We start from the raw sequence: 1,105,215 nt of genomic DNA, 5'->3' as shown, positions 1-1,105,215 counted from the left end.
GTCAGCACTGAATTAAGGATACAGGTCACACGGGGAACAAAGGGACCGCCAAATCGAAATGAGATGGTTTTTGGGAACTGCCCGCTGACGAATCGCCGGCAATTTGTTAGCATTAAACAACAACTAAATGGGTGCCATTGATGAGAACGTGCAGCAAGAACCTTTCAATATACTATATGCACAATCGTATGTGTGTGAGGTGCAGTTTAAAAACGAAATTAATAAAAATTTCACTTGAATTGACAAAGTGCCCGAACGCCGTGACGTTCAACTGACGACAAGTGCCACTTGACAAGCTGCCGAACTTGAAATTTTATTATTATTGTATTTCCCTCGCTCGGCAGCTCAATATTTCATTGTTATATAGAAGTCTGACTCCTTGTCTGGCTCGATTCGCTGGCTAACCGATCTTACCTGTCCTCCACAGCTGGCGATTAATCTTGACATTGAGTCGCAGTACCCAGATGCAGAGACAATAACCCATTGGCATATATAAATTCGATGACAATAAATAATTTAGCCATACCATAATGGGGCTCTGATGATGAGTGTTTAGCCGGTGAAGAGGAGACTATATCCCACACTTTGGCCACTGGCCATGTTGCATGTGAGATCATTATCATATGAGCTCACGTGCAGAGCACGCGGCCGATGTACTATTCTATTAAAAGACAAGTGCCAGGACATGCAAAGGGATGTACAAATAGATTCCCAGGCCAGCAGAACTGGTGCTTCACGACAAGTGCAGGTCATCATAATCATCGGCATCATCATCGACATCATTACAATGAACCGCAACTACTTTAATTACACTGCTAGCCGCAGGCCAAACTACACTGACATACACAATTTTAGGGCAATGATTCCCAAGTAAATAAGATGGAAAACCTAGTGGATGACATACAGATATTTAATATTTATCTTTCTAATAAAAACAATTTTGATAAACAATAACAAAAAGGAATCAAAAGCCATTTATTTATATAAAAATTATATTTCTGTTTTAGATAACAAAAAATTATTTGGATTTGGTAGAAATACAATTTTATTCAGCCCTCTCTTTTTTAGAGAGTTACAAACTTAACTTAATTGGTATTTGAGAAAAAATCATTAAATACAAAAAAAAAATTGTAATAAAATAATATTGTTAAATGTTATCAAACAGATAAATGTCTTCTAATCTATAACCTTAAAAAGAATGATATTTTACTAAGTTTTTATGAAATGCTTCCCCAGCCCCCAAAAAATCCCTGAAAAAGACACACAACCTAAAATTTAAACAAATTTCCTATGTAGCTAAGTGTAAGCTGAGGTTAATAACTGTAGCATGCCGTGGGCGTAGGTCGAGGGGGTGGGCGTGCCCGCTCGTCAATTGTAATGCAAAGCGCGCGCGCGTGTGTGCGTGAGTGGTGTGCCAGAATGTGTGTAAGTGTGTGTAAGTGGAGTGGACTTCCAAGCAGGATCACCTCGGGCGTATTGCAAAATTCACTGCCATTCAATGGCAAAGTTGAGCGTCTCGCCGCTCAAGTGCCAGCCCGCCGGGCTATTGACAGAAATCAAAACGGTCCAAGTTGGACGGGCTCAGTGGGATCTGGCCAAATGGCAAGCGTTGCCCGGATTTTCATCTTCCCTTCCAGATGATGACGTCGTCGGTTGGCGGCTTATCACGGCATCAAAACAAATTCGTTTGAAATTAATGCGGAGATTTGCTTTCATTAGGCGGCTTGCCGGGTGCAAAATGTAACTGTTACAGGGCAAACACAATGGAGAAACCACCAGCCCAACACGCTGACGATTCTGAGCTGCGGCTAATCCCTAGGCCAAACTTTTGGCTGGTGGAAGAAGTAAGGTCGTTCCAATTTTCAAAACTACCCATTCCCATTCCCATTTTCACCCCCACCGACACGAGGCCCTCAATTGTTAACATGCCACCCATTCAACCCTCCACTGATAAAAAATGGAATAGTAAAAATAAAAATATCTGGCTATTGATTCCAATTATTTTTCATATTTAAATGTAATGCATATTAAACTGTATTAAATTAGTTAAATTAATGTTTAAAATAAATTACATTTAAGTTTAGAATGGTTTAAGAACTTTAAAGTTGTGTTTTTTGCCTTCATCCTTACGGAATACATAGCACTATAATAATTACTAAGATAGTAATTTTCATTACAGCAATTTTAAACAATAAAAATTGTATTTTTAAGACAGGGCTAAGGGTTTATATTTATATAACATTTTCAGATATTAAAATGTGTTCTGAAAAGAGTCAAATGATATATTAAAAAATGTTATTGAATTTAAGAGTGTTAGGTACCCAAATATGATATTTAGAGCAAAAAACATTTAATTTATCATAAAATACTTTGGATTTACTGCATTTTTTATCAGTGTGTGCGGAATCGCTTTATGGGCTGCGTCATCGCTTTGCATTTCGGTGGAAGAAGAGTTGCTCCTAATGTGACAGTTTAATTGCAGGTGAGGTTCGTAGGTCGCGTGGCCAGGGAAGCGACGCTGATGCAATTAGACAGCCAACGACTTTCCCATTGTCCTGCCGTGACTTCTTCACTGGGCGGGATGTGTGCGGGTATCCTGGGCTTCCTCGTATCGCATTCCGTGTCCGGTAGATTCTGTTCTATGGAGTCCCATTGTGCGGGTGCAGTGCGGCGTACCTGGATAAAGCTCTTTTCTGGCTCAATTGAGATGACTTTGTAACAGATTTTGGCAAGGCCTGTTGGAGGTGTTGCAATTAGTAATTGGTTCGGTTCCAACATTTCATTGGACAAGCTAATCTGTTTATAGACGACAATCCCTAAACAAAAAAGTATATTGTACTCTTTCAAAAAGCGTCTACATGTACAGCTCGAAATAACAAAAACCTATTAAAGATTTTTAGGGTCACTAAAGATTTGTTCCTTCTTTTTTTGGATTACCCCTTTAAACGTTCCATTCTAGACGATAATGATAGAAGAAGCAAATATATACACACATTGGAACCCAGTGAAGATTAAGCCAAACTAGTGGGCGATTATAAATTTCTCAACCCTGAAAATACAATTTTTGTAACAAAATTTTGTTAAAGAATCATGACTTAATTAAATATTGTCTAATATAGTCGCATGAAAAACCAGCCAGTTATAAATCAGTCAGTGACACTTTTCCCTGGGGAAAGCTAAGGTCAATTAACCCGTCGTTATTTTTATAAACTTATTCTCAGGGACTCGCCCTCACGGCCAAATAGATCAAAGGCGTTCCCCTGCGTCGAAAACCCCAGTGCAGAACTCTTCTACCCCTGCATCCTCTGTACCCCAGAAACTCGACCAACGACCGAAAAAAAAGTTTCTCACATTACATCACGGACCAGCGAGGACGGCTAAAACAACAAGGACAACTGGAGCGCTCTAAATGGACACCGAACAACATCGTTTAATATTGATGGACATTGTTTGAGGTCTTTATGATGGGAAAGTGAGGCCATCGCTCAGCCACTGCCTACGCTTGTTGTTGTGGCTGGTGTTGTTGCTGGTGCTGCCGGTTCAAGTGAATATTTAATTAAATTGTTTTCTAATAACCACGCGCAACTTTGTTGGACGCGAAACACGCGTTCGCAAGCGGCGGGCGGCGGCAGGACACGCGGCAATCGGTCCGCTACTGGGCCAGGACACACCTTGTTGTGCCAACAACATTAGCAGGGGCCAAAATAAAAAAAATAAAAAAAAATGAATGGAAGCAAACTTCAGCTAGCCGCAGTTGATATACCCTTGCAGCTATTACAAAAATTATGTATATTTTATAGAGACAATAAACAATAAACAAATATATAATATTAAAAACATTTAAACTGCCGGTTTTCGTAGTTCTAAAATAGTACACTATTACTACATCTCGAAGTTTATTTGTGTTTATTAAAAAACGGCGAAGTTTTTAATTATTTATATATGATAAATCGTCTGATTTTGATAAAGTGTTGTCTAGACAACTTTAAAACTGAGAGAATAGTTTGTGTAGAAACAAACGGTTCGATAAACGGACAAACGAACAGACGGACAAATGGGAAAACGGACATAAAGATGATGATCAAGAATACATAATAATATTATAGTGTCGGAAATGTCTTTAATACTGCGTTCTAAACTATTGAGTAAAATTATAAAACCCTCTGCAAGAGTATACAAAAAACGAGAGCGAGAACGAAAACGAAAACGAGAGCCACCCTTTTTTTGCTGCGTATCCTGGTTCTAATTTTCCAAATTACGCACCATCAATCATCGAAAGCTTTGAAGAACGTCGAAGTGGATGATGTTGATGATGACGTTAGAAACTACCTCCACCCATAGGGGTAGGGCCATCCACCCAATCCCAATCCGATCCCCTGGCGCAATCACTTGAAGCCAGCGACGTTGTGGCAGCCGCAAGAAGAAATTAAATTAAACTTCAAGTGGCCGCAAGGACCTGCTGCAACCTGAATCCACCATCCTGTATCCTCCATCATCCATCGTGAAACCCGTAGCCCGTAACCCGTAAGCCGTAACCATGGGAAGCTGTGCCGCTCCTGCTGTTTTCCAACGTAATTAACGCTAATTGCGTTTGGGTCATAAGCCGGACTTTTTGACTTTTCCACGTGTTTTTCGGATTGTCCAAAGGATTTTCCCACCTTAATCCTCAACCCGAGACTGTGTTTTTGTTATGGCTTGACTTTGGCTGACAAAAATATTTGCATTGCATAAATAAGCAATAGATAATGCCGACGATCGGAAGTGATTATTATTATTATTTATGAGTTTTCTTGGGAAACAGAATCTGCTGTCCTGAGTCCTAATCTTGGAAATACTTTAAACTGCGGTGGTTAGATAACTCAACTGACTCCTACTACATCTGGTAATTGAGATTGTACTCCGGCTAATGAAAAGCGGTCATTGTGATGTGGAAGTGGCCAAATTGACTGGACAGTGGAAGGCTTTGGGGGAGGCAACGGCTCAAGGATTAATATCACAGTGCAATTAAGAGCTCAATCACAGTGACTCGACGACTCGGGTCTTGTTTGCCTCTCTCTGATTACATTTATGAAATTATTATTGATGTTTGGCAGTGACCACCACCGCCCCAGTGTCCACTCTTTCCCACCATTCCACCACCCCACCGTCTAGCCCCATCATCCACCCCATTTCTAATTTTGTTGAGTAGCTCTAACTCCGATGGCTCGGACATTGCTTTGGACAGCCCACAGACAGGCCATTTTGATTGAAATGCAGACACAAAATGCTGGCAGGCGGCCATTATGTTTAAGCCAGTCCCGATCTATACATAAGTATGTCCAAGTGCGTAAGCACAGAAGGGGACACGTTATTAGATTAGACTGATTAACTATTTCAAATAATATTGAAAACCCGTTTTAAAAAAATTCTAATTAAGTACAAAATGTATTTCAAATTTATGAACCAAAATAAGCCAAGCCCACGAAGTACTTTTAATTTGATTGACTTTATCAACACAAATTAAAGATTATTGTTTAGAACTCAAAAATATGGGTTTTTGAAATGTAAATAGATTCTTATAAATTGTTAGTGAGAAAGATGAATAAATTTATTTGTCATTGCAATTTTCGACTAGGTAAACTTAAACAAACGAATTTTAAAGTAAAATGTTTTTAAGGTGTATTTACAATATTAATATAAATATATATATCGAAATAAATCTAATCTGTGCAGCAAACATTCCGTTGCATATAAAACCATTAAATTTTAATAAGATTTATCAAAAACTTATCAATTAGTACAACGTGATATCTTCTTTTAAGAATCACATAAAACGTATTCGAGTTCTCAAATTGATAAATCCAATTTAAATTGGCATAAAGCCTTTTAATAATTACAAGGTGGTTGTACAAAGCATTCCAATGTTTCTACAATATAGCACCCCATTGGTTTGCATCGTTATCGCTATTGTTTTGACCGCAGCTGTATGTGCATCCCATATCCCCTCACACTAATCTGAACTATGTACACAGTTGATTTGCCTGCCACTCACCCACTCGCGCTACCATTTCGTCCACATCCTCCCCATGGATTCCCCTGCATAAGGCCACATATGATTTCATTCATATGCAGAAGAACTATGCTCCACCCTGCTCCTCCCAACAAGCCGCTCATTGATTTGCAATGCCTAAAATGTTTCAGCCTGATGATGGGTCTGCCCCATACCACTTCTAATGCTCCCCCTGAAATCACCCATTGCTGTTGCTGTTCCGCTCTGCCTGACTGCCTAACTGCCAAACATTCCCAAATGCCGAAGTGCGTGTGTGTGTGTGTGTGTGTGTGCTGTGTTTGCCATCGTTTTTGGAAATATTATATGCTCATACCTCCGTTTTCGAGTAAATTGTGTAAATATTTGCGCTCGTAAGTGGATTGGAGATGGATGAGTCTATCAACAGAGAAGTCGGCGTCGGCAGCACCGTTGGCATCGCCATCATCATATGCGTATGGGTTGGCACTCGTATTCCGCACCCTTAGTTACCCAGTTATCCTCCCTCTAGGAGATGTTTCTCCAAATTCTCCGTTGGACCAAAGCCCACTTGCAGCTTGTTGCATTTTACAGAATTGGTACTCTTCGGCAGCTCTTCAATCTGACAAAGAATTTATTTCACTATTACATTGAGAGCAACTTACTTAGTGGGTCTAACAAAAGGGCAAGACGTAAACAAAATCAGCCTCATTTAGTGGCCTTCTTGCCAGTTTCCTTCTCTGGCTCACTTTCCGTGGTCTCATCCTCGTCTTCATCATCATCATCATCGTCTTCATCGCTCTCATCCTCGTAATCCCCATCGGATTCATCGTCATCATCATCATCACCGCCGTAGGAGTAGCCTCCGCTGGCTGCACCGCCATAATAGCCACCACCACCGCTTCCACTGGCTCCAAAGTAGCCACCATATCCCTCCTCATCATCGCTATTGCCACCCTGTTGCTGGCGTCCAAACTTATGCGAACGCGTTGACATGCTCAGGTCCTTGGTCACCGAGGTGTCGTAATTGCATTTGGGGCACGGAATGGCCTTGTTCTTGTCGTACTTGAAGCCCTTGCGGCGCACATGATCCTCGCAGTAGCAGGTCTTGCAGCGCAGGCAGGAGTACTGACCCAGTTTGTTGCACGACTGGCACTTGTAGTTCTCGGACTCCAGCACCTGGAAGGGATGGAAGACGAGTTTTAAAAACGATTCAAGAAAGAGTAACTAAAGCTGGTTGTAAACGGTGCAGCTGGGAACTTTTAGTCTTGATTTAACGACTACTAATTCTCGTTAGGCAACTAGAACCACTCTTAAGCTTTGGGGAAAGATGTAGATTAAGATTTGTTCCTTAATCTCCCGCTCGCACTTTACTCCGAAACACATCAAAAGCTTTTAACATTTTGGGATACTTAAAATCTATTGTTTACAAATGCATACACAATATGAAAAACATTGAATCATTTTCAAATCTAGAATACTATAAATTTAAGATCACATCTTTAGAAGGAATTCGACATCTTTGAAAATTTCTTTTTAACAACATGCCTAAGCACACATTTAGAAGTTTGACGCCTCTTAAGATTTCTTGTTTAAAAGTAAAACCCGGACTGCCCCAAATAGTTACTTAGGTTCCTAGCCAAGAAGCCCCACAACCGCTGCATCGTCTACAACCTGGATGGGGTTACCCACCTGACAGCTGGCCTGGTGCTCGAACTGGTCGTCCTCGCACAGGAATCCGTTGCAGAAGGAGCACTTGAAGATGCGTCCGCCGTGCTCCCAAACGCCCCGCTCGCACTCCAAACAGGTTGCATTCTGCAACGGACACGTGCAGGCGTGATTCTGCAGGCACTTGCGTCCGTGGCACACCCACGCCTCGCAGAAGTCGCAGATGGCGCCCACCATCCCAAGGCCGGTGGTGTACACCCCAGGATGCTTGACCACACAGTCGCCGGTCTTCAGCATGCACTTGATCTTGCCGCACTGGGCGCAAATGGGCAGTCGCTGGAGGCTCTGGCAGAAATAGCAGAAGGCCCGCGACTTTTGCTTCTTCTCGCACTTGTCACACTCCATCGGCGCGTTGCAGGGCACATCCGCCAACGGGGTCTCCCTGCTGCGGATCTCCTTGAGCCGCAGCTTTTGCTTCTCGGCCTTTTTGCGCTGCCCCGTTTTCTTTTTCGGCATTTTTGCTAAAATTTGAGAAATTTATTTTCCTTACGTGTGCGGCAGTGTGGCTGCAGCAGGTGCGGCAAAAAATACCATATAAAGCTTTCTAACGGATAGTCAGTATTTTTCATTGCAAACTGATATTTAACCAATGGTCACAACAACGCTAAATAACATTTTCTAGAGTTGCCATAACTTTCCCAGAAGTGGCATAAATAGACGGTTCGAGATACAGTTTTAACTTAAGCTTGTTTTGTTAATTAAGAATAATTTATTTAAATAAATAATCACTACAGCTATCGAATAAATAGCTGAAAAAGTTATACAATTAAAGCTAAACTATACAGTTATAACCATAACCATGTTATAAATATTAACTTCTTGCAATAATAGGGAATAATGTAATTGGAGAGTATATATGCGATGTGAGGTATATCTGTACCGTCCTGAAAGAAATACAGTTAATAATTGAAAAATGGAACTCTTTACTGTTTGAACTATCGTGAACAAATTATTCCTCCAAAGTATTTTTCCAAAGTAGACAAAGAAAAAATTAAGAGACCAAAATATTTTTGTTAAATTAAAAACAAATGTTGGTGGAATGTAGCTATTAGAGGTTGATTTTTAGCAATCGATTTCCAGCAGGTATTTCAGAAACTATGAGCATGGGTCCCTCTTAAAATTATATACAACGTTTAATTGTCACTTTTCCTTACATTGTAACTTTCAAAAGAAAAGACAGCTTGAGACAGGGGATTTACTCCACTTTTACAAAGAAAAAACTGTGCAAGTGCAAATAAATAAAACGCATAAGAATAGTGAAATGGGCGGCCACGACAACTGGAACCATAAACGCAATTCCAACAGCCATAGCGACGATGTGAGTACGAACAAATTCTTTGCATTTTAAAGGCAGATTCCTTTAATTTTTAAAACATGTTGTGCAAAAATGGTTTACATTTCTTCATTTTGGCAATCTGAAAGAACAGCTTAAAAATAAATTTATTTATTTACGAAAATTTGTTGGGCCGGTTAAGCTTGAAACAAATATAGCTTTTTGCTCATGCGGATGGTGTAGGCCCTAGATAAGAACCGCGATTCTGGTGTTGATATTTGCAGTTTTTATTTCTTTATTAATTGGTACCGAACAAACGTTGCTTCCTTGTCATATTTTATACTTATATTAAGCTCTTTAATAATATAAAATAAACTCGGTTATATCTATCAGTGCAAGCGTTTGATTAAAGGGACCATGACATGTTTATGCAAATATATGAAACAAAATCAATTTTTTTCCAGAAAATATTATTTATTTATAGGTTATATATAATGCAGCTATTGGCTTAGTTTTGTATTGGTTTAGCAGTGCAATAGAAATAGAGCAACTTTTTTGGGTGACCGTTTATTAAAGTTCAACACTTGTTAGGGATGAGAAACTATCGATGAAGCCAACGTCCCGATTGTTCAAAAACATCGAAGTTGGCATCGACCCTTCGCCATCTCTAATTTTCAATTTTTTTCAACGAGAGTGGTTGTGTCAGGGGACTTTCTCCGTTTTGAAAAGGGAAAAAGAGTCAAAGTACAGCTAGCAAACTCTTAAAAACAGTAAAATGGTGAACAATTCGAACCAGAACGGCAATTCCAACGGCCACGATGATGTAAGTACCCGCATATATAGGAATAGAAAAGGCAATGCGTGCTGGTGTCTCACCTCTCCGGCCGCCATTTTGAAAATTACGCATGTGTCCCATGGGGGCAGAAGAAGTGAGGTTAGGCTTGAAGGTGAAAAAATCAATAACTTACGACTTCGCTTAGGATTCCATCACCGAGCCGGAGCATATGCGGAAATTGTTCATCGGTGGGCTGGATTACCGCACCACCGATGAGAACCTGAAGGGTCACTTCGAGAAATGGGGCAACATCGTGGACGTGGTGGTCATGAAGGATCCGCGCACGAAGCGATCCCGTGGATTCGGTTTCATTACCTATTCCCATTCGAGCATGATCGACGAGGCCCAGAAGTCGCGTCCCCACAAAATCGATGGCCGCGTGGTGGAACCCAAGAGGGCTGTGCCCCGCCAGGACATCGATTCCCCGAACGCCGGCGCCACCGTCAAGAAACTGTTTGTCGGCGCCCTCAAGGACGATCACGATGAGCAGAGCATCCGGGATTACTTCCAGCACTTTGGCAACATCGTGGATATCAACATCGTCATGGACAAGGAGACGGGCAAGAAGCGCGGTTTCGCCTTCGTGGAGTTCGACGACTACGATCCCGTCGACAAAGTTGTTTGTAAGTAGAAGAAACTATTGTAAAACCTTATGAAACCTGGTACATTAGGTCTACTTTAAGATATAGTTATAATCATAGGAAGATATCCATCATATGATAATAGCAACGTTTAGAAGATACCCTCTTTTGAAGATATACAAATCAAATAGACAAAAATCCTTTTATAAACAACATTTTAAAATTAATATTCAAGTGATTATATTATAGTTCCCCTTTGTTTAAAATAGATCGTGTGTTGCTTATGCTTTATGATAAAAAAGTGCCACGTTTTAAGATACATTATTAACCAGAACATCCATTTCTTAAGATGGAGATCATACAGATGATACAATATTCCCACAGTCCCAGCTCCGCATAGCAATGTTTGATATGTTCATGCGGCGTTTGCGACTGTTAGATAAAATTAGGCTCATATTATATCTTTGTTGCCTGCTCACCCTGCATGTGCAGTCGATGAAAACGTATGCGCCACAATTGCCTTCTGGTTAAAACAACCCCTAATTATATGCTCAGACAGCACTGACAAATTGACGGGCTTCATATAAACGCCCGGGCAGTTTTCCTTTAAACGCTGTTAGACAAATCATAGCGTCGGCTAAGCTATGTTATGCGAATGTAAATTATAACCCAATTCAGTTTAACACGCAGCCTCGTTACAATTGCATTAATTAGATCAGATACACAGTCCCAGCTCCGCATAGCAATGTTTGATGAGCTCATGCGGCGTTTGCGACTGTTAGATTAAAACCCAGCCAGTATTATATCATTGTTGTTGGTGTTTTGCTGTGCACCAACGATGAAAGAGTATATGGCACAAGACCACCTGGAAAAAGAATTTAAATTACAAATCAGATCACAGTACTGACAAATTGTCGGGCTTGAATCCGATGCCTGGATAGTTTTCCTTTAAATGCTGTGAGATGAATAAAAGCGTCGGCTAAGCTATGTTATGCGAATGTAAATCTTGACCCTATTCAGTATAACACGCAGCCTCGTTACAATTCCATCTTTTAGACCCCTTTTCACAGTCCCAGCTCCGCATAGCTATGTTTGATGAGCTCATGCGGCGTTTGCGACTGTAAGATTAAAACCCAGCCAGTATTATATTATTGTTGCTGGTGCTGTTTCGTGCACCAATGATGAAAGAGTATATTGCACACTACCATCTATATTAACACATCATCAGGAACTATTGCTTATCTTGTTTAGAGTTCGAAAGAAACTTCATAACTTTAACTACACAGTACTGACAAATTGACAGGTTTGAAACAAACGCCTGGATGGTTTCCCTTTAAATGCTGTGAGATTAATAATAGCGTCGGCTCAGCTATGTTATGCGAATGTATATATAAATCCTATTCTGTCTAACACGCAGCCTCGTTACAACTTAGAAAAGTTCTCTCTCCCATAGTTGGACTCTATGTGACTAGAAATAACTCTATGGATACTGATAAATATCTAGGCACTAGCAATATTTTAAATAAAACTGCAATTCCACAGTCCCAGCTCCGCATAGCAATGTTTGATGTGCTCATGCGGCGTTTGCGACTGTAAGATGAAAACCCAGCCAGTATTATATTATTGTTGCTGGTGCTGATTCGTGCACCAATGATGAAAGAGTATATGGCACACTTACCTCTGGATGCAGCAATTGTTATTTATTTTTGGACCAATTATTAATAGCTTGTTTCTTCTACCCTTTGCAGTGCAAAAGCAGCATCAGCTCAATGGCAAAATGGTGGACGTGAAGAAGGCCCTGCCCAAGCAAAATGACCAGCAGGGAGGCGGCGGTGGAGGTGGACGTGGGGGTCAGGGAGGTCGTGCCGGTGGAAACCGCGGCAACATGGGCGGCGGTGGCGGCAACTACGGCAACCAGAATGGAGGCGGCAACTGGGTAAGTATAATTAAATGGGTTTCCACTCGAATTGTGATTTCTATAGCTGGTTAATTCGACCTTGCAGAATGGCGGTGGTAACAACTGGGGCAACAACCGCGGAGGCAACGATAACTGGGGCAGCAACAACTTTGGCGGCGGCGGCGGTTACGGCGGTGGCAACAACAGCTGGGGCAACAACAACCCGTGGGATAATGGCAACGGCGGCGGCAACTTTGGCGGTGGTGGTGGCTCTAACTGGAACGGTGGTGGCAATGACTTTGGTGGCTACCAGCAGAACTATGGCGGCGGTCCTCAGCGAGGTGGCGGCAACTTCAACAACAACCGCATGCAACCCTACCAAGGAGGTGGCAACTTCAAAGCAGGTGAGCCCGAGAACACTCTGTATTAACACCAGATAACGAGACACAGTACCCTGACACCTAACTGTTAGAACGTCGATAGAGTTTGGCAGTTAGCTTATTGAAATGCTGTGAGATTAACTGACGATGGCCATCGCTATGTTATGCGTATGTAAGATAAACCCAATGCAGCGTAACACGCAGCCACGTTACAGTTTTGAAATAGCCATAGCCACTAGTATGGATTAGTTGTTAGAGGAGTAAGACAAAGATTGGATGTTTTCCTAACGATCCTCCTGGGTTTTCTTTTAGGCGGTGGCAATCAAGGCAACTATGGCGGCAACAATCAGGGCTTCAATAACGGTGGCAACAACCGCAGATATTGAGAGACATACCAGACGAGGTGAGACACTTCTATTACCACCATTAACACATAGTTATAGTCCAAGGCGAAGTTAGACCATTAACCAACCAACAACTAACCCGTATGACCATTAACCTTTGGCTTGATTTGACAAGAGTTTGTCGTTTTTTTTGTTTTTTGTTTTTGTTTCAAACTAGCGCCCTTATCGGCATTTTTGGTAGTCTGTAACAGCATCTCTGGGACTGAAAAGCAAAACCGGCTCAGACAGTCCGACCCACGTCAACTCAACAACCTAAATTAAGCCTTACGTATTTACTCTTTAAACGTATTTAGCGAACAAAACCAACCCATCATCCAATTAAGAAACCCTCTTTTGCATACCAATTGTTTTAAATAACGTTTCTCATTTATCGACATTTTATAGGTGATAATGTAAAAGTCGCTCAGTATAAGCCCAAAATTCAAAGTCAAGTAAACGATACGCAATTCAATGATCAATAACGAGTATGAACGCACGTTCGTTCATAGACCTAAGAAGTTTTCCGAGCACCACAAACCAAACCAAACCATACATGACAGAGAAGAGAAGAGAAGAGATTGATCAGGATCAGTGCAGTGCAGTGCAGTGCAGTGCAGTGTAAGGAGTTTGGTTCAGACTTGGATTAGAACAGAAAAAGAGAAATATCAGTACCAGAACCAGACCAGTGCAGTACAGTGCAGTACAGTGCAGTACAGATCAGAGCAGTGTGTGAGCTAAGCAAAAGAGACTTACAAATCCAAATCATTCAGAGAGATATCGCACACAGCAAGTGGCAGTACACGTACACAGCAGCTGGCCAGGATTCCGTTCGATTTGTGTTTGCACACGGTGATTGGTGATTGATTGACTTTTAAGGCGCATCGAAAACTATCCAATTACCCATAGAATTGTAATCTTATCTCACATTGTAGCAAACCCACTCTTAAGTAACATTGTAATTAGCAACAAGCCGACAGGCCAAACATTTGTATCTCCACACAACAACCGACCTATATAAACGCAGCCATATAAACGAATCAGCTATATATGTAAAATTCAAGGCGGCAGCCGAGAGAGATATGTGTTTGTTTGTATCTAGACAGCTCCTCCAGCCCATCGGCCGCCGACAACTTTTGATAATCAGTGCAGAAAACACAAAATATAAAAAAAATGTATTACCATTTATGACTTCACTAGACTAAGTTCTCATAGATTTAAATCGAGTAGAGCGTGCGGCGATCTTCAGCAGTCGCACGCTGCCCTAGACTTAATTATTTACTATTCAAGTTCTAAGCGAACTTGACGGTGTGTGGAGGAACCTAGATACTTAGATTTCTTTGTAAGTGTCTCGACATGGAATTAACCTATCCCCGCTGTTTAGATGTAACCAATGATCAACAAACAACACTTAATGTAATCTATACCTTTTAGCAAGCAGTCTGTCTGAGGTCAGCGCAATTATAATTAACAAAATTTACATTTTAATGTAGCGAAAAAATATAAGATTTCAAATATACACAAGTGTCCAGCAATTGATGTAAACTTCGAGCGAACAACCGAACCAAATTTTAGCTATTCAGCTAAGCCTAAGCCTCGTAGTTTTGTATTTATTTTTGTAGCAGCAGCAGCAGAAGGATCTCGATCAGAAAAAGAGGAGTATTGGAGAGGTAAAAAAAAGGAGCAAGCAAGCAAGTAGGACCAAGTCCAAAAGCCAGCCAAAATCAAAGCAATTGTTACCGTAGCGTTTGTTGTGGGCGGGCCATTAACATCATTCGATTCGAGAGTTTTCTTGTTACGCGCTTAACAGGTTTCATTCTCCCCGTTTATTTGAATTGCAATCGCCCACACCGCCTGTACACCATGTCATTTACAACCATGTATATTATTGTAATTTCTGTTGCAAGTTGGCTGTGAAAAGTATGCGGAGCGCTGAAAGACGGCCGCCGCGCTACTAAGCAGCCACGGATCTTCGCCTCCGCTCTTGCTTGTAACCTCCTCCGGCCATGGGACTCGATTCCTCCCGTCCTGTGTCCCTGATACAAAGGGTAAGTAATCGTCCGCAGACCCCAAAACTGGCAAAAGTTGTAACTTTCAGGTGGTGATGGTTGTCGTTGTCTGGTCGCAATCGAAGATGAAGGAAGTCCCAATCCAAAGCGGCGTAAATATACAACTAATTTTTATTTTTGATTTTACCACGTATTTAATTTCACGTATTACATTTTTTTAATAAACAAATTGCTGAACTTATCTGAATGATTTTTATTTCAACGGTTCGGGGTTTTTTGAATTTTAAATAGCGCAAGTGTGTGAACACTGGGGCATTATAACAGTGCTGCGCTACCGTTAGCAGTGACAATATAACAGTTTTCTTTGCTGCTAACAGCACTAAATTTTGTTCATAAAAATATTAAAAAGGAAAAACTGGCACTTAAATAACAGCACGAAAAATTCAACTCGAATTTCTGTATTAAAATCAAGTGGGATTTGATTGCAAGAAGCTCAAGTGCACAAAACAGCCTTTCATTTGGATGTCCGTCACACTTTGACTTTGTTACATCAAAAAATGGCCGTAAAAAAATTGAATTTATTGGAATCTTTAATTTTTTTTTCAAAAAGCTAAGAATGACGAACTGTTTTAAAGTTAAGTTAAGCTGGCATTAAAATGTTCAAAAATAGGTTTGGAACTGAATGTAAAATTGTCTAACAGAGGGCAGTGTATTGCTGTTGAATTGGTTCGAGTCTGTGCTAAACGAAATTAATTATTTCGCGGTATATTTAAGCGGTCGCAGTGCGGTCTCACTAATTGCATTTTTTGGGGAGGGGGCGTTAACTTGCGAATTAATGACTCTAACTAACTAAGAAACCAACAAGAGACCCCCAAAATGGACTCTACTGCCACTCGGACGCTGCCGTTTGTGTATAGATACAAAAACCATGAAGGCCAAGACTGCGAATCACGGCTGGACATCACATTTCCCTTCGACCAGGAGAATTTGGAGGAGTGTATCACCCAGTTGATGGCTCCCAACCAGATGGATCCCATGATGCGGTATCTGGACGAGAATGTCAGTAAGTATTGGTGGGATACTGGCTTAAAGCGACCTTCCTAAGAGATATAAACCTAAACAACAGATCTGGAGAAGCAACTGCAGGAGTTCGTGGACACGGAGCAGCAAAAGTTCCTGGATGACCAGGCCGAAAGGCTGCTTGAACAGGCGGTCAACGATGAACTGGACGTGGAGGCCATTGTGCGGGACACGGAGCGACTGTACAAGGAGGAGCTGCTGCAGTTTGCCGATCGCGTGGGTCCCAGCGATGCGGACATCTTTGCCCAGAGTTTCCACCGCCTGGTGCACTCCTCCTCCCTGGAGGAAATCCTCAAGCGGGAGCGCACCTACGCCAAGGTGGTGGCCGACATGACCGAGCACATGGACAGCGAGGTGGAGACGCTGAACAACTCGCAGCAGCAGGAGATGGACAGCCAGATCAACCAGCTGGACATCACCACCACCTCGGAGGATATCAATAATCTGCTGGCGCAGCAGTACACCACACAGAATTTCGTGCGCAAACGCTATGAGTCGGAGCTGGAGGCCATGATGGGGCATCAGAAGAACGAGTATCGCGACTGGATTACCAGCCAAGTAAGCCAGATGTTTCAGGTGTCGCCGGTGGCCACGCCACTGGGCAATCGCTCCTCCATGTTCGTCTCACAGCAGCCGTCGATGGAGGAGAGCTTCACCATTCACCTGGGCTCCCAGCTGAAGCACATGCACAACATACGCATCCTCAGCGCCAATGTCACCGAGCTCTGTAGCCCGCTGCACGCCGAGGAGAGTCTGAATGGCCTGAACATGGCTCTGGGCCTGTACTCCAGCTCCTTGTGCGGCGTCGTCGTGCTGACCCCATCGATTCAGGCCCAGGCCAACAAGAATATCATTAAGAATGCCAACAAATCCACCGAGTTCCATTTCGAGCAGATCGATGTTCAGCTGGAGAAGATCGAGAAGCAGATTAAGAACCTGAGCACGGCGGGGGATTCCATCGGCAGTAGCAATAGTAACAGCAGTGCCGAGGGCAGTGCCACACCATCGCCCACCAAGAAAAGCGTGCCCAGACTGAAAACGGGCGATTTCTTCATCACCAAGCACTCGAATCTCTCGCAAACCCATGTCATATTCCACCTGATTTCGGATGAGCCCATCAACAGTCCCAGTGAGATCAACTCCAGGCATCCTGTGATCTTGGGCCTGCGAAATATACTGAAGACAGCCAGCAGGCATGACATAACCACGCTGACCATTCCGGCTCTTTTACGGCATGAGATGAGCGAGGACATGACCGTGCAGTGGTGCATCCGCAGGGCGGAGCTGGTTTTCAAGTGCGCCAAGGGATTTATGATAGAATCTGCATCTTGGGGAGGCGCCGAACTGAGGTGGGTTATTGGCAGAGTTTGAAAAATTGCGAGCAAGCAAGCAAAAGCATAGGATTTATGCTGTGCTGTGAAAGCATAGCAAAAGCAGAAAAATCTGTTCTATTTTGCTGGCTAAGCTAAGTTAACAGCATTTTGAACTCCTAAAAGCAATAAACAATGTTATAGTTTCTTTACCCTTTTTTCATTAGTTTCAAGCTCTGAAATGTATTTGCTGTTGCTTTCAAAGCTTTCACAAAAAATCAGAAACATTGCTTTTGCTTTTGTTCATATTGCTTTTGCTTTGCATTCGGCTTTTAAAAGGTTGTCAGAAAAGCAAAAAATGTAAAGCATTGACTGCTTTTTCAAACCCTGTTTTTTTTTTTTGCTGTTAAAGCTTAAAGATTGTAATTAAATTAATAATTCCAGCACCTTACAATTGCTACTGCCTGATGACATATCGGAGAGCCTATTCACCACGTTGGCGGGAATGGTTCCTAGTGTTTTCCATGTGGCCAATCCCAAGATACTTGTGGACACCAACAAGTAGACGACTGCATCAACATTCCTCAAAGAATATTTAAAAAAGACTTTAAATTATTTGTATGAATATACAGTTTATTCAGATTCAGAGTTATATATGTATGTATATGCTTCGTTAATCGTCGCTTCGCTCAAAAAGTGTTTTTTTTTTGTTTTTTAACTTCCAAAAACACACTCAGAATTTTCTGTAAATGTTCCTGTATCAATTTTTGTCAATAATTCATCGCAACCGTTTTCAAAACTACAACACTACAATGTATAAGTACATATTCTCATATATATAGTTATATGTTAGGTATAGGTATCATGTGTATATTACTTCCAAATGTAAATGTTTATCTTTGGTTTCGACCCCTCATGCATTTTGTGTGTAATGTGTGTATCTCTGCGGATTGTATTTTAGTCTGTTCGGTTATCTGTTATCTGGTTATAATTATGATACTTTGAATAACTCTGATTGGTAACTTGTAAATATGCTTTTGAAATATATATATTTATGTATCTCTAAACAATTGTATTCTGCGGTATTTTATAGGTTTTGTTTAACAATTATTTAGGTTCTGTTCTGTTCATTAACATATTTCGCTGTTCGACTTTTCTTCGTTTATTTTTGTTTTGTTTTCCTTGGTTTTAGCCCAGTGCGTTGTTTGCTGCGTGATTGTGATTTGCTGCTTTGCAGTGGGGAGTAGAGTTTCAGAAAATATTTTATTGGTTTTTTAGTCCGGCTTAAGGGTTACATAAAATTAGTGACAAGTGTTAAGGTACAGGAACGGACCGTTTTGAGTTTTAGGTGCGAGCAATATAATACACATATATCAATCATTTCTCTTGGATCTCTTGCGTGCCATTAAAAGCACTTTATGGGAAAGGATAATGGATAATGGGTTTTTGGTACTTTGGGGTACTGCATTTGAAAAAATTGACAAACAGCGTAATTAAGTATTAAAGTAGCAAGTATAAATAAATTACATTTCTATAGCCGTCCGCCTATAAATGCGCATTGGAGTAGTATGGCTTTCAGAACTTTATCCCCTTTATTTTTTGGGAAGCTCGGTTTCAGCTCAAATTATATTATCGTTAAATTATAAGCCATTGCGCTCTGTCTTATGCAAGGTGATTTAATAAATACTTTTAAATTAATTCTGAGAACAGTGTTGTGATCTGAGCCCTCTTAAGTATACATTCGTGTTGTGATCTATTTAAATTTCGTTAGTTTTTTCGCTACTTTGAAGAAGAATTCTGCCTACAATTCGCATGCCAAAATGGTAATGAAGTACTCTATATATGGGGTTTTAGCTTAATACTTGGCTCGTGCCTTAAACTACTTTGTATGGGTAGTAATATGCCTAAATATATTTAGTTAAATCAGAATACATATTAAAAAAGTTTACTAAAATTGAAACTATCACAAAAAACAAATACTTTATCAAAAAGTACAATGGTATACAAAACTCAAATAAATTATGGGTGTAAGGGTTGAGTATGCAAGTGGGTGTTGGTTGGTGTGTAAAAGGAGTGAGTTTAATTTGTAATCCGGCTATTTTTCCCGTGCTTGCGTTTACATTTGACTCTCCTTGCGCCACTGGAACGTGCCGGACTTGACGCCAATGCTGGAGGAGCCCTGGTTGCTGCTGGAGGAGAGTATGTTATTGGTGCGTCGGATCAACTGGGAGGCGGCATCGAAGCGACTGCGGATGAGCCGCATCGCCGGGTTACTGGATACCCCACTGCGCTTGCTTTTGCTGTGGGCGAAGAAACATAAGAACGAATAAGTTATTGGGTTCGGTAAATCGACTTTAAAATAGTTCTACTCACCTCGAGGAGCTGGGCTGGTTTTCCTTGAGGTTGCCCAGAATAATACGCATGTGCGTGTCGCGGGCGAAGTGATTATCCGGCAGCTTGGCCCCTCCGCCACTGCTTGTTCCGGCTCTCTCATCGTCCACGAAGGCATTCAGACCTGGTAGTTGGCCGGGTGAGCTCAACTCGCTGCTGGGAGAATGTGGGGGCGTGGCATACAGTGGCGACATGCACTCCATGTCGTACATGTCCGCCTCGTTGGTCATATTGGTTGCTAATTGGTGATAAGTCAAGTTAATTTGGCATTTGGGTGGTTCGATTAAGTGCACCTACCAAGCTGATGCTCGCTGAGATCGGGCAGAACCTGCGAGTGCCGCTGGGCACCTCCGCCGCCTCCGCCACTGGACTTGTGCCCAGCTGCTCCTGAACTGGAGGCGTGCTTCGAGTTTACCATCAGATTGTTGCGTGAGCTGAGTTTGCTTTGTCGCTGCAATTGCTGGGTGAAGGTAAGCGGCGCTTGCTGTGGGGAGATTATATGGTTATAGATGGGCTTACAGAGTTAAAATAACAAGACAACAAGCTATAGTCGAGTGTTCACTTCTGTTAGATAGCAGTTACTTAGGGGCTTTATGTGGCGCCATCTGCCGAACTGCAGGGCCACGTTTTTTAAATATGACGTCATATTTAAAACTTTCCTAGTAACTTCTAAAATAATGGTTAGATCTGAATAATTTATGGTGTGTCGATAGATATTGGAAAACTGGACTCTACTGTGACAGAATTGTGTGACTTGGGGGTGTTAGAGTGTGCACTGTCAAATTTTGAAATAAACTTGCGTTTCGTAGGTATTCAAAGAATCTTTTTGTTAAATCCCAAGTCTCTGGACTGGCATGGCCATTGAGTCTGAAAGTCTTATACGCTACCTTATTCTTGGTACATACTTTTCAAGGAGTACAACATACGCTTTAAATCTAAATCAGTTACTCACATCATTGCTGCTGCCTGTGGACTGACTAGAGATGACGCTCTTGCGCTTATGCAAACTGCTCGTATCCGACTGCATGGTGTTCTGATAGAAGTTGTTCGAGCTGTGCGTGGAGCTGGAGGCATTGAGCACGTGCAGGTGGCTGCCATTGTGCACCGTGGCCGTGGTGGCCGCCGAGCAGACCGACGTGGCGGAGGCGTGCGCCGGATAGGGAGCCAGATTCTGGTGGAGCGGCAGTGCCGGCGGCTGGTCCGGAGATCTCAGCATGCTGGCATGGGCATGGAACTTGGGTTCGTTGGGATTGCTAGCTTCATCTAGATAAGGGGGATAGGTTATAGGGAAAAGCGTTAGTAACAGAGCAAGAGGCTTCTCCTGCGGTGGACTGGTGGACTACTCTTACTTTTGGTGTAGCTCTCAAAGATCTTGAGGATGCTGGTGCGACTCGACTTGGCCGCCAGCTTGATGGGCGTTCGTCCGCAGTGGTCCGACTTGTAGGGATTGGCTCCGAACTGCAGTAGGGCGATCACACACTTCTCGTGCCCTTCCTGGGCCGAGATGCCCAGCGCAGTGGCTCCCTGTTTGCAGGCATGATCCGCCAGAGCTCCGTAGTAGAGCAGGATGTTCATCACATCGTGGTTGCCCTGCCAGGCACAAGAGTGCAGTGGCGTTCGCGCCTCCAGGTCCATGGAGTTCACATCCGCCCCCGCCTCGATCAGGGTCTTGACCATGTCCGCATGTCCCTGCCAGGCGGCCACATGCAGAGCCGTCCGGCCCTCGCTGTCCGGAATGTTCACATCCACATTGGTCATGTCCAGCAGGTACTTGACAATCTCCAGCTTGTTCTCCAGCGCCAAAATGTACAGGGTGGTGCGCGAGTCCGCATCCTTAGAGTTCACATCGCAGCAGAACTTCAGCAGGAACTCCACGGTGTCCATGTGGCCCTCCAGGCAAGAAAGCCGAAAGGCAGTCTTGCCATCGTGGGCCTTTTGGTCCACGAAACTGGAGTGGATATCCAGCAGGGCCTGGACGCACTGCAGCCGTCCCTCCTGAGCGGCCAGATGCAAGGCCGTCTTGCCCTCGTTGTCGCACTCATCGATCTTGGCCCCCGATTCCAGCAGTTGCAGGCACACCTCGTGGAATCCCTCGAAGGCGGCATAGTGCAGTGGCGTCCATCCGGCATTATCCCGATGCGTTTCATCCAATCCGCGATCGAGCAGCTGCCTCACCGTCTCCACATTTCCCTGGGCGGCGCCAATACTCAGCACTGTGCGTCCCTCGGAGTCCATGCAATCGATGCCGCAGCCCCAGAAGAGCAGTAGTTTGACTACCGTAGCATGTCCGGCCGTACAGGCTGCCCACAATGGAGTGCGACCCATGAAATCGGCCAGATCCGGATCGGCGGCGTTCTCCAGCAGCAGTTCGCACACCTCGGCGTTGCCCTCGAAGGAGCTGACCAGCAGAGGCGACATGCCATCGTTGTCCAACTGATCCGTATTAGCTCCATGGTCCAAGAGAGTGGATATGACCTTACTGTAACCAGATGATCCACACAGGGCGGCCACGCACAGGGCACTGCGTCCATCCAGATCCAGATGGTTGACATTGGCACCATTCTCCAGGAGAATCTCTACGATGTCATAGTGGCCCATGTAGGAGGCGGCTATCAGGGAAGTGCGTCCCTGGCGATCCACCGAGTTGACATCCGCGCCCGACTCAATCAGCAGCTTCAGGATGTCCTCGTGTCCGCTCCAGGCGGCGGCCCTCAGAGCAGTGCGCCCCTCCTTGTCGGCCAGATCGATCTTGCAGGCCGGCTGGGCGATCAGCAGGCGCACCACCTCGCTGTGTCCGCCCCAGGAGGCGGATCTCAGGGGTGTCCAGCCATCGCGATCGGCATGGTTGACATCCACCCGCTTCATCCGACCAGTGCCATCGTTGCAGGGCTGGGAGAAGCTCAGGAGCAGCTTGACCACCTCTAGATGTCCATTCCGCGCAGCTATATTCAAGGCAGTCTGGCCGTTGTAGTCCTCGATCTCCAGATCAATGGGACTCTTGCAGGCATTGAGCGCCCTCTCCAGCAGCTGATGGTTGCCATCGTTGGCCAGGATGTGGATCAGAGCCTTTCCCTTGTGCAGTTCAATGTGGTGCGAATCGGACAGCTGGTGCAGCGTGCTCGAGGCATTCTCATCCTGGCTCTCCGCCGGTGGCTCACTGTGCTCCGAGGGACTTCCAGCCCGCTGGGTCTCCATCAGGCAGCTCTTCTCACTCGACAAAAGCAGGTCAGCCAGCTCAAAGTCTATGTTTTGCGATTTCTCAGAGAGCTCCGGCGACATGAGCGAGGATTCACAGGAGTTCTGCGACTCGGCGTTATTAATGCCCGTTTCAATGAGCAGCTTCAGCATCTTGGCATCCGTGGGCAGGCTGGGCTTGAAGAAATCGCACAGGAACTGGGCGAAAGGTTCGCTCAGCTCGCTGGACAAGAAACGCTCCAACATTGCCCGCGTCTTGGGCAGAAAGTTGACATCGTACTTGAAATCATGCTCACACTGGGCACAGCAGTTCATTTGGTTTGTGTAGAAACAGTCGCTCAGATTGAGTCGCGATTCCAAGAGCATCAGGATGAGATCCAGGTCCACATGCCGACTGGTCAGATACTCTCCCGATCTTATGAGATGGTAGGCAAACCTGCGAACCGTATTCGCACAGAGAGTGTCCGCTACGAGCAGGTAATACATGGATATCATGACATGACCCTCGTTCACATCGCAGATGAACTTCTTGGTGGCGAACTTGACGTCCACCAGCCAATCGGCAAAGGAGTTGTGGAAGATCTTCAGACGCTGGGCATTGGAGTCGTAGGCCAGGATGTTGCGCATCAGCTGCAAACGCTTCTCAAACTCCTGACAGTCGATTGTGTAGTTGTGTGTGCGCAGGCAATTGAAAAGGAAGAGCTTGTCCACATAGCCCGAGGAGGCCAGCAGAACGTTCAACAGAGGTCTGATCTTCATGTACTGTTTCTTATTAAAGGACTTCTGGCAGATGTACAAGTAAAGGCCATTTAGAGTGCAGGGAATCAGCTTGATCTCCCGGAAACTGAAAAAGTTGTCCTTAATGCCATGCAGCACCTTCTCCAAATACAGAATGCAGCCATTCGACTTGATGTACAGCTGATGCAGCGATTCGATTATCTCCTTGGTTAGCATTATACTGTCCTTGAAATCCGAGTTCAGCCGATTGATGATGTACTCCTGCACATCCTTCACAACATGCGACTTGCGCAGATCGTCCAGGGTGATCTTCTTGAAGCCGGTAAACATCTTGGTGATCTGCTTCGTCTGCTTCTTGGTGGTGCACACCAGAAACAGCCACTTGGGAAACAGGTGGATGTGATTGGAGAGGAGCTCGGCCACATTACGACTTTCGTGGTTGGTGGCCGTGCCCCTGCCGCCCTTCAAAGTGGAGATCAGGTTGCCCTCGTTTATGTAATTCTCATCGATGGAGTCGATCAGCAGGAGTAGAGCCGTCTTTGGAGGAGTGAGTTCCAGGAGGGGAAACAGAAAGGCCTTTTTGAAGCACTCATCGGGATTCTTTTCGATGCTGTCCACGCTGAGGCACTCGAGGATCTCCGGATTGGAGAGCAGTAGCTCATAGTATCCATCGGCTATGATGGTGCGACAACTTTTGGTCTTGGGCAGCGGTGGTGGCAAAGTGTTGGTGCTCATTCTGGGCTTGTCACCTGGCAGTGGCGGCGGTGCCTGCTGCACTTCCTCCAGTTTGCCATTGGCTTTGTTCTCTGCGAAGTCAATCAAGGGTTCAGCGCTGCTATTGGTTGCACTCTCCACTTTGGACTCCACCTCCTTGCCTTCCTCGTTTATCGATTTATCCAATTCCTCTTTGAGGATCTCATTTAGATCCTTGTCCACCTCGGGCTTATCCTCCTCTTTGTCTTCGTTGTTGCTCGGTGGCTCTTCAACCCTATCATCCTTGATGGCCGCTTCGATTTCGTGCTTTTCCTGGTCTGTATTTAGATCGGCTATGTCCTCGCCACCACCTTGTTGGATGGACTGACCACCATTGCTGACGGTGGCTAGTTTCGAGGGCGAGAGCACACCGCTGCCAGAACGTCCCCGCTTGACGGGTATCTTTGACTTGGTTTTGGCGGGACTTGCCTTGACAGGCTCCCTTGGTTCCTGCGCTAGCTTCTGCTCCTTCTCGCTGCCCATGTCCTTGTCCTGCTCGGGATCAACTGCTCGTTCTCGGGAGGCTCTCTTCGGTGGATGTGTGCCATAGTTACAGGTGGTCTTCTCATCCGCATCCACTGCCAGGACACTTTGCAAAGGAGCCGGCTCCGATTGCTGACGTGTGAGACTCGTCCTGGCCGACGCCGCCTTGTTAACCGTGGAAGTACGCTGCGACTGGAAGTTGTCCAGCTCCTTAGTGTCGCATTCACTGGCCCCCCTCTTCAGCTCCTCAATCAGCAGCTCCTCGGCATTCTCACTCAGACTTATGTTGTTCATGGCCTCGTCCAGCTTGAACTCCTGCTGCTGGGCCTCTTCGCGCAGAAAGGAGAAACCCTCGTCGATGATGCGCTGGCTCTCGTCCCGGCTGATCAACGAGGCATGGCTGAGCAGCTGCAGCACAATCTTACGCATGAACAGCGATAGACTATGGCACTCGGGATTCTGGGACTCGATGAGGTAGCAGGCCAGCAGCTTTCGGTTGAGTATGCCCTTGGTGCCGGAGTTGCCCTTCATGATGGCCTGGCAAATGGAGGTCTTGCCGGAGCCATTTGACCCTAAGACCAGGCAGCCATTGTAGCTGGAGCTGGACACGGCTGCCGCCTTTGCTCTGGCGGATACATAGCTGGAGGAGGCTGCTCCCAAGGCTACTGGCACTGGCTTCTTGCCCGCCGTTCGCTGCTCCAGACACAGGGCAATCTTCTTCAGCACCCACTCGCGATGAATGTAAACGGTGCTCACAATGCGATTATTTGGTTCCACTCCGCCACTGTGCACCAAACCATTGACCTCCTTGTCCGGCGACACCTTGCGTTGCATCAGAGCCTCCAGGTTGCCATCTGTGTCCTCGGCATTCTGCGGCTTGGCTCCACCTCCGGCCGCCTCCTGACCATCCTCCTCTGGCGCTGATCCGCCATTGGCCTCACCATTCAATGGATGAGAGCCCATTTCCTGGGGGAAATTCTGCTGCACCAGATTGGCAAAGTGCTCCTCGCGCGCCAAGTTGGAGAAACTGGCATTTGGACAATCGCGCCCGCTGATCTCCAGCTTCTTCTGCAGCTGTGTGGTGTCCTTGAGGAAGTTGAGGATGCGCCGATCCTCCAGGTGCTGGTTGGGTGTGCCACCAACACCACCACCACCACCACCACCCGTGGGCTGATTGCTGTACTTGGAGGCGCTGGTCGAGGCACAGATGTCCACACCGACACCCTCGCCCTTGGCCTCCTCCTCGTCCGCATCTAGATCGGTGACCTGAACGGGGTTGCCATTGCGAGCACTGGCGAGGCGATTGGAGTCCCTGAAGTTTGACAGCTTCGTTTCGGGATTTCCTGTGGTAACCACATGACGACTCCTTTCGCCGCTCTTATAGCGATCCGATTTGCGCAGAGGTGTGGCATACAACATCTCCTTGGGCATATTGCTTTGGGCTGGCTTGGTTATCGCCGGCGTGGAGTTGCAGTTGCCAATGGAGTTGGCATTTTGGTTGTTACTCACTGCATTCTGCTGCTGCTGCTGCTGCTGCATCTTGCGCACCGAATCGTTGTACATCGCCTGACAGGGCAGATTTTCGTAGATGTCATTGCGCAGATTATCGTTGTCCGTGTGCTTAGACATTGTGGTTGGAGCAAGAGTGCTCTCCAGGATGTGCGTAATCCGTTTGCCGACTGTCTGCTCCCCAGTGGCAAGTTCGTTAACTTTTGCCGCCTGCCTTTCACTTATAGTAAGCCGCTCGCTCGGTTCGGTTGACTGCAAGGAGAGAAGACAGGGGAAATGGGCTTAGTTTTATCACTTTAATATGCAAGCAAGCAACTCGAAAAAACTAATCGCTGCAAGCGAATGGCAAATGGCAAATGGTTTTAATTGCATTTTTATGAGGAGATCAGTTGATGTTGGGTAACTCGTTGGGTAGTTCGCTAACTTGCACATTGATTTGATTGCCAAATGGTAATTCAATTTATTGAGTTATCCATTTTGTAAACTCTTCTAATCAGTAAATTCTTAAACTTGCACATTCATTTGATTGCCAAATGGGAATTCAATTTATTGTAAACTCTTAATGAGTAAACTGAAGGAGTAAAATTGAGCATGCATATTTAATATAGATCGTACTGATTTCCAATTTAAATTTATTATGAAGCATCAACGTTAACTTAAATTGGCATTGCAACTTTTATTTTAAAATGGTAGTTTGAAGCTCAGTGGTAAAATGGAAAGCCTCAATACATATTTTCAATGAAGCATTAAATTGTTTAAAACTTCTTTTTTCCCCGTTAGTTGTTTTATGTAAAAAAAAACAATTTTATTGAAAGGTAATTCAATTTTATTTCTGGTAATGGTATTGCTAATTAAATTTTAGTTGATTTTTATGAGTTCTAAGGAGCATTAGCCTTCCCATAAAACTTAAACTTGCAGGTACCATAAACTTAATTTGAGAACCACCAAGAATGCTGCTAAGGGAAAAATCAAAAAAAAAACCCTTACACACAATCTCAATGAAGCATTAAAATGATTAAAATTGTTTATTTCTTGTAATCTTCTTCCTCGTTAGTTCCATTATATCCTTAAGATAACTGAAATTACGTAGCATCCCCCCATCTTTTGACTTTTATGTGCCATTACTTGAACTTAACTAGCACTTTCTTCTACCATGTTTTCCAGTGGCTTCACTTTTTTAGCATCCTGCAAACAATTGACCTGATTTCTATACATTTTTAACCCTTTGGCAGCTCCACCCAGCCCAGCCATTCACCTCATCTACGCCCACTCACTGCCACCCACTCGCTGTGCACACAAAATACACACACATGTACTTGTCATCATTTCTCCTGCGCTTGTCTTTGCGCGCAGTGTCTTTTGTTCTCGGGGCTTTAGCCATATCTAAGCTTATATGCCATTTATGTGCGTCGTTGAGAGGATGAGTAGGAGCTCGGAGCTCGGAGCTCGGAGCTCGGAGCTAGGAACACTGTGTAAATAATGTTCTTCATGCCACAAAGTTTTTATTTTAAACTTCAATTTACTCGTTTGTGGCGGGGGCTTGGTTGGTGCAATGTAACTAATGATACGTCCCAGCACGCTTGTTGTGCAACTTTCAGCCAGAAAATGGAGCAAATTCAGCACGTCCGCTGATGGCGAGGCTACGAAACTCTTGCCCGTAAAAAAAGAATCCGGGCCAAGTGAAATGAATGATTTACGCCGGCCTGTAAGGGAGAAAACCATTTCCAAAATGACAGCGTGGAAAGGACCAGCGTCGACGGATTACCATAATGTTCAGCAAGTCAGCTGTAAAAACCAGTGATTGAGTGGGATGCTTCAGGTAGACAGGATGGTAGGATAGCAGGATAGCAGGATAACACGGGAGCGGGACCGGGAGCAGGAAAGTCAAATGGAAATGGTCCGGACAGCAACACATCACCATCACCATCAGCATCAGCTTCCTGACCGCAACGGCACGTGAGTGCTTTTGCTTCTGCTTTTGGCACTGCGGCCGTTTAAGCGTAATTATTGGATTGATGCCGGTATTGTTCAACCCGGTTTGCCGCCAACGCGGTTTTCCATCCACTCAGCCACACAACCACACAACCACCCAACCACCCAAACCACCCACAACAAGGCGGCACGTACAAAGTTGCATTTGACTTTGCCACATTCGAGTATCGCACGTTCTCCGTGATTCTCCTCTTTTATGTGGGAGCAAATTGATTTGCCATAGTAAACGAAATAGAAATGTGATTTCTCCTAAGGATTTTAAAGATTTTTAGCAGTGCTAATTATGCAAGTTTAAAGGCTCTTGCCGAGACGAGTGCGTGAGGCAGGCAATGCAGAGGGAATAGAAACTGGGGGAGCCCAGCTAATTGCAATTTCCACAGCTCGGCATAAGTTTTCCCTTTTCCCAAAGGGTAAACTTGACAAACTGGCAGACCGTGTAACTCTCGATAAAGTTTCTTGGCTATTACGGCTGGCTTCCCCTTTTTTCGTAGTTTCACAAGTTTAATTGATGTTCCCCAGGCAATTATGCTAATTAAACGTCAAGCACCGATCACGCATTGTAATTGAGCCAATTTTTGCATATGATTCAGCTGCTAGGAATTTCCGATATCGCTCTCGCGCATTGTAAATGCCAAAATAAACAGAGGAGGGAAAATTTTCAACAAATAGCGGAAAAGAGATTTAATTAAATGGGCAAAATATTTGTTGCTCTCGGGAAAACATATACGTTTGGTAGTAATCACACAAGTACGAAGACAGACAGATAGACAGACAAGCCACATGGGGCATGGTTCCACAGACATCTGGAGCTTGAAATGTATCTGCGGCTGGCAGCTGGTTGAACTTGAGCCATGGCGGCGTGGGAATATATTTTTCGCCTGCTGCCGTGGGCCCACCAAAAACAAAAAAAATGCAAATGGTTTTTCACATTTTCGCCTGGAAAATAATCTCTCCGATGCTTGGGCACGCCCCAAAACTAAACCCCAAAACCAAAAGGAAGCCAGTGGTCGGTTGGTTGGTCGTAATTGAAATGTTGCACCCACAGACAGGGCGTTTAATGCACTTCACATTTACATTTGCATTCGCCGCCTGCCTGGCATTCAAAAGGATGCAGACAGGAAGTACTCCATTAATTCGCATTTACATATTTACATATTTCGGTTTCGCATTTCACTCTTTTTTGGCCTTTTTTCTGTGTTGATTATGATGGGCGCTCTGCTCATGTTAAAATAATCACTCTCTGCCTTGCCGACTTGCTCAATTATTCAGGCAATAACTTTTTCGTAAACAAAATATATTCCATGCATGGCAAGCAGTGTTTTGCAGGCGCAAATATAGTAAATGTATGCAAGCCGAGTTAGATACAGCATATATTTATTGCATGTCTAGGTGGCTGTTCCACCGATTCGATTCATCAGTGCGACAATTGAGTGCACAAATACAAAATCAAATATTGCATCAAATGGATGGTTTTGTTTGCGAGACAGGCGGCGAATGGAAAACAGGTAAAAATCAGGCAAATTTCGCTGTACGTGCAGAATCATGTGAAAAACAGCAGCACAAGCAGCTTAGAGGCATCCAGAGTTTGCGGAACTCAGGAGCACTTCCGTATCGATTTTCAGGCTCCCTCGACTCCCTCGACTGCAAACCATAACAAACGAGACTAAAAAGGGGGCAAACTGAGCTCAAAGTCTGCATACTCTGCAATAAAATGCAACCAGAAAAAAGAGACACTTTAAATGATGATCAATGGTCTAAAGTTATGTGAAGAGAAACTTTATCCCCGGCTTTTTCAATCGATAATTTGTATTCCTTGCTGAGAGAAGTCATATTTTTATACAAAAAATAAATATAACAAATGAAATCTTGTTTATATACAAATTGTTTGGTTAAAAACAAATTTTTTCAGCTATCAGTAAGGTATCTTTTATTTCAAACTAAGCTCAAAGTCTTTTTCAATTAATAATTTATATTAAATTCTGATTTTTAGACACCAAATACCAAATTCGCATACTAAACTTAATCCAGTTTAAAATTCATATGGTTTTGTGACTCCAAAGTCGTTTCCAACTACCTTTTTTCATAATACCTTTTAGAGGTAATTATCCTTAACCGATTTTCCAAGGGCCACCTTCTAAGGCAGAGAATAAAATCGTTAGAAGCTGAAATCAAAACTAATGCTCTGGTCTCCGTTTTCAGATGCGCTTAATTTTGTAATACAATGCTGCTGGAGGCTGAGCAATTCCCATCCACCTAGACGTTAAGGACTCCCAGTTGGATAAGGGATTTGCCGCTTGGAACGTGCCCAAAACCGATGGCATTGTGTTTGGCTGGCTTTTGGTGTTGCCCCAGGTCCCCGCTCCACCAATATTTGCGGCTGCACCGGAAGTGGATTCAATGCGGGCATCGGAAAGGACAATGGTGTGTGTTCATGGCACGAATGGGAACAGGATGTCACAGAGCTGCCGCCAGGATGCGATGTCCGTGGGCCCTCGGGGTGAACGCTTAATTAAACTTAAATTTTTCATGCCTCCGTAAATGCATTTTGTGCATTCACAGGACATTATGGCTTTATGGAAAATGGGAAAGAACAGCGCATAAGGGCAAACATTAACTCTGACACTGCCATCATCATCATCATCATCATCACCATCATCATTCTTGGCAGGGATTTCTGTGTAATATTCCCAGGAATGCCTGACGGCCTGCACATCCTTGCTCCTTGGCGTGCCAATCCAACTTCCTGCCATGCATTTTTCAACACTCGCCGAGAACGAACAAAAATTTCGGCGAAAAAGACGAGAGTTCTTAAGTGCACATGCCAACCATTACGCTCCTTTTATTTTATGCGTCTGCCAAACTTATAACACATTTATTAAGTTGGAAAAGCAACTAAGTTGAGCGATGTATGATTGTCTGGAAAACGCCCACTTTATCTCTTATTCCAGCCACTTTCTTCTACGAATGACTGCTTTTTTAAGGGCCAAAAATGGCAACGGGCCAAGGCAAAGTCTGTTTATTGTTTTGAAGACAAATTGGCCACCAATTAAATTCACAAGCCATATCAATTATTCGAGTCATGCATTCTAACGGCTGAAATCGCATTTGTTTTTGCACCAGTTTCTGTTATCAGGCAGCTGCATTGTATCTACATATTGAAATGCTGGCCTGGCCCCTGAAACTCTCCTCTGGTTTATCTGTGTCAACTGCCTTGTTCGTTGTCTGTTTTGCTCCGAGCACACATATGGACATGGTTTTTTGACAAACACTATGTGCCCCCGATATCACCTTTTCATCTGAACTACACCCATCCTCACACTTCGCCCTTTTCCCCCGGAAAACGCAGGCACACGCACTTGCTTTTGGCATTTCCGCCCACTGCTCCCTGTTTTCCGATTTCCCATTTTCCCGTTTCCGCTCCATGTTTCTGTGTATGCCTTTCAATAACTGCGTGCCTGGTTGTCTTGTGTAAATGTCATCAGACACACTGGGAAAATTCACAAGTTTAACAACCTGACATCATAGTTCATTACTTTGAGGTCTTATTTTTAAAAAGTTTATTGATTTTATTGTAAAGGACAAAATTGTAAGTGTCATGCTGTTTTAAAACAATTTAAAAATTTGTCAATAATTGTATCATTAATAAAAATCTAAAGGTAGCTTAAATCTTTTCTTTCTTAATAATAAAGAAAAATTAAAAAATTAATTATATAGCCTAGTGACTTGCTTTGAATATGTTAATATTTATGAAATCAAATCCTTAAGAAAATACAAAAACAAATAGATTTTAATCAGGTATGTTCAAGCCTCATATCAACTTAACAATTTTATTAAATTTTATTAGCTTTGCAGGTAAATAACATAGGTAAGCAAATAAATAACAAATATATCAAGGTTTTCCTCCAGAAGTTCTTAAATAAAATGAAAAAGACAAGGCCCAATATGTAACATAAATATTATACCATTTTAAACCAAACTATTAATATATTTTTCTACGTGCCAGGGCAAAAACCTGCCAAAGAAGACGAAAAAATTTGTTGCATTTGGGTTATGTTCCATGTATGTGCCGAGCAACATTTAATCAAATTAATACACACACAGGCGGACTGAAAGACGGGCAGACGGGCAGAAGGAGCCGCATGTCCTGACAGCTGCCTGACATTTTACAACCTTGTCCTTTCCGCCGTTTATTGATGAACGAGCAGGAGTGGCTGTTGGATGTGGGCTGAAAAGAAGGAAGTGGTGGTGCTGGAAGCATGAATACTAAATTTAATTCATGGCCTCTTTTTTGTGTAAACTTTAAGGGAAAATTGTGTTCCCCTTTGGGACGAGCAATTCTCTCTGCAGTTGCCTTTCATTACTTTGACTTGCAATCTAATTGAACTGAATACGTTGGCAAGTCTCCGTAAGGATGAAAGGGCATTGGCAAGTAGCTTTTCGGGGGTTGGCCAAGGAAAATGGAATTAATTCAATCGCAGGAGCAGTCGAGCTTGTCCATTGGCCAGACACCCAACTTCAGTTCAATTAAAGTAAAATGCAGGAACACGTTGCCGTTGTCTGGCATCCTAAGCTCAGTTTTAATTAATGCTGCTGCTGCTGCTGCTGATTACAAAGAAGTAGGGACGACCAGAAGGGCCAAGTCGCTGCAAAGTAAGCAGTAACAAACGACCCTCGTTTTGGCATTGATTTAACCCATGTTGTCGCCGTTGTCGCTGCAAAAATGGTTGAGGAAAATCCCGTAGAAAATAGGGAAAATGTGGGCGGTGCGTGTGCACTTTGGGTCAGCTTATTGCCGCTTAATTGCGGAATTCCGCTGCCACTGGGTGCAGAAGTGGTCAAGTGCAAAACCGCACATCAGCGGAATTAAACTTGACATTAAGTGAGCTGTCTGGCTGGATTAAGTCCGACTAACCTCAACCTCAACCTAGAACAAGGACAAAGGCAAAGTCAAGTGAGAGCTGTAGTGTACTCATAAACATGATGAGTGCCACCAATTTGATAACAGTTGTGAACTGCCACTGGTTGTTTAAATTTATTATAAAGGATAAATTGACAAATCCCTATTTAAACGTAAACTTTAAAAGATAATTGAGCTAAATGACAGGAAGAATTAGATTAAAATGTGTAATTTGAGTTCGCAAGCTAATTAGTTTATTAAATTTCTGCACAAAATTAACTTTATAAAAATAGTTGAATCAGTTTGCCGTGCCTGAAACTCAATTAAAAATTTTATTTCGTTTTATTGTAAACAATTCAACTTGAAAAAGTGATACAAATATCCGCCCTAATTGGGCAAAAATCAATAAACCGAATTTCGTGCCCACATAAGCGGGTGCTTGTAAATGATCAACCAAAGGTTTTTGCCCTAATGAAGCATGTAATCATGGCGTGGCATCAATTTGGGCCAGCGATGTGTTAACCAGCTGCCTCCAACTTATGGGCTAAGTGAACTTTCGTGATGGATGACGCTAATTCCGGAGGCAGGTGGCAGCATCATCAGGTGAACGGGATGCTAATCAAAATCAACAACACCCAAATGAGCAACGCACGCCGAAGAACACCAGTGAAGTCCAACGCACGGGCCTTAAACTCTTCTGTAGAAGTTTTCAATTTGCCAGACAAGTTTAGACCATATTTTGTTGGCTTTCCTGTCAAGCGTAAATTGAATCAGAGCAGAAGCTTTGCCAGAATGCAGGATGTGTAGGAAAGGACTTAGATAGATTGAGGTCTCTGACATGGGCTACATTTTAGGTAGTAATACTGTGCAAAATTTAAGACAGAAAAGCTGTTAATATTTAATTAAAACTAAATTGATGTTTAGGTCATGTGTTACGATGCTTTAGTCATGTTAAACTTTAGTTAAGTTTGACTTATTAATAGAGCCTTAGAGATTTTATTTGCATTTAAGACAGAAAAGCTGTTATTATTTAATCGGAAATTAAATTCCATTCAAATGATTTTAAGGTAATATGTTTTAATGCTTTAGTTATGTTTTAAATTTAATTTAATTTAGGCTTGTTGATAGAATCTTTGAAATCGAATTTAAGACAGAAATGCTGATACTAATTATTTTGAAATCAATTGCCAATGGAATGATAAAGGATTTTTAGTATTAGTGATTTTTAAGTTATGATTTAATTTCATTTAAGTTAAAGTTATTAATTGATTAAGAACATTGGTATCTTAGAGATTCGATTGCCAGTTACTCTTACAAAATAAACTGTGTTTGTTTTTTCATAGAATAATTTCTGTAACATTTTTACCGCTTTATATTTTGCCATCCCGAATATCTCTTGTCCGGAAGTTGACACAATTTCGACCTTGAGCACGGCTCAGTTTTCAGCGCCGTACCAGCGCGATAACAACAATAGCGGATCGCATAAATTACAGCACTGCTCCATTAGCATGCAAATGCACCCGCGCCACCAGCCACGCCCCCAACCACTCGGTTTTTGCCCCACGCAAAAAGTGGATGCGACAGTGACAACGCTCATATTTAACTCTGCACACATTGCATATTTTATTTAATTTATTGCCTCACATATTTTGATGGCAATGCATGTGGACGGGGCACGTGTTTCGGTTGGGTTGGATTGGTTTGGGACTGGAACCGCAAGCTTAGATTGTGCTGTATAGGAACTGGAAGTGTGTCAGTTGGACGCCGTTGGGCTTGGGCATGGTCATGGCATCCACATACCCATCCCATGTTCGGCGCGTGTTGTTGTCTGACTTGATATACTTTTCAAACGCTCGATAAACAGTGTTTAAATATAGGGGAAAAATAAAATACACAGTAAAAGAGCATGTAATTATTTTTATTCTATATTCAACAAAAAATAAAAAAACGCCTTTTTTACCGTAAAAACATTTAGGATTGTCAATGTAGTGGATCACACTTAAGCGGATTAATCCATCAACTGAAACTAAGTTATATTGCTCACCTGCAGTCGTTTATAGTTTTACAACAACAGATAAATAATTTTGTAATTTTACCCAAAATAAACTGGAATTTGTATAGTCCCACAAACATATGTGATAGAAGCTTAATTTTTGCAACTTTTCCTACAGGTGGCAAATCATATAATTTTGTGTTTAAGTCTTAAAAAAGTTTAGGCGGAATTTTTAGTCTTAGCATTTTGCCAATGTTCTTTAAAAAGCATTTTAGGAACGTCAGGTTTATAAAGTGCCCCTTTTTATATGTTTTAGAAACTTTTCACTTACAAATAAGTTATTTATGTAATTCAGTTTCACTTTAAATTCTTAAATTACTTAATTTCTTTGTGTGTACCTTGCGCTGTTAACGCTCAACAGCCGACGATACAATTTAAATGACATCTGAACAATGTTTCGCCACTGTTTGGCCACAGTGTTTTGCGTTTTATTTTTGTTGCTGTAGGGTTTCGTTCGCTGGCCATATATTTCAAAGAAACGACAGCCGTGGGAGCCATGCAAATGACCCATTCCAACAAAGCTTGCCAATTGGTCACTTGATACACATTTTGACTCGTTCGTTCGCCACCACAACTGCATTTTCTTCCTGGATTGTCTGCCTTTTTTTTGTGCCGGCAATGTTTGTCCATTGCTTTAACTAATTAATGCTAGCGAAGTGAAAATTAAAATGCTGTTTGGCCAGTGCCACTTGCAGCTGTCTCCTCGTCGTCATAGTCATCGTCGTCATCAGAGTCATCCACGCGACTTTGGCCAAGCCTACGCTGGCTTCTTGGCCGCCTTCTTCAAAGCCAAAGTCAGTTGGAAAACTCAGAGTTTGCTGGTCGGCCAGCACTTTGCATAATGCAAAATAAAGTCCCAACGGTGGCTGGCAGTTGGTTTCGTGCCGCCGCCGAATGTGGGTTAAATGCTTTTTGCGGCTTTTTGTAACCACAGCAGCACTGAGCGACTGAGTTAAATTTCTTGCCCGGCTTTTGTTTGTCCAATGGAAATTTTCAAGTTGCCGCAAAAGTTTTTCATTTAATTTAATTGAAACATTCAACAAATTGCGAATGCAAATGCAAATGAAAACGATAAAAAAAACACTACGGAAAATTAAGAAAATAATGTTTCCGAGAGTGATAAACTAAAAATAAAGTCAATTATTTTGCAATTAAGAGCAGTTGACTCTTTGTGGTGGTGGCACTACTAAATGCAATTGAGAGTGAAGAGTGGCGCCTGTGTGGGCGGTGGTTGGGGTCAATTGGCGTGGCCAACTAATAAGCTTTTGAGTCGTAAAAAGACTGGGATACTCGAGTGCTGTCATTAATCTCGGCTATTTGCGTTGAATAGCCGCCGACGAACCTTATCTGTACGCAGTACAAAAAGAAACCATATCACTGTATATAATAATTGATGTAAACGCTTGCGGCCTGTTGGTTTTCCATATAGCGTTAAATAAACAAAGGAAGTGCATTACAAATACGCCCTGCAGTGCGTCATATTTTTGGAAGCGTTGCCCGTATATCGTTGATTTAAAACGGTTTATTTGTCATTTCAATTCGACCATAAAAACAGACTCTTTTTTTTTTTGCTGCCGGTCAGTGGGCGATATCGGGCTAACTGCAATTTGAATTGTAAAAGCCGCAAACGAGTTTGTTGCTCTCCGTTTGGCTGGTGAATAATAAAATAGCCTGCGGGTAGACAGGCTGGTAAATAAACTTGTTTGCTGCTAAAAACTGCTAATAATGACAATCGAATTTCCGCCTAGCATCGAGCAGTTTAGTTGACTTAACTATGTCAACCTGATAAGATTTGCATTTGCATCACAAAGAGGAGGCTGTCTCGTCTGTCAGTCAATTATTTGTGCTGACACTTTGTGCGGTTGAGAACTGCATGGGTAATTGGCAGGCCCGAACATGGTTTGCTGCACACGTGGCGTATGCGTAATGCTTGTTACCCACTGCATGCTAATGCGTTGGCAAACAGCATTAACGCCAAATCCGCGTAGAGAATAGAGCGAAACAGACTTTGACCATAGACACCGCAAATACCCTCTGCTCAATTGAATGGCTACGATTGGCGCTGCAGCAATTTGGTGATTTGGAGGTCCCAATGCCAGAAGCGCCGCATTTAATTGCAGCACTCTGTGGCAAGGCTAGTGGTAGTGGTAAGCGCCAAAATGCAGTGCTAATATTCTCATAATTAAATTTCTCGCTGTTAAGTGTGTTCTTTGCAACGGAAGCACAGGGCCTGAATGATGACGAAATCAGTTGGAAAAGATAAGCGCAAATAGAATGGAGTAAGCGTTAAAGAATACTTCACGTTTGAGTCAACAGAAAAGAGGAATGGAAATAAGATTATGACGGGAACAATGAAAAGTTTGCGTTCAAAGAATCCTTACTGATTGGCCATTGTTCTTGCCAGTTGCTAAGTAAGTTCTCAACAAACTTATTCAAAGCTTTTTCGGCTTATCGGTTTCGGTTTTGGCCAAGAAAAACAGAGAAGCCACTTGCCACCAACAATTAGCCCAAGTCATTGGCATTTTCCGACATTGTGGGTTCCGTTTTTAAGCCCCTCAGACGACATATGTGCATATAATGCCCGTAAAACCTTGGTAAACAACAAACTGGCGCCAGAAAACAGTTGCCCCGAGAAATACGCACAGAGCAATTCATTCATGGAACTTTTGGCCAGAATGTTGTTCACGCTTCATTTGGCTATTATTTTCTACCACGCTTCATTTGCTGGCATTTCTGTGTCTGCCGCTTTTGGCGTTTTGGGGCAGGCAGCAGCTAATTAACAGTTGGTCCCAAATCGCATACATTAACGTTGATATATTTATTGCCATAATTGTGCGCTGCCTGGCCATAGTTATATATAGATTAAAGGCATTTAACTATAAGCTTCGATTGCCACACTTCTGTTGGAGGGGCAAACCAAAACCAAAACAAAAATAAATAAATAAAAAATGGCCAGAGCGAAAAATAATGAGTAAACAATTTGAGTATTGTGTTTGCTTTGGAATTAGCGTAGTACAAAATGTGAGGGGCTGCTTTGGCACAGATTGCACAATTTAAAGTCGCACCTTAGCACTTAAATAATATACCATATGCAGAGTTAGATTTTACTACACTAGTGATTGGTGGTATCCTGCGGTGAGGACATGGTTTTGTAGCTAATGAACAAGGATTTCCCAAGCATGGAGAGCCGAACAACTTCATTGGGGCAATAAAACAAAGCAATTAAAATGGCTGCCCGGAACCGGCAGACGTATATGGGTCAGGCTGGCAAAAGTTTTGGCCACTTGTCGGCCAGCTGGAGTGGTAGTGAAAGGCCATTACAATGCCAATCGGCGAACTAAAGTGGCAGCTCGGCTAATGCAACCGGGGATGGGTATGGGTATGGGTATGTGGATGGGAAGTACTCTAAACTTATAGTTGTGGATACAATGGAGGTTGCACAAAAAACTGCATAGGGTTGAAAGACAGAGACCCGTTTTCCTTTTCCCTTCGAACAATCCTCCCCGAATAGCTCTCTCACTTCAAATTACATTTATAATATGCAATAACGAGGCGTAGCATTTTAGCAGAATGAGTCAGCGACGCTGTTTACGTAAGGATTTCTCCGTTTTGTTGTCAACATTTTCCCTTGGTTGTTTTGTTGTATTCATCCAGCGACTGGAGCCGTAAATTAAACAACATTTCTGTCACTTGACTTGGGTATTCATTCATTAATCAGGCCTCCCCCGTCCATTGAAATTGAAATTGTCGCTACACAATAAAGCTAAATGGCAACCCAAGAGATAGCAACTTGGACACATCAGAGACGTAGTCGAGAGGCGCGATGGAGGGAAATGTAGGAAAAAATCCTCCAGCCACGACACAGACCACCCACTCACAAATGGCAACACTTTCCATTGCGTAAATTGCCTGGGCGCCCATCCAGACGTGCCATTTGAGCTCGGCCATCGATGATAAATGTTTGCTGCATGTTGCACAAGTCTTTCCAATCGACTATCAATGATGGACTCCTAGATAACAAGGGGCGAAGCATGGTAAAATGTAACCCATTAAAAGCCGACACCCTTTAAAACCAAAAGCTGTTCCATTCTATAGTTTGCCCTGGGGGAAAAGAACCATAAAAGTGACTTACAATGCCTGCAACATTTCAGATCTATAAAAGTTATTCTTTTTTTGAAAATGGGAAAAATACATAAAATATTTATTTCAATTACAAACTAACAAGCTTATACATTTTCAACAAACCAAATATAAATTAGGAAATCTAAAAGAAAGTTACTCAATTGATTAAAAACTTTTGATGTAACTTTTGTTAACCATTGATTTGGCCGAAAACTTTTAGAAAGCATTTGAATTTTTTTCTAGGTGAAAGGCTAAATTGGTCATAATAATAAATGATGTTTGTAAATGTTGTGTACTACAATATAAACAAACACACAAAAAATATTAATCACCATTCATTGGGCGGCTAAAGTGCCCTAATGGCTTTTCTCTATTTTCCTAGTCCTGCCGCAAAACGAATTAAGCAAATTGCTGAATTTATGAATATTTAGCTAAAACTCTAAATAGACCCGCATTACGAGCATTTTCGCTTTCACCTCTCGCCTTTTGAGGTAGACACGAAATCCCTGACCTTTGCGGTTGCCTCCGCTCTTCCCCGCCATGTTAATTACACAGCCCGCGATCTCTGGATTTTCACGGAGCTGCCTACCACCACCTCCCATTTCCACTCTTTCCACACAAAGGGCCCCATGGAATTTCCTTTCTGGCAGCGACAGCTTCGTTAGCAGGTGGCTGTCAAATTTAGGTCAGGCACTAAGTGCAAGTGAGTGTTATGTAAATTATGGTGCGCTGCTTAAAAGGACCTGCAACGTCTGCCCATGCCACATTTCCGTCCCGGTTTAATTTTTGAGGAGTATTCCGCTGCTGTATAGTGTGTATTTGTTTGCATTTATCTTTTGAGCAAACGGAAAACTAACTGAAACTAACAGCACCACCGCCACGCCCATTTGACAGGCCGTTAGTTAAACTAAGCGGCACTTTTTTTTTTTCTTCATCTTTTTATTTTTCACCCTTTTCCCCCCAACCCGTGTTTTAATTTAACCATTGGTACTGCCTGTTGGCAGCTGACAAAGCTGCAATGTGTGGATATGGTGAGTAGTTCGGTGCTCTGGGGATCCCAGAACAAATGATGGAGCTGACACCACATCAGCAGCATGGAAGTCTTAGAAAAAGAAATGTTATTCTACTTGCTGGGCAGCCGCAGATTATATCATAACACAGCTGAAGCGCTCGTCATCGCCGCCGCCCTTGCCACATGCCGCCTATCCCCCGACCCCCATCCCCCAGCCACAAAGCCCCACTTTATGCAGCGGATCGGCCATTGACCATGGCGAAGAGCTCCGCCAAAGCGGAATGTAAATACGGCACAATAACAAGACGAGCTGCGTAAAAGTGCCTGATACCCAAGTACACACAGTTGCCTTCAGAAAAAGAGAAATAAATTGTAAATCCCTTTAAAATTCTACGGTTAAAAGGAACTTTTCTGTAGTATTTATGTATTAGAAATGACAAAGCAAATTGAATTTAGAAACATTTTTTAAGGTTCAGCACAAATTTAAAAGTTGGTATTATTTTGATCGTTAAAAGAAATTGTGTTTGCAATACTGTTTAAATGTAGTTTTAAATGTTTGTAAGAACTCTTTCAATATTTATCATAAATTTATTGATAAAATATGTAGTATTTATTTAAATATTTTCTAGGGCTGAGCATAATTTTAAAAGTATATATTAACAAGATCGTAATAAAAAGAAATTATTATTTTTTCAGCAACCATTGAATGAAGTTTTAAATGTCGGATAGAGTTCTTAAAATGTTTATCTAATGTGTAATTATCATTAATGAATTTTTAATAAAAGTACTAGAGAAAGTAGAGAAATATCAAATGGGAATTTAAAAGATCAGGAGTTGGGTATATATATGCCTTGAAGACTTAACTTATAGTCAAATAAGAAAAACATATCATTTTCACAGCGCTCTGATTGTGACTTCCATTGTATTTATTTATAGCACAAGCCCCAGCATTTTTGCCCCTATTCCCCAAAACATCACGCACAGGAAAAGAAGGCGCACACACGAGTCAACAATCTCATAATCAGTTGAATTTCAAAAGGCAAAGCCAGCACATGGGCAAATACAGTGAACACAGAGGGGGGGCGGCGACTCGTCTCGATGGCAATTTCACTTAATGAGTGGGGCCTGTGGGGCAGACAATCGATAGACACATAGGCTGCACAACTTGCAACAATTTAACACGCCAATAAAACGCAATAACCAAATTTATCTGATTCTGGAGCAAGGGCCAAAAGGGCGAATTACTTTATGGGCGTGGCATGGTGAGTGTGACGCAACATGGGCTTATAATCATGATCGTCAAACAAAAGGCAGGAAACTGCCTGCCCGGCTTACAATTGCTGACCCATTTCAGAGGTTAGGTAAGTTGATGTGAACCGAGCCGACCGAAATTTGTTTGGCCAATGCAATGAATTAATTATTTCCCCTCGTCATGTGCAGTACCTTTGCCTCTTGGGTGCGTCCAGCATTTGTGCTAAAAATAACAAGCTACACACACTTGACGCCGGAAAAAAACGTAAAATCTCTCAACGAGTTGGGCCTTTGAACTATTTGTCATGGGTTTTTTTACCCCATTTTTTCTGTGCCTGGTTGCAATGGCCACAAAAATAGCCGTGTGCACAAAACTCATTTTTGGAAGTTGCGCCGTGTGCTCCATTTGGTACATAGAAAAGAACGGTAAAGGTGTTGGCTTACAGAGACCACGACTAGATACTCTTTAATTTATATATAAATCAGGAAACAAATGGATACTTGACTGGTCATATTCTTAATAAAGCTTTTTAGTTTTCTGTTATTAGCTAAAGGTATCATTTGATTGATTTTGTTTAATCATCCTATAAGCCTGTCTTTTTTAAGCGACTTTACTAAAATATAATGAAACCAAAAATATTGGGATTAGTAAAAGCAATAATTTAATTTAACTGTCAAATCTTTTTAGCTGCACCTCAGATTCGGCCAAAGCGATAATTAAGCACACTTTTGTAATGCCTAATTTTAGCATCTTCTACAAGCGGTTTAATTCTCAGACGCTTTTTGATCGTTTGATTTCCTCAATAAATTCTCATTTCGTGTGATTAATCAGTGACCAATCTGCTGCCCTGGGAAAACAAACTGCACGCGACGAGCATAGCCTGAATCATACTTCTTCTCCCCGCCGAAAAAATAAAATGTGTAAAAGATGCTGGATGAGAACGTAAATCTCTGGGGTCCCAGCTGGCTGGCTGGCCGATCAAGTTGAAACGGCTGGGTTGGCTGGTTATGCGGCTTTTCATTTCGCTGGGCCTCTCTGGAAGTGTTCCAAAAAAAAAAAAACGTTTGTTGGAGAGGAAAATTTAATGCGGTCACTGGCTTTTTGACATGCCGCACAAACTATTTTCGAATGTGTACGAGACGGAGTCGCCGCCGCGTTCGTTTCTTTTATGCGAGTATTATTCATTTCGCTTTGGTCAGCGCATTGGGAGTTTTATTTTTGTTATTTTTAGCGCCGGCTAGAGTGAAGTGTGCCCGGCCCGTGGAGCATCCTTCAGCGTTTCTTATGTAAATTTTCTGTCGATTTTCTGTCTATTTTTTTTCTCGTTTGCCATAAGAGATGGCGACAGTAATGATGATGATAGTGGTGATGATGATGTTGTCAGTTTGTTAGAGAGCGGCTGCTTGGGGGCGGCTACAGTTGGAAACTAATAAAACGTCAAAGCAATTTTGACAACATGCAACTTGGAGATCTCGAGAAGGCACTGAAAACACACACAAAAACCCACACAACACAGCCTGCTCCTCTCCGAAAACTCCGCAAAGTTAGTCTGTAGGTTTTTCATCTTCTGCTTCTGCGAGGTTTTGCGTTTTTCTTTGGCAATGCTTTCATTTTGCCATATTTCTTTGGCCCTTGTTTGTGTCTGGAGGGAGATTGGAGAGTTGAGCCGGGCTTAAAGCTATCTAACTGGCATATCAGCCATAAAACTGAGCATTAAAGCCGTGTGAAAATTGAGGTTCAAGTGGTGAACTGTGTGGAACTGAAAATGTAGAGGCTTCAGAGGGTCGAGGAGGTGTTGTTCTCGGGGCGATAAGCGTTCTGTGTTTATAGAGTTGTCAAGTGCCCATAAAATCGCTGCCTGCTTTGACCCGACGACAATGTAGACTACCTGTCGGGCGGCATTGGGCACGCCTATTTTTGGGTAACATGGGTAAAGTGCGGCGTCATTAGCACACACCCGCAGTGGGCCAAAATATTGAGGATGGACAGCGCAGCGCAGCGTGTTGCCAACATATAAACAATACTCTCTGCTACAAGGTTGCACGACAGTCAAACATGCGCTGTTTTATGACCGGTCCTAAGCGGCGCTTCACACTCCTCAGCTCAGCTCATTTCACTCGACTCGACTGCGAATGACTCAGACCGGATTGCCCCTACACTTGGAAAAACTAGTCCTTTATTTATTTAATTTCTTCAAAAGATAGTGAAAGGATATACGAAGTTGTTAACTCCAAAAAATTTGAAACTATTTTTTAACAGGAATATGAGTCAAAATATACTATGCTTAAAATAAGCAGTCAACTACTTAAATAGGAACTTTTTTAGTACGCAACAAAGTATAATTCGAAATGGAATTACAAAAAACATAATGAAAGCTGGTGCTTTTTAAAAATTATAGCATGAAAACATGTAAATAAAATGTGACAAATCTGTGAAGGTGTTAGTAGCCCTTAGAAAGGCCATTAACAATAGTTTGTGAAAATTAAATTAGAGCCAATTATTTTGTCATTCTTTTTTTTTCATTTAGGAAATCTAAGTTCATAAATCTTTAAAAAATTAGTTTAAATACAGAGCGACACATTTTTTTCAGGGTATTTTTTGCCTCTGTCATGGTGAGCGTGAATACCGAACATTAACTGCCAAGGACCTTTCATTTGCCTGTCATTTCGGTGAATGGAAAAAACTCTCCTAATAAAATTATAAATGTATTTGATGTGCCAGTCAGCCAGCCAGCCGCCCGCCCACAAATTTATTCCCAAAATAATTTCTCTTCTTTGCGGCCACTCGCAAATGTGTCTCAATTCAATTAATTTGTGCTCGGGGCGGCGGAGTTGTTTTGGGGCAAGTGTTGGGCTCTAAAGTGGCCCCAGCCCCAGCCCCAGACAGTAGGCAATTTGGCCGCAGGACCTGCTGCGTTGTTAAATTTTAATACTGCGGTTTATGTGCCCTGGTATATCTCGAGGTTTGGGCGAATTAAATTTTAATTGCTTGTGGTCCGCCCAAATTGGCAGTCAGCGGTGCTGCTCCGGTGCTGATTGGTCTGCTGGCTTTACTAGGCTTCCAGAATTTATCAGACCATTCATTACTTTTGTGCGATTCCGACAATAACACAAAAATTTAGCCAAAAACTTTTAGCCAAAAGCTTGACGAAAGTGCAACGAACCGTGCCACAGGCAAAACGAAAAAATGTGCTGGAAAAATCGGAGCGCGCAGCAAATTATGAAAAATACCCGCTGAAAATAGGAGAATTTTCCCGGCGACCACAAATGCAAATTCATGAAAAGACCAAGGCAGAGCCAGCCGGCTGCTCTTGAGCTTGAAAACGGCAGACGGGAGCGCGAGTTGCAAATGGAAATTGAAATGGAAGCGGCCATGGAGTCGGGATTTCTGGAGTGGCGGTGTCAGACTGACGGTTCAGTTCAGTTCAGTTCAGTTCAGTTGAGTAGTGTGTCTGGGCCGGGTCTGACAATTACGTCAATGGCGCAAATGTCGAAAAATGTAGCCAACAAACAAAAAACCCGTTAAGCGCAGAATGCCATCGCAATTTATAGCAGACTCATCGTCGGGATCTTTGTCATAGCATTTGATACACTCCGAAACCAATGTGGTATTAAGCTAGAACATTGTTGAGTTCATTTAATAGTTAGTCAGCGCTACACAAGTTTTTTATGGTATGTAAGAAAAAATATAACGGCTATATAGATTTTTTTTTTAGTTAACTTATACTCAGGCGCATTTCTGTTATAATTATTTAGTTATATTAGAAAAACTGTATATAGAAGACAAGTAATGTATTTGTGGTATATGAATCTATCCTTAATTTGCTTATAATATTGCAGATCTCACAGTCACCATCTTTAGTCATCTTGGCAGAAGTTTTTAATGATATTTATTAGAAATATAACAACGGTATAAATTGTGTATTTTAAGTCAAGATTATTTGCCACTGCTTATCACGCATTAAAAGAGCAAGTAATTTATACTGTGAAACCTTTGTGAATTTTTGTAAAAGCTATTTTGGACAAACTTCATAGAGAAGAAAAAATACAAAGGCTTGTATGACTTTTGTTATGTTAAGATACTTTTTGTATAAGCTAAAATTTCTTCATATAAAAGGGTATAAAGCTACCAGCTATCACTTTTCGTGTTGCTCCTTTTTTCTGGTTTTTCCTTCTGATTCATTGCAGATTCTAGTGAAACTTTAGTGCAATTGTTTTTGCCGTTTTGTTTGTTGTTTGTTGATAATAGCAACCAGAGAGCTGGGCAGACGATGCGGCTGCCGACTGTTGCCTTTTGGCGCTTTGCCTTCGCTCTCTGATTAACTCATTCATACATTCAGGCTTTTCCAGAGAAATAAAAAGCAAATAGTAAGGGAAAAGTGCTGGGGAATTCGAGTGGGTGTGGCATTGTTGAAGAGTCGCCTCCCCTTTAGCTCTCAACCCCTTGATTATTTTCATTTCAAAAGTTGGCGGCGCAGAAAAAACCGCAATCCGAGCAGAGTTCTGTGTGTAGTTAGGTGAAATATTTAAAGTGCGCGACTTGGGTGTACTATTGCGAAAACACATACACCCACAAAGTTGCTCCAACACTGACGAAACTTTTGCAGCCTCTATACAGTTTTTCTTCTGTCACTTGAATTATATAAAGATGAAATCATATGCATATTAACTTTGCCTGGACGACTTCTTAACTATATTAATAATACAAAGATGATAACTTTAAAAGAATTTTAAATTTTGTATAAATTAAAAATTTACATCTATTTGCTTACAATGTTATAGAATTACTTTCTTCCTATATTATACAAACATATGTTAAAGCTTTTCACATTTGCTTACAATTTTCATGGTAAGCTAAAAATATGTTATAAGCTAAAAAAACTAATGAACAATTTAAGCCCAGTTTAAGCTTACCGTGAGGATCAGAAAACGGTAAGGCTTTGGAACTTATGCACAAAGAGTAGAGCAAACATGGCAAATGGTCTTTCCCATGAGAAGTTCCACTGTAGTTGATGCGTGGTTTTTGTTGTTTCTGCAGTTACTTGGCTCGTTTAACTTTGAGCAGCTCTGAATTGCAGCAGCCGGCATGCCGGTTTTTCATTTCTTTCTTTTTTTCCCCCGCTGCAACTTTAATTGGACATGGGTTGTTTTTGCTGCTGTTGGCGTTGGCAAACGTGTTTTTTTTTTTGGTTTTTTATTTTGGGTAAATTTGGCATTCGTTTCGTTTCCTACGCGACTTGCAAGCGAGGTCAAAACTCATCACCGTTTTGTTGAGTGCATTTTTGTAGTATGATTCTGATGATTTACTTACCTCCTGGCTTGTGACCTATGACCTTAGGGGGCGGGGGGTTGCTGGCGGAGAGGACATCCCCTTGGTTTGGAAAATCAGTCGCTCTCTTTGATTTTTGTTATTGCTAAATCGAAGGAAATTAAACGATTATTTGTTGGACACACACACACACACACACACGAGAACGCACTGTTCGAAACACAGATACGCCAAACACTCCCTCTCCCTTCTCTCTTTCTCTCTCACTCACTTTGTGTATTTTGTTTGTTCTGACTTTGGTTTTGCTCCTGCGTTTGCTTTGCTTTGTTTTGCTTTTGCTTTGCTTTTACTTGGCAATGCAAGTAGCGCGACGTTGCAACATCGTTCACATTTCACATTTCCCTCCGCTGAATGCACTTTTTGTCTCGGTTTTGTTGGATATTTCCTCTTGTGTTTTGACTGCGGCAGATGCGGCTCCGCCTTCTGCTTCTTCTTCTTGTCCTGCTGCCACTTCTCCCCCTCCTTCTAATCCTCGCTTCGTTTGCTTCTCACAGCTATCCTGCGTGGGCCAGGATATTTGGCGTTTTCTTTTAATCTGCTTTCTGAACGACACGTTGCGTATTCGCACAGTTAACTCGGTATTTTCACTACAATCGAGTCCGCACTCATCGCGATTAGTTTTTTCTAATTTTTCCGACGGTCCATTTTTCCCGTTTTTCCAATCGAATCGCTCGAAATGCTTGTTCAGTGTGACCGTGGAAAAATTTTTAAGGCAGCTCTAATTTGAGTGTAACGAAAATTTGAGTAGTCATCGATAGGTTTTCAAAATTATCGGTAGAGTATCTCTATAAATGTTAAAAATTTACATCGTTCTAACAGGAAGGTTGAATATGTATTGACAACTTTTTTACATTTACCCGAGTTTCTAACCAAATCGTCATATGAAGTGGATAGCTCCGCTAACCGAAACATTTAAGAAATTGCTAAAAATCTACCTGAAATCCATTTAAATATAAACAATTATAACAAGTAAAATAGTAAGTTATAGAATAATATATATATATTCAACTAATTAATAAATTACTTGAAAACAACATCCGTTTTAACACGCTTGCATAATTATTGAATTTCACTGAAACCATTGAACCATATATATTTATAATTACTTTTTGAGAATTGAATTAAAATGTCATAATCGTCAATTTACTAATGCATTATTTTATGAGAATTTTGTAATTAGTATATCATGAACACCTGAGACATGAAGTTCGCATTTGTCGTTGGGCTGATGTGGGCATTCAGTGTCCTAGTAACTGGCGGTATAGTTACTCGACACACCAACATCAAGTGTGAAATTCACGATCAATCCTTTGCCGAAGTAAAAGTGTGTCGGTTGAAAGTCCTGGGTCGTGGCATTATCGGAGCTAATGTGCACTTCAAAATTCTAAGCCTGCCAATAAAGACGATACTAATCAATTTTAGCGTATTTAAAAAAATGTCCGGCTATCATCCATTCCTGTTTAACATCACCGCTGACCTTTGTCACTACATGAAGCACCCGAATCCCTCAAATGTGTTCTTTTACTTTTACAGGGCTCTAACGCCCTTCATAAACGTGAATCACACTTGCCCAATTAACGTAAGATTGGTTTGGAATTCATTTAATGGTTATCTAATAATAATATTTCTCGAAACAGCATGATGTCATTTTAAAGGACTTTGTTCTGGATGACAAAATGTTCTCCATTGTTCCCGCGCCCGTGGGCAGCTACATGTTTCTGATTAAATTAATAGCTAATGGTGCCTTGAGGGCAACTATTTATTCCTACTTGGACATTAACGTTGATAAACCATAACAACTTAGTATGTTACTATATATGTTACTTGCACATACCTGAAAAATAAATTAAATATTGGAAATCTATGATTTAATTCTAGCAATGATTTGAAACACTTGATAGTAATTTTGGATACAATTAAACTTTTCAATTTAAAACATATTTTCTTTGCAAGATTAAAATGCATTCAGAGACTGTGTATTTAGTTTGCGGTTGTATGATTTGTGTTAGAGCATCTAAAATTTTGTTAAGGTCTGTTAAAAAAAAATAACTGATGATTTGAATTTAATTATATTAACAGTTCTATCAACATTAGGTATGACTTCCTTTGCGAAACATTTTTAAATTTCTTAGAAAGCTTGTTGGTTGCAATTTGGTTGTTAAGTTCTTCCAAATGAGCTGATAACGCATGATGGTTGGTATCAGTAAATGTTAAAAGTCAGTGGGAAGTCTACTCAGTCTGAGAACGAGCTTCAAAGGCTAAACAGCCATGATCAACTTATTCTACCCGATTCTTAAATGGCTTTGCTTTTGCTTTATAGCCGTAATTGTGACTCTCAATCTGATAAATCAAACGTCGAATACTCGCTACCGGAAACTAAGGGTTTCGAAACTTACAGTGGATGAATCTGAAATTCCTGTGACTAATACTTATACCGCTAAGGAAAATACGGAAGCAGCTCTGCCCCTTTTCTTTGTGGAGACCGCCAAGTGTAAGATTCCATATGTGAATCCTTTCGAGGCTGATGACATGGCTAGTTTCCATCCCGAGCATTTCGAGACCTGCTCCAACGAATCCGCTTTGGTGACCCCCATTTATGACGTCAGCCGTAGGCGGTATGTGCTGTTCATCAACAAGACATTAGCCTCGATTTTACTGAACTCCAGCGAGGGGGAGTATAACTGCTATTATCAGGAGATAACACGCGATCGGCAGCACGACAGCTACGATAAGTAAGTGTCTTTTGTCGTTCCGATATCGCTCATACTAAGTGGCGTTCTTGGAAGTTTCTGATTAGACATATCAATTATGATTTCGCAGGGTGGAGCGGAAGTATTTTACGCAGAACTATGAGTTGCCGCTTCATGTTCAGGGAATGATTTTGGCCTGCCATCGCCTGGGCAACGAGTCGGATGTCCTGCAGAGCGATGCATATACCCTCATCCAATACAAGCCACCGCCCAAGGGACTCTCCCTGGAACCGGCCAAACGGAAGCCAAGTGTCCTTATGTTCGGCATAGACAGTCTGTCGCGGATCAACCTACGACGAACCATGCCAAAGGTTTATAACTTTCTACAGAGCAGTGGTTGGTACGAGCTGCAAGGCTACAATAAGGTAAGTGAACCCGAAATAGACAATCCATATACACTTTGCACTTTTCCATGATATATGGGTACACCGGAGTAGAAATCCCATAGAATCTTATACTCCAACATTTACCTAAAAATACAAAAATCCTGTGTTTGGCTGCATTTTTAATTGTGTAGCAAAAATAATTGGATCTATTTTATTTTTGCTGAAACAGATCCCTGGCCTTGCTGTTAATAGCTAAACCTCTAATTTTTCACAATTTTTCTGAGTTTTAAGGATGTTTAAGTTTTGATTAGTGAAAAAAATTCATAAAATGTTCTTCATAAATTGATAAAAAAAAATAGAAGTAGATAATAACAAAAATAGTTAGCATGAATTTTGATAAAATATCCGTTAAATATTTTTAAGATCGAAATATAAGCATTTAGATCACAGAAGATCTTAACAAAAACATGAAATTATATTCGAGTTATACTCAGAAGCACGTAATTATCATGGAAAAGTAAAAGTGGTTCGAATGACATAACATAATCCAAAAAGAATTGAATTGAATCTAATTGTTAGGTAGGCGACAACACCTTTCCCAATCTGATGGCCATCTTGACGGGGTACAGTGAGGATTCGGCCTTGAACAAGGTGTGCGACTGGAAGACGAGAGGCTGCCTGGACGAGACCCCGTTTATATGGAAGTTCCTACGCAATGCCAGCTATCTGACAGCCTATGCCGAGGATGAATCTAGCATTAACACATTTAACTACTTAAAACCCGGTTTTGTAGAACAACCCACCGACTTTTACTTGAGGCCCTTTCAGAAGGCCTTCGAATCGGGTCTGAACACCTGGAAATGCCAAGATTGCACGATGAAGTACTGCATTGGCCGGCGGATCACGAGTAGTTATGCCTACGACATGGCCAGAGATTTTGCCAAGCGCTTCGTGGACGAGCGTCCCATTTGGGGTTTGTTCTGGTCGAATAGCTTCAGCCACGACAGCTGGGAAATGCCCTCGAAAATGGACGATTATGTGCTGCAGTATCTGCTGGACTTCGAGGCAGATGGCGTGTTCGAACAGAGTATAATGGTATTCCTCTCGGATCATGGATCTCGGTATGGCCATCTCATGTCACTGCCCAGTGGGTTTCTGGAGGAGCGTCTGCCCTCGATGTTTATCTACTTGCCGCCCTGGTTTCGAGCTCAATATCCTGAATATGCCAGTGCCTTGCAGGGTAATCAAAACCGACTGACCTCCAACTACGATCTGCACAACACCCTGAAGCACATCATCGAACTGGGTGGCAGTACGGTGCTGCCAAAATCAGTCGACTGTCCCCAGTGCCAGTCCTTATTCCTTCCCGTTGCAGAGGCGAGATCTTGTGAGGAAGCCGGTATACCGGATCACTACTGTACCTGCGAGCCCTACAAGAGAATACAGGCGAATTGGGCCAAGAGAATTGCCCCTGGGATAATAGGTCGGATCAACGAGTATCTGGCCGGCCGGAATCTCAGTGGCATTTGCTGGGAACTAACTCTGAGCTATATTCACAAGACGGAAATGAAAATTGGCCTGGATCATAATTTCCACGGTGATTTGCCCATCGCCGAAGTGGCCACCTATCGCACCATGTTCAAGGTTAAACAGAACACCGCCGATTTTCGAGCCACCGTACTCTTCAACAATGTTACGGGTTCTGTGGAAGTCTCAGTGCCCAGCATAAGTAGGCTGGATCGTTATAAAGATGTTTCAACTTGTGTCGACGACAAAACCGACAAAAAGTATTGCATTTGCAAAAGTGATTTCAAAGTCTAGTCTCTATCAAAGTACAATCTTATTGATTTTATCTACACATAGTACGAAGAAGAAACCGTGTTGGCTCGGTTATTTTTGGCAATTTTGCAATGTACTTGTTCGTTGGGTCATGCATTATAGTTGATTAACTTGGAGGGCATTTCTGTTAAAAACAAAAGGCTTCTTTTATTAACTATTTTTACATAAAACCAAACGCATATGTCAAACAATTTAGTGTCGGCTATTTATTAAGGAATATAATATATAGTAAGGAATAATAATTTTTCTAGTTACATTTCTTAATTATAGTTTTGTATTGATTACAAAAATATTTGCTTCACGCCAAATAACTCTACAATCTGTCAAATTTTACTTACATTTTACATTTATTTTTCACGATACTACATTGTACATTTTAATTATACAATAATAAATTTACAAATGTAAAGTTCAAAGTTCAAATACCCTTGATTTTTAGTGAAACTTAATAATGATCCTGAATCTTTAACCCTGCTAAGACCAGATTTTAATATTTACTAATAGAATAGGCAGAACTCATGTAATGATAATTTTGGTAGTAGTTCTATTTTTTACGATCTTTGAAATATTTTTCATTTTTCTACATATAAGATTGATAATTTCGTGTAAGCCGAATCAAATTGAAACATACTCTGGTAAAAAAACGAAAATGACCCAAATATTTTGTACACAATTTAAATATATTCGCTTCGATTTTAATCTATTGCGATTTTGAGTTTTTTGCCTCTTAAAACTGCTATCAACTCCCAATGCGACTAATGGATGATAACAACTTCGGGCAAACTGATGAAATTTTTTCATACTAAATTGATTACCAAAAAAAAAGGCCAGTGCACTAGGCGGATTCTTATATATTTGAAATAAATTATTGAGAAAATGTATGTAGCATAATGATAGGCGTTCAATTCCCCGTATTTTTAAATGTCAATATTTATTGTCTTCCGTTTTTATACCCTTGCAGAGGGTATTATAATTTCAGTCAGAAGTTTGCAACGCAGTGAAGGAGACGTTTCCGACCCTATAAAGTATATATATTCTTGATCAGCATCACTAGTAGAGTCGATCTAGCCATGTCCGTCTGTCCGTCTGTCCGTCTGTCCGTCCGTTTATATGCAAACTAGTCTCTCAGTTTTAAAGCTATCTGCATGAAACTTTCCCAAAAGTTGTCTTTCTATTGCAGGTAGTATATAAGTCGGAACGAGCCGGATCGGACGACTATAGCATATAGCTCCCATAGGAACAATCGGAAAAATAAATGAAAAAAAATTATAACTTTTCTGTTTTTTATTTTTTTGTTTAGTTCTTCGACATTTAGTAATGGTTAAATATTTCCGATTTACGGATTAAATTTCATCAAAGTCGGACGACTATATCATATAGCTCTCATAGGAACAATCGGAAAAATAAATGAAAAAAATTATAACTTTTCTGTTTTTTAATTTTTTGTTTAGTTCTTCGACATATAGCAATGGTTAAATATTTCAGAATTATGGTTTAAATTTTATCAAAATCGGACGTCTATATCATATAGCTCCCTTAGAAATAATAAAAATATATAAAATAACTATCAAATAATTGAGCTGCAAATCATCATAGCTTCAATGTTTTTAAACATATACGAAAGTAAATCATAATTTTAATGTTTTCAAAAATGTTTAATTCTTGCAATAGCTGCAAGGGTATATGAACTTCGGCTTGCCGAAGTTTGCTTTCTTTCTTGTTTTTTTTATTTTTATAAATCGCAACGTTTTTTTTGTTTTAAAAACAGACAACGGCATTTTAAAGTGAAAAATGTGATAAAAATAATGTTATACTACTCTCCCCTACTTTCAAAAAAAACCAAACCCTGGCTGACCTTGATCGCCTTTCATCTTAGCAAATACCCGAAAGATGATTAATATTTCTCAAAACAAAATCGTATGGATTGCAGCAGACAGTGTATCCCACTCCATTCAGATTAAGATTTGGATGACAATTGGTTGTTGTGCAGACCTGATTTAGGTCTTGACGACTAGGGGGATTCACATCGTTGTAGGTTAATATCACCCATTTATCTCCAGAAAGATGACCAACTATTTTGTACGTCCACTTGGGAAGGGGAATTTTGTGTCCCAACAGGTAAATGAGTACCCTATTGTTATTACTGTGTCTCAACTCATGCACTCCCAGTGCGCCTGTGCAAACTTTCAGGACATCGTAGGTTCGACGATGAGTATCATAACGTCCCATAACCAGATTGTTTACCCAGGCCTCTATGTTTTTCCAGTTGCCAATATTGACTAGTTTGTTTTGGGGAACAACATTTAAGTACTTGTCGGTCGACTTCCTAAACTCTTTGAAAATAAAAGCAGAACTTGGTGTTAAGTGACCTCGATCGAGCTCACAATTGGGTTGACCTGCACCCAAGTAGGTGGATAGACAGGCTTGATATTTGTTGGCCTTGTAAGCGCTAGCTTGTGCAACTGTCATTATCCCATCCGTTGTAAAGTAAGCTGCAGGACGCGGGGCGGCTAAAAAGTGAGGGTTACAGATAACAAGTTGGTTAAACAATATTTCAAGCTTACAATGTATGTAGCGGTAAGCCATGTAGATGGAGTGCTTCAATGCCAAGTGTTCACCATCGAAGCAGTTTCGATAGAGCTCAAAAAAGTGTGTGCCTACGCGTATACCCACGGCGTATGTGAGATGGGGAGATGGGCAAGACGAGTCTCTTATCGGTTTAACAGACGCTTTGACTCCCCTTGCGCAGTTAGACGTCAATAAAGGCGGATTGAAAACATTGTTTTGGCACGCGAATGCGGTTTGGTAGATTCCTTCTTCACAGAGCAAATGCACTGATTTTCCTGCGGCCACAATATCGCTGCGCTGAATATCGAAGTTACCATTGCTGCCACTTAGGTAAACGTTTTTGGAATTCAGGTTATCTTCAGGGATAATACATGCAGTGCTGGCAGCTTCTACAACTGAGAGTCGAATTTTCGTATACAATGCTGCGCGATCTACTAAAATAACTTACAGAAAAACAGACTCAGACTGAGCAAGAGATTGTGCAAATCGTGCATCTTGACAGCTTAAGCTTCCAGCTAGAACTAAAGCTAATATTATCTCAACGAGTTTTATAAAAAAACAACGCAACGAAAGTTGTATACATAATATTATATATATTATATTAGTAATAAGATTAGATTTTTTAGTTTATTACAACATGGGCTACAGGCCGAAGTTTAAATACTCTTTCAGCTAGTTTATATATTCTTGATCAGTATCAATAGCCGAGTCGATCTAGAAATACCCGACTGTCTTTCCGTTTGTCCGTCTGTCCGTATGAACGTCGAGCTATCGGAAACTTTAAAAACTAAAGATTTGGATTTGACATGCAGATTCTAGTTATGACAGAAACTGCATACAATAGATGTGAATGCGATCGTAGATGCTAAAGAATACGTATTGCGACGACAATGTCCGGGCATTTCCCAAACTAAAAATCAGGTGGCTGGGTCATAAGTTTTGCTGATAGCCAAGCAATCTTCGATGTTTACTTTTAAAAAAATCAGACCCAGGCTGACCCACAGATATTTCAGATCATTTAATTGAGGATTACGATGAGTTCACTTGTCAATGATAACAAAGCTTTTGTGTTTTATACTTGTAAACTTTCGAGTGATCAACGTAAAAGAGGAGACATGTTTTTTCATCAGCATCATTTTCGGCATCATCACCAACTTGTCGGTCGACTTTTTAAATTCTAAGAAAATAAAAGCAGAACTTGGTGTCATGTGCTTCGATTGAGCTCACAATAGGGTTGACCTGCACCCAAGTTGGTGGATAGGCAGGCTTTATATTTTATGGACGTGTAAGCGCTAACTTATTTCTGTGTCATTCCGCGCATACGATCCGTTGTGAAGTAAGGAAAAGGACGAACGGAGGCTAAAATAAAGGTGCTTTAATTGAATGTGTGGGTTACACAATATTAAGAACTTACAATTTATGTAGCGGTAAGTCTTGTAGATGGAATGCTACAATGCCAAGTTTTCACCATCGAAACAGTTTCGATACAACTCCATAATCCGGTCATCGAAGACTTCACCTACGGCATATGTAAGACAGGAAGCTTGACACTCGAGTCCAGTAGGCTGGATTCCTGTTTTGCAAAGCAAATACACTGTTTGACCTGTAGCAAAAATATCGCTGCGTTGAATATCGAAGATCCCATTGTTGTCATTCAAATACGAATTTTTGAATTCAGAAAATTCAGAACACAAGTGCGACGGTAAGAAATATATATAGCCTTAGTCAGCATATCAATCGAATTATGTATTTTATTATAAACAAGAAAGGAAGCAAACTTCAGCAAGAAGTTCACTTTGTGTAGCAAATGCTTTCTTATCAATATTACAGTCAGTCGTGGCATTCCCAAAACTAAAAATATATTTATGAATATGATAAAGCAAACAGTGTCAGCTAGCTCACAGAGAAATAGACTCAGACAGACCCACAGATACAGTTTGGGCCACTACCTAGAAAAGAGGATCTAAAAAAAAGCTATGTAATCAAGGGCTAGAGCTTGTTTCTTATCTCCCTAGGTTTAAAAATCGCGACGTTCATCAAGTCTCTTCGCAGGTCATCAGTGATAAGCGATTGGGTACCTTGCTCTGGGCCTTTAAGTTGGTTGGATGAGTGGGTGGAAACACACCCAGTTCACCTCTGTTCTGTGCCTTTCACCCTGTCTTATCTGCACTTATTATCGCCCATCGCCGGGTGGTTTGAGCTCTGCCTTGTTTACCTTGCCAGCGCACGTTCGATAAAAAAGGAGTGGCCCTACCGCTCTTTTCAACCTGCATCCAATGAACTTTATGTGGCTTGCATTTTGTCAGCAGCACCAGCACTCATAAAAACCTATCTAAAATTGAATCTAAGGTGCAGAAGGGGAAAATAAAATAGGATTCCGCACTTGAAACCGTTCGTCGGGGCAATCATTAAGCAGCAGCTACTCGAATTTCTTAATGGGATGGGCTGGGCTTACGTGATTCAGTCAACAGGGCGGTAGAGGTTCAGGAAAATTATGGAACTCTCAATCCCAATGGTTATTTTTTTGGATAAACGTATCTCTATATAAATAACAAAATATGTATATGTAAAGATAAAAATAATATGAATATGACTTTAATTACCGATAATAAAAATATCAGATAAAAAATGCTCTGACTAAAAAAAACTTTACCATATGCATACTAATTAAAATAGGTAAAAATGGCAAAATGACGTAAATTATTTTGACCTTAAATACTGCTTTAAATTAGATTAAGTTTAAACTGCTTCAATTACTTTGGTTGTATAAAAAAATTAAAAAAAAATTCCCTTTAATATAAATTACTTTCTTTGATGCCAAGTAGTTGCTGCCTTTAACTTTTTCGGAAAAAATATAATCCCACGTAATAAATTCAGAAAAAACTAAAAATAAAAATTAAATTATTTCTTAAAAGCCAAGTATTTGCTGCTTTCAAATTTTTCGGAACCCATCTCCAAGTGTCTGTAACAAGTCTCAAACCATATTTTTTTTGGAATGTTGGCTTTATTAATAATTTTTCCAATCAATTTTGTCTTCAAAAATATTTTTTCAATTATGCTGCTCAGTGGGGCATTTAAAGGGTAAAGGTGGTGGCATTGCAGCAGTAGGTGTGTCCGGCGGCTGCCACATTCTCCAGGGTCATGGGGCAGGGAATACTGGTGCAGAATGCGGGGGCAGCGGGTCGGGCAGTTGCATAAATGTTGTTGAGGGTGACGAACACGCTGTGCGGTCCATTGGCGGATGTGCGCACCACCTTGTAGAGCCACATGGGCATGGTGTTCTTGGTGCCGGCACCCAGAATAATGCGACGCTGGCGATTTCGGTTGTCGGGCAGTGTAAGATCGCCATTGGTTCCGGTCTTGATCCTCAGCAATCCACCGGCACTAATGCGGGTTCGCACCCACCTTTCGATCGTCTGCCAGTTGCGATCGTTGATGCTCTTCCACATGGGCGCCACGTTAATGTACTTGAAGGTGGCGCACATCTGGTCCCCATAGAGATAGTCTGCCGACGGGGTCAGATGTCCACGATTGATGACCGTGTCCCGTTCGTTGGGAATGTACCGCTGGTTGTTGCCAAAAATGGTGCGGAATGCCCGGAAAATGGTGCGGGGTAGGAAACTTTGGGTATCCGTATCGCTGATGACGCCATCTCTGGTGAAATCGGAGCAAGGACGTTGCGGGACTGTAAAGAATTATTACTCAGTGATTAAAGTACAAACAAGACTTTTAAGTCGAGTGCCTCGACTTTTGTCTACTCTTTTCTCAGCTAACCAATCTAAAAAAAAAAATGACCTTCAGAAAATTATCAAGTGGCGCCAAAACTCAAACTTTCTTAATAATTTTTGTTATGTCGTTAGATATTGACCCAATAAAATATGATGCCCAATTAGTGGCCTTCTACCATGTCTTAAAGTTAGATGACAGGGTTTCGCGAATTGTACGCCAAATTTTAAAATAAGTGTGCGTTAAGCAGGCCTATTCTGCATAATTAGCCCCAAATCGTTGGCTTTTATACGGACAGACACACGGACAGATAGACGGACATAGCTAGATCGACTCGGTTAATATTCCTGATCAAGAATAAATATAAATTTTTGGGTTGGTAGTGATGTGTATAATAACTGAGTGGACTCACAGAAGGTCTTGTGGTACACCGAATGGGTAGTGAACCGGGCCCGAACAGCAGATCCTTGGTAGCAGGCGCGGTACAGCTCCAGGTGGCGATTGTTGATGGTGTAGCCCACGGAGTACATGGTGGCCGGACAGGAGGCATCGGTGACCACTGTGGCCGAGGCAGCAATCGGTCTTTGGCAGCGCAGCGGCAGCGGTCGACTGAAGTTGGTATTCTGCTGGCAGGTCGTCTGGACAATGTCCGTCGCAGTGCAGAACATGTGGAGCACCTCGCTGGTGCGGACTCTCTGGAGTCGCTTCAGCTCGTATTGGCCGGCAGCATTGCGGTTGGTGAATATCCGATTGGTGCCCTCGATCATGGCCCTGGAAAGCGGGCAGTCCGCCTGCGACAGGAGCACTGAAACGAAGAGGATAATTAGTCAGCAATATTTAACAGCAATGGATGTGCTTTTAAATTTCAAATCCTAATAAGTAATTTGCAATTTAAACTTTTCTTACATAGATTTTGAAATCCAATCATTTTATTAGCTACAGTTAAAACGGTTTTCTTAAAACTATTCCTTGGTGTTTCAGAAATCTCATTTAACCCAATTCGTATAATAATAGCACATAAAATCAATTTAAAATAAGTAGCAAGTAAATTACGCAACTAAGACTTTTACTATTAAAATCTTTAAAACATTTTAGAGCATTTTTTATATAAACATTTTAGGGACTTAATTTAAAATGTTATGTGTTAAAATCCAAATTATTTCCAGCAGATATTTGAATTGTATACCTCTTATTCGCTCCATTATAGAATGATTTCTCATTACTAAATTAAGAAGGACGTGTATTAAAGTGAACGTTTCTATTTATGTATTTTAATTGCCAGGAGTCGAGTTTTTTGGAGCTCTTGTTTGTTTTTTCTTACCCAGTCCCAGTCCAATGGCAACGATAAGCAGCAGTTGTTGAGCTTCCATGGTGTCTGTTGATCAATGAGCTGAGCCTCTGGTGCTTATATACCCTTTAGGGCGGCTTGATTGGGCCGCCTTCATTGTTCTGGCCAAGCACGTGCATTTCAGACAACAGACTATTTTTGGCTGTAAACATATTTCCCCATTTTCTTCGTGCTTAAATGGTTGAAAAACGCTTTTATTATTTTACATTGTGCTTGCACTTGATAGGCGGCTGCATACTTTGCCCACATATGAAATTTATTTTCCAAAACCATTCATTTGATTTTGCAGTAACAAGCAAAAATATATACAGTTTTTGCATGGATGAGCATTAGTGCGGCATATAAAACTGTTATTTAGATGGGAGTCCTGTAGGTGTTGTCTAACACTGCTAAACGTTTGTTCTCTATAGATCATTGTGGCTTGCGAATAAGGCACAAATCTGAACCAGACAGGAACCAGATAAAAGCCCTGTTTAATTCGTCTGCCAGTCGTTGTCTGGTCATTGAATTGCTCCTTGTTCGACTGCTGGGGAAATTTGTCTAAGTGAACATGTATTTGAATGTACATGCTGCGAAATGGTTAATGCTAGGCTTTTATCTGCCTTCCCTTTGACTGGATTTGGAGAGGGCGTAACGCAATTTCCGCAGCTTACGAGCAATTTGGCGCTATTTGGGCACTTTTAATGCATGCTCACAGGGGCGAACCAAATTATGCCATATAAAATTTGTGACTCAAATCGTGGCTGTCTGCTTTGCTTGTGTTGAATTGTAATGGTCAATAAAAATAAAAGGGGCAAGGCAGCAAAATCAACAAGCCGGCCACAAAACAGGGCATAAATTAAATTGTGCCGCAGTGCAGGATGGATATGGATGCATAGGCATGGGTGGGATGTGGGTGGTGGGTGGTGGGTGGTTGGTTGGCTGGGTGGTTGGGTGGCTGCAGCCCATTCACATTGCCATTGAGTTGCGTGTTTACAGCACAATTACAACTGTTAGGTTTTATGAGAGCCCAGTTCAACGCATGTCCGGGTTGCTAAATTTATTCTGCACTTTTATGAGCTCCCACTGTCCCTATTTTTCCGTCCCCTTGGCTCCATGGATATCCATCAGCTTCCACAACGCACAGCACACGCACACGCACACGCACACGCACACGCACAAAACAATTTCGCAGGCGTGCGTATTTAAAAGCAACGCAAACGCTGCCATGCCCTGCTGAATATTTTATTTAATGTCTACTTTTAGGCGCAACCCCCGACGAAGCAATTGCCATGGCCTTTATTGCACTGGCACTGGCACTCTCAATCGCACTCGCAATCGCAATCGGAATCGCACGCATTGAAAAGCTCTCGCCTTCGCTCCACAATCGCAGCTTGAATTTAAATGGGCCACAACCACAAGCAAGTTGCCGGGGGAATTTATGAGAAGCCGCTGAATGACCATTAAAACAAGCGGCTGGAGTCCATTCCGAATGAGGCATGAATTCGAAGAGTTTGCAATGCGTTTTAAACTGCCACGCGAACTTTTACGATTTATGAAAATTGATTTGCGACATGAAGACATAACAATATATTTAATTTGACTTTAATTGGTCTTAAGTGCTGTTTTATGCGGTTTTGCAAGGGAAATGCAGCATAATTGGTATTTCTTAACATAATATTAATGAATGAAGATAATCCACTGGATAAAGTTTACAAAAAAAATATTTTGAGTAATATTTACACCAATGAAAATTAAAAATATTTATATGTATGTTTTTTTATTCGCAGAAACTTTACAGATTAGGGTCTGAAAGTAGCGGGATTGCAGCAGAAGGAATATCCGGCCTGTGCTGTGTTGACCAAGTTAAGTGGACAGTTAACGGGTTGGCAGAAATTGGGAGCCGCTGGACGTTGACGGGCGAATATGTTGTTGAGGGTGAGGAAGGCCACGGTGGGCTGGTTGTTCGCGTTCCTCACTATCTTGTACATCCACAGGGGCACTGGGTTCTTGTTGCCGCTGAGGAAGACGTTCTTGGGCCCGGGGCCCGCGGGATTGGGTCCAGATGGGGTCAGTGAGAGGACATCCCTGGCCCCTGTCCGCACATTCACGAATGCGTTTCCGGTCACCGAATTGCGCACCCACCGCTCGATTGCCTCCCAATTGCCATCGTTGATCGACTTGAATTGCGGCACTGCGTTCGCATACTTGAAGGTGGCGCACATCTGATCGCCAAAGAAAAAATCTGCCGAGGCGGCCAAATGTCCACGATTGATGACCACGTCCCGGTTGTTGGCTATGTAGTTCTGGTTATTGCCAAAGAGTCTGCGGAAGGTAGAGTAAATGTTGCGAGTTGTATAACTGGCTTCGTCAACCGGACTGATCACTCCATCGGCACTGAATTGCACGCAGGGCCGAGCGGCATCTAAGGAGAAAATAAATATTTTATTAAATAAGAGGTGCTATGTATAATGTATATATTATGGTATTTTGTAGTTTTTTTTATAATATCTACTAATATATAAGTATAAATGTTCCTGTTTTACTCCTAAAAAACGTTTTTGTATACGATTTTTTATATTTATTTACATACTTTTAATTTTTATAAAAAATTGTTATCGGGTTAATATACTACAGTTTTATATGAGCAAAAGACCATTGCCAAATAGTTTTCCGTGGAATCTATCCATTTTAAACCCTTTAATGAGTTATTTTGTTTTCCCCTACATAACAATTATAAATAACATTTAGTTTAGCATTTGAGTTCTATAATAGTTTAATGAGAATCGTTACGTATAAAAAAATAGCTCTAAGTCGTTAGATTTTTTTTTTTTGATTTTAAAGCTACAGGTTAAGAAGTTTAAGAATAAATAAACTTTAAAAATATTAAAAAAAGTAAAAGAAATATTAAAAAAAAAAAGTTTTGAAATAAATTAAAAAGCAATTTCATTTGTGTTGAACAAGTTTTAAAAAAATTAACTCAAAGGTTGGTATTAGTTTTTAAAGCCTCTATTTAATTATTCTTAGAATCTCTTCTCAAAGTTAGGAAAATACTTGTGGTTGAATGGCTTTATTTTGTTGGAAAGATATTTATGTATATTGTATTTTGCGGAAAGTTACTTACAGAAGGGCTTGGCGTACACCCGATGCTCCACGAAGACCGCCCGCGCGGCTCTCGTGTTGAAGCAGGCGCGATAGAGCTCCAGGAACTGGTTGTTGCCCGCGTTGTAGCCTACTCGGTACATTTGGGCAGGACAGCTGCGATCCTGAACGGGCGTGGTCAAGGCGGCAGGAGGAGCTCGACAGGTCATGGGCAACGCTGGCTGGAAGGCGGCCGGACGTCTCTGTACCGACTGGCAGGTTGAGGCCACAATGTCCTGGGGAGTGCAAAACATCTGCAGGACCTCGCCAACTGCCGAACTGGCTGTTCGCTTCAGTGAGAGCTGGCGATTCTGGCCACGCAGCATGAAAATGCGGGTGGTTTGCTCCACCTGTTGTCTGGTGAATCGGCATTGGCCATTGGCTAAATTAATAAATATTATATGCTCATTTCATGGCAAAAATAATATTTATATTACCCAAGACACAAAGTGCCAGTAGCGGCAGCAGAATTCTCAACATTTCCGTAAGATTCGCCAGCTGATGACATTCAGGTCTTTTTATATTGTTTGTTAATCGGCTACCTGCTTTTTAATAAAATGTATGCACAACTGTTTCACGTTAATTGCCATTCACTGTCGAACATCTATTTATTTAGTTGCACTTGTGACCCAAAATTAAAAGTAGGTTTTGATACTTATCAAAACGGTGCGTAAGAGTATGCAACAATATATTTCCAAATATATAAGTTTTCTGGTTAAAATAATTAAATTAATTACTGCATACTTTTGGGCAGCCTTTAAAGTGATTTTAAAACCCTAGTGACTTTAAAGCCAGAATATTCAACAAAAGGCAACAATTTAAAGTTGATTTAAAAGCTGCCCGGTAATATCAGCTAGCTTCGGGTTAATTACTTCTAGAAGATCCACAGCCAGGTAACGTGCACCGACCTCGTGTGGATAATGTCAGCTTTTGTGTGCATATGATGCCATCAAATTGCAAATGTGCCTGGCAGAGTAAATGAAATTAGTTATTGGCCCGATGCCAAAACCTGACCAGAGCCAAGCCGAATCACTTTCCATTTGCAGAGCACCCCATGATTTCATTATCGTTGTTTGTTCCACAAATAACATTAGTTCGGTTTGGTTTAGCATTGATTTTGTCCATGTCCATGTCCAGTGACCAACAACAAGTCGTGCTGTGGCTGCAGATTGTATTTGTTGCCGTGTAGCTATACAGCTATATAACATGGCCAAAACGTTCTGGCTTTCTGGTTTTCTGTTTGCGGAAAGGTGCAATGGCAATCTCCCGAACAACTCGTTGTTCTCCTGTCGAACATACGAATATTTCATAAATTTATATTTGCCTGCTAAATCCCTTAACGACTGTAAGCTTTTCCGTTTGTACGGCATTGCACGGCCAAAACTAATACATGCGCATATATTACGCCGACTTAGAGAGCTATGTGTATGCCAAAACGTGCTAACTTCGCATGTGTGTGTGTGTGTGTGTATTGAAATCTGCGTGTGTGCCAAGTGGCATATAGAAAGTGGCAAGTGCCCAGGAAAAGCTTTTTGGGCAAAAGGCGGGGACATTTGACTTTTACGCGCAATTGAGCCTGAGGAGCTGGAGATGCCGAGATAGTTTGGATTTGGAGTAGCTCTTAGCAGCAGATCTAGGGCTGCCATCGACGGCCCACTCAAGTCACGCCCATCGCACCGCTTATAAATATTTATAACAGCCCACTCGACACCCACTAAATTATTAAGTTAATGTGTCGCGCTATTCAAAAAAGGTATGCCTCATGTGCCCGCCAAGGGGGACCAATAAAATTCCTAAGCTCCGCATGAATGTGGTTGTGCGAAAATGTGTGTGTGGCTGGCCAAACATTTTGACAATTTTACGCCAGCTACACTGATACAAAAAATGGAATGGTAATAATGAATACCTTGCTATTGAAGATATAATGTCGTGTTATATAAATATAATATAAAATAGTGTGGAAAATATTGGATTTAGATCAGATAATAAAATCTTTTTCTAAAATAGTGTACTTAAATATTGAAACAAAAAAAATATAATAAAAATAATTAAAAACCTTTATTCATTCATTGCGAAAAATGTAAAAAATTAAAATTTGTTTGCGCTTTGAACTGAGTAAGAAGTTCTTAAATTTACTAGATTTTTTATCAGTGTACACTTCGGGATCATAGTCAAAATCAAGAGACGTGCTTGATGTTTCTGGCTGCGTGCGGGCAACGATTAATAAGCCTGTTAATGTTGCGCGAAATTATCGGGGAAATGGGAAAAGTTTAGCAAGTCTTAGATTTATAAATGGTCGATGTTTAGAAGCGCAATTATAAGGCGACAAGGACATATGAGCGATGGCGCATTAAGCAAGTTAAGGACCATAAATCAGAGATGGGTCTTAGACCGGGCAATCCTGGGGGAGACTTATGAAGTTTCCTGATATCAGGGATCAACTGATGCCAGTCCGGCATTTGCTTGTCCCCAAAATGTGTCATGGGTCGTATACGTTATATTACATATCTTTGCACCGCCTCGTGTGCACAATACGTATACGCCGTGGTTATACAAGTATGCATTTCGGAGTGCCACCTTTTCACTAACATTCCCGAATGCGGTCAACGGCAGGTGCAATGTTTGGTCCGTCGTTCTTTTGCCTCTCAGCTTGACGTTTATTAAATTTTTCGCCCCGGCCACAGGAAGCGAACATCCAAGGATGCTGAATCCTCGCAGGGAGATGGATGGGGGGCCTGCACTTTATGCTCCAGTGCGCGGCAGCTTAAACTCTTTTATGGCCAGCAGAGTCTTTAAGCTTTCCTCCATTGACTGCCATCGCTTGAGCAAACACTTGCGAAGTATTTCACTTCATTTTACTGTTTTCCACGCCGCCAGGCCAGGCGCTTTATTTGATTCAGTTCTTTTCAGTTTTTTTTTTTGGGGAAATATCATCATTAGGACTACACATGCGACGACGTTCAAAGCGAAACGGCTCCATTACATTACAGTTTGCATGGCCCCAATTTCTGGGGCAATTATTTGCTTTGTAGCCTGCCAAAAAGGCTGCCTCTGCCTGCCAGTAGCAGAATGTAGCAGAAAGTAGCAGAAAGACAGTCAGACAGACAAGGCTTGCCGCTTTTACACAATTTCCTTCCGCTTTGCTTTCGCCGGCAAAGTATTACGATGATTTGCATAATTTTAGCGCACCTACAGCAGCCGCACGAAAAAAAAAGAGGGAAGAAAAAAGAAAGCGCAAAACGAGGCCTATGCCACGAATCCTCCAGCGCATCCTTGTGTGTGATTCACAGCCCTTCATTCTTGTTCGTTTTTTCGGCTCGTCTTTATCTGCTCCGCTTTCAGAGGTCCTTTGTTGAGGTAAGGGGGTCGGTTTTCCAGGGTTTTCCTGGTCCTGGGTTTTCCAAAGGGGAAGAGGTAGCCTACATTTTTGTAACTGATGTGCTGCGTTGGCCCTCTCTGCTCGAATCCGCTCCTTATCTTTGCGCCTGATCGAAATTGCTTTTGTGTGGTTGCCGTGCTGTCCTCCTTGCTGAGCCCACCACTCTCCCCCCCCACCACCAAATTATCCACATCTTCTCGAAACTCGGCAGTTGCTGTTGCTATTTTAATTTCAGTCATGTGTGCAGCTCCGCCGCCCTTTTCTCTGAATTCTTTTCTAAGCACTTTTGCAATTTTCTGCCTGTTTTGGGCTAGATATTCATATCAGCTCTATACATATTATAGCTATTTTCCGCTATAACTGTTACTGATTGCCGCTTTGTGGCAGCATTTTTTCACCCATCTCCCATCAGCACCGACCATCCCACCCGTCGCCCCTCGATTTTTGAGCACCAATTGAGATGCAAATTGCTTTTGCCTAGAATGATTTGAAAATAATTCAGTTGGTTAGCATTTTTGCCTTTACAAATTTTGCTCCTTTTTATCTGAATTTTCCGCACTCGAATTAATTTGATTCACTGGCGATAATCTTTGGCTTTAAAATGGGGTATTAAATTTTCAATCATGATTTTGGTTCTTTAATAAATGGTTTTCAGTCCCAGAGGAAGAAACCTTTTTTTGGTATATATTTGAGAAAAGCTGATGAAGAATTAAAGAACTTCTGTTTTACTATTTAAGAGAAATCAATCTGAAAGTACTTTAAAAATTTTAAAAATGTACTTTGCAATGATAATTTATATGTTGCAATATTACTTTTTCCCAGCCTTAGAAAAAGCAAGTTAAATAATTTTATATTGGATTTAAAACGCATAGAAACCTGGTATTTCGGGAAAACATTAGTTCGAACTTTTTGCAAAAAAAGGAATGGCTTTCTTGCCCCACTATTCAGCATTAGAACAATGCACAAATTTTCCAAGAATTTTCTTTGAGGTATTTCGGGATCAGGGTTGCTGCAAATTGTTGTGTGGCCAAACAGCCGCATTTATTATCGTTTCGGACACATGCTAGTATATAAAACGTTTTAGCGCTTGTCGCTGCCACATGGCGCTTCCATTTCCATTTCCTTGTTCATTTTCATTTGCAAATATTTATTTATACATTTCCTCCCTGCACTATTTACCCACTTCCGCTGCACACCGCCATGCACACACCATGCACACCATATACACACCATACGCAGATATACACACAGACACTAAGGATAAGGGCTTTCGTTTTCACTTGCCAGAAACTTGGGCAGGCCAACACATTGCACACTCGCACATTGCTGACCCAGACTCGAATGCAGCTCAGCTCTGCAGTTGTGAGTGCAAAATGCGACGTTTTAGTTTTAGTTTTCATTTCGGTTTCGTTTTTGGTTGGGGAAAATGCCTCCCTGCAATTTGCTAAAACCTAGCCAAAATGCCAAGCCTTTCAGGCGATGTAAGGAAGGCCAAAGCAGAAAAACCGAGCTCTAAAAACCCAAGAGTTGGTTTTTATTACATTTTTAGAGCAGGGACTTTTAATTAACATTTTATTGGTTGTCAAGTGCAGATGTCTTCTAAGTCAATCTGTCAAAAATCACTTGATTGCCTTGAGAGATGCCCAATTAAATGAAACTTATTTGGGTAATTTATTATTTGTCTTCCAATGATTTTGAAGACGGAATTTTAAATTAAAACGTTTAAAGAAGGCCATGCCAAAAACCGAGATCCAAAAACCAAAAGTTGACTTTTATTAAATTCTTAATAATAAAGACTTTTGATTAACACTTTGTTCGTCGTAATATACAGATGGCTTCTAAGTTGACTTGATCAATTTGGTTGTCAAAATCTCGTGATTATCGAGAGCTGCTCAATAAAATGCAACTTATAAAAACCGAGCCCCAAATTGCTTACAACAAGAGTCATTTGATTAACACTTTATAGGTTCTTAAAAGCAGATGTCTTTTTAATGAGTATGTTCAAAACAACTGTCAAAAATCACTTGATTTTGTTAAATTCTGCCAAATTCAATTCCAATTATCAGGGCAATTGATTATGAAGAAGAAGTTTCTTTTCATCATCAAAGCCATTAATAAAGACCCAAAAACCCATAGTTTGTGTTTATGAAATTCTTAAAAACTTTTGGACAAAAATAGAAAATAGAGACTTTTAATTATCACATTGTTGGCCGTCAAGAGCTGATGTCTTTAAAATTAATCTGCTCAATATGGCTGTCAAAAATCACTTGATGTCGTCGAGAGCTGTCCAATTAAATGGAACTTATCAGGGCAATTGATTAATTTTCTTATGATTCTTAAGCCAGGCTGTTGAATTAAAGCAGCGCAGCCGGAAAGTCCTGTGCAGGGCAGGTCGCCAGGGAAATCAGTGCAACGGTGGGTCCTGCAAATCCTGCGAGTTCTGCGAATCCTGCCTGGAGCTGCCTGGAACTCCAACGCTGACATGAGCATCATAAATGCTTAATGGGCACACACGCACAGCAACGGCAACTGCTTTCACATTCACATTTACTTTCACATCTGCAACTGCATCTGCATCCTTGGCTGACATTCGACTGCAGCGATGCAAAAATTCGAATTGCTCGATATCGGAGCGGATGTCAGGAATCGCATCGAGATAACTCCATGTGCATTGCGTGTCTGTTAAATTAATAAATAATTGCTCGTTCAATTTCCCTCTGGCAGTCCTCCATTCAGCCAGTTTGGATTGCCTGCTCTTTTCTTCCTCGATGTCCGAGTCCGGCGAAACACCAGTTTCCTATGCAGGTCATTCTCGCGGACCCACCTGTCGACAGCTGAGCCAGATTAATTGCCTATTTACCCCTCGCCACCGCCACCGCCACCGCCACCACTGCCACCCCAAATCCAAACCAATCCCAAACCAATGCCATCCATCTGCTGCGTGGCTTTTCCTTTGTTTAATGATAAGCCGTGGCCGAAAATCTCTGACACTGACATGCTAATTAATAAATTATTTTGCAACAAATTAATTAGATCTCTGCGGCTGGTGAAAGTGATTGGTCATGTTGCGGGGAATCAAAGGGAGTTGGAATACGGACCTTAACGAAGCGGTGCGGCATTGGTCGATTGATTGATGGTTTACTGCGGTAAAGACAGTTTTCAATGGGTTTTTAAAATTATAGAGATATTTATTAATAGAAATATTGAATATATTTTTTTTAATAAGGGATATTTAATATCGAAGAAATTTGCTGAGCTGAGTTCTTTAACAAAAATTAAGATAATTTAAGTTTTACGGGCTACATGATAAATGTCATTTTGGTAGCATCAGAATTCTTAGTTATAATGCTGGTGATGGAACTCTTACTCAATAGCACCCAATTATCATGGAAAAGTACAAATGGTTGGTGAAATTTTGTTGGCTGTGTACCTGTGTTATTAGTATTTACTTTATGCACCGATATCTTCACATGTGGCCAATATTAGTGGCTACCTGTGGCCCATCCTTGGCCCGAATTTTCTTGGCTTTTGTCCTGGCACGCACAGGTTCCTGAGTCCTCGTTTGTCATCATTAAAATAATTTATCTTCCCTGAATCTAGTGCTTCTTACACCTTGCTCCACAGCCATTGCTTCTTTTTCTTCTCCCCCATATATCTAATTTAATAATAAATATTTTAATTAAAGGAACGTAATTATTGGCCAATGCTTTTATCGCATGCTCAAGCTTTTGAGTTAATTAAAATGGGTGCTCTTTTTATTTGTTTTGGCAAAAATAGTTGTTAAAGTTTTATGACAGCCGCATAAAATATGAACTCTGTCTGTTTTCAATTACAAAAGCAGAGCAGAGAAAAAAACAAAGCAATTTCTGTTTAAATATCGTTTATTACATTGCGCTCAACCATTAATTAAGGGCAAATGCCGGGCGATTATTGCGTGCCGGGGCTGGCAACCTGCCGCACCCGTGACCAAGCGACTGCCCACCTTGCCCCCTTGACCCCTGACCCCAGATACCCCTCCCCCAACTGTGCCTCCCCTTATAAAAAACCATCTGGCATCTTGGCGAAGGGCAAATGAATGCGGAGACAATTAATTGTTGCGCTGTGTGTTCAGTTCGCGCTTTCAACATTTCATCTGCAGTTGTCAGTTACTTTTGTCGTAAGCCTCAGTCCGCTCCCCCTCCCCTCCCTCAATGGCCACCCCTCTCATACCACTGCAGCGCGCTTATGATAAATGAGTTGTTTTCACAATGCGGTGGCAGTCCTCAGCCTTTGTGTGTGCAGCGAGCATTTAATCCTTTGGGCTTCAAGGCATTTCAAGCGGCCATTCATTTAGTTTCCATTCCCAATGCAGGAGCCACTTAGCGCGGATACGGATACCCACCCGTACCCTCGGCAATGGGTACATAATGAGCACCCGGTCACCAAGGGCCAGCCTTATGCACTCAGAAAAAATATTACTGTTCTAATGGGCCTTATTTTGATGATTTCATGATTTTATATATTTTACATGTCAATAGCTAGTAAACTTTTACATAGATATTTTTGATTTATTCTTTTATTTTTAAAAGTGTCTTCAAATAAACTTTAACATAGTGACTTAAGTGAATTAAAGTTGAATATTTTAGGGTAAATATTTGTATACAAAAATAATACATGTTTATAATAGCTTAATGCCTAACGATCATTTATTATTTATTATTTCGCATATCAATTAAAGCTTAATAGTATATTTTTTTGTAGGTATGTTGTTCTTTTTTAAAAGGGGAAATGGCTTTAAGCTAATATTAATGTTGTTTAGCAGACTGTTTCTTTAACAAATCAAAAATTTAAAAAAACATTGCCATTTTGTTCAGAGTCTTGCAGTCAACTCCTTTTTAGTCGAATAAAACTACTCATAACTTTGACGGCATAGTTTCTTCTTCATTTAAACTTAAAACTATTTTTTTTCGAAGTGTGAGCGGTTAGTCTGGCAGTGGCATAAATAGCGTTGCTTTAAAGCGATCCACAACCGAACAGGAAAAGTTTGCTGGGCCAAGTTCGCGCCCAGTTGGGCAAGTGGTGGGTGGAAATGTGGCAACTTGCATGTGCTGCCACATTCAGAGGAAAGTTTACCACTTCGGCTTTGGCCAGTGCTCAACACACCTGGTGGCTGCATCAAGCACATAGCCATATAGTATTTATTTGAAACTGGAAAAAGGAGCCCCATCCCCTCTCAACTTTGGCGTGCACTTGGCCAATTAATGTGTCAAGGGCCTGCATACGATGATGATGATGATGATGGGTCGGTTTGGGAAAAGTGATTGGAGGGGGGCATATCCCCTTTGTGTGCATATTCGATTAACCAAATCCCGGCGGAAGCGCGTGCCACAACTTTTGTAATTTATTATTTTGCTTATTTTGTCAACAGAACTTATAAATCCCTGCCCCCGAAACAAGGGAGCCACAGAGCCCTGACAAGCCGCCGCAATGCGACCAAATCACATATAAATTATTTGCGTCAAATTGAAGCTGCTGGCCGACCCGAAAGCCGATTTAAAACTTGACACTCTGTGACAGATATACACATGTGTATTTATCGCACGCGGTACAGGTCGAATCGAAATCCAGCACATAAGCCGAGGGCATTAAATATTTTATTTTATTTTACTTTTAACCTCAACGCATTCTCGGCAAGCTGAAAGTGTGCCCTTGGTTTCTATATCATCCTTTTTTGCGAATACGCATAATAAACTTTGCCAAAAGAGCTTAACATTTCAGACATAAAACCCATTTAGTTGGGGGTGCTATACAATAATTTTGAAAACTTTTTTGTGGGAATTCAGAGGAAAGTATTGCATTTTTAGGTGGCAAGTATTAACAGCTTTTCTTTCATCTAGAGCTAGAAAATTAATCCTATTTAGACTTATCGGCTTAGAACTGGACAATTTTATAGTCTAAAACAAATTGCAAACATATTTTGACATTTTGGACAGCTTAATTGACGTTTTTCCTTTGTGCATAAAAAAATGTAAATACATTACTTATATAGAAACTATAATATTTAATTTCCTATTTTGTATGGTTGCAGGTGATTTTTAAAAATCACTTGTAAAGTTGTTAAAAAAAAGCAATGCAAACTATAAGGTCTTATTTTATTTTTAATACTTCCGGTTTCCGATAATATTGTTGCACACTTAAAGACGTTTTTATAAGCTATTTTAAAATGTAGTGGTTTTTGTAGCATCTAACTGAAGGTATTTTATAAAAACTATAAGAAAGTCATAATTTACAATTAATCCATTAGACTTTGGGACATCACTGGTTATTTTTTTAGCTTCTCTTTATAGAAAAAGGTATTTTAAATCTCGTGATCGAAAATTAACTATCAAGTAATTTTATTAATGACTGTTACACATCTTTGCGAGCAACCGAAAAGTCTGCAAGTTTGGCACGTCACACAGCACTACCAAGGAGGCAACAATTTAATGGGTGAATGGGTTCCGGTTTGTCCTTCGGTGCGAGTCCAATGCACGACCAGTTTCGCATCACTTTGGCGCTCCAGGAACTGCAATGGGTTCTTCAGTTCAACAGGTTGATCCAATTTTGACTTGCCTGCGGGCGGTATTTACTGCGTGCATTCTTTGGCTTAGTAAAACAGTTTTTGGGGGGACTTACACAGGCATGACTGCTTGGGAGGGTCAATTCCATAGCGTTGAGGTACTTGACGAGGCATTTTGTTTAACCGAAATCAAGGCACACAAACTTTACAAATGTATAAAGACTTTTACACTACGAATATATACAGATGTGTTGAGAGTGACACGTAAGTCGTAACAAATCGTGTGTATTGATACAAACAAGCACGTGAATATTCCCCCTCAATTGTTGTGGGGATCATAAGAGGCCTTTGGGGGATGGCGAATAACACCCATACGCAGTGTTGTCATCGTTCTGCTGATAAATCTAAAGAGATTTGTTGCGCATCCATCAAAGTGAGCATTCTTATTATTCAAAGTACTTACACTTGCGTTGGATGGAAATAAAACGTTGATTCGGGCAAGTGCGTGTCCTGTGTTTGAGCTGTTTGCTGGTGTTGCCTGCTGATACTCTGATATGTTAAGGAGCAACAGTGGCAAATCCAAGGCGCACAGATAAAAAGTAAGCGCCACAAATAGCACACTCACACACACAAAATCCATTAACTAAAGTGTCAATTTAGTGACAGAGATAAAACGTCACACGCACAAAGACTTGGACTTGGACACCCACAAATACACACACATATGTCCTTGCTGGGGGGCGGTAAAGGAAAACAAAAAGCAGTGGAATGTAGAAAGTGGAAAGTTGCCGGGGGAGAAAGTGGAAGACAGGACAGGAGAATGTCAGTGGGACTGCCTTGTCTCGCCCTGCTTTGCCTTCTCTTCCCTTGGCAAATAGCACAGCACAACACACAATGAATGACAGCACTTTGTATTTTTCCACGTTTTTTTCCTCTGCATTTCCATCGCATTTGCTCCTTTGGCTGTTGCGTGTGCTTTCTTCTTTATTTGTTTGCTCATGTCAAAAGATCTTGGGATAACTTATCGTTATCGGTTTTTTTTTTCCATTGTCTGCGTTTGCTTGGCTAGGTCAAATCACCTGTTACGTGTCACATTCTGGTGTCCTGACATCCCATGTCTAAATTACGCATACGCCGCTTGGTCTTTGGGTTCCTTAATAAGCAGGCCAACGTTGCGTTTTGAAAAGCAGAAGTAGGCAGTAAAAGTAAGAACAGAGAATTTGAAACACATTAAATTAGCTGTCAAATGTTATCGGTGGTTTTAGTTAATGAGGGGTAAACTATGTATATTTATAAATATGTTTAGTGGCGCAATCTTTTCTTATTATTAATCAAATAACATTAGGCTCATAATGCGGTTTGTTTATAATCTGTAGACTGAACTGTAATGATTTCTTTTCATTTTGCAATTAAAATATTTAGAAAGTTTCATTAAATTTGTATCAACTTAAACTCGGGTATTCTAAAAGTAAATAGTTTTGACAGCTCAACATAAATACAATAATCAAAAAAACAATAAGATAGTTAGAAAAAATCGCTATAACTAGAATGTCAATAAACGAATGATACGGCTTATATTGCTTAATTTTTTATACTTATAAATTAATTATTTTTTGCTTGAGCGATGACATGAAAGAGAAGATTTAAAAAAAGTCGCTAATTCTGTGGAGCAGTGTATATTGTCAAAGTTTAAACTCTTGGTTTACAAGCACACCAAAATGGGGTGTAAAAACAGAACAAAATCTGAAAATAAAATCCGCTCAAAGACGAAACCGCGAGTGAAACTGGTTTTTTGCACCCTTTTTTTCCGGCCACTGACGCTGACGCTTTCTTTGGCGAATTGTCTTGCAGGCATTTCGTATGCGCCACGCAATGCCGCAAAGCGCCTCAAAGTGCAAGTCAATATAAGAGGAGCTGCAGTTGCCATTGCCATTGCCATTGCCGATGCAACTGGAGCGTCTTCTTTCAATCCATTTCCTGCCAATCGAGAATGCGCTGCGTGCGTGCCGCTCACGCCGTTGCTGAATTTCCACGGCTATGCAAACATCGGCATGAACACACATAAGCACGGCGCTGAAAATGTTTCGATTTTCTTTTATGCAAAGTACGGCAAATTTCATAAGCTGCATTGAAATTCAAGAGCAGAGCCACTGATAAACGACAAGCTCGTGCAAATGCAGCTTCAGCTTCAGCTTCATCTTCAGTTCGGCCACTTGAGCAATTCAAATGGCGATGGGGGACGACAGGAGTGGCATAACGATGTGCCTCCTTGTGTGGCAGCAAAAAAAATGAATTGAAGAGGCGTGTAAATTGAGAGGAATTGCCCGACACGTTTTAATTATTGGCCCCCGTGGGCGGTGGACCAGCCCTTCGGGTTGTGAACACTTCATTAGGCCTCTGGCGCGGCTCTAAGTAAGACACGCATATTTTTCATACTTTACAAAATCCACAAACAGAGCGGAGCTCGATTATTCAAAACAGCTGCAGAGCACCAAACCAAAAAAAAAAGAATACAGAGAAAAGCGATATAGTTATAGGGAAACGAAGAAAAAACACCCATTAAGCAAATAATAATAATTTTAATGCAAGGAAATTCTTCATTAACATAAATTCATATTTTACTAATTAACTAGTTATTTTTAGCAATATACATTCAGATATACATTCGCTGAAACTAAATAATTATTATTTTTTATATAAAAATATTTTTGAATAACAGTTCATATCAAGTTTAACCACTAATGTTTTTCATGTATTTCTAAAGTATATTAAAAACCATAGTTATTTCTATTGCAGAACATTCATAAAAAATAAAATGTATTTTTTTTTATTATTAAAAAAAGTCTATACTGCTCTTCAACTGAAACCAACTTAATTCAGTAATATACATTTTAACCTTTTAGACAAACACTGAAAACTCAAGTGATTTGATAAACAAATTTTGTAAAATATAAAACTCTAAATATATTTAGGCATTGATTCATGATATTCATGATAAAAACTCTTTTCGCTATTATTTAAAAACGCTTTGGAATCACAGGGGTCTGCTAAACGTATCTAGATGTAATAAAATCTTAAACTTATTAGGGTTCCCTCCTAAACCTAAACAGGCACAAATGCAATATACCCTTTACTTCACCGATTACCGGGTATACGGGAAGGGAGATATGAGGGCCTAGACACGGGTACTCCCTTACACGACATTGACTAATGTTGATATGTCGTCGTTTTTTGTTGTCGGTTTTTGCCAGCCTTGGCCTGATGGTTTATTTTTGATGTGTGTGCAGTTGAGCTTTGGCGACGTGCGTCTCCGGTGCCGAAGGATGTTCGGAACCCGGGATATAGGGATTCGAGGGATACAGGGGGTTACGAGGGATACTGGGGATACTGGATACACGGATACACTCGTATACGGGTGTACTTGGGTGGTGGTCGCCCTTTGTAGCAATTGCTGTCGTTGCTGCCAATTTGCTGCTGTGCGTTTTGTCCTGTGACAGGAAGCGTAGGCTTCTATTGCGCTACTCCTTCACCCTGCAAGGATGTGAATGCGAGTGTGTGTATATGTCCTTCGAAATAGCGAGTGGGTGGCAGCGTTTTGACGTGACACATGGTCGTAAAGGATTTTCTTTGATGATGTTATCGTTAATGGTGCATGGTCGCAGCTTAGCTCAACTCGGTTCAGTTCGGCTCGATTTCGCATCAGTTTCAGATTCAGTTTCAGCTTCAGCTTCAGTTTCAGCTTCATCTCGACATTGGCAGATCGTTAGCGCTGCCAGAGAACTTTTTCCCAACATCCTACTCCTTGAATAATGATGCTGTGGATGCCACCCCACGACGGCTGAAGTCTTTAAAAGCATGCCAGCTTAATTTATCCCACCGGACTGTGACTGTATTCAAAACAAAACAACAAAGCAATACATTTTAATTAGCCACCCGGGCCCAAGGACTAAAACTTGGTGCTAATTCAACTGCTGCTGCTGACCATTGCCAAGCTAATAAGCTTGGCGGCTCCGCTCGGCTCGACTTGTTGTTCTGTCATGTTTTCGGTTGGCGGCTTTGTCACAAGAGTGTCGTAGTTGTTATTGTTAATTACCTGGCGTTGGACGCTAGTGAGTGGTACGAGTGATGGTGGTAGTGGGACAAGAAGGCCTTTACATTTGCCTTCGTCTTCTTGGCCAACTGGAATGCTAATTAAAATTGAAGGGCCTGGACTGGCAGTTGCTTATTTGCGTTGGCAAGTTATTTGGCTTAGCCGGGCTGGTCTTAAGTCTTGGCCAAACTGATTGCCAGCCCAACCAGATGGAACAGAATGCACTCAGCTCGGTAATAATGCAGCACTTAATGTCTTATTTAATTTAACCACACAACATAAATTCATCATGTAATGGGGCCTGGAATTTAATTTCCTGCTGGAATGCTGTGCACTCCGTGCCGAGCGTCTGCATTAAAATTCCTATTAAATGATATGCACTGGCCACAGACACTTCCTTTTGCTCCTTAGCAACCACTTTCGGCCACAATAATGCAAAACACATGGCAACATAACATAAATATCATCAGGCTGTGTGGGCCTTTGGCTCCTCCAGCAGCTGGAAGCCACAAAAACCAATGTTGACCGCACATTAATTAACTTATGGGGGCGGTTGAAGACGTTCTGTGTGTCCAAAATATAACACGTATACGCAAGGGGTGCACAGTGCGTGTGCATAAATCATTTTAAAATTGGCAGCAGAACACCTCAAATTTGCAATGCAATCCATTACGAACGCTCGATAGGTGTAATTTTATTTGGGTTGATTGGGTCTTAATTTATATGCCCCACCGCGGCACGCCCCTTTGCTGTTTTTCCAGCTAATTAGCTGAGGTAAGGGTAGGGGAGGAGGGTAATACACCCCTTTCAAAAAGAAAACAGGTACAACTGCAGTTTGAATGTCTAGTCAATTAGCTGAAGCGTTTGGTTAATTCGAAACTTGGCTGGTTAAATGGAAATTGCGAGGCCTGCTCAACAATTCGCAGTCGTGTTTAGCATTGCTGTCATTGCTGTTGTTGCAATTGCTGTTGCAATTGCTGTTGCAATTGCTGTTGCATGTACCCTAAACAAGCGGACTGCACAAATAACAATTTCGGTTTTACATTTTACATGCATAAGGAAGCACTTTAGAGGGAGACTACCCCATTATCCTTAGTTCCGAATATCGTAGAAACAAACTCTTTGGGGTTGGTATTTTCTCTTAGCTGGTTTAGAACAGGCAAAAGCTCTCTCTCTCTCTCTCTTCGTGTTGGTTCGGTGGTTGGTGGCATGTCTTGTCGTTTTTCAATTCCTAGGACAACGACAGTTCAGTTGCCTTTTGCCACTCCGTGGTTTGCTCTCGAGCGTTTTACTGGGAAATTATGCCAAGACTTAATGCGTAAACTATGTAGTTTATTAGTTCACCAGAGCCCGTGGGCCAAGCGCAGATGCTCCCCTTGTAGTTTCAGCTGTTGCTAAACATCCATCTTGCCCGATGCAACTACAGCTGAACAGATTTCATTCCGGACACGTGACAAAATGCTTAGTAGTAACACCGAATAGCAGCGCCACCCGCTGGCTGTTCTACATCCGCTTGTTAAGTTTTATGATATTTTGCTTATAAATAATGAATGCATATCGCTGCAAGGGCTCCCGGGACTTCTTCGCCCGGTGTCTGCTGAGCAGTGGGGGTCACGTTCATTGCAGACGTTTCACACCAATTACTCGCAATTTGCATACAACGGAGAACCGCATGCAAATGACACAATGCAAAGTTCTACTGGTTGCTTGTCCCTATGCCTGTCCCTATTCCTGTTCCTGTTCCTGTTTCAGTCCCCCATTTGCATTGGCCATGCATCTGAAATGTAATCAACGAAAGCCGAAACCAAAGCAAACTTTGCTCCCTAACCGCCAACCAGGCAGCCCAAGCAGCCCCAGCAGCCCAGCCATCCAGTCAGTCTGACGTTGACTCTATTAAGTAATGAATTAAGATGCGAATCGAGATCAATTGTTCGAAAAACGCCGCAGCGTCGAGTTTCGGCTGAGGGTGTTGGATGCTGGTTGCTGGATGGCTGGATCGCTGCAAAAATGCATTCGGCAAATTGCAAAAGTTTCCACTTTTCATTGGTTTTGCATTGGAGTTAGAGAGTTTCCGGTCGCACTTATAAATTAATGATTTTGCCCGAAAACTTTCTGCCAGTGAATTTAGTCGATTGCCATGGCTGATAAGTAATCAATGCCAGAGTTCCTTGACTGCTGCTGCTGCTGTTGCTGCTGCTGACTGTCCAATGCTTAATGAGCTTTAATTGTGTCCTCCGATAGCCGCATTTAATTAAGAGTCGCATCGTATGCACGGGGCATATAAGTAACTTGTCTTTGGGCCCCCCTGTCGTATGCGTGACGTGTCATTAGCCAACCTATAAATACGCATACGGCCAACATGGCCCGAAATCAATTTGTCGAGCTCTACTCAACTGGTGTAAGTGGCGTTTCAATTTCACTTGAATAATTTATAAAGACGATTCGTTAATTGGCCAAGCCGGAGCACAACCATATGCGTGCGATGTCATAAGCCAGAGTTCAACAAGTGCCAAATGAAATTTGCCGCTGATTTTGCCTGTGCGTCTCGTCTTGTTTGCAAAATAAACAGGCGAAAAAAAAAATTGTTTTGCTGTAAACAAGCAGATAAGCCCTTGGTATAAAGCCCCTCCATACATCGCCTGTACATATAATCTAGAATGCAAATGAAAATTGGCATCGACGGGGGAATACTTTGCGAGGTCAAGTAGGTTATGTAGTTGGATCAGAATGGAGCAAAAAATAATATATAACTTGATACAGCTTAAGTTTTTATTAAGAATTGAAGATTATAAAAATGATTGTAAATTGAGTCCTGGCAAATTGGCACCGATGGAGGTTTAGTTAGTAAGAATAGAGCATTTAAATGCATTCGAAAATAGGGCCTGGTCAAATAACATTTTTGTTCTGTTAATCTTTTAAAAAGTTTATATTGAAGCAATGTAAATTAGAAATCCAATCCTGTCTTTCAGTGTATAATACATATTTAACCTATTTTATTCTCTACTTAATTAAGGTGTAACCAATCAGATACCCACTCCATATTACCCGCAATGAAAAGGGTATCTTATGGGATCATTTGCATACACGATATGGCGGAAAGGCTCGCAAGAAGGAAGAGAGCTGGTAGCTAGCTGGTAGCTGTTTGCCGACGCAAAGTCGATTGTCGATATACCAAATTGACGTTTAGTATAATAAATTGTATGCCATGCCTCGCATTGTTGTGTTGTGTCCCCATATTGTTTGTTGGAGATCCTGGGATCTGGATGAGCACAAGCAGTTGCCATTTCGCATTGTAAATTATATTAAATATGCAAGACAATGCTTTCATATAAATCCTCTAAATGAATTTCAAGCACGCAAACACACGCGCCACTGCACACAGATTCTATATAAATATATGTATATATATATATATATATAGAGTACAACACCCACACTGGTACATGTGTATATGTGGATACTCTTGTTGTGCAACAAATACGGAGACATTTGTATTAGGGGCGAATCGTGAGCAATTTGCTACGCAGTCTTGCACGCGCGTCGCTAAAAAACTTTCGAGCTGTTTATTGGAAATTAGTTAAAGCAACCCCAAGGACACACAGAAGTCCTTCGGCTAGTTAAGCTGCTCAGCCGCGAGCTGCTCAGTGGCTTAATTTCTAGCCGGGGCTCGTAAATCTCTGCAAAATGCTGCAGACTGTTTAAAAATTACCAAACCCGATCACGTTCTGCAGCGCAGAAAGTTTCGACTTCCTATAAACACTTGAGTTGCTTTGTATTGTGTCGTAAACAGAAATGGGAAACAATTGCATAAGCGTTTTGGTTGGTTTTGGGGGTTTTCCCCCTTTCGATTGATGCGCTTAGCAGTTTGTGCGAAATGCACACGTCGCCAAGGTAAACCGCACTACGAGGCGTATACTTAACCCCATTGGCACTGGGCTTAACCCAACATGGCATGGCCCATTTGTTGCCGCTGCTCTTTGGCACTCTGTCGCTTTGAATGCTTTACGCTCGATTGAGTATTTATTTGATTTCTCATTTGTGTCTGCCATTTGACTACTATTTTTTCTTCTCTACCCTTCTCGTTTTCTCGACTTTTCTCTCCATTGGCTTGACTTCTTCGTGTCGCATTGCCGGGGGGCAATCTTCCTTCTTTTACTGCTGTTGTAATTCAAGTCCTGTGGCCAAAAGTTAGCCACAGTTGATTGGTTAGACAAGGCTTTTTGTTCCTGCGAACTTCGATGTCTGTTTCTGGTTTATTTTGCAAGAATTGGTCGGAACCAAGTTAATGAAACTTCTGCCATGTAACAGTAAACTGCATTAAAGGTGCCAAGAAATTGCAGAATCAGGGCGAAAATTGGCGGAGGCATGGCATCCATTTTCCATTTTCCATTTTGCACCCGCCGCACTCGGTTCATTGTATTTTTTTGCTGAGAGAGTGCAATATATATGGCCTGCCATTTGTCGCTGTTGCCTGTTCTTGAATGCACTAAATATTTGTTCAGTTGATATAGTGAGCAATATTGCGCACACGCCACGTTGCCATAAAATACTCAACGAAAAAGCCGCCAAAACATCAGCATCGATGCTGGGCAACAACTTTAGCATACTTTATGCTTCGCGGCAATATCGTTTAAGCGGAACACGTGTCCGAATTGCCAATGGCCAACGGCCAATGACCATGGGGTAATTGCTATCGTCTCCGTTCTGCCACATCAGATTATCTTGGCCATGGCCAATCGGTCTTTATTCCGCGCTTCGCTTTTTAGTGGCTACAGTTTAATGTGCCGGCAGCTGAATTCAATTCACTTTGATTGGCAAAGCGATTCCTTCAGTTGACATTTTTAAGTGGCCCTAAAATCAGAAGATAGCGATAATTATGTCATGAAAGTTTGTCCTGTTTCATGGCAGCTTATCTCTGTGCAGTTGGGAAACTTCTGCCCCGATCTGTCAACGGCTTGATGTTTGTTCTTTAAAGCAAGGACTTGGCGTTTATTAAAAAATACCTTCTGCCAGGGCAATATGTCGCTGGGCAAAATGTGTATGATAGACAGACAGCCAGCATGCCATGACCTGTCATCTCCTGAGCGATTCCCACAGACGTGTCTACTGCGGCCAACCATTGACGCTGATTTGCAACTGCCACTCACCGAGCGTTCGAGTTAAAAGCCCATGCTCAAATTATAGATTCCGTTTTTAAATTTTAATAAAAATAAAACAGATTTTTTTGTAAGCAATTAAAATGCCAGCATTTCAATTTGATAGAATTATAAAAGGCTTTCGGTTTGCTGTTGCATTTTATTTCGCCCACAGAATAAACCATTTTTCCGTTTTAAAAGTGCATTCACCAGATTTACTGGTTGATTTCATCGAAGCGTAAGTTTTTTGCAAATATACAGCTATGTTCAGAACAATAGAGGTGTTTTAAAAACGCATTTTTAAATAAAATAACAAAATTGTGTCAAAAATTTCAATACGTAACAGAAATTCTTGCTAAATAAAAAACATGTTAGGGATTGGTACCCTTCATTTGAAAAATTTATCTTTGCCATTAAAAGTGTTAAATAAATTTGTATTGACATAAATATATTTTTTATATATTTTTTTCACACTATTTTTTATTATTTTTTTTTTTTCCAAATTTAAAGGTATGTTTAACTGGAGAGAATTCTTTGTATATATTTACCACCAAATCAAATATGTAAGAGAAATTCATGGAAAATAAAAACGTGTCAAGTAAGTATTACGCTTTACTCAAACACTTTTTATTTTATAAATTTAAAAGATAACTGCATTTATAATTTTTCCAAACAACATTTATTAGAGTATGTGGAGTAGTTATTGACTTAAGTATATTTCCTAAATATTTTTCCACATTTGCTCATATTATTTGTAAAACATCTGTAGGGAGTTTATGCATCTGGCCAGAGTTCATTGCAGTTGAGTGTGCAGCTGTATGTGCTCACTCGTTTCTCATTAAACTAACATGGATTTTTGGCAAAGTAAGCGAATCCAACATAATCATTCTGCCAGGCAGCACCACAAATGTCAAATAAATCTGACAAATTACTCGGGGCGCAGCTGGATGGCACGCACAAATTTCTATATACTACTATACTTGTACTTTACGTTTGACAGAAGTTGTGCGAGTGCAGCTCAGGATCGGGATCAGAAACGTTGTCATTTATTTGCGAGAGCAGCAGCTTTTTTGCGGCAAACAATGCGAATGCAAATGAATGCAGGATGCAAATGAAATGCAATCAGTTTGTGTATTTTTCATATGCATATCTCGGCACTAAGCAAGCTAAATTACAAAAACTCCAGCCATTCCATTTGAGATTCCCAGTGAGTCCAACGTCCGATAGCATTTGAATATTTAAATTCGATTAGAATGGCAGGCAGGCCTTCTCTTCATTGTCGATGCCCAATGCCCAATGCCCAATGTCGAAGGTCCATTGTCCAATGTCTGACTTTACTTGTCCGGTGTTTCTGGGAGATTGTTCCTGTGGCAGCTACACGTGTGTGCATTACCTTTTAGCATCGGCGCCTCTGGGGCATTGCTACGATTTGGTAGTAATCTGCTTTCGAGCTCGGCTCCTCTTTCCCGGATGCCAATCGACTTTCTGGGCTTGCTTTCTTTGAGTGCTCAGCCTGAATACAATAAAAGGCTCCTTTACTGCGTACAATCAACAAATACTTTTCAATATTTAACTTGCACATTTGCGGATTTCCGCCCCAAAGGCGTGGCACACATCCCTAGTCCTTAGTTGCTTAACTTGTGGGCCCGAAAACCCTTTGAAACTCGCTTGAGTGGCTCTCATAAATTTCAGTTCGGCCCCCCTGAACACGCCCCCCTATTTACACTCACCATATAATTTGGCTACCAATTTATGTGCCATGTGCCACGAGTCGTTTTTCCTGGGCTCTGCTCTGCTCCACTCTAACTACCAATTTGTTGTCATAACTCATTGACGAAATTATTATACGGCAACGGCAACCGTTTTCAAATTTAATTGGCACTCTCCGCAAAAGTGGTAAAACACTTGGTCAATCGCCCGATTCCAGTTAACTTTTTGCTTACACTAACTGCCGGCCCCGGGGGTTTTATTCTGTGTATGCTTCATAAGTGGCCTTTATCTGGCATGCAAGCTTTTGGAAATAAGGAATATGGCTGGCTTAATCTGACAAACAGTTGCCAAAACTTTAGCATAGAATAGAAGTCGTCGCCCCGGAGCAGTTTGCAAAAATATTCCCCCATCTGTGGGTCTTTTGCCCACCCCACCCTCCATTTATCCGTACTTTTAAATGGTTTAGCAGTTTCGAGTCTCGTTCGTTCCGAATGGATCACAAAGACACAATGGAATACTTCTTGCCTCAAGTTTTTCGCGATAAGCATTTGCATCTAGTCCCACTTGAAGATGAAATTAGCTGCAGTTTGGCAGGGGGAAAACTTTCAATTTTTCATCCTGGCACAAAGCTTTGAGCTCTTGCAGCTGAATATTTTTGAGCTATTAGCGATCTGAGTGAGACAATGCCGGTCGGCTAAACAATGTGCATCTATTTTTCTCTAGTTTTTCATAAATTATTCACGACAAAAGGACTTGCCAGCTACTGCAGCAATAAATGCAAAATAGTTGACAATGTTTTATTGCAGTCAGCTAAAAAGATGGCGTATAAAGCAAAGTGGGACATGCAGACATTAGGCGGAAAGACTTTTCACTAGAACAGAGTTTTTCTTATATACACAAAAATTCATCTTAAACTGGGTGAGTGGCATATTTCTTTAAAGATTGCACTATTGTAAAACCAAACCTAAAATAAAAGAAAATAAATATATATATATATATATTAAGTTTCATATTTTATATATATTTATTTAATATGAATCTTAAGCTTATAAGTCTCAAACAAAAAGTTTTTCGGTTGTTTTCGCTGGTTTTTTCTTTTACTCTTTCTTAAAATAAAGGAAACGATACGAAGATGTTGGTTAAGCTTACATACCCTTTAAAATATTTATAATTTTTTATAAAATTAATTTCAAGCTTTTAAGTCTTCAATAAATATTTTTAAAGTCGTCTTTATTCATGAAAACATTTTTATTTTGAAATTTTCCCCTTTGCTTTGCTTTAGCATCCATTCTAATTTAGCTTCGAGAGGTTTTCATCCTCTAGAGTTTTCCGACTGTGGTAATGCATTAACGGCAAATAGAAGCGCACTTATCCAGCCAAATGAGTGCATTCAGGAACTCACACACAGGCGTGGCACAGCACACATGCTGCTAGTCTCACCTTTTGAAGGTGCATAATGACCGCAATAATGGATGTTGCGTCTATGTGCCACCAGTTCGGTCTGGCCCACTTTCCTACTATTTTCTTTTTTGTTGATTCTCGCTATGGTGTTCGGTGTTCTCCTTCTTTTTGTGCCACAAGTGGGTTAAGTGATTTTCCAGCTCAATTAAACTGGCTGGAAAAGTCGAGCGGCCAATGGGGCGTGTGAGCGCTCTCACCGCTGACCGGCAAACAAGGCTGCAAGGCTCTAAGGCTCTGTCATATTAACTCGACACTCCACAGCCTGGACATAGAGCCCGACAAGCTGACAGCCTGTCAACCGTAAAACACTAAAGGCCACTTGCGGGTCGGTTCGTTGCTGCTGGTGAGTATAGTCGACTCCAGCTCGACTCGACTCGACTCGACTCGACTCGAGTCTTCCTTTGCAAACTTGAGCGTGAATTGCTACTAAATTGCAACATCACAGTTAACTGCTCTAAACTTACGTGACATAATTATGCGTTTGACTACAGAGTACCAACAACAGTCAGGGGAAAGGGGGGGTGATGGAGGCTTTCTGGGGGCAGGCATATGGCCGCCCGGGAGTGTCTGTTGTACTGTTGTTGTATGAGCGTGTGTGAGGTTGTTTACACAATTACTACGAAATGCATGCACCACGCAGAACGTGCAGACAGCAGGACAGCAGACAAGCACACAAACAAACACTCGGAGAAAATATTTCGTTTTTTCTCCATTCAATTTATATATTTATTAGTTTTGTATACGCAAATTTGTATATTTGTACTAACTTTAAGTCAAGGAATTCTTGCTTAAACTATTAATAAGTTTAAAATTATGCAATATATTGTACAATCTATTTTTAATACGAAAATTCGATGAATTTCTGTTTCTTTTTTCATTGTATACATATGGTTGTTGTAAATTAGAATGTTGTGGGCATAAATATTGCATATGACACGAAATAAAAGACAAGGATTTCCTTTTTTTATCTATTTATGTCTAAAGGAATGCAAAATACAATATAAACCATTTACTACCAAAGACGACGTTATTTATTTTTCATTGCCTACTTTAATGTATTTTAAATATCTTAAAAATTACAAGTTTGTGAAAAATAAATTAACCTTATATTGAAAGTTTATATTTTCTAGCTTATTTTAACTAACCGTGCATACTCAGTGTAGGAAAGGTAAGAATGCAGGATGCAATAATCATTTCTCAGTTTAAGAAAAAGTAAGCATACTTTTCGGCAATCGAGTGTGGCAAATATAAATTAAGGCATGCAGTTTGGTATGTGAATGAATACAAGAAAGTCAAATGTGTAATATTTAGACTTAAAATTATACAAATTTTAGGGAAAGAGAATAACAATAATTAAAAGAATTTATTCCAAATACCTGCTCTTCAGATTGTTCAGGCCATGGAATTTCGCTTAAACTATATGTTTGTACACCAATCTTTTACGTTCTTTACTTTGGCAAACAGCATGTTAACTTTTTGTCAGTGCAAAGGAAATAAACGGCAGTAGCAACCCCTCAGTTCGTGCCTGGCTACATTTACATAAGAGTGCGCTTATGGCCCCCAAAAGCTCTTTCTCTATGGCCAACTCACACATTCGCAGCTGTTTGCCAGCGGAAGATGCTTAATGAGCAGACACACACTCGGCGCCATAAAACAGATTTTTATTGTGCCAGAATTAACTTTGCAGCACGCACACACAGCCAGAAACCCCTAAACCCAAACATAAAGACAGACGGATGGGCGGCGATTTCAATGAAGTGGCCCAAACATTTGGCTGGCCAAAAATCACTTCAAGGTCGCAAAATGGAATTCCCCGACATGTCATATTGCCATGGCCCCCTGTCTGTGTAAGCCATCTCATTGAATTAGTGTAGGTGTAGGTGTAGGTGCGTTTGTAAGTGGGAGGGCATGTGGGTTTTTGGGTGTGGGAATGTGGAGATGTGGAGATGGGGTGCCTCGATGTCGGCATAGGTCGCATAGCTCCCATTCGCCAGGATTCACATAACCATTGACATTCGACACATGCCAGGCATTAGGCTGCCAGTTGTTGGATTCGGGATTTGAGGTCTGGTACTCTCACTGCTGAACGCTGGGATACTTGGACTCCAAAGCTTTTTGATTAACGACATTGTGCACTAATGTCAAAAGTCATTCAATCAGCTTGTGAGCCGAGAGTAAAGCAAAGTCGACTCGAATCGAATCCAGTTAGACGATGCTTCATTCATGGCTCCGCAACGTTGGCATTGTACTCTACGTTGACAGTATCGATTGATCATTGGCACGTGATTGAATTCAATTTGATGAAATACTTTAGCCAATATGTCGTGGCGTTTGCGTAAATTTTTTTAACGATGTGGACTTTTATTTGTCGCGCCGAGCGAACAGAAATAATAAAATCGCTCTAAATAGATGATGATGTTTGGTTTTAATGGTTGGCACTTTCCCCAGCCATGATGACATTATAATAATGCCCTGACATTGGATGACAAATGTGTTTTCGTATCGAGTTGGCTGATCCAAAGTTATGCGGCACATTAGCATTCCTTCTGGCCGATCCATTCCAATTAGAGTTTGTTCATCGTTATGCATCGATGGGTGGGTAGTTCGATTTAAACATTGCCTCTCATTTCAGGGACTCGTCACATCTAGCAAATCAGCGAAAATGTGCAGGCATTGCAAACTAAAAACCACCAAAAACAATCTGCCCCGAAACGTACCAAATGCAAATCAATTAAAATGAACGAAGCGGTCGATCCTGACCAAAAGTTGACAGCCAGCAGAGCGAAATCCGCTTAAAATGTTGTTGCTACTTCGGATGCTGCTGCTGATGCTGCTACTGCTGATGCTGCTGCTGCAAACAAGCAACAAACAGACAAATGGATATTATCTTTTTATCTCCTGGGTTTGCCATTATTGTAACTGTTGTTCTTCTTGCTTTTCAGTTGTTGTTGCAAATGGGGCAAAGCTTTTAGAGCAGCAACAGCCGATGGCCAAAAGTACGGATGCGGATGGCTGGGTGCTAAAAAAAAAAAACAGGGAGCTGGAAACTCAACTTAACTGAGCTGAGAGCTGTTAAAAATGCTTTAACTTGCACAGAGGGATGGCGTAAAAGGGAAGTTTTATGTGCAACGCTACGTATACGTAATGTGCTTAAGCCTCGAAGTTTAATTTGATTTTCCAATTAAACCAGGAGCACCAGCACCAGCAAGCAGCACCGGGATTCACGGAGTCAAAATGTAAAATGTGTAAAACCTGTGCAAACTCGCGTCGCACAAACTATATATAAATGTGTACAAAAATATGCAATTCTTAATTGAAAATTGATTTCGGCTGGAAGGCAGGCGAAAGCAGGCGAAGGCAGCCTCAAGTGCAAATTGCTTCATTTGTATGCAATTTGTGGGTTTGCCTGTGCGTTTCGGCTTTTGGGTTGCTTCAGTTCGGTTTGGTTTGGTTTTACGGTTGCAACTGCATTTACGTTCTGTTTGCTGGCATTTTCTCCCTTATACCCACAAAAGTGGCTTTTACCTGACAGCTGTTTACTTTGGCCTCCCGACCATCAACCATTTAATTTAATGCATTATTTAAGGCAAACAATTTGGATCTGGCTGCCAACTAACTAATGCCCAACGACATGGCCTAATTCGAGTCATGCTGCCATGACCCCCGCATCGGCCATAATATCAATCATTGCATACATTAAGGCGCATCCGCTGATTGCACGCCAGGTTGTGGGTATTTCGGAATTTCGCATTATTATTATTATTGTTATCATGGCCAGTGACAGGAGACCAGCAACCGCATGACAGCACTCCACAGTCCCCTTTCCAATTCCCCAATCCATACTTGATAAGCAGTTAAATAAGCGATGGCTGTGCACACAGTGGCTCACAGCTTATTTAAGCCAAACTCCATTCGAAACTTAACTTATTGATGGAGCATATGGCATTTAAAACAATGTATATATATAGTATCACAACCCTTCTATTCATTGAAAATTTAATGTTTTTAAAGGATATTTCGTATTTAAAGCCTAAAATGTAAGATATCGGTTATGTTTGGAGAAATCCTTAAATGAGAACGGATCTATATAAACCAGGAAAGCATTATAACACTATTTAATGGACCGGAAGAGTAATTTTTTTTTTTGTTTTTGACACCCTAGCACTACAAGTATAACTTACTATTTTTAACTGTTCTGTGCATTGTATCATTACTTTAGTTAAAGCACAAATAAAGTATTGTAAGATTCTCAACAATTTTAAACCATTTATTTTTTAGGATAAGAAGGTAAACTAGTTTTTAGATCGCAGGCTCCATTCAAAATATCTTTTGCAGGACCAGCACTTGACATTTAGCCACTGTGTATGGTATGGAATCATCAGAGGCTGGCTGTGTTGACGTGGGGATTAACATGTTGCGGCTTGTCGCATGTAATTTATTCAAGCAACATGTCGGGAGTTTACCAATGGACCCATGGACCACAAAAGATGTTAATTAAGAAGCCAAAGTTAATCGATTTGCGGGCCGGCATGTTGATAGCGCTGCGGCTGCTTTTAATGTTGATTTTGAGGGGGGTCAGAGCCAAGCAGCCAAGCAACCAACCAATCGTGGCTGATACCATTGACCTAACTTGGCCAGCTGGCCGGTACAGATTCCATTTTTGCTGGATGGGAAACGCGGCTTAGCGCAGTCAAAGCAAAGTCCTGCAAGCTTTCCTACTCGAAAAAAAAAATCTGTCAAACAGAAATAGAAACAGAAAGCAGAAAAAAATATAAGACTGAAAGCACACAAATGACCAGTAGATAGATGGATCAGTTTCCCCTTTGGCCCTTACAATTGTTGCAATGCAACCGAGGTTGCAGACAACAAAAAAAAATAAATAAACAGAATTAAAAACATTTTTACCAGTTACAGAATTGTTGCCACCGGAAATTCACTAATTCAAAGATGGAGTCCGTTGCTGCAAACTTTAACTTGCACTGTTTCCGTTTCCCCTGTTAGTCCCGCCTTTCCTGCTACAGTTTTCCGCCTTCTCAGCCATTTTTCTTTGGAGGGGTCAGAATTTTCTCCTTTTTCATTTCTTTCGAGCGATTGCTGTGCTGTTTCTTTCATGCTACTTGGGGAGCTTTTAATGTTTTATGCCTGATTGAGTTCTGCTTTCGGTTTTTTGCAGACTTTTGTTCTGTTTGCCTTCGCTGGACATTTCTATGAGAATTCCCCCTTTGTGGCTTATGTTTTGAGCATTGCTGTTATTAAACTTACAGCCACTTCAACTGGCTTTGTGCTCCCGGCCGTTGCTAAGTAATGAGATCGATTCTCTTTGTTAATCCCCTCGCCCCTCGCCATCCAATTGTTTTGTTTTTCTTGCCAGCACTCGCGCTATATTGTGGCTCAACGGTCACTTTTTAATTGTTGTTCTGGGCCTGATGAATTGGAATTCATAGATGGTTGGCGTTGGCTTTGCTTTTGGTTTGTTTGCGCCGCAACGCTTATTGATTTCGCCCGTTTTTTTTCCGGCCACATGAAAATAACAATTTGAAAAGGATACCCAGTGTAGAATTGTAATACAAAACTTGTTTAAAAACTGTGTATCAAAAATTGGATTGTGGCAAATCTAGATTACTTCTTCCCTAAATATAGAGTCCTGCAGAGTCAACGTACATTTATCAAATTTAATTGATAATTATTTCGTTTATGATACATTTTGTATTTCTTATAATAAAGCCTACTATTATGACCACATAAAAAACGTGGATCAAAATTTTAATGGTTAATTATTAAGCTAGAGATTTGCTTACTAAAATAAAAAGTCTTCTTACTTTTGTAAAAATTTAAACTTTTCATTTGTCCTATTTTATATAATTTACCACGTCCACATGAAAATAACAATTTAAAATAGGTTATCCAGTGTGGAATGAAAAGATATTGATACAAAATTGCAATGTCATGCATCTAGAGTTTTTTTTTATTAAAAATATAGTGCTGTTGAGAAATATAAATTATTGCAAAGTATTTCATTTTTGATATATATTGTTTTATTGGGAAAGGTAACAATTGTTAAAACACGTTGATCGAAAAATGCATTGTAAGGAATCTAAAGAAAATCGCAATAAAATAAAAAATGATTTAAAGCAACTCACTACTTTTGTGAAAAATAAATAATTGCATATTATTGCTTTTACGCGTACATAATTTGTAATCCTACCCATTTAGACCACATAATTACATTCACGATGTTATGTCAAGGATTAAACTATTGTTTTAGTCGGACAGCCCTTGCAGGCTGAAAATTTCTGTAAAGGCTCGCGTTGCATGTGAACATATCGTGTACTCAATTAGTCATTACATTAGTCGGCTCTCCTATGTATCTAATTGATGTATTTGCCCGCCAACGTTTTGTTTTACTTTCAGTCCTGGCTCGACTTCGCCCCCTTTTGGTTTATTCATTGTGCTGTGCTAAATAAATAAAGCAATTTGTAACTGAGTCACGTAAATTGTAATCTGGCAAATAAATTGATTTGTTTGTTAAAATCGCTGCAAGCCAGCACGAAGGACCAACTGTACCGGCTGTCAGGCAGAGCAGCTTTGATGGAACTGGACCCGTAGCATCCCCAATCCCACCTTTCTACCAACTATCTGAAAAATATCGATATCCATTACGGACAGCCTGACAGTGTGTATTGTTTTGCCGTTTTGCTTAAACAGGTCATGGTACAAAGAAGCCGGTGGAAAGGCAAAAAGAAACACAAGAAGAAAGAACCATACAAAGCTATGTTTGTTCCAGGATGAGGTCCTGAGTTTTGCCAGAGGCATGTTTTTCCTGGTTTCAGATATAATTGTATGCCTTTCGACCCCTGAGACACATTGGCATTTGTGCAAAGCCCAAAATTGTGTCTAAATTATTAACCGGATTGCAATGCAATTAATATAATTTATTACTATTAATTTGTTGCATACCGTTTACAAGCGGTTATCTTATTATTACTCATGTTCAACTTCAACTTGTGGCTGCTGCATTACAGACATTACAGTAAATAATTAAATACAAAATGCCTGGCTTGAGCAAATATTTGTCTATCTGTCTGACGTGCGACGTTTTGGGCCTGCCAAAATGAAATTTATCTCGAGGAATTTGATTTTATTATTAAACAGGTAAGCCCACCACACACTCTCCACTTTCAATCCAAATGCAGGAGTCACATGCAGAGTGTTCTGCCAGGCTTAACCTGACACTCAACTATTTTCCAATGCGAACTTTTTGGTTTTTGTCCGGTTTTAGCTTGAACTGAACTGAACCGTCTGGCTGTCTGCCTGTGGCTTGGACTTGGACTCTGATTTACAAGCGTAAAATAGCAGTGGCATAAAATATTTAACTATTTTGTATCGACCGAGTCTGAGAGTCTCTGGCGTTTCTGTCTGTGGGTTTTGGAGTTCGCCGGTCCGAACTGGGCTGCCAGTTTGTTTCTGCGGCTGCTGTGAAGCATGCTTCATTTTTGCGGGGTCGGCGGATTTTCTGGTCTAATCCATTCGCACTCGAGTCTGTCTGTGTTTTTAGAAAGGCTTATGTTTATTTTTAATGACGCTGTAATGAAATATTCGCCATTTAAAGCCGCAACACCATCATATAATTGCTTAAATTTCCATGTTAACAATGGCTGGCCAAAAAGTCTCTCGCTTTCTCTCTCTCTCTTTTAGTCCGACGCATTTATTAAATTTTCATTAAAATTTATAGTTGCCTCGCTGTGGCCTGGGCGGTCATAAATCAGCAAATTAATATTAGGTTGTGGCAATGCCGACGGAAGGTCGGCTAGCCATTGTGCATAACACGTGGATAAGCATAATTCATGTTCGCCAGTGGGCTGGGTGTTCTGGGGCTCTCATTTTCCTTCTCGTCTGTGAGCAAAATTTGTGACACATTCGAAAATATTTCGTCCAAATATGCGGCACGGCACTCTGGCATGTGACAAATTGAATGTACAGCCTCTGCCCCCCATTTCCATTCCCATTCTCATTCTCATTCTCATTCTCATACCCATTCCCATTTTATTTTAAAGGGCCAGAGTGCACTTTAAGGATGTGCCAGTTTCTCATCCATTAGACCCTTTTCAGCCATCGGTATTGGTAACGGTATCGGTTTGGTCATGGCTGCCGGCTGCCTGGCTTTTGGTCCTGTATCCATCGTCCATCGTCCTGCGCCCAGAGATTGTGCACTCTGAACTCTGGCTGCCATGTAACGTGCAAATAACAAATAAATGGCCAACTAAAACCAACATCAATCAGGTCATGTTTATGCGGGCGTGATGCGACGAGCTTGCCCGTTTCTCTGGCTCTGAGCACTGATGCAGTTCAAAACTGGCCCACAGTTTGCTTGGCTGTTTTGGGCCGACAGAAACAGCCAACTCAATCTCAGCCAATGACATTAAGAGCCAAGTTATTGCAACTGGCGTCCCAAAAGTATGCAGTTAGTAATGAAGACCTGTAATGAAAAATTATCTACCATTTTAACATAAATTTGAGATTATCAGACTTTTAAATTCAAGTGAATAAAAATTATGATTAAATATACGAATTTAAAAATATTTGAGCTTATATGAAAAGTGTTATACTTAAAATGGTCCGATTTGTTTTAAAAGCATTATATTTAGGCTAAATATGAATTTAAACATTGTATGAAATATTTAGATTTACCAGGTTATTTTGGCAAGTGGACGTATCTTAATATAAAGGCAGAACGAAAGGTTGGATCTAGTAACTTAAAGAATCAAAATTCTTGGAATTTCCAGATCGCAATAAACATTAAATTAATTTCAGGACTTGAAAGATAAGATATAAGCAGAGACAATACTCTTTTGCTTATAGAATTATAACAAGAAGTAAACGTCGTTTGTTCAGGGAGTACCTGAGTACCCGAAGGGTGTGATTCAGGTTTTTATCTTATCGGTAAGAAGTTTCTTTATTGTCAATTTGTCTGCGATCCTCAGTCAAACTCTTTTGCTCATACTGTTAAGATGTACGAGCTGCGATACCTTGTTATAAGTTTAAGTCTGTTCCTAAGTAAGGAAAAAGATTACCACTGTATAGGATACTTAAAATGACAACTTTATTTGCAGTTATAGGAGATGTCCAGGGGTTTTGTCAGCTAACACAGGCAAACACATGGACCGATCGTATTTTTGCCCACAGCGTTAACAATCACTACGAACTCTTGCTCACAGATCGATTGGAAATCAATCAGCAAATAAGTCTGCTATGCGGTGGCAACCAGGCTGTGTTTAACACCACTTGCCAGAAAAGTGGTAAATTCAACCCACAGCTGCCTAAGGCGAACTGTACCAAGGCTATTCCACCGTCTGTGGTTCCATCTTCAAGTTCGATTTGTGCTCATACCATGTACCACGTGGGATTTTGGTTTGGGAACACTTTTATGGAGCTATATCGAAATTGCTACGCTGCGAATACAATGACAGCATTCTTCTCCATCAGCACTGTCTACCCAACCTATTTAAGTAAGTTAATGTATTCTCATTATTGATGTAGCTTCTAAATCCGCTTAAAATTCAGACTCTCTTCGACCGCCGACGGCTTTCGACCAAGATGGATTAATTTCAGCCGCAGATGCGGCTTCTTTTCAGCTGAGTAGTATCTATAATCGATTTGTGTACCTTTTCGGCAGCGGACAGCCGTATATAGCTTCTCCACAAAGCCTCTCCTTCGACCGAGGACATCTAACTCCGGTCGCGGACTATACCTTTCCCAACGTTTTGCGACAAACGAACAAATACTTAAACGTCGTGCCCCAATTCTATAGTATCAATCGCAGCAATTGGAAGATCGTAGAGAATTGGGTTCGTGACCAGAAACAAGTACTGAATGTCTGCACGGGGGCGTTGGGTGTACTTGAGTTGGGCAACACGCAGATTTACTTGGCGCCCGGCAAAAATCCCGTTCCCAGGTGGACATATAAAATTGTTCACAGAGCAAACACCAACCAGAAGTACGTGATTTTGACCTCCAACAACGGATGGGAGACCCAGATGCCAAACCCAGCATCGGTCTGCAGAGTTATAGCATGCCCCAGCAGCTTGAAACCAACAGGAACTGGATTCACATTCTGCTGCGATCCAATTGATTTTATTAACAGAAATGTGCCTAATCTTAGAGGTTCTTGCTAGTATATATATATATACCCTCTATCAAACTACTATTTATCGATTTTCCTAACAATAAAATTATACATTTTCTTATTTATTTTTCCGATTTTTCCTTTAAGAGTTTTGTCATATTCTGTTTCTGCGACTTCTGTTTTTTGATTGGAAGTTATAATATAGTTTATTTTTTTTATTATCGACTTATTGCGACTTATGTAATTTATGCATTTTTTTTCTTTCTGTGCACACGTGAATTTTTTGAAAACATAGAAACAATTTCTGCTTTTAAATATGCTATAAACATTGGTACACTTTATGGTTTCAGCATTTTCCGCACAGATGTCGCACATAAGCAATAACCAACAGGTGGCGCCAGGCATCAGCTGCTGGCACCATCTATTGGATTTTGTTGAATGGTGTGCGAGGGAGTACACTATATGTGCAATTTGAAAGAAAGAGAAAGAAGTAAGAGCGAATGAATACACAGTCTAAGCAAAAAGGGACAACTATATGCGCAAGTCCGCGCTTTTCAAAGAGGTGAAATTTTTTTGTTTTCAATTGAAACAAAAAAACATTGAGAAAACAGGAATTTAACAGAATGAAGTTAAATTGGGAGAAAATGTCAAATTTTTAACAACATTATTATTTATAAAACTTTATTTTTTTAAATTATATTTTTGAAATTAGAAAAAGACCCAAATTTGCAAGTCTTATTCGCTGCGGTATACAATCTTTCCAACATCTGAATACCAAAATTTTTGTTTTAATTTCTAAAGACCAAGCTAATTATGTAAGGTGATAAATTACTGGATGCTAATCAAATCATAATTTTATTGCACCTCATTTACACCATAGTCCATTTGCAATTGCTGACAAATATATAACATTAAATTGACTTTTAAGTGGCTGTAAACTATATAGCCGTTTAGATGAAACTACACTTCCGATTAATGACCAACTACCACAATAAAAGCAAACGGCTATTTATGTTGCCTTTGGCCAATTTACTTATTGGCTTACTCTACATACATCGCCGCTGAACGTTGACCATGTTTGATATCTACACGCATTTTTCCCGTCTGTTGCAAATTTATTCAACTAATTTCATGCTCGTGTAAAAGCGATTTTCCCGTGGAACTATCTTTTCCCGACTTCCGTCAAGGCGGCTCTGGCAAGCCGGTCGCCCAGACGTTATGTAACGTTTGCAAATTGCAGTTTTACTTCTTTGGCGGTTTGGTATTTGTTCGCCAGCCACTGTCGACTCGTTGCTCATACGCCGTGTGTACAGTGTACAGTAGTGGTGTCGGTCGACTTCGGCTCTTTGGGCATTGTGCAACTTGTGACACAAATTCTTTGGCGCAGACGGTGGTGGTTTTGTAATTTTGGTTATTTACCCGGCATCGACGAGAAAGGCAAGTGGTCGCCGCCGCCTTTATTGAATCACCTAGCTTACTCTCGTAATTATCAAAATGCAGTTTTGCCCATTTGCAGCGTTACAGCCACGGCGGCAAGCAAACGAACACACAAAAACCAAAATTCGAATCCAAAACCGCCAACGAAACGATATCAAAAGGCAGGGGTAAAAAAGTGTGCTTTAAACTTTCTTTTCATGCGCCACTTTTAGCATTCATTTCTTTGGGCAAACATTCGTAGTTCGTAGTTGTCTCGCGATTCGTTTTTTCGTTTGTTAGCCGCTTCATTGATTTTCATTTACGCCGACAACTCGCCGCCGTAATTGTTGCAATTTAACGACGCTCGCCGATGAGGTAACCCATCCTCCGGGTTTTTGGCGGCGAGTGAAAGAGCATTTTTTTTTTGTGGCTAAGAGAGCAGCCGACTCCCATTTGCATTTTGGGAAATGCTACGACAGTTTGCCCACCATTTGCATACCAAGTCGGCCTATTCAAAACGATATCAATATTTAGATAAGCTTTTATTTAACTCTGCGGTTGCTTAGTTTGTGCTGCAATTTGCGCAAGACTCACCACCGCTTTCACTGACCTCCCGAAACTTGGAATCTGACCTGGGAGATCTGGGAAATCGCTTGTTTTGACTTTGTTTTAATGCATTTGATTGGTTTTAATGCCTGACCAATGCAGCGTGAAATTCCATTGTTTTTTTTAAATGGAGATCTCAACAAAATATGCGATTTTCTAATTTAATCTCTGTCACGTTGGCGCAAATGTGTGAATTATACAAGTCGTTTGAGGAGAAGTTTTCACCGACTCAAGTTTAGTTTCGCTTTTTATTAGCGCTACTAATTAAACTTGGTTAATGTGGTACATAAATTTATAATTTACTGGCATAAAGATACCTTTCCGTTGATGGGTAAATGGTAAATGGTTAATGGCCACGGCTTGATAATCGCCTTTAAAGTTCATCACACTGCCGGGTAGTTCACAATTTGTTGTGGCGCGTAACGCGACAGTAAGAGGTGGTTATTTAGGACCCATAAGACGCTTAGGGGGACTGTTAACGGTATCGTGTAAGGTCTTAATTAAGCCGCAAAAAATGACGTGAAAAATGGTTAAATGAAGCCCAGTGGGCGTAGCTAAAACAACCTACAAATATGCTCATGGTATTGCTATAATTATGGCTTTTAATGTAGAGATTTTCTACGATTTGTTGATTGATGTGTTGGAAAAAATGGCAAGGGGGAAGCTTGGTGATAATAGTATTTCGCTTGATACTCTAAGAAATAGGGAGAAAATGTAGCAGAATATATAAATTTAATTATTATTTTTCTAACTCTCTTTATCTTTTATTTTTGGTAAAACAAGCCCTACCATATAAACAAATAACATAAACCGGTTATGTTTTTAATTTCTCCCCCAGGTCATTTATCTCATCGATGTTTTTCTCAGATTTTATGATTGATGTGTTGAGGAAAACTCGAGGAGGAATTTTGGTGGTAATATCATTGCTTGGTACTCATAGTGCTGACTCTGTTATTTTTGGTAAGACAATATATATATATATACATGGTTATATATATTTCATTGCTCCCCCAGTTTGTTTTTCTCGTCGTAGTTTTTTTTTATTTGATAATTTAGGTGTTGTGGAAAATACCATTCCGCTTGATACTCTTAGAAATAAGAAGAAAAGGTAGTCGAATATATATACAGATTTATAATATTTCTTAGCTGTCTCTCTTAATCTGTTATTTTTGGTAAGACAAACGAAATAATATATATATATATATATATACAATACACCGGTTATATATCTGATTACTCCCGCAGCTCATTTATCTCATTAACTGTCGGATGAGTTACCAGATTTACATTCCCTCAACAAGTTCGTTGGCTTGGAGTGTTCGATTTTTCGATTTTTCGATTTTTGCTGCCCCATGTGCATGACTATAACCATGCATGTTTATCTATATGGAAAAAACTATATCAGCGCCGAATAAAATACAATCTCCCTCGCTCACGATCGAACCCTCTCAGTGGCTTTTTGTTTTCAACTCTCGATAGCTCTCTCGTTTTGCAGCTTTTGTCGCATTTCGGCAGCTCTTGCGCCTGATGCGCGCGTCTTGGGGTTTCAGTTTCGTTCACGACTTCGACGCGTTAGGCAGCAGCAAAAATAGCAGCAGCTACAAGTAAAGCTACAGCTATAGCCACAACAAAAAAAACGATATCACTTTGTGCTCTTTTATTACGTGTACCTTATAAAAAGAAGAGTTTAGTTATAAATCAAATTACGTGTTTGTGGCCTGTTGTTGTCATCGCGTCGTCGCATTTGTTGCTCGCGTCCATGTTTTAGCCCAAAAACTCGAAAACAGCTGTTTAAAAGACAAAGCTAGAAAGCAAAGCCTAATATGAAGTCTTAGTTCGTTGCCTAAGTCTTTTGTTTTGTGCGAAGGCGCACGCGAATTTTTAGTGTGAGAAAACCCGAACGGTGTGTGTGTGCAGAAACAAATTGAAATAAGCAAGACTATTTACTGGCAGCTGCGCCAGGGAAACCAGTTGTGCAACTGCTATTCGCATAATCCATTGAACCATTGACCAGAGGTGCATCCCTCTGAAGAAAAACTGAGAAACTGAGAAACTGAGAAAATGGCCCCGAAGAAAGAGGCAACCTTGAGCCAACAGCAACCGCAGCAACCCATAATGGACCTCGAAAGGATAAAGCGTCACTTCAGCTGGTCGGACCCCAGTGCCATGTGAGTCACAGCCATTACATCTGCCTTAACAGTCCGCATTAATAGTCCATAAAGTAGTCGTTAAGACGAGAGAAGCCGAAACGGAACTTGATACGAACTTGCCAGCTACTAAACACCTGAAGTTCGTAGCCGAAGTTTTTTGATTGTGTTCTCATACTTCAGTTTTTCCCTAGGCAATCACAAGGCCGCTGCTCAAGAACATTGTGTCTTCGCTTCGATTGAACAGAGCCTGCGTTTTAAAAGTCAAAAGCTTTGATTAACTTATTGCATAACACTCGCACGTGTTGTCTGTTGTTTATTTTTGGGAGAAACCTATTTATCAATAAGATTCGCCGATCAATGAATATTTAAATAATCGCATTCATTATTGTTTAAGCTGTGATGTATTTATTTGAAATTCAAACGTAAATGACACTTTGATAGGGAGTCTTGAACATACTATAGTACAATATATAAAGTTCAGTGCATTGCCCAAGGCTTACAAGATGATGGTGGCTGGGTGAAATGCTAATTTAGACAACTCATTGTGGGCTCTGATCATTATCGTTAAGCCGGGAATTCGTAAGCTTGTCGCCGTGCAAATTCAAATTCAAATTCCCAATTTTGCAGCTCGTAATAGTCTGCGCAAATTCCACGTCATGCTTATTAAGCGCTGTGCTTTAATTGCATTTATTCACATGCTAAGCAACTTCAGAGAGTGGCGAGTGAAATTTGCAATTATATAAATACGTAGTAAGGTAACAAATTCATAACAAGTTATGGCACATGCGCAGCCATTGGGCCACTGAACGCTAGTCGAAGGCTTAAAAATAGAACCCAGGGTCGACGCTGTGTGTAGGGCGATTTAAAAGAAGAGTCTACGACTGTTTAGCCTCAGTCGGCAACGGCTGGCTGGCTTTCAGCACTTTGCATTTAATTTCACTAATTGCAAATTTCAATAATTTCCCTAACCAATCCGCACAATAATAATAAATGGCAAGCAAATGAGTTTTCGTACAAATTAACGTCCATCAACCGCCGCAATCGGCGTCGATTTTTAGCGATTTTTGCAGCTGAGTGGATTGTGGCACATCCGGCAATCGGTCGATTTCGGACGATGTGTGAAAATTATTTTGCCATAATTCAATACAATTGTTGGCACAAGGGAGGCGTGTATGCTTTGCTTGTATCGGCTTTATGTAAATTCAAATTGGTCATTCATTTATGCTAAGTTTCTTCTTTCGTTTGGTTTTTAAATGACATAATAAATTGGCAACACATGCGATGCTAAACAGGGGCGTAGCTTTAAAACCTCATCGTTATCAGAATTTTATTAACTTAGGGCAGACCATTTAGATTTTGGGTTTATTTATATTTAAAAACAAACAACATGCAGCTCACACGAGTTTTAAAAAAATATTCTTACTTATATTTAAGTCTTTAAGAAATAAAAATTACTTAAATACACAACTTTAGGAGACCAACATCGTTTTCAGAATTTTATTAACTTAGGAGAGACTCTTTAATTAAAAAACTTAGTAACTGATACTGAGATAAAACTTTGCCTTACATTTACTAATATTTAGCTTAAGGACCCCTTTTTTGGCGACGTCTCTGTATCATTTTATATGTCAAATATAATCATATTATTAGCATCCAAATGCGGCTTTAGGTCGGGTCTATAACCGACGTATCGATGGGCCAAATGAGTTTGTTTGTTGCTTTTAACGGTGTTTCTCTTTTGATGGCCTTCATTATACAATATCCACCACTCAATCAGCTACGTCACTTCCGCATGAACTAGTTCAGTTGTGAGTGGCATCGAAATATTGGGAAATCACGACGGTTTCGTTTTTTTGTCAACATGTTTTAGTCATACCTGTCGCTCCTGGCGTGCCGTTAATTGTTGTTATTGATGATTAAGGTGATGATTTGCAACCCAAGCACGCCCCCATACCGACCATACCGTTTAAAACAGTTTAAGCACGCTCAAAACTTAAAATTCTAATTGCTGAATATAATGGGAATTCGGAAAGCCATAATCCATAATTGGGACCTGTCAGTCAAGCTGCGCAAATGTTTAAGAGAATCATTAAAATGATTTTATTTTTATAGACCTTTGAAAAAGGCTTAGAGAATATTGATTTTACTTTCCCCAAACTTAATTTTACGTTAAACATTTTTTTAAATTATAATGATTTTTATTTTAACAAATATTTAATTTATCATATAACCTTATTTAGAAATTTTAAGTAAAATTTAATTTAAAATGTAAATATTTAAAAAATAAGCCCTAAACTTTGTTGCTTAGTGTTAAAAGCTTGCTTTTAAGCTTTTATGTATTTCATAGCCATCAGGTTGGCATTGCCTTACTATTAACTTGGCTTAGCAGTTAAAAGCCCGCTCGCTTTCAGCTTTTATTAAATTTATCATATAGCTAGATGATTTGAAACTTAAGCTCAAGACACACAAGCTTTTATATATGTAGTTTTTAAAATTATTAACGCTCTTTATAAAATGACATTAGGCGAAGCTCGGCTCAATAGCCATTTGATTACCCAGACAGATGATTATAACTACTGAGTCTGAGAATTTATAAGCTCGTTGATCTACAGTAATAGGCTGCAAAGGTCGTAAACACAATTTGTAATTATGGTTTGGCCCCAAACTATCTTTGATAGAACATTTGTAGATATTGTTGCTATGTTCTATAGGAATATTTTTTCACACTCTAAGTTGAACTTTAAGTTTAGCCATTAAGGTAGATTACGCTTAATTTCTTTTCCACTCTGTGTGGAGACAGTCGTTTGCCCTAAAAGGCCACAGTTCTTAAAGGAAATCGCCAAGTCACCTTAATAAAAATAAAAAAGAAAAAAGCACACGCCTGTCATAAGAACTGGCAATTGAAGATTTATTTCCGCAATGTGCAAGTGTCACTGGCTTTTGCTTTCCTGAGTAACCTACCACCTTCTAAGAACTCACTGTTGAATTAAAATATGTGAGCTAAATTTTAATGAATATCTGCCGTATCACGTAGGCCTAAAGTAATTGTCCTGATTAAAGTCTGTCACATAAATATTCCACGATTCTTAGAGTTTTTGTGTTTTCTTCGAAACAATGACGTTGCCTTTGCCGTATTTTGTTGTTTGAACTTTTGTTTTGCCTTTAACTTTTTCTGGGTACTTTCACCCCTTTTTTTGCCGCACTGCAAGAAGCCATATGCATTGTCTTAGAGCAACTATTTCAGCGTATTTGCCCATAGCATTAACAGCAATTTAGACAGCCTGCTAATTGGCTTAAAATGTGGTCGAACCGACAAAAATATTGCACAATGCGGCCAATCAACTTGGCAAAAATCTCACTCAAATGCCGTGCATTGTGTGCCAAAAAGTTTTCCTCCGATAATTATAGACATATAGTATATATCTAAAACGTTGAGCCCAAAATCCCACAACGCTCGACCAGCTTTCGGTTTCCATTTGATTTGATATTTTGTGGCTTGTTTCTTTTGCTCATTGGCCAGTTTACAAGAGACCTTGACACATTTGGGGCGTGTGTTTTTTAATGGCTTTGGCCAAAATCTTCACAAATTATTCAACTCAAAAACGATTCCGAGCTTGATATTAACCTGACTGGCCAGCTTCATTTGCGATTGGTAGTGGACCAAACAATTACAGCAAAGGCAAAGAAAAACTAATTGAGCGTTTGCGTTTGCATTTCGCAGATCTTTGTTTATGGGGCGGCCACAGCCTCTAATTGTAATTAATTAAACTGTTGCATTAGCAGCTCTTTTGCATGTGGCGGCCGCTCGAAAATAAAGCAAAGTAGTCAAAATGCTTAACTCCGAGTTGCAGAAATTGCATAATGATTGGCAAGTCGCGAAAGAAACCACTTTTGAGTACCAAAAAGCTTTGCAGTAGCTGGAGCTTTCCACTTCATTGCTTCGAACTGCAGTGAGGAAAACTAGGGGACAGTTTAACAAATTGTAAGCCATAATTACCAAAAAAAAATGAAGTGAAGAAGGTTTCTAGAGTTAATTCGAATTTTTCAAGTGTGGAATGTGGTTTGTGCTTCAAATGTTGTTTGTGGATAAGATCCGGAAAAAAAAGGTTTAAATATTTTAATATTTTTAATTCAATTTTAAATTAGATAATTGCTTGGCTGACTTATAATACTCACCTTCAGAATAGCATGACAACTATTTTAAAGTCATTGACTTGCACAAAATTAATATAAAAGTGTCTACAGCGTGCAACCCAAGCTTAAAAAAAGCCTTTTTAAATACTATACTAGTAAGGAATGTTATTTAAGTAAATATTTTTTTGTGAAAATCCAAGTTTTCTTTGATGACTTCTTGTTTTATTTTTCCTGTGAATCACGCTTCACAGATTAAGGGGATTAGGACACAGCGCGAATGAGGTAGCAAAAAACGAGTTTTGAACGAAAGGGAAATTGTATCTTTATCGTAAAGTGCAATCCATTTTATGAGCTTGCCGCCCGTTTCGTCTCGTGGCTGGATGCAATTAATTTAAAGCCAGACCTGAGCTTCTGCTGCCCGCCTGAAATTCCAGACTCTTTGCACCGGCAAAGCCTCTTTCCCAGCAAACTTCCTACTCGTCGCAACAGCGACCTTGTGCCCATTTTCACAGCAGCATAAAAACACAGAGAGATACACTGAGAGACACACACAGAGGGAAAGAAGTCGAAACTAAGCCGAAATGAAATGGTCTGTCTGAATGGGGAACTAAGTCTGGGGATGGAGGGCTATAAATGCGATGGAGTAAACAATACGAAAATGTAGATTTGAAGTGTGCACATCGCCAGACAAAAGGCCGAAATTGTAAGTGAAGCTGTCGCGAGTAAAATTGATGCCATGGCAAAACCCCGAAAAAGTTTGTCAACCAATTTCTTTAATATTTCTCTGACCATTTTCGCAGATACCTATTGTTGTTGTTCTCGTTTTTCCATGCCCGAAGTCAACAAACTTGTCCAAGGTGTTGTTGTTGCTGTTGCTGTTGCTGAACACAGCATGACTGTGCAGAAAAAATCATAAAACAAAGACAAAGTTAGAAAATTGCAAGCTTAGTTTTTGGTTTTGCGTATTCGAAAGCAAACTGTGTTGGCTTGGACTTATATTTGTGTGGGCGTTAACCATTAGTTGAAACTAAAACAACAGTTACGAAATTTGCAGCTTGTAAAAGCAAAGAGATTGAAGGCTGTTTACATGGCTTCAACTGCACAAATTACTACACCATGACCTGACTTATTGTAAATTAGCTGGAAACCAGACGATGCTGATGCGCTGAGGCTGAGTGAATCATAAACGTTATAAGACCGATTGCCACATATCCCAGTTAATGATTAACGAGGAGTTTTCAGGGCTCATTAGCACGTTGCCTGTCGTCTTCCAAAAAACCATGTCAAGTGCGACAGCAACGCACTTCGTTTATTTATTTCTTGATATTCCACATATATATACTGTATGTGTACCTGCCTGAAATTGCTTGTTTTTTAACTACAATTATGCCCATTGCACCGACGACGAGGATGTTTACAGGCCCATCAGTCAGCCGCTAAATCGGTTTTATGCGATTCATTAAATCCCACTGACATGCCTCGCCGGTCAACTCGGCGGATGAGTAATCTGTAATCTGTTAAGGAAAAAAAATCCACACCGCTTATTAAATACCGATTTGGGAGCTAGATAAATCCAATGTTTTAGGTCTCGGGAATGGGAATGCATGACAAGCAGATATATTATAATGTATAGCAGTCGACCTTGCCAGTTAATTGCCGTTTAATAGCAAAAGAAATAATGTATCCAACGCTGTCCATTGACCATTGACCACCTGCTTAAGATGTTCGAGCGCGATTTGTTACAACACCCGGTTTTGATGGCACTTTTGGCCAGAAACACCCACAACGCGCTAAGTTGGCTGGGCATTTTCAATGTCAGCATTGCGCAAAAACTGGACTGTTTGGTCTGTTTTCGATTTTTTTCTGTCTTGTTTCGTTTTTCCCTAACTCGGCAAACGCCCTTAGTCACGCCCTTAACGCCGGCTTGTTAATTTTTTTCGATTTTTTTTCTTAGATGACATTGAAATTGTGCAATAGACAAGCAACACCAAATTATTAATATAGACATGTTTATTGATTTTGCTAGCTGGCCTGTCCATCACTTCATCGCACCCAAAAGCATTCTTTGGCATAGTAATTATAGTAATTAAGGCATCTAATTTTGCCTTGGGCAGCTGCAAAAAAAAATTAGTATGCAAAAAAAAATTTGACACTATCAATATGATATGCACAGAAAAAAAAACATTGAAAATGATTATGTTATTAATAAATACATTATAATTGTTATATAAACTTTAAAATTTTTCACAAAAAAAAAAAATAAACAAAAATATGTCAACATTCAACAAAAATTTGTATCTGTAATCGAACATATTAAACTGATATTCCAAATTCATAAAAACGTTTATTAATTTTTATCTATTTTACTTTTTCTGTGTGTTTCTCCTTTGCCCATTTAATCTATTAGCAGCGAACTTTGCACTGCCTTAGATTGGTATTTACTTATGTAAAGAAAGGCAATCTTAATTAAAAGTGTCTGGGAATTTTAATGGCATTGTAATGGCAATTGCGGCCAAATGAAGCCATTAACCGATCTAAAAGAGAGCGGTCCGTTGGACTTTTGCAATTCTCGGGCGAGAAAGAAGTTAAAGCCAAGGTCGCTGGTGGATTGCAATTGCATAAGCGTATGGCAACGTCACAACGGCTACGTAAAAAACCCAAAAAACCGGGGCCCTTTTTTTTGAAGAGACTTTTCCCCGTTTGCCGCGAAGGTGAACCGCCGCCAGGAGCGAAGCCAACAAACCTTGCCACTCGTTTACTTGTTTATTTATTTGCCAGACGCATCGCGTTCATTCGCTGTTGTACAGTGGTTGGTTCACTCAAAAGTGAGTGGCTTTTTGAGTGGCTGTTTTTGAGGCACAGGTGCTTCGGCGCTTTGCTGTGGCTTCGCCGCCGTTTAGCTTTTCAGTTGAGTTTCGCAGGTCCAACGTCTAGACGCGTTTAAAGTCGCGCTTCAAACGCACGTGCAAAAGTGCAGTATCAGACCGCTCGTTTACCGCCTACCGCTCACTGTACCGCTCTGTACCGCTCTATACCGCTCTCTCATTCTCTCTCTCTCTGTCTCTGTCTCTGTCTCTTCCATTGACAAAGTGTAAAGTGCAAAGACAGCAGCAGCAGCAGCAGCGCCAACGCAGCGCCAGCGTCTCAGCATCAAGTCAGTTCAGTTTAGAGCTCAGGCCGCCTTTTGGCCAACGACTCGAAGTCAGTCTGTTTCGAACCTTTCAGCGCAACGCAAGTGCTCCGGTTTATACGCTCGGTCCGATCGTCGCTTTTTCGTGTGAACCGCCGATCGCGAACGCGTTCGTGCCCTAAGTCTTTCGTTTGGCGAGAAGTGGATTATTACAAAAGCACCAGCACCAGCGAAAACGAAACGACTGAAAATTGTGTGCAAATACAAATAGATTTTGGCCCAACTAGAACGCGCATTGTAAGTGTAAATTTGCTCATCAAACACAGAAATGGGAGTTTTTGGAATTTGCCGAGCTTGAATGGCTTTGTGCCGCCGACACACACACACACACGTTTCAGGAAATCGCCCAAAAGGCAGGCATACACCATGATATTTAAGCAAACAACAGCTTATTCTTGGCAAAAACAAATGGCTGCCAGCCGCTTTGTCGTCAATTACTTTGTTCGCGAACTTCCATCATCATCATCATCAACGAGATCCACATCATCAATAACAAAGTGTATGGGCAGACACCTCGCGTTTCCTTCCCCTTCAAAAAAAAAAAAATGTTCCAACGCGTGTGCTCCGCGCTTGGCATACAAATAATAATGGGCGTCATCGTGTACCCAAAACGTTGTTAGAATATGCTGATATATCTGATAATACCTGAGCAACTCTATCATTTTTTCCTCTGTAATATAATGTGAATTGCATTAAAAAATGTGGTGCAAATGTGGCCATAATTTCAGTCATTAACTGCATTTTACATTATGGATATTATCGCCATAGCACTTTGCTTAATTTTCGCTTTATTGATCTGTAGCCCTCGGAATAATACCTGTTTTATGGAATTTTTTTGTATTCTAGGCACTGACTTCCAGCACTTTCCTTGCGTACTTAAAAAAAAAGCTCTTTGCGACCTAAGACCCCCATGAATATTTTGTTTTTGCTGAAATCCCAGTGTTTGTCTGAGATCAGCAAATAAAGTACCGACTTTTTAACAAACGCCCACCACCCAAAATGGGAAGAGGTCAACAACAATTGGAGAGCAGTTAGCCAGCCAGCCAGTTTTTGTGTGCACACATCAATTTGCACTGGGCATTGCATTGCAATTCGAGCAAAGTTCAGCGCAATTAGGTGCTGTGACTTTTTGCATTTTGCAGTTTCATTGCACAAGTTGAAAAGCGTTATAATAATAACAATTATATCTTACAAAAAACTGCATTCATCGTCGTATTTTGTAGAGACCTTCGGCGAGGGCCCTGAAATTAGTTGTCAAGGTTTTGAGACCCTGCATTTCCGAACTGTGCAGCATTTAAAGTTTAAGTTTAAACTTGAACTGGTATTTTCGACATGGGGTTTTTTTCTTTGGGGCCTCTTATTCTCTGTTTATCACGTCGCGGCTATGCTTCGAGCAGAGTTCAAGGTGCCCGCCATACAAATCCACTCGGCAACAGAGACTGAGATTATATCTAGAGCTATCGGCATTATTAAGCCATAAAACGGTGCGACATTTAATTAATACCAAGGTAGCAGCCGCTATTATAGTAAGTAAAAGCCTTATATAAATAGCCGGCAGAAGTCGAGAATATACGCTTCGATCCGATCCAAGTCGATCCGACCCGATATGATTATGGGGATTGTTACACTAATTGCAAACAATTTGCATTGCTCTAATCGATTTCAAATGAACGGATGATGATTGCCCTGAGCTAGGCTGCATAACCAATGAAATTAGACTTAAACTGGACTTAATGCTATGCTCTGTCGCTGGTCACTTAATAACCGATCAACAGGCCCTAATTGCTCAATAAAGTCAGGCTAACAATCTGGCTGAGATTTAATCAGACAGTTCGTCATATTGATTTCTTAATTGGCCTTTTTTTTTTTAGGGTGTAGACCTTTAAGGAGTACATTTGTGATTCAAACTCGTGTGGACATTATAAATTCAGAATTGCTAAGGCATTCCAGTTGTTGCGGCTCTCATGACCCCAACTGAACTCGCCATCGATTGTGCAACTGTGAGACAACTCACAACAATTGAGAAAATTAAATATTAATTGAGGCAATCGGACATTCTCTTTCGAGTTTTCGCAGGAATCGGACTCCAGACAGGTTTTGTAGAGCAATAACATTAACAACAACTGCCGATCGATACACGCCACTTGTGAGTTGATTAGTTTTGGTTGGCTTTTAGCTTTTGCAGACTATCTGGATTATCTAACGCTGGCTAGTGGGTGACTAGTGCTCGAGACTATTTTTTTTTGGGCAGGGGCACACAGAAAAGTCTAAAGACCTGTTGCAGAACCAGTTGCGAACAACCAGCGAACGACCAGCGAACGACCAACCGACTGGTTTGCCATTTGCAGAAATGGCCGAAGAAGTTGCAGTCACGAAACTGTGTCGCACACCGCTGCACTGAAAGTTAACTCAAAGACATACGTGCCAGAAATTATGTCATCGGAAAAGCCAGTCGAAGAAAATGAAAACTGAAATGGCCACTAGAGATGGAAAGTGGTGCTCAGTGCTCGGTGGTTTTTCCTCTTTTCCCAAGGCAGTTCTAATTAGTTTTGGAGGCCGTCTTTAACCCATTTGCCTAATGCCACACACGTAGCCATTAAAACGCAAATGGTTTTTCCTGTCTGCAGCTTGAGATTGCCCAATTGATATTTAAATTGTATATGCATAAATTCATCCAAGCATTGTCTGCAGCTGGTTAAATGGTTGTTAAATGCTTTCATGCTCAAGTGGCCAGCTGATTGGGCAATGACTTAAATGCCTTGCCAATACACTACACTACACTACAATGACTCATGTGTGGCCAGTTTTTTTTAGCACATTCGATGACGCAGTTGCTAGCGCTTAGATAAAACTTTCCGCTGCACCGGAAATTCACCGAAAGCCATCGCATGATAGCAACTATATTATTAACCTTGTGGCATCGCAACGCACTCAGCATGCAAACTAGGCATCATCTGTTGTTAAGAACTCGCCTGTTTGTTGTTTTTCACAAAGCTCATAACTTTAGCGCCCAAGTGGCTCCGAAAACAACTGAATTCCAATGCCAAATGCGTACATTGCTTTCAGAGCTCAATTGTTATTATTATTATTACTACTACTTCAATTGTTAAGCGGCTTTTGGACCGTTCGCATATCGAATTGCCGCTGCGTCCAAGAAATATTCACAGTTGATCGTATATGAGGCATGATTCAGCACTAAGTGATTATACTGCGATCACAACAACAGAAGCAAACACCGCATGGTGTTGATTGATTGTGTAATACTTCAAACGGGGAATTCGATTCACCTATTAGTGGGTACTTTCCTAGTGATCTTGAGGCTTTTCTCGCCTCAAAAATTCTAAGCTCTTTATGGAGTACAAAATCATTGATAAATATCCCGCAGTGACTAGCCAAAATTCCTGCCAGTACGATGTACAACGTGACGTATGCGCAATACAGCGCGCCAGGTGAAAGAGATACAAAGCAAATACAAGCTCGGCAAACTCCAGTGCATAAATCAAACAACAATTTACGCTCAAACATGATTATTATTTATACATTTCAGCAATGTGTGCCTGAAACACACATCAAACGCAGCCTCAGCATTGCAAAAGATTGGTCCGGCAGCGAAGTAAAAGTAAACGCTTAACAAAGTAACTAGCATTTAGACAAAGGCAAATAAAAAACAAGAAATAGGCAAAGCAAAGCAAAGCAAACAAAACGACACCCACCAGCGGCGCAAATCCAGTAAATCCAAATCCAAATCCAACAAATAAAATGCTGATATCAACGTAAGTAAATTCGTGGGTAAACGTGCAGAGATTACGGCCATAAATTGCAATCAAGGTGCAAAACAAACGCAATAGTTTCGGTTTTTTTTTTTTTTTTGACTCACTGATGTTGACCCACTTGGTGGCAAGTCAATCATTGGCTGGGATTCGGTTTTTGTCTTCCAGTTTCCTGCTGTCAACGCCCGATCTCGACTTCAACACTTGTCGACCCACTATTGTTGCATAACCTTTGTGATGCCTTTGATTTGACTTTTCCAGCGCTTCACCCTTTGGTGTATGTTTTTTCCCGCTTTTGGCCATAGTTTGTGTTTCTTTTGCTGTTTTTTTTTTTGGCGTTTGGTTGCTTTTGCATATTTGCAGGCCTGGCCGGGGCGAAAAATGCGACCGCATTTCTCAGCGGGGCGAACAAGTTTGGTAATTATGTCAAATACCAAAAGGCTTATTATGCAATGATCGCCAGCGAATTCGTCTTCTTTTGGCCATAAATCCACTTGATCCGCACTCGATTTGCACTGAAGATGAAACATGGTCTGTGTTTAGCCCACTCACTGCCCTGTAATTCATGGAAGTTCGCTGATTTATTTGGCAAATGACAAGTCTGTCATTTCAATGGCTTCCTCGTTGGCTTCAAGAATAGAAGCACTTAATTATATGCGCGAGCGAAAAGAAAAACGAAGCGGACTGAGTACAACAAAAGGCAATTACACGACATTTGCATCTTCCGCGTGTGTGGCAGTATGACTTGACTTGTATGGAAATGGCTAAGAGGTGTTTTGCCTGTCAATAATACGCGGTCTGGAATGGAATTCCCCCCAAAGTCTGGAGGCAAGAACCGATTGGGGATCGGTGTGCTTAGCATTCAGCTCGCTGCCTTCATCGATGCGTGACAGACTCCAGCAGAACGGAGCCAGGAACAATTTGAGTTGAGTCTCCCTTTGCTGATTACTGGCGGTTAGGCGACTCGATCATCAATGAAATTGCAGCACGATAGGCAGCTGTTATATAAAGACAATCAGTTACAAAAATAGACTGCATATCAATTAAAACCTTTTTATTATGTAAATAATGTCAAGGAATTTGCTAACAAAAGAAAGGCTTTTAGTCTTTCTCTAGCAATAAGTTTTTTGATATTTATTTTCATGTGGCACAAACAAATATTTATGTTTGATTTCAGAAAAAGCTATTAATCTCAAATAAAATACCTAAAGAATGTGAAAAGAAAAGATCGAAATTATATTTCCTAATTTTTTATCATCAATAAAATTGCTGCACGAAATGCCACTTTATCTCTGATATATAAATACACAGCTAAAAAAAAAGGCTCAATATCAAATTATACCCTTATTTAAATACTATTCTTAATAAAATCATTTATACAATTTTCTTAATAATTTTGGGTAAAGTCCATTTTGCGCAGTGTATTTTTTTATATCTTTTTATAAAAATTACATCATATAAAAAGAAACTTTTTAAGTCCCATTTTGTGCAATATATTTTATTATATATATTTTTTTGTGACATTTAATATTTAAACTGTTATCGATCAAAATTACATGAATTATAGGCTTTTTAATATTGATTATAAAATAATTTTCAAATTATCAAAATGATATCAAATTGGTCATCAGCTTGTATCTCTTGTAATAAGCAAATGTTCATCTTTCGATGACCTCACTGTAGTTTCGGTGGGCGTCTCTCAGCACTTTGCCTCTCCGAACTCGCATTTATTTTAAACTATTCGCCACGATAATTACACATTCTAAAGTTCGCATTTAACACGATGAGCAAAGGGCGGAAAGAAAATGTGTCAGTTATGGCAGAGAGTAGTGCAGTTAAGCTTATTGATGGTTTCTGGTTAAAGGGAAATGACGAGTGTTGTGAAGTGTTTTTTCCGCCCATAACTCAGTGTGTGTGTGGGTGTGTGTGTTGACAAACCCTGTCCCATTCTCACGCTATGTCATCCAACGAGGTGCGTCTCTGGAGAAACGAACCGAAAAAATGCCCCAAAACAAAAATGTGAACCCGTGCTGGGCAAGTCGCGCTGCATGCATAAATAGCGCTCTAATAGTTAATTAAATTATCAATAAGCATGCACACAAACACAAACACAAACACAAGCACAAGCATCATCGACGGGCCCAAATTTCCAAGCCATAAATGTCAAGCACAAAAGAGTGGCGGAGAGGAGGGAAAAATGTCGGTTTGTTGTCATTATAAAAAACTACCTGGCCTGACCTTGTCCATTGTTGACTGGCTCACACAGAGACGCACCGATTTACGCAACTAGATGGCGTTGGTTTGGGCTTTTGGCTGTGACTAACTCCCTCCACTGTACGCAAATACGCAAATCGAAAGACTCAGGCAACGAACTTGAAACTTGAAGCACATTTCGTCAACCAAGTTGGTCAGCTGAAAATTGTAAAATTGCAGCATGGCATATATATTTCTGAGTTTCGTATTCAGAATTCGTGCGGCCCAGCCCAAAATTGTGTCAGCGCGCATTATGCTAATATTCGATAGGCCGTCGCATAATAAAGCCACTTAATTTTCCCTGCAAATACAAATACCCTGTTTGCTCGCCACTCGACCATTGGGCAAGCATCTTATAATAAATGCAAATATTTGCGGCCGGTCGCATATTTATCTTAACGAGAAGTAACGCAATCGATTAGCAAAAACACTGAGACGGTCAAAAACCGTAGCCAAATCGTTTTCGAAAGCGCGAGTTTGGTAAAGAAAACAACAACGATTTAGCGATCGAATGCGTTCAATCAGTGACCTTGAACTAGTTTCCCCCCGCCAGCATGTTATTTATATATTTTTTTTTTTGGTCTGTTTGTCTCGCTTCTCTCGTTTTCTGGCTATATGACTTGCTCGTTTTAGGCCAGCGCTAATGATATGAAAACCCCGAAAACAAAATAGCTGGCAGTCAAAATATACATATATGTGTTAAAAAGGTGCGAATGTGATTAATTGCAGACAATTATGAACTTTCTTTCGACTAACAGTGCAGCTAACCTTGACCCAAAATTGAAGAAGCTTTCGGTGGCTATTTACACGTTTGCAATGCGTGCCAAAACCGCATGGGAAATTGCATAATGGGCGCTGCCAATGCAAATGCAAATGCAAACTGCACACTGCAAATTGCTTGCTTATTTGCTCAACGGCTGACCAACTTGGTGGTGGATGGATGGATGGCTGGATAACTGTTGAGCAATCAGTTAAAAGCTGGTCCAAAACCAGACGTGGCCAACGACTTTACTTCGCCATTCAACTCCAGCTGGACTCCAACTTCGACCAAAAAAGCGCGTTGCTCAAGCGACGAGTGCTCCGAGTGCCTAACTATAAATATTGAAATGAAAAGTGTTGCCAAGCTTGTCCATTGTGTGCCCGCTGTTTCGCTCTGTTTTATGATTTTTGTTGTTTTTCTTATTTTTTGCAATGTGTGCCGCTGACATAGTTTTTGAAGCATACCCCACAAACACACATCAAATGCAAATCCGCTAGTCGTTCGTTATGCAAATTGCTGTATGCTATATGCGACAGCAGGAAGCTGCCAATAGCGGGCCAATTAAAATACGCTAAAGTATTCTATTAAACGCGCTTAACCGAGCAAGTTTTTCCCTGTAATCATAGCAGATATTCATTATTTGGATATCGTTAACGATTTTTACAATGAATGCCTGTTAATATCCGGATTTTGAGGAATTACAACAGAAACCTGGCTTACAAAAGAATCAAAACAATTGTCAAGGCATTTAAAAAATGTAAATATAAATAGTAGCAGCCGGCATTCAAATTGGAAACTCATCAGGTTTTTTAATTGAAATGCGAGCTCATTGCTTACTTTTAGACGATTTACAATTCTTTGATAAACAAATATTTTTTATGAATTGACACAGAAATACATAAATAAATTGGTATGATTTGATTTTCGAAGGCGGCAGCAATATCAACTATAATATTCAACCCTCAAATGTGCGGGGTGTTAATTTGAAGCAAAACCCTAAACTAACTTATATTTTTTGATCTCCTTGCAGCATTTCCACAGACTCCGCGATGGCGGCCACAAACAATGATGGTGGCACACAGACACAGCCGAATGCCGTGGCGGCTTGGGGAGCTCCGGCGAATGGACCCCGGAACACACAGGCCGCCGTATCCGTGCGGCATGCCTTCAAGGCGTACGGCAAGAAGAAGAACGCCAACCAGGTGCTGAACAACCTGAACATGACTGTGCCCAAGGGAACAATGTGAGTAGTGAATGTGGGGATCGTATCAGTCAATAAAAGTGAAATGTTGACAGCTCAATTTAGCGAGTTCATAAAATAGAAACGGCGAAAGTAATTAGCACTTAATGCTGGCTGAACTCGAAGTTGAAAACGAAATTAGCACCGAATGGGCAATGCTAAGCGATTTCCTTGTGACGGCGATTTGATTGCACCAATCTACGATCTCCGATCTCGTCTATATCAGAGGTCACTTGGTTACGCTTGCGTCTAATTGCGGCTATTATATATGGCACGGCAAACCTGTTTAGTCGTTCGACTATCTTGCAATTGAAACGGCATTTTTGCATGATAATTCGAAGCGGCTAACGAGGGTCGCTATTAAAGTTCCTCGAATCTTGCGGAGATGGCCCCCCAGAAGTGATCCCAATTAAGACGCTACCCCAACTGACGTCAAAGTCCACACGTCGTGACAATTAATCCATAATCCAAAAAGAAACCATTCGTATGCCAGGCACTCACGTTGTTTGTTATATTCTCGAACGACAGACAGCCAATATGCCTAGCGATATTGATCGATTGTTGTCTCGAAAAATTGCAAATGGCTAGAGAACGATATTTATGTTTGTTTCCGAAGACCCCAACTCACGGCACATGTGCTTAATTGCGATTGCGAACCACACAATAGACCCCTTATGGGGTTCACGAATTTTGGCAAACATTTAGGGGCCATAAAAATAAATATTTTTTTCTTCACCGTCTTTGGCATTGATATGGCACGAGCAGCGGGTTATTATTAAATTTTGTTTGTTTCTACTTTTTTTGCGGCATTCTGAGTGATTTATTAAGCTGCCGAATTAATGCTGTGTCGTAACGGAATTTTATTTTAATCTTTGCCGAGTGTGCAGCAGTCTTGACCCAGTTCAGCTTTTTGACCTAGGTCAGGTCGCTGAGTTAGTCATTTGGCGGCGGCAAGTCAACGAACTGCTTTTTCGGCGCATTTACGATTATGTCAATTAAAGTTGGAGCCAACTTCCAGATAGACACTCCTCCCCAGGGGCCTTATTATCCGATTTTGTATCGCTTACTTCGTTAAATGGCACAGCGTGCTAATTATAATAATAGATTCAATAACAGGCCAAAACGTGCGACCTACGTGCTGCAATATTTTTTGTCAAAGGCCGAAGACCAAACGCAAAACAGACAACAAACTAACAAAGCGATAATCACAATAATCACAACGGCTACCAAGTTCATCATGATGATGGTGATAATGATAGGAGACGACGACTAGCCCCTAAAAAAAAAAAATAAATAATGAGGCGGAGTCGTTTTTGATAGCTCCGGGCATTTCTTACATTTCAAGGTAAGCATTTCGAAATAATTCAACTTGAACTGCTGGAATTAACATTGACATCGCCGCCGACATGCCACACTCGAATTTATTTGCCCAGCCACATATACTACTATATATGGAGTCGAGTTTATCGTGGCGACAGTTTTCGTGCTGAATTAACACAAAGTTTTCCCCCTCTTTCAGCTTACTTTTTATGAAACTTCTTTGTCTCACTGTCATGGCTGACTTCATAACCTTTGACAACACGTCAATAAGCTACATTTGTGTTTATACAAAAGGAATGCGAAATTGTAAAGCCTTTTTGCCTTACTTAATATACTACCATTTTTATGCTTTTCCTACTTGCCATTACCGTAATTTAAACAAGTTTTAATGACAATACAAATATTAATGCTAGGTTCTAGAACTTAAACTTTGTGATTGATGATCGAAATTTCACTGTGCCATTATTTATTAAACTTAATTAGGGTTCCTAATTCGACATTTTCAAATCAACACTTAACTTTATTGTATTTGGAAAAAGTAAATTAAGGTAAAGCTTGATTCCGGAAATGCCAAGATTACACTGGCTTACAAAATTAAATCAAAAGAAATTATGCCCTAAGTTTTAGCTGTTTTCATTTCTATTTTATTATTTATCTCTAGTTCTGCTTCTTTTTACCAGAAATTTCTATACACATTACAGGAACTATTTTATTAATTTATATGCTAAAAATTTTGGCATTAAAAATCCGTATTAAATGAGTATATGTTTATATACCATGCCTAACATAATTGTTTAAATTTTACATTTAATTTTATTCTATTATTTTTTTTACAGCTATGGTCTTCTGGGAGCTTCCGGATGTGGCAAGACCACTCTGCTGTCCTGCATTGTGGGTCGCCGCTACATGGACGCCGGTGAGATCTTCGTGCTGGGCGGCAAACCCGGCACTCGGGGATCGGGTGTTCCGGGAAAACGTGTGGGCTACATGCCCCAGGAGATCGCCCTGTACGGCGAGTTCTCCATCCAGGAGACGATGATGTATTTCGGCTGGATCTTCGGCATGGAGACCAAAGAGATCTTGGAGCGTCTACAGTTCCTGCTCAACTTCCTCGATCTGCCGTCGGAGAAGCGTCTGGTCAAGAATTTGAGTGGTGGTCAGCAGCGTCGTGTGAGTTTCGCCGTGGCCCTGATGCACGATCCCGAGCTCTTGATTCTGGATGAGCCCACCGTGGGCGTGGACCCACTGCTGCGACAGAGCATCTGGAATCACCTGGTGCACATCACGAAGGCGGGCCAGAAGACGGTCATCATCACAACACATTATATTGAGGAGGCGCGTCAGGCGCATACGGTAAGGAAGTGGGGAGAAATACTTTACTATTTACATTACTGGTTAAAAAAATGTAGTATTTGTTATTTTATTTAAATATGTGTCGGTTTGATTTTAATTCATTGCGGCTTTTAGTTGTTTTAAATATTTAAATATTTTTAGTTGTATTTTTTGATTGTGTAGTTTAAATAACTGGAAATTTAATTGAAATTAAACCATATTAGGTTTAAATTTAAAACCAGCAAGCAGAACTTTTGTGCAGGCCTATATGCTTTTCTAAGCATAATAACCCACAACAGCTTATAGCTTTTTTTTTTCGTTTATCTTCTCTATTAACTCAAATATTTTAATATTAAATTAGGCAATTTAATATACATTGACTTTAATATTATATTTTTATATTTAATTTAACTATTTATTTTGAATATTCCATTGTTTATCAGTGCATTAATATCTAATTACTTTTATAGATCGGTCTAATGCGATCGGGTCACCTGCTGGCCGAGGAGTCGCCCAGCGTCCTGCTCTCCCTTTACAAGTGCATCAGTCTGGAGGAGGTGTTCCTCAAGCTTTCCCGCATCCAGAGCCAAAAGGGCGATGTGACCCATGTGAACTTCAGGTAAGGATTCGCAGGGATCTGGCATGCACTCAACGTGGCTAACCCGTCCACACCACTCTAATGTAATCTAATCACCACTCTGAACTCTAAACGCTCCACTCTGAACTCTTTTCCATCCGACACTCGCATGCTCGCAATCTGTGTTCCACACCCCCCATCTGTTTGTGATTGGTTTGATTTTGGGGGAAGTAGTAACAACATCTCGTTGCACGCCATGGCCTTCGGCAGCAAGATGGACAAGCCGAGCTCCAGTCAGGAGGGCGGCGTGGTGGGCCTCAACTTCCACCAGAGCAAGGAGGTGCTGATCAACGACAGCAATGGATCAATTTACACGGTTTGTTTGGGGAATTCCCTTTGTGCGCGATTTCCCGGCTCATTTAGTATGGTTTTCCAACAGCTCAACCAGGAACCATATAGTCCACCGCCGTCGAGGCGCAACAACAATCCCAATGACGAGGAGAGCTGCCAGGACTGTTATGCCAACCTGTGCAAGATCACCTCCAAGGGCAAGATCCGCGCCCTGCTCACCAAGAACATGCTGCGCATGTGGCGCAACGTGGGCGTGATGCTGTTCATCTTCGCCCTGCCCGTCATGCAGGTGATCCTCTTCTGCCTGGCCATCGGACGCGATCCCCAGGGCCTCAACCTGGCCATAGTCAACGGGGAGATGAACGACACGGTAAGGGTAAGACACACATTTATACACTACTCTGTTCAGGCACCCCTTCAAAATTATTTGGCACAAACTTCTTTAGCATTTGATTCAAAAGCATTTTTAAACAGAACTGATATAATTTACTTATTCGCATTAGATATTATTATTTCAAAATTTAAAGATACTTAATATGAGCATGCAAAGAGCAATTTCGAACTTAAGTAAAACATAACAAAAGCAGACTACACCCTTAAATATCACAAATCTTAAACTACATTTAAGCAAGTTAAATCCAATAATTTGTAACTAACTTATTTGCGATTGTTCTTAGGACAACTGTTACTGGGAGGACGGCTGCCACTTTAAGAACCTGGGATGTCGCTATCTGAGTCACCTGAACACGAGTGTGGTCAAAACGTATTATGAGGACCTAGAAGATGCCAAAGAAGCCGTGCGAAAGGGCACAGCTTGGGGAGCCGTCTACATAAGCGAAAACTTCACGGACGCCTTCATTGCCCGAGCAAATCTGGGACGTGACTCCGATGACGAGACAATCGACTCCTCCGAGGTGAAGGTCTGGCTGGACATGTCCAACCAGCAGATCGGCGTCATGCTCAACCGAGACATCCAGCTGGCCTTCAGGGACTTTGCCATGGGACTGTTGGGCCAGTGCGGCAGCAACCCGAAATTGGGCGACGTGCCCATTCAGTTCAGGGACCCCATCTACGGCACCATGAATCCATCGTTCACCGATTTCGTGGCACCTGGCGTGATCTTGACGTAGGTTTCATACAGCCATTTGTTTTATGGGTGTGTCATTAATGTTTTATTGTTATATTTAATAGCATTGTATTCTTCTTGGCTGTCGCTTTAACGTCATCGGCTCTGATCATTGAGCGCACTGAGGTAAGTCAAGGAATTATTACTTCATTGCCACATATCAGCAGTAATGAAAAAATAATAAACTTTTTTTGGTATTTTATATTTAAATATGCAAACAAATTTCAAAACAAAGTCAGAGATTTAAGACCATTGCTAGATCAAAAAGCAATGCAAAATAGTAACAGTAGCTTTAAGAAAACAAAATAGCTTGGAAACACAGTCAGTTTCGTACGGGAAATTTCGACAGACATTTAACACCATAGACAGAACAAAAAGTAATGCAAAATAGTAACACAAGTAAACAAAATAGCTTGGAAACACAGTCCGATTCGAGCGGGAAATTTCGAGCCGGAACATTTCACTGTTCCGCCGTCAAAGTCCAGAAAGTAAATGAAGTAAAGAGTGCTTAGCAGGATGGCTCACGACTCACAGGATATCCTCACATTCAAGTGCGTGCTGGTCGGCGATGGCGGCACCGGCAAGACAAGCTTCGTCAAGCGCCACCAGACCGGCGAGTTCGAGAAGAAGTATGTGGCCACACTGGGCGTGGAGGTGCATCCGCTGATCTTCCACACCAACCGCGGCGCCATCCGATTCAATGTGTGGGACACCGCCGGCCAGGAGAAGTTCGGCGGCATGCGAGACGGCTATTACATCCAGGGCCAGTGCGCCGTCATCATGTTCGATGTTAGCTCGCGAATCACCTACAAGAACGTGCCCAACTGGCATCGCGATCTGGTCCACAACTGCGAGGGCATCCCGATCGTCCTCTGCGGCAACAAAGTCGACATCATGGATCGGAAGGTGAAAGCACAGAGCATCGGCTTCCACCGGAAGAACAACTTGCAGTATTACGACATTTCTGCCAAGTCGAACTTAAACTTCGGGAAACCATTCCTTTGGCTGGCGCGCAAGCTGGTTGGTGACCCCAACCTGGAGTTCGTCGACATGCCAGCCCTGCTGCCGCCCGAGGTCGAGATGGACAAGGATTATCAGGCCCAAATCGAGCGGGAATTGCAGGAGGCCCAGACGATCCCGCTGCCCGACGACGACGAGGAACTATAAGCCTACTTATAGCAAACTGAGAAAGATGGCCGGCTTAGCACACACACCAGAATCACACACACAGTCACAGTCACTACTGCATAGGAGCATCAGCAAAAGCCTACCATCCGCTATCCACTATGTACTATCCATCGGACTCCCAGCAAAGGATAACGATCGAACTTAAAGCCTTGCAAGCCCTTCTACCCTCAATCATTGATAAGTCGGTTATACACGATACAGATACTGAAATCTCCTTATTGGTAGGGAAAGGAAAAACATACTCAAAAACCAAGTAAAATTAAAAATGGAAAAAAAAACGATGTCAGATCTATTTTGCTATTGCTAGATAAAATTTATGTATATAAAATATTTGTGAAACTAAGCCAAAAAAATGTTTTACATTAAAATTAACTTCATATGTACTTCATTCCTTTGCAGGGCCTTTTGGATCGCTCCTGGGTGGCTGGCGTCTCTCCGTTCGAGATCCTGTTCTCCCACGTGATCACCCAGTTTGTGGTGATGTGCGGACAGACTACTCTGGTGTTGATCTTCATGCTGGTGGTGTTCGGAGTTACCAATAATGGCGACCTCTTCTGGGTGATTGTGCTGACCCTGCTGCAGGGCATGTGTGGCATGTGCTTCGGTTTCCTCATCTCCTCGGTCTGCGAGCTGGAGAGGAATGCCATCCAGCTGGCGCTGGGCTCTTTCTATCCCACTTTGCTGCTGTCCGGCGTGATCTGGCCCATTGAGGGCATGCCCGTGGTGCTGAGGTGAGTTCGCGAGGCGATTTCCTGTGTTAAAGTTAAAATTTAATGTTTAAATCTTCCCCAGATACATATCCTTGTGCCTGCCATTAACACTGGCCACCTCTTCGCTGCGCTCCATCCTCACACGTGGCTGGGCGATACTGGAGTCGGATGTGTACATCGGCTATGTGAGCACACTGTCCTGGATCGTGGGCTTTCTGGTGCTGACGCTCCTCGTGCTGCGGGCCAAACGCGGCTAGGAACTCCAGATGTCACCCTATTTTTAGATGCCTACTTTAGAACGCGATTAGTCGTCCTCGTCGTCCTAGTTAGTTTACCCCCTACACTTCGGCTCTACTTCTTATCTGCTTACAAGTTCCACTTCCCACGTATCTGCCCAAAATGTCATAAATTATTTAAGCACATTTCTACTCGGCACCACTCGTTTCCCTAGGCTAAGTTTTGCACATTTCGTAGTTTAAAGCGTAAGGTTTAGGTACCTAAATGAATTGTTGTAAATATTTAGTGTCACGAATTCAGTAATCCGTTGCTAGATGTCCATTATTTGCAACCCTCTGTACTAGACCTTTTCTCGATTCCGAAACGACGGGCAATTTACTAATTTTATATATTTTTCAATGGACTGTGATTGTTTTTTCTACATAATTCACGCGAATACACGTAGGGCAAGCATAAAAATAACAAAAGAAAAAGAAAAAGAAAACAATGAAAAGCGAACAAAAACAATGGTGGGTTTTGTCAATAACATTAAGTAGCTTAAAGCATTTTTGTATGGGTTTAAGTTTTTTAAGGTAAAACATAATTAAATACAATAATGTACACTACCCTAAAGAGTATGTAAAGAAATCTATTTCAGGAAATATTATGCGCTGAGCATAAGTATTTCACAACGAACAAAACAAGAGACAATGAACAACGAACAAGTGAAAAAACGTTCTTATTTAAGTAAATCATTAACTATGTGAACGCAGTTATGTATAAATAATAATAAAAATAAAACGTAAATAAACAAAAACTATTGGTTTTCATATTTTTAATTTAATATGCTCTTGAAAAATGCCTTTTATCGATAACTTTGGCGCCACCAAATAATTTCACTGTTATTTAACATGCTCACAACAGAGCGATAAGACTTAAGCATTAGTCATGGCTCATCTCTACTGCATCGTTATCGATAGTCTTATCGCTGTTTGCCCGATAGTCCGAACTGCATCGCCTCATATCGACTGTCGGTATTTTATGGTATTTTTTAAAGCCCACATCAGCTGGGTGAAATCATAACAAAAGAGCAATGTTTTTGTGTGGTGTTATTATTTGTAAATAGCGTTTATTAATGTTATTTGGGCAGTGAAATGGACAAATCCAGGTCCAGCGTGTACGATAAGTTCGCTGGCTTCGTGGAGCAGCTGCGGAACACAGAATGCAGGTGCGTTTTCACCATTTTTTGTTTGTTTCTAATTGCAGCGTATTGAATGTTTTGGGAATGAGACCGGCAACAGTTTGTTGCTCTTTATAGAACAATATGGATCAGATTGCAAAAGCAACTCGATTTCCTAGAGGTTTAATGCCCACCAAATGGTCCAGTTTATTAATTACTCAGCCAAAAAATTCTTTGGAAACAAGTGCATCCGCAATGACGTCATGCCACATACCTGTATACAAAACTAATTACCTGAAATTCTCACAGTCAAAAGCAGAAGATAGCCTGCTTCCAGCAGATTGCGGAGTGCATCATGTCACCATCGCTGGCGGGGCACATCAATTATGCGGCTCACTGCGGCACGGCCATGAATGTCCTGCTGCTCTTCTGCGAGGATGTGGACTCCGTGGTGCGGATGAGTGCCGAGGAGAACCTGAACAAGATCCTGCGGGCACTGGAGAAAACCCGGGTCAGTCGCATCCTCATGGATCTGTATGGCGAGATCAAGAGGAATGGTAATCAGAGGTAAGTTATGGCAACCGTCATGAAATCACAAACACTAATGACTTGTTTTTTCAGATCTTTAAGGATTTGTCTCAACCTGTTCTCCTACTATGCCCCCCAAATAAAGGAGAAGCACATCAAGTGGTATGCCGTGCGATTGCTCCAATGCATGACCACCATTTCGCAGCGCAAGGAGACACTGCTCCAGGAGACACTCTGCGATTTCATCAAGCACTTTGGCCGCTATATACAGCAGGGTCTCAGCGATAGCGAAATTTGCAAGCTTTTGGAGGTGATACTACTGTTCAGCGGTTTTTGTATCTATTTACTTAACTCTTTGATGGAATTTGCAGACTTTTCTGGACAATATTGGCTCCGATTGTGCCGTGAAGCGTCGCTGCTCTGCCCAAAATTGCATCAGTCTGATTGAGCATGCACGCAATAGAAGCCTTATGGCCAGGCATGCAGTCAACAAAGTAATGGGTAAGTGCTGACACGAAACGGAAATTAAGATCCTGATGGGAATGCACTAAATAGTTCTGTTATTGCTATTTTTTCTGGCATTTTTAATTGCCTAAGCTTCTGAGAGATATCAAGAAATAGACAGAAGCCGTACGTGATCAGTAACCTTAACAAATATTATCATTGCTTGATGACTACATATATATTGTTTCATCAGCTAAGTGGTTTTATTATTGGCATTGTTAATCCTCTGAATTCTTTATTTGAGTTTTTCATAGTTAGTTCAATCAAAACAAAAATGTATACTAAAAATAAAACAGGAGAAATGGAGAGTGTTTATGAAAACAATGTAAATTGTTTAACACAATGCATATTTTGAATAAACTACTACTTTATATCCCTTAGAAGCTTTATTGTTGTATTAGTTTACTCAAAATATACCTAGTCCAGTACCCTAAACAAATTTTATTATTAGTTAGTTTTTATTTATTATTAACATTTACATTTTACATGCAATATTTTAACGTTTTATTGTTTTGTGGATTTATTGTTCTTGTTTTTAAAAGACAGAACTTTTCCTTTTAGTTCTAAAGATCAATCGAAACAAAATTACAAATGACTGTAAATAAAATCCTAAAATTTGGAATGCCCAAAGACACAGTTATTAAAAAAGCAATGGTATTTTTGAAGAGCCCAGCCTAAGACCGTCTAATTTGAAAACAAAACAGCTCTCACAAAAGCCTCTATTGTTCGTCCAGATTTGGATAAACTAATCCACAATTCGGTGTTATTGCTGTTAGTTATTTAACGCATTTACGCTTTGAACACGTTCAACAAAACGCTCTTTATATTCTCATCAATAATGAAAGTGGTGTTTAAAAAGCGTGTAACGGCCAAATGCTAAGCCCCACATAGATCTGCATATATATTGTTGGGCATGCTCGCGCTATTGGTAAAAAACAGTTTTAATATTCTAAAAAGCCGCAAAATCCATGAAAAATACCTCACCAAAAATATAAAGCCATCGAACGTTGAAATACGTGGGCGGGGGAAAAAAAAGGGTATTGGATTTTATTCAAACTCGCATTGCGAATGCAATCACAGCCATGGGTTTGTTTGTCTGTGGTCTGTGTGCAGCACAATAAAAGTAACTAGACAGTTGATATAAATTATATTTCTACATTGCAGTTGGTTACCGCTCGCAATCGATGGACGAGCCATCGAATATATACATTTTTTTGTAGATTTGTTTTGATTTTAGACAACGATAGCGGGAAGTTTTTATTTAAGCATTTGCTGACTGGCAGACTGCAGCAATAACTACTGCAGCGGCAAAAACAAAAGTCATGGCAACGAGAGCCACGTGAAAATGCTTAAAAATTGCAAACACAAATCATTTTTTATTGAATTTTCATGAAAATATTATTGGCAAACGAATCGAGGAATAGGTAAATGCACCTTAGTTACAGTTTCCAATGCTTTTTTTATGAGCCAAACTGCAAATGCATAAAATTGACATCCAAAAAAGTTATAAATAATCTTTAGAGCAAATCTCTGTGTATTGCGTTTCCAATAATTAAAGTGAGAGGTCTGGCTGGATTAAACTTATTAATTTACTTGGTATACTTTTCATTTTAAATTCTAATCTTACCTTATTTCATACTTGGCTTCACCTTTGCTCTTTTAGCTTATTGCCTTATAAATTAGCCTTTTAGCTTAGTTTAATTTTTTAAATGAAAATGAATAAAATTGATGTCCAAAAAACGATAAGCACACAAATATTGACGTACAAAAAAGGTATAAATAAACTTTAGTGCAGATCTCTTTGTATTGCATTTGCAGACAAATAAAGTGAGAGGTCTGGCTGGCAAAACTAATTCATTTACTGGGATTACTTTTCATATATGGCAGTCTCAATGCTAACCTCACCTAAATTCATATAAATTAAGCTTCGACTTGGCTTTACCTTTGCTCTTTTCTTGTCCAAATGTTTACCTTCAAATCAACTCCTTCAGCTCCTGTTCCTGGCCAGGCTGCTCCTTCCCCAGCTCCTGAATGGTCTTCCAGTCTTCTAGTCCTGTGTCAACGTTATGCCACTTCTCGGCAAAGGCACAATGCCAGGCCACTCTTCAGCGCATCCTTATACAGTCTGGCGCCTCTTTTTATGGGCACCCATCATAGTGGCAGTACTTGGACTGCCTGGCATCCTGGCATCCCCTGGCATCCTGGCATGCCCCAACAAACAGACACAAAGTACAGAGAACCGGGTTCCTAGACCTCCTAGTCCTAGTACGCCCACGCCGTCTCCGTTTGTTTGTCTCCGCCCGTAGACGAAATGAAATTTATGCACTTGGACACTTCCATGCAATAATTCATGCGAAATTGAATCAGATATTCAATCCTGTGCAGCTTTAAAGCGGATAATCAACGTTGTAAACAAAATGCCAGCCGAACGAACGAGGGCAGCAAAGCCAACAGCTGCAAAATGGGGAGTATGCTAAATTTATGTTGCCTGCCCACCGACTGATGCCGAGCTAAGCAAAAAGTGCAAATTATTTTTCATGTCAACTGTGGCAGCAGCATAAATAGCCAAATGACCAATTCATTCTCTGAAATCGCTGCACAGCAGCCCTTTATAAAAATGTACTTTATGTTTGCTGATTGTCCAACTGGTTGAGGATGTCAAAGTAATCAGAGTTACATCACATTCTTATTTACCATAAATAAATCATTTGCATTTTGAAAATTTTTGATTGCGGTTTTAAAACACTGAAAATTTAGATATCAAAAAGGACAAGCTTCAGGGGAATAACTAAGAAGGAGCTTTTTTTATGAAAACTTAAAGCTAGTCTACGGCTACGAAAATATATTTATATTTTAAACTATAATTAATCTCCAATTTACCGCTTTCCTATTTTAATCATCTTCATTTTCGAAAGCTAGTAATAATAACACTCAGTTCTTTTACAGCCAGTCCAAGTTTTTTCAGACATAAACTCAAAATTTGTGCTTTCCTCAAAATATCTAATAACCTTTTTGTAAACAGTAAAAATACAATTAATCTAAAATGTGGAATTCGTGGTTTCCTAATGAAAACTTAAAGCCAGTCCAAGGCTACAAAACTATATTTTGATCTCTTAAAAGTTTAGATCTGGGTTTTTTTTTTGGGAGACCATCTCCAATAAGTAGACCCCACATTAAACACCTTTCGGAAGGCCTATTAATTGCAGTCTTTAAACGTGCTCAGCATGTCGCCCTTACGCCCATTTCGGGCTCGCCAATTTTGCAGAAAGTTTGTGCGGCTTCTGCCGCAATTAATTGATACACATGGAAACAGGCCGCAAGTTGTGCTCGGCAAAGTCACTTGGCTGCCATGAGGGCCATGTAAAAAGTTTCTCCGGCGAGAAGTGTTTTCAATTTTGCGCCCCAAAGGAAGAAAATGAAAACTAATTGAGTAACAAACTTCCAACATGGCGTTTTGTGATTGGTGGCGTATACGTAATGAAACGACAAATAAGCGGAGACAACAAGAGCAAGAACTGCGGGAGGTCTCAGTGGGTGGTGGGTGGTGGGCGGATATGACTGTGCAGGAGTCTATAAATATCAGATGGAAAGTTTTCAACGAGATAAATTTAATTGGAGGCAATTTGTTGCAAAACATATGAGGGAAAAGTTGCCAAGAACACGAAAAGAAGTAAGAACTGCAATTGGCCGGCCAAACGCAGAAGTAGTTAAAGGTATTTTGCTATACTGTATAAGTATCGGTATCTGTATCTGTAGCCTTGCTTATTGAGAAAATTGGAATTGCCAGCGCACGCTGCGCAAAAAGTTTTGAAGAGCGTTTTTAATTTGTATCAACAGGAGCAGCAGCAGCCATAAGTTTCTCTCCATTAACTAACTTATCCCCTTATCCACTTTCCTTTGCAGAACTCCTGCTGGCGGATCAGCAAACCAGCAGCGTGCTGGGTGCCCTGGGGCTACTGCGTCTCCTGTTGCCGCAACTCATACGCGGCTGCTACTCCGGAGATGGCCACGAGGATTCCGATTCCCTGGCCGGGCAGCAGCAGCACCACAAGAAGCAGCAGCAGCAGAAGCAGACAATGACCTCCGACTGTCGGCAAATTATTGAAATTTATGATTATTGTTTGCACCTGCTGAGCACGCAGCACACCACGAATCACGCCATCATAAATGCCACCCTGGAGGTCATCAACGGCATACTCCAGTCGCTGGATGCCCATGCCCATGCCCATGGCCATGGCCATGCTGATGGCCCAACCGCAACCGATGGCCAATGTCTGAGTCTGGGCCAAAGTTTGCGCCAACTGTTGTGCAATCAACAACTGCAGCACAATGAGTATTTGCGGCGAAGGAAATCATTAAAGAATCAAATATTCCAATTGAAAAATTACGAAGTGGCGACAAGTCAACAGCAACTGGATGCGGATGAGGATGAGTATGAGGATGAGGATGAGCTGCCGGATGGGGCCGCTGCAATGCAAATGAAAAAGAATTCAAATGCAAAACTGCAGCAGGCGAAGTGTCAACAGCAACTGGGAATTAATGCCGGGGAAGATGCCACTGCGACCGAGGCAGCAAGTTCCGTCGCTGATGAAGGTATGGCAAATAAGGCAGAAATGCAAGTCGACGAGATGACTTGTGTGTTTGTGAGTGTGTGTGTGTGTGTGTGTGTGTGTGTGTGTGTGGGCGGGCAGTCATGTGGAAATGTGACATGCTGACAGAGGATCGGGGGATCTGAGGAGGAGCAACAACCAGCAGACAGACCAGACCAGACCAGACCAACCAACCAACCAGCCGAAATCAAGAAAATTGAGCAATTGCACAGGCTGATGGAGATGGAGATGAAGATGAAGACACCCATGCCCACGCCCACGCCCATGCCCACACACAATGCACATATGAAAATTATTAGTGCATGCTTTTAGGCGGCACATGCAGCAACGAGGTCAGGCCAAATTTGCATTTGCATTTGCCGCCAGCGGAATCCTGCACAAATATTTACACAAATTGTAAGGCTAACCCACACACCACTCACCATACAGCCTTTTTGTATTTTCCAGGGGGAGAGGCGGTGAAGCACATTAGGAATGCCGCACGCAGCATCAGCGAATGCGTTGCCTCGGATGAGGACAGGGGGCAAGGACAACACGATGGCATCGAGATGGAGGTGGAGGTGGAGGTGGATGAGGACGAGGATGACGACATGGAGCTGCTCAGTGCCGAGTGTGATGACTTCACAACCCTGTCACAACTAAATGAACAACAACAGGCGCTGTCAGCGGCATTGCAATTGCCCGCAACAACAGTGGCAGCAACAACAAAAGCAGCAGCAACCACATCATCGCAGGACGATAAACTGATTGATGTTGATGCCAATGCTGATGCTGATGTCGGGGGGCTGGAGCTGCCTAAACCGCAGCATCAGTCATCTCTGCAGAATCTGCTCGCCGGCAGCGATGACAAATCCCAGCATTTGAGTGACATCGACAATGAATCTTTCAACAGCATCGATTTCGAAGCCGAAATCACAATTGCCGGCAGCAAAGAGCAACAGCAACATCAGCAGCAACAACAGCAACAACATCCTCCGGCAAATGATTCGGCGGAATCCGGTGATGCAACAGCAATTGGCACATTCTTTAACAATCTGCTGTCGCATTCCAATGCAGGTGAGCCAGTCATAACTATACATATAAGCCAAACAAATATTTCATTAGCAGAGTTCAAAGTCAGCGAAGCAAGTTCAAAACTATTTCAATTCGCTGTTATTGCATTTCACGGTCTACCGCAGTCGCCACCAAATTCTATTTACCCTCCCTTTTAATTTTTGTTATTTGATGCTTTTTTGTTTTTGCTTGTGCGCCAAACAATTTCGCATTTATTTGCAATATTCGGGTAGTACTCGATGGCATTATTTGCATAATTGCGGCAGAACTGCAGACGTGACTTGATGGCAAGTGCAATTCTCTATTGCCAATTGCACTTGCGATTTAATGAAGCGTAATTGTTGCCGCTGCAACTCTCCACGGTTGTCAACTGAAATTAGGCAATTCGTGCACAAGGTTCGCCATCTCAGGAGAAGGGATATTATTAGCCTTAGAATTTGGGACTGCACGAGAGAAACATTTAGTGTAAGATGTTCATCAACTCGCATTTGTTTCTTCTAAAAAGATCTTATGATGTGCCTTTGTATATAATTATATAACAAATATAGACAGTTCCAGTCAAAATAAGAATGGTTGGTAAAATTAAAATGATCAAAAACATAACTTTAAGGCATTGGAAAAGTTTTATTTGAATTAATTATAATGGCTTTCTTACCAAAATGAGATATTATAGAGCTTTAAAACTCACTCACTTAAATGTACCTTAATACATTTGTTTATATCAATTTAAGAAATTAACTTAAAATTCGTTCATCTGCACTTTTTCATTGGAATAAAATGGTTTTTATTATCTGATCCATTTTAAGAACTAGAAATTAAACAAATATATATACTTATTTAGAGTAGGATTTTTATATTTGTTTTATACTTTTTTAGTGCTAAGAAACAACTTATTTTTTTTAACTTCAGCTGTATATATTGGATAACATGTGAGATTTGTTGGCTTCTCTTCGATCTTTTTCTCCGTGTACCTTTGATTTATCTCGTTGTTAGCTTTTGGTTTGTGAGTCGAAATGGTAGCGAAAGCTTGAGCAAACAATGCACTCCCTTCGATTTTAATGCAGTTTACTGATTCCATTGTCCTTGATATAATTTATTTTAATATTTAAATCGCTTGGTGCTCGACTTGATGAAGTTACGAGTAAAAGCCAAGTGCATATATGGTTGTATAGTAGTGTGCCACACACTTTTCCTTTTCCCCTGACCTATAAACGCCAAGAAGAAAGAGTGGCAGACTTGATGCCACAGACAGACCCATGTCCTGTCGTTAGTTAGTGCGCGGGGGTGGGGGCTAGTAATAAACAAAGGAAATGTACTGCACTGAGCCGGAAGTACTAATTAAGCGAATGAGTTGTGGGCGGGGCTCGGGTACAGAGAGTAGAGTATGGCACAAAGACAAGTGCTGGAGAAGTTTGTGAGGGGAGGGGGCTATATTAAAAAAACCCACATCTACTTGACGTAAATGTTGGGCTTAAATCCGGCATTTCTTGTGTGCGAGGGATGCGGATTAAGCTTGAAACATGGCAATGCATTTGCTGTGCGATGGCAATGGCGATGGCGATGGGTGGGGAACCCAAAAGTCCGCCCACCACCGCGGCAACCTCATTGCTGGTTTTCTTGTGCCGCCACTGCCACTTGGCCAAAGCATCACACTGCAAGTTGGCAACAAAGTGGTTAAGACAAATGGGTTACGTGATAAAATGCGGTTACTCAAATTGCATGTATGCAAGCTTACATGTTGTGTCACAGTATACATACGTGTGTGTGTGTGTGTGTGTGTGTGTGTGTTGTTGGCGGGGGTGTGTATGTGTATGTGTGTGTGTGTGTTGTGTGTTCTGTGTGTACGGGTTTATTTAGCATTGCCAGGAACAGTCAGCCAAAACGAGAGGAGCCAGCCATCAGTTGCTGCACTTTGCTTGGCCCGCGTTTAGCTCTTTTATTTTCGTCTTTTTTCCTGCTGCTGCTGTTGTTGTTATCCTTTCTGGGCCGTATTAGTTGTTTTTGCCATTGTGCACTTATGCGCTATCAGCCTTTTTGCGCTGCTTTGCTCGTCCGTCCGCGGCAGTTATTGCCGCTTGTTTGTTTCTTTATTTTTTTGAAATATATGTACATATATGTTGGGCTATATATGTGCCTCAACCACTGCCGCAGCCGCCCGACTTTATCTGCATTAAAGCCCCGACGATTAGTGTACTCTAGCAAGGACTCTCAGGACATAGCCTTGAGACCTGATCATTCCGAAGAAATTACTCTATTTCAGGTTAAAATATTAAATAAATCTGATTTGAGTTCCATTGGGTATCGCAAAATATAACAAATAAAGTAATTTTAACAGAATATATATTTATATTAAATATGTAAAACTTCTTAATTTATCCCTTCTTTGGTTTTTGATTATGAATATAAAAAGCTTTATTTAAATGAAATAGTTTTTCTTTGAAATAACTATTTTTACTAAATCATTTATTTTTATTGCCCATTTATATATCAATTTTGGAAATATAGAAACAAAATTTTAAGGAATCAAAATAATCTATTATAATAATCAATATACTTAAGATCTGATCACTTTCAAGAAATCCCTCACTTTCAGTTTAAAACATCAATTGCTTCTGTTCAGAATTCCTATGGGTATCGCAAAATATACAAAACAAAGTATTTTGGGCTTTCAATATATTTATAAAATTTTACTTAACATGTCAAGTTTAACAGTATAAGACAGTAAATTTATAGAATATATATTTTTAAATTCATTATTAACAATTTAATCATGTATTGTTATTGCACATTGTATACCAAAATAATTTTTAAGAAATCAAGTTATTCTCAATAGTTTGGATAGTGAATCCATACTTTCATTTTGTTTATGTCAAGCATCTTACCATATTTTCATAAACAAATTTTTTTCGACATTTCTTTATTTTTTTTTCCCCCTTTTCGAAACAAACACATATGCAAGTTGAGCCGTAAAAAACATTTGCATGGGTGCTAGTAAGCGGAGAGGTTTTCCCGTCTGTGTGTCAGGCATAAAGTAGCAGCCATGAGACTTTTCCCCTTCCCGTATCGGTTTTCCCGACCAGTCCGCGTATCCTACGCGGTTTTCATTGTCGTCTAGTTTAGGGTTTTGTTCCTTTCTTTGCTTATGCGCTTCAAAGTTTTATTTGCCCATTTTTGTGTGCTGCATTTTTTGCAGTTTTTACTTGCAACGTGATTTTACAATAAAAAAGAAAACACTCGACAGAAGTTGCGGAGCTGCTGCTGCCGTTTTCACTTTTATGGAGGCGAAACTATTAAAGCATAAAATGGCAGCCAAACCCCCGGCAAAAAACCCCAAACATAATTACTGGCGAGTGTATGAGCATGAAAGTTCCATAAAACTGCATATGCAGCGCTCTCTGATTTCAGGGTACTTTTATGAGCGTTGAGTTTTCGCTAATTTGAGGGAATGCTGATGTAATTCAAATTGTAAATTTGGTAAATCTGTATATGAAATATGGGATTACCACATGTTTATTACAAGATGAGCTGATGAAAATCGACTCCCCCAAAAAGTTTTTGATTGTAAACTTCATTTTTCCAAAAACTGAGAGCAGAGTTAATTAGTAAATTGAATCTTATTTAAAGGGTAAATTTACTATTTTTCTGGCACTAGATGTACTACTGATATATTTTTGGTAGTTTGGTAATTTTTGGTAAAATGCCTTAATTTCAACATGGCCTAAATTGTGAACCTATCATAAAAATGTTTAGAAAAGAATTATTTTAGAAATTTCATAAGGATACAAGAGGCGCACTGGCCAAAAACGTAGTGAGTCCAAGTATTTCATGCCTTTTTAAATTATTTTTTAGTTATTCATTTGAAATTGATTTCAATATATTCTCAATATATATTTAAAAATCTAATGGAAAACCATATTAATTTAAATGTTTTATTATTAAATCGTGCATTTTAATATGCATGAAATTTCATGTTATAACTATATATTTAATTTGAAAATTGAATATAAAATTTAGAATTTAATTACAAGATTTTTATTTTTACTCTACCCCTTTTTATCAGTTACTTAAGTAATTTTTAAGTAATTTCTTCCTATAAATAAATATATGGTGCAACCATATTTTTTCTCGATGTAGTTGAAGGATGGGCTACTAAAAACACTGATCAGGCTTCCTCCATGGTTTATCTCCCTCGAACAATACATGCGAGCACTTTGAGCATAAAGTGCTCTGCTCCTTCCGTTGGCCGCAGTCGCAATCGTGGTTGTTCTAATTTTTACAGCGCTTGCATGCGGCCGGAACATCCATTAGAACAATAACAAAAAAACAACAAAAAGCAAAATAAAGCAACAACAGGAAAGCCACAACAAGTGCATCTAAAAGATGCAGCCATTTTTAACCCACTTAAGTGGTCAGTGGGGCTACTCGAACACTGTACTCGTACTTTCCATGAAATTGAAGTTTTCAATTAATTTTCAATACAAGATGGAGAGCCGGAAAGTTTTCCCCGCGGCGGCAAGCTAATAGAACAGCTAAGGAAAATAGTTTCAGCGGTTTTACTAGCACACATCCCGCCCATTTGCCATTTGCCATTTCCCCATTCCCACATCCTTTGCTTACAAAGTTTGCCAAAGATAGACGAATGCGCCCGGTAATTGGCCGTCTGGAGTGGCCGCAAATTAGCCAACGCCATCGCTGGCATTAGTGTCAAAGCAAGTTATCTCTGCTAGACCTAACTCCTGGCTTTTCTTTCACTCGTTCTTGTACTTCTACTTCCAGCCTCGGAGTCGGTCAGTAAGCTCTTTCGTCAATCAAGCGGCTCTAAGTCGGCTATGGCTCCTCCCTCTGCGGACAAATCGGATGCCATTTCGACGGCCTCGCTCACACTTTCGCTGAGCTCCTTGGCCAGCAGCAGCAACTTGGAGCGCCAGCCCTCGATTGCGGAGACGCCCACGCCCGTGGAGGATTCCTTATCGATGAGCGCCTCACACACCGCCTCCACTGCTCTCATGGTGGATACTCCCGCAGTGGCAGCTTCTAAGCTGCCGGAAACACCGCAACTGCGAAGCACGCCCAACGGTAAGTCTCCTGGCCATCGCACCTAAGACTAGCACTAATTAGAAGCTTTGTCTCCGCAGCTAATCCCTTTCTAGTGGAGAACTCGCCGCTTCGGCAGACAGTCGTCGGTCGTGCCCTGATCACCGTGAAAATTGGCAGCATCCTGGAGCAATCGCTGGTGTACTACACGGCCCGAGTGGTGGCAGCTCGTTTCCTGCTCAGTGGCCAGGCGGCTGGATTACAACCGGATAGCTTCAGCAGAGTCTCCATCAAGAGCCTTTCGTTGGCCGTGATTGCTCAGTGTGTGCGTTTGGCACCCAGGGTTCTTCAACTCAGCCTGGAGATCAGCGATCAGGAGCTGCGGCTGCTGGAGGAGGCCAGCTCACAGGCTGTGAGTAATGACAGCACTCAGGTGTCGAGTCCGCAGAGCAGTGATAACTCACAAGTGGGTGGGGAGAAGCCCTCGCTCGCGGATAGTGCCCTGATTCAGACTGAACTGGAGGACAACCTGCTGCTGCTGGACATCAAGGACGATCACTTTGGCCCAAGTACTTGCCCAGCTTACCTGCAGCAGGCCACGCCCACGTTGAGTCGCAGTGCAGATGCTTCGGTTTTGCTAATGGGAGAAGGCGCCTCATCGCAGTCCATCAAGAAATCAGCAAATGATGAAAAGCTCTCTAAGTCCGAGATTATTGGCAGCTCATTTAGACCAACAGTGGCAGCTGAGGATGTGCCGCCGTTGAGTTTGCCGCCACGTCCACCCAAGCGAACGAAGTCAACACGTAGTCGGGCGGGCTTCACTGGATCATCTTCCTTCTCGGGTAATCCTCCTTCGAGCCAAGGATTCCAGGCCCTTTCCGATGTCCTGCTCTTCCATGATCATTGCGATCCTATCCTAAGAGGTGGAGTCCAGCTGATTGTGGGTTACTATCTGCAATCTAGCGGAGCTGGACTGTTTCTGGAACTGCAACGTTATCTTGGCCTGCAACACTTGCTGGCCATTTTGCTGAAGGTAAGCTAGGTCGATAAGCTCGAACACGATATTTGCACAAAGCGTTGTGATAGCCAAAGGCACTCCGTAGTAGAATGTTTCTTTAATGGGTACCACCCATCTGCCGTAGTTCGGTTAATGGTAAGCCACATTACATGTATGCTAACCCGCTTTGTATATCTGGCGCTATATCTTTGTCATAGAACGCCCACTTGCTCTGTCCCCCACTTTAGCCCTGTTACTCCATTTTCTTCCCTGCGTTTGCATAACGCATACGCCACGTAGTACGACGGAATATTTGCATTACCCTTTAAGAGGTATGGACACTTGCCTAGGGGGTTGGTTCCGGTTTGAAATTTGAGTAAGAAAGTCCTTGCTAAGAGAGCAGTAAATTAGGTTTAAAAGTATTTAACCATATATTTATATCAAATAGTCTATTTGGTGTTAAAACTACTGGACTGTGATGGTTTTATCAACGTATTTTCTAGAAGTGAATATATACAACTATTTTAGTCATTTTTTTTTATTAAAAAATATGGAATAATTATGTTGAAACAGATCTATGTAATTGTCCTTTTCCTGATTTGATTTTGCAGTGGCCAATTTTTAAACTTGATCATTTAGTTTACTAGTCCTTGATCGAAGAACTTATAAAATGATTTATTTTTGTCAAAATGGCTGAGAACAAGATCCTTTATAGGTTTTCCCCAAAGAAAAGTGTCGAAAAAAAATCCATTTTATGATCGACAAATTAGTAATAATACTTCAAAAGTAGTTATAAACAAATTTTTGTTATTTCAAATTTACAAGTGGGAGTCAAGAACTAAAAAAATTCTAAGAGCATTCAAACTTCGCTTTCTAGATTATCATATGCCAGTAGCGTAGTTTATCCTCGTTTTTCCCCTCAGCGCAAACATTCTATATCTATAAATATGTGCCCCCACCTTTTCGCTGTACTTTTTTCTATGTTAAACCATCAAGCTAACATATTTTAACACATGCGGGCAAACACACACACGGACATGGACACGTGTCCATATCAATGGTGCTGCTGCCTTTTGAATATTTTCCCAGCTCCACTCGCAGTTGCAGTTGCAGTCGAAGCTTAGCCGGCGGCATTTTCTGTGTGGTTGGTTGGCTGTTTGGTTGTTTTTCATTTGAAAATAAGAAAGCAGGACGGAGGGCGAAATTCTTATCGCCTTCGCAATGTGCAAGTGCAAATGCCCCTAAAGGGAGCATCTTACTTTCTTCTTTCTCCATCCGCCATGTCCTGCGATGCCTTCCTGTATGCAGAATGTGCGCATAAGTTGCACATTGATTTCTGTCTGGGGATTGGCCGTGGCAGTAAGTTGGGCCACCGAAACCAGTGGGCTGGCTTCTTATTGAATTCAATAATTTAGTGGCCAGCACCGAATATTTAAATTGCTCCTGGCTCTGGCTATGGCTCTGGCTCCGGCTGCCCTCCCCAAAAGTGCAATTTGATTATGCAATGTTGTTGCAGCGAGATGCAAAAGTAGGGGGTCAAAGGGATGCGAAATGGGACGCGGGACGTGCTAGCTGAAAATCACATTAGATGCCTGCTACATAATGGCTGCAAATCCGTCTCAATGGCACTTGCCAGCATACCAAAATTGGAGCCAAAACGAGATAGGGAATGGGAATGGGAACGGGAACGGGAAGATCTTCCCGCTGGAGCCAAAGGCAAAGCAACTTTGATAACAATAGCCCTTTGGCCGGGTCTTCAGCTGTAGGAAAAGCTTGTTAGAGATTCGTTAAAAATGCACACACTCTCAGATGGATGCCAGGATGGACAGATATATGGAGTGGAGTGGAGTAGGGGGACAAGAGCTGGCCACTGTGTGTGATTGTGGAAAAGTTTTTGCTTGTGCAAACAATAAAACACAAATTCGCTTAGCCAACGTCTCGTTTTGGCCATCTTATGCCTGTTCTTGAAACTCAGATCCCCAGATCTCCAGACCCTCCCTCTGTTCTGTATAAAGTATAAAGTATAAAGAAATTTAGCTGAAAAACTTTTTCTACTCTTCTCCACTTATTGCAGGGCTTTGAGGATGAGATCCACACAGTGGTTATACAAGCGTTGAATGCATTCGATAAGATATTTCCGCATGTGGTGTCCAAATATTTGACAGAGCCGCCATGTCATTATCATGCTCATCAGCATCAGGAGCGGGAGCAGGAAAAGCAGGAAAAGCTGGAAAAGGAGCAACAGCAGGACGAAGACCAAAACCAGGACCTGCAACGACATTCAAGTGGACAACAAAAGCGTCCGGGCCAGGCGCAAACATTTGGCCAACAAACTTTTGCAAAGGACCAGGATAATGCCTTAAGCAGTCGACGGCAGCAACAAAGAGCTCCTAACGATGATGCCGGGACATGTGCCAACTCCTCACTGGCCACCACTGATAATGATGAGCTACTGGCTGCTCTTTTGAATGATTTCCAATGGCAATCGACTGGGTTGCAGCAGCAGCAGCAGCAACAGCAACAGAAGCTGCAGCGGCAAAAGAATAATGGCCAGTTGGGCAGTAATGAGACGGATCCTGAACCCTTCTGCGTATTTGCCATCTCACCCAAATTGCTCTTGAGCAAACTCCGGCTCTGCCATCACAATAAATATTGGCTGGTCCAGAATAAATACGCCGAAGTTATTTCGAATTTAAATTACGTGCTGCTGCGGTCGTACTACGCAAATTTTCGTTGCGGCTTGGACAACAAAAACAGTGGCGAAAGGGCGCAGGATGCTTGCGGTTCTGGACGGGATGCGGATGCGGATGGGGAGAACGAGGACATTGTCTGCACTTATGAGGTAAGCAGCTAAATCGTCTTATTACAACCGGGCCCGCTGGCAGTCCAGCTTGTTTATTGTGCAGATTATTTTACGAGTGTGTTTTCGCCCAAGTTGCCGAGCGCAGCCATTCGCAATTCGAGCTCCTCTGACAACTCTTATTGAACATTTGTGCACTCAAGTGTGTGGCTGGCTGCTGGCTGCTGGCTGATGGCTGCTGGGCTGAGCTCTTTGTGCATTCTGCAGGAGACTGTGGAGCGCATCCTGCCGAATGTTGGATTCCCCATGCTCCATGCCACTGATAACAAGACGAACTGAATGACAGGCATCTCGCTCGCTGGGGGATGCTTTCCCGTGGCGCTCGCACATCCATTTGTTTATTTATTATTTTGACAAAGCTAAGCAATTTACTAAATGGCACAGCGAGAGGCAGGCAAAACGTACATCAACTCTATGGTCTGCAAACAATTGAGGAAAAATACGATTGACGGATCAAAACGAACACCAAGAAAATGTAATAGCATAAAAAGAGCTGAGCTCCTGCGCCTTCTACCAGGTCTATCGAAAATTAAGTATTCCAATCGCAGTTGCAATTATGGTTGACTGTGTTTTCACAAAGTTCAAAACTTAAGTTTCTGCATTTTTGATGGTTTGTTCACTTAGAAAAATGTGGATTGAAATTGTTGGTTTGATATAATTATTCAAAAAAAAGTTAAGTTTTTTTTAAATTTATATTAAAGTAGGTTCTTTAAACACAACAAAAATAAAACTTGTCTTTCTTTCATAAGTATACATTTCTCTTTATATATGCTAGACATCATTTGGAATTTTAGGTAAAAGATATAAAGCAAAGATAGGTAAAAATAGGTACTGTTTGTTTATCTAATGACTTATAAATGTCTAAAATTATTAAGACTAAAACTTATATTTTTATAAAATTCGTACATATAAAATTACACAAAATATATGTATGTTGGACTTCAAAACAGGATTTCGGACTTATCCAAATTATAAAGTTTGAAATCAATTTAAATTATTTTTAGTTCTTAACAAAATTAGAACAATATATACTTATCTGCCTTATATACTACTTAAAAATGTCCACTTTGATATGCTAAACTAGGTTAACTTTTAAGTTAATCATAAAAATTAATTTGGCAAATTAAGGTTATTGATTGCATTTCGTCGCTAGTTACATTTTCTTCAGTGTTCCACCTTGCCGGCCAAATCGGCTGGGCAAACCGCATCTGCACGCCCATTCGCATTCGAATTCTAAACTGCCAAACTGCATAATGAAAACTTGGCTCACTTTTTGATTTACAACGTGCCGTCTTGCCATCGTCAACTGACTCAAAAACACTTTGCTCCCCCATCTTGCAGGCGCAGTTTCTGGCCGAACTTGTACATCTGCTGGGCGACGATGATGCGCGGGTGCGGGAACATGCCGCCTGCTGTCTTTGCCGCTTTATAATGCAAACGGCGCGACAGGATGGGAATGCGGATGAGGGCCAAGGAGAAGGGAGCCAGATCGAAGGCAACCTCAATGTGGAAACTCAACAAACTAATTTCAATTTGCTGTGGGATTTTTTCGACTATCGCATATTTGGCAGCATGTCCGTGACGTTGCGTAATTTATTCCGGGCCAGTTCGACGATTGTGCCGCCGCTGGCTGAGTTGGATGCAATGGCCACCTTCTCATCCTCCTACTCGTCCACCTCCACCTCCACGGATGCTGGCAGCACGTCCATGCTGGGCAGCTCCTCGGGATCGGCATCTGCCTCATCGGCATCCGTAGCGGCAGTCTCCGCGGCGTCGGCCTACTTTGAGGCAAGTTACGGCATCGCCATCGCCGAGGGGCATGTTTTTGCCTTGGCTTCCCGACGTCAAATCGCGCTGGAGGAAAAAGTTTTGGCCAAAGTTTTGTATCGCTTGACAAATAAATTGATGACGCTGTATGATAAAAATGTGCAGGTAAATATTTGTGTGCCCAGCCCGGCCAATCGAACTGAATTGAACCGAATCGAATGGTATAGAGATACTATACTCATTGTGACCCCTCCCCCTTTACAGCTTGGCATAATTTACGCGCTGCGCCTCCTGCTGCGGCACTTCAATTTCGTGGACTATCAACAGGCCTGGCTGGAATTCAATTTCGTTGAAATTTGCATTAGCTATGCCTACTACAACAATGCAACAGCTGCGGACCTCAGCTGCCAGAACGATTTGATTGATGTGATGGGCAAATTAATGGCAGGTAAGTGTAGTAAAGGGGTTTCTGGGGGAGTAACTCTGTTACTTCCTTGCCATCCAAATGTACATACACAATTCAGCACACAATTCACATTCGAAGCCGAATTAATTCATAGCTGGCTGGCATTGGCGTGCTTGATGATTTCGATTTCGATTTCTCTTGCGCGCCTGAATGCCCTGCTGATATTTGCGTTATGTATTGGATTTATTCGAGGGTCGGCGCTTTGTGGCTCGTTTGGCTAATTTAATTTAAATGGAATTACAAAAACTGTAATTTTTAGTCTCAGACTGCATATTTGATTGCATTATGCTGTAATGAATGCTGTGGCAACGTTTGCATAAATCATTTTAATTAATTGTTTGTCATTAAATAGATTTGCATAAATATTTTCATGCTGCGGTGTAAGTGACTGGGCGCAGTCTATTTTTTCTAGCTGTTATTATTTTTAAATTTAATCAAGAAAGCGGGAAATTAGCATAAATGGTTTTAAATTTCCGCTGCACTAAATGTTTATACCCATAGCTACAAAAAAATCGGAAATAGTGTTTCACATTGTAAATTGGTCGAACACAAAATACACTTTAACGAAATTAATTATTCAATTGATGCGGTAAGCATTTTGCCACAGATTGCATGTGAAATTTAATTTGGTTATTACTTATATTTTGAAAGAGAGTTTTGCTAGCATAACTAATAGTCATAGTTTAGCATTTATTTTTTTTTGCACAGCATCATTTTTTGTGAATCTAAAAAATATCCACTATGTGTAACAAGATTGCCAACAACGGCAGCAGTAATGTATATAGTGCGCTAATAAACATTTCAATTCAATTTACGAAATGTTTATAGCACGCAGCAAAAAAAAAGCAAGCATAAAACCAAACTTCAACTCAATTTCATTAGTGCATTTCACAATTGCCAACCATCGAACTCAACCTCCACCCTTCACAAAATCGCTCGACGTGCATTAGGATGCTATAAATTTTAGGGGGAAAACAACGAATGGCTCTTTATTACTTATCATGCCAGCCGCGTACTTGCTACGCGCTAATGTAATCCACCATAATCAAAAAGTAATTAAATTATTAATAAACCATTAAATGTTAAACAATTTTTGTGTCAGTGGCGCCGGCCGGCTGCTTTCACACACACACACACCTAACTTAACCCACTATTGCTTTGCTATTGCAATTTGCATTTGCATTTGTGCCGCCTGCATGCATTACACATTCAACAATTTAATATTTAAGCCGTGCGTGGACTTATGTGGCTGTGTTCGTATCTGGACATCGATGTGAAAACAGCACCACCAAATGTTTTCCGACACTCTGGCAGCGTCCGCTTCATGATAAGTTTTGACAGTTGCCAAAATGTATGCAAATAGTTTCCAATTCATGCCCGCGACCAAAACAAACAGCCAACGAAAATCCCTTAATTGTAGCCTATGTAAATTCACAGTTCACCGATGGCTTAAAGCCACTGAATCACCTGCATTACCATGGTTCTTAGGTAGTAATGGAAATTAGATGTGTTTCTGTACCTTCATTTATGACTATGACCTTTTTTCCGACCTTAATATTGAAGTTTAAGGTTTTCTTTTATTTTAAAAGGGTTTTGGGGCGCCTTAAATACTAAATTCTTTTATATTTCTTAATTACTATTATAAATTTATTTTTTTTTTAACTGAACTGCAATTATTTAAGTACCTTTGCCAATTAAAAAACCGGAAATACTTTTGCACATTGTAAATTGTTGGAACATAAAATAGACTTAAACGAGTTTTATTGTACAATTAATTACTTAATTTATGTAACAGGTATGTGACATGCAGACAAAGGCTTTAGTACAAATTAACTCTGGTTATTATAAAATTTATAAAACAGAGTTTACATTTATTTATCCTGACTATGATAAAAAATACAAAACAAACATACTTTTCTACAAAGCAGCTTAGTTTTTTTTTATTTAATATATCATTAAAAAATAAAAATAACAAACAAAGGTTTCTGGAGCCCTTTTTATTTTAAAAGATTACAGATTTTTGAATGTGAAGGCAATTACTAGTAAACTAAGTATTTCTTATTTCTAAACCTAGTACCATTGTCATCTCTGACTATGCGCCATTTGACATCAAGAATCAAGTCCAACTTAATTCCTTAATTTTAAATGAGCTTTCAAAATGACTGAGTTAGATGAAAGAATGGCATACTGCAATAATCTGAGTTGTGTAGCAGCTTTGAAGTATTCACTAATAATAAATGAATTTTAAATGCCTTGGGGAGTAATTTATCACAATTTTCCGTGTACGACTGGCTCTGTGTTGTATCCTGCGGTTTAATTCATCTACTTACATATCGTGAGCAGTGCAAATTCACTCCATCTTTCCGTGTCATAATAATCGAACGTTGCCCTGGCGTCAAAAAGGGAAAAAAATAACAGAAATGTGCGATAAATAAATATAAATTGGTAACGGAAGAATGGCGGCGTCTCATTGCGATTGTGTGCAGTTTTCAATTAATTAGTAAATGTAATGCAAACGGCGATCCAGAGCCGCAGGCATATCCTCATTTTGCCCATTGTTGGCCCCCAAAGGGGTTCTTTAAATGGCTCCCTTAACACTTAATTTTTATAAATATTTATGTGCATACAATTTAATTTATTTGTAAATAATAATGTTTTTTTTTTGCATCGGCATTTCCTTTGCAATTACAAAATGCAACTTTATATTGCTTATTCGCTGCATTGTTGACACATAAATTGAAATGTTGCGTGGATACACACCACGTACACATTAATTAATGAATGCAGATAAATCATAGCGTACTTTGAAGCGTTTTCCGCTTGTTACCTACGCAATTTTTGTTTTAATTCCACATTATATATAGTTCAAACGTGGGATATTGCCATGGCAATCCCATTCCCATTGAATCGTGCGTTTTTCAATTGCAAATCCATTAATGCGTTTTTCATATTCTGAGCTGCAATTACGCCGCATTTGTATAATTTTAAGAGCTCGTTTGCATTTTAACACAATTAGCCCAGGCGGGATCACTTAATTTGCCATTATAAAGCGAGGATAACCCATTATTCCACATAACAGGTGCCATGTTGAGCCTTGGAGAGCCATGTGCCGCACATCTGGACTTTCTGCTGCGTCACAGCGTGAAGATGCTGAACATCTACCACCATTTGGTCACCAATCAGCGTCCCTCGCAGCCTGGCAGCTCCAAACTGAGGGAACAGGGTGCAGCGGCTTCCCTTCTGGCTGTGGGTTACTTTGCCGGCGATTACGTTTACATGAAACTTTACAACATTTTAAGAGGTGCTAATGACAGCTACAAGGTAAGTCACGCCACACGGACTCGCAGATTCGCGGATTCAGAGCGAGCAACCGCCATTAAGTCGCTGGCGGCGCTGGTGGCGCCCAAAATGGCAAAAGTTGCACAGCACGTGCACTGAGATTTCCCCCAGCATCCATCCAGCATTTGGAGATGGCGATGGAGTTGGAGTTCGAGTTGAAGAAGCCCATCCGTGAGTTGCACGTACAGAGCAATGCGCCGTTTTATATGCAACACTTTTTACCAATGAGTTGTAAAAATTCAACCCGCAACGACGGAATGCAGCCAACGTAGCATCCTCACTTGACTTTTGTGCCACTCGCAGACGCAGCTCAAACAGAAAACTTTCAACTTAATGTGCGGATTGCATTAGGCCACATCTTCTACTTCCACTTTTCTACTCCCCAGATAACCATAAATCACGAGGCCGGCAGCTTATTAATTTGTCTTCTGAAAACTTGCCTCAACGCATTGAGCCTCTGTTTGGAGGCCATGGCCACCAGTTCGCCCCCGGAGCTCAAATTAATCGAAGAAATTCTCCACTATTTGACCAAGCTCATAAATTATGCGCCCGCCGAGTGCGTTGCATGTCTGCGGCAACTGTTGAAATATTTATTCGCCCAAAATTATGCCAGCCAACTGCGCCTGCAGCTAGCGGTGGCCAACGATGGTGGCCAACACCACTACCATGCCGCCTTCATACGTCCCTACTTTGCGGCCAAGGGCAGGGGTCATGGCGCCGGCTCCATATTGTTGCCCACAATAAATTCAAAACCAGTGGCCGGTGGTGGAGGAGCAGCAATTGATGCCACTGCCCCACTCCAACAGATGGGCATGCTCTTTGTGCAGGGCCTGCAGCAGAACACTCCGCCGGCGGGCGACTGCGTCCGGCTTATAAAGCTATTCGAGCCGATGGTCATATACTGTCTGACGGTGAGTACACTCTAAGAAAGCAGCTAACCTTAAAAGACTAAACTAAAAAATATCAATGGTTGAATAAATAAAAGCGGTTAAAATTGAGTTCTAATAAGCAAAATTTCGCAGGACAAAGTTTAAATAAATTAAATACTCTATAAAAGTTTTATAAAACCTTTATGGGTGTATGCTTAAAAACAATAAACTTTCATAGGCAGCCATGTAGTATAGTTGTCCGGTTTGTATAAAATCAAAACCGTAATGCCAAAATATTAACTTATAACTATATATTTTACTATGTTTGTACAAATATAAAACAACAAAGGTATAATTTGTTTTCATTTATATTTCCAATTGCTTTCAAAGTTGATACAATTCAATCCGTTCCGACTGATATATTACCTGCAATAAAATAATTACGGTATAATAACGCTAAAGGATTGTACCCATAAGGTGTAAATGTAGTTAACAAGTGACTTTTTAAACCAATTGTAAATAAATAATCTAAAAAGCCAAGTAATCTTGAGGGATATCAAAAAAATAGCTAAATTTTCTCTATAAATAAAAAAATCAGCGTTTAATACCTTTATTTTGCATTTCTCCGAGTGTAACAACGAAACGGTGGCCAGAGAATTGCTAATTAATTTTAGTTGTAGCCAATTTGTTTGATTAAAAATGCACAGACACGAATACCAACCATCCTCGAGAGCAGTCCTTAATATATTACGTGTGTGTATGTGTGCTAGTGAGTGTGGGTGGGTGGGTTCAGAGTGCAACCATTGATCTTTTATTAATGGCAAAAATTGCCGACTACTAGTGTTCCTGCATGTAACATACACCTCCTTCTTTTCTCTTACCCTCATTCAGCTCTTTATGAAATCCAATGCGCTGATTCAGGCGCCCATACTGCGATTGCTCTCACAATTGCTGGATCTAAATGTAACCTACAGTATACTGGACTCCAAGAATGTGATATTCGAGCAAATTCTAAGCAACATGGACCTCATCGAAAGTGGCATAGATAGGTGAGTAATTTCTTATACATTAATATATCTAGCTGTAGGATGTCAAACAAATATTTTTATAAAAAAAAGTAGATAAGACCTTATTTTTAAAATTAAAAACAGTGGTTCTTCAAAATTTAATAAATTTACAGCCAATCTAGCTGTATGTTTAAAATTTCAAATAGTAATCATGTACAGAACTGTGTATTATAACTACTAAAATGTAGTAAAATTTTATATTTGTGCATGCAATGAAAAATAATATACAAAATAAATTAACATAGTATAAATATATATTAAATATTATTGTAAATAATAAAATTTCCAATTTCGTTTAAGGCATGTTAAGCACATTATAATATTTATTAGAATACATTGTATTTTTACAGTGTGTATAACAATTTCAGTTTTAGCCCTAATGTTTTACTGCCTTACTTTGCTTTATTATAATTTTTTCCCATTTTATAAATTATCCTTCTAGGAACGCCTTCATCATCGTGCCCCCCATGCTGAGATTCCTGGTGCAGTTGACGCACAAGAGCGACCGGCAGCTGATCACCATACCCAAGATCATCAGCGTCACCAACAATCTGCTGGCCAACGGCTCGATTCGCGAGGTGGCCCTGCTGGCTCTGAAAACCCTCAGCTACGAGCTGTTCTTCATGCACAGCCAGCTGGAGGAGGCGCTGGACACCAGCGAGGGTGTCCATGGCTCAGGCTCAGGCTCAGGCTCCGGTCGCACGGCTTGCCAGAGTCCCTTGAGTGCGGCCCCTACTCCGGAAACCAGAGAGGCATTGCTGGCCCAGCGACGCGAACTCGACACCCAGCGGGAAGTGGTGCTGGGCATGCTGGAGAAGTTCATTGAGGCACGGCCGTGTCAACAGGTTTTGGCCCTGCTCCTGCTCTTCGAGCGCAGTGTCCAGCAGCTGGAGACGCCTCCATTTCGCAGTGCCCAGGACGTGGACGTGGTCTACGAAACGATGTGTCGCAGTCTTTGTGCCCGCCAATGGCGACTCCATTCGACAGGAGATCTGCGGCAGCTGGAAAGTTGCTTCCGCAACAATGGCAACCATGTGCTGGCCGACAGTAAGGGATTTTTGCAGCTGCTGCAACTCTTCATCGAGCAGGTTAGTTAAATATGCAGTGGCCTATAACTTGACAGGGCACTCAGCCAATTCACAGCAGCTGCCCATCAGTTGCTCAATTACGGCGACTGCCGCCTGCCTCGATTGAACACATAAATATGCGAAGTGCCTGCTTAAAAATACATATGTTCACACACACACACACACACACACACACACACACACACACACGCACACACTTCGAGGCGTCAAGCAATTTGTAATATTTATGAATGCAGACAGAAACTTAAAATCCCAAACGACCGACATGCAAATGAACACATACAGTTTGGCAAACTGCCAATGGCAAGTGGCAAATGATATATGAATGTCCTGAGTAGGTGTCATCGGGCGTGCCTGGCATCCACTTAATAATATAATTGAAGTAATGCCACAAATTACAACACTCTCAGTTTGACAACGAACGATGGTCGAACTATGTGTGCGACTTAACTGGTACTTAGGGCCAACACCAACGCCTGCAATTGCATAAATTGAAGTCGACTCGATTCGATGGCGCATTTAACTGGCAGCTGTTTGGGCTCAAAGATGACAAGCGATTGCTGCGATGGCTCATCATTTCTGACTGCCATCAAAGAGTCAATGCCTAAAGAGTTTTGTGGAAAGTTTCAACACAAAAGGTTCTCCAAAACACCTTTAGGCCGTCGTCAACGATTTGTCATTGCCGTGGTCCTTCCCATTTACATACACACGAATGCACTTAGTTGCAGTTACGGGGCAATTTTTATTTCGTCCTGCTGCTGCTGCTGTTGCCCCTGCTGTTGCCACTGCTGTTGCTGATCCATGTGGCGCTGTAGTTAATGTGGCACATGTCGTATACGTGACATTTTTAATACCTACGCTTCAACGCCGCACATTTTCAACTATTAATGCGCATTTAAGCTACACATGCATTAACTGTCGGGACTGCTGCCTTGCCTGTCTGCCCGTTTGTCCCTCTGTCTGCCCTGCAACTCGTGTTGCGAGACCGTGCCTTTAGGGCCAGCCACGCCCCCTTTGGCAACCCATTCACCGAACACCCCCCCACATAGACCAGTCAACCGTTATGCTACAGTTAAAACCAACTTAATTACACAGTCTCACTAGCACAACTGGGCGTATGTGTGTTGCTACTCGGGGTTTTCGTGGTACTTGTCGTAGGCAGTCGATGGCATATGAAGATGCATCCACCTGTCTAACGCCCTTGGCCGCTGGTCGCACAAACTCTCGCCCACACGCAGAAAAAAAAATATAAAATCAACCTAGAAAAAATTGGTGCAATGAAGTTAGTAGCTTACCCAATGATAATAATTGACAACAAAAATAGTTTTCAATCAAGGTTTCTTTATTCGTACAATTTATTTGTTCGATTCATTTACAAATTAAAATAATTTAGAAAATAACTTTTTTCTCTGTTATTTTAATTGTTGAATTACTTTTTAAAGGGCCAAAATAAAAAATAACAAAATAATTTTAAAAAATATACTTTTTCTATTTTTTTAATTGGTTTCATACTATTCAATTGCCCAACAAGTAAATCAATAAATCCCAAGAAAGTTCTATAAATAAAGTAACCATTTTTCTGTGTTGACATAACATTTTTTTTTTTCTGTGTGCAACATGCCCTCTCAATTGCCCGTATTAATGGCGACCTGACACTTTACTGCCCAAGGCAGTTCAACTTCATTTAACTTGTAAGCTATGCGCATAGCTTAAAAACTTTAACCAATTATCGTTTATTTAATTAAGACATATAAAAAAGATGAGATGGTTAGAGAAATTAACAGAGCTTATGCATTCTTTGCCGCTCAGGTGGCATGAGTAATTAAGTTGCCCCTCTTTGTGTGGAGACTAGTTTATGGCAGCAACATTTTAATTGAAATTGAAATTGCACCGCAACTTAAATAACATTCTGCGTGTAAACATTGACTCGAGGAGGTACAAACGGAGCGTTCAGAAAAAAGCTTATTTAAAATGTATACCACAGGCGCAAATGGAATTGCATTCGCCACATGTGCAGGATGGGGCTGGGCGCTGGGCTCTGGGCTCTGACTCCTTTCTAATTACTGCCGGAAAATATGTTGATGTTGGCACTGGCAACTTTGTCACACAAAATTATGCAAAGTTTCACACTTTACTGCACTGGCGGTCAACAACGAAAGGAGTAATCAGCCGGCGAACTTACATCCAGAAATAAATGTCCTAAAAACGGAAAAAAATACCTACAATTTTTGAAAACATTACCAAAAAAATGGCTAGGAACATTTATGACCTAAAGATTAGGAATAAGATAAATGGTACCGTAAGAAGTGGAAAATATATCTAAAAGTTCTTGAATTGGAGTGTACAGCCTTGCCTCACTTTTTTAATTTATTTCTTATAAATATAGTAAAAGCATTAAAGATTTTATGTATATCTCTAAAAAAAAAAGCTTACAGTTTTATTTGTCCCCTGCTGAAATTTATTCGATTTTGCATTGCACAGTTCGCTTATTATATTATTAAAATTCTACAATGGTCTTAAATTAAAAAAATCAGAATATAATGGAATGAATATAAGCAGCCCATTGGCCAAAATAAAGTTATTCACATAAATTTAAAAGTAGAAAATATTTTCCAAAACTCAAATCTTAATCCACTAATTTTTCTGGGTGTACATCTTGTTCTCTTTCGCTTTTTTGTTTCCAGGGCGTCGGCAACTTTGGTGATTTAGCTCTGGCCATGGTGGTGCTGGAGAACGTAATCCTGAAAACCGAGGAAATTTATCTGGTGAATCACATAAAACTTTATTTGAAAAATAATCCAACAGCCGAGCGGCGTGTGCAGGAGCTGATGCCACCGACATCATCGGCGGCCGCTTCTCGCTGGCAGGAGGACGAGGCGCCGTCGACGTCTTCGGCGGCGGCAGCTGCTAGAGCGGCTGCCTCATCCGCTTCCTCCGCCAGCCGCTCGGTCATCAGCGAAATAAACTATTTCGCCAAAGTTTTAAGCGAGAAGCTTCTGGCCTGTTTGGATGCCCTGCTGGGCTGGGACTCCGGCTCCAACTCCAACTCGAACTCCTCCTCTCCTGCAGCGGGCCACGCCTACTGCCAGCTGGCCGGGCGCTTCGTTGACTCCGTGAACAACGTCTGCTGCCGCTCGCGGCACAAGGACGCACTTCAATCGGTTTTCCGTTTGGTTTTGGCCGAGTCTGAATTTCTCTGCAAATACTATAGCCTGCTGCTGCTGATGTGTGCCGCCGGCCAGGGAGGATCCGGACTCGGCTCACTGGATGCCGTACTACTGGCCTGCCTGAGGCTCGTTTTGGCCATGCGGCTGGAGGAGCCGGTGGCCCTCATGGAGCACGCCGCCCAATTACCGCTTAAACGGAACCTGCAGCGGGAGGTGCTCCGCGAAGTTTGTCGAGCAAATGTGGTAAGTAAACTGAGAGAAAATGTATTTGAAATTCTACAGCACTCACTAATTAGGTAATTATTAATTGAAAAGACATTTTGGGGGAGCTAAGTAGTTTACACATACAACAAAAGCCAAAAGATAAATGTACACGTTTTTTTCCATTGGGCATTGAGCAAAACTAAATTAATATCCAAAATATTTTAAGAGTTCTTAAAAGTTCATTTGAACATTTACAACATTTAAACTGTAAATCTAAAATTATGAAATTTAAGAACTTTAATTAAAAAAATTAAAATAAAGTATTTCAAGTTCTCCTCAAACTCCTCAAATGTTCATGTGACAAAACATTAACTCCAAATTTGGTTGATGGTACAGACTGTACAAATTGTTCCCAGTGTAGCTGAATAAAGAGCGAGCTGCGGAGTATTGGCGAATCAGACACATTAGTTTAATTTGAATTTGGCAGACGGCAGACAGCGTTGCTGGGCCGCCAATCCCCCTGGTTTGTCCAGACCATATACTATACGACAATGCGAATTTTTCCAGCTGACAGTTGTCGCACTCGCAATTTTGCGGTTCACCGCATCGGGTTTTTGGTTTCGGCTTTCGGTTTCCAGTGTTTAGTTTTCGGTTCACTGTACCGCCGGCAACCAAGCGAGCCCTTAAACGGCTGGCTTACTTTAAGCACAGTTCATTGGCGGGCATAATTTTAAATGATTGCCACTCGAACATGCGCCACTTGTTGGCTAATGCCCCAACCCCTCACCCCCCTCGACCGATAAATCACCGTGAATGCGAACAAATCACAATTGTCCACTAATTGCAGGGCTGCAATTGGAGTGCGCAACAAGTGCGCCGCTTGTTCGACGGCCGATATCTGAATTTCCTAATTGCTGACCACTTGGAATTCCTCAGCGAGCTATGCCAAGAACGTCCCGAGTGCGGCTCATTACTGCAGGTGGCCTTGCTCCGGAACGCGCACCAATTGAGTAGGGTAAGTATGCGCAGGACTTTTGCATAACAAAGCCCTTTCATCCGCCCTGTTGTCCCACTCTCGTTTTGTTCCCCCTTATCCTTTCCCCCACAGCAATCCATTCGCATCGTTCTGCGGCTATTGGGACGTCTTTGTGAGTCCGGCGGACAGGAGTCCGCCTCTGGAGACGCCGGCAGGGATGCGGATGCCACGCTGCAGGCCCTCCAGCTCCTGAGTCGCCTGCACCAGCTGCACGAGGGACAGCGCTCGGTGCAGCTGCCCGTGGAGCGGCTGGCCCGGCGACTGAGCGCCCAGAGCGGACCGGCCGCCAGGAACGTCATCTACGAGAGGCTGGTGGAGGGGGACCTGGCCGGCGGGGAGGACCAGGACGCACTGCGAACCCTGCTGTAAGTAATACCCCTGCCATTACTCACTCCAAGCCAGAGCAATTTATATTCAGTTGATTGCATGGGCGACTGCAAGGGTGGGTCGGTTTACAGGTTTCATGTTATCATTGTATTATTTATTAACTTAAAAAATTTAAGAAAGTTTACAAAGTTAGGATAGGAGGACTTCAACTCAAGTTAAAAGTTAAAAATATAATGACAAGTTAACTAGGTTTTTGATGGGTCGGCTTATTGGTTTAATGGTATAAATGTCAGGGACAGAAACTAATCATTAATAATAAATAATTCGGGTATAAAAGCCCAAAAATTAATTAAACTTGGTTGTCTATCAGAAAGTAATAATTATGTTTAAGGGCAAAAAAGACTCAGCAATAATGATTTTTTAATGAGTTCTTTTGTTTTGTGTAAAAATACCACTCAAAACCCGATAGTTTTTATATGGATTTATAAGAAGAGTAGAATGTGTTCTAGTTGGTTAAACAACGGAGCACATATTCAGGTAATTATAAATGTTTAATTTTTGGCTAGATAGGAGACTTTTTTTTTATTACGGTACGGTAACTATAGAAAGCATTTTAGTTGTTTATTTATTTTATACTCTTATTATAAATAGTTTGACCTTAAAAATAGTTAAAAACTAGACTGGCAGGAATTGGAAGATATTATTTATTAAATGATCTTTTGTGTTTTAAAATTATTAGTTTATATAATTTTATGTATAGTTTGGTCGTTCAATTAAAGAATCATCTTTCTTTAATTTGTTAATTTGTTAAAATAAATCTTAAATGTAACACTATATACAATTTTAAAATATAACTGAATCTTTAAAATTCTCCTTTTAAAGGAAATTTTTGTTCAATAGACAAGTATACAAGAAGATTAGCATGATAGGCTCTAAACTCTTGGGCTGCTGTGATTATAATCAAAAGTATTTAAAGAATCCATCAGACCACCACTCCTGTGAATATTTTATAAAATCCAAATCGACCCACCCTTCTGTGAGGGCTTTCCCCTCCTTGACAACCGAATGTACCCCCCACTAAAAGAAAACCGAAGAGTACGTACTACAGGATTGGATCAGCAGACTCTCATTATGCTTGATGCTTTTATTTATGTTTCATTGCGCGGCTTGGCCTCGCAGACTGAAGGACTTGGAGTGCCGCCGCCAGGACAATGAGACTGCAGCGCCGTCGCGCATAATTGATGAGGGCTGGCTCTTTGGCCAGGTAAATGGGATAAAAAAAAAGCACTCGGCCATTATGGCACTGCCACAGCTAATTTGTTGTTCTTTCTTTGACGACGTTTTGTACCGCCCACCACAGCTAATCAAATTCGCCACCCAGCACGCGGATGCTCCGCAGCAGCAGCGGCAACTGATGCTGCTGCTCCTGGAGATCCAATCGGAGCCAAAGTTGCAGCGACTGCTCCGAAGTTTGGGTGCCGAACAGGAGGCCAGGTTGTTGCGCCACTCCATCGCGGGATCACTGGCCGCCATGCTGTCCGCCTTCCGCCAGAAGTGCATCCAGCATGCACCGCACATAAACTACATGCAACTGCCGCCGCTGGCTCGTGTGTCCTGCTCCCTGCTCCTGGCCAAAGTGGAGGCCACACCACAGCTGCAACAGCAGCAGCAACAGCAGCAGCAGAACGCACCTCCCACCGATGAGCAACTGGACATTGCCCGGGCGGTGGCCACCCTGATGGAATGCATTCGGAATGCGGAGCAAACAGCACTCATCTACATCGATGCCCGCCTGATGGAGAAGTTCGTGGGCGAGCACCTGCTGCGCCCCGAGCATCTGGCGCCATTGCTGGCCTACCTCGGTTGGCTGGCCGGTGCGGCCAAACAGATTTTGGCCAGGCCAACGCGACAGGAGTCGGAGCAGGGCGCCCTGGGCGTGCTGCTGGCCACCATCGATGCACTTCTGCAGCAGCCACGCGTCTGGCGGGAGCTTAATGTCAGTGAGGATGCGGCTCTGCGTTGCCAACTGCTGGACATGCTGAACTCGATAGCCCGATGCACTCTGCAGCACACCATTTTCTATCGAAGGCACAGGGGCAGGGATGGCAGGGATGGCAGGGAGAACAGGGAAAAGGGCGCCGCACCGCAGGCCATTTTCCTGGCCAAATTGATTGAAACTCAAATTGAAATCGAGTCCCTGGACAGCGGCAGGATCTTGGCAGGCGACGAGCAGGATGCTCGGCTGCAGTTCGCAGGCCAGGAGCTGGCGCAGCTCCAAGTGCCACTGGTAAGTGACATTCCTTAGCTGGTCATTTGTCAGTCTGGGCCAGCAGCACTTTCCATTTTCCTTCCTCGCTTTATCCCCATCCAGTCACTGGTGGCCTCCATTGGCATCTCGCTGCTGCGTACACACCAGTTCTATGCCTACGCCGTGACCCCGCACGAACTTATTCAGCGGCCGGAGGAGCAGCTGCAGCAGCAGAAGCAACAGGTCGATGGCAAGCTGCCCTCCATTCCTGTGGACAGTCTGAGCGATGTGGATGTCCTGCGTCAATTTGTCAAGAGGTGAGTGAGGGGAGTGGGTAAGGGATGGAAAACAACGTCGAAATTAAAGGTAGCTCGCCAAATCAATTGATTTTGTTCGAGAGTAAAGCATTAAAACTGTAAAGTACTTACTTAGGCACATTTTAGCAGTATTTGATGACCTCTGTGAAAATATTTTAAAAATAATATGTGTTTTTAACGATACAATTTAACTATTGTTTAAATTAATACTGTTGCAAGTGGAACACAGTGTTAGAATGCAGGGTAACTCACAGATGAAAAATATAAATAACAAAGAAAATTAATTAATATGGTTTTTATACTTTTTGAATACATTTTTTGTACGTACTTTTAAACCACTCTTCCAAAAACGTCCATCTACAAATTATTGCCAAATATTAACTAAACTCATTTACATATTTTTAAGTTTGTTGTGCTGTAGGTACTTTTACTAAAGATTTATTTTGAAATATATACTTAAATACATAGCTATTAAAAGTAATTTGTAATTGCGTTTTTTGTGTTTTTATAGTCATGATTACCACACATTTATTTTCGTAATAATTTTGCATTTCATGGAATAGAAACATTTTTTAAAATTTTGTTTGTAATAATCGAGGTTTATTAAACTATAATCAAATGTAAATAAGACTCAACAAATACTTTTTGAATATTGAATTGTAATTAAGGTAAAGATTTATTCATATACGTTTTCCGATTTTGTGTAATTTCACTTTCTCAGAAGTAATTTATTTTTAAGTACATTTCAAAAGTTTTTATTGTTTTGATTAATACCTACTTCCTAAGTGAACCAAATATTTTGGGGAACCATGGTGCTTCACACTTCACATGCTGCTAATTTAATCTGCTTATCTCTGGGGACTCGCATTATACCAGTCAATTTGGGAGGCGCTATTGTCCGCCTGGTCAACTGTCGCTTCCCTTATCAACTGGCCGGGCTCTGTTGCATTGTCCTTGCTGTTGCTGTTGCTGTTGGTGTCGCTGGTGTCCTGTCTTTGTCACTGTGTCCTGCTACACAGCAACTACAACAACCAGCAGTCGAGCTGAGTCGAACAGAGCGGTAGCGTCAGCATAGTTGCTGACAATGCTGTGACAGCGATGACGAGCGCATGCCAGCTACATGGAGCGATGATGAGCATGGTAACGACGACGGCTAAACCGCAACTGGAAACATCAACATCCTGTTGTTCCATTACAAACACAAGCACCAATCCAAACAACTAAACATTCAAACAACCACATTCACACATATGGCCGTAAGACTTTATTGTCATCGTCATTGTCCTTGGCTTGTTTGCCTCGTCCTTGTCACTTGACAGGCACCCCAAGCCCATGCCCAAGCCCAAGCCATTGCGATTGCTATTGCTAAAGCTCCATTGTTTCGATGGCAGTCGTCATCATTACGCTGAAAGCTGAATCGTCATCAGCCAGGAATTGGGCGGAATAATTGTACACGGCTAGATGTCTGTGGCACTGGTTGGTTAGCATGTCCGGAGCCTAAAACTTGACTTCACCGCCATCTACTGCATACTTGCACTGGCACTCGCACTTGTTGGCCGCACAAACATCAAAACCACATCAGCAGGGGATCTATAGTGGCGGAGGAGCAACAGCAAGTCGGCGAGGCAACGCGGAAAGCTGCGAGGATGCGAGGATGCGAGGATGATAACGACAAAATCCCCAAAGGGCTGACGGAGCGTAACATCAACAACTCTATTAGACGAAACTGTGCGCAGGATCAGCATCAGCAGCAGCAGCAGCAGCATCAGCATCAGCATTGGACATGCTTTTTGGGGGCAGGGAAATGGGAAATGGGAAATGGGAAACGGGCTAAAAGCTAAAAGACAGCGCAGCGGAGCAGGAAGAGCCGCCGACGTGGCAGCCAGCGATATAAACAAATTATGAGCAGCAAAGTGAGATAAATGCATGTGTGCGTGCTGCAGATGGTTGGCAGCAAAAGGCATGTCATGCCAGGATACCAGGAATCCAGGATGCCAGAATGCGGATGCTGCTCCAGAAACATTGTTGCTAATTGCACAGAAACCATCGTGGTGGTGGCACAACAGAAACAGCAACAGCAGCAGCAGCAGCATCAGCACCTCGGGCTCCATTCGATGGATGGTAATAGCAATTGCAATGGCAATAGCAAAGGCAATGTGGCCCTGGCAGCCTAAAGTAATCGAAGACTAATTGACATTTTAGGATACAAACTACCATACACACTTTATACGCATGCATATTGCATATTTTAAATATTTGAAGAGGCCGGGTACTAATTGAATTAAAATTTCAAGCATTTGGCTGAAAACATTTTATGCAGAAATTTCAATTTCCAATTAATTACTTACACATATCTATGTACAGTATATACGTAAATACGTATACACGTATATACGCACAGCAGCCGGCTGGCTGTCCGTAATTAAATTGACACTCATAGCCACTCTGAATTCTCGTTTTTAGGCTCTCCATCTTCGGCTTCACCACACGGCAGCAGTTCGAGGAGTACTTCATGACCTGCCTGCTGCTGATCAATAAGCTGTACGACGAGCACATGGTCGATCAGCAGGAGCAGTTCCAGATCAAGCAGGTCTGCCTGCAGGCCATCCTCGAACTTTTAATGACGTACAAAACTTTCCCCATTGTGGGCCAGACCAATGGACAGTTCCATCACACGACTCGCTGGCAGTGCATCACTTGTGACAGCATTAGGTGAGTTTTCCTCCAGTTCGGTATCATATGTAGTATGTCAGGGAAAGTCCTCTCCGATGGGCAGGAATTTATGAAAATTAAAATTCACACAGAGAGCAGCAGTAGTGGGAAAAGTTTTTAATGTGTAAATGGCAAAAAGTAAAAATTAAATGCGAACGCCAAAAGTTGGTGAGTGAGTCTGTGAATGAGCGTGTATATCCTGTGCCCCATATATACATATATTATATCGTCCCTTCGGTTACGAAAAAATCCTTCAACTTTAAATGCGCAACTAATTTGTTAACATGGGAGAGCGAGCAAAAACAATTTGGTAAACAAGTTTTCGGGTGCTTTTACAATGTCTGCGCTTTTAATTAAAAGCGACAAAAAGTCTTTGTCGATGGGACCACGGATATTGCATATACCATAGTATACTTGTATGGATATGGCGTGACGTGAGTGGAGCACACATGAATTATGAAAATAATTTTAAAAGTTAACGAGTGCCAAAAACTCCCTTTTTTCATGTCCCCGTGGTTGCCGGGATTCAATTGCCTGGAACGGAACGGCAGGAGCATCTGAAAAAAGCGATGCAAAGTCACCAGCTAAAGCTGAAATATCAAAAACTCTGTTTGGCAAACCCCTAGGAAATTTTGCGTAACAAACATATTTCTCTTATTAGCCAATGGCTTTTATATATAATGTACTGTGCTCTGGCTTCTGGGTAACACGAAACTCTGACAAATCCTTGTCGTCCGTTGTTGACTTTATAAATTAGTTTTTAATTACAAGCAAATAGTTTTTGCTTGCCATTTCTGCTGCTCTGTCAACAGTGCGTATGTGTTCTTTAATCGATAGCAGCTGGGCGGCAATTAAGAAAGGGTGAAACCTCCTTTACACTGACGACAAATAGACAATTTTTTATGATTTTTTTTTATTATTAACTGATAAGTGCACATCAATGTTTACCCAACAAAAGAAGCACTTTATAAAGTGTTTTATTGTGTATACTGTAACGTCCTTAATTGTAATCTTAAAACAAACAAACCTATTTTTATTAATTTTATGATAGTAAAGACTTAATAACTTTACAAAAAGACTTAAATACAAAAAAAAAAAACATGAACATTTTATAAAAATTGAATTGGTTATCAAATGAGCTGTCACAAAAATGTAACTTGGTAAATACTGCAGATATCGACTTTAAATATTTTTGCGCAGCTAAAATATTGATTTTAAAATGCAATACAGAAAAGAAAATATTTTTCAAAGTACAGTTGTTGTTAAATGGAAGAGAATTTAAATATTTATCAAATGAGCTTCTTACAAAAGTCACATAAATATTCTTAAACAGTTAAAAAATTTGTTTATAAAATACAAACCAAAAATTAAATCATTTTTCAAAAAACCATTGTTGTTAAATGAAAGAGAATATATGTATCTATCAAATGAGGCGTCAGAAAAATCGCATAGCTTCATAAATACTGCAGTTTGCCATTGAACAACAATATTTCCAAATGGTTTCGACCCGTTTAAACTTTGATTAAATACTTTTAAATGCCATTGCAGCCTGAAGAAACTGCACAAGGTGCAGCTGCTGGTCGATGCGTGCAATGTCTTCTATCAGCCCAATCTGGAGCGGCAGCTGGCCCACGACAATGTGATTGGCACACGCACCTTTGCGGCCAATCAATACGATCTCAATTTCAGCTGGGCACAAATGGAGGGCGTGGGCTTGGGCATGGCCATGGGCATGGGCCTATCCGGCGGAGGGCAGCAGGAGACCACGGCCAACATGACGGACATTAAGCAGTCCGGCGATGCGGATGTGCCCGACATGGCAATGCGCAACTATCGCCATTTTACGCAGCTGTCGGGAATTGACTTTCGCAGCAGCACGCAGCTGGTCTTTGACGTACTGCAGCAGATGATCGAGGTGGGTTCTGGATCTGGTTCTGGTTCTGGTCTGCCCTGTCCTGTCCTGTCCTGTCAAACTTTCGCGGCAGTCACGTCCTGTGCATTCGTTCATGCCGCACATTCGATGGGTTTTAATTTGATTATGCAAGCTGCTCGACGGACATTACAGTTTTGGCTTGAACAATCCTTGGGGCATTTCTGCCGCGACTAATGATTTGGCAGTGATTTAATTAGCAGCTGCACAACTTGCCATAACTCTTTCGACATTTCTCTCAATCTCCATCCCGTCTGACAGCTGAATCACATCCTGGTGCTGCCCAATTTGGTAAAGTTTTGCGAGATCTGCGAGAGCCGCGACCACATCAAATGGATTAAGGAGCGCTGCCTCAAACTGCAGGAGCAAGTGGCCATGGACGATACTATTTCGCATCAGGTGAGTGAAGCTTCACAGTGAGAAGTCCATTTTTATTGGGTATATTTTTAAGGCCATACGAAACGTATGTTTTTATTTATCAGACAATTAATTATGTTTACAAGCTCTGATAAATGTGGTAAAAATAAGAGTTTATTTAGAATCCTTATTATTATTTATAATATAATATTATAATGTGTATAAAAATAATTTAATCTTGCAACTTAATTAGTTTTGATATGTAAAGTTACACAGTTAATAAACAGAATCTAGTTAGTTTTGATATACATAGGTGCCCCACTTTTAAGTCATCTCTATATATGTCCTGTGCAACATACTGCCTTTCCATTGTTTTCGCTGCTAATGTTCTCCGCCTTCGCACTCTGCAGCACATAATCTACTTACTGTGCCGCAGCCAGGCCCTCCTCGTCCCCAGTCTGAGCGAGCTGCAGGTCCTGTGCTCCTTGATTGGCAACATCTACTTGAAGAGCACGCACAGCTTCATACGCATCGCCACGCTGCAGGGGCTGCTCAGTCTGCTGGAGTGCTGCAGCAAGACCAACACGACAATGGGCCGGCTCAGCGAGGAGCTGGCATTGTTGCGAGCCCTAATTGTGGGCTACATCAATCGTCATGGCATCATTGATGAGAGGTGAGTCGGGATACTGGGTACGGGATACGGGATACGGGATGGGTGGGTATGGAAATTGGGAAGCTGGACTCGGAATCGGAATCGGAATCTGCCGTCCATAATTTGGCTCTGCGCAATTAACAACCCCTCATCCAGTCGGCATTATCGGCCTGCTTGCAGTGCCCTCGGATTAAATCGAAAACGGAACTTACTTAGAAAGCCAAAAACCGTACCTGCTACCTGCTACCTGCTGCCTGCTACCGTCTTGAATTGAAACTCATCAACCCCTGCGGCTCCCCTGGCATGTCTACTATATATCTGTTCCACAGATCCACTCACTAATGGCAAAAGTTCTCATTTCGCATTAGTTACCTCGGCTCATCGGCATCTGGGCTCTGTGGTTTTGAAGCTGATGATGCTGCTGCTGCTGCTTCTCCTGCAGCTGATTTCACCTGATTCCATCACCCCTTCTTGTTTAGGGTGTTATCCAAAACTTTTCAAGGACTGCGCCGGAAGCAGGCAAACCCAAACCCCAGTCTCGGTAAAGGATATGTTGGCAGAGGAAGTTGCCATAACTCGACAACAACGTGCAGAACATCGATGAACCATGGTCATTGAAACTTTGCCACCGCTTTCTATAGATTTTCCAAAGTCAATGGATCCATGGTGTTGTTCGTGCTTGTGTTGCATTTGCTTGTTTATGCTCGCCAGTAAATTCTAATTATTGGCTGAGCAGCAGCTGCTTTCTCGTTCGCGGCTTTTGAATGCCATTTTGCATATACTGCTCCTCAAGTTTGTTGCCCTGTTCTTTGTCAAACTAAAGCAGCCTTGAAATAAACTACTTAAATTACTTTCCCGTTTGGCTGGCTCTTCAAAGCACACAACTTTTATTGCGCATACGCAGCGTAGGCGAAACCAATATGCCAGCACCAAAACCTCAGCAGCAGCACACTGCCCATAAAATCAATAGATGGCCCTGCATTTTTGGGAACTAATCAGCGAGCGGCGAACTAATTATTTTGCAGTTTTAAGCGCGAAAAGCAATAAGAGGGGGGTTTTTTGGGCCAGGGCCAGCGGTGGATGCAATTCTGCGGTCGTCAGACTTCTAATTAATTTAGCAGCAAATCTCCAATATCGATTTCTAATCATTTCTAGTTTATCTTTGCAGTCCGCTGCCCTTTAGCGTGGAGCACACGAAGCTGGTGTGGACGCTCAATTACAGCCTGATCGAGTGGACTTCGAAATTCGTGCCGCAATGTCATCTGCTGTCGAACACAATCATTGTGGCCAGCAACTTGCTGAAGAAGACCGCCGACGAGGAGCTGTATCTGTGCGTTCTGCATGTGAGTACTGCAACTAGAGGCAAACGACTTAGCATGCCACTTAAATGCTTGTCAGGCCTGTCCAGCCACTTACTAACTGTCAGCCAAACTGACTGAACTGACTGCCATTGACCGGGGTAAACGTTAACGTTCCTCTATCCCTTGACTGATGTGGCTTAGCTACGTTGCGCTTAATTGGTTTTTTGATTGACAATTTTTCGAAACGAACGGCGGACCCCAATTCCCCGAAAAAAGCAGCGCGAAAAGACCGCAACGGGTGCTGTCATAACTGACGCATAGAGCAGCAGCCAGCAAAGCGAATGGCCAGAAGCAACAGAGCCAAATGTTTATTGGCCTGACTGCCAAATTGAGTTTAATACAACAAAGAGTAGGTAGTGTATTTGGTTTTAAACGCTGCATCGTCCCCATACTCATGGTATAGTATAAAGAAATTCCTCGGTTGGCGAACGTAATTTGCCAGCATTTAATATAGAGTTGAGATTTTAATTGCAGTTTACGAGAGTATGGTGAGCAGCGGCAAGTAATTAAAAACTGTTTTTGCCCTGCATACTTCCGTTCGTTGGGACGAAAATTAAATTCGACTTTTTAAGCAATTTATGAAATTTGCACGCAATTCAATTGTCCCATTTTGTTGCTTTCGCTGTGGCTCTTTCTGATGATGACAAGGACATCCTTGTTGCTGTTGGCTTTGCCTTTTGCTTTGATGATGGTACTCGACACTCGGTATCCGAATCAGCATCATCATTGGCAGCAACAGCAGCAGCAGAAGCAGCAGCAGCAGCAGCGGAGAAAGCGCAATGGCGCGCAGCGACAACAGCGGCCATAACAATAACAATTTGCCACTCAATTAGCGTGGCCATTACTGAAAAACCCACTTAAGTATGCAATGATAAAAATTCAAAAGCCCAGTCGCATTGCTATTTCTATGAGCGGTTGTCCGTCCCGTATATATTTTGCTTATTGTATGTATTTATAGTATATCTCTTTGTATTTTCCCAGGGTCTGGAGCGCTTGGTGGTCAATAGCGGAAGCCAGCCTATGGGAAAGGGCTCTGGAGCAGCTGAATCCGAGGCTGGTGGCGTTGGAGTCGGAGTCGGAGTGGGAGTTGGAGTTGGAGTCGTGGTCACACCGCAGATGCGACATAAAATTGAAAAACTTGCACTCGAATTGCTGAAAATGGAAAATGAGAAATTTTCGATTCCGGCATTGAAATTGCTTTTGTCCTGCATGTATGTGGGTGAGTATACATATATATTCGAGAATTCGAGGGCTTGCGCCAAAGAAAATAACAAAAATAATACCAAGATCAAATAGGGAACAAGAAGGGGGAAATCGATTGGGCAAGGGCGAGGGGATCAGAAATATTTTGTAATTTCATTTAATGCCGCATGGGCCGCGAACGGGTTCTGTTCTGTCTGTTGTTATAAGAAAATTGCACAAAGCGAAAACGGGGGGCGAAACAGAGACAATTGAGTGCGTTGAGGGGTTGCAAATGGCGGACCGAAATTCCCAATTTCAAATAAGAAAGGAGCACACAATTTAAAAAGGGACACCCTCCTGATAGAAGGACCCTGTGGCCAAGTGAACTTTATTCTCTTTACAGTTCCAATATTCCAATATATTGTTAAGAAACCACTAGGGTTTTAAAATTGCCTCAAAAGGTGTCTACAAGTATGCAATAATAAATTTTGATGTTCATTTTCAAAGACGATGTTTGTTTTTCAAAACATTGACATCATAGATTATATTTCTTATATTTGCATTTTATATTTCATTATATATTTTAAGTAAAAAGATTGTTATGGATGCTTTGAAAGTCGTGTTCACCTCGAATTCTAAGGCATGTGATGTGGTTGGTGAAAATTTAAAATACGAGAGGAGTACACAATTTGAAAAGGGACAACATTAATCGGCAGGACACTCGGACCAAGTGAACTTTATTCTCTTTGCGCTCGCAATATCCTTTATTTGGCTGCTGCCACGTCCGATTTCAGGTCCTGCGTCCAGTGTCCCATTTTAAACGCGCTCGCTGGCTGGACATGGCGCACTTTGTGTGTTTGCGGGTCAACAGTTTGGCGCTGATCATTATGGCCATGAATGCATTGGGTGTGCGAGTGTACTAGTCCCAGTGTGTGTGTGCGAGTGTGTGCCCTTGCCAGAGAAAGGCTAATTGCTGTCGCCGGCCAACACACCACCACACCGACTGTTGCTGCTGTTGCTGCTGCGTATCTCTGCTGGCGCTGGCCAACAATTATCCCTGTTGCTGTTATTAGCGCAATTCCAGGACAATTATTATCGTTCCCACTGTCACACACACACACACGCTCGATGCTCTTATGCTTAAATGTTAGTTGACTGCTTTTCGGGGGCAAAAATTCAGTCCAGTGCGCTTAAATAGGTTTAAGCCCAAAATGCACGGATAATTTGCATAACATAGTCGTAAACTCAATGTTTATCACCAAATTATATTCGTGGGTATGCTGGAAATCTCTAGACAACATTTATGCCATTTAAAAGTGGTTACATTTCTGTCACCATGATGTTTCTGATATTTCACATATGGTTTTAAATTTGAAAAAATTATAATTGTACGAGCACTTTTTTTTTCTCCAGAAAACCCCAGTTCAGAGTGCAGCAATTCGCCAGCTTATTCAACCTGAGTTTTCATTCTTGTTTGGTTCATTAGCTGGTACTCTTACTTAAAGCTACATGGGTGCCTATGGAAATCGCCTAGATACGGGTCAATCGTAATCCGCTCAGTCTCGTTTCATTTAACATCCTAAGCCAATCGATTCCCTAACTCCACAACCTGCTCTTTTCTCATTCTCTACCGAGAAAAAATAACAGCCGTCAACCATTTATAAGAAGAGCAAAACGCAAAAGAAAAAAAATAGAAATGAAATTTTGTCTTTAGGTTTTTGCCTTTTGCCCAGTGGAGAGTGGGATGTGCTGCTAACTGATTTAGCCCCATTCAACCTGCTGTGCGTGGAAACTTAGCACAGCTTTCGACTGGGCCACTCCCGGCCAGAAATTATGCAAGTCGCTCCACAAATATGTCGAAGAATGCGAATGTGTGGCCAAAATTGGGAGTGGAGCGCCGAGCGTTGCGTATTTGCCTTGCACTTTGTCGGTGCGCAGAATTGCCGACTGCTGAGTCCCTTTTGCCATGGCCACAGTTCGCAAATCCTTTGAGAAACGTCAATGTTTGTGTAGCAGGCCATTCGCGATGCTTACTTCAGCCACTAAATGGCGGCGACTGCCTCGATTTTCGGGCCCTGCCAACACACAAATCTCGAATATGGCGACCAGGCAGGATCCCGAACCACCGAGCTCAATCCTAGCGGAAGTTGGCCATTTCTGGGCACGCTTTTTTCCCCTTTTTATCCGCGTGCTCGCTTTTTTCTTTTTCAAAGCTGCGCTGTGGGCTCCACGCGAAAATAAACAAAAGACCGCGTCGCCGAAGACAATGCAGGTTGCCCTGAACTGCTCGAAAAAAATATGGTGGAGAGCGAAAGCTTAAAACAAAAAAAGGAGCGCTGAACAGCAGAACAGGGAAAGTCGCAAAAAGCGTATATACATGTGCCCTCAAAGTTGCAAAACGCAATAATAAATATTTGCGGCAATATTGGTCAACCCGTTGTTGGAAAATGCTCGCAAGGCAAGGGATAGACAACCCTTTACAAGGCACACACCCTTTATTAGGTAGGTTTAGCATTCTTTTTTGTTGGTTGTAAGAAATATTTGAAATGGAGAAAACAAACAAAAAGTAAAGAAAAGTTGGACAACTTGATATTGGTTTGTAAAATATTCAAAAAATATGAAATATTTTTATTTGTTTACCAAATTTATAAGTTTTTGTTTAAAAACAAAACTATATATAAAAACAAAACAATTATTTGATATTGAAATTAGCAAGTAAATAAATAAATATCTCAAAATAAAACATATACCAGATTAATAAATAAATTATTAAAATAGGTACAAATTAATATAATATGTTACAATGTTTGTTCCAATTTAATTTATGATAGTCTAAATAATATTTAAGTGGGTATAAAATATTTATCTAATTGGCGGAATCCATTATGGATTAACCCACTGTTTTACTTTTGTTTTTATAGTAAATACAAACTTAATACACAATACAAAAGATAAGCTCTTATATAATGGGTTATTACGGTTTTGTTGGTTACAAAAAATATTTCAAATTTAAAAAACAAACGAATTGAAAATACATGATTATCTTCAATTGAAAAGCAATGTAATTACCAGAATTATCAACATAATATTCAGCTGGGTATAAATTATTTATATCATTGAAAGAGTCCATTATGTTATGGCCTATGATGGCAACAGTATTTTTAGTAAATACATATTTTTTCGAAGCCTGGTCTTGCTTAAACGAATTTTAGAGTTTTTTTTTTTTGGTTGGGTTTCGCTTATTTTTTTCTGCTCTTGCATTGCCAGCGGCTTTCGTGGCGCGCATAATTGTGGCCAGGCGTCAAGCCCTCCCCCACTTAGTCACTTGGCCATGCCTCATCCGCCGTCCAAAGCAAAGCCAGCAGCAGCAACAACAATGCCAAAATTGGCAACAGCCAGCCAAACAAGCTGCCCGCAGGCCAACAGCCACGACCAACAATGTTAAGCTGCAAAACAAAGGCCATAGCCAAAGTTGGCGCGGCCGAGTTGGAGTTGGGTTTGGTTAGCCAGGTGGATCCAGATCCTCCCCCATTGTAAATAATTCGATGCCCGCTAAACCACACTAAGCAGCACACACACACCCACACTCACACACAGGTTGTATGGCTTTCAGCGGTCGCTGCTACACCGCCATCATTTTTCACCTGGCTGAAGGGAACGCACATTTATTTGGTGACCTTTCCCGGTTGCGGGCTTAATCGAACAACTCTAATCTATGGCCAGCCTCTGGGTTCTGCTTCTGCTTCTGCTTCTGGTTTCGTTTTTTGTTTAGTTTTCAATTTGATGGTCATGGGAGAAAGTTTGGCCCAGAAGCGGCGTCGTCAGGCTTCAAAAAATCCATAAAATTTAAATGCAAATTTATGTACGTGTGTGTTTCCTGGGGAGAAGGACGAAAAAAGGGAAGACTGCCTGTGAGCCGTGTGAAGGACCCGTAGCATGTGAATAATGGCCATTGGCATGTGCCTTGAGTGTGCCAAAATCTGCCTTGGTTAATTAGAAAGTTTCACTTTCTTGCCTTCTGCTTTCAGGCTCTGCTGCTCAGCTGGAGAACACGGAGCTATCGAATGGCATTGTCCAGGACGATCCGGAGATTATCGCGCAGCAAAACGATAAAGTCGACATACTTTTGCATTGTATTAAATCATCGACTCGAGATGCCGCCTGGATTTATGGACAAGTGCTGTGCCAAATTATTCGTGATTTAGTGCCACCGAATGAAATATTGACGAAGGTCATAAAGGAGTTTCTGGCCATAAATCAACCGCACGGCGATGTTATTGCCATGATTGTATATCAGGTGAGTAGTGGTGGGCCAAAGATCTAGCAAAGGTAAAGACGTTGGCCATTCGTGCGTGGCTTGGCTCCTTCAAACACACAAACACACACACACACACACGTGTGTAGGGTTCATTTTACGAACCTCGTCCTCATTCTCATCCTCTGTCTGTGTCCTGGAGACCGAAACGGAATGGGGCCAATGCAGCGCTAATGTTCGTCCTAGCCACAAGTCGAAAGGGTAAAATACTCGCTGCCAGCTTCCAGCTGCCTTCTGACCAATGCCCACTCTATGCCCATTAGGGTGGTCCAAATTTGTATAGCACACCAGAAGGATTTTATTGAAAAGCAGGCGACTTAGGGTCTGCCCATTGGACCTAAAGAGTATCACTTATACGTACTGTTGCCTATGCTCAACTTTAAAGTTTATCACTTATATATACTGTTGGTATGAGACCTTTGAGACTATTGCAGAACCTTTTAAAATAAAATGTTTTGCTTTTAAACATTTTAGTTATTTTTTAAAACAAAATATTAAAAACTTATGTATAGAAATTGTATAAATTAATGTTAGTTAAGTTAAATTTTGACTTTCATTGCTTATATCTTTGTCAAATTATTTCTAATCTACTTGAAACGTATAGCTAAAAATATTAAAAGAACAAATTGTTTATGTAAAATCTGAAATCAAGTAAGTGTTACCCCTTTTTTTTGTGCCACCCTAATGCCCATATGTGAGTGCGTGTGCGTTTGCGTCTGTGGAATTTTTGGCAGCTTGAAAATTAATGGAATTCATGGCTTCAACTTGGCCCCTGTCCAGCAGGTGCGACTCCGTGTATGCGAGTGGGTATTGGGCATGTGGCATGTGGGTCAATGCGAAGAGCCGCCGACGGCGACCACTGTGGTGCCATAAAATTTTTTCATTAGGTTCAAGGTTAGCCGGAGTGGGTGCTGCGTGCATGGAAATTAATAAAAGCAAGGGATCTCGAGATCCCGGGGCGGCGGCACAATTTGCACTGTCATTTGCAGGGCCGGATTCCCAGGCTGCGGAATTTCATTAGCCCAACTTTCTGCCACAAAGTGCGCGTACACGAGTACGACCTTTGGCTGGCCCCCCGAGTAGAAAAGGCACCTCTTTGGAGCAGCACAATAAAATTTAATTTCCGTATTGTCGGCTAGGCTTGGATTGGCTCGGCTTGGCTTGGCTTGGCTTGGCTTGGCTTGGCTTGGCTTGGATTTTATTTAAGCATTTTGTAGCCAGCTCTTAACTCAATCCTTTTCCTCTTTCTCCCTCAGGTTTTTCGGTCCGCCATCGACTCGTCCTACCTGCAGATGCTGCAGGACTGGCTGATCTGCACCCTGCCAACGTTTCTCGAGCAGCCGGAGCAGCAGGGTGTCTGGGGTCTCAGCGTCATCTTTTTATCCGCCTCCATAAATCTGCATTTGATTAAACTATTTCCGCTGGTGCTCGGCATCGGTGCAGCCAACTCAGCCACTGCGATAGCGAATGCGACAGCGGCGGCGGCAACAACTGAGGCAGCAACACCAGCAGCAGCAGCAACAGCGGCAGCAACACCAGCGGCAGCAGCTCCGGCGACAGCCCAGAAATTGGGTCAACACGAAATTGCATTGTTCGTGACAGCTGCACAGGATTTCCATGCGAAATTGAGTGGCGAGCAGCGGCAGCGTTTCCGCGAGGCCTTCAGCAGCTTCGAGCGGAGTCAGGTCTACGGCCGGATGTTGCAGCGCCTCTGAAGCGAGTGTAATCATGGGTTTGGCTATTTAGCTTGCGTTTAATTCCAATCGCAGTGGCTAAGCAAAATGCAACGCATTCGGCATGGGCTAAACTTTTGGGGCTCCAAAGACAAGCGCAAGCGTGAATAACTAATTGCCCCAAGCTGCAGATAAAGTTTAAGCGGATGTCCCTTTGCTTGGCGCTCCTTAGCCTCCTCGTACTTCTTTCATTTCCTTTCCTTTCCATTCCTTTCCTTTCCTAGCCTATCCTTACCCCAACTTGCGAACGAAAAAGTTTTTTAATAGTTGCCGAATACAAAATTAATTTATGCTTTACATTATGTGTAACTAATATTTTAATTATTGCAAACGAATGTTCGCCGCACCGCACCGCCCTGCATTTTCTAATGCCTGGCCAAAAGTTTAACGAGGCCACAAGCGTGCGACCCGCAATTAATTCCTGCGGCTTTCGACACGGAAATTATGTTCTTGTCAGCTTTTGGGCTAAAGTTTATCATTTATTTACATTATGACGATGACGCGGCTTGCTGGGCAAGAAACAAGAAACATCGTGGTCGGAGGACGCTAGTTTGCATTAGTATGCGCCTAATTCCTAATCAAAATTACTTAAAAATTCCATTATCCCCTTTGTGAACTTCAATAGTAATCAAACTAATAACCATATTGCTTAATGAAATAAAAACACAAACTAAAACGAGTTGGAAAGTGTGTCGTCAATTTGGGGTGGGGGCAATGCAAAATGGAATGTTTGATTTTATAAATGCATAAAAGCTGAGCCAAGCACTTTGCCAACTAACCGAGAAATTCGTTTTTTTTTTTTTTTGGATTACTGAACTATATGCAAATCGGTTCGAACTTTTGCGCTTTCACCTGCTGCGCTGGCACATGTAACGTGGCTCCTGAATGTTTTCTTCGTTTTACCGTCTTAACAACAAAGCGCATTAAAGTTGACAAAATGTTTCTTCTTCAAACTATCGTCGAAGTGCCGGACTGAAAAAAAAGTTTAACCAACCGGCATTTACTTGAATATCAGATGCCCTGGAAAGTAGGCTATTCGGATATTGGTTAGCTATTTAAATTTTATCAATTTTAAGTATTTTGTTTATTTTTGTACCTATATGCTAGAGCAAATACTAAATTTAAGTTACCAGACAACATAAGGGTAGTAGCATTTTAGTTTCTTATAATTTACTTGTAATTTAACAAATTATAATAAGAAATAATAAGAAGATTTATTACTGTTTTATTTTTTAAGAAAACTGAAGAATGTTAAAAACTCTTTAAAAGTTCACTTATCTATACAATTTAAAATACAAAAATTAAAGATAACTACCATAAACCCTAAATTATCTGGACATTAAAAAGTATTTAATAGGTTTAATGTTTTCAAAGTGAAATAGTTAATTTAAATTTGCTGCTTTTAGTAAATGTAAAGCTTAAATAGTAATTGATTTTATACTGCCAATTACGTAAGTGAAATAATAATACCTGCTATTACAAATTGTTTTTTTTTGCAAAAGCTAATGAGTTCCTTGTGGATTTATCTTATCAATCAGGTACAATGATCAACGATGTTTTTATTTTCCAGGTTATGTAGATCTTAAGGAGCATTATACCCTATAAAGGGTATTGAAATCGGTTCAGTGCGTTACCGTTAGCCGCCTGCGTGAGTTTGTGCACCGAAATTGACAGATAAACTTTCGTTTCGAGTGTGGGTGTGTGTGTGAGTGTGAGTGGCTGTGAGTGTGCGTGCAACAAGGAAGGAAGATGGCTTTTGTGTGCATGCAAAGCTTGCCGGAAATTTGCCAGTTCAACGCGAAACGACAAAAAGCCGGTAAAAAAAAAAAAAAACACAAAAAGGGAAGTTGCAGTACACACCGAAATGAACTGCAAAGCTGTTCAAAGTTGTTTTTCTGTTTTGGCGCGACCGCATTATGCAATCGAGCTCCCTCCCCTTTTATATATACTCCCATCCCTTTCTAGCCCACTCATTCAGTGTGAAGACAATACGCGCCCATTGTCGCCATTATGGCACACGCCAAGTGGCAATTTGGCCAATGCCTTGGCCATAAACTGCAACATTTGGGCTATCAGCATTTGGTTACGCTTCATTTGGCCAGGAAACTTAGCCCAAACCATGGCCCCTTTTGGATTAGCAGCGTGTGACTGACCGAAAAGGCAGGTGGGCGCAGATTGCGTAGCCGACACGTTGCCATGACCTACGCTCAAAATTCGAGAGACTCGAATGAATGAAACAAAAAACAAAGAGCAGACTCAACGTGGGTGGTGTTCTAATTCCAGTTCGTTCCTCCCGTTTGTGCTCTCTGCCACTGTTAGCTTGCAAACTCACCACAATTCGGAGTCGTTCTCTTTCAGTCTGCACTCTCTTAAATCCTTAGAGCCGCTCTCTCACTCTCTCGCTCTCATTCTTTCTCATTTTGAAGACTAGGTCAGTAGTGTAACAGTTCCAGTTCCATTACGTTCCACACGTAACGGTAACTGTTTTAGTAGGAAGTGCCGCAATTTCTTATTTCTAAATACTTCGATGGCTTTGAGCGGGAAAAGGACGGAGCATGCAGGACGACAACTGTTACACTCACAGTTATGATTATTGTTATTATGATAATGTCAGCAGCATAAGCACTCGTTGTTGTTGTTGTTCTACTCGGCTTTGGCGTTATTGTTTGGCTATTTGCTCGATGGATAAATGACATATCCTTTGGGCCAACCGAAAGAACTTGGATAACACTAACAAAAAATTTAGAAAAGAAGAACAAAACTAACAAGAGGAGAACAAAAAAAGTAGAGGGGGTGGTATTTACTACTATCGGTATTTGCGTTTATTAAAAGTGGTACTCTCGAGAAGAGAGAAAAAATGATTGATCGACGAAAATAAATTTAGAAAAAAAAAAAATAATATATAAAATGATATAAGGCATGTTTGCAATTAAGAGTAATTATTTTTTTCAACACCCAGAGACAAGTAAAATTAATTACGTTCATACTTTAATGTAATCTTATTACTTAAAGTAATCATAAAACAAATAAGTTGGGTTAAAAACATATTTAATTTGTAGATTTTAGTAAAAAACTATTTTAGTTATAAACATGTTTAATTTGTTATCTGATTTACAATTTGTCTGTCTACATATTTGTATTTGCACATTTCTTTTTTTTTTTTTTTGAAAAAAAATAAATTTTTTAAATTTATGTCTCATTAAATTAATTTTCGATTGGGAGTGTGTTTTTTTTACTGACAAATGAACATTAGTATATAAAATGCAAAGAGCATTCATCAGAGCTAATGCAGTGCTGAAAATATTTAATATATTAAATTATTATCAATCTTATTTTCTCTAAATGTAGTCGACAAATATTAAAAAAATATTAATAATATTTTTCATTTATTGATTTGTTCTCCTCGAAAATGTTTCATAGCTTAAGAAAAGTATAAGCTTATTAAGGTTTTTTAGATACAAAACAACAGTCGTGGGCTAAGCTTTATTTTCCGAGTGCAAGAAAGGAAAGGAAAACAATAGTATGACCACCGAAGTGTGCCCTTTTATGGCGCCAATACATAGTTGCCCGACTTTATTTCGCTGACTTCCTGGGCTCGAATCGATCCATTGATTTTCCCGCCTCATTTGCAAGGACACTTGGATGCCGGTCGCCATCTGGGCACTCTCCACCGAGCACTCCTCGTAGCTCATTTGAAATTTTGATTACATCGGTAACGTAAGGCGAAGGGGAGCCTGTCAGCGACTGATACGCATTAATTACGTTACCTGGTGTAAAAAGCAACGCCTCAACGCTAGACGGGGCCGCTTATTAAAATTGAATAAATTATGCAAAAGTGCCGGTGGCCTCCTGACAGCCCAGAAACCCGAGTCAATACTCGTACTCTTACTCGTACGCCCCTGCACACTATACACACACACACACACACACACACACACACACACACACACACTATATATACGCCTGGATCTGCAAGATGGACACAGCATAATTAATTCCGGTCAGTTGCCAGCGCAGAGCGAAATGCAATCAGCATCTTGGGCCTGCTGCCAAAGTCAAGAGCTCGGTGACAGAACTTCCACGGGGAGTGCCACCCATGGAAAACGCAGAGTGTAAGCGTTTTTTGTGGCTCGAATTATCGTATTTACTCAGCACTCAGAAAAAGTAATCTTAGTGTCTTGTGGAAGTATTACACCTCAGGATGTTACTGTGTAAATATTATCTTAACAAACTGTTTCATGTTGATTTCGTCAATGGTGTCCATCAACCTGTTCTCAAAAAATGTATCAAAAATCATCCATTTCTACCATAATTTCAATGCTTTTTGAAAAAAATAGAATAGATTTTTTTAAATGCTGCGCAATAAAATCAAAACTTTTTAACCTTTTTTTTGTCTTAAATGAGCTGAAATATTGTTGACTTTTTATAAGAAGCACCTTCATCATTTTGTTCAAAAAACTTACCCATATTAAACATTTGTCATTGTAAATGCCATTACTTTACATTGTTTTAATCAAAAACCCAAATTTTTGGAACAAAAAACCTTTGACAACAAAAATAACATTATTTAACCATCTTATGTCCTTACCTAGCCAAAAAAAAAAGACGCAGAGTGAAAAGAATGGCAGTTTTGTGCACTTGAAGACCTAAGTAATCAACATAGGATTAATTTTTAAAAATTTATTTCTTTAAGAATTTTGTCATTTTTTATAAGGGGTACATTATTTTCCACAAATTTACGAAAAACTAAAATTTTTAACTGGGAATGCAAGTGGAAATAAAAAATATTATTACGAATTTAACGAGGTTTGACATTTAAACTTGTGGCGATTATTGCTAGGTAATTATATTATAATCGAACATAAGGATGAAAAGCGCGAAAAGCGGTGAAGAAGCGGTGTGTTTCATGGCATTACTGGTTGGCGAAGCATTAATTTTACTTCATAAGTCGAAAGTCAGTACATCAAGTGGTTGACTTGGCACACCCCCAAGTTTCTGGGTGCTTTTTGTGGGACGATGGGCCTTAGAATAAATGAATGCCTGAGTGGCTGCGCAAATGAATGCCACTACGAGTGATTGCACAAATGCAACGGGCAAATATATAGGCGATATCGATGGCAGCGCAAATATTCGACAAGTATTTCATTTTCATGTTTCACGCACCACTAAATGCCAATTTAAATGCCGGCAGCCGAATTTACATACCTATATCCAGATCCTACTGGCAATAGTTTGGGTAATTTCCTCATGAGCCGCAGGCTGACAACTGAATGTGTTGTTAACTCATTTCAGTACAAATCAAATACGCATTACACCGTTTTGTTGTGTTCGTTAGCTCTTTAATGGTTTACACAAGTAACAAACTGCGGTAACATGTTCAACAATATGGCTTTCAGCAAGGGAGTTTGTAGCACACTACATTTCGATAAGCATTATCTTTAAAACAATTGTTATGGTACCCATTAACATTGAAAAAATGTGGCCTACAGCAAGGGAGTTTTGTAGTGATTTATACTTTGATACCATTCCCTTTGAAATCAGCGTACATTTATTAACACACTTTCTAAGTGGCAAGGAAGCTTGCTACACTAGTATTATAAATAACTATTTAGACACTCACTTATTGCTAGTCAATAATTTTAAAAAGAGAAAATTTGCATTTGCAAAGTATAGTACTTATATTTAAATCGATCCATTCGAAGAGCATCACTTTGCAGTCCTTTGGTCATTTGGTCCTCTTGTATTTGGTTCCCTGTAAAGGACATATCTATCCATCCACGTCTGCCCGTCGGAGATTCACTTGTTAGGCCTCCTCCTCTAGGAAATTACACTTAGAGTCCTGTGGTGGAGGTCCTGGCACAGGATGTCTTGCGCGGCGGCGGCAAATCAGATGTGTAGTTCTGATATCGAGACGAGCAGTTAATGGCCTGCAGGAACAAAAGCAGAGGGACTGAGTAAACAGAGGAAGTGATGGAAAATTGGCAGAATTAAACGCTAAAAATACATAAAGTGCTGATGGCCCAGTGTATTCACAGTTTGGCCACAATATTTGATTAATGATGTGCCTTGATGCAGAGTCACTTCTGGGTGAAATGCGGCATGGGAAGTGGGCCGAAAGCTATTCCCTTGTCAAGGCCTCTGGCTGCGATTGTTGCCGTCGCTTTGCATTTGAATGATTAGATTTGATTCAATATTCAATTATTAAAGTGGTTTGAGGTGTTGAAATGCCGGCAGACAAGCAGCGAATAGTCGACCCAGCTGGCAACTGGGAACTGGGAAATTGGGACCACTGCTTTCTGAATCCCGGCTCGCTGCTCGATTGAGGAGTGAGAGCTTGCATATAAATGATTTATGAATTTGCGCTTTGATTGAACTGCCTGAAATTGTTGATTAGTGCCTCGTCACATCAGAGGCGGCAACAACAACAGAGCCACTGGCTCTGGGGAAATGAATTACGGCTTTTCAACCGCCGGCAGCAACGGTCTTTGGCTTCCTAGGTGAGCTGTGCATTCACATTGTCCGTGCTTCAGCTCATTATTCGATTATGGCGAAATGGGCAGTGGGGGAGGGAGTTTTAAAGGCAGTCATTTAACCACAGATTTGTACCACATTTGTTTAAGCAAAGTTAAGCATTTCTAAATTATTAGGTATGGCAAAAACAAAAACAAATCTATATTAATGTGCTTTAAGGTCTTGGCAAAAAACATGCATTCATAAATTTGTGTTCATCATAACAAAAGGGCTTTCTACAGCATTACACATTTTCAAGTCATATTAAGTTTTATTTAAATGGCATTAACCGAAAAAATCGCTACAGAGTAAAAAATAGGAAAGTCAATTGTAAATAAGAATTTTGATTGACAAAAAATAAAGTTTAAAATAGAATCTGACTTCCAATTTAGTTTACTAAATAAGATTTAAAACTTCATCTTTCATCATGGCCAAATTATTCTTATAAAAAAAGCATACACAAAATATTATAAATAAGAATTTTGATTGAAAAAATAAAGTTGAAAATGTACTCCGCCTTACAATTGGTTTTAATAGGTAGTTTTCTCTGAACTCACATCCTGATGCGTTGTTGTCCTCATGCCAAGCCTCTTGGATCGCAAACTCTTTAGGCATTTTTATTGGGTTAAGCCGTAAAAAGGGGAAAGAGCAATGGAGAAGTGGTAACATTCGCCACATGAATATAAATGCTTGACTAATCGAAGGGCCAGTCAAATGGCCAATTAATCAGATTGACATATTCCCGACCACGTGGTATCCGGAAAATATAAACAGAAAAGCCATTCCAAGCACGCTGATGGCGTGGACAAGGAAACAATAGCGAAAAAACAATACAATACAAACAACATCGGCACGGCAATTTAATTAACGTAATTAATCTAATTTAATGACTTGACAAACACATCAATTAGCGAAAGGCAAACCAAGACAGCAGCAGGAACACAATTTATATGCAAAGTGCCAAAAGCTTTGCGCAAAAAACAAGGACGACTCACGCACCGCAGCGGCAAAACAAATTAAAATATTAAAATTAAGCCACAAAATGATTGAAAGGAAATGTTGTACGCGAAGGAGCAAAAGCAAAAGCTCTCCGATCGATGAGTACAATGTCGCTTTCTTCGCCCGCTGGTTTTCCTGAGCCGTTTGTGTCTGTTTTTCCCTAAAGTAATTAAAAGTAAGTAAAGCGAAATCCCCCCCGCGGAGTGGGGGGGGCTTGGGCAGTGGGCGTGGCAAGTCCAGTGATTTGCCTCCCGCAACGTTTTGTTGTTTTTTTTTTTGTTGTTGTCTGTGCTTATGCAAATGACCGCTGACCAAAAGAATTAATGCGTCCCGAAAGTGAGTTGAATTGGAATGAGCCTGTGTCAGCCGTCTGTTTTCACTTCGTGGGCGGAAAATCGTCGTATTCCAATGACCGTCGACCGTCAATGAATTTATACAAGGGAATGCTATTAAAAGACCGAGCGAAAAAATTTTAACTAAAGCCTGTAATTTCCCATTGTCTCAATGCGTTGCTAATTTGGGCATATCTTAAAATAGCCAACCCTCAGTGGGAATCATTTGGAATTTAAAGCCCAATCAAATTGTGCTATTTTATGGAACATTTTGGAATGCCATGGATTGGTATTTGTATTTGTATTTGTATTTGTACTTGTATTTGTACTTGCTCCAGCAGCAACAATGCGTTGCTTAATTCCTGTAATGCCCCGCAAAACTACTTCGATGCACTTCATTAAATGGACAATACAAAAGATTTTTACACACATCCAATAATGGAAAATATCTCTTTCATAACAAGGGCATTGCGAAGTGAAAGCAGAGGAAGGGGGGGGGGACTCTTTGTTTAAATGCCAGACAGCTGCGAATCGTCGGCTATATAAATAGAGAAGTCGAGATGGACGATGATGATCCAGTTTGATGGGCCAGCCTAGGCTGAAATTGTTCTGTAAACTCTACCTATTTATATCGTAAATATAAATTTTTGATGATGATGCTGATGCCAATGCCGACGCCGATGCCGATGCTGCAGCCCACGCGGCGTATGCTCGTTTTTCGCACTTAACTCATTAAAACGGTCGTCGAAATTTAATGGGAAAACACGCGCAACTTTTTTTTTTCCTTTTAGCCCACTCCAATTGATTTTTGTTTCTTCTGTCTATTATGATCATTAATTATACAATTGCATTTAAGATTTTTAATTTGATGTGGAAACATTTACCCGTTTAAAATCTAATTAGGAATGAGAATGGAAATGTTGCTGAGCGGATGCGAGTGTTTATACAATAGATCGTATACAATATGAAAAGGGTTTGTTATTTTTTCTCAGTCTGCAAATCAAAATGATGACCCACTTAAAATGTATGACAAATGTGAGTAAAATCAAATGAAATGCAAGCGAAAACAATGCTGTGAAAATATTTCAACCGACATCGCCGCCAGTCGAATTGTCGATATATTGACCGAGCACTCAGATGCCGGCCCTTCAAGGACCCTTCCACTCAACCCACCCACTCGCTGGCACCCACTCCACTCACCTTGTAGAAGGCCTTCCGGAAATTCTCGGAGAGGAAGGCGTAGAGCAGCGGATTGATGCAGGAACTGCTGTAGGCCAGTGTCTGCGCGGTGACCTGGATGACGAGTTTAGGGAGGCTGTTCATCTCGACGACACCCAGTGCCTTGAACAGTAGGATAAGCTGCCCAATTAAATGGAAAACAATTAATGTACGCTCAAGATGGATTTATAAATTAACCTAATATTTAGAAAGCATAGAAACTAGTTTTTAAACGGATTAAAATATCAACAAAAGAAAAAATCGATTTGAATACTTCAAAATTGGGTAACACTTTAGTGATGTCAAAGAATATATATACTTTTAAATATCAACTCAATAAATATTTGTGTCCGAATCGTCAGTTCAAATTAAAATTTTATTTCGTTTAGAACAATTCTATACAAATATATTTAAAATTTTCTTGTAAGAACTATTTTAAGCCTTTTAATCCCTACATCACTAGGGCTTTGAACTCACTTTAAAATCTGTTCAAATGTATGTACTTAATAAATAAACGTCTTTGTAAATAAATTCAATGGCCTTCTAGATTACAAATACATATTTTAAACATCTAGTTAAGTATGTGTATGTAAATACTTATTTGATTAGGACAAAACCAAACAAATATAAATTATTTACTTGTGCCACAGAAAAAAATAAATTTTTAAAATCTGTTTTTAAGGTGCTCAAAAGCATGCATTACAAATTTAACAAATCTTTTGAAATGAATCCCACGAATTTGTAATATTCTAGCATTTTTTCAGACACCTTTTTAGCGAGGTTTCTATGGTTTCAAGAGTTACCTGAACGGGCAGCCAAAGTGAGGCGAAGGCGATGACCACGACGATGACCAGTCGGGTGACCCGCTTGCGACCCCGCTGCGACTCCTTGGACATCCGGACTCCGGTGCCCTGGCGCCACAGCCGCATGATCATGCGCATGTACAGCCCGCTGATGATCATCAGGGGCAGCATGTAGGAGCTGATGAAGAAGGTCACATGGTAGGTCCTCGAGTCCATAATATCGTTCGTTATGAACATGCACATGCCGTATGTGATGTTATTCTTGGCATCGGACACCACCTGCGGAAATCGATGATTGGAAAGGGGTGAGTGAATCGAATATTGCGCATACGTCATGTTGCCGGTGACAGTTGCATGGCAGCCAGCAGACATCGTAAATAAAACTAAACTGTCATGCGAATAGTTCGGACGTCGACAACTAACTCGCAATCTCACTTTTGTTTCTCTGTCGCTGACATTTGGCTGACAAATTGTTCTGCTGGAGTTTTTGGATTTGGAGCAGGGTGGTCGATATAGGAGGAATTTGGCGATTTTCGGTTCATAGAATTGCTTTATTGGCTGGACGGGCTAGACGAGACTGGTGCGCTGACGCTTAGGAGGGTCATAAACTGCCTGGCCTATCGTAAAAAAAATATTTGCAGCCTTTTGTTTACAATTTTGCTTAAAATCCCCGCCACCCGCTTTCGACCGATGAAAAATTGTATTTAAGAAATCTTGCCGTTAATGCCCCGAAAATGCTTACAAAAATGTTTGTTTATTAGCCGCCCTTGTTGTTGCTGTTGTTGATATTGTTATTACACTGAACGCGAGATGTTGGCCCACAAATTGAGTTCAAATCTGGGCAGCGTCAAGTGGCCAAGGCCACTGCTGAAGTAGACAAATCACGGCCAGACCCTCCGCTGATTTATGGGTTAATTTTGTTCCGCACCAAAAGCAAAACCAAACCAAACCCAGAGACTTAATAGAATTGACAAGCCATTAAGGGCTTTGCCTCGTTCGAGAGAAAAGCCAGCCAGCAGCTGTCAATCAATGCCATGACCTGGAGATCGCATATCTAGTTACGCACTCAGACATATGTGCCTTTATGATTATTACTTATCGATTTCTAATAAAAAGATAATGGCGCAATCGCGCCCTCATTGCTTGCATATACAATATACTCGTATGCGTGTGTGCTCTGTGCGCCTGGCAATGTAATATGGAAATAATTAATGACAAACTGTTAATTAACATGTTGATCAAACATGACTTAATTATGCCTTTTTATCGCCTGTTCTTTTGTATTTGCACACGCATGGAACAAGATAGCGAAAGCAAAGCACACATATGAGCATTCAATTTGGCCGCCTATATTTTTCCAGCTTAATCCTTAGACAAAGCAAAGCAAACACATAAGCAAACAATAATGCGACCCACTGGAGCTCTCCTCCGCCCTCAGCGTAAACAAACTGAACGGGAAAAAATAACGAAGCGTGAAATGCCATTTAATAAAATATTAGGTTACAATAACAAAACACCAAGAGCAGACATCTCATAGATAAAATAGCTCATCGTTCGGGTGACGATGGCATGGTTCGTTTAATTAACCGCGACTCTTTCGCTTTTGGCCAGGAAAAAAACGGAGAAAACTCGACCGCACAAATAAAAAGTTGGGCGTGTGTGATGCGGGATTCGCTTTATTGGCACTGGGAAATCAATGGGGAAAAAGCCTCTCGGCTATTTAATGACGTCAACAGGAAAATAGCCCTATGCACTGAATGCTCGTGATTGTGAAATCCAACAGTCAGCCAGCGGTACAACAAACAGCAAACAAATATTCACAAGGTGCAATTAAGTACAATAAGTACACTGAACTAAATATCGTTAATACAATATATATGAAATTAAAATTTAATATCATTTTTTATTTTATATGCCTGAGAAATTTTATTACTCAGAACTCCGAGCTATTGGCCATAAGAAATATTAGCACAGGTTAGATTAATTCGATTACCCAAAGTCTTTATTATAAGAAACTCAAGAATTTTGTCTGTTTCATTACTTTTGTCTTCTTGTTGTTGATAATCTTGGTCAATTTATAAGCAGAAAGAAAATGGCGTAAAATTTCAAAATAAATTGTTTAACAAAATTACAATAACACTGGCACAAAAAACAAAGCAAACACAAATATATTGTACTCCATTTAAATATTATTTGGTTTGATTTTCATCCTTTTTGATTTTGTTTTAAATGTAACCATTTTAACCAAATAGAAACTGTTTTATCAAATTTTTTCTATTATATTTACATTTATTATAATATTTCAACATGAAATCATGCAATTTAATATGCATTGTAATTAATATTGTTTTTTAATATTTTATATTCCAATTGAATACAAAGTTTGGAATTTAGTACAATTAAAGTAAAATTTAATAATTAAAAATCCTAGAACTCAAACGCACACTATCATTCCTGTACATTTTTGGTACCGCCCGCTGATCCTATGATTTTGGGCGATTATTCCGCAATTATATTGTTTCTCGCATTTTGCGCATCGATCATAAAAGCTGAAAGGCCATAAGGCCAAAAAGAGCGCTTCAAGATCGCCACCCCGCCAAGACATTTATCATACGCAGTGTGCGCCCGAAGTTCGCACAAAGTGCAAAGTTTCCATTCCATAATGACCACTTGTTACGACTTACGACTGGCCATGATTTACGTGCTTTCAGATCAACAGTTGAAACTGAAATTGTGCAAGGCACAAAGAGACTGGCCAGTTGGAAAGTGTTTCTCGCTGGCTATCTGGCTCTATAATTAAAAATTTATGAATTCAAAATAGCAAATTAGTAACAAAAACAAATTGGGCGACTAGCTGAATTTTCAATATAAACACGAAACAGAAAACAAGATAAAAAGGGGAAAATCTTTAATAGGCGTATATAGTATAGCAGAGGCAAATGAATTATATCAGAAGGTTTCACCTTCTGGATTACGATCTCTGCGAAGGCGGACTATGCTATTGACGTGCAGCGAGAGGAATCTCGAATCTAACGAGGTGACGATGATGGAAAGCAATAAATTTGCCTGCTCCGTGTTCTTCGCAGCAGATTTAGGCACAGCAGCAGGCCCACTTACCATCACGTCGTGGGTGAAGGCAACTGGCACGGAAACGACCAGCACCACGATCCACAGCGTTACGATGGCAATCAGGGTGATGTTCTCCGTGCGCATCATCCGCGACCGAATGGGGTGAACGACGGCCAGGAAGCGATCGATGGACATCAGCACCAGGGTGTAGATGGAGGCGAAGGCCGTCACCACAATCAAATACTGCACACTGCGGCACCAGAATCGGCCGAATGGCCAATAGTAGACCATGTAGTCGGTGGCCGTGAACGGAATGCACAGGATCACGAACATCAGATCAGCAGCAGCCAGGTTGACAATCATCAGGTTGGTTGTAGACCTCATGTTCTTATTGAAAACCACCACAAGGATGACCAGCAGGTTGCCGAAGAATCCCGTGATGGCAATGGCTCCAAAGAAGAAGACCACTATCCAGGGCAGAGTACCGCTGATGGCCAGCCACTCCTCGTCCGTAAAGAAGGAGGTCAAGTTCTCATCGTTTCGGCTGGCATTCAGGCTTATGTTGCCCAGCATTTCAGCCGCTGACACTGTAATGTTATCCATGTTTTTTGGTGGCTTTAATTCACAACTATTTGGGTAATTTCACTTGATTGTCGGGGGACATTTTCAATTTTATCGTTCAGTTCATCGAACTTCGTATAACAAATTTCCAATTAGGATATTCCCGCAAAGCAGCCGCCACAAAAATTCAATTATCAACGCGCAATACTTCGAGCCAATCTGAACCGGACCGGAATTGTTCACTCGTAGCGGTTGGCAAAAGCAATTTCGATAAGGGTAATTGTTCCGAAAAGGTAAGACAACAATAAAAGGACACACAAGGCGAGGAACAAGGACGAGAGTTCAAAGGTGAGGCACCCAAAACTGGGCCGTGTCACACCCTTGACGACGGGTGTATATCTGGGTATGGCCCCAAAAAATATCCTCGAGAAACACGTCGCTGCACCTACACCATAAATTCAATATGATGTCTTTCCTTTCTCGCTTCCTACGCATTCACGCACTTTTTTTTATTGACAAGGCAATGGCATAAAATGTGGGTGGGAGGGGGGAGGGGGGTTCTAACCAAAAACAGACGTTTCTAACGATTCAATATTTGTTATTTTTTTCTAGTCTTTTCTCCAACGTTTTTTGTGTTTTCGAATTTTGGCTCGGTTTTTGGCCAATTTGAGAGTCCACACTGCACGCGTTCGTTTCCAGCGCCCAACTGATTGCTGGCTGTAGAGCTTGTTGCGGAATACTATACTCTTTGAGGCATCGACGGCAGCAGTGCCAGTGGCAGCGGCAAAGCGCCGACAGCGACGCCAGCCATCCCAGCAATAACCCAGAGTAATGGCAACAATAGCAACAACCAGCAGTGCCGCCGCCGGTTGTTGTGCGTGTGAGTATGGTGTATGGAGGTTTGGGTGGCCGCCGGTGCCAGATACCCCCCCTCAATCCCCTTCAGCTGGCTGGAATGTTTGCTCTTGTTGCTCCAACTGCTGTTGGCCCAGCAATTGTCGAGGCAATCACTACTACTACTACTGGGTCCTGCCATTGTCCTGCCCAGCGGGATGTCGTCCTGGCTGATGTCGTCAGCTTTGGGCCGCACAGCTGGCGTCGCCACTCTTTCTCTGCCCCCTTCAAAAGCATTGCTTAATTTCTCTGATTCTCTGATTAACTGCTGGCAGAGAGAAAATAACAAGCAAGCCCCTTTCCCACAGTGCACAACAAAAAAGTTACAGTATCAATTGGATAATTCAACAAATAAATTTTATATTACCATTATATTGGCTATCTCTCTTGCGTTTAAAGAAAAAAAAAACAAAATTGTAATTATAAATTGACTAGCTCATATTTTAACCAACCCATTGTTGTAAATACATATGTAACATTATTTTAAAAAAATTTTAAAATTTACACACTTCAAATCCCCCAACTACAGAGCTAAATAACTATCACCTTGAATCGCACTACCATTTCTTGCACATATTTTTGCTCTGTGTGCTCTGAGATCAGATCCACGCTGGGTTAGCACCTTGTCACAACATTATGTAACCGCAGCTGGGAGATTTCGCTATGTAAGCCCAGTGTTCTGGGCCTCATTTACATGCTTTTTATTGCCGCTGCCAGCGCAATACTCACCTGTGAGCTGTCACCTGCAGACGTCGACGTCGACTGAGCAGTCAGCCACGCCTTCTTTGCTATAAACCAACCACCGCCCCCCACCCATCACCCACCCATCAAAATCTGCGGCGGCCTGTCGCTCGGCATTTGCCGCTGATGTGGGTGTAATGGTTCACTGCACCCCTGACGAGGACGTCGCCAACCTGATGAGATTAAATGCGAATTAAGCACTACGAACAACAACAACAACATCAACAGCAACAGCAGCAGAAAGCGGCTAAAAAAATAAACCAAGAAATTGCCAACGACAATGGACCAAGGCAAACAGCAAAAGGCAAAAGGCAAGAGGCACACTGGCCAGGTGGAAAATTATGTTTATTTAATGGGCAGCAGTACTGCGGATTTAATGAAGTCTTTAATTCTTAATGCAGCTTCATTGCCTATTTAAATGGCCAACAAAGGCGGTGGTAAGCTGTGAGAATTTTGGCTGAAAAGCGGGGCATCATTATGCCCATTTTCATTTGATTGCATACTTTGCGGGTGGCAAACAAAATTTACCGGAAGCGCCAAGGAAAATGAATGGAAAAGTGTTTGCAGGCTAAAATTATTTTACAGTTTTAAAGATTATTACCATTTCTATAGTTAGGCCAATATGTTAATTTAATTTACAAAATTTCATAGCTTTGCTTTGCAAACGGAAATGGCAAAAAAAAGCAAGAGAAAAGCATGTTATTTTAACTTTGAAACAAATAAACTATATATTATTATTTAAAATGAGGATTTCCGTTTCCTATAATTCAACAAATTTGCTTACTCTCGTTGCAAACGAAAATAACAAACGCAACTACCAGAAAAAAGCTTAAATATGGTATTTAAACTTTGTAAAAGTTGTTGATCTCTAATGGTATTACTAAAAAATAGAATATTATTTTAAAGTGTGGAGTGTTGTTTGATTTTCCATTTCTATATTTCAACAATTTATTTTAATTTTAAAATTCATTCAAAACTTGGCATAGCATACGCCGCAACCAAAAATGGCAAACGCAACTACCACAAAAAAGCTTGATATTTGAACTTTGAAATAGTTTTATTTTTGTTATTACTATTTCATATATTGATATCTTGAAAATTTTAATTGGTGGCGTATACCATTTTATATTTTACAAATTTCATGCTGTAATATGCTAAACTACCTAGCTAAAACTTAAAGTTAACATAATTTAAATCCTCCAACCACCCACATGAGCGTATCTGCAGCGTTTTAACAAAAATTGAAAGCATTATTCCAGGCGCACACTTAAATTAGCATCTAAATAAATGACTGCCAGACATGAGAGTTGGGTGCCATGCCTCGCAACCTTCACAACCACACGTCCTTCAAAAGTACCACTCCGTAGCACTCGCCCCTGCTTTTTCACTTTTGCCCCAACACAAGCAACAATTTTTGTGATGTCAGAAAACTTTCGACGTGATTGAAATGCTTTTTAATTTTTCATCAAAATCATTTTATTGCGTCAAAATTGTTTGGATGCCGCTCCACCTGAACGACATGATAGTCCCACTCACCCACTTGTGGGGGATTGAAACGCCCCATCTTGCAGGGACACTGAGCTTAACCTTTTTCGGCTGCTGCGATGGATTGGTTCACTTTTGGCATAATCATGCGATGGGGATTACAAGTCTCTGCCAGGGACAGAGGGTCGTTAAAGACACTACAATGGGTGGTAGAACTCGAAATATTTTATTTTAATTCATAAAATATATATAAAAATAATCAAAAATTCAATCCATATTAAACTGCAAAATATAATATTATGATACTTGAGCTAATAATTCAAAATGGTTTTTATTTTTTGTTAATGCAGTTTTTGTATTAACATAACATATTAGCATAACTTAATATTAAGATAATTGAGCTAATGTGCGAAATATAAGGTTTAAATGGCTTATGTTTGTTTTAAATGCAGTTCATTAAATGGTTTGTATTCGTTATAAATCCAATTTATTTAAATTAAAACGATTCAAATTTACATAGCAATTTCAGATTTTAAATTTATTGCGCAGATATATTTCATATTTAAAATAGCTAAAAACTGCAACGACTGTAAGCTAAAGCAAACCATATTTAAATTAAGTACGGAATACTTTGAACTTTGGGTAATTCCTCGCTAATCAATCATATTATTTAAATACTCTGGCTCATTTAAGAAAAGATATCATGTTAAGTACATCAATTTTCTTAGGCGGGCTAAAAGATCGAGCCACTGTTCGTGTGCCGCATTCAACCTGTGACGAAAATGATGGATTATCGCCTTTTGCGCAAACGTTCACATGTTTTTATTTACTTGTTTATATCCCGGAGTGAAGTCTGCGACCCTTTTTTCGGCAGCTGCCAGGGGAATTAATAAATGTAAATCCGCATGAGAGTGCTCTACAAAGGAGGCAATGCCACACAAAAGACCACACTAATCGCATTTTTCTCTGTTTTCGGGTTCTGGATTGGAAATGGTGGGGCTTTGGATTTTTTGCGGGGTCGATCACGGTCCGGCGACACAACTTTTACACAGCTTTCGCTATTTAATCATTCAAATTGACTTTTTTCCCGCCCGATGGACGTTAATTTTGAAATCCCTTTTTAAACGCTGCTGCCGCAACTTCGCTCTACCCTCGCGGCTTATAAGTTTTTTAGCCTTCGCCCATTTGATTTTTTTTTCGCGATTTTCGTATCCTTTTTGTTTTTTCCGCCGGCGCACTTAGAATGCGCTGAGTTTGCATTTGGCTTTCATTTCACCATTTCACCCAGAGCCCAGTCCCTTTTTTAGTTTTTTAATCAAGATGTTTTAAATGCGGCCACGCCAGTGAATGATGGATTCCATTTAGTATTTTTTTTTCGTTTCTATTCGGCCTGGCCCCCCACCAAAACCCAAACAAAGTAAACAGAAAGTTGGTTGCTTTCGTTCGGCAAAGATTTATGCAGATAATAAAATGAGTCTTCAAATGAATAATCAAGTTTTGCATGGCTGGCTGATGGTTGCGCTCATAATTAAGGTTCGTCCTTGGGCTCAGTTTCCAGTTCGCTGGGGGCCTCGATGATTAAGCAGCTTTTTAGAAAACCATCCTATACAAATTGGTGCAAATCCATGTCAAGGAGTGACCCCTTTAAGTGGTCCAGCTTTTTTACCTGGACAGGACAAACTTTATAGAAAATTAAATTTTCTAGTGCTTCGCCGTTTTATTACCGAGGCACGGTTTATTGTTACCTGCATTCCAGGTGCAGGACAATAAGTTTGCGGAAACCAGAAGAGGCAAACCCAACCATTGCAACTTGTTAGACTTCCCCAAACGGCCACCTAAGGCTTTTTGTTTTTATTAAGTTCCGTGAAAAATGCGATTTTTACGCGCAGCTGGCGCAGCTGCTGCTACTGTGAGCAAAATATTGCACTGGCTGAGTTGTCAGTGCCCTGTGGACACACTTGTTGCCATTGTTGAGATACGAAATTAACTTTTACGCTTTATTACCGCAAGAATGGTGAAACAAAACAAATCTTAAGTTGCCACTGCACTTTGCAACTTGGTTGTGAGGGGGGGGGGGGTGATCCACATCCACATCCACATCCACATCCAGATTCAGATCCAGATCCAGACACACCATGAACTTCTGTTTTGTGTTGGCATTGTTGGTACTGCCACTGCTACTGTTTCTGTTTTATTTGCTCTTGTTTCCGGAGTCGCCGCTTTTTGTCGACCGGCATCCGGAGGCCATCAAAATTGCCGGAAGCGCGAGCCGGGCAGTCAGTGGCATTGTCATCAACTCAATTACATTTGCGACTCCTTGCGACTCCTTGCTCGCAGCTCGCAGCTTTTGTTCGCTGACTGATGACAGGGCCTCCTAAACAAGGCGGCGTCGTTGGCTTTTATACTTGCCACGCCTCAGATCCGCACCCCGCCACCGCCCCCTATTGTGTCCTGTCCCGTGTGACGGATGCGACAGGAAGCGCTGCGAGTCTTGATAGTCATCCAACTCCGCAACAAAGGCTGCAAAACAGCAAAAACCGGGAGACATTGGAGTTGGGCGCGGCGCACCTTTCCGTATATATCTATGGCGCCATAATTTACTGCTTCCCCTGTAATCTACGGCCAGGCTGCTCCGGCAGCGGAAATGTTTCACAGAGATTAGCACAACATGTCAGCATTTTGATTTACCTGCATGCCCAGAGATTTACCTTTTCCCCACAGCCACAGCCACAGCCAAAACCAAAGTTAAAGCCAAAACCAAAACCAAAACCAAAACCAGAACCCCAGAAACTAAGAGGCTCAGTTTCGATATCAATGGGGGTATGTGGTATCAGATATCCAGTATCAAGTATGGGATATCATTAGCCAAGTTTATGTGTGTGTCTCCATTTCCAATGCAAATTGAAACGACTGCGAGGGGGCATGCGGACGGCAAACGCTCAGCTCCAGTCGGTCCCTGAGCGGATTATCCAGGCACTGGAGTGTTCCGGCATGGAGAAGATGGGTGCCGAGGCGCAACCACCGCTGGGTCATCCTCGTGGTCTCATTCCTGCCACACGGCTCCAGGGTTATCCGCTTTGTGGATGCCACGCCCAGGCAGAGTTCCCGCTGGGTGCTCAGTTGTCCACTGCTGCGCAACATGCTCCACTGGGTCACATCGCCGTGGTGGCAGCTGGCCAGCATCAACTGGGCGTCCTTTTGTCTGGCATGCAGGCAGCGATCCCCATTCCGCAGCGATCCCGTGGCAGCCAGCTCCTCAAACTGCATCCTGTGGAGCATTTCAGGGTTAGTTATTTTTTTTTTAATTAATCAGGACTCAGATAGCTTTTAACACAAAAAGAAAAATGTAGCCATATTTCCCTTAAAACATTTATAATCAAATGAGTTCCATATTCAATTTTTCTGAATATAATAGCATAACATTAAATCATTATTACATATAGTTATTTTTCCCCTGCTGCATAATAATTTTGTAGAAAAATAACTATTTGTTAAGAGTATTATTTTAATGCTTAAGTCTTATTGTTTACCTACAATTAGTTTTAACTTTATGAAATGAATATTTGACTTTTTGGATTTCATTGTTAAAGGGTATAGGTATAATCTTGTCCTATATTTAAAAAGTCCTTTGTAAAAACCATCCTGGCAAAAGTATCACTATTGCATTTTAGTTTTGAAGAAAAAAAATATATATATCTTAATTCAAGAGCGAAGTGTTAATAATATAATTAATTATTTTAAAATAATATTAGTAAACAACCGAAATGTTGAATATAATATAATTGCTATTTTGCATCTAACAAAGAGTATATTCTTTTACATCGTCTTTGCATTTAATGACAGAAACCTATATTGACAACCAGCGTGAACCTTTTTTTCGAGTGCACTGACCTTAGTTCGGGACTGACATGCCTCAGATACCATTCGAACGGTTGGCACTGGCGCTGCCTGCTCAACTGCTGCATCTCGTCGGAGGTGTAATCCAATGGAATTCGCCTGGCCGCCGGCCTCAGTGCGTAGAACATATTTTTATACTCGTCCAGCCAGGACTCGGCTATGATTTTGGAGTTGCTATATTGGGTGGGGGAGAAGTGGGGAATGGCGAATCCAATCAGCATGCGACTGGAATGTTTATATTAAACGGACGCTGTGCTGAAATAAATTAAAAAATACCAGAGGCGGTGCGGCCTTTTCGCACCTAATCCCCGACCTATGGACCTTGTACTTTGGACTTACTGCAGATAGGTTTCCTGGGCGTCGGATTGCGGGGGAAAGTCGAAGGCATGCCGTCGGCGAAAGATGTGTCCGATTCGACTGCAGGGCACGATCTCAATTTGTCCGCCGCAAAGCCACAATTTAATGGCCAGCTCGATGGACTCGCCGCCCCAGATCTGCAAAGGGATAAGGAAGTGTCCGATTGACACTAGCAATTAGTGGCCACTTGACACCGGCTAATTGGGTTTGCTCACCTTCAGATAGGAGTTGAAGCCGCCGAGCTTAAGGAACCATTCGCGTGACATCATCAGGATGCCGCCGGCAAAGGCAGGACTCTTGTACGGCATCTCGGGCAGCTCCTTTTCGGCCAGCTGTCGCCTCAGCCAGTGGAAGTGCAAGGACCAATCGAAGCCCCCTTTTAGCAGCTCATTGCCCTTCCGGTAACCCAAAGTTAGGGGGTCAATGGGGTCCAGAACTGGACTTACAGCCAGTTGGGGACTCAGCGTTAGTCTTTCCAGCAGGGGCTCCAGCCAGCCCTCGTTCACCTCGCAGTGGCTGTCCAGGAAGAGCACATAGTGTCCGCCGGCCAACGAAGCGCCCCTGTTGCGCGACCAAATCAGGCCCTTCCGCTCCCGGTTTACGAGGAACTGCACCCCCAGGCGACGACTCGCCCCGAAAACGCCGCCCATCCAACGCTTAAGGTCAGCCAGCAGGGTCACTGATAATTGAGCCATAAATGGGTAGCATTAATGGGTGGAAACGGTGTGGGTGCGATGGCCTACCATCCTGACTGCCGTCGTCCACCAGGATTAGCTCGTGCAGATAGTCCTCGGGGGTGCGAGCCAGCAGGGACACAATCGTCCTCAGCAGCATGGAACGCGCCTCGTTGTGAAAACTGATCACCACACTCACATTGGCCTTCGAAGGGGGCGGAAGGTTACGGGGGCGGTAGCCACAGCTAAGGAGAAATTCGAAAAGAATTATTATTAAATTAAATCGAAAAAATATCTTAAACATTTGCATTTACCATTGCAGGTCAAAATAACTTACTATTTACTTTTGAAACATTTTTAAAATTAAAAAAAAATGCTGTATTTTCTATGATAAATATCGATAAATAATACTATAACATTCTGATTACATAAGATTCATGATTAAAAACAAAAATTGTTTTGAAATTGAAAGAAAATGACCTAATTTCTTAGATAAATATCAAAAACTGCAGAGTTACTTATCTGACATAAAATTAGACAAAAATCTTAGCAAGGGGTAAAAAAAACTAGACAAAGAATGTGTTCCTCAAAAAGTAACATTCTAAATTTAATAATTCAAAAAAATGTATTTTTTTAATTTAACAAAAACAATAGTGTCAATTCCCAAGATGAACATTAAGAAATGCACGGTTAAGAATATGCACTTAAATGAAACACAAAAATTTAAACACCCAATGGAAAATAAACAGGCGAAAAATATATTCCTCAAAAAAATGTATAACTCCTGAGATGATAATATTATTCTAATCCAAAGAAAGTAATAAGTAGTTCTAAGAAAACCCACCCGTTTTCTTACCTGTAATGCCTTGTTGAGGGCAATTTACGTATTACTCCCAAAGTATCACTCAGGTTAAGATTGTATAGGTAAAACTTCGCAGACCTCTCTGATGTATAAGAGATAAACTCACGCCAGTCCAGATAGTGTTCCCAACTGTCGTTATCATGTTTTGTTTGCTGAGAAATCGACTCGATTGAGATGACTGGTATTAATATTAAATATTCTTTATATAACAAACTCACTTGGCTGAGTGGCACATTATCGAAGCTTTCACTGCGAAGAAGTATGATAACGAATAGAAATTGCGAGAACAGAAAGGCTAAGATATAGAAAATGCAACGGCGTGGTCGACCATTATTTCTACCGGTGAACATGGCAAATTTAGCGAGCAACTGAAGTGATTCCTCATGGTGTTTCTTTCCAAGTATTCACAAGTCGGGGCAGAAAGCGAAACTAAGTCGCTGAGATTGAGACTTCACGCCTTCAGCGTTTTAGCTTCTGTTCGGCCGCCTATCATATTATCACTTTCAGCCAAAAAGTTGGGTTTCTACTTTTTTACTTACCCCGCTTTGATTGTGTCGTCACATGCTAAATGAATGAGCGATATTGTGTCGAATGCCCTTTTCGTGACTCGCCCGCCAACACCATATCATCGCTTTCTGTCACACTTGTCATTGATAAATGTTCGATAAGTTCAGCAAATATTTGTGAGCAGCTAGCAAGGTGTTAATTGCACCGAACAAAACTATCTATTACCCATGAGCTGTCAGTTTCTGCGGGGGCTTTAAGGGGTTAAGGGAGGGGTGTGTTCACGTTTACCCCACAAGCATGTTATCGATGTTGTTTCATTCATGGCCCTTGTCGCAATTCCCTATCAAACATTCCCAGGTTCTATGTCCATCCGATTGTGATTGAATGTTATTGAATACCAGCAACTATTTCGTAAAGAGCTCAACAACAGCGAAACCAAACCAAACCAAACCAAACAAAAAATCGTTTTCAAGTAATTAATAAATCGACTTTTGCCACGGGAAGTGCAGTGCAGTTCATTCGTTTACATTATTTTTGCATTATAATTGCATTATTTATCTTCTCTATGCAGGCGTGGAAATATTTCGCAATTCATATTTTGCCTGAGCAATTAATTGAGTGAAATGATTTGCACAATTTTTCACCCACTCATTATAAACTGATTTGTTTTATTTTCCCAAACCCCTCAAAACAGCAAACATAAATTGGTTGGGTGGGAAACATAATAATGTGATGTGATGGACTTGCAAATTTAGACTATATTCCCTATGGCAAATAAATCGACGCTGGCGAAGTGAATTAAATTGGCTACCAAATGGCCAGCGCTCTCATCGAGTCGAGATTCAGTGGCTCACTCGCATATTGGCATTGCCTTTTTATGGCCTTCTGTTGCTGCCATAAATATTTCAAAGACCATGCACATTCACGCTCACACTCACATCTGGAATATTGGCAAAAAAAAGGATAAAGCAACTGCTATACACAGACACCATTGTCCATATTGGTTAGAGTCCGAGTTTGCTGCCTCTGCCCTCCTCTCGGATGATGTGATTTTATTTAAAATTGTTAGGCAAAGCGGAAGTAACTCATTCAGTTAGCAACAAAATCAGGCGCCATGCCCGGGCCAAATTGGAGTGTGACTTCCGCATTGCATTAGGGTTGTACTTAGTTGTTAGGTTGCTGTTGGTCCTTGGTCCTTGGAGCTGTGGCTGCTGCTGCCCAGTTGCTGATTGACTTACGTGCCTCTCGTTTTGCTCTTCGCTCTCAGTTTGCCGTGCTTTTTTTTTTTTTTTTTTGGTGGCTCCTCGCAGTTTTTACGTGCAGCGGAAATGCATTTTTCCAGTCACGTCGCCAACGACCAGACAAGTGTGCAGACAGAGCTCTAATTCCAGCTGGTGCCAGGTAAGACATACGCCCCCACTGAGTGGCAGCGACTGGCCAAGGATTCTATTGTTTTTCGGTTGCCATTGCCGTTGCTGTTGGCAATGGCGTGGGAATTTATTAAGCCGGGCGTGATCTATGCGTTCCAACTCGAACGAATTAAAGTGCTTTGTAATGAATGCACAGGGCAGGACACCTAATTGTATGCCGGGCCGCGTGTGCAGCTTAGCAATTAAGTGGACGGAACAATTCAAGGGCGGCCAGGATGTACGATATACGACATACGATATTCAATATGTTTTCAATTTGCCGCTTTTCTCCCTCACATCTTTGCTTTGGCGTTCGCCTATCAACGGCAATCGCAAAATGCTGTAAAACAAATAAAAATAAAACGAAATTATGCCAATAAATGAATTATAAGGCGCACGCACAACGCGGCGTATACGCAACGCTAGTCAAAGGAATGGGCGACAATGCCTAAGTGGCATGTAAATGTGTGTGTGATAGCGTCGCGTTCTCGTCTATATGGCATGCCAATGTGTGAGTGTCGGCCATGATTATTATATGGCCACTCACACACTTACAGACACACACACAGATGGGTGTTTGGTGCTGTTGTGTGTGCGTTATGATAATGTTAACAGCCCGGCACAAGGCTTCTAAAATTTTATTAGCAAGCTTCTTATGGAACTTTGAAAATAATAACAAAAAACCAGCAAGGAGTGCCACTGTCTCTCTCTCTCTCTCTCTCTCTCTCACAATCTCTCACTGACTCCCTCTCTCGTTTGCTTTCTCTCGCTTTCGCCGTGTCCTGTTTGCCATAAAGAATATTGAGGAAATTGCTTTCTTTGCACTCGAAATACTCAGCAGACCCAGCCGCTTAGCAGGGTGCACTCATTTCGAAATTGTTGCGTATTATCGTTAAATTTTACACACACCCACAGACACACACACACACACATATGCACAGTCGACGGCCAAGGACGTGCGCACACATACAAATGCGTTTTAACGCAGAGAGAAAAAAATCCTACGGAATTCGTTTATGATGAATGGCTATTAACCAATTAAAATATTTTGCGGTATAAAATATCAATTTAATAATTAATTTTAATTTTTAATTAAAAGAAAGCAATTTAAACAAATTTTTGGAGATATAATAAACCTTTTTATTATTTTATTTTATAACTAAAATTTATAGTCAAAAGGAAAGCAAGTAATTTTTAATCTCTGGGTTGTTGCTGCTTACTCCCAGCGATTTGTATCTATCTTATTTTCTTTTAAGTGCATGGTAACATTTTTTCGCTAAGCATTGTTTGAGTTCTCCCTCGAGCAGACGACCGCGCTTTTCTTGTCAAACATTTACATATCCAGCTGCAGCCACATACATACTTGTATTCGCGAGTATATCTGAGTGCGTGCGTCAGTTTGAAAATGTTTGCAAAAACAAAACAAAAGATTGCGAGGCGCAAATTTTGTTTGTTTATTTAAGCCTCATTTTAGTAACTGCGGTCGCGCCCTTGAATTATTTAGTTTAATTTCACAAAGTGCTTTTAGCATAAAGTGATATGCGGCTAATTTGCAAGGACCTCGTTCCTAGAGAGGTGAATGAAGAAGATCAAAAAGAAAATCAAAAAAGTAAACAGAACACATGGGCGGAAATATAATTTCAATGATTTTCCATTTCGATTTGTGGAGGAGGTCATGGAGGAAAAACCATTTTAATGATGTTTACACAGTTTGAATGCGCCTGTCAACATCTCCAATGTAGTTCCATATTCCCAGACCCCCAGACCCCCAATCCCTCAGTCACATTATGTCCTCTATGGCGATTGACTAGAACTTTTCACCACGCCCGACGGAGTACTTTACTTGATGACATTATCGCTGCAATACAAAAGGTTTTTTGCCACTGCCACTTCATCTCAGTGTTTGTTTGTACTTCTATAGTACAGTTTGCTCTCATTCATTCGGCTGAGTTTTTTTTTTTTTTGTCAATGAAACTGCTAAGCGTCTGCGCGTTTAATGGCTCTTGTTGGGGAACTTTGATTTCGATGGCGGCAGAGGCAGCAATTTTTCATTAATTTGATTGAGCCTCAGCCAGCCGAAAGGAAATGAGGCAGAACAATTTAATGTCATATTTGAAACACACAAAAAATTGTTTTTATTTGATCTTCGCCAGTCTAAACTTGGCTTGGGCACCGTTTCATTTAAAAGAAATGAGCTCAATAAATAAGGCGATAATGATATTAGCATTACTAAAATAGTAATGTAATAGGAAAGAAATAACCTTTGGTAAGTATATTATTGACATGAAAGCTGTAACGATTATGTTTTGTGCGACATTTGTAAAAATAGTTCTATTTGCTTGTTGAATAAGATTCAAAGTTAGCAGATTTGCAACGCAATTTAAAAATAGATTATAATTTTCACACACCTTAAAAACTAAAATTTGACTATAAATGATTATTATTTTAAAGGTGTGTGAAAATTGTATTTTATTTTTAAGTTCAAAGCACATATATATAATACAAATATACAAAAAATAATTTTTTTATTTTACAAAACTAAACTATTTTATTTTGTAACGTTATGTCATTAGTGCCCTAACTATAAGATAATCTTGTAGCACTAAAATACAAATAAATACAAATTATATGCTTTGCAAATAGTCTTTCATTTTAATATTTATAAATATTTATTTGTTGAAATAAGAACTGTTTGTTTTAAGCACAGTCATTTAATGCTGAGACTAAACAGCTTGGTCAAATCAATCAACGTTAAGCAGGCGAACAAAGATATCCGTTTTTTCCGTGAATTTGACAATTATGTCCGAGGATATTAACGCCGCAGAACGTGTTGCGCCACACGAAAGGTATACCAAAATTTTTCAAACATCGCTCGGATAAATCACTGTTTTTCAGGCAAACGGTGTCATTGCCGATGACCACACCGTCGGGATCGTGGATAAGACGCCTGCAGTCCAAGTTTGAGGTTTGGGGAGTGATCCTCTTACGCAGTATCGTTCCTTTTTTATTCAAACTCCAATACTCCACATCCTCATGTGGTGGAGGTCGATCCCGACAAATGGGTGGCTTTTGGGAGAACCTTTCGTCCAGTTCGGTGCCCAAATGCAGCAGAATCAGCAGATCACTGGCACCTTTGGCTGTGTAATTCTTGGACACAGTGCTGTGTGTTATAGTGTTTGTAGTGTTGTCGAAGAGTAATATTTTGACTCTGGATTCTTGGTTGTGAGCCGGCTTGCAAACACCGGCTGTAAGCACTTGATGCCGATTCACAATGATGCCGCTGCAGATGACCTTGTCATGAAGCATCAGACGCACCAGGTAATCCTCTAGAGGCGGTCTAATGCTTATTCTACCCATCAGAAGTTTGACGTGGCTTAAAAAACACAGCAAAACTAGGTAATTTATGCGCCTTCTCAACATGGCCACTTTTAAAACTGAATTCAGGGGACTGAAATATTTTCAATTGCATTCATGCCTCCGATTTGACTCGCTTTTTTTATGAAATGGAACGAATTTGGGGATAATCGGTTTATTTTGCAATAATTATATACGTCTCAGCAGCATTGTAAGTTCGATGGCGAATATTAAAGCCATTAGAAGAAATAGTCCTGTTTTAAAATGAAACTTTTTGTGTTTGGAACTATTTTATCATGATAAACTTCTTATACTTTACTATTGATAATGCATTTTTGTAACAATCAATTATTTTTAGAATTTACCTGCAATTTATGGAATATACAATTTTATTTGTTTTGCAGTGTTTAGATTAAGTTCATTAAAACTTTTCACAATTTACAATTACAAATACAAATTCAATTTATTCAAATAGGGTTTTTTTAAGATATGCGTGGTCGGTATTAACATTTTGTCATTTTTGTAGTACAATGCGTCTATCGCCGTAAAAACTTTGTTAAATATTTAATATTTTAATTGAAATCAGTAGTCACCAGATCCTGAAGACATCGATCAAGTCAACCATGACTTCTTGCGTAGTGACTGGGCCTATAGCCAAAGTGTGGACGCCAGTCCCCCAATATATACCTCAACCGGTGATGTTTCATTGAACCAGTAGCTATCATATCACTCTGAGTATTATGTGTTAGGTACAGAAAAGTCAATAGAAATAGTATTCCTGTTTTCAACATGACCACGTTTGAAACTGATTTTTCAAGACTAAAATACTCTACTTTACTTGCCTTAGTAAAGAAATTGGAACCAATTTGTAAATTGTTAATGCGTTTTCTAGTAATCAATTATTTATGGATTTATTAACTACAGATTAAAGTGTATTCTTAAGCTTGAAATTCATTATTCAAGAGAAGCTTGCCAATATATTATTATTTATTTTGCAGCGAAACAAGATGTTTACAATCCACTAAAGTATTGTATCTTCTATTCGGGAGTTTTTAATGATTTCCATGCCTCGTATGGAGAAATCGAGGGCATCGTAGATTCTAATATAGAGATCGACTCCAGTGAATGTAGGGCAGTTGTGGCCGGCAACGTTGATGCCACAGATCTTTTCGGCGTGAATCAGGGGATTCCCGATGGCCAGCTGGCAATGGGACGTATACTTCATGTTCTTGGCGCAGATCATGGTGCTGATGGCCACATGGGCGTTGGGGTCCTTCATGCGGTGCCGGCATTCCTGGATCGGCAGGACATAGGATATTTGCGAGTGAATGCTGTGGCGACTTCTTATCCAAAGTGGCAGCTCAACGGACTCGTAATTTTCCAGCTCGGCGCTGCATAGCTTTACAGTGTCACCAAATACTTTGTAAATTTTCGGGGGACTGGTAAGTTCGATAGTGGTTAGCAAGGGATCCGCACCCTTTAGATAGGTCCTGTTGATTGGGATTCTGTGCCCATCAAGCACTGAATTGTCGAACATCTTCATGGTCACCACATCGTTGGCCGCAGATTCAAAGCAGGTGTCTGCCGTGACCACCAGCTTCTCGGAAATCACCGTTCCCATGCAGGCATACTGGTTTTGTTGATAGATGCGAACCATCAACTCATGCAGCGGCACTTTCAACCCAGACTTGGTTAGCATTACCACGGGTTCCTTGGAGGTGCCATAGCGCGCCTTACGTTTTGGCATGTCTTCAGCCGGCTCATCCATCTGCTCTTCCTGGACTTCCGATGTCCGACGTCGTTTGTAGTCCATCTGGGTCTTTGGACTGTGCTGCGCTTTATAGCTGCCCAGCATATAGCGATGGTAGTGCGTTTTGGACGATTCTAACTCATTTAATAGGGCAACAAGTAAAAAGACTTGAAAAATCCAGAGCACACGCAGCATTGTGACTCAAAGAATTTTCTGGTACTGCCCCCCTAACAGCAGTCATCGTGTCAATCATTCATTAAATCAATTCAAAACGCTTAAATCTGTTTTTAAATGCCACAAACGAATGACAACGAATATGTATATATATAGCAAACCACGAGACTTTTTTTATTTGGTTCGGTTAAAGCTGAGCCTTAAGGTTTCATGTCCCTTTTTGAGGTCCCTTGGATTGCATCCGGAGTTTGGGTCTGCGCATCGCCCTTTTTACGGCCCGTACATATTTAGGATTGGCCAATTCCGAATTAATGTTGACCAAGACACCGAGTAACATCAGTTGTAAAATCCAGAAAGATCGCAGCATCATCACTCAAAGAAGTTATAGGTACTGGCCCGATAATAGTTTTCGATGAACTAATCGCTCAGTAAAATTAATTCGATACGCCTTAACCTGATTTTTGAGGACCAAATATATGACAATCAAGCGGTTTGCATCTTCATTATTAGGTTTAAGTTGTAGATTTTGAAAACAAGCTAACCTTTCCCATTCCACAAACTTGTTATTGGTCTTTTCTTAAAAACCAAAAAATTATTTGGCAAACCATTAAAGAAATAAACCAATAACATTCTTATCTAAACTTGCATTTCAAATAAACAATTCGTTGTGAAAGACAAAATAATAATGGATATATCAATTTTAAACGGATAAAAAAATAGAATAGTATTAATAAATATCTGACTATAAATTCATAATTTCATATTTAAGATTTAAATATTAAAGTATAATATTAAATTCAATGCATACTATTAAAAGTATTTTAATAAATGTGGAAAATATTATAACTAAAAAAGTGTCTATTTGATTTTAACTTATTTTATTTGGTTTAAATTTCAATTTAATTTTCGGATAAACTGTATCATAAACTGTATGAAAATTCTAATATTTTCCTATTTAAAATAATTAGAAAGCGCAATTTTATTTTTAAAACTTAGTACTTATTTTACCCAATATCTCAACACCATAATACAGTTTAAGGCCTTTATTCTTCAATACCAAAGCTAAGGCACATCATTTCAGTATTTTCACTCGAGTTTATCCCTTATGAAGCTTGAATTCTGATCCATCTTTTCGTTGGGACTTACTCACTAATAATTATCATCATACACGACTTCAAATATCTGTTCGCCGCCATTTCGGGGATCGTCGAAGGGAATTTTGGGCACTTTGTTGCCCACGTAAATGTTGGGACTCTTGTTGGCCAGCGACTTGAGCAGCGGTGAGAGGTGGCCCAGATTCGATTCATTGAACGGACCGGTGCCTGTGAAGGCCCTCAGGGCATCCGTAGCCGTCTGGATGAAGGGTATGACGCCCCTAATGGGTAGATATATGTCCATGTTGACGGAGTCAACGTCCTCGTCGCAGTGCTCTCCGTATATGTTAATCCCCGCCAGCTTGTTATCCACAATTAAGGGATCGCCGGGTCGGGTGAAACAGGTGCTCTTCAGCGAGTGCCGCTTGTTGCGCACACAAAATAATCCCGTCTCGAAGGTGGACACGTGGAATAACTCCTTCAGGCCGTAGTACACCCGGCAGCGATCGTAGTTGAGAACTCGCGTAATGTAGTGGCTAATGTGGTATTCCGGTGAGTCAACGAAGGCCATTATGACCTGATCCCCCTCCCTGGGAATCTTCCTGTTTAGCGGTATGTAGCGGTATGTATACCGATCGAGTTTTTGGGCCAGGGCCAGCAGGGCCACATAGTTGACGATCCCGTCGCGCCGGTTCACGGGCATGAAGAAGGCCAGCACCTGGTGCGGAGTCGGATGTGGGGGGGCGTCAGCGGCAGTCAAAATGGTCATACGTTTGGCCGCGAACTCGTACGTGGCATCGCTGCCCGGCGTTAGGAAGCAGTGTGTCGACGTGATGACCATCCTGTGCGAGATCAGGGCCCCCGAGCAGATCACCGAGCCCTCGTTCAGCACACTCACGTAGTAGCTTTGGTCCGTGTCGACATTGAAGGGCTGTCGGGTGCCTGTGTGTTTAGGTACGGGTTTGCTCCGGGAATCGAGCGCCTCGCGATCGTAGTTCACGTGATTTCTGACCGGGTGGTGACGGTTGTAGTAAGTGGGTCGATGGTAGTTCTCCTCGTACTTTTTCATCCACATGGAGGCTGTGTAGTGAAGTCCTAGGACAAGCCAAATGCATGTGATTAAGTGTCGCATGACGATACAAAACTGGCACTAAGCTGAACTACTCATCTGGTTTCGCCATGGCAAAGGGGATTTTGTTAGCTAAGTTAATTAGTTTCACTGCAAGCGAGAAAAGAGAAATGCATCTAAAAAAAACCTAATTTCTTAGAGAAAAAATGCTTCACCCGAAAAAAATGTGAGAAATACTTTCAGTTTCTTATGGTTACTTTATTGCAGCTTTTTACAGCTGTTTATCAGTTATATAATTATTTAAACAATATTTTTTTGCAATTTCTGTTCGCTTACTTTCTAATTCCACTTTCATAATAGAATGTTCCTTAGGAAGAGTGTTTTTGCTTTGAAAGAAATATTCATTAAAACCTAAGATAAATGCCAATAGACTGACTTCGCGCATCCTTCTAATTCTTCGAATGTCCTTTATTTGTTGGTCTACCGATTTTTGAGCTCACATTTTGGCAATATCCTAAAGCAAAGATTTATATAGGTTGCAAACAGCTAGTTTTTAAGTATTAACAAATTTTGTAATATATTTATTGGCTAATTAAATTTTTTCTTCAATAGTTGCATGATATTTATTGGCTAATTTTTTTATAGTTGCATGCAAAAAATGTAAATAATAAATAACTTTAAAGGGGAAACCATAAATATTTTTTTAATGTGCCGTTGATTTACAATTTTTTTCAACTTTTTTAACAAAATTAAGTTTTGTTCTCTGGTGTTTAGTGTTTTTCCCAGTGCGTCTGCAGCAATATTAATTAAAAATTTTTGATGAAAGCCAATCGACGGACTCATCTCTAATTCTCGGAATGTCCTTTATTTGCCGTGTCTATCATTGTTTTGGCATTTGCATTTTTTGCAGACTAAGGAATTCATCGCATTGTGATGTGTGCTGTAGTGCTGGATTGCTGGATGGCCAGAATGCGGCTGCACATTGAATTATAAACCAGGCATCAAGGGCCGTCATTTAACTCTTGCCTTTTGCGAGCCAGACAGCTTAGAGGAAGTGGAGGTGGTAGTGGACCTCGGCTGACAACGCCAGACGACATTGTGCCGGACATGAAAGGCGCACTGCGAAAGGCTTGAAAGGTACGAGTCTGCTATATAAGCTAGATGGCTGCAAAAAATACGCCGCACATCGAAGGACATAGATAATTAATTTGCTTTGATTACAGTTGTCTGGTGGCGCAACGAAGGAGGTCGTTTGGTCGGAGAAAAAGCTGATTCCGAATCCTTCTCTGAAGTGGACTCTGACTGGCAGACGGAAATTGAAGTGTTTGTAATGTATGCACCGTCTGTGGCAAAGAAAACGACTGGGGATGAGCCAGAGCCACGGCCAGTGCCAGAGCCAGAGCCAGAGCCAAAGGCATCCTTCCCTGCCGACGACAGCAAAAAGTGACAGCCATGTCGACAGGCTTGACGACGACGAGTGCGTCTAATTGATGGGCGGACAAAGGCTTTTCCATGCAAATATGGCGCTGGAACAGCTGCCGGGTCGGGTTTGCTCATCAATTATTTAAAATATGTTACACTTGGCACATAACTTCTCCGGCAAACATGTGTAAGCCGAGCCAACCGGCCATAATAGCTGGTCATTATGTTTATGGGTCGACTCAAGGGGACAGGACGCACTACGCACGACGCACACCTGACTGGGGAACAACAACAAAAAAAAGGATATTCAACGGCCTTGTCGAAATTTATGCGTACGTGCCCGGCTGAAAAACGTGGCCCAAAGTCAAGCAACCTCGGGTCATTTATTATTAGCTGTAAAATGCGTCCTGGATCCGGTTTACTTCCGGATTTCAGTGCTTCTACGGGCTGTCAGCTATCTAACATTAATTGGATGAGCGGCAATCTGAAACAAAAGACGAGTCGCGTTTTGTTAAAGGAAGGTGTGAAACATAAGAAATCCCTGTGGACACTTTTGGCATCAAGGATGTGATAATAAATTTAAATTCTTTCATATTCATAACAAAATTTTCCTTAAATTTAGTCACTATTATATTCTAAATCATAACTTATTCAAGTGTAATGTTTCTTTGATTGGTTTGGGAATTTTGCTGATATAGTAAAAGCTATACAAATAAATAACCGCTGTTGAATAAACCGTTTGACACTTTTGGCATAAAGAATATAACTAATAAATTTGTATTTATTCATAATCATTAAAAATTATAATCTTATATATGTCTTAGATCCCATCCCATCACAGTGAAAGTTTCCTTAATTGCTTTAAATATTTTGCTGTGGAAATAGTGCTATATAAATAAATTTTAATACAAAGCATTGTTTTAATTATTGTTATTGTCCTAGCACTACAAGTCATAATATAGGAATATTTTACAGTGAACTACAATAAAGAAAACATTGGATTTTATTAGCTTACATTTTTGTATTGCTTACATTTTATTTTGAATTCAAATTTTTTTGGATTATTAAATGTTGTCCAATTAAGATCAACAATATTATTTCATAAATGCATCGCTTGAACAAAAGCCCACATATTTACCTAGTTTAAGGGTAAATTTCCGCAAGGGCGCCGCTTAAAATTTTATACGAACGCCGTTGACGGCAAATTAAATGTCACTCACACGCCATGTACGCCGAGCAAGGATTTTGCAGCTCATTATGCAGCATGACGCAATGAAAAACACAGAAGGGGGTGCTTCTGGCTTTAGCTTATTTGAATTTACAAGTGGCCCACGAACGACTAATGGCAAATTGAATTTTGAACCGAACAGAGTAAAACGCTTTAAAGGCAATCAAAGGCTGTTGCCGACTCGATGGTTTGGATCTCCAGATGGATTTCTGGCTGGGATGTGGCTGCAGGGTCAGCTGTGCAAGTACATTTGTCTTGGCCCATTTTGCAGATGGACACGGCACAAGGGTGGATGTGGATGTGGATGTGCATGTGGATTTGGATGCAATGGACACGAAATGCCGAAGGCCACGAAAAATGTGGAGCATCAAAAGGAGCTGGGAAAAGGAGCTGGGAAAAGGAGCTAGCTAAAGCAGCGATCTCGGCGATGGCGGCTTCGTCTTTGATTGCTCTCGCCTGTCTTCGACTCAAGCACAGTTCGTTGCACATTTGAACATACCCTTAGAAAATAAATGCAAATTTAGCCATGGCAAACACACATACACACACACACAAACACACACTCTGGAGCACATTGGCCATAGACAAGAGGACTGCTCCTTTTGCTCCTTTTGTTGCTCCTTTTGCCGCTGCACATTTCCCGAACGCCAAAGCGCCGCTTCTGCTATATTTTCCGATTCCACTCGTTTCCCTGGCTCTTTCAACATATTTGTATAAATTTTCGATTTTCTGCTTCACTAGTCTGCCGGAGTTCTATAGCTCCCCTTCACTTTGTTTATGTCTCGAGAATTCAATATTTTTTCAAACTATTTCTGCTGTTTTTCTCGCACTTGCTTTGTTGTTGGACTCTGTTCTCCGTTCTGTTCTGGTTCAATATATAAGCATTACCAACTGGCAAAGGATTAAGCCCTGTGGCATCTTTAAGCTGTGTATATCTGCTCGAATTTACTTTTCACTCTCTCATTTTATATATGCTCATTAAATTTTATTGTTCCTACATAGTTCTATAAGTCTTCACAGCACGCAGAACTCGTTTTGTTTTGGCATGTACGTGCTTAAACGCTGCCTGCTGCCGTTTGCTACTTAATGGCTAATTAGTGGTATAATTTACACCTTAATGACTCTACAACAATGCCGTAGAAGGAGCAGGAGCAGGAGCTGCTCCAGCCAAGAAGCCACAGCCCTGAGCCCAGGGAGCTGTTGCTGAGCAGAGCTATCTAGTTTAATCCCAGCACCTTAGCCAGCCAGCCATTCCTCTCCAGACCAATTTTATCGCTCGGCTCATATGTATGTGCTTTGCTTATGTGCAAATCAGCGTCCATTAATAAAGACAGCTAGCGAAACGTTACGCATACGCCGCGTTGCATTAATCACAGCCAACGATACGTAGACCTAGACCGCAGCGTGTTAATTTCATCGCAAATGCCTTTTCTAGTATGAAAATTTATGTAAGCCATTTTAGACAGTTTGATTTATGACCTCAGCACGGAAGTGATTTGGGTTTTGGCTTTAATCGTAAAGCGGAAATTCCTGAAAATAATACGCCTAGTAAATCAATTTATTAGATGATTGCTGGGAAAACATCGAATGTATATTTGCAAAGTTTTGTGCCGTTTTAACATTGAATATTTCGGTTACCGTCAAGCAAAATTACTTTTCAATATGTCTCGCCACCAGATTGATTGACTTGCATGCGAGGCGAGGTGAAAAAAGTTGTCACGCACTCGGGAATTATTCAAAATGACACAGCACACACAATGGGTGTTTGTGTGTGCACCTGACAAAGTCAACCCGCCAAAGCTTCGAACTCCGCAGGTGGCAATGCAATTTGCAAATTGCCATAAAGCTGCAATTGTGTCAAATATTTTAATGCAATAAGGGTCGCAGCACGATAGCTGCATGTATAGAGCATTCACCGCCCGACTCGTTCAAAGACCGTACTAATGGCGGCGACACGCTGCGTATACGCAATGCGTCAGCCATGACATCAGCAGTCGCTGGATCAGATAAATGCGCACTAAAGTCGTCTTGCTATCGAATAGCTTATCGCCCTGGCAATTTCGACCAAAAGATCTATTACGAACAGACATAAATCCGTTTAGAACCACAAAATCTAAGCATCACCCCCTAATAAAAACTAAGGCATCCAGTCGAGCTATTCAATTTTTATTCTCTATTTTTATTTATTGCTCAGTCGGCGGTCCTTAAACCAAAACTAAAAATTTATTTTTCGGCCAGTGAGTTGCGGCATTGCCAAGCGACAAGGACAATTGGCAGCGCTTTAAAAAACAAGCGAAAATATTACAACATTTTAATAGCGAAAATGAAGATTTATTGCCCACGACGACGACAGCGACGGATGACGACGCCAAAAATGCCTCGAAAAAAATGGAGCTCAACTAAAAAGCGCATTTAAAACAAAAGCAAAACAAAGAGCCACTGACCAGCGAAATCAGAAGCAGTAAATGCTGGAAATCATTTAAGGAATCGACTACGAAATGCTATATAGACTTGTGCTAGATTTAATAATAAAATATAACAATTTGTTTAATTGTGCTTGTTTTCCCGAACGACATTATGGCATATTTTGGCGTGCATATTCTGTGTTGGAACATTGGACATATGTATAAATTATTGTCCATTATTCTTACGTAGGCAATATAACTGCTTCCGCTGATAAGGATTTTAAGGTTCTAAGAAAAGTACTAGAGTCTTTTATCGACGTGATTACTATTCTATTGTCAGGAAAACTTCAATGATTTTTGTTTGCTATTATTTTTGATGTAAAATATGTTTTAAATATGTAAAAGTTAATTGAATTTTGCCTAAAGTGGCTTCTAAATATGGTTTTTTTTATCTCAATAAATAAAATAAAAAGAGGATGAATAGAAAACGATTTCAATGGATGTCAAACTTGATTGGAATTTGTCTTCCTTATTAAAAAATGTGATTGTTAAAATTTCTTATTAATGGCAGCTCTCCAAGCTGAAACAACCTTGCAAATTTTTAAAATGCCCTGGGTATCGGGTTGTGGAAAAAAGTGCAAAGTGTAAAAATCGCTGCCGCGTCACGTCACGTCAGCCGCATGATAGACCAGTCAGGGAGTTGACCGCTCCGCCCCGGTCAGTAGGCGTGTCCAGCTCCCGATTCCCGACTCCTGATTCCCGACTCCTGATTCCCTACTCCTGATTCCGTTATCGCAGTCATAGTTGCCGCCATTGTGTTGCTGCTGCCACTGATGTTGGTGTTGCTGTTGCTACTGCCACTGATGTTGCCGTTGGGCCTCCTGTGCTGTTGCCGCCAGGGTTGTCTGAGCCTACACCTAGAGAAAAGTTGTTCCTAATATATAAGGAATTTACTTTTTCTTACCAAAAATTAGTAGTTTAGGTACAGTAGGCTTAGGCAAATTATTTAAAAATGTCTCGTATTAATGAACCATATATAAACATCATATTTTTTTTAGGTTTTATTCCTAAATTTATAAATAATTTCAATTTAGATTTCGACACAAAAAAAATGAAAGTATTATTAGAAACGAAATAAAATATTAAATTGTTCATATTTACTTACAAGCACTAAATCATGTAGCCGAAAGCAGAATTTCATAAATGTTTATAAATAAAATATATAATATGTGTATATATAAATAAAATAAAATTCAGGGAAAAAAAAATGTTCTACAATAGGCAATTTTTAGGCTTCTAGGCATATTGCCCAGATTTTTCTGATTGTAGCGCACGTCGCAGTTTGTTAGCTGCATGCCAAACCGTCCCAAAAGCGTTGTCCTTCGTCCTCATCCCTCGTCCTCATCCCTCGTCCTCATCCCTCGTCCTCAACCTCAAACTCCCCCCATTGTTTGCTCGCCCACTGTGCACACACAACTGGGCGTGTCCAATCAAAATATGCAAATGTTTTATCCGTAAAACGTCGCTTTGATGGAATTTCGGCACATTTCGCTTCTCGCACACTCAGTTGCTTCAGCTGCTGCTGCTGTTGTTATTGTTGTTTGCTTTGGTTTGGCTTGGCCGCGTTTGCCATGTTTTGGCTGTTTTGGCTGTTTCGTTTTTTTTTCTTTTTAGATTTTGCAAGGGGGATTTTGGGGGTTCGTAGACCCCCGTCCGACAAATTAGCAGTAGTTTGCCGGGCCTGGCTTGACGGGCACACGTCAATCAACAAGCGCGGCGGCGGCGGCGTCCACGTTGCCTGATTTATATGCATAAATTTTCGCGTGCGGTTTGCGAGCCAGTTTACTGGCGCTTTAATTTAATGTGTTGCCAACAACATTTGCGCGTCATTTTCGGTCAACCGTTTTTCAATAGTCATTGCCGGTAATGGGGGCGTGGCATCTGGCAGGCTGATGATGAGCTGACTGCCGCGGTTCCCCGTTGAAAGCTCATTACTGCGGTGGCTTCTGGGCGTGTGGTTATCGGGGGGCGTGGCCGATTGCCTCGTGGGTAATGAATTTATGATATTACTCACCAGGCCAATAGTTCGGCAATAATACAGGGCACAATTTTGAGGGCCACGGCAAGAATATCGAGCCTTTGGCCTGCAAATTGGTAGTTACATTTGCGGTTTTCGTGTTGACTGCCCTGCATTCGAGCTCAGCATACCATTGATTTCGCATTGCAGTAGTGTTGACAACTATTTAATAAAGGATTAAAAAGATTATTACACGGTTTTTTAAGAAAAGTGATTTTTAAATTAATAATAATATTAACTTTATAAAACTTCTTTTTAAGTTTTAAAATATCCAAACAAAAGATTTAGGTAAAGTGTAAAAAATGTGATAAAACAAATTTTTGAATTTTTGAAAAATAATTAAATGGTTTTAGGTTTTGTCTTCTTTCAGAAAGATAGATAATCTTTTGTCTTTTCGTCTTGTTGAAAATATACTATTTATTAGTATTTATTAGCATAATTTTAGGAAAAATTATATTTTCCGAATATATATTAAAAATAGTATGTTTTTAATTTTAATTTTTGAAATATAAAATGGTAAGATTTATAGCCTTTACTTACCTATACGTTTGTATCAACTTTACTATAAAATTAGTTTGTTTTTAGAATAAACAAATAAACAAGGAATTAGGCATGCGTGCAATGCAAATAATTTGTTCAATTAAAATCCAAAAAAGCTGGCTGCACTGTCCTGCAGTCTCAGATTCCAAATCCCGACCACAACCAGAGCCAGAACCAAAAACTATAACAATGTCGGTGTGCTCTGGCATCGGCCATTGTAATTATGAAGTAACTCAATAAACATGTGAATTACTGTTCGGAGCAACTGCATGCAAATTGCAATTAGTTTCTGTTTTGCGTTTGCCATTATTATTAAATTTGGACTAATGTGCAAATAGCATTGGCGCAGTCACAGTCCTCGTCGTCCAGCAACCTGTAACTCAATCAATGGTCAGTGTGGTTAAATTGCGGCTCACAAAGGGAACTTTAAATACTTGATACTCGATATTTATACTCATTATTGATTCACAATGCACACTTTTTGTTTTGCCAATTAGAGTGGTTTCGCCAACCACTGCAACCTGCGATATCGCCTCATTAAAATTAGTAAACCCTCTTCCGTTCTGGCTAAACGAAATTTATAATGACAGCTACAGTAAACAAACAAACAAATCATGCCGCTCCCAATTATGTGACAAAGTTGAACGATACAACTAAAATGTAATCAGCCAGGACCTTCTATGTATATCTACATATATATAGTATGTTTGTAACCACCGATCCGTGTGTATGTCCGTTTGTTTGTTTTAATTAAAATTACAGAACCATGTCTGTGGCCCTGTTTGAGTCTTTGTTCCCGCCTTGTTAGGCACTCTCTCACTTGTCCTGCTTTTAATGCTTTTTTTGGTAAATAATTTATATTCAATTTTCAAATAAATTACAAACAAATAGTTGGCAAACAAAGTTAGCTGCTACCATGGGATGCATCAACTTCATTGTTATCAGGGATAACAAATTTAACTGGAGTTGATATGCATTATTTAATTCCATTAATCCCGGATAGTTGGTTATGAAAAACTCAACAAGGCAGATTTTCCGATAAATTTAAATTGTTTAATTTGACAATTGATTTTTGCTCGTTCCATTGTGCAGTGTGTTCAGTGTGTTTTCCATGGACATTGTCTGCGTTTAGTGGCAGTGGGGATTATTATAATTGTGTAAGCTATTTAAGCATGATAAACACACGGTGTCACACTCACACTCATTTGCATGTGTGAGTGGGTTGGTGCTGGTGTGGGTTAGAAAAACACTCACTCACACCTGCGAAAACCATATGAGTGTGATTGTGACGTGTGTGGTCGAGCTTTGATATGGAATTTTCGTGTATTCGACTTTTGGCCAAACTGAATCTCCAACTATTACAAAACTTTCAAATTCGAGTGTCAAATTAGCAGTGCTGGCAGAAGCTAGAAACCCTTTAAATATTAACTCTTACTTAAAAATGTACACAGCTCCACGCCTGGTTACCAATTAATCTAAAGTGTTGCGTTTTAGCCAACCATCCAATCTGCAATCTGCAGCCACCCATCTTGAATCCCCGCTCGGCCGCAGCTTGCACACAAACTCCAAACTGCAGCTAGATAAACAGTCCGCCCTCACAGGCGCAAATATTGATAGTCTAACACAAAAGTTTTATGCACTAAAAGAACGCCTAGGAGCCCTGCAAAGTCAATTTTCACCCAAGTCGACGTTAGTTGAAAAGTTAGCAACACAAAGTAACGAAAAAAAAACCGAAAACTCAAAAACTCAAAAAAAGGAACACACAAAAAGAAAATGAAAGCCGAAACGTAAATTTTTATCTGTGCGCGGTGCAGTGCAAAAAGGTTTCGAGTGCAAAATAAAGTTACTTTGGCAATGCGATGCATCAAACCGCAAAACAAGATAATTTCAACGGTAAATAAATCACAGCCACGAGTGTTGGTGCAGTGGGTGGTGCCTGAGTGGGTGGCAGATTGTGGGTGGGTGGTGCTGAGGGCACCCACCTACACGGTTCACTGCCTTGCCGCTTTCAAGTGAAATTCGGCTCCCCAAAGTGAAACAACTGAAAAGTTTCAGGTACACACAAAAAATAATAAGGACTAAAACAATCAAAAGTTGTCTAAATTTATTCTATGAACTGAAAGCCTACACTCATTAAAAAGTTCGAACTCCTAAAGTCATCGAAACCAGCATTTTTGGGGACTACGGTAAAGAATCAGAACTTATTTCAAATTTAATTTAATATCTAAATTTAAAAAAAAATTGTAATTTGCATTTTGTGAAGTTAGGAAATTCAGTTCTCTATGCAGCATGCAAATTAGCTTTTATAAGTGTTGTCCCAACTGTTTTATTTTAAAAACCCGTTCTCTTTGATGGCATACTTTTTGCTTTTAATCTGTTTTTTTTTTTTTTGTAGTGCAGTCTGGCAGGCAAATCCGGAGCCAAATCATTCTATTACCACCTCGTGCAACACTCGCGCGTGTTGCACAAAAAGCTGATTAGTTGCCATTGTGGCTCACAGTGCCACAGTTGCAATTTGTGTCAGTTGGGAGGAGAAGTGCTAGGTGTTGCAAATACTTTCCCACTGAAACCCCGAGGATTATCCCCATTCAAGCCGTTCCCAGCTCACTCACGTTTCCCCCCCTTTTTTTATATTGCGAAATTATAGAATTGCTTCATCATTTGCATTCGAAGGCACTCGATGAACTTCCAATTTGATTAGTTAAACTAAGCTGAAATTTATTATTAACCGAAGCTAGTAAAAAGGATTAATATCTAAGTACTTTTAGTGGCTTCGTGGGAGCAATGGAGGCCATAAAAAGGGCTGATTCAGGACTAAGCACTAGAGTGGAAGCCAAGCCCAAAAGAAACTGGGCGGAGGTAATAAATAAAATGGCCTTGTTACCGGGCAAAAAGGTGTCACACCACGCCACCTGGAACTGCAGCCTGCAGGAGTGCTTAAGCCAAAGTTGAACTTTAAGTAGTTGCCACCTTAAGTCGGTGCCAGCTGCAGGCAAAAAAAAAAAAAGAATAAAAAGACGTGGAAGCATATTGCTCTATATGGACTGCCAGTCCCAACCATCCACATCCACCACATCTCACAAAAAGTGAGCAAAACTTTTCCATTATTTTTATCTGCTTCACATTTTCAAGTAGCAAAAACTTTGATGCTGTATGCAAAAATAAAAACACAATCCGCACAAGCTGGCAAAACAAAACCAAAAATTAAATACGATTTTTTTTGTTTGGTTTTCTTTCTCCTCACACTTAGAAGGCAAAGCAGATTTTCATATATAGCCTGGCTAAGACCTTCCCCAAAAACAGTTATTGTGCTGCTGGTCCGGCCAATTCAAGGCCCCCTCGGGCTGGTGTCTCTGACATTTTATTTAGTTTGTTATTTGTTCATACTTAAGTGTGTCGCCCAGCGTCTTGTATTGGTTTTATTCGAAAAACTTGTCGTGTGTCGTATGTCGTCCTCGAATCGAAGAAGCCAGTCAGCGCAGCGATGCCCAAGACAATAACCCAGAACCCAGAACACAGAGCCCAGAGCCACACCCTCAGCCACAAACACTGATTTCAGATCCCCACCCCCATTCTTATATAAGCAAAGTATAGTAAGTTGTTGAGTAGATTACGTTTTTGTTACGTCCGCCTGCCATTGTCTTTAAGTTTTTGCCATTGCCTTTGCCTGCCTTTATGGGCAACGAGGTCCTCAGGTCCCCGGTGACCCTGTAAACTTCAAATTGCTACAAGTGACACAGTCCCATCCCTTCGATCTGCTTCGAACATCCACATCCACATCTACATCTTGGCCAAGACAATGGTCAGGTGAGTGAGTATGTGATTGTGATTGTGCTTGTTCCTGTCTCGGTGCCAAAGCGCCTTCAATGACACAAAGCTGGCGAAAAAATCCAAGGATAAACAAATTCGAACCATGTCGTATGTAATTTAAACACTTGTCTCTAGATGTTGCTGCTTGTTTTTGGCAAGGTTACAGCCATCTTAGCTGTATCCATTTAAAATGGTCATAATTTTCACGTTATATGTAGATAGAGGTTTTTGTTATAATAGGTGTGAGTCATTTAAGACAAAAAGTCATTTAGACAAAAAGATTTTATTCAAATGTACTTTTTTATGGTAAAAATTCTCAGATAAATAAATAATATAATTGCTATTCTTTAATATTATTTTAGTTTTAATTATATTTATATTATATTATATGAAGGTAAATAATATTTATATAAATACATATATTAAATTCCTAACTGTTCGTTTATAAAAGAACAGGTAAGCATGTGCATAGCCAGTAAAAAATTTCATTCAAAATGTCAAATTATTTTATTGAGTTTAAAAGCGTTTAAATTCAGCTGTAAATGAAGTCCCAAGCATTTAACTATGACCACTAATTCCCCTATTCTTTCGGCTTAGCCTACTTTTATAGGGGTTTTCTGGTCTGCTGCACTCATCCCAAATAAATATAATTCATACTCGGAGGCAATTCAATACGGGCGAAATGGCAAAGGGTGGGGCAACAGGAAAAGATGTAAATCCCTTGGGCCATACACATGACATGCTATGCCGTGCCTAAACCATATTTTGTGCCACAGTCATGTAAGTACATAATTCAACAAAATGTTAATTTAATTAAATTATGAATATGAAATTTTCGGTGGCTGCCTGCCGTGTCAGGTGCAGAGGAAGAGCAAAAAAGGAGGGAGCCCATTTTGAATGGCACCAAAAACTCGTCGACGCGCTTCGACTGAACAAATTCATTTATATTTCGCACACGGGAAGGACTCTCTTTGCTCCAGCTTTTTGTGTGGCAGCACGGAATACGCAAACATATACTGTGGGGTAACTGCAAAACTGAAAACTGAAAACCGAAAACGTAAAACTGGGAACCAACTCAATAACGATACGGCCAGCCGTACAGAATGTGGCCCAAAGCCACATATATAGTATAGCGTATGAGCCAAAAGACAGCATGACCAACAGCAGCCATTGCCACATGTTGATTTTGCAAACTGAAATTATATAATGCAATGCCTGGTAACTGGTAAACAAGCCGCGGCACACATGACTGCATAAATAAACTGAAATTCGAAGAAAACAACATCATTAAAGTAGTCTCTGGGCACAAACATGGAGCCAATGTGTTCCGCTCTCGCCATACACCGTACATACATCACCAAAACCCCAAAAACATATATATTATTCGGGTTAAAATACACAAATACAAGTGCGGATCGCCACAGCCCGGCTAATATCAGCCAAATTCAGAATTACTAAAAACCAAATGTGCAGCCGCATTATAAACATACAGAGAGCCAGTTACTAAAAATAATGAGCCCGCTGACTGAGTGTTTGGTCAGCAGCACTGAAGGAGTGGAATTGAGTGAGTGCACATTCAAAAAAAATTTAAAAAAAAAAAAAATTTTAGTGCTCTATAAATCATGTCCTTCAAAAATAAAAAAAAATCGTAGAAAATCAATCCAGTAATTATATTATTTTTGTTACAAAATTTTTATATCTTTTATAGTTGCAAACATGTAATAAGCCACAAAAGAAACAAAAATTTGAAGTGTAGAACGTCTCTCGAACTAATACAATTTTTTGATGGAAAAGTGCGAAATTCACTTGAAATTCGTAGTTCACCAGCTCGGTCAGTTTGAATTCCAGGAGGGAGCTGGAACTGAAATAAAATCCGTTGGCAGATGAACAGATGAGGAGCAGCGGCGAGCAGCATTACGAATTACGAATTGAGTTGCTGAGCCAGGCCAAAAGCTATCGGTGTAAAATCTGCGCGGCCAGCACAATGCGAAAACACCCAAAGTCGCATCGCAAGTCGCATCATAAATTCAATTTTTTTTTGTGTGGCTGCTAAGACAAAACGCCAAGAGTTGACATTAAGCAGCCGGGTGACGGGGACTCCAAGGACTCCGGCTGCAGTGACAGCGATGACGACAAGTGGGAGCGGACTTCAAGTGAAATGCAACCGAGGCTTCGGCTTCAGCTCCCAGCTTCCAGCTTCAGCTTCAGAGATTCAATGCGCGTGACAGAAACCACAGGGCTGTCAGCAGAGCAACCGCCTTGGATGGCCATTACCCAAGCATCCAGCATCTAGCATCCTTCGTTTGACATGGAGCTCTGGCCAGGATGGGCCCCACACCCAATAGGGTTGTCAACTGTAACTGCAACTGTAACTATATACGGCAGTCGCTCTTATTGTGGACTCACTGCTCCTCGCTCTGCATTTGTAACAGAGCTTTTCGTAAATTGATCCAATTTATGCTTATTTTATGGCAAATTACGAGCGAGGAGCCGGTCGTCCAAAGACCTCCGCCACTGACACCACCACGAGGGAGTGCTGTAGGTCCAAGGACCTGATTAAAGGGTTCTTAAATATCATATCGTCAGCTAAATGATGTATATCAGCAACCGGAATCGAATCTCCTTGCCAGAATATTAAATAAAATGACTTTTGAACTCTAAAGTATTAACAACTTATAGAAAACAAAATAACCTAAGTAAAAGCATACATCTGCCATTTAATTGCTTAGCCTTAACCAAATGTTTAAAATAATTTACATTTTCAATAACAGTAGTGAACACTATAAGAATTGATTATTTGTTTTTTTTTTTTTTTGTGAGCGTTTACTTTGGCAATCATTAATCATTTTTGACTTTTAAACTGTAGTTAATTCTGTTGGCAATCAAGAATCCTTAAACAAAAAATCTTGTACGTAATTTTAAAGCTGAAATATTACTTAATCTATCAATAAAAATAAATTACTTTTAAAATCTCTAAGGTATTAAAAACATCTAAGAAATAAAAAAGTGGCGTAGTAATAAGGTTTCCAGTGGCAATTTAAATTTGCCTTAAACGTAAAAATTTCTTTTCGATTTCAATTAAATAAACAATGACAAGTGAAAATCAAAACGCTATTTTAATTTATTATTTATTTTCTTTGCTTCGAGTTTAATTTTGCAATCGCGTTCATTGAAAATTAATAAAATTGTTTTTTGACTTTTCAGCTTGACCAGATATTATTTTTGATTAAAAAAATATAAGCTTATAAATAAATGCAATGTTTAATAACTGTCAAATCAAACAGTTTTTTTGAGATGAACTTATGAAAACCTGCCTGAGCTCCCCAGTTGAATTTAGCGATTTTCTGTTAGAGCCACATGTATGCAAATATATATATAAATTTGATTCTACATCCACTTGAGTCGTCGGGCGTCAAACTGCTGATTGTTCGCTATTCTCACCCACACAATTTGCCTGCTAACTTGCCTTTATTGGCTCCTAAATGCAGCTCTAAATCCTTTGTACAAATTGCCATATTGCTGCCAGCTGCCTCTTGTGCGGAATGTCCTTGCTTGTTGCATTGTTTTCGTATAATAAAATTAAACTTATGCACTCTCTGGGTTTCTGGAACATGAGGCACGGGGCATGGGGCATGGGGCATGGGGCAACTTTCCGCCCCGGGGCGCTTGGGTGAGCATTTGTTAAGTGGCAAAAGATTGAAATGAAGGCAAACACACAATTGCATGCAAACAGGGACTGACGTGCAGATTATTGGCATGTAAGCGTAAGTGTGCGTATATGCACTGAGCAAAAATTTTAAGAAATGGGCCTTTTTATTTCTTTGATTGACATTTATATGTGATGCTTTAACGTCATAATATTCAAATTTAGGATTATTAATATTTAATCCACTTTTGTAATTTTTGAAATTACAAAATTGGATCTCATATTTCTTGGATTGACTTTTATATGTGATACCTCAACGTCATTTATTAAAATTAAGGAACTTTAATATTTGAACTACTTTTTGTGTTCATGTGCATTGTTAAACGTTTATATTATTAAGATTAGTAATTTTAGAACACAGAATTATAATCGTTGATGTTATATATTTCTTCGACTTTTATATGTAATACATTACACATTTGAGGTATGAAAATTCCATTATTCTTATTTTATCTTATAATCTTCTTAATCAAAATAATACATGACTAAGATGCGTCTACCTTCAATTTTTGGAGTTCAATGACAGTAGTTCTTTTGAAATTCCTGCAAAAATCAAGAGACAATCACCCATTGAGTGCCTTAAAAAACACTTCTCCAGGCATTTAAGGTTGAATAACAAATCGCACCGCACTTATTTTACAGTGTGCGAATAAGGGTGTGTAAGTGAAATGAAATGGAACGAATTGGTTGCAACAAAAAGAGGGTTCTGGCTCTGCATGGGGCTTACCGAATGCCAGATAAAGTTAAAAGGGGCGCCAACGCAATTTGCTCGGGGTCAGTTCTGCAGCAATTTCGTTGATAACTTATGTCATTCAACAAATGAAGTTGACATGGACTTCTCCCCTTTTTGGGGTTGCATTTAATATTCGAACTTAACTCTGGCCCTGTCAAATGGCCCACTTCTAGTACACATGATGCACACCTGGACGAGTTGAAAACCTTAAACATGCTGCAGCCACCGCCTCTCAATTACCTAATTGGAAGCCAAGCTAAACGAGCTGGGCACAAAGTCACAAAGCTCGAATCTGATTCAGCTTTTGAGCAGGAGGAGGACTCTTAGCCTCTCAAGGCTGTGTGCTGCATATGATTATAAGTTCCAGACTTCCATGCCATTTCAATTTGCTCTTTGACATCGCCGCTCTGTGTCAAATGCAAATTGAAAAATCATCGAATGGCCCTGGAAAACACACCAGGAGCAGCAACAACGCTGACATTTGGCTGCCGGAAGCGTTTTGCTGCCGCCCCCAAAACTAATATTGGCTGGAAAGGCGCGCTGCAAACTGTTTCCGCTCCATGGCCGGCGGATAAACTGGGTAGAGAAATGGAAAGCTTCAGCTGAAGCTGTAGCCGTTGCCGTTGCTGTAGCTGAACCCCAAGCCGCTCTTTTTTGGCACGCAAGAGGGTACAAGGTTTTGGCACTACCACTCCTGTTGTTGCCAAAAGTCGCTTGTTAAACAGCGGAAACGGAAACGCCAACAGTCGCACAAAGGGAGCAGCAGCAGCAGAGGCTTTGGCAACAAGACTCCCGCCGGCATCCACATCCATACCCACACCCACACCCACACCCTCATCCATCCAAAGGGCATCGCTTTTTGAAAAGTGTAAATCAAACTAATTGAATGTTTTTCGCCGAGCGCACAGCCGGTGCCAAGGATATAAAGCTGCGACACGCCCCGTTTAACAGGCAGATACAACAACAACAAAAAAAAACATTACAAAAATGTGTACTTAAGCACTACTGTGATGATAAGAAATTCAATTTCGTTCGATGCACACACTTCTGGTTGAATGATGCACGCTCCTTTGACAAATTTGATTTGGCAAATATCGCGCATACGCAGTGTTGCAGGGGCCCAACTAATCAAAGCCCCATTGAATCAGGGGATCAAAGGACATGCCTAATAGTCGCCATTCATTAACCCCTTGCATGAGAAAACAGGACACATCCTAAGGGAATCAGTAGCCATATATTACGCATACGACATGTTGCAAGAAGTAACTAATCAAAAGCCCACTGAAAATAGCTGCTTTTAAATAAATTGAAATAGTTGCTCTGCTCTACACATTTGTACAAAAAACTTTACAGGCAAGGACAAAAACCAAATACACTTAGGACATTTTTTTAAAACCTAGTTAAGTAGAGTCTCAAAAAAACATGATTTTGTGCACACAAGTCATTTTATTTTTTACTTAAGTATTAAAAAATGTGGTTGATATTTTTTTAAAAACGGTATACCTTTTTAACTATTTAAAAAATATTTGTTATTATTCAAAAGATAAAAGCAGTATCAGAAGCAATGCAGTAATCAAAATAAAGAAAAATCCAATATCCCACAAATGCCATCTAACTATTGTGCTCCATCGCTTGACTATCAGAGTTATTTGAGCTAATAGTGGGTATTCATTTACTACCTAGCACTCGAATCAGTTTGCAATAAGCCTTTTAAGCAGCAGCAATTCTAGTGCAGCCAAACTCTAGCCAAGCTTGCTCCAAGGAAAACCCTCACCTGGATTTGTCTACGGCTGCCGCAAATTGCCGTTAACTTAATGAGCATTTTAGCCATAAAATCACTTGGCATGGCTCAATTGCCACGACGCTGGCAGCCGGCACAATTTATTTGACTGTTAATTAGAAATTTAAATTATGCGCTTAGCCTTTGGCCTCGCAAGGGCCACTTCCTCCGCCGATTCCTCTCCATTCGCCATTCAATTGGCGCTGCACAAAATTAATTGCAGGCAACCAAGGCAACGGCAACGGCAACGGCAGCGGCAGCGGCAGCGGCATCGCCTTGGAGCATCGTTTGCGCCCTGGCAAATTCGAAATAATTTATAATTTGGCACAATTACGCTCAGCCGCAGGCCGTCATCCTTCGTCCTTCGGCGGAGGAGTGCTCCTTGCCGCAGGCCGGGGCCATGAACTACCCTGATCTGCTCCCTGGGTTCCAGTTCGAGTTCGGATGGGGTTTTTCGGTGGCTCGGGGTTATATGGTTTATGTGGGTTATATGGGTCATTTGCCGTGCAATTGCACTTTATCGATTTTCCTGCTCGCTGGCTGGCTGGCTGGCTGGCTGATTGGCCGGCTGTCGGAGATGTAATAAACTTTCACTTGTTTTGTCGCCGTCGCCTCGAAGTGGGAAACCGGGAAATTGGGGAAAGCGGAAATCAGCGGGTGCCGCGGGGATGTTGCGGACACTGGTAAACACATTGCTCATAGCCAAAACATTTGGCACTCTGCCTTGGTTAGACAAGCAGGATGCACTGTTAGAGGAAATGAGGTCTTAAAACCATAACTAATAATCTGATTTTTAGTCAAGAATATAATAAATGAACATCTGGCTTAAGAAAATAATATTTCCAAAAATAGATATTCATTATTTGTTTTATTAATATATCCAAACTTTCTAATTAAAGCAACAGCATTCAATAATCTTAACGAATCATATCTCAATGAACATCAGGATTAGTAGTTTAAAAAAAAAAATGGATATCCTAGTAAAGATTGAATAGTTTCAGCGGTTCATATAAACATTATATGACTAACGCTTTATAATTTAATTTAATTAAATTAATTTAAAAAGAAAACTTTAGAGTTATACTGCCTCAAGCTAAGTTCACAAATCATGCAATATATTTCAGTCTCAGCAACTAAAATACAGGACTACAAAAATATTAGCACTAAGGTCAAAAAAATAGCCAAACAATCTTAATTAAATAGGTCCAGCTTTGTTATTAAATATATACTTAATTTAAAAGTTTTTAAGAACTCTTTCCCAGCAGCAATGAAAATACTTCAGTTAAAAACTAAAGTATTGTTACTTTGCTAAGCTGAAGCTTAAATGGCCATCAACTCTCGGATTTCCGGATTAGTGTGAGATAAATCTCCCTCTTTTTTTTCTATGTGCAGCTAGCAGCAGGAGCAGATCTAGCTGGAATTGTCAAGTGGTTTTTGGCTCGGTACCGAGATTTGGCTCCGCTTTTGTGATTTCTTTTCTGCTGGTCCATTGTTTGCCCAGAAATTGGGTCAATAGCCTTTTCGGGGGAGGTGTCCTCGTGCTTAGCCCGCAGCATCTGATGTTCCTGATTTTGCTGCTCCTGCTGATGATGATTATGATGATGATGATGATGATAATGATGGGGATGGGGATGGGGATGGGGATGATGGCGATGGCGATGGCGATTCCTAGCCATTGTTTCAACTTCTGTGCATGTAATTTCCTACTGCTGCACATGCGGCACAAGTGATGTGTTGTTGGTTTTTCACTTTTGTTGCTGCCACACTGATTACTGCTGCTTGTTAGTGCGTTTGACTGTGCGGTTTTTATGCTCGTTTACATGCATGTATTTGTATACCAAATACCCTGCCAAGCACTAAGCACTATGCACTAAGCACCCAAACACCCAAACACCCACCCTGTGCACTTTTGCCAAAATACACATTTTAGCTTAATTTGCAACTTGTTAGCTGGCAGCAAAACAATCTCCCGTCGGTCTCGCCAAAAACTCATGTGTAAACAAATCAAACTTGAAACTAAAGCTTACCCCCCGAAACATTTCGCAATAATGAGCAATGCTTGGGGGCCAAAAGAAGAAAACTTGGTCTTGGTCCGCCAGCAGGATGGCAACAAGTGGGGCAACTTTGTTAAATCAGCTTTAAGCTGCAGCTATTTGTGGCCCTCCTTGGAAGCTCAAGATATGCCCATGTTTGCCAAGTTCCTTTTCATTTCGAAGAAACAAAGGTCCCATCCCCTCCACTCGCCTTTCCGGATTTAACCGGCGAGCGTTGTTTAAAATGCGTAACCATATCCCGGCCATGAATTTATGCAGTCAACTGTGTAAAAGGCGTAAAATGTCCAAAGACCATCAGTGGCATTGTGGGTGGTGACTTGGCTTGGCGTGGCGTGGCATTTGTTTTGGTTGTAGCAAACCGCCGCAAGGACTTCTTCTCCAGCCTCTTCATTTATTTCATGCTCCATTGCATTGCGATATGTGTCGGGAAGCGGACAATCACGCACTCGGAAAAATAAATGATAAGATATATGAGTTAATGTTATGTTACTTTAAAGATCGAGGTCTTCTCTAACAAAACTTTTTTATTTATGGTCTAGTTTTTCGAAATTCGATTTCCTTAGTGCGAAACTAGTAAGTCATAAAAATATATAAATACAATAAATGTAAATCAATGAACTGAAGATCGATTCTGAATTCTGACTAAGAACTTGAGGACATTTGGAGTATTAGTTAAAGCTATTTCACAAATAATGTATTTGGATTCCCCCAATGTGAATTTAATTATTTTCCAGTTTAGCTCCTATTAGGTGTATCAAATTGCCTTTTACCCATAAATTTCAGTTATAATCCTATTTTTTCTCTGCACCTTAAACATCCAGGACCTGGGAACCACATAAGACAACAGCTCCGACTACTTGAAGGACTTGTTTGGCCAGTCCGTAGTTCCCTGACTCGTTGTTTATATTCAATTACCAATTCGAATTCGAATGCTGTCATTGCCCCACTCCACTCCAGTTCACTACACTCCACTCCACTTCAGTATCAGTCCATCGCGAGCAGCTGCAGCCGTTTGTCTTGCCAATTGGCCAAAGCCATCATCAAACCGAACCCAACTCGTGGGCATTATTGTAATTCAGTCAGCCACCCAGCTACTCGCTCTCGATTTTAAATTGTTTGGAAGCAATAAAAAGTTTATCAAGTGTAAAAGGGAAAAACAGCGAAAAAATACGAAGCCCTTGACTTTCGGCACTCAGTGTTAATTGTTTTGAGCTTTAAGTTGGTAGAAAAATGGTGCCACATTTCAAGGACCTGGCAAAACAAATCTCTGAGGGGTTTTATTCAAGGCAAAAGTAATACAAAACAATGGCCCCAACACCCAACACACAATGCAAAGAGCGAGAGAAAGAAGGAAAAACGCACAACAAATAAATCAATTGGCTTTGCCTAAAACGTTTGAAATTGATTTCAAGTTCTTCGGCCCATTGTTTTTATATGCAACAAAGGGACAATTTTTCATTTCCAACGACAACAATAAAAGCAACACAAGGTCCAAGCTTTCATGGTGCTACACACACTGGAATAGACACACACATGCGGTCGATCCCTGGGCATGTAAATTGGCCGCATTGTTTATGAGCCCTGCTCCGTGCTCCTTTCTCCTTTCTCCCTTCTCGTCGTACAGCCAGTCCTTCCTCGTCCTTCCACAGACTATCACTATTGATTGTCAATTCAGTTTAAGCGCCGGCCATAAATTCAGTAAATGAGCAGAGGTCCAGCCGAAGCTGCCGCCATCCTTCTTAATTTGCTGAGATGCACAAAAACAATTTTCAAATCGTACGAAAGACGCCCACAATGCGCACAAATATAGATTCGATTTTTATTGGGTAAGACTTTGGTTGATTTTCGACATCATGGATGTTTTTATACAAATGCGTGTATACATTTAGGAAGGATAAATGGGTATGTCGTCAATAAATTTGCATCACTACATTTCCTCAACAGTTCTTAACATTTTTTTTTTAGAAATACTAAAAAGTTTCCTTAAGATTTCAAATTTATACGGGACTAGTTTATAAATATGTCTTTAAGATATTGTATATATATATCATTTTATATATTTGCCTAAATGTTCTTTATAAAACTATATGTCAACCATTTAAAAATATCCTTCAATAGTAAATTTTTTGCTATATATTGAAAATTAAATTCTTAAAATTAAATTAAATTCTTAGCCTTATCCCTGTTAATTTTTTATAAGTTCTTTTGGAAATTCTCCAACCTTTTAACTTTTTATTAAATAAATATTCAATTTAAGAACTGCACTCCTTCTTATTAATTTAACCCTTAATTTAATTTAAAAGATTTATTTGAAGATTATGTTATGGAACTAAATGTTTTACCCCTGTGATTAAACCCTCGATTTTTTCAAACTCCCAATTGGATAGTCAGTGGCTATTGGGTTGCACTTCAAATGTTTGTTTTCCTGACGTATGTTTGGTCATTAGACCTGACACATTGTCAACAGGCAACAACTGCCAACTGAGAGCCGTCAACTGTTTATGTTTGCCATTTAGCAGGCAAAACATTTTGATTACGCATACGCCATGTGGATCGAAGCGACGTTTGTTGCTTTGACAGGCGCCTCGAATTCCATTGCGTCCATTGCGCCCATAAATAAAAGTCAGCTGCTGGTCATCAGTCGATTGGAGATGCATTCGCTGTTTGTTTGTGTTTCAGCGCTTTGCTTTTCTCGTCAGTTTTCCGATGCGGGACCTTCCCTTTGCCAGGATTGTCGCGTGAATGTGATATATCCTGGAGCGAAAAAAACCCACCAGCAGTTGCCCGAAAATCAGCGGATAGTGCGTATCATCAATGCATACAGGCTAGTCAGGAATACGGAAATAAGACAGCCTAACCAGGATTTAAGCTTTATAGCCAAGGTAAAGGTGGGAGCTACCATACGATGCAGTGCAGCCTTGGTGGCTTCAAGATTGCTTATCAGCTCTAGTATTTGCCTGGGAAATGGAACTCCTCAGAGTCTTCAAATACTCTTTGCAGGCGGTAAAACTTTCGCTGTGGATTCGGTATTAAATCCCGAGTTTTGTCCGGAACTTAGTCTGATCCATTTGATGAACCCTTCTGCAATTAATCCAATTAAATTGTGCCTTCAAAACCTTTCGTTGGGCACTAATGCCTCCATGATGATGGCCAGTCCTGATCTCAGCTTTTACGGTCGTCGGCACACTCAAATCATCTCGAATCGTGCCTGCAAAACCACGTTTTTGGACGAGGATTCCGTTTTTATAACACCCAATATGCTGTGTGCCAAGAACTCTATGAAACCAGAGAAATGTGCCACCTCTCCTGGAGATTCCCTGCTGATAGACCACCAATTGTGTGGTGTAAATATCTATGGTTTTCGCTGTCTTGCAAATGCCGTCAATGGGGATCTCTATATAAACCTAAGTGAGCTACAGCCCGTGCTAAGCGATTTGATACGGAAACTTAACGGTTGAGACAGAGAAAAATTTCAAATCAATTAGATACCCATAAAGTTACTTAATACTTATAACTATAAATAGCTCAGATGGCAGTTATTATGCAGCTAAAGTGCTTGGTTATTGTTTTAGCAATTTCCCAAGGAATCTGTACAGACTTAGACCTTTCGCAGTCGGTGCCACAGGTTAACCTGGGCGATGTACCCCCAAATGGGCAATCCTATCAGATAGTTCGCGTCATCGAGTATATAGTGCCGTATCCCTACCAGAGACCAACAAAAATATCAGCTAGAAGTGCGGATGGAGAAACCAAGGAACCAAACAGCCTGGAAATTGTACCCGCTGAAATCGAAAGGTTACTTACCAGTGGACACACTACAGAAAAGCCAAAAGCAGTCAAGCATTTCCTGATGAGAGTACTTCACGAAAACAAGGTCATGTGCAGTGGGGCTCTAATCTCCAGCCGTTTGGTTTTGACCTCAGCCCATTGTTTTCCCAAAAACCGTAAACCTGCAGCACAGATTTACAAATTGCAGGCCAGCCGAAGTCGAATATATCCAGTGGCTAGTATAATACTTGGAACCATTGAGGACATGGCCCTCCTTAAGCTCAAGTTTCCGCTGCAGGATGATTTCCTCCAGCCAATTGAACTCTGTGACACTCCACTTCGGCGAAGCGACAATGTCACCATGTACATGTCGCAGCAGCACTTGCGTTTCCTGCGCACCAAACTCATCGCCAATAGGAATTGTAAGAGGAGCTATGCCCAGGACGAGAACGCCTTCATCACCAGGAACATGTTGTGTGCCCAAAATTCGAACAGACTGGTCGACTGCCAGACGGCCAAGGGGGACCTGCTCCTCCATCAGGATCGGGTGTGCGGCGTCGACATCTACGGACAGCACTGCTCCGATGGAGCCGTCAACGGAGAGCTCTATGCGGACGTGTATAAGGCTAGGGCCCAACTTCAGCGATTGATTGAGCGGTATTCAAAGTGATATACAAAAATAGTTTATTTATATTATACATATTTTAATATTTAAATTTTAATAAAAAGAAAGTGTCAATTAATCTCAATCTAATATCATGTGTATTTAAACCAAATAAATAAGTTTGTAGAAAAATGTTTTACGGAAATAATGCGATTATAATAATGACTAACTTAATTAATAATATCTAACGCATCCAATTTGAAGCTTTTATTTTTTGCCTTTAAATTAATGATAATCAATTTAAATTAAAATATTTAAGAGGATAAAATAAAAAGGAACATTTTTGATATAGGAGTAACATCCCAGTTAACGAGCAATTTTAAAGTTTTATATTTTGTTGTAAGATCGCAGTTCAATGATTTTTAGCTGAGTAAAAATGTGCATAGAAAAGTAAAAATACAGCGATGGCAAATACATTTATTGCCGCTGTGCAATGTTCGTGCTCTGCCCAAATCAAATCAATCTCGCTAAACAAACATTGCAAATAAAAGGGCCAAAGTGGGCGGAACAAAAAATGGTAAATGGCAAATGAAGGGACGCTGCTTTCTGTTGGTCGCTGGTAAAATTGAAAGTCGCCGCAGCAGCCAAACAAAATCAGAGGAACAGAACACAAACTGGCGATGTTTTTTTAACATTTTTATTTTCTTTCAATTTGCGGCTTAAAAAAGTTAACTGTTCCCATCAAAATGCCCTGAACTGCAATGACTATGATGTATGTAAATTTGAGCGAAAAAATAAAAGGCAAAAAAGAAAAAGAAATTTGTGCAAAATAAACGAAAAACAAAAACAGACACAAACACAAACGCTACCAAACCCCCTTAAAGCATCATGACAGCAAAAAGGTGTTACACTTGGCTTGAAATTTACACCATCGGTGGGCGTGGCAACAAAGGGGGCGGACGGGGGGGTGGTAGCAGAAAAAACCCCCGAAGCTGTACCGACGGCCATGGCTTTTGGCTTTGGCTTTGCTCTAAAATATGCAATTTTGTCATGAAATATGCACATGTCCACCGCGCGGCATGGACGATCCACCAGCAACAAGAACACCACTATCAGCGACAGCAACAAAATAAATTTAAAAAACTACATACATAAATAAATTAAACATTTAAAAATCCCAACGGGAATAATGAAACAAATAAAAGGCTTAGACTCAACGAATACCGAAGTGCTCTTCAGTGATGCCTCACATAAATAGGTAAAAAAAATCTAACTCAAACCTTTTTAGAAAAAATCATAACAAAGGGAAATAAGAAAAAAATGTTATTCCAATTAAAAAACTAAATTAGCTGAAAGCGCATTAAGGTTTCAGCCTGGTCAAAATCGTAGTCTGGCTTGACTTTTTCCCAGCCACGCACAACATTTGACACTTAAATGCGGCGAAGCCTGTCGAAAATGTTGCCAGCAACATCAACGCGAACAACTAAATTTATGTACATAGAAATTAATATTAAAGAAAAAACGAACGTGTAAAATAAAGAATTCAAGTGCCGATGATGGTATTAGTGCAACACGGGATAATATTGAAATACAAAAATGAAAAAAATGCCATGAACAACTTCAACACTCGTGTGATGATAAAAACAGTAAAACAAATGCATTCCATTTGACTAAAAAATTGTTTCCCCAGGGGTTTAACCACTTCGCCCTCTTAACCACCCACTTTATGCCAGCCCCTTATTCAAGCGACCCGCTGACCTACCGCAAATATTTATTGTTTGACAATTTTTATTGCCTACTTTCAGGCGATTGTCGCTAGCGCAGAAAAAGGAAAAACTTTTTATAAAAAAATTCAAAAGGCGTTAAAATGTTTTTGAGAAACTTTTGCCTTATACGTGACTTTGGTCCCAGCATCAGCCTACATATTGTTCAATTTCCGACTGCCGAACGGACCGGACCGGGACCGACTGAATCAAATAGGTGGCATAAACAGCAGCCGCGCGTTCGGGGACCAAGCAGCCTGTGATGGGTATAAAATAAAAGTTTTCCACTTAAGGTTTATGAAAAGTTTAAGTCCGGCCAACCGAAGGAGAGAGATCCTTTTCCTCCACCGCGGCACACATTCACACCTTATTCCTACGGAAACGGAAACTACGGTCGAAAAATGATGAATACTGCGAAGTGAGGGGCCCCTTCTTCGATCCCTGGCCGGTACACAAAAACACACTCCAGAGAGGAAAGCCGGCAATGGCCATAATATCCTTGGACCCGCTTGAAGATTTTTCGCAATAAGGAAACCGTGCCCCCCAACTTCCTGGCCATAACCACTTAGGAGCCAGCTCCTCCTTCAAGTTTTCCCCGACCAACAACCGACAACCGACGACGAAGAAAAGTCCCCGAATGCAAATAATAATGTAATTGCCAGCAATTTTCCTCAAGTCTGTTTACCTTTCGCTTCAGCGTTGTTAAACTTTCATGAGATTTAGACTGAATTTTAAAGCATTTACACCTGGCCCGCCGCAATGACAAATGAGCAAATGAATTGAACCCGATTGCGGAGCGCAGGCTGAGAGCCCATTTAAGATCCCCCCGGCTAATTGCATGTCGGACCCACTAATTGAGTGCAAGTCAAGCAAATCGACTAATTAGCAGCGGCATTTCTAAGCGGATCTCGGAGGCCCAAAGCCGCTGAAAAGGATATGCAATTTGCACGGCCAGGACACTTGATCTGAGCCAAAGCGGTGAATTGACTGGCTGACCACAGCGTTCCGGTTTAATCTTTTATTAATTGGCTGGTTAGCAGGCAGCAGAAAAAAGGCATTTCCATGGCTAGCTGGAGACAAGAATTTTAGGGCTAACCTAAAAAAATTTACAGGAGAAAAGTGCTTGCAATAAATTATAGAACACTTTATTGTATATAGTAATCGGTAGTTAGCCATTCATATTTTTACATTATGCAATACTCCAAATTTCCCTTATGTTATGACCTACATTTAGTTTTAGCCTCAGGTTGGTTTTTATGAATAAATAGGTATTAAAGTTAAATTTCGAGCATTAGAACTATTGATTAAATAATATCATTAATAATATTACAATTTTTGAAAAATAAAAAAGTAAAAATCAACACGTAAATAAAATATACCCAAATAAATATATCCAACATTTTATATTTCCAATTTGAAATAAAAATGTTATCATAATATAAATTACTCAGCATTCTAAATTTAATGATTTAATATTAAAATATTTACATTAAATCGAAAAATATTATATTTAAAATGGGTCATTTTAAATTTAATAATATTTATACAAAAAACAGTAAAATGAAATATTTACAAAAAAAAAAACATTTACATATTTAAAATATGTAAACACCAAAATGAATAAAAATCAAAGGGAGAAATATTTAAATTGAGTATGAAATAATTGGATTTACTTCCTTATTTTAGCACTGTCAAATATGTAGTGGATAATCAATAGTTATATTCAAAAATTTACTAAAAATGGTATCTCTTTATTACAAATTGTATATTTTATGTTAGTTTAAAGACAGAAACATTTTGAAAAAAAATATATAAAAAAAATTCTAAGAACTTTTTCGACTTGTCATGTAGGTAAATGATCGTGCATATTTTTCCGACTTCACTTACGGTCTAAGTGCTAGGCTGGAGTACATTTCGGGAATGTTTTCGGATGTCGCCGGCAATACCACGTGCCAGGGGTTCAACCACGTGCCAGCGGGTCCAACCACGTCGCCCGTTGACTTTTCATAGATTTAGGAGTACATTTTTCTTGGGGCCACACAGTGCCAGTGCCACTTTACCGCTGAGCCGAACGCACCGCACCGCACACAGTTTTCCGGTGGGTGGATATGGATGTGGCTTTGGCTGTGGATGTGGATGTACGTGGCACGTCCACGTAGCACCACCACTGTCACATGTGTCGCAGGCATACATACATATTTACTTGAGCTGCGCATAATGAGGGTTATTTATATTTAAGCAGCTGCGGAGCAGACACAAATCGTAAATAAAACGTTTTAATTTATTAGGCAAATGATAATTCCCAAACGCATAGGCGTAGAAAGTGTCATAAAGCCGCTACGCTATGGTGATTGCAAAACTGGGTGACGACATACCATACGCTTAGCCCCCAGGACAATCAATCAAATTAACCCAATGCCCAAGGCCAAGTAGCAAAATGTACAAATTGATTTGCTGGCCTTTGGGCAAGGTCAGCCTTTGACGTATCCAGACGTCTAAATTGAATCAGTTAGCGAGGGTGAAGAATTATAATTGAGCAAAGTGAGCAACTAATTGAGCTTAGGCAACCTAAGGGCATTGACTTTGTGCGGCGAAAATTAAAGGCAATAATAAACACAATAAGCGATAAAATAAATATCAATATTATTGCAGACGCAAATCTGAAACTGCAACCCTTAATTCTACCCCAAAAAATCAGAAGAATAAACGATATTAAGCTAATTAGTTTTTTTTTAGAAACAAAAATTATTATGATGATAAACTTACACATTAAGCGGTAAAATAAATAGCAATATTATGACAGACGCAAATCGGTATCTGCAGCCATTAAATGAACCACAACTTAATGATAGGTGAAATAATCACAAGAATAAAATGTTTTGAGATTAGTGAAATCTTATACTTTTAAAAACAAAATTAATAATATTGATAAATGGCTAATTGGTCTAACCTAATTAAAAGAAATAATAAATACATTACACGGTTAAATTAATATATATAGCCCCTAAATATAACGATAGCTAACTAGAAAGTTTAATAATTAGAAAAAGAAAACCATTGTAATGATAAATGGCTGGTTGATTTAATCACCTGCGACCCTCTTATTTCCCATTCTTATAAAATTGCATCTGAGGGTTCAATTAGGACTTAGCCAGCTCCTCCGTTTGCCCTCAAAGCTTATTATGATAATTGGAAATTATATGTAAAAATGATGACTTAGCGGCCAAGGGCCTCGAGACAATCATCTCGGACCAAACTAGCATTTGTGCCGCATTAATCAGATTATTAATGGCGCATAAAATAACGATGTAGCTATGGAGAGCGGCCAGAGAACAGAAAGTAATTGAATGCTAATGCAATCAATTAAAGTTAAACTCCGGGCACACGTGCAAAGGACGCGGAGGAGTCGGCAGGACTATCTATCTATCTATCCATCTATTCCATCTAGGAGCGTCTTCAGCAGGCGGTTAGAGAGATGGAAGAGTCCCTGGAAAATGCAGTGACGGATGGTCCGATGCTGATGAGTTCAATCAAGTTGTAAACATGATTCCTTCCACATTCCATTTAGTGCGAGAGGCAGTCACTGTAACTCAATACACAATCAGCGGCGTTTTAGAGTTCATTTGCGTGGTATAAAAAGGGAAATCAAATCATAAAAAATAATATGCCGCTTTGTGGAAGAAGTCGGTACTGGCACTGGCAACAAGATGTGTGTAAGTGTGAGTGGAAAAAGGAATCAACATCGACAAGTCCTTACCTTTGGCATGCTTACGGAGACGTCGGGCAAATCCCTTTCTGTTCAACTTCAAATTGATGCAATTTATGAAAACTTTTGTGCGCTCAATTGCAAATGCAAGTGTACAAGTGTACAATCTCTGTCATTTTTATGCACTTCCCCTAGTTATGCCAAAGCAATTTCTCTCTTTTGGCAAGTTTGCTTTCGTTTTCGCCCGAGTTCCTATCTTGATTTCGTAGCCTTTTTATTTTTGGCCATTTTTTGTATTTTTGTACGGCTACGGCATTTCGTTTCCCCCCATTTGCCATTCGTGCATTGTGCGGCAAATTAAGCGCATTGCAAGTGATTTGATTTGCTTTCATATAGAAAATACTTGAAATTTCCTTTGCCATAGCAGCAATCACTTTAAAGTTGCCAACGATCTGGGACTGCGAACGAAAAGTAATTCCCAGCTAATGACTGTCATTTGTATCTGGAAATGAAATGTGCGCCACTCCTGACGCCGCGGCGTTTGTTTATTTTTATGGCAAGGGCACAGCGCGTGTCTGTAATTACCGCCAAGCATTCAAAAGTTCCGCCAACGAGTTATGGCCTTTAATAATTATGAGTGAGTGCAGCAATGCCGAAGATCCAATGGCTCGGCTCAAAATATTCCTGGCGGAAGTATCCAGGCGGAACTGCACCAACAGTTGGCGTAATAAGTTTGAAATCCAATTCAATAAAGTGCTATTAAACATTTAAAATAATGCTGCAATAGAGCAAAGAAGTTTTCATTTCAAAAGTATTTATCTATTTGAAAAAAGTTGTAAATATTTTTTAAAAAAGAAATAATGTTTTTTTAAAATGTCTTTTAACATTAAAATTAAAAGAAACATAGTAAAAGTGTTCTTGAGTAAAGTATTGGGTTCTGTTTTCTTTGGACCAGCCTAATTAAAACTTTTTTGTCTATCTTACACTTTTAGTTTTCATGTTTGTTTCATGTTACATTAAATAAACATAAGGACAAATTTTCATAAAAAAGATTACTTGCATTGTAAGCCATATCAAATGTAATTGTAAGTTCAGTGACCTTTATTCATTTCTGACTGAATTATGCGCCACCCTTAATCCTCCCTAAACGTCCTTTTGCCTGAGTCATAAAACAAGCATAGCAGTTAATGGAAACAGCGCTACACAAAACATAACAGTAGAAATCCTTCATGCGTCTGAAAAGACTGCCAACAGCGACAGGATTACAGGACAAAGTCTAACATTCCTAGTTAAAACTGGTGAACAGCAGCCGCTTTTAACATACCAGAGGCAAAACATTTAAGTAACAGAGAAGCCACCCCTGATTTCCCCCTCCTTTTTCGAACATTGCCCCGTTTGCAGGGGTGTTTGGCATCTACAGAATGTTAACCAAACTTTGAAAACGCACTGCTAATGTAATGTAAGAAGGAAATCCTGTAGCGTGGAGAAAACTCCTGTAAACTGCTGTTTGAGGTTTCTTTTTACTAACTAGAATGTAGGTTTTGCAGTTTTTTATTACCCATTATCTATATTTGGGCACTGAAAATAAATAGACTTAAACAACAAAATTAAAGCTAAATTTAATTTATTTTTATTCCTGAAATGTTTCATGATTAATGTTACAAGAAATATTTAAAAACAATTTTTCATCGTTATACCTTTGTTTCTAAATAACTAAATATATTTATTTTTACAACACTTTTTAACCTTGAAGGAAAATTTAATAACGTATAGAAATACAATGTTATGATTGCATTATACAAGAAACAAGGTTTTTTTTTATTCAATCCTGTGAAAATCTCCAAGCAGCTGGATAGTCAATGAATTAATTATTTTTCGTACATTATAAAAGTATTTTGTCAACAATTAAATATATACAGTTCTAACACCACCTTTCGTGCAGTGTGCAATGGAAAGTTCATTTGGCAAATGGATGCTGCGAATTTAGCTGCCGGCTGATGAGGTGGAGATGTGGGTCTGAGCCAGGCCAGTGGCTTTTAACCCCCTTTAAAATAGTTTTAATTCAATTTATTGATATTTTAGAAGAGCGAAGAGACAGGCCTTTATACACACACCCTCTCCTCGCACAAGTCAAATGCAAACCCGAAAACAGAATGAACTGGGGACTAAAGCTGGGGGCTCTGGGATGTGGGATCTGGGATCAGGGAATTGGAATGTGAAACTCTGCTAAATGTGGCCCCAAAAAACCAAAGTTTAGTTAACTTTTCATCAAGCTAATAAAGCGTGCGTCTTTTTGGCAACGAAATGGAGACAACGACCCCAAATCAATGCGCAAAGTCTTGACTCTATAGTAACTATGTGTGCGACTAATGAATAGAAATGTCGTCCTTCAAAACTTTTCGGTTACGAGGCCAAGGAAAATTGACGCTCTATTTGTGTGGGTTAATGAAAATCTGATTTTCGTTCCATATCCTACACACGCACACGTCTTATACTTTCAAGTTGACTTAGAGTTTTTGGCTTTTTGAGAGCTCAAGAAAGCGTGGCAGAAGATTTTCGGTTCACTCGGAATGCAAAACTAAAATGCGTGCCATATGAATCGTTAATTGTGTGGGCGCGGCATCGGGCGGAAACGGATGCGGGCTGGATGAGGAAGAGAGCGGAAAGGAAAATTCAAAATATCCTAGGCAAGGGTGAATAAAATAAACTTGGCGTAAAGAATTAGGTAGCTTTTTAGACACTTGGTTGTTCCTAATGTCGATTTCATAGATTTAAAAACATACATATATGACACGAGGATTTGGCAGCTTATCAGCATTTTATTATTATATCTTTGATTAAAATTAAAAACTTTTTAGACACAAGTCTAGAACTATACTCAAATAACTTCTATAAAAATTTAAAAAATTAAAGCGTTAAGAAACAAGTTTTAAAATTAAGTAGGAGCAATTCTCTCTTATACTATTAAATTTAAAAGGAATTCAATGCAATTAATCATGGCAAATACTCAATTTGTTTCTGCTTTAAATATGTGAAATATGTGAGTTCAGAGCTTTCCATTTATGCTGCCTTAAATCTGGAAAACATAGCTGATAACAGTTCACATATGTAAATTATAGTAAATTACCCTGAGTGTCTCATATGGCAATATTTCTTAGTCGCTAATGGGCTTCTCTTCATACTTAAATATATTGTTGGGGAAGGTACAAGTTTTTTCATTCATAAATTTTGACATTAGCATATTGCATTTCCATTGCGTTAATGTGACAAAATGACAAATGAAGTTGGTTTCGCCCCCTTTCAGTCGCTTGCAGTGCCAGTCGAAACGAAAGCCGTCTGTCTGGTTTCATTTCCTTCGCCTGCTTTCCGGTTGCTCGAATGGTATTTTATGCGTTTCGCGGCAAACTGCACTTGAATTTGCATTTGCATTTTTCCGAGCGTGGCAAAAAGCAAAACACTCTGACAAGCGTTTACAAACTCGCCAGTGCGACAACGCCAGCAACAAGCCAAGTAGCGCGGCAACTTTGAAATTGATAAATTGATTTATGCAAACAAAACAGAAAGAAATAAGGAATCTCCGGAGATGAAACTTGCTTGACTGCGCCGTACTATATATACGTATATATATTTGGATCCGTTGAATATGAAAAATGAAGATGAGGGGGAGAAAACAAAAAATTGGTAGCCCAACCCGCAGGCTAACACACAAAAAGATAACAGACATTGGAATCTGAGGCTCAGACGTTCGGCACTGGTACATACAAAATCAATTAATAAACAATATGAAACGAAATTTGCAATTGTTCGTATGTCCGCCGCAGACTTGGCCTCTCGACGGCTTTTGTGGCTATTTTTGCTGGCACTAAGGCTTTTTTGTAAAAGACGCCTCGCTTGTTTTTCCCCAGCGCCGCTTTAAGTCACTCTTCATATCCATTGTGTTGGGATTTGGTGCCATTACTGTTGCTGTGGTTCCTGCTGTCTGCTGATTGACCCACGCCTCTTCACGTTTCAAATAGCAGCTCCACATCGGCAATGCCGATGCTCCACATTCCCGTATCAATTTCCATTTTTTTGCGAAAACACTTTCTGTTGTTGCTGGTGCTTACATATCTATCTATATATACACCTGCGGTCAAAATGGAAAATTGGAAAAAAACAAATAAAATAATTTTTATAGTAGTTAACTTTAGTTGCCAGGATATTTTCAGCTGATTGGGAAAATTATTGAGTATATAAAATAAACAGTATATATTAACAGTAGTATATTATTCAGCATAGTTTTAGCGCTAAATGTTATAAAAAAAAAAAACTTTTGTATACAAAATAAGCAGTTTATAATAAGAGTACTTTATTATTCACCTTACTTTTAGGCTGTAAATGTTTTTAATAAAAAAAATCGTTAAGATATTGCGATTTTAAGTACGTTTTTAAATTTTTTTAATGGTGTTTTATTGCTTTATTTAAAAAATAACAATTTCTTTACTTAACTGCTTTCTCTAAGGAAAGGGCAAACTTTTTGGTGCACTTAAAGATACATATTTGTTTAGATCTTAGCAAAGTTTATAATTTTATTACGGTTTCTTAGCAAAGGGTTTTGATTGCATAAAACATTAAATAATTGAAGTTTTGTGTGCCTCTTAACAAAACAACTGCTATAAGGCACTACTATTCTATTAGGCGCAACTGTGTTAGCCATGATAGCAGCATGATTTTGATCTGGATTTGTGTCTATATATGTACCTTTGCATGTGCACTGCGACATTTAAGCCGTAAGGACAAACAATTGTACCTATAGTATATGGTAAACAAGTCACGTGCCACGTGTGTTATTGCTTTCCGTTGCCTTTGATTTTGAGAAGGGCGATGGAGGTGGATGCAAGAAAGATGTCGACTTAATGGGCGGCGCCACGCCCACTGGTCTGATGCCTGGCTCACAAGTGATTGCCAAAGCAGCTGGCATTATAAACTTAATTAAAATATCGGCAGACAGTAATAAATGACAGCCCCCGAAAGCAGGCAATGTTGTCTTTTAGAAAGGCAAGCGGCAAATATTTAAACGCACACATATTGTAAAGGGAATTTGGCGCAGATATGTGGGCGTGTGTGTATTTATAGACACACATCCGCCAGCACCCACACTCCCACACACACCTTCACCCACACCCACACAAATGGCGCTACAATCACAGGTAACTGCTACATGTGTAAATATTTACAAAACGCGCCAAGCGTCGACAAACTGACGCCAGTCATCTTCACATTTGCCGCCAACGAGCGACGCTTCATTGTTGTTGCAGCGCGTAACTCTTTCACTTTATCCAGGTCCGCTGCTTGGGCGCCAGCGGGCAACGGGGCCAAAAAAAGGCAAAAATTTGTGAAACCTATCCTAAAGGATAATTTATATTATCTTATTAACATAAAATATACAAAAGCTTCAGTAGATTTTATTTTGATGAGTACATTTGCAGATCCTCAATGAGACCTACATTTTTCCTGCAAGTCTGAAGTTTAATTATTTTAAGCTCCATCTTCTAGTTTCATTACTTATTTGGGAGCATAAATTTTGATAAATTCGTGTAATTTGGTTTAGTTTTGTGAAAAACGTGCCTGTGAGGCAGCAAGGGACTGTGAGGTCGCCAAATTTGATTAAAAATTTAACTTATTCGGGATGAGTTTTTTGGAAACTCTTTTAAATTTACCTGAAGGTGCGCCAGTCTGCTACTGTCTTTCCACTCTCCCACGCAGGCAACCTCAGGTTTATTTATGCCTTTCGATATTTATCGCTGTTGCTCTATTTGCTTTTGTTGCTGCCAGTGCCCCTTCTCTACAATCCCCCTCTCCTGGATGTGGGTAAATGTGTGCCCGTGTGCCTGTGTGTTTTATTCCCTTTTATTATTATTATGCTGTCATTTCTGCTGTCGCGACATTGTCAGCGAACTTTGTGTGTGCTGTGCGGTTCCCTTTTACGGGTACGTACCATGTAGGATATATAACTCGGAAGCAGGCTCACCGCCTGCGTGTCCATGTTTATCCCTTTACGGCGACATCGAAAGGGTTTTAGTTCGAACAAACCGTTTTAAGGGCCATCATGCCATTGGTAAGCCCCCAAATCAAAACTGTTTACTACTCCAATTTCGTAATTTTCCCCCATTTCACTTGCTGTCGAATATGCCTCATAATGTGAACGAGGCAATATATCAAATGGCCTCTAAGGATGTCTTGAAGTTGTACTTTGTCTAAGGGTTTTGACATAAGGGTTCTATAAATTAATAAATATGGAACCAAAAAATTCGGAATAAGCAGCTATAAAGCAATACTTATGACTAAACTGCTCCCATTATATAAAAAAGTCGAAAGGGGTTCTAATAATTTATTAAACACCCAGGATGGGCAAAATTTCCACCCCACAAAAAAATGTCTAAGCTCACCCCCCTTTTGAATGCATGAGTAGACTGAGGCCTCAAAGGCAAACCGTTTAAACTCTCTGCTCGCCTGTTGACTTTGATATACAGCCATTTGAGTGTCGCTCAAAGTAATAGCAAAAAAAGTGGAGTACGTGCAACAACCCTTGAGGCAATGCAATATATGCATTTTCTGCGGCCTGACAGGTTTCCCTTTGCATTTCCAATAGGAGGACGGCAGAACCAAGTTAAAATAACTTAAATCAATAAAAAATGTTTTATTATTTAGTGAGGGTAGAGGAAATTAGATTCAAACGGTTAATAACATACGGGTAGCCACAAATTAAATGTTTTTTTTACAGGCTCATTGAAAAAAATAAAATTTTATTTTATTTAGTAGAGTTATACAAACAATAAGAAACGCGTGCAAACAAAATATATGGAAATATGATAATGTACGTAGGTAAAACAACTTTAGTTTACTGACAGTTTTGTGATAACGCCAACTACTGTGTGGTTATAATATATATTATTAATTTTTTTTTATAAACGTTAATTTTATATATAACAACTACACAAAATATAGTATTAAATAGGTTTAAACAGCAAACGACCGGGGTTAATTTGGCGAATAAAACGAACTCTGGATGTATGAAGATATACACGCGGTCTTTACTAATTGGAGTACTTTCCAAGAGCATGTATGATTAAAATTAGATATGTTAGATAATGTATTATATTTACTATATATTACACTACAAACAAGATTATGAATTATCATGAACCTAGAAAGCCACTGCACTTAGCGTGTTTTAGCTAAAGCAAGTTCATGCCCAACGTCCAACTTATTATTATATTACATTGAAATTTGCATATGTTAAGCTAAGGGGTATAATTTAAAATTTAAAAATTTAAATAAATTTTTTAAAATTTATTTCTTTTTTCTATTATTATTATTGCGAGTCAGGTAGAACATGTCAGAATGACTAACCGCGGTTAAACATTTCGATCCGATTAAATCTGTGTTGTAATATAATAAGGTGATTAATATTAATAGTACATTTAGTTACACAATTAAAAAATATAAGATCGAAAATGTGCACAAAAAAACTGGGGTTGGTAAACAATTATAATACTATAATTAACATCAGCATTGCAACTATATATTGGGCTTCAATTGACATGACCAATTCACTTTTGGCGGTTATAATGGAATTGGAAATATTACTACTTACGGTGGTATCCCTGTTAAGCCATGCAAATGGAGCAAAGTACGAACTTTCGGTGGCGGATGAGGATATATTCAGCAGTTGTAATAGTCCTGATCCCGGCACACTCGACATAAACGGCTTAATGGATTTATCGGAACTCTCCACATCCATGTCTGCTGAGGGTGTAACCATAAGCGGAAACGCAACTTTAATTTGGGACATAAATCTTGAGGATCGCGTACAAGTGATTAAGAACATCCAACATTTAATGTGAAAACAACTTGAAATATTTTGTATATATATTTTCCAGATGAACACGAACCTTTTGTATTTCGATAGGGGCACTTGGACGCCAACAGCGTTCTCAATGGTTTCAAAGGACTTCTGTAAGTCGATGTACGATAAAAATCAATACTATTACAAATACTGGACCGGTTATATTACAAACGATATTCAAGATAAATGTATAAATGTTCCTGGGGTAGGTATAAATACATTTTCTTCATTTAAAAACATATTTTCACGCCATTGCATGGCAGACTAAAATTATCCATAAAACCTTTACGTTGAGTTTGACCGCCAATGTCATGGGTCCACTTCGAGAAGGAACCTACAAAGCCCAATTAATGTTGCGAGCTTATGATGCCACGGGAATCGAACGGCCAACTCGCATTTGCTTGGAAATAAGGGGCGACTTATTCAAGGTATAACCGAAACTATGAAAATTATTAAAAACATCTCATCCGAATAAAATTGACTCTGAGATAAGAGTATAGGCAGAAAACCTAAGAAAGAAAAGTATTTACTTACAGAATCTTCAACAATAAACAAAATATTGGCCATTTACTAAAATATGTACGAAATTTATTATTGGTGTGAAGCGTACAAATCAAAGATTTATCATTATGTTTCTATATATAAACGTTTATATATATATACACTCAAATACACTTACGGGCTAGGAAGAAATCAGCTTAGGTCTATCACTTAAACAAATGTAGCGTCATACTCTTAATAAGCTACGGACACTCGTCCGAATTCATTAAACGATTGCCAGTGGTCAGCGACAACATGGTCGACACTGCTAACTTAACTAAGACACAGGAGATCGTTGAGGCGTTCATGTTGGCGGGCAGCAGACGCCGCCGCCCGATCATGTCATATGCGGCGAGGCCGTTGTCGCCGACTTCCCCGCAAAGAATCGACTGCCGCCGGTCTGGTTGGTAAAGAGTAGCGTGTCCACTGAGGGCAGCATCTGGTTGGATCTCACCAGCAGCGGCACATTCACCATGGACACAGACGGTGTCTGGGTGGCCAAACTCGTGGTCACAGACTGCGCCGCGTTGCTACCCGTACTGCTGAGCTTGCCATGCGCATTAAGCGTGAAGGCGGGCAGGTAGTAGTTCCCAGATCTCACCGGTAATGCTTGCGCCGAAGTGGCGGTATTGGATGAGGAGGATACGGCGGTCAGCTCCATGGAGGCGGGTGACGAGAACGGCGAGGACTCCAGTGAGGGGCAAGCTAGGCGATCGCTGGGCTTACAAGGCACTGTAAATAAAAAATACAAACATTAAAACTCTTTTATATTAACAAGAAATTTAGATAAAAATCTTGAATAAAACTCAAGATTTGAAACTATATGTTTTAGGATGTCAGGAAACTTACTGAAATCATCATCTGGCAACATATCGTCCGGTAATTCGTTTTTAATCTGGAAGTGCAGAGCAGCGGCCGAGTCTGAGATTGCGTTGTCGGATGTCCCCATATCGGTGTTCGCATTGGGGGCGTCGTATAGGCCGCACTCCTCCATTTCCAGGGCCTGCTCCATGATCAGCTCTTCGGCAGAAGTCAGACTGAGACCGTGCAGGTCGAGGAATGGACCCTGGTTTTGCACCGGCTCCTTCTTGATGTGCGGCACCACTGGAGCAGCAGCGGGCTCCAAGCTGGACTGCTGCAATTGAGGCTGCTGCAGAAGCTGCGGCTTTTGCTGCAGTTGCTTCGGCGCCAACTGCTTACGCTCGCGCTTGGCTTTGGTCTGCTTGGGTGCCGGCGGAGGCAGGGTCACCAACACGTTGCTCAGCTCTTGCTGATGCGGTTGTGCTGGTGGCGTCGGGTGCACCTGCTGCAGAGCTGTGCCCGCTGGCAACGTGATTCCCAATGCGGCAAGGGTGGCCTGCTGTGGCTGCTTCTTTTTGCGTGCCTGTTTTGCGGGCGCCGCTGCTGTCGTAGGTGCAAGATTGGGTTTGACTTTTGGTTCACCAGAAGCGGAAACGTCACCGGGATTCCCTGCTCCTGCGGTTGTAGCCGCCGCCGCTGCTGCAGCTGCTGCTGCCGCCGCAGCCTTTTGAGCCTTGTTGGTCGTTGACTTTTTCGAGCAGTACGAAGGAATGTTCTCGAGGTGTTCGCCCGTCTTGTGGTCCACCTTGTGGCGCCGTCTCGTGTGCTTCAGCCAATTGGGAAAGTTTGTGAAGTCGCGCGGACAGTAGTTGCACTTGAAGGGCCGCATGCCAGTGTGTATATTAGAGTGTTGCTTTAGTTTTGAATTGCTGATGAAGCTCTTGTCGCACACGGTGCATGCGAAGGGTCGCTGCTCCAGATGCACCAGGTTGTGCACCTTCAGGCAGCGCTCCGTCTTGTACATCTTGCCGCACTTCTCGCAGCGGTAGGAACGCGTCTGCGCATGGTACTTCTGGTGGCGCTGCAGATGGGAGCGCTCCTGGAATCGCTTCTGACATTCGGGGCACTCGTACGGCTTCTCCGATGAGTGAATCCGAGCGTGGTGCGTAAGGTTGATTTTCTGAACAAACTTCTGTCCGCAGATGTCACACTGGTATTTCTTATTATCGCTGTGGATTTTCCGGTGCATCCACATACTGCCCAATTTGAGGCTAGAGAGTGTGGAAATAGGTCAATAGGAGTGACTGGAATCAAATTTTCGATTCTACTTACCATTTGCCGCAGTCGGGACACTTCTTCCAGGTGTCCTTGCGTCCCTCGGTGCGGTGCGTTTTCAGGTGCTTCTTCAATCCAGCCAGCACCTCAAACTCCCGCTGGCACTCGCTACAGCGATAGGTAAGCCTCAATCGATGGTTGGCCGCCTCGTGCTTGGCCACCTCATCCGGCGTCTCCAGCAGCATCCCATTGCAGTCCAGGCACTTGTTCAGCGGTGCCGGATCCACCTCGAAGGGCTTGGCTTCCGAGGCGGCTGATGGTGGTGGCATACTGACCGCATCTGCGGCAACCGCCTCAGCCGACTTGGCCTGCTGGAAGATGGTGAACGACGGCGGCAGGAGCTCGGACTCGCACAGCTCCACCTTGGTGACCACCTGCTCTGGCGGGTGCTTCTCCTCGGGCGGCTCCTCCTTAAATACCTTTAAACGTACCGCCGTTGCCGCCGGCAGCTTGGGTTTGCTGCGCTGCAGCAACTGGGGCATCTGCATCTGCTGCTGCTGGATCTGCTCTGGCGATAGCTTCAGGGTCGCGGATGTACCACTGGAAGAGGTCTTCTTAAAAGGTGAGTTGGTAAAGGCGTTCGGTGGCTCGGGACGCAGGAAAGTCACATTAAACTCGGAGCCGGAGTGGTTATCACTGCCCAAACTGCTGGGCACGGCGGCGGAAGAGCTGCTGGCAGCCGCCAGGTCATCGCGGCAGATGTCCGAGGAGAGATTCAGCTCGGTGTTGTTCTGGGCACTCTCGTCCAGGACGCGCCAGAAGTCCGTGGAGGAGAGGCTATTGCCATTGACGAAGCTGGCTGAACTGATGGTCACGCAGGCCGACAGATCAATGTCCAGCGACTCGTCCTTGATGCTCGATATCGAGTCGAAGTTGTTGATCCGCAGCAGCGAGCTGAGGATCTCGTCGTGGGCCGCCTTTGTGGGGGTGCCCGCATCGCCGCTGTAGATTTTAGGCGGCAACTTCTTGCTTGGCGCCTCCTCCGCCTTCATTCTCTTGCCCTTGCCGCCCTCCATTCGCCTTGCCTTGCGTACACGTACAGGTTATGCGGTCGGCGTTTTCGCTCGCCGTATTTTTGCTTAGTTCGCAGCGCCGATGGCGCTTCACAATCACTGGTCGTCTTTATCCGGTCACTGGGTCCTTAATTCACTCATTGCAATCGCTTTTGCTGGGTTAAGCGCGCCGCAATTGATCGAAAAACATTTAATTATTGTGAAATGCGCCTCGGCTTTGTTGTTTTTGTCACGCTTACAATTCTCGAGTCGCCATTTTGAGAACAGTGTTGCAAGACGCGCCGCTGGGTGGCAGTCCCGCCAACAGTGTTGGCTGTTGGCGGTTTTATAGCTAGATATTTATGACTCAACCAATTGGACACTATATATGTGATTAAATAGCTAGTTATATCATTTTTAAACGGGTTTCTTTTACTAATAAAGTTATCTTTAAAATCTTTTAAATATATATAGCCATAACCTAGAGTTCTATGATTTAAAAATCTTTTCATTCTTGCGATTATTAAAAACTATTAACAAGTCCAAACAAGAAGATAGTTTTCTTTAATTCGTTAAATATATAGTTCTGTTTTCTCTTTCTTAAGGTGAGCTGAAAGTAAGTTTTAAACAGCCAAACGCCATATTATTTATATACATATTATTATATACATAGTTAATTAAACATTTTTGCAGGATGAATACAATTTTCTTTTGAGAACCCGAGTGTTCATAAATTTATTTCGTTAGTGGTAAATGTATATATCGATAATTCACAAAATCATCACTCAAGACTATTGCTTTAATAACTTAAAATTATTTAAATTATATAGTTCTTACTCTCAGTTGCAAGTACATTGTCGTTCTAAAAAGTTAAATCACGAATCGTATATTATGTTTCTAAATGCAGCTGCAAGCAATGTTAAAATTTGTTCGAGCCTCAAGAGGTTCGTTTGAGTAAATATTTTACTTTCCAATTTATTTTTTGACCAACCTTCTAATTTTATTCAGACGTAAATTTTTATTAACCCTATTTTTGGCTTATGTATATGGCTATTTACCCGCTAAAACCAGCTAGTTAGTATTTTTACGGTATGCAGTATTCTTTAGAGTAAATAAATGGTATCCAATGGTATTTTTTACACACTAAAATACTTTTAGCGCTTTGTAATAAACATGGCGTCAGAGGGCGAAAACGTTGTGATGGAAAGTCCAGGTAAAGTCCAATTTTTGAAAATATTGCGAGCTCCATTCGACCGTAACGAAGTGGCCGGCGACTAATTACTCAGTTCCGATAAGGCTAGTCCGAAACTTGACGTCGTCAGTCATTTTGAACAGGCCCAAAAAACCTTTTGAAAAAAACGAGAAAGTCACGAGGCACCGAATTCCGAATACCGCGCGTACAGTTTATGTAAACCGCATGGATTAACTAAAATAGTTAATTGCCATTTTTCAGGTCGACGCACACGTTCCGGACGCAAGGCCGCTTCGCCGGCTGCATCACTACCAACTCGGAGCACCCGACGCACATCCAAGCGGAACATACAGGTTTGTAAATCACTCCTAGTTACAATTTACTTTTGGACGACACACTCCAAATGATGTAAACGATTGCAATTTCAAGTGCGGATGTGGCGTTGTTCCATCCGCACATGATTTCCTCCCTGGAGGAGTAAGTGATTACCTGCAAGGGCCAACTGATGGCAAATAATCTACAGAAACAACTTGCACTACCTGTAACAACTATTAACCCGCCTATTCTTGCAGCTAAGCGACCACGAAGAAGAACCCGAGGAGCAGGTGATCATGATACTGGATGAGGAGGAGCCATTTGCAGGTGCGGCCACCGAAGAGGCTGCCCCGCTGGAGCCCCAGTTCGAGGAGATGCAGCACCAGCTGGACGACGATGTGGAGATGTTGACGCCCGCCGAAACTGGCGGCGTGGATGAGAAGAGCTCCTCCTTTCCGTTTGGCACGGTGGCGGAGCAGCATTCAGAGACCAGCGATGATATTAAGGAGAGTCGCGGCCAGGCCGGCGTTGATACTTTGCTGGCCTCAATGGCCGGCGATAATGCCAATAGTTTACCCTCCGTGGGTGGAAACGATGAGAGTGACAACGCAAACAAGAAGGCGGACTTTGAGTACAATGTGGAGGCCCTGCAGCCGCAGACAGAGAAACTGAATTCATCTGAGGACTCTAGCTCACACCATGCTATAGCTGAGGATCTGGCCGATGAGGCGGACACCAGCAATGCCACCATAGTCAACACAGAGATCATCTCAGAGGACGAACTACCTCCTCCCAGCAAGCCGGAGATCAACGATGCCGAGGAAGTGTCCGACGAAGAGCTTCCGGCACCGCAAAGGGCCGAACTACCAGCGGATGCTGAGGTGATCTCCGAGGACGAGCTGCCCACCCACAACAACAACAATACCGCCAGTGAGCCCAAGGCTCCTGTGAAGCGCAAGGCGGAAATAGAAACAGATAAGGACACTGAAGATAAGGAGACAATCAGTCGTGAAACGAGCGCAAAAGAAAAGTCTGAGGAACAATATAATCCGGGGAGTCCCACGTCGGAGAGCAATGATGCACAGCCCTTGGAGAAAAGGGTGAAAATAGAAGGTAATAACAAAAGTTATAATCGGAAACTAACTTGATGCAGAATACTTACACAATATTCAAATCAACAGAATCCGAGCCAAAGGACAAGAAGAAGGAAAAAGAGCGTGATAAGGAGAAAGATAAGGAAAAGGATAAGGATAAAGAGAAGGATAAGGACAAGGAAAGGGAGCGTAAAAAGCTTCCTGACCTAGAAAAATACTGGAGGGCTGTCAAAGAGGACTCCACCGACTTCACCGGCTGGACATACTTGCTGCAGTATGTGGACAGTGAGGTGGGACAATCGCAATCAAAATGATCTTCTAGACTTTAAAATAATTTAATTTAATTTTACTCTAGTCCGATGCAGAGGCTGCTCGCGAGGCTTACGACACATTCCTGTCCCACTATCCCTATTGCTATGGCTACTGGCGCAAGTACGCCGACTACGAGAAGCGCAAGGGTATCAAGGCCAACTGCTACAAGGTGAGTACCTACCATACATTCGGTCGTGCAATTAAATATCTTTCGCAATTTCTTGTATTACGCTTACAATTACGATTACAATTGATATTCATATATTTGTTGTTAAATGCAATTTATTATGACCTAATAAAAACTACATTCAATAAATGCAACATCTACAAAAAAACCAATTTAAGAATACACATACAAAACTTTAGTAGTAAAACCTCCAGTCATGGTCGTATTTTCTTAGACGTTAAATGTTTATTACAGGGAATGAAAGTGGTTTCAGTATCGGATCATTTTAGTATTTAGGTGGGGAAATCACATTATAAAGGTGGCTTGTTTTTAAGAGAGCTGTTTACATATTATCAAAGGAATTGTTTTTCATTTGAGCTGTCAATATTTCTGTTGTTAAAATTGTTTAAAAAAAATGTATACAAATAATTTGTTACCTTTTTATTGTGGCTTTCCCACTTAAATGACGTAGCATTTTTCGTTTCGGTTTCTTACACCCAACTCACGGATCTTTAAGTACCGATAACAATTGTTTAGACTATATGTACATTTTTGTTATCGTATTCACCACTTTTACCAAGTACCATTTTGTTTAGCCTATGCACATTTTTGGGAGATTTTTGTCTCTGGAATATAACCAAATTTCTTCACGATACAAATTTGATGTTCTTAGTACAATTCACCGTGTGTCGCACAACTCACGTTGTAGCCCAGCCCAATTTAGCTCAGCTTAGCTCAGTTGACCTCTGAACCCTTGAAACCCAGACCGACCCGAATCCGAATCTGAAAGCGACTGACTTGTCTAGTCGATGCTCGATTTTCGATCCGTCTACTTTTTGATCTTCGTACGTTTGTATTACCAGTTTACCTCTTCAGTTACGTTACCTCCATCCTTCTTCAACACGATATAAATAGTGAGCTCTCGCATCTCGTACATTCGTAAGTACAAATGGCGTTTAAATGAAATTTTTAAGTCTTTTTGTGAAGTTTCTTGTATATCGAACACTTAAAAGTGTGTGCCTAAAAAAGAAAACAACTACAACTACAAATTGTGTGTTATGTATTCCGTGTATCTGTAAAGTCGCTAAGTTAGTCTTTAAGCTCAAACACCATTCACATTTAACGTTAGACTTAAGTCTCTGAGCACTTAAAGCTTGAAAGATTACTATAAACCACAAACATTTCTATATTTCTCTTCTGCGTTCGATCCAACTATAATTCAAAATTCGAAAAACAAAAAAAAAAAACAAAAAAACGAAAACTTGTACCCCGAACATACGAAAATGACCAAATCCTAGGTGTTTGAGCGCGGCCTGGAGGCGATTCCATTGTCGGTGGATCTGTGGATCCACTACCTGATGCACGTCAAGGCGCACCATGGAGACAATGAGCAGTTTATCCGCAACCAGTACGAGCGGGCGGTGAAGGCGTGTGGCCTGGAGTTCCGATCGGACAAGCTCTGGGATGCCTACATCCGCTGGGAGAACGAGTCGAAGCGCTATAATCGTGTGGTGCAGATTTACGACAGGCTACTAGCCATACCCACTCAGGGCTACAATGGCCACTTTGACAAGTGAGTTGGACAAAACACACACCTCATATCAGGGCCTGATTATAACACTTGCCTTTTCAGTTTCCAGGATGTGATCAATCAGCATGCTATTACCAGCACAATTGGCAACGAGGAACTCGTCCGCCTGCGCAAAGAATTTCATGAACGTCAGCAGAGCAAGTCCTCCAAGTCCTCGTCCAAGCACCGTCGTGATAGCAGCAGCTCCAAGGATAAGGAGAAAGAGAAGGACAAAGACAAGGATAAGGACAAGGAAAAGGAGAAATCTAGCGGTGGTGCTGGTAAGTCGCCCAAAGATATTAGTGAAACTCATGTCGATGAATCAGATAGTACCACCGATCTGACCGAAAGCGAGTCATCGCCTGCAGCTTCAAAGGCCCCACTGCCTCAGATCGATTTCAGTGATCTTAACACGCTAAGTGAGGAGGAGGTGGCCAGCATAAAGGACAGGGCCATATCGGCGCGACGTAAGATTCACAAGGTGACCGTGGGCGCAGTGACTGCCCGCTGGTCCTTCGAGGAGGGCATCAAACGACCCTACTTCCATGTGAAGCCCCTCGAAAGGGCGCAGCTCAAGAACTGGAAGGACTACCTGGACTTTGAGATCGAAAAAGGAGATCGCGAGCGCGTCTTGGTTCTGTTTGAGAGATGCCTAATCGCCTGTGCTTTGTATGACGAGTTCTGGTTGAAGATGCTTCGCTATCTGGAGTCTTTGGAGGACCAGAGCGGAGTCACCAAACTGATTCGCGATGTCTTCAGTCGCGCCTGTCGCATCCACCATCCGGAGAAGCCTAGCCTGCACCTCATGTGGGCCGCCTTCGAGGAGTGCCAGCTCAACTTCGATGTCGCCGCCGAGATACTGCAGCGCATCGAGCAGCGTTGTCCCAATCTCCTGCAGCTGGCCTACCGACGCATCAACGTGGAGCGACGTCGCGGAGCGCTGGACAAGTGTCGCGAGCTGTACAAGCACTACATAGAGAGTACAAAGAACAAGGGCATTGCCGGCAGTCTGTCCATCAAGTATGCCCGTTTCCTCAACAAAATCTGCCACGATATCGATGCGGGTGTGGCTGCACTGCAGCAGGCACTGGAACGAGATCCGGCCAACACTCGGGTGGCCCTGCAAATGATCGATCTGTGCTTGCAGCGCCCCAAAGTGGACGAACAGGAGGTGGTCCAGATCATGGACAAGTTCATGGCCCGCGCGGACATCGAAGCCGATCAGAAGGTCCTGTTTGCCCAGCGCAAAGTTGAGTTCCTTGAGGACTTTGGCAGCACGGCGAGGGGTCTGCAAGACGCCCAACGTGATCTCCAGCAGGCACTAAGCAAGGCCAAGGAAGCTCAGAAAAAGAGGTGAGAATACAAGATTTTATCATTATTTTTATATCCTGACAGAGGGAGTTATAAAATTGAGCACAAGTATGTAACGCAGTAGGTTCTTGCGACCCCATAAAGTATTTATATTCCTGATTAGCTTCTCTGGAAGAGTAGATCTAGCGGTATCCGTTTGTCTGTCCGTCCGTCTATCCGTTTCTAGGCAAAGTAAAGCTATCTGGATGAAATTTTCCCACACAACCTATCCGTTTCAGAAGTTAAATAATATATATATATAATATATTGGTTTTAATTTTATCAAAATCCAAAAATTTGGCTTTCTTATTTTCTTGTTGAAATCAAATTTTTTGTTTCTCCTTACAGCGATAGCAGTCCTAGTCGCAAGAATTCGTCGGGTGGCAAAGAGGGTACCGCTCCTTCCGGACCCGGATCCTCAACCTCGGCGGCGGCCTACAACAATGGTGGAGCGGGCGCGGCAGCGGCAGGCTACAATTATGGAGCGGCCAATGCCGCCGCCTACTACGGCCAGCAGAATGCCGGCGGCGGAGGAGGACCCTATCCGCCACAGCCGCCGCAGCAGCAGGCCTCCTACGACTCGTACTACAATCAGTGGGGCTATGGACCCGGTGGTGCCAGCAGCGGCGGCAGCAGTAGTGGCGCCGGCTACAACTACGGCCAGTGGAGCGGCTATGGCAACTACTACTGAGAGTTAAGCTTAGATGTAATCCACCACCAGCCACTCCCACTCCCTGTAGCTCTAAGACTCCCGCCCCCAACTCGATTAGTTACGCCTTGCTCTGCTCTGTTAAGTTATAGACGTCTAATATTAATTTTATATCGCGATTCCTAATAATACATATGGATATGTAAGAGACGACAACAAAAACCACCACCACCACCACCAGCACCACCAGCCCACAATGCGTAAAATAAAAGATATCAGCTTAATCGGTTCACCATAAATCTTGCTGCTTGTATTTATCGCCAAGAGGTTCTTCTTGGGAGAGGGTCAAACTAGATGCCTAAATAGAAAATAAAAAATATACAATTTGTCAGCGAGCGGGCTGGCTCAACTGAAGTCTAGAGATTGGGACGATACCAGGTCACCTCGCCGCCATTGCAGCCGGTTACCAGGAGCGGCTCCCTGGGGCTGAACTTGGCGCACAGCACGACGTCCTGGTGCTCCGTGATCTTGGCCAGTTCAATTAGCTTCCGTGGCTGCCGCTTGACCTCCTCGAAGGCGTGACACCTGGGATAGTCGCAGCAATCGTCGCTGTAACCCAGCAATCGCACTCCGTTGCCGTACGGCGAGCACACGATCCTGCCGTCTGCCGAGAAACCCGGCTCCTTGATGAATCCCGGCTTGGTGTTCGTCTCGGCGGCATAGTAGAGCAGCTTCTTGGCGTTCACCAGTATGGAATGGCCGTTCTCCTTGGCCGTGGCCGCCGTCGCATGACTAGGGATGAAGGGTCGCAGGCGCAGCCGATGGCCGATCTCCAGGCGCACCGTGGTGTCGCTGTTGGTACTGATGCCGCTGCCGGAGCTACTGCTGCTGGAGCTGCTGCTGCTGCTGGAGCTACTGCTGCTGCTGCTGCTGCTGCTCTGGTTGTTCTCCGTTGGAGGCGGGGTGCCCAGCTGGCGATGACCACTGCTGCTGTTGACCATCAGGCGATTGGCCATCGAAGGTCGCAGCGGGAGGACTCCGCTGCTGATGGCATACACAAAGTTGTACCCGCTCACTTGGTTGTTGGAGTTGCGCGCCCGGTTCTGCCGAATGGCCCGCTCCTGGACGGTGACCTCCGCCGCCCAGATGTCCGGTATGAAGGTGTCGGAACGCGGCGAGGCTGGCGCCGTGGCCGAGGCCAGTCGTCCCGTTCCTGGGTTATCCAAATGAAAGACCTGAACAGTGCCCATGCGCAGCGGTCGCCGCGGCTGCCTGGGCGGCAGGCCATCCGTGTCCTGATCCTGGACGGCTAGACTGCTGCGACTGGCCGTCGTCGTTGTGGATACACGCTTCTTCTTGGGCTGCGGCTCCTCCTCCTCATCCCGCTCGTCCTCGCTGCTCCGCGCCGGCTCCTCGTTGATGTCATGGATGCAGGTCCACTCGCTCTGCTCGTCGCAGCTGACGTTCCGGGTCAGCATGCAGCGACAGTGCGGGTGGATCTGCAAGGCCATGATCATCTCGGCGTCGTTCTGCTCCGGGAAGTCCGTGACCAGCTCCACGCGGTTCTTCTTCTGGCGCCGGGAGAACACATGGTCGTACTTGGCCGCCTGTGGGATGTACTGTTCGCCCAACTGCATCAGTCGATAGATACCGGGCTGAAAATTGTGATGGTTTTGTCAGTTGCGATTGGTCTGGGGTCTATATAGGAGGGGACCCTAGATCTATCAGTTTTATGCTAATATTCCGATGCAACGAATTGGAAAAATACAATGCCAATTGTGTGTGCTGATTAATTTAGGTTAGTCTGGAGTCTATATACTGCGGGGTCCTAAAGTATTACGCACATTTTGGTTTTGGTTATCACATTCCCGGGTCATTTAGTAATTAAAACCTTCTTTTTAGAACTTCCTAGTTCTAGTTCTTTTAATTTTGGTAATACTAAGATATGCTACGACACTATTGAGTGTTAATACGCTTTAAGAAGAATTCAGCGGATGAAAATTGTGTGGTTCTATAGATTCAGATTATTCCTAAAGTTTTTTGTATTGGGAGCAATTTCGGTAGCCTGTCTTTCTTTAAACAACTAGCTCTAGTTATATCAATTTTTGTAACACTATTCAGTGTGAGTGACAAACAGGAGAACCTCCTTACCCTGAATCCGCATAGATCCTTGTGCAGCGTGGTGAGGTCGAGGTGATGGATGATCATGATGTAGCCACCGCTGGTGCAGAGCACCAGCTTGTCCCCGGTGGGCGAAATGCGGCACCGCATTAGGCCGCTGGCGTGGAAGACGCGCTGCGAGATTAGGCCCTGCTCCGTCTGCGAGTTGATGTCCCAGGTGAAGATGCTGCCGTCGAAGCCGGAGCTGACCAGTAGCTTGTCCTTGGAGGAGTACTCGATGTTCTTCACCCAGTTGGAGTGACCATGCAGGACGCGCAGTTTCTGTTTCATGTTCCGCAGATCCCAGAGGGCCACGGTGAAGTCGTCGGAGCCCGTGGCAAACAATCGTTCGTCGAAGAATCTGTACACACATAGATGGTATATGGATTGGTTTTCCCGGAATGACAGCTCCATCTCCTCCACTTACTTGATACAGTTCACACTATCCGTGTGCGCGTCGGGAACCTTGAAGATCTCCTTCTGTGTGATGGCGTCGAAGACCAGGACGCACTTCCTTTCGGTGGCTGCCACCACCACATTGCCGTCGGCATTGAACTCCAGATTGAAGATGGCCCCGGTGCGACCCGCCTCCATGGGTTTGCAATTGGCGTGGTAGCTGTTGAACATGTTCATGGAGCTGTATATCCGCCGCATCACGAAGTTCTCGTCGCCACCGTGGATGTGGAAGCCACTTTCGCGGCGGCTCAAATACCGATCCATCTTGTGGGGATCTTAAGGAACCTCGGGGGTCTTCCAAAGAAACGGATTCGGATCGGAAAACCTAAAGAAATGTGTGTGTGTGTGTGTGTGTGTAGGCCAAATTCGCGATGCAAGTTTCCCCCGTGGCCTTTCTTGTTTTTATTCTAAAACGAGGGCTGCAAAATGGTGCTGCAATTAACCGATTTCTTTTTTATAACTGAATATTTTGAGAATTTACAAAAAACTAAAAACAATGGTAATTGTAGCCATTTTTGTTGTATCCTTATCCCTTATTTATCCTTTTTTTCCTTATTTCACCGATATTATTTATTTGACACAAAGAGCTCTATGTATCAATCGATGTTTTTGGCGTATCTTTGCGATAAAACGAGAAAAGTTTTAAATTAAATTAATTATTTATTTTAAAAATAAAGTAAGATTATTAAACTTAAAATCCCTAATTTTGATAATAACTACTTTCCACTGTGTTTAGACGGAAACATTAACGCATGAATTCAGCACAAAAATAATAATTAATAATAGTGATCTAGAAATTTATAATATACACAGTTTAGATGCTTATTTTATATGTCATAAAACACCTTTAAGATCTGTATTATTTATATTATTTTAGGTTTTTTTTTATAAATAATAAATATCTTTTCAAGCCATGTCCGGTTCCATTAAGCGTTTTAAAGGTGTGTTCCATCGATTTTTCATAAGTTATTTAGAATATATGTGTCAAAAAGTAAGGAACAACATTTTTTGTTATATATATTATTAAACTATTTTAACATGCAATAAGATATGTATTTTAGGTAGTAGTTTTTTCGGTTGGCAATTAATGTTTTTTATTTTTCAATAACCGCTGTTGTAAATTGAAACTTACTACATATAATAAATAGCTTTGACTGCTAAACACGCAGAGTATTACGTTTAATTAGCTATACTAGTTAACGTTTTTGTTAAAATAAAATTATTTTTGCTTCGTATATTGATACTAACTCAAGTATTATAAAAATTTGCTTGTAACAAATATTTACAAATAAACTATAAAAGCAAAATTTAATTTTTAATAAAAAATATTTAATTTATTTTTTTATTTGGTTTATAATTTTTTATTAACATATATACAAAAAACAACTAAAATGAGTTAAAAAAGCATCGATGCTATCGATACCTGATCGATTTTTTCCAGCCCCACTTAACAGTACTTTCCAACACTAGCTTCAGTGGAATAAACAAAAATGCTAGTTCTACTTGAGATAAAACAATTAACCATGCTGATTTGTCGTTGATAATAGCCGAGATATCGCCTCAAGACCCGTCCAAGATGGATCGGTTCGCATTCAAGATCGACGCGGCCCTGAAGGCGAATCTCTGCAAGATCTGTCGGCTGTGCGGCATCGATAATCCGGGAAAAGTGCAAATACTGCTGCCAAATGGTGAAGACACCATCGACATGGACGAGCCCAGTATGTCCCAGAAGATCTACGAACTGTTGGGCTTTACGGTGAGTATTCTTTGAGTAATCGGTGGCCAGCTAAAACAACGCCCTTTTTGCAGGTGGCCATGGACGATAAAATGCCGCAGACAATGTGCAGCCAGTGCGTGGAGAAAATCAATGATTTTTATGAGTTTCGGGAAATGTGCTATGCCACAAACAAGCAAACGCGTAACCTGCTGGGACTAAAGCAAATAGAGCCCACAAAGGTGAGAGACCCTATATTAGAGCTTGTTACGTAGAAAATGTGTATATTGTTATTCTCCATTTTTCCGCTCAGCTTATTGATCTGAAACCAATTGTAAAGGAGGAACTGCAGCATTCTGGAGCAGCTGGCAAACGGGGTAGGAAACGCAAGGGCGAGGACACCAGCTGGCCAAGATGTAACCTTAATGTCAAGCCACAGGTCAAAAAGGAGCCATTTGTGTGGCACAAGAAGCAGCGAATGCAGCCTCCACAGGCACAGGCCACCATACAGCCCAAAACTGAGCCGGAAATGTAAATTACATATCCCCTAATTTACCCCCATCTCCTAATCACCTATTTTTTGTTTCCACAGCAAAGAGGAGCCGGCTGAACCGGAGACCAACCTTAGATTTCCCAAAAAGGGGGGCCGCAAGTCCATTTGCAGCGTCTGCGGCGAGAAATTTCTCAGCAAGGAACTGGCCGATGAGCACAAAACTCTTGTGCATGTACCCTCGATTCCGCGCTACATGTGCAATGCCTGCAACCAGACGTATTACATACAGAGCGACATTCGCGCCCATCAGCTGTGGCACAAGCTCTCAAAAACGCCCTACAAGTGTCCGCTGTGCGACATGAGCGTGGCCAATGCCTATGCCTTTGCGCGTCACCTGCGGGAGCACACACCCTCCACTCCCGTCCAGCTGCTCGTCCTGGATCGCGAGTGCCCGCTGTGCAAAAAGACATTCATCACGAACTTCTTCTACAACACTCACCGCTGTGCCATCCGCAAACGCAGGTGCGGCGGCTGCAGTCGCGCCTTAAACACTGAGGCCGCCTACATGCGCCACGCCCCCACCTGCCCCAAGATTTACCTCAGTCACTCGAAGCACATAATGCCCGAGGCGGTGACGCATGAGGCCCAGATGCCCATCAAGAACGAGGTGGAGCACGACTTGCTGGGCCTGCCTCCGGCCATTGCTGTGCCGCCGGATTTCGTGATAGACGAGGCCATGCAGCCAATGGTTGTCCTGGAGCGCCTCTCATCTCCTTTGCTGCGCGCTTCGACTGGGGTTAATCGACTGGGCGCCACCAAGGGCAAAAATAGCGATCGAGTGTCGTCCAAGAAGTACTTGAAACGAGTAGATCAGTTGCTCAAGAACACCATAAACACGCTGGTCAGCATCAAGCACGAGCCGGAGGTGCACATCAATGACACGGGACCAGCGTTAGAGGAGCCGGAGCGGCAGGAGGAGGAACCTTCCTGCTATGGCGATGATTTTCAGGCAGCTAACGATGATGACAGCGAGGAGGAACCGGAGCAACAAGAGGCAGCATCTGAAGCAGCTGCTGCCACTGCCAGTGACGATGTGCCCAGTGTATCGGTCAAACAGGAACTCCTGGATGACGCCTATGAAAAGCAAATGGGTGTGAAACAGGAGCCACTCAAACTTAAGCTGAAAATAACCAAGAATCATGGCAAGCTAAACTCTTCGCTCATAGACGATCTGGATGAGGCAGGTCAGGGATCTGGCAGAAGTAGCAAAAAGAAAAAGAAGCGAAAGCACAAGGAACGGGAGAAGGAGGTCTTGACGGAGACAGCAACAGAATCTCAGCCTGTTGTTAGAATCAAACAAGAACCCATTGATTTTGTGCCCGAGGCCATGGTCATGACCACCATACCCATGACCCAATTCGAAAGCAGCTTCAATGAAAACCAACAGGGCGAGGAAGAGGTTGAGGCCATGGCACAGTCGCAGGAAGATGTTAAACCTAATCGCATGGAGCTGGATCGTATGATGCAGATTTCGCATGTGGCCAGTGGCGTGGATATGGCAGAAGAGGCTCTGCCTTTGGAGAGAGCCGAAGAAGCCACTCCCGATGAACAGGAGCCACCGCCCAAGAGGACCCCGCCCAAGGTGCATCCGGTAAAATCCACAGCACGCAAAAGTACTGGAGGCGCTATACGCAAGCCGCATACTCCTCCCAAGCAGCCGCCTCTGCCGAAGATTGTGGCAGTGGAGAGTGGCGAGGCGGTGGCCTTTAACATGGCGCCCGATATTTCCATTAAGCCGGAGCCCCGCAACCGCGGCTATGGGGATGAACTCGAAGAAGAAGCGGAAGGATTAACCACAGAAGAGATTAACCACAACGACAAGATGGACGAGGAGGATGCCTACATAGACAGTTTAGATTTGAACAATGTGAGTGTTAAAAAGGAGAAAGACTTGGACATTTCTGAGCCAGAGGCCATGCACTGCAATGGATTGGATAAGGGCGATGGCGATGATAGCGATGGCGACGACACTGGATCATCGGCCGATGAAGCTGAGGAAGCCATGGAGGAGGAGGAAGAAGAGCGCATTTATCGTGAAATCGAGTTGCCGCCACTAGAACCTCAAAACGAGGAACAGGAAGCATCACATACCACCCAAGCGGTGCCCGAGAGAATGGAGCCTTCAGCTACATTGCCAGCCGGGGAGACAACTCCAGTGCCTGCTTTCAGTTTGGTCATAACTAATATCTGCAGTCAAGCCACTGATGAGATCCAATCCGCGGTAGATATTGCCTCTAATATGGAAAGATTCCCGCGTACTGCCATCGAGGGCCAATCTGGGTCAGATTTAGCAATGGCTCCCCCGCCTCCTGCAATGGACATCCAGCAATCAAAGGAAGAACCCACAAACCATGTCGTTCAATCCCAAACAGAGCATTGCTCTACTACTGAAAACCCTCCGCCCTCCACAAGTGATATCCAATCATCTATACAATCGCATTTTCCAGTTGAAGACCCCTTCCTAGATAATCTCCAAAACCCATCTTTAACTGCCATAGAAGTACAATCTTCGATTGATGCTGCTCCCTACCCTGTTGGCTCTCATCCTAAAAATCCTTCGCCTGCATTAAATGAGGGGAATCAATCCCAAACTGAAATTGCTTTAGGCCTTGCAGTTGAACTGCAATCTAACCGTGAAGGTGAACATCACTCCCTGAAAAAAATTGCTTCAGTTGGGAGTCAATCCCAGGAAATCGCATCACAACCTCCCTCATTCCCAGCTACAGACGAAATAGGATCCATACCAAGTGGAAGCTCTGCTGTGGATACCCTTGCAATTCCTATAGCTGAAAACCTTGCACCCATAAACTCACCCCCGGAATCTCTGGAGAAATCGGCCCACGACCATGACTTGGCAGACTCCCTACCAACGGTTTCCCTCAACGCTCCCGAAAACAGCAGTAGTTCTCCAGCTAAATTGGTTAACAGCTACACATGTGACAAGGAGCAGCAGCAGAATGCTCTAAACCAGGAGCTCTCCGAGCAGCAACAGACGCCATCAGAAGAAGTACAGCAGTTGGTTCACGAGGAGCAGCCGGCTTTACTTGAGCTGCTTCCAGCGGGATCCTCGTCGACGAGGCCAACTGAGGAGACTGAGAACCGCATCAATGAGCAGCAGCAGCAGCAGGAGGAGCAACGGCAACCGCGCTGCCAGGCCAACGATGACTCAAATATCAACGAAATAGCCGAGAACAATAACAATGCCAACATTGAGCGCGAACTGCAAGATGACGCTGCGCTCGGGGCTCAGGAAAACGTAAATCCGTAGACTACGATTAGATGATAGGCCATATCTAATATAAAATTGCATGTTCTTTTCGATTCTGTTCAAAAAATGTAAATATGTAAGGATGGTAAATCATGCTTTGGTAATTGGATAGCCACAGCGTATAAACCACAAATTGCGAAAAAACTTTTTACGGATAGCTTTAGTTTTAAGTTAGATATACACAACTTTATTACATAAATTAATGGCTTATATATTAGCATATGTAAGTATTATGTATTGAAATACATAAATCGCACAAAACTTTTCTTTCGACATGCGTACATATTAATCCAAAATCTGATCCACATAAATTTCTCGCTCTGACAAGCTTATTGGGTTTAGTTTTAGTAGTTTTAAAAAGTGACATAAAACAAACATATACGTAAATTGATTTACATACAGACATACAGAAGAAAAATGACTACCAGGTTGCATTAAATGCACTCGAACTAAAACGAAAATACTTATGAGTTACTAGGTCATTCATTAATCGATTGGGAGTAATTGGATGTCATATAGTAATAGACAGCTTTTAGCGGAAGCCTTGTCAAATTAAATTGAATACATCGCCTATTTGATTGGTTTAGCCACGCTTATTACATTAGTTAATTATTATTTCAACAAGTAGTGAATTATTACTGAGCAAATTTTGCAAATTTAGTATATGGTTAATTGCGGGCAAATCTATTACTTTAAACTTGTGTGTATTAATAATAATTCTCAGCTGTGGCCTTATTAAAAGTAGTCACAGTTTATTTTTTGCTTGATCCTTTCCTTTGTTATAGATTTATAAAATATATTCACTAAAATAAATTTATCGCTCAGTTTACAGTTTTTCAGTTCGCAGACAAGGTGAATCTCTAATTTTTTCACAAACTCGTTTTTCATTTTGGTGTTCTCAAGTTTTTGGCACAGTAGTCTGAACGGGGTTTTGCAAAATTCACCCACATATATTAATGAACTAACATACATGCGTTTCGTTCATATTAAATATTGAGCAGATGTATATGGATATGCGAATGTGATTCAATACGGAACAAATTAAAAGCGGGCAAATGCTGATACAATTTCTCAATTTGTGGTTATCCTTTTAGTACTTTTTGCGTTTGTTAAACTCGTACAATTAAATTAAAGAGGTATGAAAATTCACTAACAGTATTTACAGGGATTTATCTAACGATAAACCAAAATGCCAAAGCACGAACTAAATTATTGCTTATATTTGGAATAGTGTCTGCTGCCCCGCATCGTGTCATCCGTGTAGCTCGCAAGTAGCTTAGTCCCTTAGCCACTTAGTCCCACTCGCCCTCGTTGTCCGAGGAGTCGGTCTCGTCCTCGTCCGAGTGGATGGCGTTTCCGCGTGCCGCCAGCGCCCGACGCAGTGCATCGGCCAGGGCGTCGGTGCCGCCTCCATTATCGCTGTTTCGCTGGCTGCCCAGCTCCCGTTCCTTGGCCGGCTTCAACACAGTGCCCTGGCGAATGTCCTTCATTAAATCGCTGCGAGAGTCGCCGCTACCAGTGCTGAGTGCAGTCGTGTCCACTTTCTATTTGGATAAAATATGTTGAGTTAGTGTTTTATTATTGTTATTATTTTAGAACTCTGCGCAGAAAGAAAATCTATAAAGAGGTCTTAAAAACCAAATTTCTTGATTTAAGGAAAGTTTTCCTTTATTTTAGGAATAATGACCTAAACATGGGCTTAAGGATAAGAATGCCTTATTTATATTATTAAGATTTGGTTCCGATCTCTCTTTTCTAAACCAAAAACTCAAGCATATTCAAATTCGATGCGTAATTGATTTCGAATTTCAATTGATTACATAAAAAGTAATGATTTTTCCAGGAGAAAGGCAAAACAATGTTAAATCATTGTTATTACGTTGAAATTAAAGAAAAAGTGTAACTCCATCAAAAGTGATTTAACTCACCTTCAGCTGGGTTCCTTTGCGAATGGCGTCCATGAGTGCGTTGCGTGTATCTGGAGCTCCTGGAGCTGCTGGAGCCGCTGGCCTGGCTGCTTGAGTGGGAGCGTGCGTGGTGGTGATGACTGGGATCTCTCCCACTGGCATGGGCGGGGGCGGTGGTGGTGCCACCGCTGCTGGGGGTGGCGGTGGAGGAGGTGGTGGCTGCCAAGGGAAACGATTTGTTAGTCGGCTTTTTGAATCGAGTTAAAATCGAGGATCACTTACCGCTACAACGGGTGCGCTGACTGGCGGCGGTGGTGGTGCGGTACTGATGGGTGGTGGTCTGCTGGGTGGTGGCGGAGCTCGAGTGGCGCCGGGCACAGTGACGGGCACTGGAGGTGGTTGTCTCGCCGGCGGCAGCGGTGGTGCAGTTCTTTGGTTGCCATTCTGCAATGCAAACATATTTGATTAGATTTTTGAGAAAACCATTCTTGTCAAAATGTTTAATACAAATTATATTCCAAAAATATATAAGTATTCGTAAATGTAACGAATTCTATTCAACAATTCAATAAAATTCACTGCATTCAAGAGAAAAACATTTTTTGGGAGTATCCGTATTCACATAAATACTCAAGGAAACTATTAATTTCATTTCCAATTTGGATTCAAGCCAAAAATAAAAAAGTTAAAACCAAAAATAGTTAAACTAAAAGAAAAACTAATTAAAGAGCAATTTACTTTCACAAACTTTATCCAATAATAAAATTCAAAGCAGGCCTGCATAAATATCCTCGGGATATTTCCAATTCCCGTAAATACTCAACGGCAAATTGTTATTTTAATTTATTTCTTATTTAAATTCGAAAAAAATAAAAATTGAAATTGAGTTATAGTTAAATGAGTTCGCTCTTTTTACTTCCTCCAACTCTACATAATTAAAAATCTCTTATAAGGCTGCAAAAATTTCCATATTCACATAAATACGCAAAGGCAAAAGATATACATTTTGTTTCCAATTTGAATTGTAGAAAGTTATTAAAATGTTACACCTGGAAAACCGAGCAAACTCAATGATGCATTATATTCTTCCGCAAACTCTTTCCATCAACAAAAATATTGCAAAATTTAATAAACAGGCCTTTCCTCTCTCGTAAAAATGCCCCAAGTGCTGGACCATGACATAATTTACGGAAAAAGCGATCAGCTTAAATGATTTAGGTAAGAAAAAGGCCATTTAAGGTTTGAGGGGAAACTCACAGAAGGATGACGGGTTGGCACCGGTGGCGGCACGGGAGGCGTTTCTTCCGTTGGCGACTCCACGCTGTCCTGCTTCACCGACGCCAGAACATTGTTGCTCTGTATGAAGTCGTAGATGAAGGCACGGGTGTCCCGATCCTTGAGCTCCGTCTCGGAGACACCGGCCTTGACGAAGAACTCGTTCAGCACCTCGTCGTTCTCGTTGCCCGCCAGATTGAAGCCCTGGTCGGCATTCCAGCCCACGTGAATGATGTGGACGAAGTTCGTCGGCTGGCTAATGTCTGCCTTGGTCACCTTGCGCTTGTTCTTGTCCTTCGCCTGGCCGCCACCCAGCCCAAAGCTGCTGGGCAGGAAGTTCTTCGCTGGCGCCGGCGTCAGTGTCACCGAGTTGATCTTGTTGTTCCGCAGCTGAACGTTTCCGCCATCAATGGCGGACATGCCGCCCTGCGTGGGCGGTGGCCTGGCCGGCTCCCGCTGCACTTGAGGCAGTGGCGCATTGGGTGCCTGCTGGCTCTTCTGCCGATTGCGCTTATCCTGTCGCTTGCGATTGCGCGTCTCTATGGTGGCGTCCACAATACGGAAGAACGAGTCGCACTCCTCTTCGGAGACGAAGTTCAGTCCTACATGGCCATCCTGGAAAATGATTTTTAAATATGTTTAATATCTGGCCAACTTTGTGTTCCTGCTCGGCTACCACAATTAGCTTTGGTATGATTTGTTAAAATACTTGGTTAAAAGTCAACTAAAATCGATTTTATTTTGAATTTGTTCTCCACAAGTTTTTCAAGTTAATTATTTATCTTTATACGAAGAGATAACATTAAATAAATGGATACATTGACACTTAAAGTTCGAGTTATAGAATTAGTGAAGCCTTTACTTGTCATTTAAATATAATCTTTTTTGGGATTTTTATTTTCATTACTTGAGTCTTTTATTTATATAAATCTGAAATAATTGTTATATGAGACTCTTATTTATATAATTCTGAAATAATAGTGATTTAGAGTTTTTATTTTGAAAAATATCAGGTAATCTTTACATGTGATTTTTATTTTTTCGATCTCAAATAACCCGTATATGAAAAATTAGTTTTAAAACATGAGAACAAAAACCACAACTTTTGTAGCACAATTTAAATTCAAATATTTTTATGTCTTTAAAGCGATTATTGTGGGTCACAGCTTTAAATGTGAAATAAAAAGCATACTCACACTGCCCTCGAAGGTGAGGAGAAAGGGTCGCGACTTGACCACCTGCATGCCATCGTATATCTCGTGCTCCCAGATCAACTCGTTCTTGATCAGGCAGTAGGCGCGCATGAAGTAGGATCGAATGGCGCTGTCCTTCACGAAGCAGACGACTCCGGTGTGCCGCTTTTTCCAGTGGGCGTGGGCACTGCCCTCCGTCTTGTAGATCTGCACAACGGCGGTGTTCAGTGTCTGAAAAAAAGTGGAGCAGAGCAGAGATTGCGTTACACAAATTTTGTCATCGATAGAAAGGCCCGGGGCGATTATCTAACAAAACGGCCGAACAAAAGAGCCTTCCACAACACCTTCAGTTTGCGCCTCATTTGAATGCAACTCTATCAACTCTTTCACTACCGACGACCACGAACTCAATGAACTGTCGCGTTCGAGCTGAAAAACTCATCTGACTTTCGGTTTCGCTAGTTTCTGGCCATCGAGTCGATGGCCCCAAGTGAGTGTGGCTCTTTTGAATACCGATTAGCCACCAGGCCAGCTCTTGCAGCAATTGCAACCGGGGTTGGATGGCCAATCCCGCCGCTTGGCATGGTAATCACGTAGCTAAAGGTGATGGTAGGGCGTAAATCTAGTCGGTGGACATTAGTCTAGTGGAGACCTCTCCGCCGATCGGTGCGTATTCTGCCAAAGTGCAACGGAAACCCATAATGTGCACAAGAAAATATAAGATAAACCTCTTTTTGTAGAACATTTTAGTTCATAAAATATAAAATAAAATTAAACTTGAAAGTGGCCATAAGAAAATATGTTTTGGTGTAGCTATAAAGGATCTTCCTTTATAGGACCTATTTTGTGTTGGACAGGCTTAATAAAATCAAAGCAATAGTATTGATGTTAGGTCCTTGTCAGGCCAAATAACATCCTAAACTAAATACTACTTTAAGCTGGTCATAAAAAAAAATATAATAGTTGTGATATAGCTATTAAAGACCTCCTTTTATAGGACCTATGTATACCTAACAATTTTATCAATTTTTTAAAGAGATTCTACCCTTAAACTTATTTTTTTGACGTGTGCCCATGTGTGATTGAAGACAACTTTTATGACGCAGACACAGGAAATGCTGGCGACAAAAGAAGAAGTTCAGGATGCCGCATCAGTTTACTTGCCAAAACTATAGTATACAATAGTCCACAAGATTTGGCGCCAGAAAAGTCAAGGCAAAAGCTGTCCTCTAAATACGACAACCATCGTGAGAATTCTCCCCACAAGGCCAAAGAAATTACTCGTACTTTTTAGGCCGGATAAAAGTAAGTGTGTGATTTGTGGCCCTAACATTTGGCATTTGCCCGAGGCCAAAGCGTGACCCTCCGCCGGAATCGTTTCTAATTAAATACGCTTGATCCAAAAATGTTACGTGCCAGGCAATTGAAATTAAAATTGCAGGAAAGCTGTAATCCAACATTATCAATTAATGGACATTAGAGATGGATGGATGGATGGATGGATGGATGGATGGATGGATGGATGGATGGATGGATGGATGGATGGGTGGATAGATGGCCATGCTGAAACTTGTGCAGCTGACCTTTGGCGCAAAAATAAAAGAGAAAGAGACATTGACGAGCCAGTGGTTTAGTGATGTAGCTATGGATGTGAATGTGGAAGCTTTCCAACCCACACACAACTTTAAGTTGTATCTGGCAAGTGCGAAATTGTGAACACATTTGAATTTTTATTGATGCTTAGCTGCTGCTGCTTTTTACTCGGCGAGTTTTGTGTGTGGACATAAGTAGCATTGTAAAAATGATGTCTTGCCTTCTACGTACAAGCTGCCTGTTTCTTTTTAAAAGCATTAAAATCGATGGAAAAGCAGCGGACAACAAAAAGTGGTCATTGCCACCAAACGTTTGGCCAGCACAACACAAAGTGTTGGGTTGAAGGAAGGGGGCGGGGTCTTAGCGGTAAAAATCAGCCCATATGGGCCAAGCGGCAAACATGCTCATACGCCCTGTAGTCCGCTTATTATGTCACATTATAAATAAACATTGCCCAGCTATTTATTGATCCCATTTTATTCACAATATATTTAAAGAGCGTCAAAAGCTATTTATAGAGTTTTATAAGTATATGCAAATATTTGTTTTTGCCACTTCCGTTGTTTATAAAATTCTTTAGAAAGTGATCAAAATTAGCTACTTGTACAGCAAACAGCTTAAGCAACTGCAAAAGCAAGGGTTTTGAAGCTGACAAAAGCTAAACATCAATTAGAAAGTCCGGCTTTGCAGAAAAATGCGTTAAATAAGTGTAATCAAATAAATGCGAGCAAATGTTGCAACAAACGACTGCCAAACCACAATAACAACATCAGGTTTACTAAGCTGCAGCTTTGAGTGTTATCACACAATGAATGTGACACTATGTCACATTCATACATACAGAAAAAAAAGAAACAATATGATGATAATATGAAGATTGATTGAATATTTTTACCGTTTTATAAAAGCTTGATCTTGAAAAATATGAAGCATTATTTTTCTTATTACCAGGCTGCTGAGCTTGTGCATAATTTGGGATTTATGACATAATTGGTAGATTTCTGGGTAACTTTTTATGAAGTTTCCTTGTATCAATGAGATTGTGACTGTATTTGTAGCATTTTAAGTCCATAAGATGTAAAAAAAAAATATGAAAAATGGAAAAGAGAGCCTGTTATGATTGATCAGTTGTTTTTTTTTTTGCGTGGATATTATGGAGGGGCCAACTACCTTAACCAGCCCGCTGGTTGCATTACTTTGGCAGAGTTCAAATGCATTTGGAAATGTTTTGTTTTGTCAATGGAAAGTTGCGAATTAGCAAAGCGTGAATTGTGAATCAAAATGAGCGATTTCGATTTTCTCATGTTGTGCACACACCATAATTATCCGCATAACGGCCGCCGTTAAATGGGTATGTGGAATGTGAAATGTACCCATACCATTTCCACTCCAATTTCAGGGCATTCTTATCGCACTTGGCGTTGGCCGGTGATTCGCATTGGGCGGATGGATTGATAAGATAAGGTTCGCCTGTAGTTGGCCACAAATACCTAACGACTTATCGCGACCGTTCTGGTTTCTCTTTCATTTCGCAGCAAAATTGGCTTTGACACACCAAAAAATGGGGGAAAATAAAAAATAGCAAGGAAATAAAAACTAAAACTAATCAAGAAATGCAAACAACTGCGTTTGTGGCGTATCAATGCCGGCTCAAGCCGTTTGCTGATAAAGATAATAGGCAATGCTAGGTAAATATTAGTAACACTAACGAAGTCTAACAAATTGTTCTAGCAACACTGCCCAGCACAAAATAGATGATTCCACTTTGAGGAGAACGAGGGAGAAACCCTGGTACAAGAACGAGTTTTGTCGCCATAAAAAATTCTTTTAAGAATTTATCAGTTCTTCCTTTGCTTTCTAGTTTTACGTATTATAATTGAAGGTCAACTCTTTTTTATTTATCAGCAATATAAAAATGCTGTGTAATAATGAATCATGTCATTCAAAACACCAGCGTTGACTCAATTAGACTATATAGTTAAAAAAAAGGATTCACTCTAGAGTCAAAGGCATTTTTTTTTAATTTTCAAGTAAAATACAAAAATTTAAGAAAGCTTTAGTAGATATATTTTTGATTAATTACTATTGATAGTTCGTAAAGATTAGAATTAGAATAAACTAAGGTCTGCTTTCTCGTCCTACAGATATACACCTACATAAAAATACATATTCAACTTAACAGTTTAAGACCTACTTTTCACAAGACTACGAAAAAATGAAGGTTTTATTTGTTATTTTTTCATCACTGATTTCTATTGAATTTTTAAGTTAAAAAAAAACTAACTTGTCCTACTAACATTTAGTAACTTGATAAACCCATTTCCCAGAAGCTGTTCATGGGCAAAAGCAACCAAACCATTAGACTATGTGGGCATTGTGCAAGTAAAAATGGGTAAATAAGCCACAGCAACAGCTGCCTACCGATGATATAGGGTTACAGAGGTTCTGTTCTGCGAAGCGTCGAATATTCGCACATGGTGGGGCGACACTTGAGCCGCAGGAAGTGCTTCATCAAGCTCTGGGATTAAATCGGTGGCGTTGGAGGAGGAGCGAATCATGTCATTGCCTAATTATAAATCACCCAGAGTGCGGGCCATTATGCATCATCACTCACCTGACACTTCTTCCCCAGCAGCCTGAAGACGGCTTCATTTTCCTCCTGGGTGAGCAGCGAGCTGGCGGCATTGACCTTCGCCCGCGGACCGTCCTGCGACCTCATTCCGCTGCTCATCTGGTCGGAGTTGGAGTCGTTGGACCTGAATCTGGGTCTGGGTCTGGAGCTGGATCTGGGCTGCTTTCCCTGCACAATACGACACAACACGCATTTATTTATTGTACGGCGAAAACAATACGCAAATGAACAAAAGCTAAATGTATTAATTTAATAACACAATGCACAGCGGACGGGGACTCGATTCCAAAAAAATAAAGATGATAACAATAAAAGCACACGGAATTACAGTTGAACTTCCATAAATCGAACATCCAGCTGATTTGGCAACACAAGAGTTATGTTGTGGAATTGTCAATAGTAATATTACAACTTTTTGAGTTATGGAGGTTTATTTATTTTTCAAGAGCACGAGCGAGAAAAGTATTTAAAATGACTTTGAGTAAGATAAGTGCGACTTATGGAGGTTTAACTATATTTCCAATAAGTTTCCACATCGATTTGGTTTTATGGCTTCAAATGTTTTTAACAACAAACAGATTGTATTGATTTTAGGTTTTTAAATTGCTTTTTTATAAACTCTTAGTAAGAGAAGTTCAGCTTATGGAAGTTTGACTGTATTTTCATTAGGTTAAGCAACTGTATTTGGATTTGGGCTTTCGAATACGTTTAAAAATCGTTGGGTATTATCGGTTTTGGCTTATTTAATGACACTTTTTAACCGAATTACGGCCAAGAGCGCGTGCGAGAGAGACCTGCGTTGGCTATGACGATATAGCTGGTTATGACGGAACTGCGAGCGGATCGCTTTGGATCGGATAGGTTGTGTCTGAGTGCGAGTCTGAGTCACGGGTCCCCGAAGTTGGAAATCAGAAACAGAAACAGAAACACAAACAGAAACCGTCAGCCAGCTGCGATTGAATGTGGGTAAAAGCGAGGCAAACTCTTTGGAAAAGACCAGAGGGCGGCCTTATCTTTTGGCGAAACCACTGATTAGATGTGCGCATGTATGATACAGGCACACTGGTCTGGGCTATTTAATGTTAGGCACTCGGGGAACATCGAATCGAAGATGCACCTGTCCGTCTCGCCAGGTGGGGTAAAATGAAGAAACAGGGGTGAATAGACCCCGATGGGGTGTATCTAAGCTCAAGGTCTCTGGGGGCTTGCATTCTCATGCTCGCAGTTCTGCAAGGGGGGCCATTGATTTTTTTGCGTTTATTTTCGTGCACTTCTTCACTCTTCTGTTTCTTTTTTTCCCACACACACACACCACACAATCTCTGCGCGCTGCTTGAAGCTTTCTGGCCTCGCTGACTCCGGTTAGTTTTAGGGAGTCTCTACTGTTCGCGCGTCCGCGTCATCCGCTGCATGGTCGAGGGTTTTCTCCGGGGAAAATTGGCTTGTTCGCGTTCTGCAAGTTTGTTTATTTGGCACTCAATTCATTTGCACACCCACCCAGAGTTGGAGGTGGAAAAACCTCGATACAAACATCGATGTATTCAGAATATAGCTATTATCGATGTTTGGCGGGTGTTATCGATGTTTTTAAATCGATATACGAATGCCTTTTTGTGAACATTTGAAAAACGTAACGTATTACTTAACGAGTTTACGTATGTAATGAGTTTACCAGTTGAAAAAAAGTCTACTTTGTAGTTCTGTTGTTTTAGTTTTGTAATGTTAAACTCAAAGTACTTAAGTAAAGTAATCAAGCAGTTTAAAATTTGAATTTGTTATACTAGCTAAAAAACTGTTGCAGTTATATATTATTTATCTATGCCAAAAACACATAATTTCCAGATTTATAAAATCATTTTGTTTTCATATATAATGGCTAATTCTTAAGTAGCTGAACTTAATTTTAAAATTTAAACCATTGATACTAGATGTCTACTTTGTTTTTGCATAGTTCGAATAATAAGATAAGTTCGATAATAAGATTAACTTTACACATTTTAAAACAAAACACATCATAAAGCTCAGATTCATAAAAAGTTTTAGCAGTCTATACTAGCAGTCTACTTTGTAGTTCTATAGTTTAAATTTTTTGCCCAAATCGAATTAGACTTATTAAAAATGAAAAGATCAGCTGCAAGCACTTTAAAATAATGCAATATAATTTTAAGATTTATAAAAAAAAAAGTATATTTTTCATAGGAGATCTCCTCCTCAGTAGCTGATCTTGAGCCACGGTTGATCCCTGGGCTTGTACTCCTCCTCCGTCCACCGGAGCAGGTGAAACATGACCGCCAGCAGACCCGTGCCCAGGGCATCTCCCACGGCGGTCAGATACGGAATGGCGGCCGTGTCCGGGTCGATCTTGCGACGCCACAACAGATGGACCAGGGCGTGGGCCAACCACAGCAGGATGAGCAACTGCAGCAGGCTGGTGACCACAAAGGCCACCACGAAGACCCACTTTACTGAGACGTGCGCCATGCGGAGATAGTCGGCCAGGATGACGAGCACCACATTGCCCGGCACAGAGATGGCGATCAGGATGCGAGTCACGCGGGAGTAGACGGTGCCACGAAAGTAAACCCGATGTGGCCACTCCAGGATGCGGGAATCGCCGGGAAGGATGCCCAAACTAGAACGACGGTACAGGACACTGCCCAAGTGACTGGCCTGCACGGACACCAGGTTGCCCCCAATCCCGTTTATGATGGGTGAGAAGATGGCAAAGGCCCGGAAGTCCTCCACGGAGGAGCTGAGCACGAATCCTGCAATCTGGCTGATGCACAGTGCCCCTATCACCGGTATCCAGCTGACCATCAGAATGGGTCGCACATAGACATTCCGCAGCACCACCGCCAGCCAGACGGGCATCATGACCACCACATAGCCGATCACCACGCAAATGGCGATCCACAAGTGCGACTGGCACAGTTCGTACATCAAGGCGGCGCTGAAGGAGAGCAAACTTATGGTGACCACATCGCCAATCGAGGCCACTATCGGTATGGCCATGTAGTCCGGATTGAAGCTGTAGTGCTGCGAGAACAGGATGACGACCATCACAATGGAGTCGAGCAGGAAGCAGGAAGTGCTGGAGGTGATCAAGGCGGCGGCAGTCAGCAAGGGATAGTGCTCGACGCTGAAGTCCTGGTTGACCGCCGCATTGATGCCCACCGTAAGGGTGCTCAGCAAAACGGCACAAACAATGGCCTGCAGCTGAACCAGGGCCATGTTGCCCACCATGATCTGTAGCACGGCTTTTCGGATGGACAGGTGACCCAAATTCGAGTGGGTGCAAATCCTAGAGGCCACGCACATGTCCAGATTACCCTTCAATCCACACAGCACCGACACCAGGACGAACAGCTCGTTCACCTCACGGTACACCGACCAATCCTGCACATTGCCCAGCATCAATCCGGCCGTAATCGTGCCCAATCCGGCCAGGAAGAACGGAATCCCGATCTGAATGAGCGTGGAGTACCAGGGCTCGTGCTCGCTTTGGTTGCCATCCTCAGGCGTCGTCTTGGGCACCTGCTTCTCCGTTACATCCGTCATTCCTCCACGGGGATTTTATAAACATAGTAAGGCAGTGTTTGAATAACTAACTTTCCTACGAAGTTTCACCAACAAAAAACTGAATTAATTTTATTTTTCTTTTTACGAAAATTTTCTGACTTTAAAAACTCAAAAAATTTTTAGATTTAATGCCTTGCTTTGTTCTCGTTTTCTAAAACTAAGAATTTGGGAAATTGATCAAATTTAAAGTTTAACATTTCGACAACAATGATTCAATGAATTTAAATTTTCTTACAAAAATAACAACTGTAATTAAAAATAAAAGTCTTGTTTTCTTGCGAAAATTGTTAAAGTTCTGACTTTTAAAATTCGATAAATGTTTAGAATAGGGCTAGCTTTTTTTTTTTTTATTAAAAATAAGACCTTAAGAACTTGTTCCATTATAAATAAGGTCTTAAATAAACTACTAATTATTTTTCACATTGGTTTTTTTCTATTATTTGCTGATATATCTAACTTAAAATAAACTCAAAATGGTTTAAAGCACGAAAAATCTGTAAATATTATTCCGGAAACGTTCTTCGTTTTCCAAAGAGAAATAAGGACTCGAACAAACTGCTTATTAAATTTCACATTGGTTTTTTATTTGTATTTGCTGACAAAAAGCATATATTTCGATTTATTAATATTAAAAATTGTTAATCGCATTGGATCGTTAAGAACTAAGTCGCAAATGATTGGCTTAATACAAAAGCTGTTTTCTAAAACTGCTTACCCTTAAGAATGCTAAATTATATAAAAGAATACTTAAAAAGCTGTGACTACAAAAAGTGGTTTTCATTTCTCTCTTTGAAATATTTGGTTTTTGCATAAGGAAGCCAAGGGCAGGTTAAACATATAAAATATAAACCCAACTGAATTTCACTTTGGGATTATGCGATTGTAATTGATTTAAGAAGTTGCCCCTTTTTATTTTTGAGGCAACTCTTTCTAACTAATGTTAAAAGTTAAATGAAAATACAGTAACCCTTTCTAATAAATGTGTGTCAAATCGAATATATATCAATTATATATATATGCCAGTATACATTTTGTATATATAAGAGAGAGTTGTTGTACACATGTTGAAAGGCCTGATCTAGTGTATATAATATATATGCAATACATTTGGCTACACACGATCGGGAGCCGAATGGCTCCCTCTCCGACTGTGATTTGGATTAGTTGAAGTTACTAGAAGGAGTTTTGCATTTTGCATTTTGCATTTTGCTTTTGCACTTTGCATTTTGCACTTGCGCTAACTCTATGCTAGACTGGTTTGGTTGCTTACAAAGTTTAGGGACTACATGGTATATTGTGTATATAAAGTAAGAGGAGAGTAGTATATGGATTACATTGTATATATTGCCTCCTAGCCTAAAAACTCTTTGATTTCAACTCGGAACCTAGCCCTGCTTGTGGATGTGGACCTGTGTGCGTCTTCCGTTTCAAATAAAATGCTTGTCCCTGATCCAGTCTCCACTTCTAACTTGCCTAAATTGTGATAATGTGTGCCTTACTTCCGAGCTGCTCCCACCACTGGCAACTTGGACTTGACTCCTGATGTTCCTCCTGCTTGGGGATTTGGATTTGGGGTATTATCAAAGGTGGAGCTGCGCAGTAGCGTTGGCTTTGCTCCATTTCCGTTGAGCGTGTTGGAAGATTTGGTTTTCTGCGACTTAAGGTTGCTGGCTCCAGTCTGCTTGGTCTTGGCCTCGTCCACTCGCTTCCAGATGTTGGCAATTCGACTCTGGGCCTGGTTGATCTTGGCTGCTGCCGCTGCTGCGGCTGCACTGCCTCCATTCAGATTGGAATTGCTGCGGGATGGCGGCGTTGTGGACGACACTCGATTGGAAACGGCACGCGAGGCAGCCGTGGACTTGGCTCCGGCCAGGCGCAAACTGGTGTTGGCTCTTTGTGGCGTCACCCCGCGACGCACTGGAGCTGGAGGAATCCTCTTGGGCGAGCCCCCAGCTTTCGAGGGCGAATCCTTCTTTGTGGGCAGCTTGGAGGCGCGATGACCGGGACTGGTCGTTTGAGCCACTTTAGCTTCCACCACGGGCACCTGCACTTGGGAGTTTGTGGGCTCATCCTTGACAAACGTTCCCTGACGTTCCAGGCGGGCGGGTGCAGCCACTTCCGCTGGCGGAGTGGCCTTCTTTTTGGCTCCATTGGGCACCACACTGCGCTTGGCAATTGTGGGCGATAGGGTTTTCTTTTTGGCCAAGCCCGCGGCATTTGCTCCGCTCCTTTGACTTTGCATGCTGTTCGGGGAAACATAGGCTGGTTTCTTGCGACCCTTTACCAGTTTTACGGCCGTGGCGGGCTCTAGAGTTTTGGGCTTAGCCGCAGGGGATTTGAGTTCCACAATTGGCGGAGGAGGAGGCAACTGAGCTGGCTCCTGGCCTTCGCAAGACTCCGTCTCCGAGTTCTGATCGCATTCCGGAGACTCCTCTAGCTCGACAGCAGGATCGGTAGCCCCCTGAGCCTGCCCAATGTTTATGTCAGTGATGTAGGTAAACTGCTGCATCATGGCCCGAATGGAGGAAAGCTGCTCGCTGGGGCAATCATCCGCTTGGGGTTGAATCAAGGCCCGCGGACACTCAATCAACTGGGTCTTGTACCGCTCCGCACTGCCCCTCCTCCTTCCGTTGGCACGTGGCGAGGGCGTGGCCACTGCCGGAGCAGTGTCGACAATCTCAATCTGCAGGGTTTCATTGGGCTCCATGGCCTCCATTTCCATCTCGCAACTGGTGGCTATGGTGTAGGTCTTGTAGCGATCCTTGCTCAGGCGCCGCTTCTGTTTGGGCGTGAGGGAGCGACGATTTGGCGAGGGTGTGGATCCATGCTTGGGCGTGGATTCCGCCGAGCTGTAGTCATTCATGGTGGCATCTTCGTCCTCGTCAAAGCAACTCTGCAGAATGGTTAGGGTATGATCGTCGCAGGCAGCCGTCTCGTAGTTGGACACCGAAATGGTGGTGGCCATGCTGCAGTCCTGCTCCCCGTCGGCCACCTCCGACTGGATGCTGTCCACACTGATCATGGAGTCCAGCAGCTCGTCCATTAGCGAGGGCGGCTTGATGTTGTCCAGCAGATTGCAGCTGGAGTTGACGCTCTCCGCACTGCCAGCCAAATGGCCAAGTGCTCGTCTGGCCACCAAATTGGCTGGGAACATTTTTCGCGCAAATCTGGGACTCTTGCTGGGCAGGAGCTGCTGCTGCTGGCGCAAAGAACTCGGCTGGGAGTGCTCCTGGTAGCAGCTGTTCAACGATTCCATGCCCGACGGCGGACGCACATTGTCCAGATCCAAACTGTTGAGGCTAAAGGTCATCGCCTCCGTGTTGTCCTCATCGTTGGCAGCAGCAGGCTGGAGAAGATTTTCCGCCAAAGCCCTGGCCTCGAACGCTATCATGGTGGAGTTGGTCATCATGGAGGCACTGGTGCCATTGAACAGCAGCCTTTGTGGCTCCAATCGAACGCCAGCGTTCTGCACTTGCCCGCCCAACTGGAATTTCAGTCCTTCCGATCCCGAGTAGCTCCTCTCATCACGTCCGTTCACCAGGGTATCCGTTTCGCCTTCCAGCGATATCGGCTGCTGCTCATTCGTGGGCGTAATCTCCACCAGCTCATGCACACGCTCTGTGACACGCTCTTCATCCAAGCTCAGGGAAGCCAGAACCGGTGCCGTTTGACTTACACTGGGAAAGCTGACGTCATTGGGACAGGTGTGCTCGTTCCAGGTGTTGTTGTTGCTGCTCGAGGTGTTCTTTTGGCTGCTGCTGCTCCTTAGCTGCTCCGCCGAAGTGACAAACTCCATTGTGAGTCGCTCCACGGACTTGAGCATCAGGTCTGGATCCTTGTGCTTCTCGCTGGCCCCAGAAATGCAAGTTTCGTGGGGCGCCGAGTCCAATCTGACCATGGTGTCCATGATGAAGGACTGATTGGATTCATCACTGGAGCGATCCTCCGAATCCAGCTGATCCTTAGACCCAATAGCGGTCTCTAGACCGTTCTGACTCCCGCTCCCTAGATCTGGAGCTGCTGGACTTCTTGCTGTGTCGGTGACGGTGGCGATGGCGTCGATAGGACTCGGGCGGAGGATAAGGCTGCTCGGGTGCGGCAACAACTGCTGCCGACTGCTGGTATTGGCGTGCACTTTCGGCTCTACGTCTGGAGCTGCTGCTGTGCTGGGGGCACTTGCTGATGTAGTAGCTGCCATTGGGTGACACGGTTCCAATGCAGCCGCAGACGTAGCCAGGACGTTTTTTGGCACGGTGCTGGTGCTGCTGTTGTTGTTGATGCCAATCTTCTTGGAGATGCCCGTGTTGATGCACTCCTGCAGCAGCTTCTCGTCCTTGCGCTCTCGCTCCCGCTCCCTGTGGTGATGGTGATGCTGATGATGATGATGATGATGGCGCTGCCGCTTGGGCTGACCACCACCACCTCCAGATGGCAGCTGCACCGGCAACGAATCGAACTGCTTAAGATTGGGATTCGACTGGGTGGAAGAGGATGCCGATGCGGATGCTCCAACAATGGGTTGCTGCTGCAGCTGCTGGGCCCTCGCTCCGGGTTCCTTTGACTTGTACATGCCCTTCAAAATGCACAGCTCGAACAGCGACTTGGACTGGTTGTCATTGGAGTCGCTGGAATCCACGGAGCTGTACGACTCCTGCTGCTGCTGATGCTGCTGCTGCTGATTCTTGCGCACTGTCACCGCCGAATTGAGGGAACTGGCCGAGGTGGCCGCATTGATGGCTATCGGCTGCGAGGAGCTCAGCGAGCTGGAGCGCTTGCCGTTCGAGCTGAAGCCAAGATTCGATTTCGGTCTATTGCAGCCAGCGGCAATAGCCTGCAAAGTTTTTTAAAAATGGTTTAAAACTCGTTTAGTTTAGGGTTTAATTCACTGGTTACCTGACTCAGTAAATTAGTGTCATCCTCCGAGTCAATGGATAGAGAACTCAGCGAATCATCTTGCCAATGCGGCGGTCTTCGGACTTGCTCTTGTCTACCGGGCTTCGGTTCAATTCCAGGTTTGGGTTCTGCACTGGATCTGTTGGAAAATTGATTTATTTAATATGGATTATCTGATATTTTAAAGACTTTTTCTAACTTGAACCAGGACTTTACATTAAGGCAAAACATTCGATACAGAAAGATTCACTCTAAGAAACTAAGCCTACAAATGGCAATTAGAATAATATTAGAAATTCAATCACTGCCTACTATGCCTTTTTTTCACATATATAAATACTAATAGTCAGGAATGTAGAAATGGAAAGTTCCTAAGTTCTTATTTTGAGATCAGAAACAATTTCAGATTATATAATTTGGTGACCAACAAAAATTTTAAATAAAATCAGTAAATTGAAAGCCTTTTTTGGCATTTCTTTTAAATATTTAAATGAAATAATACCCCCTTGTCTTTATACAAATATAATTTGGGATCACTACTCACGACACGGTCTCCTTGAGCTGCACGGCTGGCCCGACCAGACTGGAACCCACGGTGAGATTCGAGAGGCCGGAGACGACGGAGAAGTTGCAGGGACTGTCCTCCACCAGGAACTTGTTCACCTCATCGGCGGAGGGCAGGTAGCCAGGCAAGGCGTTACCGCCACGTCGCAGCATGGAAATGGGATCGGAGGCTGCCTCGGAGATGGGCTTCTGCATGCCATCGCGGATGCACTGCTGCAGCAGCTGGTGACCACCAGCTGCTCCGCCGCAGTCCGAGGCATTTGAGGATACATCATCCGAGAGCTGATGCGAGTAAATCTGTGCCTGGCCAGACGCAGGAGCATCCTTCTGATCGATGGAGTTCATGGAGATGGCCGAAAGATTCGTGTTACTGGCCACCTTGGAGAGCAATGCCGGCGTATCCTCGGTGCAGTAGCTACGAATGGTCTCCTCAGCCACATCCACTTCGCTTGAGTTCATCACATCCACATCAGCCGGCTTGCGCTGCATGCCCATGTTGATGCAGTTGGCCAGGAGCAGCTCATCCTCGTTGTCCTCCTCGGCCACACTGGGTGCAGCACCTAGTTTCTCGTCATCCACTATGCTCAGGTTACTCAAACTGGTGGCCGTTGAGAACTGAGCGGGTGTGTGCTCCACATTGAAGCTGCTCAGGTCATCCTCAAAGACGCTGCGCAATGGTTGCTGGTTGCTGGCCGGGATTACAGCTGACGGAGAGTCCACCAGATTGGGGCCCGATCCAGCCGCACTATTTCGCCGGGGAGATTGTGGCATGCTTTGTGTGGGCGAATCGGGAATCTCGGAGGGGGAAATCACCCCACTGGCCAGGCGACTAAAGTCACTAACCACCGAGCTCTTGTCATCGCAGTTGACCACATCCACATCCGGATCGTGGACTAGGGAGTCCATGGAACTGCGACGCGAGAACATTAGTGGCGTTTCCAATGCCGAATTGGCCTGCGTGGGAGGTTTGACCAGGACCTGCTCTGTTGCTCGTTGGGTTTCCTGTTCCCGATCCAGCTTCTCTGATTTTGGTTTGATTGTGGCCTGGTTAGCCGGCTTACCGGACTCATCCAGGCTGCTCAGCGAATCGTAGCGACTGAAGTAACCAGGTGTGCCCTCCTCGCAGTAATTTATGGGTTTCTCTGGCGTATAAGAGCCAGATCCGCACTGCGATAGCTTGGGCAGCTTTTTGGCAGCTCCGCCCTCCTTGGAAGCCACATCTGCAGCTTCTACTTTCACATCCGTTTTAGCTGTGACCCGTAGATCCGTAACGGAAGCCGCATTGGATATAACATAGGGGGTGTCTTCGGTCTGATAGCATTTAACACTGTCGTCTAGAATGAGCAGGATCTCCTGGCCTTCGGATTTCACGGGCACAGCTTCAGCGGGAGGAGTTATAGTGCTCTTTGGAGCACCTGCTCCTGATCCTGATATGTCCAGGTCGGATTCCAATTGGTTCTCCGCATAGCGGAGACTGAAATCCGTGGGCTGATCGAGGTCTGTTTCCTGATATGTCGAGGTCTTGGTGGCACTCTCGCTGTACTTCACGGAGTAATCAATGGGCTGCTCCTCGGTGGCCTCTGCATCCTGTTCCATTTCCAGTTCAAAGTCACTCATTTTGGGCTTCACTTTGCGTTGGGCATCCGAAGCGGAGGCGGAGCGGATTAGATGGTCGTAAGCGCAGTCCGACTTGGCCGAGTAAACGGAATCCCTGCTCTCACTTTTCGTTAGCATGGCCGAGCGGGTTAGCCGGGGCACAACCGGATGGCGTCTGGATGAGCTGGAACTGGAACTGGAAACCCGTTCCTTGGCCAGCTTGCCACCCAGATTGTCCAGGTTGTCGCATGTCTCCGCCGTGTGCCGCTCACCCAGCTCCTGCTGCAACGCCTTGGCCTTGCGGGCCTCCAAAGTGGGCAAAGCCTTCAGGCCCATGGATCGGGCAATGGGATCTAACTGGTGATGATTTTGTACGGCCGGGCGAAAGTTCAGTAGGTTCTTCAGGGCCGAGGAGCTGCCCTCAGAGATCATGGCGTGCTTGGAGTGGATCAGCGAACGCAGCATGGGCACCGCCCCGTTGTCCCACAGAAACTTTTGATCCTCGGCGGAGCGAGCCGACAGATTCCACAGAGTGCCGCATGAATTGCTGACCACTGTGAGGCTCTCGGACTTCAGCTGCTGCAGCAGAATGGCCAGGCAGTTGTGCTGGCGCAGGATTTGCCGATACGGTTCACACACCGCAATATGACTGGACACGTTCCGCAGTATGCCACCTGCATTCTCGATGATCTTCAGGGTTTTGCTGGGACCCTCGTAGCTTAGCATGCCCACGAGAAAGGCCAAGGCTCCGTCCACCGCACAGAATTCCGCCTTGTTGGTGCTGCAGTGCGCCGACAGATTCCACAGGGCCGAGAGTATGGCCTTCAGCGTGTTCTCACTCCTGTTCCGCATGGCTGCCAGAGCCAGCGCCGTCACAGTGCCAATCTCATTGAGCACAGCCTTCATGTTGCTATCCGCCCGCCAGGAGAGATTGCGCAGCACACTGGCCGTCACCTGGAGCAGATCATCGGGAGCCGAGTCCAGTTGGGCCACCAGGGCCTCCATAAACTGCTTCTGTCCGCACAGCAGCGCCTTGTTGTTCTCATCTCCAAATGTTAGATTGGTAAGAGCCATCAAGGCATATCTCCGCAAGGAATTGCAGCACTGATCCTCCGGCTTCGGGCCATGGACAGCATGATCCAAGTGCACCAGATTGGGAATGGCATGCAGCGCCCCCAGCTCGCACATGGCATGGCGGTGCTCCTCGTCGAAGCTGACCTTCATCAGCGACGAGATCGCCGCCAGTGGATGGCGATCCGAGTCATCGGCAATGGCCTCGCCGCCACTCTGGAGCAGTGTCTTCAAAAAGGAGCAGTAGTCCACGATCTGGTCAAGCAGACGCAGCACTTTGGCCTCCCTCCTGCCGGCCTTCTCATCCGGATGACAGTGCACCACGTTGTGCAGCGCCTGGCCGGCACACTTCCGCACCTCCTGGTCGTTGTCCGGCGCATGCATCATCTGCACCAGGAGCGGCATGCAACCAGAGCGTCGCAGGGTGGCGCAGCTTTGGCCATTTCCCGACAGCTCCAGGAACTTTTTGGCCATTTCCAGAGGATCGTTAGAGCCCAGCATGGAGAGCAGTGAGTAGACACACTCCACTTTGGAGCCCAGGGTGGCCTCCACTGCCGACGAGCTGTACCGCTCATCAAAACTGGTTGTCCAGGCGGCTCCCTTGGGCAATCTCGGAGCAGGAGCAGGCGAATCGCCATCCAGAAAGCGGGAGAGCGTATAGGATGGCTCCTTGCTGCGTGAGGGACGACCTGCGCTGGCCGGAGATCCGCCTCCGTTGCGGGCAGGCAACTCCTCCAGCTGCTGCTGCTGGGCCGACTGCCGTTCAAAGTTTCTGTCCAGGCTGCGATGCTCCCTCATCTCACGGAGCTCCTGGGCCAGCATATAGTCCGGCGGAATGGGATTCTCGTCCAGGAAGTGCTTGGTGCTCGTCGGCTTCTTGCCCACTGCTCCAGATCCAGAGGCGGAACCAGATCCGGTTACCAGCCCTGCGCCACCACTCTGGGTGAAGTGCAGCGTGTTGTCGTCCTGGGTGAACTCCTTCTTCGTATAGCCACTGGCGGCCAGCTCATAGTCGCTAACCTCGCCATCCCGCTCGTACTTCTTGTCCATCTTCAGCTGCTCCCCCGAGCTGGCCCCAAAGTGGCCATCCTCGTCGTAGTCGGGCGGCGGCACTGCATCATAGTCGAGGAAGTGCGGCTTGCGCTCCGGCACCGAGTCCACGTCCACATCGTCCAGACTAAGCCCGGCAATGCCCTCCTCCAGATCGGGCGTCAGCGTGCTTGTTGGCTCCAACATGGCCTGGCGGGGATTGGGGTTCGGAGATGCTTAGAGACCCAAGTCAATGGTCCATGGCCTGCAAGAAAGGAAGATGGGGAAAAGTAAGTAAGAGGCGCAATTGAGACTCTATAAATTGCCATAAATTTAGTGCTGGACCAAGGCGTGTGGGCTAATTATAGACGCACACGCCTCTCTAGTCGCCAATGCCTGTAATAATCCGCTGAGCAAGACTGAAATAGAGACGAATCGCCTATCTGGTTGGATGGTACATATATCAAGTATCAGGTGTGGGCAGCGCTCAAAAATGCAACCGGATAGGGCGGAGATAAGTTTGAGGTGCTTCCAAAAGAATTGCAATAAATAAATACATTAAGCTGTGAAAGTAAAATGTTGAAAAATCCACTATCAATTTAATTTAATTAATTCATTAAATTTGTAATTGCTTTGAAAGATTAAGCGTAATTGAATGAAATATAGAGCTGTGCCCAAATATAAACAATGATATGATATAATAAACGATTATTATTTTGTTTGGAATAAGTTATATATTCGAAAACTAAAACTTAACTGTCGGAAACATTCGATTTTAATCACATGTCTAGGATATTTTGTATTTCGTTTTAAATTAGTTAAACCAAGATGAATTGTGACAGTTGTCTATTTTAGCGCCTAGACTTAACTCTTCACTAGCTTATGACCCGTTTTAAGATCGATGGTAACTTTGTCAGCCGAATGACACAATGATCCTACTATGATAAATGTTGATAGAGAAGGGTAAGTCAGGTAAAAATGGCAGCTAAGGTTTTAAGTTCATTTTAGTATACAACCTTCCTATAAAAAATAAAAACGAAAGTATCTTACAGTCACAAATCTATTGACTTCAATGATAATCACATTTAATTACTTTTAATTTTTTAATTAGTTAGTTGAACTCACTTTATTCATTAAGGTACTTGCTAGCCCCTACTTTCTAAGCAGATGCACAATGTTCTAGTCTCCCGAAATAATTCGTCTGTAGTGGGAGGTTCTCTTGATTGTCTGCTCTATCGCGGCTGTAACTTAATCATCTGGCCAACTTTCTGGTAGTGCCAACAAACAATAGCAAATAATCAGCTAAATCATTATCATGATTAGCTGAGCTGGCGCTGCATCTTTTAGAAAGTTAGCGGCACACGGCGTCGTCTTTGCGGAATTTCCAGTGCATGAAAAAGATACAGATGCGTTTTCAGCAGTTATAGTACTACTGCATTTGTTGATATTGCTGTTGTTGTTGCTACACACTCTATACGAATAGGAGTACAAGACATATTTCCAATTTCTCATTTGAGCTACCGTTGAATTATGTGCAAATGCAATTTGGTGCTGCACTTCTTTTAGTTGTTATCGTAGCGTAAAATTGAGCATGGACAAACGAGCATAAATATGTACATATGTACACTGGGAGAAATTGGCCATAAACTGTAGACTTTATGATATATAATTAGTTTTCTTAAAGGGCTTAGTGGTTATGTATCTTTATTATTATTATTTATCTTTACGAACGTGACAAATTTTACTACATTTGTACATTTTTGTATCAATTGAATTCCACTGATTACTTTTTTGGGAAACCAATTTATATATGTATAAGTATTTTTCTTGATTGCTGTAACATAATCATCGTGCCAACTTTCGGATTTCGTCATCTTTAAAAGGTTGCTAATGATAAGATAGTAAGTCTTTTAAAAGAATTTCGTACACATTATAGAAACTTAGCATATGGCTGCTATTGTTTGTTACTAAAAATAGGAAACCTATTGAAATGAAACCACTATACGAATCTCTTACTTTTTTTCCCTGTGTAGACAATGCAAGCCAGAGATTTGAAGTGGATTGGGATTGGGATCGGGAATGACCCGGGTCGTGTACCAGTTCTCGCTCCCCACAAGTCAACTTGTTCAAGCTCCAATTGGCAAATTAATCAAATTTTAATTGCGACCAACGTAAAGAGAGAAATACAAGGCGAGCGAACGAGAAGTGGTAACCGCAATTTGAGTGGCTGCGAAATGCAAATCGCTTGTGTAACAGCGGAAATACATCCATCCAATCCAAACCATTCGAAATTCGAATGGAATGCCGCACTGGCCAGCACAGTGGCCAATCATTCATCATCGTCGATTGATTGTTTGCCGAGGCCCAAAATATATATGACTGACTATCCCTATCAGTCCCTTGATAAGGTGCTACACTTACTAACATTTAGCAAGAGTTTTACATGTGCCCACTGTGTATGTTCTAGCCATTCGAAAGAATTCAAAAAATACGAGCAACTCGATGAATCAACGATCCGCGAATTAGACAAATCAGCCCGCATACATCTAGATCCTATATATATGTATATATAAGTACCACAAAGAATGCGAAAATATGCGTCACTTGTCTAGCCAAGTGCTTTAAAGTCCCCCCAGAGACGACTCCTCGTGTCATTAACCGGCCAAGCAAACACATAAGGGATTCATTCAGCGCACAATGGAAACAATTCAAAACTAAACGGGTTAAATCAACAGTATTTGGGAAATTAGATTGGATTGCTCTTTGGCAGACGAGTTTTTAAAGTATCCCACGCTTTGACAAAACATTTAAAGTCTTTAGGAATAATTGTTGTGAGTGGGCCATCAGTTCATGGAAAGTGAATCAGTTTATTAGCATTAAATATTTTACTGTTTACTATTGTTTTTAAATTTCTAGAGATTAAAGTATTTTAATATCAAGTGTGTATTGTTAAGACACTGACGAATAATTGTTATTTGTATTTACATGATGATTTCATAAATCAAAAATTTTCCTTTGCACTTGCAAATAATACAATACAGATAAAACAAAACTAATCTGGAGAAAAGTTTTAATAATTTAGCAATTCCCTTTATAGTAATCTGCATAAAAAAGTTAGCAAACACATATTGCTGTTGTGCTGCTTAAATGTATCTTATTTCCGTCGACATTTTGATATTGAAAAGTTAAGGTTTGGTTTAAGATCAATTAGCTTATGAGGCTAAACAATTTTAAGATGGTATTTAGTGACTTAATAAAGTCAATCATCTTTTTTAAGAACATTTAAATTAATTATTAAAATTTAAATATTTTCTACCTTTCCTCAGAAAGGCGTAATTTTTTTGCAAAAGTAAAAGTTGTAAAAGTTTAATTAAAGTGAATGCCACCTATGGTCCAAAATCAAAACTATCGAACTATTTACTATTGGTCTGTGAATTTAATAAAACCTAAACTTAGAAGTACTTGAAAGATAGAGAAATATAACAATTGTTTCGGGGTGGTTTTCCTTCTACCCACCCCTACAAGTAAAAATTGATATTGACAAAATTGTGTGGAACATCTAAAATAAATGATTTTAGAAGTCGATTAAGTAGTTAGTGATTTTGGCCCCCAATTCAGTAATTACACCCACTGTCTTTCTTTTTGGCTTGGCACACATTTTGCATACTGAATAACCGCGCGGCAGAATTATCAAATAAAGGAGAATTTAAGATTTTTGGGGAAAGGGCGATGCGGAAAAGCCGATGGTGATGATGATGGAACTGAAAGCCATTAAACAGGCACACAGGAAAATACGCGCAAAAATATAAATTACAAAACTATACACATAGTCCAACTACTGAAGTTCGTACATACGATTTTTGTATGTGCATTTGTGAGTTGGTTTAATGAACGCCACTTCGTTTTCAGTTGTTTTATATTGTTGTTTTGCTGTTTGGTTGCTTTTATGTCTTTGACGCCGCCAGATGATGATTATGTAAATTGTGGAAAAGTAAAAGGGAAACTAAATACGAGCGCATGCAGTGTGGAATTGTGTTGTGCGTTTTTCTGTAATGTTCATAGGCATGTAAAACAATCGAGCGTGCAGAGATATTATTGTATTTTCCTTAATGGCCGAGCAAACCGAAATGCGGTGATTAATTATGCTGCTGCGGTGAAATGGCAGTGGTCGAAAATAGTTATCAATTAGGCGTGCCACAATCACTTGCAGCAATTCGAAAATAACAAAAAGGAAACGAAAAAACATACATAATGCGTTTTCCAACTGATAAAGGAGCACTAACACACACGCACACACACCTACACAGGCACACGCACACTCTGGCGCAGTCGCATTCTGATTGGGGCTTTTATTGATTTTTCCTGTAAAAGGAATCAGCAGGAAAACAGGAATTCGCAGAGGAACTATAAACACTCAAATGTATAAGTTATAGCTTCAACGCAAACACACGTACACACCGCTTCCAAATAAGGTAAAACGTATATGTTAAGTAAACATTCTGCGTTTTATTGTCACCCCAAAAAAGAACAATTCCAATTGGAAGAGGCAGCGACTATACTCCCACACACACAGGCAGATTCCTATTCCCCGTTTTGGCTTTTTTGCCTACCTTGACTAAAACAGTTTCTCGGCAGCTTCTTGGCCCACCAGCTGACACATTTCGCGCTTTATCACTTTGTTTACCCACAGATATTGCGACTATTTGTGCTCCGAGTTCATTTCGCGACAAAACAGATACAAATACGCGCTTATCAACAAATTGCGACCAACCGCGGAGTAGAGGTGGAAAAACACCGATGCCAACATCGATAGCATCGATGTTTTCAAAAAATCGGTTTCATCGATGTTTGGCGGGGAAACATCTATGCTTTCCCATCTGTACTCAAGTTTTCTTAAGACATATTTTTCTGACAAGAACGTTAATTAAATATAAGCTGCATGTATGCAAACATCGATGTTTCTCATAACTTGTTAAAACTTATTGAAATAAGGGTTGTGAGAAATATATGAAAATATTATTATATCGATATTTTTTCTAAAAAGAATACATAAATGCTTATCGTGATACTTGAGGTATTCCATAATCCAAGAAAATCATGGTTTTAAATCCAAATATGTAAAAATCATTTAGTAAGGCTGTTCAGCTTTTTAAAAATTCTTCTTGTTATATATTGGGCTGTTCCCTTCATTGCTGACAGTTTTTGTTAAGTCTTGAATTTGTTGGCATAAATATTAATAAATTTGCTTTTAGTAAATTGTGATTTTAATTGAAGATTCCTCAAAGAGCATAGCCTTTTAGAAGCCCAAGATGAGCAAAAGCTGAGACTCACTTTTTGGACACGGATAGTTTTTTTTTTAAATCTCTCAAAATAAGAACTTTGTTACTCAAAGGACTACCAAAAATTATCTCTTAGTTTCTTACAAAATTAAATCTGAGTAAAATTCTAATGGGCTAAATTAAATTAAATTAAATTACATTATATAATAAAGTATTAAAAAATGCTTTCTGATTTTTTTGTAGATGCTTTTCTGAGTATAAGTACATGAGTACAGCAACAATAAAATACGTCGCTAAATTTAGTGTTACAATATTTTTTCCTAGTAACGTTTGATTATCATATCAAAATATTTTACCAATTTGATTTAATAATCGTGTAATGTTTAAACTATTATCCTTATATTGAGTGTGACCGTTTCAGTGATAGCGGAGTTACTAACCACATTTAGTGGAGTTAGCCCCCACATCAGCGTTGTCATTTTAAGCATCGATTGTATTTTTGTTTTTTGACAGATCTACTTGCCACAGCCACACTAATTTCCCCTTCTTTTCTTTTCGCCCGTTTCCGGTGAGTGGTGTGCTCCGCGTATAATTTTAGTTAAATTTTAACAAATATATCTTTTTCTGCTTACCGGCAGACCTGTGAGTGGTGTGCCTTGTGAATTTAAAGCTTTTCCAAACGGAGCTGTAGTTTGCAACACAGTAAAAAAGACGTTTGACTCCACAAAGTGCCTTCCGTCAGTCTGTTTCTTCGAATGTCAAAAAACTATGAATGTAACCCGCCGCATGGTCTTCTAGCTTATGGAGCACTTCTCTGCCCCTGTTCAGATATCCTCATTGTTTCTACAGATAATAAAATGCAAGATTGGACATCGCGGTTAAAATCCGCATTAAAAATCCCATGTAAAGAAAAACGTGTCAGTTTGGAATTAAGTTTGTTGTTATCCGCGATGCTTCAGAAGTTTCTACCAATTAATAAGATCTTTAATTTCTATGGAAATTATTGAAGCCGTTCCTAAATTGCGCCAAAAATCATTAAGAAAATCTTACGTTATAATGAATTTACTAACTTATCTTATTTTCTTTCCATTTTCATGTACCCATCAAACAAAAACAATGGATCTGCAGAGCAAACCGCCAAGATGAGGAAAATCATGAAGCAGGGCAAGATCGTAATCGTCCTTAGCGGACGTTACGCCGGTCGCAAGGCCATCATCGTCAAGACCTCCGACGATGGTACTCCGGAGAAGCCCTTCGGTCACGCCCTCGTTGCCGGCATCGATCGCTATCCTCGCAAGGTGACCAAGAAGATGGGCAAGAACAAGCTGAAGAAGAAGTCCAAGGTCAAGCCCTTCCTGAAGAGCCTGAACTACAACCACCTGATGCCCACCCGCTACACGGCGCACGACATCAGCTTCGAGAAGCTGTCGCCCAAGGACCTGAAGGACCCCGTCAAGCGCAAGACGCACCGCTTCCAGACCCGCGTCAAGTTCGAGTCCGTCTACAAGGAGGGCAAGAACAAGTGGTTCTTCCAGAAGCTGCGTTTCTAAGCTGCCCATTTGCTACTTGTGGTTACACTGGATTATCGCTCTTTTTAAGGTTTAATAAACAAAGAAGTAATTCTGATAAAACTGACCGAAGTGGAAACTACTGTGCCTTCTTTCTGAGTGTTTAAGTGGGGCGTATGCCCATGGAATTATGTTAGCGATGAGGAATAGATTCGTATTTCCAAAAAGATATTGAATAACATGCGGACTTAGTCGTCCCATTTAATTATCACAGGCAGCATTGTCCGAATAATATTATAATCTATATTTTCGAATGTCATTAGGTTTGAATTTTCTAGCTAACAATGGCTTGCTTAGAATCAATTTTAGTTCAAATTCATTTAGATATCCCAACGGCACCTATTGAAAAAAACCAAAGTTAAATTGTCTTTTACTTTTTTCTTTACTAATAAATATTCGAACAGAATAATACATTTTGTCTGAATTAACTTTTCTTTGTTACAATTTTTTTGGAAAATTTTAAATTACAATTTAATATCGCTCCGTTTGACTATTTTTGGAAACTATTTACTTGGTTTTTTAAGAGCTCACATTGTGTTATTCTTGTTGTACATGAATTGTGATTGCCTTAGGATATGAAAGTTAAATAATAGATAAGAATATGGCTCTCAGTAGGGGTTTAAAAAAGTAAGAGTGCAGAAACATTGTATGGGGCCGGCAAGCAAATCTGTGAAATATAAGATAAAAATAGATTAATATCCATACAAATGGTTTAAGAAATCTAGAGCTGAAAAGTACTTGGAGTTTGCGTTACCTGATTATCACACTTGGACATCGAATGAACACACACATGGACATTTAGCCGGGGTAACATATTTTGTTTGGGTTAAGCAGCGGAATAGTTCGACCTCGATTTAATTATACCGATTTTTATTCTGGGCATCACATTAACGCTGAATGCATTGGCTTTTGGGGTACAAGATGTCTCATATTGGCTTAGTTATGGGTTAATAAAATTTTGATTGGTTTGGTATTAGACTTGGTTCAATTTGGTTTGTCTTGCTGAGTTTGTTAGCAGTTGGTTGAGTTTCGGTAGTGCGATAGTGCCTATTGGCTAAAATAGTTTCCATGGGGCCTGCGGAGCGTTTAAGCGTTTTGGAATTTTCGGGGAAAGGAGAAAAAACAGAATAATTTTGTTGATTAGAGCTGCACAAGGACAATATTGGGTTATACGTTCAAAACGAAAACTACATACTTGTGTATTGAATGTGTGTGTGGTTGTGTGTTCTACGGGAGCACTACTTAGACAAATAAACAACAGAAAAGTTCAACGAAGCAATTGCTAAATAGTGGTGTGGGTCAAGTATTTAATACACAATTTTAAGTAACTTTTGAGCAGACATAAGTATCATGTAAAAGCGATTTTTAGGATTCCATTACATGACACTATTCTATTTCCTCTAAACAAATATTACTTAAAATTGTTAGCATTTAATTCCCCAATAAAATAATTTGTAAATAAACTAAGAAGTTAGTTGTTAGGTGTAGTCTGTGGGTGTGCTGGTTGGTTAGAACACAGTTAGGACATTTCGACTATAACACTTACAGTTCTGCTGAAGTAATCAGTAAGTAAGTAAAATAATACAATAACAGAGCATGAAGTTATGATACAAAAAGGTCTGCAAAGCAGAACCAATCGCAACAGTGAAGTAAGAGGGGAACAAGCGATAGATGTTTGGTTGTTTAAAAACTAAATAGAAAATACAGCACTTTGTTGTGACAGCGCGATAAAAGAACATGTAAACTACTCTAGATGCAGACGATTATTTTACCAATTCACGCGCTTAGCACTCAAGATCTTGAGTATGTTTTCAACGACATCGGTACTGGAGTGGTTGCCTCCAATATCTGTAAGAAACAGAGTTGATATAAATGATTTTGCTGGGTGAATAGCTATGCTAATCGGATTGACCTGGCGTGCGAATGGCATCGTTGACAATGGTCTGGTAGACAGCCTCCTGGATGACATTGGCATGCTCCTTGTGGCCCAGATGGTTCAGCATGTCGATACTGGCACTGATCATGGCCACCGGGTTGGCGATGTTCTTGCCGGCAATGGCGGTTCCTGTGTTGCGGGTGCCCGGCTCAAAGATGGCGTACTGAAAACAGGATATAAAACCATGTAAAGTAAAACATGCAGTTTAAAAACAGTTAGTTAGACTCACATGATCGCCGTAGTTCCTGCCGGAAATGAGGCCAGCTCCTCCCATTAGGCCGCAGAGGACGTTGGACACAATGGTTCCGTACAGATTAGTCATGTTCATGACATCGAACTGATGCGGATTGGACACGGACTGCATGCAGGTGTTGTCGATGATCATGTTGTTGTGCTCCAGCTCGGGATAATCCTTGTGCACGCGGTTTGCCACCTCCAGGAAGAGACCGTCGGACAACTTCATGATGTTGGCCTTGTGGATGGTGGTCACCTTCTTGCGGTTGTTCTGTCGGGCATACTCAAAGGCATAGCGTGCCACACGCTCCGCATTGTCCACGGTCACCACCTTCATGCTCTCCACGATTCCGGGCACGGACTCGTGCTCCAACATGGCGTACTCGCCATCGGTGTTCTGGCGGATGAGCACCACGTCGATGTCGTGATGGCGGGCCGGGATGCCCGGATAGGACTTGCAGTGCACCACATTGACGTACAGATCCAACTCATTGCGGATAGCCACATTTCGCGAGACCTCAGACAGGGTTTGCGACTTGGTCTCGATGTTGCCCTTGAGCGCCACTCCATTCCGCTTGATAGAGGTGATGGCATAGTCCAGATCATCGTTGCCCTCGGTGGAGGGATCGATGTCGATTACCTCGAAATCGATGGGGGCACCGCAGTAGCGGAAAATCTCCCGCACATAGCCCATCAGTTCCGGGCCGATGCCGCCACCGGGCAGCATGGTGACAGCATGACGACCACCATACTGCGCCGAGGGAATATCGGTGCCCTGTTCACGAAGATATATACGAATGCTATAACCTCAATTGGGGAGTGAGTTCCAACGGTGGTGGACTCACCGTGACTTTCTTCTGCAGCGCCGATTTGGTGTGGGCCACATCCTCGGACTTCTCCTTGGTCACCAGCAGAGGATATCCCTGAAATTTGAATAAATAAAGTCAATCAAGAGGATTCGACAGCCGCCCATTATGTAATTTCCATTTGTTGGCCAATTTTCCGGCCGTAAAAACGTACGCGGGTAAGGAACGGCGTCTGCGTCTGTAGCAATCTCTGGGACAAGCGAAGGGCCATGATTTTGTTCTTAACTTATTGTTATTCACGCGGCTGCAGGCGAGTTTTTATTATCGGTTAAATCTCGGCCAATTGCGCTTTATTCCACTTGGCCAAATCTGTGCTGCTGTGCTTCTTCTTTCCACCCAAGAACGACTGCGATCTAGGATTGTCAAGTACAAAATATAAGTGTTCAAATATTCATATTTAAGAAAAATAAATTATATACTTATATGGAACTCATAGTTTTTTAAATATTTATATTTAAGTGAATAAAACTACATATTTATATGAAATTATATAAATTATTAAATATAATTAACAAAAATTGGTATAGTTTTGACCACCTTGACAGCCCTACAGTGAACAGCTGTTATGCATAGCGTTGCCGGATAACCAAAAACCAGCTGATTGTTACGTTAACAACCAATTTGCATGTTTTTGTTTATTTAATCAATTTATTCAAAATATCCTGGTATAATGACATAAAGTGGAAGTGCAAACCACATTTCTAGGACATGGCAGCTGAATTAAGTCTGGATTCGGCCGCAGGGTCAATGGAAATAGGCGTGCAAGAGCCTGTAAACAAATTGAAATTTTTACATGCACTTGTTGTGAGTACCTAAAATAACTTACTTACTTACTTACTATAAATTACAAATTAATATTACAGGCTGGTGGCGTGGCTGGTATGGTGGTAGACATAGCACTCTTTCCCATTGACACCGTGAAGACCCGCCTGCAAAGCGAGCTGGGTTTTTGGCGGGCTGGAGGCTTCAGAGGCATCTACAAAGGATTGGCTCCTGCGGCCGCAGGAAGTGCTCCCACAGCGGCTCTTTTTTTCTGCACATACGAATGTGGCAAACAGTTCTTCAGCTCCGTAACCCATACCAAAGATTCGCCCTATGTGCACATGGCAGCAGCCTCGGCAGCTGAAGTGGTGGGAATTACCTAGAAACTCACTAAACAGCCTATAGATCTAACATTTTATCATACCCCTTCGCAGTTGGCTTGTTTAATCCGCGTTCCCGTGGAGATTGCCAAGCAGCGCTCCCAAACGTTACTGGGCAACAAACTATCCGGCCTGCAAATCCTACTGAGGGCCTATCGCACTGAGGGATTGCAACGTGGTCTTTATCGGGGATTCGGTTCCACCATCATGCGGGAAATTCCCTTCAGTCTGATCCAGTTCCCACTCTGGGAGTATTTTAAGCTTCAATGGACGCCCTTAACCGGATACGAATCGACTCCCATTTCGGTGGCTCTTTGTGGAGCCATCGCTGGAGGAATTTCAGCGGGGCTAACCACTCCACTGGATGTGGTCAAGACGCGAATTATGCTGGCCGGAAGGGAGAGTCTCAATCGACGAAGCAGTGCCCGGAGCATTTTGCATGGCATTTATCTGGAGCGAGGCTTTGGCGGGTAAATATTCAGTATTAAGGTTTGATTTAGGTTGAACTTGACCAAAATAAGTGAACAATTGGCAACTTAAATAATATTATTTATAACATTTCGTTTAAAAGGAAATACAATTTTTCATCAAAAAAGGCACTCAAAGATTATAATCTATATAATTTAAATTAAGAAGAAATATAAGATATAAGCATAAGGATTCCATTGTTTGCACAATTATAAACTTCTAACTAAAAGATGAAGCATTTAAAAGCTTTCCAGATATGATATGTTAGGAAAGATATTGTGAAATATGTGAAAGCCATTGGGGTTTACGATAATGTTTACATTTATTAATGGATAATTTTTATATTTCAGTCTGTTTGCTGGTTTTGTGCCGCGGGTGCTGTGGATCACACTGGGAGGTGCCTTCTTCTTTGGCTTCTACGACCTGACGACGCGAATTCTGGGCGCCGCCAATACGGATCACTAAAATAGGCTTATTTTCGTTGTACTTGTAGTAGGAGGCACGTAGTTTGCAGTAGTAACTTAACCGATGACAACCACCGTGGAGACAAATGTGGACAATAAAGTGTATGGAAGTCTTTTGAGATTATCTAGGCGTTGAAGGCGTTATCTGGTCTCTAAACATACAGATGGAATACAATACGAATTAGACATCGTACAACCCAACTCACATCCTGAATGTGCAGTCTACCGCTGAGGAGGCTAGCTTCAATCCGGTGATCACCCAGTTCATCGCCACAGGCCATGGGCACATCGGAATCCTCTTCGTCCACGTTAATGTACCCACCCCGTGGGGCTTTCCTTCGGTTCAGACATTCCCAGGAAAACCGGCAGCGACTACGTGACATGGCGTACACCTGTAGACACCCAGATGCATAAATTAAACAAATGTAAATGCACTTGAACAAATATCCAGAGATAAGGAATGTAACGCCGCACCAAAGCTGCTAGAACAAGTATGCCAACGAGCACCAAAATGGGCAGCCAAATGTACTGAGCATCATCCGGATGAAGAATGTCCTTGTCTGGACTTATTGTGGTCTTCTCAGGCTCCAGATACTTTTCCATTTTGAAGGGTTTTTAAGAGACTGCTTAAGAAAAAGTTCTTAAAAATTTAAGCGCTTCTCAGCGTTGCCAGTTGTTTAACTTTGAAAATGTGGCAACTCTACATTTAGCTATGTTTAGTTTTTCTTTGATTTTAGTGCTTTGAGCGGGGATTTTCAATTGTTAACAAGTAAATATAAGTTAGCTTAAGCTAAAGTTAAATTTTTATACAATTCCTTTCATAGATGAATCGATCTAAGCCAGAAGAATGCAAAACGCAGCGTATTCCACAAGTTGTGTCCCAAAAAGTCTCATGTGCAGGAGCTCCATATTTTCCGGGCTTAAGCAACTGCTGCCGTTTGTGTTTGGAGGAGCCGCATCCCAACCAAATGCTGGACATGACCGGCATCTATGACCAGCAGGCTAAACTGAGCTACTACGACTGCTATGAGATCTGCACCAAGGAGGACCTGCGCCAAAGTCCCAGCAACGAGCCCAGATCCTTGTGCAAACGTTGTGTGGTGGAGCTGCAATGGGCCTACGATTTCCACAAGAAAGTAGCTTTAGCTAACCAGCAGTTGAGGGAGATCTTTGAGATCACGGACACTAGTGAGGAGCCCGAGGAGGAGGAGCAGGAAGAGGAGGATGACTTCATCATAGAGGATATTGAGGACAAGGAGGAGGCCCAGGATGATCTGAACACTCCAACGGGCTCGATTACCATGGATGACATTGTGCCCCGTCAACGCCACACGGGCAAATTCAACTGCCAATTCTGCAACAAGGTGTTCAAGAACCATTCCCGTATGGCCAAGCACCGCTTGATTCACCTGGACAATCGTCCCCACTTTCAGTGCAGCCAATGCGACAGGGTCTATCTCACAAAACAGGCCCTTAAAGTGCATGTGGACTCGAAGCACAGGCAATCCGGAATGTCTTGCGATACCTGCGGCAAGGTATTTGGCATTGCCAAAGCTTTGGAGATCCATAAACGATTCCACACAAGGGATTTTCCCTATGCCTGTGATCTCTGCGAACGGCGTTTTGCACAGCGATCGCATTTGACAGTCCACCAGCAGGTCAAGCACACTGGATCCCGATTTATTTGCGAGTTTCCCGACTGCCAGAAGTCCTTCACCTCGTCTTCATCTTTGAGGAATCACGAGTGCACCCACACGGCCATGCCATTTGAGTGTGCCCACTGCCAGCAGAGTTTTCCAGCTCGTAACAAGTTTGTAGCCCCTCTTTAAATCATATAAAATAAGATTTAAATTATGTGTAATTCTGTTTTAGGCTGCGAGTGCACATTGAACGCAAGCACAACAAGCGAGTTGAGATGGAGGAGCTGGAAGAGATGCGCAAGTTTCACATTGTACGCTCCAAGTTGGTCATGGCAAAGGTTTATAAAGGGCAGGATCAAATAGACAACAGTCGCCAAAAGGGAGCTGCTAATTAATACCTAGATTGTTAAGAAAAAAGTTTAAAAAAAATCCTAGAAATCATAGGTAAATGCTAGTACACTAACAAAAGTCCACAAAAAATATGAGTACATACAAAAAACTGAAAGAGATAAATCAATCATATTAATTTGTTTCGGATCTTTTGCCTTGATATTGAGATTACGCTTAAGCAAGGTTAATTTTTTTTTTTAAATTATAAAGTTAATTTAAATTAACCTTAATGTGAAACTGAAACTGTTACAACATCTGTGAAATTGCCTTACAAATATCACATTCAATTTATTTCACACTTTCGTTTGGTTAACTTACACAGGTTAGATATTCACACACAAATATATAGATATTCGATATCATAGACAAAATAAATGCTGCTAAATCTGATGGTATACAATTTCGATGGCCGGCCCAGGAATGTGTTAGTTTGACAAAGTAAGGGCCAGTGGCATCGCTTTGGCCAGTGTCGTGGAGTCATCCGGATGCTGTGAGGATCCGGTGGCCGTGCCCGTCGTGGTGGTCGCCACATTACCATTGCCCGCCTCCGCTCGCTTTCTGGAGGTTATCTTCTTCCAGCCGCGCAAGAAGATCTGATTGCGATACTTTGGCGTGGTGAAAGTGTACAAAAGCGGATTCACCGCCGAGTTTAGGGGCAGCACAAAGACCACCAGCCAGGCGTATATGTCATCCGAGATATTGTAGTTGAAGAACACCCAGATCTTCATAACTATTATGGGCACCCAGCACAGGAAATCGGTCAGTACGATGAAGAAGAATCTCACCGCGAACTCGCAATCCAAGAGTGTCAGCGGTGTGGCACTTCGCGTCCGCCATATCGAGATGAGGAGTGCCGTGTAGAGCATGGCGATCATCACCAGAAGCAGCAAATTGACTCCCAGGAACACAAAGGCCGAGTAAAGCCAGCCCATGGGAAAGGCTTCGTGGATGTGCAGAGGAAAACAGGTGCCCGAATAGGATCCATAGTAGGGCAGAGTGCTGGTCCGCCAAAGAAGGACTGGAACCACCGCCAGTCCCACACCCGTAATCCAGATGCAGATCAGAGCCAGCCACATCACCCGACTTCCGATGCTGCGGTGGCCACGGAAGGGATCCGCGATTAGCAGGAAGCGTTCCAGCGACATGAAGGCAAGAATTAACATCGACACCTCGGAGGAGCTCACGGCCAGGGTTCCAATCAGCGTGCACTGCCACGAGCTGATCCAGTCCAGCACAACCCTTGAAAATGACAAGGTAAATACAGAAATAATTATTAATTCTATATGATTATTTATTTAAGGCTTTTTAAACCATTGGAGAGGGTACAATAACTTCAGTCATAAGTTTGTTACAACATTTCCTATAAAGTTTAAACATATCTTCTTGATCACTAGCGGAGTAGGTTTAGCTATCTGTCTGTCTTTCTGTCCGTCTGTACGTTTCTACGCCAACTAGTCTCTCAATTTTTAAACTATGTGGATGAAACTTCTCAAAAGTCTTATTTTCACGGCAGGTTAAACTCACTTGTAGTACTCGTTCCGGTAGCGATAGTCCTGCACTCCAATGGTGACCAGATAGAAGCCCATCAACATGTCGGCCAGGGCCAGATTCCGGATGACCATCGTCACAGCCACGTTCTCGTCCCGGTAGATAAAGCGGCCCCAGAGAACCAGGACATTGCCAGCTATTGTCAGAGTGGCCATAACCCAGGCGGAGTATCGGAGCACGGGTTTGCTCAAGAGATCCTGAAAGGAACTGATCCCATCGGTGGCGGGCTTGCACATCCTCACCTGCGGCGTCATCGAGCAGTAAAAGAACCGATCGTAGATAATATAGGTGAGGTTGCGCATCGCATTGATGGCCGCAAAGTCGATGTGATCGTAACGAATGCCCGAAAGATTCAGGAACGAGATGTTCAGCGGCTCCACCAGGCTGCCGGTGATGTGAATGGGCATGTGGGCCAGAGAACTGGTGAGCATATCAAATAATTATATGATATACTTTTTTAATTTAAATAAATATATAGTTTATAGCTAGCTGCTTTTTAAAAGGAAATAATGATATAGATTTCTTTTAAATATACCAGAGGTAAATACCAAGTTTAAGAATATTTATTATTTTAAAAATGAAATTATAGTTTGTACTTAATTTTAATGAAAATATTGATAAAGTGTTTTCATAGTTATTAAACAAGCTATACGCATTTTTGAGTACTCGATTTTTGTAGATTTACGACAGGCTAGGTATTTTGATCTTTAAAAATAGTTGCTCCATACTCAACTTAAATTTGGGAAAATTGATTTTTAAATGGCATTTTGCCATTTTTTTTCCTGTTTAACTCTTTGTATTTTTAAAGCCGTTTTATTATTTGATTCTTAAGTATACTCACAGTGCCTCCAGTCGAGTGTTGTGCAGAAATGTTTCGCCAGATAACTCCTTAATGGGATTACCGACAAGGCGGCTGTAAAAAGAAATGCATGTCTAAGAATTAATCGTAGATACTATATAAGGTTACGCATACGCCGCGTGAGCCGCGCATAATGGCCACGCGTTTGCTTGTTGCTGATAAAGCCGACACACGTTGTCGCCTTTAAAAGTAATCAAAAACAATTTTCTCCTTTTTTGGTTGCGACTTTAAGCCACAGTTACAACAAGTTGACTAAAGCCTTTGAAAGTCACATAATAAAGTCCTGCTGGGCAACATAATAACAAAAATTCTTATTTAATAGCTGGCTGAGTATAAATCAGTGCACAAACATTGTCTATCAATGTGTGGGATAGATGCAACTGGCCGGGGCTAAATGTGTTGGCAGGAAAGGGCGCATCATTCATGGCAGACAGGATGTGGCACAGTGGCTTAAAAACCTCTTGAAAAGGTCATTTAAATGTCTTTTAAAATTAAAAAAATATTAGTTTAAAAATATCTTTAAATTTATTATCAGCAATTATTGATTAAAATTTAACATTTTTTTATATTAATACTAATTCTAGTAGTATTGTAGTTATATTAAAATATTCCGAGTCTTGAAGTACTTTTGCCAACAGATTAAATACAATTATTATAATCGAGTTTAAATGAAACTACCTTAAATAATTTGAAAAATAACTTTACATTTTAAAAAGCATATAATAAATAGATAAAGCGAAAATCTTAAAATCCAATTTGCCAACCGTTTTAAATGCAATTATTAAACTTTACTGTGAAAAGGTTTTATCCTGAGAATCCTGAATATGACAAACAACCAAATTTAAGACTTATTTTGTCGACACTTTTCCTCCGTGTGGAGTGAATTTCTTTTGCTTTATTAGTATGTTTATAGCGTTGGGGGATAATAACTTCAATATTTCCTCTGGGTCGTGAATTGGAGTGCTGGTGCTTCGGTTCCACCGTGTCACGTCCATGGGAATCCAGCAGCTGATGTGAGATCCAGGGAACTGAATCTGATGGAGATGGTGTTGTGAAAGCTGACGTTGAGCTCTTGGTTGTGGGAACTCCATTGCTTGCACTTGTCTGGTCAATCAATGCCCGAGCGCCAACTGTTAACAGTTTGTTTTTATGGATTGTCGCCCAAAGACAATGGCCACGCCCCCCGCCCCCTGCCCACGAGGAGCAACCACAGATTGCTGGTAATTGCTCGCTGGCTATAAAACTGCAGCGCCATTTTGCGTTGCCTGGTAAAAGCTTAAACTAAATATTTAACTCGGCCACAAATTGAGCCGTCGAAAAATGGGTCCCAAAAATTTTGATTATGTAAATTTCTAATTAATTATTGAGGGCCAGGCCTGTCGGATCGGCTGCCATCATGATTTTGGCAAAGAGGCCCCAAAAGTCCGCACTTAATAACTTCATAAATATCCGGCCAAACCAGACGCCACACGAGCACAATTAACATATTTTTCTTGAAGGGCAACAAGTTGCTGCTGTCCCCCATCCATGGGCATCCAAATAAGCCTCGAGTAATGCCCGTTGTTCATGGGCGAGCACATCCTCCTGTCCACATACACGTGGCCCATTCCGAGCGGACACAAATGCGTCAGAATCAAAAGGACTGAGTAAACGATGAAGGGCTGGCGGTCGCTCGATGCGCATTTAAGAAAATGGTAAATAAATACCTCTAGTTGTGTTTGTGCGCTACGTGCAAGAAGCGAAAAATCATGAAAGTATTATCACAAATTATGAGAGGGTCAGACGGTTTGCTAAATGCTCTATAATATCCTGGGATAGGAAAGCAAATCCTGGGGTGCGCTACAGAAATCACATAATAATTCATTGTGCATAAAAGTATGCAATAAAAATTAGAAAATTCGCCTTTCCTAATAAATCTACCGAATGATATTATGTTGAAACGTCTCTAACAGAACGTAGTTAATTATTTAAAAAGATTTCTAATTATAGTGACTATATAAAGTAAAACATAGGCTAGTAATTTTGACTGCCAAAAAAATTACTGTATCCGTAAATTTCTGAATTAAAAGTTATTATTCTCTTTGAGAATATACAGCTACCGTAAGGCATAGAAAGAAGCTTTTTCTCTCAAATAACTCAATATACCCGATTGCGAATGTGAGTTCATATTAACCAAATTAAGCCATTTACGCTTCCCCTGCAAATGACACGTTTCAGTTGTGGATTCTTTTGGGGCAATGTGCTTTGCGGAGGCACTGCGGCATTTGTTGCATTGTCCATTTGTAAAACGAATGCGGGGGCGAAGGAGATTATATTGACCATAATTAACGTCACGGCCATGTCGAGCGGACAATGCTGGACTTGAAGGTCTTTAAAGCCGTGTACATATACGGTCGAAAAATCTCTGTAATGACCTGTCAGTGGCTCAGTAGCTCGGCAGCAGGAATCAAATTAGTGCAGCGATTTCTCAAATATTTTCGTTTTCGTTTGTTTTATGGCCACGTCTCCACCCTTGACCCCCAGGGGATACCAAAGACAAAACAAATCAGCAGAAATTGCTGGAGGAAGACAGGATACATGAGCAGCATTTAGATGCGTATCTGATAGATACAAATACACGGACGCAGATACACGCTCGCCAAAGGAATTTTTGTACACTTTCTTTACTGGGTGCACGAAAAAAAGAATTCTACTATTTTACATATAATAAGAAATGCAATCTGAGAACTAACTTTAATCCATACAAATCCACATGCATTGGTAGTTGATAAAGCAGTGTAGAATTCTAAGTTTCCTGCCTCCAAATTTAAATTTATTTCAGCAAAAACTCAACTAGAAAGGGAAGTGCCATATTAATATAACAATGTTTTTTACAATTGCGTTGAAATCAAACGAATAATAAATGCCATAATTTGAAAAAATCAAGAATTGAATTTGCATCGAGAAGCAAAACAACCATGTTAATTAAAAAAATTTTAAAGTTCCCCGAATTCAAAACAATTATATTTGTTTTAAAATTATATATTATAAATATTTATACAACAAATTTGAGATGCAAATCTGTTGTTTTTAAGTAATTAAATGAGATCCAACTAACTTGCTATTGTTGGGCTTTTGATAATTTCCATTGAAACATAGATCATGTTTTCTTTCTGTGTGTCTATAAAAGTCTTACACTTGGCATACAAGCTGCCCGGAATGCTGAGAAATTCCTCGCACGCCAACAAAGGGCAAATTATTTGCATAGAAGGGCGGGAGTGATAAGATGGGTGGTTAGTGATAAGATGGTAAGAGGTGTCATCAACAGGCGTAAAGGATTCACAGCTCGAACAAGGGGGAGAGGCACAGCATCTAATGAAGCAATGACGATTGGGGAATACCGCCCCAAGTCGATTTCAATAAACTCCTTCATTATTGGCCCACAACGTGGCCCCGGAGTTGGTTACTCAGTTACTTTTGGCCAAGGCTTTGGCGAAATTGTTTTCACATAAAATACAAATTTATTTGCATTTTTATTTGGCCATAATAATGTTTGTTTATTTGTTGCTCCGGCTGCGTTGGCCAAAAGTCAAAGTCCCAAAAGATACAAAATGTATAAGAACCAATCTGGTCAAAAACAGTGTGGTGTGTCCATGTTATCATCCTTGATATGCTGATGTATGTGTATATAGTACATATATGCTGAATGGGTTTGGTAAATTTATTAAGGCCACAGCTTGATGCTAGACGATGGATGCAGAGTTGGCGGAGACATTTATTGAATATGCCATTGATATATGGTTATGAAAGCCAGAAAGCAACATACAATTCTTATTTCAACCACACGTAGCAGGCACAGCTCTTGTGTGGAATTTATTTACAAGATATGCTTTAAGCTCTCTGTGGTTTTCAATATTAAATATTGGGCATACGCCATGTTGTCTGAGGCTCATCAAATTCCTTCCTCAAAGCGTTAAACAATTTGTTTTCCTTCTTTACGACTGCCGTTTATAGATTGGCCCACATGCTTTACAGTTGGCCATAACTTGCATTATAATAAACTATGACTATAAAGGTTAGATTAGTTTGCTCAAGGGGGTAAACTTTTTTATAGCGAGGGCGTGGTCAAAATCATAAAAATATTTATATCGTTTCAATTGAAGCGAATTTTTTCTTAGTCCTTAGAAGTATGTAGTCTGGTTAAACTTTCTTTCCCTTGTTATTATTTATCTGTCTGCGGGCAAAAAGTTTCCAACTTTAATTTTTCATGAACAGAGAGCAACATTCCGTATACGTAATTGCGCATTAATGAACTAAAATTAATATCATTGAATATGATTTTGAGTCACAAAGCCAGTGTGCAGTTGAGGGGGGTTGAGATTTTGGGTTTCGGCTGTTTGAATTGCTTTGCCAAATTACGATTAACTATGGGGACATTCCTTTTGTGTCCTGCGCTGAATCTTTGACCAGAGCTCGAGTTCATTTACTTGTGTCCCAACATTATTCGTATTATTATGCTAATTTGCTTTGTGTCGCCATAATTCATGCTTAGTGTCGGTGTTAAACATTCAGAAATACAGAATGAAATTCAAACCCCTTCCCCTTTGGTATACTCACATATCTCGCATATTGGTGAGATTCGCAAAGGCTTGTCCATGGATGTGAGTGATGAGGTTATGCTGAAGATCTCTGTGAAAAGTAAACAACATTTAAAATGTTAGTTTATACATTTACTAAGTAGGATTGTACATTTTTGCCATTGTAATATCTTAAATCAATCTAAGCTTGTTGTTGTTAAACCACTCTACTTTCTCGCTTTCCCTTAACTACCCATATGCTTCAAATTACCAGATAAATTCCCAGCACATATGATGAGCACGAAAATTGCGACACAATTTATCCCATCCAAATCTCATCGCTCCCATTCGTTTCCAATGTCTGTAAAGGTTAACACATTTATTTACGTTGGGCAATTTGGGTAACTGATTTATTTTCAGTTAGCAGCCAGGCGTCGGGCACCCAGACGACCCATTGACTTATATTGTCAGCTATTGATGCATAAATTAATGATTATGTATACTCCGCCAGTAGAGAGATTTTGAAGGGAAAGAGGGGCCTCTGATAAATGCTTTCAAATTGTTTTAGGTGTCTGCAGTACAAAGTTTTTGATGCTATCCTGTTTTGTTTGTTTCTGTACCCTTTCATAAAAAAACGTAAAAACACTTGTGTTAGTAGAAATGATACAAATTTCAAGAATAGCTTTCAAATTGTCTTTTTAAATTAAAAAGTTTTGATATCATTTGACAAGGGTATTCTCAGCTTCGGCTCTTAAATTTATTTTTTTTTTGCCGTTTTTCCCTGCCACTCATCTTTTAAATATTTGTTTAGCATATGTTATTTGCGTAAACAATAAACGTGCCAATTTATGGTTATTGGTGCATAAATTCCATTGTATTTGGATTGCCCGTAAAAAGGTGTCGAAGTATCGCATATCCACCTCAGTGTCATGTCAACAGTGCGTACACGCAATGCTCCATTTGTCTTTTTTCACTGTCTCAGCAACAAAGTAACCCACATAAATCTCTTAAAGTAAACAAGTAAAAAAAAGACAGCGAAAACGAAAGCAAAATGCAACGAAGAGTAAAAATTACGCATACGCCCCATAAAATCTAAGTACAACATATTTCAATAGACTTTTCGACACTTGCTGGCTTCTTATTCTTCTTCTCCTTCTCTTGATTTTTTTTTTTGGTTAAAAGTTGATTGTTTTACTTACAGCAAATGTAAATTATCCAATTGGGAAAAAGTTTCCTTGCCAATGTATTCGATTCGATTGAAATCCAAATAACTGTAAAAGTAAAGAGATATTTATGCAGGCATCTGGCTAACAACAATCTGGCTTAGCTGTGGGCCTAGTTTTGTTTATATGTACATTTTTGGGTTACTGGTTTAAGTCAGCCCTAAGCTTTTCGTGTGTGCTTGTGTGAACAAGTGAGGAATGTTTCTCTAACAAATGTAAGATAATCAAAGTTGATGCAGAGTCACTAAAAATGGCTACAAGCTTGAACTAAAATCTTTAAGGTATATAAAGTTAATGGCTTCGGAAATCTGGAAAATTTATTTGTATGTTCATTAGGCAAATTTATGATGAAGTTTTTTAATAACATACATTTTTTAATCATTAAAAATAGTTTTTAAGAGTCAAATTTACAAATTTTAAATTTCTTAAGAAGGAAATCATTCAGCATAATATGTTCATTTATCTTATATATAGAAAAATATTAATGACATTTATTTTCTTAAGCTTTAAACCATAAAAAAAAGATTTTTATAGGTCAAATTTTCATAGGAATGAAATTTAATTAGATATACAAGTTTCTCTTGTACAAATGTGAAAAGTGCATTTTTAATATGTCAAGCTATAAACTTTAAGATTCTAGCTTACGACTGTAAAGCGTAAACTTTAAAACTTGAGTAAACACCACTAGGGCACATCAAACGGATACTTTTGAGAACTAAGTGAGTGCAACCACGTTGACAACATTGTGCCAGTCCTTAGCGGAATCACCCAATGGGCTGCCAACGGAAGGGACGGGCCATCCAGCAGGACACCCAATATCCGAGTAACCCAATGAGCGGGTGCACCGCCCGCTTTTAACAGCATTTTACGCTTGAATACATTTGGCGGAGCTGGGTGTCCAGAGACACAGAGCCCCGATTTCTTTTCAGTTTTTAATCTAGCAAATAGAAGAGCAGCTGCCAACCTACAGACAACCCAATACGATTTACTCACACTTCGTAGAGCGACGGGATTTTCGGCATCTGCACATTCCGCAGGGTGAGTCGATTCCTACTCAGGACTAACCACTCCAACCGGCGGTTAAGTCGCAACTGCTCCATGGGCAGGTGGTGCAGATGGTTGTTCACCAGGAACAACCACTGCAGGCTCTGCAATCCGATGAAAATTCCATGGGGCAGGTGGCTGATGTTGTTGTGGCTCAATTCAAGGCGCTCCAGGTGAACCAGCCCAGTGAAGCTGCCCAGCGGGGCACGTGATATGTTGTTGTACTTGAGTGTCCTGCGGGAGGAGGGGAAATATGATGCATTTATATAAAAATAATTATTTTCATGCAAAAAATTATTTTCTATGCAAAAATATATATTTGGTTTAAATATGAAATTTAATTAGGTGCTTAAATATATGTTCGGTCCAACATATAAAACTTCTATTATCAAATTTTCTAACAAAAAATGACGAGTTTAATCAGTTTACGTCACTAATTTTGATATCAAAAGTTTTATATGTTGAATGTTACGATACTTTTCCCTCGTTAAGTGGTTTTATTGTTTGATATATTTTAATTAACGTTTAAGAGGGCGTTAATTTATTTAGTTATTCATAAATATGAATTGATAAATATATTGTGTTACTCACAGCTTTTGGAGATGCGTCAAATTTGCAAAGATATTGTCCCTCAAGGTTAGATTGTTGCGGATAATGATCAGATTGGTGACTTCCGAACTGGTCCGGGGAAATCGACGCAACTTTGCATAGCGACCGCAGAATAAAATAGTTTTCTGGCCACACTGACAGGTTTTCGGATATGTGACGATATCTAAGAAATTCAAAAAGGGCTATTTTTTAAAAATGCTGGTATTAAACAAATTAATTTGAAGACAAGATACAAGTTTAAAATGATTAAATTTAATCATATATATATTTATTGACATGCTTAGTCCTCCATCTTTTCACTTAAATTTCTTTTAAGAAATTAATCAAATGTAATTGATTCATCCACTTACCACAAGTCATGTTTAAAGTTAGGCTCTGATTCCGTGGCACCGCCGGCGGTGATAAATCCACGCCGCTTGCATTCGAGACGGCGGAGATTAGGCGCTGTTGCTTCTTTTCAATGGCGCTGCGCACAATCTTGTCGGCAATCTCCTTGCTGCCGTAGAGGAGTCCGCATTCCACGGGATGCTCGTCGCTGCTGTCGGCGCAATCGGGCCGACTGTCGCAGATTTGGCGCCTCGGAACGCACAGCGTGCCGTTGTCGCAGGCGAAACTGCCCGTGGGGCAGGGTCCTGCGAAAAGGACAGTACGGCACAACAAACAGATCCCAAATTAATTATCACCCAAGGACAGCGGTCAATATTGCACTACCAAGGTTCCCAGTTCAACTATTTACCACCGCTTTTTGCGTCGAACCTTATATTGATATTTAAAATAAGGATTAATGTTTAAGGGCAACTGCTTCAAAAGAATAATAAAGAACTAAAAAAAAATGAGTAGAACTTTTAGTTGGTAAATTATTTTTAGAGATTTATTTGACAGGCATATTTAAGTTCAATTTTATAAGTGTATCTTTTGTATTTTCCTGTTTTCCTTATCACTCATATAAAGCGAACATTCGCATGGGCAACGCTACGTATGAGTAATTATTCTAATCGCTTGCAGACAAACTTTAAACTCACGTTGACAACTTTATTTGTGGGTTGTTATTCTCATCGCCTCTGCTCATTCAGTTTATTGTTTGCCCTTTTGTCAAGACATGGCAATTAAACTTAATGTGCAAAAAAGTTTTGGCCTGACTTTTCATTCACTTTTGAGGGGTTTGCTTTTGCTTTGTTAACAATATGTTTTCTCAAGCATTGAAATCAAGTACATAAAATTATGGCTTGAAATTTATTAATATGCCATTGAAGCTAATTTAGTTTCAAAACTTTGAAGACTGAGTCCTAACAATCGATGTTAAAAATAACTTATTCCTAGATTTAATTTATCCTGAAACTTTTTCTGCCTGAATGCCTACATCTTTTTGGGTAATTGTCGTAAAACGAAATGACATTTTTGCTTTGCATTTTATCATTTTTATGATTTGTTTGGGTGCCACAACTGTAGACTCTCTCCAAAAGCTGAGCAATTCAAATTACGAGATAATGGAACATAGTTCATTAGACAAATAAGCAGATAAAAGCGAAAGTGGAGCACCTTGAAGAGCTTTTAATCCAATTGAAGGGATTGCGTCAGAAACAAATTTGTTTTTTTCGGATTGTTTTCTAATTTATCTCAGAAGAGGTTTCAGTTAATGCCAAAGAAATAAAATATCACAATGAAAGTAAAAATACTCTTTAAAATCATCTAAATGGTCATCAAAACGGTTGAAATGTTTAAACTGCATAAATATATTGTCCTGCTTGTTTTCTGAAATAATAAATATCTAAATTCATTAGGAAGGATTTGTACACAGACATTGTGCATTAGACGAAACTTTCAATTTCATTGTGTCCATGAAAAGGACACATGCTTACAGATTTCTTTTCTATTTTCTATGCTCCTTAAATCTCCTTTTCTACGGCTGATTTAATCCTTAGCCGGACAAACGCTCTTTGGCAGATGAATAATTTCTCGTGATGCATGTACTTGGATTCGGAGGCGACAAAATGGCATAAATCTGCTCGTATGGCAAATCAATACGCAAATTGGCATAAAAAATATATAATATTGAGGCAGCAAAAAGCGGCGCAAATTTCTCGATATTGATACTCGTAAAACAAGATAAAAGCTTTGAACGAGGAACCAAAACAGCCAGGACCAGAGCCTTCTATATATTTATACGTATACTTTGCCATGGATGTGCGAAAATTGTTTTGTGCTCAAGACAAAGTTTGCGCCGTACTCGTATTTATTTTTTTATGGTCAGGCATTTGTTGTTTTTCCGCCCCCGTTTTCTGTTGCCTTATTTTTATCGTATTATACAACAAATTACTTTCAAATACTTTTGATTATAAAATTTATGGCCATTTTGCAGTTTGGAATTTGATTTTGGTTTGTGTTTGGCCTAAAAAAAACCCCATCTTAAATACACTTTAAATAAACTAAATATTTAAAATCTTAATTTTCAAAGACGTATGTATTGAAAAAAGGAAATGTAAGTAGATCAAGCAATTTTTAGACGCCCAAACTTATTTTCAGGGATCAATAAATATTCGTTTACTAAAAGGTAGACAGATTTACCAAACCATAACATTATAATATTTTAATTATTCAGTCAACAACGTTTTAAATTAAATAAAATTCTCAGATATTAAAATCAATTCGGAAAACTGTTAAATGTTATATATTAAAAAATGTTATATTCCCATATTTAAATACTTTAAAGTGAAAACCTCAAGTAATATAAATCAAAGCAAAATATATTTAAATTAAATTTGAAGTACTTGAGAATATTATTGAATATATATTATTAGATATATTTTTTTTCACCAGACTGTTTGAATTATAATTGCATACCAAATTGATTAAGAGTTGCGCAAGTTATAGAAATTATACAGCGGATGTCTTACCCAGACTTAAGTAGAATATCCCGGCGGCCAGCAGCAGGACGACGGTCATCAGGACGACGCCCACGGCGATGCTCCTACCGTAGACCATTGCGATTTATCGGTTCGGTCCTGTTTGTGTTTCCCAATCCCAAGCTCGCTTATCTAATTACTTGGCCAGCGTGGCTGCACTGGCTCCTTGACCGAGTTCATCATTAGGAGCACTCAATTCCCACTCCGGTCACGCCCCCACAACACCACTGTTGTGCTGACTCATTGAGTTTTTATATTATTATTTCTTATATCGTTCTACTCTTTTTTTTTGTCGTTTTTCGTTAATTTCTTGTCACTTCATTTGGCTAATGTTCGCAGCTCGTCGAGAAGAGTTTTAAGTGCCAGGATTACACAGCAGATGGAGCGGAAGGAGGGGAGTTCAAAATTAATATTTTGAATGGCAAGTACTTTCCACTTGGTGGGGTTTCGATTTCAGCGTTGGATAAAATTGATTTGATGTCCATAAAAAATATGCATAAAGTGCAATTTTGACAGACGACTGGCTTAAGTTTCACAGACAGATTAAAGTTACTGACAGATTTTTGGCAGCTTTTTATTTGTTGTTAAACATGTTGATTTTATAAAATCAAACAAAAAATTTCTTTCATTCCCAACACAGTTTTTAAGAACACTAAAAAATAAATATTCGTTTTAATCTTGTAGTATACAATCAATTTTATTTGATTAAATAAACTATATTTTATGTGAAGCATTTATAATACCAAATATTCTGACTTTAGTGAACACAGCTTGGATCTTAATTTTAAAACATTTTAATTTATTTTTTTAATTTTTGTATTTAAGGAAGTTTACACATTTTATTAACTGTCTTTAAGCATTTTAAATACCGAATATTCTGACTTTATTAAACACAGCTTTGACCAAAATTGAAAACCATTTTTATTTATTTTTATATGTTGCAATTTAAAGATATTCAAACATTTTATTAACCGAGTTTAAAATTCCAGCTTTAAATAAAAACTACACTTTAAGCTATTTGTTTGGCTTAAATACCGAAAACTTAATGGAGAGAAAGTCATAAACTAAATTTATTTCCCCCCTTAAGACAAGCCAATCAAAATACAAAAATTTCACCAAAAATCATTGGGCTCCAGTCATATAATGCCTATATTTTTAAGTAGCCACTTTTATTTCCTAATTTATGCAAGACATTAGGACAAACTCAAGGTTATAAAGTTGCCCAATGTAGTTCGAAATGGAAGTGCAATATGTGACCGGCATTAGTGGGCCCCTTTTCTGCGACATTTCTTCTCTGGCTGATTAAATTCCACTTAATTGGGCGTGGGAGGTGGGAGGCGTTCCCGGGAGGGCTCAAGGTCAGCCGGAGACAAATCATAATTTCCGCAAAAGGTCACATTGTCTCTGCGATGCATGATCCCTAAACTGAAACAGGGACTCTCATTATCGCAATCATCGCAATTGAACAGCATTTGGTGTGGAAAAGGGCCATAAAAGCGGAGCGGTTTCGGTTCCTTTTTTCATTTTTTTTGTTTTTTTTTTTTTGTTTGCTGCCGGGCCACTTAATGCTCCCTCGACCACTTTGTAGATTGTGTCAATGCGATAGGACAGTAGAGGATGCCCCCGAAAACAGACCATTCAAATGTGTGTTCCGACGCCTCTTTATTTCTTTGCTGCCACTTTCACTGCCCCCTTAAGTGGGCAACACTTTTTTTCCTGTTTTGAAAACCGAAAGTCGCGCGCGCTTCTTCAGAGGATGTGTTTTACTTTGGGATGGACAAAAACCGGAAAGGATACAAGGACCAAACACGTCCACGCACGGCGGCCAACTGAAGCTGGTGACGGCGTGTGTGGCTGATTTTGTTTTCCTCCGCAGAAGAAAAGCGGCCGAGGAAAAGTGGCAGCGCAGTAGCAGAGCAGCTTCGGGTTTCTACAGGACTTCGGCTGACCATTGAGTTGAGCTGCTGCGGTTTTCTTTACTTTCCACTGCTCTCAAGAGTCGCGGGCTTACATCTCAAAACAGAAAAAGTTTAATTGTTTAAATTCTTAACCACTGATTTCTGAAAATCTTAATTAATGCTTTCAAGAGATGACTGAATTTTAATTTTCTTTTTCTTAATTAGAATCTAAGTTTATTTTTATGTTTTCATATATCAGTATTATGAATTTTAAAATTTCCCACTATATTTTAATATTTATACTTATTAAGCTGTTTTTCCAATACCCCAAAAGTAAGTACGAAATTTCATTTTCGAGTTTTAAAGAAAAAATCATAAAAATGTGTTTATTAGCTAATTAGATATAATGAAATTAGAATTTGTTCTAAAACCTTTTTAGTTTAAAGTTAATAGTACAGTATATTATTTAATAAATTGCATTTCGGTTGGTGTTTTTGTTGTTTAACTATCAGTTTGTGTAAATATTAAATAATGCTAATTAAAAACATAATACACAGAAACGACTTAAGAGTTGTCTTTTAGTTGTATGCCTTAAATCCTACAAAGTAAGCATCAAATACTAATGTGTGACACTTTTGCAATTATTAATGCTTCGGTCTTGTGTTTCGATATCCGGTGGCTAAGGCTAAGCACTTTAGAAGTGAAACTTTTCAACAAAGCATTGCTAATTTGTAATTTTTTGTTAAAGCTGCGCTAATTGCTAAGTACAATAAGTTTTGTGTAATTCGAACTGTGAATTCTATATAGAATCATTCTGTGGGAGACAAATCACTAAGTGCACTACTTAAATGGTAAAAAGGCGTTTCAATTTTCGTTACATTCGAATTATTGCAACAATTAAGTTTCATTGTTAAATTAACAACTAATGGCGAATTGTAGAGATTGGAAAGGGTTTTTGTTAACACGTAGACTAGCAACAAAAGTAAAACAGAAGTATAGCACACAATATTAAAATTAGGGACATGGACTCCGTTTGTACATTAAAATACGTGCAGAATGTTGAGACATATGTAAGTGGGCTGTGATTACCAATTTGTAACATTTATCATTGCGTTGAGAGATCCATAAAGTGTGTGTGTAGAATGCAAGCATACTTAAACAGTAACCAAACACATTGATCATTGTAAATTTGTGTAGAATATTGTGTAAAATTGTGATATTCATATTGGAATCCGTTGTGTGTCAACTCCATTATGCATTCAAGATATGTTCTTCAATTTTGTTCCCAAAATCATCATTTTTGTTGGAGGAGGCGGAATATGTTTAGAAAAATAGTTTCGATGCCGGTGTGTCTTAAACCCAGACGCCGTGAGGATTTTTACTGGTCGGGACAGCAGTTTCCAGTTGCCTGGGTGACCCGATTATCCGACGACTGCTGCCCTGCTTGTTGGGTCCCTCCAGCAAATGCTTGATCTCCTCTGTGGTGGTCACCGTCAGACTTTGCAAGTTCACCTCCTTCATCTCGTTGACCAGCTGCTCCACCTGACGCTTCTTATCGGCAATGGCGTGCTCAATCATCAGCAACTCCTTCTTCAAAGTATCTGCTGTCTTGTTCGAAGTGTCAGTATTGTGCAGGGCCTGATCAATTTCGCTCTGTATCCGCTCCATTTCCATTAAGAAGTCACGTTCCACGGTTTGCCTAAGCATTAAGCATTAAATAAACTATGTAAAATAAAGATATGCATATGTTGACCCACCTATTGGTCTGCTGCTGTTGCTCCAGCTCAATGTCGTCCATCAGCAGACGCATTTTGTTCTTGCACTGTAGCAGCTCAGTCTCGCAATTGGCCAACTTGGAGCGGAGGAGAGCAATCTCCGACTTCAGGGTTTTCTCCTGCTGCTTGACCAGTTCGTTCTCCTCCTCCACATACTGCAGAGTCTGCAGCTGCTCGCTGCCTTGTCGAAAGATTTGATCTGCTTTGGAGATCTCACGCGAAATGGCCTCTAATTCGTGGGCGTGATCGCGTTCCTTACTTTCTAAATATACTATTTCCGAGTCGAACTATTAAATATACAAAGTGTTTAAATCATAATATGGACTATTGAATATTATCTTACCTTTTGCAATTCCATTTGCTGGGCTGTGATCTTCTCCCGCTGAAACTTGATGAGCTGCAGCAGATCGTTGTATTGCGTGGCCTGGAACATGGTCTCGCCCTCCTCCATGGCCTGGCTATTATTATTAATGCTATTGTTATTGTGGTTGCTGTGCTGATCGTAGTCACTGAGGAATGGATTCGTCGAGGAGGAGGCATTGGACATGGTGTCCGCATTGCTGCTGGCCAAACGCTGACCCTGGCACATGGGACTGTTCCTTGGTGGCGGAGGATCACGATATGGTGGCGGCACTAAGGCTCCATTTGCGGAAATCGTCGGTGTTTGCTTATACAGCTCCGGTGAGTTATTGTTGTTATTGATATTATTACTATTGTTGTTGTAGTAAAGCTCGTTGGGGCTAGAGCGTCGCAGTTCATTGCTGGATTTGCTCAGCTGGCTGTAGATATGCTGATTACTGCTGCTGTTATTGTTGTAAAAGTCGTTGTAGCCATTTGCTGTGGTCGGTGGAGTGCCTGTGCCCGTGCTGCTCATGTCTAGAGGATTCGACAGCGATTTCTCATGTTTTGGCAGCAGTGGCGCCGCCACATTGTTGTTGCCCTGTGGTGGCAGCGGCTCCTGTGAAACCATTGGTGGCAGCACCATAGCCCCTGAAATCGGAGATTGCGACTGCAACTGTTGCTGTTGTTGCTGCTGCTGAGGAATCCCTTTAACAATTCCAATGTTATCAAACTGCTTGGCATCGTAGCCCCTGTAGAAAATTAAAAATAATTTATGTATGAATTAAAATTAGTTATGTGACTTAGTAGAGAAGCACACACCCAAAACTCTTTTTCAATTCCTTTGTGCGGTAGCTGAGTTCGACGTTCGATTTTTGCTTCAGCAATGTGGGCGCTGGCTTGTTGCTATTATTATTATTATTGTTTGGGCCCAGCGGCTTTTTCGTTGTCATCACAGCATAGTTATTGTTGTTGTTATTGTTGGTTTGTTGTTGCTGCTGCTGTTGTTGTTGTTGTTGTTGTTGCTGCTGCGTTTTGTTCTCGGATCGTTGTAATATAAACTGCACATCATTTGCATACTCGCCCCATTTTAGTAACAGTTTCATGGGATTCTCGTTGGGTGCCAAATGGCGTTCATTATTGCGCCACCTTTCGATCAAAGTGAATCTTCCCACTTTTCCGGTGGCATGGGCCAAAGCGAAGACCACATCCTGCGGTGTTCAAAAAAGGATAATTAGAGGAAAAATCAATAATATAGGGCATGGCAAAAAATAAAATACCTGACATGTGGTGTTCACTGTAACGCCGCAAACAATTCGCTGAATGCCCTCGACCCAAACTTTCAGCTCCATTCCGGCTAATTATCTTTGGTCTTTCTAAAAAATCGACCAATTATTTCCGTTTCTTAATGTTTTTTCTGCTACCAGAAAATTACTTTCTAGTGCCGCTCCAGCTGGAAATGGAAATGGGTGTTCTACGCTAATGGTTTTTGGCGCTTGACTGGCGTTCTGCTGTCGCTCAGCCAGCGAAGCGTGTTAGCTGCAGTCTCTGCTAGATTTTACTTAATTTTCCGATCGCTGCTTCTGCTTCTTCTTCACTTGCACTTATTTACAACAACAACAACTCTGTATTGTGTTTGTGTGTATGCTGGGCGTGTGTCTGTGTGTGTGCGCTGGAAAAATTCTGATTCACTTTTTGATTTCAGATTTTTTGTTTCTATGCTTCCGACGCTAGAACTTCGTTGTTATTCACTTCACTATACTCATGTAAAAATATATCTTATGTTGTTAAAAAACACAAGATTTTATTCGTTTTTACGGAATTTCCAACGAATAAAAGCAAAAAATAAACATTGTTGTTGGCATGCACTTGTACTCGATGCCAAAATCGATAGGAACACCAGCAGACCAGGGGTGGCCAAACAGGTGGCCTAATAAGTTATCGATAACATTGCTAATTGGGAAATTGTATGTATTTATAAAATACATCTTATTGATTTTATCTAATTAAAAATATCTTAAGCAGTTTCCAGAGCTGTAATTAAAGTGTTTTAAATTTATAAAAATAAAAACAATAAAGATAAATAATTTTGTAACTAAAAATATAGTTTTGGAGGAGTCATTCAAAATTATATTGGTATTTTACCATATATTATTGTTTTTTACTGGTTTTACTCAAGGGTTTAATATACATAATGGTTTTTTATATAAAAAAGACAATTGTGGAAAATATATATTCTGGCTTTTAATAATAATAATGTTAATGTCAATTACAACATTTTATGATTTTGTATTTTTATTATATTTTGTAATCATTTGTCTCTTAGTATATAATACCAATCGACATAAATAACTTAATAAAATAAAGTTTAGCTTTCGAAAAAAGGCTGAGTAGCAGTTATGCATGTCCTTATTCTTTTATGGTATTGGTACAAAAAATATAATATAATATGTTTAAGAAGTTTTATAATTATTTGACGAACTGACTTAATTTGAGTACAAGTCTTTTAAAAATCTCTCTTATTATAAAAAATTTAATTTAACGCCGAAAGCTTAATTTATTTGCCGACTTTCTAGTATTTTTATTTTCATATGGTCACACTTCAGCGCATAGCCATGGAATATTAGCCAACCTCGCGCACGGTCACTCTGATTCCGTCACAAAACAATGCAAGATTTCGTTTCGCGGAGGAGTGAAATAATTGTAAAATAATCGCCCGTGTCCAGTGCTTTTGGAGGCCAAATAACAGGGAGTTAGTCCCAGCGTTAAATTAAGTCCAATTCGAAGCCAAAACAAACTCGCGAAATCATAAAAATCGAACAGTGTGACGGAGCGAAGAATTCCTATTGATTTTGGGGGCCTGCAATTTTGTGTGCATTAAATATTAAGCGAAAACCGAGGGCTGGTCGCGTGGCAGCCAATTGGCAAATTGTTGCTCCTGCGGCACCTGGACACACAGGATGCGGGCTGAACAGGGAGCGAAAAGCACCCGGAGGATTGGTTAGGACTGGAGCGCGAGCAACAGCAACAGCAACCCACTGAATCTGCGCTTTTTTTTGGGGCGTGTGTGCCAAAGCGTAAAAAACACAAAAAAGCAACCACAACAATGGCCAACAACAGTCGAAGTCGGGCCATTTTGAGCGTTAATCTCGATGCGGTCATGGCCAACGATCCGTTGAGGGAGCTCTTCGAGGCTTGCAAAACGGGCGAGATCGCCAAGGTGAAGAAGCTAATAACGCCGCAGACCGTAAATGCCAGGGATACGGCGGGACGCAAGTCCACGCCACTGCATTTCGCAGCGGGTAAGTAGCGATGATGATATATCTCATGCCCAAGGACGGGCTAAATAGGGACCCACCCCCTTCTGAAAGGTTGAAGGACTCACCACCCACCACCGCCCAATCCCAAACCCCCGCTGCAGTGCGGATTTGGCCTTGAGCTAGTTGCGCCTGGGTGTGACGGGCGTCATTGTCGTAGCTCTCGGTCGGACACTCGCCTGCTCCAATGGCGTCGAGAGTTGACCTAGTTTCCATGTTGCCCCTTCCACCGCCCGCGTTCTGTACGTGTTCTATATGTTCGGCTTGTTTCCGGAACCCCCCTTTTCGTTGCTGCATGCATTTTCTATTTTCCAAAAATATTCATACACCTGCGGTTGAGCTAATAGCATTGAGAGCCAAGGTAATTAGCTATTATTCGCGTGCTTTCTCTGGCTAGGCACTGCAAAAAAAAATTATTTCAAAAACAAGCATACATTTTGTATGTGTTCTATATGCTTGGCTTGTTTCCGGAACCCCCCAATTCTCTTCTGCATGCATTTTTCATTTTCAAAAAATATTCATACACCTGCGGTTGAGATAATAGCACTGGCTCTCAGTTTAGCTGTTTTACTGAATTGCTTTCTCTGGTTAGGCACATTAAATAAAAATGTTTTCAAAAATACTTATCATGACTTTTTTCCGGAATCCCCCCTTTTTTTTTGCTGCGGGTGTGTGTGTGGGCTGCACTTTAACATTTTGTATTTCAAATAATTATTCATACGTTCTGTATGTTTTATTTGTTTAACTTGTGTCCGGAACCGCCCTTACCCTGCTGCATCCATTTTCTATTGTCAAAATATATTCATAAAACTGCGGTTGAGAAAATGAATTCGCTATCTGACTGCATTGCTTTCTCTGGTAAGGCACTGAAAATAAAAATGAATCCCCTAAAGTGTCTATAAAAAACCAGAACAAAACTTGGTTTATGCATTTATGGTTTTATATGTACATCCATTAATTCCTAAATATAAAAGGGGGAAACTTCTGAACTCAAATTTCTTAAAATGTAGTTTTTTAAATCTTAAACGAAAATGTTCAAACAAATAAATTTTATAGATTCTGTTATTAACTAATAGTTAAATATAGGCTTTAAACTAAATAATAATTTCAAAACATTTACGCCAAAACATTCCTTATATCGAAATTGATAACCTATCTAAATATCCTGTTGTAACACAAAACAAGTACATATTTTAGCCATTGTCTGACTCTTTATAATTGTTATTTGGACTGTGCGTATTTGGAAAAGACATAGTGTGATATGGGCGGAGGGCGGGGCAGTGGGTGGTTGGGAGCGACTTGTTGTGGCTGTGACTGTGACTGTGGCTGCTGCGTTGCATGCGCCATCCTGCTGACGTCTTTGGCTCAATATTTTCGCGTCTTTTGTTGTGACTTTGGCCTAGTTAGCATTTTATGCATTGCGACTATATTTCGTCAGATCAGTCGGCAGCACAGCCATCACAGCATCAAATCAAAAGTCAAATATAAAGGCGGCTTTCCCCCCTTCTAAAAGTCGACCCCCAAAAAAAGCTTTTTTAACCGTTTCACTCGACGCCCCTTGCATATAAATTTCGCCTTTTGGCCATTTGTGACTTCTTTTTAACTTGAGCACTTTTTTATTATCTACTGCTCTATGATTCATTTGGCGGGTCTTGGTCTTTCTTTCTATAAACTGGTTTTCCATTATTATTTGGTTGGTCTGTCTTATTGTCACGTTCTGTGAACAAAAAGTGAGATTTTCAGGGGGTCTGTCTTGTGTTTATTGTCTGGTGTCGTTTTAGTTTAAGTATTTTTTATTTGTGGCTTGTTTTCACCTTGTTGAATGCATGAAATTTTGAAGTATTCGAATTTTTGTCAATACCTGTTGCGGAGGAAACCAAATCGAAGCTCACGTTTACGTTTCTTCCTGCCCTTCCGCGCAATCGTGACACATAATAAAACTCAATCGTTTTATTTCGCTACTTTTGGACAATCAGTTTTTATTGACATTGGCCCGTTATCTTTTCGGGGTGTGTATATAGTCGACAAACTCGAAGAGACCTCCATATCTTGGCCACATTTGAGATACTTAAAACTTACTTTTAAAATTGCTGCCAAATAAAAGTTAAGCAAATTAACCTTGGGATAAGTACTTGCGAATCGAGTTGGTTATACATACACTATCCACTCAAGAATCACTTTTATGTTGCCCAGCAATTGACGCTGTGTGGCTCCAAAGTGCAACAGTTGGAATTAAGTTTTCCATTCTATTAATTTTTAATGCAAAACTTTCGTAATTGTTGTGCCCACAGAAAAGTGAACGGCGCAAATGTTTCGCAAACCACATTTTGGTGGGTGGCTCAAGCTTTTGTTTGCCCAGATTTGTAATTTGCTTCGGTTCTCCTTTGCAGTTTATTATAAGCTTGGCTATAAACACAACAATAAACATTTATGTTTGATAATCGTTTGTGTGACTAATTCCGGTGCCAAATGAAGATGAATCAGATTTTTGCTTTAGACAATTTCCGCATGAATGTTTTCCGCAAGAGTTGTCGAAATTTTGTTGTTAAATAGCGGGATCAGATGCCTCACGTAAATATTTATGGGTGTCATGTTTTTGTATGGACTAAAAGGCGATTACTTATTTATTTTTAAAATCGTTGCGGTGTCTGTCTTTCCGTGATATTTGCAGAATTTTTAATTTCGATTTCTCAACTTCAAAAGCATTCTTTTCTGTTTAATTGTAACTTGAAATTTTACGAATTCCAATTAGTTTTAATTATTTCTTTTGTTATGTTATTTTGTTTAACGGCAAATGAAACCAGATTAAATTTATAACTTATATTTGTCATAGGAAACTAAAATTGAGAAATATTTGTTAGTAATCACTTTTTTATTGCTTTTAATTATACAAAAAACTTTCAATTTTGGGCTTAAATAAATAAATATAAAAAAGCTAGTAAGGGATAACCTCTATAGTTTCTCTTTCAGAAATATATATTTTATATATATGTACATAGTTTCTCTTTCAAAAATGTGTATTCAATAATTAAACGTTAAAATCAACAAAACGCTGATCAAAGGCTGGTAAAACTTACTATATTCAAAACACCTTTTTAAAAACACTTAATATATTATACGGAAGTTCAATCTTTGCCTTGTCTTATTTGTCTGCATGATTTACACCTTCAAATGCCAGGGGCAAGGTTGGAAAAACGCCAAGAAAGAAAACCCTAAAGGCAAGACCTTCCCGTTCATTTCTAGGGCTTGCCATCGACTTAAACACACAGCAGATCCAAAAGAGACACTCATCTAATGATGGATTCAATTCTTTGTTTTTCTTTTGTTACCCAGGTTATGGACGCCGAGAAGTGGTGGAATTCCTGCTGAACAGCGGCGCCTCCATCCAGGCCTGCGACGAAGGCGGCCTGCATCCGCTGCACAACTGCTGCTCCTTTGGCCACGCAGAGGTGGTGCGATTGCTGCTGAAGGCTGGGGCCAGTCCGAACACCACCGACAACTGGAACTACACGCCGCTGCACGAGGCGGCCAGCAAGGGCAAGGTGGATGTGTGCCTGGCCCTGTTGCAGCATGGGGCAAACCATACGATTCGCAACTCGGAGCAGAAGACACCGCTGGAGCTGGCGGACGAGGCCACGCGGCCCGTCTTGACCGGTGAATATCGCAAGGACGAGCTACTGGAAGCTGCTCGCTCCGGAGCTGAGGATCGTCTGCTGGCCCTGCTCACGCCCCTCAATGTGAACTGTCATGCCAGCGATGGACGACGCTCCACACCGCTGCATCTGGCAGCTGGCTACAACCGCATCGGCATCGTCGAGATCCTGCTGGCCAACGGGGCGGATGTGCATGCCAAGGACAAGGGCGGCCTGGTGCCGCTCCACAACGCCTGCTCCTACGGCCACTTCGATGTGACCAAGCTGCTCATCCAGGCCGGCGCCAATGTGAACGCCAACGACCTGTGGGCCTTCACGCCGCTCCACGAGGCCGCCTCCAAGAGCCGCGTCGAGGTCTGCAGCCTGCTGCTCAGCCGCGGCGCAGATCCCACCCTCCTCAACTGCCACAGCAAGTCGGCCATCGATGCGGCGCCCACCAGGGAGCTCAGAGAACGGATTGCCTGTGAGTAGTCGTTGAGACTGACCACAATTGTGAGGCTGATCAGTGATCACAATATCATAATTATTTTGTAACTGAATGTATAAGTTAACTAGATAAAAGTATCTTTATCGGTATATATATATATATAACAATTCCATGCCATTATAATAATGTTTAATCTTTTATTTTCCAGTTGAGTACAAGGGGCACTGTCTGCTGGATGCCTGTCGAAAGTGCGACGTGTCGCGTGCCAAGAAGCTGGTCTGCGCCGAGATTGTGAACTTTGTGCATCCGTACACGGGGGACACACCGCTCCACCTGGCCGTTGTGTGTCCGGATGGCAAGCGCAAGCAGCTGATGGAGCTGCTGACCAGAAAGGGATCGTTGCTGAACGAGAAGAACAAGGCATTCCTGACGCCCCTCCATCTGGCCGCCGAGCTGCTCCACTACGATGCCATGGAGGTGCTGCTGAAGCAGGCCGCCAAGGTGAATGCGCTGGACAGTCTGGGCCAGACGCCACTGCATCGGTGTGCCCGTGACGAGCAGGCCGTTCGTCTGCTGCTCTCCTACGCCGCCGATACGAACATCGTTTCGCTGGAGGGCTTGACCGCCGCGCAATTGGCCTCGGACAATGTGCTGAAGCTGCTCAAGAATCCGCCGGACAGCGAGACCCATTTGCTGGAGGCCGCGAAGGCCGGAGATCTGGACACTGTGCGGCGCATAGTGCTCAACAATCCCATCGCGGTCAATTGCCGCGACCTGGATGGGCGACATTCCACACCCTTGCACTTTGCAGCCGGGTTCAATCGCGTGCCAGTGGTTCAGTTTCTGTTGGAGCACGGCGCCGAGGTTTATGCGGCCGATAAAGGCGGACTGGTGCCACTGCACAATGCCTGCTCGTACGGGCATTACGAAGTGACCGAACTGCTGGTCAAGCACGGAGCCAATGTGAACGTGTCCGATTTGTGGAAGTTTACACCGCTGCATGAAGCAGCCGCCAAGGGAAAGTACGATATTTGCAAACTGCTACTCAAGCACGGCGCTGATCCCATGAAAAAGAACCGGGACGGAGCCACACCGGCGGATTTGGTCAAGGAGTCGGATCACGATGTGGCTGAGCTGTTGCGGGGACCATCGGCCCTACTGGATGCAGCGAAGAAGGGGAACTTGGCACGGGTTCAGCGATTGGTGACCGCAGAGTCGATCAATTGCCGGGATGCGCAGGGCAGGAACTCCACACCGCTGCACCTGGCCGCGGGATACAATAATTTTGAGTGTGCCGAGTATCTGCTGGAGAATGGAGCGGATGTCAATGCGCAGGACAAGGGCGGACTTATACCCCTGCACAATGCCAGCAGCTATGGCCACTTGGATATTGCCGCACTGCTGATCAAGCACAAGACGGTGGTGAATGCCACCGACAAGTGGGGATTCACACCGCTGCACGAGGCGGCCCAAAAGGGACGCACTCAGCTGTGCTCGCTGCTGCTGGCCCACGGCGCGGATGCCTACATGAAGAACCAGGAGGGACAGACGCCCATCGAGCTGGCCACGGCGGATGATGTCAAGTGTCTGCTGCAGGATGCGATGGCCACCTCGTTGAGTCAGCAGGCGTTGAGTGCTTCCACGCAATCGCTGGCCAGCAGTTCCCCGGCCCCAGATGCCGCCGGACCAGGAGCAGCGGCAGCAAGTGCGGGTGCGGGTGCAGGCACATCATCCTCGTCCTCATCCGCCATCCTGTCGCCCACCACGGAAACGGTGCTGCTGCCCACCGGTGCCTCCATGATCCTGAGTGTTCCTGTGCCACTGCCCCTGTCCAGCAGCACGCGCATTAGTCCCGCCCAGGGGGCCGAAGCCAATGGGGCCGAGGGCGCCTCCTCGGACGACCTGCTGCCGGATGCGGAGACCATCACGAATGTGTCCGGCTTCCTGAGCAGCCAGCAGCTCCACCACCTAATCGAGCTGTTCGAACGCGAGCAAATCACCCTGGACATTCTGGCCGAGATGGGCCACGACGATCTCAAGCAGGTGGGCGTCTCCGCCTACGGTTTTCGCCACAAGATACTCAAGGGCATTGCGCAGCTAAGGTCCACCACAGGTGAATATTTAATAATAACTAACAACTTTAACTTTAACTTTACTTATTAAACCCCCTAGGCATTGGCAACAATGTGAATCTGTGCACTTTGCTAGTGGATCTGCTGCCGGACGACAAGGAGTTTGTGGCCGTCGAGGAGGAGATGCAGGCCACGATTCGTGAGCATCGGGACAATGGTCAGGCTGGCGGTTACTTCACTCGCTACAACATCATTCGGGTGAGTTACTACTTAACGTGATAAGGAAAACCCATCTTAATACTTTTATTTTTGTGTTTAAAGGTACAAAAAGTACAGAACCGAAAGTTGTGGGAGCGCTATGCGCATCGACGGCAGGAGATCGCCGAGGAGAACTTCCTTCAGTCCAACGAGCGAATGCTCTTCCACGGCAGCCCCTTCATCAACGCCATCGTGCAGCGCGGGTTCGATGAGCGCCACGCCTACATTGGCGGGATGTTCGGTGCTGGCATTTATTTCGCCGAGCACAGCTCGAAGAGCAATCAGTATGTCTATGGAATTGGCGGCGGCATTGGCTGTCCCTCGCACAAGGACAAGTCCTGCTACGTGTGTCCCAGGTGAGTGAAACTAGCACTATTAATTAGAATGCTAACAACCCTTTAAAGTTTGTTTTAGAGCGAAAATATAGTTAATTCTTAGATCACGTGTTTAGCAAAAACTACAAGATATAAAATACATAAATTGTTTAATAAATATATTGTATACATTTTAGTAATGTTTTTTTTTTACAAAATATCGAATAATTATATATAAATCTGGGTGTCATTTTTATGTCATTTCAAGCTATTTTCAAGAAAAACACTTAAGTTTAAGTCAAACTTAAAACTAAGGACTTATTTAATAGATTTAATTAAAAAAAATGTATTATTTAAAAGTTTCAAATAGGAAATACCAATCTATAATCATAATTAAACCATTTGCTGTCCCCATCAACAGACAACTGCTGCTGTGCCGAGTGGCCTTGGGCAAATCCTTCTTGCAGTACAGCGCCATGAAGATGGCTCACGCACCGCCAGGACACCACTCGGTGGTGGGAAGACCCTCGGCGGGTGGACTGCACTTTGCCGAATACGTTGTCTATCGGGGCGAACAGGTAGCTATTTAGGTTAAGCTGTTATCCTCCACATTCTGTTATATTTATTTATATTTGTAGTCTTATCCGGAGTACTTGATAACGTACCAAATCGTGAAGCCCGATGACAGCAGTAGCGGGACGGAGGATACGAGATGATGGATGCCCTCTGTTGGCTCCACGCCCACAACCACATCGCCAGCGCTGCACCAGCCACACCCACAACAGTATCACCCACATCAGCAGCAGTCGCAGCAGCAGCAACAGCAGCAGCACCAGCAACCACAACAACAACAGAAGCCACCGCCACAACAGCAGACCTCAGCTCCTCCAGTTGCCAAGAGGCGGAAGCATGCCAAACCGTCGCTGCAGTTGCAGTACCAGCACTATCAGCCCCAGCAGGTTGCATCCGCTGCCTCCACTGTGACCACCACCCAACCAGCGCCCGCTGGCGTCTTTACGCACACCAGCAACAATAACAACAGCACGAGCAGCAGCAGCGGAAATGTGAATAATAACAACAATGACATGTCGCCGGTGTCGAACAGCAATAGTTACTCCTCGGTGGACACCAATCAGACGCTGCTCAATTCACTGGCCAACCAGCAGCGCAATCACCATCGACAACAGCAGCAGCAGCAGCAGCAGCTGCAAAATCAGCAGCAGCAGCAGCAGCAACATCAAGCGAATCGCAGCCAGCAAAAGTATAGTCAATTTATGATCATCACACCCGCCGTATCCATAGATCGAGAATTTGAGTACGAGTCGCATTTGGACTTTGAGGATTTCGCCAATGCGGCCCACAACAACGGGAATCTCTTTCGGCTGGGATTGCGGCGGAGCGACAGCAGCAGCGGCAACGACGACGACAGTGGCCACAGCAGCGACAGCAGCAGTTTCCGCTCGAATTACAATCCCTACTTGCACCACAGTCGCCAGCATTTGCTGACGAAAGGAGGCGCTGGTGGTGGTGGCAAGGGCAATCACTTTTACGCCTTCACCTCGTCGTGGCGATGGTGCAGTCTGCTGTGCGCCGCCATGCGCTGCTTTGGAGCCGGTGGACACGGTGGTGGACATGGTAATGCTCCGTACAGCAGCTCCCTGCAACACCATCGACTGCGGCGCTGTTCGTCGTACAATGCCGAGAACGCCTACGAACACTTTGCGGCCCCCTTCAAGGCGCGAAAGACGCGCGATCACATGAACAACATCACCTACGAGTTGTGACTGTGACAATGGCACTACTACGACATGCTGCTAGTGGTTATTGATCTCTTCGTCTCCGTTGGCCTCCCGTCTATTTTATTACAATTACTAGCTATAGATGTCGTGTCCTGAGTGTCTCCTTCTCTCTCTATCTCTCGTTGTTTATTATATTACTCTATAATATATCACGTAAGGGATCGAATCGGAACGAATCGGATTAGGTTGGGTTAATCAAAAGTAACAGAGCACAGTTTTTGAGTGATTTTATTCGAAATACGATACGAAAATTGCGATTAGAAGAGGTTAAACAAAAGTTCTTTGACGATGAATGCATTACATTACATTACATTACGCTCGCGCGTTTATTTAAATGTTTAAGCTTAGTTAATTTAAACAATAATTAAAACTCCAATTAAATTTAAATATACAAATACATATACATGAAACAAGAATCATGATTGCTTTTAAATTTACTATACTATACAGGTTGGTAAGTAATGTTCCTATTTCAATTTAGAAAAAAACAAATAAAGACTTTAACTACAAGCAGTTTTATTTCTTTATATGCATATAAACTCAATAAACTGCCCAAGGTTAAATATTTTTAAATTGCTTTGACTTGAGTACTAATCTTTTTTTAAGAGACACTTAAATTCGAAACAATAAACAGAACCTTCCTCAAAGGAATTGTGCCGACTGACAATGACGTCACATGCCTGTACCAATTCATGAGGCTATCAGCAAAGATCATAACTATATGCTGTGTTCTATTTATAGTTATCTACATATGGACAAAATCTTCTGCTTATGTTATTAAAGTACTACGTGTATTTGTAAACATATTATTTCTTAAACTGGCAATGGCAATGCATTTTTTTTAATTATCAGTAAAAAAGTAATACAAGTTTATACATTTTTCATACTTCACGCCATAAAGAGTATAATGAGTACTTGTGTTTAACCCTCGGGTTTTCTGAAAATTAATAGCAGGCTAATCAAAAGATTACCGTGCAGAAAATAATATAAATTTATACATTTTTAATGCTTCACACCATAAAGAGTATGAGTATTTTTATTTTACGCTCGGGTTTTATAATCTTTAATGGCAACCTAAAACACTTAAAATTTGTTTCAAGATCCGCCGACATATTTAAAGATAAACAAGTTTACATCTATACCTTACTACTTTGAATTTAAACTCGTTAATCTATAAATTAACGTGTCAGCGTAAAAATATAAGAATCAAAGGATTTTTATTTAAATCTTAAATAAATAACGTTAGTTTTAAACCTAATAGATGGTAATGAAAGCTCCCCAGTTCTCTAACGATTATTGCGTTTGTAGCAGTTACCTTTTAACCGTCTGCTGATGAGCTTGCAATTTGCAACTGTCAAGTCGCCCTAAAAATTCAAAATGCAACCGCATCGGAAGAATAATGATGATGAATCTGCAGACAAAGACAACACACGCAGGCACATTTCACTGTCAAAAAGGCGGCTATAAAGCATTTTGGAGCCACAGCCGCCGCCAGAAGCTCTGATGTGGTGGGCATTTATTTTTATTTCTGTTGCCACTTATGTTGGCCTGCATTTGGCCATTTCTCAAGTCTTTCTTTTCGCTTCAGAGCGTCTCTTTTCGGGCCTTAGTTTTTTCGGCGTTTCCTCTTATTTTTCTTTTTTTTTTGGCAACATATGCAAGTAATTTGATTAAATTATATAATTACAGGGCCAGACAGACGAGTTGGCAAGATGAGAAGACGGTACGGGGCTGACTTTGACAGCAGCACGCAAAATACGCCACATTATGGCCATGCCTATGGTTTCTGGTTAACGTATGTATATGCTAGGCAGCACGGACAAAAAATATGTACCATTTTGGATTAGAATATTAACTGAATATATTTAAATCTGCATATAATTAAGGGAAGATTCCAATTTAGCTCGACAAAAAAACCTACCTTTTTAACTTAATTTGTATGCTTATGTTTTTAAATATCGAATATCTTATGTAGCATATGGTGCGATTACAAAAACTATATAAGACCTTATAAAATATTATATATAAGATATAAAAATATCTGTCATTCCACTAAAATATGAATATGTTAATATCAACAATTGTGTTGTTCATATTCATTGTACCATAAAACCGGTCTTTATAAATCTGGCACACAATATCAAAACTAGAAATGCATATAAAAATAGTTGACCGATATTTAATTCTTTTAAACCAACTTTAATCATGTTAGGCTATAAAACTAATCAAATAACCTTGTCCTTATATAAAAAATAACAATATTATTAAGTTAATTTAAACTTTAAGTGACGTCAAATAAACTAAAATAAAACTATAAGCAAAATAATCAAGATAACCTTACGAAATCGAGCAAAAAACTGATATCATATGTAGGATAAATTTTAAATACAAAATCTTTCGATTTTTTAATACTTTTTATTATAGAATTCTTTATAAACAGCTCTAGATCGCCTGTTGCCACACCTCCTAATATTCACTTTTAACTTGTTTATTTTTGGTTATTTTAATTACAAGTTATTATTTAATAATAATTTCCCTCCGTGTAGATCGTTGACTCCGACACTCACTGCAGGCCGGGACTAGTGCAATTTGTATTTCCAAACAGCAACAAATAAGCACTGGGCACGGCCTACATCAGGTGACGTTTTAATGTACCACTGCACTCTCATCTCGAACGCACTTTACTTCAGTTGACTCCATTCCACTCCACTCCACTTCACACTCTACTCACCTCTGCGATCTGTGGGCCTTGGCAATATCAATAAGCCAAGTAAGTCAGCCAGCTGGGAAAAGGAGCCAGGAATGTCCGAGTGCCACATAAACACTGTAATTACTCGCACACACTCACTCCCAAAAGCGAGGAGCTGTAATTTAATTAAGAAATATAGACGCATTATTAAAGAAAGGGGAAAACAAGGGGAATGGCACATAGAAATGGCCTGAAGCCCCACCCAGTTTGGTCAAATGAAGATGTGCCTAATCAGTCTTCACTTGGCAATGGGTTTTGCGAAAGTGCGTTTTGCGTTTTGCGTTTTCCATCCCACACAATCAATCAGCATCCTACACAGTAACACCTCCTATGATTCTGGGTGGACAGAGTCAAGCATAAATGGCCAAGATGGTTGAAAATTTATTAGGATGACAAAATATCTATTGAATTCTTTATCGCCCCTTGTACATCCGGCTTAAAGATGCTTCCTCAATGGAATTTTTCCTTTAGGATGACAATATTTAAAGTTTATCTCAAGTGGTTTTGAGCTTTCGAAAGCTTTTGAGGGCGGTTCTGGCATACACAAAGTAATAAAATTTAAGGACCTTTTTGAATGGTTTCCAGGCTGGCAGTTATATATACCCATGCTGGTTTCTCTGGTTTACCTATAATCAACTAAGTTCACAATCCAAATTAAGTCGGGCAAACATCTTTTTAGGTCTATAATACATAGATCGTCGGTAAAAAGGGAGATGGTTTACCAATACAGGTCCATTCCCGTTGATACCATCAATTAACTACAGAATTGCGCCTCATCCCAAAGTCCTTTTTTTGGATCCGTAGTACAGATGATGCATTAAAACCATTAAATGTATTGTTTAAAATATGTATGGTCCTTTATATAGGATTTATAGGATTCTATACCATTACAGATGTGCATCTTACAGATAGAGTATTATGCTTTTTTGCCGAATCTGAAAATTGATCAATTTTGATTAGTTTGAGTGCCCGCGCGCCGCTCCCCTGCCTTTAAAACAAAGCAAATAAGTGTATTTTTTCCATTATGTTAATAAATGAAATGCTTCGATCTTCCACCCGCCGTTACCGCGAGGCTAGAAGACTTAAAAGAGTATAATAATTAAAACATATATGGAGTAATCGCAATCGAATCTGTCATTAATGCGGCTATATGCTATAATCATAGATGTAGACACGCGTGCCAATATCCCTACCCGTAATTAAAAAGTGCAACTTAAAATCTACTCGTCCTCCTCCTGCGACTCGCTGCTCTGGTCGACCGGGTCGACCTGATCGTTCTGATCGGACTTCCGTTTGCCGCCGCTGCCCTCGCTGCGAATGGAGGTCTGGACCAGTTCGCGGGTGAATTTCTGCACCAGTCGCAAGGCAGTGGCCGCCGGCATGTCGCACAGGGAGTGGCACATGAACTCGCCGAATCCCCGGAACTTGGCATAGGCCGGCGGCAAGGGAGCTGGAGTCGGAGTGGGATAAAAAGCGGATATCGATAGACTGTCGTCGGCACGGCGTTTCGCTGCATGATGATCCTCCGTTGCCTGCTGTGCTCCTCCACGCTTATTGCTCTTGTTGGCATGGTTGATTATGGGACTACTGATGATGTATTCCGGCTGGTTTTGATGTCGCCGCTGATAGCTTTCCGCAAAGTGATTGTAGCCCTTGCCATTGGGCATTTCTCCATTCATCGAGCGTTGGCTCTTGTTGGCTTCATCGGAGGTGTTCAGGGGAATCCTAAAGAGAGATCAGGTCTTGTCATTAAGAAGCGGGTTACATCAATGGGATTGTGAACTCACCCCAGCACTGTGGTCACGGGCAGCGCCTGCTCGCAATCGAAAATCTCGCAGTCTTCCTCCAGTTCGTCCTTAACGCTAGTCATATGACCGTTGCTGTCGCTCTGATAATCGTCCACCTCGTACTGCTCATCACCTTCATCCTTTATTGACATGTTCTTGAAGCTGCGCCTGGGCCGAATGTGATCCCCCAGAAACTGGAGGCTTTCGAAGAGGGGCCATTGTGAAGCCTGCGTGGACAGGCCGTTTTCCACTCGGCGCTTCTCAATGTTATAGCGATTTCTCAGCGTTGTCATGCGTTCCCTCAAACTGGTGGCTATTTAGAATAAAAAAAAAATTTCCTGCATTAATCCCTGCCCGCAAAAAACTGGGCAAATACCCCATCCTCACCATCGTAGCCCAGCTTGTGGGCCAACTGATCCCATATTTGGGCCACATACAGCTTGTCCTTGAACCGTTTGTTGGTGCGATCATATAGCACTGGATGCGATCGGTATTCCCGGATCAGACCCAAATCGAATTCGCCCGTTTGGGCGTATGTGGCCCGGGGCCGGCCACGCCCCTTCGGCAGCTGCGGGGGATACAAGTGCGACAGGTGCTCCATTCCTCCTCCAGATACACCTCCAACCCTGTTCTTTTTTAAAGCAAAAATTAAGGAATTTGTTTCCATATTAATATATATATATTTTTTTTGATTTATTAAACTTGGTAGGGGATTGTTAAGTTCTCTTTTTAAAATGTTAAAAAAAGCTTGATACGATAATATCGATTAATACCTAGCTTACTTTAATAAAAAAAATTAGTACTTATAGAATACAAAAAATAACAAGAAGGAAAGCAAACTTCGGCAAGCCGAAGTTCATATACCCTTGCAGCTATTGCATTAATTAAATACTTTTGAAAACATTTAAATTATGATTTACTTGAGTATGTGCTAAAAAAAAACATTGAAACTATGATTATTTGCAGCTCAATTATTAGATAGTTATTTTATATATTTTTATTATTTCTATGGGAGCTATATGCTATAGACGTCCGATTTTGATAAAATTTATACCATAATTCTGAAATAATCAAACATTGCTATATGTCGAAGAACTAAACAAAAAATTAAAAAACAGAAAAGTTATAATTTTTTTCATTTATTTTTCCGATTGTTCCTATGGGAGCTATATGCTATAGTCGTCCGATTTTGATGAAATTAAAACCGTAATTCTGAAATATTAAACCATTACTATATCTCGAAGAACTAAACAAAAAATTAAAAAACAGCAAAGTTATAATTTTTTTTCATTTATTTTTCCGATTGTTCCTATGGGAGCTATATGCTATAGTCGTCCGATTTTGATGAAATTTAAACCGTAAATCGGAAATATTTTACCATTACTATATGTCGAAGAACTAAACAAAAAATTAAAAAACAGCAAAGTTATAATTTTTTTTCATTTATTTTTCCGATTGTTCCTATGGGAGCTATATGCTATAGTCGTCCGATCCGAGTCGTTCCGACTTATATACTACCTGCAATAGAAAGACAACTTTTGGGAAAGTTTCATGCAGATAGCTTTAAAACTGAGAGACTAGTTTGCATATAAACGGACGGACAGACGGACGGACAGACGGACATGGCTAGATCGACTCTCCTAGTGATGCTGATCAAGAATATATATACTTTATAGGGTCGGAAACGTCTCCTTCACTGCGTTGCAAACTTCTGACTGAAATTATAATACCCTCTGCAAGGGTATAATAATAGAATACAAATTTAAAGAAGAGAGAGCACAGAGCATAATAATTTTACTTAACCAAATTAATTCATATTCAATTGAAATTTAATGAACATTAAACCTTAGGCGGACTGCGACTGCTTAAACAAATTACTCTGATATGGACCGTCCTGTCTCTTAATAAAACAAAAGATAATTGATGTTGTTTTAATATCTTGAAAAAAAGAATGAAAAGAAAGATCCAACGAAGGGAAAGAAAAAAGAAATAATTTTAGGATACATACATACACAGTTACCGGTTTTTCAACAAAAGGGACCATAAGCAATAAAAATAACAGAGTTTGTGGTAGAAAAGAAGTTGTTTGTGCTGTGCGGATAACATCCTAGCGTAATTTGAAAAATGAAACCGCCGATAACAGTTGCCAACGGTTTGTCATCCCCATTCCAAAACTGCATCCGCTCAGGATATACATACATAGTTACCGGTTTTTCAAACAACTAAAAAAAAAATAAAAAAACACAAAAGAATGAAGAAGCATAGCTATAAGGCATACTGTGTGAACTTCGGTCAGGCGTTTGTTATTCATGCTGACATAAATAAGAGCAAAGCCAGGTGAGTATTGGTAAATCAATTAAACGATAACCGCTTCGATAAATCGATGCTGCTTGCCATCCCTAAATCTGCATCCGCTTTCACGACTTGTACATGCTTTTTACACAGTCGCAGGCCGTTTACATGTATATATACGCGTGCGTAGGTGTGCGTGCTCATGCTAACTGCATCTTCTCTGCTTCTGCTGCCTCTCCTCTTTCGCTCTTTTTTGGTGCTAAGCGAACGACGCGCACTGTCGGCGTCGGCGGCAGCAGCGCAATAAAAACAAAGCCAGCGAATACCGTAAAATATCAAACTATATAAAAACAAAAAGAAAAGTACAGAAACGCGCTCGCAACTGCTTGGTATTAATTTTAAGCGACGCCAGCTGCGCTGCTCTGCTCACACAGATAAACATAAAAAAGTCGCTGCTTTATAAACTTTAAACAAACAATTGCAGACTACTACTAATTTATGGTGAGCGAGCGGAATAAATAGTAAAGTAAAAAAAAGAAAGCCAAGTAAAAGAGAAATATTGTTTTAGAGGCATATAAAGCATTCACAAATTATAAAAATTTCTTAATTTATTTTTATAGATTTACTCACCTCGAAATATTTAGACTCGCCTCAGGAGGTTTTTTGTGTATATAATTTATTTTTATACCTATTAAGCGCGCGCTCTTCGTCCGCCTTGCTTTGCTTTTGGTTTCTAGCTGGCTATTATGGCTAACTGTAGCTGTTACTTTAAAAAATCAATATAGACGTAAATAAATTAATTAAGATTGCCTGCGCAACACGACGCTCTCTTTCGCTGCTCGCGCTGCTCTGTCTCTGTCTGTTTCGCCTGCACGCACAACTAGTCGCAGCGAGAATTTTTTTTAAACTGAAACAAAAAATTTTTTATTTTTATATTTTACGAAGCAAGCGGCAAGAGAGAAGCGAGCGAGAGAGAGCGCACATTTTTTTCCCTAAGACACCCACCCTCTCCCTCTCTCTCTCACACAGGCGCCGAACACCAGGTAGTAGAGATGCGAGCGTGAGGCCTTGCTTTTGCGCGTGACTGTCTACACAGAAAATTTCATCAAATAAATACCGTTTCACTCGTATTTCTTCTACATGTAAGGTCTATTTTGTAAAGTAACATTTTTTATTTATTTTATATTGCTTATAATTTTGGTACACCATTTGTGACACTTTTTATCATATATTATATATTATCACATATAAATCACACGCACATCGCTAATAGCCGGCCAACCAGGTGGCAGCTCTGACAATTCAAACTCTAGTGGCAGCCTCGTGGCGGGCATTTTCATAACTGAAAAGGGATGAAAAGTACCAAAATAGCGCGCGCGATTGGGAAATTTTTAAATGCATTATGAGTTGTGTACATAAAAATGTGAATTGTGGAAAAATTATGTGCATGGATGAGTTAAGTGTTTGAATAGATAAAAACCAGCTTTTTTTATATATTATATGCTATATCATTTATGTAACACCAAAGTAAACTCACCTGAATATATAATTTTATATATTTTAAGTAACTTAAAAGTCTTAGTATTGCAAAATTGAGATCTGAAATAATAGAAAACAGTTTATCAGTAAAAAGTCAAACAAATTGTTTTACTAATAATTTTTGTTATCTGTTATCCACGTTGTTTTTACAAACCGCCCATAGGCCGGGACAAGTGCAATGTTTATTCATAATGCAAAACGTTGACACCTTCCCGTCCTACGGGAAATTCACATATTCCCCAGAAAACTCCTCCATACAAGATCTTGAATATAAAGTTTCAGCAAGTACAAAAAAAAATCTTGATAAGAATTAAGAAAAAATTATATCAACAGGTACCGGCAGGCAGGTAGTCAAACAATGGGAGCACTCTGATCAAAGCCTAAAAATCTCATATTTCAAAAACAGAGACCAAAAAATGTGCAGCAGTTCATATTAAATTTCCGCCCCTACTTGAGTGTCCTTTGTGCGGGTTGTTTAAAATGCCCAACAATAGTCCTTACGGAGTGGGAGTTTCGGATCTCCTATGCGATCGAAAGCAGGTAAAATTAAACCCTGGGCAAAATCAAGCGTTAAATGCCTTTTACTTACGCCTCACATCATTTCGCAAGAGGAAGTTTGAATTTATGTATGTATGTAGAGAAATATGCTGCGGGGTCCATTAACAGTTGGCTAACATCAACAAAATTTGAAATCCAAAGCGTGACAAATTCGTAGAAACCAGAACCACTCGATGGCGGAGGAGATACAGCAAAAAGAATAAAGCTGCTAAGCGGAAGAATTGCCAGGGCAGCAGAAAGAAATCACCCGCGCTACCCCTTTTCTTCCCGACTTTTCCACAGATTCTTTATTACTGGGACTATTTTCAGAGAGCCTCAGCGTATTTCGCTTATCTGCCCCCAAATGAAAACCAGCAAATAATAATACTAATAATATCGTTGTATCGTTAGGGGGAGCAGAGAAGCGGAGCTTTGTTCGTATTTGTTTATTTGATCGCCGCTGGGGGCTTTTCGTGGCCCAAGACGGCATTAGGTTTTAATGTTCTTCCCTGCGACACAAAACCAAACCAGCAACGAACAAACGCTGCAATAAATTCATATTTATTTATTTTTGTTAGGCAAATACGCCCCCAACGGCACGAAGACTCTCTTCTGACTTCGGGGCCTTCTCCTTCTTCATTGAACAAAAGCAACTGAAAGGAAAGCCCCAGTCCGAAGGCTTGGGGATCGGAAAGCGGAAACGCAAATAGACGCACGATAAAAAAAAGAATGTAGAGTGAGGAAAAGAGAAACAGCACGGCACATAAATTTGAAATAACTAATAATTCATTGAAAAAGCTGCCATGGAATGGGGCCGCGATCGGGGGCAACTGGAGTGTGCTTCGGATCGGATCGAAATAGAGTGGAGTGGTGGTGCACAATATCATGTAATAACATTTGCTCAAGCCAACAGCTGACAAGTCAGCAATAACACACTTCTGCCGATATCGCGATCGACAAATCCCCACAGAAATCAAAGGCGCGCGAGATCGGAAAGAGGCGGCCCCTTCTTGGTTTTGGCCGACCGAAATATATATATCGAAGGTTGGATTTGCCAGTTGGCAATTTGCCTCGATCTACGGAAAGATAGATTAATTGCTGTAACAAATTTAATAAACTAATGCAATATTAAAAAAAATATTAATAAACATAAATGAAATACATTGACAAACGTTCACCGCTTTTAATAATTAGTTTGTATTCAATTTTATAATTTACTCAATCGTGCCATTAATCTTCCCTCATGTTTTCCTTTTTTGCTCTTCAGTCTTAAAAGAGATGAGCTCATTAAGGGCATTTGCCGTTCGGTTAGTTGGCCTTTCTCCTGAACATTTATGATGGCTACTTCTCCTCCTCTGCGGAAGAATAGCCAGCTTTTTGGTTGCCCGTTGGTCTGTTCTAGTTTGAGAAGAATCATTTTTAATGACTCGAATGGCAGCAAAGTCTGCAGCAGGAGCTGCTGAGATGCCAAAGAAAGCACCGAAGGCTTCGATGCAGGGATAAGTGAACGGCAATGGTCATGGATGGCCATGACTGCCAGCCAAAAACAGTTTGCATTTCCCATTGTTGATGTACTTGTTGCTTTGCTGAGGGAAAGAGTTACAGTGGAACTTGTATTCTCAAAAACCTCTGTGCCTTAAAAATCCATCTACTTAAAGCGATTATTATTAAAGTATTCTTTCAAGTCAATGTCAACTTTTTCTCTTTTAAAGAAATACAATAAAAACATCAGATTCATAGTAATCATTCTAATGGTCTGTTGCTAAATAAAAAACTAAAGCCAGGAACAGGAAATCTAAAGAACACGCTAATAAGAAATAATCAAACTGTAAGAGCTATTAAATTTTTTACTGAGTATACTAACATTCTATTAATAAAAGATCAAATACATCCAAATGTCATTAAATACAAAATTTCCCGTTTAAATTGTTTGGGGTTATTAAAATTATTCTGCTTTGAAAAACATTCTTTTAAAAATTGAATTTAGAAATCAGTTGCACTATAAATAACTTTAACTATATGGTATGAATTCTAAGGTAACATTTATAATTTGAATAAAAATATGTTTTAGAGTTACAGAGGATTGAGGTTAAGAAGTTTCCTCAATAGAATATCCACTGTAGAAAGAGTGAGGGCCGCGAATAAAAATAACTGTTTTAAATGGGCCCAGTTCAGGACCAGACGCTGTTCTTGGTGGCAAAGAAAAGGTCTGCCGCCTGAGAACCGAACCGAACCAAACCGAACCGAACCTCCGCTCTTGGCTGTTACAATTTCTAGGCTCGCAGGTCGCGCCAGACTTGGCCATCGTTTTGGCCCTGGTCGGGAGGAACAGGAACCCGTTTTGGGTTCGGGTCCCAGCAGCCAGCCAGCCAGCACACAGCGCTTAAAAGGCGTTCCAGAGATGCGGACTGGGCCGTGCCTGGCTGTCTCATCTGTTGTCTATTTGGCAGGCACCAAACTCCAACTTCCACCGTTTGCTGCGGGCCTGTTCGCAAGTGCAACATGTTTGCCGCCAAACACTCGCAGATTTGATTTGCTCTTTTGCTTCCATTTCTTCTAGTTTTGCCAAGTTATTTATTTTTTTGGTTGGTTTGTTTTTCCAGCAGCGTAATCGAAATGCAATTAAGATGCGGCTCTTAGAGTGCTGCAGAATTTTTGACTCGCACTCAGTGAGGAGCGAGAACGTGGCTGCAATTTATATTCCCGAACAGATTTTTAGAAAGTAGCAGAGGAGTTCTCATGAGGAGTCCAGACCAAGACCAAACCCCAAACCCGGAGTGCCATTCGAAAGGCGTTGACGTCGAGAGGTGAGTCCCGACGAGCTCGGCTTAGAACGAGCGATCTTGGGGGGATGGGGATTGTAGACTCTGTAGATTCTATTCAGTTCGTACTCGTATGTGGCATAATTAAAGGGTTACGCCACGGCCACGCCAATCTCCATTCGATATGTGGCGATCTCTTCGCGTCCCCAGCTTTCTTCTGTTCTGTACTGTTCTGTTCTGTGAATTGTGTGGCTGATATGCATAACGGTGGTTTAATATGAGTTGGCGAACCAAGAGCGACTGCACCACAAGTGGGCATGTCTCCAGTGATCCGCCAACCCCTTTTCGAGGCTATCCTGCACCGGCAAAAAATCTATATTTAATCGGGAATCATTATATCTTTAAGCTAAGTTAAAGTTGTTCAAAGGACAGCAAAAAAGAATATGTTCTGCTTTTAATATGCTTAAGAAATCAAGATTATCCTGATTAATGGTCAAAATTTAACGTACCTAAACAAAACAACAAAACCACATTTTCAGAAAATGAATGATTTTGCCGTTTGGCAACAAACAATTCTGAACAATTTAACTTTTAAATAGAAAATATAATAAGAGCTTTTAAGAACGAAACATAGCAATATAACAATAATTATTTTGGAATATAAAAATGCACCTAAAGCTCCTCCAATTCTATTGTAACTTTTCGCTCAATGTAAAAGGCTTCTTTGTTAGTCCGAGCTCAGTCATTTCGTTGATATCGTTATGGCATAATGTGGACCACTCTCCCTGGACGTGGTGCAGTCATCAGTTCAAATGGTCGGCCATCAGCGCATCGTTTATTGGGGTTCGCTCTGCGAGTTCTCCAATTGATTGCCCACATCTGTTCTGGCTTAGCTCCAAAGGAATCTCCTCCAGACGCACGATCAGAAATTATTGTTCATTTCGAGCAGGTTTTGAATGTTCGGAAAACTTGATCTTTGTTTAATGGTAGATACATTTTAAAACAAGAATTGTATCAAGCCCAATAACCACACTCAACTAAATTTAAGGCAATTTTTGCAAACTCAAAATTATATAACTTAATTTTACGCAGGTGCAGATTTGTAAACAAATTGTTTCTGTAATCCATTATTATCTTAATAACAACTCAGTGGAATATCTTGCATACTGAAAATAGGAATAGAAATGACAACAGCAACTTTTGTTTCGTTTTGTTCTAAGAATTCCGAAATAATCTATGTTTTCTTTCATTTATTTATTTTTTATCGTGAAATTCGTTGGAAATGGGTAAATTCTGATATATAGTTTTCCATGGGGAATTTTATTTAGGAAAAAATAAAATGGAATAACGGAAATATTTAAACTGCCTCCTTAGTTATTAAATTCTCTTATAGCTCTATTTTCCTATTCATTTAATTCAATGACTGAGAGCAATAAGATTTAAAATTAACAAATCAATGAAAAGTTTTTATGTTCTGAATGAAATGTAAGAATCCAGTCATAAAATCAGGATTATCGTTGCATGCCATCTTCCTACAAAGTTTCTCATTATTTCCCAAATGTGTAAGCAAATGTTATTATCCGCTAATTGCCAAATAGTTTGGCGTATCTCGTTAGCAATGGCAGGCAGATTGGAGGCCTTAGACTGAAGACTTGGAACAGCCTGAAAGAGGCTCCAAACAGCTCAATTATACCGCAGCTTCAGTGGCTCACAATCTACGCGGTGAAGAAATCGGGCCTGTTGCCAAGGAGTCTGTCTAATAGCTAATGATCGGCCGCAAATATGCGCCATCTTAATCCCCCCGTCGTACCCTGATCATCAGCAGCATCTTTTAAATGAACAATATTCCGCAGAAGCCCGAGTCAAGCAAAGTTCTCACACAAATTAAAATTGCTGTGTTCTTTTTGTTTTTCGGGGAGTTTCTTTCTACGCAAATGTGTAGGGTACATATGTGTAAGGGTATGGGGATGGATGCTCCAAATGGAATCTCTTTTAGTAGAATTTAAGCCTCGAATTTCGTAGAGGCGAAACCGAGAGGCTAAGCAAATTTGAAGCTTGTGCTTCATAGTTATATGGGGCATTGTCTATATATGCCAACAGGTATGTGTGTATGGCCCGTGTTAGGTATTCGATAGCGCCAATTTGATATGGCGGCCAAGGAGCACAAATTAAGTTTCCCAGAAACGAAGAATACTACCTGAACAGAGTAGAATATCCCCGTTCCCATTCCTATCCCCCATTCTTTTGGCACTGCTATCTTCCTTGGCTGCGAGTTTTATGTCTGCTCAGATCGTAAAGCAGTTAGCAACGCTATAAGGAAGAGAATCTCTCAAAAAGAAAGTTGGCAACAACGCAAATAAACTATGTAAAATGCCTTTAACGGAGAAAGAAGCCAAAACGAATAAGATTGTTGCGGCAGGAACTTAATTTTGCTCAGCGGTGCTTTTTAATGCCCTCCGATAGTTAAAGGAAATTAATGAGTAGTAAAAGCGAAACAGGCGAGAGAAGTCGCCAAAGTGAGGCCACAAAAGCAGAGAAATCAATATCCAATCATTAATCGTTAACTAATTCCATGAATTCTGCCAGACTCCGGATCCCGGTATCCAACTTTTTGGTCAGGTCCGTCTGTCTGCCTTTGCCCCATTTACCAAGTTCCAAAAACGCAACCAGACATGCCACACTAAAGACATATATTTATGCCCCGAAAGCAACTTTTGGCGTATTTAGAACAGCAACAACAACAAACAGCGGCGGAAAAAACAGAAATATCAAGATAAAAATATTTTTCGGGCGGCCCTTTGTGGCTTCTGGCATGGGACAGTGGCTGCACTGGAAGAAATTGAGCACGCGATTTAAAAGAAAAGATTGACATATGATAACTGTTTAAAAAAAATTCTACTTTTATTTTTTGTTTCTTGATATTGAGATTATGTTATATTTGTTATGTGAAAAACTTTGTTTTTAATTTATTTTGTTTAAATATTAACTTCTTTACTATATAAAAATTATTATTATTATGATAAGTTAACATGATATATGGTGTCAATTTATATATCTTTTCGCAATACTGTCAGTAAATGATCTTAAAGAGAAGCAATTTGGAATCAATATTCCGGAATTAGTTAAATTTATTTCCCGTGTATTAGTCCGCCTAAACCAAGTATTTACTGATTGCTGTTTTGTTGTTGTTATCGTCGTGGCGCGTCTGAAGTCCAGAGTCGTCTTTTCGGCCCTCTTCAGGGATCTTCTTCTGGGATCTGGGATTTCCTCCCTCCACACACGCGTTTTGAATTCGATTTGCCGATTGCCGTTTGCTTCTTTGCGGGTTTTCGATTTCGTCGGCAACAAAAGCAACAACCCATCGACCATGAAACAATTTTATATTTTTGTGCAGAAAAAAGCGAAGATCAATAAAATTTTACCGACATCTGTATTTGGTTCAGTTCGGGGCCCTAAAATTAGTGACCAAATTGTTCAGAGGGGGCTATCGGAGGGTATCGGGTCACATTTTTGGTTACAGTAATCAGTCTAGAATCAAAAAAAAAAAATTGGAAACAAAGCAGCTCAAAAATATTTAAACTTCATTTTATGTGAGTTTGGGTTTCGAAGAAGACGAAAGTGCTTCAAAAAAATGTGTTGGTGTTAATGTGGGAAAGGGGATAGTAGTGTGTTGAGGTTATTTGGACTCAATGGGCACTTAATGCCCATTTTTATATAACTCAGATTTTGACAGTTTGATATGGCTATACGATTAATGCTAGAATTACTCAAAATATACATAAATTGAAAATAATTAGATAAGTGGAGGAGTAAAACATTTAAAAGTTCATTTAAATAATCCTATCTTGAAATGTTGAAATGATTGGTTGAACTTGTCTATAATACACAATATTTTTTATTGAATTTATTATTTTTAGTTAGCTGCAGAAGTCTAGAACTACCTAAAAGGAAAAACATACAAAAAGAAAGTCGCCCAAGGCTTTGAGCATAATTCAGCAGAAAAGCAAGGAACAAGGAGGGCTTGAAGAGAGGAAGAAGTGGGAAGTGGGCTCCGTGTGAGTTCCTGCAGAATCCGATGCAAGAAAGGTGCCCCAACAACAACAACAACAACGGCGATTCCCAGAAACGAGAGTGCGTGGGAGGAGAAGGTGGAGAATTCTCCAAAAGGAGCAAAATGAGAGGAGACCGGGGGCCGTCACTAATGAATTTGTATGCAGAGACCGCAATGATTTGGCACAAAAACAAAAGCAACATTAACGGAAATGCGAAAACCGAGGAAAAAAAAAACGCGGGGTCCAACAAACAACAACTTTATGCGAAATTAGTGCAGATAGCCGAAAAACGCACCTTTTATGTTTTGTGTAGCCTCTGCTGCCTTTTCACATTTTACGATTGCCTGTTTTCGGTTCGTTTTGTGTGATTTTTGATTTATGCAAAAGCAATAAAAATTATTATAATGAAGGCGCTGACATGGCTGATGGCCAGAGCAAAAGCGTACACAAAAAAAATTATTATTACATAGTAATTATAATTAATTAATAATTAATTATTACAACTTTTAATCATGTTTTCCCATAAGTTATTTTAATATTCAAATAAATAAATATGTATGTATGTCCAGAGTTCGGAACCTAGCCATTTTTTTGTTACCATAGGCAAATAGTAACTTTACACTCTAAGCTATTAGAGAACAAAAAATATGTATTTAATTTTCATTTAAAGAGAAATAAAGAAAAAGTAATATAATATAGATTTGTTATAATGATAAGATGACACGATAAAGTTCTAATTAATCCTTTACGAACCTATTTTTTACTCTGTAAGCGAATAACAGAGTTGGCGGCACGTGATGATGGTGGAAAAAATGGGGAGGACCAGGAGAGCAAAGGAGGAGATCAGGGGGCGATGACGATGCTGTTGTCCCTTGTCCGTTACTTTAACTCCGGTCGCTCTTTCTCCCGCGATGGGGCACAAAAAAAGAGCGCGGTGAAGAGAATGAGTCAGAGTGTTTGTTTGACTTCTGCACAAAGAAATGCTTCTTATTTCTTTGTCCCTCTGCCCCATAGCAAAAAGCACATGTAAATAAATCAAAAGACGACGGGAAAATCGCCATTTTCCGCGCCTATAAACATAATTTGGCGCAAAAAGCCTTTTAAGAAGTCAACGTGTAATAGTAATTCTAAACTATTTTGATGGTCAACATAAATTCTGCACCTTTTGCTGTAATTATCTCAAGGAAGAAGTCACTCTGCTGTGGCTGCACCCAAAAACGGTTAAACATAAAAAAACTAACGGCAGTTTTATAACGCTAGTCTGGAGGAGATTACCTTTTGGGAGGCTGCGCCAAAAATGAGCGGAAAATGCCCGCAAAAAGAAGAGTGGGCGAAGAGAGTAGAGATCCCCGAAGATGATACACAAGCAATCAAAAGAAATGCAATGGCCTCCTCAGCCTCCTTCTCCTTTCTTCACCCATTTTTTCCTGCACTTGCTGATGCACCGTTACGCGGAGTTGAGACCGGGTTCAAGATCACCGCACCCAGCTAAATGTTTTTTTGTTTCCATTTTTTTTTTGGCGCATTCTCCGCCTGTCTCTTTGCACTTTTACACAGATTCTTTTGGGGATTTCTCGTTGGTTTTTGATGTTTATTTTCTCATGTTTTTTTTTTTGGAGGGCACTTGGGGACTAACTGTTCTGTTGCTTCAGTTAACAAATAAAAATAGCGCGCGCACTTAACTCACCGACAAACAACACGAGCACACAAGGAAATGTTTAACACACCATCGTCGTGCCGGGGGCTCAAGGCTTTAACTTCCTCGATCTGCAGTAACTTGGTCACTTTACTTCATTTACTTTGTTTTCTAAGTCTGGAGTTAAGAGTTGGAGAGTTTTTTTGAGCGACCGTCGCCGCCGATGGATTGCGCGCAATTGAATTTCCTCCACAGCGGCGACTCAGCTCGTTGCTTTAAAACTTCAGAATCCGGACTCGGCTCTCTGCTCTCACTCCTGTACTGCGCTGCCGACGCCGGGCGACGCCGGCAGAAGCAGCGGCTGCAAAAGGAACGTACCAGTTTGAAGGGATGGACTTTCAGATACCCACGAACAATCGGTAGCAAACGATTATTCAAAACGAGCAAGTACGGGGAGTTGTGAGGACCAGGACCATACTTAAGTTCTACAAATAAATATGCCTGAGTTTTTAAATGTTTTAAAATAAAAACAATCTTGAATTTCTTACATTCTTTAAGTTCAGAAACCCTCTGACCATTTCATTTTGAATATTTTGATATGTTGTTTGGGCGTTTCTACTAAAATTACTCATACTACGCCAACTGAAAGAATGTTATTTTCTTGACTTGATCAAAGGCATGAGCAAGAAAACAAAACAGCCTAAAACAGGCCAACACGTAAGTCCATTGATTATGTTTTAAATGGAGCGATTATTATTATATTCATAATTTATATTATGAAAGGAAATTATATTCATAATCTCAATCCTATCCAATCACAAGTTGACAATCTTTATATTTTAATTGCGACATTGACTTTGCTGAGCAAATCCTTAATCCTGTTAAATTCTGTTACATAAATACAATATACCCTTGTAATCAGAAGTAATGGGCAACACAAAGCGACAGCAGCTACAAGGCGACAGCGATAAGCTACAAAGAGCAGCTCGATCTTAGTTTTTCTCTCTCTCTTTGCGCCGAATCGCTTGATACTCTCTCAGGACAGGACTTAAAGGTTCCCAATCGACGCTCTGGAATGTTGTTGAATAGGGGGATGTTATGTCATTCAAAAAGGGGCTGTCTAAATAATGTTGCGCCGATTGATTATAAGGGATTTAAAACCTGCCTATCAAGTCTTGATAATTTTTTTTTTACAATTTTTACTTGTATATTTAAAATATAGTTTTTGGACATATACACAGGTATTTTAAACTGAAATATAACTTAATGTTTCAAAGGGAAAGTTTTAGGTTACCTAAAAAATATTGTTTCAGGCTTAAGCTTATTACCCTTTTATTTTAGATTAGTTAGGAAAGTTCTAGTGCGTAAATTTGGAATTTCAATGCATACATGCCTCGCATTTAAGTATCCAAGACTTAAGCTTTTGTATCCTTCCTAAATGACAAGGGAACCCACTAAATACTCGAAATAAAAACAAATTAAAATAAAACAAAAATGTGGTGGTTCGAATGTGGCCTCTGCCAAGTTAATGATCGCCCTGAGCAGGCTGGTAAAAGTTGCGAGCCTTGGGCCCGGGGACAACTCCATTAGGGCGGCCCACATTCGGTGGCCAGTTGGTTTTCGGTTTGGTAGGAGAGCAGGTGCATCGGCGGCAAGCCCTCGATCGAGAGTCGCGAGGAAAGTTGCGGCGCGTGGCTAGAGACCGATGAAAAAATAAACCAGAAGACCGGCTCTGCCCGCATATCGCATCAGGACAATCGGAGAGGCACGAGGCATGTCCGGACACATCTGGAATGGCACATAGTCACACCTTGAACAGAGCTGAGCGGTCGGCTACTTCCAGGTATGATCTAGCTAGCTTAGTAAAGCAAGTAGCAATTTTCCCACGATTTATTTCCAAAATTAATTAATAATTTTTTCAATATAATTTGCAGAAAGAATTCATCCTTTTAGAACTAGAGCCAATAGACTTAAAATGTCATAATTGGAGCTTTAGATGCAACAGATCTAAATCCTTAAATCTTGAAATTTAATTCCATCATAATGAAAATTTTAAAATCTTGAAAACTGATTTCACCATGACTAAAATCGAAAGAAGTTTAAGAAGTTTTAAAAGCAAATATACATTTTTAATTTAAAAGTTGTTTTTAATTTATGACAATCTTGAAGAACATGAAAAACTACCAGATAAAACTTCTATTTTATTTCAGATGTATCTAGTATAGGCTAGAAACTAAAAATGATTGCCTGAAATCTGGAAATTTCTTTTATTTTCTAACCAAGTAAGGATAATATTTAAATTCGGGGAGTGTAAACCAAATCATTGTTTTTATTATGACTATCCTGAAATGTTAATTTTTATTAGTTTTAAGGTTTTGTATTCTTTATATAATAAATGCGGCTAAATGTTCTGCTTTTGGCAGCACTACCTAAGCTTCGAGGCCGCAATTTAGCATAAATGAAAACCGAAAACTGAGATCGCCGATGGCCAAGGCATCATTAAACACATTAACAGTCGGCAGACGATGGCGATGGCGATGGCAGGTGATGCCAAACAGAGACAGGTTGGCAAACTGACTGAGTGACTAAATGACTGACTGACCAGCTGAAGGACTGACTGAACGAGTGACTGAACGATCCCAATGGCAACTGTACACACAGGCTCGAGTAGCTTTGGACTTTTAATGGGCTTAGCCCGTGCCTCGGGGTCCCGCCTCGGCCGACTCCATCTCCATCGCACTCCTTTGATAATTACAAAGGATGCGCCACAGGACAACATCTGCTGAATGCCAATTGATTCCCCCAACCCCAAACTTTTCAAACCTTTGTACTTTATACTAAGTCTAAGGACACACTGTCTTATATGTAGCAAATTAATATCATACAAAAATATTTATGTAGTAAAAAAAAGCAATTAAAAATTATTAAATTAAAGAATGAAAAATCATCTTTATATACAGTAGTTAAAATGGTTCAATATTTCCCCATTCAGTTTATAACAATGATAAATGAAATATTTGAGCCAGTTTTGTTTGCCTAATACAAAAATTTCAAAGAAAGCTATTCGTTTTTAGTTAAACGAATTAAGTTCAAAATGTTTTACGTTGAGCTACTCATCTGAGTCAAATATAAACGAATATTCTTATTAGTTATTATATAAAATTTAAACAATTTTATATAAAAAATCAAATTTAAGACTATCAATGTTGATATACTCATGTTAGTCATATCTTATCATAGTTTTTAATAAGTTTTTATATATAATTTTAATATAAGTCCAAAGTTTAGTGACAATGGAAACCCAGCAACCTTTGTTTAGTGTGTTAAGCTAAGACCTTTCTCGTCGCAGCTGTACCTTCGTGTTCCGATCTTTGTGATCCTTGAGCCTAACGCACTCCGCATTTTTTTCCTTTTCTTGTAGTCCTGCTCCTGTTTGCCTGTATTTCTAATTTCCATTGTCATGCCGGCAGAGAAATCGCAGTTTTCAGAGGCAGCGGCAGAAGGCCAACTATCCAGCGGCGAAACTAGTTTACCACCATTTGCGTCTTTGAGAACCGGTAACGGTACAAAGGTGCTGCCCCGCCCCCTTCCCTCTCCCCTCTCACGTCTTTCTCCCTTTCTCCCAAGCGTTGGAAATTATGTTTTGATTTTTTCCGTTTTGGCCAAGCAAGCGCAAACCTCCTAACGAACCATACCAAATTGTCTAATCTCGCCGAGCGTCGTCTTCACACCCATTTTGACGAGTGCCTGCCCAAAAGGGGAAAAACGGATGTGTGTAGCATTTTCCTTTCCATTACATGATCGTTTACAAGCCACCACCACCACCCAGATTCGGTGATATATATTTATCTTTCCCTGCGATCCTAGCGATCCCAGCGATCCCCTCTTCGGTTTGCCCTCTGGCCCATTAAGTCACCGTCGAACAGCTTTATTAATTTGCTGTAATTTGTTTATGTTTTCCTAGCAATTTATTTTCCGCATGCGACTGCCGCAGTAGCACCCAAGGGGGAACATGGGGTTAAGGTTAAGTGTGGGACACAAAAAAAAGGATCTTGGCAACTTATCATACGCCATTTTCAGAATGCCATTTTTTTGTAAGATATTTTTTAAGATATTTGAATATGAAGTTATTGTCCAATAAATTAATATCGATATATGTATACAAAAATGAAATATACGTTTGTATAACGTAGTTTATAAAAAATAAACAAAAATTCACAAAAATAGTAAAGATAGATAGACAGAATTAAGTTTGAATTAGATTGATTATATATACAAGTACAAAAGTAAAGGTAGATACAAATGCACAATTTATACATGAAGTCTAAGACAGAAAGATTAATTGATGGAATAAGGAACAATTGCAGAGCATTTTATTATTCCTTACTTAACGACAGATCCACCAACTATCCATTTTATAGGCATTTGTTAAACAGAAAAAAAACAATAAACATTTTTACTGCAGAATAAGAATGAGTATGATGGCTTTATGGTAATTTGCAGGCAAAGGCATTTTCTTGATTAAACTAACATACAATAGAGAAAAGTATTTATGATTTTATTTGAAGCTTTTAAATTAGATTGTATGTCAGTGATTTATAGGACATTCACTACTTGTAAAAAACTAAAAACAACCTCATTTTTTTTTGCCGTACTTCAGCGTGTCAAAGAACATGTATGTTTTAATAAAGTTATAAATCTGAAATCAAAACATAAATGTGACATTGATCTACAACTGCTGAAAAGGGCTGTGAACCTTTTCTTATTTCTCACCGAAACTCAAACGGAAAGAAAACAATACCAACAGAAGGAGACTTTACAATATATTTATTTTTTGGCAATCGTTTTCCTTTTGGTTTCGTCCAGGAGGGCAGATAAACTTTACGACCGCAAAGGAGCATCTAAAATAAAGGAAAGCAAATAAAATCGGACAAGAACAGCATGTGAACGATTGCAAATTACAAGCCCAAGCTCGCGATTCTGTTGGGAAGCGTCATCGTCTTCGTCTTTTGCAGACTGCAGATACAGATACATCGAAAGTATCTCGGGATCAGGACCATAACCACTACCATTTCGCTGCTGTTGTCTCTTTTGGCCATGTTTTTGGGACGGCAGCTGCTTCTTTCGGCTCTGTCGTCATTACCAAAAGGAAGCTAAAGACAAACGGATATGCGCTGCACATCAAGCAACTGCTTTTTGCTGGCCTGTTCCTTTTTTTTATTTTATATTTTTTTCGGTGGTTATTGCATTGCTTGTTTTGGGCTTTTTTGCTTCTTGGGCGAAAAATAAATTGTGCGACAGGTGCGACAACGACAGCAGTCGAAGAAGAAGAACAGAGATGCATTGATGTTGCAGGGCGAAGCACTGAACAAATATATTAAAAAACTCTCAAGTGTATGAGTTTCGAGTCTTTTCAAAATTTTCCACCTCTTCGATATAGATTATTTCTCCCAAGTCGATAAACCATAATTCATCTTGGCTTAAATTTTAAGAGTCATATTGAAATCATTTTCAGAAATCTCTTTCAAGGAATATAAAAAAATGAAATTAATTTAAAATCAGTAGTTTCTTACCCTGAAACAAAAGTTTGTTTTCGTTTAACATAGCTTCAGTTTAAAAAATGGCATGAAACGGCAAACAATAAACAAAAATTGAGCATAGAGCATAAACCAAATTTTATTTTATTTTAATTTAGTTTAACAATTAATATCCTAACGCTTGAAGTTCAGCATATATATGTAATGAGTTATTCAAAATTAATAATACAATAAATTTCAATGGAATACTTAAATATTTACAATATAAAATGTAAAAATTACAAATAAGAAAACAAGATAGTTTAGAAAGCCTAAGTTAATATAAGCTAGTGATATATATAATATCTGATTGTGTTCCTTGGGCAAATTGAAAAAGTGATTATTGATTAACTTACTTAACCTTTTTTTTGGCATTTTCTTCTGCCTAAAAGTAAGAAATTCTTTCAAGTGCAGGGATACGAGCGAAACCGCAGGAAGCTTTTTGTGTGGGAGCGAAGCTTTCGACGTGATTTCGGCTTTATGAGTCTGTTGTTTTTGGGGATTTTACAGCTGCAGCACCGATAATTGCCAACCCGTCTTACAAGGGCCAAAAGGACCGAAAAGATGCAGATCAAGAGCCGGAGAAGCGGCAGCTGTTACTTCCGCCCGAGTGGATTGTCGGATTGGGATTGGAATTGAAGAAGCGACCCTGTAAGGGCTTCCACTTCAACTGTCGATCGGCGAGATCCTTTGGCGATCCTCCATCGATCCTTTTTCTAACTCTAATCCGGCAGACGAGCCGCAGACAGAGGATTTTTACCTGTTTTGAGCCTGTTTTTGGACTGTTTTCGATATTTATTTTGATCCGCTGCGGTGATCTACATGCATGAGCGAACCCACGATCCTCCTTTTCGTGGCCTATTGAATTAATGTGCGGCATTAGGGGCACCAACAGGTTTGGCTGAAACCTTTTCGGCTTGCTATATGAACGTATGTGTATGTGTATATGATGTGGTCTTGAGAACTTCTGATCGAAGATCGCGAGGCGCACTCACGTAGCCTAAATAGTGTCCTAAATAACAGGTGTGGAGTGATTGGTTCCACTATGATCCTGGCTACGATTCCCGGTAGAGCACGTAGCAAATTGACCAGGAATGATCTCCAATGGTACAGTCGTGTTCAGTGAGTGTAGTATGGAGTGGTCGAAAAAAATCAAGTAAACAGGGCCAAAGGCAGATGTTTGCATATCGCCAAAAGATCGGTCAGCATTTCGTGCCCTCCTCTTCTTGTTCATATTTTGCATTTCGAAATGCAAACAGTAGGGAAACAAAATAAAAGCCGAAAGAAAAACAACATTTTGAGCACAAAGGCTGAACCGGAGACAAAAGGACTTTGGTCCTGCGCATCCTGCCGTGATTTACGGTCCCAAAAGTGATCGATCTTGAGCGGAAAACAAATTTGCTTGCGGCTTAGGCGAAAAAAAGACAATAGAAAGAGCACCAAAAGAACCATCTTAAACCTTCTCTACCGTATAATACCATTTTCGGGATTCTTGCGCAAGAACCACGAATTTTACGACTCATTTGAGCCAAGGTGAAAGTATTTTTGATCGATCTGCAGCAATTTGCGATCATGTCGAATGAAGTTGTTAGCGCGAACAACACTCCTCGGGCTGCTTTTCCATCGATGGTGTGCAAATTTGGCATCTAAGCACAAAATCTTCCAGTAGTTAGGCACTCAAGCATTAAATCTTGATGGATTTGCATTGTCAGCAGGGGGATAAGCAGGCAGATCAGCGGGAACTTGATCTTGAGTGTGCGGATTAAAAGCAGCAGAAGGTCAGTGAGCGATTTGAGGTGTAATAAAACATAACTACATAAAAATGCATATTTTAGAACTCGAATGTGGTAAATAATGTCTTAAACTTATGTTGCTGTTCTAGATAGATACTCTGCCTTTCAGAAAATTTTGTATTATCTACTTCAATTATGCTTAAGTTAAGTTAAATCTTTAAAGAGTCGTATTTTTGGTATAAGTAATAAAGTTATTTCATTGTATGATTATTTATGACCAACGTTCTTTCAAGCTTTTCTTTAGAAATAAAATCTTTAACTATATTCCATAGTTAGTTAAATCAATTTAGATTTAACTTGAACACAAAAAGATTTTAGATTTAGATAACACATTTATGAGTAAGTTTTAATAAAGTTGAGGAGTCAATGAACTTGACCCAGGCTAGGAGGTGAAGTTTTGCTCTTTAAAAAAAAAGTATATGCCAATAATCTTCCCCTGAAATTTACTGATCACCATTGTTTTATGTGTGCTGATTTTGCTGTTTGCAGTGCGTTCGCCTCTGTTTGTTCAACAAAAACAGAGTCCAACTTAAACTTGACAAAAATGTAACAGAAATTGTATTTGCCGAGACGTGATAACAAATCAAGCGATCGAAGTTCAAGATCGCCGCAGATGAGATCCTTTATTTCTGTTTTATTTTCACTCCACTCTTGCAGTGCATCTTTATTAAAAAAAATTGTAAAAATTTATGAAGATTTGCTCATGCAAATTAAAATAAACAGAAAATGCCGCCAATGATCTGGGGCTTTTGTCTTTTAGAGACAGAGATTTAAAAACTTCCGGTTTTTACAAAATTCGATCGTCGTAACTTGATATGTTTATGCGTTTCGGGCGAGATTCGCATAAACTTGGCAAAAATAAGAGACAACAGCTGCCGAGAGCTTTTTGGGATGATCATCGCGATCATCTCGTCCTTCCAGCTTCCTTTTCATTATTTTCCTCTTTTTATTTTCCATTTAGCCTGTTACAATCGCAGACAATTAAGCGGAAATGCGATATGAGAAATGAGAAATGAGAAAAGTTGCACTGCACCGGATTTGAATGAGAATGCATTCGGTATTCCAGATACGGTGGTTCCAGAACGGAGGCATAATTATGCCCACAAAGGCGCAACTGAGGCCTACCCAAATCAAAAACACAACAAGCTAGTAGGAAAAAAGGAGAGGAAAAAGGACCCGGGATCAGGGACATCAAGGACAAGGACAAGGATAAGGATATGAGTAAGGGCAGGGCCAAGGACAAGAACTGGGAAAATCCAGCGTGAGAATGCCTCAACGACGCAATTGAATCAGGGAGCAGGACTACGCAACAGATTTTTCTGGTATCCACCAGAAACAGCTTCAAACATACACTCAGAAAAATTAATAACTTAAGTTATAACTAATCAATGGATATATGATAATTTCGCTGTCACTTTAATTTGATTCATCTGTGTACTATTTTACTACTAACTATTCTTTCTGCTAGTAAATTAATAAAATGATTTATAGTCTTAAAACTAAAATTGTTATCCAATTTTGTTTTGTATAATTCTTAAATTAAACCTGTCTTTAAGTAAATAATTCATTATTATAGTTTAAATTATAATGATGTATTATTTTCTACATGTGAAAACTAATACATATATATTATTTTGTTGTGTGTACCATCCTGCCACCGAACAACCCCATAATTGGAGATGCTGGAAAAGGGGAGGGAGGCGCAATAAAGCCACCCTATTTCCGCCCTTTCAATGGCATTGTGCGTTGCATAAATTCTACAAAACAATGCTTAGCTCATATATATGATTCTGGTAAGGATAAAATTGAAATGCGTAGTTCCTTTGATTGCTTTTCAAACTAAGTTTTACGCTCTTTTAAGCGATTTTGGGTACAGTTTTTCCAAACCTAACAGTTGGTGGAGTGCTAAGGTCTTTATGTCTTCCAGTTGATGGTGCTTCGGTAAGACACATGAAAAAATATACTGTCTATCTCAATAAATTCAAATTATAAGATTTATGTTTTAAATTTAAGTTAAGTTAAATTAAAGTTTTTAATGTATTAAAATGTTACTTAACCTAAATTAAAAACTTTAATTATTTGTTGTACGGATAATATATAAAATTATAAACACAAACCAATAATTGCAACAAAATCTTAATTTCTGCAGTGTAAAGCACTGTTGATTTTCTAGTTCAAAATCCACCCCAAAATTTGTGAATCCAAGAACCAGGTTACGAGATGACTAAGTCGCAATAAATGTACCAAATTTCCACTTTTGCAGGGTTTTGGAAGGAGTAGCGGCAGTAGTGCGCAATTTAATATATTCTATCCAGAGACAACAGAAGGTCGTACCAAAGGATTATGCGCAGCCGAGGGAAGATGATTTTTATCTATAAAAAAAGACGCAATTATGATACCCTGATTCATATATGAGGAGTTATAAAATATACAGAGATTTGTAATTTAAGGATAAACCTAATTTACATTTCTTTAAACTGTGTGGTGTACCAAATCTAAGTTGAGGTAACCACTTTTACTTTTTAAGAATAACAAAAGCTCTTTTAAATTCAAAATTGTTTTTTTATTTATTTGCCTATTAAAACACTGCATTTGTTTTTGCTTTGCGGGATTCCTTGATCTTACCAGAAACTTTTTGACTTGTGAAATTCTTAAAAATTTCTTTCTCATAACAATTTAATTTGATTCGCTGGATTCCATCACAAATAAAGGTTGTGATCACAAAAGCACTCGTTAGGCAAACACTTTTCACTTAATTTCGAAGGGTATTATACGCCTAGGCCTTGGAATATCTTCAATATTTCGGGTGTTCCCTTGTTTGAATTTTTTGGGGTTGGCCAGGCACAATTTCGTGTATCGAGGAACAACAAAGGATAGGGATAAGGGATCGTTTTTGCGGCTCAAGGACAACGGGATCGAGTTCCAGTGCATGCCAGGACATGCCGGGGAAAGTATACCATAGAGATGTATACACAATGGGCGGCGGAATTATGAAATAATAATCAAGTAGGGCATAATCATAATGCCGTAACCTTGATGCGAAGGTAAACAATAATTAAGCCAGGCTGCGGGAATCTTCTATTCTATCAAAAAAAAAAGAATACAAAAAAAAAATAGGCCTGTCAAGGGGGAACAGGGTATAGGTATCCTGGATGGGATCTCGATCACACGTGTTGCTTCCACCCGGACGGAGCTAATCTGCTGACGCATTCGGGACGCCTCGTTCGCATCTGAATGGGACATTCGAAATTAAGAATTACCATCACCGGCAGCTGCCATCCTCGTCCTTATTCGATTTCCTTGCGACTTGACTTGCCAGCAGCTGCCGAAGCGATCGTCAAGCACACGTGCCAAGGTGAGTCAGCCAAGGAGCAGGATCGCCAGCAGGATCTTCAGCAGGATCCGAATCTGAACAGGACCAGAGGGACCAAAAACAGGAGCAGCTATTATCCTGCAAGCCGCAGCCACTTTTAAAGTTAACCCTCCAAAAGTTTTATGTAACATTGGCACCCTTGATGAACTTTATATTGAGTCATTAATCACCATCATTAATAAGCACTTACAGAACGATGAAATTGCCTTTAATTTTGGGATCATAAAATAACATTTTATTGGACTTACATTTTGTTTAATGAAACAAAATACTTTGAAATAATTGCACACTTGGTTTTTTTTTAATCAAAACCAAGTGTGTAATTACTTCAAAGTTTAATGTTTTTTTATTCTTTTAATTTAATTTAATTTTGTTTTATTTAACTTATTTTATTTTTTTTTTAACTCTCCGTTTTAGATGCAAAAAGAAGAACTAAAAATTGTGGTGCCACATAAGTAAAAATAAATTAGTATGAATTGCTTTTTTAAAAATGTTTCGTAATCGATAAGTAACCGATTTTCCGAACTTTATAACAGTCTAACATTTTAATTGCACTATTTTTGGTTTATTTTGATTAGTTTAATAACTGCTACAAAAATAACAAGAAACAAGTTTATTTCGATTAGATTTCATGACCCATCAGTCGATAAAAAAGTTTCCCAACATCAACTGATGAATAGATATTCCAAACAGATACGACAAACGTATAACCTATAAAAGTGTCTTAAGTAGAAATTGATCTTATTGTTGCTTGAAATCTTTGATATAAAATCTCCTTGGCCTGCTCAGTCCTCAATGGGTTAATTTGTAACCCGGCCGGGGAAGGATGGTTAATGTTAATGCCGAGGAGCAGCTGCTGTTGTTGCGTGAGTTGATCACGACATTTATCTGCTCGGCGGCTGTTTTGTTTTCTTGCCACATTGCCAGGACAATTGGCAACCAGTTTGCGCCCTAAGCTTGCGAGTCCTTTGTCCTTTTTCCTTTGCAAGAAAGCTGCCAAGCAAGCAGATCAGAGATCCCAAGCGAAAGAAACCCAACCAACAACAGATGTTTTATGTTCGCGTTAAGGAACGTGTTTCCAAACATGATTTATGGCTCGGGCAGCTCCGCGTTAGAGAGTTTGGATTGTGGATTGGAATGGAATCCTACCGAAAGAGACGGCTATCTTTGGGATGAAAGAGAGGGAGGGCCCCAGCCCCATGTCATTGTTTCCATTGACCAGCTGCCAGGGCGGCGTCTTGGTCTTGGGCTTCCAGAGGGCCTCCGCCTTAAAGAAATAGCACCGAACCGGTCCAAAGACGATCCCAAAAACCATCCCATCTCTCCAGCTTTGTGTCGTTTTTATGGCGTGTTATGATTTCGTATTACAATTAGCCGGCACAAAAGGCACACGGCTGCCTATTTCTGGGTTGTCAATTGTTTGCATTCTACTTGTATATTATAAAACGAAGGAAGGCCCCATAAATTCGCAAGACCATGGCAGCGCATTAAAACTGTCAAAATTGTGCAGTTAAGTAGGCATTAGATTGGTTGGACTGCCGACTGACTGACTACTTCATTAGATTGAAGTTTTTGATGGGCAATGGCAAAATGCTCAGCGTAATAAAAAGATTTGTAACTAATTGACTTTTGATTGATATAAGCTAAATCGAAATAAAGTCCAAAAAGGTCTCGCATTTAATTTATTGAATACAAATTTAGTTTGTCAGAAATGCATACAACTTTGTCTCAAAAATGAACATCGTAAATATTGCTTTATCCGTTATTTTGAAATATGATGAAACAAAAAGGAAACAAATTTAAGTATCTTAGAACTACATTAGAGAAATAAATATATAAAACTATTCATTGAATTAATCTCTCACATCTTTATCACATAATTTAAGAACTAGCGCTTTTCATAAAAATTTGATAGCATACATATATAAAATGGTATTTAAAATTTAACCATTATATTTTTCAGGGATGCATACAATTTTGTCTTAAAGAAGAAGTTCAAAATTTATGTGTATTTCTAAGACATTTTAGTTTAAAAATTTTTGTTTAAAGAATACAATTTGAGGAAATAAAAATTATTTCCACCTCAATGGATAAGAATGAAGAACAACAAACATTAAAAAACCGAAATGTCTTATAAGACATTTAAAAGCAATTCTTTTAATTAATTTTTTATATGCTCTGCTTTTTTTTTATTGTATTTTTTAGTTATAGTTTGATCAACAGCTTTCGCCCAGTGCAGCACACACCTCCCGGCAGCACTTAAGACAAATAACTTAAACACCTATCGACAGGAGCCGGCAGCAGCCACGTTTGCTTCCGAGCTAGACGCATTTTCAATTAGTTTTAAATCACAACTAATTGAATTCATTTTGGAGCACGAGTCTCTGGATCGCGATCGCGATCGCGATCGGCATCTCGGCATCTAGGCAATCTTATCTTAACAGTTATGATGTCCGCATGGCGGCCGCCTTGTTTTGGCATTCTTAGCCAAAATTTATTGACAAAATTTGCAACACAGATTGCCGGGCTCCTTGACGAAGGGAGGCCAAAACCAGGTGACTGGCAGGAGGCGGAAGCTGCATGACCAGTAGCCCAGTAGGCAGAACCTGCCACTGTCTAATTCTGTCCAACACTCGGCGAAAATAGTCCAAACTTAAGGAAAGTTTTATTTAATTTACATCGTAATTTAATTTAAAAATAGTGGATAGTTTCCTTGAATAACAAAAATTTAAATTATCTTTATTTTTAACCACTTTTAACAAATGATAAATTTGAAAATTAGATTTAATTTCATATTTTTTATTTAACTTAATCAACATTTATAGAGAAGTTATAGAGAATTTAGGCAAGTGTTTAGTATGGGTTGGGAGACCCACCTTTTGCTAGAACTGCTGCCGGCGTATGTGAAATCTATGGTCGTGATGCCTGGCTGGCTAGAAGGCTGACTGGCTGCAAAGTCATAATAAATGGAGCACACTACTTGCGCTCCACGTTGGCGGCGCATGCAAAAAGATCGGGCAGATCGGGCGAAAGGCACCGATTGTCCAGAGATTGCGACTGCCAAGACAAGTGGCGCTGCCTTAAAAATCGTTGTAAAGCAACGGCTAAAAATGGGAATCAGAAATCAGGAAGCTTACATGGACTTTCTTTTTTTGCTGCTCCCTTTTCTTTTTGAAAGTCAAACGGTTGCCGCTCTTTTCACTGACAAAAGGTAAACGCTGCAAAACTGTCTATCGATAGCTGTGATTAGAAAACGTGATTTCGACAGGTTTGAAAATAGCAATTCAAGGAAGGAAAATGGGAACACAAAAAAGTAATATTAATTTTAAAAATGAACAGGCTTAAATTAACACTTTGAAAATTAAACACAACTTTTTGTACTTGGAATTTTGTATCTTTGTAGGCCACATTTAAATAATAGATTCAATGTATTCAGTTTTGTACCAGTTATTATGTGTCTGATATATAATTTAAACCCCTTTTAAAACAAAACAACAAGTTTTATGTGAGATAATACCAGCTATTATGTGTCTGATATATAATTTAAACTCATTTTGAAACAAAACGTCGAGTTTTATTTTCAAAATTTTTTTCTTAGCAATCTTTAAACAAACAATATTTTCTCATAAAATAATAGTTATGTTTGAGCTTTTTTAATTATGATTTTTTTGACAAAAAAAACTATGAAAGATTTGTTGAAAAAATGGTTTTGCATTATATTTTGGCATCAACTGATTACATAATTTAAATCAATTATTTCTTTTGCGGCTTTACAACAGCTGTTTTTGATTAGTAAAAAACGAGTTGGCAGTGCCTGCAAGTTAATGTCTGCCTATCGTCTATCGCTCTGCTGGTTCGGAGCGTAACAAATTAAAATCAATTAAACTCAATCAAAAAGCACCCATAACTAAGCTAGAATATATATATATGAGTGCAGGGAATCATCCCGATAACGTCGCAGATAAGATAAGCCCATAAAACTCCCCTGATAGGTGAAAAAAGGTGAGAGCGGCAGTGTCAACAAATCGATTTGTAGCCAATTGTTAATTGCGGTTTTTATTGTTTATTCTTTTTAGCCGGCATAATGTGGCGACAGCTCAGTGGCATCGCACGAACAGGCAGCAACGTCAACTTCTCCAGGATGCGAGGACTTTCGGCTTTGGTCCAGGACAAGGCTTTGGTGGATGGTGCTTGGGTGGATTCCAGCAACTCAAAGGCCACCTTTGAGGTCCGGAATCCTGCGAATGGAGAACTCATCGGTAAAGTTCCCAACATGACGGTGGCGGATGCCCAAAAGGCCATAGATGCCGCCAAGCAGGCCTACGAGTCCAAGGAGTGGCGATCCCTGACCGCCAAAGATCGCTCCAACCTACTCAAGGTGAGTGCCGCGTTCAATCCTTATCAGTGGTTCTCATTTTCGACCATAGATCTCAAAATACAAATACAGCTTATATATATAGCCAAACATGGCTAAAAACCAGTATTATTAACTAAGGTATCCGTTTTGTAACCTGAATTTCTTGATCCATATCTTATAGTCCGCTGATATATACAAAAACAAGACACATTTAAGTTTGGTTTTATATCCCTATAAGTGAACAATCCAAAACAAAACTACTTAATGAAAAACATTTATAAGAAGTATATATGCTCCAAGAGCTCAAGGTTAAAATCGGAGTTTTCCACGAATAAATTTTAAGGCAAAAGGATAAAAATGAAGTCAACAAAGGGTAGAAGCTCCAATATTTACCATGGATATACATAGTAAAGTTCGACTGTAGGTCATTGCCATAATATCTCTCGTTAGTGGCTAACCCCTGCTAATCTAATCTTATCTAATCTCGCTTTGCAGAAGTGGCACAAACTGATCGAGCAGCACTCCCAGGAGATAGCCGAGATAATGACGGCGGAGTCGGGCAAGCCCATCAACGAGTCCAAGGGGGAGGTGGCCTACGGGAATGCCTTTGTCGAGTGGTTCGCCGAGGAGGCACGCCGCGTCTACGGCGAGATTGTGCCCAGTGCCCTGCCCAACCGGGAGATCATTGTGATGAAGCAGCCCATCGGAGTGGCGGCCCTCATCACGCCCTGGAACTTCCCGATGGCCATGATCACGCGGAAGGCGGGAGCCGCCCTGGCCGCCGGATGTACGGTGGTGGTGAAGCCCTCGGAGGACACTCCTCTGACCGCTCTGGCAGTGGCCAAACTGGCCGTGGATGCGGGCATCCCCAAGGGCGTGATAAATGTGGTCACCACCAACAAGGCAGCCCCCATTGGCGATCTCTTCTGCAAGAGTCCCGATGTGAGGGGCATATCCTTCACTGGCTCCACTGAAGTGGGTAAACTGCTGTTCCGAAATTCCGCTGATGGCATCAAGAGGATTTGCCTGGAACTCGGCGGCAATGCTCCGTTTATTGTTTTCGATTCGGCTAATGTTGAGAAGGCGGTCGATGGAGCCATGGCCTCCAAGTTTAGAAACTGCGGACAGACCTGCGTCTCGGCCAACAGATTCTTTGTCCAGAATGGCGTCTACGATAAGTTTGTGGAGCAGCTGAAAAAACGCGTGGAGGCCTTGAAGATCGGCGATGGCCAGGGATGCGATGTGCAAATCGGACCGTTGATCAACGAAATGCAGTTCAAGAAAGTCAGTGGCTTTGTGGAGGATGCGAGGTCCAAGAAGGCCAACATCATCTTGGGTGGCAAGCCGCTGAGTGACAAGGGTTCGCTGTTCTACGCACCCACAATAGTCACAGAGGTCCCGCCCTCTGCCCAACTTTACACGGAGGAGGTCTTCGGTCCGGTGGTGTCCATCATCCGTTTCGCGGATGAAGAGGAGGCCGTGAGCAAGGCCAACGATACGAGGAGAGGCCTGGCCGGCTACTTCTACAGCGAGAACCTGCAGCAGGTGTTCCGGGTGGCCAAGCGACTGGAGGTGGGCATGGTCGGCGTCAACGAGGGCATCATCTCCGCTGCAGAGGCGCCCTTCGGCGGCGTCAAGGAGTCCGGCGTTGGACGCGAGGGTTCCAAGCACGGCATCGACGACTACGTCGACATCAAGTACATCTGCATGGGCAACCTTAAGTACGATTGAAACCAGAAAACACTGCTTTCATTTGCTGTCTTCCACTAGAATGCGATTTGTTGACTGTTGTATAATAGTTGTATGAAAAAACACGCCGCTATTTTAATAAATATGCACAAAAGTCTATTTAAAGGAAGCCTCTTAATTTTGTCTGCTACTGTGGGCAAAAAATAAGGTAAATTTTTTTGTAAAATGAAAAATCTTTATTCTTCTAAATCAATTTTATCCCCTTTAAAATAATTCCATCGTGATAAAACAACGTTTGTTCCAATCGTCGTTATCATTGTGATTTCTTTACCAAACGCGATTTGACTTTTCGTAAGCCCAAGAGGTCGATCAAAATGGTTTTCACAGATCCTTCTTATATTCCGATCTTATCAGTAAGGTCGCCAACAGTCTGATTATTGTTTTGGACATTGTGAAATTTGAAAAATTCAATCTTGGTTGTTTGGTAAATATATTACTGATAATGAACAGTAACAGTCCTGCCCACTTAAGAAAAAAAGGACTATCCCGAAGTGTTAGGCCCGCTAAGTTTAAATTGAAAATTCACCTTACTTTTTGCCCACATAAGTATATTTAAACAGATTTCTAGCCAAATTTATAAACTATTTTGGAAAATGAATCTAACAGTTGCCAGTAGTTTAAATCTAAAGATTATTTATCAGAATATTGCTGTTTAAATAAATCTAAAAAGTCTACAAATCTTTTACAACTTTGAAAAAATTAAATATTAAATGTTTCAAAGCAATCCCTTAAATTTTCTATTTCAAATGACCCGCTCAACACTTATCGATAACTAAGTACTATAAGTTATCGCCAGGAACGACTCGATGAGTCATTTTCCGTTAATCAGAAACGGTCACACCTCGCTATCCCCTCAGCTGTGCGAGAGAGACAGCGACAAAATTACAATAGCCGCAATGTCCGACAAAATTGTAAGTAAATTGTTGATAACAAATTGAAAAGCGCGTTTCAAGTGCTTATCGCATATATCAGGCGTATGTGCAGTGACTGAAGGGCAATTGTCAAGTGTTCGCTTACACGTAGCCCTTAAAAAAGCCGGCAAGCAAAGTCACTCTCCCAATTCGATGGTGTTTGTTGTTGTTGCTGATATATTGCAAAATATAATTAAAGAACGTTTTCCCATTGGAAAGTGCAGTTGAAAATGTGTGTAACATCTATTTAGAGGAACTCCCCGGAAGTGTAAACCCGTCACAAGTTCCGTAATGCGGCAAAAAGTGCAGGCGGTGAAATTAAATGGTACCATGACTTGTAGATTTTCAGCCAAATGAGTGCAGTCTAGGCGAAAAATGTAGACTGAGGGGTTGTGCGGAGTTTCAGACCCGACCTGAAATCCAAATAAATAATTAAAAGTTATTGCAAACTTTATTTCGTCCAGGGAAATGTATTTGAGTGTTGCACAGTTAATCAAAAATTTTTAATTCAAAAGTGTGCACTCAAAATAAATATCACTATAGTTTTCTGTTTTCCAGCCATTGTTTATTCAAACAATAATACTTAAAAATATTAATCATTGGAAAAAGTATTGCAATGGAACTTAAATCCTTATAAGTTTTATAAAAAAGATTACTTAGTAACGATTGACTTCAAGATTGTTTACTATTATCTTCAATGAAAATCATTATTTTTAGATTAGTTATTAAAACTAAGTGTATAATTATTTTTTGTTATAAAAAAATAATTAAAATTAACGATTATTAAATTAAATTTTTTGTACGCCACAATAACTTGTTAAATTACATAAATAGTTTACTTCCAAAGATTTAAACCAATCTGCAGTGCACCTTATAATGTTTCTCGTGAAAAGGTATATGTATATTTAATTTTATCGGTGTTCGAATGCATCTCTTTTAACTATGCACTCAATTTGGCAATGAATTGCATTTGTTTTTATTGCGATGCCAACAAATTTTCACAGTCAAGTTCGCGCCTTCATGACGTACAGTCCGAAACACTAAAGAGAAAAGCCTTTCAGGCTTTGGTAGCTTCATAGCTACACTTGACAACCCCCCACCCACCAAGTCACCCACCACCCACTTTACCACGCGCCCACTGAACCACCCACCCAGTGACCTATCCAAGAGAATCCAGAAAATGGCCTGTGCACCTTTGCTGCTCGAGCAATTCATCTACAAGAAGCGCAATTTCGCATTCGCCTTTGTGCGCCATCGCCTGTTTGTGTTATGCAAACAATCGGTTGGACCAGAAATTCAATTATTCAGTATCCAAATGCTAACTAATATTAATTTGTATTATTTAATTGCAGCTAATTCGCGTTCAGTCCGCGGAGGGCATCAAACGCATCGAGATCTCGCCCAAGTCGAATCTGAAGCATCTGTACGACAGCGTTCAGAATGCCCTTAAGGTGGATGGATTCGGGCTCTTCAAGGAGCGCAATTTCCTCACAGAGCTGCAGGCCAGTGGCTCCCAGCTGGTGGGCACTTCCTTGAAGCATGGCGACATGGTCTACTTAAAACAGATGGCTGGCACATCTTCGCGCGTAAGAAGGGCTTTCGTCAAGAATCGATCAGGGATTAATCAGTATATCTCCCATTTTCAGCGCACTAGCACCACTGTCTTGGAAAGCCAGGCGTTCAAGACCAGCACCAGCAACCCAAACAGCGCACGTCCATCCATCAATGTGATCGAGGATGACGTGGACCAGGCTCTGAGCAAGGCAGATGGTACCATCAAGCGCGAACGCGATAGCAAACTGTAAGCTTTTGGGGCTTCTTTTAGTGCTTTAAAAAACTATGTCTTAAAAGGAAACAATTTTAATTTTCCTTGAATCATCAGTTTTCTGTATGTTTTAATACGGTTTAAAAATGATTACACGGATATTTAATTAGATTTCTAAATAATTCAGATAGATAATAGAAGACATACTATGTTTTACCTGTGATATTCGACCACCTTTTTATAACGTCCCCCGACTTTGTTCTTACAAACCTCTTTACCATATCAGTTGCCCAATCAGATAACTAATCAAACAATATTGACTTCCAGGTGCCATCACAATGCCAATGGCCGTTGCGTCCACTGCTCCGCACTGGAGCCATACGATGAGTCCTACCTGAAGGAGCAGAACATCAAGCACTTGTCCTTCCACTCGTACATACGCAAGCAGACTTCTGGCATGGATCAGGGCAAGTACTTCGTATTCGACGACATCAATTGCCGCATCAAGCCCGGATGCCGGGAGCATCCGCCATGGCCCAAGGGCATCTGCTCCAAGTGCCAGCCGTCGGCCATAACGCTAAACCGTCAGACATATCGCCATGTGGACAATGTGATGTTCGAGAACACCAAGATCGTGGAGCGATTCCTCAACTACTGGCGCACGACGGGCCACCAGCGCATGGGCTATCTGTACGGCACATACGAGCAGCACACCGATGTCCCACTGGGCATTCGGGCCAAGGTGGCGGCCATCTACGAGCCGCCACAGGAGTCGACCAGGGACTCGATCAACATCCAGCCGGATGAGGGAGCCGATGATGTGGAAGCCGTGGCCAATGCGCTGGGACTGAAGAAGGTTAGCTATTACTCTTTGTTCTAGTTTCATTTACCATCTATAACAATTTATGTAAACATTACAGATTGGTTGGATTTTTACTGATCTCATCACGGAGGATGCGAGCGTCGGCACTGTCAAACAGATCCGTGGCATCGAGTCGCACTTCATTACGGCCCAGGAGTGCATCACAGCCGGCGAGCTGCAGAATCGCCATCCAAATCCTTGTAAATATGCCTCCAATGGCGTCTTTGGCTCAAAGTTTGTGACCATTTGTGTGACGGGTAAGCAGCTCCTCAGGTTGATTCTCCTCTATTTATTTAATGTTATGCTGATTTCACATTTCAGGAGATAAAACCAAACAGGTGCACATGGAGGGCTATGCGGTGTCCGCTCAGTGCATGGCTCTGGTGCGTGATGACTGTCTGATACCAACTAAGGACGCGCCCGAGCTGGGCTACGTGCGCGAGTCCACGGACAAGCAGTATGTCCCAGATGTCTTCTATAAGGTAGGACTCTTCCCGTTCCCATAAAATTAACAAGTTTTGACAATGATGTCCCCTCCCCTTAAAACAAAAAACAATTGTTTTGAGCAACCTTTATTGAATTACGTTCACATTTACACAGACAACTTGCATATTTAGACATCAATTAAAATGGGTTTTTCTCGGTTGGTTACATGCAATGAAAATCTGGGCGTTAGTACCAATGTGAATTTAACTTTATACATGTAACATCAAAACGATTACATTAGTTTGTGTAATTTAATTTATTCAAGGTTCCTTTCTTCTCTGTGGTTTGTACTTCTCATCATTGCTCTGTGCTCCTCCAGAATTTCATTTTTATTTTATCGTATACCTAGGACACTCATACACACCGATACTCATATAATGCGATTGAAGTTATTGGATGTTTAAATGTTAAAGTAAAATATAGCCCTTCATTCTTTAACTTAATTTTCATCATTTCAATGTTTGTTCTATCTAACGCCTTTTCTCATACTGGTTATTAAATATTTCGATTAACTTTACGATTTCGTTTGATTTTTCTAAAACTTAAAAATACAATAACTTAATTTAATTTAAAATTTCAAGTAATTTATCGAATATAATTTAATTAAAATTTCGGATTTCGACTTATTAACTATTTGTATGTTGCTACTTATATTGTACTAACCCGACTTGATTCCCTTTATTTGGCTTTTCTTGGTATTCCTTTTCTACACAATCACAAACAGGGCTTTAATTATGGTCACACAAAATGCATATGTAGACATCGAAAAACTATTTCGCGCTTAAATACTTTTGGTTTTAATAATTGAACTGAATATACATCTGTTTATTAGCTTATTCTGATTTCACCTATTTCTTGGTTTGAATTTTGATGAGACTATGTTTAGTTTTCGTTTTATTTTATTGTAGCTAATTTACTATGTCCAGGTAACGTCGTAGCGCTTAAACACCAATTAAGTGTGTCTTTGAATCCTTAAGAAATATATCAAAAGCTTATCAAGGTTTTAATACGATTTCAACCTTGTCCGTGATACTAATTATTTAAATGTCACTGATAAAGTAGTTTCTTTCTTTTTTATATTTTTTTTTTAAATAGCCTCCAAAACGTTTGTTCGATTTGTAAATTGTTTATAAAAATTTCATTAGTCTGTGTGTTACAAAAACAATTGGCTTCCGTTACTGGCTCTCATTGTATGCTTTGTATAAATAATTCCGAGGGGTGTTCGTTTTTACAAAAATTCGTAGCAAGATTAGTGGATTTATAAGCCATGAATTAGAGAGAGACATGATCTTAGAGAGAGACTTGTTCATTTTAAGTGTGCGGGTGGCTAGTGTTTGTGGGCTTTCGAAGGGAATTTGATTTGGCTAGTGGATCAGTCAGTCTCCCTTTTTTTTTTTAATTGTTTAATTGGTATTCGCCACAATTCCGGATGATGCTCCTCAGGGAAGGTCGACCCAAAGCATTGCCACTGGCTGCGATCCTGTCCACCAACTCGATGCCCTGCACAATGTAACCAAAGATGGCTGTGAAGGAACGCATCTCGTTGAGCACCAAACGGAACTGGCTGCCCACCAATCCACTTCTGTCCTGTCGCCTCTGTCCCCTTCGCATGCCCACTGTGCCGCGCCGTGCCGGTAATCCTGTCTCATCCGGCATGAAGTATCTATTCTCAAAGGCCGAGTGACCGCCGCGTCCATTGTGCGTCTCGAAGTCCCCGGTGATGATGCTCTCGCGTCCCCAGGCCTGGAAAACGGCGCATCCCTGGTAGCCATAGCCCCGTTCGTGCCGCACCAGCGCCCTAAAGTTTTCCGCCATCCGCGGAGCGACATCCGATCGCACCTCGATCAGTACGCGTCCGGCCAGTTCGCCTGCTATCTCCATGTCCAGAAAGTAGATGGGGTAAAAGTGGGCGGAGGGCTGGCCCACAATGCCCACCGGCGGGGATTGGACATGATTGTGGTTCTGGTTCTGCTGCCCGTTCAACCAGGCGTTGTCCGCTTGAAACTGATGTTGTAACAGTGGTGGTGGTTGTTCCTGCACCTCATATGGCCCTTGCCACATTTGATCCTGAAATTGTGGCACCATTCCATGCTGACCCGGAACTAAAACATACGTGTATACTTGCGGTCCCGCGGACAAGCTGCTCTGACTGTCGCTATTGCTGCTGCTCTGCGAGTAGGAGGAGCCTGGTGAATCCTCCTCGGCGGCCAAATTAATTAGGCGATCCTGATCCTGTTCCACCTGCTGCATTTGCTGGCTAAGCTCTGCCTCCTGCAGGCTGTGATTGAAGTGCGGTGGCACCACGGCTCTGCCGGATTGCGGCAACAATTCAGGCTCCGATGGCGGAGTCCTCACGCGCGGAGGAATCATCTGGCGTTGCACCGCGTTCCAATAGGCAAACACACAGTAGTTGGTGAGGATCAAAGCCTGAGGTGGCTCCACATTGGCGGGAATGGGGCCGGGACGTGGCTGATTTCGCAGTCGCAGGATCCTGTCGTTTAGATGCTCGAAATCCAGGATCTGCATGCCGTTCTCCTGGACTGCGGCACGCATTCTGCATTGGAAGTGCACCTCCACCAGCTGCACCTCGAATTTGCGGCGTTGTTGGGCCAACTGAGCGAGTACCTGTAGCAAATTGGCTCCAGTGAGATTTCCGACGGATCTATTTAGCTCCTGTTCGGCGCGTCGCTGCCAACCGGTCATTGTGGCCGAAATAATGCTGGGCTCGTGCTCCAGCATCATGCGCTTCACATGCAATTGAACGTGAAAGCAGGCCTCGCACATTTGGCGCAGCAGGTCCATCTCGCGGTTGGCCAATTCGGTGGCCTGCAAAGCAGTTCCCTTGATCTTGGCCAGCTCCGAGTCGAGCAGTTGGCGCAGAAGCTCATGGTAGTCCAACTGGTGGGTCAGTCGATGCTCACGATGAGTGGGGGCATCTGAGCAGGCGCGGCACAGCAAACGCTGGCAATCGTGACACCAAGTGGAGTTGGGCATGGCATGGATGAAACAGTGCTCGGCACTGGTGGCCAAGAAGCTGTCCACACAGATCTCGTCCAGCCAGTTCTCTGACTGCGACTCCGGTTGCTCGCCAGCCACTTCGATGGACCGGCTATTGCCCTCCGAGAAATCCAACATGGCACGACCCAAAACCAAAGCGGGCAGCTCACGGAGTAGGTACATGATGGCTACCGATTCCGGCAGCTTCTGGCCATACAACTCTGTGCGAATTCCGCACAGTGGACAGATGCACTGCGTCGGGTCGCAGAGGGTGCTTCTGGCCAGGCACTCTTCGCAGTAGCTGTGTCGGCAGATCAGCTCCCTGGGCAGCACATTAGTGGCCAGATCATAGACACGATTGCACAGGCCGCAGCTCAGCAGCGACTCCAGCTCCTTGGGCACCTGGATGGACGTCTCCATATTTGCTCAGCACTAAAAAATATAAAAATCTACCTAAGTTATTTTGTATTTTAGAGTCAACTGTATCCTGAGTGTTCCTACTCCTATGAAGTACTGATAATTTTGGGCCTCGGGTTCAAATGACATTCGTGAAAACTGTTTGCCTGGAGTACTGTGATTATTAGGTTGTTCCAAAATTGTATAAAAACGTTATAGGATGCTCTTTGCTTAGTAAAAGGCACTTTAAAAGAATTTTTGTTGGGATAAAAGGAGTTCTAAGTTCTGTTCATTGGATTTAATGAGTATCACTCATACGTACTGTTGCCTTTTACTATAAAAATGTATTCTAACTGACATTACGTGTTGTATGAGTAATTTTTTTTCGAAAACTTTAAGACCAAAGCGCAACCATTAAAACTAAAATTAAATTAAAAATAAAATGTTTTGGTTTTCAAATGCATTTATTTCATTCTGATATATTCAATGAGTTCTTAATTTAATTTTAAAATTATCGAAGTTTTGCGACAACTTAAAAACTATTTAAATTAAAACCATATCAAAAGCAATTTAAAAATGTGTTGGTTTTCAAATGCAATTATTTAATTTTAACCTAAAGTTTGATATACTCAACAAGTTCTTACTTTAATTTTAAAGTATCCAAGTTCTGTCCGCCATAAACAATTCCAGTTTAATTTGCGGTTTCCCACAAACCATCAACAGATGCCATCAACTTTGTTTGCACTCAGCTTGAGCCTCTTATAAGCAATAAATAAATAACCAAACTAAACGAAATTGAAAAGTTCTTGGCTTAACCAAATTCATTTCCAAAACAAATAGCTTACCAACCTTATATTTAAAGCTTTAAATTTCTTGATTTGACTTGGATGTCCCATTACTAAGTAATTTTCTTGGGATCCCTTTGGTTGTTTTGTGATTTTTAATCCATATCAACTTTGTAAATTTTAAAATTGTTTATACTTTGTGTTGATTGTGATTTAACCTTTCACTCCCACATTTAAGAAAACTGTTCTCGGGCCTAATTCTTTGGGCGACCTGCGACCCCTTGGAAAAGTTTTTGCCGTGTGGCACTTATTACGACTTTGTTCTAAGCTGTGTTATCAAACTTTGGTTGGCGAGGGACACCCTAGAGTTGAAACCCCAATTTAATGTGTAGCAAGTGGTTCCGATTCCGGGGGTCAAGTAAAAGCAGCCATGGCAACGGACAAAAGTCTGGACAAAGCAAATGGCATTGCTTTCGCACTCGGACCTAATGTCGACACGAAGCCAAAAACTTTGTGGGCCAGCATCATGCGTGTTCTATTTATGTTGCTTACTTTGGCTTACATTTCACTCGCAACTAGCCTTGAACTGGGTTAAGCAAATTAATTAATAATCAATCGAAGTAATTGCGAGCCCTTTTTAGCGGGTTTTTGTACAAATTGGTAGCCTGATTGGATCAGGCTGGCAAATTTATCTCTGTCTATTTTTAAGTCTTTTGGCGAATTTTGTACATAAAGATTTGAGAAATAACTTGCACAGGCCATTTCTCTTAAAATAGCTATAAATTTAGCCCCATAACATTTATTAAAATATACATTTTCAAGCTGGAATAGTTATAAAATTCACCCCATAACAAATATTAAAGTGAACTCTAGTTTAAATTAAAAAAAAATAATTTAAAATACGTATGTATCTACATCATTTTAACAGACAAAAATCACTAGTCAAATTAAACTCCTTTTTTTCTGAGTAATTTGTTAGGCCCACAAAACAAATACAAATCCAGCTAAAAAATGAGCTCTCAAGTGACCTTCTATACTTTTTTTTCTTCTGCTTGTCATGGTGTTGCAATACACCTGAAGGCTTCAAAGGTTTCGGTTATTTTCCACCTTGGATTCTATTGTCTTCCATGCCATTGGGCAGCGAGAAACACGTTTCAGGCATTCCTTACGCTTATTTTGTTTTCTGTTTATTATTCACTTTTTTGTGTATGTTTGTCATTTACTTCCCTTACATTTGCTTCCCCTTTTCGTCTGCAATTATGCAAATGCCCTAAGCTGTCTGCAAATTCAGCTGTGCCCCGCCAGCAATTATAGAAGGGAGTTCCCCTTTTTTGCATATGGCATGCTAAAACATTGCCTACTTTCTACGGCCGTCTTTATTTTTCACACTTTTCGCCATCGAAGCAAATGTGTAAATTGAAAATAAAAATTCCTTTGCAGGCTGTCATTGTCGCCCTGGCATAAATTCATATTTATGGCAATTGTTTCTTGTATACCAGGGAAGTTGTGTTAAGAATAAAAAATGTACAGAATGTGCGCGAATTCGTTTCGGTAATTGTTTACAAGTCCTGGAAATTCAGTTGACTATTCGTTGAAATTCATGAGAATTGTTGATGAGCCAGTTGTGTGTCTTTTAAAAGAGAAAAGCAGACAATGACAGATTTCTGTTGTTTATTTGTTCACACCAATAAATTAACCGTCCGACGTCTGTCAGTATTATACAGGCTTAACTCTCGTTTAACCACATTTACAGCCATCAACCGTCGACACATACAACGCCCTAATTAGTCTTACAAATGTTATCGCTTAATTCTATTTGCTGAGGTAAATTCAGCAAACGCAGTAATTTTCCCTTTGTTATTTTTTAGTTTTTGTTAGCTTGCGGTAATTGGATAACTTTTGCAACTACTTATTTGCCATTGAGTGTCAAATGTGGGAATTGTGAGCAAAGTGATAATTATTATCACATTATTATCAGGGGGATGGTTTTTGACGTTTAAGTGTAAATGATATTTGAGAGCTATTTATAAACTAAACGTGGGCTTTTTATATAGAAACTTTTCTTGCACTTTGTAATTAAAAAATTGATTTTTAGAATTACTTTAGAATTTGACAAAGCGACTAAAATACTTTTTATTATTTTGCTGTTGACTAGTATATTCAATAGATTTATTGCAGAGTAAATTGGCCAATCCCTTCATGTTTTTAGTCGTTTTTTGTAATTTGATAAGCGCATCATCACGAGACATTAGCATCTTTCCCCAGATTTATTTATTTAAATTGCCATTTTGTGTACCCATACATTTTTAAACGGCCTGTTGCACATTTGAATGTGTGTCGGTGTTTGCCCTGGGGATCGTCTCGAAATCACCATTTTGTCGGAAATAAAATAAATATTCGTGCGTGCCTCTTTATTTATAACATACATGTCGAAGCCTTTCGCTTAACACATGCAATTCCCAAATGAAATTAAAAGTTTTCCTTGCCATGACAGGAACAGAAAAAGCAACTGGCTTATGTTTTATGCAATCGCCTGGACTAATGAATTCGTTTTCATTAAAAATGCAAATGATGGTGAAATCATTATTTAAAGAGTTTCACGAAATGTTTAATAAATAACAAAAATACCGGGAATGCTTATAAAAATTATATGCACTTCAAAATTATTTTTTAACGGAATTTTCCCAAAGTTTCAAGGGCCGCGTGCATTCCGGCATTGTCTGTTCAATCAATTTTCAGAACTGCGTCAGCGAATAGAGGCCAAGCATTTGGATGGAAATCATAAAAAGTGTCGAAGGCAAATCTGCAAATCGATAAGCAATTTGTGGCCTTGTTTGGCTCGCTTTGTGGCCCACTTCCTTCTGCTCCTTTGGCTCATTGTCAGTGTCCCTAGGACATTGTCCTGGCTTTCCGTTTTTATGCCGGGCAATAAACATTTATTGCGCGTTTGTGTGTCACCTTCGATGGGCAGAACGACTGGAGGTCTCTACTTCTGGCCGCACAGTTGCACACCGCAACTGCCCCTTTGCTAATTGCCATAAGCGGACTTCGTCCAGCACAATAATTGGTTCCCCCATTTTAATGGCAGTGCAAACGTGCTGAGAATTTCCCAGCCATATGGTCAAGTGAGCAAATTCATATTCGCAAGCAAAAGAGTCGAAGTATTTCTAGAATTTGTGGTGAGAGAGCTCTGCGGTTAATAGACTTTATTTGAATAACAGGAACAGCCTGGCCTTGTCAAAGTTTCTTTTGGCTTCGATTTTGGTTTCAACACATTTTTACCTTTTTATTTATTTGAACGACACACTATGGCCTTTTGTAATTACATCTACTTTAGCAATTACTGTTCAAAATTGCATTTCAATTTGCAAAATACCTAAATATGCTAGTTTAGAAAAGATGATCTATATGGCAGTTTTAATAAAATAAAAAAGAATTTAAAGAGACAAAAAAGTTTGAGAAAAAAGCTACTTTTCTTAGAAGTTTTCAAAATGGTCAGTAAAATAGACATTTAAAGAACCCATGCAATTTCCAATGAATCAATTATGTTGACAAGAAAAGTTTTACTAGAAGTACTTTATGTATGTAAAAAACATAACGGCAAAAAAATCGATTTGATGAAAGACGTTTAAAATAGATAAAAGAACATTAACAAAAACCGACCTTAAATAACCATGTATTTTTGTAGGGTAGGAGAATAAAAAAATGACTTTTCCATCAGAAATCATTATGAAAATTTAATAAACGTGTAGATTAGTAGTTGGAGTTGCCCAGTTTTTGCACACTTAACTTGTGAGTTGACAAATAATTAGAATACTTTTGTGGGAAACCAACCTTTTTTGATTGATGGGCATCGTCCTTGGCACCGGCGGCCAAAAGCTTTCCTGCCTAACTTCAATCATGCAAATTAACCTTCAGCATGTCAAATCATGTGCTAATTAAAGTACAACTTTGATGGATGCCAAATGAAATGTGGCGAATAGCAGACAAATAAGTTTGGCTGAAGGTCTGCATCCGTTCAGATATGATAATGAATCTACTGATTGAAAGTATGTAAGGAAATAAAACAAGAAATTGTGGGTACAAAATAAATATGTTAATAACTTTATAAAAACTTTGGGTGGTTTTCTTAAAAATAAAGTTTATTACAATTTACAAAATAAATAGTTAGACAAAACAGTCTTACTAAAATTAATTGATTGTTCATTTAAAAACAATGTTTTATTTTTACTTAAAAGCACTCAAAGCTTACCATAAAATAAGTGTATTATTCCTCAAAATTTGCAGACATTAAAAGTATTTAATGTGATTTTGTCACAGGAACTTAATTGTTTTTACTTTTTATTGATGTACCATTAGTTTTTCTTTGTTGTTTCATACTTTCTACCTTGAAAATGCATCAAAAAATATTTCGTTTCGTATTATTATTGTTTTGTCATTTGTCATTTGTACACTTGCACTCGATGATATTCCCCTACTTTTGGGTGCACTTGCAGGAGGTGAAAGCTTTGAATATTCTACTTTCACTCTTTGGACTGATTTTCTTTTTGATGTTCGCTGTCTGTAATTTAGTCTTTTGCCCATTATTTGTCTGCTTTGTGTGCACTTCCTGTTGGGCTAATACGTCGAATTGCTGTTGCTGTTGCTGCTGCTGCTCGTGTTGTTGCTGTATCTGTTGCTGGTGCTGCTGCAGTAGCTGTTGCTGTTGCAGGCGCGATTTGAATGCTGCATTGCTAAGCTGCCAGCTGCTGGCTGAGGCTCTCAGCGGCGATGGCTTCGTGTGCTGCTGCTGGTAGCTGGGCGCCGCACTGGCCAATCCCGCCGAGCTCTCGGCGCTGTTCGACGAGAGCGTGGAGGAGGCTACCGCCGTCCAGAACATGATGGCTAACTAGCTGATGGCTAACGATTCTACGCATCGGATAGTGCTCCTCCTGCAGGCCAGGCATGTTAGCCAATATGAAAACCGGATGGATGTATTCGGGACACACAACAAAAAACCGAAGCTAACACACGTGCCGTTTGACTTTCAGCGCGACTAAGTCCTGTCCCTCCTGCGATTCGTTGGCAAATGCAGCCTCGCCATCGCCAGGATGTGCCCTTTTATAGCCCAGCGATAGAGAGAGCTTGCAAAGCTCAGGACACTCGGGCGCTCTCTCTTTTTGCAAGGCTTCCAATGTCAATGTCAAGCTGTATTTTCCCTCGCTGAACTGCGTTTTCCTGCTGCACGGGGCAAGCAAACATATTTGCCTATTAGAAATTCACCAAAATTTTCTGATGCAGTTTTAAAAGCTACTTGTTTTTTGGGTGTTTTACTGAGACACAGTTTAATTAAAATATGGCAACTGAAAGCCAACCGAAAATACACATTGGTCTATAAGTAATGTGTAACTAATTTTTTATTATTTTACATAAATTGGATACATTTATTTTTTGTTACTCTTTCGTTACCCGATTTAAAAATTATAGCAGTTCCAATACAAACAATCATTATTTTTAGATTGCAAAGTCATCCATAAATTTTAGAGACTAAATGTTGTATACCTAAAAATTCAGGATTTCAAGATAAATTTGTACTTTAAAGTGTATTTCTTATATTACAAATAGTTGTCAGCTTATACCTTTTAATCTTTTAGTAAAAATAATGATTCTTTGTATGCAATTGCTATTATCTTTTTAAATCCTCAGTTTCCTTTTATATATATTTTGTGTTTGTTTTATGGGCAACCAGAACGCAGTTTTATACTATATCTATAAATGTCATGTGCACTTTGTGTCTACTTGTTGATATTTGCTTGCCAGGTTATTAAAAATGTAGTTTTAATTTTTTTCATGGCCCAAGGGAGAATAATTTAAGCTTTTGTCCATTTTAATCTGGACAACTTTAGGTTAAGCATTTAAACGCAAACGCCTTTGATGGTGGATTGATTATGTGCAGACAAAATCCTGATATAGAATGAAGCTCGAACCTTTAACAAGTGTCCAGCTGGTATTTCAATAATTGGCGAAGGTTAAATCCACCTGGGTAAGCAACCTCAGGAATAACCGCCCAAACTTCCTGGTGTACTAATGAATTTCCCTGCAATTCAATTTAAGTTGGCAACTCGATTTTACTAGGAAGCGGTAATATGCAATGGAACAAATTTGAAAGTGCTTTTAAATAACAACATGGTTACACAAGAGCTGAGAAGCAGCAGCAGAGCACCATAATGCTGCTGGCATCCTGTTCTGCCCATCGCTTATTATGTGCGCTCATTAATTTTGTTTGACCAGTTCCAGTTTCTGCTCGACCAGGTCGTTTGCCACCTGCCTTTGATGGCTAATTAACTTATAGATGTGCAGCTGATGCGTGCTATTTCACTAAAATTAGATGCATCGCCAACTCGCAACCGAGTTGGACTTGTTGACTCGCCGCTAAAGCCTCCGCGCGTTCCACGCCAACCTTATTGCCTTGGTCGCGAAAACTCCAATTAAAAAAGACAGCAGCGTGGGCGTGGTGTGACCTGTGCCTAAGGCGCAACACCCTGTCCTTTTTTCTATATTATTGACGAGATTGGAACCTGCTGCTGGAAAAAGCATACGTGGTTTCTGTGAAATTTTATCTGCGTCGACCTGTAAACAACGTGAATGCAGTGTGACAGTCGTCCATGCAGTTTAAGAAATTTATATTTCAATAGCTCACGATTTGCAGTTAAATGCCAAAATAATTTTTCTGGCTCAATTCATTTAATTTTGTATCTTCTGTCATAAATTTGTTCTACCTATATGCATTTTAATAACATGAATTTGTCAGCAATGCAACTTAGTGTTTCTCCTGTTTCTTTTTTATTTTTACACCCAATCAATATAAAATGCATTTAAAAAAAAATTCCTTTTAGTTAACAAATTGCCTTGAATGTATGCTTTTAATTCCTTACATCGTATAAGCAAATAAAATTAATGATAATGGTCAAAACTGTACATTATTTGGCAGTATATTTAAAAAAGTAATAGTATTTCGATAGTTATCAATTTACGATAAAATGTAGAGATTTTTTTATTATGAATTTATAAGTAAATTAACAAATTGGCATTAATTAACTTAAACTAACAGTCTATTTGAAAAAAATACATTAAGTAGGTAGATTTATTTGCTTTTTTTAACCTTTTTTATTAACCGCTTCGCCTTTAGTTTCTTAAAATAAATGTAGAATCATTAACAGTTGGTCCTTAATTTGTCATGCTTTTAATAATATTTTATCATGCTTTTAATATTAAAAAATATACAGTTTTATTTTACATTTAACTTATTATTTCATATTTTTTGTGACTTTTTACTCAACAATTGGCAATGCGGGGATTCTTGGCTCTGTGAAAACTATGCTGGCTTGGCCGTCTGTCTCGAGCAGCGTATCCGGTGACCCTGAGCGCCTTGCAGTGCCTTTTGGCTAGGTCCAAGACCAATACCAAACACGAGTGCCGCCGGCCTTGATAGATGTGGGCAAGGTCATTGCCGAGCTAACAGGTTGCTCGCCAGCAGGGAGCTTTTATAGACAGAGAGAGAGAGAAAGAGAGTGAGAGCTAAATGGGGGGAAAAGTACTGAAAAAATCAGACGTCAGCAAACGGTTTTTCTATTGCTTTTAATGTAGGTCACTGGGCCAAGTCTAGTCTGGCTAATCTTAGTGCAAAGTCATCCATAAATAACCTGGTTTCCATCGCTCTTCCTTTTTTGCTACCCCAGGAAAAGGACCAGTACGGCAACGAGGTGCAGCGACTGGCTCGTCCACTGCCCGTGGAGTATCTACTGGTGGACGTGCCCGCCTCGACTCCTCTGCAGCCGCAGTACACCTTCACCGAGTACGACAAGCGCCAGCCATTCCCCATCGAGAACCGATACATCGACGGCCACCTGCAGGACTTCAACGCACTCAGCTGCTATCTGGCCAACTGGGGCGACGAGGAGTTCCTCGAGGCCATCTCCGACTTCCACCTGCTGGTCTACCTGTACAAGATGGACATGCTCCCGCTGCGCCAGCACATGGGTCCGCTGCTGGAGGCGGTGCGCACCAAGAACCCCAACCAGGCAGCCCAGTTCAAGATCGAGGATGTGTGGAAGCTGCTCGAGTCGCTGATCCAGGCCAGTTCCGGCGGCAGTGGGTGAGTTTTGACATACCCATTAACCCCTTCTTCATTTACATAAATATTGTCCCATAAATTCAGGCAAAGATTTTTGGCTTTAATAGATATTTATTGTATATTTTTATTAAAATTTATATTAGTATAATATATAAACTAGAAATATATGTCTATCTTAAATAGTATGCACGACACATTGAAGTGAAATTGACAATTTAGTTCCTACCAGCGTTTGTTAGGAAGGCAAGAACATGTCTAAGTCCAATCGTAACTTTAAAGTACATATATTTATGAAGAGAGTTACAATCAATCAAGAGAATTACAATACAAATATCAAATATCGATAAAAATAACTGTTTCAAGTGTTAATTCAACTTTAAAGATATTAGGTTTTTAATTCGTATATAAAATTTTTAAAGTCGAGAAAAATTACTAGTCGAAATTATCTAATTATTTAACTTAATTTAAATAGAAAGAACTTTAAACTTATTTCTTATTCGCTCTTTTTGTTGCAGTGGCACCACCAGCTATCCCAGCGGAGGGGCATCGGCTAGTGCCGGAGCCTCGGGATCGGAGGCGATGGACCTGGACGCCAACACTTGGACGTGCAGCCACTGCACCTTCATCAACCGCGGCGAACTCAACTCCTGCGAGATCTGCTCGTTACCCAGATAAGGATCTATCCCCCCTCGACACGAAAATTCCACGATTTGCAGCCTAGATGAACCATTCGAAATTCCGGTGTAAAACAAACTAAAGATTCAATCATACTTACTTATAGCAGCGGCTGGAAGACATGGGTGTCTCCCACACACACGTACACATGCACACTTAGAGGCGCATTCGTGTGAATGTCGCGCATTATCTCTATGTAATCCTTGTGTAAGAATTTTATAAAATAAAACAAAAAGAAGGAAGGAAAATTTAATTTATTTTTAAATAAATTTCAATTGTTGTGCACATTATTATGTGGTTTTATTTTTAAAAATAATACCTTTTCTTTTCTATCCTTTCTATTTTGTTCAAAATTGATTTTGTTGGGGGGTTTGTAGGCCAAAAGAAGCGACTTCCTGTTATAGACAGTTGCGAATTTACATTTTTCAGCACTTTTTTTGTTCTGTTACTTGGTCAAAACAAGACACACAGCTAAAGGATAGACTGTTTTATTCAGCTGGCAACCAATAAGCTTACATAAAAAAAAGTTAATTTGTTTAGGAAAAAAATATGTGTTTAAAATTCAAAGACTTAGGTTAATATTATGCTAACTATATGATAATATAGTATTCATTACTTAGAATTCATAAGAATAGTTTATTAGCCTAACTTGTTATTAAATTCTAAAGGTAATTTTAAGAAATGTATTTATTTTACATTCCAATTCATGAGTATGAGTAAACTACTTATAGAACTCATCGTTGGTGATGTAGAACGCGAGTAGCCGACTGCTGGTAAATCCTGGAGAGACAAGAAGCCGCTTCAACTTTAACTTGGGGTGGGGATTTGAGAATTGGAGAAAATTGAATTTATTTTTGGTTAACTTTTTATAGTAAATTTACCACAAAGATCATGGATTTGTTAATACACATTGTGTGTATTATTATTATGGTAAGTATACTATAGACATTTTGTCCGCGAAATAAAAACAAAATAATCAATGTTCAAGACCAATAAAAATGGTATACAAAAACACAAGTTTTACTATTTCTAAGTAAATTAACCAAAGATTAAAAAAAAAAAATTAGATTCATATGCTGTCACTTTTATATATATATAGCCGAAAGTGTAAATAAAAAAAAAACTTTAGGCAACACGAAAGAAAACTACGTCAACAATATCCAAGTGAATAATATTAGTCTTCAACAAAATTTCATGTGTATTGGAACTCAGATCCCAATTCGGCAAAGCTGTTAAAAAATTTTTAAACTAAATTCCTAAGTTAATATATTAGGTTTACCGACTTTGTACAATGGCGCTTCGCCTTACTACTCTTGCCTTCCGCAAACGTGCTTCTTTACTACTCGTGCCAAAGGTAAGCCATATTTAAGAAAGGAGACCCTTATCAAGTTCATATCAATACATCCTAACCCAATTTGTAGTTGCGACCACCAGCGCCAAAGCGAACTTTACTGCTTAGGAGTAAGTAGCGAAACTAAGAGCATCCAATTAGGGTTGCGGCGATCTGAAAATCCGTTTCCTTTGCAGAAAATCTCGTACCGTTTATAGATGATGATCCTTGTGTGTTCTCGAAAAAAGCCATAATGCACCATTGGGGGGTAAGTGTTTAAAGTACCTGAAATGATACCTGAAAGCCACTAGCCAATACTTACCACATATAACCAATAACTGAAGAGTTTAATGTTTGTTATATATCTAAACTATTTAAAAGTTGTGGCAAGAGGTGTCAATATGCTATCTAGGTTTATAGAAGATTCCGTTATTAGTTAATAAGTGCCAAATTTAAAATGAATTAATATTTGTGTATTTGTTACAAATAAGAGAAAACGAACGAAAGGACAATTTTACCAGACTAACTACGCGCAAGATTCATTAATACAAAATCATAATGTCTGTGTGGTAGGGTGTGGTAAAATGCAGAGAAATTAAGAGCAAATTATTTTATGTGAAACATTTATTGTGGTATATATGTTTATATTATATATATAATTAATTATATTAATACGCTGCAACATTTAAGATGAGTTTGGTTTGAGTTTTGTGTGGGTCAAACAGCAAATTTTTACGCAAATTCAAGATTACACAATACCAACTGATGTCTGTCTTTCTGTGTGAATGAGTGTGCATGTATGTACTACGCTCTAATCAAATCTATAGTTATCTATAAATACTTTGTATAATATATAAGTTTCAATAATATCATATTTATACTGCATAAGAAGCTAAGAGCAACCAACTTTGGAAACAGCATTTCGAAAACTTCTCGAAATCTGACAATTTTTTGTCGCTGATTTTGGTATATAATTTGGTATTGCACAAACACTTGCAACGTAAAACATTTAATTTTGCTTGAGACTTTAACCGTATATTCCGTATATATGTTTTTTTTATCTTATAACGACCAACACAACAACACAGTGTGTTTCAGAGTATCAATAAATTGGTTCATATTTCAACTCAGCGCTTAGGGTCTAATGTTAGCTTCTTGGGTCGTCATTTTAATGCTCAAGATCGTGCATCCGGTAGCACATCTTTAAAATACAAATATATATTTATAAGTATCTATTACTTGAGTTTTCCTCAACATTAACACATCGGTATCAAAGTTATATATGTATGTATATATATTGCTTATAAGTTGTCCGTCTAAATTACCTATCATATCTGACTGTTAATTGTTGAATCATATTATTTACCTTTTGCTTAGAGGATAATCTCTGATAAACTTTAAGTTCACACAAAAAGGGTATTGTCGCATATGTATTTACTAAAATACAGCTTAGCTTTCTTTGCTTTTTGCTTGCTGATCATTGATCTCAGTTAAGATATTTTTTTGTATATCATAAACCATGCATTGCCTTCTGTGTGTTTAAGCTTAAGATAAAGCAATAAAAATATATGTTGCAAAGAAGAATTGGATACCACTCATTAATTTATGTACAAATCAGAATAATGGATAATGGATAATGCTGCAATTACTGCACTAAAAGCATGAGTATCATACACTAGAACCAAATAAAAGAATGTTGGAATCTTTGTATGTCAAATCGTTACAAAAACAAAATCAATAGTCGGCAAGACCGACAAATTACTGCCGGCACTCAAATGTTTCATTGGAAAATTTCAGTTAAGCAGTTTTTAAATGGAATAAAAATTTCTAATTTAAAAAATGTCTCAGGTAGAATCGAAAGTTATTTTGTAAAACTTTTTAACAAATTTAATAACATTTATATATATTTTTATCCAAAAATATACACTGAGCACCGGGTATAAAATAATCAATAAAAAATTATAGTTCAGAGGCTACTGATAATAAAGTGAGTTTTTTATAAAAACTAAATGAGTCAATTTACCATTACTTTTACGATTACGGTTACGTGGTACCAAGTTCAAAACGGCGAGTACGTTATACGAGTACATTTTACAAAGTCTAATATGACGGTGGTTTCTAATTCAACTATGAACTAAGTACGAGTATAAATATATTTTTGGTTACAGCTAATCTTACTCTAAACATTAATAATACAATATGTTATACAGACACTTCAGTTTTTTGTGCATTATACAGGAAAAAATTATTTCGTGCAAGCTACTTTCAAATTACAAACATACTTTTCCAGATGTTATTCTTTACTCGTATTCCATTTATTTGAAATCAAATACAAAGGTTCTATTTGTAAAATTTTCTTTCACATTTCGTTTATTCATTTCAATTCAATTAAATTCAAAAAGGGTTTATGCCACGAAGTTTTTCAATAGGAAAATTACATAAAGGGTTCACATTTTATTTTTGTCAGCAATTTCTTTAATTTTTCATGGTTTGGAATTTTGGGTTTTTGGGCTAAAAAGAGTAAATACCGTTTTACATGTCCTTTGTATATATCGAAAGAATTATATATTGTAGTTCAGTATATATATACTGAGTGTCTAAACATCGCTACAAGTATAGAGCGAGAAATAGAGCGACAGCAATTACAAGTTACAGTTACAAGATACAGGGTGTTGTATATAATATATCTGTTTCTCGTTTTACAAGCTAATAAAATAATAACCGTTTCGTAAATAAATGTATATAAGGTTGGCTATTATAGTAGAACTGGATACTTTTTGATCTATGGATACGATTCTCAGCCCAAGCCAAACTCAATTCAAAGGGGTTTTCTTACTGGTTTGCTTATGGCCTAAAAGTTATATCGTTTTTTATTGAAAACTTATGGCTAGCCTTCAAATTGTTTACCAAATCGTTCAATATAATGCACTTGCTTATCGAGTATATAGTTTGTTTTTATCTTTGCTTGACCCTCATTCCAATCTTTGGAGAAACAAATTTACAACAGTTAGTACGTCTGTGCTTACGTTTTTGTTAGTAACAGGTCAAAGCGATTTTTGTTATTTTACCACAATCATAATATTAGCGGGAGAACCTGAAATCCAAATCCAAAACCTGGCTCTGTACCGTTTACTCTTTAAAAAGGTTGTTTTCGTTTAAAATTCCTCGTTGCAAAAATTGTACTGATTGATTACGATTACGTGTAACAAGTATAGCCAAAAGCTGAGCTCGGTATGCCCCATGGAATTTGTTTGTTTCGAAATCATCGGGGGTTTTCGACAAAATATAACTGAATTTTATTTTCCCTAAATTTTATTACTCCCGTTGTCACTGTTGGTGTAAGAACTTTTTTCATGTCAATTAGTTGCTGGAAGACGAGTCTAAGTTTTGTTTTTCGTTTAGGAAAGTCTTAGCAAGGGCTTTCTGCTAAAATTTTACTCACCTCGGTATTTATTCATGATTTTTCTCTTATTTAGCTTTAATAAAAATCCTCTGTTGTATCAATTGAACTTGGTGTTGAATTCGTTCGATTTAATTTGCTTTCCCTTTCAAAACATAGCTCAGTATAATTGATATGTTACGAGCCAGTAAAAGTAATTATCCTTCCTTGCTATATAAGAAAACATGTTCCTTGTTTTAAATATATATATCTTATTTGTTTTGTTTTTATAAATTTTTTTGTAGTATATTTGAATTTTTCCTGCTTAACACTTAAATTATATTTGAATACGACTTGTTTTGTCTTTGATTTTAGCATTTTGTTAAGCATTTGAAATGAGCAAAAGTAGCCTTTCCCTTCATTCTTTCTTAGTAATACATTATGCATTTAAATATAATTTTAGCAATCGATAAATATATAGCTTGTTCGTCAAAGTATCTCTTGAATACTTTGTACGCATTGCTTCAAAATTATTTAACACTTGGTCTTAATTTTAAGCTTATAACCTAATTCTCAATACGATAAATTAAAGGTTTCTTGGAGCATTTTTAATGTGATTTATATGTTTTGTGTTTTGGTTTTTTATATTACCCAGGTTTAGTCGAGGGAAATAATTGCTTTTAAATTTTATTGTGTACGTTCGATTTTTTGGTTTTCATTTTATCTTATACATTTATTGTTACTTACCACTTTCTGCATTTGTTTTTCAAATAATTAGTTTGTGCCTATGCACATCAATTGACTAGCTTGTTAAGAGTGTGTTGGTTGCTGTGTGTTTCATAGCGCTTGGTTCGAAAGTAAATTATAACAACGCCAAAAAATAAGCAAGAAGCCAAAAAATGCCAGGTCATCAAATAAAAAAGGTTCTAATTAAACTAGTTTAGTTGGGGTTTCACTTTTATTTGCTTTAGGATCTAGTAACCTGATTTGTGAATTTTGCTAAAAATTTGGTCCTCATTAGTCACTGAAATCATCCTAAACCATATCCAAAATGAAAACTTGATGTCTGCGCTATTTTCACATTTTTTGGTGAATACTTATGAAGATTTCCAGAAGAGTATTCTTCAGCAAACCTCTTTTTACACAAGTTCAGTTTATCGTTTGATTTAGTTTTCTTGGGTAAATTTCGAAAACTATTGGCTTTGACACCATCAAAGTGATATGCGTGGTTTTTTAGCCTTCACAACAACAGTTGATGAAATGTTTTCCTTTCTTTTCTTCCCTGGTTTTTTACTGGGTATACCAAAAATTCTACTCTTAGTATGAAATTTGACACATTTTGAGAGACGCCTCAATATATAATTGATATATACATATAATATATAATTTTTTGTTTTGGTTTTACTAATTGAATATATCACGGTCTTGCTAAATATCATCGTATGTATGTATATATATATGTATCTGTATCTATCTGTATATATGCATGTAAATATCTATAAAGTTTTCGCCACTTGAGTTGCTCGGGAGAACATATATTTCAAGGCTCTATCTAAACCAACTATTCAAATTTCTAAAACCGCTTTCCAATACCAATCCCAACCCGAATTCCAAATCAGATTGATTTTCTTGTTGATCAGATTATATAGTTTAAGTACTTGCTCAGTTTGATAGGTAATTTGGTTTACGAATACTGACACTTGAATGCTGAAACACAGTTGATCTTATTGTCATATGATGTATGTGTGTATGATGTAGGTATATAGTAAATAGTTAATGCTAATGCCTTGCTAATTAATGGGGGACTTCTGGGATCTCGGCTGGGGAAAGAACTGTGAAAGATGATATGGGGTTCTTTCTGTACTATCTGGGAGATTGCCGTCGTACATATAAAGGATGTTACTCAATTGACTACTGTACATGTTTCGTCATGCGTTTGGTTTCATAAATGTGTGTATATATGTATCTATTATATAGGAATAAATAACTATGTTTATCTAAATATGTTGTATGTCAATAAGTTGGTAATCCTACGAGTAAAACGAAATAAAAACTCCAATTCGCAGTGTGTTTTGTTGGAATTATATTACAGCAAGTTCTTTATATAGTATTTTGCCCGGTAAATAATGATTTAACATGAACTATGTAGTTTTGCACAGAATAAAAAAACTCCTGACGACGACTCTATACGACACGAAAATAAGATGTTTTGGGGGCTGGCTGATAAGTAATAGATTTTTTCGTTGTCAATAATCTTTTATAACAAGTTGAGAAACTTTTTAAAGTTTACATCTTCCGATTTAAAAAAGGATACCTAATTACATATCAACCAGCCTATTGATCAATTCAACTATTAATATTGCCAATTAAAAAATATATATATGTATATGTATATATTTATAGAGAGGGCGCTATATAAATATGTTCGATCTGGTTACTATATATCAAAATTAGCAAGCTTCTACTTTGGGTATATATCTTTGGTACGAGAATGGAAAACAAAACATTTCATTAGATATAAAAGGTATATGGTTTTATAACGAATTAAGACTTTTGCAACTGTTACAAGAACAAATAACTAAGTAATTCGCCGACTTTTTTTTGGCTTTGAATAATTTTTAAGGCATACGGAAAATTAAACATAAATTATAATATGTTTTCGAAGTATTACATAAACATAGGCAATTATGAGAGCATTTTTTGACTTCTTGCGTTATCGGCTAATATATAATAATGAAAAATGCAGTATTTAAATATACATTTTTTTATTTGGTTTGCTTTATAAACTATGTCAATAGAACAAAATAAGTGTGTACGGAATCAAAAGGAATTTATCGTATTTTTTTTCTTGGACTGGCAGGGAAAAATCAATCTTAAGCTAAAAGCAATTGTTTTGAGATCGAGATCTGACAAAGGAGTTTAAAAAATTATAAATATTAATATTGATAAGTAAATGGCACCATAGCATGTGTGGAATGTGTTAGAGTCTTAAGCATAAACAATAAATAAATAAATTAATTAATTTCTGCATGTATATGGAGATGGTTTTCGAGACTCGAATTCAGCCCAGCAAATGTGAAAATAAATTTGGTTAATATGCAAGATCTTTGGTATACGAAATCGATAATACATCATACTCACCCCTCGAGGCGAAAATCTACAGGAATTAAAAACAATTCTCCATAATCGCACAATCGTTAACTTTTTGGTACTGGCAAATGCATCAAAATGTAATAAAGTCTACACATGGGTGAAAAATAGAGAGAAAGACAGCACAGCACAACAACAGATACAAGAGTGTGTTTTACGAGGTAAATCAAATCAAATCAAATAATACAGTATGTCATCAAATATTTACATTCAAATTAATCAAATCAAATCATAAGAAAACACAAATGTTTGCTCAACTCATAGCAAAAGTTGTTTGTTGTTTTGTTCGTTGGTTTTTATTAAACACAAAAATTACTTCAAATGTTTCATTGTTTTCCATATAATGTGTGTATGTGTGTAATGTATATAAACTAAATATTTACATACGCAAAAAATTACTTTCCAAATGATAACTAGTAATTAAAATTAAACTTCAAACATGCAAGCGAATCAAATGAGACAAATACATAACTATCCAGGAAGTATTTTTACCCGGTTTCTTCTTATTTCAAATTTGTTTCTTGGTTTCAATGGGTGAAGTATTTTTCGAATGCAAAATCAAATGCAAATGCTACAAAATAATATTAAAAACTAAGATTGTGCCATTTTAAACAATAAGCTACAGTAAAGTAATGTTACCTGGTTCATGAGTTTTTTTTATGGTTATGCAAATGAAATACGAATTGGAAAGAGGATGGATAATCTAAGGATTAGTAGTGCCCTAAGGAATTTTTTCATTTGAATTTCTTAAGAACTTAAAAAGAAACCGATAGTCTTGGCTGTCAAAATTATAGTAATAATAACAATGATAATATGCATATGCCAAAATGTTCAACAAATGTTATTAATTTACTTGCTACAAATGGTTGAGATTGAGTGGAGACTAATCTAGTGCTAAAACTAAATCAAATAAGAGTCGTACACACAGAACACAACAAAAATTTGGTTTGTTCGTTGTGGTTTTTGTATTATTATATAGTATTATTAAGTACAAAGAACAGAGTTAGAAAGATAGAAGAAAGGAGTATGGTAGGGAGATTTGTGTAAGAGAGTTGAGTTGGTGATGTCCGTTGGTGTTTGGTTAAATTAGGTTGTTGTAAACTATGCTGGGTGAATTAAATTCGAACTCAACTAAACTTCTAAAATAATAGTTTCGTTTAGGGATTCTTCGCTTTAGTTGCGTTAGCTTGGTTTAAACATTTATCAAATACTCTCTTTGTCTTGAGCAAATTGTTTTCTTTTGCAGTTTCATTCAGTTAATTAATACTGCCCTTGCAGGAGTTTCTCTTTTATTTCAGTTGAGATTTTAGGGCTCCAAAAAAAATTAAAAAATTCTTCGATTTCAATTAGTGAGCGCCTAAATTGGTTAACTTATAAGATTCATTTCTTGCTCTTGCTTTTTATAAATATGTTTCCATATTTACTTGTTGTTTTTTATTTATGTTTATGTTTATTTTAATTTAGTTTTAGGTTTAATGGTTTTATTTTATGCACTAAAAATTATATATTAACGGCTACATTTAAACGCAATCACAATCGGTGGTTTTTTAATGTGTTTTTCTTCTTTTGCTTCTATATCGCTCCGTAATTTTTGCTTTTTGGTTTTGAATTTAGTTTTTTCTTGATTTCGCTTTGCTTTGCTTCCTTTTTTTGTTTTGTTTGTTTGTTGCTTATATTGCTTATGATTTGTTATATATATATATATTTATATGTTAGTTAGTATTTATTGAACTCGCCCGAGGGCTCCTTAAATATAATACTTAATTTGCCTTCCGTGTATCGGACAACTAACTAAGCCAAACTCAAAGGAATACCAACTTCGAATGAGAGTGTTTTTTTTCTGTTTCTGTGTGGTTGTTCTATGAATAATTATGGATGTGGGGGCCATGTGGATTTTGTATGGTGCTACAACTAAGGGTGGTGTGTATGGTTGGTGAGTGTGTTTCATTCAAAAATTACCAAACATAACCCGCGCGTCTTAGACATACATGCCCATGCCGTACATGGTGCTCCAGTCGACGCCCTGGAAGCTGGACATGTCCACATTTGCCAGTGCATAGTTGGAGTAGGCTGCCGCCGGATTGGCAGCAGCGGCGGCGGCGGCAGCTGCGGCATTCAGCGGATTGCCGGCCATCAGTCCCGCCTGCTGGGCGGCAGCGGCCAAGCTGTGGGCTCCGGCTCCAGCTGCTCCATTCGCCGCATTGGCCGCCAAAGCGGCAGCCGCTGCCGCCGAGTGCGCCTGCGAAGCGGAATTCGAGACGGCGTTGTGGTGATTCTGCTGCTGCTGCTGGGCGGCGGCCACATGGGCGTTGTGGGTCTGTTGCTGCTGGTGGTGATGCTGCTGCTGTTGCTGCTGCTGGTGATGATGGGCAGCGGCGGCCACGCTCTGCGCCTGATGGGCCTGCATCAAGGCGGCATTGGCAGTGGCGGCGGTGGCAGGGATCGAGTAGGGTGCATACCTATATGAGGGGGATAACCAGGGATTAGTTGCACGAGTTGTTCTATTTGTCAGTGACCTTGGAATCACAGGTCGTGAAATCAGGAACAGCTCAGCTCGAGTAGCTCACAACAACAAAACAAACTCAAATTACTCCAACCAAAACAGTTTAAAATGCTCATGTCAAATATTTCAAATCAAACAAACCATACTAAAATACTTAAAAAATTCTCTAATTGCCAATAACAGCGAAAATTGATTTCATTGATCAAAATTTGTTAAGTCGAGTCTATGACTTCAAGAGCTTTTGATTTTAATGATCCTTTTAAAAAGCTAGGGAGCTGAACTTTTTTAATAGAAAATTCTTGTTTTATTGCTCGAGCTGTTGATGGTGAGGAGCGAGTTGATCAAGGCTCTTCGAGCTACAACTATATTATCTACTCACCTCACGCTATGCAGCGCTGTTTGCGGATATGTGGTCAGCAGCTTGCCGAAGCCCGCCTGATTGGCCATCGAGGCGGCCGCGGCGGCGTTTTGTACTTGAAACGGGTTCTGTGATATGAGGGCGGCCTGCTGAGCTGCGGCGGCGGCGGCTGCCGGGGATTGCAACAGCTGTGTGGGATTCTGCAGCATGGCCAGCGGGTTCATGGTGGCCACGCCGGCGCCACGGGCTCCAATCAGCTGGCCCGGAGCTGTGGGCAACTGTACGCCCAGGGTGCCCAGCATAATGCGCTTCTGGAGGAGCTGGGCAGCCGGAGTGACTGCCTCCTTGGGCTGGGCCTTCTTGCACTCCACCTTCTTGTTTTTGATGGTGTGGAAGTGGATCTCGCAGACGCGATCAACGACATCCTCGTTCTCGAAGGTGACGAACCCGAAGCCACGATGGCGCTTCGTCTGCTGGTCCATCAGCATCACCGTCTCCTCCACGGGCCCGAATTGGCTGAAGTAGGCCTTGACCTCCTCGGCGGAGGTGTCCTGCGAGACGCCGCCCACGAAGATCTTCTTGGTCTTGTTGGCCTGGCGAGGTCGGTTCTTTGGCGTGGCGTGCTTGGGATCGATCTTCTTGCCATCGAGTGTGTGGATGGGCACCTTGAGGACCTTCTCCACGGTGCAGGGTTCTTGGAATGTGATGAAACCAAAGCCGCGACTGCGCTGTAGGTTTTCAGTTATGGGAAAGAAAAACAAATAAGCACGAATACATTAGTTGGGAAAAGAGATCAACTTTAAATTACGGTTAGAGAGGCGGCTAAGTCTAAGTTGCAAATTTTGTAGTTATATAACTAGGATTAATAATAGTAAAATGTCCTACGGAACGTTAGCAAAAGTCCAACAAAGTAAGAATCAATCAAGTCGATCGGAACTTAATCTTCCACAAGTATAAAAAAAATTATATATATATATATTGATATATGTAAACACAGATACGGATACAGTTTATATGCATGTATGTAGATGGCATTTATCGACTGAATTGGGCGTGGCCTTCTTACGCTTTTTGCTCATCAAATATGCATTGTTTTCCTTTTTTTATATTGCGGAGTAAACACAAACAAGTTTTAATTTAAATCCAAAGAACACAAAATATGTTTCAACTAAAAACTAAAATTCTTCTAAGTATACTTTTGCTTTGTTAACAGAATACCAATATTTATACGCAAGTAGATCGATTGTTATATGGTCATTTGCTAAACTGAAACATACATATATCATAGAAACATTACGAAATATATGCATTCAACGTGTTTTCCTCCATACTGATGCGGCACCCCTCTAGACCCCAAATATATGCAGGAACTGGAGGCATAGATATATACACGAAAACTGGAGGGTACCAAAAACTTTCGATCAGTCTGCTCTGAATGCGAACTCAACACAAGGATACAAATGTATGCATGTGGCAATTACATATGGTGTACGTGATATTAAGGCTTTAATATATATAAAAAAGAACGGATAGTGCTTTTTAGAGCTATAAGACAATGATTCAAAATTTAAAAATTAAATCTACATGGTCAACTAATTGTCATTATAGTCGAATTACGTAATTTCGTGAATTTTAATATAAATTACTATCAATTTGTCGAATAGTTCTAAAACGCACAGTTTTGTAGACAGGTAAATAAGAAAATGTGGGTATGTTCTAGATATGTGTTCTAAAAATGATCTGAAGCACTTTGTTTTTTCTTTTCAAGTGAAGTTAACCCCGTTTTGCCATACAGTTGATTGTCTCCGGTTAGTTTTGCTTAATAATTACTTAATATTTTTACAAAGAATGAGTCTCGAATGTGTGATACTTTTTGCTTAGTCTAAGTATTATTTCTTGTACCATTTACGTACTTTACAATAATGGGGAATACACTTTTTCTTAAGCCTAGGGCAAATTAGAGTCAAAGGGCTCAATACAATTTATTATACATAATTCCAGAGAGAAATAGAGAGAAACTATGAAACTACCTACCTAAGGAGTAAAATATATAATTTCTAGTGTATTAATTAACCCTCAGGTAAAATAATTTTTTAAAGGACGAGCTTCATTTATTTTCGGGGACTGGTGGGAAACACATCTATCTACTTACAAACACAGGACCTAGGGTTTATCCTATGAGTTTAGATTCACGAAATTATGCCGAATTTGGGGTTCTATTTACTAAGCATAATGAATTTCTTCAAATTAATATGGGTCCCAAGATAAAAAAAATCAACAACGCAACACAACTTAAAAAATATTTGCTCGATAAATATTCGAACTACACAACTTAAAATACATATGAGGTATTTATTGGTTTGGTTAATTTAAATGATTCGATATGCCAAAGAAAATTAAAAAGCATTAACTAAACACACACAAACAGAATGTCGCATAATGGTTATTTATAAAATGGTCTAGCGTTTACGGGGTCTTGTAATATGGTTATAAATTTGTATGTATAGGGTAAATTATGCTAAACTAAGGTTCTTATTATGTTACACAATCAACAGTTCAACAGTTGTCAGGACGATTCTTAGTTCCATCTTACGCTAAAGTGGGAAAGTATTATTTGGGGTAAAGCACGCCTCTTAACTATAGTTTGAATTGAGAGCTAGGTTTCAAAGTGGTGTAAAATATGAAAGATATACTCGTTAGTTTGATTTGCTTTGAGGCTTACTTAAAATCAATGCGTGGAATTTTATTTTTGTTTAAAACTGTTTTTTTTTTGTTTGTTTTGTTGGGTGAGAAACGCTAAGATAAACCAAGTACACAATGCGGAGTACGAGTACGATTAGGAGTACAAGAACGAGTACATTCAATTAGAGATACGAGTACAATTATGCAGTTATTATTGCTCAGAGTTATACGAAATACGAGAGTTACGATGCGCCAGTTTTTTTTTTTTTTTCGAGTAATTCAAGTACGCTAAACGTTCTCTTTTTATACAGTAGTTAAAGTACTTGGCGATTGCTTTTTTTCAAATTGTTTTTTGTTCAAAAAGTACCTAAGCCTTCGCTGCTGGCTCGTCATCCTTTGTGGTTGCTGGCGTCGTGGTTACCTGGGCCAGGTATTCGCACTGGTTCCTTTATTGGCTTCCGGCCTTGTCCTTGACTCGAGATTCCTCACTTTTGGTTGTGGTTTTATGTTTATTAAAATTATGTTATGTTTAGTAGTTCGTACATTTAGTTTACTACATCATATGTCTAGCTATATAATTGACTGATCTTAGGTTCTTATGGACTACAGTGCTCCCCCAGCTTATCGCAAGGATCGTCTTTAAAAGCGATCCAAAGGTCTGAAGACAGTTGGTAAACCAGTTTTCTTTTCGCTTCTGTTGTTTTTCTTCATTCTTTTGTTTGTTTCTTGTTTTTTGTATACTCTTTTTTTGGGTTAAGGGGGGAAAAAGGAACAAAAGGTGTTTTGTGTGTGTATATGTTGAGGGGACAGGACAACCCCGTTAGTCGATCGCGGCAAATAATAAAACTGCCCTATCATGCAGTCGTGGCAGTTCAGTCCGACTCATTCCGTAATTGCGCAATTGGCTCGGAAACAACCCCAGGTGTGTACATATACTACTGCGTATAGAATTTGTCCTGTGCCGAATCCATCTACATCGAACCCTAGTTGCGGAGGACGCAGGAACAGCTGCGCCGCAGGAACAGGACTCGGAACAATGCGGCAGCTGCTGCTGATGTTTTATGGCCCGAAAGCAGCGCGCGCGCTCTTTTTCGTTGGGGAGCCTCACTTTGTATATACATAATCGAATCGAAATACATGTGTATGTTCCAACTAATGCATGTTGGATGTGTGGGAAATGTCCGCTTATCAAGCGGACAAATTGCCCAAAGCATTTAGCATTTCAAAAAGTCAATTTCCGTTGCAATAACTCTTGTTTTTCGGGGGAAATAACCTATGGCAAGATATAGGTACACATGATGTACACATCATTTGTCAGCATGCCTTTGATGTTTCTTAGAAACAAAGTATTCAAAATTAGGGAATGCATTTCTATGCATTTAATCAAATAAATAAAAATCTTTCTGCCCTAAACAAAATAAAATACGTTGTCAAAGTATTAAATATTTTAAAAAGCCAATTTCCTTTGCAATAAATTTTGTTTTTCGGGGGAAACCACCTACTGCAAGATATCGTTCATGCCCAAAGAATTTGTCAGCTGTTTTTTGATATTTCTAGGAAACGAGGTATTACTCTAAAAAGTAATAATATAAATGCATGTTTGCATTTAATCAAATATAAATACATAGTATTATATGAATCTTTAGTAAAAGAAAACGCGTTTTAGTTTGAGCCAAAGAAAGTGTTTAAAAAATAATACCAAAAAATAGAACTCTGATAAATTAAACAAATTCCTTGTTTTTTTTTTTGAAGTGAATTAAAATTCTCGGGAAATGGTGGCCAGCATTTATATAAGAAAATCGATACACCCTGCATACAAATTATGACAAGGAAATTGGTTCTTAAGTTCCTGTCTCAATAAACCATTTCGAGTGGATCAACCCCGAGACAAGCTGATCTACATATAAAACCTAAACCTGATTTATTTAAATTTGGGTTCGGTGGTCCTCTCTTCCTCCTCCATTTTCGTACGCTGTTTCTTTTGTTTTTGGCACGTAATGCCGAAAGAACTGTAATTCTAAACCTCCGCTGGAAGGAAAAAATAAAGAGGATGCAAAGAGGGCGACAAAACCTGCAGTTTTGCAGCTGTGCAAAAGGTAAATCACAAAGAGGAGGGACCGATAGATCAATGGTAGTAGCTGTAAACCCGAGAAACGCAGGGGGATTATGGAGGTACATAGATCACAAACGGAGTAGATATAATAATGGAAATAGAGGATATTTCAGCTTACCTGGGTGACTGGATCCTTCATGATGAGCACATCGGTCACAGTGCCGAACATGTTAAAGTATTCCTTGAGTTTATCGGATGATGTTTGCCAGCTGAGGCCGCCAACGAAGAGCTTTCCTGGTGCAGGATCGGAGCCACTGCCTCCGCTCAAACTGGGTGTGGATCTGCCGGAGGAGCCACTTTTGTTGCTACCCCCCATGGCCGATGGTTGACCATTATTTTGGCCCGCCCCGGCGTTGGCATTTACGTTCTCCTTGAGCAGAGCAAGGGCTGCCTGTTGGGCCTGCTCCTGATTGGAGGGCTGATCCTGCCCAGAAGATACCACCACTGAATTTTGGCTTTGTTGTACCGCCTGCTGGGACTGCTGGGCGGCACTTTTCAAGACCGCCGCCGCTGTGGTCAATCCACCGCCAATTGTGGCCACTCCACCATTGTTGGCTATCGAGGCCACCAAAGCCTGGTGCAAATCCCGATTGTGATGCGGATCGATGAGTCCCGCTGCTGCGGCGGCGGCTGCTGCGGCCGCATTCTCCATTGGATTGCTGCGGGCATAGAAGAAACTATCAGCGGTGAGCAAGTGATCCTCGCCAGAAGTGGGTGGCGGCGGTGGCTGGTGGTGCAGCATGGTGGCGCCCTCCTGAAGCGCGTGCATTTCCTGCTTTATCTGAATTTTGAAGGCCGTTTTAAGAACAGTTGGCTCAAACCAAATGGGGTTTTCAACTGAAAAAATTTATGTTTTCCTTTGGGTTTTTTTTGCCACTTGATTTCTAGCTTTTATAAATTTTTATTTCCTAGAAAATCATGTATTTCGCACTTGATTTTCTCTTCTAAGTTTTTTTCCTAGAAAATCCTGTATTTCACCAGTTGTAAGGTTTCCCAAAAAAAAGTATAGACTTTGTTTCTTCCTTGGTTTTTTCAGACTGCCTTTTGGCTTTGTTGTTTTTTTTTTGCCACTTGCTTTGACTACGCTTCCTCTTTTCGGCTTTACTTTGTGCTGTTGCCAATGGCAATGAATAGTGTTTTTTTTCAGTTGTTCAACAAGCTCGCGAATTAATGCTGAGGGCCAAAGCCATAAATAAATGCCCAAAACGATTACGGAAATGTTCTAACAACACGACACTGAATTTTATCCTGTTTTGTACTTCAGTTCGCTCTCTCGGTTGCGACTGCGCAGTTTGAAAATTGAATTGGAAGTGTTGTTGGCATTTCGTTTTCGCTGACGACGTCAGGATTCGGAAGCAGCGTGCGCAAGGGAATTCAAAAGAGAGCTGTCACGGGGAGAGGGTTGCCGAGCAGCCAGCCGATAACAGCTGGCGGTAACTCTGCAAAACTATCGACTAGTGGTAACCGATATAATAAGGGAAAACCCAGAGTTAAAAAAGGTATTCCACTTCGCGACTTGGTTGTGCCAAATGTATACTTTAAAAGAAAGAGTTACAATAAAATCAAACGCAACAAAACAGTCAATAGTGGCCAAGCAACAAAAAGCTATTCTAGCTATTAAAAACCAGCCTTCGGCCCCAAATTTTTCATTAAAAATCATTTTGTTTGATTTTAGTTATCTAAGCAAAGTTCCAGAGAAGTTTAATAAGAATTTAAACTACATATGTAAGTTTACTTTAATTTACCTAATTAAGTAAATTTAATATTAATTAATGTTCATTAGTTCGATTATACCCGCGATTGCTCTTTTAATCAAACCCCTTTATAATTTTCTTTGCGTACGTCTATACAAATTCCCGAAAAGAGAGTGCGTGGGAGAGTGAGAAGAACAGGTGGCAACAAATATGAGAGTGCAAACTGATGTTAAGAACGAAGGAAGGAGGAAACTCCACTTGAGAAGTGATGATACAATGAAACGTAATGATTTACGATAGAAAGGTGATTCTATTAACTCAATAATAGGATTATTTGTCAGTGTTTAAATTGAGTTTCTTTTGCCTGTTAGAAATATATATTTTCTCCAGACTACTATATCAAGCCCTAACCGCAAAAATGCGAAAAGCAATTACATACATATTTTTAAATCATTTTGTGTTATGAAAATATTAAATTTTAAATATTTTATAAAACAAGAAATTTAACAAAACATATATCGGTTAGGGCTTGAAAATATGTACATATCTATTGAAAGTAAGCGGATACGCAGGGGACAAATTTCGAATTGGTCGCATTCGGTTTTTGCGATTACGGCTTAATATAGTTGTCTGCAAGGATATTTAAATCGTTTAAATCCTAGGCAAGACTATCTTTTGTGTTCAATTCCATAGGCTGTCCCCATAATAGCGATTTCGGCCGTCGCATTCGCCGTTGAAGTGATATTCTGGATAAAAATAGCTCTGACCAGGCACGATGTTTCCTATACTGCAAACTCGGCAGCCTGCGATAATCTCGAGACCCGCAACAGCTTGTATTACCCAGCGCGATACCTTAAGGTGATTATAGACTACAATGCCAATCAAGCCGTTTAACATATTATCTTCCCACAGTTTTGGAGAATCAATCAAAGGTGCGAGGTTCCACAAGGTTTAATTCTTGCTAAGCAGGCCGGCACGGCAGGACCTTCATGTAAGATCATTTTACAATTAAGTTTAAATACTACTTTTCAAATTTTTATGGGAAAGAGTCTAGTTTAAGACTTTTTTAGAGGTATAAGAAAAATGAACTTTTAAATTGTAAGGAATAGAGATCTTAACCGCATCCTTGCAACATTGACAGCCACTAATCCACATTTTTATTCAAAAAAATATGTTTTAACTCTTCCAACTAATACAGAAGAGAATATTTTCAGTTGCGGAGGGCGGTGACAAAAAAGATGAGAAAAATACAAAATATACCGGTATGCAAGTGGCAGGACATGCTGCCTTGACTGCAGCCGCACTCGGTTTGGCTTCAGCAGCGAATATTTGAACGAGGCTTACTCTAAATATGATCAAGTTTGCCTCCCAAAATTGAATAGGATCCGGATACAACAAATAAGTTGATGTTTGAATGCTTTGGAGGCCAGACACTCGCGGTGGCTTGGTATGGATTCGCGAGGGTTCGGACCGACTAAGCTTGGTCCGTGGCCTCCAGTCCATATGAATAGCAATTGCAGCGTTTTAAAAACCAAAGCAACATTCAACATTGCTGACCGGAAGGAAATGAAGGCCCACCGCAGTACGAGTTCACGTAGGAAACCACAAAAGCGAAATATACAGGATCGCTCTAGGTATCCAGTTTTTATAATATATCATTTTACAATTCAGTTACAACGTAAAGATCCACAGGAAAAGCAAAGTAAGCAAAACAACAAAATTAATTTCAGCGCAACGGAAAACCAAATTAAAAAAAATATTAAAATATATGTATAACTTGAATAAAATAATACTAAAAAAATATAGTAGTACTTCATTATTAAGGCTGTTTGTGTTCTGTTCTAACTGTCTAACAGAGTCTTTAAAAAATAAAGAATAAAAGTCTCAATTAAACTTTATGAATATTAATACTGCGTAAAGAGTCCATTGTTTTTTAAAGTACAAATACCAACTGATCTTATCATATTATATTCATCTTCGAAGTTCTTTCTACAGATTTGGGTGCTAGTCCTTATTTATGCGAATTTTTCCCACAGGTTCTTCCTATTTTATTTATAACGATAGTAGGCGGCATTATTAAGGTTGGTGCCATGATTCGACTGGCCTTTGTCAAAGACGATGTCTGGTTTACCAAGGATTCAGCGCATTTCGAGTACTGTGAGACGCGCCAAGGTCCATGGTACAGGCCGAAGAGTCGTAAGGTGAATACTTATATCGATTCAATTTTCCTTTATCGGTTTTATGTTTATATATTTTTTATTTTCTACAGTGGGGTGGCCGCGATTATTATGAAATGCCTCGTGGGCTGATTTTGGCCAAGCAAGGAGATGTCAATGGTCCTTCATGTAAGTTATAATTCAAAATTTAAATTTAATTGAGATATATTAAGAAAAGGGGGATGTAGAACAACTAAAATATAAATAATAACATATTTGACTAATTTAAAAATTGAAAATAAGTCAGGAAACTGATAAAAGCTGTGAGCAAGGAAATATATTTAACATTTTGCTGTTAAATTTAAATTTCATTTCTTAACATTTATGAATTTTCAGCGCTTTCCATAAACTTTCCTTATTCGTTTTTAAATTCATTGTTGTTCTTTCGTGTTCTTTTTTATTGGTCCTTTATTGTACCGGTCCCTCTTTACGTTTTTTGTCACCGATCCTAATTTTTGTTCGGGAGGCGATGACAATTTTCATAATCATAATGGAAATCCACAAATAATGAATATTACAATTTTCCATGCATTCCAGATTCGGAAGGCGGTGACAAAAAAGGTGAAGGTCCGAGTATTAAAGGAGTTATAGGCCATGCACTTGTTACCGGTGTAGCTTTGGGCTTGGCAACATTGCTTTAAAAATAAATAAGACGAAGCATACTGTAGACAAAATTATAGGACCAAGATCTGTTATTTCACTAAAGGACTAATTTTTATGTTTGATTACGACGTGTCTCCAACAGTTGAGAAAGATGACAAAAAAAAAAAGTAAAATTCGCCTGGATGGAAGGTGGTCAAATAATCATAGACACCATAAACCTCAACATAAGGTTACCATCTTGCAGTCTTACCCTAAGTTTTCGAATCCAATGGAAGGATTTCCTATTCTAATGAACGAGTACTCAAACAATATATGATGCCATATCCGAAATCGAATTTAATTTATTTTCATTATTTTACAGAAAAATGTTCAATATCTCGACTGAGTCTGAAGAGTGCAGCTGCTTAAATTGACAACAAGAAAGTCGTGTTATGCTTTTATAAGTTTATACATCAACTATGTATATAAAAAATTATATTAAAATTCGGAATTTAAATTTACTACTCAAAAAATAACGGGTTCTAAAATAGTTTAAACTTTATTGATGGCAATTGTATTTACACCATTTTTACATGCAGCGACACCTATTGCTGGCGCCCTCTTTTGGCAAGTAGCAAATTTAATGTTAGGTGCTAGAGAAATTTAGCAGAATTCTGTTAACTAACAGAATGTAATTATTTTAATTGCATTATTTAAATTGATTAATATTTATTAGTTGCATAAAATAATGTATTTTCCTAATCAAAACCAAATTTATTTGTATTGACATAAATATTTGAATCCAAAAAAGCGAAAACAAAATTAATAATAAATAATAATAAATAAGGAGAAAAAAGTTGTTGAATGTAACAAATTGTAGGGACACTAAAATATACCCTCTGGCATTAGACATATAGATGGGAGCCCAACGACAGCCGGCTGTAACTAAGTAAAACAAAATAAATAACTCGCTTAAATATGAATATGTTTTGATAATGCCCTCAGCAAATTGCTGTACCTTTTGTATGGACATCCCCTGCCAGTCCTTCCTTCCTTTTCAAATACAAACTCATTTTCCAGGGCGCCTGCGCCTTTTGCCAAACCCAAAAAGTAGCAAAATTCGGACGAATAGAAAAATCCCTAAAAAATAAAGAAATGAATCGGTTGCTGCTTGGGACAATTTTTAGTCTTAAATTGGGACCATGTTTTTTTTGATGTGCTAAATGGAACGCATGTATGTGTGAGCAAAAAAAAAATTGTGGCTGCGTTATGTGCGTTATTGATTTTAATGCCAAAGGATATGAAATTTATTAAATAGATTGCCAAATAATTCAATGAAGATGTTGAATAGCAAGTTTTGATGGTAGGAGCTTGAGGGTGGGTACTTTGGGGTGGGGTTTTCCTTTGCACTTGTGTGGTTGTGCGGGTTTTCCGCCATCGGTTGTTGAACTTTACGAAGTGACGTCGTCCTCTGCAGGATTTTTTGCCGTGTGAAAGGCGTCTGTCAATTTTACGGCTACTGACCCAGAAAAATGGAATGTTAAAGAAGCCTTTTAAGGGAAGAAGGAGAAGGTATTACAAATACCAACAAGGATTTACTGAAAGTTGTGAGGGAAATACCCAAAAATATGATGATGGCGATGACATCAGCAGTCGTCATCGCGATATGTAATTCGCGATATGTAATTGCGTCAAATAAACAGCAGGGAAGGTGCTTTGTCACGAGCCATCATCCAACTTTTTATGGCCTCCTCTCCACGGACTGTTGGCGTATACTATACATTTAATGAAGCACTTAAAGGTGACTTGATGTATTTGGGGGCAAACAATGAAAACTTGTTGGATAAGGATAAAATATAATAAGTCTTTTTTTAATAAACTAAAACTTTGATATCTTAAAGAAAAGGAATTAAACCAAGTTTTTCATTTAAGTAAATCTTGAGATCTCAATACGAATTTGAGTCCTTAATTTTATAAGAAATTAAACAAAAAGATCCACCTTATTTCGGAGTATTACACGTTAAACACGTTAAAGAATTGTAAAAAAACAACCTCAAATAAAAGCTGAAAACCTTTGCCTTTATGCAGCACCTGAAATCACCAATCTATTCCCCAGCTGTCCTTTAACGACTCCCTCGTACAAATCCGGTTGTCAGGACAAAATACTTTCTAATCCGCATCGGCGATCCGATGACAAACTGCAATCTGAAAGCAACTCAATTTAAGAGTGGTTGTACCCCGCGGGGCCAAAAATTGCAATGCAATTTGCCGGATCCGTAGCCAGAAACAACAATAACAATCGGAGGGGAGAAAACATGAAAGGAGGCCTGCTCCAACAAATTCCCACTCTCATCTCACCTGTCGTTTATCCTTTTTGTCCTGCATTTTACACCCACCCATCTGCCACCCACCGAAGTGCATAAAATTTATGTAGACACAAAACTGTAGCAGCAGCAGCAGCAGCTCAGTTTTAAAACCGAAAGAGAGCGCGGTATTTTCATTGAGAAAAATGCCACAAAATGCAACTCTTTTCGGGCTAAAAGCATATGGCGCAACTTTATTGTTTTTACATTTGATATTTCCAAATGGCGAAGGGGAAGATAAAAGAAAAGCACTTGCACTGGGCAAAGTGCAGAGGGCCAACGGAAAACGCCGCATATAGTCGGCTCTGGGAAAAGTCTATATATCATATATGTGCGATTTACAGGGGGTGGCTTTCGGTTTTCGGTTGTTGAGAACTGGAAGCAGCGAAGCATCGAAGCTGACTGGAAATTAACCACCCTCGAAAAAGAAGCGCCGCCGTGCCGCGTACACCGAGCAAAAATCTGCTCTAGTTAAAAAGGCATTTCCATCGGCGGCGGGACATAAATCTTCCACTGTAAGAAAGAGAGAGAGAGAGAGAGAGAGAGAGAGAAAGAGAGAGGGAAAGAGTGCTGTATGGAGAAAGAGATGGATGAAACAACCCCCTGAAATCGGGGGAGATGTATTTTGCAATTGGAATGCGCGCGCAACCCTCAACGAAAGCCGACGAAAATCGACGAAAATCGAGACGATGGTGGCCGCTACCCTGGGCTGCCTTTCAGTCAACTTTGGGTATCCGTACGTGCCATTTCACCCGGACCGCTCACGGATCGCACGGACTTCGAAAGCGAGCCAGAAACACTAACCCAAATCCCTTTTGGATAGCCCCCACTCAGCAAAAAAGAAAAGAGAGCCCAGATAGTGTACTAAGTGAATGCTACTGCAAATGGAATTAAATGTATAACAAAAGGATATATATATATATGTATATACCACGAAATCGGACGCTTGCCATTGATATTGTCCTGTCACAGCAGTATTGTAACACTATATTCTATAGCTTACTGCTGGGTCGGGGCATTAACATTGTTGAGCGTCATTAGCAACGAGGAAAAGCCGAGGAAAACGCACCAGAAAGCAAGCTTTCTTTTCCGGCTTTGGTGGAAAACACACACGATGCGATTGTGTGTGTATATGAGCAACCGGAAAAATCAATTTTCCATTTTTAATTCAAAGCTCACACACAGAGCACAGGACACTCGCACACACACACACGCACGCACACAGAACGCACGTGCATGTATATATACAGCTGTATATGTGTATCGGGCCAAAAAGGGATAAGCAGGATGCTGCAAATTTTGCAGGGCGAGCGAGAGCGAGATTGAGAGTGAAAGGGACATAGATAGCCAAGAAGAGAGAGAGAGAGAGAGAGCGAAATTAGAGAGAGCGCCAGGACACACAGGGACAATTCGCATTTTGTATAGACAAATGCTGGGAAAATTAATCAAAATCAATTTAGCAAAATTACAGTTGTAAGTTCAGCGAAAGGATAAACCAGGGATTAGCCTGTTCTACAGTACCCAACCCAGTTTTCTTTTAAGTTCAGTAAAAAGAAAACCAAAAAAAAAAGAGGCAACGACCACTCCCTGATTCTTCTCGCTTTTTTCGTGGGAGTTCCTCGGTGGGCTGAAGAAAAGCATTAAGGGGGATGCAGAGGCGTTTTTTTTCGCCCGCAAAATTGTTGCCAGCCCGAAAAGCCGGAAAAGTTGCACCTCATCTTCATCATCAACCCCTAAATGTAATCCCAACGCATTATCCTGCATAAGAATACCAAACTAAACAAAAAAAAATGTAGCAAAGATGACAAAGATAGATGATGAATTTGAAAGATTGAGGACAGAACTGCACCAGAACAGCAGGGACATCTGAAAAATGGCATTTAAATGCAGTTTCAAAAAAAGGATGGGAGCTAAGGGTTGCTCTCTCTCCAAATCTCACGTTTCTGCAGTTTGATGACGATGATAATGGCCTAGCTATAGGATTAGTCCACACATAAGGGGGAGTGAGGTTCGAAATTTGCCGGCCTGCAATGGCACATGCTGTTGCTATTTGCCATTTACCAATGCCGTTTTGGGTTTATGTTTCTGTCAGCAAGGATCAAAGCCTATTTGGGCGTTTCTCGGCAGCTGTATGCGTTAGTGTGTGTGTGTGTATCTGTGTGCATGTGTGTGTGCTTTGCCTAAATACTTCGAAATTGGTCAAGCGTTTGTTGTGCCCATCAAATTGACAACGCTTAGCTGTGCTTGAGGTAGCCAAATTGTTTCTGCATGCAAAAGGGGTACTCTGCATCCTTGTGCCATGATTAAGGATTAGGGGTTGCTGTTGCTGAATTTATTATGCACAATGCACCAGCGGAAGTAAAGTGGTCTCCGTTTCAAAACGAAAACATCCTAGTTGTCATGCAAGCATTGAGTTGGAATACTTACATCGAAGAGGATTACTCATCTTAATTATACCACATTTCATAGATACTTTGTAGATGTTGGACAAATTTAAAACGAATATCTAATATGTATTTAAAATATTGTATACTAGTTTCCTTGTAAAAAAACTATCATTCCTAAAATGTTAGATTAATTTTAATTTGTAATTTAGAAGTGACACATTTGAAAGATTACGGAAAAAAAAATATAAAAAGTTTATATATCTTTTAAAAATGTTGCACAATAATTTCCTTCTAAAAAATCCATCATTAAAATTTCGGATTAGTTTTTTATGAAAGTTTTGTTTGATTTGTAAATATAAACATGTGTTAATCTTAGCTTATTTGTTTGTTTTCCTAGAATATTTATATATATTAAGCTCTATACGAAAAAAATGTAATGGAAAGTTAATTTCTGACACTCCGATTTACCATACAATATAGGACGAATTCATTTGCAACACCAAAATAAACATGTCAAAAAGTTGACGCTAACATTTTTCCTATAAACAACGATACCTATGTCGGTCAACAACCAATTTTAAAGGACTCACCATTAACCCTTTTAAATGATTAATTGCCACAACAACACACAAAATGGGCACCAGTCCTTTACCCAAAAAAAAAAAAAAATAGCAAAGCAACGGAAGCTGGTGATAAAAAGTACGGAAATTACGTTGACCTAAAAATAAAATTTGCCCACCAAGTTTGCCGGCATTGCCACCTAGACACACACATACAAACAGAAAGAGACGGGGAAAGAGCAAAAGAAAGAGAGAGAGGGAAAAGGATATAGGGAGAGACAGCAGGACACGCACTTGCACTCGTGCACTTCAAATATGATGAAAAGGTAAACGTTCCAAACACACAAACGCACACAACATCAAGAGACCCGACAACGACGATCTCGCAAGGATAAGAAGGATAACACATTTACATATATATATATATAAATATATATATGTGGGCAAGAGTCCTTTCGTGGCTGGCAGTGCATATAAATGCGTGGAAGAACTGAAGGGTTAAGGTAAGTGGTTCCTCATAACCACCGACATATTCCCCACCCACAGAAGTATGCAAATTGTCGGTGCTTTTGTGAGCTTATTAAGTGCTTGAAAGTGCATTTCAAAAAAATACACCCTCTAGGAGTGGGGGAATGGGGGTGCAAGGACCTGCAACCGGAAAAACGGTTTCAAGTCAACCCACTCGGAAATGAGAAGCCGGCGATTGCTGCTCCCTTTTCTCGCTCTCTTACACAGAATAACAGCATCGAAATGAGCAAATGCACAGAGAGAAAGTTTAGTATATAAACTACATGCAGACCGTTTAACATACTTTTGTTCTATATTAACAGATTTGTTTTCTCATGTTAGTCTTACTTTTGTAAACAGTTCTAACATCAAAATAAGTGAATAAACCAAAAATAATAGGGTGGTTATCTGAATAAAATTTTGTTTGCTTTTTGTATAGTTCTTGAACACCTTCTATTATTTGAAATTATGGGAGCAGTCTTAATTTTTGCTATGGTAAACTAAACGAGAACTGTATCAACGCAAAAATCTAATATTGACACCTAACTGTAAACATAACTTTTTGTTGAAAAGATTATTGTTTAATATAAAAAACACAGAGCAAGGAGACAATTTTGTAACAAAATATAAAACAAATCTATTTTTAGTAATTAATATTAGTCTAAGCAGTCTAAGCAATTCATACTTAAAACATTGTTCAAACAAATTTGTTGCTTACAAAACTTGTCCTGCTTTTGGGGTAATTATACTAATTAAAAGGTGTGACAGAAGGGGACCAGCGCCCCATAAAAAGTCTCAAATTACCGAAAGCATCCTTCAACAAGTATGTGGCAAGGACAGTTGGCCAGGAGTAACAGACCGCCGCCTAGAAACATGCATATTTGCATACAATATCGTCGTGGCAGGCGAAAGGCAAGAAAGGAAATCCTTTGCGGAGGAGCAAGAGTAAAAGGACCTCAGAAGACGCCACTTGAGTTTGTCAGACAAACCAGACATCGCAGCCAAGTGGCCACTTTGTCGTCTAAATGACTCTGTCGAGCCGGAAATTCCTCTCAGCTTTCTGTCCTTTTCAGGGAAATTGACAAACAGGATGCTTGTAAATAGAAACAGTAAGCTTAGAATCACAGAAGAGCTTGTAGAGCGGAAATCTATCAATGGTCATAATTACAAGAGAAGCTTAAGTTAAACTTTCTGGCATAAATTAAGTTTTGGACTTTTAATAATAGCTTGTTTTCTTAGAAATATAATAATATAATATCAAATATCATAAGCAGTAGTCTAAGGGGTAAGGAAGAGAAAGGGTCTGAAAAAGCTCTACAGAAAGCATATATCCTTTGAAAGTATTAAGCTTGTATTTAGAGCTTTTCACTGTTGGCAAAATAAACTTCAGCTAAGTTGGACGTGTATCCAGGACATTGAATCAATCGGAGTTGGGAAGCTTTCTTTAAAGCTTTCTGATAAAGCTTTGGTTTTCCGTCAACGGATAAAGGATAAAAAGGGATAGATTATTAACAGAGAGAAATTTTAATTTAACATGTATTAAATTTAAGTTTACTTAAGAAAGTTTAGTTATAAACTGTTTTAACAATACATAAATTGCAAGTTTTTTAATAAAAATTCTTTTTATTAAAATTCTATTCCTTTAAATGTGGAGACTAAACTATCAACTAAGTATGGTGAAATCCCTGATCAGAAATCAAAACAATATACTAAGCTTTAAGTGCTACCAAACAAAATATTTCAAATAGATTTCACTAAGCTTAAGAAGCCACCATAATTAAGATTCTAATAAACATTTTGAAGAGATACCTCCTTTGTCTACGCCATCAAATTTGATGTCAACAATCTCACTCAGCCTTAACTGATGTAACAAATTCGTTTATGCCTCTCATTGTTTGCCCACAACAGCAACAACGCCACAAAGGGCATACAACAAGGCATATATGAGGCACATAGGGCTGAGTCAGCAGCTTTGAGACGACGACGCATCCTGCTTATGTTCACGTTCGCAGGATGCAGTGCGACAAGTGCCACTTGAGAAAATGCTTTTTTTTAGGGAAACGCCATGCACACTCGACTGGTAAATGCTGACACCAAAGACCGGCTCGGCTGAAGTATTTTGCGGGCAAATAGTCCTGAGAATGGGGCACTACCCACTCCACTACCCGCCATATCCGCACATCCTTAACTGGTCTGAATATCCTCGCAATAAAAGTCACTTGAGTGACATTTTTGAGCTTGCGGCCATAAAGTAAAAGGCAAACAAAGCTCAGACAGCCGGAGTTCCTTTTCCAGTCGCTGTTTTTAATCGATTATTTTCGCGTTATTGTTTTTTTTTGTTTGTTGTACCCCCAACTCTCTCGCACAGAAAACAAATCCTGTCTGAGTGTCGCATTGCAATAACAATGGGGACGTACTGCAAAAAATGCAAATGCATAAATCCAAGCACAAAAGATTGTACATTGAACTTGTGCTGTATCATCATCTCATCTCTGAGGGGAAAAGGAAGTGATTTCGCGGGGGCGAATTGAAATGTCCTCGCATGCCTCGTGACATCATATTCAATATACATAATCCCGATAAGAGCGGGTTCTGCAGATATGGTTACCTTCGTTTATCTTTCCCTGCCTGAGGGCTTGGTTTTCTGTACCCTACAACACGCTTTTCTCGTTGTTTTCGTCACGTTTTGCGATCGGCGATAAACCCAAAGGAAAACAGCTATGTCCTACAGCAGCTCCTTCGTCATCGTCGTTCCTTATTTTTGCAGGCAAGCAATGCACGCGCCGGATGTCGTTAAAATGGCAACCGCCACTTCCGGTTGGCGGAATTCGCGGAAATATGTGAACTTACCTGCAAAGTAAACAAAAGCACATGTGCAAAATTTCGATTAGTATGTTATGACCTTAGGTATGTGAAAATTTTATAGGCTGAAAAAAGCAAATTGGGAGATTGAGATACCTATTGCTTAAAATGTTAAATCCAAATTTATGAAAATATGTAATCTTAACGAATAATATTGAACTTTTGGTCTTTTGATAGTCGATATGTAAATTAGAAGATTTATTGTTTAAAATACTTTTCGTTAAGCTGAACAGTAAGATAGAAACTTTCCAGAAATAAAAATTAAACTTATTATCTGTTAACAAAAGAATGCCCAAACATTTAATTGTGCTACTTAATTGTAACGAAGCACTATACAGATTGTAAGAACTGCATATTAAATTAATCTGACAGCTTTTCAGCAACCAAAGTAAACTGCTTAAAATCGCACAATAAAGACTCCCCAAAGAGAAAGTTCAATCAGACCACTGTATTTTGGAGTCAGCTTTATATGCCTGTGGTTCCAGTTAAGCTTAAAAAGCTCGAGAGGCAGCTGATTATGGGAAGCAGTCAATTTAAAAAGAACTACTCATTAAACTTATGTTACTTATATTACTATATGTATTTAATTTAAAAGATCTAAATATCTAAATGTTTAAATACCATTCCGTTAATTTCAATAGTCCTACAAATATTTTAAGCCCGTTTATTGACCTATCCCAAAAAAGATTTAACTTTCAGCTTCGCGTGCTAAATGGCCAGAAACTTGGTCACTAGCACAGATTCCCGCCAGCTCCCTTTTTTTTCCGCATCCACTCACTGTAAGAACTTTTGTTGACCCAACAGATTAGCAGCTAATGGGAGAGCACTCTCACAGCAATTCCCGCCAACTGAGCCACTAACAATTACTTCTTGTTAAGAAGAAGTCAATGAAGATAAGAGTGGGAAAAAGTGTGAGGTTCTGCATATTAATAAGCCGAAAAATAAAGTTGAACAAATATGCAGCAAAGTGCTTCGACTTCGTTCAGTTTGGTTCAGTTGTAAATCTCAATTCGTTGAGGAAAGAGCAGATATTCGGACTATGTGGAATGCTGTGCATCTGGTGGTCATTTTGCAGGCAGGTGACTATCATCATCTCCATAAATTGCGGGAGCATAAGTCATGCACACAGTGAAAAAAATGAACAGCAAAATTGGCTAAGAATTTGGTATTCAAAAAATTTTTAATAATATTGAGAAAACACTAGTTACCTATAAAAAATGGTAAATAAATATCATTCTACCAAACTCCAAAAAAAAAAACAACTAAGCAATGTCAAATATTTTTTAAGTGTTTATAAAGTTTGTGTTAATATAACTACATTTTGGATGTTATGTCTGATATAAAACCTTGGCCCTTACGATCAAATTGAAATTAATAAAAATAATAAAATAATAAATAATATTGTTTTGACTTTCACTTTATCACAAATTCGACCTTATACCATTTCAAATTAATAAGAATAGTACATTCAGAACGTAAAGATTTACTAAAAGGTATTAAAAATGTCAAAAATAATTTTAATTTCCAATTTCATTGTTTTCAAATTTAACATAGTACCATTTTGATTGAGGCCAACGTTTTTTCCTGTGTGCTTCGATTTACGGATTGGTCTAGATGCACAGTTTCGAGCCTAATGAACTTTCGTTTCGTTGACACCAGTTTGTTTGTGGCTCGCTGCAGCAAAGCTAAAAGCGTCTGATTATAGGGTGGGCTTTGGATCTGGAACTGAGCACTATAATGCCGCTGCAGACAACAATCAATTGCAGGAGGCGAAGAAGAAGACGAATCCGAGACCCGCAGTGCAAGTAAAAGTGACAAATGAAGTGGAAAGTGCCCTCAGAATGAGAACGATGATGATGATGCGGATGAGAAATCGGGGCGGTGAGCTGCGGCGGTGGCAGACGAACTACTACTTTGACACACAAATGCCACTGCTGTCTGGTTACGGCCTAATGAGTCCCAACCTGGTGCCAATATTGGATGAGCAGCAGGAGCAGGCTCAGGGGCATAACTTGGCGCAAAGTCCCAGTTCGGTTGAACAGCAATTACTACGCCTGCAGCCGGACTACAAATTGCTGTACAATGCCGAGCACCACACCTTTTTCCACCTGCACACTCTCGTCCTCCCGGAGGACAAAATCAGGATCAAGACCAGGCCAGGACCAGCGAAATCCGAGCAGCAGGCACCGCATCGCAGACTATTTCACCAGGTCGTGGGCAACACGCTGACCGCCGCCTTTGGCCTAAATGTGATGGACAGCAAGGGGCAAGTGGTGGTGGAGGGGCAGGCGGGGCAGGTCATTAGCGAACAGGTGAATCTCTACGATGCCGCCTCGCTGCGCCGGTCGCGCTTCAGTCCCTTCAATCCCACGAGGTGAGTGATGCAGGTGGATAGCCATTAGCTACACTACCAATTTCGAAGTCTTTTGACAGCCATTTCCAAAACCATTTTCGGGTTTAAAAGCTTCATGGCTATTTGACATTTTCAGTAGGCTTTAAAAACATAAGATGAAGAGTAGGGACTACAAATAACAATGTTTTTGTGTTTTTGAAACAAAAAATCATAAAATTATAATCGTCTTAAAATAAAGTTAAAAATAAATTTAAAAACCATAATTTATAAAAGCGAATCAAACATAAAAGTATAGTCAAATAGAATATAAACATAACTATGTAAATGCCTTAATTAAATAATACCATGTGCTTTAAAACATTTATTTTAAACGTCTTAAATTCTTAAAAATATCATGTGGATAAAAACATATTTTAAAAATCCGTAAATTATAAATTTAATTGATAAGTAAACATTTTCCAGAATACTTCCTTAATTCCTTGATATTTGTTAGGAGAAATGTAATTATCTAATTCTTAACAAATTATTCTTTGAAACAAGCCTTGATTTTAATTAAAGGGTCTCACATGCGATCCGTTATAAAAAAAAACATTTAAAAGTAGATAACAATATAATCTTCTTTAACTGTGTATTATAGAAATTCATTGGATATAAATGAACCAAGTATTTTTTTCAATTCTGTTGTAATGAAAATAATAAAATCAAGCAATGCATCCCACATTCTTATTCACGTTCAATAGTTTTACAATCGAGAAATTAAGTTTTATATACCCATTTTTATTTTATTAGAATCCTTATTCACGGATGGCTGGGAAATGCGAATGCCAATATGTATAGTGCCCTGTTGCCGGCGTATTTTGATCTGAAAAATGGCAACTACAATATTTTCACCGTGGACTGGGGACGTGGAGCCATAGCGGACTATGTAACGGCCAGTTATCGGGTGAAGCCGGTGGGTCGGGTGCTGGCCAAGTTTGTGGACTTCCTGCACGAGGAGGCGGGCCTGCGCTTCGAGGATCTGCAGCTGGTTGGCTTCAGCATGGGGGCCCATGTGGCGGGATTGGCGGGCAAGCATCTACAGACTGGTCGTCTTCGGATGATTCGGGCTTTGGATCCGGCCCTGCCCTTCTTTCGATATGCTAAGGAAAAGGAACGATTAACGCCGCAGGATGCCGACCACGTGGAGGTGCTGCACACCAGTGTGGGCAGCTACGGATTCGATCGACCTCTGGGTCATGCGGATTTCTATGCCAATTGGGGCAGCCAGCAGCCAGGATGTTTTTGGCACGAATGCAGCCATTGGCGGGCTTTTATGCTCTTTGCCGAAAGTCTCCTGAGGAGTCATGATCAGAACACGGGTGGTTTCTTGTCCCTTGGCTGTCCAGCTAGTGAATGGCAGCAGTTAACCCGTTTCCATCGTTGCCCAAAGGACACTGGCATTATCCAGACCATGGGCGGCGATTTGGCCAACGTTTCTTCGGATTTCTTGGCCCAAAGACAGGGTGTCTATTATTTCCAAACAAACGACCAGCCGCCGTATGTTGTAGCACAAAATTCCAGCTTGCAAAAGGGTGGTACACAAATAAATAAGCAGAGAAATGGCTGAAGAGAACGTAATGAGCAAAATTCAACTGCAGTTCGCGTTTTTATTTCTAATTAGTAAGTGCATGCTGTACTACACACACACTCACGTGTGAGTGTTTGTGTTGTCCCATTTCTAAAAGCCGGCTGGCAAAATTAAAAAATGCTGCCATGTGTAAAATGCTTTTCATGCCAGTAGCAGGCAGCAAAAATAGAAAAAAATGAGTAAAGCTTATGAAAACATCCATGCAGGATATATTAGGACAAACACAGGAACGGAGTGTAGTTTAGTCTGGAAAATCAACTAGAAATAGGTATGCCAAAACAATATATGAAACCAAAATATAAGCCGATTTAACGAGACAAACTCGGTAAAGTACAAATTTAAAAGCAGTTTGTTTTAAAACCTCCAGCATTTATGAAATCTATTTAGCCCCTTCACATTTTAACCATTCCCTATAACCCACGTTTATTTATTTCTTATAAAATATAGTTTATAAATTAATGGACTTTTGGTAATTTAATTAATCGATAAAAATAGCCAATAATTATGAAGATTTAATGACAATTTTCCTTTTAAATGTCATTGTCCCGAATGAAACTTATTCAATTTATATTTTTTTATTAAGATTACTTAGAGAAACTGGCAAAACAAAAAGGAATTAATAAATAAAAGTAAAGTTAAAGTTGCTTAATTTATAGACCCAAGCGGAGAACAAATTTGGGAAGGAACAAAGAAAAAACTTCTCCTGAGTACCATTAAAAATTTGTGCCTGCATACTTGTATCATAAATTCTAAAGTTGGCTTAGCTCGAAAGTCAAGGATTAATTGGCCAAGGCAAAAACACACTCCCCACGCAAAATATAGCACACTTTGGGGCATTGAGACCTTGGATCGCACGGCTGCCGCTAATGTGATTTTTACGCATCATTTGAGTGAGCAGCCAGTAAATGGCCAACGGGCACAAATAACAATGAAAACTTGGCTGATGCGGATGGATGCCATAGGAAATTACGTGAACAAATATTGGCAAAGCAATACAAATATTGCGAACAACAACCATGAGTTGTTGAAAAAAAAAGGAAACAGAACATTTTTATAATAGGTCATGTCTATTTGAATTCATTTATCCAAGAAATTGCATATAAAATGTGCTTGCTGAAGCTACTTGTAATTTTCTGTTTGTAGGTAAACACTTTTTACTCTCAAAGAGATATGAAAATATTTAAATAAATTACATAAAGTTGTGCTGTATTGTATTCTATTCTATTTTACAAAAAGTTTTGCTTTCAAGCATTTTTTATGTAAATAAAAACATCGATGTATTTTTAAGAAGGTTTCTTTACAAGTCTGATTATTCAATGGCATTCACTATTATTGTTCATTATTTTATTTGTGTTTTCTATATATTGCTTACCACAAAATGGTCTCTAAATAATTCATATCCACAGTATTTAGCAGAGTTTTAATTTAATTATACACGTTTGCACTGAATTAAATAATTTTCAGTTCACTGGCTATCCAAACCCGATTTTGCAGTCATTCGTTTACACTTTTTAACTTGCAGAAGCAATGATTGAATTAGCTTAAGAGACAAGACAAGATTTTCACTTTCAGACTGGAGCGTTAAATTCTTTTTCTTGGAGCAGTTGCTCTGATGATTTCCTTACGGGGCTGACAAAAGAAGCGAGTGGAAAATGAATCGAATAAAACCCGTCGACTGTTGCCAGTTGTGCACTGCAAAGCAAACTGAAAATGTTCTCAGCCAAATGGAAAGACTGCAAGAAAAAAGAATGCAGAAAAGATGGCTAATTTGTGTCGCGTCTTCCAGCGAAGGGGTGAGAATCGAAGGGGTTGTGGGTGGAAATGGAAGTGGTACTGGAGGTTACTCTGGGAAGCCTATGAAATGTGCCCCGCACTTGAGCCAAAGAGTTGACGCACAAACTGCAGCAAACACTGAGCTGAAAAACCGAACGGAAAACTGAGCTGAGCCCTCAGACAATGCATTCCTAATTCCCGCCAAGGGGTGAGAAATTGACAGAGGTGGAAAATACACCGCGACAGTACACAAAAAAAAATCAATGAATGTCAAACTATAAATAGTTATCAATAATATTAGTAGTTTTAAATTAATTAAGTTTTAATTCTGATTAAAAACCCTTCGCTATAAATCAAAAATCTTGACATACATATGTTATTAAAAGTATAATGCCAAACTACAAACAATTTTTAATAATAATTGTATTAACGAGATTTAAATCTGAATAAATACGTTTTGCTGTTAGATAAATAACTATAAAAATTCTAAGAGTTTTAGTTCAGTATATTAAATTTAGAAAACCAATTACATTTTTAATAGGTTTGGATAAGAAATTTAGTGTACTTATTGTATACCAATAATTTATTTAGTAAAAAAGTGTTTAATGAAATCAAATACCATTTTGCTGTGTACAAAGAGATTTGTGCTCGTCTGCCTAGTCTTTTTTGGACTGGCAGCCCATCAAACCACACTGAGTGCAAGTCCCAGGGAAGCAGTCATAAAGTGTCGCGTTCCGTGCTTCCGTTCCGGCCACCTCCTTCCGCCCACCAGCCCCCTGTGCGCTGTCCTTTTACCTGCCGCCGCCCATCCCTTAACCCTTCAGCCCTCCCTTAACCCGCAATGGCTTCCGGCGCACGCATCCAAACGGGCAGCTGTTTTTCTTCGGCTGAAAGCGCATATTACTTTGGCCACAAGCAGCTCTTCTTGCAGTAATAAGCACCCGGATTAGCCGTGCTATTCATCTGCTCATCCTTGGGGAGAACCAAAAGCCTTGGGAATCTGACAAGTGTGTTGGCTGCCAGAAAGCGGTAACTTTCTTTGTAAAGACCTCAGGAAAAACTATAATTTTAATTAAGTTTGGAAAAGGTTTTCTCTCTCTCTCTCTCTCCAATTGTAATGTTTATGAAAACACAAGACATTAATAAAGTATTCTTTAGTATAGTACATTTTCAGCTTCTTGCTAATACCTATTAGGCTTTTAAGTTTGAATAACGTTATTATCATCATTGGCCTTTACTTATTTTAAAGGGTTGAATAACGTTATTATCATAATTGATCTTTACTTATTATAAAGGTCAGAATTATAACAAAATCAGAACCAACAGATTATGTTTTTTTTTGTGAGTAAATGGGTTTTAAAATCTTAGTTTATCATTGTGATTTAACATGTAAGTCTCAAGAAACCAACATGGTTTAATTTGATTTTTTAAATAAAAGTAATCCATTTTATTTCTGGCTTTTTTTGTTAGAGGTGGATATGTAAACCTCATCAATGAAGCTTTCTATAACCCAGCACTTTGTTAGTAACTCGTTATGCAATTTCGCCCCAGTATTTAGGACACAAATCTGCAGCTAAAACCAAAGAGGAACCTCTAGCTGAATGGAGGCCAACCAATGTTTGACAATATTGTGGCAAAAAAGAGAAAAAAACAACGTTCCTTCCTTCGGGGTGCGAAAAGATGTCCGACAGTAGCAACAGCATGTGGCCTTGGGAGGAGGAAAACTATGAAAGCGAGTGAGTGGGTGGGTGGGGCTCCGTTTTCAACACACACAGTCGGAGGTCCTCTGTTAGGTGACCAACGGAACGTTTATTTAATCGAAAGGTCAGTCTGCAGGATACGGTTGCCTAAACCGTTTTAAGGGCGGCAAAAGGGGAGTGGCACAACAGCAACACACTGAATGGAACAAAAGGTTGATTAAAGGCAAAATGAAGACTACAATAAAAAGTGGGGGAAAGGATTAGCTGCTAGAAACGATTTCAATTGCAGTGAAGATAGTTGAATGGGACAAATTCAATGTCCCTAGATATTGTCGGCAAAATGGCTAAATAAGTAAAAATAATGGTCGCCAGTTAATGAAAAGAAAATAGCGAAGGAATCTTGCTAGTTACTATATTTAGTTTCGCAAAAAACTTTGCTCACAATAGTTTTATGAGAAAAGATAGATTGTAAAGCAATTGTTTTACTCAGGGATTAAGATTAATTTTTAAATTACTGTGACTTTTCTTTTACATCTAAAATTTTTTTTGCCAAAAACATCATTATTTTAATAAAGAGATTGCCCCTAAACTAAGTGCTTATTCAATGTGACGTTTCGCTGCCTTAAGTTCAATCCATGAAAAGCCACCCAAAAAAAAAAGAAAACCCGCCGCACAAACTGAGGTAACTATCAAATCAAACTTGCAGGTAACAATTACATCATTTTACAGACAATACGGAATGGAACAAGGACTTTTGGGTTTTCGAGGGGTTAGGACGCTGCACTTATATCCGAAACTCACTCAAACAATTAGCTCAAAAGGCGAGGTTGAGGTCGGTGGGTGTGAGTCACCTCATCGTCATCGTCAACTGAAGCCCTATGAAAAAGTTTCAGTTTTTGCGCAAACAAATTGGATTATTCGATTACGTGTTTGTACAAGCGAATTGGGGAGGGGGTTTTCGGGGGGCGAAGGTGAGCAAAACCAGGTGAGTTGCAAGGGGGCGGGGTTGAATTGTAAAGCGGCCAAGGGAACAAGTTTTTAAGGGCACCTCTGGGGGTTCGGTTTCTTTTTTCATAGGGGTTGCAGTTCTTCTTGTTTGATTTTGATTTATTTGGCATTTGTTTGCCAATTGGCAAATGTTTGCGAATCTATAGAGAACTGAAATGTAATCTATTATAGATAGACTTCATCTTTATTCGATAAAAAATGTACCCATTTCTGTGTTTTTTATTATTCTTTAAAGTAAAAACTGAATGTGAAACTTCAAATGTTTTATTATTGCTCGCATGGTAAAAAAATGTTTATTTAATGTAGATTTAAGGATTTAAGGATTAAAGGTTATATTTTTATAATAATGGTTAAAGATCTCTAGTATACATTATATTTATTTAATGGATTTTAAGGCTTTCATTTCTTAAAAATTGTATTTTATTTAAAAATATTTTTACCATTTCTGGATCAGGTCAAGGCATGCATTAAAACGTTCACATTACTATTAAGATATTTTAATAGAACCTATTGAATTGAAATCTATCATAACCTATTTTTAAAGGAATTCTTGTTCCCATGACTGCGTTTTAAACTGATGCATTGTTGCCCTTTAAGGGGGCTTAAAAATAAAACCCAACCAACTGACTGGCGCCCAAATTGAAAGTCAATATAGTGAAAAGTTGGCAAACACCTCCTGCAGCCAGCAACTGAAATTTATTGTTACAAACTGGCTTAATTGCTGGCCAACGGTTGCAAGGGGCTTTTAAAATTCTGCCCGACTTTACTCTCTTCTAAGCTTTTATTGAATGAGGAAAAAGACAGGGTAAATTGTGTGTGTGTGGGGTGTCAGGGGCACTTTGATTGCTGCTTTTAAAATGAATTTTATAAAGTGGCTTTGGCCAGGTGTTTGAAATTTGTGCAATATAGTATGTGGGGATAGCGCATTTATTTATTTTGCTTTTTAATTTCTTGTTCGCAATTAGCAGCCCGCAGCTGTCAGTGTGTGTCTGTCAGATGGTGCGTATGAGTGATTTTTAATATAAATTTAAACCAAACAAAAGGCAAAAGGGCAGAACAGAAGTAAGAGAATCTCAAGAAAGCCCGCAGCTAGAAAAAGCTCAAAAATCAACAAACTACTGGGCAAACATGGCGAAGAAAGGGCGTTTGAGTAAAGTGTGAAGCGCAAAAGTTTTTGGGCACAACATGTGCAAGTTATGTACAATCGATAAACTGAGTGCCGAGTATATATTTTGCTGACTGGCTAACAATTAACCCCTTACGTGCCAATTGGTTGATGAATAAATTAAGCAGCACACACACAGCCACGCATCGTTGGCAACAACAAAGTCAGCAAAAATCTTGGCATTTTAATTGGCCCAGCCGACGTCCTGAAGTCGACCATAAAAAAGTTTACTCACAGTCAACTTGAAAGGCTTTAACGGAAACATGGCCTTAATGCCAAACGCCTCAAAACTTGGTTAAACTTGAATAGCCCTTGCAAAGTGACATAATTAAATTAGGCCTTTTGTTTACTTTTGCCACAACTTTATTCTTCTTGTGCTTTTACTCGCAAGGTGATGAAAATTTATTAAGCATACGCCATGTGTAACTTGGATAAAAAGTAATGAAAGGCTACAAATGATTAGGCCTTAAAGGAACTGGAGCTGGATTTGTTGTTAATCATGGTTTAAGGCGAAAACTAAATTTTAAGAATTAAATCTGTTTAGCCAAAGGTAAACGTTTTTAATCTGCTTTAAAAAACAATTATAATTTCTTAAAACAACTATAAATAACCCCGTTAGGTTTATTAAAGAAAACAATAAAAGAAAAGCAAATATGACTTTTTAGAATTATTTGATAAAAATTGATATAGTTAATAATTCAAAATTAAAATAGTACAATGGTCAAAGTTACTCTTTAACCATTGGGTTTCCCAGTCATTCCCAAATAGTCATACATATATGCCAGATTTATTTATTTACATTATGATTCATTGAACCAGCAGCGTGATTTTTGTCATTCCTTAACTGTGAAGCAATTCTCAGGACACGAAAAAAAGGGAAAACCCCCGTCTCTTTTAACAATGACATTCGGTGACCCCACTGCGTCCCCCACTGAGGGCAAACATTGTGCAAAATGTGCATATGCCACAGGGCTGCTGTGAGTTCTGCGCTTCGCAAACTTTCCCCACCGCAATTTTTGTCCTTTGTTGGCATTTCACTACCCCAGTCTTTCTGTGTCACTTTTTGTATTTACTCTGATTTTTGTATATAAGAGTTTGTATTCCATTTTATGTCGTACGCATACAAAACACTTGGGGAAAAAATTAAGCAATTTATAACAGAAATTATTGCTTGTGAAAAAATATATGCGCACGAAATAACCAAATAAACTCGTCGATTTACACTAATTGTTTGATTGTTTTCAGCATGCAATGGTAGTTTAATTGTTTGCACTTCATATCTGTGGAATATTAAAAGTACGTTTGCATTCGTTAGCTTTGGTTTTTTCTAGCTGTTTATTACTCAGGCATTTTAAATCAAATCCAAACTACAAATTTTACGGATGAAAGTCTCACAAAAGTTTTTAATTTTTCTTTGAATCAAGCATTAAACAAAAAATCAAGACAAAAAAAATTATTTCTGAAAAAGTCTTATTACTAACAGGTAAAAAAATGAGAGCATTTAAATATTCAAGGCTTTTTTTTCAATTTTACTTCGCTTGGCCGATAATTACTATTAAATTCATTAAATAATATTATGGTTATGGCCACTCAAACTTAACTCAACTTCAATGTTTTACTTTCTCTGGGGAGCTTGGCTAAACTTTGTTTCGGTTTTTTTTATATTCCAATTAAAAAGGCCGCATGAGCTGCCAAAAGCGAAAACCAAGTTCAAGCTGGCTTATACCCATCGCATACATTTTGAAAGCCACTTCTCTCCGACGAAAGTTTGATTAATTTTTAATTTTATTTTTTGCTTTTAAAGTTGGCTTTTAAGTTTCTTTTTACCCCACGTGATGAACGTAAAATTACTTTAATCCTGGCAGGTGAAAGGGAATTTTGTGGCAGGGAGTCAGTCAATCATAATGAATAATTCGATCGAGGCTTTCAATGGCCCTCCCTTTCCTTACATTTAATAATAAATGGGCATAATAAAGTTAAAGTCCTATGGCTTACCCGGCATATAGAGAAGTGGCGTTCATCTCCGATACTGACCTGCAAAATACAAAGAGCAAAGCGAAAGGGAAAACACGATTACAAAAATGTCAATTATAAGTTTTTAAATCGGGTAAAGTACATTACGGGGAAAAGCTAAAGATAACGATGAAAAAACAGCAACACAACTTCAACTACGTTTAACTAGGAAATTAAGTTGACTGTTTATTTATTTATTTTTCCTATGGGAGAGAAAACAGCTGACGGGGTAAAGTCAATTTTTTGCTGTAAATTGCATTTCACTTCGAGGGCTAGATGATATCCCCGGGCCACAGAGACAAAGAAACGGATAGAGTGAGTGGAAAATCTGCACAGTTGATAGGTAAAGTGCAACAAGAGCAGCTGAATAAGAACGAAGCTAAAAGGATTATTATAAAATGTAAAAGCGGAAGTTTAAGCCAAGGTTGCCCAACTCTATAGGTCGGAAGTCTGTCTGATGCAGATCAAAATTCGGGATGAAAGGAGCATAGAACCATATCAACTGCCAAGTTGGAGTGGCAGATTTCATTGGAATATCGTAAGACGGGGGAAATTTATCAAAGGGAAATTATGGCTAGCAAAAGTATTTAAATCAATAAAATAAAAGCCATAATCATGAATTTAGTGAAGCGAACAGTTTAAATATTTTTATACCAAAATCCATTTTATTTAATAATAATGGTCTGGATACAACATATATATAAAAGTATACTAATGTACAAAAGTCTTGCTTTACCAAAAGAATCTTTATCAAGTTAATTGTCACTTGTAATAATTTTTAACTTAAATTCATTAAATTGCTTACTGGTTAAGCTTTAACCAAGAAAATTAGCTGAAATAACGATTTTATTAGACAATTGACTGCCAATAAACTTTCAAAGTCTAAAGGAGAAACAAAATAAATAATAACCTGCATTTGAAATTAATTAGAACCAAATATCTTAATAAAATGATTTTCATGTTTTTCCTATTCTTTTATGTATAGAAACAGAGTTGAAAACTAACTGCTCAAGCAAAAGTGACAACTCTTTACTTAAAACTTAGCCAGTAATGACAGTCTTAGGAAAGATTCCCACTACTAAGAAGTCCATACTTTTCATGACAGAAAGTTGTAAGAGGACATAGAAATTGTGTTTGAGGTAATCTCTGTACTCTGCCATTCTACCTCCATCTCTTCTTTTCCGTTTTGACCATCAACATCACACTTTGACACAAGTTTCATTACAGAACATATTGATCCTTGGGCAGCAGAATTTATCCTCCGGCCCAACAAGATGAACAAGAAGCTAGAAAAGGACCAAGTGACGAGACGCACGTGCCAAAAGTCTCAAGTTTAGCTTTGGATATGGCTACTCGCAAAAAAATTCGCTCAAGGCGCTTGCAGGAAAAGGGAGGGCGGCAAAAAGCAGAGGTGGTATGTGGAAATTTGAGGGAAAAACCGAGTGGGATGACGACAGCTTGGGCCTGTCATGGTAAACGCGATGTGAGCGCTGGTTGGCCTTTGGCAAGATTCTTATTGCATGCATGTGGCGCACAAAAAGCGGCGAAAGGGAAAACTTGGAAGTGGCGAAAAAAATGTGTTGCATATTCATGTGTGCCCCAGCCAACGGACCGTTTGAAGGCATTTGTAATTAAAAAAGCAAGAATCGTTACCCCATTCAAGCAACAGTGGTCTTAACTGGAAACTATAAGTTGATATCATAAAATGTTTCATTTTTACAAATTGGTTGCAACTTTGAAACAAATTCTATACTGAACTTATTATTCATTTTTAAAGGCAACTGAATTGTTTTAAATGTTAAAACTAATTACTTCCCAACTTAATTTATTAAATGAAAATAAAAATGCCAATTTAATAACCAGTTCATATTTAATTAATGTTAGCTTCCAAATTGAAAGAAAATTTTGTCAGAGTTTATGATCAACATTTTGCTTAGCATTTTAAAGAAGCTAGAGATAATAATTTTTGCCTTTTATGTGGATGAGTTCCCTGTTTACGGAGGCGCCATATGGTGGGCGGTAGGCGTGGCTAAAGGATAGAAGAGTCGCAACGCTTAAGGATACTTGTGCAAGATTTATGATGTGTTAGTTTTTTTTGGAGTGGAGTTCTCGCGCTCAACATGCATATGCATATGCTCAAGCATGCAATTTCTGTTTTCCACTGTTTCACCCTCGGTTTTTTCCTCCATTTTTCCGCTTTTCCCCTCGCTTTGCATTTGGCAAATGACGCTCAATTTTTTAATGAGCGTGGCGGAAATGTGGAAAATGTCTGTGCGAGCGTGTGGGTGTGAGCTTGTGGGTGTCACTTTGATTTATGAACATCGGCCTGGCATCCGACAGATTTTGTCATTTTCAGCTGTCGCTCGTTGTGGTGGAAAGTGCGCTTTTAGGCGGGGCGCAAAAGAAAATTATTCTTAATGGTCACAGCACAGCCATGAAGTGTCCTTCTGCGACTCCTTCCACTTTTGGATATTGATACGTAAGCCCTTCGTCGGAGCACTTAAACTGTATTTACGCATGTGCGTCCATTAATCAAACAATTTATCAAAACATGTCATTTGACGTGGCTCGGAGGAGTGGCAGGATGTTTGACTACTTCTGCTATTATCGAGCCCGTCAAACAGTAAGGAATCGACTTGTGGGCTCAGATTGCTGTCAATCATGATGCTCACAATGATCGTTCATTGCCACACTTCCTGCAGCCAATTATCCGCAGCCAAGTGAAAACAAATATGAAGACACTTTGCAAAAATATATATATACTTAAAGTATATCAGACATATTTACATACAAAAGCAGTTGCCTTTAGTTCACCAAGAGCGGTATACAGGACTCACAAAGTCGAAAGAGGTTAATAATCAGACGCACATACACACTCACAAACAGGATAAAAACCGTAGAAAGATTTTTAGTGGGGCCACTTTTGTGTGCTCTCACTTACAACAGGATAATGCAAAGTTTGTGATAATGTTTGAACAAAAAGAGCACGCAAACAAGACGAGCGAAGGACTTTGGGCATAAAAGGATATGAGAGTGTAAGCAGGCATTTAACCTCTCACAAGTATAACCATCCATCAAGATTGGCTTTCACTTTATTGATGGTCGGGTAAATATTTAAAGTGCATGTAAGTGTGTCAACTATAGTAGTTTAAGGAGAAACGACGCATTAGTAAAATGACTATATAAATCATTATTGCTTTCTAACATTATGTAAATTTATAATTTAAAGTATATATAAGTATTTTATTTAATGTCTTAAACTATATAATAATTGAGCTTGAGATTGAGTTCTTGTTTTCTACACCCTCACATTTTTATGTCATCTTGAAAACGGAGAACTTTTCCCTTTTGACTTAACTTTTGGCTTCATTTTCATAAGAGTATTTCGAGACTGTTTTCAGTTCTTCTGCATTTCCCGCATTTCCCGGTTTCTATTTATTATACATTTCCTCGTCAGCGCCGCCGGATGATGCTTTGCATTTTCCCATTTTCCATCTCTCAGAATCCGCTTTGCATAGTCGGGAAATTTAAAGCGTTCTTTTAGGGGCTGCTCAAGTGGTTTCCTACATTTTGGCAATTCTTGCATCGCATTTGGCATGGTTGAGTGGTTGTGTGCGTGCTCCTTACGTATGCATGTGTGTCAAAGCCAGGCAAAAAAGTAAAAGATGGCATACTTTTCGGGGCGCACTCAGGCACACACTCCCTTTAAATCAGCATTCATTCATTTTTACGGTCTCTCAGGTTTTTTTTTTTGTACTTCTTGTGCTAGCACACGCCTCCTTCAAATAATTGAATTTTTATGACCTAGGCGACAAGCCGAGGAAAAGGGGCGAAGAAACCGCCGGGAAAAGTAAAAACAATAAACCAAACAGCCATAAAATAACCATAAATCCAAATTTTTGAAAGCGCCTAGGCTGCGGCGAAGCACAATGTTTTTTATTAGCTGCCATAATCGAAATTCGGTGTTCGAGGTTCAAAGTTATCCATGTGTCCGCTTACTGCGTTTAAGCATGCGACAATTCTTTTATGTAATCGCAATACAAATTGCATCTGCCATTGCAATTCGAGATAGTCTGAGTGAGGTCAAAGCTTATATATTTTCTGAGTGCAAGCAATAGTTTTTACGCCTGTAAACTTTTTAGGATTCGAAACTTTAGCCGTCTAGCCCGAAAAAGGCATTTCCGGGCAATAAAAGACCGGCGCGTTGCAATTTCCATTGCACACAGAACAGCACAGGACACAGTGCAATGAACTGGAGGCCCGGAGACAACAGTACGGAAAAAACTTTTGAACATGGCGTGATTTGCGCCTAAAAGTATGCACTAAACTGCAAGAACAAAGCAGCCCGATAAGCAGGAAAATCAGGAAGAGAAGACAATCGGTGGGGAAAATAGGTGGAAGGATAATGGTTTGGTCAGAGGAACAGCTCCAGACACCGAGGCAGAAGCAAAAAACTGACAGCCGTTGGGAAACAGGCTTTGTTTTGTCCAAAAATGCACAACCAGATGTCTGGTTTATGTTTCATTTTGTAGCATTTCTTTGTCGCAATTAGTGTGTATATGTTTTTCTGAAGCTACTTCATATATTTAAAAATAAAGTAAATGCTGCCTATTCGTAAAAGAAAATATTTTTTGAAAGCGAACCTATAAAACTTTTCTTTAATGGTTCTTAATCAAGATACAAAGAGAATTTCCTATGATACGATTCACTCTACTGTTGCTAACAAATCTTAAAGTGTATCTTTATATCTATTCCATTAATTGCACATACTTTTCCTGCTTTGCAGAATCCTTCGTAATTTATGCTGGACCCCACAACGTTGCGTTTCAGGTTTTACTTAAAAATTTATTTTCATTTCTCTCAAAGTGCGAAAAATTTTACCACGTTGAGTTTTTTGCAGCTTGCTGTTGCTTAATGTTCAAGTGTCGACCACCTCGTTTCCTGTCTCTCTCCCTGTGTATCTGAAAGCTTGTTCCAGCGAATGTGTGCATATTTGTCTGTTTTTGCAGCTTGTTAAATATTTATTTGCCCTTTTGTATGACTTCTTCAACACCAGACGAATGTTAGAGCAAAGGGAATGTAGGATTTGCCAGGAATTTTGAACTAATGACATTTTAGAATATCTATAAATGTTCTGAGGAAAAGGTATACTATAACAATAAATTTTTCATTCTAATTTGAAAATTCTTAAATTGTAAAGTTTTAACCTCTTAAAAACCTGTGAAAAAGAAGAATTTTAAAAATTGTTCACTGTTTTTTGATTTTTGTTGTGGCTTTGAGACAATTAAGCCGTTAAAAAATCATATTTTTGAATATAAAAAATCTCGTTCTTATTTATAATTAGTCATAAGGTATTTCCTCTTTTTGCCTCTTGATCTTGTTGCTGGTTTAGGTAATCTTTAGGTAATCTCATGATGTATTTTTCTTTTTCATGAGTTTTTTTAATTAGTTGCAATTAAAAATTTAAGTGGCTTTTTCAACCCAACGACATAGAACATTGTCAAAGAGAGCTTAAAGCGCGACTTAAAGCCATGTCAGACACATCTGTCTGTGGCTGTGGCCCAGTAAAATTTCATAACCTAATTAACTTGGAGGGCTGTACTCCTTGAATTTGGACAAAGAAATTTCCATTTCACCGGCGGACCGGAATGGGACTTGAAACTTTGGAAAGTTTTTCTCTTTTCTGGCTGTCCATTGGACTCTGCTAATTGCACTTTTTGAGTTTCCAATTATAGTAGGTTAAATATTTATTTAAAACCAAATTGTGGAGTAAGCTGCAAATGTGAAACGTGGCCAAAGGACCGCCCACAGAAAATGGAATAACGTGACTTGCTATTTGTGTAACCTGGCCAAGGATCCTCTCCTATTCAATGTTAAACAATGATGCGGGTGCATTTGGGTGGTAAAGGGGGTGGTAAGCCGGCAACAAAAGTTTAATTGAATTTCCTTCACCTGACCAAAGCTGGTTGACGTCAAATGGTCCATCGTTCCGTCCCTGTCTTATTTTAAAATATATATATTTCGTATGTCTTTCAGATAAATTGCTCTAAGTTGAAGGCACTCGGTAAATATAGGTTAAGCCAAGCTTAAGAATATTTCGATAATTATGTGGCTAGCAGTTAATATTTTACATTCCTAGTAAATTTGTATGCAAAATACTCTATACCATAAATTTTTAACGAGAATTTTAATCAAATTTAAGCACATATTCCCAAATTTTCTCACTGTAAGGCATCAGATAATGGGTTAATCGATTGTGCTTAAATCAATTAATACAAAATGATAATATAGTCAGTTTAAACAGCCTCTCATGATGCATAAATTAATATAAGTATAATCGCATTAATCGGAATACTGCACATCACGTCCCCGATGTTAACGTTAAGTTAATTGAGCCCCTATAAACTCGCCAACTATTACATAAAACTCCCAACAGCAAATGCACATACCAGCTTCTACAAAGCACCAAATTATGCCGCCAATATGTTATGATATGGTTATAGTTATGGTCGAGCATGTGCGCCACTGGGTCATCGAATCCATCCGCCACGTCCTTGATCGCCGCCATTTAACCCTTCATCTCCCATCATTTGCCTACCGTTCCACGCACTTGCAATGCTGCCTGCATATTAAGCACTTGACTTTTGAATGCGTGTATCTGTGTTCCATATATGTATCTATGCCTATGCATAGTTTCAATGTGCGTTCGTGCATTGCGAAATTTATTTATAGCTTTCTCTTTTTGACTCAATTTTATTGACTTGCCTTGCGTATCTTTTAAATATACCCTTTACATTAATTGTGAACTTGTGGCCTCAATAAGAACAGTTTATCATATGTATACATATTTCAATTTAAAAATGGGGTTTGCTTTAGAATTACATTACATTTAATAATGAAATATTATTCTATAATCTTAAATTTATCAGAAATTAAATGCTGTACTTACAAAATATCAATTTTACCAACTGTTTGTACTCTTATATGTACTTTAAGTTCAAACAGTAAACTTAAGAGTATGTTTCTTTTTATTTTAAGAAAACGATGCTATGGCACTCCGAAAATTGCATCAATATGCACCTTACTTAAGCTTTCTTGATTTATTAATGGATTTTAAAATGTACTAAACTTTTCAAATCATCAAATTTGTTCGCTCATCGTTGCTGTACAGATTTATTTTTCAACTTGGGTCTGTTTGTGGACTTTCAAATAGATAAACGCATTTAAATTGCAAGGAAGTGCAAACTTTGCCACCAGTTCATGGCTGCTGGCCGAAAATTTATGTTGACAACGTGCTGGGCCCCCACGTCACCGCTGTACCACCCCACCACCCGAAAACCACCCAAAAACCTCCCGAACACCATCCCATTTCCCCTTTTATTTTCCACAACGCCCAGCTGTGAGAGTCGAATGAAATGACCAAACCGAACCAAACCAAAAAGTGCCGTGCGCTTATTAATGGGTCATGTGTGCAGAGCTAAAGTTTTTTTTAGCCCTTTTAGACACTTAACAAAAAAGATTTTTGTCCCACTTTATTTTTTAACGTACAAGTTTATTTTTCTATTATTTTAAAAGGCAAATTTTATTGCAATTTAATATTTTCAATTGTTTCAATTCCTTTTTAAAATATGTAATTTTAAAGAACTTGATTCATTGTAATTTTTGTTGAGTGTTTTAAGAGCATATAGCGAAGCATCGGGAAAGAAGGAGCATCCTATCTTTTACTACTTGGTCTGTGGTCCGAAGAGTTTGCTCTGAAAGTTTCACTGCCCTGTGGTGAAAAGTTTTTGGCACCGATCCCCTGAAATTCCCCAGCCTCCTTCAGATTCGCCCGCTGTATATTCTTCTCGTCGTAGTTCATTTTTGGTAATTTCCCGCCTTTGGCTAAAGCAAATTATGAGCTTCATTTGCATTTTCGCATTTCCAACTGTGAGGAGCAACAAAAGAGCTAAAATTGAAAACGCGATTTGCTCGAATTTACAATCGCAATTTACATAGGTCCTTTCTCCCCCGTTTCCAAAGGTGTTGCCAAATGCATAAATCATCAGCCTATATTTACACACACACATACGAACACACGCATCAAGGACTTGGTACAACAGGACGTATTGTTGATTTGAAATTCCATCGGCGAGTGGATCAAAAATGGAAAATGCCAATGTAATTTCAGCAAAGACAGCTGTTGATGCTGCCGTCGATCCACAGCGAGCAATAAATTAACCTTACCATCGAAGGAAATTAAGCCAATATTGCGTATACGCAGAGTAGGAAATTAAGTGGTTTGACTCGACGGAAAGTCCATAAGGTGTAGGTAATAAGCATTGACCAATCTAAGCTTTGAATCCAATCAATTTTTAACATGAACTGTTCTTAGAGTTCTATTTCTGGCATTATCCGCGTAGCTGATAAAGTCAACAGAGCGTTAAATTCAGCTTCTGTGATTGTAATTGTCAGTTCCAGCGAATTGGCACAACAAACCAACGCAACTTGACCCAAAACGTAGTCGAGTGCAAACGGAAAACGCAATAAGAAGTGATTTTGCTGGGGGAAAAAAAAAATGAAGAAAAAGCCGCTTGGTCCCTGACGTAATTAAAGCCTGGGAACAAGCGGAAGTTGCTAAACAAAAAAATGGGAAACTCTGAAAAAATTTTAGAATGCGTCGCTCTACCGTAACAATACGTTTCCTGTTGCAGGATGGAGAAAAGGAGCAGCTTGTTCGACTGGGAAATTAAAAGTACCACAACAACACAGAGACAGAGCTCTAAAACAGAGCAAGAAAAACAAAAAAAAAAAGGGAAGCGAATCAGGTGAAAGGACGACAATAATTGGAACAGTAGAACGAATCCCGTCGAATGTTGTCGCCTCTGTGCAATATCGCTGCAATGTGTGTTGCAACACGGCACCAACATTGTAGCTGCTGCTGCTGTTGTGCCGCCACAATAACCGACTAGCGATGGCGACAGCCGCAGAGCAATTTTAATTGATTGTGGCTTAGATGGCGAATGTGTGCCCCCATTTGAAAGGCAGCATTAAACGGTGAAAATGAGGTGTAAATAACAACAAATTAGGTCAACATTAAGTAGGAAATGTAAACAAACTCAATGACAGCCTACGCTCAAAGTATTCCTTCCTAAATGAACACAGTTTCAAAACTGAAAATGATTCAGTAAAAAGAAAAGTTGTAACTGTAAAATATCCTCCAAAGATCAAAAAACGTTGATCTTTAATGATTCGGAAAATAAAACTCAAAATTAGTTACATGGCTTCCTTATAAGTTATAACAAATATAACTCAGCGGATTGTTGAGTTTAAAGGCTTGTTGCCTCGTTAATTTTTCGACTTTAAAATAAAGCGATTATTTTTATTGAACGCAACAACAAAGAGTGAATATATAATTGATAGCCTTTAATTCGCCTGATGGAGCACACCAGCCTGTTTGAAGACCGTGTTAATTTTCCATTTAATTAAATCCATTGTTTATGTAGTATACTTTTTTGCGCAGCAGTTGCATTTGCAGCCACAAAGGAAACACGAATGTCCAGTACCGCAGTTTTAATTTCTAAACATCCATTCTCAGAGCAATACATTTTCTGCACTTTGTTCTTGTTGCGTGTTTCACGCCATTATATTTTTAATTTTTTCATTGTACTGCACAAACTTTTTATGTCCTGAAATTGTTAGCACCTTATTCTCCGCGATTTGCTGGCTTGTTTCGCATATCGTTGCATATAGCTTGTCATTTTTGGAATGTGGCAAATGTGCTGCACTCACGCATTCCGCCAACATATTTGCGAAAATCCTTCTGCCACGCCCCCTCCTGTCAGCCCTCTTTTACTTGGGACAATTTTCCGGCGATTGTTATCGCCCGTCGTTTGTTAAAATTGCACCCGCACAGCGGCAACAACACAATGTGTAAAATAATGCTTGCACAATTACACAAACAGACACGGCTTAGTTTTTTCTCTGCCGGCAGCCATTTTTCCATTTTCCGTTTTCCCCGCTACGCTATTATAAATAACAAACAAGAAAATTGTTTATAATTACACATTAGCAGATAATATATTGCATGTTGCCGATGTTGGCAGCCATTTGGCGCGGGCATGAGTGTGTGTGTGACCAATTTGTTGGCCCGACGTTCGAAACATGGCTTTCTGGCCGTTGTAATTGTTGCAGTTTCAGGTCCACTCAATTTTTTTTTTATGATTTGTTACATGGAGCTAAAGTGATGTCATTATCGTCGATTACGAATGCGATTATATAATAATCACTTTGAGTTGAGCGCTTGGGGGCGCCAACGATTACGATAATTTCCATTCCTAAGGGTTCTATCTTTGAATTGAAATGTTCATTTGTAATTCAGACATATTTGCAAGAGCATCTGTGATATGATGAAATACAATGAAATACTTTACAAATGGCTAATCATACATTCCTGTTCGAAAGTATGCACTTCTAAGCACGTTTTTGATTTGGAACTGACTTAAACTCATACAGTACATCATTTTCGAAGAGGCAGTTTATTGAAAATAATATTTATTATAGCCATACATACATTCCTCATACTTACAAAATAATTCTCCAAAGTGTCTAATTTGCAGGTTAATTTTGCTTTAAATTAAAAGCAAATCTAAAACGTTTCGTTCTGAAATATATATAGAAAGACAGAGAATAAACACGTACACTCAATTGCTCGCACATTAGAGACATTAAAGGTTCCGCTTCTCCCCATTTAATGTGCAGCAAATTGAGGAGCAAATTTATCCAAACACACATGTACATATATGTGAGCAATAAAATTATAACAATCATGGGCAAGAAAACAATATAATTGCAGCCCAGAGCACAGCAGGCCCATTCAGGGTCTCTTGGATGGCAAAGACGAAAGGCTGCCAAATGCAACAGGATTATCCGTCCCTTCATACTCTCCATTCCCCGAAAAACACCACAGGCCATTGTTTTGTCCATAAATATGTTTCCATAATATGTCTCTATTTGTTGCAACGTATGAAGAAAACGGAATTGGGGGTTTAAAGACTGAGTTCTGTAGATTGTAGTTATAGAGAAATGGGTGCCCTACATTTTTAAATCATCTTAGTTTATATATTTCAAATTTCTAAACTACATTTAAAACCTTTTCAAATTTATTCTAAAAATTCTCTAAGAATTACAAAACCATAAACACACTTTTCTAAGCGTGCTAAAACTAAAACGTGTACAATACATTTTATTGGACATACACTTTTACTTAATAGAAACACTAAACATAGAAAAAAAAAGTTTTGTTCAACTACAATAATCAATAAAAGCCAATTTAAATGATAATCAGTTGAAATACTAGCTATAACATTGCTAATTATAATGTGCACAGTTTGTTTTTACTTTTTGGCCAATTAAACAGTTATGGTTTTATGGTTTTTTGTTTGGTTTTAAGAACACACACACAGAATTCAACAACAAAAACAATTGAACTAAGCTTTGAGTGGTTTAAAAATTTTTGATTGTCGTTATTATATTTGGTTTTATGCTGAGTTATTATGGATGGGATTGATCAGCTGGTTAGAGCTTACCTTGTGGCTGCTGTCAGGCAGGCAAACGCTTTAATGGGTGTCTGAAACCTGCAATGTAAAAGAAAACCGGAAAAGAAAAGAAGAAAAGTACGCCACTGGTAAAAAACACTTTTTCAAATCGATCTCGCTTAAAATGCTCTCACATTATTTTGTATTTTTTGCCTTGTTTGGGTTATTCAGTAAACACTGCTTATGGTTTTAGGGTTTGTTTGCTTTTCTGTTACTACAAATGGTTGCATCAAAACTAGTTATGTATATATAGGGATATAAACGAATTGACAACTGTTTTTATTTATTGTTTTTTGATGGCCGACCACGAGTCAATTAAAATGCATGGATCGTTATTGGGTGGTATACTCAATAGGGATGTGGGAAAAATATTTAAATTGCCAGTCACAAGCACGCAGAGAATTATTTACATGGGTTTTCAAAAATACTTCTATGGGCTGTCCAGTGGAGCATCATAAATTTGATTTAAACCAATTTTATTTCTTAACTTTTAGCTGATTGCATACTAATGTCCACTGTAACAGATGAAGCAAAAAAAAATGTCAAAAATGTTTTCATCTACATCTCCAACAACTACAGGATAAGCTATAGCTAATTTACCAATATGTATGATGTTCAATGAAAAATTATTTCACTTTATGCGGCTGGAAAATTATTTTACTTTTATATTATATTACACATACCAAAACCATTTAATCGGGAAAGTTATTTACACAACAACTGAGGACCATGTTAAAATGCATTATAAAAAATTACATATTTATATGCGAATGAAATTAATTAACCAAAGTAAGCCACACTAACAACGACAACAACAACAAGGACAACAGGATATATAGGGGGATGGATGCGTTATACCAAAACTCCAATAATGCCTACCAACCAACTCAGAAATGCCAACTATATTCATATTATTTTAAATTATTAATGGTCTCGTTTTCGGTTATTTATTTACGCTGTGACATAAAAAACTATGTATAAAATATACACCGAATCGTACAAGTATTTTGCTAGGCACACAACATTTATTACACGGCCCTACGACATGCCGGAAGACAAACAATAAAATACCAAAACCAAAATTCATATGTAAACATGTGAATTGTTTATTATTTGTTTGGCAATACGCTTTCGTGTTTATTTGAGACATGTGTGTGTGCGAAAAAGTTTTAATGTTCAAATTTAATTAGCATAAATATTGAACATTTACGGAGCCCACAGGGGTTTACATAGTTTTTAAATGAATAAAAACGGGATAGTTGAGAAATATGGTTGGAAAAAGCTCGTGACAAATTTAAATTGTTTTCTAATGTAATTAATTATTCACTCAATGTGTGAAACTTTTAAAAATGTTGAATTTGAAAAGGTTACAAAAATATTTTCTGTAATCAGAAGATAATATTATTAAGCCCCTCAGATAGTTTCTACCCCATTTAATTTAAATAAAGAGCATTCTATATGTATCTTCAACCCATTTATCTTTCTACGGTAAAAAAGGGACCCACACATGAAACTTTTCCCTCAAAAAAAAGTTTGCCACCTTTTAAATTGAAATAAAGTATCTTTTCACTGGCTTTTCCTCCAACACCTTTTACTTTTTAGTTTTCTGCCCACGAAACTAGGCCAAAATGCAAGTTTCGCTCCTCTAGATGTGACACCAAAATGTCAACAAGTCGACGAGGCGTGGAGGCTCGACTGAAAAGGCTAATGAGAGAACGCATCAGGCGAAATGGCCCGAGGGACGTACTCATTTGTAATTAAGAGCTGAGGCTTCCCACATATACTATATAATACTCAGGATGGAAAAATGTCCAACGTAATAGAGAGAGAGAAATATGCAGATTTCAAACTGCTCCTAATTAAGCGACTTTCTGTGGTCGACATTCTGATTAAATAAAATTCAGAGGCAAAGTTAAATGAATATTTGATAAGGCGCCAAAAATTAAGATAAGACCGGTGCAAATCTATATCCAGTGTTCTCTTGCCCTTAAATATTCAAAAACAGACAGCGACAATCGGGCGGAAAGAATCTTTGGCAAATTGTCAAAACAACAGAAACGACAAGGAAAACATTTTAATTTCCTGCTATAAATTGTATGCAAATGGAATAGATTTTTCCCTGATAAAAACTTGCAGCCACAAAATATGGTTTTTCAATTTGGATTTTCAGATATGTTAATTTTGTTTTTGGCGCGGTTGGATGGGCGGTTTGAGGTTTGAATGGTTGTTAAAAGCTACTAAGTACTAACACAAAAATGTAGTGAATCGATTACACATTCATAATGTGAAGAGAATGAGGTGTGGGTTAAACTTAGATAAGGATATGCTAGTATTTAAATATAGAGTACATAGTTACACAATTAGTGGGTCTACATGGGGTTAAGGCTTACACGAACACACAGTCTCTACAATGGTCACTATAGATATCCCTTTGTCACGTTGTTTTTCACCTATTTTTATAGATTTGGCGCTTACCTGAAAGAAAAGAATAAAAGAATATCGGTTAGTTTGGTTTAAAAGCTCATTATTGAATTAAGAATATATTTAATTGTTTAAGCATAATCAAATGATTGTTTTTACCTTTAATTAAATCTTATTTATACAATTTTCATATTGCATTTTCCAACACTTCCTCAACATTTGCATATCCTGAAGCGCTCAACTTCCCGATCCCCTTGCATAAACCCAGTTAATTGGCATTAAAAATGTACACGCAATCCTTTAATCGATTTAACCGAGCACGAAAGGGCTGGGATGGGTTGCAAACCGGAGGCTCTGGAAGCACCATGTGCCTTATAAAGCGTTAGCTAAACGTTTTTGTCGGGTTGTGCATCAAATATGCATATGCAAGTAGCTAAATGCTGAGTAATGAAGGAGTTCACCCGAGATGTCGTGGCTAATTTCCCAGTATTTTAACATTTTACTGTGTCAGTGTATTTATTACCATAAAACAGTAGCCTCACGGCTTTAGGTTTAACTTATTCAACCGATTTGTTTAAGGATTTGTTTAAGATGAAAACTAAAACCTTAATTTGTTTCTAATTTTTTCGAATATTCTATATTCTAAAACTAGTTTTGTAATTTGAAATTTTAAATTCCTGAGATGTGTCTATAAATCAATCTTAACTCATGTTAAAATCATTTCATTTTTAAAAATTATAAAATATTAAATTGTTTCCTGCACGCATCATTTCATTGGCATATTTGCCAACTAACAATTCCAGTAACCGCAATCTATTTAAGCCTGTTGGCATGCAGATTAAAAAAAAAAAGTTATTCCGTTTTTCTCAACATTTTTTGTATGACACAAATCGGATTTGGTAAATTTTTGCGAGCCGCTCGTATGGGTATGGATATCAGCTTCTCACTCACTTTCGTTTTAGCCCGCCGCCACACCATTTGACAACTCTGTCGGGCCAAATAAAAGCCATGGCAAATTTTGGTCTATTACAATTTTTCGCTTTCGATTTTTGCAGCATGGCCCAAAGAGCTTAACTCATAAATCTGGCACTCGACCAGAGAAAATGGAAGGTAAAGAATTTGGGAACTTTAACATTCATTGTTATGAAGAATTGTTACTGGCACGAGTTTCGCCCACTGTTTTTTCCTTCCACCATTAACTGCATTTTAATTGCATTTTTTATTTATTATTCTTAATTTTTCAAGTCCACCTCTGGTTCACCTTGGGGTTAAATTTGCCACCAGCTCAGATTGGGCTGAAAAAATATTTGCATGTAAAATAATTTGCTGCCATCGGTCATATACAGTTTATAAATTATATAATGCATATATATTTTTTCTCGAAACGGAAATACATTTATAATTGCACATAAAACCAAAGCCGTTTACAGAGCTTTCTGGGTGTGGATGGGCGTTTGCGTTTCGATTTCCCGCTTGACTTCAATGTTTTAATGATTCACTCACTGCCGGCGGGCTCTACGCATTGAGCCCCGATATGCATACGTAATTTCCTGCTCGATTTTAACGGGAACAGAGGGACTGGAATGATGAAGCTCGGCTGACTGTCCATTTTAATGGTGACATTTAATATGCGTTAATTATGCCATTTATGGCCCGTTGCGTTTGGGTTTCGGGGCATATGTGCTAAATGGTTTGTCGTTAAAAGGTCTCATCCATTTTTTACCATAAGCATACAATTAAGTAACACCCAACTCATCTCAAATTGCTTTGGACAGGGGTTTATACTTTCCCAATTTAGTTTAATAAAAGTGAATAAAACTTTGACAAAAATGGAGAGCGGCAAATAAAAGTTTTAGATTGTAAAGGGAACTCCCTTTTGGCTTAGACTTATGCAAATTGTTTGGACACGCTGGCGAAGTGCGTGTTTTTTTTCAAATGTGCCTAAAGTTAACAACATTTAAAGTTGAACATACCGTTAACCTTTTTTACTATAAATTTAAGGTCTTAAAAGAAAAAGAAACGAAGAACGTAGTTGTTTCTTTTTTTAAGCAATTTATAAATGGCTCAAATAAATAAATTCATAAGTAACTGCAAATTTACATGTTTAATTGATGTGTATTAAAGGTTCAATTAGAATAATTCATATTCTGCTTTCTAACAGACAAACTTAATAAATTAGCCTTAAAAGCCCTCAAAAAGATTAAAGTTCGAACTCTAAATTTAGATGTATTAAACCCTACCATTGTCATATACCAATTAAAATGACAATAGTGGTAAATAATCGAAGTCGGAAAAGAAATCGAACGTTTGGGCAACACACAGACATACAAACGAAAACCCTTGCACAAGTTAGTGTTGTCTATTTCTGGGCAAAGCTTTCACGCTGTCGAAGCTCAGCAAATTTTTATCCAATCCTGAGATCTTACAAATACGAAAATAGTTCAATTTTCCCCAAGCACACACAAAAATATTTTTATACAAACATATATATATATATACAAAAGTGAAGAGAACGGGAACTGAGGTTCAAAAATTTGGGTTTAGGACGGATAAAATAAAAAACGTAAAACGGAAATGGAGGGTGTTTGGCTGTGTATATGTATCCGAGTATATGTGTGTGGGTCGAGATATTTGAGGCGAAACGAATTGGCGCTGTGCTTTTCTGTTGTTGGTGTTCCCATTGCCATTATATTTGCGGCAGGAGAATAACTGAAATGGCAGTCCCAAGCACAAAACTTGGCAGCAGCAAAAACCGCAGGGGAAGTGGCGAGTGAGACCCGTAAATGTGAAATATAAGTAGAAAAAGCAAAAAAAAAAACAAAATTCACACGAACTTTTGATACTGGGGATTTTCTCTTTTTAGTTTATCAGGTATTTTAAATGCATAGAACGAGACAGGTATATTTTCAGGACCAACAATCTAATTTTCTTTAAATACGCTGCTCAAAAATGTAGTAAATCCAAATATCTTGTACTCAATTTAAAACATTTTCCCATCAATTGAAATATTTTTATGTTAAATCGAGCATTTTACTTTATATATAATATGTTTATATTTTATCCATTCATTTTTAATTTAAATATTATTTATACAATTTGGATATCAATGGTCTGATTTTTTATTATTGATTTTAAATTATTAAATTTACTAAGAGAGTTACGGCTTGTTTTCTTTATGTTATTTATATGAAAACAACCTTTTTACTAAGGTATATTTTACCCTTTTGGTTTCCCTTAACAACCACACGGTATCCCATAAAAATTAAATTACATATTTGTCTCGATTTTCTGACAGGACCCCTCATTAACCTTAAGTTCCCTTCTTTCCATATTCTCCCCAAAACTCGTATCAAATTGCAAAGAGGCAGCAGGCGCAAACTTTGCAGCTATTAGAGGGTGTCTAAAACTCCAAAAAAAGGTTCTTCACACACATGCAGAACGCCCGCATTTTCATACACTGTAAATATAATATTTTATTGTACAATAAATACAAAAAAAACACATACGAACGAAGGAAGGAGCCCAACAAAATACTAAGTAAAATGGCGCGCTACTTTCCCTTGGCCGAAAACGGATTCATAACATGAAATTGCTTTTCATGATGGTCCGCTCACACAAAGAAAGGCCCCAAAATACATGAAGGGATAAAGGGTTGTGTCTATGTTAATGGTTTTATTTCTACTGCATCTATGTTTCATAACTATTACATTTCCTGCCCACAGCACCCTTCTCTTGAAAAAGAAATTGTGTTTGGATCATTTCAGCGCGTCATATTACAACAGAGGTCACGAGTGACTGTATAGTAAACGTGAGATATGCGTGTTTCTATAAACAAAATTAATTTCAAATGCAGCTAACTTTGCTTATTAAAATTCTTTATTACAACTTTGTGATTTGTTTTCAAATTGAAAAGAAGAACTTGTAAGACATGCAATCTATTACTTGCGAACTAGCAGAAATTAAATTATACATTATTTTAGAAATAATCAACATTTTACGCTGACTTTCGGCAGTATATTTCAACCTTTACTAAAGTATTAAGGTCGTATTGGAAACTATTTTAGCAAATTTTTTTAGGGAGAGCTTAATACTATTTAAATTGGAAAGTCAAATGCCAAAACAAATTTTATAAATCTGTTTGAGTACTTATTCCCATATTTGAAAAGCCAACGCATTGCAAATATAACATATATATACCTAAATTTTGCAATTGCCCTTGGCTGCTGTCATATTCGGTTAGCTTAGTAAACAAAACAAGTGGGAAAACTGTTTTTCCCTTGCGAATAATTGGGCACGCATTGAATAAATATTGGCAAAAGTAATCTAAACAAGAAATTTACCAAACAAATTTCGTATCTTTAAAAAAACAAGAGAAATTAAAATGATTAAATAATTTTATAAACAAAATTTTTACAAATATTTACTGAAACCTTCTTGCTTAGCATGAAAAAAATGATGTCAAAAATACCATCAGTAGATAAATTTCTTAACCAAACTTGTTAATGCTGGGATCATTTTCTTTGCTCTAACTCTAATTAACTTTAAGTACTGATTTTCAGATAGTTGAGCGTACTAAACGTTACTTCCTCAATTTTCTTGGCGGCTCTCATTTTTGTTTTCAATCCGTAGCTTAGCAAGCAACATAAATTATAGTTTTTATTCGTTTCTCATCAAGTTGACTGCACTTTGTCAGGCGTTACGGTTGCTTTCATTATTGAGCAAGATAACGCGCAGCATGCAGTATCTTGGGTAACAATGTTTCCTCAGTTTACTATGGCCAAACACTTTGCCCACTTAATTGACTATTTGCGGTGGTTTATGACAGAGTATCGCACTCGTTTTAAACAATTTTAATTAATATTGTTACCCACAACTGCACACCGATGCAGGGCGCGTTGAAAAGTTTAATTGAAATTTAATTATACGTAGCATGTGTGAAGGAAATTGTGTGGCATCTGATACCGGACTCTGTTATTCCTTCTGGTTTCCCAATTCCCCACAATACCCATTGGGTGAAGGCGTCCATCCAGAGCATCTCGAACTCAAGCCAATTGAGCGTAAACAACAAATTGTTGATTTTTTTTGTTTGGTTCCCTCGATTCGATTCGATTCAATTCGACCCGTTTCGATACGGCTTATGTTGGTTTTGGCCGTTGCCACTTGAAATTTTATGCCAGTATTTGGCTTTGCGCACGATTGATTGATTTATATGAATGAAGCACAGACATAGACCCACTGACTAAAGGCTCGATTGCCATTTGATTGCATTACTTTCCCATGGATTTTAAATGGAAATGCGGGAGTTATGGATATAAAGATAAGTACATTTTACCCCCCTTTAAATGTACTCTTTCTTTGGTTTTTTACTCGCCGCACATTTGTAACCTTTTTGTGTGCAAAATATTTTTTATGGTAATACGCTTAGGTGAACAACGCTGCGAATCGCTTGACTGAACTCAACTTCAAACTCCAGCTGTCTGCACAGAAACATCGAGAAATGAGTGGAGAAGAGGTGTGCAGAGTTAGTAGACAAAGGCTTTCGCATTTAAACTTGTGATTTATGGACCATACTTTACCCTTGAAGCCGGGCCACTATGAATGATATCATATATCTCTTCGCGGTACGATTGCAAACATTGTTGGGACCTATCATCTATGAAGTTCATTTGAAATTTGTTTATACAAAAATTTTGCATTCTGGAGAACTCAGGTGAACCCTGTGAATGATTAAATCGTGCTTTTTTTATTCTGAGAATCACAAATTGTTGCAATAAGATGACTGATGTGAGACATATGACATGATTCACATTTGGATAATAATTCATTCCTCAATTAGGATGGAAATGAGTTCATAGAGGGTATGTCTAATTAATGTTTGGTATTTTTCGTTAATGACAGTTTTTTTTTAGAGAAATTTTACTGTTAAATTTTAAATCTAACAATATTTAAGTGAAATATTATATGTAAAATTCTGTATTCAATAGTCTGATATTTGTTTGTACTAATTCATTTTTTATTTATCTGTGCTTGAACTATGCAACTTGTATTTACTATTTCAGGATTGGTAATTTATTTAAGTACATCTCCTAAATAACTTATCTATGCATTAACATTCAGGAAGAACATTAAATAAAACAGAAAATATCTCCCCTTTTTTCTGGCTGGAATAAAGCATTAATTATTTTGCATTATTTGTCTCTTGCTTGCAGCAATTTTTCACTCCCCTTCTTATTTGGGTTTTTGTGGAGGACAATGAGTGCCAGAGTCGTGTAATTATGTGCCACTAAAGACGGCAACGAAGCAAATGGTGCCAGGCACATAAGGAATAAAATAAAAGGAAACCACAGAGACGGGAAAACGCAGGCCAGATTGACATACGAAAAAATAATGTAGAATCGGGGGAAACACAACCATGGAGCTGGCAAAAAGGGACTGCTTGTGGCCGATTCACCTTGAACTCGAAAAATGAACTTATCGAGACACTGGTCTCCTTCGTAAAGGCCCCAACTCCCTTTTTTTGCTCAGTTCCGCCGTCTTGCTCTGAGGAACTCCACTCCTTGGGGCGTTGGAGCGTTATAACCGGGTGAGCGAAACGGGGATCCAAGCTGGAGGAGCTGGAGGAGCAGGAACTGGTAACAGGTAACAGGTAGAGGTAAGGTAAGGTAAGGTAACTGAGAGTTCCACACCACACCCGTACGTTCGTACATGCCTTTGTACGCGCTTCCCTGACTGACGGTCGGACGTCGACTGGCAGCCAGTTCTGCCTTTTCAGCTGGTTTCCTTCGGCTCGTTTGTTATACCCTTGCAGAAAAGGTACTCCTAGCTAAGGCATTGGTAATTGTTATAAATTGACGTTGAAATTTAAATCTTTAATTGAATATTTTATTTTTAAAAAAACCTAATTACGTATTACTGTAATTTTTGGCTAAGAAGAAGTTCATCCTAGGCCTTAGACATTTTTTAACGTTTTTTAAATACATGTTTGGTATAGACAAAATGTTGTATTATGACTACAATTTGAATTAACGGTTTATAAAAAAATATTTTCTTTTACTTTTAATAGTATTCCTAACTTAGTTTTTCAATACATTTTAAACTAAAGGAGCTTTTTCGAGTTACCAAGTATAATGGATAATTTAATCCAAGTTCCCAGAATTTGTTTAACATTTATAAAATACATGTTTTACAAATCGATGATTATAATAGATTTTTCTCACTTAACAGCTTATAACATTTTTTACTTTAATTATTTGTTTAATTGTTAAGACATACTACCTGTCACAAATCTTATAAATTCTATAAAATGGTACCAAGCCATATATGTTATTAAAAAGTCTAAGAGTATTTAAAGCTTCGGTCTCCACACTACGACTTACTTTTCAGTTTTTTTTTTTCACATTTTTTAACTCAAAGTTTTGTGCGTGGTTCCTTCGGTTTTTTTCGTCTTCACAGCCGCACCACTTCTCCCTGCCTAGCTGCTTCCTCTTGGCTTTTTCGTTGCCTTTAACAGGTTTTCATTTAAAGTTGGCAAAAGCCACCTCTGCGGAAATTGTGTATGCATGTGTGTGAGCCTTTAGATTTCACTCGTCAAGGTTAGTCCACAGAAAAAAGAGGGCGGAGCGACCCAGTTAATGGCCTTGGTTCCTTTTCGAGAAAATTCCCATTATTATGTCACAGATTTTTGATTGACTTTATTTTACCTCAACAATAACTAATTTAATTTACTATTATTGCACGCAACGACAGCCTTTGACTTGCCAATAACGCAAAATTAACCCAAAATAAATATATACTGCATACATTGCAATAATATTTATTGGAACAGGTTTCGTGTGAGGAGGTGATGACATGTTGACAAAGTCACCCAAGGGGAAAGTCGCTTCAGCGACAATGACAATTTAAATTTGCTTTTAAATGTTTTTATGACTTCATCTGCACTTAATTGCAGTTTAATTCGCCATAAAACGATTGCCCAAAAGGGTTTCAGCCAAATTGAAAACGTGCCCAGCGTCTTAAAGATGTCGCCCAGGGGCATAAAAAATGTCATCCAGTCTGGCTTTTATCCTTCAACTCCTCGATCTATTCCCTGGATACCGAAAATGTTTTACAACAGATGTTACTGAAGTTTGTTGACCTGATTTAGGGGGAACGCATGCAAAATGAGTATATTTTTTTAAACTCGAAAAATTCACGCAACTGCTGTTGCTTTTTTTTTGCTCTTTGAATATTTATTTACGGAATTGGAGTATGAATAATATTTACGAGTTCATAATGGGCAACCTAAACCTGAAGTTCAATAGCCGAACGAGGCAAACTCAAACTGCAATCGCGGCTTGAATTTAAAGAGATGATAAATGGCGTTGACTGCGAAGGTTTGTTTGTAAAATCTGACTTGCCTTGAGTCGGTGGAGCAAACTCAATCAAGGTTCTTGCATTGCAACTTCGACACGATTTAGAGCGAAGCAAACCCAAAGACGTCAAACAAGAGCAGTAATAATAATAACAATAATCATCATCATCATAGTTAATGTTGGAACTGCATATTGTGGATTTTTGAGTTCCCATCATCGTATATGTATACCGACAAAAAATGCATTATTTATGAGCGAAGAATTGTAAGACAGACAAACGCCAACAAGTTTTGATCAATTGAAAACGCTAAAGAAATATTTCAAGTATAAATAAAAAAACTGACAAGTGTTAACGGTTTTATATACCCTTGCAATTTTACTTGTTTTGCCAAGTAATGTATTTCGGGATGATTCGTATCGTAAATTGTATTTTAAGAAATAAAAACAAAAAAACATAAACAGTTCTATAAAATTTTAACCAAACAAGATAATTTTTGGTTAAATGAATACAAGCTTTTCAAAAATTTAACCATATGTCAGGGTATTTGCTGAATATTTTAAAAGCTAACAAAAAACCAGTAAATATTGATTGCATAATGCCCAAAACATCATGATGATGGGCCATATATGGCGTCTACCCCTCAATTTACTTGCACATTCATTTTATACAGATATCAAATGTGCAACTGTTGCACGAATGAAAAATCACGAATGAATGTATAGTATGGTTCCGCCTTAAAGCAGACATTTTGTGATATTTGCTGGCAAATCGTTTTTCGTCTTTTAAGGAAAACACATTGCACAATCGGAATATATTCCATTTCTGTTGCTTATTGCTTGTTGTTGTGCGGCTGCGGGTAATAAACATTTGGCGGCATATTAACCGTGGCAGTATGTAGTCTTTGATTTGGTTTTTGCATTTTTTCAGCTTTTTGTTTCAACGGATAATAAAAATGGTGGCCAATGGGTTCGGTTTCTTGTTTGCACGCTGTACTCAGCTTTTGTGTTTTTGTGTGTTTGCTGAATGCTGATTTCTGCCTTGGCATTGTTTGTATTGCAATCACAATGCCACATATACACACAGCCCAGCTACTTGTCTTGCGTACAATGGAATATGCATGTTTCAATTATTATGGCGCTCAAAAGCCAAAACACCCGCCCCCCGATGAACAATAAACCTAGGGCGAGGGGTATTCCACATCTGCAGTGCAAATGGAAATTTATATACATCGAAATGAAAAGCACAAAAGGCGCTACAAAAATGTTTTTCTAATGCATTTTTCCACTTTTCCCTTCTTTATTTCACACAGTTGTGTTTAAAAAAATAGTGAAGTGGTAGAAAACATACGACACACAGTTGTGTTTAAAAAAAAAGTGAAGTGGTAGAAAACATAAGACTTTTATCTTTATTTATTGTTTTAAATGTGCAAGCAGATTAATATATGTATGTATATAAGAATAAATAAGATGGCATTTCTAAAACTGCTGTAGCTTAAAACATACGAGTTAATTACAGTTTAAAAAATAACATTTTACTCTTCGTTTAATATACATAAAATGTGGAAACAGATTAAATTCTAAATGTTAGTAAGAAAATATAAGATAGCATTTCTATAGTTGCACTCTACTTTTCTCCCCTTTTTCTTCACAAACAACTGTACAAATAAATTTTAGTACTCTTGACATGTAAACAAGAAAAATGAGAATAAATGCATGTTGAAGATATTAATGTGTCTGCCAAGTGCTGAACAAAAGAAAGGCTGCAAAGTATGCTATAAGAAATCGTTGGCCATCAAGCGAAAAATCGATGCCCAACACTCAATCGATGAAATACACTTCAACCCAAAGCTGTTTTCGGCACACCTGGCCAACACCGCCCCCATAACCGCTACAATGAATTGCTTTTTTCCAAATAACTGGCCAAGTAAGTCCATTTACGCACGACCTATACACGAGGTCCAAAAGAAAGGGTCAGCGCAAGCCAACGGAAGTCATTTATTTCGGCTCACGACATAACAATAAAATTCGCATAACAATTATTTGGAAAGGGAGGCCAAAGTGAAAAGAAACCCAAGAAAAGCAAAGAAACTAATGCAGGAGCAACAAACTTGGCAAAAATCGGACTTCATTTTAAAAACGTGCACTAAAATCTTAATTTCTTAATTTTTATAATACTTTTAAAATTGGAAATAATATTATTTAAATTTCAAGGGTTTCATTGGGTTATGCAACAATACAGATGTAAACATATTTTTGTTATGAGCTTTCTTATCACTTAAGATTTAAACATATTTAGATTTAAACGTCAATAAATATTCGCAAAGGATTTTACTGTTTGATATGATACTGTTAAAATATATTACATTTTTTGTTCAGTGCATGTACATTTATTTCTTTGGCTTGCTTCCTGAACGCTGAGCTCCAGCTAGTTGTTATCTAATTTTGCTTAAAAGCCAAAGTCACTCAAAGCGCTCTGGTTTTCAGCATTCCTTTTTTGTTTTCTGTTAAATATTTCCGACTGCAGCAGCAACCGTCATTGTTTGGGCCACAAAAAACCATAATTGCAATACAGAAGGAGAAACAGGATGGGATGGGCTGAAATGAGTTTGGTCGCAACTACTATTTCCAGTCATTAATTATGCAAATGTTTTTTAATATTGCTGAAAACCTAAAACTGTCAGACACAAAGAATGGCTGACTGTCAATTTGTCTAATGGTTGCCGCCAGTAAAATATCGATATTAAGGTCACTCAAGGAAGCGACTTTCGGAAATATTACAAAATATTTATATTTTAAAACAACAATTAACCTACTTAATCGGAAATAACTCAGGTTACGTATTAGTTGATTCTTTTTGTTTTTGTTGGTACATTAACCTCTAAGCCCAGCGAATTTCAAAGCAAAACAAAAGCGAAATCCGTAATATGATTCATGCGGACAATATTCGTAATATCTGTGAACAAACCGTGGCTTCAGTTTCAGTTTCATATTTATATGCATATACAATAAATATGTATTGTCTTGTTTCCCCTTTTTTGTTTATATTGTAATTTATGACGGACGAAATGCGGGTTGAGGGGGAGTTATTCCTATTAATATGATTTTGGCCAAGTGAGCAAACCTGAACCTGAATGGATCGAGTCATGTCTTTTATTTTGTTTTGACTTTTTATATAAACTTATTTTTGATTTACAAAGCATTGACAATGGCTAAAAAAACATTTTGATGGCTTTTGACGCGACGTCATCGTCGGTCGAATCATCATTGTCAAGTTTTTATTATACTTTTCTGAATTTCTGTATTTTGGTTTGCAAAATATTTAAATTTGGCTTAACACATTTTTATTGTGGACCGCTGACAAGAGGAAATTAAACGTATTGAATTTTAATTATCGATTACTTGCTTTTGGAAAAGAACTATAAAATGTGGGTGGAGCTTAAAACAAAGTTAAAATTAATTGAAAAAATGCATTTTAAAAATCCACTATAAAGCGATTTTTTAACAATTCAAATGAATTTAATGTGCAAGCCTCAAAAGGCTTCAACCAAATAAGTTGTTATTGTTATTTATTAGCCTGTTTTCTTATTTATTCTCATTTCGGCATTGTCAACTATTTTCCGCTTAAGAAAAATATAAAAAACCGATTGACACTTTTTCCCCCAGCCAACTGTGGAAAGTGCTGCAATAAAAACATGGTTTACAAGACGATTTTCCTAGCTGTAAAAATGTTAGCAGCATTTTCCTACCGTAAATTATTCAGCAAAGCGGGACTTCAAATGCGGAAAACAAGAAAGCGCATTACCATTTGTTTAGATAGCCGGCAATAAATAACGCATTGCACAAATCTTATGACTTAATCTAAAAGAGCCGTTTTATATAAAACCGCACAGAAATGATAAATTGTGTGAACAAAACTTTGAGTGGAGTTAAAGGGCGGCATGGGAATTGCTTGGCATTTATTAAATGACCTCCGAATTGGACCCTATCTATCTCAACACCAAGTTGTTGGCCAAATACAAAAACGAATTATAACTAATAAGCGTGCTTAATGCCATTGTTAGGCAAATTAGCAGCCATAGGGCAGGCGAAGAAAAATATAGTTTTTATTCGATTTGCCTTCATTACGGTCTTTATGCATATTTTGTCTTTCCACGCTGCCATATCACATTTTTCACTCTCGGCATTCCCTTTGTCAAATAAATGAGAAAAGAAATATCGCCAGCTACTTTATACACCACAGTATCTGCAGGAGAGTGAATGGAAAATAAATTTGAAAATTATGCAAATTAGCGCATTAATATTTGTGACCCAAGCATTTGTTTGGCGCTGTCGCTTTTGCTTAATGATGATTCTCTTTTAGGATAAGCAAACCAAGTCGCTTTAATAAGAAAGCCAATTAGGAAGACGATAGAACCAAAGTACAATATACAAGTGCTAGAAAAGGAAAGCAATTTATAGCTGATCTATAAACAAAAATCAAAGCACTTTAATTTATAAATCTTAAATAATATGATAATATAATTATTCTGTTTTTAAGGATTTAACTACTCTGACTTAGAAATTTTCACCAGTTCTTTAAATAAGAAGCATATACCTTACAAAATTCTGTAAGAGAATATTCACATGCCATTAAACTCTACCCAAATTTCATTTAAATTGATAATTAAAAGTATACTTTAATCGCAGCACCAACGTTTTTAAGCATTTTCACTGAAATTAAAAAAAGTTTTTCTGCAAAAGTTCGGTCGGTAAACAAAATAATAAATACCTTTGCACTGGGCTGTATAAGGTGGCGTCAATTAACCCAATTAACTTGATATATGCATAGCATGCATATATAATTTTTGGTCCAAAATGTCGACTCCATAACAACAATCGGGCTTAATATTTAATTGCTTTAAAGTTTTTCTTCGAGTTTGAGTTTGTTATTTTTTCTAATCATTTGCATAATATTTTCATAAATTATGCTATGATTTTGTTTATGACAGGTGTTTGTGTTGTGAATTTTGTTTCCACGATTTTGATGATTTGGCCTCTGACAAATGTTTTTATTTGGTGTCTGATAGTTTACACTTCTGTCTGAGTTTGTCTGTTGTTGAGTCGTTGTGGTTTCTTTTTGCTGAGCCGCAGATCTCGGATTGATTGAAAGATTACGCAAATGAATGTCAAGTTGTGAGATAAACTTGTTAGGTGTAATTGGCCTTTTGAAGTGCCATTAAACCCAAACTTGGTGGTAGAAAGTTGCCGTCAATCAAAACTAATTAACTTTGAGCGGAAATAGGGTGGGAAAATTTGTTCTCCAGCAGAGGTGCAAGTTTGTGAAATATGGAGGCCTACATAGGTCTTCCGTCAAATGGTTATTGTTTCAGCTGTCAAAGTTGTCTTGGGGGTGGGGTCAGAATATTAGAGTTTGTCCATTATTGACAAGAAGAATTTGAACTGTGATCTATGGGAAATTTTATTAAAGAACAGTTTTTATTTGTATTGACGTTTATTGTGGCTGTAAAAGCATATTAAATAATAAATGTAATCAAAGATTTTATTGATCTTTCAGTAGTTTTTTAGATAGTTCAGTTTTTTTTAATAAAAATAATCGTCACTCTTAATTTACAATGTTTAATAGACTTTAAAGTGTTTTTTTTATAGGATTAAACATTTAAAGACTATAAACTTTACCGTGTGAATTGTCATAAATCGTTATGAATCATACATGTGTCTCTTGGTTTTATTTTCTAGCAAATAAACAAGAAACGACGGTTTGGGAGAGCAATTAAGTTTTCCTTTAAGGCAGATTTCTCTCTGAGGTGCTAAAAATTAATTCTTTATTTTTCAGTAAACTTTCTGGGTAGAGAAACGATTGACCCATAACACTCATAACACCATCTCTGTTTCTGTGTCTTAAATTTGGATGATGAAACCTGGAATGATGATATTTCAGCTCCCCGGAGTATGTTTGGCATTCACTTTATTGCTTCCACTTCACTTTACCCGCACAGCCAGCCGCTTGACAACATTTTTCCTACCATCTACTCGCTAGGAAAAAAAATCCAGGCTGTTGGCGGTACAAATATTTTATAGTTTTTTGTAGCTCAGTTGTGATGGAAGTTATGCGTGGCATAAGCGCCCTCGGCCCGCTCGGCAACCTACAACCTGCAGCCGTTGACAAATGCATCCCCAGTGGTTGGAAAACTCGGTGGCGAGTGGGTGGTGCTGAAAACCTGAATGCGGTTTGCGGTGACTGGGTGGCTGTGACACCGTTGCAGCTTCACTGGCTTACATTTTTTTTGGGTCAGAGATTGCAATATTTCTGTGTGTTTATTTTCAACTGCATTTGGCAGTGCAGAAGCATTTAAATAATGGTAGTAAGGAGTGGAGGTGATGTAATTTTGGCCATTTTTCAAGAACTATTTTGTTACTTAAGATTTTAGAAAGATACATTTATCAATTTATAACTTATTATTATAAAAATTCTTTAAGTACCATGAATATATTGATTGTTATTTATTTAATTGCTCTAATTGAATTCCGAAAGAAAACAATTCAAACGTCATTAAACAATACTTTTAGCATACAATTAACACAATTTTTTCAATTTTAAATTTTATATCGTTTAACATTCAAGAAATATAAAAATAAATTTGTATATGAACAAGATATACAAAAAATAAATAACTTTGATTTAAAAAAAATTTTCTTTCACTTTTAAAACTTGGTTTCAGATATTGTCAACACTGATGGTGGATGCAAAAAGTGGGTGGTGTGGCGCCTTTGGGTAATGTTCAATTTGCTTCTAGCTGATTTGAAAATTCCCCAGCACTGATTTATGCCACCTCGAGTGCGACTTTTCCCCATTGCCCCCATTAATTTGTACTAACAAAATGCACGAAAACAAATTAAAATTCGTTCGTGTTTTCCATATTTTAGAGGGCGGTGGAAAGGAGATGAAAAATTATTTTGCTCGCACTTTTCCAAGATTTATTTTACTTGTCATTAGCAGCGAGGGAGGGGAAAATGGAAAACGGGCAGCAGAAGATCTTTTGCCCGCTCGGTTAACCATGAAAATTGATTGCGACCAGCAGCTGTGGATGCTCTTCCTCATTTCCCGCGTTCTTTCTTCTGGTTTTATTTGTTAATGTTTTTTTCATTTTCAATTTTCATGTTTTGCCGGAAGCATTATGTGTATTAATTTTTCTTTCGCGTTCAATATTGTTTTGCGTACATGCAGCTTAATATATCAAACGAAGAAAATACAAAAGCAGACAAGATGTTTTTTTCATTCTCTTACAGCAACAACAGTGCATTGAAGTATGACACTCGGGTGCTTAAATTAGTTCGATGTTGTCCAAAAGCTGTCAACTGTCAGCGATTCTTTTCTTTTTCTTTCTCAGAACAGACATAGTGAAAAAAACTTATAAATAGTCATAGAGCATATTTAAAAAGTCAAAAGTAATGGAACGCTTTAATGCTCATTGAGAATTTAATCTCTCAGAAAGATAAAACATAGAAAATGCTAAGCTTTTGGTTTTTTCACAAGTCCTAACAGAAAATCTCAGTCTTCTCTCATAAATTTGGCAAGCCAAACTAATTTAATTCCCCCTATTTACAAACATAAAGACAAGGAGGAAAGGGGAGGTTCGCCCCAGTTCAAACTGAATTGAGTTACTAATCGCATTTCTGCATTAAGGCAATTAAGTGGATTACTAAATGTTGCTTATTGTATACAATTATTTGTAAACACCATTAAAGTTTTGATTTTAAAGCGTTTGTGGACAAGTAATTAAATGCAACTTAGAGACTGATTAAACATACTTTTCTAGACACTTTCCGGTTTGAGAAAGAAAGCGTCTTAATCGCTTGTTTCGTTAATTGAAAAGCTTGGTCGAGTTTATGAAAATAACTTCCGCATAACGATGGCATTACGTGACTACTGAAAAAATGTTAATAATTAAAGGCGAGCATCTTGGGAGGCAAACGAATTGAATGCAATCAAAACAAACAGAGGCCACTGTGAGCAAAAAATGAAAGCAAAAGTGAGCCAGAAAGGAAAAAAAACAAACAAGAAAAATCATTTTATAGTTATGTTCGGTATTGAAAAAACATTAAAATGGTATTTTTAACGAAAAAACTTAAAAAACCCTTTTGTTATTTAACAACAGCTTAAAGATGAATTTTCAGATATTTATATAAGAGTCAAATACAAAATTTTAAAATTTTGAATACTTTAATATTTAAAATACCTTATAACCGCAAAGGATGAAAATCAAAACGAAACATTTTTAAATCAAGTAAAAAATGTACTAGAGTTTTTGTATTTTTTAGTATAAGTAAATTTAATGTCTTACTTAGAGTATTCTAAAAGTTAAATAAAAACGAAGATAAAAATATACACATTTAACTTATTATGTATGATGCCTGTTATCCAGCAATGAATCAAATTGTGGCGCATAGCAATGCGATCCAATTTAAACGGAAATTGAATAGTAAATATACATATGTGTTCGGGCTGAGCTCATTCTCAATAAAAGCCGACTTTCCCAGCGTTTTTCTTTATTTGTGAATGCACTCTCAAGTGCATGAACTTACAGCCACTTGAACTTTTTGAGGAAGGGGTAAATTGACACCGAGGAGGGGTTCCCCCACTTGAAACGAAACATGATAAACGACAGTCACAGCAACATATACAATTTTTCAAGTCGCCCGGACGGCAATTAATTTAAATGCGTTGAACAAATTGTTTTTGGGGGGCATTTCGACTGAATTTGGTAACGATTTCTAGTAGCTGATGCGACGTCATTAACAGCCTTCGGAAATCACATTCCCAAATCGAATGGAATCCGCATAGTGAAGACGGCAGCCCACACTTGCCACCAATATCACAGACCCTCCACTTAGTCGGTCTGTGTGTTTGATTTGATTTGATTTCGTTCGGTTCATTTGATTGAAAGTCTGTCAGTCAAATCAATTGGAAAGAAAATAACAGAATCAGTTGAAAGAAAAATACAAAAAATAAGGGGCCGACAAATATTTAATTGCTTGCCAAAGAAGTCATAAAAATCATGTCAGTCGGGCGGTGAGGAAGCAGAAAAATTAAAAAATCGTTATAAATCTTAGGCAAAATAGCAAATATAAATAGCTTATGAATATGCATGAGCTGCCGACCATATTTGGCCCATAAAACACAACCACACCAACTGGCTTACCTTGGCTATAGCGTGGAGCAGGGAAAACGGGAATCGAATTCGTCTTCGGTTTCTATTTTAATGGTACCAAATTAATCCACACTTTTACTTTTCCCATTCATCAAATCTAATTTGGTTTAAGCTGCTTAATTTTTCATTAAAAATTTGCAAAGAAATAATGAAAGGGGCTTTATGCAGGTCAAGGTTGGATAGGAAATGAATCGGAAACGTTAGTCTTAGCTAAAGAAAATTGATAAAATATTGTTTTCGTTATTTTACCATTTTAAAGTCGAATATACTTATTATACAGAAATTCTATATATTCCCGAGAAGTTGTTATCTAATTCTTCAGCTCATTTTACATTCATCCACATGTCAGTATTTAAATTTGATACTGAATCCAGTCAAACTCGATTCAAGTTTTGATGAATGTAGATCTCTTACCTGAAAGAAATAAAAGCAGAAATAGTCTAATAAGTAAAGCGGTCATTAAAACGCCATCAATGAAATGCAAACAAACATTTATAATATACATAAAAAATCAAAAGAATTAATACTATTTTATGTAGTTATTTGACATTGTTTTTTAGACACACAAACAGCTTATAAATGAAAGATATTTTACTTATTTATTTTCATTGAAACCTATTGTCTATCAATAAAAATCTGCCCTTGTAGAGCAACATTTTTGGTCTTTAAAATTGTTGTATTTCAGTTAACAAACTGCTCATCAAATTTAAGATCTCTGCTTTCAGATTAAAATTAAAGTGGCTTTGTTTTAAAACATTTAAATGTCAAAACTAGACTGCTCAACTTATCACCAGCCATAACTAAATATCAAAATGCAAACCAGTTAAATTAGACAACAAAAAAATGCATAAAAAAGAGTTAGCTGACCAAACCCCAAGGCTCTAATTGCACATCAATAAATTGTACATTAATTTTCCTGTGTGGTATTTTCAATTAAAACGTCAACCACAGGGCACCTCATTAATTACAAATTTTGCGCTAATTTTGGACATATATAAAATTGTTTTTACATAGGCTAACGTAAATGTGTGTGAGTGCTAAAAGACTGCGCAAATTTGCTCACATACTCAGAGTCGATATTAATGGGCGATCCAAACATGCGGTTCGCCTACACTCACAATACAGCAATGGCACTTTAATTAATTTATAAGGCAGCTTCTAGCATTTAGCACTATTTGTGGGCGTGGCTTCAGTGGAGAACGCTAGAAGTACGTTCTTAACCACTCACAATCAATTAAAGATACATTAAGAATAAATATTTATAACCAGAAAACTGGGTTACGAAGTTGACGAACCGCTTTTGGTATTGTATAGTTTTTTTCTTTTGTCTTTTAACTGAGAATTTTTTAAGAGTTTACTGAAATTTAAATGCCCTGCTTCTATGTATTAAAAAATGTTTAGTTCTAAAAAATTAAAAATGAAATTTTGATTTGTCCTGTGTGACTTATCTCATCTAACATCACATAAAATAAACTTTAATTATCCTCACGACAGTTTTTTGAAAAATAAAATAGCTATGATCAGAATAGTTCCTTTAATTTGTTGATTATATCTAAGATCTCAATTTGATTTCCTAGGTATGCATATTTATGCATTATTATGTTGATAACAAGTTGATAAACTTTTCGCCTGCGCCATAAAAACTTTACTGATATATACTGGTATATAAATAATGCATAAACGAGACTTGACTCAGTCGCTAATTTGACTTATTTGTGACGCAAAAAGCCACTCGTTCGACAAAAAAATAAAGGCTTATACCTCAGAGCAGAATAAATTAAGCAATTTAGTTCGTAGCTCAGATTTCAATGTTGTTAATTGAAATAACAAAATATTAATGACACTTAATCGAAAGCAGATTAACATTTAGCGTCCAGACACTTATCAGAGACAACAAAAAAATATCCCATTCATTCAAAATATACATAATGCATATTTCAATACTTTTATTCGCGACCCCCAATTGCAATTTGTGTCTCTCGATAATTTCATTTAATTGTTGAAACTACGCTTCTCATCGCCTCACCGCCGTTGGATTAAATACGATAAAATGGATTTTCCCTTCCGTCCACATTTCAATTAAACTATCAAACTCAATCAGCCGAATCAAAGAAGATTAAATTTGCATTTAAAATTTCGACTGGATTGCTTTGGTAAGTATTAAAAAAGTAATTTAATTAGACATTTTTAAAAGAAATGACAACTTGACATTGGGACTCGTTTTGGGTATATATGTTGCAAATTCCTAGCTGGGTAATAAAATGATACATTTGTTAAAACAATTTTATTATTATATTTTTAATTGACAATCTGGATAATCTGCAGTGAAATTATTTGTGTAGAAATTTAGAGTGCACCTTTTTAATCAGAATAGAACGCTTTGTTTTTTTATTGATATTCTGGATAACCTGCAGTGAAATTATAAATATAGAAATTTAAATTGGACCTTTTAATTAGAAAAGAATGCATTGCAGCTTAAGTTTATTAATAACAGAATCATAAATCAATCATAAATCACACATTTTACTCCTCTAATCTACAGTGGCTTACGCACTATATTACATCGGCTATAAAAAGTTATAAACTTATCTCGTTCTGCCTCTGTTTTACTACTTAAAATCACAGTGAAGTGTTTGCATTATAGCCCCCTCAATAAATACATGCCCACCCAAAACTCAGACACTTGATTGACAAACAAAACTTGAAAGACAAAGGTGGCAGAAAACAATCCACACTTGGAAGTTTCGGAGATGGGCTTTTAATATTGAGTGCGTAAATAATAAATATTAATCATTAGAGACCGCACTCGCTCATTGACTTTAATAATTGAATCGACCCGAATCCGGAATAGGCAAAGTGAGACCCGGACCTAACACGCAACTTATTTCTTATTTTTTTGTCGGCTCAAAGCTGTCAAAAGTGGTGTCGGATACCTTATAATTTTCAAATTTATTGTTACCTTTTTCACAAGCACATACTCGTATTTTTGGTTAAATGGTTTGGTAATGTTCTAATTACGTGGGCGCGTGTCTGTTTTATCGCGCCGCCAAATCGGTTGCTATTATTTATGGTGGGGCCTAGGGTTCAGGTTCAGTTCGATGTCAGTTACGCGACAGTTATTGTTGGGCATGACAATGGTTCATGTCCATATCGGAAATTAGTAGTTGGAACATGTTTTTTATTTGATTACCAGTATGTATGAGACATTTATAATTGTTGTGTTTTTATTTATTTTTTTGAAAGATTGCTCAATTTGGGTGATTAGTTGAATACACATTTTGATGGAAGTCAATTTCAGTTTTTGGAAATAGTCAATAAACAATTAAATTAGAGAAAGCTTCTTTATTAACATATCAAACGGCTTCTCAAAAAATTAACTTAAAACAATAAAGTACCTTCTTAATATTTAATGTTTTTCAGCCAAATCTGAACAATTAATATGCTTTACAATAACATAAACATAATTTCTTCTTGGTTTTAGTGTTATAAAACAATTGTTAATGAAAGAAAGATAGTTTACCTATTTAATCTTTAACAAAATTGGTGTTTGTTTTGTTGTACAAACAAAATTTCCTTAAAAACAAGTTCTTGTTAAAATATTAATTTTGGGCCTTAGATAAATTAAAAAATTGTAAAAAAAAGAAATTTAAGCATTAAATTGCTTTTTAATATTTATTTTGTTGTTGTTTATTTGAAAACAAATTCTAAATATGCAAATTTCTTCTAAGCAGTAATGTATTTAATGCTGAAAAGTAAAAGGCACCACTTGTACCTTCTGTATAGTTTGTATTTGTATCATTGTATGATATTCAGTCAACCCACTTCTGTTTCATTTATGTTATATCTGACAGATAAATTTTCCCCCACTAGCGAAAAAGCTCTCACGTCGCAAAATCCTCCGTCAAATGAAATGAGAAACTTATAGCAAAACCTTGGGTATTTTACCCACACGCCTCAGACTTATTGTAGCAAATGCTCAAAGACAATGGCGTGCCTTGTCACATATCATAAAATAGTCGAGCCAAACTATTTCCATAAAAATGGCATCGGCAAAAAAAAACAAATAAACAAAGCGAAAAAACAAAAGTGAAATTTAATACGCTGCCATAGTTTACACGCCACAGAACGGGCTACTTTCCACTCGAATTACAAAATAAAAGGTGCAACATCTATCTACATGAATTCCCTAATGCCATCTATCAAATGCGTGGAGAATGAATCCAAATTACAGGTTTCAGTAATAAATGTGCAAACAAATTGAATGCAAGCTAAGATTTTCCACTCAATTGCCAGCAAAATGCCAAAGTGCCAGGCCAAGCCTTGATTGCAGCATTCATGGTTGTTGGCGGCTGCCAATCTCTAGTCATAAACAAAAAGTCCAACATAAACGAATACTTTAAACTGTCAACGCCGAATACGTGTCGAGTGCCATGGGACTTATAAATACACTGCGTATATACAGTTTAATTGCGTATGAAAATATTATCTAATTCAGCTGATTCCTCTAAAAATATTTTCTTTCCTTCGCAACCGGATCAAACTATGCGAGTTCCAAAATTATCATAACAAAGCTACCAAAAGTTGATTTATTAATTAGTTTCAAAGTTGCAAACTTCTTGACAAATTAAATTCAAATTAAAAGATCCATAAAATACTACAAAAGTAGAACAAACTGGGGGGCAAACAATGATATCAACCAAGTTGAGATACATACGGAACAAACAAAATAACCATTAACCAATTCTGAAGGCAAACTATAAAAGCTAGTTTATACAAACACGAAAGGAAATAAATGAAATGCCGACAGCAATGTTTTACAAGTGGCCAAAACACAAAAAACATATTTTGTAAGTAAATAAAAAAATATGTCTAAAAAATAAACAAAATCCACTAATTGATTGTTGAATTTTTGTTCGAATTCGTACTGGTAAAGAAAGAGACTACAAGCAAACCAATTAGTCGTGTTTTTGGGGTCAAGGGTTCACATCAACCACACACACATCACATGTAAAAGGAACACAGTAGCAATTGAAATGTTTTGAAAACTTTGTGGCCAATCAGGTGAAGTTAAATAAAAAGCAGGTCAAATAGACATATTTTATATTAAACGTATACAAAAAACTCATTTAAAGCTAGTGTAAATTCATGTAAGTTAAACGTCGCTTTCAAATATCTCTGTTTTAATTAAAATGCATAGTGATTGTTTTATTTTTCCGGTATTTGTTGTTGAATTCAAACAATATCTGGTTAACAGAAATTTGTTACTTCTTTCAGCATTAGCATTATTTAAACGGTAGCTAAAACTTATGTTATGTTCAAAAACTAGGTAATATTTTTTGTTCTTTTACATTTACATTTACGTTTTAGAACTAAATTGAGACTCTTTTTAGAATCTCATTATTGATTTAATAAAATCCCCAATCAAATTTTGTATGTCATTTTATTTATATTATTTCATAAACTGTATCAAATTTCATTAAACATGCTGTTTACTAAATTTACATTAGCTGCCTCGTTTAACATTTATTTGTCATAAACTAATATTTATTTATCTTCAAAAAGCTTATATATTTGCAATTTAGTGCAATTTAATAATGCACACATATTTATCAAAAATAAAGAAAACATAATTTGCATAAACTAATTTCAGACGAGCTGTTTGGCAAAGGGAAAAAATTCCAAATTGAATCATATAAAACAAACCAACATGACGGAAGGCACACATACACATGCTGCATGTAGATATAGGTATATATAAGTATGCGAACGAATGCCCGAGGGGGTGGTTTTTGGGTTTCTGGGATCCAGATTAAGCCGCCAAACTGAACAAAGTGTTGTCAAAAGAGACAACCGACGGAATAAGAACAACAGCCATTTCCCCACAGAAGATAGGTGGATGTGCCAGCATGATGGAGCCCCCTTAGCCCCCTTAGCCCCCTCAAAATCCCATTGAACTCCACCCATTACGTGCCGACAGGGCAATAAATATTTATACATATATATCAACATATATATGCTATGGTTTTTGAAAAGCCGTAAGGCATTGAAATTTAAATGCACAACGCATAGCTGCTAAAATGAAAACGGAAGGGGATTCTCGCAGAGGTATGGGTAGGTAAAAACACATGCAAAACGAGTGAGCACACGCAGAAAACGTAACTCAGGAAGTACGGTAAGAAAGGTAAGTCAGCGTGGCGTATTAGCAATGTAATTTAACCCAAGGGCATCGGCATCCATTTCCACATATAAATGTTTCTTTTCGCCAAATGGCAAATGCAAATTGCGTACATTTTGTAAAATTTATGCCAACATTTGTATTTATTTTTAATTTTATAACCGAATCGATCAAGCGGAATGTATGAAGGCCTCCAAATGGAATTGCTTCCTGATGTTTAAGTTGTGGCCCACAAAATATACGGTATATATATATATATTTTTACAGTACTAAGCTGCCGTGGGACCCACATACGCCCATATGTTTTAATTATAAGCCTGCCAGGATAAATTAAATAAATCCTGATGGGGAAAATCAACGAAACAAAAAGCAGGCAGCTGGAGTCTTGGCTCAGGTAGCACTTGGTAAATCTCTCTAAATACATCCTAAGTACTACATAATACTCGTTATAAACAAGAACGAATTTATATGCACTAGAAGAAAAAATATGGTCCTTGTATTTTGAAAACATTTTAAGTATCAGGAATAACACAAAACTTATTTTAAAACTCTTTAAAACGAAAAAATTTGTTAATTATTAAATAAATTGCTTAACACTAATAATATATGGAACTTATTTTTATATTATTCTTATTCGTATTTATATTGCTTAGCATTAAGCATTAATAATAGAATTAACAAAATATATTATATACATTTGACCAAAACCCTAGAACAAACAAAAATGAAATATATTGTAAAATTAGATATATAAATTTCTATAAATTTTTCCCGCTATGTATATATTTATTTGGAAAGGTTTGCGAAAGTTATCCGTATTTTTTGGTGAGAATTTCCCCAACGATTCGACCCAAAGGATCAAGTCGGAACATCTGACGTCAGAGCGCCACACAAGAGCCTTCGCGGCGTTCGGCGACTCTAGCAAAAGTTTTTATGTTTCCCCAGCCTGAGACAAAAAAAACGCATAAAAGAAGGATAAGCGATACGGGCGAATCAAAAATCTGAAAACTAACAGAACCCAAAAACGATTCAACAAAAAGCAGAATCATACACAGTTGGCGAAACTAAAATAGCAAACTGACAAACAACTGGAGTTACATTTTACGACTTGTTATGATGCCTAAATATGGCCAACAACTGCGACAGCAACTGTTACGAAATTGCGTCGCCAATAAGTCTGAACACTCTCCCTGGGACTTAGATTGTGTCTCAGTCTCATCCGAGTGGACTGAAATTTATTTGCTTTTTGCGTTGTTCTTGCGCTGTTGGCGTTGTTGTCATCAGGTCTGAGCTCCTTGAAGTAGGCAAAGAAAATAACCTTGCAAAACGAAAAATAAAATTTACACAATTCACCGACCGGGGAATACCCAACTGTTTTTGTTCGGTTTATGTCATGATTGGTATATATTTTTTTTGTTTGTTTCATAGTTTCTGTCCCTAGATAGAACAATTACCAAATTTTACCCATTTTAAATTCATACGTAAGCCCTAAAAGTGTACTAAATATATGTTATTTTTGAAAACATGAAATTTTAAAGAACTTATTCGTAAAAACATTGCTTACTAAATAATACAAAAGAATATAAAATCTAAATCTAAATTTATAGTGTACGTATTCCTTAAATACAACTTTTTTCCTTTAAAACTTAAAATTTAAAAAAAAAAAAAATATTTTTTTTGTGTATTGATTACTTTAAAAAATAAATTTGAATACTGTTTAAAATTTTGAATATATTATAAGTTTCCGAAACATAGTTTTGAATTTGGGTAAGGAATATGACAGGAATATTATTCCCACAAACTTACTGAGAATGTCGTGTTTTCTAACCAAAAAAGGACTAAACTGGGTTTTTCGGGACCGAAAAAAACGAAAATCCCCCAAAAATCAACCCCCTAGCGACGATGCCGATGAAGACTACGACGCCACACGCAATCCCCTCAGCAGGGAGTGCTTCAGCTCCAGCTCCAACCCCAATCGCGAACCATCCCCATCGACCATCCTTGTGCTGATTACCTTGGCGTTCGATGCCGACGTCGCCGTAACAGTTGCCGCTTGGTATTTTGGTATTTTACGAGATTTGCGGCGGCGGCGCTGCTGCCTAAATGTATGCTAGCTAATTTTTATTCAAATATACATGTATATATGTATGGATGCGCCAGAGTTTGTGTGTGTGAGTATTTTCCGCTTTTGGGAATATTTCGTGTGCGCAATAAAAATTAATGGGCTCGTCTGGCGCTTCTTTTATTTTTCGTTTCATTTCGGTTCCTTTTCAGCTGTTGACGTTGATTTTAGTTTCATTCCCCTGGACTCCCTAACTTCCAAATGGACTTTTATGGCCGTCTCCTTTAGGTTTAAGTGCAGATAGATAGATGAAAATACATGGTTACTGATTCCCAATAAAAGTTGAACGTTAATTGCTCTGGTTATGCTGTTCCCTGGAGGTTCTGGCCGAAAATCACAGGACATGCTAACAACAGTCTAAAGAAATCTCGGGTGCTTTGGTATCCCATGTTCAGGAAATCAATCAATGTACTAGGGGCTTGGGGCAAACTGCTCTTACTCTAATGCCTTTTTGTGCGCCCGGCCGACCAACAAATGGTTAACAAAGCCCTCGGGCAGGATCTCTTCCTCTGACCGAGAAAACCCAAAATAGTTGAACCTTTTTCTCTTCGCTTTTTATGGCCAGCCGAGCAGGTGTGTAGGAAAGCATTTGAACCTGGTTGTTATTGAATATTATCCGGTAACCGCCACAGGTATCCCGCACGTGATATGGTTTTATGTGCCATAAGACATCGCTGGCATAAATTGTGGTTTGAGTTCGACTTCATATTTAGATTGCACTTGCCCCTCGGGAAATAAAGTGGTTTTAGTTTACGTACACCTTTACTCCGGGTATATTGGATAATTGTAATTTGAGTCTTATAAAATCAATATACCTTAAAAAAACTTTTCATTATATTTAATTAACTTCATTGCATAGCACATTTTTCAAATGGCTAAAATGGATTCATACTCTAAAAATTATGTAACATAAATTATTTTACATTTAAAATTCTTTAAACCTTTTTTAACTTACTCAGATAAAAAGTTATTGTAACATGAAATAAGCTTTCATGACACTAGAAAAACGAGTTCCAAAAAAAAATTAAAAAACACAAATATTTCTCCCAGTTCACTTTCTCCTTGCTTTAAGTTTTATTTCTTACATCCACAAAACGTAATGTTCTAATGCTTCCGAAATAGAGTATGTCGTAGTTGGGTGATAAAATGTCTGTTTTTTTGCTATTTATTTGACATATATAAAGCTGCCAATGCCGCTTTCTAAGCCGAGTGCACACGGCAAACATTTTATGGCTTGTTTATTGTTCAGTCAGAGGCCTTGGAGTGGGGCGGAAGCAGAGGGAGGACAGGAAAGCTCTGGAGAGGATCAGGCGACTTTTGTATTTATACGCATTTTCTATGTTAAACCAACATCCCAGTACTTATTTGTGGGTTTTTTATGCTTTTGTTGATTCTTTATATTTTTTTATGTCAACGGAATTTGTTTATTGTTTACTTTTGACCCCACCCAAAAGCACACGTGTGTTGATTATTTTTTTTTTTTTTGGTTTTGGCCGGTTTCTAGGCAACACCACTCGGACAAGTCCTTGGAGTAGAAAATCCTTTAAGACTGGCGTCAGAAAATCATGCGAAACACACGCCACTCAAGCTAAAGTTTTGACCTGCCACTGCAACGCAGATATGCAGAGTTGAAACTCATTAAAAAGAACTTAGACGGGGTCTAAGTGGGGAAATAAAAAGAAAATCCATTTCAAACTCTCTCGCTGTAACAATGAGAAATTGCCAGCCATTTGAGGGCCTTGTAGGCGTGTTCTCTACTTGGCCCGCAGTGCCTTGCCTTAGGCCATCTAAACTGCGCCAAAAGCCACTCAAAGGCCCCGACTTTGGGCCACTCGAGAGTTGCTGCTGTTTGCGGTTTAAAAGTCCTACTCTAGTGGCTACAAAAGATGCTGCCAAGATATGACTTTAGACCACGGCGTGGGAAATATTTTCGATCTAACTGAGCGATCGAAAATCTCCATGAAAATGTTAAAGGTAGTTAGTAAAATGGTTAATCAAATATTCTAATGATCACGTTAGTAATAAATGTAATGGTTTAAGTTTTATTGCTGGTAGAAGAAGTATATTTTCTTTGGTGGTGGAGTAAATATAAAAATGTATATTTTTTTAAAACTGTCGGGGATTTGAAATATATTTAAAGCGTTTAAGAGGGATTATATACCCTAAGTTTTTTAATTCTTGATATCTAAATAATTCACGCCTAGTTTGAGAAAGTTTTGATTAGTGTAACTATATTTTTGAAGTCTGAAAAATATGATACTCTTACACCCTTCCCTAACCTTCACATTTATTCAAGTTTTAGTTTTATCCTGACTGCAACTTGGGAAAAGATTTTGTTTTACTTCTAAAGCGTTTCTCATTACATGAATGGCAAAGAGCTAGAAGTTTCCAAGGTTTCAAGTGGTTGCCCCGCCAAAAAGCGTGGAACTTGTCGCCGGTCAGACAGATGTTCCATGTAGAAAATAATAAACTTGCTTGTTAATAAGAAAACTTGGTGGAAACCTTGGAGCGAAAGCAGCCAACGCAATTGCTGCAACCAATTTTAGAAAGTATATAAGAAGGAATTATCAATTCTGACGTTTTTGTTTGGGAAAAAAAGCAAACTGACCTTTGTGAAGAGTGTCAAAGCCCACACAATGCCACTCATTAGGGCTCTACTTTATTTGACTATCCATCTCGAATGGGACGACTGGCAAAATATGTTTTCGCCTCTTTTTTTTCCGCCTCGTAGTTTCGGCTGCAATTACGCAGCTGGCAAATATTTACGCAGACAGCAGCCAAAAGCTGTTGACAGCTGATGGCCGCCGACGCCTTAATGTCTCCGCTCGAAACAACAAAAATAAATAAAAAATAATAACTGGAAAATATCAGACAACTGACAAACCGTCGGAGGTGTTAACCCGCCTCGGCGACTCATCACGCTCCTCCGGCGATCATTAATGGCTGATAAAAACCAAGAGACCCAAAACACAGCCACAACCATATATCATTTTAAACGAGAAAAAAACGCTGTTTTTATATTTATGCTTGGGTTTGACAAAGTTAAATGTTTGACTTAAGGTTGGCCATAACTCATTTTGAGAGGTTCAAGTAATGTAATGCAACGAATGAGGAGAAAATGCTCTCAAATATAAATAAGCAATTTAGAAAAGGTTAAAATGCCCTTTAGTCATGGAAAAATAAATTATTTTCTTTAAATTTTTGAACAAATTTGGTGTGAACAAATTTGGTGTGAATCAAAATTAAACATAAAACAGATGTGAGAAGGGAATGAATTAAAATACAAATCTGAATACTCGTTGCCGCAACACTTCGTATACGTAATGTGACCTTAATCGAAAGTTCGCATTCGCTTTTGATTTATGTGAAACATACCTGCAAAGACAGAGAATATAAATGTAATTAATTAAAGGCTTTCAAAGGTATTAGGTAAGGTTTTCAAGAGTGCCACGCACTTTGCTAATTAACTAACTGAACACTGCAGCTATCCTTACACAATTCGTTACCCCAAAATAAACCTTTTTGGTTGGCAATTCCTGCTTCTGCCGTTGTGTGCCCATTACGTCAGCTGCCAAAATGCCAAAACTGTACATTTGGAAGAGTTTTGCAACATTCTTGGCCACCAATACCAATTCCAAATGATATGCAAATGAAAATTGACCAATTGATCAGATGCCAGATGGCCAGCTCACCGCATTTCCATTTGGCTTGGTTTCGGGGCATGAAAGATGCAAAACTGCAGATGCAGATGCGGCTACTTTGCGCCGGTCCTGCTGGACAGGATTAGGCCAAGTGTCCAACTGTCCAAGAGTTTGAGTTTGCAAATGGTAATTGATTCGCTGCTGCTCTTAAATCTGTCAAACCTGCACTGCCTTGCTTGCTTCCAAACTGGCAGCTCGCTTTGGGACAATCTAATTAAGAATTTTGTGTCTCATGCCTGCAAGAGTAATTAATTTTTTATATTTTAAATGACCTGCCTAAATGCAGCCGGGGAGTTTTGCTGGAATAAATTTTACGATGCGGGCCAGAAAAGACTTTTTCTTTGCTTAATTTAACTGAACATAAATGTTATTTTCATTGTTGGAAATATATTAAGGCAGATTAACCATATGTATCTGATTACTGATTTTAATAAGCAAATAATATTATATTGTTATTCATTTACATGCTTCTCAAACCATTTATTTAAATTAAGCATAAATTCAAGGGGGAATCGGATGTATTAAGATCAACATATGTAGCTTATTTCTGAGCTAATAAATGATTTGTGGGAATGTAATTCATTTAAATTTTATTAAAACATTACATTTAAACTAAACATGAATTCAAGGGAAAATCGGATGTATTAAGACAGATCAACATCAGTAGCTGATTTCTGGGCTTAATATACAAATGATATTATTCATTTAAATGCTTTGAAAACAAAACAAAACAATCGCCAACCGAAAGTCTCTCTTAAAGCAAACATTTTAAAGAGCATTCAATTTTCGTTGGTTTATCCAAAATGCCATTCATATTTAAAAGCCTGCCTTACCCTTTTGCCTTCCTGGGGGAATTTCGCAAGCAAGCGAGCCAAGTGGGCGGCTGATTGTTCTGGTGGGCGTGGCCGTGGCAGGACATTATGAAAAGACGTCACCTGCCTGGGGGACATTTTGCCTGATTGAGTTCCGCTCTCCATTCTGCGCTCCTTTCTCCGGCTTTTTCTGGGACGGGGGTTTTGGCTTTGCATATTTAATTAAAATTGTAATTGATTTTGTGTTATGCACGAAATTATGGGCCAAAATGCGTCTGTTTTTAATTTGATGCCCAGCCCCAGTGTCCCAGTGTGCCTCATAATTTTTCAGTTTGCTGGCACAGATTTGTTCTTTCGCTCTTCTTTTCCCGCTGTCGTTGTGGCTTTCCTAATTTGACTTTAGCAACAGAATTTCATGGCAATCTCAGGTGAGATTGGCCTCGTTGCGGTTGGCTAATGGTGGCCAAAAGGCTAAAAAGGAAAAGGGGTGAAGAAAATCGGAGAGGGAAACATTTTGCTCTGTATATTACGTCAATGATTTGCATATGGATGGAAAATGTATGTAACCTTCTCGCCAAAGCTGCAGCTTAGACCGATTTTGATATTGATTTTGTGTGCGACTGAGTACTGAGAACTGAGAAATTTACTTTCATTCTCGGATATTACTCATACGCCACCAAGGTCCACGCCAAAAACTTCCTTTTTTACAACAGCAGCCCTGGCGGCTTTCGTTGGTGGAAATCAATTTTCATGTCGCCTGTCGAAAGCAGGTTTTCCCTTTTTGTTTGTTTGCTTGCGTGGGAAAAGTCGATGGCGCGGAGATTCGGAGGTGTGTGCAAAAATAGCAGTCGAGTTGCTCTTTTTTCTGCCCCTTTTTTTGGTGAGGTTCATTTCTGTCACGTCACGATTTGTGAGTTTTCCACTCGAATCCATTTCGTTTATTAATTATTACATCAATGGATGCAGTGACAGACCAACGTTAGCCCACTAAAACACAATCCAATTAGATTGGCCATAAATTCTGCTAATTAAACCATTAAAACATAATTACACATAATCGTTTTGCATCTAAACTCGACAAATATTTCACACGAAAACACAGCCAAAACTAAATAACATGGCAACGATTTTTGACACAATTGACCTTTCCCCAAAACTGAGCAATGATGCATCAAAACGACTAGCTTAACAAAGCAACTAAAATAAAATACAAGACAAATACAACACAAACCTATTTGTTTATATTTTACAAAACTAGAAGAGAAACAACCAAAGCGAAAAACCACAGACAAAAGCAAGCAACATGAGCATTATCAACAGATTTGGGTTTTGCTTTTTTGATATGATGAATTGAAAGCCGAAAAAGAGCAACCAACATGTTGATTTTCGTTGATTTTAGTACTTTTAGTAGTAAATTGTTTTAAACCGAAGGTTGACATTGTTTTTATATCAGCATTTTGTGGGATTTTTTTGTGAGTTGGCTTATAAGTGCGGGTGTGCCAAATAGTTTCTTTAAGTGGTTTTAAAAGAGGCTTAACCAACAATCACGAAGGTTATCAAAGATACCACGAATCAACAATATTCTATATATATTTAGTAAGAATGGTATGTGGTATTTCTTCACAAACTATTTGTAATCGATATCTTTAAAATTATGTAAAATAAATATAAATCGAATGCTGGTGAAATTAAATTTCCAAATGAATCACTTAAAAGTAAAAACCAGAAACTCCAATCCCATAAATGTTTATTAAGCCATAAACAAATTCTTTAAACTCCCACACACACTGGACGGAAAAAGTTGAAATTCAACTGCACTTATTTTGTTTGGTTTGCAGGAAATGAAAGTCACTTTATGTATGCGAATATGTATACATCGAAAAACCCAACGATGTGAAATAATTTATTTAATGCGACATTATTTTTGCCACCAAATAAAGACAACGCAAACGGCAGCAATAACAATAATGATAATAAACCCCGGCCATTTACGGGCAGCCTCCATTTATATAACTCTGCATGCAGACTCAATTGAACGCGTTTGCGACTGCCCCAGAGTTGTAATGCTTAGATTCGATTCGATCCGATACCCTGGCCAGATGCCCTGGTACTTTTCATGATTCGGCAAACGCAGGAAGAGTTTTGACCCGGGGCACCAAAGCCCCGACCACGTTTCAAGATCTCCGACTTTAATGCCAGGCCAAGAAACAATAACAACCAGGGCAGTTCGCTGCTCCACTCATTTGGATTTTAATTTTGCGCTCGTAAATCGAAATGAAAACGAAACGAAATGGAGAGCTGAGGCCCGAGAGAGACGGAAACCGGTTGAGTCGTGGCCAACAGAAAAACAGAGACCTAAAAGCCAAGCCAGGCCAACAATTCAAGTTGCCCACCTAGTACAGTGATGTTTCCTTAAGTCAGAAACGCCTCAAGGGACTTTTTATAACAGAAGATAATATTGTGCACAGACCAGAACAGACTATAAATATATTTAACTAAACTTAGTATAGATACTAATGGCTTGATTGCACAATGTAAATATTTAAACTACAGGCTTATTACAACATGGTTGCAATTATTAAAATTAAGCTAAGCTAAAACATATTATTTTGTGGGATAAAGCATTTATATTTACACTGTTTATACAGACCACCAAATAAACTAAAGAAAGAAAATTAGGGTATAAAATACCCTTCCCTTGAAAAAGCCATACTGTAAAATCGTAAATAAAGTCTGAACCAGCGACCGGAGATACAGATAGAGATCAACTCCAACGCTGTGGCAGACAGCCAGCAACAACAACAGCAGCGGACACGTTTTGTGGCACAGCCGGTAAAACAAAAACAAAGCAAAAAAAGTCTCAGCGGTAACAAATACAAAAAAATAAAAAATAAAATAAGTAAAAAGTAGAAGTAGACTGGCAGCAAAAGCTGAAACCAGAAACCTGAAATTGTAACGCAATCAATGCGAAAAGGGGGCGGCACCACGCCTCCATCGCCCAGTCGTGCTGAAATTGAAAATCAACACAGCTGGCCGCCTGCTCATACACTTAAAAAACTTATTTAACTCAAATAGTTTGAAATAATGTGAAATATGTTGTATTAATTAACAAACTTGTTGAAAACTAATTAATTTTTTCTGTGCAATGGCTTGCTGAAAAAGAGGGTTAAGAAGTGAAGGGGTGCGGTGTTCGGTGTTCGGTGTTCGGGGTCAGTTGGGGCCAGCAGTCTCTTATAAGCTACAACGGATTTTCACTCTTTTTACATTTTATCCATTTTCCATGGCGTTTAGTTTTTTGTTAGATCACCACACGCAATCGGCGGATTAAATTTTTTTCACACTCAATAAAAGGGGGTGAGAAATGGTGGTGTGTGGATGAATAGTGTGATATCGATGAGGAGTGTTGAATCGGGATGCAGCTGTCGATATGTCGGAAATTGTCAAAGCTCGAAAAACCGACAACGACGACTCGTAATTTCGATCGAAAACGATTTTTTATACCGTCAACGCACACAGATACCAAAAATGGCGGAATAATACATAAAGGTTTTAATAAAAAAGGATTTAATTTAACTTAGGGTAAATGGAAATGGAAAACGGGTTTTTTTAACGCTTTTAAAAAATTCCGACAAATTTTAACAAAAATATATTCTTATATCTTAGCAACCAGAATTACCTACACTACCGGTATATGGAGAAAATTTTTTTAAGATATGGTTTTTCACTTGAATGTTTAATTAAAACTATTATAAGGCCTTGGAGCACTGCAATTGTCGTCACTTTTTAAGCGTTAGATTTTCAATTTTAATCGGTTTCATGAAAATGCATTGTTTACAATATTAACAGATGCTTTTTAGTGAAAACTGCTCATATAAGTATAATACTTTTATAATATGCTTTATATAATTATAATACAATTTATAATATAGCTTTCATTCTAGTTTTCTTATTTCCTTTTCAGGCACATAAAATTTTTCTTCTTTTAGCTGCAATTTAAATTTTAAAGAAATTGAGTCATAATTATAGGCAACTATCCTAACCAACTTCAAAAGCAATATATTTCGTCGAAACACATTTTTCTCTTGCTACCAATCTAAAGAACCCCCTCACAAACGTAAAAACGTATTAAAAACCAACAGAAAATGGGATTTGACTTGGCGGAAGGAGCCACACCGAAAATACAAAAGCAAACAGGCATTGCCCACTTTTGGAGCCCCTTTGTGTACGTGTGTTTTCGAGTGCTTGTGTGTTTTTCACGCTAGGCCGAGTTTTTTGGCAATTTTTTTTTTTGTTTTTCTGCAGCTCTGGCTGCTGCTTTGTTTTGTTTTCTCGTTTGCCATTTACCAATTTCTTTGTTTATGGCCGCAACACGTGTTTTCATTTCAATACACACGCAATGGGGAGCTGGGTGGAATTGGGGAAGTTTAATATGTATGTTAATGAAATGGTAATGGGAAGCTCCCATTCCAGGCTCCAGATAATTAAAGCTAGAAGCCCACCGGATGGTTGTCATTGCTTTCCAACTGACCAACCAGCAGAAGGTCGTTGACTGGTCAATCATGGAATTGTTTACAGATGCAGACGGGGATCACATTCTCAGTCTCAGTATTAGTCTTTAGTCCCCAACTCCTATCGCCGTCGAGGCATAAAATTTTGATTACCACTGGGTAACATTAATCTCTTCCGCAGAAAGAAGTGAGCTGGTCGGAAATTAAACAAATAAATAAAACTTGAGTTGAATCTACGACTGCCTGAAAAGGTTTTCCGTTCCCGCAATGAAGTTTTACATTTCGAAATGGGATCATGGACCTTTGAGATGCACAGTTTGGTATGGAAGACTCCAGAACAATTATTAAATAAGGAGTTTTGCGTTTTAACTAGTTGAGGATTTATGCCCATCAGTTTCAAAATAAAAATTAAATGCCCTAATATATTTATCCCTTAATTTACGATAACTTTTTAAAATCATTTTCATTTACCTTATTTTTTTCTTTCAATTAGAAAAGCAACTAGGCTGTACTAACCAAGTAATGCATTTAAGTCCATTACAGCAAACTTTTCACTTTCACATGAAAAGCCTGGTCCTCGGACATCAAAAACAAGTTATTTGCCGTCTATCTCAACACGAGGCTAAAATTATGTGGCAATTATGTGAAAGTGAAACCCATTGTCGGCTGTTGCAAGTAGAGTGCTTTGGGGATAAACAGTTTAATTGGTTTCAATCAAATTTAAACATAGTAGAGAGTGTATGAGATGCATTGCACTCAAGACAAATAATGTTAAACTGAAGAACATATGTAGGATTCATTATAAATAGATTTATTTTACACACACAAAATTCCAGCACCTGCTGCAAAGCATTCAAATTCAAAGGCCTGTCAATTCTGAATTGGACCCGAACTAATTGCATTTAGCATTAGCCATTGCCAATTGACATCTATTGGCCAGTTGTCCGTTAGCCATCGCGCCATTTTACAAGTTTGATTTTAGGCAATATTTATTTCGTTTTGCCAATGGGGCAAGCTATGCAATAAAATGTATTTCGCACTCGTTTGTGTGAGAGGCCTGCAGCTCTCATAAATCCAAATCCGTTCAGGCGAAACAAATAAGACACAATCCGTAGAGACGGAAAACGAAAAAAAAAAAACAATGCCAAGTAAAGCGTTCAGTCTGGGTCTGATTTTGCTTAAGACCAAGTTCTTTGTTTTCGATTTTTTTCATTCATTTTTCAAGCGTGTGTTTCGATTTCGAAGGGAAACGCTACTGCCTAGCACTGAAAACTGGTTTTCTCTGCTCTACTCATTCTAAATTATTCGGTTTAATGGATCAGGGGAGGGCGGAGATTTGCTAACCAGATTTCAGATTTCTTCTATTTTTAAGCTCTTAGGTATCTGTATCTGTAGCTGACACAGTTGAGTGGTGGCTATTGCATAATGCCCGAAAAGAAGATTTCAATTATGATTAGACCATGGTTAAGTGACTCGATGGATTTCCCACGGAGCCGCAAAAGATTCGATTTTATGGCAAGTTGTTGAATATTCTTTGGGTTTGATGGATGTTCAAAGTGTCTTTCGATTGGCTTTCTATCATTTATAAAGTCAACTTAATGATTTGGCAGAAAATAATATTTTTTAATTCAAGCTAAAGATGTGAGGATTTCCATAGATTAATTGGTTTGCGATTTAATAAAATTGACATTTCTTTAAGGATTTTAAATTAACCGCGTTGTGGTTCTATGTTTCCAAATGAGAACTAGTATAAGTTTTTGTGTCTTACAAAATATAAATTTGAAAATTTCCCATAGACATTTTCAATGCCGAACTCTATTGAATTTGCATAAAAACGTTAAAGAAAACCCAAAGCCTTAAAATAAACATCACTATGCTGATAAGCAGACAACTCTGCACGTATTTCTTTTTCTTAAACTGGTGGCGGAAACTCTGCAAAAACAAAGCTCGAATAAACCACTAGCAACAGCCCCGGGTTTGTCACTTATTTATGCATCCGGTCGCCAGAAAAATATATATACAAAAAAAGATAAACATATGATGTATGCCGGCTGTGACAAGATAATTTGGCTGAGCTGTGATTTTCTCAGCATGAGCTGCATGAAAGTTTCGCAGGAATGTCAAAGTTAAAGTAAAGTAAAGTAATTATTTTCTTTCAACTTTCGACGATGATGAACGTATTTGCACTTTATTATGTGAGATCTAAAGGGTAATCATTAAATAGATAAACATAAAAGGTTTAGCTTAGCATAAAAACTTTTCTGCGCAGCAGGAAATTTATACTTCGAAATGCAAATAATTTGAACTGATTTGAGATGTCTTTCCAACTCTCCGATGAAACCATTTTCTTAGTATTTTCTCGGTATTTTCCAGACATAATTATCTGAGAATTCTCCCATAAAGACAGGCATCAACCGCAAAAAGGTGGAAAGCGAACGGAATATTTTTCAACTGTCATGCAAATCGACACGACAAGCGGCCGGGCAAAAGTTGATCCCTCTCACAGATACATTTCCCATACTTGGCTGTTCGTTGGCTTACAAGATCTGGCATTCGTGTGGCTTTTGGCCATCGCATGTTTCACAATTTTACGGCTGTTTAGATACTCAAATTGTGCAAAAATTCTGCACAATGGCAAGTGGCTTGCCTTTCCGATTAGGTCTGCATATTTGTTTGCCCAAGCGAAATTGAGTTCGTCTTTGATAGTTCTGGTGGTATGACAATGGACACTCTCCGCCATTGGGTTCGTGATATTTACTTACAAATTATCTATGAAATGGGGAAGAATGCGGCTCAATTCGCTGGCGGTCGGGTCGAGTTCATTGCATTTGACATGCCAAGTTAACTCTTTTGTGTGGCCTAAAAAATGAGAAGAAAAGTCAACTTCTGGTTTGCCGAATTCTATCTGAAAATGTTTTTATTGTCATAGATAGTTTGTATTTTGTTTAATGATTTTCTGTCATGGCTAGAGTTAAATTATAGACCGATAACTTTACTGTTAATAACGAGTAGGTTGTATTAAGATAACTTTAAGAAAATATTTTTTAGATATATATTTCTTTTAGCTGCAACCAACAAATCAAATTTTTATCCATCTTGATCCATTTCAACATACATTTTTCTTCCCCCGTCAATGACAAGTCCCAAATCGAAAGCGAACAAAACTGAAATGAAATTTATCATCATCAAAATAATTGCACTCGGTCGGCTAGCATCAAAGAGCAAAAAATTAGATTTCTGGGCGCAGCAGCCTTCAAGCAATAGGTGTATATAGAAAAAAGGTTATTTACAAAAACTATATACGTTTTATGACAAAATAAATTGCCATAAAATTTGTGGCCATTGCAAAAACATTTTGCACAGCTTTTAGTACGATCAACGCGAAAGCCAAAACAGAGATCCAAACAAAACGAAAGCCAAATATATGTACCAGAAGGTGTAGGTGACAAATCGCATTGGCACCAATAAACTGAATAAGAAATGGAAAACTATGTTGCCAAAAAATTTGCAATTTAAATATGCATCATAAATAATGTACAACGATCGATAAAGAGGCAAAATAAATAGAATAGATTTCTACACACTTTCTGTGTCAACCGCAAAGGTGGAATACATACGTAAAGATAGGGCCTCCAATAACCGGTCTTGAAAATTGAGATATTTAAAGCGTAATTATAGGTTTTCTCCTACGAGCGTCTAGAATCCAAGCCCAATGCATTCGAGTCCGTACACAAACGGGGTCAAAGTATTGCAGCAAATGCCTAACGAAGCACACCCAGATGCCATAATAATGGCCCCCATCCAGTCGTCTCAGAAATGCCAATCAATTGATTTCATTGTCTTCAATTTATAACCTATCGATAATATAAATTCTTCAAGTCAGCCAGAAAGCAGCAACAGCAGCCGTCGAACCCGCTGCGACTTATGATAAATATATATATACATATATATATATATATATCAATTTATCCGTACGTATCTGGGCAGCGTGCATATATATGTATAAACTTGAAATATATTTGTGCGCACAAATGTAACTGATAGATACGCATGCCAATAATCAGATACTGTCAAAGCACATACATCAAACTGATATATACTCGTGCATATCTGAATGGTTTGGTGTGCGCGCTTGCTCTTGACATTAATTATTTCGAATTGTTTTGTCACAGTTACCATTCAAATGGGTTGCAGGAAATACTATGGGGTGTATCTTTTGACGGTCGGGGGATGTGCCTTTTAGGTGCAAATTGCCTGTGAATGTCATTAAAATTTTGCAACAACTTTTTGAGCAGCCCTTAGATTTAATAAGACGTGTAGATATGAAAAAAATAACGCATTTCTGAATTTAATGTTCTATCTTCTTAAATTGAAAGCTGAATTTAAATTTTTTGATTGAAATCTGAACAGTATTTTTATATAACATGCTTTAGCTTCCACGAACAAAAACTTGATAATAATATCAAGCAAAGTATGGCGTATTTAATTACAATATAGTTTGCCTTAACAAGACCGTTGAGAGCCAGCATTCAACGCGATAAACTTGTTACCACCCAGGAAAAACTTTATCCAAACTTGAGCTTTATCAGAAAGATTTTTATGGCCGTTGCCCAGCTACTGGCAGCTAATTTTAAGTAATTGTTCGCTGTAACCTCTAACCAGGCTAACAAAAAGCCAGGCTCCGCAACCGAGGGAAAGCACACGCCCCCACACCACAGACTCAAGACTCAAGACCCGAGAGCCGAGAGCTCGACTCGGTCGCACTTTAATTGGCATATCAGGCCATGGGTAGCAAACAATTTTGTACTTTTTATAACCATTTTGTTAGGCCAACTTGCGGCCAGGCAGCCAGCTAGTCAGCCAGTCAGCTTTCTTGCGCCCCAACAATGAACTCCCCGAGCGAAAAATTTACAACAATTGTAGTTGGAGAGGTTAATGAACTAAATGCGCAATGGGCCAAACTTATTTACCAGCTACCAAGCCAGGCCAACACAAAAGGCCACACAAAAAAATACTCTTAATGAAACGCTCATTACTTGTTTCTTGAGAGTTATGCGGGGGGTATAAGTCCAGAAGATTGATAGACAATCGGGGAGTAGTGGTAGGTAACGATGGCTTTATTTAGTTCGGCGTGGGCTTTACAATTTGTACGGCTCCCAATTCAATTTGCCCGCCGCTCATTTCATTTCCTTGCTCTGTAACATTTTCAATTGACACATTAATGGGAAAGTTGTATCGCAAGCTTGAAATGCTACTGAAATTTCACTCTCTTTTTGCTATTAACAATATGATTAATTTACAAATACTGGCCAGAAACAACAAAAATTTACACCATAAATAAAAATATTTCAGACATAAAAATTCCCGTTCAATTCGCTTTGGAACATCTCTAGTCAAAACAAAAATTGCAAATATCTTGTCGCTAAATTCGGTTTTACAAATGCCTCAAAAACATTTAACAAATTGACAGCGACACGCGGGCCGCAAAATGTTGTAAGATTGACCCAGTTGGAAATAAAATTAAATCTTTGAGAGGGCGATTGGAAAAGGAAATTGATTGTAATTGATTAGGAAAATGTAGGACAAGTCGCTGGTGTAAGTGTGTTTTTAAATTAATGTAAGGTGAAATTAGGTGAGCCATGCTATTTGATCTTAAGGAATTATAAATGTCTTCTGTGATCAATAAATAAAAAATTTCGTACATAATCGAATCAGAACATGTATCTTTCATTTTGTAGATTAATCCAAAACGACAATGTTTCCATCTCACTTGAAATTTCTCATTTTTATGGCTTCGAAGAACGTTCTTTTTAATGTCATATTTTAATTCATTTCGTTTTCACTTGGATCCGTCTTTCTTTCCTCGGTGCTAAAAATCTTGAGAATTTCATGCCTGGAATTTTTTTGAAATGTTTCATTTCAAAGGGAAAGGCGCCCTTCGGTTGTGCATAATTTAAAGCGGCCCTGCACTTGAGAAAATGCAATTTTTCCCCATTCGTATGGCAAAAAACAAACGAAAGAGTTTTCCTCCGCATAAATGTATACAGTTCAGCGTGCATATGTACATATATTCACCCATATGCATGAAATACATATTTGTACAAATTTGCACATAAGCTGACTGCTGCGTACACATAAGACGAATTTACATAAAAACCTCTTGCAGATGCATTTGTACTTGTAGGAAAGAAATTGAGTGTGGACTTGAGATGCATAAATCAAGAAATATATGTGTACTTGCGGAGTAAATTGCAAAGGATGTAAACCAAAACAAATAAATAAATTCGCATGCCACCTAATGATATCATTTGATTTAAAGGCTGAGTAAAATCAAATCAAATTCTTGCTAAATAAACAAAGGTATACTTTCCTTTCCGATTTAATTCAATTTGCAGTTCGAAAGATTTATGAGGGTATAAATAAGCCAAAGGGAAGTTCACTCTTTGCGTGTGTTCACTGTTCAGGGCAAATGAATTTCAATCAAATCACATGCAACTCATCAGACATTAATATGTTGATAACGAAAACAAAGAATTCATCGTTATGCGATTCAACATTCAAATGGAAAAGCTACGCAAGGCACACATTATCTAGATATCGGAATCTCTAATCTTGGGCAAAATATTTGCGCACCATTCGGTTTAAGAGCTTTCAGCTTTCAGTTGTGCACACGCGTTTTGAACCCAAACCCCTTTTTCCCATCCTACACTTTGCAATTCGTGCAAATAATTGAAATACGCCCACATCGTGAAAAACTGGAATGTCGGTGGGGTGTAAAAAATGCTCAAAAGTTGCCGACTGCATAGAGGAAAATTCCATGCAGGCAGCTTGACAGTAAAAGCCGACTTTGCAACTTTTACAATTTTATCTGTAGCAAAGCAAAACAATCATGAAAAAATCATATATGCATTCAATTCACTCAACAGTTTTAAATGAAATCCGAGCGATGCTTCTAAACATTTCATGTTGCACATATGTATGCAACTCAATCAAAACTAAGTTAAAATAGAAACTTAGCATTTCAACATGTCTTTTATAACGAGTTAACTTCAGAATCAAACATTACTGAAAAGCGGGCAAACTTTTTTGTAGAGCCACTTCAAAACAATTTTTTAAAAATTTTTCATCTTTGATAAGCCAAAATAAAAATTTGCTAAAATTTAATATTCTATAAACTTTTAACATCAATATAATGTTGTTCTGAAAGTAAGTCATTCTGAAATTCCACTGATTAGAAAATATACTATAAGCTATAATTAATGGAATATATTTTTTTCTCTGCTAAAACCGAAATCGAATATATAAGGCGTATAAGTCAAGGAACTTTAAGCTGCTTTTTGCCCAGAAACTTTTGCCCGCACATTTTTCGTTGTCTATGTATTCTTATTTTCATTTCGGCTTGTCATGCTCAATCTAAATGAGAGATGAGTTGTCCATTTGTCCGTTTTCTGGCTGGTCAATTTTTTGCGGCCATTTAAAAGGCGAACATGTGAGAACAATTGAATCGAGACTTACAGTTATAACAGTGCGTGTGGGTAGATAAATTACGATGGCCGTATAATGACTTTGTTGGACACGTTCGGAGAAACCCAGAAAAAATGAGAAATTAGCAGAATGGTTTGGAAAAAAAACTTGCTCAAAGCTCATGGGGATTTTACTGATATGTTTAAAAGACAAATGAAAAAATGCTCGCCATTTATGTACATGAATTTATTTTAAGAGATAAAAAGTTGACTTGAAGGAGTAATACAGTTTTGTAAAGCGTAACCTTTTTAGTTGCAAAGTTTATTGAAACATTTTAAATACCATAAGTAATATAAACACATGTTATACAGAAAACGCAAGGCAGCTCGAATTGGAAAATTCCCTGCCAAAAGTAACCCGTCAGATTTAATCAGCTTAAGTAAGTATCCAAAGAGAGCTGTTCGCATACGCAGTCAAATAAATCTCTTATGTGGGTGGTGTGCCACTATCGTCAATGGCAGTTTTCGGCAGTGGCGGTGCTGCTACCTTAATAAGAACAGCCGTTGTAGCTGTCAGTCAAACGCCCCGGCACAAATCTCTCGGCGAAGTCTTATGAATAATCACTCGGCGGCAGTGTAAAAACTTGGCAAAGTGCGAGCGCACAAAATAAAACAAGACCAGAAAAGAAAAGAAAAATGTATTTCAAATGCGCAAAACTAAAAAAAAAAAGTGTAAGAAAAAAATGAGGAAAAGTGTCTTTTAGGCAAACATCTTAATAACGCTGGTAAATTGAGGGAAGAAAGCGTGAAAGGATTGGGGTGCGGGAAACAATGCTCACATGCCTTCCCCGAAAGATTGAGATTTTTAATTTCAAATTCATGTGGCATTTTACTTTTACAACTCAAAAAAGTGTGGCATTAAATTGTGATACCTCAAGCTGAGCACTTAACTCGATAATATTGAGTGGGAAGGAAGGTCGTCCAAATCACCTGCCGACCACGTATGCCAGCTTATTTCGAGATAAAGATACAAATTACAAGGGAACTTTGAGGGGGTCGCCTCGATTAATATGCAAGGAGTGCAGCAAATAAAATATATATAATTGCTGTCTGATTCGTTTTTACCAGGCTGTCTGTTGCATAAAAAGCGAATAAAATGATCGACTTGGGGCTTGACTAATTAAGGCGGAACTTGAGCGTTGCTTAGCTTCAGTGTCAACGACAGTGCGTTCCGAAAGTATTAAATTGTCATTTCTGATTGATTGTCAGGTGGTAGAATAGATAAATGAGGAATATCAATTGACATTATGAAACTGAACAAATATGAAAAACCAATATTAAATTGTAATACAATTTTCAAATGTTAAAACAAATTATTTATAAATATTATATAAAACATTTATGGTTTCCTTTTCTTGAGTGAAATTCTAATTTATTTAACAACAAATTACAAACATAATGATTACTTCCACTGATTTATAGCGATGAACCCCACTGCCAGACCCCTGCTGTCTATTATTCACAGCCATTTCCGCAGCCAACTATGCGTAAGAAGCCCAAAATAATTAAGTTAACAATTTGGCTAATTACGCCTGCACTAAATGCAGTTAAGCTAACGCACAATTAAACCACAAGAACGAGAGGACGAGAGCCAAGAATTTGAATATTTTTCAACGCCTCATATTACAGTGAGCACTGAATACGGAGAAAACTATTTGCCTGCTCAGAGAAAAAGCAAAACGAGGAATATGATAAGTGGAGGAGCTCGAGTTCTAGTTTTCCCGGGTCCGCTGCCATTTGTTTCGCCTGTCAGTGTGTCAAACCGAAAATGTGGCGACGATGTCTGTTTATTTAGCACGTTCTTTTGGCTTCCCGCCGTCTCCTTCAGATTTTCATCTCATCTAGTGCAAGTTCAGTCAGCTAGCCAAGTTCTATCTTTTTTCCTGGCAGCTTATTTTATCCCAACGAGTATTTATAAATGAAACTTGCCTTTGTTGTCATTTATTACTGTCACTTTAAATCCAATCAACGCTTATTCTATGCTTCGGCCATCGATGAGCTTTTTTCCCTCCCGCTTATGTTTATTTTCTTCGAATTTTGGCTTAGGTTTTTGTTCCACGTCAAGTGTCATTGAGATAATTTTAAATTTCATCATTTTTTTAAGCTTTTTTCGCGGATAAAAATAACTATTTTTTTTGCAAGTAATTCGATCTTGAAAAAAATACTAAACACTTTTTTTTTCTTTAAGGAATAAAATATTCTTATTAATTTTTTAAGACATTGAGTTAAGGCTAAATTTTGTCTTAATCTATTTTATTAAAAATGTTTTTGCTTAGTTATTACAAATATTAGCCAACAAAAGAGTTTGGCACATGCCAGAAGAAATAATTATGAAATAATAAACAAAATGATAATTGGTACGGCAAATATTGAGGAAGCGAACAACAAAAACTTTAAGCTCCTAATTGCCTGGCGCCAGACGATTGATTTTTTATACCAAAAGTAAAGCAAGTCCCAATGACGTTGACGAAACTTGAATATTGTTTTTCGCATCTGGCACATAGGTTCCCCTTAAAGCATTCTACACTCGCTTTTGGTGGCACACAATGTTTCATTACGAACATCACTCAAGGCAAGGGAAGGGCATTAACAATTCCTCCGTAGTCTACAATCATTTATTACCGGTCTCACAAAATTAACGAAAAAATACTTTACACCAACTAAGAACGGAAAAAAATTGTGGATATTTTGAACTGGAGGGCAACTCATTAACTGTATTCATTTAAAGAATCTTGGAAAAAAGGACAGTAAGCTTTGTAAGCACTTCTAAAATATAGATAAGCAATATTTTTATTATTCAGACATCCTCCATTTATTCAAAGTCCCCTGTCCAGTGCCGGCCAAAATGAATATTAGTACAACAACTCACGACGTAAACCTCGCCCTCAATCTTCTAAAATAAATGAATGCAATATACGAACAGCAACTTAGTGAAATTATAGGTTGGAAAATTTGCCCGCGACTCAAACTGAGGCTGAGTGCCTGATGAAAAATTTAAAAACAAGCAAAGAGCAAAACAATTTTCATAAATATGCTACTGAAGCAAAAGTTGGGCGAAAGCTGTGAGAAAAAAACTAGAGTAAAAACCTCAAAGCGCATTAACGCCTTTAATGGCCTTGAGACTGGCAGAGTTCTTACATTTTTAAGGGGGCGGTGGGTGGTTAGCTACACATAGAACATTTTATTTGAAATTTAATAGGTCTTATATTAAGTTAATGTATTTAAGGAACATTTTCGTTAAATGCATAAGATGTTAAATGTTTATAGTGGTGTAATGGAACATAACTCGTGGAAAATATTTTTCTAAAAATCTATTTTGGATTTTCTACAGCAATCTAATAAGCTGGTTCAATAATTAATAATAATATGTATAAGATTTGTTTTTTATTTTAAATAAATTCCCTATACAATTTTGATTATACAAATCTGTTGCTGGGGATATTTTCTTTTAGAGAGAGCTGTTGTAAGACAGAATTTCGAATAAGTAAGACACGAATTGTTTTGATTAAAGTTTCGATAATGCTCTTGAAGTTGTAGCTACTAATTAAGTGATGTTAAACTGGTTGCTGTAAACAAAATAATTGTAATTCGATCGTTTAAAGAATTTTTAAAATATTTTAAAAATTATTTCCTTAATAATTTTTGCCGGAGTGTAAAGAAAAATGGAAAACTCACCTTAGATTTGGGACAGCCGCTGCTGCTGCCGCCGCCGCTTGCAGAGGCGGAGGCACGTTGTACGGGAAGGGCAACTTTGCCGCAACCGCCGGATTCTCGAACAGCATTCTCGCACTGTTTTGGGGGTGGAGCTGGTGGTGCAGAATCTGGAGGTGGGTGTTGTTGCCGCTGGGGGGGTTGATGGTGCTGGCGGTGTTGGTGTTTATGTTGAAATCGGAGTTCCCAAAGCAGTAAATTTTGCTGGTTTTTGCTTATCCCGCAGACACACGCTGAGGAAATCACTTTAAGGCGTTCGCACGAAAAACTTTTGTTTTACTGGGTTTTATTTTAATTTTTCTTGCACTTTTCAGATGACTTTCTTTAACTATTTTGTTAAAGATGTCTTATTTAATAACCGCACTTTTTAATTCTGGTTTTGTTTTAGGTAATACTCATTTTTAAAACAACCAAGAAGGCAAGGTTTTAGATTTTCTGGAATAAAAAATTGAGTTTAATAAGATTTAGGTAAACTATTTATGTTATTTAAAAAACACATAAATTATTAAAATTGTTAGCAGTTTTAAGTATTTGAATGTCCTTGGTATCCCAGTTTGGTAATTCGTCACTCAAGTCAATTTCAATAAATTTTGGGATCTTATAAAAATAAATATTTTTCGACTGTTACATCAAAATGTATTAAGTTGGAGTACACTGCTGTTTCATCTTTAATTTAAGAAAAGATATTACCAAATTTCTTACTTTATACACTTGTAGGCATTGTTTTAAGCGCTTTTTCATTTTACATTATATTGTTTTTAGTTTTATATCATTCATTGGTCTTCTTTGGCATTTCTTTGTTTTTGTATTTGTGCTTTTACTTTCGTTTTTTGGCATTTGCCTTTTGCTTCTTGCTTTTCAATGCTGAATTCCGAGTTCTCTTTTGCCAATGCCGGCTTTTTCGACACATACACACACGACGGCACACACATACAAACAGCACTCACAAACGTGCGTACCGCTCTCAAAATGGTGATAAAATATTGTTGTTTTTGCCGTTGCGGTTTGATAAAATTTCACACACGACTTTTAATTAAAATCGCTCATAGTTTTTTAGTAGTTCTGTGCCGGTTTTTGTATTAATTTTTCATAAATTAAACCGATTTGCTTGAACAAAAACACACGCACACGCATACATCAACATAAATTCACGACACAACAAAAAATTTCTGCGACGTCATTGAATTCGCCGCAAAAGAATATGCGAAAACGTGAAAAGAAAAAAAACTTAAGAAGCGTCCCTGAAAAAAACAAAAATGTCTTCAAGTTGAGTCACTTACATACACACACACCAGTAAGTAGTGCCGCACACATGCACAAATAAACGACGCGTGAATAAAATTACATGAGAAGAACTCACAAAAACCCAGGAAATTCGACAATCCGTCCGCTCCGTACAACGAATTTTTTCGAATAACGGATGAGTTGGGAAAAGTTTAAGGCGAGCTCAGCGGTGTTCGCCGCATCTACAATAACAAAGCTGCGCTGAAGCACTCGCACTCTCTCCGGGTTGTTCGTTTCCGCTCTCTCGCTCTCTGTTTCTCTCCTGCAGGACTTGAAAAGTCTTAAAAAAAAGAAAAAAAAATTGGATGCAACATGCGGCTGAGTCAGTTAATGACGTACCACTCTTGCGCCCCTCTCTTGTATCCCCCTTTCGCTATGCTATGTTTTACGCCCCCTTCCCCATAATCATTTCCGATGTGCAGTTCCATGCAGTTTCCCCAGACAATAGGCCTATATAGTTGCATATATCCATGTAGCCAGTAGACAAGCGTCTTTATAGCTTGCTTTGTTCTCCCCGATTCACAGTGGTTCCTGGCTGGTGGAAAACCATCCACAATCCATTCTGGATAAGTTCTTTTCTCTATCAAAATATATACCTAGAATTTGCAAACCTTTTATATTATATTTATATAAAATACATCTTCTGTAAAAATATTTAAGGAATAAGAATAAATTTCTAGGAACTGCAAACTTCTCCGATGCACATTCATAACAATTGTTATTTACAAAGTATAACTTATTGTTTGTTAATTACTTTAAACTTAAAATTGGAGAAACTGCTTGCTCCTTATTTACCGAAAAAGTTGATTGACTTTGTGACATATTTGCGAGCATGTAAATTTAAAACACAAGTTTAGCCGAAGTTTAATAAATACTTCGCCCTAAGTACTTGAGGTTTGATGTTTTTTTTATAATTTATGGAACTTTCTGTGAAAGCAATTTCATGTGGAAAACCCCAATATATTTCAACGGGTTACAAAATCGGAGCAAAGACTGTACTTGACTTTCTGTGTTTATCTTATTTTGTTTGCTCAGCTCGTATTTCTTTTAAAGCTCGGCTCGCAGCTGACGCATTTTGTTGATTTTGATTGCTTAAAGCCGAGAAACAAAGAGTAATTGTTTAATTTAGTTGAAGGGAAGGATTGCCAGCTTTTTCGCTTTGATTTATGTGAAATTTACAAATCAAATTTATTTCGATTGCGAAGTGTCAAGTTATCTTATCTTTTGTTTAAGCTTTATTAATTTAATTGTCACATTTGAGTATTTGTTTCCTCGGGGTTTTAAACTCTGGATTTAGGTTAAGAAATTCTTAGTTTTAAGTTTTCTCATGTAGGGAACTTCATTTTATTCAGATTACTTTGCATTTCTAGGCTATATTTACACACAGTATCATAACTATTTTAAGGGAAACCCAACTCACGTCCCCTGATAATATCCAATTACGAACTTAACAATTTTCGGTTTCCTTCAAGTGTTTTGTCGCCTTCTTTTTCTTATCGAAAACAACTCGTTGGGAAACAAAACCGAAACACAAAATTGTAATTGATAAAACTGAGCTAGTCACCAACAACAACAACAATAACAATAAACAATAACCACAGCTTGTCTTTGATAATGATTTTTTCCGCTTTCAATATTGAAACTTGTTCTGCTCGTAATGCGGCTTTATTTTTGTAATATTGTATTCCCAAGTGCAAAAATGTAGATTGAACTTGATGCGAATGATGTTGAAAATTTTTGTTCAATTTAAATAGTATATTGTATAAGCAGAGCACTTATTTAATTACACATGTCTTATTTAGTCAATTTACTGGACTTCTTATCGAGCTGCAAGTTCATTGTTTTATTTTTTTTAATTACACATTTAATTTATATACTTATTTTATTATTTTGAGCTCGAGCTTTTCTTGATTAGAGGTTTCTTAGTCATCGCTAGTCAAATTCGCTTTTTGCATTAGGATTCATTAGCTAAACATATCATTAGTTAATAAACCATGAAAGTTGATATTAGATTTAATGATAAATTTTGTTTATAATCTTAATAGCCATGAAATACATATTTTATTCAGTCGCTCAAGTCATTGATTTAAATAAAGCGTGATGGGTTTTGCATGCATGTTGAGATTTCGAATCTTATTTTTAATTAATTTGCATGCACTCTGTTTTTGTTCATTTTGCTTAACAGTTTAAAAATTAATTAATTTCTGTCATGCTATGTCACAGAAAAAGATTTTCTTATATTTTCTAGTGAAATTACTTTTAATGCGCGGCAAACAAAATTCGTGCTTTGTTTGTTTGTCTATTTTCCATTAGCCAACTTCGGTTTCGGTTTCGATTTAAGGCCCAGTCGAGAATCAAGTCAAGTCAAGACCTGGCTTTATCTGAATGCACAAAACGGAAATCAACGACAAAACGACGACGACACCACGAATCGGTCCGCTTCGAATCGCTCGAATCAACTGGCTGTTGTAACGGTCGCAAGCAACTGAATCCGAAAGATACTGCTGAGCCGTACCGAAAGATACAGATACAAAACACAAGCGAAAAAGTTCTCTCGTTCGCCTCTCGCCTTTTATATCTCTCTCTTTCTCTGGGCTATTTGACGTTTGCGGCAAGCATAATAAAATAAAACAAGTGGTCGAGTTTTCCGACGCCAAGATACCCGGTATCGAGAAACATCGATGAAAAGATACAAAAATTAAAAATAAATAAATAATAGTCTAAAAATAAAAACAAGGCAAAAACAACAAATTATAAATGGGTTTTAGAAAATATTTTTTTTCATATAGTTAATTTTTTTTTTATGTATTAAACTTGTTAAATTTTTTTTTGTAGGTTTAATTCAAGACTTATAATTGACAAACTTTATCTTTATATTTTATCAATTATCTATTATAAATCAGCTTAAATACAAGACACTCTGAAAACTCTATAAATATAGGGTAATCTCCATCTGCTCTCTCGGTTAACATTTGCCGCTCTCCCTTTCTTTTTCTCTCAACAACCACCCACAACATAAACGGGCCCCTCGCCCCACCCTCTCACACCGATAAAAACAAAGCGAAATGTTTGCTCGCTCTCCCCAAGAGAAAGAGAGAGAGAGAGAGAGAGAATTACAAATAGGGAGAATTTGTTGTTTTGCGGCGAAGTCGCTCAAAAAACGCCGTTTGGGGAGACAGCAACAACTTTTGGGGCTACTATTATTGTCCCTTTCGCTCACACGCCTTCGCTCACTTCCGGTCTTGAATGCTGCGGCTTCTTGTTGTTTTTGGTTTAACTTCTGCTTCTTGTTATTTCTTCTTGTGGTGTGGATAAAAATGAGCATCTTCTGGTATTTCTTTGGTATTTTTATGGTATTTTAGAGATAATTAAGAGACAACAATTTTAAAAAACTAACAGTTTAAAAAAATTCTAAAACCAAAGGTATACATTCCAATCAAAAATAAACAACTTAAAATCAAAAACTTTAAATTCAAAATCTAAGTAAACATAAAAAAACAATATTCAACTAAAATGTTTTTATATTAAATTAAGTGGAGTTTTATATAATTGCAGTCCATTTTTATTGTGTTTTATATAAATTTGTTAAAAATAACATTTATTTCATGACTAATATTTAATTGATTTAATATACTCCTTTCTGTCAATTTAAAAATTTTTTAATTAATTTTATTAAGTAACGAATTTTACACAAATTAATTTATTTTGCAAAATCGCATGCCGTGTCTGGAGGCTTGGCGCTCCCAAAACTGAAAAAAATTAAAACAATAACTTCAACGGCTTATTAGGCGGCCTAACAACATCAAAGGCAGACTCATTCCTAAGCAACATTTTTATGTAATTTTCGTTTTATTTTATTTCTTTATAACTTACAACAAAACGCGCAACAAGCGCAACTGTTTCCTGCAGTCGAGCAGCTGACGGCGAAAAGAGTTTTTTTCTGTAATGATTTGTTCCTTTATTTTGTTTGGTAAATTTTTTGTTGGTTCCTTTTTTTTGTCGGGACACAAGAAACTTGTTTGCTGAGCTTCAGGCGATAAAGAAGGAGAAATATATAACAATAGCTACAAACAGCGACTGAGGCAGACAGGTCAAAGGAGCAGTTGTTCCCCATGCCACGCCACCCTCCTCCTCCCCCTCCGTCTGTATCTTAGCCGCCCCCTGCCACGCCTCGACAGCAGCAGCAGCAACAGCAATAAATTCAACCAGCAAGCGTCTTCGATTAGTTCGGAAATTGCGGGAGAAGTGAGTGAAACGAATAATAAGAAAAGGATCTGGGAAAAGACACTTATCGAGTTTCCCGACTAAGAGATACCAATCTTTTTTTCACATTTTACTAAAAAATAATACAAAAAATTGGTTCCTTGAAAATTACCAAAATTTAGATGAATAGAAAAACTAAATCTGTACTAAATATTATTAAAAACTTATTAAGCTGGTCAAATATTACTTTTGAAATATATACATATATATCGGCTCCACGACAAAAAGTAACAAAAGATTAATAGGATAGTTGAATTAGTAATTTTATCATTTATCATTTTGCACATAATTGGTTCCATGATAAATAAGAAAAAATAAATAAATAGGATATTGATCAACTATTGTCCTCCAAATATTTCCAAATATAATTTATCTACAACCTCTTAATGTTTGATGTTGGATTTAAATTTGTAATTTTTAAAGAACATATAATAATAACGTATAATACAAACTTTTTCAGTTGTTTTAATAAATTCTCCTTCTTCTAGCTTCATTGAAGTTTACTTCCAGACTTGTTCATAAGCGCCATAAGAAATGCAGGGTACTTTTAGCAAAAGCAGATCGAAGAGCAGCCATTGATGGCAATATTTAGTCTGCAACTGATGTTCGCCGGGTTTATTACTGTTCAAGGTAAGAATTTATAGCAAACTGCGCATTCAGCAAATTTGGGTCATAAAAGTAATTAGTGAAATCTGTTCCACTACAGATTGGTATTGTGGGTGGATTTTAATTACCGACCAGAAGTTCATGAAAGTGCCAAGAAGTTTCCCAGTCCTCCGCCAGCGGCTAATTGATTTAGTTCGCATTTTATTGATCAGCCGAAAGGAGTGAAATCGACTACGTGGGCCACGGTGGGGTTAAGGGACGGTTGGGTGTTAACCAGCAATGGCCAAGTTGGGGCAACACTGGTTATTGACCTATTAATGAAACAGCCATAAAATTAAATAGCCATTTATTAGTGTCTGTTAGGGTTTCCAAGATTAAATGTTTTATAGAAGATATATATGCTTCTCAGAGAAAAATTATAAATTATGTTATGTTATTAAATTTAAAAAAAAATGTTGATTCCAACTCATAAATTAATAAATGCCAAATATTTAAAAAACTGTCTTAAATTTTAAGAACCCAGTAGTTGCTTTTGGATCATAGTTATCCTTCTTCCATAATCAGAATTGCAAAATACAATTTTCCCATTAACCATAACATGTCATGGAATTGTTTATAACTAAAAACATATTTTCCACTCTCCATTATAGTGCTTAGTCATACAAGGATTCGTACGTAAGCAAATTTTAGTAAGAAAGTGTCCTTTCTTGATTCCTCACAGAGATTAATGTCCTTGGCAAGCCCTTAAGTCCAATTTGGGTCGTTAAAACTACTTGTAGATGAAAATTTTATGACTCTGCCATGGTCTTTGGTACTACTATATGGTCCTATATGTTCTTACACGAGTGTGTAGGTCTGCAAATCACAGTGCTGTTGCGAATTGTGCGCATAACAATTAGGCTGAGGCAGCTTAGGCTGCTTTTGCCACCAAGAGAGACTGAGGCCCAGACTGCATGTATCCAATGTCATAAAAATATCAGGAACACATGTTGCCTGCCGCTGATTTTCTGCAGATTTAAGTGGGGCGATGGGGGATTTTGGGTGGACGAATTGTGTGTTATTTGGAAGGAGGGAGTAGGTCGGGCGATATGCTGTCGTCTGCCAGGCCTGCCACGTCTGGTTAATGAGCACGTTTGCATTCGTGGGAAAGAGGCATAATGAAGGGATATACTACTGTATGTACCTCCTACACAGGAGTTTGGTTCCAACTGATTGTTCGTTAGAGGATACTCGCATGTTTCCCAAAAACTTTTCCAAATAATCCGATTATATTCGAATTTGTTCCTTAATTTTATTTACACAGCTTAAAGTCATGATTAAGAGTTATATACATATGTTGCTGATCTCCATCATCTGCCATGACCGAATTTAACGATTTGTAAAGATATTAAAACTAAATAAAACCGGTATTAAACAATTAATCGACCACAAATTCATATATTTAGATTGCTTAATTTTTGTTTATAATTTTTTAAACAAACGGGTTGTTTTATGATCTAAGCTTGAAGCCAATAAAACCAAAAATATGTCATAATTCGTTTAATAATATTATATCTTCTTGAACAAAAACTTTTTTAACAAGGCTTGATTTTTGTTATACAGTTTATAGAGAACAAAACTGTTAATTTTTATGATGTCAGCTTAAAGCCAATAAAACTCCTAATCCTTGTTAAACCCAATTCATTGAATAAAATTATATCATCTTAAAAATAAGTCTTAGTTATTAATTAATAATATTAAATTATAAAATAACAATGAATTTCATAAGAACAATACGTTTAGATAAATTCTTTAAACATCAAAAATATATCGTAAAGATTAAAAGCAGTTCCCGAGATTACCAAAACTTTCTTCATTAAACTCTAAATGCAATAAAATAAAATTGAAACTTTCGCCTGAAACGAAACCAGAAAAAAGTATGTTTTCCATGCAGCCCCAAAGTATGCAACACTTGCCTGAAGTTTTCATCCCACCTCTTTGGAATTCATCTGCCATATGAGGAGGAAGTGGAAAGTAGTTGGGGGACTTTGGCAAAGTGTGGGGAGTTGACCTTAACAAGCGTAATATCATCAATCAGTGCACAAATTTGCATTTCATTTTAGCCTATTTCTGCCGGGTAACATGCTGCCCCTTGCCCCGACTTTTGTCTATATCTCCGTTGTCGCCGTTGTCGGCGCATCAACGCGCTTCATCAGCGCGGACTGATATGTAAATCTCATAAATCATACACACCTGTCGTCGATGGCAGCGACAGTTCAGCTCGGTTTTGCTCAGGTCAGTCAGGACAACAAGGACGACAAGGACATTGTCAGCAAACCGACAGAGGATGGGTTGAGGTGTAGCTGTCCCCGTGTATGTCCAGATTTCGTGGTGGTCAAGCCTTTCAGGAGAGGCAATCGTCGAATTCCTGGCTTTTAAGGCTCATACGCAGTTGTTGTTTTAAACAAAGGAAGCTGAATAATATTTTAAATTTATTTTCATTTGTGTTTTAATTGTTGACAGTTTTATTTTAATCTTAGAGCTAGTAAGTAATCCAAATTATATTATTATTCAGTTAGTTTTTAATATATAACACTTTTATTTTAATCTAAAAGTTGTTTCTAATAATAAGACCCTGGAAATCCAACACCAGTAATTTAAAATACAACATTATTTTTGTCTAAGATTTTCTCACACTGTTTTTAAAATTATTATATACTTAATTGTGTGAATTATTAAAATATTTTTGAGGACAGTTGTTGATTTCCTGGCTTTCAAAGCCCATAAGCAGTTGGTTATTTTAATTAAGGGGAGAACATTTTTTATCTAATTTTTTTACATTTTTTAAGTAATTATAAATTAAATATTTTTGGGGTGTTCTTTAATTTTTGTATTTTATTATTATTTTATTTAATTTCTCTTTACAGCTTCGTATAAGTCCTGGCCTACAGCAGGCGCATACAAAAAATAGGAAAGAAAAGAGGACGTATCACATCCGTGTCATTGCTAAGGGTATGTCCTGGAAATTGATTAGCCACGTGCAGCCATATGTTTCCTTCTTTTGGCCATGTCAAGAGTTGTGGCTTGCTTTAAATAAAAAAATTTTCAAATTTACATCAAATATTTATAAAAGATTTCCATGTGTCACTCTGTTGTTTGGTTAAAGTAAATACAATTTTATTTGAAAATACATTTTTGTATTATTTAAATATAGTAAAATATATTGTGTGTAAGTGTTTACGATCCAATTAAAATGTTAAATGTTATTTTAGATCTTTAGTTCTATCTTAACATATGAATATTAAGGTATCATTTTGGAATAATATATCTCTTAATAAAACAATTTTAGAGGAGTTCCATAAATGTTAAATTAAAAAAAGTATTCTAATTAAGACCCTTAGCTTCAGGATCCCCAATTCTTAAGGTGGCCATCATGGAAGTGATTCTGTTAGCCGCATTCACTAATTGCTCGGCCACAACACCTGCTGCCGGCTGTTTTAAAGGTGGCATTGTATCCCCGCTCTGGAGAGATGTTCCACCGACAAAGGAGAAAAACCACAAATTTACATAAATATGCCACAAATCATAGAGCTCGCCGCTGGCCCCAGCAACTTGTGGTCCATGTGACAGTGTCTCTGGTTATTATGAATGCATAAAAAGCGTTCATGAGTTCATTTTTTCCAACCACACTTCCATTGCAATTAAAATACCAAAAAGGATAAAACAAAAAAGCGAACTGCTAAAAATATATACCTAGCCCATAAAAAATACCAAGGAAAATTTATGTGCAGCACATGCCACGCCTGAAACTAAAGGGTTTTCCCTTAAATTCTGCTTGATTTTTTTTTTTGCGAATTTTTGCGGTGTGAAACGCACGATGCATAATAATAAAAGTTGGAGTGGAGTGGAAGTTGTGGGAGCGGCACTTGAATGCTCTGGGCTTCGCCCCCACCATCGTTGTAAAAGGCTGCAATTGTTTGTCATTAGCAAATGTTGCCCTTTTTGGGAACTTTACGAGTACATTCCCACACCCAAAATGCTCTTGTTGTAGGCCTGTTGTCCTACAGCAGACAAAATTTGTGACTGCGACAGTTTGTCCACCCACCCAACGAAAATTCAACACCCTCCAAATCGAGGGACTCCTCTCATTTTAAACGCATCATTTGACCATTTTATGTAGGTGCAACATTGCAGCACAAAACACGACTAAACATAGCATCAGGCTGTTGCCTAAACAAATGGGGACTCAAATGAACAAGACCGCAAAATCACGAAGTTACCATTGGTATGAGTTAAATTTTAAGATTAGAGACTGAGCTGAAAGCTATTATTATTATAGTTAAAAAAGAACTAAGTATTCAAACAATAGAAAAAAAACAAAAAACAGTATTCCATATTTATATTTTATTTTACTTCTCAACGACAAAAAATGTGGTTTGTAATAACAAGATGAGAAAATAAATTGTCTGGTATTATGTATTTTACAGATCAAAAAAATATATAATAGCAACTTAAACATATATATTTTAACTATTTTGGGTAATTAGACTTAAAATAATTAAATTTACAAAAAAATGACATGTGAAATGCTGTTGGTGCAAATAATTTATAGGTTTTTGAAACTTATTTTCAATAATTATATTTTAAGTGTTCAATAAAATTACTGACATTACAGGATATTATAGTAAAAACAAAAGTCCACCCACAAAAAAATTACTTTAGCTAACTTTTGCGCCTAATGCAATTTCATTAAAAGTAAGTTTAACTTCTCACTTTGAACAATTTGTGAACTCAAAGCAAATTAAATCAGCAGTTCCGAAATAAAACCCAACCCCTTATTCCCAACCCCTTGATATATGCAGCTTTTTATTTGACTCTGTTAATGAGCATATCCAACAAACTGTATTTTTTTTCGCCAGTTGGCGCCAAATTAATTTTAGCTGTCTGAAGGGTAAATACTTAATGCAGCAGAGGCGACAAAATAAAAGGTAGATGGTTTTCAATCTATCTATCCAACAGGACTGTCTATAATGTGCGGCACGCGTTTAATTTGTGCATTTTTTTGCTCTCTACTCTGTGCTAAACGGTTGATATAATGAAAATGTAAATTACAGGAAAGTTATGGGACTCATTTCGCAGCTTCAATACGGGACACGAATGGAGATGAAACTAGACTTTATGAGCACATAAAGTTCGCCTGTTGCCACATGAGACTTCGGTCTCATCTCATTAGAGAAACTTTTTGCCGGCATCCAACGAAACGTAAATAGATTTCAATCCAAATTGCATAGGCCTAAAGTACAGCTGAGCTTTGTGGAATGCCATGAGTTTGAGAAAACAAAACAGGATACGTACAATGAATTAGACTATAAAATACCCTCAGCTGAGATTAAATAAAAAAACTTGAAGTGAAAACCTTCTAATTTGGAAAGCATTTTGTAGTCATTACAAAATAAACAGTCAATGCTTACATATTTTTTATTTTTTCTATGCACTAAATACACACATAAACATAAGCTCATATAAAATGTAGTTTTTCATCATATAAGTATTTGAATATTAATGTATTTTTTAAATATTTTTGTAAAAAATGCTTATCTTTTCCATGTCATTATTAATCGAGTTTTGCAAATCATTTAACTGAAACCATAACTTTTGTTGAACCCAACTACACACACCCTTGAATAAAAGAAATGAGACCGAAAAAATATAAGACGAGTATTTTTGGCAGCGATTATTTGTCGTTTGCTTATCAACGCACTTCCGCATCATTAAATAATTTTATCATTTGCATTATTTTCACTTTCCTAAGCACAGTTAATAACGATGGCAATAAGGATGATGATGAAGCTGGTTGGTGGTAGAAGGTTTAAAAGTTCCTTGGAAAAGTGATAAGGATTGGGGGTTGGTCACAGACTGATTTAACTAATTTGTAATTTATGCGACACTTTTGCGGTTAAGTTGTGGGAAAAGTTGATGAGAAATATTTTTTTTAATTAACCCTGGGAAAATGCTAAACGATTGGCAGTTTTTCCAATTCGGAAAGTTTTTTGTTTTTCCCGCGGGAAACTTAAGATATAAAATTTAAGCGGTGGCTCACATTTAAGTACAGTTCTGAAGACTTTTTAAAAGATTCCAATCTAAGGCATACTTATACATTTGACAAAAGAAGCAGCAGGCCTGAGTTCACTTCACTTGCATTACAAACACATTAAAGTTGCCGAGGGAACATGGAAAAAAAAGAAAATTATTTTACAGGCACGGCGGTATGGAAATGCAAATGCCAAAAGACATGAGAAGAGCATGCGACAAACGATAATGAGGACAAACAGCAGAAGCAGCAACAACTGCCACTTGCAGCTACAATGATAATGTTGCTGGCTGTTGATGACTACAACATCTAGCAACAGCAACAACTGTTAGCAACAACTAGTAAAAGCACATACACTGGCAGAAAATTATTTCACATAATCGTTGGGAAAAGAGTAATATGTCCTCCAGTAATACAGATAATATAAAAAAATTGCCGCCTACTTAGATAAAAAATATAAATTTTTTAATTTTTTAATATAATTATGAGTGTTTATGTAATATTTATTTAATTATGTAAAAACTATGAACTACGTATATATACAGTTAAATTAAATTAATTATTTTTGTGTACATTTCAAAATGATTATCAGTGTAGTAGCAACCACGACTAACAAAAAAACTACCAACGGAAATCAGCCAAAGAATGCGCGCCCCAGTGAAGCATTTTTCCTCCATCTTTTTTCGCTTTTCCCCCCTTTAAGTCCTTGGGAAAAAACGAAATCTAAACGCTGTCTGTGCCTGCCACTCCCCCTTCTCATTCTTTCCTAAAAAGGATATGCCTGCCGCTGCTCATTTTCGCTACTAAATAAGACAGGCGGCCGAGTCTACGAACAACATTTTGACATTTTTTTTTTGTGAGTTGCCTCACAAATTTTTGCATTTTCGTGCCATAACGCGAGGTCTCAAAAGAAAAAGAAAATGGAAAGAAATGCATAAAACGAACTGCAAGCAACCCTTTACTAAGAAATATTTTTTGACAATTTATGGAGGCAAGCGATTTAACAACCGTTTTTATCAGATAATTTTCTTATAAAAATGTATCGATCTGCCAACATTTATTTCATATTTTGCTGAATTTTAAGTTGAAAACTATATCTTTTTTTTTCGTTTATCAATTTTCCTAATCCAAAAACTTATTACTTTTCAAACAAGTAAGTTTCATCTATATTTACATTTAATCAAAGTATTCGTAAAATTCCTAGGTGTCCAACTGCGTATACTTTAATTTTTAATATTTGCCAGCTGCTCAGCAAACTTAAAAGCCTCTCGTCTATTAAAATAGAAAACAATCTGCGAAATGGCTTTTCTGTACAAACACTTTTTTGTGGGCCACTGCATGCTCGATTTAGCAGACGAAAAGCGAAAGAATTCGTAATTCGAAAATGTCAGCCACTCAAAATGTGTGCGCCATTTCGCATATATAATAAATCTAACTAAACCAAACAAATAAAGAAAAGAGCAAGAAAGAAGCTAAGCTAAGTTCATTTTAGGTTTAACGATTTGGAAATAACGACACAAAACAGGACGACAAATTATTTGGCCATCATCTGCAGAAGTTTCGCATGGCATTGGCAGATTGGCGAGGGTCTGAAAACTTATTAATTTCCAAAAAGTCAGCCACACGCAAAAAGTACACAACCAAAAATTCTGAAAAACTGTGACGTTATGCACATGAGTGAGCAAATAACAGCAGAAGCAACAGCCACATCAACAACACACAGCAGCAACACTAAAAACCTAAAAGCAGCATCAGCAACCAAAATGCATAGCATACTTCGCCGGGCATTATTTGAGTTTTTGGGAGGGCGATTGGGTGGTTATGAGATGGAATTATATGGGTCGGGGGAAGGAAGGTGGGAGCAAAGCCAACAAATTATGAGTAATTGTTGTGATGCCAGCGCATTTTCAGTGGGTAATATATATACGAACTATGAGTAAAGGTGAGGAACGGATGAGCAATCATTTTAATACAAGTATTATAGATACATAGTATACATATAGACAATAAGAATTAATATTACAGATAATGACGTCCAAATCATGCTTTACTTATATACAATTTTTCAACGACATGTTCACTTATAATCTGTTAATTTTAAAATACTTTGAAATATATAAATAAATATTACTAAACTCAATCTTTGAATAAAGCGGAGAAAAATAACGTGCATTCTTAAATGGTCTTTATTTTAAACTTTTTTATAAGACCTTCTGTTTTGCCTCTGAAAAATGTATCACCCCACAAATAAAAACAAAGGTATTTATAGATCCTTTTTGATTAAGCGACACGGCTCACGGCTTTTAATGTCTAGATATTTAAAAATATCTTAGTGACAGCGTTTCAGTTAATATTTTGATTTTAAAATATTTTTAAAACTATCGTTCCAGCAAACGCCTGTACTCGTTGAGAATTTGTTCTTCCTGCACCAACGGCAGATCCAAATAGTTGGAACTATTTTCAGAGAGGTTTTCATTGAATCTTTTGAAGGCATTGTACGATTCCATTTCCGATTTGGCCATACCAAGAGCCGATTCGATAAAGTTCAACTTGCTGACGGATAAGTTTAAGATAGGGGTAGAGCTATTGGTAGTAGCTCTATTTGAGCCCGATGGACCATGATCTTCCAGTAACTTTGTCATGGCTTCAACAACTGCCAATAACTCCGCTTCGTTGACAAAACTTTTCAATAGAAATTCCACGGATTTTCGGAAATTATTTTCGGTAGTTTCCAAGGCAGCTCGAGCGGAAGGGGCCTGAAAGCCTAGTTGTAGTAGTGTGGATAATAACGATTCATCGACGGGCGGTACGGCGGGCAGATTGGCCCTAAGTTCATCTGAATGGCGCTGCAGTAGGTCCACACTTCGATCTAGATTATTTTTCGTCCTCTTCAGAGCTTCTACCACCAAACATCTTTCGTATCCCATTTCCATGAGCCTGAAAACACTACGGGGATCCACCCACTCTCTTCCTGAATTTGCCTCCCTCATCTCTTGATTTACTTTCCTTAAGGGAGCTGAGTTTCTGCGTTCTTCACCGACTTTCTCCCTGCGTGCTTGGATAAATTGTAAAGCTCTATCCACGTCACCCGCACTGGATCTTAAGGCCAATCTGGCATCCGATTCCTCAAAACCCATTTCCACTAGAGTTAAAAGGGCGTTGTCATCGACTTTTAATTCATCCAAGGCTTGGGCTGCCTCCTCCAATCTTTCATATGACTCATCTCTTCGATTTTGGTGAAAGAAGAGCACACCTTGGAGCAGGTGTAGCCTCATAATCAGAGCTCTTTCGGGGCAACTTGTACCCCTAATGGCATATAAACGATTAAACTGCTCTCCATAACTCTTGCGAAAACTTCTTTCGCAAATATCCAAACGTCGCTGCGCATCTGGTAATTGGGTGATATTCTTCAGACAAAGATAGCACCACACTATGTCCAGATTTATTAAGGCATAATTATCCACCGCTTCCAAAAACTTAGAGTTACATTGGCTAAAAAGTTCATCGGCTTCGAGTAGCAAAAGTAAAGCCTCATCGTAGTTTTCTTTTCGCATGGCTGCCCTGGCTATTTCGTACATACCCAAAGCCATTAACAAAGATCGGTTTTCATCTGGTGGCAGGAAAATCGGACGTCCATCCTGGTCCTCCATCTTCATAAAGCGATGATCGGCATTTGCAACTATCTCCACATCCGCGCGAATCCTTTGAATGCGTTCATGCAACTCCTGTCGCTTGTTTTCTCCGCCCACCACCACCATTAATTGTTGATTGGTTTTCAGACCCTGCGAGGCCAAAGTTCTCAGTCCATTGATAATGCGTCCACCGAAAATGCACTTTACATGACTGGCATCACTCAAATTCAGTTTCTTAGCCACCTCCTTTTGCAGATCTGAGCCAAGGCCACTCAATGAGCACTTTATTTCCATCATTTGCGAAGTTCCGCATTTGCTGTCCACACAACGCACATTGAAAGTGGCCAAACCCGTGTCATTAAACTCCCTGCGAGCAGCCAATTTCCTCAGCGCACTATCTTGCAATTCGGCCAGAGCACATCTGCAATCGGATGTGCTAATGCCCAGTTCTCCACTCAAATCCCTCGCTAGATGGTCCATCTCCGATTCGATACTGCCCACGCCATCGAAATAGTACGGCTCCTCCCACAACTTGATATCACGCTCCCGCAAACGAGCTCGCAATTTTATAAATGTATTGTCTATTTGGGACATGATCTGATCAGTACTGAATAATTTTCAAATTATTGCGGAAACTTCTGATGTATGTTGCTTGACTTAAAGTCAAAGGCTTCCTTATATAAATCTCTTGACAAAAGTACGTGATGTGTTTTTAATTATTATTGATTTGTATTTTAAAATTCTTATAAAACATACATGTTTACATAAAAACGATGAATTTTTAGGTTTAAGCTTGTTGGTTTTAATAATCTTCCATCTTTAAGATTAAGCATTGTCAGGAACTAAATCAGATACAATTATCAGTGGAATGGTTAAAGAACCCTTTATAATGCTATCTATACGATTGCTTTTAAAGTAACACTTACTAAGCCAAAAACAATAAGTCTAAGAAGTTATCTTATCTTTCTCTTGGAACTCAGCTTCATTTAATTCTTATAAAAATTAATATTGCTGAGCCTGATCACAAAAATGAAAAACTATTACATACTTTGAATTCATAGTTTTAATACTCCTGTTACATAAAGAATTTACATAGACTCAATGCAGACGTTGATGTTAGGCAAAAAGGACTTAAAGGAGTTCGTGACTTTATTGGTGGCATTCACAAAGCAGGAGCTCGTATCTGCTGGCAATTTGGCGATCATTTTCAGGGTCCTATTGATTTTCCTGGTCAGTCTCATGGAAGCCTTGAACAAATTCCACAATCTTGGCCACATCCTTGGGAATTTCAGTGCCGCAGGCATCGATGGCATCCACATAGTTGGTGCACGAACTCAGAATGTTTACCACCTCCTTGATAATGCAATTGGTGCCACGAACTGTCTTCAAAGCTTTGCGAAGGATTTTTCTGCAAAGCCCTGCTCCTCAAAATCCATGTAATCGTAGTCATTATCCAATTCGTCCAGCAGCTGTTCGAGCTCCAATTCAAAATCGAATTCATTGTCACTGTTTTCTTCACGCAATTCAATTGAATTGGCCTAAAACCAAAAGTATTTAATTAATTATTAAGTTGTACTTCTTAACTTACTTGAGTAGTCAGCAGACAAGTGGCCGAAACCAGCACCAAAAGGCAAAGAGTAATAGCTTTCATTTTACTGTCCAATTAGCGAATGTTTGAGGCCCGCAATCGATTATCAGTTTATATACAGGCACTGAATTGCGCATTATCACAAAATAATCATTTTTTTAAGTGTCCACTCAATGTATCTTTGTCTATTAGTCCAAATCTTTCTGTTTATTTTAGGTTTACTAATACTTTCTTGCATAGAACAATGGAATCAAATTAACTATTATCTGAAATGCAGAATATTGTTAACTTTCCTAACACCAATTTGATTAGCCATACTTACCATTTATAGTTTATAAGATATGAATGTTCATTAAGATAGCTTTGAATTTAACTAGAATAAGTTAGGCAAGTATAAAAAATGTTGTGCTATTGAAAATAATAACTCTTTTTTTGTATTTTCTCAAAAGCAAAAATAACCCCTTAAAGATGGTCAAACTTTTTAACTAACTATTAATAAAATTAGCTTTACAATTTATAATAAAGATTTTTGCTTTGGGACTATCTAAAAAAAGGGCAAATTGAAAAAAATTTAATTAATTTTGCTTCTTCGATTTTTTCCCAAGACCCGAAATATGTAGAATTTCCGCTTGCAATTAGCACGCCAATGAAAGTCTACCGTGAAATCCACTTGGGCACCCTAAAGAGTCGGAGCTCAGGACGAATTAAAAGCCGTAAACCACAGACAAAGAGGAAAAGAACCACAATCGTGGCACAGCCAACAGATTCCGGACACAATAGATACGACAAAAGGGAAAAAATTTGTTGCCATTGTCAGCTTAACGCGCTCGGTTCACTTTGTCCTTTGGTTATAAATGGTAACGTGTGGTTAAGGGTTAATAACTCCCACTAAATGGGGTGGTGAGGAAATAAAAGACCAAGACATTTTATAGATACAAAAGAAAAAAAAAAGTTGGCACCCCGTCACAACAAGTGTGGCTGCTAATGAAAAGCGCCGTGAATGACTGCCGTAGTATGGTTTGGGATGTCGAATGGATGGGTCTTCGTGTTCTGTCATTAAGTTAGCTTGGGGTCTTTCCTCTTCGATGGGGTGAACTATGTACGTCTCTCGGGGTGATAAACTAGCTGACTGAGTTGTTAAGGGGTCTCATTTCGCCCTAATTTTTGTTCCGTGATTGCTCTTTTTGATTGGGAATAATATTGGAAAAGGAAGGCTCTTAAAGAATAAATCTTGACCCAGTCATGAAAATACATAACTAAACGAATATTTGGACATTTTACTATTTTTGGCCTAAGCGGGAAAATTTTTTTTATAAAACAGCTGTACACTATTAAATAGTTGAAATGTATAAATAAAAAAAAAAATTATTGAAATAGAACTTTGAACTTTGTTTCCTTTTTATCCCAGAAGTTGACTTACGTTTAAGGTTAAAGTTAAAGTTTGCATAAGTTAAAGTTTGCATAAGTTAAATTTAAGTTGTATTATAAAAATTATAAAAGTGTGATCATTAAGTTGTAAATTTTTGTACATTAACCCGTTTTCAAAAATTGTATATTTTCAAAGCCCCAGTCACACAGAAATGATCTCCTTCCTTGCCTTCAGCTCTCCATCTTTTTGCTTTCTCCATAACATCTGCACTTGGCATAAGTTAAATGTCGAGTAAATGTGGCTGACAACCATGATGATGCATCGCTGCCTGCATACGACACTTCTTAAGATCCTTGTGCTGTCCTTGCTTGTCATTTTTGCCTTCGTCCTGGGCATGCAGCGTGTATGAAATCAATGACATGTTGTCGGCAAAGTTTTCTCGGCACTAAGTGAGTTTTATCCCCCCTCGGGCATAAGACTAATATGAACTGATTTACCCCCCGAAATGAGTTTTCCACCCAAAAGTTGACAAGTGACAAGTCACATTGTTGTACATTAAATTAATGAAATCATTCCGCAACTTTTACAGGTCATGGCCCGTACTTCATTGCTCTTCTTCGATTGCGGGAAACTTGAAGTGTCTGTCCGGATCTGCGGCTCATAAATATTGAGCGCATTATGTCAGGAGCAGCAGAAAGGGGGTGGAAGGATACGGAAGGATATGGGCCTGCAGTCAATTGTTGGTCATCAATCTTTTAAACAAATGCGGTTTAATGCCAGTGACAGCGGTTTCAGCAAAGAGGGGTGGAATAAAATTAAAAAAGGGGGGGCTGCTGAAAAGCTGACAAAAGACCAAGAGCAGTTAAACATGACTGGGTGCATATGTAAGTTGAGCTCAACTAAGGAAACACACTCTTCTTTAATTTAATCTAAATTTTTTTTAAAGCCGACCTTATTTTTTTTATTTTTTTAAATTTTTTATTATTTTGTTAAAAATAAACGCTATATATATGGGTTTTAAATTTAAAACATTTTTTAAATATCTTATATGCAAATTGGTAGAAAAACCTTATAATATTGAACCGAATTCTCAACCTCAGGGTTAACGAAAAGTAGGTATTAAACTTTTTATTTCCCCATTATTTCTCAGCTTATAATCTACTTTTAGCTTGCCATGAAGACAAGAAAAGTAAATAAGGCTCTGAATCAATTTTTAAATGGTTCAGCTCGAAATTAAATTGAATTAGTGGAAACAACTTAAAAAATATATTAGTAATACAACTCCAATTTACTTAGTCAGTGTTGCAAATTTATTTCTTTTTTAATTTATTTATTATTTTTAACTCCGTCAGGTAGGAATGATATTTCCCAAGTTTTTGCGGGCATATATTGCTCTGGTTTTTCTGGTCTCAATGACACACCATTTGACTTTTGCCAATCACATTGCCATCATTGGTAATTACCTGCCGACGGATACTCTCCTCCTTAGCCAGGATGTGTTTGTGAAAGGGAGAAAGAAGGGAAGAATAGCACACAAGTTTTATTATACGCAAAAGGTTTATCCATTCAGTTAATTTTCTATATCATTTTTAATTACATTTTTGTTTAGACCGACCCGAAAGTGATCAGCGCCATTATACTAAAGAACTGCCATAAGTTTTCGTTTGGATCCGACGGTGTTCTCCTCGAAGGTGGGCCTAACAATATCTACACTGCCATTCGATTGTCGGCAAGAAAAAACTACAATATCGACTACAACATTAAAATTTATAGCAATAATAGAGATCTAGAAAAACACGGAAAATAAAAAGAAGAAATTAAATAAATTTAAAATAAAACTAAAGCAAATTTGGCTTATAAAGTTAGCTGAGGATTCTTGAATAAATGTTTTTTAAGAGTTAATATACTATTATTCATAAATATAAATTTTCCGTTACCAAGTCTAATGAAATTTAAAAACAAAAATATTTTAAGCGTAACCGTGTTAAATCGTGTCTAAAATATTTATTATATATTTATGTTTGTAACATTAGTTAGTTTACGTAGAATCTTCTCTTGTTCATTTTAAAAGCACCTTCTGGAAGAACATGTTACTTTTGGTGAAGGGTGTTATTTTATCGATTGCCGTAGTGACAATTGCGAATAGGGTTTGTGCCAATGAAGGAGATACGATTTTTGGAGCAGTGCAAATGGGTGCCAAAATAATCCATACAGAGCACATTGTGGAGCCTATGAAGCTTTTGCGAGTGGTCACAAGAAAATTTATTCTTAAGCCTCAGGTAAAAGTTAATGAATAGGTTAAACACTTATATAAGTTAATTAAATAACAATTGTTGCCTTATCAACAGCCCCGTCAAATCAGCGCAATTGTGGTTGTTGACAACAGCCCAACTAAAGGTGGACATGCTTATTTGCTCGAGGGAGGGCCTCCCGCAAACTTTGCGGTGATCGAGTTCAAATCAAAACGTAACCACGGACTTGACTTTACATTGACTATATACGACACTCCGTCATCTTGCACTAGATGTCTTAGATATGGGTAATATTCCATAATATAGATAGATAGATAGATATAGATAGTGATCAAAAATGCAATTTAATGTAAGTTAAAAAATTTAATAAACTTATTCAGTAAAAATTATATATTTTTCCTAATTTTTACATTTTTTTCGGAGTTTAATAAGATTTCTAAAAGATTTTATATGTTTTAAAAATATGCTTTAAATTTAAATAAAGCAAATAGATTTTTCAGCTTAACGTAAATTATCGTTACCTAGAAAACTAATTATGTTTTTAAATTTTATATTTTGTTCTTCCGAGTTAATTAAAATAACTCAAATAAAAAAAATGGAATGGAAAGAGAAATCAAACAAAAAAAATGGAATTTGTAAAGAGAAATTATATTTTAATTTGTAGAAAAATATTCTTCATACTAATATTTTCAAATATTAGTATTATTTACGCAAATTTGCGAATAATATTAATGACACTTTAAAATATGACTAACTTAAAAATAATTCAAGTATAAGAGTTAATTAACATATTTTTAGCTGTGTACTTGATTCCGTCCATTCAGTCCCCATCTTAACCAAAAAAACAGTAGTAACTCCCAAACCAGGACGAGTCCAATGAAGGACAAACCCTCGTCTGGATTTGATGGCCATGGCGGCGACATATTACTTCCTTATTTGTGGGCCGTGCTCGCGACCTTTCACCTTTTTCCCGTCACGCTTCGGAAAGTGAAACATTAGGTCCAATAATCGCATTGTATTCGAAGTGTGCGTGTGTTTCGCATTAAAACAATGACGAGGCGCAAACATTTTTAGCGCTGACAGCGAGCCAAACATCCGCCAGATAAAAATGTCCGCGAACAAGCACACAAATTTGATTCAATCAACTGCGGCGGTGAGTCCTGTGTCCTGTGTGTCTGGTATATATCCTCCTTCCAAAGAGTCCTGGCCATTTGCTAGTCGTCCTGCCAGGCTCGCCGCTGGGATGATAATGATAAGCGCATAAAACCATTAAGTGATTCCACTCAAATGAGCACGTTAGGATGACTGTGAAGCTTGTTTGGGCCGAATCGCTAGATGGCTGAACTACCATCACTCTACAGTCAGAAAAACGTATTAAGGGTAATTTGGAAAAAAAATTATTAGTATTTACTAATTTTATAACCGTGTTGGTAAAATAAATTCCAGTTTGATGTTTACAGATAACTGTAGATAACTATTTTTCAAAAAGAAAATAGTATTTTTATAAATTAGAATTAAAGTTGTTGAAAATTTGTAGAGGTTTAAGCCGACCTTATCATAATATTCTTATTAAATCTAATAAAAAGTCTCTGTCTTTGTCCGTTTTTTCTGCCTAAAATGTCAATCTTGTAAAGGGTATATTTATGTTTATTCATGTTAATATTATGTTAATAAACTCTAGTGAATCTTAAATTAACTAAATAAATTATCAACATTTTCTATCTATGTTTTCTGTTAAGTATTCTGAGCCCACTGCAGTCCCATCGACTAATTGAATCGCTCACAGGGGCAAAATCCTCGCTCTGATCCAACGGAAAGTGAATCTATCAAAAAAGAAAAAAAGGGAACTTTTTTTGCACTCCTAGCGTAAAAACCCCACATGGGAGGTCGAAAAAGGAGGGGTGTTTGCCTGTAACAGTAACGATGACAGCGATGTCCTTAAACCCCCGGCAAAGGGAATACGGTTTGCAAAGATAAGGGGGCCGATAGGGGGGTGGAGGTGGGCCAGGTGGGCGGATCCAGGATCCGCGATTCAGGAAAAGGACGCCCCGTTCATGTTAAATGGCCAACAAGGTGACAATGCAGATATAATAAGCAGACGGCATAAAGCGACAAACGTGATACGACCAGCGACGACCATTATGTCGATGATTCGATGATGATGACGCTTCGCGATTGATAATGCTCACTTACTGGTATTCGAAATGACGCACACACAGACGACGGCTATGGGCGGTAAAAAATCGCTTATCGGTTGACTTACCGCACTATATAACAGACAGATGTCAGTAGATTGCTCAACGATGCCCTTTAATGCGAATCAATAACAAATGGAGCATTTTAATAATGTGAGTGTTCATTATCCTCTAAAGAAGGATACCAGTTTAAGCAATTTAAATAAAACAAATATAGGTTGCGTTTCATTAAAAAACTTTAACAGAGTGCTGTGTGTTTTTTTTTTTTTAAATTATTTAATTGTAAAAAAAAAATAATTTTCTATTTTACTTTTTGTACTACGTTGCATTTGTTATTTCAGATGTAGTAACAGAAGTACCAAAACCGAGAAAAAAGCACCCAGAGTCATAAGTTCAAAAGCCACCCACATCGCCAAGCGAAACTTTGTGCCGCTGTCATTAGTTAATTGTCAGCCGCTTCAGTTTGCAAACATGCATTTGGCCAAAAGCCAACATGGCCCACAAAAAATAAAAAAAAAAGGCCAGCCGGAACGGAAAAAATAGAGAAATGGTAACAATTTAATTAAGTTCTTGGTACGCAATTTGCGCCAACACTTAAAGTTGTTCCCTTGACTTGTTTTCGGTTGGCTTTTTTTTTTTGCTTTTTTGCTGTAGTTTTATGGTGTAGCACCTTCGGGGTTTTGCCACCAACGGCAAAAGTCTACTGCTAATTACGCAAATGTTTCAACTTTAAAACGGCGATGCCATTTCACGCGCCCTGCGTGTGAAATTTATAAATGTCAACTGCAAGAGCCACCCGCCTTCACTTTGCACTTTGTTTTGTCTGTTTAACTTTTGTTCATAGCTGGCTGACTTTTGCTGATTGTGCAGAGGTTGCAAACTGGTGGCAGAGAATCCACTCGAAGTCCCTGAAAAACCTCCATCTCTCTGTCTCTTTTTTTCGCTCAGCACTTGCACTTTGTTATTTTTGCTAGTTTTAAAAATTAAAAAATTCTCCAAGTGAGTGGGGGGAGACATTATATTTTATGCAAGTGCAACAGTGCGTATGCGTGTTAAAAATTGTTGTACTCCACTGTTGCAAAGTCATTTGCCGTAATGAAAGTACGTGTAAATACATGGAATATAAAAATGTTGTTCACAGCATAAAGTACTTGCGGACTTTGGCCTTTTAAATTTATTTTAAAATACGGGGCTTAAAATATTTAAAAACTTTAAGTAACAGCTATTTTTGTATAACTTGTTTATTGAAAAAAGACAACTAATTCAAGGTTTTCTCAAAAATTCAACTTTCAATTTGAAACTCACTGCAGTTTCTTTTCAAACAAAACAAAAAACACCTTAGAGACAGACTTAGATTTACGAAAAAATAAACCCACACACACGATCTAATGTATAAAACAGCAGTACGAATAAAATTGCATTACACACACGATTACAAGGACGTACACGTATGTACATATATAAATCCCCGGAACACATTGGCAGCTACTGTCAGTCAATCTCCATTAAGTCCATCCCCAACACCATATTGAATTTTATTGTAAATTGGAAAAAAAAATTGCACCGACTGCAAAAGGCCAGATGGAAACAAGGGAAAACACAGAAAAACCCGGAAAACGAGTAGCAAATGTCAGACAAAGATTTGAGAAAAAAAAAATGAAAAAAAAAAAAAATAAAACGGCAGGAGATAGAAATGGTAAACTTGAATGGAGGGCGAAGCTTTCAATTAATTTGCATAAACGGCCAAACGATTATGTAATTTGTATTTGCCACATAAATTATCACACAGTGGAATAGTTTTCAAATATGCACCCCAGACAGAATGGAATGAAGTGGTTTGGGGACCTGCGAAGAGGGGTCAGCTTATTAAAAGCGAATGAAACGGGCAACTATCAATAAATTACGAACTGGGGCGTGGCAACTGGAGTGTCCCAAAACCACAAAATGCACAAACATTAGAGTGGTTTTGAGTGCCCTTCGCATAAGAACTCGACTGGTTCAAATGAACGTAGATTACTTGAATTATTTATAATATTGAATATATTTTTAAGTTCTCAAAGAGTTTTAAATTAACATTTTAGACAAATAAATGATGATACATTATTTTATAGCATAACGTAAAGTATTTAAAATAAAGTACTTAATTAGTTAGCATTAGTATGTTGAAAATAAAGTGCTTTTATTTAGAAACCTCATCACTGCCGAATTTATGCACTTACCATTGCCCGCAAAGAACAAAACTTACCATGAATTCTAGTAAATAAAACTTCAAACCCGCTTAGTAAGTCAATCACAAACAAGAAAAATCTGTAGAATCAATTTATTTACTATTTATTTATATTTACAAAAAAATTATAATTAAATGAACACAATGATGATGCAAATTATTTCAAATCGGTTACTTATCTAAATTTAAAGTTAAGTTTACAAGCATTTTTAATATATTTAACCAGTACCTTTAATAATATATATATGTCATGATAAATATATTGATTATCAAGAGTAGCTATGTGTACCTTTAGAATTATTCCCCATGACTTGTCATTCAAAAACTTCCCTTGCATTGCTATTTAACTAATAATATTAACTCCAATCCCGCTGAGTTAATCAATCACGAACCGAACTAGATCCTCTGAAGGGCACATCTCCGTTCGAAATGCCCCTTGACAAATTTTTGGGGGTCTGGCTATGTGGGGCATGGTAATGTTAGGTGCTTGCCAGGGACCGCAAATTTTATGCACGTTATAAATCACGGCCAAACAACGACGACAGCGTCGAGGACGACTGCAAAACTGTTCACATTAATTGTTGCAACGTCATTTTCGGGCCTATTGTGTTTTTGGCCCGCACCACGAACCCTGGCAAACCTACCCAAAGCCCAAACCACAAGGCGAAAAGCAAAACCAACCCAACAAAAAACCCCACCACATTTGCTGGAGCAGGCCAATAAAAGGCACTTTCTGTGTGTGCTCCAGACGCCTTTGTGTCACGTGGCAATTTTCGCAAAAGGAATTCCAACAATGTAGACGTTTCTCCTACAGCAAATAATCACGAAAAAAAGAGAAAAAACAATATAGAAAGTCCAACCAACTACTTTTTTTTTTTTCAAGCATAGGCAAATGGCTGGAGTCCATAAAAAATTGCTGTTTAGTAGCTGGGATTTGTGGATTTGTCAAAGGCTCGACGACGACGAAGCGCGGATACTGAAAATCTGCCACGTTTTTTCTGCCCATATTCATAATTTCCCATTTGAGACACAAAAGGCCAAAAGGATATAACATCGAGTTTTTGTTGTCAGCAAAAGAATGCCTAAGTTTATTGGGCAGATGGGATTTCCCCTTGACAAAGTGAAAAAAGGAACTTAAAGTCCTATTACTTCTTTAATAAGATATATACAGGAAGAGATCAAAAAAAGTCAATTTAAATAAGGATTTTTCTTTTTAATTAGAATTTAAATATACTTTTATGATTTTTATATGCATTTTATACCTTATTGTTTTCTTGATTAGGAATTCTAGTTTAGGACTAAAAATTAAAACTTATAAAAAATGAAATATAATCTTATTGTGTGCCAATATAATGGAGACTTATAGGCTTAATTTATTCAGAAAAGACATAATTTTAAATTGATCGAAATAGAAAAAGAAAGAATGTACTTAGACAGGATTATTTTCTTGACTATAATTTAAGTAAGCTTCTTAAAAATTAAATATACTCTAATTATGTGACGAAAATATTAAAATGTATGAGTTATTATGTAGTTTTGGTTGAAAAAGATATGTAAATAGTTTCGATATAAAAATTTCCACGATGAAATTTTAGCCTATTCTTACTGCTATTAAACACAAGCACACAATGTCTTTTACATACGAAATACAATATGGAATGGCAGCCACTCCATCGTGAAAAGATAATCCCGGCAAATACATAAAATGCAGGCAAAAACACTTGAAAGCAAAGTTATGAACGGAGACAATAAGGGACCAGAGTGGAGATGGGGCCAAAAAAAACATCAAAAGGGCGTCGTTAATATTTCAAAAACAGAAACACAACCGAAACGATTTGAAACGGAACGAAACGAAAACAAGGCAAAACATATAAACAGAAGCGACAAACAACAAAAGCAGAAATAGCTGTAATACTTGGACAATTGCACACGCACCCACACTTGACTTTTCCGGGTCCATTCGAAATATTAGGGCATATTTGCCGCTTGGTCAGCGAAACCGAATCCGGACGGTAAGGAAAGGTAAATGAGACAAAGCCAACCAGACGAGACAGGGTGAAAAGTCACCTTCGTGTTGCACAAAATTTATGGCCAGCAAGGACAAAGCATTGGATAATAAGCCTAGGATACTCTCAGAGTCTTATTAGTCGAATGGTGGTAACATTATATATGGACCACCTTAACATACTACATTTTATAAAATTTTACTTAAGTCTTCTTGAAAATTAATTTTTTACATTACCACCTATCGTTTAAAGCTATAAAGGTTTTTTTTATGGATGTGATTTTTAATTAAAATTAAATTTTAATTTATTTTCTTTTATCTTATAACCATTTATTATTAAAACAATATCCAAGACAGGTACAATGCGTAATTATAGCCAACATTTTCTTCGAAAGACATTTTCGTTTTCTTAAATTAATTAATTTTTGAGTTAATCAAATTTTAAGGTATTTCCTTTAATTTTTTGGAAATTAAAAATGTTGACTAATAGCAATTTATTATTAAAACAATTATTAATGCACCTGAGCTACGGAAATCTCAAACTACTCAATTTTAATTTAAATATGAGAGATTATTGAACTTTTTCATGCTTTTCAATAAAACCAATTACATACTTATATAAGACACCTTATTGATTCTTGTACAGTTTTACAAGAAAAACGATCTAAAAAATGGATAGTAATACATGGTGCTAAAAAAATAATTTTCAACCAAATTCCAACTGTTAGGTTTTAAGTTAAAATTAGTTGTAAGAGTTTTCTGAATCGGTCGGCTATTACCAATTCAGTGCGATGCAAACTGTTGGTCCAAATGGCAACACCCTTTGGCCAGCATATATTAAAGGGGAGTTGGTACATGGGGTTGAATGACACCCCCATTGCACATATTCGCCTTGCAAGTCCCAGAAAAGGGACTCCACACAGTTGTCAATTTGGGTTGTGTGTGTGAGGACAAATTAATTGTTGACAGCGCGACATCTTCGAACCCACAACCAAACTCCCAGGCTACAGGAAGTCTTGGGTTAAGTGTTTCCTGACTCCAGATCCATTTATCACTGCCGACCAACAAGGTTAGAAGTTATACATGTCTTTGTGGAATATTATTTCAGATATCTAATCAATATGAAAAATTAGTACCACTAATTTAAAGATAGCTTAAGTGCAAGCTAAAGCCGCATCTCTTATAAATTTAAAAACAGCTTTTTTGTATTTTTGTAGCTTTGAATTGCCATGCCAAACATGCCGTTAAGGATTTTAAAGACAAGTCATTAGGTCAATCGCTCAAATTGTACGCGTCGTTGTGACTTCTTTGTATACCTTCAACTATTAAAACGCGCTGATAACGATTAAAATTTTTACACCCAGAGAAAAACATGGCAAATCCAAATATTTGTATTTTGCAATAACTATGATCGGTACTGATTTAGCCCCGAGGGGTGTTTTGTTTAGACCAAAGTGTGTTACTTTTTAATTTTTAATTTTAATTTTAAGTATAAACAAATTTGGGTTTATAATGAAAAAAATTGAAATCTACAATTTTTCTATTAAACCAATTAAATACGTTAATAACTACATAACCATGTTTTTCGTTTTTTATATGTACGATTATATTTTGAAAAACAATGTTACGTATTTTTATTATTCCATGTTTCTCTGGGTGTATATAGAGTAATTAATATTCATTTTTTTATTTAAGAAACAATATGCAAAATATAGCAATGTACAATACCATAAAAATACTTCATTATTTAGAGAAAGTAAAAGCTTAATATAAACGCTCATTATTGATTGTATTTTCTGGTCCTCTCTTTTGAGCTTTTTATTCCTAACATTGATAAGAGCATTTCTGAAGCTTGGAATGTAGCCGTAAACTTGCCTTCAAACATTCCATTTTGACAGTAGCATTTAGTAAATCACTCAAGATGCACGCGTTGTCGCTCCTGACATTTGGGATCGGGATCGTATTCCTTGTGTTCCTGGGAAGCCTAGCGGGGCAAGACTTGGGACCCCCAGAGGAACCCTATCACAAAATCGCTGCTGGTCCTAATACACGAACAACACTTACCACACCCAAATCATGGAGAGAGAGAGTCTTTAGATCAAACTCAACCGGACGCCCTCGCAGAAACTATATAAAAAAAATATATGAAAACACAATAACTTAACTGAAATTTATTTTTCTATCTCGTAAGTTTATGAATTTGTTTGATAGGCACAACGTGCCTTCTTAAAAAAAAGAAAAGTAATACAAATACTTTTATATATTTCAGAATCGCACCGACGGAAAAATAAAATCGAAAAACTTAATCGATTTTTCCGCACTTATAAAGGATTTATTTACAAAAATGTATAAGCACTAGTTGGCTTAGAGTTTCTTTTTATTTCTCCTCCTTTTTAAAATGTTATTTTTGTATTTTAATTCAAACCCATATCGAACGAGTTTTAGTGGCTGAAAATTGTCTCTGATTCAGAGAACAACAAAACTCAAAGCAGAAAATACCATTACCAACTCACTGGATGACTAACGAATAAGGAATACATACCATTTAAGTTCCATTATTTCGTAATGTATATAACCAATGCTTATTTGATGTAAAGCCATACTGTTTATCCTTAATAATAATAAATATAATAATAAAATTCTACAAAATCAAAAAAGAGATAAAAGGGAAATATTTGAATCTTTAATTTTACATATCTCTCTAATAAGATCTAATCTATCTATCTAAAATGTAAAATCAATGACATTTTGACATTGGGTTAGTCTAATTACTGCGATTTTTTATGTCGTTAGTTTTATAGGGAATAGTTTTAAGGGAATACCCATACTTTTAGTTATGCCATGCCCTGTTTAAAACTTTGTAACTCATTGTTTTTCACATTTACTGTTGCAAAACATACCCTAAAATGTGACAAAAAATTCTCATTGCTCACATTAAGTTTTAACGAAATACAGTTTATATGTTGAGAAAAATAATTCAAGGATAGACTGAACTATTAACCCATGGGACGGAACAGTTGTATGCTGCGTGTGATCTTTTATTACTAAAAGCTTTTAGCTAACATGGGAGTATAATGCTAATAACATTGCTATGTTAAATGTTCAGTGCTCCAAAGAAAACTTATATTAAATATTTAAATTCATATTTTGACTTCAGTTTAATTTTCTACTTATGAATTTGCATTTGTTCGACACACAATATTTGAAATACTATTTTACTTCAATACATTATTATTTTATTTATTATTTATTTTCCGTGATCTAATCCTCGCTCAGTTTTGTTTGACTCATTTTTTTATTTACTCACTAAAAAGTATAAAGAGAGCAATTTTTGTACCCTCAAAAATGTTTTTAATTATGCTGGTCAGTTGGTTTTTATCTTTCAGAATGATCACGACACACTTCCTGACTGTCGCAGCTTTTTTTCTGCTATTCCTGGGACAATCCTCCACGATGCCGAATATCGAATCAAAAATGGACCTTACTCCTGTGAACATCACAGCAAGACACTTTGTTATTAAATATACTGATATTCCACCTGCATGGCTTCGCAGAACCAATAAACCATCGTCCGAGAAGACAAATCGAAGAACTCGCCGCAAATTTTCTGCACGTAAAGATAAAACTACTTAATCAAGATTATAGTGGTAATTTACTGGTTTAAGTGTTTTGTGACATAACTAAATGATTAAGCCCATATCGAGCAAGCCGAAAAGCTTTTCTGGTTTCACGTCCACAAAACAGGAAATGACCTTATCAATTGAGTGGATGACTAACTCTTCAATGTTCATACATACGTACAAGATGAAAAGAAATTTAAGTAAAAGAGAAAAAAAAGTACTATTGGTATATTAGTAATAAATCTAAATTAACTAATATATCCTTATTATCATTATGTGATGAAATCGGCATACATACGTACAAGATGTTAAGATGTTTTAAAGGAAATGCAAGCAAATACACAACATTAAAAAACTTATAATAACATATCTTCTAAGCAAAGAACCAGAAGACCCCCATGGAATCTGACCTATAAAATTTCTGGTTTACCGGCATCGGAGGACGCTCAGGGTCTCAGGAAGAAGTCCCTTAGCCAGGATGAGTTGTTTCAAAAATGCTGTCTTAATCTTAGGCAGAAAGTTCCCCGCAACGGTTGCCAGCTATGTGCGTATAAATTGGAGCCCATGGAACCAGTTACCGACAACCAGACCGACACCGATACCTTCAAAATTCTGGGCGTTCTCTGCATCCGCATGACACACTCAGGCTGCCTACACATTTAAAAAATAAATGACTTCAAATAAAATGAACAAGTAATTTATAAATTTCAATATAGTCGAAATTAATTATACCATTTGGTTCATTAATTCAAAATAATTTGTTTAACCCATTATATTATTTCTGTAAACAAGCGTTAATAATACAAAATGTCAGTAAAATAAAAAAATAAAATAAATATAAACCATAATATAAAATAAATGTGTTTGAATTTTGAAATCTTTAAAACGAAAAAGAAATATAGTAAACCACTGGGACCGTCGCTGTTTTCTTGCGGAATTGAACTGAAGACTAAATGAAAATTTATTATAACAATAAACTAGCCCTCTGTCTTTGTATTGCTGAGCTGGTGTTTTGCGGACATTAAAATAAACTGAGTATATAATATTTCGATTTACTACAGAGGGACCTGATTTATTTTCATAATTAGTTTGCATATTTTCAGGAGGCATATTTATTTTTATGTAGTATCATTAAAATTTTCTAAATAAAAGAAGTATATAAAAATCTTTAAGCTAAACTATTGTTCCTAATCTGCCAATCAATGTTTTAAAATATGCAAACACAAAATAAACAGCATAACATTCAAGAAATAGTAAAATGTCAACACATTGTTTACTCACATTACTAAATTACATAAAATATATGTATATATTTTTAAACGCTGGTACATTGTATTAATTTATATATCCTAAATACGAATCTATAACATTAAAAATCTTAATAAATTTAAAAAACTTTTTTGTTATCCCCAAAAAAATTTAAAACATATTCAAAACCATTTAAAAAGAGAGTACAATTTATTAAATTCCTGTAACAAAGGCCACAAGCGACAGTCTTACCGACACCTAAAGTAGTTTAACTATTATTTGAGCATATCGAAAGCATCTACTGTTTTAGGGGAAATGGAGGCACCCATCCTCCAAACGTGCGCTCCAGTTCCTCGGCAACCGCCAGACATAGGCGATCATTATTCGGATTGGAGACCACTTGGATGCCCAAAGGCATTCCCTTCGAGTCCAGGCCCATGGGAACCTGAGTGGCCGGCAAATGGAGCACATTGAAGAGGCTAAAGTAGGCGAAATCATTGAACTTGATCAGCGGGTAAAAGTGGTAGGGGGCTGTCCTAGGAGAACTATGAAAGAATAGCACTCCATCATCGCCGAGTAATTCCTGCACTAACTTTTTACATTTTGCCGTGGCTTCCCTTATTAGTTTCTCCTTTTCCTTCGGCAGAACACTATCAATTAGTCCATAAATTGCGGCCATGCTATAATCACTTTGTCCCAGGATTTTCTTAAAAAGCTCTATAAAGGGATTGAGCTCGGCACCGTTGCCCAATAATAGATTAAAGTTGGCCGGTTCTTGGGTCATCCAATAGCGCCACATTTTGCCGGTCATCTTGGTATTGGGTATATCAGCATGACGCACATCTTTGCCAGTTAGGTTCTCGAAATGTTTACGTATTTTGTACATAACTCGCTCCGTTTCCTTGTTTATGGGATTGCACTGAGCCATGCCATTGGAGGATACATAGAAGTAACGCAACCGCTTCAGATCCACCTGCTCCTCCAGCTTAAACTTGCTTTTCAGAGAGGGTTCCATGAGCACCTGCATCATGGGCAGTAAGTCGCGAGCGGAACGGCTCATGGGACCGGCACAAACCATGGTTTCCTTTTCTTTACCGGTCCTGAAAGTACACCCCGACATGTTGACTGCACCGGAAGTGGGTTTGTGTCCGAAGATTCCGCAATTGAAGGCTGGTATACGTATAGAGCCACCTATATCTGTGCCCAGGCCAAAACCAGTACAACAGGCGGCTATAAGAGCAGCTTCTCCACCGGAAGATCCACCCACAGATCGTCGCAGATCGTAGGGATTGTTGGTGCCACCAATTAGCATATTTCTGGACTCGATCCACTTGTTCACCTCCGGAACATTGCTGGTGGCTATGATAATGGCACCACTTTCCTTCATCAGGCGAACGCATTCGGCATCCGTAGACGAACGTTCCGATTTCCGGGCTAGTAGACCCAAGGTATGCAGTTTTCCAGCCACAGCGGTACTATCTTTGGTGGAGAAGGGCACTCCCAGGAAGGGCTGATGCCGGAAATCCTCATCGGTGTACTCCTTTTTGGCCAATCTCCTATCAATCTCACGTGCCTGATCCAAGGCCTCTGGAAATGGACCATCCACCACGGCATTTAGATCCCTATTTACACTCTCGATTCGTTCACAGTAGGCCTTAACTATGTCGTAACTCCGGATCTTACGTTCCCGTATCTGTTTCGCCAAGTCCACGGCACTTTTGGTGAGCAGCAATTGTTGTTCCGCACTCGGTGGACCCGGCACCCGCTTGTGATCGCCCAGATACCATCCTAGCACAAACTCCAGGAGGCGATCGGTGAGGATGTGGACCAGTGCCAACAGGGCATCCAGTACGTGGCTCCAAAACGTCATGATTTAAACTGCTTTTTCTGCTGAGATTTGCACTTTGCGCAATGGAAATGCAAACTAAAACCAATGACCACTGAGGTTGCGATAAACCCAGACGTAGTTGCCACCCGATATGCTGTTCCAAAAAGCTGGCGAGAAAAGCTTTCCCAAAAAACCAGTTTCAGCACCAAGTACAGTGGAACCCACTTAACTTCTCTATCCAAAAAAAAAACATTTATCGCTGCAACCAAACTTTTTAATATTAATATGTTGGCAATTTAAGATGATTCAGAATAAGTTTTATTACGATTAAACACATCACCTTTTTTGAACATAAATTTATTTTGACAAGAAAAAAGCAAACATATGCAAAAACTGAAATTCTAGTTCGTGTGTTACCATTGGAATTAGTTTTGCAATCTGATAAATTTTATATTCACATTTATATTTTAATTTATTTTTGTTTGGATTAAACATTATAGAAAAATTGAGATATTTTTAATTTAGCTATTATGCATACAGCGTACGTTAATGATTTTGTTAAACTAAGAATAATTTTCTAGTTATAATTAGCTATTTAATTTAATTTTGAAATTCTTTATTATAAAAAGGGCAATGTAGCTATAAAAAGCATTTATAAGATTTTATGGTATATAAAATATGGGGATAAAATGGAAATTAAATTGGGAATTGTAAATAGCATGTTAAATACTTAAAGAGTTAAATTACAGAATGTTAAATGAACATGAAACTGGATATTTGACATTAACAAACGGTGAAATGGCTTGAGTACCATGAATATGTTCACTATTTGGTCATCACGCATGAACAGCTGAGCGGGGAGTCCCCTTAACACATTGGTCGCATCGTGCAGAGACCGCCGCGCGTTAACCCACACCATCGAACCTTCAAATATCGACCCGCAGCTGCTAGATGTTTTTTCGTCAACAAAACAAAACAGCCGCCGCTGCCGCAGAAAAAACTAAAAAGTCGGTCAAAGATCCGAAATAAATATTGCGAATTGTAAATTAAATGCATTAAAGGCGGAGGCTGCGTGCAGTGCAAAAATAAAGTTATTTGAATTTCTGCCAAGGCAGCTTGTATCGAATTTTAATCCCCAGTACGTTGACCGGTAAAACGAATTGCAGATACTCTGTAAGCCCTTTCGCAGTTCGATCACCCCGATAAAAACGACATGTGTTATCAAAGTTTTTGGCCCCTTATCGCTTTAGTGAATCATTATTTAATGGCTTTTTCTAATAAGAAACTCTTATCTCGGAGGAAATTTTGATAATTCGATAGTGTGTGACATACGTAACAAATTAGTCAGCATGCTTTTTCTATACCCCAAAGGTATATAAATAGAAAGTTTGCAAAAATTATGTGCACTTACCCAGTAAATACGCGAGTTTTTGTTGCACTCACAGCGCATTTATAAGGAAAAACAAACATAATATCCATTTACAACCCGTGTTAAATTGCAATTACCGGTTAAAAGGCAAAGCCAAGTGTTAAATGCTACCTGAAAAAATGTGAAGTGTGTGTTCGTTTGCCTGGGAGCTGTCACAACTGTTAATACTAAATACTAGATTTAATATTAAATTTTAATCATATATAGTTGCCATGCCGTAGGTTTTTGCCGATTTAATTCGCTATCAGGTGCGCTTTCTTGGCACAATCTTTTTCGAATCGAGAGGGTGTGTGGCTAAGCCGATTGTGTTTTTGTCACTCTTTTATTAACAACACCTGGGCGGGAGGTGTTGTTGCCTCACCTGATGAGTGACGTTATCAACAGAAATGCGAACGTGTCGTGACACGAATTAATTCAATTATGTCACTTATTACCTCCACGCTTCACTAAATCGGCACAAAACTTGGCATAGGTTTTATAGCGATTGCTATAAATGTTTTTTTTAACAGCCAGTGCTGTCACCTTGACTTTTTTGACTACCAAATTTAAAAACTCCTTACGAAATAATAAATGTTCCCTTTTCAATTTACATCAAAAAACAGAGTTTATTAGATTTCAACATAGGTTAAAAGTAATTTAAAAATCTAGCTTCACTTTAAAAACTGTGGAGAGAATTTCGGATTTAATTTTAAGTTAAGCGAGTTTTCGAGATTAACGACAACATTTTGAGGGCAAACACACCTTTAACACGCAATGGCTAGAGTATTCGTCTCTCGTCAGTGGTCGTTGATTACCTCAACTGCTTCCAATCTGTCAGATAATAAACCTGCAATGCACTCACACAAAAAAAAACTTTAAAAATCACTCAATGTTGAAAAGATATAATTAAAGTTATAAAAATACTTTTATAGTATTTTGTCACTAACTCCTTTTGCAATATAATATTCAAAACTGCTTTAAACAGTTGTCATAAAACCTTTTGCTTACTGTTTTTTTTTATTTATTTTGATTTTCAATAAATTCTTTGTTATTCAACGATAGAACCAGAGACTGTCAAAAAAAGATTCACTGAAAAAAAAAATCAACTCTACAATGTATTTATATTATTTTTTAAATTGTTTGCAATAAAACGAAATTAATGATTTTGTAAAGCAAGTCTTAACAACTTTTTTTCGTATATAGATTCTGAAAGTATTTTTAAATATCTTTTATAAATCATTTCATAATATTTTGTTTATTTAAGCCTATTGACTTGCAACAAAATACATTTCTAAAAGTTTAAAAATATTGTTTTCGTTTTCACATTTGATTTTCCAATAAATTATGCTTTGAGGGCCGATTTTTTTTTTATTTTTGTTAATTTTTTATGAGATATCTACCCATATTTGTTTTTTAAAAGTCAAAACCTTTTGGTTTTTTTTGGTAATTAATAGGTAAATAATTTTTTGCGAGTGCAAGCGATATCTCAGCAAACAGCAGTGGCAGTGTGTCTGTGTGTCATGTCTGTTAAGTGGGGCCGACTTGCTTGACAGTTGATTCGTCAAATAGCCCCGCACTCGACGTTGTTTTCCTTTTATTTTTGTTCAGTTACCTCCAGAGAGATTCACGCACGTTGTTTTCCATTTTCACAGGTGAAGCACACACAGTGCGATGGAGCGGCATCCGGGAGGTGGTGAATCCAGTGATCAGGACGAGAAAAAAAGCCCCAGTGCTGCGGCGGATTACATGAAGAATTTCAAGAACATCATAGCCGCGGGAAATGAGGCCTCCATGACCAGGGAGTTCAATCCGCAGGTGGCCTACGAGTTCGAGAAATATCTCAATCCCCAGAAGCTCAAGCAGCATGTGCTCAAGAGTGACAAACTGCGATCCATTGTGGAGCACTATGCCAAGGAATCGGGACAGCCCGAAAAGCAGCTGGAACGTCAGGCCAGGGCGATCATCGATGAAATCGGTCTGGAGCGGAATATGGCCATCATACGATGGTGCGGCATCGCCATCACAGCGATCGGCAAAAGGATCTGCGATGGATTCTATGTCAATTCGGCCAGCATGGCCAATGTCCGCAAGGATATGGGCAAGTGCCCGGTGCTCTACCTCCCCAGTCATCGAAGCTACATGGACTTTATCCTAATGTCGTACATCTGCTACTACTACGACATTGAGATACCAGGAATTGCGGCCGGAATGGGTACGTTTGAAGCCATATTTCTCTGCCATTTCTCATATAAAATGTGATAAAAAAGTACAAACAATTTAGTGAGAAATATTCTTTTTAAAGTGGATCAAAGGTTACATTAATGGTTTCAGAATCTGTATTTTATGAGCATATTTGTTACTCGTTGGTTACAAAAGAACCAACTTTCTAGAATAAGGTAGCTATAAGAAATTATATATAATTTAGTCAGATAAGGATTTTACTACTATAAATAAATAAATAAAATGAAAACTTTTCTAGTGTTCATTTAGCTAAATATAATCTAAGGTAAACTTAGCTAAATAAATAACATTTTAATGTTATTAGTTTAAACGTTTTCTGCACAATTTGCTCATATATGAAAAAATGTTTTAGATGTTAGTCATAAAAAGAAAAATGTATTATAGAAATTCGAAAATTGCTGCCTGGGTTAGATTTTTGAAAAGCCTATGGTCTATAGTTCATAGAAATCCCATTTTCCGCATTCTCTTACAACTTTTATAGCGAAAATCGTGCTAAAAATTTAGATGTTTGCTTTTCATTTAACACATTGTCATAATATTGTTATCGTTTTTTAACGTTAAAATATTTATTACTAATGACATGCTACATTTTTAATCTGTTTGCATTTCAATTAGTACGAATTAGCAAATCAAAATGTCAACTTTTCGTTGAGCTAGAGTTAGCTTGTTATTTAAAGGTGTTAAAATTCCATATTTGCTCAAGTATAGCTCAAGTATTTAATATGTATTTTCTTCATTCAAAAGTAGTAATATTATTATTATTATAAATAAAAATAGTTAAAAGCGACACCATAAGCACACAGTTTAAAAAAACAATTAAAATTGTAATAGAATTAAAAATAATACATTTTGTCATTAATCTAAATTATCTTGTAATGTTAATATTTCCTTAATTTGTTTCAGATCAGAATTAAGATAATCATTTAATTATAATGTTTAATTCACTTTAACTGTGTGATCACCTTACGTGAAATGTTTCTAATATAAACATTTTCTTAATTTGTTTTTAGATTTCCACTCGATGTTTGGCATGGGCACCATGTTGAGAAAAACGGGAGCCTTCTTCATGCGGCGCAGCTTTTCGAATGATGAGCTCTACTGGGACATTTTCCGGGAGTACATGTACGCACTGGTGGCTAATTACCACATTGGCGTGGAGTTCTTCATTGAGGGCACTCGCTCAAGGAATTTCAAAGCCCTGGTACCCAAAATAGGACTCCTATCAATGGCTCTGCTACCGTATTTCACTGGTGAAGTGCCGGATGTGATGATTGTGCCCGTAAGTGTGGCCTACGAACGAGTTCTGGAGGAGCAATTGTTCGTTTATGAACTGCTGGGAGTGCCCAAACCCAAGGAGTCGACAAAGGGTTTCTTTAAGGCATTAAAAATCATTGACGAGCGATTTGGCAAGATGTTCCTGGATTTTGGAGAACCGATTTCGGTGAAGGAGTTCTTTGGACACGACAGTGGACAGAGGATGCAAAGAGCAGGAGTTGGTGGTCACCTGCAGAAGCTCAATCGACAGGAGGTGGAACTGGTCAAGCAGCTGGCCAATGAGATTATCTACCAACAGCAGCGTCGCATTGTGATTAGCACTTTTAATCTGTTGAGCTTGTACTACGCCAGTCAATTGTATGCCCAAAAGAATGTGAATATCGATGAGTTATCCCGTGGAGTTTTGCATCTGAAGCGTATTTTCGAGCAACTTGGAGCCCATGTTAGCACTACGCCCAGTAGCATCAAGGCGGATATTATAGATGCCGTAGAGATACACTCGAATATCCTACATTTTGCGGCAGCCAGATTGCAGTTTACGCCAATGGCAGCCAAACAATTGGCGGAAAAGATCGATGTGAGGCGCATGAAGGCCCATGCTCTTTGTCCACAAACCATGGCCGTGGCTGTACCCATGTTGGCCCTGCAGCTCTACATCAACCCCTGCATGTTTTGGCTGGCCAGGCCAGCTTACCTTCTTCTGGCAGCTCTCAAGGAGCAGAGAAATCAGGAAAATCAGCTATCAACAGCAGACACCATCTCATACGATGCCAGTTTGAGTGCCCTGCACTCGCATGTGACCACCATGGATGCACTGTTCCAGCACGAGTTCATCATTGAGTCGAATCGCGAGGCGGCGGAGTTTGAAACGCATCTGCAGCTGCTCCTGGACGAACGAGTGGTGGTGGTGGAGAAGAGCGGCAGGATCAGGGTGCAGGACAATGAGTGCTCGCATGTTATACTGGCCGCCCTGGCGCCATTCCTGTGCCTCTACTACCAGCTGGTGGTCACGTTAAGAAAGGTGGGTGTAGTCTTTAATTTTAGCAAAGTTACATAAAAACAAGGTGATACCATACTATTAGATACCAATTACTTAGCTTTCAAATTTCAAAATAAATATGTACCTAGAAAACAATCTGATTTTAGGTGGTGCCATCTGATGAGCTATAGGATTAAAACTAGAAACTAAATTAAAACAGCGCTCTTTTAAACACAAAGTGACGTCATAATTAAAACTTTCCTAATCACTTCTAAAAATATGGTTCGATTTAGAAAATTTTTGGTATGTCAACATATACTGACTTTTTTTAAATAAACTGCGCTGCAAAGGCATAACTACAATCAACTTTTTAGATTTAAATCTCTGGCTTTAATAGTTTTTGAGATCTCCGCGTTCATACGGACGGATTTATCCTGATCAAGTATATATACCTTGTAAATTCGAAAAAGCTTCCTTTTAACTGCTAAATACTTTTCAGCAAATAGAATATATGTATATATCTTATTATACTAATATACTAAGAAAAGCTTATAATTGCAATTTCCCCTTGCAGATTCCTCTGGATTTTGAGTTCAGTAACAAGGATCTGCTTGTTCGCGTCCAGCAACATGTGGAGCAGCTGCTGCAGCAACATGGAGGATCTGCCTCACATGTCCATCCATATTGCCTGGCGCTGGACAATCTCAACATAGCCATCTACGCCCTGATCCAGCGGGGCTACATCCTCAAGTGTAAGGACTCGGGGCAGATGAAGATCGCTGGGACTCCAGGAAAGTGCCTGCAGGAGCTGGAACATCTTCTCCTCGAGTACTGCCAACTAATGCCATTCGCCCAATACTCGACGGCGGCCAACCAGCAGGCCCAGTTTCACATAGCCAAGTTATAACTGGCAAATGGCAAGAGGTCGACGTCGACGGGGGAAACCGATCCAAGTCCCGATTCCGGATCGAGTCCCATACAGTGTAGTACAATTAACATTTCATTACCCATGCAGTTCATCCAGTTTGTTGTCGGCCTGCTCAAGAATTGTCGCATCATCTGCATTCTGTTTTTCATTGTGGTGGTGGCTCCAATTTGGCAGCTGCTCCACTGGATCATCGTTTCCTCCCATTCATTCACGTAGGTTTAGGGGTGTCTGGTTAGGTTGGATCGATTTTGTTAGTCAAAAAGAGTAACCTACGAACAAATTCAAACATTTTTTCCTATTACCTTAAAGATGTATTTATTTAAGTATTGCTTATTAAGAGTAGAATATGATTCTAAAGCCAATATGTTTTAGCTACCCAATAGCTAAAATTTGACATTCCCCATATATAGTTTTTGCAACTCTACTCGAAAAAAAATTTTAAAAGGTATTAAAACAATTATCTTATTTTTCGTGTCGACTATCTTGATTTCCCCTTTCTTGACATACAAAAATAAGTCGATCCATCCTAGAAAGTGCGTGTGTGTGAGTGCTAAGAGTATTTTTAAGCCTAAAAACTGATATTTTATGTCCAGTTTGCCATGAAAAACAAATGAAATTAACTTAAACGCCAAAACACACACTTGCAAGAAATCGAATTTTGATCAAAATCGTTTTTGTATAGATAAAGCGGTTACTGGTAGATCCCATCGAAATATATATTCCATATATTTTTTGCCGAGGAATTCTAGAAATGGTTCCCAACAGAAATCACATGACACAAAAATGCACAATTTCAAGATTTTTAAAGCGCAGTTAGTTAAGCTCTTGCAAAGGTTTGAAAGTTTTAAAACTAGCAAGATGCATTTTAAATACTTAGTTGGGTAGTTGTTTTTATTCCAAGTGAGTGATAGCGTAACTTTGTAAATCCTTTTTAATTTACAATCGTTTATAACAATGGCAACCAATTATGTATGTAAACTATTCTTTATTTTCGATAGCGTGATGGATGCATTTTTGTTAATTCTTAAGGAAAAGTTTTTGTTATTTTAATCTGGTGTTATGTTTGTGTTTCATTTCATATTCTTAAGTTGGTTATTTTCGTCATCCGGGGATTATTTTTAAATATTCTATTGTGCCAATACAAAAGTCAGCACCTCAAAAAAAATAAATAAAGGCAAGACACAAAACTTGCCCCTAGATATATATAAAAACGGTTAAATCAGACGTAAACCCATTTGGGTTGAGGTCCGCTTATTCCTAAAGGAAACCACAGCACAAAAATGTCAGAAGAGTGCAATACAAATATTCTATATAATGATATTTTTAGATTTTTATTTTTGTGGTAGATAATTTTATATTTATACAGAATTAAAAATGAGAAATCAACACCGATCCTAACTTCACCCTCTAGCAACTAAACCAAATAAAACTAAAACCAGAGCAATAATAAAAATTTAGTAGGTGCCAGTTGCGCCCAAGAAACTTGATTCATCTGACTTTAAGAGAGGCTCACCGACAGAACTGACGTTTGAACTTGTCCAAAGTGGGTTGGCTTATGACCACATGCATCATCAGTCGCTCGGGATTTTCCTCATCCGCTATAGTTTCCACCACCGCTGCGTTTTTATACAGCCAGGCCATTTCAGGTCCACCACTGGGCACCCTCATCTGGAGTTTTCTGCGCCCAGTGGCGTTCAAAATTTGTTGCTCGATGTCGTCTAGAAGTGGTTCCAATCCAGTCTGTGCTCGGGCTGAAATATGATGCACCGGATCGGAAGAAGACTGAGCCTTTGAGAATACCAAATCACATTTGTTGTATACATTTATAATCGGTGGTAATTGGCTGGCCGTCGAATCTCCATTGGCAACATTAAAGGCCAAAGAACGAAGTGTGGCCTCCACATGATAGCGTTGGGCGGCATGACATGGATGAGAAAGGTCCTGGACGTGCACTATAACATCCTGCGAATAGAGAACATTAAAATAAAATAAAACTAACTAAAGCAGTTCACTTACCGCCAGCATGGCATCCTCCAAAGTAGCCACAAAGCATTCAAACAGACCCGTTGGCAAGTCAGACATAAAGCCCACGGTGTCCATGTAAATCACCTGCAGATTGCAAGGTAAACAACCTGCATGCGCTGTCACATCGAGGGTGGCAAACAATTGGTTCCTTGGCTGCAATGCATCTTCGACAGTGAGAGCCTTGATCAAAGAGGTCTTGCCAGCATTTGTGTAGCCCACCACGGCCACAATGGGATAATTTTGTTGTTTCCGTTTCTGGCGAAGCAACTGCCTTTGCCGACGCACTCGATCCAATTCCGCTCGCAGTTTGCGCTCCCTGGTGCGCAGGATCTCCTTTTGCAGATCAGTCAAGGCATATCCTTGGCGTCGCGTCTGTGTGACATTGGCATCCTTGGCTTGGGCCCAAATGTAGGGAAGCTCAGCCATGGCCACCTGAAAAATATCCCATATTTAGTTTACATTATTAAATTATCTTTTAAACCCACCTGTAGCTTTGCTTCCGCACTTGTAGCATGCAGCCTTAAAATCTGTATAACCACAGAGTAACGATCCATCACTGGCAATCGAAACTCCGCCTCCAGGAAGCGTTTCTGAGCAAAGGACAGCGTGCCCTTGCTGACAAACAGGCAAGTGAGCTGCCTTTCCTGCCGCAATTCGGCCACCAGTTCCTTGAGTTCCACCAGCTTTCCGCTTCCAAAGAGTGTCTTCTTCTCGAGACTCTCTAGAGGAACTTTGAGAGCCCTGGCCACTTGCCAATTGGGCAGGGAGTGAATCAGCGCAGAGGCCTCTTCCAGCTGATCCTCTGGCCGGACATCGATGGGCGTGCTGCTCTGGCGTTTGGCTACCCACTTCACGTAGGGCTGTAGGATGAGAACTTGCTGGGAACTGGCTATGTCTCGAGAGATTCGCATAGCTCCACCTGCCACCTCGTCGTAGGCTCTGTGAGAAAATAAGAAACAATAAGTTCTCAATAAAAAGTTTAAATCAATATTTATATTTAGAACAACAACTATTAAAATTTGATAAATTAATATAATCTTAAAAAAAAATAACGTTCTACATATAGCTACGGTTTATAATATTGTTAGTTTTTTTAGTCTATGGAAACAGCAATCAAATATAGTTGGGGAAAGCTCGTACTATAAACTAAATATGCCCTAAATATATTTTAAACTTTTTTAGCGATTTTGTATACATACCGATCATCAAGGAACCTCATATCCGCCTGGTTTCCACTGGATGCCCGCTCCTCCTGCTCCAAGTCCTCATTATCCTCGCTCCTTTGACCAGCCTGCATTTGGGCTTCAAAGAAGCTTTTCCTGTTGCGAATACCCTTGACTCCTTGATGTTGTGTGTATTTCCAACGTTCGGGTATTCTTACAACCGGGCGGAGCGGAAGACTCCTGGCCAACCGACCAAATAACCGTAGACTGGACATGACTAAAGCTAATTAGGGATTAATTTGCTACAACTAAAAGGTTTTCTCGTTCAGCACGGAATGCTTTTCCTCAAAAGCCATCCACGCCGCTTGGCAGGATTTCGTGCGCGAAGAAGTCGTTTGATAGGATACTCCGGTGGCCACCAAAGATGAAATCAGTATGTTGTACTTAACAGGATATCGAATACGGGATTGTATGATCTTTTGGGCGAAATAGGTGCCGGAAAAACCTGTAATTTGTGTGTAATTATTATGCAATTACCGAAAAAGCAGAAGACGGAAACGAACCCAAACAAAATGTGGCGAGTCCTGTGAAAAGGGAACGGGTCATGCAATCGATGTAACCATCGAATCCTGGGTGCTTCTCGCGCTGTTGATCCTTCAAACGCTTGATATCGTTCATAATAGTCGCTTGATAAAACGTTTTACGGTATTTTCATTGGCTTGTTGCCGGCGCGCATGAAAAAACAGCTGCTAGCCAGAGATGGGATAATTAACAATAGTATCGGTTTGGCCAAGATATATTTTTTATTCTATAGTGTAAACAAATGAATCACTTATGGCGCCACAAAAAATTCGTTTTAGTTTTCGAATAACCTTTAAAAACTCCATTTTATTTAGAACACCTAAAGGTTGCATATTATTATTTATATATAAACCAACTTGTGTTAAAATTTCTGTACAGCTTTATATAAACGGGGTAAATCTAAAAATATTCCGACCAAAAAAAATTATTACAAGACAATTTTTTACCGGAGAGGAGCTGTTACTATTATTATTGTTCTATTTATTTATTTAGTTATTTTTATTGGCTTCAACCACCGACGAACGGTACTATCGATAGCCTCTTAAATCGATAGACCGCCTAAGGGCCTGGCAACCCTAGAATAGTTTGGTATACCAATTGCAATTGCGGCTTTTCGCTGAAAAATAACAATTATTTCGTCGCGAAAAGGTGTTAAACCGAGTGGGTGGTCACAATGAAGCGCCCACGCAGCCAGTAGCAGGTGAAAACTAAAAAATGAACCAAACCAGTAGTCTTTTCGATTCCAAGATCTAAGGGAATTTGGATAAATAATATATGTACAAGTAGTGCCGACGCCACACACAAAAAAAAAGAGACAGACGCAGATTGCAAAAAAAAGCGAAGAGAGGCGGAAAGAGGAAGAGCGATAGAATAAAAGAAGAAGAAGCGAAGCGAACAACGCGCGGCAAATGCTGACAATAAAAAAAAATAAAGAAAAAATTATTACTTTTTGCAGGGCAAAGCAAAACCAGTAAAGCCAACAAATCGCATTTCTTGCAGATCCACATCTTTGACGTGCTGGGCGGACAAACAGCCGGTTACCCATGGGAAAGAAAAGCCCCAACACCCGACACACAGATGCCGCTACACCTTTGACCACCACAGAGGACTCCAACTTGTCATCCAAATCTGGAAGTGAACCTGTATCTGTATCTGAATCAGAATCCTCAAACCCAAAAACAAAACCGAAGCAGTCCAGATCACACAAAGATGTCAAGGCGTCCAGGATTTCATCTAGCAGCTCCAGTGATTCCGAGCAGGCAGTAGCAGCAGCAGAGGCAGCAGGAAATAGTTCAACAAACGAGGATCACGAGGAGGAGGAGCCCGTCTGCAAGATACGCATTGTGCCACTGGAGAAGCTGCTGGCCAGTCCCAAAGTCAAGGAGAGGCCTTCCCGCCGTAGTCTCAACAAGAGTATTACCACCATCGATTCCAGCGACAGCGAGGAGCCTCTTAAAAGGAGCACATCTGACCTGCCGCCAAGGAGAAGCCGCACCCAGAACGCTTCTATAATAGAACTGAGCGACAGCGAAGACGAGAACGACGACGGGAATCTACTAGTGCCGTTGGAGAATTTTTCGCGCAAAAAGGAGCAGACCAGGTCGTCTAGCAGAGCCAAGGAAGACGAAGCGGAAGAACAGGAAGAGTCTAGCACCAGGAAATCTAAGAAACTAGCAATAACCAAGAAGAGAAGCAGAAAAAAGCCACCTCATCCAGCAGGGCTCCCACCAAAAACGGAACGGGCAGTCGCAGGGGTTCCCTGACCAGCGAGAGATCCTCCAAAGCCAGCTCCCCGCGAGCAGAATCACCGCCCAGGCCCAAGCGCTGTGTGGTGCGTTTGAAGCGTGTCAGTCTGCCCAAGTCAAAGCCCGCCCAGAAGTCCAAGAAAATGAGCACGGACTCCGAGGAGGCAGCCACCACCTCCAAGAAGAGCAGACAGAGCAGGCGCTCCAAAAGCGAAAGCGAGGCGGACTCGGACTACGAAGTTCCAACGGCCGAGGAAGAAGACAGAAAGTCATCCGAGGCTGAGCAGGAAGAGGAAGAGGAGGATGCGGCGGAAAATAGCAGCGACAGCGAGGTGATGCCGCAGCGGAAGCGGCGCCGGAAGAAGAGCGACTCCGATAAGGGCTCTTCCGACTTTGAGGCTGACGAGAAGCTGAACAAGAAAAAGCGCAAGCGTATCAAGAAAACATCCAGCGCTGAAAGCGATGGCGATGGTGATGGTGACGATGAAAAGCAGAAGAACAAGCGCAAGCACATACGCAAAATCATCAAGACGAAGGACTTAGATCTGACGACCAAGGAGGCGGCCAAGGAGGAGGATGACCGACGGAAGCGCATCGAGGACCGCCAGAAGCTGTACAATCGCATCTTTGTGAAGTCCGAGAGCGTGGAGATTAACGAACTGGTGCTAGACTTCGATGAGGATTCCAAAAAGGCCCTGCTGCAGGTGGACAAGGGTCTGCTGAAGAAGCTAAAGCCGCATCAAGTGGCTGGGGTGAAGTTCATGTGGGACGCCTGCTTTGAGACGCTCAAGGAATGCGAGGAGAAGCCCGGCTCCGGCTGCATTCTGGCCCATTGCATGGGTCTGGGCAAGACCCTGCAAGTGGTCACCCTCTCCCACACGCTGCTGATCAACACAAGACGCACAAGTGTGGAGCGCGTCCTGGTAATCTCACCCCTCAGTACGGTTAACAACTGGGCGCGGGAATTTACCACCTGGATGAAGTTCGCCAATCGCAACGACATCGAGGTGTACGACATCTCGCGCTACAAGGACAAGCCCACGCGGATCTTTAAGCTCAACGAATGGTTTAATGAGGGCGGCGTGTGCATCCTCGGCTACGACATGTACCGCATCCTGGCCAACGAAAAGGCCAAAGGGCTGCGCAAGAAGCAGCGCGAGCAGCTCATGCAGGCCCTGGTCGACCCCGGCCCGGATCTGGTCGTCTGCGACGAGGGACATCTGCTCAAGAACGAGAAGACCTCCATCAGCAAGGCGGTCACACGAATGCGCACCAAACGCCGAATCGTCCTCACCGGCACTCCACTCCAAAATAATCTCAGAGAATGTAAGTTTGCCACCCTTTCAAACACAAATTTAATGATTTTACTAACGAATATTTATTAATTATTTCCTAGATTACTGCATGATTCAGTTTGTGAAGCCCAATCTGCTGGGTACATACAAGGAGTATATGAATCGCTTCGTTAACCCCATCACCAATGGTCAGTACACGGACTCCACGGAGCGGGATCTGCGTCTGATGAAACACCGGTCGCACATTCTGCACAAGCTGCTCGAGGGCTGCATCCAGCGGCGCGACTACTCGGTACTGGCACCTTATCTGCCGCCCAAGCACGAGTACGTTGTGTACACCACACTGTCGGAGCTGCAGCAGAAGCTATACAGCTACTACATGACCACGCACCGGGAACAGAGCGGTTCGGATGTTTGCGGCAAGGGGGCGCGACTGTTCCAGGACTTTCAGGACCTGCGGCGCATTTGGACGCATCCCATGAACCTGCGCGTTAACAGTGACAACGTGATTGCCAAACGGCTACTCAGCAATGACGATTCCGACATTGAGGGCTTCATCTGCGACGAAACTGACGAGGAGGAGGCTGCTTCCAACTCTTCGGACAGCTGCGAGTCCTTCAAATCGGACGCCAGTATGTCGGGATTGGCAGCCAGTTCGGGAAAGCAGAAAAAGCGCAAGACACGTAATGGAACGGCTGCTGCTGCCGGTGGCGATAGTGATTCTGACCTGGAGTTGCTGGGCGGATTGAGTAGCGGACCCAGTGTCCAGAAAGACGACCCCTCGGAATGGTGGAAGCCCTTCGTCGAGGAGCGAGAGTTGAATAACGTGCACCATTCCCCAAAGCTGTTGATCCTGTTGCGGCTTCTCCAACAGTGCGAGGCCATTGGTGACAAGCTGCTCGTCTTCTCGCAGTCCTTGCAATCGTTGGACGTCATCGAGCACTTCCTGTCGCTGGTGGACAGCAATACCAAGAACTACGAGTTTGAAGGTGAGTTTATTCAGGGGATATTACATTCCCATACAAATTTCTTTATTACAAGTTCATATTAATACAAAATTTTAAAACACATTTTAAAGGATCAAATTAGATCATATCATAACAGTTAAAAAATAGGAAGTAACTACGTAAATTCAATTAATGTAATTCTTTATAATCCTTTTTACATCGATACTATATCTTAACCCTTTCATGTTTAGTGAAGGTATATTATTATATTTTACTTTAATTTCTGTAATTCATCATTATATTTCCTAAATCGATATTAATTTTTGTTTATTTCCCAGGTGATGTGGGCGACTTCAAGGGCTGCTGGACGAACGGCAAGGACTACTTCCGATTGGACGGCAGCTGCAGCGTGGAGCAGCGCGAGGCGATGTGCAAACAGTTCAACAACGTGACTAACCTGCGAGCCCGCCTATTTCTCATTTCCACGCGGGCCGGTGGCCTGGGCATCAATCTGGTGGCGGCCAATCGTGTGGTGATCTTTGATGTCTCGTGGAATCCCTCGCACGACACCCAGAGCATATTCCGGGTGTATCGCTTTGGGCAGATTAAGCCGTGCTACATTTACCGCCTGATTGCCATGGGCACCATGGAGCAGAAGGTTTACGAGCGGCAGGTGGCGAAGCAGGCTACGGCCAAGCGGGTGATCGATGAGCAGCAAATCTCGCGGCATTACAACCAGACGGACCTAATGGAGTTGTACTCGTATGAGCTTAAGCCCAGCTCCGAGCGAGAGATGCCCATACTGCCCAAGGATCGACTGTTTGCCGAGATACTCACCGAGCACGACAAGCTGATCTTCAAGTACCACGAGCACGATTCGCTGCTGGAGCAGGAGGAGCACGAGAATCTGACGGAGGAGGAGAGGAAATCGGCCTGGGCCGAGTACGAGGCGGAGAAGACGCGAACGGTACAGGCATCGCAGTACATGAGCTACGATCGGAATGCTTTCGGCAACCAGGTGATGGGCCAGTTTGGCAATGCCTCCGGCAGCGTGACCTCCAACAAGATCTTCGGCTTCCGTTCGGACATACTGCTGCAGCTGCTGAACATGAAGATATCAAAGGACCATCAGGAGCTTAACCAGAATCAGGTTATCCAGTTGGTGCCCAACTATCTGCAGCAGCTGTACAATGAGATGAACAACGGCGATCCGACCATGTACAAGGATCTCCTTAGCCTGCACTCAAACATTGTCCATCCCAGCGGGATGTACATGAATCCGCTGCTCTACGCCAACCAGCACCCGAATGCGGCTGGCTACAATCAGGGCACCGGTGGTCCGCCGGGAGCGGCTGGATCGGCGGCCAATGCGCCGCCAAGTGCCACACCTGCTCCGGGCTTCGAACCGGACAAGGTGTACGAGATCGACTAAGATATACCCGAATCGAACCCGAAACCGAAACCAACCCGAATTGTGGTTACACTCTTTAATTTAATCGTAGGTAATTCGTCGTCGTCGACCTTGTCGATATTTCCTCTGGACTAAAGATACAAATGTGGTTTATCCTATCTAATTACCATTTACCAATCTACCCATAACCGCGAGTGCATAAGATTATACTTTCTATCAATTCATTTAAGTTCAAAACTGTCCTAATTCATGTGTAGACTTAAATTAGATACAAGCTAAAAACAAACACAAACTACAGCGTATAATTTAAACACATATTTTACACAATATAGACCATGGCTATATACGAGTACATACATACATAGTGCTAATCCGGCTAGGAGGCGCAGGAAGGAAGTTATTTAACACGCAACAAGATAACAAAAATAAATGGCACAGATATTATGAATAAATGCGTAACACATTTTTCTCCTCCACTTGAATGTTTTCGGACGTGGGTGTATCGGACTTGGTATCACATATTGTAAAAATAATATTTGTAGAAATTAACTTTTTAATTCCTAAATTTTGTCCAAGCTGCGGTCAAAAATAATATGATGATTTTAGTTTATGGACAAGGCAAAACTTAATAGTTTAGAAACAACTTTTTATTTTTATTATAAACTTATATTGGGATATATAATTAAATATTTATAAAAAAATTGATTTATAAACCTTTTTTTTGTTTTATTTTCAAATTATTTTTTTTTTTCTTTCTTAAACTATTGTATTGTACGTTACAAAGTGAATGTTAAACACTTTTTATTTTCTTTTAAAACTGAAATTAGTTAATTGTAACCTATTAAAGGGAATTATTTTAAACTCTACATTTTACACTACTATTGTTTAGATCGCAACAGTACATAGTATCCTCGTCATTTGTTTATATATATTTTTTCAAGCTGGTCAGTATGTATAAAGAACAATGTTCCCTTTTGTAAGACAGTAAAAAATAGTTTCGTTTTTATATATATTCTTGGCTATCAGTTATTTCACGTCTGTATTTTTTAGAAGAAGTATTTAAAGCTAATACCCTTTCTTTAAAATAAAGACTTGAAACGACCGGTATCCGAGGGTAAATATTCTGTTTATTTAACTACACGAGATACAGGTAGACTAAGGGATTTATAAAAATGTACATGCTAATAATATTGGCTACCCGATCATTTTGGCGGCAGTTTGCCCATCATCCGGAGTTGCTGCATTTGCTGGGCCTGCAGCATGTGCTGTGGACTGGGTTGCATGGGTCCGCCGGGCTGCATGGCACCCGGTGGCATTCCGGGCATCATTCCCGGCCGTGGGGGTGCTCCGCCCATGCCGGCCATTCCGCCGCCCACGCCCCCGGGCCCTTGAAGCATTCCGACTCCGCCAATTGGCGGTGTGGGACGACTGTGGACACCTTGTTGGATGTCCGAGAGGCAGGCCTTCCACTCCTCCAGCCGATTGTAGTGCTTCTGCAGCAGCACCTCCTTGCGCTGGATCTCGATGCTCAGGTCCTGGTTCTCGTCCTTGATCAGCATGTAGGGCTTCAGCGTGGAGACCAGGAAGCGCTTCTGCAGGAAGAAGGCTTCCATTTGGCGGGCCACGTCTATAAACCGATTCGTGGTCTTCTGCACCTCCAGCTCGATCTCCTCCTTGCTGGTCCCCGTATTCGGCTCCTGTTTGGTCAACGTCAGCAGGCACGACTGGAAGGCCTCCTCGAACTCGTCCATCAGATTCCCGCCGCCGGGCTCGTTGCTGGCCATGAGTCCGTTATTGTTTAAACGAGTAATGAGCAATTAACAATTTAGCCGGTCCAGCGGAATCAACAAAAACGCAGAGCAACAGAGTAATCGCAGCAGGGTTGTCAAGTCCTGCAAGTTTTGATGCTGTAGGGATGACAATCGGAAACCGCTTATCGATAGTTGCACTGAATACAAATAGAACAAAATCAAAAAGTATAAATTTTAATTAGTTTTAAAAATTGTAATTGTATTTATAGTAAGCAATATGAAAACTTATTATTAGAGTCTTGTAACATTTCAATATATGCTTATATGGGGTACTGCGGGGATTGTTTTGATTGATATCGATTACAATGATTGATAATATGAAATCGATAACAAGTACTGCCGCTGGAAGCTGTTTATGTAAACAAAAAGATTCTTAAACCAAATGCACACGGATTTTTAACAAGATGACCGCCCAAATCATCCAGCGCACTCTACACACGGCTCGCTCCAGTCTCCTGGCCAGAGTTCCACGCCGCGCCAATCCCGGCCTGGGTTACCAACTGCAGCAGCTGCAGGAGCACCCGGCCAAACCCAGCGAGGCTAGCGAGGATTACGCCGATTTGGAGTCGGATTTCATGGGCGTGCAGAAGAGCCATCGGCAGTACGAAAAGGAGCAATTGCAGCAGCGTGATCGCATCCGTCAGTTTATGATTAAGCACAAGTATTTCCGCGATGCCAAGATGCCGAATCTTTTGCTCCATGCGGAAAAGGAGCAGATGCGTCTGCTCCACGAACGTGATTCAGAGGAGTGGAGTGTGGAACGCCTGGCGGAGAGTTTTCCCGCCACTCCTGAAATTGTGCAGAAAATTCTGCGAGCCAAGTGGAGACCGAGAACTGTGCAAAGGATACGTTCTCATGATGAAACAGTCATCCAAAATTGGCAGTTACTTAGGACAGGAAAAGGTGACTTCAATCTACCGCCTGCGCTGCTTCAGCATCTCCAGAAATTTGCCGAGCGCCGGCGACAGGATCTGCGGGAATTAAAGGCACAGGATTGGCCCACAAAATCACAATTACCAACTCCGCAAGGCAACGAATTCCGCCAGCTGCTGGGTAATAGTAACTCAAATCCGGAGATGGAGGTGCCTCCACCACCACAACTCCCCTCTGGCTATGAGCCACCTCCTCCTTCTGTCGCCGAAGATGAAACCTATCTTCTGGACAAAATCCGGATCAAGAAAAAGATGAGACTGCAGGAACTTAAGCAATCGCAGCTAGTGGAATCAATACCAAAGGTTCCGGAGCAGCTGCAGCGACCTCTCGAGAATCCCAGCGGCACTGGATTCCTGCCCAGCTTTGTGCCCAAATTTGCTAGCAGTGAGATTGTGATCAGTGCTGCGGACCAGCGAAAGTACGAGATAACCCAGGTTAAAACCCGCATTGTTATTCCCCGGAAACTGCGGCGCCAAGGAGCCACCTACCGCGTGGAGGATGCCTACTACGATGACGATGGTGAGCTGCTCTACCGCGTGCCCGGAATGACCGGAACTGGAGGTGGTCAATAATATAATAATACACCTTTACACTTTTGTTTAACAAATATAAAGTTGTGTAATCAAGCTTTTGACGTTATTTCTAAAAGGTTAATGCATAACTTCAAGGAACCTTTATTCAATTTGTTTCGAGAACGAAGCCATATATATATACGCCTTTACGAAGCCTTAATTTTACAAAGAAGTCGCTCATCATTTTTTCAAAAATGGACTTTCCAAAAAACCACCTCTTCTAAGTCCATAAAAATATTGTTTTTTGTCATAAAATTTTAAAATTTATTAATCACAAGCTCTTACATCTTTGTTTTATATAAAAATATATAAAGCATTTTGCGCACAGATTCTTAGTTGAGTCATGGTCAGTGAGTAAAGGCGGTGGCGATCAGATCGCTGCCCGCCATTAGAGAGTCAGATGCCACTGTTATTTGGGCGCCCGTGAGCTTGGCCACAAAATCGCAGGCGGCAATTTCCGCATAGCTGGCACCGCCAACAACAAAAACAAAGAGATTCCTCAGGCGCAATGGAAAGACATCCTGATCGGCGGTTCCATTTACCTTAACTTGGTTAGCATAGGCCTTGGGCGTGATTTTTCCACCGTCCATATGCAGATGCAAACCCTCAATCATGGTCAGCTTCGAGGATAACTCCTCGGCATTATTGGTTTTCAACAGAATCGAACACAGTTGTGCCACCAAAGGTATGTAGGTACCATTAAAGACATAACTCGGACAGGATTGCATGCCACCAGCTTGGTTTTTTGTGGACGAATTAGCACCATCCTGACCATCTCCGCAGGATGTAAGAAGCTTTAGCCGATTGGCGTTGGCCTGAAATTCGGTTTGCTGGAACTTGGGCAGCGGTAGCTGGGAAAGCAACTTGGTTGCTGGCACCTTTTTCTCGGCCACAAGCGGTGGTAGCAGTGCCGCCTGCGACAACTGCTGGAAAACAATCAAGTTCTGGTGGCCAAACAGATTGCAAAAGTTTCTCGCAAAGATCTGCAGCTCCTCGGGAGTCACACCGGCACAATGATGCAAAAGGCACATCAATCGTAGGGTATTGAATCTCTGGCCATCCGTAGTCATCAGCTCATCAATCTCGGCCAGCAATCGTTTCCTTGAAACATTGTTCAAGATGTCCTCTTCGAGGGTTTGTAATCTTCTAAAATTAACCATCATCTGGATCACTATCTCGCTGGCATTCAGGTGTCTTAGGACTTTGGTCTTAAGCTCCGTGAGTTTGGGCAACTTCCTGGCCACATAGTCGTGCATCTCCTCCAATTGCATGTCATTTAGTTTCTGTAACTCCAAACCCAAGGCTTTGACTTGTGCATGAATCAAACTGCTGACCTGGGCAAAACGCTTGTAGCGATTATCCCCGTAAATCTCGTCCGCGGTGGAGTTAAGTCGAATGGAGCAGGGTTTACTGGATGGATTTGGGCCAACTTTTGGTTTTTTTCCCTGCAACAACTCCACCCGCTGGCTGCTGATCTTGTTCTTGAGATTATCCACCACAATCTCGCCGGAACGCTGGTCGAAGACCTCCAAAAGTAGACCCGCATAAATGGCGGGAGTTAGCAAAGTGGCCGGGTAATCCTTGTCCCGATCGATGATCAGCCAACCGCCGTATTCTGGAGGATTCGTGGCTTCCGGGAGCTTGCCCAGTGCTCTTAGAATTTGAATTAGCTGCGCCGAGTGGTGGCCAAAGGTCATGATTAAAGCGGGTTGGCCGCAAATCATCTGCAGCAATCGCAGACTTTGCGCCACCGACGGCAAAGGAGATGTGTTTCCCTGGAGGTAGAGACACTCGAACAGCTGTGTTTAAAAAAGTTTCATTATAAAACCACTTCTCTATGCAGTTTAAAAGATGCTGCTAGACTAAAAAACTACTATTATTTTGACCTTAATATACCATACAGATATACACTCACATTAGGCAGCTCCAGGCTTAGAACTCCTTGATCCAAATAGATGAAATCCCAGTTAAAGTGATGCAGTTGCACCAGTCCCCAAAGTCCGGATTGTTCGAGGAGAGTTTGAAAATAGGAATAGCAACAGGGCACACAAATTATGTGATACATTTTCAAGGATAAGTCCGCCATTTCCTCCAAGGCCACGGATTCAAGTTGCTTGAGTAGCGTTTGAAATGTACCCAAAACACTGCGGATCATGTAGATGTGTACCTGATCTGAAGATCGCGGTAAGGACTGTGCCGCATCATGTTTGTATATCCTTTGAATGCCCTTTAGTCTGGGAAATAGCATATAATTGGTTAACATCCTTTGATTACAATTAAAACCTTACTTTAACCAGGAGGCAGTGAAAACATGTTCCAGTGGCTTTATTAAAGCTGGCTCCAATATTAATTCTTTTTTTCCGGGTATGGAGCCCAGAATAGAGCAAAGCTGGCGGGGAATAACAAATGGTTAGTATTTATGCACTCAAGACTCCTTTTTTTACCTTTTCCTGGGCCACCAGTTGAAATCCCTGCAACTTTTTATCCATCTTGGCCGAACAAACAGAAATCAGCTGTTAAAGCAGGGTTACCAAGTATGTTTAGCAGCGAAATCTAAAAAAATAATAATTAATTCATTTCCCCGCTTAATTTTTATAAAATCGCACATGTTTTTTGATAAATTAAATTAATTTAATTTTAATGTAAAAATTTAATTTTTAAATAAAATGCATATTCACTGTTAACTTACAGAGAAAAACCCTCTCAATCGCTGTTAAACATTGCCGTAAAGTTTGTGAAATTATAGTTAAAATCGAATTTCAAAAATCACAACAGCTTTTGATGCCAGTCTTTCGTAAAATGTCTTTTCAAAACATGCCAGAAACATCTTTTTAAGTTTTATTTATTTATATTTATTCGTGAGAAGTTTGAATGTTCCCTAGAGATGGAATAACCCAGATGATGCCCTGCGAAACATCGTTATTAATAAAGTTTCTCCACCTCTACTGTAATAATTTTAACTTTCTGTTAGGAAAACGATGATGAGAGGCAGCGCTGCGGCAGAGAAATAGCAGCAGGGAGCAGAGCTCTGCTCTCTGAGTTTTATACTCGTTTTCACCGTTTTCTCGTTTTCGCCGTTTCGACGTTCGGACGTGCCAGCTCCGGCTCCGTGTTTGCTGATTTTACGGATTTTTCGAGTAGTTTTTGTCGCCGCTGGTAAATTGGCTATATGGACAAACCAAAATAAAACAAGCCGAACAATAATCACAGCTCCTCTATATTTAAATTTACATATATTTTCAAGACTGACGGTTGTCTTGGGTGTTTGAGCGCGCCTTCTCCGTGGTTCTTATCGTGATTGTCGACAAAATCATATGTTTTCGCCGCGAGTCGAGGAAAATTAGCAAGGAGGGGACTAAAAACAAAACAGCAACTGAACGGGCGCAGTTCTACAGTGGCAAAATCGAATTAAGAAACGAATTAAATGGATTGAAATATGGTTGCCATTCGAAATCTGAGGAATTAAAATTGTGAAAAACCAGAAAACAAAATAGTTATCGCTCTCTGTCTCTGCTCTCCGTGTGTTTATGTCTCAGCTGTGCCTGTGTGTGTGCGAATGTGTGTGTGACGTGCGTGCGTGCAAGTGTTTGTGATTTTATGTTGTTGTTTTGCCTGCTTTCGCTTAAAATTTAACAACAACAACAAAGCCAACAGAAACAGCCAACGAAAATAATTGAAATTTTCAATTTAATCTAAAGTTGCAGGCCTAATTCTAGTTATCAGGTGAGCTTGCGATTAAAATTGTTTATAAATAAGTGGAATTCGCGAATGTGGGTGAAATTCGTGCGAAAACAATTGCAAAAATATCTTAAATAGTTGATCTAATGACAAAAATAACCGAGCGGGCTTTGTTGTTGATTATTTTTTGTTACTGCAGCTTGTTGCATGTTCTCCACTTCTCTTTTGCGCCTCAGATTCGTCTCTTTTTACTGCTCTCGCTCCCTCTTAGTTGCGTTTTTACATTTTTGCCTTTGTAAGTCATTATCTCCGGGCAAAGTGTTGTTGTTTTCGCATTTTCTGTTTTTGTTTAAATGCTCAACATTATTTTCTTATAGAGTGTCTTCTTCGCGTTTTCTTTGCGGTGTGTTTGTTTGTGATACCGGTTTTAGCAGCTATCTCGCTCTGGCGCGTTGCAAGGTAGTCGTGCATATAGTTTACTTTTAGAATTTCTATTCTTTAGCGCTCCTGTGCCTTTTAATCGCCTCTTCTCCTTTGCTCTAATCTTCCTAATGTTTTTTGTTGCCCCTCCCAATTATGATTTATTTGTTGTTTTTATCTCTCTTGTTGTAAAAGTTAATTTTTGTTGGTTTCTTAAAATTTATTGAGATTTTGCAGCCTTTAAATTCTTGCAAAGGCTGTTCAACTGTGCGTTCTTTACGGTCTATAAATATTTGCTGTGTATTGAATATTGAGAACTTGAAATTATTTAATGACACTGAATTTCAGAATATTTTTTAGAACTTTTCACCTAAAAATTAGTAAACATCATAATGAATATGATTGTTTAAAATAATTGTGATTATTCTGATTTAGAATCCTTAAATTGGTCAAATAGTAAATTAAAAAAAATAAAACATAAGGTTTTACTAATTGAATGCAATAAAATTGTAGAAATTATATGAATATCTGTCAAATAGTTTATTTTATTATATAAGAACCTTATAATATAGGGCTAAAAAATAAATTAGCTAGTTAATTGTTGTGTAAATCGAATTTGCCAATCTACGGTTTTGTTTAAAAACTAAGATTTAATGGACAATGAGAAATACCGCTGAGCTTTAGCCGTCGGGGTTTCTCAATTTGATTTCTCATCCAACGCACTTCGCTCGCCCAATAAAAACAATAATAACCGGCAAAGCAAATCGAAATAATTCATTTGCATTTAGGTAAATAAACAACACTGCCCGAAGGTGATTCCAATCACACCCCCATAAATTCTCCTGCAAGAGTTCAGCACTAATTAAAACAGAAACAAATTACACATCAAGAGGGGCAAAAAAGGAACTTCAAGAGAGACAAGAATTTGTGTAAACAGAAAGGATTTTGAAAAGAAAACAAAAAGCATTTTTGCAACGTGCGTCGCTTTTTTCCATTTCTCCGCAAAATCGTTCTCGTTTCTGTTCGTTGTGTGGAGGCGTGTGAATTTTCGTCGGTTTCATGTCTGTTTCTACGCTCCACACATCAAACCCAATTAGTATTGTTCTTCTGTTGGCATATGGCAAATATTTCCATTTGTCTGGTTTGTATACATATAAATTGCTTTGTATTTACTTCGGTTATTTTTTTATCTTTGTTTTAGAGTTCAACTTTGGCGTTATGTGTTTTAACGTGAATATTTTCCCATACTTTGGGAATCTATTTTTGGCCAGCATTTCGGCAAATGTTGAAAAATGCATTTTGAGTTTGTTTACATTTAAGGAAGGCCGAGTTCTTTGTGCACACAACGTTATTTGTAAGATTTGTTCTCCTTTTATTAAACCTAATTAGTGTAAAGCCATAAGAAATGATCCACCAATTTTCTTAAATTAAGGAAGATTATTTATAACAAACAAACAATGTATTGGAGTATTTTGTATATAGGAAATTTCCAGTATTTTCTGGTTCTATAGAAAAAACAGCTACTAAATCGTTTACATTATTGTAAAAATTCATAATGCTCTAGCTTATTTTTGTTTATCACGTAGTTATTAAAATCAATTAAAAAATGTTTTTTTTTTATATCAAATAAATTAGCTAAAAGTATTTTTTCTACACGGATGACACGGAAGGAACCGCGATTGTTTTATTTTAGCAAACTCATCAAAAAAACGCAAACAATCGCGGCACGTCGCACTCATGCGTTTCTTCCCATTAGGGTGACTCACTCGAATACATGACAAGTAACAAAGAAACTGTAGAAAGAATTGCGTCGCTTGTTCATTCTTCGGGATTCGGCATTCTTCATTCTTCAGTTTTTCTCAATTTTTAGGGCGGGAGCTCTGAGCCATATTTGTTTTTCTTTCGTCGAAAAAGAACGGCGAAAGTGAACCCTCCTTGGATTTGGGATATGGGATATAGAATCTGGGATGGATGACTGGGGCTCACCGACTGACTGACGTACAGAAAGTGTGTGTTTGCCTGCCTTGAGCAAAGTATTTTGGCGCGTGTCCAAGTAGAAACAAAGAAAAGCAAAGAAAGGTGCGGCAAATATAGCGAATAAATCAGCAAATGGTTTATTTGCCACTATGACTGTTTATCTGAGCATGACCAGGCCTACAAAATTGACTAAGAAAAGAGATAGAGGGACTGAGACGGCTATGATTTAACGCTCCAGATGAAATAATTTACAAATCATTCCTTTAAATATTTGTATATTTTAAGAAAACGAATTTTGAGAAAACGCTAAATACAACATGTGTTAGTGCATGCTCTTAATTTGTAGAAATATTAAAACAACCTAGTTACTACAAACCAAAGAATGAAATTAATTTTCATTTTCATAAAAAAAAATACAATTTTAGTTTCTAAATTCTTGTGTATATACATACATAGCTTCAAATTAAGTTTTTATGTAAATCATGATTGCACTTATTTTTGGAATAAAGTAAACACAGCAAAGTCGATATATAAACAACTTTGATCTTTGAGAATTGCAAATTTTAGACTTTGGCCATTTTCGTCCGTTAAGAAATTGCAAATTTAATTGGAAATTCCGTGAAAACTGTATGCAAAGCAGCTAGTCAGCCATTAGGTTAACTTGTTTCGACACGGGCAATTCATTTGGACAGCCCACCAACCTTTTCACACCAGCGCCTTTCACAAGTCCGGGGTTTTTCACATCTTCGTATCAGCCGAAGCCGCAGCCTAGCCGGAAAATGACGACACTCAGACGGAGGAAAAATCGGATTTCTTTTCTGGTCTGGGGTCGTGCAATCTCGAGTTTAGTTCCCTCGAATTTCTCACCTTTCTCATCAATTTGAGCGCGAGGCAACGTGCCACGCATAGCTGAAAAGGCGGAAAAGCGTTTGACGCGACTCCGACTCCGTCTCCGTATTTTCCCTCCCGTTGTTTATTCGGTTCGGTTTAAATTTCCCGCGATGTCGCCGGCCAAAAAAAAGGAAAACAAAATCAAACAAAAACGGAACCACCTAGTTAAGTTAGCTCACTTAGAAAGTGCCGACCTAGAAGACCAGTGTTGTCGAAACTTGAAAACCAAAAAAAAGCTATGATTGCAAATAAACAAACAAGTTCGAATAAACATAGTGTTCTGAAAAACGTACACGTATTCAATTTATATTTAACCTTTTTTACAAATGTTTTACATATTATTATATTTGTTTTAATGCTACTAGTCAATTCTTAAATTTAAATAATTAGTAAATATTCGGTCTAATGAATTTCATCGAAATGGTATGAAAATTTTAAATGAACATGGCTAAATCTGAAACAATCGACCAAAATGGCAACACTGTAATAGGCTTGTGGCAGATAAGCGAGTATAAGAAACAGACTGGCAAAAAAAAAGAAGTTGTAACAATTGAAGCGAGCTGAACTCTTTATTTGCACTTTGACTCAGCAGAAATTTCTTTTGTTTTTCATTTGGTTAGTTCCTGGAGGTAGACTCACAAAAAAACTAAATATTGGTAATCCAAATTCACCGGATATTGCAGATTTCGCGTTTCTTTCGGTTCAATTACCAGAGTTAAGCTACTTTTCTTTTGTTTGCGCAATTCTTTACTTCTTTCTTTAGTTTTCACAGGCATTTTACAATTTTTCTTAAAGGCAAATGTTAGCTATTGTGTACGATATTAAAGATTGTACGATATTGTCTTAACCCAGTTAAAAACCCAAAACAAAGTCAGTTAAGTAATGGAGAAATCATTCTTATTTTCTATGATCCAAGCACAACTAAGGAATTTTTTAAAATACAACTACCTTAAAAAATAGAACCTAGCAAAAATATCGGTGCATTTTGTTTAGTCAACCGAGTTGACATTTGGTAGCAAAATATATGTATGTTTATATGTTTGTTTACATACAGAACCAGTTGTCCCTTTCCCCATTTCTCCGACGTTGAAGAAATGTTGCACACCAAAATATATTCAAAAAGCTTCTGCATTTTAACACATGATTTCATATGCAAATATGAACAATGCGAAGAATAGAGGGGTAGGTAGAAGTACTGGAAGCAAAATGCAGAGACGAAAATTTATGAGAAATCACAAAATTTATGGAATTTCTTGGGTGGCAGGAAAAGAGAGGAGGTAAATATCTGGAAAACTCCGGCAGAGTTGCCAAGAAGTTGATGTTGTCTAAGCTGTTTTCCCCGTTTATTTTCCGCTCTCTCTCTCGTTTTTCACTTACTTTTCTTGTTTGCCAAAGTTATACAATTTTTTGAGTTTATATGTGTGAGTGTTTGTATTTTTTGGCACGTGACAATAAATTGTTGTTTGTTGTCGCCCACTGTATTTGTTGTTCGCTGTTTGTTGGCGTTGTCTTGCAAGAAAGCAAGAAGAAAAGTGTGTCATAAATGTCATAGTTAATATTTGCTGCTCTGTAAATTTTTCGGCTCTGTTTTTTTTTTTGGCAACTTTGGGAGCTTATACTGCTTTATAAATAAAAAGTATATCGCAGCGCTCTGTCAACCTTGACCCGGCAAAAAACAAAGGCGTATAAGTGAGATGTGGATGTACGGGCAATATAAATTGCAAAGCCAGCAAATTTATGGATTTAACTCAGTGTGAGCTTGTGCGAGAACGCTGGATCCATAACCAATAACCCACAAAAGATTTTGAAAGGGGTTACTTGTATTTTCAATTAGATAAGCAACTCATAACAAAGACAGGAAACCAGAAAAAAAAGTGTAATACTAATGATACTTGGTTCGAAATCAAAAGAGAACTTAAAAGCGGTAACAACAGCAACACAGAAAAGGTATTAAAAGTTAAAAAAATGGGCAGACTAAGAAACATCTATGACAAAATAAAGTAACTTTATTGATTACAATTTATTTAAAACCAAAATTAGTTAAAGTATTCTTTTTTATTATGAAAAGTAGCTTGAAGTCATATTTCCCAATAACAATAGAATTGAATTTATACCCTGTTATTACTAATACAGAAATTTTAAGTACAGCGGTAAATTTTAAGTACTCTAATCTTATTTTAAGCACTTTGCAGAAAAACAAAACAAATGTTAAAGTGATATGTTTGAAAGACTATTTCTCTATAACTTTGCATTGACATAATATTGAAACGGTTCTTAAAACTCATAATTAATTTGTTACCGAATTTTCTTTCACCGTTGAGCGCTAATACATTTATTAAAAGCAGTATAGTTTTGTTATTATTACCGTCATTTGTCTTATAAACTATTTATGGCGACACCTTACTTGTCAGCAATGGCTAAACAAACTCTTCCAACACTTTCCTTGTGGTTTTGCATTGTAACTTTGTAGATTGTCTATAGACACTATAGTGTAAATACCAAGTACCAAGAATTTTTGATTTCCTGTCATTGCGTTAATGTACTTCCAACATCAATTTTCCCCAGAATTATTTGTTCCGGTTACATTCATACAACCCCAAGCCCATGCAATCAACTTAACCCTGACCAGCTAAAAACTTTTTCGCAACAATTTGCCTCGATGAGAGCCACAAAAGCTGAAATTCTATCGACATATTGCCATAGCTTTGGGTTACCTTGAACAATCAGAATGAACAGAGCAGGCCAGAGCGAGGGGGGTCTGGTAATACGCATTAATCTCTCACCTGCCGAGAAGCCGAAGAGCCAGCTAGAAAACTATGAAAATGAAATGTGCGAGGAGGAAAACAGGGTAAAACTGTAAACTGTTCACCTTGCGGGGGAAAAGCACTCGCATATAAAAAATGTTGATTATTGTTTTTGTTTCTCCTGTTGCTTTCTGACGGCTTTAGTTTTCTGATTGCAGTCCGTTCTGTTTCTGCTTCTTCTGCTCGTTGGCTGTATTTTATTGTTGGTTGGCTGCTCTTGGCCTAAAGTTGATTGCATGACATTGTTCTTAGCCAGGCTCCCTTGCACTATGTGTGTGTTGGTTGTGTTTTCCTTTTTGTGTTTTTTTTTTGTTTTTTGGTGCGGTTTGTTTACATTTATTTTGTTGCTTTCAATCAAAAGGTTTCGATAAACCCCACTATCGACCAACCAACCCACCAACCATTTGCAATATTATCGAAAAACCACTTGAACCCACCACCTACCTACCTCCCACTTTTTGTTTTGACGTTCAACTTTGATTATATTTCGTTTTTCCCTTTTTATTTTCAAAGCTTTATTGTTTGGGCATTTTTTGGTTTAAAATACTTGAAGTGCATTTTCATTTCGTGTTGCAATTGATGAATGCCCGAGTAATAAACTTGAAAAATGCCCATTTCTGAAGATTGTCGGCAGTTTCTAAGGAGCTAGATTTTTCTCCACGTATTTAGGGGGTCTTTTTGTAAACTTCTGGGGGTTGTGGAGGCCTGATGGGCAAGACAAATAGCTTTTTTTTGAGCGGTGTGGGGCAGTTAAAAATAGTTGAAATATTGAATATAATTTGGGGCAGCGGAAAAGCAATAGAGAAATGGTTCACACAGTGATTGGCAGCCGCTTAACAGATGTTTTTCGCTCGGAAATTATGTGATTTTAAATTGAAATTTGTGGAAGCATAACTGTCAGTTATATATAACTGTCAGTTTATATAAATAAATAGAGAAAAACATGGGTTTTAAATTTAAATTTTTAGTTTTTTATTTAAAATATAATGAATTTCAATAATGTAACATATAAATATACTGAAAAAAGTCCTTAGCAAGGAAGCTATGACTAATAAATTCCGTAAGAGCTGTTAACAAACCATTAACTTATGAACGTAAATTGGTTAACACTCAGCAGTTAAAGTGAGTGTTGAAGAAAATATACTTTTTATGTTCGTCTTCTTTTGCTTGACGCCCAATGGAGCATCCATAGTGCATCAACCTCTCTGTTGCAATTTAACTACACTTTAATGCAGACATTGATAGGATCATAAAAAATGTGAGAGAGCTTGCAGCATATTGTGGGAATCGAAAGATCCACAAATGAGCCACGGTATTGACAATAATGCGACAAGCCAGGGCAAACATTTTCCAAATGGCGTTTATAATAATAATCGTTAATATGCGCTGATGAAAAACGTTGAACATAAAGATGCTGAGAAGGAGAACAGGGCAAATTGCTTAAGAGGATAAGGCCATCATTGTGAATTTTATGCACAAATTTTTAATACATAACGATGTTAGAAGGACCCGAGTTTATGAGAGAAAGAAAGCGTTTAAAATACTCTTGAAAATAAAGATAATTAAAAAAAAATATTGTTTGATTTAATCAATATTTGACTTAGTTAATAAAGTAATAAATAAATAAAGATGTATAATATAATAATAAAATTTATTTTAATATGCAAAAATGCACAGAAAGCCTTTGCTTATTGCAGGTCGGGTTTAAATGTATAAATACACCCTGGGTAAAGAACTTTTTTGCAACTCTCGTGACATTTTGCCACGCCCCGCCCACAGCGGTGTCAAAAGAGTTGTCAACTCGGTAGACACAGCATGCACTATTATATAAATATACATATATCAACTATGTATATCGTTCATATATATTTATATGTATATGTATCTACCCGCTGGGCAGAGCCTCTTTGCTATTGTTGTTATTGGGCAAAGTGACATTATGGTTCTGTCTTTTCTCACTTTGAAACCGTCTATGCTTTGATAGATTGATTTTATCATGTAAACACTTAATTGGTTGTTAAGAACATTTTTGAAATGAAAGTATTTTTTTTTAAATAATTTGTAAGTGTATACACATTTCTACTAATGACAGTGTTTCTGCCTTTTCACCCTTTCTTAATTTCACATTTTGCATCAATTTACTCGGTTTTGATGCTCCTGTCGTTTATGTTATTTCCTCTTTACCGAAATTGCTTATGTCCGCTCTTGATGCCTTATTTTTGTGCCTGTTTGCCGCCTAATTGGAACGTCATTAATTTGTATGCATCATTATAATTAAGCATAATTACGATTAAAAAACCAGATGGCAATTTCAATTGATTCAAAGTTGATGAACATTTTCTTGGGCATTATGACATGACAAAAATGAAATGCAAGAGTTACCAAACCGAAAATGACCCGCTCCGTTGACCCCCAGTTTAATCTACTTTGACTGAAAGGAAAAATCACTCTGTTTTCCTGTTTTTTTTGTTATGTTGCGCTTTGTTGATTTACATGGATTTTCACGGTTTTCGGGAGCTTCTTGTATAGGAGTGACCTTTCTGGTCAGCCGAGTAAAACAATTAAAGCGTTTGGCCATTTACCCTATCTTCCAATGAGCTTGCTTCACAATCGACAATGACACACTGCGATTTTTTGTTGACTCTGTGACTGGTTTTAATTTGTTTCAAATTTTATGATAATTTTCTGTGCTGTGAACACTGTGAGTGACGAAAAAAAAGAACACATCATTTGGTTTGTTGAACTTCCTGTCTTTTTAGGGCTCCAGTGTTCATGAATTGATTAATGCGGTCATGAACTTGCCTTCGGCTTCTTTTTCCAGGGGTCGAAAAGAGGCCAGTCTTTTAAAACTGTTTAAAGTTTAAAACATTAAAAAAATTATATATATAATTTGTATAACACTTGAAATTTTTAAAAGCTTATTGCCAACTATATTACTCATATTTGAATAGCTTCTTTAGTTTATCTGACTCTAAGTTATCTCTTTTGGCTTTTTCAAAATTCTTGTTCTTGTATTGTAGTTCCTATTTTTGAGATAATTCATATTTACTCATCTTCCTAAGCAGTTTTTTTTTTATTTTGTTTTTTTTTTCTGCAAACTTGCGTCTTCCACTGCTCCTCCTTTAGTTTACTCCATATTATACCAACTCCAGTTCGAAGTCACGTACACCAAATTCAGAAAAGGATGGCAACACAAATTGATTTTCGTGGCTGCTGTCCGTCGCCGAGCAAATAATCAAATCAAGCCAGCCAAAGTCCATCCATTCATTGTGCCTGTGCCTTTCGAAAATATACATACATATACCAAAAAATCAATCCTTCAGTGAAGAAAAACGCCCCGAAAATTGTGGTCATTAGTTTTTGGCAAAGGAGTAAATGAGGAATTCTTGTGTATGTGGGGGGCCCCACCAAAAAATGTGTTCGGTCATGACCAAAACGCCAGCAAACTACTTAGCCAACTTGGCAGCGGATGATTTTTGGGGCCATGGCTTTTGTTTAAACGTCTGAGCAGCGCCACAATTCCTCGCTCTTTCGCAGACTTTTTGATGAGCGGCATCAATCAGAGTTGGCTCTCAAAACTACCCATTGTCTGAACTTGAAATCGACTTTTAAGCAGCAGTCAGCAAAGGCAGACAAGTCAGTAGTCTGGGCTGTGGAAAGAAAACAAACGACCGCAACATAAAAGCCTAATGATCTCAGCCAGCGATTGAGTTACATGCATCGAATCTCAGGCGATCTCTTCTGGTCTCTTCGGAAGTCCCTTCCTCCGCCGCAATCCATCCCCGTCGATTGTTGGCTCTCCACCTCTCAACAGTTAATCACGAACTGGCCAAAAGAATGCCGGATTAAGGCGGCGTCACTTTTTTCAAGGGGGCCACCAGTTGGAACCAGTTTTACGGAGCGCCGGCTTCAAAGTTGTCGATTGTTTGTGATGTTGCAGTAGCTACGGAGCTAGGGTATATCAGTTTTGTAGGTTATAATAATATTATTATTTTTATTGTTTTCCTTTGAAAAGTATTTATTTTAGTGTAATAAGCGGTGAAAAAGGTCATTAACAAAACAAAACAAAAACCTATTAAATATATAGAAACTTTAGGTGTTGAACAATTTAAAAAAGGATTTTCTAACATTCATGTTTTTAAGACCCTGTCCTGTTTGTTTTTTGTTCTGTTTCCTGAAATTAATTTGCGAGTTAACTAGTGTGTAGTACATCTTATTTACCATGCTTTTAAATTAAGATATGTATACTTGATATAAAATATAAATGTTTAGTGTATTCTCTTTTAGACAACCAAGTTAGTTAGAGAAATATGCCGATATTAAGAAGATATTTATTAAATTTAATAGGATTTAAAAAGTATTAACTGTTATATACCTTTTTTTTTGCTTTTATTTTCAAAATATAAGTGCGTAGTGTATTCTTTTTCAGATTACAAAGTTTGTTAAAAAATATGTGGCTATTACAAAATTATTTAATATAACAGTCTTTAACGATTTTAAAGGGAATAGAGTATCTATAGTTTATTGTTGTTTGCCAGAGCGCTCTATCCCTACGCGCTGCTTGTTTTTGTAAATCAAGTTTTGCAGTATTTGGAGTTGGGGTCTGGCTTTTGAAATGTTTGTTATTCCGCCAGAGTTGGGGATCAACTCGTTTATGGCCGAAAGGGCGAAGGAGGATAAAGGGGTGCTACAGGGGATATAGTCGGAGTCCCTGGATGAGCCTTGGCTCTGGATGATTGTGTCTGGGGCCGCTTTAACTGCTCCGCCTTGCGGGCTCTGGCTTTTGGCATATTTACAGTGCGGGTTGCGAAGTAACAGCAACATCAACAGCAGCAATAGCAACAGCAGCAGCAACAAGCAAAACGTGCAACGCCAAAATATGCAACTGCAACAAGATCTTCGCCCCAGCAATGCAACATCGTCGTCATCACGTCTAGCTTGGAATATTTTCTTGTTAGCTTCCATTGCTCTTAAGGGGTCGACTTTTGGTCTCTCCGCTGGCCTGGCTATCTGCCAATTCTTTGGCAAATTAACAGCCCAAAAGGAGTTGCCAGTTGCGAGCTTTTCGAGGTTGCTGCTGCCGTCGGAGACGTTGCAAGTGCCTCAGCGTTTCTCTCCAAATCTTTGGCCAGAATAACATTTAAATATGCCTTTGTTTGGCCAAGTCTTTGGGCTCTCCTTCCTTTATCCCCGCTTGCAGTCGTTTCCCTTATGATAATATCAGTGTTTGTCCTCGTTTCTGGTTCCTTTCTACATATACCCTTGCTAAAAGCTATTATTTTTGGACCAAAAAGTATCCACTTTGTAGGAAGAAATATTTTAAAAATTTAAATAATAACAATTGTTATAGCTCTTGGAAGAATTTGTTTAATATCAAACAACAAATTTTATCTATAATATATCCTTTTTAACCTTTTTTTTTTAATATAACCTTTTTAGTGTTTTTCTACATTGTTAAAAAACATGTTTTTGCTAGCCTCTAAAGCGTATTTCTGTATTCGGTTTACTTAAACTTGCGCCAGCATCGCCGGCATTATCTTAGTTTTTGCTGCCATTGAATTTATTCATGTATCCATATTTAGTTAAATTACATGTTTCGCGATAAGCAAAAAGCCCATAAAAAAAATTTCACTTCGTCGGGATCGTATAATCCTTGAGTGTTTCTCTTCAACCTAATTAGAGGAGTTGAGTGTGTGTGTGCCAGTTTGCTTTCTTTTCCAACAAAACTTTTTCTTGCATTTCTTGGATACATTATTAGCCAAGAAGCAGTCAGTGCTTTTTCTGCTGTTTTCCATTTGTTTTCATTTCAGCATCCCCATTTCTAAACTCTCTTACTTGGCTGGCTTTTTAATGTATTTTTCTTCTTCTCTTTTTCTTTGCAGGTAAGCTTGTCATTTGCATTAAGGAATAAATTGCATCTGAATCGCAGCATTTTCCGGTAAATACTTTAGTTTAGTTTAGTCAAGTGTTTTTTATTGCTTTAATTTCTGGAGTTAGTAAGGGGTTTAATATTCAATTTAAAAGATAAGTTGTAAAACGTTTTCTGAAAATGGTGATTAAAGATCATGGATAAGAAGCTCTTTGCAAAATGCAAATTGAAAACTAGCTTATTAAGTGCTTCGGATTGGATTCAAATTAGCTGTAAAATCAAGTCTACTCTGCCTATATTTCTCAATGGTTTTACGATTTTTATCGCAGTAAAATAGTTTAGTTGAAGCGCTCATCTGATATGCCTAGCATAAATGAAACTTTTTAACCGCATGGTGCATTCTCCTTCCTATTTGCCCGAACTAAATTCCTTGACTTGCTGCCATAAAATAAGACTTGGGATGAAGAAGCACCGACTGGTATAAATTACATAAATATAGAAAGAAGAACGCCAACTGCCAATGCAAGTGCAACTGCAACTGCCACTGCAACTACAAATACAACTTGCAGCGTCAACTGGGCCAAACTACATGTCAGCAAGCTTAGCTCGGCTTCTTCGACCGTTTTTCTTTTATGACTCTGCCGTGTGCACTCACATATCGGGTTATATATCTGCAAGTGTTCAGATAGCAGTCTACGTTTTATAGGCTAACTGCTTTTCGCTCTCCGCCTTTGGCTGACTTCACCTTTTTACGCTCGATCGAGCTGCTACCGAAGGAAATAAATTGGGAAAGATTATACATACAACTGCAGTCAAAAAAGGGCAGAGTTTAACATTTTTATTAAATCATTAGAATAAAAAAACTAAATTTGTTTGAGTATTTTCGATGATAGTAGTATTTTGTAATTTAAAATACGTTGTAAAATGAAATATATAAAGTATTTAAATGTAATATCCGTTTTTGATAATACTTAGGCTGCTAGTTTCTTGAAATAATCTAACCAAACCAATCTAAACCGGAAGCCAGCTCAATGTGAATGGTAATCGTTGGTTCTGTAATCTTTACTACTTTATGGCTACTTTTGCGGCCGACAAAGTTTTGCAATTAAAATGCCATTGAGGTGTTTCAATTCCGCCAGCCCTAATACAGCAATGAGCAAGAGTAAACCCTTTTTCTTGCCTTGGTTGTTTCTGACAACCGGAATCAGCATGATGGATCCGTGCAGAAATCGTCGTCTGATTGGCTGCCACGCCTCTAATTTACCAGGTGTGTGTGTGTGTGCTCAGCAGGGGTCTGATTCACTTAGGCGATTAATTAATCCCCAACAACAACAACTGCTGCTGCTCACCTGCTGCACCTGTCGATAATTGCAGGTTTTCCCCAATCCCAGTGTTTTCGTGTCTCACTTGGAAATTAAATGAATTGCGATTGTCAAGCGGCGGCGGCGCGCTTCAATAAAAAAGCTCCATTTTCAGTTTCATTTTCAGTTTCAGTCCACCCATTTCCATTTTCATTTCCCATTCTCGTTGGCCGCTTTTCCCATTGCCATTTCCTTGGCGTCTTCTGCGTGTGCGGTGTGTGAAAAATGTAACAATAATTGAAATTTAATAGCCAGGCCGACAGCCCGCAACCAAATGTCGTCAGCAGCCAACGGCAGCCGGCAGCCAGCAAAAAACTGTTGTAAGCCGCGTCGCAACGTCGTTTCCCCATCACCAGGACTTGGTTTTCTCCTCAGCATAAATGCATAAAGAGCGCTGCAAACGAGGGGAAGGAGCGAAAAAATCGCATTCACTTTTATTATTATATTCATAGGCGAGCGAAGTGGGGAATCGCTGTAGAAACGGGTGTCGACTAGATCGTTCTCAACAAAACTCCACATTTGTTACTAGTTGATCTAAAATTATAATAAAATGAAAAAATTTCTAGCTCGTCATTGCTTATAAGTTTCTATAATACACCACTCCCTGGGAAGCGAAATCAACATTTAAATTTTTATTTCAATTTATAGAACTTTAGCCAACTTATTTATTTATTTTAGTCAACTTATAAATTAAATTAAATTATAAATTCAATATATATAGACATGGTTATTTGTATTTATTAATTTGTAAAAGTTCCCAGTTTTCGTGCATCCAAAACAATTTCAAATAAATAATAAATAAATATTTCAAAATAAATAGACATGGTTATTTGTATTTATTAATTTGTAATTGTTCCCGTTTTTGTACATCCAAAATAATTTCAAATAAATAATCCAATATTTCCAATTTAATAAATCATGTCATGTTTTTGTGTGTTTATCTATTTAGTTATTTAATAAATTTAGTTATTTAATAAATTTTGAAATAATTAATTACCAATGCTTCAAAGAAGTTTTGCCTTTATTAGCCATACAAAAAGCTTAAAAATACAATTATATACCCCACCAACGCGGGGTATCAAAATGCATACGTTGCTGATGTTGTCGTCATCGCCAATGGCGGTTCATAAAAAGGAGCTGAAATAAAAGTGGGTCAAAAACTGTAAATGATATTTGTTCTACTTGGTTTAAGATGTTGTTGGACACACTCCCTGGTGGTTGGTGGGTTTCACCCTTTGCGTCTTTGCATCCCGCGATTTCGCTCACATATCACATTATACTGGGAATGCATTTGGCATTTGTTTGCCAAAGTTCAGGGAACAGGCGAACGGGAAAAAAGGAGGACATTTGAACCATTAAAATGCTAAAATGATTTTCTTTGCTCGCAACAAGAATGAAGTGTAAAATTCAACACCAACCGAATCTCACACTCGACTGCCAGTGTCGTCAGAATGATGTCGATGTCGATGAACTTTGTTTGCTTGCGAGATACAACAGATACAGATACAAAATACGAACGCAGGGGCAGATTGAGATAGGGGTACATGAAGGCTGAGAGCGATAACGTTCACTGGCTGTCATCTGATCTTTGGCCCAGACTCTGACTCCGCTGGGAATTAGCATACATGTGCTAACTGGTGATCAGTTCCTAAGGTGTACAAACAAAAGTAAGCAAAACCAGCCCAGTACCCCAAAAATACCGGAATTTCTATAATATATTTCTTTTTTATTTGTTGGCTACCAAGAAGGTACCTACCTAATGTAAGCTGAGGCTTCTTAAAGGGTTAATAAATCAAGCAAATTATAAAGATAAAATTATACAAAGAAAATGCAAAGCAACTTAATGGTAGCAAACATGCAGACCAACACAAATAAATTAGCATGAATAAGAAGACTTTTTATAAAAATATATAACGAATAAAGTCTAAGATAAATAAATTATAACCAGCAAAACAGAACAGATAAAAATGATATCATTAAGAGCTGACCAAAAAAAAGAGAATGCCTTTTATTAAAATGTATCTCAAATAAGCCACTTAACCAGTCCACATAAATAAATTTTCAGTCCAAAAGCAATCTCTAAGTCTTATCAGAGCACTTAAAAATTAAACATTAAAATACTAGCTCTCTCAAAACAACTTTTATAAAAGTCAGCAAAAAAAAAAATTTACAAAGATTACAGAAAACAATTATTTCTTGTTACAAACATAAATGAAGTTTGTATTAAACAACAACAATTGGTATTCTAAAATGTTCTTGCGCATTTAATTACATTGCCACTTAACTATACGAAATTGGCAATTGCAAAATGTTTTTTAAACAGAAAATTTGCCATTAATATTTAGGAAAACTGTATTCATCTTTTAAGAGCAACGGAAAGTCTTCCGCCATTAATTGAGGGAATAAATTCCAAAATCAAAGCAAAGATTTCACGGAAAGCAAAGGCAAATAAAAACAAATCAAATGCTAATGTTTGGGCCTTTGGCCGCTGGCCAAAATCATCATCATAAACATATTCATAATAATGATTAGGTTAATTATTATAACGGACATAATTAACGTCATTATTAGTGGTTGTCTAGGCATTTTGATAATGTGCAAAAAGCCAAAAAAAGTTGGAGGGAACAATTTGTATGTAAGCCTAATTAGTTAGTCCCTAAACTTTTAAAGGGTATTTTGGGATTTCTAAACAATACAGTAAAGATATTGTTTTGATATACATATAATATTTTAACGACTGTTTAAAAAATTTCAATTATATTTTACTAGTTTTCAAAGGATACACATTTTATAAAAGTTTTAGAATAAATAAGAAAAATAATTTAAACATTTTAAACATTAAGGGAGTTATTTATAGAGTTACAGTTTCACCACGTTAAAAAGTTGACCCTTTTTGTCTCATCATAACGAAATCATTAAATGACGCACTTTAACCCCTAACCGCCCGAAGGGTTAAGCTCGAGTCAACTAATTCCTTTGCAAGTTCGGGAATTCAAAAAGGGGTCCAGGGAATGGGCCAGTTTGGGGCTTTCGGGCCTGTCTGTAAATCATATCAAAAATAGGAAGGGATCGGGTTCATTTCGGTCTGCATTCCCGCTTAATTTATGTGGTTTCACTTTGTTTGTTTTTCCGGTTATGTTTGTGTTTTTTTTTCTTAGCGGAAGTTTTCTTTCGGTTAATTTAAATAATGAACTGTTGATTTGCGCTGGTTTAAATGCAATTTGCGATATAAATATAATACAGAAAATTCTTTTTTGTGTCTGAAAAGAACTTTCGTTATCCAACTAATCAATTAAAATACTATGCAAATTAACGATTGAGTCTCGACTTTGAAACTAGTTGCTTGCATTTTTTTTCAATTTGCATAATTAATTTTAAATTCATTCAGTTTAAATTACCATTTATTTATCTTTATAATTTTACAGTTAAATAAATAAATTTTAATAAGGATAATAATAATTATTAAATAGAGTTTAACACTCAGTAGTTAATCTTCTTACTCAAGTTGCTACTTATTCGGTTTTGATATTTAAAAACTTTATTTTATACATAGGGAATATTTGTAAAAAAAATATAAAAGTTAAAAAAAAAAAACTGTTAATTGGGATACAACCCACTTTTTGTTGTAGTTCTCAGAATTTTTCCTGTCACTGCACCATATGCACATTCCTAATTTTTAATTAAAGAAACCCTGTGCTATCAGCAGGGACCAAACCCTGTTTTCCAAGAAAACCCATAAAATGTATGTTGAAATCCAATTAGCTATGGATTTCTGATAAGAGTTTATGAAATGACATGTCTGGTCTGTACTAATTTAGCAATAACGAAGGGCCGAAGAAAATTAAGTAGTTTAATCATATAAAGTCAGTGGGGGAGTATTTGGAAAAGGTCATCCCACAGTGCCACCCTTAGGAAATACACCAAAAAAAAAAAACAAAAGGGAGGAGAACAGATGACCGACCGGTGGTAAGGTGACAAAGACAGGGGGAGTTACTCAAATAGAGGGTGGGAACGGAACGGACTGGACTCAGACAACACGTGCGAAAAATGCGGCAAAAAGAAAAGCGAGGAAAAACTGTGGACAGCTGGTTGACAACCGACTGCAATTGTTCGCTATGATGAAGAGGGTGCTGGTCGGTATCTTTTCCTTTCATTGATGATGAGAAGCAAAGGAAGAAGGCAGGCACATACCCACATCACGACGTGACTAGAGAAGTTGGCTGTGCATTGCGGTTCACTTAGCCACGTGTTTTTCCCTGTGGTTTTTCCACGAGAACTATGCTCTATGGTCTATCGACGTTCCCCCAAAAGCGCCGTGAAATCCCCGAACTCCGCCGGATACACGCGCAGACAGAAAACGGATGTAATTAAGGATTTTGCGTGTGCCCATTGCAAAATTTTGCGATGCGAGTGCGAGTGTGTGGTTGGAGTTTGTTCTCCGAGGCGAGAGAATTTTCCACTAAAGAAGCACACTTCGAATAATCGTTTCTCATGTCCCTCACTCTCACAGTTTCCCAATGTTTGATTAGGCGCCTTCACCAAGAGTCTGTCTTAATTGCTTTTGTTCGAAGGGCTGGTAGATGGGCTTCTGATTTGCTTACCCTGGTAAATTACATGCTTAGTTGCTTTCTCCAACTCAGGTAGGGTAATTATGGAGCAGTAATGAGATGAGTCCAAAGCCACACACTGAATGTATAGCCCAAAATTCCTTGAAAAAGTCGATGGTGGCAGACCCAAGCTAAGCGGGCTAAACTAAATTAAAATTCCTCGCCCATAGCCACACTCATTTCCTATGCGATCCCAAACTAACCCATAGGAAAATCCGTTGCTAAATTAATTTCGCACATAAAACACTCCCACGAAACCCAAAACATATTTCCCTTTTTTTTTCCTTGGGAGGTTGCCCATAAAGAATCACAAAATCAAGGCAAAACGAAACCAGAATTAATTTCCAAGTCTAACACCCATAAAAAGGGGCAGATGGAAAATCCCGAAAATCCTTTGAGGGGACCAAGAGATAGCTACGCAAAATTAACAATTTTTGGGGACCAAAAGGGAGTTGGTGGTTAATGTACTACGGGTGATTTAAGGAATGTATTTTCAAAAGGGATATACATGTATTTCATAAGAATATTTTAGCGATTCATTTATTTGTTAGTTAGTAAATACTCTTAAGCTTTTTTTAAAGCTATTTTCCCTGGTTTTCTCTTATGAAACTTAAGGTCACTAATTAAAGGCAAATAAAATCAGGGAAATAATCTAATTTTGCGGAGAGCAACCCAAGAAAATTCATTGGCCACAATTTGGGTAGAATAACAGTCCGCAAATCCCGCACCCAAAAGCACAAAAAAGGGACAGATGACACAAGAAGGTCTAATAAAATAAAAATCAACAACATGCACATCATAAAATAAATAAACTATAGAAAGAAAGGGCACCAAATTGAAGGGAAGATGGATACCCGACGCGACTTGAATTTCTACGCAATTTAACTTTCTTATATAACAACAGCTAGGGAACTTTGCCAAAATTGGCATAATAAATGTGATAACAGCGACGAAGCATCACCAAACTTAATCGCACCGAAAAAAAGTTCGGCTAACAAGCGCCTAACAAGTATATAAGTATGTACAGGGCGCACTCATACATATATCGGCACACACATAAATATGAATGGTTTCCCTAAGTAGTATATCTTTAATGACATATAGAAAGGAATAACTGGCGAAAGCAACTTTGGCGAATATTAAACCAATAAAGGCCAAGCATGTACTCTTCCTCTTCGGCGATTCGCAGACTTTTAGCGGGTTCTTTTGGGCTTTTGTCGTTGTGGCCAAAAGCTCATTTATTTGGTTATATGATAACAACAGCTGAACAGAAGAAGAGCAGCAAACTGCCAGCAGCCATGACCAAGTCAAAGCCGACTTGTGTATAAGGAATTTTAATACCACTTAAAAATGGAATATAGGTTTTTTATTAAAAGAAAAAATAAAAATCCTTCAAGGTTATTTTAAAACTAGTTTTAAAAATATTTTATAATCACAATTTAAAACATTTTTCTTGAACAAAAACTATTGATTTATTCTTAATAATTATTGTTGTCATAATTGTTTTTGCAAATAACACAATTAAAATATGTTTTTAAAACAAAGTAAACTTATTTTCTTTTGCCTAAGTTTTAAAAACACTTTCCATAGGTACATGAGTTTCGAATCTTCAAATCAATTTTTACTCTCGCTCATTCCTACTTAATTTGGTTTTGGAATTTTATTTTATTTTGCAACATTTTGCACATCATATGGCACATAGTTAATGATTTTGTTGTTGTTTGTCGCCATTGCTATGGTCGCAGCACGTTTTGCTTGTCGCATATCTATAAATGACAATACTTGTACAAATACATATATTGGCAGCCAAGTAAAGTAATGTAATCAGGATTTTAAGCAGCTTTAACATTGTATTCCGCCCCTAACTTTTTCCCAACCCGCCCACCAACCCCTAAAAACAGGCGTCTGAAAATGTTAAGAGGTTCGACACATAGGGGGGAAAAAAAAAGAAAAGATAAAGGGAGAAAGTGAAGAAGAGTATGGCAAATGGAGTGAGAGTCAAGAGCCTTACAGGCATGAAATTTTTATTATTATGTTGAAAGTTTTTCTTTCGCCATTGACAACAACAGAATTAAAGGAAACTTGGGCTCATGTTATTTTTGTGTTACTCAAGAAAGATGAACTGGTCAGCAGAAGTAAAAAAAAGGAAAAAAGAAAAGAAAGGATGTTCTCCGAATGAACGGAACAAAAATCTCAGACTTTTTTCTTTCTACTCATCGTAATGTGGTGCATTTAATCTTAGATATTGCGTGTCCTTAACTTGCTGTGATTTGACTTTGTTTTGCTTTGATTTCATTGTTTTATGCTCGTCAAAATGTGACAACAAATTGCCTTTTGACGTGTTTAATGAGCGGCATTTTCCGGGCAAAGTTTTTTCGTCAAAATTGAGTGTTCTTATCGGGTTTTATCATAAAAATCGTTCAGCGGTGGCAATTGCCCAAATGTTTAGCAGTTTCAAGCACTTAATATATAAGTAGAGTGCTGAAAATGAGTGATTTGCTTTATAATTAATATAATATCAATAAAATCTAATTGAAATTCAATAATTTTAATTTTCCTTTCAAATTAAATATGCTTACACCTGCGTGAGTTTTATTTCGTAATGCAATATTTTGGTCACATTTTGGCCTTTTAACAAGATTAAAAATACATTTAACTTCCCACCCCACAATTTCCGCTGCGAACTTTCTTTTGATTGTGGGTAAAAGTGAGTATTTAGGGCTCTCAACGAAAATTTACTTTCTTCCAGCTGGATGCTTCAGTGCACAGATCAGGTGCAATTGCAGTCCAGTCGTTATGGTCCTCCTCCACTTAGTTTGTTCATTTATTTATTTATGATTTATTGCGAAATTCTCTCAGAGACGTCATGTTAATGCCACAAAGTGCAAACAGGAAGGTAGGTAAACAAACGAAAACAGACACACGAACTTAACTAAAATTCATTTTCCCCTATCATTAATAATTATTATGCATTTGTTTTGGTCGCTGGCGCACAGAACGCAATTAAATGCCATCGCTTATCAAAAACCAAATACAAACTGTACAATTAAGTTGGGCATAGATAAGCTGAGTGGAGCCAACTCCGTTTGTGAGTAACTCGGTAAGCCTTGACATTATTTTCGTGAACGCGCGGTTGACCAATAAAATGTATCATAAATTGATTTCTTTTCATCAAAATGTTGAATAAATTTGATTCAATTTTATACTTTGTTAATGGGGCTTATTTATTTAGCTATGTTTGCATCCACCTGTTTACTTGCTTCTATATAAATTCGGTTGTCAGGGCGCCACAATTCTATTTGCTTTGTGTATTGTATTTTCGTAATTTTTTGTTTACTAATGACGTTCTCATATGATAAGAGGTCTTACGTATTTTTTCAAGGGATTTGAGCGACGCCAATCAAAAATAAATAGAAAGGAAGAAGTTTAGGCTGTAACAAAATTATAACTCGATTTTTTAGATTATATATAATATATTGGTAAGCTCCATCTTCCCATTTATTCCATTACATTTTTCTGTAAAAGAAAATGCACTCAATGCATAATTCGCAGTAATTAAATGTAATGAAAAGTATGTGAGCATTGTTAAGTGGTAATTTCCTCTTTCCCCTCTTCTTTCCATCCCTTTTATCTACAAACTTAAATCACAAAATATTTATGATTGATGTGAAAAACTCATTAACAGCGAAATTTCACATTTTGCTAATGGAACGATCAATTAAACTTACAATCCCTTATTGATGAAACACAATAAGCTAATTACCTGGCAATCATACAAATTGTGTTAAATAATTAACAAAATTTGTGTACATGTGTATGCGCCTGTTTACGTTTATCAGGAGATAAGATAAAGCTCCGTACAACAATTGATTGCGAAAAAGAGGAAATTCATTTAGCAACCGGCAATGACTAAGAGTAAACAGAAAAGAGAAAACAAAGAGAGTGGGATGGCCAGACACATAAAATAACATAAAAGTTGGCGTGACAGGAAACCACTCAACATTCACTTGAGACATGGTTCCTGAATGAGCAACCCTTTCGAGGTGAAATAGCCAGGATTAAAAAGCATGCAGCGGCCAACTTAATTAGAGTGGAAAAGCCTTGGGAGGAGCATATGAAAACTCTAGGAATGACAATGAATACATTCATAATGGCCAGGGAAAACCTCAAGTGGCAACAACACAAGGAGCTCGACCACGTAAGGATCATTAATCAAATGTCCAGACAAGTGTAAAGTATAAAAGAAGCCCCCAAGCCTTCAACTGTTGGAAAGTCTTGGAAATATAATGAAATATACTCCTGAAAGACTTTGCGGAAGAGCAGTAGGCAATGACTAGAGTAATCCCTAAATAGATAGTTAGAAGATTAAACTATTTTAAAATATTGAAGTAAAATTCGAAAATTTACTGAACATTGCGATAAATGCATGTTTAATATTTTAAACATTAGGAAGTATAAACATTCGTATTTTGAATTTTCTTCAATCAATTCATAAAATAATTGTAATACAAAGGGATAATTACAATTTACTTAAAAATATTGTATAGAAAAAGAAAGAACTATGAAGCTACATTATTTAATGAACATTGATGCGATAAAGATATCAGTGCCGAGTAGGAAATATAATTAATATTAATTAAATTATGGTATATTTATTTAATAGTTCGCAATAAAATAAATTGCTGCATATTTGACTGTTATTTGTTCTCTTCTACGATCGTTTACTGTACCTCCTTTGGTTTCCGACTGGCAACTCGAAGAAGATGGCGCCTGGCGCTTCTGAACACGTACAATTTTGAAGAGCTTGGCAGGGCCGTAGGCCAAAACAACGTGGCAGACACTCCTATCTCCCATCTCCCCCGTGGAAAATGCCACTTGAGGCACCTTTGGCTGTTGACAATAAACATTGCGATTTACCCACGACACCGAAGAGCGCAGAAAACTCAGACAACGCACTTTGTCAACCTGTGCGCGTTGTGGAATATTATGGCGGGATGTGGGCATAGCTGAGAGGGAAAATGCGAGGGAAAATCTAATAAGCGGCTGTTGAAAACAATATTAAGCGTCTAGGGCAAGGAAAATGCTGCTGTTCACTCTGCAATTCTCCTTGCCGAACCGAAAACAGACGCAAACACGCACTAGAAATCCATTCAGGGCCAAACGTCCGAACCGAACCGCACCGCATTGTTGACATGTGTGACATTTTAGTGTCCCAGGTGTGATTAATTCCCGTATTGTTTGTGGTCGCACGCAATTCGGAACGAAACACTTAAATAAAATTCTGATGACTTGAGGTTATTCCATTAAATGTTTTCTATTTGTTTTTATTAGTTAAGGATTCAAGTTTAAATAACTTTTTATCTGATTTATTTTAATCAAAACCTTTTTAAAGAATTCTTTAAAATTTTTCACCTTTGCTTAGATTTGTACATTACTATATTTTTTTTGAAAAGATTTGTTCAATCTTATCTTCAAATATTGTATTCTAGCTGACATAATTTTTCCAAGTGTGTGTAGAATGTGTTGGTAATGGAATTTTCATGGTGTTTTTCTGGTTTTCCGCTCTGTTCATTCAGTTATAATCGTTTACGGCTTGAAGTTGTGTCTATAGCTTAACATGGTGTGTCATGAGAGATTAAATTTATAACATATGATCTCAGTAGCTATTTAACAAACACAATCCATAATGAAAGAACTATTATTTGATACAAATTTAACCCTAAAAAGCCAGCAGTAACAACAAAAAAGTAATGCGAAGTTTTTAACTTCTAAAGCTTTTTCTATACTCTAAATTTTTGGTAAATTTTCTTTTTCTATTATTATTTAATTTACCCCTATGACCACAAAATACCACCCTGCCTTTTGACGAAAGCTCAATTAAATGCTATTTTAAGCATCGTTGTTAGTTGTACTGCATGGCAGGTAATCATTATTTTAGCGCGTAATTACTAATTTCATGCAATTTGGGAGTGATGAGAGAGAGTGTGTGTAAAGGTACACGAGAATCTCATGCTCGTAATTCCCTAGCCACAAATTCCCGCTGCACTTGAATTGCATACTAGCTGTCGCTGTAGTCGCAGTTACTTTGTGAAAATGTGAAATAATTAAACTAGAAATTAGTAGAGCGTAACTCGGCGAACCTCTGTCCAAACTCGACTAAACTGGCTTATGCACCTTTTTGTGCCGACTTTTCATTTATCTGAGTCCCGCATTTCCATCATCAGGTGTAGGTGTGTGTGGAAATGGGAGCAAGGTTGTTAGAGGTGTTGCCACCTTAATTAGATGCCCATGTTTCGCTTTGTCTTTGGCAAAAGTGTGTAGCTTGTGGTATGTCCGCCCCATATTCATTATCTTTATCGCATTCTGTTCTAAAATGCTGCAAATCCCTTGAGAAGAGCCGCCTAATGAATTGATTTTAAAGAAACTTTGACAACCTTATAAACCGAAAGGATTACCACTGAAAACGAGTTAAGTATTTATGGCCAAACTTTATTAAGCCATGAACAAACACTTTAAGCGCCATTAAGAATTAAATGTTGACAGCCAAAGTCGCTTCTTGGGGTTTATTTTCAAGTGGTTTCAAACCCGATTAATTGCTGCTGCTGACCGTTGAGAGTTATTGATATTTAGTCTGATTGTTGTCGGTCGTTGCCACAGCATCTGTTAAATTTCTTGGTTATAACAATTATGTGATTTTAATTTGATTTGTTATATTGATGCACATACGTTAATATTTATTCAATAAAAATAGCTGAAAAGAAAGTGAATTTTAACAACTCAACAAGAAATTACTAAAATAAAAAATGATGAATTTATGTTTTAAAACATATGTTATTGCTGTTTAGTGTTATTTTTGTAGGTTGTGTAAAATTTCTTGTTAATAACAATCATGCATTTTGATTAGATTTGTACTAGTGGTGCACACACATTTGTTTAATAAAAATGTCTAACGTGTGTTACTACGAAATTAATAAAATAATAGTGTTATTGTTGTCGGGTCATGTGTTTTTGATATGCTTTATTCTATAGCTATAAAAAATTTATTTCGTGAATTTAAAAATCAAGGAAAAAATTTAAGTTTCTAAAAGAGACAATGAGTATTTTTAGTTTTTAAAACAAATGCCATTTAGGACAGTACCAACGGCATTAAATGTTTATTTTAAATACCTAAAATGAGCTTAAATTGAATGCAAAATTATATCAAATTGAATTCTTTCTGTGTAGAATAGGCAACAACAATAATGGCAGCATTAGCAACATGTGCCGCTAATTGCCATTTCCCATGTTGCTGCAACTTTTTATGATGCTGTCGCTAACTGTGCCAGACCATCTTTATAGGAATTTTTACTACGACTGGTATTGGTATTACAATTGCAATTGCTGCTGCTGTTGCTGGCACGTGTTGCTGCTGTCCATGTTGCTGTTGCTGTTGTTGTTGGTGTGGCTGTTTATGTTGGTGCTGTCGCCAGATTGCAATTGCATGTGACATGCTCTCTGCTCGCCACGCGTTCTAATTTTCCAGCTGCACTCGCACTTAAGCTCATTGCCCCGCATTCATGGTTTTTGTCGGCTGCCCCCATTTTAATTGATTTTACCGTTCGGAAACACCTCTCAATCGGCCATTCGATTCGTTTGGGAATTGCAGTTAATGCAACTGCTGCTGATGCTGCTGCTGCTGCTACTGATTAGTTGCCGCCGTTTGACGCTGTTCCTGCCATGGCCTCTAAATTTGGCCAATTGCAGAGTAGTTGATTGGTTTTTGGGATTAGCGTTGCATTACTTTCGCTGGAACAAAGTGCAGAGAGTGTGCGTCAGAGCTATAATTAGAATTGGTATTTGGAGTAAGGGATAATAAATAAAGCGGTTTTTAGTGGCTTTCTGTACTTTGGGTTAATAATTAAATTTAACGATATACAATTTCATACTTACTTTTTTAACGTGTATTGATTCGTTAAATTTATAATTTCTTTACAAATTCTTACACTCGTTCAATTAGATATTTTGGAGTAAGGTGTGTTAAATAAAAGGATTTTATGTATTTTGTAATTCCGTAAGTAAGTCCTTTACCATAAAAGTTGATATACACTTAGCCTATTGATTACTCAAATTACTCTTTCAATGACATAGAAAACAAGGGATTTAGAAAGAAACGATTTTTAGTGGTTATTAAATTATTATTATTATATTGATTATTATCCTATTGATAGGTTTAATATTTTCAATCTTTCAATAACATATTTTGGGGTAAGGTATACTAAAAGAAGCAAGTTTAAGTGGCTTTCTGTTGTAATGTGCATTTATAATTAAGTCTGTCAACATAAAAGTTATTATTTACTTATCCCATTGAGTACTCAAATATTTTCACTCTATCAGTTGTATATTAATTTCATATATTTACGGCATAATTGATAAATTCCTTTAATTTAGACCCCATCTCACAAAAAATCGTTTCTTTTCTCCCAGTATCATCAATAATTCATGTCAAAAAAATTAAGATAAACAAAACGGCGTTGACTTTTGATTATTTGTAATTTAATTAGGAAAACCTCTTTTTGTGCAAACATTTGAGCAATTAAATGTTATTTACTTATCATGCCATTCACTCTATTTATTTTCAGGTACGAGTGTTTTATTTTTGGCCATTTGTATTTGACTCTGGCAAACCCGCTTACCTTGGCGGAAGTCAAACAATACCTTACTTCTCTTTGCTATTTGGGCAAATAAATAATAAAATTTAATATTCGGATAATTTCAACTGACAAGACAGCAACAAAAGATTGTGTGCTGTGCTTTAATACGCTTCGATTTATGTACGTGAGTTGAATAAACACATTTGCTGTGTGTGTGCTCAAAGGTGTTGCTTGGAAAATATGCTTACACTTTGTGCATTTCGTATTTGACTTTTGATAGCCAGCTAATCGTCGTTTTCTGAACTTGACACACTTTGACCAAGTCGACGAAATGAAAGCGCCAGCCCCAAGTGCCCCAAAATAAAATCCCAGCAAAACTTTTTATGCCCCTTCAATGGGAGTATAATTAGCTAGTGTCCACAGAAAGTTTATTAAAGTACCAAAACACCATAACTTTAAAGTATGTTTTAAGGGAGACCCTTATAATATCGGATAAGAAATTCTTCTTCTTTATTGCAAATACTAAACATATCCAACATTAATTTCCCATAAATTTTACTTGCTTTTTTAAAGTACTTAAGCTCCCAATATTCTCTTTCATTAACCCACATGGTTTGGCGTATTCAAATTTCCAATTTCGAACGTGTGAAAAGAGTCCCTCGAGAATGCGGTGAATCAGCTGGTTGAGTAGTTGAGTTAGTTTTTTCACAGTCCAGCTGTTAGCCACGATTGCGGAATGTTTGCTCGTTTGCATATCAAATGATGCAACATCTGTGTCATCGGCGGGAGTTGGGAAAAACAAAAGCAAAAATTAAAGACTCATTTGCTAAATATATGCTAATTGAGTGTACTTAAAGTGTCGTTTTAAACTAGTGGCTGTAAAAATCTTTGTAATTAAAGTATAGAATTGTTTTAATATTGTAAACATTTTACTTTACTATTTAATGCCTTAAATATTGTTAACTCATATTGTAAAGACTTGCCAGTATATTTTGTGCACCCCACGCAACTTATATGAATAATACCCAAGAGCTTACATATTTATGACAGCGTCTTAGGAAGCAGACAACACAGATTCCACTCGAATCGATTAGAAAGGTCTGGGATTTATGCGTTTTGAGAGTCACAAAAATGAAGTGATCCCAAAAGCTAAACGGTGGCTGCCTGGCATGCCTCTTCAAACTCCAACTGCCTAACTAATTTCCATAACAAACACCCAAAAGATATAAGTTTGGTTGGTCTGGTCTCTCTCTCTCTCTCTCTCTCTCTCTCTCTCTCTCTCTCTCTGAAGGTGCTAAAATATGTAGTTCAAGTCCAAAGCGTCGGACAATCTATTATACTATACATCAGGCGGCACACACCCATTTCTTGCTTGACAAAATTGAAAACAAATTTAAATGTTAATGTGTGCTTCCAATTTAATATATTCCACAATGTGACACCGCCTTGGAGATTAATGAAAATCCAAGCTGGATCCCCAAGGAGCGCCTGTTTTGTTTGTGAGTTTTCCAGTGTGCAGGCGATTATACAGATATGCTGACTGGTGAACTCAATTTGCATATAATATTTCATATAAATATAAATTTCAAGTAGCTTCATGGCAGCTACACTCGCGATTGGAAAATCGATCATGCGGAGCAGTACAGAATCGGAATTGGAAAAAAGAAAATAATGAATTTAAATCTTAAAACAATATCAATTACCTTTTTATAGCAGTCACACGTTGAGTACATAATTTTATTTTGCATTATTAGTAATTATTGGGTTTACTTAATAATGTTCGAAACCCAAAATATTTTCGATTATAGATATGTATTTTAAGTTAGTACTTTTAAAACGCGTGCTGCGTGGTTTTTAAATATTCCGGATGTCTGATAATATAGCACAACGAACAACAACGAAAATCAGAATCAGTTTATTGGCAACATTCGCCTCTTGTGGTTCTCTATGTCTACGCTCTTGAAATGTTTAAGTTTGGAACTTATTTATAATATTATGCGTCATTGTCGTCTGCAATACATACGACATGGTTAAATCTCAAGGCAGATCGGATTCAGTTTGTATCCTGAAGGATGCCCCAAATCAGTGCGGATCATTCTGTCATGCCGCTCAGAGGCCACTCTTCGATCGTATTGCCTAGCTGCGCAAGCACTTAAATAAACACGCAGTTTCAATTAATACAATACTGGCGGTATTGAAAAGTACCCAATAAAAGCTAGATAAAACGGATACAAAATTTGAAAAAATACCGGCAGAAGTACAGGTGACACCCGCTCCGGTAGCAAAATTTATAAGTTTTAAATAACTTGGTTCAAGATTATTCTACAATGAACACATTGTTAAAAACTGGACTGATGCTGTAGCCACTTGTATTGATGAGGAAGGTCATTTAGCGGTCATTCAAAATTAACCGGAGTTTAGTACAATCAATGCGGAACTCAAATCTGAATTTTACTGACTGGGCATCAACTACCACGCAAAAGATGACGTAGATGACAGTTGCGTTGCCTTGTATGACGGCCTTTATTTTAATTGGTCCTGCGATAAAGAATTTCATTTAATTTGCCAATCAAACGATCAGTTTTAGTTACAATTTTATAAATATATATATGTTTAGTGCTATTGTCATATCAATACGTAGACTAGTTTATACTATCCCAAGGTTTTGAAACCAATGTACCAAATCGTTGAGTCAAAAATACCTAGAAGTACCAATAAAATCCAATATTCTCACATTCATGGTCAGACCTCCAATATCAATTGACTGTCATCGCTTTTATGGTCCGCCACTGTATTAAATCGATGTTGAGCTCGATAAAGCGCAGGGTGTGCATGTGTATGGATGCACACTGTAAACAAAGCAGCAGCAGTTAGACTGCATCTTCTAGCCTGTATAGGAATTTGTTTTTTTTTTCTTTTTGGGTCACACACAACCGAAAAAAGGGGAAAAATCATATAATGTGCCAGGCAAGAGAAAGAGACAGCAGGAGATCAGAAAGAGAGGGGCATAGAGGAAGCAAAAGAGATGGATATAGAGAAGCCGGCAAAACCGAACCCATTGAACTGGGGATCCCAGCGCCGGCATTGATGTGGAATTAATAAAGCGTGGCCCCACGCTTAGAACAAACAAAAAGAAGCAAGCTACACACATACATATATGGGAGCTAAAAGAGTTTCCGGAATGGAGAAAGTGAAAAGAGAAAGAGGCAGTGGCAGAGTCAGGGATAATTGCAGTCCGCGGCGCGACGGTTCAGCTGCAGTTTTGGTTTTTCCGCAGACGGACAGACAGACAGTCAGCCCCTGAGCCTGGATGCTATAAAAGCGATTTTTTAATGTCAGCCAGACAAGTGCCTGCTGGCGTCAGTGGTGCCGGTGCCGGAGCCCCAGGCGGAGTCAATGCGGATCACAGATACTACTGGAACAGCGCCCCCAGCACATCAGCTGCATCACCAGGCGACTGGCATCTGGCTACTGTGGTTGCAGGCCCACGGACAGTGGTTAAAGGGGAGATATATCATTTTAATTAGCCACGGATAGAGCAAAAGTGCCTAGCACAATGATTGATTATTTATAAAATTATGTTTACATATATTTTTTTATGAATTTCAGTCCAATTAGTTGTATAGTTATTGTAAAGCAAAATACAACACAAGTACAATTTTTATATATTTTAAAAGAAAAAAAAATTTCTTAATATGTTGTTTATTTATATTTATATTTTAAAATTACTCTTTTTATTATCTTACAAAATTTAAAAGTACACATTTTAAAGTATTTTCAGACAAAGTTGGCTAAAAAAACATTAAAAATCGAACTAGGTAACTAAAAAATAACAATTTGTTAAGATAATGCATATTAAATTATTTGGAAAAAACCTTACATAATTGCATGATACAGGCTTAAAGTATTTTTAGATATTTGATAATTGAAATAGCAATACATTTTTTTTTAACTTTGTCTTCAAAACATTATAGGTTTTATTTAGTAAATTTATAATAAAGAAACCTTTTGAGGGTTAATAGTTTATTGGAATTTCTTTCTGCCTATCGGTTAATTAGCTGATTTACTATATTTCGCCCAACTGTGCATGACATCGAGCATGTTTGTAATAATGTTGCTAGTGATGAGCATCGGCTCATGTTGCTTCTGCTTCTTCTGCTGATGTTCATGTTGATTTTGATGTTGCTGTTGTGGCGGCGACGGCAGCTGCAGATGTTTACCATCTCTCCCTCGCTCTCGCTCGCCATCTCTTTCCCGCAGCGTGTGTGGAAGTGTAATGCATTCTAGTCGTGGACAAAGTGATTCATTCATTCGCCTGGCAACTGCTCGCAGCCAACATTAATGTTGATTACATGCCGACAGTTGGTACATAGACTTGTCATTTGCACCATAAACGGCAGCAAAGGACCCACGTCATCTGCCTCTTACTATATATCCCCCAAACACAGGAAAATTGGGTTCTGAAATCAAGAATATAATTGCAAAATTCTAAAACAAATTTTGAATTCGATAACTCTTGAAATCATTTAATTAAAGATATTTCCCTGGAAAACAAATAAAAATTTTATTTTACTTTTTGAGTAAACTTTAAAGAACCACATTTTTGGGTACATTTTGAATTTTTTTTGATATTTGATCCTATTTTTGTTTAAGTGTAACCAAAATTCACTTTTACATTTAATTTGTAGTTTGATTTTTTTCTTTCTTTTTTTTTCAATATTCAATTGTTGAATTGAGTGAGATTCTCGTTTTGGGAGAATTGGTACTAGGTCGCGGTTGTTTCTTTTGTACTATTATTTATATACTTGACTCTTGACGCCTGCTTTGGGGTTGGTCTTCCTCCGTTCGGTTTGATTGTCTTTCATAGGAATTCGGTTTGTGTTTAGTGTTATGTTTGGTAATTATTCTAATTATTATGGAACGGCTATGGGAAGCAATGGTGTGTCAATTGGGAACTTGGTTTCCCCTTTTCTGAGCGTTACGCTTAGTTAACCCTTTTGCAACACAGCATCAAAGGCAGCCGAGATGTATCTCAGAGATACTTGAGAGTGCCTTTCAGCCGAGCTGAGTGCAATCGAAAAGTTTGCATCGCTTCAATTGCATAGTTTCCCCCCTCCGCCCACTTCCTCTTCTACTGGTATTAATTAACCAAAGCAGAAGCAAGTTGGTCCAGTTGCTGAGTGGCAAGCGCAATGCAGGTACTCCACTGCCATTAACAGACCGAAAATAAAGTTTTCCTCAAAGTTCGACTATGGCAAGCGCAAAGTGAAAGATCCGAATAATTTGCTGGGGAAATTTCCAAACTTCAATTGAATAGAATCCAAATTAATAATTTTATTTAATTAAGAAACTATATTTAATAAAAAGAGAACAAATAGTTTTTAAATATCTTTGTAATTAATTTAATACGCACATTTACTTAAAATTTGTATAGAATAAAGTACGTACTAATTAAATAAAAAGCTAATGTATATTTCGGGCGTATTTCTATAAAAGTATAAGATTATGATGAATAAAACCCAGTTAAATAGTTTTACTTAGGAAACTGTTTACAATGGGAAGACAAATAGTAATTTCGAATTTGAAAATGTTAATTATTGTTAATTAAATAAAGAGCTTATCTACATTTCTGCCGAAGGGCATTTAAGACAAAAAAACAGATGAAAATTATAGACCAACAAAAAATCTGAAACCACAATCTAACCACAAAAGTAATGTAATCATTGAAACAAAAAACAGGAGTCCAAAAAAAAAAAACCCTTGATGTGGGTTAAACAACAGGAAAAAACCAAATCAAATTAACGATGTTTTGGGGACGAAACCACAGCACGCATATTTCACACTGAACAGAAAAAACAACCCAAAATTCTGCCGTTTAGTGTAACAGAAATGAAATAAAAAATTACGAAAATTATGTGAAAAATGTGCAATTTCATGTTGAACCTTTTTTATTTTTTCTCCTCACTTTTAGCGGACTTAGCCCTAGAGCCTTGGTATCCAATTCCACTCCACTCACAATTCTTTATACGCCTTTTTCGGGTTTCTGTTTCATATTTCTAGTCATACAGTTGAGTGAATTTGACAAATTGTAAAATGGCCCACAATCCAAAAACCGGAGGACTACAACGAAAACATCAAGGCGAATAACATGAAAGTTTTTGCACATACAACATTATGAAGGACATGTTATACAGTGTATACTAATGATTATTAATGTTCATAAGGATTTGGGCAAAAGTTCTCGTTTCGCATTTTCTTTGTTCGCCTCGGGGGTTTTTCCCTGCTCGAGTTAAATTGTCTGAGAGATGAGCCTGTTGCCCCTTTTCTCTGTTTTTGTCCGAAAAGTGTCGTGTAATTGAAAAGAAATTTAATTCAGTATAAAAAAGGAAAACAAGTCGGCCATGTTGGTTTAGTTTCTTGGAAATAATCATTTAAAGGAACGATAACTGTAAGGACATGCACTACAAATTGCAATTTTTCGTTTCGTTTGCCTTTATTGGAAAATTATGCAAATGGAAAATGACTTTGTTTACTACAAATTACGCGCAACTTCACGCATAATTATTTGCTAATTATTTCATTATTTCATAGCGTCGTTTCCAGAACCACAAAACAAAACGATAAAAACGTGTAAAATAATACAGATAAAACAAATATATATTGTGCTTGTGCCATGATAGGTAGAAACCACCGATTCACAAAAGATTATTCAACAATTAAAAAGTCCACAAATTGACCATATTTCTAACTCACAAATTTATAGCGTTTAATTTTTAATTGTCAACAATACAAACACAAGCCAAAATAATTGCTGTCTAATGAAATTTGGCACAAAATAAAATTTCAAATAGAATTTGCATGCCTGATATAAACTTCTGGGTGTGAAGGCTAACGACAAATCTGATAGTGAAACTAAATGTATGGCACTTAAAAATAGAGTTGTAAATTAAAAATTCATGACAGAAAATAATTGATGAGTGTTTTTTTTTAGAGACTATCGAAGTTTTGAATTACCTTTCAAGGTAAAAGTAATTTGGGAAGCGATAATTTGCTAAAAATGAGTTGTGTAAACATTTTTTGATATATCAAAACAGCGTGTCATAAAATATTTTAATTATGAAGAGAAACAAATAGTAAAAAAAATATTTACTTGATTATGAAAAGACATCCATGCAGACGCATTGTTTGTATATAAAAAAAAAAAAAACATTTTTCTTTTCTTAGAATTGACAAACAACTAAACTAGTTGTGCTTTTAAATTGATAAACTTTAGTCCGGTGACACCAGATTTTGTAGTATTTTTGTACATCTCCCATTGTGGGGTGTAATTACTAACAAAATCAAGAAACTTTTCCTCTGCTTTTGGCCAGCTAATGATTGTTTGATAAGCTCTTCAGAGCAGGAGGGAATGCAAAGAAAGCGAAAAGGAGTACTGCTCGAAGGAACAAAATGCGGTAGATTATTTATAAACAATGGGCAGGGGTAAGGGGATATGGACTTGATGAAGGACCCTGAATTGCGGAGCAACGAGGCATAAATAAATAAAACAAAAAGCCGGGGAAAGTGCCGAACAAGTTGCACTTGTCGTCGACCATTGGCCATTGGCCATCCGTCGTCCTTTCATCCTTGCTCGGTGCTAGTTTGCCATTATATGTAGTATACATGTATATATTTCTTTTTCGGGCTATCCTGCTGTGCAGATATGCAAGTTGCATGACAAAAGTTTCACAATTAAAACGGCAACAACAGCTACATTTTAAAGAGAGAGACTGTGGAGCTTTAAATTTTATATGCTGGCCGAGTGAAATTCATAGCCAAAGTCTATTTTATAGCTGCAACAGAAGTTTTTCCCCATTCCCACTGTTCAGTGCCCATTGCCCTTTCCGGGAAAGTTTTCCATTTTTCTTGTTAGCTTTTTATGTTTTTGTTTTACAGGCCAGCATTTTTTTTTTTGGTCTGGTGGCAAGCCGGAAGTTGTTAGCATGAAATCTGATTTGGGAAGGCAGCGACCGGGAATTTCTGGCTTTTTGGATTTTGTGCATTGTAACGGCTTAGGACTCGCAAAGTTAAGGGCTGCTAGATAGTTGAATGAACTATGAAAGGGTTTGGTTTTAATATAGATTTGGCCAATGATTTGTTCAACACAAAGTTGTTAAAATTTTTGATCCGTTTATAGTAAAACTTAAAAAAAACATTAACAGCTATTAAATAGTTTTAAATCATCAACTTTTATTCCACATCAACTTTTGACATCTCACAAACAACAATTGTCGAAACAGGAACATTTTGTGGTTTTGTGGAGAATACCCAAAAGTTATTAACACTTAGCACGCACTTAACCCATGACTTCATGGCATTGCAAAATCCTTAGAAATACTTTTTAATGACCACAGAAATGAAACTAAACTTTCATATATGGCGATTAAACAAATTATCAAAACACAACCGAAAACAAAGTTGCAAAGGGTGAAGGGACCTAAAAGTGAGTTTAAATTAAAAGTTGTCGGCTTTGGGACTTTATACGGTTTGGGTTCCCCTTCTCTCTCCATAAAGATTCAAACTGCTCTTTAGAGTGCCAAAAAATTAAAGATGACCGGCATTCATTGCTTTCATTTCATAAATAGACTATTCTTACCTAAAGGTGGTTTTAAATGGGTTATTAATTTCAAATGAATAGTTTTCATATGCTTTACTACTGCATATTTTGGAATGATATAAAAAGGACCACAGGATTACAAATTATCCTAAATTAAACCCCTGTATGGTCAACGTAGAAAAGTTCATTTAAATTACTTGTTTCATGCTTCAATAATTTTATTTATCAATTCCATATTAACAGCATAAACGTAAACCGATTTTCATACAGCTTTGCCACCTCAATGACCACAAATTAGAACTTTAAAAAAATCTAAATGGTTTTGACATTATCGGCTGTTGATGAAACATGTGTACATATGCGAGTACATTTGCATTGGTATGGATTTATGCTAAAATTTTAAGTCCTGCCACAATACAACTGCCTGCTATTTATAAACTAATATGAAATGCAACGTTTCAGTTGTCCAAAGCCTGCCCCTCGAGGGCACAGTTAGGCTAAATATTTCACGCTTTTTGATTTTAGTATGGTAAAGATTGAATGAAAACAAAAATAGTAACAGCTTAAATTTTTTTTGTTATTATTACAGTCCACGAAGTACGGAAAATTCAATAAATCATGTCCGGGAAAAATTTAAATTAATGTTTTTTTGTTATGAAGAGTCGGTAAAGGGTGTTCCCCGAACTTGCATATCAATTAGTTGACAACAATACAAATAAGTCAACAAAACAATTCAAACGCTGATAAGATAGGCACTTATTTATTTTAATGAATCACGTAGTAATATTTCTTAGCTTTGGTTATAAATATTGTTCATCTGTATTAATACATTACCTCTTTTAAGTTAATTTGTTGATGCATTAATGCGCAACCAATTTCTAATTTTTTTACTGCTCAAGTTTGTATTTATACTTAATAGCCCCTTTGCAATTGGAATTTGTAATTACACATTCCACAAAATAATTTAAAAGGCACGTTTCTACTTGATATATATACATATGTACATTGTTCAGCCAATAAAAATGGGTTGCATTTTGTTACCCCAGTAAAAAAATAACTTTTATAGACGAAATCCTTTGCGAATTTTAGAGCAAAACAAAATTCAGAATATTGAATGAAAGCTGTTAATGAAATTTAATTCCAAGAACAATATAAAATAAGCTGTGAGAAAAAGCGCGAAAACAAAACAAAATAAATTAATTTGCATGCAAATGAGTCCAAACTGAATGAGCAGAAACAATTTTGAGAGAAGAATGTATTAATTATCCAAAAACGAAGGCTATAGGCCATGATTAAATTACCTTCTTACTATCTAACATAAGGGCAAGTCGTTTTCAGGAGCAGTACAATTATGAAAGTTAACACACAAACATTGCACATTCAGATTCATTTTGATTGTTACTGCTTGTGCCGCTTGTCAAGTCAATTGCGTAATTAACATTCGTAAGCAGTTGCACAGCGAAACCCTCAAACTCAAACTCAAGCCCTTGGCACTACACAACGTAATTGAAATTTTGGACAGAGGCCAAATAGAAACAGCAAACTGTTTTACCCTTTGAAGTGGCCCCTCTGCCTGTATCGGAATTGTTGATCTGAATTGTTTCTTTGGAATGGAATGTTGAATGTCAAATTGTTTTTTTTTCTAGTTTTTTTTTCTTTGTTGTTTTTGTTTTGTTTAATCAATTTAAACATATGAAACTCCCTAGGGTAAGCGTAATTCGAAAATGTAGATTTATACATATATACATACATATATTGCAAGAATTATTTGACTGCAAATATTTTATCAAGAATTCCTTATCAAGTTGCAAGTTCACAAGGGAAAACCTAACGTATTTGGACCACAAGCGCACTTCAAATATATACTTATTAATTATTTTTAATGGAGGTTGCTTAGAGACCGCGAGTGCCAAATGGGATTTGCAGTTGCAATGCTAAACTTTAGTCACGCTCAAAAGTGCTTAGTGGCTTTATGATAATTTTTAGCACAGTTTTACGTAACCCACTTGTTATTCCCTGTGGCAATTTGTAAAAAATCTAAACCGCACTTCGTGTTGGAGAGATTTTGTGGCAGGAAACTGGAGGCAGTTGATAAATATTTCGATTAGCGTTCAATTGAGTGCGCATAACTGTAGATGAACCTGCAAAACGGTCAACTGTCAAAGTTGGGAAAACTGTTAATTGAATTGCTCTAAAAAATCAAAGCCAACACAGGTTCATTAGGGAAGAAGTCGAGCGTTGGCATCTCGATAAACAGTGATTTACACTGATATAATTGAAAAAAACCCCTAATAATTAAAGCGTAAGCATTTTTTTTTTCCGTTATAAGTTTCAGTTGCGGTTTTTATACCCTAATGTTTATTTTAAATAATATTTAAATTAATTAGCTTTTATTTTCAAACCGATAACTAAACTATTATTTAAAATATAAATATTTAAAATTTTTAAAATTCTTTTATTCAGACATTTTTTACGGTGCAGCATCCATAGCTGACATTCGAATTCAGATTGCTTTTCATTAGCGTTATGTAAATTCGTTGGGCAAAGCCCGTGTATCTGCGTATCTGTATCTTGTATTTTGTATCTTGTATCTGTTAATTGCTCTGATTACCGCATTCGCTTGCATGTCAAACTAAAGTTCAGTAAACCTTTGCAAGTAGTTTTCATATAACAACAAGAAAGAAAGCAAACTTCGGCAAGCCGAAGTTCATATACCCTTGCAGCTATTGCAAGAATTAAACATTTTTGAAAACATTAAAATTATGATTTACTTTCGTATATGTTTAAAAACATTGAAGCTATGATGATTTGCAGCTCAATTATTTGATAGTTATTTTATATATTTTTATTATTTCTAAGGGAGCTATATGATATAGACGTCCGATTTTAATAAAATTTAAACCATAATTCTGAAATATTTAACCATTGCTATATGTCGAAGAACTAAACAAAAAATTAAAAAACAGAAAAGTTATAATTTTTTTCATTTATTTTTCCGATTGTTCCTATGAGAGCTATATGATATAGTCGTCCGACTTTGATGAAATTTAATCCGTAAATCGGAAATATTTAACCATTACTAAATGTCGAAGAACTAAACAAAAAAATAAAAAACAGAAAAGTTATAATTTTTTTTCATTTATTTTTCCGATTGTTCCTATGGGAGCTATATGCTATAGTCGTCCGATCCGGCTCGTTCCGACTTATATACTACCTGCAATAGAAAGACAACTTTTGGGAAAGTTTCATGCAGATAGCTTTAAAACTGAGAGACTAGTTTGCATATAAACGGACGGACAGACGGACAGACGGACAGACGGACATGGCTAGATCGACTCTACTAGTGATGCTGATCAAGAATATATATACTTTATAGGGTCGGAAACGTCTCCTTCACTGCGTTGCAAACTTCTGACTGAAATTATAATACCCTCTGCAAGGGTATAAAAATGCTATTATAATTTATTATATAATTTACAATTTTCATTGCATCATGTGGAATTACTGATAGCACAGAATCTCTCGTGTCTTATCATTTGGACATGTACCCTAGACCCAATCTTTGTAAATCCCAAAAGCTAACAGATAAGGCAAAATATGTATTTTCTTTAAACAGTAAGTATAAAAATGTTAAAATTTCCAGCTGATATAAAGATGCATATAAAGAGACTGCATCTGTTTTCGCTTCAGTTCGCTGAGTAATTGCACTGTTTTGTTCGGGTTTTTTCTATTACCTGTCATTAGATTTTAGATTTTAAAATATTTTTTTTTTACTTTTACACAAACCATGCATTAATTTCCCGCCCTCATTATAAACAACTGATTATCAGCAATTCAGCAATATTTGAAATTCTGTGCTTACTTCGATCACTCGCACTTCCCCTCGAAAACCGGGAGAGAAATTCCCACAATCTAGTGATAAGCCAAACACGTTCTCAATCGGTTCAGTTGTGTTTAGACCTTGTGCTTAGCCGGTTCAACTTTTAAGAGCATACGATAATTTCAGTGCAATTGTGTGTGAGTACGTTAAAAATGTTTACCAATTTGTTTACAGTTTATGGCGAAATGTTTTTGTAAAATCAAAACATTTATAGGTGCTTATTAATTCTCTACAAATACCCTATAAAGCCTTTCTCAGGTTAATACGATAAAAAGAAACAAAACTGTTTTTTTAAACGTGGCTTAGTGAATTGACCTTTTGTGATGTTTAAAAATATATATGATTAAAATGAGCCACGTTACCTGAATAACCTCAATGTCTATCAAATAATACAAATTCTTGGAATAAAAATGAATAAACAAATATTTTTTACAATGTATCTTTGGTTTTTCACGTTCGCATAAATATTTGAGTTCATTTCAAGCTGACACTCTCGAGTGAAATACATTTGTTCTTTAGTCAACAAGCTATAAATCAAAGTTATTTCGATTAGTAGCCTTGAAGATGTTCGCCCACTTAATAGCCAAATAAATTGCACAGAGTGTTTAAAGACTGTAGAGCATTTATTAATTGAAGCTAAATCTTCCGCTTGATAATATCTTGTCATGACAGAAAACCACTCGACATGACGCATAATAATGGCTATAAATATAGAGACGAACTGAACTTCCGCTTGAGACACGCGCCACTCGACATTCAATTGCAAAAAAACTTTAAATCAAAGATTTTTGGCAAGGCCAAGGTTGTGCTACATTTCTAGCAGTTGAGATAGTTTTTTGTTTTTAAAAATTTCAGATTACACTCGATCCGCTTGAGAGCGACAGACAGGCAGATAAGTAAACAGAGCGACAGACTGAAGTCACCAATTAAGTGTCTCAAGAAGTGAACTGACCATGAAGCGCATTTCAATGTCAACGCGGATGAAAAATGTTCATAAACCTACTTTATTACTAAAGCCACACAGACAAGTGAACTAAAAGGTCAGTCGAAGTCTGTTGGGGCTCACTCAATTGAATTGTGTAACTTGAAATGTTTAAATATAATTAAAGAGCCCCAAGGCAGCGACCAGCTCTGTCGAAGACCGAAGACCAAAGCCCCCAGAGATCGCTTTTGAAGTTTGCATTTTGAGTGGAGTGAGTGATGAGTATGCGGACTGGGCCAGCTGCTCACCAGTTAAGCTTTGATCTTTTACTACAGTCTAAGTAACAACAAACATCATTCTCTACAGGGAAAGGAGTAAAAACCAACATTTCAAACAATTATCATCTGTGGCTTAACTAAATCAATAAAAAATGTGCAAGCAAATATGAAAAAAGTTTGAATTATAATAATAACATTTTAATAATATTTTAAGGACTCATAAAAACATGACTAAAATGAACTTCTTTATAAGGAGACTAAAATTATTGTATACTAAATTCCATTCAACAATTTTTTTTATTTGTTTTTCCCTGGTACCATTACTTACTGCACTCAAACCAAACATAAAGTTATAAGGCCATATCATCATAAAAAAAAAAAAAATATTTATCTTTTTCAAACCCTGCTATTGAGCTATCAACCAAAATCTAAGACTTTAATGTTAGAAAATTCCGCATTAATAAACATCAGTTTGAACCTATTTTCATATGACCTGTTTTAGTTAAATTTTCAACCATTGAATATTGTTTTCTCTAGTTTTTTTGCCCCCTTTTTTATGTAAAAGCTTTGAAACGAGCATGTGAAACGGCATCTCCTCCAACACTCTTGAGTTCAAAGTCCTGTTCAAGTTCCCCACTGCAGCATAATTTTCAATTGCTTTGGGGAAGCCAGAGCCTTCGGTTCAATTCGATTCGATTTTTGCCCAATCCACCGCAAACTGTCAGGTGAGAGGAAAATGAAAATGAAGAAATTTTCCATTGAAATCTATCCGGCACTGATTTTGCTGCACAAATGAGCAGTGTTCGACCTGTTTGAGTTGACATGTAGAAAAGGTTGTCAAATCGATGACATGCAAAATTCTATTCCTGGCTGAACGAAGGAGGTGAAAAACATTTCTAACTCTTCGGTTTTCGGACAGAATATTTAATTAGGACAATTGACTTGACTTTGGTTTCGAGCCCTCCTATTTTGTAAGTCAAAATTTGATAAACTCGTTGAAGTACAAAGTAATTTGGGGTAACTGAAAAATGCAAATGATAGCCATTTGTATTTGATACAAATAGCCCTTTAATGTCAATACCAGATATAAAATGTTGGCTTCTTTAGAATTGGAATCTATAATTGCAATGTTCTATTATAAAAATTAATTTATTCAAATATAAACTATCTAATTATAACACTCTAAAAATATTAGTATTTTCGCCGCAAATATAAATGATGATTGTGGTTCATTTTCTCTCCACTTACAAACCAGAAATACAACTCCGGTCTCCCTCAAATAGGCAGAAATGCAATTTCGCATAAAAGCCGCAAACAGATGAAACCAACAGGGAAATAAAAGTCAGAAATGAGAGGAAGACTAAAGCCAGCCTCACATACATATGAAAATAATGCGTGCCATACCACTTTCAATGCAGTTGCCCAAACAACCTATAACCGTTGTGCTTAAAGTGCAGAGAAAAAACATTTTTGCATTTTCATAATCAACTGCAGAATTTGTTTCTGTTGGTGATATATTAAAGTAGATGTCATAAAATATAAAATGCATGATTCTTTTAAACCTGGATGTTTTAATCAGCTTCTAAACCCTTAACTATTGCAGCGTCTTGTATTTCATGCTGTGTTTTCATTTATTTTTTTCTTTTAATTTTATAAACAACGAACAATGACCTTAAACTTGGAGGTAATTTGTGTTAAATTTAAAACGATTTTTTTGTGTTGTTGTGTGATGGATTATATAAAAACACTGGGCATCGCACAAAAATTTCATTCGGCAATGTAGAGCCGACCAGAAACCAGTTGAAATTAGCATACATGTGGCTATGTGTGAGCGTAATTACCAAAGGCAACAGACACTCCCACCGCTTGACAGACAACCAGACCACCAAACACCAGCACCCAACCCAAACCACTGGCATTTGACCTACCTAATTCAGTAGTGGGATTGCATTATCTCTTTTTGGGGCGTGGCACCAGGGCCATCACTCGATATTTAAAGTGCCTTGCAGGCTTTGCAGGTTCAAAAACTCAACCGTTTGTCAATCATATAATTATTGGCACCCAAAAAGACAAACAAGACAAACCACCCGGGGCCACCCCACTTAATTGTTTTTGCTTGTTTTGGCTTTTGCGGTTTGTGCATTATTCATGAGAAAAGGAAGTGGAACAACCCTTTAATCCTCTTGTCAGGGGAATTTCTGTTGGTGGGTGCAATTTCTGAACCCCATTGACTGTCGACTGCAGTCTCGTTTTAATGCTTAAGAATAATTCCCCACTTTTGTTGTCGCCCGGAATTAAGTGAATTGTCAATTTGCTTGTCAATTGCGCATTTACCCCTTGAGGTTGGTCTGGTGGTTTTAAACTTGCGGCTCTGGTTTCGGTGGGTCAGTGTAAGGGCTTAAGGATTGGCTGAACATCGCTTATTTTCCCTTGAATCGGGTCAAAGTTGAAAGAACTTTTTACCGGATTTAGGGGATGTTCTTTGAAGGTTAGCAATTATGGCGTTTAACAAAATTGGTTTTGTTTTATCGTTTTTCTATGAATATTTGGAAGTAAAAAATAAAAATAAGTAAGCAAACTAAACTTACTTAACTAAAACAGTTTAATTTAGTTTGCCTATTTTTGCAAAATCATACATTTTTTCTTTCCATATATAATATGTATACATCCATCTATATATATATAATAACTCAGTTTAAACATTTATATTATAACATTTATATGATTACATTTATATTTTAACATATATTCATAACTATGTTTATGTAAGTGTCCATTTGAAGTATTTTCCTGAAATTTGACACAATTTCTTTATAACGCGAAAATAGTTTACCTTTAGAAAACCATTATTTATATAAAATTTCTGTAAAAGGAAGAAATAAGAATAATGCATTACTAACTCACCGAATTTCTTGACCAAAAAACATAGCCGAACCCCCAAAAGTAGACCGCAAAATTTTTATTAATTCCTATTCGTTGCCCGTGAGAATTTTGCCGTATAATCCGTTTAGCCGTGCTTCAGTTATTTGTTTATACAACGGAATAGGTGGAAAATATAGGGAAAATCCAGGCACACTAAAGCCACACATACCACGACCGCCCATCTATCCCGATAACAAATCCCTGTCATATTTGCGTTAAGCGTTGAGGTCCCTGCTGTCAGGACTGATTCTAGTTACTTGTGCCAAGTCCTTTGTCAAAATGCGGCTTAAAATATTTTGCGCAAATATTTTCATGACAGGTGCATGAAACAAATACACCCACAAGCATGCACCCAACACTGTATTAGTGTCAGGACATATATATATATATATATACATATATATACAACAGCACATCCTATTTTAGTTTCGTGAAATCCGTTAATGAAAGCCAGCTCAACGTAATGGAGATTTATTGTTTTTCACATTTCTGCCACATAAACTGACTGTCACATTTATTAGATTACGTTACGTGTCTTCTCACGTCAGCATTGTTGGGTTACTTTTCTGGGTTTTTGGTTTCACGTTTTTTATCCCACATCATGTGCATGTTCGCTAATGCGCTAAGTGCATTGTGAAATATCAGGAAAATGATTTATAGTCGCATACCCGTATCTACTACTTCGTCGTTTTGTTTTTTTTGTTGCCACATTGTTGATATTGATTTTTATAAATGGTTACGACTAGTTGCTTTATTACTAGCAATGTTTTGAATAACTGTAAGTATGCCAATGATTAGTTTTAAATGTTAATTATTAATCTACCAATGACTAATTGCAATACAGTTGCCTCTCTCAAAATCCAATCACACGTGGGTGCTCATCAGGCATTCATATTACAAATCTTATAAATTATCAGAGGAGAATACCACACATATAGAGTGCGCAAAAGCCTTTCAAACTAATTAGTGTAGAATGCAATTAGTAGTAATTAAATCATGTTCAAAAGACGGCTGACTATCTCTGACTCTGACTCGTGTCCTCGTCTTCAATGCCTATATCCTGCCATCCTTTGCCATTTCCCTCTGTTTATTTAAGCGCATCGACAAGGACTTAACCACGCACAGAGCCAACTTGAACGATTTGCCTCTGACCTGCCGCCAGAAGATCTAAATGAATGGCATCCACCAGGTGCAGAAAGTAGAGAAAGGGGCCGACCACTTGACACACAAACACATTCACATATACAGATACACGTACAGATACAGGTACAGACACAGATACACCAGCGGCCAAGACGGCAAAGTCAACAATGCGCCAAAGTAAAAAAGAGGGCTTTGGGTTAGTGGGTGCTCAGTGCTGCCAAGTTTTCAGATTTCTATAAAATAAATATGAAACATAAATGCTGAAAATTTTTTCTTCTCAACTTACTTTTTAAAAATAAATACTTCTTATTGATTTCCAAAATTATTTGATGTCGTTTTCTCCTTATTTTTAAAAAGAAGCTCGATTTGTCTACATTTCAGCTAAACTGACAACATTATGTTGGTGTTTGCTGGATGTCTGTTCTGTTTTAGCTTAAGTCCTAGTTCTTTTACTATTACCAAAGAATTTCAATTTTTACTGCGGATATTAAAAGATAAAAAGAAGTTTGCTTTACAATTTTTTTTATTTGAATTTGTGTTTTTTGTATCAATCTAAAAACAAATTTAGGAGTTTGATTAAAATTATTAATTTCCTAGAACACCAAAAAGTCGATTTAATAGTCTGAGTTCTCTTGCGGTTGTTTATGTTTGGCATTTAAATTCTAAGCGCCTGGCATCTTATTCGGTGTGAAAGATTCGTCTAGCAGAGCATAGTTTTCCCCAGATATCGACAGAGGGTGGCGAAAAAGAGTGAAAACTGCCACTCATGTATTTGATTTGCTTTTGGCTTTCGATTTCTGCTGTCACGTCTTGTCTCTTTGTGGACTTGACTTCCATCGACACCATAGCAATCTGCATCAGAGCAGCCGTTCACTTTTTATATCGATTGCTAGGGACTTTACGATCTTGTTTGTATATTTTTTTAGCATGAACTTTGCGCCATTTTGTGTTGGGTTGATTTCATGTTAAAGTTTTGTAGTTTGCTTTGAAACTTTTTCTTGAACAAAAAGTTTTCCGCAAAATGGCGACGAGAACACAAAAGTAGAAAAAAAAATTGTACACACAATATTATGTGCTAAACTATATTGACACAGGCACTATTAAACACCAAATGCTTGCGTTAATTTCTAACGCAACGTATCTAGCCCAGATCTGTAATTTTTCCAGTTGCCGCCTTAGGCCTCGAAAGTCTGCGTTTCCATAAATAAAACTAATTGAGTCTGTCGTTCTTTTCCTCTCTACCAACTGCCCCTTATAATGCGCAAACTTTTTCTCATCTACATATTTTCTTTTCTGTATCTTTTTCTAGTCTGAATTCGGTCTGAAGTGCTATCCTGGACTTTCCGTTTCTGCCACCACCGCCTGGCCTCATCAAACGTAAGTCTTAATTTATGCTTAAGAGCTGCCTCTGAGTTGGGCCAAACAAGTCTAAGTTAAAATGAAGGAATAACTTTTCAGTCGATGCTATCGAAAAGTTATTTGTTTAGGACAGGCTGTGTTACTGGGGCGGAAAAGAAGGCCCGAAAAGACATCAAGAAAACAAAAGCCAAAACGATGACAAATGATAAATGATTTTATCCCAGCCAAGAGCGAGTGTCTATGACAGCTCAGAAAATGTGAATATAAAAAGAGAAAATCAGCTGAAGTATAAACCAAGATTTTGTTTTTAAACATTTTGATAAGTAAATGTACCATTCAGATATGCTTGTTTTAAATAGATTTGTTACAAAATTTCCTTTGAGAATATCATTGTATTGAAGAAAATCATACGAAAATCGCAATGATAGACAGTCAAGAAAAAATAAGAATATAAGTAAAAAAGGGACAGCTGAAAATGTCAAAATATTTTTTCTTGTTCTCGCCGCTTGCAATCTTCTCTTTATTCAACATTGAAGCCAAATATTTGTAATAAGACCATGAAAAGAAAAGAAAAGAAAATGGCAAGGAATTAGATTTGAATTTGAAGCTTGCCGAAAGCAATAAGGAAGGAACCTTTACGGCTTGGATAAATGCCTTGTTCAACTAACTCTTGATGAGCTGCCACGATGGCTCTAAAGCAAAAATAATTTGTGTGATGCCACTAGAAAATGTTGGTGAATGTAAACAAAGTTTTGGGGACGACACAATCACCGTTGACACTTTGCATAATAAAATGGATTAGAGACTACATGTTAATAGTAAATTCATGTAAAGCAATGATTATTTAAAGACGTTTGGGTCAAGATTTGCATTTTTATTAACTATTTAAACAAATTAATTATCATGATTAAAAATTTACTGAATTACTCAAGTACTAAATTAGGAAAAACTAAAATCCATTAGAGAGCCTACCTTACGTATACGTAATATATTTGATTGCCGCAATTTTAAAACCATTAAACCAACAATGAATAGCCTGAAGTACGGCTACTGAATTACGGCCAATGATTAGAAAGAAAGTTGCACAAAAATAACAAAAAATCCGAAAAAGAAACCGGAAAATCCTAGCTCTTAGCCCAAAGTCATAAATTAGTTGTAACCGGAGAGCAAAAAGGCCAGGCGAGTGGGTACTGTAACATAAAAACGTCTGTTTTTGCTATAATTGGCCACATATTTTGCTGTCCCGGGCCAAACCAAACCAAAGCGAACCAAACAGAACCAAAACCAAACTCAGGTAACGTTAGTCCTGGCTTTTGCCAGTCCCCAACAAATGGGGATTTGTTACCATTACTAAAGCGAAGTGAGCGCGGCCCTTTGTGGGTTATGCATCCTGTAAACTAGAGCACTGTTTTCGGCCATATCAATATATATTTTCCACAGGCATGGACAGGACCAACAAAACGTAAACAAAAAATAAAATAGGATAGCAAATAAAATGGCTACAGCTATCCCAGGTTGATGTTTGTTATGGAAATCCAGACAGGAAGGCTGAATGGTAATAATTTTGTAGATAGTTCCGTTGGGCCTCGTCTATGGATGGAGATTTTGGGATATCACGTAAATGGAAATAAGCCCAGAAGAGATTTTCTGGATGGCGATGTGCCTGTGACCTGATAAGTAAAGATTGCAGAGGTGAGCCGAAGAATGGGAAAATGTTTAGGTTACAGATTAGAACCGTGCAATTTTAAATATGAATTATTTCTTTATTCCAATAAAAAAAGAAAACTTTAATACATTAATAAATGTTTTTATTTAAGTCATATAGTTTGTTAAATAAAGTGTTTAAAAAAAAAATGAAATAATTGTCTGGTCTCCCCATATTTTTTTTAAAACACACTTGCAAAGTTTATGTTTCTTGTTCACAACTCTATGCTGAAAAAGCAAAAGATATAGCAGAGCAATCTAGGTATAATTCATTGGTTACAATCCCGTGCATATTGAAGTCAGCACTTTACCCCTTGCAAAAGCAATCAAAGGAATGGGTCTAGAAGAGATACAGTGAAAAAGTGACTGCAAAGCACACAAATTGGCAAATGCCGATGAGCTTGTTGGTCCTGCAAAGGACATCACATGAGCTGTAGAAAGCTGGCCCAACTAAAATGGCAATTCAATAGCCCGCAAAAGGAGACTCACAGAAAAAACACACACAGACACAGACAGACACAAATTGAAAGACGCAGTCGTCTAACGATCTTCTCTATTTTCTTTAAAACATATTGGCAAATGTCGTTTGGTAGTCGTTATAAAACAAACACAGACACACAAGTGCAGCTATAAAGACACAGAGACGGCTTGCACAATGCTCTCTCCAGTATGCCATTCTAATAATATAAACTTTACATAAATGTTTTCCTTGCAAATAGAACGGAGCAGCGAAACAGAATGGCTTGAGTGGGCTGCAAACAATGGCGTGGTGTGAGGGGGCGACGGGGTGGTGTGTTTGGGCGTGTGTGTTTCAGTGTGTTTGCACTGGACGCATCTGCTGAGCTGGCAATCGCATTGCAGTTTGTCAGGCGGCGAGTCAGTCAGTCGTTACAGTCAGACCCTGTCTGAAAAGGCTTTTTAGCTCACAAATAGTTTTTCTTTTTCCACGGTATCTGTTAGTCAGGGGGAAATAGTAGGCAATTTATGCAAAATGTCTAATGTGAAAATTCGTCGCATTCCAATATTTTGGTTTATTTGCCTTGTGCTTGATTTATTGATTGATTTATATTACAAAACACACAGAGAGAATATAATTTGTTGCACTACTGTGATTTGTGTCTGTGTCCTGTATCTATGTTAACTTTGGTCAAATTTTCGGAAGGGAAAAATAAAAAAATTGGAACCAGAAAATTATCTCCTTTTTCAGCTGTTGCGCATTTTCGGCTCTGAAAAATATCAAATTGAATAATTAATTGGGAGTGATTAATGTTTGATACGATGTAGGGGAATTTTGAGGGTAGAAGAGATGTGGAAAGTGCTACAAAAATATATTGTAAGACCAAACACAATGCAAGTGCCCTTGCGATTGGCCCCGAATATCATCATCCTTTCACCCAACTAATTGAACAGCCTTGAGCTGCTGTCAGACACAGAGCACACACTCAGTCACATAAATAAATATTGCCCACACAACCCGCCCGACCGACCACACCTGGCCAATCCTTTGCCTTCCGTTGCCACATCCTTGCAATCGCTTCATGTGGGTCATGCCGTATATTGACCACGAAATGGCAAACATTCCCGTGGTTATTTCATAGTTCAAATGTGTATGGTCTCTGGGCAAATAAAAATATATAGTATTGTGCTGTACTCCTTATATGTATAGTACTATACATGTGTTGGTCGTAGGGAATATGCGATTTAAATGACAAACAAAATAAAATGAAATACAAAATGGCGTATGGCCAAGTGAAGTCAATAATGCACGGCCATATCTTGGTTAAGAAATACTATTCTGAAAAGGGTATATTGGTTAGGAGAGACAGTTAGGCATATATTGAAATAAATTATGCCGTAAATTAAAAACAGTTTTTTTAGTTTACGATAATTTCTTTGAATAAATTAAAAAACAAATATTTGAAAATTTAGTTGACCAACTGTTAGTGTAATACAAAATTCACATCACACATATCCTATGTGTGACCGCCATTCATAGACTGGGTGGCCATTCGTGGTGGGTTCCTTGTTGGTAGCTTTATTAGTTGGGTGCAATAAAAGAGAAAAGCGGAAGACATTATTGGATAAAAAAATAAAAACTTATCTCTGAAGCGATTAATTTCCTTCGGTAACATAAATCGCAAATGTGAACCCCATATTATCCCACAACCTGGGTATTACTTACACCCAACTTTTACTCTAATTGACCACGCCTTGTACACAGCTTGTATTTAACTTCTCGGCTGAGTAATATTTCAGCCATGCTTGAACTACCCAGGTGATTTATGTCGTGTATGAAGTTGTGTTTTTATTGTTGGTATTTATATATAGGAGCAATCGTATATATATATTATTGCCAGCGGTAGGCGACGTCAGGTGGCGCCACCTAAAAACGAAACATAAATCTACAGAGTTGAAAGGGTTATAAAAACGAGGCGGAAAGCAATTTAAAGGAAAGATGGAGTTCATCTAGAGGAAAAAACTTTGTAATTTCTTTCCTTTTATTTGGTCAAATTAAAACCCATAACTCTTTTAGTAGTTGCGCCTGCCAAGGGAAACAAATTAAAATTAAATTCAGCATAAACGGTTGATCAACTGGTTTAATATATGGCTGCATACCTCTAGGACAGAGATATTTTTTCTATATTTTTCCACACCAATTGAGGAACAGATGTGTGAAATTGTCCCTATACAACGAAGGAAAAAATCGAACGAATAAGAAAAAAGTGCCGTTGGCGCAAGAACTTCATGTTCATTATTTATTTGATGTTTTCCCCGCGTTGCTCCCTGCCTGGTTTTATTTATTTACCTGTGCACTGGTATTTATTTAGTTTTTCAATTCAATTGAATTTCCATTAACAAATTGCGCACTCTGCTCCTCGTCAGTTCCGCATCAACGTCAGCGTCATCGCCATTTTTGTTTCCCTTTCAAACGAAATTTCTACATTTTTTCTGCTTGTCCAATTTATGGTCAGGTTTTGCTTTCGTTTATTTATTGTGGCATTTGCCATATACAAATAACCATAAAAATAAAGCAACACAATAAAACAACGTTTCCAATATGTAGACGAGTTTTAGATTTTCCTGAGACTAAATTATAAGTTTAGAAAATAATTGAAAGCGCCTATTCGTTATTATTGTACAACCAATTTAAATGTAATAAAGATCAGTTGACTTCGGAAGAGTTATTAAAAATTGTATAACTGTATTTGATTGTTTTTAAGTTTTCTATATGTAGTAAGATTTCAATAAAAGGACCCAATTAGCTGAATTATTATTTCATTTTACAATGTTTTTTTTTTGATTCTATAATTTTGAAGATGCTTTACTATTTGGGTAGATTTACCAAGATGTAGGTTACTTTCTAGACTCCACCTGAGATAAATATTTGACACATTTTCCTGAAAATTTTCCATTGGGAAAATCAAATTCCATCGTCAAACCAGGAAACCAAATTTGAAAACTTTGTGGTATGGCGAAAGCTCTTCACCATCAGCACTCAGAAATCTGCCACATACTTCCCTTTCTCTGGATTTTCAGCCTTAACAAAGCCACACCACATCCACCTACTTTTGAGGACTTTTGAGGAATTATAAACTGGCTTCATTACCCATCCAGCCTTGACCGCATGACAAGCTGGAAAATGCTGTGTTGAGTAGTGAAAATTGTGAGGCCAGAAAGGGGTAATCTTTGACATCCCTCCCATTCAGGCCAGAAATCGTCTCGGTTCCGTTCCATTGAGAGTGGCAATAAATTGTGTACAACTTTCAAACCAATTAACCCACAAATTTTGCACTCAATTAGCTTTTCTCCGCCTGCCTGGCTCCTCGAAGGAGACTTGCTGCATATATTACACAGTTGAAATAATTTATTTATTACCACGCCCTGACATTTTATCAAGTTTTACTGTGGCCATTGCACTTCCTCTTCCCATTTCGCCAATTAGCCAGGGCAAAAGCAAATTATTTTCCGCTCTGGCGGAGAAAAAATAATAAATAATTGAATAAGTTACTCATTAGTGTGCTGTGCATGGAAGTGACTTGCGGATGGAGACAAAAGCGGTTGGAGGTGGAGCAAAAAGAAAAAATTCTCACAATATCCTGGTAACTGTCTGCGTCGGTGTCTCTTATCTAACCTTAACATGCACATTTAGTTGCCTCATCCACCTTCCCTACTTAACTTGGTTCATAACTCATCCCCTTAACAACGAACTCTCTTCTCTTTCTGTCTGTCCTGCTGCGTGAATTTGTCACCATTTTGCCGGCAACGTAAGTTGCAATAACTTGTCGTTGTCCCATTGTATTTTTTTTTACCCTTCCATTGGGTATTATTACATTTAAAACGACTTTGGCTCCCCATTGTAAAAAAACTTAAAAGAATATTCTATAAATTATTTTCCATTATTTCAGTTTAATGTTAATTAGACCCAAAAATGTGTCATCCATTTTCAATTCTCTTACCTGAAACTTTACTTAATAAAAAAAAGGATTTTTCTAGTTTCATTTCCAGTTTGAAAATTAATAGTGTCCACGTTTTATTAAGTTTTTTTATTTAATTCGTGGAAAACCTTACTTTATAGGCTAGAGCATTTGTAACTTGGATATATTAAAGAAACAGTATTCCCTTTCCTTTTTTTGTGTTTTATTCTTTCTTTTTTTTCTCGCTTGCCCAGTCATTTGTCAATCATAATGCTGAGTAGTCTCATTACTGTTTTGCGCTTAGCACTTTGCCTTTGCCAGGCAAAGTAGCTTTTCTTAACCTTCCACCCTGAAATTTTTCGCTTAGCATCTATCCATCTCACCATGCTGTTTCTCCGCTTTTGCGTAATTGCTTTATGCCCTGATTTATGCTTATCTTTAGTCATATTTCTACATTTACCTTTATCACACCATCGTTGACGTTGGGTTGCGAAATGGTCGTGGGGCGGGTTTGAGGTGTAGAAACGGAGGTTGACCTAATTTCATTGAACTTAATTTTTTTCCGCTCATGTCTGTGTCAGCATGAAGTAATCTGCCGCTGTGTGAGAGAGATGTACAGGGTGTTTTTAAAAGGCCAAAACTTTACAAACCAAGCGCAAAGACAAAAAATTAGACAAAAATCCTTTTAGAATTTCAACTAAGTAAAAGTTTGCCAAAAAAAATTTGTCATTTCACTTAATTTGATATTTTAAAATAACCTGCTGTATATTCTTACAACAAATGTTCAAAAATTATTTTTAAATATAACATAGAAGTTTAATAAACATTGGAGAAACAGCAAAAGACACCTTGTATTTACCATGTGAAAATCATCATAAAACCGGCGTTATATAAACATCAACGACGTCACATCTGAATCCTGCCTTCTTCTCACGTTTTTAGGAGAACCATTTTCACATAAAGAGATGCTTATCAATGAAATTGACCATCAGGACTCCTATTATTTTTTGGCCAGCAAAGTGAATTGTATAAATTTGTAAAAATCTCCATCGTGTAATTTATATTCTGAAGTTGAAAAAAATAACGTTCCCAAGCCCTGCACGTAATGAGGAAGTCACAAAGCAATTAATGTGGCTCATATATTCGTTTTATTTTTTCGCTTCTCCGGCTCACTTCCGCTCTTATCGCTGGAGTGCATGCAAAATATATGTTTACACGGCGTGAGCGAAGAACTTTAGATAAAAGTTGATGAGAAAATAGCACACTTAATAAAAGTTGATGTGAAAATAGCACACGCAATATATAGCGTCGTTTCAAATTAAATAAAAATACAATTAAGACGTAAAAATGGTTCTTCCATTTTCTTTTGTTGACTATTATCTATTTGCCCACAATTTTGTTCTGATTAACAAGCATGGCTCAGTATTAATCTGCAGGAACTTAGCTCGAAATTTGTTTTTCTTCCGAAATTCCCTTTCTTTACATTTTCATTAAATTGTTAATAGGACAAGCGTGTACAGCAGTGCTTAGCAAGCTGGAATTTTTCTTTACAGATGGCTTAAAACATTTCATAGTAACTAGGAAACCCCGATTGTTTAAATAGGCATACATTTTTTTTGATTCAGTGCACAATAATGTTTTTGTAAGTTAAATGCTTTGAAAGACGTTTATATGGACGTTAATTCTGAATATGAGCTTTTGTTTTTAATTTTGTTTAATATCTACGGAATTAAATTTTGCAATCTATAAGTGGTTCAACTGTAACACTTTTATTACATTAAAATAAATGCTTGCAATATTTTCCAGTTTCTTACCACTAAAATGTTGACCGCAACTGTGCGTGTACTGCATCTGAGTGTGAGTGCGAGGGTATTGCTGCATACGTGCCTGCAACACCTAAATGCATGCAACAATGGCTTACAGCGGCGAAAGAAACAGGAAATGGGGGAGAAAGAGCAAAACACAGAGAGACAGACAATGCACGAAGCTTAAATTGAAATTCTTTGTTTCTTTAAGCATCCCTGGCCCTTCCCCTGAATATATAGTATCCTGTCTGACTTGTCCGTCCGTCCAAACAAAAAGTTCAGCTCTGAGCCTTAAAGTATGTTCGGGATTTTTTATATTTAAATAGTTTCCTCCATATATAAGGAGTTTGTTTGAGTGAATGTGCTGCAGACAACAGAAACTTGATGGGCATGTGGATCTTTGCTGTGAATACCAAACGTATCCTAACCTATGCAGTGGAATTAGAAATGTCGGAGGTGAAATATAAAATAGATTTGTAAATGCACATTTCCAGCGTTGTCAGTTTACAAATTTTAATTAAGAAATTAGAATTCTTATTACAATTAATTTAGTTTCTACGTTATTTATGGTGAACACAAATCCAGCTTAACTAGAAAATATTTAAATAACCTGCCAATTAACTTTTTATACATTTTGTGATACAGCTTATTTAAATTATGAAAATGTAAACTCATCTGAGGAGAAAATAGTAGTTATTTTCAATTATTTCCCAAAACCGACAGCAACTGTCTGTCAATCGGAGTTTGACTAGTGGAAATTGCACTCATCGCATACAAATTAAGTGACATGCAATGTTTTTGTAATTGGTGTTGTCATTGTCATTGAAATGCATTATTTTGCCATCGCCTGCATTTTAATGACCCACAGAGAGAGGTATTTCCCAAAACTCAAACCCTGGCACCCAATTTTGATTGACGGCTAACACATCGGGGACAACCTAAAAAAAACGAATTGAAATTGCTTTGCATGTTGTTAAAAATGCATACTGCTGCTTGGTAATCATGCAGATTTCACATTGTGATGATCCATCCGACAGGAAAACAAAAACTTTTTAATTAAAAGGAATAAAGCAGAGAGTGGGCCACAAAAAAAATTCGAAAAAATTTGCATTTGGATGGAGGGCACCTGACACTTGTCTCGCTCGGCTGGAAAATAGGAAAACTCTGGCAACCTGCCCTTCTGCTGCATATTAGTCTACTCACCTCGACAGTCGAGGCTCTACTCTCTTCTGGCAATTCAATTAGAATATAGAGTCTAGGCAGAGTGCACGTCACATATACACACATTTTAATTAAATAAATTCAGTGTTTGCCTGATGCTTGGGCGTCATAAACATTTTGGGGAAGAAGCATGAAAATGAAAACATTTAACGGCCGGTTACGTTAGTGTGTCCCAAGGGTTTGAAGGGCGTATCCGGCTGTTTCTCCGCTTGTGTTTGCATTAAATGCAAGAAAATTGCCCTGCCTGCAGTTTTCCCAAGAAGAAGAAGCAAGGCAAAACACATCATTTTGCACAAAGCGTCAACAGATTTGCTTTTCAGCCTTCGTGTGAGTGCTGCTCCACATAATCAAATTTAACCAGACTGCCAGCTCATGATGATGATGGTTTGGTGTGGCTTTCGGAAAAGGGGGTAAACTCGTCCTTCTGCAGTTGTCCGAATGCTGCAGTATTTAATTGAACTTCCAACGAAAATTTCCTTCCGAATTCCGATCTCTCTAGAACATGCACATCGTAATAAACTGAACCAATTTGCGTCTGCATTTCGGGTAATAATAACCCATGGCGTACAGCATAAATTGCTCCTCTTGAAGCCAAAACTTAGACTCTAGCTGGCGTAATAAGAAAGTTATTTTGAGAGCAATGTGCGTTTGCCTCTAGGTTAATTTATTTTCTTAGATGAGCGAAAGTATGCTGAAAGTATTATGGGTCAACTAAATAGAGTATAACATTTTTTTTGGTTACAAAAACTTAGAGAAATATTAAATTATATTTTTCTGCAAATTGTAGTGTTTGTAATAAATGTAATTATAATAAAAATGTATTAAAATGTATAATGTGTAAATGTACCTAGTTCCCTCTTTATGACGCTCTAGTTTTCGCATGCTCATATTAATTACTTCCCAATTTGCCCACTCATTTCCCCCCTTTTCACCATCTGTATTTCAGTTCTCAAATATTTGCAAATGCCAACAACTTCAATATGTATCCTGCCATCCAGCAATGGCAAATAATTAAGCCATTTTTTATGGCCCACTCCATCGGTCAGCCAGCTCAGAGCTGCAGCTGGCCAACATGATCTCCCAGAACCATCCAAAACCACCCAATCCACCCTAAAGTCTATCCAAAAAGCCACCCACACCACCGCAGACTACCAGGAACGCCAGAATGCGGGTTTGGGTCTTCATGTTATCCTGTGGTTTTGGGTTTCATAGTAAATTATTATTATTATTATTTTACGGGGACGAATAAGGCGAAGAAAGGGGGAGTGGCAGCTGCAGTTTCAGTGTTGTGGTTGCGGACAGTGTTGAAATTAAACACTGTAAACAGATTTCCTAAGTTTCTACTCTAACGAACGAAATCAAGTTGCTAGCAAATGGTTTTGTGGCTTTGGCCTTTCAACAAAATTAGGCAAGCAATATAATTATTTATATTTTTCCATTTTGCTGCAAAGTCGCAGGCATAATTGCCCGTGGCTAGGATGTCTTAATTTGTCAATGGTTGTGTCCAAAACTTCTAGGAAATTCGTGTGGTCCTAAGAGCAAAGCATAAGATGTTGCCCATCACTTGCACTGCAGAAAATGTTTCATTTACATTTATTTAAATTCCACTGAACAATTTAATTGGGCAATAAAAAGTAAGGTGAATATTTCAGTAAATCCCGCTTCAGCTTTTGCCTCATTTCAACTTTTGTTTTCACCTGTAGATGGTTATATTATGCCCGCTCTATGCAAACAAAATAAAAATAATAACGCTTAGTGTCGGCCAAAGTTTAAGCAAATAAAACTCCGAGAATCGGATGCGCTTAGTCCCCTTAACGATGGCCCAACATCAGAAAAAAAGAAACTTTTGTGGATGCTTTAATTTAATGCCTGGTTACCTTTCTTCTTCTCCAGTTTTTTGTTGTTGTTAAGGCAACCAATTTCCAAACTGTTCAAGTAGCCCCTCGGAACACTTGGGCAGAGAAACAAGTTTAAAGTGTGCTTACAGCACTGCCAAAATGAATGAAATTGAGACCCTAACGCTTACCTTTATTGTAAGGGATTTACGCCCGAAAGCATGTTATAAAACAATAACTAGAAGATTTATTGTACGGCCTACCCAGTCTGCCGGAGCTTCTGTTTTTATTAATATATGGTCAAGGTGGTTGCTCTGCGCCTTTCATAAATTTTCGAAGGCAACTGTACTCCTCTGCATCCAAAACAGAATCTCAAACAAAATTTTTATTCCATGTATAATGAACGACATTATTTCTCGTACTTCAAATTTAAGACCATTTCCTTATAAACATTTATCACACGTAATCACATTAAATCAATTAAAACATTGTTTATTATCTAAGACAATTTTACTTCCACCGCTTAACTGAAGAATGAGTAACTTTTTCGCAATTCAACATCAGGCTTAATCACCCGTGCTTAAGTGAGCGAGATTCTGCGTGGTCTATCAGCTTGACAAATCCCTGAGGCAAATATCATTTTAACAATGGCATTAAATGAATTTGCATAATTAGCTGCAGCTTAGTCAAATCCTTGACATCCCGCCCAGCTTCCATTTATCCACGTTTTTCGCTCTACTCGTGGCCTTTTTCCTGTGGCTATGATGCATGTGTGACATTAGCTTAGACACGTAATGCCAAATGAGTCCGCACAGCGGGTGTTTCAAGTTTTGGGGGAATATCCAGTGAATGGAGGAGCAGAGGAATTGGGAATGCTTAATACCGCATGCGGAATTTTTGTGGTTTAAGACATTTGCAATGAAAAATATTCGAAAAAGTTCTTCGAAGGCAACACAATGATGTTAAAAAATTTTGTTAAAATCAAATGAGTCATAAAATTAAAATCTTACATATACCAGTTAAGGAAATTAAATACAATTATGCAAACTACTTCTAAAAAATAACTATGACGCATAATATCATAATTCTTTAATTTAGTGTTGCCTCAAGTTCAAAAAAGTATCTGGGTAGCATAATATGTATAATAATAATCCTTTAATTTTATGTTGTTCCTTTTCCAATATAGTTTTCATTTTTTACTAGTTTGAAAAACGAGAAATGAGTACACTGCTAATTGCCCCTTCGAAATGACAAAAAGTCACAAATTATTTTAAGTAAATCAAGTCAGCATTACAAAACAAACTATAAAAGTAGAATATTATGAATTGTTTCTTTAATAATAACCCCTTAAAAAACGATAAGCAAATTCAATTGGAAATGCATTTAACTTGAAAATCCGACTAATCCAGCCACTCAATTCAACATTCAAGCTTAACCAAATCAAATGCACAACAATTTGCAAGCTAATTATTTATTGAAATGCAACAAAACGCATGCAAATTGAATGAGCATAAGATGAAATCGCCAGCCACTAAGTGAGACTGCCATAAATCTCTTAACAGCAGTGGAAAGGACTTTGGACAAAGTTGGCCGAGTGAAAGTGAGATGTGAAAAGTTTAGAGGGCAAGTTAAGTCAAGTCCCCGGCGAAGCATGTTTAGCAAAGTTCATTAAGCACTTAACAAACAGAGCGCACCAAGGGAACTTAATGTGCTTTGGAGTAATTCAACTAAATAAAGTACCAAAGTTCTTAGCCCACTTTCCCGGGGAAAAGGGCAATGAGTTTTCCTGCTGCATAGATGAAAATCAAATGCGGTCACATCCTTCTAACTCTTTCGCCCACATATAGTGCACACCTATGCACATTCCGCCCTCACATGCAGGCTGAAATGTTTTGGTCATTCAGGAACGTCCTGGAATTTTTGCATTTACCGTCAACGTCCCCGTCAGTGGCTGCAAAACTGTGCCGCAGCACAATGTTGTGGCTGTGGTGGTGAATACCCTCAATTCGGCACTTCAAAAAAAAATAAGAAGATACCTAGAAGAAAAGGGGTTTATATAATATCATGTGCTGACAAATAAAAAGTGTTACTATAACAATTTAAATCCTGATCAATTTTAAACAAAATTAAAAATCGTAAAAAATTTAAAATTTTGAGTTAAACCACTGTTATTTTAATAATATCTTTATTTTAAAACATTATTATTTGGGAGTGTAATAACCATTAACCAAACTTACAAATCTCTAAATATAATATGATAATTTTAAAGTTATTTTTCGACATGCAAATTTTATTTTTCAGTGAATGAGCATGGCTAGAAGGTTCAGAGGGGCAGAGTTTGTTCAAGCGAACATTGTTAGCCTGCGGCCAAAAGGCTTTCAAAGTTTTCGTGGTTTGGCTGCCAAAGGGAGGTAAGGGTAAGGGGTGGCATAAGATGGGCCATGGGTAAAAGGGTGACCGGCGGGAGTTGCTTTGAATTATTGCCAAACATGATGGTGGGTGGGTTGCCTTTGCCTTGCTCTGCAGAAAGTTGTAACCAATCGGCCGATGCTCTTTTGCCAAAGGATAAGGAAAAAAGTTAATTGGAAAATGGCCAAATGAGTTCAATTTGATTTTGGCTCAAAAGACAGGAAAATATAGTGTGGGGGAGATGTTTTTATTTGGTATTTAGTCAACTAAAAAACAAGTAACAGTTGAAACTGCCAAACTGCTAGCTACGTTCTTAAAAACCACTGAAATAATACAATAACTTATTTTATAAACCATTTAAAGAGTCTTGAAAAGATAAAATTAGAACATGCTTCAACAAAATGAACAATTTTAGCTTGGTTTTTCTTAAATTTTTTCCTTCTCCTCTATGATTACACAGTAAAAAATAAGTCACATATATTTTGTGAAAGAAATGCATTAACTTAATTTGACTGCCATTACGTCAGCGTTGACATATAGGAAACCCCAAACCCTAACTTGTCATTGATAAATTAAGCCTGCCTGTCAACGCTTTTTTTGTCCTCATTTTGGTTTCCCTTTTTGTTTTGTTGCTATTTTTTTTAATATGAATCCCATTTGGTATTCGTTAACCCAGATACAGATACTCGTATATATGTATCTTTTAGCTACTTCTCTTCGTTACTTTGAGCGACACATTTTGCCCTCCACCTTTTCCTTTTTTTTCTTTGCCTTCCTTGACCATTACCATTAGCATAAACTGGCTGGCGTTTAGCTGTCCATTTTGGGTACCTCCCACTTAAAAAGCTTCTTCTAATTACGCTCTTAAAACAAAAAAAAGTTAATGCATAAAATTTATCTCGTTAATTGATGTCCTCCGCAGCTCAATGACAACTTTGAGTTTGCTCTTGTTATTGCAAATCCTTTTCCTTATGCATTTTTACCAAATTTTTTAACCAACATAGATATTCATATAGCCATATATATTTAATCATTTATTTTTCTCTTTTTTTTCAGATCCAATTAATCGAAACAGTTTTTTTTATTTGGTAAGTCCTGGCCAGTTTGCATTAATAAGATTTATTTTTCGATTGCCACGGAAAAATTACGTACTTTAAATTCTTAACAAGACAAAAGTTTTTTAATTGCGTCTGCATTTTTCCGAATGCTTAAGTATTCAATTTAACTTGTGAAAAATATTTTGAACTCTGCGAACATTTAAATCTGTGAAAGAAACTTTCCAAGAATTCATCTGCCTAAATACCGACCAATGCTGCAAATTGGTACGGCAAATGATTCGAACTTTTGGGGCTATTGCAATCCGCATTATGCTGACCTCAAAACTCATTAACTATGCTTTTCTGGGGTGGGCGAATCCTAGGAATTTAGCGCCACAGAATATGCAATGCTCTTTGGCTCCTAATTGCTGGCATTTGGCATCAGAAAATTTCCCTGCTCAATGAAGCATGCCACCCACATCCCTTTCTCCTTCCCCGCGATTAAGCAAAAGATGAAGGAGAATGCAGTCGCAGCGCAAGTTTAAATGTAATTTCAAATTTTGTGCGACGTTGGCGCGAAAATACTTTGCTCTCTGATTTTTCCCCCCTGATTAAGCTGCATTAAGTACGCTTGACTCGTCACAGCTCAAATCAGCACTACCCACAACCCGCATCTATTTGAAATTAGAGCGCCCACGTTTAATGCAATATGATTGGGATTGAGTGTTTGGCATATGGCATTTGGTATTTGGCATTTGGCATATGGCGTTGATTTGAAATCGTGTTCTCTTTGAAAATGGCATTCGGCAAATTTTTTAGGTTTGAAAGTTTTGCTTTCGCTTAATCAACTGCCTTTATTGATTCTGGTCGTGGCAAAATACCACACACACATATAGGGGGTCTAATTGCTATTTAGTTTTAAACGTTTGGATTGCATACTTTTGTGGGTCACACTTATTTTTGCTTTAAATTATGACCGATAAAGGAAGGGTGGAATAAAATACAAAAAAAAGAAATAAATTGTCAGTTTACTATTTCCAAATGCTGAGAAGACAGTTATTAAAAAACAATCTTACAATTTATACCAATTAACTTAATTTTGTGGTTTAATTAAGCTATATATATATATTTGTTCGTTTTGTCATCGTCATAAAACTTTCATTCACCCAAAAGAAATTGTCGCAGAAACTAAACTAATTTTACCTAAATTTTAAACTATTATGTATGAAAAATGTCTCAATAAGAGGAGTAATTAAATAAAACTTTTGTGGGTTACAATAGGGATTCTAGCTACAGTTTAAGACTCTTCGGTATAGAAATAAAACTAAATGAGTATCATACTATTAAAACTAATAAAAGAATGTTATATCAAACCAGGATGCCTCTTTCAGTTACTCAAACATGCTAAACTATACCGCAGGAACATTGCTGAGGAAAACGACTCTAATGGGTTGATGGGGTGGTGGTTGGTCCAAAAGACTGGCCACTCAGTTGACCCTGGCCTCGGAATTTGAGCTACCTAAACAATTGTCATTAAAATTTGCTCGTGTTGCCACATCGCCTGCTGTGAGTGTGGGGGTGTTATAAATGCCAAGACACGGTCGATGCGGTGGTGGAATTTTCAATCGGTTTACACCTCCCCCATCGCCCAACCTTCAACCCATTGGAGTTCCACAGACGCGTGTCTAATTTGCATTAAAAGGTGAGCCAGCCAACTGGTTGCACCCCTTTTTGGACACTGGCAACTGGAAGCTGGCAATCAACTGTTGCATGAGCTGGTGGTAATCACAGTCACAAAAGGGGTACGCATAAAGGGCCTTGCAACCCCTTCAACAGTGGTTGATTAAATTTTATAATTTTAACGCACAATTTGCGTTGAGGTGAACCATGATTTGTGTTGAAATGTTTGTTGTCCTGGGAAATCCTTTCGCAAATGGAATAAATTACTCATTGAACAGCATTCGGTTTTAGAAAATGTATTATTATTTGGCACGTTTTTCATTCAACATCAAGCGCACATAAATTTGGCTTTTAAAATTATATGCACATTATTTTTTTTAGATATAAAGGGAGTTCTATACAATTGATTAAACTGAAGCTTTATTTATTTACAGCGTAAAGAGTAAAAGATTTTTTTAAATTTCTTTTGGCTCTATTAAATTTTTAAAGAAATGACTTTATAAATATATATATTTTCCCCTGCAGGTGCAGCAGCCAGCAAATATTTATTCAAGTGTTCGACTTGGCAATTCCAATTCAATGGCAAAAATTGAGATTCACTTGAAAACTGAGTGAAAACCCTCAAACATTTAATTTTTTCCTTTTATTTGAAATTTAATTTCCTAATTGAATGGTCTTGCCATGTCCTCTATCATGCGGATGCCTTAGTTCTATTGGCAATTCCAATTAAATTGAAAATTTATCAGTTGCATTTGCATATGGTCCGTTCTCCTATCCTGAAATTGACATTCCTCCATGCATTTGTGGACCTTTTAAACGACAAGAGCCAACAAAATTCATACGCACATTCAACCTTTATTACTTGTTCTGAATTGTTTTTCCGTTGTTTTCATAGCCTACTTGAACTATTTAAGAAATAATATATGAAATTGGTATTATTATTTGGTAAATTATTGAATATGTTTTAATGAATTTTTCCAGAGAGGTTTGTAGGTAAGGGTATTAGTAGTATTTTTTTATAAGAACATATAAAAAGTTTTTAATGTGTGGTGCAGGAATTGCAAAAATTTAAGAACTACTTGAAAGCCTTCAATTTTAAATCGAAAATATCTTTTCGCATAGCTAAAATTGTTTAGATTTCTTAAGTTTTAAATGCGTGTTATACTTTTTTTAAAATTCCTTAACCTTTTATTACCTCCTGCACACGAACTTATCCCTAATAAGCAGTTGAGACTGCAGCATATGCAGCTGCAGGCTTTAATGATATTGTTGCCCTTCTTCCGCTCCTCTTCCCTCCACACTTTTGCACATTTAATTTGCCATTGACAACGTGAAAAACTTCACATGGCATCGTTAAAATATTTGCGTGGTTCTCACCCTGTCATTTCCTCCGCTTCCATCAACATTAACTGACTGCGTGGCTTAATTGAGACTGTCGGGGTGTGGGTGTCACTCGCTTATTAATTTATTTTTATGTTTAATAACAGGCACAGGGTACTGGCGCCGTTGCACCAAGTGACGTCACAAAAAAAAAGAGAAAATGTTTTGATAAAGCTACCCATAACAATGAAATTGTGAAAAGGTTGTAAATTAATACACCAACAGCGAACCAAGTTTTGGCATGCGCCACCCACCTCGTCATTATCTATCGAGCTGTTTATCGCAATGTTGTCCAAAGTGCCGAGAAATAGGTTCATAAATTTCCCCATTTTCACGGAATAATTTCGCTGCAGGTTTCCTGTTTTAAATGCAAGGCAGCAACTAAAGCTTTGCGGGCGGGGCCAAAAAGCCACTTCTGGGGGATTATGGATATCGTTATCTTGGGCTTGGGCGGTCGTTTAATTAATAACAAGCTGATTAATTAGTATTTGTATGCGATATCCTTCGCCGCAAGGGAGGGTCACTTCTGGAGTTGAGGGTTGCGCATTTCCGGTTTTAAACTGAGCGGAATTGCATTATTTCCTACAACACGGCCATGTAAAAGCTGTTGCTTGCCAATGCAAATTGCCATTAATTTCATTAGATTGTCGTCATGGCAATTCCCTTTGCTGATTTTATAATTGCCCAAACCACATGTTGGTTCAAAATAAAGACAAGATGGGGGTATAAAATACATATGGTTCTTGCTAGTAAATGGATTTGAGTGAGTGTGAAAATGGTGAAATCCTGTTTGTATTGCGGTGGCTGCCAATTGCATATTCCCCTTTAAATTTTCCCGCATTAATTGCTTTTAATTGAATAACGTTAGTTGTATAATTGAGAAAGTTATATGTTGAATAAACAATTAAAATTGATTTGGACAGGTAGATTAAGAACTTAACCACTGATATAGAGAGAAAATTTATTACAAATTTTGCTTTAAAAATTATAAAAATTCCATTTATTTATTTTTTATTTATTGCTAGCCATTCTTTTCTGCACAAATATTGCTCCTACATATACATCAAATAAAATCAATTTATTACAAGCTTCTCAAAGGCGGCCTATCCTCTTCCTTACCTGTTTTCTTTTTTTTCTTCACCAATATCTTTTCTGCAATCGAAACTTTTCAGATTACCCTAGACCAAAGCAAAGGAGCAAACAAATTTTATTTGGAATTATATTACAATTTTATTACCTACCGCATGTACATTTTTTGTCAAAGCCGCCGCCGGGCACGTAACATTTTAAAAAACAATTTTGGCTTGATACAATTTCTTGTATTATCACCAGAAATGTATGCAAACACACGAACGGAGGCAACCGGAAAACGACGCCGCAAAGGAGCGCCGTTCAAAGGGGCGTATGGGCAATTTTATTTGCATGCGTGCGCTTCAACGTTCGGCCTGCGGCTGCTTATCACTTCATATATCGCTGAGTGTGGGTGTGTGTGTGTGTGGTTGTGTGAAAGATATAGAACTGGGGACTGTCAGACGCGCTCGCAATTCACAAATTTACTGCAAAAACAAGGTATAAAGAAAAATATGTTCATTTGTTTGCTAATAACTTATTTTCTTTAACTTTACTTTAACATGGCAATAATTTGGATTATAGCATAATTAATTAACGTGACTTAACTTATTAAACTAAAAGCTTGTATATACATTTTGTGAAATAGAAATTTAATAAATTAATAGTTCAGGTAGTGTAAAAACTGTAAATATCCTGCAAAACTTCGGGTACTTAACTTTATTTTACTTACACATAAAAATTCACAAAGACACAAAACCGTAAATAATGTCGGACCATCTTATCGGATATCAGGAAAAAAGGGAGGGTGAGTGTGTGTGTTTAAATATATATAAAGCTGGAGGGGAAGCTGTGTTTTTTTATTGTCTGACAAGGTGGCGCCGCCTTTAATGCGTTTTCATGCCTTATTTAAAATGATTTTCAGTTTACCACTCAGGAAATTACTTACATTTATTGCTTTTGTTTTTTTCCGTTCATGAATTGTGGTATGGCGGGCCATTCCTCTATCCTCACACCTGTTGTCAAGATTAAATAATCTCTGAGGTGACTTCATTTTGATGCCCAATTAAATACAAAAAGTGTATAAAAAGAAAATTTCAGCCACATACGAAAATTTAATTTTCCGCCACAGAAAATGAGAGACGACGGCGGCAACCACAAAATTAAAACTCGATATGTACAAAGAGGCGGGACATTCAATTAATGGACTGGAATGGCGCACACACACAGTGACAAGCCGAGTTGAGTTAGTAGCAAAAGGCAAAAGACAAACTTCGATGTGTGACTACGGAAAGGGAGGGACATGGCCAATTCCCAGGACTCAAAGCAAGCCAAAGCCTGAAAACACCGCCCTCAAGGCTCTTGAAGACAAAAGCGTAAAAGGAAAAAGTTCAATATCTCAAAAGGAAGCCGAGATATAAGGAGTGGCAGGAAAAGCATGACAGCTCAGCATTTTCTGAAATGGGTACAGTCGGTGCTTGGCAGGAATAAGAAATGGACACATGCTAAAGAGCAATACATATGCATAAACTGTGGCGGTCAAAATAATAGAGTCTGTGTTGCCAGAATAATTGAAATACATAAAAAGGTAATTATGTATACAACAAAAAAAATTTTTTTCAAGAATTTTTCTGGTTCGATAGCCTATAACTTGTTTTTCGTATTTGGAAGATTTTAAACATTTTCTGACTATTAATAAATGTAATAGGTGTTTTTAGCCCCTTTAATTATAACTTATAAAAAACACCAAATTTATTTTTTATATATTTTGTTGTTTTCTTCAAAGAAATTTTATAAATATGATTTAAACAAGGAATTAAAACAAAGGTTTCCCTTTATATTTTAAATCCACAACTATTTCTACGAGCACATATTGTGTAATTATCTTAACATTTCAATAAGCAAGGCCTTCGAATGCAATGATGTTGCATAAGGAGCAGACAATCTTGCTTTCGCAGACATATAATATAAACAACTCAACAGCCGTAGAGAGAAATCAATGTCAGTAAGACGCCCTTTGATGTTGTGGGCGGCCGGAGGCGAAAGTAAACTGAATCTTATGTGTAATTGAATGTGTTCCTGCTTTGTTGCTGTGGGTGCTGGGGGTGTTCGACTAAGCTGGCTAAACCGCCCTCGACTGCGCTTCGGATTGTTTAGCATAAGTTTCTTACATCACATTTTACGTCCTACCCCATCTCTTTATGCAAATACGTTGACACTTTATTGCTTTTATTTATGTAATTTGTAGCATCTTCTTGTCATTTACGAAGACAAACATTTGCATTTTCCAACTTAGTTTGAGTGGGAATTCCGCAAAATAGCAAAAACTTTGTACTTGTTTTTTTAATGGCATTTTGCGGGCAACTCCAAGAGATCTTCGAAATTTATTGTAGCAGGGACAAAAACCCGTAAAGGATTCGGAATATTTTAAAGGGAAGTCAATTTATTGATATTTAATGCAGTTTTAAATTATTTTCCTTTGGTATATATCTTTTATAGTCTTTAAAGAGGCGTTAAATTGTTCATATATTTTTAGAGATTTTTTACATTATAAAAACAAAACAATTGGGCAATTAGACGCCCATATTTTAGGGGAAGCCAATTAATTAATATTAAATGCACTTGAAAATTATTTATGGTATATATATTTTATAGCCTATTTAGGCTTTAATATGTTAATCTATTTTGTAAGATTTTTGAAATAATGAAAATAAAGTGGTTGGCCAATTAGACGCCCATTTTTATTTCCTCCACACACAAAATGGCTGTCGCAGACATAATTATGCCAGTCAGCAAACTGTTTACAATGGAGCAGACGAGAATTGGAAAAAATGGAAAACATTCTGATGGAAAGAGGAGGCGAGACACTAAAAAACGGAAAATAACAGATGGCAGTCAGACAAGAAGACGGGCAGGACCTGCCTGGATTTATATTGTTATAGCGATGTGTGTTATCCCTTTTTGTCGCCTCGCCTTTTTAGTCTGGCTTCCAATCGAGTTGCGAATCCGGAATCTGAGACACAATCTGAAACAGAATCAGCGCCTGAATCTGAAACTGAACCTGAGCCTCCGATCCGAGCCCCTCCAGTCCAGAGGCATCAATCACGTTTTTTCACGGACTTCTGGGGCCCGGCACTTTGGTATTTCCACCTCATTTTTGTCAATTTCGTGGGCAATCAAGCGAAAATGCCCACGGTAAGCCTTATTCTACGGTGCTACGTCCTGAATTCTTCGCGTATTTATTAAGTCATGAAAGGGCGTGAAAAACCATCTCCCTCTTACTATCAGGTCATCATGGGGTTGGCCATTTCGCCATCTCGCTATTCTTTTTTATTTGCCAGGCCGTCGATTTAATTTTCCGCATTTTATGTGCTATTTATGTTTTATTGGACCATTTTTAACCTTGTCTGCTCATATTGCGGATTGATTTGGGTTTTCTGGAAAGTAATTCAACAGTTACGCTTAGACTCTAAAAAATTTTAGTTGTCAATTTCTCAATTATTGGAGCACTTTTTTTGATTTGTTTTTTGGTGGCGGATGTATAGTAAATAAAATATTTCTTTAATATATTGGCAGAACTTTAGTTTTAATAAAATATTAATAAAACATTTTAATAAATTTTTAAAAAGTTCCTTTTGACAATACCAAAAAGTTTAAGTAGAACTCCAAATATATTTAGCAACTTCCATAAAAATTCCTTTATATACATTTTGATTAAAACTTACGCTCCTTGCGATAATTCCTTGTGAACTTTTTGCGGAATGAAAATGACAACCATCAAGAGCAGAGTGAACAGGTCCAACTCGTGGCCCGAAAAATTTCCGCAACATTTGCACCATGATAAAAGAACATTTTTCCAACTGACCGAGGGCATTTAAAGTTTTCGTTAGCATTTTCCAGTTTTTTCTTTCTTGGCTCTTTTTTTTTGTTATGATTGTCACGACTTTTGCCCGGCTCATCTGGCTTGTCCATCAGAATGAGCACCCGAGGCGAGGCTACGACTCTCATTAGTTGAACAACTGAATTTACCGAGGGGCAAACTTTACGGAGATCGGGGGAATATAGATATATGGATGGGGTACATGCCTTAGTATTTCAATCAATGAGGCTGAAGGGTAAAGTTGTTCCTGCAACCGAACGCATACTAAAAAGGCGAGCAGATGATGATGGTTTAAAAACTTAAAAATGAGAAAGCGGAAAAGTTAGGGCAAATTGAATTTTGTGCAAAAAAGTTTGCCTTTTCAGCAAACGCAAGAAAATCTTTTAATTCAATCGGCGACGCGATGGGAGCTCTACACTTGTGTTAAATTATTGGCGTTTTGTTGTACTAGGCGTATACTTGATAAGTTCCATATTTTTTTTCCACCATCTTGTCGTAGTAGGCGTATACTTAACATTTTTGCGTAATTTTTTTCGGCCTTTTCCACACTTTTTTTTGTTTTTTTGGACCGGAAGACGCAGATTTGCCTGCCAGTAGCAGCTGCTGCTGCTTCTGGCGAAAACGGAAATGAGAAGTCATGGAGCATTTATCGCAGGATCTGTTCCCTGCTGCCCGCCTCGAAAAAAATCCCCTTCCATCTCTCATCTTTGTGCATTAGGTTTTCTTTATTTTATTATTACGTTTTCAAGTCTGGGTCTCCTACTCACATTTGCATATCAATTTGTTCGCATTCGTTCGTGCTGTACACCCCAGTTTTCTCGCATTTCCAGAATTTCCCCATTTTCCTTTTCCCCCATTTCCTTGCATACTTTTGGGAGTCCGTTCTGAAGTGCATTTCCCATTGTTGTTTAAGGGGAGAAAGGGGCGGAACGCTGCTTCTACTGCGCGTAATCAGGCAAAAATCTGTCTAGCTTTTAGTTTTGTTTTCGCTTGGGGACTTCCTACGGTTTTCGGGTCTCAGAGACTTAAATCGGGATCTGGCATTGGGTTTTCTGCTATCCGCATTCTAATATTTTAGTGCCTTGTTTATTTGCCATTTGCTGCTATGTTTGCTTATCGCTTCTGACAAATGGCATCTGACTGTGGGATTTGTGCTGCTCGGTTTTTATGGAGACGACTCTTCTTGCGCCGAATGGCTCTCATCCAAATTTGTCTAGTATTTATGATGCATAAATCCTTAGGGATTTAACTTGATTAAATGTGACTGTCGAGTCATGATTAATGCCGCCAATGATGGCTCTATTTTTGCCTTAACCAAACTAAATATTTGTTAATCAGGTTTATTTTTATTGAAAAGTATATTATTAACAATATTTAATATTAAACTTAAAAATGGTATTAAATCTGAGTGCTACATTTTGAACTCAATACAAAAAAAAGTAGCTTCGTGTTACCCAATTAAACAAACCGAATTGCTTCACAACTGCTATAAAACTGTCAACCATAAAATTAAATGCTGCATTTCGCTAATAACTGAAAATTAGTGCTTCCGCAGTCAACGAAATTGGACCTCCCAAAAAATTGTATAAAAATTGTGTTAAAGGGGGAAATAAAAGTTAACGTGCACGTGTAAATGGAGATATTGTACAGGGTGGGAAAAGTGTGGAGATGAAGCTTAACACAAGGCAAAAAAACTAGTAAATATTGCGCTATTTTTATACCCTTGCAGATGGTACTCTAGTTTCGGTCAGAAGTTTGCAACGCAGTAAAGGAGACATCTCCGACCCTATATTCTTTATCAGCATCACTAGGAGAGTCGATCTAGCCATGTCCGTCTGTCCGTCCAGTTTTAAAGCTATCGGACGACTATAGCATATAGCTCCCCTAGGAACAATCGGAAAAATAAATTTAAAAAATTATAACTTTGGTGTTTTTTAATTTTTTTGTTAGTTCTTTGAGATACCATTACTAGGTTAAATATTTCAGAATTACGGTTTTATTTTCATCAAAATCGGACGACTATAACATAAAGCTCCCATGGAAACAATAAAAATATTTAAAAAAAATTGTTTTAATTTAACTTTTTTAATTTGGTAATTTTTGTTGGAAATTCTTTTTGGTTATTTAATAATTTGACAGTTCAGAATTACGCTTTTAATTTTATTAAAATCGGAAAACGGTATTCTATAGTTGCGATAGGAATTATCAAATAATTGAGTTGCAAATCATCATAGCTTCAATGTAAACATACACGCAAGTCAATTTTTCAAATTTCAATTTTTAATTTTGTATTTATTTATTTATTTATTCGCTAATGGATAAATCCTTATATGGCTATCAGCTAACTTAACTTTAAAACTAAGTGTTTATTAAAAAATATTCCCTAAGCAATTGCCTAAGCACATACTTCTTGGATCCCCAAACCAATCTAATACTTGGCGGCAAACCAATCGAATACTTGGTAGCAAATTTTTCAAGAATATTTAATTTTTGCAAAAGCTGCATGGGTATATAAATTTTGGCTTGCCGAAGTTAGCTTTCTTTCTTGTTTTGTTATTTACATTTTGACTGCCAAAATGTTTGAGTAACAAAATACTATTTACCTTAAACCAAAATAATAAAATTCAAGTTTAATTTGTTTGCAAACCTTTTATTGTTTATATATATCTTAACAATTCCAGATTTAATTAAAACAAATTTTTTTTTCTGCAAGTTTTAAAATGACAGACTTTTTTTTCTTATAACGGCTTAAGCAACAAAAAAGCTGCAATAAAAAATTGTTTACTTGTGCAATTAAGCCACATAGAGTTGATTTTACCACAGGATTTTTGCATATGCATGAGAGAAGTCCTTGGGATTCCGATTCCCGGATAACTCGACAATATGGCGACACTAAGCTCTGCAGTCGAGCAACACAATTGGCGCATTGAAGAGGAATTTGCGCGTTCGCGATTTTGCTGCATCAGCATAAAAAAAAAGTACGAGACGGGGTAAAATCCAGCAACTGATTATGAAGTATTGTGCAAATATAAACTACCAAGTAGCACTGGGGTTGTAGACACTTGTGCCGCAGCTAAAAACCGATGAGGTTTCCTGAGCTTCTCTAACAAGCAATACCAAAACATGGTCAACTTTCACAGTGCACCCCTTTTTTTCATGCAAATAACAAAGACAAAACATGGCAAAAAGTTAAGCACGAGAACAAGAAGTAGGAAATTGTTACAGGCGTAAACTTTCTAATTGTCTAAATTACATAGACACCGCACAAACTACACCTACGACCTGAAAAAGAAAGGGAGGATGGTAAAGGGTTAGCTGGGCGGTGTAGTGTGGCGCTGCCTGTTTGTTTTTGTGACCAGCGGTGGGCCTTGGCGCAGCTTTGCAGCTTTTTGTTGTTAATTTTTATTGACATTGCCAGCTAGGTAGATTTAGCAAAGTCCTTGTTTGCTTTACTTTTGTTTAGCGAATTTAAGGGATTGTTTTACCATTGCAAAGCAGTGAATTTAATTTTTCTGTATTTTTGAGGGCCCTTTTAAGTAAAAAACTAATTGAATTTTGTTGGTAATGAAAATGCTTATTAAAAACAAAGAAATTTATATTTCGTATTGTATTGGATATTTAAAGGATTTTTTTACATGTTTTGAATTTTATGTACTGAATTTTATTCTTCCCTATTTTTGAGTGGCTTTTGAGACTAATTGAAATTCAATGGTAATGCAAATAAAAGTTGCATTACTTTATTACACATTGAATACAAATAAACTATGTATTTTGGGGTGTATATATACTAGGTGGTATATATTATATATATAAAAAAATATATGATAAAGTCATTTGAAACATTAAAATTGGTAACTTGCTTTCTATGGAATTATTCGCGTGGCTTATCCATTTGAGCATGCAATTTTCATGAAATTCTCGTAAAATATATTTGCCTCTTTGGCAGGCTCCCCAAACCAATGTTCTGCATATTTTTTGGGGCGTGCAAAAATTATTAGCGCAATTGAAAAGTTTATTCGCCAGAGTGTGTGTGCCTGTGTATGAGGCTGTTTTGTGGGCCTGTCATTTGCCACTTTTTGGCACATTTGTTGTGCGTAAACTCGGCTGTCTCACTTTTCAGTGCCCCCTTTCCGTTTCTCTTTACCTCCTTTTCCATTTTCCCAACAAGCACTTGGCATAATAATGAAAAATTAATCGGTAAAAATCCGCACAAAAAGCATCCATTTCGGCGCCGGGTTTAATTGAAACGACGACAATCGGCAAACAGGCGCCGCCGTGCCGGCTAAAAGGTGTGAGGGAGATGGGTAGTTAAAAAAAGAAAGAGAAAGAGTTGGTCTGCGTGAAAGAGAGAAGAGACTTAAGAGAATAGACACGCATAAATTTTGCACAAACAGGCGAGCAAGGTCCCTAAAAGTATGCAGCAAGCTGTGCATACTAATAACCTGCAACCTCGGTTGGCTCTGGATTTTTGGTGGCACCACCAACTTGCCCCTGCGGGTAACGGATCCCAGAGCCATAATGCCACCAGCCCCTCACTGGTTCCCCAACCACCACCACCACTCCCACCCGCCGTGTGCGCGTTTTTGTGTTTGGCGGTTCTGCTGCAACTGCAGTTGGCATCAAAAATTTGCGCATATTAAGTTGTTGATTTGTTGATTTACACTTGGCTTCGCGACTTGCCAACTTCACGAAATTTCCACAGAAATTCAACCAAAAAACCCGCAATTTAGCCAGAGATGGGCCGCGAAAGTGTACAGTGATAGTCTTATTAAACAAATACGTTCAGAAGCATAAAAAAACAATGGGTTTACTTTAAATGTTATCATTCAAATTATAAAAACTTATTTTTGTAATTTTGGTATTCATTCTTAATTCCTGTAGTATTTTAGTTATTTTGTAATAGAACTCTTACTATTTGCAAAGCAACTTACTGTTCTTATTATTTTCAAAGCTGAATAAAATCATATGCGCCTTGCTTACATAAAGGAAGCATTTTCATTATCATTGTCAATAGTAATGCAGTCCTTCAAAGGGAAAAATGCTGCAAACAGTGCCATTCTGCCTACCTCAACTCCTGTTTTTCTGCCTTTTTTGCCCACAATGACTTCCATCTTCATCAGCCCCGGATCTTTACCTCCATCATCGACATCATCATCATTACCATAGTTGGGAGCATCATAATCGTTGGGCTGCTCACCTGTCTCGGTGTTGCATTACCCATCTGCATCCGTGAGCGTTGAAACTGCTGCTGCCACATCCTGTAGAACCCTGTAGCAGACACAGACTTTTCTGGATGGCTTAATAGCCTTTCCCGAGGTATAAAGCGTTTCCCGTGCGACTTGTTGAGTCTGGGGGAAATACGAAATATTGTGGAATCCGGTAGTGAAGTTAAACACCATTATTAAACTTCAATTTGTAGTGGCTTGGAATTTTAATAGAAATGACCAAAGTTGTGAAAGAATAAGTTGAACAGTAGCTGAAGAATGCATGATTTAAATACAAAACAATTCACTTTAAAACTTTGTAAAAATATTACCTTCTACTGAGCTTTTTTTCTTTAATTTCTTTTTTAAATAAATTTGTATTTTTTTATCTATATATTTGTTTATTTAAAACTGTTATCTCTTCTTGTAATATGTTTTGGTTAAATGGGTATTCATACTTCTTTTATCTAACGTATTTTAGGGTGTTTATACTTTCGTTTAAAAAGAATTCATAATTGTGTTTTGTTTAATATGAGCAGCATACTGAAGTTGAGAATTCAGTTGAGTTGAGTGAGTCATTGAGTGGATGAAGAGCTGTCAGAAAGGGTCCTTCTTTCTCCATTACTTGGCAACCCTTTTCCCTGTCGAATTTGCACTTGAGGTAGGTGCTGTTGTTGTTGTTGTTGGCTGTTGCCTTGAGGCGTCTTTTGTTTTGAATGAAATTTGTATGTACCTTTTTATTATTGCATACTTTTAGGCGCTCGCCTCTTTTTTCCAAGCCCGCCAGGTGCTTACATTAAGCGTTATTCAGGGCCCGCTGAATGGAGTTTACCACCAGGAGAGTTAATTTCGCAAATGCAACGGCGAAGAAAAGCCGAGAAACAAAAAGGTAGATGGGTTACCTCTCCATCGGCATGACAAATGATGGGATTGGCGGCATTCTTTCCATCTTCCGTTTTTTTTCACCATCCTTGGTCATTTATCTTACGCTTCGGCCGCTGCAATTGACCATGCAAAATCAATTAATGGCGGCGAGGCACTCAAATCTCCTGGCATACCGCAAGGCGTTTTTCCCAGCTTTTCCACCCACCCGCCCACTTTTTCAGGGACTCACTTAATGCACATTAAGAAGCAATCCCATACACGATCCGAATCGAAGTTTTGCATTACGTTGCGTCGCGGAATACTTATCAGTGAATATATATATATATATACGGTACACAAACAATGATAAATAATTAAAAAATCCTTGGTCCGAAAAGCACACGATTCCATTATCCTACTGATGGCCAAAGGGAACATTCGTGTGTTTCATTACCGCAACGATGTGGGTATTAACATAATTTCATTGTTTCTCAGGTAAATTTGCTCGCCCGGGAGATGATTGATTGACGCCCGAGATTTTATCATAATGCACATCGATGATTTTACATTTAATGTTCCTTTTGACTTTTTAATAAATGCGGGATTATCCTTGAGTATTCTTAATTATTTAAATGCCTTTTTAATATAAGTTGATGGCAATGGAAAACATAAATGGAGTTTTTAAAATACCTGAGCGCTATAGATTTGTCTCTTGTTTCCATTTGGCATTTAAGAATTTTATGAACATTTTAAAACGGAAAATAATTTTATTTTTTGATTTTGTATTTGTAGGTCTAGCACTTTTGACCTTTTTTAAACAATTTTTTTTTCCTACCAGTGAAGTTTACAATAATATTTTGTTAAATATAATCGGTAATAGCAATGGAAAAAGTATCATTGGATTTTTTTACAGTGCTAGTGCTAGGCAATTAATATTAATTTTTTAGTGAAACAATTTTTTGTTCTCTCTGTCCTGGCTTTCACAGGACCTTTTTTTCTCGCGACTGTGCATCTTGTTGACATCGAAGGTAAACCTGGGAACTCTTGCTGAATTGGCCAAACCTAACGCGACCTGACAGCTTCTAGCCAATCTCCGACAGAAAATTCTCACACCGTCATCTGTCAAAGCCATTTGGTGTGGGGCTCGTCCGGGCCTTCTTTAAAGTACAGTCACCACCATCGCATTTCTATGCAGTGTGCAGGTGCAAATGGCCGCAAAAACGTATGCAACACCTTTTGTTTGGCGATCGTGTGCTAATACGCTGCGAAAAAATGGTTCACCCTTGCTCGCACCGCACCGCCTTTCTCCTCGTGTCCCTCTTTACCTGACACTTTGCTATGGCTTTTTGTTATGCATTTTGTTTGGCCGGGCTCTTTCCCTTCTAGCCTTCTTTTGGTCTCCGGCCGCCCGCTATTCTGCGGGCGTTAACCGAGGTTGTTTTGTTGTTGACTTTGCGCTCCAGTTGCTGGGCGCGAAAAAAAAAGAAAGCAGCCTGGGCTTGGCTTACTGGGTGGTTTTGGGTGGCGGATTGAAAGCCAAGCGAATGTTGAGGGTGCATATTTGCCTTTGTGGAACTATCATTAAACAAGAGAAGCCACCAGCAGAAAACTGCGGAAAACTACTACACACAAGCCACCACACAAGCAGTTCACCTCAATCCACCACACGAAACACATCAAAAGCGAGGCCAAAAGACAAATGCACTCACACAAACAAAGCAACAAAGGAGCTAAGCTTTCACTCAAACAAAAACCCAAAAAAAAAATCTAGAATAAAAGTTTTAAAAGCGAAATCATTATAGTTATAGAGTGTTAAATTCGTTGATAAGTTGTCTGGAAATAAAGATACAGAGTGACCAAGAGCCAACAGCTCGGTAAATGCCTAACTAATGATCAATTGTGACCATGCGAGTGAAATAATGATTAAAATTAAGAGCCAACAGTTTATATTTTTTATTCAAAAATACATATGTTGTTATTTATTAAATACACCAGGTTTAAACTTTCATGAAGTAGGTAATTTAATTTTTAAATTCCTTTTTTTTGTCAGTGTAATCACTGCCTTTTGATTTCTCGGCTGCAGTTTCGTAGCCCTTTTAAGCTTCTAACTACCGCTGCTTCATCTGCAGCTTCCTTTTTTTGCAAGCTGAAGCAGAAGCAGTTCCCTTCCTTGACATAATGTGTTTTGCTGCGTTTCCCTCGCTTCCGATTTCAACAGTTATCCTAGTATCCGAGCCATCGCTTTTAGCCCTTTCAGTCTTGCATTTGACATGGCATTTTGCATACAACGGCGATCCACAGGAACTAACAACACTCGCAAAGCAAACAACCACAAAGGATGCCGAAGCAGCAGCCAAGTGTCGAGCTGTTTGCCCAAAAAATGCCTCAAGGACTGTTAAACCGATGCCTGGCATTGTCATCTCTCTATGCTATGGTCTTTTATTTTCCAGCGTTTGTTTTCCTTTTCTTCCTGCCGCTTGTGGGTTAAGCAATTTAAGGATTTCTGTTGGGCATTTGAGTGATTTCTGATTGGTGTGTGTTTGTTGGCAAGTTGTTTTTTCATTTTTGCGGAATGGCAAAGCGTTGTTTGCTGAATGAAAATAGATCAGTTTATGATGCGAAAACTTTGGGGATTGAATACAAAAGAGCAGCAAGATAGTGTTGTGGAGTGTTTTTCTTTTGGTTTAGGTGTTGAAGCGGTTGGACCACAACACGTCTCTCTTTCATTAATATATATGGCATTTATATTTATTATAAGCAAATTTTAAATACATTTTCTCTTCTGATTCAGTAGAAAATACATTTACCAACTTAACTAGTTTCAGCACTTTATTGGTTGCCAAGCGCTTTCGACCCCAAAGGCCCTTCTTTTCCGCGCTCTTCTTATAAAGAGAAATAACGCTTCAATTTGTCTCAAGTTGTCAGGTCGCGTTGTTGTTGGTGTTGGTGTTGTACTATCGCTGCCACTTTTCTCGCCCTGCTACTTTTATCAGCCAACTAGTGCTGCTGCTTTTGTCGGTGACTTTGACACCGTTTTCCACTTTTCGTTAGCATGTGAGCAGGAGCAAGAATGCCAACCAAACCCCCATTTTCGCTTACGTTGACATGGCACTTATTTTCTTATTATTAAGTATATGCTAAGTGGGCCTGTGAGGAGGTGGCGATGTTGCAGCTGCGGAAGTGCGCCAAGTAATGATTACTTTGTGTCTGCCACTGACAAATGCCGTCAGTCAAAGTCAAAGTTGATGACAAGAAGGGATGCAGAATGGGTGCAGGGTACTGCTGTGTGGATGGTGTTGACGATGACTCAATGCGGAAGGAAGTTCAAGCACACAAAAGGTGCACAGTCAATGTAAAGAAGTCGCCGGTCTCCAACATACAGCAGTTCCTTTGGCCTGTGCACTCATGTGCATTGGCTTTCGATGGGATCAGAGAGTGGGCGGAGTAGTCCGTTGACAGTCCATTTCATTGCAAAGAAAGTGAGCTGTAACGGGGATGCGAACAAGAATTGCGAAAATGCACATTGTCGGTTTTAAAATTCTAATAAGAGTTTTTCTTCTTCAGCTCCCAGCATTTATTGTTGAATTTTGAATGAGAACTCTTCGAAGAAAAAAAAAACTTATATAAAGGTTTCAAACCTTATGTATATATAATGTGAATAGAATAAGGAAAAACAGCACTCCAGTAATCTGGCTTACACTTTAACTACTATAATAGGGCTTTTATTTTTCAATTATTTTTTCTCAGCAATCAGGTAATCTGGAGATAACTGGAGATAACAACTTGCAAATTTGGGAAGTGAAAATGTTGTTAATTCATAATTAATATAAAATTAAATAATCATAATAAATAATAATAATAATATATATAATAATAATAATAATATAATAATATAATAATAATAAATAATAATAATAATAATAATAATAATAATAATAATAATAATATAATAATAATATAATAATAATAATAATAATAATAATAATATATATAAAATAAAATAAAATAATAATAATAATAATAATAATAATATAAATAAAATATAATAATAATAAAATAATAAAATAATAATATAATAAAAAATAATAATAATAACTGTTGTCACTTTGCTTGCAAGTAATAAAATCGTTTTATTACGTTTTAACAGTTGTTACTTTCTTGACAGAATTATTCTGGCTAATAATTTCTTTTATACCTTACTAAGAAGTTAGTTTCTATTTAAATGGTTTATATAAATCAATCACTTCGTTGGTGAGCTGATGAACCCCTTCCCAAACGCCATTAACCTGCATTCGTAGTGAATTTTGCTCCAGGGTAGATTTTGAAAAGATTAGGAAAAATCATTCCGCATTGGGTGGTGGCCGGTTGAAAGTCGCCCCCAACACAAAATCCAATTTCCTATCCACTTAGTCATTGATTACCATGGCCCGAACACTGCACACCAACGGCTTCCGTCGCAGCCCGTCAAATCCGTCCACACAACACATCGCCCATGGCCATCTCCACTTCGTTCGTGCCACATCCCCCACTTCCCCAAAAGATCCATCTCCTTGTGCTTGGCATTTCCTCTGTCACTCGCTTTAATTACGCCCCCACTTCGGACGACTTTCTAACCGAGTGACTAGTGACTGGCCAAATCCAGAAATCCTCTATCAATAGATGAAATATGCCCGTCAATGCATTGGCCTCTGGCCATCATCAGTCAAGGGCATATTTTGACAGTGGCATTAGTCGAAAGCATCGAACCTTCTATAGGCTCCATAGCTCTCCGCGTTTATTCTTATTTGCAATAGAAACTTGTCCACGGATGACAATCACTGACTGGCTTTTGGCCAGCAGTTCCCCTTTTGGCCATATAATCTAATCAGGCCTCTTGTTTGCCACGGGTTGTCAACATCAAAATGGCCTTAGCTAACGATGCAAAGTGGCAATCAATATTTTTTTTGTTGCTTCTTCCAATTAAATGCAGATAAAAGTTCTTGTGTGCATATTTTACTCTTTGTCCGCCTGTTCTGGCATGGGCTTTTTGTAATAGGCCAAAAGTTATGTATAGCGAACTCAAATTGGATGTGTCAGTTGCAGGCGATTTGTTAGCTTAATTGGCTAGAGGAAGAAAACATCCGCATGGCTTGCAAGTTCAGGGTAATTATCTTTCCAGGAGAGGATTCTGAAGGCCGTTATAGCTATAAGCTGATATTTTTCCATAAATATCATAGACTTTATTTAATTAATGGTTCATCATGCTGGTGCAAAATTGTTTGCAAAGAATCAAAAACAATTTTGCTGTCATTTTCAGTGAGTTTTTTCTTTATACACGAGTGCTTTTATGACAGCTGTCTGTCGCTTATCATTGTCTGCACTGCCAAATATAAAACAATCGGAATGGGAGTCTTTGGAAACGAGTCGAAGTGTTGATTTATAAATAACCCGTGCTTGTAATACATGAAACGGAAGGCTTCAATTTGATTTTCAAGATAATTTTAATAAGAAGTCTATCAACTGTGCTTACATCTCATCTTTGGAAATGGGCTTACACAATTTGAGAAATTTAAATAGTCAAAAAATAGCTGAACGAGATTATTTATAGTAAAATGTTCAATAAAAAAAAATGGGTAAAAAATATATTGATACCGGTCGATTTGCTTGGAGTCTTTAAAATTCAATAAAGTTTAAGCGAATTTTCAAAAAGCCTAATAAAGTAACACTGAAAAATTTTGTTCACGAAAGTTTGCGCTGATTGTGATAACGGCGGATGCGAAACAGATCTTGTTTATAATTTAGTATCTGTGCAAAATTTCGTTAGTCAATTTGTTAATGAGTATTTCGGCAAATTGAAAATTTACCATGGTATAAATAATGGGGTTTGTGGCTGACAATTTCTACAGTACATTCTCAGTCTGGAAAACGTGAACGTGAACCATCTGCAGACATGAGGAATATTTACGGTAACCGAACACTGGGAATCCATCAGTTGAAGCTAACAAATAACGTTTTGGTCCCACAGCTTTTGCCCTGCTGCTCATTGCAGCCATTGCAAGCACCACCAGCGGTGCCAGCGTTCCCGGCCAGGGCCAACTCCTGTGTCGAAACAAGGCCAACGGCATTCGGGCCCTGGTGCCCGGCAGTTGCTCCAGGTTCTATGAGTGCCACAACGGCATTGTCACGGAATACTCCTGTCCCAACTTCTATGACTTCAAGACCCGCAGCTGCGTGACTTATAACCCTGGATGTACCGAAGGCCTTGTGGTGGAGCCAGTGGCTCAGCATTACGCCCGCGATACTGCTAAGCCGTGCAATGGGGCCACTACCACTGCGCCACCTTGTGAAACTACAACCAAGCTTCCGTGCTCAGACATCTACTCTACCTCGACCACGACTTCCACGACAACGACAACCACCTGTGCCCCAACAACAACCACGACAACCACAACCACGACTACTTGTGCCCCAACGACCACTACCACAACGACCACAACGACAACCACAACAACATGTGCCCCAACCACTACCACAACTACAACAACATGTTCTCCAACAACAACCACCACCACAACCACTGCGGCACCAACTACAACCACAACAACATGTGCCCCTACAACTACAACAACCACCACGACGACAACGACAACTACAACGACTTGCTCGACAACAACCACAACGACAACGACTTGCTCGTCAACAACCACAACAACAACGACTTGCTCCACAACTACAACCACAACAACATGTGCCCCTACAACAACAACAACCACCACAACGACAACGACTTGCTCGACAACAACCACGACGACAACGACTTGCTCGTCAACAACCACAACAACAACGACTTGCTCCACAACTACAACCACAACAACATGTGCCCCTACAACAACAACAACCACCACAACGACTTGCTCGACAACAACCACAACGACAACGACTTGCTCGTCAACAACCACAACAACAACGACTTGCTCCCCTACAACAACAACAACAACCACCACAACGACAACTACAACGACTTGCTCAACAACAACTACAACGACAACGACATGCTCGACAACAACCACAACGACAACGACTTGCTCGTCAACAACCACAACAACAACGACTTGCTCCACAACAACCACCACTGCGGCACCAACTACAACCACAACAACAACGACTTGCTCCACAACAACCACCACTGCGGCACCAACTACAACCACAACAACATGTGCCCCTACAACAACAACAACCACCACAACGACAACGACTTGCTCGACAACAACCACAACGACAACGACTTGCTCGTCAACAACCACAACAACAACGACTTGCTCCACAACTACAACCACAACAACATGTGCCCCTACAACAACAACAACCACCACAACGACTTGCTCGACAACAACCACAACGACAACGACATGCTCGTCAACAACCACAACAACAACAACTTGCTCCACAACAACAACCACTGCGGCACCAACTACAACCACAACAACATGTGGCCCTACAACAACAACAACCACCACAACGACTTGCTCGACAACAACCACAACGACAACGACTTGCTCGTCAACAACCACAACAACAACGACTTGCTCCACAACTACAACCACAACAACATGTGCCCCTACAACAACAACAACCACCACAACGACTTGCTCGACAACAACCACAACGACAACGACTTGCTCGTCAACAACCACAACAACAACGACTTGCTCCACAACAACAACCACTGCGGCACCAACTACAACCACAACAACATGTGCCCCTACAACAACAACAACCACCACAACGACTTGCTCGACAACAACCACAACGACAACGACTTGCTCGTCAACAACCACAACAACAACGACTTGCTCCACAACAACAACCACTGCGGCACCAACTACAACCACAACAACATGTGCCCCTACAACAACAACAACCACCACAACGACTTGCTCGACAACAACCACAACGACAACGACTTGCTCGTCAACAACCACAACAACAACGACTTGCTCCACAACAACAACCACTGCGGCACCAACTACAACCACAACAACATGTGCCCCTACAACAACAACAACCACCACAACGACTTGCTCGACAACAACCACAACGACAACGACTTGCTCGTCAACAACCACAACAACAACGACTTGCTCGTCAACAACAACGACTTGCTCCACAACAACAACCACAGCTTGCGCTGATGTGACAACGACTACCGCATGTGCTGATGCCACAACAACCACCGCATGTGCTGATGCGACAACAACTGCCTGCCCGACAGCCTCAAAGGCGGTAGCTGCCGCCCACTCGAAACGTAATCCCGTCCGCCGGAACCCCGTGCACCGTCTCCTCTGGGAAGTGGCCCAACTGGCGGGCATTTCGTCCACTAGACCCGAGGTTCAGCTTAAGGTCTCATGTGCCGGCAAACCCGATGGATTCCTGATGGCTTCGCCCGAGCGGTGTAACGACTATTACATATGCCGCCACCAGCGTGCCCTGAAGGTCAGCTGCGGTGACAGATACTTCAATGGACTGAAGGGCATCTGCGATCTCCCTGAAAACACCAGCTGTGTTCAGGCGTAAGTGATAGCTAAACCAAATGCTGGGACCAAAAACAACATGGAAATGTGACAACTAACTATGGATCGAAATTTGAAATATTTATAACAGCACTATTTGAACATGCACTTATAAAACAGCAAAGGCTTCTAAAAGGCTATTGACAAAAAAAATACGTTTTTCGTTATTTTATTGGGCACAAAAATTATTTCTTTATTTTGGGACTAATTATTAAATTGGCGAACTGCACTAAATAAGAGTTTTTCTAAGTATTTTTTATGCAAAGATCTTAGGGGAAGGAACTGAAATATACACAATATGTATCTATGTTTGCTTAAAACATTGTGTTGGGGACTTAAAAATGTTCTTAAGTGTTATGATATGAAATATTGTGCTAGGCATTTAACAAAACGAAGAATTTAGAGTTTTTGTAAATGTTTATGTTTTGTATGGTTAACTAATGAATGTTTTGCCATTTGAAAAAATGTAAATTTCTTAATTTGTTTGTAGGCAAATCAGGTAGTAGTTATTCTATGATATAGCTTAATGTTATGCTAATGTTTAACTAACGAGACCCCTATTCTCCCATTTCTCATTACAGCATCACAGCCGTACATTGGGGCCGCCACAGCTAGGATTTTGAACAACGCGCACGACAACCATTGGAAAAATCCTCAAGCACAATGAAAAACGACGTCGTGCGATGGAGTAGGCAGGCAACTAGCAACGGCAACAGCAGTAGTAGCAACAGCCGAGGCGCCAACCACAATAGCCAAAAACACAGAAGCAAAAGCAACCAATTAAATGCTCGACAATTAGGGCCACATGCTGCCAGAAGTTTTCAGCGAAAAGCCGACTTAACAGAACAAAATGAACAACAACAACAACAAACAATCATTGAATGTGATATAGGAAATTTCAATTTTGATTGCAATTTATTCAAAACTAGTTTTTTAACGCAATGCAAATCGAAACATAGTGGCAAAAGCAACATAATAAACAGCAGCAGTAGTAGCAGCCGCAGCAGACACTTGACGAAAACGAAAGCTGTATTGCTGTTAGCTCTGCAATTTAGTGCCGTAGTTTTTTTATGTAATTTTAATATCGGTTTCGTGGCCGGAAGTGTGGCAACTGCGGCATCATCAGCTGGTGGTTCTGCGCAGGTGGCACCATCAAACCCTGCGCCTTCATCTCCGCCAGCAGCAGCACGACCGCCACCACCGCCGTCTTCCCTCAAAGTGGACCCAAATGGCCAGTCGCCAGTGCTGCCGCCATATGTCCTTGACTACGAAACGGGCGGCAGGGCGAAGTTGACGCCCAACAGCGTCAAGTTCAGCCAATCGGGCAGTTCCGGGAGCACCAACCAAATCACCGGTCACTATACACACACCTGGGCGGTGCACATACCGAACGGCGACAATGGCATGGCCGATGCTGTAGCCAAGGATCACGGTTTCGTCAATTTGGGCAAGGTAAGTGAATTCAGTTGAAATAAGTTTAAAGTTCATTGAAATGTTACATTAGAATCATAATTAGGGGTGTCAACAAATACTTTTTAGCTTATTTTCTAAAATCGAAATTTGTACTCCAAGCTCAACCTTTATTTAATAGTTTTTCAATTTTTAATTTCAATTTAACATTTTATTTATACCCTTCAAAAATCTACGTAAAACATTAAGGGGTTCCTTTCGTTTTTTTTTTTAAACATGGATATTTTAACCCGAAGAAATTCTATTAAAAACTTAAATTTGACGACGTGGAATTGCTTTAATAAATGTTTTTTTTTTAATTTTTATATAACATTTATACTATTAAAACTAAATTTTGTAAAGCCGCCTTAATGTATTTTTATACCCTTGCAGAGGGTATTATAATTTCAGTCAGAAGTTTGCAACGCAGTGATCAGCATCACTAGGCGAGTCGATCTAGCCATGTTCGTCTGTCCGTCCGTTTCTAGGCAAACTAGTCTCTCAGTTTTAAAGCTATCTGCATGAAACTTTCCCAAAAGTTGTCTTTCTATTGCAGGTAGTATATAAGTCGGAACGAGCCGGATCAGACGACTATAGCATATAGCTCCCATAGAAACAATCGGAAAAATAAATAAAAAAAAATTATAACTTTGCTGTTTTTTAATTTTTTTTAGTTCTTCGAGATATAGTAATGGTTAAATATTTCAAAATTACGGCTTAAATTTCATCAAAATCGGACGGCTATAGCATATAGCTCCCATAGGAACAATCATAAAAATAAATAAAAAAAAATTATAACTTTGGTGTTTTTAAATTTTTCTATAAGTTCTTCGACATATAGTAATGGTTAAATATATCAAAATTAAAATTTAAATTTCATCAAAATCGGACGACTATATCATATAGCTCCCATAGAAATAATAAAATTATATAAAATAACTATCTATCTATAACTATGAGCTGCAAATCATCATTGCTTCAATGTTTTTAGACATATACGCAAGTAAATCATAATTTTAATGTTTTCAAAAATATTTAATTCTTGCAATCGGCTTGTCGAAGCTTGCTTCCTTTCTTGTTTTAAATAATTTTAAATGTGTTCTCACATGAGATAAAAAAAAGTTACATAAGATATGAAAAACCATTTTAAATGCAAACTTTATTAAACGTAATAATTTAAATTATTTAAAACAAGAAAGGAAGCAAACTTCGGCAAGCCGAAGTTTATATACCCTTGCAGCTATTGCAAGAATTAAATATTTTTGAAAACATTAAAATTATGATTTACTTGCGTATATGTCTAAAAACATTGAAGCAATGATGATTTGCAGCTCATTATTAGGTAGTTATTTTATATAATTTTATTATTTCTATTGGAGCTATATGATAAAGTCGTCTTATTTTGATGAAATTTGAAAAAAGTTATAATTTTTTTTATTTACTTTTATGATTGTTCCTATGGGAGCTATATGCTATAGTCGTCCGATTTTGATGAAATTTAAACCGTAATTCTGAAATATTTATCCATTACTATATCTCAAAGAATTAAAAAAAAATTAAAAAACAGAAAAGCTATAATTTTTTTTCAATTATTTTTATGATTGTTCCTATGGGAGCTATATGCTATAGTCGTCCGATTTTGATGAAATTTAAACCGTAATTCTGAAATATTTAACCATTACTATATCTCAAAGAACTAAAAAAAAATTAAAAAACAGAAAAGTTATAATTTTTTTTCATTTATTTTTCCGATTGTTCCTATGGGAGCAATATGCTATAGTCGTCCGATTTTGATAAAATTTAAATCATAATTCTGAAATATTAAACCATTACTAAATGTCGAAGAACTAAAAAAAAATTAAAAAACAGCAAAGTTATAATTTTTTTTTCATTTATTTTTCCGATTGTTCCTATGGGAGCTATATGCTAAAGTCGTCCGATCCGGCTCGCTCCGACTTATATACTACCTGCAATAGAAAGACAACTTTTGGGAAAGTTTCATGCAGATAGCTTAAAAACTGAGAGACTAGTTTGCATATAAACGGACGGACAGACGGACGGACAGACGGACATGGCTAGATCGACTCTACTAGTGATGCTGATCAAGAATATATATACTTATAGGGTCGGAAACGTCTCCTTCACTGCGTTGCCAACTTCTGACTGAAATTATAATACCCTCTGCAAGGGTATAAATATAAGGATCATAAAGAGCTTAAATCTTTTACTACGAAAAACCTTTGTTAAGTCCCAGTCAATGTAATCTTAACCAACTCACACTCTCCCCCTGGATTTCTCAAAGAAGTTTTGGGCAACACCTAAAGCAATATCCAGTGAGACTCGTTAGCCAGTTTAGCATATGATTAGAACACTCAAATGTGAGACTATTAAAACTTTGTGGCACCGGAGAGAAGTTTCTCGTTATGGAAAGAAGCATTTGGCTCTGGGGGAGCCGTAACATTTGTTGCTAAGGCAGAGCACTGGACAAAGTTTCCTCGGCAGAAATCAGTGTTCCCCCTTTTGCATCCACTGCATTCGTGTACTATCCAGCTTTGCTTGGATGCCTGTCAGCCAGTGAGTGAAAACATTGAGGGGGAAAAGTGGGTTCGAAGCGCGGGCACAGGTGTTACCACCGGACAAGTTTAATCTGAAAGCATTTCGACCATGTACTTTCAAATGCTACTTTGATACACACACCTTCGCTACTTTTCCGATATCCTCCGCACTCCAGTTCCCAACCCAGACGAGAACCCGCTAAGTGACTGTCAAGTTATCCTGGCCAGCACAAATGGAGCTCAAATCGCCTTGTAATGGCATCGCTTGCGATAAAACAAGGCAGCTGGAGATGGAGAAAAGTGGGGCAGGAGTAGAAGTGGTCCTGCATTTACAGATGCTTGCTGTAAACTACACTTGCAGAAATCACTGTGGAATCAGTTTATGCCATCAGGACGTATTTGATTTCGTTTTTATTTTAGTTGGATTTATTGCCTTTCTTTGTTTATTTACTCAAGTATTTAATACTTTATGGAGACAATTAGACTTTTGTTTGTTTAAAATTTGTTTAAAATCAAAAACAAAATTTAAAGATTGATAGTATACCAAAATATTTGATTTAGTTGAATTTTTAGATAGATAGATTGACTTTCTTCGTTTATTGCCTCAAGGGATAATAAATCGTTAGGATAATTCAATAATTAAATTGACATACAAATTAATTGAATATCTATTTATACAAGAACCCAGTTAAAAAAGCGTACACTGGTACCTATCGCGCACATCAATCATCCAGTGGGGCATTTGAAAGTAAAATGCATTCCGAACAGTTATTTTTGCGGCTGCCAAGGGTTAAGTCCTGCTCTCGCTGTCTGAGCTTCAAATGGAGCCCAGCATTTGTGTTTTCAATTGAGGAACGGACCAAACCGGCACGCAGGTGGCGGACGTAAAAAGCCTGAGCCACGCATAGACCAACTGTGCGTCGGTTACCATTATTGGAATCCCTTTTGTTGGAAGGGAAAATTGAATGGGTGGCAGAGGGTGCCGACTTTAAGTAGCCTTCGTGTCGGTGGAAATTAGTATCACTCACAATGCCGCTCTCTCTTTCTCGACCATTGACTTAATTGGCAAAAACAAAAAGCGGAAAATTCAATTTATGAAGCCGCGCGCGCACACACAAAACTTTTCTTAGCACTTCGAACTTGTTGGAAACAGACGTCGAGCAAAAGCCGGCCAAAAGTCTCCAGCGTAGAGCGGCAGATGGCCGGACTCGGGCCGCGAAAGTTAATTGAAAATTAATTTTAAATGGCATTGTTAAAATGAATCCAACTTAAGGCCAACCTGAATGCGAACAGACACCACCGACTGACTCTCTGCAAATTAAATGTGCCGTTTTGCATAATTAGATGACGCCCGAAACGGCTGTAAAACTGTTATGAGTTGAGCGCGAAGCGGAAGTGGAAATGAATCCTAGACTTTGTGCCTTACCTAAGTTTATTAATTGCCAACTTGATTGCTGGGAAATGAAAAATAAATATGTAGCTTGAGGAAGGTTTTGATATCAGAAGTAAATGGCTAAGTAAACTTAAACTTACTCTTTATTTTTGTTAGGGCTACGTAAAGTAAGACAAATTAATAAATGAGTTTGGTGTTCCAACTTTTTTGAACTCTTCATGAGAAACATGATATAATTCTCTTTGAGTTATATATCAAAAACATTTCCGAAAAAGTTAATTTGTTATTTTGGCTTCTCACCTTCACAATTGAAACTTCCTGAACCTGAACCCTGTTATGCTATGCTTCATCCAACACGAACTTCCAACCCTTTGAGCTTTCACCCCGCCTTCAAACATTCGAAACATAACTCAAGGAAAGCGTTGCCAAACATTTCGCACTTGTTCGTGCTGCTGCCCTTCTGCTTTCTGTTTCTCATGTTGTAATTTTTTGTTAGTGGGGGCGAACAAGCGTTAAAAACTAAAAACTAAACTCGCTTCGCAAACAAACTATAACAAGTGCCAAAAAGCAAGAGCAAACTAGGGCAAAAAACAATTAATAAAAATATGAAACTACAAAGATGAAGTAGTAGAACGCGAGACTTTTTGCCATTTGCGTTAACAGCCTGAATTGTGCGATTTCAAATAGCAACTTCCCAGGGTCGGTCTGTATTTGTTTGTTTGCTGAAGGAGGAGTTGCCGAATGTCGGGGCACATCAACAAACACGGTGTGTCAGAAGTTTTAATGAAAATGATGCTCTATATATATACATACACCTCTAGTTTCTTGGTTTTTGCCAGCAAGTTTTCAGCGCTGAAAACTTTTTCGGCACCCAAATTATGATGATAAAATATATAAATAAAGTTTTCTGGACAACGGAAGGTGCTGAAAAATATTTGGTGACAAGAAGAGTAGTAAATTGGAGAAAATTGCACTTTTAATTCAGTTTTCTAGCTGCTAATCAGGGAAGTTTTGGTAAATAAATAGGGAAGGTTGGCAAAAAGTTCTTAAAAACTGTTTTAGTAAACTAGTAATAAGTTTATTTTATGATTGAATTTAAATAAATAATTTTTTTTTTAGTTATTGTTTCATCTGCTTTTTCTTAATAGTTTGACTTTTTGCTAACATGAAAAGAGACCTAAACTAGAATAAACTATGTTCTATAAAAAAACTAAAAAAAGTGAATGGGCTTCCGGTCCCGCCTCCTTTTCTTCATTTCTCCCGCCTTTGTATTATTTCACTTTTGTATAGCGTCATTTACATAACACTCAGTCATTGTCCGCCTGCTGCAGCTCATTGGGTTCCTTGGTCCTTCTTAAGCTCCTATTGTCTTCCTTTGCTTTCTGGGCTGGTGTTGATAAATGTTATCCCTCGGCCTCGGCCACTCATCAATTTAATTGGAAAGCTTTTTCGCCGCTGCGCCTCCTCCACTTTACTTAATCTTATTTGCCTTTTTGGGCTGATTTTTGCTTTTTTAATTAATTTGCCACTTTCTTGAGCCAGCCGGGGTCAATTGAATTATTGATCGATCGGCAGATTGATTGACTTTGTGGCTGCCTGAGGAGGCCCGCGGTTGCATCCGTACGCTTATTGCATTCACGTAATTAAAATCACTGCCAGATGGCTGTCCTTTGGGGACATTCGTTTTTCACCTGCAAGCTCTTTACATCTTTGATAAAGGGCAATGGCTTATTTTTAATAAGGGTCTGGTGGGGTTCAGAATCCGGGTTCAAAGACATATCTTCTCAGCTTCCAGCTAAAAAATTAAAGGCCGACCTTTTTTCTTCGGTTCTTCTTGATTGTCTCAAGGGAAATGTCAGCACAAAAAGGTAAACTTTTCAATAGGGCTTAATTAGTTAACAATTTGACAAGTTGTCGGGCACTAAGGTGACACATTTGGTAAAAGGGTCTAAGCTCTGCTTAAGTTGAAGCCCAACATTTTTTACATTTTTAATAATTAGTTCTTAGAAAAAGGTAGAACAATAAACGACAATTTATGTTTAGATATGACCATATTTTAAGCCGTGTTACAATTTTCTAATTAAAGGTTTCATTTTAGGCAATGCAACATTTTTAATAAGACGTTAATATATTTCAGAACATATTTAAACTTCAAACTTTATATACTCTTTCGCTACTCAAGTGATAAAGAGATTCTTAATTTGTTTAATTTTCTAAAATTTCTTAAGACATTGTATCCCATATTTAAACACTTCAAACTTTAAACTTAATATTTTTCTATATTTTTTTTTTGCTCTATTGTCATTTTTTGCCAAATTCCATTTATAAATTTAACCAATTTAACACTGGCTCAACTTTAACCCCAGCTGACAAATTTTCCAAATATATTTTGGCACTTTTGCATGTCGGGACGGGAAGTTTGCAAACCAAAGTTAAATATTGTAGGTGGGTATGTATGTTGGTCTATGTATATATTTCTACTTATGCCTGTGTGCTGGCGTGTCCTTTGTTCGGCTTTCGCGTGGCTGCAAGGCGGATATCGTTGATAAATTTTAAGTCAAAAACTCAGAAAATATTTATGACTTAACTTTTGTTTAGTAACAAAGCAACACGCAGGCACTTTCGTATCTCTGCTTGCAACCCACCCTGCCCTTTGGCTGGATTTCACAATTGTCACAGAACTTGGTTCCCTATGCAAATAGGAGAAAATGGAGGAGAGGAGGGGGGATTTGCCTGCAGCATGTTTTGAGAACTTGTACAACTTTAATCACATGACATGGGGAATACCAGAAGTTTACATAATTTTCTGCTTTTTGCGCCATTGATCCTTGGGACTTGGGGAACAAACTTTTTGGTGCAATATGCCTGCAGCAGACAGCGGAATAAGTAAATCGATAGGGAGTTCGTTTCTAATTGAATATGTAAAGCCCAAATGCGATTGAGTGTGAAATGAGCGAATCGACTGCCAATCCGAGCAACTGTATCTATGTTCTCGTACATCTTCCCAAAGTTTCTCAAACGCAATTGAACAGACAAGTTTCTGGGTAACATATTTTATTCCACTTCTCCTCTTTTTTTTTGTTGCGTTAACAGAAATTAAGTTTACTACTTTTATGCCTCAAATGAATCAATGATGGAAATAGTATATGTGTGCGGAAACTTTTTGTGCATTTGCCAATAGTGCAGAAAAGTTCGAATAGAGCTTATAAATATTTCGCAATTCATTGCAAACTTTTTGGCCAAAAATTTGCATTGACACCGATTCAATTGCCCTGAAAAGTGAGCCAAGGATTTTGCTCTATCCATTGTAGCGGTTTTTCGTCCTTCGACTCTCACTCTGTTTTTCTGCTCCAGTTCAGTGATTCAATCCTACAGGCAACAAACAGACCAACAAAATAGCTGACTTTAAGGGGCTCAATTAACTTGGCCATGTTGGTTTTGTTGACCCACCGGCCATTTCTTGATCTTGTGGCAGGAAGAACAAAATTTAACAGCCCACCTAACCTGCCACATTGTTCACAGCAAGCAACTTTGTCGGTATTGGTGATGAAGTTGATGTTTATGTTCCTGGGCAGGCAGTAAAATTAATTAGCTAATTTTATGAGACAGACGCGAAACAAGATCTTGTTATGGCGATAATATTTCACTTTTAGCTAATTGAAAGGCATGTTTTTAACTGGGCCACCTCGCCCAGAAGAAAGCACTCTAAACGGGATCCTAAAAATATAGGGAAGAACATTTTTACACCAACTAGCTTATTTTTCATTCATTTTTTTTTTTTTGTGGCACTTACCATCTACGTCAAGTAGATGTTTTCCATCAAAATAAAGCACGGACTGCATAAATATTATAGATATCCTCTCCATCAAAAAGTTCAATCATCTGACTCCTCATCAACTTTGAGGGAAGCACTCCATTTGACTGAACTGACCCGCCTCAAAGGAAAGTTTACTCTTTCGCACTTCATCCTCCGCCCATTGCAAAATTATTCTCCCCCAACCTTTTTTTTTTTTTTTACCATATTTTAATGCATATTTTGGGGCGTCTCTTTTCCGGTTTTCTCCATTTTTTGGTTAGCATTAACAAGAAATCGCCAACAAAACATGAATAACGAGGGCGAAGGAAGACGTTTGGAAAACGTTGAGTAGAAAGTTTTTCTAGCTGGGCTATTGTTGTTCTTGTTGTTGTTGTTAACGCCCAATCGCATCGTGTTTTCTTAGCTTATCTTTTTGGGCTGCTGACAGTTTTTTGTTCTCGCAGCTCCTTAGGAAAATCCGGGGAAAATGTGAAAATAAAAATATTTGTAAATAGAAATCCGAAAGGAGACAAGCCAAAGTAAACGGGCGTTTTTAGCACGGCTTAACCACGCCTCTAACTTGAGCTTTGTGTTCCCCGAAATGCTTTTAGCATGGGCTGTGCCATTCTCTTTGGCATCTTCTGTATCTCACCCAACCCATTGTAGTTTATATGCAGGCTGAAAATCATTAGAGAATCGCGCGCTTTTCCTTTGTCCAATTGTGAATTCCTTTTATTCGTCGTCTGGACACGCCCTGGCTTTTGCCGATGATCTCCTCCCTTTTGCTGTACGGCAATTGGCGTTTGGGCATCAGTCGAGTGGAAAATTGCTAATGGCCAAGACAGACCCCCTCCGCAACAACAAAAAATATTTGAAAAGGAGAATAAAAAACCAAACTGTGACTTCTTGTAAATGGCCGCTGTGATTTTAATTAAAAGTCCTGTGGGGGAAGACACACTCACAGGGGACAATCGACATTGGTCAAAAGTCAAAGTTGACTTGTTTTTAGGGTCCTTTTAATTGCCCTCGAAAGCGGGCATAAAACGAAACTCGTAAATTTATACATTGCTCAATCAAGTGGAACGATTTTATATTGCAAGTGCAAAAGGGAGAGAAAAGTTTGGAAAATCACGGTAAATATTTCCCCAGCATAAATATTGAAAATTTTCCGGTCTCTGTGTACTGAATTTTAGACTCCACCCCACACAGCTTGATCAAACAAATCGTTAACAATTGCAGTTCGTAGGGTGACGGCGGATAGGAATCAAATCAACACTTTCCGCTTGATTTGGCCAATATGGAAATTTGATATTTGACCGCTGTCAGTTCGGGTTCAATTAGAAAATATTGTTCAAATGTTTGGAAAGATTTTGTTTTAATTTGTTTTTATCAAATTAAAGCCCAAGGGGATTTGGCTTAAAATCCATTTTTATTCACGTTACACTCCGTATACCTAATGTGATATCACTCATACGCCTGCCTAGCACATGGACTTAATTAGACTTAAATTATAATTAATGAACCCTTAAATGCTATTTGAAAGCATAAATAAATTGCAATTTCTACATAAGCTCCTGTGTTTTGTGCTGTTCTGTGTGTTTAATTAATGTTTACCCCTCTCCAATGTCGCAATAAATTATTGATCGCCCTGATGACCTGAACTGTGCCGTCTACTCACTCCCTCTTATCCACTTGGCCCGCATGCCAAATGACAATTTGAGTTATTAGTGCCACATTCATATATCACGATTGTGTCTGTGGAAATAGATTGGCATTTAAATTGCCACCGGACACATTCAAGTGCCGTTTAGCGTTGATCCAAGCTAAATGGTTTCTTGGTGCAGATGGATCCTGATGGAAGTGTTTTTTTTTCTAAAAATGCATTAACAACTAGAACAAAGCTATTTCATTCGATTTTTTTGACGTTTCACATTTATTGGCACTGATAAATGCAGAATTAAATATAGGAAATGGTTATTTACTGTGATTTGAGATTGATATTAGATTGATTGCTTTGTATTTTTACTGTTTTGCTTGAAAGCATTTTCCCAGTTCTCCTTTTCATATTTTTAATTTACTTGACGAGAGCATTTGCAAGTATACACACTGACTATAAATCCTTTGTGCTGTCCAAAAAATTACCAAGCCATTCCTCTTTCCTCACAAAACTTTGTCCTCGTCGTGATTTGGCATGCATTCAAAAAGTTTTACACGATACAAAAGCATTCTGTTCTGCCTGCCAGCTGACATTGAAAAAAGGCGCATAAAACGGATGGCAATCAACGTTGCAATTATGTAAGTGTGTGCGGCTGTGTGGGCTTCTGTTTGTATGGAGTGTGTGTGAGTATGTATGTGTGTGTGTGTGCTGAGGCCTGTATATTGAACTTGCCGCTGACCTTAGCCTGCTTTTTAAGCCACATTTGCTCAGTCACTTTTACACTTGAAGTACAGGGAAAATTCTTTAAGCAGCAACAATTTTTTAATCGATCTAATGAAAATTATAAAATTTAATTATGTCTACGAAATCACTTTTCGACAAATAAATAAACTTAAAACAAATTTGTATTTTTTATTTACAACTGCGCAGTTTTTAGATTTTCAATTAGATAACTTATTTTCAAGCTCAATTTTATAACTATCTGCGATGTGTCTTTATGATAATAATGTTCTCAATTTAAATATTTGCATATTTTTATGTTAAATTCAGGTAAATATAAATTTTAAAAACAATTATATGTGATTTTTTCTTACAATTTCTACTGTTTTTAAACATAAATGCAGCTCAATGGTTTTTTATATTGAAAAAAGAAAGTTTTCTGTTCGTGGTTGTACTATTAAGACATTAATTATATAATTTATTTAAAGGGAATTTAACTTACAGTGTTAACTGTAAATGTAAAATACTGCTTCGCAAATGTGTTGCATATTTCTAGGCTCTCTTCGCACATGCAGTCCACTGTTTCTGTGCCTCTTCCACCCGTACTCCTTCTCTCTCACTCTTCAACGCTCGATGCAGCCCTCGTTCATGGCCACATCAGCATCAGCTTTGGCTTTAGCTATAGCTTTTGCCATAGCTTTACCATCGGCAGCGGCTTCAAAGTCGCGTTCAACGTCAAGTGGCCCACTCGGCATTCCACTTCAAGCGTAAGGAAAGCATTTTTGCCACTAACACATGTGAAGGGCCCAGAGGTGCATGAGACATATATAGTGTGTGCAAAAGAGACAGAAGGATTGGATTAGAAAGAGATAGATGGACATAAGTAGAAAGAGACAGTGAGAGGCTAGCACTTGCTTAGTTTTAGTGTGTGTGCGACATTAGATTGACACTTGTCAGAATCATTTCTGTCTACACTACAGACAAAATGTGGCCAAAAGGCTATGAAAAAAAGAAGGAAAATTAGCCAAAAGGACCAAAATAAGACAGTAATACCCTTCATCCCCCTTACCTTCGCAGTTGTACGCTCCCAAACCGATTACACAAAGTTCGAGATCTGTAATTCCATTAAGATTTCTGTCTCATTGCACAGCAGCGTCAAGTTCATTTGTTTCCACAGACCCTGCAGGTTGTGTGCCACCTGGCTGCCCAAGAACAATAAAACACATTAACACCTATTAGAGAACTGTGCGGGGAGGGTTTTTGGGTGCGAAAGGGGAGTGCAAGGGTCCTGGCCATTGTGCAAATGGGAACATAAATAAGAGCGACTGTCTGCCAAGTTATGAATAATAATGACAACAACAAAGCGGCAGAGAGAGAGAAAGAACAGGAAAGCCAAGCTAAGCTGCTTTAACTATGCACAGATATGGACGGAATAATAGGTTTTGTTAAAAATTTTAGATTTAAATTATAATAATAACAATAATTAAAATACAAACGACCAAGTTAAAAATATTAAGTTTTCTAAAGGTCTTTCAATTCTATTTGTGCTTTTATATAAATAAATAAATATAAGTATATTACATCTAATACAATTTTTTTTTAAATATACTATTTTGTTCTGAAAAATGGACAAAACCAGTTTTAGTGTTCAACACTAATTTTAATTAAAAACAAGAAGGAAAGAAAACTTCGGCAAGCCGAAGTTCATATACCCTTGCAGCTATTGCATTAATTAAATACTTTTGAAAACATTTAAATTATGATTTAATTGAGTATGTGCTAAAAAAAACATTGAAACTATGATGATTTGCAGCTCAATTATTAGATAGTTATTTTATATATTTTTATTATTTCTATGGGAGCCATATGCTATAGACGTCCGATTTTGATAAAATTTATACCATAATTCTGAAATAATTAAACATTGCTATATGTCGAAGAACTAAACAAAAAATTAAAAAACAGAAAAGTTATAATTTTTTTTCATTTATTTTTCCGATTGTTCCTATGGGAGCTATATGCTATAGTCGTCCGATTTTGATGAAATTTAAACCGTAATTCTGAAATATAAAACCATAACTATATCTCGAAGAACTAAACAAAAAATTAAAAAACAGCAAAGTGTTAATTTTTTTTCATTTATTTTTCCGATTGTTCCTATGGGAGCTATATGCTATAGTCGTCCGATCCGGCTCGTTCCGACTTATATACTACCTGCAATAGAAAGACAACTTTTGGAAAAGTTTCATGCAGATAGCTTAAAAGCTGAGAGACTAGTTTGCATATAAACGGACGGACAGACGGACGGACAGACGGACATGGCTAGATCGACTCTAGTAGTGATGCTGATCAAGAATATATATACTTTATAGGGTCGGAAACGTCTCCTTCACTGCGTTGCAAACTTCTGACTGAAATTATAATACCCTCTGCAAGGGTATAAACAGACACAACTTTCAACAGCTGTGCACGTTTATTAAGTAGAAATAGTGAAACAAAAAACATCTTTCTGAACTTTATTAGTGTCGCTATAATCCTTCCCTTAACTGTATGTATGCCTACATGTGTGTAAGCCATGGTAATTACGGATTTGGTCTTTGCCAAGGCAGTCCAGTTAAAATGGCTCGCCGCTTTGGGCCATTTTTATGGTCATTGTGCAATGGAATGAAAGGACCAAGGAAGGAAAAAAATACAACCACACCTGGCTTTTAGCTGGGGAAAAGGCAAACACAGGACATGGCCGCAGATAAGAGCAGGACTCAGTGTGTGTCTGTGTGTGCTTACAAATCTCTGCGCTAATTAAAAGTCATTAGAGTGTGGTTCAATTGCATCTAAACGAAATGTTTTCCACACTTTAACTCTATATTAAATCGGTTAGAACTTTAATTTGATTCAAGGCGATAATAAAACATTATCTAATTACATTATTTCTTCTTTTTTTTTTCTCGCAGGTAAGCGACCCGCCAAAAATGAAACATAAAATGACAGCAAATGTATGTAAGTAAACAACAAAAAACAGTTTTGGTGCTAAGCCCTCTAATGGAGCTGGACGAAAAGTTCAAAAAGAGCATTTTGATTTGGTTGGCAAATGAATAATTTAGCAGTCAGTTTCATTAGCACTTAAGCCACTTGGGCTGTGTCCTGTGTCTCCACTCTGCGGTTTCCATAAAATATTAATCTGTTCGAGCCGCATTACGGATGCAAATGCAAAGCGAATGAATAAATAATAGTCGAGTGTGCGAATTATTAGAGGGAATTCGGCGGCGCACTAAGTGTTTGCACCGATCGAATCGCACTGCTGCTCTGTTTGCTTCTTTATACATTTTTGCCTCATGAAATATGCAAGTGCCAAGCTGGCATGAAAATGGCGGAGCTTCCGCTGCAGCCGCTCATCCCGGCCAGCCAAGTCCACTCCCGCCTTATTCTATTATCTCCGGCCAAGTTCTTTTTAAAAATAAATTTCCCTACATTTCTGTTTTGCTTAAATTGTCAGTTTGTGCAAGCAAAACGCCGTAGATCCGGCCAGTGTTCATTTCGCTGACTTCGCCTGCAAATTACAGCCAACTTTTGTTCCCGCCCTTTCCGCACAGCAGCACCTCCCCTAGTTTATGTTCGCTGGAAATATCTGTTTCTGGCAAATAGTTTTCAGCAATTTTTTATAAAACTTGGCTAGTTGGCGGGATGATTTGATGGGGAATGATGACTGGCTTGTTTGTTTTATTACATTTTTTATCGATGGAATTTTATTGACTGATTCTGGATCGGTGCGGCTGTATATTAGTTTTAATAAAAGCCGGATATTTATATTTGATGATTTTATACTTTTTTTTGTGGAGATATTTTTACATTGATTGGGCAGACACTTGGAACGTGAATGTTGTTGTACACAATTCAAAAATGCCCAATGATTCTACTCTTCCGAATGGAGAATTTTAAGAAGATTTTTTAATTATTGCCAATTATTTTTCGATCCTTTTTTTAATGTCTGAGTTTTATACTATTTTGAACAAGTTGTTTGAACAAGTTATTTAAAGCAAATTAATTTTTTTTTGCAGTATTCATAAGTAGAATTTGGTTGTTTAAATGTAACACATTCGTTTAAAAAATTCGACTCATACCGAAATATTCAAAATTTAAGTTTTATTGAACAGAAAGTTGTCTTATTACGCATACGCCTTGTGCCTTCCATTTGGGCCACATCAAAGTGGTTGCATATTTTGCCATGGATCTTCTCCTGCTGAGACACGCAAAAGCATCCCCCGACAACACTTAATTATTTATTGCCATAATCATTTTAATGGCAAGAAGCCAAAGAGCAATGATAACAACCAGCACAGCACGAAAATCATATTTATTAACATTTTAACTTAATCAGCATGGAGTCGTCCGCCTTTTGATGTATGTGCGTTTGGGATGGAAAAAGGTGGTCCCAATCAGTCAGGTGTTGTCAAGTCATGAGCAAGTCGCCAAGTAACAAACAAACATTTTAATTCAAATTTTATTCAGCTTCCACTCAGTTAACTGCAATATTTTCACCCATGTGTTGGCAATTTTCTTTTTCCTTTTTCCATTTTCATCACAGCCAGCCACAATCTTGTTTGTCATGCTGTCTTGACATTAGCTTTGTCTGAGTTTCATTTGAAATTTACGGATAAGAAAGTAAGCGAATGATAAAAGAATTTGTAAGGGAACGAAGCTTCCTGCAAAGACATCCATCATTTTGTGGCCCCAGTACACTGCAGCTGCTGTGAACGAGACAAGCACTAAACGTATGAAACATTCTCATTTAATTGAAACAAATGCGTGCTGCGTATCAATTGAACTTATGTGTGGGTTTTTTTTTATAGTACAACTAAAGAGCAATAAAAACTAAATGGCATCCAAATGGGTTGAGCTTGTTTGTGTGGGTGTTCCTGCACCATTTCCATTTCCCAAATGAGCAACAGAGATGGCAATCGTTGTTTCAGGTGCCGCCGTCAATGGGGCCACAAAAAAGTGAAATACAAACAATATAAACGAACGGGCGAGCGTACCAAAAAAACGCTCCCCTAAATGTGTGGTGCCAAATGATATTAAAATCCATGTAAATTACACACAATCATCATAGTGCTTACGTCTGCATGTGTGCTAGCGTGCCATAAACTGACACCAAACACGAGCATTCCGCCAGACCTTTTATGGCCTGACCACAACGCCAACGTTTGACACACTCGTTACAATAGATACTATACGTAGATATAGTACACCAGATAATGCCAGCGACGTGCTCTTCGGAGTACAAGTGTACCGGTCGCATATATACTTAATAGTATATACCATAATCATAGATAAGAGGATGCCCTAATGGAGAATAAAGTAAAACAAAATGGGATATATGCGATTAGGGCACACGAACGATGGATATGATAGTAGTCCACATCCTGTCAGCCAATATAATTATTTGCTTAACTTAAAAAAATTATAAGTTAATTCTTATAAAAGAAAGGGTACCAAAACTATTGTTTTAAATTTTAATAATGTGTACTGCTTTGCTATAATATAATAAATAGTTTTTGTATATTGTCTTAAAAAAAATAATTAATACCAAAATTAGCTTAGTCAACCAAGTTTTTCAGTAATTATTATTTTTGAGCAAAGATAAAGATAATAAAAATCTAAAAGCGAAGAAAATTTATTGATTGTTTAAAGAGGACCAAAAATGGTTTTCTTATTTTTTTGTTAGGCGATTTAAAGTGATGGATTTTTTTTTATTGAAAAACACATGATTATGCATTAAACAATTTTAAATTTGTAACATGAAAAAACAAATATCCATTAAATTCAGCTTAGGCTGTTTACTGTTTTTTGTTCCCATTTTTTATTTGGTTCACATATTTCTTTATTTAACTTTGATAACCACCGGAAAAGGGCTGGTTGTACTGGGGCTTATTGTTATGATTGTTGTTACTGCCGGTTTGGGTGTACCAAATGCTCTGAGGTTTCTGAGCTGAAATAAGGCCCGATTCACCGGCAGGACCTCGAGGACCCCGAGGACCAGCGGGACCAGTCAGTCCACGTGGTCCAGGTGGACCGGGTGGACCAGGAGGACCGGGCACGGGAATCGGAATGTAGGCAGTGGGTGGCAGGGGCTCCTCCTTCTCGGCGGCTGCCGAATCACTACCCAGATTTGTGGGCAACAGATTGAGCCCTGGCCAATTGAAACCCGACTGACCTTGGACATTAAAACCCAATTGGACACGTGGGACAACCACGTAGGAAAGACCATTTCCTTGGTTTCCTTGGTTGATTCCATTTTTGCTGGAGATCAATTGAGGGCCATAGGCCACGGGATAGGCAGCCACCTGAGGTACAACGTACTTCACATTCTGATCGTTGACCATGGGAATGGCATTTGAGTAGAGATAATCGGGCACTTTACGACTGTCCTTATCCGGTTCAGATTCGGCAACTTCCTCCCTGATCTGCGGCTCCTGGAAGATGGGCTCCTGGTCATCGGATCTAGCCATGGCATCGCCAGGTGAATAGATTAGAATTTGAGGGCCAATCGGTTCCTCCACGTCCACATCTAAACCACTTCGAGCGGATCCAACAACCCGACGCAGGTTGGGAATACGTGCCTGGCAGCCGCAAATCAGTCCCAAGATCACTGAAAACAAGAGTTTCTCTTTATTTTCGAAATTTTAGTAAGCAACTCCTTTCTCACTCAATACTTGCACTCTGCGATTCATATTAGCCAACTGTTGATTCTTTAATTTCTGCCAGCCTCTTTTATACCAGAGTCTTCTACTAAGATAAGAGATCTGAAGAAAGGTTCTTGGTAATGGCCAAGTTCAATCAACTTGTTTTCATATCGTTGGTAATCAATTTTAACTGCCCAGTTTAAAATGGGTCAGCGTGCTAAACTGGTTCGCTTAATCTGGGGATCTTTGCCATTAAGTCATTGGGTGCGGCTAAGCAAAGCGAAATCTCTACAAAAGGGCAGTTTTTTAACCCTTTTCTTGTAAGTTGTAATTTATTACATTTAAGTCTTGACACACCGGTGTTTTGGGTCAAGCATTTCACTTAATAGATATATTTAACTTGTCAGTGGCACATAAAAATGTAAAATATCTTGTTATAAGAAGAATAAATTAAAAATAAACTTCTCTGGAGTATCCAAAAAAATTTTTCTCCGGCTTAGCAAAGCGAAATCTCTAAGAAAAGGCAGATTTTTAAGAGATTTCTTGTAAGTTTAGGTATTGACATAATGTGGCGTCAGATAGACATAAAAATATTTAAAAGTTGTTTTAAAAATTTAATGTGAAAGAATATAATAAATATAAACTTCTCTGTGGTGTACAACTAATGTAATATTCTCCTTTGCAATACCTTCATAAATTCCAAAAATAATCGCTCAACCAATGGTGCATTCCCTCTCTCTTTTTTGTTTTCCATTTCCTACTTTAAAAAACATTCATTTTCATCAGTGAGACGTGGTCAGCCCAGATACAAAGAGCAGCAGCTCCGAAACCCAAATAATAAAATGCAATAAAACAAATGTGTGCAGAAAAACGAGTGTGTATATATAGTGAAATAGTTTGTCGCACGAGAACGAAATTGAAAGTTCAGCATGATGTATATTTTGGAATTGAAACCAAGCAGGGGTTTAATTGAATTAAATCAAAAACAACTGCCAAGCAAGCGAGCCACCCCTTCAACGTTGCTATATGTGTGCGATTGAATTGAAGCACCCGCATCCGCATTTGGGGTGCCATAGAACATCAGATTTTGATTTTTTTTTTCAAATCTCCGGATCGGTTGATAGTTGGATCGAATGGTCGGCAGTCAAAGCAGTTGAGCCTGTTGCGCCGTGGCGAGCGCTTCGTTGGCGGCTCCCGAGTTTAAGGATCGTCGTCACTCGGGGGTCCTGAAATCGGGTCGCGAAATCATGGCGGTACTTTGGTGGCTACTTTTGTTGGTCTTACCGCCCAACTACCAACTTGCCACGCCCTCTGGCAGTGGACAATTGCGCCGCCTTTGGCTGCAGGATCATTGCAGTGCGGGAATTTGCACGAATGTGGTGATCGGTCGCAGTGATTATGTGATCTTGTCGCAAGCGCCCATAACGGGCATCACAATGCTCACCTTTGTGAACTCGAGCATTGCCAAGATACCGCATCTGCTGTTCGACACCTTTCCGGATATTCAAGTGCTGCGCATGGAGAACTGTTCGCTGGAAACGTTTGAGAAACCGCAATTCGAGGGTGCCAGCAACTTGATGAGTTTGTTCCTGGGTCACAATCACCTTAAGGATATACCCAAAAATATATTTCTGGGTGCAGATAATCTGGCCATCTTGCATCTTCAGGGTAATCAGTTGAAGCAGCTGGGAAATCATAGTTTCCATGCCCTGAAGGAGGTGAAGGAGCTTTCCCTGTCCGAAAATCAATTGGAGCAGCTGTCGCTGGGAGTTTTCAGTGGTATGCGGAAGTTAATGGATCTAAATTTAGCTGGAAATCGTTTGGAGGCTCTGCCAAGAGGAGTCTTTGATCGGAATTTAAATCTCACCAAAATAAATCTGGCCAGAAATCGATTTACCGCCTTCGAATCGGAACTGTTGAAGCTGCAACCGGTTTTGACTCAGCTGGATGTTTCTGGAAATATCCTACAGGAGCTAACACTCAATTTCACTTTGCTGGATGTGGCCATAGTCCATAGTTGCGATTTGAGGAGACTAACCGTTTACGGAGTGATTCATGAACTCGATTTGCATAATAACTCGCTGAGGGAAATGCCGCACATTCCACTGGCTGCCAATGTGAGCGTTTTGGATTTGTCGCACAATCCATTGGGAAATCTTCAGGGAAATCCCTTGCGCAGATTCACCTCTCTACTGCGGTTGAATCTTTCGGCAACCAGTGCCCACGAGTTACCAGAAGGATTGTTTAAGAAACAGGGTCATCTGCAAATGCTTGACATATCGGGGAATTCCATATATTCCCTAAAGATCACCATCTTCGACAGTTTGAAGGCCTTGCAGTACTTCTACTTTCAGCAGAACAACTGGAACTGCGATTTCCTGCAACTTCTAATGAGTTCGTTTGTGAAACGCAAGGATATTTCCTTTATGGAGGATATAACAGCGCCGGAACTGGTTGACGATTATGTGGATGGCATTGCTTGTTGGTACGAAAGCGATAAGCAGTCCAAGAAGTGTGAATCTGGAGGATCGGAGGCTGCCATGGAGCTATCGGTGGTGCGAAATGAGATCAAGACCTTCACAGAGTTAGTCGAAAAGAAGTTCGTCAAGGTCTACCGCATGTTGGAGGAGCTGAAAATGAAGATATAACACAGCTATATTAATCAAAGCATATTTAATCTTAATATTTAACCAATTATTTTATCAAATATGAAGCATTGTTACCCATATTTTAATTTATTTGACACATGACAGCAACAAATGGATATTTTAAGATATATTACTAGAACCAATAAAGCACTACTTGGAACTCTAGGGAAAAATAGGCTTTGACTTTATGAGGAGAAATTGGGGCTAAATGCCAAACCATTATTATTGGATTTGTTATTTTTGCTGAAATAAACGCCAGGTTTGTCAGCTCTAAAATATAAAGATTTAACCACATTAAAATTCACTCTTTTCAAATAAGTGGCCTAAAACTATTCTCTCATATTTTACAATCAGCTGTGCGTCACCAAAAGTATTTTCTGCTGCACATATTTAAAATTCCTTTGTGCATAAACGTGAAAACAGTTTATCAGGCGATAAATCCAAGGCTTTACGGCGAGCACAAAAATCGCATTAAAAAAATTCGCTAACGCTCAATTTAATGCCATAAATATTTTATGCAAAACACGAGCAATCCTGAAAAAATATTTTTGCCATAGCAAACTGTTTTTTATTTATTAAATGAAACTTATCAGCGTAATCGTGCACAGAGGAGCCGGCAACTTAAATTAAATGCAGACACACTGGGATGCCCGCAAATAAACAAACGCCAATGATATTTTTTATACTCTCTCAACTGAACATTGCAATGATAATAATAAATACATTTTTTAAATATTTTTTCTACCCCAGACTATTTAAGAGTTTGTTCAGGGGACTGTCACAAATAAACAAACAGTCACACACGGAAATACCATTAAAATATGGCTTACAGTTGATTGGGCTGAAAAGTGTGTGGTGGTAAAGTTTTTGCCAAATGCCACAGATATCAAGTTGTGGGTAAATTTTTTTGGATATGTTGTTGAATGTTGGTTGAAAAGTTGGCGAACTAAAAGCAGCAGAAAGTAATAGGCTTAAAATGATTTATAGATGACGGGCCTAAACCATTTCGTGACTGGAAAAGAGCATTTTCAATAAGCATAATTTGCATTTTCTATGCTTTTCTGCTGCCAATTCGCCTTTTAAACAAGTTCATAGGCAAAAATTCCGAGAACGATGAAAGACGACATAAAGTATGCAGCACATTTTAAAGCTTAAACCATTAAGACAAAGTCATATGATCCCGTTCTGTTCTATTGTGTGCTCTGCCCTATCATCTCTCTCGCTCTAAGAGTCTTACTACGCTTGTAAGCAACTTCCGTTTCCGTTATCCGACGCGTCGTTTGTTCTGCCATTGTTGCCATTGGTGCTGCTGTTGCTTCCTTTCATCTTGCCCCTATATTCGCGAACCGCAACTCTGCACTGCCAAATTTAATTTTACCGCTCAAATTAGAGTAAAAATTGAGTAAATACTATAATTGATTAGAAATTATACTCGTTTTGTATCAATTTGATATGTTCTATTAAAAAAGGACCGTAAAAATATCAAATTTAGTATTTTTAGTAATTTTAAAAACATTTAAATATTTCTGTACTTTAATCTATACATTTTAGAATTTGTGAACAAGCAGCAATAAAATTAAAACTAATATTGTGCTATGACAGATAATGATTAAAAATAAATGATTATCGTTTTGGTCTTTGGGATTCATTTTGGTATGTTCAATTAGACATTTTTTTTTTTACTTTACTGGTAATTATCAAACTATATGAAGAATAGATTTGTAGAAATAGAACATATTAATATTTTAAATTATAACTTGTGACATTTTTAAATACTTAAATTATTTTTTTTTCGGCTTTCTAAAAACAAAACTAAACTGGTATTAATTGGCTCTATTCAAAATATTTATTTTGCTGTGTAAGAACGTGAACGTAATAGCGATTTGCAACATATGCAACTACACTCTGGATGTTGCTCCTCCCTACGCTTGTCTGCCTTTGTCTGGTTCTCAAATGCTTTTCGGCTAAGTTTATGAAATTGTTGTTTGTAGCTTGTTGCTAATTTTGTTGCTGTTCCGATGCCGTCGCAACTCATTAAGAAAACAAAAGCAGAGCACAAAAGTTGCTCGTTACCTAAGCGCCACCGCCACCACCTCGCCACTTTGTTGAAATTAAGTTGTCTTTATTACCCAACAATGTTGTACAAATGCATTAAGCCTTAGTTTTTAGTACTTTCGAGGTTACCCGCTGGAACCTTAATCGAACTTTCGAGCTCCTCTTTCGGTAATATTCATTATTTTATGGCGTAATTTTCTTATTACCTTTTATTATTGGAGGGTGGCCAGCTGCTGAAAGAAAGTTTTCGGGGCAAACTTAGGATAATGGGTCAAGGTTATTTGAGAGGAAATCAAATGGGTAAGGGTATTTCCCTATAAATTTCCTGTCCATAATTCTTGTGTATCATTTCGCACTCTCCTTTTCTATGTGTCTTTTTCTGTGCCCACCTCTCATTTACTTAATTTCCTGGCTCTGCTCACGTTCCTTCACTCAAATTCCCGTTACGTGCCGCAAGTGAAATGCGTGCTTATTTGATTTGTTCAAGTGGCTGCCACACAAAAAAAAAAAAAAAACAGAAGAGCTTAACATACGTGTGCTCTAGGGACTCGTTATATTTGCTTGCTTCACTCGCAATTTAATTTTACCAATTTAATTCCATATTATATGGCAGCAAATCATTCAATTGCTTTTGTTTTTTTCCATTAGCCATTAACAATGCACACGCTCCACTGCAATTATGTGCGCAATTAGGCGTTGAGGCTAATTTTTATCAAGTTTTTCGCTGCCCGCCCCAAAAACAGATTTATATATATGTGGAGATGGCCGGCAGCAGGCTCATAAATAAAGCTTAATGGCAAAAACAGGCGGTCAGCCTCCGAGTTGCTTTGGTGGGTGGCACTAAATTAAAAATGCGAAAGAACGAAGGGAGGGAGTAAAAAATATGTTGCCTACTTTTGTGGGCTGTGCATAATTGGGCAGCATGAATAATATACGAGTAAGGGCGACGTTTTTTGAGTGTGTGAGCGTGAGTTGCTAGTTTGGCAAACGAGGCGTATGCACAACATGCGTTTGCATAAATTCGCGCTTAATTAGCTCTCTCGCTTCCTCACGCCTCTACCTTTCTCACTCACTCCTCCGACCACCAAACACAGGATATCAAGCAAGTTGCAACGCATCTAATTAGCGGTCACAAAACGGAATTAAATTTAATTTAATATGATATGTGCAAACATTGCAATCTCCGTTTACAGCTGCGGTCAAATTTGAGAGATTAAATCATAAAAATTTAAACTCGACCTTAAAAACCATTAAATGATACAAAAAAAATCAATTGAATTTAAACGATTATATTTTAGAAGTTAACTTAAAGAACAAATTACATTATAGAAAATTAAAACTGTCTTCAAAAACTATAAAATGATTAATATGAAAGATATGAATACAAAGCAAATACATTTGAATGGTTATATTTTAAAAGTTTTATTAAAGAAAATCCACATCAAATTTTGTTTGTGTAACCTATTTTAAAAATACAGATATAAGCGTAATAAATAACTCTTAAGTAACTTAAGAGTGTAATATGTAATAAGTAATTTAAAAAATGCAGATTTCGCACTAATATTCCTTTTTTAAAGACCTGTAATATTGTTAAAAGTAATTACAAAAAGAAACCGTTACCTGCCACCGATTTTTCCTTTTTGCGCTTGACTAATTAAAGAAAAAAATGTTATCCCGCTCAAATTCAATTTCATTTGCCATCCATTGTTCGTGTGTTGTTTGCGTTTTGCTACCATTATCAACTAGCTTTTTGGCGCAATTAGGCAGCCACGCCCCTTTCGCCGCCACAACCTTCAGAAACACACCTGGTCGGCAAAGCGTACGTGCTTTTAGCGCAGTTACGTTTAATTTGCAGCAGCAGCAGCATTAAGAATGGAGCTGGAGCAACAGGAACAGGAACATAAAGCGGAAAGTTGCCAAGTATTTGACTGCTAATGCACGCACGTTTCATCCTCGCCGGAGCACCGCCAAGTGGCTTCCTGTTCGGCTGTGTGCCCGTTGTGTTTTCCAACTTTTAACCAAATTGTTTAACTAAGTAGTAAAAGCGCATAAAAGCACGTAAGACAAATGTACACAAAACGGCGAAAAGAAACATAAATTCAGGAAGAAAGTAGTTAAAATGAGTGGTGTACAAAAGGAAAAGTTTTAAACAACGAATCAAAACATTTGCGAGATTATATTATAGGATAATTTTTACTTTAAAAGGGTTTCTGACGCATTTTTAAAAAAATTTCCGTGTCGCCCATGATTAAAACATTATTAACATCAGCATAAATTCTTCCTCCTATAAAAGCGTATTCCTTAACTCCGTAAAGAACAAACTGCAAATTGAATGACTTATGCAAATAAACTCTCTATTTGAGGTATAAACGAGAAACAAAAGCACGCCATGAAAACTGACAGAGATTCTGGAATCTCAACCAGCTATTTGAATCTCCATTTACATCTGCATTCAGTTTCCCCGGTCGAACAACTGCATTTCACCATGGCCAGAGCTCCGGAGGAGCATTTGTCATTGCAAATTGAATCTAAAAGAGTAGAGGAGAGGGAGCTAAACATGACAAATCATTTGCTTATTATTCCCAGGTCGCTACAGCCGTCCAAAAAGGAGGAAAATGCTATGCATCCGACAAGGGAAAACAGAGAAAAATCGGAAGGAGGGACAGAGATTAGATAATGGGTTCGATTGAATTTCAGATTTAGCAGAAACTTTGCTTAAAGCCACGTAACATGATATTGGCAGTTGACCAAGAGGTGGCTTTTGGGTGGGTCTGTGTGGTGCGTTCGTTGGAATCTCAGTTGCTTTGCCTGCCAGTACATGCATTCCACTTCAGTGGACAAGGTTCCACCTCCACATCCCACCATCCATCCATTGCATTGAGCGTTATTCGCATGAAATGCGCAGCTGCACAATTTATAGGATATCTGTAGGAGGCCAACTGCTCTGGATGTTAAGGGGTGTAAAGGGTTCTGTCTGATAACAAGCTTACTCTGAAACCATCTACCCATCTACCCACTCTCTGCTCCTTCGATTGCGTATAAAATCTTATAAATTGCAAATTGAATTTAACGATAAACATCGTTGGGGGCAAAAGGGGCTGAAACAACCAGCAGTAGCCGAGAGCTTCAAACGGCATTGGGCATATTGGAGGGACTCGGTTCATTGTTGGCTCACTTGATCCACTTGTCCGACTACCGGGACCTGCAATTGATCCTGATTGGGATTGTCTTGTTCTGCTACTTGAGCAGATACACAAAACACTTAAGATATTGCAGTATTACTATACTCATCGAATTGATTTTGGTTCCGATTAATATTAACCCTTTTTGTGATACAAAGTATATTTCTAATACAAATTTATCAAATTCTTCTATGACAAACAATATTACACAATATTACATATTATTAATCTTAAAATAAAATTAGGAACTTGTTAAAATATACTACAAATTTAGAAACCTCAATACTAAACAACATTTTAAACCAAAATATTTTTTTTTCTTTACAGGTAAGCCTAATCTCAACCGTGAAACTAAACCAAAGTAAATCTAAAAAGGCGTGAGAAGCGGACAACTATATTTCCCATTCAATCATCATCTGTCTGCCAGACTTCATCATCTCGGCCCGTGTCTAGACTCGCTTAACTCATTTGCCACTCAAAGTCTGGTGGGGAATTCCCCAGCATCGCATTATGTGTTCAACTTTTACAGATCCCACATGGAACTTCCTCGTTGTCCTCCCTTATTGCCCTACTCTGTCAATTTCACTTTGCAATTATGTAGCAGGAAGCACAGCTCAGAGCCCAAACTCCGCAAACTTTGGTTCATAAATTATAAGTCAGCCGAAAAAATACAAGAACACAGCACAAAGGACCAAAGACCAGACAGCGTTGCGACGACAATGACGACGGCAAACGTTTTCCAACAGCTGGAAAAAGGGGTAACAACTGAAATAAAATAGGGAACATGAGAGGAAAAAATAAAAGGAGCGCCAAAGTGGCGACTAGGGAATTCCTCGTGATTTAGGAAAAAAAAAGTATTATCGCAAATGGGATATATTTTCAAAAAAATATAATATTATTAAGTTATTTTAAAGGCGATAAAATTTCTTGAGTATAATTAAAAAACCGAGTCGATTATGCTCTTAGCTGCCCTTTAGTTTTTTGGTTAAGGGAAAAACGCTTTCTGGCAGCCAAAAGTCAAACACTAACAGCCTTTTGTTTGAGATCAATGCGCCATGTGTCCTTTACGGTTAGAAGTTTGTTGCTCTGTGTGTAAGGGTGTGTGTAAGTGTGTGGCGATCTGTTGGTGTGTGCGTGCTCTCTGGGTTTTTGTCTCATTGCACGCTCTACGATTTAACCTTTTTCTCCCCCTTGGCCATATTGTTGCTGGCCATTTTCTTGTTCTTGTAGCAATTGCTGTTGTAATTGTTACGAGCATTGTTGTTGTCGTGCGGGCATAAATAATTCAGCACACAAACAGACGCACATAGGCACAGGCACACATACACACACACACAGAGGATGTTTTGAGCACCGATAGAGTTGGCCTTTCATTGTTGCCTTTGCCATTTTTCATACCTTCTCCTATGGCGCTTTTGTTAAACAAAAGTTAAGGGAATTGTTGGCAAAGAGTTGGAGTAAGCCAAATGATTGTAGACTGGATCGATTGTGGCTTTCTTATTTAATAGGTATATCGTCAGATTTACCCCAAAACAAGAACAAATTTCATCAGGGTTGAGTTAGTTTTCAACTTTTTTTCTTCAAAACGTTATTGCTTTTGAAATCTTTTTGCTTGCTTTACTAAAGCTAAAAACCTAAAAAAAATTTGATAGTCTTAGCATTTAATGAACAAGCTTAAAAATGGTTTATGCAAACAATCCCCATTTCTTTCTGTTCTCGAAACCTCTTTAAGCTGCTTGTGGACTTCTTCTAAAAAATGCCAAAAAATAAAAGAATATGCATTTTGGCATACTTTAAAATACTTGGTGAAATTCGTTCAAAGTTGCTCAACCAACTTGGCTGCCACATACATTTCTGGCAATTTTTCGCCTAGCAATTATTTGGAAGCCAGTTTTTGGCACTCACATATATTCAACCCACCACCCACACATACATAGTTGCCTAAGCGATTTCTCAATTTGCATATGTTACACCCACACACAAGGACTCTCACTCCCTCTCTTTTTCTCTCGTGGGACCCTTGAGTTGGTCAGGCTGTGGCAGTCAATTTGTTAAATAAATTGAATTATGTTACAGTTTCGCAAATTCTTTTCGGTCTTTTGTTTTTGTGCCCTCGAGTTGACCCTTTTTTTGGGGGGGTTCTATTAGAATTACATATGCGACAAGTTTGATGGCCAAATAACGAAATGATATCTCCTGGGCATTGCCGTGCTGCTGCGAATTTATAACTTATTAAAAAGCTACCCTGGGCATACTTCCTTTCGAACCGAAAAACCGGATACGAACAAACCAAAGGATAAAACCAACAGAAAACGGAAACTCTTATCGTTCAAATAATTCATTTTGCAAGCAAATATATTTGAAAAAAAAAAATATAGCGGAAACAGGGGGGCCGACTCAAAATAAATATGCAGAGATATTAAAATTCTGGCAAACCATTTTTGTGTGAATGTTTTCTCCATCCCTCTCGCGGCTTTTTCTTCGCTACCAACACATGCAAGGTCATAATTAATAACGAGGGAGCGTGTTGTAAGAGCAACGCAAAGCAGAAAGCGGAAATCCAATTAACATTTTTTCGGCTACTTCCGTTTCCTGTCCAAATTTAATTCGGGGAATTTCACAAAACACAACAGAGTAACAAAATTAATTAAATTGTATTTTTTGTTCCTAGGGCACAACGTGTGGTGTACTTAATATGCCACAGCTCGCAACTCATTTTCCGAGGATTTTAGTGCTTATAAGGATGGGTCATAAAATCTGTCCTATTCTTTTGCTCAGCCATAAAGCCAATTGACGAAACTTGGTCTCTTTCTACTTTTTATAACCACTTCACAGTTATCATCGCCCTATGGACCACTTTTGGTAAGGTTTGACTAATTAGATTTTCGTGAGCGAGTATATAATATATATATATACTTTTGTGTAGGTAGTCAAGTGCTGCCCAATTTTCAGGGCTACCCAATTGCGCACATAAAACGTAGGCGTAATAAACCTTTATTTTATTTTTTGCTCCCTTCACTTTGGCTGACTTTGGGTAAAATGAAGGCATCGCTAATGGAAATTAATGTGTGGCCAAGAAAGAGAAGCAAGGAGACAGTTTTAGTGGCATACTTAGAAGTTGGCTACGCAAGTCCGTAAATGTTGGACAGTTTAGTTTACTAGGCATATTCGTAAGTTACTTAATTAAGTTGCAGGTGAAGTTGCCGCAACATGTTATGTTATGATAAAAATTCCCTTTCTTAGTGCAAGCTAACCGTTCAGAAAGTTTTCTTTCTTAGTTAACGATTTAGTAAGGAACTGTGTTTTGACAGTTTTAAGAAAAACTGTGGAATTATTTAAGAAACGGAATAAAATAGTACAGATAATAAAATGTTTTAAATTTGCTGCACAAACAATTCCCTCGCAATTTATATATTTTTTTAAACACAGCTGTCTTTGTAAATTCCCAAATAGGCTAAGTTTTGGTATACACCATAACACACCATACAAGAACAGAACTGCACTTATTTATTTATTCGTTTACGGGGAGATTTTCATCTACCTGTAATACCAACCAAAGCTAGCCACACAATTCTCCCTGATATGTTTACCTTTCAGCGAATGCACCATAAAATCCAACATAGCCCCAGCCAATAATAACTGCCGAAAAAATACATGACAGACTGGATCAGGAAATGGTACCAGGCACCAAAGGGGCAGAGATCGAGAGCAGTTAAAACCGCTGTTGAAAACCGACTTTCAATTAATATACAGTCGAAGGAGGAGAGAAAAATTCGCAGACATTCTACCGCTCCCACATTGCGCCGCTTTTGGCGGCTCAATTCGGTGAACCTTAACGGGCAATAACGAGCATACGCCACAGGCCAAACAAGTACACTTAGGGAAAATTTATACTTACTTTGTATTAAATATTTACGAATAATGTCTTACTAATTTTGATAAAGTTAGGCTTTTAGCCCTGATATTTCAGCTATATGTGTATAATTTAAAATTGCAAACAAGCATACGTAGGAAAATTTTGTATTTATTTGGTTTAAAAAAAATGTTTAACTAAATTTGTTAAAGGCCTTTTTTATTTTTTTGGTACACTACAAAAATTTTTTTTTGGGAAATTCTCGATATTTAAGCTATATAAAATCCTTAATTTATTCCAGTGCCGGTCATAGCTCCTTCCATAGTTATCTCTTCCTCCAAGGGCCACCGCATTTTTTGTTTAATACCCAGCAGACATTTTTAAAAACACATTCAATGAGCAGCGGAAAGAAAAAAAATACTTTGTCCCGCACCCACACGCACTTCTGACCCCGGGGACTCGTAAATTGTGCAATTTCTTCATTGTTGCTAATTTATATGACACGCCAGAGTGCCGGCGAGCATTAAACGGAGAGGGCAATAGAGTGGATGAAAGAGACAGGGAGAAAGATCGGCAGGACAAGCGCTAATCCAAAGCAAATAATGCGTTGCATAGCATCAGGAGCCAGGCAAAATGGTTTCATGGCCAAAAGTCAGTCGGAAACAGGAGAATTTAAGTAAAAGTGGGTGGAAACAGGAAAAAAAAGAAAAGCTAGACAAACAAATGGAAATAAACCGAAGCACGTAACTTTTGGTTAACCAAATGGAATATGACGGCTGGGGTGGCACTGACCCACTCCGCATTTGAAGAGGGGAATGGAATGCAGATACCCCCTTATCCCTAGACACAGACCCTCGACCTAGCATCCCCCTAAAATCCCCTAACATCCCCATCTTGCCTGTTGTGTTAGCTCAAATTACCTGAAAGTCCTTTTGGGCTTTTGAGTTGATACAGCCAACTGCATGGCTAAATGGAATGTAGACCACTGCAATTTGCTGATTTTTGCCGGTACTAGGAATATGAGCTTTTCATATATACACTCGGTCTTAAGTGGAATTAGAGACATGTGGTGTTAGATTTTGCTTTGTGTTTGAGGTAAATTTAATACTACATTCCGAGTTGTGAATTTTATTGCATTCACTTAATTGGAAGTAAAATAAGTACATTCGATACCAAAGATAGAATTTAATATGATGAAGTTTAGTTACCAATGTTGAACAATAATATAAAAAAAATGGCAAAAGTTTTATTGAAAGCTTTAAAGTCTTGCGTTATTTAAGATCACTTCTTAAAGATGTGTTTGTACCCTAACAATTTTAACGCCTTCATTAATTTCCATAAGACTGCCAGCAGCTTGTATATTTCGCTTAACCTAAATTATCTTGACCCTTGAAACGCAGCCACGTATGACAAACTAATTACAAAGTAGGAAAATCTAATAACTTTATGGCATTCGTTGGCTGCTTACTTTTTCGAAAGCCAGTTGCTTGGACAATCCGCTTAGGTCCAGTGAAATTTAGTGTGAATTAAGGCATTTTTTATGCTGCTTGTGTGTCTGATAAAAGGTGGAAAAAAAATAATTTCAAAACTCATTTAGCCATTACATCCGGAGTGTGTATGCAACTTCCTATCTAATCCTGGTTTAACTTTGTGCCATTATTCCAAGCCAAGTTTTAAAACAAAACTATGAGAAAATGCCAAGTTTTTTTGTTCTGCCAGCTCGACGGATGAAGAGATGTGTGTATAAGCATGGAAAAAGCTAGCAAAATGTATGCGGAATATATTTTGCATGGCGCTCACTGCGGCTGCTGCTGCTCTCATACAAAAGTTAAAAGAATATTTAGTGCCTGGCTATAAACTGAACAATTTGCTGTCAAATTATGCCTTTGAAAGGCACAAGTTGGGGATGGCAAGCAGACGAAGGAGGTGGAGGTACGAAGTGTCGTAAAAAGTGCATGAAACAGTGGCAAACACTTGAGGCAACACAGAAGCCCCCATAAAGTATGCAACATTTTCGGGCATTTTTATGGCTGACAAAGGGAAACGGCTGAGGAACAGGAGGTGTGGCAGGGGGCAGAATAGCCGGAAATGAGACGAAGACTGGACACCATGTTGCCAGCTATTTATTGAACAACAGAGAGGCGGTCTAGGGGCAGCTGCATTTGCAGAGGGGGTGTGAATGCTTTTAACATGTGTGAAAAATGCGTTCAAGGCAAAAGCAAAAGCAGACAGAAACGCAAGCTTGGCCAGGTATTAGAGTTTGTTTTTCTTCTTTACGCAACACTCCAAGAAATTATGAGCTATTTGTTTTTTAATTGAAATTCCTACTTTATTAATTTGCGATACTAAAATGGTTCAAACAGATATAAAGAAGAAGAAAACCAAGCAAAACATTTTTGAAAATAAATAATTAATAATAGAAACTATAACTTTTACTCATTATAATTGTAATTTTAAATTCTGATTACAAATTAAAAGACAACGTTCGAATTTTCAAATAGTTTTTAAAACTTTTTTCATTCTATGCGATTTAATAAACATACAAGTTATTTATAATTAAAAAAAAAAATAAAGTAAAATAAGGTTTCGTAAAGAATGCATTGCATAATATAAAATTTATTTTTGATCCGGAGGTGCGATAGATAGACGTCGTTTTTATTTTATTTTCATTTATTACAAAACCCGAGTATTTTATTTGTCATTTTAAGGTATCTTAAGATTTATGCATTCTTTTTTTGGCATGCAAATTTCATTTAAGTGTTTTTCTTCTTCTTGCTACCTTGTTTTACCGCAACAATGCGTTTATGTGTGTGCTGGGGGTATTTCAGTTCTGTTGTGTTTCCTCGAGCTTCGTTCTTCTGGCAAATTGCCATAAAATGTTTTCAAGCGCCTCAAAATATGCAACGCGCATTGCACAAGAAACTGTACTTGAGTGTGTTTGTGTGTGTGTGCCCTATAAACTATGTTAAAATGTTGCGCATTGCATTTTCTTCGCGAATGGAACTTTTTGGTTTTGAACTAAACAACGCACGTATTTCACACCTGCCAACTGGTAGCATCATTCGCTCAGGTGAGGCGGCAATTTGACAGCGTGGAAGGCTGCATCAAAAGATTCTGCTTTGGGGCGAACAAAACGCGTTTATCCATATGAGTGACTGACAATTGTAAATGAACTTATATGCCTGAGTGATAAACGAGTGATAATTTAGCTTTCAGCGAAATGCGGGCAATATATTTAAAGTTGAAATTTAAATACCTCAACAGTGCGCAAACTTTTGCTGGCGGCTAACTAAAATTTAACTTGGAGACACAGTTGGCTACTTGGTAATTTAAACCAACTGCTTAACTGTTCCTGCCTTATTTGCTTAACACTTCAAGTTGAAAGTTTTCAAGTGTCTCGTCTTCAGGCTATTAACTGCCATCCTGCAAATTGAAATCCCTGTTAACACCCATGCGCACATGTCGAATTCACCTAACTGCAGCTACTTTTGTGGCGCTTTATTCCCAGTTTTGATGGAATCGAATCGAAAGGAGAGGAGATGAAGAGAACACCCTGTTGTGCATTTTCCCCTCTGGTTTTTCCACTTTCCACACCCAGCACACGCACAACTTTTACTGATTGTTTAGACTGCCAACGCGTCGCCTCTAACTATGCAACAAATTGTTGATGCAAGGTAAAAAGGGTTGAAACACTCCCACTTTTCCTCACTTTTTTGGCACTTGACTTGACAGTATGTCCCCGCACGTTACCCCTTTTCACCTTCTGCTGGTTTACTTGTGTTTTAGTTCGCCAACTAGAGCTGCATCGTTGGGAAAAGCAAACCCCAGAGAGATGAGCCTAAGAAGTGGGCGGCTGGGTGGCTGGGTTGGCTGTTTGTATAGAAAGCAACCGCCAAAACCAAAAGCCGTTAACTCGAAGCGTCTGTGTAGGTGCTGACAATGTTTTAAGTGCTTGTGTGCCAGCTTTCCCTGGATTTTTGCTTCATTAAATTCCCCTTTTTTTCACCCATTTGAAGCTTTCTCTTTCTTAGATTTTCCACTTGCTGCGCCTTGTCTGTGCTTATTTACGCAAACATAAATTTCCGGCTTGATACCGGAAAACTTTTCTCATCATTCACATTTGCCTATTTTTTTTGAGCAACCTCATCTATTCAAGGGAGTACAAGAGCTTTTCACCTATATATCCGCCGTTTTGCACTTTGCTTGTTTTAAGGAAGTGGTCCAGAAGAGTTTCGTCTAGACGATAGAAAGGATAAACATAAATATTTGCACTGCAAAAAATATTATTTAAAAATTAAATTGTCAGTGTAAGCAAACATTTTTGTTAAAAAGTTCTCAAAAATTGCTGGCAATGTTTATTTTATTGTAGTTTGGTCCCTTTTGTACCGATGTGTACATAAACCCCTGACTTTCGGTTATAACTATTGGGCTGAGTGGGGCTTACGAATTTTCTGGTTACATAAATTTAAACATCTCTTTTGTTTCTTCGGTATCTGATATGTAGCCTTGCTTAAATGGACCTGCAATGAAACACATACACCAGGATTAAAACAGTGTGGGTGGCTTTTGTTTAAAGAAAACTTAATTATTGTGTAAAAAATAATGGATCTCGATAAGCATTGTGTATTGTATTTGCCTATAAATTTTGATGACTCCCTCCACAAATATTCTCATATTCCCTTAAAAGCATAGAATAGACAAAATTATTATTCCCCGCTGGTTTCATAAGGGGAAGGTAAACATTTTCACTATCTCGAGTTTCTCCATTAGGGTGGCCTTCTGCAGTAAAAATTAATCACCCAATCTCACCACCGTCCCAAAAAAATTAAAGAAATGGGAAAAACAAATTTATATTTTCCCCTGCATTATTGAAAAATGTTGCCAATGCAGAAACTACCCCGAAGTATGAAATGAGAAACAAAAAAAAACGAAAGCCCCTCAACAAATTGTGATTAATGCATTTCTATAACAATTTTAACGCCCCAACCCTCCTTCCCAAATGTGCCAATTCGCAACTTGTTTCGCATTTGCACTTTGATCGTTTTATTTTATGGTGCCAGTGGTGTGGCCATGATTTGCAATACGCTGTACAATAAGGGATTGCAATTGATGAAAATTTGTTGTGCAGAGTTACTTGCGATTTCTGGCTGAAAAGATTTTCAATCATGACACGAGATTGAATCAGGCAGTTTCTAGGACGGAAAAGAACGATTTCAGAACTATTGAGCGCTTTGCAGTATATTTTTTTTAAAACTCCCCTTCAGCACGCTGTTCTCTTATCATTAATTGTTCCTTTGTTGCCAAAAGTTTTTGACTTTTACTCTACTAAAAATTACATTCTTCACCATGCATAAGTTTAAAGTAATTTAACTTCTGACGAGCTTTTTCTTTCGAAACAAGTAGCAAAAAATTTAAGAGCACGAACTTCCCAAGACTTTTCTCATTGTTTTATTCATTTTGTTAAGCGTTAAGCAGGCGAACTGTACAAATTTCCGAAGTTTGGTGAAGTGTGAATTGATTTTTCAAGAAATAGTTTTTAAACAAGAAGTGGAAAAATATGATAGTAATTAAAATAAGTTTGTTCCTATTAAGAGTTTTTAAGGGGAGTTTTTTATAAGTGGGCTAAACACTTTTGCAAAAAAAACTCAACAAATTTAATTCTTTTGTATGAAAACTGCTTAAAAACCTTTTCTACTAAGAGCTAAAAAAATTTGTTCTGTACTTTATTATTTCTCGGACTTTTAAAAGCAAAACTTATCATTGCTTTTTCCTTCCAAAACCCCATTAGCCCATGTAGTAATTCACTGAAAACATAGAATTCCCATGGGCGGCAATTGAAGTTGGAAAAACATCAGAGCAGAAAGCCCACTCAGACTTAAGTGGCGAGTAGGGGAGTCGAGTGGATACCTCAGATCTGAACATGCGTTATGCCATATAAATAGGGGGACCTATGACCTGCATTGACACGTGCTGCCAAGCCAGCCAGCCAACCAGCTAGCCAACCCTTCTCGTATCTTGTATTTACGATTATTGTTATTGAGCCGGTATATGCTGGCAATATATATATTCGCCACCCCGAGTCTCTGCCATCAACTCGTTCACCTTCCCTCACATCCTGCGCACCTGATGTTGTTTTTCCTGCTGTCGAAGTCAATTTGTGTCACGGCCCCATCGAAGGCGGATACAAAAATAGTTTATGTCGTATAGAGTAAAAAGCCAGGAAAAACCCGAAATTCTGTCGAAAAAATTAAAAATGTTTGATTACAAACTGAAAAACATTTAAAATTTTCGCTATCAAAGTGATGTATATTTTAAATATAAAAAAGCTTAGTATTTTTAAAATGCCATGCTTACATAATGATCTTTATGATTAAGGAAAGCGAGTTTATCAAAAGCAATTTATTTTAAATGGTTTAAACCAAGTAAATTTAAACGTTGTGTTTTTAATCAATTGAAAAGAATAACAGAAACCAATTTATTTACTACTAACTACTGACTTTCTTTAAATCATTTCGATAAAGATATTTTTTGACTTAAGACCTTTAACATTTTTACCAGCACTTCACTTTATGATCTTTATACGTCAAAAGCATGATTTGAAATATAAAAAACATGAGGTGAACAGAATTCAAAATATATAGTTCTATACTTCTCAAACTTTCTTTAAAAATTTCTAGAATAAATTAATATTGACATAAACTAAACCTTTTTTTGAGTGAAAGCTTAAGTAAAATATTTACTTCGAGCTGTACCAGAACTTAAACCGGAATGCATTTTAACTTCATCACTGAACGAAGCTCAAGGAATTTCAAAAGATGCTATTTATATAATTTTTCTTGCTGAAATTATTCCAGAAATTTCTCTACTGCCATTTAAGTTATTTATTCTTCACTCTTATTTTTTTATCTGCTATCATTTGCACACTTGAATGCCGGTACACCTCTTGGTTTTAGCCTGGGATTTCTGACTTCTAGATGCAATAATGGCTCACATGACCCCAGGAGTCATGTGGGCGAGCTTTGCTTTGAGGTATGCAGCATTGCTGGAATATGTTTCCCATATTGCATGGCTCTGTCTGAGGTATACATTGCATTCCTTTTGAGAGCGCCTTTAATGAGAGCAAACTGCAGGGGAAAGCGATGCGAAACCAATTACCGGGCTACAAATCCAAGACAAAAACCTGGCACTGGCTGGCTAAACCTAATTTCAATCAATTTGGCCTAACAAGCGACAGATTGCCAACCTAACGAATCAATTTGATTTCCCAAAGAGACAAAAGAGCCCGAATGACGGACAAACGGCAAACGGCAACAAATTTCGCATTTCATTACGTAGCTAAAAGGCTAAAGGGGGCGTAGTTAAATCGATTCTGACCGAAGTTCGGGGATAGGATAAGAGATCTCTAAAGCAGCCGTTGCAAGTGGCATCATTACTTAAGCAAATGGGAACATCATCAGTCGATGGCCGGCGAAGTTTGAGCCAGACAACAAGTGCAATCAATTTTCAACAAAATGCAATGCAATGCAATGCCACTACATTCAATCCCCTTTCATTTTACCACCCAACACCCAACCCTTTCTCCTCTTCTCCTCCTCCTCATCTACATGCAACCGCCTCATGCCACAAATGCTGATGCCGAGACTTGAAATGCAAAAATATTGGGAAATTCTTCGATTGCATTCGGAACACAATGCCTCGCTTTCGGCTCAATTCGAACTACAGCAGCAGATATCTTGATGGAGTTGTGAATGCAATTCGTGTGCGGCTAATGAGCCTCTGATGAGTCTAAAAATGGTGCCTCTTAACTGAGGAATACAGAATACTCCATCAGAGAGCTCTAATTATCCCTAGCTTTGCGTTTTTGGCTTGTGGTTTTTGGTTTGACACATTTGATGATTGAATTGTCTACCGTCTAGAAGCAACGATCAGCAAATTGAAAACAAATGCACTTTAAGTGGCTGATTAACCATTGCTTCTGATTACATTTAAATACCCATTTTATTTTATCAAGATATCTTCTTTTTTTTAAATTTAATAAAAAGTATTTTTCAAAAAAAAATTGTAAATACTCATTATAACATTTAAATACCTATTTTATTTTATAAAGATATATAATTGCATTCTCAATTCGAATGAATGGGTCATAAAAGTATTTTGAAACAAACAAATATATTTTCTAATTTCCCTTCGCTAAATTTCTTAATATTCATACCCATATTAAACTCCCAACTTAAGTTAAGCCTCTTTTGAGTTCCAATTATAAAAGAATCACTTTTTTTCGCAATTTTCGGTCAGAAACGAGACCGAGAAAAGGGATAAAGGACCTCTCTCTCTCTCTCCCTTTGCCCTTCTTCGAAAGCCAATAAATTTCATTTGCTGTGTCCCGGCTGTTTGTCCGAAAGGACATGCAGGTCCAACCAAGACTGAAAATGACCAAGGCGACCCTTCTTTTTTTTTATTAAACAGCCAGCTCACGTCGTTCTTCTTTCCGCCAACTGAACCCGCAGTGCAAATGGAGGCCTGTTTTTTTTTGCCTTGCCTGCTTGCCAAACAAGGAATCCGCTTTAAAAATGAAACTTTTCGGAATCAGTGCAGCAGCACCGAAAGTGATTCGTCAAATTCCACACTGCCATATATTATGTTCGAACATTTTTTGTAAGAAAAAGAAACAGCAGTGGGTGTCATTTGTGTTTTGTTAAACATCTTTTCCTAAAAAGTGGCCATCGAGTAGTCTTCTATCCAAAGTTATGCGTCTTTCATAGCTCAGCAGCTTGGCAATCTGATTTAAGGGCATTTGACCGAAGCATTTAATCCATCTTTGATCATTTAACAGCTGCCATGAATTGTAATGTCTGTTATTGTCAATTCATTTGGAATATTAATTTTTACCGGTAACGAGTAAAATGATTCGAATCGATCGGAGACCATTGAATTGGCATCAATTAAAATAAAACACATTTGTTGCCACTAGGTGGTGTTACTTTTATTCTTGTTTCCAGTGTAATTGCCATTAATATTCAGCAGTCACGCGTTGCCACATAATTTAATACCACAATAATTTTTATTTTTTCAATTAATTTCGAACAAATTGAGGTAAGCGGGTTGCGCCTGCATACCTATGAAACTGCATACAATTAAATTTTCACACTCATTAAAGAAATAAATCGCATGCAACTGAATCGTTATTAATGAAAGTGGTAAGTCAATAAGCTAAATTAAATTTTAAATTCAGTGGCTTCTAAAGTTTAAACAGCAAATTGCAATAGTTACAAGAATAAAATAATAAATAAATATTTATTATACGCTTTATAGAAACTCACTGATTTAATTTTATAATGACTTCTTGGTAAGACATAATTTCTTTCAACAATAAGACATTTGTTTGTATATATATATTTCTTTAATAAATTAAATAATAAATTTCTATTGACAACTTAAGGGGACCTTTATTCAGTATGATTTTTCAAATCAAAAACTCTTATCATTTCCAATCAATATTCTTCTATTTCCATTAAGATATTTGTAGTTTGAGGCTATAGTCAAAAGTAATACAAAGGGTAAGTTTCTTGCCATTCTCGTGTTTTATCAACCCCCGTAAGATAAAGATTTGCTAAAAGATATGTACGGCTCCCCCAGTTTCCATAAAAACGGAGAAATCGAAAGGGCAAAGGGAATTTACAACAGCTGATCTCCTGCCTTATTAAATTTGTTCTCTATGCTATGCGCTACCCTCGCATTTAGGATTCAGTTTTGTATCTAACATTTAGCTACCCACAGGGGACAGTTTCGGCAATACAAGGGTTGGCTAGCAGCCCACCTGACTGAAAGTGCAAAAAAAATGCTGAGGGGAACCATGGCACAATCTCTCCCATTGAAACAATTATATATTTTCGGGGTCCAAGAGATTTCCGACCGGGGGTAGATTTTCCTTGGCCAGCCCTCGGGAAACATCTTGTGGAAAGCTGGCATATGCAGGGCGTGTGGGACAGTCTGTGTTATAGATGTTTTTATTTATCCACCCATTAAGTGTATCCCGGGGCTGATTCCAATTTCAGTCCTAATGCATCGAGATCATAATGATGTTTGACCTATGGATACAATGTTTTGTTTTCTATTTCTTTTTCTTTGCCAAAGGCAAGGCAAAACCATAAATATGCAATGTAAGGTGCGTGGTGGTCTGTTTGTCGCAAATTGTCGCCATTTTCTATAAATATTTTAACAAAAGCCAGGCAAGGAAAACAAGGAGAGAGAGAGCGAGGGAACCCGGAAAAACTTGTTCGTTTTTATGGCATCTCGTTGTGCTGATGAGGGAAACAAAAGCCCCGACCCAGGTATCCAATATACATATGCAAATGGCAACGTTGGACACCAAGTGATTGGACAAACAACTCGACATGGTTGTGGCATTGCCGAGTGCGATGGCAACCGAGAGTGTTTTCTGCTCGGTAAAACAGCAAAGAGCTCTGGGGATCAGCTGGGAATCACTTGGAAACCGAACACAAAATGATTTTTATCTCCTTTTTATAAAAAAGGCGGTTAAAAGACGCTTTAAATTGTAATTTGTGTGATTGATATTGGTTATTACCATTTAATAACACTTATTTGACACTTTTGTTTTATAAAGTTAATTACTGTAAAACAAAATTTGCAACTCCCTCAATTTATTTAATGTTTTCTTAAGAAATTAAAATCAAAACGTAGTCAACTTTTTTATAAGTCTGAACACAAAGCGTTTTAAAACACTGCGGGAGAAAAGTTGGTTCAAAGACATTTCCAGCTACCAGAAATTTTATTTAAAGTGTAATTTGTTACTTACTAGAAAAATTTTTTTTTAAATTAAGACTACCAATTATTTACGCTTACTTGACACTTTTGTTGTTTAAAGTTAATTAACATAAAACAAAATTTGCAAAACCCTCAATTTATTTAATGTTTTCTTTAGAAATTAAATTCACAACCTTTTTAAATCTTTTGTAAGTCTAATTAATAAATGATTATCGGGAATTATAAATTTGCAGACAGAATTTTTTGTCAGAACAGCGAACTTTCATCGAGATCTGACCTTTGTTATTTCAATTCCGGCTTCTCTATTTACTTTTTTTAATTTCCACCAAAAATATTAGGTATCAAGTAAAAAACAATTAATGTTTATGTATGCAACGCCTCCACATTTTTAAATTCTCCATATTTATGTCGGCATGATATTTAACCTTTTTGGACGGGGCTTCATTCCATCCCCGCAACTGCTTCCTTTCGGTGCTTTTGACATCTTTCACAGCTCGTGTGTGACAGTTTACAGCTTTGGTAGTTTTTACCTGAACCCATGAGCTTCGGGCGACGGCCCTGCACCTGTCATCACTCTTCTTAACACAGTGTAATATTTTCAACCATACAACAACCGGTGGGAATCGCTCGCATCCCCAGCATCCGACTTCCTTCGTCCCCGCCCACTTAATTGAAAATCCAAACTGCATTTCCTCCTTGGGTAAATGGGTGGCTGGTTGGTTGGTTTGTTCGTTGTTGGTGTGTGGCTGTATGTGAGCTAAATTAATTAGCAGCTAATGAAACGGGGCACATATTTATACAGATATGCTTCCTGTCTGGCTGTCATCAGGTGCAGTTTCTGTTCCTGCTCCTGATTCTGGCATGCCATCGCTGCCCCCAGGACTCCACTTGCGATGGTAAAAAATTAACCATTTTCATTGGCAATTGAGCACATAGAGCGTTTTTCTATAAACAATGAGAAAAATGCTATTGACAATTGAGTTCACCAATTTAATTTCAATTTAACTTTTTTATTATCCTGGTGCTAAAAGTATTTTTACCTATATTTTAATGCTCTAGTCAAATTTCTGAGTTCAAATTTTATTTTACAAGTTTTCTCAGTGCATCTATTAATTTAAAACCACATTCGACTCACTTTGCTGCCAATGACTAAGCCAATGTCCCTATTTTCCCCTACGCTCCTTTTTTTCATCGCTCGAACCGACATTTATCAGAGGGTCCCAGAGGTGGCCTGCACCCCGAGTTGATTAATTAAATTGTTGACAATTTTAAAAGCTGCCATGGAGAGGGCATTATTCACAGCTTAACATATCCTTCCTTGCCTCTAACCGGCTTTCTCTGTTGCTTCCCCTCGCCCACAATTAGTTGCTGTTAAACGTTGGCCATGGTTTTTATTGCCTTTTGGTATCATGGTGTGCTGTGTTGTCGACAAATCCACAAGAAAATTAGCTGCTTGCGGCTAAAAACGCTCAAATTGACTGGAGTGAAAGCTTATTTACTACGAAATATTTAACGAAAAAGTTAGTTTGTTAAAAAGTTTCAAAAATCGATTTTCGTTTCTTTTAATCTTTTACATTTTATATGTACGTTCTGTACATTTATTGAAGTTGTTAAATATAATTTACAAATTAAAGGACTATTTAATCTGTACTAGGATTTACAATTTATATATATTTTACTTTTGTAAGAATTCTTTGTTTTATTCATTGTTCAGTAAGTTCATCTTCACACCTCCACATGTCATCGTTTGCTCTAAGCCCCTGATCGTCATCGTTTATATCCTGGCCAGGACCTCCTCTCCTTTTTTTCAGCACTTACGCTTGATTGAAGCGGGGGTCGTTTGAGTTGCATAAGTCAATTTTAATTGAAACCCTAACAAAACAATTAAAACTAAGCCAGTAGCCAGTCTACCCTTCATAGCTCTAAAAAATATGATTTTTTTAAAGTAATTTTTATTTCGCAAAAATATAGATACCCAGGGGACTGCGTGTGAGGTATTAACTTAACTTTTCCGACCAACTCAATTAAAATGTTGGACAAAATTGCATATGCACAAGAGCAGGCAGTAAGTAAACAAATCTAAGTGTGTATATGTGTGTGTGTGCTGCATAAATTAATAAACTTCATAGTGGGCGCCAAAGGAGGGGGCGTGGCACCACTCGTCGGGCATAAAAACTAAACGAGCTTTGAGCGCCGGGCGACACGTACGCAGAGAGTAGCAGCAATTAAAATTTTAGTAGTTGCCCAGCCGTGCCAAAAGGGGGGCTAAAAACGTGTAGTAGGGGCATAGGATGGGGCTGTGGAGCTGGGGGTTAAGGGTTTGGGGGCCTTTGTCTGCTGTTGTCGACACATATGCCTCTCCTATCATCCTGTGCCATTCAACTGCTCGAAATTCACGACAAACATTGGCAAACATTGGTGGGGGGTAAAGGACCAACAGTCGTGCTCCCATTTTCGTCTAGTTTTGAGTTTGGCGATTTCATACACATCTAAAAGATTTCGTAAAAAAATGTATTACGGAAAAAAGTTATCGATTTTCGTGTTTCTTTTTTTTTATTAAGAGTTGATTTTAATTAACATTAAAAGTAACATTCAGTACAATAACTACTGCACTTTTTTAATCATCCTTTACAAAAATATAAACTAATATTTAATCGAAAGATTGACACAAAAATATGAAAATAATACATTTTGTATACAAAAAAGGAAAGGAATGAAATAAGCCTGCAAAATTTCTGAAGGCTCGGCTTAGTACTTTTAGAAATATTTTTTTTACCGCATTCAAAATAGCAATTTGAGAAAAACGCGTTTATAACTTTAATTTATTCATTCAATGCTCACGTATTTGTCAATCGTATCGTATTGAAATCTAAGGAACATAATTAAATACTTCAAAAATATAAAAACAAATGTGTTCAATTTTTAAGTTACGAGTTGGAATAAACCTTTTAAAATTAAACCGCATTAAAACTAACAGCTTGCTTTTGAATTCCTAAAACCTTTAGAGACGGCAAAAATGAAGTAAAACGTTTGATATCCAGCCTAAAACAATTTGGGAAAAAAACAGACTTACGAAAATAGAAAGTGGAACACTGAGCGACTGAGAAAGACAGTGATAAGGGAGGAAACGGAAAGAGAAAGCCTCTTCCGCTGTTTGCCAAATCGACAGCGACATCCTTCTGTGGTCATAAATAAATTGTGCTACATACTTTTATGCGTTTACCTGATGTTCCAAGCTCTGTGATGGTGGATGGTTTTGGCATAGCCATTAATGTTGCATGTTTGTGTGGCAGAGTATGGGAACACAGCTTAGTCCATGGCAATATGCAATATGCTTACAATTAAGCAGCAGCCATGTGAAAGTTTTTGGCTACACGCAAAACACATATAATGGCACACACGAGATATGACATATAGTTATATTCCAGGACGTAGCTGCGCAGTCAGAATCGCACTTGGAATGTATCTTATTCACCTCTTGAATTTGTTGAACTCCTGTGGCAAACCAGAACAATGTCGCCTAACTTTATGGCCCAGTAGTTGCCATAACTAATTCTGTCAACGCTCCTGCACAACTAATTGTAATTGTAATTGCAAAATAGTTCGACCCACAGAGTCGGCTTTTGTGCAGCCCTTAATTTGCAATTTGCCAAAGAATTTAGCACAATGAAATTCAATTAACAACAAAGCACACATACAGCTACTGTTTTATCTCGCTTGCACATAATTGCAGAGAAACAGAGAGAGAAGATGGCGAAAAAAAGAGACGGAACAGCTTATGCCATGCCTGACTAAATCAGAACAAATTTGCACAAATTTCAAAAATAATAAATGCCTATTTTAATTACACTCACTCCTTTTGGAGCACAAAGTTTGTGTGTAATAAATGCACTCACTTTCCTACTTGAATTTGTACACTTTAGAACAAAATATCTGTTGGTAAAAGTAAATATCTATAAACCAAGCAATTCAATTTTAACTTTTGGTTTTACGGTTTAAGGAAAATATGGTAGCCAAAGGAAGAATTTTTTGTGCCATTCCATAAATTATATATTTTAACAAATTTAAATTCAGTGACAAACTCTGTATATAGCTGTTGTTTCTAGTCGGCTCTTGGATTTTTAATGTTTATATTGATACAAGATTTACATTCAAAATTATTTTAATTGCAACCCCTTGCTAACGATCGATTTCGCCAAATACAATATCCAGCGATCCGATAATGGCCACAACATCGGCTAAAAAGTGTGCTGGTGCCATTTTGGACATGAGGGCGAGGTGGGCATAGGAGGCTGGACGTATCTTGCAGCGATATGGTCGCGTTGAACCATCGGAGATGAGATATACGCCAAATTCTCCCTTTGGTGACTCGACGGCGGTGTACGTGGCTCCCGGTGGAACGTAGAAGCCCTGTGAAAAATGCTTGAAATGATGGATTAGATCCTCCATGCCCTCCTTCATTTTGCGCCTTGGTGGAGGACAGATCTTAAGATCATCCACCTTTATTTCACCCGGGGGCATGCAATCGATGCATTGCTTGATGATGCCCACCGATTCACGCATCTCACGCATTCTCACCAAGTAACGATCGTAGCAGTCGCCATTTGATCCAACAGCCACATTAAAGTCAATCTCATCGTAGGCGTCATATGGCTGCTGCTTACGTAGATCCCATTTGACGCCAGTGGCCCTCAAAACCGGTCCAGTGCATCCATAGTTCAACGCATCATGGGCGGATATTGTGCCAATGCCAATATTACGCATACGCCAGATGCGATTGTCGGTGACAACATCCTCAACCTCATCCAATCGATCGCTAAATTGATTAATAAACTGATAAAGGTCATTGAGGAAGCCCAAGGGTATATCAGAGGCCACGCCCCCCGGGCGCATGTAGGCAGCATGGAGGCGAGCTCCCGAGGCACGTTCCGAAAATTCATATAACTTTTCTCGCTCTTCGAAAAGCCAAAAAAGCGGAGTTATGGCACCGCAATCGAGTACCGATGAAGCTATGGCCATGGTGTGATTTGTGAGCCTCATTATCTCCGAGAACATGGTGCGTATATACTTGGCCCTGCGAGGCACTTCCACATTCAACAATTTCTCCACGGCCAAAGCGTAGGCCAATTCATTGGCCATGCAGGAAACATAATCCAAACGATCGAAATATGGCAAGGCCTGCATATAAGTCTTGTATTCGATCAGTTTTTCGGTGCCGCGATGCAATAAACCAATGTGTGGATCGGCATTTAGCACCGTTTCATTATCCAATTCGAGAATCATGCGCAATACTCCATGGGCAGCCGGATGGGCAGGTCCAAAATTGATGAATTTAGTGCGAAAAGTGCGATCCACGGGAGGATTCTGTTTGCCCTTGTAAATCGGACGGCGTTTCCACTTATCGCCGGCTGGCCACATGACCACATTTTCCCTTTCTTTGTAAAACTCGGGATCTGGATACCAGAAACCCGAATCGTAGGGCTCATATGGCGGACCTGGCGGATAAAGTTCATCCCAATCGGGGTCACACTTTGGCTTAGCTTTTGGCTCCTCATGACACTCTGTAGAAAATTTGTTGCAAGCAGGGATTGAGACTACAAATAGTACTAACCTTCTTTGTTTGATGAAAACATGCGATAATTGAAAAGCTTCCCCAAATCAGGGCTCTTGAAATTGGTCTTCAAGCCCTCCACGCTCAGGTACTTTTCACTAAATCGATTCTTGTACGCCTGGAAACGACGAATTTCGTTGGGTGTGAATAGCTTATCCGCTAGCTTACGAATACCATGCATTCCGCCAGACATTATGAAAAGAGGTTTAAATGAATATTTAGTTTAATATAAGTAGATGAAAGAAAAAGAAATTGATTCCTATTTTTCTTAGATGCAAAAATCAAAGTAAAGTTTGATTTGGCTTTCTGTCAAATAAGTCACGATCTTAAAATCAAACTTTTAGAAATTTACACAAAATGTTTGTACTTTTTGTTAATTAATTACTATATTATCATATTGTAATTTAAGGGAGTAAAAAAATTAAACTTCAAAATTATGTTACAAACAAAAAAAAAATTGTTATTTCTTGTTTTATTACCTACAACATTTGTATTTAATTATTTGAATTATATTAATCTGTATACCCTTCTTTCCATCCTTCTTTGCAGATCTTTGAGGATCACTACCACTTCGCACACCACAAGGTCTCGAAACGGTCGCTCTCACCTGCCACGCATCACCAAACTCGCCTCGATGACGACGATCGTGTCCATTGGGCGAAGCAGCAGCGGGCCAAGTCGCGATCCAAGCGGGACTTCATCCGCATGCGTCCTTCCAGGACCTCCTCGCGAGCAATGTCCATGGTGGACTCAATGCCCTTTGACGACTCCAAGTGGCCGCAAATGTGGTATCTGGTAAGTGTTTTCAATTTTTACCAAAATAAATTACTTTCTAAGATAAATACAGTATCAAATTTCAATCAGACCATTGGGTGGTCCAAATTTGTATGAGCATTTTACGATCCTAAGCTAACAAGCTATACTAAAAGCTGCTTTGGTTACCTTAAGACACACTAAAAAATATATTTTGGAAAACATTAGATTTAGTTGCTTAACTCTCATTGCATGTGAAATGAGTAGTTTTTAGAAAACTTTAAGACAAGGGCGCAATATCTAAAACTTAAAACTTTAAAAGGAAAACTTCAAAATTTGCAAAGAGACGTCAATGATTTTATTACGATAAATAAATAAAAGTTAAGATTATTTCACAGTATTCTGCATATATATAATTAAGCGTTTTTTTTTAGAATCGCGGTGGTGGCCTGGACATGAATGTAATACCTGCGTGGAAGCAGGGAATCACCGGCAAGGGCGTGGTGGTCACAATCCTGGACGACGGTCTGGAATCGGATCATCCGGACATAGAGTTAAACTACGTAAGATGGAGGAGATGATTGCATAGAATGAACACAAACATTACGTTATAAAATTTCACTTTAAAACAGGATCCCAAGGCGTCGTACGATGTGAATAGCCACGATGACGATCCGATGCCGCACTATGACATGACGGATTCGAATCGCCATGGAACCAGATGTGCCGGTGAGGTGGCAGCCACTGCGAACAACACCTTCTGTGCGGTGGGCATTGCCTATGGAGCGAGCGTGGGTGGAGTGCGGATGTTGGATGGAGATGTCACGGATGCCGTGGAGGCTCGATCACTGTCCCTCAATCCCCAGCACATCGATATATACAGTGCGTCGTGGGGACCGGATGATGATGGCAAGACGGTGGATGGACCGGGGGAACTGGCATCGCGGGCATTTATTGAGGGCACAACCAAGGGACGAGGCGGCAAGGGCAGCATCTTCATCTGGGCATCGGGAAACGGAGGGCGGGAGCAGGATAACTGCAATTGCGACGGCTACACGAACTCCATCTGGACGCTGTCCATCTCCAGTGCCACGGAGGAGGGTCATGTGCCCTGGTACTCGGAGAAGTGCAGCTCCACGCTGGCCACCACCTACAGCAGCGGCGGGCAGGGCGAGAAGCAGGTGGTCACCACGGACCTGCACCACTCGTGCACTGTCTCCCACACGGGCACCTCGGCATCGGCCCCGCTCGCCGCCGGCATCGCCGCCCTGGTGCTGCAGTCTAACCAGAACCTCACCTGGCGCGACCTGCAGCACATTGTGGTGCGCACCGCCAAGCCGGCCAACCTCAAGGACCCCAGCTGGTCGCGCAACGGGGTCGGGCGGCGGGTGAGCCACTCCTTCGGCTACGGCCTAATGGACGCCGCCGAGATGGTGCGCGTGGCACGCACCTGGAAGTCGGTGCCGGAGCAGCAGCGATGCGAGATCAATGCCCCCCATGTCGATAAGTAAGTGGAGAAGGAGAATCTGGTTGTTTCTTAAGTCGGTTAACCCCCAATTGTTACAAGGGTATTTGACAAATGTTTCGAACTAAAAATTCTTAAAATTCGTACTTAAAATTTAAAGTTGATCGGAACAAATTTGGCAAAGATATAAGCAATGAAAGAAAATTAATCCTTTTATTGACTAAATAAAATTTTGAATCGTATTTTTCCCAAGATGACACTTTTGAATTCGCTGAGCACAGTAACAGATCCAATCTTTCGAAAATTTGGCAGGCTTCGTTTAATATTTGATTTGTTATTTGATAAAAATTAATTTTTTAACCACATAAACGACAATTTTTTTTTGTAAAAATCGATACACAAATTTTAATAATCAGCCATTCATCGAAAATAATCAGTTTAATATTTTGAATGGAGACAGTTTATAGTTATTGAACAAAATCGTTTAATTTTTTTATCTTCTGATCCAGTTTCCTACAATTTTGGTTACCGCAAAACAATATTAGAGAAAAGATATTTCAAATGTATTTAATATGTGTACTTTTAGAGAGTATACTGTTCGTTTAAAACAATTTAGGGTAAACCTTTATGTATTCCTTTAAGTACTCATTTTACTTAAATGAATTCTCTACTTCTTAGGGCCATACCGCCTCGAACCCACATCACCCTGCAGCTGACTGTGCAGCACTGCCGATCGGTCAACTATCTGGAGCACGTTCAGGCCAAGGTCACTTTAACCTCGCAGCGGCGCGGTGACATCCAACTGTTCTTAAGGTCACCCGCCAACACCAGTGTCACGCTCCTAACGCCTAGGTAAGTGGTCTTTATATAACACCTAGTAACATTCGTAGGGTGTTAAAGAGTGTTCGCAATTTGAACTTACGATTCTGAAAGTACACTTTTTCTAACACTAATCGTAATTTACTTCACCAGGGTGCATGACAACTCCCGTTCCGGTTTCAACCAGTGGCCCTTCATGTCCGTTCACACCTGGGGAGAATCGCCACAGGGAAATTGGCAATTGGAGATCCACAACGAGGGTCGCTATATGGGTAAGTCAAGAGAACAGCTCCCTAGATTGAGATACAAATGTGCCGTCAGATAGATGCTTTAAACCTGTACCGTTTTACATGCTGCGCTTTTGTGGATCACCCACTTAACACCCCATCAACAACCACCCAAAACCAAAACCACTAACCCACCGATTTGTGTAGGCCATGCTCTGCTCAGGGAATGGTCGCTGATCTTTTACGGCACCACTCAGAGCATTGACCCCAACGATCCGATTTCGGTGCCCAGGCCTAGTGGTTCGGAGGCCACCACTCCGAACAGCAGCAGCACCACCAGTAATCTACATCAGGCCTACTCACCACAGTATCCCCGCATTCCACCCAATAACTTTGGCAACAACTCGCCCTCTAGCGGGTCCAAAATGCCATTGGGCAAAGTGCCACCGCAACCCAATAAATCCAGTTTTGTGACCAACAATCCGCTGCTGAATCCTGCACCACCTGCCAAACAGGGTTACCAACAGATATCGGCCACTTACGGAGTGATTTTGGGCAAGGCAAATGGAAAGGCCAACAATAACAGTAAGGAGAAAACCAATAACAAGGGAAACAATAAGGCTAATAATGGTAATAAGGGTAAATCATCTGGCGGATCGGGTGGCAATCGTAAGGAGCAAACCACCCAGAGCACCATCATCATGCAAGCAACCACTAGTAAAAATAAGTACTACCGCATTTCCCAGCAACAGCAAAAGAATAACAAACAGGACAGGAATGGAGTGCAGACACAAAGACCCAAGGCAAACTCTGGTGAGAAATCCTACGATGAGAAGAGCAGGAAAGTGGTGGGCGAGATCACGACCAATGGATCATTAAATGGATCGATCAAAGCAGCCAAGCAAGTGAAGGAGAGTAGTAGTACGAGTGGTACCACCTCGAACTCCCGCATACCCAAGCTTTTCGAACGCTATGAGAAGATACAGGCCATATTCCCGGAACTAGAACCCTATGAGAACATTTCGCCCAAGGGGGGAAAAAACAAGCCTGCCAAGCAGGGCAAGCAATTCGAAGTCGAGCTATTTAGACCCACTACCGGGGGAAATAGTCGCCAGGGAAATACGAAGAAATCACCTTCGGTGCCGCCGCCACCATCGGGTACCCTTTCCATTTTACCCATTTTACCCGCCGGCGGAAGTAGTTTCCTGCCCGATCAGAAGATCCTGAAGAAACAGCAACTCCTGATGGCCGCCGCCGGAGTCATGGCTCCCGCCCAGGTGGAAATGGAGGAGATTCGGGCCACACCAGATTACGAGGAATCAAGAGACCAGCGAAAGGAGGTCAACGGACCAAATGGTAGCCATTAAATTTTTGGATTTTCATCGTTTGCTTTTGATTTTTAGTCCAAAACCATAATTTGTAGAACTTTTCATTGATTTACACTACTGGTCAAAAAACGTACTTAATTCAAGTATTTCATACTCAATTTAAAATTTTTTTTCCTTGACTTTCATCCACTGCAACTTTTATAAATCTTAAAAATGGAGACACTTAATTTTTTAATTTAAATCATATCTGAAATTGTTAGTTCTTAATTAAAATTTGAGTACATATAATCAAGCACAACATGAATAGAGTACTTGTTTTATTTTACTATTTAAATTAATTTTATTCAAAGAGCTTTACAAAAAACGTCGCGTCTGTGAGTAATGTTTTGATTAAGTGTCCTAACCATGTTGGTATTCCCGTCAAAGTACTCTTTATTTCAGAAACCTTTTTCGCTTTGTATTTTATGGTTTTTCGCTTCGTGGCCGTCAATAAAAGTTTGACAGCCACTGAGTGGCAGTTTCTTGTTGCTTTCATCCATCAAAGTGCAACTTTAAAATGCTTTTTCAGTTTGTTGTCAGCAGAACAATTTTTCATTTTTATCTTATTTTGCTGATGAAAGTTACGATTAGCTTTCGGCACTTGATCTGCGTCATATATATATATATATATATTACGTACAATATATATCGCTCTTATGGCAGATTTATTAACACTTCACTTGACTTGTTTGCCCGCCTGTACAATCTGCAATATATCATACATTTTATAACATTTTCGTTTGCCGTTTGTTGTTTATTTTGTATAGATGTTTCGATTTTTATTTGGATCATTTTTAGTCCTTTTGGCCAAAGTCAGCAATAACTAAATGCATTTGATTTCTTTGCTCTGCGTTGCAGCACAAATCACACAATGGGACATGATATTCTACGGCACCGAAACGCCCGCTCAGCCCGAGGACTCGGCCAATCCCGGCCAGTCCAACCAGTTTAATTTGTACGGCAACGACATGGCCCACAATGACATCGAGTACGATTCCACCGGCCAGTGGAGGAATATGCAGCAGGTGAGTTGAGTCCCTCGTTCATTTTCTACCTGTTGTGAATTGGGGAGTGAAAACCTCTTACCGGCATGAATAACCATTATTCACTCAGCTTGGCAGCCTCAATTCATATCCAGTTGCTGCATACAGTCAATGTTCGCTTATTGGAAAATGTTAAATAGTTAAAGTACACACATAAATATAACTATTTTTTTATAACCATGTACATGAAAAGTTAAAAATTTGAGATTCTTATTTCAAGTGTTGTAGTTACAATTTTTGTCATAAAATAATTCGAAGTTAAATGTAGCATTTTTAACAATAATTATAAAAATGTAAAATTAAATATTTGCGCTTTTTTGTTAAAGTGTTGTTTATACACATTTAGTTAATTTTAACTTAACTTTATTCTTCAAGAAATAACTTTATATAAATTAAAGCCCATTTATTATTATCCACTGGAATTTAAATTTTAATGGTTTCATATTTTTTTTAAGATTAAGATTTTTTTATATTAGTATTTTTGGATAGTGCTCTGCCTACAAACACACAGAATAAAACACCATAGTGTCAGTACAAATGAAGACCAAAATGTTGTTGCATTATGTGGCAACCACAGTTTTATCGCATCCTTGACCCCAAACCTTGAAGACAGGTTTGTGAGCCTCCACTGTATTCATACGCCCCGTTGTCCTTCGTGTTCTGTTTAATTCTTGGTCTTGCAGTGCCTTGTTGATGCTTTGTGGGGCAGCGAGGAGATAAGTAGTGATGAGAACCCGCATCAGAATCGCGGAATAACGCTGCGTGCTTGCATGTGGGTAGCTTGATTAAACCGTCAGTCAGTGGACATTCGCAGTATCTACCAAACTGTATAGACTTTAGTCCTATGTCAGGTAGTTCGCTTACTTTTCTCGTGTTTCAGTTTGTTTTTTCTAGCCAGCATGCCCGTTTTGTTGTTAATGTACGAATTTCCCTTGCACGCGCGAATGCACAGGCAGAGGCCCAAAAGTATGCAAAGCACTCGCCCAATAGCGCTCATAAATTTGCAAATACTTAGGCATACACTGTCAGCAGTTATCTTTGGGCCTGTTTGAGTCGCACTCTCCTCTCTTTTAGCATCCGCCAGCATCTTAATTCCGCTTTTGGCAGCCGTTTTTAGCCAAGTTTGGCAGTGGGCCAAGGCAGCGGACATCAGGGCACAGAGAAAAACTTATCACTTGCATTAATTAGTAAACATGTAAACATAAAAATGTTACCAACGAAAATATTTCAGGAGTTGGTTTTTAAAAACATTACTTCTGTAATACATTTTTTTAAAGAGAGTATAATGTTTAATACTTCTATAATATTTATCCTCTTTTATTTAAAAAAAAAACCATGTGGTTAAACTATATGTTATTGTTACTTTATTAAAAAAAATACTAGGACATCATTGTTTTGTTTTTTTCTCGGTGTTTGGAATCACAAAAAAAGGCTCAAAGAGTATACAAAAAATAATTTTTTTAATGCGGTACATTTTTGTTTTGTTGGTTTTTCTGCGTGTTCAGAACCAACCAAGAATAAATTACTTTTTTCAATCGTGCATAGGATTTATGTTCATTGAAGAGAATATACAGTTACATGATGATATGATGTTTAATACCATTGAAATTGGATGGCTATTTTAAAAAAAAGGTAGATAAAACTGTTTTTAAAAACTAGGACACCCATATTCTGTTATTTTTTCTCCGTGTTCAGAATCAGCATTTTTCTAAACTTTGCCTACGTTTGGCTGCCAGTCCATGGAAGCCTGGGCTTTATTCAAGTGCACTCTTGCCCCGGGCAGGCAGCAATTTTTAACCTTTTGGCACCTATTGTGCTTTAAAAGCGTTGCTTTTTCCGCCACTGGCAGGAAAAAAAAAGCAAAAAGTGGATGTGCGGTAATAAAGGCGAGTGCAGTGACCTTAGTTTTTTTTTTACTTTTCACCGTTCGCTAGCTGGCTGCAAAAACTTTTTGCATAACAAACACTTTTGCAGGCCCTCTAAAGTTCCTCCAGTCCATCCACTTTTCCTTCGTTACTAACACGCGACGTCATTGCATGTGAACTTAGATAGACTTTGGACAGACTTTTTGGAAAGGGGCAGCTATAAATAAGAACAGACGGAGCCACATACAAAAGTGCTTAAAATGCCAGACAGAGCGGCAACATGCAATGAACTACAACTACTGAAATTAGACGAGGCAAAACTTTTCAGCCCCCACTGACTTGATAAAAAAAGAATCTAACAATGCTATAATGCTATAAAAGCATTCAAATCTTTGTCTTAATCTCTAAAAATTCGAATGAGTCACTCAAAAGGTTATGTTTTTAGAAAATACTTTTCAAGAACAATTATGAGGCTTATAAGTCTCCAGAAATCCGCTTCACCTCCAAGTATAATAAAATTAATAGACTAGTTTTTAAGTGCCATTTTTATTTTTAAAGACATTTAGTTAAACTGATACTTTTAATCTCTTGTCAGTTTTCTGAATAACAAAATCTTTATCTGTAAATCGTGCTTCTCGTATAAATAAACACCTCGCCTGCGAAATGGATACAGTTTTATATTGTCGTCCGATCATGCGAATAGCATTCGCTTCCCTTTTGATTCTTAAGATTTTCTGCGTTTTCCTTGTCAATAATGCTTTTTCCAAATGCTGCAATATGCATTCCCAGCTACTTTATAGCATTCAAGGGGCATCCTGTGAAGCGGTTGGTGGGCAAGAGGACGAAAAAAATCCTGAGTTATGCACCATCTGTATTTGTGGCGATGGAAAGAAGGTTGAGGGTATATTTTGCGGCGCAGGAAACTGCGATGAATACGGTTGCAACTGCGAAGGAGGCTGTCGCAAAGGAAGCTGACATTATGAATTCTTGGAGAGGAATAAGCAATACAACATCAGTATAGTTGAAGTAGTCAGATATCTTTATTAAGTCCCTTAGTTAAAAATGTACTAAAGTTTAAAAATTAAATTTTAATTTAAATTTAAGTTTTATCAAAAAAAGTAATGCTTAAAATAATAGTTGAAAATGGAAAACCAATTGTATACTTAAGGAAACTTACAAAAACATAATAAAAATGACAAAGATTTTCCATTTTTACCTTTTAGGTCTTATGCATTTCAAAATGTATACATTTTCCTTTTAAAGAAACGTTCATATATTATTTTATTATTTAACTAACAAAACTTTTGCTAAAAACAATTGAGTTTATTTATTAACTTATTTTATTGCCTAAAACGTTTAAATTTCATTATTATAATACACAATAATAACAGTAAATCTTCCAAATTTTTATATGCAAAACTTATTTTGCAAAAATTAAATTAAATGTACATAACTATAGAAACTTAAAATATTAAAGAATGTCAACAAAAAAAAATTAATTGGAAAACTTCTCTATTATCTATTGCTTTGTATACTTGATTGTTATACCTGAAAGAAAAACAAAATATGGCTATTGCTATTATTTTTAAGATTGGTGGTATCTTTAAATAAATTAAAAGTTATCTGTCCTTTCAGATTTCTATCCCCCGCATTCTTCCATCCTGTACTTTTTTTAATCCATAACTACACTTCTATTTTTCAGGTGGGCGATGTAGGCATGACTCGAGATCACAGCAACACCGCCGCGTGCCTTAAATGGAGCGATCGCAAGTGCTTAGGTTTGTCCTTACTCTTTTTTACGATCATGCAAGTCTTCTTCCTAAACTTTAAACATGCCAACGACAACAACAACAAGAAAAACAACATTATTAAATGCATTAGATAATTTAGCAATTAACTAAAAAAGGGGAAATTGGCAACAGAAAAGAAACAAAATTGAACTGTGTGTAAAGAACGAAAAACCGGAAGGAGATGAAAAGTGAACAAAGAAATTCCATTTAAAAGTTTTGATGGTAAACTCGACAAAGAAAAATTTAAAAGTAATAAATATAAGTAATTTTTAGAGAAGGCGAGAGATGGAAGAATCACTGCAAGTCCAAAAAAATATACAAACTAAACATTTTTGTAGTTAAATTTAAATGTAAGTCTAGTTTTACACACTGACACAAGCAACACGCACACTTACGCTTTTAAAGGCGTGGCAGGGCAAAAACAAAGGTTGTTCTTTATTGGTTTTCCCTTTTTGTCGAGGATCGGGACGCACAAAGCAAATTTTTCTATTATTTTAGTCGAAATGCAATTATACACAGCTATACAAACGTATCCTAAAATATATATTTTACATACATTTAACACATTAGTTTTAAGAGTTTAGTTGAAATTTATTTGTACGACTCGTTTTTGATTGTTTTCGTTTAGATTGTTTGTGTTTGTTTTAAGCCTGTTTCGTTTGATATGTTTTACCATGTTTTTTCCAAATGCCTGCTTCCCACACACACACACAGGAAAAAAATAAAGATCACTTTAGACTTCTCATTATCGAGATCAATTATTCAAATTACAATTATTTTAATCCTTTTACCTATCAAAATTAATATCATTTTGTTAAATTTTAGTTAATAACAATCTTTTTATGAACTAAAATAACTTCCCAATAATCTTAAAAATATAACTCATTTTTTCCTGTGTAGCGATCTGTATGTATATATGTGTACATGTAAACTAAATGCATTATTTCAGATATTGCCAAGCCAGCCAAGTAGTCGCGCCACAGTTTGAAAAGCACTGTACGCAAGCTTTTGCTTTTCACTTTTTATTGCCTTAAGTTTGAGTCCCCTTCCTGGTTTTTGATTTTGTATAAGAAATGTTTATGCCATGCAGATAAACGAAAAGAATGTTCGTCAAAAACACAACAACCACTGCAGTTTAGAGTTCATAGTAAAAGACTGTTTCTTAAAATTAAAACTAAATCTTGGACAGCGGTAAATTTTAAGGGGTTGATATGGTGTGAAATGAAAAGCAGATGCGAAATAGAAAAACCAAAACTAAGTATATAATGGAAATGTTTCTAGTGTTAAGGCGCCAAGAAAAGCAAAACATTTTTATATCAAAATACAAACGAAAACAAAATCAAGATAAAGGCATAAAAATAAACGTGAACAAGTATATAATAATAGTCTAAGGTGTAGGGGTAAAGCATAGCGTAATAAATTGGAAAGTAGGCACCAACCACTAAACAATTAAATCGTAATTATACTTAACAATTTATACAAAAGTTCCTGCAGTTTTCAACAAAGTTGCAACTTGAATCTTCAATACAAAATCACACAATTATTACCGATTTACTTTGTCCACAACGCCGACACACACACTCACACAAAACATATCTTTGTTACAAATTTGTTGCTTACTTAAATCTATAATATAAAACACAAATCAAAAAGCAAATTGAGTGCAATAATTATTATTATTAATTCTTTATTAAGGAGTAGCTAAAAACTTAACAATGGTTTTCGTTTTTTATCAAACCGATAAACAAAAACATATCAGTTTTTATCATTTTTGTTTTGAAACTTGGTACAAACTATTAGTTTACTCTAAAAATTCTATCGAAATTAACTTATATCCTATTGTGATTTATACTTGTATTTTATTGGTTTTTGACTTTAGAAAGATGTTGCCAATATCTATGCATTTTCGTTGTATGAATAATCATATCGTAACTGCACAATAAACAATACAAATATAAATGTTAATTTAAAAAACAAGTTAATAGCGTAACGAGCAAAATGAGTATCTTTTTGTTGTTGTTGTATTTAGCAAACACGCACACTCCCAAAAACCAACACACACATATTAGTCAGCGCATAAAATATAAACAAACTAAAGCTAGCATTTCTCTCTCTGCATTGACAAGCGCAATCGAAAATAGTTGAATTAGCCCTCAATTTCCCCAGTATTTATTATACGCACTAGCAGCGAAAAAGCAACAAATATTAACCAAGTCAATAAACAATAAACACTCACAAGTATTTACCAAAACTTTGTCAAGTACCAAGGTAATTTATGTTGAACAAATTTCCAAGTGAGTTTGGTTAGGAACACAACAAAATTCTGCTCCGTTACCACGCATTCTGTTGTTATTAAGCGCGCACTCCCAACTTTGGTACTTATTTATCTTCGAGAACCAGAATACACAAGCAAATTAACTCTGAAGCTTAATTACTCGATCAAGTAATTAAAGAAAAAGCCAAATTAATATATAAGCTAATACTAAATGAAAAATTTGAAAGACAAAAGGAAAAAAAAATAAACTGGTACTAGGGCATGGGGTAGAAATTAGCAATTAAACATATTAACTTTAAAAAACCACGAAATTGTAAAGTAACATTGGAACAAAACACTAAATTAATGCTTGCAATTAATGAAAAGGAAATAAAATGAAATGAAATTAAACTTTTTTAAATGTAAAAAAAAAAAACAGAAATTAAACAACCTCATAGGTATGATGGAAATTGAGAGTGCCGCAATTAGAAACTCAATACAATTTTTTATGTATGTTTGTGTATATATCTATCTATATAATATCTAAAAGAGTAATAAATAAATGCATTGAAACCGTAAAAAAAACCATAACTTGTTGAAGCAATTTTTTTCCAACAAAAAATTCAAAGCAGCAAGCGAAACATGCTCACCAAAAATTAAAACTATAGGATGAGAAGAGACTGCAGCTCAGAGTTCACAAATTGCCATTGAGGTTTTGAGATTTCAGACAAGGTGAGTGTGGTTCCATCCTAAGTATTGTTTTGTTCTTCTTTTTTTGGTCTAAGCGGAAAGTTTCATTTCCCTCACTACTGCTGTGCGACATTAACCACTTTCTAATTCGTTTATTTCGTTACGTTAACTTTTTAACACAATAAAAACCTACACTCTCATGTTCATGCTTAGTGGTTTTTGTTTTGGCGGAGATACAGTAAACACACACAAACCTAAGCTGCCATCTCCAATCACACACTGGCTTTTATGATTTTTTTGCTGTTGTTCTTTTTTTTTAATTGAGCATGTTTTTCCGGCTGAGCTTGCTTTAAACACACCTTTGAATTCTTTGTTGCAAATATTTTTCTGTAACAAAATACTATTTTTTTGTATTTTTAATAAATGATACATAAGAGGCATTAATTAAAATGTTTTTAAATTTTTAATTATCAGACTTATTACCAACATATTTAGTCCATTTTGTTGCCTTTTTCTTTTTATGTATGCTTATTGTAAGCTTAACCTGCAAAAAACAGCTCATTTTGCTTCGGTTTAAGTTCAGCCAAGATTTCCATTACATTGTCTAACCAACTAACTTCTAATCTTTCTGCCTCCACTAAAACTTTCGATGAGGTAAAGCACTCTATTAGCCCATCTTGTTTTTAGATATTTATTATAATATATATTTTTCTAACCCTCCCCAGAGTGCAATGATTCCGCATATATGTTTGAGGATCTGTGCTTTGATGTCTGCCCGCTGCACACATATCCATTTGATAAACTAGAAGCGGATAAGGAGGAATTGGAGGACGATGTGGCCAGGGTTCCCTATGGCAGTCGCACCACCGATCATCCAGCGTCAATATCCAACAGTTTGGACGACAAGCAGGATCCACTGCAGGCGGAGGATCGTCGGAGGAGGAGGAGTATAACGACTGGCACCCCACTCACCCAACTGGTGGAGACACCTTCTCGGATCTGTGCCAATTGCGATAGGAGTTGTTTGGCCTGCCATGGACCTCTGGCCTCCCAGTGCAGCACCTGTTCGCCGGGCAGTCAACTGCGAAAGATCCTGAACGATACCTTTTGCTATGCCTATGTGGTGCGCAGCACGGGAATGGCCACTGTGGTGGACATTTCAGAAATGGCCGATCGAAATACACAGTCAAACATGACTGGCACCACTGTTATTCTTCTGGTTGCAGTGATTTTCAGTCTGATGGGCGTCGTAATTGCCGGCGGCATAGTGTATCATCGTAGGGCAACGGCGAGATCCAATGAAATCTACTCCCGAGTATCTCTGATGGCCGGCGACGAAAGTGACTCCGATAATGAGGACGAATTGTTTAGGGCCCATTTCCTAGGAAAGAAAAACGATGTCATCGAATATCGCGATGAAGCGCCCAGCGAAAAGCCATTTGATTCCTAGATAATCGCATTAAGTTAATAGTTACGAGTCATGCATTTAGCCACCACCCCATCATAACCACCAGAAATATTATATACACTGGTAAAAAAAAAAATAGTAATTTCAAATATTTTGTACTCATTTTTATCCCGCTTTCTTGTTATTTTACATTAAAAGATATTTAAAATTTTTCATTTGACTATTTTTGGAATTGATTTTAAATCTGAAAGTTTAATTTAATTTAAGCCATATTTAACTTGGATAAAATGCATTAAATCTTATATTTTCCAATTTAATTAAAATATTTTTATATTAAATTAAATATGCATTGTATTAAGGATTATGGTTTGATATTTAATTAAATTATAAAATATTAAATTTAATAGGCAGATATTTTTTTTACTATTCCATATTTTTATCAGTGTATAAATCCTCAATCACATATTTTACATTCGACGGCATTATAGCTCCTTGTTTATTAAAGCCAAAATAGTTTAAAAGTATTAAGAAATCAAAAAAAAAAGAGAGTATATCAAAACCTAATATATGAATATTTATGCCTTAATAAAACTATTATAATAATTTAATCATTCGCTTTGAAAAAACTAAAAGTATGATTCACCAAAAATGATAACGATTATATTACTCAACAAAAAATGTTTACAACTTGTTGAGAAAGGCACAACTAATCGTTGCACTTGAGGAAATCAAAGCAAAATGTTTATGTAAAGATAAGAAGCTGTTGAAAATAGATATTTGGAACTTTAAGATTACTGTGAAGACGTAGCCGTCCCCGACTTTCAGAGAACCCCTGTTGAGATTTCGCACTGTCGATGTAGGCGAGCCGCAATCTCAGCACTAACAGCAATCAATTAGCTAATGTTAAATGTAGAAAGCTAGATTGGTCCCTGACAATCATGGCTTATCATCGGGGTTATCACGTCACGTTGCTGGCTAGTGCATCCCCAGGTGAGCAATGTGTTTTGTCAACTCTCAAGAGCTTTATTTGTATAATATGTAGTGACCATGGCTCTTTAGAATTTCCTTGATTTCCTTATCGCAGCTATATTAGTACCATCGATTGCCAGCTATCCGGCAGTTGGCTTTTATGCAACGGACGAAAATGAGGTTTATTGCAGTAGTACCTAGCCTGCTGTTGGCATTTTGCTGCCTCTGGGAGGCGGTCTCCACTTGCGCCAGCATCGAGCAGCGCTACAAGTTCCCAAACAGCAACATATATGTGCGACTGAGGCGCGGTGATAAGTTGCAGTATGAGCTGATGAAGGGCGAGAAGAGCCTGCAAACAGTGACCTTCGACAACTTTGAGAGCAGTGCCAATTTGGTGGAGACCAGCAGTGGTGGCTATACTTTAACCGATGGCACCAGCACTATTGAGTTCACACTGGTTAAAAACGCCGTGGTCTCCGGCACAGGCAGTGAGATCACCCATGTGAAAGTGTCCCGAGATCAGGTGCTGCAGGGAAGCCAGCCCAGAGATTGTTTCCCCCTGAAAACCGGCTCTACTCACTGGTTCAGTGGCCCGGAGCAAAAGCAGCACTATTGGCCTGTGGAACGGCAAAGGCACAGCAACTACTCCTATTTGCCCAAGGAGCTGGACAACTTTGGAGTGGGCGAACGCTATTGGCTGAACGGCGATGGCGTTTTCATGTATGTGGAAAGCAATACGCCGCTGTTTATTGATCAGAATACGGCGGACTATCCGGATCAGTTGTGTCTGAGTGCCACCAGTGCTCTGCCCTATGATCCCCGGGTCACGTCTGCGAAATTTGTGTACCACATTGCTGTGGCCAAGGATGCCAGGGCAGCTCACAAATATGCCGTGAAGACTTTCCATGGACAACCCACCGGTCATCCCGATGAGCGAATGGTCATGCATCCCGTTTGGTCCACTTGGGCCCTCTACAAAGCGGAGGTTTCCGATGATGTGGTCCGTGACTTTGCCAAGCAGATCCTGGACAATGGTTTCAACAACAGCCAGCTGGAAATCGATGATGATTGGGAGGATTGCTATGGGGCCATGACTTTCAGGAAGAACAAGTTCCCCGATAGCAAAACATTGACGGATGACCTTAAGGCTTTGGGTTTCCGTGTGACCCTGTGGATTCATCCATTCATCAACAACAACTGCACGGCTATTTACGAGGAGGCCAAGTCACTGGGCTACCTGGTGCTGGATCACGAGGGCAGTTCCGATACGCAGTGGTGGAACAGCAAGCCCAAGGACGCGGCCATTCTGGATTTCACCAAGCCGGAGGTTCAGGCCTGGTTCAGCAAGCGTTTGAAGAGGCTGCAGGATGAGGATGGCATCGATAGCTTCAAGTTTGATGCCGGAGAGACCAGTTGGCTGCCCAGTGACCCGGTGCTGCAGGCCAGCAGTTCCATGGTGACTCCGCTCCAGGCGGTGGGCGACTATGTGCGAACTGTGGCTGCTTTTGGAGATATGGTCGAGGTGCGTTCGGCCCAGAACACCCAGGATCAGCCTATTTTCGTGCGCATCGTGGACAAGGATTCGGAGTGGGGCTGGAACAATGGCCTGCTCACGCTGATTTCTTCTATGCTGCAAATGAACCTCAATGGTTATCCATTCGTGCTGCCTGATATGATTGGCGGTAATGGCTACTACGAGAAGCCACCAACTAAGGAACTCTTCCTGCGCTGGCTGCAGGCCAATGTCTTCATGCCCGCCCTGCAGTTCTCCTTTGTGCCCTGGAACTTTGACGCCGAGGCCATTGAGATCAGCAAGAGCTTCACCGCCCTCCATGCTAAGTACACGCCCTACATCATGAAGCTCTTCAAGCGAGCCGTGGATTCGGGAGAGCCTGTGAATGCCCCACTCTGGTGGATCGCCCCCACCGATGAGGTGGCGCAGTCCATCTACGATGGTGAGTGGTTGTCTAATATGTAGTAAAATCTGCACTGGCAAGAAAGAAGTGTAAATTGCATACCTAAATTTGCGGTTTCTAGCTTTTTTACATAGGAATTTTTACTATTTTTGATTTAGGTTTTATTATCTAAAAATGAATTTTAATAATATAAACCTTATTTAATTTTAATTTAATAAAATTTGGAACCCATTTTAAGAGAATACTAGAAAAATGTATGGGCGTAAGAAGAGGTCGAATTTTTTTAAAAAGTCTTCATACAAATTTATTCTTATTTGTTGTACCTAAAACGTATTGATTAACTTATTAAAATGCTTTTATTCTCTTCTTCCTTCTAAAACGTTCAATTTTAACTCAATTTACTCAATTTTCATTGAGAAATGTTTTTCACATTAATTCAAATATTTAAATATTAAATCATGCATTTAATTGTGAATTGTATTAAGTTTTGTTGTATTATTTTGGACTCAATAGCCAGATATTTGTTTTTACTTTTTAATTTTTTATCAGTGTGGTAAATTTTAGTTCCAACTAATTTAACCTTATACTTCAGAGTTCCTACTGGGCGACGACATTATCGCTGCTCCCATTGTGGTTGAGGGAGCTACCAAGCGGGACATTTACCTGCCGGAGGGCGAGTGGAAGGATGGCAATAGCGACCAGACGTACAGTGGACCCACCTGGGTGATGGACTACGCCGCTCCCTTGAACACTCTGCCCTACTTTGTGCGCGTGGGATTCCAGCTGGAGTAAAGCAATTTTGACTCTCTAACATTTAAATATTTTTCTACAACAAAAAAGCGAACAAAACTTTATAAGGTAAACTAAATTCAAAATTGATTTGATAGATTTGGTAAATTGGGATTCCAATTGGAGTAGAGCAGAAAGAAATTTTGGCTTTTTAACATTTCTATTTTGCTACAAAAAAAGTTCAAACAAACGTAAGGTAAAATACTAAATACAACATAGACACAGTAAATTTGGTTAAATCTAGGGAAACATTTTCTCTCAAATGTTGTTGTTAGCTAGTATACAACTTTTGTTTGGAGTTGAATAGTCACCCGATCCTGACATCGATCCCAGTGAATACCTCGAAGATTGGCCATTCTGACGAAACTGTCCATACTCTCGCTCAAATTCCATGGCATCCTGGGTCAGGATCTGTCTTAGGTCAATGGGTCTGCAAAAATCACTTACTTATTAAAAAAAAAAGATATTAATTGCGCACAAAAACCTACTCGACTTTAATGCAATGCTCCCGCTCCATATTTCTTTCGTACATGGCCAACTTGAGGGTATGAACCCTCCTGGCGGATCTTCGCCAGCGCTTTTTGTAGCGTTCCTTCTCGCAGGCAAGCATATTGTATCGCCTATTCTGGGACCTCAGCTCCCCGAGAACCTGCTTCAGGTCTCCCCCGCCGGAGCCCTGATCCTTTAAATCCTCGATCTGCTGTTCCATGGCCGCGATGCGAATCTTAAGTGCGGTTTTCTCTGTGCACAACTGAAGGTTTTCCTGCCGCAGCTCCACACTTCGATCCTCGAAAAGCCTTACTTGATCCTCCATTTCAGATTTTAAAAGAGCTATGTGCTCTTCTAGCTCTTGGAATTTCGCCTCATAGTCAACGCACGATACGTTTTTTATTTTACTAATAAAAGTCTCATCCAGATGAGTTTCATCCTTGCTGAGTTTATGTATTCTCGCCTCTTGGTTTTCCATCTCCTCTAACTGAGTTTTATAATGCAACTCCTTGCGTGCCAGTTCCTGCTCAAAAATTTCTATTTGTTGCCTTCGCCAGAACTTGATTTTTTGTTCTACTGTATCGGACATATTTGTAGGCTTTTCGAATTCATAACATTCTTCGGAGGTGCTTAAATCTTTAAATTTCTTTCGGGTAGTGGTCTTCTTTTGGAAATTTTGACATACTTCAGTCTGGTTTTTTGTAATTTCTTCAACCAATGGATTGTGAACCAGGGGTTTTGGTTTTTTCCTAATTATTTTTTTTGTTTTGACATCTGGTATTTCTTCCGGTGGATGTTCGTTTTTGGTGTGCTCTATGTTGTCTGAAATTACTGATGACTTTTTTCGAAGCACCTTCTTTTTGACTGGCCTAACTGCTTCTTCTTTCTGAGATTCATTATCTTGGATCTGAGAATCTTCTTTGACTAACATCTTTTTTAATTTCTTTTTTTTGAGGACTCTTACGTTCTGCGGTTGAGCAGTTTGGTTAGTGAGCTCAGTGTATTTCAAATTAGACTCCGAGATAAATTCTTGGGAGCTAGTGAATTCCCTCTTCTTGGATTTTACTTGAGCATCCCGCTGCTCAAATTCTGCAGAGATCTTCTCGGTGGATTGTAAGTTTGCCTCCGATAGAGAAGTATTATCCTGGATTACATCGTCTTCGTCTGCCCTCATCTTTTTCTTAACACGACCTCCTTTGGGTTGTGCAAAAGTGACTCGAACATCCCGATGTTCTGTTTCTGAATAGATCATTTCAGCAGATCTCAAAATGCCTTCCGACAATGAGATGTATTCCTCGGAGCTTTCGATTTCCATCTGGTGTATGGGCATAGTCCTCTTCTTTTTTTTCACCAGATCCTCTTGTGACTGACAGATGGCGATTTCCTCCAAATATGAGTTTTCATAATTGATGCTTTTTACATTGTCTTCCATGGATTTTCCAACCTTCTTTTTGAGCTTAAGAGGCTTTGCCAGGCCGAACGCCAACTGATCCTCGTAGAGGACCTCATCGAGTTCGGCACGGCAAGTCTCCTGCAGAAACTTCTCGGTTTCATCCAAGACTTGTGTCTGTTTTTTATTAACCTCCACCCAACGGGCCCGAAGTCCCAAGTTTCCCTTAGATGTTTTGGAACTTCTCGTTTCCTGGGTGCTTGTGGACATTTCTTCAAAGTCTTCCAATTCTTCGGAAGCCAAAAATTGTGATTTGGTTTTGCCTACACTTTGAACATCATTTAAACTCCTTTTGGTTTTTAAATTTTGGGACTTTGGTTTCTTAGTTAGTTTTTCCCTGGAAAAATTAGGTTTTTCAGGAAGAACTTGTCCGTAACCTAAATCCTCATCACTCTGTTCATAGCTATTCTCTGAAAATACTTTACTATCTGTTTGTTTTTCATAAACCATTTGTCTTTTTAACTCAGATGGACTTATATGGGTTAAAGAAACTTCATTGAGTTGTGTTTTTGACAACTTTTTTACGTTTTTGTTGCACACTTTTTCTTTGGGGGCCGACTGTTTGGGAGATTCTGCTGTAGCTTCGTCAATACAACTTCTGTTGCTTCCATTTCTTAATACTTCAGTGTCTTTAATTTGGGTTTTTCGAACTTTGCTTTCCATTGGCATTGGTGAAGATTCTTTGATCCTTTGCATTCTAAAAGACAGCAGTTCAGCTTCTTTTGCTTGTCTTTTTTCCTCGAGCTCAAACAGTTCTAAAGATGTCAGCTCTCCAAAGTTTTCGAAATCATTTTCCTCTGAAGTTGATATGTTGTTCCTAGGAGTCTTAATTTTTAGTTTAAAAGATTCTCTGAGAAACTCATTTGATTTATGCGACTTAATCTTGAGTTTTTTTGGAGAGCTAGAGGATTCTTTGGTTGTAGGTTCTATGTTGTTCTTCCTTTGAGATTTTGTTTCCTCTTCCACTACTTTAGTTAACTTTTTGTCATCGCAGGAAGCAGTTTCGAAATCATCACCTTGTAGATTTTCTATATTTTTAGGCTTTCGAACTACTGCTTTTTCCACGTTACTAAAATTAAGATCCTCACGAACCACTAAAGCGGAAAACGTCTTTCCCAGGCGCAACTCATCCTCGCTTTCCCCACTGTCTTCCTCACACTGCAATCGTGTAAATTTCTTTCGCCTATTTTCGGGCTTTCGATGATCCACTGAAGCATCGGAATCGGGCCCATCTTCTTTGGGGGAAGTGGAGCGGCAGGATCCTTCCGAGACTGACAGTTCGGCACCCACATTCAGACTGGCCACGGAGGCAGTATCGTGGCTTAGTGACATGACTTCAGGGTCCTTGCGATCCTTTGGCAACTCCCTGATGACTCCGCTCGCCACCGAAGATGTAGATTCAGGCTCCTCCTGTCCCTGCCCCGATAATAGTGTCTTTACGTCCACACTGAAGGAGTACTCCATCAGAGGCGACTTGGGTTCTCTAGCGCTGTCCCTTTTTGCAAGTCGATTAAAGGAAAATGAGCCGTTGTGGGTGTATTTTCGTTTTTCCGAGAAGTAGTTATCCGGAGGCAGCAGATTACCAAAGTCCATGCGGTATGTGGCTGTAAAATAATACAAATAATCCATATTTATACAGATGCGGTTTTTTTAGCTTATGAAAAAAGATGTGAAAAATAATTTGATATCAATTTTTAAACTACTTTTTTATATTTTCTTGAAGCTAAGACTATTAATTAAATGGGGAAAATAAAACAAAGGAATATTTAAAAAAAAATTTTAAACGGATTGGTAAAGAAAACATTTTGCTAAATATTTTCTTTAAAAAATTGATCAGATATCAAAAACCTATTTATTGAAATACGAAATGCAGATGATTAGTGAAGTATGGTTATTTTTCTAAATTGTTATAAAATCAGTTACTACAGTAAATAGAAAGTGAATTTTAAGGTATATTTTCGAGCAATTTACATCGTCTTACTACTGTTGTTTTGACCGCAACAGTGTTTGAGTTAGTTAAACAAATGCTCTTTTGCTCACCTATTGCCGAGCCATTCATGTACATGTTGATGGGCAGATAGAAGATGCGTTGGAAATAGAGTCGCATGCTGCGCAATGATGTCTTAAAACGCAGCCCAAGGACGTCGTTGAGAATGTAGGAGTCGGACTCGTTTAGCTTCAGCTCAATGTTGGTCACATTGCCCACGAAGTCGAACACCAGGATCACGGAGCCGGTTCCCTTGCCCTCGTCGAGGGTCTTGACCAGCCGGTTCACGTTCTTCAGCTGCTTTAGCTGCAGCACCACCTCGATTATGTCGCAATCTATCAGCGGATCATTGCCCACCTGCAGCAGGCCCAGTTGCACCAACGACTGCACGTAGACGTTGGCCTGCCAGAAATCATTACGGAATCAATATTTTTGGGCCGTCAAAATTGGTAGACCTGCAACTCACCTGCGACTGGAGCATGCTAGCAGTTATCGAGTGTCCGGGAGACTGCAGTGGCGGCGTGGGTGGCGTTTTTTGCTGGTGGATAACATAAATATTAAAATGAAGATTTAGAAAAAATATAGCATATAAATCATATAGTTTCTATTAACATAATGCCAAAAATAAATTTATAAAAATGTGATATAAATATAAATATATATATATATATATATAATAAATATATATTTTTAAATTTTTAGAATTACAATTTTTATTTTGTAAAATTCGACATTTGAAAAATATTTATAATCTCTATACTCTTTATAAACTAAGAATAATTTAATTAAGATCATTTATATCTTTTACCTTTGTTTATAGCCTAAACTACTTACTTCGGTGAACTGCATGAGGTGATCGAAGTCCTTGGTATGCAGAATGGACTTCTTGATGATGGCCAGCATGAGCAGGACCTCCGGCTTGTGGGAGCGGAACTCGCTGCTGATGCAGATGAGCTTGTGCCAGAACATTTTCAGATTGGCGCCGTTGTGGCTGCCCGTGGTGGCTAGGACCGGAAGTCCTCGCACCGGAAGAAGCAGGCTGCCAATGGTCTTGCGCTCAGCCCCACCGCCACGGCACGCAGAGAAGGTTATCTTCACGGGTCGGTGGTCCGTCTTGATGCGCTTGATCCCGGCCAGGTCGCACTCCCAAATGCAGTTGCTGTTGAAGATAATGGTTTCGGCCGACTGGGTGCCCTCGACCTCAAAGTCCACCGTGTTAAGGGCGGCGTTCATCACAATCTGCTCCCGCTCGCTGCCATCGCGGCTCACAAAGTTGATCGCTGGACAGGGAATACATATTTATTTATTTATTTGATTTATTTATTAATTTTCAAATGGCAACATACCCTCGACCACATGGAGGAGCACACAATAGACCTGATCCGAGTCCTTGCAGTTGCCACTTCTGACGCTTCCACCATCGCTGGCCCCCAGCGAACTAGACGCCTTGAATCGCTTTACCATTTTTGTGTTTGGGGATTTGATGTCGGCGAAACTAAACAATTTTCGAGTTTTAAATCTAAATCTAAACGTGGGCGTGCGCGAGCTGGTTCATCTGATTTCCTTTATCAAAGCAGCTCAACCTTTCCTGTATTTACCTCTGATTGTCCGCAGTATAATATGGCTGTTCACTCTGAACGGAGACACCAAAGGCTACTTGGATCGGTCGTCAAGGCGACGCCAGGCGATAAGTGTCGAATATGAAAAGCAGGTGGCATTATAATAAAAAAAAGGTAAAACAGCCCCTGAAAAAAGAAGGGTGGAAAGTGGAAACAGCGCCTAAAATTAACCAAATAAAACTTACAAACTCAGCATTTCGTAGCAATTTTATTTACTAGATCGGCGCGTAAAACAACAATTATTGTTTTCTCTCCAGAAAAACAATTTCTGGATACACCAGGAGACCAGAAACGTTTAGCAGTTGGAAAAGGATCAGCACGGGGTTTCAACCCTGCCGTGCCAAACGCGTGACACGAACAAAGAAACAAGCTGTTTGCCCATCTCTAGCTTGAGCTTAGTTGCAAACTAACGGATGTCTTCCAGGGGAGTGGCTTTGTTGCTGCCATCATTAAAGAAAACATTTGTTCGTTCAACACTTGCTTAAAACTCTGGGAACTTGCTAAGCGTTCTGTTGGCCTGGTACTTAAAAATCATAAATTGTCGAGTTTCCAAGAAAAAATGGGTTGTGATCGGTCCAGTTGGATGGGCAAAATTTGAGATTTCTCGGTTTGAAACACCAGGCGAACATAAATCATAGTAGGTGTCCGAATATCAGTTTTCTGCGTTTAGCAGAGGCGTAGTCAGAATTTAGTCAATGGGGATTAAAATCGCTAAATGGGGACGTATTGCCCCACAAACCCCTGCTCGCGGAGACTACGCCTATGTGTGCTGGAACGAAAGTAACGGTTGTTCTAAGCAATCGGGAAGGTGTGTTCCTATTGGTCGACCAATGGGAGGGCTCCGCGAAATTAATTCCCCGAACCCAGTAGCCACCTACTGGGATATCTGTTGGCCTGGTGTCAAATATCGGAAAACCCTCTTTGAAACGCTCGATTTGTGTCGATTTTGTCAGCCAATTTAAAAGATTTCTCGAGCTCAATCACCAGGGGAACAGAAAGTTCCAGCAGGCTGCTGCGCAACTAGAGCGACAAGCCGCGCCAAAATGCACGCAATAAAAACTTAAAATGTCAATTGCAATGCAAAAGTGTCACTTTGTTTTGGGCAATACGGAATGATTATGTGGTCATAGCATGGAATAAGAATACCATTAAAGAGGACGTCATTCAGTATTTTAAGTTTTTTAAAGGATTCTTCAAGAAACTTAATGAGGAGCTTTTTATTTTAATAGTCCAAAAGCCTTTTAATATTTTAAATCTAACCAAGCAGAAGCTCCTAGGCATCCCTAAATAAAACTATATTAATCACGGATCTTCCTCATTCCTATATAGTAAACTGTTCCAGAACCGTGCGTCTCGGGGTCTCCCCTGATTCCTGCCCCTCCTCGTAGTGATTTTGCTGCATTCGATGGTTCTTGAGGGCCGTTCCCTGAATGAATCGCTCGCCACAGACGCCGCACTGGTAGGGCCGCTCGCCAGTGTGCCGCCTGATGTGGAGGGTCAGATCGTTGGACTGCGTGAAGCTCTTTTCGCAGTACGTGCACTTGTACGGCCGCTCGCCGCTGTGGATGCGCATATGCTGCTGCAATTTGTAGGATCGGGCGAATCCCTTCTGGCACACGGTGCACACGTGGGGTCGTTCGCCGGTGTGCGTCCTGCGGTGGCACTGAAGATCGGAGGATCGGGGAAAGGCCATGGTGCAGTACTCGCACTTGAAGGGCTTCTCGCCGGTATGGCGACGCATGTGGATAATCAGGTTGGAGGAGGAACTGACCGCCTTGCCGCAGAAGGCACACAGGAAGCGCTTTGGTTCCTTGGGAGATGTGGCTCTATTGGAGACCTTCACTGGATTGGACCCCTTGCCATCGGGCCCATGGAACTTCTTCGAGTGGGCCGTGAGTCGATCCTTGCGGTTGTACTTTCTTGGACAAAGACCACACTGAAACACCTGACCCACTTCGGCCTTTGGCTCGTCACCAGACGCCTCCTTGGACTCATCCAGCTCCTGATCCTCTTGCTTTTCGTGCTGCAACTGCATGTGCTGCAGCAGGTTGGACTCCCACATGAACTTGTAACCACAGCGAGTGCAGGTGAACTGCTTTTCCCGGTTCTCGCACTGTGTCTTCCTATGATGCACAATTATTTCCGGGCAGACGCTCTTGAAGAGGCACCTATCACAGCCGTCAGGAATCTTCTCCATTCGGTGCATGGCCTGCTGGTGTTGATGCAGCTCGAATTTGCGCGAACATCGCAGTTGACACATGCCACAGGTGTAAAAGTCAGGGACGCCAGGTGGTTTCGAATGTGTCCTGCCGTCTTCTTCATCAGTCTCCGAGTCATCCAGCTCCATCTCGAAGCCCATCTGGTTGGTAATCGAGTAGTTTTGGAGTGAGGACAGCTCGTGGTGACTTCCAGCGGGCATTGTTTCGAGGTGCAGACGCAAGGCAGCGATTGTGGGAAAGCTCAAGCTGCACACGCGGCACTCTACCTTTTTGTGACCTCCAGGATTGCCATATGAGTCTAAAATTGCTTCCGCATAGGGCAGTTGGTCAACACTTATGCCATGGCGCGCAATGTGCTGCAGAAGATTGGCCCAGCGATAGAAGCGACGAGCACACCAACGACACCTGAAGATGTTCGACTCCTGGGCGTGCATCAGTGTGTGTCGCGTGAGATCCTTTTGCATTTTGAAGCTGCGATGGCACTCCCCGCACTGTAGGTCCGCACCAACTGCTTGAGAGGATTCGTCGGGTATTGGGATTTCGCCTTGCTGATGGCACAAACTCGTGTGAAGCTTTAGGTTCTCCCGCCACCGAAAGCGAAGCGGACACTTGCGGCACTGGAAAACCTTCTGGGGATTGTAGCACAGTGTCCGGGAGTGATGATCCAGCAGGGATTCGTTGACGAACCTAACCTGGCAATGGGAGCAAACGAGGCATGTCTCCTCCATCTCGTGCTGCTCCAGTTGGTGCGCAAACAACTGATATTTTCTTCTTACAACCGTCGAACAGAGATTGCAGGCATAGCATTTTTCTGATATATCCTGCTCCTGCTCGGATTCGGAATCAGTTTCACTGCTGTCGAGATTCAGTTCGAGGCCAGCCTCGTTGGTTATGGAAACAAAACGATCCAACTCTAGGTCCCTTTCCACATCGGCCATAATTTTCCCGGCCAACTTTTCTCGTTCTAAGACAATCTCTAGTTCCGGGTAAAAAGATCTTGATGCACTGGCAGTATCTCTCTCAGCGGACAAGCTTAATCCGTATTGATGCGATTTTAGGTGGGTCCGAAGATCACTAATCTTCGAGTGGCGCGAGAGGCAGATCATGCACTGAATCAGCTTGCAACCATGAGGACGACTGAGCCGCGACAGAGCCATTCCTTGGCCTGGCGCAACGTGGGCCGTGGCAGGCTCTTCCTTGAGATTCTCCGGTGCTCCCGGATGCACTTTTAGGTGGGACTTGAGACCATCCTTACGGTGGAACTTGCGATGACAATGGGGACAGTCGAACTGGGCTGCCGATTGGGGTTGATGCAATCGCTTGTGACGCGTGAGGTCTTTGTGCCAGATAAATACCTAAAAGATAATTTAAAATGGTAAGACTTAATAGATATGTATAATGGTTGGTAGAGAGAATGCTTACCTTATCACATTCGTCGCACTGCAGCTTGGTGGCGCAATAAACCTGTTTAGCAGCCATTGTCTCTTCATCATATTTCTTTACGGTGTCATGGTGTGTCCTCAGGTGCTGCTCATAGTTGGCTTGCCAAACGAATCGAAGATTGCAAGCCTGGCAGTAGAACCGGGAGTGTTTCTGGCCGCAGCTGCGCCTGCGGTGTTGTTGAAGCAGGGCTTTGCTTACGAAACCAGAACCACACTTTTCGCAGGTGCAGGGCAGAGCAATGGACCCACTAGAATGAACTTTCTTTTGATGCTGCATTAGGATCGTCAGGGTACTCGAAGTTTCTCCACACAGCAGACAGGTATGAGAAAGTTTGCTAGTCTCATCACTCTCTTCCGATTCAGAATCAAAGAGATCCAGCTCCTGTCCACTTTCCGTGCAGGCATTGTAATAGCGATCGAAATCCTGCACTTCGAAATCTTCAGCTATGCGGGCAGCCAAATCAGCGGCAGAGCAGTCTAATCCATTAGGGTAAAATGAGCGAAAGAAGGAGGAATTGTACTCCGGGCTGATGCCATTCAAATCAAGTTGGTGTGTGGTTAAGTGAATACGAAGTCGCGCCAAACTGGCCAGCGGAGAATCACACAGGGAGCAGGATATGTGCCTGGGCATAGTTCCTTCACGGCGATGGGAGCAGGCGTGTCTCTGTAGGTTTTCCGGCCACATAAACTTGCCAGGACACTTGCGGCAACGATATCGTTTTATTTTGCTGTGGCAATGGCTGCTCAAATGCTGATTGTAGAGTGTTGAGCAGAGAAAACCAATTTTACAGAAGCTGCAGCGCTGCCAGGGAAGCGCTGTGGAGGTCTGTGAATGCTCCTCCAAAGTGTGCTTCACCAGGCGGTGTTTGCGGTTGAACGGGAGATTGCACACAGAGCAATTGTATATAGAATCCAGGCTGGCACTCTCATCATCCGAATCGCTGAGTCCCAGCTCATAGCCGTGGAAATTAACAACGCAGGCAAACTTCTCCGTTTGCCCTTCGGCAATGTCAGCGCTGATCTGCTGCTTGATAATATCCAAGTCACAGGGCAACCCGGGGAAATGTTCCCTGACCACATCACTATCCTTTCTTAAACTGACTAAAGTCTCCAAGTCCACGTGGCTTTTTAGGTGACTTCTGAGCTCTTCTATGTGCGTGCACTTCAGCCCGCATAGCTTGCATTCGACTCGTTTCAGGCTGCCGGAGCTGTAGAGGCGCTCGGCAAAGCGCCACTCGTTTCCCAGCTGAAGAGCCTTCCATTTTGCCTCTCGTTTCTTGTGGCAGCGCAGGTGGAACGTGTACTTGTCCTTGCGCAGGAATCCCTTGCCACAGGTGTCGCAGACGAAGGAGGCCTGCTCAAAGTGCATCCTGGCATGGCGCTGCATGTCACGGTACCACGAAAAGGTCTTACCGCACACCTCGCAGGCGTGGCGACCATCAGTGGTCTTCGACTGGCTTTTGGCAGAACCAGGCGGACGTCCTCGACGGCGTTTGATTGGCGATGGTTCAGTTGGCTTAACACTGAGAAGGAAAAGGGATTTGCTTACACACATATGCCATTGAAACAATAAGTTATTTACTCTTAAATCAGAAGGAAAAGAACAAATTAATTTAGTTTGGATATAAACAAAGCTACTATTTAATATTGGAACAAAAAGTAATCTTTAAAACAGTCTTAGGAGTTTATTCTCCATCTATATAATCATAAATATGTTTAAATCAGGGTGTTAACTGTATTAAGATAATTTAGCAATCAATAATTTATTTTTGGGATACACAAGACTAAACATCAGCGTGTAAACTGTTTAAAAGATACTTTAATAAAGACTAACTCCTTTGTGCAAAAGAGTATTTCCATTAGCAGTTAGCTTATCTTATCAAAAACGAAATGTTTCTTACTCCTCATTCTCGCTTTCCACTGGCAGCTTAACTTTTCGATAGCTTCGTCGCAGATGATAGGGCTTCTGATCACCTTTGTCCCTATAAGAATTTAAATTATTTAAGTGTCCAATAAAAACTATAGTACACCCACTCATCGCTTTCTGCTGCATCAGCAAAGTCCTCATCGCTGGCACTTTCCGGCCGCCATTTAAGCTCCAAAGTCTCCATCCCAGTAGCGTCCACATCCACCTCGGACTTGTTGCCCCCATCGTCAAGGTCCACTTCGGTTTTTATGCTCTGCTCTTGGGGAATATCAATGGGCATCTCATCCAGGCATTCCCTCAAGCGAGCTGTGAGTTCTCCATTGACTTCTCTGGCCTGCTCCACAAAGGCGTAGGCGTCCTCTAATCTTGTCCAGCAATCTGTGCACAGATGCTGCGGTAGATTGTCATCCGCGCTCTCTCGCTGGGGCTGTAGAAAGGGGTTTACAAGTTATCTTTGTTTCTAATTTATAATAATAACTAAATAACAACTTACATCAATTTGCGTGAGTTCCTGGAGCACAGCGTAGAGACTTTTGGTGGCGTCTCTGGCCAGGCAAGTGGATAAGGGCAGTAAATTGCTGTTTTGCAGGGCACAAGTACGGCAAATATCGGTTGGCAGCATTTTGCCCACTATTGACTCATTGTTTTTAGTGGAAATTCATGAAAAACTGGCTAATGCAATGAAAAACTTCAGGAGATCGAGGAAAATGCAACAAGAGCCCTTTTTTGTGGTGTGACCGTTTTGTGCGCCCAGCTGTTTACAACAGGAGTCCTGCATTTTCCAACACTGCGCAAATCAGCTGTTCAGTTGGCAGTTTTTATCACACACTTTTCGCTATTGGATTTCCCACAGAAGTTTAAACTTTAAACGAAATAAATGTTTAAACATGACTCGGACATGTAGGATATGTGGCGGCGACGACGGACGCTACTGGATTGAAACGCCAGTGGAGAAATACGCGGAGAAGACCTTCGGCCAGCTGCTGCTCGAATTAACGCGCATCGAGGTGGGTCAATTGTCCTTTTGTCAACCAATTGTCACCCGCATTCATATATTAATGTTATTTAAATGCTATTCAAAGGTGGCCATGGCGCAGGCCGAGAAATTTCCCCAGTGGCTGTGCCTGGGGTGTGCCGAGAAACTGGAAACCACTTACGATTTTGTGCTGCAGGCGCGCCAGACGCACGAACTCTGGCTGCAAAAACTGGAGAGCTCTGTGGTCGGAAAGGAGCACGATGGCATGGAGGAACCCATGGAGGCCTTGGAGTGCCTCCGCGAGACACCCATTCACCTGTTCGAAATAGAAGGCGTGACCATCAAGACAGAGGAGCTGGCTCCCACGCACCTGGCGACCAAGGCTGATCCTCTAGTGCGCTCGCGCATCGTCAAGCGAAGCATTGTGCACCATTTTAGCGACTCAGATGACGACCAGGATGATGTGCCCCTGCGTCAACGAAAGATTAGTAGCTGCCCTTCTGATCCGCCCAAGCCAAACGTTTGCGAACTCTGCAACAAGGCCTTCAGATATGTCACCAATCTGTATCGACACAAGCAGCGGGATCATGGTCTCCCCTGTAAAAGCGGAGAAGAGTGAGCTATTCCTTAGGTTATATGAGTTCAGGTCTCCGTTTATAACACCTGTTTTCTCACCATAGGTTCGATGATAACTATTACAAGTGTGACCAGTGCGATAAGTCCTACATATACGTGATGGCTCTGGTAAAGCACAAGCACAAGGAGCACGGTGCCAGTCTGTTGCCCACAAAGATGTCCAGGCGAAAGTTACCAGGAAGGCCAAGGGCATTGCCCGAGGATGAATGTCCAACTAGTCCTGCTTCAAACTCTGGAAACTCCACTCATCGCAGCAGAACCAACAACGACACCCTCGTGCACAGCATTATTAAGGCAGTAGAGTAAGTTTATTGTTATTATGCATCGTGCATAAATGTATCTAAAGAAATAGGGATGTTTAGATTATCTTGTGTTATTGTATGGATCATAGAGTAGAGTAGTGTAATGTTCCTTATGCTGGTGCCAAATGTATATAATCTCCTAAAATACGCATGTTTTGGATACCTTTTTGTGTCGCTTTATGTTCATTATTGTATTATTCTTGTCATGTATCTTAAGTTCTTAACAGTAAAATAGGGATGTCAAGGATATCTTTTGAATTGCATAATGTATATTATTGTGTTGTTCATAGAGTAGTGTTGTATGCATCAATACTCACTATGCTGGTGCCAAATGTATATAAACCTCAATACCTTTTGTTCCGCATGGAGTCTATTATTCTATTATTTATTCAGAAACTTCTGCCCACATCTTTAATATTCCGTGATATTAACTCAAATACAATTAATCTCCTTCACAGACTCTCGGATGAGGATGGCAACAGCAATGTGGACAACTACTACAAGTGCGATCACTGCAGCAAGACCTACAAGTACATTGTGAGCTTGATCAAGCACAAGCACAAGGAGCACTCCGACAAACAGTCGGACAAGCAGTCGGAGACGGAGGACGATCAGCCCCTGCCCTCCACATCCGCCTCGGCAGTTGCCCGAGTTGCCAAGCCATCGAGAATCAATCGACGAGTCGATGGCTTCGATAACCATCGCTGCGAACCCAATGGCGCCAAGGAAATCAAGTGTATGATCTGCCTGCGACGCTTCACTAAACTGCGCGAGCTAAGGAATCACCTGCAGAACCATCCCATTGACTTTGATTTTGAGGCGCATGGCGAGCCCATTGAGCGAATCGCGGAGGGATTTTTCAAGACCGCGGTGGAGTCCACGGCGGAGGGCTTGAAGCGGCGCATCTTTCGGGATCTCAGGATGGGTGTTTACGGACGCTACTATTCTATTACAAACCAAGCTCGCTACGAAATGACTCTAGACAGCTCCGATACAGACAGCGATGGCGAGGAGGGTGACGGGGATGTGGTCATTCGGCGCAGCTACTCCTGCGAACTGTGCGAGTCCCCGGAGGCCAGGTGGCCGCGCAAGTATTTACTGCACCAGCACCACCGGAAGGAGCACACCTGGCTGGATGCTCCGCATGTGTGCCAGCGCTGCGACTCGCGCTTCCTCAATGCCCAGCTGCTGGAGCACCACACCATCCAACTGTGCCAAAACACCCTGAAGCGCTTCATGTGCGACAAATGCCCTCAGCGTTTCTTTTGGCGCCGGAATCTGCGAGCCCATCTCGTCGAGCACAAGAGCAAGGTGAGGAGCTGTACAGATCAGAGGATAATTAGAAGCTATTCCTTAAGAACTACCTCAGCTTAGTTGTTTTTGATTTCTTTGTTCTAATTTCAATTTTACTGCGCTTGCATAATGCAATATAAATTAAATTTTAATAGTCTTTGTTTTTAACTTTGAGTTAAATCTTTTTAAAAGGGAAAGTATTATAAGTTTTAACAAACTAGTTTACATTTTTTGAAAAAATTGGTCTATAATAAATCGTGGTAACAGTTATGCATGGGTTTAAAATTTTTTTTAAAAGGGGAAAACTAATTCTGAGTATTTGATATAAAACAAAAAATAATAAAATTACTTATCCATCTTATTCTAATCCATTTTAGCAAGAGGATTACCCGTGCGATCTGTGCTCCCGGAGTTTTCAAGACAAAAGCGCCGTGACCAAGCACAAACTGATGATGCACCGCGATAGCAACATGCAGCTATATCCTTGCCGCTGGTGCACCCGCACCTTCTATCGTCCTGCCCTGCTGCACAAGCACGTGCAACGCCACGGATTCACTGGCCACGACCTGCCCCTTGCTGAAACGCTGCTGGCGGATGCCTCCAAACCTGCGGGACCAAAGAGCATCCAGTGCAAGGTGTGTGCGATCCAATTCATCAGCGTAGCAGACTTGCGGCGGCACATATCCATGCAGGGTCACAGTGATCAGCCGTCGGCTTACATGATCAGCACGGCAACTGGATTTGAGCTCCTGCTGGAGGATACGGACGACAGTGATGAGGAAAGCACTACTAGCAGATCGTACACCTGCGATCTGTGTGATATGAGCTTCCGGCGACGACGGGAGTTGAGTGAGCACCAGTACTCGCTGCATTGCTTCGACAAGCTGCCACATTCCTGCCAGCACTGTATTTTCAAGACGGTGGATAAGGTAGGTTTTTAATTGATACTATTTCAATTATTTAGCATTAAATAAAATCTTATTTTAGTACATGCTGGATCAACACGTTCGCAACCAATGCTTAAACAAGGAGAAGAAGTTCGTCTGCTCGCGCTGTGGCTACAAGTTCATGTGGGAGGAGAACCTAAACCAGCATTTTGCCAGCCAGCATCCCAAGCAACCCACTGTTTTGGAGCAGCACCCACCGGTGAGGAGGAAGCGACGCTTCCGCTACCCGTGTCCCCACTGCTGGCGTTCCTTTGTCGTGGAGCCCAGCCTGCAGAAGCACATCAGGGACATGCACCTGGCCAAAAAGAATCCAGTCAAGAAGTACCTCTGCTCCCTATGTGGCCTGGAGTCGCTGACGCCCAACAAACTGAGCATCCACATGCGGCGTCATACCGGCGAGAAGCCCTTCAAGTGCGATCTCTGCGACATGCGTTTCACGGTCCACTACGAACTGAAGGTGCACCACCGCAGGCACACAGGCGAGCGGCCCTACCAATGTAACTTCTGCTCCAAGGACTTTGCACGACAGGACAAACTGAAGCGGCACGTCCTAACACACAACGTGAAAACTTAGAGTAATGATTTTAGGACTAACGATAAATAATGATTTATCACATTGCCTAGAGTGATATCCATTAAGATTAAAGCCTGATGAAAGCCCACTACATACGCTTAGTACTTCTTAACTCTGAAATGACTTGGAAGTATTGGGTTTGCTTGAATTAAAGATCAAATGTTGGATTGTCATGCCTTTTTAAATTCGTCATTAAATGTTTAATCTAATAGCATTAATTTTTGCAAAAAATCATGGTGTAACCCATTAAAAAAATTGTGAAAATTGGTCCTAAAATTCAGTTTTAAAAATCGAACGGGGATAGATAGTAAAGGTCACCAGCGCACAGAACCGTCACTTTTATGGCTGTTTGTCTTATTTTAGCAAAATTAGTCTCTAAGTCTTTAAATGTTATTGTCTTTATTCTCTATTAATCTGTTTTGTTACTGTCGTATTTTATTTTGAGAGCATTCCAAAAAATTTAATTTTTGCACCATAAACTAAATTTAAAAGTTTTTTTATATAAATATTTTTTATTGTTCTTTTTAGTTATTATATTTATAAAATTAACTTATTCCTTGTCTTGTGATTGAAACGCTCTCCCCAAAAATCACTCATCTAAATACTAATAAGTATTTCTAATTCTCTTCTGAGCGCAATATACAATTTCTCTTAAACGTAGAGTACATACATACATACATATATGTAAAACGAAGAATTCCGTCACGTTATCTAAGAGAGGAATATAACGAGCTTTTGTTCGTCAAAACATTTAGTGGTCCAGTAGCTACTTGAAAGGCGTTAGTATCACACGATAGCGCATCTAAGCAAAGATCATACATATCATGGCAGACCAAACCACTCCGAAGTGGGTGAACAAAGAGCTTTTCAATGGCTTGTTGGAACAGTATAATAACAATTTCAAGGCGATACTTAAATTTGTTCCCACATCAGCGATTAGTAAGGGGGAGAATTATTTGACGATCGTGCTACGTATACAAATTGAAATGCAGCTGAAAGGTGAGTAACAATGCCGAATGTCTGTTATCAAATAGTAAACATGAAAATTTAGATAATAGCACAGAAGATGTCAGCTACATATTGAAGATTCCTCTGGTTCCGGAAGATCAGGAAAACGATTTCAAAGACATGTTCGATGCCGAACTAGACATGTACGACCATTTGATACCAGAACTGGAGGACCTCTATGCCAAGAATACTTCCCTATCACCGAGATTCAAGCCCCTGCATTTCAAGTTTCCAGAAAATCCGATTAAGAGTGACTATATACTGCTGGAGGATCTGCGAAAAAGGGGATACCAAAATGCCGACAGAATTCAGGGCTTGGAGCAGTTCGAAGTAGAGGCTGTGCTGAAGAAGTTGGCCCAGTGGCATGCAGCCTCTGCAAAAAGAGTGGTTGAACGCGGTGAATATGATAAAGATATCCGGGAGAGTTATTTCACCACCGAGCACCAGAAATTGCTGGATGAATTCAACATTAATTTCTGTATGCCCTTCTTGGAATGCATGCAGAAATATAATCTGGATCCAGGTCAACTTGTTCTCGTAGTAAGTTTTCAATATTACATACTAAAAAAAATTTGGTGAGAAACTATATTTATTTTGATGGTATTCCGGGACAACTGGCGTAATACTTGTGTGTTAGAAAAGTGAGTCAGCAAAAAAATTACTCTTATAAGTATCAATTTTACGTTATTCAATTGTAAATTATACGTGTATTTTGATTTTCGCATTTGTTTTTTCTGTGTATATACATATTTAAACATGTCTTATAATAAATAATTTCTTTTGCAGAGTGACTACACATCGCGTTTGACGGATCTGAACATAGAGTTTGGCAAAAATGATCCTATGGAGTTGAGTGTGCTGAACCATGGTGATTTCTGGTGCAACAACTTTATGTTCAAGTACAAAGAAGGTTCAGCGGTGGAAGATGTTTGTTTTGTCGATTTTCAGCTGCCCAAATTTGGTAAAATGATAGATAACGGCCAACATAAGCAACTATTTAATAAAAATATTCATATTTAGGCACACCCGCCCAGGACCTTTTTTGTCTGCTGATGACCTCCCCCAAATTCTCGATCAAGCTGAATAAGTTCGACCATTTCATAGAGTATTATCACCAGCAGCTCGTCGAGCATCTCGATCTGCTCAACTACAATAGGAATGCGCCCACACTGGCTCAGCTGCACACCCATCTGCACAGATATAGTCTCTGGGGTAAGACCTCGACGCCAAGCTTTTTTTAGTGTGGTTCCCAATTCAAACCCCTCGTTATTCCAGCTTTTATTTGCGCTCAGCGTATGCTGCCCATAGTGCTGCTGCCACCCGATGTCGATTCGAATATAGGCAATATAATGGGAAACTCGGAGGAGGCGATGTCATTCAAGCGTAAGATGTTTCTCCTGCCGGCTTACGTGGATCAGATTAAAGTCATACTGCCTTGGCTCATTAACCGGGGTTACATCAGATAAATTGGATGCAACTTAAAACAGGCCCCATCAGAGCTCAAAGGTTTAAACAAAAGGTTTTTATGTAAATAAAAGTCATCAAAAGGAAATATCTGAATATTAAAGAGTAAAAAACTATAAAAAAAAACTTCGTATTAGGGCACATGTTCTAAAAGTTGTAAATTACGATTATTAGAATTAAATTATTCGGAAAAAATGTTATTATATGAGGATGATAAACACAAAATTAAAAACTATTTAGAAAATGAAGCATTATCTCAAATTCTACAAAAGTACTTCATAACGATTTGTAACGATTGTTAAAAATAATTTGTTTGAAAAAATACGTATTTAAAAGAGAATGTCTCTTATGGATGAATTTTATAGGGGGCTTCGTCCAAAAATGCTCATTGTGAAATAAATAAAAACAAACAAACGGTAACCAATTATTTGGAATTTTATTAGAAGAGCTTTTGAGAGAAGATCGAGAGATAGCTGCTCCGCTCTATGAAACGACAAAAACTTTTCAGTAAAATAGAAATATCTAATTCTCCCATTTTCGTCCGTCAACGCAACATTGACAAACAAGGCGTATACGTGTTCTCTTTTGATTTTTAAGTAGTAATTCCGTGTTTGTTTTTCAACTTGTAGTCCCGATAATCTACAATGGCTGCTAGTAAAATTCCCGATTGGGTCAGTGCAGAACTTTTCGAAGAAGTTCTAAGTCGAGTGTCGAGGGATACTCAAAAGTCAGAAGTTTTAAAGCGGAAAGTGGATCCGCAGCGGGGGATAACTACGCCACTATCATGCTGCGAGTTAACATCGAAGTAGATGCTGCAACCGCAGTGCGAATGGCCACAAAGGGGCAGTATCCGGAAATCGTTCTCAAGGGCTTTTTCAAGGAGGAAAACAAGCCGCTGATGAACGAAATGATGAACGGCATGGGTCAGATATTCCTGAAATGCTGTGCCACCTATGAAGGCAACGAGGCATACATTGACAAAATCGTAGGTAGAAGACAAGTTGAGCAAATTCGACTACTATGTTAAGGTGTACCATGATAATCTTGTGGAGCATCTGAAGATTCTCAAATACTCCAAGTTATTGCCAAGTTTGCGAGACATTCACAAGATGTTGCTCAGGTATGGACTTTTTGGTGAGTACCATTTAGAAAACAGTCTGGACTACATTTTTTATCAAAGATTTTCTGATTCCCTTACCAGCATATTCCGTGGCCACTGGTGTGATGGCAGCCGTTCTCGTAGATCCCACGGATAGCGCCAGTTTCGAGAATTTTGTTGGCGACTCCCCCGAGGGTGTGGACTTCCAAATGCAAATGTACAGCAACGCACGAAATGCAAAAAGTCGCTTTTCTGACTCATGAAAGGTCCATAAACCAAGTATTAAAATAAAAAGTTGCTTTTTTAATGAACAAAATAGACCAATAAAAATAAACCTTAACCTGAAGAAAAAAATTATAACTTGGAAGTTATTAAATTTTTTTTTTATATTCTTCAATTATGGTGTTAATTTTTAAATAGCTCCGATTGAAAAAATAATAAATATAAAATAAATAATAAAAAAAATTGTAATTCGGCGGTTTTTGTTACTATTTTCTTCGCCACGCCGCGATAGAAAATGCCTGTGTAGGCAAATATTTTATATACCTTGAAGAGCTGTCCAAATGGGACAATTTTAGAATGTATTTTTTGCGTCAAGTCTTTATGGATTTTTCCTCACAAAATTTAAAAACAGAAATTTGTTTGTTGATTTCTGCAGAGGAGATATTTTTTTTTAATTTTATTTCTTAAGAAGTAAATGTAGAGTCTCACCAAGTAATGTAATATGTGATAATTACGCCCTAAAGTGAAATTAACATGGCAAAAACTTTGGGAGAGAATTTACCAAAGTGCAATTAGTAAAGCTTGTACGTATTTAAATAAGCTCCCCGAAAGATATAAAACTAGGGATATATCATGACTGGCTTCAGTAAGCCCACTCTAGTACAACTATATGTATACTTGTTCTTGTTTATTGAAACACAAAAGTAGCGGATATCTACAATGGGTGCTAGTAAAATTCCGGATTGGGTCAGAGAGGAACTATTCGAAGATGTTCTTAAGTCGAATGTGGTGGGATATTCAAAAGTCAGAAGTTTTAATGCGGAAAACGGATCCTCAGCGGGAGAAAACTACGCCTCAATTATGCTCCGAGTAAATATCGAAGTGGAGCTGCTAGGTGAGTTGCTTGGCAATTATTAACACTTGCTGATTCCAAACTTATCCCTTGTAGATGGAACAAACAAACATGTGTCGTACATGGTTAAGTTACCACATCAAAATGATGTTCACAAGGAATTGATGGAGCACATTAACATCTTCGAAATCGAGCGCACAATGTACAAAGTGGTTGTTCCCGAAATGGAGGCTCTATACAAGGCAGCCGGTGTGGAGGTCACATTTGGCGCCAAGAGCTATGAACTAAGAAATGCCAAGAGCGAGTACATAGCTCTCGAGGATCTGTGCACCAAAGGGTTTAAGAATGCCAGCCGATTAGATGGACTCGATCAAGCGCATACGGAGGGAGTCCTCCGAAAAATGGCCCAGTGGCATGCTGCAACCGCAGTGCGAGTGGCCACAAAGGGGCAGTATCCGGAAGGCGTCCTAAAGAGCTTCTTCAAGGAGGAAAACAGGGCGAAGATAAACGAAATGATGAACGGGATGGGTGAGATATTCCTGAAATGCTGTGCCACCTATGAAGGTAACGAGGCATATATAGACAAACTCGTAAGTCGTTACTATTATTTTTAAATCCTTTCTTATGATATATTTCTTATATTCAATTAGAAAGCCCTGAAGCCAGTGATATTAGACGAGATGTTCAAGATGGGCAAAGTTGATTCCACGGAATTCAATGTACTGAATCATGGCGACTCCTGGTCGAATAACTTTATGTTCCAGTACGATGATTTCGGAAAGGTCAAGGAGGTGTATATGGTCGATTATCAGGTGCCGAAGTACGGAATTGTGGCTCATGACTTGATCTACTTCCTGATATCTTTCACGAAACTGGAAGACAAGTTGAGCAAATTCGATTACTACCTTAGGGTTTACCATGATAATTTAGTGGAGCATCTTAAGATTCTCAAATACTCCAAGCCAATGCCAAGCTTGCGAGACATTCACAAGACGTTGTTTCAGTACGGACTATTCAGTGAGTAAAATTTGGCTTATCAGTTTAAATTTCATTTATAAACTGTGAATTCTTGATTCCTTTTCCAGTATATTGCGTGGCCACTGGTGTGATGGCAGTCGTTCTCGTAGATCCATCAAAAGACGCCTGTTTTGAGAACTTTACAGGCGACTCCGCCGAGGGAAAGGAATTCCAAACGAAAATGTATAGTAATGCTCGGTACCGAAAACACATCCAGGCCATCTTGCCCTGGCTTCTCAATCGCGGCGCACTGGATATCGACTAGAAATTATATCATATTATATCTTGATGAGACGCCGACATTCCGACACTAGAAGCTTAAAGCTGCATTCTGGCTCATGGAGCTCTAAACCATAATTAAAATAAATCAAATATAGAGAACGATTTTTCTTATAGAGTTACCTTTTTTCTAAATTAAGGTATGCTCATAAAGGTAACGCATCACACCAAAATAATTGTTTCAAATATTAATCCATTTATTACAATTACACAATTTCCATTTAGTTCAAAGTTTACAGCCACACATCGTAATATATATTAACAAAGTATATATGTGATCAGTACGGACTACAGGTAAATTGACATGGCAAAAACTTGTTTGGGCTGGGAGAAAATTAGGTGAAGTGCAATTAGAAAAGCTTGTTAGTAAAGACTGAAAAAAGCCACTTGTTCTACGAACTTATGAAAGCTCCGCGACAGATATAAAACTAGGGATCTTTCATGCCTGTCCTCAGTCAACCCACTCTAGTACAACTAGGCGTATACTTGTTATAAGTTTCATTAAAAAACAAAAGTTATCGACAATGGCTGGTAGTAAAATTCCCGATTGGGTCACTGCAGAACTATTCGAAGATGTTCTCAAGGCAAATGTGGAAGGGTATTCAAAAGTTAAGAATTTCAAGGCGGATATTGGATCTGCGGCAGGAGAAAACTATGCCACTATAATGCTCCGAGTTAACATCGAAGTAGAACTACAGGGTAGGTCAATGAGAGTGAACTGCGAGAAAAATGTCTAACTTTTATTCTTAGATGGCAAATCAAAATCTGTGTCGTACATGGTCAAGCTACCCCACCAACTGGAGTTTTACCAGGAGATGATGAAGCGGACCAACATATTTGACATCGAACGCACAATGTACAACCAGGTGGTTCCTGAAATGGAGGCTATTTATAAAGAAGTGGGTGTGGATATCACTTTCGGAGCTAAAAGCTATGATCTCAAGAATGCGAAGACCGATTATGTGGCCCTGGAGGATCTGGGAATCAAGGGATTCAAGAATGCCAACCGCCTGGAAGGACTTGACCAAACGCACACTGAAAGAGTTCTTCGAAAGCTAGCCCAATGGCATGCTGCCTCCGCGGTGCGAGTGGCCACCAAGGGTCCGTATCCTGATATCCTCTTACACGGCTTCTTTAAGGAGGATTCTCGCCCAATGATGACCGAAATGATGAAAGGAATGGGAGCCAATTTTGTCAAAAGCTGTGTCACCTACGAAGGTTACGAAGTGTTTCTAGACAAAGTCGTAAGTAGTAAACACTTGAAATATCCAATATGCTTTTAATTTCTCCATCTTTTATTAGAAAGCTCTACAGCCGGTGTTTGTCGATAAGCTCTTCGAATTCGCCAAGGTCGATCCCACGGAATTCAATGTGCTAAACCACGGCGATTCGTGGTCGAATAATATAATGTTCCAATACGATGCTTTTGGAAAGATCAAGGAGGTCTATTTGGTCGACTATCAGATCCCCAAATATGGTACCGTTGCCCAGGACCTGCTCTATTTCTTGATTTCGTCCACAAAGCTAGAGGATAAACTTTCCAAATTTGATTACTATATTAAGGTTTATCATGAGAACCTTGTAGAACACCTAAAGATTCTAAAGTATTCAAAGCCGATTCCCAGTCTGCGAGACATTCACTTGGCGCTCTTTAAATATGGCTTTTTCGGTAAGTTCTTAAATCAAAATTTTGCGCATAAAATGGTGTATATTGATATAATTTTCCCCAGGATATTCCGTGGCCACTGGTGTGATGGCCGCCGTTCTCTTGGACCCCACGGATACAGCCAGTTTTGAGAACTTTATGGGTGAGACTGAAGCGGGACTGGACTTCCAGATGCAGCTTTACAACAGTCCCCGGTTCCGCAAACACATTCAAGCGATTATGCCCTGGCTCCTGAATCGTGGCTCCCTGGACATCTAATAGTGCATACTTTCAAATTTTACACAATAAACACTAAAAGTTGAGTCAGAAAGAAATGCGACCACATGATAGTGTTATCTGCACCTACGTGCGATAGTGGACACAAGTATTAATAGCGAGTTCAATTATTCTGTTAAACCATTCATGATAAGTTGAATTCGTGGGTGTAAAGGGTTTGCCAAAATGGGAGTAAACAACAATTTAAAATTCAACTCCAGATTATATGGTAGCGAACCAAAAAAAAGGTCTATGAACTTAAATGCATATGTATGTATTTTCAAACACAAATTATATTGTTTGGGGAATTCGTGAGCATAGATATGATTGTACGAAAGAAGGTTTAGAGTATATAACCAAAAATAAGTTATAAGCAAACAGTGTAGCAAAACAAAACTCAAAGTAAGTTTGGTTTAAAAGCATATACTCTGCAGTTCTCTCAATATTTTTTCACACAAAAACAGTTACGAAGGTTGCTGATGTCGTTTTCACTTTTATGTCACTTTTTTGTTATAGTTTTCTTAGTATTTTATTAGGTTGTACCAAATCAATTAATTTAAAGAAAATTAAAACTTAAAAATAGGTGCTGCTAATTTCTTCTTTTTTTTTTTAAATTCGCGATATGAAAGATAACTAATTTAAAGACGTTAAGGAAAACAGTTGCTAATTTCGGTTTTTCAACATTTAACCACTCTTTGTTATGTTTACTCATGCCACTCCATTAATGGGCACGTTGGCTTACAGTTAAAGCTTTTTGAGGGGAGAGAAATAAGTTTGAGAGAGAAGATCAAGAGAAATCCCTTCTTTCTAAAAATCGAATAGAAAGCTACTGAGAAGATACAAAAATATTTGACTGCAATTTTTAAGTCAGTCAACAACAAGCAAATCATTTCATGGAGAGAGAATTACTGTGAACATAAATATTATGGAGAGAAGACTGAGAAAAAGCTGTGTGGCTCTTAAACCAAATTTGAAAGCTTCTCTATATAAGACCATCGATCCTCCCTACTTGGCGCCAGTCAATTTTAGAGCAACAAGGCGTATACTTGTTTTATTGTTTTCTTTAGAACAACAAAAACCGATTAGCTACAATGGCGGCTATTAAAATTCCCGATTGGGTCACTGCAGAATTATTCGAAGATGTTCTGAAGGCAAATGTGGAGGGGTATTCAAAGGTCAAGAGTTTTAAAGCAGATAGTGGATCTGCGGCAGGTGAAAACTATGCCACTATAATGCTCCGAGTTAACATCGAAGTGGAACTACAGGGTAAGTCAATGTGGATGGAATACGACAAAGCTTTTGACTTCTCTTTCTTAGATGGCAAATCGAAATCTGTTTCTTATATGGTCAAGCTACCCCACCAACTTGAAATATACCAGGAGATGATGAAAAGGAACAACATCTTTGACGTCGAACGCACAATGTACAACCAGGTGGTTCCTGAAATGGAGGCTATTTATAAAGAAGTTGATGTGGATATCACTTTCGGAGCCAAAAGCTATGATCTTAAGAATGCCAAAACCGATTATGTGGTCCTGGAGGATCTGGGAATCAAGGGATTTAAGAATGCCAACCGCCTGGAAGGACTGGACCAAGCGCATACAGAAAGAGTTCTTCAAAAGCTAGCCCAATGGCATGCTGCATCGGCGGTGCGAGTGGCCACCAAAGGTCCGTATCCTGATGGCGTGTTGCATGGCTATTTTAGGGAGGACGGCCGTCCGATGATGACTGAAATGATGAACGGAATGGGTGCGAATTTTGTCAAAAGTTGTGCGACCTACGAAGGAAAAGAGATCTTTATAGACAAAGTCGTAAGTAATAAATGCTTTAAGTATTAAATTAACATAGTAATGTTTTTATTGCTCCATCTTTGAATAGAAAGCCCTAAATCCTGTATTTGTCGATAAAATTTTCGATTTCGCCAAGGTCGATCCAACAGAATTCAATGTGCTAAACCACGGCGATTCGTGGTCGAATAATATAATGTTCCAATACGATGCTTTTGGAAAGATCAAGGAGGTCTATATGGTCGACTACCAGATCCCCAAATATGGTACCGTCGCCCAGGACCTGTTATACTTCCTGATCTCTTCCACAAAACTAGAGGATAAGCTCTCCAAATTCGATTACTATGTTAAGACTTACCATGAACACCTGGTTGAGCACCTGGAGATTTTGAAATACACAAAGCCCATCCCAAGCCTGCGAGATATTCATTTGGCGCTTTTTAAATATGGATTTTTCGGTAAGCATTTCTAAGGAGTTTAAATCATTAACTTCCTATTAAATATTTCGTAATTCAGGCTATTCCGTGGCAATTGGTGTGATGGCCGCCGTTCTCTTGGATCCCACGGACACAGCAAGTTTTGAGAATTTTGTTAGTGATACTGAAGATGGAACGAATTTCCAGATGCAGCTTTACAACAATGCGCGGTACCGGAAACACATTGAAACGATCATGCCCTGGCTGCTTAATCGTGGCGCTTTGGACATCTAAAACTTCAATCTAAACAATTTCCAGTTTTGCACAATAAACAATCCGAATTGATTCATAATTAAATGGAACCCCATGATAGTATTATCTATATCTGTGTACGATAATGGCAACGAGTATTAATAAACGAAAAACTTCAAACTTCAATCATTTAACCAAAATCACCATGAAAAAAAGATTTCTAGAGAAAAAGCTATTATGATAATGATGGTTATCAATCAAACATCTAGAAACGTAATAAAAATTAAAAAGGTTAAACTTATTGAGTTGAATCAAAATCTTTGTTGGGAATCTGCTGCCTTATTTGCAGGCAGATACAAACCTTAGTAGAAGATTATAGGTAAAAGAAGATTGAAGAAATAAGCTATATACAGGCAAAAAAAAAAATTACATAGCAAAACAAACCAAACTTAATTATTTGATTCTCTCTGCTTTTCTTGATACGTTTTTTTTACTACTATTAAGCTAACTACAAAGCTTGTCAAAAAAGAAACCTACAAGTATGATTAGTAAGGAAAGAGAGTGGTATAAAACCTATGCCATATAAGGTAATGTGCGAAAGTGGTAGCAAAACAAAACTGAAAACAAAAGCTTGTAAAGCTTATATTATAGTTTCTCTATACAAATTGTTCTGTTTACTCACAAACAAAAAGTTCATGACTTGACACTTTTACAAAAAAATTAGAACAATTAAAAAACAAAAGTTACTGACATTTTATAGTTGTTTGTTTAAGTTAAAGTCGCACACTACACTTATTTAATGATTTTAATTTAATTTAAGGTGAGTAAGATTAAGGGCCATGTTTTTATTTAACTTTACTTGTATTTTACTCAAAAAAAAACACTTTGATCTTACCTTTATTTTTTTTTAATATAGTAAACTATCAAATCGATTTTGCAACAATAAACTTTGCTTTAGTTCTATTCCGAATAAAGTTTACTCCTTAAATCTATAATTCCAAGATTAAAATATAATTTAAGGTATGGTATTAGCCAAACTAATATTTCGTATGTACTTACATATATAAAGTAAGGAACTAAAGAGGAAAAACCTGCATTGTCAAAGTGCAATTTAGACTGCCAGTGGTGATATACAGCCAAAGTACTAACTATAAATGAGGGGCCTAGTTGAAAAAGTTCTCAGTAACCGCCGTCACGTCCAGAAGATATTCCAAAAATGCCGCCCCAGACAAAGGGGCCTTGGAATAGAATTTCAAATTGTACTTTAAAAAAAAACATTAATTCGTTAATGGAATAACATCTATTTTATTCAATAAAATAATTTTAATTGAATGTTTACAAAAAATTTGGGAACAAAGCCATTTTCTGATGCTTAAGTAGCCGTCAAAGAAAATATATTTAAGCACTAATTATTGAAGAAATCATCAGATAGCTCCGGCCAATCATAGGTTATTAAATAAAGAGTAAGTACAATGACAAGAATGAGATACTGGATCCCGTAATAATAAAAATGTAGGAAATATAACTTATACAATAACAAATTGTATGGGTTGTAAACTGTATTTGCCTGAGCAAAATGGTTAATTTCCTCTGAAAGATCAGCTATTCATCACATAACTTTTAAGCGTGTTATTACTAAAGTATTCTACCAATACCTCAGCAAGTGCTCTGTCATGATGAGAATCTTATCTGCGGATTGTTTTAACAAACGAATGATAGACACACCCACTGGCTGTCTGCCTTGTCACTTTTGCACAAACGAATTTTAAATAGGCTGCTTGGGTAAGAGATAAGGTTTACAGCTTAATTGGTAATTTATTACACACGACAGTATTTAACAGATGAGCCTAGTACGCGAAGCATCCACTTAGTCTGCTGAAGTCAACGAGATTAGTCCAAAATGCCGCCCCAGACGGAGGATGAAAGTATTAGCCAAAGGGAGGTGGCAATTCCAGACTGGATTAAGCCAGAAGTCTTTAAAGATCTGCTTATAAAAGAGATCAAGGATTTTAAGGAGACCAAAGCAATGAGAGCTGAAGCAGGAGTGGCTGCTGGCGAGAACTATGCCACCATAATGCTTCGAGTGGAGCTGGATGTGGAGACAAAAGGTTTTTCTACGCTTAACTGGCGCCTTAACCATTTACCTTTTTTTATTGTTTTTTTTTTTTAAACTCCTTAGCTTATGCAAATTCTTCGACTATATTCTCCAGATAAATTGCAAACAACAAAGGCATTCATGCTTAAAACTCCTCATCAATCTGAGCTGTATCGCAAAATGATAGAAAAGACGGATATTTTCGATGTGGAGCGGGGAATGTATCTGGAAGTGGTGCCCGAACTGGAGCAGCTTTACCGGGATGTAGGCTTGGAAGTAAAGTTCGGAGCAGAGGCCTACGAGATAGAAGCTAGCGATTACTATGTTCTGTTGGAGGACCTCAGGCCACTGGGTTTCAAGAACATCAACCGCCTTGATGGCATGGACCAGGCTCATACCGAAAGTGTCCTAAAGAAGTTTGCCCAATGGCATGCGGCATCTGCTGTCCGAGTGGCCACAAAAGGGCCTTATGAGGAGAAGTTTACGACTGGTTTCCTGAAGAACGAGGAAATAGTGGATGCCTTCTGTAATCGCAGCGTGAAAGTTTTCCTGAACCATGTTGATTTGTGCCAAGACTATAAGGCTTACATAAAGGATTTGGTGGGTAGACTTATCTTACCGTATCTTTATCTCAGTATCTTATTTTCCTCCGTTCGCTACAGCACATTGCATCCGACAAAATCTTGGATATTGTTGGGGAACTAAACGATCCGAAACCAGATGAGTTCAATGCTCTGAACCACGGCGATGGCTGGGCCAATAACATTATGTTCAAGTACAATGACAAAAACGACATACAGGACACCTATTTCGTGGATCTGCAAGTCCCCAAGTGGGGATCAGTGGCACAGGATTTGTATTACTTTCTGCTGTCCTCTACAAGTTTAGATGTCAAAATATCGAAATTCGATTACTTCATTTGGTTCTACCACTCTGAATTGGTTAAGCACCTCAAACTGCTGAATTACTCCAAGACACTGCCAACTTTAAGAAGCATTCGCCGTGATCTTAATAAGTATAGTGGATGGGGTAAGCGGCCTGTTTACTTATACATAAAAATTAATACAAATAAGTCAATATTACAGCATTTGTTTGCTCCTCAACCATAATGGCATATGTTCTGCTGGATCCCGTAGACGGCGCTGACTTCGACAAGGTCCTTGGCGATGACGACTCCAACTTTAAGAAATCGCTTTATGAAAATCCCAGGTTCCACAATCACATGAAAGTCCTTTTGCCTTGGCTCCAACATGGAGGTGCTCTGGAGTAGAAGTACTCCAAGCCAATCGATTCTAATATAACCTCTCATATCTGTTTTGGACTGTAGCTAGGAAACGCAAATTTTTAAATTTTTTTTTGTAATGATAAGAAGCTAAGTGTTTATTTAGTAGATAAGAGGTTGCATACTGTTGACTTTCGCAAGCTTTAACTGATAATGTCTGTAATAATAAAAACAAAATGATAAACATTTTATTGTTTTTCTTCTACCCGGAAAAAAGCAATTTGCTATTATTCTGATATATTTTCAAACCTGCAAATATATTGAATACTTTAATTACCATTTTAAAGAATTAAAATACAAATACATAAATTCTTGTAATAACAAAGAATACTAAAGATTTTACTTACAAGTAAGTTAGTTACTTTGTAGTTTCGGCTTGTAGGTACATTTAGTTTTGTGTGTTTTATTGCAAATGAACCAAATTTGTTTCCGTAATACAAACAGACCAAAAATTAATTTCGTTCACTTGAAATTTTGTTAAATACCTTGGGGTTTTGCTGTATGTATTTATGTACAATTTGTTATGTGCTGTATATAACACATATATATTATATTTCCACGCATTGTCTTTTTGGGTCTGTATATATGCAGGCATATGAATTTAAATATGTTTGGTTTGAAGACTTAACAAAAAAAATTGTTTGCAAACTCTCTTTCGCCTGCACTCTTTGTTTATTCTCGCAACAAGCTTTCAAAGCTTTCTGATCGGCCTTTGTTTTGGCAAAAACGCTCTCAGCAGAGTAATATTTAACTTTGCGCTCTTATATTTCGTTACCACCGGCCGGCAAACCAGCACGCAGTTTGTTTACAATGCCGGAGGAGACAAGTTCGGTTCCAGTGCCAGTCTGGCTGAAGGCAGACCTATTTGAAAAATTGTTGAACGAGCGATTCGGCGATGGGTATGTGGGAATCAAGAGCTTCAAGCCGGTGGCTGGTCTCAAGCCAGGAGAAAACTACTCCACCATTATGCTACGCCTCCACTTTGAAGTTGAACTGAAGGGTGAGTCATTGCAATGGGCAAACAATTTCAATATTCACCAGCATTTCGTCATCAGATCAAACCATCGAAAATGAGAGCTATATGCTGAAGACGCCGCACGATTTCGAGCTGTACCGTGAGATCCTAAAGAAAAACAACATGTTCGATGTGGAAAGAGATGTATTTTTGCAAGTAAAACCCGAATTGGAAAATATGTACAAGGATCTGGGCATGAATGTCAGCTTCGGGGCCAAGGCTTATAAAATCGACGTACCCGATAATTACGTTCTGCTGCAGGACCTACGTCCTTTCGGCTTTAAGAACGTCGATCGCCTGGAGGGTCTTGATATGGCCCACACCAAAAGTGTTCTGAAGAAGATGGCCCAGTGGCATGCGGCCTCGGCCAACAGGATTCATCTCAAGGGTCCTTACACCCAGAACTACTTGCAACCCACTTATGCCGATGCCATGAAGGAAAACATCGAACAGGTGGCGGAAACCTTGGGAAAATACCTACTCAAGTGTCTTTCACTTTACGAGAGTTATGAAGAATATAGCGAAGCAGTGGCATGTATATTAATACTATATATTTAATGTACTTTATGTTTATCAATGATCTTTGCAGCACAAAATCCAGCCAAAGATCGTGGATCTTATGTATGCCATGAACCACCCCGATCCGGAGGATTTTAATGCTTTGAATCACGGAGATTGCTGGACCAACAACATTATGTTCAGGTACGAGGGAGAATCCCCCGAACCAGCCGAAACCTATTTTGTGGACCTTCAACTGCCCAAGGTGGCCTGTGTGGCCCACGATCTGATTTATTTCCTTCTCGGATCGACGAAATTCGAAATAAAACTGAGTCAATTCGATTACTTTATCAAGTACTATCATGAACATTTGGTCGAGCACTTGCGATTGCTGAAGTACCCTCAAGAGAAGACCCCCTCGCTGCGGTTTCTGCACACTCAGGTGTTGAAATATGGACGAGTTGGCGAGTTAGAAAAGCGCTTTCCGAAAGTAAAAAAATAATAAGGGTTTTGTTTTCCCTGATTGTAGGGTATCACACTGTTCTGATGCTCTGCCCGCCGGTGCTGCTCGATCGCACCGAGGATGCCAATTTGACCGATTTCGTCACCGAATCGGATGATGGCGATGGCCTCAAGATGGCCATGTACTCCAATGCCCGCTACAAGAAACATGTCAGCGCCATTCTTACCTGGCTAAACAATCGAGGAGCCCTTCAGTTTTAACTTTGATAAATTTAAAGTTCGACAAACACTAGACGCTTAACGCTTTGGTTACAAAACAAAACAACTCAAAAGCGACTTTTAAAAATAATGTTATTTAAATAACAAAAAAGACACTGAAAAACATTAAAATTTGCGTCTTCTTGAATAATCTTTTGGGGTGACGGTGTTATGACCAAAAATATATCTGGAATTATAATAAAATCGATAATAAGCATAGCTGGCTACAATCAGCAAAGACCCAAATGACCAAAAAAAATTTAAAATTACTTAATTCTTAGGAGTAATGACCTAAAGGTGTTAAAATTGACTTAAATTGTATGGCTTTAGCGCCATATTAAATAAATTTTTCTTTAAAATTGGGACATCTTTGTTAATTTCAAAAATTTTTAGATCTTTATTCATTAAATATAGGCAATTTTGTTTTTTTTTTTGAGGTCATTTGGGTTTTTGGGTGAGTGTGCACTCAAAAGTATCGACTTTAAATATTGTTTTTTTACACAATGGCAGCAGATCGTTTATGCATAAAGACCGCTTAAAAGTTGTTCGAAATGTAAATTACTCACACCTCAGATTAAATTTGTCGTGAAGAAGAGACTTATCTATCCAATTTGAATGGAACAAGTAGAGTTTTCGAGGCTGATACTTTGTAGGCTTTCTGTTATTAGATACGCCAAAGAAGCAAAACAAAAAAAATGTAGTAGTCCAATTAAAACTCAATCATTTACAGTCAAAAGGCCCAATTTGTGTACCTATAATTAATAGGATTACTAAATATATTCTAGTGATTATTTATGGAGTGAGTGGAAGGTTGTCTATCTAACCACCCATCACATGTCACGCCCGCAAACAGCAATTAATGAGGAATCACGAAATAATTAGAACGAATGGCGAGCGAAAAGAGGAGTATATGTGCCCGATAAAGAAGTCGAATCAGAAGTGGAAACAAGAAACAGTTTTTCGTTATCAATCAAACAATTGACGGCGTTTCTACAACACACTATCTCGTTCCCACTCTCGCCACCACCGATTGCCTATTGCCACTCTTTTTTCGCCGGTTTTGGCGAGCTGAATTACAAAATAAACTTCAATCGAATGCATGCGATAAGGAATTTCTTCGGCCATAGCCAAATCGGGGCAATAGCGCTGGTCCCCAGTATCGCGTCTCGTATTTCCCACTCGACAGTTGAACGGACTGCAGCCGATCTATCTATCAGCACTCCAGCGCTCCGATTACCAATTTAGGAAAAAGGTTTGCTACCGATGTGTATTTTCCCAAGATTGGTGACACACACATAGTCCCAATTCGAGGCAACCAATCTCCCAGTTCGACCCACAGAGTGCTAAACAAATGTAGCTGAGATTGGAAGTAACAGCTTGTATAACAAATAACATCAAGGTGTAAAGGGCAGTTCAAAATAAAACTTAGTTTAGTGAAAAACAGATACCGAAAGTGATGTTTTCTATAACTAAACAGGTGGGATCCCACAAACTCCATGTCGTAATGCAGCAAAACTCACAGCAGGTGTTTCATTGCCGGACATGTGACCTGATTTATTATTTTTGTTCATTAAATAGCGATAATTCTGATAATTGCCTAATCAATGAAAGCCCCAAAAAAGTTCGGTAATTACCTTCGTTGGCATGTGCTCAATTTGCTAAATCACGTATTTGTAACTATGTTGATAATGATTTGCATGCATTATCTTTTTAAAGGATATGTATTCTATAGAACTAAAAGTGATAAAGATTGGTAGCCCATACTAACTACTAAACAAATAAGTTCTGAGATTATCAGCGATGCAGCAATTTTTTCAAGTAAATAAAAACTCACTTGAGAAAAGAACAAGTAGTTCTGTATAATAGCTGAGTTATACTCTCATCAAAAAGATTGTTTTTTGCACAAGAAAATATATTAGTTTTCTGAGATAACCATGAATTTTTATAGATCATCAAGATCATAGAAAACTTTTAAAGATTTGATTTAATACTCCAGAAAAATTTTTTACTGCAGCAATAAGTGCACTTAACGTTATGGTAATATTTCACCGACACATTGTATCCCCAATTCAAGATAAAGTTGTTGGCCTTAAATGATGAAATTCCTATAAATATAGAAATATCTTTAAAGTGTTTATGGATTGGGCTTGGCCAAGAGCAGATGGCATTTTATTATTCAAATATTTCACCTATGTTTGACAAATGTCTCATAAACGTTATGCATACGACCTGTTAGCCATGTTAACATACAATTCGTTGTTGCATTCTTTAATATTAGATTTATTATGTCTGAGGCCACAAATGGAAACGGCAAGTTGCCAGTCGACAACCTGCCAAATTGGCTGCCAAATGTAACTTTGGAGAAGGCGGTGCAGGCTCAGATCGGGGATTTCGAAAGGATCATCTCTGTTAGCCCCCAAAAAGGCAGCAGCGAGGGCGAAAACTATTCTTCTCTGTTTCTCCGATTGCTGGTGGAAGTGGAGCTGCATGGTAAGTTTAAATATTTATTTATTATTAATTTAAATAATTTTCACTTTGAGTTTTATGGAATATTAAATGTTGGATTTAATAGCCAGATTTCTTTATGAATATGAAATAGGATTAGAAGGATTAGAACTATAGCTTAGACTTATTCTTTCCAGATCACAGCACCAAGAGCATTTCCTTCGTTCTAAAGGCGCAGCACAACAACGGGATGATGGCCGCCATCCTGGCCAGGCTGAAGCTCTTCCAGAAGGAGGAGCTGATGTACCACAGCATTCTGCCCAAGTTCGAGAAGCTCTACGCGGACGCGGGCAAGCCCATCCAGTTTGCTCCTCGCGCCTTCAAGGTGGATCGCGATCTCGGAGTGGACTACATTCTGCTGGAGGATCTGCACCGCAAGAACTTCAAGAATGCCAATCGCCTGGCCGGTCTGGACCTCGATCATATGCTGAAGGTCCTCGAGAAACTGGCTGCCTTCCATGCGGCATCCGCCTGCTACGTGGAGCACCACGGACTCTTTGGAGAGGAGTTCACGGTGGGCGTTTTCAGCGAAGCCAACCGCCAGCTGCTGCAGGAATTCAATGCCTCTGGTGCCTTTTTAGCCCAGCTCAAGAAGTGGAAGAATGCCCAGAAATTGTACGAAAAGTTGGTGAGTTATATGTACTATTACTAGAGATAGTTAGTTCTTTAGTCCAATAGATCATTAATTGCCTTTTTTAATTTTTTTTAAACAACACAAAAAAACATTTAATAATTTTTGAGCTAAAGAATGTCAAACATGGCAATTCCTTTTAAAATCCATCAATATTTTTTTTAATATAAAAATAAAACTTAACAGGGAGATTGCGAGTTCATGAACGAAGTTCGATTCCACTTTCTTTCTAGGATTGTGAACCCCATTGTTTTCCTTAAAACGTAGAAAACGTAACTTCAAATAATTAACATATTGAAAGTATTGAAATGTAGTGAAATGTTCACTACTCGTGAGTATAGCAGGTACCCGAGTGTTTGTGGTCTTATATACATTATTTTGGAATATACAAATTAAACAAGTCCTTAAATACAGGTTTAGTGTACCTTAAATGTTGGAGAAACAGACATATACACTTTACTCTTTGAGTGTTCTTTGGCGAGTCCTGATGCCTAGACATTATTAGACAAATGTGGAAACACATCAATTATAATTATGCCTATATAATCCAAATGGACTAGGCTAGTACAACCCTTTTTTCAAAATATATAAAAAACTATGGATTATATATTATTTTACAGGCTGATAGCGATGACTATTTGGTGGATCGCCTGCTGCAGGATCAGCAGTACAATGCCAGGGAATTCAACGTGCTCAACCACGGTGATTGCTGGGCAAATAACATAATGTTCCAGCACGATGCATTTGGAAATATAAAGGATACCCTGTTCGTGGACTTTCAAGTGGGAAAGTATGGAAGTCCGGTAGGCGCTTAAACATAAGTGAACTCTATAAATTTCCCAGTAATACCTGAAACCTCTTCCCCTTAGGCCAATGATCTGTACTACCTAATCTTGTCTTCGGCTGCTCCCGAGCTGAAAACGGCCAAGTTCGACTACTTGGTGCGCTACTACTTCGATAATCTTGTCGAGAATCTGAAGCTGCTGCAGTACCACCGACCACTGCCCAAGTTGAAAAACCTGCATGCAGCCCTCTTCCGCAACGGACTGGCTGGTGAGTAGTTGGAATTTTAGATTTGCATGCCATCCTTACAGCCATCTGTCAACAGCCTATATGGTGGTCTCCAAGGTGCTGCCCGTCGTCATGCTGGACAAGACCAACAACGCCAATCTGGAGAGCTATATGAGCGACGAGTCCAAAATGAAGGCCGCCATGTTCACCAACCCGAAGTATGTGCAGGTGATGACGGAGGTACTTCCATGGTTGGACAACCGCGGCCTGCTCGACTGGAAGTGATTACCTTCAAAATTATGTGTACTAATGATGGATTCGTACTATAATAATGACTACTTAATTGCGTCATCTGAAAATTATTTTACCTGTCAAATAAATATGTAATTATATTCAAAATAACCTTTGACTGGTGATTAAATATTAAATTGGTCTGTGTTGTATAGAAAATTTTAGGTTACAATACTTTTCTTTAGAAATTTCAGTCAACAATTATTTATCGCATACAAAATTCAGGGGTTCACTTTGTATCGTTGACTTAAAAGTGTATTTTAAGGCGATGAAAGTACCGAAAATACCCGATTGGGTATCCACCCTGTCCCTGGACCAGGCCGTCCATTCCGTTCTAGAGAGTGGGCACCAGGTGCTGGCGGTCATGCCTAGCATCCACCTCATCCAGTTCCGCAACAGCACTGTGCTCCTGCCCCTTTGCGTGAAGGTCCAGCTGCAGGACTTGACGGTGAAGAGGTTGTCCTTTCTGCTGAAGGCGCAACATGGCAGCGATTTCCAGGCCAGAGTGATGAGCCAGTTGAAAATGTTTCCCAGGGAACACCAGATCTACCACAACATCTTGCCCAAGTTTGAGCAACTCTACAGGGAAGTGGGCAAGCACATATCCTTTGGCCCGCGGGCCTTCAAGTTAGACCACAGCATTGGAGTCCAGTACATCCTGCTGGAGGATCTCAAAGCCCAGGGATACAGGAATGTGGGGCGACAGGAAGGCTTCAATTTGAATTGCCTAAAGCAAGTGCTTAAGAAATTGGCTGAATTTCATGCCGCCTCTGTCGTTTATGTGGAAAAGCATGGAGCATTCAATAATATCCTGGCCAATGGAGTCTACACAAAGGCCAACCGTCTGATCCTAAGGGAACTCAACGACCCCGAACCGTTTCTTTTGCAACTGCGACGGTGGCGTATGGGTGATCAATTTCACAAACGATTTGTGGATAAGGAGCAAGACCTGGTGGATCAGTTACTTGGACTCCATGCCCCCAAATCCGAGCAGTTCAATGTGCTGAATCACTGCGACTGCTGGGTGAATAACTTCATGTTCAGAATTGACGACGTGGGTCATGTGGAGGACACCGCCCTACTGGATTACCAGCTGGTCAAATACGGCTCTCCGGTAGTTACTTAAATTTAATATTGCTTGCCATTTTTAGAAATAAATTATAGCATCTAAATACGTAATTAAAATTCAAACCATTCAGAAAAGAAATTATTTTAAATGTAATATATTTTTTTAATTCTATTTTCAAAATGATTTCAAATATGTTATTTAGTAAATCATGCAATTTAATCTGCACTGCATTTACTGCATTTTTAATGCATTTACTATATAAATTAACATTTAATTAAAATGTTCCATTTTCAGGCCAATGATCTGTACTATAGCATTCTGTCATCTGCTGAGAAGGAAATCAAGCTAGCCCAGTTCGACAATATGGTGCAGTATTACTTCTACCATTTACTGGATAACCTAAAAGTTCTAAATTGCCAAAGTACCCTTCCGAAGCTTCAGGATATTCGCGATGCCCTTAACAAAAGCGGCTTGGCTGGTGAGTTAATGAACACTATCGACTAAACTCGGTCTAATTAATGATTGGGCTTCCAGCTTATGTGGTGGTGACCAGGGCTCTGCCCATCGCTATGATGAATCAGTTCGAGGACGAGGTCAACGACCGATACGCATCCAAAATGAAGTGCGCCATGTTTACCAATCGGAAATACATTCAAGCGATGAAAGATATCCTGCCTTGGATGGAAGAGCGGTCCCTGCTCAATTAAGTCTAAATTAAAATAAGAAATCTAAAAAAAAATTTAGCTTTAAAACTACATTTTTTTCTAAATGGGCGATTTTAAAAATTAAACACCCTATGAATAATTATTTGTATAATAATAGAACAGAAATTTCGCCCAACTTTTAAACAGGAATATAAAAATAAACTATCTCAAAGAGGTGTGTCAAAGAGATAGGATTATAAGAATTAATTTTATTTATTTTGTTTTAATAACGAAATTAAAATGCCAAAAAAAAGTTATTTCAGCCCAGTGTGCACTGGTTCAGGGACAAGACCTTCACCGCGTTTAAGACATATGCTTAATAATCTTTATTTACCCATTCTTATCAATACTGTTTGAATGGATTTCTTATTGAAAGGCCAGTCATGTCGCAGCGCTCTTTTTGCAAATTATTTCAAATGTTTCGCATCCGCTTACGTTTGCCATTTCTAAGGACCTAATCGCGCACGACAAACTAACTTAAATGTAGCCCCAATCATACTGATAATAATCGTTATTCGGCCAAAATGAGCACAAGCCAATGCTCATGACACAATCAACGAACTCGGACGAGCCTCAAATATTCCGATGTGGGATGACGCGGCTGGTTCAATAAACATTTCACGGTTTTACCATAGTATGGGCACGACTATGTACTATGTATGGCTATGCTCTGTAGCTACAATGAATGGCACAGTGCGGAATTTTAATTAATTTGCTGGACAACAATTGTGTATTTCTGTGTCAACATCTGATCTACACATATTTAAATAGAAGTGAATAGAATAATAAAAATACTGTATTTACAGGTTACCATCAAAGTAAAGTTTTTTAATCAAAGCAACTATATTTGTTATCATTATACTGTCTTAAATTAGTTTATCAGTAAAATATTGATAAGGGGATGAACCAAATTAATTGCATACTCAAATCATTACCTTTATATTGAAACTACTTCAAAAGGTATTTAACCTAAGCCAAAGTGGACTCAATTTCAGAAAATTGTGCCTTAGACAAAACAGACCATATTATTTTTCTTCACTGCAACAGTAATTTCGAACCAAACGGTCGGTGAATGTTAATCATCAAAGAGAATTCCAATAGTCTATCAATTTATTAATTACAGTGAAGTCATGCCGCCACAAGCAATCAATCCCAATGATTACTTGGACATACCCGAATAAATAAGAGAGGAATTTTTCCATTTCATTCTCGAAAAAGATGTGAATAACTTCTTATCACCCGGAATCCGATGCAATTCGCTACAAGACTTTCACAAATCCTTATAATGTGAAGGCCATGCTACAACTGCATCCATTTTCGGATAAACCTAAACTTTAAGATATTTATGAAATTCCAAGCAATTACATAATATTTTGTATGATTTATTTAAATTATTTATGAAATCTAACAGAAAAGTTGTTAGTAATTACTAACAACTATGATGACGTGATCAAATTAAGTCTACTTTACAAGATTAAATATATTTTAATTTGAATAATACTTTGTTTGCAGATTGATAAGTTAGCTCACAAACTTCTATAAATATATATTCAAAATAAATATTGCAGGAAACGCATAATCTAGGGATAAAAATAAAAAGCGAATCTTACAGATAATATTACGCAAAAGTGCGTTTGGGTTCAACACTTTGTCTTTCACGGTTACGGTTATCCATAGATATGGGAACCGATTACATGGTTCCATTGTTACCCCTTTTTTGCATAGTAGTATCGACTAGCCTGGGCTCGCCTCAACAATAACCAGTTTGTGCTATCAGGTCGGCCCAAACACATAGACAATAACCACTAGAACCTCTACACTTGTCGCGAGTTCTCTTAGTATAAAAGTATGGGAATCGCACGGAGAGCTCAGTATTTGTTTGTCGTTAGAAATCGTCGGACACAGCCGCAGTTCTTTCTCCGAGCGGAAATTGGAATTCAAATTAGAAATCCACAAAAGTCGGTCAGTAATATAAAGCAATTGTAGTGAATTTTATGAGCGGTTCGTACGCAAACAATTAACGCGGAAATAGACTTTGGTCGAAGAAAGTCCACTTATCTTAGACAAACCTAAAGAAATGCATTAAAAATATTTTATCGAACTGAGGCTGTTTTAACAAGTGATTTTATACACCTTTTAAACAATTAATACTAATTGATAAACTACATTGGATACGAATTATAAAACATCTAAACAGAAATAAATTACGATTTCTTTCAAGACAACCATAATTAAAGACATAATATCTGGAAAATAATCATAAATTATGCAGAATTTTTAGATTCTCGAAAAATGAACAAGAAAATAGCTTAACAAAAGATCAGTATTAATTCATTGATCTACCGATTACAGCATCATCACCAGAATGTCACCGAACAGCAACTCGGAAAAGCCAATCAATCCCAACGAACTCCTACACATTCCAAAGTGGGTGAACGAGGACTATTTTTTGCCGATTCTTGCAAAGGATGTGAAAAACTTCGACAAGATAGTGAACTTTACACCCATTGCGGCCACAGCTCCCGGGGAAAACTATACTTCCATTATGATCAGAGTTATTGTCGATATTCTGCTTAAGGGTAAGTAAATAAAAAGAGATTTTAAAACTGAGTTATTGATATCATAACCAAAATGAAATACAAATAATGCATTTATATAATTGTGTTATTGAGCATAATAAAGTCTATTTAATTCAGTTTGCTAAATGTTACCTGCTGTTTTTATTTTAACATTTTAAATAAATTAAATACACAAATAAAATAAAAATACTGAACATATATACAATTGTTAAGGAAATAATTATAATTTTTTGTTACTAAACGTTAACTGCTATAAAATAAGTATGATTTTTAAACAACGATATATTTTAAAAACTTTCCCCACGAAACGGAATTTTATATTTTGTATACTTTTAGATAAAACTACGCATGTATTAAATTATGTATTATTAAATTAACCCAAAACCGTTATTCATTTGAATTTCTTATAGATGGCAGCAAGCATTAATAAAAAAATATGGTGCGATTTTTAATATAAAAGCATAATAAGAAATGCAATGTATGTATAAAACACAAACCATTTATTCATTTAAATTTCCTTTAGATGGTAGCCAGCAGAAAATGTCGTATATTCTGAAAACCATGCTGGAGGCGGACAGTGGGGCGGATGTGGTCAATGGCATGGGTCTGTTTCCCAAGGAGCAGCAAATGTACGAGGTGCACATTCCGCAGTTCGTGAAGCTGTACAAGGAGGCGGGCCTGGAGATTGAGTTGGCGCCCAAGTGCCTCCATGTGGAGGCCACCGCCGAGTTGATCACCCTGGTCTTCGAGGATCTGAGCCGTCAGAATTTCAAGAATTTCGATCGGCTCAAGGGCTTTGATCTGGCGCACATGACCCGTGTGCTCCGGAAACTGGCCGAATTTCATGCTGCCTCTGCCGTCTCCAGGGAAATAAATGGACCCTACGATCCACTGTACTCCATGTCCATGTTCAACGAGCAGAGTCGCGATTTGTTCAAGACTCTGGGAGAAATGCGACAGGTGCAGTTCTTAAGGGCCATGCGAACCTGGGACTTGGAGGATGTCGAAAGGTACATCGCCCACATGTGGAGTCCCATGGAAGTGTTCGAAGAGGCCATGCAGGTCAATCAGGTCGACGAGACGGAGTTCAATGTGCTGAATCACGGTGACTGCTGGTCCAATAACATCATGTTTAACTACAAGGACAACGGGGAGATAGACAGAACTATTTTCGTGGACCTGCAGATCGGCAAATGGGGCACTCCGGCCCAAGACCTTTGGTACCTGATCACCACCTCTGCCTCGCTGGACATTAAAATCAAAGAGTTTGATCACTTTATTCAGATCTATCACGAGCGATTGGCTGAGTGCCTTAAGCTCTTGAATTACTCGAAAGTCATTCCTTCTCTCAGGGATCTGCACATCATGATGCTGAAGTACGGTTTCTGGGGTAAGCTTAGGTTAACTTCTTAATTATATATATATATATATAAATATTCACTTTGTTAAAGGACCCCTCACAGCCACTGGTGTAATGGTGGCCACTCTAATGCCCACCGACAAGGATTCCAACATGAAAATGATGATGGCCCCAGGACCTGAGGCCGATGCCCTTCGTTACAGGACCTTTAGCAATCCCTACTACGCCAAGGCCATGAAGGTGTTATTACCATTTTTCGATAACAAGGGACTTTTGAAGTCCGCTTAGACCAAGTCCCCAACTTTCAATTTACAATGTAGCCAATTTTTTGTGATATCATATATCATATAAGCATGAAATAAATAATTTTTTGTATTTAATTTAAACTTATTTTTGCCAGTTTCTCTATTTTGAACCTTGTACACTTAGAAATTGCTTGCCAATGTCGCAATCAACAACATGACTGGCCAAAAACGAAATTTTTATTTGAGTCAAAAGAGAAAACGATTATTGCGTATAGTAGTCTTATTAAAGTTCAAATTTTTGGGTATTAAAATTAGAAACCAGTGACGAAAAAAAGGTGATAATAGATATGCGGTTCAATGATTACCAAACGATTGGCAAAAAATAAACAAAAGCTGTTGGACTGCAAGACCACACTTTTTTCTCACGTTATAGAATTAATAATCGGCTCATTTAATCAGCCGGATACATTCCATAAAATAAGTGCACTCTATAGAAATGGCACTGAACTAATTATTGCGTCATAATGGGGTTTTCATTGCTCGCGGCAGTCAGTTTATATAATTAGGAACACGCAAATAATGCTCATTCACAACGCTTCCAGATGAGCGAACATAGAGTGATGGAAATTAGCGATTCAAATGAGGTACAAGTGTACATTTATGTTGTTTGAACTTGAAAACATTTGCTGGCATGACTTTGCATGCGTTTTGGTAAAACGTGGTCAACAGATTTATCATGTCATTTCCAAAATAAGATGGTTATAAACTCATATACTGTCAATATATTTTATTTTAAACAAAAATATAACGAGGTCAACAGATTTATCGCACCTCAATCAAAGTACGAAAGTAACTTGGGGTTATGATTTTTTTTATCACTTAATCATTGCTATTAATTGATGCTATTTATCTAAATATTGCACTTGTGGCACTATTTCTGCTCAAACATTTTACTTTTAAAACCAAAATATATGTTTAAAACGCTTTAATCTTGAAGTAAGCCCAATTTATCCAATCTTGCCAGCATTATTTTCACATCTTTAATATAACCCTCAGCAAATGAGCAACTCCTGCGCTTTTCCTCATTCTGAAGTAGATCTCCAAAGTTAACAGACTTATCCCTCAGGGCCCACATCAAAGGCAGAAAAGTGCTTATGAGAAAAAATTCTGACGGGATCAAATGTAATATTAAAGTTGACATTAAAATATTTATATTCATAACAAAGAACTCACCAAAGTATTTGTGCTGATGCAGGCGCTCCAAAATTCCTGATTGCGTAGGCATTTCACCCTTATAGCCGACTTTTTTTAAAACATCCTCCAAAACAAAAAAGTAATACTTGATAAGGTCATCGCAGTGCTTCCAACGATGCTCCGCCTCCATAAGCATATATATCGAATACACCAGATCGATTGTCAGAGGAAAAAGATGACTGATTTGAAAGTCGAGCAGCATACAGTCTTCAAAAAATCCTGGATTTTTGTACTTGAACATAATATTTCGAAGGTGCAAGTCTCCGTGACAAAGTACCCTGTATTGGTCAACTTTTGGGTTGTTGCGAAATTCCTTCCACTCTGTCACAAGTCGCTCCAGAAAATCCCCCTTCATGCTTTCAAAATATGACTTGTACTTTTTAAGTTCCGGCTCATTGTTCAAAAGTTCGACGAAAAAGTGCATACCAGTTTTCATAAAGGGTTCTGTCAAGATATGTGGCATCTCGAAAAGTCCGTATGTGTAGGGCTCTAAAAAATCTGGTTGCTTAAAAGTATAATTTTGTTAAAAATGAAGTTTAGTCATTATTTGCATTGTTATTTCTAAAACACAGACTTTTTGGAAGAAAATTGTGTGGAACATATGAATCATAATTTTGAGAAATATGCAATTTATTTTAGGTACTATGTTTTTTGGCCAGCCTCTATAATTAAAATCATTTCTAGTTTGTTTTTTCATCTGTTTTTTATTACAATTAATATTTTATACCTTCTTATCTTAGACTTACCTCTTCCTGTACTTTTAAGCTGGCTGCATGCCACTTGGCCAGTTTGAAGTAGACACGGTGTATCTCGTCCAGGGCGCCGTCCCGATCCCTGAGCACAAAATAATCCATCTCCACGAGATCCTCGAAGATCAGCACCTGATGCGGTGCCAGACTGTGATATATGCAGTTCACATAAAGCTTGGTGCCATCACCCGCTTGGCGCAGAATCCTTTCGAATTCAGGCAGCACCTTTGTGTACAGGCCCGTTTCCGTTTCGAAAATAGGCGATCCTCCGATCAACTCCTTCTTGTGACCCTCCGCTTCGGGCATTGTTTTTATGATCAGCGACTTTTCGAAGTCACCCTTCCGATTGTAGTACTTTACCTTTGCCCGAAACATAATGCTGGCATAGTGATCTCCCTTGGCACTTGCCGGGGAAAAGGTCAAATCGATTACCTTCAGTACGGTTTCCATCTCATCAGATTTTAAAACACCTTCTATGAACTCTGAGTTCAGCCAATCTGGTGGAACCAATTCGTCTTCGTTGAACTGACTTTGATCCGTATTCCCTGACATTATGTTTAGCAACTTTTATTTCGACTTTCAGAAAAGAGCGTACTAAACAAAACTCAATTTCACTGTCACTTAAATTGGCTTTTGGAGAGAATTTCGATTTAGAATGCAATACTGTGTGGGCTTTGAAAAGCTTTTCACCTAAGACAAAGAAAAGCTTTTAATTGTATTTTGAAATACTTTAATGTAAGCTCTCTCAGTTTGGACATAAGAAGAGTAACGAGAGAAAAATATTATAACAACGATCATTATACAGCAAATAATGCTCCTACATCAAGAGTATACTCTTAAGAAAATAATAATTTTACAGATAACAGATGCTACTACACTGAGAGTATACATGTTACTCAAGGGAAACGCATTAATTTTTAAAATAACAATGAGAGCATAGATGTACTCTTAAGAAACATATTAATTTAGCAGATAACAGATGCTCCTACATTAAGATTATACATGTACTCTTAACAAACGTATTCATTTTTCAGATAACAGAAAACAACGCTTGAAAAAAAAACAAAACATTCAAATAAATCTGTAATTCATTAATTAAATTTAATGAATCTTTCACAACAAGTCATTTATTCTTTAATATTTTTAGCAGTAACCAATATTCCGTTTATACTATCTTTTTAATTTGCCTAGTAATACCATTAATGGGTTACAGATCTTCAAAATATCCGGATTTTTCAAATCTGGCCAGCATTACTTTGGTTTCCTCAACAGTTTCTTTTAGTTGATAAACTTTGTTACGAGTTTCTTCGTTGTAGATCAGTTCCTCTAGGTCCATGGAATAGACTCTTAGACCCACGGCCATCGGGAATATGGTGCTTAGCAACAGGAACTCTAAAAAGATAATGTTTATTAATAGATCCTAAAACTCCTTCCAGATTTGAGCTTACCGTAATATCTATGGCGTTTCATTTCCGACCAAAATCCAGAAAGAGTGGGCATTTCTCCCTGATAACCAATCTTCTTGAGCGTTTCCACGACGGTTGAAAAGTAGTAATTCAGCAGAGTCTCCAACTCATCGGATCGCTGTTCTGGCCCCATCAACATGTAAATGGAATACATCAGATCAACGGCCATGGGAACCACAATGCAGCCTTGGAAATCAAGCAGCATGCAATCCTCAAGTCTTCCAGTTTCCTTATTGTGTTTGAACATCATATTTCGGGAGTGGTAATCGCCATGGCAGAGAACGTATAATCCTGGCTGGGGATTGTTTTTATACCCCAGCATAATTTCCCTCATTCTATCTTTAAAGTGAAGTCTGATCTTTTCGAAGTGCGGCTGGTATTTTGTCAGCTCAGGAATGCGGCCCAACAGTTCCAAAAAGGGACCCATTCCGCCGTTCAAAATGGGACCGTCCACAAAAGCAGGTATATCGTACATGCTGTGCCTAAAGTCCTTCAGGAAATCGGGTCGCTAAGTAAAGAAAAGGTTATTAAAATTAAAGAATTAAAATAATTAGAATTAAATTCCTATTTACCTCCATTATCATCTTCATGCTATTTGCATGGATTTTAGCCAGCTTTGAGTAGGCACTACAAATTTCCTCCTGAGTGAGCCATCGATTGCGCACCACTAGGTATCCCATCTCCACGAGGTCTTCAAAGATTATAATCTGTCTTGGTCTTAGACTGTGGTAGATGCAGTCCACGTACAGCTTGGACTCGTCACCCACTTCCCGCAGAATCCTCTCACACTCCGGCAGGACCTTACTATACATTCCAATCTCAGTTTTGAATATAGGCGAATTTTCAAACATATCCTTTTTGTTACCCTCTTCCACCGGCATTGTTTTGATGATCAGCGATTTGGAAAAGTTTCCATTCTGGATGGTATATTCCACCCTTGCACGAAACATAATGCTGGCATAGTGGTCACCTTTAGGACTTGCGGGGGTAAAAGCCAAATTGGTGACCTTAAGGCTTGGTTCCTTTTCGTAATCACTTAGAACTTTAGTTATAAACTGCTCATTTAGCCACTCTGGCGTATTCAACTCTTCGGCATGGAAACTACCCTCGGCCATGATGTCGCACTTATGGTTCTACTTCTTAGACTGCTTTCTAAGTTTGATGGTACGTCCCATATAAACTAGATTTATGAAAGCTTTTTGTATAAAGCTTTTGTGGAATTATTATCGATTGAGTTTGGCTCTTAAGACACCTGACAACAAAATGCTCTCTTGACTTGTTCGTTTTTGTTTTTTGCTTTAAAGCTTTTAAAGACCTTTAAAATATATATAGTTTGTTTACAATTGTATAAAGCTTTGCCGATCTTGACTTTTATTTTAATTACAATTATTGTTGGGTCACGCTGGCTAATTATCAAGTTGGGAGTCAACACTTTAAAAGCCTGAAAAGCGCTTAACGAACGTTACCAAGTCAGTTGAAAGTTAAACATGGAAAGAGAACACCTCGGGTACAGAATGGCGGAGTCAAAAAAATCTATAGTTAATCCAAATTTTGCAGAAAGATGATCCGGAATACGAGAAAATTTTAAACTTTAAACCAGTGGCAGCTATTCCGCCGTGCGAAAACTTCACATCCGTAATGCTGCGGATTCACTTTGATCTTCAAATGAAAGGTAAAATAAATACATTTAGTAGTCAAAATATGAAAAAAAGCCGAAATCGTTTTAAATAAAAAACAACCTATATCGATAACTATAGTAAATCAATAAAAAAGCTATAAAATAGTTTTCGAGTAAGAGAATAAAGATTTATGCCCACTCATTCAATGAATTGCAGGCTCTTTTTAAATGAGTTTCTCGAAATATTGTATTTTTTTTTAAATCTCTCTCATAGGAGACTATCAACAGTGACAAAAAACAATTAGTAAGTGCATTTTTTAATTTCTTTATCCACAGATGGCAGCTCCAAACACAAGATTTATATTTTCAAGACAATGTTGGCGGAGGAACGTAGTGGCAAGGAGGGCCGTGAGGGCGGCATCTTTGACAAGGAGCTTATGATGTACCAGACTTACCTGCCCGCCTACGAGGAGCTCTACAGATCCGCCGGAGCGGAGGTTCAGCTGGCTCCCAAGTGCCTGCTTACGGATCAGCGTGAGAACGGAATCCATTTTGTGTTCGAAGATCTGGGTGTGAAGAAGTTCAAGAACGCATCCAGGGCCTAGACCTTTTGCACATGAAGAGATCCCTTCGAAAACTGGCAGAATTTCATGCCGCTGCAGCTGTATACGCCGAACAAAAAAAACCATACCCCTCGGAATTCGAGGAGGGATTTAGTCCTCTCACAAATCCATGGCTGGTTGGGGCTTGGAAGTTATTTTCTACCTTTTATTTGCATTTTCTAATATTTTGTTTCCTCAGCCCACCGTTGAACAGTGTTCAAAAATGTGTGAAAGGAAACGGATCCTTCGGCCTTCAACACACTCACGCATGGTGACTTTTGGTCACCAGTAATCTGATGTGCAACTATCTAGCCAACGGCGAAATCGATGAGGTCATCATGGTTGACTTCCAGCTGTGCAAATGGGGCAGACCTGCCCAGGATTTGCTATTTTTCATCACCCTGTCTGCCTATCAAGCTCAAGGGGTTCGGTAACTTCGTAAGGATCTATTGGGAACGTTTAGTGGAATGCCTAAAGCTACCAGAAACCTCTGCCCAAGTTGCGTGATTTGCAGACATCCTTGTACCACGATACAAATACTATCTACGGTAAGTTCCCAAATCAGAAACCTATTAAGTGCTAAGCCCGTTTAACTTTTTCTTAAAAACCTCTAGCTTTTATTGCCATTTTCAACCATTTGCCTGTGACAAATTTCGGCTGCGCATCTTCACAAATCCAAGTTTTTGCCACCTTATGAAGGAATTCTATCCATTTTTGTACAATCGGGGAATCTTTAATTTTAGTGACTACGAAGAGGAGGAGAGTTGTATAATATATAAACAGGTTCTAAGTAAAATATAAATTATTTTTGAGTATGAGAACTTATTATTTTTCAATTTTCGATCTAAGATTTATGAACTAACGCTTAACATCTGATATCTTTAATAAGATCATTCCATCATGATGACTAACTACTAAGACTAACTAATAAATTAAGACTAACAATGATTAGTTATTAAACATAATTATTAAATAGTTTTGAGTATAAATACTTGTTATCTTTTATTCTACGTTCTACGTAATTCTTAACTCATGACGTCTTAAATAAGATCAAACCATCACGATGACTAGACACAAATAAAAAAAAACATCAGCACCGTGTAATGCGGAAAGTCATTGCCGTCACAAATTATTTGGGACTAACAATGGTGAGTTTTCACAAAAATCGGTGATTATTAAATACGCAAGGCATGTGTTTACAATCTATGCTGTAGAAACAAACAAATTATCAAATCTATAATTAAATAATTTATGGTGAAATACTTGGGCAAAACCTTTGGTTATAAACGCTGGTTGGTATCAAAATCGTCTTTATATAGTTGGCAGTGCAACACAAGCAAACACTGAGTAATCAGTACGCGTGGGCTATCAACTCAATTGAAGGGTAAGGCCTACAAGCCAAATGAAAAAAATGGTTATGCCCCTTGTCAATACCCTCAAAAATTAAAAAAAAAAACTTTTTACATCGTATTCAGGTAACGAACAAACAATACTAAATGGCTGTAAGATATAGGCAGAACAATACGTGTCATATAGCTTACTTTCTTTATGGAGTAGCCCCTATAAACATTTTGATTAGTAGACAAATAGGTGTTCGACGTAAAGTGCTCTTACTAACAAGCTGTTATAATTTATGAAAGTTCACTAAAAAATATAAAATTAAAAAAAATAAAAATAACTATAAAGCTTCGTTTGTTGAGATTGAGTTGATACTTTTGATAATGAACAAGACAAACGTATAGCACTTGTAGGTCTAACCCCACCAAATGAAATTCATTCTCGATAAGGCAGCCCAGCAAAACACAAATAAAGCTCTGCTGAAAAAATTAGCAGAATTCAGTTTCAAACTATCAACTGCCGGAAGAGGTTGTGTTAGCCAAATACAAACGAGAGCAGAAAAATGACTGACAACGACGAAATCGTGAACCCCAATGAGAATCTTATTATTCCCGATTGGATCAACGAGAAATACTTTACGAGTGTGCTGGAAAAGGATGAACCAGATCATGCCAAAGTATTAAAATTTACAACAGTTGCTGCCACTAAGCCGGGCGAGAACTTCACCTCGACCATGCTGAGGTCTTATATAAAATTGGAAATGAAAGGTGAGTTTGTGATTATCAAATCAATGATTGTGAGGAGCGGCAGTACTTGCCAATGAATGGATCAAATTAACGGATAAAAATGTCAAATGTCTTATCGATACTTGTAAATTTAAATTAAATAAATTTAATTGTTGCATAATTTCGAAGTATGACCATACCCTGCTATAAATTTAAAGTGCAAGAGCACTTAAATTAAAATAAATCCTTTCCTAGTGTGCTAAATTAAAATAATTTATGGTTTTCCCATAATGATACGATCTTTAAAAATTTTTGCCACAAAAATGGTATAATAATTATAATTACATTTTTATAATTCTTTCGATCAAATAGTGTTTAACTTTTTTTAACTTAACCAATTGACATTTTTTGTTTTGTATCATAAGTTTACTTGTCTCTTGGTCACAGCAAAACAAAATTAAATAAAGGACATTAATCTGGCAGAACTTTTTTAACCCAGTTTTTTAATATTTAAAGAAAAATAATTTTCTAACATTAATTTAATATTTGTACTTCTTAGTAATGTATAAATAAATTAATTACAAAACAATTTCCGATAAAAACAAAACAATTTCCGATAATAGTTTATTTTAATTTTATTTTAAAGACCTATTTGAGCACTTCCCGAAAAGGTTTGATTCTAAAACAAGGATTTAACTGGCTTAAAAATTATTACAGAATATATTAAATAAGTTCTGATCGTTTTTCAATTTGTTTGCTGAGCTACTGGTGATAACCCCTTAGTGCATGAAATATAATGTCTTACATATTTCAGATGGAAGTGTCAAGACCAAGACTTATATCTTCAAGACGATGCTGCCCGAAGAGCGCGGAGGCAACGACATCACCGAGTTCGGGTTGTTTCCCAAGGAGGCCAAGATGTACGAAACGTACCTCCCAGCGTTCGAGGACCTCTACAAGAAGGCCGGATGGGACATTCAATTGGCGCCCAAATGCCTGCTCACTGAGGAGCGTGAGGGGAAAATCCACTTCATCTTCGAGGATCTGTGTGTGAAGCGTTTCGGGAACATTGATCGCACAAAAGGACTGGACATGGAGCATATGACTGCATCTCTGCACAAGTTGGCCGAGTACCATGCAGCCAGTGCGGTTTATGAGGAACTGCATGGTCCCTATCCCAGTGAATTCAACGAGGGATTTGTCAAGCGAGATTTGAAAAAATTCCACATTGATGGTTTCAAACAAAAAGAGAAAGCCTACAAGAAGGCAATGCTTTCGTGGGGCATGAAAGAAGCAGAGAAATACGTGAAGGAATTTGTAAGCTTATACTATTTTGAAAAGAAATTTTAGCATTCAAAAATAATATTTATTTGTTAGCCCACTGCCGATCAGTATTGGGCCCAGTGCTTGAGCACTCTGGATTTGGATCCCCTTGAATTCCATGTGCTCAACCATGGCGACTTTTGGTCCAGCAACATGATGACCACCTATCTGCCGAACGGAAGTCTCGACCAGCTCATCCTCATTGACTTTCAGTTAGTCAAATGGGGCAGTCCTGCCATGGATCTGCTCTTCTTCCTCACACTCTCGCCCGAACACGATTTGCGTATCAAGGAGTTCGACCACTTTGTAAGGATCTACTGGGAACGTCTGATCGAGTGCCTCAAGGTGTTGAAACTGAAACAGTCTTTGCCCAAACTACGCGATCTGCAAAACTCTATAAACAAGAAGCAGAATTCGTTTTACGGTGAGTTATGGTTTTTGAGTGCAAGCATTATTTAGATTTCACTAAAAACTAATATTTTTCTTGCAGCTGTCTTTAGCATTACAAATCACCTGCCCATAATTCTCTTTCCCACCGATAAAGACAGCAATCTGCACAACATAATTGCTGAAACAGAAGAGGGCGAAAATCTTAGGCTGCGTTTGGTTTCTAATCCCGCCTTTGGAAATGTTATGAAGGATCTATATCCATTTTTGTATAACAGAGGTATTTTAAACTTTGAAGATTATGACGTGTGATATTCGTTATTCTCTTAACTGGCAATAAACTTTAGACAAGTATTACGAAAACAAGTTTATCTTTGGAGAGTTGATGAAGTGTGTTGCTTATCAGTTTGGCATTGACAAGAATCAAGTTGATGGTTTTTAGTGATAAGAATGATAATTTTTAATAACCCAAGGTATGTTTTAAGAGAGGCTCATTTTATTAGTTTTAATTATGTTTATGCTTAGGTACCAACATTGTACATTGTGCGCCGAACTACGGATTAATACCATTTTTTGCCATATAGCAAATTTTTAAAGCTACTAACTTAAAAAAAACTTTTATTAAATCTTTACATCCTTAACTTAAAAAAAAATTACGCGCCATCCATAAATTGCAATAATCGATAGAAGTCAATCGATCAATGGCCTCATCTCATCTCTAATGAAAAAGCTCGCAAATTTTACTCCATTTTTTCATACGACGTACAAAGTGTTTGAATGGATAAAAAAATTTAATAGAATATGAAAAATCAACGTCAATGCGTGTCAGAATACTTGTTAAAACAAATTGTGTCCTTACTGTTTGTGTTTTCCAATTGTTCATTGTTTTGTGTATGTCTATTCTAGCTGAAAACTCACAAAAGTGCCCTTTGATCTAAAAAGTTTTAGTTTAGAATCCACACGAATTTAATAAAATTCTGCCACTCAGCGATGCATGACGACCTGACAAGCAACAATCTGCAAGAAACTCCGTTATTGCAATTTATTCTTAATATCATAGACGAAGACATCATAAGTGATCAGAAAATACAACTTAAGCAAGTGTAATAGAATCATAGACCAATTTAAAGCGGCCCATTTGGCTTAGCTATCTCCAAATTAATTGTTGAGTTTGAAGGCCAGGATATTTCACAAAAATTATTATGTTGGAAACTTGTAAGTTTGTACTCCTCAAAATTCCATAAAAAAGATTGTTATTTATTATATTCACAAAAAAAGTTCATAAAGAAAATGGCTACGAAGTTTGGGAAAATTATCTTATCTTAAATGATAAACATAACATTCAAATTTATCTTATCTTACATGATAATTAGCTTAGCTGACATGACAAACTCATCATAATGTCATTTGAATTTGAAGACAGCTGAAATCATGTCGCGCTCTGAGAAGATTGACAATCCCAACGAGAGTCTTTTTATACCAAAATGGTTGAACGAATCGAAATTTGAGTGTTTGCTGGCAAAGACCGAGCCTGATTATACGAAGATTCTTCAGTTTACTACAGTGGCCGCCGTGCCGCCTGGTGGTAATTTTACATCAATAATGATTCGTGTGTACTTGGGATTAGAAATGAATAGTGGGTACTGAAATATACATAAGTAGCAACAATTGTCCAAGCCAATTATTTACAGATGGAACTTCGAAAGGGAAAACATATGTGGTTAAAACCACTTTGGACATAGAAAAGGGTGGCAGGGCTGTGAATAAGATGCGTTACTTCCAAAAAGAGCAGCAAATGTACTCCACTTACTTGCCCGAGTTCGAGAAAATCTATTGCGAGGCTGGTAGACCTTTAAAGCTGGTGCCCAAATGCCTGGAAATCGGAGAGATGGAGGGAAATCTATATTTCATTTTTGAGGATCTTTCAGCGCAGAACTATGAGTGTGCAGATCGAAACAAAGGTGTCAATATGGAGCATATGCGTCCGTCGCTTCGAAAATTGGCTGAACTCCATGCTGCGAGTGTAATTTATAAAGATCGAAATGGACCATATCCCATTGATTTCGAGCATGGATTCGCCAAAATAGACAATATCGAGCACAGCGTTAAAAGCTTCGAAACAAAGTCTCCGGAATACAAGGCAGCCATGCAAACTTGGGGCATGGATGAGTGTTATCTCAGGAATTATGTATGAATTTCCTAGACTATTTATAGACATCTAACAATTTGTATTACAGCCCACTCCAGAGCAGTACAGAAAAATATGCCTGGAATCCCTTGAAGTGGACTCAAAGGACTTCAATGTCCTCACTCATGGCGATTTTTCGGCAAGCAATATTCTGTACAAGTACGATGAAAAGGGCAACGTAAGTGAGGCCCTTCTACTGGACTTCCAGCTCGGCAAATGGGGTAGCCCGGCCCAGGATCTGCTGATGATGATAATTATTTCAGCGGAGAAGGACTTGCGCTATAAAGAGTTTGATAATTTTGTCAGAATCTACTGGGAGTATCTTATTGACTGCTTGACCCTGCTAAAGTACGAAAAACCGTTTCCACAACTGAGAGAGATGCAATCTGCCATTTATAAGAAAAACAACACACTCTATGGTAGGTATAATATATAACTTTTATCTTTAACTGACCTTTATTTCTTCTTAGCTGTTTTTGCCGTAATGAATCACTTGCCCGGTCATTTGCTACCCAGTTCCCAGGAAAGTAATTTGCATAACCTACAATCCAAAGAAGAAATAGGCAGGAAGTACCGAGTTCGATCCTACACCAACCCTACCTTTGTAGAAATCATTAGAGAGTTGTATCCCTTCTGCTGCAACCGCGGACTCTTCAATTTCGAAGACTTTGAGTGACTGCAAGTTCATTCATCTTGCGATGCTGTTTGCATGCGACTCGATTAAATAAATTGTGTGCGAATATTGATTCTGGTTTTTTCAAGTTTTGCAAGGCGAGTATCAACGCTGCACCACAATTGAAACCGGAAGACCTTGAAACAGTTTTCCAGCTAGTCTTTCAGAATGTGCGTCTTTGAATTGGGGAAAAGTCTTGATCTGATATTTTTATTACACGCTAACTTCGAATACATCTTCAGACCGCTTACATATATTTATGCATATTATACTATAAGATAATACAAAAATTTAGTGTCTGCTTATCATGTACTCAACTTATCTACATCAACAAACTGATAAAAGGTACTAAGCAACACAAAAGTAAAATAACCTTCAGTTCATAAAACACAAAGGAATATTTTTGAGGCAAGTCAAAAAATGGTGATGAAGATCTAAAAATTAGAGATTCATAGAAAGCTTGTAGATCTCTCAAAAAAATTGTTATCTAAATTAATATTTGGTTACATTACCCTAATTTAATTGTAATAAATACTAAAGCTGCTAGGTTATCTTCACTGACCTATTTATGTACTATAAATACCAGGCTTTGCAAATAATGATAATTCATGAGTTTTTGAATCAAAAAATTAATCGCAAAAATCGCCATAGGAAAAAAAAGAAAAATACCAATTACAGTGGTATTCTTTGCAAACCTTTCAATTTCCTTCAAGAATTATTTTCGTTGCCTAAAAATATTTTTTATTTTAAAAAAAAAATAATAATTTTTTAATAATTTTTTGTAAGCTGACAATAATTACAATGTATATGTGCTGTTTTATACCGTCCGGTATAAAGTCGTTGAGAGTAATTGAGATTTGAGAGTATTTCACTTGACAGGCGTAAGAGCTTTTCGACCTGTCTGGTTATCAGGTTATTATTCCCATCACAACACCGCTGATAAGCAAACCCGGCGCCTACTACTTGCTTGACCGCTCCGGGTGATACTGCATTCGCGGGCAAAGCTCCAACAATTATCACCCACCTGTCCAAAGGGAGAGTCTTTTGGCAGACGATGCTCAGTGTCCGAGTTGTCGAGTTGACGAACCAGTTAGACGGGCGATTGGCATTGCTTTCGGGGCGTTTAAAAGTGCGCACCTCACCCACCTCGACTGCGTGCAGTAGTTTAAAAATAACATCGCGGGGCCTAATACAAGCGAAAACATTCTCGATAAGGAAAGGCGAGGCGAAACAGTTGCGCCGCAAACTTCGGACCGGGAACAACGCATAGCCGTAGTGAGCTCATTCCGGCGGAAGCCCTCCCCACAACAACACCACGAAATGCCCGATAACAGCAACAAGTTCTGCGCCTCCAACGATGTCCGCATTCCGGCCTGGATCAACGAGGCCTACTTTAAGAGGCTGCTCAAACGGGAATTTCGCGAATTTCGGCGCATCCTGAACCTCTCGATTATTCCAGCCACTCCGCCCGGAGAGACCTACACTTCACTTCTGATGCGCATTGTCATTGACATCGAGATGAAAGGTAAGAGAAAGGGGATGGGCATCTACTGTTTTGAATAACAAACTAGTTTCAGGGGTACAGATACCTTAAAACATTTAAAATGTAAGTGCCTATTACCCATACGCATTGTTGTCAAAATACTAGATTCATGTGAGAGCAGAATTCAGATCTTAAAACAGAAAACATATGTTGACCATGTTTTATGTACACAAAATAAAATCAAGACGTTTTGTACCCTGATTATTAATAACAACAATTACCCTTCGACAGATGGATTCTCACAGCAAAAGTCGTACATAGTAAAGACCATGCTGGACGATGCCCGGGGAAATGGTGGCTTTGTGAACACCCTCAATATATTTCCCAAGGAGAAGATGATGTACGATACGATCATACCGCAGTTGGAACTTCTCTACGAGCAGGCTGGATTGAGTGTGAAATTCGCACCCAAGTGCCACTGGTCGGAGGAAATTAATGGACGGATATGCATGGTCCAGGAGGATCTGCAAACGAAGAAATATAGGAACATCAGCCGCCTCAAAGGCTTTGACCTGGCTCAAATGCAACGGGTGCTAGAGAAGTTGGCCGAATTCCATGCTGCGAGTGCTGTTTGGCGTCAACGGAATGGAGACTTTTCGGAGGAGTTTCAACGAATCTACCTGCCAGCCAACTACAATCGATCCAAATCGTATCAGGCAAGGATACAGAGTTATAAGACAGCCATGGCCAGTTGGGGTCTGCAAGATCACGAGCACTACGTGAGTCGCATCGTAAGTATCACAGTTTAAAACTAAACAAGTTTTTAAAATCACTTAAAAGCCGCCCTAAAAGTGTTTTCAAGCTCCAGTTTATAAACATATTTTTATCCACTCTATCCAAAGCCTACGGCCGATCAATTTGTGCAAGCCTATGCCCGCTGCTACAGCACCAACCCGCATGAGTTCAAAGTTCTTAATCACGGCGATTTCTGGTCCAGTAACATAATGTTGAACTACACTCAATCTGGAGATATCAACCAAGTTCGTTTTGTGGATTTCCAGCTGTGCAAATGGGGCAGTCCAGCCCAGGATTTATGGAACTTTATTATTTGTTCCGCCAGACATAGCATAAGGATCCAGAATTTTGACTTTTTTGTGAGAATTTATCATACACATCTGGTGCACTGTTTGAAAATTCTGAAGTATAACGAGAGAATGCCAATGCTTAGAGAACTGCATATGAGTATGATCAAATATGGCTTTTGGGGTGAGTTAGGATCACTGTTTCAAAGAAAATTCCTCTTAATCTAAACTATTTGCTTTAGGTTACTTTACGACCTTCACTCATTTGGTGTTTATTCTGCTACCCGTGGACACGGAGGCCAGTTTGGTTAAACTTACGCAGCCGGGAGAGGAAGGAGATCAATTCCGATCCAAGGTCTACACAAATCCCCTGTACGTACGAGCTGCCCTCAGTATATTCCCCTTCCTCTACAGGCGTGGTATTCTAGACTTTTAAAACTTTTCTACCTACCTATATAAGGACTGTTATATCCTAAAGAATTTAAACCCTTTAAAACTAGATGTTTCGGACAATAATTAATAACAATTCCGCAATGTTTAAGGTTTTTTAGAAACTTTTAGACCAATTTTGACTAAGTTACAATAAAATATATGTTCGATCTTTTATATATAAACAAACACTTAAAATACAAAGCCAGTATTTTCGTTTTCTCAAGTCATCTTAGACTTATCTTTTGCTTAACTGCGTCAAATTATTTTTAAGAAAATAAGCCAAATAGGAATAGTTTGTTTGATTGTCATTTCTTATCACATCTAACCAAAAGGAAACCTACTTTATCATACATTTCTGTTACTTATCATACTTTTTAAGCAATATAGCTAGTATAGAAAAATCGGCGTTACCAAACGGAGTTGATTAGTAATATAAAATAAAAAAGAAAGATTTGGATTCAACTGTTGACTTATTTAAAAACTTACGACACATCTTCTTTGACTGTTCAATTTACTTTTGTTAATATTAAGATCAAATATACCAAGTGATTGTCAAGTCATGGAAGCTGATCACAACAGGTGCCTCGGATCAGATCACGTTTTATTTATCACCTATTTACAGTAAAGTATCTACAAAAATACAACTTAAATATCTTTTTAAAAAGTTGAGTTATCTATAAATTTACTTTTTAAAAAACTTACAACAGAAAAACTATACCATTTCCTCTAATTAAGTTTCCGTAATGCATTTTCGCTGAAAATATTAAGAAACCACACCCACACTTACTTTTCTTATCAGCCAACAACACCCACAAAATTCGTTCCACAATTATCCACAAACTGGATTCGATGCCATATGGCTTGGCACTTGGCCCACATATACAAAAGGGTGGTCCAAATTTTTATGATATTGTTAAGATCAATCTTCAATTTAAGTTCATATTATATCATTACAATTCGTTGCATTGTATACTTAGTTTATCACTTAAACGTAATGTTTCCTTTGATCGAAAAATTATATAAAATTTACATTAGGTGTGGTATGAGTAATTTTTATGAAAACTTAAAAACTTAAAACAAAATTGATAACATTTAAATAAATGGATTTTTTACCAAAATCAATCACACCAAACGGTGAGACTACATTATTTTGGACCACCCTAATATAAAATATATATGTATACACAAATCAGCTGATAAGCCAGCGTAAAGCTGACAACAGAGAGAGCTTTATGAAAGCTCCATCTTTCTCCCAGCCGTCACATGTTTCCATTCGCCACATTCTTGATTCGATAGCCCCCAACGTAAGTTGGTTTTTCTCATTCCACTTGGTCAGCTGACTTGAAAAAAATAGAAATAAAATGGGAACCGGCAGCAAGAACTACCAGGCACCGGAATGGCTCACCGTGGAGTTCCTGCAGGATGTCCTTAAAGAGCACTTCAAGGAGGAGCAGCTGGTGGTCAGTGAGTTGCTGGTGAAGAGCGCCCAAGTGGGTGACCAGGCGGCTGGATTCGCCAGCGAAATGCACCGCGCCAGTTTCAACCTTCAAAGGGGTTCCCAAGCGAAAAGCAAGTTCTCGGTGATTGTTAAGGATCATCCAAAAGGACAAACTGGGGCAGTGGCTCAGAGGAGTAAGCTCTTCAAACGCGAAATCCTGGCCTACAAAGAGGTGCTGCCACGAGTCCAGGCTTTACTCAAATCAATTGGAGATGAAACGAAAATCGCCCCCACTTGTTACTACACCACGGAATCGCCGGAGCCCTTCCTCATCCTGGAGGACATGCAGCTGTCCGGATTTGAGAACTTCGAGCGGGGTCGACTCTTGAACCTCGACTACGTACTGCCCACCATAGAGAAGGTGGCCAAGTTGCATGCCTGCAGTGCCATCATCGCCCAGGAAAGTCCAGAGGTGCTGGAGTTCTTCGACGAGGCGCCCATCTCCCGGAATCCCGACCGCCGCGACTTCCTCACCTTCTTCCCCGTGAACATCCGCTGTGTGGCCGAAGAGGTGGCCCACTGGAAGGGCTACGAGGAGATCACCGAGAAGATGTTTCTGCTGGCCGAGAATGTGCTCCAGCGAGCTCTCACCATGTTCGAGTCCACTGGCAAGGAATTCCGCGTGTTCAACCTCACCGATCTGTGGATCAACAATCTGCTGTTCCACATCAACAACGAGACCAAGGAGCCGGATGATGTGGTCACCGTAAGTCCTTGATATTGTAGGTGTTTTCATAGTTATTTTATGGTATATTTTGGTTTCCAGTTGGACTACCAGTTGGCCTATGTGGGCTCCCCCACCATCGATCTTAACTACTTTCTCTACGGCTCTTTAAACGAGAATGTTCGCAAGGTCCACTTCAAGTATATCGTTCTGAAGTATCAGCGGATGCTACAGCAGACCCTGGAGAAACTTAACTACAAAGGACACATTCCCACACTCAAAGAGCTCCACATCGAAATGATCAACACCAGCCTAATGGGTGAGTCAACTCTTCTTAGTGTAATTAGAATTATTTAACACTTGCAGAGGGTAATATAATTAATATATTTATACGAATATTCTTTGAGTTACTGAAATAGATTGATATTTTTAAATAAAGATTTTATTATTATTTATTATCAAAAAATAGTAGTTTCTTAGAATATATTATTATGTAATACCTTTAAAACTATATAAGCTTTTTTGTTACTTAAACTTTCGTTTTTTGTAGGTGTGATTGGCGCTACTTGTTTAACCCCACTGATTTTCCGGGAAGGAGCTGGTTTCGAGAACCTGGAAGATCTAAACTCACGCACTGAGAGTGGCGATCGATTCCGCCGGGAAAATGTGGAAAATCCCAAGTACCGAGCGTTCCTACAGCGTACAATCAAAGAGTTCGAGCTCTCCGGATTCTTGGATATTTAATTGACAAATACGAAGAGAGAAGCAGACAGAGAGCACTTTAACATTCGAACAAAAGTATTCGGGCTTCCACATAGAGTAGACTTTAAAAGTTCCAGACACAAAATTACATGAGTATTTTCTATATGCAAATAAATTAACAAATATTGTTTCAACAATCAATTAAAAGCTCGTCAATTTATCTGCGTTGTCGGTCATCTTTTTTCGTTATTAATACAACCAATATGTACAAACCAATAAGTTCTGGCCAATGTGCATATATTTAAATAAAACTAAGAAAAAAGTTTTTTATAAATATGTATAAGTGTATCAAGTTTGGTAGAACATTTTAAGGATTAGCAAAACAATCAATTATTTACAATACTCAGACATAACATCAATACAGTGTTGTTTTTTACTTTCCTATATTTTTTTTCAGTTTTTTAAGTTTTGTTTTTTTAAATTTGGTTAAAATCGTTTTTATTTTTTGGTGGTAAGCGTCAAAGAAGTCACTTGACTGAAGACATTATGCAAGTTAAAGGTGAGATCGTCACGGCTTTTTTTACCTCGTTAAGTGGTGTCATTGCTTAATCTATTATAGCGAAAACAAGACTTTAACATACAAAATTCAAAGGTCTTTAAAATATCCAGTTTCTTCGAATTTGGGGAGAAGCTTCTTGATATCTTCAACGTATAAATCTAAGAAGTAGGCTTTCTTTCTGGTTTCGTGGTCCTGAATAATGTCGATCATTTTCAGCTGATTTGCATTAATGGCCAGCATCATTGGTAAAAAGGTGCTCATAAGAAAGAAGTCTGTATCAAAATAAAAGTTGGTGTTAGTAATTGAAAACTAGCAAATAAATAATGCCCTTACCATAGTACTTGTGTCGGTGAATTTGCTTCCACAGACCACTTTGTGTGGGCATCTCGGCCTTGTAGCCCACTTTCTTTAAAGTGTCCTCCAAAACGGAGAAATAATAGTTGATCAGATCCTTTCCGAGATCCCATCGCTGTTCCGGTTCCATTAACATATAGATGGAATATGTCAGATCGACTGTAGAGGGACACAGATTGCAGATTTGAAAATCCACGAACATGACGTCGTTGTCGCCTTTGAACATCATGTTGCGGAGATGAAAATCACCATGAGACATCACATAATATCCATCAGATTGAAAGTTTTTTCGGTACTCCTGCATCACGTCGCTCATACGCTGCAGGTAATCAATCTTTATTTTCTCAAAATGCGGTTTGTACTTGGTGAGTTCAGGAATCTTATCTAGCATGTTCAGAAAGTTTTCCATTCCAGTAGTAACCATAGGATCGGTCATTAGGGTGGGCATCTCGATCAAGCCATACCGGAACTCTTTCAGGAAATCGGGTTGCTCATTCATCACCTTCATGCTGACTGCATGCCATTTCGCTAGTTTGGAAAAGACTTTTTTTAACTCCTCTAGCGTAACCGGGCGATTTCGGATGACGGAGTAACCTTGCGGTACAAGATCCTCGAATATCATCACCTGTCGCGGTTTCAAATTGTGATAAATGCAGGGCACATATAACTTAGTATCATCCCCTGCCGCTAGCAATATCCTTTCGAATTCCGGAAGAGCTTTGGTGTAGGCTCCGATTTCGGTGGAAAACAAATGCGATTCGGCCAGCATGTCCTTCTTGTGACCTTCCTGCTCGGGCATTGTCTTGATAATAAGCGGTTTGGAGAACACTCCCTTCGATGTGGTATATTTGGCAGTGGTTCGGAACATAACGCTGGCATAGTGATCTCCCTGGGCACTCGCGGGTGTGATTTTCAGATCGGTTACTGTCAGTTCGGGAGCCTTTTCGTAGGTTCTCAGAACGTCGCCAATAAACTGAGCATTCAGCCATGACGGAGCCTCCAATTCGTCGTCATTGAATTGTTCCTTATCAGCGGTATCTGTCATCTTTTTTTCGCGGTCCCGCACAATACGACTACCCGGAATACTATACGATCTGGCTATGCTATACCTAAATGGGTCTCTCCTCCTTTTAAAGGTTTGCTAAGTGAGCTTTTTAAATCGGTTTGAAGCTTTTGAGTTGAAATTTTTCCATTTCGTGTGAAATACCCGATTATCTTATCAATTCTCTAAAAGAAGTGGCGCTAAAGTTTTAAAGAACTATTGACCATTTATCATTGGAAAAATCTGATATATAATACAAACTTTCGTGGAAAATTGCAATTTTTCATTGCAAGCATGAAAATAACATACTCCCAACCTAATGACAGTTTTTTTACTATTGGCTTTACTAAAATCTTGGGTAATGCGATTTTCTGTAAAACCAATATCAGATTACATTTCGCAATATAAATTCTCATTCTCCATTTCTCCATTTTTATAAACCTTTGAAATGCGGTTAACACAGATTTTTGGAAAATATTTTTTCTTTATTAAACTTTTTTTCTTGAATAAAAAAAGTAAACGTCTTTTGCGTAAATCTTCCAATTCTTTTTAAATTCTATTTAATTCTCAAAATACCCACAAGACAAGAGCAACGCTACCAATTGCCATTGAACTTAACCTTGCATTAGACACTTAATACCCATATACAATTGGTACTTCAAAAAAATATCTCAGATAACTCGGTTTATTGTGTAAATAGTGTAATCAATTTATAAGTGAATCAATCTTTATCTTATTTCCTATAAAAGTCTTTGAATCAATTTAAAAAGTCTAAGAATAACATGTACATGTTAAAGTAATAGGACTTCTTTCGAGCTTCAGGGTCTTGAACCGCATCATCCATTTTCAAATTATTAGATTAAAACCACAACATCATTGGAAGCAATGTGCTTATCAGAAAGAAATCTAGAATGGAATTAAGTATCCGCTGCAAATAAGACATGTTGACAAACTTACCAAAGTATTTGTTGTGTGGTATTTGGTCCCATAATTCTGTTGGGGTGGGCAGTTCTCCGTTATAACCAATCTTTTAAAACTGCGAAATAATCGTTGATCTGGTTCCTTCCCAAATCCCAGCGCTGTTCCGCCTCCATCAAAATATATATGGAGTAGGTTAGGACAACGGTAATGGGACAATAATTGCTGAACTGAAAGTCCACCAACATGACAACCTCCTGGGCTCCTGTCTTTTTGTTTTGCCTAAACATCATATTTCGGAGATGAAAATCGCCGTGGCACACAACATAGTGTCTATCATTTCGCCGATATTTGTAATATTCATGCATCTCAACCTTCAGCCGTTGCATGTAATTGACTTTTATTTTTTCAAAATTCCAGTAGTTATAAAAGGATCAGTTGTGATGGTGGGCATTTCAAATAAGCCATATTTGAACTCCTTAAGAAAATTTGGTTACAGACTGTGATAGATGCAGGGCACATACAGCTTAGTATTATCCCCTGCCTCCTGGAGGATTCTTTCAAACTCAGGCAGAACGTGACAGTACATTCCGATTTCATTTTCAAACAAATGCGACAAATGCCAACACGTCCTTCACAACCTCCTGTACCGGCATTGTTTTATTGATCAGCGGCTTGGAGAACTTCCCATTCGAGGTCGTATACGCGACACTGGTTTGAAACATAACACTAGCATAGTGATCTTCCTGGACAGTTGCCGGTGTGATTTTCAGATCGGTTACTTTCAATTCGGGGGCCTTTTCATAGGTGCTCAGAATTCCATGCTCAGAAATGAAGCGAAGATGCTTTTTATAAAAAAATATCTTTGCTTACTTTAGTTATATTAAAAAATTATTTAATCTTATCATGCCTTAAAAACTGGTTTTCATGCTGCATAAGCAAGTATTAACTCATAAGAGCTTTCTTAGTTGATTTTAAGGAACATTATTATGCTATTTAGAATTTTTCGAATTTTCAAGTTAAGGATCAAATACAACCAATGAAACTAAAAGAAAATGTAAGTTTTAAAGTATATGTACAATGCAAAGCAAATAATAAAAAATGTACAATGATTAATTTTGTAAAAACAAGATAACAACGTGATATAATTTATGCAGCCATATTTTTTCCAGTTCGATAGAGTTGTCATTAAAAATCAAAATTGATTGCAAAAACAATTCCTTTATTTATTATGTGTATTAATTAAACAGATAACAGGTTGGCTTAGTTTATTATTACAACATTTGGCATTATTAACATAATCCCAATCAGTATTGAAATTACAGACCCCTAAAGTAGCCGAGTTTTTCGAATTTGGGCAACATTTTGGTAACATCGTTTACGTAAGTATCCAGAAAGTAGGTCTTTTGGCGAGTTTCCGGGTTCTGGATTAAATCATGCATTTTAAAAGTATTTGATTTGATGGCCAGTATAACGGGAAGAAAAGTGCTTATCAAAAAGAAATCTAAGGGGGTTTGCAAAAAATATATTAGTTAAATTCGATTTTGCGGTTAGTTGGGACTTCCACTTACCATAATACTTATTTCGATGCATTTGCTCCCAGAGCTTAGCTTGGGTTGGCATATCACCTTTGTATCCGATTTTTTTGAGGGTGGCTACTAGAACTGTGAAATAATAGTTGATCAATTCCTTTCCCATTTCCCCGCGTTGTTCCGGCTCCATCAACATATATATGGAATATGTGAGGTCGACGGTAATGGGGCAAAGATTGCTGATCTGGAAATCCACCAGCATGGTATCTTCGTGAGCTCCTGTCTCCTTATTGTTCTTAAACATCATATTGCGCAAATGGAAATCACCGTGACACAGGACATAGTAAGCGTCATTTCGCCGGTTTTTGTGGTATTCCTGCATCTCAACTTCCAGCCTCTTCAAAAATGTATCTTTAATTTTTTCAAAATGAGGCTTATACTTTTTTAGTTCGGGTATTTTGTCCAGCATTTCTATGAAGCTACCCATGCCGGTGGTTATAAAGGGATCATTGTGTATAGTGGGCATATCGAATAGACCATATCTGTAGTCTTTGAGGAAGGCAGGTTGCTGTTGGTAAATGAAATATAAGAGTATAATGAAACCACCGCCTGAACTAAGCTCACCTCCTTAATAACTTTTATGCTGACTGCATGCCATTTGGCCAGCTTCGCGAAGGCGGTCTTAAGTTCCTCCTGCGAAACGGGACGATCCCGAATGACGAAGTATCCTAGAGGCACCAGGTCTTCAAAGATCATCACTTGGCGCGGCTCTAGACTGTGGTAGATGCAGGGCACAGATAGCTTAGTGGTATCCCCTGCTTCTTGAAGAATCCTCTCGAACTCAGGAAGTACCTGGCAGTACATTCCGATCTCAGTTTCAAACAAATGCGATTTGCTCAGCATGTCCTTCTTGTGACCTTCCTGCTCGGGCATTGTCTTGATAATAAGCGGTTTGGAGAACACTCCCTTCGATGTGGTATATTTGGCAGTGGTTCGAAACATAACGCTGGCATAGTGATCTCCCTGGGCACTCGCGGGCGTGATTTTCAGATCGGTTACTGTCAGTTCGGAATCCTTTTCGTAGGTTCTCAGAACGTCGCCCATAAACTGAGCATTCAGCCATGACGGAGCCTCCAATTCGTCGTCATTGAATTGTTCCTTATCAGCGGTATCTGTCATCTTTTTTTCGCGGTCCCGCACAATACGACTAACCGGAATACTATACGAACTGGCGATACTATACCTAAATGCGTCTCTCCTCATTTTAAAGGTTTGCTAAGTGAGCTTTTGAAATCGATTTGAAGCTTTTGCGTTGAAATGTTTCCATTTCGTGTGAAATACCCTATTATCTTATCAATGCTCTAAAAGTTGTGCTAAAGGATAAAGAACTATTGACAACTTATCATTGGAAAAATCTGAAATATAATACAAACTTTCGTGGAAAATTTCATTTTTTCATTGCAAGCAAGAAAATAAAATACTCTCAAATTAATGACGGTTTTTTACTATTGGCTTTACTAAAATCTTGCGTAATGCGATTTTCTGTAAAAATATCAGATTACAATTTCGCAATATAAATTAATAAGACCTAGCCAATGCGCTGTAATTCTCAAAAAATTCTTTAAAAAACTTTTGTGATTGATTTTCATTTTTATAAATCTTTGAAATGCGGTTAACACAGATTTTTGGAAAATATTCTTTCTTTATAAAACTTTTTTTGGTGAATAAAATAAAATAAAATTTTTTTGCAAAAATCTTCCAATTCTATTTAAATTCTATTTAATTCTCAAAGTACCCACAAGATAAGAAGAACGCTACCAATTGCCATTGAATTTAATCTTGCATTAGACACTTAATACCCATTTACCCATCAATTACTTTTATTTTAGGGGCTTTTTCGTAAGTGCTTAGAATCTCGCCTATAAACTGGGGTTTTAGTCATGTGGGAGCCTCCAGTTCGTCGTCGTTGAATTCTTCCGCATCTAACTTGTCACTCATTTTGTTTGTCGTTGCACAATCTCTCCGACAAGTGACTATTGTGAGTGCAATTCTAGTTGGTTATGGATCACACGATCACGGGCTTGGCCCATTTTAAGTAATAACGGTTGAGCTTAGGTAAGGCTTTGCAAAAGCCTTTTGCATTTGCAAACACCGCCTTTTTTATTGATCAGTAATTAGTTATTACCTTTAACGGCTGAACAGTATTAATTATTTAATGGAATAAATAAAATCAATGGAAATTGATTTTCGCATTAGTTAAATAAAAGAACCACTTAAGAATTTTACAACAGGTACAAAAAAACTGATAAAAAATTAAAGTTTTTTAATCACAGTATCTTTCTGATTACTAAAGTTCCTTATTATTGCCGGTATCCCAATCAAACTAATAGATCACTTGCAGAACAAACAATCTACTTCTATTATGTCATAAAATAAGGCAAAAAATGTATAATGATAAATTTAATAATATGAATATTATTATACATGTGTTATGAATAATTATGATACTTTTGATACAGTTTAAAATTGAGATTACATTATTTAACCTTTATATAATTTGTCTAATATTATTCTATGTACATTTTGGCCTATTGTGCACTTTAAAGCACAGGTGTTAAATAATATGATCCATTATTGATATACATCGAGCAATCCTTCTGCTACAAATCCGGGCAGGAGTTCCCTTAAAATCCTCTGAGAAATCGGATTCTTATAGCAGGCATTCTTGAAGTTTATGGCTCGCTGGTTGTTTTCCATTAGAGCATTGAAATCGGCATCTGCAGTCTCCACATTTCGCTGGATAGGAAACACCGAGATGGAGGTGTGGGCAGCTGGAAATTGAAGGAACAATTTTATATTTATTTAAAATGTTAGCTATAGCTACAATCCCTAAGCTTAAACTGGTTAAATAATTTAATGATGTAAAAATAATTTAGAAAATAAAGTAATTTAACAAAATATGTTCATATTTGTATGAATTTCAAAAGACATTGATTTAAAATTTGATATTTTATGTTTAAATGAAATATTATATTATTTTATAATGATATTGTGAAATAAAATAAAATATTAGATTTAAAAAAGTTCCTATTTCATTAAAATTCATTTTACTTATAGTAAGTTAAATATGCTTTGAATTTCAATTAAATTTTCAGGTATAAAAATCAATTTTGTACCAGTGAAATTATAATCATTTAGACGATATACATATGATATATATAATATATGATATGAGGTATTCAATATTTTATCAATTCTATCTACGTAAGTTCGGTTTAGATCAAATAGGGATTTTAATGGTATTATAAAATTGGTACCAACCATTATTAATTTGTTTTTCCCCAGACTATTTTACTCACCATAGAACTTCTTCTGGTGCAATTGCTGGTGGAACTGATGCAAACTGGGAACTCTATCCTGGTACTGCAGCTTCCTCAAGGTGTCCGTAAAAATTCCGAAATAGTAGGCAATCAGCTGCTCCTGATGGTTCTGATGCAGGTCAAACTCGAGGGAGGTGTTCAGGAAGTAGAAAAGATCGAGAGCTGGCGATCCCCAAGCCGTGTATTGAAAGTCAATGATAATCACATCCATGGGCTCCCCTGTTTCTTTGTCGTACTTGACCAGCACATTATTGGTCCACAGATCGCCATGAGCCAGGACATTAATGTGACCTGGGGTGATGTCAAAGATTCGCTTCCCCAGTTCCATGTAGATGGGCACCAGAGCCTCCATTTTCTCGGCACACTTCTCATATCCTGGCCATTGGGCCACACGACGAGTGGCCGCCTGGAACATGCCAACGAAGGCAGGCGCATAGTTCTCAGTGTACCGGTTGAAGAACCCTCTATCGTAACCCTCCAAACTTCCATCCTCACGCTCATTTAAAACCGCCGATGTGGCATGCATCTTGGCCAACTTTCGGAGCACCATTCGGGCTAGCTTCAGGTCCAATCCCGCCAAACGATCTGGCATCACAAAGCCACGAGCATTCAGATCCTCGAAAATCAAAGCTGAGTTATCAATATCCACGGCCATGGTCTCGGCAAAGATCTGCTCGGCATCGCCAATCTCTTGGAGCAGTGCCTTCTGTTTGGGCAGGACCTGCTCATAGATGGTCATCTCCCTATTGAAGATGTCATAGGGCTCCATGGTATTCTGGGCAAAATCATTGCCCTTGAAGGTGGACTTTACAATGTAGTGACCCAGTTGGGTCGATCCATCGCTGCGTGTAAAGTGAGCCTTCACGCGGGTCAAAACTCCACCGTAGTTTTCGCCCTTTCCCAAGGCAGGATTAACCTTAACCCAATTGATCCTGATCCTCTGATCCTTGTAGTACTTTCGCAGGGCATCCTGCAGATAGCTTTCCGTTAGCCATTCGGGGGCATCCAGAAAAATCGAACTCGTCTCAGGAGATACTGTAGATACTGTGATTTTAGGGATGGCCTCAATGGCACCAATCAGATCCGAAACCGACATTTTAAGAAGTGATCTTTCAACGGTGAGACTTGCAAGCGCAATTGTGCCCAAAACTCAGAGCACTGCCGCTTTTATGGCTAAATCTCAGACATCAGACGGCGTAAACTGTTCCCAGCTCCTAGATATAACGCTCTACCCACAGATGTGATTAATATAACCATAAAATTGCAGATTTTGTAGCTGTGAAGGTATGCAAACACATTCAGCACACCCCCAGAACCCATCCGGCAATCTGAACTAGGCTACTGCCTAATTGTTTGAGTTTGAGTTTGTCGAAGGCAAGCCAGTTAATCTTTACAGCACTTTCTGTGCGCTTAGGGATGCACAAGTGTTTGCTTAGGTAATTACCCGAGGCTCACAAACGCTAAACGACAAACGATTCCCAGCCATATCATTCCAAAAGCGAGTGATTTGTCAAAATGCTAACGTCAGACGCTGGGAAAAATCTTAGGGATATAGGGAAAATATACAATTGCTTGCATTGATAACCTTTTCTTAAAGTTCATCAGATTAAAGATATATTTAAAAACTTAAAGATCAAGTCCTTAAATTTCATTAAACTATTAAAGACACGGTATATTAAAATTATCAATTATTCATTTGAAATTTTCAATACTTTTAAAATATAAATTTCTAAATATTTATAATTTTTTTAATAAATAGGGTATATGTAAAAACTTTAAGATAAACTACTTTAAAGTTAAATCACGGCATATTTAAACCATCAAATTGTTTAAACCTTAGCCTGCTTTTATATACAGTTTTCGCTTGATCTTAAAACTTTTAAAATGTTGTTACTTAATATATAGTCTCTCAGAAAGGAAACAGTTTTAGTAACTATACTTTACGTGCCAAACTTAATAAACTTTATCTTTAACGTTTAACTGGACTGTATTTTTTAACTTAATTAACTTTGCGGGTTTAACTGATAAATTACGTTTACTTTGTCTAGGTAAATATGGGTGTTTAAACTACTTTCTCAATGAATTGGCTGGGGACAAAGATGGCAAAAATCACTCAAAACCAAAATTCAAATCATTTTTTAAAAAGTTATTATAATTCGTCTATGTAAATATTGAATGATATAATCTAATATATTTCAATTATTTTGAAGAAAAGCCTTGCCATCAAATAGCAAATAAATTTTACTAGCTTAATACGTCTCGCTAAATATTGAATCAGTTTCTAAGAAAGTCTGGGCAAACAACTTTTTTTGATGTCTTGCAAATATAAAGTAGTAGATGTTGTCACAATGCCATTTTGGTGCTATAAAAGATTTACTTGCTTACGTAAGACAATGGAAGCTCTCGAAGGGAGAATTATGATGATGAGTGGGTACCCGCGTGATAGGACGTGCACAAAAATGAAAACGGAATATGAAAATGAGGCTTAATTTTACGGATTCCGGATGATCCGCTTCATTAATGTTTGTATCTTAATGATATGGTCCAGTGGGCGTCTGTTCCCAACACATATCTATCCAAAGATACTATATCTCCACAGTGTTGAGCAATGGCACGATTCCGGCACACGAAACGCATATCTGAGACCTGTAGCCAAACGGAGCTAATCCCCAAAGGTGCAAATATTTGCCAAGGCATCATACCTAAAAGCGTCAGAAGATTACGGCAGTGCAAATACACTTAGAAAAACCTATAGGAATGTAAGAAAAAAGAAACAGAAACTGCGAAATGTGCTGTAAGCTCTGACCTATTTTGCGCAGAACTATACTGATAAATTATTTGTAGATTTGTAACGCATTAACAATTTATTATGTTTTGAGATTGGTTGACATATATTTTAATGGAGATACAAAAAATATATATTATTTTTATTTTGCGAACTTTCTGTAGAGTTAATTAAATCTAAAAATAGAGTTTCACAAAGATATTGAAAAAAATGCAAAATTATAAATTAAAAATTAAACGCAATTTCTCAATATGATTTGTGAAAAAATATACCTTTGTAACCAAATAAATTTAAATGAAATAAAAAACGTTGTGTTATAGAAATTTTATAATATTATTAACAAGTGGGTTAATAAAATGTATTTTAAAGTAAGTTATATTATTGTTTTGACAGGTTGCTAGAGTAAGGTGTATTTCTCCGAGTGCAGTACATATCACGTACAGAAAGTACCAATAAATTCGCCTTGACAAATGTACTGCACTAAAGGGTAGTATAAAAGCAGCCGACTTAGCGTATGTGTTCAGTATTTTGTGCAGTACTTTGAGAATTTAATTCAACCAGAAAAGATGGCATCGGCACCCGAGTGGCTGACCCACGAGTATATCGAGCAGGCACTTCGCTCTCACTACAAGGATGATGGCCTGACCATCACCCAGCTGCAGATAAATCCCGCCTTGGGACCCGGAGAAAACTACGGAGGTGTTTTGACCCGGGCACGAGTGCAATTTACACTGTCCAATCAGGAGAAACATCTTCAGAATTTGATTGTGAAGACAGAAATCGATGATGATGAACTGACCCAGGAACTGATGGCTCCTTATGATATCTACAATCGGGAGATGACAATCTACGAGGAAGTGCTGCCCAAGCTGAGGGACTTGCTAAATGAAATTGGAGATTATGAAAGGATTTTCCCCACATCCATATTTGTGGATCGCGAAAGAATGGCCATTATATTTGAGGATCTCTCTGTGACGGGTTATGTAATGGCCGATCGAGTGCGTCGCCTGAATGAGGAGCACACCCATTTAATCCTAAGAAAATTGGCCAAGCTTCATGCAGCTTCCGCAGTTTTAAATGAAAGGGAAAAGGGGTGCCTGGAAACGTACGACCGTGGTTTCTTCAACCGCTACACCAACGCTTATAAGGGGTACTTTGTGGGTGGTCTCTTGGCCGCTGCCCGCTGGATGAGCCAGGTGCCCAAATTGGCCCACTATGGGGAGAAACTATTCGCCTTGGCTCCCCACTACATGGACATTGGCAGGGAGTGCTTTGCACCCACTCCGGGTCATGTGAATGTTTTGGCTCATGGCGATGTTTGGACAAATAACGTGATGTTCAAGTACGATACGGAAACAGGACGACCCGTGGATGTCCTGCTCATTGACTTTCAGTACTCATTTTGGGGCTCGCCTTGCATCGATCTCCATCACCTTTTCAACACTTCGCTCAAGGAACCATTGCGTCGGGATCAGCAAAGTGGTCTCTTTCAGTTCTACCACAGCATTTTCAGTGAAACGCTGCAGAAGCTCAACTACCTTCAGAATCCCATTCCCAGTCTGCATCAGTTTAAGCTGCAGGTGGAGCAGAAGCGATTCTTCGGTGAGTAAGCTTAGTTAGCTTATCAAATAAAGTTCTTACTAACTTATAACTTTACTTAGCTATGCACTCGACTGTGGTGGTACAGCCAGTCATGCTCAGCCAGGATCCCACGGATGCCTGTTTCAATGCCCTGATGAACGACGATGAGCGCGGCATTCGGTTCAAGAACCGATTGTATAACAATCCCACTGTTCAACAAAATCTTCACTCTCTGGTCCCCTTCTTCGATGAAAAAGGCCTGCTGGAAGTGAATCAGACCTGTTGATGAGATGATGGAATGTGATTTAGTGGGTTCCCTAGTTCTATGAATATTAATATAACAACTTGTTTGTAATAAATACTCTTATTATCATTTACACATCACTATTTTCTTTAAACAAGAGGCTTTATTTTAATAAAGCGGAGGCAACAGTGGTTAGAATGGTCTAGATCCTGTTGTATTAAATGCTTTACAACAACAATAATAACACTGTTTTATTCTAGAACCAAACAAATCAATATATGAACTGGCGCACACGTCGTATGACCAATTCTTAATATGCAATATGCTCCAAGATGAGTGTAAGGAATATCACTCATACGTATATTTGGCCTTTTGTTAATTTTGGTATCATTTATATCTTATTACAAAACTAAAAATAACGTTTGGCAAGGTAGGTATCACTTAACAAGTTTTCCAAAAGAAAGAAATATTACATTTCTTGAACTGTTTAAAATTTAAGCGCGCACATGTCGTATAAGCAATAATTAATAGGCCATCTGCAATTTTAACCCTTTGTTTATTTTAGCTTGTTATGAGTTCACTTTAAGTTGTACTAATTGTCCCATCGTCTCACAAGAAGTAAAAAATTTTTCAAAAAGTGGGAAATGTTAAATTCCTAGAATCCGCTAAAAATGTTTAGATAAGCTTTATCAGGTTTTAGTTTATTTTTCATGTTTAATTCTCAACACTTTAGTTATTGGCTGAAAGTATGCAGTCAACATTTTTTTTGGTTTTTATCTCCCTAACCTGCTATCAGGGCACTTGAAATTCTTTTATTTCCTTTAACTATTAACATGGTACCTAAAAACTTTCATAGCTAGGCTTCTTCTGGTTCTTTCTATAGCCACAATCCTTGTGAAATAGCACTTTTCCGATGTGTATATATAGAAATAAAATATGAACGTCGATTACTGCTACCTAGAATCAAACTATGCCACTGTAAATCTGTAAATAACCCCCCACATGTGAAACCCACTCAAATCTGTACACTTTTATGTGGGCTTAACTATGCAAATGGGCAGATGGATTTATGGGCGTTGAAGAAGACTAAATTCATACGGGAACGAGAGAGTAGTAATCTTAAAGCGCCACGTCAGCAACTTTTTTCGCGTACAACTTACATCACCTATGAACGCGTGCACCGATTTGCGAGATTAACCTTATCTAGTCCGCTTTAGATATTCGCGTGTCGCTAGCGTTGAAATCTCCATTTAAATCAGCCCCGTAAGTGTCTGAGTCGGCTTGCTTTACGGCATACCATAATGTGGGATCTGTAGTGATCGCTGACGACGAGATTATGCCGACACTGGCTGCCTATAAATGGGGCCTTTGGCTGGACCCGGCGAACCAGAACTCAAGTTGAGCATCATCATGGTGGAGCAGGGCAAAGAAGACGACTTCCATCCGGCGCCGGTTTGGCTGGATGAACCTTATTTGGAACGCCTGCTCAAGGATCTGAAGAAGGATCCGGATCTCAGGATCACCGATCTGGAAATAAAGCCTGCCACTGCCAAGGGTGACAATTATGCCAGTGTTATGACCCGCGTAAAGGTTTTGTATTTGAAGAGTGGCGCCAAAACCCCCGAGATTGAGTACTATATTGTGAAGACCACATATGAGAACGATGCCTTTGCCTCGGGCATATTCTCGCAGTACCAGGTCAGCATTACGGAAATGCGTATGTACGACAAGATCTTGCCCCAGTTGACTTCTTTGATTGGTAAAACCCGTCAGCCAGAGAAACTCTTTGCTAAGACTTTTCATGTGGACTATGAACACGAGGCCATCATCTTTGAGGACCTGGCTGTGGCCAAATATATCATGGCCGATAGACTTATTGGTTTCGACCTGGAGCACACACGCTTGGGCCTGCGAAAGTTGGCCAAAATGCATGCTGCAGCGGCTGTCTTAAATGAACGTCAACCGGGAGTGTTGACCCAATTCGATCATGGCATTTTCAATCGTCATACCCAGGGTTTTGCGCCCTTTTTTGTTAATTTGGTGGGCGTGGCTGCTGATTTTGCCAACGAGTGTCCCGAACTGGGTGAGCACTATGCTAAGAAATTGAAGGAGCTGCAAAAGCGAGTAATGGGAGAGCTGGGAGAGTTTAACACCTTGGTGCACGGTGATTATTGGGTTAACAACGTGATGCTGCGTTATGGAGAGAAGAAGGAACCACTGGACATGACCCTCATTGATTTCCAGTTCTGCAGCTGGTCCTCGCCTGCAGTTGATCTGCACTATTTCTTTAATACGTCAGTGCAGAGCAAAATTCGCTTCGAACAGCAGGACGAGCTGATTCAGTATTACCACTCAGTGCTGGTGGAAACACTCAAGGATCTTAACTTTGCTGGCTACACTCCCACTTTGAGGCAGCTCATTTTGCAGCTGGAAAAGGGAAGATTCTTTGGTGAGTTAAGAGAGTTTTCCCCAGCTGTTACCTTGTTCACCTTATACGTATTTATTTAAATAGCTGTGACCGTTGCTTTGGTCAACCAGGCTATAATGACCAATGATCAGAACGCCGATGCCGATTTTAATGCATTGATGAAGGATGACGATCGGGGACGTAACTTCCGGAAACTGTTGTACACCAACAAGAGACTGCAGGACAATCTTAAGTACGAGCTGCCACGCTTCGATAGGAGTGGGCTTCTAGATGTCACCGACTGAACAGGCTCCACGTTTTACAAGTGGTTCTCTTTTATCCTAACCCTGTACTATAGAATTAGAACTCAAAATATGAATAGCAAAATATTAAATGTTTTAATATTTAACTACAATTTTTTAAGTACTTTTGTTCAATAAACACAATCATAATTAAGTTTGTACCGGTCTATCAAATTCTAAGCTTGTTTCTAAGAAAGACAGATAAGCCGAGACAACAGAGCGTAAGCTTGATATCTATAGAGCTGCCAATAAACTTGTATTCCGTGTTACTGTCATAAATAAATAAATAAGCACTTAGCTAACTTTGCACTTATAAATAGCAAAATATACCATTTTGGATCAAATGTTGCTAAGCCCTTCTGTTTAAAAAACACAACCAAAAATAGTTGATTTTGGAAGTTTGTGCCGATATATCATATTCAATGCGTCCTTATTAGAGAGAAAAATAAACAGAGACAACAGAGCGTATGCTTGATATCTATAAAGCTACAAATAAACGTGTATTGGTTGTTGTTGTTGTTAAATAAAAGCTCAACAAGTGTTCGAGAGACAACAGAGCGTATACTTGATATTTATAACGCTACCAATAAATTTGTATGCTATTTAACTCTTATAATTTTTATATATTATAAATACTCAATGCTCAACCAAAGGTTTCAGTCCAATTTTGAAACGGGTAAAATACTTTAACGGTTGTGAAATCGTTATAATATTATAATTTTGATTACTTTATGAACAATAAAAATGTATTTCAGCTTAGTTTTATTTTTATACTATATAAAATGTATATAAATGCACACTATTTTGTTTGTCCAGACATTTGCGATGCATCTTTTTACGTATCTTGAATCTTCACCATTTTTCAAGGGCTTGTAACTGTTATCAGCTGAGATTTTTATTATTGTGTGAAATTCTATTATTTCAAGCGCTTTACTTTGTCTAAGCGAATATAAGTAGATCCTTTTGTTATCAGTCTAGAGCACTGTCTTGCGTATGTAAGGGTCAGTTATGGCCCAAATCTTGGCAGCAATTGCAATTGCAATTGCCATTGTCTCAACACAATCTACATTTTACTGATAGCTAATTTTCCAGGAAAATTTATAGTGCAATTAGCTATCAATTAGAAACGGCGTAACTTGTTAAATACGTATACAACTACAAATACTACAACTTTTATTTATTTAAACTTCAAGCACTCGTATCACATGTCATCTAGCAATCCGAACTGATCGAGAAATGGTAGAGTGACGGCCAATTTCTTTTTAACGGCTTCCGACTCATAGACAGAGTTTTTGAACCGCATTCCACTTTCGGAATTGGACAAAACCTGCTCAATAGAAGCATCCTCTTTGCCCTCGTATTGCATTACGGGTTCAAAGACCAGGGAACAGAAAACAGCTGTAAGTATATAATAAAAAAAAAAATCTAATTTTAATAATATTTCAGTAGCAGATTAATCAAAATTTTAAATTGGTTTCCTGTTATATTTTAAGGAAATTGTATGTAACATTCAATTTTAATCAAATTTCATTTACAAAATCCGAAAGATTGTCAAGATAAGACTGATTTCTCAAGGTATACATACCATAGAAACCTCTGGAGCGGAACTGCAGTTGGAAATCAAATAGGCTGGGGATCGCTCCCGAAAACTTCAGCTTCTTGAGGGCCTCCACTAGCTTGTAGTAATAAAACTGGACCAATTCCGACTGATGTCCCAAGCGGAGATCATCCCGCAATGAGGTGGCAAAGAAGTAGTGCAGATCGATGGCCGGCGAGTTCCACACGCTGAACTGAAAGTCGATAAAAATGGCATTGATGGGGTGATCCTTTGCATCGTACTGGAACATGAAGTTGGTGGTCCAAAGATCGCCATGGGCTAAGGTTAAAAAGTCGCCCGGATTGTTCGTAGTCGATCGTTCGCCATAATCCATCAGACGTTCGACAAGCCGATCGATTTTGGCTTTGTATTTTGAACCCAAATTCAAATCCGAGGTGAGGGAACGGGAGAGGGCCTCCAGAAGATTGGTCATAATTGGTCCATAGGCACGAGTATGTTTGTTGAAAAAACCTCGATCGTAGTTCTTGGCAAAGATGCCAGGTTGACGCTCGGATAAAACTGCTCCAGCTGCGTGGAACTTGGCCAGTTTCTCCAGCACCAGATGAGTGTGCTCCAGGTTCAGTTTCTTCCGGCGACAGGCCACTTTGTAGTGATCCAGCGACATGTCCTCGAAGATGATCGAGTCCCGCTGGCGATCCACATTCATGGTGGCCGCAAACAGCTTTCTGGGATCCTTGAGTTCCTGTCTTACCATCTGCGCCAACTGGGGAAGGATCTGATCGTATATATCCATCTCCCTGGTGTAGACGCCATAGTGGATGAGCACATCGCCGGCGGGATCCTTGTCCGCAAATGTGGTCTTGACCAGGAATGTAGTGGCCTGCTTTCCCTTAACTTCCTTCGTGGTGTACTCCACATTGATGCGGGTCATCACACTGCCGTAGTTTCCTCCATTGGCCACGGCTGGCTTTGTGTCCAGTTTGTCCAATTTAAGCGAACTATTTTTGAAGTAAGTACGCAGCTTTTCCTGCACATATTCCGTGGTGAGCCATTCTGGCGCCGGGTGAACTTTGTGGGCAGTATTCTCATCGGGCATGATCCTATCCGCAACTCAGGGAACTTGCTTCTGAGACTTTTCCGGCGTAGGCCCACTGCTTTTATAGTCTCCTCGGGTTTATGTGATAATGATAGTGCAACCAGCGACCAGCTTTGTCATGGTCAAACAACACTCAAACGATTTCCGCACTTTTATTACAGTGCACATTTGCTTAAGTATTCCACTGGCATTTGAAATTGCAGGTAATCCAAATTGCCAACTGATAAACACACCGATTCACTAAAAAAATAATGGACTTAAAAGTGTGTGCGTGTTTATTTATTTGATAATATTAAAACAATGAATTTTCCTTTTAAATTTAGTTTTATTTTGTATTTGAGTGTTTCACTTTCTCCATATACTCCAATCAATAGTTTATTTTAAAGTAAATTCATTTCGGTGTGTGCTTTAAAATTTTTTCAAGTAATTCCCCCTTATTACCTACTGTTAATTTCATTGTCAATATCTATAAAACGATAAGAGTACTATTTACTATTTAATTTATTCGCGTATCTCGAATACCTGCCTATTAACGAGTGTAAGGGGTGGTCAAAATTATTTACACAATTTATAAACATATTTTCACTTGATTTGTGTTTATACTTTGACCACCCCCGTATTTTATTAATACAAGGTTTAAGGGAATATTTATTTTAATTACATTTAATAAGCTACAGTTATATTCTTTTTTTTTTGGAACGTGTAATACATTTATTATATTATGCCAGCAATGTAATAAATTTAATAAAAAGTTTTTAAATATTTCTAATATATTTTACATAACATCGAGTAATCCCAAGTGATCTAGAAACGGTAGGGTGTCGTGCATCTTTTTCCTGATATCTTCCCTCTGATATAGGTCGTTCTGGAAACGCAGTCCCTTTTCCGAGGAAGTCATAATCTGTTCCATGGAGGCCTCCTCCTTGCCATCGTAAGCCATCGAAGGCTCGAAACAAAGAGATGCAAAGGCAGCTGAAAAAAAAAATTTTTAATAAATTAAATCAAGTGCTATAGTGATGTACCAACCATAGAAGGCTCTGCTCCGGAACTGCTGCTGGAAGGCGAACAAACTGGGAACTTGCCCCGAATATTTGACTGCCTTCAAGGCATCCTTCAGGTTGCAGTAGTAAAAGTGGACCAGTTTAGACTGATCCTTCAAACGGATATGTGGCTGTAAAGCGGTGGAAAAGAAATAGTGCAGATCGATGGCCGGAGAGTTCCAGACGCTGAACTGGAAGTCAATGAAGATGGCATTGGTGGGATGACCTTTGTTATCATACTGAAACATAACATTGGTGGTCCAAAGATCTCCATGGGCTAGGGTAAGAAAGTCACCTGGGTTATTTAAAGTCGACCTCTCGCCGTAGTCCATAACATTGTCCACCAGACGATCGATCTTGGCCTGGTACCGTTGGCGCAACTCGGGCTCCAGTTCCAGGGAACGCGACAGGGCCTTCAGTAGATTCTTCATAATGGACTCGTAACCTCTAGTGTGTTGGTTGAAAAACCCTCGATCGAAATTTTTGGCAAAGATACCGGGCTGCCTTTCGGCTAGAGCTGCTCCGGCTGCATGGAATTTGGCCAGTTTGTCCAAAACCAGATGAGCATGCTCCAGGTCGAGTTTTTTGAGGCGATCTGCTACTTTGTACTTCTCCAGCGAAAGATCTTCAAAGATGATGGAGTCCCGTTTCCGATCCACATTCACGGTGCCCGCAAACAGTTTCCTGGTATCACCCAGCTCGTTCCGCACCAGATCCGTTAGTCTGGGCAGGATCAGCTCATACATGTCCATTTCCCGGGTGTACACTCCATAGCCCATTAGCACCTCCGCCGCCGGATCTCGATCGGGAAAAGTGGTCTTGGCCAGGAATCTAGTGGATTCCCTTTTGCTTTTCGTAGTATATTCCACATTAATGCGGGTCATCACGCTGGCATAATTCTCCCCGTTGCCAAGCGCCGGCTTGATGTCCAGTTTGTCCACCCTAAGTGAGTCATTTTTATAATACGAACGCAGCTTTTCCTCCACATAGTCCCGAGTGAGCCAAGTGGGTGATAAACTATTGCTTTCCTGGGACATGATACGTTCCGTAGAGCTGACGATCAGGTACTGCGACATTTTCATTGGGAGCCGAGCGGCTTTTATAGTCTCACGATAAGTATTTATTATTCTTCTCTTATCTTTCAATCTATCTCTTTGCGACTTGCCTTTCTAGAAACAAACTGCTCGCTGGGAAAATGTGATGAAACTCGTTACATCACCGATTTTGTATAAGTTACTAGCGATTTGGGCCGAACAGAACTGCTTTTACTACTACTACTAACATAAAAATTTGCTATCAACAAATTTTTGGTTTTTTTTTTAGGGGGTGCTAAACAGTATTATTATTTCTATTATGTAAATTGATGTTTTATTCCTGGCACACGTTTTGCTACCATCACCATGAAAATCTTAAGACACCTATTTTCTGTTTACTAGTATTCTCACTACTATTATTTGGTGCATTCAAACATTTTATAGGTAAACGAATATTTTGATTGCAATGTCCTATTTTTATTAGGTGGTGCAGATTTAGCTGTTTAGTTGTTCATTTTTCATGGGTTTTTTTCTGTGGGTACTACAAAAAAACGTCGCTTTTGAAACCGTATTAGATGGCTGTTGTTCTTGGCAACGTAGATGTAGTTTATCTATTTTATCAACAACTTGGTGAATACAACTTATATTGTCCATCTTCTTTAATTGATCATTAGAAATGGTATCTAAAATATAGTATTAGACTAGTACTTTTTATGGGACATTATTTTACATTTCGTCCAGCAATCCCAACTGATCGAGGAACGGCAGTATCAGGTGCAATTTCTTTTCAGTTTCTTCTGTTTGGTAGACTGCATCCCTGAGCCGTACTCCCTCCTCGTCGGCAGATATAAACTTCTCTATGGATGGCTCCTCCTTGCCATTGTACACAATGGCGGGCTCAAATACCAGTGACGAGAACACAGCTAAGAAGGTAAATTAAAATAAAGATATATACTTATATAGATAAGTATCAAAGGAACTCACCATAAAATGCTCTGGCCCGAAACTGTTGCTGGAAGACAAACAAAATTGGAACCTTGCCCAAATAGTTGACCTTTTTCAGGGCCTCCACTAGCTTATAATAGTAAAATTGTACCAACTCAGTTTGATTTTGCAGACGGAGATTTTCGTGTATTGAGGTGGAGAAGAAATAATGAAGATCGATGGCCGGAGAGTTCCAAACGCTGAACTGGAAGTCTATGAAGATGGCATTGGTGGGATGACCTTTGTTATCATACTGAAACATAACATTGGTGGTCCAAAGATCTCCATGGGCTAGGGTAAGAAAGTCCCCTGGATTATTTGAAGTCGCTCTTTCGCCGTAGGCCATTACATTATCCACCAGTCGATCGATCTTGGCCTGGTAGCGTTTTTTGAGATCCCCATTCAGCTCTAGGGTATGCGACAAGGCCTTCAGAACATTCGTCATGATGTGTTCGTAGCCGCGACAATGTTTGTTGAAAAATCCTCGATCGTAGTTTTTCTCAAAGATCCCAGGCAGCCGTTCTGCCAGAGCTGCTCCGGCTGCCTGAAACTTGGCTAGCTTCTCCAGCAGCAAATGAGTGTGCACCAAATCCAGTTTCTTTAGCCGGCAAGCCACTTTATACTGCTCCAGGGAGAGATCTTCAAAGATGATCGAGTCTCGCTGGCGATCCGCATTTACGGTGGCAGCAAACATCTTCCTGGTATCCTGGAGCTCCTCCCTCACTATAATCGCCAAATGGGGCAGGATCTGCTCGTACATGTCCATCTCGCGAGTGTAGATTCCATAGTCGAAGAGAATATGGGCCGCTGGATCCTTGTCGGCGAAGGTGGTTTTCAGCAGGAACGTTGCCGGCTGCATATGCTTAGAACCCTCTGTGGTATACTCCACATTAATCCGGGTCATCACACTGGCATAGTTCTGTCCACTTGCCGTTGCGGGCTTGACCTCCCGTTTCTCCAGATTCAGGGTGTCATTCTTGAAGTAGCCTCATAACTTTTGCTCGACGTAATGCTCAGTCAGCCACGCGGGTATCTTGTAACTCCTTTAGATCGTTTCCTCAGACATTATGTTGGTACTCTGCTGGTTTTCGTCCGAGCTGCAATGCTTTTATACGGCTAAGGGAGACCGAAGAAAATAACAGCTGGCAACAAACGTATCTCGAGACGTAAGCTCCTTAATTGCCAGCAATTGTAAAAGATTCTGGGTCTAGCCGAAAGCAAATGCGAGAAAAATGATTACGATAAGGCCTTAGCACTATGAACACCTATATATAATAAAGTTTTAAACAGGAAAGAAAAGAGGATTTTAAACTATTTCACTTTTTTTTTAAATTTGTACTTTAAACACTACATGGGTAATTCGGTACTTGTTTATTTGGTTACCCTTTTTAAATCGCTTTTACATCTAATAATCCCTCCTGGTAAAGGAAATGTAAGATCCATTTCTTCTCCTGTTTTATGCTACACAATATAAGTTTCATTAATTACTCATTTATTTTTTAACGATTTTTAAGTTTTTAATTATAAAATTTACATTTCATCCAGTAATCCCAACTGGTCGAGGAACGGCAGTGCGAGAACCATTTTTTCTCTGATATGATCAGCCGCATATACGGAATCTCTGAACCGGATTCCACTTTCGGAGTCGGACATTCCCTGTGCAATGGACGCCTCTTCAACTCCATTGTACAGCATGCAGGGCTCGAAAATCAGTGAGGAAAAGACAGCTATAAAAAGTTTTTGTTAAATTTAATTTTAAATGTAGAATTTACTCACTTACCATAAAAAGCTCTCGCCTGAAACTGCAGATGGAACTCAAATAAACTCGGAATATGTCGTGAATACTTTAGTTTCTTCAAAGATTCCACCAGTTTGTGGTAGTAAATCTGAACCAACTCTGGCTGGTGTTTCCAGCGAAGGTTGTCGTCTATCGAGGTGGAGAAGAAATAATGCAGATCGATGGCCGGAGAGTTCCACACGCTGAACTGGAAATCAATCAAGATGGCATTGATGGGATGACCTTCGTCATCGTACTGGAACATGACATTGGTGTTCCAAATATCTCCATGGGCCAGGGTTAAGAAGTCCCCTGAATTATGTGACGTCGATCTCTCGCCGTAGTCCATTATATTATCCACCAGACGATCAATCTTCGCCTGGTAGCGCTCCTTGAGATCTTTGTTGAACTCTAGGGATCGCGACAAGGCCATCAGAAGATTGCGCATGGTGGATTCGTAGCCGCGAACATGTTTGTTGAAAAATCCTCGATCGTAGTTTTTGTCAAAGATCCCAGGCTGCCGTTCGGCCAGAACTGCTGCAGCGGCATGGAAATCAGCCAGCTTGTCCAGCACCAGATAAGTGTGCTCCAGATCGAGTTTCTTTAGCCTGCAAGCCACTTTGTACTGCTCCTGCGACAGATCCTCGAAGATGATCGAGTCCCGCTGGCGATCCACATTAACGGTAGCCGCGAACAGCTTCCTGGAATCCGTGAGCTCCTCCCTCACCATCTTGGCCAAATGGGGCAGGACCTGCTCGTAAATGTCCATCTCCCTGGTGTAAACTCCGTAGTCGGCTAGCAACATAGAAGCCGGATCCTTGGCGGCGAAAGTGGTCTTCAGCAGAAATGATGCGGCCTGCACGTCCTTTGAGTCTTTGGTGGTGTACTCCACACTAAGCCGGGACATAACGCTGGCATAGTTGTCGCCTTTGGCTGCAGCCGGGTTAATGTCAAGTTTTTTCAACCGGAGGCTGTCGTTCCTGAAATAATTACGCAGTTTCTTCTCCACATAATCCTTGGTGGGCCATTCTGGATCCTCTTGGCTATTTTTCTCTGACATTTTGTGATCTTAACGTTAGCTCGGTAGTTTTGAAAGTGTAAACTTGCGTCAGAATTGCAGCGCTTTTATCATCTCACTTTAGGTTTGCCTATAACTTTATTTCCTGCAACAAAAATATTAGTGCCTGTTCTTCTTTACTTTATTAATGACTACGGATCTTTTATTTTAAAAGATTGATTGCACCCAACAACCAAGATTCTCAATCAATATTAAATTTGAATATTTTAATAGATATATATCTGTAGCATTTCAAAAAGATCTGCATCACCGAATATTAATGGTAATAAGCTATTTATCAAGGGATTACATGAAGATTAGATAAGAACGCAAATCTTTTACATTTTATGAAGTCATAAAAATCTAGAGACTTAGATGTAGAGATTATGGTGGTGATTTTTTGTTTTAGAAAGCTAACGTTAAATTTTTACAGAGTGTAAGCAAAAAAATTACATGTCATCCAGTAATCCATTGCTCCAGATGGGGAAGTGTAAGATGAAGCCTTTTTCGGAGACCCTCCTGCTGAAATACGTCTTCCTTAAACCTCATCCCACTGCTGTCCTCGGAAATAATCTGCTCCAGGGAAGGCTCCTCCTTGCCATTGTACACCATTAAGGGTTCGAACATTAGTGAAGCAAAAACACCTGCAATAATAAAATGGAATCCAAAAAGTTATATTTTATATTTCAGTTAAACATAAAATAATAATTGGGTTCTAAGTGAGTTAAAAACACTATATGTACACTGGTAAAAAAACGTAGTAAATTCAAATACTTTCTACTCAATTTAAATATTTATCGCTTTGTCATTCATTGCAATTTTAAGTGATTTTAAATATAAAAATATTACCATTTTTTTAAAGTTTTTTATATAACTGTTTTTGAAATTGGTTTTAAGATCTGACTAAACAAATTTAAATTCAAATTTTGGAGTCGAAGGTTGTCGTGTATGGATGTGGAGAAGAAATAGTGCAGATCGATTGCCGGAGAATTCCACACGCTAAACAGAAAGTCAATGAAGATGGCATTGGTGGGATGACCTTCATCATCGTACTGGAACATTACGTTTGTGGTCCAAAGATCTCCATGGGCCAGGGTTAAAAAGTCCCCTGGATTGTTGGTAGTCGATCGCTCTCCATAGACCATCACATAGTCGATAAGTCGGTCGATCTTCGCCTGGTAGCTTTGGCGGAGCTCCTCATCCAAGTTTAGGGATCGGGACAGGGCTTTTAAAAGATTCGTCATGACCGGCTGGCAACCCCTCGTATGTTTGTTGTAAAACCCACGGTCATACTGTTCTCTGAAGATCCCCAATTCTCTTTCGGCCATAACTGCTCCGGCGGCATGGAACTCGGCCAACTTTTCCAGCACGAAATGAGTGTGCTCCAGATCCAGTTTTCTTACCCGGCAGGCCACTTTGTAGTGCTCCAGCGTTAGGTCTTCGAAGATAAGCGAATCCGTCTCTCTATCGACGTTAACAGTGCCCGCAAACAGCCTTCGAGGATCCTTAATTTCCTCCTTCACCAACTTTCCTATCTTGGGCAAAATCCTTTGGTACATGTCCATCTCCCGTGTGTAGACCCCTTATTTTATGAACACATGGACAGCCCGTTCTTTGGTGAGTGTGGTCTTTATCAGGAAGTTTGTGGCCTTCTTTTCCTCTGATTCCTTCGTGGTGAACTCCACATTGATGCGGGTCATGACGGTGGCGTAGTTTTTTTCCCTGTTGTTTCGTCACGGTCGAGGTGCTTTTATAAGGCTGCTGGGGGTAATGATAAAAATTATAACTTGCTTTGTTGTTTTCAGCAGTTAAGTAATTTTGCCTTAGCTTGAACGCATTGGGAGAAAAAGACAGTCAAACTAATGCTATCCAAAATTGATCTTATTCTGATTCTGAGTAAACGTAATGGTTAGCATTCGGGAATCACCAATAGGACATTTTTAAGGATTAGCTAGTATTGGAAGTGGTTTGATGAGATGGTTAACTAGTTTTTTTTTAACTTGCAAATGTTTCAAGGTGTTTGTTATTAAGTTACTCACCATTCGAAATTGTTCTTTAGATGGCTTGTTTTTGAAATTGTATGACTTTTATATATAAAAGTTTATATCGAATAAACAAATTAAAGCAGAATAAGCCATTTAATCAGACTGTTTTAAAATGTTTCTTCAAAAGAACAGTCGAAATTGTTTTAACAGATAGCTTACTGGCATACCTGGAAATAATTTAAACACCTTACTGACCGATTACAGAACAGCTAAACAGATCATTCCATTTTGAATAGGCATCGTTTAATTTCAACATTTCGGTGACTCATGAAAGCGCTAGTAGTATTTTACAATGCACTGCACGCCCGATACTTGTTTAGCTAGAGATAACAGTGGATAAAGAAACTTAGCCTTTGTATTTTATTGTGCTATTATAAACATAATCACGCGAAACCAAACTGATTAGTAGGGGAAGAATGCAGTGAACTAACTTCCAAACAAAAATGGACAACAAGTTCAAAACGAATAGATGTTTTATTTTATACATTATACATATCACTAAAGGGAGTAAGAAATATTTATCTATTATCTAATAGATTTTCAGGTCTAACCTGATCTAAAAGTCCCAGCCGGCGTATTCTTTCACCACATCCTTGTTCTCCTTGCGATGACGATGCACAGCACTGGCTTCTCCCTTGGCCACACACTTCTTGCGCTGCTCCCGCTTCTCCTTGATGTCCATGTTGCGACGTATCCGGTCGGTGATCACGGACGGAGCTATCGTGCTGGTTGTGGTTGAGTACGAGCGCTGACTTCTGGCATCATTTAGCATCTGCTCGACCATTTTTAGGCGATACATGCGAGAGTTGGGATCCAGGCCCACCAACTCGGGCACTTCATCGGTATCCAGATCGTTGGAACTGATGGACCTGGCATCTTCCGAAGCACTGGGTGCAGCAGAAACTTCAAGAACGGCTGGAATAACCTCTGTAGTTTCGGCAGGCAGGGAAACTTGCACTTTCTTGGGAAGTGTCTGATCAGGAACCTCTGGACCTACGGCCAGATTACCCAGATACTGCGTACACGATTCAATATAGCGACGCACTGCATCATCGGACTTTTGTGTGGGCTTGGTCTCACTGTAGGACACCTCATTCTCCACCTGACGTCGACATTCGTCAATTTCAACAGCTGCCGCAGTAATCAAAGTGGGCGGCTCCTCCTCTTCTTGAACATCCTCTTCCTCGTCATCATCTAGTTTCTCCACCATTCCGTACTCCTCAAGCAGATCCTGCTCCATCTCCTTGGTGAAACCATAGCCCGTACAATGAACCTCGGCGTCCAGATCATCTTCACGCACCAAATCGCTGAACTTGGGGTAGTCTTCGCTTTCGTAGCCAAATTTACGACGGAACATTTCACGCACGCAATTTACGTCGCGATCGAAGAAGCTGCAACGGAGTAAGGTATTAGTTATGTAAAGAAATATAGTGAAACTAGTTTAAGAACAGATAAAAACTTAAAATAAATAAAAAATAAAAACGAGAGTATCCAATCCCAAGATACTTACAATTCAGCATTCTCATGCGAGGTGGACATCATCTGAGGAAAATCAATAAGTATGGGTTTGCCGTCGTCGGTCACCATTAAATTAAACTCATTGAAATCGCCATGGATGACTCCCGAGTTTCCCAGGCGAACAATTAGATTCATAAGATCATCGTAGACCTGCGGAGCATCCAGCAGCTCATGAACTTGGGTCCTGCAGTGGAGAAATCCTTATTTAAGCAATTGCAATAATCAGAAAACGACCATATTACATGGGCCAGCCCTTGACGAGATCCATTAGAACGCAGTGGCGGTTGAAGTCAATGGGTTTGGGGACGGGAAATCCGCGATCGTGCAGTGCGGACATGTAGGCAAACTCACGGGTGGCCGAAATGCGAGACAAGTACAACCAGGAGGCCTTGTGCCGGCGTCCATGGTAATCTCTCTTGGCTTTCACATTCCGGAAGCAAGTGCGACCCAATCGGTGGAGTTTCAGGCAAATGGCAGTGCCCTCCTCATCGGCCACCACATAGATGTTGGACTCCTTGCCGATGCCAATCTGGTTGCCAAAGGAACTCACCGATCCCCGCAAGGTGAGGGATTTCAGAGCCAAATAATCGTAGCCCGTGTTGGTAAGGCGGTATCCATCATCTATGGGGCATTTTAAATAAGTTTAAATAAGTTAATTAAGGGAATTGCCATCTGAGTAACACTTACACTTTTTGCCGCGCTCGTAGGCCAGCAGCTTGTGCTTGCAGAGCTCCTTGAGCAACTTGTGGACTCCACCCGTCTTCAGATTCGCAATGGCAGCGGCCAAGGGTCCAGGGACCAGCTCATGGTTCTTCATGCCCATCTCAATGGCCGTGAGGACGCGGAAGTCCTCCTTGGTAAGGTAGCGCAGCACTGTCACGTTTAATTTACCCATTTTCGCTTTATTATGGCAGTTTTACTGTGTTTTATGCTGCATTTATCAATGTTTTCTTTTTACACGTGCAGGCGGACTAGGGGTGGAGGGAAATCGATTTCCACTGTATCGATATTTTCGTGGTGTTAGAAAATATCGATTATAATTACTAATTTATATGTTCAAAATGTATTTCCAAACTTTTAACTTTAATTATGTTCTTCCGGGAATGAAATTTTTTTAAAACTATTTGAATAAATGTTTAAATAATTTAAGATACACTTACTTTTACATTTTTTAAAATTTGTTAAATAATTTGAGATTGTACTTATATATTAACATTTGTTTAAATTTGTATTTTTGGCGTTTTTTTAATTTTAATTAGTGCAGAAATCATAGACAATACTTTTTAATGTACTGTTTCTTAAATGTTTTCTTAATTTAATTTGAGGCAGATGAAATCCAAAAAAAGCAGTATTTTTTTGTGTATTGCGAAAAAATGGTCAATATTTTAAAAACGAATTACAAATTGAGCTTCTCGACTGCCCAGATGATATCAATAAAAAATTTGAAAAAGCAGTGAATCACTTTTAAAAGTAATAAATCATAAATTGAAAATGCACTTATTTAATAATTACAAGGCCAACTTTTTTAATGTCAATTTCACTAGCCAAAATTGAGAAAGTGGAAAACCGCTAAAAGTTTTCAGAATAGAATACAACTGGTGTCTTGCGGCCGACGCAATACGGTCACACTTGGCCTGCACAATTTCATCAGAAAGAGACAAAAACTGCGGACATGGCTGGCGAGGATCTGATTGCCCAATTCCAGGCGCTCGGGATGAGCGAGCAAAAGGCGAAGGAGACCCTGAAGAACGCCAACGTGACCAAGAATCTCCAACTGGCGCTTGCAGCGGCAGGTTCATCGGGCGCTCCTTTGTCCGATGGCACCGGCATGCTGATCTACCACATGGCCACCAAGCTGAAGCCCCAGACGGCGGAGCAACTGCCTCTGCTGGTCCGCTACATTGTGGAGCGCAAGCTGGACAACACGCAGCGCGTGGACGCAGCCCTGGAGTATGTGCTTAAGAGCGGCCAGAGCCTGAAGGCCAACCTCGATTTGCAGGCGCTGGAGAAGGAGTGCGGAGTGGGCGTGGTGGTCACTCCCGAGCAAATCGAACGCACTGTGCAGGCCAAGATCAAGGCCAGCTACAGGGATGCCTTGCTGGAGCAGCGCTATCACTTCAACTCCTTCAAGATCCTGCAGGATGTGCGGGGCGAGCTAAAATGGGCGGATGCCAAGTCCGTGAAGGCGGCCATCGATGTGGAGATCTTTGATCTGCTGGGACCCAAGACGGAGGCGGATTTGAAGCCCCCAAGCAAGCAGAACGAGAAGCTCAAGGCGGCGGCGAAACCCAAGCAAGAAGATGTCGCTGAAGCAGCTTCTGATGGAGCCACCACAATTGCGGAACTGATGAAGACAAAGGTGCACTTCCATGCTCCCGGCGAGAACTTCAAGGGTGATGGCTATGTGGTGACGGAGCAAACAGAGCGACTGCTCAAGGAGCACTTGGCCAGGACGGGCGGCAAAGTGCACACCCGTTTTCCCCCAGAGCCCAATGGCATTCTGCATATTGGCCATGCCAAGGCCATCAACATAAATTTTGGCTACGCCGCCGCACACGATGGCGTGTGTTACCTGCGCTACGACGACACCAATCCCGAGAAAGAGGAGGAGAAGTTCTTTTTGGCCATCAAGGAGATGGTGGAGTGGCTGGGCTACAAGCCCTGCAAGATTACCTACTCCTCGGACAACTTTCAGCAGCTGTACGAGTGGGCTGTGGTCCTGATTAACAAGGGACTGGCCTACGTTTGCCACCAGAAGGCGGAGGAGCTGAAGGGCTTCAATCCCAAGCCGAGTCCGTGGAGGGAGCGTCCCGTTGAGGAGTCACTGCGTCTATTCGAGGACATGAAGCGCGGCAAGATCGACGAGGGAGCGGCCACGCTGCGGATGAAGGTTACCCTGGAGGAGGGCAAGATGGATCCGGTGGCGTATCGCATCAAGTTTATCGCTCACCACCGAACCGGCTCGGACTGGTGCATTTATCCCACCTACGATTACACCCATTGCCTTTGCGACTCCATCGAGGACATCACCCACTCCCTGTGCACCAAGGAGTTCCAATCGCGGCGATCCTCGTACTACTGGCTTTGCAACGCCCTCGATATCTACTGCCCGGTGCAGTGGGAGTACGGCAGGCTGAACATGAACTACGCCCTCGTTTCGAAGCGCAAGATTGCCAAGCTGATCACGGAACAGATTGTCCACGACTGGGACGATCCCAGGCTGTTTACTTTGACGGCTCTGCGGCGGAGGGGCTTCCCCGCCGAGGCCATTAACAACTTCTGCGCACAAATGGGCGTCACTGGGGCCCAGATTGCCGTGGATCCCGCCATGCTTGAGGCGGCAGTGCGAGATGTGCTCAATGTAAAAGCTCCTCGGCGTTTGGTTGTCCTGGAACCGCTCAAAGTCACCATCAAGAACTTCCCGCATGCGAAGCCCGTGCAGCTAGAGGTGCCCGATTTCCCCCAGAACCCACAGCAGGGATCGCACAAGATCACCCTGGACAAGGTGATCTACATCGAGCAGGGAGACTTCAAGTTGGAACCCGAGAAGGGCTACCGCCGGTTGTCGCCTAAGCAACCCGTGGGTCTGCGCCACGCAGGACTCGTCATCAGCGTGGAAGAGATTGTAAAGAATAAGGCGACGGGACAAGTAGTTGAACTCATCTGCTCCAGCCAGTCTGCCGAGCAGTCCGAGAAGCCCAAGGCCTTTGTCCAGTGGGTGTCGCAGCCCATTCAGCTGGAAGTGCGTCTCTACGAGCAGCTCTTCAAGCACCGGAATCCCGAGGATCCCAACGAGGTGCCCGGCGGCTTTCTCAGTGACATCAGCGAGCAGTCCATGTCGGTGGCTGTGGCCTTTGCGGATAGGGCGCTCCAGCAGGCTAAGATCTACGACAAGTTCCAGTTCGAGCGGATCGGCTTCTTCTCCGTGGACCCGGACACCACCTCGGAGCACATAGTGTTCAACCGAACGGTGGGTCTTAAAGAGGATGCAGGCAAAAAGTGATTTCCGGACAGGTTATCCAGGAAAAGAAACAAAAACAGTGTCACATTAAAATTCGATTTATAAAATCAGCTAGCCATCATTTCTTTCCCTCCACCATGATGATGTGGTAGCCGAACTTGGTCTTGACCGGGGGATCTGTGTACACGGGATTGTTGACGGTCGAGATGGGCAGTGCGAAGGCGGCGTCCTGGAAAGGACCGACCATGGCTCCGCGGATTTGCCAGCCAAGATCACCACCCTGGCGTGCCTTGTCTTCGCTGTATGCGGCTGCCACCTCCGGGAACTTCTGGCCCGCCTTCAGCTTCTCCATGGCCTCGGTGATCTTTCCCTGCTTTTCGCACAGGATGTGGCGCACCTTGACGGCATTGCCTCCTTTCTTCTCCTTGCCGGCAGCTGCACCACCCAGGTGGGAATCAGTCATTGAAATAAGACTTGTTTTCTTTGGAATTCTATAAGCACTTACACTTGTCCTCGGCGGCTGGCTTTTTGCCACCTTTCCCCGCGTCCTTGCCGCCCTTTGGATCCTTCTTCGGTGGCATTTTCGTTTAATATTTCCTAGATTACAAACTCCTTCCAAGTAAACAACAAATTCAGATGGAGCTGCCACATGTGGTCAGTGCTGCCAATCGATCCCGACAAAATCTAGCTTTTTTTAAACATAACTTATAAATTCCCATTCAAATTTTTTTATAGCATCCAAAACTTATTATAAATAGTTCCTAAAACCTTAAAGCTTAATTTAATTTTAAAGGATTAACAAGATTAAGAGTAACTTGAATGTGATTGAAGAAATAAAATAGCTGAAGACTTAAATAAAATTGATTGACTTTGTTTAGCTTTTTAATTTTAATACACAGTTCGCAGCCCTTTTTGCCGTTGAAAGTTATCGATATGAATGCAGTCTTCGCAAACGGTCACACCTCGCGGCACTTTCTAATCAGTTTTTTTTTCCAATCTGATTAAACAATTTTGCACAACAGATTATAGAATTTGGGCATTATCTTCAAACCCATGGAACTTAGCTGGGAGATAGTGCTCTGCGTGGGCATAGCGGTGCTGGTTCACGTTCTGGTCTACCTGTTCGTCATGGCCAAGCGGCCAAGGAGCATTGTTGGGCGTCATGTGGTGGTCACCGGCGGCTCCAAGGGAATCGGTCTCTGTCTGGCAGTGGAATGCGCCATGAAGGGCGCCAATGTGACGGTGATAGCACGGGATGAAAAAATGCTAAGTGAGTAATTGAAAAACCGCACCCAAAAAACATTACCCTTATCTAAAATAAACACTATTTCCCCAGGCGGAGCAGTTGCCCTGATGGAAGTGATTCGTCAGCGACCGGATCAAAAGTTCCAGTACAGGAGCCTGGACATTGGTGGCGACTATGACCAGGTGGCCAAGGTGCTGGGCGAGATCGAAGAGAGTTTCGGACCCATTTACACACTGATCAATTGCGCCGGCATGGCCATTTGCGGTGTGTTCGAGGAGGTCTCCGTCCAGGATGTGCACAAGCTGATGAACGTGAATTTCTTCGGCACCTACAACTGCACCCGCTACGTCCTGCCCAAGATGAAGAAGTCTGGCGAGGGCATTATTGTGATCACAGCCTCGCAGGCAGCAATGTTTGGCATCTACGGCTATGGTCCGTATTCGGCCACAAAGTATGCCCTAAGAGCCATGGCTGAAACGATAGCCATGGAATCCCGGGAGCACGGAGTCAGTGTGACATTGGCCATGCCTTGCGATACGAATACGCCCGGATTTGAGGAGGAGGAGAAATCCAAGCCAAGGGAGACCAAAATAATCTCGGGGGGAGGAGGTCTCATCGAGCCAGAGGTTATGGCCAAAGCTATACTCAATGATGCCTTGGTGAGTCGGTTATTTAGTGAAGATCTTCCTACAAAGCAATTTAAACATATTTCTTAACAATAACGTACAAATTATAATCCTATATAATCCAATCCTATACTATCTAATTATGTAATCTAATTAACCCAAGTTAATTGATACCTGACCTATCTAAAATCACTAGGTTATTCTCCGAAATTAATAGATACCACAAGTTAAGCTTTTGTTACCATGTGTTAGAAAATATAATCCTACATAAAAATGTTACCAAATTAATTAATATCTGACTTATGTAATTTCACTAGGCTATGATCCGTACTTAATTATAATGTTGTACAAAATTAGTCCTAGCTTTGAGAAAGATTAGCTTTTGCCCTTTGTAAGATAACTTTTTTAATATTTTGTATCTCTTTTGCAGAAGGGAAATTTCACATCTACGGTTGGAGCAGAAAGCTGGTTGATCACCACTTTGGGTGGGGCCCTACTCCCTTGGGATGGCTTCTTTACCAATCTCCTGCATGCCATCGTTTTGGGACCACTGCGACTTGTTAGCTACGGCCTGCACAAATACTTCAATAGTGTCATACGGAAATGCGCTAAAGAAGATAAGGCCAAGGCTGGATCTGAATAGAAATCAAGTGAAACCTTTACTGTCTCATTGCTTTTTTAGTATTCCAAGTGCCCAGTACATTAAATAGCGTTTCCACTGTAAAGTACAAAGTGCATTTATATTGCATGTCACAAGTCTATTGAAAATATTCAAAAGTTCCACATTATTCAGCCATTTTTATATATGTATTTTGACGCCTTACTGAACTTGTTTTTTTATCGTGTTTTGTAGTCAACACTATGTGCGCCTAAACTCTTGGTGTGTGCTTCATTTGAATAAAAACTGATTGTTACGTTTGTGGAGATAAAATGCTGCTTTTAAATTATTCTGTTTTTCAGGGAAAATATTAAGGGCAAGAACACAATGTTTGGTTATCTAAAAATTCTAGTGTAACATGAAATGTATTACCCCCTTATCACAACTTGACTCATAACTTAATGTCGTACAGCAATCGACATTGAGGCGCTCCGATCGAAACCGCGATTAGATAAACACAAATACCACGCCACTTAATCCTCAACTCAACATTTTAAATAGGTCAAAACTAAAACAATCAATTACTTTGGTTTTCTTGTGTCTTTCTTTATTCATAAGACGCACCCAGTGTACACTCCCTATAGTTTCAGTTTTTAATCCGCCTTTTTAACATTCTTTTTATAGTAAACGCTAACAAAAGTTGTATAATCATAATGCAAAATATATATGTTTGTATATATATTTAAGCATACATTGTTATAGCATCTAAGCATGATAATCAAAAAATATTTGTTTTTGAATACAGTAATTCTACTTTTTGGATAGCAAAAACATTAAATTATCGTTAGGATCAGGGTGAAAATTTAAATAAGAGCTGATCTGGTTCGGTATCGTTGGGGAGGATTTACAATAGTTAGAAAGCATTGTATATAAATATAAATTTAAACAAGCATTTAGATTAAACAAAGTTAAACAAAATAATTTGCACAAGACGCCGTACGACAACTCAACAGTGGAAAGAAAAATGCTACACAAACCGAAAGAAATCATAATATAAGCTTGATTTATGGTTGATGTTATGCATCTGGTTCTTTTGGTAGCCTTCTCTAGTAGTCCTCAATGGCAATGATCTGCGGTGGTTTGATGGACGATGCTGCTGTTGATCCTCCCACAGTTGGCGACCCCACATCCTTGGTCGCTGCGTTGTCGCTAGTTGTTGCTGTTGCTGATGGTGCCACTGCAGTTGCAGAAGAGGCGGTCAAAGGATCGCCTGCTCCCGCTCCTGCTGCCGTGGCCCGCATATCCGGCGTCTGTGCGGCTAATTGTCACTTCGCATGGCCCGCCGCCACGGAGCCGGGTCCAGGTCCCGCCATATCGTTGACCCGCTGGTAGCGCGGCTTGTTACGCGTAAACGGCAAATACTTGTACTTGATCATATGCTTGATCTGCCGCTTCATCGTGATGCAGAACAGCGTGATGAAGTACATGACCAGGATGGGCCAGAAAACTGGCACATTGAAGAAATCGAAGAAGGTGCAGATGAGCCCAATCAGCGTGCTCTTCGCCACCGACAGCCAAAACTTGAACTCGGGCAGGCGGCGTATGAACGGTCGGAATTCCTCATTGCTGCGCGTGGGCAGATTGGGACCCTCGTCCTCGTCGTCCTGCGAATACGGATCGAACTCAGGATCGATTTTGGGCGTCAGAAAGGCGATGAACAGGTTCAGGTGGTAGATGCCCAAGGCATAGCAAACAATGTACCAGCCCTGATAGATGAAGATGCGCAGAACGAAAAGCAGTAGCAGGAATCCGGCGAAAACCCAGCGCATCCGTGTGTGCGGTGTGCTCCGGTCCAAGGTGGATTGGTACGTCTGTCGAGGGGATAGGAGATTAGCTAGGATATGGAGTTCTGAGGGCAACAAGGACATCCTACCTGTGAGAGGCGCTGAAAGAACTTTTTAACGCCGCCGCCACTGGCAGCGCTGCTGTCCTCGTTCATCATGGTTAGTCTTTCATGAGATTCCGGCCTCTAATGTTGACTTTGACGTTGTCGTTGCCGCTGCACACGTGTATTGATTCCGGGGGCTGTGTGTTCTCCTCTTCGGGGGCAGGGGCAGCCGGAAAGGGGCTAACACAACACAAAACAGGCCAACTGGTGCGCTCCAATCGCTAATTATTCTCTAATTCTCATGTTCTATGCAACCGCCCGTCGTCGCCTTCGCCTCCTTCTTCTTCTTCCTCCTTGTTGTAGGGCTCTTGCGACTGTCAGTGTGTTGAGATTTCTAGTTTTCCAGAGCCTGCTTGCCAAGGTTTCGGAACTACGATTTCTTTTTTTATTAAGCCCCAAATGTAGCTCGATCCTATGCGGTAACTAATTTAATTACACTACAGATTTGTCGGCAATTTATTGTTCTTTTTTCACACACAGAGTTCACCACGTCATTATGCTCTCTCAGTGGCAGGGCTGTCAAACTATCGATGGCCCGTGCGATAGTCGCTGAGTTGGGGATGAAACTATCGGTTCTCAAGCGACTATCGTAAAGGGTTGATTTTTATATTTACCATTTAAATAAATTATATATTTTAGTTAATTCAACTGACAAATTATAAATGTTTGTGATTTAAATATCTACAGTTATTCACTTTTTATCAAGTCACGCTCCTCTTTTATGTATCGATTGCTTGAAGGCGAGTGAGCTATTTACATTTAAAAAACCAACATACAATTTTCAAAATAAAGTTCAACTAATGTTTTAACATTTTATAAAACTGGTCTTAAGACTGTTAGGAAACTGGGATTTTAATAAACTACTATTGTCTTTTTTGAAATAATGGTTCTCCTTGTCTTATAAATTTGTACATCATTTTGTTCGTGCTGTTTGAAATACATTAATTGGGTAAACTAAAATAGTTTACAATTTTAAATTTCTGATGACCTGAAAAAAGCCTAAAATCGTTCATCATTGGTTCAATTGGTTCATTAATCCCGCAAACAAAGTTTGAAAACTAAACCTTAATGTTTATCAAAGTTTTTATTATTAGATGAAAATTGTGCATTTTCAACAATTTCCGATACTTTTTTTGACAGACTACCTTATAAACTCAATCGTAAACATGCTACATATATTAAGTTCCAGTTTCCTTACGAGCTGTCCTGCTCGTCCTCCTGATCGCAGTCCAAGGCCTTAGCCCGTTGTACGCAGGAGTTGACCGTTTTAAGAAACACGTCGGCCGTTTCCTCCTTGCCGAATCGACAGGCCAGGCGTTCCAGAACGCCCTCGGTGCCCACCTTGCCCTCTGCGTCCACGGCATAGTTGTAGCCAGCCCACAGGAAGCTCTTCTTCTGCTCGTTCATGTAATCGAACTGCATTGTGCCGGTGATCTTCATGTTCAGCACCAGCTTGTGGATCTGCTCCTGCCGCATGACCAACCGGAATGTCTGCAGCTCCGGGTGCTCCAGCACTTTTATCTCGCCCACGCCTGCGGAGGAAGGTAATCTACATATAAAACTGTCCACTAAAATCCACAGTAAAGCTATGCCAATGGCTATGGTTTAAATTGTTATTGTAATAAACTGATTTGTAGATACCTTTCCAAATTTTGAATGTGCTCCCAATTGGAAAACACTCAATTATAAATCCTTTGTAATTTGTAAATGCAAATTATTTTAGAATACATTTAACATTTTCTGTGCATTATTAAGACAAAAATTAAGATTTAAAACGCAGGTTACGGCAAAAAAAATGTCTAAAGTTACTCTGTTTTCTTGCTAGTCCTAGCATGTTTAGAAACCAAGTTATCATTTGTTTAAAAAAAAGCACCTTAATAATATTAGCCTACATGCATTTAATTGGATATGGGACCAAAACTTGCCTCGTTCTTTCCACTGTTTTAACTCGGTGTCATATCGATAGAGCTTCGCCCGCTCGCCGTACAGCTTAGTCTCGTTCTCCTCTCCCGTGGTGACTACTATCTCGTCCGGCAACTCCACAATGGGATCGTAGTGCGGATCGTAGTTGTCATCGGTGGTGCCGTCTCCATCCTCGTCGCCATCTCCAGCCGCTCCGGACTCGTTGTTTTTGCCAGTCTGCGACGCAGACCCGAAATTCTTGAAGGCGTTCTGGTGCGTCAGGTTGTAGAAGCCACCGCTACCGCCGCCGGACTTGTTAAACACGGTGGGATTGCCTTGGCTATTGGCCGACAGGTTGGCAAAGTCATTCGTCGCCTTGTTCGCGAAATCAGCAAATGTGCCACCCGCTGGTTTATTGGCCAAATCGGCAAATGTGCTGCCCGCCTTGTTTCCCAAGTCGGCAAACGTCGTGCTGGTCACCGTGTCCTGCTTGTCCTTGGTCTCCTCTGCAACCTTTTCTGGCTGGGCTGCCTGTTTGCCCAGATCTGTGAACGAGACGGGTGCCTCTTTCTGTCCAAAGACGGTACCACTACCAAACACAAAGCTTCCGCCGGTTGATCCTCCGAAAACGCTGGGGCTACCACCAAAGATGGATTTGGAGGCGTCCTGGCTGGCTGGTGCTGCTTGGGACCCAACTTTGGTACTTCCGAAAATGCTTGGGGTACCACCAAAGATTGACTTTGGCGCCTCTTTGCCGTCCAATGGCTGCGACTCCACTTTTGGGAGTCCAAAAGGATTTGGTCCTCCGAAAACGGGTGCTCCTCCGGTATTACCAAATATGGACTTGGAAGCCTCTTGGTTAGCTGCTGACTGGGAATCCGGCTTGACGCCACCGAAAATGGAGTTGGAATTGGGGGATTCTTTCTTTTGTTCCCCACCACCGAAAATGGATTTCGCTGAATCGTCAGCAGGAGCTTGGTTCAATACACTGCTGCTAAAAATAGATCCCAAAACGTTGCCTTGTCCTCCGCTGGAGATGGATTTTTGCAGATTGGCAAAGGGTGTGGCAGCAGTTCCTCCGGACTGTGATTTATCTGTAGGGGAATTTAAAAACTGTTTTTTTTTTACAACAAAAATGAGAAAATCCAACACTTACCCGTGCTGCCAAATAGAAACGCAGAACTGGGCGGTTTGCTGGCCTCCGGTGTGGGCGAATTGGTAAAGCTGGAAAACGATGAAGGTTTCGTCGTTGTGCCCAACGAACTGGCTTTAAATATTGAGGGTGCGGGTGCAGCGGTGGGAGGAATAACAGATGATATCTGGGGGAGAGTCAGGATGGGCAGGGTCATGGGAAGTGGTGGGTTCACTTCGCCGGCGGAGGAGCTTACTGGCGACGAAGTGGCATTGCCGAATTCGAACTTTTCCGGATCGCAGCCTCTGCAGCTGGCCCCGCCTATATGATCCTGGAGCAGATTATCTGCAGAACTCGTACTGGCTGTTAAGGTGGAGCTGCTGACTGCTGTATCCGAACCTTCTTCTATCGCAATAGCGGTTCCATCGAGTGCCTTTTTAACCGCGTTGTTGAATCCCTGCGCCACTTCCTGGTTCTTGAAGCGCAGGGCAAACCTTTCGAGGACACTCTCACCCTCGCTGAAGTCGTGAACAGCAAACATCCAAGACGTCTCGCTCTTCGGCTTGTACACCACATTCGAGTTGAGCACATGGTTGAGACAGATCTTGAACACCTGCTCACGGCGCATCACCACGCGCAGCTTCTTCGTTTCCCTGTGCCGCAGGATCTTCACATCGCCCAAGCCGCGCTCCTTCCACTCGCCCTCCGTAAGTCGATACAGCTTGGCCTTGTGCACGTACAGCAACTCTTCGTCCTCCTCCCCCGTTTTCACATCGATCTAAAAAAAAGTGTGTGTCAATCAATAAACATTTGCTGCAAACACGGTAAATGTAGCTTCAATTTGTATTTGAAATTCTGAAAGTACCTATCCAAGCTGGTCAAACCCTATTTAAGGTTCCTCTAGTTTGGTTATAATAAAAATCAGGAATAAAACTGAATTAAAACTGGATTAAAAACGGCTACATCTCTAAAGCCAATTCAAATTTCAAATTCAGGTCATAAACACTTTTGTAATTAAAGACACATTTGGTACTAACATACCAATTAACGTTTTGTATTTTTTCGTAATGTTTAAGCCTATTTTAAAAAGCTTGTTTTGCAATTTTTAACCTTTTGTTCGTAGCAACAACAAAAAGCTAATTCCATGAAAACGAAAAACATAGACTCAAAAATATAAACCCCCAAAAAAAAGGGGCACAGTGGCATCTTACCTTATCGGGTAGGGGAATTACTGGTGCAAAATAAGCGTTGTTCTCCTCCTCCTCCTCGTGGGAATCGTTATCTTCGCCCTCATGCGCCGCAGGACTCTTTGGCTGAGTTTGGTTGGGCTTGGGCATGGAGAAGGTAAAGCTGCCGGCGCCCACCAGGCCAGCAGGTGCTGCTGGTGCCGCTACGACTGGAGCCGCAAAGCTGAAGGTGGAGGATCCAAACACATTGCTGCTCTTGCTGGCCACCACATCGGTAGGCTTGTTGTCCTTGTTATCCTTGTTACCAGCTCCGAAGCCAAAATTAAACTGCGAAGAGGCGGGCAGAGTAAGTCCCGACCCCAGTGTATTCTCCTTCTTTGGAACAGTATCGTCCTTGGGGGCTTCGCAGGCGCTGCAGTAAAGCGACTCTCCGGGATTGTTTAGGTAGCAACCGGAGCACGACCAGCTGCCCACCTTGGGTTTAAAGGCGTCCCCGAAACCAGTATTAGATGCAGTCTTTCCGAATCCAAAGGCGGGTGCAGCAGGAGCTGAGGCCGAAGCGGTCACAGCTGCCACCACAGGCTTTTCCTTGACCTCCTCCTTGGGCTGGGTGGCGGCTCCTCCGAAGCTAAATCCACCGGTGGACGGCAGAGCTGCCGGTGCAAATCCAAAGGAGAACTTTGTCGCAGAGCTGGTGGTGAGGTTCAAAGCGTTGCCTTGATCCAAGCCCGTTGATGGCTTGGGCGGCACAGTGGCATCTTTGGGCTCCTGACAGGCCACACAGTACAGCTGATCCTGGCCGTTGTTGGTGTAGCAGCCCTGGCAACTCCAACTGCCTGCCTTGGGCTTGAAGGCATCACCGAAGCCCTTTGCTGGTTTCTCCTTCTCTTTCTCTTTTTCTCCAGCGTCGTCCTGTTTCTTTGGTTCGTTGCCAATGCTCTGTTGAGCTTTCTGAACGGCATCGAGGAACTCCTGGCTCACATCGGTCGACTTGAAGCGCACGGCCAGCAAAACGGCAGTCACCTCCTCATCCGAGTAATCCGGACCAGCCCATGTGACGGCTGCCTTGATGTTCGATGCGGCAGTAAACTTGGTCTCGGGCATCAGACGCTGATTGCAGCACAGCTTGTGAACCTGCTCGCGTCGCATGAGCAGACGCACCTGGTTGGGATTGGAACGATCGCGCAGAATCTTCATATTTCCCAGACCGCGTTCCTTCCACTCATTGGACTGCCTATCCCAACGCAGAAGTTTGGCCCGGTGCTCGAAGAGCACGTCCTCGTTCTCCTCCCCGGTCACAACCTCCACCAGTTCGGGTAGGGCAATCACCGGCGCAAACTGGGCAGTGGGCACATAGTCCTCCTCAGCATCCGAGGTGGCGGATTTATTTAGCTGTGCTTGCGGCGTCTGACTTTGCAATGTGTTGTCCTTGGCCAAAGCGGTGGTGAAGAGTGTGCTGTTGTCGGTGTTGCTGGTGCCAACGGCGGAAACGCCACCAAAAGAGAGATTGCCAAACGGAGAGGCCGTGGATCCACTACCGAAGCCCGAGGAGGTTCCATTTCCCTTGAAGCTAAAGTTGGCAAAAGGCGCAGGAGCTGAGGGCGCTGTTGCTGCAGGAGGTGCGGCAACAACCCCCGAGAGGGTTCCAAACAGTGATTTGGCCACCGCTGCTGGTGGTGCTGGTACAGGATCAGGTTTCGTCTGCTCCTGCGGCTTGCCAAAGAGGGAATTGGGAGCCGGAGTGCTGGTCACAAAGCTCTTGGGGGGACTGAATGCGGCAGGAGCAACTGCTTCCTTGGTTTCCACTGGTTTCTGCGTTACTTTTTCCACAGGCTTTGCCTTCTCCACCTTGGCCGTCGCCTGACTAGCATTAGTAAAGGCCAACCTGAACTCCTCAGCCACCTCGGCGGTTTTAAATCGCACCAGGAACTTCTCCAGCCTCACTTGCTCATCGGCAAAGTCATTGGCCACCCACAGGAAGGACTTCTTCTCCTTGTCCTGGCTGGCTGTGGCCAGGCTCATGTCCGCAGTGATCTTGTGATTGGCACACACCTTGTGGGTCTGATCGCGACGCATTAGGACACGCGACACACCAGTGGCCTTGTCGCACAGAATCTTAATAAGACCAGTGCCGCGCTCCTTCCACTCCTTGTCCGCGAGGCGGAATAGCTTGGAGCGACTGCTGAACTTGACCTCCTCGTCCTCCTCGCCGGTGCGCACCTCCACTTCGTCGGGCAGCGGAATGATGGCCTGGAAGTCGGGCCGGGCATCGTAGTCATCCGCTGCGGAATTGTCTGCTTGCTGCAGACTCTTGTTCGGATCACTAGCTCCACTTTGATTCAGTTCTGCTGCTGCCTCTCGTTCTTGTTCCAATTGTTTTTCGGCAGCTGCTTTGGCCACCTGCGACTTGAAAGAGAATGGACTTTCCGAGGATTTAGTGCCGAAGTTAAAGCTGAATGCGGCCGTGGGAGCTGGAACCACCGGCTGTGGCTGTTGCTGTGCCTGTTGTTCCGGGGCCTGCACCAAACTGGGCTTGATATGCTGTGCTGGAATAGTCACACTCAAAGTGGGCTGGACACTGGCACTCGTCGGCTTGGGCAACGGATCAGAGCTGGTGATGACCACATTGGCTGGCGGCTCCTTTTCCACGGGCTGGTTGTTTAAGGCCCGGTTAAACATCGCCGGAACACTTACTGCAGGTGCGGGAGCGGGCAGCGTAGGAGCCACCACTTGGGGTATCTGAATAGGAGCAGGAACAGCAACCGGCACTGGCACTGGAGGATTCACAATTGCAGCAGCAGGAACTGGCGCAGTTGGAACACTCAAGGGCTTGGACTGCGGCACCTGAATGGGTGAAGCTCCAAAGCCCGGCGCAGAAGGGTTGAAAAATCCGGGAGTGGGCAAGGCAGCAGCCGCAGGTTTCTGGTCCACCAGACTCAGAGAAGCAGGTGCCGGAGCTGGTTGAGCTGGTGGCGGTATTAAACTTGGAGGCGGCTGGGTAAAGTTGCCCATTGCATCGATGTAGGGTGCCATCGAAGGCCCTGTCGGCGGTGGAAATATGCTGGGCAGTCCAAAGTTCGGATTCCGGGGACCTACACAAAATTAAACATTGAAAATATGCCTATGGATTTTGAATCCTAAGGACTTACCAAACATATTGGGTGGTGGAATCGAGCCTGGAGCTGGCGGAGTACGCAAGAACTGAGCTTGTGCTTGAGCCTGAGCCTGAGCAGCATAGTAGTTATACATCTGGTTCTGGTTGAACATGGGACTGCCATAGGCTCCGGGCAGAAAGCGATCCTGAGCAGAAGGCGTGTTCGGTACGCCATTGTAGAAGCCAGCAGTGGGTCCGCCATACGGATTGGGAACCACCTGATGCACTGCAGCTTGGTTGTGATGGTGCTGTTGCTGCTGCTGTTGCTGCTGGTGCTCTGCCAGTGCATCCTCAATAATGAAGAAATCATCCAATCCCAAAGCGGAGGCGGGATCCACATCCCGCGTCGGCGTGTCTCGACTGCTGATCTTGATCTTCTTGAGCAGATCCTCCAGACCCGTGAACTTTTCCGTAAGGGTTTTGATTTCCTGCCGCATGGCTTCCATGCCCACGCTGACATCATCCTTAAGGACACACAGTGATTTACTGATCTGCTTGACAGTCTGTTCCATCTCGAGACTCGGTTGAGCCACAACAATTGGGGTCACTGGAGCTTGGGGTTCCAGCTGGCGACGCGATCGATTGGCAGACAAGGCAGCACCGGAATAGAAATCATCCTCGGCATCCTCGTAGGTGGAGGAATTGTTGTGCACATCGGGGCTACCGAAGCTGTCGTTCATGCCCTGAATACTGCGATTCTGCTGGCTACGTCGTAGCTCGCGTTGGATAACCGTGCTCAGTGGGTGTTTAGTGTCGTTTCGCAGCAGCTGCTGCGTCTGCTGCAGGCACTCCTGCCGTCGCTCCGAGAAACGAGCCCGGGAAACTCGTGCTGCCTTGCCGGAATCCTCAAGCAGGCGATACGCATCCGCTTGCATGTAGGTGGCCATGGGCAGATTCAGGCCCCTCACCTCGTCCACAAACTGCTCGTACTGGCCTGCCTTGAACATCTTGGCGCTAAAGTATGTTACGGCATGCTCGGCCAGCGATTGAAGCTCCTGCCAAGCTAGCGTTGAGGCAGCGGATCCGTACTTGAAGATGCGCACAAAGGGATCCAGTTGCTGGGTCTGCTGGCGGCGCAGCATTGTGAATCCTTGCCGGTATAGGGCGTCGATACGTGCCTCAAGAGTAGCTCGATCCCCGCGAGACTGCAGGATCTTTCCCAGTCGGAAGATGATGATTGAATCCGCCTTGGGTCCATTTACCCCGCGTACCGCCTCCAATCCCACTTGCAACTGGGCTCGTTGCTCGGCCCGATTGCCCTCGGTGGTCAGCTGGTTGCGGTGCAGCCGCAGCACCAAATCCCACCAGTTGCTCTGCTCCGATGCGGCCATATGGCCCACAAGATTGGCATATGGCATCATGTGCGGCCGGGTGGCGGCATTGCGATTGCCCAAGTTGGAGCTATCGTACGCCTCTCGCTGGAGCTGCAATCGCCGCTGGGTTTGGATAACAGTGGCATAGAGGTAGAGGTCCACATCCAACTGGCTGATCGAGTCGTAGCCGCAGTAGTTAAGGTTCTGCTTCACATCCCGCCGGAAGCCCTCGTAGAATAGGACCCGTGGAGCTTCTCCTAGGTTGTCAGGTTCGGTGCCCAACGCTAGGTAGACATGTTGGGCCAAAGTCTGCGGTGGTAGCAACAAAGCCTGCTGTTCGCAGGTCTCAATCTCCGCCAGATTTGGCCACTCGAAGAGGGGCAGCTGCAGCCGCGGATGATGCACCAGATGCGAGGACTGGTCCTTGAGCTTGTGTTCGGCGTGGGTGAAGAGCAGTTGGTAGAGCTGACGGCGCCAACTCTTGTCCAGACACTGTTGGTGGGCGCAGGACAGCAGCTCCTCGGAGTCGCCAAACAATCCGGAAAGCGTCTGGGCGGGGGCTTGGTTCTCATTGTGGTTGCTGTTCTCCTTTTGGTTCTCGTTGTCCGTCCGTGAGCGTTCCAGACAGCCGAGCAGAGTGCGTCCCAGCTGAGCGCAACGGAAGGCGCCCTGCTGGCGCCACAGCTGCATCAGCTGCTTCTGCTCCGCATCGCAGTGCTTCATCCAGTTGTGGGCATGCGACTCCTGGAGCGGTCGCACCTGGAAGCCAAGGAGCAGAAGCGGCAGCACCGACCGCAGCGTGCTCATCCACTTGTTCTTATTGCCCAACAGCTCCCGCTTGAAGATCAGCGCCACCGCGTGGAGCAGCAGCTGACCGGTGTAATGCTCGGCACAGGACTGATGCAGTTCCCGCTGCGGGGCATCGCCCGCTCGCTCTATCACATTGCTGAACTTGTGCAGATACTGATCGAGTCGAAACAGCGAGCTACTGCTATCCGCCAAGCCATTGGCCGCCTCCAGACTGAGCTGCATGAGGCGATCGAGGGCGTGGAGGGTCAGTTGCCAGAAGCGCCAGTTCTTCTTCACATCCTTGGTCAGCTCGATCTTCGAGAGCATCAGCCAGACCATCTCGTACCATTCGCTCGACTGACTCGTACAGCCCTTGGCCTCCAGTTCCGCTTTGAAAGCGTAGTTAAAGGCCTGATCCAGTTTCTTTTTCTCCACATAGTTTCGCAGCAATCGCACTCGCGCAGTCACATCGTGGGGACGTATCTGCAGCTCCTTGTGCATGAGCAGCTCCATGGTGTTGTCCTCGCCGTCGGCAACACCGTCTCCTACACCGCCGTTGCTTTCCTTGAGATTCACCCGCATGCGCAGGGCGAAGACCAGTTCGTTGTCGCTCAAATCCTCGCCTGCTGCCAGATCTAGCCAGTACTTGGCCTGCTCCGTGTTGAAGTTGCTCTTCTCGTCCATCAGCAGTTGGCAGGCATCCTTGATCACATCATGCTGCCGCGGATTAAGCTGGATGCAGCGCTGTAGGTGCTGCAGCGCCTTCTGCAGATCCGGAGTCTTGAGCTTGGAGTAGCAGAGCGCGATTAGCTTGTGGGCCACAGCCTCGTCCTTGACCCTTAGATAGCTGTTCAGATACTCGATGGCCTTGGGGTACTCCTGGATCTTATTGTACAGACGGGCCACTGTTAAACCCTTTATATCGCGCTGAAAATAAATTTTCAAAGATAAGTCAAGTAAAAAACATACAACAATTTTTTTTGATAATTATTCAAAGAGCCACCAGTGCGAAACTTATGTTGAACCTATTAGTTCAACTATAAGAGTTTAGAAACAAATTTGGTTTCTTAAAGCCTTTAATACTTCTTTACACTTTTTATACCCTTGCAAAGGGGAAATATAATTTCAGATCGGATCGTTCGGATCGAACGACTTAAGCATATAGCTCCCATAATAACAATCGAAAAAACAAATGAACAAAAATTATAACCTTGCTGTTTATTAACTTATTTTTTTAGTTTTTGAAAATATAGTATTGGTTAAGTATTTTATAATATACATAATAAAAAAAAATCTAAATTTAAGAGTTTTCAAGAATATTTACATTTTGCAATAGCTGCAAGGGTATATAAGCTTCGGCTTGGTGAAGTTTGCTCCCTTTCTTGTTTTATCGACAAAAATGTTCCTTTAGAGCATTTTTAAGAAGCCCGGTGTTCAATTATAAGTATTTGAGCGGGAATAATAAGGACCTTTCGAGGGTTGGAATTATTCTTGATTTTATTGCAAACCATGTCAGGCACAGTAATGGAATTCTAATAAATTTCCAAACTATTAAGGCGAAATAAACTTTGATTTAATATTTCATTTTTTTGTTTAGTTTAATATTCTTAAACTAGTGATTCTTAAGAGTTTAGTGTTTACGTTTTATTACTTCGAATACATTTTCTTTATTTTCGCATTTAAAGAGTCTGTACTGTAACAGAGAAAACAATATAGTAATTTATTTAATTTAAATATTCGTGTCATCAAATAAATTTTAAAATATTTAATGTATCTTTTAACGCCGAGCTTCATATGGAGTGTTGACTGTAAATGTAAATTGAAACAAGCGGCTGCTTGCTGCCCACATAACCTCACATTTCTATTTTGATTTACATCGAGAGAGAGGACAACAAAAGGCCTTGAATATGGGAGAAAAGCGATTTCGTTGGGTAAATACGCAAATTGCATGCGCCCCTAGAAAAGCGCGCAATTTTCTTTTCGATTGCAAAAAACGCTAGTCAAATGACGCCGACTCAGACACACACGCACGCACACAACCGCACGGTTTCAATGGCGGCGGCGCCTTCGATTTCGCAACTGATTTTTTTTTTCGGAAATTCCGATGCACGTTTCTAGTTTATTTACCTCATTTCCCGGCGGCAGCTTTCCCAGCAGCTTATGAACCTGCTCGTCCACCTCCTTTCGCGTGGTGAACATTACTGTGCTGTTTTCTAGACGCTTTCAAATCGCAATAGTTTCGTCCTCGCAAAAATGTGCTTCGCGCTCGGTTCTTCTTCACTCGTCATCCGATCGAGTCGGATTGCTCGAACATTAACACACTACGACCGGAAAACTACTTAGCTCCGGCTTGGCAATCACGGTAGCAGCACTGTTCACCCCTTTTTCGTACAGATCAAGTCGTATATTTCGCTAAATACTAATTTAAAATATTGCCTGGCAAACTAGGCCAACAAAAAATACATATGCAACACCGGGACTGACAATTATAGTGTGGCTGCTCAGTTTGCCCTCAAAAATACCAAAGCATTCGACTAGTTCATGTAGTCAGTATTTTTAACATTTAATTTTAAAATGCAAATAGTACCAAATTTTGTTTTTTATTTTTTAAGAAATTAAATTTATTTGAATTTAGTTGGCAGGTTAATATTAATCGATTAGGGCAGTTTCCCAGCCCTTAAACAATATCGTTTTTTTACAATAAAATTTATTACATTCAGATCAGCGTATTATGCAAATATTTTATTTAAGGTAGTTTTGTAAAAGAAATTAAAAATAAAGAATATCATAAAATGTATTTTGTACATTAAACATTCCTTTTTATTCTTATTGTATACAGATCTTTATTTCATCTGCACCTTCCAGAAGAGCAGTTTCCGATCGGACACCGCACTGATATACGGCAATCGCTGATGCCAGGCCATTCCACCGAAGGTCTTCAACGAGGCCTCGAGCAATGGAACCGTGGACTTGGCTGCAAACACCTTGAGCGTAAGGCCAATGATCATGGCGATGACCATTTCCGAGGATCCTGGCGCAAATCGTACAACCCGACCGCAATCCTCGTGAACCTGCTTCACATCCGCTGGGACAAAGGGTCTATTAAGATCCCAGGTGACGACATCCCCGCCAGCGAGGGAGGTGATAAAAAGCCTATTGCTTTGAGCCCAATCTGCGGACATGAGCGGAAACTTTGGTGATTCTACGGAGATGACTGTCTGCTTGCTCCTCACATTGTACAGATGAATGATGCCTGTAAGAGGAGATTGCTTAGTAGCAAGGTTCGATGATGTAGGATTAATTCGCACCCTTTTTCTCCGCCACCAGCACCTTGTTGGGATCCTCGGGGTGACACTTGATGGACATTCCGGCGGATGACAGGCAGAAGGTAATCACATTCTCGCCTTCTCCTGAGATTGTCCAGAATCGGCAGGTGAAGTCATCGCTGACGGAGGCCAGCAGTTCGCCCTCGCAAACCCAGGCCACATCGTTCACATAGTCTCCATGTCCACGAAGCAATTGAGTCGTATTAAACTGGCCCAGATCGGTGCGGGATATATTCAACTGATTCCCATAGGCGGCGCATATAGTCACATTATTGGGCGTGCAACTTAGCGAGGTGTCCGGCGAAAAGGCTAAGGCACTGACGCACCGCTGACCCATGTCGCCCATGTCCAGGTCCAGCAGGTGTGTGTACCCAAACTCACCGCTCTCCTCCTGTGGAAATAGTTAATGGAATATCAAACCATTTAATTCAACATTTCATAGTTTTATGGTCTCACCGGCAGTCCCACGAGTATCAGACACAGACGTTTTTTGAGGGCCACTGCAATCAGGTTGTAGGCAAAGTCATTGGTGCAGATCTCGTAGCAGTAGATGGTTTCATTTAGCTGGATTGTGTGATCGGGCTCGGTAACAGATCGCATGTCTTAATTTTAACTGAAATAATAAATAATATCTCCCTACTTTTTGTTTTATTCGGATAAATGCAACCAATTGCCGGCAGCGCCAAAATATGTTTACTTTAGTATGACCTTAGTGGGGTTCACGAATTTCTTACAAGATTTGTTTACACTGTGACGATTGGCAAAAAGTCTATTCACATTTAAGAACATTTAATATATATAATGTTTAAAGACTTAACAATAAACAAACAAAATAAATTAAAGTTCTAATAGATTGAATAACTAGAATTGATTTATAATTTAAAGCGAGGAGAAACTAAACAATAAATAAAACAATGCTGGATAAAGTTATTATTATTTAGTTTACTATCTTTGTACATATATACATTTACTTATTATTATACAATTTTTACACAATTAATAAAACAATGCTGGATCAAGTTATTATTATAAATGATTGAACACCTAATATATACTTATATTTTAAGCAAGTACAGTTATATAATTTTTAAATTTGTATTTGTATACGTTAATAAATATTTTGAACTTAAGAAAATACAGCGTCCAGTGTTGGAAAGGTTGTCGCCGGCCAGCTGCTCGGTATTTTTTAGTGCCTTTTCGGCCAAGTTAAGTTGGCTGCGATTTACCTCACTTCCTTTTCCGTGTTAGCTGTGAAAGAAAAAACATGCCGGTGGGTGCCAAATTGCGTTAAAATTGATTTTAAACACAGAAAACTCACTTAAATGCAAATCAAAAGCGTGCTGCGATCATCCCCAAAGTGTCTAGTGTGCATGGAGCAAGTGTTGGCCATAAAAAGTGCCTTGAAAAGGCCTTAAAACAAATGTCTGGCCCGCTTTCATGAGAGTGTGTGTGGTTTTGGTGGCCACGCATGGCGTGCGCCTGTGAAATTGCAAACCGTTGTGAAATGGATTAAAAGTCTTGATAAATTTGAATGACTTCAAGAAAGAGTTTATTGTACTGCCAGAAGGACTTCCCAGAAGTCCTTGTACATAACCTAGAACACGAGTTGGCGAATTAATGTTGTTGTGGCTGGAGTCTGTGCTGTCCAATTGTTGATACACTGAGGGAAAAATGTGCCAATAAGATTTTTTTCTCTAATGAATTGGGTTTTATTGCTCTAAACTTATAACTACAAAAATTTTTTTGTAGTAATTTTTACATTACAAAATTTTTTTTATATCAATTTCTAGGTTTTTGTTTGATCTTTAAGAATAGACTAAATGCGTTAGTTGAATTAGTGGAATCCTACCTTGGTTTAAACCAGTAAAAAATAATCTATAAACCGCCAAAATTATCTTAACAAATTACACCTAAGGACTGAAAAAAATGAAGCTCCCTCATTTTTGGATTTAAACAGGGAAATTGAAATGTGGTCTAAAAACAGTAAAAACTATCCTAACAAATTAAAGAAATTAATCAAATGCTTAAGTACTTAAAACATATTTTATTCCATTTATACTAATTCCCTGATTGTTCTCTCATTTCCAGCTAGCAAAAGATCTTCTGCACCCTCTGCCCGCTGAGGAGAAGCGCAAGCACAAGCTGAAGCGCCTGGTCCAGCACCCCAACTCGTACTTCATGGACGTGAAGTGCCCCGGCTGCTACAGGATCACCACCGTCTTCAGCCACGCCCAGGGCGTCGTGGTCTGCGCCGGATGCGCAACCATTCTGTGCCAGCCCACTGGAGGACGCGCCAAGCTGACAGAAGGTAAAGTCAAGCTATTCAATGCCTTTCATTCCTTATTAACAAACTAATAAACCCCATTTCCTCTCTTTCAGGCTGCTCTTTCCGCAGGAAGCCACAATAAAATGGGACTCGCGATGAACCACAAATTATTAATTTTTTAATAAAATCTATAAAACGTAAAGAAACCACAGAACCTATCCAAAAGAAAGCTTGTAATTCAATTGCTCCGGTCTTTGGTTCATTGTGCTTTGTGAATTAAAGAATTAACGATCTTGTGGTTGGCTAAAAAAAACCCACTCTTGTCGTATTTGTTTATAAGAAAGCGGATAGTGGCCAGCAGATGAGATAAAGATAGTGCAACTTTGATGTAACCAATCTGGAAACTGCTGTACGAGAAAATACATTTTTGGGTTTTGCCATTAATCGCAAAACACTTCAGGAATTTTTCACAACAATAAAGAATGTCTCATAGGCTTTAATATTGAGACTGCAGGATTTTCACCATTGAATTGTTAAAGTGCAGTGTTTGGGAGAAAAGAGAAATTGTATAAAAAATTAAAAGACCTTGTTAAATCTAGCAGACAGGTTATACATTTTAAAGGAAATGCCGATAATATCTTATCTGTTTCGGGCCAACAACACCTTCAGAGAGTTTTGTGAAAAGAGGTCATTAATTAAATAGTTTAATTTTGTTATGTTTCTTGCACTAGGCTGCATAAAATTGGAAGATACAAAGAAAAAGAAGGGAAATACCAAGGAATTAAGATTTATGGTACTTTATTTGAACCACAAAAACGCATGTCTACAATTAAATAACATAAACTGTAATTTAAATACCCCTACAAAATTTATCATTTTTTTGTAAATTAAAATGTAAAATCTACATTAGTTTGAGCCCACACTAAAACACAGTCTAGTGAAGTTTTCCACCCACCGGCGCTGCCATCTTTTGAGTTGTTCAAATTTTAATGGGCTTTGTTGGCCTCATTATTGCTCATTTTTTTAACTTTACGATTTTACGTTAGTGCGAGGAAGACAAACGTTTCACGATTCTAATGAGCGATACATCAATGAGCAAAATTGTATTTAAAAATTACAATTTTGCTCATTTTTTGGAGTTGACGACAAAACGGAACGGCTTAAATGTATGCGAAATATTTTTAAACATTTAAAGATAACAACTGAAAACCTTTTAACGTTAAAATTAGCGGGATAAACACTATATAATAAACAAAATAGTAAAGTTTGAATTTAACGTTAAAAGGCAGTGTGAACGTGAACTTATTACCAACAAATCTGAAGCAGTATCCATATAGTTGTCTCTGTCCTTGAGCTTCAATGACTCCGTCAATGAATGAGGCGAAAAATTTAATGTAAATTTGTGGATAAATTATGATATTGTGTATACGCCCTGGCAATTAAGTCTGGTTGTAGAAACAAGTAAAAAAAAAACATGGGGTGGAATTATCTTTTTTCAAGTTGTAATCAAATTATGCCTATTTAAAAACAATACTAAATATATTTCAGTACCTAAAACAGCCAGTTTTTATGACAAATAAAAATCTTTACCCAGGTTAGGTAAAAGGTATTCTCACATAGTTTACCTAGGTAAGGTATAAGGTATCATAAATTCTTACCTAAGTACGTACCTAGGTTCAAGTATCTAGGTAGCCCCAACACTGATTTTTAGACTAATTCAAACTTATTATTGTATGTTTATTTTATGCATTCATATTGGATCATCTTAACGAAAAAAATTTTAGTTTAGATACATTTTTAAAATAATTTAAAGAAAACCTTAAAAGACCAACAATGATTTATTTGTGTGATATATTAATATGTATGGAACACCTGGCAAACAACCATTCAGCGATTTAGTTGTTTATTTTTTGGGCTAATCTAAAAAGATAACATTTTCTTGAGTGTATCTCGTTAGAGATAAAAAACAATCGATGACGCCCGATCAAACATCGATATACAGAGTTTCAAAACATGGATGTTATCGATGTCAGCGTCTTTGTTTCTCCCCCCACCACTACTGAAAACTCCAGACAGCGTGGCGTCGCGCCCATTTTAAAAAAAAGCTTTTTTAGACGGCAGACGATTGAGTTGTTATTTCCCGATTTCGCTTGGTAAGATGTTCCGTGCCCCATCTTTGGGCCATTTGGCCAGCGCTGACCAGGAATTGGACCTCAATTTGATGGAGCTGCAGGAGCAATTGTCCTGCATGATAGAATCCAATGAGAATCTTTCGCAAATGCCGGCTTCTGTGGTGTTCGAGAATCCCGACGCTGTGCCCAGCAGCTCGCCCTGTGTTCTGGCAGAGATTCAACACAATTTCAGGGTGCTCCAACTGGACAATAATGCGCCACGCTTCGAATTCCACGGCTTGGGTTGCATGCAACAGCTTTCGAAGCGTTCCCGCCAATCGGGAGGCGGCGGTGCTCCGTCCAAGAAATCCAAGTCAGTTGGAGCCCTCTTCCTGGTTTCCGGTAAAAAACAGGAGCAACTCCAGCAGGAGAACATTTGGAACCGGCAATGCCGCCAGGAAGTGACCTCAGTGCAGCACATTACCATTGAAAGGCTGCGTTTGATTGGTCTGCATGGCGATTGGTGAGTTTATGCACACAAAAAGTGCACCCTAAAAATCAGAGCACTTTAAACATAAAATAATTATATTATGGGTGTTAGCAAATTCCCAAATTTGTACTTCTATTTCTTAGTCGCTTTTTGATTTATTTTTAATGGCAGTAGTAACCTAAAAAAAAAGTAACAAAAATCAAGAATCGTAAAGCCAAAATTTAAATAACGTTAATAAAAACGAATTAAACTTGAACCTAAAATTATTATTTCACCGAAATTCTTTGGCTTAGTATAGCTTTAAATCATATAACGCTGTTTTTAAAGATTCTTTATAATATAAACACATTCAGGGAAAACTTTAAAGCTAAACTAAATTAATAATGATGTTTAGTCACATAATGATTAAAAATATTACTTAAAATTCAATTTATAATGAAATTGTTTTTTTTTAAACCATTCATTGTTAATTTTCATTTCTCATAAAAAGCTTGGAGCACAATGCCGTTCTGCGTCTGATGGATCTGTTCAGGTCTTTGCATGATCACCTGATCGCCGACTTGGGCTTTTCGCGCCAAAACTCAATGCCCTCGGACTATCCGTTCGAGATGCCCGTGAAGAACGCAATGCCCAAGAGCCTGAATGTGCGCTACCAGCTGCAGGTGCTGTGCACCAAAGTGGACCGCTTCCTGTGCCACCAGCGTCGCACACTGGAGACGAATCGCCACTTTGACTACGAAAAGTACACCGAATGCGACAAGTTGCTCAAGGGATCGGCCTCCTATTTGCAGTGCTTCAATCATTTCATGACCACCGAAATGCGTCACCGTGGCGGGCACTTTGTGAACAGTTTTGCCAAGTGTATGTTCTGTACTCCATTACTATTCCAATAAGTATTTTATTTAATATTTATCAACCTTATAGTTAATGCCCAGCGCTTGGAGAGTTTGCTGATCGGTCTGCGCGAGTGGCTCAAGGCCTCGCATCTCAGCGTGCACGTTTTCAACTGGGAAATGGATCTGGACCACCGGTATTCGGCGGCCATGACCGAAAGTCACAGGTCCTTGAACGAGCGGGCCATTCTGCTGGCCGGCGCCGAAAGACAGGCAGCAAAGCCACGCGGACTGAACGCCGAGGAGATGCTCATTGCCAAGCGATACCAGCTGGAGAACGTGGTCCAATGTGCCGTCGAGCAGGACGAATTCCTCACCGCTCTGCTAGCCAATCCGGAGACCTACTTCCCGCCCAGTGTGGTGGACATTTGCGGCAAAACCGTCATCGAAGTGAGAATGGTGGACGCCTGGAGTGATGAGTTCGAGACCGAAAGCGGGAGCGAGAGCGGGGAGGAGTCCCCATCTTCACCGCCAAGGAGCGAACGCCATTTTTATCGCTTCAGAAGTTAATGGGAGTTCTTCTCTAAAAACAAAGAAAAATAATAGGAGGAGCTTACCGAGCCAGGGACAACAAAATACCATTTTTACAAGAAATATTTAAAAAGAATTTTATATGCACAAATCGACACACACACATTTATGTCTAAGTCAAAAATTTATTTTGACATCAAACTTGCATCATTTTTCTACACAAACATATTACTTTGACCTATATTAACATTTGTACAACCCAAGATCTTAAGAAAAACGTCATCGTTAAAGTTAAGCGTTAATTTGTTAATTTAAATTACCTTTACAAGTCCGAAAAATATTTGTAAAACTCAATAATGTAATATTTATTATCTTATTTCTTTTATTTTACTTGATACATTTAAGAATAATTTTTGAGTGCCTGAATTTACTTAAGATTTGATGTATATTTATTTAACTGTGTTATCCAAATCAAAACGAAAAATATTTGATTTTAATATTTTAATACGTATATGTCTAAGTCTAAAATGATTTTGCCATCAAAAAGGCATTCAGTTTTACTTTATTACAATTCAAGATCACAAAGAAAACGATTTGGTTAAGGATTTACATATATTTGTTAAAAAATGGCTAGTCTGAACAATATTTGTACAATTTAAAGAGCCAAAATCAAACGAAAACCAGTTATCGCTGACTTTGTAACATTTATTTAGCTAAGCCAAAAATGAAGCTAGTTTATTTTACGGCTTAAGTATAAGTATAAGTACCATCTTTCAGTGCCTGAATTTAATTTGTAAGAGGAACTTGTCAGTGAATTGTTTGCTTTGCGTTTTGTAAGTTTAAAATCAAATAAATATTCACAATTATGTTTCAACTAATCGAAGTTGAAGAGCTTTTTACTAGGGCTTATGATTAGACTACGAAGAGCTGTTCCAGCGGCAGTTTCCCGAAGATCCTGTCCAGCACTGACTTGACTATTAGTCCGAAGGCCTCGGAAATGCCTGGCTTGAGTTCGCTGAAGATGTCCTGCCAGTTCTCGTTGATGAGGGCGTGCATGTTCTCACTCAAATCCTTCTGGCCATTGAATAGGTTCTCCAGGTGATAGGAGACATGGGAGGGATTCACCTCCACCTTGATGTCAACCACCTCGGCAAAGGTCTGATGATCGCCCTTGGGAACACGCCTTAACTTGACCAAAGCATGCACCTTGGTTTTTACTGTAAGTCGAGTAAATACATTTGTGATTATCTAATTCATAGGATGAGCAACGACTTAACTTACTTAGCCGAATCTCGGCATTGCCCTTTCCCGTAATGGGTAGAATAAGGACTCGGCCATCTACTATGTAGGGGCCTTTGAGTGCAATTTCGGGCACATCCATAACCAGCTCAATTGTGCGGCCGAGATCTGCTGTGAATCCGCTGTAAAGATTTTAAATCGCTTAATATGATGTCTATTTTTATAAACAGAAAAAATCTAAGTGCGCCGGAAAATGGATTTAATTTTTTTAGCTCAGTATAGCTCTTATATTTTAACATAATATAACAATTCTTTTTATAATGCTTGAAAAATATTTGGAAATTAAACTGCCACAAAGGTAGAAGTAAACTTGTTTAATGTTGAAAACTGTACACTATTAATATATAAAAAAAGAATAAGAAATATGTTTTTTTAAACCACTTACAAAAGGGTCGAAAGTATGCAATATGAAATTTGTAATCCGAAATTCCGATAGATTCATTAAGTTTTTTTTGGTATTGCATACTTTTGGACACAAGTCTTATGATTTCTGTAGCGCTCAACCATTGTATCATTAAATTTGTTATTACATTTTTTATAGAGATAAATACTATTTTTTTTTATAAATATACAAAGTATATTTATGGTGGTAACATTTTATATTATCTTACCTCACTCGCTTTGCAACTGCCTGATGAAGACCCAAAAGGTCCACTTCGCGGAAGCTCAGATCGATGTTGACTGGACTGTGTGGATTACGGCCAATCTTGAACTTCTTGATGTGCAGCGGATCCAGTGGGATCAGTCCCAGCTCCTTGATTCCACTCTTGGCATAGTTTCTCAGCACGTAGTTAACCCCGTTCAAAAGACACTGCTCGTCCATGGCCCCGCATTTCTCGATTCCCGAGGCTGTAATTTATCAGGTTTTTCAGGTAATTTCATTGAAAATTTTTCAGAATTGCAGAGGGCAAGACTCACGCAAATCGGAGGCTTGTCCACTATGGATTCCAAGGGAGGCACAGCCGAGCACCAGGACGAGGACGAGAGACAGCTCCATAATTGACGCGGTCAGAACGAAATTGAATACTGATCCATTAGCCTCGGATGATACCACTTATATACTCACTTCGTCAATTGAATGTGCCAAGTGCGGGCTAAATGTATCATGTTTTTGTTGCCGTAAACCGTAAACCGCTTTTGCGTTTCAGCCCGACTTAATTTGACTTTTAGACCGACACCACGTACTATACCCCTGAGTCAGTTAAATGGATTATAAACCAAAACTGGCCTGTGTTATAGCCGGCGAATTTATTTTACGATTCCCTTTAATGAACCCCCAAACTGAACTTGAACCTGTTGAGTTCTCATTCGCACTGGCAAGCCATCGACCTCAGAATCCCATCTCTCCTAATAACGTTTTGCATGTAATTTGCTCGACATATGCAAATTAGATTGGCCTTCCCAAAATCGAACATTTATTCCTGTTCAAACCCCTTTGACACATTTAAATTGCGGCTAATTAATGGCTGAGAACTGACGTCTTCCCAGCTTGTTTTTCAAGGGGTTCGACTTGGAAAGTTGAAGAACTTTTTAGTGTAACAACATTCTAAAGGGCGTTAGTTAGTCAGTTAGCCATGACACATACTTTCAGGCGGGGATTTGATTTATTAAGTAGAACCTTTAATCTTTTTTTTAAGCCCAAATTTATTGGTCATATTCTTAAATTGCAAGAAAGAAAATAGCTTTAGTCCGTGACGATGTGTACAATACATAATTTTTATATTCCCTTGATTTTGCTATATTAAATAGTAGTTAAGATTTGCCCATTTTTTCAACATTTCATCAATTCCAATTTTATTAATATAGTTTTAGACAATATAGTTTTATAAAGTAAAGAATGTATTAACTTTATTGCAATTGGAATATTGTTCTATTTAATAGTAGCCTTTCATTGGGACCAACTTTTAAAAAAGGTAATAACTTTGAAATTTTAAATGGGGAAGAACCAGTTAGATTTAGACAGTATAGTTTTATGAAGGGTATAGTATATACAATTTATTGTCACCCAATTTGGTTTTATTTAATAGTAGTTTAGTATCATAAAGTTAATCTCAATTATAAAATGAAGTTTCACAAATGAAAATTAGTTATAATTTGAAAATTTTAATTGGGGAAACACCAAATAGATTTGGACAATTTAGTATTATAAAGTGTCCAGTGTATAAACTTTATTGACACGGGATGTTGTTCTATTTACAGAAGATGCCGTTTTCATTGCTTGATGGTAGTCTAGCATTTCCCTACATACATATACTACCATTCAAGTTGGACTTACGACCCCTGTTAAACCTAATGATGATTGCCAAGCGTTAAAACTTATAACTGTCAGTAAACAAACAACCTGTGCTGGAGCGAGAAAAATCAACAAGAGGGCTATACCCATTTTAAATAAAAAGTTTAGAATATTACATTGGGAAGAGCCAGCTACTCCTCTACAAATAACTTGGCATACGGAACCTTGGCGAAAACGCCTTTCACGAGGCCCAAATACAGCTGGCTAAAGGACCTGTCGATGGCTGAAGCTGTCTCCTTGTAAATTTCCTCCGCGTTCTCGTTCAGAAATACGTTCATATTATCACCCAGAGCCTTGTCTCCATTAAAAAGATTTGAAAATTGGTAGTGGGTGGACTCGGGTTTCATCGAGAACTTCAAGTTGGTGACATCCAAGTAAGTCTCTCCATCCTTCTCTAACGGATTGCCCGAAAAGCTAACGATTATTTTGACATTAGCTGGAAAGGGTTATTATTATTAAAATTCGCTTTCTGAAGAAAACACTTTAAAAAAAACTTACCCATAGTCAAGTTACTTATTCCGGTGCCGCTAATGGGCAGAATTAGAACTTTACCTTGAATGTTATAGGGACCCACTAGAGAAAAGGTTTTTGAAACAATTTTCAATTCGTGCTTTGTCGTGAGATCCTTGCCAAATCCCCTGAAAATTAAATAACATCCATTAGGAGCATTTTGGTTTTTAAATAATTTAATTGGTATTTATACTTTGAAAACCTATAAATTTAATGACATTCATGAAGTCTTCTTGTTTTTATGATTATTATAATAATTTAAGTTAGCGCATTTTTGAAGGTTTGGTAAGTCACTTCTAAATTGTAATTATCATTCTTAAGTTTTTGATTAGATATTTTTAAACTTTTTATTAAGTGTAATTTTGATTTATAATGTTTAAATTTGAATTCATATTTCGACAAACTAGAAAATGCATAAAATCGATGAGTGCTTCATACTTTATTAATTTTTATAATATTTTAAATTAATTTAATTTAAATTAATTTGAAAAGTATGGTTGAACTTTTGTTTTATTTTATTTTAGTTTCATAATTAATCTAACTTAATATGCACAGGTAAAACTTACTTCACTTTAACGATCCTTTGATCCTTGATGCCGTAAAGCAAATTGTCAGTAAAGGTAAGCGTAATGCCAACAGGACTCTCACTTTCTCCTTGGCTAATGACCATTTTGTCCACCTTGAGGGGATCTAGCTGCATCAGATTCAGGCCAGGATCCTCCTCCGAATACCGCTCGCTGAACAACGTGTTGACAAACTGCATGATGCACTCGCCATCGCCGTATTTACAGGGTTTGGGATCATCAGCTGCGGGTATTGTTATTTTTATTTTTAATTTAATTTTCTAACTATTAATGAAATTTGAATATTGAAGTATATTTTGCGGATTTGTTTTCTTTCACTGAAATTTTTTCAAATTGTACTGACAGTTTGTGGAAGATATTATTACACATGTCTTCAAACTAGAATCTTGAGGATTCTGGTTAGCCTTACGGAATTAGTGCCAATTTAGGAAAGATGTATTTTTTTCAAATCCATAAGCTAGAATCCTGTTGATCCTGGTAAATCTTACGGAAATGAGCTTGCACCGAGCAGAAAAGACAGAAAACGATTGCCAACGCGATTCCAAACATGTTTACGCGTCAATAACTTTAAGTAACTGAATATGAACGGTAATTTCGCCTAGTATTTATAGTGGCCCACTAAGTGCAACTCAAATAAATCTAATAGCGACCTTTGGCTAAGCTTTTATCTGTGGCGTCAATGTCTACTGTCAATTTGAGAACTCGCTTAAAACCTATCACGATTGTATTGTGTAAAAGAAGATTAGTCAAATGTCTACTAGAGATCTTAACTGAGTCAATGATCTGGAACCCCGTAATAACTATTGATCACTTGTGATCTAACACCACTCAAAACTACAGACAGAGAAAAACGCCATAGTAAAGTGAAATGAGCACACTAAAATGAATATGTCCTACTGTTTTAAACAAAAACGTCGTACTTTAAGTTCTTCAAAAATACTAATTGCATTATTACATATAAAAACTATTAAGTTGTTAAGTGCAAATACTAGGATTTACTATTTTTCGCTATGTGTAGTAAATTCAATTTAATGGGATCAATTCTAAATGCTGTTAGTAGTTAATGAGTATCAACATCAATGCTTGTTTTAGTAGTTACATGGGAAGTAATTATAAAACTGACACATTTAATGTATGTAACAGACAGCTTACTCCTTGTCCAATTAAAAAGCGTTATAATTACGATGAGGAACAATTATGGTATTAAGTACGTCGGCGTGTGCACTGTTTTACACAAGGGCCAGTTCCAAATATAGCCGAATTAAGTTGCGAGAACAACAAAGTGTCGCATCATCGTGACGGGCAGCTCTCTAAAAAAAATCGGAGTAAAGGTGGAGCTCCAGAACAGGTCCTAAACTTCAGTTAACATTAATGGCCCAGAACGGGGCGTTTTAGAGCCCAGCCTCCGTGGAGAACAAAAGCAGCCAGTTCCACTCGATTTCAGCTGCAGTTGATTGACTCGTGGAAGATTTTCACTGACCCAAGGCCAACTCCTCGGATTGCTGGGCTGGATGGGATTGCAGCTTTACCGTTGGACACTCTTGAACTTGGCAAGCGAAACTGAAACGAATTCGAAATAAAAAAACTCTTGAACACTGGGTTGTTAGCATATAGTTATGGTCAGAGTTATATATATGTATGATTTCGATTTTTTTATTTATTTTTGTGGAGCGTCTTGTACTTTATTTTTCCTGAACTAAAGTAATTGTTTCTAGATTTAAAATCTATTTTTATCAAGTTCTTGAAGAAAAGGTTTCCTAACAAAATTTTAAATTCTAGGCACTCAAATATTTTAGATTTTGATCATTAAACTCATAATAAACAAGTTATAATGGAAAATAATAAAACAAATTTCTTCGCCAATTATCGCTATGTGATTAAAGTAGCATCTTTATTGCTAAAATTCTTTCCGCACCTGTCGCATCTAGTGATTATGTATTTATCATGCAAATTCCTCACCAAAAGTTAGATCACGTGAGTTGCTTATTGATTGCCAAATTACTTGCCAACAAGTGTGTATGCGACAGTTGTGCGGAAATGCCAAGATCTACGCTTAATTTAACAATGAATAGCCCCCCGCAAAAGCACAACCAGTTTTCGTATTAGGTTTGTTTATTCTACAATTTAAAGCTTAGCTTAGCAGATACGATGATATGATGATATGTCAATGGCCGGAATGCAACGTCCCATGTTTCATGTGTGTGTGCTTGAAATGCTGGTGAGGAAGTAATGAAAGGACTAGTGCTCAGTTTTCCAGGAACAGATCCTCGTAGGCGAAACGCTTGAACAGTTGGGATAGGATACTCTTCATGATCTCCGCAATGGCCACGTGAATGGAGGGGTGCAGTTCGTTCCACACTTCCGTCCAGTTGTCATTAAGGAATTGATTCAAGTTGGTTCCCAATGCCTGGTCGCCATTGAAAAGGTTCGCCAGTCGAATGTTCATCCTGGAAGATTAGAAGAAGATTAAATATAGAACAAAGCCATAACATATAATACTATAATATTTTACTCACTTTTGTGGCTCCACCAGCACCTTGAGCTTGTCCACACTCAAATGGGTGAGTCCATTTTTCAACTGGGTGCCCGGCTTAAACTTTACCGAGAACTTGGGATTGTGCAGGACGATCTCGGCATCGCCATCACCGCGAATGGGCAGGATTAGGATGCGTCCGTCGGCCACGTACTTGCCCTTCAGCACGATTTTGGGAAACGATCCGTACATCTCGAACTTGCTGGTGGCAGGATCGGAGCCAAAACCTCTAGATAATTAAAAAAAAATGGTTAAGTTAGGACTTCACCTTACACGTTTATAATTTGTATTTAAGTTGGCAGAACTGTTGAATAAAACTTTGGCTTTAAGGCTATATTTTTAACAGTAATTAAGCTGCTGTAGAATTGAATTATGTAACTATTATTTTAAAGCAGAATTTAACAATGAAAAAAAAATTTTAATTTTATTCACTTATTTAAAAAAAAAAAAACAGTAATGGTTTATTTAAGAAAAAGGTTGGAAAAAATAAAACTCCCGAAAAATCGTTTTAATTAAAAAAAATGTTTGACTTTTTAAACTTACACAGCTTTACCTAAATAGTATTTTCAATATTTAACAAAGCTGTTTTTCTACTTAACGATTGTATTAAAGCTAAGATATTTTTTATTCCAGCTTGTTATTATAGACAAATACCAAATAATTTTATTTTCCTATAAGTAACTTTTCTATTTCAATAATATTAATATTACTTTCGATGCAAGGCAAACCTTTTTCAAGCTGCTGAAAAATGTAATTATTTAACAACTATTTTAAAGCTTGATATTGGATGCACTTGGTTTACTAAAAGTCACTTATCTACTTTATAACTTTATATTCAAAAAATGCAAATACAGTAATTTCAAAAAAATATTTCTTAATAAAATGTACATTTAATAACTTTTTATACTTACACAGCTCTATCGAACTTCACTCCCGACAATCCCTCCACATTCACATCCTTGAAGTTGAGCTTGAGGTTGAGGGAGCCAGTGCGTCCATCGGAGATGTCGAAACGCTTGATGAGGAAGGGTTCCACTTGGGGGAATCCTGCCGCCGGATAGCCAGTCCTGGCATACTGATGGATCAGCATGTGGGAGACGCTGATGATGCAACTAGTGTCGCCCACTCGACAGCGAGGCAACTCGGGAGCTGCAAGGACAAAGCTCGGATAAGAGCCGCACAAAAGGGGATGGCCAACACAGCGAAGGACTCACGAAAATTGGAGGCACCACTGGCCAAACAGAAGAGCAGGGCCACGGAGCCCAGTTGGAGCAGCAACATTATAGGGATGGCTTTTTGATGGGGGTATCTCTACGGAGCACTACTGCGAAATTCACCCGTTCGAATTTTTTGGCGAACGCCCGACCAGGTTCAATGGCAAACTGTAAATTGGCTCTGGACAGACAGCGGCATTTATAAAATTTCTGTTCGGCCAGAACGATGGAGCGATGGCCAACAACCAGTACACTTCATAGTTTATTCATTCCTGACTTGTCTTGCCCGTTGTTGTTTTTGTTTTTCTTGTTGTTGCTGGCCCCCATGATTGGTGGCTATTTTTATATCCCTTACCCATAGAGTCAAAGAGTATATTGTATTTGTTGAGAAGTAAGTATAAAATCTTCATTAGAAACAATTACCTTATAAACGTCTAGACCAAGGAAACTAAAAATCGCAAGACTCCGTCCTGTCACTGTTTGACATGGTAGAGTTAAATTATTGGGCGATAAAGGTTTTATTAATTAATATCTCTCGACAACCCAAAAATTTTCCAAATTAAACCATTTATTTATAAGTTAGTAGCAAAGTTTTAATTATGACGTCACTACATAATTGAAAAACTGAGTTCATAAGAGCGGGGAGTTCAGAGGGCGAAATAACTGTTGAGATGGCGCCACCTAAAACCCTAACATTTTCTTGAGGCATATTAATTTAAAAAATTGGTTACCTCATTAACGGGTATCCAATAGTCGAGGCACTCGACTATAGCCTTTCTTCTTGCTGATTATTCGTATATCTCTTTCGTTTTGTGTTTTGGCTTCTCATCCCATCCTCAACATCATCGTCGTAGCCACCCCTAGCCAACAATATTATTAATTAATATTATTAGCATGTGCCTGGTTTTGCGAGAATAGCAACAAATAACAATAAACAATAACAATGCCAGCGGACAAAAGGCAGCGAAAAATCAAAAGTGATTCTATAAATTTTAATATACAATTCACCAGCCAGTTTTCGGGCGAGTTTGTCTACGTGAGGTCTGTTTAGTGTATAGTAATTCCTCTTTTTCCACAATGCATTCTATTTCGGCCTTTTGTACTTTTGTACTTTTTATAGATCTAAGCTCTGTGAAATGATATCTGCGCTTTGTTCGCATTTATAATGAAGTGCAAATAAAAATGTTTTACTTATCAATCTGATATTTGCTTTGAGATCACCATGCGGCTTTAGAACTTTCGGGGATTTATTAAGTGCTAAATGGCCGTTCAGGTTGGAATAGATTAATAATGAACTCATAAACTCTATAATATAAAATTTTAAATGTCCAGTTTGCTTATTTACTATTTTTTCTAAATTAAATATTGTTATATCAAAAATATAAAATAAAGTATTAAGCATATCTTCATTACGTTTAAGAAGAAAATGCAACATTTTAAGGAAACCCAAAGAATTTCCGTTTTGCAAAATGCAAAGATAGATCTTTTTGGCCAACAACTCAATTCCGAACATAAACCAATTAGACATCATCAGGCATATTGGACGACACCATCAAACTGGTTTCAACGGCATTCTAAATGGTTTCGCCGGATAAAAGTTGCCACCGAGGTGGCTTCACTTTCAAACTATTTTGACAAGCGGCTTTTGGGAATTTAATTTGCCAAAATCTAGTTAAAGGCTTCTGGCTTCTGACGTTCGTCATCGGCAATTAGCATATTCGGTTTGATTGCTTTATATACTATAGTAAACCGGCATTTTGTTTATTTACCCATCCAATTGGCGCCAGGTGAGTCCACATATTTTAGCTTGGGCACTTTGTTTTGTTTGCTTAGCCAATTCCTAGACGCTGTCGTAGACATCGATATTACAGGGTTTTGGTAGGCGCCAAAAATTGTAATTATAAATTAAGTTAATATATGCCAAAACGCTTTAGTTTTATAGCCCTATGAATTAGTTTGCATACCGAATTAAGTTAAGTTTGCATTTGATTCATCTGGTGTAAACATGATTCGGCTATATATTAATAAAAAATGTTGTAAATAACTAACTAGTCTATCCACTTCGTAAAGCTGAGGAAAGCTAATGAATGACTATTGCTTTTTATTTTTAAGGAATTCATGATGACTTTGGCAATTTTTCTGGCATTCTGGTTTAGTTTTGAATGTTCTAGATAACATTACTTAGTTTTGTTTTGGTTTTAAAGTTCAAAATATTTTCTCTAAATGCAAATTAAACGCAATGATAGTTTTCGAAAATATTTGTTTGGGTTAACATTAAAATAAATATCAGTGTCATTAAAATGTTTAGCTGAGGCCGGAATTAAATTAAAAAGTCTTGTTTCTATTAAAATAGTAATCTCCTGAAATGTTAATTGCAATAAATTAGTTTTAAAAATTAAAAATAAATCATAATAAATTAAATTTAAAATGAACGAATTTTAACGTTTCAGCTTAGGCGGTATATTATTTTCGAAGCATGTAAACTTAAATTTAGAATAATTACTTGGCAAACATGAATTTGGTTTTAAATTTATTTGGTTAAGTTTAAAATAAACGAAAATTATGTTTTAGTTCCTAAAAATTAGCACTCAGTTTTTTTCGTAGAAAGTTTACTTGTTGTTTAATGTTTTAAAATTGAGAATAACATAATTTGAAATTTGAATTTCGTTTTTAACCGTTATTAACTGGTTCCCAAATCACTGGTTCCGGAACTCCTCAGAATCTTCAGCCAGGTGTGGTGTAAATCGTGGAAATGCCTACGGGCACACTACCAACCACATCCACATCAGTGTTCTTGAAAGTTGGGTTTAAAACTCTCACGAAACTCATCAATTGTTGGGTGAAATACTGGTAAAAGGCTTTCCGACGACAAGACACCTGGAGCAACATGCAGATATTAGTCCTACTGGCCAGTGTCCTGATTCTGGCCAGCCTGCAAAAGTCAGTGGCAACGGAAACGGACAACAAAACCAGTGAATTCGTGGCCACCAAGGAATGGCAGGTGATTGCGGAAGGTAAAACCATTAAACAGGTTACTTATGACGTGTCTTAAACGAGGATTCCTTCAACTCCAGGTCAGGCCATTCCCAAGGGTCTCCATGTGCGCATCAATCTGCAAACCGGACTCAAGGAGGCCAAACTCCTGGACGAGAGTGAACGTGGCACGGCGCTGCAAAGTCAGCCGGAAGATCAGGATCAGGATCAGAATCAGCAGCTAGAGGACAATGAACCTTTGGCACTGGACTACAAGCCGGACATCATCGAGGAATCCCTGCGTCGCGTGAAGGAGCAAAAGAAGAGCTATGCGGAGCTGCGCAAGGCATACAAGGAGTTCCAGAAGAACTTTCGCACAGATGGGGAGCTGATTGTCCAGCTGATCGATCAGTACCGCAACTTCAGCAAGACGCCGCTGCTGGAGTCGCAGATGCGCTCCAAGCTGGACTGTCTGGAGAATCTGGAGTACCTGCTGCATCAGATAGACAATGCCCTGCTGTTCATCGACAATGGAGGGCTGGATGATGTGCTGCTGCCCATTGTGGTCAACGATACTAGTGTTCCGCTGAGGGTTTCAGCCATGCGGGTACTGGGCTCGCTGGCCAGTAACAATCCCAAGGCCCAGATCAAGGTGTTCGAGAAGAACTTTGGCTCGCATCTGGCCCAGATCCTGATGAGTTCCGGCAATGCCGGTGAGATCTCTGCGGCGCTGCATGCCTTTGGAGCTCTGCTCCGGAAGTTTCCCCTAGCCCAGCAGCGATTGCTCTCCACCTCGGGGACACAGGCTCTGGTCAAGGTGCTGCAAAGTCCCGAAGTGGAGTTACGTGGCAAGGCCAAGGTGGTGACCCTCATCAGCGACTTGGTGCTGGAGAAGCGGTCAGTGCTGGAGGCCAGCAAAGATGCCAACGAAGCCGCCTCCACAATGGCGCAATATGTGCTGCTGGAGTTCGAGCCTTGGCTACAATCGCAGGGCTATTGCCCAGCAGTGGATCATGTCATGGCCAAGGATTTCATGCATCTTCTCGAGCAACCAGAAGTGGTGGAACAATTTGCCACTGCCCTGGAAACCACCGAGGATCTTTGCATTGCCACTTGGTCGCAAAGTTCGGGTCTTAGACATGCCCTGCTAACGATTCGAAATCGATATGCCAACAGCAAGGACGAATACCGACTGGAGGTGGCCCATATCCTGGCCAAACTGTGCGAGAGATTGTTCAACAAGCCCAAACACACCGAACTGTAATCCTAGCCAATTTAACTTGTACAACTAAAAGTCTTATTTATTATTTATTATAAGTTCTCAGAGTGAATGTAATTCATAGCCAAAACTGTAGACCCAAATTGTTCAGGTTAAGTCGGAATGAATAGTTATGTTGTCAGGTACTTGTGATGCAATTATAATGCTCCTTCTGCAAAAGTGTATCCCTTTGTCACTACTTTAAGAACGTTAGTTAAAACTATGTTTTTTTTCTGCAAGTTTGGATAATAAAACTTTTTTTGCTTACGAGGCTGGAGAATAGTTATGCCAATGCTAAGATAAGAAACTAAGCTATAAGTTTTTTGGTAATAAAAACAGTCGACCTTTTAAAGCCTGAAATTTATCTTAAATTTAAATGATTTCTTAATTACATTTATATGGGCTCTATTTCCAGAATGTCGGCGGTATTCAAAATTTAAGTTACGTTGAATTCTATTAAGTTCCTTATCCACCTTTATTTTGCTAATATTTCCTTTTTTTCCTTTTAACCACTTACAGACTATAGACAAAATAGACTGATTGAGCATCCTGGAGTATCTGGTTCGTCAAATATATAAAAATTTGTTATCCAAAAAAAAACCTATAGATTTGGTTTTATAAGCCAAATATAAATTTAATAGTTGTCTTATTACTTTAATTTGGCGAATATGAAATAAATAAAAATCACTAACCATTGGATATTGTGATGAGAATAACTAACCATATAATAGTACAAGTAACTTAATTTCAAAAAAGAAATTTGAAGAGAAACCCCAAACCATCTGTCAAAAGGATCAAACTGGATATTCTGATGAGAACAATTAACATTATCAGAAAAGGTTACTTATTTGCAATCAAGGAATCGCATTAGGTACTCCAACCCATTTAAAGTACGATAAGGCGAGCATAATCGACCGGGCCATAAAGTAAGTCAAAAGTGTCGGAAGGAAGGCAAAAACAAAAACCCAATGGAAAGCATGTCCCAAAAAACTACTCGAAGTTTGTGAGTTAAGGAAGCCAAGAAAGAAAACCTGGCACGAAAACCTGGCACGAAACTGTACAGGAAGAGAAAGGAACATTTTATTGGAGCGGGAGAGTTCAATTATGTGCCGGCGACGTCCAGCGCGGGAATTACAGCAATTAACGGCAGTCACATGCAAATGCAATGTCACTGGAGCTGAGTCACGAAGGAGGACAGGTGGAATGGAAGAAGAATCCCAGGAGAGCCTGGAACGGAGCCGGCTAGGACGACGCCTTGGTTCCCATGGCTACTCCACGCAATGTAAACAGAGAGAGAGAGAGAGAGCCCCAAAACAAGAGTAAGAGAAAGGGGTTGCAAAGCCGGCTCAGTGGAGCGCAACGAAGGCAGAAAGAGAGCCCCAGAGAGGGACTACCTCATAGTCATACTCATCAATTCCAGCTGGGGCGCGTGCGCTGTGGCAGCTAGCTGTTGATGTTGTTGTTGTCATGGCACTGCCACCGCCGCTTTCCGTTTCTTCGCGCTTCTTTCCAGCCGAAACGCTTGACGAGTGATGTGGAAACATTTTCAACACAAGTAAAAGGTAGCGTCCAGAGAGTCTTCCACCGTTTAACCACAGCAGCGGTCAAAATAACTGGCTGTTGAATTCTTTTTCTTTTAAGTTTGAATTAATTATTCTTAAAGAAAATTTAAGCGGAAAATCAATCAAATAATGCTGTTTAAGTATATTGAAGTATAAGTTGATATATTCCTATGTGTGTTTTAAGTTTTTATTCCAGAACATTTTTAAACGTTTTGAGCATGAAACAATTATTTAATTTCATAAGGTACCAAGAGTGGATGAATAAAAAAATAAATGTATTTGTAACAGTAAGGAACGGAACACTATATTTTACAAATTACCACTTTTTTTTTATATTTTTAAGACACTGCGATTTGAAAGAAATTTATTGCTAGCCACTTATAAAATTTTAAAACTATTCTCTGAATTTTGAAATATTTTTTAGATTTCCCAACAATTCTATTATTTTGCTCAGAGCTGTAGGCATGTGTGCATGCATGTTGATAGCAAGGCACAAGTCCAACGCACACCGGCTTTACCGGCTGTTGCTGCTTTTATTGCTGTCGGTTGTTAGGGGCACGGCTTTGGCAACGTTATGGAAAATCAGTTTGAGTTTGGATCGCGATGCGAGGAGCTCGTTCAGCGCTTCGGAGTTGCTCAAAAATAAATCGTTTTGGCCAACTTTGTTCTTTGTGCATTGCAATCACAATCAAAACAATGCAATAAGTGTGCTCACGGTAAAAACCACAAAAAGGATAAAGTGCGTGTTTGTAAAGCATATATACTGTTGAACCCATAAAAATTTTAGCGAATTGAGTTGAATTTAAAAATCATGAGTCATGTGCAAAAGGGTTTGCGGTTAAGAAAGTGACAGGAAATGCAATCATTTTGCTCGATTTGAAATAACAATTAACGTTTAAAAGTGTGTTTGTGGTTTTGATTTCTAAGGATATGATAACAAAAGTTTTAAAATATTTTTTACCAAATTGAACAAAAATTTGAAAACGGGAAAGTTTCAATTAAATATTTTAAAATTTTTAAATACATAATAATGTATCAATATGGATCTTTTCTCACTCAATTTTATGAGATTAATGTGGTACTTTCCTTTTTTTAGTTTACGTCTTTTAATCATTCCCGGAATCAATAAATTGTGTCCAATTACACTTCCCATATGCCATAAATCAGTTAACATTTTATTGCGAATCTGCAAGTGGCGAATGAAAAACCCCCGGGGAAAACAAGTTCGCAGCCCACGAACCCAAGCGAATATTGGAAAATGTAACCGTTTTTACACAGGTGAATGACTTTTTTGTGCGCTTCCGCGGGCTTCCGGTCAAAAAAGCGTTTTCATTTTCGCCATCGGCCAACGGACAACGGCCAGCGACTGATTTGTATGCAAATGTTTGTCTGTCCTCCTCCTCCTCTTCCCCGTCTCCGAACTCCTTGATCAACCTTCCCTCAAGCAACACGCCTACCACTCCCCACACTTTCACCACCCCACTTTCCCCATATCCTCCCCTTTTCACCTGCTGTGGTATGCCATAAATCCTGGCCAGAAGGAAGCTCCTTTAAGCCGTGTAAACGGGCGTTTGAAATTCTTCCACTAGTAGGAAAATACCGGAACCAAGGAAACAAAAACAAAAACATTGCCACCGTCTTTAGTGGCTGTTTTTGTCGTTATACCCTTCTATTTTCTAAAGGTATTGTAGTTTGATCTTGAGATTGTTACTTATATAGAAGATAGTCAATTCTAAAAAGTATTGTAGTTTGATCTAAAATTGGTTATCCATAGATAGGATCTAACAAAACACATATGTTATTAGTTAAAGTCCGTTTTGTTCGTTCCAGTAATCTTTTTTCAAAGATCTTTATTTATATTTGCAATTAATCAATTACAAAAAGTACGGGGTAATCAAAATATTCAATAGGTTTTTTTTTAATAAAATATAAAGGGTATTTAAAGTTTCGCAGTCCAAAAGCATCATCCCTTTACCGTTTGTGTTATTCTTGGTGTTGCTGGTTGAATAAAATGCCGCCAATTCCGCTGGCGACAACAACTAAGGCAATGTGGCAACCAACATCCACCTCGAAACTCGCAACTTGGAGGTGACATGTGTGCGACATATGCCCCACAACCAGAAGACAATGGAGAAAGGGGGCGGACGGGGTGGCAGAATATGGTAAAGATGAAGAACAACTTTCAGTTGCTAGATGGTTTGGCAGTGGTGAGGAGTGCTAATGTTCCAGTTGCTTTGGTTTCTGTGCCAAAGTGTTTTGTCTATCTAATAATCTTGTAATAATCTAGAAGACTCTAGTTTTTCCCCTACCGACTCTCACTGTTATCCATTTCAAATTGCCATTTTGCAAATTTCAGATCTTAACAATAGAAAAGTTTCACGTAAATTCAATTCAAGAAAGTTTATGGCACATCAATGATAAAGACAAATTTATGGCTTTAAAATAAATCGCGTGAAATAACTGAACAACAATATTATGGAAAATGTGAAAGAATTTTTAGTGAAGTGATCCAGCTTAAACTGCTAAGATAAAACGATCATTTTATGATTTGTGTGGAAGTGTTATGTTGCTCTGAGAAGCAAACAATTATACAATTAACTTGACTGCTGATATTAAGATATAGTATACAAAATGTGGATAAATCATCATTGGATATGGATATGGATCTTTGCGTTCGGCGCTTTGGATAATGGTGAGTTGCTTAAATTTATTTATCAAAAATAAATAGGTACTACAAAATGCGAATTGTAAATAAAGCTTTTAGGCATCTTAATCAGCTTAATTGCCTAAAGTTTTAAAAAATAAATACAATATTTAGTGCATAGCTTGACAACAGTTTGTCAAGTAGTTATTGGCTTGGTATGTTGGTTAAGTCATTGTGGGTCCAAGTGTCGTCTTTGATAATCGAAAACAAACAAAGTAATTAACCGCATGTAACCCTTTGAAAAGTAACAACTGAAAAATAGTGAAATTCCTAGCGAGACTCCGATAAATTAAAAATAAAAGTCAACCAAGAAAAGCAAAACGGAGACATCAAAACGTCGTTTTGGTCCAACGATTTATGACGGATAAAAGTTTTTACGCGACTTGGTTGGATTTTACCATCCCCAACCCAAACACAATCGAAATTCCCTTTTCTGGACATGGATACGCATGGATCCAGGCCAATTGTGGTCATGAAGTTGCTCCAGTTTCAAGTTCCATTTAGTGCATTAATTTCGGTTCATTACATTGTCATACTTGAGTGCTGTCGTTACTCGACTTGGGCAAAGAATATATCACGTATACGTATACGTATGCATTTAATGGCTCTGTCACAGTTCAAGTTCTTCCCTAACGGCTTTTGCCGTATAGCTTGACCTGTGCCTCAAAAATTGATTGCGAAATACTTATACTTATGCCGATGCTTACGATGTTTAACCAGACAGAACTCGCATGGAGTGGAATCCCAAAAATAAACCCCGTATATGGCTTATGCCAAAGTCAGTGGCCCAGACCGAGGAGTTTGTCTTTTTCGTTGGTGTTTTCATGAAAATCACCAAGCTGAACGGGCACTTTTTCTCTTTTTTTTCTTTGGTTTTTTCATGGTGTTGTTTTATCAAAAGAAACCAAAACAAACCGAATGAAAATTTGTTTTCTGAACTTTTTGATTGTTGAAACTTTTCTCCTCGCCATATGCATATATGTATTTGGCCAAATTTGTTCAGCCGCCAACTCACTTTCATTTGTCTTACACTCTCCGACTTTGCAAAAATAAAAATAAAAGTAGAACTTATGTAATCGGACGGTGGGCTTGGGATTGGTCTTTAATCTCCACTCCATTTGTGTAAGGCTTCGCGGATTTACGCTTCAAGTATTTGCACCTTATGGATGAGTTTTGGAATCCAATGACTCTAATTAGTTTTGGTTTTTTAGATAAAGCGGATTGCATACATGCATTTGCTACTAATTAGTGGGTTGGTTGGGTAATCGAAATATGTTTTTGCTTTACAGCGGGATGCCAGTGTGTAGTCCCGATTTAAAAACTTTCCATTTTCTCCGAAAAGTAGTGCATGTAGTTTATGTACGTGAGCTATCAGCAAACATCTGAGAGATTTTGTAATAAATCCGCAGCAATTAGACTAATTTCCAAAAAACACTTTTAACTGTCGAAGAAAGTCCACGAATTGAGATCTTCATTGCCATGTGTGCATTGCCCAATGTCACAACAATTAACCTACAACAGAGATCTTGAAAAAAAAAACAAGTAGAAGATTTCACTCCGCCATATCTCATCTGTACTATTAGCAACATGGAGAAAATCCCGCCGGAGATGACTGGCGACCCAGAGTCAGGGTCATTGCAAAGCAACAACCATTTGGAAAAGAACAACCGTTTACCAGAACAATTATACTGTTAACACATAACAAGAACTTGTTCTTCAGGTGGTCGGTCGAAGGGGAAACCGGAACACTTGAAGGAAAATACTTGTGAGAGTTTATTATTGCATTGACCACGAAAGGTGTTATGTCATGCTCCCATGGGAGTTAAGTAATTGGGCCTTCACTTAAAGAGACACCACACAACTAAAACTTGAATTAGTTTGTTATAAATATCCCTTTAGAAAAAAAAAAACTACTTAAGAAACCAGAAAAGTTTAAGATTTGTTTTACAAAAATATCATCCCAGTTAAAGTAACACGAACGCAGGAGTATATTGAAGAGTTCTGGGAAAGGTACTTGTTCTTAACACCTAGGTAAGGTATAAGGCATTTGTGAAAATCAATAATACAAATTGGTTTATTTTATATTAATTAGTGGTATCAAGCAAATTCGAAAACAAAAATATATAAAAATAGTACAGAACCTAAATACCTATCACTGCTTTTTCCAATGGTATTACATACCAAATTCATACCTAGGTAGGTAAAAGTAGCCACATATTTGCTTACCTAATTAACGCGAAAAGGTTCAACATTTTGTAAGATAGCTTTGTACTCCCCCTTCACTGATAATAAAATGGGTCAAATAAAGTAAAACTCTCAGAATTGGTATGAAATGAAATTACATTCTGTTAATTTTTTTTTGCAAATAAACTGACACCGATTTATTTGCATACAAGGAGAGCAAGTGCTTGCAACAATTTGCATGACCGTACCAAGTTTGCCCATTAACCATTGCACACTAACACAATTAGATATCAGAGCTTGTCCGGAAACGAAAATCAGCTGCAAATCGGGCAAAAAGAGGAGTCGAGAGGAGGAGAGATGTTCCATGAGGCCAGTTGCCAAGTTTACATGTGCTCACATGGATCCATTTAGACTTGGACCCACGGTGGTTGGTCTGGTCGAAAATTGCAGCACTCGAAATGAAAGAAAACGGAAGCTTAATAGAGCGTATCCGAGGTACGAGCAAACATGTCTGAATCTGGCGATCCGCATTCGGATTCGGACACAAGACCAAACACAAACACAAACACTGGACCAGCCGGACCAACTCTCTGTGGTGGCTTCCTCCACCTGTCCATCTGTCCTGCAATTTACTTTTAATTTGCCATTATCAGGACGGACCGAAAGTAGGCCTGAAAGGGAGAGAGTTTGATTTCTTGCATTCGTAATTGCAAATACGTACTGAAATAGTGTAATTAGTTAGTTTAAGCCCAAAAATGTTCAAAGTGAGTTATTTAGGAAGTTTACGATACACCATCCTTGCATTGTGAGCTAAAAGAAATAACATATAAAATGATAATACCAATAGTATAGTTTGTATACCTTCTTTTTCGGATAATTGAAATTCATAACTGAATGAAATGATTTAATCGATAAGAATTATGATTATAAATGTTATGATTATGATAAATATAAGACCTATATATTATTTATTATGATAATAAAACGTTCCATTTTCTAATTTTTTAAGCCGCTTTTGGAGCTATTCTGGACTCACGTTGCTATCTCGAGGGCGGTGGATCTGCAGAAAGTTTTCTGGCCACCGAGGATCTGGCGGTGGGTTCGATTATTGGCAAGTTAAGGATCAACGGGGATCCCGATTCGGAGACAGGGGACATAAAGCTTTCGCTGAGGGAAAAGAATGCTCCTGTAGAGATTCATGCCGGCACCAAGGAACTAGCCCTAGCGGTGGAACTGGACAAGGAGGGTGTGAGAGGACCTTCGTCCATTTACGTGAATGTCATATGCGTACGACGACATTCAACAGATCCGGTAAGAAATTTTATATTCTTTAGTAGGAAAATTTTAGTGGATTCGATACTGTAAACGATAATAACATTGAATCGGGGAAAAAACGTTATCAACTAGGGTGGATGCGAATCAATTACAGCTACCATAATGGTAGTCATTAAAGCTGACATAAGAACCGTGCAATTTTCCCAAAAACGTATTATATATCATAGCACATGCTGAGAAGAAAGTGACCTTTTTTGAAAGGAAGAAAAAGTAGTCAAAATAGGACAACGGGAGTGGATTCGGAAATTGTATATAAGTCTTTTCTTAAGGAAAACCTATAATAAGCGAGGGTTGATTCGAAAGCTAGCTTAATGGGAATCAATATAGCTGGCATGGCGAATTGAGCCTGCAAAGGTGGTGGCTAAGCTAAGCACTTGTCGATCAGGTTAACGCCGCAATTAATCAGGCGGTCTGGTCAGTGGCCCACATCGACCGCATTTCCTTGGAGTGGAGTTCCTTGTGTCGGCCACTTTCCAAAGGACCCTTTCGTGCAAGGGGCAACCAATTAACCTATATATCGAGCCAAGTTGCCACCTTCTTCAGCCTAGAAGTGCGTGTTCCCTGGGGCCAGCTAAGCTTGTTAAATATTTCGGTAAACACGATTCTATTGCTCCTGGCGTTGCGGTTGTTCCAGGAACTCTATAAACAATTGAAAACTTTTGCCAGACAATGAACGCCCATTTCAATTTAAGAATCAACAAAACGGTGGATTCAACTTCAACTGCATCGACTGCTGGCATTGCAGCTGCAAGTCAAGGAGTTATCCACGAAGGAGCAGCACCTGGGAGTGAACCCCTTTTGGCGCCTGTGGTTAGCCCCAGCTTGGTGGCCATAAATTAGCCATTAGGGCTTCCGCTTGCGGGTAGAAATGTGGGCATGGAGATGGGGATGGGGATGTCCTGGTTTGGGGCGAGAGGTCCGCTAAACATGCAAATGTATGCAGGACATTCGGCGGCGTGCTTGGGCTTTGAACTCCCGGAGGTCAGTGACCAGCACATGGGCTAAAAAAAGGTGTTTGCTTGAAGTGCACATACTCGAAAAATTGCTTAAGTTACACTTGCGAAAAAGGTTAACCAAATCTGTCTGCACATTATTTAAAAAAATATTGTTTTGCTTTTATATACCTACAATAATGTTCAAGAAATGAAAATGAAATATTTATTGACTGTTGAAGTATAGCTAATTTAATTTAATTTGCATATTTACTTCTAATATGCAGCCGCTGCTAACTCAATTTTCCCCTGTTCTTATTCCGACAGAGCTTCGTCATACCCGTAAATGTGCGGGTAACTGATGTGAATGACAATGCTCCCCAGTGGATAGGCACCCCCTACACTTTGACCCTTTCGGAGGTGACGGTGCCGGGCACGAGGATTCTTCAAGGAGCCCGTGCCGAGGATGCCGACCAGCCGGGTCCCTTCTCCACGGTGGAGTACCAGGTGCTGCCGGGACCCTACTCGGAGTACGTGCAGTTCCTCAATCCGCTGGAGGGCACGCTGGTGCTGAAGAAGGCCCTTGACTACGAGCAGCTGCAGAACTTCACCGTGAAGCTGAGGGCCCAGGATCAGGGCACACCGCCCCGTCACTCGGACACTCTGCTCCGGGTGCTCATCACGGATGCGGATGACCAGAATCCCAAGTTCCAGCGGGAGTCGTACAGCGCCGAGATACCGGTGGATGGCCGGCCGGGGGAGCTGCGCATGCGGCCGGAGCCACTGAAGGCGGTGGACCAGGACGAGGGCATCTGTGCGCCCATCCAGTACACGATAGTCCAGTCGCAGGACGCCAAGTACTTCCGCATTCATCCGCACAACGGGGCCATCAGTTTGCTGACCCCCATTGGATATGCGGACGTGGCCAATGGCGCCACATTGGTGGTGAAGGCCACGCAGATCGACAATCCCGACCGCTATGCCCTGACCACTGTCCAGTTGACGCGACCGGGCAGCCACAGTGATCTCAGCACTCTGGCTTTCGTCCAAAAGCGGTTCGTGATGCGCATCCGCGAGGACACGGCCGTGGGCAATCGCATCTTGGCTCTGCCCACCAATAAGCCTGGAAAACACCTGAAGTATACCATTCCCGATCCGGTAAACTCCCAGTTTTTCACCGTCGGATCGCTAGGCGAACTGGTGCTGGCCAAGCCACTCGACTACGAGAAGATGACCAAGCACGAGTTCCAGGTGCAGGCCACCGATGGAATGACCAACAGCACCGCCGAACTCACGCTGGACGTGATCGACGTCAACGATTGGGAGCCGCGCTTCCGGGAAACCCACTACGAGTTCATGGTGCCCAAGAGCGTGAGTATCTTGGGAGATCCGAACGAAATGGAGGCTACTATAAACTGGGGCTCAAGTATTCTCCCTAACATGTTTAGTAATATTTCATGTCCAAACAAGTTGACACAACCTATCGAACTGTCTTGGATTTCTTCAAAAATATAAGTAACATTTTCTAATCTCAACTTATTATGTTATCAACCTAATTAAATGTATTTCCTTCAATTTGGTGATAAACTCATTATTATGTAGGGAATACACTACAATGGCCTAAAGCTAAAATGTTGATTCAAATATTTATGGTATTTTTTTTAAACTTTTAAATAAAAATGTATATAGATAACATTATTATTCATATTTTTGAGGAATAGGAAGGCAGATTTAACATTGCTATTCATTCAATGAAAGGCATACCATATTCAATGTATAACCTTACCTTTGTATCCTTCTCCCTTTTTAGCAATCCTTGCAATCCCGCGTGGATTCTTTCGAGGGCGTGCTCATCGGGAAAGTGGAGGCAGCTGACGGGGATCGCAACGACAAGCTGGAACTCTCGCTGCGTGGCCAGCATGCGGGATTATTCGAGATCGACGCCACCGGAAACATCTACATGCGGCCGGAGCAGCTGCAGAGTCTGAATGAGTCCACCGTTCATCTGATAGCCATCGCCACGGACACCGGGGTGCCGCCCAGGAGCACCTCCGTTCCGGTGAGCGTGACCATGGAGGGCCTGACCTTGGCCCAATCCGGCTGGAACAGCAACATGCTGGGCATGTTCGGCATGATCATGGGCCTCTTCCTGATGATCATTGTGGCGCTCAGCTGCTACATTGTGCGCTCCCGAAAGCAGGGCAAGAGTGCCGCCAGCGGACTGGGTCTAGGCCGGAATCGGGTGCACAGCCAGGCGCACAGCAGTGTGTCCTCGGCCAATCTGGTTACCCACGAGAAGCTGGCCGGGAATGGCAATGGCAACGGCAACGGCAACGGAGCCAGTGTGACGAGCGGTAGGGTCTCCGTACTGCACATGAAGCACGGCGGCAACATCACCATGGCCAATCCGATGAACAATGGCCTGCATCATGTGGCCAGTGGGGCCAGTAGTAGCATGGCCCTCGGCAGCTCCGCCGCCCTGTTGGAGCGGGAAAGGGAGCGGGATCGGGAACGGGATCGTCAGCGGGAGAGCTATGCGGCCACAGTGCGCAGTAAGTGGCAGTAAATCTATATCCTTCAACAAGGATGCAATTCGTTTTTGATGAAATTTAAAAGCAAAAGAAATTAAAATTAGGATTTTTATAATATTAAAATCGAATTTGAACTGAAAAAGAGCAAAGTTTTATTTTCTTTTATATACTTTTCCTGCTCTGACCTGGCCAGATTTTACTTATCTACTAGCTGAAAAAGAAAAGTCAAAGAAAATTACATCTAGACCAAGTGATGCTGATCAGAAATATAAAAGTCTCTTTCAGTGCAAAGCAAACTGTTGAATGAAAACATAATTCCCTCTGCAAGAATTTAAAAAGAAACTTAATATTAATTTATAAACCAGATTTGCATCCCTGATATTTCCCAAACTAAAGCCCCAATCTCACCCGCAACATTCACTATTAAAAGTCTTCTTGCCAGGCATAGTATCGCGCGCCTCCGCCAACGGGCAGCTTTTCGAGGAGGACGAGATTGAGCACGACTCCCTGCAGACGGAGAACAATAACAGGAAGGTGGCAACAGCAACGGGAGCGGCAGGCGGGGGGGTCACCACCATCACAACCACGAGCACCAACTCGGCCAATGCGGGCTCCAATCTTCTATCCGCCACCGATGCCATGGGCTCCTCGGAGAACAACTTGACGGTCTACTTTTAGAACTGCGCCACCGCAGAGCTTGTAAATATCGCTGCTAAGTCAGTTTAGGATTAGGTTTAGTCCCGCGCACACGTGTATGTACATTGAGTAGACCAAATATAGCATTGTAAACAGACCCAGCACACGATCTAGATCTAGGCTAAGTCCAAGCGATTTCCATTGTAAAGTTTTGCTTCCCAGTTTTTAAGTGTGGATCCGTCCAATAAAGTTTTCGACCATTCAAGCGTGTTGGCCCCTTCCATGCAAAGAGTTTTGCTTACGAATCTCGTTGTTTATATATTGATGAGGCTTAAGTTCTACATCGATTCTCTGGTGATCTTCACAACTTTGGCATGGACAAAACAAAAATAACTAGGATTAAACAAATAGTAGGAATTTACATTTCAGTGTCGGATAGAGAGGATTAAAACAAATACAGAAAGGCTAGCTGGGGTGGCAAAATACTATGGCTTCAATATGAACGTGATATTAAAGCTATAGTTTAATTTAGCAAACATGCTTGGAATTACTCAATAATTTAAAATTTAATATTAAAAACAAATCAGCCACCCCATCTGCTAAGGATAAAATGCTGTTCAAACGGTATGACTCCAGACTCCTTATATCTGGGCCTGCCTTTACCTGCCGTTGCGTTTCGTCTTTCGCTTGAGCAGGTTAAAGTCTCCATACTGAATGTGATTGTCGGTCAGGAATGGCACATAAAAGGCGCGCAGCACCTTGTGCGACTTCTCCGGAATGAGGAAGGGCAGGCTCTTCATCACCGACCACTCCTTGGATCGCTTCGAGTAGTTCGGCTCCAAGGGCGTGTACTTGCCCTCATCGAAGTCGACCAGGAAATCGCAACTGTCGTAGTCGAAGTACATGTGCTCATTCTCCTGGTTGAGATCGTTGAAGTACGGATGCATCACCTGGGTGGCATTGGGGCCACTCACATAGTAGGCGGGTAGCATGCCGCGAAACTCGGATTTCAGGAAGCGCAAGCGGAAATTCCTGGCCGGGAAAAAAAAGCTGCCGGGATAGCGATGCCAGTCCTTGCCTATGCACACGTTGTATATCAAATCCGGGTTGTATTGCGGCGTCGCCTTAAACTGGTTCAGCTCCAGCATCAAATCCATAGGCGCATGGTAGTTCCTGTACAGGGCAAATACCCGAGAAAGCCCCAGCAAAGTGCTGGTCACCATCACCAGTATGGCAATGAACATGCTGTGGTCCAGATAATGAACTCCCGCCTTGATCTTGAACACCAGAGACTTGAGGCGAAAGAATATGCGCTGATACACATCCACGGTGATGGCTCCACAAAGGGAGATTAGTGGGTAAACGGGAAACAGAAAGCGCTCCTCCTTGTGCGGTTGGGCAAAAAAGACCAGGAGCCACAAATAAAGCGGAGCCAGCGAGATGTAGTGGGGGAAATTCAGCGTAGACTTCGACTTGGCCGGCACAATCAGATAATCCATGACCAACATGATGGGTAGTTGTAATGCCAGGAGCTGATGGATAAACTATGTGTTAAAAGAGCTCCTAGAATATAAGAGTTTCCACTTACCCATATAATATTAAAGTTGAGGAATCCATTGATGATGTAGTAGCTCAGTGGCTCGGTGCCAAAGATGTTGGGTCCATGACTGGTGAACACATTGTACCATACAATGTTCAGAGGAGCAAATGTCAGCTTGCCAAAATAGCTCGTGTCAATGGCAATCATGGGAATGCCAATGGTGGCGCCCGAAATCAGTGTCCACTGGACAAAGGTTCGCCAATCTCGCTGTCTTAGCAGCATCTCCAGCACAAACGGAATGCCAATTAGAGCTGCAAATGGCCAACCTAGTAGAGCTGATATTGCTGTGAGGAATATGGCAAAGCAATAGTTTTTCTGCCACCAGGCGGCCAAGGCAGCACAGCTTAAGTACATGGAAAAGGAGGAGGGCAGTAGAGCTGTGCTGGACACAAACATGCCCACACTGAAGAGTTGGAAGATCAGCCAGAGGCGTCCAATGTGTATGCCAAACTCCTGGCAAATGGACCTGTAAGGCAGATTGGGTTATCAACCATTCTGAGAGGTATTGCTGCTCCTCCAGCTGGACTTACTTGTACATATATCGCTCCATCAAAGCACAGCCAAAACCCAACATACATCGCACCATGTAGAATATGAGAATGGGGCTGGGATTGAACATCTTCTGGTAAAAGTAGCCGGGCACACCCTGCAGCAGTAGGTAGGTATACGATCGCAGGCCAAACTGTGGGCTATATTCCCACGTCTGCAGTCCATGGCCATTGATGATGTAGTGCAGCGGTTCCCAGTAGTTGAAGGTCTCATCGCAGTCGGCTATGTACGCCCAAATGGCGCTACATAATCGGGCACTCACGAAAGTCTTGAAGGCGGTCTGCACGCTGGGCATAATGGGATGGGCACTGGGTTGGCCCTTCTCCTGGCCACCACTCGCGGATTGCTTGCTGTGGGGAGCAGGAGTAAGTTGGTATCCAAGACGAAATAGACTCCAACCTACCGCTTCTTGGCATCTTTTTCCTTTTTGTTGTTGCCGGCCGGTGGAGCACCACCTTCCTTCGTTTTGTTGTTGCCATTCAGGCCCAGTCGTTTTGGGGGCTTCTTCGAGAGAATCTGGTTGTCCGCCTTGTTGGCTATGTAGCGAGCCCGCGCAGCCGGAGGCGCCATAATCCTTTCTTGACTTTCTGGTTAAATTGGATAAGTACGTTGAGAACTTGCAAATAGAGGTGGAGAAACATCGATGCCAACATCGATGTCATCAAATCATCGGTCTTATCGATGTTTTCCCATCTCTACTCTGCTTTCCCTCTGTCGCAGCGCTGCCTATGTTAGGAAAACGATGATCTAACATTAAAATGTTAGGAAAACAACGATTTACCATTGCCGTTACAAAGTCGACGATTTTGAATTTTCATGTAAAAAATCTAAAGTAGCTAATTTATTAAACAAAATTACAATTCCTTAAGAAATTTATTCATTGAACATAACAAATCGAAGAACAGTTGGAGAGAAAGGGAAGAAACTAATTAAGCAGAGTTTCGAATCGGCAGGTAATGAACGATAACAATACACACTGAAATATAAAAAATAATTAAAAAAGATTTTATCCAAGACAGTATAAATAACATACCAATAAGAGTGCAAGTAAACATGGCAAATGTTGTATTGCAATAAGGTTGCAGCATAACTCCCATAAGATTTGTGGCTGCAATTATTCCAAGTCGCCCCAAGGACATGCAAAAGCTGACTGCCTTTGATCTAGTCGTAAAAGTGTGTCATTAAATTAAATGATAATATTTATAAAATAGGTTTACTATTTACCTAAGGTTTGTTGGAACCAGATCAACAATGGCGCCTATCATAATTGAAATTGAAAGTCCCGGCAAAAGAATGTAAAGGCAAAAGAGTAATAGAACTCCTGTGGTATTTTCCATAAAATGTAGTAAAATCCCACTCAATACTGCAAGTCCGAGGGCAGCCAAAAGCACATTCTTTCGACCCAAAGGATTTAGAATCAGTCCTTGAATGGAGAATCCAATTAAAAATGCAAAGCCCACAATCAGGTTATCAATATAGGTTTTGCTGGAAATATGATCTGTGCAGCCCTTAAACGAAAATAACTATAAATGTAAAATACATTTTAAATTATAAAACATTTTAAATTATAAACATTTACCAAAGTTTCTGTCACATTAGGGCTTTCCATGGGCACGCTTAGTATTTCGCACACCGTAGAAGAGTTATTTTCAGCACCTGATGAGCGATTAACAATTTCTGGAAACCAAAGCTGCATGCCATTTGAACTTATCAAATAAATAAAATAAAAACAGTTCACATAATATTAATACAATAACAAACACATATAGCTTACCTGAAAAACATGCCGAATAAAGCCAAATTACAAAGGATAAAATTAAACCCATGGGGCTTGTGGAAAAGTGGAACTGTTGCTTTGCAAATTTTAGATAAAATACCGCATCCTTGGCTTTCGGCCAACAAATTTTCGCCAGCAGGATCTTCTGATTTCAGGGTGAATTCATCACAATTTAAGACCTGATGTATTGGCTTTCCTCGGTTAAATTTACTAATCCATGAGACAGCTTCCATTGCCTCCTTGTTCTTATCTTGCGACAGCAATAACTTAGGGCTTTCAGGATAATATAGCAATATTAAGCCGCCAATGAGTCCTGGCAGCAGACTAACTAACAACAATAAGCGCCATGGTCGAAACACAAAATCGCCTACGGTGATTGCCCAGTTGGACGAAAGTACTAGCCAAGCAGTTGCTAAATTGTTTAAAGGGTTAATATACATCAATACATAATTTACATATTGTACAATCTATAAATAGTCTTGCATACCTGGAACATATATTGCTGTAACACTAACAAACATTGTAGAATAATTAATGGCCACAGCTCGATGTCGGGGTATATTGAATTCACTCAAATATGCATAAAGTGCTGCTGACACTGCACCGACACTGTTTTTAAATTTGAATTAATTATAACAAAGGCATTGTTAAATCTTGTGTAATTGTGTAAGAAAAGCAATGGACTTGGAAAATCCACTTTAGCTGGCTAAAAAGTTAAAATAACGTTCCCTTTTAGACTTATAAGAAAATTGGAATAGTAAAAATAAAAATCCTTCTATTTAATTCCAAATTTAATTTAGCATTAATTTGAAATAAAATGCATATTAAAATTGCAAGGTTTAATATTAAAATAGTTGAATCAGGGCGAAGAACATAAGATTAAAAATCGATTTTATTTCATTAAAATGCTTTATATTAAAGATTAAAATGCCTTCAGATATTTAAATTTAGACCAAAAACTGTCAAATTAAGTATAAAAAATAGTAATATTTTCATGTATTTAAAAAACTTAAAACCGCAATGGATTAGAATTATGAAATACCTAAATTTACTACGTATTTTTATCAGTGAACATCTAAAAGTTGATAAGTATGTTTTTTTGTAACCACAATGGTTTATTTACACTCACCTTATGCCAACAAGAAGGTTTATAATGTTAAATAGCCAAACACTTGTGACGAACATTAGTACAAACTGCAGGGCATTGCTAGCGAAATTACCATAAAGTAGAACTTTCCGGCGTCCGATATCGTCGCTGATGTATCCCCATATATAGGTCGATAAGAAGATGCCTGATATATGTGAGATATGAGAATATTCCATTGTGTGCTGTGAAACCCCCACTTAGACCTCAAACTTGACTCACCTGTAACACTAGCAGCCATCATCACGCCTTTTTCAGCCTGTGTGGTTTCGAATTCACACTGAGAGGCGATCACAATAATACTCATAGCTTGTTGGGCGGCAACGGATGTGATTGTCAATAGTCCGCTGACCAGCAAAAGTATCCACTGCGTTTTTCCATAACCTAACATACAAGTAGTCCCCAATATCAAGATCATTAAATTAAGTGGTAATTTGGAAATATCTTACCGATCTTCTCCAATATCATATCATAGTCCCACACATTGGGACCGAGAGTATTGCTCTCCAGTGGACTGTGCATCTTGACATGCCTAAGATACTTTTCGACTGGACAGAAGATTTGTAAAGCACCTGCCTTTAAGCATTGTATTCTAATAACCCCTTGGAACACTGAGCGACATGTGAACCGAACCAAAAACCAGTTTTGAGATGAAAACATTTGCAATTTTGTTTCACTTTAGGCATTTTACCGAGAGATCTAATGCATTCGCTTTTATATGCAAACTGGTCGAGAGAGACCCCAAACATGCTTTGTTTACGTTTAAAATACTATGGGGGTAGTCCAATTCATCTTGGTACCTTGACTTGAGCTCAGTAGAATTGATATATTCTTTACATACCAAAAGTTTAAAATATTTTCCAATAATATCACAATTGAATGTCCATTGTAAAAGTGTGGTTTGCTTGATTTGTCCGGTTTTATTGAGGGAGTGCCAGTCTCTCTTTTAAAAACAAGGTAATAAAAAAAAGCTGCTCCATTTGGCTTTAATTTCAGTGGCCCAAAGAATAGTAGTAATAAACTTCGTACTCGTATAATTGAGTAAAGATTAGGCATTATATAATAGTACAATGTGAAAAGGCATATTACCTTATATTCTTTGCTTAGGAAGTTTAAAAAATGTTATTGGATCAAAAAAAATATTTTTTCTTTTGTCTATAATATTTATTGTAATAAATTCTAAATTAAAAATAAATTAAATTACTTAAACTATAATGGCAAGTCTCAAATGGGTAACAGTAACGTCAAGCTTGCACAAACTGTAATGAGATTATAAACATATAGCACATTAGAAAATCTTATCAATGTTCAACAATCATTTAATGTTTAGTTTGAATGTTTAATTTGATGGTACTCACCCAGAACGAATCCAGAGAAGACCCCAAAGGTAAGAGAGCAATACGACTCCAGTAGAACTCCGATGATATTACTGCCAAAAACACTGCCCGTTCGTCCCAGCATCAGGCAAATGCAGACGGCTTTTCCGCGCAGGTGGGTAGGCACAAGATCAACGACGGCACCACTCAGGATCGATACGCAAAGCCCTGGCAGTACCAGATATAAACAGAAGCAAACCACAATGACCACCTCGTCCTTGATGAAGATCAAGGCCACTGCACAGGCTCCGGCCAGCGTAAGACCAATGGAAATTGAGGCCTTTCGACCAATTGTGTTTATCACCAGTCCCATCAGTATATAGCCCACAATCAAGGCCGATCCATAGGTGATCGTGTCTATGTAACTCTTGGTGTTTATATGATCATCGCAAATCTGCAAGGTAATTTAAGAGAGAGTTAATTATAGTCTACTAGTGTGGTTTTCAAAACTGTATCTGCTCTCAAAATTATATTAGTTTTTAAACCTATGATTATAATAAATATAACTTTAATTAATTCTGATTATTTCTACTTACTTTATTGGTTGCATTAGCCTGCATTTGATCAATTGATGCATCAATAACTTCACAAACCGTCATTGAATCATCGACGGCATTCGAACCCAAACGATTTTGTATTTCTGGATACCAAAGCCCCATTCCCGAAGAACTGTTTAGAAAAAATTACTTAGATAAACTAAAATCAAAATAATAATAATGATTACTCACCTGAAAAATAAACCACACATAATTGTACAGCTTATAACGAAGTTAACTAAATGAGGTCTTTTCAGAAGGGGCAATGTTTCCTTCCACATTTTCTTGACGGTGGTAAGTCTACAATAAATGGCTTAGATTTTATCTAAACAATTATAAAATTTATATTGCTAAACTTACGCTGACTTAGATATAAGTAATATATTTTCGCCGTTTGCATTTGCTTCCGTTTTCAGTTTATGAACCTTAAATTCATGCAAGTGTTTTCCAGAATTCGTAACTGCAATCCAATCGACAGCTGCAAAAGCCTCTTTAGTTTTATGCAAGGACATTAGGATCTTGGGACTCTCGGGAAGGGTCCACAACATGATAGTTCCTATGACTCCAGGCAGCATATAGCAAATTGTCAGCAATCGCCAAGGACGAAATGAAAAGTCCTCCGTGACACTTACACTCCAATCCATTGAAAGGATCAACCAAGCAGTAGCTATAATGGGCGATTTCTTACACTTAATTATACTAAAAGAATTAAGCTAATAATAATTACCAGGAACATAAACGGTTGAAATTCCCACGAAAAGACTGGCATAATTAATGGCGATTGGACGATGACGAGGAGTAAAGAACTCGCCAAGATATGCATAGGTTGTTGATGATGCTCCTGCAATACTGTCCAAAAAAGAAAATTAGAAAATGTAGTACACCTGGGTATGGAAATACAAGTGGATCATACTTCTACAAGTTTTACTAAACCTAAATCTTTAGATAATACTTTAGATAAAATAGTTACAGAGCTTAAGACCTGAAAAAAAACGGTTTAGTTCAGTTAGGACTGGTTCGGATAAATTTATATCCCTTGAAGTTTAGATTTGTAGGTCTATTAGTTTTAATAAATCCTTATGTTATCTAAAGATAAAACAATAGTTGTTTTTTTTATTATAATGCTTAGGACCAGGAAAAAAGCGGCTAAGTTGGGTTAGGACTGGTTCGGAATAAACTTACATCACTGGCATAAATTAATGTAATAAATTTATCTGATGCTAAACATAGTATAATCCTGAGTTTAATGTTTCACTGTTCAGAAAATGGAATAGTAAATATCTAGCTATTTAATTCCAAATTAAATTAAAAAATCAAAAAGTAAAATATTTAAGCTAATGTAGAACATGTTAGATTTAAAATGGATTAAAAGGATTAATATTAAGTTAATATGGTTTTAATATAAATTAAATTTTTTTATTATAAAATCTATTCCGCTAATATTACAAAAACAAAATAATTTTTTCATTTTTAAAATAACTTAAAATAGCAATGGATGAAAATCAAAGCGAAGTATATTTAAATTGAGTATTAAATACTTATTAAATACTTACAAAAATCCAACGCCAAAGCGGGTGAAAACGTAAAGCCCATAGCATGGAATAATTGTGGAACACAAGGATAACACATTGCCGGCGATCGTGGTGTATATCAATATGGGCCTTCGACCAATAGTATCACTTAGGTAGCCCCAAAAGTAGGACGAGCAGAATATGCCTGAAAAGTAGTTAAAGCTCACGTAAAGTAAAGACCATTTAAACGTGAAAGATAACGTTTTTACAATAACTTTTGTGACGAGAAAGCGAAACGCTAAAGAAAAGGCTTACTCACCAATAAAACTGGCAGCACTCATGATCGCCTTGTCCATGGAATTCATTTCAAAATCACACTGGGACACAATCGTTATATAGGACATGCCCATGGTCTCGTTTATGACCATCATCAGGAGTAGTCCTGCCGCCAAAAGGACGATCCACTGTACGCGACCGAAGCCTTTGATAAATTAATTAACACACAGTTTAATAAGGGATTCCAAGTTTTTAAAGAACATTTGAGCTACCGATTAGTTGAAGCACTGCCTCATATTCATGTCCAGCATTAGGATCTCTGGACGTTGTTGGCTTCGACTCAACATCTTGTTGTTGGCCCAATTCCGCACTCATTTTGATACTTTAGATTGGCTATTAAGATTTCTGGCATTCCCGAACCTGCGACAAACTAAAACTGAAGAAGACCCCGCGTTGGGGTGCGTATAAAAGCAGTGGCAGTGGCGGAATTTGATTCGAGTGATAGAGGACGCCCATAGAGGTTGGGTTATCAGACAGAACAATAAAGATAATTGGGGTCTAGATGATATTATGTTTATTTATCAAATGTGTATCACTCATTCACTACGACTGAGGGTCTTAAAAAGAAGATCGCCCCTCTCAAACCTCCCACCCACCGGAACTGTCGCGTTTATTACGTTTTTTCAATTCATTAGAGCAAATAATGCAAAGGTTGGTTTCACTCGTCTCCAGGTGCTGCCATAAATTCGCTTGTAATGACACTGTTTAACAAATTATCTGGTACCCAAAGATTGACTAATTATATTTCTATTAACTCACTTAGATTATTTAAAATAATATACAACTTTATTCACAGTATTTCACACCTATTCAAAATGTTATCTCTTGGACACATAACTATCTGCATCTACCTAATTAAAAGAAAATATCTCAAAAAAAAAAAAAAAAAATAAAAACACAATTATTATTATTATCATGAGTAAAATAAAAATTTCCATCACTTTTAGAAGTAAACATTTATTTTGTTGAAGAGGGACACTCTATGGGGCAGTAATTGTTGATGAATGTAATCAACATCAACTGTAGGCTTACTTGCACTAGCTTTAGTTTTTTAACAAAAAATATTATGTTTATTTGTTTACCCTCTAATGTTTATGATTATTAAATGTGTGAAAACGGAATGCCACTTGGGGCTTACCGACATAAATCCAGGAGCCACATGTCGACATAGTTGTTGACTAACCAGACACCTTGAAGCGACCCTATTGACAAGGCTTGCTACATATAGCCTTTAAACTATTTATATATATTTACCTATAATTTAATGCTAAGGAACGTGTTTTTTTAAGCTACAATAAAATTTATTTAATTTTTACAAAGAAACAAGAAGGAAAGCAAACTTCGGCAAGCCGAAGTTCATATACCCTTGCAGCTATTGCATTAATTAAATACTTTTGAAAACATTTAAATTATGATTTTCTTGAGTATGTGCTAAAAAAAAACATTGAAACTATGATTATTTGCAGCTCAATTATTAGATAGTTATTTTATATATTTTTATTATTTCTATGGGAGCTATATGCTATAGACGTCCGATTTTGATAAAATTTATACCATAATTCTGAAATAATTAAACATTGCTATATGTCGAAGAACTAAACAAAAAATTAAAAAACAGAAAAGTTATAATTTTTTTCATTTATTTTTCCGATTGTTCCTATGGGAGCTATATGCTATAGTCGTCCGATTTTGATGAAATTGAAACCGTAATTCTGAAATATTAAACCATTACTACATCTCGAAGAACTAAACAAAAAATTAAAAAACAGCAAAGTTATAATTTTTTTTCATTTATTTTTCCGATTGTTCCTATGGGAGCTATATGCTATAGTCGTCCGATTTTGATGAAATTTAAACCGTAAATCGGAAATATTTTACCATTACTATATGTCGAAGAACTAAACAAAAAATTAAAAAACAGCAAAGTTATAATTTTTTTTCATTTATTTTTCCGATTGTTCCTATGGGAGCTATATGCTATAGTCGTCCGATCCGGCTCGTTCCGACTTATATACTACCTGCAATAGAAAGACAACTTTTGGGAAAGTTTCATGCAGATAGCTTTAAAACTGAGAGACTAGTTTGCATATAAACGGACGGACAGACGGACAGACGGACAGACGGACAGACGGACAGACGGACAGACGGACAGACGGACATGGCTAGATCGACTCTCCTAGTGATGCTGATCAAGAATATATATACTTTATAGGGTCGGAAACGTCTCCTTCACTGCGTTGCAAACTTCTGACTGAAATTATAATACCCTCTGCAAGGGTATAAAAATAACATACAATTTGTAGGACAATATGATAACAATTCTATGCTAACACATGTACAGAAATGCAATATAAGACAGGAGGGGTAATTATTTACATTTGATTATATTCAACCGTTAGCCAAAGCAAGAATACCTTTACTTTGTAATAAAAAATATCGAAACCTGAACATATTGCTTGCCAAGTACAGTATTTCTTATGGTATAGTGAAAATGTCCAATAAATGTTAACAAAGGTGTTCGTGTTTATAATAATTGTCAAAATTTATTAATATATGTTTAATTTGGTTGGTTTAACTTAGCGAGAGTGAACTGTTATATATCGATAGCGCTTCTGCCTTCTGCCTATCGATATGCTGTTGACACGTCCAGTTTAGTTTATTTACAATTTGACCAAATCATTTTAGCTGCAATTTATGGCTGATTTTCAAGAGCAGCTGCGACAATATCGCCTTCAAAAGAGAAGAAAGGAAACTGTGGACAACTTCAAGGACAAGTTGCGTAGATTCTGGATGTTGGGCACTGGAGCTAACAAAGATACAACCATCGAGGTACAACAGGTACAAAGGGAAATCTAATCATATGTTCTATATTTACTGTTAATTACCTATTTTAGGTACCAGCAAAAGCAGAAGTTACCTCTGAAAACTCGCAGGATGATGAGGCTGTGGCATCCTCCAGTGAAAATGAACTGCTGCCTGAGGAAAACACCATGCCCTCCAGATCCACAGATCATCATCATAGGGAAAACAACGGTCTCAAATACACCCTTTGGGCGGTATATCTTCTCTTCTGGATAACTCTCTATGCGATAGCCATAAAGCTGAGTTTCGGATTGGTTTTTCTCATGTTTTCCGCGCTTTTCGGCATCTACTTCAATACCCGAACGGATCCCAAGAAACGGAATGAGATGAGTGCCTATAGTGTGTTCAACAAAAACTGTGAAAGCATCGATGGAACCTTGAAGGCAGAGCAATTCGAGCGGGAAATCCGCTATGGATCGGGAAGTGTACGTTAGGAATAGTTTAAGATATGTCATCAAATGTTTATAAAACATATACAAAAAAAAATTAAAATGTTATTGTTAACGTAAAAGTTAATCTGAAAATTTGATCATATCTTAACAAACCGTTTTCACAGTATGCACAATTTATTATTTTCAATAATTAAAAATTCCGCCTACCGGTTATTGTCCACAAATAATTATGTAAACCCTCTTTTTTTAATCTGTATCTCAGTGTTTTACAACTTTCAATTTAGTTATGTTTTACATTTAACCCCTAACAACCCAAAATAATAATGTAAGCACAATTCTAAGGTCTGTTATCTTTTTATTGGTAAAGTATAAATTCCATCAATTTTGTTCAAACGTTTTACACAGCAAAATACAAACAGAAGTATTGCATATTTTGTATATATATTGCCTCGCTTGGAATATCAATAAATTGGTTATTTTAAATAAGAGCATTTTAAAGTAGGTCCTAGTTATTAGCTAAACTTACAGTCTGCGATTTATCTAACAACAAGTATTTATATATACACTATAAATTATTTGATGCACATTTTCAGGCGTGCATTTCTCATTAAATTTAGTAAGGCTGTTGAAATAGTTACTAGAAATAAAAGGTTTTTAGGCCTTAGTGAGTGGATTTGTATGACAAGGGATAGGTTAACAAACATTGCAACCATTAAGTAACTCTGTATCCATCTATTTATCCGTGCATTTTGATCCAACTACTTATCTATGAGTATTGTTATGTACAAACTAAAATAGGTTTTAGTCTAATGTCCTGTAATGTTGTTCGGGAAAGCTATGACGGTATGGATCTCCTCCTGCCACAAAGTCAGCAGGGGTCTCACATGTGAAACTCCTGATCCTGGGCCAGCAGCAGGAGCTCCCTGGCATGCTAGCACTTCGGCAGGAAGGACTTTCTGGAGGGCAGCAGGCACAGGATGCTCACGGCCATCACCATGTGCCAAATGGAGTGGACAATGTGGTAGTTCTGCTTGGTCTGCAGGAAGGCATAGCACACTAAACCGGCCACGACGAGGGTGAGTCCAAAGGGCAGCCACACCGACAGGTATCTCCGCGAGGGAAACACCTTCCGCGACTTGGCACATCTCAGTCCCCAGCTGGTGGAGATCAGGCAAATGCCCGTGAGTGCCGGCGCCAGGAATACCCACAAGCTCTGCTTATTCAGCTCCGTGCCAAAGGCCAGCAGGATGGCCCCGAACATATGCAGAAGGGAGACCAACTCCGGCCGGACATGGGCCATGGCCACCAAGGTAACCCAGATGCTCAGCAGGCCGCAGTAGAAGTCGCAGAACTGCAGCACTCCGATCTTCACCAGGCAGAAGCTGTACTCATCCTCGCCAGCATCGCAGGCATGGTAGAAGATGGAGAAGAACATGGCAAAGAAATAAATGACGCCTTCGGTGTAGTAGCGCCTTTTCACGGCCATGTAGATGCTGGGGAAGAAGAGCAGGTTGCTCAGCGTGAGCAGCAGCGTGGCCAGCAGGATGGACATGTTGGTGGGCACCTGCGAGTCCTCCGTGCAATCCCACCCCCGATAGCCCTTCGAGCAGACGCAAGTGGAGAAGACAAAGCCACCGGACATGTAGTGATAACATCGCCCAAAGCGCCCACATCTGCCAGCCACACAGGGACTGGAGGATACTGAGAAAACCACCGAGGTGTTGCAGTTCTCTAGCGCCACATGCTGCTCCATGGCCGCCTTGTGGTGCTCCACAAAGAGCCGCGTCATCTGCTTGCCATTGCTGCTGCACTTGTCATCCATGATGCACTCCTTCACTTTCAGAGTCTCGGTTTCGTTCATCGCCCCCAGGCATTCGGGTGATCTTATGCAGGCGGCATACCTTGAAACCGATTCCGCACAATCACAGGGGGATCTCATCTCGGCCAGCATGTCCTGGTGCTTCCTAATGAACTCCTTCACGCTCTCCATGATCGACACGCGCGCAGTTCCGGATCCGTGGCAGAACAAGCCCATGGTCACGTACCTAAGGAAAGGAAAGGAATGTTGGCTATACTATTTAATCCTGGAGTAAATCTTTATGTTTGTAGCCAAATTATTTAACTTGTGATGTAAATGCTTTTTTTTTTGGCTTTTTTGAATTTTTGGAAATTGTAATAGGCCCAATCTCCCCCATTTAGAGAATCAATATATTACAACCTGACCAAACGATTACATGCCCTTTTTGGTAGGCAACATAATGTGTAGCAGGAAAGGTACTATAGGGTACCCTTTCCTGTTAAGTTTATAGACTCACCATCGTCCGCTCTCGGGAAAGGGAATGTGGACCAGGCCCATGCTCTCCGTGTGATTCACGACAATGGAGGCCTGCTTCAGCCGCTGGCCGTAGCGGCACTTGTCCGGATATTCCGGCTGGCCCGGCTCACCCAGCTGCATGCAGACCACGATCTGCATGCTCTGATTGCTGGTTGCAGGGATGGCGGTCACCACCTCCTCCTTGGGATCCCCGATCAGTCGCTCGGCCAGAATGCCACCCAAATCGGGAGATTGCGTGGGCTGGATCATTCTCAAGCTGGCGCGATGTGCCTCCTTCATGGAAATGGCAAAGGTTAGGGTGCCGCCGATATCGGACACCTCGCCCACATCAAAGGCGAATCCCGAATGGGTCTGGGCCGTCAGATTGAGGGTTTCCGGCACAGTGCCATTGACATCCGGCCGAAGATCATAGTCGAACATAAAAAACTCGCGATACGTTTGCCTCAGCAGCGAGTAAAAATTCATATGTCGAAACTTAACTGGCTCCCAGGGATTGGGAATGGAGCTGTTGGTTTTTTCCGGCTCTTCAGTATTGTAATCAATTAACAGGGAATATGATAAACTGTGATTTGCACTGATATTGTAGGACTCAGTTGTTAATTCCGTTTCATCCGCCCCGTTGACAAAGGTAAGCAAGGCGTAATGCCATGTGTTTGGCTGCACCCCAAACGGAATCGAGATTTCCGTGGTCTGGTTTGGCCGGATGATGGAGCCGTGAGTATGACTCTGATCCGTGCCGGATCCCAGTGGGTATCCATTGGCACGCACATGAAAACCCACCGGCGGACACTCGTCGCACACTTGATCGAATATTATACGGGCTGTGGCATCGCCTATATCATCTGGCACATAGAATCTGTAAGTGATTTCATTGTTTGCGGTGGTCGCTGTGCTGTTAATGTGGCTTTCCGTAGTGTTTTGAACTTGAGCTAGGGTTTCGGATGCGACAACAGTTGGTTTCTTAAGTTTCAGCTGTTTGGGCGGCACTGAACGCAAAAGTCTGGTTGTGTTGAGTCCTTCCTTTATATTGGATTCGTTGGCAATGTGGGGTAAAACATGGCTCGTGAGATTATCCTGGTGTTCCTGACCATTATTTATGATTATCGGACGGAAGCGGGACACTGACATTTCGGCAGACAACAGTGTGTCACATGAGGCGGTGAGTCCTGAAAAAGACACAATTAAATTCATAAATATTCATAGGCTAAACACAAAGCCAAACAGCATCACTATCGGTATTTTTGCATATTCAAAATGCTTTTATCTGTGGTCTAACAAAGTCAAATTTTGCAAACATCACAAAGAATAGCTAAAACATTTTTGTTTTTTACTAGTCTGGTGTGTCAAATAAATAATTGCATGTTTTAAAAAGACCAAAATAATGTATTTTGTTCTGGCAACTTATAAGAGCTTTTTAAAGTATTTAAATAAACTTACCCTGTTGTTCAATGCGGTCATTATTGGGATCGGACCAACTCACAAATGCCACTGCAAACCAGTTGCCTACGTGAGGTCCTTCTATAGTAATACGCTGCTGCTGCTCATCAGATAGAAATTGTAGGTCATACACCTTGAATCTAAAATAATTGTATTTTAATTAATTGTTTTTCTAGTCACTATGATAAATTGTGCTTACCTCTGATCTTTGGTGAAGAAATTCTTGGGAAATGTTATGTTTTCTGGACTAATAACTGGGTAACTGCTCGCCTTCAGATGCAGCGTGACATCCTTAGGCTTACACTTTCGTTCTGAAAAAAATTAGTTTATACAGCTGTGGTCATAAAAATATAAGTTTTTCAGCTTATGGAAATAACCATAAAAACTTATTAATTTTTATAATTTTGTTTATATTTTCATGAAGCTAATATAATCGAAATGGTGTACATATTAAAATAGACAAGATTCACACGTAATAATTTAAAAATATTTGAAAAGAATATAAATAAAAATAAACATTTGTTAATTTTTTCTATTTAAATAATAGATTAGATATTATTTTATTTAAACTCAAATTGCAGTGAACGGAATTTTAAGGTTATTCTTTTTTTTATTTTCAGTAGTACAGTACTTACGAAAGGCACTTTTGGGATCCTCGAATGCTTTAAAGGTGAAGAAAGCAGTCCGAGAATCGGGTGGCACATCAAAATGTAGGATGGACACATCTTTGTACGATGTGTACTTGAGCAGTGAGTTTGACGGCAGTCGGACCACCAATTCTTGATCCTCTGGCAATTTCAATTCCTCGATTGGAACATACTTGGTATACTCATCTGAAGGATTTTGAAGTACTGGAACACTTGAGTCCACAAAGAGTCGGTGGTCGATTAACAGTAGCACAAACACAACTAAAGGACTACAGTTGGGACGATGTGCCAGTATCTGAATCATCGTCACTCGAATGCTAACTCCAGACCTGATACACTCGCTTTATATTATATATCCCTACAAGTAGTTGTTAGTTCTGGAATAAGTGAAGTCAGTTTATTATAATAATTGAGTATCAGTTAGTTATGCTTTTAAGAGTATCCTGCTTAAACTTTCATCTGAGTAATTTGTTTTTATTTCGCATGCAATTTTCATGGGTTTTTGGCCATGGTCTTAAACACACATGGCAAACTGCTGGGCTGCTGGGCCTACGGACGAGCATAAATGTACATATTCCCACACCGAAAGTTTTTGGCACAAGCACAGACATAAAGGCTTTTTGTATGCTGGTGCAAGTAAATTGCACCGTTGCAAAAATGCCGAATTCCGGCCCATTCATATGGCGCGACCAAACACCGATGTGAAGTCGTAGCTGTGCAAGTTGTCCGACAAAAACCGAAATAAAAAAACGGAAAAAAACTTTTGCACTCGATGCGGTGACGCTGGAACTGAACTGTGCATTGTTGGCCAACACTAACACCTACTATAATTTATGGCAGTCTTGTAGTCTCCAAACACTCAAGAGCTATCTCGACCAGACCTTTACGTTTGAAAGCGTCCAGGCTTAGCTTTTATTTAACATACATTGATTTTCTACCGCATAATCTTTGGTCAAATTTAGACAGCAAAATATATGAAAGTAAAAGTAATTTTCTTTTAAAAGCATTTTTTCATTCAATTTTGTATGCATTCACCGAACACGAATTTGTTTTGCCACCATATATTGTTTATGAGCTGTATGAAATTATATTATACATATATACTTTTGAGCGAGCTCTTGATTAGCAAACGTATGAAACGCGGAGAGACACATTGAGTTTTCTGGACGAGAGACGCGAGGCTACTGATGCTTGTTATTTTGGTTTTGGTTTTGGTTCTGTTGAATTTCTGTTTAACATGCGGTCTTATCAGTGCCATTCAATTCTTATCGAATCATTGTAGAAACTTGTACATATGTGGCAAGTCTATCAGTTGGTTATCAGCTCACTTATTGTGCTATTGACTTAGACTTAGCAGTGACGTGGTTTTAAACCATAATTAAATATTAAAAGTACATTAAATTTCAATTGAGGCGCAACTACATTGTTTTATTCGCCTTTTCGAGGGTGCATGTAATTGATAAGTGTGAAAACAATGGTGCATACATACAGACAAACAGCTTTTCGCTCAAATAGTGTTTCCACGGAAAGTGAATCCCTTGCATTTGACACTAAATTATTTAATAGCTAATGCGATATGTATTTTTTATCGTAGATTCCTACCTCTCATCAATCTCGAAGTAAGCCTTGTTGGACGTACATTAAACTATTTAAATAAACTACAGAATTATGTTCGACCGAGATATATGACATCAAACTTTGCCGGTCGCCAATAGACTGAAGGCATGAGCTCAGCTTACCTTGTTTTCAAATTTACATTTCTCGCTAAATGCAGGCTTTGAAATGGCAAAGACTTGTGAATAAAAGATACTAATACTTTTTTGGTTAGCACTGGTCCGAGGGGAAAATCCGCGTGACGCATTCGGGTGTACGATGCATCTGGGTAAATAAATAAGTATGCTGGTACTTAGGTAAATAAGCTGTCGCGGAAAAGCTTTGTTTACATGTTTTGGAGTTTCCACGGCGTTGTCATTGGCGACGCTGCTACTGCAATCGACCGCTGATATTGGATAGTCGTAAAACAGATAACTGCTTTGATTCGTGAATGGCTCTGGGCACAAAGCTCTATTGTGGCTGGGAAAATGGGGGAAATCCCAAAGCTAAGGCGTGATATGTTTAGGGCTTATGCTTATAAAACGTATGAACGTATTTTGAGCACTTGGTAAATACAAGTACTTTATATTAAATTTAAATATTTTTTGCTTAGATTTTCATTTATTGCAGTTTTTTGTTATTTTAGATAAGAAAATATTACAATTTTTTATTTGACTATGTTTGCAACTGATTTTAATATCTGAAAATATAACTTAAACTTAAATCTAATAAAACTATTTAAAATTTACCTCAATAATTCAAATATTTTAGTATTAAAGCATTGTATTTAAAATTATGATTTAATATTTCTTTTAAATATTAAATATACAATTTTTAATACAATAGTCATATATATATTTTTTTACTATTCCATTTATATTAGTATATTTTAAATATGTAATTACTACATTTTTTGTCAATTTTTAAATAGAATTTTTTTTATATTTTAGTGCCTGAAAATTTGTTTTACGGTTTCCACATAAATTTAAATTTTTATTAGTAACTCAATGAAATGTACAAATTTAAAAAAAACTATGCTCATCGAAAATAAATTAATAAATCTAATTCTACAAAATTGTATATATTTATAAATGTTTTAATATCTAAATTCAATAGCACTAACTCGACAACTTAGTGTGTAATTTATTAAGTATTAATGATTTGACTAATTTTTTGTTTTTGTTTTTCCAGTGCTTTATCAGTGTAGAGTTGAGTGCTTACAAATACATGAGCTAAAGACAGCAAAACTCAAACCATTTTTGTTTAATAGTCTTATCAATGTGTCTCATTTGCTTACAAGATTTGAATAAACTAGCCCTTTCTACTGATAATTCAATTAATATTAAACTGGCGATCCAAAAAAAAAATTTTTGAGAGAGGATTAAGCTGAGAGGGCAAAGAGAGGGCTTGAACAGAAATACGATCCACAAGAGAGCAAGTTCAAGTTCGTTTCTTGCGACTTCCAAACAAGTTTTTTATTTTTCAGCGAGAGAGAGGGAGAGCTCTCGGGAGAACGAATAATTCGGGGGATCGTATGGGGAGAAGGCTTTGGAAGCGGACTGGGCGAACTGTGGATTCATTTGTCAGAGCGCCGAGTTAATAAACGCAACGGTCGATCGAGTCCCGCTCCGGGATCGCCATCGCCCCATACGCAGTCCGTGAAAGTTTGTGGATACCAGTTTCAGTGGCTTTGTGAACAATCTATATATGTGAAATTCGGCGCTAAATCCCACCCTAAAATAAAAGTAATAATGGCTTGAAATTTAAATCAAATCTATGTAAAAATATGTGCAAAGAGGTGACTCATTGTTACCAAAAAAGAAGCGTGTGAATTTTGTAATTAGCATATTTGAGTGGCCTTTTCGCTGGCTAAAACCAATATTTATATAATTCAGTTATAAACTTGTGTTTCATGGCATTCGTAATGTTGCTAAAGTGGAGTTTTCTATAGTTTTAAAGACGGGACAAAGCATTCCCATTCCCTCTCTCTTTCACCCCATCCGTCTGTCTCTTTCCGTGCGATCTTAAACTATGTGAGAGTGTACATATACAGATGCGGTAAAATTAATAATAATAATTGTAATTAAGAGACTCGAAAGAAAACAACGCTAGAGATAAAAAGATTATTTTCAGCTTACCTATAAACAAAAACCTTAAAAAGAAATTATATATAATATTATATAGGCAAATAAACCTGATTTTGAAGTTCTTAAATGTTTATAATATCTGAATCATTTTGAAAACAACCAATATTTCATCTAAAACTTTTGTAATACATTAACAAAATATAATAATAATAATAATAATAATATAATTTAATATAATATAAACTATAAATGTATTATAAATGTTTATGAAACCTAAATCTTTTTGAAACCAACCAATATTTATTTTAAATCAATGTTAATACATTTACAAAAACATACAAGACTAAGATTATAAAATAAATGTAAAAAGATTGCTTTTAGCTTAAGCTTTTGAAAAGACACAAAAATTACTATCATTTTGACCGCAGCTGTACACATATTGGGGCTGTGCTCGGTTGCCCAGTTTGTTTAGCTATTGCGCCATGCACCCGATGCCGTATACGTCAAAAAGAGAAATCGCCGACCCGCTTCATGACGCGCAGAGTCTTAAGTTATATTTTCTTTTAGTTGAGCGTGATGTGAGCCCTTCACTCAAATATTTCCTAAATTATATCCTGGTTCATTGCAACGTATTATGTTTCATATTTCCGGGATAAAACAAGTGACATTAGTTCTGTCTGTCAGTCTCCACTTATTTAATTTAATAAAACACGTTCCTACGCTGGAATCTGCAGGATACGGACAACGCGTAATCCCACGCATATATGTTATTTGGTTTTATTTTGACACAGTGCGCAGCCATTTTTAATTAAAATTTCATCACCTTGTCTCAGTCCTCGGACATCTGGCAGGGTGCCGCTTAGGCGGTTGATTGCGCAATGGTTTATCACCATCACAACCACGAAAGTCGGATAGTACACTGCAGAAAACAATTAATTGGATGGCGGACGATGGATGGCAGCCTGCTGTTGACCATTGCTGTGGTCACAGCCTCGCTGGTTGCCATGATTTCACAAGAGGGTAAGATAAACAAAATGATTCACTTCTTTCTCATTGGCTACTTAGTTCAGTTAACTGTTTTCTGACGAACATAATGCATATACTATATTTTGTTCATAAATGATAAAAAATAAAATACATAATCTTAAGATTATATTAAAAAAGTGGTATAATTCGATTGATTAAAGGATGATTTATTTGTTTGAACCAATCAATAGGAAGGATCATTTTTTGGTCCGTGGCATTAACACAACATGATAGACTATCGAATGATAAAGAACACAAAAATAATAAGGAATAAGCCCTTCAGAATGGCTATCTTGATTAACCCTTAAACGATTTATTAGCAAATTGCAATAGATAGATATCAGGTTAGCAGGTCAATAGTCTTTGCCTATCTTGATGACAAAACACGTTAATGACCACAACAACGATGCGTAATTGGTACCCAAAACAATGCGAATCACTCTTGAAGTCTCACAATGGTCCATTTGTCCCCGTGGGCGAGAAAAACAAATGAATCTGAGCTCCAGTACATTCAGCCTTGACCGTGAATGTTTCACCAGCTCGATGGCTGCTACTTTAAAGAAGGCGTTTAATTCCCGGCGTTTGAACTCTTTATTCGACTAATGACTAGGAAATAGATTGAAATTATTTGTATTTGTTGTTTAATAAAAATAAATCGCTTATAATTACCTTGCAGAAATTTCAATATTTTTATTGAAAATTTAGTGTGAATAATTGACAACCAATTTGATAAATACATAAATTTTCTATTTTTAACTGCAAAAACTTATTTTAATATAAATCTTTTTAAATTTTTTTGTAATTTTGAATGTAAATTGTCTATACCAATCCCTAGTGTAAATTGTTTATTATACGTTAATAAATAAATCGAAGAACAAATTTTAAGCCATACAATGATAGATTAGATGTATTAAATTGTTGTTTTTGTATGATAAATTTCCAAGACCGTTTCTGAGTAATTTATAACACTCTTTATTAATATCGCTGTCGAGCTGAAATTCACGCACATGTCTCATCAGCATATTGTGCAATATTTAAGTGAAACGGAACATTTCTGCGAGCCTCGTAATATATGGCAGTCGTGTATATCTGGATGAGCTTACACGCGGACAAAGTTAAATCCGCCCGGGAGCGTGTTTTCCAAGACCAAGACCTCAGACCTGTTTGGCCACGCAACCCGCGGAGCAAAAACATTCTGCTCACTTAAGCCGCGCCGTCAGACACGCTCTTGGCCAAAAAAAAAATGCGAGAAAAAGAGTAAGAGACTCTCCTTTAGCCGTACTCCACACAGCCAAAGCAGCCACATAGCCATATATCACGTATACGTATTCGTTACATGTATGCTTGCTGTGCACATTTGTATCTGTATCTGAAGGTCGAGCGCCAGAAGAAGAGATACAAGTGCAAACAACCCAGCCAACCAACCGGTTATCACGTCACGTCGCTTAGGTCCATTCAATGATGCTTATGCTTGACTTATGGGGCGCAAAGAAATCATCTGAATATGCGAATATTTCACGGACATTCTCAATGGACAATGAACCGATTGATATTTGCTAGATGGTGCAATCTGGCCCCATCCCAAAAGTGTATCTTTTGTGTGCGTTTTGGCACCAGTTCAAAGCTGCTCCCAAGTGGGAGACATCCGGGTCAATAGTTGGCACTCGGAATACATCTGAATGAACTTGGCTGCCAGCTGTTGGCTGTTGAGTATAGTATAATGCCAGCAAAGTCGTTGCCTTAACCAATTAATCGCTCTGTCGTCATGGGTTTTGTTACTGTGGTCTGGTTTTAATAAGTGCTTGCTCTGAGATTACAAAACAAGTTAGTTTCTTTTAACGTACTCAAAAATCATTTCTAAATGATATCACGTATTTCATTTGGGTTTTTTGGGCCAAAATTTAGTCATGTTAAATTAAGCAATTTTATATAAACGATTTCACAAAAATGACAATGATGTACAACTCTAACAACTTAATAAAATTATATGGTTCTTATTTAAAAAGGAACATTAATGCATATATTTAATTTCTGATACTATAAAAATTTTAAAGTCTTTAAAGTATTTTAAAATTATTTTTAAGACTTTAAAATTGTGATTTTTTAAGAGGTTTAATATTTTAGTTTTAAAGCAAATTACCCATTGGATCTAGTTGCATCAAAGTAAAACGTTTTAAAAACCGGTACATATGATTTAATTAGGGAAATCAAGTGAAATATTATTGTTGAGGAATCCGAAATAAGTTTTCCTGAATTTGTTTTGGGAAGAACATTTTTAAAAAGTATTTGTTTGATTTTTATAAACACTAATGTGCTTTAATAATGTGTGTAGATAAAACGTTTTGAAAACCGATAATCGGAGATTCTCTCATATGCACAATAACAGTTGTCAATGAACATGTTATAAAACTGCATTTTAAATTATTAATGTTTTATTTATGTACATATATACACTTTCAGCCGCGGCCCACGATCAAAGTGCACCTCCGATTCTGGTTGTGCACCAGCGCAACTGGCGTATTTCGGAGGCTGAGAAAGTCGGCCAGATAATAGATCGAGTGCAGGCGGAGGATCCGGATGGCGATGATCTGATATTTGGAATAGAGCCGAGATTTAGCACGCCACCTGGTAATGGGGCAAGTCCTTCCGGTAAAATCCCCTTTACAATTGATCGAGAAACAGGGGTTGTCACTCTCAACGAGAGTTTGGCGGGAAGGGTAAGTAAAGTGACTGCAAACAGAAAAACATTCCTTAATTTTTGGAACCATGACCTAAGTTAAATTAAATTAAATTAAATTAAATTAATTCAAATGGAACAGCTTAAAATCTAATATTTTCCACGTTATTTAAAACATTTTAATATTAAATCATGAAGTTTTATATGCATTGTATTTAATATTATGATTTAATATTTAATTTAAGTATTAAATATAACAATTTAAACTCAATAGTCAGATATTTATTTGAACTATTTGATTTTTTATCAGTGCATGCATATATGGCTCATCTTTAGGGTCATGTTTAGTTCATAATTTCTCAATATAAGAAATTTTCCTTTTAGGGTTTAAGTTTTAACATTGTGAACCTTTTATAAAAAACAATTTTCCGTGTTTTCCAGGCCGGTGAGAATTTTCTTATCTATATAACTGTTACGGACGGAACCTACACGGCAAAAACTGAGGTTTTCATCAATATCTTGCGCGAGCGTGAGAGCAGCTCCGGCTATCGACCGCAGACATCAATTTCGAACGTGGTGCACAATATATCGCAGTTTCTGCCCCGCTTCGACCAGCTGCCCGGTGTTCAGTCCATCCGGAATGGACTGCCAAATAGCCGTCCAGGCGGTGGATATCCACCGGTGCCCCAGAACAATATATACGGACCGCCGTCGTTTGGTAACTTTTACCCGCCACCGCCACCGAATTTCCCTGGCCAAACTTGGGGGGGAAAAGGGGAGAGTGGCGATAGGGAGGAAAAGGACGATGGTGAGGTGACAGCCACAGCCACAGCCACCACAACAACCGCCAAGTCGACGAGTGCTTCCACCACGCCGAAGAGTCGCACCAAACTGACGCCAATAAGTGGCAATAATTCGACGAGAGTCGAGCAGAAAACCCCTACGGAAAGTCCCAACCAAAGCATCAATGTTTTCTCTTTGAAGTCCGGAACAATTCCGATTGTGGTCACCGTTGGCGGCTTCTTCGCCGCCATTGCCGTACTCTTGGCGTACTTGTGCCGACGTCGGCTGTGCGCCATCAGCAGGACCCTCAAGGCGTCCAAGGAGAAGGAGGAGTTGGCCAAGAAGTCCAACCAGAGTCAGCTGAGTTCCACGCTGACCGACGAGAGTCGTAACTCGATGGTGTTGCAGCAGTGGCAGGGACCCGTGGCCTTCGCCAACCGCTATGTTCCCTGGGAGCGGGATCAGCAGCTGGGCATTGTGAGTGGAATTGCACTTATGTTAGGGGTCACCTCTAACCAGGTGGTTTTTATAAAATGTAGTGGCTTATATAGGGCTACCTTAATGATACTAAAGCTTTTTAGGTATGAGAAGTAATACCACAATAGCAATCAATAACATATCAACTGTTTTGATTTGAAATTACAAAAAACTATGCAAAAGTATTGTCAGTTAACCATCTAATATAGGTTTAAAAACGTTTGTACTTTATAGAAATGTTTTAAAATATGTAATCCATTTAAATTATCTCTTTTAATATAAGAATTACTTTCTTTAGTATTCATTTTCATTAGGAGATTCAAAAACAAACATTATCAAAAATACCAGAGCACAATTTAGTATGAGAAGTGTGAATGTTTGTGTTTTACAAAAAATGTAGTCTTTTAATATATTAAAAATATTTTCTATTAAATTTAAAACTTTAAACTGGAGAACAGGGATGACATTTTAAGTATGAATATTTTCTAAGACTTTGCGCTGCTGAACTTTTTAAATGTGGATGTGAATGAATGTAATGAATATTGTCTGTAGTTGGATCCAAAGCATCCTAATCGCAATTTCATATTTCCTGACATTCACAGAAAGGTCCTTTTGAGATGATTGCATAAAATTAGTGAGCGATGCACAAAAGCTTATGCAAATATCGATCGATTTTCTCCGGGGAACGATTGGGGCTTAGAGGCCGGAGTCCTTAATCGACAGCTACTCGAGCACAGATTTCAACCTCAGTTGGCCCACTCAACGCCTTCGCCCTGTCGTCCTGCGCCCTATCGTCCTTTCTGGTGTCCTGTCACCCACAGTGGCCTCAGCTTCAGCAGCAGTGTAATTGACAGGAAAAAGTAGCTCAATGCAGCTGCATGTTGGCTTAGAGCCTGTCTGCGAGTCTGCCGGGAATGTCCTTTCATTCGATTCCCATTTATTGACAGCGGATGCCAAAACTTCAGCAGGCTCCCGCGTCACCAACATAACCAAAATTGATGACAGCCGGGTTTATTTACAATTCAAAACGTCATTTTATGCAATGACAATGAATTTCGTATATTATTGTAGATAATACGGAAGATTTATACGAATTGCAATTGCATTTATATTTAAATCGATTGTGGAATGTAAGGCTTGTTAATTCAATTAGTTTAATACTTAAGTCACATTATAAAATCTCCTTAGTTATAGGCAGAAATGGGTTTTAACGAAGTTGAAAATGATTAGCATTGTAGGTATCAATTAAAGGTATGATCAGGAGACAGGCTTGTTTCTCCAGTTATTTCAATACTTAAGATACATTATCTGATCTGTCTAGTAAATACAATAGAAGAAGGGTTTTAATACGAAAAGACAATTTTTTAAAAGTAAATAGCAATGAAGCAACCTATTGTATGATTAGAGGTAAAGAAATGGAAAAACGGTTTTTTATTTTTTTTTTTTGCTTCAGACAATATAAAGCTAAATTGTTTCATCTCCTCAATTAAAAGGAAAAATAGATCTTAAAAGTGTAACTTTTAAAACTGTACTGCAATATAGGTATCGGAGCCATCAGTCATATGTAAGGGTGTCGTTCCGCACAGATTTTAAAAAAGTAGACTGCTATTGTGTCAATCCAATATTAACCCGGATTGAGGGCCGTCAAAAAATAAGGACAACCAGAAAGGGATCACAGCTAATCAAAGTTTTTTATCTTGTATTTCTGAAACCTGTTCAACCCGTCACAAATATCAAATATCAACATCGACTGCATTTCCGGCCCCATCAACGTGGCAACTCTCATCGATATGGACGTTAACTCGCTGCCGGACTTTAACTATGCTGTCGCTCAAAGGCAACGTCCCAGTTATCAACAGGTGTCACAAATGGCGGAGAGTCCTCCTCCGCAGGAGTGCCCATTCCTGGGACAGGTGAGCCGGGATCCAACTTGGGGCCTGGCTGTGTGGCAGGTGGAGCAGGAAGTTCCGGCACGGCGGAAAATGGTTTTGCCGGAGAGGCCAACTGCGACCGATGGGAATTCCCCAGGTACCGATTGAAGTTCTTCAATATATTGGGCGAAGGAGCCTTTGGACAAGTTTGGCGTTGCGAAGCCACCAACATAAATGGTAAGTTTTGTGGGATAGTAAACTAGGCTAAGCAAAAATAAGCATCACTGTTGAGATTGAAACGAATTTTCCAAATAATTCATATCCTTTGGGTTAAATTATGGCCCAAAGTAATTAAAATACAATCGATTTTCATTACTTTTCATTTTCATTTCATTTTTATTCACTTGCCAATAAAAATAATTTAGTAAAAATAAGCTCTTTTCGCTCTGTTATTTATTTATTGTTATCATAGAGCTTTATCAGTTAATAGAAAAATTTAAATCAATTTATATTTGATTTAAATAGGTAAATAAGTCAAGTTCGCTTATTGAAAATGTATGCCTGTTAGGATAGATACGAATTTATCCATAGAAATTTCCGGTAAATTGCTATAGCTTATGTCCTCTGTGTTAGATTAAAAGCAAAATTGTTTTAAAGTCAATTCATTTACATTAGTTCAACTGCCATGCTTAAAGGTAAATTGATAAATATGATAACAAAGTCTTAGATTCTCAACATTCTTAGTCTTAGATTTTATTGTGCTAAGAAATGATGTTCTTAAAATGTAATGGTTTTGAATCTTGTAAATTAAACACAAGGTTTTATCAAATCATTTAAAATTTGTTGTCCTAAATAGTATGATATTCAAACGTATTAACTTCGAAAAACCATTATTGTTCCACAAAATCTACAATTTCAACAAAGTAATTTCATCAATTTCGCTATGATGCCGAAAGGAATTTAAAATAGAACAGGTTGTGCATTCAATCAGCAGAGTTCCACAAAGCTAGTGGCTCATGCAATCCGCCAGTTGTTGCCCCATATTCAAGTACTCAGATGCTGCAAAATTGTGCATGCAGGGGGTATAGTACGGTATATAGTATGCAACTCCCACCCACTCGATATACCACATTCCATTGCTGTATGGTGAGCCCTTTTTTATGAGCACGTAGAATGGACATACAAAACGAAAGGCAAGTGATTCCTGGATTTATGTAAAGGCATGAAAATGAAATAAAAACTAACAATATGTGAAGAGCAACAACGAGTGCCTTAACTTTGTACCACTTAAAAATTGTAATTAGAAATCATCTGTAGGCATAGAAGTGGTTTAAAGACTACAATGTGTTTGTATTATTTTTGTTTTACAGGCACTAGACCGAAAATGGATTAAAAAGCAATCGAATTTAATTAGTTGCTCTGCCATTATAAATTAAAGAAGTAATGTGAGTCTTAAAAGACATGTAAAACGATTATTTATAATATTATTTATTAACTTAGCTTGTTCCACAAATGTAGTACTGCTTTTTAGCTAAGAGTTTTAATCCTGAATGGCAAACAAACTTTATTATTATTTTTTTCAGGCACTGAAGGCATTACAACAGTGGCCGTGAAGACCCTCAAAGAAAGCGCCACCGAAGTGGATCGAAAGGACCTGCTTTCCGAATTGGAGGTAAGTGGATTGCCAAATAACACAAATCCTGTGAATTAGCATTTACAATTTTCGAAGTCATCCGTAAGGATCCGAATGCAAAATACGGACAAAATCGTTACAACCAAAGTTTTTGGCCAAGTGACGACTTGCCGGGCGCAATTTCTCAGCTGCCTTTTCCCCTGTCACTTTTCATTCAATTGGTTACCATTTCCCCTGCTTTCCCTACTAAAATCTCCCTGGCTGACTCGCTAACTCAAGGAGTGAAAACTGAAACGGGGAACTTGGTACTTGGTACTGAGTGGGGCTGTTGGGCAAATCTTGTGAGCTGGTTTTTCTGGTTAGATGAAAAAGTTTTGTAAATTGAAAATTAACGATGCTGAAAAGTTTTGAAAGAATTTCCTTCCCACTCTTTTTGCGAGTGCCGTCCGCTGGCAGCGTTTTTTCCTTGAGTTTGGGTTTAATGTTTGCCTTTTTAATGAAAACGTAGAGGAGTCTACTTATGTGTCTCTCCCGAAAGTTTCAAAATGTTTGAGTATCTCCTGCAGAGGCTAGTGCAGCTGTATTTAGGAAGACTTAAGAAAGTTCTTCTATTTTTCTTAATAATTTGGCCAAAGGTAAAGTAAAGTTCTTAGAAAACTAAATTACCTGATTTCTTGACCATTCTTCAAGGTAAAATTAATAAATTGTTGTCAAATTGTTCTATTATAGAGTTTTCTTATTCAAAGTTTGCTGCTGCCTTTCGCAACTCTTTTATTTTACTATCCTTTATTTTATTTTATTTTATATATTGTAACCTTTAATTAGCAAATTTAAATTAAAAATTAAATTACTTGATTTCTTGACCATTCTTCAATGTAAAATTAAACAATTCGAGTTTTTAAAAGAGTTTTTTAATCGCAAGTTTCTTGCTGCCTTTCTTCTCTTTTCTTTTACTAACCTTTACTTGTTTTAATTGCTGTTTTAGCTTAAGTTGTCTTTGTATTGTGCACCTAACACTACTTTCTTATAAAAGAAAAAGCTTTTACCTTAATGAAATTCAAAGGGAAACTATTTGAAATGCAATTTGCCCGTTTCGTTCATTGACACGATGTAGGTTAAATGCCAATTCCAGTATGGTCGGGTCCTATTGCATATTTATGTTAGCCAAAAATACTGCGACAAAATTATTAATTTATGCCCTTGTAAGCATACCGGTGTCAGACGGTCATATTTAATGAGCCGAATCTTTGCCAGTTTACATAGACGAGAACTCCGAAAAATCCAGTCCAGGACAGACCTTAAACCTATGTGTTTCAAGGCTTAAAAGTGAAGTTGTGTAAATCAAAGTGGCTGTAATCAGTGGGCTAAAAATATTTTCATTCCGTGGCGAATCAATAAATTCGTTTGTAGTGGTAGTGGTCCTTTGTTCCGTTGGCGTTTATGGTCCTTTAATGGGCTCAACATTTGCATGCTGGCAATGAAAGGCAATCAAAGGAGTGTGTTGTCATGACAATTGAAGTGACAACGTATTTATTTAGCACAAGGACGAAAGGCACTTTGGCCAAGAGCTATTTGGATTTACACCCCTTCCACCCCCCCAAGGTAATCCTGTAATGATAGTGCCATTTTCCATATCGATTGGCATTTACATACTCTACTATATACGTGGGGTGCATTATTACCTATGCCTTTGTCGGGGTAGAAAAGTCGATGGCTAGCTAATGAGTTCAGCATTTGGGGGCACTGAGGAGCATTTATTCAAAGCACACACAAACACACACTGGCACTCGCACTCGCACTGGCACTCGCACAACACAACATCTCATCATGGCCAGGAACTCTTTTTGACAGCAGTTGCGGGCTGTAAACACGGATCTCCCGCAGCCTTGTTGCAAAAACACGAGAAAAAACGTGTATATCTTGCAGGAAATGTATGGTATAGAAAATTTCCGAACCGCACACACCGACGCCTTGAAACAAACTGATTCCTGTTGCTGTTCCTGCCTCCAAAAAAATAGAAGAAACCGAATTGACTGACAAACCGCAGCATCCTCTCGCCTGGAGGACCTCTCTGAATCCTGCGCACTGGCTTTTTCGGAGTTCGAGACCTATAGTGGCCTAACCTTGCCCTCTGCCATCTGAATCTGAATCTGAATATGACTCTACCGACTACGAAAATGGGATCTAAAAGGGCCACTCTAGGGTTGCCCTCAGTCGGAAGGCGTCCTTCATCATTAAAGTCGCATTTGCTGCTCCTGCAGGCGGCAAAACATACCATACACCGGCAAACGATGTGCGGCGGCAGTTTATCATGTTCTGCGGATTACCCTAGAAACGAGAATAATTGCACTTTAATTTTGGAACAATGAAAAATTATGAATGGCCCTCGGCCATGGCTATGTTTCAGACTCATTCCTCAAGCTGCCACCGCATTTTGCCATTGTGAAGGCGTTCGAGACCTGCAAAATTTCCAGGCTCTGTTGCGCACTCAGAAATTGCCTTTGTTGCTCAAACTTTGTATTTAAAGCGGGAGGGGGGAGAGGACTTTTGGGCAGGACCAAGTTATTAACTGAAATTAATTGCGGTCACTTTTGTAAATCAGATGGCCCAATAAATAATCCCCAAGCTTCATAAGATACAAATTGACTGAGTGCAAAATACTCATTAGGAGTGGTAATCAAAAATGTCATGGTAGTTAAATAATTTGGATAATATTAATCGTAAAAAAATAGAAAAGCTTAATAAATAATACACACACAAATGATTTTCTATTTAAATATGATATATAATCTCTCTCATAAGTCAAAAGATAATATTTTTGTTTATAGGTGATTGAATAAATAGTTTATAAATAACAACAAAATTCTCACTAGGAAAAATGATTAAAAATATTATTGCAGTTCAATTTATGAGATGATTTCTCACGTAAAAAAATATAAATAAACTAGCATATAGGTAAATAAACAAATAATATGTTTCTTAATATACAAATTCATTAGGTACAATAATATCACTAGGAATGGTTATCAAAAATTAAATTGTACTTAAATTAATGAGATTATTCCCTCTTAAATGATTTTATAGCCTAATTAACACATTTATTGACCAAATTATTTTTCCTGCTTACAGGTAATGAAATCTCTGGAGCCACACATAAATGTGGTTCATTTGTTGGGCTGTTGCACGGATAAAGATCCCACATTTGTAATTCTCGAGTACGTAAATCGAGGAAAATTGCAAACGTACCTACGCAGCTCACGTGCCGAAAGGTAGGCAACATAATAAAGCTCAATTTCGAACAAAGAAACTTTTAACCAAAATATTTTGTTTATAGGCACTATGGAAACACACACGGAAAATCAAATGTCCTTACTTCCTGCGATTTGACTTCGTTCATGTATCAAGTAGCTAAGGGAATGGACTACTTAACATCGCGAGGGGTAAGTTGATATACGAAAAATACACAGATAAATAATTCTTTTATTAAAACTTTATTTAGGAATTAGAAAATAAATTGCTTCTACTTAAAATATTTATATTTGCCATTATTATTTTATTACAGATAATCCATCGAGACTTGGCTGCTCGCAATATTCTTATAACCGACGATCACACATGCAAAGTGGCGGATTTCGGATTTGCAAGAGACGTAATCACATCGAAGATTTATGAAAGGAAAAGCGAGGGCAAGCTGCCAATAAGGTAATATCTATTGGTTAAGCCAAATACAAGCCAATTAAGTTAAATGTATGCTTCAATTTTCAGGTGGATGGCTACTGAGTCCCTTTACGACAACATATTCTCTGTAAAATCAGATATCTGGAGCTTTGGCATTCTGATGTGGGAAATTGTGACTCTGGGATCGACGCCTTACCCGGGAATATCAGCAGCTGATGTTATGCGGAAGGTTTATATTTCTTTTATTTTTCTAATGAAATTAAATAAATACATTTTCTGCACTTTTTGTCAAAGGTAAGGGATGGTTATCGTTTGGAGAAACCAGAGCACTGTCGTCGAGAGCTCTACAATATTATGTATTATTGCTGGTCACACGATCCCCAGGAGCGTCCGCTTTTTGCTGAGATAATTCAGATGCTCGACAAACTGCTGCACACCGAAATGGATTACATTGAACTGGAGCGGTTTCCCGATCACAACTATTACAATATCGTTAGTCTTAGTGGTGAGAAGTTGTAGTAAGCTGTATGCACTGAAACCCCAAGAGCTTTATTACCTCCAAAAGACTATGGGATATCCCTTTTGAGTCTTGGCCCAGTAAGATAATGTTCTTACTTGAATTGGAAAAAGGTTACACTGCCATTACGAATTGTGCTCGAGAAAAAGTGTAAAACAAACTGTATCCTTCTGGATTACTGACAAGTCTAAATACCAAATTGTTTAGCATTATTATCGAGCATCAAGTATATTGAACTCAAGTTTCTTCAATGGCAAGAATTGCAATTTCCCTTAAATTGTAAGATAATTGCACCTGTATGTATATTTGTGTTCACATTTTATTTATTTGACTTTGTATTGTGTATTTTAATTTATCAACCTTGTTTACAGCTAGAAATAAATTATAAATTATATTACTGTTAAGTTACAAATAAACTTTAAATTTAAAACTAAAAATGGCTTCTTATCTGTTGGAAAACATAGACTTTCTGGGTTATTCACGTATCTTTTTGGATACCAATTTGCAAACAAAAATAAACACAAATTTGTATATTTTCCAAATTTGGTGAATTTTATATACCTTAAGGATAAGATAAATGTTATAATCACACTAGTCTCTTTAAATTAAAAGTGGCACCTGCTTATAAAAACTCTTCTTTGTGTACTTTAATGCTTGAACATAACTCAAACTTAAGCGAAAATCTTTGACCCATTGTTATTTACGTTAACTGTGATGGAAGGCTGTGACTGACTTATTGCCGTAGGAAAGTTTGCAGCTTCGGCAAACAGAGTACGTGCATAAATGATGCCAATGGCGTCAAAAGCTGGTGAGGCTGATACCTAAAAGACTTAGTACGTGATGTGCATTCTAAAATTTTGCATACTCGTATTAAATAGATCTATCGATTTCGGCACACTGCGGCAAGGAACTAGTTTGTTCAATTGGGAACTTAATTTAAAAGACCCAATTTGCTTAAACTTATTTCTCAAATCTTTTAAGATAAATCTTTAAATATTTTTGTAGCTATAAAGCAACAAGTGGGCTGTGCAAAAAGAGCGGATTAAAGGGTTATTTAAGATAGGCTGTTAAGACTGAGCCAGTTAATAAGAATTTATGGGCTCTGCAGAACTGACTACGTAAACTGAAATTACCAACAACTAATACTATTTAATGAAGTTCTTATTTATAACCGACTGAGAACAGCAACAGACTAATTGTGGGTTCAAATGAGCTTGGCTTTTATATCTTCCAAGGATTCACGATTTCATGGCACAACAGGGCGCATGAGTGTTCTTCGTGCTCTTGTGGAGCACGTGTTTATGTTGTTGGCACCATATAATAAACCATTGTGTAAGCCATATGTCTGCTTATAATAGCAATATTTGTTGTCATGCCGCAAGAGAGAGTAGGAAATGAAAGGAGAGCACAGAACATAACAATCAGCTGTTTTATATAATCGTAAACCTAAAGTAAGAGGTAAACCGGAAAATTATATTGATTTCAAAACTATTACTTATAAAACTTTACAAAAAACACTAATACAATGCTATAAAAATATTTGTCTAAAGAAAAACCATTTATAAGATGAGCATTTAATAATAACAAACTCTATTTGACATTGCTCTCTAAGAAAAAGCTTTATATGTAGAGAGGACATGCGCAGATATTGCAAAATAGAAAGCTTGTTCTAAATTATTAAGGACTCCGAATTCCTTAACTTTAGACCACCAAAATTCCATACCAATAAAATAAAAATATATTTCATATTTAAACTTCTTAGTTACTTTATTTATTATTTTCATTTTGAAAAAAAAAATACTAAAGCTATGTTGTTTTAATAAATTGTTGCTCAATATTGTTTGGCAAAATTAACTACTTTAAACGAAAGATAAGTCCAATGCCAGCATTTGAACCCCCTATTGCACAGCCCACTATCAGTTACGTGAGGATAACTCAATGGATGTTTCAATTTAAATGAAGTCATCATTGTCTGAGCCGTGCAATTTGGTTTCCTCCTCCTCGCGCTCCCACTCGTTCATCTTGGCCTGCATAATCAGATCCTGAAAGGATCCGTATTCGGTATTTTGCCTGGTCTTGGCAGTCAGTCCGACATCGCCTTCGTCGTCATAGAAATTGTCAGAGTCGTAGTCGGTGTCCCGGGGCATATCCAAATCGGGATAGTCATGCTCCTCGGTGTTCCTCGGAATTCCGTGCTTCAGATAGAAGGAGTTCAAAAGGCTCTCTATTTTCCAGGATGGCATGTCGGAGACCATCTTCACGGCGATCTTGCGACGTGGTCTTTTCAGGGCCTTATGAGGCCTGTTGTCGGCCAGTTCGAAGTTAAGAGAGGTCTTCAGCATGCGCTTGGAAGCTGTCAGTTTCTTCAAAATGGATCGATAGAGTGCCAAAAACTGATCGGGTTGCTTCTTGACCTGCGGTAAGGCTTTGGGATTTTCCAAAATAAAACGATTGAGCAACTCCTTGGTGCCCTGTTGGTCCTTTTGCGATTTGAGTAGTTCAACTAAAAGGAAAATAACAAATAGTAAAGTAAGTAAATGCCTTAAGCGGGACTTTTGGTATAGGTAACACACCTTTTTCTTGGCTTAGTCCCAGTGTGTTCTTGAAGACTCCCCAGTCGTCTTTGGCTGGCGCTTTGGCAGGACTCTTCTCCACTTTCTTGATGTACAACGCTAGGCAGCTTTGCTGAATGGTCAGCAGCAGTATAATAGCATTAACCATCTGCATGTTGAATGTTTCCGTTTGGAGATGTGATGTGCTTCCTTCGGAGTGTAAAGCGAATGTGATGTCCTCTACTGGGAAGGGCTGCCTCTTATACCGCGTTAATTGGCATAACCGCAGCGCATCAGCATCAGCACCGGCATCGGCATCGGCATCGGCGTTGCGTGGCCGATAATCAGACTAAAGGACATCCGGGGCGCCTCCTGTTTCGACAAGGAGTCATGCGACAGGACGACATGTGCCTGATTGAACGCCGCGCATTGTTTTTCTAAGGAACACTTAGCGCGAGCCGCGGCAATTAAACGGCCAACAGAGCGAGCACACATAAAAATTAGTGCTTACGCATCTTGCCTCAGACGACGTTCAGTTCAGGTAGAGAGTCCTTTCCGCAGGACGAACAGGACGAACAGGACGAACAGGACGAACGGTTTGAGCAGGACAGGCGACAACCAACGACAGGCGACAACAAATGTGGGAATCGGGAATCAAAGTGCGTAATTGAGTCGCTTAAAAGCGCCAAATGGTTTCATGAATGTAGCATTCGATTCAGGTAGACGCTCGCCTTTTAAATGCGAAAGGAAGTACAAATAAATCCTAGCGCCAGCCATAAACGGATCAACTGCGCCGATCTCAATCCGCTGGTCTCTCCTCTCCTCCGCTCCTCTACTCCGCTGCTCGACAAGTTTTTCGCTAATTATTCCTGAATGCGGGTTTTATTGATGCAATATAAATAATGCAAATGCAATTTGCGGTGCACGCAGACAAGGGGGTGGTTCCTGGTCCTTAAAAAATGTGCCACCAATCTGCCATCTGGGGATGGCCCAGCCTCGAATGTCAGACGACTAATTATGTAACATTTATAATTCAAATAAATAATAATCCCCAATGCAAATAGAAATTCTGAATAAGCTTCATTTATTTCTCCTTCTGTTGTAAAGATACACAGATATTGTGAACCTTCTCATACTGAACTAAAGCAGAATCAAAACATAAATTCATTAAATTTGTATGGTTTGACAGTGCTTAGAGAAACTGAATTTCCCTGTTTGCTATTTTATCAAAAATCACAAGGTAAGAAAACACAAAAGGTTAGGAACATTTAACTTCAATGTTGACGCATTTTATACATATGTGAATATTTATAATCTTTAATTATTGGAGATCATAAAAACATAGAGTTAATGTGCTTAATGACCTTCCAAAAGCCGCCGAATATTAAAAGAAATTTTAATTCTCATAAAAAACACATCTTATTATATTTAAAATCATATAGTTTCTTAAGTGCCTCCTGGGCTTGTGTCAAAGAAATAAATAGTGATTACTATAATTCTGAGTGCAATGAACTGTTATGAGGGGCCTGTTAATGTTGTTTCGACTGTTCATAAAAAACAAATCTAATTTATAACGTTTTCATCTTAAAAATACGATTTATTATAAAAAATGTTAATTATAAGAACCAGTTTGTACACTTATTTTTTCACACATTTAGTCGTTTAAGTTTTAACAAACTTTCCGTAACAAAAACGCTTATGCGTCCATGTCTACATCTAAATTTTACATGTAGAGAATTGTACGACAAGCAGTACAATTTAAAATAAAGCAGGGTAAAGAAGTTCCCTTCGGTGTTAAAGCAGTTCACAAGCAGTTACGGTGGCGATTTGTGAAGGACACTAGCCGACGAAAAGGCTCGAATATCTACAAATAAAATATGTAAAATCTAATTGGATTTTATTCCGAAGACACGAACCCAGGATGTCTTTGTTGGAAATTGAAAAATTTCAAGAGGCACGTTTCCTTTTAATCACACAAAATAAAAAAAAAATTGTGTAAATATGTTAGTTGATCAGTTATTGTGTAATATCATAAACCATTTATAATTTAATATAAAACTGTCTCCATTTGACTTGGATAAATTACAAATAAACAAGTTGTTGTTAATATTTATTACTCCTTAAGTTGATTTAGCACCACGTTTAAGCTAACTGGCCTTCTGATTCCAATTAGATATTTATTAGAGACGAATTTAATCCTCTTTTTTTTAGTCATGAACAAGATGTTCTGCAACATAATTTCGGTTTTCACCAAATAACACATTTCAATTTCTGTCACATCTGCTCGTATTAAAAAATATATTTTTCTACAAACACCGTAGTTATAGAAACGTTATTTCTTGTTTATCATTGTAAATAGCCGGCAAGCGAGTTAACGACGCCAAAATGCCGAAGGTATTATTCCAGAAGTACAAGAAGGTGGTCAGTAACATCGACCCGACTCGTCACTCCGATAAATTCAAAGAAATCGACGAGATTAGGCGTTCGCAAGCTACGGAATCGGATTTCGTGGATGAAATGGAGGGGGAGTACGAGGTGGAAATGGAGGAAATGAAGTCCAGTGAATTCAGTTTGTCTGAAGGTGAACCGGCGCTGAATATCGGAAAGATCGACCTATCCTTTCCGGAGACAATCGAGGAGTTCGAAAACAGCCCGCAGTGCTATCCACCCTCGTACTATACATTGTCGCCCAAAGAGCGATTGCTACTTCTTTATGCCGAGAACTTCCGCAAGCAATTGGTTCTCACTTACCCAAAGAAACGAGCGATGGTCTTGGCCTTGCCCAACGAATGCAAAGTTCAGGTAAAGTGTTCGCCACTTTCTTTGTTATGTTACTATCAATTTTAATGCTTTGATAAATCGCCCCTTTTAACCATCTCCCAGAAATTTGTGTGCACAACCATCAGACCAACGGCGTTCATACACACGGAACTCATATCAAGCGTTGAGGAAATTGCCAAGTTTGTCGCCGATTTTGTTCAATACGAACCACTAGATGATCCAATTAATTTGGTAAGAGCCTACTCTTTTATTTATGCTACATATTGACTTTTGCAGACAGCTTAGTTAAGGCTCAAATTTTAAATTTTGTTACTGATGTTTAGACGTAATTAGGCTAAAATACCACGTACAACTGTATGAGTGATTTTTTTGAACTGCTGAAGATCCTCATTACTTTCCGGATGATTTCGAAGACTATAATATTTTTACCAATTTTCGCATTTATCTGAGAAAAAAAGATGGTGCTACCCTTTTTTTTCGATAAATGGACTCAAAACAAAATTTGTAAGCTGTGAATGCCAATCGATTGAAAACTTTATGACGAGTTTAATGAGGTATGACAATCCAAAATTTGACCATTATATACCAGAGTTTTGATAAAAAACGCGAAATTAAATTTGATTTTTGGTTCTTCTATTTTTTCGCCAAATTTCCAAAATTTTTGAACTGTTTTTTCAACGCGAAATCATTTAACCATTTTTTTCCATTTTTTAAATTAATAAAACCGAAATTGGAACTGATATTCTTGTGCTTTTATATTTTGTTGCCAATTTTCGAATTTTTGAATTGACCAAAACAAAATGACTAATGATCTCGTCCGGTTTGGCTTAAGCTAAAAACTATACCTTCATGTTGACTTACTAGCAAAATTGAACGATTTTAAATGTTTAAACAAATTTCATGATTGACAATTTTTCCCCGAGATGAATGAAAAAGACAACAGTTCTAAGAGTTTCATAAAAATTATCTAATTATTTTTTATTGAACATGTATTTAAAATTACATTTAAATTTGTAAATGTCTTTATTTAAATATCGCATTAATTTCGAATTAAGAAAATTCTTTTGAGCACATTTCCATATAGTTATTAATATAATATACGAAATTTAAAAACGTTGATATCAAATGCACACCATTGCAGTTCGAAAAGGTTTGTTGTCGTAACAAAGAACAAAGGCTATAACATTTTGTCTAGAATGCATTGGGTATAAAACAACCGAAATAAAACAAAATCGCTTGTTTTTTCCGTTTGAAAAAGAAATGCATAATAGCTACAAATAGAGATTCTCGATATATACACATTAGCCGTACGATTAATTAATACAATACAATGGAATTGAGTTGAGAATTGAGTTAAGAATTGAGTTGAGAATTGAATTGAATTGAATTGAATGGAAGAGAGGCTGAAAGTATGCTCGATAGTAGGTGTTGTCACAGCTAGGAGATAAATTCAGTGGAGATCCAGGAGGCAAGATCTAGCTGGAGCTGGAGCTCAGTTCGTCGTACTGCTGGTACTCGCCCGTGATCTGGCAGTCGTCATCCGGCTCATCGTCGAGGTCACAATGTACAAATTCGTAGGGGGGGAAGAACAGGGAGCTGAGTAGGGTGGCCGATGATCTGTAGACTGCCGGGGCATAGACATGGTGCATCCTGTGGAAGGGATCCGCACCCACATCCTGCCTGGCCGCATTGCTTGGGTAATCTTCTGTATCCGTGGCTGGCTCCATGGGCGCCAACTTTGGCTTTTCCTATTTGCGACGGCGACTCTTGCCGCGGCCACTGCCCTCCTCCTCGTTGTCCTTGCTATCCTTGCTATCCTTGCTATCCTTGTTATCCTCGCTCTCCTCCTGCAAACTCCTGGAGCAGGGCTTCTCCATTGGCGGCATCTCGTTGCCCGACTTGATGGCCGCTATCAGAAATCTGAGCTGCATTAGCTGCACGGCTGTCACCCGAGGATTGCTGCAGTTCTCCAGCCACTGCAGGAATTTCTCACCATGACGTATGGCCTCTGTGTCCTCATCGCCTGTGCAGTCCAGATACTTGGCCTTCTCCTCCTCGTCCGTCTTGTTGGAGTTGTTATTGTTATTGTTATTATTATTGCTGGCACTCACGTCGTTGTTGTTCTGAAAACTGCAATCCGATTCGCAGCCACCCATCTTGAACAGCATATTGTCTAGGATCCTCTCGGGGTTTTTGGGACTACTGCTGCTGGCTGGCATTGATTCTGAATTTGCCAGGGGACTTTGCGAGGGTGTCATCACCTTGGCGGCAGCAGATAGATCCTCTGGCTTGCCGGAGCCCTCGACCTCCGCTTCTCGGGCATCCAGGTCGCCAGAGTCGCCCAATTCCTCATCCGCTTCGGCATTCTGCTCATTGGAGGATAGACTTCTCACCGAAGGCGTCTCAGTCTCCTTGGTGAGATGGGAATACAGAATATTCGAGGGATCTCCCTCAGCTGTGGAGTTGGCCACCTGCTGTTGCATGGAATTGGCTTGCAGGGCGGCCAGAGTGGCTGCGTTGGGATTGAGGGTGTGCAGGCTGGCCCCGAAGGCCTTGCACCAGTTGTACCACGCCGCATTCTTCTCATCCAGACTTCCCGAGGGCGTGGACGAGGGCGTGAGTGGGGCCGACGGTATGGGCGGCGTCTGGGCAAGCTGGTTCATGTGATGCTGGGGCGTGGAGGAGCGTATCGGAGGACTGGTCACGCCCATGGGTATGCTGGGCGGATAGAGGGGATTTAGACCCAACATGGTCTGCTGCGATTTCAGCCAGTAGAGCAAGGGATCCTCGGCCAGATTGGAGAGCGTCATGGGTCCGCCCAACTGAGAGGGCGCAATCGAGGGACTTGGACTCTTGATATCGCCTCCCTTGAGCTCGTTCTTGATGCTCAAATTAAGGCTGCCCTGGCCTGCTTCCCCCGGCTTCTGTTTGGCCCAGTTCTTCACCGACAAACCCGATTGAGTGCGATCTCCACTGTCACTCCTGGGACTTTGTCCACTCGGCTTGGGGTTCCTCAAGCCACCAGCACCAGCGGCACCCGGAAAGCTACTCAAACCCGACATGGCCGCCAGGCCCGGATTGAGCTGGGCCAGCAGGTTGAGGTTGGTGGTCAGCTCGTTGAAACTGATGGCCAGCGGGGACTGTGAGATGCCCGTCAGACCCGACAGATGGGTCAGACTGGAGAGCGGACTGATGGCATTCAGGGAGGGATCTGCTGTGGCTGGTCTATTGATGTCTGCCCCAAAGACCTTGCCCTTCACCCCCACTGCGCCACCATTGAAGGCCGCATAGTCCACGGGCAGGCCATTGTAGCCCAACTCGGCCAGATTCTTGTTTGTACTGTAGTCCAGACCGTTGAGGGGTGATCGCTTGAAGGCCAGCTCGTCGAACTTAAGTTTGTTGGAGAAGTTCAGGGGCAGGGCGGCATCCAATCGCTGCCGTTTCTCCGGGGGACCCAGCAATCCTCCTCCTCCTCCTCCTACACCTCCTCCTCCGGAGACATCCAACTTATCGGCCAAGGCGTCGGCGCACAGGTTGTCCGTGGTGGACTGCCTGGACATAAAGCGCAGTTTGTCCTCGTTTTTGCACCATCCACGCAAAGTCGACTCCGGCACTCCGATGTCCCGGGCCACCGAGGCCTTGGACTCGCCATCGTGGATCCTCTGGATGGCATGGATCTTGTCACGGGGCGTCAGGCTGCGCAAAGGCCGTTTGCCCTTGGTGCCCATGCGGATGTTCATGTGGGGGTAGCTGGAAATATCCAACTTGAGGCCGTTGTCGAACAGCTTGGCGCCTGCAGAGAAACGAGAAGAAAAGAGCAGACAGAGTTCTTAATTAATTACCGTGACACACTTGGCATATCGCATATCGCATATCGCATATCGCACGGCGTACCGATGCGTTCCCATTCGCCAGTGGTGTAGCACATAGCTATATATATTTACCAGACCGAATGGCGAATGCGCGTCCATGTACTTTGCAAAGGGGGTTGGGGTGTGTTCCTTAAAAAGGGGGGTTGGGTGTTCGCACGGGGCTCCAATAAAATCGCCGCGCGCTTTAAAGTTTTACAGACAAGTCGCGGTGTAAATACGCCACTCAACCGGGCGTATGCGCTATATTGCGTATACGTGTGGGTGGTTTATATATATATATATATATATATGTATATATATATGTTGTACACATAGGTATAGGTATAGGTAGGATGACAAAATTTCTCGCTCTCGTACGCTCTGCAGGCAAATGAGCTGCGTCACGCCCCTTGCCTCTTTTTGCGCTCGGCGCACGAACGATGCCAAATTTGCAAAAGGACACTCTGTGTGTTCTATATGTGTGTGTGTGTGTGTGTGTGTGTGTGTGTGTGTGTATACTGGGGAGACAATGGAATATGCTAATTGGTGCGTTGCCTTCGCGCCGCGACGCGCCTGCTCCAAAATGCAGCAAAACGCGCGCAACGCGAGGCCACGCTACGAATAAGCAACAAGAACAAGCCATTCGTCGGCCGAACTTTGCCGAGTCGTCGTCCGTCGTCCGCAAATTTATAACTTGTTTACCTGTTTCGGGCCACTTGGCGCTGCAGCGCAGAGAACATCCCCCAACTTTGGTATGGAAACTAGGGGATCCATATCCACATTCACATCCACACACACAGCCATGCCAATGCCAACAAGCATGCCTGTTGCGCCTTCCCAGCCTTCCTTTTTGTATCCGAAAAACTGAAGCAACAGCAGGTGCAGCAGGAGCAGCAGCAGTGGCAGCGTCTTTTCTCAAGTCTTTTTCTCGACCTGGCTTAAAAGTGCGGGCCAAGAACCTGAGCGAGCAACAATATGCTCCGCCTCCATCTCTCCAGAAAGTGAGGCATGCAAAAGAGCTCGCCCCATGGTGCAATTTTAAAATGAAAAACACGTTTTGCGCATGACTGACACATGATTTCTTTCCCTGTACACACATATATACAAATATACGTATATATATATATATATATATATATATATATATGTATATGTATATGTGGCATTCAAATATACAAGGAACTCAAGTCGGTGTGTGTTTTTTGCCCGACAAGAAGAGCAACCTAAGAGAGTGCGTTGGGGAACTAAGAGCGCAGACAGACAAACTGATGGAGTCTTTCGTTTCGCTTCGGCCATCCATCCGTCCATCCATCCATCCATCGCAATGCTGTTTACAAAACGTGCATCGCAGCCACTTGAAATGGAGTTTACACGTTGCCAGCTATTAACTGGAGCTCCCTGAAACTTAGCTAAGTCCAGATTACAGAGCTGGTTGCCTAAATAAACCTTGAGTACAGGATTTTGGATAAGCAGTTGTTGGACAACACGAACTGCAATGCTCTAGGATAGTAAGCCGATAAATAAATATATAAATATATATGCCAAATATTTTAACTGTTTAAAAAATGTAAATGAATATCTGATTATCAAAGTTATCCATTTTTTGTATAAATAGGTAAATTCACTGCAAACCATACATTTTGTATAGCCTTAAAATAGAAAACAGATTAACGATTTTCTTAAAACTGGATTTTTGTGAAAAACTTGTTTCCAAAGTAAAAATAAAACTGAAATAGGCTAAATCTTTTTTTTTTAAATCTCCTTTAATTCTACCTTTCTATAATTTAAATTTGAATTTTGTTGTTGTATTTCTAATTATTAGCATAACTTTATAAAAATGCAATTAAAGTTTTAACTTTATTGACAAAAAACTAGTTTTCAGTAATTAGGTAATCGAAGTGTTAATTAAAGCCCTTGTATGTAAGCATAACTTCAAAGTCAATTAGTTAAGTAACAATGTAACAACAAACGTCTTTATTTATAGATACTCAAAAGCTAAGCTCCATTTATGGACCTTGCCTACTAGTACTAACGCTCTTGACACCTAGTTTAACGTGCGGCTTAATGCATATTTATCCAGGCGGTGACCCCAACACCAACACCAACACCACACCAAACACAGACACAGACACACTGGGATGCTCATAACCAATAGAGCAGCAAATAACTGTGTCGACGGTGGTGCATGTGATTTCAGCACCTAAACACCTAAACACTCCACCCCATGGGCCACCAACCTGCCGACCTGCACCCAAACACATATCGAATAAAACTTTTACAGCTGTATAAAAATTACAAGGTCTTCGGCCATTCAGCAGGAGGAGCAGTAGGATGTGAATTGGATGGGGCTGAAGGAAAAGAATTTTTACTTTCGCTTTCTGCACAGGGTCCAGTTCAGTTCAGTTCAGTTCAGTTCTGGCCAGTCCAGCATAGTATTCCGTCCTTGTCCTAGCCGGCTCGCCATTAAACTTTTCACGAACCGAACTGGGACAGTGAGAAGTGTGTAAAAAATCTAGTAACAACAGAAAAAGATGAAAGAAATAAATATAAAAGAATTACACCAAGTTTGTCAGTGTGTGGTGTATGGTGTGTGTGGGGGTTGGGGGTTGGGGGGTTTTCTGTCTGGTGTTGCTGCTGTGCACACATTCACAAACACACGAAAGGACATATGTATGTCTGTAATGGCCAACCGTCTGGCCATTCGACTCTTTGAGTGTGTTTGTGTGTGTGTTTGGCTCTGTGTGTGTGGGCTAAGAGCTTCTGATTTTCCTATATACAATTATAATTTTATTGTATTTACTATTTTTTTCGTTCCTTTGGCTTCGTATTGAACTCACTCACAGACAAACAGGGGCAATGCATGTGGCAAGGACACCAAGGACGAGGTGGGGGGTTGGGGGGTCAGGAAAAGGAGGAAAGTCTGGCAAATGGAGGTCAACGACTGAAACTAGTACTAATATGTGCAAGCGTTTGATAGCTCCATTCGTTTGTGCTAATGCAAAAAGAAATAAAACACAAAAAGAGGCAACAAATAAAAATAAGAATTCCGTAGATAAAAGAAAAAGTTGCCTCGGTCTGAACCCAATTGTGTGTTTGTGTGTTGTATGCTTGTGTGTGCCAGTCTGGGACTTTTCTCACACACCGTAGTTGCGTTGTGTGTGCACATACGCCATGTGTCTGTTGTAATTTCGGACCTGTTGGAACCAATGATATATGTGGCTTTAAGCACTATTGCACCTTTTTATTGTGTGTTTGTTTATGATTAGCTCTATTAATGTTGTTCTGGATTATGGCAGAGGGCCGGGTACCAGCGTTTTGCGATTCGCATTTTGGAGTCTGACTATTGAGCTTAAGGCAGCTATTTCGGGAATCGTTAAAAACCTGAAAAGGTTTGATAACTTATGATTGTGCTTAACATAATGGCTTTCGTTACCAACAAGTAAAATATATTTTTTTTTTATTTCTAACACAACGAACTCGATGTAATAGATTAAATTAATGATTTTATGGTTTACTTATTTGCTTTTTATAATGATACGATCATTAAGCGGCTTTCGTTTTAAAAATATAATCGAAAATAAATTCATTTTTAATCGAAAAAGTAGATTAATTTAAAATATCGAACATTTCGTTGATTTCTTATTTTTTAAAAGAATGCCGTTTATATACATTACAATATTTGTTATGTTTAAGAAAAACTTTTTATGAGTTTAATCAGTAAGAAGATTTCTATTTATTTATTTAATTTAATTTTTTTTTTGAACTGATATATATTAAAATTTAACATTGAGAACGATAACCGAAGCAAATAAAAAGTCTAAGGTTGTCACTAAAGAATATACTTACTAACAAATACGAAACAAAAATTTTAAATTAAATATGAAAGACAAGCTACAATTATATGTCTGTGGAGCATAGAATTCTGTCATTAAAAAGTCAAAAAAGCACGTTCCTTAATTGGGCTATAAAAAAATTGATTTCACAATATTAAACAATTTAAAAATTGTTGCATAGTTCCCGGCGATAAGCAACATGGTACGCTATGTTAACTAATACTAACTACTTAGTATTCCATTGTTTATTTAGGGAAACGGTTGTTGGAAGAGGCTTTTGTAAATTTAGTTGTAAGAACAAAAAAAATCGAAAACCACTTCTAAAGCCCGGAAACTGAATGTAATAAATAGTGTAACAATGTATTGTATATATTGCTTGTATTGCTTCTTTCATTGGACTTGAACACCGGTATACAGTGCACATAGAGAGTTTGGAAAGTACAATAAATTTCACGTTAAATTCTGGAAAAGTGTAGATTTACACGATATTTGAAGAACAAAATATCTAAAAAATTTAAGCTCGAACAGTTTTCTTTTTCAAAGGTAAGAACTACTGAATGCGCCTGCAAATATTTAAAGTAGTGGTCTTTTTGGTAAGGCTCCGAATGTTCAAAAATTTAACTCAAGTTCTTTTACAAATATACACTTTTAGAAATATATGATAAATATTTTAAATGTGGTTTTATTGCCTAAGAAATGACAATGCTTTTAAAATCACTTTAAAAAATAATAATGGCTTTACGAGTGAAAGGCTTTCACAACTTGCATTGCATTGTATACCCAAATGGTCGTGGGATTAACTTTAAAACAATTTATACTTTTCAAAGCATTACGGTATTGTTTAACTACTGCAAGATTCCATTTTTTTATTCTCTTCTGTCTTTGTTGTAATAATATAGTAATTCAACTTTATTTATTTGTTGGTCGTATAGTATCATTTTAGTGTTGTTTCTCCGTTATTAAAACCACTTCATTAAAAGTTCAGAATTATTGTTGAACTTTAATTTTTCTCGGTGTATAATTAAATAATTAGTGAAATTGGTCATATAAACAAAAGAATTTTAAGTTGGGCATTCTTGACTTGGAAACTCTTTAAAAAATAAAAAAAAAACATGTTTAATGTTGTCAACAAATAAAGAAAATCCTTTGATTTCACCGGACAAAAACATAAAAACTAAGTTTAAACAAAACATTTGAAGTACAAAAGCTCTAAAACACATTTATAATTTAACATGTCCCTAATTAAAGGCCCAAACTAACCTTTTAAATCAACTTCCGGGGCGAAATGTGATCTGGGCCTTCTTCCAGCGAAGGCGGGAGATTTTCCGGTGTTGGCCAAATGAGTCCGGATAGCACAGCTATTTATTCTTGTTTATTTTTCGACCAGCGATATTAAATTCACGATATATGTAGCTCACATGGATAGCAGTTATTGTTATTGTTTGGATTCGTTTTTTTTTGTTTCGAGGATAAACGGGAAACACAAGCGAACACTTTATGCGATTATTTGGCGTGCGAATTTTAGCGAAAGGACATGGACATGCGGTGCGGCGACCTCTCTCGCGCTCGTCGAAGGATATTGTGATATTGTGACGCTGTGCGGCGCTGCGACTGTGACGTGGCTGTGCGAACCTGAGCGGCTAGGCTAGCGTGCGGCGACAAACTACCGCGGCGGACTTGAGTGAATTTTGATTTTAGCGCGGCGAATTTCCGCACGGCGACGACGGCAACGGCGGCGGCGACGTCACGGGAAATTTAAAGTCGCACGTCCACGAAATGCGGCATATCGTTCTCACTCACACATACGTGAAAACGTTGGTGGTGGTGGTTGTGTGCTGGTCAGTCTGTCCTGCTGGTGTTGTAGTTGTAGTTGTCGTTTTTGTTTCTTTTACGTGGCCGTAGGTGTGCGTGAGTAGTCGCTCTTTCTCTCTCTCTCTTTCTCTCTCTCTCTCTTTCTGTCCTACTCTCTTTCCCCAGCGTGCTCTCTCTTTCGCTCCGGCTCTAGCGAAATTCGCGGCCTTTTTCGGTGACAGGACAGCCAAATGTACAATGATTAATAACGTCCAAGACGGCGGCGAAGAAGTCCTCTCGCTTTGGCTTCCCCGTTCGCATTGCTTTTCGGCCTTTTCGCAATTTCGCATTTTGGCATTTTGGCCGGCCCAACCACAGGCCGCTGTCCACTCATACACGCACACTGGGACACAAGCACCAAGGCTCCAGGACACCCGCACACACACACACACATAGCTGTGTGCAACGAAGACGACGCAATACTCGTGCTAGGCTTTTCCAGATTGAGAGACGCATATCCTTTTCGGCCTCCTTTCGCGCGCCCACGTTTGTGTGTGCACTGAGAAAATAATACCACTTGCAAAATACAAATTTCCATTAATAAACATTATTCATTTAAATTTATTATATTAATTTCACAAATTCAATTTAAATCAAGTATACTAGCGAAAGCCCAATAGCTTTTTGTTGTATTCAAAACTAATTTGTGTAACTAATTTGAATAGATATATAAGTTTGCAATATAATTGTTCTTATAAAATTGATTAGATTATCATTGTAAAATAAATAAATCTCCATGTACTCCAATTAAGAATTTACAAATTTTCAAAACTTTTTGTGCAATTTTATTTTAGTTGACATACATTTGTAACATCTTAGCATTCCTATTTTTTCAGTGTAAGACTTTGTGTAACCTCAAGAGGCATTCGCTAGCGTTTAGCCATACTATATTCTCCTTCCTTAAATGCCGGAGAACTGCCCAAAATAAGGATCTCCTCGGAGAACGTGAAAACCTAGCCGAAATCCTTGTCTAATTTTCGCTGTAGGGGTTCCAATTTATCGCCGCTGATAATTCTGTTAGTTTTCCCGCTGTCATGTGCAGCAGTTGTTGCTGTTTTTATTGTGGCCAGTTTTCCTCGCTTTGTTTTGATACATGCCTTCATCACAGATTATGTGGACGCGCCTCTCTTTCGCGCCCGCTTCAGAGAGTTAACTGAGTCAAAGGAGTCCTGAGAGCCAAAGAGCTGTTTCCTTAAGAGAGAGAGAGAGGTCGAGAGAGAGAGTGGACAGCTGGGCAGCTTTCGAGTTCGGCTTTTTGCCGCCCGAATGAAACTTGAGCGGTAGAAGGAGGAGGTCGTAACCCCTTGGGAAACCCCCCTTTGGGAACCCCCCTTTTTGAAAACAAGGCGAAAATTCTCTCTTTTCCTTGCTCTTTTCGCTGGAGCGTGACCAGCGATCGCCGAAGAAACCGGAATTCTTTAACGGGCTCTCGATCGGAACAGCAGAAACCAGAGATATAGATGTAGTGGTTGATTTTAATCGACTTCTTCAGGCCAATTGCTGTGGCTTACAAACGACAGTTGGCAAAACAGTTAAACGCTAATCGTCGTTGCAGCAATGGTAATAAAATATCAATAGCCATTACAAAGCAATTGCTTAATAAACTTTTGTAGTCTTAAAATGGAGGCATTTAACTACAAATTTATATTTAAATAATAAATCGCTTACTTATTTTTGTCAAATTTTGATTATTTTAAGATTTTATTTAATTTTACTATTTAAAGCAAGGAGATATATTATAATGCTTACAAAAATCTATTTAATTTTATATTTTTCTTGTACTCATAATCACGAAAACTTTGAAAATCAGTCTAGGCTTAATAAGCCTTAAAAGATAATTGGTGTCAAAATTATTTCTACGCAAATGTGATTTGTAAATCAAAATAAATATTTTAAAATCCGAAATTGACAGCATAGTCTAGTGAGGATATAAGAAACCTTCAAAGTTTTGAAGTGTAATGCTTTATTAAATGCAAGGTGTTTTCATAAATGTATAAACACAATGATCCATTTACAGCCAATTTGTAATTGAACTTTGATAGTTATTGAACTTTCAGCGCTAAGAATCCTCACAAGTATTTTTGCATCATTGTGGGATATCCCTCAGATTGCGATCTTATATAATGTGTGTACACGCATAGGCCTAGGAGGTCGTAGACTTTGTAGTTGCTATGCAAAACATTTGCGCAGAGCACACATACATCCCTATTGTATCCTGGCTAACGGAGGTGGCCACTGACCATAATAACAACAACTACAAGGACAACAACAACAAGAACAGCAACAACAACGATGGCTACGAAAAAGACAGCAGCAGTGTCGCCAGAGCAGCCTTTCGGGAAATCGCTAAGAAAGGTTTTTGAATCCATGTCCGAAACGCACACAAACGCACACCAGTAGAGGCCCAGAAAATACATATAAGTAGAGGCGTATACACAACAAGGAGCAACAATAACGCAGGACTACGGACGGACGGACAACGGACAGCGGAATACGGACAACGGAATACGGACTACGACCACGAGTACAGATGGCCGGCATGGGGCCGCATTGGCAAGAAACATATCCTTGCCACTAAAAAGCCAAGCAGCCTGCCCGGGTCGCTTCATTTCGTCACAAACACACACTGTACACACCATACACATACACACATACAGTGCCAGTTTGGCAACACGCTACCCACACAGACGCATATTCTTCTTAGCATCCGCAGGACATCAGCATCTTTAGCGTAAATTTTGCTGCTGCGAAAATTTAGAGTTGTTGCTTTATGCCAATGTGCGTGCTGATGTGTGTGTGTGTGTGTTTTTGGGTATATATACTTCAGATTTTCATCGGCCAACCTAAAACCCATCAACCCAACTCCCCTGATTTTGCGGAACCCAACCCAACCCGTCTATTGTCCATTGTGTCCAGTCCACCAAGGCAACACATTTTCCATTTTCGTTCGTCCTCTCTTTGGCCGCCGGACTTTCGCTCATATCTGCAGCTCCTTGCCAGCCGCCTTCGTTCCTCGTTCCACGTCCTTCCACCATCTAACCATCTAGCCACCCACCCGCTTGCCACCCCCTCAGATGGTCAAAACCCCCTTCTCTGGAAGTGCGAGTGTGCGAGATGCCTTAATGTCGCTGCGTGTGTGTGTACAATTACGAATTCGTCGTCCTCGACTAAACTCAATTCACTTTCTCCCCGACTCTGACCAGACCCGCGTCGTTGTCACCGTCGTCCAGCGATGTCCTTTCACCTCCCCACGCCCCCTCCCTTTTCTCATCCCCACCCCCCCCTCTCAACCCCTCATGTCACACCTCTGGATGGCGAAGGAAATTTTCGCGTGAATTGAAAGATGAAGGCGCACTGGGTTTTGGACGCTGGTCACCCCCGATTGTTGGCTGTGCTATATGTACACGCATAGGTCCTTGTTAATGCGTATATGTGTTTGTGTGTGTGTGTGGGTGTTTATGGGTGTGCATACATATGCTAGAAGACGTGTGCGCTTGATTTTCAGCACCCATCGAACGCCCATCCTCCCTGCGAATCTGCATCCTGCGCACATTGTCTTTGTATAACTGTTCCTAAAACTAAATTTTCAGTTTTGCCTTCAGAAAAGATAAATGTGTGTACACGAGTTTTGTATGTGGTGTTGTCGCTGTATGTTTGTGTACGTTTTCCTCGGGCTAAACGTACACTGGGATCTACTCTAAATACATCCTGACAATATTTACTTGACTTGTACTTGATTTGTCCCTGCGCATATCAATCAACTCATCGATCATAAGGTTTGATTTCGATCACTATCGAAACAGACATTGATGGCTCCCAAAGATTAACAAAATATATATTTACCTGCTTATACAAAATAATCCTTTTGCTTTTTAGTATCTTAATTGTTTTAGGGGGAAATCGCACTGAATGACTATTCGTTTTATTTTTCCCTTACCAAATGCACATGTTTGTACGGTCGACTAAATTAAAATAAGGTGTTTAACTTACTAAAAATAAAGAGATAACTAATATATATTCATATTAGATACTATTTAATTTTCAGAACTATTGTATTTATTTTAGCTAAAGTTAAATTAAATTAATTTAAGAGATACTGAATATATTTTCAAATTAAATACTATTTAATTTTCACAACTTAAATAATATTTTTGCTCTTAAAACAAAATATTTCATCATCTCAAAAAAAAGTGCTGCTCAAAACACTTTGATATCGAATGTCTTAAAATCTTTGATCAGATTTTTCAAGAATATTTATAAACAACTGCATAATTTTTCAAAACTTTTATCTGGTTCAATGTATTTCTTGTAATTATCTTGATTTTGATTGCCTACAAATCTGCCTTGGAGATATTTAAAATTACAAATCATGCTAGGTGTAATTTAAGCAACTAAAGGAACTAAAACATAAACGATGTTGGAAAACTATGTGTTGTATGCCAAACTATTTATTGCAATAGCTGCTCTTCTTCTCAATCCACCTGTTTTTCGAATTCCAGATATATTTTTGGGAAGGCGCATCATTGCTCGGAGACAGCCTAATCCGCTGTCCGCAATCGTGCTGACCTGGGCGGTCCTGCAGGATACCCTTAGTTGTAGTTGTAACTGTAGTGGCATTCGCAGTTCTTTGGCCGCTCCTACCTAAAACCAGCCAGCAGGCTGCCTCCTTAGCCATTATCTGCAGTTTTGTCTAAGCTAAGGCGATTTGAGCAGACAAAACCGCAGCTCTCGCAAGTTGTTGGGACCCAGTTCGTCCTTTCGTCCTGCTTGCCCTTCTATTTTGCGCCATGGCTGCAACGGCTGCTGCTGCTGCTGCTGCTGCTCCTATGTTCCTATGATTTGCATATTCGAGCTCGTAGCAGCTCCTTTGTTTTAATGCGTCTCCACCCCTTTTGGTGCTGGTCCAGGTCCTGGTCCTCCTTTGTCAGCGGCACATTTACCTGGCGGTGTGAGTGCAAGTGAGTGTGTGTGTGACACTGGTCTTTGGCCAGGATGCCGCGTAAGAAGAAGGCAAGCGGCCAGGCTGGAATTTGTCCTTCCAATCTAAGCCAAATGTGCACGCCGGCCACTGCTCGCCTTCGTCTCCGAGTTTTCCTATGGAAAAGCAGCAGGGAAATTGAAACAATTGAAGAGGTAGCCATGGATGGAGCCTGGACAGCCAGGACAGCCAGGACAACCAGACGCAGCATTTTCAACCATCAACTACTGGCCACTTACGGACTCGCCTCCACCACATCGCATTGGCAAATGTCCTGCTGCCAAAGCGAGACAGCCAAGCCCAAGGACTCGAGTGCGAGCGAGATGTCCTTTTTGGCCAGAGCCAGAGCCATAGCCATAGCCATAGCCAGAGCCAGAGCTCTAGCAACGGCACAGACGAATCCTTTTCAAAATTAAACTATATGCAGCAAGTGGAAGAGCAAGGCAAGAAATGCACACACATACACATCCTTGGCATCCTTTGTATCCTGGTCCGAGAATCAGAATCAGTCGAGTGCGAGCCACATGCAAATAACGCAGACACATGCACTTTTTCTCGTGTATCCTTGCTCCGTCCGCATCTTATGTATTCGGGCAGAGCTTTGTTAAGATATTCTTTGCACCTAAGATGGACGACGTTAGATACGGGCTAGCTTATGTACAGGTTCAATCAGATGCTAATTGCTATAGGTCCGAAAACAGAACAGTGCATGTATTTGTTTGTACTCATATGCCAGGATACACTATATATATATATATATGAGCCACCATCGTATACACATATGCTTATGCGGCGAAAATATGTAAGTGCAGTGCCAGAGCTGCACTTTCAAGTCTTCAAGCAAAACGCGCTAGATTAGTTTCCACAACTAGACATTAGAGCAATAACTTTGAAAAACCCAAGAAGTAAAAAAAAAGCATATATCATATATTTGTATAAACCCAAGCTGATCATCACATTTGACCTTAAAATCACAGCACCTCAACTTCGATTTCACTTTAACACTCTTACGAATATAATCACACAATTTGTTTGGCACAGTTTTTTCCTCCTTTCTTGTCTGCATTCTTTTTCTTATTTTAAACAAAAAGGGGTTTACAAGAGTACGAGAAAAAGTTTGTCTGAGTTTTTGCCTTTTTCCTTTGCCTTTGTGCCATATATATGTTACAAAAAGTAATTATTTTCATTTTATTTTTATGTGTCAGTCTAGCCAGTTTACTTGTACTCGTATCAATTGCAAGGCGATAATTGAGTGCTTTAAAAATAGTCTTTTATTTTGTTTTATTAAACCGCTTGTTAAAGTTATAATAATATAATATTATCTCATTAATAATAAATTTCTACAAAAGTGAACTCAACAACTCGCTATGAAAGTTGTAAGGCAACCAGAAAAATATTTGCCACGACACTTGAGTTTTTAAGGGCCGTTTAGAAGGCTACTGTCTAAATGAAGGCGAGGCAAACAAATCAATTCATGCTAACTAGTATTTCCTCATCGCGTATATCCATTCAAGTGAACTCACGCCACCACTTCAAATAGGCATTCTTTTGCGCCTTTTCTCAAACGTGTTCGACACTCCCTGCACTGCAGCATAAAAAGCTAAAAAAAGTTACTTCTGAGGGGTATACTTTACTAACAGATACCTAATATCAAATTAGTCCCTAAAAAGGGACTGTTTTATTCTGAATATTCTAAGATATACAGAATTAAATTTCATCATGCATGGACAAATTTATTTTTAATTCGAATAAGCCTTTAAATAGATTATTAGGTAAAAATTCGGTGGGGTATACTAAACTACCAGATACTTAATGTCAAGTTTGTGCCTAAGAACAGGGTGTCTTGTTCTAAATATTGTTGGAAACATTTTAAATTCAAGTAAGCTTTAAAATAAATCCATACCTGACATAAAATGAATATTCCCTCATATAACAAGTGCCAAGAGGTATAGTCGCCACAATGCGGTTAAATGATGGCGATATGCGCTGACGCTGTAAACTCAAGAGTGATGTCCTTTGCCGTTCACTTGTCGCCAAGAAATACGAGATCCTGCAAACGCAAAAGGATGCGACGGCGACGAAAAGCGATAAAACGCGATTTTATGCACGTGTTGAGTGGCTGCCAAAAACGGATGCGAACTTACTCAGATTACTAATGAATAGGCAAATAGGCTAGAAATATTTTATGAAATGAACTGTATGAACTCATATGAGTGACCCACAAAAAGTCACTCTTTATAATAGTCTAAAAAGATATTTAGATCATCTGTTTTTTTAAACCACAATTTTTGAAGCATTGTTGCAGATTTTTGGGATATCTTTGACTGGAACTCAGATGCCTAAATAAAGTTTATGGAATAAACTATTGGAACTTTTATGAGGTAAAAATTTAAGACCTATCAACGAAAGTATATATGTCAGTCCTTAAAGTAGTTTACTAAGATATCTGGAGAACCAGGATGAGCATTTTTGGAATACATGGTTACTTACTGAGATTACTAATGAATAGCCAATTTGGTTAGAGAAATTGAATGGACTGTAAAATTAAGAGCCATAGTCCAAAAATAATGCTATGCTAAGATATCTAGAACATCAGGTTTGCTATTCTGAAATATAATTCTTTTTATGCAACATTGCAAACTTTTGGTTTAATTTCGAATGTTTTATCTTGCTGATATAAAGAGGGGGTAAGCGAAACCATCAGACAATAATGTCACGTAAGAGAGGCTTACAAAATTGGAAAGCAAAAATAAATGGACATTGCATTAACCAAACTCTGGACGGCAGATGTCTAGGGTGAGTCCCCTGACAAATAAACCAAAGGAAATAGAGGCGTAACTTTCTGGACGAACACTGCATATGTCACTAAATGTTCGCTGATGGGTTAATAAAACAAAATCATATCTAGGCCAAATCGATTAGAGCCAGAAATATATATCAATGGATCCGGAAATGAGAAGTGCTTTTTGATCTTGTAATATTTCGGTGGACTTCAAGTTAAAGCCAGCTTTCATCTTTTTCGATTCTAGCACGGGGTTACAATTTCGGTGCGAAGGGAGCGGGCCAGAGGGCAGTCCATTCCAAGACCATTCGTGAGGCGAAACCAAATACGATTCCTTTCCTCGAGGGGATGAAAACGCTGTCGCTTCCGGTTGAGTGCACAGAATGCACAGAGTGGAATCGCGAAGTTCCAGCGATGTAGAATAGCGTGTCGTGTTGCTTGGTCAGTTTTGCAATTGCGAACGTTGTCGTCTTTCGACTTCAATGACAAAAACCAGCACTGACGGTGTTTTAGCGAAAATATAGGGGGTAGGGTGTTTATCGATACTGCGACGCTTGAATACCCTGTAATAATCTTATTGGTTATGTGAAAAGGATTAGAGCAGCAGAAGCGGACTATGCTGTATGGCAAAAACTTTAAAATATTGCAAATTGATTTGGGAATAAATATTCACGATATTTAATTTGTTCGTTTTAATGTTAAATACAAAACTTTACTCTACCTGCTTTTTAAAATAAATCTATTTTATCTGATGCTATAGTTAGCGGTGTGGGATACACTTAATAAAACATAAATTAAAAAAAAAACTTTACAGTTTACACTTATAAGCTGTTATTCCTATAATTTTGTTTTTAAGCGTGGGTTGTACAATAAGATAGTACAAAAACAATACATTTTTTTAGCGTGGTTTATAACACAAAATAACAAACAATCTACTTGATCTTCAAATACATTAAAAAAAAACAAATGTTACTAAATTCTAATAAAGTTGAAAAAATGTTTTTTTTTTTAATATGGTGCCAATATTGATTTTTCACAAAGCGGAATAGCACCTAAAAAAACTAACAATGCGACAAGATATCTTCCAAATACTCGTCTTTCGCTTTTTTCCGCCGACTATGCGCATATCGATTTCCTTCGGCTCGAGAGCAATTCACTCGAGATCGGGCCAAGTGCCACCGGCAAAAAAAGGGGGCCCCAAACTGCAGGTCCGTGGATTCGCTATATCTCATTTCCCTGGCTTTGGCGACGGCTGCAACCCTTTCACAAAGAAAAGCGTCTCCCTGACGGAAAACTGGCAGCGGGTCTTCACGTCCAGACGCAGGACTTGTCCATATATGGTATGGTCAGACAGGCGGGCCAGCGAACTGATGACGTTGGCTGCCCTCTGTCCTCTGTGCTCTGTGCTCTGAACTCCACCAATCCTCCAATCCTACTCCTTCTTCCCGACTTGCAGCCCCGCGGCTGCTGTTTACCATGCCATGCTCGGTTTAAGTCGCAGAACATCCGCAACCCCCGCTTCCCCAACCACCTTGAACCCTAAACCACCCAAAACCCACCGCCAAAGGTGCTCCGGCAATGGCCAACAGCCTTCGTGGCTACAATAAACTAGACGCCAATTTCGCTGTCGCTGACACGGCCATTGCCGCGGCCATCGAGTGTCGGCCATCTACACCGAGAACAATTAAAACGGATATGTTATTACTTAGATAATTTGAATACAGTTTGGTTGTTTTTTGATTATAAAGATAAGAACCACAAGAAATTTTAATAAAATATTATTATTATTAGAACATCTGAGGATAAATAAATGAGATACTTAAGATAAAATCTACAAGATTTTACGTCAAGGCTTATGGGTAATTAACTATCTGTAATTTAATGGATAAAAATTTGTGCAATAATTGTTATTATTATTTAATAGCTGCTATTTTGGTTTGCTAACGATATGGACCAAAATCATATTTCAATAAGCTTAAAAAACTTCAAATGACATCTAAGTTGAAGGGCATTATTTATAGGACTATTCACTTTTATATTGAAATATCCTGTGACATATGAAAAAAGTTAAGAACTTTCTAAACTTTAGGATTGTACTTTTTTTTTTACTGTGCCAGAATAATTGTAATTTTAATTGCTGTTTAACTTTATTTAAATCGATTTTTGTTTAAAATATTCTCCTGTGATACATATGAAACTTAACAATTTCGTGTCAGTTAAATTTGTATTCAATTAGAACGATGAGAATTAACTTTAGAAGCCATATGAGGTATGTTAAATGGATTTTGCTGATTTTTGTAAGTGCACCTTCTAGCTTCTACTGTCGACCATTGTCGACTGCAGGACTCGTCGGCTCCACTTACTCGCCTTGTCCGCGGTGGAGTGGCGTTTTCCTTTGCTCAAAAGCAGACCAAAACCAAACACACATCGACTTTGTGTCCGAGTCCTCGCATCAGTGTCCGCATCTGTCTGGACTCGCGACCCCCGTCACATCACTCGAGTTGCGAGTCCTGGGTTCCGATGTCCTTCCCCGATGTCCTGTTCCTCCTCGTCCTTCGTCCCTTCTTAGCGACGTCGTCTGTCCGTCCGCCGCATTTATCCTCGCTGTGGGCAACGCCATGTGACTTGGATCGAATCTGTGATTGTAAGTTGTGCGCCGTCGTTAGGATGCCGCATTGGCAGTCGGCGGTGGGCGGTTGGGCGGTGGTTTGGTGGGTGCCACATCCTTCTCCATCAATACCCCGTACCAATCCGAAATCCACTCCCTTTTGGCTGGCCTCTGTCCACCGGCTACACGGGGTCTGTATCCCAAAGACAACGGCGGAGTTTAAAATCATCATCGTCGTATACATACTATACTCGTTTGGCTCAGACAGCCGCGATATTGAATAAGAATGCCTTCGCACACAAGGGCTCGAATTTAATACACAAGCAGGCCATATGTGAAGAGGTATTGATTAGGAAAAAATAGACTGATGCTCGACATATGTCAATCGAATTACATACATTTCTTTTAAAGAAGAATTTAAAGTGATTATTATGCATTATTTTTCTTATTTTCTAACCTTTAAATATTTAATATAACAACTTATTTTATTATACTTATTATTATTCAAAGAGTTTACAAAAGGTCTCCCTCCACATTGATTATCAGTCTGTACTCCACTTACAAAACTAGGCTAATATAGCGTGGCCCATATTAATAAATCCTTTATGTAATTCCTGGCGGGGATGTGAGTAAAACTATGATGGGATTTCAACGTAAGACCGACCCAAACCATATACCATTATACTCCACTGGCTTTGACTGACTGTTCTGGGGGAATCAAATGTCTTAATTTCGCGTGTTTATATCTTAATCTTGGCCGTTTTTAAGAGCGCCTATTGGCCGGGACTTTTATGTGCCCGGGGACTTGGGTCGCGGAAGCCGGGCAAATAATAAAATCCCAACCGTGGTGAATGACGCCATAGACACAACCACATCCACGTACAATATTAAGGATGACGCGACTTTTGGGTTGGGTTTTGGCCAGCATCGGGCGGTGAATATAAAGAGGGGGTTATTGCGCGTATTATGGCCGCTAGTGTCGACGCCGTGTGTCCTTTTGTCCCCAGGACAATAACACTTCCGTGCAGTACATTATCATAAAGGGGTTAAGTCGCTGATTTTCATCGTGTGTGCTCATTTAAAAACTTACACATGCTGCTGGCCCGCAAAAGGCCCGGTTAGGGATTTCCTTTCCTTTCCTGGAGCTACAAGACGGGAGCGGAGGTCCTTGCGAAGGCTCAAGGAAAGGATTCGCGCTGAATTTCACCGCTTTTGTTTCAGCGCTCTTGTGGAAAAGATGGCAGCAGCAGCAGTAGCGACAGCGGCTCATTATGCATCCCGATAAGCGATGTGCGATGTGCGATGTGCTATGTGCCGCCTCCCCAGCGAGTCCTTCGCCCCCAGGTTAGTCTTCTAACGAAGAGCTGGAATGGGTGGCATCCTTACTACATGTGGCATTTCGCAGGGGGAGGAGAGGCAGGAGCAGGTCCTGCCACTGCATTGTGTCAACGAGGGAAGCCGCCTGTCTGACAACCCCGTGTCTTGAGCCCTCGCCGGCATTGTTTTGAGTTGTGACCCGCGAGCGGTGGCATCGGCTTGGGCATCGGCATCGGCAGTGGAAGAGGCACTGCCACTGCCACTGCCAGCCATTCATTCACCAGGGTGGCAACTAAAAGTGATTCTGTCTCGGCAGACTCTGTTACTTGCCACCCTTTTTTTTTCGCAATTTTTCGCCGCTTTTGGCGCAGTTTTTTCGCTCTTTTTTGTACGCCTTTCTTCAGATGGACGTGGTCGCGCTTATACCCAGTAATCTTGGTGTGGTCGGGTATATCACATCCGCCTAAAGATAAATACAGGAGTCAAACAATGAATACCAAGGTAGTCATAATTTTAAATCGATTTTAAATAAATACTCGCTTAACAACACTTTCGCGATAAACAATTTATTCGGATATTGAGAAAGGTTTTTATAAAAGGATCAAAAATCATCGCTTCTAAAATATAAATATTGATAAAAATAAAATAAAATCAGAAGTTTTTGAAATAGAAATATTTTTTGAATGAGTCATGTCTCTGAAAAACTATACTAAGCAAATTTTAAAAGGTACTCCCCTTTATTAGAATAATCAAATACCAACACAATACACAATACTTAAAATGAACACTGTTAATTAAACAATAAAGAAAAACAAAAGTTATTGTAGGTATGCCACTGGGAAATTGTTGTTCTCTAAATAAGGTTAAAAATAAATCAAGTTATAAGTAAATTAAACATATTTTCCAATAATTGAAGAGGGATAGTATCGTTAAAAAAAAATTCCAAAAATCAAAGCTAAATTGAAAACTTAAATATAATAAAATACTTATTAGAAATGCATAAATACAGATGTTTTTGGAGAAATACCTTTTGTAAATTGTTTTAAAAAATGTCAAGTTATGAGCTGGGAGTCAGTAGAGGTAGATAGTAAATTAGTTTTGTTTGGTGTTATGCCAAGTTATGGGCTGAAATTCGGCAAAGTAAGATTTTCACACATAGTGCGAGGTATCCTGTGTCCGATCATTTCCGAAATTATCCCTTTTACTGGCTGTAATTTGAGCTATGGCCCCTGTTCGAGCAACCGAGCAACCGGGCGCCCGTTGCTCCATTCTCGCTGTGCATTCGTCCCTTTGTTTTCGTCATGTTCGCTCCTCCATTGTTGCGACTACTTTGCCAGGCTTTGGCTTTGCCTTGCCGATCCTAATTTAACACGTTCGAATAACCTTGAAGCGTTTCTTATTACGCGCGACCGCAGTGATAGCGGGTCTGAAACGCGGGAACTGAACTGGCAGCTCAAGCCCATGGAATCCAGGGAAAAAGGGGTATTTCGGGGTATTCCGGGGTATTCCGGGGGAGGAGGTCTCAATCCGAGGAGGACTCAATCGACTGCCCAGGTATTGCCGTTTGCATCGGATTCAATTAGACGCCGCTGACTGACTGGTTTGCTGACTAATCGATTCGAGCGAGCGAGCGAGCGAGAGTGTTTGACCTCGGAACACTGCAAACTGAAAACTCCGCTTGCCCCGCTGATAGCTGATGACTTTGACTCTGAGTTTGAGTCTAACTCCCGGGCTCATTTTGATTCTTATGGCTTCACACGGCGATTTTGCATTTTAATGGCCTTCTTCGAAGCGACGGGGCGTATGTGCGCAGGGTGGAAAGGTGCAGGGCCCTCCACACGTTCGCAGTTTCTTCATCCTTCAAATCGCTGAAATCCTGTTTAGCCATAAACTGCGAATAAGTATACTTCGTTGCCCTGCATGGCTTATTAAATATCTCTTTCGATATTTGTGGCTTGTCAATTCATCTGAGAATATTATTTGTATGTCCTAAAATCCATTTTAAATATTGAAACCCAAAATAAAGTTGGATCATTTTATTTAAACCATTTAATTTACCAAAAATTATAATATTCATTCGATATTTATGGCTAATAAAGTCATCTGAGAATATAATTTGAATTATTTTCTATAACTTATTTTCGATAGCATTTTGTAATGAATAATAATGTGATAAACTAATTGTGGCTTTTAAATTCATCTAAGTACATTATTGGCATATTTTAAGACTAAAAATAAAAAAAAAAAACATTCAGTGCGATATATTAATTTATTGTTATAACCATACTTAAATGAATACTCTGTGAAATCTTGCAATCTCAACAAATTCTACCTTGGGCAAAGCCAAATACAGAGCGCTATGTGCTGCGTTTGAATCTCTGCAACTGCAATTGCAACTGCAACGGGGGTGCTGTTGCAATCTCAGAGTGGCGGATATGTCAACAACATGAAAAGGCAGCAAGGCCCACAATAATTGCCAGCGTTTCCCGCGTTAATGGCCGTTTCGCTACGCTTCACAGTTTCGAAATTTTCGGTGTTTCGGTGTTTCGGACGCGCAGGCACAGGCACATGCACATAATCAGAATCAGTATCCGAATTCCTGGCAATGGCGGGATTGGGATTGTCTCCTAAGTCTTCGCGGAACAGGAAAGAAGATGAATGGCACGGGGTCACGCAGCCACCTACGGGGCAGTCGCAGATGTGCAGGTAAACAATCGGGACAAAGGACATAGAACAGCCCAAGGCGGATTAAATGGGAGTGGGTCTCCGTCTCACTACCTCACAGCCTCACTACCTCATTGCCAAAGATGCAATGAAAACAGACCGCTGATTGTTTCGGCCTCTGAATGACATCCGCAAATCGAAAAAAAAACACATAAAAACGAGCGGGCATGAGTTAACAGTATATGCTTAATACCCCCGATAGAAAACGACCTATTATTCGAGATCTCAGAAGATTCCGTTTTCAAGCCATTGAAAAAGTGGTCACATTTTTTATACAAAAATATTTAAATTGTTTTTTTAATATTATTTGGATTTACTTATTTTAAGCTCATACTTGTATTTGAAACAAAAACATGTTATTGTTAATTTCTTCTTATTATTTAACTCCAATTTTGTTTCATTTTCAAAAAAGAATATAGATTTTAAGTAGGTTTTTGTAATAAATTTCTATTATTTTGCAAAAATAAGATGCACAGCAAAAAGAAAGATTGTTTTGTTTTGATTTTCCAAATCAATTTTTTTGGCGAATGTTAAATTAATTAAAACAACAATTTTTACCTTCGAATGCCAATTGATAGGTTATTTGATCCCTTGCATATTGAGAAAATAAAATGGTTTTATCGTTTTATTTTATAATGATAGCGTTAATTCACTTTTGGGATCAACCTTATGTGCTCGAAATACTATAAAACAGTTTAAGATATTGTAAAGGGTAAAAAATCTTTTAAACTATGTAAATTTGTTATACTAAACCTTCATTTAATTTTCATATAAATATCTACATATTCAAGATAGCTTAAAATTTCACACCTTTAACAGGTTCGTCTCAAAATTCAGTCTGCTCTTAACTTCTATGCAAAGCGGATATAACTTTTTCAAGGTTGTAAAATATAACCTATACGAACTTGACTCCTGCTGTTTTTACAGGGCCATATATAAGGGTACACATATATTTTCCCTAGGCAGGTAAACGGTGCTAAGGTAATCGAAGATTTCCTTTTTGTCTCGTGCTGTGCAATAGTTTATGCCAAATTTCCTGGAAACTGGCAAGCTGTTTCCTGAGCCCCGGTTTATATATGTATGTACCTCTATCTATTTATATGCAGCTAATAAATTCTTGTACAGAAATTGCATATTGGCTTCCAATGACGCTCAACAGTGGATACTTTGAAAGAATTATGTTCACAAGCTAATAAGAGCAGATCGATTTGGTAGTCAAAAAATTAGAAAAATAATAAAGAACTTAAGTATAAACCCATCTTTAAGATTTTTTAATAGTGAACGAAAGGATCATATTTTGTCGAATATAAATCGAATGGTTTCAATTTTTTTTTTTAATCTAAAATTTTAATGATTAGAAATAAAAATCGGAAAATCTGCATTAAAATGTTGGATTGTAATTTTGGGTCGATTTTCCTAAAATTTTAATGATGGTACCCCTTTCCTTTTTTCCAAAAATGGCTTTGCAGAAAAGCGACCTTAAACCAGCATTTCCAAGGCCATAACTTTGCTTACAGATATCCGATTTTGAAAAGAGATAGCTCTATAAGTTTGTGGTGTTAAGCTCTAGAAATCTGCATTTAAACTTTGGTTTGTAATTTTGGGTCGATTTTCTTGAAATATTAATGATGGTACCCCTTTCCTTTTTTTCCAAAAATGGCTTTGCAGAAAAGCGACCTAAAACCAGCATTTCCAAGGCCATAACTTTGCTAACAGATATCCGATTTTGAAAAGGGATGGCTCTATAAGTTTGTACTTTTAAGCTCTAAGAATCTGCGTTTAAATTTTGGTTTGAAAATTTGGGTCGATTTTCTTGAAATTTTTCCAAAAATGGCTTTGCAGAAAAGCGACCTAAAACCAGCATTTCCAAGGCCATAACTTTGCTTACAGATATCCGATTTTGAAAAGGGATGGCTCTATAATTTTTTACTTTTAAGCTCTAAGAATCTGCGTTTAAATTTTGGTTTGAAAATTTGGGTCGATTTTCTTGAAATTTTAATGATGGTACCCCTTTCCTTTTTTCCAAAAATGGCTTTGCAGAAAAGCGACCTAAAACCAGCATTTCCAAGGCCATAACTTTGCTTACAGATATCCGATTTTGAAAAGAGATAGCTCTATAAGTTTGTGGTGTTAAGCTCTAGAAATCTGCGTTTAAACTTTGGTTTGTAATTTTGGGTCGATTTTCTTGAAATTTTAATGATTTTTTTTTTCCTTTTTTTCCAAAAATGGCTTTGCAGAAAAGCGACCTAAAACCAGCATTTCCAAGGCCATAACTTTGCTTACAGATATCCGATTTTGAAAAGGGATGGCTCTATAATTTTTTACTTTTAAGCTCTAAGAATCTGCGTTTAAATTTTGGTTTGAAAATTTGGGTCGATTTTCTTGAAATTTTAATGATGGTACCCCTTTCCTTTTTTCCAAAAATGGCTTTGCAGAAAAGCGACCTAAAACCAGCATTTCCAAGGCCATAACTTTGCTTACAGATATCCGATTTTGAAAAGACATAGCTCTATAAGTTTGTGGTGTTAAGCTCTAGAAATCTGCGTTTAAATTTTGGTTTGAAAATTTGGGTCGATTTTCTTGAAATTTTTTTTTTTTTTCCTTTTTTTTCAAAAATGGCTTTGCTGAAAAGCGACCTAAAACCAGCAATTCCAAGGCCATAACTTTGCTTACAGATATCCGATTTTGAAAGGAGATAGCTCTATAAGTTTGTGGTGTTAAGCCCTAGAAATCTGCGTTTAAACTTTGGTTTGTAATTTTGGGTCGATTTTCTTGAAATTTTAATGATGGTACCCCTTTCCTTTTTTCCAAAAATGGCTTTGCAGAAAAGCGACCTAAAACCAGCATTTCCAAGGCCATAACTTTGCTTACAGATATCCGATTGTGAAAGGATATAGCTCTATAAGTTTGTGGTGTTAAGCTCTAGAAATCTGCGTTTAAACTTTGGTTTGTAATTTTGGGTCGATTTTCTTGAAATTTTAATGATGGTACCCCTTTCCTTTTTTCCAAAAATGGCTTTGCAGAAAAGCGACCTAAAACCAGCATTTCCAAGGCCATAACTTTGCTTACAGATATCCAATTTTGAAAAGACATAGCTCTATAAGTTTGTGGTGTTAAGCTCTAGAAATCTGCGTTTAAACTTTGGTTTGTAATTTTGGGTCGATTTTCTTGAAATTTTAATGATGGTACCCCTTTCCTTTTTTCCAAAAATGGCTTTGCAGAAAAGCGACCTAAAACCAGCATTTCCAAGGCCATAACTTTGCTTACAGATATCCGATTTTGAAAAGAGATAGCTCTATAAGTTTGTGGTGTTAAGCTCTAGAAATCTGCGTTTAAACTTTGGTTTGTAATTTTGGGTCGATTTTCTTGAAATTTTAATGATGGTACCCCTTTCCTTTTTTCCAAAAATGGCTTTGCAGAAAAGCGACCTAAAACCAGCATTTCCAAGGCCATAACTTTGCTTACAGATATCCGATTTTGAAAAGAGATAGCTCTATAAGTTTGTGGTGTTAAGCTCTAGAAATCTGCGTTTAAACTTTGGTTTGTAATTTTGGGTCGATTTTCTTGAAATTTTAATGATTTTTTTTTTCCTTTTTTTCCAAAAATGGCTTTGCAGAAAAGCGACCTAAAACCAGCATTTCCAAGGCCATAACTTTGCTTACAGATATCCGATTTTGAAAAGGGATGGCTCTATAATTTTTTACTTTTAAGCTCTAAGAATCTGCGTTTAAATTTTGGTTTGAAAATTTGGGTCGATTTTCTTGAAATTTTAATGATGGTACCCCTTTCCTTTTTTCCAAAAATGGCTTTGCAGAAAAGCGACCTAAAGCCAGCATTTCCAAGGCCATAACTTTGCTTACAGATATCCGATTTTGAAAAGACATAGCTCTATAAGTTTGTGGTGTTAAGCTCTAGAAATCTGCGTTTAAATTTTGGTTTGAAAATTTGGGTCGATTTTCTTGAAATTTTTTTTTTTTTTCCTTTTTTTTCAAAAATGGCTTTGCAGAAAAGCGACCTAAAACCAGCAATTCCAAGGCCATAACTTTGCTTACAGATATCCGATTTTGAAAGGAGATAGCTCTATAAGTTTGTGGTGTTAAGCCCTAGAAATCTGCGTTTAAACTTTGGTTTGTAATTTTGGGTCGATTTTCTTGAAATTTTAATGATGGTACCCCTTTCCTTTTTTCCAAAAATGGCTTTGCAGAAAAGCGACCTAAAACCAGCATTTCCAAGGCCATAACTTTGCTTACAGATATCCGATTGTGAAAGGAGATAGCTCTATAAGTTTGTGGTGTTAAGCTCTAGAAATCTGCGTTTAAACTTTGGTTTGTAATTTTGGGTCGATTTTCTTGAAATTTTAATGATGGTACCCCTTTCCTTTTTTCCAAAAATGGCTTTGCAGAAAAGCGACCTAAAACCAGCATTTCCAAGGCCATAACTTTGCTTACAGATATCCAATTTTGAAAAGACATAGCTCTATAAGTTTGTGGTGTTAAGCTCTAGAAATCTGCGTTTAAACTTTGGTTTGTAATTTTGGGTCGATTTTCTTGAAATTTTAATGATTTTTTTTTTCCTTTTTTTCCAAAAATGGCTTTGCAGAAAAGCGACCTAAAACCAGCATTTCCAAGGCCATAACTTTGCTTACAGATATCCGATTTTGAAAAGGGATGGCTCTATAATTTTTTACTTTTAAGCTCTAAGAATCTGCGTTTAAATTTTGGTTTGAAAATTTGGGTCGATTTTCTTGAAATTTTAATGATGGTACCCCTTTCCTTTTTTCCAAAAATGGCTTTGCAGAAAAGCGACCTAAAGCCAGCATTTCCAAGGCCATAACTTTGCTTACAGATATCCGATTTTGAAAAGACATAGCTCTATAAGTTTGTGGTGTTAAGCTCTAGAAATCTGCGTTTAAATTTTGGTTTGAAAATTTGGGTCGATTTTCTTGAAATTTTTTTTTTTTTTCCTTTTTTTTCAAAAATGGCTTTGCAGAAAAGCGACCTAAAACCAGCAATTCCAAGGCCATAACTTTGCTTACAGATATCCGATTTTGAAAGGAGATAGCTCTATAAGTTTGTGGTGTTAAGCCCTAGAAATCTGCGTTTAAACTTTGGTTTGTAATTTTGGGTCGATTTTCTTGAAATTTTAATGATGGTACCCCTTTCCTTTTTTCCAAAAATGGCTTTGCAGAAAAGCGACCTAAAACCAGCATTTCCAAGGCCATAACTTTGCTTACAGATATCCGATTGTGAAAGGAGATAGCTCTATAAGTTTGTGGTGTTAAGCTCTAGAAATCTGCGTTTAAACTTTGGTTTGTAATTTTGGGTCGATTTTCTTGAAATTTTAATGATGGTACCCCTTTCCTTTTTTCCAAAAATGGCTTTGCAGAAAAGCGACCTAAAACCAGCATTTCCAAGGCCATAACTTTGCTTACAGATATCCGATTGTGAAAGGAGATAGCTCTATAAGTTTGTGGTGTTAAGCTCTAGAAATCTGCGTTTAAACTTTGGTTTGTAATTTTGGGTCGATTTTCTTGAAATTTTAATGATGGTACCCCTTTCCTTTTTTCCAAAAATGGCTTTGCAGAAAAGCGACCTAAAACCAGCATTTCCAAGGCCATAACTTTGCTTACAGATATCCGATTTTGAAAAGGGATGGCTCTATAAGTTTGTACTTTTAAGCTCTAAGAATCTGCGTTTAAATTTTGGTTTGAAAATTTGGGTCGATTTTCTTGAAATTTTTCCTTTTTTCCAAAAATGGCTTTGCAGTAAAGCGACCTAAAAACCAGCATTTCCAAGGCCATAACTTTGCTAACAGATATCCAATTTTGAAAAGACATAGCTCTATAAGTTTGTGGTGTTAAGCTCTAGAAATCTGCATTTAAACTTTGGTTTGTAATTTTGGGTCGATTTTCTTGAAATTTTAATGATGGTACCCCTTTCCTTTTTTCCAAAAATGGCTTTGCAGAAAAGCGACCTAAAACCAGCATTTCCAAGGCCATAACTTTGCTTACAGATATCCGATTTTGAAAAGGGATGGCTCTATAAGTTTGTACTTTTAAGCTCTAAGAATCTGCGTTTAAATTTTGGTTTGAAAATTTGGGTCGATTTTCTTGAAATTTTTCCTTTTTTTCCAAAAATGGCTTTGCAGTAAAGCGACCTAAAAACCAGCATTTCCAAGGCCATAACTTTGCTAACAGATATCCAATTTTGAAAAGACATAGCTCTATAAGTTTGTGGTGTTAAGCTCTAGAAATCTGCATTTAAACTTTGGTTTGTAATTTTGGGTCGATTTTCTTGAAATTTTAATGATGGTACCCCTTTCCTTTTTTTACAAAAAATGGCTTTGCAGAAAAGTGACCAAAAACCAGCACTTCCAAGTTCATAACTTTTCTTACAGTTATCCGATTTTGAAAAGGAATGGCTCTATAAGTTTGTGGTCCTAAGCTCTAAGAATCTGCGCTTAAGTTTTGGTTTGTAATTTTGGGTCGATTTTCTGAAAATTTTATTGATGTAACCCCATTTTTTTTTCCACAAATGGCTTTGCAGAAAAGTGACCTAATATCAGCACTTCTTAAGCCATAACTTTTCTTACAATTATCCAATATTAAAAAGGTATAGCTCTATAAGGTTGTGGTTTTATGTTCTTTAAATCTGCGTTTAAATTTTGGTTTGAAAATTTGGGTCGATTTTCTTGAAATTTTTTTCTTTATCTTCTTGTGATGGAATTTAATAGTCCTCATTATTTTAATATTAACTATTCCAGTTTACGATTTGGTAGTGCATGTTTCTATAAATCCATCAATATACATATTTGTTCTGCTTGTTTTTTCTTGTTGCTAAATATTTCTCAGTGTAAATATAGTTTAAAGAAATTTTACTTAAATTTCATTCTACAGCCAAATCGTCTGATTTCGCCTGACACTTTATTGCGGCGTCGCAAGGGCAACTCCTACGAAATGGCCACTCTGCTGGCCAGCATGCTGATTGGAGCAGGCCATCCCGCCCTGGTGGTGTCCGGAGTGGCCCGCGAGGAGACCATTCTCAACGACCAACTGGCCATTCCCTATCCATATCCCATTGTCGAGGTGGAGGCGGAGGAGATCAAGCCAAAGGTTGAGAAGCCGGGCCAGAAGTACAAGCTGCGCGGATTACCCGATTTGGAGAGTCATCTCGAGGCGGAAATGGCCGAGGTTCACAGGCAAAAAGCGGCCGAAGAAAAACGGATTCAGGATGAGATTATCCGGAAGCAAATGGAGGTAGGAATATATACATGCACTTGCACATTCGCAGCGAAGATTAACCGCGGGTTTTTCCTCAAAAAAGGAACTTGAACTGCTGGCCGTGGATCGTCATCACTATAGAAGATGTCATGCCTGGGTGGTGATCATAAACAATGCTCCTTGGAGTGTGAAGCCCAAGACCACGTACACAGATGTCAATGGAGACGTGGTCGAGGCTCCTCCCACTGCCATTTTTATAGAACCCTCAACGGGCTTCCTTTGCGAAACGGGTTGTAAGCAGTATATCCTAGTAGATAGTGTGTGGAATGACTACAACTACTATGTGAACAAGCAGAAATATCAGAGGGTGGGGGACTTGCAGTGGGATCTGAGGAACACCAGCGACTGGGAGCACATGCTGCCAGGTGAGCCGCCCGAGATGCGCACCTACAAAGTGGCATCCGATGAAAATATCACCGACGAGGAGCGCGATATTAGCGAGGAAAAACACTTGGATTGCATCGGGTCCTGGGTGGATCGACTGCACATCGGGCTGGCCGACTTCGAGCAACGTTTTCCCAGCTCCGAGAAGAAGGTCCAATACAAGGGAGCCATCCACGAGCGATTTGCTCCCTATTCGCAGCGCGACGGCAAGGTGATGCAACTGACAATATTCAACAATGACGAGTGCACAATGGCCAAGGTCCGATACGAGTTCTATGAAAATCGCTCTGATCTCATGCGGCATGTGAAGTACACCTATGCCACCGATCAATTCGAAGAGATATTCGCCAAAGGTCGTAACGACAGTTTAAAATGTGGGTAAAGAAAAATAAATATTACATATTAAATAAACATCTGGCTGAGAAAATTTTAGAGAACCCAAAATGTAGTAGGCTTTATTCATGATTTAAAGTTAAGAAAATTAGTGATGTTTAAAATTTAATATTTTACTTTTATTAAGACAATTTATATTTAATTAAAAATTCATTATTAACCGTAAATTTATTTAAAAGTATTGAAAATGTAGTTATGTTTCATAAAATTAATAATTCCTTTGTTTTAAAACAATTTATATTGAAGTCTTGTCTGCCAATTTATTTACAATTCTTAACATGTTTAACATTTAATGAATTTAGACATTTAAATCATTTAAATTTGTTGTTCCTTTCCAAAAAAACTTATTTTAGCCATGGAATATTTCTCTGACACCACACAACCGCGGAAAGTGTATTTCTATTCGGCTTCGAGAATAGATTCCTTGGATTTGATGGTGGTTGAACCTGGATCCCTAGTTCTACACTACAAGGGTCGCAGTGACAAGTGTTGGTACAAGGAATTTGAGTTTACTCCATCTGGAAACGTGCTAAAGGTAAATTACACTTGTATATCATATATATAACTATACAAAACCAATTAAATAATCATTTACAGAAAGTCACAGAGAAATTTCACAAAGCCAGTGCCGACGATGTGGGCACAAGTGATATTGCAATTCGCACATTTCTCTTTCAACAAAATAAAATAGTACTCAAGTTCCATTATACATTCGGGGCACTCACAGCGACCACAGTGGAGTTCACAAAGCCACCAAGGCCGGATTATGGCAAAGAACTTGTTTACGATGAGAAGCTAACAAAAATATACAAGGTATGAGGGGATGATTTGAATACTCAATCGCATTACACCTGTATTTTTTTAATCTCTCACAGGCAAATCCCTTAGATCCCACACGCACTAATCTCGAACTATACAGATTGTTACGTGCTCAACTGCAGTATGAGGATCAGCTGAGGAAGAACTTTGAAAAAATCTTTGAGGACATCAACAACATCTTTGATTTGCGTAGATCTGAAAAGGCCGAGCCGAAGCTCAAGTTCAGCATATTTGATCCACTTCGCAATGGAGCAGCCAGAGCTATAAGAATGCGACAGGTAAGGACGGTACTTAATAACACTGATAAAAGAAATGGAATAGTATAAACAAATCTTTGACTATTGATCTCAAAATGTTTTTATTAATATTTTAAATAATATTAAATTATTATTTTAAATTCCAGGCACGTTAAATTGCATGATTTAATATTAAAATATTTTAATTATTGTGCAAAATATTAGATCTTAATGCATTTTGTTAAAATTATAAATTTAATGTAAATAATATAATGTTATAACTTGCAGTTTGAGGAGGAGGAAGAACTAAAAAAGGAAATAGCCAGTAAGCCTGCTGATTTCTTGGCCCCATATCTGGTTCCATATAAGCACCAGGAAGAACTAACTCCCGAGCAATCTCTTAATGCCTACAATGCCTGCCTTAATGACTTAAAGTCTCGATTTGTGAGCTTGCTTAATAACCTGCAACGTCATTACGAAGATGTAAGTCACTATTTATATTTAAAAATTACATATTTATACATCGTTTACGTTTAGCTTACTTCTGAGTCAAAGTCCCTTAATCGGTTCCTTAACAAGTTCGAGAATCAATTCAATAACTATGACTATAAACGTCTAGTGCAACAGTCGAAGGATCTAGAACTGAATAAACGCATGGTGCAACAACGTCTGACTTTAACTCACGAGGAGTCCCAAAAGAAATACGAAATAGTCAAAAACTCGTTGCTCAAGGACTCGCGGCTGAATTTTAAAAAGGATGATTTGGTAAGGAGGCCGTCAGAGTCAAAAGACTAAAAACAACATAATCATTGGCAAAAAACATGTATTGAAGTTAATTAAGTCAGCAAGAAATAAAAAAGCTCGCTAAACGATAATATTCAAAGCTTTTATTAAAATGCAAGTACTAATTTTCTGAAATGGTAATAGTATTCTGTCAATTACAGAGGAGAACTTTAATTTTTAAATTAAATTAATTTAAAATTTAGAGTTCAACAGATTCATAAAAATAAAGAAAACGTCTGAAACCGAATCATTGAAAAAAATTGTATTTAGTTTATTGAGTCAGCAATAAATAAACATGTTAGGTAAAAGAAAATTGTAAATGCACTTTCCTGCAGATACAACTTTTTTAAAATGCTAGCTAGAGCACATACAAAGATTAATTTTTTATACTAAAGTTGTCTACTTTTATTGTACCAGAAAAATAATATTAAAACATTGTTTAATAATAAATTACTCAACATTTAACCAAAATCAAAAAATGTGCTATTGACCACAATTCCAAAATGCAAATATATTATTCATGGCCAAAATCTAGGTTTTTAATTTCATTCATATTTTCCTTTTCATGCCCAGAAACTATTGGTTATTCATAAATTGAACAAGAAATATTTTAAATGAGTTATAATTTGCGAAATAATTGAATTGGTTAAAGATAATCTGCTAGTAATGACTCGATGAAATTGACCCCTTTGTTTTGGTCAAGAATTCAATTGATGCCTTCAAAGCCGATGAGATATTTCGACTTTTAGATTAAATCACAATCAAAGGTTGGCCTTTAAGATGCAGATACTGGATATCTGAGAGTTTCTTTCCCCCGGTGGTTAAGTGGATTCTAAAATGCGAATGTCGATTTCATGGCCTAGAATCATTGCCGCCGCGCGAACAACGTCGCTAAGGGCGGTTGGGTGGGTTTTTCTGATTTGGGTGGGGAGGTGGATTGTGGGTGGTGGTATAGGATGGCGAGGAAAATTCGTTTCAAAAAGTGACCGTTTGAAAATTGGACAAAGTGGCTGATGCTGCTGCCGTGTACGGACCCGCGCCCAAGGCACACAAGCCGTACAGCCGAAGAGCCGTGGTTGGAGGCCACACACTCTCACACTCACACACACAATATCCTGGAAAACACACAAAGTCACACACACGAATGTCTGAGCTGGGCGGCTGTCCATTTAGCGCGATACCCACACCCTCAGAATTTTGCTCACACAATCGTTCACGACCCACGCATACACACACACAAACACACACACAGACATAGCGTACTCATATGATGTCCGTGACCGCCACCCCCCCAAAAACACCTCCCTCCACCCACTACCACCCCTCGTCGTCCTGATGGGACGGCGAAATTGGGTTCGTCCCTTGAAAGAATCGTCCTAAGATGAAAGTGCTGTCCCTTGTCCGCCTACCGTACGTTAGCTTCGCTGAAAATTTGCTCGTGGCATGAACACATGTGGCGTAATTTCGTCGCAGATTTTTGTTCGCTAACTGGACAAGGAGATTTCGTGCACTGCCCGAATTGGGGTGGACCTTTACCTATTGAAAGAAGTTTTACTGTTCTTAAATACTTATGTTGTAGATATCTTTAAAACAGTCTTAAACAATACATCAAATACATCAAGGAAATTTGAGTTAGTATTATGTTAGTTTATTGACTGTTCAATGAGTAATTTATTAAAAATGTATTCAACGACTATCTCTTTTTTATAAACTTTTTTTTTTAAGGGAAATATTAAAAAGATTTCAAAAAGGTAAATCTAAATTCCTACAAAGAAATTAATTTGAGTACATAATTATAGTGGCTTGGGAGAATCGCTTGATAATTGTTTTTGGAGAAAAGAACATATATACATATTTATAGACTTTTGAATAAAGACGTTTTTACTGAAACTTTAATGACACTTTGGGACACTTTTAAAGTCACACCTACTTTGCTCGCAGTGTCCCTTTTGGACTTCCGAGTCGCGGGACCCTGTAATAGCGGCTAGTCAATGTTGTGCGCCAAGGCGTGGGTCGTGGGTTCGTGGGCCGTGTTTTGTCGTCCCCCGCGGTGGTGGGACTTCCTTTTCGTCCTTTCGCCAACCCCTCCCCCACCACACATCCTTGGCTGACTGCCTCGGACTTGGCCAGTGACCGGCTGGGCATAAGTACAGTTGTGTAAATACACTAGCGGCCAACGCCGCCGCGGCCCAAGAATTTGTATTTTATCAGCATCATTCACATCGCGTAGTCAAGGACTCCCAATATTTACGCGAAGTATACACATACACACACACAAACACACACACACAAACACATGCAGGCGGGGATTGTGTGCGAGTGTGAGTGTAAGTGGGTTCTTGCCGAAGCAAACAGGACATGTGATGGTAATGGTGGTGTATGGGTGGGGGGGTCTTTGGCAGCGCGAGGGTTTTGCACACGGCTTGTCCGCGCTGCCCGTGTGTGAGTGTATGTGCACACAAAACAAAAATTTATTCGATTTGAAAGTCATTTTTAATCACCTTTTTCCTTGAGTGACCATTGCTTGTGCAGTAATCCCACTGCATTTTTAAATTGCTACAGTTGGTTTTTTAATTAAAATCAGAAAATCTCTTAAAAATTTGATGTGGGTCTAGTGAAAATATTTAATATTCAAAACTTTCAAAATTAGATCAGATTTTTTTTGTCGAACACTATTCTGCTGATTTCTTTTTTAAATTAAAAAAAAAAAAAAAAACAAATTTATGGTTTTTGGGTCAAAAATGTAATATTACTATACGTAATAAGATAATTTCCAAAAAAAAGGGTCGCCACTTTTTTCTGCATGTGTGCGCGAGGACACACGTTTGGGCGGACTGGAGTGGTGGGGTGCGATCCTTTCATTTTATTCCTAAATGTCCTTCCTTCAATATTTCAAACGTGCTTCGTGACGCGTCCGTTTTGCAAAGGCTGAACTGAACTGAACTGAACTGGGCGACTTGCAAGTGGAAGTGGGCCTTCGACGCTGCTTTCGCTGCCTTCGCCTTTGTCGCGCTCCGTTCTTCAGCCTGTTGTTATTGTTCGCCGCTGACATGTTGCTGCTGTGCCGCGGTGAATTGAGCGGAGTGGGTGGTTGTATGGTCGAGTGGGTGGGGCAGCAGACACGCAGGGACGCTGGCTGGGAGGAAAAACTTTTATCTCGGCGCATTTATTTTTCTATTCCACTTATAATATATGCCAGAAACAGGATACACACACCCACATGGGCATATATTGGATATTTATTTTGTATTCGAACGCCCGGCGACGGACAGCGAACGTGTCAGCATCAGCATCAAAATCGGGATGAGGATGAGGATGAGGAAGGAGCAGAAGAAGGACCTCGCCGGGTCGCCGGACGGTTAAGTGGGGTAGCCCGTTATAGGACTTTCAGGACTGGACCTGAACTCATGGGGGAGCGTGTGTGTGCGAGTGTGTACGGCAGTGTGTGTGTGTTTGGGCCTTCGTCCGGACAAAGCGACGGACGCTGAAAAATGGCGTGAATTCACTTGGGTGATTTGCGCGACGTCCTGCACGATACACACATTTAAGGATGATGGAAAAAATGTTCCTTCACCTTTTCATTTTCTGCGCTTAGAAGTTCGTCTTGGCACATAGCAAAAAATAAAAATAAAAAACGGGCAAAAAGGTTTTGTAGATGGGGAAGATGCTATGACCACATGCCGAAAAATCTACCCAGCTCCGGACCTTTTATTTTTGACATTTTCTCTACCCTGGTGTATTCAAAAAATCGGATTTTCTTATTGATTTGAAATTGTTGTATAATTGGTGTTATAATTTTGCAAAAAAAACAAAAGGTGCAGTCTATTTCTCTCTATCTCTCTCTAACTATTAAGTACTTAAATGTTTCCCCAAATGACTGAAGGACTGAATAGTTACAGAAAAGAAGTGGAAGGCCAAAACTGATGAACTTATTGGTTTTTCTTAGGCAATTCATATTATACAGAAATCAAAATTAATGGTTCTTAATTTGTATATTTCTTTTTTATTAACCCTGTTTTCTAACCATTTTGTCTTTTACAAAGTTTCTTATTACGTGAAAAAACAGTTCCTCATAATATTCCTTCTTATTAGTCTAGAACCAATCAAACTATTTTTATAGTTTAAAAATTAAATTTATCAGGCAATGAAAAAAATATCTATCAAAACATAAGGACACTTAAAAGCCAAAAACCACTTTCTCACCAAAGTGATTTTACAATAATATAATGTAATAATTTAACAAATTTAATAGAATGTTCAAGAACCATTAAATGGTCTACAAATTAAATTTATCAGACAATGAAAACATATTTTTATTTAAATAAAAGCACTTATTTACCATCGTTATATGTTTTGAAGTTTTAAAACAGTCTTTTAATTAATAAGACATAAATGTGATGTTTTGCTGAAAAGACAGCGTATGTTCATAGAATGTTTAAGAACCACTTCAGAGGAAGTCTACTAAACTCCCATGTGCGATTTCGTGGACCAGATTTTATGCGGACATAAATAGAATGTTACTTTCATTCGGTGGCGGTGGTCAGTAGCAGTAGTCTTATGATCCGGCCGTGATGAACCGCTGAAAAGCGGTAAGCGTTATATAGTAAAGGTACACCTGCCGTTGCTGATTGTTATGACCGAAGCCATTTCCATCAAGTGCTAATATAGCGACGTGCCCGTTGACGCCTCTTCCGCGTTCAGAGCCCCAGTTTATGACTCTAATTGCCCCCAGCTTGGCAAAGTTGATACTGGGATACTGGGATACTGGTAACTGCTTATCTGTGCCCAGTTGATATGTTGATGACGTGTTTACTGCAGCATAAAGTCCCTTTTACGACCCATTTTATTTATATCCAAGCGAAGCAAGCTCTGGTCATGAGCCTGTCCTGGCGCCAATAAATTTTTATTAGCCATGATGTGGCTGCTCTTGTTCCTTAAGACGGCCAGCAAACTGATTCCGATGTTTTATTGCCCATTTTGTGGCCATTCGCATGTAATTCGCGTTTTATTTCCCTCACACGGCGATGGGCGTGTGAGGAAATTAGTTTTCAATTAGGTTTCGCTTATTTACTCGAGATAAGCGGTTTTTAGTAACTTTTCCTCAAAGGTCAAAGTTTCTATACCTATGTACAACATAATGAGCTACTCAATGGCTATATGCATTTCAGTGCGCTCTAATTGAGGGATTAGTTAGCCTGATTATCGGGCTCATTAAACTTTCACCGGACAATGGGCCTGTTATAATGCAGTTAGCCCAGCAGGTGCCACAGTACATAATGTACTTCGTTGTTGAGCATCCAAGTATATATATACAGGTGTGTGGACTGCATTGACATTGACTTTCATCTCATTATAATGGCAACAAATGTTTATTTATGATTGTACTTGCCGACACATGTGTGTGCATGTGTGTTAATAGACCAAATTCCAGCCAAAGTGCCACAAGCATTGGGTTAAACAACTTGTTTTCCTAATTTAATGATAATGAGCTATTTATGGCTGGATCTGGATACTGTATACATGGCATCGGTATATCGGTGTGTGAGCTGGCCGGCTACTTATGAGGCTTCGAAGGGAAAGTGTTCCGGCCCCAGTGTGTTGATGTGTCTGAGGATGTGTGAATGTCCCTCCTGCCTTTAACTTATGAATGTAAGGCAACTGCAGGCTGCATTATTAATAATATCTGTTAAACAGAAATTGGCATTTATTGTTTCATGAGGGTTAATTGGCCAGCACTTAATGAGGCATTAGACAATTAAATATTTTGCGGGTTTTTTGTTTACTTCAATTTATTTTATTATTTGTCGTTTGAAATATAATTCATAAGTAAGCAGGCTTTTAAAAATATTGTGTTTTCCATAACTTTTACAAAGTTTGGTATCTCATATGGATGTTTTTTTTGTATGGTGTATATACCTGTGCTACAATTCAAATTGGCTAATATTATATATAAATGACTTCTACTTTTTTATCGCTACATATAAAAAAATAAATATTAATATTCGTAAAAAAATTTTTGAAGAGCAAGTACAGTGCACAATTATTATATTAATTTACACCTTCTTATACTTTTGCATTGTTTGTAAAGTAATAAAAACATAGTTCCAAAGAAACTTTTAAGTATTTTAACAACTTTTTGAAGATTATTCTTTCAATAAATGGAATGAAAAATATTTAGAGTACGGTATTTCAAAAAAATTAGATATAGCAAAAACAACATTAAATTAGTAAAGAAAAATATATTTAATAAAAAGTGTTTTACCACTTCTTTAACACACATTTAATTTTTAAAAACGGTTTTATCTAAATAAGGAAAAATGATATGAGATAAGACAAAAATTTAGAAAATTTTCCTAATGACAGCCACTAAGGCATAAATTATTTAACTCAGAATTATCGGGAGCGCATATCTGGGAAAAAAGCGAGATGCCAATTGGCAAACAAACAAACTTACAAACGAACAAACAGACGGACAAACAGACGGACAAACAGACGCTCGAATGTATGCTCGTCTTTTGGTCGAGCTTGAGTATTTATGTCTTCGTGGACCGCAGTACAATATACGCAGCATGCATTTATGCAAATGCATTGCACAAGCACACACACACATGCATGTTAGATATACTCATGTAATTGCAGGCACGCGCAATTTCTTCAACTTAAGAGTGCATGTGTGTGAGTGTGTGTGGCTGGCAAATGAAAGTTATATACTCGCATAATATGCATATTCCCGAGGAATAGAAGGCATGCGCTAGTGTGCGTTCTCGTTCTAATTCTAATGTCCAGCGTTTGAAAGTCTTCAGGATGCGAAATACGTACGGACACACGCACTTAGGCGTCCAGGATATACATAGTCTGTATGTCGGTGGGCGATGGTCGACGCTCGATGGTCGAAGTCCTGGCGTGGTCAGATGGCTAGGATGCAGTCTTGATACATGAGCGGCCATCCCATCCAGTCGGGCATCCGTTCAGGCGCAAAATCTGATGTGGCTGCTCCTACGTTGTCCTTATTGCAGCAGTGCCCCCTTGCCCCTGCCATCGTATCCTTTGCATCCTTCGCATCCTTTCGAATCCTTGCCTTGCGAGCCACGCTCGAAACTTTCTGCCCAGGAAGAAGTAAGCACGTACATATGGCTGTGGCTGTGGATGTGTGCATGCCGCATATAAACGTAGAAACGTATATATGGAAGCTCTAGGTAGGTGTGCTTTGCATCATTGGCCGTCCACCTCCACGGATGACCAGCAGTAACCGAAATGTACGATAAGATTTGGCACAGTGGTGCTAAAAGGCTGCATTGCTAGTCGGTTGCTCTCAGTGCGGTCTAACCTCGAGGTCCTTAAAAAAGGAAGATTGGTTAAGTACTCCAAACTGAAATTCAACTATTAGATTAGCAACCATCCTTTAAGTTTTTAAGAAGATTAAAAGCATTTCACCTAGCAATTAGGTAACGATTTTAATTAATAAAACATATATATATTTTATAAAATGTTTAAAATTTTGAAATTTACTTTAATTGATGGTTTAATATTTCTCCTTCATTTCGTTACTGAAAAACTAGACCAAAAATGCAATAAAAAAATTGTTTAACCCAGTCGTAAGTTATTTAAATACCACTCAGACAAATTTCAATTATTTTCAAGTTTTTATATAATTAAAACAAAGAGAAATAGCATTAAAATACAAAATAAAAAGTACATTTCCGAATTTATGATACTTGATCGCAATTAAGTCTGTTAAGTTAGTAAAAATTGTGGAATACAATCAGTGATATGGCGAATGGCACATTGTTATTTTATTATCTAAGCTAAGCAAATATAAAAAATGTAATTAAGAAATCCTTTGACCCAGTTTACTTAAATTATTAAAGCACCACTTAGGCAATTTCATTGTTTTATATTAATTTGAAGTTGAATAAACTGCCAACCAATAGACAAATAAAGTATGAGGAATATATACGCGGTATTCAATCGCAATTAAGTGTAAGCAAACATTTAGTTTATATAGCAATTGCTTCGAGTATAAATTGTGAAGTATAAGTTATTCAAAATGTAACTAAAAAATTGATTGACCCAGTTAACTTGAATTATTGAAGTACCACTAGACAAATCTATTGCATTATACCAAGTTATTCCAAACCAATTGCATAGACCTTACACAAAAAGTTTAAATAAAAAGCAATAACGTGAAATATGTCCGCGATATTCAATCGCAATTAAGTGTAAGCAAACATTTAGTTAGAAAGGCAATGGCTTCGAGTTTGAATTGTGAAGTATATATCCCAATCGGTGATATGGCGAATGGCACTTCGTAATTTTATTATCTATTCTCGAGCGGAGTTCTAGCACGGCGCCCGCCTTGGACGAGTGTATGTACTATGCCAGGCGAGTGTATATGCAAATGCCCAGATCCCGAGACTCAAGTGGCCGAATGGGGGTGTGGATGTGGGTGTCCGGTGGTGGCCAGTCCGCCGGAGACTTGGATGGAGATGGAAAGAAAGATGGAGATGGAGATGGAGGCGACTCCCTTTTCTACGGCAACGGTCTTGGTCAATTGCGACGTCGGCGGCATTCGTGAAATAGCCAACTTTCGTACATACAGCGATGGGGAATTTTTGCTGCCGACCGTCGACCATCTACGTCTCCGTCTTTCATCTCTAGCTCTTTCGCTCTGCAGATGCCAGCTGCACATGTGTGTTTGTGTATTAATTTGAACCAAAAACCCACCCACCCAGCCAGTCAGCCAGCCAGCCAGCAGCCCATCATGGCTATGCCATAGTAGTATATGCAAGCCATGGCCAGGCCATCCATGGCAACTTGAAAAGTCGAATTTTCGCCATCTCGTTCCGACGTCTCGCGCAGCTACCTCAGTTTTGCTCCTGCTCCTACTGCTGCTTTGCTTTTGCTTCCACTTGGACTTCGGCTTTGGCATCAGGGCATCCAACAACAACATCAGCTCTCAGCTCTCAGCTCTCAGCCTCAACCTCAATTTTAGTCCTGGAAGTGCGATGCGATGCGATGGCGATGCGATGCCGATGACGATGGCGACGCAGCAAAACGTGACCTAGCCCGGTTAGGACGTACCCCATATAGACTCCATCGCCAGTGGACCAGAGAAAATCCCCAACCCCCCAAAAGGCCCCCCTTTTTAGCCCACACAACCACACTGGACCACCGGACACGGAGCCATCATCCTCATCAGCTTTAGCCGCCGATGTAGCAAGCAATCGCAAGCCGTATGCAAACAATATTTTACATAGCTACTGTCTGGAGGTTCTTGCTTGCTGCCCGACTTCGTCGGTTGGCCTTCCTTCGTGCCGAGGCCTTCCTTGCCTTCCTTGCTCTTCTTGCTCCTCTTGCTCCTTACTCCTGCAGCCCAGTTGACCAGTTGCCCAGCTGCCCAGCTGCCCAGCATCCCGCTCGATGTCCGAGCAATCACACTCACACACTCACGTATCCCTGCACTGAGAATGGCAATCTATCATTTAGTTTTAATAATCAGAAACTATATTAAAATATATTCAAAAATTAAAGATGCATGAGTATAAATAAATCCTTTTTAAATACCTGTTTTGCCCTTAACTCTATCATTTTAAATTGCAACTGAACAACATATATAAGAAATGAAAAGAAATTTGAAAAATCATATCCTAATTATATCGGAAATGTACTAAACAAATTACCAATTCCGTGCAGAATAACTATAATATACTTTGACCATTTTAAACTGCAAATTCTTTTTTGTTAAAAAATAAATTTAAGTCAATGTACAATATATTATAATAATAAAAACTTAACCGCCCTGGAATTCCAAACGTATTATTCTGAGAAATGTAATTGCAAGTGCTAAATATCAGTTTTGCAACTACTTCGTTCATTTTAAATAGGAACTGATTACCATTTATCAGAAAATTGGATTATATTAATCAATTTACAATACCCTATAATAATAAAAACGTACTTGCCTTAGCATAACCAATTTATTATTCTCAATAAGAATTCTGTTAATCAAACATTCGACTTAATAAACTTAATAAGGATTTGTAAATATTTGTAGTTTTGTAGAAAAATATTATAAACAATTTAGTTGAGAAATTACATTTAATTTCAAATCCAAGTTTCTTGGTTTTATCTAAGGGATATTTTCGGGCTCACTCTAAAATTCGTTCAAGTTTTTCGGTCTACCTAAGTTATTTATTTTTCTTTGTGTGTTTGGATGGGAAACGGGGGATATGGATGCGGAGGGCCACGGAGTGCTACGTATGCTGCGATGTTTGTGTTTGTGTAAATGTCCGCATCTAAATTCGCATATACAGCAGCGGTCAACTATGGAAATTATCGATCGACTTGTTTTTGGTGTCAGGTGGTCGGGCGATGGATGCGGTGGCAGCAAAAGCAGCCAAGGCAGCAAAGCAGCAAAGGCAGCATGATGGACACGCGGCTGTAGGGGAGTTGGGCGATCCTGGGAGGTCCTGTGTGTGTGTGCCAACGAACTGGATTTCGGGGGCGGCCGATATGCCAAGGCGAACATGGGCGCGCAGCGCGTAGATTGAGATGGCAGGACTTTAGTGGCAGGAGTGGCTGCTGGAAGGCGCTTGTCACACTCGGCCCTCGATGTCCAGAAGTTGCCTGCGAATTACCACTGCTGGTTCGTCGTGGTAGTGGTAGAAATCCCCCCCTTCTATTCTAGCTTGCTTGTGCAACGGACACTGGGCCTCCAGGACAACGGACAAACGGACAAACAGACACACGGACAACGAACGACATCGTTGGCCCAACGACTACGAGATGGTGACTACGACTACGATGGCCAAAGGAATGGGTGAATGCTCTGCATTTGCGAAGCATTCAGCGGAAATATTCATCCTAGCTCGTCTTTTCAGCCAAGGACCAAGGCCTGAGCACCGAGGACCAAGGACCCCATCTGAAAATTCACCCCTTCGCCTCACACAGGCACACATCAAAAGGTTGTTGGTTGGGCAGCAGCAGCACCAGCAGCCATGTCCTTTTTAGACGGGCCAGCAGCCGCGGCCAACTCGAATGGCTGGAATTCGGAGAGGAGTATCTGTATCCGGGGGAATGGAGGCCAGAAATTGCTTATGCGACATCCACATCCACATCCACATCCACATCCACATCCTCAGTTGCTCCTGCTATCGCCTGCAGTATTAGTTATGGCAGAACGGCAGAACGGCAAAAGCAAAGGCAAAGACGCATCGCAATGGACGGTCGTTTGGGTCCCTTGAGCCAAGTCCGCAAGTCCGAGAACTGAAATATGTATTGCAAAGTGTGTATGTGTTTATTTAAATGGGAGGGTCTCCCTTCGAAATCGGATGGAAGGGGGAAGGAACAAGGGGATTAACAAATGTTCGTTAGTGGGGCTGCGGTGGAACCCAAAACCCAATAGCCAAAACCCAAAGCCCAGCCCACGTTGAGTTGATAGTCGCTTTTTCCGACAACTTGATCTGGACATGTTCTCAACTTGGGCAAAACACAACCGCTTCGTTCTATTCTGCCGGAATCTCGGCACTCCGGCGGACTTTTCGAGGCCGGAGCCGTAGCCTGATCAGCGAACCATTAACTTGACCGTCAGATGTTGATGGAGCGGCACTTCCTACCCACTTTATTTTATTTCTCTTATTTCGAAGCGGGGGAACTGCCTCGGTTTTTATTGAATTGCGCCCTGCGTTCTGCAGCCCGTATATTTGTGTATCAAACATTTCGCCATGCCCAGTGCAGGTGGCTCCAACTCAAGGTCCACTGGGCACAGAATTAAATTTTAGAATAGGCTATGGAATAAGGTTTTGCTTAAGCTTGGCCAGTATTCGCTGAAAGATGCTGTATTTATAAAAATATCGAATGTTTTGTATCCAAAAAGTCACTGGGTCATTTTCAAAAAATGAAAATGACTTCCTTCAGGTGTCAGGTTCTACCAAACTGAGATTTATTAATATATTATAAAGTTTGTATATTATATGTCAAGGTCTGATAAAGAACTAAGTTTAGAGTTTCAGGAGGCTTAAAATAATTTTGAGATTGTATTTTATAAGTAAAAGTTCCTCCAAGGAATTTAACAAAATAATATGTTTAGTTTTTCAAGCACTTGCACCTTTTTAATTTAAAAGAAATATAATTTAATTTAAATAAATTTAAATTTATATTTAATCGGGCCTTTTCAACAAATCTAGCATTGAAATGTATTTTATTATTAAATTAAACCATTTAAATTTAAAACAAATCATAAGTTTGATAAAGAAAACATTTTAAAGTTAAGGGTGTAGCTTTGGTTTTTTAAGTAATCGGTTGATTTATTTATTTTCTTGCCACTAGCCTTTAATAAAAACTAAACTCATTCCCAAAACAAAATTATACTCCTCTCATAATCAAATTGAAAAACTCAAAGAATCCTGCCTAACCCTGTAAAAACTGACCTCCATCTGAGTGAGTTGTTTGTTTTATTCTAATGCCATAAATGTGCATAAGCGATATTCTTTAAAAAAGGATAGGTCAGGGAGTGTTATCAGTCGGTCAAAGGGTCTGCCTGGTTTTTAAAGCCAAAACCGAAGGCAGAGCCAAAGCCAAAGCCAAAAGCAACAGATATCTGTTTGTATTCACCCAGTCAGATTTTTATTCATGAACTTTTATTATTTCTGCTCGCTCATGAGCTTACTTCTGCTGGGAATCCCCTTCGGAGTGGGAAACTGGGATGGCCATAGAGGGGGGGACCATGGTGCTAAAGCTTTTTTATGTTTGTGTATATAGTATAGCATGTATTTTCTTTTTTCTCCTTTACTTCTTCCTATGTCAACGGTGCAAGTGCTGATGCGGTCCTTTTTATTTTGTGCCCCACTCAAAGTTACAACTTAACTGTTATTTTATTACAACATTTAATAAAAATCAACAAGTGCATGAGTCGGCGAGAAAGGAGTTGGTCCTGCAGGACTACTCTTCCTGCAGGACTCCTCTCGGTTTTTTTCTCTCGGCTCCTTGTAGCCAGGCCCCCGAACAAATGGAGCGTGATTTTGTGGCTCCATGAGGTTTATATTAAGTGTCGGTATTAAAATAAAAATGCTTGTTATTTGTCTTGGCTTTTTATTTAGTTGCCGTTCGCCGTTCGCCGATTGCCGTTGCCCTCTTTCTGAAAAGATACGAGCATTCAAGTAATACATATAGTATGCTATTGAGTTGGAAACACGGGAGCAGTGGCGGCAAATCAAGCGTGGGCTAATTACCCTTCGGCCTCAGGAAGCGACAAAGTATCGAGTTTCGATTAAAGCCAGCAGGTCTCTTTCTCTAAACAGTGTGCTTAATTTGGCGCCGCTGACCGTAACGGTACCCCATCTTCATTGGGCGCTGTCTGCGTCCTGAGATGCGAGTCCTGTTCTTGGTCGTCGCTCTTCCCTTCGCCAAAATGAGTCCAGTGCCAAGTATTTAATTACGAGCAGGGAACCCACGGCGTCGCCGCTGGTGCGCGACTAAAGATTGGCGAAAATCCACGGGATTATTCGGGGGCGAAGGTCCCATAAAAGAAACTAGCAAACTAAGTAACGGAAAATTAAAAAAAGAAACTAGCAAACTAAGTAACAGAAAATTAAAAAAAAGTTGGTTAATTTGCTTATAAGGTGTTTCAATAATAAGGTACAAACGAAGGTGGAAGAACCACAAAATTAAATTATAACTAAGGATTGGAGAAACAAGTGGCGAAAATCCCATGAATATACAACTACAAATAGTTTCTTCATGAGGTGTTTGAATAAAAACAAGTAGCAAAAATCTACGGGAATATGGAATGCAAAGGTCTTAAAGGTGTTTAAGAAAATTAGAAGAAAAAGTATAAGTAAATATATGTCTTATAAAATCAAAACGACAATTTAACTAACATTGGATAAGTGTACAAATATGCCTTCCTTTGACAGTTCTAAATGTATTTTGTTGAATAATGATAACTTCACTCAGATTAATAAAGAGGAGTTTAAAGGTTATAAAATATTTACTAGTAAACAATTTTTTTTACTAGCTAAAGGGTAAAGCAAAAATAATAAATTTTTCAACTTCTGGATGAAAAACTGATAAAATTAAAAAGTCAAATAGTCAAATTATTTGAAAGTTCAGGCCAAAGAAACTTAAACTCACTTAATATGCACAGATAATTATATTTAAAACAGCTTAGCTAATATGCACAAGATATTTATATTTAAAACAGCTTAGCTAAGAGTTTCTTCCTTGAAACCAAGCTAAAATTGATAATAATGTAAGTGAGGCAAAGTGTCTGACACATTTGCCCAGCAAAATATAAGGAAATTAAATTCCCAAGAAAAGCCATATAGCTACACTTAATTGCATTATTTTTTTGTCAAGCAAGTTCAATCGAAATGGGTGGCAGCCAGGTTGGATGAGCATTTGGACTCCTTTAACTTTCACTATTTTCTTTTTGCGACTTTCACTATTTTTTTCCCTCTTCCGGGTAATGGCCTTGGAAAAGTTTCTTTTGCAAAAGTTGAGTAAAGGAATTCGCATTAAATAAAGCAAGGCATAACAAATTTCTTTAAGTAGTCTGGCAGCGGCGACCTACCCCAATGTCTTTCATGTTTGGCCATACACATGGCCGAAACGAAATAAAAACTCCGAATGTGGCACAATCAAATATACTATACATATAGATTTCATCACATAGCCATAAGTATGTGTTTAGAAAAAGAAAAAATGTGCATACATACCGACTCTGTATTATGGCCATATGGGCAAAGAGTTGACTCGTCGTATATCTCTGAATGTCTCGGTGAAGGTCTAAGGCACTGGCACACAAAACACAAAACACAAACACAATGCCGACTGTCTGCCAAGATCCTCCAAGTTGGCAAATATTACGGCCGTAAACGTGCATGCATTAATGGGGATTCAGCATCAAATAATCGGAAAAAATCCCACTAAGTATGCAAACCCATCATGATGGGTGTGCGTGTGTGTGTGTTTGCGAGTGTGTGTGTGTGTGTGTGTGTGTGTGTGTGTGTGTGTGTGTGTGTGTGTTCGAGAAGCAACAGATATGTAACTGAGAACGATGGAGGCGTCCTATTTCGGGGGTCTGGGGGTGTTTGGAACTTCTGAATTGAATATAAAAACAAATATAAAAGTTTGATGCCTTGCCCCAGTCCAGACACACACCGGCACACATATGTACATCTACACTTTAAACAAAACTATCCTTACATTTCAAAAATTCGGCAAAAATAATTAAATTAAGGAAATGAAACGGTAATCGGCATGAAAATAAAATAGAATTCTCCAGTTAATTACTGAACTATAAAAACTATTTTGTTAATAGCCTTATCATTTTCTTTCTCAAAAAAATATATAAAATTAATAGGATTCTTAAGTCAAGATACTACAATTTTCGCCTTTTTTATAAATTTAAATCATTTTTAGAAAAAATTGACCTCAAATTGATTGTACCCTACTTTTAGACTTTAAAAAAATGTACCCTGACCTTCATGTAGCTATAAAAATAAGAAACTAATTTAATATTTAGGTAATCTTGGTAATTGTTGTCAAAAACCACAATAGAAGTGCTTACTCTAAAAAAAAAAAAAATAATAAAATTGAAAAATTGAAAAATAAACTTCAGTAACTTAGACCTAAACATAAGTATTTTTTAATTTATAAAAATAAATTATAACTTCAATTTATGGTTTGGCATTATTGCTTAGAAATGTTTTTCTAAACTTAAGGAATATTTTTGTAATTTATTTTAAGACCTTTTAGCCCCGGATTTAAGATATATGTACCCTAGACCTTATGGTGCTATGCCATTGAGCCCTTTGGTTTGAGAGTTAATTTTGTTCTGAGTGCATGGAATCCCGTCACACAAGCTCAACTGTTGGACCGTTCCCGTCGACTGGCATTGAGTCACCTAAATGGATATTGCCGGCTTCGTCTAGCCCAGATCCAATGGCTAGTGGAAAGTGGCTAGTGGCCCAGGCGATGGCAATAGCCGGCTGTCTGGCATTGGAGCACCGTACCGCACCACACCGCACCGCATCGCACCCAAGCGATGACATGGAATATATATTTTTATATAGACAACGTCTGCTCAAAAAAAGTGCAAACAAACAAAACCGAAGAAGGAAGAAAAAATAAGGAGTCCCAGTCGCACACACACACAAAAGCATACGGGAGGAGTTGGAAAAAAAATTGGTTTTATGATTCAAGGACATGAATCACATTATTTTTCCAGCAGCATGAAGCACACATAGACAGTGGGAGTAGGTTACAAAAAGGTGGTTCTGAATACTGGGTCCTGGGTCCTGGGTCCTTGGTCCTTGGTCCTTGGTCCTTGGTCCTGTCCCACTTCTTTTCCAGACATCCTCCTGCGGTCGTCCACTGTTCTCTTTCGGCTCGCTGTGAAGCAATAATTTAAATCCAACATTTTTATTGCTGCACTTGCACACACAAACAGTAAGTATATGGTACTCCCCTCTGAATCTGTGAATCTCCTTTTATGTACATTTAGTTGGCCATATAAGTGTAAGCAAGAACACACATAAAATGAAAAATGAAAAAAAAACTTTCGATTTCGTTCAATTGTACTTTGAACCCGGCAAATAGAATAAAAAACATTGCGGAATTGGCAAAGAGTGAAAACTTGAAAAGAAAACGCTTTCCTTTTTACCGGTCGCTTATAATTCTTTAGTATGTAAGTACGTTTGCGTTTCACATTTAAAGAAACTTCCGGTTTGGATTTAAGTTGTGAACTTGGTAAATATAATAAAGTATTAGGTTAAAGAAACAGTCACTCTTTAACCTAATCACTAATATTAAACACTAATTCAGAGGTCCTTAAATACATTTTCTAAACAACATTCTATTCTATTGCTTTTTGTTTGCTCTAAATTTAAAACAAACATTAGATGAATGCATTTTGAAACGTGTAATTATCTAACTACTGTTGTACACTAACTGCAAGCCATCATTATTTTATAACAATCAATTAAATTCAGCCTATTTATTATTACTACTTCCGAGTAATTGCTGTGAAAATCCAAAGCCAGACATGCCCATTTTGCAGAATGGGAAGTGCTAATTAGGCATAACACAATTATTTAACAGACTTATTATGTACGATTGACACAATAGACGATCTGTTTTAGTGGCAAGGCCATGGAGCTTTCAATTGACAATGAAATCAAACAACTCATTCATTAAAGCATGTGTTTTGGGGGGCATTTATTTACTTGCTTGAGTGACCAAGTATTTACTATAGTTCGGACTTCCTGTAAGGACGTTCAGCGCACTATACATAGCCAGCGAATTGTGCTATGTGGCTAGACGTTATAATGTGTATTATAATTATGTACACGTTTATGTCCCTATAATTGCATCTATGTACATATAAGCCAGTACATGATATTCGTGTGCTCGAGTGAAGCAGGTTTGTTGGTTTTGCCTCATAAATAGTCAAGTCAACATCAACACATATACACATTCCGACAAATTAGGCCAGCACACTGCGTATTTAAATGATAATGAGCTGCATTCAGCTGCATTTATGCCGTTTGCCGGCCTCCGCCAACGGGCTGCATAAGTAGGTACTTAGTTATAAATGGGCATGTGAATCTCCATCTCCATCTGCATCGGCGTGTGATGTGCATGTGCATACGGGTATACTATATGTGCACATGGTATATGCTTTGCAATAATGTACGGAAGTACATACTTTGTCGTAAATAATCATAACCTTGAACCTCAAATGAGGATGTTACACATTCGTGGCGTCAACGGCCTTGGTTCAAGGCCATTTAACCGATTAGTGGAGCAGTTTTTTGCAACAGGTTTGATTTGAAAAAAAAAAAAATAATTACATTATTTATTGGCCAAGTAATCGCTGGCCTGTTTTGGTTTAGGATACCTAACAAAATAACTCCTATCAAAGTATAGATTTAAACGATATGTTTAGTAAGGGTATGTAGCCTAATTAATTTCTTCAATAAAAAAAAGCAAGCATACTCTTAAGATAATTTCGCAACTTCGCTATGTTTAACAAGTCGTATACGCAATATTTGAAGTCAATTGAAGTAATCTGCTGATACGAACTCCTCCAAAATATTTTAATTGTTGTCTTTAATATTTTCCACAATTCCCCACTGCTTAATAGAATAATTGCAAATACATGAATTACAAGGAACAAAATCATAGATCAACATGTCGTATACTTAATTTTGAAGTCTCCTGGAAGATAGTTCCGAAATTTAGTAAAATAATACTTTTAAGAAATATTATTTGTTTCTTTTGTTATACATCAATAAGGGACAATATAAACAGAATTTTGTAGCTTCGGATAAGTTGTCTTTCAATTTAAAAATAAGGACTTTATTAAATCTACTACCTTTATAATTGGCCTATCGAAGAGATTAGGATAAGTTAAGATTTAACTTTACAATGTGAGTCATTGAGTGTCAAAATCGTAAATAAATGTAAATATGGTCATCTTGTGTGTAAAAACCATCATAAAATTGTTACGACAGCTCTCAAAGTAACCGACTTTTTCTGTGCGATGGGTTCGACTTTCGTTGACGGACTGACAGAAATGTTATTACCTTGTGACTTTTTAGGGCGATTTGTTCGACCTTCGAGAATCGATAAAAGAAACATAAAAATATTGCCTTTTATTTACGGTTTTTTACTTTAGTACTTACTGTGAATACCTGCAAACTTGTTTTACTAAAACCATAAAGTTAAACCATCAAGTTATGAGTATGAAATATTAAAATTAGTACATTTATTTATATTTGCATTTAACAATTTATAAATAAATGTATTTTTGTCTTTAAATTTAACTTGAATAACGTAGATATAAGGGTTAGCAGTGTGTTGTTCATTTAAGAAATAAATAAATAAGGCTTCAAACTCTTATTCTTAAATTATATTTTTGTAATTTTAGAAATTTTTAACATGAAAGGCTAAAAGAACATGTTAAATTTAAGAAATCCTTAGAGTTGCATCCCTAAGCTTATGTTCTTGCGCCTTAGTAATTATCAGCAACCTATGCAAAATGAAATTTGATGCACCATTATGCGTCTTGTCGGTGGAGAAATACTGCTATTAACTGGGGATCCACGCAGCCACAAGGAGAAGGTGCATTAGACTAATTACAAACGTATTACAGATGCAAGGCAGCCTGGAAGGATGCGTCTAACTTGGCTTCGCTTGGTTTTGCAATATTGCAAGAACAGGCGATGTGTCTGCCCAAAATCTTAAACATACAACAATCAGAAAATATTAAAACACGGCATAAGCTCGATACTGCATGTGCGTGTGTTTCTGATTCTGTTTCGCCAGAAGTTTACTCGCAGGCAAATTAATGTCTAAGCAAAATTTTGATATTTTATACATACCCGAAAGGCAGTGGCATCTACTTCTTATATACAAGATTCCAAACTTTCGCAGAGCCAAACCCAAAAATATATATATGTATGTATATACACAGGTCTGTACATGCATATACACATTCTTAAATTTAAGCAATAGATGGCCGTATGTGTGTTGTGTGCTGGAGTGTGTGTTTGTGTGTGTTTGTATCCCAGTAAACGTCTAATTCTCTAAAATGTGAAATTTTACAATCGCCTAGCGTACATCTTTGCGTCGTCCACTCACCACTGGGCAGTCACCCCACTTCCCAACCACCCACTCCGCCAAAAGCTGCTCGAGAACCGTAGCCGGTTGCTCTGGAAAACCTCCGACTGCTCCGCTTCTACATCTAAACATCTCCACGCCACTCCATTTCTCCACCTCCAGCTCCTTCTCCACCTCCATCTCCATTCGAACCATCAAGTCGTCTATCCCAGCCGCGTGGCTTGACCAGGAACCACCATCCACCACCCACCACCCACTCCGGTGGTCGTGGCAATTGCCCACGACGAGTCCGAGGTCCCCAAACGCGCCGGACTCCCACTCACGTATTTGCCGCCAACGTCCGCTTTTCCGTCCATCCAAATGCACGTATACATACAGCCACCCACTCACACACACATACATTCATATCCTTGCCCCACCCACTCCCCAAAACACGCACACACACACACACACACACACACACACACTCACACACACACATACAAACATTCACTCTTATCCTTTTCACATGTCGCAAGTCGTATGCAAACAACATTTTGCAGAAACAGTTCGTTCCTTGGTCTTCGTTTTATCTTCATGGCAGACCCTTACTTATTGTGGCCCGACTGACCAGCACCGTTGCTTTTGCTTTTGCCGCTGCCGCTGCCGCTGCCGCTGCCGTTGCCGTTGCCGTTTTGCCGTTGCCCGTGCCAACCCAGCAACCAATAACACCCACCCACTCCGCCCACTGTATCCCAGCCCAGCCCAACCCACCCACTCCACTCCAATCCCTGATAGCATAGCCATAGCCATAGCCATAGCCTGATGTCCATGCTGGCCAGGAAGGACCGTTGACGTAGATGCTGCCTACAGCCAAGGCCAAAATAATAGCAGGATAGAAGCTATTCAGAAGAATGCATACTAAGTAAAGATTTTAAATCAAGTACACAGATATATTATTATTATTAAAAAACATATAAATCTATTAAGAGCAACAGTGTTTTAAAATATTTTTGGACTTAAAAATATACATATTATATTTTAAAAAGCTCCTTGCTGGTAGATATAGATGCTGCCTACAGTTAATGACAAAATAATAGCACAAAAGAAGCAATCTGATTTTCTATACCCCCATATGTGCAATCTACACATACGAAGTGTTTATTTTTACCTACAAGAACACCTAATAATAAATTATATAAATATAAATCTAAAAATTAAAACAGTTAACCTTTGATTTTATAAAGATTCATTAAATTATAAGCCAAACTATCTTAATTAACTACTTTGTAAAACTATTTATATTAATTGAAAAACTAGCCATACAATAAAAGCTTAAACAAAATATTTCTAGAATATATAAAAAATTAAACTAATCGAACTTTGTACACTTGGCTTTGACTAAAGCCATGAAACTCATAAATAAAATCAAAAGCCTTACATAACATAATATTCGCAACATATTTTATATTAATACAATTTAATACGAATTTAAATTTTTTAAAGTCCGATCCTAAGACTCAGGTTTTGTTAAGTGTTTCATAAGACCTGAAACGTTGCATTATGAATTATGATTTTTTTTATATTTTGTATTTATTTGGGTTCAAGAGCCCTTCATCTCAGTGCTATTTTCGCGGCCGGCACTGTGCATGTGTGCTACTAGAAAGCTTGGCTCTGCCTTCAGTTTTCAGCTGGCTGCTGTAACGTCTAAGAGTATGCGGCGTTGTGTGTGTGTGCGCGCGAGTATGTGTGGCAGTGGGTGGTGGGTGGGGATTCGCTGTTGAAGCAGGGTAGTGGCGGTAGTGCGGCGGTGGCCAAAGGACGGCTCCTCCGTCCGCTAGCCATGTGTTTGTGTAGATGTCCGCTTCAAAATTCGCATACACAGCAGTGGTCAACTATGGAAATTATCGATCGACTTGCCTTTGGCGCCAGGTGGTTGGGTGCTATGATGGAAAAGTGGTGACGAAGGCAGCGCCAGCAGAAGCAATCTCCGCTGCTCTGCGCCTTCGTAGTGGGAAAAGGGGAAAAGTGGGGCTCCTACACATCCACATCCACAAACACCCCACATCCTCATGCCCGTGGACTCGCATTCGATGCCCAGTCTAAATGGCAAGAACACAGCGGCAGCTAAGAGATGCCCAAAAAGAAATTGCGGACATTTACATTATGTGTCCATGTATGAGTATGCCCACCGACGTCGACGACGACGACGACTCCAAGTGTGTCCAGGGTTTTTCAAGCGGTTGGGGGATGATGGGAGATGGAGATTGGAACACACATGCATACGTGAGCTTAGGAGTTGTCGTCGTCGAGATGTCCTCTGGTTTGCTAGTCCAGACGTCGAGCATCGAGGTTCGAGGTTCGAGGTCCGAGGCTCCAGCCCACAGCTTCCCAAACATCCTACTCCGGGGCAGCTTCTGCATCAAAGTGAAACGGGCTAATGGGACGGGCCCAAATTCGCAGAACGCAGAACGGTGGGAGCCATAACAACAAGGCAAAGGCAAAGGCAAACCCAAAGGCAGGAGTTGTGAGATGCGAGATGCGAGGAAACGAATGACTAACGAAGGAAATTGCTGATATTGTATGGAGCGAAAGTTGTGCATGTCTGGACGCTGGACGCAGGACGAAGGACTCAGGACTCTGGACTCTGGCAGCAGCGCGTTTTAGTTATGACAGGACCTGAAACTGGACGGGAATGGCAGCAAGACGACTGACCCCCACTCACATGGTTATATATGTGCCATATATGCCCAAGCGCCAGGAGAAAATTCAAATCTACTCTAATACTCGAATACACAAACGCACACACACACACACACACGCACACTAGCGAACAATACCAGATGTCCTGCCGTGTCCTGTCCGGCATCTTTCCTTACTTCAGATTTCTATTTCCAGCTCTCGCCATCATCATCATCCTCATCATCTCATTCCGCCAGCAGGCTGCACCGTAAGCAATTATGCATCCACATCCACAGCGGTTGGAAATGAAGGAGCGGCCATCCATGTTCGAGAATTCTCAGTCCTGAATCCAAATGTGGCTGAGGACGAAGACGGACGGATCAAGATGAAGACCCTGCGGATGCAGGTCTTTGAGAAAATGCATTCGCAATAAACGAGTATGCCCACACACACACACGTCTCTCCAATTACCACGCAGCACTTGCAAAACAATAGATAAGCAATATTCCATCGCAAAATTTATAATAATACTGCAGATTTTACTTAAACAATAAAACCTGCTACACTTTGCAGCAATCTATAGTCTATAGGTTACCTGCTGAATCTCGAAATTCACATATGAAATGCGTTTATTTTATGGACATAAATGGGTCGAATCATCATAAATGCTGTGATTGCTCATCAGTGCTGACTTAAGCATTCCCAAAGGCCACTTTTTTTTAATTAAATGGTACAACTTCGATATTGGGCTCATAATTATGCCAAGAAGATTGTAAGATATAGTTTACGTTCAGAAAAGTTATCCAGTATTGTAAAGTTTTTTTAAGCCAGCTTTTTAAGATATTCAATTATTTCGGAATGAATAAAAAAGTGAATGAAAAAATATTTAAATACATTTTATAATTTTTACAAATTTGACCAAGCTGTATTCAAAATATTTAAAGGAACCTGTATAAATAGCTATTTTTGTTAGCTCTTAATTTTAACTATAAGTTAGCATTGTACAAACAAATAAATATTTTCAAAACAAATAACATAAAACAAGCGTAGACATTAATTACTCTTTCTTTATAAACTATTCAAAGAAATGCATTGACAAAATATGACTAACTCGCTTATAAATATAATAATAATGCTATCCTGCAAATTAGCAACTCCATTTAATAGGCGAACACCAAACCATACCGACTAGTTTTAACTAGTTTGTTGTTTATTTATGCCCTCCCCATGAATGGAGTGTTAGGGAACAATGTTCACCAATTAAGCCATCAAAGTGCAGAAAAAGTGACCGAAAAATTGAGGTCGCATCGCAGGCAGTGAAGGCAAACGCGAAACGCGAAAAAAAAAACGCAGGCGGTTGGTTCTGGTGGAAAAAATGCGCTTTTTACGCCGCGTCAAAAACCAACAAACATCGAAAACACACTTCCAAAACACTTTTCCCGTCTATAGCCGCCTAATCGGCGACAGTATCGCATGGCAGTGGACGGAATGGAGATTCCTCTGCCTCTCGGCCACTCTGCCACTACGCATCCTGGCCATAAAGAACTGAACTGCACGCCCTTTTTGGCCGAGAAGTGGGAGAAAAAATGGTCAAGTGCATCAAGCTGCATGCCACCGGGCAAACAAGCAAGCGGTTTCCAACTGACTGCCTAATCCCCTTAAACGGCGCGTTTTTTTCGCAGGACCTGCCTCTGGATCCTGCACTCTGTGTGGGTCCTGCACTCTGCACTTGTTTCCCAAGGACTTTTTGTTTCACCGCAGTTTCAGCGCATCGTTTCAGCCCAGAAAGGTAACGAAAGGCAGCTGCGTGTGCGAGTGGCGGTGAAATGCCACCGGCTTGACCTTTGCATCTGATTTTTTGCGCGAATTCTCGATTTCTCGTTTTTGTATCACTTTGCTGGCCTGGCGTCAACGGTATCACGGCAGTTGCCAACTTAATTTCCATATGGTGCAATTTTGATGGCTCCGCCAGTAATTCAATGCCACTCGCTTTTTTTTCGCCCCGTTTTCCGTTGTTTGCAGCTCGTTCGCGATGGAGTGTCATATGCAGCAGGAAAAAATGGATGGTCGCCAAACAGCTGCCAACAACAGGAACAGCGATTTGGCCAACATCAGCACCTGCCAGCGGGTCAAGATGGTCAATAAAAAATACACTTTATAGGGTAGTTAGTTTAACAGAGATGTTTGACAAGCAAATATACCAACTTTTAATCAAATATTTATCACTCTTAGAGAAAAAATGCAATTAAATATATTTCTCCGATTTTAGATCTGATTAAATAAGAATTTATTAGTTTTATTTCATTTGTTGTATTATAATGCAATGGAACAGCGGTCAAGATGGTCAATGAAGAAGGCACTATATAGGGATGCCAGTTTAAGAGGCATTTTAATAGTAATGTTTAATACAATATTGAATAGATATATTTATTATTATTATATTTAATATTATTTATTTATTATTTGTAAAAATATTTCCTCTTCTTAGAGAACTAAAAGAATTTGAGTGCACTTGTATTTTTGAACTAATAAGATTTTTATAATTTAATGTATCTTGGTTCAAGTCTTTAGGGTCTTGATTATAAAATCAGAACATATGTTTCATTGTCTGTAAAAGTACTTTTGTTCCTACACATGCCTGTTATGTTAAAAGAATAAGAAATGCAGATTTATTTATTAAGAAAGACATCAATAATCAAGTTAAAATAACAAATCATCACAATCTTTAAACAGTTAACTAATTTAATGGTAAACGAAAATTCACCCTTGTATAATAAATTTATAATATTAAATAGAGTGATCAATTGTTAAAACTTTTTATTATCTTCTTAAATTCTTTTTGATTATTTTTATTTAATAATACGGTTGTGACAAAGTCAAAAATTTTATTTGACAAATCAATCAAATACCAAGATGTTGTCAATCATTTTACATTAGCATTATATTTATTTCCTATAAGTTTAACCAATATAATATAACAAAAATTCTAGAGATAGTGGAAAACTATGACTTCATCCTTTGATTGATTACAATAATTCAATAATTAGATTAATTAAAAGCCATTTCTTGTAATAACTTTCTAACCAATTTGCAATCTCAAAGAAATCTTTGCAAGTCGTTATGTGTAATGACAGGTTAAATTGGCTCTTTGTCCCACTTGTTAGCCAAAGTTCTTGGCTAGACTCCTTGTCTCAATGATAGTAAACTAAAGTAAAACTTTCTTCAAGCGTCTGGCATCAGTTAAATTCTTTTTAAGACCAAAGTTCACAAGGTCACAAAAATTTCGTGACTTGGAAATTTCTATATGCGCAAGTGTTATTACATTTCTGAGCATTCGCCTTGCTTTTCTTTTATTGAAAACAGAAATCAGGAAGGGAAATCATATAAATAAATGTGCTGCGAATTCGAGTTGGAAAAAAAGCTCTATATAGATACACCCCATCGCTTAACGCCACGTGTAAGCTGTAAAATGTATAAGTATGTCAATTTTTAATTCGGCACTGAGCACTTTACGGGGCAAAACACTACTAGCCTGATTCTGCTGGGCTCTACTGAGGTAACTAAACAAAAAGGTTTGTTATTGTGGCCGGGGTAAATGGACTCACGCCTTTATCACCGGCCTCTGGTGTCCTCCGCCGTAATAACCTTATTTTAAGGACATTCGTAGGCATCGCAAATCTGTTGACCACTGCCCGGGCACGAAAATATATATTATATGCCATGCCACCAGGCCGGTCGTGTGTCCAAAACTATGTAACACATATAATTTTGAATATATAACCACGCTCGATACATATGTACACAATATACAAAAGTAAAAGTTGAACGGGGTGGGGGGCGTGATATGTATGTGCGCATAATATATTCGTAATAACATTTTCGAAACCCGGCGTAAGCATTTTTCAGCCGTTTCATCCCTTTTCTGGACACTTAGGGGTTAAGGCTACAAAAGGTCCTGTCCACTCTTTATATCTGTGTGTGCGTTCTGTGTGTGCTGTGTGTAGTGTGTGTTTGAGCCACACCTCGCGCCCCATCGCCCAGCCTCCGCAAAACCGCATCTATCACAAATTTTAACTGGCAGCGGAAAGGTCCCGGGAAGGTCCTGCGAAGTCCGGTACGGTACGCTACGGGTTCGTCCTGTCCGGTTTTGTCCGTTTGGGGGTCCGGCTAAATCCTGTCCCGTACGACAGGCCTAGCGACACGGTTGACGTGGAAGTCGACCCAACCCGACCCATTTCGACCCCCCTCCTCACAAACCGCACGCACTCTGAGCAATTATTAAACGAGTCGAGTCTCTGGAACGTTAAATTCTGTCCACTTTGGAGGCGGACTCGGACTAGAGCCATCTGCGGCACCATCGCACCACTCGAATAGAAGTAGTGAGAGTGACCGGGCCGGCGATGAAAAATAGAAATCGCAAGAGTTTGTTTAACAACAAGTGAAGGGGTTTGTTTTTTATGCCGCCGCCACACAACCCCCACCCCCTAATTTACCACTAGGCTTAGTGCCCACGTTTAGTCTGCCATATAAGCCCGCAGATATACACAATCCGCATATAGGCTATAGGCATTTACATGTCAAAACATACATATATACTTATCCGTATGTAGGTGTTTCGCTGTGTGTTTCGTTATTATAATAATGACTGTAGAGGAATACCAGGCTGGTCGTTAAAAACTGACAAAACTCATTAGGTATTTCGAATTTCCTATATGGTCAGTAGGAAAACTAACCCTTGAATAACTTGTAGTGGATGCTGCAGAGCTTTATACCCTTCAATTTAATAGAGATTCCAGCGCATTTTACCAAACGGAAAATGTGTATACCCATATAATCCTTTTTTCTCAATTTAAGACTATTGCAAAACTAAAAAAAATTACATTTTTTTTTTTCAAGCAGTGTTTCAATCAATTGTTAATGCATTGTTTTTTTTACAAGCAAACTGTTTTTTCTTTTGTTTAATTGTTGTTAAAAACTGCCAAAACGCAATATGTACTTATATTGCTGTATGAAACTAGACTTGGAATTACTTTGCGTAGTTTAAGACGGGCATTTATACCCTTGAATTTTATACAGGTTCCAGCCCATTTTTAAAACGCTAATTTTCTAACTTTAACATAACTCTTCCTAAAACTAAGAATAATAAGGACTGAAAACGAATTACAACGTAAATATATATATATATAAAATTATGTTATCATATCGTTTTAAACTGAATATTATCAGAATTTAAGAATTATTTAAGCTTGTGAAAGATTATGGTCAAATTAAGAATCCCAAACTGTATTTGAAAACCAGAAGGTAAGCAAACTAAAATCCTTTTTAAAGGTACCAAACAGGAGGCCAGTTTGGGACGGTATTATATTAGCCATCCTGGTCGGCATGTGTCATTTGTCAATGCTACGGATACGGACCGAGCCGAACCGAAAAGTTTGACACTAATACCCGCCAGATAAATACCTCTGCGTAGAACGTAAAAACTTTGTTTGCATGCCGTGCTGGCTGCACGGCTAACAGCGGTGACGAAGACATCAAGTCATTTGTTAAGATTAGATAAATACCCACACGGCTGCTTAATATTCATATCCGGATATCCGTGAGATGGGAACCCGTTCCGCAGAACTCTTTTGGTCCGAAACAAGTAATTGCACAACATATACGATATGGTGTAAGACGGTTAGCACAACCGGTATTTTGATTAAAATTTCTTGGCTCTACTGTCATTTAACCGGACAGTGGGATAGATGAAAAAACAGCTCCGCTTTCGGGATATTATACGACGTTTTCTCACGAATCCCGTGTCCTGTAACGGAATTTTCGACCGCCTGATTTATTGACCATGGGACGAACGTTGACAGGGCTTGAAGTTGAAGTCCGGCGACCTTTAATCCAGTTTTCCATTCAGCCGCCGTGATAAGTTCCACTCTTACCACAGACAAGAATAAGGGTTACATAAACATAACAAATCGTAGCCTTGTTTTCCAAGCCCATTGATTTGAATACTAAGTAAAGAGTTTGCTTTTGATATCCAAACACTAAATGTTTTATGCGATATACGGGTTTTGTTTTATTGTTTGTAAAAGTAAATAAGGTCAGGGTCATCTTGTTACGACTGTCCCGATTTTTAAACTTGAAAAGCGCCGGTTTTCTTCTTTAAACTTTAACGTTGAAGAAACTCAAATTTTCCGTTGAAATTAACTGTTTTCTTGTCATATTTGTGTATATATTATCAGAGTAATAAGTTTCAATTTTAGGTATGGTAAATATATTAGAAATTAGAATATCTCTTTTTATTTTCTTTTTTTTTTATTTTATGTTGAATCAGTTTTTACAGTGAATTGGAAACTCAAATTTTAAGTTGAAATAACTTGTATTTAATGGATATTTATCTTGTCTCATTTGTGTGTTTATCACTAGAACAATGATTTTCAATTTAAAGTATTTCAAACATTTTTATAACTTGAAAAACATCAATTTTCTTTTTTAAAATTTAAGGTTGAAATATATTCTAAAGTAAATCAGGAATTTCAATTGAAAATTAAAACCTACCGTATTTATTAAGAATTTATCATGTCATATCTGTTTATTTATCAATAGAGAACCTAATGACTTAAAATTTGTTATTTTGTCAAAATTTATCGATGTTTTTGTTTTAGAGACAATAACAAATGACAAAGTTTCTGTTTTTGTAAAAGTAAATACATCGAATCCTTTCTTTCTTTAAAAAAAAACTTTTTAATCAAACCCTAAAGAGAAAGTCAGGTTCTTAAGAATTTAAAAATGTTATTACCAAAAAAATCTAAATGATCTGAAACCGATTTTGCAAGAGATGTTTTTGCGGTCACGGTTTGTCTTAAGGTTTTAATAAACAAAAACCCTTTGCGTGTCAGAATGTATGCAACATAATAAGCCCTGAAAGCCAACATGAATCCGGTTTGAGTTTTTGAAATCAAGTAGCTGGATGTCCCTTGAAAACAATGCGAATGCCAATTCGCTCTTCTTGGGAATCCTTTGGCCATCCAAGCACTTAAGCCTCTTATCAACGCACATTCCACGTTTGATCAACTCAACTCGTGTTAATAACGAGACAATTCTGACAATAAAGTGAAAACTTTATCGCGCACAATGACATATTCATTAGGATGTCCTTTCTCAGGATGACATCGGTCCACAGAACCGAACAGAACGGAGAATCCTTTATTTTCTGACGTGCACGCGCTAATCAAAGGGGATGAATATGAATACCCTTCCGGCTGTTTATATCGTGGTTGCGATAAGTTGCTGTGGTAAATGCAGTGGCATTTCTGAGAATGCCTTCACAACATACTTCAGGTAGCAATCAAAATATTGTATTAATCATGATAATTTCTTGAACAAACGGGACAGCAAAACTTTTGCCTCATTTAGCATTTCACAGTTGACTAATAAATTCAAGATTTCCGATTAATTTAACTGCTTTGAGGATTAAGATTACACTTTATTACTAATCGTCCGCATGGGCAATACCAAAGTTTCAATTCCTTGGCAATTGAACAAAATGAAATAGTTCATTGAATTCAGAATACAAATTTAACTTCTTATATTGATTTTATAAGCATTTGTAAGTAAAGTGTAAGTGGCAGTCTTTAATCTTAGATTAAACATTTAAATTATAATAACAAAGACTAGAAAATGTCTTATAAAAAATTACAATATTTAATAGTTCATTGGCAAAATAAATTTATGCTTAAATAAATTTGTATTCAGAAGAAAAACTTAACTATATGTATCTTAAAGTCATTTGTATATGAAACAATTGTCTTAAGTGGCTGTCATTAATCGTAGATTAAAATTTTAGATTGTATTAACAAAAACATTTTCTAAGTTCGACTACGTTAACTTTTAAACCATAATTTTGCAAGAATATCGCCTGACCGCGAACCGGTTAGTAAAACAAAATGGCAAAAGGAAAGGCTGATGACAAAGTCTCCGATTCAGCTTTGATGTTTCGTTCACAAGGACAAAAGAAAAACAATGCACAGAAAAGGGAGCAAAAAAGAACTATTGAAACAAAAACACATTTTTTTCCAAAAGACACAAAAATTGCAATTTATATCAAAAGTTGTATTCATCATCATCCCAAGTCAAAATTATGCAGCATCTGTGAAGCGCAATACTTGCACAAAAGCACACAAATCTTTGTTAGTTGTTTACTAGGCCTGCAAAATACAATCCAACGGAATGAAAAGAAAAAAGTAATTTACAATGCAGATCCTACATTTTATTGTGCAACGTATTTATTAAGGACAAGAGAAAAGTTGATTGGACTGTGATTTGCCTTTAATTCGATAAGAATACCCCCAAACAAATAAAAATATAACTTCAAAAAACTGTTATTTTTTCTTAAAACAGTTATATAAATCCGTTTAATATGCAAAGTATCTATCTAACACACTCATTTAATTCAAATTCCAATATAAATAAAACTTAATTTTGCGACACCGCGCTTTAAATGGTATTTGCATTCAATTAGTTTCAATTTAAGAATTATTAAAGGAATGCTGTTATAAGCAAAGTACACAAACTAATTAATTTCAAATTTAAATGAGGGCATACTATCTTCTTCTTTGCAATTATAATTTATTCTTTTAGGATCTCAAGCAATCGATAGGCCCACGAATATATTTTCTTTTTCGTTGGTCAAATTGTGGATCTCCAATGCACAGTTAGTAGACTGATGTCCAGACTGGTCACTTCAATTGATCCACGTTCCAGGCCGCCGAGATTCGTGCGAGTGAGTGCAGCCGGATGCCAGAGAAGAATGGTCAGAAGAATAGTCAGTCTCAGTCTCAGTCTTAGTCTCAGTCCTCAGTCCTAAGTCCTCTGTTCAGTTCGCGACTTAATCTTGCGCGATCGTTTTCCATCAAAGGGTTCCTGCTCACATGCAACTAATCTGATTGTAATTGAGGCATGCTAGAGAACGAAACCGAGAATGCGAATGCGAATGCGATTTCGAAAGAGCCTGAACACGCAAAATGCAGAAGGTCTCGCTTCGATCTCGTAAAGGTAACTTGGTAGCCAATTATTCAAACGCGAGGGGATAAGAAAGCAAATAAATTGACTTCAAGCTACATGGGCTTTAGGCGGGCATCAAAAATGCATAAATGCACTCTCCTGTTGTAAAGTTTCAAAATATAATGTATATCCTTGCGTTGACTGGGCAGCATTCCAAAAACTGTTGAATGAGATCCGCATTTAGCTCACGCAAATTCCTCGCCATTTATGAACGCCCAAGCCATCCGCCACCGGTGCGGATGTGGTATCGATATTGGCAGCTCCATCCTTTATATCCCAACTTTGGTTGGGTAATTTCGAAGCCGTTTCCATTGTCAATCATATGCTGCAAGTGTGTCAGTCATTCTGCGTTTTTATTTCGGCACTTCAGTACATTGAACTTTTATGTATACCCATGCTAAATTCGAATTGGTGTTTTAAAATCTTATTTTTAAGATACCCCTTAAAAAAAAACAAATATAATCCGGCTTACGTAAAAAACAATTAAAATAACTTAAAATGAATAGAATTATACAAGAACATATAATAGGAAATAAATAAAACACTTAATGGTACTATATATATTTTTAATGATTCAAAATAAATACAATTCAATACAAAAGACAACATTTTTTTTAAAATAAAAATGCCTTTTTTATTATTTATTTTATTTATTATTTCAGCATGATAAGTTTACACTTATGTATTAACTGTAATAAGCTACCTATTTTCCTATTTTCTATTTTCAGTCAAAATAATGTTTACATTAGTTTTACCATAAATAAAAAGGATATAAAATTACATTGAAATAATAATTCGAATTCCCATTTTTCCATTCACTTCAAACATTTAACTTTGGGTTGGCCATTTGAAAATGCTTAGAAGTGAATTTAAATAGTTGTAAAATACAATTGATGATATTTAATTAGGATACTATGTTTTTCACAGCTTCCAAAAGAAACCCTATAGATTTATCAGCAGTTGGGGCATACAGTACAGTACAGCAATATCTCCTGAGGAAACAAAATACGAGGCTGCATGAGTATGCGTATTGGCCACTTATTTTGGGCACTTGTGTGCCGATCTCAGTACCGCGATCCCCTACTTCGATCGTGCGGGTTACGAGGCTACGAGGCGACACAATATTGACAGCGGCTGGATCCGTCGATATGCCCAGGGGGGGATTGGTTTTAAGTAATTTAATCCTCGCCCAGAACCAGAACCCCGAATGCCACGAAGATGTCCACAAAACGCTGAACGCAGAACACCGCACATGCAATGCGAAATGCGAAATGCGAAAATGCGAATATGCCGAAACATGCATACGGATCACGGCTGGCAGGCCGGATGGTCGATGGTCGATGGTCGATTGCCCGATGGTCGATGGTCGACATGGTCGACATGGATGTGGATGTGGATGCCTGGTCGGTCGATCCCGATGCCTGGGAGCACTGTCAGTCGCCTAATCATCGTAATAATTCGCCTCAACTTCAGCCGATGGCAGCAGCGGCAATGGGAAGCCAAGCGGAAATTACCAACACGCGATATTTAATTTTTCCAAAAGGCGAACCAATAATTCGTCTTCATGCCGCTGCTGCCGTCCGTGGCGGTTTTGCTATAGTTTGGTTTGCTGTTTGCTGCTTGTTGGTGCCATTTTTATCGTGTTCGACTTGACCGATGCCTCTGAAAACGCTTTCCAAAGGGTGGAGAAACTCATTAACTTATAGCCCTGATGCCAGGACTGCAACTCAGACTGCTGACCTCCATCCAGACCACTAAAAATGATCTTGGTCATCTTTTCAACACGCCTTTTGACAAGTCAGATGAAAAAACTGTCAAGCATGGTTTTCTTTCCTCACTGCAAAGTTTTTAAAATTATAAATTTTGTAAAATTCGTATTGTAGCCATTTAACTTGATTTGAGTATTAAAACAAATTCATAAAATCATATTAAAAAATTTAAATCATTGTCAAACAATTCAAACAAAAAACAATTTATTTACCGTCGGCATATTACTAAACAATAAAACATATGAAGTCGATCTTTAACTCAAAATCCTTGACGAATAAACCTCAGAATAATATATATTCGGATTTATTCAATTATTCAACCCTATCTATATAGTGTAAAGCTTGAATCAATTTGAATGTTAAGTGATTTAATGTAATTTTAGTGATTTAATCCATAATCTGTTTTAATCCAATTATGTTTATTTTCGTTCAACTTCTGAAAACGGTATGATAGGAAATACCATTTGTTTTTCAACGAATAGTTTTTTAAGGCTCTCATAAGATCGATTTTAACCATATTGAGTATTTAAATATTCGTATATTGTTCCAATTATTCCAACCTAATGAATACTGCAGTACTAAAAAACTTTTTTTTTAAATTTTATAAAAAAGCCAAAAATTTTTTTAAAACAGCCAATTTTTATCATTTTTATAATCGGGTACATCTGACGACCAAAGCAAGAATCTTTTACTAATTGAAAATTCCTTTACATCTTTGTAATTTTGGCAAGGGTATAAAAATAAAGCATATAATCGAGGGGCTATTTATCTTTTAGCTTATAACTGGGATATGTTTTTTACGGACTTTTCCACCGAAGTCATTTCATTTGTTTAAGTGTAGGAAATGAAACCCCATCCATCAAATAAACAAATGCATTTTTTAATCTTGGGAGATTGACACTTTAAATTTTATTTTTGTTTTGTTAATAAATATTTATTCGTTTCATTAGTAATTAGTTTATATGCTTATTAAGAGTTACGGAGATTACAGCAGTACGAAAACAAATCGATTGGAATGGCTGACTTACGTGCCAAATAATTAAGCTACTTAACACAATTAGTATTTTTTATTATAAGTGTAGATGAATTGAATTTGGTTTTCAAACAAGTTGTCACACAGTCGATATTTCTAGTTAATACTAGGCTATATTAAGCTGATCTATTAATACCTGTTGCATTGATATTAATATACATTGTTAATTGATAAGTACAAATGGCATTTGCATTGCGAAATGATTCGTGTTGTTATTGTTGTCCTAAAAATGCTAAAGGTATCTATTAACAATTAAAAGTGGAGGTATTTACACTATGAACTATGAAACTAAAGTATCTAAGGGGGTCTACTGTTCGGCATCGCTGGAACCGATGCTCTTGTCGGGGGTGTGGGATCTGCTGGAGGCCTTGGAGGCGCAGGATCGTACGGACAGATCCTCTGGTTCGCTGTCACAGTAGCTTTCGTTGGAGGCCTCACTGTGTGCCAACGGACTGAGGCGTTTCAGCAGGCCTTCGTTAAATGGATATGTCTCTAGATCAGGCTCTGAGCCTCCAGTTGCACCCAGTTGGTTGGGGTTGTAGCTGATGCTGGGGGCACTTCCTCCGCCGCCGGGTTGCATGGACGCTGCCGCGGCTGCAAAGGCCAGAAAGTTCAGACTGGCATTAAAGAGTTTGCACCAGTCCAGCAGGGCAGCTCCTCCCTGGCCTTCAGTTCCATTTGTCGTGGTGGAGTTACCCGTAGGTGCTATCACAGGCGCTATATCCGCGGGATTCGAGAAGCTGGGGGCTGGCAGTAGCTGTGGCATGGTGGTGGTGTCCGGAAAAATGCCTGACTTGGCTGACTGCTCCGTGCCCAAAACCTGTTGTCCCCCGAGAGCATTATTGTTCTTATCATTAACTGGCTCCGGCTGATTGTCAAGATTCACACGTTTGGCCGGGTCCTTGGCCCAGTTCTTGACACTCAGCAGGGGATAAGTGCTCTTGCTGTAATCCTCTGAAGCTGCCGGCGAATCAACCACTTTGTTGTCCTCCGATTTGGGTGCATCCAACGGTGGGACCTCTGCATTTTGGGGTGTTAGCTTGGAGTTGAGCAAGGCGAGAAGGTTCAGCTGGTGCAGCATGTTATTCGAGTAATCCACCACACCGGACTGACCGGGATGCATTGCCTCCGGATGAAGTCCTCCATTCTTTTTGACAAATTCCACCAGGCTTAGCTTCTCCAGCAACGAATCCCCCTGAACTGGATAATCGGCAGGAGAGTAGGGCAGTGCACCGAAGCCGAGCTCCTCGTAATTTGGAGGCAGGGCCACAAACTTGGGCGGCAGTTGCAGCTGCAATTCAAACTTGGCGCGTTTTTCTGGAGGAGTATCGAGGCCCAAATGATCGGGACCCAGCTGGCGGCACATAAACCTGAGCTTTTGCTCATTCTTGCACCAGCCCCGTAAAGTGGACTCTGGCACTCCGATATCCCGCGAAACACTGGCCTTCGTTTCCCCGTTGTGTATGCGCTGTATGGCGCGCACCTTATCGTTGGGCGTGAGATTCCTCAGCGGACGCTTGCCTCGCGTGCTCATCCGGATGTTCATGTGCTGGTAGGCGGAGATATCCATGATGGTACTATGGTCTAGATTGATGCGCGGATTTCGGTTGCGAATGCGGCTGCGAATGCGGATGCGGATGCGACCACCGGTGTGCACTCCTCGAACTCGCAAAAGGATTTGATTGTGAATCCGATTTCGCGAAGGCGAGCTGCGAGCTACGAACTGCGAACCGCCGAGATGAGCCGATGATTTTGCGGCGAAGAGAGCGCTGGACGGCTATTCCAGCCAATGGAGAAAGGCTCTACTCTCTCTTTGTCTCTCCAACACCACCACCATCACCACCACCGGCGCAACAACTTGTTACTCATGTCCCGTTCGCTCCTTATCTCTCTTTCAACCGAATTCCCTGTTCTCTGCGGGATGTCGTAGCCCTCTCTTAACGGGACATGGACAGAGCGCGTGTTATCCTTCCCTCTTCGCGGATTGCATGTGTCTGTATTGGTAGCTTTTTACTGTGTACGATGCACATTTCCAAATTGTCTCCTTGTGTTTATATAAAAACCAGTTATTTACCTTCCATAAACATTCGGTTCTTCGGTGCAAAAGTGTGTGTTTGGCCAAACCTTCTCGCCTGTGCGTGAGCGGATCTGATACGGACGTGGCCGTGGACCTGGCTGCACTTTTGGGTCGCGAATATACCAACAATGAATATCCAACAATAACAGCATTTCACTCTGAACTATTTGCGATGGCCATCTGCGTATTTGCACTCATTCGTTGGGCATTATTTATGGTAAATTTTAAACACCCATATTTGTAGAACTAAACTATGATCAAACTGTTGTACCAAAAGATTAACCGTTTGAAGAATCCTCAGAACTATTTCAAAATTTAATTGCAGTTTTGTGTCGCGATTCTAGTACCAACAATAAATGATTGTTGAAAATCATCCAATTTTAAAACCTATATATAAACCGTATGAACATTTTTCAAGAATTTATAAAAATATTTCAAAATTGTATTGCACATTACTGTCGCAAATATACCTAGAACAACAGAATTGAACTCTAAGGAATAGTAGAGTTTAATAATTCGGCGTATCAAACTCTAATAAATTAAACTCAAGCAACTCAATCAATATAAGAATTATTAAAATAAATAAATAAATAAGAAAGTAGCAATATTATTTCACACAGCGTTAATTGCAAAATCTATTTTTGTTGCTTTGTCTTTTTTATGGTAAATATTTTCTGACAGAATTTTTCTCTCTGCAATTGCATCGAATCAAACTCTCTAAATCTTTCATTTTCAAAAATTAGTAATTAACCATTAAAATAAAAATTTTGTTTACTTAATCATGTGTTTAAAAAATTAAATACGAAATAATCATAAAATAAAGTAAACTTACCATTTCTACATAGATTCTTTGTTTATAAAGATTTCTTTTACTTTGGTTCAGATTAAAGAGAAGCCAGTAATCATTTTTAAAACAAATTATTGAGCAAGCTTATAATGTATATAAGATTTTTGTTTGGTGTTTTTTTTTATAAGTTTGGATAATTTTCATTCAATAGACAATTTTTACGGCACTAAATTCACACACTATAAAATATTAAATTTCCAACAGCCGAAACAATAAATAACTCTATATCACAATATTATGTGAAATTCACTCGAATGTGCAGACTTACGTATATTATAAGGGCAAATAAAAGGTTTGAATGCAATTTTAAAATTGCTATTTATAATTTTGTTCTATTTTCACCGCACTTGAGTGTTTTAACACATTTCTTTAATGCTTTCAACACAACCTTGGTCACTTTATATTATAATAAATTATATATGGATTTTATGTTTTCCCGATGTGTTATAGAGCAAAGATATAAATTATTTTAATTAATTTGTTAGGCGACTGCGTGGTCAACTGATATTCGCTTTACCAAAACTAAAAAAGCTTTCCGTTTGAGGAGAAAACTACAACAGCTGTCGGCAAGAGCAGAACAACTGTAGAGAAAGCTTTCTCCCCAAAAAATAAATAAACCTCAAACCTCCATTTAACATTAACGTAAAAAAGAAGATAATAGTTTAGCAAAACTAATCGATGGTAATCGTACTTACCACCATTGGTTTTCCATTGAAAATTCATGAACACATCCAAGAAACATAAGCCCTCTCCTTGTTTTTTTAATACTTTTTTTATTGTGTTATTAAAAGACACATTTTAGAAAGTAGGTAGCCTTTAGTATTTTTGTTTGATTTACACATATTTAAATAAATTTTCTATTAACTATAATTTATTAGATTACACCTACATGTATTGATTAATTTCTGTGTTGCTGCATATTATAACTATATCATTATATATTATTAAACAATTTTTATTTCATTTTTAATTCTCACCAAAAATTATTTTAAAATGTGTTAATTGTAAGTTAACAAAAAGGGACCTACTCAACAAATCAAAGGTTACAGAAGTTTTGCAAGCGGATTAAAATGCAATCTATTGATTAGTAAGGCTTGGTGGATTTAATAAACTAATGCTTTAGAACATTGTATTTCTAAAAAAAATATAACAATTTAAAAACAACATTTTGTGCAATTTTAAAATTGAAAATCAAATTTCTGTAATTTCATAAGTACTTTCTGTATAAATATGAGGAAACGGTATTTATTTTAAGTCTCAATTTATACATACATACAAATTTAAATATATACATAACCTATGTTGGCAGTTAGCCCTTACTTTTGTACATACATTTTATTGTTATTATATACATAATTTGTTTCAGTCGAAGGCTTATTAAACTAATTCTGAACGCATACGTCAAATGCACATATCGATATTTTTATATATCTTAATATATACTACATGCCTTACATTAATGTTAAATAAAAAGAGATAACTATTCGGGGGCATTAACTATTACTTGCATTAATTGTAAACAGTTGAATCCGAGTCAGGTTTTGAAATACAAACTAACAATTACTCGAGGTATGAATTTTTTTAAAGCAATCAGCCAAATACAAATGCATGGAGTTGAGCAAGAAATTGAATTATTAAATTAATTAAATTTTCGGTAGTCAATTAGGTGCATTCAACACAAAATCATTTAATAAGTGTAAATCTATAACTTAAATCATTAAACTTTGTGGAATTGATCTGATTTTGCGTTTAAGTGAAATTAGAAAACATTTACAATTAATGGAATGACTGTGAATATGTAGATTCCGTTTGCTAAAAATTTATTTGTGAGTATATTTATGGGAATTTATCAACAATCGTGAATACATGCGTGAACTTTTAATTAAAACCCCTTAACTTAAATTTATTTTAGCGTTAGTAACAGATGTTAATAGCTTATAGATAATGATCCCATTTGCCCAATACAACGACCTCCCTCTTCGTCGAAAGTGGCCAAAGTCAATCGAGACAGCTTATTGCATAACACTCCATTTCCATTATTTTGAATAGGATTTGGCTCTAAGTATAGAATAATAATACAATTCAATAAGTTTAATTTTAACAATAAATACAAAAATATTGCTTACCATCGTGAAAAGGTTCTTGAGTGTTACCCTCTTGCTTTTTGTTTCTTATTTGATCCGTAAAATGTGATATAAGTGCGTCTATCATGGCAGCTTGCTTTGAAAATATTTGCATAAGTTTTGAAACTTGTATTCCATTCTCGACAGCATCGAACTGCAAAATAAATATTTCCATTTACTTGTTGTTTTTAACGAGCACAAAAACCCAATTACCTGTAGGAATATACAAGTGAGGCATTCGGGATCATCACTTGCACTTGGCTTTGCATAATCCCAAGACAAATCCTCGTATCGCAAACCCAGCAGGAGAGTCTGTATTATATATATTGTTCATATTTATTTTAAGAAACTTTTCAGTTTTCTGTGATACTTACGCATTCATATGGATCTACTATAAAAACTCCTTTTTCATTAACTGCAACTAAAACCTCCATATCCTTTTGGTTAACCAAGGCCATAATTCCCCTAACAGGTTGCTCTATTTGTCCATGGAAATATGCGGCACTAAGCGAATATAAATAAATAATAATTTTAAATATCAATTTTAATTAATCCAGTAAACTTACCCATAGAAAGGTAATGCCCAGCAAAATTCCAGATATTTTCGCATCAATTTCCGGGTGGTAGCTGTTTGCGGAACCCTTTTAAACTGCTCCAACAGCTTGACCTCCGCTGAATTCTTTTGGCTTATTGGTAACCATAACCAAGTTGAGCTCTTGGCAACATGTGGTGGCAAAAACCGAGCTTGGTTTTCCCTAGAAAGTGTTCAAAAAATAGGTGTAAGTAAATATAATTTTAAAATAGATAAACTTACCTAAAAAAACCTATTGTATGGGTGTGAGAATTATATGGACCCAGTTCGATTCGAGCTTGAATGCCACCCAGCATGAGCGAATGGACTGGCTCCATAATATATCTGCCTGTGAGCACATTATTTCTGGCCTCTTCATAAAGCAGCTCTAAAATTCGATGATCCCTGGAAATAGTGTATGCAATTTATATCGGTTTTTTAGATTTCAAATAATTTTTATAAATATTTACTTAATTTTTTCCTCATCTCTTTTGGAGAAGAATACGTTCCGCTTTAGTACTATCATGGGCTCATCAAACTTCCGATCGCTGGGACTGCTGTTGCTGAACTTTTGCAGCAAACTGGGCCACGCAACGCGCACAATATAGGGGCAGTGATGGGCCTTCAGCTGCATCTCCAGTAAAGCACTTGTCATCCACAATCCGAAAACGCTCTGTGCCAGCAATTTGTTGGATATGCCCAGCTCCTCGCAGCCCAAAGCAGCTGCCAACATCACCTGCGATGGACACTGGGCCGTTCCCTCGATCTCCATGTGAACTGCCACCCGAGACATAAGATACACGCATGTCGGGATTACCTAGAAATTAATTAAAATTTAAAATATTTTTAAAATCTTATAAATAAAGTAGGATATTACATTTTGGAGAGCACGGGTAAGGTTGGCTGCAGCTTTCCCAGCATTTGCGAAATTCGAAGTTGAGCTGGTTGCCATTATGCGTTTTTGGATTGCAGGGTTGTTGGTTTGGCCATCGTTGCCATTGTTGCATTTGTGGTGTTGTGGCATGAAGGAGGAATTGGTGAGCACTCCTAGAAAAAATATAAAAATAATAATAGCCAAATATCAATATTTTAACTGAAAGTGGTATAACATGTATAAAACAGCCATAATAAAAGCATTTTGATAACATGTTATACAGATTGTCAGATTAATTTAATTAAACTTCCATAAAACAAAATTATTTTATAAAAAACGTTTAATCTTTAACTTAAAACAAAAATGTTACCCATAATAATATTTTTACAAAGCCTATATAATAACTGTGTATTAATCTCAAAATATTTAAATTTTTAATCTAGCTTTATTTTTCTCTGCAGCACAAATATTAAAAGAATGTTAAATTAAGCAAACAAATAAATAAATAACAAGAATGCTTCGATTTCATAAAAATTTATGGGAAAAGTGCTGGGAAACAAAATCAATGAAAGTAGTCTTACCGGAAGGGCTTCTCAGGTCGGAAAGGGGACAAAGTGCACTTGCGTTGTTCATCATATTGGCGCCAATGTCGGACATTCCGCCCAGGCAGGGGGCATTCCCGGAGGACACCTGTGCCGGCGACAGGCAGTCGCCAGGGTCGTTCTGACCCGTGCTGACCACACTGGACACACTGGCCGAGGAGGCGAAGGTGCTGCCCACTGCCGTTTGGATCTGGGCCGTGGTCACCACCCGGTGCACTGTGTACATTATGGGGGGCACGGGCATATTGACGGAGCCCAAGGAGACGGGCACCTGCTGCTGGTCACACGAGACCACACTGGAGCTATTCTGATGGGTTTGTGTGGCTGCCACGCGTCCACTTCCACTTGCGGTTCCACTGCTTCCGGCGCTTGGGAAGATCGCACAGTTGTCGAAAGCATCTGGTGGATCGGCCACCGAACTCTGCATTTGGGGCATCTGATGGATTGGTTCTGGGTGGCTCAGCTGGTGGTTATGCTGCAGCGATTGCTGGATGTGGAGAAAGTTGGCCTGTTGCTGTAGATGTTGCTGATGTTGCTGGTGTTGCTGGTGTTGCTGGTGTTGCTGATGCTGCTGGTGTTGCTGGTGTTGCTGATGTTGCTGGTGTTGCTGATGTTGCTGCTGCTGCTGTTGGTGTTGGTGCTGGTGCTGGTGTTGTTGATGTTGCTGTTGGTGTTGTTGATGCTGCTGCTGTTGGTGCTGATGTTGCTGCTGGTGCAGGTGTTGTTGTTGCGGTATTGCTGCTGCTGCGGCATTATTGGCTATATAGTAATCATCGCGACACTTGACATCCGTGGTGTTGTAATATAAATGCGATCTGAAATATATTTAAATAAAACAAAATAGTAAATGTTCTTTAAATAATGTGGTGTGCCACAGATCTCAATTCAAAAGGTGACCAAAAGTATGCACTAAAAAATTAATTTCGTCTTTCGAAATACATTCAACGAATAAAAAAAAATTGTTACATACTTTTAGACACCTTTATAACTTGTGATTTTTGTAGGATTTCCACATATACGATCACACTCACTCGTAGTCTTGAGTAGATAGCTTTTTTCGATTATACTGCAATGTTCCCAATGGAACAGTCATTATGTTGATATAGTTCCCAGCGTTGGCAGTATTTTTGCTGCATTGGCCACTGTTGCTGCAGACGGATCCTCCGTACGGACTTCCCAAATTGCCATTGCCATTGCCACCGATGGACTTGCCGCTGTTCCCATTGCGCGGCACCAGATCCTTGGTGGTGTACCCCGTCTGCGATTGGCCGGTGCTACATGCTACATATTCCTGCCCCGCGTTCATCCCATAGTTGAGTTTGTTCGACGAATGCTGTGGCATCGACGTCGAGGAAGTCTGCTGCAAGGCGCTCCGGCAGTAATAATGATTTGGCTCCATATTCTTGAAAAGCGAAACAAAAATATTATTGCTTTGAATTATCTTTTAAAATATTAACTTTACAAATTAACTGTTTGTAAGCAATAAGTTTTCAGTGATAAAGCCAACAAAATCTCTCTCAAAACAAACGTATTCCCCCACTTTTAACTTGTTTTTATAGCTTAAAGATTTTACATTTTTTTAACAACTAAACACTATTAAATATTCATTCCAATTTTATATAAACTTACCGTGTTTTTAAGTTGATCAGCTGCTAACAAATATGCTTAATTACTGTCAACGCCTTTTTGGGATTCGCTTGAGCAATCAGGATGGCCCTCATTTTATCTGGCAGTTGTGATTGGTTTACAAAGTTCCATCGTTAACAAAATCTCTTGTTTTTATTTGCCTTTCTGAAATTAATAGATCGTAATTAGATCGTAATACATTTTGTTGTTTCATTTTGTTGTTATTTAATAAATTTACAATAGAAAAAATAAAGATCTAGTCATATCAGTGGGAAAGGAAATATGACAAATAGGAAATACTTTTAATAACTAGGCCGGAATTTTGCCACATGGGTTAGGTTAGTATTCTGATAATTGTTTTTCCCAGCACTTACAACTAGCTTTTTATCTTTGATTTCGTAGGTACATAAGATTTTTTAAGCACTATTAAACTAGTAAGACTCTGGTGATTAACAAAAACATAGTTAAAACTATGACAATAATACATATAGAAATGTAAAGGTAACTTGCAATCTAATATGAAATTGGAAATAGTTAAAAACTTTTTGGTATTAAAACCGGAATTTGAATAAAGTTATTAAAATAATATTCAGATATTTGAATTTTGGAGCAGATGTAATGGTGGGTATGTGCTGTATACACACATGCCCGTACATACCTACACGAACATCTGTACGCACGAATAAAGGTACTTTTATGTGCGTCATGCTAATTCTGGTGCATGGAAGTATGTATGTCAGCACGGGCATAAATTTAATTTTATAATTGGAGGCACGTGAACACTATATGTTAATTTTTTTGTTCACATGGTTAAGAGAAAAAAGTCCTCTGTCCTCAATCAATACATGCCTTCATATGTATGCATACACACACACTTGCAGACACACACGCACATATCCTTCTAACTGGGTGGGACTTTGAAGGCCATAGTTTTTCACCGAACCATAGCCACTCCAATTCAATATTATTCCTTTTCAATGATTTCTTTTTGGGTTAAAAAGCACTCCGAATCTGGTTAAATGTATCTACATTTCTGCAAAAGCCTCTAGTGCACTAAAATAGATGGCTTTGAAAAACTGTGTTACACAGATTTTCCCCGAAAGATACATTTTCCGCTGTATTGTCTTTTGTTGCGGGGAGCCAGCTTCGTAATCCGATGAATTTATTTTTTCATTTCTATATCGGCAATGGCGAAATGTAGATTTTTTACTTAAGCGATGCCATATATCGAACGATGACGAGAAGTTCGCAAAACTTTTTAGTACACAAAATGCCAAAACAGGCGACTTAGCACCAAAATATCTACTTATACAACACCACTTTTGAACACAGCCAACCGAAGTAAACAAACACATGCAAACTCGGGCTCCATATGAGGCGCATGCGCCCCAAAATCTCTGCTTATAAAGTTCGCCCAGCAACAAGACTATCGATAGCAGTCCGTTTCAACCGTTAATAAAATCAATATATACCGCTTTTTGATAAGAATTCAGAACACAAAATTAAATCGACAAGATTCAGAGCTCATACAATAATTTAAATTCTCAAGAGCCAGAACTCAGAACACAAGCTTAAACTTAAACTTAATTGATGTCTTAAATCAACATAAAACATTTTCAGTTTACTATGGGCTCTCTTTCATTCATTCGACTGCAAATTTTTTAAGCATTTTCCACATTTATAAATATGGCTCAACATTATGTCTAATACTATTAATTATTTAGTTACTTGAATTTTTCTCAATTCAATATCTTGCGCTTTTGGTTAGGATAAATTTAAAATTCTGTATACATTTTCTTTTATTTAATCAACTTGCATTTTTTAAAGCATTTTAAACACTTCTTATAAATATGGGTCAACATTATGTATATTTATTTTTTATTATTTGTGGTACTTTTGAAGTTGGGGGGCTGATAGCTTGACCTTTCCTGGTATGTTTCTTGCCAGCGATTCTTCCTTTATACTTTTCAGTAAATCCTTTTCGCGAGTACTGCAGCCTTTTTCCTTGGCAAATATGTTAAGAGCTAATTTCGCAGCCTTTCCTCTTTTACCAGTGCCTGGGGTGAGCTTTACTTTGAACCTAAAAGACAGAAAAAGTTTTGTTTAAAAAATATACTATAAGGAACATTTTTATCTAAAAAACCCAAATAATAATGATCTATTATTTCTTACTTGTAGTTTTGCAAAGCCTGATAGGGAGCCACCACTGGAATAGCGAACAGCAACTCATCCCCTTCAAGTGGCTGACCAGTCAGACTGTTGAGTACATCCACATCTCCTCCGACGGGCACTTCATCGGCATCCTCCAAGTCAACTGGGTTTTTGGGAGCTGAACTTTTTTCTGGCTTTACAAACTCCTTAATTGCTACCGATTTGTCCACCACTTTTTCGGCAATGGCTTGGGGCTTCTCCTTTCCAGAAGACTTAAGAATCATCATGCGAATTTCACGTTCCTCGTCGTCTTGATCTTTGTATTTTTGTTTCATTTTCTTCAATTTTCCCTTCTGACCTCTCTTTATCTGTGATGGGTTTTTGGTATCTGCTTCAACGGGAGCGACTTCCTGTCTTGCAGCCTCCTGTTTTGCAGCTCGAGCCTTCTCTTCTTTAGTCTTTTTAGCACTCACTTGCTTTTTGCGACTTGGACCAGCAAAAATAATGGTAGTCTCCTCATCCACGGGTTTACTTGGTTGTTTTTGGACAACATCTTCAGTCTCTTCGTTGTCTGGATTTAAAGAGTCAGATCGGACTGTTATACGACCCGTATCGTGTTCAATCTTTACTTCCGTATTGGGAAAACCAGTAATCTCGGTATAAGAACTTTGTTCCGACATGTTTGCAGTAGGATTGGTTTCAGTATCATCGCTTGGTTCGGACAAGAGGTCATGTTCGACCTCGGCTTCTTTAACATCTTGATCGATATGATCATCATCTAAGCTTCTGACCTTTCGCTCTCCCAAATGCCGCTCTATAAAACTGTCCTCCAACTTAAAAAGTAAACTTAGACCCATGGTTAAGTGGCAGGAGGGTAGGAAGTTCTTCTTTCCCCTGATCATAAAGCTTCCGGTTGCCAAATACTCTCCAGTTGGAGCTGTTTTGCTGACCTGGTCGCTTGTCACCCAATACGAATTGGTCACCACCTTGGCATCCCAGGCAACACTGTATGATATGGCCATAGATCCAGCTTCAAGTAAAGTTTTGGGCGGTATATCCTCTCCTGTGGGATTCTGTATAATAACACTTGAGGCACCCTGAATCTCTGCATGAACATAAATGTCCTTCGGACGCATATATCTGTAACATTATTATTTAAATTAGAAAAATTGTTATGGGGCTCATTCTTAAATATCGCAAACCTTTTAACAATAAGCTCATTCTGCTGCGCATCCCTTCCGCCAATAACTAAATAGTTCTCGGAGCTTATAAACCAGTAAAACTTTTCGAACCAGAAAACTTTTCGAGCCTTTACTATGTTCGAAATGGTCCTTACTTCTTTGAGGGTTTGCTGTGTCTTACGCTCCGCAGATTTTAGGGCTTTTTGGGAGGCATCTACAGTTTTCTTTTCCTTTTGAGCAGCCGAACGTTTCATGTCGTAATATCGACGGGCGTTGGCCCAAGCTGACAAAGCTAAATCGACATCCACAACGGTCACTTCCGGAGTTTTCAGATCCTCGTCTTCATACGTATCATAAGGGTCACTAAGCATAAGGGATATATGATTCGTTTCCAGCTTCAATTGTTTAATGGAACCGGCCACAGCATCGCCATTTGCCTGGGCCTCCTTCACGAGCTCATGGATATCCGGCCAGGATAGTTGACTGGCAATAGCCGACTGAACTGCCCGAATGGCGTTATCCACCAGACTTTGGTTGGACGTGATAAGCTCTGCCTTCTTCCTGTCCACATCCTGGACTTTGGTTAACTCCTCCAGACGCTTGGCGTGATCATTTTTAACGTTAGACAGCTTTTTCAGCGCCTCGCGCTCCTGATGCAGAGTTTTCATGTCGATTTTCTGTGATTCTTGCGTCGAGTAAAATTCATCAACTGCTTCCATAAAACTCTCGAATGTGGCCCTTTCAAAGTGTTTGAATTGGTCAAATAGGTAAGGATGGAACTCAATGTTTCTAAAGAAAAACTCAACTTTGCCATTCTCCGTAGGCTTCTCCTCTTTCACTTGAATTATGTATCCTTTAGTTTTTCCAGAGTTTCCTTCGACAATAAGATCATGGGCGCTCTAAAGGATTCAAGAAAAAATAATATTACAGATTGTTTATATATAATTTGATAAAATAATATAATTTTATATATTTTGGCAAAGTACTTTTCCGAAGTTTAGGATTTAATGAAGCACAATTATAATTACCATTATAATTTTATGAAGATAATATTTAGAATAAAAATACAGTTCATTTTCTAATCACAAAAGAACATTTTTGAGCTGTTAACTCTATAGTTTTTTAAAACCAACCTTTACAGCCTGTTTAAGAATGGGCATGTCCTTAACCATATCAAATGGCTTTTGTTCCAGTTTAGCATTCTGTTGCTTCTTGCGTTGTTTTTTACCGCCTTTCTCCGGCTTATCCTCTGCCTCCGGAGTTTCTTCCGCTCCTTCCTTTTTAATCACACAATTATCCAGACCGTGTGAGAGAAGAATATGTTCTATAACTGCCGGACCACAGTCCAAATTGGGCGTCAGGATCTGACGCAAGTAATCGCCGTTTCTGGCGTTCTCCACTAGTTTCTCCAGGGCTTCCGGCTGCAGTTCCTCCGTGACCTGTTTGGCTCGTTCCACGGGATATTTTTCACGCATGGCAAAGCGAAGATTCTCACCCTCCGTGTGGGGACGCAGAATATACAGGGTGGTCAACTCGTAATCCGTAAGAATGACGTTTCCTCGATCGTAGAGCTCCAAAATAACATGGTAGGCGGCATCGCCGGTGCCGAACTGGAAGTCCACAATACGATCGCCACCCAATTGTTGGATCCTCTCCAGACGCTTGTTCTTCAAGTGCTTCCTCAGCTTCATGCTGAATCCCGATGGGGCCATATTTTTGGGCCATTCGAAGCGGGTGGTATGGAATCGAGTGCCAGACTCTAGCAGCAGAGTGACCTTCTCCACCGCTCCACCGCTTCCCTGCATCCGGAACAGATAGGTCTTGTTGTCCACGTCATAGATCTGGTTCACTCGCCAGCCTACCAACCTGTATTCAAAAAATTAGCAAGTGCCCCATTGGCAATATCATATTTATTACGTACTTTTGCAGTTCGGCCACTCCGCAGATTATATCAAAGGTATTGAAACGTGTCTTCATTGTGCCGGATCAAAAGTTGACAATGTCAACACGAAAATCAAAAGAAGCTAACGAATAAGCTAACGAATAACCATATAAATATATATTCGCTAGTTAGCTACCTATACTAGATAACTAATAAAAACCTTAAAAAGTAAAGAATAAAACGAATTGTATTCCCTGGCGAAATTAAATATCGGTGTAAATAGTGATGGACAAACTTGAAAGAAAATCTATCGATTCTGAGTGCTGGTAGAGATCTGTTAAATATCAAATGTTAAATGCTTAAAATGTTAAAGCTATATAATTAATTTTTATATAAGAACAAAATATTAAATTATATTACAAATTGTTTATAATTTTGATCAGCTGTTTCATGCTTTTTAGACAATTTCATTCCATTTCGTTCCGACAATCTAAACTATCGATAAATTGCAATCGAAATTTGGCGGACTTTCTAACGACTTTGCCATCTCCAATATTTCATTTGTAAATATGAGTGGACCTGTTGTTAATGTGCACGTGTTGTTCTTTGCCAAATCCCGCGAATTAGCCAATACAGCCCGATCCAAAGTGGATGTGCCTGCGGAAATTATTGCCTCCGATTTACTGGACCAGCTAGCGTCCAGATTTGGCCTGACCTCTATCCAGAGTAGCCTGATTTTGGCCCACAACGAATCGTATATTGAGAACCTAAGTGATAAAATTCTGTTCAAAGAGGGAGACGAACTGGCCATCATACCGCCACTCAGTGGAGGATAATAATTAATAATGGATCACGTAAAGCTAGTTCAGGATCCCATTGACATCACCCACATCCATCAATTGCTAGCTGATGAGGGCTGTGGTGCCTCATCGGTTTTTGTGGGCACCACGCGTGATAATTTTCAGGGCAAAAAGGTGAGTTTGCTATCTTAATCAATTAGTTCAAATTGTGTATTCAATTGTATTGTAATGTGTATACTTTTTGACCTTCCAGGTAGTGTCGTTGGCGTACGAGGCCTACGATAACATGGCTCTTAAGGAAATGAAAAAAATCTGCTCAGATCTGCGATTAAAGTGGCCCGAGTTAAAGCACATAGTCATATATCACCGATTGGGAACTGTGCCCGTTTGCGAGGCCAGTGTAGTTATTGCCACTTCATCGCCACATCGTTCCGAGGCACTAGAATCAGTATCATTTGCAATAGACCAGCTTAAGACTCGCGTGCCCATCTGGAAAAAGGAGATATACGAGGGCGATCACATCAGCGAGTGGAAGGAAAACAAGGAGTCCTTCAGGCCCAGTAAGATCCTATAACAAATAATAACCGTTGTGACATGTACTTCTTTAATTTGTACACTTGTAAATACAATTAACAATCAAGCAATAACAATTTAATACGCTTTTTCTCTATGGCTACATTGCAGAGAAGTCTCTAAGTGCCTTTAACTACGCAGCTTGTCCCTGCAAAGTCGAGGAGTCACATGACGTACCTCGATCTCTGGTGCAAATTAGAGTTAATGACACCGAGTTAGCCAAGCGGCTAGAATGTTTTGTCAACAGAAAGCGAGCCGAAATTAACTCACAAAACGTAATTGACTTTAAATCACCTTTTGTTGACTCTGATAAAGACTTAAGCGACTCCTGCGCTCGAACCCAAAGCACAATTATAAAGCAGGAGCACTCAAATTGCCATTTAAAAGGTGGGTAAACGCATTTCAACTATAAACAATTCATTCAACTACAAACACATTATCACAGTGCGACGGGTAAACAATCGCTGTGGCCCCCAGCAAATGGAGTTTCGGCCCAACTACGAACTTGAACTAAATAAACTAATGGGATCGCGTGACGGGCTAACCGATCCATCCAAAGAAATGAGGAAATCACTGCCTAACTCACGTTTACAGGCTATTGAATCATACATGGGCCTAACCACCGATAATGAAGAGAACATTTTTTGTAGAATTAAAAAGGTTGAAAACAGAATGCTGCAGTTGGAGTCCATTTCGCCAGAGTACAGGCACTTTGTAGGTGCAAGACTTACTTTTATATACTGTAGTTCTTTAAATATTCTATATATTTTGCAGACAAATCTTGAGCCATCTTCTAAGGAACACCCGCTGCCGAAAAGAATCAAAAAGAAATCCTATTCTGCACACGAACTAGGTACTTTCATTCAAAAAATGAAAGATGGTCTCGAAAATAAAGAATAATAGAAATAATAATTACCATATTAATATTCCTTGGTTTTTAAATGAAGTAAATTTATTTCAACATTCCAACTATTTTTAATAGTTATTTTAAATGCGTAAATGATGAGTGAAAAAATTCAAAAATTTTTGTTTACAACTAAGGAATATGGATAAGCGTGGCTGATTTGTTTTTGTTTGTTAACCGGTCGTCAAGCTTCATAGATTACGGCCGAAAATCTAATGGTTATTCGTTAACCAAAGGAGCTGCTTACTTATTATGTAATACAGAAATTGTTAAACCTTATTGTTCCTTGCTGATCTGATCCTAGCACAGAGTGGGGAATTGAGCTTCATCGTCGACCTTCAGGGGCTTCTGGGCGGAGCGGCGTTTCTCCCCGAATCTGTTGTTGTTGTCCTGTCTGTTGTCGAACCCGTTGGTGGCGGCTCCGGAATTGAAGCGCGGGCCACCACGGAAGCCACCCTCGCCGCGAGGACCCTCGTTGCGATAGCCACCCTCTCCACGTGGTCCCTCATTGCGGTTACCACCTTCTCCGCGAGGCCCATCGTTGCGATAGCCACCTTCTGCGCGCGGCCCATCATTGCGATAGCCACCCTCTCCACGGGGTCCGTCGTTGCGGTAGCCACCTTCTCCACGATTGCCACCCTCGCCGCGAGGTCCATCGTTGCGATAGCCACCTTCTCCACGTGGTCCATCGCTGCGGAATCCCTCGCCACGGGGACCTCCTGGTCCTCCTGGACGCGGCCCCTTCCGGAAGCCACCCTTGCGTCCATCATTGAACTTAAACGGGATGTCCACGATGCGCTGCAGGCGTCCCACTCGCTGGGGATACAGCGACGGATCGTACTCCAACTCGTCCTCGCTGTTGCTCTCCTTCTTCTTGCTCAACACCACCATCTTCTTCCATTCGGCATTGTCGGCGGCTCCTTCGCCCGCCTTGCGCAAGTTGTAGTTGGGCTTGGCACGCTGATCCCGCAGAGCCTTCCACTCGTCGAGGGTCATCTGCTTGGACTCATCCTCCTCGGCAGCTGCAGCGGCCGCCGCATCAGCCGACTGCTCATTGGCCGAGTCCTCCTTCTCCGCCTGCGGTGACGATTCCCCGGTCTTGAGGTCCTCAATGTCCTGCTTCGGGGACCCCCAGTTATGGGCACCGCCGCCTTCCCGCTTATCAATTGACTTCACGCCTGTGGGTTGTAAATTAATCATAAATATGAGTTTTAATTAATATGGCTATAATATAAATAAATAAAGAGATTTTGCTAGTATAAAATTGCAAATATAAGGAACTATTTCTCTAAATGTAAAAAATAGAAGCATCTCTGAATTGGCAAAAACGAAATAAAATACTCCTCTTATTAAAATAGTACTGATTAAAAAGCGTACTCAGAAGGCTGCTTTTCTTTCAATATGAATTTGGAATAGTATATATTTAATTGCAAATACAAGAAAAATCTAAGTCAAACATATTGACATTTGCAAAAACAAAAATAAAATACTCAAGTCATTAAAATATTACTGATTAGAAAGCACACTCAAGAAGGCTACTAATCATATAATTACTTACAAAGAATGATGTATTAAAATTAATTTGATGTATTAATGTATTGCATTGAAATAATGCATTACAACAAATTTGATGAATTTGCAATTAATTGTAATTTACAAATGGCAGGCTTTACTGCGTTGTTTAGCAAACCATGTGATTACAAATGTCAAAAAATAAATAAACACATAATTTTAGATCACAAAAAAATAGATATAAATATTTACTTATTTTTATTTTGTAGTTTCTACGCATTACCAATTCGAACTGAATTGATAAACCGCGCGTTTACGAATATTTCTGCCTCCTAAAACTTGAAAAATCACGTGAGAAATGTGTGCTGTAGTAAGCGATATTGTAATCTTGTTGTCAGGGGTTTGCTCTATACTTTCCGTTTGAGGTTAGCGTTTTCTTTGATAAAATCAAGAACAGTGTCTACTTTTTTACAACTTATAAATTTACTATTTACGAGAACAAAGAACCAAGATGTATGGTAGGTAATTACCGGTTTTATCGGATCCAGACTGGCGATCGAACTCTCGTTTGCCGAACTTTTCGCCGGTGCGTACGCGTGGTGGTCCCCTGTTATCACGATTGTTGAACTGGCGCTGCGGCAGCTCGTTTCCGAATTCCCCGGACGATTGTTCCTTGTTTCCGTAGCGCTGGTTATTGTTGAATCTGCCCTGGTTGCTGGGCCCGTTGCTGGCGGTCGGATTCCTAGGGCGATCGCCGCCAGTTGGTGCTCCTTTGCCGCCGACTCCCTTCACCGGACTCGTGTTCTTGGCCACCGGATTCGGATTGTTGGCCTTGCGGGCCGACGCCACCGGCTTGTTCTCCTTTTCCGGCTTGCTTTTCGCCGCCTTGGCCGGCTGCTCCGGCTTCTTGGACGGCGCAACTACGGCGGAAATGGCAGTCTGTGGCTGGGCAGGAGCGGAGTTGGCGGCGGAGTCATCGTCGTCCATGAACAACAGCTCGTAGCGGTTATTTCCAGAATTGTCCATGATGTAAAATGTTGTCTACGGATTACAAGTGAACCAGATTTGGGGGATTACTTTGGTTTCGGTGGTATCGATTTGCTGGGCTGGTTAACTTAATGGCACATGGCCGGCAGAGTGCTCAGTCGGAAGGTAATCGGTTAAAATTGCGAAAACGCGGAGCAAATTACGCACCTCGCCGGAAACGAAAGTGATGGGAGAAACACCGATGGTCAAGAGGGTTAATCGATGGTTTTCCTTTATGCCAAGTATCGATAGTTTAAGCCGGTTCAAAAAGTACTAAAATGCCTTCGTGCGACATATCTAATTCAATATTTTTGGCCATTTATTTTTAATTTACCACACCTATATAATCGATTTGAAATTTTATATTTATATACAAAAAAAAAACAAAATAACTTGAAAATAGTTTGCAAATTTTATAGCAACAGTTTAATTTATTTTTACACTTTAAAAGCAGATGATAATTTTAATATCCGATTAATAATTATATTAAGTAGTAAAAACAATCGCAAAAATAAATCTGATCGTTATGGATATTATGGTACATAAAAACATAGGAACCAGTAAAATAATAATCGGAACTAATAACATCTTTAAAATCTAATTGAAGTTTTATAGTCTTTTTTTAAAGTTATTTTTTAGTTATTTCATATTAACACAAAAGAAAACTTTAATATCTGCTTAATAATAAAATGATGGAATAAATAAAGACGCATTTGGATTCAAAAAAAGAAGTTAAGAAACCGTTGGTTAATACTTAAAAATATTGAAAGTAGAAAAAGAATAATTAAAATTACCAACTGAAAAAAAATTCAAGGATTTTAAAATACATCTTTAAAAATTATTTTGAATAGTAATAAATTATAATTATAGTATAAATCGATATGGGGATTAAGACGTAACAATAGAATCGTTTTCAAATAGTTTTACATTTAATAATTAGATAACAAAAATTAAGGGATATACCAATGTTTAAATAGTTTTTTATTTTTATTTTAATATATTTTATATATGGGAATTGAAATTGAAATGTTTTCAAATAGTTTTACATTCATTAGATAACAAAATTAAAGGGATTACCAACGTTGAAAGTAGGTTTAAATTTGGGAATTGAAACTGAACAATTAATATAAAAAATAAAATATACCAACATTAAAAATAATTGTAGTTTGTTTTTGTTGAAACATTGATCGATAGATACTAAAATGACGGTATCGTGGCAAAATACGGTCACACTAAATTTGACCATTTATCGAACGAGGGGCTGTGACGGAATAAACGTATCGCAGGTGGCCCATCGCCAAACCGAGAATAACTTTTGGGCCCGTAGAGACAAATTTGATATTTGTTTCTTTGATGCGTTGCCATCGAAATTCTCTGTCCTCTTCGGCCTGATGCAAGTAGTAAATTCAAGTAATCGCAAATTATTCTTGTAATCGTGAGCGGAGTCCATGTCCATTGCGTGAATTGTGGCCTTTTTTGCGTACGGAACCTGAAAGAGCAGAAGAAGAAGAAAGAGGAGAGGAGAGGGAACGGGATCTCAAGCCCCAGCTAGCAATCCACATCGAAATCTACGGGCCCCCAGTATTCCCATTTGCAATTGGTAACCGGTGAGTCCTAGAAAGATAAGGCAATTCAATCCCTTTTTCTACACTCATACATAGTTATAAGTTATTCATAAGGCTACGTCTGTGAGTGCGTGTTCGACATGGATTTCCATTTGCTCATGTGAACGCGGGACATGCATAAACAAAAAAATCAATACCAATTCGCCTGCTAGCTACATGCAGTTTTTTTCTTCTTCTTTTTTGGAGCTCCATGTTTTACAGTTACTTTTATGGATTTTGCCTTGACCTCATCAACTGCAAATGTGCGCCACCCAAAAAGTGATATTTAACCCCCAAAATGTGCAAAAAACTTGGAAAAAATACCGTGATGTCATTTTTTTTTTGACGTTTTCTCCTTTTGCGGAATTGTATTAAATATAAAATTGTTATAATCGGGTCAGGTGTTTGGGGCTCTTTGTGCTTTTATGCCTATCTCGGCTTTTCATTCCTATCTGCATTTTTTCGGGGGTTGTTCTACCCCCTTGCTGATTAGTAATGTCTGGTCAAACTGTTATTTTTACACCCTCCAACGGGTTTGTACTATAAGTGTCCTATATCCCAGGAGAAGTGAAACAAGTAAAAATCAAAATGTATAATTTATCACAAAATATACTGGATAGATCTTGAATTTTCAAACAGCTTTAGGACTTTATATGCACAAATCTCGAATATATGCAAACATACGTATATCCGTAGACTGCGAATTTAAATCAATTTACACAAAGCGCAAGATCTGCAAAATCGAAGGGGAAACGAATGTCGCAATGTCGACAGTTTTAATTCTCACTTGATTTTCTGTATGTCATACATACAGCATAGACGGTTTTTTAAGGATTGTTTTTTACTTACATTTTAGTAATAATATGGACATCCTCAACTTTCTGATCGTTTTATGCATTAAAAATACCCAAAAATACTTTTACGGAATTTTTTAAGAAAATAATAAAGATATTAATCTTAAGGCTATCAAAAAAAGGTCCTGCAATAAATCCATGAGTGTGGCGAAGTATTTCATACAAACCGCTCTCAGTCGCATTTTCTTGTGCTTCAGTTTTACAAAATAAGGCCGGTATAACCGTCCTAATGGTAACTGGGCTTTTATTTGGATATTGACAGTTTAAACCCACATTAATGTTTACCTTGCGGACGAAAAACTAGCCTTTGTTTCAAAACATATGTTTTTGAATCTTTTCCTAGCAAGTTTCTTCGACTAGTGCTTATTTGGAGCCACCATTGGATTTGCCATGAATTAAGGGACAATATACAAAGTTTATTAACTTTGTATGAGGCTTGTTAGTTACGCGCTTAGTCGTAAACATAATTGTCCAAATATTTTTTATTGTCAATAATTCTTTTTTCTCATTGAGAACTTCTTCAGCCACAGAACTCAAATCGTGGAATGTTAATCCCACAAACAATTTTTGTTTTATTTGGTGACAAGATGGTGACAATTTTTACAACATTTAATCGACAATTTACCCCAGAAACGAAAGTTTGATTTTCTAATGCAGTGGAAGTTCTTAAAGCCTATTCTATTTTTCATCTCGAGTTCTGGGTGACCTTAAATATTAAGCTAAATATTGATTTTAAGCTGAGAGCTAACAGTTTAAAGCCGTTCCATAAACACAAGAAAACATACCTAAATTTTCTTGATAATTTGAACGTGTTTTTTTGTTTTAGTAATTCTTCATCAAAAGTGTTAATTAAATTTAAGGGATTTGATGATTGCGTGCCAGTCACTACCAAATTTGTCTTCATAAGATTCATTTCAAACGAGCTCTTTTAAAAAATACGTTTAACAATGTTCCGAGAACAAATCTATTCAATTTAAGCAAGATATTGAAGTAAAGCGAAACATCTAAATAGATGTGAGTATTTCCATTTTGCCCACAAGTTCTAACGAATTGTCCACATATGAATATAAAATGCTTCAATTAAATGAATGTTTTTTTTAACCACATCACTAAGCTGAATTTATTGATTCTCAGATTAAATGTGATATTGCTAGCTCATAATTTTAGTGCATGTGGTCCTAAAATTATTTTGCACTATATACTATAATTGCACTTTGTTATTGACTAAGTACTGTAACCAAAAATGTTGTCACGATGAAATGTTCATCAATATTTTCGGGAATTACATAATCCTTTACATTGAATTCGAAGCCAAATCGAATTCTGATTAATTTCTATACACTGTTGTTTCCAAATAGAATAAGAACTTTAGTATTTAATTGATGTTTTTAGAAAAATAGTAAAACTTATTAGTATTTAAAAGTTATATTTGGATATTAATTGCTTAAATTTGATATAAAATCACTTTTTCCTTCAATTTTATAGCATCTCAATATCTGAAAACAAAACCAAAATCAAATTTGTATCGGTTGAAGCCCACAATCAAACCGAAATAAAAAACTTAATTTTTGCGAGCCACATAAATATTAGTTATTGTTTTAAGGTATTACAAACACAAGATGGATACCAAAAACATACAAAACAAACCCATGAATGGGGAAAAGTTTCTTGAGATGTTGTCAACAATATCATTGGAAGAAATATTACAATTTGAGTTCCGTCTAAATCCAACGAAAAAATGGGAATTGTTGGTAACCCCCACAGATCCGCGTTGGAAGTACAATTGCAATATTTGCCGTGTTGTTCAGTTCGGCGACAAGAATCTGTTTAGCCACCTTAGTGGTAAAAAGCATAACGCTGTAATGGTAGCTGAACAGCAATTGCAAATAAGATTAAAGCCTGCCGGTGGTCCACAGAAAGCGGTTACCGCACCCCTTAAAAGAGGTCCGAACACCAATATGAATAACAACAAAAACAGCCCATCCCCTGTTGTTAAAAATTCACCGGCTTCCAACAAAAATCTTCCAAACAAAAATGATGGTACTAACGCGACCGTCAAGCAGGCAGGTGGGAACTTAGCTGTGAAAGCTCAACCCACTCCAAAGAATAGTCCAGCTGCGGGCGCTAACACACAGAAAAAGCCCAACCCAAGTGCGGTGCAACAAGCTCAAAAGAACACAACAGGAAATAATACAGCCCCACAAAAGAATATCCAAGGAAATATAACACCCAATCAAAAGAATAACCAAGGAAATATAACACCCAATCAAAAGAATATACCAGGAACAGCTACACCTACACCTAAGAATATTCCAGGAACTATTAATTCACCCGCTCAAAAAACTTTTCCAGGAAAAAATCCAACCATTCAAAAAAATATTCCAGTTATTGGTGCGACTGCACAGAAAAATCCTAATGTAATCAAGGGAAATATTCAAGCGAATAAAACTGTTGGTAATGTGGCCAGCCCAAAGAATCCAGGGCTTAAAAACGGTCAACAGGCAGCTACTACACCGAACTCAACCAGTCCGTCGAACATTTCAAAGAACTTGGCAAGTCCTGCTGCCAAAGCAAATGCTGTGGCAATGCCAATGACAAAACCTGTACAAAATTCCCAGCCAAAGGCAAAAATTCAGCCTGAAACACAAACGCAGCCTAAAACAAAGCCACCGCCAGTTAAAACTGTGCAGAATGCAAAGACCAACAATGTGGACAACAAGATAAACAATCCGGACATAGTCAAGAATCCACTTTCGACAAAAATCAGTTGTGTTCCGCTTGCCAAGCTTATTTGCTCTACTCCAGAGCCTGAAGCGGATTCAGATGTTATTATTATTGATGAACAACCAAAAGAGCAACCAAGAGAACAACCAAAAGAGGTTAGTAAGCCGCCGGAGACTCCCAAAAACATAATACCGATTCAAACGACGAAGCCAACGAATGTGGTGGCCAAAAAGTCTACCAAAAATGTGGCGCCTCCCGTGCGTCCTAGTATCAATAAGGTAATAACACCTTCTTATGTGGCTGCTCCAAAGGATTTCGCACCAGCTAGATCTGGAAATGGCACATTTGAGTCCAGAAGTCAAAGTCACGTAATGGGTCTCGTCGGCGTGGAGTACGTTTTGAAAATTGTGCGCAACTTGTCCGATAAGAATGCCAGATACCAATGCTGTCTATGTGAGATCACTGCCGACGAACAGTCGATGCACAACCATTTGTTGGGCTACAACCACCGTCTTAAGTATTTCGACAAGCATTTTCCGACAGCAATGCGCCAGTACCGTCAGTACGTGTCCCATGTCCCAGAGGGTGAGGTCTGCAAAATAATGATGCCCGTATTCGATAAGCTGGCCATGGCCATTGAAACCCATCATGGGCGAAAAACTGCCCATCTGTGCTATGAACATGTCTATGCCAAAGATCGCCAAGAATTGTTCTCGCAGGTGTACAATAGAAAGCATTCGTCGGAGAAGATGGGACCTTCGTTTACCCACGTTGTCAATGCCGAAGAGGTTGACGAGCTGATTGAAAAAGCTCGAAACAACGTGGCCTTGATGAACATTGAAAACCCGAATCCCTATTTCATGCCATCACCATATGCACCACCTCAGGGTCCCAGTAACTATATGGGGGGCTATCAGAATGCACCGGCTAAGAATCCGTCCCAAACTGTTGACGATGAAACGCACAAGCGCATGGTTGAGAACTTCCTGAGGGACACCAGACAGAATTCGGGCGAAGTGCAGAAGTCACGAAACCTAAAGCGAAACCGCTCCAGATCGAAGTCCCCCGATCAGAGGAAGCGGGTCGCCCCGAAGCAGCGGCATTGGAATGTGGAGCGCAGGTCGGTGTCGCCTTTGCGCGATGGCGATCTTTGGCAGGCCTACCGCCACATGGTCGATCTCAAGGTGCGCGAGCTAAACGTCTCCTTTGACCAATACAAATCCGACCCCGAACAGCATCCCAGCTATCAGACAGAGTGGCAAATGTTCTGGAAGCGCCGCAAGGACGAGCTTATACAGGCTGGCATCAATCATCGTTCTTATAACTTTCAAAACGAGTGGATTCATTTCTTTAACGCACGCATCGAAGAATTGTACAATCAAGATATTGAAAATATCAAAATCAAATGTCGTGAACGGCTGTGTTTGCCAATGACAAACAATGAGTTAGCCAACGAAAAGTATCACGTTCATTTGCCCAAAACCAATGAGCCTCCCGCAATGAGAAAACCGGAGGCAACAGCTAAAGGTCCAGAAAAAATGTCTGTTGATGTGGTGGAGCCGCCGAATGTGATCCATGTGCTTCGCCTTTTAACTGCTTTGGAGAACTACCTTGGGAGTTTGGGTCCTTTTATTACCGAAATGCTGGTGAAGGCTCTGCAAACGCAAAAGATTTATCCAGAAAAGGTTCATTTCTTGATTTTAACAGCCGAAAACTGTGCTATTTTGGAGACGGTAAAGGAAAAGTTTACGGGTCTCCTGATCTCTCAAATCTATGATCCTGCCAAAGAAAGGGCATTGAAAAAAGCTATCAATGATACCGAGCTTTTGCTTCAGGAGGCCAGTAAATATAACCATCCAAAACAGTCTGTTGAGAATCCAGCATTGCCGATGGCCAACAAAAATCAGTATAACGTCGAAAAACCTTTGGATAAAACTGAACTAGCAGCAAAGCTGGCTTCATCTTTGGTCTCTCAAGGCAAAACATCTATTAATCGTGAGGAACTTCAGAAGATACTCCAAGTATACACCCTAATTGAGCAAAAGAAACGCCAGGATGTTCCCTCTACCAGTTCGGTAAATTCCGTGCCCAGCACATGCAATAACTTGGCTCCTCCGAACTCAAATAACAATGTTAACTTGTTGACACAACACTCGACTAGAAATTTAAACAATGCAAGCAATGGAAACAGCAATGCTAACAATGCGACCAGTATGTATACTGGTCCAAACTACTCGGGAAATGTGGCTCGCTTTAACAACCAACAAAACTCTAACAATCCTAACACTTTGAACGCGTATCCGACTGATCGTGGATTTGGATCCAGCGGGTCCGGCTTAGCCGGCGGATATCAAAACAATCAATTCGGCTCTTCTGGCGCATCGACGATGAATCCAAGCAGCGTTTTGCGACACGACCTCACTACGTCGTCGCTTTTCAACTTCAACACCAACTTAAACCCAGCTTACAACAACCTGAATCGGAGGAATAATTATTAAATGGTAGTCCGTTAAGCAGCTAGACTTTTAATCGAAATTAACATGAAACCCATTAACTATAAACATGTAGTCACAACATTTTCAAACCAGATACATTCATTGAAAATTTGTACAACAATTGAACAATGTTATGTAAATAAACCGATTGCATAATTGAAAATATTTTTCTTAATATATACACATATTAAATAATTGGAAAGAATAGTTTTTAAGGCATACACATTTAAAATAAAGAAATTTCTAGAATATCAAGAATGTTGTTTTTTTAAAATTTAATAACAATATTTTTTTACAGCCCGAAACTGATTCAAAAAAATTATGTTAACAATTTTTTCTTAAAATTTTTTGTTATTTTATTTATATAGTTGGTTTTTATAATAAGCCTATTAACTTTAAATTCTTATTCTGATTGTCTTTAAGCCCGATTCCATAAATTTGTAAATCTTACAACCAGATCAAGGGGAAAGATGATGAAGAAATTTTGATCTGCGGTTTCGGGCTGTTTGATTTTAAAAGTAGAACTGTAAGCAAATACCGATAAGCGCTTGGAATATTTCTGTACCATTTTTTGTAATACGAAGAAATGTAGTATTTTACTTGAAATGGGTCTTGAGCCTATACTTCAAGGTTCTTGGCCTAGAATCGGAAACACACAAGTTTGAAAGGATACCACGTACTCGAGTATTGGACTGTTTGGAAAACGAATCAAAATAATAAGATCAAAATATCCCGAGTAACATCCATGGAGACTGATGAATTGTCGCTATCTAAAGTACTTAAGATGTCAAACGCTCGTCGCTGGAAAAATATTGCCCACAAAAACTGTGAATCGCTGGAAAGCTAACCAAGCCCTTTTGTCTTAAAAAAAAAGTACCATTCGCTCCTTAATATGCATTTTTAGATCAATCCTCCTTCAAAACGGCCAATCCTATTGCTGTGGGGAGCTGTACGTTGTAGAAAAAGGTACGAATTAAAACAAATGTAGTTACATACATCATATATGAACATAATTTTACCGATATCTTCCTAGAAATCCAAATACCTGACAACAACTTTTGACGTGGCTGTCTTGAATTTCTTGATCTAAAGTCCCACCTTAAATTTCTTGATCATCCACTGTATCATCGTTCAAAAAATGGATTTTATTGGAGTATTTTAATGCGCCGGCAGATCAATTTCATGAAACTGTTTTCCATAGCTAGCATATGATTAATAGAGAGAATTGAATTTGTTTGTGAATAAAAAATATACCTAAATCGGTTTTTTTTCTATTCGATTTCGGGCGAATCCTCTGAGTTTTGTTGAAATTTTGGACATATCGCTAGCTACAATCTATCTGACCATCTACCCAGAATTTTATGTTCCCTAATTTTATAATGTGTGCCATTAATTTTAAATCGGTCTTGGTCTTTTTTCACATATATTTAAAAAAATATTTATAAATTGTTTTATATTTCACCCTTTCAGAAATCGTAATGCCTTCTTCATTGTGTGAAGCTCTCACGAATTCTTCGTAAGTTTTAAAAATATCTTTAAGATTTGACAATTTTAATACTTTTATTTCAAAATAAAAGTTTAATTTTCTATTTTTTTTCTATTTTGGGTTTGTATTTTAGAATCAATTTTGATTATCAAAAAGAAGATGATTGGATTACAAGTGGAAAACTGGGCTCGCGCGAAGCGGTTTTGGTCTTTAGAACGAATATTCTCAATCCGAAAATCCGCAAGACATTGTCTGAGAAGTCCTCTGCACAAGCGCTATCGGAGACTAAGGATAACAAGGATGAGGAGGAGTCCGTGGTATGCCAAAATGCCAACAAAATGGAGCAAAAAGGATCCACTTCCTCAGAACCAAGTAGCAAGGAAGCTCTAAACGGTGGTTCCACGCAGCAAAAGATTTATTTATTGAAGAAACCGCAACAAAAATGTGATAACCGGCCGGATAAATTAACCTTTACCAGCCCTTTTAAGAAGATACTTAACCGATATTCCTCGAGTGATACGTCCATTTCCAGTGAAGGTGAAGAGCCTGCGCGTAGTTGTGAAAGCAAATCGCGTGTACTTAAAACCAGTCAGAACACCATAAATATTAAATTAGCTGAAGATATATCGAAGGAAAGTGGATATGAGTCCATGACGCCTGCCAAATCCATTTCAAATACCGAAGTAAGTGAGGAAGATCCGGAGGTGACGAGCGAAGACGACGACGAAAGTGGTGTTAACATGCCTGCCTTTAAACTTAAAATTACCTATAAATTCCATCAGACGGAAACCAAGTTGCTGAGAAAGCTCTTCAATGTCCATGGCCTTACAGAAATTCAGGGTGAAAGTAATAACTTTAATTTACTCTGGACTGGTGTTCATATGAAATTAGATATCGTGAGAAATTTGGCGCCTTATCAGCGGGTTAATCATTTTCCCAGGTACTAGTATTTCATACGTTCTTAACTAACTTTGTTATAAGCTTTATAATTTTTATATGCAGATCCTACGAGCTGACCCGAAAAGACAGGCTATATAAAAACATTGAGCGTATGCAACACCTGCGTGGAATGAAACATTTTGATATTGTGCCACAAAGTTTTGTCCTGCCAATAGAATCCCGAGATTTAGTAGTAGCACATAACAAGCATCGCGGACCTTGGATAGTTAAGCCCGCGGCCTCTAGTCGAGGAAGGGGAATATTTATTGTTAACTCGGTAATTATAGAAAAAAAACTTTCTTTAATTTCAAATTACTTATAAGATGAACTCTATTTCAGCCCGATCAAATTCCACAAGATGAGCAGGCGGTGGTATCCAAGTATATTGTGGATCCGCTGTGCATTGATGGTCACAAATGTGATTTAAGGGTATACGTGCTAGTGACGTCCTTCGATCCCCTTATTATTTACCTATTCGAGGAGGGCATCGTGCGGTTGGCCACAGTCAAATACGATAGACATGCGGATAATCTGTGGAACCCGTGCATGCACCTCTGCAATTATAGCATTAACAAGTACCATTCTGATTACATAAGGAGCTCCGATGCTCAGGATGAGGATGTAGGCCATAAGTGGACGTTGTCGGCCCTGCTAAGACACCTGAAACTCCAGAGTTGTGATACACGGCAGCTAATGCTGAACATAGAAGATTTAATTATAAAGGCTGTTCTGGCCTGTGCCCAATCTATTATTTCCGCCTGCAGAATGTTTGTGCCCAACGGCAACAACTGCTTTGAGCTGTATGGCTTCGACATACTAATAGACAATGCGCTCAAGCCATGGCTGCTGGAGGTCAATCTGTCGCCCTCAATGGGCGTGGATAGTCCCCTGGACACCAAGGTCAAGTCATGCCTAATGGCCGACCTACTGACATGCGTGGGCATTCCAGCCTATAGTCCAGAAATGAGATCTCATTACGACCAGAAATGGTCGCGTTTCCGCAGTTCAAGCTGCCAAAGGCAGGCCACCTTCCCCAGTGCCTCGCAAAAGGCCAAAAAGTCGAAGAAAAAAGGAGGTGGAGCTGCCATTAATCTTAATTTAACCGGCGAAGAGCAGCGCATATTGCGCAATGCACGCCTTCAGTATTCCCGTCGTGGCGGATTCGTACGCATATTTCCCACGGACGACTCAATGCAGCGGTATGGTAACTTCCTAGACTCCTCCAATGGCATTCCCATATCCACACCGACGGTACAAAGTCAGACATTCCAAACGCCCATAATGCAGCACAACTACAACCAGATGCTTCACCAGAATCTATACTGCAAGGATGGTGGCCGGCACAAGCAGGATGACAATTCGGAGGCAGACCGCATTTGGCAATACGAGAGGGCGTTGGAGACGGATTCGGAGATACCATTTGTCAAGAAGCCCACGGTGGAGAAGTGCGAGGTGGAGGGACGTCGCCTGCGCAAGGTGATGCTCAAGAAAATCTCCAATGGATCTGAGTTGACTCCCTTCCAAGCGCGACAGACTTTCAGCTTGTACTTGGAATCCGTGCTGCGGCGGCTAACCGAAGATCCCAAAGATATACACGAGAAGATAATATTAAAGTTTTTAAATAAGTTCGGAGGATCCGTGAAGCCGCCGGTGATGTTCCGGAATATGCAGAACATCAAGGTGGCCAGCAAGGCGCGCTCGGCCATGGTGGCCAAGCTCCTGGGCGACTTCCTGGAGAACTACAAGCGGGACACCGAGGCGTATGTGGACTCGTTCGATCACTTCGGCATGATACCGTCCAGTGCCTACAGTCAGTTCTTAACGCATGCCCAGGAGTCCGATTTGGAGGCAGTGCTGACGCTGCACACCAATGTCACGGGGATCATGCCCTTCCTGTACAATCGATGTGGACTGAGTGTGCCACCCACTCCTCCAATCCCTTCCGGCCTCTACGGCTTCCTCAGAGCCCTGCCCTCCATGGTCACCTCTTCGGGAATGGCCAGGGAGCTCAGCAAGTACGATGGCTACTTCAAGAGCTACGACAAGGAGAAGGTATTCCTATGAGGGAGATTTTAAACTATATAAACTTTAGCTAATTCGTCAAGCTTTTCTGTCCAGTCATTAGTCACCTATGGGGTACTAAGTCTAGCTATTTTTGTATTCAAATTTTCGCATTAAGGCCGAGGCTTAAATAAATAAATAAATAAAAATCGACAAACAACGATTACTTAACTGTAATTTTTGAAACGCTTTATAAAGAATGAAATAGCTTTTTATATATTTAAAAAAAGTTCAAATTTTTTCTGCCTACACAACTCATAGCTTTAAAAATATAATATACTTTCTACGCCAAAGATATAAGAAATCGATACTTCGAAAATAAATGTGACATGCACAAATCTAAAAAGTGGTTTATTCGTTTGCTGGGTTTGCTTATATTACGGATATGCAAGTTATTTAAATAGATTTGGTTGCAAAAGATGCCAACAGGTGGCGATAAAAAGGATTTACTCAACATTATTTTTATTTACTATCATAATTAATTTAAAACTTGTGGAACGGATGTTATTATTTGTTTTAAAGTTATAGTTGTTTAGGGTGGCTATTAAAAAGCTATATTTTTGCCTTTTTTAAATCGTTGCAAAATATGCCAACAGGTAGCATTCTTAAGATCTTAAACACTTCAAATTATTTTTATTTTCCATAATATTTGATTTAAAACTTATGGACAAATTATCCATTATAAGGTAATAAATTTTAATGTTTTCATTCAAAGTGGAAAAGGACTTAAATTTAAATCGTATCATTTTTAACAAACAAAACCTGAAGAGAATTACCATTGTGTGATTTAAAAATATTTTTGCAACTGCTTTTCTTCCACTTCAAAGTTTAAAAATGGACATACAATAATAGAAGAGCTTTTACAGGAACCCTATATGATACTAAAGCTTTTAGCTGGAGCTTTTAAGAGAACGAAACGAGTGTTGCCAGTGGTCATTTTATTTCCTTATTAGGCAGCAAAGTGAATTACTTGTTAAGTAAATGTAAAGTTTAAAAAAAAAATAAAAATTATCTTGGTTTATGGTCTCTATAAACCCATCAGTGTTTTGATTGAGCCTACAGCTCATATGTGTAAATAGATCTCTGGCGATAAATGTGCGGTGAGCAACCAATAATGGTATTGATTAATTCTCCCTCAATAAATAATTATAGTTTTGAACTTTCTGCAGTGCTTATCATAAATCCCCAAACACCCGCAGTACGAATATACATGCATAAATACATATGCCCATGAAAGAGTTCGAAGAAGAAAGTAATACAATTTTCAGAAACAAATCCAAACAATGACAGCTGATTCCAGTGCACGTAATGTTTTCCGAAAGAATGGCGTTGCCGGCTTGAGCAACAACGGTCATGGTCGAAATCTTATTACGACCGCCAATCCATCCGGCGGAAGTAGCGCCTCTCTGCTCCATAAACAGTTGTCCTTCAAAACGCCCGTTGGTTCCAAACAAATGGGCAAATCCGATGAAATCGAAATGATAGACAGCTCTAACATCGAAAATTTCAATACCCGATATAATAAGGTAAGTAGTCCACTCTAATTCTTATTTTCTAATTCAATCACTTACATTTAGACTTATAGTTTAAGGTGAAGAACAAAACCTTTTAAAACCAATGTATTTCAAAATCTACATTACTATTTATAGTACTAAATTGATAGTCCACACTGCGTATGAGCAATACATTTATTCCTTACCATTATGTTCAGATCCTTACAAGTATTTTTTGATAATTTTAAGTTACAGTTCATATATTTATGTATAACATTTTATTTAAATTTAGAACTTCACAAAAGTAATTAATCATTTCAAGTTACAATTCAAAAAATATAATTATAAATAATATTTTAATGCACTCAACATTACATTCGATTACAGAACAGTATTATTGGATGGATATGCTGCGCACCATGCATTTGGCTGCGAACTTCGGCAGCGGTGCACAAAATGGCCATTACCTCGGCCACATTATTGGTGACCACATTGCTGGTGGCATCGCCCATTTTATTCCTGATAAGCACGGCACCATCACCGCTCCCCAGAGATTGTTACATGGACGGAGATCGGTGCTCGCCCGCCGTCTCAACACCTCCGGAATGCACAGATCCCATTTGCGAAGCTGTGGCCTCCAGCATTCAAGCCAGACTCAACTGGAACAAAGATCCGTGCACAGAGTTCAAGAAGTTCAGTTGTTGGCGCAACACGCGAAATAAAAATATAACAAACCTCATTGAAATGGGAAATTCACAGAAAAGCGTCGATTCACAAATGCTGTGTAAGATTTCCTATTCCAAAAACTTATATACCATCAAGTTGAATTTCAATTTAACTTTATTTTGTATTGACATTTTCATTTATTCTATCAAAACTTTCTAGTTTACTTAACTTTTAATATCTTCTATTTATGTTTTCTAAAAACCTTCTTTTCACAGATCTTTTTCAGAACAAGATAATGAACGACAGCTTTAATATATTGCACAATTTGTTCGAAAGCTGCCTGCAGCAAACAACTAACTCAACTGTAATGCACAGGATATTCGATTCCTTGGGCGGATATCTACCTGTTGGCTCCGTCGGACCCTCGAGTATAGCCCCTTTGATAGCCAAGGTCTATGATCTCGGCCCAAGCCCGTTAGTAGACTTATATTATGATCTAAGCTATGGAAGAAGGCCGCACATTCTACTCATTATCAGTGGACCTAGCACATCGTCAACTATTCTTGAGGTATAACTAACTTATTGAATAAGGGTAAATTTAATTAAAAATATTATATTTAGCGTAAAATACGTTGGATGAGCCCCAAAGCACCGCCCAGTCGTATTCGACAAGGGCTACCAAAACTGTTGGCCGATTTAATCGAAAATTTTCTACCACATTTTGTGTCATACGCTCAAAGATTATCCGAGAAGGATACTATTTTTGAATTTATAAAGGACCTAAACAAGGTATGTTTTATATAATTATTTTTAAAGATTATAAAGTTACAAAAGCTCATATATTTCAGCTACAAGTGGAGCACTCTCGCCGAGGATTTTGGGATAGTACTGTTTTATATAATGTGTCCAGTCTACAAGACTTGTACCCAGTTGTAAGTTTTTTGGGAATATCTGTTGCCGGTCACTAATATTATCTGTTTTTTCTAGCTAAATTGGACATTGTTGATCCCACAGAACTGGAGCGGACCCATCGTTGTTAGGAATAGTGATTATCTAAAAGCCTTAGAATATTTTCTTACAAAGTACCCAACTAGAGTGGCACACAATTCACTGCTTTTGCTGAGCGCTTTAGAAATATTGCCCAGGGACTATCCAAGTCCCGAGGTTTGCACACGATCAACTATGTGGGCATTACCTGAACTATCATCGTCCTTATATATTGCTCAACACTCCTCCGAAGATTTAAAGGACACAACTAAAAGAGTAAATACGCTATGATATGCAATGATCCATAATCATTTAAATAATTAAATATTTTAGGCGGAGATTATATTTAAATCTCTTAAAGCACATTTAAAAAGGGCGCCTTCATTGAAAGGAGCTGCTCTAGTTAAACTATCAGCATTGAAGATCCAGTCACAGACTTGGGAAGGATTCTCAAACACCACGGACCTATTGAAGACTCTTCAAACTTTGGACATAACTTCAGAATGCTGGTTTCAGAACATTCTAGAGATATACAAAAAGAACAAACTGGAAGCAAACGATATAAGCTTGAATGGAGGATCCCACGATGCGTATGCGTAATTTTTACTACGAAATTATAGTTTTTAAGCTATTTCCCATTACAGTTGGGCCTACCCCATTGTGTCAACCATATTTTATGATACGCTGAGCCACTCAATCGGTCTGTATAACTTTCTTGTACAAGTGCACTGTAAACTATAATATTTCCGTAAATACTTGCAGTTGTCCCATTATCTGTCATACTCATACCGTATTTCAACACTGTATTGCCTCCATATTTGCATTATGCCTCTGTTGGTGTTTCCATTGCCAAAGAGATTTTGCGTTCGATCACAAAATCGTTTGACGAAAAGGCAATGCGTTGTGTGCCACATTCTGTAAATATATTCTCGAACTATAGCCGAATGGATATACTGATACATTCTGGAGGAATGCAGATTTCATACCACTCAATGCTTTCGTTAACTGGTCCCATTAAAGGAATGGCCAGACTACCAGGCCTCAATTTAACGCCGACCCAAATCTTCTTTTTAGTTTCCGCCCAGGAGCTATGTGCTGAATCGAATTATCTGGGCATCGATACAAACGCTCCCGAGTTTGATAACATGTAAGTTCACTATATAAAACAAACATATAATGTATTCTAATCACATTCCATTTTATTCAGATTGGGTTGGCTCGTTGCCCAAGGTGGCAGTGCGACTGAAGTTTTCAAATGTCCATCGGGATCCATGATCAATATACAAAAAACCTGCAATGTGCTTTAAATATTATTTGATCGTCACCCTCAAAAATTTACTTTGTCTGCAATCCGATTCAGATTACTATATTGTAGCTTTAGAGACTTACCTACTAGTATTGTTTTTATTTGAGATGTAAAATGTATATTTTAAATAAATATACTGTTAATAAATTGTTGGTTTATATTTGAAACAAAAGACTACATCTATTTGGAACCAATCGAATCTAATCAAGTTTGCCTGCTGAATACTTATCAAAACAAAAGTAATAAATTCAATAAATAAAATGCAAAAGCAAACAGCTATTACTTTAATGTATGGGATTGTGAATCTATTGATTGATTTGGCCACAAGTGATACCGAGTCAAGCATGCCCGATAATATGAATGCGATTCTAATCAAATGTCCTAAAAATAGCTCAAATAAATCATGCGAGACGCAGTTAATTATTAATCTTCATATGAATCCAAGTTTTGACATGGATAAAACAGATAAGTTTTGGGTAGTCGATAAAGTATATGAGCCATCGAAAGGAACGATTTCTAAAATAATGTCTCCATATTTAATAGTGGTCAGCAGGGGAGAGCCAGTTGTTATGTACCCCCTTCAGTTTTTAAAAGTTAGTAAATTTTGAAATTTCTCGAGTTTTAAAGGACTAATCTATTACCATAACCGTAGACAATAAAACATGATGAAATCGAAAAGAAGCCCTTAGAAGAATTTAATAATATTAAGGATTCCCCATCTTGTAAGCCCGATGAACGCCAACTTGAACCAAGTATCGAAATTGGAAATACATCAAGATGTGAGTCACTTTGTGGTATTGCTTTCATTATAAAAAATAATTTAAATTGTTTTCTAGCGAAAAGAAATTACCTACCAGGCTATGCCAGGGGAAAATCAATAGTTTCACACTTTCTTACTAATGAAAGGCAAGCTGGGCCAAGACAAGGCGATAAACAATATAATGATCAACCTCCAAAGGACATTTCAAGTCTGGGACTAGTTCAAGTTATGGATCCAACAAATGAAAAAAGTAAATATATTTTTTAAATATTTTATTACGTTGTGTAAATGTTTTTTGTTGCAGACCGCTTGGAAACTCCTACTCAGTTTATGCATTTCAATAAAGATATAGGGAGTTACGATTATGATGGCCAGGAAAACCAAATAAAGTCGGATCAAAGAAATAATCAGGATAAGAAAATTGAAGATCGGTCGAAGAGTAATCAAATTGAAAACGATCTTAGGGAAAACGCCTTAGACGACAGTGATATACAATTTTCAAATAAGGTACATTTAAGAATTTATTTATTTATAAACTTTAAAGTTGGTTCTAATGTATATTTCAGGATTTAAAAAACCATAAGCAACAACATATTGAAGAAAGGCCTAACGAACTACATAAAACTATGGAAATTTCAGATTTTGAATCGATACCTGATTTTCTTTTGTAAGTTGCACTTTTTTTGTAAAGATCGAATATTACAAATAATAATAACAACTTAACTAGATATAAACAAATGGCACAGGCTGAGAAACGGAAACATATTCCCGAAAAAATTGAACATGATTTTAAAGAACCTGATAAAAGTGTGTTTAATGAGAATGATTTTCAATATGACAAAGATAACGAAGATTTTCATTACAAGTTATCTTCTAATAGTCTCTGCGATTTAAATGACTTATCACATGAAAATGAATATGAGCACTTAAAAAAAAAACATTTTCCAGTTGAAAAGGAAGAAAATGATATAAACAATCATATGACACTTGCGAATGGTAAATCAATTGGATATGATTTTCCACTTGGAAGGAAAAATGAAAAAAATTACTTAAAGTCATCTAACAGTGATCTTTTCAATGCAAATGATTTTTTTCAAACAAGTAAGCACTTTAAAACTAAGCCTTTAATGAATGTTTATAATTATGAAAGGGACAATAAAAAAAATAAATTTAAAAGCCTATCAGAGCCTTTTGAATATGCACAGAAAAGTAAAAAGGATAACTTTAATTCAAGGGCACCAGTAAATGATCTGTCCAGTGTCAATGATTTTCCACCTTCCAAAGTAAATATGAAAAAAGGGTTTCCGGCCTCAACCCATAGTCTTTCCGATTTTAATGAATTTTCCAATGAAATATATAAAAATGATTTTAATTTTAAGGCGGTAAAGCCAAATAATCTTGGCCATAGTTTATTCACAGTAAATGATTTCGTAAGTGATAAAGAAAAACTGGATTCAAAGAATATGTACAGCTATGAATTTCCACTTGAAAGAAAATATGAATATTCAAGTTTACCTGTAAGCAATGTTGATGACTTTTTGTGGGCCCAAACAAACACTGCAGACGATAACCTTGATTCCATTGTAAACCACCATATGAAACAAAAACTGTCAAGTAAGTTTAAAATTCAATATTTCAAAGTATCGTTAATATATATGTAAATTATAGATAATATTGATTTGAATTCCAAGTATTTTATGCCAGATGTAAATGGTTACTCACATGGAATGGATACAAATTACATAAATTTTAAAACAGAAGAGCCATATGAACTTGGAAGTCTATCTAAAGTAAACGATTTCGCAAACCAAAAATATTCCGATTTCGGTTCCAAACCTATAATAAAACCGTTTTCAACTTACCCAAAAACCAATTATTATAGATCTTTGCCCCATTCAAGATCAAGAAAGGTAAAGCGGATTAAACGAAGTAAGATCGAAATGCAAGATATTAAAAATCTTGATGAAGAACCCTTTGAAAACGATCTTAATTCTTTAAAAATGTTACAAGTAAAAAAGATAGATGACAATGGGGAAATTCCATGCGATACTTGTGGTGGAAAAAGTAAAAAGAAGGATGAAAAGCCTCGAACAATGTATAGCAGTGTTTTGCAAGAGCCAAAAAGACCTGAGAGTAAAATAGAGGATGATGTATTAAAATTTGATGAAATTGTTCCATGCGATACTTGCGGAGGTAAAAATAAAAAGCCTGGGGGAAAATCTTTGCCTGGTGGCCTGCAATCTGAAATTAAATCGTTAAAAACTCTAAACGAACAGGATTATATGATACCATGCGAAAAGTGTAAGGGAACCAATAAATGTAACGAAGGAAATTACGAATCTCAATCGTGTGGTTGTTTAACTAATCCCAGCGTATGTAATTGCGAATCATCTAAGTCATCTAGAGCCCTAAACAATAGGTAAATTCAGTAGTATACCAAACATTTTATAATATATTTGTTATTACTAATACTCTTAGCACAAAGGACGACTTAAACTATACAGTTTTTAATATGAAGAATCCTCTGCCGTTTTTAACAACTAAACTACGTGTTTTTAGAAGGCGCCACAACACTTGGTGGAGGGTTGTTCCAATAATAACGTAATTATGTGGCATCAGGAATGATTATTAACTCAATCAACTAGTTTGTAAATTTTATTTTAGGCTTGATAGTATGTCAGGAATTTATGCAAATAAGGATTTCTCTGCTGTATTTACCTCCCATGTCGATATGATTCGCTTGGAAAAATCTTCGAGCTTTACAAATCAAAAACTTGTTATTCCTAGAACAAATGATTTCACTAAAAAGAGACATTTGAATACTTTAAAGGAATTGCAAAACAACATAGTTAATAGTTTTCTAATTGATACTTCGAATAAGGACGTATCGGTTCGTGAAATAAAGAACTCTGTTAATTTAAACATGGAAAAGGGTGGAAAAAAATCGGTTTTAGATGGCTTGGGATATTTTCCAGTTTCCATGAATGCCTTAGAGAATTGTCCACATAAAGACAAACATCTTTGCCTAAATATTCGGGAGGAAAAAGTTCCAGGTATTGATTCAATATATAATTAAGTCAATTTAAAACTAGTTTTCACTTAAGAACTAATTTTTCTAACTTAGAATTCAGTATTAAGGTTAAGATTCCCTTTCGAGAAAATGCCCTTGTTATCCGAAATAAACATATAGTTAAAATATCACGAATTGTTACCGACGCAACCACAAAAGATGCGCTTCAAATTTCGATCGATGTTATTAACAAAGGACTTGAGGCACAGGAATTTTCCATATTTGTTTCCAACTGTGAAATATCAAAAAGTGCCTCAATTAAAACCAGTGCCAACAAACTATTGCAGCCCGATATTGGTCAAACAGTCACCTTTTTATTGCCTTTAATAACAGGCTCGAGGAAAAACCATAAATTTAGTTGTGATGGTAAGTTTAAAAATAGACTTAAAAAATTTTACTTTAATTTTTTTTTTATATTTAAAGTGGTTGTTAAAGCCAATTCTTTCAAAGACTTTGACGAAATGGATGTCAATATACCAAAACGAAATGACCCAAAAGTTGGAGTTATTGCAAAGAGATCAATGGACATTAAATGCCACTCAAGGTGCTTTTGTGTTTGGCGCTGCCGATGCCACTGCATTGAAAAATTGGAGACTTTCATTAACTATAATGTTTGTGAAAGAATGGACCCTAAGTCGGAAAAAGAAGCTGGCTTAATTTACAATTGTCCTCCGGGTAATGAAAAAAAGGATGTGTGCATCAAGGATATTTCGAACGAACGCAACGACGACAACGAAACATGCAATCTTACTTGCCAAATTTTGGCCATTGCTTTGCTCATTTTGATTTTACTATTTTTGTTGGGTAAAATGATCATCGAATACAATATATTGTATCATAACTTATGCCCTCTTTCACAGGTCTTTTAAAAGCTATTCTGGGAATCTGTTCTCAAACAATAGGTCGATGTGGTTTCGACACTGTGCAACCTGGAAGAGCATATGAATGCACTTCTGGAGCAAGAACATTTTTAATAAATTGTTTCTTTTTTGTTATATATCCCTTTGCATGTTGGTGTACGTTTTTCCGGCCAAAGGCTAAGGACATTATCGATGCCACCTCCGATTGGAATTCCAAGTCTGAGGATGAACTTGAGTGCAGCTGTGAAGTAAATATAAAGTTTGTACTAAAATACTATTTTATTTATATTGCCTTTTGAAGTCAAACGATTCAAGTATACAATGTCGACTTCATGGTGGCCAGGATCAAAAACTGCACAACGATTTAGTTCTCGCCTTTGCACCACTCCACGAAAATGGCTTATTCAAAGATGACAAATCAGATGACGAGGAGAGTCATTTGTTTATTTTAGAAGTACTAGAGGAAAGCAAAACTTCATTAAATAAAATGGTGAGTACAATGTATTTTTAAAGCCCTGTTTAAACTACTCAAATTGTATTTTTCAGATGAGCCAGGCTTCAGATCCACCGCAAAATGTTGAGCAAAGTAGGGAAATTAGTATGGATGTCATAGCTGCCGAAGATACAGTGGATAGTCTTAAGAACTCGCAAATAGTTTATAGAACAATGAGTTCACCAGTTGGTGGTGTAATCGACATACCAGACAACTATCAATACTGTGTGAAAGGTTTCTTTCTACCAACTGTTAATTCCACTTATGAATTTATGAGCTATCATCCATTAACTCAGTTCTTGGGAGTCTCAGAACAGGTATTTGTTCATATTCAAATAATTACTATTTATAATTACGAAATTTTTGCTCAGAACGAAGTAAGAAGACTTCCACAACCTCAATATATCTACTCAGATGAATTCTCTAAGATATATGCTGATAAAACGGAGGTCCATAAGGCAGGAGATCTTTCAGCGGTTCCCCCCTTAAATGTACCTTGTATAAACGTCGACCGTTGGAACATGCTGGAGAATTCCTTTGTCAAACTTTCAGCACAACAGGAGCAGTTAAAAGCGAATAAGAAGGAAGAAGAAATTTAAATATCTCCATAATTTTGTTTTAACTTTCTTAATTCTTAATGTTAATTCTGCGGAACCATTGGAACCCGGTTGGAGGTTTCCTTTGTCAAACTTTCAACTAAGAAGGAACTAGAAATACTATAATTAATAAGAAACGCAAACATCTCAATAATTAAAGTTAATTTCAATTAAATTAAAATAACATTCTTAATTCTTAAATTGTGAATTTTAACTGTGTGTTAATTCAGCGGAACCATTGTAACCAGTTCTTTTTTCAAATTTTCAACTAATAAGCAAAAATAAATACTATAATAATTTCGAAACTCTAAACCTTTATAACTTATTTTTATTTTTTTTTATTTGAATAATTTACATTCTTAAGTTAAGTTTGTTAGTTGAGCGGAACATTGTATGCTGAATGTTCGTTATAGGGCATGGTATCCTCTATTTGGCTATCCAGAATTTCTTCCACGCCTGCCCTTATATCTATTAAGCCACTGCCGTCAGAAAACTCATTTAGAGTATCATTTAATTTCGGTAAATCAGGAGAACTTGTTGTTGTAGTATCTTTATCGTCGTAGTATTTAATAAAGTACACCTCCGTTTTTTTTGTGTTATTGGCTACTTGCATTTGAGGAATTTGGGGTACTTCTGGAATGTTTGTTTTCAGTATAGCCTCCTGTTGTTCTTGAGGTTGTTCTTTTGAGACTTGGCCCGAATCCGGATCTCTTAACGATTCGTAAACCGATGTGCTTTCAGAAGCTTGACCCTGGTGCTCATCTGGGGAATCGTAAAGGTATCCACTATTGTCCACAGTTGAGTATAATGGGTTAACTTGGGGTTCTTCAACTCGATTAGTAGAGTGTAGATTATATTCATTGATATGTGATGGTTGTGGTGGAACAACAGAGGAATAGTGTTTGTTTTCCGAATTTACATTGTAGGCGTTGGCATCGGAATGAGATACATAATTTATTATCGGCTTTGCAGGAGTATTGGGCACAATATAATGGTAATGAATGTGCTGAGCTGGTCGTGAGCTCTGAATTTGCAATTGAAAATCAGTAGAATGATGCGTTGATTGACTGTTTATATACGAGCTGGCGAAATTCGTAACTGATGGGTTTTCATTGATTTTAGGTTCTTGAAAACTATTTATTTTAGCTATATCAGATGAATGGGGACATGGGTATGCCTGATCAACGTTTGATGCTCTGGTAATATCATTCACATAACCGCTGCTCTGTATAATTTCTTTGTGACTTATGCGGTTCACAATTCGTCCAATCGATTGAGCTTCAATAAGTGATTTATCTTTATTTACTACGGCACACTCTCCATGAAAAGACCCGAATATTATTATATTTAAAGCAAAAAGCACTCTTAGCCCTAACATTTTTTTTGTAAATGTATAAATGTATTTCACAAGAGACAATCAACAACTGTCTCTTATTCGCTGTGCATACTGACTTTATATGGATGCCAGATTACATAAATGGTTTTTTAACTCTTTGGATAATATCCATTAATCCCAACTATGGGCTTAATCCAAAACAAGCTTAATTTATTTATTTATTTGTTTTGGTGAAAGGCTGGGTAGAAAGGCAAATCGAGGGTAATTAAGGTGTCAACGTTAATAGAGGCTTGATTTGCGTGGGCAACCCCAAAATTTTCACGCACAATATTTGTGTGCTCTACCTTTTACAATCTCCTTTTTTCTTTATAAAACAGTAGCTGGTTTCTGTGCCTTTTTCAAATCCAAATACTCTGTGATAGGGTACAAAAATAGCTGTTTTTGTTTACGATTATGCAATGTAAACAAATGTTAGGGAAAGTGTTGTTTATCTAAATGATTATTGGAAACTCAACAAACTTTGTTTTAGACAACACCCCCAGAGAAGCCAAAGAAAATAAATTAGATTGTTTTACTTAGCTCTTTATAAAGATTTTATTTTATTGCTATAAAATGTATTACAACAAATATGTAAAATGACAATAAAAATGAGGAAAAAATACACTATTACACACATATATGCTTGCGAATGTAGTTAAGCCTAGAACTTAGCCCCATTGTTGGCAGGGCATTATATCGTGTTACTTAGTATAAATGCAAAATCACTGTAAAAATTTCAAACTTAAAGTACTACTAAAAATAGTTTTTTATTACTTTTTTTGTATTATTATTATTCATATTTATAGATTCGATTGATATATAAGACATATATGTATGTTTTGTGGTTTTACATTTTGTATATTTTCATGACCTATTATGAATGAGCTATGCAGAGACACTTTAATATCGGCTTTCGGCGAATTCCTAGCGAATGGATTTAACAGGTGGTTTCTAGAAGTGGGTCAGGCTTATATGTACTCGTAAAGGGGGGGTTTATATTATTAACAGTTGTTGTGGAATCTTTGGGGGCACGTTTCAAAGGTTTGAAGTCTTCCGGGTGGCTTCCACCAGCACTCTGCACAGCGGCATCTCGACTCACTTGAAGTTTGTTCGTCTTGAAACGAGTTTCACCAACCGCGATGCCCTCGGAAGGCTGAATTTTACTAACGTTACGATCGCTGAGAGACATAGCAGTGTTCTTTTCCAAAGGCGGTTCCCGAATCTGCTCAGACAGTCGACGGATATTCAGAGGAAGTTCCTCCTTAGACTGAGCGGGAATAGATAGAGAACTATGCCTAGAATGCAATTTTTCTACTTGAAGCAATGATCTCGATTGGTCATTGGGACAAAGCAAGTTACTATTATTTTGATACACAGATTTTCTAACATGGTTCGGCAGCGGACTGGAAGTCTCCTTCACTTTGTCGGGTAAAAAACTAGCAGACTTGCTCTGAAGGTTTCCTTTCAGATCATTAACTGTTGGTTGGTCGAGGGACCAAATTTTATGCGATGTATTACGATGTTGTGGAGAAAATGGGGCAAAAAGCAGACCTGGCTCGTTTAAAAATACTTGATCATCGTCTAGCTCTGTTTTAGAATGTTTTAGCTGCGGCTTTAAACCCATTGCTTTCTCAGTTCGAGTCGAAACTAGTTTATTGTTTATGGAAGAGAGGGATTTTTCGCGATAGATATTTTTCTTCATAGGCCGTGATACATCCACAGGACATCCATCAGTTTGTCTCTTGACCCAAGGATCTATGTTGTGATGCATGTTCAAATACTTTTCAGCTTTGGGTGACAGGCGTTTTTTAGTGTGAGAATTCTTTATCCATGGATCCGAAGGATAAACCAAACAGCCCGTACTCCTATTATTCGAATCATAAAGAAAGTTAGCTTTGTCCATCTCCACATTGTTGGGGGAAGTTTGCTCCGATTTGCTAATTTTATGAGTAAGCTGACGATAAAATTGATTGTCTGAATTACTGGTGAGCTGCCCCGTTTTTTGGGAGACTAATCGAGGTGATTTCGTGACTTCGCTTTCGTCGGAAATGATGATTGCCTGTTGAAAACCACTTTTATGCAATGTCAGTCTGGGAGACAAAGCTCTCTTATCCTTTCCACTCGCATCTAATTTACTAATGGCAGCCAGTTTGTTGCCAGTATTTGCCTTAATTTTGATTTTAATTTCCTCGTTTGGGTCCGAATCTGAGCCATTGGATTTATGGGATGATTTCTCACAATTGCATATTATAGTTGATGAAATGGTTAAGACGTTTTGACTGTCCTTTAGAGATCTGTTAGATGCCACTCTTTTTATACCATCAGTGGTGTCCATTTGCTGGGACACTTTGTTATTTAGATATCGACCGGAAAGTTGGGTATGCTGGCTGTTTAGATATATATTAGCATTCATTGGTGAATGTGGAGAGAGTACTGGAAGTGTTGGAGCAATATTTGGCTGTTTTAATCGAGAAACAAAAAAGCCGTTCGACTTCAGATCGGTTAATGGTGGGTCGTCTTTCCTATTTTGTTTGTTATGTCTGTTTCCGCACGATTTACTTGATAATTCACTGTTTGAGAACTGTGGTGAGAAGGGTTGGGCTTTTGAATGCGAGCCCGACTGCTTTTGCTAAAGAAACTTCTGCTCTAGAGCTTTAGTAGAACTCTGGCTGGAATTTGATGCACCTGTAAAAAGACCGAATACACACACATTAGACATTACTCAGTAACTGAGGCGCGATTAGAGAAAAAGTTTAATGTTATATATAAGTATTCTTCCTAAAAAGCGATTAAGCCAAATAATAAAAGTTGTTTAAAATAGCAATAGCAATAGAAAACGGTCCACTTTCAAAGTATCAAAAATTGCTTTATTCAAATTTTTTCGTCCTTACATATAAAAACCATATTACTGCAGTATATTGCTAATTGTTCATTTTCGAACCCAAAGTGTGGTTATTTGTTTGATTTCTATACCAATATTTAATAATTATTTGATGATATGACCTAAGCTTACTAAATTAATAAGGGGGACCAGGATCACAATGCTGTAAGTATGGGGATCTTGGTGCAAAACTCCTGACAACTAGTTTACATATGTATAGTATATATAATCTTTGTAAAAATGCAATAATCGAATGTATTGATGTGAGCTAGATAAATAATTACATTGCAATATTTATGATTAATTACAAACCATCGTTTTCACTCCGTTTGTTATTTGCTTCCACATTTTTTTTACTTGTTTCGCTTCCCGCAGGAGCTGCAGAAGCTGCCGGATTCGGGTGTTGTTTTGAACTTAGGGACGCACTACCTGCGGCTGGGTTTGAATTTGATATTATACCCGATGTAGTGTCACTAACGCCTCCGTCGACATTGTTCTTTAATTGTCATTTGACGAGCTCCACCGAAAGAAACTTGCGCAGTCGCTCATAATAATGCGGATGCAGTTCAACGTCATTATGTCCAGCACCCTGTAAAAATACAAGATAATTAAATTTATTTCAAAGTAAAGCTTAATATTGCAAATTGATCAGTGTTTACATCTTAACATGCATATAATAAGTTATTGTGCTTGATTTATTTTGTTAAGAGACAACCATTATATTTCTATTAAATATTCATTTTTTTATGATAGTAGTTATTATCATTAAAAAAACATATAGTTTTACATCAATGCTTACTTTCATTTGAACATAGACTGTTTTTCACAAATTATTCTCAATTTTTTGCCTATTTTTATCCTAGCTTATGTGGATATGAGCCCATTAAAGTAAAGTTTAATATTTGAAAGATGATATCTCATTGCTATTGTCAACGCTTATGAAAAGCTTAAAACTTTATGCGAGACGCTCAATCGAATTCAATGGCAATGCTAGACAATTCTAGGTAATAACGATCATTGTGTTCACTATAAGGCTGAATAACGTATGCAATAACCTGCTCTAGCAGGAAATCAATCAAGAATAGTTAAATACAGGTATGTGATTACCTCCACCCAAAACGGCTCCACAGTCTTAGGACACCGCTCGTAGATTCCGATGCCATGGGAAAAGTCAATGACCTCATCGTCGGTGCCGTGGATAACCAGAACCGGAGCCTTCACCTTAGCCACCTTATCAATGCTGGCGGGGAAAATCCGATAAGATCAAATGTGGGTAATGGCAAATTAACGAATTAACGAACTTACCTGGGGAAGGCGTCGAAGAACCAGGTTCTCTTTGTCTTTCTGAAGACAACTCTAAGGCCGGACATGAGTGGCGAGTGGAGTATCACAGCTCCCACTTCGTGACGCGATGCCAGATCCACAGTGGGCACGGTGCCAATGCTCTGTCCGTATAAGATGATTGTCTCCGGGCTGATGTTGAATCTGTTTTGAAAGGAGTAAGGTTAAGAAAGGGTTATGAATTGATAACTAAAGGGTATACCAACCTAGTTCTCATTGCCTGCCAGGCTGCTTCTATGTCCGCATATAGATTCTTTTCCGAGGGCTTGCCGCCACTCATTCCGTAGCCCGAGTAGTCATAGCCAAAGATGTTGCAGTTGATCTGGGAGCCAAGGGTCAGGTAAAAGCTGCTCATCTGGCCCAGATCCACGGCGTTTCCATGGGAGAAGAGCAGAGTGTACTTGGCATTCTTGCTGCAACGCACATAGATGCAGGTGATCAAGTTGCCACGCGATGTGCGCGTGAAGAAGGCCTCCACTTTCGACTTTTCCCGTTCCGAGTACTGCCATTCGGCGCGATCGAATAGCTGCAGATTGTACCGGATGTTGGTGTCATCCGCCGGAGTCAATTTGTATGTGGGTTCCGGCGGCTGGAAGGCCAACTTGGCCGCAATGGGACCCGGACATGGGGGGCAGCAAAACATGCAACAGAGCTCGCTGATACTGAACATACTCGTCGCAGCCCTCTACGGAATGTTATGGCTGTGTGTTTATGGATTTCTTTTCTTTCTGTGCCACCGATTACCACCATCAACAAAGGACTAAATACGGAGTGCAACTTTTTGGGGGCTCAGACTTTGGCTATTACTTTCTGCGTTTGCAAATTGTCAATGGGCTAGGCGACGGCGAGACGAGATAAACATTACATTTTGAGTTCGCACACAAAATTCAACATAATTCGAACGGTTAATGGCTAAATTGTCTTACTGAAATTTGGTACACTCACATTTACAAAATGGCAATGTAGATAGGCAAACAACCACAAAGAAGTAAGGTGGATAAAACGCCCTAAAAAACAACGGCACTTTCGGTATTTTAAGTGTGACCAAATGCAGGGCGAGTAGAAAATGCTGAAAAATCTACACTTTATTTTTCTGGGAACGGAATGAAAAAGAAACAGGGCAATTTTTTGTATGCAACATTTTGTTTGTTTTCTAATTAAATATGTAATCCTTTGCCATAAATCATTTGTTACAAAACGTTTTAAGAATTTGTTTAATGTTTTATGTTTAATATTTCAGGTATTTTAACTATACGTTATCATTCATGTTAAATCTTATTAATTTCTTACGTCTGATTTTTTGGGGGCATTATAAAAAACTTAATCTTTGAATGATTAATAGGCATTTAGATTTTTAAAGATATGTCTTAACTTTTCTTTGCTGTATAATGTACATGATTAATTTTTTAAATTATATTGAAATACATCTAAATAATATTTCAAACAAAGTCAAATTACTTTTAAAAACCCAAATGGTAAAGAATTTCCACAACATACAATTCGAAATGGAGATAAGGTAATCCTTGCCATAAAGCATTAACATAAATAATAAAACATAAATAACGTAATACAACTATTAAAATTAAGATATTAACATAGATATACAAAAGCCAAAAAATCATTTAAGCAACAAAGATCCAGCAACATTCTGGGTAATTAAGTCAAAACCAATAAAAAAAAATAACATTTTTAAATAGTTTAAAAGTTTAACTTTGATACTTAAAAAGAAAAAAACAGAACGAAGGGAACGGCACACATCGTTTTGGTTGCCTATCGACCGTCGATAATTTGCGACTCTTCAACAAACGAGGATCTATCCTGCTCTTTCCTAAATTTTATAAAGTTTTCAAAATACAAGTTGTGCACTAAAATTATATAAATTTTGACCACGGAATAAAAAGATTTTACCAGATAGAATTTTATAACTGCTTACACCACAAATCCGACCGAAACTGAAGCAAGAAACTTGAGAAATCCAAAAAGCTACGCATCTTCCAGAAACCGTGTAGGCGTTTATATTTTTATGTATGTATGTACATATGTTTTAGTACACAATATTTTTAAGGATAATTATTATTAGTTTCTATATATAAATTGTAATTAACAGCAAACACACTACGTTTTTACCCCACCAATGAACATAAGAATTCTGAATTAGGGAATACAAGATTAAATATGAACCAATTTACAAACATACATACATATTCACACCTGTACATAATGGAGCCCTACGGATAAACACAATAAGATTCCTTACTGGTACGTAAAAGTATCCAAATATTCAATCCACTTATATGGATATGGATTTCACCTGAAATAAAACGAAACTCCCCCAATAATAAAGAGAGCCTTGGTTTGGCGATCTGCAATTCCGGATAATGCATTAAGGATAAGGTATGTAAATTACACCATTCTATGTATTTATTACAACATTTTAGCACAAAAGATTGTCTTTTTAAAAAGTTAAAATCCCCTACGATTTTACTTATTTACTTTACCAGACTTAACTTTTAAATAAATACAGCAACTTATAATTAAGCAACAATAGTTTATGACGTGCAGATGAATATTTAGCAGATACCTTGTAATGATCATGCCGAACTGTAATTACTTTGTTGAATTTAGAGATAAATACTATTCTGTCTGGATATACCAAAAAGACCTAAAATCCTAGATAAATTTGTTAAATAATAAAGAAAATAAGAAAGAATACTAACGTATAGCAATTTGTAAGATCATATAATGATGGCACATTATTTTATGATATTTGAGAATTGCATTTTTTAAAAGATTTCTACTATAACACAATGCGATGCTTGTAAGTTTTTACAACCTACAAATTAAATTTAAAAAAAACTTACGTTTCCAAGGAAAAATCTTTAGGACACTATTTTGTTCAATTTACTAATTGCTTTCTTCTCCAAAATTTTATAAGAAATATGAATCTATTTGTCTTTTTCTCGAAATTGTCAGTGCTTAAACATAAGTTTTTGATTATTTATAAAGAAAACGTAATGTCTTATTAATTTTATTGTTACCAATTTCTTTCCTAGGGCATTCGAAGCTTCGGCTTCCAAAATTGGCCTCCCTTTCTCGTAAGACACAACAAACTACATTCCGCGCCGTATCGACCGATACCCCCGATTTTCCTTCCTCTGGAGGTGTTCGTTCGGTCTAGTATGTGGATAGATGGTAACGAGAGCGAACTAGGGTTGAAGTCAAACATATGTAAGGATGATTGACAGCTAATGGAAACAAAAGCAATTCGAATATACGTGTGTGCATGTGTAAGATGCAAATGAATTGCAAAACAAGGTAAGAAGGCAAGTTCACCATTGCGGACCTATTTTCGACCTGTAATCGAATTAATCGAGGGCTCTTTATTTACAACCTGTAGTTTGTTTTCGAGCTATAATTACAAATTGAAACAATAGATTAGATGTTAGGCGGTGGTATTTACCTTGTTGCAAAAAGTAGAGAAATGCAAAACAGAGTTTTAACAAAACGAAAAGGGTAATTACCTTTTTTTGACGGCAAACTTAAATTATTGCATTCTACGGAATCTTTGACAACTACATTAGTTTCTTTCTAATACTTTTGGATTGTTAAATAAACATCAATTACGGTATGGGCAGTTCTTTATTGACTTTAGAGATCTTCTAAATTCAACGGGTTACAATACAGTTTTGTTGTTTAAATAAAATGAGTACACAAGTAAATAACATAAATTATAATAATAGGACCACTGATGAGTAATGTTTTTTAAATATAGCGTTTTTTTAAGCTCTAGGCATAACTATGGGTAACACTTTTCGAATCAAAAGACCGGCAACGGGCCATTATGAAAAAGCGGCGGTGTTTTCTGGTAGCAAGGTATATTGCCATATTGGCTGTTGTATAAAAAACTTGGAAAGTACAGGTGATACTGCGCGGCGAGTTCGTTAAAATTAAATGGCAAATTGAAGGGCGGCGGCTTTTTTGCTTCCGAGGGACTTCCGTAATCCATATGCGCTAATCCTTCCGGATCCGGAGCTATGAGACTTTCGATGGTGAAAGCACGCTTTGGACGGACTGGAAGTTGGGTAACAGTCGTCGGGACAGCCTTATAGGTAGGAATTTGAGCAGCAGATGAAGTATTTCCGAGATCATAGTTGCTGGGGGGTATATGACCGGCAATCCTTGAGGGATCGGCAAATGCCATTTGGGTCAACTGGTCGTCCAGATAGTGATTGACCATCTCTGTATTGGCGGCGGCTAATTTCCAATTCGATATATCCTTTTCCAGCTGTTTGACACGGAAACGCTTGCGTCGCCTCAGCAGACTACCATTTTCGAACATATCAAAGGCCATGGGATGGAGCGTCCAATACGATCCCTTTCCGGCTTTTGTCACATTCCGTGGCACTTTGATGAAACAATCGTTGAAACTCAAATTATGCCGCAACGAGTTCTGCCATTTTTGGGTGTTTTTCCGGTAATAGGGGAACTGCTCCATAATAAATCGATATATCTCACTGAGCGGCAGCAATCTTTGCGGCGAATGTATAATGGCCATGGCCGTTAATGATATGTACGAGTATGGGGGCTTCTGATCACCGTAGGTCATTTTCAGTGGGCGTGGCATTGCGAATTTAAGTCGTTTAAAATTTCACACAGTCCAGTTTAAGCAGTCCGTCCGCACAATCCCTTGTATTTTTTTTTTTTGGTTTAAGAGAGCGATGTTTTCTCGGCGGCAGCAGTGTTAGGACTAATACGTGGGGCAGCAAAACTTCATGTTTTATGGAACTGGAAGAGAGAGACTGGATCGGAGAGGGAGAGAGAAACTGAGCAATACAACATACATAGCCAGGTGGTATATCCAGTTTTCCGAGGGAGAAGGCAGTCTGCTATTGTTAACTGCTTGTCCTTGTTTAAATTGTCCACCAATCAGAAGCGAAGGTGTTGTTTACGGTGAATTTCCAAATGGTTGGCTCATGGAGTTGCCAACCAATCATCGCGGCCATAAAATATAACTTAAAACCAGAAGCGTGGCGGAAAAGCCATTTTCAATTCTTAGTGATAGTAGTACATGCGTGCTGCACAAAAGCACAATTCCGGGGGCTTTCCCTTGATTTGCAAGCTTTTGTCAATACCTGTTTATTTTATATGAATTGTGGGCGTGCCAGAACATGAAATAATAAAGGAAACGCTCGTATTTCACTTCCCATCGCATTACTCCCGTTCACAAAATGATTTAAATTGTTTTGTCTTTTGCATGAAATTGAAAAATAAATTATAGACACATTCGTTTTGGCGCTTACATACATGATTACTAGCTTCAGTTGAACATAACAGTACAAATAAATTAGGGAGCCTGTGTTTATAAATGCTTAGCAGACAGTACCAAGTTTTTTAAGCTTTAAACTTTCTAAAAAACAATCTTCTATAGGTATGTTAACCTATAGTTAATATTTTTAACCATTTTAGACCAATTAACTGTTTGACTACGAAGTTTTAATTAGTAACCACATTAAAATAAACATTTGTCTTACATTTTTTTGACATGGAGATGTTTACATACCTCTGCACTTATAACTAAAATTAAAAGAAGAAAAACTAGATATAATTCAAAATCCACTTTATGATTAAAAATAAATACATTATCTTCTTCATTGAATTATAAACTTCTTAAAAAAAAAATGTTATGAGTAAGTCCCCTTATATTTCAAGACTCGCTGTTTTAATCGAGCTTACCAATTGAAGTAATTTCTGGTGTTTATACGGTCTTTGTTTTTAATATAATAAATAGAAAATTATAACTTAATTTACGGTAATCTTACCAATTAATTATTTATTGAAAGGCTTTATTCACCAGTTTTTGGTTTCTTTAATGGCTTTACTAATTACGTAAGAAAATAATTCTCAACTGCAAAAGTAATTTTTGGTTGAAATTGTTTTGAAAAATCTTTGTCAATATATCTCATATTTCATTAAATTTATTTATGAAAAATTAAATTTATTTTAAAAAGTCAAAATTAATAAAACCTGTTTATTTAATAAAAACTTATTTAGAATTCTTCGACTACGGCAATTTTTTTGTTTTTACCTACAGTGCAAAATTACCTTTCCGATAGTTAATACTAAATAACTGATGCATCAATTTGTTCCCACAAAATTAATAGGTGTTATTTGTTGAAAATTTCTACATTAAAGCTCGGCTGTGTGAAAAAGAACGGCAGAAAAATATCCAACATAATTTTTTTAAATAAAAAACCAATTAATTTGGAATTTATAAACGATGTGTAATGACACTTTATTGATCTTCATTATGATGGTGGTAAAAACATGTGAAACAAGTTCGATATTTGCAGTCTTTTTAGTGTCAAAGATGCCATCATTCAGTCCGACAGATGGCCAAATGGCCAAGATCGGCTGTAAAAGCTGAGAGAAAAAATGTGCTTGGCCATTAACGCAAAGTTGTTGAAATCGTTGTGTGTGTAAAACCTTTCAGTCAAAACAACTACTCAGTAATCACCAATCGATAAGTTTTTCTCCTCTTTTTCCTGTCGACTCTTTTTTAGCACACCGAAATTCGCAGCGCTAAGATGAAAGCTGTTCGACCCATAAACTAAATCAATTTAGTTATTTCCGTCTTATGGCTGCTCGCCTTGTTAATGAAGTTTTGCTTTGGTGAAGATCAAAAGAGATATCGTAGAAAGTTGAATATAAATCGATTGTACATAGCAATAATGGTAGCTTAAGGGGTTTATGTTTTACTTTTTTTTAAATATTTAATATAATTCCTATCAACTGTTCCACAGGCCAAATAACATATTTAGCAGTATTATATCGATTTAAAACACTGCTCGTTCCGAAAAAGGTTCCACGCGAAGACAAGATCTCTGTTGGTGTCGGGATAATAACCGTCAGTATTTATTTTTCCTATGTGTTGGGATTTTGCCTGCTTTGTATTGCTTTATACTCGTAAGGAATAAATGTTTGAACACAACAGGCCGCCAATTTATTGAAGGCTAACACACTAATTTGAGGAGTTGAGTTGTGTTTACCCCGAGGATGTATGCTTGTATCCCCGTATGTACGTATATTCGTATGAATCTTCCCGACAAAGCTTAAGTGCAGTGTTCATGCTTCTACCTGCAATATAAGAAAGCTAAAGAATCCTGCCCGGTTGGAATTTTGCTGCTATGAAAGGTTGCGAGATTTTTAATGGCGCTAATTTATTTTATTGGTCAAATTTATTAAATATCGGTCATAAAAAATATTAGATTAAAATCTGGCAGATCCCTTTTCACTTTAACAAAACTACTTAAAATTGAAAAAAAAATGTTTTTACTTAAAAACTAAAATTTAAATAGACAAAACCCTTCTTATTCCTAAATATTTTCTAAGGAAAAAATATTTATTTTAGAGTATATTGAATTGATTTTTTTGTCAAGATTAATAAAATATATAGTTTGAAGATAGTTACTTTATTGTGCTAAATGAAAATTGTATATATGTACATTACCTGAAGTATGATAACCCTTGTTTAAAAAAAAGGTCATAGCAGCTTGTGTTATTATTATTGGTCTAATAAAAAGGGTTTAATACTTAGCCATAGGCCAAACTTATATGGCTCGAAATTATTTGTATATAACTCTTGTTAAGCCTTTTCATCTTTACAAAAAAAGGTCATATAAGGTAGTGCTGATGATAATTGTACATGCATACATCTGCCGAATAATTTTTATTCAATATCTTGTGATTACCTCCATTTATAAAAAAAAGGTCGTAAATGCAGGTGTTGATGATGTTATTGCTTTAATAAAGAAGGTTAAAAACTTGATATGTTTCGGAATTATTTTTATATAATATTTCTACCCTCTTCTACTTAACAAAAAATGCTAATATAAGCCCTTTTTATTTCCCAGATGAGGTATGCAAAAACAGATGCTATGGATAGGGCACTCGGCACATAGCACAGCAGCCCAGAGGCGAATTTCCTACTGCCCCTATTAAATGGGCATCGGTCGGCTCAATCGTTAGTGTCGACGAGGTGAGAATGAACATCGTCAGCTCTTTCGCCTGGCTTATATCATTCACACAACACCCATCGCTGTGAATTTAAATCATAACCTTATTCATGACAGAGGGGCTTGTACTCTGGACTCTGGAGTCTGCAGATATGGAGCTGGATCTGAAGTGGATGTGGGTAAATGATTAGGCCGCCTGGCAGGCCAGAGATTCCAGCTTCCTCCGCTGAAGCGCTGAACGCTGAATCGAAATCAAATTAAACTCGGTGGTGTTTCTCCCAGCTTGCGTGTGTGTGGACGAGGACGAAGGAGGAGGAACGCATTGTATATTTTGCAATTTGAACAGCCGCTAGTTGCCGGCGATACACAGACGTTTATAATTCGCAAAGGTGTGTGGTGTTTGTCGTGGTGCTGTGGTGCTGTGGAGCTGTGGTGTGGTAAGTATAATAAGAGGTGTGCTCAGACATCAGGCTAACAAACAGGCCGCGCATAAGCACAAGCAGCCACAGTAAAAATCACTTCGATGGAAGCCATAATGGCCCGGGCTCGAGCTCCTTTCTACGAACCGAGAAACTGAGATCTGACTACCAATTTAAAAATGCCGCTTTTGACTTTGCGAGACAGAGTGGCGGTGCGGTATTCTGTATTCTTTTTCCAGTGCCTCTGCCTTTGCCTCTGCCTCTGACTTTACCTTTGCCTTTGCCGGTCTTTTGGTCTTTTAGTCTTTCAGTTTTTCGGTCGATCAAGAAATACCTTTAGATGGTGATGGTGATGGTGATGGTGATGGTGCTTTTCGCACAGTTCGTGCTTAAATACAAAGTAAGCTGTTAGAAGCATTTGTTTTTCGGCTGCATCTTTGCACCTTTTTGCGGAATTAGTTAATAATAACACCTATAATGTGTGGGGATATCTTGAACTAACCAAGAGGGAAAGTTCTGTCATCAGGCCTTAAATAATAAGCGATTCATTAAATGGCACACCACTGCTATCAGCAATTATTCGCCTAGTTTAATATCGTGTAATCACTAGAGGGTATCTTCAAACACAGGCAACACTTGCCTGCACGGGCACTTAAAAACCCTTTTCAATTTTTTAAGTATAAATATGGTTAATCAGCATCAACACCCGAGTCGAGCTCGAGTGCAAACTAGTCTGTTAGTCTGTGTGTGAAACTAGTTTTCGGTGTTGAAGCTACTTAGCCGTTGCTTTGCCCACTCAACTCAGCTCGTGTGTTTTGCCTTTGCTCCACTGACGGATAAGTCGAATGCTGAGTCGGAGCCGGAGGGGAAAGATACTTCAACATATGCCTGCACCGAGACTTAACAGTCCAGCAGATCGATCGCATGGGAATTTCAGACGATCAAAGCGGCTTAGGACTGCTCTAATAAAGTCAGATAAAGCCTACTTTATACATTTTCATCACGCCGCGTCATGGGCAATCTAAAAACGAAAATTAGGGATTTATAAACATTGTTGGTCAGAGTAGCAAATTGGGCTCAGGCAATTGCTTGCTAAACTGTTAAGACGAATGTGGTTCAATGTGTAGTTACAATTCTTATATTTTGTTAAACTCCTTTAACTAGTTGAGCAAATATTATTGAATTGTATTTATAAACTTTATATATTTTTTTATTCCCATTTATCTAATAAAGGATAAAAATTCTTAATTGTTTTATTTTAGAAATAATTATCTAAAAGATAACTTTTTGTCAGAGGAGTTTCAAATTCAGTTCAGTCAACTGGTTGTCAAAGTGTTATTACGAATGTTCTTTTAGTTAATCAATCTCCTCCTACAAGTTAGCACAATATTTTTATACCCTTGCAGAGGGTATTATAATTTCAGTCAGAAGTTTGCAACGCAGTGAAGGAGACGTTTCCGACCCTATAAAGTATATATATTCTTGATCAGCATCACTAGGAGAGTCGATCTAGCCATGTCCGTCTGTCCGTCTGTCCGTCTGTCCGTCTGTCCGTCTGTCCGTCCGTTTATATGCAAACTAGTCTCTCAGTTTTAAAGCTATCTGCATGAAACTTTCCCAAAAGTTGTCTTTCTATTGCAGGTAGTATATAAGTCGGAACGAGCCGGATCGGACGACTATAGCATATAGCTCCCATAGGAACAATCGGAAAAATAAATGAAAAAAAATTATAACTTTGCTGTTTTTTAATTTTTTGTTTAGTTCTTCGACATATAGTAATGGTAAAATATTTCCGATTTACGGTTTAAATTTCATCAAAATCGGACGACTATAGCATATAGCTCCCATAGGAACAATCGGAAAAATAAATGAAAAAAAATTATAACTTTGCTGTTTTTTAATTTTTTGTTTAGTTCTTCGAGATATAGTAATGGTTTAATATTTCAGAATTACGGTTTCAATTTCATCAAAATCGGACGACTATAGCATATAGCTCCCATAGGAACAATCGGAAAAATAAATGAAAAAAATTATAACTTTTCTGTTTTTTAATTTTTTGTTTAGTTCTTCGACATATAGCAATGTTTAATTATTTCAGAATTATGGTATAAATTTTATCAAAATCGGACGTCTATAGCATATAGCTCCCATAGAAATAATAAAAATATATAAAATAACTATCTAATAATTGAGCTGCAAATAATCATAGTTTCAATGTTTTTTTTTAGCACATACTCAAGTAAATCATAATTTAAATGTTTTCAAAAGTATTTAATTAATGCAATAGCTGCAAGGGTATATGAACTTCGGCTTGCCGAAGTTTGCTTTCCTTCTTGTTGAGTATAGGTGCCAGTATCTCAAAAAAGCACAAATTTAAATAAATTACCTCAATTGTTTTGTTAACCAAATTATCTAAAAAAAAATAGAGATTTATTAACATTGTTGTTCAGAGGAATATCAAATCGAGTCTAGACAACTGGTTGTTAAACTGTTTAGACAATTGTGGATAAATGTGTATTTCAATTTCTTATAATTTAGTTATTACCTCTAACTACATACAGACACAAATTTTAAATCATTTTTCTCAATTCCTTTATTAAGCGTAGCCGTCGAAAAGTTGCCGTGAAACATTTGCTTCGTGCAAAGCATTTTATTGGATAATAATTCAAACTCGTACAAATACGTCCGCTGTTTGTAACTCTTTACAAAAAATAGCAAATAATGCTACATCTAAATTACCACAATCAAGTGGACACGTGACACTTGTGGTAATAAGTACAATAGCGATGGGCTGCTCAAGTGCTATTGCGGCTCATTAGCTTTCTATGGCCATCCATGGGGGCCATAAAGCAAATTTTCCGTTTCTGGCCTTCTCTGTGGGCATAAGACTTGGTTTGCGAAAACCGACGGAAGGTATTCATTCAGCATCCCCTATCGCAAACACCGCAGTCATTTTGTTAATGCTCGCCTACTACACCATGACGATCCTTTTAGGAAGTGATGTTTTACGCTCCGTGTTGATTTATTGTGTCATTACTGTTTATGACTTCGTGCCCCTTTTCCCAGGCGATGACTCTGCAGTATTTGTATGTGCGTTTAATGAAATCAAAATTAGTTCTAATAAATTTTGTATTTGTTAAATTTTATACTTTCTTCATGGGCGCATGGGAAGGCAGACAAACGGAGTAGTAAAAATTAATATCTGACCATCGAATTTAAATTTTTATATGTATAAAATATTCAAATTTTGGGTAAAAAGAAAAAGCACAAAAATGTAACTATAAACAGTAAGGAAATATAGAGAAAAAAATTGTACATCATAAGACAATCCTATAACCTCTAGCATTCCCAAAATGTATTTCTTTTGTAGTCCATGCGCTTTTTGATAATTATGCCTTTACTCTTTTATTTACAGAAACAAATTAATATCCGCTTAACTGCTACAAATATCATTAGGCATCTTGTGCACACAAAAACACACGTAACAACACTAATTTGAATCGGCCAAAATACGGATTACGGATGGGCTCGTGACAAAGTACCGATTACTATTCGTTCCGATCACTCTAAGTATTCACAATCTTTGAAATTCCACTTTGATGTGCCGGCAATAACAAAAAACATGATGGTTTTGTTAATGGATTTCTATAAAGGCTTCCGACTGTTAAAAGACCCGACTGGAAGAACACCCGTGGCGATAATTTAAAGCCACTGTCTAAGCCAGCATACCTTTCTATACCCTTTTATGCGTGGGGTATGGAGGCTTGGCCAACTGACTGCAATAAGCATAGCGAGCTATTTTAAGTTTTTGCTGGATCTTTCATTTATTTCAAATGTTTAATAACATTTGAATGCATCGTAATTCAGGTAAGATTCAAATATATTTTACAAGATATCAGCAAGTTTTTTTAGAAATGGTCTTTTAAACACATTAACTTATTTTCTAAATGAAATTACTCTGTTTATACACTCAGAAAAAAAATTCATTTTAGAACTACGCAATGCTTTGAATTTTAACGACAATTTTATTTAGAACCAAGTCAATTATCTATTTTGAAAAAAATGTGTTTATTATATAAAGTTTTATTTACTGTCGATTATATGAAATTCAAGGCGTTTATTTTTGGGGCTACATCTAAGACTCCTCTTAAAATCATTTTTGATATACTAAAAGTCATTTTCACTTATCCTGTTTATTTGTAAAAACAAGTTGGGGCCTTAATGCAAGGTATAGGTCTGCACAAAAACACCATAAGTATGTATATATGCATGAAAGTCGTTCTGAAGGCAAATTAAGTGTATCGAATTTTATGATTTCAGCACGGACCCTTCATCCTACCTGTAATTTTATTCTCTGAATTGATCTCATATAGCTGGTTTCAAATGTCTTGAAGGGCCCAGAACGATTATGCAAATGAATCTGGGTAATACAAAGTATTAAGAATACAACCTTTATTTTGTAAACAACCGATAATAAGTCGGTTAAATATTGTGGTACTAAAAATATTTTACATTATAGTTCACATTGAACTTAATTCCTCGCTACGAAATATGTAACCTAAATAACGACATTAAATTCCTTTTTTTAAATATTGTTATGTACTACCAATTTCAAAAATATTAAAAAATTTATTGTCGATGGTAACATTGTAAAATTTAAGTTTCATTAAAAATGTTTGACGAAATATATTGTTTCCTATTACAAAAAACTTTTATAATACTCCCTTTTGACAAGCTCGAAAAAATTAATAAATTAATAAATAATTTAAAATGAAATATTGATTAGGTAAAAAGTCCAAAAACCACCCAACTAGATAAAACCAAAGATTGTGAACTGTCTGATACCTTTTAAAATTAAGTTTAAAATTTAGAGAAAATTTTAACTTTTTCTTAATACAATATAAACTTCATCTCAACTAAAAGCGTTCTTTAGTCCAATTAAACACGAAAAAAAATTAAATAGATAAAAAGAAAATTATTGGTATAATTTGAACGAATAACTAAAATTTATATAAGGTTCAATGTTTTTTCAAAATGTTCAACAAATTTGAATTTCACGCTAAACATGTTGGTAAACAATAATGACAAAACCAAGAAGTCATTTATTACATTAAAGCACATTGTTTTGTTTGTAACTATTATTACAGCATAATTTTTCTCGCAGCTGGAGCTGAAAGTAAAGATTGGTCTACACCTTTTATGTTGCCGCTAATATCCCGTTTCTACTAATTTCACTAAAGCAAATATAATTAAAGCAGGTAAAAACGCTGGTATTTATTTTCCGACGGGCCGGTACCACTATAAAGACTTATATTTTGTTTAATTGAAAATGATATATGAACTGAAAGAGTGAAGGGATGCATCGATGTCATGGTCTAAACCACATTAAAGAGGTGCGACTGATCAGAGCAATTTATGAAAAACAACCTAATTTAAAACAAGAAATTAAAATAAAATGTTCTCATCTTAAATTTTTAAATATTTAAGATTTGCTTTGTTACACTAGTTGCGTTTAGATTTTTAGACAGAGGATCGAATTAAATAATGTATGTCAAGAAAAGCCGAGTCTGTTTTTATTAATGACCAATAAAATAAATAAGTAATTGAGTATTTTCATCCGATTTGATTGTAGTAGTGCAAATAACTCTCTAACTCATCAATTTGCTTCATCGTTAGACAATTTTTTGTTTAGTTATGTGAGTACACGCATCGTTATCTCGCTTCAAAAATTGTCTGATAACTTTGGCATTCGCTTTATTAACACGGGTGAATACATAGATAATATTGACTAAACCTTTCAATTTGAGACACGAACACGCTATTTGCACCTTTGGTTTCTCAAATGTCTGATTTGCTCCCATATGGAGTTATCTCAAACCTAAACTTAAACTCATAAGGATAAGTTCCAATACAAACTCCGTTCCACTAAAATATTTTACATAATTTTGTATTTCACAAAGAAAGAATTATTCAACTGTTTATTTTTATATTTTAGAAAAAATATTTATCTATCCTTAAAAAAAAATTCTAGGTTACCTTTCAATAGAATTTATTCAATTTGGAAATGTTATTGTGCTTATAAAGCGTTTGAAACAAATAGAAGATAACTTTATAACGCGAGTTTTCGGTTTACCAACTTACTTGCTCACTCCATTTTTTATGGATGATCAATATAATCTAATTATTCTTCCGATAAATATCAATTTGAATGTCGAGTTAAAGAACGATTAGAAGGATGGCCAAAAAGAAGGCTAAGAAATATTTAACGCCTTCAAGCGCTTGAGTACATGTATATATTCTTGGCCCAACAACTCAGCTGTTGTACTCATTAAGCCTTGTTCTCTCTTCTCCTTATTATTATTGCTCCCTTTATGTTAATAACCTGAAAGTGTTTTAAATTTCACGCATCTTGCTTGTTAAATACAGACATGTGTTTATAGCAACAAGAAAGGAAAGACCGACGTGTTCCGAATAAAAGGCTATAGTGATAATATTTTATAAAATTAGGGATATCAGTTTATAATTGTGGGCTAACAGAGAGAACTACATGCCAAAAAACATAAACGCAGATTGCTTTTCGATGCCAATGGAAACATTTGTTAACCAGTTTAAAATAATTAAAGGTATAAACAAGGAAGGAGAAGGTTTAAAAAAACTTAGCGGGAAAAGAGGATATTCTAATTAATAAATGAATATAGCAGCGAGAAGAGTAAATATTTATACAGTATATTTACTCTATAAAAGGTACAAGGTGCGTTTACCAGCATTTAAGGATCACCTAAATTGATGAAAAGTATTTATTTGTTTTTAGTAAAAGCTTTTATCTCTAACCAATTTTCTCGATAGGTCATTTTAAAAATAAACATCAATAGTGTAGAGTTATTAAAAAATATTTAATTGCCACACCTTTTCAACAGAAAGACCTAGTTTAAAAAAAAGTGTCATGGAAGCTAGACTATTGTCACATGCATTTTAAACTATTGGGTATGGAAAATAAATTAATACCACGAAAGAATCAAAATAAAACTTTAAGTATAACTTGGACAACAGTTTTAGACTCTTCGGTATAGAAATGAAACTATAAAGTATAGGAGTTATTTAATTTGGTATTAAATTAATAAACATATTTTAATACTGCCTGCAGTTTTAATACACTCTTGTTAAAACTGGAAGCATAATTTTTTGTTTTGGTGTAGCTGTGTTTATAATGTAGAGAATTGTCATTTTCGTAAACTTATTACATGTATGATCAGCAAACGGAACCAATCGGATAAATTTAATTAAAATTGTAAATATAAAATGTCCTTCAGCTGTATGATAAAAAATAAATTATTTTATTATCGGCTCCACTACGTATGAGCAACATGCTTTATTTTTTCCATACTGTTATTTGCCGTACGTTGTGCTCGTTCAAAATCTTAGCGATCGGAGAGGGTTTAACCAAACTTACTCTTTGATTTCCTTTTAAACATCAGTGTAATGAACCTTTCCGTCTTATAAATAAATATACTTTTTTTTATCGATTAATCGGATGGATCCTTTAGCTTATACGGCAAAATGGTCTCTTCTTTTAAAAGTAATGCCAAATTAAAATTTGATATCAACGATAAGGTGACTAATCATCAATAGACAGGGACAAAAATTATTTTCTAAAACTTTAAATCGTTAAATTCGGGTTAACAATAATCTTCACCCATATACGGATTTATTAATATTCTTTATAATTTTTTAGCTTGAATAAATAATTATATGAAACAAGAGTAATTGTTGACCATTACAGTTTAGAGATAATCTGTTTTGTCAAAACGTGACTAGTTTAAAAAAGTAAGCTTTCTCCTTCGTTTAAGTTAAATTGAAGGTAAAATAAATACTTGTTAAAGTAATTGCGTTGCAAATTTCTTTTCATATTCGATTTGGTCACTAAAATTAGACTATTTAATTCTTTTTTTATCCACCACTAAATCAATATCGAAGGTAACCAAGATCTCAACCATTTGTGTAAATACGAAAACACTAGTTTTTTTCAGATATTTAAATGTTTATATTCTTCACAAAATGATCGATTTATGCACTAGGTTTGATACAAATAAAATAAATAATTTACTAGTTCGGATAGGCAATACAAGCTATTCAAATTTGTATAACAAGCGTTTTATTTACATGCCTTTTCTACGCCTTAGAATGATGTATACCATATGTTTTGGTCCTATTACAATTAACCTTAATACAAAAGGAACTACGTTTGGTTGGATATATAGTACATATGTATATATATCGTTCATAAATAATGCTATATAGTACATATACTGTTGTGCCTTATCTCTATATCGTACGCATGTCGTTGTCTATTCTATTGGGGACCTCGGGTGTCCGATATTGCTGCGCCGGGGCGACAAGGGTTACATTGTTGTAGTAAATGTTGTGCATATTGGCAATGGGCGCCGCCATCATGAAGAGCGGATGTGAAATGGCCAGTTCGTAGGTGGTGGGGCTGCTGTTGTGAATCCCCGCGGCCTGCAGTCCAGTTCCTCCCGCAGCGTAGTGCAGGAAGGGCACGCCGTGGGCTCCGGCGTTTATCGTGTGCATCGGCGGCAGGGGATCCTCCGTTCGGCTCGATCGACTGGCGGACAAGGCGTACTCCTCGGAGGCGGGATATCGGCTGATGCCGCTGCACTCCACCACATCGATGTCAACGCGGTCATCCTCGTCCTCGTCGTCGTCCTCCGACGGCTGAACATCCGGCTTGTCGGGCGTGATCAGACTCTCTATCGTGAAGGATCGCTTGGGCCGCAGGCTCAGCGGACCCTCGATGTCGGAACTGGTGGTCAGGGCGGGCAGATTGGACAGACCCATGTCCGAGAGATTCGTGTGATCCATGGAGCTGGGCATGGCAGGCGGCAGACCCATTGAGTTCGGCATATGATTCGTGCTCCTGGGCAGAGGATCCAGCCTCATCGACGGGTTGTTCATGTCCAGCGGCGACATATGCGAGGCACTGCCTCCGTTCCGGGTGGTGAAAAAGAACCTGTTGAGATTGGCCAGGGCAGTGAGCTCCTCGTTCAACAGATCCTTGTCGTTCTTGTGCAGCTTGAAGCGTTTTCTCCGCCGCAACAGACTGCCATTCTCGAACATGTCGAAGGCCTGCGGATGCAAGGCCCAGTAGGCTCCTTTTCCGGGTCTGTCCGGCCGTCGGGGCACCTTGATGAAGCAGTCATTGAAGCTCAGGTTGTGCCTTAGCGAGTTCTGCCAGCGCTGGGTGTTCTTGCGGTAGTACGGAAATCGGTCCGTAATAAACTTGTATATATCGCTCAGCGGCAGCATTTTCTCCGGGGAACTCCAGATGGCCATGGCCGTCAGTGAAATGTACGAATAGGGGGGCTTCTGTTCGCCGTACGATTCTCGCGAGGGCCTGGGCATTATTACACAGTGTAGTGTTTGGTTTTATTTCAACACATCACAGTGTTACATATTACAATTGGTTTTTGTAGGTTTTGATGCGATTTATTTGTTTGCCATTTGATTTTTGCAAGGGCATTATTACACAATGTTCGTCTCACGGTGTTACAAATTTGTGGAGGCTTATAATGGGTTGCTTGACACACGCTTTGTATAAAAACGTAATACTGTTATTTGTTTTTATAATATCCTAAATTTTTTATGCCGTAGAAATTTTGGGATTGCTTGGCGTTATAACACTATGTTTGCTTTTCTTTCAAACATCATTTACATTGCATATTTGTGTAATGCATATATTTTTAATTCTTGTAGTCATTAATTTTTTTTTTGTATTAACATCCTTAATTTTTCCCTGAATGCCGGGATTTAGGCTTTATAACACAATGTTTGCTTTTCTTTATAACAGCAGAATATTACATATTTGTGTATTATATATTATTATTTTCTTTTTGATAATATCCTAAATTAATTGCCTGAATGCCGGGTATTTAGGAAGAGCACACACCCCGACGTTTGTGCCGTCGCTGGAACATATAAACACCCTTTTGGGGCTCGCTGGTGTATACGATACGACATGACGATATGGACGAGATATGGACGAAGCGACGGCAAACAAGATCGCGCCAACTGTCGGCAATAAACTCTGCGCAAGAACTACGCTCGTTATAAGCTCCGGCTGCGACGACACTGGCTGTAAAAGCACTCTCACTGAGGTTTTCCCTGCCCGCCTGGCAAATTACCATCAAAAGCTGAATACGAATATATACGTGCGAGTGGTGGTAGTGGGCTTTACTTTACTATACTATACCACTATACTTTTAGCCATACTAACAGAGCGAAAACTTGGGGCGAAGATAGCGATAGAGCGGGAACAAAACAAACGACAACAAACGAAGAACACGGCACACAAAAAATTACTGTTTCAGCAGACTGGCAGACGACGTGCCGGTTATTGTACTAAGTGAGCAATGCCGTTGCGTCCCTTTCCCCCTTAGCGTCCACCATCCCAACTCCCTACTCCGTCGCACAACCAACCACAGTGAGCAATGCAATCAAAATATAATCACTCACATCATTGCCCCCGTGCTCTCTCCCAATCACCGCGATGCGAACATGCATCATCCCTCTCCCTCATCTCTCTCCCTTTCCCACCTCCCTCCTCCTCCTCCCCCTCTCTTCGCCACGGCGAAACTTCAAAGCGGCGAGGAGAGCCAAAGCAAAGAGTCTGAGATTTACTAAACGAATAAACCAGTCTGACCAGGCCGCACTCCGCTCCCACTTCCACTTCCATTTCGCTCTGGCGAAGAGCTAATGCCCCGCCGGTGGTTGCGGCAAATGCACTGGCAGAAATGTGAGCCAATTTTGAGTTTGAGCACTGGGAAAAGGGCTTAGGCAGCCCTATCCGTATTTTATGATATGCAAAAGATCATTGATCGTTGGAAAAAAAAAAACAATCTCACCAATTTATTTATTCAGCTTTTCAAGCTGTGTTCTTTTAGCTCTTACCTTACAATGACAATGGCTCTATGACTATTTCCAAAAGTTCAAAAACCAGCTATGGCTATATTGCGTATACGTAATTTTAAAAAGATCTAACTGAGCTGCCGGTGGTTGCGGCAACTGCACTGCCACAAGCTCATAATCGTGTGAACTGATTTTGGGAGAATTTTATGTTTTAACATTGGAATATTGGCTTAGAGCAGTCCTATGCTTTTTTTGCCATATGTAATAAAATTTTTTTAAAAAGTAACAAAAATTTTATTTTTTAAATTTTTCTAGTTCGACTTTATTAGCACTTTTTAAAAATTCAAAAACCACCTTTACTAAAATGCGTATACGTAATTTTTTTTCAAGCTACAACTTGTTTGTTTTTTTTATAGTTTGGTGTAATTTTAATAAATTAACTATTTATAGCAAGAACAACTTAAATTTGATCACTTCAAGTTCTTTAAAAATAAAAAATGATTTTAAGTTAGACTGCATTTGACAAGCATTCAAAGGTTGCAACATTACATTCACAATAGATTTCTTTCTGTGATCTTTGATGAATTTAACCCAACCGATTTTTTTGGTGTATCAGGGGAGTATCTCGTCGGTTTTATTTAGCTTTGCCTTTGCAGTTGCCGTTGATGTTGGCGTTGGCTCAGCTCTGCTCCGGACAAAAGAGCAGCCGCCCCGGCAGCTGGTTCTGGCCATGGCTGCGACTTCGACTTCGAGACTCCAACTTCGAGACTCTGGGGCTCTGGCTAACGGCCCAATGCGAGAGAGGTGTTGAAAAAGAAAATTACAACCACTTTACCGATTTACTGATTTTACGTTTTCATAATCTTGTTAGTTAATTTGCCTGCTTGGGACTCGGCCATGATTCCACAGAACGTAAAAGCCAAAGCACATTGCCACCGCATTCGGCGAACGTGTGGGTTTGGGCCTGTGTTTTTGTGTTTTGTTATTCTGTTTTGGTATTATGGTTTTATATGGCTGCACTGCGATATCGCGAGAGTCGATTTAACACTAGGATGGATAATTGTCTTTAATAGTGCGCCTGATAGACCAGCAAATCGCAATCCGCCTGGATGGGTGTATTAAATCGCATTAGCTATTAATGAGTCTGCATTCTTTCCATTTCCAAGTGTAAATTAATGAAATCTGGGTATCGCGAAAGAAAATGAGTGGCTAAGCAGTAGTAAAGAAACGGTTAGAGGGTATAATTGAATTTTAATTACTTTAAATGTTTGTTTTCTCAAAGATAAATTAATCATTTTGGTTAAAGAAATAATTTAAATGAACAAAAAAAATGTTTATTTTTATAAAAGGATATTTTTAAATTTAAATTTGTTCTGATTTCTAAAAAATAATTTTCTTAACAAACCAATAATTATATAAAAATGCCAAGTAGTCGCATCCGAAATTTATTAGGCTCATTAAATAAAAAACAAATATTTTATTATATCAATTTCTATTAAAGATTTTGATTAGGTCATTTAGAAAGTTAAGAAATTTTTCTTAACAAACCAAAGAGAATTTCTTTGACAATCTAGTCGGATACGTAAATATACGTTTTATTAAATTAAAAAAAAATCTTTTTTTTATGTAAATGATTTTTTAATAATTTTCATTTGTACCGATTAAATATTTTAATAAAAAAATGTTCTAACAAAAAAACTATTTTAAGGACAAAGCCGTCGGCTACGTAATTTGGTAGAACAATTTATCAAATAAATAAAGTATGTTAATTACTATTTAAAAAATTGTACTTGTTCAATCGACTTTCAATGATAATGCAATAAAACTACATACATCTCTCCTGGGTAAAGCTATAGTTAATTATAGAATAATTCCCCTTAACGGATATTGGAGTCAATTAAGAATTTATTTATCTGTTTATAAATAACAATCTTATTTGGCCATAATTGTGCCGCTCATAGCGATAATTAGATGGTCGGCGAGCGAAGGTTAACAGCGATGTGCCGCACTTGAAGGGCGGCAAACTGGCTCGAAAAGAGAGAGAATGGAATGGATGTGGAATGTGAGATGTAGGACGGGTACGGGTTCGGGCACGGGTATGGAATTTCCAATGGAGTGGGGTTCGTACCACTGAAGCGGGATGGCACGACGACAATGGCTATCTGACATCTCGCTCCGTTGCTTGTCTATACGAACAAAACCTAGGACGGGATTGGCCATTTCTCACAATACATTTGTTGGGGCGGAGCCAACTCCGCATTGTAATAAAATTGTATAGTTTAATTCAAGTGGACATATGAATATGGCTTCGGTAGCACTTCCGATTACCCATTAACGAGTTTTAAATACCTACAAAAATTCAATCAGCGCGTAAAATTACAGCTCGTTACATTTTCAGGCATTTTCACAACGAGATTACATATAAATATGTACTTTGCATAATTCATATAATTACAAATGTACATATTGTAGTTCTCGATTTAATGGGTTTATTATTTTTGGTCGTACCACGCCGTGTTGCTTATGCAAGTGTGACATTAATTGAGCCCACGCGGCCATACTGCATTTTAATAATGGAGTGTCCTCCATTGCAGTTTTTAGTTTCTATCCAAGTAAACTTCATCCCTAGCGACTAAAATTGTGATCGCATATTTATTATGAACTGTAGCAACCATTCTGAGTCTTCATTACATGCCTTTTAACGGAAATTTTGCCATTATTCATTATTAAATCTAAATAAAAAAAAAGCATTACAAATTTTCCATAATTATTATTTTTAAAATTAAACTAATATTAAGTATAGAAGTAAACCAATATAAATAACCTAAAAATCATCTTAATACTTTTGTATCGTTAACAAGCTCAAAAAATGAATTTTTACGAAACATTACAATTACAATACAAGTTTTTGCTCAGAAGACAAACAACAACAAGTAATGGAAGCAACTATTTAAAAACACCGTATAGTATTCTATTAAACGACTTTATCCGTTTCCCGCAACTAAATGTTTTTATAGTTGATGCATTTTTAAAAAACAAAAACGTTACCTAAGTTGTGCCGATTTGTGCCGAATTATGGTAATTTTGTAAAAGTAAACCCGAATATCCGAAATGTTTAATATGCTAAAATTTTGATAGAGTTATAACTTCTTTCAATACATTTTCCTATTGTTCCTCAGATGGCCTATTCTGTAAATATGACTAAAGAAATACGTATCGAATATTCTGTAAAAATGACTTATCTTTGTTTTGTACACAATATGTCTTTTTATATGATGGTGAAAGTGGAGCAAGGATAGTTATCAAACAAGCGATTAAAAATGTTAGCCGCATTTTCATTTATTATTAAAACAAGTTGAAAACAAATAAAGAAAATAGTTTTCGTCTTAACTAATGATTGGTATTCAACAAACCCAATCAAAACATTAATATTTCCCTTGAAAAGTAATTATGAAATATGAAGTATTACGTGAACAAATAACTGTTTGATATTTGACAAAGCTATAGCCAAATAAATAATTATTTCTGTCTATATATATTCAAACTTCAACTTTTCCTGCCGCACTTTTCCATTTCAACAATAAAATTCCCATCACAAAATGAATAAAGCGTAGTTTTAAAAAAAATTGCCTATGCTAATAAATGCTAGTTTATTCGAATCGTAAAGCTTTTCTTTCGCAATTGTTTCAGACCTAATTTGAATACATGTATTGGTGAATTAGTAACATTACTAAAAGTTTGAGAACTGGTGATGGAGAAATGTGATCGTGTGTTCATCCACAAATAAATTGTTTTTAATTTTCTGGTGGCGTTTGCATGAGAACAAATACATTTTCTCAGTCCTCAGTACCAGATTCTGCCCTAATTTTTTTCTTCCACCGTGAATCTTATTTAAAATTTATTTAAAAACCATTTACTGAAACACGAATGGGCGTTCAAAATGTGCTAGCGTGACAAATGCCAAACATAAATTTACATTTTACCCAGAACCATATTTTTAATAAAATTATAGCCGCCGAGGTTTGCTTAATCAAACGGGCGTACACACAAACATAGTGTAACAACAGATACAATCACAACAAATTTCACGCCAAACAATTACAACGCATTATAAGAATTTTTTTAACAGAGGGATGGTCAAGGTATTTAACCCGCAACCATAAATCTTGTGGTTGTTGTTGCTTGTGCTCAGTACCCACCCAGTAGGTTTGACATTTGCCTTGTAAATGCGTAATAATCAGGACATCCGACAAACAGAAAGTTACGCTTTAACTCCATTCGCTTCGGTATACGGTTAACAGTTGTTACAATCATCCATTGAATGTTGAACATCACCGAAACGGAAACCAATGAAAATAAACACAAAATCCGTAAAAGCAAAACATGTCCCCGATCCAAATTAAAAATCCATTTTTCGCTTTGCTGACAAAAGTGACTTTTACATAATTCATTTTGCTTGATAACTTTTGCAGCTGCCAATTACCATGATACCTTCCCAACCGATTCATTGTAGGTTTTGGTGAACCTTCACGATTTTTAAACAATTAAAAGACTCAAATTGGCAACTGATTATTAACATAAAATAATGTTGATAGAAATACAATCATTAGCATAAAAATTCAAAGAAAGAACAATCAAAATTATGAAAATTAAAGCTTTGTTATTATTAGTGATGGATGGAACGAATCAATTTATGTTTAAGTTCATTAACTAATTATTTCCGTGTCTAATAAAGCATTTGAATTAATAAATTGCCTTAAATTTGAAAATGTTTAGTTGGATTGGAAGAAACTTTTTAAAATAAAAGAAAATATTGAAGAGTTCTATGCTTCGTTTAAACCAATACTACTATAATAAAAATATGCGATGTGATTTTGTAAAACTGATTGCAAAAAACCAACTTTGTCTAAGCCCGTACTTAAATATGCAAACATTAATAGCTTAAACTATCCATCTTAGAAAGCAATTTATTAAACAGAGCTTTAATTACAACACAAGTTAAATTCAAATTGTATTTTGGCAACAATCTTTTCAAATTATTAAAGAAATAATTCTTATGAAACAATAAAATATGATTGTTAGCAAACACAATTAAATACAGAATTGTACTTCTACAAAACCTTCTCATTTTGTTATGCCCCAAAGAGCCTCATCAAGGAGACCGCTCAAATAAAAAAGGCAATACTTCTGTTTGTTTATTTATTGACCATCTTTTTCATATAATAACGTGCAATCCTGGATGGTATATTTAATTTAATATCCGACGTTAGCCGGCTAATGCACCACCTGTCCAACTGAGCGTAACAATGCCTTAAGAAGTAGTTTACATTAAACGAAAGCCATAAATTAAAAAAGGAAACTGCTGTGCTATGTGTCAGAACCGTAATTAGAGATATTGGCTTTAAATAATCGACCGGCACTCATTTGTTCACTTTTTACTCGCCGACAACGCAGCGGCACGCCTGTATTTAAGATCGAGCCGAGGAACCACAGCCACAGAAAAGGTGTTAGAAAAGGGCGATCGCGATCGCTTGGTTAAAAGGAAAAAAGGCAAAGGCACACACGAATTTCTTGTTTTCTCACATGAGTGTATAGTATACCACACCGTACCATATATAGGTACGAATGTGCTCTTCCCCTTTATTGTTTCATGGGATTGGGATCAAGTTGTATAGTATGTGGTCCAAACGGAGCGAAATCGTATGCTCCGGCCTGCTGATCATCGGCATTACCAGTAATAGGCTGCCAGGTCTAACAGCCTGTGCAGGCTGGCTATCTGGCTATTTAGGAGAATGCGGTGCGTTCCGTCCAGTCCGTTCCATCATTAACATCAGACAGCTGTTAAATGATAGACAGAATTAGTATAAACACGTTTAATTATATGGTTGGTGTTGTCAGGTGTTTTACACCTTATTAGATCGTGTTAACCTTTGATCTAACTAACTGATATGGAACGGCGGATGCAGGCCCAACACGGTTCCTTAAACCATTTGGCTTTGTCGGCAACAATGAAAGATATTTTCCTGTCACATTTATTATCTCGATTATAGCCGGAATCTTTCACCTTATTAATAGTAATTGAATACACAATCTAGTTATGGAGCTTGGACTGGCTTGAATGGGGTTTCTGTGAAAAAAGCTATGGCCTTAGAAGAGCTGGTTTAAGGTCACTTTTCTGCAAAGCCATTTTTGGAAAAAAAAATCATTAAAATTTCAAAAGAAATAGACCCAAAATAACAAACCAAAGTTTAAACGCAGATTCGTAGAGCTTAGCACCACAAACTTATAGAACCATTCCTTTTCAAAATCGGATAACTGTAAGATTAAAATGTAAAATTATGGCCTTGGAAGTGCTGGTTTTTGGTCACTTTTCTGCAAAGCCATTTGTGGAAAAAAGGAAAGGGGTACCATCATTAAAATTTCAAGAAAATCGACCCAAAATTCCAAACCAAAATTTAAACGCAGATTCTTAGAGCTTAGGACCACAAACTTATAGAGCCATTCCTTTTCAAAATCGGATAACTGTAAGAAAAGTTATGGCCTTGGAAGTGCTGGTTTTTGGTCACTTTTCTGCAAAGCCATTTGTGGAAAAAAGGAAAGGGGTACCATCATTAAAATTCCAAGAAAATCGACCCAAAATTCCAAACCAAAATTTAAACGCAGATTCTTAGAGCTTAGGACCACAAACTTATAGAGCCATTCCTTTTCAAAATCGGATAACTGTAAGAAAAGTTACGGCCTTGGAAGTGCTGGTTTTTGGTCACTTTTTTGGAAAGCCATTTGTGGAAAAAAAGGAAAGGGGTACCATCATTAAAATTTCAAGAAAATCGACCCAAAATTCCAAACCAAAATTTAAACGCAGATTCTTAGAGCTTAGGGCCACAAACTTATAGAGCCATTCCTTTTCAAAATCCGATAACTGTAAGAAAAGTTATGGCCTTGGAAGTGCTGGTTTTTGGTCACTTTTCTGGAAAGCCATTTGTGGAAAAAAAGGAAAGGGGTACCATCATTAAAATTCCAAGAAAATCGACCCAAAACTCCAAACCAAAATTTAAACGCAGATTCTAAGAGCTTAGGACCACAAACTTATAGAGCCATTCCTTTTCAAAATCCGATAACTGTAAGAAAAGTTATGGCCTTGGAAGTGCTGGTTTTTGGTCACTTTTCTGCAAAGCCATTTGTGGAAAAAAGGAAAGGGGTACCATCATTAAAATTTCAAGAAAATCGACCCAAAATTACAAACCAAAATTTAAACGCAGATTCTTAGAGCTTAGGACCACAAACTTATAGAGCCATTCCTTTTCAAAATCGGATAACTGTAAGAAAAGTTACGGCCTTGGAAGTGCTGGTTTTTGGTCACTTTTCTGCAAAGCCATTTGTGGAAAAAAAAGGAAAGGGAAAATATCTTTCATTAAAATTTCAAGAAAATCGACCCAAAATTACAAACCAAAATTTAAACGCAGATTCTAAGAGCTTAGGACCACAAACTTATAGAGCCATTCCTTTTCAAAATCCGATAACTGTAAGAAAAGTTATGGCCTTGGAAGTGCTGGTTTTTGGTCACTTTTCTGCAAAGCCATTTGTGGAAAAAAGGAAAGGGGTACCATCATTAAAATTTCAAGAAAATCGACCCAAAATTACAAACCAAAATTTAAACGCAGATTCTTAGAGCTTAGGACCACAAACTTATAGAGCCATTCCTTTTCAAAATCGGATAACTGTAAGAAAAGTTACGGCCTTGGAAGTGCTGGTTTTTGGTCACTTTTCTGCAAAGCCATTTGTGGAAAAAAAGGAAAGGGGTACCATCATTAAAATTTCAAGAAAATCGATCCAAAATTCCAAACCAAAATTTAAACGCAGATTCTTAGAGCTTAGGACCACAAACTTATATAGCCATTTCTTTTCAAAATCGAATAACTGTAAGAAAAGTTACGGCCTTGGAAGTGCTGGTTTTTGGTCACTTTTCTGCAAAGCCATTTGTGGAAAAAAAGGAAAGGGAAAATATCTTTCATTAAAATTTCAAGAAAATCGATCCAAAATTCCAAACCAAAATTTAAACGCAGATTCTTAGAGCTTAGGACCACAAACTTATAGAGCCATTCCTTTTCAAAATCGGATAACTGTAAGAAAAGTTACGGCCTTGGAAGTGCTGGTTTTTGGTCACTTTTCTGCAAAGCCATTTGTGGAAAAAAAGGAAAGGGAAAATATCTTTCATTAAAATTTCAAGAAAATCGATCCAAAATTCCAAACCAAAATTTAAACGCAGATTCTTAGAGCTTAGGACCACAAACTTATAGAGCAATTCCTTTTCAAAATCGGATAACTGTAAGAAAAGTTATGGCCTTGGAAGTGCTGGTTTTTGGTCACTTTTCTGCAAAGCCATTTGTGGAAAAAAAGGAAAGGGGTACCATCAATAAAATTTCAAGAAAATCGACCCAAAGTTCCAAACCAAAATTTAAACGCAGATTCTTAGAGCTTAGGACCACAAACTTATATAGCCATTTCTTTTCAAAATCGAATAACTGTAAAAAAAGTTATGAACTTGCAAGTACAGGTTGTTGGTCGCTTTTCTGCAAAGCCATTAAAATTTCAAGAAAATCGACCCAAAATTACTATCCAATATTACTTAAATTTTGTAATTTAAAACATTAACTCTATGAATAATTGTTACAATAATTTTGACTTGTGCTATAATAATTACATTCCTTTGTCATTTTGGTAATAAATACCTTCAAATGGCTTAGAAGAAAATATGCGGGGATATTTTTTCGACTATATAACCATTATGTTAAAAAAAAACTATAAATTTCCTAAATTCAATTTTTATAGACCAACTTCATTAAAATACAAACCAACTCAACTAAAATACGTTGTGTAAAAATAATTTTCATACGATCTCATTGTTTTTTCCCCCAAAAACATTAAAATTTCTTGACCCGTTTGGAACCTAAGAAGTAGAAAAAAAGAAAACATAACTTGGATTGGAAAGCATTCATTTAGTATTTCAAATTCACAATCCTCTGAATTTAGTTCACTTTAAATAATTTTGGTGTTTCGAACTGCTTGTTGTCATATTCTTAAATAATGCCTGAAAATAATTATTTATTATATGAATTTCCAATACAAACTTATATTGGCCAAAAAAGTTGATATGCCAAGTGTGGCTTCCCCAAATTTCCTAAATTAAAAGGGCGGAAGGGGGCGTGGCCACAAATTTAAAATACTCTTGTTCTGCTTGGACGCTAAAGCAGTTTGCTGGCCAAGCATTATCTGCAAATATATTTGGTATAAATATGTTGGCATAAAAAAAACATTTTCGCACCACTATCCAAATTCATCTGCTAAAAAGTTATGATGCTGAATGCAAAGTCCCGGCGGACTTTAAAAGGAACGAATATACTTACAGAACACTGAAAATTTTAGATGTTTGTTATGATATTATTTAAAAACTATGGAATTGCGCTATGTTTAGAAAAATGTTCGTATACATTAAAATTCCTAACTCTTTTATTTTTATAAACTATTTTTTTTTTTTATAATTTGAAGTATTTTTTGAAAAGTTTCATAATGTGATTCATGAGAAAACTAAAAATGTGGGAACAAAAAGCTAATTTTTAAGGTCAAATGTGATTTTTATACAAAGTTTGACTACCTGATTAAAAATACGAAACTTAAAATGTATGTATGGTACCAACTGCACCAAACAAAACGAAACTGTCATTTCTAAAGTGTGTCCATTATTAGCAGTACGAAAGTGAACACAATAAAATTATAGTGCAAAAATAAAACACATATATTATTTTTTTTAATTTTTTCGCTTCCTCTTATGTGTTGTACAAAGATTCTTAGACGTCGGTAGTGTCCTTATTTATTATTCCCGGATCGTTAGAAAAAATAAGCCTCTTCTGCGACGTGTTCATATATGGTCGGTTAATCCATTCAGTGTCAGCCGCCTTAATGTTCTCCAACGTTCCAAGTTTGATTTGATACAGCTTCAGAGCAAATCGTGGTCCCACTTCGCTGAGCTCCAGTTCTTTGTTCACATATTTGTATTGATGATGTCTAAATATAATCGAATCGTTGTGGTTTAAAAAGGACATTACTCTTTGGGAGTTCTCCTTCGGCACTGGGAACAAGTGTTTAAGTATCTTGACAGTTCTCAAACCGATGGGCGTTTTGAAGTTGTTAAAAATTAAATGTGGCTTCTGCTCGCTCATGTGTCCAATATCGGGAATATCATGACGCATCACAACATCGGATATGTTGAAGAAGGCAGTTGGCCCATACGGAAGATGACAAACCACAAGGCTGTCGGGTATACCACGATGCTCGTGCACAATTAGGAAATCGGTTACATTATTGGCACGACAGGCATGCATTAGTGTAGGCAGCTGGTAGTTGCCTCTGTTCATCTGTTGGGCATTCGGGAATATCAGACGCAGTTCCTTCATAAACATTTTCAATCTGGACGAGGGGCTGTGCGAGGTGGTCAGCATTATTTTGGGATCTTCGCAGCCAGCATAGTGGTATTCATCATTAACAGTGCGGTCCTCGACACCTGAAATAAACATTTTTTTTTTATTAATATTAGTTAAATTTTTAGAGATTGAACTACATTTACAAATAAATGAAGCTTAACAGAAATGAGGATATATTTTTGTATCCTATCTTAAAAATTATTTTCCGGGGTAAGAATATTAGTGTTTTAAATTTGTTATCCTGTTTTCGGTTTCTTAGTTTTGTACCTATTTAAGTTCCCAAGAAAAAGATGGGGAAGCAGCTTCATCAGATCCTAAACATATATCTTCAGTCCGTTATCTCAACTTCATTGTGAGCCTAAAGAAGGCTTTAAATTAAGAAAATGGACATTCCAAAAATCCTTATTTACATGACAATTTTAAAGTTATTGGATTAATAAACTTAATTTAGTTTTTAAACTGAGGACTTGGATAGGATGTTATATTTTTATAGTCCTTACTTATAAACCAAATTTAAAGTTATAAGCTTTATAGACTGAATAATATATAGAATGCATATTAAGTAAATATTTAAATTCTGATAACCACCGTAGTTAAAATTCAGACAACAATTGCAATAAAATCAACATTTAATTTTTTATCGCAGTCTGCCGTACAAACACGCAAAGGAAATTACTTTATGAAACTTGTTACCTCGGAATTTGCATTAAAATCTCAACTTGCTAATTAAGAGTCACGACTACTTGTTTTTTATTCCTCTTCCAAATTTTGTAAGAGAAAAACCAGGTTCTTAACTCCCTGGTCTGGGCTCCTTGGCTCTTTTTTTTTAAGCAAAAATGTAATTTAGCAATGTTATGTGGTTCCATTTATTATGAGAACCTGATTTTGTTTTAAAAACAAATGATTAATGTTTATTTTATTTACCATCATCAGCATATTTCAGTGATTTGTAGGCCGTCAAACTTTTCTTCACATTTTTAGAACCAATGGACTTGTTTTCATTGATGCTTTGAACAACGGTCTCCTGGATTTTTTGCTTTGACTTCAGGCGCTCGGTAAGTGCTTTGTTGTACAGATATTCCCTTCGTTGCCTGGCTTGTTTTCGCAGCATTTTATTTGTTATTATTTTCTGCCTGCACGTGTACGGTTAAAGATAAATGAAAACAAAATACCCACACCACTTGACTTGATATCGATAACTTATCGACAACTGCTGACAGGAACATTTGGTAACGAAACACGGTGTAAAAATACACCCCGAGTGTGGAATATATTAAAATATATGATATACACAATTTTAAAATGCCAAGAAACTTCAGTTAACTTATATTCATTTTATTTCATTTATTTTTGTAATATTCTTACATGTAATGGTATGAATTTAATTATTAATTGACCATCAAATTAATCGACTGGTTCTTAATGTTCCAATTTCAACTATCTTAAATCCACCCCTAAGAATGCCGCCATCTTGACTAACACAAAAATATTTACGACTGTTTAATAAATGTGCTAGTGCACAGTGTTTTTAAACATTTTTGAAATGTTGTGCATTTACCATGAGTTTTCCTTTTGTCAAACTAAACAATGCCAATTGCTCTATTAATTTAACTTAAGGTTTGTGCGGATATTGTTTGTGTTGCTGAAGAAAACTATGGCATCTTTGGCTACCTACACAATAAACATTAACAATTTGCGGCAAAAACGTTGTTTACGCAAAATCTTAACATGGTAAATAAATGTTTAAAGATGATTAGAGAAAGACAATTTTTGCAGAGTCTTATTTTTTAGTAAATATACAATTTTTGTAATATTTTAGCAACATCTACACATGTGTCTGCTATGCTTAATTGCATTAGCAATAATTTCCTATTTCGTTCATCAAAAACCTTCTTGGGTCACTGATTATAAAGGAAAGGTAGCCAACTATAATGAAGCGTAAGTATTAAACAATAATTATAATTTGCATTTATAGGGGATTAAAAGATTGTGTACAAGAGATAGTATTGTTTGTTTAGTGATGACATTTGTTTATTTTCAAACAATACTTTTTAAAAACTTGGTTCAGTAACATAGACTAAAAACTATAGTCCATAATATGTAAGTGGTTTTTAGTATTGAATTATCCGGTTGTTATAGTTACATTAACATACCCCCTTATTGAAAATCAAATATACATACATATAACTTAAACCACAGTTAATAACTCAAAAAAACAATGATTAATTCTTATTTTCTATTTTAAGCAAAGCTAGAAAGTTTTGAACTTTTGTCTCAACTTTGGTAATCATTTAAACGATAAAATTTAAATCATATAAACTATAAAATTGGTATCATTTTAGGCGACAAATCGAATCACTCTTCTTTTAGGCATACTGATATTGATGACGAATCATTTTCACTTAAACTTTCTCAACCAATTTACTTTACAGACAGCCTTGGAAAACCCCCCTTTATATAGTGGTGGTTTGCTGCGGTCAAAGGGTCCAGGAGACCCTAGTGATGATCAAATCGGCAATTTTATTTAACTATGACGAGGAGTATCTCAAATTTGTGATTTTCACTGAAGATGGAAAGGATGAGGAGTTCAGGGAAAAGCTGACAGATTGGCGAGACATTAAGCCATTCACATTTGACTTTGAGATTTTGCCGCTAAAGTTCCCTAGTGGCAATGAGGTCGAATGGAAAAATCTATTTAAGCCCTGTGCAGCTCAACGTTTATTTTTGCCTGTAAGAGTAAAACAAATCAATAACATTTTAAATACTTATAAACTCATTTTGTTCTAGTCGCTGTTAACTAATGTGGACTCTTTGCTATATGTCGACACGGATATATTGTTTCTGTCACCGATCTCCGATATTTGGCAATTCTTTAAGAAGTTTAATGAGACTCAAATGTCCGCACTGACGCCCGAACATGAGAACGAAAATATTGGATGGTACAACCGCTTTGCCAGACATCCATTCTACGGACGACTTGGAGTTAACTCCGGCGTTATGCTGATGAATCTCACACGAATGAGGGAAATGAAATGGGAACAACATATCTTGTCTATACATAAGGAGTACAAGCTACGTATTATTTGGGGAGATCAAGACATAATTAACATACTATTCTATTATCATCCTGATAAGCTGTACATAATGCCATGCGAATACAACTACCGTCCAGATCACTGCATGTATATGAGCATTTGCAACATGTCTCACGCTGGCGTCAAAGTGATTCACGGAAACCGTGGATACTTCCATTCGGACAGGCAACCGCTCTTTAAGTCTATTTACGAGGCTATGGAGAATTATCAGTTGGGCTCCAATGCCAACACCGATTTTATAATGCCCTTGCATGCAGCACTCAGAATACCATCCGTCAATGACTCAAGCTGTGGAAAGATATCAAATGAGATGTTAAAAGGGGCGAATTCAGTTATAAGTAATAGGTTCAGGGACGTTTAGCACTTAAAAAACATGTTGTAATATAGTATACTAGACTATTATTAGAAAATTTAGCAATAGCATTTATATCGATATACAGATAACTCATAGTATATAATACTTTCGTATGTTTTATATATACTCCAGTATATATATGTCGAATTTTAGTACGAACCTTACCTCTTAAAATGTTTAAGTTATTGACCAAACTGGTCAAAAATAAATAGAATACTATACATTTTAATGAAACTTTAATTTTTATTTTCGAGTGCATGGTTGCGGCTTAGCTAGGCAATAAATAAGTTCGTGTACTTCCATACAACATTGACTAAGAACACAGGCATGTATTTTCTAAATTAGATTTAATCCATGGAATGAATTTGCTCACTCTTGAGTAAACACCCGGATATCCATCGCGGCCGCATCCGACGCCCCAGGAAACAATGCCGACGATAAAATACTTAACTCCATTAGATAACAACAGCGGTCCTCCACTATCGCCCTGGCAAGAGTCCATACTCGGCCTGCCCGCGCACAACATCGATGAGGTAATTCGAGTACTTTTGTATTTTTGATTACGGCACTCCGTGATGGACATAATGGGAACCTTCACTTGATTAACAATGGACGGGAGCTCTCCGCCCTCGGACGTGCGTCCCCAGCCGACCACTGTTCCAATTCGCCCTGGAAAAGTATTAAATTAATAATAAAATGGTAAAAGGGACATGGGTATTTAAATTCTTATAACTGATTATATTTTGATATTTTATAGTTTAGACCCTATAAAGTATATGTGACCTTCCCATGTCCGTCCATTTCTACGCAAACTAGTGTTTCAGTTTTAAAACTATTTAGATGAAACTATCCCAAAACTCGAATTTCTATTTCAAAACGGAACTGACCGGATCGGGCGACTATATTATTTAGCTTCCATATAAACAATAAAAATAATAAAATATTCGGAATATAATTATTTTATATCATTTTTTATCGATTTTGACTTACTTCCTTTCTGATTTAAGTTTAAAAAGAAAGAACACGTACCTGCAGGATCGTAATTAAACCGCGGAAGACATACAGGCTTAATTATTTTCGAAAACGAAATGGGTTTGCGAAGTCTTAGCAGAGCAATATCATTGTTGTAGGTATCTGGGTCAAAGCTTTTGTGTTTTATTACGGCTGTTACAGCCCGTTGAATGGCCTGAGACTCGGAAGTGATTTCTTGATCGTGGTCTCCAAAAATAATTCTTATTTTCGACTTTCTCAGCTTTTTCACACAGTGAGCGGCGGACAACACATAATCCTTGGTCAGCAACGAACCACCGCAATGAAATTTTCCATCGTAAACAATTCTCGCCATCCAAGGATATTGGTTAACTCCGGTTGGTTTTCCTCCAACGATTCTTATTTCTTCATTGGAAAAACCACAGTCTGTAAAAGTGAAATTAAGTTGGTTAAATAGGTCAATCACCTGATACTTCTTCTAAGCAAAGAATATATTGAATTAAATCAAAATCATTTAAATTTATACGTACCGCAATCACAATTTTTGAGGCTGGAATTCTCGGTGTACTCAACATCGTCTTCTGTATCCGAAAGTCCAAAAGCATTTGATACTCCCGAACTAATGCGAAAAATTGTGTCAAATAGAAATTTACTCGTTCGTTTGCTTTGGCCCGTATGAATTGTGTTTATAACTGCAGACTCATTAAAGCCTTTTGAATATTCCAAGCACATAAGACTCGAATAATTCATCGTCAACATCCCAAATAAGAATATATATTTCAAATTCATGTTCACGAATTGGATATCATTGTAACAATGGGATATTTTTGTTGATATGTGGGAAACTTGATCAATAAATTAACAAAATCAAAACATTTTTATGTACAAAACAGCGTTAACAAGTCTATAACGTAATAATTGCAATGCTTAAAAAAAAGTTAACAAAAGTTCTGTAAATACGGCCTAAGAATAAATAAAAGTGTGTAACTAATTAATGTAACATAAAATATGTACTAAGTTTGAGCATTATGTAGCGTACGAATCGCATAACCTTTATACAAATCGTGAGAGTTAATCACAAGTGTGGCCGCATATTCAAATTGCTACCTGGTCGTTACACTAGGTTACTTTCACCGTCATGGTATGTCAGCTGTTTTGGAAACCAGTTTCTTGTTTAGAAAGCAAGATAGTAAAGATTCAATAAAGTTTTTTACATTACTTTGAAAAAAAATAATTTTAGAATTTATTCAGAATAGCTGTAAACTCATCATGCACTACAGATCTAAAAAGATCAAGAATTATTTGCACTCATATTTTTAAGGTAGTAGTTTAAAGTGTTTAAAAAAAATAGAAAATATTTTCTCAAGTTTTCTATCTAGCCTAAAAAATGTATTTAAAAGTATTCATTTAGAAAATCAGTTACTATCAATATATTTTTTTTAATTTTAATTTTTATTAAATTTAAAATTTAAAGAAACAGTTAATAATACAGCAACAATTTTAGCTTAGGAAATCAGTTTCTGGCTACTTTTTAATTTAAATTTCCTAAATTCATAATAGCCAAAATTTTATTTGAAATAAAACGACTCTAATATTACTATTTTCTCATAAAATAATTAAATTGTAAGACAATACCCCTTCGATTGATCTTTAAAAGATAACAAAAAGCGAATTTTTGTGTGTTTTAGCAATAACATTTTAATATAGTTTATCTGTGCAAGTTTTTCGTTCTCCAGTCGTACAAATCATCAACACTGCAGTCTTCTTCACTGGAACTTAATTGAGGGTCTATTTCTACTTGGGGATTAACTCTCCGCTTTTTATTCAAGAGCAAAGTTTTCTGATCGTTTATTTTGATGAATCGCTTCCAATTATCGATCTGTTCGTCTATTTCCTTGATGTGTCTCTTGAGATTGATGTCCTCCTGCTCGTCGGCCACGATGACGCTGGATTCTGTCGCAGCTTTCTTAATCTCTTGTTGAAATCGTTGCCATTCTTCGTCCTGAAGACGGGCAGCTTCCGATTTACTGGTTTTATCCTCGTCGAAAAACTTTTCTGGCAGTTTTTCCGAAACTAATTCTGTTGTAGCTGGCTTATTGCTTGTGTTTGTTTGAGGGGTTTTCTCTTGAACAATAGGAGGATTCTGCTCTAGGTTCGTTTGTGGAGTTTTATCTTGGTGAGTGGTGGATTTGGTGACGGGAGAAGATTTGGCAGGTGATTCCTTGGTAGTAATAGTTGTAACTACTGGCTTTTCTAATTGCTTATTCTGCTTGGCTTGATCAACATTTGATTTGTGTTGCTTAGAGTTGATGTGGACCTTCCACACGCTGGGCTTGATGGGAATCCTGCAAATTATACAGGTCAAGGTCCCTGAGGAGTCATACGTATAGATTTCGTTAAGGAAACCAGGTAGCTAGGAGTTGAATTAAATTAAATTATTATTATATATTAGACCAACAAAAAGTAAGGTAAACACCGGCTAAAAATGTAAACACAATATTATTTTAGTTGATTGTAAAGGATATTTTGCCAAAGGCGAATTCACAGTGACAGCTGGCTTTTTAGAAACGCTTAGTTTCTTTGACAAACGTTTAGTATTTCCATTATTCATGTTGATTTTTAATTTTGTTTTAATTCGGCGACTTTCCAGGGCATCGAATGGGAACCAGTTTGTTGAACTAGTTCATTTCTGTTTAGAGATGGCAGAACTAAAGATTATTAAATATATATCGTTACATTCGGAATTTAAACAGATTCAAAATATGTATATAAAATTAAAAACAATTTAGTTTATACAATATAAATAAGACATTATTCCATTTGATACTTTTACCCGTATCAACGATAAAAATAAAATGTATTTTTGTAAAAACTAAAACTTCCACCATTCCATTCCACAGTTCCATAAAATCGATAAAACTATCGATAGCCAACATTCACACGAGTTGGCAGTCTACCCGGCAATTTTTTTTTTAGACTACGTGTCTAAGCAAAGAATGTGTCGTTGCATTTAGGAATCGGGACATGAATCGGACGCCAAAGATGCTGAACAGCAAGGTGGCTGGCTACAGCAGCCTGATAACCTTCGCCATCCTGCTAATTGCCTGGCTGGCCGGCTTTTCCTCTCGTCTCTTCGCCGTAATCCGCTTTGAGTCGATAATCCATGAGTTTGATCCGTGGTTCAATTACCGGGCCACCGCCTACATGGTGCAGAATGGATGGTACAACTTCCTCAACTGGTTCGACGAGCGGGCCTGGTATCCACTGGGCAGGATTGTCGGCGGCACGGTGTACCCTGGCCTGATGATCACCTCCGGCGGAATCCATTGGCTGCTGCATGTGCTCAACATTCCGGTCCACATTCGCGACATCTGCGTGTTCCTGGCACCGGTCTTCAGTGGCTTGACCTCCATCTCCACATATCTGCTTACGAAGGAACTGTGGTCTGCTGGAGCCGGCCTGTTCGCCGCCAGTTTCATCGCCATCGTGCCCGGCTACATCAGCAGATCCGTGGCCGGATCGTATGACAACGAGGGAATCGCCATCTTCGCCCTCCAGTTCACCTACTTCCTGTGGGTGCGCTCCGTGAAGACGGGCTCCGTTTTCTGGTCCGCCGCCGCTGCCCTGTCCTACTTCTACATGGTCTCCGCCTGGGGTGGCTACGTGTTTATCATCAACCTGATCCCGCTGCACGTCTTCGTGCTGCTCATCATGGGCCGCTACTCACCGCGCCTGCTGACCAGCTACAGTACCTTTTACATCCTCGGACTGCTCTTCTCCATGCAGATCCCCTTCGTGGGATTCCAGCCGATTCGCACCAGCGAGCACATGGCTGCCCTGGGCGTCTTTGTGCTCCTGATGGCCGTGGCCACCTTGCGGCATCTGCAGTCCGTGCTGTCGCGTCACGAGTTCCGCAAGCTGTTCATCGTCGGCGGACTGCTGGTGGGCGTTGGCGTCTTCGTGGCCGTCGTAGTGCTCACCATGCTGGGTGTTGTGGCTCCCTGGAGCGGACGTTTCTACTCGCTGTGGGACACTGGGTATGCCAAGATCCACATTCCCATCATTGCCTCCGTGTCGGAACATCAGCCGACGACCTGGTTCTCGTTCTTCTTCGATCTGCACATCCTGGTCTGCGCCTTCCCCGTTGGCGTGTGGTACTGCATCAAGCAGATCAACGATGAGCGCGTCTTCGTGGTCCTTTACGCCATCAGTGCTGTCTACTTTGCCGGCGTAATGGTGCGTTTGATGCTGACCCTCACGCCTGTGGTATGCATGCTGGCTGGAGTGGCCTTTTCGGGCCTGTTGGACGTCTTCCTGCAAGAGGATTCGTCTAAGCGCATGGGCACAGCTATAAGCACGGCCACCGAAACGGACGAAGCCGAGGATTCCATTGAGAAAAAGACTCTGTACGATAAGGTTAGTGATTGTTGCAGAAGATTTTGTAGTTTTGTTTAAAAACACACAAACACACATTTGCAGGCTGGAAAACTGAAGCACCGCACTAAACATGATGCCCAGCAGGACACTGGCATCAGCTCGAACCTGAAAAGTATTGTTATTTTGGCCGTTCTCATGCTTCTGATGATGTTCGCTGTTCACTGCACCTGGGTAACCAGCAATGCATACTCCAGCCCCTCCATTGTGCTTGCTTTCCACAACAGCCAAGATGGGTAAGTAAAATATTACCCTGTTATATATAGTACTCTCTAACCATTTCTCCTTCAGGTCTCGCAATATTTTGGACGACTTCAGGGAGGCATACTACTGGCTCTCCCAGAACACCGCTGATGATGCCCGGGTTATGTCGTGGTGGGATTACGGATACCAGATAGCAGGGATGGCAAACAGAACCACTCTGGTGGACAATAATACGTGGAACAATAGTCACATAGCGCTCGTTGGCAAGGCAATGTCTTCGACCGAGGAGAAATCCTACGAAATTATGACCTCTCTTGACGTGGACTACGTCCTGGTGATCTTTGGCGGTGTGATTGGCTACTCTGGCGATGACATCAACAAGTTCCTCTGGATGGTGCGAATCGCCGAAGGCGAGCATCCCAAGGATATCAAGGAGAGTGATTACTTTACGGACCGCGGTGAATTCAGGGTGGATGCCGAAGGTGCTCCGGCTCTACTCAACTGCCTTATGTACAAATTGAGCTACTACAGATTCGGGGACTTAAAACTGGACTACAGGTAGGCTGGAAATAAAAGTACAAATGAATTGCCTTACTAAACACACTTTTTTCAGAGGACCATCGGGATATGACCGCACTCGTAACGCAGTCATCGGCAATAAAGACTTTGACCTGACCTACCTGGAAGAGGCCTATACAACGGAACACTGGCTTGTTCGCATCTATAGGGTTAAGAAGCCGCACGAGTTCAATAGACCATCTCTGAAAACCAAAGAGAGAACGATTCCTCCAGCAAACTTTATCTCTAGAAAGGTAGGATTCTACCTACTTCTAATCTCATTACAACACTAAATTAAATATCTTTACAGAACTCGAAGCGTCGCAAGGGCTACATAAGAAACCGACCGGTTGTTGTTAAGGGAAAGCGCACCTTGAAATAAACCCAAATAATACTTGTATTGATCTTTCACCAATATATATGTAAAACCTGGTTAAAACACTACACATAGCACATCGTTTGGTGAAAGTGTGTCCACCGCATCCTCATGTTGAGGGCTTTAATCGCCGCCTCAAAATCAAATTAAACATATTCCCCGACTCGTCTGACACAGATTTTATCGAGTTGCTTCTTTGATGAAATTCCCGGTTCCTTCGATTTAATTGTTTCGCGGCTCCACCACATTCGTTGTCTTAAGCTAGCAATTCAATAAAGCAGAGTGTACATTTTTAAACCTTATGAAGAAGGGTTTTGTTAAGAGGGTTGGCAAATATAGTAGTACTTATAAGAAGGGTTTTTGTTAAGAGGGTTGGCAAATATAGTAGTGCTTATAATATTTCTTTATTTGCAAAAGCAAAAGTTATAGTATACAGTTTGTTATCCTAATTATCATTTCGCCGCCTTCGTTGAAGTTTTCGATCCAAGTCCCTTGATTTTTGCTTCTTGGGGGGTACAAAGAATGAGTTCTCCGGCTCATTGGGTTCATTTAGGCCAGAAGATTTGGGCAGGACCAAGCTGCCGGAGTCGAAATCGAATTCATCATTGGAATTGGCCAATTGCCGGCGAAATACGGCGGCACTGTTAGTGATCCGAGCTTTTGGGTGCGATGGTGGTAGCCACGAAACACTCTGGGTTGTCGAGTTATAAAAGTAATATGCCTTGCAGCCCTTGTCGTATATATCCTTCCAGCCCGCCTCCATTGGATACTTCCGCAGCAATCTCTTGTAGCGCTTCAGATACTTATGGCTTGGTCCGGAATGCGGGGAGCTATTGAACTTGTTCACGCAGTACAGGGAGCACTTGTGGTAGATGTTGTACTTGTTGGGGCACAGCTTGTATCCATGGTAGGACTCATTCACGCCGATCCGCTCTTTGATGCGGTGCGACCAGAACTGCTCCTCGACGGTCCTACGCTTGGGTTCCGGGGCCAGGTCTTCCTTATATGGATACGGACCACTCTTGTCATCGTCGTCGTAGTTTTCGGCTATAATCTCTTCTATAGCTTCTGATATTGGCGTGGTTCCTAAGGAGAAATGAATATTTTAATTGTTATTGGTAGTTCTAAAATGACGCCATATACTTTCTATGTATAAATGTAATTTCTTTTGAAGCTTCTGATGTATTAATAGTTATTGATATACATATATCGTATAAAAAATTACTTTATGTACGCTATGTTGAAATTTACTTATGTACGCCGAATAATACATTAATTAAGCCGAGCAATGTTGTACTTAAATTACTAGGTGTTTATATTTACCCGATTGTTTCGTAACAAGTCCACGTTTTTTTAGACGCTGTAAAAGTGCTGCCGGCAAACTCATCTTAAGTAATAAACCTTCTTTTTCCTTAGTTTTACAAAAAAAAACGAAGTAAATAATGTCAATACAAAAAAGTATAACCATGAAAGTAAATTTCGTAAAATACCATCAGTCATAAAATGGCATTTATTGCATTGAGGTCTTACGGTCCCACTATTTTCAGCACTTGAGAATTGTATTTCAGGTCAGGTTAATTTTATTAGATATATTGAAATTCCGCCACATTATGGCCGATAATGCAGAACCATTGACTTTGTCTAGGGGTAAGTAATACCATATCAAGGCATGAATGTATGGAGCATACCTGTAAACTCTCGAAATTCCAGATGTCAAAAGATCGATAGAACTGCTGGAAAAACTGCAGGCCAGTGGTGATTTTCCCACAACAAAACTGGCTGCCCTGCAAAAGGTTCTCAACTCCGACTTCATGACCTCCGTCCGGGAGGTGTACGAGCACGTCTACGAGACTGTCGACATCCAGGGCTCTCAAGACGTAAGAGCCTCTGCCACTGCCAAGGCCACTGTGGCCGCCTTCGCCGCCAGCGAGGGTCACGCACATCCCCGGGTTGTGGAGCTGCCCAAGACAGAGGAGGGTAAGCCACGCCCACGCCCCTATCACCTACGAATCCGCCACCTAGCTAAGCTATAGTGAAACCTCTAACCGCTATAGGGAACTTACGAAGAACCCCTTATTTTTATAAACTGCAACTGCATAACAAAAATACTATAATCGGAGGGAGTTCCCCTATATTGTACATATACAGAAATATTAAGACTACATATATATTTCTGTATATGTACAATATAGGGGTACCCGGTATTTAGGATTTTAATTTATTAAACCTATTAATAACTAATGGGAATCCGCCAACTAAGCTATAGTAAAATATAGAACGAACGAAGAACACCTTATTATTTTAAATTGATACTCTTTAGTATCCTACTAGATATTCATGTAAACATTTTAATAACTGATGGGAAATCATCTCAGAATAGCCTTTTAAATACGAAGTTATTTATCAAAGAGATATTTTTACTATTTAACAACATTCACAACATGATTTGATTCTTTACAGGCTTAGGTTTCAATGTAATGGGAGGCAAGGAGCAAAATTCGCCAATCTATATATCTCGTATAATACCTGGAGGAGTTGCTGATAGGCATGGAGGTTTAAAAAGAGGCGATCAGCTTCTATCTGTAAATGGTGTGGTAAGTCAAACCATTACAATTATTACCTGAACTGGCAATTTCTTTGACTTCAAATGCTCTTGACTTATAAGATCACGATTTCATTATTTCAGTCTGTGGAAGGAGAAAATCACGAAAAGGCAGTGGAGCTGTTAAAGCAGGCTGTTGGATCTGTGAAGCTGGTAGTACGCTACACTCCAAAGGTTCTTGAAGAAATGGAAATGCGTTTCGATAAGCAACGCAACACACGTCGCCGCCAATAAAGCACAACGGCAGAAACTTAAGCCATAGTAGTTTTTGCCATCCACATACTGTTGTTTCACGTGTGCGTAAATCAAACCCTATACGAATAATTAATTTAATACAAATACCGTTTAATTATTATTTATTACAACAGATCTGAAAATAACTCTTAAATCGTAAAAAGTGAGTGTTATGTATTTATACCTAAAGTACCGTGTTGGTTTTTGTTCCAATAAAAGTAAATAATTGTCTAAAGTATGAGTGATTTATTTAAAAAGGAATATGGCTTATACTTACACCAACAAAATTCGAACTTAAAATTATAATCCTTCGTATCTAAGTTTAAGAGCCGTACAAAATATATTTTATTGCTTTTTTCAAAACTTAGTATTCTTAATTTTAAAAATTGGGGATCGGTTTTTTTTAATTTGTACAAGAGGTCCCGTCCTGTTTATCAAAAAATCAAATGACTATTAAAACCACAAACAAATTCTAAAGAAATATGGCTAACGCTTTCACCCAAAAAATGCGCATTTGTTATTTTTTATTTCTTAGTTGAAAGCCGTAAAAAAATATAATTTATTGCTTTTTTCACAACATAGTATGGTGAACAATTTCAAATTTAAGAGAAGGATCGGTTTTTCAATTTTTTAAGGAAATCCTTGGCCTGCTTATCACCTAATCTGTATTCCAGAGCTCGCAATGAATCGGAATCTGAAAGAGATATGCTATATTTATTTCCGCCTGATTATACACTACGAAGTAGATAAACAAACCTGTATATTCCGGTCTGGATAAATTCATCATTATTTGTTCGCCTGGTGTTGCCTCGAGATCTTCGAATGAGATATAGCACTCTGCTATATATTGGCTGGACATTCCAAATAAATCTTTATCCTTGACACTGAATAAAATCAGGCTGTTCTTATCATTTCGCTGCTGTTCAGTCAAGTTTCTATTTAAGAAAAATATAAATCTATTGCACCTCAAATTTAAACCATTACTTACATACGAAACTCCTGGTCGTAAAGTGGAAAACAACTTTTATTGTGAACATTTGTCTTCACTGTTATTATATCATTAAATCTGCTTGTGGGCATGAAACTAGCCTTAACAAATGAATCGACCGAGCCATTCGAATCCATTGGCAGCAGATTGCGTGCGTTTAAAATAGTTAACTATGGTATGCAATATTTTAAGCAAACATAATTCAAGGGTGAAATGCATTAAAGTCTTACCAACAACCCAGAATCAGTTAATTGAGCCGTTATAGTAAGTTGTCCATAGGGAGACGACTCTTGGCTCTTTTGCGTTTCCAGTCGCTCCAAATAATACTGATGGATAAGATCTGCTGTTTCCAGGGAATAAAGCCTTAGCCTACTTTGAATTGTAGACAAAATCTTTACGTCCGAAGATTCAATGTTGCCCATTTTAAAACAATCCATCATTGTCTGAAGAGTGTTGTTTAAATTTTGAAAGAAAGCTGGTGGGCGACGTTTCTGAATATATAATAGATTATTCATAAGCTCCCAGATGGTAATGAAATTAGAGCTTACGTCCAGATTTGATTGTATAAGGTCATACATTATAATTGATAACTCAGACCAAATGCCGTCCAATATCCTTTGAAAGTTAATTTCATTAAGAGTATCATAGAGCGTGGTCAACGAGGCCTCCAAATACATCATTAGCTGGTCCATAGAGTTCGAGTCCTTGGCCAGGACCTCAGCACCTTCGGCCAAATATCGTTTAATGGGCGGGGCCATTTTTCTAGCCACAATCTCTATGAGCTCAACGATCTGGTTTCGTTCAGTGTCTAATGCGTTTTCGATTACAGTTTTTATGGTGCTGGCGCAGCGTTCAGCCTCTAAGTTTGAACGATACTCTCCCAATCTCTTAATGATATCATCAATACTGAGTTCCTAGTACAAATAAAATATATTGTCTTAATTCTCATTTCATTAGTTGTTAAAGAATTAAATCATATACCTTTATGAATGAAGGTAAAGTCTGGCGAATGTAATCCATGTTGTTAATAGCTATGCACCACTCTTCGGATAAAGCTGTAATTACAAAATGTTATTTAAAAATACATTTATTTGTCTAAGAAGTACACTTACTGAAATTTTTGTTATTATCACCAATGTTAATGTTTTCAACTCTGCGAGACATCTGTTGGGCATAGAAAATGCAGCACCGACAAAGATCCTGTACAAAAAATATATATATTTATAAATAAATTAGCAAATAATTGTAGTAGATTTTCCATCTTACATTGACAATTTTGGCCACAAATATGTAGGATCCCTCGACTTCTGGCCAGTCAAGTTGTTGCCAAAATATCTTGATTTGATAGAAAATTGAAAGTGTATCTACAGCCGAAGAACTATATTTGACTGTTTCGTCAACAGCCTTTAGCTGATCCAAATCAATTGCTTTTTGAATACGACTTAAGGCCTTAATTATTGAGATATCGAGCCAGTGAGTAACTCCCCTTTCGAACCAGGGGTAAAAGTTGGCCAATTCCAAGCTTTCGGAACACAGGGATTCGCCTAGAAACATAATAAATAATTATTATTTAATGGAGATGAAGTTTTATAGCAACTCACCCAGAGTGACATATCGCTTGAGTATTAAATAAACTTCGAATAATGTAGTACCCATATTTACATTCTCCAGGTTGGGCAGATATTCGAATTGATCGTCCGGCACATCTAGTCTCTTAATGTTATTGCACACTTCTATTATAATGGATTTACAAATTTCAGCAAGTTTTGAGTCGTAAAATAAATAAAGGATTGCGGAATAGTTAAGCTGAATTTTGCTGAAACGGATATAAAATAAGATTTAAGATATTGGTAAATATATATATATATATGAAAGTAACTTACTGGTAAAATATTTTATCAAAGTATTCCATTGCACGTTGGAGGTCAGAGCGTACCATTTGTATAAGTTTTATAATGTATTGCAACTTTTCGTCATCGGTTTCATTATTTTTGGATTGCCTGCTGCCCTCGACTATATGTTCCAGCCATTCTTTGGTACCCGTATTGATGGCATCGTTAATGGCAGTGTCAATATTGCACGATTCATCCGTATCGATTGTGTGGATCCAGCCGTATACCGATTTGGGGAAAATGTCTACACTTTCAGGCACTTCCAATTCCTTAATCTTCTTAAGAATATCCAGCACTACATTGAGTGCCTTTATTATGTTCTTATCACTAGTGTTCTTGGACCTCAATTTCCGTAGAACTGCGAAGCACGAGGGCAGCAGCCGTCTCACACCATCCCAGAATGTTTTTACGTCCTCCGAATCGTTCTGCATATAGGTGATAACTGGCACCACAACATCCAGAATAGAGTTGAAAAGGGTGAAATTCAGTTTGTGTGTTTCATGGATGGTGCTGTAGGCATGCCATTGACTTAAAGCACAATCGAAGGGCGTTAGCCCGCTCTGGGCAGCATGCTGGGATCGAATTAGTTCGGCATTTGGACTGAACTTTCCGCTCCACCAGTAGTTGGCCACCTGCGAAGTTTCCAGCTCGTACATCAGCAGTAGTTTCAGCAAATTCTTATGCTCCTGTACGGCTACACTTTTGTTCTTTTCGGCACTCAAAGCCAGATTCACCAGAAGTGATCCTCGACTTCGACCCTTGCTTCCTTTCTCAAGATTGTACCAAACGGTTAGGCCAGAAACTGGAATAGACTTTAGAAATAAGAAATTTTTAGTAAAGTGGTTTAGTTTTAGGAATTTCAAAATATTTTACTAACCTTTAGTGTAATTGCAGCTCTTCCTATTAACTCATTATCATGTTTTCCCGATGAAGCTGTTACAGCTATTTCCTTCATTAACTTACTAAGTCCCTTCACTCCTTTGACATCGAGTATTTTATTAACTTTTTCTTTAACCGTTTCCGCTGCATCAAAATCCCTAAAAAAACAAATAACAATAATTATTATTTTAATAAAGAAATCTAACAATTAGACATCGGATTATAAGCAAAAGTGTATTCTGCAAATTTTTACATTAAATCAAATTTATGTTTAACTTAAAATCCAATAATGCTTTTATAAAAAAAATTTGTTTACTCAAAATAAATATTCAGAACATGTTTTTGCATATATTTGTACACCTTTTTGTTAGTTAGATTCAGATCATAAACCTACTATTCCGCGTTAAGTGAATTTTAGATCACTTGACTTTGATGAGTGCATTTTTATATAATTATATATTAAGCTTACCAGACTTCAACGATAAGAACTTCGTCTCGAGCATTTTCGGTAATGGGCCTTAGGAAATGGAATTATTATTATTAAGAAAAAATTTGAATCCAAGACATTCTATACTCACAGTGAAAAGTGCTCCTCCCATATAGGATTTAATGTGGCAGGCTTTACAGATGAGTTATATCGATGGGAACTATTCGATTCTAAGTAGAGGGTTACAAACGGATCAGATAGGCCATTCGAATCCTTGGACATTAAGTTCTCGGCCTTTATTATTTCGACATTTAGCCTTACATTGGGTGGTTCTTTAAGTCTCGCCGCCTCACAAATTTCCAAATGCGTTGCGTTTGGAATCTTGAATGCATCCTGCACAAATTCAATCAAACTATTTGTGCACTGATCGTTGTTTTCACAGCCAATGTTGTTGTAAATTTCAAATAAAATTTCTTCATACAGATCTGTGACCTGCAAAATATAGTAATTATAAATAATTAGATTTATCTCAATAGCCACCAATTAACTACATGCAACAAATTCTCTTTCAGTAAAAGGCAACCACGACTAGAACCAATCTATTAATTGTATTCGAATAAAAATAGAAATAAATCTCTTCACTAAAGGTCAAAGCCTAAGGAAATATCAGCAAATTCCAGAAAACCAAAATGTAAACAAAAACTTCACAAAGAAAAGGCAAAACCAGACCACATCTGATGTCATGTTTGATTAGATACATTTTAGGCACTTATCTATAATAAAAGCTGCCAGTTTTAAAACAAAAAAATTATCAAGATTGACTCGGCTGAAAATTGAATTCAATTTTATTAAATTAAATTAAATTAAAATTATGACTTAAATAAACAAAAGTATTAAAGAAAATTAAAAACGGAATTCTTAGAATTATGTTCATAATTTTCACGCAAATAATTTAAGTTTTTGCTTGAAATTAAAAAATTTCATTCAATTAACAAAAGAGTTCCCCAAAAAATGGTTTCCATAAATATATCCACGCACTGAAAATACCCGATGTACTTAACTCAAATGACTCAACAACAAATTTTAAATCAATGAACTTATACAATCGCTTTGTTTACCTAGCCAATGTGCATAAGCACAAAGAACTCAAAAATATAAAAAAATGTTTTTTTTTTGAATGTGTTCTCTAGCCATGTATTATAAAACACCTGCCACTATGTGGGCTTTAAGAACTACTTAAAAAGGACTCAAAAGCATACAAATTTAGTAACTGTTTAATCTGTATTCATTTTACTATATGGACTTAACGATATACTTACATAGAACTCAAAAAACATTTCAAAACATGAACTGTTCTACTTAAATATTCCCTTTAGCAGCATCTTTAAGATCTACTTACGGTCATTGAATGGCAAACCGCCTTGGCATGTGAGTCGAGTAAATGCTTGTGAACGCCCCTAAAGTGTCGACTAGAAATGCTTCCATTTCGATTCAATATGCTCGATCGTCGCTCAAATGGCTGATTGAGGGACTGGGTGGAGGATGCTTTTCTCGGGAGTCTGAGTCCGATATCGTCGCATCCAGCACGCGTTCTGGATCGGGTAAGGCTATTGGTTTTCGAATTTGGGTTAGACGGGTTGTGATTTTGCGAACCGAACTTGCTCAGAACACGTGGTAACGATAGGTAGCTCATGTTTTTGAATTCTGTAACTAACAAATCACTCCACGAAATATTTGGCAAATATTCTCTTGCAAATATACAATTCGAAATAGACGACGCACATATCTCTGGTCTGGATCGGAATCGGAGGAAATATCACGAGAGCAGACTGGACCCAACACCCAACCGATTCGGGGAAGAGCCTGTATCTAAGTACTATAGCGTCCGGTCTCGAAAATCTTAGCGATATCCGAAATATCTTGGCGTTGACCATGAGATAAAAAGTGTATGCGCTCAATTCGATTTCGTTTCGCCTACAGTATTTGTGCATATGTACACGGCGATTCAGCCACAGTGTTTGTGAGTAATAATAAAGCAATCTTAAGAGAAAATGTTTTATTTTTGGATACAAAAAGGAAAAAGCTCAAGGTGGTAATGAAAAATATATTTTCTAAAGTACTTTTAGCTTTCCACTCGTTCAATTGGCCAGTCTGTATGTTTGCAGTATTTGTTTATGTTGTCAGTATACATTATTCAGTTTGTTTATACAGTCGGTATATATACGATGCTATGGGCCTCTGGCAAGTTCATTTGTTATTGTTTAACCGTTTCTATGGACACGACTTAATTTTTTCTGTTCAATTAAACTATAAAACACCTTCCCAGACGACAAACATGCAAGCAGCAAAATGTTGGTATAAGATAAAACATTGCTGAGATTGTTATGCCTCGCTGCAAACTGGAAAACTGACCTATCACGAAAGTTTTGCAACAATTCAGGTCTACAAATAATGGAGTGAATGTGACCAGGCTTAGGAGGCCCCCAAATTCACCAATACAACCCATGGTGGGTTCCCCTGTCTGTGAACAGCATTGGTTACTCCATGATGTTACCAAAAGTTACTACAGTACCTTTGTGAATGAGGAGTTTTATATGCGGAACTAAAATAAATCAATCTTTTATCATACAAGTTCCAGCAGTGGACACCACTTAAGGCTAACTTTGTATTGTATTATTAAAACAAGTCAAATTTTTAAAAATATATTTTTGTTTAAGACAAAGACTTTAAGAATTACGCCTTGTTAATTAGGGTAAAGTAAAAAAACCAAGACAAGCCTTAAAAAAAAAAGTAATCATTCCTTGTGTTTGAGAAATTTTCAACAACTCAAATGGAACATTTACCAAATGTTTTAACAAAACAGTGAGTTCCACAAAAATCCAAGAACTCAAATGAAACATTTACCAAATGTTTTGACAAAAAGAATCTTTCCAAGAATTATACAATTTATCACTTACAGAAAACGTTTTTACGTAGATTCCCTGAAAAGATCGACTTAGAGAGTCTACATTTTTCAACTGTTCAGCTCGAAATGGTCTGTAATGCTCTAAGACAGCTTTAGATAATGTAGATAATCTAGAGTATAGAAAATCTAGATGTAGAATCTAGATGTACCAGTTGGAATATATAATAATCTATAATACAAATAGTTGATCGTTTATCATAACGATCCCAACTGACCTTAACTCGCTTTTCTAAGTGCTTAGTCAGCTCAATTCGCAGTTTCTAAATGCCAACTTACATTCATTATAGGAGTTGAGTCCAGAAAATTATCAAATTCAGGAGACGAGGCCAGTTCACTATCTGTCGCAAAGGTATTGATGCTGATGCATTCCGGATCCTGGCCAAGTTGTGAGGAGCCATCAGGACTTTCGTCGGATTCTTCTGTCTCCACGCTGCCATTTTCCGCAAAAGGAGCCAAAGAACTTTTCAAAACACCCTCATCTATTTGTGACTTTTGCCGTAAGAGGGATCCAAATTTTTCGAAGAATCCATCATCACCATCTTGTAATCTAAAGGGAAAAATCAACTATTAATAAATACTTTCATAAAATTTTAATTAGGAAAGCTAGTCATAACCAAAAGGATCTTTTTCTTAAAGATAAAATTGGTTTTGCAGTTGGTGAATGTTGTTTAAAATTAGTGATAAATATGAGTATTGAGAAAAGTAAAGTACATTATGGAATATATTTAAAGAGGACTGAAAAGTTCCCTGAAATTGAGTCATGTTTACATTAGCGAGAGTGTGGGTTGCAAAATCGATCTGTGGTTTGAGTTTCCTTACATCACTTTTTGATGTCTTACGCACACATAATTATAGTTCCACTTGATAATCTTTAATTTATCTGATGACACAGTTCCAGTTTCTCTAAAATGTTCATATTTGTCTAATGAAACAGCACACATGTCTGCGTATCTATACATCTGTGAATATTGAGTTTTTTTCTACAGGTGTGCGTGTGAGTCTGAATTTATGGATTCATTTGTTTATCCAACTTACTGGTGTTCGTGTTCTGTGGGTGGATTCATCTTAAGTTCCTGCAGTTTGAAAAAGAACCCCTTCCACATTTGTTCCTCGTCCATTTTAAAGATTTTTATTGTATTATATTTTAGGAGAGCACAGAATCCAACAAGTGTCACCGGAGTGCAAAAACATACTAACGGCTTATTTGCACCGAACAAACGATGTGATTCATTCCCATAGCTTTTTTTTTAAAGCTGCTCTCCGACGTAGATTTTTCTCAGCAGTATTTCACACACTCTTCCCTACACTATCACACATTATAATTAGGTATGAATGTTTGTATACCTTATGTTTTGGAAGAAAGTAAAGGCAAGGAATGGGGAAAAGTAGAAACACACAGATGAACACTGGTTACCATGGTGATCGCTGTGTTTTTTAAAGATACTATGTTTATAATCTTAGAATCTTTTAAATTTTAAATTCATTAACAACTGAGAGGTAACCCCTAAAACCTACTAATGGTAGTATTGCCACACACACACACCTACATGTAACTAAGGTAGGGCTAGGTGTTAGTGTTGTAACCACCTTGCAGACTGGGGCTCTTTCATGGTCAACTGCCCAATTTAAGATTTTGTTAGAGACCAAAGATCCCCCTTGGTAACCAGTTACTTATTAATTAATAACCTACCTTAATTTCTCGAAAATCCTAGCTTCCGACCGCCAGAAATAACTCTTCTTCAACATTACTAAGTCCTTTACAAGGTTAAAATGTGGGTATTCATTAGATAGGATTAGGCAATACGGAAAATTAGGCCCATTAACTAATCGAACTCATAGCTTAAAAACACACTCATTTAACGACACTATTACTTTAATTTAATTTTTTAGTTCTATTTATAGTTGTTAAAAAAGATAAGATTATACTTGGTTTGTTTTGTTTATCTTTTTGGTATTTAAAATACCATCTCGAAAAACTACCGAATACCGCAATTCCGATATCTTACAAACAGCAACCCTGCACTTCGATAATCAAAACAAACCCCACAACAACAAAAAAACTACTATCTTTGGTTTTTGCTAAGTTTATAAATTAAAAAATCATGAATTTGAAATATAAACGGCGGTACGAGAGTCTAAAACGATCTGTAAAGAGTTATCTGCTGGTAAGATGCTGAAATTCTCTAAACATGTGTTTATTTGAGATCGTTTCGTGTTTGGTGGAGAACTTCAGATTCTAACATATGATTATTGCTATTATTAACTTATGAAACCTCGTTTTAGGAGAACGCTTCGCTCACCGATGAAATTTGCCGCCTTCAAGCCGAGTTATCCGTAACCCGATCTCAACGTCTATATCTAATAGAACGACTTATGTTCCACGAGGGCTTGGAAAAATCAAATAATGGACGTCCCAGTGTTTCAAATGGAAAAGTCGAATCCTCGGAATCATCTTTTGGAGGCGTGAAGAAAAGTAAACCGGTTGTTTTGCATAAAAAGCCAGGCGAGGATAAACCGAAAAACGTAACCATTATACGAAAAAAGAAGCCCATGTTCCCCATGAACCTGAATAATGTATTACTTCACTCTTTGGGCGAGATCGTATCGGTGAATTCCAATTTCCACACCGAGAGTTGGATATATCCAGTGGGATATGTGGCCACACGGATTTACGCCCATCCTAAAGACCCTCGCAAAAAGTGTGTGTTCACCTGTAAAATTTTGAATAACGCCGGCATTCCCCAATTTCAAATAATACCCGACAATGATTTGGATGGAGTGTTCTTCGGGGAAAGTGCCAACACCTGTCACTTGGATCTTTTGAACTCAATTCAGAGATCACCCAGTGTGAAGTTGAAAATACCCTTTGATGTCCAAGGAGAGGTCTTCTTCGGCCTGTCTAACCAAAAAACCCAATCGCTTCTCATGATGGATCCTGGTTTTCATCAATGCACAAATTTCAAAGGATTCGCTGTGCAGAACATTCAGTCTTTGAACAGCGCCTCATTATCGTTCGAGACGCTTCAAGGTTTTTTATCTTGATAAGATTTTCTTGGATACATTACTTAATAAGTTCAGAGAAAACTAAAAAATAAACTGTAAGTAGTTTTTAAAAGAGCTCTTAAAAATAAAGGGAACATAAATATATATACTCAAAACTGTTTTAGTTCTGGTTCTTATATTTGCGTTTCGATACCATCATCAGTATTTCAGTTTTATTTACTTTTTACTTCGATACCATTGCCAATGTTTCGTTTTATCAATTTAGTAATAATAATATATAATAATATTTCCTTATTTTTATTTGGCACAAGATCTGTAGAAGAACCTAATACTTTTTGTTATTATTTTCTTATATTACAATGTGTTGTGGTTGATTTTTAAGTTAAGAACCAAAACACAGTATGGGTATTTATAGTTTTTAGGTTTTTAATAAAAATTGTTGTGTAGATTTGTTGGATCAAGAACGATTACAAAAAAAATTGATATTAACAAAGTGGTAAAACTAAGAGTATTTTTAAAACTCCATAGAGTTTTTAAATGAAATTAGTAGTGGTGGGTATTACCACGATAGTTTTGAAATCATCGATGCACGGCTCCAACCATCGAATGTGCCATCGATAGTTTGACAGCTCTAGTAGAAACATATGTACACAACGCATATCTGAAAAGTATTAATACAATATTTTGGGAAAGTTGTTTTGGTTGGCTTTAAATTAACCGACATTGCATTGGCAGTTGAGGATATAACCATCTATATAAATCGGTCGAGATGGGTAGCATCGAAAAGGCGTGTATATCTGGCTTTCTGTGCCGACTCTGTTCCGAGATGCACCGAACAGTAATCCATATTTATAGTGATCATGGCCAGCGTTTGTGTCTTGTTGAGAAAATCAACGGTTACCTACCAATTACAGTGAGTATTGCATAGTAGAGGACATTATGGAAAAGCTCGGACTGCAAGAATAGGGTTGCCCATAGGCTTGTGTGTACCCAAAATCAGCCATTGCAACGGAGTCTCCCGATAGTTTTATCCAAAAACAAACAAATAAGTTATTTATTGATTTATCATAACTTTATTCATTGTACCCCAGATATCTCCGACTGATCCCTTGCCAAAAACCATATGCAAAACATGTTTGCATCGCGTGGAGCAACACTATTCACTGTTAATGCGATTGACTCGAATGCGGGAGGAGCGTATGATTAAGTACGAACGCTTATCTCGCAGAGGAATGGTGAGTCTAATAAGGTCTTCTTTATTAAGATTACATACCATCCATCCTCTTTAATCGATTTTACAGGAACGAAATCCCTCAGTTTCCAGCGTGGACTGTTCGGACGAGGAGGAGTCCTCTGGGAACACCCAATCCCAAACAGGGGTATCCCCCAAGTCAACAGAGACTGTAGTGCCCAAACCAAATCCAAATCCAAGCAACAGCGAAAGCCACGACGAAAGTGGAGCTGGGCCCAGCAATAGACCCCCAAAAGAGAATGGTACTGGCGGCAGCACAGGAAGAACAGGAAGCACAGGCAGCGCCATCCAGGAACTCACGTAGATTTATAATGACTGCTATAGCCTCGTTTCTGGTCGATGCAACTATATATACGAGTACTTGACTATGTATATATAGACGCGACTGTGTATATGTACGTTTAGATTGGAATAAAGTAAGCATTTTATTTAATTACCAGGTATTTTGGAACACAGATGTATAAGTATAAGGCTTCTTGCGAAACGACTCCCCTTATAAAGATTTCTTCAATTGATTTCTGTGTTACCACAAAGGTTGAAAAGACGTTTTAAGATAGGGACTAGTAGCCATAATTATGTCCAAAACACATACAGATAACTTGGCGATAAATGAGTAAAAGGCATCTTTCGGCTGAACTTACCTTATAAAGCTTTTATCACTCGGTTCTTTTTTTTTTACCACAAAGCTTAAGAAGCTGCTTTAACGTAGGAACTCATACTATGTAGTCAAAACTATGTCCGAAATACACTTTCAAAAGCAAAATTATTTTATTTTATAAGTTATTTGTTGGATAAGAACGATTACATTTTGAAATTCCGGAGAAGCTTGGAAATTCGCTCTCAAGACGGGAATTCTATTAAGTGACCAAGAACTTTGTCCAAAATACACATTCCGGGCCATCGCCCGACGTGGCATATCCACTTTGTTTAACTTAATCTTATCGTAGTACAATTTTAGTGGCCACACTCTTTTGGCATGATGACAGAAAGTTCTTTGTTAGCCTGGGCTTGCATCGTTCATCTATTCAGTTTAACATTGGTTTTCTCAATCATTGTATTGCTCGTTGATTGACTGATTAGTAAGGCTAAGGCCCAACCCAAGTTGCAAACAAAGGTGGATAAATAGGTGGAAATGTCGACAGCTTAGCACATTCATCCTGTATCTTATTACTTGGAAAACGAATGAGTTTTGCAACGACCAACAATCAATAAAAATTAACATTTCAAATGAATCCATTCATTTTTATACATTTTAATTAAAGTTCATAATTGAATTATTAAATTAATTATTTAAACATCTAAGCAATTACATAGTTTTGAAATTGCTTTCAATATGATATGATATTTTTGTAAGCCCCATAAGTCCCGTGCCAAGTTCATTAAAACCTTGTCTGTTTTATGAAATGTTCTTTTTTATTGAGCCTAACAATACGCACGAATCGCTGAATACTTAAAATTGTCAACCAGAATGGTATTATGATAACTTAGTTTATCTTGCTTTTCCTATCACTAATGTTTCCTGCCATATATATAAGCACACAGTGGTGGGTGTTCCTTATATAATGGGGAAAACACTTGTGCTTGCAATTGTCGTTACATCTTAAGTTAGTAAACGTATATTGTTTTTAGTTGCGGCTTCAATTCTGGAGGTATCACTGGAGTGTGTTCCACTTTTCGAGTAACTAAGCGCTTAAACCGTCCACTAAATTGCTTGCGAAATCCTTTAAAGCTGCTTTTATCACTTGAGGCCATCATGTCCTGAAAGAAGGAAAATTTTGAAAACGTTTTAGTAATATTAAAAAAACTAGTGGAATAAAATAACTTAGATATGTGGTTTGTTTTTAGCTTATCGCTTGGATTCTTGGAATGCCTTGTGAAGGTTTTTTCTAGGCTTATTGTAATACAGGTTTCATTGAATTAAATATAGTATATTAAACATAAAGGCGCTGTCTGAATTATAAATATTTGTGGTATACACCGGAGGTGAAAGTGAAACCCGGAAATCGCGTGCCAAAATGATTTAGCCCTTCTTTTAAGTTCATTAACTGACACCCGAACTCAATAGCTTTAAGATTTATTAACCCCTGCTGACCCACGTATATATGTGCGATTTTTAATCTTATCGCTAAAGCTATTTCTTAAAATAGATCTATTTAATGCTGAATGCGCTCCGTTAAATGCCTACAATTTACTGCCAAATGTCCGTATGTCTGTTCAGTGCTCATACTTCCATACATACTAATGATTTAGACGGCAATTGCTGAAGTGCAAATAATTTGTTTCCTCTTTATCTTCCGCCAACACACGAGCACACAAAGACTAGGAACTATATACTGTATATATACTATATAAATGGTCACCCGTGGAGTATCTAATAATCGTTACGTCATGATAATCTGCACCGATGAGGAAACATGTGCGAATCGCTAGTAGGATGGGTGGTGCATATATAAAAGTATAATAATATTTGCTAAACATAAAAATAAAACAGATACCAAGATGAGCAAAAAGATATCCACTTTTTCCCTATCATTTTGACGAGGTTTTCATATTAAATTACTTGTTTAAAGTATCTGTTAGATCGAGACGAATTCTACAGAGTTTTTGTACATTATTGAAGGAATCATGTTTGCTGAAGCAAAAATAACAGTTAGATATGTAATCGAACTGTTCAAAAATAAATCAATTTTACTTATAAATTACTTGTTTGAAATGAAATCAAAACGAATTCTACATGGGTTCCGGCTTTCTTTTTAATTATCTGGTCGGAAGTGGTCTACATGTCCATTGAGGTTATGACACTATCTTTTAAATTTTATTGTACACCTTATTTCGCATGAGTTTACGGATCCCCCACTTTTAATTAATATCATATAATCCTAAACATTTTTCTTCCTGTGTAGACTTACGGGGCTCAGGCAATTGTAGATATGCGGTGTGGGCAGTTTTGGGGGAAACGTCCACTCGGTTTGGTTTGAATTTCCAATTCCATTTCCATTCCCGTCGCAAACAGCTGGTGCATTTGCATTACTGGTCCTCACGAACGTAACGCTCTGGGTTTGTTTGGCAGGTGGTGATGATGCTGATGACGAAGATTGGGTGGGTTTTCCCCTGGTTTCGCTTGACTCCTTCATTTTTATGTGGTCGTCCCAGTAGCGAGTAAATATATTTTTGGTGTGGACTTCGGACGAAGGATGCGGATGCGGGGTGCTCAGATAGTCGGATACAGAAACATCACGTTGACAACATTTACTGCGGACAAGACGCATCGTTAGTTTCCCAGTGATACCCTCGAGATCGAAGCAAAGTTAGTTGTTCATTTCGGAAACTGTTTAGGTTTTAAGGTACACGCGTATCACAGATGGGGTGCTATATGATATGTATAGCTATACAGCAGATATGTCGACCATTTGCGGAAGAGGTTTTTCGGTATACTAATGTCTCGTTTTGTGTTTTCTGTTTTTTTTTTTCGGTTTTCAGGTAGGCGCTACCCAGCGTTACAGCGCGACTAGAATATCGATTTTCTGTACATGGGCTGGCCTTTTGGGTGGTGAGTTAGTCATGATGGGCTGCGCACTATACTTTTTAGCTCTCGTCCAAAGTTGGGTTCCTTTATGGTGCCTTTATTATTGCGACTTTCTTTCCCGAGGAGGTGTATTTATAGGAATGACACTTTTCATGTTTTTCATACTTTTCATCTTTTCAATTCTAGATACAACTTACACAATATCAATTTTATTTCTTTTTTGTTTTTCACTACTAGCTAGCTACTAGAGTCGAGTATTTTCTAGTCGTCGTGCAGGGGAAAAAAGCGATTAATGCTGGCACTCTTCACCACATACAAGTACATATGGTAGTAGTACGTTTGCACATTTTTCTCAACTGCTTTACACGTAAGTACGCACATTAGTATTTTGACTTCAGTGTTTGAGTACTTAAATCGAAATGAACTGAAACTAAACTGAACTGAACAAAAGCACAAGCAAAATATTAATCTGACTCATGTGCGCTTGACTACAGCGAAATACAGCCAAAATATCAACGAAAGTCGATGGTAATGTGCTCTCTTGATCTCTCTCCCGCTCTCAGGGATTCTCCCTACACCATGTTGTTGTTACAAATATACATATATAAATATATACAGGAGCGGTCAAAATAGTAGTAGTCGTTTTTTGCTAATGGAAATAGCAATGAAAAGCACATTGCAACCAACTTTTAAAGAATTTTATCATATTTTTGTGAAGATAAGACTATAAACTAAATGGGGAGTATGCATACTCATCATTGTTTTTAGATTTTTAATTAAAAAATATGTTCTCAAATTGTTCTGAGATCAATTACTACACTATATGGAAAAGTTAATTTTATTTAAAAAAAGTTTTTAAGTTTTAGTTTTTCTTGGACAATTAAATAAATATCAATGTTTTTGAAACCTCCTTTTGATTATTAGCATTATGTTTGAAAATTTATGTTTTTGAGACATTATTATATTGACCGCAGCTGTATATATATTCGTAGTATACAGTCGTAGTATGTGCACTCCTCGCTCTTTTTTCAAGACCTTCTGTGACGTCAACTGACATTAAGTGAGCACTGTATGTATGAAGCGAATATAAATAGCGGGTTTCGAGTGATTTACCCAAGATAAAATAATTCCGGGGAAAATGCAAACTGCAAAAACTTCCAAAACCTCGGGTAAAACGATCGCGAATATAATTATTATTTAGAAAACAATACGATGTTTCAAATTAAGTATTCCACGCCAAACTATCATCGCACTTAAGTAATTGGCTAGATTGCCGCCGACGAGTTAGCCTCTGAACTCAGATGCTAACTGAGTCCCGCTCTAAATATTTTTGTTTGTTGGCACGCTAATAAATTAAAACCAATTAAAAAATTGGGTAGGTATTTTGTTAGCGATATACATAAACGAACAATGGATCTTGTGCGATATTAAGTATCTGCATGTTTCATTTCCACTATTCCACGGCAGAGCTGGCTATTTGTGTATCGTTAGGAATTGCAGTAGTTGATCTTTCCCGCTCACCGTTTGCTTGTAGATATTTAAATGTTGCGGTTCAGTTAAAATTAATTTGTTATTTTTTTGTAAGTAAATAAATGCTAGAAAATGTCCAAACTCACCTATTCGACTAAAACTAATATTTTATTTGATTATTTCCATGGGTCTGTCTTGAATATTTGTAAATAATAGTATATTAATGTTTTTTAAAATAATTTTCTTGCCTTGATGATAGAACAATTGTGTATCCCTTTTATTAGATTTTAAAAACCACTTACGTATGTTTAGAAATGATATTTTATTTAGATTTATTTTTCGTTTTCACTGGTTCTGAACTGAATACTTTGGCTATCTTTTTTGTGAGATAAAAAACTGCGAACAATGCAAAAATTCCCAAAGACGCCAGCGATGTAATATTTTCAGATTTGAAATAACTTTGGAGTGGGCCCAAAAATTCGTTTCTGAAATACATGAAAGTTTTATAATTAATCATTTTTATTTTCATTTACAGTTATTACAAAAATCTTGTTTTATTAATTTCGATCTTCTTAAACCAGGAACTCTTGAAACCAGGGTAATATTGATTATTATAAGGTTTATGTACAAAATAAACGATTATGGATATTATACAACGGTTACAGTTAATATTTGGCTTTATATCAACGGAGTAATATTCAATAGCAAAATCAAGTCTCAAACTGACGTTATTTGCCACCTTGCACCGGGGACTAAAACTCATTATTTGTTAAGTTAAATTGTATAATAATTATTTAAGTAATTAGTTTGAACTCATTAATGGGTTTAAGAAATGTTTATCTTTGCTCAACTTACTAAGACATGTTTCAGTTTCTCACAAATCCCTATAAATAGGTCATAATAATCGAACTTTGAGTTTAATATTCGATCGAAATAGATATCAAAGAATGGCTGAGCTTTAAAAAATACTTACACGGCACTGGGTATTTGTGGTACTGGCTGCGGATGGCTCTGGGTTAAGTATCCCTTCTCAGCAAATTGGACAAATGCTTCGGGACTGTATTGTTTGGCCAAATACCGGTACATCTTTCCCTGCCTCAAGCTGAAAATGGTTAACTTTAATATATGGTTTTGTATAAACATTTACGGCAGCGGTGAAAATAATAGAAATAATGCACAAAAATATATAATGTTCATAAGCTAAAAAAAATGACTATTATTTTGACTATTATTATTTTATCTGTGTATAGGGACTTACAAAATAAAAGCCGGCGATTCCAAAGCTCCCAGTCTCTTGGCCGTCGATATCCCCGATTCCGCGCTGTTCATTCGGGCAATGTTCAACTTTCGCTTCAGCTTTCCGCCCACAGATTCCCAGACGGCATAAAGTCGCTGACAGACGGTACACTCGGCGGAATAGCTAGAAGTGGGTGTACATGTTTAGATGACTAATATAACATATTAGTATAGCCTAACTTACAAGAAGACAAACCAGTCCCCGGTGGTGGCCCCCGATGAGGCCTGAGTCAGGTGCTCGAAGTTGTCGTCGGAAAGCTCTTTCACAGCTGGCTCCAAATTGTCATTGAAAAAGTCTAGGATTTCGTCATCGTTCACCTCGCCATGGTACAAGATGGGTATTCCTCGCCTGAAAAAGACCAGAGCGGGTTCCTTGCTGGGATCGTAGATGGAAACCAGATTGCTGTCCACCGACTGCACCACAATGGTCGACAGAGTCTCCTGCAGTTGGGGATAAATTTTGGTGACCACATTTTCGTATTCCAAACAGCTCTGGCAATTGTTTTTGTCTGCAAGCCAAGTAAACCGGTGTCATGATAGTCCACGTAAGCCGGATATATATATATATAGTACTTACTAAATAGGACGACCACATTGCTGTTGCCGGTCAGAAGTTGAATTAACTCCGTGTCATCCACACGTCGCAAATCCTGTGCTTGAGCATTATTTCCCAGGCTTAAGCCCAACAATACAAAGAATATAAAACAAAGCATTATCTGGCTGTGGTGGTGTGAAGATCACTGGCAAAAGAAGCAATTGACTTGATCAGATCGGAACTTTAAGTGAGAGTGAGCCGGGTTATCGATAGTTCTCAAAATCTATCGCGTCAACAGTGATGGGAAAAAAAGTTTTGTATCTAGAGTGTGTACATTATATATAGGTACATTCACAATTGTAAAAGTTTTTCTTTTCTAAAAGTATATAATGTTTTGGGAAATGTATAAAATATTTTATTTGCAGGCTAATTAAAAAGCAAAAGCAAAAAAATTAAATAACAAACAAGTGTTAGGTATAAGAATTTTATACTTTCAATAAAATTTCTCGATTCTTAATACAAATGATACTTACCTTATTGTAATGAATAAAAACAAACGTATTTTATAAAACAATTTTATTTAAAAAAACAAATTTAACAAATAAATAATCAAATGTGCATGTAATACAATTCGTAATAATACATTTTTAACTACTTTTGGAATTCACCTTATGAACTTCTTCCTTCAAAGTTTTCTATAGAATTTATTACGAAATCGTAAAGATCTTCAATTTGTTTAGATAGTTTATCTTAAAAGCACAAAAAAAAAGGGAAAATATTATTTTTAATTTTAAACAGATCCTTAAAAATAACTTACCTTTGTCTGTTTCTACAAATTTACTTTCCATTCCATCGCTTTCACCAGATCCCGACATCATATCATCCTTAAAAATATTTTTCAGCTTTGGCAAAACCAGGAGTAGAAAAATCAAGCCGATAAATTTGACTATTTTCTTGAATATCAAGAGCTTTAACAATATCTTTCCAAGCGTATATAGGTTGATCTTGGACTTAAGTTTCTCCAGGAAGGATTCGTGGGAATGATAGGGAATGGGAGGAGCTGGCTTATAAAAGGGAGGTGGTGGACCATACACAGGATAACCAGAAGGTGGTCCGTATTCAGGTGGAGGTGGCAGGTAGTTGTTGTTTGGAGGAGGCAGGTAGTTGTTGTTTGGCGGCGGATTGTACTGGTATCCATTATTTGGTGGAGGCAGGTACTCTGGTGCGGAGGTGGCTGGCGGAAGGTAGTTGTTCTTTGGCGGGGAGTTATATTCATAGCCCCCACTATCGTTGCCTAATAGAAATAAGAAAAATGTTAAAATATAATGGAATACTATCAATTCCAACTTACTATTAACTTAAATTCAAAATTTAATAATATTATTTGTGGAATTAATTCAATAAATTAAATTCTTAAGTGGTTAATTTTCTTTCTTTTTTAATCTAATTAATTATAGTTTCCAGAATAAGGGAAACCACAGAAGGGGTCAACATAAAACCAAAAAATTGTCCAATAATATCCAACATTTTATTATAAAACAAGATCAAATTTAGTATCGAGGATAAGAATATTTAACTTAAAATCAAAACAACATTAATATGACTGACAAAGTTTATACGTTAAAGATTTTATGAAGTTGTTGATAATTAATTTCTTGGGCTTCAACTGAAATAATAATATTTCAATCATAACACTTATTATAAAGTTTAAGTCAATTCTTGCTTTTTTCAATCACTCTTCAATAAATTAGCTGATAAATATTTTAGAATCACAATTTACTAATATTTTTAATATTTATTAATATTTTTAAATTTGATTTTTTTTAATTTCACTTCTTGTTTGGGTTTAAATAATTGTCTTATTTTCTGTATATCCTTTTGTATCTTCACGCACCGAAATCCAAAGAATTCGAGTTCTGGATATCGCCAGAATAGCTATCCGGAACCGCAAAAGCGCAGGAAGCGCATATAAGAACTACAAGGTAATTATAACGCATTTTTTTGATCGCGGTAAGATATGAGTTAAACGGTTCCTAAAAATACAATAAACGGTTTTCTTGCCGTTCGTCTCTTTATAAATTTCGAACCGAATGCATTGCTGTAAAGAAAATATCTGGGCAACGTAGTATGTGCAAGTATTTATAACTGCCGTTGCTTTTCCCCCGAAAGGTTTTGGCCCCCATAGGGCATATATATACAATACACCATACACATATCATATCACTTGCGTATTCTTGCAAGAAATGTGGCTACCGTCTCACGTGCTGTTCAGTATTCATGCTACGTGCAATTGCTTGGATTGTGTTGGAGATTTCGAAACAGAGGCAAAAGAGTTCAATACAACTTTCACTACCTAACTTTCAAAAAGCCTGAAAATAGCATCAGCCTATATAGTATCTGCAGTCTTACGTTTTTGACCACTTTTTCGACAAATTGCTAAACTCGTTTTGTGGGAAAAAACAATTTGCATAAGTGTCACAAATTGATGACATTTCTAACAAGTAATGTAATACTTTAAGAACCTTTGGAATTTATTTGAATTAATAGCAATAATATTTGCAATATGATATAGTGAGTTTGCACCGTAGTAATTAATAGTTTTTCACCGCCGGATATGCTTATATTATAAACGACAAATCTTAGACTTGGCTAATGTGCCACCACATATCTTGAATAGTTAATTCCGGAATGCATTTATTCATATTTAATTATAACTACACTGCTAACTAACTAAGGTACTTGGTACACTGAAAAGTAGCTACTTGAATTTTAGTTAATACTTTTTAAGTTAGATTAGCCACTACCGTTTTGAAATATAAAGTTAAATTTTTATAGACAAAAAAAAAGTTGTTTAAGTTACAACTTGAATATTGAGTATTTTTAAATATGTTTGATATTATTTTTAAATAATATAAGTTATGGAAGGACCCTTGTTTTAATTTGAGTTGAGTTAATTTTTCACTGAGCATTATACTAATTTAAATATCTACCTGATTGCGAAACTGACCTAATTTTGGTTTCTGACAAATGACTGCGCGGTTCTTTTGAAATTCAAAAATCCTAAGCAACGGAAACAGTTACGAAAGTTAATTGTCAAATTATGTATAAACGCTCAGTCAATATTTCGTTATAGCGAACAAAAAATTTATTTTTGAAAAATTAACAAGTCCGCATAACAAACGGTCATACCGCAGCTGCTTTTCGAAACGCCCTAGTTTTTGCCAGAGGGTACGGTCATACTGCGCCTCTTGACTCAATTAGTATTTACATTTTTTTCAATTGGAACGCTGATAAAAGGTGAATTAAATTGTTGCATCGCAGGCGAAAACAGGACCAAATGGACTCAGCACAGGAAGACGGGGACTGCACGGATATATTTCTGGTCACGGCCAATGTTGGCAGCCTGTTCGAGGATGTACGTTTGAGATCCAAATAGAAATTTCCATAGGGCCAATAAGTATACATGTTTACATACGGCCCATACATACACGAAATGCGTAAATGTAAATACGCATATTTATGTATGGCCCCACTGACATAAATATATGTACACGCGAATATGTGTTTATCCAAACAAATTGATAATCCGCCCCCATATAATCGAATTTTCAACCGACCTTTCAGCCGGAGAGACTTTTGCAGCTATGGCTCCACGAATTCCTCGCCAAGATATCCATCGCTCAGCCCAAATTCCTGGCACTTCATCTCCAGGAAGTGGGCGGAAAGACCTACGAAAAGTCCATGGAGTACGTCCAGGAGTTCATCAAATGCCTCTGCGATGCCCCCGAAATGGCCCAATTCACCTGCGTACACATCTTCATGGACGAGGACTTCAAGTCGGCCGAGCACTTTACGGTAAGTGAAGTAAAGCTTTTATAATATTAAAACAAATTTAATTTTATACAAGCTATGCAGATTCTATACTGTTCTTGCTTTTTTTTACCAAAAATATTTGAAAACATCATAAACAAATAACAATATTTTTCTGCCGTTTGGTAAAGGTATCAAAGATCATTTGTATCAACAAACATTCTTTTTGGTTTATAATATTGAATACTGATTGATACTACTGATTTTTTATTAGCTATGTAGATTCTATATTGTTCTTTCTTCCGTTTACCAATTCATCATTTACCAAAATATTATTTTAGATTATTTTTAGATTTTAATATCATCATTTAATATCATCATCAATGAAGAAGCATTATTTTTGCTTTCAGATGATTAAATCTTTTTGATAGGGTGTCAACAAAGAGGCATTAAAATTGTTTACAAATTTATTGTTTGGATTTTCATTAAAATTGTTACTGAACCCAATGGTTTTATTTTAACTTATTTCTTGGTTCTTACTTCCATTTACCAATCATATTTTTTAATATCGTACAATATAGTTCTTAAATATTATTATTCAGTATATTTAAAGTTTTCACTTATCTGCCGATGAGTAAAGTTAATAATCAAATTTATGTTGTATCCTCAAATATCCTCAAATTGTCGATATCAAATGTTTACGAATTCTTTTTTTAAGAAATAATAAAAAATGTTATTCAAATCAATGGTTTATTTATACATACCGCATGCAAAATTTGAATATGTTATCTCAATGGGCTTAGTCACAACAGTTCATATTTCAATCAACAACAAAACTAAAATTTCTCTGGTTCTTTAAAGCTGATTCATAAATAATATGTGAAAAAATGGAAATCAAAATTGTAATGAAACAACATTAAAAGTATTTGTCTTATTATAATTTATATAGATCACACATAATATATATATTATATATATATAATATATTAATATAATATTTAAAATATTATCTTTTAATAGGCCCTTGGAAGTCTTTACTTTGTCCACCAGGATGTTGCCTCTTTGAAAATATGGAATTTCTTAACCCACAGTTGGGAGGAAAGTCTCCAAGATATTAAAGATAAACATATCTATTCCGGAAATATTGAAACTATTGCCACCAAGGAAAAGTCCAAATTCCCGCAGCATTTCTTTCCGGAAGTAAGTTGAAAACATTTGATTTTTGGAAATTTATGAATCTACTATATCTGATTTAGTGTAAATGGTCCCGAAAAGGTTTTATGCGAACACGGTGGGAAGTCAATGGCACAGTCATCGATCTAGTCAACATTCACTTATTTCACGATGCCTCCAATTTGGCTGCCTGTGAGAATTTTCCTTCTGTTTATTGTAAGACGCGGAGAAGAGCCTTAGTTCATACTATTGAAAGGTAATTTTGTATTTAAGTTAGCTTAAATCAATGTTAACTTATTACAACCAAAACAGGTTCCATTTGGACGAGCAGAACGGTACTGTGCCATTTTTCGTCTTTGGGGATTTTAATTTTAGATGTGACACCGAAGGAGTTGTGAAAGTAAGCTTACCATCCGAGTTATCCCGAAAAATATTCAATTATTATAATTTATTAGGAACTAACTGAGAACTTGACTCCTCATCGCGTTCAAAATGTGAAGAATGAAAACGATAAGATCCATTATCGCAACTCAACAGGAAACAACGTACTTACTGTTGGAAAAAAAGAATTTAGTCATGCCGACCATCAACTAAAATTTAAAGAAGACTGGGTAATAAGTTTATATGTCAACTCCACAATTACATAATGACTAATTTGTGTCTATTCTAGCTCAAGAAGTTTGACAGAGAGCTGGAGCCACTTAAAGACATCCTAGTCGAGTATCCCATTAAGTTTGTGCCGTCATATCCGTTCGAAGAGGATCCAGAAATGCCCACCGACTATATGTCCACCCGCTGTCCGGCTTGGTGTGATCGGATTCTGATGAGTCCCCAAGTCCACGAGATTATTCGGAGCGATGATTGGACTTACGGAATGATCGGTGAAGCTGTCTGCATGGGCGACCACAAGGTAAAGATACTTTGAGACCATCAAACTTTCTTTTAATAACTTCAGAAGCAATCTAAAACTACTTACAAATATCGATTGCTCTTTACTTTGCACCACTTTTCATAAATATTCTTGCTCTTCGCTATTAGAGGCTTCAATTGATTCCGAATGTCTTACTCAAACAGGCTGATTCTAATTCTGCTTCAATTCCTAACCAACTATAAAATTGTAGTGCGCTTACCATATCCTCTGTGTTTAATAGAAAGATATTTCAGATATTCCAAACCACAACAAAAAAACTAGGAAAGGATCGTATTAAATTTGCAAGGATATTTAAAGACTTCGGTGGATCGAAGTTAGTTCTGAAATTTTTTAGTGTCGAATTTGATTCTGAGTTTAGAACCTATTAAAGAAAAGTAAAGCGATAGGACTCTCATATGTATATACCATTTCTAATGGCATTTTGTACTTCAATCGGTCTAATAATTATTATCTCTTCCTTTTTTTGTCATGTAGCCTGTTTACTTAACTGTCCGTCTTAAACCAAACAAAGGTACTTATAGATCTTGTGATTGCAACTACACGAATACTTACGCCAACGCACCCAACAAAATCTCAACATCATCACCTCTGCCCGCAGCCAAACTGAAATATTGTCCCTATTCGAATAAGCTCTTTGAGGATATAGCCACCAATTCAAAGCTGATCAATGAGACGGAGGCTCGCAATATTTACAATTCTCTGAAAATTAGTCAAGATGGGGAGGAGGAGGCTAGTAAATCGTCCTCCTCGAACTTCCCGAACATTAGTATTAACATAATTGATTCCGATAATATCTGCATGTGCTTGTGCGCACACCTTTCTAGTAATAGTCTGCTCCAGTTGGACGATACCAGCCGAACTGGCGAAGCCATCTGTCCCATGTGCCGAAACATAATCAAGAGACAGCCCGTGGCTCACCGGTATAAGCTGCTGTCCAAGCGTTTGATGCTAACACAGGATATAATAATCAATCGCATAGACACGCAGCACTTGAGCACGGACTCTGAGGGACGGCAGTACGAAGATCCCTACACGCCGGAGAGCACTGAGTCCCATTCGCCGTATCCGGAGGTCACTAGCTCGTGCACCTCCACCTCCAGCAGTTCACGTAGTCCCCTAGAAGGCAGACTAGCGCTAGATAGAAAATCAGAGAGCAAAGCTGGTGAATCGGACATATCGCCCTGTCCCGAGGTGGCTGAAAAACCACCTCCAAGGGGAGCCGTTCCACCTGGTCAGCTTAAATCCCGGTTAGAGAACCTTAAGCGCTTGTCCATCAAAGACGAGGAGGGCAACACAGTTGATGAGCCGGCGGCGGCGGTGGTGGGTGATGTTGATCAAGTTGACTCTGCTCTAACTCCTCGCCCAAAACGCAGCTCTCGTGTTATTCCTATGTGTTGTACTATCCACTAACCACTAATTCCAGTTCGTTGTTACTTTGATATATATTTCGTTGTTAAGAAAAGTATTTTTAAGCCAGCGATTAGATTACCGCTTGCTATTTATTATTATAATAACACTTATTTCACGCCTTATATATAGTAATAAAAGGATTCTTTTCTATCTGCATGCTTTTAATAGCGTGGACTTACCAAAAAATTAACCGGCTATGTTTAAGTCTTAATTTCATTAGTTTTTGATTTGTTATTTATACAGCTATCTTAAGTATTTAAAATCTCTTATTGAATCTTGATCAAAAACTATAAAATTCGGAGTTAAAAGCCCTAAAATTTATATTTAAGTTTTAGTTTGACTTGTACTGAAGATATTTTTGAATTTACTTAGTGTAAATTCATATTTTAAGGCTACTGAAATCATTGTAAATGTGTCAGCTGAAGTATTGCAATTCTAATTTATATTATGTGCGCATTTCAAGAGCCATATCGAATATAATTCTAATGTACTTTGTTCCTTTTTGCAATAGCAGCTTTTAAGCCCGTATAACATTTTTCTTTGAATCTATGTTTTAATTATGTATATTGTTTACCATGTGTTCGTCTTCTTTAAGAAAATAAACTACGTTTTTTACCTCATTTGTCTTCTTTTCTTTTTCTTTTTATTTGTATTTATTTTTGAAAGTGAAAGTGTCTATCTTTTTCAGTTTTTTTACGCCAATATCAAAGTTGCAAACCGACCAAAACAAGTTTTGTGGATTCAAAGTCGAGTTTGCAGCCTAGTTTGTAATGCCTTCAAATCGTGTAATCTTATGTTTGAATTCTTGTAGGCCCTGCAGATCCCACCGGAATATCAAAGTTGCCGGAGAGCTTGGCAAACTTGGTGAACCAAGCGCTGAACGACGACAGTCTGTGGATGGAGCAGTCCGTCGTCGAGGATTCGAGTGCCAAATCACGCTACATCTTGATGAAGAAGGCAGCCACAATTCCCTGCAAAGAAGACCCCCATGAAGCCGGGGCATCGTTGGACATCAAGGGAGATGGACTCGATACAGAGAGTTCAATGCTGCTGAAGGAAACAACCGTCTGAGCTGTTAAGCTTCGAATCTATCAACTAATGTCAGCTGAGCCAATAACTTGTACCGTGTGGTTTTGTGTTATGTACCTGTTATGTTAAACGCGTCCAATATGAGCTATTTATTTGTCACACCGCCAAGACATGTGGGAGAAGCAGTCGCAGTAATAAAATATACATACGTGGTAGTTGCATTTATTTCAGAAAAACGTTCAAAATATGAAAGATGAAATCGAAAGCAGGTGTTTTTAAACAAAGTTCCACCACAAGCACTAAGACTACGGCTAGGCGACTGATTATTCGATGAGTTTTTTGGCTTTGAAGTATCTGCGGAGGTACAGAACTTGCCACGTCGCCAAGCCAAGCAGGCAGCACATGCTGAAGATGCTGAAGAACAGGACGCGGCTGTTGGTTTTCTCTGCAGGAAAGAACAATGATTAGATGGGTTCTTGAGCTATTAAGGTATTACTTTTACCATTCGTATCGCGCATTTCCTCTTCCCGCTTGCGCATGAGAACAAAATCGCGCACAATGGAGTCGGAAAGGTCCTCTAAACGCTTAAGATCCACTTCCAGGGGCTTCAACTTGGAGGCTTCGCCAATCTGAGTTGGAACATAACAACATATGAAATTTAACAGATAACAAAGGCGACTTAAGTGTACTTACGCCTTCGTAGCTCTTGGTTTCCACACCCTTTTTCGTCTGCAGCGATACTTCCTGTACAATGCCGCGTTGATCTGGTAAAATATATGAAAACTTGTTATGCCATAGGTTTCATTTTCATGGCTCTACATATTATTTTAGGTCTTTTCTTTTTTAACGTAAAAATATCATGATATATTATTAATATGCACAAAATTCAAATTCATAATATAGTTATAATTTTAATGATTATTCATGTTATTTTCGGTATTTTCTTTTTGATATTTCCAATTTACCATATTTATATTATATTTAAAAAAAATCGTAATCAAAAATAAGTACCGCTGTGTATTGAACACTGGCTCTGCCCTACATAGCATGTGACTTTTTAAATTTATATTACAGATGTAATTATTTAATAACCAATTTACACATATACTTTATGCGTAGCTCCGGTAAACATGACTTACGTGGAGGAACTTTGGATATGAAGCAAATCTCGTAGGCGTCGTACACCTCGGACATGAAGCTGAATTTGCCTTTGGTGATGTGCTCCTTCTGCGACAGGATGTGTCCCTTGGTGTCGCGAGCCTTTTGTACACAAAACCGGTGTTAAAACCATGGTAATATATAAATTTGATGTAGAAAACTCACTACATAGTCGATGATTTGGCCGGGCACGTCGGACACCTCGTATTCGCCCATAACGAGTTGGTTCGCCTGGATGTCCTCCTTGAGGCACTTTTGGGTGTTCGGGCTGAGCTTGAACATCACGGCGTGGCTGCTCCAGGCACTGGCCATCAGAAGGCACACGATAAAAGCCGCCCTAGCCATCTCAACAATTTAAATCTAACAAAATCTACGGCTGACAAAGATGAGGTGGCTACTTGCTTCTTCTTAGAGGTGGAGAATATCGATGTTTTTCCATCTCGAACGATGTATCGACAGTAGTTTTCTGTGACCGCCCTGGTATTTTTGGTAATCAGTGTTGGAAAAATACCACAGTTGTTTATTGTTTTTAAATAAAGCATTTAATAACATTAAAAGATTATAAAAAATTTACAATATAAAGATTTTTTTATTTCAACCTTATTTCCTCAAAACTTTCCTTTCAACAACCGTTATTTTAGTGTTGTCAACATTGCTTTTGTCTCCACAACGCCGTTCATTAAAAATACACGGCTTCGGATGCGTTAAGAATCCCATCAGTGTATTGGTTAATGTGCGTGTGGTGTCAGTGTATGTGGTTCTTTAAGTAAAAAATATATCGAGTTTATTAAAACTTTTAAGCAACAAATTCGCCTGCCTTGTGTTTTTATATCATTTATTTTAAAAGGGGTAACTAAGCGAAGTGAAGTGCAACCAAAACCGAACGGCATTATTAAGTAATTTTCGTATTTGCAGGCAAAAAGTGCAGCAAATGTCAGGCGTGGATCAGGTAATTGTATTTTGCATACATATGTACATACATATGTTTCGATTCGATTTATTTGGGGTTCCGCAGGAAGATTTTCGACCTTAAAATGATGTACACATAATATGCATGATGTACTCGAGTAATAAATAGTATTAACCTGCTGTGTGTTTTTGTTTCAGATGAAAATACCAGGAAACACAGGTATATAACACAACCTACCACCACAGACAGAGTTTTCTTATAGACAACAGGAACCAACTACCTTCGTTCGATCGTATTTCCTGCTTAATGTGCGATTTTAATGTACATTTTCTCCCAAAATGCCTCAAAATGCAGCTAAATCGGTTGAGGAGCGTAATATACCATGGAGCCAGCAAGTCGATGAGGCCTCTTATGAAAATCTACCCTCTCCCACTCACGATGATGTCTCTGGTTAGTAGTCGACTATTAAATTTTAATCCATAACCAATAGATCCGATCTCCCATCGATTCCCCAGTCAATGAAAGCTCCATGCAATTCCAATATCCGCCGTTCAACTTTAAGGAGAACTGCAACACTCCATGGAATAATATGAACAAGGGCCGAAAAGCAAGCTCAAACAACCATGGTATGTATAGTTGTTTTCATCAAGTACTTACACTTTTGCTCAGTGTGCAATCGTTCTCGCTAACTGGTTTTTCGACTCTGCCAATATGCATAATGCAGTCGGTGCATCGGGAAGTCGTCCGATTAGCTTCCGATTGGAAGCACTGATGGCTTAAATCTCCAATTGAATAACAACGATTCCCAGATCAATTTAGGTTGTTTTTCTTAATTAAATACTTTTGGAAATTTAAATTTAAACCGAACTCGGTTGACAGAAATGCTAAAACACCACCTAAAAGATTAATATGAAAGAAATATCGTTTTCAGATTTCAATTTCGGGGCAGTTAATCTATTTTTTAGATACAAGCGCTTCTGTTTTTAAAATGTTTAAGGTTTATTTAAAGAATTCTATGCCACTTTTAAAACGTTGGCTTAATTTTTAAAAAAATTAATTACTAAAAAAATAACACACAAGAAGGTATTTTCAATTTATAAGATTTTTAAACGCGAAATTATCCTTGCTTTGTTTGCTGACAATCTCTTTTAATATCAAAGAAAAAGGTCGTCTTTTGAAACAGTTAAAAAATATAAGATCATTTTAATTTTGTAACGAAATATTTATCATGAGGCCATAATATCATTTATTATTTGCAAAGTTACTGCACACCAAAATCTGTAGGGTTTTTTTCTTAGAATCATTACCAATTTGAAGTGTTAAAATATCAACAATACCTTTGCCTTCAGTATATCCTCAGCCCAATCCTCTGCAGCCATAGTTTTAATGGCCGTGGTCATGACCTTTTGGAGGTTTTCCGATTGCTTCTTGAAGATGTAGAATATTTCGTGCGTGGTTGCATTGGGCTGCTGGGCACACCAGCACTCCATGTTGGTAATCAGGCCCAAGGAAGCGTAGAGGATGCCGGCCTCCTTGGCCAACGTGGCCTCGGGACACAGGGTCATGCTTAGGAGATCGGCGCCCCACTTGCGGAACATATTATTCTCCGAAACGGTGGAGTAACGTGGTCCTTCGAGGGTGAGCACGGTTCCACTGGATCGCGTGGGGAAGTCCAACTCCTTAGCGGCACCCACAAGATGCTGTCTAGTGCGTTCGCAAAAGGCAGGATTCATGGGAACGTGACAGACGCCCAAGGGACTGCCCACAGCGCCATCGTAAAAGGTTTGAGCTCGCCTCGTCGTCTGATCGATCACATCGTGGGGCACAACCAGATGTCCTGGTTGGAAGTCGTCCCTCAGGGAGCTGTATGTGTTCGTAACCAGGATGTGGGTGCAGCCCATCTTACGCATGGCCCATACATTTGCCCGGTAGTTGATGTTGCTCGGCATGATGTCGTGGTTCCTGCCATTTCGCGATAGGAGCGACACGTTAACGCCTTCTATCTGGCCATCGATAATCACATCCGATGGCTTGCCGAAGGGCGTGCAAACAGCATATTCCATGCGCTCCTCCAAATAAATGGGCCTGTCCAGATTGGCTTCCCCTATGATTCCGATCTTAATTGGAATGGTGTCCCTCTCCTCCTCACTCGTTAGATCTAATTCTCCCTCCATCGAAAATGGAAAATTTTGATAACTTTTTGTAAAATCTGATTGCCTGAAAGTGAAATAAAATTCAAAATGTAATTTAAGAAAGTAGAATTGCCTTCTAAAATTTGTAATAATGCATATCCACCCACAGATTATGGAAATTTGCTTTTATGTTTCAAGAAGACTCACTTTTATAAGGACAAGGATACTTGAAGATTTATAAAAATAATTAATAATCGATTTATTAAATACGTTTACGGCGCATCATAAGGATGAGTTTATGCACCTTATTTTTTTTGTACTAATAATTAATTCTGTAAAAATGAATCTAATTCATAGTTTTATATCCATTTTTTTAGATTCATATAAAAGACATGGACATAGTATTCCCAACAACACTAGACGCGACGAGCACCAAGTAAATCCTTGGAATTCCAGGAAACCAGCAGCACAGGTACATTAATTTTAAGAATTTTTTAAGATCTGTTAGACATTTAAAATAACATTATTTTTAAAACTGTGGTATTACTTTTGTAATGGCTTGTGGTTTTTTTAATCAACTTTATAATTATTATTAATCGCTTTGTATTGTTTATGTTTTAAGTTTGGGAAGTAATGTATTTATGTATATCTTTTCCACAGTCGATTCGAAATGAGAACGACCACCCGTCTACAAAACTGGACAACAGAACAAGCGATGAAGCACAAACTCAAGAAGTTGTCGCCGCTCCCAAGAAGACAACCTGGGCCTCAATTGCCTCCCAGCCGGCTAAACTAACATCTAGAGTGAGTGTTCACATAAAATTGTCTGCCAACCGATTGTATTACCTAGTTTTTGTTAAACAGGCAGCGTCCACCACTTCCAACAATAAGAAAAAGGGTCCGGGCATGCCACCACCACCAATGGTACCAGGAAAGCACAATTTAGACGTTAGCGTATGGGACTTGCCGAACAATAAACCGCCTCCTGTACCTTCTCCACCCTCGCCGATCGACTTGAGCTACTCCGATTTGAGCTCAGACTTTTCGGTATCGGGCAACACAGCACCGCCATTGGGCGCTCGAACCGAGAAGGTACACAAAGACACGGAGAACTTCCAGAAGTACGAGAGCAAGGGATTAGGCATCAGCAACAATAATTTCAGCAGAGCCAAGGTTTCGCCAACGGGTCCGGTTCGCCGGAATCCGGGAGCCCAGCAGCCGCCGGTCCACCATGCAGCAGCTCCGCCCCGTCCAGCGACCAACCCGGGACCCTTTGGGCCACCCAACGCCGCCAGGCGACACGATGGAGTGCCACATCCCAATCGCAACTCAGAGCGCTCGGGCAACTATTCCAGTTTCCGGAGCAGCGAGTTTGAGAACGCCTCCAAGTTCGAGTACCGGGACGAGAACCAATCACGACCGGTGGAGGCCACATCGGCCACCGAGGAGGTGCCTGTCGATCCCCAACTTTTGTTGGATGAACTAAAAGACAAAAACAATTACAACCCGAAAGTGGTGGACTTGAACAAGGCCACGGCAGCCAGGTATTACTTCTATATATTTTTAAATATATATATATCTTACCTTTCTACCCTTTGCAGGTTTTTTGTCATCAAATCGTATTCCGAAGATGATATCCACCGCAGTATAAAGTATGAGATATGGTGCTCCACAGACCATGGCAACAAGAGATTGGACGATGCCTTCAAGGAGCGGCACAAAGAGGGCGGCAACATCATGCTCTTCTTCTCGGTGAACGGATCCGGCCACTTTTGCGGGATGGCACAAATGATGACGGCGGTGGACTACAACTCAACGTCGAGCGTCTGGTCGCAGGACAAGTGGAGGGGCAAGTTCAAGGTGAAATGGATATATGTGAAAGATGTGCCTAATGGAAAGCTGCGCCACATTCGACTGGAGAACAATGAGAACAAGTCGGTGACGAACTCGCGAGACACCCAGGAAGTGCCCAACGACAAGGGCATCGAAGTGCTGCAGATCTTGCACTCGTACAACCACTCAACGTCCATATTCGATGACTTCTTCCACTACGAGAAGAAGCAGGAGGAGGAGGTCTCCTCAAAGCGTCCGCCAATGCATGTTCCCGATGGCAACAACCAAGGGCAGGCGCCACTGGCCCGTAGTTTTAACCGCCAGGTGGACGACAAGGACAGGGATCGGGATCGCGATGGACGAGGTGGAGGTGGTGGTGGTGGTGGCATGTCACAAAAACACTTTAACGCCGGAGGCGGCGGAACAGGTTTCCGTAATCCAGGTCACAGGGGCAATTACAGCGAGTATCGTCGGGGATTTGACATGCAGAAATCAGGCGGCGGCGGCGACTATCAGTTTAAGGACCGAGATGGCTTGGACTTTGACAGAGAAAATGACTTTGGAGCCCACTATGGATCCAATAACAGAAAAAACGAATATCAACAGAACAATACTAACAACAAGGCCAGGTTAAAAACCCGTGATCGTGATTTCAGTACTGAACAAATAAAAATCGGCGTGCGCTTTAAGGTTGGCTTGTCCGCATCTAAGGATCTGCCAAGAGTGAGTTCTCTCTGATCGATTTATGAATTCGTATGTTAATTTTATGGTTTCTTTTTTGCAGGACACCGACAAGGATAAAATGCGAAGCAATGAATATTCATAAATTAAACTGAGCTGCGGTAGAATTCTTTTTTAAATGATATTGAATGGACTCCCACAATCCGTTGAATTGCTTAGAGATGTTTAACTATAATTTTTAGATTTTTTAACCATTGCGTGTACAAGATAAAATCCCGATTCATGAAAACATATATAAAACGAACATGTGGGACTAGGATTAATGATTAAAATATGATAACATTTTTACGTAATTATTTATTACAATATTTATATAAATCTATTGACGCTCACATTGAACAGTTCATAAACAAATTAATGATCGATTTTGCCGATATATACAACATTTATAAACACCAAGGAGTCTGCTTCAGCCATTCCTTGTAGTTGCACTGTAACAATTTATACAACTTATTTGAATCTAAAGTGTACACGACTTATGTATGTATAATATAATTAAAGTAACCAATCCATCATTTACTCATTGACTAAACTACCAGCATCTCTTAATATAAATCCGCTATTTGTAAGAGATTGATCAAAACTTTGCTTTCCAACAAGTTTAAAAATAGTATTTTCTAAATAATACTTACACGTAAAGCAATATGGGCCGAATATTATTACTTTCACAGCGCTTTCCAATAATTATACGTTAGTGGAAGACTGAAACACTATAATAAAAAAAGTCATGTACGTAACAAAATTAAACTCGACAAAAGTTATAAACATAAAGCGAACTCAAGCTCTAAATGCGAAGACATATTTGATTAACAAGCTATTATTTTTAGTTTAAGCAAACACGAAAGGAAAAATAGAGTAACAATGGAGATACAATGCTAACGTTCCCTTCTAGTTTCCTGGTTATAATAAATTCGAAGGTTTAGAATATTCGGACAACCGAAGCATGCTGGTAAGTATTCAGTGGACACGCAAATATTAAACTGAAATTGAAATATTGATTTAAGAAATCATGATCACCATTATTTATACTTTATTTATTTATACAATGCTAACTTATAGTTAAAACTAGGAGCTAACAGAAATAATGTTTAGAGCTATAGCTGCAAGAGGCCTTAATCTTGACTCCACAAAATTCAGGCTGTAGATAAATCCACTCCCATGATTACTTGGTGACTGCTATGAATCAAAGATAATATATTTGATATTAATTTTATTAAAAAATTTTCATGATTTTCTTTTATAAAATGTAATTCTAAGATCTAGTTATGTTTTTGAAATATATATAATAAAATCAACTCATAATGATTTGATACAAATTTCTTTGTGATTGCTTACTCTTCGATATTTGTAACGATTCAAAAATATTATTTCAATTTTGGCGCCATCAGTATGCAACTGACTGCACTCCAATATATATATGGTCTGGTCACACTGCACGCCTACTCGCGAGCAAAGTGATGTGTAAAAAAAAATCGCTCACGTGCCCACATCTTAAATTATTGATAACGGGATTTCCCCTTAAATTCATGGATTTTTCATAAGTTAAAGGTAAAATTAAGGTGAAAAGTTTAAGTGTTTCTTTTTTTTTGAATTTCGCAAACTTTTTTGTATAAATTTGCAATTGTATATAAAACGAGCTTCAAAAATTTATAATGTGTATGAAATATTTTTATTATTATTATTATTAAAATCCCCCTCTTTATTTGCTCATTGTTATTTTTCCACAGTCTATATAAGATGTTCCTCTTTTAATCGTTTAAAACTTAGCGCGCATTTTAATTTAAAGATTTTTTAGTGCAAATTCAATGGTTGGCTTGAATTCACTTTAATAATTTGGTCACACTGTTTCCACTACACATTTGACAAAATTTCAACAAAAAGGTATAAATGCAACAGCAAAAGCATCGCTATCGCTTGAAATATGAGTCGAAAGGGAACGCGAGATCAAAATGACATATCGCTGATCATTGGGACGCTACCAAAACGTCTTCAAAACAAAATCGCGGCCAGCTGCAGCCACGCAGCAAAAGCCACAGCAACAACAACAACGGCGGAGGAGACAGAGAATGCTGAAAATGCGGAGCCAGTTGCTCCAAGGCCAGGTGAGTCTTCCATACATATATACAAAGTTAATGCGTCACATCTGTAGCATTATACGATTTCACCACTCGTTGTAGTAACTATTCTGAGCAACGCAGCTGCAGGTGCAGGAAAAGCGCAGCCACATCCCGTTTTGGTTACCAGCGGGAGCGGAAAAGTGCCGCGGGAATGCGGAATTCCAGGCATCCTGCGGGTGGCCACCTCCGTGGCGTCCGGCGGAAAGGCCAACGGACAAGGACAAGGCAAATCATCCGGACACAATGCCCGCCGCAGGGGTCGCAATCATCATCCCGGCAAGGAGAAGGAGCATGCTCCTCCGCAGTCGCCAGTGACGCGCACCCGCTTGACCACCGAGCATCCGGATTGGTTTGAGCCGCTCCTAAACCTACCCCATGCTAAGAACATTGTTCAATTGTACGATCAGCTAATGGTGCTTCATCAGAGAAATCTTATACTAATAGTAAGTATATACCATATATCATATGAAACACTTCCCTAATCTTTAAAATCCGCCTTAGAACTGGAAGAACTTTTGCTATATTCATGACCAGCTGCAGGATGCCTTCAAGCAGCTTTTGCTGGAGCAGCTTAAGTTTGTCTGCGAGCACAAGGTGGATGCCTTCTTTTGGAAATTGCTCTTTTACAATGTGCGGGATTACCTTAAGCGACAGCAAACGGATCAGGCGCATGCCCATATCTTGCTGCTAATTGAACAAGCCACCAAATTTTACCGCCTGGTCTACGACAAACTGATGGCCAAATGTGCGTCTTCGTCGCGCTGCGAGAGTGCCCTTAAAGTGGTGGCCCAGCGGCTGCTCATCTGTCTGGGCGACCTGTCGCGCTACCGGGTGAATCATGTCAAGGCTACGGACTACCTGGAGGCGGCTAGATACTATCAACGTGCTCAGGAACTTGTGCCTGGAAATGGAGCACCTTACAACCAACTGGCAGTCATTTCCATTTATCATGTAGGGATCATTTATATCACATTTAACACTTTTAAATACCAATCATATACCTATTTCTCCTGCAGCACAAGCGTTTCGATGCCGTCTACTACTATGTACGCAGTTTGCTGACTTCCAACTCGATACAGACGGCCAAGGAAAGCCTGCTGGATCTGTTTGACGAGATTCGGCGCAAGTACGAGGAGACCGAAATTAAGCAATCGCCCATGCATTATGCAGCACCGAAAACCCAAAAGTCGAAGCCAATGCGCAAGGAGGTCTGGATATATCCAGACGGAATTCGACGACTGCATCGCACCGATGACAAGGGTATCAAGGCGAAGGGCAACAAGGCCACATTGGCCGAGGTAAATCGCTACGAAGAGATGGCCTCGGAGGAGTTGTTGCCGCGCATCGTGTCCCTTTATCTGTACTTGATAGGAAAGCTTTACACAGGCACAGAGTGAGTTTATCGAGGGTTTCAGATTCAAATCAATTCCGTGAAAGTGAAAGTTGAAAACCTGTATTAACACATAACTTTAAAATCATCTACAGTGTGGACTCGTTATATCCGCTGCTGAGAAAACTGCAGATCCAAATGGAAGCCGCCGTCAAGCACGACAACCTGTTGACACGCTCCAAACTGCTGAAAATAGTGGCACTGAACCTGTTCGTTGTGGAGCACAACAAGCGGAAGAGTATGATTGATAAGCCTAATCACGGTTAAAATAAAATTAATGGCTTGTTTTTCTACAGCGTCACGTCGCGAGATGCGTTATCACAGCTTCAATTTTGCCAATTCATTCTTTGGACTCATGCTGAAAAAAACAAACCAGCTAATGGCCGGGTTTGTGGAGGCCTCTACAAACATCCAGTGTCTTCCAGAAGAAGAGTATGAAACCCCAATGCTGACTCTAGGTTTGGTTTACTAATTTGCTCTTTATTTTAGCTTTACTAGTGTCAACACATATCTGCAGTATGTAAAGGTTTATGTGCATTGGCTAAGCATTAACATTGAGATATGGGAACCGGTCAGAACAGAAGAGTAAGTACTGATTATCGTCCTTACCAACGAACTACAATGAATTCTCGATTCCCACAGACACTCGTTCATCGATTGCTGGGCAGAGCTATCAACCCTTTTTGAGTACATTGAATGTGTGCTGGGAAAGCAGAAGCTGGAGAAGAAAGAAATTCTTTTGGATGAAGAGTTTGCCCTGAGCGGCTTTAATCCTTTGGGGCGTGAAACCATGGGCAAAGATTGCCTAAAGCGAGGACCAGAACGAGTTCAGTTCTTGGAGCGCTTGCGCAGGATTTCCCAGTTTCAGGAGTGCTATGCCCAGCATCAAGAGTCACTGCAGCAGCCACTGGATTCGAGCTTCACCATTGAGGATCTCAATGCAGCCATGAAGAATGCTCTGGAAAATTTCGATGCCGAAAGTTGTGGTCTAGTGACAAAAGCGCCAAAGATACAGTGCCAAATAGTTGAGGAGTCGTTGTGTCCTTCCACCGACGCCGATGTTTCCCAGCTGTGCAAGTTGAAGAAGGAGCTGGAGGCCAAGGCCAAGGTTAAGCAGATATGCACCACCAGACTGGAGGAGATCCTCAAGTTCGTAGATACCAAAATCTACATTGAGGTTCGTCCGCGCTACCTTCTACCCGATACCAACTGCTTCATTGACTGTCTGGAAGACTTTGAGAAACTGTCTATGGAGTTCAAGCGCTACACTCTCATCATACCGCTGACGGTCGTCAAGGAATTGGATGGCCTCTCCAAGGGCGTTAAGCTGGACTCTTATAGGAGCTCCAAGCAGACGCAGCGCATCCACCACTTTGACGAGGTGTCGTCGCGGGCCAAAAAGTCACTTGAGTTCATCAAGTCGGCTAAGAGTAATGTGAAGTAAGCAATTGTTGATTTCGTTTTGCTTATTTCTGATTACAGCTTTAATGGCGATTAGCTAATTTTGTAGTCTAGCCTGGGTTATACTTTGATTTAAAGTATACAGCTGATAATATAATTTGCAGTTCTATAATTGTTTTTGTTAAAGTCATTGTTGTTCTGGAGATATTACCCATCCATTTTTATGTCATGCTTATCAAACTCTTTTTTTTAGGTGTGCTACCACAAAGGGCTCGTTTGTCAATGCTTCGGTATTTGCATTGGTGGAGGAGGAGTATCTTTCCAATGATGACAAAATTCTGGCAACGGCTGTGGCAGTATCTAAAACAGCTAAATCCGAACAGTGTACAGGTAAATATACATTAAATTTGATTTTGAAACCAGTTCTAAGCAAAAAGCGCTTTTCAGATGGCAAGTGTTTCATTCAAACGGAACTAGTACTCATTACCACCGATCGTAATTTAAGAGTCAAGGCATTAAGTCGGAATTTGGCAGTCAGCGCGTTGGATGAGTTTCTGCAGTGGGCCAAGGATTGTCGCGAATCAACCTGAAAGATGAGTTATATTGCAAGTGGACCGGCTAACAATGTAAATGGACTTGCCCATCGCCCAGCTGTGCGGTGCGGAGCGAGTCCGAGCTATTATATTACCTACATTATACACAAATGACGACTATGTATGTCGGGGTCGGCAGATTCAGACACATTCGCTGGATACGCGGACACGTACACAACGTGGGTTCCCAAATGGACTAGACACGGGTACACAGGCGTGGATGATCTGGTGTTTCCCTCCGCGGTGATGCTTTTTTGAAGCACATCACGTTGGCTTCCACTTATCTAATTTGTCCTTTCTTACCACTTCAAATGTACATTTTGTGACCTTCGAAAAATTAAATAATTTTGGATTGTTCAAACGATTTTGTTTTGGTGTATGGCAATATCTAATCAAAGAATGTCGGAAAGCTTTAACAGATTCAGCTGTTTTCCGATTTATAAGGCAGTTTTTAATAGTTTTTAAATGGAGAAAAATTGGTTTATATTTTATCTCTATATTACAACCATCACAAAATGAACTTACCATTATAACATGGCAGTTTAAGAGATGAAATAGTCTTTATTTATTGCATCAGTGTTTAGTTTATTGGAAACTAGTTAAACGGTGTTCATTACATATAGATTGTGTTGCTTTGCACTTGGTATCCTAAATATGCTCTCTTTGATGTAGAAATATAAAATCTATGCAGTATATGCAAATCTAACAATCACATTCGATTAAAATCTAACATTATAAGCGACAGATAAAACAGACATCAACAACAACAACTACAGCTCGCTGATCATTTTACTATTTATCATTGGGCTTCAGCGTCGACATCGGCATTGAATGCCCAAAACCCGACACGAAATTGGTTTAGTGATTTTTTAAATCAAATATTTCACGCAGCAAGGGCTCCACCTGGGATGGGTTAACATTCAAATAGACATTAATTATGAACTTGTTCAGACGCTCCACGTCTGAAATCTTTTGGATAAGCTTGATAAACGCGTTTCTCGCCTCACAGCCAGAATAAACACTCTCCAGATATCTTCGCAGAAGATAATAGTAGGAATTCTGTGGGTTAATTTGATTGTAATTTAAATGTGAACAAAATGGAAAGACTATACTCATACCTGTTCCAATCTAATCACGTCTTTGTGTATCACTCGTGACCGAGCCGAGGTAAACAGGACAATGGCGCACATGATCAGGATAATGTTCTCGTCCATGCGCCACTTTTCGTCGAAAGTGGTGATGAACTTCTGGTGCTCCTCGTAGATATTGCCCTCGGCGAACTTGAGCAGGTCAGTGCGTATGTTGCCCATGTTCTCTTTGGTGTGGGGTACCTGTAAATCACATATCACATCAGATTAAGAATAACCCAATCGAATGGCCAGACTTCTCATCGAAAAATACCTTCCAGGCGTCGCGATCGTCGTCGTAAATCATGGCCGAGCGCATTATCATCATTTCTGTGCAGCCACCTTTGAGCAGGGCCACCTGGTCCTCCTGGCACATGTCACGGAATGCTGTAATCTTTTTAGCCATCTTGATAAGCCGCTTGATGGCCACCGCCGTCAGGTTGATCAGCTGCAAGAGCTTTGGGTTGTGGCGAGTGTCGTCGGGCTGTGAGGTTGACAAAACAAACACAGGTGGCCATTACTATTATCTGCACTATCGTAAAGGCTTCTCCCTGGAAGGTGACTCAATCGAGCACCGCTTATCATAGCGCCCAACACCTGGCTGTGCTCCATATTCCGTCAAATCTGTATCGTTTTTCCTAATTAACAATACCGAAATGTGCTAATTGCGATGAGGCGCAAACGGTAAACAGTCTATGGCGACAATAAACGGCCAAATCGACGGTTGGAGACTCATGAGCGCCTGCTGGTGCTCTTGATAATGGTTGATAGTGTCACATTTGGCACAGCCAGAGGCTGATAAAGCCACTGTCTGCCCTGCTCTTGGCAGACCAGACGCTCTGATTGCCTAAAAGCTAGGGTGGCTCGATTTGTTAGACGACAATTCGGCGAATTACGAATGAGTCACGTTTGGATAACTGTAAAACATTTGACCAGGGGAATCCAAGGACTAGTGGAAATGTTGACACATTAAAGCAAAATGTTATAAATAAGTCTTGGTTCATAGTTTAAGGTCAATTTAGGTAAACAAAGTAAAGTGGCATAAAAATTCGAAAAAAAGCACACCAAAAGGCTGAAACATTTCCATTCCAACCTCAAGGAACATTGACTTATGAAGTTCTATAAACTTTTTTCCTGAACCAAGACTCTTGGTCACCCCATTGAAAGTGGTGTTTACATTTGGGTGAGACGCACTGCTGGGACCACAGAAATGGCTGGCTGAGACACACTGGCCCACAGGCCATCATCAAGATACGCATACTGAATCACCGATTGGCCACAAACTGCCAGGTGCCGAAAGTACATACACTGCGATTAGATAAGCTGGTGGTGTTGGAGCTATAAATGAAAGAACGATGGACTTATGCCGTCGGCTAGGTTGCCTTACCTTAATGCGATCGTCGCCCATCATAAGGACGCTGAGGTCCTCGTCCACGGGATCGTAGAGAGCCTCGCAGGCCACACGCAGCTCCCGCAGCTTATTCTGCTCTGCCTCGTTCAGTTCGCGGTCCATTTGCAGGCTGGATGGGGCGCAGATGGGCTGTTGCAGGTGCCGCTGCTGGCTGGTATTTCCGGCAGCATTGCAGCCGCCATTGCCGTTCGTCATGTAGGACATCTCCTCCTTGACCCGCGAGGCCGAGTGCTGCAGGCTGTTGAAGGCCTGGTACTCAATGCGGATCACCTCCGACAGCACGGACTCGATCGAGTTGATGCTAAAGTCGCTGTCCAGGCTGGGCTCGTCGTTGTAGTTGGTCTGCATGAAGGTCTTCAGGTCGAAGTCCGGCGAGTTGGCTAGATAAGGCAATGGGTGGCTGCTCGAGCTTGTGCTGGGCTGCTCCATGGCACCTGGCGAGTGCTGGTACTGCAGGTCCACGGCGGCGTCATGTGGCGAAATGGGCGGGCTTCCATTGACCAGCATGCTCTGGATGACGGTGTCCACCCGCTCCGCCGGCGGAGGAGGCCTCACCGCTGGCTCCTTGGTGTCCAGCAGCAGTGGCTTGCGGTCCGCTGCAGCCAGCTGGGCTGCATTAGCTCCGCCGCCGCTTAGGATGCGGTTCAAGATGCGCAGTGCCTCTGCCGGAGTGTTCATAAACTTATTCATTATGTCTATGGCATCCTCCGGCGAGTGCATCAGGTTCTGCATGAACTCCACCACATCTGCCGGCGAGTCAACAATCTTCGAGATGATCTCCACGCCGTCCGTCGGACTGCTCATAAATTTTGTGAATACTATTAAATAAGAAACCATTAATAGGTTGTGCAACTATAATTGGAGTAGACTTACCTGTCAGCGCATTAAAGGGCGAGTTCATAAACTTGCTGATGATCTTAAGGGCGTCGCCTGCAACCAAATTAACAAAGATCAGAGGGGTTAAACAGAGAAGGCCAAGTGGAGCACCCACCTGGGTAGTCGATCAAGTGCGATACCAGCCTCAAGGCGTCCTTTTGCGAGCTGATCACCTTCTCCATGACCGAAATAGCCTCCTTCTGGGTGCGCATCAGCCGGTTGATGGCCTGCGAGGCCCTATCCGGATCGGACACGATCTGGTCGACGATCTTCTCGGCCGTCATCTGCAGCGGATTGATCTGTGTGGAGCTCGCTGTGTGTCCTCCGCTGGAGCTATTGTTTGCGCCACTGTCCGCTGAGCCGCAGCTCTGCGAGTCCTGCGAGCCAGAGTAGAGCTCCAGGTTGCTGCTGCTGCTGTCTGCAGGCGCCTTGTGGTCATCTGCGTCGTCGGCGTCACCCTCACCGCCATCTGTCCCGTTCTCCAAAAGGCGTCGCTTGGCCCGGTTTGTCTCGATCTTGCGCCTTTTGATCAGCTTGTCCTCCTCGGACATGATGTTCTCGCTCTTCATCCCGATGTCCAGGCACTTGCGCAGGCGGCATTTCTGGCAGAAGCGGCGTGTGACCACAGTGATGTCGCAGTTCTGGTTGAAGGGGCAGGTGAACTGTTTCTTGGCCAGCGCGTTGCGGCGGAAGAAGGCCTTGCAGCTCTCGCAGGTGACTGCATTGAAGTTGTAGCCCAGCGCCTTGTCCCCGCACACCGCGCAGTTCTTCGGCGGCGACATGTCGAGTGCTGCGGGGGCAGCTTTCAATTAGTGGGCCCTCTGATTGATTTTTTAATTGCCCTCCTGGTGTGGAACAGCTGGCGGAGAAGGAGGTGGTGGCACTGGGAGGTAGGTGGCTTGGTTTGTGATGGGTCAGGAACTCCGTAGAATCAAAACAGGTGCGGGTGCGACAGCATAGCAGTCAGTTAGTTTGTACCCACGTCAAACGCACGAGTCGCACGCAGAATTCGGCCGATCGCGTTATCACCACATATTTTAATGAATTGCTGTCCGTCCGAGCTCTCCAGCCCAATCCCAATAACAACAAGCCACGAGCCCGGGCGAATGGCAAAACGCAATTGTGAGCCATTCAGCGGAAGTGTGAGCTTACATGCACTGACCAAAACAACATAAATAAAATATAAAAATATTTAATTACATAAAAACTATTTGGTTTGCAACTTTTCCTTTCAAAATGCCTAATAATATAATATGCCTTAATCCCCATTGTTATAATATTTATTTTCAAGGTTTGTATATTTTGGGCCTCATGGTTGTAAATTCAAATTTCTATATATAAGTGTCAGCATTTTATAACCATGAAGTAAAACGTTTTCAAAACTAGTTAAAGAATTCCTTGTGGTGTTTAAAGTTTAATAATATAAAATATAAATAGCTTACTTCAATTGAATTAAATTAACATTGTATTGAAATATTCGTGACTTTTTTTCCAGTGAGCATTTATCGGTCATCGTCACTGCCTATCGATTTAACAATCAGAGCTTGCAGCCGGAGATTTTGCTAGAAAATAAAATAAAAATTAATCAATTAAAATGAACCGAGTGAAGACCACACAGTCCAAGACGGGGGAGATTATCGCCTACAGCGAGGGCGCCATCCGGAACAACATATCCGCCGTGGAGTATTGCCGGACATCGATGGCCGCCATTTCGGGCTGCGCTGCTGGTAATTGGCCCTAATTTGTGATCGGAACAGCTGAATTAACTTCCCCGCAATTTGCAGGTATTCTTGGACTGAGCGGAACCCTGGGCTTCCTATTCTACTTCCTGTCCGTGTTCGTGCTCTGGATCCTGGTGCTCCTCAAGTCGGGAACCCAGTGGCGCAAGTTCTTCATCAACCGCAGAAATCTGCTGACCAACCAGTTCATGGGCGGCCTTTGCACCTACGTGCTCTTCTGGACATTCCTCTACGGCATGGTTCACGTGTACTAGCACTAGCCCATTTGCAAAACACACAACACATATATAGCGAAATAAACATAGGATCTTTGGTTTAACACACAACCCATTTTCATCAGGTTTGTACCGCCGAGGCAACTGCTGCCGTTCCGGAGCAGTCGCACCACGGCGTTTTATTATGATCACAATCGAGCAAAATGTTGAGGATGGTCACCGGCACCTTGTCAACGATCATCTCGTGCACCTTGAGTATTTTGTACTTGACATTGTCCAGGCCCGTCTTGTGGTCCCGCTTGCGGGTCATCTCCTTCTGGTTGAAGCACTTTTGAGTGTCCCGCTTGCGATGATGGCGGTTGTGGATATGACTGAAGGGATAATAGTAGTAAATACACCTGTTATACTATTTACTGGAGATCTATTCTCACCTAAATGTATCGTTAGTGCCAGTCTTAATGTTCTGTGGCCGCGTCACCTGCAGTCCTGCATCCCGGATCCGCACGAAAAACTCGTCGTCCTCCAGTCCCCAGCCCCAGTACTGGTTGGACATGCCGTTCATCTGCTGGAAGTGCTCGCGCCGCACCAGCAGTATGCCACCCACGAAGTTCTCGTAGTGGTACTTCGGATGCAGCTTGGGTCCGGCAATGTGGAGCGGGCCCAGACTGCTGGGATACTCGTAGTGCAGATTGTCATTCAAGGGCAGCAGATCCACATCGTGCATGGCTATGTAGTCATACACATCGCTGGCAAATTGAAAGCCCACGTTGATGAGTGAGGCGCGATTGAAGCGGAACCTGTCCATCTGGTTCAGCACGAAGATGTGATGCGCCACGCCCTGGCGCCGCAGGAAGGCGGTCATGTGGGGCACGAACTGGAGGAGCTCCTCGAATCGATCCCGAAAGGGAACCAGCAGGGCCATCTTGTGCGCGGAGGCACCATGGTCATGGGGATGCTGGTGGAGCTTTTCTGCCAAGAGCTCCTTTTGCACAGCAACTCCTCCTCCGGTGCCCGTCAGCTTGGCCAGCGGATTGGACAACGGACAGACACAGTCTATAAAAAGAGCCATGGCTGGTCAGTATTTTTAGCCGGGTCTTCAAATTTCGCATACGCACCCGAGCCCAGGGGCATAAAACTGAGCACCGCAATCCCGCCCAGGCAGAAGGACAGGCCGCATACGAAGAGCCAGTTAATGGTGGATATATTCACCATTTGGAGGAGCCTATATATAGAGAAGTCCAGTGGTTAAAAAGGGTTCAGGCCATAAGCGGAAAATATCAAACACTTATTGGCAGCCGGCTAGAAGTGTGAACGTTGCTGAACTGTTTAAAAATACCACACATTGCAGAATGGAAACATCAAAGTCTTATACAGTATGGTGAGTAAAAAGAATCTTATTTTCAAAATAAATTTGTTTATCCAAAATATAAATGATTTATGATTGATGGATTATATACATAAATATTTCTTTAGCAGGAGTCGTTAGAAATACCAGTTTAAGCGTAAAATGACAACGGAAATATATATTTGTTTGTTGTTTAATGAGATATATTAAAAACTGGGCAATTATAGCTAGGCTCTATCTTTTACCCAGCAGCGAAGTGGTAAATGGGGTAAACCAATAACTTCTAACTAAAAAATATTGGATTAGATTTTCTGTGTTGTAAAGCAAAAAGCGATTTCATTGTATATTTTCCAAAAAATGTTTTGCCCCTTCATTTCGCTTATTACTTTTAATTACTTAACTTTCAATAGCAATTACTTACAAAATAAATAGTACCCATAATCTATCTCATTTAGCTTCAAAAAATATTCCCGTTATACATTTCAATAAAAAGCGTTGTATTTATTTATTAGATTACAAAGAATAGCTGCATATAAATTATGATAAGGTATGGAAACACAAGAGCTGTTCTTAAAAGACATATCAAATAAATAAGATCTAAATTAAAATTTATTTATTTATTTTTAAAATTAAATACTTAGGGCTACAACTATATTTAGAGATTATATAAATCTAATTGATGTTCGTATTCATTCGGCGTGGATGAGACGCTTCAAGATTACGGCGTATTGCTATAGCTCAAGTGACTGAAAATCCGGGCCTTTCGTTCTAATAAAGTATAATAGCCAGCGCGGCAGCTGGCGTTAAAAAATAATAGTTTACAAAGTTAACTCCTTCCCGCTCTGGGTGATTTTCAGTCAGTCGAGCAGTAGCCATAGCCGAACAGTGTGTTCCTTCTTTCGGTTCCGTATTTTTAGTTTCCGTTTCCGTTTTAGTTGATCTAAAATTCTATGTAGACTACACGGTTTGGCCACCTCATTTTCATTTCGAGGTGCAGCGGGCGAAGTACAAATTCAATCCGTTAAAAACTATGCAATTTGTGCGTTCGTTTGTAAAATTGCTATAAAACTAGTTCGTTCGTTTCTCCACTCTACACGTATTTTTTGTATATAAAAGTATAAAAGCTTGGAATAGTTCATAGAAGATACAGTTTCTCAACTCAACTCAACTCAATTTGATATTCAACTGGTCCGATCCGATCCGATTTGATCTAATCTGATCTGATTTGATTACAAATCGATCAATCGGGTTGTGTGCGCGTGTTACAGGCGGATTCCGTTGCTCTTGCAACAAAAGAAGACTAGAAGCAACAATTATACACAAAAATAATAATGTTTAAAATAAGGTGACTAAAATACTATAAAAGCGCATTGGAGAAGAGTGAGCCGCCGGACGGATACAGATTAGCAAGTTTAGAATCCGGTCCGGCGGGCGAATGCCGTGGCTTCGTAACGCCATTGATTGCGGTTGATCCGGATCCGGAATATATTCGCTATACATATGTGGTGTTTGTGTTTGGGTGCTTGATTGAGAGTCTCCTGAAAGCGATTGTATGGCGGGCACGGCGGACACACAATGAACGACCTTACAAGGCACGCGCTACGTCGGCTGCTATATGCTGTTGGCTATATGTCCTGTCACTAGGGTCACAAGCCCAAAATACTAGTACACATACAAATAAGTAATCGTTTTAAGTGAGCGCGTCTAAATTAATTGCACCTATACTATGTATACAGTACAATATCACTGGTTGCTTCGTCACCGTAACCTAATCCGAAACAAGTGGGCTGGCCGTAATCCAATTGAAAGGGTGCGAATGTGTGTCGGCAATCCCAAAATTAACACTATTGCATCTGGTCCTGGTTAACTATTGCTTTTGGCACCTATTCTATTTCGATTCCGATTTCGAGATTCTGTTTCTGGTTTCGGGCTATATAAGTGATCTCTATTGCTATTGCTGCTAGTTGGCGAGTGGTGCTATCTGGGCTGGTTGATTCTGGTTCTGGTTGTGGTTGTGGTTCGTCGGTTCGTGATTGTTGTCTGCAGTGCTTAAGAATTAGTTAAATTATATTTAGTGAGCATGGCTGGTGGTTCATCTCTTGCGTCCCGACACCACGGCGGCCATCACCTGCTGCATGGTGGGTTCGGGGACGCACTGCTGGGGATCGCACTTCATCTTGCCGTCGCCGCCGCAACTGAAATGGGTAAAAGTTATCCAGGTTAATGTTGAATCAGTTGACTTGGTGTTCTTTATAAGTGGGGTTTGAAAATCACCTTAATCTGTGCTCGACAAACATTTTAAATGAAAGCAAAGCAAAAGCAATACAATGTACATTACAAATAAAGCATGCTTTTGTTTCGACTTTAAAAGCAAACAATGTAAATTAAAAATAATGCATTGTTTGTTTTTCTTTGCTGTAAAAGCATGCTTTTGCTTCGACTATTTGAGTAAACAGTCGGGTCTTGCTTTACTGTCCAAAATCGGAAGCAATACTTCCGCTTTCGCTGATCTTACTTTGCTTGCACAGCAACAGCACTGTTAAAGCATTGAATCATTTTCAAACCCTGCTAGTTCCCTTTGCTTGTACTTACGTGCAGCTGATGCAGGGTCCGCTGGTGGACTCGATCTGCTCGCCCACGCGGTAGGATCGACCGTTGATCAGGCAGCCGGTGTGCTTCACCGCCTCGCCGTGCGAGTAGTGCAGGAAGTGGGGCGGCAGGGTGGTGCTGGTGGTGGTCGTGCTCGTGGTGATGTTCAACACGGCGGCCATCGAAACGGGGCACTCGTAGCGCGGACAGCAGAAGCCGGAGATGGGCTCCTCGTGGCAGCCGGCGATTGGCGGCGGACACGATTGCTGCAGGCAGATGATGTCGCTTCGGAAGCAGAAGCAGAAGTCGCATGGATCGTCACGTGGAATCTGCTGGGCGGACACGTACAGCTTGCCGGCATAGCGGCAAGTTCCGGGTCCGAAGACCTCCTCCTCATCGTACTCGTCCTCGTACTCGGGGGCGTGGCCGTGGCCGTAGGGCGGTGGAGTGATGGGCTGTTGCTGTTGGCTGGCCATCGTCGTCGTGGTCGCTGGAGCCTCTGTGGTGGTGCTGCTGGTGCTGGAACTACTCAATTTCTCGGTGGTGTTCTCTTCATCATCCTCCTCGCCCACTCGGTCATCAATGGCTGGCTTCTGAGTGGAACTACTGGGCAGGTGGGAGAACAGTGGGTGCACAGTGCTGGTGGTGACAGCCTCTTCACTTGGCTTAGTAATCTCAGAGACAACGGCGGGTACCTCAGGCTCTTCTTCGGTCTCCTTGCTCTCTTCCTCCTTTCCAGCTGCTTCCGTAACTGGAGCATGCTCCTCCTCAGACTCAACAGACTCTTCACCCTCCTCGGTGGAATCCAAGCTGGGCTTCACTACCGGCTCCGGAGTGGTCTTCTCGCCATCCGCCTCTGGCTGTTCCGTGGTCTTCTCAGGCACCTCCTTCTCTGGTTTTTGTTGTTCTGTGGGCTTTTCTGGCACCTCCTCCTCCAGTTCTGGTTGTTCCGTGGCCTTCTCTGGCACCTCCTCCTTTTCAATTTCTGGAGCTGCAGTCTCGGGCACAATCTCCGACTCTGTGACTGGAGATTCGGATGGAACGGCAGGAGCCGGAGTGGGTGGCTTCAGTTTGGCATCAGCCTTGGGCTCATCAGTAGTATCCTCGGCATCATCGACAGCTGGTTCTGTGCTCTCTTCACCAACATCCTCAGCAGCAGAAGGCTGCTCGGTGCTTGGCTCCACATCGGAAGCAACTGGAGCAACTGTAGCAGGAATCTTTTCATCATCCGTAGGAGCTGAAGTGGCTGGAATCTTCTCTTCATCCAAGGGAGCTGCTGTCGCTGAAATCTTGTCTTCATCCAAGGGAGCAGCAGTGGCTGTAGCCGTAGTTTCGTCAGCAGCCTGAGGAGCCACTGTGACTGGAATCTTATCTGCATCTTGAGGAGATTCAGTAGCATCCTGGGGAGCCTCTGAGCTTGGAGTCTTATCAGCATCCTGGGGAGCCTCTGAGCTTGGAGTCTTATCAGCATCCTGGGGAGCCTCTGAGCTTGGAGTCTTATCAGCATCCTGGGGAGCCTCTGAGCTTGGAGTCTTATCAGCATCCTGGGGAGTTTCTGTGATTGGAGTCTTATCAGCATCCTGGGGAGCCACGGTAACTGGAGTCTTGTCAGCATCCTGAGGAGACACAGTAATGGGAGACTGGTCTTCGTCCTCGGTGGATGTGGACGCAGACTCATCGGCGGCATGCGGGGCAATAGTCTGGGACATGACTTCTTCCATGGGCTTCGTGTCGATCTCCTCGGCAGAAGGAAGATCCACTGAAGGAGTGGTAGAATCAGCAGAAGAGTCAGCAGCTGGCAATGCAGGAGAAACTGTGCTGGATAACACTGGAGCCTCATCCTTTTCGGCAATGGGAGAATCGGTGGACACATCAATGCTGGTCTTGGAACCGTCCTGAGGAGCAAGAACTTCCATATCATCGACAATTGGTTGCACAGTGACGGCACCCTTTGAGTCATCTTCTTGGACAGCAGGCAAGGCTGGACTAGCATTGGTAGTGATATCAATATCCTCCTTCTCCTGAGAATGGGTGCTGGATTCTTCCTTGGCAGGACCAGATGTGGAAGCCTCATCGATGGGTCCAGAAGTGGCAGATACAGTCTCATCAATGGGTTGTTCATCAGATTTAGGCTTAGTTGTGGACTCCACTTCTTGTTCATCCAGTGCGGGTTCCTTTTCGGAAGGCTTGGGACTTTCAGCAGCAGGGGCGATTGTTGGTTTGATTTCATCTCCCTCCTCCTGAGATGGAGTAACATCTTCCTCCTTTTCGATATCTCCACCAGCAGCCAGATCGGGAACTTGGGTCGCAGACTCAGGTTTCTCCTTCTCGTCCATGGGTAGCTTGTCTTTAGAGTCGGGTGCCTTCTCTTTGGAAGGTGGTGCCACTTCCTTGGTGTCATCAACTCCTGCAGGAGAGGCAGTAGTGACCTCTGGAATCTCGTCTTCTTCGCTGGACGCAGAGGAAACCTTCTCTTCATCTGCGGCAACGGGAGCAATGGTTGGTTCAGCTGGCAGTTCGGTGGAGATTTCGGGAATCTTTTCAACTGGTGCCTGTGCCGTAGACGAGGGCTGTTTGTCTTCGGGCTGCTCATCAGCAGTTGCTTCAGTCGATGACGCGATTTCTTCGACCGATTCTGTAGATCCTTCCTCGGGACCATCAGTAGAAGTAGCCTGGGTTTCAAGCTTATCTTCTGGTGTATTAATCTTGGCTGGTGCCTCAGTTGATATCTCCTGTTCCGTGGGCTTCTCTTCTTCAGATGGCGGCTCTTCTCCAGTTGGTTTCTCCTCCTCAGCAAGTTTCTTTTCTCCAGTTGGTTTCTCTTCATCCGTTGGTTTCTCCTCCTCAGTAGGTTTCTTTTCTGCAGTTGGTTTCTCCTCCTCAGTTGGCCCTTCATCTTTCTCAGAGAAAGGCGCAACAGTGGTGGCTTCCTGATCGATTTCAACTGATGGAATAGAGGTGACAGCAGGTTCCATCTCACCAATGCTTGGTGCAGCACTGGTTTCGTCTTCCTTTGCAATATCGGCTTCATTGGAGGATTGCGGAATCTCAGCAAGTACCTCTCCGGGCAGTCTCTGGACAACCGGCACCTCATCAACGAACGTTGGTGCTGTAGTTTCAGTGGTTTCCTCCTCTGGAGTCTTGGCGGGAGCTTCAGGTTTTTCTTCTGCGACCTGAGGTGGCGTCTGATCCGTGGATGCTTCCTTATCTTGTTCCTCAGAGGAATCAGTAATGGGTGTAGGCGCTTCAGTTTCGGTTTCCTTTTCTACATCTTCGTCCGGCTTGGCAGTAGGAGCAGAAGTGGCAGTGGGTTCCTCATCGGGAGTGATACTACTTGAAGGAATCTTTTCACCAGCAGGAGCCACAGTTGTGGGAACTTCAGATTCAGGGATTTCCTTGCTCTCATCAGAGGCAGGAGCTCCAGTGGAGGGTTCAACAGACTCTTCCTTAGTAGGAGCAGCAGTGGTTTCACGATCGGTGTCAGGCTCGATCTCATTTTCAGCTGAAGTAGCTGTAGAGGTCTCGTCTTCAATGGGCTTTTGTCCATCATCAACTGGGCTCTCTGGTTTCTGTTCACCTTCGACTGGTTTCTGTTCAGCTTCATCCTTCGTTGGAGCAGGGGTTGTGGTTGCGGCAGAAAGTTCCACCTCTTCATCGCCAACCGGTAAGGCAACGGTGGTGACCTTTTCGGCCTCGACAGTTTGCTCGGTGCTTGGAGTCTTGTCCTCATCAGCAGATTCAGGGGCAGGAGCAGAAGCGGGAGCAGGAGTAGCAGCGCTCTTGATTTCATTGTCGGACTCTGAAGTCTCATCAGCGGTTTCCTTTTCACCCTCAACACTTGCTTCAGTGCTGATATCAGTCTCAGTAGAGGACTCTTCCTCGACTGGTTTCTCCTCTGGCTGTGTGGGTAGTTTATGTCCGTGCTCGGCTGGCTTATCAGTACTATCTTCACTTTCAATGGGCACAGAGGTGGCAAGAACGATATCTTCATCACCAGCAGTTTCCTTTTCGTCAGAAGCAGCACCCTTCGATGGAGAAACGGTTGTGAATTTATCAGATCCTTCAATCTCATCTCCAATAGGAGCACTGGTTGAAACTTCGGGAACCTTGTCAGACTCTGGTGCCTGGGTAGCTGGAGCTGGTTCCTCCGCCTCTGGTTTCTTGTCGGTATCAGAAGTTGGTAGTTCAGTAGAGGGCTCTGGCATCTCCTTCTCGGGTTGAGCAGTACTGGCAAGGACTTCGTCATCAGGAATTGGCTCTGGCTCAGTAGGAATCTTTTCATCGACCGGCTTGGGTGTTTCTTCAAAGGGAGCAACTGTGATGACCAGTTTGTCTTCAGTCTCCTTCTCGGCATCGTCGGCAAAGTGGGAGGGAGTTGAAGCCTCTGGCTGCTCCGTGGCCGCCACGAAATCATCGTCTGTCTTCTTCTCGTCCTCAGGCTTGGGTTCCTTATCAACTGGTTTCTTATCCTCGGATTCATCAACTGGTTTCTTGTCCTCGGATTCATCAATTGGTTTCTCATCCTCAACGGTTTCAGTGGAGGTTTCCACTGGTTTCTTATCAGTCCTAGCAGTGGTAGATTTAGCAACCTGGATAGGAACTGAGGTCACTGGCTGGATCTCTTCTTCATCGGGCTTGACATGAGAAAGAGGCTGTTCAGTAATGCCAGTAGGCATGATAACGTCCTTGGGAATTTCCTCGGTGCTGATCTCAGAGACATCCTCATCGATTTTGTCGTCGGGCTTGGCAGTGGAGTCCTGCTCTTTCTCGACGCTTTCAATGCTCTCATCGCAGTTGTAAGTGGGACAGCAACCATCCACAAGATCGGCAGCCACGGTGCATTTCTCCAGGTTCTCGGGCAACTTGCACTCCATCTGTTGGCAGGCCACGAGGCTGCTGACACATCTGCAGGACACATCGCAGGGAGCGGTGGCGGGTACAATGGTGTTGTTGGCATAGGTATTGCCCTCCACCAGGCAGTCACCTTCGCCTGGAATGACGGCGGGCAGATCCATGGCGGGCAGGGGCTGATCCTCGCTACTAGGCGGCTGGGTGGTCTTCTCCGACTCCTCGAAGTCGTTGCGATTGTCAACTGTGGCAGGACTGCTGGATGGAATAGGCTGGGGCACTTGTTTGGATGGCTCCTGTTCTTGGACAGAGGGTTCAGTCGCAGAGGGCTCATCTTCGGTAGAATCCTTATCTCCGGCAGGTGGCAGGTATACGGAGGTTGGCTTATCTGTGGCGGCTTCATCACTGGTCTCGGGCTGACTGGTAGGCACAATGTCAGATTTAGCCGGCAGTTCAGTGCCTGTCTGCGCAACATCCTCATCCTTCTGATCCTTGTCTGGCACCTCCTGTTTGTCAACGGGAGCACTAGTTGAGGACTCGATTTCGGCTGTTTCAGTTGAGGACTCCTCTTCCATCTTCTCGATGGCTGTGGTCTTGGCAGTTGTGCTCGTGACAGCATCATAGACTGGCAGATCTGTGGCATCCTCTTCAACCTCTCCGGATTCTTTGTCATCTTTCTCGGCAGTGGGTTCGGTAACTCCGGCTTCGTCCTTATCGCCAGCTCGTGCAGGTGCAACTGAAGTATCCTGGACACCTTCGGTCGAGGAGGCCATTGTTGGGGCACTTGTCCAGCTGGGCAGATCTCCCTCTTCCACTGGCAACTCGGTAGAGTCCTCAGCAGATGGGGGCTGCTCTCCCAAGGTCTTTGGTGTTGTGGCCTTAACAATCTCCTCTTCAGCACTGACATCTTCAGTTGGAATGGGTGTTCCAGAAATGGCTTCTCCCTCGGTCTCAGCAATTGGCGTTGTTGGTTTGGCCAAGTCCTCGACTTCTTCCGCTGGAGCATTCGTGGCAGAATCTGGTTCCTTCTCAGTTTTATCTCCGGTTTTGGGTGCTGAAGTGGTAGCTTTAATGATCTCCTCTTCGACGCTGACTTCTCCGGCAGGAGTGGTTGCCTTGATGATCTCTTCTTCGGCTTCGCTGCTGGCATCTCCGGCCGGTGTGGTTCCCTTGACGATCTCTTCTTCAGTTTCGCTGCTGGCTTCTCCGGCTGGAGTGGTATCCTTGACGATCTCCTCTTCAGCTTCGCTGCTGGATTCTGCGGCAGGAGTGGTCCCCTTGATGATTTCTTCTCCGGCAGGAGTGGTTCCCTTGACGATCTCCTCTTCTCCCTCACTGCTGGCTTCTTCGGCAGGTGTGGTTTCCTTAACAATCTCCTCTTCAACCTCACTGCTTGTTTCTCCTGCAGGAGTGGTGCCCTTGACGATGTCCTCTTCACCCTCACTGCTGGCTTCCTCTTGGGATTCGGTTGGCTTCGCTGGTTCCACATCATCGATGGCTGACGGAACTGGAGTGGGCTTGCCTGCCTCTTGTTCCTTACTCTCCTCGGGAGCTGATGTAGCTTCCTGTTCAGTTTCATCGCTTGCCGTCGGAGCTGAAGTGGGTTCGACTTCCTTGTCCTCTTCAGCGCTATCCTCTGGAGCCCCAGTGGGCTTGATTGCCTGCTCTTCTTCACCGCTTCCCTCAGCGGGCTTGAGTTCCTCCTCCTTTTCGTCGCTTGCCACTGGTGCGGTAGTGGGCTTCGCCTCCTCTTGAGTTTCCTCTGGAGCCGCTGTGACCTTGGCATCCTTCTCCTCTTCACCGCTTCCTTCCTCCAAAGAAGGCTCTCCGGCTGGCGTGGGCATAGCGACGTCCTCTTCTTCCGTTGGCACCGAGGTGGTGGCCTTGACCACTTCCTCCTCCGGACTGGCCTTGGCTGGAGCGGAAGTGCTGACCTCGATGAGTTCATCCTCAGTGACTTCCTGCTCGGGAATCTGAGCAGGCTTGGAATCTTCCTCTTCGCCGCTACCCTCGGGCTCTGGAGTGGTGACAATCTTGAGAATCTCCTCCTCGGCGATGGCTTCGGTGGACGATTCCTTGGGTTCCTCGGTAGACGATGGCACATCGATCCTGGAATCGGAGGCAATGCCAGCAGTAGAGGATTCGGGCTCGAAGGAGAAGTCCTTTTCGTCCGTGACGTGCACTGGAGCAACTGTGGTGGCCTTAAACTTCTCCTCCTCGTCTTCGTCCTCAATCTCACCGCTGCCCAGCTCCACGGAGGGAACATCGGTAGCGCTGTCCTTATCCTTATCCTGAACCTTCTCCTCGTCATCGATGTGCTCCTGCAGATCCACATCCTCCTTGGGAATCTCAGCATGGAGTCCCTTGGTCGGCACCGAAGTAACACTCTCCGCTGTGGTGACCTCAATAATTTCGGTGGTGGCACTATCGTCCTTGCAGACATAATTGCTCGGGCAGCACTGGCCCTCGGCAGCTGGCATGGCTTGACAGGACTTTCCATCGGCCCCTATCATGGGCATCTCGCATTCCTGAACGGCGCACACGATGTCTCCGCGCATGCAGTAGCAGTGCTCGCAGGCATTCTTGCCCCTCAGCGAGGCTCCATCAGCGTATACCTCGCCATCGTGGATGCAGTCGGTGGTGGTTGGTGGTGTCATGGTGCTTTCCAGGATGAATCCAGTTGTAGGGCGCACAGTGGTCGTTGTCGTAGTGGTTGACTGCTCCACAAAGTCCAGCTCGTTCTCATGGTCTGCAAAAGGAAATGTAATTTGTGAGTAAAGAACTTTTTTTTGTTAATAAGCGTAATGAATTTAAATAATGGAAATATAATATTATTACGCTTCAAATATTAATTTTTTTTTAGCTTGCTAGTAACTTACCGCAGCTATAGCGCACTGGGCAACAGGATCCCTTGTTGTAGATGGGCAGACAGCCGTCCACGTGCAGAGTGCACTCCTGCATGACGCACTTGGTTTGGTTGTTGATGCAGTAGCACAGTTCGCATGGCTTGTTGGGGTTCGATGGCACCTGGGCGCCCTCCGGGTAGAACTTCTCCTCGATGCTGCAGCCGAACTTCTCGGGGATGCTCAGCTCGGTACCGGGTTCGGGGGAATGGTAGGGCACATCCACGGGCACTGGATTAGAAGGAGAACAATTAGTGGTCAGGTCTGAAGAGAACGTACTCCTCTGCGAACTCACCTTCTGGGCAGGTGATGATGGGACAGCACTGGTCCTCCCGCTTCTCCACGATGCAGTCGTGGCCAATGGGCTTGGTGAAGGGGCAGACGCGCAGGTAGCACATCAGCATGCGGTTGTGGCAGGTGCAGTTCAGGCACGGCTCATTGGTCATGATGCGGTCGCCTTCTTGATAGTGCGCATAGTTGTAGTAGCAGCCCTCTAAAAGAATAGGAAAGAATAGGAGAGTTCGAGAGTGAAGAACTAGTAATCTGGGCCGCTGTCTCTGGGAACCGAAAGGCCCCAGACAATGGCAACCCATCTTCTGGCTAATAAATTACAGGCATTAGTTATGCAAGCGGGGCATCTATATGCAAGTTTTTATGTGATTTTCCCTGCAATATGTGCTACTGTGTCGTTCGGGCCATAAATCGGGGCTTAGCGCCAGTCGGCTGTCATAATACGTGCAGCTATAGACAAATTTTATTGCTCATCAGTGTCGTTAAACAAAAGTCAACTGTCGTCGTTGTAGTTGTCGTCGTCGTGTTGAGTCTTAAAATTTATGCGCACGTCGTATGTCCAGTGTTTCTGACTTGCTGCCTAATTTAGTGACGTTCACCCGCAATAAATTTCACATCATTAACACGTTAAGCTACTGTGAACTGGCTAGACCGTATTTTGATTGAAATCTCTGGCGTTTTGTTTGGGTCCGAGTCTCCCGCTCACGTTTCCAGCATAACTCGTAAGAAGGCAGCGCTTATTTCTTTATGTTTCCATTTGTCTTCGGCATGTGTCTTTTTCACACCTCACTTTAATTGGCTTGATAATTGGGCCCCGATTAGCGGCTTATGTCGAGTGGGTAGCTAATTAACCATTAAGCTCCGAATCGATCAAGTTGATGGATTTAATATCGAACAGGATAGGCTAGTGCCATAAATCGTCCACTTCCGCATGGTCGAACGAAAATGTAATCACCATAAAACAAAAAAATCTGAATGCACTTTTATTAGGCTCCTGTTCGTCGTTGGTTATGGCCGTCCGTTAATCTGCTTCCACGCTCAGATTTGTGGGCTAAGACCCAGACTCAGACTTACCCGAATACTGTTGGATCTCCGTGTATTCCTGGACCGGGGCTGCAATGGAAAAAGGCAGAAAAGGAATCTTTATTATTTAATGAAATGCCATACTTGCAATTTCCCCCATTATGGCGGGAATTTTACGATGGACATATCCGTTAGCCATCGCTATGACCATAATAAATTAATTTATCCATTGCGCGCGAATGCCGAACTCTAATTGTGCCAGCATGCAATTGCAATTGGCCGGGCTTTGCTGCGTAGGCCAGGTTTTTCTTTTTAGCCTTGATAGCCTTGTCCAGCGTGATAACAGGGTCTAAAAGCCAAGAGCTAGGAACAACACCAAATTGCAGCAGCAGCAGCAGCAGGAACATCTTGGCTCTGTATGCATGCAACGTGTTATTACCACATAATCAAAATGCAGACCGGCCAACAACAACTTTAGAAGCAGGAAAAATGGCCAAGAAAGCTGGCTGCGTGTGTCCCACACTGTTTTCCCCCTATAAAAATGGCTCAAACAAATTGTCTAAGCTGACAGTTGGCCAGGAAGGCCAGTCGCTACTGCTGCTGCTTCTACCACTTGTTGCTGCAGAAATGATTTGACAAATTGCTGTTTTATGAATTACGGCTGGCGGCCTCAACTTTGATTAATTGCGTCTGGATGAAGGGTTGAAAATTTCTCGAATATTTCACATTTTATTTTCCGCATACCTTGGGGGGCCTCGTTCCCCATGGCTTGGCTTGTTTGGAATCCCGAATTCACATTTAAATCGAAGGCAAAGGCAAAAAACCTGACCCATACAATTTGGCAACAAATTGCAGGCGAAACAACAATGGAAATTCTAACGGCAAGTGCTCATAAGCATGAATTTGGCCGCAAATCAGAGTAGCAATTTCGATGGAGAGTAGCAGAAAATGAAGGAGCCTCTCCCATCTCCATCTCACTCGAAGCTAACGGATGTAAATTACATTTTATGCGGTAAGAACAACACGGCACAACATAGCTCAACACGACCGAGCCTGGCAACGCATAAAAATTCACACATTAACTGTTAAGGATGAGGGAAGTAAGTCTCCCCACACTTGACTGAACTTGAGCCTTGGCAGTGCGAAGAATTTGGCTGCGGACTTGGCAATGGGAGTCAATCATGTGGCCAGCAGCAGCAACTGCTAAGGAAAACCAGCAACCAAGACAATCCTCAGTTGCCGCCACCACCTTGTAATGCAAACTTATGCAACAATTTTGCTGCGCTGCTGCAAGTGCAACAACTAAAACAAGCCACACATATATCATCATTACGATCGGCTGATGATGGGGACCAGCCTGAGTTCCTGGCTGGCTTGGCTTACTGACTGGCTTACTGACTGGCTTACTGGCTGGCCAAGTTGATGATGATAATGATGACTATGGTACACATCAAACATGGTCGTGTCGGTCCAACAAACAGAAGTCAGTCAGTCAGTCAGTCAGTCAGTCAGTCAGTTAGTCAGTCAGTTAGTCAGTTAGTCAGCCAAGTTGCTGCTGCTTGTGCTGCTTGTGCTGCTGGTGCTGCATGTTGCTGGTGTTGATGTGGTTGCAGCAAGAGCACACTGAGCGATTAAATCTCTTTGAGTTATAAAAAAGATTTTTAAATCATTTAAAAAGAAGTTGGTAATGAATTACACAAATTTGACTCTTTTATTTTAATTTTCTTCAATTTAAACCATTTGTTTAGTAATCTTTTTAAGATACTAAAATCATATAAACATTAGTTGGTTTTTAAAAGGCTTTGGGTTGAAAAACCATTTAAGTAGGGGGCTATTTACAGAGCAAACTTTTATTTGAGGTTTTTTAACTAATAATAGCATACCATTATGTGGCGAGCCTTTTAATAATTTCTTAATATCTCGTTTAAGAATAGGTTTTTTTCGCTGTGTTACGGCAGTAACTCGGCTTCTTCGTGTGCTTAAGAAGCCCGGCAGCGGGCCAAAGCCAAAGTTGTTGGCGGCTCTTGGCCGAGAGTCGTGCATTTTGTTTATTCTAGGAAAGCGCGCGCGCACCGCCTCCGCTCCTCCGGCTCCTCCCTCTCCATCTAGTGATCCCCCACCCACCTGACCATGGCCATGGATTTCTGCCACAGAAAAGTTGAATGACCCGTCGCGCATGTGTGCAAAAATGTGTACACAAACCATTAAATACAAGCCACAAGCACTGGCAGCAGAGCCTTACTTACATAAGTAGGCCTAGGTGCTCTGGCCTTAACTTGGTTGCCCTGGGATGGGAGATTCTCTGGCCAAGTCCCAAACCCAAAACAAAACTTAGGCACGCCTTTTGCTGGTTACGCTTTATTATTAAGTGCTGTAGGTGGACTTGGACGCCTGTGGCAGATGCGAAAAAGTGGAAGTTTTCCCAAATATTCCCCTTGATAGTCCCATACTTTCCCCATACCCATACCCATACCCATGCCTACGGCTATGCGGAAATGCAGGCGAGTAAAAATATTTGCCATGCCACAAATATTTCAAAGATTACAAAATAAACACAAATCTTCGACTCGGCTTGTTGTTTGTCCCCAAATGCGTTGTCGTTGGCTTTTTATTTTTTTTACCGCTATTCTGCAGCTGCAACATCAGCAACTTCTTGACCACACCCACCTCTCTTTAGAGAAAAATAAAAAAGTTGGAATAGGAGGAGTTCTTCGACTGGGTCTTAAAACAATTTCTCACCCAGCCTGCCTGCGTTTATCTGGCTTCTAATTAGATGCAGCCCAAACAAAAAAAGGAGAAGAAAAACAATGCCTTTGGCAGAGGGGCAATAAATCGATCTGTAATTGCCAAACGACTGACTCCTCCAGCGAAAACAATTTCCATTTTCCCTGGCCTTGATCACATAATTTCCATAATGCCGAGCACAGATCAATATGGAGTGAGCGACAAGCTAACAACACACACACACAGACTGTGCGGCCTAGACTCCCCAGACCCAAAACCAAACTCGAACCCATATCATGTCCATGCATCAATGCTGAAAGCAGCCGCCAGGCAGCAGCAACTAGCAACCAGCAACTAGCAACTAGCAACATCAGCAACCAGCAACATCAGCAGGCGCCCTAACAATGCAAACTGCAACTGAAGGCGGCGGTGGAGGCCTCAACTACCAAATGAATTTGCGAGTAATTTAACATGATTATGTCGGCGACAAGGTAGCAATGTAGACATCGAAGCTGCTGCTGCTGCTGCTTTTGTTGCTCCTCGATTGCGGCCAAATTGGACGCAGTTGCGCAAGGCTAAAAAGTCTAGAAAAGCGCAGGAAGGCTAGATGGCTAGGGCGCTACCTTGGCGTGACGCTGTGTTTTATTACCAAACTGGAGGAGACCATCATGATTCCTTCTTGGTAAATTATGCCCGATGGTCATGATGCCCGAGAATGGAGATGAGGATGGCGATGAGGATGGGAGAGGATGAGGATGCGGATGAGGATGCCATGAAATTGCACCAGTCGAAGGCTGTTCTTGCATATGAAACAATTACCAAGGCTAGGGCAATATTCCGCCCGTCTATATGTGGACATTGTAATTGCAGAGGCTCGGGCTCCAGCTCCAGCTTCATCTCCATCTCCAGCTCCTCGAGCCCATCTCATATGCATATTTATGGCTGGTTGGCTGGTCTGCTGGCTTTTCTGCCTGAAAACTTCCCCAATGTCATTAGAGAGTCAGCGTCTGTTTGTCAGATTGTCAGGTCTAGCAACTAGCAACCAGCAACTAGCAACTAGTATTCCTGACTGCTTAATAGATAATAATGAGTTTGGCCTTGGGCGCTGTAATTAAGCAGTTAAGGGAGGAGTCAAACTCTGCCGGCATTCTTTCCCACAGTTCCTTTTTTGCCATACACTATACTCCTTGGGCCCTAGAGTGCTCAGGTGTCCTGTCTTTGATTTGTTTTGATGGTTTTTGTATGGCCTTTTTGCATGGCTTTAATAAAGGCCCCGCCCGTTCTTCTACCACAATCAATCTGTCCGTCTGTCTGTCAGTATTTTCGCCCTGACTCCAGCTAATCACAGTCTGCAGAGCATCTCTGCTAGTGATAGTAGTGCAGGCAAATATATCATAATTTTGTTTGCGCAATTTTCGACCAATTCTTATGGCCCCAATCTGCAAAGATGGGTGGAGCTGGAAGCAGTCTTCACAAACGCTACCCATTCAATTATTATTCCGCTAGCTGTTATTGATAACAGCGCATTGATTACAGCAATTGCCGAAATAATAGTCTCAAACAACGGGAGATTTCGATGCAGACTCAGATACGGATGCAGATACAGATACGGATACGGCTGCTGGACGGAGCTGCTCCATGGACAGGTGATGGATGCCTCCGTGGAGCGAGCAGCAATCAGCCAGCAACAAGTTTTCCCCAGCGCATGCGTAACTGTTTATTAATTTGCACTGGAAAAACTCTCACGATTTTGTGTCCTTCCTGGCTACAGAAAATAAAAAAAAGAACAGCGATTCAATTAAGTGCTATGCCGAGCGCTAATTGCTCGCTGACTTTTGTTTCCCGGTTGGGTCTTCCTCTGCCGATTCGTATCTGGCCTATTGTATCTCCTCCCACGCTGGCATGGCATTTAGCTAATGATCGGACACCGGAGATAGTGCAGGTTGCTGCTTTTCTGCTTGCTTTCTGCTTGCAGAAAGCTGCGTGTTCTGTCCCACAACTTCAGCTCCATCTCCAGCTCCGAAGGCTATAAAACTCAATGGCCCAGCTAGCTCGCACGGGCACTCCATACATCATGTGCTGAAGAAGATCAGCAAGGCGATAATTATACAAAGTATTAGTTCAGGCGAGAGCGTCTGACTTGGCATGACCCGTCTCGAAGTTTGCAGATCCCGTCTCGGATCGGATCGGATCGGAGGAGCTGTATAGAGAGGTGGTCTGTCTGTGGCCGCCATGCGTAAAGGTGCCAGCTAGTTTATTGAACCCGGCCGGGCGTTAGAATGAGTCTAGTACCCAGGGTCTAGGGCTAGCTGCTAGGGCTAGGGTTACGTTTCACGATTGAAAGAGAACGCTTCCAGGCGGCCCAAGTCATTGCACCTGCGATATAAATCTCTCTTTCTTTCTTTCTATCTTTACCCGTCTCTACATGTTTGCTAATTACCATTAGTTGTACGAAAAGCTCTCGACTCAATAGTGTCAAAATGAATTCTAGCACGCCAACTTTGTTAGTCTTGTCTAAACTAATATAAGTAGAGTATACACAAATTCAGACATTCTAACATGTTGTCTTTGAAATCAATATCTCTACTTTATTATTTAAAAGAAGAAAGTCAAGGGAACACCTACTGATAAATAATTGTGGCTCGATTGTTAAAAATTGTTTTTAACTTTGTGTCCACTTTAATAGTTGTTTTAAAAAAAATGTATTTCCAGTAAGGGTGTGAATATAGTGTATTGAACATGAGCTAAACTTTTGTGTTCAGGTATATAATTTAAATAAAGAATATATATATTTATGTAAAATCATTTTAAGAACATGCAATGCTACCTGAGATTCGCTTTTAAATTGCATTTTAGTTTTGGCATTTCATTTTGGTTCCTCTTTTATAGATAGTTTTATGAAATGTCTTTCCAGTAAGGCAATAAAAAATGTGCACACCTCTTCTCAAAACCTATTTAACAATACCTAATTAAACAGCACTTCACAGAGCTTCACCTCTAAATGTTTGTGTTCATGTAAAACAAACATTTTACGAGTAATCATATGTAATGCCAGCTAAGCGTCTAAGAAGTTCTCGTGGGAAGACCCATTAAGTAGTGTCTTTCTCAGTGTAGCTTCTGGGCAAGCAGCGAACCACAACCGAAAAGTTTTTTGCACTGGTCAGATGGGTGTCCGCCTGCGTCTGCGTATGCATCTTCATTACATAACCATCATCGTCTGGTCTTTGGGCTTGTTAGCGTGCCGGCCACCTTATCCTAGCATCTTAGACAGCGATTAGCAGCTGGCGCCAGGGAGAATGTCTAATTGAGTGCCGAGTGGCATTTGCAATGCATTCTAGGGTGCGGTTCATTCCGAGTCCAGTCAAATCCATCCCATCCATCCCATCCCGTTCCAGCTCCACGATCGTCATAAACGGCAATTAGCAGAGACAACATGGAAAATTGGGTCAGGGGGCTGCTAATTGCCATAAATATGAATAAAAGCCACCAGTGTTGGCCGTTTAATTAACATTTCGAACACGTTTTTGGACCGGCAGGCAACGTGCTATACAAATCCGAATTAGCATATTCACGCCGAGAAATTGCATAAAATGCCAAAACAGAAATAGCCAACTGGTGTGTGGTGTTTGCTGTTTGGTGTTTTGCCGGCATTCACGACAAGTTCAAGTTCAATGACATCAAACAATAATAGGGAAATAGCAGCAGCAACAACAGCAGCGGCATCAGCATACATAATATGAGCCATGATTATGGCATCCACAGCCAAAGCTACTGCCACAGCCCCACACAAACGATTTAATATAAAGGTGTCTGTATCGTGCTGTATCGGCCTGGGAAATCTCGACTTGTGTATTGTGTTACGTATAGCCGGCGTTTTGCTCTACTAAACAGCAAGATATTCATTTGCATTTCCAGTTGGGCTGGTGGATTGTGGGTTTCTCCAAGCCAAATAGAAATTACAGCAATCATTCGGAAACCATTTCATTGTCAAGGTGAAAGGTGTGTAGCCCCAGAGTCGAGGCGTTAATAGCCAAATTGTGTAATTGCAATTGTAATTCCATTTTGGCTGGGGATCTATAGTAGAAGTAGATGTAGATCTACCACGAACCGTTACACTTCAAATTGCCGGCGGTTGAGCCGCAAAGCAAAGCTTATTTACTTAGATGAAATTAGCCCCCGATTTTGTCGCAGGAAGTCGGAAATTTAATGCTGATAAAATCAGAAACAACTCCGCCTGCCACTCTGCTGACTGCCTTCCAAGTTTCCGCCTCCGATTCTGGATTCTGAATTCTGGATTCTGGATTCTGGTTCACACGCTGCTCCATGGCTTCTGGCCATTTAATTGGAGAATCAAGTGCAGCGAAGGTACTTGGAACTTGAAACTTGGAACCCTTTGGCGGCCTGGTCATTGCCCTCGCCCCCCCTAAAAAAATACAAAAGAAAGAGCAACTTGCGTGGGTCGGATCAGCGCTAACTAAGTGGCTCTGTGTACGGGCATTTAAGCCGTACAAATGCGTCTTTTATGAGTGTCTCGAGCCCATGGTCAATTTATCATATCAAGCCGGCGGCCGACTTGCCAGGAACACTCAGCGAAAAGTCTACAATCAAATAAATGGATTTAGAGCTGACTTATTCTAAGAACTTGGCTTTAACAACAGCTTTTTAAGAAAGAAAAATTGTTTTTACTAAGGAACTCTAATTTTACATTTCTTACCATATTTATTATTAGCAAATAATAAAGGTGTCTAACTGTTTTCAGTGCACAGAATAATTTAAAGCTTAAATTTGACTTCACACTGCCGCGATTTTGACAAATAGTTGGACATTTTCTGGGGGAAGCAATGTTGGTGGGCCGAGCGAAACTAAACAAAATGAAATGAAATGAAATGAAAGGAAAGTCGTATGGGGGCTTAGCATAAATGCTTATTAATGGCCGAGACGAGAGCCAATTGGGGGATCTGTCGATGGGCGGGGATCTCTAATTGTGTCACTGTCGAAAGTTTCTCCGCCCCGTTGGCGAATCTCACGTTTGGGAGTCTTGGGATCGGGGATTTTTGATACCAGATGCCAAATCCCCGAATCCCCGAATCCCAAATCGCAGAGAGACCCGTTTCATGGGGTTCGTGCGGGTTGGCCCGCAAGTTCGTGATCTCCGGCCGGCGTACTTGTTTTCTAAGTGGCTATGAAATTCTACAGCCACGCATCCGCAGCCAACACAGATCTTCGGCATCGCCATCATCGCCATCATCGCCACATTGCCATATCGGTCAATGGTCAGCGACTTTGGCCGGTTTTTTGTTTGCCCAGCAAACAGCTTGGACTCTTGGACAATGTATGGAATGGTGTGGTATGGAATGGAGGGGGGATGGCCCCTGGTGTCAGGGTGTTTGCATATATGAAATATTTACGAGGAGGTGGAGTAGGAAGCTGGTCAAACGCTAACGCAAACGCAAAAGCAAACCGTTGGCATGGTTAGTAGTGTAATGGTTAACACGATAAGCCCGATAAGCCGGATCCGCCTTTCCACTTGACATTGAACCTGGTCCGTGGCAGAAATGTTAATTATATGCGCGTGGCTAAGCCAATGACTGGATCTTGATTAACGCTTGTGCTTTGGCCCAAGCCCAGGGTCCAAAGACGATGACGATGATGAGGATGATGAGGATGATGCTGCTGATGACATCAGCGGGTCGTGCAATTAATATCAAACCATAATGATGTTTACAGGTACCTAAATTTCTGCTTGAAGCCTGGCTAATACAAGTTAATTAGGCACATCGAATCTTAAGTTAGATGCTTCCGCAAAATACTATTCTTGCCATAAAGATGGGGCCCGTAAAGCGGCGATTTATATGCGCAATAAACAAAAATATTGAAGATCTTCGTGCTGGGCACTAATGCCTTTGTAATTGGTTATAAATTAAGAAATCACAAAAACAGGCAATGGGCCACATAAAATATATTTGATGGGGAAATCGGATAGCTTCGGATGGGCGGTTCACTGACCACATGTTCGCAATGGTGTAGGTGTCAATGGAAGATCAGGTGTTCTTTCTTTCCCCAAGATTCTGCTTTAATAAGCATGAGAAAAACAAGAAATGAACTCACGTTCTGGAAGTTGATTGATGAAAACGCCCCATTGCGCAAAAAATGAGCCAGAGCCAAATTGAAATTGCCGTCTTCGCTTCGTGGCTTATAAAATAATGATAATGTGTGTGCGCTGGCTACCGGTTGGGATCTTCTGCTTGTTTCTATCGACCTTGAGCTTGAATTAAGGCTCGAACTTGATGGCCAGATGAAATTGCATAAGTTGTGGCTCGCAGTAAACCCTCGAAACGATTCGGATATCTGAGTTGATGGCTGGGCAAACAATTGGCATGGATCGATTTATCGATCGGGCTTTTGTTATGACGCAAATGCCACTTGTTGTGAAGTATACTTTATAATACCATCACATATCATATGGGTATACCTATAGTGTAGCATCTGCCATTTGCTTTAGTTCCATTGATTTATGGCTGGCAGCTGTCGGCGGCGGAGTTAGAACTAGTCGAAAATACAAATGTATCTGTATCTATATCTGTATCTGTATCTGTTGAGTCATGCTCACATCTATAATGGAACAATTCAATTACCAGGCCCTGCTGGGAAACTCGGAGTTCATCAAACTCGACGAGGAGTCCAACTCCAACTCCAACTCCATCTCGCAGTCCAAGTCCATTAGGCCGTTTTGTTGGCCCGGCTTGTTAGTGTTACCGATTTGTGTGTGACTTGTGTGTGTTTGTAATAATCAATAAGTAGGTGAGAAAGCCCGGCGGGGCAATCTGTGCTTAAAAACACCATGGGTTCTCGCCACGGCCCATTCCGCGCCCATTCACAAAAATTCTTTACCACTTTATTTCCCTCTTTGTCAGAGATCCATTTCCATATGCAGCTTGGGCTTCGGACATGTGTTAATGAAAATTCCAAGAACTCTGAATGCAGGTTTCGTGGAGTGCCAGTACCAATGCCAGTACCAGTACCAGTGCCAGTACCCATGAATGTGGGTCAACGAGCCGACTATTGTCGCCTATCGTTTTGACTGGGCCAAATCAGTCAGTCAGAGTTTGGAGTTTGAAACTCGCAGCTCCAGCATTGCCTGTTTATTGAAAGACCATTAAACAATGGCTCTGGCTGTGGGCCTTCTACGGTTATGGACCGGATGATTGGTGGTTAGCTCGTCGAGTGGCAGTAACTACGTTTCGGTTTTGGCATTCGTTGACCGATATTCCTAGCGGCCCAGCCCGTGGAAAAGTCTCCTCTATCCTCGCTTTTTTTGGGTTTATTTGACTGTAAGTTCTGTTTAACCAAGTCGTTAAATCGAACACGCCCATGAGACCAGGAAGACACCTTTTATTGCCCGGGTAAATGTGAAAGTTAACACATTGGTCACTTTTGGTACAGATGCACATGCAGTTACCGATGCCGATGCAGATGCAGATGGGCAATGATAATGATGGTCGAGGCCATTAGCACTTGCTTTTAATTATGAGCCGAGTTCCACTCGATTTCAATTTAAAAGGGAAGGGCATGACACAATTGAATTTGGGACACCCCTGAGTAAAGCCGCTCTTAATTAGGTTTCGGCCTCCTCCTTCCCCCCGAAAATGCAACAGACTTTTGGTAATAGAGTGTCTGAGTGACCCCTGACCCTGGACAAGTGAAAACGGCAGCTGTTGCCAGCTGATGGCAATTTGCCACAATGCCTTTAATTAGCCCGAAAAACCCATGGATTTGCCAGCGATTTATGGCAAAATAATCGGAATAGACAAACCCGGCCAGATGCAGGCTAAGTACTCGGTACTCAGAGCTGGCTAAACATAATTTATGTTGACATAATAAACCACTTACCGGCTTGTGTGGGTATCAGGGCCATGGCCAGCAGGACGAGCGCCAGATAGAGCAGCTCCTCGAGTCCCGGCGGACTCGAACGTCTTCTTGTCATCTTGTGGTTGTAACTGCAATGGAGAGGGAATGCGAGAGTTGATTTTTAATACGTGATAACAAAGGGAACAGAACAGCATATTCTTGCGGACAGCCCGTTTAACCCTTAAATAACAATCAAATCGGTCGGGGCAATATGTTCCTTAAACGACTGGCACTTCATTAAAAAAGCATGACAGGGCGCATGACGCCTTTTCTTCCTTTCCTTTCCTTTCCTTTTCTTTCTTTTTTTTTTTTTTTGGTTTTTCAAAATTTTTTCAATGGTCTCACAAAAGCAATTTACGTGCACAAACAGGACAGCGGCAGAAATTTCAGGGCGGATGGGAGAGTTGACATGTGAGCCACCAAAATACCAAAACCACCACTAGTGGCACCCCTCCTCAAATGTCCTTTCGTTCGTTTTTGGTCCTGACTGGCTGTTTTTCTTCAATTGTTTGCGGAAATCACTTGTTTGCCGATTTGACAGATGTGCAATTTTCCCTGACATGCCCAACCCTCCAGCAACTTCCTCGTCTCATCTCATCTCATTTCATCTGTAGAGGTCAGAAGACCAGGTTTTTTCCGCTTGCTGATTGAAAATGTCAGGCGCACGCAAAAGAAAACTTCCATAAATTGGACAACAGCCCCTCCTACTACTTCGTATTCCCCCCTGCGATGCCATCGTTATAATTAGCAGGCGGCAACCGCCACATATCACGGCTTATCGGTTGACAACTGGCCAACTAAATCGGACTTATTTTATTGTCGCCCTGTAATGGCCACACATACGCTTCATATTTTCATTTATTAGCCCAGTTTTGCTTGTCGGCTTTTATTAGCTTTATGTTACTTTAATCAAGTCCCAGGAGATGCAACACGTGATTCCAACGAGGGGTTGCTCCCCCAAAAGGTTTTCGCTTTCAAAAGGTGAGGGGTGGTGGTGGCTGTGTGCCTGGCTTTTTGGGGGCGTGTCTGGGTGGATATGTTATCCAATTTTATACATTCCATAAAGCAATAAAACTTCCACCTAAGGACAATGGGATCGGAAATGGTAGAGTGTTGAAATTAATCCCTGGATTGTCTACGGCGATAAGTTCAACTGGGGATTTCTGGTAAGAGGGAAGTACATATATCAAACTTGATGCCACAAAATTGAAGTTTTACTCCTCTTTTGGTTATTATTAATATGTCAAATTAAATTGGTTTTCGTTTATTACCAGTATGACCTCCTTAAAAAATGTATAAATAATATGTTTTTTTTAAGCGCGTTTATGGATCCGTTTAGTTCAGAACCCCATAGTGCGGAACCATCTGGTTTCCTCTTTGGTTTGGGGGTTTTTACATCCAGTTCCCCTTCCTTTTCCTTTTTGAAACCTGAGTCGCTTCGATCTCCCCCTGCGGCTGCTCGGCTAGCTAACGAAACAGGCAAATAAAAATCGGCTAATGCTCGTCGGCTCGGGCTGTGGGGCTCATCATAAATGCGCGAATTGTGCTCATTAAAATGCAGGCAGAAAGGCAGCAGGAAGGGGCTGCCCCGGGAGCCACAAATAGCATGGCTGCGTGCCGTGGCAACAACAGCAGCAGCAGCAGCAGCAGCAGCAGCAGAAATAACAAGTAACAGGGGGGGCATGCAACACACGAAGCCGCCTCGGTCAGGTTGAAAGATTGCTCCATGGAGCTGGGATGCTTGATGTTGCTGGTCGCCAGTTGCTAGTTGCTAGTTGCTGAATGTTGGATGATTCCTCGTCTCGTCTTGACATTTCAGTCGGAGAACGCCGCATGTTGATGACGAGTTGACATGACGAGCGACAATAACAATAATGATAATCTCACACTGCACTGCTGCGATGCCAAAGATCATAATGATGATGATGATAATGATGATGATGATGACTGACAACGGAAGCGACACAAACTGGCTATTAGTTGCCGGCCAAAATGGCACTTGTTCTAAAGCTATTAGCAACACACGAGCAACATGTTGCTGCCAGGCAGCAACTAGCAACTGGCAAACAGCAAACAACAAACAGCAAGCAGCAACTTGTTGCGGTAATTATTCCGCCATGGCTAAATGGTAAACAATTTTTATTCTTTCGTATTTCTGCAGCTCTCAGTATTTGGGTTAAGACCAAATAAAGGGGTGGTCACCAGCTGCAAGAGGAGTATAGTATAGTAACCTAACCCGCAGAGCGAGTGTGAGTGTGTGTGACACAAATTCAATTTGTGAATGAAGTGGCCAAAAGAGCTGCACACACTGGGGAGTTAGAAACTTTTACCCAAAACTAGGCAGGCGCTTGTTAACTTGGCCAACTTGGCCAGGGGCGTATATCGGTCATGGGAAATTTGCAAGATTTTCGGAAGAAGGCTGAATGGCTGGCTGGCTGGCAAGGGCAAGGCGAGCAATGCATCTTCATCTTTATCTACCAAAACCAACAATAGCACGGCCATGTGCGTTATGAAAAATTTATTCAGGTTTAAAGCTGCGTTGATCTGCATAGGGAAGAGGAAAAACTGGGCAACTCCTACTTGGCCAGGTCGAAATGCCCGGAAAAGGGTAGCCAGTTGCACATGCGTGGAGTTCCCGTTCCCCATTTCTCATCTACCCATCTACCCAGTTGCACAAATTGCGGCCCAGCTGCTGCTGCAGTTGCTGCTACTGCACAGCTCTAATATAAATGTGTGGCACTCGGCGGAGGAGCTGCAAACAAACGAAAATTTACATTTTACCAAGGCAGACAGACGGCCTCAAATGGAGGGTGGGAAAATTTCCCAGCTAGGCCATTCCGTACCATACCAAACCTTACCATACCATACCATCCCATCCATGGGCAGCATTTTGACAGTCGGGGCACGAGTTTTCAGCGGGGAAATGGAAAAGGCAAAGGCAAAGGCAATGGCAATTGTAAAATAGAAGCCTTCGTTAGCATATCAAAAGGTGTCTCTTGTCAGAGAGCTATCTTGTGTTGGCTGTCGTGTCCGTGTCCGCTGTCCGTGTCTCCACGAGATTTGTACCATGACCCACAAATACACAAATACACTTTGGCGCACGCATCTAACGACGACCCATCGACATCGACTAGATCGCAGCCAGAGATCGATGGCAATTTGCAATTTGCAAGATGCAAGATGCTAGCTGCTAGCTGCAGCTTTAATTGGATTCTGCCCGGTATCAAATTGACATTTAGCACACAGACTTTTCGAACCCGAACCCAAAGGCGAACGCGAACCCGATCCTGCGATCCCCAGTCCAAGTTCCCGTCAGAATGCCGTTTTGACCCCAACCTCATGCGTTCATCTGGGGAGATGGGGAGATGGTGATGCTGATGGCGATGGCGATGGTCCAATCCCACCAAGCTTATCGCATTACACTTCTTCGATTACGATTGCGATTGCAATTGCAATTGTAATTTCTGTAGCAGCAGCAGTTGCTGCTGCCTGGCGTTAATTTGGTCTTGTGTTCTTTGATCGCAGCAGTGCCACACATTTAACGGTCCAGCGGCAGCAGCAATTGCAAATTGCATTTTTAGTTCTTTTTTCTTATTTTTATTTCACTGGGACTACTTTTGTTCTATGCACTTAAAAAAATATTATATTAACGTTTCTCAAAAAAAAAGGAATATAAATATTTATTAATCTTTCAAATATTTGTAAATCCCTTTAAGTAAACTTATGTGTCCGGAATGTTTCTGACGGTCTATTTTCAACAAGTAGAAGTTTTATCTAGCAAAATTATTTTTTAGCATAAAAATGCTTGATATATTATTGTTATATTAATGTTTAGGGTTTTAACTTGGATTGTCAAGCTTTTAAAATTATTATTTTTTTGCATTTCTACAAATTTGTTCTAGGTGTACCATTTAGTTCTCCCCGTTGTGCACGTCATCCTCATAAATCTGCTGTTGCTGCCGCAGATCTTGCAGCTTTTGATGATGCTGTGCTGAACCCTAACACGTGTGTGACTATTGCCAACGCCATTGCCATCGCCTCTAACTATCACTCAATCGCATAGTTGTGGCCAATTGTCGGCCAAATTGTTGCGGCTTGAACCGCAGTACAATTTGCAGTTGGCCTTTGGGAATGTGCGACCTTGCAATTGGACATTGCATCAGGCACTCGATGTCCGGTAATTGTGCACTGGCAATTACAGAAAGTGTGATAGAAATGAGGTTTGGATAGTGGATTGTGGATAGTCGATGCTGGATGTAGAGATAGTTCTGGCCAAATAGTTAGATGCAAATCATCGACCCCATGCAAATTTGAGCATGGCCTTAGTATCCGACTGACCTTGTGGCACTTTCGGCACCATCTTCAGCGGCCAAATTGAAGTCGCTTGGGCTTGGGCTTCGGAAGGAGATTAATAAAGCTCACGATCTGCAAACATAACGGTGCCAAGTGGCCAACAAGCAAACAAACGCGCCAAACCGAACTTCTTTGGAGACCGACTTGTGAGTCTGAGTCACTTGTCGGCATGCGGAAGCTGCCCAGCACGACTCCATAGAGTTGCAGCTACACTTCACAAAATACTAGACCTACATTTTAGATTGTTAGCATTAAAAGAACAGCTTAACAAATCCATAAATAGATTCCTATTTCGAGGAACCACTTTAACTCGATGTTTGAGTCTTTATCTTCCTTGATTTTTGTAAAGCCATATATTTTATTTTTGTTTTACATATTTTGTACGGTTTATTATTCACATGATTAAGAAATATGTAAGAAATATTTTCATTAATAGATACATGAATATATATATACATTTATACATTTATACATTTATACATTTATACATTTCTTAAAAGAATACCTTTTGTACGTTTCATTTACTTTTTAGAGAAAGTTACCGTTAAAAGATATCTATTTCTTAAAACCCAACTTAGGTTTTTGGGTTTTTTTTTTGTTAGTGTAGAGCGGCTGGGAGCTGCAACGCCAACGCCAACTTGCAACAACAACTGGCAACAGCAACTGGCAACCGGCAACAGCTACTCCTATTCCACCGTCAGCAGCGCGACGGCAATTTGCCATTTTCGCTATGTCGGAGGCAACACTTGAACTGGATTAGTTGCCTGCCCGCCTTGATTTGTGACAAATCTTGATGACGCTGGCTACCGAGTGCTCGAGTGCCTGGAGCAGCATGCAGCATGCAACCAGTAGACAGTAGTCAGTAGCCAGTAGCCAGTAGCCATATGTGGACTGACCCAGCAGCAACACCAACAGCAACAGCAGCAATATCACCAACAGCAACAGAAACTGTGGAAGATCGTGAGCTGATTTTGTTTCGAGCCTCATTTTTTCGCTTGCCACAAATTTCTCTTTTTCTTGGGGTCAAGTTTGTTGCCGAAGAAGCGTTCTGATTTCCCTGAGCTGCTGCAACTGCAAAATGCAGCTGCATGCGATTTCTAGCTCGCCACTGACTAATGAGCTTCCCCTTTATTTTCGCGATTTGGATTTGCTTAATTAAAATCAACATCACAATTAGGCATTTGGCATTTCGCTTCGGGGCACTCCACTTTTCGGGGTCACTTTTCAACGCGATTTACCATACGTGATTATGAATTTGAGAGCAGCACATCACATCATTCTTGGCCCCAAAAACCCACCAAAAAACTTAGCGACGCCTTCACGTGTCAGTCGACTGGTTGGTTTGTTATGCAATGTTTGAATCGATTTGATAATTTAAGTCATAAAACAAAGAAACAGCCAAATCAAGGTGGTAAAAAATCGAATGACAGACGCTCTAGGAATTTCAATACATAACTAAATGGTTTGGAAGATAACTGCACTTATGTAAGCTACTTTATCCATAAATTATGATTTTTAAGAGAGCTGAAACAAGGTGGTAAAACACCGAATACCATTAGCTCTAGAAATTTAAATATAAAAGATTTTTTTTTTAAAGCTACTACTACTTCTTTTTCTATAAATAAAAGTGAATCAGTAAATATTATACTTAAAATTATAATTTTTTTTGGAAGAGCTACCGCAAATAGCCCATCCAAACGCCTTCGATCCCAACAAACTGGTTCTAATTATGCCAAAGCCGCAATATATGCGTTCAATTTGAATAGAGCCGGGCCAAAAACAGTTAGCCAAGTAAACGTAAAGCTTTTTTTTGTTGGCTACGTGATTGGGAAGCAGATTTTGCGAAAAGTGGATCAATGAGCGCGAGCTTTTGGCGCGTTTTTGGATCGAGTTAACATGATTACTCATGGCCATGTAATTTCGACCAATTGAAGTGCTGGCCATAATTAGAGCCGAGATAAGGAGCGAAGCTACCACAATGGACAGGCATGGGAATGGCCCGGATGCGACTCTATTTCGCCAGCCGTGATGTCATTGGGTTAGGGCATTGTTTTTTTTTTTGCGACTCCCCGATCTGCAAGTCAGCATCGATCATCATTCCAGAGTGACTCATTGGCTATGGGATATTGGCTATTGGATAATTACAAATGCCCAGCGGCGAACTGGCCTGGCTAAAAGTCAATGCATTTCATACACATGTCGTACCGAACGGGGTAAGAAAAAACCATGGCTTCATCCTTGGTCTTAGCCCGCTTCGAGGAATTCACTTGACTTGGCCAGCAGTCTAATGCTGCTGCTGTGGCTGCCAACCAGGAAATGCCAATCAATGGGGAATACACATACTATATATACATGCGTTGTCCACCGATAGAGAGCTGTAGCTGGAGTCCCTGTCTTTGCCTCTGCCTCGACAAAACAAATAAATTAAAAATTGCATTAAAATGTAGAAAATGAAAAACGTTGCCTTTTCCAGCTGATATAGGCTTAGGCATAAGGCATACGGCATACGGCATAGTCAGACAGGCCGAAGAGGATGGGCCCGAGTTCATGGCATAGCTGTGCTGTCAACTTGAAATCGCACGTTTTCCTACGCGCTACAAAGTCGCGTCGCGATGCCGATCGAGGAGCTTGGAGTTGGGAGTTGGAGTCGGAGTTTGGAGCCCGTTGGACAGGGCAAAATGTGCTAAAATATGCGCAAACAGCCGGCAAAACCCAGACCAGACCAGCACAGACCAGCGCAGACCAGACCAGACTGCAGCATAAAGTCATGGCACTCACACTGCAGCTGCAAAACTCTAAGCTCAAATCTCCAAACTCCTAGAACCGCCGCCGCATATGAGTGAGTGTTTTAAATCATGCTGCCTGCCAAAGTCATGATTCATATACCGTTAGCTGCTCATTTCCACACAAATAAATCCCGAAAAGCCTGGCCAAAAAGGCGATTCCCTGGCCCATTCCCACTTGAGAGCAAACGGCGCCCAGAGCAGCCTGAGATCGGAGTCCGGAATCCTCCAAGACCAATTTTGCAGGTGCTCCAGGCCAGCAGATATAGTGGATTCGATTTATCAGAGTCACCAGAGCCTCAGATTGAAAATGGAGGGATTAAAACCACATAATTATGTTTAAAAATTGCCCTTTCTTCGCACTGGCATTTCTTCACGTGCAGGCAAATAATTAAAATGATGTGGCGTCATTAAGAGATGAACGTGAGATTTGGACTACAACGGCTACTGCCCATTGAGAAAACAAATTTTTGCCCTGGCAATTTCACTTTTATTTGGCCAGGTTTATTTGTTCGGTAACAAAGGAAAGTGTTCTCCGGGTAGGGTATGAAAACCTATTAAAAGACCACCATGGAAAGTGGCTGGCTGGGTAAAAGTTATGCAGGTGTGCTAGCTAGGCCTTGGCAAACATCTCTCAGAGTTTCGGATTCTTTTGGGTATGGACTTCAGTGTATCTTGATCCGGAATTTGTACGACGGTAACTGCACTTTACACTTTGACTCCCTGCCCCATCATAAACTAAGCTATAGTACAGTAAAGTAAAGTAAAAACTCACGCGTTCCGCACTTCTGAGAATGTTCCCAAAACAACAAAAACAAAAACGAAATTGAATTTCATGGCTGGTCAACGCGGCTATTACGCTGGCAGAAGAATAAGCCAGTGGGGGGCTATTAAACCCCAACCAGTTTTCGTTCCTATTAAGCGAGGCGGGTTCTTAGAAACGACCGCCACTGCGAGGCATTTCGGGTAATCGGGTAAGAGTTTCCGCATTATGATGTTCGTATAAATATAAATAGTTGCCATAACACTTGACGGAATGACTGAGCCATCGAGCACACGTATACCTAATTAGAAGCGCCCACAGCGGACTCTGCTCTGCTCTGCTCTGCTCTTCCCGCTTCATAAACGATCTTTAAAGTGCACTGGGAAAAAAACAGTCCTTAAATAATAAAATTCTATGTAACAGAATAAAGGTCTCAAAAAGAAACACAACTTCTTTAATAATGTAATTTTTTTGTAATGAAGCGAATACTTGAAAATCTCTTATTAATTGTTGTCCGAGTGCTGGGTAGATGATATTAGACGTGCACTTGGAAAAAAAGATAAAATTGTAAATAAGAACGTCTGAAGTTTTTTCTAATAAATAAAAAAAAATATTTATTTAAATGAAATAGACTACTTGAATAGTTTGAATCCCTAATTATGATGGGAAACATGTACTAAAAAGTATTTTTTATTGAAACGTGCTCAAATAAATAATAGAAATATTTCTCAAAAAGAAACTCACTTTCTTGACTAACTTAAATCCTTAAAAATGATGATGAACTTGTACTTTAAGGTATTATAAATGGTTTTTTGAGTGTTCGTGGGGGAACCAACTTCAACCCTAATGAGGGGAGTCTTCGCTGAGTAGAAATTAATTTTTCCAAATTTTTAACTTAATTTATTATCGCCTGCAAATTGGCTTCAAATTGATTTTGGTCTCGCGGGCTCTTTCAACCCTGCGCACTTGCAAAACAAATTGACTGCTCGAGATATGGATTTTAATTCCCGCCTGCCGACTGCCACTCCACATAAATTATGCAGCGACATTTAAAACACGAATTTTAACTTTGCCATCAATTTCAGGGCCATTGTGTTTGGCCAACTGCAACCGCTGACCTGTCCACTCGGAAATGGCAAAACATTTATTTTGCATTTCAATTAGAAGGCAAAGCGTATCGTATTGTTTGCCTCTCAGTTGAAGCTGATCTCTGTTTGGGCTTTAAGTCGAAGCTTCAGTTCCAGCTCAAATGGCAAAAGGGTTGCAAAAAAAAGGACAGGAGAGGGACGACCACCGACACTTGAAGGCAATGAAGTCAAGTAGCAAAGGGAAAACAATGCAGAAGCGTCGGAATTTCCCCCACAAGGATATGGAATATGCGACAGGGATGTGCCCTCTTCAATAATGAGCGCCATGTCTAAGGATGAAAGCAGCTGCATCCCGGACTCAAAGCCCGGCCTTTTGTCACGCACCTTGCTTGGTGGCCTGGCCTGGCCTGGCCACCCAGGACTCGAACTCGAGCTCGGTACCCAGTCCTACAAAAAGAAGTTGCTCTGATTGCTTGCCTGCTGCATAAATTAGATGAGAGGACAGAGTGCCACACTCCATGCCCCTTTTCAATTTCCTCGCTTCATTTTGCGACTCAATTTGCTGACTTTTATTGTTTCAGCGCCAAACGAATGCACTGCTAAATTATTTATTTATGCAAATTGAAGCAGTTAAGCAGTAAGCAGCCCAGGCGGAACAAAAAGTGCAGCCATTTGTTTGCAGTCCAATTTATCATTGCATACTTTCTGTCGTCTCAATTACCTTTTGCCAGGTTTGCTCAGGAACCTGAACAAAATGTCATCAGGAAATTAGTTTACATACCTGAAAGGAGAGAAAACAGAGAGGACGATTAGCAAAAGATCATTTAAGCACACAATCGGAATTGAAATCGGAGTGTAAATCAAAAGAAATCAAGAGTCAAGACATTGAAATTGGGTCACCAAGCAGCTAGAAAAACACGAAAGACCCCTCGAAAAACCAGAAATACATGTGTCAGACCATTAAAATCCAACAAATGTCGTCATTGGAGAAGGGTGGTCAAACTGTTTATTATGTGCACACACAACGTTTAATTGAACTGATTTATATTTATTCGCGCGCTTTATTATGTGACTAAGCCGAGTGAAATTCCTGTATGATCGTTGATTAAACAAAAAAACACACACAGAAAACAAATTCTACAGAAAGCTGGTGATTCGGAATTTGTATGTCAATAAAAACCCCACCGGCTCATTATAGATTTCAGCCAGTTTCTATGTGAACCTGAACCGCAATAAAAAAATCCACATATAGTAGACCCCCAATAATGAGCTCAATTTTATAGACCATTCGAGCGATCAATCTCCATATCATCGCCATCGAATGTTTCTCACAGCCATTTCCATTTGCAATATTTCGCCCAGGCGCCTTAAAACGTAACTGTAATTCTTTTATGGCTTACTTATTTACTGGCCAATACAATGGAAATTAATTTCATTCACGAAACTCAGAAACGCAGAAACACATCTTCACATCTTGTTGTTTTTTTTTTTTTTATTATTTTGAGCCCGCGGGGCTCACAACTTGTTTTCTATATTTTTTTTTGGTCTGGCGATTTCTTTGGGCTTTTGAATCGCTGACGCAGGCGACGACTTTTCGCATATTTTCTCACATATAAAAAAAGAAAAGAATTTCTCGATCTCTCGAGCATGGAGAAAAAATGTTTGGCTCTTGATTTGCCTATTTACCTATTTGGTTTTCGGTTTTTCTTTTCTTTGTTGCCTGAGGGTAATTGCATTAATTTATTGGCTTTGGGCCCTGATTTTGGCTGGCCATATTCCGTTGGCTTAATTGTGCTGGCCCCTTAACTGTTTTCGGACCTGTTTTCGGGCCAACAGCAGTAGATAATAATAATAACAAGCAACGAAAACACATTTAATTTGTGCAGTAGACAAACATCGTGCGCGTTGACACCTTGACCGCATTGAATTGGCCCTACTCCGAAATGGCCTCATTGGCCATTATTTGCGCCATTTGAAATTGAATCAAAAAGTATATTTTCTAGCTGCTAAGAGCCATGCCAAAATGCCTGCTAGGGCTTATAATGGACCTCGCGAATGGCTTTAATAGCCGTCCTGTGGTTAAACCCCCTCGAAATGGCCATTAACAGGCCATAGCCAAATGCACTTTGCGGCAAAATGCGGCTGATAACAGGCATTACGCATACGCCAGGTGGGCCGAAACGGAATCTATGTCGCCATTTGGTTCCGCACACTTTTTCTTTCTACCGTCTGACACTTTCTTTGGCTATTGAACTCGAAACTTGAAGCTCGAAAGCATCGGTTGCAAACCAGATCGCAGCAGCAACTTCACTAACTTCGGTAGGCAACAACAATTTGGGTTAGAGAAATTTGCGCCCCACCACGACACACTTTAAAGTCTTGAGTTCTTGCCACCATAGATCCGTGCTCCATGGTTCTAGACCACGATTTAACCTTGGCTACTTGGCCACTTGGCTACTTGGGCGTAATGCGAGACAAGTGTCGTCGCTTAGTCGTAATGTGCTTAGTTGCGCTTACTTTCTTTGCCGGCGAGTTTGGGCTTGTGTTTGGGTCCATGGAAACGAAAGAGCCAGAGCCACACAATGCTAATGCCGCACATAAACCGATTTACTCAATTAAACTTTAAAATCACACAAAAAGTCACTGGGAATGATGTTCAGTTTGGTTTGGTTTTGTTCAAGTGCCTTTGAATTGTGCGCAGAAAATGCCCAAGGTGAAAATAGGCGATGAAAAATAAGCCAACGTCACAATTTAATTTGTTGTCGGTCTCTTGAACATGCATCTTTGGTTATCTCCAGTGGATAGATAATATTTCAAAACTGCTAATGGATTGATATACAGTAATACATTTATCAGGGGCAGCGAAAAAACCATTAGTTTAGACATTTGTCATTTGTCTAATTTTAAAAATGAACTCAAACATAAAATCAATCAGTTTGGCTGGGCACTGGAACAATTAAAAGTTATACGATTTTTTGATTGAGTTCTAAGCGAAGAGTTAAAAAAACTTGATATCTGTACAAAAAAAAATATTTTTTAATTAAATTTATGTTTGGTTTCTAAACAACTTCTACCCCTACGAGTATGACATAATTTCTGCATATTTAAGGCAATAAACCCTGGCCATAATCCAATGGTATTGGCCATTGACAGGCCCTGTTCTTGTGTGTTATGGGTTCACAGACACGCTCGTAATCGGATTAACTGATAGCCCAGTGTGGCAGTCACGCTTGCATCCGTCAGATACGAGATGAAAGATATAATATAGTATAGCAGATACGAGATGCATGACCCGGCCGCGGCTCATTAGGCTTTGGCACAGCTTTTCACTCAATTAGCGCAGCATATCATTTGCATACAGTGGGTCTAATTAAATTATGCGCTGTGGATGCTGATGGTGATGGAGGAGGAGCCTCCTCCTGTCAGTATTAGTCAGTATTTCTTGCTGACTAACGGCAAAATGGGAGCCCAACAATGAGACATTAGCCTGGACCAGCAGCCTATCATTATGTAATTTGTCGGATGTTCTCTCGATGTCTCCTTTCTTTGTGATCTTTTTTTTTTTTTGATGCCTCGATGTTTTGATGTTCTGGTCGGCTGATGTCAGAGCTCAGGTGTGCCCCGATGCCCGCATCATAACTTAAAATAGTAGCTTCTTGCCAAGCCAATTAAATATTTTAAAGACTTTTTTCTCTGCACAGTCCTCCGCAGTTGCTTTAATCTCTCTTTCCATGAAACGAAAATTAAAATAAATTAACATAAAAGTTAAAGAGCCCAAGAAGCCGAATAATTGTTATGATAATTTTCGCCGAAGAAGGAAGCCCAACTCGTGCACATATAACATATAAAGTCACAAAGAAAGCATCTAGACAAAGGCATAAATTAATGCGATATTGAAAGTGACTATGGAAAGTTGCGGATCTGCTACAGTTCATCAAACCCTCAGGTGGATGAAGTTAAGCATACGCAGCGTGCGCCGGCGATAAGCTCGAAGAACTTCGTTGGCAACAAAGTGTCGAGCTTTTCGTTTTGGCTCCCCTGAGTGATGATGGAGTGGAGTTCCTAGCAAAGTTTTTCTGCCTATCTATCTTTCTATTTCTATTCTATATATATTTATATTTCTGGCCCGGCGGCAGCGGAAGTGAAGCCTCCGCTTTTTATTCAATCCCCAACCGCAGCCGAAACCACACGACTTTAAAGTGCCCTAAGTCGAGGCATTTATGTCATTATTGGCAATGCCAGTGACTCCGCGCAAGACATTTCAGGCATTTTTAATTAAAACGCTGCAGCAGATGGGCCATGGAATCTCTGGCAAACTGAAGTACTGAAAAAATGCTGAAACCACAGAACGACAGCCGCAACTACAACTAGACTCCGTTTCCGATACTCGTATTGGCCATGTTTCCTGTTGGCTCATCAATAAATCTGTATTCCTGCTGGCGCCGCTGCAGACAAACCAAACCCAATGTCAAATTTGGCCCTGTTCTCACACCACCCTCCCCACTAGAAATCCTCTATAAATCACACTATTTCCGACCAAGAGGACACTTTTACATGGCCAGAAATAGCAAAAAAGAAAAAAAAAACAATAAAGGGAGCCACAACCAAACACCTGCTGCTGGGCAGTCCAGTCATGGTCAGGGCCCTCAAATGTCAGACTCCAATTCTCTGGCCAGCTGCCAATGAAATCTCTGGCAAACCAAATAACACTCAAAGTCATTTCAGGTTGAAAATGTTTGGCCAGCCAGTTGGAGGATGGCAATTGGAGTGGGCCCGATGGTCACATATTGCGGCAGCGTTTTATTTGCATTTTTTATTGAGCCCCCGGCTGAAAGGAGAACGGAGAAAGGAGAACCAGGACCAAAACCAAAACCAAAAACCCTCTGCACTTGTAACTACTATAAATATATCGTTTTGGCTCTTATTTCATGGGGCTTTTTCGTTTGTACGGGGTCGGTCTCGTCGGGCTCATAGTTTGTATTATTTATGGCTAACTAAAAGCTTTTACATTCCGGCAATTTTAGTTTTTACGAGTTTGACAAATGTCGACGCTGCTGGCCTGTTGGCCATTTAAAGCTCCGCGCCAGTTGGTGTGGGCATAAATTCTAATTAGAGCTGACTCTTTGCAAAATTTTACCCAGGAGCAGGCTTTTTATAAATTACCCCAAAAACACACAGGGAAAATATTCACGTACATTTAGAGATCGGTTTAGTTAAAAATTAGATAAGATAAAATGTTACCTAAATCGATAAAAAAGTAATTCATATCAATCCAAAGGAATTGCAACTTCTTAAAATGTTCTGGTAGAAACTACTGAAATTTTTGAAACTTTAATTAACATCTATCCTAAGAAATCCAAACTCTGGAAAGATTTTAATAAGAGAGGCTTTTTCTTTACTAATTTTTAAATCAAATTAAACTAAAAAAGCGAAGCAGACTTATATTGATATTTTACAATCAAAATCCGAGCTTCACAAATTCTGTGGCACAAAAAGATTTGTCCAGTAACTTGGCCAAAGAATTCTTATTTTAATATGCACAAGCATAAAGAGGGCAGAAAAAATTCTTTATTAAATATAGATTGCTGCAAAGAACACATTTTTGCCTGTGCATGCGGAAACTATTTGCACAATGGCCGTGGCCAAAAGACCAAAAGACCGAAAGGCCAAAAGGCAGTCTGGGTCTGGGCCGCGGCGCGTGGCAGTTACGTTAGCGGTGCAGTGGTGCGGTGGCGGTGCAGTGGTGCAGTGGTGCAGCCAGTGAGTTGTGGATGAATGAGCCAGCCACCGACTGAATGGCAGCAATTTGCACCAGCAGCAGCAGCCGAACCTCCTATTTTTATGAATGAATAACTTTAACGCCTGGTTGGCTTTCGCTTTAATTTCGTTGTAAGCAAATTAATTTTTATTAATTGGCAGCCGTAAAGATTAAAGCGGCTTATGCAGGCTCCCCCCGACCGTCCACTTTGTGAAACGGCCTTAATGGGAGGTCTGGTTTTTGCCCTAGAAAGAGTTGACACCCCAGTTGTGGGGACTTCGCAATCGATGGCAAGAACCCCACAAGGGGGAAAATGTTGCGGAAATGAATAATTATTGAATCGGGCTTTAAACAATTGCGCAACGCGTTACACATGTGCATATAACACCGGTTTAAATTGCCCGTAAGTAAATTATTATTACTAGCGATAGAAGTTGGAGATGTATTTTTTTTTTTTTAATTACTAAGGCCATGTTAGTCATCATTGGTAGTAATCGATTGATCACCTTTTGTTAAAAGGATATTTATCTGACATATCTAAAAAAAATTTTTTAACTTTGCACATATACTCACAAATGTTTTAAATAAAATCAATATGACTTAAACGTCTTTAAAACTATTAAAATAAAGTAGTTTCTTAAGATGGCCTAAAATAAAAAGTCAAAATATTAAATATATTTTAGGAATTATAATTTTAAAATTTTATTATAAACATGTGAATAAATTTATAATTTAAAGAACATCAACTCAGCTTGTTGAATATTAGTAAATTCCAAATCTTTAAAGTAAAAAAAAATGTTTAAGCTAAAAATTAGAATTTATAAGAATTTATGGTTTTCAAATTAAAAATTAATAATTTTTAGCTGCGTTTTTCACATATTTTTAATTTATCATATTTGTTGTATGACGATTTTAAAGATTTTTGAAGAAGCACTTTGAATTACACCAAACTTTTCTTGTAAATCTTCTATGACAAGACATACTGGAATATCCTGCCAAAAGGACAGTCGCTGGTCGAAACTCACCTTTTTCACTCAAGTAACAGAACGATTTGTCGTCGTTTAGAACTCTCCGAATTCAATGGGATCACTAGCTTTAACTTTCTATCCCGATTTGTATGTTTGATTTGTGTCTCACAGAGTTATAGGATCCTTTAAATCGCTTTTACACGTAGCTTAACATTTCGCGCACTTTATGGGTTTGTTCAACTCGTTATTAATTTATTTTCACTTGACAGTTTTTGTTTTTTTTTTTATGTTTTTAAGGGCAAAAGGTAATCCGCTGTTCCACTGGAGAGGTAAAAGGCAAAAGAACGGTGATGGTTTTGGCCAACTGAGGAGAGGTTCTGTTGGCGGTTGGCGGTTCGTTTCGGCTGCTTGGGGCACCACCAAGATACAACCGCTTCATAAAATTCAAAGAGACTCGGACCCAATAGCTTCTCGCTGCTTATTTATATAGCCTACGTAGCGCGGCGATTTTTTTTTTGTTTGAAAATCAAAAGTACTGGCAGCGCAGCGGGCAGCGACGACGGCAGAGGCAGCAGCAGCAGCAGCAACAGCAGCAACAGCAGCAGCAACAATTTGCAGCGAAGAGAGAGCGAAAGAGAGCGGCTAAGAACCAACAACAAATACACTCAAATGCTCTGAGCAAACAGCTCATCAATTGGATCTCGCTACATGCTCTGCCAACGTCGATGTCGGCGTCGCTGCTGCAGCGCAGTCGCTGCTCTTGGAAGCCGGCTTTCTGCGACGTCGACTGCGACGGCGGCAGCGGCGTTGGCGAGCATGTAACTTTGGTCCAAAAAAAACTCGACTCTCTCGGCAAGTTCTTGGTCTTCGTTGGCAACTTCGTGGTCATGGCCAGCCAAAGAAGAAGAGGAAGAATTGGCCAAGAAGATGATGATGATGATGATGCTGCTTTGGCTGCTTTTGCTACTCAGTCAGTTGGCCATCAAGCGGCTGTTTGCGGTTTGAGCCAAGAAAAAAAACCAAAAAAAAGGGAAAAACTCTGGAGTAAACCTAGTCAAAATCCATGGTACAGGTGTCTAAATTAAACAAGGCACACACGACAAATATGGTTTGAAGGGCCAACCGGTTCTTGGCCAACTTTACGGATTCATATTCCCCACACAGCCGAAAAGTGCGTGACTCCCTGAGTATTGACCTTTTCTATAATTAAAGCCAGTTAATTGTTTGCCAAATTCCTTTGTTCGTTTCAATTAATTATTTAATTACTCCGCCGCCAGGTTGGCAATTTCGCACTTGGCTTTGTCTCCCCGTTTTTTTTGGTTTTTTTATTTTTGTTAGCCAAAAAATTGAAGAAGAAGTCGCGCGCGCGCTCTTCTCACTCACTCACTCACTTTACTTTGCTCGAAATTAGATGGCCAAAAGCGAGTGCTACCAACCGTTTGAAGATATTTTTTTTAAGAGCCAAATGGGAGCCGGCACGTCCATTACACGACGCGCACGTTTCGCTAATGAACTGAACATTTCCGCTTTGCCGGCATCCTTTTGGTCCAGCCTCTAGTTCTTCTTCTAGTTCTTGTTCTTGGTCCTTTTGGTCCAGCAGCGGTCTGGCTTTTTTTGGCCCAATGCGCCGGCGCGTGTCGAACATTTGAGCGGGGAATTTGTCGCATTGCCAGCATGGAACACCAATCACCTCGGCAACAAAAACAACAACAGCAGCAGCAGCAGCAGCAGCAGCCTCAGCATCAGCCATAAAGAAAAGCCAGGAATAAAAACCACCCGCTCCCGGCAGTCGAACCATATAGTCCAATGGCAACAGCAGTCACTGCTATTCTTTCACTTAGAGAAACGGGGTTCTGGAGGTCTATTCTCATTCAAAGCAGTGATATGCCAATTGATTTTGTCATTTTATTTTTAACGATTTAAAATTATTATAACTGGTTTTCTTAAACTAAAAATATATTCTTTTTGTGAACCTTCTTAGAGGTTACGATTTTTTGCAGTGTCTACAAAGCCAATCCCGACTACGTGTTGCCAACTTTTGTCGATTGTCGCCTGTTGTTGTTTCTGCTGTGTGTATGTTTTTGCTCTGGTTGTGACTCGAGTTCTTGTTGGGATGCTGCCGCTGATTCTGGATTCTGGATTCTGAGTTCTGGATTCTGGTGTTTCTGATGTTGCTGCCGTCTCGTTGTCGTGAAATATTTTTGTCATTTTCGCTTTATACGTGCAAATTTAATGGCAACTGGTGCGAAATGCCGGACATGCAAAGGGCGAGAAAGAGAATAGAAGGAGGAGGTCAGAGGTCATGGGTGGGCAATAGTGACATTGTGGGTGGCACTGCGCTTCAATCGTATAGGGTGCAAAAGCAAAAGGGCACCCGAAACTTGGCTTATTATGTATTGTTCGACTTCTTTGTCCGCTCATTTCTCATCGCGATTCAGCGAAAGAGCTGGCGAGAAAAATTTCCGAACGCAGATTGGGATTTTTGTGTTTTTGTCTGGCCGTGTGAATCATGATTCATATATAGAATACCTGTCGTCGAACGATTGTCATTAAAACTACAACCATTGAGGCTGAAGATTTAAATCCTCTCTTGCGATGAACTCACTTTGTGGGGATTTCCTCACCCTGTTTTGTGTTTAAAGTGAGCCATGCAATACAGGACCACCACAAGTGGCAACAAAACCAGACCAAAAAACCAGGACAACCAGTGCAAACGCTTGAGTAAATAAATAGCCAGCGACAGTTTTCGCCGGGCCGGCCAGAAGTGACTCGTCCAGGGGCAAATGTCGACTGATTTCCATTGTGAGATGTGACAGGTGTCACACCGCTTGGACAGGTGGGTGGACGGGAAAACAGGAAAGCAGGAAAGCAGGAAAAAACAGGATCTGTACAGGGCCAAGAGCACTCCAGAGTTGAATGTCGCGAGTCGAGAGGCTTCATGACCAATTAGCCTTGTTAGCGGGATGAGCTGGGGCATTGGGCCATGTTATGCCATGAAATGCCATGAAATGCCATGCCGCACTAACGGTAACCAGTCACTCTTGACCAGCAACAATTCCATTCCAGAATTTCGTAATTCGAAATTCCCGAGGAGTGACACTCCACGCACGCCTGAGTTCAATTGATTTAACATGAAAGTGTAGCTCCTCGGTAAATTGATTTCCAGAAAAATGTTTAACTTTGGCATGACCAATGGCTGGACTTTGTTGTCTTCTCGGCCATCAAAAGTTGTACGCTGTTGCCAAGTGACGGGAGATGGAGATGAAGAAGGAGATGGTGTTGCCAGCCAACCATTAGCTAAGTGGCGAACTGAAAAGAGCCAGAAAAAACTACCATTGAAATGAAAACAGCTTTTAAAGGTACAAAAACATTTTAAACAGAAGTTAATTTTAATATTTTCCATAATGGCTTTAAGTTAATTTGTGTTTAGAGTTTTGTTTAATAAAAGTCAAAGACTAGAAGGCTTTCTTTCATATGACAATACCATACAATATTCGCTTCAATTTATTATTTGTTTGACAAAAGTTATAAAAAGTTTTATTAAAATTGTATCTAGCTATAGTTAGTCTTGAATTGTTTCTAAAATTATATGTTTAGCTAAATGTTAAGCAAGTTCTTTGCTATATTAAATATACATTATTTAATATTTGTAATTATTTTTATTGATACAAATAGTTGAGTTATTAAATATAAAAACTGTTAAACAACCATTAATTAATTTTTGTAATATATTTATTGATGTATTTTGTTCTTCTCTTCGTCGTTTATGAAAGATTTTAATATGCTTACATTAATTGCTCTATAATGTTTGATATTCTCCAATTTATTCTTAACAAATAAGTGTAGTTTGCATTGCAATGAGTTTTCTAACGAGAAGTGGAAGAAGTAAAAGTAGCAAGAGCCTACATAATGAAACAGTTTCCGGTTCTTGACCTTTGGAACATTCTCTTTGAGTATCTGGCCAAGCTGGCAACCCTGGTGGGCTGTCCAAAACGTGTGTAGACATCTCTATAGAATATCTATAGCTTAAGCACTACCCCCGGCACTTCGTCTTCGTCTGTTTGCCGCGTATCAGTACAAGTATCTGTAGCTGACCGTAACGAATTGCGTCTGTTTCAGTTGTTGTTTGCCAAAAACATAAAGTATCTTCTATTTGGCGAATTTTTCCCTTTTGCAACCCTCGAAAAGCGAGAAGCATCGTCGCCTTTGCCGGCGAGGGTGATGACTGATGATGCTGGCGCGACTCGTCGTCCTTTCCTTTCGTCCTGCCAAGTCGTCTGACTTCCTCCGACTCCTCTTTTTGTTGTCTACTTTTCGGGCGCTTTAAAAGTTCATTTGCACCGCCACCGTCGACGCCATCCACTGGGCAAATTAAATAATAGGCTTATGGTGGCTTAGTGTCGCAATTGTTGCTGCTGCTGCTGGTGCTGCTGCCATCGCGTTTAGCATGCCATAAAGGCAAACATTTTTAATAATATTTATTGCCGGGCCATTCATGTGTCTTTAATGTGCCCCAGACAAGAACGCAGCTCGTGCATAACAAGAGGCTTGTCATTCTGGTAGCCAAAGTGCCTCTTTGTCGTTGTGGTCGTCGTGCTGCCCAAACCACGCTCCAACTAACTTGGCCTACGCCAGCTGCATTGCTTATGAGCCATCTAGCCCATCTAGCGCCAATGCGAATTCAATCAAGTCATCAGCCTGACCCTCGCCCCCGATTACAGAGGGCCCTAAAGTCCAGTCCAGTTCTTAGCTCTTAGCCATCCACGACTGGCCCTAGTTCATTCGTGATTGGGAGTTCATTAATATCGCAGCTTTACTATATTTAGCATTTCTAAATCGAATTATCCCATTAAGTCTATATTAAATTTAAACATTCTTGTAGTTCCACAAAGCCCTTACTGTGAAGAGAACCATTAATTACTAATGTAAAAATCTATCTACAAAATTATGACATTTTGTTGGTCCAATTCAACAGGAACGCTATTATTTTATAATTTTTTTGCGTATTTACCGAAAAAAGTAATTCAAATTCTATTGTTTCATTAAGATAAAAAATCGTACTTAAAAACAAAAGAATACCAAAACCTAGGCATTAATTTTAGATTATATTTTGACTACATAAGCAAAATTTTATTAAAACAAAATACAAAATTAGCAACTTTAAGTCTATATTTGAATATTTTTATAGCATTTTGCGGATTTCTCCAGAACGAGTTTCTTTTTTCCCTTTCTCTATCAAATAATTATTTGCAGTTTTAAAAACAAGCTATAATATAAAAGAAATTCTTAAAAATGTTTATATTAATATATGATGAAGATCTGACGATGCTTAATGATGCTTGTATAATACTATACCCTGTCGACCTACAAAAATCGTGGCCCTAACTTTAACGAGTCTAATTATGAGCTGCTGAAGATATTCCCCAAGTAGTCTGGGTAAAAAATAACAATGTTCTTTCGTGATCAGCCTCAGAACGGCTAAATAGAGAACCCCCAGACAGTTGCAGGCAATTACGGTTAAGTAGTGCTATGCGCCTTTCCCATGGCGAAACTACACGAAATGCCATTCATGAATCATTCCGGACTACGGCTACTTATGGAAAATCAATCGTTTTCCACAATGATTTCTTGTTTTGGCGCCACGTTCCCAGCTTTTGTTGTTTTCGCGCCTCGAATGTGCTGCGAATTAGCAAAAGTGATCGGATAAGCCAACTACAAATTGCAATTGCAACTGCAACAGTAACAAAAGAACAACCAATATGCCAGTTGCATATGCAATGAGCTTGGTCAGTCGGTCTTGGTCTTGGTTCTTAATGAATGGCTTGGCTCGGTTCGGCTCGGCCAAGTTAGTTGAGATCGACTCGGCACAGGACTTGGCCCTGAAGTCGGCGCCAGGAAAATCCTCCTCATGCATATGCAGGGCCATATATCATTCCGCACATATGCATATGCAAATACCATTTGTCACACAGCCAGTAGCCAGTAGCCAGTCGACTTACTCTGTTACTGTTTTCAGTTCTGTTTCAATTTGGGAGTCCGTACTGTTGCTTTCGGGCTCTTAAAATGGCACCACGCCTCGCCCTGCAAATCACAATTTTAAGTGCCCGATTTTACTGGAGTTTAACGAAATTAAACAAGCCTTTTTATAGCGCATAAATCCACTGATTGCCGCCAAGCCAAACTCGGCAATGACGACAAATTTAACTTAAAACATCAGCAACAGCATTAGCTACACATAACAAAACAATTTTAAGTGGTTATAAGCTGTAAAAATTTGTTTTTTAAAATTAAATTTCATTAATTGTGGGAGCTCTTAAAGAATTTGTAAATATTAAGCCGGAAAATTGAGCTTTAATGCAATAGAAATTTAAAAAAAAATCCTAATAAATACAATTAAAAATGAAATTGAAAAACAGTACAAACATATTTTTCTATGGGTCTTTTATTCACGAGCACTATAGAAAATAAATATTTCATGACATAAATATTAAGGGTATCTTAGAAAATGTAATAAACATGATTTTAGTCTGTCAAAGCATTTATGGCAACACTCTAAAATCAAGTTATTCATTTATCGAATTAATAACCTAATGTGCAATTTAAAATTTAAATTTTTCGCTGTGTACGTCTTTAGCTACGTCAAATTAGCATCTTTGATTTGAGAATATACACCGTGCACCGTAGACCGATGTCCGATTCTGTCTGTTTTCGAGTTCGAGTTGACCCAATTAGTTTGGGCGAGTAACTCATAAAAACGACATGCGATTGCTTATCACCACCACGACCCTTTGGGTCTTTGGTGTTTGGTGTTTGGTATTTGGTATTTGCTTTCTCTCGAACTCGAATTTGGCGTGGCTTCTTTTGGGCTTATACTTGTATTGGAATTGGAATAGGAATTGGAGCAATCTCACACAGCGAAATAGATGTAGATATGCTAGCATCTTCCACTGTGATTGTAGTGAGTAGTTTGTCTTATTTCTCTGGCCCCCCTTGATAAGTTTTTGCTCATTGTTTGCCAACTGGGTGTGGGATGTGGATGTGGATGTGGATGACCTGGGGAGGGGTTTTGGATTGAAGGGATGACAAGTTGAACAATCAGAGCTGAAATTGCGGAAATTGCTAGAATAAACAGCGGAGCACCAAAGTCAGAACGACAAAATAGAATTAAGCTGGACTCTATTTGATAATCTTTAATAAAATTCTCACGCTTTTTTCACGGCTCGTTGACTGCCCAGTTTGAGTTAGATGCAAGCGCAGATAAAATCCAGCCAAGTGTTAAAGCCCATCAACGGAAAAAGCTGGCAAAAAAGCATAAAAAAGAGACCCGAAAATTAATATAAACGCGTTTCAGCTTCAGGCCAAAAAAGGGGGGGAAAAAAACAGTGTAATGAAAGCACAACAATTACTACTCTTTGGGGGTCAAATGCAAATTGCAACATATCTGTGACAGCTGGCTTTTGTGGGTGGAATTCAGGGTCAAGTTTGGGGACCCTGCAATGCGTTGAAAGTGATTCGAGTCCGAAGTCTGAAATCCAAAGACCGAAATCCAAATCGAAAAGGGCCACGAAATGTTGGTAACGGTAAACAGTGGGTATTATTTACCAAGTGATTGATGATCGTCGCGTGCTTCGACCGGAACACAATAACAACAACACAATGGTCGAGAGTTGGTTATTATGGGCTTGTAAATTTTGTCCCCTTTCGATTTCGACGCACTCGCCTAACGGCCAAACATTCAGCTTATTGTTGTACAATTTAACACATTTCGGTGCTTTTTGTACACCTGACTGGGTATACACCCCACGGCTATATTTCTATATTTCTATTTGCCTAACAATTAGAAGTTATTTAGCCAATTCATTGTCTTATTTTTGGCCACCTTTTGCGACTGCTGCAGCCGCATGAATTTTAATTTTATGCAAACATTTGTCAAAGGCCAGCAAACAATTGATTCCAAATTCGTGTTTGACTCCAAATTGGCATTAATAATTGGCGGCAAAGTTATTTGCATTATGCGAAATGCTGAAAAAAGTTCTCAAGGTTGAATACAACTCTCCAGTCATCCAAAGCTTATCTCATAAACCATTATTCCGACGGATCCTTAATCAAGCCAGCACAGTTAATTAAACTTTCATTAATTTTTCAACGGGCTAACGATGCCCGGTATCAGCAAACATCATTTACACTGGGATTGTCTCGTTAAAGTCAACGGATACGGATGCGGATTGGGCCGTGAAATGTGGACTCGACAAATATGTGTGCAGACAGAAGTTGACAGTTCGCAAAAAGAGCGAAAAAAGATGATTATACTCGTAACAGGCATAGAGTAAACAGAACAGATTTTCAATCGCAAATTCCCAATGCCAGTGCTGAAATGCTCTGCAAGAATTGTCCAAGGCTAAATCAAATTCTGAGAAATCGTTTGTTTCGTCAATAGTACTTAGCCCCACCCCTGATAAATACAAAAAATAACATTGCATGCGAAAATCCTCTTTTATTAAATTTATTCAACAGCCAGTGGGTGAGCCCACCAGCGATGACTGCAAACATTTTCAATGATTCGGAATTCCGTTGTCAATCGTCGCCTCTGACAGGCGTTACTTAAATGTTAACCATAAGCTTTTTACAAATCATGCCAACTATGTAATTTCAATTAGTGACAATGACCTACGCGAAATACACTTATTATGTTACAATTAGGTGCACTTAATCATTGAGACTCTTGAATAAAGGTATTTCACAAAAAATATTTTAATAAGGTAACTTAATGTCAATAGACTTGTTACTTTTAAAAATATGATTGTTGATAAGAGCCTTAATGAGAATTTAACCTTTAAGAAATGACAATAACAGAAACTGATTGCATTCCAACAAAGTCGCAAATAAGATATATAAGTATAAATTTGAGAAAGATGCCCTTTTTCAAATATTCTTTTAAAACCATTCAAAAAATGTAATTCTCTTGAAAATAATTGTGTTCTACTTTAGTAATTTTCAATCACATGGTCCGTTAGACTTAAAAGTAGTTTAAAACGTAAACTATCAAAGAAAACTTCCTATATATAATTAATTACATTTTTAAATTCCCTATTATTGAATTTGTAAAGATAGGAAATCAGTTCCCAATTTGGTGGAGTGTCTCACAATTATTTAAGTATAAAATATTTATAGACAAATTTAAGATGGCCCGAATCATGTTCATAACGAGGTGTGAGAATCGGCTGTCTATCCAGATTATTGCCACATTAAAGCCAGAGTCCAGTCGACCAAAATGCGTGTGGCTTTAGGAAATAGAAGCGATAAATAAAAGAGGTCACTCTGTCTGTGGCAAATCGCCTGCCCAAACCACTATTCCCTGCTTCGGGAGTGAGCTGTCTCACTCAATCCGCCGAATCATGCAGTCCACATGAGCACGTCTGGCCGGATTCAGCCGCAAACAACAGAGAGCAGCCACCCAAATACCAAACCACCCAAACACCCAACAGATAGCACAGCAACAATAATCATCGCACTCGCAAACAAAATCGCAACAACACATCGACAATGGGTGGCAACAAATAAATTCAAACAATGTGCCGAACGAAATGTAAAGCATAAATATTTGCCAAAGGGCCAGCGACATTGCCAGCTGAGTCCTGAGTTCCCTTAAATTCCCCCCCAAATCCGCACCCAATCCCGACCAGAAAACGGAGACAGTCACGTTTCCACTGCACGCACATTGCGCATACGCCGTGTTTGCCTTGCCTTGCCTTGCCGTACATATCTACGCATGTAGCGTATATCGCAAAATGTTTTAAGGCATTCGGGAAAGGGAATCATTCATATTTTATCCCTGCCAAAAACGGTTTCGATAGCAGCCAGCGAACATCATCATCATCGGTATTACAGATTGCAGTCGAGATGGTGGTTGGGTGATGTGAGCTGAGCTGAGGTGGTTTCATGTCATCGCAGGCGGGAATTGAATTTCGCGCCAAATGACTGGCGGCAATTTTTCAACTGCTTTATTTTGGGCCACGCCATATCTGCCAGTCTTATATAGCTATATAACCGTTGTGTATATATCTATACTGCATCCATATATTAATGTGCGTGTGCGTGTGAGTGTGCGATGCGCTTCCCTCTTGTCTGAGCAACTTACATTTAATGCTTAAATTTTTGGCTTTTTCATGTTCACAGTCTGACGCGCCGCAAAAACCAAACAAGGCAGATTTACACTGAAAATACAATCCATGTTTTAAGCAGGCATTAATACTTATATAGAAAGTGCATACTTAAAATTTTTATAACATTATTTACAGACTTTGACCTCAACTTTAACTATCAGTGATTTTAAATAAAATATCAACACGATTTGTTTTTTTAAACAGACGTACACTAATGTTGATAATTTATTGAAACCAGACTTTATTTATAGATTTTATTATGGACGTTGACCTTAACTTTAATTGTCATTGATTTATACCTTTTAATAAAATATCAACAAAATTTATATTTTTAACAGACTTATGTTGATAATTTATGGAAATTATACACTTATAATTTACATAACAATATTTATAGAACTTTTACTTAAATTAAGGCATTCAATTAATATTTTTAAAGACATGCATTCTTTACTTATGCTTAATAAAAAATTTATTTGTGTTTAAATAGAATTGAAGTAATCTTGATTTATGCATATTTTATGTCTCACTTACTCACTGGCTATTATAACACTTATTTTTAGAATGTATTTACTGAATATACTTATTGGTTTCCAACATTCTTTAGTTAATATCAACATAAGCACTGAGCTACTCACCAAGCTCTTGAATATTAATGTCTAATGTCGGTACTGACAGACTATTTATTTTGAATGAACACTTAAACAGTACTTGGATAATTTAACTGAGAGCCAAAGCATTAAGTTTAATAAACGAGAAACATCAATTTATTGAAGACTACCGTACTAAATTCTTAAGAACTATCATTTTTGTTCCCCTACTAACACTATTGAATGTAGATTCTTGTATAAAATAAGTTTAATAATGGGTTACTGCATCCAGCATATACACATAGATGGCGCTGTCTTAAAATTCAACTTGTTTTTATTG

At 39.2% G+C, this 1,105,215-nt stretch overlaps 148 protein-coding genes, 6 long non-coding RNA genes and 4 pseudogenes across 258 annotated transcripts; 73 read left to right on the top strand and 85 right to left on the bottom strand.

Annotated features, from left to right (window-relative positions):
- Positions 1-6,590: 6,590 nt before the first annotated feature.
- LOC128258370 (zinc finger protein 330 homolog) lies at positions 6,591-8,266 on the bottom strand. Its single transcript, XM_052989959.1, has 2 exons — positions 7,697-8,266; positions 6,591-7,183 (listed from the first exon to the last, which is right to left on the bottom strand). Exons 1-2 carry the CDS (start codon positions 8,186-8,188, stop codon positions 6,713-6,715), a joined length of 963 nt encoding a protein of 320 aa, XP_052845919.1. The 5' UTR covers positions 8,189-8,266; the 3' UTR covers positions 6,591-6,712.
- A 608-nt stretch (positions 8,267-8,874) lies between these two features.
- LOC128262104 (heterogeneous nuclear ribonucleoprotein A1) lies at positions 8,875-15,242 on the top strand. 7 transcript variants are annotated; one of them, XM_052996188.1, is made up of 6 exons: positions 8,879-9,050; positions 9,986-10,463; positions 12,170-12,357; positions 12,425-12,722; positions 13,011-13,101; positions 14,986-15,242. In XM_052996188.1, the coding sequence occupies exons 1-5, from the start codon at positions 8,994-8,996 to the stop codon at positions 13,082-13,084; spliced, it is 1,095 nt and encodes a 364-aa protein (XP_052852148.1). In that variant the 5' UTR covers positions 8,879-8,993; the 3' UTR covers positions 13,085-13,101; positions 14,986-15,242. The 7 variants fall into 7 exon arrangements, with proteins under 7 accessions (XP_052852131.1, XP_052852148.1, XP_052852157.1 ...); XM_052996197.1 differs by lacking the exon at positions 14,986-15,242 and adding an exon at positions 13,260-13,478; XM_052996181.1 differs by lacking the exon at positions 14,986-15,242 and adding an exon at positions 13,487-14,613 and having other exon boundaries at positions 8,881-9,050.
- Positions 15,243-15,837: 595 nt separating this feature from the next.
- On the top strand, positions 15,838-18,129 carry LOC128252566 (protein C12orf4 homolog). Its single transcript, XM_052980359.1, has 3 exons — positions 15,838-16,150; positions 16,214-17,516; positions 17,922-18,129. The coding sequence occupies exons 1-3, from the start codon at positions 15,964-15,966 to the stop codon at positions 18,040-18,042; spliced, it is 1,611 nt and encodes a 536-aa protein (XP_052836319.1). The 5' UTR covers positions 15,838-15,963; the 3' UTR covers positions 18,043-18,129.
- LOC128252565 (ankyrin repeat domain-containing protein 50) lies at positions 18,090-47,892 on the bottom strand. Of its 2 annotated transcripts, XM_052980357.1 has the most exons (7): positions 47,414-47,892; positions 47,185-47,287; positions 21,218-26,798; positions 20,821-21,131; positions 20,166-20,352; positions 19,851-20,106; positions 18,090-19,777 (listed from the first exon to the last, which is right to left on the bottom strand). In XM_052980357.1, the coding sequence occupies exons 3-7, from the start codon at positions 26,664-26,666 to the stop codon at positions 19,594-19,596; spliced, it is 6,387 nt and encodes a 2,128-aa protein (XP_052836317.1). In that variant the 5' UTR covers positions 26,667-26,798; positions 47,185-47,287; positions 47,414-47,892; the 3' UTR covers positions 18,090-19,593. The 2 variants fall into 2 exon arrangements, with proteins under 2 accessions (XP_052836317.1, XP_052836316.1); XM_052980356.1 differs by having other exon boundaries at positions 47,185-47,892.
- Positions 47,893-48,281: 389 nt separating this feature from the next.
- Positions 48,282-48,998, top strand: LOC128251821 (uncharacterized). Its single transcript, XM_052979013.1, has 2 exons — positions 48,282-48,790; positions 48,840-48,998. The coding sequence occupies exons 1-2, from the start codon at positions 48,404-48,406 to the stop codon at positions 48,996-48,998; spliced, it is 546 nt and encodes a 181-aa protein (XP_052834973.1). The 5' UTR covers positions 48,282-48,403.
- Positions 48,999-49,433: 435 nt separating this feature from the next.
- Positions 49,434-52,314, top strand: LOC128266227 (uncharacterized). 2 transcript variants are annotated; one of them, XM_053002581.1, is made up of 3 exons: positions 49,434-49,934; positions 50,023-50,317; positions 50,858-52,314. In XM_053002581.1, the coding sequence occupies exons 1-3, from the start codon at positions 49,471-49,473 to the stop codon at positions 52,097-52,099; spliced, it is 2,001 nt and encodes a 666-aa protein (XP_052858541.1). In that variant the 5' UTR covers positions 49,434-49,470; the 3' UTR covers positions 52,100-52,314. The 2 variants fall into 2 exon arrangements, with proteins under 2 accessions (XP_052858541.1, XP_052858542.1); XM_053002582.1 differs by lacking the exon at positions 49,434-49,934 and having other exon boundaries at positions 50,182-50,317; positions 50,862-52,314.
- Positions 52,315-53,931: 1,617 nt separating this feature from the next.
- On the bottom strand, positions 53,932-55,207 carry LOC128266228 (uncharacterized). The gene is made up of 3 exons (XM_053002584.1): positions 55,134-55,207; positions 54,682-55,080; positions 53,932-54,627 (listed from the first exon to the last, which is right to left on the bottom strand). The coding sequence occupies exons 1-3, from the start codon at positions 55,177-55,179 to the stop codon at positions 53,990-53,992; spliced, it is 1,083 nt and encodes a 360-aa protein (XP_052858544.1). The 5' UTR covers positions 55,180-55,207; the 3' UTR covers positions 53,932-53,989.
- A 2,468-nt stretch (positions 55,208-57,675) lies between these two features.
- LOC128266560 (uncharacterized) lies at positions 57,676-59,861 on the bottom strand. The gene is made up of 3 exons (XM_053003151.1): positions 59,733-59,861; positions 58,824-59,216; positions 57,676-58,370 (listed from the first exon to the last, which is right to left on the bottom strand). Exons 1-3 carry the CDS (start codon positions 59,779-59,781, stop codon positions 57,760-57,762), a joined length of 1,053 nt encoding a protein of 350 aa, XP_052859111.1. The 5' UTR covers positions 59,782-59,861; the 3' UTR covers positions 57,676-57,759.
- A 1,625-nt stretch (positions 59,862-61,486) lies between these two features.
- Positions 61,487-63,440, bottom strand: LOC128266559 (uncharacterized). The gene is made up of 3 exons (XM_053003150.1): positions 63,317-63,440; positions 62,863-63,261; positions 61,487-62,163 (listed from the first exon to the last, which is right to left on the bottom strand). The coding sequence occupies exons 1-3, from the start codon at positions 63,357-63,359 to the stop codon at positions 61,541-61,543; spliced, it is 1,065 nt and encodes a 354-aa protein (XP_052859110.1). The 5' UTR covers positions 63,360-63,440; the 3' UTR covers positions 61,487-61,540.
- Positions 63,441-72,600: 9,160 nt separating this feature from the next.
- On the bottom strand, positions 72,601-73,091 carry LOC128266561 (uncharacterized). The gene is given in 1 exon segment (XM_053003152.1): positions 72,601-73,091. A coding segment is annotated over 1 exon segment (270 nt). The 5' UTR covers positions 72,971-73,091; the 3' UTR covers positions 72,601-72,700.
- A 21,093-nt stretch (positions 73,092-94,184) lies between these two features.
- On the top strand, positions 94,185-95,440 carry LOC128257532 (uncharacterized). Its single transcript, XM_052988586.1, has 3 exons — positions 94,185-94,246; positions 94,303-94,698; positions 94,754-95,440. The coding sequence occupies exons 1-3, from the start codon at positions 94,201-94,203 to the stop codon at positions 95,362-95,364; spliced, it is 1,053 nt and encodes a 350-aa protein (XP_052844546.1). The 5' UTR covers positions 94,185-94,200; the 3' UTR covers positions 95,365-95,440.
- Positions 95,441-98,886: 3,446 nt separating this feature from the next.
- LOC128266213 (ABC transporter G family member 20) lies at positions 98,887-122,471 on the top strand. Of its 10 annotated transcripts, none has more exons than XM_053002645.1 (11): positions 106,526-107,048; positions 110,359-110,584; positions 114,625-114,837; positions 116,991-117,507; positions 117,957-118,105; positions 118,334-118,439; positions 118,503-118,784; positions 119,092-119,540; positions 119,606-119,666; positions 121,128-121,459; positions 121,521-122,471. In XM_053002645.1, exons 2-11 carry the CDS (start codon positions 110,571-110,573, stop codon positions 121,693-121,695), a joined length of 2,298 nt encoding a protein of 765 aa, XP_052858605.1. In that variant the 5' UTR covers positions 106,526-107,048; positions 110,359-110,570; the 3' UTR covers positions 121,696-122,471. The 10 variants fall into 10 exon arrangements, with proteins under 10 accessions (XP_052858571.1, XP_052858560.1, XP_052858543.1 ...); XM_053002637.1 differs by having other exon boundaries at positions 118,298-118,439; XM_053002629.1 differs by having other exon boundaries at positions 118,298-118,439; positions 118,503-118,790.
- On the top strand, positions 119,692-121,094 carry LOC128266260 (GTP-binding nuclear protein Ran-like). The gene has a single exon (XM_053002658.1). It carries the CDS (start codon positions 120,057-120,059, stop codon positions 120,705-120,707), a length of 651 nt encoding a protein of 216 aa, XP_052858618.1. The 5' UTR covers positions 119,692-120,056; the 3' UTR covers positions 120,708-121,094.
- A 235-nt stretch (positions 122,472-122,706) lies between the features above and the next one.
- On the top strand, positions 122,707-169,236 carry LOC128252605 (uncharacterized). The gene is made up of 29 exons (XM_052980460.1): positions 122,707-122,882; positions 123,144-123,401; positions 123,456-123,672; positions 123,734-123,863; positions 127,770-128,459; positions 128,924-129,532; positions 134,306-134,605; positions 134,665-135,596; positions 137,635-138,402; positions 139,762-140,352; positions 140,452-140,635; positions 143,733-143,974; positions 144,379-144,903; positions 145,753-145,910; positions 146,371-147,016; positions 149,701-150,426; positions 151,235-151,402; positions 151,496-151,788; positions 152,930-153,014; positions 153,111-154,037; positions 154,122-154,315; positions 156,779-157,027; positions 158,576-158,942; positions 159,219-159,356; positions 159,725-159,987; positions 161,135-161,309; positions 162,309-162,546; positions 166,538-166,806; positions 168,081-169,236. The coding sequence occupies exons 1-29, from the start codon at positions 122,809-122,811 to the stop codon at positions 168,537-168,539; spliced, it is 10,875 nt and encodes a 3,624-aa protein (XP_052836420.1). The 5' UTR covers positions 122,707-122,808; the 3' UTR covers positions 168,540-169,236.
- A 4,823-nt stretch (positions 169,237-174,059) lies between these two features.
- LOC128266215 (allatostatin-A receptor) lies at positions 174,060-183,025 on the bottom strand. Of its 2 annotated transcripts, none has more exons than XM_053002564.1 (4): positions 181,537-183,018; positions 178,420-178,698; positions 177,599-177,757; positions 174,060-174,484 (listed from the first exon to the last, which is right to left on the bottom strand). In XM_053002564.1, exons 1-4 carry the CDS (start codon positions 182,089-182,091, stop codon positions 174,389-174,391), a joined length of 1,089 nt encoding a protein of 362 aa, XP_052858524.1. In that variant the 5' UTR covers positions 182,092-183,018; the 3' UTR covers positions 174,060-174,388. The 2 variants fall into 2 exon arrangements, with proteins under 2 accessions (XP_052858524.1, XP_052858525.1); XM_053002565.1 differs by lacking the exon at positions 174,060-174,484 and adding an exon at positions 175,598-175,672 and having other exon boundaries at positions 181,537-183,025.
- Positions 183,026-186,598: 3,573 nt separating this feature from the next.
- On the bottom strand, positions 186,599-191,703 carry LOC128266532 (putative polypeptide N-acetylgalactosaminyltransferase 13). Of its 6 annotated transcripts, none has more exons than XM_053003112.1 (9): positions 191,499-191,703; positions 191,178-191,445; positions 190,954-191,111; positions 190,167-190,342; positions 189,639-190,102; positions 189,406-189,560; positions 189,061-189,291; positions 186,894-188,437; positions 186,599-186,835 (listed from the first exon to the last, which is right to left on the bottom strand). In XM_053003112.1, the coding sequence occupies exons 2-8, from the start codon at positions 191,307-191,309 to the stop codon at positions 188,041-188,043; spliced, it is 1,713 nt and encodes a 570-aa protein (XP_052859072.1). In that variant the 5' UTR covers positions 191,310-191,445; positions 191,499-191,703; the 3' UTR covers positions 186,599-186,835; positions 186,894-188,040. The 6 variants fall into 6 exon arrangements, with proteins under 6 accessions (XP_052859072.1, XP_052859073.1, XP_052859075.1 ...); XM_053003113.1 differs by having other exon boundaries at positions 186,599-186,849; positions 186,915-188,437; XM_053003115.1 differs by having other exon boundaries at positions 186,915-188,437.
- A 3,923-nt stretch (positions 191,704-195,626) lies between these two features.
- On the bottom strand, positions 195,627-196,232 carry LOC128251820 (uncharacterized). The gene has a single exon (XM_052979011.1). The coding sequence runs from the start codon at positions 196,230-196,232 to the stop codon at positions 195,627-195,629; it is 606 nt and encodes a 201-aa protein (XP_052834971.1).
- Positions 196,233-197,157: 925 nt separating this feature from the next.
- Positions 197,158-198,185, bottom strand: LOC128262389 (seminase-like). Its single transcript, XM_052996606.1, has one exon. The coding sequence runs from the start codon at positions 198,172-198,174 to the stop codon at positions 197,251-197,253; it is 924 nt and encodes a 307-aa protein (XP_052852566.1). The 5' UTR covers positions 198,175-198,185; the 3' UTR covers positions 197,158-197,250.
- Positions 198,186-199,181: 996 nt separating this feature from the next.
- LOC128261553 (serine protease SP24D) lies at positions 199,182-200,396 on the bottom strand. Its single transcript, XM_052995301.1, has one exon. It carries the CDS (start codon positions 200,377-200,379, stop codon positions 199,303-199,305), a length of 1,077 nt encoding a protein of 358 aa, XP_052851261.1. The 5' UTR covers positions 200,380-200,396; the 3' UTR covers positions 199,182-199,302.
- Positions 200,397-209,713: 9,317 nt separating this feature from the next.
- On the top strand, positions 209,714-213,066 carry LOC128266223 (uncharacterized). Its single transcript, XR_008269038.1, has 3 exons — positions 209,714-209,881; positions 212,396-212,578; positions 212,657-213,066. It is a non-coding gene; the product is annotated as an uncharacterized LOC128266223 (long non-coding RNA).
- A 9,264-nt stretch (positions 213,067-222,330) lies between these two features.
- LOC128259932 (uncharacterized) lies at positions 222,331-223,705 on the top strand. Its single transcript, XM_052992573.1, has one exon. It carries the CDS (start codon positions 222,618-222,620, stop codon positions 223,527-223,529), a length of 912 nt encoding a protein of 303 aa, XP_052848533.1. The 5' UTR covers positions 222,331-222,617; the 3' UTR covers positions 223,530-223,705.
- Positions 223,601-224,509, top strand: LOC128251813 (seminase). The gene has a single exon (XM_052979000.1). The coding sequence runs from the start codon at positions 223,601-223,603 to the stop codon at positions 224,507-224,509; it is 909 nt and encodes a 302-aa protein (XP_052834960.1).
- Positions 224,510-237,522: 13,013 nt separating this feature from the next.
- Positions 237,523-238,345, top strand: LOC128252659 (uncharacterized). Its single transcript, XM_052980559.1, has 3 exons — positions 237,523-237,768; positions 237,835-238,005; positions 238,064-238,345. The coding sequence occupies exons 1-3, from the start codon at positions 237,523-237,525 to the stop codon at positions 238,232-238,234; spliced, it is 588 nt and encodes a 195-aa protein (XP_052836519.1). The 3' UTR covers positions 238,235-238,345.
- A 21-nt stretch (positions 238,346-238,366) lies between these two features.
- LOC128252657 (serendipity locus protein H-1) lies at positions 238,367-241,757 on the bottom strand. Its single transcript, XM_052980557.1, has 3 exons — positions 240,474-241,757; positions 239,190-240,412; positions 238,367-239,072 (listed from the first exon to the last, which is right to left on the bottom strand). The coding sequence occupies exons 1-3, from the start codon at positions 241,490-241,492 to the stop codon at positions 238,678-238,680; spliced, it is 2,637 nt and encodes an 878-aa protein (XP_052836517.1). The 5' UTR covers positions 241,493-241,757; the 3' UTR covers positions 238,367-238,677.
- An 852-nt stretch (positions 241,758-242,609) lies between these two features.
- LOC128252656 (pre-mRNA-processing factor 39) lies at positions 242,610-248,351 on the top strand. Of its 2 annotated transcripts, XM_052980554.1 has the most exons (8): positions 242,610-242,681; positions 242,922-243,013; positions 243,233-244,088; positions 244,157-244,359; positions 244,425-244,550; positions 245,846-246,120; positions 246,181-247,470; positions 247,816-248,351. In XM_052980554.1, exons 1-8 carry the CDS (start codon positions 242,642-242,644, stop codon positions 248,156-248,158), a joined length of 3,225 nt encoding a protein of 1,074 aa, XP_052836514.1. In that variant the 5' UTR covers positions 242,610-242,641; the 3' UTR covers positions 248,159-248,351. The 2 variants fall into 2 exon arrangements, with proteins under 2 accessions (XP_052836514.1, XP_052836516.1); XM_052980556.1 differs by lacking the exons at positions 242,610-242,681; positions 242,922-243,013; positions 243,233-244,088; positions 244,157-244,359; positions 244,425-244,550 and adding an exon at positions 244,768-245,486.
- A 45-nt stretch (positions 248,352-248,396) lies between these two features.
- LOC128252658 (DDB1- and CUL4-associated factor 10 homolog) lies at positions 248,397-251,295 on the bottom strand. The gene is made up of 3 exons (XM_052980558.1): positions 250,704-251,295; positions 250,268-250,637; positions 248,397-249,771 (listed from the first exon to the last, which is right to left on the bottom strand). The coding sequence occupies exons 1-3, from the start codon at positions 250,994-250,996 to the stop codon at positions 248,533-248,535; spliced, it is 1,902 nt and encodes a 633-aa protein (XP_052836518.1). The 5' UTR covers positions 250,997-251,295; the 3' UTR covers positions 248,397-248,532.
- An 889-nt stretch (positions 251,296-252,184) lies between these two features.
- Positions 252,185-256,394, top strand: LOC128251758 (FK506-binding protein 5). Its single transcript, XM_052978911.1, has 4 exons — positions 252,185-252,488; positions 252,542-252,688; positions 252,760-252,977; positions 253,039-256,394. The coding sequence occupies exons 1-4, from the start codon at positions 252,309-252,311 to the stop codon at positions 256,265-256,267; spliced, it is 3,774 nt and encodes a 1,257-aa protein (XP_052834871.1). The 5' UTR covers positions 252,185-252,308; the 3' UTR covers positions 256,268-256,394.
- Positions 256,395-256,999: 605 nt separating this feature from the next.
- On the bottom strand, positions 257,000-266,385 carry LOC128251764 (actin nucleation-promoting factor WASL). 5 transcript variants are annotated; one of them, XM_052978923.1, is made up of 7 exons: positions 266,365-266,385; positions 264,850-265,035; positions 260,646-260,873; positions 259,432-260,064; positions 258,457-258,618; positions 258,196-258,393; positions 257,000-257,811 (listed from the first exon to the last, which is right to left on the bottom strand). In XM_052978923.1, the coding sequence occupies exons 2-7, from the start codon at positions 264,964-264,966 to the stop codon at positions 257,560-257,562; spliced, it is 1,590 nt and encodes a 529-aa protein (XP_052834883.1). In that variant the 5' UTR covers positions 264,967-265,035; positions 266,365-266,385; the 3' UTR covers positions 257,000-257,559. The 5 variants fall into 5 exon arrangements, with proteins under 5 accessions (XP_052834883.1, XP_052834890.1, XP_052834908.1 ...); XM_052978930.1 differs by lacking the exon at positions 266,365-266,385 and adding an exon at positions 266,180-266,358; XM_052978948.1 differs by lacking the exon at positions 266,365-266,385 and adding an exon at positions 265,574-266,163.
- A 693-nt stretch (positions 266,386-267,078) lies between these two features.
- LOC128251774 (solute carrier family 41 member 1-like) lies at positions 267,079-268,425 on the bottom strand. The gene has a single exon (XM_052978932.1). It carries the CDS (start codon positions 268,423-268,425, stop codon positions 267,079-267,081), a length of 1,347 nt encoding a protein of 448 aa, XP_052834892.1.
- A 599-nt stretch (positions 268,426-269,024) lies between these two features.
- LOC128252895 (adenomatous polyposis coli protein) lies at positions 269,025-282,394 on the bottom strand. 3 transcript variants are annotated; one of them, XM_052981073.1, is made up of 4 exons: positions 282,210-282,394; positions 273,884-277,864; positions 273,340-273,478; positions 269,025-273,277 (listed from the first exon to the last, which is right to left on the bottom strand). In XM_052981073.1, exons 2-4 carry the CDS (start codon positions 277,804-277,806, stop codon positions 269,942-269,944), a joined length of 7,398 nt encoding a protein of 2,465 aa, XP_052837033.1. In that variant the 5' UTR covers positions 277,807-277,864; positions 282,210-282,394; the 3' UTR covers positions 269,025-269,941. The 3 variants fall into 3 exon arrangements, with proteins under 3 accessions (XP_052837033.1, XP_052837034.1, XP_052837035.1); XM_052981074.1 differs by lacking the exon at positions 282,210-282,394 and adding an exon at positions 278,756-278,774; XM_052981075.1 differs by lacking the exon at positions 269,025-273,277 and having other exon boundaries at positions 273,399-273,472; positions 273,880-277,864.
- A 1,027-nt stretch (positions 282,395-283,421) lies between these two features.
- Positions 283,422-284,525, top strand: LOC128261922 (60S ribosomal protein L27). Of its 2 annotated transcripts, none has more exons than XM_052995869.1 (2): positions 283,422-283,446; positions 284,007-284,525. In XM_052995869.1, exon 2 carries the CDS (start codon positions 284,021-284,023, stop codon positions 284,426-284,428), a length of 408 nt encoding a protein of 135 aa, XP_052851829.1. In that variant the 5' UTR covers positions 283,422-283,446; positions 284,007-284,020; the 3' UTR covers positions 284,429-284,525. The 2 variants fall into 2 exon arrangements, with proteins under 2 accessions (XP_052851829.1, XP_052851838.1); XM_052995878.1 differs by lacking the exon at positions 283,422-283,446 and adding an exon at positions 283,498-283,520.
- Positions 284,526-284,809: 284 nt separating this feature from the next.
- On the bottom strand, positions 284,810-287,833 carry LOC128261907 (isocitrate dehydrogenase [NAD] subunit gamma, mitochondrial). Of its 2 annotated transcripts, XM_052995849.1 has the most exons (7): positions 287,637-287,833; positions 287,462-287,539; positions 286,612-287,391; positions 286,359-286,545; positions 286,219-286,294; positions 285,201-285,521; positions 284,810-285,113 (listed from the first exon to the last, which is right to left on the bottom strand). In XM_052995849.1, the coding sequence occupies exons 1-6, from the start codon at positions 287,691-287,693 to the stop codon at positions 285,494-285,496; spliced, it is 1,206 nt and encodes a 401-aa protein (XP_052851809.1). In that variant the 5' UTR covers positions 287,694-287,833; the 3' UTR covers positions 284,810-285,113; positions 285,201-285,493. The 2 variants fall into 2 exon arrangements, with proteins under 2 accessions (XP_052851809.1, XP_052851816.1); XM_052995856.1 differs by lacking the exon at positions 285,201-285,521 and having other exon boundaries at positions 287,637-287,832.
- A 236-nt stretch (positions 287,834-288,069) lies between these two features.
- On the top strand, positions 288,070-289,680 carry LOC128265579 (S-adenosylmethionine mitochondrial carrier protein homolog). Its single transcript, XM_053001681.1, has 4 exons — positions 288,070-288,286; positions 288,346-288,612; positions 288,679-289,094; positions 289,443-289,680. Exons 1-4 carry the CDS (start codon positions 288,191-288,193, stop codon positions 289,555-289,557), a joined length of 894 nt encoding a protein of 297 aa, XP_052857641.1. The 5' UTR covers positions 288,070-288,190; the 3' UTR covers positions 289,558-289,680.
- On the bottom strand, positions 289,396-290,235 carry LOC128265583 (uncharacterized). Of its 2 annotated transcripts, none has more exons than XM_053001704.1 (3): positions 290,031-290,235; positions 289,763-289,948; positions 289,396-289,701 (listed from the first exon to the last, which is right to left on the bottom strand). In XM_053001704.1, the coding sequence occupies exons 1-3, from the start codon at positions 290,157-290,159 to the stop codon at positions 289,678-289,680; spliced, it is 339 nt and encodes a 112-aa protein (XP_052857664.1). In that variant the 5' UTR covers positions 290,160-290,235; the 3' UTR covers positions 289,396-289,677. The 2 variants fall into 2 exon arrangements, with proteins under 2 accessions (XP_052857664.1, XP_052857654.1); XM_053001694.1 differs by having other exon boundaries at positions 289,396-289,708; positions 290,031-290,227.
- A 7-nt stretch (positions 290,236-290,242) lies between these two features.
- On the top strand, positions 290,243-291,725 carry LOC128265566 (zinc finger protein 99). 2 transcript variants are annotated; one of them, XM_053001658.1, is made up of 3 exons: positions 290,243-290,325; positions 290,381-291,366; positions 291,429-291,725. In XM_053001658.1, the coding sequence occupies exons 2-3, from the start codon at positions 290,381-290,383 to the stop codon at positions 291,589-291,591; spliced, it is 1,149 nt and encodes a 382-aa protein (XP_052857618.1). In that variant the 5' UTR covers positions 290,243-290,325; the 3' UTR covers positions 291,592-291,725. The 2 variants fall into 2 exon arrangements, with proteins under 2 accessions (XP_052857618.1, XP_052857627.1); XM_053001667.1 differs by having other exon boundaries at positions 290,308-290,335; positions 290,396-291,366.
- Positions 291,726-291,849: 124 nt separating this feature from the next.
- LOC128265545 (relaxin receptor 2) lies at positions 291,850-306,265 on the bottom strand. 4 transcript variants are annotated; one of them, XM_053001620.1, is made up of 10 exons: positions 305,964-306,265; positions 304,320-304,654; positions 301,776-302,057; positions 301,408-301,588; positions 300,766-301,050; positions 299,749-299,820; positions 298,590-298,661; positions 293,976-294,047; positions 293,111-293,554; positions 291,850-292,825 (listed from the first exon to the last, which is right to left on the bottom strand). In XM_053001620.1, exons 2-10 carry the CDS (start codon positions 304,405-304,407, stop codon positions 292,012-292,014), a joined length of 2,310 nt encoding a protein of 769 aa, XP_052857580.1. In that variant the 5' UTR covers positions 304,408-304,654; positions 305,964-306,265; the 3' UTR covers positions 291,850-292,011. The 4 variants fall into 4 exon arrangements, with proteins under 4 accessions (XP_052857580.1, XP_052857598.1, XP_052857589.1 ...); XM_053001638.1 differs by having other exon boundaries at positions 306,096-306,265; XM_053001629.1 differs by lacking the exon at positions 305,964-306,265 and having other exon boundaries at positions 304,320-305,095.
- Positions 306,266-306,571: 306 nt separating this feature from the next.
- Positions 306,572-310,226, bottom strand: LOC128265024 (probable serine/threonine-protein kinase tsuA). The gene is made up of 6 exons (XM_053000792.1): positions 309,776-310,226; positions 309,621-309,716; positions 309,163-309,551; positions 308,345-309,092; positions 307,984-308,288; positions 306,572-307,925 (listed from the first exon to the last, which is right to left on the bottom strand). The coding sequence occupies exons 2-6, from the start codon at positions 309,690-309,692 to the stop codon at positions 307,580-307,582; spliced, it is 1,860 nt and encodes a 619-aa protein (XP_052856752.1). The 5' UTR covers positions 309,693-309,716; positions 309,776-310,226; the 3' UTR covers positions 306,572-307,579.
- Positions 310,227-310,968: 742 nt separating this feature from the next.
- On the top strand, positions 310,969-320,596 carry LOC128253726 (poly [ADP-ribose] polymerase tankyrase). Its single transcript, XM_052982357.1, is given in 7 exon segments — positions 310,969-311,642; positions 314,991-315,773; positions 315,946-317,850; positions 317,910-318,067; positions 318,131-318,423; positions 318,803-318,959; positions 319,020-320,596. Coding segments are annotated over 7 exon segments (4,638 nt in total). The 5' UTR covers positions 310,969-311,446; the 3' UTR covers positions 320,166-320,596.
- A 3,166-nt stretch (positions 320,597-323,762) lies between these two features.
- LOC128263557 (uncharacterized) lies at positions 323,763-337,784 on the bottom strand. Of its 6 annotated transcripts, none has more exons than XM_052998696.1 (6): positions 337,174-337,784; positions 328,546-328,607; positions 327,639-327,915; positions 325,104-325,342; positions 324,717-325,029; positions 323,763-324,654 (listed from the first exon to the last, which is right to left on the bottom strand). In XM_052998696.1, the coding sequence occupies exons 4-6, from the start codon at positions 325,315-325,317 to the stop codon at positions 324,150-324,152; spliced, it is 1,032 nt and encodes a 343-aa protein (XP_052854656.1). In that variant the 5' UTR covers positions 325,318-325,342; positions 327,639-327,915; positions 328,546-328,607; positions 337,174-337,784; the 3' UTR covers positions 323,763-324,149. The 6 variants fall into 6 exon arrangements, with proteins under 6 accessions (XP_052854656.1, XP_052854647.1, XP_052854663.1 ...); XM_052998687.1 differs by having other exon boundaries at positions 325,104-325,347; positions 337,174-337,783; XM_052998703.1 differs by lacking the exon at positions 327,639-327,915 and having other exon boundaries at positions 325,104-325,347; positions 337,586-337,784.
- A 4,453-nt stretch (positions 337,785-342,237) lies between these two features.
- Positions 342,238-343,002, bottom strand: LOC128260593 (uncharacterized). The gene is made up of 3 exons (XR_008268150.1): positions 342,962-343,002; positions 342,497-342,898; positions 342,238-342,435 (listed from the first exon to the last, which is right to left on the bottom strand). It is a non-coding gene; the product is annotated as an uncharacterized LOC128260593 (long non-coding RNA).
- Positions 343,003-352,089: 9,087 nt separating this feature from the next.
- LOC128258801 (succinate-semialdehyde dehydrogenase [NADP(+)] GabD) lies at positions 352,090-354,481 on the top strand. Its single transcript, XM_052990695.1, has 3 exons — positions 352,090-352,278; positions 352,353-352,654; positions 353,129-354,481. The coding sequence occupies exons 2-3, from the start codon at positions 352,361-352,363 to the stop codon at positions 354,362-354,364; spliced, it is 1,530 nt and encodes a 509-aa protein (XP_052846655.1). The 5' UTR covers positions 352,090-352,278; positions 352,353-352,360; the 3' UTR covers positions 354,365-354,481.
- A 711-nt stretch (positions 354,482-355,192) lies between these two features.
- Positions 355,193-371,659, top strand: LOC128258681 (nuclear protein localization protein 4 homolog). Of its 2 annotated transcripts, none has more exons than XM_052990485.1 (8): positions 355,193-355,293; positions 356,646-356,879; positions 356,940-357,094; positions 357,386-357,914; positions 357,979-358,177; positions 358,242-358,402; positions 370,303-370,718; positions 371,213-371,659. In XM_052990485.1, the coding sequence occupies exons 1-8, from the start codon at positions 355,279-355,281 to the stop codon at positions 371,370-371,372; spliced, it is 1,869 nt and encodes a 622-aa protein (XP_052846445.1). In that variant the 5' UTR covers positions 355,193-355,278; the 3' UTR covers positions 371,373-371,659. The 2 variants fall into 2 exon arrangements, with proteins under 2 accessions (XP_052846445.1, XP_052846437.1); XM_052990477.1 differs by lacking the exon at positions 355,193-355,293 and adding an exon at positions 356,298-356,575.
- LOC128258664 (uncharacterized) lies at positions 359,241-361,962 on the bottom strand. The gene has a single exon (XM_052990436.1). It carries the CDS (start codon positions 361,821-361,823, stop codon positions 359,802-359,804), a length of 2,022 nt encoding a protein of 673 aa, XP_052846396.1. The 5' UTR covers positions 361,824-361,962; the 3' UTR covers positions 359,241-359,801.
- On the bottom strand, positions 363,573-367,953 carry LOC128259168 (putative uncharacterized protein DDB_G0291608). The gene has a single exon (XM_052991377.1). The coding sequence runs from the start codon at positions 367,461-367,463 to the stop codon at positions 367,059-367,061; it is 405 nt and encodes a 134-aa protein (XP_052847337.1). The 5' UTR covers positions 367,464-367,953; the 3' UTR covers positions 363,573-367,058.
- Positions 371,660-372,475: 816 nt separating the features above from the next.
- On the top strand, positions 372,476-391,697 carry LOC128259101 (uncharacterized). 9 transcript variants are annotated; one of them, XM_052991280.1, is made up of 7 exons: positions 372,476-372,726; positions 372,794-372,833; positions 372,900-372,970; positions 389,275-389,439; positions 389,494-389,572; positions 389,796-390,283; positions 390,618-390,755. In XM_052991280.1, the coding sequence occupies exons 1-6, from the start codon at positions 372,664-372,666 to the stop codon at positions 389,912-389,914; spliced, it is 537 nt and encodes a 178-aa protein (XP_052847240.1). In that variant the 5' UTR covers positions 372,476-372,663; the 3' UTR covers positions 389,915-390,283; positions 390,618-390,755. The 9 variants fall into 9 exon arrangements, with proteins under 9 accessions (XP_052847240.1, XP_052847248.1, XP_052847271.1 ...); XM_052991288.1 differs by having other exon boundaries at positions 389,796-390,215; positions 390,618-390,753; XM_052991311.1 differs by lacking the exon at positions 390,618-390,755 and having other exon boundaries at positions 389,780-389,917.
- Positions 373,309-475,586, bottom strand: LOC128258697 (uncharacterized). Of its 7 annotated transcripts, none has more exons than XM_052990496.1 (7): positions 475,348-475,586; positions 471,771-472,241; positions 423,265-423,312; positions 411,680-411,718; positions 387,006-387,546; positions 382,114-382,820; positions 373,309-381,690 (listed from the first exon to the last, which is right to left on the bottom strand). In XM_052990496.1, the coding sequence occupies exons 2-7, from the start codon at positions 471,875-471,877 to the stop codon at positions 381,210-381,212; spliced, it is 1,923 nt and encodes a 640-aa protein (XP_052846456.1). In that variant the 5' UTR covers positions 471,878-472,241; positions 475,348-475,586; the 3' UTR covers positions 373,309-381,209. The 7 variants fall into 7 exon arrangements, with proteins under 7 accessions (XP_052846456.1, XP_052846472.1, XP_052846465.1 ...); XM_052990512.1 differs by lacking the exon at positions 475,348-475,586 and adding an exon at positions 473,167-473,323; XM_052990505.1 differs by lacking the exon at positions 475,348-475,586 and adding an exon at positions 473,087-473,321.
- Positions 400,782-404,217, top strand: LOC128258783 (lipoprotein lipase). The gene is made up of 3 exons (XM_052990657.1): positions 400,782-401,137; positions 401,718-402,432; positions 403,201-404,217. The coding sequence occupies exons 1-3, from the start codon at positions 401,098-401,100 to the stop codon at positions 404,015-404,017; spliced, it is 1,572 nt and encodes a 523-aa protein (XP_052846617.1). The 5' UTR covers positions 400,782-401,097; the 3' UTR covers positions 404,018-404,217.
- A 10,699-nt stretch (positions 475,587-486,285) lies between the features above and the next one.
- On the bottom strand, positions 486,286-488,261 carry LOC128258947 (NEDD8 ultimate buster 1). Its single transcript, XM_052991000.1, has one exon. The coding sequence runs from the start codon at positions 488,253-488,255 to the stop codon at positions 486,408-486,410; it is 1,848 nt and encodes a 615-aa protein (XP_052846960.1). The 5' UTR covers positions 488,256-488,261; the 3' UTR covers positions 486,286-486,407.
- A 445-nt stretch (positions 488,262-488,706) lies between these two features.
- On the bottom strand, positions 488,707-489,432 carry LOC128259150 (uncharacterized). Its single transcript, XM_052991351.1, is given in 4 exon segments — positions 488,707-488,924; positions 488,926-489,076; positions 489,079-489,199; positions 489,250-489,432. Coding segments are annotated over 4 exon segments (510 nt in total). The 5' UTR covers positions 489,313-489,432; the 3' UTR covers positions 488,707-488,749.
- Positions 489,433-501,107: 11,675 nt separating this feature from the next.
- LOC128259204 (uncharacterized) lies at positions 501,108-501,969 on the top strand. The gene is made up of 2 exons (XR_008268035.1): positions 501,108-501,483; positions 501,567-501,969. It is a non-coding gene; the product is annotated as an uncharacterized LOC128259204 (long non-coding RNA).
- Positions 501,970-504,356: 2,387 nt separating this feature from the next.
- On the bottom strand, positions 504,357-506,139 carry LOC128258787 (fatty-acid amide hydrolase 2). The gene has a single exon (XM_052990669.1). The coding sequence runs from the start codon at positions 506,033-506,035 to the stop codon at positions 504,464-504,466; it is 1,572 nt and encodes a 523-aa protein (XP_052846629.1). The 5' UTR covers positions 506,036-506,139; the 3' UTR covers positions 504,357-504,463.
- Positions 506,140-506,905: 766 nt separating this feature from the next.
- Positions 506,906-514,311, top strand: LOC128258661 (dihydroxyacetone phosphate acyltransferase). Its single transcript, XM_052990422.1, has 4 exons — positions 506,906-507,131; positions 509,054-509,613; positions 510,653-511,938; positions 512,471-514,311. Exons 2-4 carry the CDS (start codon positions 509,073-509,075, stop codon positions 512,801-512,803), a joined length of 2,160 nt encoding a protein of 719 aa, XP_052846382.1. The 5' UTR covers positions 506,906-507,131; positions 509,054-509,072; the 3' UTR covers positions 512,804-514,311.
- On the bottom strand, positions 514,134-516,287 carry LOC128258762 (putative GTP-binding protein 6). The gene is made up of 4 exons (XM_052990633.1): positions 516,049-516,287; positions 515,335-515,788; positions 514,841-515,281; positions 514,134-514,786 (listed from the first exon to the last, which is right to left on the bottom strand). Exons 1-4 carry the CDS (start codon positions 516,285-516,287, stop codon positions 514,334-514,336), a joined length of 1,587 nt encoding a protein of 528 aa, XP_052846593.1. The 3' UTR covers positions 514,134-514,333.
- A 33-nt stretch (positions 516,288-516,320) lies between these two features.
- On the bottom strand, positions 516,321-516,768 carry LOC128259179 (transmembrane protein 141). Its single transcript, XM_052991404.1, has 2 exons — positions 516,576-516,768; positions 516,321-516,517 (listed from the first exon to the last, which is right to left on the bottom strand). Exons 1-2 carry the CDS (start codon positions 516,688-516,690, stop codon positions 516,321-516,323), a joined length of 312 nt encoding a protein of 103 aa, XP_052847364.1. The 5' UTR covers positions 516,691-516,768.
- A 372-nt stretch (positions 516,769-517,140) lies between these two features.
- On the top strand, positions 517,141-522,274 carry LOC128258602 (transcriptional regulator ATRX homolog). 2 transcript variants are annotated; one of them, XM_052990318.1, is made up of 5 exons: positions 517,141-517,294; positions 517,594-518,244; positions 518,283-519,665; positions 519,736-520,623; positions 520,920-522,274. In XM_052990318.1, exons 2-5 carry the CDS (start codon positions 517,638-517,640, stop codon positions 522,011-522,013), a joined length of 3,972 nt encoding a protein of 1,323 aa, XP_052846278.1. In that variant the 5' UTR covers positions 517,141-517,294; positions 517,594-517,637; the 3' UTR covers positions 522,014-522,274. The 2 variants fall into 2 exon arrangements, with proteins under 2 accessions (XP_052846278.1, XP_052846271.1); XM_052990311.1 differs by lacking the exons at positions 517,141-517,294; positions 517,594-518,244 and having other exon boundaries at positions 518,268-519,665.
- Positions 522,275-522,926: 652 nt separating this feature from the next.
- Positions 522,927-523,888, bottom strand: LOC128259093 (mediator of RNA polymerase II transcription subunit 28). Its single transcript, XM_052991241.1, has one exon. It carries the CDS (start codon positions 523,774-523,776, stop codon positions 523,195-523,197), a length of 582 nt encoding a protein of 193 aa, XP_052847201.1. The 5' UTR covers positions 523,777-523,888; the 3' UTR covers positions 522,927-523,194.
- A 248-nt stretch (positions 523,889-524,136) lies between these two features.
- Positions 524,137-525,362, top strand: LOC128259020 (uncharacterized). The gene has a single exon (XM_052991094.1). It carries the CDS (start codon positions 524,208-524,210, stop codon positions 525,306-525,308), a length of 1,101 nt encoding a protein of 366 aa, XP_052847054.1. The 5' UTR covers positions 524,137-524,207; the 3' UTR covers positions 525,309-525,362.
- A 173-nt stretch (positions 525,363-525,535) lies between these two features.
- LOC128258730 (vacuolar protein sorting-associated protein 33B) lies at positions 525,536-527,861 on the bottom strand. Its single transcript, XM_052990564.1, has 4 exons — positions 527,753-527,861; positions 527,597-527,697; positions 527,224-527,542; positions 525,536-527,107 (listed from the first exon to the last, which is right to left on the bottom strand). The coding sequence occupies exons 1-4, from the start codon at positions 527,795-527,797 to the stop codon at positions 525,656-525,658; spliced, it is 1,917 nt and encodes a 638-aa protein (XP_052846524.1). The 5' UTR covers positions 527,798-527,861; the 3' UTR covers positions 525,536-525,655.
- A 499-nt stretch (positions 527,862-528,360) lies between these two features.
- Positions 528,361-672,002, top strand: LOC128258519 (furin-like protease 1). 6 transcript variants are annotated; one of them, XM_052990177.1, is made up of 14 exons: positions 528,361-529,031; positions 540,961-541,016; positions 574,596-574,663; positions 589,091-589,122; positions 612,278-613,148; positions 658,630-658,875; positions 659,268-659,396; positions 659,466-660,340; positions 660,977-661,150; positions 661,271-661,389; positions 661,552-662,700; positions 663,570-663,736; positions 667,322-667,397; positions 671,079-672,002. In XM_052990177.1, exons 5-14 carry the CDS (start codon positions 612,360-612,362, stop codon positions 671,801-671,803), a joined length of 4,449 nt encoding a protein of 1,482 aa, XP_052846137.1. In that variant the 5' UTR covers positions 528,361-529,031; positions 540,961-541,016; positions 574,596-574,663; positions 589,091-589,122; positions 612,278-612,359; the 3' UTR covers positions 671,804-672,002. The 6 variants fall into 6 exon arrangements, with proteins under 6 accessions (XP_052846137.1, XP_052846128.1, XP_052846169.1 ...); XM_052990168.1 differs by lacking the exon at positions 540,961-541,016; XM_052990184.1 differs by lacking the exon at positions 540,961-541,016 and having other exon boundaries at positions 528,387-528,464.
- On the top strand, positions 609,035-611,853 carry LOC128258629 (mucin-5AC). Its single transcript, XM_052990340.1, has 2 exons — positions 609,035-609,092; positions 609,152-611,853. Exons 1-2 carry the CDS (start codon positions 609,077-609,079, stop codon positions 611,698-611,700), a joined length of 2,565 nt encoding a protein of 854 aa, XP_052846300.1. The 5' UTR covers positions 609,035-609,076; the 3' UTR covers positions 611,701-611,853.
- Positions 628,995-630,175, bottom strand: LOC128259031 (collagen alpha-2(XI) chain). The gene is made up of 2 exons (XM_052991139.1): positions 629,970-630,175; positions 628,995-629,912 (listed from the first exon to the last, which is right to left on the bottom strand). Exons 1-2 carry the CDS (start codon positions 629,992-629,994, stop codon positions 629,149-629,151), a joined length of 789 nt encoding a protein of 262 aa, XP_052847099.1. The 5' UTR covers positions 629,995-630,175; the 3' UTR covers positions 628,995-629,148.
- Positions 631,069-632,759, top strand: LOC128258823 (leucine-rich repeat-containing protein 15). The gene has a single exon (XM_052990728.1). It carries the CDS (start codon positions 631,194-631,196, stop codon positions 632,592-632,594), a length of 1,401 nt encoding a protein of 466 aa, XP_052846688.1. The 5' UTR covers positions 631,069-631,193; the 3' UTR covers positions 632,595-632,759.
- Positions 656,564-658,361, bottom strand: LOC128258773 (NADH-quinone oxidoreductase subunit D). Its single transcript, XM_052990643.1, has 2 exons — positions 658,081-658,361; positions 656,564-658,030 (listed from the first exon to the last, which is right to left on the bottom strand). The coding sequence occupies exons 1-2, from the start codon at positions 658,271-658,273 to the stop codon at positions 656,649-656,651; spliced, it is 1,575 nt and encodes a 524-aa protein (XP_052846603.1). The 5' UTR covers positions 658,274-658,361; the 3' UTR covers positions 656,564-656,648.
- Positions 672,003-672,861: 859 nt separating the features above from the next.
- LOC128258670 (myogenesis-regulating glycosidase) lies at positions 672,862-675,664 on the top strand. Its single transcript, XM_052990449.1, has 2 exons — positions 672,862-674,685; positions 675,239-675,664. Exons 1-2 carry the CDS (start codon positions 672,891-672,893, stop codon positions 675,436-675,438), a joined length of 1,995 nt encoding a protein of 664 aa, XP_052846409.1. The 5' UTR covers positions 672,862-672,890; the 3' UTR covers positions 675,439-675,664.
- A 29-nt stretch (positions 675,665-675,693) lies between these two features.
- LOC128259190 (titin homolog) lies at positions 675,694-682,065 on the bottom strand. The gene is made up of 6 exons (XM_052991431.1): positions 680,708-682,065; positions 680,196-680,641; positions 679,828-679,899; positions 679,415-679,763; positions 675,924-678,978; positions 675,694-675,865 (listed from the first exon to the last, which is right to left on the bottom strand). The coding sequence occupies exons 1-6, from the start codon at positions 680,823-680,825 to the stop codon at positions 675,694-675,696; spliced, it is 4,212 nt and encodes a 1,403-aa protein (XP_052847391.1). The 5' UTR covers positions 680,826-682,065.
- A 141-nt stretch (positions 682,066-682,206) lies between these two features.
- On the bottom strand, positions 682,207-687,337 carry LOC128258554 (zinc finger protein 91). The gene is made up of 5 exons (XM_052990220.1): positions 687,062-687,337; positions 686,676-686,995; positions 686,543-686,623; positions 684,622-686,164; positions 682,207-684,554 (listed from the first exon to the last, which is right to left on the bottom strand). Exons 1-5 carry the CDS (start codon positions 687,188-687,190, stop codon positions 682,302-682,304), a joined length of 4,326 nt encoding a protein of 1,441 aa, XP_052846180.1. The 5' UTR covers positions 687,191-687,337; the 3' UTR covers positions 682,207-682,301.
- On the top strand, positions 687,330-691,481 carry LOC128258593 (PR domain zinc finger protein 5). Its single transcript, XM_052990300.1, has 6 exons — positions 687,330-687,575; positions 687,651-688,159; positions 688,225-688,482; positions 688,941-689,793; positions 690,153-690,704; positions 690,763-691,481. Exons 1-6 carry the CDS (start codon positions 687,456-687,458, stop codon positions 691,294-691,296), a joined length of 2,826 nt encoding a protein of 941 aa, XP_052846260.1. The 5' UTR covers positions 687,330-687,455; the 3' UTR covers positions 691,297-691,481.
- A 572-nt stretch (positions 691,482-692,053) lies between these two features.
- On the top strand, positions 692,054-693,905 carry LOC128258995 (uncharacterized). Its single transcript, XM_052991057.1, has 5 exons — positions 692,054-692,295; positions 692,348-692,844; positions 693,091-693,265; positions 693,325-693,516; positions 693,580-693,905. The coding sequence occupies exons 1-5, from the start codon at positions 692,121-692,123 to the stop codon at positions 693,768-693,770; spliced, it is 1,230 nt and encodes a 409-aa protein (XP_052847017.1). The 5' UTR covers positions 692,054-692,120; the 3' UTR covers positions 693,771-693,905.
- A 349-nt stretch (positions 693,906-694,254) lies between these two features.
- Positions 694,255-695,166, top strand: LOC128259197 (uncharacterized; annotated as a pseudogene).
- A 584-nt stretch (positions 695,167-695,750) lies between these two features.
- On the top strand, positions 695,751-697,343 carry LOC128258977 (uncharacterized). The gene is made up of 4 exons (XM_052991032.1): positions 695,751-695,984; positions 696,039-696,532; positions 696,593-696,959; positions 697,028-697,343. Exons 1-4 carry the CDS (start codon positions 695,810-695,812, stop codon positions 697,222-697,224), a joined length of 1,233 nt encoding a protein of 410 aa, XP_052846992.1. The 5' UTR covers positions 695,751-695,809; the 3' UTR covers positions 697,225-697,343.
- Positions 697,344-697,508: 165 nt separating this feature from the next.
- On the top strand, positions 697,509-699,271 carry LOC128258985 (uncharacterized). Its single transcript, XM_052991044.1, has 4 exons — positions 697,509-697,937; positions 697,989-698,482; positions 698,541-698,907; positions 698,969-699,271. Exons 1-4 carry the CDS (start codon positions 697,763-697,765, stop codon positions 699,160-699,162), a joined length of 1,230 nt encoding a protein of 409 aa, XP_052847004.1. The 5' UTR covers positions 697,509-697,762; the 3' UTR covers positions 699,163-699,271.
- An 890-nt stretch (positions 699,272-700,161) lies between these two features.
- Positions 700,162-705,155, top strand: LOC128251773 (uncharacterized). Its single transcript, XM_052978931.1, has 8 exons — positions 700,162-700,425; positions 700,477-700,970; positions 701,038-701,404; positions 701,463-701,653; positions 703,509-703,722; positions 703,825-704,309; positions 704,372-704,738; positions 704,795-705,155. Exons 1-8 carry the CDS (start codon positions 700,251-700,253, stop codon positions 704,977-704,979), a joined length of 2,478 nt encoding a protein of 825 aa, XP_052834891.1. The 5' UTR covers positions 700,162-700,250; the 3' UTR covers positions 704,980-705,155.
- Positions 705,156-705,761: 606 nt separating this feature from the next.
- Positions 705,762-711,805, top strand: LOC128251772 (uncharacterized). Its single transcript, XM_052978929.1, has 9 exons — positions 705,762-705,991; positions 706,047-706,537; positions 706,596-706,968; positions 707,034-707,226; positions 709,461-709,714; positions 709,867-710,357; positions 710,981-711,163; positions 711,230-711,413; positions 711,469-711,805. The coding sequence occupies exons 1-9, from the start codon at positions 705,802-705,804 to the stop codon at positions 711,654-711,656; spliced, it is 2,547 nt and encodes an 848-aa protein (XP_052834889.1). The 5' UTR covers positions 705,762-705,801; the 3' UTR covers positions 711,657-711,805.
- A 2-nt stretch (positions 711,806-711,807) lies between these two features.
- On the top strand, positions 711,808-713,572 carry LOC128259002 (uncharacterized). Its single transcript, XM_052991068.1, has 3 exons — positions 711,808-712,776; positions 713,026-713,209; positions 713,266-713,572. The coding sequence occupies exons 1-3, from the start codon at positions 711,931-711,933 to the stop codon at positions 713,436-713,438; spliced, it is 1,203 nt and encodes a 400-aa protein (XP_052847028.1). The 5' UTR covers positions 711,808-711,930; the 3' UTR covers positions 713,439-713,572.
- Positions 713,573-715,079: 1,507 nt separating this feature from the next.
- On the top strand, positions 715,080-717,764 carry LOC128258807 (uncharacterized). Of its 2 annotated transcripts, none has more exons than XM_052990709.1 (4): positions 715,080-715,393; positions 715,788-716,014; positions 716,538-717,404; positions 717,466-717,764. In XM_052990709.1, exons 1-4 carry the CDS (start codon positions 715,284-715,286, stop codon positions 717,660-717,662), a joined length of 1,401 nt encoding a protein of 466 aa, XP_052846669.1. In that variant the 5' UTR covers positions 715,080-715,283; the 3' UTR covers positions 717,663-717,764. The 2 variants fall into 2 exon arrangements, with proteins under 2 accessions (XP_052846669.1, XP_052846677.1); XM_052990717.1 differs by having other exon boundaries at positions 715,312-715,397.
- Positions 717,765-718,391: 627 nt separating this feature from the next.
- Positions 718,392-720,275, bottom strand: LOC128258908 (uncharacterized). Of its 2 annotated transcripts, none has more exons than XM_052990910.1 (3): positions 719,620-720,275; positions 718,853-719,378; positions 718,392-718,786 (listed from the first exon to the last, which is right to left on the bottom strand). In XM_052990910.1, the coding sequence occupies exons 1-3, from the start codon at positions 720,172-720,174 to the stop codon at positions 718,605-718,607; spliced, it is 1,263 nt and encodes a 420-aa protein (XP_052846870.1). In that variant the 5' UTR covers positions 720,175-720,275; the 3' UTR covers positions 718,392-718,604. The 2 variants fall into 2 exon arrangements, with proteins under 2 accessions (XP_052846870.1, XP_052846880.1); XM_052990920.1 differs by lacking the exon at positions 718,392-718,786 and having other exon boundaries at positions 719,111-719,229; positions 719,300-719,378.
- A 423-nt stretch (positions 720,276-720,698) lies between these two features.
- On the bottom strand, positions 720,699-722,429 carry LOC128258939 (uncharacterized). The gene is made up of 3 exons (XM_052990972.1): positions 721,661-722,429; positions 721,071-721,596; positions 720,699-721,014 (listed from the first exon to the last, which is right to left on the bottom strand). The coding sequence occupies exons 1-3, from the start codon at positions 722,201-722,203 to the stop codon at positions 720,830-720,832; spliced, it is 1,254 nt and encodes a 417-aa protein (XP_052846932.1). The 5' UTR covers positions 722,204-722,429; the 3' UTR covers positions 720,699-720,829.
- LOC128251771 (uncharacterized) lies at positions 722,205-724,216 on the top strand (annotated as a pseudogene).
- Positions 724,217-725,087: 871 nt separating this feature from the next.
- LOC128258890 (uncharacterized) lies at positions 725,088-727,448 on the top strand. Its single transcript, XM_052990870.1, has 4 exons — positions 725,088-725,413; positions 726,186-726,688; positions 726,749-727,118; positions 727,185-727,448. The coding sequence occupies exons 1-4, from the start codon at positions 725,209-725,211 to the stop codon at positions 727,391-727,393; spliced, it is 1,287 nt and encodes a 428-aa protein (XP_052846830.1). The 5' UTR covers positions 725,088-725,208; the 3' UTR covers positions 727,394-727,448.
- Positions 727,449-727,582: 134 nt separating this feature from the next.
- On the top strand, positions 727,583-730,015 carry LOC128258830 (uncharacterized). Of its 5 annotated transcripts, none has more exons than XM_052990742.1 (5): positions 727,583-727,972; positions 728,501-728,717; positions 728,773-729,269; positions 729,319-729,688; positions 729,740-730,015. In XM_052990742.1, the coding sequence occupies exons 1-5, from the start codon at positions 727,883-727,885 to the stop codon at positions 729,943-729,945; spliced, it is 1,380 nt and encodes a 459-aa protein (XP_052846702.1). In that variant the 5' UTR covers positions 727,583-727,882; the 3' UTR covers positions 729,946-730,015. The 5 variants fall into 5 exon arrangements, with proteins under 5 accessions (XP_052846702.1, XP_052846722.1, XP_052846713.1 ...); XM_052990762.1 differs by having other exon boundaries at positions 727,583-728,296; XM_052990753.1 differs by having other exon boundaries at positions 727,583-728,296; positions 728,455-728,717.
- An 808-nt stretch (positions 730,016-730,823) lies between these two features.
- Positions 730,824-733,145, top strand: LOC128258905 (uncharacterized). The gene is made up of 4 exons (XM_052990897.1): positions 730,824-731,467; positions 731,717-732,216; positions 732,328-732,691; positions 732,750-733,145. The coding sequence occupies exons 1-4, from the start codon at positions 731,263-731,265 to the stop codon at positions 732,941-732,943; spliced, it is 1,263 nt and encodes a 420-aa protein (XP_052846857.1). The 5' UTR covers positions 730,824-731,262; the 3' UTR covers positions 732,944-733,145.
- A 1,063-nt stretch (positions 733,146-734,208) lies between these two features.
- On the top strand, positions 734,209-736,022 carry LOC128258937 (uncharacterized). The gene is made up of 3 exons (XM_052990957.1): positions 734,209-735,143; positions 735,204-735,420; positions 735,652-736,022. The coding sequence occupies exons 1-3, from the start codon at positions 734,301-734,303 to the stop codon at positions 735,843-735,845; spliced, it is 1,254 nt and encodes a 417-aa protein (XP_052846917.1). The 5' UTR covers positions 734,209-734,300; the 3' UTR covers positions 735,846-736,022.
- Positions 736,023-736,124: 102 nt separating this feature from the next.
- LOC128258956 (uncharacterized) lies at positions 736,125-737,819 on the bottom strand. The gene is made up of 2 exons (XM_052991009.1): positions 736,696-737,819; positions 736,125-736,634 (listed from the first exon to the last, which is right to left on the bottom strand). Exons 1-2 carry the CDS (start codon positions 737,759-737,761, stop codon positions 736,450-736,452), a joined length of 1,251 nt encoding a protein of 416 aa, XP_052846969.1. The 5' UTR covers positions 737,762-737,819; the 3' UTR covers positions 736,125-736,449.
- A 696-nt stretch (positions 737,820-738,515) lies between these two features.
- On the bottom strand, positions 738,516-739,975 carry LOC128251762 (uncharacterized; annotated as a pseudogene).
- On the bottom strand, positions 739,878-741,459 carry LOC128258847 (uncharacterized). Its single transcript, XM_052990795.1, has 3 exons — positions 740,833-741,459; positions 740,248-740,776; positions 739,878-740,180 (listed from the first exon to the last, which is right to left on the bottom strand). Exons 1-3 carry the CDS (start codon positions 741,385-741,387, stop codon positions 739,996-739,998), a joined length of 1,269 nt encoding a protein of 422 aa, XP_052846755.1. The 5' UTR covers positions 741,388-741,459; the 3' UTR covers positions 739,878-739,995.
- A 1,239-nt stretch (positions 741,460-742,698) lies between these two features.
- On the bottom strand, positions 742,699-744,758 carry LOC128258859 (uncharacterized). The gene is made up of 2 exons (XM_052990821.1): positions 743,568-744,758; positions 742,699-743,039 (listed from the first exon to the last, which is right to left on the bottom strand). Exons 1-2 carry the CDS (start codon positions 744,682-744,684, stop codon positions 742,840-742,842), a joined length of 1,317 nt encoding a protein of 438 aa, XP_052846781.1. The 5' UTR covers positions 744,685-744,758; the 3' UTR covers positions 742,699-742,839.
- Positions 744,759-746,890: 2,132 nt separating this feature from the next.
- Positions 746,891-748,331, top strand: LOC128258966 (uncharacterized). Its single transcript, XM_052991020.1, has 2 exons — positions 746,891-747,975; positions 748,035-748,331. Exons 1-2 carry the CDS (start codon positions 746,940-746,942, stop codon positions 748,238-748,240), a joined length of 1,242 nt encoding a protein of 413 aa, XP_052846980.1. The 5' UTR covers positions 746,891-746,939; the 3' UTR covers positions 748,241-748,331.
- Positions 748,332-749,576: 1,245 nt separating this feature from the next.
- Positions 749,577-751,422, top strand: LOC128258872 (uncharacterized). The gene is made up of 2 exons (XM_052990846.1): positions 749,577-750,647; positions 750,711-751,422. The coding sequence occupies exons 1-2, from the start codon at positions 749,609-749,611 to the stop codon at positions 750,908-750,910; spliced, it is 1,239 nt and encodes a 412-aa protein (XP_052846806.1). The 5' UTR covers positions 749,577-749,608; the 3' UTR covers positions 750,911-751,422.
- A 641-nt stretch (positions 751,423-752,063) lies between these two features.
- On the bottom strand, positions 752,064-753,607 carry LOC128258898 (uncharacterized). Its single transcript, XM_052990882.1, has 2 exons — positions 752,493-753,607; positions 752,064-752,305 (listed from the first exon to the last, which is right to left on the bottom strand). Exons 1-2 carry the CDS (start codon positions 753,559-753,561, stop codon positions 752,109-752,111), a joined length of 1,266 nt encoding a protein of 421 aa, XP_052846842.1. The 5' UTR covers positions 753,562-753,607; the 3' UTR covers positions 752,064-752,108.
- A 690-nt stretch (positions 753,608-754,297) lies between these two features.
- On the bottom strand, positions 754,298-755,831 carry LOC128258863 (uncharacterized). Its single transcript, XM_052990834.1, has 2 exons — positions 754,588-755,831; positions 754,298-754,533 (listed from the first exon to the last, which is right to left on the bottom strand). Exons 1-2 carry the CDS (start codon positions 755,681-755,683, stop codon positions 754,337-754,339), a joined length of 1,293 nt encoding a protein of 430 aa, XP_052846794.1. The 5' UTR covers positions 755,684-755,831; the 3' UTR covers positions 754,298-754,336.
- Positions 755,832-755,935: 104 nt separating this feature from the next.
- Positions 755,936-757,797, bottom strand: LOC128259009 (uncharacterized). The gene is made up of 2 exons (XM_052991081.1): positions 756,620-757,797; positions 755,936-756,558 (listed from the first exon to the last, which is right to left on the bottom strand). Exons 1-2 carry the CDS (start codon positions 757,521-757,523, stop codon positions 756,362-756,364), a joined length of 1,101 nt encoding a protein of 366 aa, XP_052847041.1. The 5' UTR covers positions 757,524-757,797; the 3' UTR covers positions 755,936-756,361.
- Positions 757,798-758,090: 293 nt separating this feature from the next.
- Positions 758,091-759,593, bottom strand: LOC128258942 (uncharacterized). Its single transcript, XM_052990987.1, has 2 exons — positions 758,400-759,593; positions 758,091-758,346 (listed from the first exon to the last, which is right to left on the bottom strand). Exons 1-2 carry the CDS (start codon positions 759,454-759,456, stop codon positions 758,150-758,152), a joined length of 1,254 nt encoding a protein of 417 aa, XP_052846947.1. The 5' UTR covers positions 759,457-759,593; the 3' UTR covers positions 758,091-758,149.
- Positions 759,594-759,909: 316 nt separating this feature from the next.
- Positions 759,910-761,391, bottom strand: LOC128251761 (uncharacterized; annotated as a pseudogene).
- Positions 759,924-764,001, bottom strand: LOC128258746 (uncharacterized). 2 transcript variants are annotated; one of them, XM_052990622.1, is made up of 5 exons: positions 763,704-764,001; positions 763,259-763,637; positions 763,009-763,200; positions 762,050-762,889; positions 759,924-760,097 (listed from the first exon to the last, which is right to left on the bottom strand). In XM_052990622.1, exons 1-4 carry the CDS (start codon positions 763,909-763,911, stop codon positions 762,055-762,057), a joined length of 1,614 nt encoding a protein of 537 aa, XP_052846582.1. In that variant the 5' UTR covers positions 763,912-764,001; the 3' UTR covers positions 759,924-760,097; positions 762,050-762,054. The 2 variants fall into 2 exon arrangements, with proteins under 2 accessions (XP_052846582.1, XP_052846574.1); XM_052990614.1 differs by lacking the exon at positions 759,924-760,097 and having other exon boundaries at positions 761,822-762,889.
- Positions 764,002-764,606: 605 nt separating this feature from the next.
- LOC128258657 (probable glutamine--tRNA ligase) lies at positions 764,607-767,087 on the top strand. Its single transcript, XM_052990406.1, has one exon. It carries the CDS (start codon positions 764,689-764,691, stop codon positions 767,017-767,019), a length of 2,331 nt encoding a protein of 776 aa, XP_052846366.1. The 5' UTR covers positions 764,607-764,688; the 3' UTR covers positions 767,020-767,087.
- LOC128259173 (peptidyl-prolyl cis-trans isomerase NIMA-interacting 4) lies at positions 767,060-767,643 on the bottom strand. The gene is made up of 2 exons (XM_052991391.1): positions 767,483-767,643; positions 767,060-767,412 (listed from the first exon to the last, which is right to left on the bottom strand). Exons 1-2 carry the CDS (start codon positions 767,556-767,558, stop codon positions 767,096-767,098), a joined length of 393 nt encoding a protein of 130 aa, XP_052847351.1. The 5' UTR covers positions 767,559-767,643; the 3' UTR covers positions 767,060-767,095.
- Positions 767,644-767,907: 264 nt separating this feature from the next.
- Positions 767,908-769,759, top strand: LOC128259022 (3-ketodihydrosphingosine reductase). Its single transcript, XM_052991109.1, has 3 exons — positions 767,908-768,247; positions 768,314-768,882; positions 769,280-769,759. The coding sequence occupies exons 1-3, from the start codon at positions 768,031-768,033 to the stop codon at positions 769,490-769,492; spliced, it is 999 nt and encodes a 332-aa protein (XP_052847069.1). The 5' UTR covers positions 767,908-768,030; the 3' UTR covers positions 769,493-769,759.
- A 273-nt stretch (positions 769,760-770,032) lies between these two features.
- On the bottom strand, positions 770,033-771,928 carry LOC128259083 (protein RER1). The gene is made up of 2 exons (XM_052991230.1): positions 771,381-771,928; positions 770,033-771,318 (listed from the first exon to the last, which is right to left on the bottom strand). The coding sequence occupies exons 1-2, from the start codon at positions 771,447-771,449 to the stop codon at positions 770,773-770,775; spliced, it is 615 nt and encodes a 204-aa protein (XP_052847190.1). The 5' UTR covers positions 771,450-771,928; the 3' UTR covers positions 770,033-770,772.
- Positions 771,929-772,460: 532 nt separating this feature from the next.
- On the bottom strand, positions 772,461-783,375 carry LOC128258511 (E3 SUMO-protein ligase RanBP2). The gene is made up of 6 exons (XM_052990156.1): positions 783,000-783,375; positions 778,766-781,799; positions 775,641-778,708; positions 774,454-775,207; positions 773,321-774,391; positions 772,461-772,927 (listed from the first exon to the last, which is right to left on the bottom strand). Exons 1-6 carry the CDS (start codon positions 783,069-783,071, stop codon positions 772,590-772,592), a joined length of 8,337 nt encoding a protein of 2,778 aa, XP_052846116.1. The 5' UTR covers positions 783,072-783,375; the 3' UTR covers positions 772,461-772,589.
- A 282-nt stretch (positions 783,376-783,657) lies between these two features.
- Positions 783,658-784,915, bottom strand: LOC128259026 (nucleoporin Nup37). Its single transcript, XM_052991124.1, has 3 exons — positions 784,655-784,915; positions 784,181-784,589; positions 783,658-784,125 (listed from the first exon to the last, which is right to left on the bottom strand). The coding sequence occupies exons 1-3, from the start codon at positions 784,796-784,798 to the stop codon at positions 783,716-783,718; spliced, it is 963 nt and encodes a 320-aa protein (XP_052847084.1). The 5' UTR covers positions 784,799-784,915; the 3' UTR covers positions 783,658-783,715.
- A 442-nt stretch (positions 784,916-785,357) lies between these two features.
- Positions 785,358-786,678, top strand: LOC128259188 (40S ribosomal protein S27). The gene is made up of 3 exons (XM_052991417.1): positions 785,358-785,468; positions 786,287-786,506; positions 786,578-786,678. Exons 1-3 carry the CDS (start codon positions 785,463-785,465, stop codon positions 786,604-786,606), a joined length of 255 nt encoding a protein of 84 aa, XP_052847377.1. The 5' UTR covers positions 785,358-785,462; the 3' UTR covers positions 786,607-786,678.
- Positions 786,679-788,335: 1,657 nt separating this feature from the next.
- On the top strand, positions 788,336-791,103 carry LOC128258852 (protein bag-of-marbles). The gene is made up of 3 exons (XM_052990806.1): positions 788,336-789,098; positions 789,556-789,926; positions 789,990-791,103. Exons 1-3 carry the CDS (start codon positions 788,623-788,625, stop codon positions 790,466-790,468), a joined length of 1,326 nt encoding a protein of 441 aa, XP_052846766.1. The 5' UTR covers positions 788,336-788,622; the 3' UTR covers positions 790,469-791,103.
- A 189-nt stretch (positions 791,104-791,292) lies between these two features.
- Positions 791,293-792,807, bottom strand: LOC128259035 (protein takeout). The gene is made up of 4 exons (XM_052991152.1): positions 792,647-792,807; positions 792,340-792,577; positions 791,711-791,850; positions 791,293-791,646 (listed from the first exon to the last, which is right to left on the bottom strand). The coding sequence occupies exons 1-4, from the start codon at positions 792,723-792,725 to the stop codon at positions 791,342-791,344; spliced, it is 762 nt and encodes a 253-aa protein (XP_052847112.1). The 5' UTR covers positions 792,726-792,807; the 3' UTR covers positions 791,293-791,341.
- A 910-nt stretch (positions 792,808-793,717) lies between these two features.
- Positions 793,718-795,751, bottom strand: LOC128259049 (protein takeout). The gene is made up of 4 exons (XM_052991179.1): positions 795,604-795,751; positions 795,098-795,338; positions 794,520-794,659; positions 793,718-794,457 (listed from the first exon to the last, which is right to left on the bottom strand). Exons 1-4 carry the CDS (start codon positions 795,662-795,664, stop codon positions 794,153-794,155), a joined length of 747 nt encoding a protein of 248 aa, XP_052847139.1. The 5' UTR covers positions 795,665-795,751; the 3' UTR covers positions 793,718-794,152.
- Positions 795,752-797,209: 1,458 nt separating this feature from the next.
- On the bottom strand, positions 797,210-799,064 carry LOC128259044 (protein takeout). The gene is made up of 4 exons (XM_052991164.1): positions 798,863-799,064; positions 798,560-798,797; positions 797,632-797,877; positions 797,210-797,562 (listed from the first exon to the last, which is right to left on the bottom strand). Exons 1-4 carry the CDS (start codon positions 798,927-798,929, stop codon positions 797,361-797,363), a joined length of 753 nt encoding a protein of 250 aa, XP_052847124.1. The 5' UTR covers positions 798,930-799,064; the 3' UTR covers positions 797,210-797,360.
- A 332-nt stretch (positions 799,065-799,396) lies between these two features.
- LOC128259229 (uncharacterized) lies at positions 799,397-814,889 on the bottom strand. 2 transcript variants are annotated; one of them, XR_008268038.1, is made up of 3 exons: positions 814,750-814,889; positions 813,597-814,385; positions 799,397-799,722 (listed from the first exon to the last, which is right to left on the bottom strand). It is a non-coding gene; the product is annotated as an uncharacterized LOC128259229 (long non-coding RNA). The 2 variants fall into 2 exon arrangements; XR_008268039.1 differs by lacking the exon at positions 799,397-799,722 and adding an exon at positions 809,498-810,353.
- On the top strand, positions 801,553-803,464 carry LOC128258883 (nucleotide exchange factor Sil1). Its single transcript, XM_052990857.1, has 2 exons — positions 801,553-801,876; positions 801,937-803,464. The coding sequence occupies exons 1-2, from the start codon at positions 801,750-801,752 to the stop codon at positions 803,097-803,099; spliced, it is 1,290 nt and encodes a 429-aa protein (XP_052846817.1). The 5' UTR covers positions 801,553-801,749; the 3' UTR covers positions 803,100-803,464.
- Positions 805,255-815,242, top strand: LOC128258636 (protocadherin-16). Of its 4 annotated transcripts, none has more exons than XM_052990381.1 (6): positions 805,255-805,371; positions 807,012-807,347; positions 810,553-810,854; positions 812,138-813,181; positions 813,621-814,362; positions 814,784-815,242. In XM_052990381.1, the coding sequence occupies exons 2-6, from the start codon at positions 807,287-807,289 to the stop codon at positions 815,017-815,019; spliced, it is 2,385 nt and encodes a 794-aa protein (XP_052846341.1). In that variant the 5' UTR covers positions 805,255-805,371; positions 807,012-807,286; the 3' UTR covers positions 815,020-815,242. The 4 variants fall into 4 exon arrangements, with proteins under 4 accessions (XP_052846341.1, XP_052846313.1, XP_052846322.1 ...); XM_052990353.1 differs by having other exon boundaries at positions 814,772-815,242; XM_052990362.1 differs by having other exon boundaries at positions 805,255-805,394; positions 814,772-815,242.
- A 27-nt stretch (positions 815,243-815,269) lies between these two features.
- Positions 815,270-817,783, bottom strand: LOC128258732 (alpha-1,2-mannosyltransferase ALG9). Its single transcript, XM_052990578.1, has 4 exons — positions 817,530-817,783; positions 817,108-817,476; positions 816,566-817,043; positions 815,270-816,509 (listed from the first exon to the last, which is right to left on the bottom strand). The coding sequence occupies exons 1-4, from the start codon at positions 817,694-817,696 to the stop codon at positions 815,637-815,639; spliced, it is 1,887 nt and encodes a 628-aa protein (XP_052846538.1). The 5' UTR covers positions 817,697-817,783; the 3' UTR covers positions 815,270-815,636.
- A 163-nt stretch (positions 817,784-817,946) lies between these two features.
- Positions 817,947-820,649, bottom strand: LOC128258739 (synaptic vesicle glycoprotein 2C). 2 transcript variants are annotated; one of them, XM_052990590.1, is made up of 9 exons: positions 820,497-820,649; positions 820,270-820,431; positions 820,033-820,195; positions 819,391-819,512; positions 818,901-819,315; positions 818,706-818,832; positions 818,351-818,649; positions 818,160-818,287; positions 817,947-818,102 (listed from the first exon to the last, which is right to left on the bottom strand). In XM_052990590.1, the coding sequence occupies exons 1-9, from the start codon at positions 820,567-820,569 to the stop codon at positions 818,056-818,058; spliced, it is 1,536 nt and encodes a 511-aa protein (XP_052846550.1). In that variant the 5' UTR covers positions 820,570-820,649; the 3' UTR covers positions 817,947-818,055. The 2 variants fall into 2 exon arrangements, with proteins under 2 accessions (XP_052846550.1, XP_052846561.1); XM_052990601.1 differs by having other exon boundaries at positions 818,351-818,634.
- Positions 820,650-821,195: 546 nt separating this feature from the next.
- Positions 821,196-824,195, bottom strand: LOC128258797 (synaptic vesicle glycoprotein 2B). Its single transcript, XM_052990682.1, has 9 exons — positions 824,019-824,195; positions 823,790-823,951; positions 823,513-823,675; positions 822,687-822,808; positions 822,320-822,626; positions 822,152-822,259; positions 821,960-822,092; positions 821,406-821,817; positions 821,196-821,306 (listed from the first exon to the last, which is right to left on the bottom strand). The coding sequence occupies exons 1-9, from the start codon at positions 824,119-824,121 to the stop codon at positions 821,272-821,274; spliced, it is 1,545 nt and encodes a 514-aa protein (XP_052846642.1). The 5' UTR covers positions 824,122-824,195; the 3' UTR covers positions 821,196-821,271.
- Positions 824,196-826,424: 2,229 nt separating this feature from the next.
- On the top strand, positions 826,425-827,281 carry LOC128259096 (SAYSvFN domain-containing protein 1). 2 transcript variants are annotated; one of them, XM_052991265.1, is made up of 2 exons: positions 826,425-826,635; positions 826,701-827,281. In XM_052991265.1, exons 1-2 carry the CDS (start codon positions 826,501-826,503, stop codon positions 827,100-827,102), a joined length of 537 nt encoding a protein of 178 aa, XP_052847225.1. In that variant the 5' UTR covers positions 826,425-826,500; the 3' UTR covers positions 827,103-827,281. The 2 variants fall into 2 exon arrangements, with proteins under 2 accessions (XP_052847225.1, XP_052847215.1); XM_052991255.1 differs by having other exon boundaries at positions 826,425-826,644.
- A 114-nt stretch (positions 827,282-827,395) lies between these two features.
- LOC128258562 (uncharacterized) lies at positions 827,396-845,540 on the bottom strand. Of its 7 annotated transcripts, none has more exons than XM_052990262.1 (6): positions 845,309-845,540; positions 831,468-831,856; positions 831,032-831,143; positions 830,833-830,972; positions 829,376-830,561; positions 827,396-829,105 (listed from the first exon to the last, which is right to left on the bottom strand). In XM_052990262.1, exons 2-6 carry the CDS (start codon positions 831,781-831,783, stop codon positions 827,992-827,994), a joined length of 2,868 nt encoding a protein of 955 aa, XP_052846222.1. In that variant the 5' UTR covers positions 831,784-831,856; positions 845,309-845,540; the 3' UTR covers positions 827,396-827,991. The 7 variants fall into 7 exon arrangements, with proteins under 7 accessions (XP_052846222.1, XP_052846231.1, XP_052846239.1 ...); XM_052990271.1 differs by lacking the exon at positions 845,309-845,540 and adding an exon at positions 833,082-833,532; XM_052990279.1 differs by lacking the exon at positions 845,309-845,540 and adding an exon at positions 833,022-833,080.
- On the top strand, positions 834,637-848,167 carry LOC128258651 (tyrosine kinase receptor Cad96Ca). The gene is made up of 11 exons (XM_052990395.1): positions 834,637-834,817; positions 835,993-836,179; positions 838,646-838,902; positions 839,304-840,122; positions 841,960-842,230; positions 843,577-843,665; positions 846,756-846,895; positions 846,961-847,066; positions 847,189-847,328; positions 847,392-847,533; positions 847,599-848,167. Exons 2-11 carry the CDS (start codon positions 836,038-836,040, stop codon positions 847,821-847,823), a joined length of 2,331 nt encoding a protein of 776 aa, XP_052846355.1. The 5' UTR covers positions 834,637-834,817; positions 835,993-836,037; the 3' UTR covers positions 847,824-848,167.
- A 1,482-nt stretch (positions 848,168-849,649) lies between these two features.
- Positions 849,650-850,911, bottom strand: LOC128259074 (uncharacterized). Its single transcript, XM_052991218.1, has 2 exons — positions 850,395-850,911; positions 849,650-850,324 (listed from the first exon to the last, which is right to left on the bottom strand). Exons 1-2 carry the CDS (start codon positions 850,546-850,548, stop codon positions 849,774-849,776), a joined length of 705 nt encoding a protein of 234 aa, XP_052847178.1. The 5' UTR covers positions 850,549-850,911; the 3' UTR covers positions 849,650-849,773.
- A 1,711-nt stretch (positions 850,912-852,622) lies between these two features.
- Positions 852,623-887,068, top strand: LOC128258619 (coiled-coil domain-containing protein lobo). Its single transcript, XM_052990329.1, has 9 exons — positions 852,623-853,175; positions 853,257-853,385; positions 883,994-884,353; positions 884,421-885,135; positions 885,508-885,689; positions 885,752-885,967; positions 886,030-886,251; positions 886,498-886,692; positions 886,747-887,068. The coding sequence occupies exons 1-9, from the start codon at positions 852,759-852,761 to the stop codon at positions 887,002-887,004; spliced, it is 2,694 nt and encodes an 897-aa protein (XP_052846289.1). The 5' UTR covers positions 852,623-852,758; the 3' UTR covers positions 887,005-887,068.
- Positions 854,160-863,204, bottom strand: LOC128258674 (protein distal antenna). The gene is made up of 2 exons (XM_052990463.1): positions 862,099-863,204; positions 854,160-856,947 (listed from the first exon to the last, which is right to left on the bottom strand). The coding sequence occupies exon 2, from the start codon at positions 856,892-856,894 to the stop codon at positions 854,903-854,905; it is 1,992 nt and encodes a 663-aa protein (XP_052846423.1). The 5' UTR covers positions 856,895-856,947; positions 862,099-863,204; the 3' UTR covers positions 854,160-854,902.
- Positions 872,902-874,327, bottom strand: LOC128259160 (uncharacterized). The gene is made up of 2 exons (XM_052991363.1): positions 874,148-874,327; positions 872,902-873,250 (listed from the first exon to the last, which is right to left on the bottom strand). The coding sequence occupies exons 1-2, from the start codon at positions 874,325-874,327 to the stop codon at positions 872,942-872,944; spliced, it is 489 nt and encodes a 162-aa protein (XP_052847323.1). The 3' UTR covers positions 872,902-872,941.
- Positions 887,069-920,989: 33,921 nt separating the features above from the next.
- Positions 920,990-922,852, bottom strand: LOC128258926 (protein distal antenna-related). Its single transcript, XM_052990941.1, has one exon. It carries the CDS (start codon positions 922,700-922,702, stop codon positions 921,440-921,442), a length of 1,263 nt encoding a protein of 420 aa, XP_052846901.1. The 5' UTR covers positions 922,703-922,852; the 3' UTR covers positions 920,990-921,439.
- Positions 922,853-924,812: 1,960 nt separating this feature from the next.
- On the bottom strand, positions 924,813-931,207 carry LOC128266307 (uncharacterized). Of its 3 annotated transcripts, none has more exons than XM_053002743.1 (12): positions 930,511-931,207; positions 929,856-930,017; positions 929,258-929,628; positions 928,206-929,041; positions 927,628-927,797; positions 927,221-927,567; positions 926,994-927,155; positions 926,746-926,934; positions 926,554-926,683; positions 926,393-926,491; positions 926,183-926,333; positions 924,813-926,114 (listed from the first exon to the last, which is right to left on the bottom strand). In XM_053002743.1, the coding sequence occupies exons 3-12, from the start codon at positions 929,623-929,625 to the stop codon at positions 925,984-925,986; spliced, it is 2,583 nt and encodes an 860-aa protein (XP_052858703.1). In that variant the 5' UTR covers positions 929,626-929,628; positions 929,856-930,017; positions 930,511-931,207; the 3' UTR covers positions 924,813-925,983. The 3 variants fall into 3 exon arrangements, with proteins under 3 accessions (XP_052858703.1, XP_052858704.1, XP_052858705.1); XM_053002744.1 differs by having other exon boundaries at positions 929,856-930,013; positions 930,698-931,207; XM_053002745.1 differs by lacking the exon at positions 929,856-930,017.
- A 325-nt stretch (positions 931,208-931,532) lies between these two features.
- Positions 931,533-935,347, bottom strand: LOC128266107 (ribosome quality control complex subunit NEMF homolog). 2 transcript variants are annotated; one of them, XM_053002374.1, is made up of 6 exons: positions 935,106-935,347; positions 934,318-935,050; positions 933,206-934,083; positions 932,025-933,143; positions 931,713-931,932; positions 931,533-931,555 (listed from the first exon to the last, which is right to left on the bottom strand). In XM_053002374.1, the coding sequence occupies exons 1-5, from the start codon at positions 935,159-935,161 to the stop codon at positions 931,734-931,736; spliced, it is 2,985 nt and encodes a 994-aa protein (XP_052858334.1). In that variant the 5' UTR covers positions 935,162-935,347; the 3' UTR covers positions 931,533-931,555; positions 931,713-931,733. The 2 variants fall into 2 exon arrangements, with proteins under 2 accessions (XP_052858334.1, XP_052858333.1); XM_053002373.1 differs by lacking the exon at positions 931,533-931,555 and having other exon boundaries at positions 931,634-931,932.
- Positions 935,348-935,584: 237 nt separating this feature from the next.
- Positions 935,585-935,902, top strand: LOC128251760 (molybdopterin synthase sulfur carrier subunit; the record flags this gene model as incomplete). Its single annotated transcript, XM_052978910.1, has 1 exon — positions 935,585-935,902. A coding segment is annotated over one exon (318 nt), but the record flags the coding sequence as incomplete, so codon positions are not given.
- A 4-nt stretch (positions 935,903-935,906) lies between these two features.
- On the top strand, positions 935,907-937,354 carry LOC128263014 (molybdopterin synthase catalytic subunit). 2 transcript variants are annotated; one of them, XM_052997652.1, is made up of 5 exons: positions 935,907-936,040; positions 936,120-936,426; positions 936,551-936,826; positions 936,885-937,153; positions 937,214-937,354. In XM_052997652.1, the coding sequence occupies exons 1-5, from the start codon at positions 935,912-935,914 to the stop codon at positions 937,337-937,339; spliced, it is 1,107 nt and encodes a 368-aa protein (XP_052853612.1). In that variant the 5' UTR covers positions 935,907-935,911; the 3' UTR covers positions 937,340-937,354. The 2 variants fall into 2 exon arrangements, with proteins under 2 accessions (XP_052853612.1, XP_052853620.1); XM_052997660.1 differs by lacking the exons at positions 936,885-937,153; positions 937,214-937,354 and having other exon boundaries at positions 936,553-936,626.
- Positions 937,355-937,365: 11 nt separating this feature from the next.
- Positions 937,366-940,133, bottom strand: LOC128263007 (translation initiation factor IF-2). Its single transcript, XM_052997641.1, has 3 exons — positions 940,050-940,133; positions 939,386-939,896; positions 937,366-938,521 (listed from the first exon to the last, which is right to left on the bottom strand). Exons 2-3 carry the CDS (start codon positions 939,879-939,881, stop codon positions 937,644-937,646), a joined length of 1,374 nt encoding a protein of 457 aa, XP_052853601.1. The 5' UTR covers positions 939,882-939,896; positions 940,050-940,133; the 3' UTR covers positions 937,366-937,643.
- Positions 940,134-941,347: 1,214 nt separating this feature from the next.
- Positions 941,348-947,856, top strand: LOC128251791 (uncharacterized). Of its 2 annotated transcripts, none has more exons than XM_052978970.1 (2): positions 941,348-941,488; positions 943,825-947,856. In XM_052978970.1, the coding sequence occupies exon 2, from the start codon at positions 943,959-943,961 to the stop codon at positions 947,559-947,561; it is 3,603 nt and encodes a 1,200-aa protein (XP_052834930.1). In that variant the 5' UTR covers positions 941,348-941,488; positions 943,825-943,958; the 3' UTR covers positions 947,562-947,856. The 2 variants fall into 2 exon arrangements, with proteins under 2 accessions (XP_052834930.1, XP_052834938.1); XM_052978978.1 differs by having other exon boundaries at positions 941,390-941,481.
- On the top strand, positions 941,348-952,221 carry LOC128251804 (tubulin monoglutamylase TTLL4). Of its 2 annotated transcripts, none has more exons than XM_052978990.1 (5): positions 941,348-941,488; positions 949,029-949,074; positions 949,178-949,984; positions 950,047-950,260; positions 950,323-952,221. In XM_052978990.1, the coding sequence occupies exons 2-5, from the start codon at positions 949,037-949,039 to the stop codon at positions 952,045-952,047; spliced, it is 2,784 nt and encodes a 927-aa protein (XP_052834950.1). In that variant the 5' UTR covers positions 941,348-941,488; positions 949,029-949,036; the 3' UTR covers positions 952,048-952,221. The 2 variants fall into 2 exon arrangements, with proteins under 2 accessions (XP_052834950.1, XP_052834959.1); XM_052978999.1 differs by having other exon boundaries at positions 941,387-941,481.
- A 751-nt stretch (positions 952,222-952,972) lies between these two features.
- Positions 952,973-956,668, top strand: LOC128266528 (neprilysin-2). 4 transcript variants are annotated; one of them, XM_053003105.1, is made up of 11 exons: positions 952,973-953,144; positions 953,214-953,570; positions 953,925-954,321; positions 954,479-954,771; positions 954,825-954,992; positions 955,052-955,135; positions 955,191-955,466; positions 955,524-955,780; positions 955,835-955,890; positions 955,953-956,337; positions 956,398-956,668. In XM_053003105.1, exons 2-11 carry the CDS (start codon positions 953,328-953,330, stop codon positions 956,495-956,497), a joined length of 2,259 nt encoding a protein of 752 aa, XP_052859065.1. In that variant the 5' UTR covers positions 952,973-953,144; positions 953,214-953,327; the 3' UTR covers positions 956,498-956,668. The 4 variants fall into 4 exon arrangements, with proteins under 4 accessions (XP_052859065.1, XP_052859066.1, XP_052859067.1 ...); XM_053003106.1 differs by having other exon boundaries at positions 953,197-953,570; XM_053003107.1 differs by having other exon boundaries at positions 952,973-953,161.
- Positions 956,669-956,730: 62 nt separating this feature from the next.
- LOC128257111 (protein PFF0380w-like) lies at positions 956,731-959,980 on the top strand. The gene is made up of 8 exons (XM_052987949.1): positions 956,731-957,089; positions 957,149-957,275; positions 957,333-957,506; positions 957,561-957,763; positions 957,823-957,923; positions 957,984-958,870; positions 958,925-959,675; positions 959,735-959,980. Exons 1-8 carry the CDS (start codon positions 956,757-956,759, stop codon positions 959,859-959,861), a joined length of 2,703 nt encoding a protein of 900 aa, XP_052843909.1. The 5' UTR covers positions 956,731-956,756; the 3' UTR covers positions 959,862-959,980.
- On the top strand, positions 959,864-962,450 carry LOC128257121 (uncharacterized). The gene is made up of 7 exons (XM_052987959.1): positions 959,864-960,309; positions 960,381-960,692; positions 960,750-961,130; positions 961,187-961,434; positions 961,488-961,676; positions 961,733-961,996; positions 962,051-962,450. The coding sequence occupies exons 1-7, from the start codon at positions 959,931-959,933 to the stop codon at positions 962,276-962,278; spliced, it is 2,001 nt and encodes a 666-aa protein (XP_052843919.1). The 5' UTR covers positions 959,864-959,930; the 3' UTR covers positions 962,279-962,450.
- A 198-nt stretch (positions 962,451-962,648) lies between these two features.
- LOC128262586 (uncharacterized) lies at positions 962,649-964,055 on the bottom strand. Its single transcript, XM_052996926.1, has one exon. The coding sequence runs from the start codon at positions 963,651-963,653 to the stop codon at positions 962,649-962,651; it is 1,005 nt and encodes a 334-aa protein (XP_052852886.1). The 5' UTR covers positions 963,654-964,055.
- A 122-nt stretch (positions 964,056-964,177) lies between these two features.
- Positions 964,178-966,983, bottom strand: LOC128262577 (uncharacterized). The gene is made up of 2 exons (XM_052996919.1): positions 966,844-966,983; positions 964,178-966,335 (listed from the first exon to the last, which is right to left on the bottom strand). The coding sequence occupies exon 2, from the start codon at positions 966,061-966,063 to the stop codon at positions 964,588-964,590; it is 1,476 nt and encodes a 491-aa protein (XP_052852879.1). The 5' UTR covers positions 966,064-966,335; positions 966,844-966,983; the 3' UTR covers positions 964,178-964,587.
- Positions 966,984-967,001: 18 nt separating this feature from the next.
- LOC128262592 (alpha/beta hydrolase domain-containing protein 17B) lies at positions 967,002-968,908 on the bottom strand. Of its 2 annotated transcripts, XM_052996946.1 has the most exons (5): positions 968,818-968,908; positions 968,079-968,706; positions 967,837-968,016; positions 967,639-967,771; positions 967,002-967,120 (listed from the first exon to the last, which is right to left on the bottom strand). In XM_052996946.1, exons 2-5 carry the CDS (start codon positions 968,540-968,542, stop codon positions 967,037-967,039), a joined length of 861 nt encoding a protein of 286 aa, XP_052852906.1. In that variant the 5' UTR covers positions 968,543-968,706; positions 968,818-968,908; the 3' UTR covers positions 967,002-967,036. The 2 variants fall into 2 exon arrangements, with proteins under 2 accessions (XP_052852906.1, XP_052852898.1); XM_052996938.1 differs by having other exon boundaries at positions 968,079-968,879.
- Positions 968,909-969,962: 1,054 nt separating this feature from the next.
- LOC128266620 (uncharacterized) lies at positions 969,963-980,207 on the top strand. Its single transcript, XR_008269070.1, has 3 exons — positions 969,963-970,266; positions 970,926-971,187; positions 979,719-980,207. It is a non-coding gene; the product is annotated as an uncharacterized LOC128266620 (long non-coding RNA).
- LOC128266619 (fork head domain-containing protein FD5) lies at positions 971,493-973,160 on the bottom strand. Its single transcript, XM_053003263.1, has 2 exons — positions 972,714-973,160; positions 971,493-972,657 (listed from the first exon to the last, which is right to left on the bottom strand). Exon 2 carries the CDS (start codon positions 972,494-972,496, stop codon positions 971,690-971,692), a length of 807 nt encoding a protein of 268 aa, XP_052859223.1. The 5' UTR covers positions 972,497-972,657; positions 972,714-973,160; the 3' UTR covers positions 971,493-971,689.
- A 4,119-nt stretch (positions 980,208-984,326) lies between the features above and the next one.
- Positions 984,327-986,683, bottom strand: LOC128255434 (fork head domain-containing protein FD4). The gene has a single exon (XM_052985035.1). It carries the CDS (start codon positions 985,718-985,720, stop codon positions 984,626-984,628), a length of 1,095 nt encoding a protein of 364 aa, XP_052840995.1. The 5' UTR covers positions 985,721-986,683; the 3' UTR covers positions 984,327-984,625.
- A 10,313-nt stretch (positions 986,684-996,996) lies between these two features.
- On the bottom strand, positions 996,997-998,873 carry LOC128255537 (U3 small nucleolar ribonucleoprotein protein IMP4). The gene is made up of 2 exons (XM_052985195.1): positions 998,626-998,873; positions 996,997-997,781 (listed from the first exon to the last, which is right to left on the bottom strand). Exons 1-2 carry the CDS (start codon positions 998,810-998,812, stop codon positions 997,069-997,071), a joined length of 900 nt encoding a protein of 299 aa, XP_052841155.1. The 5' UTR covers positions 998,813-998,873; the 3' UTR covers positions 996,997-997,068.
- A 297-nt stretch (positions 998,874-999,170) lies between these two features.
- LOC128265857 (glucoside xylosyltransferase 2) lies at positions 999,171-1,001,310 on the top strand. The gene is made up of 4 exons (XM_053002073.1): positions 999,171-999,432; positions 999,521-999,639; positions 1,000,134-1,000,431; positions 1,000,489-1,001,310. Exons 1-4 carry the CDS (start codon positions 999,430-999,432, stop codon positions 1,001,155-1,001,157), a joined length of 1,089 nt encoding a protein of 362 aa, XP_052858033.1. The 5' UTR covers positions 999,171-999,429; the 3' UTR covers positions 1,001,158-1,001,310.
- Positions 1,001,311-1,001,374: 64 nt separating this feature from the next.
- Positions 1,001,375-1,003,255, bottom strand: LOC128265866 (trypsin-1). Its single transcript, XM_053002084.1, has 3 exons — positions 1,002,672-1,003,255; positions 1,002,181-1,002,567; positions 1,001,375-1,001,820 (listed from the first exon to the last, which is right to left on the bottom strand). The coding sequence occupies exons 1-3, from the start codon at positions 1,002,928-1,002,930 to the stop codon at positions 1,001,465-1,001,467; spliced, it is 1,002 nt and encodes a 333-aa protein (XP_052858044.1). The 5' UTR covers positions 1,002,931-1,003,255; the 3' UTR covers positions 1,001,375-1,001,464.
- Positions 1,003,256-1,003,639: 384 nt separating this feature from the next.
- On the bottom strand, positions 1,003,640-1,004,825 carry LOC128265909 (zinc finger protein 830). Its single transcript, XM_053002142.1, has 2 exons — positions 1,004,667-1,004,825; positions 1,003,640-1,004,525 (listed from the first exon to the last, which is right to left on the bottom strand). The coding sequence occupies exons 1-2, from the start codon at positions 1,004,750-1,004,752 to the stop codon at positions 1,003,850-1,003,852; spliced, it is 762 nt and encodes a 253-aa protein (XP_052858102.1). The 5' UTR covers positions 1,004,753-1,004,825; the 3' UTR covers positions 1,003,640-1,003,849.
- A 281-nt stretch (positions 1,004,826-1,005,106) lies between these two features.
- Positions 1,005,107-1,008,015, top strand: LOC128265814 (dolichyl-diphosphooligosaccharide--protein glycosyltransferase subunit STT3B). Its single transcript, XM_053002029.1, has 5 exons — positions 1,005,107-1,006,557; positions 1,006,621-1,006,811; positions 1,006,867-1,007,337; positions 1,007,393-1,007,591; positions 1,007,648-1,008,015. The coding sequence occupies exons 1-5, from the start codon at positions 1,005,166-1,005,168 to the stop codon at positions 1,007,717-1,007,719; spliced, it is 2,325 nt and encodes a 774-aa protein (XP_052857989.1). The 5' UTR covers positions 1,005,107-1,005,165; the 3' UTR covers positions 1,007,720-1,008,015.
- A 59-nt stretch (positions 1,008,016-1,008,074) lies between these two features.
- LOC128265903 (uncharacterized) lies at positions 1,008,075-1,009,191 on the bottom strand. Its single transcript, XM_053002135.1, has 2 exons — positions 1,009,037-1,009,191; positions 1,008,075-1,008,799 (listed from the first exon to the last, which is right to left on the bottom strand). The coding sequence occupies exons 1-2, from the start codon at positions 1,009,179-1,009,181 to the stop codon at positions 1,008,159-1,008,161; spliced, it is 786 nt and encodes a 261-aa protein (XP_052858095.1). The 5' UTR covers positions 1,009,182-1,009,191; the 3' UTR covers positions 1,008,075-1,008,158.
- Positions 1,009,192-1,009,231: 40 nt separating this feature from the next.
- LOC128265929 (protein lin-7 homolog C) lies at positions 1,009,232-1,010,784 on the top strand. Its single transcript, XM_053002180.1, has 4 exons — positions 1,009,232-1,009,360; positions 1,009,424-1,009,690; positions 1,010,174-1,010,307; positions 1,010,400-1,010,784. The coding sequence occupies exons 1-4, from the start codon at positions 1,009,324-1,009,326 to the stop codon at positions 1,010,547-1,010,549; spliced, it is 588 nt and encodes a 195-aa protein (XP_052858140.1). The 5' UTR covers positions 1,009,232-1,009,323; the 3' UTR covers positions 1,010,550-1,010,784.
- Positions 1,010,785-1,011,062: 278 nt separating this feature from the next.
- LOC128265787 (protein unc-13 homolog 4B) lies at positions 1,011,063-1,019,545 on the bottom strand. Of its 3 annotated transcripts, none has more exons than XM_053002008.1 (15): positions 1,019,391-1,019,545; positions 1,017,977-1,018,247; positions 1,014,887-1,015,227; positions 1,014,778-1,014,825; positions 1,014,307-1,014,466; positions 1,013,421-1,014,241; positions 1,013,139-1,013,353; positions 1,012,804-1,013,081; positions 1,012,650-1,012,737; positions 1,012,519-1,012,592; positions 1,012,086-1,012,451; positions 1,011,768-1,012,028; positions 1,011,538-1,011,707; positions 1,011,306-1,011,484; positions 1,011,063-1,011,243 (listed from the first exon to the last, which is right to left on the bottom strand). In XM_053002008.1, the coding sequence occupies exons 1-15, from the start codon at positions 1,019,444-1,019,446 to the stop codon at positions 1,011,152-1,011,154; spliced, it is 3,420 nt and encodes a 1,139-aa protein (XP_052857968.1). In that variant the 5' UTR covers positions 1,019,447-1,019,545; the 3' UTR covers positions 1,011,063-1,011,151. The 3 variants fall into 3 exon arrangements, with proteins under 3 accessions (XP_052857968.1, XP_052857960.1, XP_052857978.1); XM_053002000.1 differs by lacking the exon at positions 1,019,391-1,019,545 and adding an exon at positions 1,018,736-1,019,051; XM_053002018.1 differs by lacking the exons at positions 1,017,977-1,018,247; positions 1,019,391-1,019,545 and adding an exon at positions 1,016,135-1,016,614.
- A 166-nt stretch (positions 1,019,546-1,019,711) lies between these two features.
- On the top strand, positions 1,019,712-1,020,858 carry LOC128265894 (transforming growth factor beta regulator 1). Of its 2 annotated transcripts, none has more exons than XM_053002122.1 (2): positions 1,019,712-1,019,865; positions 1,019,984-1,020,858. In XM_053002122.1, the coding sequence occupies exons 1-2, from the start codon at positions 1,019,803-1,019,805 to the stop codon at positions 1,020,740-1,020,742; spliced, it is 822 nt and encodes a 273-aa protein (XP_052858082.1). In that variant the 5' UTR covers positions 1,019,712-1,019,802; the 3' UTR covers positions 1,020,743-1,020,858. The 2 variants fall into 2 exon arrangements, with proteins under 2 accessions (XP_052858082.1, XP_052858090.1); XM_053002130.1 differs by having other exon boundaries at positions 1,019,737-1,019,891.
- Positions 1,020,859-1,021,344: 486 nt separating this feature from the next.
- On the top strand, positions 1,021,345-1,022,388 carry LOC128265940 (uncharacterized). Of its 2 annotated transcripts, XM_053002195.1 has the most exons (4): positions 1,021,353-1,021,371; positions 1,021,439-1,021,616; positions 1,021,795-1,021,938; positions 1,022,005-1,022,388. In XM_053002195.1, exons 2-4 carry the CDS (start codon positions 1,021,473-1,021,475, stop codon positions 1,022,257-1,022,259), a joined length of 543 nt encoding a protein of 180 aa, XP_052858155.1. In that variant the 5' UTR covers positions 1,021,353-1,021,371; positions 1,021,439-1,021,472; the 3' UTR covers positions 1,022,260-1,022,388. The 2 variants fall into 2 exon arrangements, with proteins under 2 accessions (XP_052858149.1, XP_052858155.1); XM_053002189.1 differs by having other exon boundaries at positions 1,021,345-1,021,616.
- Positions 1,022,389-1,023,349: 961 nt separating this feature from the next.
- On the bottom strand, positions 1,023,350-1,026,741 carry LOC128265949 (uncharacterized). 3 transcript variants are annotated; one of them, XM_053002227.1, is made up of 3 exons: positions 1,026,595-1,026,741; positions 1,024,865-1,025,207; positions 1,023,350-1,023,713 (listed from the first exon to the last, which is right to left on the bottom strand). In XM_053002227.1, exons 2-3 carry the CDS (start codon positions 1,025,087-1,025,089, stop codon positions 1,023,561-1,023,563), a joined length of 378 nt encoding a protein of 125 aa, XP_052858187.1. In that variant the 5' UTR covers positions 1,025,090-1,025,207; positions 1,026,595-1,026,741; the 3' UTR covers positions 1,023,350-1,023,560. The 3 variants fall into 3 exon arrangements, with proteins under 3 accessions (XP_052858187.1, XP_052858181.1, XP_052858172.1); XM_053002221.1 differs by lacking the exon at positions 1,026,595-1,026,741 and adding an exon at positions 1,025,679-1,025,976; XM_053002212.1 differs by lacking the exon at positions 1,026,595-1,026,741 and having other exon boundaries at positions 1,024,865-1,025,980.
- On the top strand, positions 1,026,729-1,028,053 carry LOC128265965 (uncharacterized). Its single transcript, XR_008268983.1, has 2 exons — positions 1,026,729-1,026,856; positions 1,027,487-1,028,053. It is a non-coding gene; the product is annotated as an uncharacterized LOC128265965 (long non-coding RNA).
- On the bottom strand, positions 1,027,255-1,029,039 carry LOC128265876 (thioredoxin domain-containing protein). 3 transcript variants are annotated; one of them, XM_053002103.1, is made up of 6 exons: positions 1,028,825-1,029,039; positions 1,028,432-1,028,756; positions 1,028,210-1,028,371; positions 1,027,925-1,028,053; positions 1,027,807-1,027,835; positions 1,027,255-1,027,436 (listed from the first exon to the last, which is right to left on the bottom strand). In XM_053002103.1, the coding sequence occupies exons 1-5, from the start codon at positions 1,028,958-1,028,960 to the stop codon at positions 1,027,826-1,027,828; spliced, it is 762 nt and encodes a 253-aa protein (XP_052858063.1). In that variant the 5' UTR covers positions 1,028,961-1,029,039; the 3' UTR covers positions 1,027,255-1,027,436; positions 1,027,807-1,027,825. The 3 variants fall into 3 exon arrangements, with proteins under 3 accessions (XP_052858063.1, XP_052858054.1, XP_052858067.1); XM_053002094.1 differs by lacking the exon at positions 1,027,807-1,027,835; XM_053002107.1 differs by lacking the exons at positions 1,027,255-1,027,436; positions 1,027,807-1,027,835 and having other exon boundaries at positions 1,028,025-1,028,151.
- Positions 1,029,040-1,029,343: 304 nt separating this feature from the next.
- Positions 1,029,344-1,030,877, bottom strand: LOC128265915 (uncharacterized). Its single transcript, XM_053002157.1, has 3 exons — positions 1,030,677-1,030,877; positions 1,029,600-1,030,076; positions 1,029,344-1,029,531 (listed from the first exon to the last, which is right to left on the bottom strand). The coding sequence occupies exons 1-3, from the start codon at positions 1,030,777-1,030,779 to the stop codon at positions 1,029,452-1,029,454; spliced, it is 660 nt and encodes a 219-aa protein (XP_052858117.1). The 5' UTR covers positions 1,030,780-1,030,877; the 3' UTR covers positions 1,029,344-1,029,451.
- Positions 1,030,878-1,032,003: 1,126 nt separating this feature from the next.
- Positions 1,032,004-1,037,342, top strand: LOC128265838 (inositol polyphosphate-5-phosphatase A). 3 transcript variants are annotated; one of them, XM_053002066.1, is made up of 9 exons: positions 1,032,005-1,032,197; positions 1,032,407-1,032,637; positions 1,033,613-1,033,792; positions 1,033,849-1,034,021; positions 1,034,078-1,034,165; positions 1,034,221-1,034,376; positions 1,034,436-1,034,675; positions 1,035,171-1,035,207; positions 1,036,918-1,037,342. In XM_053002066.1, the coding sequence occupies exons 1-9, from the start codon at positions 1,032,120-1,032,122 to the stop codon at positions 1,037,175-1,037,177; spliced, it is 1,443 nt and encodes a 480-aa protein (XP_052858026.1). In that variant the 5' UTR covers positions 1,032,005-1,032,119; the 3' UTR covers positions 1,037,178-1,037,342. The 3 variants fall into 3 exon arrangements, with proteins under 3 accessions (XP_052858021.1, XP_052858026.1, XP_052858030.1); XM_053002061.1 differs by lacking the exon at positions 1,036,918-1,037,342 and having other exon boundaries at positions 1,032,004-1,032,197; positions 1,035,171-1,036,726; XM_053002070.1 differs by lacking the exon at positions 1,035,171-1,035,207 and having other exon boundaries at positions 1,032,006-1,032,197; positions 1,036,918-1,037,106.
- LOC128265920 (transmembrane emp24 domain-containing protein bai) lies at positions 1,037,342-1,038,727 on the bottom strand. The gene is made up of 5 exons (XM_053002170.1): positions 1,038,459-1,038,727; positions 1,038,275-1,038,395; positions 1,037,829-1,037,899; positions 1,037,638-1,037,764; positions 1,037,342-1,037,580 (listed from the first exon to the last, which is right to left on the bottom strand). Exons 1-5 carry the CDS (start codon positions 1,038,636-1,038,638, stop codon positions 1,037,459-1,037,461), a joined length of 621 nt encoding a protein of 206 aa, XP_052858130.1. The 5' UTR covers positions 1,038,639-1,038,727; the 3' UTR covers positions 1,037,342-1,037,458.
- A 265-nt stretch (positions 1,038,728-1,038,992) lies between these two features.
- On the top strand, positions 1,038,993-1,044,680 carry LOC128265830 (YTH domain-containing family protein). The gene is made up of 10 exons (XM_053002049.1): positions 1,038,993-1,039,142; positions 1,039,209-1,039,242; positions 1,039,401-1,039,422; positions 1,039,558-1,039,653; positions 1,039,719-1,039,829; positions 1,041,713-1,041,807; positions 1,041,996-1,042,139; positions 1,042,200-1,042,879; positions 1,042,937-1,043,891; positions 1,043,953-1,044,680. Exons 2-10 carry the CDS (start codon positions 1,039,225-1,039,227, stop codon positions 1,043,992-1,043,994), a joined length of 2,163 nt encoding a protein of 720 aa, XP_052858009.1. The 5' UTR covers positions 1,038,993-1,039,142; positions 1,039,209-1,039,224; the 3' UTR covers positions 1,043,995-1,044,680.
- Positions 1,040,376-1,041,394, bottom strand: LOC128265961 (purine nucleoside phosphorylase). The gene is made up of 2 exons (XM_053002230.1): positions 1,040,541-1,041,394; positions 1,040,376-1,040,481 (listed from the first exon to the last, which is right to left on the bottom strand). Exons 1-2 carry the CDS (start codon positions 1,041,375-1,041,377, stop codon positions 1,040,446-1,040,448), a joined length of 873 nt encoding a protein of 290 aa, XP_052858190.1. The 5' UTR covers positions 1,041,378-1,041,394; the 3' UTR covers positions 1,040,376-1,040,445.
- A 1,048-nt stretch (positions 1,044,681-1,045,728) lies between the features above and the next one.
- LOC128265805 (telomerase-binding protein EST1A) lies at positions 1,045,729-1,049,771 on the top strand. Its single transcript, XM_053002026.1, has 10 exons — positions 1,045,729-1,046,011; positions 1,046,087-1,046,469; positions 1,046,528-1,046,977; positions 1,047,043-1,047,419; positions 1,047,512-1,047,654; positions 1,047,713-1,047,848; positions 1,047,906-1,048,001; positions 1,048,059-1,048,856; positions 1,049,071-1,049,207; positions 1,049,265-1,049,771. Exons 1-10 carry the CDS (start codon positions 1,045,831-1,045,833, stop codon positions 1,049,405-1,049,407), a joined length of 2,844 nt encoding a protein of 947 aa, XP_052857986.1. The 5' UTR covers positions 1,045,729-1,045,830; the 3' UTR covers positions 1,049,408-1,049,771.
- Positions 1,049,772-1,049,970: 199 nt separating this feature from the next.
- Positions 1,049,971-1,053,922, bottom strand: LOC128265821 (nuclear hormone receptor HR96). Its single transcript, XM_053002036.1, has 6 exons — positions 1,052,940-1,053,922; positions 1,052,822-1,052,878; positions 1,051,925-1,052,766; positions 1,050,812-1,051,021; positions 1,050,529-1,050,741; positions 1,049,971-1,050,469 (listed from the first exon to the last, which is right to left on the bottom strand). Exons 1-6 carry the CDS (start codon positions 1,053,604-1,053,606, stop codon positions 1,050,269-1,050,271), a joined length of 2,190 nt encoding a protein of 729 aa, XP_052857996.1. The 5' UTR covers positions 1,053,607-1,053,922; the 3' UTR covers positions 1,049,971-1,050,268.
- Positions 1,053,923-1,054,332: 410 nt separating this feature from the next.
- LOC128252524 (ER membrane protein complex subunit 6) lies at positions 1,054,333-1,054,889 on the top strand. The gene is made up of 2 exons (XM_052980302.1): positions 1,054,333-1,054,551; positions 1,054,609-1,054,889. The coding sequence occupies exons 1-2, from the start codon at positions 1,054,419-1,054,421 to the stop codon at positions 1,054,815-1,054,817; spliced, it is 342 nt and encodes a 113-aa protein (XP_052836262.1). The 5' UTR covers positions 1,054,333-1,054,418; the 3' UTR covers positions 1,054,818-1,054,889.
- LOC128252523 (beta-1,4-galactosyltransferase 7) lies at positions 1,054,873-1,056,114 on the bottom strand. Of its 2 annotated transcripts, XM_052980301.1 has the most exons (4): positions 1,056,064-1,056,082; positions 1,055,894-1,056,000; positions 1,055,210-1,055,831; positions 1,054,873-1,055,149 (listed from the first exon to the last, which is right to left on the bottom strand). In XM_052980301.1, the coding sequence occupies exons 2-4, from the start codon at positions 1,055,988-1,055,990 to the stop codon at positions 1,054,900-1,054,902; spliced, it is 969 nt and encodes a 322-aa protein (XP_052836261.1). In that variant the 5' UTR covers positions 1,055,991-1,056,000; positions 1,056,064-1,056,082; the 3' UTR covers positions 1,054,873-1,054,899. The 2 variants fall into 2 exon arrangements, with proteins under 2 accessions (XP_052836261.1, XP_052836260.1); XM_052980300.1 differs by having other exon boundaries at positions 1,055,894-1,056,114.
- A 1,913-nt stretch (positions 1,056,115-1,058,027) lies between these two features.
- On the bottom strand, positions 1,058,028-1,094,591 carry LOC128252522 (titin). 2 transcript variants are annotated; one of them, XM_052980298.1, is made up of 7 exons: positions 1,094,180-1,094,591; positions 1,078,392-1,078,498; positions 1,067,829-1,067,867; positions 1,066,759-1,066,956; positions 1,066,440-1,066,694; positions 1,058,716-1,066,309; positions 1,058,028-1,058,318 (listed from the first exon to the last, which is right to left on the bottom strand). In XM_052980298.1, exons 2-7 carry the CDS (start codon positions 1,078,483-1,078,485, stop codon positions 1,058,216-1,058,218), a joined length of 8,283 nt encoding a protein of 2,760 aa, XP_052836258.1. In that variant the 5' UTR covers positions 1,078,486-1,078,498; positions 1,094,180-1,094,591; the 3' UTR covers positions 1,058,028-1,058,215. The 2 variants fall into 2 exon arrangements, with proteins under 2 accessions (XP_052836258.1, XP_052836259.1); XM_052980299.1 differs by lacking the exon at positions 1,094,180-1,094,591 and having other exon boundaries at positions 1,066,759-1,066,954; positions 1,078,392-1,078,406.
- Between the last annotated feature and the right edge of the window lie 10,624 nt (positions 1,094,592-1,105,215).

The sequence above is a fragment of the Drosophila gunungcola genome, chromosome 3R (genome assembly GCF_025200985.1).
Source record: "Drosophila gunungcola strain Sukarami chromosome 3R, Dgunungcola_SK_2, whole genome shotgun sequence".
NCBI classification, from domain to species: Eukaryota; Metazoa; Arthropoda; class Insecta; order Diptera; family Drosophilidae; genus Drosophila; species Drosophila gunungcola.
Note: the sequence above shows the minus strand (reverse complement) of the source record. Positions and strands in the feature narration are given on the sequence as shown.

What these genes read in the sequence shown, in the direction of transcription:
- LOC128252523 (XM_052980300.1), bottom strand. Translation starts at nt 1,055,990, where the DNA reads ATGGTGAATATATCCACCATTAACTGGCTCTTCGTATGCGGCCTGTCC. An exon ending in TTTTATGCCCCTGGGCTCGG is followed by an intron (nt 1,055,832 to 1,055,893) that starts GTGCGTATGCGA and finishes CTCTTTTTATAG; the next exon opens with ACTGTGTCTGTCCGTTGTCC. An exon ending in GGCACTAACGATACATTTAG is followed by an intron (nt 1,055,150 to 1,055,209) that starts GTGAGAATAGAT and finishes TTATCCCTTCAG; the next exon opens with TCATATCCACAACCGCCATC.
- LOC128259190 (XM_052991431.1), bottom strand. Translation starts at nt 680,825, where the DNA reads ATGGTAAAGCGATTCAAGGCGTCTAGTTCGCTGGGGGCCAGCGATGGT. An exon ending in GCTCCTCCATGTGGTCGAGG is followed by an intron (nt 680,642 to 680,707) that starts GTATGTTGCCAT and finishes TTCCCTGTCCAG; the next exon opens with CGATCAACTTTGTGAGCCGC. An exon ending in CATGAATGGCTCGGCAATAG is followed by an intron (nt 678,979 to 679,414) that starts GTGAGCAAAAGA and finishes ATTATTTTACAG; the next exon opens with CCACATACCGCATGGACTTT.
- LOC128266560 (XM_053003151.1), bottom strand. Translation starts at nt 59,781, where the DNA reads ATGGAAGCTCAACAACTGCTGCTTATCGTTGCCATTGGACTGGGACTG. An exon ending in TGCCATTGGACTGGGACTGG is followed by an intron (nt 59,217 to 59,732) that starts GTAAGAAAAAAC and finishes TCTTCGTTTCAG; the next exon opens with TGCTCCTGTCGCAGGCGGAC. An exon ending in GGTGTACCACAAGACCTTCT is followed by an intron (nt 58,371 to 58,823) that starts GTGAGTCCACTC and finishes AATTCTTTACAG; the next exon opens with TCCCGCAACGTCCTTGCTCC.
- LOC128265821 (XM_053002036.1), bottom strand. Translation starts at nt 1,053,606, where the DNA reads ATGTCGCCGCCGAAGAACTGCGCGGTGTGCGGGGACAAGGCGCTGGGC. An exon ending in GCACTTGATCGACTACCCAG is followed by an intron (nt 1,052,879 to 1,052,939) that starts GTGGGTGCTCCA and finishes ATTTGGTTGCAG; the next exon opens with GCGACGCCCTTAAGATCATC. An exon ending in TGGGCGACGATCGCATTAAG is followed by an intron (nt 1,051,022 to 1,051,924) that starts GTAAGGCAACCT and finishes TCAACCTCACAG; the next exon opens with CCCGACGACACTCGCCACAA.
- LOC128265929 (XM_053002180.1), top strand. Translation starts at nt 1,009,324, where the DNA reads ATGGCCGATAATGCAGAACCATTGACTTTGTCTAGGG. An exon ending in ACCATTGACTTTGTCTAGGG is followed by an intron (nt 1,009,361 to 1,009,423) that starts GTAAGTAATACC and finishes TCGAAATTCCAG; the next exon opens with ATGTCAAAAGATCGATAGAA. An exon ending in GCTGCCCAAGACAGAGGAGG is followed by an intron (nt 1,009,691 to 1,010,173) that starts GTAAGCCACGCC and finishes GATTCTTTACAG; the next exon opens with GCTTAGGTTTCAATGTAATG.
- LOC128263557 (XM_052998696.1), bottom strand. Translation starts at nt 325,317, where the DNA reads ATGGAGCACCTGTCGCACTTGTATCCCCCGCAGCTGCCGAAGGGGCGT. An exon ending in CCACAAGCTGGGCTACGATG is followed by an intron (nt 325,030 to 325,103) that starts GTGAGGATGGGG and finishes TATTCTAAATAG; the next exon opens with CCACCAGTTTGAGGGAACGC. An exon ending in CCCGTGACCACAGTGCTGGG is followed by an intron (nt 324,655 to 324,716) that starts GTGAGTTCACAA and finishes ATCTCTCTTTAG; the next exon opens with GATTCCCCTGAACACCTCCG.
- LOC128258947 (XM_052991000.1), bottom strand. Translation starts at nt 488,255, where the DNA reads ATGTCCCAAATAGACAATACATTTATAAAATTGCGAGCTCGTTTGCGG.
- LOC128258859 (XM_052990821.1), bottom strand. Translation starts at nt 744,684, where the DNA reads ATGTCGGTTTCGGATCTGATTGGTGCCATTGAGGCCATCCCTAAAATC. An exon ending in GCACCAGAAGAAGTTCTATG is followed by an intron (nt 743,040 to 743,567) that starts GTGAGTAAAATA and finishes TTCAATTTCCAG; the next exon opens with CTGCCCACACCTCCATCTCG.
- LOC128265857 (XM_053002073.1), top strand. An exon ending in GTAGCCAACTATAATGAAGC is followed by an intron (nt 999,640 to 1,000,133) that starts GTAAGTATTAAA and finishes TTTACTTTACAG; the next exon opens with ACAGCCTTGGAAAACCCCCC. An exon ending in CTCAACGTTTATTTTTGCCT is followed by an intron (nt 1,000,432 to 1,000,488) that starts GTAAGAGTAAAA and finishes ATTTTGTTCTAG; the next exon opens with TCGCTGTTAACTAATGTGGA.
- LOC128265866 (XM_053002084.1), bottom strand. Translation starts at nt 1,002,930, where the DNA reads ATGAATTTGAAATATATATTCTTATTTGGGATGTTGACGATGAATTAT. An exon ending in CCTCAAAAATTGTGATTGCG is followed by an intron (nt 1,002,568 to 1,002,671) that starts GTACGTATAAAT and finishes TCACTTTTACAG; the next exon opens with ACTGTGGTTTTTCCAATGAA. An exon ending in GTTTAATTACGATCCTGCAG is followed by an intron (nt 1,001,821 to 1,002,180) that starts GTACGTGTTCTT and finishes ATACTTTTCCAG; the next exon opens with GGCGAATTGGAACAGTGGTC.
- LOC128259096 (XM_052991255.1), top strand. Translation starts at nt 826,501, where the DNA reads ATGGCTGATTTTCAAGAGCAGCTGCGACAATATCGCCTTCAAAAGAGA. An exon ending in CAACCATCGAGGTACAACAG is followed by an intron (nt 826,645 to 826,700) that starts GTACAAAGGGAA and finishes TACCTATTTTAG; the next exon opens with GTACCAGCAAAAGCAGAAGT.
- LOC128265894 (XM_053002122.1), top strand. Translation starts at nt 1,019,803, where the DNA reads ATGAATTTGAAATATAAACGGCGGTACGAGAGTCTAAAACGATCTGTA. An exon ending in CTGTAAAGAGTTATCTGCTG is followed by an intron (nt 1,019,866 to 1,019,983) that starts GTAAGATGCTGA and finishes ACCTCGTTTTAG; the next exon opens with GAGAACGCTTCGCTCACCGA.
- LOC128252566 (XM_052980359.1), top strand. Translation starts at nt 15,964, where the DNA reads ATGGACTCTACTGCCACTCGGACGCTGCCGTTTGTGTATAGATACAAA. An exon ending in GTATCTGGACGAGAATGTCA is followed by an intron (nt 16,151 to 16,213) that starts GTAAGTATTGGT and finishes CCTAAACAACAG; the next exon opens with ATCTGGAGAAGCAACTGCAG. An exon ending in TGGGGAGGCGCCGAACTGAG is followed by an intron (nt 17,517 to 17,921) that starts GTGGGTTATTGG and finishes TAATAATTCCAG; the next exon opens with CACCTTACAATTGCTACTGC.
- LOC128265814 (XM_053002029.1), top strand. Translation starts at nt 1,005,166, where the DNA reads ATGAATCGGACGCCAAAGATGCTGAACAGCAAGGTGGCTGGCTACAGC. An exon ending in AAAAGACTCTGTACGATAAG is followed by an intron (nt 1,006,558 to 1,006,620) that starts GTTAGTGATTGT and finishes ACACATTTGCAG; the next exon opens with GCTGGAAAACTGAAGCACCG. An exon ending in GACTTAAAACTGGACTACAG is followed by an intron (nt 1,007,338 to 1,007,392) that starts GTAGGCTGGAAA and finishes CACTTTTTTCAG; the next exon opens with AGGACCATCGGGATATGACC.
- LOC128259009 (XM_052991081.1), bottom strand. Translation starts at nt 757,523, where the DNA reads ATGACCCGGATTAATGTGGAGTATACCACAGAGGGTTCTAAGCATATG. An exon ending in TCGGGCCAGAGCATTTTATG is followed by an intron (nt 756,559 to 756,619) that starts GTGAGTTCCTTT and finishes TTACCTTCTTAG; the next exon opens with CTGTGTTCTCGTCACTGGTA.
- LOC128266215 (XM_053002564.1), bottom strand. Translation starts at nt 182,091, where the DNA reads ATGGATAACATTACAGTGTCAGCGGCTGAAATGCTGGGCAACATAAGC. An exon ending in CCTTCACCCACGACGTGATG is followed by an intron (nt 178,699 to 181,536) that starts GTAAGTGGGCCT and finishes CGATTTCCGCAG; the next exon opens with GTGGTGTCCGATGCCAAGAA. An exon ending in CACTTTGGCTGCCCGTTCAG is followed by an intron (nt 177,758 to 178,419) that starts GTAACTCTTGAA and finishes TTAATTGGGCAG; the next exon opens with CTTATCCTACTGTTCAAGGC.
- LOC128262586 (XM_052996926.1), bottom strand. Translation starts at nt 963,653, where the DNA reads ATGTTAGGGCTAAGAGTGCTTTTTGCTTTAAATATAATAATATTCGGG.
- LOC128265024 (XM_053000792.1), bottom strand. Translation starts at nt 309,692, where the DNA reads ATGGAGCTGAAAGTTTGGGTCGAGGGCATTCAGCGAATTGTTTGCGGC. An exon ending in CAGTGAACACCACATGTCAG is followed by an intron (nt 309,552 to 309,620) that starts GTATTTTATTTT and finishes TGAACACCGCAG; the next exon opens with GATGTGGTCTTCGCTTTGGC. An exon ending in CAACAGCAGCAGACCAATAG is followed by an intron (nt 307,926 to 307,983) that starts GTGGGTCAACAT and finishes CTTAATGCTTAG; the next exon opens with GCAAACCGTGGAACGTGACT.
- LOC128258985 (XM_052991044.1), top strand. Translation starts at nt 697,763, where the DNA reads ATGGCTGGTAGTAAAATTCCCGATTGGGTCACTGCAGAACTATTCGAA. An exon ending in AAGTGTTTCTAGACAAAGTC is followed by an intron (nt 698,483 to 698,540) that starts GTAAGTAGTAAA and finishes ATCTTTTATTAG; the next exon opens with AAAGCTCTACAGCCGGTGTT. An exon ending in CTTTAAATATGGCTTTTTCG is followed by an intron (nt 698,908 to 698,968) that starts GTAAGTTCTTAA and finishes AATTTTCCCCAG; the next exon opens with GATATTCCGTGGCCACTGGT.
- LOC128258926 (XM_052990941.1), bottom strand. Translation starts at nt 922,702, where the DNA reads ATGGATATCTCCGCCTACCAGCACATGAACATCCGGATGAGCACGCGA.
- LOC128252658 (XM_052980558.1), bottom strand. Translation starts at nt 250,996, where the DNA reads ATGGATCGGTATTTGAGCCGCCGCGAAAGTGGCTTCCACATCCACGGT. An exon ending in GATAGTGTGAACTGTATCAA is followed by an intron (nt 250,638 to 250,703) that starts GTAAGTGGAGGA and finishes ATGTGTGTACAG; the next exon opens with ATTCTTCGACGAACGATTGT. An exon ending in AGGATCTATGCGGATTCAGG is followed by an intron (nt 249,772 to 250,267) that starts GTAAGGAGGTTC and finishes CACAATTTTCAG; the next exon opens with CCCGGTATCTATCGACTGAT.
- LOC128259932 (XM_052992573.1), top strand. Translation starts at nt 222,618, where the DNA reads ATGTGGATCGAAGCGACGTTTGTTGCTTTGACAGGCGCCTCGAATTCC.
- LOC128258956 (XM_052991009.1), bottom strand. Translation starts at nt 737,761, where the DNA reads ATGACAGATACCGCTGATAAGGAACAATTCAATGACGACGAATTGGAG. An exon ending in TCACCGACACAAGTACTATG is followed by an intron (nt 736,635 to 736,695) that starts GTAAGGGCATTA and finishes ATTTTGATACAG; the next exon opens with ACTTCTTTCTTATGAGCACC.
- LOC128251773 (XM_052978931.1), top strand. Translation starts at nt 700,251, where the DNA reads ATGGCGGCTATTAAAATTCCCGATTGGGTCACTGCAGAATTATTCGAA. An exon ending in GCTGGATGTGGAGACAAAAG is followed by an intron (nt 703,723 to 703,824) that starts GTTTTTCTACGC and finishes TATATTCTCCAG; the next exon opens with ATAAATTGCAAACAACAAAG. An exon ending in AGGCTTACATAAAGGATTTG is followed by an intron (nt 704,310 to 704,371) that starts GTGGGTAGACTT and finishes CGTTCGCTACAG; the next exon opens with CACATTGCATCCGACAAAAT.
- LOC128258519 (XM_052990168.1), top strand. Translation starts at nt 612,360, where the DNA reads ATGAAAAACGACGTCGTGCGATGGAGTAGGCAGGCAACTAGCAACGGC. An exon ending in GGCCGCAAATGTGGTATCTG is followed by an intron (nt 658,876 to 659,267) that starts GTAAGTGTTTTC and finishes GTTTTTTTTTAG; the next exon opens with AATCGCGGTGGTGGCCTGGA. An exon ending in GTCACGCTCCTAACGCCTAG is followed by an intron (nt 661,151 to 661,270) that starts GTAAGTGGTCTT and finishes TTACTTCACCAG; the next exon opens with GGTGCATGACAACTCCCGTT.
- LOC128258661 (XM_052990422.1), top strand. Translation starts at nt 509,073, where the DNA reads ATGGAGCGGCATCCGGGAGGTGGTGAATCCAGTGATCAGGACGAGAAA. An exon ending in AGGAATTGCGGCCGGAATGG is followed by an intron (nt 509,614 to 510,652) that starts GTACGTTTGAAG and finishes ATTTGTTTTTAG; the next exon opens with ATTTCCACTCGATGTTTGGC. An exon ending in TGGTGGTCACGTTAAGAAAG is followed by an intron (nt 511,939 to 512,470) that starts GTGGGTGTAGTC and finishes TTCCCCTTGCAG; the next exon opens with ATTCCTCTGGATTTTGAGTT.
- LOC128258883 (XM_052990857.1), top strand. Translation starts at nt 801,750, where the DNA reads ATGCAGATATTAGTCCTACTGGCCAGTGTCCTGATTCTGGCCAGCCTG. An exon ending in ATGGCAGGTGATTGCGGAAG is followed by an intron (nt 801,877 to 801,936) that starts GTAAAACCATTA and finishes CTTCAACTCCAG; the next exon opens with GTCAGGCCATTCCCAAGGGT.
- LOC128251804 (XM_052978990.1), top strand. Translation starts at nt 949,037, where the DNA reads ATGCCTTCTTCATTGTGTGAAGCTCTCACGAATTCTTC. An exon ending in GAAGCTCTCACGAATTCTTC is followed by an intron (nt 949,075 to 949,177) that starts GTAAGTTTTAAA and finishes TTTGTATTTTAG; the next exon opens with AATCAATTTTGATTATCAAA. An exon ending in CGGGTTAATCATTTTCCCAG is followed by an intron (nt 949,985 to 950,046) that starts GTACTAGTATTT and finishes TTTTATATGCAG; the next exon opens with ATCCTACGAGCTGACCCGAA.
- LOC128258977 (XM_052991032.1), top strand. Translation starts at nt 695,810, where the DNA reads ATGGGTGCTAGTAAAATTCCGGATTGGGTCAGAGAGGAACTATTCGAA. An exon ending in TATCGAAGTGGAGCTGCTAG is followed by an intron (nt 695,985 to 696,038) that starts GTGAGTTGCTTG and finishes TATCCCTTGTAG; the next exon opens with ATGGAACAAACAAACATGTG. An exon ending in GTTTCAGTACGGACTATTCA is followed by an intron (nt 696,960 to 697,027) that starts GTGAGTAAAATT and finishes TTCCTTTTCCAG; the next exon opens with TATATTGCGTGGCCACTGGT.
- LOC128265838 (XM_053002061.1), top strand. Translation starts at nt 1,032,120, where the DNA reads ATGGACTCAGCACAGGAAGACGGGGACTGCACGGATATATTTCTGGTC. An exon ending in CGCAGCATTTCTTTCCGGAA is followed by an intron (nt 1,033,793 to 1,033,848) that starts GTAAGTTGAAAA and finishes TATCTGATTTAG; the next exon opens with TGTAAATGGTCCCGAAAAGG. An exon ending in ACACCGAAGGAGTTGTGAAA is followed by an intron (nt 1,034,166 to 1,034,220) that starts GTAAGCTTACCA and finishes ATAATTTATTAG; the next exon opens with GAACTAACTGAGAACTTGAC.
- LOC128251813 (XM_052979000.1), top strand. Translation starts at nt 223,601, where the DNA reads ATGGCAGTTATTATGCAGCTAAAGTGCTTGGTTATTGTTTTAGCAATT.
- LOC128265961 (XM_053002230.1), bottom strand. Translation starts at nt 1,041,377, where the DNA reads ATGGAGGGAGAATTAGATCTAACGAGTGAGGAGGAGAGGGACACCATT. An exon ending in AGGATATACTGAAGGCAAAG is followed by an intron (nt 1,040,482 to 1,040,540) that starts GTATTGTTGATA and finishes AAAACCCTACAG; the next exon opens with ATTTTGGTGTGCAGTAACTT.
- LOC128258847 (XM_052990795.1), bottom strand. Translation starts at nt 741,387, where the DNA reads ATGACAGATACCGCTGATAAGGAACAATTCAATGACGACGAATTGGAG. An exon ending in GCATAAAAGTTATTAAGGAG is followed by an intron (nt 740,777 to 740,832) that starts GTGAGCTTAGTT and finishes ATTTACCAACAG; the next exon opens with CAACCTGCCTTCCTCAAAGA. An exon ending in GCATCGAAATAAGTATTATG is followed by an intron (nt 740,181 to 740,247) that starts GTAAGTGGAAGT and finishes AAACCCCCTTAG; the next exon opens with ATTTCTTTTTGATAAGCACT.
- LOC128258562 (XM_052990262.1), bottom strand. Translation starts at nt 831,783, where the DNA reads ATGATTCAGATACTGGCACATCGTCCCAACTGTAGTCCTTTAGTTGTG. An exon ending in TTCTTCACCAAAGATCAGAG is followed by an intron (nt 830,973 to 831,031) that starts GTAAGCACAATT and finishes CAATTATTTTAG; the next exon opens with ATTCAAGGTGTATGACCTAC. An exon ending in TGACCGCATTGAACAACAGG is followed by an intron (nt 830,562 to 830,832) that starts GTAAGTTTATTT and finishes TGTCTTTTTCAG; the next exon opens with GACTCACCGCCTCATGTGAC.
- LOC128258554 (XM_052990220.1), bottom strand. Translation starts at nt 687,190, where the DNA reads ATGCTGCCAACCGATATTTGCCGTACTTGTGCCCTGCAAAACAGCAAT. An exon ending in AGGAACTCACGCAAATTGAT is followed by an intron (nt 686,996 to 687,061) that starts GTAAGTTGTTAT and finishes CCCTTTCTACAG; the next exon opens with CCCCAGCGAGAGAGCGCGGA. An exon ending in GTGGAAAGCGAGAATGAGGA is followed by an intron (nt 686,165 to 686,542) that starts GTAAGAAACATT and finishes TTTCCTTCTCAG; the next exon opens with TGTTAAGCCAACTGAACCAT.
- LOC128259049 (XM_052991179.1), bottom strand. Translation starts at nt 795,664, where the DNA reads ATGTTTGGAATCGCGTTGGCAATCGTTTTCTGTCTTTTCTGCTCGGTG. An exon ending in CAAAGGATCGTTAAAGTGAA is followed by an intron (nt 794,660 to 795,097) that starts GTAAGTTTTACC and finishes TTTAATTTTCAG; the next exon opens with GGGATTTGGCAAGGATCTCA. An exon ending in AATAAGTAACTTGACTATGG is followed by an intron (nt 794,458 to 794,519) that starts GTAAGTTTTTTT and finishes AACCCTTTCCAG; the next exon opens with CTAATGTCAAAATAATCGTT.
- LOC128265915 (XM_053002157.1), bottom strand. Translation starts at nt 1,030,779, where the DNA reads ATGCGTTATAATTACCTTGTAGTTCTTATATGCGCTTCCTGCGCTTTT. An exon ending in CTCGAATTCTTTGGATTTCG is followed by an intron (nt 1,030,077 to 1,030,676) that starts GTGCGTGAAGAT and finishes TATTTCTATTAG; the next exon opens with GCAACGATAGTGGGGGCTAT. An exon ending in ATTTGTAGAAACAGACAAAG is followed by an intron (nt 1,029,532 to 1,029,599) that starts GTAAGTTATTTT and finishes TGTGCTTTTAAG; the next exon opens with ATAAACTATCTAAACAAATT.
- LOC128258674 (XM_052990463.1), bottom strand. Translation starts at nt 856,894, where the DNA reads ATGAACATCCGCATGGGCACCAAGGGCAAACGGCCTTTGCGCAGCCTG.
- LOC128258657 (XM_052990406.1), top strand. Translation starts at nt 764,689, where the DNA reads ATGGCTGGCGAGGATCTGATTGCCCAATTCCAGGCGCTCGGGATGAGC.
- LOC128265920 (XM_053002170.1), bottom strand. Translation starts at nt 1,038,638, where the DNA reads ATGGCTAGGGCGGCTTTTATCGTGTGCCTTCTGATGGCCAGTGCCTGG. An exon ending in GCCAAATCATCGACTATGTA is followed by an intron (nt 1,038,396 to 1,038,458) that starts GTGAGTTTTCTA and finishes TGTGTACAAAAG; the next exon opens with GCTCGCGACACCAAGGGACA. An exon ending in AAACCAAGAGCTACGAAGGC is followed by an intron (nt 1,037,765 to 1,037,828) that starts GTAAGTACACTT and finishes GTTCCAACTCAG; the next exon opens with ATTGGCGAAGCCTCCAAGTT.
- LOC128259074 (XM_052991218.1), bottom strand. Translation starts at nt 850,548, where the DNA reads ATGCAGATGGTTAATGCTATTATACTGCTGCTGACCATTCAGCAAAGC. An exon ending in GGGACTAAGCCAAGAAAAAG is followed by an intron (nt 850,325 to 850,394) that starts GTGTGTTACCTA and finishes TTTTCCTTTTAG; the next exon opens with TTGAACTACTCAAATCGCAA.
- LOC128259160 (XM_052991363.1), bottom strand. Translation starts at nt 874,327, where the DNA reads ATGAGCCGCTGTCGCTACTGCTGCTGCTGCCATCTTTTCCACAAGAGC. An exon ending in TTTGCGGGCCAGCAGCATGT is followed by an intron (nt 873,251 to 874,147) that starts GTAAGTTTTTAA and finishes TTTGGGATACAG; the next exon opens with ACCCCGTGTAGCCGGTGGAC.
- LOC128265940 (XM_053002189.1), top strand. Translation starts at nt 1,021,473, where the DNA reads ATGGGTAGCATCGAAAAGGCGTGTATATCTGGCTTTCTGTGCCGACTC. An exon ending in ACGGTTACCTACCAATTACA is followed by an intron (nt 1,021,617 to 1,021,794) that starts GTGAGTATTGCA and finishes ATTGTACCCCAG; the next exon opens with ATATCTCCGACTGATCCCTT. An exon ending in GCTTATCTCGCAGAGGAATG is followed by an intron (nt 1,021,939 to 1,022,004) that starts GTGAGTCTAATA and finishes TCGATTTTACAG; the next exon opens with GAACGAAATCCCTCAGTTTC.
- LOC128252656 (XM_052980554.1), top strand. Translation starts at nt 242,642, where the DNA reads ATGGCGTCAGAGGGCGAAAACGTTGTGATGGAAAGTCCAG. An exon ending in TGCAGTATGTGGACAGTGAG is followed by an intron (nt 244,360 to 244,424) that starts GTGGGACAATCG and finishes ATTTTACTCTAG; the next exon opens with TCCGATGCAGAGGCTGCTCG. An exon ending in TACAATGGCCACTTTGACAA is followed by an intron (nt 246,121 to 246,180) that starts GTGAGTTGGACA and finishes TTGCCTTTTCAG; the next exon opens with TTTCCAGGATGTGATCAATC.
- LOC128262577 (XM_052996919.1), bottom strand. Translation starts at nt 966,063, where the DNA reads ATGAATGCTAATATATATCTAAACAGCCAGCATACCCAACTTTCCGGT.
- LOC128266213 (XM_053002567.1), top strand. Translation starts at nt 99,399, where the DNA reads ATGGCCCCGAAGAAAGAGGCAACCTTGAGCCAACAGCAACCGCAGCAA. An exon ending in TGGTCGGACCCCAGTGCCAT is followed by an intron (nt 99,506 to 114,624) that starts GTGAGTCACAGC and finishes ATCTCCTTGCAG; the next exon opens with CATTTCCACAGACTCCGCGA. An exon ending in GCACCTGGCGTGATCTTGAC is followed by an intron (nt 119,541 to 119,605) that starts GTAGGTTTCATA and finishes TATATTTAATAG; the next exon opens with CATTGTATTCTTCTTGGCTG.
- LOC128258746 (XM_052990622.1), bottom strand. Translation starts at nt 763,911, where the DNA reads ATGGGTAAATTAAACGTGACAGTGCTGCGCTACCTTACCAAGGAGGAC. An exon ending in CTCGTCAAGGGCTGGCCCAT is followed by an intron (nt 763,201 to 763,258) that starts GTAATATGGTCG and finishes TCTCCACTGCAG; the next exon opens with GACCCAAGTTCATGAGCTGC. An exon ending in TCGCATGAGAATGCTGAATT is followed by an intron (nt 762,890 to 763,008) that starts GTAAGTATCTTG and finishes ACTCCGTTGCAG; the next exon opens with CTTCTTCGATCGCGACGTAA.
- LOC128263007 (XM_052997641.1), bottom strand. Translation starts at nt 939,881, where the DNA reads ATGGACAATTCTGGAAATAACCGCTACGAGCTGTTGTTCATGGACGAC. An exon ending in GTCTGGATCCGATAAAACCG is followed by an intron (nt 938,522 to 939,385) that starts GTAATTACCTAC and finishes TACAACCCACAG; the next exon opens with GCGTGAAGTCAATTGATAAG.
- LOC128265579 (XM_053001681.1), top strand. Translation starts at nt 288,191, where the DNA reads ATGGCAGCTGAATTAAGTCTGGATTCGGCCGCAGGGTCAATGGAAATA. An exon ending in AATTTTTACATGCACTTGTT is followed by an intron (nt 288,287 to 288,345) that starts GTGAGTACCTAA and finishes TTAATATTACAG; the next exon opens with GCTGGTGGCGTGGCTGGTAT. An exon ending in CTGGAGCGAGGCTTTGGCGG is followed by an intron (nt 289,095 to 289,442) that starts GTAAATATTCAG and finishes TTTATATTTCAG; the next exon opens with TCTGTTTGCTGGTTTTGTGC.
- LOC128259173 (XM_052991391.1), bottom strand. Translation starts at nt 767,558, where the DNA reads ATGCCACCGAAGAAGGATCCAAAGGGCGGCAAGGACGCGGGGAAAGGT. An exon ending in GCCAGCCGCCGAGGACAAGT is followed by an intron (nt 767,413 to 767,482) that starts GTAAGTGCTTAT and finishes TGGGTGGTGCAG; the next exon opens with CTGCCGGCAAGGAGAAGAAA.
- LOC128258739 (XM_052990590.1), bottom strand. Translation starts at nt 820,569, where the DNA reads ATGCACAGTCCACTGGAGAGCAATACTCTCGGTCCCAATGTGTGGGAC. An exon ending in GATGGCTGCTAGTGTTACAG is followed by an intron (nt 820,196 to 820,269) that starts GTGAGTCAAGTT and finishes CACATATATCAG; the next exon opens with GCATCTTCTTATCGACCTAT. An exon ending in TACAGCAATATATGTTCCAG is followed by an intron (nt 819,316 to 819,390) that starts GTATGCAAGACT and finishes TAAACAATTTAG; the next exon opens with CAACTGCTTGGCTAGTACTT.
- LOC128255434 (XM_052985035.1), bottom strand. Translation starts at nt 985,720, where the DNA reads ATGCCCAGGCCCTCGCGAGAATCGTACGGCGAACAGAAGCCCCCCTAT.
- LOC128265909 (XM_053002142.1), bottom strand. Translation starts at nt 1,004,752, where the DNA reads ATGAATAATGGAAATACTAAACGTTTGTCAAAGAAACTAAGCGTTTCT. An exon ending in GTGAATTCGCCTTTGGCAAA is followed by an intron (nt 1,004,526 to 1,004,666) that starts ATATCCTTTACA and finishes CGAAATCTATAC; the next exon opens with GTATGACTCCTCAGGGACCT.
- LOC128259083 (XM_052991230.1), bottom strand. Translation starts at nt 771,449, where the DNA reads ATGATGAACGAGGACAGCAGCGCTGCCAGTGGCGGCGGCGTTAAAAAG. An exon ending in TCTTTCAGCGCCTCTCACAG is followed by an intron (nt 771,319 to 771,380) that starts GTAGGATGTCCT and finishes TCCCCTCGACAG; the next exon opens with ACGTACCAATCCACCTTGGA.
- LOC128259093 (XM_052991241.1), bottom strand. Translation starts at nt 523,776, where the DNA reads ATGGCCAGCAACGAGCCCGGCGGCGGGAATCTGATGGACGAGTTCGAG.
- LOC128259022 (XM_052991109.1), top strand. Translation starts at nt 768,031, where the DNA reads ATGGAACTTAGCTGGGAGATAGTGCTCTGCGTGGGCATAGCGGTGCTG. An exon ending in ACGGGATGAAAAAATGCTAA is followed by an intron (nt 768,248 to 768,313) that starts GTGAGTAATTGA and finishes CTATTTCCCCAG; the next exon opens with GCGGAGCAGTTGCCCTGATG. An exon ending in CTATACTCAATGATGCCTTG is followed by an intron (nt 768,883 to 769,279) that starts GTGAGTCGGTTA and finishes TCTCTTTTGCAG; the next exon opens with AAGGGAAATTTCACATCTAC.
- LOC128258773 (XM_052990643.1), bottom strand. Translation starts at nt 658,273, where the DNA reads ATGTCTGGCGGAATGCATGGTATTCGTAAGCTAGCGGATAAGCTATTC. An exon ending in GTTTTCATCAAACAAAGAAG is followed by an intron (nt 658,031 to 658,080) that starts GTTAGTACTATT and finishes AATTTTCTACAG; the next exon opens with AGTGTCATGAGGAGCCAAAA.
- LOC128262104 (XM_052996171.1), top strand. Translation starts at nt 8,994, where the DNA reads ATGGGCGGCCACGACAACTGGAACCATAAACGCAATTCCAACAGCCAT. An exon ending in CCAACAGCCATAGCGACGAT is followed by an intron (nt 9,051 to 9,985) that starts GTGAGTACGAAC and finishes GACTTCGCTTAG; the next exon opens with GATTCCATCACCGAGCCGGA. An exon ending in AGAATGGAGGCGGCAACTGG is followed by an intron (nt 12,358 to 12,424) that starts GTAAGTATAATT and finishes TCGACCTTGCAG; the next exon opens with AATGGCGGTGGTAACAACTG.
- LOC128259168 (XM_052991377.1), bottom strand. Translation starts at nt 367,463, where the DNA reads ATGTTCTGGACGGCGGTAGCCTCCTCCACGCTCTCGTCGAACAGCGCC.
- LOC128252522 (XM_052980298.1), bottom strand. Translation starts at nt 1,078,485, where the DNA reads ATGACAAGAAGACGTTCGAGTCCGCCGGGACTCGAGGAGCTGCTCTAT. An exon ending in CATCATCACCTGCCCAGAAG is followed by an intron (nt 1,066,695 to 1,066,758) that starts GTGAGTTCGCAG and finishes CTTCTAATCCAG; the next exon opens with TGCCCGTGGATGTGCCCTAC. An exon ending in CCCAGTGCGCTATAGCTGCG is followed by an intron (nt 1,066,310 to 1,066,439) that starts GTAAGTTACTAG and finishes TTCCTTTTGCAG; the next exon opens with ACCATGAGAACGAGCTGGAC.
- LOC128265903 (XM_053002135.1), bottom strand. Translation starts at nt 1,009,181, where the DNA reads ATGGTTATACTTTTTTGTATTGACATTATTTACTTCGTTTTTTTTTGT. An exon ending in ACTTGTTACGAAACAATCGG is followed by an intron (nt 1,008,800 to 1,009,036) that starts GTAAATATAAAC and finishes ATTTCTCCTTAG; the next exon opens with GAACCACGCCAATATCAGAA.
- LOC128252657 (XM_052980557.1), bottom strand. Translation starts at nt 241,492, where the DNA reads ATGGAGGGCGGCAAGGGCAAGAGAATGAAGGCGGAGGAGGCGCCAAGC. An exon ending in TGTCCCGACTGCGGCAAATG is followed by an intron (nt 240,413 to 240,473) that starts GTAAGTAGAATC and finishes CACACTCTCTAG; the next exon opens with CCTCAAATTGGGCAGTATGT. An exon ending in GTTGCCAGATGATGATTTCA is followed by an intron (nt 239,073 to 239,189) that starts GTAAGTTTCCTG and finishes TTTTATTTACAG; the next exon opens with TGCCTTGTAAGCCCAGCGAT.
- LOC128258807 (XM_052990709.1), top strand. Translation starts at nt 715,284, where the DNA reads ATGGGAATCGCACGGAGAGCTCAGTATTTGTTTGTCGTTAGAAATCGT. An exon ending in CAAATTAGAAATCCACAAAA is followed by an intron (nt 715,394 to 715,787) that starts GTCGGTCAGTAA and finishes TACCGATTACAG; the next exon opens with CATCATCACCAGAATGTCAC. An exon ending in GCTGAAGTACGGTTTCTGGG is followed by an intron (nt 717,405 to 717,465) that starts GTAAGCTTAGGT and finishes ACTTTGTTAAAG; the next exon opens with GACCCCTCACAGCCACTGGT.
- LOC128258651 (XM_052990395.1), top strand. Translation starts at nt 836,038, where the DNA reads ATGGTTTATCACCATCACAACCACGAAAGTCGGATAGTACACTGCAGA. An exon ending in GGGATCAGCAGCTGGGCATT is followed by an intron (nt 840,123 to 841,959) that starts GTGAGTGGAATT and finishes TGTCGCTCAAAG; the next exon opens with GCAACGTCCCAGTTATCAAC. An exon ending in CGCAGCTCACGTGCCGAAAG is followed by an intron (nt 846,896 to 846,960) that starts GTAGGCAACATA and finishes TTTTGTTTATAG; the next exon opens with GCACTATGGAAACACACACG.
- LOC128258511 (XM_052990156.1), bottom strand. Translation starts at nt 783,071, where the DNA reads ATGTTCACCACGCGAAAGGAGGTGGACGAGCAGGTTCATAAGCTGCTG. An exon ending in TCCACCACCCAATATGTTTG is followed by an intron (nt 778,709 to 778,765) that starts GTAAGTCCTTAG and finishes AATTTTGTGTAG; the next exon opens with GTCCCCGGAATCCGAACTTT. An exon ending in TAATTCCCCTACCCGATAAG is followed by an intron (nt 775,208 to 775,640) that starts GTAAGATGCCAC and finishes ACTTTTTTTTAG; the next exon opens with ATCGATGTGAAAACGGGGGA.
- LOC128266532 (XM_053003114.1), bottom strand. Translation starts at nt 191,309, where the DNA reads ATGTTCACCGGTAGAAATAATGGTCGACCACGCCGTTGCATTTTCTAT. An exon ending in GCCCAGGAAACCTATCTGCA is followed by an intron (nt 189,292 to 189,405) that starts GTAAGTCCAAAG and finishes TAAACATTCCAG; the next exon opens with TCGCATGCTGATTGGATTCG. An exon ending in CATGTCAGTCCCGAACTAAG is followed by an intron (nt 188,438 to 189,060) that starts GTCAGTGCACTC and finishes AATGCTCCACAG; the next exon opens with GATGCAGTTTGAGGAGCTGG.
- LOC128258730 (XM_052990564.1), bottom strand. Translation starts at nt 527,797, where the DNA reads ATGGATAAAAAGTTGCAGGGATTTCAACTGGTGGCCCAGGAAAAG. An exon ending in AACTGGTGGCCCAGGAAAAG is followed by an intron (nt 527,698 to 527,752) that starts GTAAAAAAAGGA and finishes ATTCCCCGCCAG; the next exon opens with CTTTGCTCTATTCTGGGCTC. An exon ending in TAAGCCTGGAGCTGCCTAAT is followed by an intron (nt 527,108 to 527,223) that starts GTGAGTGTATAT and finishes TTTTAAACACAG; the next exon opens with CTGTTCGAGTGTCTCTACCT.
- LOC128259020 (XM_052991094.1), top strand. Translation starts at nt 524,208, where the DNA reads ATGACCGCCCAAATCATCCAGCGCACTCTACACACGGCTCGCTCCAGT.
- LOC128258863 (XM_052990834.1), bottom strand. Translation starts at nt 755,683, where the DNA reads ATGAAAATGTCGCAGTACCTGATCGTCAGCTCTACGGAACGTATCATG. An exon ending in CCGGAGCAGAGCCTTCTATG is followed by an intron (nt 754,534 to 754,587) that starts GTTGGTACATCA and finishes TTTTTTTTTCAG; the next exon opens with CTGCCTTTGCATCTCTTTGT.
- LOC128265566 (XM_053001658.1), top strand. Translation starts at nt 290,381, where the DNA reads ATGAATCGATCTAAGCCAGAAGAATGCAAAACGCAGCGTATTCCACAA. An exon ending in AGTTTTCCAGCTCGTAACAA is followed by an intron (nt 291,367 to 291,428) that starts GTTTGTAGCCCC and finishes ATTCTGTTTTAG; the next exon opens with GCTGCGAGTGCACATTGAAC.
- LOC128266260 (XM_053002658.1), top strand. Translation starts at nt 120,057, where the DNA reads ATGGCTCACGACTCACAGGATATCCTCACATTCAAGTGCGTGCTGGTC.
- LOC128258370 (XM_052989959.1), bottom strand. Translation starts at nt 8,188, where the DNA reads ATGCCGAAAAAGAAAACGGGGCAGCGCAAAAAGGCCGAGAAGCAAAAG. An exon ending in AGCACCAGGCCAGCTGTCAG is followed by an intron (nt 7,184 to 7,696) that starts GTGGGTAACCCC and finishes CATCCCTTCCAG; the next exon opens with GTGCTGGAGTCCGAGAACTA.
- LOC128265545 (XM_053001620.1), bottom strand. Translation starts at nt 304,407, where the DNA reads ATGGTCTACGGTAGGAGCATCGCCGTGGGCGTCGTCCTGATGACCGTC. An exon ending in AACTTTAAACATGACTTGTG is followed by an intron (nt 301,589 to 301,775) that starts GTAAGTGGATGA and finishes TGAATTTCTTAG; the next exon opens with ATATCGTCACATATCCGAAA. An exon ending in ATCCCGTCGCTCTACGAAGT is followed by an intron (nt 299,821 to 300,765) that starts GTGAGTAAATCG and finishes TTACTTTTACAG; the next exon opens with TTATTTGGATTTCAATCGAA.
- LOC128258995 (XM_052991057.1), top strand. Translation starts at nt 692,121, where the DNA reads ATGGCAGACCAAACCACTCCGAAGTGGGTGAACAAAGAGCTTTTCAAT. An exon ending in CAGGTCAACTTGTTCTCGTA is followed by an intron (nt 692,845 to 693,090) that starts GTAAGTTTTCAA and finishes TTTCTTTTGCAG; the next exon opens with AGTGACTACACATCGCGTTT. An exon ending in TTTTCAGCTGCCCAAATTTG is followed by an intron (nt 693,266 to 693,324) that starts GTAAAATGATAG and finishes ATTCATATTTAG; the next exon opens with GCACACCCGCCCAGGACCTT.
- LOC128259044 (XM_052991164.1), bottom strand. Translation starts at nt 798,929, where the DNA reads ATGTTGCTGCTCCAACTGGGCTCCGTGGCCCTGCTCTTCTGTTTGGCC. An exon ending in GTGAAGTTCGATAGAGCTGT is followed by an intron (nt 797,878 to 798,559) that starts GTAAGTATAAAA and finishes TTAATTATCTAG; the next exon opens with AGGTTTTGGCTCCGATCCTG. An exon ending in GTGCTGGTGGAGCCACAAAA is followed by an intron (nt 797,563 to 797,631) that starts GTGAGTAAAATA and finishes CTAATCTTCCAG; the next exon opens with GATGAACATTCGACTGGCGA.
- LOC128251774 (XM_052978932.1), bottom strand. Translation starts at nt 268,425, where the DNA reads ATGACGGATGTAACGGAGAAGCAGGTGCCCAAGACGACGCCTGAGGAT.
- LOC128259101 (XM_052991280.1), top strand. Translation starts at nt 372,664, where the DNA reads ATGGCGCTTCGCCTTACTACTCTTGCCTTCCGCAAACGTGCTTCTTTA. An exon ending in CCATAATGCACCATTGGGGG is followed by an intron (nt 372,971 to 389,274) that starts GTAAGTGTTTAA and finishes TCAATTCCATAG; the next exon opens with GCTGTCCCCATAATAGCGAT. An exon ending in ACCCAGCGCGATACCTTAAG is followed by an intron (nt 389,440 to 389,493) that starts GTGATTATAGAC and finishes ATCTTCCCACAG; the next exon opens with TTTTGGAGAATCAATCAAAG.
- LOC128265787 (XM_053002000.1), bottom strand. Translation starts at nt 1,018,818, where the DNA reads ATGGACGAGGAACAAATGTGGAAGGGGTTCTTTTTCAAACTGCAGGAA. An exon ending in GTTCTTATCGTTGAAGTCTG is followed by an intron (nt 1,014,467 to 1,014,777) that starts GTAAGCTTAATA and finishes TTGTTTTTTTAG; the next exon opens with GGATTTTGATGCAGCGGAAA. An exon ending in TTGTGGCCAAAATTGTCAAT is followed by an intron (nt 1,012,738 to 1,012,803) that starts GTAAGATGGAAA and finishes TTTTTTGTACAG; the next exon opens with GATCTTTGTCGGTGCTGCAT.
- LOC128259188 (XM_052991417.1), top strand. An exon ending in ACGCGCCAAGCTGACAGAAG is followed by an intron (nt 786,507 to 786,577) that starts GTAAAGTCAAGC and finishes CCTCTCTTTCAG; the next exon opens with GCTGCTCTTTCCGCAGGAAG.
- LOC128266307 (XM_053002743.1), bottom strand. Translation starts at nt 929,625, where the DNA reads ATGGAGCCAAATCATTATTACTGCCGGAGCGCCTTGCAGCAGACTTCC. An exon ending in TCACTTGTATATTCCTACAG is followed by an intron (nt 926,334 to 926,392) that starts GTAATTGGGTTT and finishes TTTATTTTGCAG; the next exon opens with TTCGATGCTGTCGAGAATGG. An exon ending in TCAAGAACCTTTTCACGATG is followed by an intron (nt 926,115 to 926,182) that starts GTAAGCAATATT and finishes TTCTATACTTAG; the next exon opens with AGCCAAATCCTATTCAAAAT.
- LOC128258852 (XM_052990806.1), top strand. Translation starts at nt 788,623, where the DNA reads ATGTTCCGTGCCCCATCTTTGGGCCATTTGGCCAGCGCTGACCAGGAA. An exon ending in ATTGGTCTGCATGGCGATTG is followed by an intron (nt 789,099 to 789,555) that starts GTGAGTTTATGC and finishes TCTCATAAAAAG; the next exon opens with CTTGGAGCACAATGCCGTTC. An exon ending in TGTGAACAGTTTTGCCAAGT is followed by an intron (nt 789,927 to 789,989) that starts GTATGTTCTGTA and finishes TCAACCTTATAG; the next exon opens with TTAATGCCCAGCGCTTGGAG.
- LOC128258732 (XM_052990578.1), bottom strand. Translation starts at nt 817,696, where the DNA reads ATGGCGCCTCCGGCTGCGCGGGCTCGCTACATAGCCAACAAGGCGGAC. An exon ending in ATGGAGCGATATATGTACAA is followed by an intron (nt 817,044 to 817,107) that starts GTAAGTCCAGCT and finishes TCTGCCTTACAG; the next exon opens with GTCCATTTGCCAGGAGTTTG. An exon ending in TCAACTTTAATATTATATGG is followed by an intron (nt 816,510 to 816,565) that starts GTAAGTGGAAAC and finishes TTTATCCATCAG; the next exon opens with CTCCTGGCATTACAACTACC.
- LOC128258966 (XM_052991020.1), top strand. Translation starts at nt 746,940, where the DNA reads ATGGCATCGGCACCCGAGTGGCTGACCCACGAGTATATCGAGCAGGCA. An exon ending in GGAGCAGAAGCGATTCTTCG is followed by an intron (nt 747,976 to 748,034) that starts GTGAGTAAGCTT and finishes AACTTTACTTAG; the next exon opens with CTATGCACTCGACTGTGGTG.
- LOC128266228 (XM_053002584.1), bottom strand. Translation starts at nt 55,179, where the DNA reads ATGCACGATTTGCACAATCTCTTGCTCAGTCTGAGTCTGTTTTTCT. An exon ending in CAGTCTGAGTCTGTTTTTCT is followed by an intron (nt 55,081 to 55,133) that starts GTAAGTTATTTT and finishes TTCGACTCTCAG; the next exon opens with TTGTAGAAGCTGCCAGCACT. An exon ending in GGCTTACCGCTACATACATT is followed by an intron (nt 54,628 to 54,681) that starts GTAAGCTTGAAA and finishes CTCACTTTTTAG; the next exon opens with CCGCCCCGCGTCCTGCAGCT.
- LOC128258830 (XM_052990742.1), top strand. Translation starts at nt 727,883, where the DNA reads ATGAAAAATCAACGTCAATGCGTGTCAGAATACTTGTTAAAACAAATT. An exon ending in CCAATTGTTCATTGTTTTGT is followed by an intron (nt 727,973 to 728,500) that starts GTATGTCTATTC and finishes TTGAATTTGAAG; the next exon opens with ACAGCTGAAATCATGTCGCG. An exon ending in GAAAAACAACACACTCTATG is followed by an intron (nt 729,689 to 729,739) that starts GTAGGTATAATA and finishes ATTTCTTCTTAG; the next exon opens with CTGTTTTTGCCGTAATGAAT.
- LOC128251821 (XM_052979013.1), top strand. Translation starts at nt 48,404, where the DNA reads ATGAAGTTCGCATTTGTCGTTGGGCTGATGTGGGCATTCAGTGTCCTA. An exon ending in GCCCAATTAACGTAAGATTG is followed by an intron (nt 48,791 to 48,839) that starts GTTTGGAATTCA and finishes TTCTCGAAACAG; the next exon opens with CATGATGTCATTTTAAAGGA.
- LOC128262592 (XM_052996946.1), bottom strand. Translation starts at nt 968,542, where the DNA reads ATGTTCAGTATCAGCGAGCTCTGTTGCATGTTTTGCTGCCCCCCATGT. An exon ending in TTCTTCGACGCCTTCCCCAG is followed by an intron (nt 967,772 to 967,836) that starts GTAAGTTCGTTA and finishes TTTCCCCGCCAG; the next exon opens with CATTGATAAGGTGGCTAAGG. An exon ending in TGGAGCCGTTTTGGGTGGAG is followed by an intron (nt 967,121 to 967,638) that starts GTAATCACATAC and finishes GTATTTTTACAG; the next exon opens with GGTGCTGGACATAATGACGT.
- LOC128251758 (XM_052978911.1), top strand. Translation starts at nt 252,309, where the DNA reads ATGGATCGGTTCGCATTCAAGATCGACGCGGCCCTGAAGGCGAATCTC. An exon ending in ACGAACTGTTGGGCTTTACG is followed by an intron (nt 252,489 to 252,541) that starts GTGAGTATTCTT and finishes CCCTTTTTGCAG; the next exon opens with GTGGCCATGGACGATAAAAT. An exon ending in AGCAAATAGAGCCCACAAAG is followed by an intron (nt 252,689 to 252,759) that starts GTGAGAGACCCT and finishes TTTTCCGCTCAG; the next exon opens with CTTATTGATCTGAAACCAAT.
- LOC128258823 (XM_052990728.1), top strand. Translation starts at nt 631,194, where the DNA reads ATGGCGGTACTTTGGTGGCTACTTTTGTTGGTCTTACCGCCCAACTAC.
- LOC128258908 (XM_052990910.1), bottom strand. Translation starts at nt 720,174, where the DNA reads ATGTCAGGGAATACGGATCAAAGTCAGTTCAACGAAGACGAATTGGTT. An exon ending in GCTTAAAAGTACAGGAAGAG is followed by an intron (nt 719,379 to 719,619) that starts GTAAGTCTAAGA and finishes TATACTTTTAAG; the next exon opens with CAACCAGATTTTTTAGAGCC. An exon ending in GCATCAGCACAAATACTTTG is followed by an intron (nt 718,787 to 718,852) that starts GTGAGTTCTTTG and finishes TGATCCCGTCAG; the next exon opens with AATTTTTTCTCATAAGCACT.
- LOC128258762 (XM_052990633.1), bottom strand. Translation starts at nt 516,287, where the DNA reads ATGTCCAGTCTACGGTTATTTGGTCGGTTGGCCAGGAGTCTTCCGCTC. An exon ending in ATGAGGTTCCTTGATGATCG is followed by an intron (nt 515,789 to 516,048) that starts GTATGTATACAA and finishes ATTTTCTCACAG; the next exon opens with AGCCTACGACGAGGTGGCAG. An exon ending in GTGCGGAAGCAAAGCTACAG is followed by an intron (nt 515,282 to 515,334) that starts GTGGGTTTAAAA and finishes GATATTTTTCAG; the next exon opens with GTGGCCATGGCTGAGCTTCC.
- LOC128258939 (XM_052990972.1), bottom strand. Translation starts at nt 722,203, where the DNA reads ATGGCCGAGGGTAGTTTCCATGCCGAAGAGTTGAATACGCCAGAGTGG. An exon ending in GCATGAAGATGATAATGGAG is followed by an intron (nt 721,597 to 721,660) that starts GTAAATAGGAAT and finishes TTCTTTACTTAG; the next exon opens with CGACCCGATTTCCTGAAGGA. An exon ending in GAAACGCCATAGATATTACG is followed by an intron (nt 721,015 to 721,070) that starts GTAAGCTCAAAT and finishes TTATCTTTTTAG; the next exon opens with AGTTCCTGTTGCTAAGCACC.
- LOC128265805 (XM_053002026.1), top strand. Translation starts at nt 1,045,831, where the DNA reads ATGAGTCGAAAGGGAACGCGAGATCAAAATGACATATCGCTGATCATT. An exon ending in AAGCTTTACACAGGCACAGA is followed by an intron (nt 1,047,420 to 1,047,511) that starts GTGAGTTTATCG and finishes AATCATCTACAG; the next exon opens with TGTGGACTCGTTATATCCGC. An exon ending in CAGTGTCTTCCAGAAGAAGA is followed by an intron (nt 1,047,849 to 1,047,905) that starts GTATGAAACCCC and finishes TCTTTATTTTAG; the next exon opens with CTTTACTAGTGTCAACACAT.
- LOC128258801 (XM_052990695.1), top strand. Translation starts at nt 352,361, where the DNA reads ATGTGGCGACAGCTCAGTGGCATCGCACGAACAGGCAGCAACGTCAAC. An exon ending in ATCGCTCCAACCTACTCAAG is followed by an intron (nt 352,655 to 353,128) that starts GTGAGTGCCGCG and finishes CTCGCTTTGCAG; the next exon opens with AAGTGGCACAAACTGATCGA.
- LOC128252605 (XM_052980460.1), top strand. Translation starts at nt 122,809, where the DNA reads ATGGACAAATCCAGGTCCAGCGTGTACGATAAGTTCGCTGGCTTCGTG. An exon ending in TGCAACTCTTCATCGAGCAG is followed by an intron (nt 147,017 to 149,700) that starts GTTAGTTAAATA and finishes TTTTGTTTCCAG; the next exon opens with GGCGTCGGCAACTTTGGTGA. An exon ending in AAGTTTGTCGAGCAAATGTG is followed by an intron (nt 150,427 to 151,234) that starts GTAAGTAAACTG and finishes CACTAATTGCAG; the next exon opens with GGCTGCAATTGGAGTGCGCA.
- LOC128258890 (XM_052990870.1), top strand. Translation starts at nt 725,209, where the DNA reads ATGACTGACAACGACGAAATCGTGAACCCCAATGAGAATCTTATTATT. An exon ending in TATAAAATTGGAAATGAAAG is followed by an intron (nt 725,414 to 726,185) that starts GTGAGTTTGTGA and finishes TACATATTTCAG; the next exon opens with ATGGAAGTGTCAAGACCAAG. An exon ending in AGAAATACGTGAAGGAATTT is followed by an intron (nt 726,689 to 726,748) that starts GTAAGCTTATAC and finishes TTTATTTGTTAG; the next exon opens with CCCACTGCCGATCAGTATTG.
- LOC128252659 (XM_052980559.1), top strand. Translation starts at nt 237,523, where the DNA reads ATGGAATTGGAAATATTACTACTTACGGTGGTATCCCTGTTAAGCCAT. An exon ending in ATCTTGAGGATCGCGTACAA is followed by an intron (nt 237,769 to 237,834) that starts GTGATTAAGAAC and finishes TATATTTTCCAG; the next exon opens with ATGAACACGAACCTTTTGTA. An exon ending in AATGTATAAATGTTCCTGGG is followed by an intron (nt 238,006 to 238,063) that starts GTAGGTATAAAT and finishes ATTGCATGGCAG; the next exon opens with ACTAAAATTATCCATAAAAC.
- LOC128261553 (XM_052995301.1), bottom strand. Translation starts at nt 200,379, where the DNA reads ATGCGACACTTAATCACATGCATTTGGCTTGTCCTAGGACTTCACTAC.
- LOC128252524 (XM_052980302.1), top strand. Translation starts at nt 1,054,419, where the DNA reads ATGAACCGAGTGAAGACCACACAGTCCAAGACGGGGGAGATTATCGCC. An exon ending in CATTTCGGGCTGCGCTGCTG is followed by an intron (nt 1,054,552 to 1,054,608) that starts GTAATTGGCCCT and finishes CGCAATTTGCAG; the next exon opens with GTATTCTTGGACTGAGCGGA.
- LOC128265830 (XM_053002049.1), top strand. An exon ending in AGCAAGCTCAAACAACCATG is followed by an intron (nt 1,039,830 to 1,041,712) that starts GTATGTATAGTT and finishes CCATTTTTTTAG; the next exon opens with ATTCATATAAAAGACATGGA. An exon ending in CATCTAAGGATCTGCCAAGA is followed by an intron (nt 1,043,892 to 1,043,952) that starts GTGAGTTCTCTC and finishes TCTTTTTTGCAG; the next exon opens with GACACCGACAAGGATAAAAT.
- LOC128251764 (XM_052978923.1), bottom strand. Translation starts at nt 264,966, where the DNA reads ATGAGCAGCGGAATGAGGTCGCAGGACGGTCCGCGGGCGAAGGTCAAT. An exon ending in TGCTGGGGAAGAAGTGTCAG is followed by an intron (nt 260,874 to 264,849) that starts GTGAGTGATGAT and finishes ACTTTTTTTCAG; the next exon opens with ACACTGAACACCGCCGTTGT. An exon ending in TGCCAACCCGTCATCCTTCT is followed by an intron (nt 258,619 to 259,431) that starts GTGAGTTTCCCC and finishes TTTGCATTGCAG; the next exon opens with AATGGCAACCAAAGAACTGC.
- LOC128265583 (XM_053001694.1), bottom strand. Translation starts at nt 290,159, where the DNA reads ATGGAAAAGTATCTGGAGCCTGAGAAGACCACAATAAGTCCAGACAAG. An exon ending in TACTTGTTCTAGCAGCTTTG is followed by an intron (nt 289,949 to 290,030) that starts GTGCGGCGTTAC and finishes GGGTGTCTACAG; the next exon opens with GTGTACGCCATGTCACGTAG. An exon ending in GTAGACTGCACATTCAGGAT is followed by an intron (nt 289,709 to 289,762) that starts GTGAGTTGGGTT and finishes CTGTATGTTTAG; the next exon opens with AGACCAGATAACGCCTTCAA.
- LOC128258619 (XM_052990329.1), top strand. Translation starts at nt 852,759, where the DNA reads ATGCCGAAGGTATTATTCCAGAAGTACAAGAAGGTGGTCAGTAACATC. An exon ending in CCAACGAATGCAAAGTTCAG is followed by an intron (nt 853,176 to 853,256) that starts GTAAAGTGTTCG and finishes ACCATCTCCCAG; the next exon opens with AAATTTGTGTGCACAACCAT. An exon ending in CATCTGGAAACGTGCTAAAG is followed by an intron (nt 885,690 to 885,751) that starts GTAAATTACACT and finishes AATCATTTACAG; the next exon opens with AAAGTCACAGAGAAATTTCA.
- LOC128266619 (XM_053003263.1), bottom strand. Translation starts at nt 972,496, where the DNA reads ATGCCACGCCCACTGAAAATGACCTACGGTGATCAGAAGCCCCCATAC.
- LOC128259031 (XM_052991139.1), bottom strand. Translation starts at nt 629,994, where the DNA reads ATGAATCGCAGAGTGCAAGTATTGA. An exon ending in TCGCAGAGTGCAAGTATTGA is followed by an intron (nt 629,913 to 629,969) that starts GTGAGAAAGGAG and finishes TCTTGTTTTCAG; the next exon opens with TGATCTTGGGACTGATTTGC.
- LOC128251820 (XM_052979011.1), bottom strand. Translation starts at nt 196,232, where the DNA reads ATGGGTAGAATAAGCATTAGACCGCCTCTAGAGGATTACCTGGTGCGT.
- LOC128258664 (XM_052990436.1), bottom strand. Translation starts at nt 361,823, where the DNA reads ATGGAGACGTCCATCCAGGTGCCCAAGGAGCTGGAGTCGCTGCTGAGC.
- LOC128265949 (XM_053002212.1), bottom strand. Translation starts at nt 1,025,224, where the DNA reads ATGCGTCTTGTCCGCAGTAAATGTTGTCAACGTGATGTTTCTGTATCC. An exon ending in TCTACAATTGCCTGAGCCCC is followed by an intron (nt 1,023,714 to 1,024,864) that starts GTAAGTCTACAC and finishes TCCTTCTTTCAG; the next exon opens with GACATGATGGCCTCAAGTGA.
- LOC128257111 (XM_052987949.1), top strand. Translation starts at nt 956,757, where the DNA reads ATGCAAAAGCAAACAGCTATTACTTTAATGTATGGGATTGTGAATCTA. An exon ending in TATGAAACAAAAACTGTCAA is followed by an intron (nt 958,871 to 958,924) that starts GTAAGTTTAAAA and finishes TGTAAATTATAG; the next exon opens with ATAATATTGATTTGAATTCC. An exon ending in TCTAGAGCCCTAAACAATAG is followed by an intron (nt 959,676 to 959,734) that starts GTAAATTCAGTA and finishes TAATACTCTTAG; the next exon opens with CACAAAGGACGACTTAAACT.
- LOC128258636 (XM_052990353.1), top strand. Translation starts at nt 807,287, where the DNA reads ATGTGGATAAATCATCATTGGATATGGATATGGATCTTTGCGTTCGGC. An exon ending in AGTTCATGGTGCCCAAGAGC is followed by an intron (nt 813,182 to 813,620) that starts GTGAGTATCTTG and finishes CTCCCTTTTTAG; the next exon opens with CAATCCTTGCAATCCCGCGT. An exon ending in CTATGCGGCCACAGTGCGCA is followed by an intron (nt 814,363 to 814,771) that starts GTAAGTGGCAGT and finishes CACTATTAAAAG; the next exon opens with TCTTCTTGCCAGGCATAGTA.
- LOC128258783 (XM_052990657.1), top strand. Translation starts at nt 401,098, where the DNA reads ATGTGGAATGCTGTGCATCTGGTGGTCATTTTGCAGGCAG. An exon ending in GGTGGTCATTTTGCAGGCAG is followed by an intron (nt 401,138 to 401,717) that starts GTGACTATCATC and finishes CGTTGACACCAG; the next exon opens with TTTGTTTGTGGCTCGCTGCA. An exon ending in AGTCCCTTCAATCCCACGAG is followed by an intron (nt 402,433 to 403,200) that starts GTGAGTGATGCA and finishes TTATTTTATTAG; the next exon opens with AATCCTTATTCACGGATGGC.
- LOC128258872 (XM_052990846.1), top strand. Translation starts at nt 749,609, where the DNA reads ATGGTGGAGCAGGGCAAAGAAGACGACTTCCATCCGGCGCCGGTTTGG. An exon ending in GGAAAAGGGAAGATTCTTTG is followed by an intron (nt 750,648 to 750,710) that starts GTGAGTTAAGAG and finishes TTATTTAAATAG; the next exon opens with CTGTGACCGTTGCTTTGGTC.
- LOC128255537 (XM_052985195.1), bottom strand. Translation starts at nt 998,812, where the DNA reads ATGCTGCGAAAACAAGCCAGGCAACGAAGGGAATATCTGTACAACAAA. An exon ending in ACTGAAATATGCTGATGATG is followed by an intron (nt 997,782 to 998,625) that starts GTAAATAAAATA and finishes TGTTTATTTCAG; the next exon opens with GTGTCGAGGACCGCACTGTT.
- LOC128266559 (XM_053003150.1), bottom strand. Translation starts at nt 63,359, where the DNA reads ATGTTGAGAATTCTGCTGCCGCTACTGGCACTTTGTGTCTTGG. An exon ending in ACTGGCACTTTGTGTCTTGG is followed by an intron (nt 63,262 to 63,316) that starts GTAATATAAATA and finishes TTATTAATTTAG; the next exon opens with CCAATGGCCAATGCCGATTC. An exon ending in GGTGTACGCCAAGCCCTTCT is followed by an intron (nt 62,164 to 62,862) that starts GTAAGTAACTTT and finishes TTTTCTCCTTAG; the next exon opens with ATGCCGCTCGGCCCTGCGTG.
- LOC128258697 (XM_052990496.1), bottom strand. Translation starts at nt 471,877, where the DNA reads ATGCTGTTCGAGAATCCGGCGGTTGCGGCAAAGTTGCCCTTCCCGTAC. An exon ending in GCGGCTGTCCCAAATCTAAG is followed by an intron (nt 423,313 to 471,770) that starts GTGAGTTTTCCA and finishes TTTACATTGCAG; the next exon opens with GTTTCAGACACCCATTAAAG. An exon ending in ACAGCGCTGCATAGCGTGAG is followed by an intron (nt 381,691 to 382,113) that starts GTGAGTAGATAA and finishes CCCCTCATATAG; the next exon opens with GTATGCACCCTACTCGATCC.
- LOC128259179 (XM_052991404.1), bottom strand. Translation starts at nt 516,690, where the DNA reads ATGAACGATATCAAGCGTTTGAAGGATCAACAGCGCGAGAAGCACCCA. An exon ending in ACTCGCCACATTTTGTTTGG is followed by an intron (nt 516,518 to 516,575) that starts GTTCGTTTCCGT and finishes CACAAATTACAG; the next exon opens with GTTTTTCCGGCACCTATTTC.
- LOC128258797 (XM_052990682.1), bottom strand. Translation starts at nt 824,121, where the DNA reads ATGAGTGCGGAATTGGGCCAACAACAAGATGTTGAGTCGAAGCCAACA. An exon ending in GAGTGCTGCCAGTTTTATTG is followed by an intron (nt 823,676 to 823,789) that starts GTGAGTAAGCCT and finishes ACTACTTTTCAG; the next exon opens with GCATATTCTGCTCGTCCTAC. An exon ending in TTCAACCGTTTATGTTCCTG is followed by an intron (nt 822,627 to 822,686) that starts GTAATTATTATT and finishes CGCCCATTATAG; the next exon opens with CTACTGCTTGGTTGATCCTT.
- LOC128262389 (XM_052996606.1), bottom strand. Translation starts at nt 198,174, where the DNA reads ATGCTGCGTGTGCTCTGGATTTTTCAAGTCTTTTTACTTGTTGCCCTA.
- LOC128258670 (XM_052990449.1), top strand. Translation starts at nt 672,891, where the DNA reads ATGCAACGGACGAAAATGAGGTTTATTGCAGTAGTACCTAGCCTGCTG. An exon ending in GGCGCAGTCCATCTACGATG is followed by an intron (nt 674,686 to 675,238) that starts GTGAGTGGTTGT and finishes CTTATACTTCAG; the next exon opens with AGTTCCTACTGGGCGACGAC.
- LOC128258787 (XM_052990669.1), bottom strand. Translation starts at nt 506,035, where the DNA reads ATGACGTTTTGGAGCCACGTACTGGATGCCCTGTTGGCACTGGTCCAC.
- LOC128251791 (XM_052978970.1), top strand. Translation starts at nt 943,959, where the DNA reads ATGGATACCAAAAACATACAAAACAAACCCATGAATGGGGAAAAGTTT.
- LOC128258898 (XM_052990882.1), bottom strand. Translation starts at nt 753,561, where the DNA reads ATGCCCGATGAGAATACTGCCCACAAAGTTCACCCGGCGCCAGAATGG. An exon ending in CCGCTCCAGAGGTTTCTATG is followed by an intron (nt 752,306 to 752,492) that starts GTATGTATACCT and finishes ATATACTTACAG; the next exon opens with CTGTTTTCTGTTCCCTGGTC.
- LOC128258937 (XM_052990957.1), top strand. Translation starts at nt 734,301, where the DNA reads ATGGGAACCGGCAGCAAGAACTACCAGGCACCGGAATGGCTCACCGTG. An exon ending in AGCCGGATGATGTGGTCACC is followed by an intron (nt 735,144 to 735,203) that starts GTAAGTCCTTGA and finishes TTTGGTTTCCAG; the next exon opens with TTGGACTACCAGTTGGCCTA. An exon ending in GATCAACACCAGCCTAATGG is followed by an intron (nt 735,421 to 735,651) that starts GTGAGTCAACTC and finishes CGTTTTTTGTAG; the next exon opens with GTGTGATTGGCGCTACTTGT.
- LOC128265876 (XM_053002094.1), bottom strand. Translation starts at nt 1,028,960, where the DNA reads ATGCTTTGTTTTATATTCTTTGTATTGTTGGGCTTAAGCCTGGGAAAT. An exon ending in GGGGACTGGTTTGTCTTCTT is followed by an intron (nt 1,028,372 to 1,028,431) that starts GTAAGTTAGGCT and finishes ACCCACTTCTAG; the next exon opens with CTATTCCGCCGAGTGTACCG. An exon ending in CCACAAATACCCAGTGCCGT is followed by an intron (nt 1,027,437 to 1,027,924) that starts GTAAGTATTTTT and finishes CATGTATTTCAG; the next exon opens with AAACGAATTTTTGGGCCCAC.
- LOC128266107 (XM_053002374.1), bottom strand. Translation starts at nt 935,161, where the DNA reads ATGAAGACACGTTTCAATACCTTTGATATAATCTGCGGAGTGGCCGAA. An exon ending in AATGAGCTTATTGTTAAAAG is followed by an intron (nt 933,144 to 933,205) that starts GTTTGCGATATT and finishes ATAATGTTACAG; the next exon opens with ATATATGCGTCCGAAGGACA. An exon ending in CAGGCTTTGCAAAACTACAA is followed by an intron (nt 931,933 to 932,024) that starts GTAAGAAATAAT and finishes TCTGTCTTTTAG; the next exon opens with GTTCAAAGTAAAGCTCACCC.
- LOC128258602 (XM_052990318.1), top strand. Translation starts at nt 517,638, where the DNA reads ATGGGAAAGAAAAGCCCCAACACCCGACACACAGATGCCGCTACACCT. An exon ending in GGAAGAACAGGAAGAGTCTA is followed by an intron (nt 518,245 to 518,282) that starts GCACCAGGAAAT and finishes ATAACCAAGAAG; the next exon opens with AGAAGCAGAAAAAAGCCACC. An exon ending in CAAGAACTACGAGTTTGAAG is followed by an intron (nt 520,624 to 520,919) that starts GTGAGTTTATTC and finishes TTTATTTCCCAG; the next exon opens with GTGATGTGGGCGACTTCAAG.
- LOC128266528 (XM_053003105.1), top strand. Translation starts at nt 953,328, where the DNA reads ATGACAGCTGATTCCAGTGCACGTAATGTTTTCCGAAAGAATGGCGTT. An exon ending in CATCGTCAACTATTCTTGAG is followed by an intron (nt 954,772 to 954,824) that starts GTATAACTAACT and finishes TATTATATTTAG; the next exon opens with CGTAAAATACGTTGGATGAG. An exon ending in TTATAAAGGACCTAAACAAG is followed by an intron (nt 954,993 to 955,051) that starts GTATGTTTTATA and finishes CATATATTTCAG; the next exon opens with CTACAAGTGGAGCACTCTCG.
- LOC128261907 (XM_052995849.1), bottom strand. Translation starts at nt 287,693, where the DNA reads ATGGCCCTTCGCTTGTCCCAGAGATTGCTACAGACGCAGACGCCGTTC. An exon ending in GCAGGAACTACGGCGATCAT is followed by an intron (nt 286,546 to 286,611) that starts GTGAGTCTAACT and finishes TCCTGTTTTCAG; the next exon opens with TACGCCATCTTTGAGCCGGG. An exon ending in AGTGCTAAGCGCGTGAATTG is followed by an intron (nt 285,522 to 286,218) that starts GTAAAATAATCG and finishes AACGCTCCGCAG; the next exon opens with GCCCCATGGAAACTATTTTA.
- LOC128263014 (XM_052997652.1), top strand. Translation starts at nt 935,912, where the DNA reads ATGGATCACGTAAAGCTAGTTCAGGATCCCATTGACATCACCCACATC. An exon ending in CTCAAATTGCCATTTAAAAG is followed by an intron (nt 936,827 to 936,884) that starts GTGGGTAAACGC and finishes ACATTATCACAG; the next exon opens with TGCGACGGGTAAACAATCGC. An exon ending in CGCCAGAGTACAGGCACTTT is followed by an intron (nt 937,154 to 937,213) that starts GTAGGTGCAAGA and finishes TATATTTTGCAG; the next exon opens with ACAAATCTTGAGCCATCTTC.
- LOC128261922 (XM_052995869.1), top strand. Translation starts at nt 284,021, where the DNA reads ATGAGGAAAATCATGAAGCAGGGCAAGATCGTAATCGTCCTTAGCGGA.
- LOC128266227 (XM_053002581.1), top strand. Translation starts at nt 49,471, where the DNA reads ATGATCAACTTATTCTACCCGATTCTTAAATGGCTTTGCTTTTGCTTT. An exon ending in CAGCACGACAGCTACGATAA is followed by an intron (nt 49,935 to 50,022) that starts GTAAGTGTCTTT and finishes ATGATTTCGCAG; the next exon opens with GGTGGAGCGGAAGTATTTTA. An exon ending in AGCTGCAAGGCTACAATAAG is followed by an intron (nt 50,318 to 50,857) that starts GTAAGTGAACCC and finishes TCTAATTGTTAG; the next exon opens with GTAGGCGACAACACCTTTCC.
- LOC128259026 (XM_052991124.1), bottom strand. Translation starts at nt 784,798, where the DNA reads ATGCGATCTGTTACCGAGCCCGATCACACAATCCAGCTAAATGAAACC. An exon ending in TGATACTCGTGGGACTGCCG is followed by an intron (nt 784,590 to 784,654) that starts GTGAGACCATAA and finishes CTATTTCCACAG; the next exon opens with GAGGAGAGCGGTGAGTTTGG. An exon ending in GCTGGTGGCGGAGAAAAAGG is followed by an intron (nt 784,126 to 784,180) that starts GTGCGAATTAAT and finishes CTCCTCTTACAG; the next exon opens with GCATCATTCATCTGTACAAT.
- LOC128258905 (XM_052990897.1), top strand. Translation starts at nt 731,263, where the DNA reads ATGCCCGATAACAGCAACAAGTTCTGCGCCTCCAACGATGTCCGCATT. An exon ending in AGCACTACGTGAGTCGCATC is followed by an intron (nt 732,217 to 732,327) that starts GTAAGTATCACA and finishes CTCTATCCAAAG; the next exon opens with CCTACGGCCGATCAATTTGT. An exon ending in GATCAAATATGGCTTTTGGG is followed by an intron (nt 732,692 to 732,749) that starts GTGAGTTAGGAT and finishes TATTTGCTTTAG; the next exon opens with GTTACTTTACGACCTTCACT.
- LOC128257532 (XM_052988586.1), top strand. Translation starts at nt 94,201, where the DNA reads ATGTACGAGCTGCGATACCTTGTTATAAGTTTAAGTCTGTTCCTAA. An exon ending in AAGTTTAAGTCTGTTCCTAA is followed by an intron (nt 94,247 to 94,302) that starts GTAAGGAAAAAG and finishes CTTTATTTGCAG; the next exon opens with TTATAGGAGATGTCCAGGGG. An exon ending in TGTCTACCCAACCTATTTAA is followed by an intron (nt 94,699 to 94,753) that starts GTAAGTTAATGT and finishes CTTAAAATTCAG; the next exon opens with ACTCTCTTCGACCGCCGACG.
- LOC128258942 (XM_052990987.1), bottom strand. Translation starts at nt 759,456, where the DNA reads ATGTCAGAGAAAAATAGCCAAGAGGATCCAGAATGGCCCACCAAGGAT. An exon ending in TCAGGCGAGAGCTTTTTATG is followed by an intron (nt 758,347 to 758,399) that starts GTAAGTGAGTAA and finishes AACTTTTTATAG; the next exon opens with CTGTCTTTTCCTCACTGATT.
- LOC128258681 (XM_052990477.1), top strand. Translation starts at nt 356,474, where the DNA reads ATGGCCTGTGCACCTTTGCTGCTCGAGCAATTCATCTACAAGAAGCGC. An exon ending in TTGTGTTATGCAAACAATCG is followed by an intron (nt 356,576 to 356,645) that starts GTTGGACCAGAA and finishes ATTTAATTGCAG; the next exon opens with CTAATTCGCGTTCAGTCCGC. An exon ending in GCCAGTTCCGGCGGCAGTGG is followed by an intron (nt 370,719 to 371,212) that starts GTGAGTTTTGAC and finishes TTTTTGTTGCAG; the next exon opens with TGGCACCACCAGCTATCCCA.
- LOC128252565 (XM_052980356.1), bottom strand. Translation starts at nt 26,666, where the DNA reads ATGTCTAAGCACACGGACAACGATAATCTGCGCAATGACATCTACGAA. An exon ending in TCTCAGCGAGCATCAGCTTG is followed by an intron (nt 20,107 to 20,165) that starts GTAGGTGCACTT and finishes ATCACCAATTAG; the next exon opens with CAACCAATATGACCAACGAG. An exon ending in AACCAGCCCAGCTCCTCGAG is followed by an intron (nt 19,778 to 19,850) that starts GTGAGTAGAACT and finishes CTTCGCCCACAG; the next exon opens with CAAAAGCAAGCGCAGTGGGG.
- LOC128251772 (XM_052978929.1), top strand. Translation starts at nt 705,802, where the DNA reads ATGCCGGAGGAGACAAGTTCGGTTCCAGTGCCAGTCTGGCTGAAGGCA. An exon ending in CTTTGAAGTTGAACTGAAGG is followed by an intron (nt 705,992 to 706,046) that starts GTGAGTCATTGC and finishes TTTCGTCATCAG; the next exon opens with ATCAAACCATCGAAAATGAG. An exon ending in GTTGAAATATGGACGAGTTG is followed by an intron (nt 706,969 to 707,033) that starts GCGAGTTAGAAA and finishes CCCTGATTGTAG; the next exon opens with GGTATCACACTGTTCTGATG.
- LOC128259002 (XM_052991068.1), top strand. Translation starts at nt 711,931, where the DNA reads ATGAAAGTACCGAAAATACCCGATTGGGTATCCACCCTGTCCCTGGAC. An exon ending in TGGTCAAATACGGCTCTCCG is followed by an intron (nt 712,777 to 713,025) that starts GTAGTTACTTAA and finishes TTCCATTTTCAG; the next exon opens with GCCAATGATCTGTACTATAG. An exon ending in TAACAAAAGCGGCTTGGCTG is followed by an intron (nt 713,210 to 713,265) that starts GTGAGTTAATGA and finishes TTGGGCTTCCAG; the next exon opens with CTTATGTGGTGGTGACCAGG.
- LOC128258593 (XM_052990300.1), top strand. Translation starts at nt 687,456, where the DNA reads ATGACTCGGACATGTAGGATATGTGGCGGCGACGACGGACGCTACTGG. An exon ending in TCGTCGAGCACAAGAGCAAG is followed by an intron (nt 689,794 to 690,152) that starts GTGAGGAGCTGT and finishes AATCCATTTTAG; the next exon opens with CAAGAGGATTACCCGTGCGA. An exon ending in TTTTCAAGACGGTGGATAAG is followed by an intron (nt 690,705 to 690,762) that starts GTAGGTTTTTAA and finishes ATCTTATTTTAG; the next exon opens with TACATGCTGGATCAACACGT.
- LOC128252895 (XM_052981073.1), bottom strand. Translation starts at nt 277,806, where the DNA reads ATGTTGGAGCCAACAAGCACGCTGACGCCCGATCTGGAGGAGGGCATT. An exon ending in CAGCTCAAGGAGACCGTGTC is followed by an intron (nt 273,479 to 273,883) that starts GTGAGTAGTGAT and finishes ATTTTCCAACAG; the next exon opens with ATCCAGTGCAGAACCCAAAC. An exon ending in ACACTAATTTACTGAGTCAG is followed by an intron (nt 273,278 to 273,339) that starts GTAACCAGTGAA and finishes AAAACTTTGCAG; the next exon opens with GCTATTGCCGCTGGCTGCAA.
- LOC128259035 (XM_052991152.1), bottom strand. Translation starts at nt 792,725, where the DNA reads ATGGAGCTGTCTCTCGTCCTCGTCCTGGTGCTCGGCTGTGCCTCCCTT. An exon ending in TGGACAAGCCTCCGATTTGC is followed by an intron (nt 792,578 to 792,646) that starts GTGAGTCTTGCC and finishes GATAAATTACAG; the next exon opens with CCTCGGGAATCGAGAAATGC. An exon ending in CAATGCCGAGATTCGGCTAA is followed by an intron (nt 791,647 to 791,710) that starts GTAAGTTAAGTC and finishes CTCGACTTACAG; the next exon opens with TAAAAACCAAGGTGCATGCT.
- LOC128257121 (XM_052987959.1), top strand. Translation starts at nt 959,931, where the DNA reads ATGTCAGGAATTTATGCAAATAAGGATTTCTCTGCTGTATTTACCTCC. An exon ending in CCATAAATTTAGTTGTGATG is followed by an intron (nt 960,693 to 960,749) that starts GTAAGTTTAAAA and finishes TTATATTTAAAG; the next exon opens with TGGTTGTTAAAGCCAATTCT. An exon ending in AACTTGAGTGCAGCTGTGAA is followed by an intron (nt 961,435 to 961,487) that starts GTAAATATAAAG and finishes TGCCTTTTGAAG; the next exon opens with TCAAACGATTCAAGTATACA.